The sequence below is a fragment of the Callospermophilus lateralis genome, chromosome 10 (assembly GCF_048772815.1).
Source record: "Callospermophilus lateralis isolate mCalLat2 chromosome 10, mCalLat2.hap1, whole genome shotgun sequence".
Classification (NCBI taxonomy): Eukaryota; Metazoa; Chordata; class Mammalia; order Rodentia; family Sciuridae; genus Callospermophilus; species Callospermophilus lateralis.
In genome coordinates, this window is record NC_135314.1 from 90,919,612 (window position 1) to 92,061,919 (window position 1,142,308).

Genomic DNA, 1,142,308 nt, shown 5'->3' on the forward strand with positions numbered 1-1,142,308 from the left:
TTTCATCTCTGCTCCAAATGGTGGAAGAGAAGTCATGCCTCAACCCTATTTCTGCTACTCACTTGCCAAACTAAAATGTATCCCTGCTTCTTTCCTTTCCTATCACATCTTTCTTCTTCAAATGACAGTTTCATCAAGGAACAATTCCTCAACACATATATCCATAGGTATCAGTGCTTGTCTTAATCTATTTGTACTTAATCTATTTCCTTTGTACCAAAAGAAAAAAAGAAAAGACACAGTTTTGTAGAAAAAGTGACGATGAATTTTTATCCTTTTTTCCTAGTTAGGTTCCTGATGATAACAGGAAAATGCCATTAGGGGAAGTTCCAGTGGTTTGAAGAGACTGTGGTATACAAAGGAGAATGCAAGGTATGAGATTGGAAATGCAGCTGGAGTTAGAATTTGCAGGAATTAATATGCAATTCTAAAGAGAAGACCGACACATTTATATCTATATTTTATGATGAATATGATTTCTCATATTTTATAGTGAGTAGTAACAAATTTAGTCTTACCCTCCAAAAAGACATTGCTCTCAGCCTCTGAGAGGTAATTCATATCAAATATGATAGGAGTATCTTTGCTTTGGGGAATGTGGGCTGGCTTACCATATCTTAAGGTGGGACCAGGATGTTGGATACTCAGAGTGGGGGTTAGCATTGGCAGAAAGAGCAAATATATGCTTAGCATGAGGGCTTTATTTCGTGTGAGATCAGTCAACCTAGAGGCTGAGATCAAACAAAGGGGCAATCAACCTATCGATAAAAAAATGCCTGTAAAATGGAGCCTGTTTTAGCTTTTCGTCACTGTGATCAAAATTCCTGGTAAGAACAATTTAGAAGAAGGAAAGCTTATTTGGGACTCATGGTTTCAGAGGTCTCAATCCACAGATGGCCAACTCCATTGCCCTGGGCCTGAGGTGAGGCAGGACATTATGGAAGAATGTGATGGAAAAAAAGGAGCTTAGTTTATGCTCTCACAATCCTATCTCTTTACCTGTAAACATCCCTGCATTAACACAAGGCCTTTTAAGGTGGCCACCTCACGTCAATGCATAAGAAAGCCTCAGTGAAAATTCTGCATTCTGAAGCTTGAGTGCATTTCTATGGTTGGTATGGCTGCACACATATCATCATACATTGATGCCAGGAGAGTAATGCATCCCGACTCCATGGGAAGATAACAACGGAAACTCACATTTGGAACTCTCCTGAACTCTGCCCTATGCACGTCTTCCTTTGGCGGATGTTAATCTGTATCCTTTCCCTGCGATAAGTCATAACCATTAGTGGAATAGGTTTCAGAGAGTTTTATAGCCCTTTTATTGAATTATTGAAGCTGAATATGGTTTGGGGAATGCCCCCCCACCTCAACTTGCAGTTGGTGTGTCGAAATTGAGCATAGGCTCGGGGGCTGTGCCCTCTAATTTTGTAGTCAGCTGAAACTTCTTGTACATAATTATAGGTAGAGACTTTGGAGTCAGACAGATCTGGGTATAAGTGATAACTTGGTTCCTTTGCAATCTGTGTTACCTCTCAAAGCTGTACTTCCTTTATCAGTAGCAGATGTCTTTCATGCTCTGTGTCACTCTCTGTGGCTTATCTTAGATTTAACTGTGGCAGTGGTGAATAGTTCCTTGTTGAGCTTAGACCCACCTGCCCTGGCAGTGGTTCCCTTAAGTGTATGCTGTGTCTTTTCACTTTATGTTCCTGGGCTGTTTAATCCATGAAAAACAGCTCCTTAACACTGAGGACGCAGCTATAGATAAATGTCCCAAATGCTCATATTTTGGATAACTGTTTCTTTAAGGCACAGTGTGGATTTCTCAGATATTTCAGCCCCTATTGCCTATGGCAGAAAGCATGATATTGGTATTGACTTTTTCTCCCCATCCCTTTACTTCTGCCTCTTCCCTAAGCTCTTTCCTCACTCTTTAGTTGAGAATTTGAACTAAGACACCATCATACTCCTACCATGAGGCTTATATTTACTTAAAAGAGATCAATTTATTGCTCAGTATATAGAGGCTGCTGTTAGAAAAGACATGGATCTTTATAGAGATGGCGAGAAGAGGATTCATTTGAGAGATCTGGGAGATTCATCTGAGAGTGTTAGGATACTGGATGGGTATGACAGATGTTTATGTGTGCTAAGGAAAAGAGAGAGATGTGAGGTGACTTTGATTTCTGACTGCCATTCTTTGAGAGGCTATGAGAGAAACATGGTGAAATGAGCTAAATTTAGTATAGTTGACATATGAAGCTGGATGTTTTAGTTAGCTCTTTTGCTGCTATGACCAAAAGACCTGACAAGAACAATCAGAGGAGGAATTGTTTATTTGGGGGCTCACATTTTTAGAGTTCTGTCAATTGATGGCCAACTCCATTGCTCTGTGCCCAAGATAAGGCAGAATATCCTGGTGGAAGAGTGTGGTGGAGGAAAGCAACTCAAGACATGGGATCTGGAAAGAGAGAGAAAGAAGAGTGAGAGCAAGGATGAATGAGAGAGAGAGAGAGACAGAGAGAGAGAGAGAGAGAGAGAGAGAGAGAGAAAGAGAGAGAGAGAGAGAGAGAGAGAAAGAGAGAGAGAGAGAATGTTCTGACCACCAGGAACAAATATCTCCTTCAAAGGTATGCCCCCCAGTGACTCACCTCCTCCAGCTTCACCCTACCTGCCTACAGTTATCAGCCTTATTAGGGGATTATTGTACTGATAGGTTAAAGTTCTTATAACTCAATCATTTTACCTCTAAACTTATTTTTTCATTTTTAAAATTTTTAATTTGTTAATACCTCTAAACTTTTTTACAATGTCTTACACATGAAGTTTTGGGGGATATCTCATATTTAAACATTTAACACTTGATATTCTTGTGGGTAAGCTAGTGTGATTGTCCTTTATGATTTCCTTTTCATATCTAGTAGCCAAAGTGACAGGCAGTCTAAAAAATATGCTGCCACTGCTCCTCAGTAACCCTCAACATCATCAAACAGATGCACCAGAAGCAGAGATTAGAAAGCACACTTGTGGTCCAGACCCACATTCTATTTTTTCTGTTTTAGACTGAGTAGTATTTTCCCACATTTTGAAATATTTATTTATTTTTTTCATTTTGTTTGGTTTATTTTTAATCATCTGTTAAGAAATTTTATATAAAAATCAAGATTGACAATGTTCCTTAATAGAAAACCAGATGATCTGACACCACTGAGTTGCACTTCTGAAAGGCAGCATTCTGATGGTTCTGAGAGGCTTAGCATCTTTATTAGCACAGGGCAAGTCCTCTTCCATCTACCACAGACCACACAATTTTCCCTACATTTAGGGCAATTGTTGCTCAGCAGGAAGGTGAGCACATCCTTCATTTTTGATATATGTTTGTCTCCTGTGGGTATTTGCGATTGAAATCTCTGTAGAATAAGGTAGTGGAAACTGAGGAAAATTCTGGACAAGCATTATATTTTAATGTGAAAGAGCTTTGAAGGAGGTTCTAAGGAAGAAGCCTATACTGGGTTGAATAATATTCTGTCAAATCCATGTTCAGATGGAACCTATACCTGTAACCTCATTTGGAAACAAGACCTTGGCAGATATAAAGTTAAAATCATGTTGGAATAGGTTGACCCTAAATCCTTTATGACTTAAGTCTGAATAGGAAGAGGGAAATTTGGACACAGACACACACAGAGAACCCCATGTGATGATGAAGGTTGAGATTGGAATGAGGTATATGTAAGGAAAGGAATGCAACCAACTACCAGGATTGAGGAAGTGTACAGGAAGGGTCCCGCACGAAAGCCATCATACAGAGCATGACTCTGCCAATGACTTGATTTGGGGCTTCTAGCCTTTGCAATTGTGAGAGACATATTTCTGTTGTTTGTTTGTTTGTTTATTTATTACCACGTATTGAACCCAGGGACATTTAACCATTGAGCCACATCTCCAACTCTTTTTTATATTTTATTTTGAGACAGGGTTTTGCTTGTTGCTAAGGCTGGCTTTAAACTCACAATCTTCCCACCTTGGTCTCCTAAACTTCTGGGATTACAGGTTTGTGCCACAGTGCTCAGTGTATATCTTTTAAGTCACCCACAATGTGGTCCTTTGTTACGGCAGCTAATAAGGATAAGCCAGAGAAGATTGAGGATGGACAGGAAAGCCTGTTGTCTTGGGAAACAAAGGAAAATAACATTATGATCCAGTGCTAAAATATGGTCAAATAAAATGAGGACTGAAACTGTTGAAAGTGACAAGTAAAATTTTAGTAAAGACAGTGGAAGGAGAGGAGCCAAATCACTTTCCAGGGAGTGGTGGGAGTAGAAACCAGATGGAAGTGGGCAGAGGAAAGAATGCAAAATTTAGAGGTGGTGACAGTGAGTGGATTCAAGAGGTGTCTCTAGGGAAGGTCTGAGAATGAAAGGGCAATGGTGTCGTATGGGACTCCTAAAGATTATTTTTTAAAAGAGGGAAATATTTACACATACCTGTATTGACTAATTGGTGGGAATCTCTACCCATTCACTCAGCATCCTTCTTCATCCACTCCATCAGAAGCTGATGAATGTGAAGTAAATTGATGGTAACTCTTGCTCCCTGACTTATGGTTGGGTTTGGTCAGTGGGAAATACCAGCAGAAGATGAACTATTGTCAAAAAGTTAGGTCAGGGTATTCATTGTCTAACTTTCATCTGGGATCATGGGGTGGGAGTAGTTAATTTCTCAACGGTTTGATTTTTGTCTGATGGCATTCTCTCACAACAGTGGTTCTCTTTCTGGGTTCAGATAATTGCTCTCCAGGTTTAAGAGTGGGCACCTGAGAGCATCATTTTCTACTGCTTGTTAGTGTCTTTTTATTCTCTTCAAATCTTTTATTAAATCTCTTCAATAAATGTTCTCTAGTGACTCCATTTGAACATGTCACCTATTGCGAAGAATTCCCTGAAAAAAAGGTGGTTGATACAGGATTGAGACAATAATTGATAGAGGAAGATAGATCCTGATTTGCTGAGAAAACATGAATTTTAAAATCAGTTTCTACCTACAGATGGCCCTTCACACTGGCACCAGAGTGATGCCTTTAATAACATGAGTCAGATCATATAATTTCTCTGTTACTCCAACCTCTCCAGGGACAGCCATGCAAGTCAGAGTGAAATCTGTATCTTCTCCCGTGGCAGGCATGGCCTATCTTATGTGACCTTTAACTTTCTGATCTGATTTCCTTCTACTCTCTGTCTTCGTCACTACAGTAACCTCTTTGCTTTCCCCCTTACTCTCTTAGCTGGCTTCCTTGCTACCCCAAGAGCAGACAAGCATGTCATTTACATGTACTCCCCCTTCATATCATTTACATGTACTCTTCTATGCCTGGGATGCTCTCCACGGATATTAAAGTGGAGAATGTCCTCACTTCATTCAAAATCTCTGCCCATTGTCACCTTTAGAGACAACTGCAGTGACTACTCTTTAAAATATCATCCTCCTGCCCCTATTATTATCACCATTCCTGTTCAGCTTTATTTTTTCTCTGTAGTTATCTCTCCACTAATACTTACCCTTGAATTTAGTCTCCATGACAGATAGTTCTTGGTACATTTTGGTTTTTGCTCTCTACCTAAAGACTACAGTAGTGTTGGGTATATAATAGAATGCCAATAAATATTTTTGCATAAATACTTGGATAAATGACTTTTAATAGTAATTCCATCATCCACTGAGATAGACACTCATATATTTATAAGTCAAATTTGTTATCTCACCTTCTCTTTCATCTCTGGAGTCCAGATAAACCTTTATAGTATAAAAAAATCCCCAGACTTTATTATTCTCAAGATGAGTATTGTCCTATTTTACTGTAAAATATTAATTTCAGGACATTGTGAAGTACAGAGTCTGTTTTAGTCAGTTTTGTGTTGCTGTGACCAAAAGACCTGGCAAGAACAGCTTAGGGGAGGAAGAAACATTTATTTTGTCTCACAGTTTCAGAGGTTCAGTCTGGTCAGCTGACTCCATAGCTCTGGGCTCAAGGTGAGACAGAACAGCATGGTGGAAGGGCATGGTGGAGAACAGATGCTCAATTAACAACACCACAAAGTGAAGTGGGTTGGGGGAAGAGATCAAGATCCACTTTCCAGGAACAAAGTATAAACACCAAAGCCATGTCCGCAATGACCTACTTCCTCCAGCCAAATCCTACCTGCCTACTGTTACCATCCAGTTAAATCTCCCATAATCTAATCATTTCATTTATGAACTTTCTTGCATTGTTTCACACATGAGCTTTTGGGGGACTCTACATATCCAAACCATAAGAGAGGCCATGAAAATGCCTCTCTGAGATTTCCAACTGGGGAGAACATAATTCACATGTGGTCCCAGCTGCTGCACTTGGAATTCAACACAACACTTACGACGATACAATATTTTCCAGATACTCTCCCAGCATATAACTGAGTGCAGTAGGAATACCAAGGCAATACTAATTTCTGGGGAACATGGGACTCATTTGATGGGCAACTTTGGTTTGAGTACTTCCCATCAACATTATTGAACATTTTTATAAGTGTTCCTATTCTAATATTCTCCAGTTCTACTTTAATTTCTTTCCTGTCTCTTTTATAAGAGTCATATTTTCATTGAAGTCCCTTGTCCTTCCAAATTTCCTCAATTTTCTCCTTTCTTTCCCTCACAGACTCTCCTCCTTAAAAACATTTTTAGATATTTCCTTCTGTGTTGGTGTCTATTTCTTGCAGGACTTGTACTTAACCGTAAAAAGATACTTCCCCCCAGGAACTAAGATATGTAGTGCCTCTAGTTCAGGCCTCTGCTTTCTTAGGAATCAGTTTGACCATAAATCCAAAAGTATTCAGAAATTCACTCTCCAAACAATTACTTCTTCACTTTTTTTTTTTTTTTTAGCTAGTGCCATTATTCTATTTTCTGATCCTCCTCCATACTATTTATATGTCCCTTTCTTCTAGTGTAGTTCTTTCTACTGCCAGAGAAAACAAAGACCTCCACCATACATGTAAGATCTGATACTTGGCCTGAATGCTTCCTCGTTTGAAAGCTAGGCAGCAAATTATCAATAGGGCATGGTGAGTTAAATACACAGGACACAAACTTATTCAATGTGTGTATATGTGTGTGTGTGTGTGTGTGTGCATATGCTCATGTGTGTTTATGTGTGTATTTGTTGACATTCTAGACATGGAAGCAAAGCAGAGAAATTTGATTTAAATGGCATGTCAAGTCCTTGATCTCTAGTCCATGATCTGCTATCAGACAACATATGACTCTTGATTATTTCCAAAACTCCAATTTGGATTTTATCTTTCTTTCTCCTGCACTTTGGGTTCCTTCTTCTTATCTTCTTTGGAATTCTCACTTCCAAGTTTTCCCTCCCTACAACATACTACATCTGCTGCCTTTCAAATGGGTTCCTCCCTGAAGTATATATTCATGCTTATTTGTATCACAATTAACCAAACAAAACTCAGGAGACCATTCCTTCTCTATCAACTTTGCAAGAATGCTGTGGGCATGGAGATTGATTGCAAATTCCATGCAAGTAGGAATTACGTCTGATTTAATTTGTGCTATATCCCTAGTCCTTTGCCTGGTGTCTGAAACATGACAGAAAATGAATGAGTGAATGAATGAATAAATGAATATATAAATAAATAAATAGTTTAGTGGATAAATGAAATAACACATGTGATTTTTGAAAGTCAGTACACATTTTAAAAGTCAGTACACGTTTTATTGATGTGCAATAGGGTGTATGTCATAATTAAATTTTATGTTTTATAGTAAGCACATACATACAATGTAGTTAAGGTTTCATCTTGGGGGGGATTGCTGAGTCACATAGGGTCTTCTTTTTGTTTTTTAAGGCTATGTATTAAAGTGCCTGTTGTAAACACATCAACATTTTTATTGAATAATCCAAACTTCACTCAAGCAAAATGAGTTCAACAAAAGGTGCAAAATATCCAAGGAATCCCCAAAATATAGAAAATAATTAAAAGTAAACATAAAAATTCAGCAGGCATAGTACTTGATATTCAAGCAATTCTATATACATCAATAACTCTAGAAGTATGTTTTATTTTATGACCCAGAGAATGCACATGAGGAGGTCATTAAGTCATCAAAAGCAAATTGAATTGGCAGTAGCACATTTTAGCAAAATTTTAATCAAGATATTAAAATATAATCTGGATCTTAATGAGAAAAATATTTAGCAACATGGAAAAAATCTGCTTTTCTAGGGAATATAAATATTTTATTTAGAAGAAAAAGAAGTATTTTTATGATGAGAAAAAATATAATGGGAGTACTTAAATTACTGCTATCATACTTTAGTATATTTCATGTACCTTAAATATGTATTTTACAAGGACTTACACATAGAAACCACTTAAATATATTTGTTATATTATTACACTGTATATGATAAATATATATGTATATATATTTTTACATACACATATATAAAATAAAGTACAGTATAAGGACTGTCAGTAAAATATATTGGTTGAATGTTTATTTAGTCATATAATATGTATTATGCAAATTTTTAATCCATTTACCTACATTATTAAAAGTTCTTATTGACCACACATGGTTCCAGTGATGAACCCTGATTAGTTTAAGCTGTGATCTTTGTTCTGATATCAACAGAGATACCATATCTGCATCCCTAGGGAAGTAATGGCTGTTTTCTCTGGATACTTACCTAGATGACCTGATGCTCTTTCATTCAACTTTCACTGAAAGGTGTCAGGAAGGACAAGAGAGAACAAGACTATTATATTATTAGAGAAGTATATCTGTCCCCTGGTTAGTTCAAAAGGACATTGTAAGAATTAATGAGATGATATCATTGAAATACTTTTAAATACTGAAAAAATTCTAACTACATAAATGGTTATAACTTTAAAATGATCACCAAAGGTATACTTTGGGAGTTTGATTGTATTCCATTCAAAAATTATTAAGTCAATAAATTAGCTTTATAATGTCATTTTTTTACTAAATTCAAAGGGTAGATCCTTGAGCTAATTTACCTTTTGTGAGAGAGACTTTTTTACAAGACAGGGTTCTTCCAGTTGCTAGTCTGAAAACCCAGCCCAAATAAGTTTAACTATTCAAGGGATTTGATTGGGTCAAAGAACAGAAAAACTCTGGGTGGTTTCGCTTCAGGCACGGTAGATGTAAAGTCTCAAAGAATAGGATACAGGAATGATTACTCTCTCCTCTCAGTTCTTTTGTCCTCTCAGGTTATGGGAATTATCAGGTAAACTGAACAAAACTAGAAAATAGTAGCTTCAGAGATTTTTCAACCCATGAGGTAAGGAAAAAGAGCTTATATCTGCCAACATTTTTATAAAAGTTCCCAGCCTATGATTGGCTCCAAATGGCAGTATAGTCCCACATCAGTGAAATGTAGTCTGTTAGCTAGGAGTGCATCACTGGTGTTTCTTAAGTGAGGAGGTGGTTTCAGTATTATATGATTCTGTTAGAATGTTCCTATAAGGTGTTCCCCAAAAGCTCATGTGTGAGACAATGCAAGAATGGTCTGAGGTTAAATAGTTAGATTGTGAGAGCTGTAACATCATCAGTGGATTAATCAGTGGATCTATTGATACAGATTAACAGGGTGGTAACTATAAGCAGGTAAGGTGTTGCTGGAGGAGGTAGGTTACTGCGGGAATTCCTTTGGGGTATATATTTTGTCCCTGGTGAGTGGAGCTCCATCTCTCTGTTTCCTAATTTCCTTTTCCTGACCCTCTGTCCTCTTCCACGCCCTTCTGCCGTGATGCTTTGCTATCACTTTGGGCCCAGAGAAATGGAGTCAGCCATCTATAGACTGAGACCTCTGAAATTGTGAGCTCCAAATAAACTTTTCCTCCTTTAAGTTGTTTTTGTCAAATCTTTTGATCACAGCAACAAAAAAGATGACTAAAATAGTTGCATACATTGAGTAGGAAAGGACTGACTTCCCAAAACAGGATCTGGTGCTTCTATCAAGGGCCAAGGCTAAAAAGCAAAATCTGCAAGGGGCCACATTTCCTTCATACCTGTAAGAAACTGTAGTTCTGGATGCCGAAAAGAAGTCTGTCCTCAAACCCAGTTTTATTTTCAAGTTTCTTAAAGATTCATAAACTATGTAGCGGTTTGTGTAAATGTTCTACTACTATAAATTACCTCCTGGGTTTAGCAAAACTACCTGTCAAAACCTTATTGACTCTGCATTTCAGAGGCTCATTGCCACCTTTTCCCTCAATGAGAGCACAACTGTACACTTGTTATAATCAGGCTATCTGGGACCTGTAATCGAACACTTAATGAATACCTAAGGTAAAACAGTATGACCCTGTCACGTTTGAACACATTAATTAAGAAACTGGGAGATTTTGGAGAGTAAGTGACATTTTGGAGCACCAATAGTAGGGGAAAATCAGGAGACTGATCAACCTGATTTTATCTGTGGAAGAGACTCTCCACAAATAAATAATTTAAAGGGGGGATTTAGAGCCTCAGGGGGGAAGAATTAAAGATCTTATTGAATTGTAGGGGAAAGTAACAAGGGCAAAGAAAGTCAGATTACAGCAGATGTACTTTTTGGTGGGTCATTTGAATTTAGCTGGCGGGGTAACCCCAGCAGGAGGGGTATTTTCACATCATTTAGCAGAGGCCACAGCAGGGATGAAGAGTTCTAATCACTTTATTAGAATCGTGAAGTCATTAAAGGAAGCTTGGGCATGTGGGAACTATTTATAGAAATATTCAATGAAATGCTCATGTGGCCACGAGAAATAATAGAAAGTGAATGTTGCTCATAAACACATTAAAGGAAAAAAAATGGATTTATTTTGACTGAATAAATGAAATCATGGGATTCTTTTGGAGAGGAAAAGAATTTTTCTGAGAATCAGACCTTAGGTTGTCAGGTTTAGCACACAATCCCAGACCATCAACTCTAATTAAGTCCTTTTTTTTTTTCCCATTTTGGTAAGTGTGGTTAAAATATTAATCTACTTTATAGTGTCGATTAAAGCATATAAACTTGGATTCAGTTCTTTAAAATTAGAGGAGTTTTGATCTACTTGTGGCTTTGCTATTCCTATTAATGATTTCTTAATTAAATTTTTAACCTGGTCACAACAGATCTTAATAATTCTGAATCCAACTCTGATATGTAAAATATGGTTTATGACAACACAAGCTTCCAGTCTCATTCATATGCATGATTCTGGGAGATCAAAACATATATAGAAGTGTCTCTCTTCATGAAACACTAATTATCATAAGGCAGAGTTGTTTTTGTGCAAATTGGGTGTGTGTTAGTTTTCTATTTCTGCATAACAAATCACTGTAAATTTAACATCTTAAAATAAGATTTAGATGTATTAACTCATAGTTTTATGTAAAGGGAACCAGGGTTGGGTTCTTTACTTATAGCTCTGTAAATCAAATCAGGCTGTTGGGTACCTGCATTCTTATTAGGCTTCCACATTCCATTGATATGATTGCCCTAATTCAGTGGTTGCGGTTATAGGACTGCTGTCCCTTTTTCTTAGCTGACTGCTGGCTAAGGGCTGCTCTCTACTTCTTAGGACTGCTGTATACCTTGAACCTTAGCCTCTTTCACATTCAAATCCGGGAATGGAAAGTCTTAACAAATCTCTCTAAAGCTTTTTCTTTGACTTTCTGTGTTGTAAGAGAGCCGACTTCCATTTAAGGGCTCACCTGATTAGGTAAGTCTCACCTAGGATAATCTCTATTTCTTAAATTCTGTTCTCCTATATCATATATCCTAATTATGGGAATAAAATGCATCATATTCATAATTTTAGGGTTACACTGGCTCTGTATAACAGGGAGTGGGCATTTTGGAGGTCATCTTAGAGTTCTGTCTAGGACATGAATTCCTTGAATTTAAATGTGGATGGCCAAATATACACAATGGTCTACATTTCAAGCAAAGAAATAATTTTTCAACACATTTCAACTTGTTGCTATTTTTATTCGTCATTGGTCACCTGACCTCTACAACTGTGAAAATTGCCAAACTATGATAATTATATCACTAGGCAGTAGTTCTCTAACTTAAGTATGCATGAATGTCCCAGGGAAATTTTTGTTTGTAGATTGCTGAAATCCTAGCTCAATAGGTCCCAGGAAAAGCAAAGAAATGTACATCTTAGCAGTAATTCTGACATATGCAATCAACTATATACAGATTCAGAAATGTCATTGCTCCAGAATCATTATACTGATTCTGGCAGTCTTATGTGGATGCATAAGTTACTCAGAGGTTTATATTCACGGTGCCATTATTAAAATGAAAATTAGGATTTATGAAAATATTTAAGAACTAAAACCACTAGGTCTTGTCCTTGAAAATGGCAAATTGTTTACTGTAAACATTGAGTGTTCCATTGACTTAATGCAAACTTTGGACATGAAAGAGATAACAGGGATAAAAGACAAATATTACAGAAGAATTATTTTTCTCAAGGAGTTTAAGGTATGCTGCTCCAAGTGTTATCATTAAAAATGTCCTCTTTTCCATCTGTGCTGCATTTTGTGAGATTTACATTAGTCATCCTTCACAGAGAGGAGTTCTGTGAATACTTATTGCACTTTGTGTTTATTCATACATAATGACCATGAATCAAAACATGGAAGAAGGATTTGCCCTCTATAGCATGCTGAAATATACCTTGTAGTTTGGGATCATCAGATGCAAGTCTAAACCCAGAACCAAAGGCTTGATTTGTGAAGAGAAGTGAGGAAAAAAAATGAAAACATGCTAGTATCTTAAAGGACACATGTAAAAACAATGCTTTTTACAGACAACATTTTAAAAATTATTCTGAATACAGGATAGTTTGAAATTGTTAACATTCTCATCACCTCACAATTCATATTTTATTTTAGGGCCTTCATTTCATCACTAGATTAAAATTGATTTGTCTTTGGAAAGTATTCAACACTTAATAAAGAAATTTCCACCAAGTCATTTGCAATCAGACATTCGACAAATTCCCTCATAATCACTGTTCTAAAAAACAATGCAGTAGATACAAGTTCAGATATTCTTTGTAGAAACTGCAACTCATATTATCTGTTTACCTTGCTTTACCTGGTAAAATGCAAGTACATATTTTCAGTTGCCATCAGTAGCAATAATTTTGGTAATAAAAGAATTTAAATATTCAACTTCACTTTTACTTACCCCTTCAAGTAAACCACTATCATATCAATTTGTCACATTTTTATGCTTAATTCTCCTGTTAGATAAAAATCTTGGTTTCTTTATAAAAGCAGAGTTAAATTTGATATTTAAACATTTTATATAGTATTATAGTATTATTTCCAAAGTTAATACAAAATACATATAATGATAATATGAGAGTGATGAAAGCAAGTGATTTCTAGAATTTACTAATTTGGCCAGTCTAGTTGAAAGTGTAATATAACATATGTAAGTGTGTGTGGGTCTACATTTCATGTGAGTTCTTTTATTGGGAGTAAATTTCTTTTTTTCAAAAAAATCTATCTCCTTCAATGTCATACCTCAATAAATTAAAATATTTTTTTCCTCCTTAACTTTACATCAGATCTTTCTACAGTATCTCCTTTAAGCATGTTCCACTTTCATTCCTAGATTCTCTTCCCTTCTCTAACTGGGTTTAAATTCTCTAGGATCTCAGATTTTACTCAGCTCTTGAATGGTAAGTATGGTTTAAAAAAAAATGGCTGGGCATGATGGTACACACCTGTAAATCCCTGTATTCCTAGTGATTAGGGAGACTGAGGCAGGAGGATTTCAAGTTTGAGGCCAGCCTTGGCAAATTAGTGAGATTTTGTCTCACTATGAAGAATAAAAAGTGCTGGGGTGTGGCTTAGTGGTAAAACATCCCTGGATCTCTAGTACTACCCCCCACACCCATGAAAAAATCATATCTTTGGTTGGTATGAATGTTCCCTCAAAATCCATGTGTTGAGCTCAACATTTTTGTGGTGGCATTGAGAAGTGGGGTCTTTGGTGGAGAGATTGTCATGAGGGCTACATGCTCAGGAATGGATTTGTACCTTGAAGAAGGGCAGGAGAGACATAGCTGAGACTCTTTCGGCTCTTGCACTCTTCCACCTTGTGACAACAACGTGTACCTCTCTTCCTTTCCTTCCTTCTGTTACGTGGGGACACTTAGATGACAGTATCTATGAGGGTTAGGCCTTCACCCAACCTTCTGGCGTCTTGATTTTGGACTTTCCAACTTCTAACGGTGAAAACATAAATTTTCATTCTTTACACAGTACCCACAAAGTACCATATTCTATTATGGCACCACAGATGGATGAAGATAAACTTCATCCCCTTTCTTATGACCCTTGTCATCTGAACACTTGGCTATAATTTTCCTCCAGGTTTAATGTGGAAAATCTAAGTGCTATTCCAAAACCTTCCTCTTCCATAAACTTTTCTCCATGTCTGTTTTTATAGTATATCTTGAATGCCTAACAGAAAGAAGACTTGATCATATTAATGCTTGAAAATGACCACATCTCCACTGAGAACTATTTATCACCACCTCCCTTGGTGGTGATAATTTTTACTGAAACCATTTTCTCCTTTTTTAAACACCCTCAAGCCTCCTGTAGTTATTTCTTTAACAAAGAGTCAAGTTATCTTGACACTGCCTGCTACTCAGGCTACCACCAAATTTTCTTTCTCTTTATTTTTCCTTTCCCATCTCCCTTTCTTTCTCTCTCTCTCTCTTTTCCTTCTTCCCTCCCTCTGTTCCCTTTCCTTCCTTTCCATTTCTCCTTCCTCCTTCCTTCCTTCCTTCCTTCCTTCCTTCCTTCCTTCCTTCCTTCCTTCCTTCCAATCCAGAGGTATTTTAACATTGAGCTAAATCCCCAGCCCTTTTGAATTTTTTTTTTTAAATTTTATCTTAAGACAGATTCTCACTAAGTCTCTTGGGACCTTGTTGAGTTGCTGAATCTGACCCCAAACTTGTGATCCTTCTGCCTCAGCCTTCTGAGCTATTGGGATTACAGGTGTGTGCCACCATGCCCAGCCCACAAAGCTTTCTTAAAAGAGTAATCTATATGAACTACCTCCACTTCTGATCTTTAAATCAGAGTCCTTTGTATTCTGGGTTTTCATCTCATAAACTTTCTATTTTGTTCTGAAATATTATTTTTTCCAGTTTTCCCTTCTGTCTCATCATTGTTAATTCTGATCTTAATAACCCTATTTCTTAGGAAGCTTTCTCTTGCATACATTTAGATGGTATTCCAGCATTTTGTCTCTTTCGGATACTATTTTCCCATCACTATTCTAATTTAGTTTTCTGTGTGTCACTTTAGAATGTATACTTATAAATACCAAAGCTCTGCTTTTCTGTCTCTGAGTGTTGCTCCTTCTTCTATTCTCTTTCTTAGTTATTTTATATATAACAACTTGGCATATCACCTACTAATTAGACTTCTCGAAGCCTTATTGCTCTCTTGAATTTCAAAATCACTATTTAAATTGTCATTGAAATTTTCACACTCAAAAAGTTCACTGTCCAGAATTGCCACTATTATCACATGGCCCCATCTCTTCTTCAGTGTGCTCCTTCTTCCTGAAATTACTTATCTTTATGTTCATCATGCTTGCCTCTGGGAAAAAGTCAACATATGCCAAATGAATAAGTTGCCCTCTGTCTGCCAATGGCTTTTCTATTTTGCCTGTGACTTAAATTTAAGGCCATATATATTTTTAATTTTTCTTTTTTTTAACCATCCATTTGAAGATAGATCCTGCCAATTCAATCTCTTGCACTGTCAGAGATTTGTGCTTCCCCATACAATTGCCAGAATATAATTCATAAGAGGGCATGAAAGTTTGAATATTTTGTTTATTAATATAGAATAAATACCTAGAATGAATAGCACATGGAACATTATCAGGGCTCAAAAACTATTGTTGAATTTAATGAAATATTTTTTCTTTGTATTGACTTCAGTTGACTTCTAACTGGACTCCCTGAATCTTATCATTCCTCTAACGCATCCTGCAAGCCACTACTACTTACATGTTACTACTCTTCTGCTTTTGTATAAAACTTCTCACCTCCCTGAGGAATATACTACACTTCAGTCTGCCTCATGGAAAATATTGACAGACTTCTGGTTCTTCGTCAACATATATATAAGCCTCAGATGCATGAAATATATTTGTCTTCTCCACCTCAAATTATTTCAACCCTGTGGATACAGATGCATATGTATCTGTGATACATCAAATATCATTTTATTGTTCTCTATACTAATCTTCCAGAAATGAGAAATGCTTGGATATGTTTTAAGTTGGTGAAAGTACACAAAATATACAGACGCTAAAGGATATCTGTATATTTTAGTCTGCCCATTATATTTGTAAAAAAAAAATTCCTCTTAACTTTATAAAGTTGCCTCAGCAGCTTATATGAGATTTTTCATAATCCTTTGATTCCATGAAAACAAACTATTCCCTGAAGACATTGCCTGATTTCTTTTGTATGGGAGATTGCAGGATGGATCAACAAGCTCATTTTTAGTCAAATTACAAATTATTAACTCAATATATTCAGAAGATAATATTCCATAAATGATTTTGGTAGACATTAAATAGGATTGGGTTTTTATGAATATCTCTTGTGGGAAAAAGAAATTATTTTCTGTATTTGAGTTGCTAGTCAATTTATATTACACCATATCAGAATAGTGAGACTTTACTTTTTATTTTACTCTTTGAATGGTACCTGAATATACTATTATTATAAAACATTATCTTTTGATGGCTTTTATAACTGTGGGATGCATATGGGTATTGCTTTATGGTCCAATTCTGTGTTCTGAAAGTAACACATGTATGAAATGTACACCAAGATTTAAAGTCTTGTTAGTGTTTACTTCTATTCTGTTTCCTTCTCATGAAATAGACTTCTGTTGTTAACAAGTAAAATATGTTCCTTAAAATTATTTCCCAAATTTTAATTAGACATGTATGATTTTTTTTGGAATCACATACACTATAAAACAACCCAGAGATAATTTTCTTTCCATGTTAAGATTTCATCTTTTTTTTGTAATCAATAGTTTCAGCTGTCATCTTGACAATTTTTATTTGTTCTTTTTATATAGATGTGACAGTAGAGTGTATTTTTAAATTGTTTTTATTTGTAGATGGACACAATATCTTTATTTTTATTTATTTATTTTTATGTGGTGCTGAGGATCAAACCCAGGCCTCACATGTGCGAGGCAAGCACTCAACCACTGAACTACAAACCCAGCCCAGCAGAGTGTATTTTGACGTATTATATATATACATGTAGTATAACTTATTCTAATTAGAATCTCATTCCAGTGGTTGTACATGATGGTGGAGTTACACTGGTTGTGTATTCACATAAGAACACAGGAAAGTTATGTCTGATTAATTCTACTGTCTTTCCTATTTCCAACCCTTCTCCTTTCCCTTTATTCCTGTTGGTCTAATCCACAGAATTTCTATTCTTCCCTCTCCCCTCCCTTGTTATGCAATAGCATCTGCATATCAGAGAGAAAATTTGACCTTGGGTTTGCTTTCCTTGATGAAAAGGGTATGTTATATATCCATGGATTCTATTGTTTGGGCCATAAGTATTACACAGTATTATTGTATTTTGGTCTATTTCATTAGTGAAATGAGAAGCGTTTGTTATATATACATGGATGCTCTATTGTTCTGTCTAGAACTAACCAGCAAAGAGAAAAAAAGAAAAAAAAATCTTGATAAAAATTTAAAGGATTGTTTGCATTGGAGTTCAAAAGATTCTCAGCTTTCCTTCTCAGCCATGTTAAAGAGTGTGGCCTGAAGTGTGATATCTGCTCCACCCTCAGGGTGGGGTCCAGGGAGTGTGAAAGTAAATCCTATAGGTGGAATTCCTGGAGGCAGGATTTAAGCTTAGCTAAGCTCCAGGTTCTTTGTTGAATGGTGATTGGTCTAAAGATTTTAAATCAGCATACCTCCAGGGCCCAGCACTTACCAGTCCACACTGTGAGGCTGCACCCCAGGGACCCCCCCCCCCCCCCCCCCCCCCCCCCCCCCCCCCCCCCCCCGGTTTCACTCATGCAGTGGAGGAGCTAATCCTTAGTCCCCTCCATCATCCATGTATACTGGTTTTCCTGATCTCTTAGGTTCAGTTTCCAAACTTAGTCACGCCCACCCCCGCTCTTTCTATCCCTCTTTCTAATTCCTGGCCAGCGGCCAATGTGTCTTTCCTAGCTGGTTCTGCTAGTCATCAGACTGCATGGGGACTGGGAGCCAGGTGGGTTTCCATGACCTGTAAATCCTTCTCTCTGTTTGGTTTTCTCCTGGTCACTTAGGCACTGTCTATGTCACATGGTGTGCCTATTAGCAGGCTTGTGTTTGGGGCCTTGTTTGGGGTTGCCAGGAATCAGTTCCCCCAACTGCTGCCCCCTTGCCACAGTTGCAGAATGGCTCCTTCTTTTGTCCTCCATGGGCAGCCAGGAGAGATGTGGCTTCTTTATTACACTGGGCTATGGTGCCGCATGCTTTTCAGGTTAGTCTGGCAGTGTCTTTTTGTTCTCTGATCTCTCTGTACCTGGACACATCTTAGGCCTCCTAAAAACATGGGCTCCTCTTATTCCTTTATTCCTTCACTTTGCTTGTGGGGGAACCACTTTGACTGGAGCCACCAACGGCAGTGATGGTGCAGAGATTTCTTCCTTATTTCATTACAACCAACCTCCTGCATCCCCAGTCTGCTTTGAATGAATGTCCAGTATAAATTCCCAGTAAACTTCTCTCCCCCCCCTTTTTTTTTCCCACCCACTTTGATGAGAAGCTACCTATTTGCTTTCTTGTTCACATGCCATGGAGCAGGCAGAAAGGTGATCTCCACTATTCCACCACTTTGAAACTCATTGGTCACTTTGACATTAGGATTGGTCTTTAACAGAAAGCTTGGATTAGAAATATTATTGAAAAATAAATTTGTCCCACATCTCATCTGACATCAGCAACCATATCCTGTGTTAAAGAGGATGAAGCAATTTGAATGCTTTAACTTTGGCTTGACAGATTGAGTAACAGCAACGATGAGTTACCTAACCCTAGTTAAAAAGAAATACTAACAAAATTAAAATCAAGTAAAAAGAGGACAAGAAACAAGAATTTTTACCAAATTAAGTTCTAATTAAATGGATGATTTTCTGAAAAAGCAAAAACTGAAGTTTGAATTAAGTACAATCAAAAATATAATTAGAACAATATGTGAAGATGTAAAATATTATAAAATAATCATTTCTAGTATATGACTATATTGAGATGACTTACTAATTCATTGAATATTTAAAAAAGTATAATATTCACCTATGTAATATGTTAGTTGGTACATAATAAAAGATAAAATGATCCAAATTGACTTTGGAAACTTGAAAGCCCTGACACAGAGTAACACAAACTCTACATCAATATCATTTAAAAATATGTGTAGATAAATCATAAACACAATTTTAGCACTTCAAATTTAGCTGTACATTGAAAAATATCATCTATCAAGATAAAGTAGGATTTATTCCAGGAAATTCCAGATGACTTAAGCTTAGGAAACCTATTAAAATAATTTGTCACTTCAAATTTTTAAGGGAGAGAAACTGATTTTCATCTCAACAGAGTCCAAAAAAGTTATTTCCTGGAAAATGTCTCTAAGAAAACTCACAAAGAAAAATACTTATTTAACATCATAAACAATATCTGCTTTGACTAACAATTCATGTCCTACTTAAACGGTGAAAAAGTTAGAAAACTGCCTTTAAAAATCATGAACAAGACGAGGATGGCTTTTGTTTGTCATTTATAAAGGAAAAGACAGCCTAGATCCCTGTCTTCTAATCTCTTCCAATCATGGGTAGTTGATGTACTTGCTGATGCCCATCCTTTGTTTTCACACATGAAATACCAAAGCCACCCTGACACATTTTCAACTATGTTAGCTCAGTGGGAACACGTGTGGATCTGGTGCCTCTATTAGTAGAAAAAGCATCAAATAGGCAGGACTCAGTGTTATTAAACCACCTACATTAGATAAGGAAGAGAGGATAGATACACAGTGGGCAAGGAAAAAAAAAAGAACTAAAATATTAGTGACCCCTCCCTACTCATTTCTATTAGTTTAACCTATGAGTTAGTTGGAGTAGTCTTAGGTCTACTGTGGGAAGAAGTTAACCATGAAATCTTAGATACTTAAAATGGCAAGTTTATTTCTCTCTGATGCTACATGGTCTGTGAGGACTGATGTGGAGTACTACTTCTCCTAGTTTCATAAGGAGCTGACTGATGGTGGCAGCATCATCTTTACCTACATCATCTGGTACCCATAATCTCTTCAGATGACTTGGCCAGAGAAGACAAAGGCTGGAGAATCATTATCAGTTTTCCATTGTCTCAGTCAAGAAGTAATGTGTGACAGCTTTAATCATATTTCGTTAAATGGAAACTGTCAGAGGATCATTTAGAAGAGCAAGTGGATATTTGTTGAGTACAGATGTCTATCACAGATCAAAACTAGCCTTTCTCATTGGTCCTCAGACTCTAGCCAGTATATAAATGAGATCACACTGACTGGGATGGAAAAAAAATCAGAAAAAAAAATGAAGTGATTATTACTTCAATGATTTCTTGTTTTAAAATCTGTGACCTCCTAGGTGTTACCAATGGATTGATTTGAAATGTTATTAGCAAATAAACTCAATAATTATGCAGGCTGTTTTAATTAGTTTTTTGTAGTTGTTGTTGTTGTTGCTGTGATGAAAGAACCCAAGCAGAGGAGGAAACATTTATTTAGAGACTCTCTGTTTCGAGGTCTCAATCCATAGAAAGCAGGCTCCATTCTTCAGGATCAAGGTTAGGCAGGACATCATGGCTTAAGAATGTGTCAGAGGGAAGCAGCTTGTATGATGATCAGCAAGGAAAGAAAGAGAGAGAGAGAGAGAGAGAGAGAGAGAGAGAGAGAGAGAAGACTCCACTATCCCCAAATGAAATATATACCCCAAAGTCACACCACCAATGATCCACCTCCTCCAGGCACATCCCACCTACCTGCAGTCACTACATCAGGAATTAATTCGCTGATTAGTTTAAGGCTTTCAGATCCTAATCATTCCCCCTCTAAACCCTTTCCCTTTGTCTCACACCTGAGCTTTTGGGGGATACCACATCGAAATCATAACACACGTTACAACCAATGTTTTCTGCTTATAGATAAGCCATATAAGATGTCAATATAACCTGAAGTGATCTCAGACCTAGAAAGAAGAACACAGAGACATGATTTTAATTTAAAGTACTAGTAACAGTCTTACAATAACCCTTACTATTCATATTCATTTTCTATAGTTGCATTAAAAATTATCACAAATAGTATCTTAGTACAAATTTATTATCTTACTTTCCATGGGTTAATAATGCAAGTGTGGCTTAACTTGGTCCTCTGATCAGGGTCTCTCCAAGATCACATCAGGTTCTCAATTAGAAACTTCTTTCAGCAACCAACAATCATGCTCTGGGCCTTGCCCAACAGCCTCTCCTCTCACCAAAAGGCAATTCACTTACTCTTTCAATCTATTCTATTTTAAGGGCCTCCCCTGATTATGCCTGGACCCCTGAGGATAATCTCTCTTTTGGTTATTGTTAATTAATTAAGAGCCTTAAACACTGGAGTGATATCACATTCACTGGTTCTTGCCTCACTCCAGGGGAGGTGACTATACAGAGAGTGCACATGAAGAGTGGGAATCTTTGGTGTCAGATTGGAGTTCTCATCAATATGCTGTTAATGTTCATTGAGTCCATATTTTGTGTCAGGCATTATGATAAGCATTTTACATGTTCTATTTTATCATTTTTTTGCAAAACTGTATGAAGTAGGTGTTAATATTTTTATTTCTATAGATGAAAAATTGAATATTCCAAAGAAGCTTTCTCAATGTATCAAAAGCTGCAATCATGGAGCTAGAATTTGAACTTAGGTTTGAAAGCCCCAAAGTTAAATGGCTTCACCTCTACACTACATAGTTTTTCCTTTTGTTGTCATCTACTTAATAAAATAACTGTTGGGTATACCATGACAACTGGCCTGGACATTGCTCACCTTGGTGTTGGTGCTTTGTTTTCTCTTTGCGTATCGTTTATGACAACATCTTCTTCTAATGACATATTACTTGAGATTTTTAAGGCCATGTGCTGCTGGCCTTAAAGTCACTCTGTTTCCTTGATAGAGTTTTTGTCGCCACTGTTCTGAACCATCAATTTTTAATGTCATTAGGTAACTTCCTGAAAGCCCATATATTTCATCATGTCCCAGGCATCCCCTGTAGAGTTTGGTGAGGACATGAAGAAAAATTTGGGAACTGGAGGATCTCCTAAACATTTCCAATTTCTTTTTACATGAGAGAAATATACAGGCATAATCCTCTGAGTGAGAAATATGTCTTCTTAAATAGTTATTTTTAATTCAAGGATATGGAAATACTAGTTCTACAATTTATCTTCTTTGGGAAGGTGTTAGAGTTTACTTGTGGTAACCTTGGAAGAAATGGTTCAAAAAGCTTGAAGTCATGTAGAATTTTGATCTTGAAGCCTTCCTTTTTTCTCTGTATTGATTTGCCTGCTCCCGGATATAATCAATCATTACTTCTCTGATGTGGTATTCAGAGTGATGATTCTCAGGGAGAAGGGGAGCATCTGCTTCAACCCAGGGTACATTTTTCAAAGTGCAGAATCCTTTCTTCATTAGACATCCTAAGAAGAATTTTCCTCTGTTTATGTTTCATTTGGTACCCTTGAATCAGTGCTGTTGTGAGTTACATTACTAACTTGATAATATCTTTTCAGTGTATTGATGTTGAAAAAATGACAATAATTAGTCTGAAAATTATGATCTGTGTTGGAATCTGTGACTCAACTTTTGAGTGGAGAATGCTCTTGCATAGAATAATGGCTCATAATGCTGTTACTTTTATTTTGGGACCGGTTATGTTTTTGAAAGTATGTGAGTGTGCTGCTAAGATATTCTTAAGTAAAAAGTAACTTGCACTTTGGAAAACAGAAGGCTGGTAAAAAAGTCTTACAGCTGAAAATGTCCAATTTTGGAGGCTCTGGAGGAGCATCTATAGCAGCTGAGAGAAAAATATAGACTCCGAGATTCTCCAAGTAACAGAATATAAATGACATGAGGAGAATGATTGCTTCTGAACACTTAGCTATTTTAAAAATACATGTGAAGGTCAGGCATGGTGGTATACATCTATAATCCCAGCAGCTAGAGAGGATGGTGCAGGAGGATTGCAAGTTCGAAGCCAGCCTCAACAACTTAGCTAAGCCCTAAGCAACTTAGAATAAAAAAAAAATAATAAAAGATTAGGAATGTGGCTCAGTGGTTAAGTGCACTGGAGTTCAATCTCTGGTACCAAAAACAAGCAAAACAAACAAATAAACAAACAAACAAATATCACAAAATAAAACCCTTAAATGGAGTAGTTTAGATGATTTGAACATTAGATGGAGTTTGAAGCTTTTAATTGTACAGTATGGAGTAAATCTTGGGTCTTATATTATTTGATTTGAGTTATTACATTGGTGCAGGGACAAGATGGAGAGAAAGCACTTTCTTTGGAGCCAGACTCCATGGGTTCCCACTTCTTCATTTACTGGATGAGAAAACTGAAGCAAGTTCCTTAACCTCTGTGTTTTCTAATCTACAAAATGTGAGTAATAGTAGCATCTACTTAATAGGGTTATATAAGGTTCAAATGGATTAATGTCAGTCAAGGTACTCACATAGTGCCTGACATAGTAATTAATCAATGTTAGCTATAAACACAGCCACTGGAGTAGTAAGACAAGAAAGCCAGTTGTATTTAGTGAATTAGGAATAGTTCAGGGGTGAATGCTAGTCTTAGTGTATAAGGTAAGGTGAAGTCACTGTAAATACTTCACTGAGTACTGAGCAGTGTCAAACAACATTTATAAAAGACTTTGGGCTAGAAGAAAAAAATGGAAATGATTTTTACTTAGGAGCAGTTTTCAAGAATAATCCTTGAGAAACAAAAATAAAATAATATAAGCTCACAAATAATTAGGCTAATATAAGGAAAAAAAACATGATTAGAATTGGGGATCACAGGATCTAATATCTAAGAGGGGTGAAGTGCTTCTATTCTCTTCACCGCTTTAGTCCCCAGACAGACTGGGAGAGGAACTAAGATAGGAATCAATGTAAAATGCAGCACTCAGTCACATCAAGTTGGGTCACTGGCTGGGCTTAATTTTCTATGAGTGACATATATAGAATACAAATACAACCGAATGTACACCAGACATTTTATGAAACAAGCTGAGAAAGAAATAAACAAATTAATGTTTCAAGCCTGAGAATGAATTAAATGGGTTCATTTGATCATTCTCTTAGACTTTTCTTAGGCCATATCTTAAATCTTTGTACAACTCTCTTTAATTTCTTTCTCTAGGATTTGTGGCATGTGGCAGATGGTCCTGGAGAGTCTGAGAACTTATGCAGGAGCTTGGGTGTTTTCACAGGGAAGAGTAGCAAGTGTCACACTTGTCTGACTTTCCCCTAAATTTTGTGTATAAAGCATGGATGCGTGTACCTGGTGTAATTTTCTACATCAGAAGAGACTTGATAGAGAATGGAATCTGAAACACCAGGTCAAAATAAAGGGTATGTGTGTATTTGGATCATAACATATATACTACAAATGCAGGGGTAGTTAATGATCTGTGGTTTTTAGTTTTTTAGATCCAGGTGTCTTCATTTTGTATCACAAATAGTATTGCCTCTATTAACATCATTCTAAAATTTCTCCCCAATAAGTATAGAGATAATATAGATTGCCTCTTCATACCCCATTCCAAGTATCTTCTTTTTTGTTGTTGTTTTAATTAGTTATACATGATATTAGAATGTATTTTGACACATACATAAATGGAGTGTAATTTCTCATTCTTCTGGTTGTACATGATATAGAATCATACCAGTTGTGTAGTCATAAATGTACATAGGGTAGTAATGTCTGTTTCATTCTAAAATCCCTCCTACCCCCCCAAACCCTTCCCTTCCCTTCACTCCTCTCTATCTAATCTAAAAGTACCTCTATTCTTCCTTAGCTCCTGAATTAGCATCCACATATCAGAGGAAAACTTTTGGCTTTTGGTTTTTTTGGGGATTGACTTATTTTGCTTAGCATGATATTCTCCAGCTCTATCCATTTACAGGCAAATGTTATAATTTCATTCTTCTTTAAGACTAAGTAATATTCCGTTGGGTATATATACCACATTTTCTTTATCTATTCTTCTGATCTTTTGATACAGATGTTGGAAAGCCAAATGCCCTTTGCAGAGTAACTCAGTGACTTGAAGGTAAAAGTCCTTGGGAGGGCTTCCTTTCAGAATGAATAGCGAAATTTCATCAGGAGAAATATTTTCATCCCGCCCCTTCTTCAGGCTTTTCCCTTCTGGGAACACAGACATAATTCCTGAAGTGGGAGTAGCCATCCTGAAATTGACACAGTCAATGCAACTGGGTTAGGCAGCTTTTCATAGTGGTGACAACAAAAAAAAAAATCTACAGGAGGAAACATTTTTTTGACTCATAGCTTTAGCAATTGCAGCCTTTGGTCAGCTGACTCCATTCATTCCAGGGCTATAGCAAGGCAGTATCATGGTTGCTCACCCCATGGCAGCCAGGGAGCAGAGGAAGAGAGGGGGAGAAAGGGGCTGGAAACAAAATATATCATTTGGTGGCACATACCCAGTGTCCTCCTAATTTCCACCACCTTCTAATAATGCCATCAAATTATAGATCCATCAATGGGTGAACTCATTCATGAGACTGATCTCATGATTCAGTCACTTCACAAGAGCCCCACCTCTGAGCTCTGCTGCATTGGGGACCACACCTTCCACACATGAACTTCCAGGGGACATTGCTGATCCAAATCATGATAACTAACAAATATAAAACAACCCAGAAGGATAACTCACCAGCTTCCAGCCAGAACCATGGTCCTCCCAATCTTTTTAGGTAACCTTTTAATGAAGTATAACAGATACAGAGAGGTGTACCTAATATATGGTCACATCCATAGCTCATATTCATGTATAACTGAATAAGAATAGTCAGTGGTCAGCAATCAGAAAGGATAGACCCCAACTGAAATCTTATTCAAATGCAAAGGCCACACCAGGAAGCCATAATGACCTCAGGAGGAAGAGATAAGGCTGGACAGATAGGGAGATGGGCCTCTGGATAAATTCCTGGACAACAAAACACAAAACATCACCTGCAGATATTTGCTAAGAAACTTATAAAAAGGTTTTTTAAAATTAGGACCTATGTGACTGGGGTCCATATCTCTCCAAAGAAAGAAAAATGACTGATTGATATTTGATTGGACTATAAGCTGTAATGAATACCTGTTGGATGCTGAATACCTTACCCAGGATTGGGCTAAGGGCTGACTTTCTTAAACCTAAAGATTTATATAAACCTCTAGACAATTGCCACTCCTTGGTATACCTTTCTTGGGACACCCCCACCCCTTGGGGAACTCTGCTTTCTATTACTCTAAGAAATCCTGTTACTTTGCTTCACCCTTGTGCCCGTGGATTTTATTCTTAAAATTCATGAAACAAAATATCCAACCCCACACTCTGTGCTTTAATAGCCTCGGTGCCATTTTCAATGCCACCATAGATAGATTCAGCTTCATGTTCTTCCCAGAACTATATAAGCCCCATAAACTAGCATACTAAAGTGGGTTTTTCTGCTGTCTGGTCCTCTCCTGCCTGGTAGGAGTTCTCTCTCTTCTTGCTTAAATAAATACTGTTTCTTAAGATTACTCTTCCCTTCTGTTATTGTCCAGATATTTTGTTCTTCAGATTTTGTGAGACAGGACCCAGAAGGAAATTGGCAAAGTGGGGAATCTAGTCTCATCTCAAAACTCCAGTTTCATAACCACAATCAGAATCAAGAAGAGAGCACAGTTAGCATAAAGAAGCTTGTCCATACCTGTCATCACCCACTCCTCAAAGGCAATCACCATCCTGGCTTATATTGCATTGGATAGTTTTGCTTATTTTATAACTTTTTATGAGGAAAATCACATTGTAACCCTCTTTTCATCTGGCTGCTTTCACTTAATATACTGTAACTATGGTTCATTTTTCCCCATTGTTATATAGCATTCCATTATAAGAATATCTCACAATTTACTTATTCTACTCTTTATATACAATCTCAACCTTCGATTTATTTTTTACAATCACAAATAGAGCTGCTACGGACATCCTTAGGTGAACTTATGCACCTCTTTGTATTGAGAGTATTCCTTAAAAAAGTCTCACTCTGAATATATATTCCAGATGGATTCAAGAGTTAAAAGTTAAAATTAAACTATACAAATGTAGGAGAAATTGCTGAGTTGAGGGACTTTTGAAGTTAAACATTCTTGTATGGAAGTCTTTTCTCTTCCGCTCTTGGTAACACAGAGGAAGTCTATGCCGTGTTGCCTTGGCAACCTTGCAAGTGTTCACGTAGACCACTGGGGTAAAGGCTTGAACCAGTATGAACTTGAATCTTGGCATCATACCATGTGATTCTTCCAGGGTGGGAGAGAATGAGAGGCTTATTAGGAACTTTTGTGAGGCCATCTCCCATTTGCCTGTCTCCTGGGAGGCTGTGAAGAGACAGTTTCTCACCACTTCCCATCTCAAGTTTGATGAAGTATGTATGAGCTTTCCTCTCTCTCCCTCAGGGTGTTGATATAGACACACCCACTTAACTGTCTAAAGTTGCCTCCTTATCCATGCGCTATTGTTGACTCACACTGTAGTCACCCTTTCCTTTTTTGTTTTCTTATCATACTTTTTGCAGTGCAGAATAAAGAGCCAGGGAGTTAGCACCTTTGGCTATGTTTCCCTTCACCCTCAATGCAAAAAATAACAAACTCCAAATCTAACAGTGATTCATCCTATCTTTACTGAGTGAGCCAACCAAGTCTTGAACTTGGCCCTTGCTTTGGCCTCATTTGGCATTTTGTGCAAATCTGAACGTGGCATTTTCTAGTCCCACAGGCTGTCTTAGATACCCACCACCTTAAGCTGACATAATATCCTAGGGACACCTGACTTTTAACAACTAATATATAACCCATCTGCACTTTCACTGTTCAATGTAATAGCTATTCACCTGATGTGGCTATTGAGCACTTGAGATGTTGCTAATGTGAATTAGGATAGTACTACCTGCAAAATATATGATGGATTTCAAATTTTTAGGATAATAAAAGTATAAAATATTTTATGAATTCTTTAAAAATATCAATTTTGTGTTTAAATTAGGATCTATTAGGTTAAATAAGATATATTAATAAAATGAGTTTCACCTGTTTCTCTAGTTTTTATTGAGGAATAAAAATTGTTTATAATTAAAGTATAAATTTAACAACTTGATATACAAATATATTGTGAAATAATCACCACTATCATGCTAATTAATGTATCCATAATGTCAGATAGTTACAAAGTTTTTTTTTGGTGTGTGTATGTGACGAGAACACTTAAGATGTACCCACTTTGTAAATTTGAAGGACACAAAAAAATATCGTTAATATGCTCATATTTTGCACATTACATTTCCAGAACTTATTCATCTTGTATAAATGAAAGCTCTTACCCATTACTCATTGATCACAATTTCCCCAGTTCCTCTACGGCCCAGGTTCTGGTAACCAACATTCTACTTTCTGCTTCTATGAGTTTTTTTTTTTTTTTTAAGAAAAAGTTACAAGTGAGATCATCCAGTATTTGTCTTTCTACATCTGGTTTATTTCACTTAGCATAATATCCTCCAAGTTCATTCATGTTGCAAATGGTGGAATTTCATTCTTTTGTAAGGCTGAATAGCACCCATATGTCTCACATTTTTATCTATCCATTCATCCACCAATGTACAATTAGGTTATTTTCATATTCTTGCTACCATGAATAATGTAAAATGAACATGGGAGTACAGAACTTATCAATGTCCTAGATTCTTTTTGCTATGTACCCAGTAGTAAGATTATTGTATAATGAGAGTTTTATTTTCAATTTTATTGGAGTCCACCCTAGTGTTTTCCATAATAGCTATACCAATTTCCATTTCCACCTCAATGTAAAGTGTTTTCCTTCACTCCCCATAGGTACCTTCACTTAAATTTTATTTTCTGATAGCCATTGCACTAGGTGTGAGGTTTTTTCATTTTTGGGTGGGTTTGATTTGCATTTAACTAAAGAGTAGTAATGTTGAGCCCGTTTTCACATACCAGTTTGCTATTTGTGTGTCAAAAAAAGGTCATCTCAAAACAGAAAAAAACACTTAACAATGTTCAACATCAATTCAATCAATTCTGAATAAAACATCCAGAACTCATTTAATCTTATGAAACTGAAACTCAATACAGATTAAGCAAAAACTCCAGATGACCCTTTTCCCTGGCAACCACCATTTTATTTTCTGCCTCTATGATTTTTGAGGTTTAGGACAGAGATAGAGACACCCACTTCTTAACTCCCCCTCCCACATGAGTGATCCCATGTTTCAAGGCATAGATAACACTTCATTATAAACATAAATTTCCCACCATATCACTGAGTGGCTAACATACTATACATTAGGTTTTGATTTATTTGAAACTGCTGTATTTCATTTTTCTCTTCAATGTTGATATAGATTTTAGTTATATAAATAATGTTCTATAGCAAAGCCACATAGTTGAGCAAAGCCTCTGCTCTTAATAAAGCACATGACTGGCTTCAGTTCTCAGAATATTCTGTTGTTGTTCAGTTTCCCTCAGTGAAATAAAAGACTAGAAGATTTTATGGAAGAGGTTCAGAAAAAACACTGAGCCAAAGGAAAAACAAAAGAAAGAAGTCTAGGGAAAAAAAATATATATCAATTGCTCATTGCATACTATCAACCTCCCACAATCAATGCATATTTAAAGTAATAAACTAATTTTTAATATTATTTTTCATAATTTTTAATTTGATTCAAACAGGTGTCCAAGATAATTTGCATCAACCTATTTTAAAAGATTTTTCATCTAATATTTATATGCTAAAATCATAGTAAATTTATTAATATGAAATTTATTTATATCTAATTTTGTAATAGGGTTCTCTAGAGAATCAAAGGCAATAAGTATGTATGTGTACATATGTCTATATATGTATGTTTTTGTATATATGTGTGTATATATATAATACATATTATATGTATTATAATCCTTATTATATATGTATACATAAGTGTGTGTGTGCATGTGTGCTTATGTGTATATATATATTATATATATATATATATATATATATATATATATATATATAGAGAGAGAGAGAGAGAGAGAGAGAGACAAAGAAGAGAAAGGATTTATGCTGAGGAATTGGCTCAATATGTAATGGAGACTTAGAAGTACCACAATCCAACTCTCTGCAAGCTGGAGACCTGATAAAGCCAGTGGCACAGTTCAGTATGACATCATAGATATGAGAATTAGGGGGTCATTGGTGTCAGTCAGTCCAGGAGCAGGAGAAAACCAGTGTTTGAGTTCAGACAGGCAGTCAGAAGGGTTAAATTCTCCTACCCTATGCCCTTGTTTGATTCAGACCCTCAACCGATTAGATGAGGCCCTCCCACTTTGGAGGACATGATCTGCTTTAATAAGATATCAATTCAATTACAAATCTCATCTGGCAATGACCACAGGCACATCTAGAAATGATGTCCAAATATCTGGGCCCTCCATGGTCTAGTCGAATCAACACATACAATTAATCATCAAAATTTGGTACTAGAAAGGCCTTTGTGTGTACCTATACACACTATGCCTTTTATTTAATTATTACATGCCTAATTTGGCAAGTCTTTATTCCTACTAGTCACAAATAGTGATGTGCAGCTATTTATAACAAAATTCAGCTTGTGTTTAATTTGGATAAAATTGATACATGATGCTTTTAATGATAATTCCAGTTGAAACTCTTTCTTGAAAAATGACTAGAATAATCCCACGTCTAATAATGTAACAGAAGCGTACATGGAAACCAATGATTCCACATAGTACCAAGAACACGGATATATATGTACTCTGTCTTTATGTCCTCCTTTTTACAAATTTTTGGCATTTATAGTTTAGAAAATGCTTTCACATATGTATTTTGCTCGATTAGTCTTCAATTTCATATTATTCTTCTCAGGAATCAGAGATTCAGAAAAATTAAGAAACTTCATCAACATCACTCACTTTAAAATTATGGCAAGGAACTGGTTGAATTCTGATCACCCAAAAACATATTTTACATATGACTTGTTAGGGATGTATCTGTTTAATATGTATTTTATAAAATATCTCAGCATTTAGAAGAATAGCCAAAGTGTCCTATATTTCCTTGGAACAAGTCAACCAATCCTTAATGACAATAGACTGTAGCCTGGATAAAGAAACTTTATTGTTAAAACTAAGATAATTGACACTTCAATTTTCTCAAATCCATAAGCTTACATAAAGTAGTATTATTAAGTCTTAGGGAAGATTATAGAGTCTACTTGCAGTATCATCCTGGATTGGCATAGGACTAACAATATTTTAAGACTGCTTGCTAAATATCTCCAGATTATCAGCACATATATGCTAGATTCTGTTAGAACATAGATATCCTAAATCACTATTCTCTTAAGCAGTAATTTCCATCCTTACTTCACCAAGATCCCTTTCATAATTAATTCCTCCACTAATGATTCAAATATTTTCTCTTCCAAGCAAAACTTTTTTATAACAGTTTACTATGGCTTTCAGTTGGGGAAAAATGAACTTTTCATTAACAATATTTTTTCAAATATATATTTTTTTCAAATATATATAATAAGTATATATTTGAAATATATAATATATAATAAACATATAAATATATAAATAATAAATATATATAATAAGTATATATAAATATATATATTTTTTCAAATATATAACTTAGGGACTGCTGTGACAACTACTTGGGTGTTAATGTTCCAAGAATTCTGGGCTTTTTCTTTTTTATTATTTATTTATTCTTTCAAGATATACATGACAATAGAGTGTATTTTGACATATTATTCCTACATAAAATAGGTCTAACTTATTCCAGTTATTATTCCCATTATTGTGGTTGTATATGATGTGAAGTTACATTGTATGTGAATTCATACACCAGGATAGGAAAGATTTGTCTGAGTCATTCTACTATTTTTTCTATTCCCATCCCCTATTCCCTTCATTCCCCTTTGTCAAGTTCAATGAACTTCTAATCTTTCCCTCCCTTGTTGTGGGTTAACATTCACATATCAGAGAGAACATTCTGACTTGTTTTTTTTAGGATTGGCTTATTTCACTCAGCATTATATTCTCCAGGTCCATCCATTTATCAGGGAATGCCATAATTTCATTCTTTCTTATAGCTGAGTAAAATTCTATTGTGTTTATCTACCACATTTCTTTATCTATTCATTTGTTGTAGGGCACCTAGTTTGGTTCCATAGCTTGGCTATTGTGAACTGAGCTGCTATATATATTGAAGTGGCTGAATCACTGTAGTATGCTGATTTTAAGTCTTCTGAGAGATGGCTTTATGGCCAGTCCCCATAGCCATACTCAGATGAGCCATCACCTCCGTAGTGGGATTAGATTGTTATCTCTAACTCTTTTTCTGATTGAGAATACCCCTTACTCAGATAATCCTATATTGTCACCATTGGCTTGGGTAAATTCAGTTTAGGGTCTTTTTTTTTTTTTTTTTTTTTTTTTTTTTTTTTTTAAGTCCAGAGCTTGATCTGAGTAAAAGGACACTGAGCAAACAACACTGGGAGTTAGGGATGAAGTTCCTGGGCATGGAGTTGAGGAAAATCAAAGGAACTTGATTAAATGAGAAAGGTTAGGATGTAACAAGTGTTAGGCTAAGGAGGCTGTGGGAAGCTTAATAATGACCTGGAAATGCTGCCTGAGTTAGATTCCTGAGAGGTGACAGAAGGCAGTGACTCTATGATAACTGCTGTTGCTGTTGGTTGTGCCCCATGCTAGCACAGACCATATCTCCTTGCATTTCATTTTATTAACCTCCCACAAAAGCTACAAATGCAGCAGTCTCTAGAAAACATTATTTTTCCTCTTCTACTTTTGTCTTTTCATATTTATTATTTGGTGTGATGTAAGTGGAATAAGAATTTCCTGATACCTTGGGTCAAGTTTAGGAGTGTTAAGAGTTTCAGGAATTGTATTGAACTGAGTTTATGGATGATTATTAGCACAAGTTAACTCCTTAAATTAAATTAATTATATGGATTTTCAAATAGGATTCATTTTAGGTTGTGTTATGATATGAGCACTTCTTTTGGCCTCAGGAATAAAAGAATAAAAATGTAATAACCTATTTTCTAGCTTTGTAGTCAGGTATTTAACCCTTATGCTGTCTGACCTTTAGTTTGGGCTCCACATGATCCTGGACTGGAGAATGCTCAAGAAGTTCTCCAATGGTGTCATTTTGATTTCAGGGAGTGTTCTTGGTAATTCAATTGAGGGACCTTATAGAAGTTGAGCTCAAGGAACTGATTAGGAGAGGCAAAGACATGTTATTATGAAAACACATAAAGCTGACAAAAAGATTTACAATATAATTGTGCTCAAACCAAAAGTTTCACTTGGAAATATTAACTGAAATTGGGCTCATTTACAATTATCCAGATGCTGGAAAATTTGCTTCAAGTATGACACCTTTACTGAAGAAATAAAATAGTGTGTAAATTGTTTGCATATAAAGGTTCCATATATACATATATATGTATGTATTTACATATAAAACATTTTTTAACAGTGTTGAAGATTCTGGTCTACCTCCTGTTTTAGATTGGTCAGAACATAGCTAGCAAGTCAGATGTAAGTCATAGTCTCTTGAGACATGTTCTACTTAAACTTAAAATATAATTTATAGATTTAAATTATTATTTTTTAACTTTAATTTTAAGACCATAATGAAAATCGACAAGAAGTCACATAGGGTAAAGATTTTAAAAAGTTGTAAAAACATGCATTCAAAAGGTACAAAGAAAAATGTATAGCTTAGTGAATCATTGTAAATGTAAACAAGAACATAGCAACCTCTCAGTTCAAGGAAGAGAATCCTGTCAGCACCTAAACCCCTGGGACACCTTCCCAGTGACAGCTCTGTCTGCCTCTTGCAAGGGGATGTTAAGCCAGCTTCTAGGGATTGCACTTTGTTTTATTTTATAAATGTAACACCAAAACATGCACTCCTAAACAATAGGATTTGGTATGGTTTGTTTAAGAAGACAATGTACATTTAGCCAGGAAAGATTTAGCATATGTAGAAGCCAGGGTCATTTCCACTCAGTAGAGATTAAGCAATAATCTCTACTGAGATTATTGGTCAATACCAAACACTGATAGTATAAGACAGGTGTGTTCCCCCAAGAAGCTTGGCCATTTCTCTATTAACGGGGGGTTACTTTATTTTAAAATAAGGGTGTTCTTCCATTTTTAAGTCATTTTCATCTTTAGTCCTCTGTATCATCTCCCTGTCCCTTTAAAAACATCACAGGAATAATGTTAAAACACATATGTCATAATAATAAAGCATTTTCTTTTTTAAAGTCCTGGTCTATTTCTATAAAATCATGTGTGTAGGGTGTTCCAACTATGACTTAGATTAAACTAATCACTGCCAGTTGTCACACATAGAAGTGTGATTGGCAGAAGCAGCAGGTATCGATCAGTTCAATCTTGCTGATGTGTATAAAGACTGTTGAGCTGTTTGAAAGAAAGTTGTGGCTTGGACAGCTCTAAGAAACGTTCTTCTATCTCCTGTGTAGACCAGTCTATTGATCTCATAAACCTTATGGATGTACTTCAAATTGTTTTACTTGTACAAACCAATCTTAGAAGAGTTTAGCCCTTTAAAAAGCAGCTGCCAGGCATGGAGAGGCTAAGAGTTCAATGCCTCAGAGTATTTGGGGCTAGAAGAAAAAAATGAAGTTATTTTTCTTCAGATCAAAAAAGACTAAAGGGACAAAGAATCCAACACATTAATAAATGAGACATGACCCTTTCCACTGATCCCAGATATTAAAGTTGCTTTTCTAAAGTAAGAGTTTTATTTTTCAAGAGAGACAGGGTCATGTGAGAAAGAAAAGGATCAGAAAATGAAAGGTGATGTTACATCAGAGTAGTTATAATTAATAAGTGCTATTGGAAACATTGTGAGAAATGTCAGGAAGGCAAAAAACACAATTTTAAGTGGCTATTGTAACTAAAATGCTGTTTCAAAAGAAAATACTTTCAAATGTAAATTTTTATGTTTCTCTTACCAGATTAGTCACAATTAGACTAAACAGCAGATGCACACTGAATGATTTCAGGCACGCTAGATTAATCTCTTAGTTTAATCATGTAAAAAAAAAATTAAGCTACTCTGTGGGTAAAGTCTCCTATTTGGGGAACGTTATGCAACATCATGTTAAAAGAATTTTAACGGAAAAATTAAAATATATACAAAAATAGACTGACATAATTGTTTCATGTTTTCATTACCTAGTTTTAACAATGATCAACTTAGGACCAATGGTACCTTACCTGGGCACCATGCCATTTCATTAGTAAATAACATTTTAGTATATATCTTCAAATACTGGGGTATTTATGGCCATTTTTATAATTGTCACTGAGGTTTTATGTTTGGAAAATCACCTCTCTCATATAATTACTTTTTCTCCCCCTTCATAATGGTCTTCAAACATTCATATGAGTGAAAATTGCCAGAGAAGCAATTGAAGTAGAATTTAAACATACGTGCTCAAAATTTTTATATTGTTGATCTATGGAACACACTTTGAGCAATTAGAGCTATAGAATTTCATACTAGAGTTTTAGAGGCCATTCAATGAAGTTAGGAAATTGTTTCATATGAAGACCAATTTTTAAGTTTTTCTCCATGTCCATAGTAAATATTTAGAACTCACCAATATAAGTTGTTTTGTTATCTCCCTTTATGCTCATCATACATTTGTTTTTGTTTAAAAAGTTTAAACTTGACATAAGTGAAATCTAGGTGTTAATTCTAATGTAAATTGAGAATTTATCACCTCTATTTGAAGTGCTTGTGTTTAAAGCAGTTGTTGCCAATCCTGTCTATCATAGTTACTATGAGAATTACTACATGTATATTTAATATCGTAAAATACACATCTGAAGTGCTCTTTGAGAAGAAACATTAGGATTTCTTTTAAAAAAATCAATAAATACAAAAAGGCATTCCTCTTATCTGAAAGTAGAAAATCATTTTCCAGTAAAGAAATGTTGGGAATCTCTGGTTCCTTTTCCTGATCTGGCTGTCAGAGAGAGTGGTGCAAGGCTTAAGAGCCATGCTAACCAATGGCCAGAATTCTTGGGAATTGAAGGTTCTTTGTGAGGGAGAGATGATGGTGCCTTGTGCACATTGTAACTGAGAGATTATCACCTGAGAGATTCAAAAGCTTTCCCTTTCAAGAAAGGGTAAAAAGACATTGAAAAACATTCTAAACAAGCATTCTTAAAAGCAATTGGGTTCTCTATTGGCAAAAAGAGAAATTCGACCAGAAGAGATAGATATATCACCACTCAAGAGCACCTTTCCTGCCCATACATGACCTTAAGTTTCTACCTTCCTCCTATCTGGCCACATAGTGATTCTTACCAAAGATCTACACTTTTCCCCAACATTCCAATAGAGTATATTCAATCTCTTGTTCTTCACTTTCTCTCTTTTCTGATCTCAGACCAGATACAAATAAATTCTTTTTCCATGTCTTCATCTGATGACATAATTTTAAGATCTTGGGAATATGATTCTACAAGTCCCCTCTCCAGCCTGGACTACTGAGTACATAGGCAAAGAAGGGCTAAAGAAGTAGCTGGATCTCCTGTCCTAAGAAATCCAGGTTGACTCAGATACTAATTCCCCATACCCTTTCCCAGGTACACAGAAAGAAGGATTTCTAAGTACAATATTTAATCCTCTAGGAAGTATTTCAAATACAAGAAAGATAGGGACTTTTCCTACCGGTGTAGGAAAAACAAGTTGCAAAAAGCACCACTTTCTGTGTGACATGTGGTGGAGTTCCATCTTGCATCATTCAGTGGAAATTCTGGATGCTGGAAAAGAGTGTACTTATGAATGATGTCATAATTATGCCTGCCCTACAGGAAGAAAAATGGAGTTATTAAGAGATACTAATTTTTATTAGATCACATTCTTCTACTTTTAGCAAGAAAGGATGTAAGATGTTACAGGACATCTAAAAGTATATCTTAGACCTTGGGCCTGGTGCTGCTTCATGCGATTCTTGTATAATTGACAGTACATTTGGGGTCTTCCTAGTTATACAAGTCAGGTGGAGATTATTAGAGGATATGAAAACTATACATGGCATTGAGAGTTGAAGGAAAGCATTCAGAATGTAACTCACAATTCCCAGGGAATGAAATATTACTGGGGTAGGAATACAGGGAACCATATTCAATTCCATAATATTGAGGTGGATGGGCCAGGAACGTGCCACTAAGTAGTATAGGAATACAGACCCTCTCATGATCAGTGGATATGCTTCCCGCCACCCTTGGTCTGTGATTTATGGGTTGAGGATTTGTTAAAGTAGCCTGTGAATTCCTTACCCAGTATCATTACTAACCAAGGGATGTTATAGAGAACCATGCTCTCATTTTAGAGGGTCTATATTTGGCTGTAAAGAGTCATAATATTGAGGGGGGGCAGTGCAAAAGGACAGTCAGTGTAGGTAATGAATGATTGGGTCAGAAAGATGGGGCCTGACTCAGGAGAAAATAAAATGCTGATACCACCAGAGTCCTTCCCCTCCTCCACCTGTTGTCAAGGTGACCTGCCTCCAGGGAATTGTTCTTCCCTGCAGGGAGTTGTAGGCTTGTTAATGAATGCCTCCTGGGCTGCTTTCTTCCTGTCAGTACCCCTCAGTGGCCTCAGTCTACCCTTGGATCATTCCAGCTTTTGGATCCCCTTTTGGTCAATAGTCACTTAGGCAGGATGGGGAGAGGCAAGAGCTTGAGAACAAAGGAAATCTAAAATGTACAAAAGGGGCAGGACACCCCCACTTCCTCGGACACCTAGCTCTGGGTCCCCTTCTCTCTGGAGAAGTCTCTCTTTTCTCTCCTCTGAATAAAAACTTGCTTAATACCCTTACCTCTGCTATTCTCAGGTGTTCAATCTTCACATCAGGGGAAAGGACTTGGCCTTGATTCTCATCACTGGTATCAGTATCTGTAACTTACATTTCAATAGTTTACTTAACAGAGAGAAAGAGAGAGAGGTAAAACAATAAGCGTGACAAAGGCATCATTCTCTCACTGCTTCCACGGATTTAGAAAATTTTTAAATTAGAGAATAAAAGAAACAAAACAAGCATATTTTTAAATATGGGGGCAAACAACCCAAAAAATAGTGAACCGAGTGGAAATTGATTGTTTCTGGAAAGGAAAATATGATGATAATGGATGATCACTGATTCTTAGTTTTATGACTTTTAATACTATTTGAGAATTTAAACCCTGTGAATGTTTCACTTTGACAAAACCAAGCACCGACTTAAAAAGAAAAAGAGACAACACATTAGGAGATCGAATTTCCAGAGGCTTCATGGAGTCAGCAAAGCTTACTGGTTGACATGAGAGAACAGTTTTATCTGCAAATTTAAGGAAATAAAGTACACCATTTAGATGAAGAACAGTGTTCAGGAGACATCAGGAGAGGTGGCCCGCAGTCTCCATTGCCACTCAGGTCAGTCTTTCTTAAGAAGTAATGAGAAACCAGCCTCTACCTCAGAGCAAAGACTGTCCAAGGAAGGTGGCATGACCCTTGTCCCTGGAAAGACCCAAAGAGCACTACTAGGCACATACCCACCCTGCTGAGTTGTTTATCTACAAATAACAGGAGAGATCTGTGGGAGCCAGGTGTCCCTGACTCAGTCAGGCTAGGTGAGGACCCATAGCAATCCCCTAGCAGCCACCAATCAGCAAGAGACACGGAAAATACCTGGGATGCCAGATGACCCTCCCAGTAGATTATGGTGGTTGGTAACGTGTTGGGAAACCACATAGTTCAGCACGTATTCCTCTGGTGGGTTAAACCAATCAGTTCAAATGAATCCCCCTCTTGTACTAACCAATCACCCTTATCCAACTTGTTGAAAGTGTTCATCATGTTTTAGAGCTGTTTTATGATTTTTCTCGTGGTGTGTGATGATTTGCTAAGAGATGCTATGATGTATGTGAAGTCCTTGCCTTCCCCAAAGAGTGTATAAAACTGCTGAAAACTCTGGGCTGGGGCCTCTCAGCGTCACCAGTTGCTGTGTGCGCGTGGAGGACAGAGCTAGCTGGAAATAAATGCCTCTTTGCTGCTTACATCGATCTTGGTCTCTGGTGGTCTTTGGGGGGCCCAAATTTGAGCATAAAAGTAATACAAGGTGATGTATACATGAGCATTGTGTGACCTTTGGCTCCTGTCAATTGACAGCACTAGATACTTTGACCATCATTAAATCTTGAAAGTAATCGTCCACTCCTCAGCTTCCTGGAGAGCAGGTGAGCCCTAGAAAACTGGTTTTCTTTCTTTTTTAAAAAATATTTATTTTTTAATTTTAGGTGAACACAACATCTTTATTTTATTTTTATGTGGTGCTGAGAATCAAACCCATTGCCTCACACATGCTAGGCGAGTATGCTACCACTTGAGCCACATCTCCAGCCCCAGAAAACTGTTTTTCTAACTAAAGATGCTGATTCAGTGCATCAGAAATCTACAGATTCTCTGAGGACAAGATCTTTGCAAGTAAAGGAAACTGGGGGCTATGCTCACATTGTATGACTGATGAGAGAAGAGCTTATCTTTCTGGCGTTTGTATTTTTATTTAACTATTGCTTGTTGAACAAAAACACCAGGCTCTTTGGGGGTATATCTTTTGGTGATGCTTCTTTGTGCCCCAAAGCTTACTTTATTTATCTTAATGTTTAAAAAGATTTTTAACTGATACTCAAAAACATAAAATTGTACCTATTAAGAGGATACCATGAAATGTTTTGATACATCTATACATTGGGTAATATCAAAGTCAGGTTTGATGTATCTACTTCTTCAAACATTTATCGTTTCTCTGTAATGAAAAAAAATTTTGAAATCTTTTCCTCTAGCTTTTTGCAATGAACAGTTCACTATTGTTGTTTATTTACCAAACTGTTCAAGAGCACACCCATTGATCAACCCCTAATCCATACTCTTCTTAGCCTCTGGTACCACCATTCTATTCTCAACTTTGGTGAGCTCCATGTTTTAGATTCTACCTGTGAGTGATATCTTATAATATTTGTCTTCCTTGCCTGAATTATTTCACTTCATACAATGATCTTTAATTCCATTCAGGTTGCTACAAATGACAATATTTCATTCTTTATATGGCATTCCTGAAAGGAAAGTGAGGAAGCTTGAGACAGGAGAGCAAGAAATGAAAAACGGAGACAAGGCAGAGATACACATGACAGTTTATTTGTCAGACTGACAAATAAAGGCACATCCCTCCATAGTGGAGAGAGGTAACACAGGATTGGGGTTCCAGACTTTTATGGAGGAGGGTCAGGGATTAGAGCTGGGTGGGTCCTAATGTGGGCCATTCAGGCTGAGGTTGGTGTGCCCTTGGGTGGGAAGAATGCAGGTGGTTAAGGTTGGGGCTGGTAGGAGGGAGTGGTGAGTCTTTCTCAGAAAGCCCATGGGGTGAGAAAACCTTAAAATGGCAGCTGTCACTTAAGATGGCCACCCAGATGATAAGCAAGGGCCTTACAATTCCATTGTATATATGTACCATATTTTCTTTATGCATTCATCAGTTGATAGTGTGCCCCCAAATTTATATCCACATACTGTCATCAAACTTGGTCTCTGAGAGGAAGTAAACTCTCAGTTAAGAACAAGCACTCATGTCCTGATTGGTTATATGGAAGTATTATTCACTATGGAATAGAGCTGTGTGATCCTTGCTGAAAGAGTATTGGCACAGGTTTAGCAAGAAACACGATTGTGGACTTGAATGGGTAGAATTTTTAGGCAATGCTGGTGGTATGTGTTAGAAGTGACACCAATATGTTCCAGTGTGCATAGCTGCACCCCTGTAAAGACTAGTGTGATCATATGTAGCAGCCAGAGATTGTGGTGAACTACTGAGTAATTTGAGCACAGGACAAGTAACAGCACTACGTATTTGACATGATTATTTCATATGACTTAGAGGGATAATCAACAAGTATAATAGGACTAAGGTTTGGGCCATGGTGCTGCTGTATATTGCCAAATCTTGGAGCTAGTGGAACTGGGATCCTAGTTTTCCTTCTCTACTCCATTATTCCATTCTTCTTGTTCCTGGATTACAACCAGAATTTTGCATGGCCTCATTGGTCACTGTTCTTCCCTTCTGTCAGAGATGGTAAATAATATTAGTGGTCATCTTATCATAGATTGTCAGAAGCTGTAGCTCAGTTCTGAGCTATCTTGGAGGCCATGTGGTTCAGACAGCTTTGCTTTAAGGTGAAGGACAAATTCTGACCCACACCAGACGTTGTGCACGTGGGGACTAAATATTACATTAGGCCACTGGCTGTTTGGTGGAACTTTAATACATCAGCTACAGATGATTATCCTAAATATGATTTGAAGGAAATGGAAGATCGCCAGGTCCATGGTGATTCAGTAAAACAGCATCAGAAACTTCAATGCCCCTGGCAGGATAAAGATGCTGAGTTCTAAAGTGAAAGCATGGATCCACAGCTGTGGTTAGATTGAGGTCCTGGCTGGCAGCATTAGATGGACTTTAATAGTCGCCATGTTCAGGTTTTATAGCAAATCTCAGTTGTTGCTCAGGATGAAAAACTTCCCTCACTTGAGAATGTTCCTATAGGGTATTCTTGTGTGTGGGCCTGAGATAACTTCCTGAAGATTCCTCAATAGAGGGATATAAAATAACTGTTTGTCTCCAATCCTGGGTGAAAATTGGTACATCGTTTAGTGTTTGTTCAGATCCATCCCCACCCTTTTCCTCCTCTACTCTATATCTTTAAGAGTTGCCCCTGCTGGTTTCCATTTGGTTCAACCAACGGAGAGAATTGGCAGAAGATTGTAAGCCAGAGAAGTCAAGAAGTAAGAGGTTTCTTCCCCCTCTCGTTCTCTGACTAGGGAGAGATTTATGGTAGTAGCTGTGCTTTTTTTTTTTTTTTTTTTTTTTTTTTTTTTCTGTACTGGCTCTTCCCATGGTGGTCTGAATTTCTGTTGGCCTTCTCTACCTGGGTCTTAGATTCTAGTAATTCAATCTTCATTTTTTTCTTCAACCTTATAACCATAGAGGTGCTCATGGCTTTCTGATAATGTTAACATAAGGATTCCTAAATCATTCCTTTTGGTTTTGTATCTCTCTCTCTCTTTTTTTTCCCCCTAAAATAGTAGCTATATTTATGGTCCCTTTAGGACTACCTGAAGGGAGCTGTATTTTCCTTATTAGACCTCACTTCCTTGGGCTGTAGACCTCCCTAATATTCCAGGAGCCAGAATTGGATGAGGAAATATATAGAGATGTACCTATAATACAGGGGTAAAGACAGGGTAGCACCGATTTGTGGAGAGATCAGGAAAAGATTCTTGGTGGAGTGGAACACTGAGGGAGAAGGATGTTTCTTATGGAGTACTCCTGTGAGAGCTGTTAGGTAAGGACATGCATATGCCCTACCACACAAACCTTGTTTTGGTGTTTCAGTTTTGAGTAGGCATACTTGAGAAATTCTCAGGTACCTAACTTTCCTCCAACTGACTAAATAGCAGAACTTGTCTCTGGGATGCTTTCCTTAAGAATAACTATACTCACCATTCCCCCTGACATCCAGAGTGAGACCTGGAACTCAGTAACACAGAAAAGTTATCTGGGGGGATGTCTAACTTTAAAGAAAAAGCTGCTATTCTAAGGTCAGCTTTCTATTTCATCCAGATGGTTTGCCTTCTGAATATGGTAAGGCCCATATGCAGATTCTGACCCACTTGCTAATAAAGGGAATGTGTTGTGCCAGGGCCTAAAAAAACTTGGATTCAGGTTCACAAATGCAATTACTGAGGTAAAACATAATCATAAACATCATTAAGCTAATAAAATTTTCCTTTTTTTTCTGAACACAGTGAAGCATTACTTAAAAGGTAAATGTAATTAGCATTGCCCATTAATACAACGGAAGAGTATTTATCAACTTAATTATTGATCACATGTGAAAATCACTAGATTTTATCAAGAATACTTAATATAGACTTAACTAATGTTCATTTTTTTGGTGTTATTTAGTTAGTGTTCCAGTACAATCATTAAGCAGTCATTTAAAAACTACTTTAGTCAAGTTCATTACATTACACTCCATTCTTCAAATATGAGTTAAGATTACATTTTCATTAATTAAGTGCATGTATATGTTTGTCAAGAACCAATGATGCCATAATAATGTTCTTTAAAAATCAAAGTAATATAAATATCCAGATTTTCTACTGATAGAAAGTTAACTATTCACACTGAAATGTGAGAGAAAAAGGAAAGAAGAAACTGAACTTAAGCACTCTGAACTTAGATTTTCTCCCTAACGTTTTGCAGAGAAGATATAAATTGTTAAGATATAAATTTAAAGACTAAACAAACAAAAAGCCACTCCATTTCTTTGTAGCGTGTTTCATTGTATATGTTTTTAAACTTAACCAAGGTGTATGTACTCGCAATGGCAGAATCGTTCCAGATTGCTTGCACAATTCCACTCAGGCAAACTGGGTCAGGGAAGTAGGCATGATTGAAATGACAAATAATTCTAGTCCTCTTTTAATTCTCTCACCACTCTATCTACTTGTCTCTAACCTATCATTTAAGGACAACTCAAATCCCATTTCCTTTATAAACATTTTCTTTTTTGGAAACTGTCTGCCTCTTCTACCCTCTGGTTTTACTGTTTATAAGGTGGAAAATTACATTACAGGGTGGAAAATTTATTCCAATTTTTTTCCCTTTGCACAACCTACCATTTTTTTTCCCTTTAGACATGATGTTTACACTGAAGAAAATTCAGGAGATCAATATATTCATGTTAGAAAAAACTCAAATTATACCAAGAAATGTAGTTAAGATGATGAATCTTTTTATTGTTTTTTCTCTAGGGCATTCCCTCCCAGATGCAACTACCTCAATTTGACAGTTCTTAACATGCACACTTTGATGCCTTTGTGCCATTGTTTTCTCTTAATTCTTACATTTTTCTACCCATCTCCCAAGACTTAAAAGTACCTTGCTCTGTAAGCTCCTCCTTGCTGTCCTTCATCAGCCTTCACTCCATCAGTATGCTGCTTATTCTTCACCTGTATACTTCATTATAGTGCTATGTGCCTTTCATGAGAGAGTCTATTTTATTCATCTTTGTATCTTTCCTATTATATACTTAAGCTTAATTTAATATATATAATATTGTATATTCCTCATCTATTTTATGCAGATTTGTCACAGCCAAACTGTCAACATCTTTGAGGCAGGGGCTAAAATAGTTTGGTTTTGTTGTCCAATAAAAATGGTGATAATTCAAATATCGTAACCTTATCTTTCTGTAGTACTGTTATGATATGAATCTCTCTCCAAATTTGTGTGTTGAGACTTAATCCCCACTGGGGTGGTTTTAAGAGCAGGGTTTTATTTTATATCAAGAAGCTTTTTCCTCTTAAATAGGTCAGTAATTTATAAGAGTGTTTGAGAGAGTGGATTGTCTCTCTTCTTCCATGTGAAGATACAGCATTTATTTCTCTTTTGATCTTTCCATGACTTCTGCCATTTGAGAATATCTTTATGATGTCATCTGTAAAGATTGAGACCCTCACTAGATGATAAGCCTGCTGGTAGCTATGTCTTGGATTTACCAGCCTTTGGAACTATAAAACAGAAATTTCTGTTGTTTATAAATTACCCAGTCTAATCCATTGTATTATAGCAGTATAAATAAGCTAAGACAAGTGTTCTGTTTTGATTCAAAGCATTTTCATTTACATAAATGCCTCTGAATTTCCACAAAATCCTATATTAGGAGCTCCATTGGTTTGGAGAGGCAAAATACATGGGCTTTGGATTCAGATAGACCTGAATTTAAAGTCTTTCTCATCTATCTGCAGTTTATAAGATTTTGGGAAGCTTCTTTGACCTTTTCAATTCTTAATTTTCTCATATTAAAGACAGAACCTTAAATTTTTGGAAGGAATGTATAACCTATACATGTAAATATATGTGATATATAGTAGATATTTAATAAAAGTGAAGCCATCCTCCTCATCACCTCCTCTAGAAAACAGAAGCTTAGATAGACTTGATGATTGTTCAAGGCCATGTGACTGGCAAAGGGTTACAAATGTTGGCAAAGCCAGCACTGAAATCTAGAATCTATCAATATATACATGCCTGTCCCTATGTGCCTGAAGTCTGAGCTGGAGTTGAAAAACCTGCTATCATCTTACTATATGCATACTGCAAAGCCTATGATACCACTGTAGGCTGCTGACTCCTAGCAGGATAAGGAACAGGTTTAGAGAAGTTGAATGACTTGATAAAGATCAATCCATGATCTAGAAGCCATGTATCTGTCATTCTCCATACTCATTCTTGGCCTGTATGTGACTTGAGATTTCATGGTTTAGACTGCATTGACCCTTTGAGGAATAAACAGAGCAGCAAAAATAGGATCAGCAGCACCAGGCCTGCCTGACTCTAGAGTGTGATAGACACCCTGGTACTTACAATCAATAAGAGTAAACTATATGTTACAAATTAGTAAAAAAATATAGATTATAGACATAAGATTTTGATAAGTGAGATAAAACAATTATAAGGCAAGAACTGTCTTAGGAAGGCCTAGGACTCCGTATTGTTGCCACCTATAAAAATTGTTGCAGGACCCATTTCTGAGAAAACAGAATGAAAGCTGTTTTCTGCTAAATTAAATATATATATATATATATATATATATATATATATATATATATATATTGTCTTCTGTACTTTGTACCCCAAAAATGTACTCAATCCAGAATATGGTGGTCTTGATGACCCAAGACTTTGAAGTAGATTCTCGCCCCCACTAACTCCCTGCTCGAACCCAGGATACAGTTGTCTAACACCTGCTCAAACCCGAGATGTGGTTGTCTGAGTTGCTCTGCTAACTGCAGAGTTAGCTTCCATGATTGGTTTGCTTGCATTACGCTAAGCAAAGTCCCTGAGCTGTGGTTTTCATCCTTAAATTTCTAAGACACAGGCCAGGAAATTGCTGTTCTCCCACAGAGCTTCAGTCTCTACAGGTAGGTGACAGCCCCTGGCCAGGTAAATAAAGCTCTCTTTTGTTTGAATTCAGACTTAGTGTGTTTTCTGAGGCAGCTCCATATAACAGTACGTATTAGCAAGTCAGTCTCAGAGACTGTGCTGATAGTGTGACAAGGAGGGAGAGGAGGAAGAAAAGGAAGACAGCCAAGACTCAGTGGACAAGGCCATGCAGGAAACAGTGAAATGAGTGATCATAGTAGGGAACCATGTGTGGGGGAAGTCAATATGGTGGCTGTGGAAGATAATAAACAGAAGCAAGACCAGTGAATGATTTATCTGAACAAGGCAGGATGGCCTTTGAGAGACTCAGCCCAGTCAGACCCTCCCTACAGAACCAAACGATGGCTTTTTCTTTAATGCAGAAGAAAATAAGAGATAACACTAGAGCAGAAACTTCTGCTCACCTGCTATTTGTGAGGAAATGTCACACCCAAGCCATCACTGAGTAAGGACATGTAGATCATAAAATAGTCAGTAACTTATTAGACTGTACCATTTTATCCGTTTCCCATGAGAGAATGTCTAGTTAACACAAATTGGCTAAAATAATACATCCAATATTTGAAATTATTATCCGTGAAGTAGGATCAGAGAGAAACAGATATTGAGCTGAATGTTGTACACTCACTTGACTTATTCTTTCTATTTTTAATTGTGCTGCCTCTCCCTTCCTCATTAAGATTTGTACACATTTAAACAAAGTCAAATCAAGTTGAAAGAAGAGGCAATATGGCACATGTATATCAAGCAAGAAGTTTGTTTTGTGAAAAAAAAAATAGGCCCTCACATAATTCAGTCACTGTTCTACAGCATAAGGAGCTTGAAATCCCTGGCTATTTATGATCATGAGAAGGTGATTAGAGAGGGTGAAAGAAATAGGAAACTTACAGGGACTTAGAGCTCTTACAATGTCAAGGAATGTTTGTAGGAGGATGTTGAGGAAGTAAAATTAAAGGCAACTGAATTGAACTGGATATACAAATGCTAATTCACAATAAGGGAAAGGGGGCTACAGAAGAATACAGGAGTGAAGGGAGCTGAGGAGATACAGGGGGAGGAATGAATGTAATAATGTAGAATGAATCGGACATTATTACCCAATGTGGATATATGATTACATGACCTGTGTAACTATAACATATATAAACAGACGAATGAGCAGTTATACACCACTTATATATAATGCCAAAATGCATTCTGCTGTCATGTATAACTAATCAGAACAAATAAAAAATATTAAAGGCAACTTCTGAAGTTTATATCAGAGAGTTTCATGTTGTAATGTGAATATGAATCACCTAAGAATATTGTGAACATGCAAATTCTAATTTCGTAGGTTCATGGGACATCTCTAGGACCTCCATCTATGATGAGCTATAATTGTGCTGAGGCTATTTGTCCATGGACCCAGCATTCAGCAGCAGGATGTTAGACCATGTTGACTATTTTAGGATTGCTGAACCCTGAGAGCCCCTAAATAACTGAATATTTGTGTTTGGAAAAAAAAGGTAAGACCACAACAAACTTGTCCAAAATAATAGCATTCTTATCTCAACTAATGATGCTGGAGTGCCAAGGCTGGGTCAAAAGCAAATCCCAGGACAAGCTTGATTTGTCTTGAAATCAACCTCAGAACTTGTTTTAATCCATATGAAAAATACATTGTCTCTTATGGCTCTAAGATCTAAGTCCAAGGTAGATGATTGATTTGCAAATAGTAATGATGGACAATGTTGGTCTCCTAACCTGATTTAACTGGATGTTCACTCAGTTATTTTTCTCTTGTTCTGATCAGTTCATTCATTATTTAATAGTACTCAAGTATAGCCCAAGAGACCCTTCCATAGTGGTACGTGATTTTTAAGCTCTGTGCTTTCAAAGTCTTGTCAGATGGATATTGGGGTAAATATTGAAATCCCAAAGTTCTTTACAAGAGAACTTCTGGAGAAGGTTTGCAATGGTATCGTTGGTTAACAAGATTGGACTAATGTGGCTCCAACATAAAAAAGATTATTATGAGATGTGAGAAATACATCCAATTGAACTCAATTTATGGGAATACTTCTATTATTCCTTTTAATAATAATAAAATGTCCATTTTTCTCCCATCTCATGTCAATTTGAATTATGGAAAGATTGAACTATTCTATATGGCATATTCCATTTATTTTCTTTTAATAAATGATCCCCAAATATTAGGGTTTAGGAATTTGACCAAGCACCTTAGTACACTTTAGTGAAAAATTCTGCACATTACATATCTGATATACAAACAGAGATATGAAAAATTGTGGTATATATGTGTATTAAGAATTGTAATGCAAAAAAGTACACGTATAATGACATATATTGACCTGAACATACTTTATACACAGAGATACGAAAAATTGTGCTCTATATGTGTAATAAGGATTGAGATGCTTTCCACTATTGTCGTGTATTTTAAAAATAATAAATCAATAAAAAACACATTATATATAATGATTTAAAACTTAGATTGAAATAATCATCAATGTAATACAAATAGTTTTATGATGGTATGGTTAGCCTTTGCTAATGCTTTGTATTGTCTTCCTCACAAGATTGCTGTGAAGATCAAATAAGATAGTGTCTTTGAAAATGATCTGTAAAGTTTAGATGGTATTTATGTCTTGTCTTCCCCTCTACCTATTTATTTTACAAGGACACCAAATTAATCTCCTTTTTAAAAAAATTTTATTTTGTATTTTATAATTCAATTGATATACAAAAGCATAAATTGTACATATTAATGGGGTATGATGTAATGTTCAATACATGTATACATTGTATAACATTTAAATCAGATTAAACAGATTTATCACCAAAATATTTATCATTTCTTTGTGCTGAAAACTTTTAAAAGTCCTTCTTCAAGTTTTTTTTTTTTTAAATGCCAGATTAAATTTAAACCATCACTTTGATTACATTGTTTCCCAGCTCAAATACCTTCAATGTTCATTCCAGCATCTTTTTGGATGAATTGGGTTTGGATTCCCATGGCATTTAAGAAACATCACACTATCTCTTTAATCTCTCCCCAGCCAGTTTTCTATTCTAATCCCAAGGCTACTGTGTTACATTCTAACTTTTCTGAGTTCATGAACCAAAATTTCAGTTGTTTCCTGAATATCTCTATCTGGTTGTTCTTTAGGGATTCTAATACTGAGCATACCCCAAATCAGGAACATAAGCTTTATTTATATGTTTAATATTATCCATTCAATTGTCCAATCCAGCAAATGAGAATTTTGTTTGTCTCATCTTGCTCAGAATTCATTTTTAATTGGGAATGCAGAATTTTTCTTTACCTGCATTTCTTCCTTAACTCACCTTCAATCTTTATCTGCATCAATTAATTCTGTCAGATAATTATCAGGCCTAATATTGAGTGGATTTCTTCTTTGAAAAGATATTTATAGAGCACCTGTTATAGCTGGCTGCCGCACCTGTTCCCTGTTGCTGCTGTAACATATTACCATGAACTTGTTGCTTTAATATAGCTCATTTATTACCTTGCATTTCTGGTGTTCAGAAGTCAAAATGAAGCTCACTGGGCTAAAATCAAGGTGTTGGCAGAGCTCTGTTCCTTCTGGAGGCTCTAGGTAGGGATCCATTCCCTATTCCCTGTATTTTACGGCTTCCAGAGGCTGCCCACATTCCTTGGCTTTTATAACCTTTTGACCCATCAAAGCTAGCAATCACATCATTTCAACTTCTGCTTCTATTGTTGCATGTTCTTCTATGACTATCCTGCCTCTCTGGTTCACTTATAATAAGTCTTCTGATTACATTTATGACCCATCAGGATAATCCAGGATATTCTCCTTTTCACTGCTAATTTACTCATATATGCAGTCATTTTTGCCATCTCAGATAAAGTATGCACCAGTTCTGAGGTTAGGATGTGGGCATCTTTGGCAGAGGCTGGGAGAGTAGTGGTAGCATTATTCTGCCCATCACAGCTGTAACTTTCTATGCATATTGACACAAAAGTCAATATGATGATATGGTTCCTGTTCTCAAAGAAATCAGACAAAGCAGCCAAATGAGCAGGCAGCTGCACTATACCGTAGTCACTGTTGAAGTCTACATGAAAATCTTTGGGGATCAGGAAAGTCTTTGAGAAGAAGTGAAATTCAAGATATATGATTACAGTTCTACTCGAGTCTCTCTTGCTATGTTTTGGAGGCGAGAAAAATGGCACCGAATTAAAATGGTGCCATCATCCAGGCTCTAATCAGTCTGATCAGTTTTATAATGGTGAGCAGGCTGCCTTAATATAAATGTTAATGTAAAAATTAATGTAAACATTACTTTTATAAAAATTTATATAATATTTACTTTACTCCAAAGACAATAATATGTTTGTATATATTTTGTTCATCTGCATATTCTTTGTGTATATATTATATACTATTCAACAGATACATGAGTCACAGAATAACATATATGTGCATGGCATTTTTTTATGGGCAAAAGAAAATAGAGAAACTAGGTAGAAGTTTTTCTTTCTGAGAACTCAAAGTGTAGGAGGAGTACAAGTCTTGGGCATAAATATTCACAAAAATGTGAAGCAAAAAGAGATGGCTGTCATTAGAGACATACAGATTGTGTGCTGTGTGCATATGGGGCTGGAAGAGAGTGTTTTCAGCTTAGAAGAAGTAGGAACACTTCACAAGTAATGTCTTGTTTGAGCTATAGTCTCTAAGGATGGGTGATTGGGCTTTGGTCACGTTGGTGATGAGAGAGAAAAAACATTAAAAGGGCACACATCTCCATAGTGCTCCTGGGTAGAGGAAAAAAAGTTCCTGCTAGACATCTTTGAGTCTTTGAAAAAGTAGTAGAAGAGATGTGAATTTTAATTACAATTTCATCTATACCAAACAGAATTATTCACATGCTTCTATTATTCCCATCAACTCTTCAGAAGGCTTTCTGCAGCAGTGCTATAAGGGAAATATGTAGAAATAAATCACATGCTTCCTTGTTAGAGTGGGAAAGATGAAGAAATTCACAAGGGGGAAAAGTACTATGATAGCATTTTTCTACAGAAAAAGCAGAAAAGTTCATAGCTTTGAGAAATTATTTCACAATAATTCACTCAGTACATAATAATCACCAACTCTGCAAAGCACTGTGATATATGATATGGGGAAAATGAAGGTTTTAAAACATAGTCTCTATTTTGAATTCATCTAGTATGGGGGAAGAAAAGCAATTGAGTGCACACTAGAAAGCAGTTATTATTCACATTACTTGATGAAGGTGTAGAACAGTGGAAATTCAGAGCAGTTCTAGAGGAGATGCTCATGCAAGTGATAATACCCAAATCTTGCCTGCAAGACTAAGCTTGACTGTGATGTATCTAGATGTGTCCATTGGGTTGGTAAGCGGGTAAATTTGTAGGGATGAAATTCAGGCAAAAAGAGCAGCATAAGAGAAATCATGGAAATAGGAAAATCAAGACATTTTCAGGGAACATATATGCCAATTTTTTTTTCCAAATATGAATTTACCGGTAGCCATAGAAAGTAAAACAGCACACAAGATACTTCCTGACTTAAAGGAACTTGCAGTCTTAAAGTGGGTACAAAAAAACTGACAATCAAAGTGTGATTTATGTTGTGGCAGAGACAAAACAGAGGGCCAGATTTTGCCTATCCTAGGAGTCACTAAGAGCAGAGAGGCTCCTCGGAGAAGATGCCATTTGAGCTGAGTCTTTGAGGGATCACATTGAGTTAGCCAGGCAAAGAAAGGGAAGATGGACGAGACTGTGTAAAGACCCAGAACAGAGACCAAGAGTATAATTCATTTGAGGAACTGCAGAAAAGTTTCTTTGTGGTTACAGATTAGGCTGTGTAGGTACAGACTAAAGAAAATTATGGATATAAACAGCAGCTGGGTCACACATGATTTTTGGAAACTAGGCAGGAGGCAGGTTTAAAATCTGGCCACAGTGGTTGAGGCATTGAACTATGAAATGGCACTGGGGACTAATAACAAGAACAATACAGATGAGATAGATATGGGACATGTGGGATGGAGATTTTCCCTAGGTCGAGTCTAATTGGGAGGGATTTTATCATAAGAGGTCTGCATAATTTTTTTTTAAAGAGAGAGTGAGAGAGAGAGAGAGAGAATTATATATATATATATATATATATATATATATATATATATATATATATATTTTTTTTTTTTTTTTTTTTTTTTTTTTTTTTTTTTTAGTTATCGGCGGACACAACATCTTTGTTTGTTCGTGGTGCTGAGGATCGAACCCGGGCCGCATACATGCCAGGCGAGCGCGCTACCGCTTGAGCCACATCCCCAGCCCCATAAATTTAATACTACGGAGAACTGTGTTAAAAACACTCAGGAGTAAAGCCATGGGTACCAGTTCAGAAAGCCTAGAAGGTACATTCAAAGAGAAAGGAAAAATAAGTTTGCAAATAGGAAAAATGAAACTGGGAGTGGGACATAGAATGCAGAAGTGAGGGAGGAACTTGGGAAATCCTGGGTTTGAAATGAAGTCCTCTTCCTGCACAGAGGCTATTATAGACAAGATGACAAAAGATTGCATTTGTAATCAAGTCACCTTAGCTAGGTAAATTAACTTGATCAGTTTTTAATTAAATATACAGAAATATGATGAGTTTATTTGGCCAAGATCTTTAAGAGTGAATCCCAATAAGGAAAAAAAAATCTCACAGACCTCAAGTTACCTCTCCATATTAGAGTAATGTTGGTCTCCATTGCAACATGAGAAGGTTATATTTCCTGGCATGTGAGCATAGGTACCACCCTGTTAAAGATGTACCAATCTGTAGTTTTTGGTAAGAAGAATTTTCTGATTTACTACAGGTAAAGAAAATGTAGTGTAAATCAGGATTTTAACTGTGCAAAATTCACAAGAAAATTGGCAAGACTGACTCCTATTGATGAATATTATCTTGATGACTGTTTCTTTCTTCCAGAACTTTTTTTCTGCAGATGATTGCTGAGGGCCTCAATCTTTTCCTAGGGCTTTATAGCCCCTGAAACAAACATATGTGCTTATTATTCAAGGAACTTTTTGGTTGTTAGAGGAAAGAAATATTTTTAGTTTTCTCTCCTTAACACATCTTTTCATGTCAACTGTAAAGATTAGTTCTCTCCTTCTTTTATCCTTCATCTAATTCCACCCAAATTTCTTATGGAAAACTACACACATTGCTAAGCTCTTTTGTCTTGTCTCCAAAACTAGTCTTTGTGTAGAAGGGAAAACTGATTTAGCTGTAAGATATATGAACTTTTGGTAAGTATATTTTGACCACTAAGTAAAAGCTGTCTCTATATAGTCTGCCCACACAGAGTCCAATTAACCTTCTATCACCTTTTAAAACATGCATTTTCATAACACATCCATCTTTGCTAAAAGCCTTCATAGAAATCTAGACAAAACTAATTTCTGTTTGTTATTCTTCAACTTTAATGCAAAAACTAGTTTCTTTTTATAGCAATTCAAAGGATCTGGAAAGCTTAGAATAAGAAAATAGAGAAATAAGTCATGTATCAGAGTATGAGCCTCAAGAATCAACACCAAAAAATGATAACCTGAGAGCTACAGATATAGTAGATGTCTTAGGCAATGGAGAAGAAGTTAGGTAGCTACTTTAGTGAGATCTTTCTCAACAACAGATCAGTGAACTAATTATTCCACTGCTCCAATCTGGGAAAAAGCAAGACTATTAAGTAGATTATCTTTATAATGCCAAGACATCTACTCTTGTCTTAAGGATACCACACTTGGTGAAAATCCTTGACAATCCTATAGCAGCACTTGTCAGGCACTTGGCTGAGGTCTGGAGTCCAGGGGCAGGTGAAAGTGTACATTTGTTGTTGCTCTTCTATGACTCCAACCTAAATCAAAAGACCCCCTTATCATAGTACCTTTAATTCTCTTTTTTTTTTGATCACAGAGCTCTGTGAACTTTTTATTGTAGAATTGAGTAACCTCACAGAGGTAAAAGAAACACTTAGAAGATTTCTTTAGAATAATTAAAATAGTGGTTATTAGAGCCTGGGAAGAGTATGAAGGAGGGCAGACAAAAGAAAGGGTGGTTAATAGGGGCAGTGGTGAAGTTGGACATGAGGAATAATTTCTGTTTGCTAACATAGTAGGATAGCTATGATTGATAACTGTTAATCCTATATTTTAAAATAGCTAGCAAAGAGGGATTTCGAATGTTCTCGATAGAAAGAAATGATAAATATTTAAAGTGATGGATATACTAATTCCCATGATCATATATATTGTATACATACATTGAAATGTAATACTGTACCACATCAATATGTACAATTATTGGGTGTAAATTAAAAATAAAAAAAATCTATAACACAGTCTGAAGATGTGAGTATACTTTATAATTCAGATCTATGAGAATACTGATGTGCAGTCAGAGGCCATCCCTTACTGGTTGAATAATTTTCAAACTTCTTGGGATAGTTTGGAACTGAATGTTACATACTAGGAGGGCAGGTAGATTTCAGTTATAGACATGGAATAAGACAGACGGAGGTAGTAAGAATCCTCAGGGGGTTTGGCTAGCATCATGTTCTTCTGTAGTCTTGTAAAATTCAGCAGCTGAAAATAAAAGGCTCAGCTTTATAATAAAACAATCCATTTTATTCCTGTCTGAATTTTAAGATGTTGAATTATTGGGGAAGAAAATAAACCTAAATCCCCCATCCTTACCTGCTCTATCATTATAAATTGTAAATGGATTAAATATTTTCCCATAAACACTGAGGCCATCAGTACAGAAGAAAATATAAGAAAAAAATATTTGGAATGGAGGAAGTCTTTGTAAGCAAGAAACATACCCCAGAAAACATAATGGAAACACTGATACATTTAAATAATAGAGGGCAAGCATATCTGTCTAGCACAAAATAACAAAATTCAAAGAAAAGGTGATCAAAATTATTTACAACACATATGTCAAAATGTACTGGTTTTATTTGTCTATAGAGAGCTCTTATAATTCCATAAGAAGAGATTAAAAAAACAAATAGAAAATATATACAAAGTAAAGGAATACATTAAATACAAAAAAGAAATACAATGGCTTATAAGCATAAGAAAAGATGCTTTACCTCAATTTAAAAATGCAAATTAATACAATAATGACATTCCATTTATCTTAAAATGGAAAAGATAAAAAATTGAAAATCACATTTTTGGCTATAGGGTAGGCAAACAGGTTTTCTAATACACTTGGTGGGAATGTTAATTTGTATAACGTCTTTGAAAATCAATCAGGAAAAAGTTATAAAAATGAAAACACCCTTTGATTCAATCTGTATTAGTAAGAGTACTAAAGAATATCACTTAAGTATATTTTCATTCATGTGCACAAATACATATTCGAGGCTTATATTTCATTTCCTACAGTACTTTTTGGTTTTCTCTGTATTAACAATTACCATTTTGTTTGTTGTTTAGCTTCCTACATCTTTTCCAAATTGAGCAAGAAAATTCTAAAATCCATACAAATATATATATTTTTTTCCACATGCTGAAATGCATGGGATTTCCTTTCAGGTTCTCCTTTGTTCTAGAGAAATGTTCTCCGGGTTATCCAGGTTCATAGCTGTTCTCATACCTCCTGCTCAGTGGCCTGATTTCCTTCTGATTTCTCCCTGGATCCATGCCTTCTTGGACAATGGATACACTGGACTCAAATTTTGTTTTGATATGAAACTTCAGGTTGGTCATAATTTCCCCTAAAACTATGAAGGGGTTTATTTATTGTCTTCTTGCTTTCAGAGCTGCTGTTGAGAAACACTCGTGTCTCTCTTTGGAAGCTTCAGGAACTTTTCTTCTTTTCTGATGTCCTGACATGGCTTCCATATTCCATTTTCTGCCTAGTCCTCTGGACAATTGGCAGCCCTTTCAATGAACAGAGTTATTATTTTATTTAGTCTGAAACATTTTCATATACTATTTCTTTTATTACATTCTATTTATTTTTTTGTGAAATATAACAAGTACAAAAAAAGTTATGAAATAAATGTTTGGTTTAATACATCATTGTACTCTAGAGAAAAACACCCACGTTAAGAAATAAAACTTTGCAAGCCACCCTCAAAAGTCCTCCACACATACCATTTTAATCACGACTTCTTTCCTCCCCCATAAATAAACACTATTTTGGGGCTTGCTAGCTGGCCTTACTTTTCTTTATAGTTTTATCATTCAATGGTTCTTCCTGAAGCAGGAAGTTTTCAAAAGTTCTTAAGTTTCTTTTAATCTAAACTTTTACCATCATTTTTTCTTGCAATTAATTTATTAAAGAAACCAAGAAATTGGTAAAATCCTCAATAGTCTGATTGTTGCTGATTTCATCTTCATGATCTATTTTAACCTGCTCTTTTGGCCCATGTATTATTCCGTCTCCAATATATTTCCTGACAATTGAATCTAGACACTTTATTGAATAAAGGTTTGTTTTGGTGTGTAGGACTTTTCAGAGGTGGTCTTATCTACTTCCTTCTCAGAGTCACACAACTACTGATTGTTTCTATTTTTGTGATGTTTCCAGCCATTGACACTTAATAGCTAGACCTACTGATTCACTAGGAGTGACAGGAGGGTGAAAATCGAACACAATGATTGCTCCTTCCATTAGCTGAAATACTTCCAAAAGGATTAAAGTTGGTCTACTACTGTGTTTCATGAATACCAATGTTTATAGCAGTGTAGTTCACAATAATCAAGCTACAAAACCAACTTAGGTGTTTGTCACTGATAAATGGTAAAGAAAATATGGTGTATATATGCAATGGAACTTAACTCAATTATAAAAAAAGAACAAAATTATGTCGTTTTCAGGAAAATGGATGGAACTGGAGAACATCATGCTAAGTTAGGTAAGCCAGACGTAGGAAGTCAAAGGTCATATTTTCTCTCATTTGTGGAAGCTAGAGAGAAAAAAGGAAAGAAAGAGACCTCTTGAAAATAAAATATCAATAGAGTAGTAGAAGAAAATTGGGAGAGGGAAGAAGGGAGAGAAAGGGGAGGTATAAGGAGTGAAACAGACCAAATTATACTGTGTTTATGAATAAATCACAATGAATCCCACTACTGTGTACCATTATAATGCACCAATAAAATTAATAATAAAAAAGCTAAAATACTTCTCAAAGCATAAATTCTCATGGACTGTTTGGCTGCTTAGCTGTACCAATCATAGAGGAATGGCAGGATAAATACTTCAATCTTTTTTCAGTTTTAAAAACAATGAATTGTATTTCAGTTATCTTCCATAAGAAACAGATGAGTTTTTTCTTTAGTCATTATTAACTTGAGAATTTAAATTTAATTTGTTTTAATCAATTGAAGTTATTCTTATTGATGAAAAAACTTTCCTGTCTTTATATAGTGGAATCTTCTTTGAGCTGTTTCCTAAATTCTTTAGATACATCCCTAGAAATCTTTGACAAGTTGTTCCAGGTTTGTTTTGTTAAGTTTGTTCCCCAGACTCACAAACACTTATCTCCATTTCTCTCTGTCCCTCTCACTCTCTAGCTCTGTCTTTCTCTGTATGGGTTTGTGTCCGTGGTGTGTGCATTTTAAAATGGGAAATGTTATTCTAAGACTACAGTCTGGGTCCTAGATATGCTCATTGCCACTGGCTTGGTCATTGTTTGTATAACATTTTAGAGTTTCCACTTTAAAATCCAAACCACACTTATACAGAACACTTAGAGTATTTAGCGTATTTTCTCTAAGATTGTTGTCTCTTAAAGACACTAGGAATGGTAGAATTACACATCACTATTTTCCTCATTTGCTATATTCCATTGTTTCAGAGAAACCAGTCTCTGAGAAGTGACAGCACTACTACCTCCACAAATATGACTGTTAAAAGTAACTACAATTTTGCTTGTGATTTTCCTATCGTCTTCCTATTTCTTTTGGTACTACATGTCCATGTTGCCAAAGCCTATAGCTATGGTATATTGTACTATCTTAGTCTTAATCTTTAAGTAAGTATGTCTTCAGTCCCCATCATTAGTGCTCATGTCAGTGTCACCCTTCAGTTTGTCTGATGGTCTTTTCCTGGTAAATTTTCCAAGAAGCACTCTTGGGAACAATATTAATTTGCCTATGGTCTTCCTACTTAGAGAAAAGGTAGGCTTTAGCTGGATATAAAAATCACTGGATATAGCTGGATATGAAAATATCTTTCCTTGAGTATTTTATGTATGCTACTTTATTTCCCTAGATTTGGAAGTCTGTTATATAATCTAGCTATGTTATAAAATATCTCCATTCTTCGGAGATTTGGTCTTTTTGCTATGGTGTGACTGTTCAAAGGCTTTTTTCTTTGATATTTAATTGGGATATTATTGGGATATGTCTTGGGGTTGGTCCTTTCTGGTGAGTTTCCTCAGATCCTCAGTATAGCCTTTCAAAGTGTAGCATCATTACCTTGTGCAAAGCTTTTTGAATTACTGTTTTTGTTGTATTTGTTCTATCCTCTCATTTTGGTTCACTTTTTTGGATTCCACACACATACACTAAATTTTCTTTGTCTCTCTGGTCAGTTATGCTTGAATTCTTCCTTTCTTTCTCTCTCTCTCCCTTCAATCCTTCTTCTCTCCTTCTTTCCCTTATCTTCCTTCCTTCCTTTTTTTGACATTTGGACTTTTACTTTGTTTCATCTTCTATTTCTATTTAGTTATTTTCTATGCCTTGCATTTCTTTCAAATTTAATCTCCCTTCTTGAAATTATATATATATATATATATATATATATATATATATATATATATATATACACACACACACACATATATGTATATATAATTCTTTCTTGAGTTCTATTAAACATCACTTAATCACTTAACTTTTCCAATTGTAATTTATGTTTTTATTTCATAGGTTGTATTATATTCTTAACATTCTTTATTTTATGTAATTTTTTATCTTTCCCAAACTTAAAACTTCTCAGCTGCTATCTTCTCTTCAGTTCCTTTCATTATAATGGGTTTCCATATTTTTAGTCCTCTTATAGGATTTGGGAGAGGAGAAAAGCAAAGAATGTTTTAATCTACAATACTTTACCAGCTTAATTTTTCTTGTGGATTTGTTTTTTCTTGCTGATTTACAGAATTTCTCAATTTAACTCATTAATTAGTCCTTTATTGCTGATGAGTGCTGCAATTATTCAGTGTTTGTAGATGCTTGTTGTCATTTTAAAAAATCTTATTACCTTATATATTGATATTTTAACTTTTTAGTTTTTCCCTTTATTGTTTTATCTTATTTAATTCCGTCACTACTTCAAGAACATGACAGTGTTTCCCTCTGTGTTCTAAAATAGCTGAAATTTGTTTTTCATGTTTATATTTTTATTGGGGTTAAATTTTGTATGTATTATGACATAGGGCTACTTTTCCCCATGTGGATAGATATTTTTAGCTAGCGTTCTTGATTTGTAATGCCACTCTAGTATATAATAAGTTTCTCCTTCTTTATAAGTTTGCTTATGCTTCACTATCATTCTCTATTTCTCTCTATCAGTATTGAATTGATCCACACTGTTTTAATAGCAATAGATTTACAGTTACCCTTGAAGCATGGTAGAAAAAGTAGTTGCTCCATATTATTTTCATTCATTAAAAATTACTATTAAAATTCTTGAGCTGTAGCTATCTCGGGTCTATAAACAAATTTGGTTGAAACTTTGATTAGAATGGCCTTGAATTTAAGGATAAATTTGAAATTTTGTTGTTGTTGTTCCAGGGATCGAACTCAGGGTCAATTAACCACTGAGCCACATCTCCAGTCATTTTTATATTTTATTTAGAGACAGGGTCTTGCTAAGTTGCTGAGGCTGGTTTGGACTTGTGATCCTCTTGCCTCAACCTCCTGAGTCACTAGGATTATAGGCATGTGCCACCTCACCTGGTATATTTGAGACCTTTAAATTTACTTCTGTTTTCTCCATAAGGCTGACATATATGTTCTCACATAGAACATTTCCAGATATATTAAAGTGAACATATCATAAATGTCCCCTACATACATACACAATGTATATTTGTATGTATTTGCATATGAATAGAATACTTGTAGAAATATATAGAAAAGTTGGTAACAGTCAATGTTTCTAAGGAATTGAGACTAAAAGATTAGGATCTGAAGTGTGAGAGATGTTTATTTTTCACTATAAAATATTTTATATTTTTTTCTTTTTTTATCCTCCCCCACCCTTTCTCTCTCTTTACCTATCTCTATATCTTTATTTTTTTTTCTTTCTTTCCTGTCCTGAGAGTCAAAACCAGGGCCTGGCATATACTAAACAAGCTTTCTACCAGTAAGCTGTAGCTCTATGACATGCTTTTGGTATTAAATAATGCAATTTGAAGACTACACTTGGCTGGCCTAAATGAACATCTTCAGTGTGACAGATGATTGCTTTGGGAATTCTTTTTCTGTGATGTCTTCTGTCATATAATATAAGGCATTGGTGACACAGAGATGCCCAAATAGAAAATCTGAAGTAATTATGCCAAATTTTTTACTAAAGATGACTATGGTGGCACTCGAATATTTTAAATGGAAATAAAAGGATCCTGCAAGTGTTTTGATAGTATCTCTTGTAAAATGTTTGTAGACAAAGGAAGATAAATCAGTCAGCTGCTAGTGGTATGAGAAAAGAGACTGCATTCTATTCACTCTTCTGTCACCAAGGGGTAGTTCATCATATAAGGTAATAATAATAAGTAGTTTTTAAAGATCAAATTAGTGAATAACATATCAAAAGTGGTCATTTTGACAGTGGTGTGTAGTGGTTTTTTGTGGGGTGTGACATAGAACCTGGGAACTAGAAAGTGCTCAGTAAATGTTAGCTCTTGCTCTTCTCAGTCTTACAAATACCGCCTCCATTATTATTTCTCTAGAGCTTCATCTTCAACCTGATTCTGTATGGTATTTTTTGATAATTATGTGGGTAAAGACAGAAGTTATTTATCAATCATGATATTTCATTTCTCTAAGGTGAAAAAAGGCTTTAATTGACTGGAATGATATTCTGAATACAATGAAGTATTATTTCTTAACATTTAATATCTATATATGAGGAAAATGCAAATTATAATTTGCTTGGCAACACATGTAGAAAATTTAAGAGTTTTAGTAAGGAATAAGATTCAATCTTAATTAGAAGAATGCTGTGTCCACTAAAAAAGCCAATACTATCATAAGTTATGTTAAAATAATATTTTATAATAAGGAATTTAATAATGATACTCCATTAGTCAAAGGTCAGCTATACTTAAGGGTTTATTGTGGTCAATCCTGATGTACTTCCTAAGAAACTTTGGCTTAAAAGCATTTTTGAGGAACAGTGATTGAAATGGAGAACACACTCAGCTATTTATATCGAAATTGGAAATATTTTGCCTTGGGCAGAAAATGACTTATGGAAGACACGACAGGAGTCCTCAAATATTTAAAAGTAAGTCAGGTGATGAAGATTTTATAACTATCAAAAGAAAAAGATAGATCATCATTAAGAAGAATTTCCAAAACATCTAAAATGTAGCCAGATGTTTCAGAATTCCAGAACTGTGGTGGTTCATAACCACAAACTGGGACTGTGGCAGAGCTTAAGGAATCAGTTAACAATCTAGGTGAGATGAACTTTAAGGTGGACATTTCATATTCTATGATTGATTTTGTGATAGTATAGCATAACTTCAGATATAGCCATATTTATTGCTGGGATAGATCACTACCACCTGTCCTGATAGATGGGCTTGATCAGAAAATTCAACTAATACTGCTTTGAACCCCCAAATATCATTTTTATGTGTAATTTTGAGACATATAAGATGAAATAGGACATTATGCAATGATTTGCTACAATGGAGAGCACAGAAAAGGATCTGAATCAGTTCAAGTTTTTGAAATTATTCCCATAGTTATATATATCAGTGGGTAAGCCATAGCAGTGGTTCATGCATCAACATCCACCACACTGTCTGACACATGGTAGGCACCATTGTCGAAGGAATGAGTGACTAATTCCTCTCATTGCTTGATTCATGTAGCTTCTAATCTGCCTGAAAACAGAGGAAGCATTCCCAAGGCACCAGTTAGATCGCCTTTTAAGACTTGCCTCACAAATTCCACACATTTGAAAAAGAAGAAGATATAAATAGTAATGAGACAGTTCATGGAAATAGAAGCTAGAGTAACTGTTGGGAGGATCCCCTATGGTGCAGAGGAAGGCAGCTCTGGGAGTGAAGTTGAGTATTTTCAGGGGAGATGGAAATGTTTTAAAGAGATATTCAAAGCGACTCGCTAGAAATGTGGTAGTAGGAAGTACTTCAAATTATAGCACTTCACTGGAAAATTCTGCTTTTACATAACATTTATAGAATATATTTGGGACTTTTTTTGAACTCAGAAATAACATTCTGCAAACCATAAGAAAATATAAAAATGCAGTGAAAAATGTATTCATATCTAATGACACCAAATTCTACAAAACATCAAAACTCTCTATTATAGAAAGTGAACTCTTAGAATATGTTTTTGAATCATTTAATTTATTTTGTACCGATGGCCATATGCAGCCACAGAGATCTGCAAAACAGCGTCACTTCTTTTCTTTAGCAATTGGGAAGCGTTGATGTTTAAGCCACGTATGGGAAAATTTCATGATGTCCTACTTGTTTTCTCGGTTACACAGATAAAAGGTGGCCATATATAAAATGGTTTTCTCTCCTAAGGTCATTACTGATTGGATAGTACAAGATTAGAAATATGTTACTGCAGGTTTTAATTTTCTTTATTTCTAGGGACAAAATTTGACTGAGACTTGGATCAAGGATTAAGTTTAGTGCATTTTCTTACATGTTAGTAATCTTGTTCTCTATGGACAATAAATTTATGCTTTAAAGGGATTTATTTAAATCCTTTGCTTTCCTTTTTGTAAACACATCTCTATTTATTGATCCACTCCAAGGGAAAACTGACTTCAAACTGGGAAGTTTCTCTTGGCTCCTCATTGCCTCCTTCCTTACTCCTGCTCTCCCTTTTCTCTCTTCTCTTCTGACAAGTTCTGTCCAAATTTCCAAACACGATTCTCCATGTCCTTTCCCTGAATCCACCAAGAGATAAACAGAACATAAGCCTATAATTGTTTCCATCAAATTAGAACCATCATCACACATATGGGGGATATCAAGAAGTTGTAAGGGAACATTGATCTTAGAAATGTTTTAGGGCATGCCAAGCAGAAGAAATTATTTCTGAATTTAAAAATAGCCAACACAACTTGGAAAATATGGTAATATTTATTCATGATAATAAATGCATTTTAATGAAAGCCATGGATGTCCAAACACAAACTGAACCATGACAACCCAATGGCCCTTTTTTTTTTTTACAAAAACCATGATATATGACGCATTAATTTGCTAATTGATATGAATGCAGAGAAAGAATGAATCAAAAACACTAAAACTTTTTCAACACTTCATCTAATATAGATATCAGCTCTGAAAATGGCATTCAAAAATGGTCCCCTTATTTGAACTTCAGCTGCTGAGTTTTCGTTATTGTGTCTTTACAAATCTCTTTAAAGCTTTGTTATCATTTATTTCAACACAACACTGCTTGTACTTTGGCTTGACTTTCCATGGAATACTGAATCCTGTCATATTATTACAAATTTAGGAAGCTATACAATGTTATTTGTAAATATATGGATCTAAAAGGGCCATCATAAATATCCTATGAACCATGTAGTATATAGATATATGTATGATATAGTACATAATGGATGGCCAGAAAAATTATATATGTATCTTATTTATGTTCGTTCCTAATAACTTCAGACTTCTAAATTAAATTCAATATCTGGAAATATTTAAAAGTTTGTTAGAGATTGAAGTTTCTATTCTTAAGTACCATCAAATCAGATGCCTAAAGAGTTATTATGTTTAAAAAAAAAATAATGACTTCATTCTTTCCAAAGAGTCATTTGTACCCATTTGATATCCTACAAAACTCAAATTAATTGCACAATTTCCAAATAATATTTTCTTATTAGCAATTGTAAACCTATTCATTTAAGTTGTTTTTTAAATCTGTAAATTAAAAAAGTTAACTTTTATAAATAAAATTCCAAAAGGAAAAGGCACTTAGGCTCTGCACATGGTTATTTCAGTTTATATTCTCCATAACCCTAATCACATTAATTAGGGAATTAATTTCTGGCCTGCATACAATAAATACAGAAAAGTGCCAGATTAAAACCAAATCGAAATGCTTATGGAAAAGAATCAATTCGGTCACCTGAAGTTTCTAAGGAACTTTGGAGAGCAATGGAAATCTGAAGTGTATATTGATATATTGTCAATATCAAGTGCAGGAAAGGTATAAGGCTATTGCAGACATTCTGTTACTTTATTGATGAGAAAGCTAAAACAATTGCTGTAACAGTAAAGCTTGGTAAGATTAATTAAATGAATGATAACAAAAATCTCAGCAGGGAAGTGCCCATTAATTGAATTTATTTGGGAGCATGTTTTCACAAGTATAACCAAATTATCTAATTTTCACTCACATTAAAAAGTGATAGTCTGTAACAACTAATTACTGGAAATGAAGGAAAAGGCCAGTACTTTGAATCAACACCACAGACAGAAATAAAATTACTAACATCAAAGGATTTCTATGATGTTTTACAACTTCCTAAAAACTCCACGCATATTGTCCCGTGAAAGTATTTCAGTGAAACTCGCCAAGGAAAAGAATCCCAGTAATTTCTATGTAGTAGTGTCTTGAAAGCTGGAACATATTTACTACATTTCTTCTATCCTTTCTTGACAATAATATGCATTTGAATATGAATATACCAACAGGTGAAATAACTGTCATTATCTAACAGTTTTTACATACAGCCATTGAAATTTGGCATTTCATTTCTGTAAGAAAATTATTGCCATCTTGTTTTCCTGCTTAGTAAACATGGTTGAGATATGTATGTATGTATGTGTGTGTGTGTGTGTGTGGGTGTATATATATATATATATATATATATATATATATATATAAATGTTGCTCTTTTCAGGTCATACAGATTAAGAAGTCTGAAATAAAGAATTTTTTGGTCAACTTTTAAATTCTATTGAGAAATGAAATTATCCACACTCATTTCATTTGAGTTGAAAAGATGTCTCCAAATTGGGTATTTGTAACATTTTAGCAAATAATGCTCCAATTTGCATAAAATTAATGATGAAATTTATTAAATACCTGTAGTAGTAAATCAGATTTTGTTCATAGTCAACACATTTAATAAAAATTTAAAACTATGAAATCTGTCATTTTAACATTTTTAACCTCATACTCTAAAACAATATTATTCTAATAAACGTTTGGCAAAAAGTTTATAGAAAAACAAAACAATAAAATGAAGTTCATTTTGGCTTAATGTTTACATAAATTCTAAGCTGCCTTGCTTAGTTACAATTTCATATGAATCAAGAAAATCTGAATTAATAAATAATGCCAAAATATTCTTTTATTTTTAGTACTTACTTTTTTTTCCCCCAAAGGAGGCTATTATCTAAATAAATACATTTTAAGCATATTGATTAAAATTTATTAAGAGTATTCAAATTAGTTCTTGCATTTAAAAATTTATGTTGCAGCTTTGAAAACAGTTCATAATGTTCTGCTTAATGTGGGATATCGTTTCTCATCCAGAAAACTAGAGGCTGTGATTATAAAACTAACAACTAACACTCATTCACAATGACGTTACCAATTGACTTGAGAAGAGCAATAAAACCTGGCTGCTCTGCCTTCTGCAAAGTTGATGCTACTTAAATTTTAGAGAAATAAACAGGGTAATGCTTTTTCCCCCCAATTTTAACATGAAGTAGATGTCAGATATGTTACAGATAGGCAGGTTTACAGATAAAGGTACAGTAGGGAGAAATTTGGCCATCAGTAACATAATAGATTGTTTGGTTTTGCCAGGTGGAAGTAATGCCTATGAAGGTATTCATATATTGTCTTACTCTGCTGTCATTTCTAGTTCTGTTTTCATCTTTTGTTTACTCAATATAGTAAAAGACAGTCTTCTGATTAAACAATATTTCAGATGCTAAGCAATTCCTTTTATTGGTTTACATTGGCAGTTCACAGTCTAAAAGCATAACCATATCAGGCAAAGACTGAATGTAGACCACTCTGGATTTTTGAAGACTCTGGATTTTTTGGCTTCTAACAGAGATAATTATTTGAAATTATGGAGCCATATCTGCATTTTACTGAAGGTTCATAATTGGGAGGAGAAATTGTAATCAAAGAAATTCCTTGAAATAAACTTTTATCTTTTAGTATAATTTAATGTCTTGCACAGCAATTGTGAGTTCTCTTACAAGGATAACTTTCTATCTGCTATTTATGACAACTTAATTACCCTTATATTATGAACTTAAATTTTCTTTCTTTCTTTTCTTTTTTTTTTTGTTTTTGGTGCTGGGGATTGAACCCAGGGCCTTGTGCATGCAAGGCAAAGCACTCTACCGACTGAGTTATATCCCCAGCCCCGTGAATCTAGATATTTATATTTCATGAATTTTTGCACATTTCTTTCCAAAAGACCTTCTCCCTGATGATCAGAATTGTAACCTGTGTTTCTAACGGAAAACAATTGGCACTTTATTTCTAAAACACCTTCACAAAAGGGATATTTAAAAATACAAAGCTAATATTTTTCAAGAGTTTCTGGAGCTTATAAATCCATAATGCTAAAGTTTCAGTCTTAGACAAGAATTGACTTTAAACACATGGTCATGTTTTCTGTAGAAGTTACCTACGTGTCTTCAAAAACCCGACTGGTCTAGAAAAATGACCCTTTGAGACAGTCATGTTTCTTTTGTTTTTGTTTTGTAAAAAAAAGACAAAACAGCAATAAACATTTTAGCTCTTTAATGAGCAAAGATCATGTCTCTTAGCATTTGACTAATAGTCATTATCCAGATTATCTTTATTTCACGCAATGACCAGTGACTTGGCCAAGATGTACAAAGTTGTTTCCATCAAGTAGTATACAATTTTTTTCTTTTGTATAATAAGCTTTCATTCTTGAAAAAGAGTAACTGAAAAGAAAGGTTTCTGTTACTGCAGTTAGTTTGTCAGAGAAAGTTCTTTGCATTATCTTACAAACTATCAAAATTGCTAGTCATCTGAAAAAATGTAAAAAAAAATCACATAACTTTAGTCTAATAGAAATATAGTACAGGTAAGAGAGAAAGTATTTATCAGGATGTGCTCTTTAAGTCCATCTCATTGTTTTAATATAAATGTACATCGGATTACATATACAAACATTTGGAAAGGTCAGTGATATACTGATATTACTGGTAAACAGGGGGATGAAGAGTTTCCTGTGATCTTAGAGTATTCATTTAAAATCACACACATGTGTAAGACTAAAATCCTCCAGGTGTTGACTCTCCTAGGTTCTTTATCTATGTCGCACTCTACTGAGATTGCGTGAGTAAATTCCAGTGAATGAACCTCAGTGAGAAAGATAAGTGATGTGAAGAGGGACATAACTTTATATTGAATTATTATCGGTAAACATTTTGCCATGCAACATGAGTAAATCAATTAACTGAGAACTGTCATCAGAGTGGTAATATTGGGGCATCTTCATATCATAAAAGACTGTTTCAAACAACTCTTTGGACACACTTCACCTTACCAAAAGGAACAAAATACAGAGTAACAAAAAAAAAAACACAGCAAATTATAGAGCCGGTAACACATGTCCAATTAGGTTATATTTCTATAAATTATTTAGATTGGAATGAAAAGAACATTAAAAACACAGGAATTTTTTTTTTTCTGGGATTCATATCAGCGAGTATTCACCACTATACCTATATTTCTTCAAATACCTTTAATAGCTAATTCCTTCTATTATTGAAGCTACTGTGAATTATTTTACTGTAATTACTTTTGCCCCTTAAAAATCTTCTTTAGGTTCTGCCAATTGATGGAGGAAGCTTCTATTAAAAACTCCAATGGGATGAGAAGAATTTTAATTACGGCTTAATCAGCAGCACAGCCACCAAGCATATAAATTATCATGCACATCGTGCTAAAAATATCCAGTTTCCTTTATCCCCACAACTTTATACTGACAGCACTTATGTGATAATATTGTACCTGCCAGTCTTTAAACTCCTTTGTTTTACTGGCAAATTTCAGCATGAGCCTCCGCTAAGGCCATTAACAGCATTGGTGCTTTGTGTACTTATCCAAATATGTAAATATGGTCTACACAATAAAACAGCTCCAAATAAAAACTGGTGAAAATTATCTGACATTCCATTGGTGTGTCCCTTGTGCATATTCATAGTTGTTTTTAAATTTTTTTTTATATTTCGGACATAGTTCTTTCCTGTTTGGTGTTCCACATGCCTAATTCCATTATGCAACTTAAATCTTCAAAAAATTAATTCTTGAATGTGAATGAAAAAGTATCATTCAGAACAATTGCTTCAAGCAATTGAAATTTGTTTTTAGAGTTGATTTGTGTATATATATATATACAATTCTTTTTTTTTCAAAACCCCCAAAGTTCTTGATATGTATATTCACATAATATTCCTCCTTATTTAAATAGTGAGAGTCTTGTAGGTTGAAAGCCAAGGAATCTTCAGTAATTTCATTTTACTGCAATCCATCAAAAAAAAAAATAGTTTGTTTCTCTTATCTGGCTATACCCTGGTTGTTGAATGTGAATGGGGGTGGGGATGGGGGTGGGGCAGAGTATTGTTCTGTCCTCCAGTAAATGTATTGAATGTGTGTAAGGGTTGAATCCCTGGTATAGTGTTGGGAATCATTGTAATGGTGTTGGGTGTCATTAAGGGAACATCATCAGGTGACCTTCTCATAGCTAGTGTGTAATCTGGGGGGCAGGCGGTCCGGAGAACCACCTCATGTGGATGGATGGACTCACATTCATGATCCAAATCAGTGTGCTTCATTTGGAGGGACATGATTTCCTCTTCTTGTGCATGGGTCAGATCGTTGGTGGTAGTACGCTGAGGGCTGCACCTCCTGTGGACATCGTGTCTCCTCTTGTCCTTTTTGTAGTACAGGGCTGCAAAGGCCAAGATGTTCAGAAACAACAGTGATGCTCCGACTGCAATCGTGACGCTCAGCTCTGTTGAGTAGTCCCTTTGATCCACTGAAAATGGACTTGGCTGTTGTTTGGAATCATCCTGCTTGGCCGTGGGAAAGGCTGATGTGACAGGTACAGAATTTTTTCTCGTGGGTCTGAGAGTGATGTCAGTTGATGGCACTTTAGTTGTTGTCGAGGTATACTGAGAAATGTCATTGAGATTATGCAGATGAGGTACCAGCTCCAACCAGAGGTTCACCTTATTGGCCCTGTAATGCTCTTTAACTCTTGGTTTTAATCCAATATGGAGATAAAGTTGGTCTTTCTGGGAATATCTAGTCCATGCTACTTCTTCAAAGCGGTTGGGTTTGGTATGGATGAATTTTGTGTCTTGAGGGACTGGTTGATTGGGGTCACTAGAAAAGAAAAAAGAATTTATGAGAACAAGATTGTTTTGTCCATAGTCAAAATATCAGTAGTTTAATGTCAAGTGAAGAGGTAACACAACAAGGCTTTAGGTTGTGTTTTAATGTTAACTTGGGTCAATTTAGAAATTTAAATCTCATATAAGAGGCAGATTTCTAGATGGTTGAAAATACAAAACAATAGGTCTCACATTCTTGCCCTCTATGTCCACTAAAAACAGGTTGCTATCTATTCCAAGATTTATCTATCTATCTATCTATTTTTGGTACCAGAGATTGAACCCAGGGGCACTCAACCACTGAGCCATATCTCAGCCTCTTTTTTTTTTTAACTTTGTGACAGGGTCTTGCTAAGTTGTTGAGGCTGGGTTTAAACTTGCAATCCTCCTGCCTTGGTCTCCAGAGCCAGCTGGGATTGCAGGTGTGTTCCTCCACATTCAGCTATTCCAAGATTTTTTTAAAAAAATTATTTAAATATTTATATACAGATGAGTTATCTTATAGGAAATCTATATAGAAATGGTATGGAAAAATAGAAAGGAAGGACTTGAGGTGTGGGACTGGCAGATAAATATTTGAGTCATGGTGCTGCTACATATCAGAAATATGAATATCTATAAGAGGCTCTCAGAACCTCAGGACCCTTCTGTGTAAAATAGGATTAATAGTATCTTACTTTGTCTCAGACGGTTGTTAGAAAGATCAAATAGCGCACAGTATTATGAACTGGAAAAACTATGAAATAATATTTTGTATTACTAAATAGTAACAAAAATAAGTTCTTTGTAATACAAAAAACCAAAAACATAAATGATTTTTCAGCAATGCAATAGAGACATAAGCCTTTCTCAATAAACTTTTAAAAAACAAGACTAAAATAGTAATGACTTTTTGAAACATTATAATATAGAATTAATTTTTAACAAAAAGAAATTGCTATATTGCTGCTATCAATTTTTTAAATTATTTGGGCACAAAATATGTATTGTTTTTAAAAATATTTAAAGGGATATTTTCTACTAAAATTCTAGTAAACATCACTCTTTAAGTACATACCCAGTTTTAGCAAAGTTTGTCCAGTATGTCATTACGACAGCACTCAGCATCACATCATTTTTGGAGAAATTGCAAGGAAATAACTCTGTGGGACCAATCATGGGGATTCCCAATACATAGGGAACCTCATCTCCATGGGCTGCATCAGCCCAAGCTGGAACCTGATCTGTTTGGCAATGATGGTAAAAGGCGTAGAAGTATGTAGGTGAACCAAAGTTTGAGTGAAGATCTGCTGTGGCTACAGCTGGTGCCACCCACTGATGGTCAGTAAATAATGCCAACAGTGTCTTCCTTCTGGTTTCAGGGTTATGCCGATCAGCCCAGTCAGTGTACATGAATTTAATGGTTTCTCTCAAAACATCTTTGCCTTCAGGATAGCCGTATAAATTATCAACAAAATTGGAAACAGCAAAGTCAAAGTCACTAGCTGATATACCATCATCACTATCTACTATATTTTCAACAAATTTTAACCCTTCCCCTTGGTTAACTCCTAACATTATGTCATAGTTGAGAAACTCTCCTTGCTCCATCAATATCTGGGGGTCGTCTGGTATGACATCACCATCGATCACAGGTCCAAAGGCTATGTGGTATCTGGCAGGCTGAATATCTTGATCAACAAGTTCTTTGTAAGGCTTCTTCTGGAGGCATTCCACTAACTCTACTGTATCTGAAACATTGCAACCAACTTTCGTGGCCAACATTCTAGCATATTTTGCAGGTTGGAAACTAACAGCCCAGCTGGAAAGGGCTGTTCCACTTTGAGCTATTGCTCGTTGAAAAAGTCCTATGGGAAAATCAACAAAGAGTTTCAGGTAACCTTTGAAGAACACTGTGGCAAAAAAATAATAATAATAATAACATCTGACCTCTGAGACATGTATATAAAAACCCAGATACATATCAAGAAACAGAGAGAGACATTTGGCCTAATAGAGAAAGTACATAAAGTCATCCCCAGGGTATAATGAATCAGAGATGTAACTAAGTCTTGGGCTTTAAGTGACACCTGTTATAGGGATTAATAGTTCTAAAGTTTTGTAGTCTCAAAGAGGCAGTAAGCAAAGAGAAGAGGAGAAGTTGTAAATATTACAGGAAAAAAGCCCCCAATATTATCTTCTAGGAGAATGTAAACATAGTCAACACCAACCAGAGGGGGCCAATCCTCTCTCTTGACTCACCATCGGACTGTATTGTTTATTTGGGATTTTTTCCAAATTGATTTTATCTGTCTTCTCTCAAAATAACTCTGTGTGTTGATTACACTAGTTTTATTTTGAAAAAGACTTGTAGTCTCATAAAACTACTGGGGTTGGGAATTTGTTAATACCCTGGGGATGGCCTTAAAGTCACACAAAACAAAGTATCACTTTAGACATACTCATTCCAATCTTCATGTCAGACATAGTAAGCTGAATATTTTCTTTCAGAGAAGACATAACATTTGAAGTGTCTTCACTAAGTTAAAGAAAAAATTATGAGCAGAAAGATCCAGTTGGGGTGGGTGATTAAACATCTTCCACTGTTGAATGTAACTTGCATTATTCTATCAGAAAATGTGAAACATACATGGTCCACTGCTTTTTACTCAATTGTGTTTAAGAATTGTAAATTATGGCCCCATAGGTAGCTTGATAAGAGCTGCATGTCATTCAAATTTACAAATGCATTTACCCTAATCTACTTAATAGGGTACTTTATAATGACATTCTTGTTTTAAACTATAATTTGTCTATTTTCTTTTAAATTTTTACATTTATTATCAATTCCAGATGCAGCTTTGTAGTTCAGTTATTTAACAATATGCTTAATTATTCATACATGTTAATGAGAAAATAACTCTTTTTATAGTAACTTCTTTTACAACTGCTAAAGTAGTTCTAAATTAGAAGTAAAGTATTTTCCAAACATGCATATATATTAAAAATGTCTATAGGGTGTTCCTAGATAGTTCTAAACATTTTTAAAAGTTAAACAATTTTACTCTCTGACTCTTTGGAAACATATTTTTACTTTGATAAAACAAGGTGTACTAGAATAAACAATACAAATACCAAAAATTTTAAAGACATATAGGCCGCTGTCAAAATTTGCTTGAAGAAATACTTTATGAATTAAAAATTTAACAATTAAAATAAACCTAGTGACTTTGATGATATTCTTTGAATTTCCAGGACTCAGTGATGTTAACTAATTATACCCCAAAAAGATTTAGTGAAAAATGCACATCATGTTAAATATTGCCTAAAATACCCCAGTTAGATGGTCTTGGGAAAGACCATTTATTTTATCACTATTGACAGTGCTTGTAGAATGTACTGGAGATGTAGCTCACTCCTGGGGTCATAGCCTGCACACTGCTGCAATCCTTTATGGAGTTTACAGACTTTGAAACCAATGATTACATTGGAGGCAGAATCCTTTGGATTATTTCAAGAGTTTTGAGCCTGTCTTGGTCAAGTCTGGCAGCACATCCTGGAGATGAGTTTAAGAACAAACCTATCTCTGTCTCTGGCCAGAGCTTCCCTTGAATGGTGTGATGGAAGGTTATATTTTCTACTATTTGCAAAACTATTTGTCAGTGTTCTCACTGCCAATTGTTGAATAGCGATGTTGATTGATAAACTAACTTATTTTTTTTTACCCAATGCTAGTTTGATAAGCTAAAACTAGCTTTGGTACCTATTTTTGTTAAAATGAGCCCAAGAAGTCTATTCCAGTGATATCAGTAATGTATGCTAACTTGCCTAAATATTGGCACAAATAAGGTGCTATCGCTAGAACAATCTAATCTTTTTAATTAAAAATCCAAAATCTGTTATTTCAAAATAAGCTATTTCATTTCAAAGCAAAATCTCTATGCATTTTAAAGTATTCTCAGCTATATAATTTTGTCATCTCAAATCAGAATCTCACTAATATAAATGAGATGCAATATAAAATATGTTAATAAATTAAATAAAGCAAAATTCTCTCTATACACTCATTGATTGGTTTTTCTTTTAGAATTCCACCTTAATGTATCTTTGATAACTAAAACAAATATTCTATGCATGATGCTCAACCATAAAAGTTTCACAAAATAAGATGCTTCATAAATTTTGCTTGATAATAAATACTTAGGTTTTCCATATATATAAAGTGAGAATTAAGAAACATAAAATAAGAAATGGGCTGTGTTGATGCATATTCTCTATTTTCCTATTATACATAAATAATGGAGAAAAATATTTACTTTCCAGACTTCTTCAACAAATCTTTTCTGTTCTTTATTGGTCTTTCAAGTTTTAAATTAATTATGTAGGTAGAATGGGTTCCTTATCACATGGTAAAATGGAGCCCATAAAGAACAACATGAAGAGCCTTGAACAGGCACTTTGGAAAAAGGATGTCAAAGCTAAAATGTAAACAAAAATATTTCATAGTTTTAAGCAGCTTTAGTGCTCCATGCTGCTTTGCCAAGCTTTAGGGGAAAAACACTTTTGGAGTTGAAAATAGAAAAAGTCACAAAATCAAATATATTTTATTTTTTAACCAAAAACTCAACTAGTGACCTTGATGCTTTGACAATTTTGGATCATGCATGCAAAATAATCAAATATCCATTCTCTTCTCAGACAACAAGTGAAATCTTATGATTCCAGAAAAACTAGTTTATGACTGCTCCATTAGTTTCAAACTACTAAAGGGCTTAAAATGACTATTGTCTTGAAAATATATTATATACAATCCCTGTGCTAAATTAAAAAAAAATCTTATTTGATTTTGATTACTGAATAAACAAAGAGGACAAAACTGCTAATGTCTTTGCCTGATTTTCCCCCAAATCATCCTTTGAAGAAAAGAAAATAACTACAATACTAGCTAATCTGAAGTGTGCTTGAAAGGGCATCCTTACCAAGCTCCACAAGAGACAAAGAAGAGTTTGACAAAAATTTAAACATGCATAGAAAGCTGAAGAAACATAGTTTTAAACAGTTATTGAATTCAACCTCACATTCAGTTTGAACAGAGAAGTATATACAAAGTATCACATATTACTGATGGTGGTGGCATGCAGACACCAAAATTGTCAAAATTTGCAACCTGCATAATACCTTTGGTTGAATTGCTCCAACGGTTACCTTCAGAATAATGGGATAAAGTCAGCAGATTGACACATGAACCCCCAGCGCCTGATCCAAAAACAGTGATTCTCAAGGGGTCACCACCAAAGAATCCAATGTTCTCACTAGTCCATCTTAAAGCCTGTATGAGATCAAGAAGTCCATAGTTTCCTTTTGCGGCCTGATCTCCTGTACTCAAGAAACCTGGAAAATAGAAATGGAAATACACCTTAGAACACTTGTTCAGTTGACATAAACTCAACAGACATCACATTTAAATGCAAATGAAGCCTGCATTAATCAATGTGAGCATAGACCAAGGTTTTTAGTAAAAATTATTTCCCACCAGAAAAAAATAATTTATCTTAGGAAGAATAGTAGTAATGAAAACCTGAAACATGATGTTTATCTTCCTCAAAGGCTTCCCAAGTTATCCAGGTAGCAGGTCAACAGGTTAGATAAAGGAAATAAAAGCATTTCCAGAAGAACACAATGGAAAAATTCCAAAGGTCAAGTTGTCTGATGGAGACATTTGGGAAGTACTATGAGAATATGTGAAAATGAACTGCATGAAACACCGTGTCAGTCCTTAAGTTGCTTATGGTTTCTCCAGGACAGAATTTAAAATATGTGTAGCAGAAAATAAGTATGGCTGTAGAGAAAAGACATTTTCCAAGCCTTGTGGGAGAAGTTTTAGAAATTATGTTAAATTATATATAATTCTTTGGATGCATCCATTTGAACTTTTTTTTAATCAATTTTGACCCATGATTAAAAAAGAATCATTGTGCTAGAGATAATTTGAGACCATATTTTGGAATACCTTAAAAACCAAACTGAGGATTGTTGCTCAATTAGCTAACAGTGTAAATAACTAAAGTTTTTGAAAAGTTCAGATTCAGATCATTTCTGGGTTGTTCAAAGCTCTAGTTTAAAGCTAATATGATAATGAGCAGGAACACAGATGGAAGAATACAAAGAATAAAGATTGGGGAAAGATTAAACAGATCTGAACTGACAAGGGCAATGGAGATTGAGAAAGGAAATGAATACAAAAAATTGTGGCAGTTAGGAGCTGAGTGATTTGGGAGGTTGTGGAGGGAGGAGTCAAAGATATTACTTTAGTACCACTTTAGCCATATTCATTTTTTTCTGCAAAATGAATTTTTGGTAATGTATTACAACTTGTAAAACATACATTTGTTCTCTATCATAATACTGCAATTTTAATAAATAAGAAAAGTAGAATGTGGTTCATAAAATATTATATTTTATGGACTATTCATATCATATAGAAAATATGTACGGTCATATTACATGTAAATTGATTAATAATACTCAGGATTATAATTTCAAATCTCAACAAGTTCATAGAACTAATTTAAAATTACTTCTATCTGATATTGTAAATACAGTAGAAACTACACAATGATTCAATGTTTAAATAAAAACTAATGGTTTTCAATTAAAAATATACTTCATTTTATAAAATAAGTGATGCAATCAACTGTATTTCTGAAAGTCAGACCATGACATTAGTACCTATCAGTTGAATAAGTAAATTCATAACCAAAATGAATGTGTGGATGAGAAATTCTTTAGGATTATTGTTGGAGGAAAAAAAATATCAGTCCTCTCAAATAACTTTAATAAGGGTAAAGAATTGAAAATGGTTAGTCTTTTTCCTACAAGATCAAAAAAAAATGTAAAAAACATAAATTCTATCTTTAGTTCACTCTATGAGCATATGTGCACATATGCGTATGTGGTCCTGGAAATATTAATTATTGTTAAGTTCGAGGATAACATTTTCCAAATATTATTTGAATAAACATTTCTTCATGCTCATGCCCATTACCTGTAATTTAATTTGCATAATAATTTAAGGAAATTTTCATGGTTTCTTCTTACATTGAAGCATTGTCAAATACTCAATTATGGCATAATAAAATAGAGAACTAAAGCATAGTAGGGGATTCCTTTATCTTTCCTAGCTATTACATGAACTTTGGTATAAGACAGAATCATTTCATTCCTAAGGAATTCAGTTATGAATGTTTTAATTTATAAAGATAGACTGATGGCATAAACCTGGAAAACAATATTATAGAAATATTACTATTAATTAGTTAAAAGGATTCTGAAAGAATAAAGGATGGGTATATATATATATATATATATATATAGAGAGAGAGAGAGAGAGAGAGAGAGAGAGAGAGAGAAGAGAAGAGAACAAGTCAGTACTACAGGTAGTTTATTACCTATAAATTCTGTATCACAACATTCAGTTAAAAATTTAATTCCTGAATATACCTTAAGCCACTCAAGCATAAAATGAGGATTTGAATTTAATTCCTCTTGAAATAATATTGAATAACATTATTTATTTTCAAATGAGTCTTTACATCCATACAAAAAAACTTACTACTAAAATAACCATTATTCAATGTATAGCATGTAGAGAAGCACAGTAAATTCTACCTTAACCATTAAGTAACTGTATACGCCCCCGCCCGACCCGGCCCCCATATAATTTTACTTTTGGTTGTACCATTTTCACCACTCAGGTGGATTGGCCAACTAATTTTATATTTATATAACAATAGTTTTAAAATATATCAAGTCTCTGAAGAAAAACTTCTGCTTTATACATCATTAAAAGAATGTTGTAGCATCTTCCAGGAAAAGTTGTAAACACACCAATTTGATTCCCAAATTATACTATTAAATTAAAGTATGGAAGTTGATGGAGTAAGTCCTCTGATAAAAGTTATGTCTTAGTTATGTCTTAGAAATGTCCAGGATTACTCCTCAAGCTCCACTTTGATCTTCAATACTGAATTACCCTCACTCTTAATTCTATTTCATAGGTATGCAGAAGTATCCTTCTATTTATTTATTCATCTGTCATCTATCTAGTCTATATGAAGCCAAATGATCATTGCAGTGCATATGGAGAACAACTTTAAGTTTTATATTATGGAGAAGTAATAGTTACTGTCATTATCAAGTCCAGTCAACCAATCAGATCATCTCTTCAGACCTGGAAGAGCCATACATGCTTCCATGAATTCCTTGATTCTTATGCTGCATTCAAGTAACATCCTGTGGCTCAACTAGGCCCATGATATGAGGAAAGTTAAATAAGTTACTGCCTCAAAGGAGACAATTTGCTAATTACCCAAGAGATGTACATTATTTATATCTTGCTATCCAGTGAAGTATTCATCCAATTTTTAATTGACTTAGTTGCTACATTCTTAACAGCAGAATAATTTCAGATCACTCTATTTGGAAATTTATACTGAATTATTCAACTACAGTCCAACCATGAGGAACCCAATTTTGTAAAACCTGAAAGTGCCATTTACCTTCATGATCATTTGGAGAAGAAAGATTTTTCCTTAATGTCATTTAAACCAGTCATAACAGAAAGTCACAAACTTTATCTGGCCTTCATTTGTAAGCTTCTAGACTGTGTGATTAATTTTGTTACACATTCATAATAATATGGCATATTATTATTTTCATAAGACAGAACAATAGTGACTACCAAAAAAAAATAAGCTTTTCCTTTTTCAGGAAGAAGCAGCAGAATGTTCCAAGGAAAATCAAATATTTAATTTACTTGACTCTCGACTACAAAATATTTTAAAACATTAGTACTTTCAAATTGATGGCTAACCCAAAAATTCATTATTGCCATTATACTGAGAACTACTTCACTATTTCATGAATCCACTACAATCATTATTCAACTATTTTGTTCAAATAAAATTTATTTAATATCATACTTCCTGCCTAAAAATTAGTTCTATTGAAAAACACTTCCAATTGTTGTTCCTACATGGAACAACTAATTCCACTGATCTGAGTAAATCTACTGAGAAAGCTGAGTTTTAAATCATAGTTTACCTGATCTGGCAACTATGATTGCTTTTCAATAGTTAAGGAGAAACCAGAAAACTGAGCATAGCTCCACAGGTCTTTGGAATGGAAAACTCAGATCAGGCCTAAAATAAATTGGGCAAGGGAAAAATAAATAAAAGCAGAAAATTACTGTGACAGAGATATTGGCTTGGCCTACTGATGTATACAGAACTCACATGAGTCTCTGGTAAGCAGGTCCTAAGGAATAGGGGAGAAGCTAAGTTTGGTTGTCAGGCAGTAGCCTTGAAGTTTATTCATTGATCCAATCAGTACTTAGGTTTCTAACAATACAACAATGTACAACCTATTTTGAATGTTAAAACAGAAAAATCAGGTGAGTCTTACTAAAAAAAACAATGACAAAAAGTACCTCAGGAGGAACCTTGGACCAGGAAAAACAGATCACTTACATTTCATAAATTTTTTAAAAAATATTTTTTTAGTTGTCAATGGACCTTTATTTTATTTACTTTTATATGTGGTGCTGAGAATCAAACCCAGTATCTCACACATGCTAGGCAAGCACTTTACCACTGAGCCACCACCCCAGACCACTGCTTACATTTTATACAACATATAGAATGTCAGAGATTTAAGATGTCAGTGATTCTATACTGTAGATGTGTGTTTTGCTTTTTGGGGGGTATGGGGTGGGGACCATCTTCAAATATCTATTATATAATGGTCCATTTCTGGAAATATTAAATATTATCTAATAACCTTAGAGTCTGTATTGTGTATCAGACTATAAAGAAGTGGAAGGAAATTGTTAGTGTTTATTCATGCTGTTGCCTGGTTATAGATGATGTGATTGACTCTGAATCAAAATGATAAGACCTTCAAATAGAGACCATTTAGGAATCAGCCTTGCAAACATGACTCTTTGAATGACAGTGAGGCATACTTCCAGGGGCTTGGGTATATGAATTGAAAAAAGAATTAAGTATAGATTTTCCCTTGTAAACATAACTGGATTTTAAACTGTAGAATTAAATTCTCAAGTGATTCCAATTAAAAATCCAACCAGAAATCCCATGTTCTAACTCCCGCTATCTGTTCAGTTGCCAGGTCTAATCAGTTCCCCTGCACTCTTGTCTATTTCTTGTTTTAAACCACATACCCCTGTCTTTTCTTTCAAAACCCATGAAATCTTTCTAATTAGTCATTTGACCTCAAGAATGCCAACAAACAAGTCTATCTTTTATTCTCACCTCACTCACTTTTGAAAAAATATTCTATTCTAGTAGAGGGATGCAGCTCTATGAAAATCTTCATGAGAAGTCATGATTAAATAATTTAAATTTATTTCTCTTTGAGGCAATATTGTTCAAAACATGGTGTTTTAAAATTCACCAACCTGGGCATATATGGCTAAATGGTGCCAACAATAGTGCCAAGACTCCACCATGAGGAAAAGTAATCTCACTAACATATGATTTGAGGAAAAAATGGATATATACATGTAAAAGAATGAGTTGAACCTTACTTTCCATTATATATAAAAAACAACCCCAAATGGATTAAAGGCCTAAATGTAAGACCTGAAATGACTAAACTTTTAGAATAATTAGAGAAGACTTCAGGTTATTGAATTTGGTGATGATTTTGGGGGGTTCTATACAAATGCTCAGGCAACAAAATAAAAAGTAAGCAGATTGGACTCCACCAAACTTAAAAACTTCTGCATAGCAAAAGAAAGAATCAAAAGACTGAAAAATCAATCCATGGAATGAAGGGAAAAAACTGTAAGTCACATAACTGATAAGGTATTAATATCCAGAATATATAAAGAACTTTTATAACTAAATAAATAAAAAGAGAAGATTCTACAAACAAATTTAAAAACATACTAAAAATCAAATAGACTTTTTTTAGTTAACTTATGTCTTCTAATTTGTTATACATGACAGCAGGATGGATTTCAATTCACAGTACACAATGGAGCACAGTTTTTCATTTCTCTGGTTGTACACAAAGTGGAGTCACATCATTCATTTCTTCATACATGTACCTTCAGTAAAGATTTCTCCAAAGAAGATATAGAAATAGTCAATAAGTACATGAAAAGATGTTCAACGTCACTAATATTTAAAAAATAAATCAAAACCACTGTGAGATAGCACCACACACTCATCAAGATGGTCATAACCAAATGAGCACAAGACAATAAGCTTTTGGCAAGGATGCAGAGCATTTGGAATCTTATGTTGGTAGAAATGTAAAACAGCATAGCTATTATAGAAAAGAGTATAGACTTTCCTCAAAAAATTTAAAAATGGAATTACCATATGCTCTGGCAATGGCCTCAGGATATATATTCAGAAGAATTCAAAGCAGGATCATGTTGCAAACCCATGATTATCACTGTGCTATTCACTATAACCAAGAGGTAGAAATGACCAAATGTCCACAGATATGAATTGATAAAGAAAATGCAGATAATGAAAATGTGCATATGACAGGATATCATGCAGCCTTAAGGAAATCTTGTCACATGCTACAATGTGGATAAAACTCAGAGATATTATGCTAAGTGAAATAAGCTGGTCATCAAAGGGTGTATATTGTTTAATTCCACTGATATAAAATATCTAAAGTGGTCAAAATCATAGCAACAAAGAGTACAAGGGTGATGACTGATGACAAAGGAAATGGAAGGGTAATTTAGTATTAATGGGTATAGTTAAATGGCGTAAGATTAAAAAGTATTAGAGACCTTTTGTAAAACAATGTAAAAATAATTAATAATAATGAACTTAGTACTTAGTGAATTAGTCTATATTTAAAAGGGTTATGATGATAAATTTAATTTGTAACTATAAAACTCACATTCCCCCAATGGGAAAAGTAGGGGTCCTTTTAGAAAACAAAAACACCCATGGTACTACTTCATTACCCATCATCTACAACTTGCTTCCTGCTTATTGTGTTCCCTTGAAAGCTAGTATCTAAATTTTTCTTAGAAAGCAATGAAAGACAAAATTAAAATAATTTCCTTTTTGTATGAATCTGTTGGGGAAAGAAACTCATTTGGAAATAGGACTGATAGCATTATCTTATAACGTGGTATTTCCAAAATTCAATATTTTGTTGACTTTATTTCTTCATTATTTTTTGTGTGAGAGATAATTTGCTCTCTTAATGACTCATCTTTGGGAAGAACAAACTGAGTTACTGGCCAAGGCTTCTGATTACTGACAGTTGGACATGGAGGCATATGCTGGGGAAAAAGAGAGGAACTGCTAACAGATGTAAGGACAGAAAACACCTGTAGATTTTGGTTGTTATTTTCAGTTCACAAATTCCCAAGTGTCACCCTTTTCAAGATAAGCAGGTAAGATTGATCTGTCTCAATCAACATTTTGTGACTCCTTCATTCAAAAAGATTGAAAATTGATTTCAACCAGATTTCTTTTGAATATAGATGGTGACATAGAGAAAAAAAATCATGATTTACTTAGCTCTTAATCATGTACCTTATTTTCCTTTCAAAAATGGCAGAAGATACTGGGGGCAAAAATAACCCATAACCCCAGTTCCCACCACTATTGCCCCTATTCTCAACCACAATTTTAGGCTGTCAGTCTTTATACTCTTGGTCTATATGCCAGTAGAAGCTCATCCAACGTTTACTGTGTTAGAGTATAATGCACTTCTTGTCTATTTGAACCTGAATAACAATCCCAGTACAAAATCTGATGAAATTCCTGTGTATTTTGAACTATTTGGCTGGCAAAGAAGTGAAAGGAAAATTTATATTCTAAAAGGGCTATCAAGTAAAAATAAATTGTTTATTTCCGACTGTTTTGATTATATAAGGATGTGTTCAGGGATTTAAATGCAGAATTTACTTCAAAGCATGTCATTGAGGGACACAATGGCTACCGTGAAAGAATGGTCTTCAGGAATTAAGTACCAAAGAATTGTGCTTTGTGGCTTCAGAAACAATAAGGACGATGTGTATTTGTAAATCTCTGTCTAATGTTTACTTTTTGTTCCCATTGTAATATGTGTGTGTGGTTGTAATGTGCATTTATAATTTTTTCATATCCTCTATTTATTTCTGGATTAAGAACTTTACTCATTTAAACTTGTCCCCAAATGGCCATTTTATATGTGTTTGCTGAGTGAAGGAAGCCATTAATATAATTCTCTGTCACCACATGGAGATAAATGTTTACACACTACAAATGAAAGTCGTCTCTATGTCTTTCTTTGTTGGCAACAGTAAAGTAGGAATTTAGGAAACAACTGTCTCTGTAGCTAGTCCTTAGGGGAAAGAACTCTAAGACAAAAAATGGGAGGTAACTGTCCTAAAGGGAGAAAAATAGCACAGTCCTGGGTGGGGACTGTCGAGAAGAGGACAGACACAGGGACCTGTTGGCTAGCTCAGAATTTTGGCCTAAGTACATAGAGGGTGACAGACATTTTAAATTTCCCCACTAGTCAGTATTGTGAAAAGAATAGCTTAGGACAACTTGAGTAGGTAAGAGCAAGTTGGTCAGTCCCTCTGAGCCTTGATTTCCTAATAAAAATATTAATAATACTACCTGCCCTACAGAATCATCATTATTAAAAGAGAAGATGATTATTGCATGCAAGAGGGTTTAATATATATATGAAAGGAATACTTTGCCTCTAATCAACTAATATTTTACTAATGACCCCTTATTTCTTTTAAATAAAATAAACTATTCTTATTGATAACAAATATAACATTCAAAAGAAGAAAAAGAAAATACAATTTTAAAGGTTTACAAGGTTAAACACTTGTAACCTAGACAACAGAGTTAAATTTATCATGGAGGTTTTAAAACTGTTGTGCAGGGAATAGCAAGGAAGGCATTTCAAAACACACAGGTTGCTCCTTAGGTAGTAAGGGTATTGGTTATAATGTAAACAAATTTAAGCTATCCTATTTAGAGTAGGAAACATATTTGTATTCACTGTGGGTAGCTCCGTAGAATTCAAATCAAAGGATGAATTGGCATGTATTGCAAAGATAACAATTTTGCAAGCCAAGATACTCTGATGATGGTGAAGTATAAAGCTTCATGTCTTCATTTGCTGATAAATCATTATGTTAAAAATAGCTAACAAAATTACTAACACTTGTTCATAACACATTTTTGGGGTTGTAAGAGAAAAAAAGTAAGAGTGAGAGTGAGAGTGAGAGAGAGAGAGAGAGAGAGAGAGAGAGAGAATTTGAGCAATCTGACCATTATAAAATGGGCTAAAATGGGCAGTGATAGTCAATTGCACTTAGCTGGGGCCTAAGTGGGTAGGAAGGGTGCTGTGTTCTTCAATCTCACACTAGCTGGCCCTTGACAAAGACACAAAAAACAAAAAAGGAAGCATAGAAGATAAGTTCTGAGTAATGACTGGTGACAATATCAGATGATTTTATTTATCTATTTGTAACATCTGAGGAATTGTTGAGATGATAAAAGTTACCCTAAGGTTTAACATGTAAAATCTGGTATTCATAAAATGCTGCTTTTATTCCATCCTTCTCTATTAAAAGCTAATCTGACTTTGTGACATTAAAGCTTTTTATTTTTGAGTACTTTCAATATGACAGAAATATTTCAAAAATAGTACAAAGAACTACTATATATATATATACTTCAACTGGATCTCCCACTAATAACATTTTATTATCCTACTTTCTTTTTTCCTTTGTTTTTTTCCTTTCTTCTATCCTTCCCTCCTTACTTTCTTTTCATCTCTTTCTCTCTTACATCAAATTTGAAATCACATATTAAATTTAGTTTTCTATTTGTATTCATTAACTTTTACATTTGTTGGTCTGTATTCATTTCTTGATTTTGACACTTTCTTAAGAAATACAGGTTAGCTATTGCATAGGCTGTCCCTTAATTAGTGTTTGATATTTCTTCATGATTATATTCAAATTATAAAATTCTTGGTAAATGGCCAGAGAAATAATGTTGTCTTATCTCAATCAATCAGGACATGAGGAACATAATGTTGATGTCTCCATGGACCATTTGGTTAGGGTGGTAATTTGCCAGGTTTCTCCACTATAAAATTATAATTTTTTTCCCTTTGCAGGGGATAAGTAAGTATAAAGTAGACAGATATATGGAGACTATGTGAACATACTGATTTCCATCACTTTCACATATCTATTTTAATGTCTATTGATGATTATTATCTGAAACAGCTATTAATTTTCTCCTTTCCCCAATTTGTGTTCACCCACTCATTCATTCATTTGTATGACTATGGACTCATACATTTGTATTTTATTCTAGAAGTTATAATTTTTATTGTCATTCTACATTCTGATTCTTAAACTCTCCCCTGCTTGACCACAGAGAGCCCCATAAGAGTCACTGCAAGGAAAAGTAGCCTGTTGGATTCCATCACTTCCTCACTCTCTTTTGCAGTCTTCGCTGCAGAGTCCTCTAATTTCTTGGCTGACTAAAGTTTCAACTTCTACTCAGTTCCTAAGGTTAGTTTTAAATATTATTGTTAGGAGGACTTGAAATGTAGTTATTCCACCTTTTAAACATTTACTTTAGACTGGAGAGTCTTTTGTGTAGGAACTGAATTGCAACTTTTTTTAACCCTAACCCCAGATTAGCACAGTGATACACATATAGTAAGTGTACAGTAAGTGCTTGTGGAGTTAAAGATGACCATTTTGAAGCACTTTGGATTCCATAAAAAATTAAAAACATGTATAACAAGAGATAATTAATTAATAATTTCATTTTATGCACAGCCTAAATATATATATGTATATATAATTAGACTATCCTGTATTTACAAATATCAGAAAAATATAACACGATTCCTGGTGTTATATAGACATAATTGCTAAGGTAAAACTAAATATCTACAAGATAAACTGAACAAAGGCCAGATGTTTATTTTCATCTAATACAACTGTCCATGATTAGAGTTACCATATAATTAGTTGCAAAGGTGAAAACCAAGAACGTTGTGAGAAATTCTACTAAAAATAATATGAAAACTCATATAGAAAGAGATTGTCATATTAGAATAGTAAAAATTAAAATGCAAACAAAATTATATTAAACTACTTCCTATAATCAGATGTGATAAAACTTAAATGCTAATTCAAGTTTTTACTTCTCCAAAATTTAAATGACAAATAAATTTTAAAAATAACATTTCCTAAGAAATTTCAGTTAGTATTTCTTAAAAGACAAGCTTATGAACCCTCTATTTGGGCCATATGTTATGCATTTAGGACAGCTGCTTAGTGGACATAAAGGCACCGGAAGTGGGACCCAAAATATCCTGAGGCAAACCACTAATTCTAGAGGCCAATGTTAATAGCACCAGCAACTAGCCTCAGGGACTCTCATTTACTAGTGCTGAAGGGATAGATGACAGTTCTGAATTAACTCTAAACAATTAATCTACCTAATATTGAAAACTTGGATAAATTTTGGATTCTACTCAAGTTTGAGTAACACGGTGATATTGGCTCCTGCAATCCATTGGAAGCCTTGGCTGAAGCACAGAATCTATTGCTGTGTTAAACAGTGAAGGCTCACAAGGAGAAAATTATTCATGTGAATTGGCCTTCAGTTAGAGAAATTTTTCAGAAGTTTTCCTAGCCCTGCAATTCCTACTGTAGCTATTATGGATCTTCAGCTCAGAGGGTCATGGAATGCTATTCAATAGCGAAGGAAATACTGAAACAAGTAGAAGGTCAATTTAGAAGAAGCAGTGATCTGAATCTCCCCCAGGGTGCCCTCACATTAAGTTCAGATTTGTAATTGAAAATAAATCTTTCATGTCCGGGTGACAAGTCTGAGGTCCTGTCCCGGGTGCAGTTTTCACTAAGCATTATATTTTCCAGCTTGAAGTCACTGTCCTTTTCAGCTGATTTGACCTGTAATGCCACAGTTGGATGTTGGCTGCCAAGTGATTAGCTATTCAAGAAAAAAGTGAAACTAATCTCTGTATTAATATACATGAGGTGAAATGAGAAGGAATCTGAGACTTGAAGGCACAGAGACTGATGTTACAAGCTGTGCAGCGAGGCATACTCCCCCAGATCCAATAGCAGAATCAAACCCCAGAGAAGAAGGGTGACATTTGGCAGAGGTGGTGCAAGAGACAGCTGCTGTGGGTTGAAGTGACAGTTTGATTTTCTGGCACTTTAATGTAAAGAGTTGGTCTTTTTTGCAGAATAAAAAGAGCATTCCGTTATTATGCCACTTATCAAAAAAAAAAAAAAAAGTACAAGTGCAGAATTCATTTCATTTTTTTTCCCTCTTACACTGAGGATTGCAGGGGAGCTATGTTGAAGAGAAGATAGGATTTTTAATTTGTGAATGTTAAAAAGCACTTCCATATCATTTTCTATCTACTTAGAAACCTAACCTATTTTCCTTCTATTAGAAATATCCTTTCTTTCTCTGAGAGAATCAGATAATAATGAATATCAATTAATATAATGAATTTGAAAGAATATCTTAATAACACGTGGTTCGTTATGTCAACATTCGTTACATACCTACTTTTTGCCAGTTAGTGATAAACAAAATCTAATTAAGACATGTCTGCTGTACTCCAGGAAGTTTGGTTTTATTCCAGTTTTTCTTTAATTTATATTCCTTAGCCATCCTGCAACCTCATCGTGGGAAGAGTGTGTGAAAAAGCTTTTTTTGGACCTTACCTAACGAACGAAACAAAGTTTCTAGACAAATCCCAGAACCCCTGGGCTGGAATTTGCATTGTTAATAAATTCCCAGGTGATTTCTATGTATGCTAAAACTTGAGAACACTAATGTCTTAAAGAATGAAAGGAATTCCTACAAAAAAATTTTAGGGCTGGAAGGACTTAAGTACCCAGTGTGATATATAACTTTACAACTGGAGTAAACAGAGGATCAGAGAAGGAATACACTATACCTGATGTCACACAGCTGGTTAGGATCCCAGTTTTCTTTTAGCCCAGTTCTTAGAAAGGGAAAGAAATAGGTTTTGGATTTCATTACTCAAACAACTCACTGCCCTGTATATGTTCAGTATCATGTTTGCTTTACTAATTAACTGTTTCTGTGTAATGGTGTTTTCTTACAGGAACAGGCTGGCCAAAGTTTATTTGAAACTATCTGCTCTGTTAACCTTGCCTGCAGCCACTTTTTATCCACCTTTAACTTTTCTGGAAAAACAGACATATTTTTCTCTGAGTAAAAGTCACAACAAGAAATTAATGTACACGGCCTATTCTATACACCTTTATTAGTTTTTCTTACAGTTTAAAATGCTGATCTTATCTACAAATTATTCTTATATTTCTAAAGGAAACAAAAAAACTGGTTTTGAAAATGTGGGCCAATAAAATCCTTAATCTTGCCTTTAAGGTTCTATTTACCTTGAGAAAAATTCCTTTATAAACTAATTTTATTATTCTCTCAGCTAGGAAATTTTTTCCGGAGCTGAAATATCTATGCAGCTTAAGCCAGTTTCCTTTTCTTCTGTGCTGGGAGAAGATGGAACACATCTGGCAGTTTCCTCTGGCAGGATATTTAAGGCAAATACTTTCCTACTCTTCGGGAAAACTAATCCAATTTTTTTTTTTTTTTATTGTCTGAATTGTAGGGAACTAACTATGTTCCAACACTTATATAAATGTATAAATAAATAATGTAGATGGATATTTGTTGATCAGAGCCAAGTGCAGCAGTTTAATTTGCTATTTATTTGGATAACGCTAATTATAACAAAGGCAATGTTACCAATTCTACAGAAAATAATGTCCTTTTTAGTTTTTTTCACTTGTTGTCTGTGTCAAAAGAAATATCATGCAGTACCCTAATTGTTTTTTCCTAAGGAAAAAAGCCTACTGGCATATCGCAATTGACACACTTTGCAAAGCTGCCCTAGGTTGAGGAGAGTGTCAGGCTGGAGGAAGGAGTCCTACAGCAGGTGTCTTTTTAAATTGCATAAAGTAGCCTTATGCATTAGTGTAGTTCACTGAGATGGTCACTACAAACCCTGGCCAAGTGCTCAGATTTAGATTTGTATGTAAATAGGTTTAGTTGTTTTTTTCCCCCCCTTAGATGTTGGAGGATTGCCAACCCACCGTTTCTTACAAAGAAAAACTATTCATGATATATTATAAATGGCTAACCAGCCCAACATTGAATGATCAGGATTGGAAAAGTTCTCATTTCTCATTAACCATTTCTTTGAATATTTTTAGGGTTTATAAATGTGACAGTTTCGTATATTTATACACTTTTAAAAAAAATTTCAGCAGATTGGCATTGCTATGATTCAAGATGGATACTACCAAAGCACATGATAAAAGTTGGTCAGTACCAGGTATAGGAGCAAATGTTACCATCAAAGCAAACCTTTATTTTCTGTTAGGCCGAGTAAATAGTAAGTATGGTGATACTTTATCAAAAAAAAAAAACAAAACACAAAAAACCTTTTCTTATTAAAAACAGCATGTCATGTCAGATTCTGCCCAAAGAAACCTTACTCATAGGAATAAGGAAGGCTCGAAGGGTAGAAAAGATAATCAATATTTGATTACCTATATATCCTAGGTCACAGCTACTTCTTCTCTTGAGCTGGGCCATAGTTCTTCTTGAATTATTAATGATCAGAAGTAGAGAATGTTAACTTCTCAAACTTGGCTCCAAGGCCCAGCTCCAAGTCTGCTTCACTAAAGTAACCTCTCTCCCTCTTTCATCCTCTGCTTCTTTGATTCAGGCAGGTTTTTTGTTTCTTTCTTTTCCAGACCTCAGAGTCTATCTCTAGGCATCCACTGATGCCAGTATCCTTCTGCTTTGTTTCCTTTGCCATTTTAAATTTTCTCTACATCAGATTCGCACTCCTTAAATGATATATTTTTTCCTTTATAACTCTTTTAACCACCCCCCGAAAACCACTCCTTAATTCAAATCAAATAAATAGAATTCAGACAAAAAACAAATTTAATGCACATGCAGTCATGTTTTACATGGAGGTCCCATAAAATTACATTACCTAGTGGCATCGTGGCTGCCAAGTTTGTTGTGATGATGTCAAATCACCTAATGAAGCTTTCATCTGAACATTTCCTCATAGTTCAGCAACATATACATATAAAGAACACAAAATATAGATGACTTATATAATTTTATTAATGCCTGCTTTTTTACAGCAACTAATAATAATGATGATTTGTCCTGTGTGATATACTAAGAAACTTATTCTGTGCTAGGCACTGGGCTAAGTATTTTGCACACCATGTTTCCTTGAACCTATATAATAGCTTGATTAGTAGATAAGAGTTTGAGGTCAGCTAGTGAATTAATGACAGGGTGAGACCAAAGGGCTTTGTCCTGAAAATTTTCATATTTTAATAATGAATATGATTTTATGTATGATCTTTTTTAGCAACAAAATATTCCTCCACTGTAACAACCTAAAGGGTGACTTTTCCTATGCTTCTAAACTCGTCTCTTCTGTCTCTTCTGAACACTTAAGGTTTTTCTTCCTTAACAAATCTTCCAGCCTCCAACCTTCTATTCCTTGATAATATAATCTTCTCCTTTCCAGAGGTCACACGCTGGAACAAATGCGTGACCCATTTGTGACAATGAAACACAGCAGCCTCCTTCTTTCAATACAAAGGCACAATCAGAGAAGAGAAAAATAACTAAGTAAAAAAAGGGAGTGAAAGAAAACTCCCCTAGTTTTAAACATAACTCAATAGAAAATTTGTCTTTCATCAAAAGTATTTTCAGGCTAATGACTTGTGGTTTCTTGAGTCTTCATTTAAGTGGAATAGGACTCACTTTTCATAAAGTGGGTAAGTGGATAAAGGACTCATTCAATTCTACATTAATTTTAAAGGGAATAGGAAGTGGCTTCAGTTGATATGAGTACTCATCTCAAAGAAAGCCAGCTTTCACTTAGAGCTCCCGGGGACAGAACTGCCTAGTCTTATTTCAAGAAAGGGCCATGGTCCCTGGTCATGCAACTTAGAGACAGTGTCATTGGATCTTTGCCCTGCACACTCTATTCTTCATCTCTTCTCTGAAGCACTATAGAATTCTAAGGAGGTGGGAAAAGTCTTAATTATATTCAGAACATATGCTACCATTCAGTTCAAAAGAAAATTCATTGACAGCATGTGACAGACATTATACAATGCACCATGTTTCTAATTCAACATGTGAATGAGAGCTATCATACTATGATGAAAATAAAGGAATAAATGCAGTTCTCAGCTTCTTACTAAACAATAAATGAAGCAGCAGCAGAATAAAAAAGAGAGAGAGATGTATACCCTATAATAGGTATTTCTAGGATATATAAGTTAGTGTGGATATCATTTGATTAAAAATCTAAGGTTGTACCATTGAGATGCAGAAAAGCAGCCATGAATCCAATTGTTTCATCATCTTTAGGAATTCCTACAGATATCATCTCAGACTTTTTATCATTACAAGTCTCTTGGACCTGGAGAATCCATAGAGACGCAGGGGTTGAGAAGGTGACAAGATGGAAATAATAGAAAAAACTATAATATGAAGATTATATATTTTATTATAGTGCCCAGTTTTGGTGTTATTCTCCCACAGTATCATTCAACATACACTCTTTATGCTTCTTTATAATGTCCTATAACATTATTTACCATGTCTTAACAATGGAAAATGCTCAACAAATGTTTATGGAATCAGAGATAATGCATATTTATTGAGGGTATTCTTTGCAAACAATTATCCATGGGCATGACTTTGTTTCTTATTAGAATGTAAGCAGCAGAGGAGATGGAGGAGAATGGGAAACTTTATCTTTGCATCCCCTTCAGCCTCTAGCACACAGGAAGCTACCTATACAAATTTATAGAATAAAAGAATTCATGAAATGAAAGTACAGATGTTGGCTCTCAGTTGTTCCCTCCACAGGTCCTCTTATGTGATCTAGCTCCAATGGAAAATCTGAAGGTAGACCAGAAGTCTGTTTCCAAAGCTGATTTGATTGTGCTGTGATCCACATCAAGCATTAACATAGCCAATATGAATGAATTAGTCATGCCCAGACTGCCTATTTCTTGAGTATGGACAGAGGTTAAAGTCATGTCTTACATAATACTATTTTTTCCCAAGAATCTGTAATTAACATACATTACATATCTGCAAATTTTCCAGGCAGATCTGCAGATACTCTCAGTCCTTATTCCAATGAGGTCAGACATCTGGACAAAGCAGAGCAGCAGCCTGCTTTGTGAAGCCTGAAAATGTCTATCTTGCACAGCCAGGGTGGTTTCCAGCTGAGATGGCAGCTCCTGACTTCCTGAGATAGCTATAATGGACAGTTGGCTTAGGCTGTTTATCTCATCTCTGAGCTGGGCTGCTTGATTAGTGAATGATGAATGCAAGGTCCTCTAGCTGACAGCTGCCAACTACTGAGGGGCTATAGATAACTGTAAGTAAAGTGAAAAGATGGGAGAGACTTCTTGGCTGCACTGATGATATCATTTAGATGAGAAGTCTTCATAAGAGGTAGACTTATGAATGAGAGCAGGAATAAGAGAGACTGTTACAATGTCCGCCATAAGGGTTTTGCTGGATAGAATCTTAGCAAAAGAAAAAAAAATAGAGATGGGTTTTTCTCTCAGAGACATCCTGATAGACCTTGAACCAGATAAGGATGGAGAAGCCATGTTAAAAGGAAACTCACTGAGTGGTAAGCCTGTTGATGTCAAGGACTATTATTATAGTTTGTAGGGGTGTATGTGTATCACCAAGACATGACACATGGCAGTCATTTAATATCTGTACAGAGTCTTCAACTGAAAGTGGACACAGTTCTGTTGAGGCTAGATAATAACCTTTGATGTTGGCCTCCAAATAATGCCCACAAAAATTATGAAGATTCAAAAATTGTACAGATATATTAAGAGGAACATACAATCTTCCCTAATGGATGATTGAGTCACTGTAAGAGAATGCTTAAGAGGTATCAGCCTTAACATTTGTAAATGTTTCAATTATGAAGTTTCTTGTGTTATTCGTTTTTAAGAATTATTATGTTCTACACAGAGACAGACTCACAGATATAATCATGTGATCCTTGACAAAGGTGTTGAAAACATGTTGAACAAGACAGACTTTTTATCAAGTGGTGTTGGTAAAACTGGTTAATGATGTATAGAAGAATGAGAGTTGGGCTGGGGTTGTGGCTCAGTGGTAGAGCGCGCACCTAGCACATGTGAGGTCCTGGGCTCCATCCTTAGCACCACATAAAAATAAACAAATAAAATAAATGTATGGTGTTCAACTGCAACTAAAAAATAAATATTAAAAAAAAGAATGAGAGTAGATCCTTATCTCTCACCTTGCACAAAAGTCAACTAAAAATGGATCAATTACCTAGGAATTAGACCAGAATTTTCGCAAGTCCTAGAAGAAAATATAGATTCATCCCTCTACCATATAGGGATAGGCCATGATTTCCTCAAGAGGATTCCTAAAGATTTTCCTAAAGAAAAAATATCAAGCATTAATAAATGGGGAGACATCTAATTGAAAAGCTTCTGTTCAGCAAAGCAAACAATTAAGAATATAAAGAGAGACACTGGGTGCAATGACACATGCCTATAATCCCAGAGACTTGAGGGGCTGAGACAGGAGGATTGTGAGTTCAAAGCCAGTCTTGGCAACTTAGCAAGGCCCTAAGCAACTTAATGAGACCCTGTCTTAAAATAAAAAACTAAAAAGAGCTACGAATGTGTTTCATTGGTGAAGTACCTCTGGATTCAATTCTCAAGTACCCAGAAAAAAAAAAAAGAATGTGAATACACAACTTACAGAATGAGAGAAAGTTTTTGCTAGCAACTCTTCTGATAAAGTATTATACCCAGAATATTTATAGACCAAAAAAAACTTACTGACAAAAACGTTAACCCAACTAATAAATGAGAAAATGAACTAAAAAGAAAATTCTCAAAGGAAGAAACACAAATGACCAACAAATATATGAAAAATATTCCATGTCTTTAGCAATTAAGGAAATGCAAATCAAAGCTACATTGATTTCATATCACTCCAGTTAGAATGGCAATCATCAAGAACACAAACAATAATAAATACTGGGGAGGATGGGGGAGAAAGGAACACTTTAACACTGCTGGTGGGATTGTAAATGAGTATAACCACTATGGAAATCAGTATGAAGAATTGGAACCACCATAGGACCCAGCTATACCACTCTTTGACACTCATCTTAAAGAAGTAAAATCATCACACTATAGTGATACATACATACCTGTGTTTATAGCAGCACAATTGATAGTAACCAAATTATGGAAACAGCTTAAGTATCTGTCAATGGATGAATGGTTTAAGGAAATGTGGTATATATGTGAAATGGAGTTTCACTCAACCATAATATAATGAAATCATGTAATTTGAGGGAAAATCAATGAAACCTGAGAGCATTATGTTAAGTAAAATAAGCCAAACTTTGGAAAGTTAATAATCATACTTTTTCTCCCCATGTGTGGAAGCTAGAGAGGAAAAAGGAAAAGAAAAGTGGGGCATGGTAATCTCATGAAAACTGAAGGGAGATCAGTAGAGTAAAGAAAAGGTACTGGGGGACAGAAAAAGGGAGGAATGGTGAAAATACTGGGGAATGATATTAATCAAATCATATTGTAATATCATGTGTATGCATAAATATGTAAAAATACTTCTACTATTATGTATAATTAAAATGCACCAATAAAATGCACAAAAATTAAACAATTATGTTGCCTACCTAGCCCATAAAATAACGAACGTACGTATCTATCGGCATTTAGTGTAGACTAGTTCAATTTACTAGTTGCTTTCCTACCATGGACTAGCTATCCTACCTGGGTTCCTGCTGATTCAGTCATCAGTGTGGCCACCTTATTAGTGCAAATCTCCTACAATATAATCCAACACACAAACTTTACAGTTCTTTATATACAATATGTCTTTACAATAATAAATGCTCACCAAATATTTGCTGAGTTGCTGACATTACATATTTATTAAGAGTAATCTTTAAAAATAAGTATCCATGTGTGTTACTCTCTTCCCTATTAGACATTAAGCATTTGGAGAGATTGAGGGGAGAGAAAAAAATCAAATATGATTTTTTTTTTGCATCTTCTGCAAGCCATTTTTCTCCATTACAAATGATTTAACTATGCATCTATTGGTGAATTTGTTTCTTCTAGGATCTAGAAAATTATCCTATTAAAAATGGAAGTAGGAAAGTTATGTCATGTTATTACTAAAAAAAAAAAAAAAAAAAAAAAAACGGAACAAGGTTCACCCAGTGAACATTTGCTAAAGCAGATTAGCCTTGCCTATTCCACAAAATCTTGCATGTGTGCATAAATATGGATTTGCAATGAAAAAGAGCTGGATTTAAAGATAAGATCATATAATGAACAATCAGTATGATGAAAATTAGTGATTTCAGTTTCATGAAACTTGACATAGGCAAAGTGAGAGCATGGTGGGAATCTTGCAATTTCTATTACTTTTAGATCTTTCTTCCCTGTTCTAGCTTCAGCAGTGGTACAGTGATATTCAAGACCAACAGTACCATTCTTGTTCCCAGAGTATTTGTTTTGAGACTAGCTAAATAATCTGATAAACAAATTTATGCTAAATTACTACTTGATGGACAAGATCAGGCAATGTGTTTTCCTAGGGCTTGCCATATAATAGAAATTTGGTAAATATATGTCAAATTGAATTGAAAATGTACACAATTATGTCAAGACTAGAGAGTCACCTTTGATAGTCTCTACATAAAGCCAGTTAAGTTCCATATGAAGTTCTAAGCTTCCATAATAGGTAAAATTATCACCTAAGAGACATTTTCAACTGAGTATACGTCTTTAGAATGTGAAAAGTAATTGAGCAGAACATTTGAATAAAAACAGGAATTATTCAATATGTTAAAATAGAGCACTTAGAAAATCTAATTTTAGAAAATACCAAGAGTTATATAGAAACGTATATAAATATCTTGATATCAAGAATGTTGATTCGTAATATGGAGAATTAGGAAGCAATTTCATCAGCACTTTGTAGTTTTTGTAGAGATAATTTTACCTGCATCTGTTCAGTTTCTGTGTGATTATACACCTGGTTTATTATCTTCATGACTTTTAATTCTAAGTAACAACTACTAAACCAAGAATATTTTCCCAAATGATACTCATTAGGAGCAAACAAAACAAGATATTTTAAGCATTACCTATTAATATTCAACAGTCATTGGCAATATGCTCTTTCAACAATTTTTAAAATTGATAGGATGGAATGTATAGTGTTGAATTTCTCATGTTGCCCTTCCCTCAATCCAGATTGAAAACCTAAGTTTTATATATTAAAAAATAGCAGGTCTTTAGAAGAATTAGTTTAAAGAATAATAGTGGTGGTTGCCTTTTGAATTAAAAATCACAGAGACTCTAAATGCCACTTTGAAAAAAAATGAATGCTATTAATCTCTACTTCCCAAATGGAATCTGGGGAGATTAAGCTACTGCTGGCTGCACATCTGTTAACAGAGAACAGCTGCATACGATGGGTATAGATTAAAATAGAAATAGATTGTGTAGATGCTCCTTTGGCTCCAGCACATCCTTATAAAACACCTAGTCACACAGAGTCTCCCTCTAATTTTCTAGCAACAATTTAAATAAATACAAGATGTCAGACAATAGTCCCAGTTCAGGGAAAAAAGGACTTCAATTCTACCCAAGTTAATTGAAGCTAGACTCATTCCTGCGACATCTATGGCAATTTCACATTGGTGCACTTCAATTAAGGAATAATAAGAGTGCAAAGTAATTTATACTCATAGATTAGATGTCGTCTGTGAAAAATTACCGATTAACTCGAAGGCAGCCTCTGGAGTGCTCACTGAGCATTTTAATGGGGGTCTCTCTGTCACCTCTTGTCCTAATATCTGGTAAGAAACTAACAACACTCTAAATTTGCCTTTTAAAAGACTCAATATGCCTATTTTACACACCCATGACTCCTCCTTTTAAAAATCCCCCCAACCATGACTGTTTTGTAGTAATAATCAATTTTACTCTCTGTTTTTGTATTATTTACCTACATTTTTTCTTATTTCATTTATTTTTGTTGTGCTTGCCATTAAAGGGCATTTTCTTTGATAAAGTAACAATACACAGCATTTTTTTGAAAATATTGTTACTCAAATGTTCTGTATTTTATTTCCACCTCTGTGAGCATGCATGATTTTCAACAATGATAAAATGTAGTGGTTTTTTTTGTGTGTGTGTGTGTATAATGAGCCAAGATTCTTAATTACTGTTTTCCCCAAACTAAAATTTTAAGCCTTAGTAGCTGACAAGCATCACACGAAAAATTTTGTGCATGATATTTGACCTTTTTAAACCCCACAAATTAAGCAGGAGGATTATTACTTGATCATCTGTTCTCAAATCGTTAGTTTTTTTCTTTAGGTGTCTAGAAGACATGGCTAAGAAACATTGAATTAAAAAATAACTAAAATAGCTCAATTGAAGTTATTTTCCTTTTCCTTTCTCTAGTTATTAGCTGAAGAAAAAAACAAATGGAACCATTAAGAAACCCACATTTATCTTCTTAGGAGAGAAAATGGTCTACTTTCAGTTATGAGCTATTTATTCCTAGAGATGAAAGACCACATCAAAACACAAGCAAAATAAGTTTGCCCTTTCCCCTTTCTCTATGATGGTGAATACGTCAGAGACCTAAAAAGCTTGGAAGGTCTGAATTCTACTGTGAGTTCTGCCATGTTGTAATAGTGTGAGTTTGGAGTGAGCTCAGAGAATTATATGAAACAGTGCTCTCTGTAAAACAGGGCAGAATTTCAATAGGTTGTTGTATGAACTAAATTTTAACAAGTGTTGACCATAACTTCTCAGGATGGATGGCATTTTTTTTAAGGTCCTATGAAAATAAGGTGCTGGAAGAACTTCTAAAATGTTTTCTCACTCTGTAATAAGTGTGATCTTTCTCTTTAAGGAATTGCATTGAACCATGTGTAACTTCACAGGGACAAGTTCTCAGATGGCATTGTTCAGAGATCTGCCATGGAAGGTGTACTTACAGACCAGGAAGGCCACCATACTAGCGAGGTTATCTTATGGGGGGACCACCCTAGTGTGTGCATATGTGGTTCATCCTTAACTGAAACGTCATTATGCGGCATATGACAATGTAATGTAATTGGCCTAAACCTACACTATGACCAACCTTATATGACTTTCAGAGACTGTATTAGGAAAGTATAAAAAGAAGTTAGGATGGGAAAAAAATTACAGAGGGTAATTTTTAAAGAGCTTTAAAGAAAGAAAGAAAGAAAGAAAGAAAGAAAGAAAGAAAGAAAGAAAAACAAGAGTAGGATCCTAGTGAAACGTATGTTAGGTAAAATCTTCTGAGCTTATAGTCTTTAAAATATGTTTTGGTTTGGTTGAGAAGCCTTGCTTTGTGGTAGCAGCTTATTTATATGCTGACACTGTTTATCTGAACCTGTCATTGCTATAGTGACTAAGTCTCCAGCCTGCCCTCCCACGAGCCTGAAAAGCCATGTTAAGTCATTCTATGAGCCCTGGATCTGGGAAGAAAGACATGTTTGAAAGGAGTAATTTAAATATGATCTTCTTCCTTGAAGCAAAGGGTTATCAAAGCAACGTGAAAAGGCATACATTATAAATGTCTGTAAGTGAACATACTGGGGCTCAGTTCTGCTTATATTCTCTATTCAGCTTCACAAGGCTTGTGATTAAAAACAGTATCCGACAAAATAACTGCAGCGTACCCTCTCTCATCTTTCCGCAAATAATGAAAAGAATGTGTCAAAAACAAAAACTTGAAGTGGCAAAGGAAATCAAAGCTTGGAGTTAAGCTGTGACAACAATTTTGGAGGAGGACTCAGAATTGATCATAAAATAGATCATGCCTGATTTCATTCATTTAAAATATATACATCATTTTTGGTATACTAAGCAGTCTGAGCAATTCACAAATATTGCTTCATCTAATCATTGCCTTATTAGGTCGGTATCATCATCTCCTACTTGGAATCGCACAGGTAGGCAGTAGAACTGAACTTGAACATGGAACTTCCATGCTCAAAACCATCATGCTATTGTCCTAAGGTGAAGGAGGTTAAGGACTACTTCCTGAAAAGAGGCTGCACCCTGTTGGCCCATGTCCATATCAACAAGGAGTGTGTGGGTTTACTGCCTATCTCCTGGAAAGATGCAAGATGCAAGAGCATGAAGACCAACTTAATTTTTTTTTTTCTTTTACGTGTGCTATGTACCAGGAAAATGTTCATTTTATCTCTCTCTCTCTCTCTTTTTTTGTATTGGTAGATGAGCATGCCTGATGGTGGCTAGAGAACTGTTTCCAAGATGCCAGATTCAGAAGTCCTAGGTTAGCACCTGCTTAGGTATTCACTTCTCTATGGTTTGACAGCTACTTTAATTTTTTTTTTACTAAGCCTGTTATTGTTTACTGTAAAAGTATTGAATTGTATAAAATTCTAAAACTAAGAAACAAAAATGCAAAGTAGATAAAAAATACTTATTTCATTTTAAACAGAAAATAGTGTGCAGATTATGAAATAAGAATTAAAATAGTATCATGATCAAATTTCCTAGCAATTTAAGTGATTACAATGAAACTTTATTCACCTCTGCTTTTCTAGGAAGCAAATAAATGAGAAAAATATCATGTAGTGTGCCAATCTATGTACAACTCTTGAAACTAAGTTCTATCACTATTAGCAGGTATTAGATGAGGAAAACATTTCTTATTTTGAGTGGCTGTCAAATAAGTTAAGAGAGGCCATATCAGTGGAAAGTAGAAGATGTGGCACAAAGAATACATTTGGAAATGAATGAAAGTACAAGGAGAAGAGAAGCAGCTGATGAAAATAATAGAGTTCTGTGTTTCCCCAGGATCTCAGAATTTCCTCCAAGTCTCAGAATTTCCCCCAGCAAGAAATGGTCCACTACATTCTGAAATCAGGGTCAAAGAATGAAAAGAGTTACAAATTTCCTTCTGTATGCACTATGCTTAGGTCTTTACTTCTGTTTCAAGATAAAATTCATGGATGGTGTATATTCTGAGCTTTTGAGTATTTCAGAATAATGATGCTACTGTATATAATGTCTGTGATCATGTTTCCTCCTGAAGCTCTGTGCTGCTTGGTTGTATTCTGGAAAAACGTTGAAAGCTGTGGACGTTGATGGGGAGAGTGTGCATTACTTATTCTTTGTAATTCAAAACCATTTTCAGGATTTGTCTAAATGTGGATATTTCTTTTCAGTTCTTGTTCATTATAAGGAAAACTTTTTGAATTTGGATACTGGGGCCATTTTTTTTCAACTCCAGAAAATTCTTCTGTATTACATTGCATTACGTTTCTACAATGTTCCTGTCCAAGAAAACTTTGCTGTATCAGATCTTCATATTTTTAATGTAATACCTATCATTTTCTCCATCCTCATTTTGATTCTGTTTTCTTCTTTTGGTCCCTATGTTTTAGGTGAGCTTCCAGAGTCTGATGACCAAATAAAGAGTTTAGTTCCATACTGGACTGATTCTCCTCTTTAGTTGCCACAGTCATTATGGATTTAAAATCTGTAAATTAATTCTCTTTTATAAAAATATTTTTTAGTTGTTGATAGAACTTTATTTGATTTGATTGTTTAGATGTGGTGCTAGGAATTGAACGTATGAGGCAAGTGCTCTACCACTGAGCTAAAACCCCAAACCCTGTAAATTAATTCTCTTGCTATACTTCCTTACTAGGCCCACCTATTAAAAAAAATCAACCTGATGTCTTATTATGTAAATCTGTTTTCTAAAAGTTGACTTATACCTCTGTTTCAGAAGTAATATATTGTACATTCTATGGAGTGTGTCAGTTTCTGAAATTTTATTCTGGGTCCTCTGTTATTTTCAGAAGTCTGATTTTCTCTTAGTGAAATTATTATCCTTTTCCCTTGTTTGATGATATTTTTAAATAGGAAATTATTATTTTCATTTTAGTATTTTATTTTTTCTTCTTTACATTGAATACATATCCAAACCTGGAGTTTTTCAAATTGTGAGGCTGACTTTATTCTCTGTTCTACTTGGTTAACTTGTCAACCAGCCAAGCCACTTACTTAGACCTAATACTATATTGCTGAATCACTCTCCCTAATTCTATGTTTAGTATCTAAAACTTTGATGAATATCTATCCTTTTGATGTACTAAAACATGTAAAGAGGTAATATTTTGTTTGTTTTATTAAATATTCTTTTAATTGATTTAAATTAATTTTTTAAAAATTCAAATGAATCAAAGCAAAAATCAGCAACAATAATAAAAAAAAGTTTATTGGGTCATTGAATAAAATAGCTTAAAGATCATCAGGCATGGCTGGATCCAAGTGTTTAACACCTACTGTAGCACTCTCTTTTGCATAAGCTGTAGATTAAAGAGGCCCAGAGATATCAGTACAGTACAAACATGCTAGATATATGCATACATGTTCTTAGAATTAGGTGGAATAGCATTCTGCCATTTAGCTATAAGTATAAAGAGTGGCTCCTACCACTCGTAGTCAATGATCAAAGTTAATAGATGATAAAGACAATGTGGTACATATACATAATGGAGTATTACTCATCCCAAAAAAAGAATAACTATGACATTTGACAGCAAATGGGTGTATTTGGAGACTATCATGCTAAGTGAAGTAAGCAAGTCCTCCAAAACCAAAGGTCAAATGTTGTCTTTGATATCTGAAATTTAATTCACAATAAGGGGGAAGTAGGTGTAGTGGAAGAATAGAATTGCAATAGATTAGACAATGGGGAATGTATGCAAAAAAGGGTGATAAGTAAAGGAAAGATGGTGGAATGAATCTGATGTAGTTTTCCCATGTACATATATGAAAACAACACAGAGAATCCTACCACCATGCAAATCCATAATAATGGGACTCTCACTAGAATAAAAAATCTATGTTTGTGTCATTGTAGCAAAATAGATTCTGCTGTCATGTACAACTAAAAAGAACCAAGAAATTTCTAAAATATTTTTAAAAATTAAAAAAAATAAAATTTGACCAAGGTTGAAAACAAAAAGGTATTCCACCAACCCTATTAAGTAGAAGCAGAAGTCAGTGTAGAATAACCTTTCACTAGAGTAAAAACAACTGAGAGAGAGAGAGAGAGAGAGAGAGAGAGAGAGAAGAATATATATATATATATATATATATATATATATTTTTTTTTTTTTTTTTTTCTTAGTGTTGATTCATCATTAAGTCTGCTGGAATGCATAGATAGATAGATAGATAGATAGATAGAGAATACAACAGACAGTGAGTTCTTATCTCTAAAAACGATTTATTAGAGGGATGGGCAACACTATTTTGAATCCTCTGTAGATTTCAAAAATAGACAATATATGGATTTGAATTTGAAGTAATAAGATAAATTAAACCCTGAAGTGAGAACAGAAAATTGAATGTATAAAGGGGAAAAAATTTAAAACTCCCATAAGAAAAAGTGAACATGGAGATCAAAGGTAAAGCATGAGTACATGTCTGTCTCACAGAGTGAGGGATACACAATCTGAAAGAAGACAGTATTGGGGTAGCAGTGGAAGAGATGAGTAGCAAGAGCACATAAGCAGGGCAAGCAGATAAGCACATGGGTGACATTTAACCTGAGTTAGAAAACAAAACAAGCAGTCAGGCATAGAGGTAAAGGAGATCTCCTATTTCAGAGGTTATTATGAAAAGATACAATATGTAGACACCTAATAGAATACAATATGTAAAGCACAAGAATAACTAATACATCTTACTCTCAACTATACTGGTAAAAATATTGTCTCAAAGGAATAAAGCAAAAACTTCTTTGCAATATGAAATATCTGGAGACATTAGCAAAAGTGCCACAGATTTTTCAGGACAGGATATCAACTTATGATCTATAAGTTTCATACTAGCCAAGTGTTTATGCACATATGAAAATAAAAGAATGATAATGTCAGAAATGCTTGGCTTAGAGAATAGTGTACAGCTTGCAAATTTTATTTGAAGATGGATTCCAGCGGACTTAATGATGAATCAACACTAAGAATTTAGGGATAGGAAAATTGTGTCCTTAAAGAGTTGATATGATGCCAAATTATTAAACATAATTGACAGTCTAAGTAATTATAGTTTTGGATAGACAAATGAATAAAACCTAAAGCACTGCATTGCGATACAGTTATTTAAGCCACAAAAAAAAAAAACTAATGCAAATTTTCTGGTGTAAATATTTAGATTATATTAAGAAAGCCTTTAAATTGGGAAGACAGAGAATAAAGGTGAAGATAAAGTTTGAAATTATTTACATTGAATTAGGAAAGCAAAAAAAAATCTCATTTTTAATTTCACCAATTAACTATAAGAAAACAATAATTTCTAATTACTTAAAAGCAATTCATTATAAGTTCCATATGTTTCATGTTTCATTCACATCTCAATTACTATGAACAGTAAATATTAGTAGATGAATGAATTAGTGAGCTTACATGAGAGAAGAACAATATATGTGTGTTTGTTTCTGTGCTCATGCGTGTGTGTATGTGTGTGTGTGTGTGTGTGTGTGTGTGTGTTTATTTTTATCAATTTGGAAGCAGTTGTACTAATTAGGAAACTAAAAGTGAACCCATGGAATCCATGTAATAAAAGGAAATAAAGATAACTGTCAATCAGGAAAAAGAAAAAGAAAATAAAACTAAAGCAAGGTCAAAGAGAATAGTGATGATAGCAAATGTAAATGGTATAAAATCTATTCTTAAAAGATGAAGAATTTCTGGCTAGTTAAGAAACAAAGTTCAATATCAATATTTATTTAAATATAAACACATGCTTCTTGAAATCAACACATTAAAATATGTGAAAATCACTGGGTGAAGTTTAACAAGTACAAATGCTCCTCAATTTGCAGAAGGGCTATGTCCTAATAAACCCATTATGAATTGAAAATGTAGTAAATTGAAAACGCATTTAACACATCTGCTGAACATCATAGTTTAGCCAAAGTGTACACTACAGATTACTGTTCACCCTTGTGAATGCATGCAGCTCACTACCTCTCACCTACCATCACAAGAGAATGTTGTGCTATAGCCTGGAAAAAAACCAAAGTTCAAAATATGAAGTACAGTTTCTGCTGAAAATTTTCAGACTGTTGCAATGTTGAAAAATCATGAGTCAGACCATTGTACAATGAGTACTATCCATAAACACAAACTACTAGCAAATATTAAAGATAGCACTAAATCTATTTATTTATTTATTTTATGTCTTTTGAGACAGGGTCTCACTCTGCTGCCCTGGCTGGTCTTGAATGGCTGGGCTTAAGCCCTGCTTCTGCATCAGCCTCCCAAAGAGCTTGGGCATAGGTGGCATCACCACCTCCAGGAAAGTATTAAATCTATACAAGTAAAAGTCAAGAAAAAGCTTCCTAAACAATTTAAATGAGTATTTTTCTCCTAAAGAGTGGCATCTGTATGGATCAGAGTTGCTATCTATAACAAAAACAATTGTCATGATTTTTTTCATGACAAAGAGAAAAATATTGAAATATATAGGACAAAACTCTTAGAAACATAACACTTTTTTAAAATAATGAATAAAAACCAGAAACTTCTTTAGGAACACAACTGTTTTAAAAAACTTTAACATAACTTTTTTAGCATTTCACAGACTGTAGGAAAATATAGATCGGCATACAGAAATTGGGTTATATGATTTTGATTGTATCCTGTTTAAGTCATAGATTAAATTAATATGTCTGTATTGAACTACATGTATTCTATAGAGAACACAAGTTCTTTTCAAGTGCCTATGTCATTTTTATCAAAATTGGTTATCTGACGGGCCTTACAGATTCCCAAAAGCATATTTGTAACATTCATCCAATCATTAATTTATTAATATTTATTGAGGATTCTCTATGAGTCAACACTCTTCCAAGTATTGGGGATATAGAATGAATAAAAGAGATCAACTCCCTATTTTCTTGGAATTTAAATTTTGGGTGAGGATGAAATAGAATTTAATAAGCAAGCTAGTAAACATACTGTATGTCAGATGGTAGAAAGTTCTGTAGAAATAAATAAAATAGGGTTAGGATACTTGCTGATGATTTGGGAAGAGGTTCTCTTGTGAGGGGAGAAGTTAGGCTATTCTTAGTTCAGCTTTTTAAAAAGGCACTGTTCTATTTTGAATTAAGCCTTTTACAATTTTACATAAGCTATATATCTATAACACAGACAGTAAGTTAACCAACTCATACTTTTAATAGGAAAGCATTAACTATAAATCCTATTTGTAACCATACAGAATGTAAGTAGATAAAAATAATATCAAGCTTATTAAGGAGGATTTTCTATTTTTCATTAGAACATGTTTTACATTTTCTGGGCCTCAGGTATATGAACTTATGATGCATCTGACCAGGATAGGAGAACCACTGGGTGATAACGTATTAAACAAGATTTGTTAAACCACTAAGCTAGAGTTGCATTATTTCACAGAGACATGGAGAAGTACCTGGGGTTTGAACAACTCACTGTGTGAGGAAGTATACTCTCTGTTGTTTCCTTTTCCTTACACTAGCTCCACTGAAATTAATTATTATGATCATCCTTAGGAATGACGTGGCAACCAAGAGAAAAATTCAGGGACAGACAGGTGGAGAAAGGGCACATACCAAAGAAAGACAGGAGTAGACAAGTCTCATTTAACTCCCATTTCATTGGGTTAAATGTTGCTGTAGAATGTGGGGCTATATGAAACTTTAAACTGTGGAGCATATGAAATCTGAACCTTAGCACATCTGTTGTGAGGCTGAGGGAAGCAGGTCAAGTCTCTGCATGTTGAATTTGTGTTGTGTTAACATTACACCACACCAGGCATCAGTAGAATGGGGAAGATCAGTGAGATCTTTTTTATATGAAGCCTAGAAAGATAGGATAGGAACACATGCACAAAAGGGAAAAAAATGTAATGGGAAATTACCAACAAAATCAATATATAAGGTAACATTGGGTAAAAACTTTTTAATATGATATATTTAAAAATTAAGGTTGTAACTCTACAATTTTGTTTTACATTAATGTGATTCTAAAAGCATAACTGAGTAATTTAGTATAGAATGACTAAGTTCCTTATTCTTTTATTCATATGGAACTTAAAATAGGTTACTGAAAGGAACTATAGAAAATTAAAGTTTAAATGCTTATATAAAGAATAAAAGGAAAAAAGAAACTACAAGTCAACATGTCAAAGGCACCAAAAATAAGATAGAAATTAGCATGTAATAAATGTTGAATTTCCACTATTACTAAAGAATTAAGTGGTTTGGAATATTTGATGACTACTCATCAGAGATTTCATCCACTGAGGTGAATTAAATGCTATCTTCAATGAACTACCTCTTCTGAAATTCCCACACGTGTAAATCATTCCTTTGGCACAAGAAGATGCTCAAATATCACTATCCTATAAGGTTAAGAAATGTAAAACTTCATGGTTATATAAAACCAAGACTTAGGCAAATCAATGCCTGCAATTAACCACCAAGAAGGTACCCTTGCAGAGTGGAGTCACTGTGAGAAATGAGGCAACTGGGAAGCCTGCCAGCCCTAGCCAGGCCGACTTGATCTGGGAGTAGCATCCTGGGCTGGGGTTCAGGGCTGACAGCAAGACGTGAGAACCTGAGAGTTCAGGTATCATGAGCCTGGAGATTCCTGAATTTGAGGCAGCTACTGAACAAAGAAGGAGGAAATACCAGTCCACCAGCTTTACTGCCCCTCCAATACCAGTCCTGTTGCCAGTCTGTAATTTTGACCCCAGACACAATGCCTTAGAAAACTGGAAGGGAGCCAGGGGTACTTAAATGTCCCTTTAATTCCACCATCAGCATTTCATGATCTGGAAGTAGTCTTCTATATTTTAGCATCCTAAGGCCCTAATTTCCTCCATTCCCACTTGGACATGCATGCTCAGTAACAATTGGAAAGACTCAATAAATACCAACCCCAAATTAAATCAAACTTACTTAAGTATACATTTTGGTGCACTCTCGTGCAAATAAGATCCAGTATTCACAGGTCAACAATGAACAGAGCAGTATTGTTTCCTGCAGGAAGCAAAATACAGTATGAAATGTATAAAGATGGAGGGTGTGGAAAACAGAGAGATGGAGTGATGAACTGAGAAGGGCTAGAGAAGGCTTCCTAGAGGAAGCAATGTAACTGATTTTTACAGGCTAAAATTTAAAAAAAATGTAATAAAAACAAAAGCCAGCATTTCTCTCTAAGATATATTTGTAGGATATGGGGGATTATATTTCCACCAAACCAGTATCATTTTTGTGAAAGGAAGAATTAACAATTATGTCTAGGCAGTAGGTATAAACCAAGAGTCTCCAGGTAACCTGGTTAAACTAGTTTCACAAAAATGGTGGTAGATTGACAGAGCGGTGATTTGGAAATGGAAAAGAGAGAGACATCTCAGAATGCCCAAGATACAGGTGACCAACTCTTAAAAACTGCCTACTGAATACTAACTCAACCTATGTTTTTTTTTAAGTAGAGAGAATATGTGCATAATTTCCCAGTTATGTCTGGAATGTTTAAAGCTATACAATATTTCAAAGCTTTGGGACATACTGGACAAGGAACATTTCATTGAGATGGTTTCTCAGTAGCATTGTACTTCTTACAGCCTCTGGTTTGCTCCTCCTTTGGCCATCTCCAACTCTCTCCAGGTCCTCTCAAACAGACGTAAGGGACAGAGATAAAGCAACAGGACATTCCATTCACCCAGCTGTGATGTGATGGAGAAGGCAGGGACTTTGACAAAGCATTCCTTAAACTTTCAACAGTAAGTACCTCAAAACTGTGCCAGATATGCTTTTGGGTGTTGCTGTCACACAGAAAATTGACAATCAAGCAAAATGAGAGAATATTAGAAGGCATTCTACAACAAGGGATATGATTTCCCTTTGTGAATTATTAGGAAACTTCCAGCCATGTGGATGAGGGATAAAATGAATTTCATAAATCAATCTTATGCTAATATTTAAGAATAGTTTGCTGTTTTATAATTTCTTATGTAATCGTATTTCCATAGTTTAAAAAATTATATGATTATAATAGCAATACATGATATTTTTTAAGAATTAGAAAAAAATGTAAAAATGAAAATAATCATCACCCATGGTTTCTTTACCCAGTTATCCATGATTGAATGATATGTGATTCTTTTATGTTCATTATGCATTTTATGTATAACTTTCATTTGGGTTTTTCACTTAAAATTTCATGATAAACAATTCTCCACATTATTGAAATCATTTCACAATACGATATAAAGGATAATTATTTTAAAAGTACTATATTAATTATTTCTTTCTTGAATATTAGACTGATACATTTTCACTAAGATAAATAATGCAATAAATATTTTTTTCTAATATTCTAATTTTTTAGATTTTTAGGAGCAAAAACACTGGGAAATGTATTCAAGTTAATACATGTCATTAAATTTAAGAAAGATAAATCTCTTTCACATCAATAGTTGTAAATGTTGGATCATTTTTATTATATTAGCACTGGGTATTATATTTTTTGTAATCATCTTTGATCATTTCATGGGAGAAAGTGGCATTTCTTGTTATCTTAATTTGTATTGCTTCAATTTCTTGCATTCTGATTTTTTTCACGTTGTCTATGAATATGCTTAAGCTTTCCTGACTGAAATCTTCCCAGAAAGTATTTATCTCAATTCTCATTCATCCTATAAAGTTGAATGTGTGTTTTTCTGGTTGTGTACTTCCTCTCCAAGTGCAGGGCCTCACAAGCACCTAGGAAGATGCTGTGCACACGGGGAGTGCTCAGTACCTATTTGTATGAGAGCCTGGGCTGTACCTCAGTACCTTGTCGTGCACAGACATGTGATGCTGCACTTATAGGAAAATTTTCCTACAAAAATGTCTCTGAAGACCATAGTGATTTGGAAAAAAAAAATGGTTTTGATGAGAAGAAATATAAGGATTTCTCTGACCACTTAATTTATAAATTTGGAATGAGCATATTTTGAAGATGTAGTTCAGTGGTGGGGTATTTGTCTAGCAGGTGCACAGCCCTGGGCTTCATCTTCTCTCTCTCTCTCTCTCTCTCTCTCTCTCTCTCTACACACACACACACACACACACACACACACACACACACAGGATTTTAGGCTCAAGTGTATTCTGCTCAGACAGAAGTGGAGAGACCCCATTCATAGTCAATGAGCAACAACAACAATAACAGGCTTATGTAAAACAGGCCTAAGAAATGGCAATTCCCTTCCTACCAAAAGAAATCCTTTCAAAAGCAGCATCACATAATCATGATTACAATATGATGGAAATTTACTGTACACTCTTGCTTTCTTCTTATTGAAAACCTCTTTGATTTAATTCAACAAAATTCCAATCACATTTTAAAGAGATTTAAAGAATCTCTTTAAAGAAAATCCTACACATACATTTATCTGCCACTTCTTTTTCTTTTTTATTTCTTTGTATTTATTATTCATTAGCAGAAGAACTTTACCTTTGACAAAGACAGGAAGGGGGAAAAAAGTATATAATGCTTCAAACCAAGCAAACAGAACAAACATGTTGCTTTTAATAATTGAAGAATGGCATAATTTGATATTGGTACTAGTTGTAGTGTTTTTAAAATCAAAATTTGAGAAGGCCACATGAGGAATGTGTACTATAAGCCAGATTTATATATATATATATATATATATATATATATATATATATATATATATATCATCCCTAATTTAAGATGAGGAAAACAAGATTCACAAATTATAGAAAACTTGTCCAGGATCACTCAACTCCAAATGACATAGAGAAAATCAATATTTCCTTGTTCTTTGCTATCTGGCACCAAAGACCATGTTCATTCTATTTCACTATCTGCATACAGGATTCTGTTTTAAATCCTTTAGAATTAGTAACTCTTTTAATTTTCTGAATAATTCTCTGACTACTACTATTTAACAGTAGAAAAATTAAAACACAGAGAGGTAGAAGTTTACCTGTGGTCACACAGCTAGCAAGCAACAGAACTAGGAATCTCAGAATCAAATTCAGACAGTCTGAGGCCAGTACCTGTGCCTTGAACCATCGTTTTATCTCTTCACATTTTAAAAATAGATAGAATTGCTCATCTAATCTTCACTGTGACTATGACACCATAGTCTAATTTCTACAAGTTAGCACTTTTCAGGAACTTATCAATGTCTACTTTATAATATAATGCAACAGTCTACTTACCTGTTGCATCTTTGTATTATTTCTTGGTTTCTAAAGAAAGTTGAGAGACTGAAAACACTATATTATAATCACATCACTAGATTTGTATAAAAATGCTTATTGGGGGCAGGGCATACCGTAAAGAAGACTTATGAAAACAAAAGGTGTATTTCCTATCATTGAAAATAAAACTTTTTTTTCATCTGATGTGGATAAATGGTAAATGGAATTTTATTTTCAGGAGCTTATTAGCATGGAACTAAAATGACAACTTTTTAGTCATCTAGTACCAAATAGCATCTATGTCATTTCTAAAAGATATCTTATGCCACCCCCACCTTGTATGTGCAGTGGAGAAAATACACTGATGTTTGTAGTTTCAGTTTCTTATTCCCAACCACTTGATAGATGCCCTGCAAACATACCTTTGGGGATGAAGGGAAATGATTTATGCTAACAGAGATGTGATTGAACTCATAATTGAGCCAAATCTCTGTTACATGTAACTGTGTGCATTTGATTTGCAAAATTGTTTCTTCTTCCTTTATGGGAAGATACACTGATGATGTATCATTTTAATTTCTTTCATGAGCACTCACTGGAAAAAAGTAACAAATGACAAGGTTGTTTATTTGTCACAGTAGTGCTCCTCCAAAATCAAAGGAACAAAAGGTAATCTTAATTTCATGAATCAATTATCTTAATAAATACCTCCAAAATTAACTGGAGAATTCCCTTTGGAAGATCTAATTGAGAAATGATTTTAATGTCGAGAAGTAGAGAGAGAAAAGCATACTAATTCTGAACTAAAACATGATTTTTCAACACTATCAAATATATAAATTTTTCTAAGTATACAGACAATATATAATATGTGCATGTGTGTGTATCACTTAAGCATACATGATGAACAAAACTGTCAGATTTGATTCTGTTATTTTTTCTCATACAATGGCCCACTTTAGAGAAAATTCACCAAATTATTAATTTTATTCATTTGATATATTTTATAAGTAAAATAACTATTAGATTATGCTACATTAACTTTTTTCTTCATCTTTTTATTTGAAATGACTTTCACTCAAATTAATTAAGTAATGCTATTTAAAAAATATTTTTGAAAGATTATCCAAAATCTAGGTCCAAAATACTTGGCCCATTTCCACCAGTCATTTAATAATCTTTAGAATTTTTTCTTCTTCTTCTTTTTTTTTTTTTTTTTTTTTTGGTCACAATTTTCTCCTCTGTGAAATAAAGGGGCTGAACAAGATGTATTCTGCAGCTCAATTTTTCTCTTACAAAAATTAAATTCAGATAAAAATATGACTTTCTTGATAAGTTATAAAATAATTGGAAACAAATTAAAGTAACTATATTAAGTGGCATGGCTATTGTTTGTCAAAACAAAAATTAAGATTAAGGAAGTGAAGAGAGTTTTGTTTGAATCCCTGTTGTAATTCTTATGAGTGGTGTGACCTTTGAAACTCTGCTTCCCTGATTCCTCATTGGGGACATGAAGATGGGAGTAAAACCCTTAAATATTTTCCCCCTCATGTTAGCAAAGTGGTAGTTCCCTTGTGTGGTGGTTTTTTGGTTCTTTCAATTCCACAGGCACTTGGATTAATGTAATCAATGTGTAAATTGCCTTAAGTGTTCAATTAGCTAATTGTACAGGTAAAATGATATGGCTTTGTGCTTTCCATGTAGCATCTACGTGGAACTGGCAGACAAGTAAAATGATTGCTCTTTCTTATTGCAAAGTCCATGCAGTTAATCCTTATGACTCTGAGTGAATCACCTATTATAAACCTTATTAAGGCTTAGAATTATTTTTAATATTAGGATCACTAAAAGTCAAGAATACCATGTCTACTTGCTTTGTTTCTTGTTTATGAGCAATAAATAACCAGCTCTTTAAATACAGCTTCACTAAAACACACGTACCCATCTGCAGCTGGGGCAAATGAAAGAAGTCTCCACCTCCAATAATTCCCTAAACTGCCAATTTGGATAGGATGGCCATAATCCAGGCAGCCTAAGAAACAGGGGGAATATCCACAAAGGAACATTTCAGCAAGGCATTATTTTTCTGTTTAGTGTTGTTTTAAATTTTAGTGGATGGTATATAGCTCTTTTTAATTAAGTAACAGACATATAGCACCTGGTTCTTATGTTGTACGGTACTTAAAGAGTAGAGGAAGTAACACTAAAATTCAATGCATCATGAGTCTTGTAAAAGCTGAGCTCAACAAAAACTAGCCTAAAAGCATCTTATATATTGTCCTTAATAGCACCCCAATGTTTCAGCAATGTGGAAAGCCACATATTGACTAGAACTTTAAAAAAAAATAAAAGAAAAGAAAGAAATCCAAACAACTTTGGAGAAGATCCTTCTTAAGTGATAACCTGCTCATTCCTTCATAACAAGCTAAACCAGGTTTTCACTATGTGAGACAAAGAGGGTCAGGGAACATTCAGAGAACCAAAGGGGAGTAGTTAGTGTTCTACTCATCCTCCTAAGAATTCATATGTGCTTTTAGAAACCATGTATTTTCTTGGAACCCACAATTTCTTTCTGGCTATGCTCATAAAAAGCTTCCATGCTCTTTTCATAAGTGAGCCATCTTCAGGCTTCTGTCTCTTAGTCATCCCCTTAAACAGATTTTTGAAGATTCAAGTTTTCACTGACTCTTGGTCTCCATTGGTAAGTTTCAAAGTAGGCTTATCTGGAAAACATCATATTTAGGACAAAAGAGAAAACTATGGAAATATGCGATCATGTTCATACAGCCTCTGATAAAATCAGATTCTCCTGCTCTTTTACTATATCTTGTATTAGAATTTCTGCCCTAGAAATCTTTTCCTTGACTTATTTTATAAACCTTTTTCCTGTAGAGTTTAACTGTAATGATGCAAAATGAAAACAAAATCCACCAAATACTCAAAGATGTGAAGCCTTTTAATTATAAACCTTGATTTTCCAACATTTCTGACATACAAAAGTAATCTAAAAGGTACAGGAGTAAACCAAGAGCACAAGGCATATTATATGACGTGGAGCCAGGCTGACTGTTGCATTTTTCTCTTCTCCTTGTTTACCATAGAAAAACAAGTGCTTTTAGGAATGAGATTGTTTTCATAGGAAACTGGAAAACTTTAATATTTGAGCCATGTTTTTGTCTGCAGAAAGTGGTCATATTTTTCATTAGTATCTCAAAGAAGATTAAAGACTCCTTTCTTGGAATTATTTGAAAATTTTGTACTGTGACTATTCAGGCTTCCAGAGATCCCTTCCCAACACAACTTATATAATTGTTGAGATGCTTATGATTGCTGTCTTTTTCTCTTCTAGGGGAGAGAAGAAGAGCAGGAGAGATAAGGGAAGAGCCCATGTTGAGCCCACTATAAGAGAATGGATAAAAGTAAACACCAGAGGTCTGGATTTTTCTTTTAACTCAACCCTTGATAAGCTTCAGAATTTGGACCCATTTGTTGATCCCTCCTGGTCTCAGATTTCCTATTTTGGGGGGAAGGAAGTACTGGGGATTGAACTCAGAGGTACTTGACAACTGAGCCACATCCCCAGCTCTATTTTGTATTTTATTTAGAGACAGGGTCTCACTGAGTTGCATAGTACATTGCTTTTGCTGAGGCTGGCTTTGAACTCCTCCTGCCTCAGCCTCCTGAGCCGCTAGGGATTAGGCATGTGCCACTGCACCTGGCCAGATTTCCTATTTCTTAACTGAGTTTGTTGGACTATATCAGTATTGATTTCTTGAAATCCTGGGGGATCTGGAAAATTATTTCAGTGACCCTTATACTACAAACTCTCATTTAGCTTCATGTATCTCTTCATGTACCTCCTAAAGGTCAATGTAGGTGGCCGGTGAATGTACAGATTCACTTCTTCAAGCGACCTTTGAGTTTTGTTAGGTGGTTCTTTGGATGTGCATGCTATTCGTTTCTTCAGATGTTAAAATTGCTCAAACCTCCATGAGAACATTTTCCCCCGTGGTATGGTAATTATTATACAATTTTATTTCCACTAGTAGATTGTAGGTAATTTAGGAGAAGTATTATTTCCTGGCCATCTCTAGAGCCCAGGAAGTAATGAGAACAATAAGTTAACATGGGTGATAAAAAATAATAGATGTATCAATATTGAAGAAGGATTAATATTCATGTTACAAATAAGAGGCACAAAGAATGGTCTAGGCTATTGTGTTATAATAGTACATGAAGTGGGATGGAGAGATGAGGTGAAACTTGAAAGTTATTAGGACTTTGTGGCCATCTTTTGGGGAAATACAGGAGATTGGAGTGGAAAGTAATTTCCAGATTTTTGTATTGGAGTCTCACCAAACAGGGGAGAAAACACAGAAGAAAGAGCAATTTGGCAGGTAATGATGATTTGTTAGATTTTGGTTATGCTCCTGAGAGCACCAAGTCATGCGGCCCTTTTGCGCCTCTGGGCATACTTGGTAATTTGAGATTCAAAAGTACACTCACTTCTGTGGGCAGCAACCAGAAAAGTTTAGAAAGACATTTCTTAAAGACTTCCACATAAGATATTCATATTCAAGTGCAGTTGTCAACAAAGTGCTTGTTCTTGATCTAGGTTACACATTTAGAAAGTCAGAAAAAGACATCTAGCTGCAAACACTGATTTGAAAGTAGCCAGTGGGCAGGAGTTAGCTGAAAGCAGGTGAGTGGGAGAGATTAGCTAAAGGAAAAATGAGGAGGAAAGAAACCCAAGAGGGTTCTGATATTATGGAGCAAACAGAGGAAAAGATGATAGGAAAAGAGAATGGAAAATGGTCTGAAAGCTAATGGAGAAGACCAAGCTTGTCAGGAACTTAATGCTATGTGATACTGTGCTTGGTTTAGTGCCAAGAAAATCACACTGATTTGAGGTTTCCCTGCGGAATTCATCATCAAGGACCAAAACACCATTGACTAGATTAACAATAAACATAAAAAGTAGAATTGGCACACTAATTTGGCACACAGGGAGGGTAGGCTAGTTAGAGCACATATTTAGGCAAAGATGCTAAAGGCAGCAGAAGTGGCAGGTGCTTCAGGAGATAAGACAATGCAAATTGTCAGCTCTCCAGTGATCACTGTGAGAACCCAGTTAGGAGAAGGTAAAATATCCTCAGTGATTTACAAAACAGAAGTTTGCCATCCCTGAAAGAGTTGAGATCGGCTATTGCACTCTGGTGCCCCAAAACATGTTAAGATTTGAGAGAAAGAAGGGGAAGCATGATAATGGATTTTGAAAATGTGAAAAAAAAATTATCAGTGGCACACTTTTAAAAGTACAATCTCTAAATAGCAAAAATATACAGAAAAAAAAAGCTGTAGTCTCAGATAAACACTTTTTGCTGAACTTATTTCAGAAACCCCATGCTGTGAAATCGATACTAACAACAAGTGGGATGGTCTAATCAACACCTGGGAAGAAGGGCAAAAGAAACCAACCAGTGGCATGCAGGAGGGAGATGAGATTGACATGTATTTTATGAACCAGGAAAAGTGAAAGAGAATTACTCGCTCAGAGAAAGGAAGACATTCTTACCCAGTTATTTGACCAGATATACTGACTTGAGTTGAATCTAATGAGTTCATGTGCCAATGCAAAATAGACCCAAACCTAACCTCAGAATCTCTTGTTCTCAAAAAATGATTAACTGAGAGAGAACTATGTGGATTGTGAACTAGTAAGTTATTTGATTATCAAACAAGATAATACACGTGTGCACTATACGAAAGAATGTGTTCATAAATTTGGGATAGGAATAAAACTCCACTTTCTAAACTTTCATTTCCATCTACCATGTCTCTATATAAAGGAATAATTCTTAACTCTGTAAAACTATTGTTCATTAAAGTATTTTGCAAAATAAACTATAAGAAGTAATTATAAAGTCTGCTTTTATTATAACTATGTACAAGGTATCAAGTGAAATGAATGCTTGTTGCATAAGTTAATGTGCTAAAAAATCAAACCAAGTGTACCTGTGTATAATACACATATGCCATCACCCACGAATGGAAAGCCTTATGATTTAAACTATGTGCATTCTTATGTCATATTTTGAGATAAATACTTAGATTTTAGGTATATATTTTAATTCTCCCATGGGAGTGGGTAAAATATTGCCCCACGCCATTCATGTTCACTAAGAACCGCAGAGTGCAGACTTGTTGGAAATAGGATCTTGGCAGATATAATTAGTTAAGTTAGGACTAGGGCATATTGGATTAGAATGGGCCCTAAGTTCAGTGACAGGTTGTTAAAATGAGCAAACTTCAGACACAGAGAGGGGAGATGTTAATTTGACAATGGAGGCAGAGATAGGAATGAGGAACACCAAGTGTCACTGGAAGCTGCTGGAAGCTAAAATGAAACAAGAATGAATTCTCCCCTAGAAACTTAGGAAGGTACAGGCCCTGTCCACAGCTCGGTTTTGTGTAACTATGAAAACTTTCAAAAAATACATAATTTTGAGCCATACAATTTGTAGCAATATATCACAGCAGCCCTAGAAACGAATACACCCACCTTGCTAAGGGAAAAAAAAAATTTATGCATGTCTAGGTATGTACTGCTCATCCAGCTTTAAGACTTATTCATGACACCAAGAAGTTGAGTGTCCCAAGGTCATTTGGTAAGACTGCGCTTTTGTTGTAACTGGAACCCAAGACCAATACCTGTTTGGAGTCTTTGCTATAGTCACTGTCTCCTACTGCAGGAGGCTTTATAAGAATAATTCTATAGGAAAATGACTCCTGTAAATTCTGCCTCCCATCAGTGGGAGCTGGCAAAGTGCTCGTGCTGATGGCTTTCTTGATTAGAATGCAGGGCAAACAGCCCTACACTCTCACTTATAAAACAAGCCAAAGTGTCGCCTGCTTCCCCACCTCATCATTTTCAAATGGTACTTATCTTTCAAGCCACAAAACAGTGCTGGTGCCAAGGCCATAAAAAGTATTATATGGTTCTGCCTGCCATCTTTTCAAGGTGGGCTGGCAAAGCAGAGGACCACAGACAGAAAAATGGAGTAATAAAGTTTAAATAGTAGGTAATAATATTAATCTGCTGTGCTGCAGTGCCGATTAAGAGATTGAACCAACTCCCTGCAGTTCTAATTGGATTTTCCTGTGTTTTCTACAACCCTTAGGGCTCTCTCCTGATAAATCCTATTTTTGCTTGCCATTTATTCTCCATGAATGACTCTACGTAATGGACTTATCTGTAAAAAAGCACAAATACTTGTGTTGTCATAGAATTCTCTTTGTGGTTCTCTTTGCAGATTGCTGGCACATTACTTTCTAAAAGGCAAGTAATTAATTCACTTGAATCACTGGGCTAATTGCTGTCTAAATATTTCATATGTATAATAAGATATAAGTCCATAACTCAGGCACTGGGAAAACACAACCATTTCTAAAGTGATGCCCTAAAAATTATTATCATATTAGAACTAGGAAAATGGATCTATACATTGTGGTAATAAAATGTAAAATAAAAGTGAACTACAGCTTTATATATTGACATGTCACGTGTACTTCTCAAATCTTTAAAGTTATTTGCACAGGGTCAATTCACTATTTTTTTTTAAATAATACTATCACTGTCTAAATTTGTCTTTGAGAATACTTTGTCAGGATATTTCTTACATAAGGATCTAATCACTGGTTATGATTCCAATAACAATATTGTTCTAGTTTTAGAACATTAATTATATACTCCTAGGTCCAGATAAAAATGCTTGAAATAGGGTCCCAATACATGTACTTCTGTGTTAGAACCAAAAATCTTACTCATCTAAGCTGTTCAATTTGTCTGATTTTATCATGAAACTCATGAAACATCTATTTTCCTTTGCTATGCTTTTAGTTTTGATTTAGTCTAGTACTTTCCCTCAAACTAAAGAAAGTAGGTTTTCTCACCAGAATCTTCTTTCACAATCCCAAACTCAGCCAGGTGTTCAAATTTTCTACTTCAGATTCTCAAGGGAGGTTTCTGTTTCCCGTTTGTGATGTTTTGCTCTTCAGACTTTGGGGGCACAGTAGTTCTGATTGCAATGGATTTTATATCACCTCCCTGCTTGGTCTCTTCCTGCTACAATATCTATTGTATTTTCTCCCTTCTTCTGATTTCCCAAATTCTTATATCTGTGTGGCACCTGGCATCATCAACTCTTCTGTACTATTGTTGACATTTGGGAAAACAGAACTACAGTCAGACATCCTGCTTATTTTCTGATGGTGTATCTTGCTTCTATTTCCTGTTTCACTTGAATCAAACTCTTCCTGGTCTTTGCTTTCAGCTCTAAATAGTAATTTCTAACCATCTAATCAATGAATAGTTATTGAGCATCGACTTTATGCCAAAGATACAAGAGCTAAGACACACCATCCCTGTGTTTAAGGAATTGATGGTCTATCCATGGATTTGTCTATTTGTTGTACTCTTATTACGCACCAGGCTGTTTACATTGAACTCTTACAGAGATTGTTCTCCAAGCTGGGTAGGCTTGGTAATCATCTAGGGTGTATGCTAAAATATCGAGAGTTCTGGGCCCCTTTCCAGATTTTAAATTTATTAAATTTTAAAATTTATTAAATTTTAAATTTATTAAATCAGTATGTTCAGGGATGGGGTCTAGGATCTGGCTTCAGTTAGAATGACTGTAGCTGTGTGGACAGATGCTCCAAGGACCAGGCCTTGAGAAACACTCTATAAGAGCTATTCTATTGAGTAGATTTTTAAAAATCCCTGTTTACATACCAAGGTATAAAAGACTGGAAAGATATGTAACTTTCCCATCCAAACTCAAAGTGGCTCGAAAATCGTTGGCTATTTTTTTTTTTTTTTCAGAGAACCTCATACCATCTTATCTGTGTCTTTCACAAGCCCCTGGCTCCTATTCCAGGGTGGACTCTCAGACAACCCGTTCTGAGTATGAACTAGCTGGTGGTCTGGACAGTAGTTGCCAATATTTTAGAAAATAGGGAATCATTGTTTGGATATCTTGAGAAATTGCCTGAAATATATTCAGATATTCTGTATCTTTTTTTAAAGAAGGAAAGCTGGTAATGAACAAATATGGTGGAGAATGATCTAGGTCAGAATGAATCACCAGCTGAACATAAACCAGGATTGCTCTGTCAGAACTGGAGAATCATTCCATTCTCGATAAATGGCAATAGCAGCCCGGAGGCAATCCTCCCACTTCAGGGAACTCATGAAATGATCTCAAACAATAGAAATTGGGCTACTGTCAGCTGGATCATTGAACAGAGTGGGAAACTTGGGGAATGTCAAGAACTAAGAAAGTAAAATTCAAATGAAGCTCACAAGGGGGAAAAAAGCTTGAGAAATGTGGGTTTCTTATCTGATATAAAGCTCAACAAGCAAGGCCTCAATTTAGCTATTCCGATGCATTTTCCTGCAGAGTGGTCTGATTCAGAAGGGATGCTTTGGCTCTCACCCAAGATTTTTCCAAAGATGAGGATGTCTCATCTTAAAGGATTTGGCAGCATGAAACTTGCAATACCATTATGAGATGAGGTTCTCAAGGACATGAGTTGTTTATTGAAAAAGCAACTCTCTGCATGAGATTAAAAGAATATATATACATTTGTGGTGGAAAAGTTTGATTAGACCAAGAAAAACATGACTGAGTGAAATAAGGCAGCATTGTGCTCAAATTTCTGATTACCTTCTTCCTAATCCTTAACCTCCCTCAAGTGAAGATGCTGCTGCAATACGACCAAAAAAACTCCTACTGGGAACATTTTTATTCTCTACCTTAAATCCTCCCTATTAAAATTTTACCTTATTACTCTTGGGGAGGTAAGGATAATCAATGAATGACATTAGTCATAGTTTTCTTAGTAAGCTATAATCCCCGGTGGCAGATTCTATTACTATGAATACTCTCTTTTTAACCTTGCTTGATTATTTAAAGGGGACTTAAGTGGTATGGATTCCACTTGTCTAAAGCATTAATTTTTCCAATGAAAAACCTGGTATAAGCTATAAAAGAGCTGTGAGAAAGCCAAAGACAATTTTCCAAGGAAATTATTCATTGACTTAATTTACTTTAAATTGCAAAACTCTGTTTCAAAAGTCCATTTATTTTCTGGCCCAGGCAAACTTAGGAAGTAGGTAAAGTTTGTCTTCCTCACACCCCCCCCACCCCTGCCAACCTACAGCTTTTGCTGGCATATTCTTTGGGTGCACTTCCAAATGCCTGGAGTATGTATGAGGACCTCTGGTTGGCCAACAGTTGCCCCTCCAAACACCTCCCTGGAGCCTGCCATACCGCCTTCATTCTGAGCTTCTTCACTTGTCTTTCTTCCTCTCTCACCCTGTTCACTTCACAAAAGCTTAGTTCCTTTATGTATCACTTTTCAGGGTTTTCTTTCTGCTAGGTGAAGTCTTGCTAATTTGGTAGAGTAGCTCATGTATTAATAAAAACTTGCTAACGTTTGAATTGTAGTCCCCCAAAAGATGCATTGAAGTTCTCATCTCCATGTTATGGATTGAATGTGTCCCTTCAAATTCATATGTGATCTCACAATGCAGTGGTGCTAGGGATAGGACTGAGGCAGGGAGTGGTCTTGAGGATGGAGCACTCATGAATGGAATCAGAGACCTTGTCAAAGGGATCTCATAGAGCTCTGGGTTTCTCTTTCTGTCATGTGAGGATACAATAAGAAGTCAGCAGTCTGCAATGCCGAAGAGGGCCCTCAGCACAACCTGACCCTGCTGGTACTCTGATCTCAGAATTCCAGTCCAAAAATGTGAGAAACACATTTTGGATGTCTGTGAGCCACTCAGTGTTGTCAGAGCAGACTGAACTAAGACAGCCCACTACCTTGGAATATGCTTTAATTTAGAAATAGGGTCCTTGCAGATGCAAGTTTGTTAACATTAGATCAGATTGGATTAGTCTGGATCCTAAATTCAACATGACTTGGTCCTTATAAAAATAGAAGAAACACAGATACGCAGGCGGAGAAACATCATGGGACATTGAAAGCAGAAGCTGGTGTTATACCACTACAAATTGAGGAACACTTGAGGCTACTGGAAGATGTAAAAGGGACCAAAAATCATTGTCTAGAAAAGACTTTGGAAGGAACATGACCTGATAACATCTTGGACTTGTAACCTTCAGAACTATGAGAGGGAAAAATTTTGTAGTTTGAAGCAATGAAATTTAGGGTACTTTGCTATGACAGCCCAAGGAAACTAATACAGAGACTAGCTTGTTATTTCTGAATATCTTGCATGTGTCTATTATAATAAAGCTTTTGGTATACAACGACATAGCAGAAGCAATACCGCTAATGACATGACTCAGATACCTGACAGGTCAATGAGAAAGGTATTTTGAGATGGAAAGGGATATGTGACATCCATCAAGTTCATGACAGATTGTGATTTTAGGGTTCTCAGAGCTGACCCAGTATTACAACCCGACATCCAAACTGTCCTGGTTCAATTTCTAAATAATGCAGACACAGAAACAGACATGGCTATGAAGACAATGGTTGGCTAAAAGTCTTGAGTATCTGGTAGACACTTCAGTTTGGCTCCTCATATAGTCTTCTCCATGTCAGGAAGAGGTCCTTATATATATCATAAGTCCAGTGAAACTGGAAGATGAAAGAACTGCTTTTTTGTTGTTGTTGTTTGCTCTTGCATTCTTAGAGATCTGCATAGTTTACAAAATATAGTATGTGTTTAACAATTATTTTAAAAAATGACTAGAATAATGATTGGTTTATAGAGTCTGAACAGTCTTATCTTTGTGATAGGGAGTTACTATATGTTATTTCATGGGTGCTATGCCGAGGACTCTCTATGCTCCTCTTTAGATCTCTTTCACTGGTTCTATGAAAACTTATTGTATCTTAGATGGAAATCCATTTGCTGATGACATGGGACATAGAAGGCAATGCTAAGTCATCACTAGGAGGAGTCCACATTTTCCCCTCAGCTCAGCAAAATAAGCAGATACCCAAATCTGGAAAGAACATGTTTTAACAGAAATTATTAAAGGACAGACAGAGTAATGCAATTGAAAGTAGATTGGAAATCCAGTGAAACTGGACTTCTAATTTCTACTGCCCAAAACTTACTTCCCTATTGGGGTTGTTGTGAATCTCCTATAGACCGCATTCTTTCTACTGGAAAAAAAAAAAAAAAATATATATATATATATATATATATATATATATATATATATATATATATATTTATTTCATACTGGGGGTTGAACTTGGGGGCACTCAACCACTGAGTCACCTCCCCAGAGCCCCCCTCCTATTCTTGTATTTTAGTTAGATACAGATTCTGAGTTGTTTGGTGCCTTGCTTTTGCTGAGGCTGGCTTTGAACTAGCAATCCTCCTGCCTCAGCTTCCCAAAGCCACTGGGTATTAAGGATATTTGATATTAAAGAAGGAGCAGACATAAAGCCATTTACCTCTATGGAGGAGGTTTAGCAGAAAGAAATGAGGGAGAAAGTTTGTCATGCTGGAAGGCTCTGGTAAAAACATAAAAGTACCATTTTATTTGGAGTCAGTGATGAGTGTACAAACCTTTCCTTCTACTGTCCTCGAGTATGTTCATTGGCAATGCACTGCTCTTGTGTTAGATTCCCATGGTCTTCTGGGACCTACATTTTCTGTGGTGTTTTACCAACGCCTTCATTTGAATTAGCTGCTTTTTTTATATGTCTCCAAATGCTATTATGAATCACTGAAGCTCAAGACCATCTATCACAGTTACAAGGCACATAAAAGATGACAATCATCACTCAAATATCTTCACTCTGCCTGAAACAAAATTTTCTCAGTACAAAACTTTCCCTCCTGCTGGATTAGCTAAGATTTATACTCATAATATGCAAATAGACTCCAAAGTTTCAGATAAAGGGAAACACTCAATATCTCAACTCACTAATAAACAGAAGATACAATTTTCAATGGGTATTTCTGTTTGAGGCTTATCCATGGGCTACAAAAGTCACATTTTGGTTAGGGAGACAGCTAATGATACCATGTGTACTTAAATATTTCTTCAAAACTTCTCAGTGTCTTGAGCACAAAAATAGTCTATAAATATTTAAATATAAATATCATTCATGTCTTAGGTTAAGATGAAAATGTTACAAAAATAAGAAAATGTAAATCATAATATATTACACAATCATTGAATTTTTGAACTGGAAGAATTAAATCATAGTTTGCACTTAGAATATCCTCCAAAGACTCACGTGTTGAAGGCTTGGTTCCCAGCTAATAGTGATATTCAGAGATGCTGAAGCTTTAGGAGGTGGGGACTTATTGAATGAAGTAGGTCACCAGGCATATATCTCTGAAGGGGATATTTTGTGTTTGACCCGTACCTTTCTCTCTCTCTTTTATCTTTCTCCCTCTCTCTCCATCTTGGTTGGTCACCATGAAGTAAGCAGTTTGGTTTCCCTATAACATCCCTGCCATGATGGTCTGACTTACCGCAAGCCCACCACAAATGGGATCATGACAACTGACAAAAACCTGTGAAATCATAAACCAAAATAAATATTTTCTTCTTTAAGTTGATTTTCTCTGGTATTTTTGTCCCAGTCTTGACTTTCTTTCAATTTCATGAATTTTGATTGTTAAATAATTAAACAGTATGGCAGAAACTCTTCATTGTCAAAGAATATTCATTTCATCTAGATTTTATTCTGAGTAGCAATAATACACTCAACCAAAAAAAAGATTACATTTCCTAAAGTAAAGTTTAGACAATAAAACACAAATTTGTTTGGTGAAATTTCCAAAAAAATCACATTGATCAATAAGATGGCCTTGAAGAAGTAACCCAGGCTAGGATTATAGAATCCTTGGTCATCCTACTGATCATTCATGAATCTTTTTTTTTTTAACCTGAGAAACTAAAATTACCAATTTTAAAAGACACTTTTATTTTGGGTTTTCTGTAATATATAGAGCCAATGTTAATCCTAACTGTATACAACTTATTGTTATTTTTTAAGAAATAGAAAAACGAAACAAAAACCCAGAAGGTTTATATTTGCTATCTGGAAAACCAGAAAAGGCACCAAAGGGACTTGTAAATAAGGGCACATTATTAAGGGTACAGGCATTGTTTAAGAAGGACCACCTAAAGGAATGCTTGCAAATATGTAAAGTGCTTATTAACACTTTTAATAAGGAGCACTGTTATTGCATGGGCAATGAAAGCTAAGAAATCACTAGTAATTATTTCTATAAACTTATTTCATAACAACTTACTAAGCATATCAGAAAAAGCTAATTACTACATAATTCAGAAGCTCATCACATGTCAATGCTAATAATTTTAAAGACACAATGAAAAGAGTGTAAATGTTTAATTTCTGAGAATACAATGGTCATCATTTTATTTCATTTCTGATAATCTGGATTCTGATCTGTGTTGATAAAAAGAAATTGTGAATATTCTAAAATTTACAAAACCATAGCTAACAAATTTAGGAGACACAAACAAAAATAAACTTTAGAGTCAAAATCCTTTGAGTAATATTGTTTTAAGTGATTTCTTGATAAAGAGCTAAAAGCATCTTTTCATATATGTGATCTCTTTAATTCTTTGGAGAAAAAAAATGCCCTTAAGAAAATTGATTGAAAATTAAATATGATAAAACTGCATCATAAAACAGTACCTTATTCCTAATCTTAAATCCAAGGGAGAAAAACTATGAAATCATCATCTACAAATGTTGATGCTTTTAAAAATGTGTTATAAATTGAAAATAATTCATAATTTTAATTCAGCAATCCTACCTTTGGCATGTATTCTGAAATGTTAAGGAAAAAATATCTATAACTTGGAAATAAATATAGATCTTGTCAATGTCATTGTTCTGAAGGGTTCTTCCACAGATTAACAAAGTGTCTGGGGGGTTGGGGCTGTATCTCAGTGGTAGAGGGCTTGCCTAGTATGCATCAGGCCCTGGGTTTAGTCCACCAGCACTGAAAAAAAAATGTGTATAAAACAATGCACAATGTGGGCCATGACATTAAAATCTTACCTAGTAGATTTCAGTCTGGTAAAAAATAACAACCCCAAAGTTTACACTTTTATGTACATAGAGCAGATTAAACAGTTTTGTCTCTTAATATTAACAAAATTATTTCTTTTCTAATTGGCTATATAAATTTCTATGCTCATATACTCCTTTGAACCAATATTCACAGTTCCTTTATTAATAAATTGAAATAAAATCTTTGATATGTGTGGATCTTAAACTTATATGAAAGTTCTACTTCTAGCATTCAGAAAATTATCTTTTAACAAAAGATTGGATATGAGCTAATGTTTCATCAGAATTTATTAATGCCAAAAATTTCCCACAACTCAAATGGTACCATATATTACAACATGTAAACCCCGTTGCTTTTGGGAGAGGAAGATGTATGCAATTTTGTTGTTGTTGTTTCTTATTCTTGTGGTAGGCAAAGTAAAGGCCCCCAGTGAAGTCCATGTCTGAACCTCCAGAATTTGAGAACATGTTCCTTTACATAATAAAGAGGAATTAAGATTGAAGATAGAATTGATAGCTAGTTAGCTGACTTTCAAATAAGGACATCATTATCCTGATTTATCCAAAAATGGTCCAATGTAACCACAAGGGTCCTTACAGAGAAGGTCAGAGTGATGTGACATGATGTGAGGTGAAAAGAACCTGATAGTGTTGATGCCTTTGGAGATGGAGGAAGGAGACATCAGGCAAGGAGATGGGCAGATAGAAGATAAGGAAGGTTAAAAAAATAGACTCCTCTACAGCCTCAAAGAGGGAACATAGCCCTGCTGACTTCTTATTTTAGACTAGTGAGAACTGTGCTAGAGAGTTCAGGCTTGCACAATTGTTAAAAAAAAAAAATAGCTTTGTATTGTTTTAAAATGGAATAATTGTGATAGCTTGTTATAGCAGCTATAGAAAACTAACAAACTTCCCCATAATTTTAAAAATGCCACTTGCTATAAGGCTAGTAGAAGAGCGCAGTTTAGATCCCTGAGCACTGAGCAGATGAGGGAGGGTGAGGAGAGGGAAAGCACTAGAAAGACATTGCATCTGTCTCTGTTTTGCCGGTTATTAACAGAGAGACTGCAGATCTCATTTTCTTTGGGCCTCCAGCTTTCTGCAGCTTCTAAATTCTGTGACATTTCAAGGTCTTAGCGATGTTCTTCTATACATTGACCTGAAGCATGTATAATGCATAAGCTTTAAAGATTACAATAAAAAAGAAATAGAGCAATAGTGCAGTCATAGAAAATATGCAGTGGGCACCTGCCCATCACAGCTGACACCAGTTACATCCACTAATGCTCTCTACAATAGACTTTGAAGACATGTCAATTCATCCTACAAATATTTGTTGTATACCTACTGTGTGCTGGGCACATATCCATGAGCTAGAGATAAAACAGGAAACAATATAAAGAAGGGCTTTGATCCCTTATGTCATTTGCAGTGGGGAGAGAGAAATATACAGGAAATAAATAAGAAAATAATGTGATGAATTCAGACAGTGATTCATGATATGACACATTATTTTTAAATAAGGGGATGTGAGAGATGAAAACTGAGGGAGACGTGATTGGAGGATATAGCTGATGTGAATTTTACAGAATGGTATTTGAACTCAGATATAAATGTTAATGGAGAACCTACCATAAATGATCTGTATAGAGAATATCTCAGGAAAATGCAAAAGAAAGTCTTTAATACAGGAGTAATCTTGGTGTGTCTAGGAGGAAGGAAAATGCCAGGGTGCCCAAGACATGGTGATGAGGATGAAGGTGAAATGAGACAAAGGTAGAGTGGCAGATATGAAGCCAGAAGTAGACAGGTGGGTAGGTAAGGGCCAGATCTAGAGAATGGAGGAATTGAAATGTTAATTCTTTCAGAGCTCTTCCTCAACCCTTATCTAGACAACCTGGCTGCCTCCAACCTGTTGCTAAGGTAACCTGTCCCTAGGGACAGGGAGTTGTTAATTACACCCCCTTTCTGCCTCTGCCCATCACTCCTCCCTAGCCCCTTCAGCCCACCTGTTTCCTACCTTTTGCTATCCCACATTTCCTGGACCTATAATCACATATGCAGGAAGGAGAAAGATAAGGGGAAGAGAGCAGGAGAACAAAGGGAGCCTAGAACATATAAAAAGGCCAAACACCCTCCCTTCTTGGGATACCAGTTTGCCAGTTGTGGCCCCCTTCTCCCTCCTGGGAGAGGTTTGTGTGACTTACACTTTTTAAAATAAATCCTGTTTATATGCTTGCCTCAGTGTGCTTTTCTAATGCTAGACTTCAACATGTGAGGGGGCAGAACTCGTCACTGGTAGCCAGCGGTATCAGATAGACACCCAAATAGGCACTGGATAGTTATTAGTGTGGCCAACATTGTTCTTTCTCCAAAGTGACAATATATGTCTGATCAAATAAACACATTGTTCATCTGACTTAACCAGTTTATTAGGCATTTATGTGCAGGAATTTCCTTGCCAGTGTGTGGTGGAGAAACTAGCTGAAAATATGTGATGAATAATTATTTTATGCTAAAATGTACAAAAAACCACAAACTCTGAGATGCTCTCTCAAACACTGATGTGAAGCATGTATAATGAATAGCACTAAAGATTACAATAGGAAATACAGTAATGGTGCAGTCAGAAGGAAAGATGGAGGGAGGATTTAACAAGTCATCAAAACAAAAGGAGCTGTTCCTAATTGCTACCTGCCTGTATCACTAGGATTAGACACGTATTATTCCCTGTCGCTGGATATTGGAGACCCTCACAAACAGAAAAAGAAAGATTTACTGCTTTTGGATCTGCTGATGATTTCCTTTGGGCATTTGCTGATTGAATTGAGAACCTAAGCACTGTGCTTAATTTCAGGGCTCTCTTGGTTGATAAATTATCATTCTCCTTGTCCCCTGTAATGGCACTATCTTGCAATAATGGTATACTTTTGAATGGTATATGGATAGACTGTCAGATATATAAATGCAAGCTACTTAAGGTCAGCAATGTGCCAGCAATATTAGAGATGGTTTGGGGAACTTTCAGTGAAAACCTGCACTACATATGATACTAGACTTAGTTCTCTAAGGTAATGCTGATCAGATTTAAATTGGGTGTTTGAAACCAAGGTCATGTCAATGACATTAATGGTGAATCATCTACCTACGAATACCATTTCTATGACAAACTCTTCTTGTCTGAATAAACTCCTGTTAAGCTGAGATAACAAATCATATCTTGTCCACCCTGGCTCTTAGCTTCACATATTTGCTCCAACATTGCTAAAGGAAATAAAATTTAACCTGATCCAATGCAACCATCCTTCCTCTCCTCCCACAGACTAATCTCTATGTAAAATGAGAATGTAAAGTCAGAAATCTCCTTTCCTTTGGGTGACCATGCAGGAAGCATAGAATTGGAAATGAATAATATTTTCATGATCTAGAAATAATGGGGAGCAGATGCCCATTTTACATCACTCATTCATGTCATTAAAAGGCATTCATAAGAAGTCTCTGTTAAAACAAATGGATTTGTCTTTTGCTAAAGCTTTGTTTTACAATGTGTTAAGGGCTTTGAAAAAATATAGGCAGTATTCAAAGAAAGCAAAGCAAATACATGCAGTGTTTTCATTATTTACTAATTAAAATTTGGCAAGCAGTTCTAGTTTGCATATATTTGAATTAAGAGAAATGCATTTGTATATCTCTAATAAGAATGTTAATTCAACTTTTTACTAAAGGCCTAGAATGTGCAAATTTCTATGCTTGGTGCCATGAGGGGTTCAAAGAGGAATTAGAAATTGTAGTCTGGTGAGGCAGCATGATATACAAGCAAAAAAATATTAGTAACTATGTAAGGATACAAGCAACTGTCTGTGGGGACAATTATCTCTGACTGTTTTATTTGAAGAATATGATAAGAAAAGTGTTCTGGAGTAATAAATATCCTCAGAGTGGGAATTTTTCATAGCCTCTGACATCCATATGTAGGAGCCATCCATATGTATACATTTGGACTGACATAAAATCTATTCACCTCACACAATTGTTTTGGCAATATGAATTAATTTCTTTATAAAAAAACACTCACTTTATTTCTAATTGAGTTAAGAATAGCTTTGCATTCCTTGTGTATCCTAGCACTGATATATTCAACAGATAGATATGGTCTGAGTGTCTACTGTATGCCTCATCCGTTGTCTGTGGCTTAAGAACCTGTAAGAGTCTCATTCTGCATGAGAACTGAATGTTGCAAGAGAAGACATAATAGGGTACAATGATCAAGTGTTCTATTGCTATTTCTTAGCACTTTTTGTTTCCAAACCTAGCCTTCAGCCTTGTGGATGAGCTATACAAAACAATGTAGAGTTGTCATATATCCCATCTCTCTCTGTATACAGTTTAACCACTAACACACTAGGCCTGAGCATCCAGATATTTCTTATTACTGTTCTCTCCACTCTTCTTAGAATCCAGTTAGTTTTTCAAAGGTGCAAAATGTAAGCACTATTTAGTTGTTAAAATCTCAATACTGTGGAAGAAAATCAGAGAGCAAACTTTCAATATCCTTTCCCTTCTCCCATGGAAAGCTCCACTGGCACTCTTTGGGGTTGGTGGGATGTTTTGCCTGTAGTGGGTCTTTGCCCAACGTGTGTGTGTGTGTGTGTGTAACCTTGAGACTAGAGCAGAGTCTGGAGAAAGGAAGGATAAAGCAAGTATGCAGGATATTATACTTCAAATTTTTAACTCCAAACAGGCTATCTCAGACAATCTAGGAGGCTCATGCTGATTGAGACTTGATTTTTTGCCAGCCCCTTTCTGTGGTGTTGCTAGGTACACAAAGGCACACCCCTGTCTCAGAGAGGTTATCAGTTTGACAATGACAGGAACATATGGTGTGGCCTGGGTTCTGATGCTTTTTACCGGACTCTGCACAGTTCTTCTCACTGCCAGTTCTGAAGGGAAGCACAGCAAGCTGTTCTCAACAGAGCACTTGTCAATCATTCTTTGAGCAGGAGCTGAAAGGAAAGCCTGCTGAGACCCTAGAGGTCATGTCCATGGAGCACTGTCTGAAGAGCAGTGAGGGGCGGAGTGTGGACCACAGGCAGTCCTCCGTGTGTGGGGGTGAGGTCCTCAGTAGGCAGCTGTCATGGACCTCTTGAGCAAGTGAAGGATTGAGGGGAAGCCTGTGAGGGAAGGCTTTTCTTTCTGGAAAGAGGGAAAGGTGCTGGAGCTAAAATGATTCACAGTTTTACCTCTTTGGCCCCAGTGGCTGGAAACTAACATGAATCCCAACCTGACACCTGATTTTTCTCCTGTTACTGCAAACCCAAGGAGACGAAATGAAGAAAAGAACACATCTTCTCAGGGCTTTAAAGACCCCTGCTCAGGAGATTTTCTATGGTTATTCTGAGAATGCATAAGGCAGCTTTATTTGAAATCAGATCACGTGCACTTATTTTTTGGTTTGAAACAAATATCATATCTGCAAAGTTTTGCTTAATTCATTTGGACTTTAACAATTGAGGTATTTTTTTCAGTTGCTTGCTTTGTGTTTGTGTTCCAGGCTGACCAAATTAACTATCAAATTTTCATATCAGATGCATCTATATTGATTAGGATATTTATTGAAAATAATAATGGCCACTGCTTTGGGTACCAGATACCAGGCACCAAATGGAAGCACTTGACATGTAGCTATTTCAGAAATCCTCTCAAAGATCCTCTAAGATTGACCTTAGAAGTTCTGGGATACATTCTTAAAAACAGAGTCTTTCTTTGTACTACAGTGTGGAAACATTAAAATTAAAGCAGCATGCATTCTCTAATCAGAACTTAAATGCCACTGTATTTCCTTTCTAAAAATGCAAACAACTTTGTTATCTTTCTCAGTAGTTTCTATATAGATGCAAAAAAAAATGGTCACAGAAATTAGGAAGCAGGACAGAGTTAGAGGTAGTTTAGCCCACTTTCTTGCTGCCACATGAAGCTTATGAATTTATAAAACCTGTATCAATGCTGTTAAAAAATTCAAAAGCACCACACATATACAGATATTATAACTACAAAAACATATAAAAGACCAGAAGTGTTGAAAACTTTAAAAACAACTACCATATTAAGCATAAAAATATTCTTTTCAGTATGTAGATATATTTTGATTTTTAAATGTTAACAGAAATTAAAATTTTCTTTTTGTATTAAATTTGAGACTTGTAGACATTTATTATGAAAGAAGTAGTAGTGAGTAATGGAATTCTAAACATCTCCATTTTCTTTTTGAAAATTATGATGTTTTAAATATTTAGCTTTAACCTCAGGCTAATTGTATTCTGAAAAGGGAATATGAAAGAATCAATGTTACATCTTCAAGTGCTTTGTTTTGAATATCTTAGCTTTCTTAAGAGGGAAATTTTGGTGGATTCCTAAGGGTAGAATTACCACAATTATATTTTCATGTCACTTGAGATATTTGTTAAGCATGTAATTTTTAAATTTTTTTTTCAGTCAGATTGAAATTAATAAATGTGCCACAATAGTTTGCTAACTACATTGTGTTAAGTACTATTACATAATTTCTGGATGAAGAGACTTCATAACCTCATGACCATGTGACTAGTTTTCTATTTCTGCCAACTCATTGCTGACTATCACATTTAAAGCCTTTTTTAATAAACCCCTGCAGACTAGGATATGATATCCGAAAATGAGTAATCGAAAAGGATTTACAGGTGGCATCTCAAAAAAAAAAAGTTTGAAGTTTAGTTAATATGCATTTTAATGTTTTACCTGCCTAGAAATTCAAAAGCTGGAAAATTGTGCTAGGTGCTACAATAAGCTGTCTTAGAGGTGAAAGAGAATACATATTGACAACCAAACTTTTCATCTGTGAAGCTTTTCTAGGGCGTTAGTCATGGAAACACTACAATCTTCTATAATTTACCATGCATAGATACAAATCCTGATATAATCTGATTATAGTTCTGCTTCTTCATGAGCTTATGCTGTCTCAGACTTTCACCCCAAACTTCATTATTTTTTAAAAATCCTATGTTTAGTGAAGCAAATACCAACATAATCTGGCACACTCCACTGAGAACACATAGGACTTCAGTAACTATCCTCGGATCAGTTTATTTTATGCTCTAATCCAGTGACTGATCGGCTGGCACATTCAATAAAAAGTTCTTTACATCAGTGGAAACACAATTAATCCATGCTTTTGCTTAATTAAATTTTAAGTTACATTTTTTTGTTGTTGTTGTTAAGCAAAGAAAATTTCTTTTTCGGGAAACAAGTCTAGAGAGTTGCAGAATATTAAAATATATTTTGATTCATTGTTTATAAAAGACAATAAACCTATTCTGGTGTCAGAGGCTATTAAATTATGGCTTGAGGTAATTATAGTCTAATTTTTACAAAAAAATATAAAAACAAGGCAAAATACCCCATTTCTCTAAAGGAAAAATTAGATACTTAGAGAAGTAACCCATAGTTCCTTAATAATCACCATAGAATCATGATTAAATTTTACTTATGTACATACAAATTTGTTGTCTCTTATGTTCAATCCAAAGATACAAACGTGTTTTTGGTAAGAATTCCTTTCTAAGAATGTTAATATTAATGCTTTCAGCAAAGTCTCTAGAATCGTTGTAATTTTAAAACAATGAATCCAATAAAAATTCTATATTATATGAATCAAATTATAATATCTAGGCAGGAAATCTGTTTTGTGTCTGGGTTGCTATGGAAATCCATTTTTTTGTTCATAAAGAATGATTGGATTAAGACTCTAATAATAAGATAGCCATAGCTATATCATTCAAATCTGGAAATTCTATAGACATATGCCTTATAAAAAAATCTGCCTGTTTTAAAAGAATCCTACTACTACAATTCCACAACTCCTGTGGAATACTCATGTAATACAGAATTCTGTGTTGAAGATGCTGGAGGAACAGTAATGGGAAGATGTTCTCTGGTTTTTCATCTATTTTCTTCATTTATTTGTGTATCTGTATATATCAGATCTGTACCTTCCTATTGCAGCTCAAGCAGCATGGCTGATGATGGAATAGCAGTGCCCTGGGCAAAAGAAGAAAGTACTGAGACAGAACAACTTTGGACAGCATGTTTTCTATGGTTTCGCTTTCTCCTAAAATACTTCTGCCTGGAGCTGTCCATGAACAAATGTACCACCAGCCAATCTGGAAGGGTGAATGCCTGTATCTCAAAGAAGCAAAGATTATACTTTCCCCAGTCTCAGCTACCCCAAGGTGGACCTTCCAATGAGAATTTTAAATATCTTTCAGTGAAGTAATTCCTTAGTAGCAATTGGAATAGTAACCTTTACCAGACTATACAGGCACAGAAAATTACTCTTCTTGTGTTGGTCATTGAAGCATTAGGGAATTTCTGCTAGTGTCAGAGATGTGAAATGGGGGGTAGACCTGGCCAAGAACTTTCATAATCATAGAAGAGATCTTAAGTGCATGCTTCAGTAAGCAAGGACATCACACAGACATTCTGATCAGGCACCTTTTAGTGACATGTTCAACTCTCTCAAGAAAAAAAAAAATTGTAAAGGCATATTTCCTTTTATAGAAAATAGTCCAGAAGTCTCATGGAAAAATAAGGCAATTTACTGGACCAACATTTTTCACTGCTCACTGAGGGTTAGCCTCCTGCCCTCCATCAGCTGTGCACAGCTCCCTGACTTCTGTAGGGAAGAGAGAGTCAACCTTTATTCTACTGCTGCTGATATATATTCTTGAATAACAGATTCTTGCATGAGTCATGCCTAGTTTCTCCTTCATTTTTTTCCCACAGTAACACCAGAAATCTTTACTTGTGTTTCCGTTGCCATGGAAAAGTGAGCATTCTGAAAAGCAGGCTTGATTGTGAGTTGAAGCAAAATCTAATAGCAGGGGAGGGAGAGAACCCAGGTCGAACACATGCACACACCACAGCTAATACTGCAGAAAAACAGCAACTTAACAAGAGAAAGAAACAGAATTCTTTTCAATCTTTGACCTTTTGGGTAAAATACTCTGAGTTTCAAGACTATTTTTTCTGGCCTTTAAAATTTTTTTTTTTTTAAATAGAAAAACACCCTCATGCTTAGGAATAAAGTAGATGCACTATTTTTACCACCTGGTGAGTGTCTAGCAGATACAAAGGCCGTTGAGTAACAAACAGCAGATAATTGGATCCTATCTACACTAGGAACCGGCTACATCATTAGCAGACTTTTCATTTGGAAATAGACAAGGCTATTTCAAAGAGGCAGAGAATAAGAATGACATACCAACCCTTGGGCGGTTAACTTAGTCAAGCAACAGGAATTACATTTGGATCTAGGTCATTTTATCCTAAATACCTTGAGTACCATCAGTGCTCTATACAGAAAATGTAATCCCAGGGACAGAAATAAGAGGTAGAGAGACACAGAGACAGAAAGAGACATATGTGTCAAGGGGATATGATAGAAGAAAGAAGAGGATTGAGAGTACAACAGGAGAAGGGAAGAAAGATGGGAAATGAAATGGAAACAGAGGGAAGCAGAAGAAACGAGAGTCGTCAAAGCCTGCCAGAGAGAGAAAATGAATGCAGAGAAATTTGAGCAAATACACAAATCACAAGGGGAAAAAAAATCTGCCTTCAATTAGCTGGTTAGACCTTATCCATTGCAATCCATGGATCTCCAGGCTGTAATTTTCAATTCTTATCCGTGGGGTGAGAAAGCAGTAAGTGACCTGTCATTTCTGAGTTGAGGTGATTTGGAGCAGTTAAGAGAAGACAGAGCTGGTAGGTGGGAGACCTGGAGTCAATCCCAGCAGTACCTCTCAGTAAATGAGGCTTTAGATGAGGCCAAGAACAAATCAGGCCTGATTTCCACCCCGGGATATGCACACTTGTAGATCCTGAGGACATTACTTCTCTAGATTAAGAGAAAAAGATTAGCTGTACTTTCTACTTGATATGATTGGACTATTTGTGCCTGATGGCCAAAGAGAATACACAGTGATGGGAGGACTAAATGGTCTGGTTAGGATCAAGGAAGATGAAGTTGCTCAATTCAGTGGCTGACAGGGAGGTTGGAGTGAGACTTAGTCTCAGGTAAAAGTGTTTTTATATAAAAAGAAAGATGTTGTTAATATTGTTGCATTGTGAGCCTTATTCGCTAAACTTAATCTTCCTCTGTTTAACATACAGCATCTTCTCTGAAGTATATTCTATGGAAGCATTCACCACTTTATACTCTAGGTACCAGTTTTTGATGGTCAGGCCCCATCTTGTCCAAAAGCATCTATACAAAATCTATTTTCAATAAGAATGCAGTTTATATTTGGTGTAAAATAAGAAAAAAAAAAAACAATGAAGGAAGTTTGTTTTTAGGTCAGGATGTGGCAATTTTAACTTTAGCTGTGCACTAGTGTTTGAACAAATTGACTGAGGTCTTCGTAATCAAGTCTCAAAAATTGAGTAGCCAGTATCTGAATCATTAACCGCTATTAATTACTCATTGCGTACTCTGTGCTAGGAATCTTAGAGTAGTTACTCTTCCTCCTTGCATTAGCTCCAAGTAGCTGTCATCTCTCATTTTACTGATGAGGAAATAGGATTAAGTAATTTGTCTCAAGTAACAAGGACAGAGGCATAGGGTTCAAATTCAATTCATGCATTAGTATTACACGTAAGATCAGATCAGGAGCTGTAAAAATCTTTCCTGAAAATCCAGTCTTCAGGGAGAGTTCTGCATGTAGAACTTTACTAGTAAAGTCTATTGTCAAGAAAAAAATGTCAAACTGACTTTACTATAACTATGAGCAAATCCTTATGGTCCTATCGTGTTTATTTCTTTCTTTGCAAATGCTACTCTATAAAAGTATCACTTATTTTTTATCTATTGGATATATTTTCATATAAGTTGCTTCGAGATGTTGGAAAAACTTCTAGAACTGTGCATGGCACATCAAAGGCACCTAACGAATGCCATTTGAACTTGAATTTCTATGGAAGTAAAACGGTCAAATTTGTAGCACCATGATGATAATTTACAGAGAGTTGCTTTCCATGAATTTCTCAGACCATGTGTTTGATATCTCTTCTACCTTGGACCCTAACTGCAAGGCATACCTTCTCTAATCTTTATCTGCCTAATGAAGTGACTATCTGGAAATGGACTTCCAAAACTTTTGAGCTCTGGAACAGTCCTCCATCCTGTCTAGGCTTGGTCCCTTCTTTAAAGTTAGTTCACATCTTTTAGAAGTTGAAAACAGTGCTTTTAAAAAAAGATAACCTTGGGCTATAATCTCAACTCTACAGTTAGTAACTCTTTGACTTTGGAGAATTTCACCTCTCTGGGCTGTATTTTCCAATTTTATAAAATGAAGCTTCATATAGAGTACTCTACTGAGGGTCTAATTCACAGTCCATGCTCAAAAACATTAACTATTTTATTTTTTTTCCTCTGTTATATTTCTTACTAACCTAAATGTATAACAATGTGGAATGAATACATTATATATCATCATCTGTTTAATGGGATTATGTTTTTGAAGACTAATCATGTGCAGAAATAATGATCAATTAAGTAACAAATGCACATACAGGAGTATCTCAACTTTTACTTTAGTGTATGTTTATATAACTGTATGTATAACTATTTGTAAAAAGGAAAAGAAAAGAAAAAAAAAACTCAGGATGGCAATACCAGATAGTTTGGGATTATAAGTGACTAAGTTTTTTTTTTCTTTCTTTTTTTTGTATTTTTCAAATTCTCTATAGTAAATGTGATACTTTTTATAATCAGAAAAAAAAATGTGACTTTAAAACAGTTTTAACCACAGATTGTTTTACTCCACTAACACACACACATTTTCACTTTCTCTCTCTCTCTCTCTCTCTCTCTCTCTCTCTCTCCCTCTCTCTCTGGATGCTAGCAATTTTTCTGGGATTTTCAACTATGAATGCTTGTGGGATTTTGACTTCCCATAATCTATTTGTAGTTCCTAACAATGATCTCTAGTGCATTTAGGAAACCTATATTGTCCTTACTCAGCACAGACTGGCACAATTGTATTCTAGTCACCCTTCTCTCCTAGCCAAGAGATTGTGGTTGTTATCCAAATCAGGCTAATTGGGTTCTGCATTTTCAGAATTTAAATCTTGAATGCAGCTACAAAAAGATTGAAAATGTTTGGAATCTATTCATCTTCTTATGAGTGCTGTGCACTCTGCCCTGATATAAACTGTACATATAGTTCTGCTTTCCTCCTTTGCCAGACGGCTTGGTTCCTGTTAGTTTCCAAGTTTGGTTCTTTACCCTGGATGTGATTCTGTGACTTTCCACTTCAGTCCCAGTGCATTTCCTTTTGTTTAAGGAAGTCTGTCTTCTCATGCCTTCTCAATAGATTCAGCACCTAGATATTTCTCTAATCCCCCACTAAGTTCAAACCCAAATTCAGAGAGAATGTGGCTTGAGGAATAGATAGTTTTACCAACAGATTCATCTCCAAACATCTGCCAGTTCTTTTATTGATATATTGTTCTGTTTCTTCCATATTGTGTCTCTGAATATTGATATAATTTAGCCTTAATTATTCAGATGTCTACTTGCTGGATCATTTAAACTTAAGTTTTACCAAGGCAATGATAAAATTGATGTTAAGAATGATGTCTAAAACATCAAAGATATTTTTAAAAGATTACATCTTCCAAAAGAGAGAGATTATAAGGTTGAGTGATGTTCTATTTTGAGCATCACTTTTCAACAATTATTATATGTGAAGGAAAGGGAATTAATCTGAAAGTAAAGAATTTTGTGTTTGGGTCTAGCTGTGTTTATGAATAAAAGACATGACCTTGAGAAGTACCCTGAAACTTTCTACATATAATTTCCTTTATTTTTAAAGTGAGGAGGTTATATTTTTTTCACCAAAATTTCTTTGGGGTTTAAAAGTTAATGTTATAACATATCTATGTACTTCTTTTTAAAGAAACATAACCTTTTCTCTCTGTCTCTTTTAACTGGTTTTTGTGTATTTAAAATGCATTTATCAAAATTTAATTCTTCTTCCACAAATAGCCTCATTATTTTGTACATCTGGGTTTGCTTTACCTTATACTAATCTAAATATCTTGCCTTAAGTAGAAATATTGAAGAATATCCATGTAGAGTACATAGATAAAAGAATAATGGAGAGTGTTTCTCCAGTTTTGATTAAGATGTTGGGCTTTTAGTAATTTGGAAAATGTTGTGAAGAGTGAATTTTATCAGCACTTTATGTTTCCTTACTTAGTACATAAGTAACAGGAGTAAAAAAGAATCATAATCAAGTGAACAAAAATTCCATTTAGGTGGTACATGCCTATAATCCCAGAAGTTCGGGAGGCTGAGGTAGGAGGATGGTGAGCTCAAGCCAGCCTCAGCAAAAGCAAGGTGCTAAGCAACTCAGTGAGATCCTGTCTCTAAATAAAATGCAAAATAAGCTGGGGATGTGGCTCAGTGGTCAAGTGCTCCTGAGTTCAATCGCCAGTACCAAAAAACAAAACAAAACAAAAAAACTCCATTTAACCATCATCAACTGGCAAGGGTTGCAATAATTATGCAAATGAAGATAAACAACAGGAAAAAATAAAATGTATTCTAACCTCTGGGATGACTACTGATTTTAAATTAATTTTAATGTAAATTAATAGAACAAACGAAGAGTGTAATGATATTATGAAACAATACCAGAGAAGAATTTTCAACACATGATTTATGAACCATAGCTTTAAAATAGTAATCTTATGGACATAGCACAGTGGTATTACACATAGGAATGAAAAATGGATAATCTTTTGGGTTTTATCTTTATAAAGTTATTCATTTTGTCTTCCCATATAGTCATCTCTACTATTTTTCCCATGGTAAGATGGAATAATCTTAGCCACAGCTTATTTCCTATTTAACAACAATTTTTCTATCCCTTAGGAAAACATTATGAAGAGGCACAAGACTGGAACCAGTGGGGTGGCCAAGAATCTCTTGCTCATGGAGTTAAGAAAACTCTTTTTGCCCTTATTTTTTTGCTACTGCCTAAAACCTCATAGTTCAAAACTTACTTCTTTGGTTTAAGGTAATATATCTCTTACTTGATTGCAGATACTCCTGGAAGGAGTATCATGGGAAGACCCGTGGTCCCTTTCCCAACTGTAGCATGGAGGATTTTAAGTCAAAGAATTTTGAGGTGGAAAGTATGTAGGAAAGTTACTCTAAGAAATCTGAAAAGAAGAGGTAGGCCTTGAAAAGGAAAAATGAAAGGGAAGCAATCACAGACAGAATTATACTGTTTAATTGTATGGTAATGATTAATTCTTGGACAAAGCCTGAAATGTACCCAACTTTTTTCAATTATTATATATCATCTTATTTTCTCCTTTGTACTAACTGTTGTATGTCACCTTAAAAATATTTATATGTATATATTATATTAATATGTGTTAAATAAAATAATATATAAAATAAATATATTTTATATTTATTTAATGATATAAATATATTATTTATTTAGTATTATAATAATTAGTATAATCTATAAATGATATAATCTAATAGTAAAAATACATACTACTTATTATATATTTATTATTTTAAGTATAAATTTATAAATAAATGTATGTTTACTATATAAAAGTCATATAAATACATATACCCTGTATTGTTTCTTTATACTGTTACATGTCACCTTAAAAATGTTTATTTATAAATTTGGATATGGCTGTGTCACAACATAAAATAACTGATTTGTCAGTAGATCTCTCCTTTTGTCATCTTGTCATCAACTCTTCATTTCCCCCTAGTCTGTAACCCTTTTACTTATTCATCTCTCAATTTATCTTTCACCAGAGATGCGAGTCATTGATAGCATGAGGATTAGGAATTGTGCTGTATGTAATAGAATGAAATTGAACCCCTATAGCTTACCCTGAACAAAACTCAACTCTAAGTGAATCAAAGACCTTATACATTAGACCAGAGACTCAGAACTTACTAGAAGAAAAAGGAAGTCCAAATCTCCATCCTATTAGCTTGGGAACCAAATTCCTCAACAAGACTCCTGAAGCGCAAGAAGTAAAATCAAGAATCAATAAATGGGATGGTATCAAACTGAAAAGCTTCTTCACAGAAAATAAAACAATCAGGAATGTGTACAGAGATCCTGCAAATTGGGGGAAAATCTTCACCATCAGTAACTCAGATAGAGGTATTAATTTCCAGGATATACAAAGAACTCAAAAAACTTACACCAGAAAAATAAATAACCAATCAATAAATGGTCAAAGGAACTGAACAAACACTTCACAGAAGAAGAAATAAGAATGGTCAAAAAATATATGAAAAAATGTTCAACATCTCTAGCAATAAGCAAATTAAAATTACACTGAGATTCTATCCCACTCTAGTCAGAATGGCATTTATAAAGAAAACAAGTAACAATAAATGTTGGTGAAGATATGGGGAGAAAGGTACTCTCACACATTGTTGGTGGGTCTGAAATGGTGCAAACCACTGTGGAATGCAGTTTGGAGATTCCTTAGAAAACTTGAAATAGAACCACCATTTGACCCAGTTATCTCACTCCTTGTTCTATTCCCAAAGGACTTAAAAATAGCATACTTACAGTGACGCAGTCACATACATGTTTATAGCAGCTCAACTCACAATAGCCAAGTTATGGTAACAACCTAGTTGTCCTTCAGTTGATGAATGGATAAAGAAAATGTGGCATATATACATAATAGAGTATTATTCAGTCATAAAGAAGAATGAAATTATGGCATTTGCTGGTAAATGGATGAAGCTGGAAAATATCATGCTAAGTGAAATAAAGCCAATCCCCAAAAACCAAAAACCTATTATTCTCTCTGACTTGTGGATGTTAACCCAAAACAAGGGTAGTTAGAGAGAAGAATAATAGAAATCCCATTGGACTAGACAATGGGAGATAAAGGGAAGGGATGGCAGAAGAAAGTAGAAAAGACAATAGAATTAATTGGACATAACTTTCCTAACTTTGAATTTGTATACACCACCAGGGCAATGCCACATCATGGACAACCACAAGAGTGGGAGCCTAAATAGAATAAGTTATACCTTACATGTGTGCAATATGTCAAAATACATTTTACTGTCATGTATAAGTAAAAATAAAAAAGAATTAGGGGTTATGGATGGATACCTGTTTTCAACTACCTGGTAAATGAAAAAGCTGAGACTTAAATATTTTTTCTATCCTTTCAAAATTACCCTGTTATCAAAATAACCTATGTCACACAGTTGATGGTAAATAGGGATGTTCAACATATGTGTTTCAAATGTAAGAAATAATAACTGTGTATATTGTGTGTGTTTCATCAATAGATTGAATTCAACACTTACTGAATATCTATTAAGCAGTAGGCATTTTCTTGGGTACTGTGAATACAAAGACAGAAAAAATCAAATCAAACTTCAAGTAGCTTAGAGTGGTCAACGATTAGTTACACAGCAATGAGATAAGTCCTGTAATAGTGACATGTTTAAAGTAAAACCACTTCTACGTGGTCTTGGTAGAAGAATTGTTAATGGATAGAGGGAAATAGTGCACATTTTTTAGCAAAAGTTAGCAATACTCAAGGGCTGGAGAAGGGGAAATGCAAGTCAGTGTGGGGAATGGCGAAGAATTCTATGTGCACAGAGTGAAAGGTACCTGGGGATGAAGAGAGGGTGAGAAAATAAATGAAAGAAGGAAAGTCATAGCTCAAGCTCACCATTGATAAATAAAAAATGTTTATCCATGAAATTTTTCATGGAAAGTACATTGGAGACACATGCCACCACATAAGCATCCCTATGAGCTTTTAGGCCTGGGGAGAAGATAAGACAAAACACACAACTAAGCAACAGTGAATCATGGCAGGAACTACATGTCTGTGTTCTATGTGTACTTTATTGGGAACTTTGTTCCATCCCCAGAGCAGACAATCAATAAATGGATATTAAACACATACATACAGAAATATCTTTGCTTTGTTAACTTGTTAGGAACAAAATATGTGAGCTATTACATCTGCACATTATCACTGACTTCTATAAAAAATTAATCTTCTCTTAAATTTCATCTTACATGGAACATCAAAACCACTAGTTGAAAAGGTAATGTTCATTTCAAGAAATGATTAGATATTAAGCAGGTTAAAATCCTGGTTGCTTGATTGAATTCACTTTTAACGAATAAAATTTAGGATAAACCAGTTTTATGTTTAACATTTGTTGAAGATAAAATTTAGCTAATGTTTTTCAAAAATCTTAGTATGGTATATCTCTCATGATTTTTTTTTTCCAAAACAAATCAATGGTTTTTAACCTAACACTATCAGAAACAAAATATATCTGTTTTAGGTATCCTGCAACTTATATTGAAATTTCAGGGAGTTTGGCCTAATCAATTAATTGAAGTGTTATTTTTATCAGCTGTGAATTAGTCACAGTAATAGTTGCTCATTTGTTTTTATATACCTCAGTCAAACAGCCTCGACCAGAAGTTTTAATGGACCTCATTTACAGGATGGAATGAGGAATCTACTTGAAATAATTTCACAGGTAGGTATAATGCTGAAACACTCAGATTATTTTATTTGAAATTAAATCTTTGAAACAAGCAAATAAAAACAATGGAACCGAATCTGAAAGTGTATGTTCAAGCCCCAAAGTCTAGGATACAGTGCATGAGTGTTCTCAATGATCCCACTTCATGATGCCTTGTTACAATGGTAATTTTTCAAAGCAGACAACACATGTCAGAACTTTCTTCATAGCTTGAACAAGGTGGCCTGTTCAAACAAGTATAAGAACATGATCAAACGACATGTGATTTGTAGTTTCATTTTTGGCAAGACACCTACTTTTCACAGAATGACAGGTCATGGAGTTGCAAGCCAGCCTCACTCTTTGATCTCTGTCAAGAGAAAAACTAGGGAGCAAAAATAGCTTTGCTCATTTATCATTTGCTTATTAGCTGTATAATCTGACTAACAGCTTAAAAGCAAACATGGTTGTGCCACTCCACTACGTACTAATAAACAAGTACTTTCTGTACTTTGATTACTTTTTTCACATGTATAGTTGTGACATTAACTGCTACGTTCTAACAGCAGGTGCAATTCTGGTAGCATATTTTTATATGTTAGGGATATTACTATACAAGTTTCCTAATTTGCATAAGAAAATCTCTTTATAATAAACTTGTGAAGAGCAGAAAGTGGGTTTCTAAGAAAGGCTGGAGCCATGAGTGAGTCCAACAAGCTTGGGAATTGGATTTGTTTTACAATGACTGTCATTCATTCCCTATGAAAAGGCTTCTACTAACTGGAACAAATGTAATCTATGCAGGGCGTGGAAAATAAGAGTTACATACACTTCCCTGCATACATATTGCTGTCAATTGAAGGAGCAGAGAATAGAATACAATCTCAGGTACTAGAAATCACTGCCTCTAATGAAACCCTTCATATTTTCTCTAGGAAAGATACATTTTTTAAAAAAGATATCGGAAGTTTTTGGCTTCCAATCAAATATGACATTTCTTGCTCAATCTAGGTGGCGATTAGTCTGTTTGGAAACAAAAGAAGGATTCTAGAAGTGTGTGATTAATATTTTTAAAGGAATGCGAACTTAAAATGGTCACTTTTTTAGTCAATATCGTACAGATATAAACCACCACTCTGCTGGTACGTGACCATAAATAAATTTACTCTTAAATGTGTATGCATGCATAAATGAATATAATATTTCAATAAAGTGTTTTTTTCATTTAAATTCAAATTTTTTAAGACAAGATCTCCTTAAGTTGTCTGTGATGCCCTTGAATTTGCAATCCTCCTGCCTTAGCCTCCTGAGTAGCTGAAATTACAAGCATGCACCACCATACCTGGCTAAAGGCTTGATATTATCTTGATTTAAAAATTTTGGGCAATTTATATGAAAAATTAAATTATCATGAAAATACAAATCAAAAACACAGTGAGGTATCACCTTAGTTCAGCAAGAATAGCTATTGTCAAAATAACAAAAGATAATAAATACTAGCAAGAGTGTGGAGAAAACACAGCCATTTTACATTGTTGGTGGGATTGTAAATTAGTATGGTCATTAAAGAAGAGAGTATGGAGTTTACAAGACAACAACAACAACAACAAACAAAACTCAGAACTACATGTGATGCAGCAATCCAACTACTCCTGGTTATAGATTGAAAGGAAGTGAAATTAGTATGCTGAAGAGACACCTGCAGTCCTATGTTTATTGTAGTATTATTCACGGTTAGCGAAAAAGTGAAAAGAACTCAAGTGCCCATCAACTAAAGAACGAAAAAAGAAACACGGTGCATATACACAATGCAATACCATTCAGCTACCTGAAAGGATGAAATCCTGTCATTTTCAACAACTTGGATGGAACTGAAGGGCATTATGTTAAGTGAAATTAGCTAGACACAGAAAAACTAATGTCGCATGATCTCACTCATCTCTAGACTATAAAAAAGACCTCAAAGAAGTTGACTATAGAATGGTGGGTAACTGACTGGAGACAGTAGAAAGGTAGCAGAGTGGGAAGGTCAATCAATGGATAAGCAGTTAGAGTTAGTAGGAGTACAAAGACCTGGTGTGTGATTGCACAGTAGGGTGACTATAAAGCAAAGTGTACTGTACATTCAAAAAGCTAAGAGAAAGATTTTGTATGTTTTTTAAAATCATAAAGAAATGATAAACATTTAAGGAAATACGTACATTTACCCTGATTTCAATACTTCACAATGTATACTTGTATCAAACATTGCAAGGTATCCCAAAATATGTACAATTTCTATGTGTCAATAATTTTTTTAAAAAAATTAAATTTTAAGCTAATTCTGTAGCTACATCTCAAAGAACAAACATTTAAGTCTTGGAATAGCTTAAATAGGTGCCTGTATTCATCTTTTTTTGCCCCTTAAACAAAAATGAACCATTGGTCACCTTTTATAAAACTGGAAGTTTCACGATGGGATAATTAGCAAATGTACATACTTTGCTTTTTAAATCATTCAAGACAGGGTATGTGCATTATGCACTTGCTATGTTCTTTTTTAAAAAAAATATGGAACACATAGTACATTTGAATCACAAGTCTAAAATTCTTATTCACTTTGCTGCTTAAATCCACTCAATAATGTAGGGAATATGCTTTCTAAGTTACATAATAATTCACTTTTATAAACTGAGCTGTAGCACAGTGCTCAAGTATCGTACCTTTTCCACCCTTAAGTCCCAAGTAGCATTATGTTCTCATTTATTGAATGCCCCTGATATTCAAGCCACCTAGCTATAAATTGGCTTCCCTCCCAGCCTAATAACTTGGAGACTTTTTGTAAAACAATTGTAATATTAAAATTCAGACAAGTGACCCAAAAATGGCTCTAGAGGGCAGGCCTGCAATTTCCTGATTTGCACTTTCCTTATTCCCTCATTTGTTAAGTTTTGCAACATCAATTTTTATACTGTTGCTGTTTTATCCTGGCCAAATGGTGGTTGAATTTTAATGAACTGTCTTCCTTTGACAAATGAGTTATTGTTTGATATATTACATTAGGGATATAGAGAATAAACTACTTATGGATACCAGATATTTGGATAAAATACATTTACATAATAGTAGACTATTAGTGTAATGAGTTTTATTAGGTATAAAAATACCATCCACATCAGAGTTTGGAACATGTTGAAGAATGATGGACACAGACATAATTCAAATCCCAGTACCTTAAATGAAATGGCAAGTATGTTTACATTATATAGCTTATATACTTTTTTTTTAGCCTTTTAATAGTGCTAGGGAAATTTTCACTTTCATGAAATAGATTTGAAAGATGGGATAACTTTCTCTGATTATTAACAATTACTCAAATAATGTAGTAGCTTATTTCATTATCAGTGAATTGAAATAGGTGAGTAATTTACGATGTTGAAAACACTAGAGCTCCCCTTCCCTCATAATTCTTCCATCTTCTAGGAAAAGGCAGTATGATGTTTTTCTCCTGTCAGAGTGTAGGGCTTAGTTGAGAGTACTCTTTGCTCTTTGTCTTCCATTCAGACTTGATTTCAAAATAATTTACCTAGACATTGTTATAGGAAAGGAAAATATTTAAAGCAAACTCCCACATATTCAGACACTAAATCGCCCAAATGTTCCAATATCCACACTGTAAGAATATTATTATATGCTAATTATGTGCATGATGATGAAGCACTTCAAGAATCTGAAGTGCCTCTTTAATCATTGTGCATCGAGGAAATTATATTTGGTACGACTTTCATGTTAAGTGTACGTATGTTATTTCATTCTAGCTACAGTAGAAACTTAACATACTCCAAATATAATAATTTTTTCCTAAGAAGAATATCTAATTACCATTGGTGTAAGGTGGTGATTAAGAATCTTGCTGGCTCTTTGAAATAAACTCAAGTCCAAAGTCTACTAGCTTTGTATTAATGGGCAAAGGAGCCAAGATTCTGTAAGCCTCAGTTTTCCCATCTAGATAATGAAACCTACAAATTTGTATTGTTGTTTTGAGAATAAATGTTGAAATTGCAGAATATTCAATCTCTGGAACAAAGAATGAGTTCATAAATCATATTCATTGCTAATTTGGATCGAGGAGGGAGGTTAGCAGGGTGGTCAAGAGCATGGACTGCAGGGTCAGACAGACGTGGGTCCAATTTTGCTCTTGTTATTTTTCTGCTGTGACATTCTTTCTAAGATTTCTAAGTCTGAGTCTCTTCCAGTGTAGCAGGGATCAGGCAATAATAGTCCACATTTCATAGAATTGCTGTGAGGATTAAATAAGTCAACATGCATAGAGTACTTACAGTAGTCGCTATATTCCAACTCATGATTTCATTATCACTGTTATTGATTTCACTATTATTAGCTATTATTTGATATCTTTTCAGCTCTCTAAGTATTCTGAGTAAAATATTTTTATTTAACACAAACATAAATGTACCATATTATATAATCATACAAAATACAAAACTAAAGGCTGAAGAAATATCCAAAATAACTTTAGAAAAGTATAAAGTGTTTTCCAAATATATGATGATGTTATCATGTTATTTTTTTATTAAAATAATTCAGCAGATGTTACTTTCGTCTTCTTCAAAATTTTATTTCTTTGATAAATATTAATATTAGGTACTAACATTATGGAAACCAAATAGCTAATTCAAAATTATTGTATGAGTCTTAATTTTACTGTGAGATAATCACCAGAAAATAGTCACATAACATGTTGATTGATTGACTGATTGATTCAAAAACTATGTACAGTATTCTTCCTCTTATCCACAGTTTTGCTTTCCTGAGTTTCATTTACCTTGGTCTGAAAATAGTAAAATTTCAGATTTAAAAATGTCTTAAGCTTTAAATTGTGCCATTCTGAGCAGTCTGATGAAATCTCAGGTCATTCTGCTTCATTCTAACCAGGTCATGTATCACCCTTTTCCCTAATGTATCCACACCATGTGCTTCCACATTTAGTGACCCTCTCAGTTATCAAGCTGATGGTTGTGGTACCACAGTGTTTGTATCCAAGTATCCCTTAATTTACTGAGTGATGCTTGATATCTTGGCTATACCAAATTGAACCCATAAAGGGCTTCCTTCCCTTTCTCTTTTAAGAAAAGGATACAGTTATTGACTTAATAAGGAAAGAAAAAAATTATACACTGCAATTGCTAGATCTATGGTAAGAACAATTCTTCTGTGAGATGGCCAAGAAAGAAAAATAAATTTATGCTAGTTTTGCTGTTGCACTTCAAACTGCAAACATTGTGGCCTGGTACATGGCAAGTGCTTAGATAAAATGAAAAAAGACATTAAATTTGTAAATAAAAGTTATGAATAGAAAATATGTTTCTATTGATGGCAATAGGTTGCATCAGAAAGCTAAGATCTATAAGAAAATTTAAGCAAGGGATCCCCTAAAATTAGTGACACCAAACGGTTCACTACAAGGAATAGTTCTACAGGTTCAGGAAAAGGTTGGGACTGAAAAATCTAAAACTTACTGTAGAGGCTGCATCTGCTATTAGAAAAACTGTTGCCTATTTCCAGCAGAGTTGTAGAAGTAGATTAAGGAGAAAGAACCTTATCAGTGCAAGTCTTCAACTGCAATGAAATCAGTTTGTGTGCAGGTGTATAGAGATGTACATATTGTGGGGGAAAAGAGCATAGATATAGGTTTCAGTGCTATCTGTAGTTTCAGGCATCCCATATAGGTCCTGGAACATATTCCCTACAGATAAGGGGGGTACCAATGTATTACTGTATGTTAAGAGCTGCATTTAGTATAGAGGAGACAGAGTTAACTAAAACCCATTCTGGTGTCCAAGAGTCCACCATCCCAGAAAACCCACAATATTATTATGAAGAATGAAAAACACTGTGGTAGAAGTTAGAGAAAGGGAGTGATTATCACAGAAACCCATCAAGTGAAGCTAAGACTAAGAATAGCTAATGCCATCACTGACTTCAAGCTCTCCATTTAGAGATTTAACCATAAACTCTCCAGGTCTTTTCAAGACTCTGCGGGATCTGGTTGATCCTCTACTATGGTTGTTAAATTTCCTAAGCAGCTCTGGGCTTACAATCCTCAATCTTGATTTGAGTAAGTAAATGTGTGTATAGGATGGGATTTAGACAGTCTTCTCATTGGCCTGCACTTTGGCTCCCATATAAGAATAAAATAGTCAACCATTATCCCTGCTGCAGGAGAATTTCATGAAGAAATTAACCTAATTTGGGATACTCAGGATTTGTATTCCCATAGGTAGCCCCAAGAACTTTCCCTGTAGCCTTCCCTTTCATCCTTTGACATGACCCTTTAGAGACTTTAAAATCTTTACATCATCCCTTCTCAAGGTATCTAGCATTATTGCTATGTACATTTTAGGCACTTCATATTTACATATCACACTTATTAAGAAAATAAATGTTTTTCAGTCTTCTGTCCTTTGAATTATTGTAATTAATGTCCTTGTCTTCATACCTTGTACTATTCAAATATTTAATTCCTGCCAATCTTTTATTCTCAGATAGAATCCCACTCTTCTATAGAGCAAAAGCACTCTCTCTCTGAACTCTGAAAGCAGTTTGCTTTGTACCAAGCATTGGCTAAGTGTTTTATAGTGTGCCAGGGATAGAACAATGTTAATGTTTGAACATGCTTGGCCTCTCTTTCTCCACCAGGAGGTTTTGCTTTTTTCAGATTATAGTTCAATAATCAAGCTACAAAAAAAAAAAATTCTTCTTGCAAATGTAAAGCTCAAAGAGACTAACATATCTTGTTTAATGTCAATAACTCCCAATATGGGAACCAAGAAATAAATTCAAGACTGTTCTAAACCATTATGTAATACTTAGCAATTGGTGTTTTGTAACTATTTTGTTTTTGGTTTTTTTTTTCTGAGTGTGTGTGTGTGTGTGTGTGTGTGTGTGTTTATGAATGCACATGTGTGTACATATGCACATATTTGTGTTATCTTCCAGGACAGACATATTATTTGAAGTCAAGTTCACCAATGATTTATCTCCCATGATTATGTAACACATGTACAGTTAATGCTCAATAAATATCTTTGGAATGACCAGGGAAAGGGAAAAAAATGATAAAAATTGTAGCCAAACTTGGCATTTCTCAAAGGAAAGGTAAAACAATCCCTTTTGATTTAATAGGGTAAAAAAAAAAAAAAGAAATATCTATGCTCTCAAAAGCAACATCGGCTGACAAACAGAAACCAGACTCTGTAACAGCTCAAAAATGATTAATTGGATATGCTAGTCAACATGGTAGGTCTGAAGCAGGAGCATTACGCAAAGCTCCTGCAATTTGTTCTGATTAGTCTATGGTGACATCTTTATACTTGCATATTGTTAACCACCTACCATGAGAAAGTAAAGAAAATTTCATTCCACTATTTAAAGATGATGGAAATATTAAAAGAAAACTGTAAAAAAGCCAAAGAAGCTGAAACTAAATTTAAAAACTAAAAGCAATGTGACGTATAGAATGGTGGGAAGGGGTAAAGAACATAAGACGATTGCAGTTTTATTTTAGGAAAAAGCTATTTCAAATAACACAGGTTTCTCAAATATAAGGCAGAAAAACACACATAAAATGCTGCAGAATGCTTTATTGTTCATAGTCTCTGAGGGCCCTTGCAGGAGCTGTCTTTCTTTTCTGAAAATCAACTGTGTTAGTTTCATTAAAATAGATTATTTCTGGTTTTACTATTAATTTCATTTTTCCAATATTATTGAGTGCCTATTCTGTCCTAGGCTTATGCTGGGAGGGACCACAGATCCAGTGGAAATAGATTTTTCTGTTCTCTCGGAGATTACAGTCTAGTATGTGAAAACTTAAATATGATTAAAACATTATAAAATACTCTTGAAATGTAGTATAAAATATCAATGTATAAAGAATAGAAAACCTCAGCATTTCCACAGGTCTCTTTGGACTAATTCTATTCTAGGCCACCAGTGGCAATATTTTAAAAAAAAATCTACATTCATGCCACACTATTTTACCTTCTCATATTTCATTGTTGAAGTGTCATTAAAATGTATTATTTTCATGCATCTGGTCTTTATTTTCATTACCTTGCCAAATACCCATTGTGAAAAAAATATTGTAGATTAAAGAACAAAAACTGAAAAAAATACCCAATGTGACCCACTCAGACTTGGCCACTTATTAATTCAACAAAACCTTATTCAATTCACATTATGATTGACTCTGTTAAGATATACAGATGGCATTACACAATTCTCACCCACAAGAAGGTGAGCACCTAGAACAACACTGTCTAATATGATAACCGTTATCTAAGTACAGTAACAAAAATTTTAATTTAAATATATCATAATTAAATATAAGAAAAAAAGGAGTTAATATTAGTCTTATTTCAGGTATTCACTAGAAAGATGTAGCCAGAAGCTCTTTTATTGGACAACGCAGATACATTATTTCCATTGTCAAAGAAAGTTCTATCGGACAGTACCAGTTTAGAATATGGGTAGGACAAGTTGGGGAGCTGAAGATTATATATATAATTATGATGTATATTTATGGCATAAAAGATGGTTATTCATAGATGTAAAGTGAAATGGAAGTTGGAAATAGGGAAAGGCTTCTCAGAAGCAGTAACATTTGTCTCTCAAAGAATAAAATCAAGTGAGTTCATGGAGGCTTAGAATAACACGATATGCTCAGAGACCCATACACGGGAGCCTTTGAACACACTTGTGTATGTTGTGCCCATCACAATTTTAAAGGGTCCTGCTAAAGGTTTGGATATTCATTGTCCACACCAAAAACATATGAGTCAGACCATTCAGGAATGTTCAGAGGTGAAATGCTTATGAGAGAAATAACCTAATCCATTTGAATTAATCCATTTGATGATTAGTAATTTGAATGGATTACTGGGTGGTAACTGGACAGGTGGGTAGAGTTGGAGGACGTAGATCATTGAGGATATGTCCTTGGGATTTATGGGTTTTTTATCTTGCTTCTCTCACTCACTCTGCTTCTTGGCAACAAGATCTGAGCAGATTTTCTCTGCCATAATGCTCTGCCTCACCTGAGGGCTAAAGCAATGGAGCCAGCCTACCATCGGCTGAGATTTTGAAAGCCTGAGCTCCAAATAAACGTCTCTTCCTCTAAATTGTTATTTTTAGGTATTTTAATCACAGTGATGAAAAGCTGATTAACACAGCTCCCATCCCTACCTTGAGTGTTATCACAGGGACTTGGTCTTGTGTCATTCACATTCCTGCCCCTTGATCGATGGTCATGCTTTTCCTTGAAAATCCAAAGAGCTTTACAACTTCTCATATCTGTTGACACTGACTTCACTTGGTGTCTAGTTCCTTCTGATGTCTTTTTGATCTTTATCCTCCCAATCTATGTGTGCCAAAATTGTGGAACTCCTCTACTCAGGCCTTATAGAAATTGCATTTGGATGTGCGTGACAGAGTTGATACACAGGCTTCCATAGTTCCTCACTGATGCTCACGTTAGTATTGTCTCTTGACTATACTTCAGTGCTCAAGAAGGTACACAGAGTCCATGTCCTGCTTCTTTTATTTTCCTCAGAGCAGTGCTGAGCATCTAGGCAAATGTTCTGGAAATTTCAGTCGATTGATTGATATGGTGCTTACTATAGCCCATTTTTATTCAATACCAGTACACATTCAACCTACACCCTTGTAGGCACTCTAAAGTAGTGAGGATAAAAAGATGAAAAAAAAAAAAAGATAATATAGAAAAGGTATTGCTATTCTGAGGTGAAGTTAGATTATATATATTTAATTGCTATAGACTTGAAAGAATCCTGAAGTTAATCTTTATGTAATGTGATAGTATATTTCACATTATGTATGACTATATATTGATATTTCTATTTCTACATACATTGATATTTGACTTAGTGGTTTTGTTTGCAATGAGATACACTGATTTTTAATCATTTCTAAGTTACTTTTATATTAATGATGTGAGATTTCTGAGTAATAATAATTCTAAAAATCTAATTTACTCAGTGCAGATGACAGGTAGTCATCTGTTTATCATTCTGCCAAATATTTTGACTTTTCTATTTTTCTATCAAGTAATGGTATAGAGAAGATTCTAAAGACCTCCTTCTCTTCCACCAAAATGTTAATGTAGGTGGCTTTCTCATAAGTTATAAGGTTGCTCAATTTATATTCAGGATCATCTTTGAATTGTTCCCTGACATTCAGGGTTGATCTTTGCTTTCAACTGAAAAATAATAATTCACAAATGTTGTCTGTAAGCACAGTCATGCCATCTGTAAATAGGAGGAATATGAACTGCTCTCACCAAGAGACCTTCCCTCATTTCAGTTCAATCCAGTATCTGCGACATAACTTCTAGTACCAAGGCCCACAGTGAAGCGGCATGATAAGGAGTATTCACACATTTTTCTTATTCTTTCTGGGAATAAGCTGAAATTTGGTAAAAAATTTTGGGGGCAGTTTAAATGATGAATGTGTATGCTCAGTTGAGAAGTGACTTAACATTTAAGTAGTAAATACTCAGCTTCCCTCATTGCAATGTTTCTTAGTGTTTTCCTCCTCTATCTGTTGTTTCCTTCTCTTTCTCCCTAGCATTTCTATCTGCAGTGCATTGAAATTTCATCATAATATGCATTTGTTTGTTTATTATTGCTGTCATAAATTAACTTTGAGCCAGGAAAGATGTTTGTAATAGCTAGTTAGGTTTTATTTATTCATTCTCTAACCTGCAGTTATTGAAGCATCTTCTATATTTTGAGCATAGTCTTATGGGTAGAAGATGCAAACAAGAGTGAGATTCTGATCCTTCCAAAATAGAGGCTCATGTGGGAGTGGTGGAAGAATACAGAAGAATTCAATTTTTGTGCTACAGAACTCTTAGCTCTGTCAGTCTGGAGCAAGCCTTAGGGAGGAGGGGACATTTGGGTTTCCACTGAAGGTTGGGTATACTTTTCCCAACACACTATGGGCACAGGACATCCCAAGAAAAGGCCGCAGCCTGTGAAAAGCAGAGGGAAGCAAGAGTGTAGTGAAGTCAGGCTGATGCAGGTTACACATGGTGGAGCTAATGGCAGGTACAACAGGAGAACTGGCAAAAGCAGGTTTGGGAAGGGCCTTCAAGTTTGGAGCTCCAATGGCAAATAATGGAAAAAATTACAATAACTTTAAGCCAAAGAATGGCAAAGTCAGAATTTTGGAAAGAATTATCCAAAGGTACTTTAGAGGATAAGCAGAAAGGGTTTGGTAGAGAGAGCAACAGTGTGAGATTGTGCCAGAAAGAATCAGGAAGGCTTTATTAGAAGAGGTGGGAAATGAGGCATGTTTTAAAAGTTGACTTGCAAAGTACATGAATAAAGGCAAAAAAAAAAAAAAAAAGAATAGCTTTACCTTAGATTAGATAGAGGGAAGTGAAAGGAGGGGAAGGCAGGGGATGTGGGGATAAGAAAGATAATAGAATGAAACAGACACTAATATTTTATGTATATATGTGACTGTATGACCAATATGATTCTACAATATGTAAACTCAGAAAAATGAGAAATTATATCCCATCTATTTATGATATATCAAAGCATATAAGTGCATCCTTCTGTCATGTATAACTAAATTAAAACAAATAAATTTAAACAAAAAATTGATATGGAAGTAGGCCTGAGCTTGGGTGTCCTCAGTACACATATATCTTTCAACCTCAATATTTTCCTCATATCACCTGCTTCCTCCATGAAGCCTGCCTGCTCTTAGAATCTTTCCTGGCAGGACAATTCAAGATACTTAGTAGGTTTTAATAGCTTTCTACTCAAATTGAGGTCCATAGACCAGCAGCAAATACAACACCTGGGAATTTGTAGAAAATATAAAAATCTCAGACTTTGCCCCAAACCTACTAAATCAGTATTTTACTGAGATCTCCAGTTGATTTGTATACACAATGTACTTTTAGCAGCACTATTTCACAAGTCTCCATGCCCACATTATAATGTCCTGGAGGTAATTCCCACGCTCTGATTCTCCTGACTCCCTCAGAGAACAAAATAGAGTCGAGAGCATATTGTAGGTAGGCAGGCAGCAGGTACTTGCTAGTTGATTTATTTTCAAAATAAAGAATGTTACTTTAAGAAATTCAGCCATTTCAACTTAATAGACATTTATTACAACTGGGAGACTGGTTAAGAGGTTATTGCAATATTGTCTTAGTGAAAAATGAAGTTCTGCATTAAAGCAATGATCATGAAGATGAAAAAGCAGTAGAAATGGAATAAAAAAAATTACAAGAAAAGAGTGGTAGGCTCCACTAATTGAGGATCTGAAAAGGGAAGGATATGAGAGATAAGTACAAGTACATGGCTAAGGCACACACAATCACCTGCTGATTTTATTGGCCAATGAAAGATTGGCTGATATTCCAACTTTATTCAGAGACCTACCTCTTTACATCTTTCTTTTTCTCCGAGCCATTAGATATTAATTAACCAGGACCTTCAATAGGGCAGGCTCTGTTTCAGGTGTTCTAATATTATAGTCTTTGTCCTCAGGAGCGTATAAAGTAAGACATAGAAACAAACTGACAACTGAAATAGTTGGAAGTACCTGTATGATAAAGGTGATAGCAGTGGGTCCTGGACCCTGAAGAGAAGTCCTGGGTCTAGGTTGGAGGTGTTGGCATGAGGCAATACTTTTCAAACGAGGGACTCCACAATGTACTCTTGAAGCTTAATAGGCCAGGTGCATGCAGGTATGTTTTATGGATAGAAAGGCAGGGTGGGGGTTCACTTCTGGGCACAAAAGGCATAGCATACATAACAACTGGATGTGTGAATACACATGATTTATTTTGTGAATTTCTGTTCTAGGAGGCAGCAATACTCAGGGCCAGGAGGAAATGTGCTGTATTGGAAAAATACAAGTAAATAATATCATAGAGTACCATTGATCTGGTTAGTCATTGCATATCAAGGTACACAGGAATTCATGTCTCCCCATGAAAAACATGACAATATTTTTACCTTTATTCTCTTTCTACAATGATGTAAATCAAATTTAAATATGATTTTTATACATACTCCAAATACTTGTTTCAATTCCACTGGTTTTCAATACCTCTGTCTTTTCCCTCCAAAGAAGCCAAACTCTCTTCTTTCTCCCTTTTCTATAGTTCCGCAGTTTTTGTACCTCCTTGTTCAGGGATTGCCCTTTCCTTTTATAAAGCTTGAGTCTGTGACTTGATTACAATCTCCAGGAAGTTAAGAATTTTATCTTTATCTTTATAAACATCTCAATTGACCATGCTTGGCACAGATTAAACACAATAGATTTATGATCTCCAACAAATTAAATTGATTTTTAAATTATTGAACCAAGTATATAACTGATAGTGAGTTATTCATTTTAAAAACATGAACTCAAAAGTAAGTTGTTTTCCTAGACTTGCTTCATATGTATAAATCATTAGTAACTCAGAACTAGATTTAAGGAGGAAAAGACTAGCACCCCTTGCCTCTCATTAAAGTCATTTGTACCCTGTAAAATACTTCTGGACTCCACATCTGCTTTTGGTATAATTATGTGACATTTCTCTGTAAACAGCTCAAAAATAAAATTGCACCCACTTGTTTATTTGCTTTGTTAGCTAAATGCAATCATTCAGCTAGATCAGCCTCACACTAAATTGGACAATACACTGTAGCCTACAGGAAAGAGAAAGAAAGTGATGAAGCTACGAACCTTCCCTAAATTACTGGCAGTTTCTTTTTGAGAGGGAGCCATTGCCAGCTATATCAGTGTCCTTGAGGTTTTACTCTCATCTCCCTAATGTATGCTAAAAGGCACTCTGGCTTTTGCATTGTGTCTAATTTCTTTTTTTTTTTTTCATCTGCAACTCTTCTGTGGCTCTTCTGCCTCCATACTAAATTGAAAGAAAGGGCCATGTTCTTTTCATATAGAAATGGCAGCAGGGAGCATAAATAGAAAAAATAGGTGGTCTCCCTGAATCAGTTTGGGATTCTATTGCTAAAATTCTGTCCATGTTTTGGAAACAATGTGTCTTATAATCCAGGGCACCATCAATAATTAACTATGGAGACAAATCACTATGAGGGCTCAAGGGGAAGAGGGCACAGATTAAAATCATGTAAGGGAGAGTAGATTTGTGAACATTGCTTCTTAGAGATGGATTTCAAATTAAAACTCTCTTCTAAAATTATTAAGGAACTTGTGAAAAAGGTGAGATCGTGGTTGGATAGGAGTCTGGGATAACCATCTCCAGAACTGTTCAAATTCTCTATAGTTAAAAATACCCCTTTGTTTAAAACAGTGTGTGTTCTCTTATTTGGAAAAAGATTACTCATTGTCCTCCATATTCTTTATACATTAGAGCAATTCATAAGCATCTACAAAATAAATATTTTAAGGTTAAAATACATGTATATCATACTACACTTTCTTCCTGTCACCATCACACAAACAACATTAAGAGAGTTGCAATTTCAGTCAGTGAGACTACAACAATCTACTTGATATTTGACCTTAGCTATGCATACATCAGAAACTGTCTGAATACTGTTTTTCATTATTCAATTGCAATGCTACAATATGTTTTCTCTCCTAAGAGAAAACATATTGTACCCAAGGACTCCCACTTTGTTAAATTCATGGTCAGTTTTACCTATCCATTATTTTTTTGTGTGTGTGTGATTCTTCTGTTTCTAAATACTCCTGCAGGTGCATGTGGACCTTAGAGGGTTTTTCCTACATAATCAAGAATTCAATTTAATCTTATCTAAGTTTTAACTTGTTAGTTTAAAATTGTATTCTATTGTGAGGCAAACAATTCATTTTAAAATAAATATGGCATTTCTTACATCATAATCCTGGCTCAGCAATTATTGAATAGTTAAGGAATCTAATGATAAGTAGTAGTTTATCACTATGATTGTCCTAATTCCACTGGCAATAATAATCTACTGCCTTAAAATATAATCTGAAAAAAAGATGAAGCGATACTTAAAATAAGTTGAAATCACTTATTTAACTTTAGAGTCTTCCCAGAGCTACCACAGAATGATTTTATAACCTTGGGAAAGTCACTGAATCTCTGTATGCTTCTGAACTCATCCCTTTAAAGTAAAGATAATAACTTCACCTTATTATCTATATCATGATGAAGGTGTGAAGACTAATAATTATAAAAAGCACATCAGGCTTTCTGGAAGCTACATTTATAAAATGACATGCTATATGTTTGTAAATATAGAGACCAAGGCTTTAGACTGTTTCTTGAATCAACAAAATACATGGGGCAAGAAAATCATACTTCAATATTCATTTTTCTAAGGTCCTCCTGTGTCCCTGGTATCCCTGCATTATCAGTCCATGTGAAAGACCTGAGGAAGTTTGTATATGGTTGCACTTAGCATTCAGCCATGGCTCCCCCTTGCTAGGCAGTGAAATACTCATCTTCTACTTGAAACGCTGGATTTACTGCTCCTAATGGGAGATTTGCATTTGTTCTGAGATTACAAATAACAATGATGCCAAAGCAATTACTCTTAACCTCAATTTGTAGCTCTTGCTTGCAGCAGCGCACTTTCATCTGTTCCATTTATTTTCATTCTCATTTTGGCCTGGAGGTATTTCTAAATCAATCAATCACAGTAGATGTTGGAACAGGTCTATTGAATAACACCTAGGATGACTACACACACTGTGTGGAGGATACAGAAAATTATAACCATAATTCAAGCAGAAAAAGAAAGCATACAGCTGGGGTCAGTTATCTGAATAAATCAAGGGAAAAGCTTTTGCTTTGGATTAGCTGGAGTTTGCTCTCCTTTCCACTCATTTTTGCACGTATGGAGATAACATTTTATGTTGCAAGCATAAAATAAATAATTCACTGTCTGCTTCATAAATACTTTGTGAACATACCCTATAATATGTGTGAAGGCCTGCTCCCAACCACCATAATTAAAGGGGATCATGAGTTATAATATTCATTAATCTTCATTCTGAATTTCCTATTGCACTTTATCTTTTTTTAAGTTCCTGTTTTATAAATGAAAAACAAAAAAAGTACTGAAGCAAGGAAAGATTAAAGAATTTGCTCAAATTCATACAGATAGTAGCAGAGTTAAGTGTCCACCTTAGGCTTGTCCTTGGAACTTGTGACCACATCGCTGCTTCAACCTTCCTACAAGCAGGATTGCGGTCTGGGTCACACTCACAACATGGATAAAGACCAATTCCAATATGAAGAACAAATGAAAAGTTGATTAGTTATGACTGTGCTATTTCTTCCATTGTCAAATTTCTCACTGTCCTTTTTTTAATATTTATTTTTTAGTTTTAGGTAGACCAATATCTTTATTTTACATTTATGTGGTGTTGATGATCGAACCAAGTGCCTCATGCATGCTAGGCGAACATTCTACCACCGAGCCACAATCCCAGCCCCTCACACTATTCTTAAGGAGAATATAACACAGTGAAAGATGATGAGTAAATGATTTGATTTTGACCAAGATCGTGTATAACTGAGAATAAAAATCTTGTATTTTTCTTTATATCAAAACCTGTTAATAAAGGATGAATCCCTAAGTTGGCGTCCAAATTACTATTTCTCTTCATAAAACTGAAGAGAATATCATTGAATACATTTAATTAATATTCTTCCTTGCAGAGGAAATACTGGCTTATAATTAGCTATCTCTTTATATTTATAACATATGATATATATTTAATTAATTCCAATAACAAATTATAAACAAAGCAATTGGGAACATATCATTAATCAATATAATCATTACTTCTAATCAGCATACTAAAGTTTTTCAGTAAATAAAATAATTTTGTACTCTACTTTGTTATGTTTCAAAGTAGTTTCTTAAAACTGATAAGATACATACTCAATATAGGAAATTGGGGGAAATAAAAATGTAGAAAAAAAGGAGAAATCAATTAAAATGCCCTCAGTTGGAAAAAATAAAGGGTTGGCATATTTCTTTACAAAAATTTTTACAAATATTTTAATGAGAAAGTGCTTATTGCTGCAGCATAATGTCTGTATACTCAAAGGCCATGGAATGGTTTCCAGCTTACGAGGTAGTGTGCAGATAGTTAAGTAGTGTTAGTATGTTTCTTCTAAATCATTAATTCTATCTTTTTAAAGCAATCTCGTTTAAGACTAAACTTTATCTTGTCAGATTGGAAAAGACTCCTGCTCAGAATCTAACCAGATAACTCGTTGACATTATCCATAGAATTTACCATTGCACCATTCTGAGTGTACCTGGATCAACTCCCAATGTTATGAAAGTTGAGACCGCCCCTTTCCTTTTTCCTTGTAGTTGAAGCAATTCAGTCACATTCTGAAGAACTCTCTTTTCTATCCCTATGTAATACATACTATTTATGCCTAAAAAAATCAAGCCAGATAACACCAACTGTGCTAAGTGTCTGTGTGTTGCATACACACATGTTTAAAGATATATGCTTCTAATTTTTAGGTCCACATCAGATGGTTTTACTGGCCTCTGTTCTGTTCCCTTTTGATAGCAGTCTATATCACAAAGTCATTATTCATTTTTCTTTCAGTGAAACAAAAAGAACAATTTTCTATCCATCTAAAAAAGTGTAGAGTACTAAGCAATTGGGACTCCCTTCTTCCCAGGGAGGGTGTCTTCTCAGTAGAGGAAGAGAGTATCACATCTGATGGCCTGAAGGGAAGCTGTTTACTGTAAATGCAAAATCCTATTGTTTCAAAGTATATCAGTGTTGGAACTTTTAAAAGTGCTACAATAATTTATTTTATTTATATCTATATATGACTAGAGTTAGCCAAAGACTGTAAAGATTTAAACATTGTTTGAAGATCTTTATGGTAAAAATCCTGAGTGTTGGTACAAGTGAAAGAATTGAAGAGAGTCGTGTTAGAATACTTCCTATTTTAATTTAATTAAATATACTGAAGGAAGCCCCCAGATAGGTACCTTTAAGGTGTTTTAAACTAAAGGGCATTTTAAATTAAAACAAGAAAATTATTGGGTCCAATTTCCCAGTATGACTTGTAAATCAGATAGTACAGTGTCCAACAAACTTGATTTCAGGGCCAGAATCTGGACCTGAAAATAAAACTCACAGATGTGTATTAAAAACAAAAGTCCTCCTAATAATGCATGTTTTGAGCTGCTTGTGCATGTGTACAGGGATTTAATGTGGAAAGCATGTACTTAGTATGGTGAATGGGAAGGTCAAATCTAATATTTGTGCTATAGATGGTAAAAAAGAAATATCTCAAGGACACCCAATAGAAATCATGCTAGTGGTGAGCATAGTAGTGTTGTTGAGAAGGCATTGTGATATCTTTAGCTGAAAACACAACATCAGTGTAGTTCTTGACTATATTTAAGTGAGATACATAAAGATATATATAGCTATATATATATCATGAGATGTGTATGCATGTTTGTGTGTGTGTGTGTGTGTGTGTGTGTGTGTTTGTGTATACATGCACACACTTTGGGCAATCTCTTAACTTAAAATAAGATTCCGTGTCTCATTTCCTTCATTCCAAAATAAATTTGCAGGACCTCACGTACTTCAAGAATACTTTTAAATAATTAACTGTTGTGCTATTTTATAAACGTTAAAACTCTCTGCATGTGTGAGCTCGAAAGAGCTAATAGATATTACAGGATTCTGGGAGTAAAATTTTAATGCTAATTTTTGAAGCAATACCCTTGCCATTAAAGTAGAAGGTGGATATTTTAAAAGTCAGGAGAACTTCATAAGAGAATTTGACATGATGGAGAAAATCTTGGGGAAAACTCTTGGCACCCAAAGAGCTAAAGTTTTGAGTTTAAATCCTATCTATGGGTTACATTAGAATTTGGAGCTTAGCATGTGAATAGGAAGGTGATTATTATATTAACCAGAGTGATCAATAAGCCGGCAGAAAAATACAAATTTGGAAGGAGGAATTAAAAGGGTTGAATTCTTGTCACCCAAGCTAACAGAGGAATCATTGAGCTTTTTAAGGCTGCAAAACTTGAAGTGAGAAGTGGGAAATTGGTAACAAAGAAAGGATTCTGGGACTGGTAAAGATGTTCATTGATGTAACTAAATATTTCCCATTTTCAGTGTATGAAATACCTGAATATTTGAAATTGCAAAGGCAGATATGATTTGTAGGGCTGGTATTGTGTGTACTCAGTAAAAATGCTTATGAACTCATTTTACCTAGATTTATTAGCAGCTTCAGAAAGAAATTAAAGACCCTAATATTTATTTTCCAACATTAAAGATCTCTTTAGACATTAAATTACTTATTAGAAAAGGGTAGAAACTAGTTTACAAGCTCATATTCTAGATAGGGTTTCTCTTTGCCAATATCATAAAATATGCCACTGTTTATTTTTAACAAGTAAATGTTCCCTTTTAAAAATAATGTAGAGGGGGTATATTCAGGATAGAAGTAATAACAGGCTTTTCCTTAAAATTCACTTTGTTTATGATGCTATTTAATTTAAGATAAAGAAGAGCACTGTAGCCAGCCAATTTTTTAATTTATTTAATTTATTCAAAGCTCAAGTTTTCCATACAGCTCTCTAATGATAACCTATTAAATTCTTGATTTTTAAGTTATTTTGAGTAGAATTGGATTAAACATTTATTTAGTGTGTGCAAAAATATCTGACATTTCTCTCAAAAATATGATATCTCTATGTATTTCAAATTGATTTTAAAGAAACAAAAAGGCAAACTTGGAGGTTTAATTATTTATTTGTCCACATATTCTTTCAATGAAATTGTTAAAATTTTGCTGAACATTAAATGTGGATAATAGAACCCTTAAAATGCAATACTTCCTAGATGTGAATGCAAAATTTCATTTAATATTTTACATGTGTAAACATATGTGTACATTCAGGTTCAGTGATAATTCTGTTATCCAACAAGGATACATAATGTAGAAGACATTAGCATGTGGCTAGTTAAATATTTGAATTAATAAAGCAATAGCATGCATTATTTGAGAACCAGAATGCACATATTATAAAACCTATTCTGATACTATTTGAATCTTTTCTTTGATTCAGAAGATTTAGGAAGCTGCAGAATATTGTGGTCACTGTTATGCACATCAGCTAATATCATACTTCTAAAATGAAAGGAGAATTCTATCTTGTAAACCAAGATAGAATTTTTTTGTGTGTGTGTGGCTGCTCTCACATGTTGGGAATTCAAGACTTCTGAAATACATAGCAAGTTTCCTTACTCATTCATACCCTTTCAAATCATTTTTTATTTCATTAGAACTAAAACAATTTATGAAAAAAAGCCTGTTTTAAGCATTTTTTTTCCTGTCAGCCCATGGGCTGATGATGTAATACAATAATCCATCATGGATCCAGGGTCCCTGCTGATGGATTACAGCAGGAAACATCCACGTGCTGCTGTGCTCTGTAATGCACCATTACTGGCACATGAAAGCAAAGCAGCTTTGAAAGAACTCAAAGTTCCAGGAAAACCTCAGTGTGGATTTTTTTAAAAGAAATTATCAAAGAATGGGGTTGATGAGAAATGCTAAGGGACTCCCTGTACAGAATTTAACACTGTCACTGATGAGAAAATAACAAGTTTTCTATGTTCTGATTCACATGCAAATTTACTTTATATGGTAGAGGAACCACATGAGTTTCATGAGTGAGATTGAGTTGAGAAATATCCATAGATGGTGAATGATGATCTCATGAGAGGAGAAAATTTTTTAAAAAGGTAACTTCCTAAACGGCACAAGAATGTTGGCACTTGACATAGCTGTATCTGGTGGATAGCAGTACCTCGTAGTTTGTAATAATCTTAATATAGGTAACACTTATTAATGAGAACTCTCTCAATGCCATCCATCATCCACTTTAAGAAGGAGATTCAGAGACTTTGTGAACACATAGCTGACAAATAGTGGAGGAAAGATGTGATGATAAGTCTCCAGGCTTTAAATCCAGCATGGTAAAGTACACAAGAGAGCAGATTCGAATCAATCTTCTCAGGATGGAGTGTCAGTAAAAAGTGATAATCCATATACCTAATCCTGCTTAACAGAGAACAACTGGAGATCAACTGAATCAGAGATCAACTGAATTAAAAGTGATCTCTTTCTTTCTGTTCTCTTGACTTCATTTAATAAGACGCCTCTTCCTTGAGCCACACAGGCTACCATAAGCTCACTCCAGGTGAAGCCATGAAAGCTTGCATATTTTCAAGATGACAGAACTGTTATGAGAAAGTTTTAAGGTTGTCTCACCTCTTGCTGCAGATTCATGATCAGGAACCACAGCCATTCTCTAATGGAGGGCTACATAACAGTTTCTTCAGAAAACAATGAAGTTGAATTTAGAAGAAATAATACAACTCTTAATTAAATTTAAGAAATCAATTACACTATACAGAATTAAATATAATGCAGTTGCTAGAAGTAGATTTTAGAAAGCAGAAAAAAATAATGGCTTTATTGATCATTTTCTTAATGAATGAAAAACTGTGAAGCACCTCTTCTACAAGTTAGGCAAATGACAACTTTGTGAGAGATTTTAGAGCCACAAAAGCCAATCGAGACCTAGATTATGAGTTTATGGTGCATGCTTCATTTTGACAGACTAAGGAATGGAAACACAGTTGAAAAACATCTCATATTAGTAATGGACAGGAGAATTGACTAAATAGAGCCTACAGATTAAGTTTGAACCTAAGAGGAACCCAGCAGTTATTTCTATGATACAGCTATGTTTATATTTCTTAAAAAGTCATAGCTAGGACACAGAATACAGGACTCTGAGAGGCCAAATCAATCTTTAGTTTAGAAATTAAATTGTCCAAAAGTAATATGGGCCACTTTTTATATGACTACTGAAGGATCAACTGTCATTTTCTGTTGAACAGAATGCTGAGTTTTCCTATACTGGTTGGAGACTTGCATGAGCCACCAGACCCCTCTCAAATCCAGGGTTCCTGCTTTTGTGGGGGAAGATAGAAACTCTGAGGTTTACAACATGAAAATCCTGAGGCACAATGAACAAATTTCATATAAGCCCATATAAAATACACATATTTATTGAGTACAAAGTAGGTAATCAAATATTTTGTTCTCTTGATTACTTTCAGAAGCTCCATGGAGATACTTCTTCTGTCTAGGTGGAGCCAAAATGGAGTAATCTTTTTCTTAAGGAATTGTTGTCATTCTGAAATGTGAATTCTGATAATAAGTGATGGTTTTCAGGTGAGTTGTTTTGTTGCTATTGAATTTCTGATTCAATTTATGATCCATTAACCTGAATATTATTCATAGAGTTTTCCATCACAGATTTGGAGCTGATTTCATAGTATTTTACTTAACTGCATAGAAAAAGAAAATTAAAAAAAGCACTAATCAACATTATCAGGTTGTTTGAAATTTTTTTTTAATTTTTCAGGGGTTACAGGGATTGAACTCAGGATCACTTGACCACTGAGCCAAATCCCCAGTCCTGTTTTATATTTTATTTAGAAACAGTGTCACACTGAGTTGCTTGGTGCCTTGATTTTTCTGAGATGGGCTTTGAACTCAGTTTCCTCCTGTTTCAGCCTCTAGAGCCACTGGGATTATAGGTGTGCACCACCATTCCCGGCACAAGTTGCTTGAAATTTGTTCAACATTTTCAGTATGAATATGGAAGTATATAAGACACACTACATATTAATCTAGCTAAATGTCAGTTTTTAAATATTTCATGTATAATATATATTTTATATATATAATATTTCTTATTTTAACATTTCATTCATATGTATTATGTATGAACTATATTCATATCACCTAGATTATATTCCATATAAAATGTTACAAAACTGACATTGAGTTAAGTTCATTGCTAAGGGCACCCTAGTTTTAAATGTAGTCACTTTGACCCATGGAATTATAGATAGCACTAAAACGAGTTTTTCCTAATAATTGATGAAAAACCAAAGATGTTAAAGTTAAGAGGCAATAAAACAATAATATCTCATACAGGACTTTAATCTTTACAAGGTAATATTATCATTTAATGGATAGACTGACTAAAAGGAGAAATAGATCCCAGTCGATAGCACTATTGGAATAAAAAGATGCTGAGCTGGGATGCTGTGTTTACACAGTGTTCTGAGAACAATAATCTGGTAACATTGTATAGGAAGATTGAACAGTGGCAGAAGAAATTAAACTGCAATAGTCATGCTACAATGCTAACATGATGTGATGAAGTGTGGCTCTCAACTTGTGGCCATATTAACAGGAATAAATGCAATTATAAAAAGCAATTGGATGCATTTGCCCAGGAACAAGGTGGTTGGGACAAGAAAAAAGAAAAAAAAAAACATGAAGGTCACTCTAATATTGAATGTGGCTAAGAGAATAGAACACTACCATGGAAAACAGTAAGGAAATAACAGGAAGGGCCCAAAAACCTGTTTCAGGTGAAAACAAACAAGAAACCAAACAATCAATAAGAGCAGCTCTAACAACACTTACTATCTGCCTAACACTGTTTTATGTTTATTAACATACTTAATCTTCACCAAAATCTTGTGTGGTAAATGTTTAGGTTGCCATAATTTAGAGAAGTTAGAAACACAGGTGTTGTTTTGGAATTTGACATTTACTGTTCAAAAAAACCTATGTGAGTTTTTCAGATGCCACTGTAAAAGGTTTCTGTGATATTGATCTGCAAGTAGGTGATGAGAGTAAATAGGTAAAGGAAAAAGCAAATGTTCACATACAAGGTTTTGGCCCTTGCCCTCTTCTCCAAAATACTGCACAGGAGTGTGAGGTTAATATGAGGAAATGAGATGGCAGCAACTCAAGAAATCTTTTGTGTAAAGAGAAATGCTAAGTGAGAAAGATGTTCTACAAGCTCTCATTATATTGCAAATAAGGAATTCCTTGTCAGAGGATGCCAAACAATTTTAATAGAAACAATGTGAAAATAACTGATACTGTGGTTATGTAAAATTATTATTTTTTGCTCATTTTTTTTTGTTTGGGTTTTGGAAAGAGAGGAACACTGACATATTTAAGGGGAAGGAATCATCAGCATCTATAGTTGTCCAACTTTCCCACAAACTGCTCAGAAAAACAGAAAATGCAAACGTGGCAAAATATTAACATTTGAAAAACCTAGGTCAAGTTTTTGTATAATTTATAAGTTCTCTGCCAGTGTTAAACTATTCAATGACACAAATTAAAAGAGAAAAAAACATTAATGAATTCTGTTTGGTGTGTGTATGTGTGGGCGTGCACGTGCATTGGGTTCATGCTAGATAAAAAGGAAGAGAATCCATGCTAAAATTCAGGAAACAAACTGAACATAATGCTTTGCATGAAAAAGAAAATCCCATAAGAAATCGATTTATCTTGCCCACTCCAATATTCTTGAAATGCTGCTGCTGTGCCTAAAATATTGCATCTAAGACAGTGAAATCAATTCCCTGTAGAGGCTGTCAGAGAGGTCTTGTTAAATGCCTACCAAAGGTTAAGTGTAATCAGAATAGTCAGAGAGCAGTGGCTAGTGGATCATTGCTGAAAGGCTCATTGGAATTTCAAAGACTAAGGATAACAGGTGATAACTTACTTTGATGACTCTAGTACAAATAAACTGTGGGATTGGAGCAGCCGCCTAACTTGATTAACACATCAACCTCATAGCCTAGGGAGCTTGTCTCTTGCTGCCTCTCTAAATTCCTTTCTCTCCCAGGTGAACTTCTCTTTATAAATATTTCTTCATCTTTCCACCTATTTTAGAAAACCTCTGCCTTTCATAACCTTTTTTTTCTTACCCATCTCCTAGCTTTTCATTAGCCCTTGTTATCCTATCTCATCTGTTACTGACCGTATAATCAGAATACATGGTGCTTGATAAAATTGAGATGTTGCATTTAGTAGACACAATGCAAGCCTTATGATATCATATTTAAAGATAAAGTTTTAAATATTCCTCTCAACTAAAAACAGTCATTGCTTTTCCCTTGGACTTGTCTCTTTCTTGATTTTTTTTTTTTTTAGTTGAATTGACACTCAGCAATTTAGAAATAAACCAAAATTTAACCTTAGTCACCTAGGTATAGATACCAAGGGTGAAAATTTTCACAAATATCTGTTTCTTGGCTTTCAGAGACCATGAATTCAGACAACTGAAGATAAAGAAGAGTCATTTTACTTCTCTAGTAGTGGCCACTCCAGGGAGCTAGAGAAGATATTTTACAACAGATACATTCCTCTCCAGTGTATGCTAGATGTGCAGCAGCCTGGCTATTCCTGAGTTGACCCAGTTGTTATTCGGTAAAAACATTCTTCTCTACCTTGCAGAAAGGAAATTTTTATTTCTCTTCACATACACTTTTAAGACTTCAGAAACATAATTTTAGAAAGGGAGACTAAAGAAGATGAGGCCCCCAAAAGTTTTGAGGAGCCATTTCCCATGGCCTGGATAAATGCAGGTAGGCTTGAAGACTGAAGGCTGGAGGTCCACATGGTGGAGTTCAGGATCTGGGTCAACTGATAGGTACACTTACTCTCCATTGTCTGATTGTGGTTCTTTAAAACTTCTGTACATATGTTCATCCCTGCCTCCTCTCAGCACCCTAACCCTTTGCAAACACATCTGTACCCTCACAAAAACAAAACAAAACAAAAACAGTATTCTAAGTACGTATGTCTCAAACATTAAAGTACACACAGTCAACCGATGTGATTCTGCAATCTGTATAAGGGGGTAAAAATGGGAGTTCATAATCCACTTGAATCAAATGTATGAAATATGATGTCAAGAGCTTTGTAATGTTTTGAAAAACTAACAATAAAAAAAATAAAGTACACATAGTCACTTGGGGACTTTGGAAAAAAATGCAAATTCTGATTCAATGGATTTGGGACAGGATCTGAGATTCTGCTTTTATAACAAACACCCAGGTACTTCTCTGTAGACTATACTTTGAGTAGCAAGGCTCTTTACCACAATGACTTTTTGGTGGATTTCAATAAGATTCTGTTGCATACAGTTTCTAATATTGATATGATTGTAAATGCTATCACTCCTTCTTACCAGATTTATAAACTTTTGGAAATTTGGTTTCTACTTGTATTTTATCCTCACATAACATACATTAGAGTTCCCAGATACAGAGGGTGGCATTCAAGGATACCACATTCAGTTAAATTCTATTTTAAACTGTATTATTTTACATAATCTTTAGATAAAAAATTTCTTTTTCAATATAAGAGAAACTCATATGTGAAAATTTTATTTGGCTATCACCACAAAATAGAAGCAGAATCAGATTATCATCATTGATCTGTGAAGAGAAAACATACTTCACAAGGTAAATAAACAGAAACGTTTGCAATTCTTCTGTCCATTCTTATTGACATTTAATTTATAGAGATCTTCTCTCCCCTCTCTAGGATTCCTCAAGTAACCCCAGAAAAGAAGGGAACAGAGAGGAGGAAAATGCACTTTTTACTTAAAGGCAAAGAAACAATTGAAGGAAGAAGTTTGACAATCTTAGATTTTAAGGCTAAAATGAAATAGTGAAGAAAAATTGGTAGAAGTGAGTAATAGTGTTCTAAGGGGGAAAAGAAAAGAAAGGAAATGATCTAAGAACACGTCTTGCAGACATTTATGGTATTTTTTTTTTCTATAACCTCTTCTTCCGTCCCAGCTCCCATTCTGGTTTCAGCCTCCTTGTAGAACACTTTCCTCGATTTTCCCCCTTGCTTGGAGATGAAGTAGCTGGAAATTATAATCAAGGCAATCTAATTCTAAAAGGGAAGAGGTCTGAGTTTCAAGTAAAAGTTTCCAAGTTTACTCAGAGTCCAGAGATTTGCAATTACTTTATTCGAACTCTCTTTTACAACAAATACCTAACTTGATTGTTGTGCACTACCAATGCTACTAGTCATTGGTTTCCATTCAGCTTTTTATGATGAAGGGGAATTTATGTCAGCTATTGGTTGTGGGAAAATTCCAAGCATATTTTACACAGTGAGTATCTGGATTGTCTAAATCTATGGATGACAGAAAAGAGAGTGTTATTTAAGAAAAAAAAAAACCTTCATCAATCAAGTAATATGAATTGAAATATTGCTGATAAGCAAAAGTGTATGCATTATATAAAAATATACTATACAGTTTTATCTTTAATATGTTAATACACAGCAAGGTGAAACAAAGGCTTTAAAGGTACTGATTATGCTGGTCCACTTGCCTATGTTTTTAGTTAAATAATCATGCTGATAAAGGAATCCTTGAATATAAATGATGTAAAATTGTTGTTCACATACTTTGGTCAAATTAGCTTTGTGGTAAATCCTGTATTTTCTCTGAGCACAGCCACATATCCTCAGTTCTACCACTCACCAAGTGCTTTTGAAATTCATGGGTTAATGTAATGTAGAATGAAAATACAGACCACCTTCATTTATGTAAGGAGTGTATACAGAATATATATCGTCTTAAAATATGTTTATGTTGCTGGGCGCAGTGGCACACATATGTAATCCCAGTAGCTTGGGGTGGGGGGGGCTGAGGTGGGAGGATCATAGTTTAAAGCTTTAGCAACTTGGTGTGGCCCTAAGCAACTCAGTGAAACCCTGTCTCTAAATAAAATATAAAAAAGGGCTGTGATGTGACTCAGTGGTTAAGCACCCCTGGGTTCAAAACCTGGTACCCCCCAAAAATATATTTACATTATACATAACTATGCGTGTGATTCAAATACAACTATACATAGTTTAATTTTTAAAAATCACATGACTTAAAATTATTTAGAGATATTTCTATTTACCAGTGCATGTGGTGCTGTAGTATGGAAATCAAATTTGTGTAATTTATTTGTCTGGCTAGTTTTGTAATGACATTTGTTTTTAAATTTTGACATTAACTGTAAATGTTGTGTGAAAATCTGGCTTAGTGAACAATGATACCCATCTTTTCAAATTTGCATATTATATAATTTATCTTTTAATTATAAAGACCTTATAAAGTGATATAACCCTTTACTCCTACTATTTTAAACTAGTATCTTTCTTAAAACAATATCCTTTGATATATTAAATATTAAATCTTATTCCCAAACCCATAATACAATTTTACAGGAAAACTGCACTCTCCTCATTGACAAAATGACTAATTATATAAAGATGGTGAGTGAAAGTGGTTTCTAAATATTCCATTCAATTTCATTATTTTATGTTTATTTATAAAATTAGGAACATTAAACAAACAAAACAACACAAAGCCAAACATTAGGTTGAAAAGAACACACAGGCAATAGGGATAAGCATATTTCTGGAAGCCTAGCTCATCCTGACTGAAATATCTATCTCATAGACAGCTTTTCTAGAAAAATAAGGGGAAAGTGTTAGTTTAGAAACATTTATTACAGTATTAAAGCAGCCAATCAGCTCAAATGGTATTTCTAAAGTCACTATCCAGCAAATGACATGCTTCATCTACCTTTGTGCCATGCAGGCTTTTGAGCAGAAAAGAAATGCAGTAGATGCTATTTATTGAAAACAAAACCCAAAAATAAACAGCAAAAAAATTATCCAGGTCTTCTACCAAGGCTTTTTATGCCTTGACTAGTTAAAACTAGTAAATGATCTCTTCACAACTCATGTATAAAGCTACCTAAAACACCAAACATGTGCCTCAAATTTGAGCTCCTGCCAGTGTATGTTACCTTGGAAAGGTTTTTAAAGTATTAGCACTATATTATAAATGAAGATAGAAATACTTGTTCAGAAAAAAATAAAAGAATTACTTTCTTTCCTTCCTATAAGACTTATAAAAGAAATATCACTAAGATCTCCTTTGCTCTCTGAAGACACTGAAAAGACTTTGTTTATATTAAAAAAATAAATGTGAACTCACGCTCTGGACTTGCCACCCTAATTTCCTTATTCATTTTGATACCTCTTTATTCACTTTGCATGCTCTTGCTTATTTTCATTGCAATTTGTGCTATATACTATTTCTATAATATAAAGCAGCTCCAGCCAGGGAGCTGTTTCTTTGTCTGAAAATAAGAACTAAATGAAAAAAAAAAAAAAAAACCCATTACACCCTGAGTAGCTATGTTATTTGACATATCATTGAAACCTGAAAAACATACCGGTATGATTTTCTTATATTGTCTAATGAAAAGTTTGCAAGCATATTTTCACTATATAGTGTTCACAAATGCTTCATTGTCCCCTGACAAATGGTCTGTAGCAAATCTCTAAAATCTTCTCTCACAGTACTACAGCTTAAAAGATTCATACCATCAAACACTGCACCTCAAAGGCTAATGTCTACTCTCCAAATTTCAAATACTGTAGCCTAATAAAAATTTAAAGAGTCCGAGCGCCTCTCTGGGGAGGAGCTGTCAAGCATCTCTTGAAAGAAAGAAATATAAACAGCCTCTACCTAGAGTACCAATGTCTAGTCTTTGAGAAAAGACATAGTAAGGGCAAGCATTTCTAATAGAAAAAATTCAAGTGATGTTATTTGATGTTAAAATGATAGGCTTTTGATCTCTCAATAACTATGTATCAAAAACATTCCAAATATCTCAGATTTATTTATGGAGGAAAAACTAAAATCATATATATGTGTGTATACATATGTACATACATACCCATATGATTAGTTACATGCAACCAAACATATACATATATATACATACAATCTACTTTTGGGATACTGCAGATTTTTTCTCCTGTTTTCATCATCAATTTTCTGTGCAAAGTCTGATTTATCCTGTTTATAGCTGTATGCATTAAGTCATGACTGCCCCGGAGACAAAACATAGTTCATTTTAGTTCAGCAGCTTTTCATATTTTGCTCTCCTCTCAGCACATTTCATCAGTGATCCTTCATTTACAGTTTCTGGTTCAGTAAAATTCCTTGTAGTAATATTCCTTCATAAAGGTTCGATCTGAAAAATCCTGTGTAGAGAGGACCAAACCACTCACTTTTTGTCACCTAAGGAAAAGTTTGAGGACACAGCTCCTTAGACTAAATTGGAAAGATCATCACTTTCTTCCACAGAAATGCAATTTATTATTTTTCTATTACAGCATCTTAAAGTACATTTATACTATCACTCTAAATAATAAAATTTATTTAAAATAAGTTTAGTATTGCTTTTCATAAAACAAAGCATATAATATCTCCTTTTGTGATCCACTTTCTGCCCAAATGCCTTCTGCACTCATTTGCTCTGAGAAGAAAAAAATGTTCATCTCAAAGATGAGTTCTAGACTCCCTCCTGATCCTCTAATAGCCTAATATAATTCAGGGAAGATGAGTTACCTTCAAATTCTTGCCATGGGCCATTAGCCATATATGGAAATGAATTACAGTACATTTTGTTTACATTTGATTCACTTTTTTGAATGCCAAAGACAATAGAATACACAAATAGAGAAAAATATGATCACTTTGAATTGGCCAAAGCTTGAAAAATACAACTGCTTTAAGGGGAAAAATGGTAAATTCAATTAAATCATTCACATTTGTATATTTACCAGTATTCAGTGGTTAAATTCATACATATCCATAGGTTCTTACACAAATTCTCTTGATGACTTGAATGTGTCCCAACATGATAAGCTATTATAATCCTGTACTGCTTTTTAAAAAAAATTATATTAATTTTTATTACTTGAAATTAAAAATATGACTAATTACTAAAACCATTTCAATTTATCTTAAAAACATTTAGAACTAAAATATAACTTTAAAAAAACATGAAAAATCTGCTGTTGTTTTATTGTTTTATTCTGTGATGATATGACACCTATAACAGTGTAAACTGAAGACAGCCATAAACATTTCTAAGATGTTTCAAATTAAAAATTATGAATAAATCAAGGGTAGATATAAATGTGATTATTAAGTTATAAAGTTTATATTAGAGAGCAAGAAAATAGTTATGAAGACCTCTAGGCAGACTCTGCTATTTTCTGTACTGTTTGTTCTACATGCAAATACTACATATATATCTATACCTACAGGCATTTTAAATGTGTGTTAGAAAAAAAGAGTAACAACATGTCTATCTTCACACGTTTCATTTTCAAGTTAAGGGGACTTGAGTTTAACATTGTCCTTGAAAGGTTACCTTGCTTTCATTAGGTACAGCCATCACACTGATCATAGTTCTGTAACATGTAATTGTTGCAATGTGTCAAGATTGTAAATTGTGGTAAAATCTCAAAAGGCTGAGAAAGAGATTAAAAGGCAACATCCCTTAGTTAAGCTTCTTCAAGGAAGAACCATTTATTTAATCAAGACTTGAAGACACAGAAGTCAGTCCATAGAGGAGCCTGGCTCTTTGTGTGGAAGACCTGAGCTGGTATTTTAAGGCTTCCTGAAACATCATGATAGAGATGAGAGGCAGGAGGGGAAGCTGGAAATGTAGGCAAGGGCTACAGTGTACAGAATTTAGCAGAGAATGGAAAGGAATATGCAATTTGTTTTAAATGCATGCAAAGCCATGCTATGGTTTGGATGTGCGGTGTCCCTGAAAAGCTCACGTGTGAGACAACGCAGGAAGGTTCAGAGGAGAAATGATTGGGTTATAAGAGTCTTAACCCAATCAGTGAATTAATCCCCTGATAGGGATTAACTGAATGGTAACTGAAGTGGTAGAGTGTGGCTGGAGGAAGTGGGAATTGGGGTGTGGCTTGGGGGTGTATGCTTGTATCTAGCAAGTGGAGTTTTTTCTCTCTCTGCTTCCCGATCGCCATGTAAGCTGGTTCCCTCTGCCACACTCTTTCTACTTGATGTTCTGCCTCACCTCAAGCCCCAAGGAATGGAGCTGGCAGTCTAGGTACTGAGACTTCTGAAACTGTGAGCCCTGTAATAAACTTTTCCTCCCTTAAAATTGTTCTGGTTGGGTCTTTAAGTCACAGTGGCAGAAAAGCTGACTAAGACATACCATGGAGGCTTTTAAGCAGTGAAATTAGATGATTTTTTTAAAAAAAATTTTAAATGATCATACTGGCTTCCAAGCAGATGATAGGCAGCACACAGAAGCAGGTGATTTAGGATTGTCATATTAAGGTTTTGGTTATCTTACTCAGAGATAATAAAGTTTCCCTATAATAAGATACTACTCACCAGAGGCTTGATAATACTATGTGTTGGCTTAAATAACATGTCATTAAACATTAATATAGTTGATGAGCAAAGTATTGCTCATCTTTAAATAATTTATGATTTCATTGAAATTGAGAATATCTGCTTTTCCTCATGAAGTATCCTAAATATGTCAAATTTCATTCCAATGATATTTATGCATATAGATGATTAGACAGTTGTAAATATGTACATATTATATCCATTTAAAAACCTGTGTGAAGAGTATATATCACCTGTTGGATAATATTAGATAAAAATTTTTCTTCAAATATCTTAGCCTCAGTTATGTAATTTTTATTTCTCGTTATTATATTTTGAAATTCAGGAGAAGACAAAAATCATACTTGTTCTGATTAAGTACTTTTGAATGTTTATTTGTGATTGAAGCCATTTAATATGGTTGGGACATTAGAACTGATACACACAGGTGTTGCGTGCCTATGTTCTTTCCTTAATAGCCATTTCTTTTCTATTCCTATAGTGAAGTACAAAAGTGCTATATGAATGCTCATCACATACATTTTTTTCTCAGTTAATTTTAATACACAAATGGTTCAGGTAGCACATTTGCTCTAAATCATTCAACCCTTAATGCAGAAACCTTTGTAAAATCAGGCTGGCTTGTTTTAGTCAGCTTGTTTGTGAGGTTTTGAAATAAATCTTTTGTCCATTTGTAATGTGGGCCTCACTTAAAAAGCAGAAAAGGAACTCTGCTCCAAAGACTTTAGGAATATCTGTCTCTCTTTTTAATACACAAATGGTTCAGGTAGCACATTTACTGTAAATCATTCAACCCTTAACGCAGAAACCTTTGCAAAATCAGGTTGCATGAAGGAAATCCATCAATAAAACACAGTAATCTGAATGAATCTGTACCAAGCTGTGAATGTTTCCTGAAGGCTCTGTAAAGGTTGACAAAGAACAAATATTTTAGAGGCTCATGGAGGCTTAATTTGTCTGTGATAAGTTCTTATTCGTAATTTATTTGGAAACATAAATATCGTCTAACATCGGGGCCTAAGGACAACTCAACATTCCAGAGAAGTACAAATCCATACTATAGCAGAGATTTCAGTGAGGTTTTAAAAATTGGGCATATGGCCAGTATGTTCAGTACAACAGCAATTATTTCAAATGCCCACAGAGGCAATCAGGAGGTAATGATGAAAAAGAGTATAATTGAAGAATATAATGAATATAGATTGATTGATTGATGGATGGATAGCAACCTTTCTGTTAATGAACATCTTTTCCTATGTTATAATATGAAAGCAACTTTTTAAAGCTTGCACAAGTGAGAGTAAGTGAGTTAGTTTCTTTTATATAATTAAATATTCCAAAGTGAAGATTATTTTTGTTATTTTTATGCGTAAAGGACTATCCTTTTCAATATGATATTGAAGCACTTCTTTGTTGGGTATACATATTTAGAAGGGAAAGAGAAAATTTTAGCAGTAGACATGTTTCTGGACTTTAGGGAAAAAAGCCTATGACCCTGGGAATTCAAAGATAGAGGAGTTTGTCTACAGTGGAAAATTTTTATTGGAGACCACTGTCTACCAGATTGAGTCCTGCTATTTGGAAATGACTGTTAGATGGCACATCTATTGTACTACAATGTCCAGCGTGCTGGACAATTTATTTTTGTCTTAATTTTTTTTATTGGAAATAAATTCATTTTTGATTATTTACTTTTCCATGGTGATATATTCTCCAATATTAGATCTTTCTATTTCTTTTTCCTTTCCTATACTTCCTGACCCAAATAAACCTAGTGATATGTCATCTCTTCCTAATATATACTCCCTGAATCTCTGCTAGACCTTGGTCATGTTCTTTAAGTGCAACAGTGATCAGATCAAAGAGTTCAGTATTCATATGTTTATTGTGTTATTATTCATACTGTGTTATGTTGTGTGACTCTGTTAGTTCTGGTTCACTTACAGCTCTAGCTCCCAACATAACCCTGGAAACAGAATTGGCTCTAGAATGAATAGTGGTTCTCATCTAGGGGCAATTTAATTTATAGGATATTATTTGTCAATGTCTAGTGACATTTTCTGTTGTTACAGCACTGAGGGTATAGAGGTCAGCAATGCTGCTAAATACCCTACAGTCCTCAAGACAGCCCTCTACAACAAAAAATTAATTTGTCACAAAATGTCCATAGTGCTGTGATTGAGAAACCCTGCAAGAGAGGCATAGGCATTTGTTTTGCAATCAATTTTGTGGGACACATTAATCTCAACATTAAAAAAAAACATTTAACATATTAACAATGTCTACTATGTAGACTTATTTGTAATATTTTAAATTTTCCAGTCCATGTATGGTCCAAGTTACTAGCTGTGCTCCTTCTACAATTATAAGTAAATTGTGAGTGTTTTGCTAATTTCTATTACTCTAATAAAACAGGAACAAATAATGTTTTAAGAAAGGCAACAAAATGGTAGAGATTATCAATCAATAAGTGTTTATGTTGGTCCATGCACTGAATATCCATGTCTTGTGTTCATTTCCAGGAAAACATGAATATATAGGTCACCCCTGAAAAAAAATGCAATACCTGTGTAATTCAATGCATTTTTCCTTTTTTTTTTTTTTTGCCTATATATAGAAAGACTCTCAAATGTAGCTTCCAACCATGGTGTTATGCTTATCTAGATTTCTCCTGGTATCCAATTTTGTTTTCTTTATCCTTTTAGTGATCACATCATTTTCATGCAGTGATGATAGATTTGAAGACCATAAAAATTAAGAACTTCAATGTCCTTACATTCAACAATGCTTAAAAATCAATATGCAAGTTGAAAAGCATAATAAAAAAGAAAAAGCATAGTAATAACTACTGAACAAAACAGAAATGTTCCCCCAAATAAGGACAAAATATAGAAGTCACTCCTCTTTGGAGAGTACAGGAGTATGAAGGCTTTAGGATAAAGTTGGTTACTGAAATAGAGGTTCTTATTAGGTGAAGTTAGGAGAAGAAGATATTTCAAAGGAATAACATGAGAGAAGGTATAGAATTAAAAGAGAATGATTAAGTTTGGGTTATAGTAAGTAGTTTCGGCAGACACTGTTGATAGCTTACTCAATAATTCTGGCTAGGTCAGGACTTTGTGATCCAGTTCTGGCCAATGGAACCTTGGGGAACTCTGGAAATGGGTTAATGCTGCTCTGAAAGATTTTCTTCTTTATTAAATGTAAAGGTACGAAAGCAAGATGGGGTAACGACTTAAGCACTATTTACCTGATAAGAGCTTGTTCATCATGTCATACATTTATGACATTAACTTGATTTGGTAGGCTTGCAGAAAGTCTATAATAGTAGAATATAATTGTGGAAATGTGTAGTATAAATAATAAATGCTTCACCTTACCCTTCTATCACTAATATTTATATGTGGGCTAGGCATAAAGTGTTAGATAGATATTTGATGAATAAAATGAAAGAATGAAATCACAAAAATAGTTATCATGGAGGTTTCAAGAATTCTTAATGGCTTATTACTATCTTTGACCCCCTTCTTCATAATACTATTTAGAGTTACAGCAAATAAAACTTTGTAAAATATATGTAAACGTGCGTGTGGCATATGTTCCAATCAGATCCGTATATTTTAGTGGGTGGGCATGATAAAGTCCCAGTAAATTCAGTTATGATGCTTGAGTATTAATTACATGTTACTCAAAATGGATTTAAAGGAAGATAGGCAAGAGAGTTGGAAGAAGAGAGAAAAGGTAAACATAGTCATAGGCTCATGCCCATTTGACTTTTATTTCTAAATTAGCAGAGGAAAATATGTTACATTCTTATGTTTATTCATGTACACATAAGTAACAGATAAGGACAAACCATTTAGATATAATTGCTTGTATCCTACCACTTGTACAGCTAATTTTAAGTCTTTTGCAAGATTTTCAAGAACATATTGTGTCTGCTTTTGAATGTAATATAAACTACTAAAACTGAACAGAGAATTGACACATTCATAAGTGACACATATTTCAAAGGTCCTTCTTTTGTTTTTAACCAGAAAAATGGTGCAACATCTACCAATGAGAAAACACCTATACTCCTAATTAAATTGGAGAATAGCTAATGTTTGTCACTGACCAAATTAAAACTTCATTGTTCAGTTTAGTAGCTTGAAACTGTTATGTCACATTCTTCATTGAATGACATACATTCTTTTGTAGAAGCATTCTTTTGCTAAATGCACACCAGAATGTTGGTAATTGGGGCATGCAAATTTGTTCTGCAACTAAGAACAAGAGGAGGATTTAGAAGCTATTTAAATGTGGTGGTACATTTATGTTTAAAGTACAATCATATTCATGTCATTATCATGTATTATTCATATGCAGTGTTTAAAGTGGAGGTCTTTCCAAATATATTAAGAAACTCTTATTCACAATAATCTAATGAATTCTCACGTCCTCTATTCCTCTGGTTTCAGCAAGCATGAATCTTCAGGCTAAATTACATCACAGGTTCTTTCCTGGCACCCCATGGGCCAGATCCAGCCAGCAATGTGTTTTGTTTGGCTCACACAGTGTTTAATTTTTAAAAATTATTTGCCAGAATCTAAAAATAGGAGCTATAAGACAAATTTTTTTTTTTTCAGATTTTCAGTTCTTTTGAAAAATAAAAACCAGAAGTACTGGCAACAATGAGCCTACACTTCTGTGTGGCAATCATTTGCTGTAGTTGGGTAGACCTGTAGATGGGGCTTGTGCTCTCTGATTTCATGCCCCACACAATGACTTGTCTTTCCTTGGTCTAAAGAGAGCTTCTGGGATCTGATACAGTAGTTTTTTATTTCTCCCTATGGGGGTTCATAGGAGGAATTAGAGATTGAACCAAGGTCCTCATGATGCTAGGCAATTGCTGCTACATGCTTGTAATCTCAGCTACTTGGAAGGGTGAGGCAGGAAGATGACATAGTAATTTAGGGAGACCCTGGCTCAAACTAAAACTGGCTTTGGAGGCAGGGGCACAGTTTAGTGGCTGAGCATACCTGAGTGCAATCCTGCTCATGCAAAAACTAAAAAATAGAGAGAAAGCAAGAAAGAGAAAGAGAACAGAGGACTTCTGACACTTGGGAAGATTTATGAATGTTATACAGGGCATCCTTACAAACCCCAATTCAATTTGATGCTCTAGACTTTAGCTATTGCTGGCATTAAGGAAAAAGAAAATCAGGAGAATGCTATTTCTATAATGGAGTAAATACAGAGGTGGTCTTACCTATTGGGGGTTCACTGAGTATCTATGTACATAAACTATCTTGAAGAAAAGGGTTTTCAGTTCTTCTTGAAAAGGTGTCTTTCACTCTTGTTAATGCATGGTTTTCATGAATTAAAATTTCTTTTTCCCCACAAATCTGTTTTATGCAAGTATCTCATAATATTTGAAGGAAATGATATATACTATATTAAGGATTATTTTGAAAAGGTCTACTTTGCAATTCAGATGTGTTAGATATTTTGTAGCAAATTTTATTTAAATAATTTTTAAATGTTCAAAAGTATTTGATTTGATTTAAAATTAAAAGTAACACTTTTTTTGATAGCTAACATTTATTGAGCTGTTACTATTGATAACAAAACTGCCAATTATCTTTATACAGTAGCTCCTCCCTCACTTATTCATAATGTATAAGGGCCCCAGTGGATTCCTGAAACCACAGATAGTACTGAACTCAATATACACTATGTCTTTTGCTATACATAAATACCCATTACTATAGCTTTTTCTGTAATGTATCTGAATTGCTAGCATCACCACTATTGTGCTTTGTAGCTATTATTAATTAAAGTAAGGTTGACATGAACACAAGCATCAAGATACTAAGCCAATGAATCTGAAAATCAAGACAATTATTAAGTCACTAACGCACAGGTAACATCTATATGAGGATATGGGAGACTAAGGAGCAACTTATGTCCCAAGCAAGACAGAGTCAGTTTTAGTTTTCATACAATAAGTTTTACCCAGGTATATGCATATTTTAGTGGTAAATGTTAGTATGTATACATGTGTGAGCATGCACTGTTATGTACACACACACTAGTAGTGATACATTTTTCTTATTATGAAATTTGGTCAAAAAAGTTTAAAATTACTGCACTTCGATAGCCTCCTATTACAGTTTGTAGTAGTTGCTGTTCACAGGGGTGCAGGCTTATAATCCCAGTGGCTTGGGAGACAAAGGCAGGAGAATTGCAAGTTCAAAGCCAGTCTCAGCAATTTAGTGAGACCCTGTCTCAAAATAAATAAATAAATAAATAAATAAATAAAAGGGCTGGGTGAGTGGTTAAGTTTCTCTAGTATCAACACCCACCGCCAAACAACAACAACAAAAATTTGTAGTATTTAAAGAAATTCTGTTAATATTTTAAGTAGAAAGGAAGTTTAGATTTAAGCACCTTTTTAAAGTATACCCCTGTTCTTTTGGCATTATAGCACAACAAATACTAATAAATCAAGAATGAACTTGTAAAAATATATTTATAAATCAAGAATAATGGTATTCTCTTAGATTCTTATGGAAAATCTAGTCTTATTAAAAACACAATTGTACTGGAATACAGTTAAATGTGTTACCAAATGCAAGTAGCAATGTCAAAGACAAGATAGATGACTCATTTAAGAAAAACAAAATGCAATGTATGTTTCTTCAATGCCAGTTTCTTTAATTATTTTGTCTAATTATTTTATCTTAAACACTTTATTTCTTTCTATAGATATAAAGTAAACACACTAATTAATCAAGCGACATTGCTTTATTCATCTTTGTAGATGTTGTTTAATCAGTAATTAATTTGGGCCTTGAAGAATTTGTTAACAAATCCTAAAGAGGAAAATCAACACATTGGAGGCCAAAATAACTGACTTGAGTTGCACTTAGATGTATACCTGCAGTTGGACCAACAGGCACATAGTGGGGTGGGGCTTTAGAATCTCCATCAGCATCTTACCTGTCAAGCCTAAATGAATGAAGAATATTATATTTTATTGTAATATAAGTCTGCTCCACTTGGTGCAACTTAGCCAGCCCACTCTATAATCTGGAGCTGCTGCTCAGGCTCCACTAACTTGGAGACCACTTGCAACAGAGAGAGATCATGAGAGGTGACACCTTGAGAGAGATCAATCATATCCTATCTTAGAATAAGAATTATGAAGTTATAGCCAGACATCAATCATAGCACCTTTGCATTCTGTCACTTTCTTCCCTTCGAGTTCCTAACATGAATGGAATTTTTGTAATAAAATTTTCCCAGTGGCTGTCAGTAACTTTAGTTGTTTGCCTATACTTTGTAGCCTACAGCAGTTTGTCATTTTTTTTACTGAATACTATTTATGTAATATTGTGTGATATAAATAATTATAACTCAAAATAAATGTGCATATATATGTAAGATATCAATAATTAGATGAAATGCATAAAATTGTATGCTGCTACCTAACACTGGTTCAAATATCTGATAAAGCACTATCTGATTTAACCCTTTCTTAACTTTTAGATTTTTTTCCTCTTTCTTAAACACACAAAGTGCTTCCCACCTGAGGGCCTTAGCATGAATTCCTTTTGTGTGAAATGTTCTACTTCCAAATGCTCGCGTTTCTTGGGCGAAACAGTATCTCTAAGTTAAAACAAAACAGAACTGGATTTGGAAATTTGAACTGATGTACCTCATAACTCAGAATCTCCACACCTAGGTACACACCCATAGAGAACCACCTGCACCTATGTCTCAGGATAAAGGTATGAGCAAAAGATGACCAAAACTGTGTTAGCAATAATAGCAAGCAAACAGAAAAACAATGTGGAAAAAACCCAAATGTCCATGGAGAGCAATTTGGATAAACATACTGTAAAGGATTCACACAGTAAAATATTATATATAAGATTGAAAGTAGATGAACATATGTCATCATGCACTAACATAACAAATTGTAGAAATAAATTGTACACCTAATGAAGCCACTTACAAAAAAAACAGGTAAAATATTCAGTACATGAAATGTGAAAAACTGAACTACATTTTTAGATATAGATATGTGGTAAAATCATTAGAAAATTAAGAAAATGATGAACACAAAATTAAAAATGGTGGCACCTTCTCAAGGTGAAAATGGGTACAGGAGTTTGGATCAGAAAGGCATATGTGGATTTCAAACTTTTTTCCCCCTTAAACTAGATTTGAAGAACCTGTGTTTTAGGTTTATATGTGTGGTATATACATGCCATTTACATATAATAATATACACAGTAGAATTTAATTCTATTACATTTAATATTTAATTTACAATTTAGCATAGAGCTTCAGCCCTTTTGCAGACCATCCTACTTTATTTTTACATAGCTTATCATTATCTGAAGTTACCTTATTAATCTACTTCTGACCTGTTTAATTTTCATCTCTCTGTATCTCTCCACCAGACTGCAGGCTCCACAAAATCTAGCACCTGATCTCCTTGGTTCAATGCTCAGTAAAGGAGAGTGTCTACCCACTAGTGGGGATATAATGTACTCATTTACTGACTTAATGAATCACCAGCATTGTTCATTACAAATATAATTCCATAGTGGTGCAGGGGAGTCATTTTTGAATATGTATGCACTTTTCATTAAGGACTTAGATTTGAATTGGATTTTTTTAACATGCTATGTCTTCAGGGAATCCAGCCATTTTCTTATCAAATGTAGTCTCCTGTACATAAGCCCATTGCCTTTTCTAGCATACCTGACCATTGACTTGTGTGATTTTATTTCTTCACAGGAGGCATTTTGAATTTTGTTATTTAAATGAATTCCAATGTGACAAGATGAAAAATTAGGAAGCACTTGAGCAACCCTCCTCTCATCTATCCTATCACTGGATAGGAAAATTACTCATAAATTTCCTGAAGGATATAATCCTATTCCTGTTAACTGCTTTAAAATAATTTGCTTGTATTAAAGAATGTCTTTTTCTGGTTAATTTCTTAATGAAAAACAGTGCAAAAAATATAACTTAAACAGCATGAGAAAAGCCTGAAGTACTTAATCTGATGTGAAACCAGATAAATGTTAAGTGAAGTGTAGCAACAATTATAAAATAAGCTAAGAAGCCATTAAACAACATTGAACATACACACTATTTTAGAAATTTGCCTTTACACAAATCACATTAGTTGACTTCTAATTGTTTTAGAAATAATAAATAATAATGTTTTAATGTACAGATTAAAAATAATTTCCTAACATCCTTACCAGAAATTGAACCATTATCTAATACATATGCATATTAATAATAAATATGTTTATTTTTATTTCTAACCACAGAGCTATAAGAAAATAATTCAACTTTTGAATGACTATTTAGGAAAAAAAAACAAGTTAATTTGAATAATACCTTCCTCCCCAACTCCCCTCAAAATTTAGTATTTGTAAAAGATCACTAATTTGTTTTTTTTCCCATATTTTTTGTTGTTGCATTTTAGTTGCATATAATGCTGGGATTTGTTGTTATGCATTTATACATGCATAACATAATAATATAATTTGGCCAATATTACTTTTCAGTATATATCCTTCACTAATTTTATAAAATAATAACTTTGCAAGATAGAAAACTGAAGGAGATGTCAATCAAGAACAATCCAATAACTATAATGTCCCACATATATAAAAATGCACATTTGTAAAAACCTATGGAATATACAATATCAAGAGAGGACCCTATGCAGAGTATGGACTTTGGGTATGATTGTCAATGCAGCTTCAATGATTTCAAGAAATGTACTAGTGTGGTTCAGGATGTTATCGTGGGGTAGATATGCCGCTGTGGGGTTAGGAGATATATAAAATGCTGTACTTTCAGCTCAGTTATACTGTGAACTTAAAACTGCTCTAAAAAAGTATCCTATTTTTAAAAAGTATCTGTTAGGTTGATATTGGCTAAGCAACATACATAGATGTAATAGTAAATAGATTCTAATTTTTCTGCTAAAGATTTTGTAATTGGGTTTCAAAGTATGTTTGGACTGCATATTTTTAGCTACAATTATAAAATTATAAATTTTTTTTAAAATTTACTTTATGGAATTAATTAATAAACCCAGATGATTTAATTTGATTTTTACTTTCAGCACCTTTCCCTTCTTTCATTGCCATTCTGCAAGCAGTAAAAAATGAGAAAATAATTATTGGTAAGTGAAGTGATGTGTTCAGTATCTTATAAAAGATCTAGAATTATACAGCAATGCAGAATGAACTCAAGCTAAGAGTATTATAGGAATTAATAATAATAGTGAATGTGGAATAAATTATAATAAAATAATTCAATTAAGCCTTAAGAGGATAAAAGTTAGTTTATTAACTATAATTTGCATAAATTTGGCAACTTGAATTGAGCTACCAAGGGGCTCTATGTTTTAAGATTAAATCTCTGTACAAAATTTCAAGTAACGTTAGTAGTATACAGTAGCTGAATTGTTAAAAATTCAGCAAATACAACAAGCAAATACAACAATACAACAAGTATATATATATTTGGTCTTTCATCAAGACCAAACTTGTTATCTATTAAACTACTTATTTACACTAATGTGAAGTTTTACATTTTAACTATTACATTAGATATTGGAGGACCTGAAACTACCCAATACTTGCCACGATGTTTATAGGCTAACAGGAGGCATGGCTAGAGAACACTACCAATTCTAATCTTGAGTTTAATGTATTAGCAGTGAAACTGGAGTGATCAATTTATTCTTTACTGATGGTGTGAAAAACTAAAGTGACAGTTGACCAAATGTTACCAGATAGATGGATTTCAGAACAGTTTGAATGCCATATGTGCAAGTAGTGTGTGTGTGTGTGTGTGTGTGTGTGTGTGTGTATTTTTCTTTCTAGAAATCAAGAACTAGAAGAGATGGTATTGCCCCTTAGCCTCTGGTATGGTTTGGATATGTGGAAATCTAAATTCTAAATCTCGGATCATGTCATGAATAAGTAGAGATAATTTAACACTTGTGTTCTTATTTGTATCCCTTTAATTTCCCTCTCTTGCCTGATTCCTCTGCTTAGAGTTTTTCAACTGCTATACTTAACAGGAGTGGTTAGAGTGGACATCCTTTTCTTCTTCCTGAAAATGCTTTTAGTTTTGTTCATTCAGTATGATCCAAAGCTCCTGTATTAGGAATGTTGAGAGTTGAAATGACTGGATTGTGAGAATCCATCTTGATTTGAATGGATAGGCTTGGTTTTGATTGTAGGCAGGTTGGACATGGATTGAGGAGGTGGACCACTGGGGTCATGTCTAGAAAGGTTAAATCTTCTGTGTGCTCACCACTTCAATCCTGCCATGAACTGAGCAGCTTTCCTCTGCTGGGCCTTTCCCCCAAGATGTGCTGCCTCACCTTTAGACCAGAGCAATGGAGTTAACCATCTATGGGCTGAGACCTCTAAAATAGTAACCCACAAATAAACTCTCCTTTCTCTAAGTTATTCATTTTAAAATTTTTTTTTAAATTTATATATGACAGTGGAATGCATTACAATTCTTATTACACATATAGAGCACAATTTTTCATATTTCTGGTTGTATACACAGTATATTCACACCAATTTGTGTCTTCATAACTGTACTTTGGATAATAATGATCATCACATTCCACCATCATTGATAACCCCATGCCCCCTCCCTTCCCCTCCAACCCCTCTGCCCTATCTAGAGTTTGTCTATTCCTCCCATACTTCCGCTCCCTATCCCATTATGAATCAGCCTACTTACATCAAAGAAAACATTCTGCATTTGGTTTTTTGGGATTGGCTAACTTCACTTAGCATTGTATTCTCTAACTCCATCCATTTACCTGCAAATGCCAAAAGCTGACCAAACCAGGATTCATAAGACCAAAAGTAGTGATTTTACTTTTCAGTATTTAAGTTGCCCCACATGAAAAATAGTTGAAATAATAGCAACACATAAGTATTTTTTTTGCCAAAGAAATGCCAAAGTTAATATGGCTATGTTGATTAGTTATGCATATTTGTAATCTTTTGTTATCCCTGGGCATTAAATGACAGTATTTCTGTACCACATAATGATAATCCCTCAAAGTAAGACTTTTAAAAGTTGGTTGATATTCATTACCTTATTTGAGAATTCTAACAATTCAGCAAATACAACAAAATATATCTTAGTATTCCCATAGAAAAGATGAAAAAAAAATGGGATTTAGAGAATTAACATGTTTCTCCAAGGTCACATGACCAATAGGTAATGTGAAGGTTAAAACCTAGGTATATGACTCCCAAACCAATCCCCTTTCATTTACAATGATGTTGAGTTTAAATTTTAAATAGCCTTAGGAAACTGTATAGAGGGTAGAATAAATAATTATGAATTCTTATGTTTTTACATGCTTGTATGTTTCATTTTATATTGGATTAAAACACATATAAACATATTCCAGGAGATATTATTCTAGGAAATATAATTTATGACAATATTTTCTTGTGTTCAATGTAACACATGCCCTGTGAAACAAAATTAATAAATGCTCAACACAAAATAAGATTCTATAGTCAAATTTGTTTGGGAAATCTGGCACATGATCACCTTTAGAACAGGAAAACTACTGATAAGTTTTACAGCAAAATTATGTGTTCACCACCTTTGTCACATATTCTTTGTATAGTGTTCAACATAAACTAAAGTGATTTCATCATCAGCCCTATTGTTATAGAATGAACTAGTATATAATTAACCTTGGAATAGTTTGTTAGAGTTACTTTAAAATAAATGTAATAAAATATAAATTATTACAGTTTTCTTTAACATTACATTTTCCGGTTCAAGTATTGACTATTCTAATTTTGGTGACTAAATTATCATCATTTTAAGTACCCAGAGTATGAGGACTTGACTTTACATATCCTCTTATCTCCTACTAACTAATAATTTTGGAGCAATAGAAGGAAACATTATGATTACAACTACTCGGATATTTATTGAATAGCTATGAGGAAATGCTATTTTGTTAAGGGTAAAAATAATTTATAACCAATTTGTAGCAATTTTCCAAGAATGAGGAAATAAATGATGAAGAAGAAAGATTAAAGCTCAGGCTGTGAAGTCATTCTTCTTTCAAAGGCGGTCACAAATGCATACCATTTGTAACTCTTTGACAAGGAATAAAAAACAAGCCAACAGTCATGGAGGGCCATGCAATGAATGGGGATCCTTTCCTGATAAATAGTGTGTGGATCTTCCAACATTAAATACAGTCTCTTAACAGCTTTTGTGGATTGTTATGACTAAACAAACCCCATGGAAACAGAGACCATTTCCCTCCCCATGTAGTACCTAGAATTTGACTGACAGCTGATATATGGAGCATTTTCTGAATGAAAAGATGAATGAGTATATACCTGATTCTCTGTTGTTTTTAAGTATAATTTGATTAGCTTTCCCATTGGGCCAGAAATTTAAGAGTACTTTCATTTAAAAACGTGTACAGTTTTATTCTTATAGTTTGATTTCATTGAATAAATTTGAAGAAAAATAACCTCCAACCAAGGGTTGAAAAGCAATGACTTAACTGTATTCCTGCTTAAATCCTGGGTCATTGAGGTACACAGCACAGTTACAGGAATAGATCACCACAAGCTATGCTAGTGCTTAGTGTGGGCTGGGGCCAAGGTGGATGATAGGTGATATTACAATTAAAGCAATGCCCCTCTTCAGCAGTTACTGGCTATAGAGATGGATAGCTAAGGAGCCCATAGGGGTTAGCCTGGAACAGGATCCCAAGTCATAGTCCTGAAGTCTCAAGCAAACTGCTGTCAGCAGAACTTCCCAGAGCAAGTATGCTTTCAAAAAGAAGAGAGTTCACTTACCCTTTAGATAAACAAAATTGATTCCCCTGAACCTAATGAAAAATGTCAGGGAAAACATGTCTCTTCCCTGTCTCTAGTAAAATTCCTTCCCTAGCTTCCTCTTGATAATTAGATATTCTATTATAGACATACTTTTCTTAAAAATATATAATTGGATAATTTTCATTGGCAAAATGATGTTGCTCTGCTGACTGCAATTTGTCAAGTTTTCCCATTATCTTATATGGCTTTGAGGCCTCATAATACAATGACCTATGTTCAAATTTGATCATATAGAGACATATCAGTTTAGGGTTAGTGTCCATGACAACAAGTTTGAGTATTTATTTAGAATTGATTATTTTCTATGATATTGAAAGCAGAAGTAACCAACACCAATAATATGACATGTGGCTATGCATCTTTAATTTTTCTGTTCTGAATATTAATGTGAACATCTCACTAATATATAAGATTATATATTTTTGGAGCTTACAGACATCTGCTGTATCCTTTGAGCTGCAGATTGTTCAGTTATTGAGGACTGTTCCAATCTTGCAGTTTTAAAATAATTTCCAGATGAAGCAAAGATCAAAGCCCTCCACATGTGTGCATAGCTTTAAACATACTAGAATAGAAACTAAACCATGTTTGGAGAGAAAATAGAAGAAATGTGCAGAATTTCGAAATTTAAAAACAGTTCTCATGCACATGATAGTTGGTTTTCATTTTAGTATATTAAAGATTAATTTCCAATGATACATTAACAATTTCCATTTCTTTATTTCACCAGATTCTACATAGGTCTGGAATTTAATAATGGAAGCTTTCCAAGTAGATACTCCTTTAAAAAAAAATGAGTATTACTCAGTCAAGATAGTTCTTGATCCGGAAACTTTGTGCTACACACTTAACTTCAGTGTAGATAAACTTCAAAGTTTTTTAATAAAGCTAAATCAAGAGACCACAGCAAGGGAGGCAGCACTGGAGTTGTGTAGTCCCTGGTGTTCTTTTAGGCCATACATCAAACCTAGTTAGTATGTACATTCTGTGTCATGAAGATCTGGGGATGACAGAACATACTTTTAAAAGTCAAAACTGTTAGAACTTAAGGTCCATTTACTAAGACTAGAGTGAAAAAAATGAAGCTTGCTGTTTTATAGATTTATTTGGGTTATTAATAGGCATCATTAAAACATTCTGTAGGTTTGAGAAATATTTGCTTGAGCGCACATATTTCCCACCCAACTACCACCCTCTATGCATCTTTGACACTGTTTACCTTGAAGCACAGGTTACACCATCATGTGATCTACTTGTCATTAAGATGTAACTAAAAATGACTCAATTGTATGCTCTTGCTAACTACTCACAATTTTGTAAAAAAAAAAAAAAAAATACAAAGAAACGTTTTACCTTATCCATTTTCTTAGTAATTTCAGACATTTACCTAATAAACTACTTAAAATAAAGGTTCTGAGAAATATCTTTGTGAAATTGCCTTAAAAGTGGTTAACTTAAGAAACCAAGTGTCTGATTAAGATGCACTGGAAATCTTAAGAAACAATAATGTTCCATGTGGGATGATCAGAATGATTGGTATTATAATAAAGACATTAGGGAAATGGTTTTAATAATCTCAGAACTTGAGCGTAATATTAAATTGCCTTTTCCTATATAGAAGGTAGCTACAATTGTTTCTGAAAAGAAAGTCTCCATATCAGACAGGGCACCAGCGCCTGCACGAGCACAGTAGAGAGACAGCCCTGGCTTCCTCTCACACACCATTCTGAGTATCTGCTTTATACTCCAAAAGGCAGGATTCGATGCTGGCCTCCGCTTTCACTGTGTGCCCTGCTGTAGTTCCACTGGTCAGGGAGTGTTCTACCATGTATCATGAGTTCATCTAGTCTTCACTCCCATGGTGACTTAAGACAGATTTCTCAGAATTACCAGGGCCACCCAGTTTCAACTCATTTACTTGGAAGCTGCAAGTTCCTTTGGGGCCATGGGGAATTATCAGGATGAAACAACTTTCTCACATGACTCTATTTATTTAATATCATCTTGGACACTCATAACAGAGGTGATTCTTAGCTTCTGGGTACAAATCAGGAAGGGGACAATGTATCTCATTCAGCTTCAGAAAGAAAAACAGATTTTCTATTCTTAAATCCTTAAATAAAATTTAAACTATAAAGCTTGCTAAAATGATTTATTTAGTTTTTAGGTAAATGACTTCATACACATAATAATAAAAAAAGATGGTCCATGTTGCTTTTCCATTTCTCTTTCAGTTTCACCACCCTTAGATTTTGTAAAAGCACTGCTGGATTTTAAGTCACTTTTTCCCCATGATATAGTCTCTCCTTACTGTTTTGTAAACAGGCTCTTTCACATCCACCATTTTCTAAAATGATCCATTTGATTCTTTTCTTGCTCTGTTGACTTAGTCACCCTCCTATTTCTGTCCTTTAATCACAACTATTCCTTTTTGCTCTTATGGCCACAATAAAATAAAATTTGTTCTCTTCCTTTACCTTCCAGATTGAAACTGTGGAGGAGGAATGCCTTGCCTAAGAACTTATTAACATCATATGATCTTCTTAGCAGTGGGTTCAAAGCTTTGTCTAGGTATTGGAATGACTAAGAGGGTTTAATGCTAATTCTTAAAAAGTCTCAAATAAAAAGTGTTTGTGTGCCTGCCTATTTGTGTGTGTGTGTGTGTGTGTGAATATGTGTGTGTGTGTGTGTGTGTGTGTGTTTTCTGGAGGTGCAGTGGGAAAAGGCATATCATGGTTTTATATGATAGGAAGAAATACAGTAGTCTGTACATATCTGTGGAGAACTGATACAAGGACACCCATGGATACCAAAAATCTGTGAAAGGTTAAGTCCCTAACATAAAATAAAGTAGTGTTGGCCTATAACCTATGAACATTCTTCTGTATACATTAAATCATTTCTAAATTACTTGTGATATGTAATACAATGTAAATATTATATAAAAGATAAATAATTGCTATTCTCTATTGTTTAGGGGGTAATGACAAGGAAAAAACCTGTACCTATTTAGTACATATGCCTTTTCTTTTCTGAGCGTTTTCAATTTGCAGTTGAATAAATACATGAATAGAATCCATGGACAAAGGAAGGCAGATAGCTTCGCTAAGTAAGAAGGCAGTGTTATGTTTTGGATTGGGAATGTCCCCCAAAAGCTGATGTACTTAAAGCCTTGGTCCTCAATTGCAGCATTGACCAGATGTGGGGCTTTGGGGGAATAATTGGATCATGAGTGTTTTGACCTCTTCAGTGAATTAATCCATTGATAACCAAATGGACAACTGAGAGGTGGAACCAGTTGAAGGAAGTCGGTCACTGGAAGCTTTCTCTCAAAGGGTTTAGGTTGTCCCTGGCCCCTTCCCCTCTTTCTCTGTGCTTTCTTGATGCCATGAGCTGAGCAGTTTCCTCTTTCATGCCCTTCTGCCATGATGGTCTGCCTCACCTCAGGCCCAAAGCAATACAGCCAGCCAACAATGGACTGAAATCTCTGAAATCCTGAACCAAAATAAATCTTTCCTCCTCTAAATTATTCTCGTCATATATTTTGGTCAAGCCATGAAAAGTTGACTAACACAGGCAGTTAGAAAAAGATTCTGCTTATGGAATTTGAACAATCTACCTGCGTTATACAATGTATTGCTGTCTTTTGGAAGTATGTGTGTTTACTCTTACAACCATAGGAATAATTAAGATCTTTCACTCACAATCAAGAGAAAACTTTCAAGGAATGTAGCCTGGGAGATCTCATCCACCATAAACTATTTTGCCTGGCTCAAGTACCAAAGCCTCTTCCCTCATCTTCCATCTCCTTGGAATCATACTATCAATTCTCTTTCCTCCAAACCAGATTTGGGTTTGATTTAAAGGGCAGAAGACCTCCCAGAACTGATTGGCAGATAATCCAGACATTAATTAACACTAAATGTCTTAGATTTGGGAGTTGTACTCTTGGGAAAGAACAGGATACGTCCTGAAGAAGAGACTGAAGGGGTGTAGTTGGAAGTTCAGACATCAGAGTTTAAAGAGAAAATTTTCTAAGAGAAGTTTGACCTGAAGACAAGAAAGCAGATTATCTGGTGCCTTCTATGAAGGAATGAATAACCTGTGAAGATTCAAATTTCTTTGTACATTTGTTTTTTGTTTTTATATTTCTCTATTTTTTGTATATAACTAATATTACAAAGCAAGTAAGTGCTGAGGAAATTGTAATTAATACAAAACTGCTTGTAGTTTTCATATGAAAAAGAAAATGGGACTAACAAGACACGGATAAGAACCAGCTACTATGGAGAAATGATCAAGGCTGAATTAATTTGCTGGCAGTACGTGAGGAGCCTGAGGTGATCATGAGAATCTGTGACACCCAAGAATTCATAGCAACCTAGAAGAAGGTGCTGGACTTTCCACAAATCATGGAAAAAAGATTGAGCCTAATTTATCTGTGGCCAAAGGACAGAGTGACCCTAGCAGGTCTTTGGATTACACTTAGCAAACGTTGCCTATGGTACTGTCAACCTACATGCCCTTTAAGCAATCTCATTCACTCTCTTGGCAAAGTAGTCTTATACCTTGGACATATTCAATCATTTGTTAGATTGAATTTCCTTGTTGAGATCACATAAGATAATCTCATTACTGGATAAAGAACAGAATCATTTTGCTGACACCCGAGGCACTGACTGAGTCTACCCCGAACACTGTTAAGCCCACTGTGACTAGTAGAGTACCTTGAACTCTGGGAAGTGCTTAGTAAATGTTTATTGATGATTAATCCAAAAGGTTCCAGAAGCTTTACAGGAGGTTATAAACAGACTGGGGGGAAAAAAATCCATAAATCCCTCAAGACAGAGCCAGACTTACAAGAGTATTCAAACTGTTTTCTCTGAAGCAGTTTTAAAAGAAAAGAATACAAAAGGGAAAATTCTCAATATTCTACCTTTATGACAGGAGTTTGCTAAATGCAGCCAGAATGCTAAGTATTCATGTGAAGGGTTGGATTTTTTTTTTTTTTGGTGTAACCTTCTTGCCTCTCCATTTTTATTGTGAATAATTACAAACAACAGAAAGATGGAAGAATAGTAAAATGGGAAATCTTATTCCTAATATTTAAATGCAAAAATTATTAATATGTATCATTTCTCTCTCTCCCTTTATCTCTCTCTTTCAGTCTCTCCCTCTTTCCTTTCATCTCTAATTTTGAAATATATTTAAAAGTTACTTTCTTACATGTCTTTCTCTTAAGCAATTCAGTACTTCTCTCCTAAGAATAAGCAAATTTCCTATGGCTTACCATAATTTAATTATCACAGCTAAAAATTAATAATTCTCAGGACTGGGGATATAGTTCAGTGGTAGAGCAATTTCCTGGTGGTGGGGGACCCTGGGTTCAATCTTTAGCAGCAAATCCCCCCTCAAAAAAGAAAACAACCAATTCTTTAATATTATATTCATATAGTTTCAGTTATTTCTAAAATGTCTTCCTTAGCTATTTCTTCAGACAAAAAAAAAAAAAAGAGAGAGAGAGAAAGAAAAGAAAACCTTCTAAATTATGTTCATTTCATAAGCGTAGAGCAGTCCCTCATCATTGATTCTTCTTGCCTTGACTTTTCTCTTTTAGGGGATGATTGCTATGGATCAAACACAGAGCCTCATACACTCTAGGTGCACGCTCTACCACTGATTTACACTTCAGCTCTTACCTTAATTTTGTGAAGAGATTAGGCAAGTTGTTTTGTAGAATGGTGCATAATCTGGATTTCTCTGATTGTTCCCTGCTGGAATTTGTGAACCTGTTATTTGGTTCTCCATATTTCCTATGAACTGGACATTTGCTCTAAAGGCTCGACTAGATTGAAGTTCAAGTGTCTTGGCAAAAAGACTCCACATGTGATACTTTGTATTTCCCATCATAACAAATCAGATGGCACTTAATGTCAGGTTGTTCCACCACTTGTGAAGTTAAATTTGATCTCTTGATTAAAATGTTCTCACTGACTTTCCCCACAGTAAGGTAACTTTTCCCATTTGTCATTTATAATTAACTTATAGTATAATATTTGAAACCTTGCAATTACTCTGTTTCTCCAAATACTTTCACAAAAGGGTTTTAGCATTCCTTAGTAACTATTACTAAATCAATTATTTCATTTGTGGTTATTCTGCATTTCTCATTTACTATAAATACAAGTTAAATGATATTCCAAAGGAAGTACAAAGAGGAGGTCAAACCATTCATATAAATGTTTCGGTCATGAACTTATTTTGAACCCTCCAGGTAAGCATTAAAATAAGCAATGGACAGGATATGTTGAAAAGATAGTGGAAGTTCCATGGAACAAATATATGAAACACAGTTCAAAGATTTAGCAACATTTTAAAGAGGATAATCTAATACCTGTGGTAGTCTCCATCAATGGTTGGTACTCATATTAAGAGACTCTGTTTGTACCACAAATCATGAGTGGTAAAAGACACCTCATAACAATAAATAGCGAATATTAGCAATTAGAGTTGTGCATAAGAGATGTGGGACTAGTATAAACAGCATCAGTGAAGTTTGAATAAAAGAAGTATCTTATAAAAGGTAAAGTCAATTAGAGACACCTACGATTATCTCTAAGAAGGGATCCCTTCATTTCTCCAGTGCAAATCATGTCCACTCTTTAACCACAATTAAATGAGCCAAAGGGATGGGAGTTCCTTGAGTCATTAAAATGCATGGCTTATCGAAAATTATAGATTTGTGAATTCAAGTTACCCAAGTGGTTTGTCAGCCTGCACATTCACAAGCTTATTTTCCAGTTCTTTGATTTCAGATGGAAATATAGCTTTCCCTTATTTTTTTTGCAATATAAAAGTTAAATACACGAATAGCAAAAGCATGCAAAATTATAGAGAAACTTAATGATCATCCCTAATTATATCTTCAAGATATAATCTTTTAATATTTTATTGTATATTATTCAAGATGGTTTTCTATGCATATATTTATATTTTACAAACATATACTCACAGTGTCACACTGTTTTTAAACCTACTTTTTATCTAATATATATTCTGAAAATCTTTCCGTCAATAATACAGTTCTATACTATCACTGTGATGATGTCCATGAATATGTTACTATATATAACCTAAATCTGACTAATTTTATTTTGCCTAAATCTAGTTTTTAAAACACTTTCTCATCCTATCTTATTTCTTTAGAGTCTATAAACTTACCAGTAAGGTAGCTATAACATCATCCTCCATGTGTAGCTTTCTTGGAACTGCTTTAGGCTTTAATAATCAGATACAGGTGAGTCCTATCCATCACCAGGCTGCTAGGTGGGACATTTCAGTGAAAGCAAGTGTGAGACCAAATTCTCTCATGAGGGTTGATTAGCAAGCAAACACATCTTCCTTTGTCTTCTTGTAAATTCAAGGGAGCCCATAACCTCTGTCCTCAGGAACTCTGGAAAATACTTTGAGTGAAAATTCCTTTTCTGTTCCATCCTGGGCAGATACAATAAAGCAAGACCTGCCAATGTTTGATCTGGGTCAGACAACAAAGAGCTGCATGTAATGTGGTGACACTGCCAAATGGGCATCCAGACCATGAGCAAGCAAGCACTGTTCTTCAGGTATCAAGCTGTCAGGATGTTTGCATTCTCATGCCTTGTTTAAGAAGGAATAATGTTGTCAGTGTAATTTGCTAGTCATTGACAACTTTCAATCACTTGTCATTTCCACATAGATTTCCACATAGACTTCTAATGTCTCTTGTGTTAACTGGTAAATCCTCTAAAAACATAGTTTCACAAATGTGTTTGTTTCCAACTATACACATGCACAGTACACAGTTTAATTCAGAATTTTTAAAAAATAAATTATTTTCAGGTAATTAGTCAAATCTCATTATTTATTGTTATTGCTATTAATATTATTATTATTATCCCATTGCTATTTTTCCTATTTTCCAAATGAGAAAACTGAAGCTCAGAAACCTTAATTGACTTTCTCCAAGTCATTCAACTAATATGAGGGACACTTTCTGGCTATATAAATCAGAACTCAGTTCTCGGCTTCTTGTAATAAACAATAAAGTGGGAAATCTCAAAGATTATGTAGCTTTCATATTGCTAATAGAAAGAACCTAGAGAACCAAGACAAGGGTATGTGAAATAATTTGTATAAATTCTTTTGGTTGATGCAATAAATAATATGCTTGTTATTAATGGGTTGAGAAAAGCAGAAATATCCCGATGGCTGATTATCTCCTATGTTAGCCTTGGAGAAAGGCAAGTACATCACACAGGGAGTTAAAGAGCATGATGATATTTGAATGCCTCCTGGTGACCTAGTTAAATACAGAGATAAAGCTGAACAAATGGATAATTAAAATATCCATTGCATTAGTTTTTTTTCTTCTTAGGAAAGGGGTATAATGAATATGAGTCGCATAAGGATCTTTCACAAAAATGCCTGTGCCCCTGTGACAATTTATTAAAATACTGTCTCAGTGAGTACTTGGCAGAAACTCTATGCCAGACATTACAAAAACAATTCCAGCAAGTAGTTTAGAATAGATATTTTCTGCTATTGACTGAAGAGTGATCTGCATGCTCTTAACTTTCAGCATAAAAAATCAAATTTCTAAGCTGCTTTGTATCCTCTTGTTGCATTTCTCCTCACCTTATGCTCTATTTTTCTGCTATCATGAGTGACTTAAACTCTCCTAATGAATAGTCCCATCTTCCTGCTTTTGTTTCTGCTGCCTGCACCTCCTATCACATCTTCCCCATGTTCTCACCTAGCCATCATCTTCCAGTACCACTTTTGTCTTTGTATGTCCCATATACCATGTTGTCTGATATATCATAATCCCTCAAGACTTGGTGGAATATAAAGACATAAATGCATTTATTCATTTTCAGCTAAGATATTATACCTGGCTCATTTAGATTTACCCGGGTTTATAGCTTTCAGAAAAGGAAAAATTTTATTTTGGAAATTGGAAAAAAAGATTTAGAGGCATGCGGGTAGTTCTGCAACACAGTAATTTGATGTCAGTATGGTACTGTTTGCCCTCTGCCCTATTGTTCAGTCTCTTTTCTGGTGTGGGCTGTAGTGCCATTCTGCACGCTAGCAACAGGCTCCTACAAATGCTGGTGGCTACAGGAGAGATGGATATTCAGTGACCAACCGAGTCCTATCAGTAGCAAATCTAAAGGCATTGTTTACTTGAAAATTACACATGAACTTTCAATGACCAATGTGTCAGAGCAGACAATGAAAAATTATACTCAGTCTCCATTGAAACTCACCTTACATTTCAGGATCTTATTTTATAAAGTACATTAACTATTTCATGTTTGCATGCCTTTTAAAAGTCATTACTAAATGCAAATTTCCTTTCACATCACAATAATATGGATTTAACTCCCAATCTTAAGCGTAAAGATAAAGCTACATCATTTCATTGTTTGGGGCATCCCATTCAGCAATCTAGCTGAAATCTGGCCAGAGAAAATTTGAAAGAGTGGAAGTCTTCAAAGCATCTAATAAGCCCGTCTTAACCTAAGTGTCATATATACCTTGACTGCTAAATCCACCATTAATGTTCTTGGGAAAATTCTCAGCTTTTTTTAAATAAGTAAATGCAGATTGTGATCATGGGCATTATCAGCCCTACATTACACTTTTTATTAGATGCCATGGAATGAATGAATGAATGAGTGTGTGTGTGTGTATGTGTGTGTGTGTGTGGTTACTCAATGAGTAGAAGGAGCAGCAGATGACATACTGAAGCACATTTGTTCATCTCTTCTATATCAACTGTCTGAGACTCTTCATTCTTTAAATTCTGAACAACAAAAACAACACCAACAAATGTTCGAGCCAAAAGAACTTATGTCTTAAAGGTAGAGGATAGCAAAATTTCCCCAAAAGAGTCTTCTGAAAACAAATAAGAGCTCAGTAAGGAGTGGCAAGACAACCACATTTATATGAACCTTATCTTCTTATATTAGTTCTCTCATCTCCAGATTGCACAAGGAGCTTGCCATATATGCTTGGGCATGTTTTAATTGAACATTATTATTCCTTAAATTGTCCAGGTAATAACTATGGTCTCAAAAAGATATTTTGCTATTCACAGGACGAGGACACATTCTGAAAATTCTCTCTCTCTCTCTCTCTCTCTCCTTCCCTTTGTTTCCCATTTCTATTTTGATTTCCCGGGCCTGCTGTCTTTGGCAGGCAGACACATTTTCCAGATGAGGCAGTGAGGAAAGCAGCAATCAGGACATGCTTTATGATGGTCGCTTCAGGTTGCTTTATGCAGCACCATATCTAAAGAACCCAGCTTTCCTGAATGTCCAGGCAGGTGGCTCTTTTGTGAAACCCACTGAAATAGCTTGTCCCAAAATGGACAAGGTACAAGCTACCAACTGAGCAGGTAAAAGCACTGCACTCTGGGTTCTCTAAGGTCAGTCAGTTTGACTAAATGTACAAAGATGAGAACTACATGATTTGGGGGCCGCTTTAAAAATGGGTCAATAAATAATCACCATTCAATCAGAATAGCAGTGAAGAAACCGGATGTATTCAAAGGTAGTAAAATAGAGATGAAAGCTACTTTCTTTCCCTTTAACTGAGCTGTTGTAAGGATCAAGTGAAAATCCAAATGAAAATGCTAAATGTAATTCCTGTCTATTCCACACATTATCGTTTCAATTACTATTTTACTATTTTTCTTGACTTCAGTCAGAGAGGAACTGGAAGTCAATTTTGAATTATCACCATTTATAAAATTATTAGAAATGAACTTCCTTTTAGAAACTGAACACAGGATGGGTAGAAAAGCACTTTCTTTCAGGCCAAATTTTGTCTATACATCTGTTTATTTAAAACAAACTTTTCGTTTCAGTGGATTAGGTACCAAAATTAAAAATTTAGCATGTATTCAAACATACTATTTGCATTTTTTTGTATTTCTTTTTCCTTTTTGAAATATCAAGAAATTTAGCAGCAATAGGATCCCCATTACATTAATTAATTTGCTCATTCATTCAACAAATCTGAGAGATAGGCACTTTTCTATGCATTGAGAAGATGACAGAATGAAGTCTAGCCAAATCCAGCTAGAATTGACTGGAATGTTTCCCTGCATGAGTTTTGTGCTCTAGTTTTATCATAACCCCCACTACCTTTGTATTATATTTTGACTAGCAGACTCACTGCACTTGTTGACTTTAGCTGTTGTATCCTTATAAACACTGGTGTTGAAGATGCGTGGAATATATACTTGTACTTTTCACATATTTATCAAGTTCTCAAATATGACTTAAACGGACCCAATTTAAGTGGAGGAAAAAAATTGCTGGCTATATTATCCTCAGCTTTACTGAGTACCTACTTTGAGTACTTTATTTTAGGGGGCAGTGTTAGAACTGAGCTTTAAAGGAGTGGAATCCATATAGTCATACACATGGCTGGGTCTGAACTTCCTGGGTTGTTTGAGAATGTTGAAGAGATAAGTTCATAAGGAAAATGAGATGAGAGAGGAAGTACTACTGCTTCAGAGCCCTCCCTTAATGCAAAAGGTCCAGATGCTATTGTTTCTAAGTCCAAAGACTTAACTATCAGATGTACATAAATCCTCACAATATAACAGAACGATAATGTAAAATCAAATGATTTCAACATATATTAAAATTATTAAATAAAAGAAAGTGATTATATGATTGAATCATACATTTCTTACTCTACTCGTAAGGTTTTCAAAATGGGGAAAGAGATGATTTAGAAGCTTTTAAATCCCTGCATTATTTGAGCTTACCAAATTTCTAAATACTTGGGTAGAGTGAACCACTTAGATAAGATTTCTCATACAGTTTTTCCAGATATTAAGCTTGATGAGTCATGATGGTAAAAAAAAAAACACATATTTATTAAAACTTGGCTTCACTCTAGAAAACATTTTTAGCTTCTTCCTGTGACAAACATAACCTCTGAAATCATTTTGTTGCCATGACATATTTGGAAAGAATGATAAGATATGCCCTATTGTGCATGTACATAATATATATTATATATACATATACATATATATGTGTGCGTGTATGTATGTGTATATATATATATATATATATATATATATATATGGTCAATAAATAATCACCATATTAAAAATGGGTCAATAAATAATCAGTATTCAATCAGAATATATATCATATATAATATATATGTAAATATATATATATTTACATATATATATTACAAATTGAGCTTAGAGCAGCAGTTAAAAAGTTAGAATGCCGTACTAGTGCATGACATTTTGTAATTTTGAATAGAAAGCTTCTAATGTCTTTGGAGGCCAAGAAATCTCCTCTTCATCAACACCAAATTTATTTATTTTATGTTTTTAAGTACTGTGTAAATACCATGTGCCTGGTGGTAGATTAGGTCCAATGAAAATGGGAGCTTAGAGAAATCACAGATCTTGTCCTCAAGGAGCTCATGATTTTCAGGGGTCTAGTTTTCTAAAGTGGTATTTGCACAGGTTTAAGTAAAGGCAGAATATCTCATTCTCTATTCTCTTCTCAGTCCCAGGGTAAGTTAAGTTTTCATTATTGGCAGTGGATTGATTCCCAAACTATATTAGCAAGTATGATGTGGACAATTAACTGAGGAAGAATGTATTAGTGTCCTAAGAATGAAATCTCACAAATATTTATTTAATCTTAGTCTCTGAAATACAATAAACTGAAAGGGACCCACAGAAATAATAAAATCCACATCCATTTAACACTTGGCTCAACATCTGTACCTGTCACTCTACTAGACACTTCATGGACATTATAATTTTTTAACTATGACCCAAGTCTGTCAGGTTGCAAAGTCTATTTTGTCTCCTTTACACTGTGCTCTGGTGCTTGCTCTTTGGGGAACTCATAAATCTCATGGGAGAGACAAGGCTACCACACACAGAGCAATAAGAGAATAAACTAAACGTAGTTTTGTGGCCTTGGATTTTAAGGCCCAAACAAGTAGCAATGACAAGGACAATAACAACAAAACAACACAGAACCAGCTCAGGAAAACGAGAGGTGGTATGGGTTTAAGTGGCAGTGTACACAGTGCAGGGTTCCACCTCTCCAGGTTGATTCCTGCATTTGAGCTCAGATTTTCCCACCACACTTGTGTGGCCTGGATCTTTTATGCTCGGGTTTCTTTACCTACGACAGGACAATAATACCTACAACACTGTAAGAATTTAAGATAGATGAAAAACATACTGTATAGTATCTGCCCAAAATAGACCCTCTGAGTTTTTTTGCTAAATTAAAAGACATCTTCTTCCTCACGTTATTTGACCTCATCATAGTTTTTAACTCATCTTTTGAAATACCATCATTCCTTGTGGCCTGGCATTTCCCAGTCTTAAAAGTTTTGTTCCCATCTTATTAGATACATTGTAGAATTTTTTCCACATCTCAGTATTAAGCCTTACCCGATTCCTTTATCATATTAACATATATTTATAAAATCATATAAAATCATATTATATAATCATTATTTCTATACATATACATGTAATCTTATGTATAACCATGCTACATATATGTATATTCTGAAAACTCGCTTAGTGATGTTGCAGACTATGTCTCTTTTGAGTTACAAACTTCAACATGCACCTTCCCATCCAACCTCACCTGACCATCTCACCAGCATACTAGGGGAATACAGGCACACTGTAAATCTTTGTATAACATCCTTTCCCCTGCTCAGCTCTCTTCATCTCTACTCCATTCTATCTTAGAAGATCAAGGATGATCCTCTTGTTGTTCAGGCCTCACATCTAGGTGTGATCTTTGATCTTTCCCCATGTGCATGCTAATAAATCACCAAGTCTTTTCACAACTTCTTCTTATTGTTGTTTTAAATCAAACCTCAAATTTTTGTTCTCTCTCTTTGTACCCTAGGACAAGCGAACCTTGCCTGTACACTAAACTATTAAATAAATTTTACCTAGTCTTGCTACATTTGAGTCATCCTATAGACAGTCATGAAAAGTTCTTTTAATATTGAAAATCTGCTTGTTTTAATGGTGTTCCAGTGTTCTTAGAATAAACATACAAATCTCAACCTTTGTCTGCAACCTACATTATAATCTGACACCTGAATTTTTCTTCAACTTTATCTCATGTAATTGTGTACTCACATACAATATTTTCCAGATAGAGATCCTTGGTTACTTTTTGTTTGGGGTACCAGGGATTGAACCTAGTTGCACTTAACCACTGGGCTTCATCCCCAGCTCGTGTTTATGTTTTATTTTGAGACAGGTTCTTGTTAAATTGCTGAGACTGGCTTTGAATTTGTGATCCTCCTGCCTCAACCTCATGAGCCACTGGTATTACAGGCATCTGCCACCATATCTGGCCTTTGTTATTCTATTGCGTTCTTGAAATGCCCCAATCCTATTCCTGAATCAAGTTCTTTGCACCAGCTGGACCTTCTACCTCTGCCTGATCAATTCTCAAACTTCAAGTGGACAGTAAATTTTTTCAGAGAAACGTGAATTTTTTCATTTTAGCACTTAGCAATTCAGAATAAGAATATATATATATATATATATATATATATATACACACACACAAACAAAATATGTAATATATTTATTCCATTTCCATCTCCCCATGAAGACTATGAATCTGGTGGTTTCACTTACTGTTGCCAGTATGTTCCCATGTAGTACAGTGGAATTTACAAAATAGATGCCCAAGAAATATGTTTGCATGGATTAATATTCAATATTCCATTGATTAATGCTTATATAGGAATTTTAAGTAGAGCGATAACAATGACTATACTAGTGACAATGTATATTAGTTGGCTTGGTCTCTCATAACAAATACCATAGACTGGGAAGCTTCAACAACAGAAATTTATTTTATCACAGTTATGAAGTGGAAAGTTTAAGATTGTGTTGCTAAACAGTTTGGTTGCTGGTGGGGTCTCTTTTTCCCTGGTTTGCAGTTAACCACATTACTCTTGTGTCCTCACTGTTCTCTCTCTCTCTCTCTCTCTCTCTCACTCTCTCTCTCTCTCTCTCTCTCTCACACACACACACACACACACACACACACAGAGAGAGAGAGAGAGAGAGAGAGAGAGAGAGAGAGAGAGAGAGAGAGAGAGAGACTCTTTGTTCCTCTTTTTATGAGACTGGGTTCCTATTAGATTAAGAGTCCACTCTTACCACCACATTCAACCTTGTTTACTGCTTTAAGACCCTAAGTCTAGATATAATAATACTGGCTTTAGGTCTTCTACATAGATTTTTTTTTTTTTTTTTGGCAAGGGATCAATTCAGTCCATAGCACAATGTCTTATAAAAGAGATATATAAATAAGACTTGAAGGGAGCAAAAGTTTTAATGGCAACTGAGGAGGAAATGGAAGTACATAGGGTGTGTGAGCAGAATGCTTTAAAAGCTGAGCAGAAGCATTGATTAGTGCAGGAGGCCTTAGGATATAACAGTAAATTCTTCAGCTTTGAACCATGACCAATACAAGTTCATGGGAAGATAGCAAGGGCTGCTATGGATCGAATGGATTAGATGGGCTATAGCCATGACGCATGAGGCATAGAAGCAAGAGTTTCTGTATAGTAGTGGGAATAGATGGATGGGTTCATTCCTGGAGAATTCCATGGAAAGAGCAAACAAGCTGACTTTTGGGATAAAAAGATGTATTTACGTCTCTATGAAGCAACAGAGTCACAAGAGCACTCTAAGAATGGGAAGGCTGTGAAAGAATCTTTTTAAACCAAGGGACAGACACCCAGAAAAGGTTGTAAACAAAGTAATACAAAATGAAATAAAATGGCCACTTAACGACAAACTCAGCATAGGTCACTTCCCATGAAGAAATCTTTGGGTTTCTCACTAGCTGTGTGAGATCTTAATTGTCTATCTCCTTAATTTACTAGAAACAAATACCCAAATTCCACCTATGTAGGTGGAATTTTTTTTTCTTGTCACTGGTTTTCATCAAAACCTGACTGCAAATGACTCTCTGTTCTTTGATTTGGGATTCACAGTTATAAATCCTGATGAATTGGAGTCTACACTAGAGAGCCTCTTGTTAGGTGAATTTATCTTAAATTAAGAATCCATAGTTGCATTTGCTTTCTACTTAAGTGCACAGCTGTTAACATCTGGCATCCCTAATCTAGATGGTTCCAAATCATACTTAACTACCAGTGTATATTTAAATATATGCTTATTAACCTAAGCAGCTTTCTTGGATTGGGGGCACAGTTCAGCATCAGAGCACTTGCCTAGCATGTGTGAGGCCCTGGGTTCAATTCTCAGCAATGGAAAAACTTATAAAAAGCTTTCTTATCTCATCTAAAGGAGGGAAATCTTTATTTATTGGTTTGTCTGTTTTTAAATAGTGTGCTGCTGAAACAAATTATCTTTAATTGTCTTTGTAAATCTCTTACTACCAAATATCCTGGGGAAGGTAGGAATAGCAAACCCAGCTATAAAATAAACCAAACCTCTCTCTTCTCTCTGTCATTTAAAAACTATATAAAAAAAACAAGCATGGGAGTGATTTTCCATGTGAGAAAGAAGCCAGTGCAAATGATCTTTGCTTTGGGAGGTCTAGCTCTAGGTTTTGGCTTAAACACAGTGTCATTGTGAAATCTGAAGGGCAAATTTGCCACATGATGATCATGGGGATGTCGTAAATTGCCTTCTTTCCTTCTCCCTGAAGAGGTTATTATAGAACCAGAATTATTTTGAAAATGTCATCAGAGAGGTGGAAAAAAATAATCTCCCCCTCTAGGTAGAAGATAATAAAAGACTAAGGGATCCTGGTGGATTTTCAGCTAACAAAGGGCATAACCTATCTTTCAGTTAAATCGAGAAAGGATATGGCACGGTTACATTTCCTTTGAATGACCCTGCTATTTTTATCTTATCATTATTAAGCCTTTCCTTCGTATTCAGCCTCTTATAGAACATGCAGAAATCCAGTCTTTAAGATGGGTTAAAACTGTAAGTGAACAAAAGAAAAATCTCTCAAGGAGGTTACCATCTGAAAAGAAGACAACAATTAGATGCAGGTAGTATTGAACAAACTTATGGTGTTTTTATGGTTGTTGAAAAGGGACAGAATGACTGTGCTTGGGAAACATGTTTACTCTTTTTTCCTTTCATCTATTTCCTTAATTCTACAGCACACTTCAAGGCGGTGTGATCGAGAGACAGTTCACAGATGAAGGGATTTCAAAGCAGAGAGATGAGCAAATTTTCCACATATATGAAGTAGAGTAAAAGAATAGATGGAGGAGAGTGTAGGTGTAAATTAGAGGCAGAAAATTCTGCTTGATTTAAGGGAAAAAAATGACATGTACAAGAAGAATGAGTTTAGCTTCTCATATTTATATGTTCATGTAGGCTCAGCTTGGCGCAGTAAAGACTCCAGAAACAGATGTTCTGTAGGGGATTCTAATTTATGACTTGGTCCCCATAAAATCCTGTGTTCCTTAAATGATAGGTGCTTTAATATGTGGGCATTGAGTTCTCATTGTGTGAGATACAAGAGGTATAGTAATTTGAAAGTAAAATCTAGTTGTTTATATTTGATGAAGAATGGTGGTGAGGACTGGATTTGAACATCCAGAAGTGAATCTATTCAGAGCAAATTTTATTCCCATAGCTAGGAAGCAAAATTTAAAAAAAAATACAGGTGTGGTGGTGCACAGGTACAACACCTATAACCCCAGCTACTTGTGAGCCTAAAGCAGGAGGATCACAAATTCAAAGTCAGCCTCAGCAACTTAGGAAGGCCTAAGACCCTGTCTCAAAATTAAAAAAAAAAAAAATGAAAAGGTCTTGAGATGTAGCTCACTAGTAAAGTGTCCCTAAGTTTGATCCCCAGTACCAACAATAATAATAATGATATTAATAAAATCAATTAGTTATTTTTCTTTCCCTGTGCTGGAAGCCTACCTTAGAATTAATTTCTACAGATATTTAAACCTCAAGCCTCAACTTCTGTTGCATTAGCTAATTTCATAGACTTGCCAGCTTGTCTAGAATACAAATGTGGCCCAATGTGGCAGTGTCGCCCCGTGCTCTGCACACCACTCTCACACAAAGCACAGGTCACTATCGTGGGTGGAAACGTGTCTGGTCAGTGATCTCAAAGTAAAATGCTTCTGTATACAATGGCGCTCTCAAGCACATTCATTTCATTTAGGACCTGTGGACAGAGAGGAGGTCAAGTAGAGTTGAAAAGGTCAAGTGGCTCTCAGACAGAACTAGCTGCTTTTGTTCTTTCAAATGCTGTCACCAGTCACTGCTCCAAAGTAGCAGAAATAATGAGCATATGGGCTCTCCCTGAACTCTTGATGTTTTACCAACTGTAGGGCACATTGCACAGCTACCCAGTTGACTCTAAAGGTATTATTCAACTTAGACTTGAATTTCCCAGGCTCTAAGGTAATTCCCAGTGCATAAGTTACAAGAATTTGAAAGCTGCAGACTATTAGGTTACTGAAGTGAATGGCTACCAGAACAAGGCTTACTGCTCTGCAGATTCAAATACTGAGAGTCACATAGTGGCTGTTGGGCCTCATTTTACCAGAAACAGGGAACACAGATAACAGTGGAGGAAAGTGAAGCCCCTATTCAGGGTTGGGTAGCTATGAATTCCAGTCTTGATTTTAATTATTTACAGTATAATATCTTGGCCATGAAAATCTATTTGAAACTTAAAACTTTACCTTTGGGGGTCTTAAATTTCCTTTGTCAATCTAATCTCCATAGTACTGAGGGAGAGAAAGAGATAGGAAAGAGAAAATGTAACTAAAATGTAACTTAAAACTCAAACATGACCATATCTTGCTTTAAAATCAATTGTTTCTCAGTGCTAAGTGGTTACATTCAAATTCCTTAGAAAAGCTGAGTGAGTCATTGGCAATTATTTTTTTACAGTGTCAAATTAATAAACAAATAAAAGGGAGTATCAGGTAAGTGGAACTAATAAGATGACAGTCTTTTTCCAATATTTGCTATGTGCTTAATGCCAAGTTAATTATTTCACATCATTATCTCATTTAACCCTTATCACAGCTTCACAATTATTTCTAATGATATTTAGCTCTAATATATTATGATATTTGGACTTAAGATGTCAATGTTTATTATTCTTAATACTCATGGCTATTTGGTTAATGTATCTAAACTTCTGTAAACTGAATAGTAGTATTTCCTGAGACATCGTTATTACTATAAAAAGGGCTTAGCATTTATTTTAAGCAGCTTTTTAACTGCCGTCACTAAAAGACTTGAATAATGTTAGAGGTGGAAAAGCTTGTCTGGGGGCTCGTGATTTCAGAGGTCTCAGTCTATAGACAGCTCCATTTCTTTGGGCTTAAGGTAAGGCTGAACATCATGGCAGAAGAGTGTGGTGGACAGAAGCAGCTGTGAATTTGACACTAAGGAGAGAGAGAGAGAGAGAGAGAGAGAGAGAGAGAGAGAGCGCCCCACTCAACAAGGACAAAAGTAAACCCAAAGACACCCCCTCAGGGACCCACCTCCACTAGTCACACCCTACCTGCCTATAGTTACCACTCAGTTAGTCCCTATCAGAGGATTAATTCATTGATTGGTTAAGGCTCTCATAAGACAATAATTTCACCTCTGAATGTTCTTCCATCATTTCACACATGAGATTTTGGGGGACACCTATCTGAACCACAACAGCATTCCTATTAACAAATGCTAGGTAAGACAAGGAAAGTTTCTTTACTACAGGAACTTTCTGACCTTTGATATAAGTCAGGGCAACATGAACATCCAAAAGGAAGTAAGGTAGAACTATGTAATTGGGCAAAGGAATTCCTTTTGGTTCAATACCTCTTGAAATAGATATACTAGCATTTCACAGAACACAGACTAGGAGTTCTGATCTAGATAAATCCTAGAGTGGTGAGTCCTCAGAAAATATTCCAGAGTACTTTCTAGCCAAGAGGGCTTGCTGCTCCCCAGGGCTTGGTGTCTAAGTTAGTCCTGAGTAAACCTGTAGTTTTCTAAATCTAGGACGACCCTTGTTCTGAAGCTATTTTAGAGCTCCTGAAGCATGTGGCACAGAGCAGAGGGCACTGAGTGTAAGTTCACAGGATAATTAGGTATGTGATGGAGTTTTCGAAGGTTTATGTGAAGTTAGAACATTAAGACTATTTTAATGGGTTTGCACAAAATTTTAAGGCAAGGAGGATTTAAAAATAAATCATAGTAAATCCAAGCTATGGAGTACTTTCAAGTGGTTAAATAGAGTGAGATAAACTTAGGTGTACTGTAGGAGAAGTTGTCTATGGTGCATTATTAAATGAAAAAAAATAATTTGCAGAGAATGCATTGAAAATTTCATTTATAATGTTAAGAAACATGTACATCTAGAAACACATTGAAATACATGTAAAAAACTCTCAATGGTGACTTACATTTAAAAAGTGAATTGTGAGATGATGACTGGTGGGTTGGGGAGAACGTTCAGCTTTTACGTCAATAACAGTATTTTTTGAGATTTCAATAATGATACATGTTACATTTGCAAGGCAGTCATTTGTTGCTTAATGATGGGAAGAAATTCTGAGAATTGCATTGTTGGGTGATTTCATCCTTGTGTGAACTTCATAGAGTATACTTAACAAAAATCTATAGGGTATAGGTCAGCCCCACACTGGATAGACTGTGGCCTCTTGATGCAATTGAGAGATGCAGTAAACATGAATTGTAATGAGTCTGGTGTTGGCATAACACAGCATCTGATTTTACAATAAACATTTTTATGAACAGAAGAAATACACTCTAAAAAGAGTAATTTAGTAAATATATAAACCAATAGCACAGTTGTTTGTTATCATTATCAAGCAGTATTGCTGTGCAAAACTGTGTATGCTATATTTTTATACAACCAGTACTACACAGTGTTTCACCACAAACATGTGAATGATGCATACTATGAAGACATTACTATGGCTATGCCATAACTAGGCTATAGGAATCTTTAACCTATACTGTAATCTTACAAAATTATCATCATATATATGGGCAATTATTGATAAAAACAACAATATGCAGCACATGACAAATTTTATTTTAATTGAAGAAAACTTATTCTAAGCTTGTATGGAAAACATAATCCAATGATTTGTTCCTATCCTCTGCCTTAGCTAGAGTTGTAATGTCAATTGCTGTTGTTTAAAAAAAAATTACAGTAGGACTGAGGTTATGGCTCAGTGGTAGAGTGCTTGCCTAACACATGTGAAACACTGAGTTCCAGCCTCAGCACCACATAAAAATAAATAAAATAAAGATATTGTGTCCATCTACAACTAAAAAAATTACAGTGAAGAATATTGAAAGTACATGTATATTTTCTGATATATGGATGCTAACACATAAGGGGGGAAGGAAGAATAGAAGTTTGTTAGATTAAGCAAAAAGGAAGGAAGGAAAGGGAGGGGAATGGGAGTAGAAAAGACAGTAGAATGAATCAGACAGAACTTTCCTATGTTCATATATGAATACATGACCAGTAAAATTCCACATCATATACAACCATAAAAATGGGATCTTAATTAGAATAAGTTATATTCCATGTATGTATAATATATCAAGATTCACTCTACTGTAATGAATGTCTAAAAAGAACAAATAAAAAAATTTTCAAAAAGAAATCATCTGGAGAATGACAGACAATGATCACATTCAGCTACTTAACCTGGGCAAGTAAGGGATGAAAATAGGAGGAACCATACTATTACTTTTATTTGGGGAATATAAACTTACCAACCCCCTACTTTGCATCCTGCTTGTACACAACATCTTTTCACCCAATTTTCCCAAACGCTTAGATTTTCTTATGTCTCTTGGATCATGTAGTTAGGCAAATGCTAGAAATCTCTTCCTACTCCTCAACTTACCGCATGTGTAATTATTGAGCATCTAAGAATCCTTCAAGAATAACTTCAGTGTTTTACTTCTATGAAACATTTCCTCACTAGATCCTCCTTCTCCACTACAAATGAATGAGTGATGTCTTTACAAGTTAAACCTTATTAGCAATTGTTGTAACTTTAGCTCTTGTCACTAATTTTGTACTCTTCAAATCACATCATCATTATCTTCTTTTTTTCCCCCCCTACTTGCCAGAGTTTGAGTAGAACACGGTTCCTTGTTAATGCCTGACAGCATATAGAAAATAGATGATTTGGGGCTAGGTGCAGTGGCACACACCTTCAATTCTGGAGGCTGAGGCAGAAGAATTCCAAGTTTAAAGCCAACCTCAGCAACTTAACAAGACCCTAAGTGACTAAGGAAGACCCTGTCTCTAAATAAACAATAAAATGGACTGGAGATGTGGCTCAGTGATTAAGCACCCCTGGGTTGAATCCATCAGCTAGAAAACTCTGAAACCCATAAAAAGATGTGATTGATTTAACCAAATGTTTCACAAGGAAAAAAAAAATCTGAGCAGTAGTAAATGGTAACAGCTCATTTTCTGAATTTTAAAATAAAAATAAAAGAAGGGAAATGAGCAATTTTAAAAGTAGATGAAAAATTAACTAAAATAAGTATTAATGACATGAACTTAATTAAGAGAGAGAGAGAGAGAGAGAGAGAGAGAGAGAGAAAGAGAAACTTTGTGAAGCAAATTTATTCCCTGCTTATGGAATCTCTTTGAAGCCAGATTAGCTCAGATCCTGAAATAGAGTATTGGATTTGAGGGTCTGTTAAGATTATATGTTAAATAAAGGACATTAGTAATGGGCAATACAGAAAAAAAATCTACAAAAATGAAAGTATTAGAGTTTCCTTCTAATCTTTGGTTAAATCAATCACATCTTTTTATGGGTTTCAGAGTTTCCCAGCTGGTGGGCAGCCGCAAAGGGTCAAGTTGCAAAGAGGTTGCAGGTGTATTAGCTACCGACCTCTTGTGACCCTCGTGGCCATTCCTCACCAGCCATAAGCAGGCTGGCTCATTTATCCCAGTGATTTTCTTTGTGTGCTACAATATAAAGACCTTGAGAAACATTGATCTACTGTTGTTTGAAATTTTCATTCTTTCACATGATCCAGCTTTTGGATAGCTGCCAATACAGATGGTAATGTCATGGAAGGGAATGGCAGCAAAGCAAAATAGGATTAAAAATTTTTAAATGATTTATTATTTAAAATTCGAAATTAACTACACCATATGATTTACATTCTTAGTTTGCTTGTCCATGAAATAGATAAAACAATCCTGCCAAACCTCCTTTCATACAATTGTTACAAAAAATAAAGTAAAATAATGGATGTGAAAGTCCATTGAACCTGTCAATGCCAGCATCTACTTCCCCGCATGAACCAGAAATCATTTTATATGCATCATTCTATTAATTCTTCTGAGAAATAAGACAACCGAATAAGTGAAAGTCATTTTAGAACTGAAATAAAATTTAACTTGCATTTGGTCCATATGCCTTCTGTCTCAATTGCTAGTATATTAGAATATTTGCATTCTATGCTAGCACCAAGATAATAATAAAATTGAAAAATCAGCTTCCAGGGTTCTTCTGTCTAAGTGTAGAATTTCCAGATGCTATGTGGCCTGTGAGTTTCAGAAAGCTTGCATATCACAATTTATAGTGGAGTATATGGAAGTGGCATTCTTAAACATAAGATGAACAATTTTGATGATGGCAGTGGTGGTGGTGTTGGCCAGAAAGATGGTGGTAAAAAAAAAATGTCATATGTTTGACTAAACTTGCTACTTTTAAAGCCTTTCTATTACCTACTGCACCACCTATAAAATTATATGATATGAGTTCCATGGAGCTTATCTAAGTTTGGGAACTGAATGCTTCATAGTTTTCTTCACATAATGAACTTCCTGGAAGTTTAATATTCCCTGGAGGTTTTGATTGTGAAGTTTTAGGAGGTAGGTGGCCTGGGCACAATTCCCTATGGGACATTTTACTCTCTCATCCCAAATCACCAAGAGGAATAACTGCTTAATGGAATATACTTTAGTTTGCTCCAATTTAATGTATAGACACACACACAACCTTAGCATTGGAAGTGACCACAGGGACTTTTCATCTATTTCAGCAAACTTCCTAAGAATATAGGACATTGAAATGATGCCTTTGAGTCTACCTAGAAAATTAGTGGTAAAAGAAAAATTATAGTCCGAAGTTCTAAATTCTAGGGCACTGTCTTTTTTCATCACAACGTCTAAGATGGATGAATATCTTCAGGTCTCCTTTATCTCTACCCAATCCTTAAGAAAGCCTGCCACCCTTTCCCTTGTCATCTCGTCCTAGACTGATTTGTACTTTTCACTTCCTAGATCAGAGATCCCAAGGTTATGTCCATGACTCCAAGTCCAAAGACCTCTCCATGAATCACTTATTTTTATACAGATTCTGAAATATGGTTTGATATATCTGTTTAGCAGAGAAGAAAAATAATATACAGAGGTAAAATCTGTATAATGTCTTGTAGCAGTTAGTGACATGAACACCCAGGGAGTGAGCCTATGTGGTGCCTGATAACCAACCCTATTTTCCTGCAGTTTTCTCATTCAATCTTCTCGACAAGAGTAAACACAGGTGATTAAATCACTTTCCAAGTTCACAGAGCTAGCAAGCAGCCATATAGAACTTGAACCTAAATCTCACTTCAATACACTGTTCCACTTATAATTCTCTACTGACTTTGATTTTTAATTTGCAGTAAAAAAAATTAAAAAATTGATGTTTTAAAGAGGACACAATCACAGGACCATTTTAGATGCAATGTAGTCAACAGTCCTTTGCTAACCAGGCATCATGGATATTGCTTTCAAGACCTGGAAACCTGGATTTTAATACAACTGCTACTCTTTATTGGCTACATAATCGTAAATGAGTTAACTCTGGGTCTTGGTTTATTTATTGTTTATAGGTGAATAAAATGCCTACTATTCTGTGGAACAGTTCTGAGATTAAGGAACTTGAAGAGTCAGAAATTTTTGAGATTTGGAAGACCATGATCTTTTTTGAGAAGAGATCTAAAAATCTTGCTAGGAATCATCAATCTGGGGTAAAATAAACATCAGGGAGGAAGATGCATTTTTCTGGGTATATCTGTGAGGTAGATAACTGTAAAAGCACCTTATGGATAATGTTCAAATTCATGTGAACTGTGTAGCATTACATAAAATATGACACACACTACTAGAGGTATGTGAGTAAAATCCTACTTAGCAAATTTGTAATTTAAGAGGAAAAAGATTTCAGAAGAAAGAAAGCATTTTCATTTCTGTTATTGTTTTGACAGATTAATTATTTTTCTGACTTGGTCTAGCTAAAATTTAAAACCTCATTGAGTGGGAAGCATCAGATAAACAGATATGAAGCATCCACTTTACAGTATTTAATGTACTCCTCAGAGTTTTGGAATTGTTTATATGCCATTTTAAAACTAGGGATTACTCATAATGAGAGAAGAGATCATTTTTACAACTTCAATCATATTACTGAGGGCTTTCAGTTGATATTCATAGATTGGTGTTTTAATGAATTACATAAAGTCTTCCTCTTAATGTCTATAACACGTTTGTTACTGCAAGCTGTGGTTCTAGGAATTTATATGTCTAAATACTTCTAATACTCTAAAAGCCACATGGGTAAAGACAGCCAAGAAATACAAGTGGGTTGGATCACGTGGAGTAAAAAAAAAAGGTGTAACATATGCGCACAACATTGAAAAGTAAACTCAGGACTTCAGCCTAAATAAATATAATGCAAAAATATTCTTCTATTATACCAGAGTAGTTTCACCTAACATATCCTGGACATTGATAAGCTAATCTTCAAGCCATTTGATATAAAAATAGGGGAAAGATAAAGTCAGAGAAGAGAGCTTCTAGTATAAAAAAAAGTTATCTTTCTTAGAGTGGCCCCAAACTACTGCTATATTATTGTTAAGTTTTTGTCTTTGCTAATGTTATAAATCCTGATTTGCAGATATTTCTAGTATGACTATAAAAAGGGCTTATATAAAAATTTCAGATCTTGGCCTTTAAGATTATAGTTGACTCAGGGCTAATCACGATATAAAATGAATATTTTAAATATTAATATTTTCTTATTATATTACACATATGTATATATGTTATATATATTATACTATATAATTATAATAATATAATTATCACATTATTCTAAATATAAGGCACTATCCTAAGACTTATACAAGGATACTTCTGCTAAATCTATACAGCAAGTCTATCACATAAGTACAATTTGCATCCACATTTAGAAAAATTGAGACTCAGAGAAGTTAAGTGAATATTCCAAAGTCACATGGCTAATAAGTAGCAAAGCCAAAATACAATCCCAGGAAGATTGACTCTTGGCTTCAGTTGTTTGACTACATAGAAGTTAAGCTCATTAGTTTTTTCTACTAGATTTGAAAAAAAACCCAGAGCCTCTCCAGTAGTTGCAATAATTGTTGCAGAATCCTCAGGATAGAAGGGGATTTAAATTCGTTTTAGCTGAGGGATATGAGAATGATAAGAAAATTGTAGTTCTACAAATTTTAAATCACTTTTTACTGACACTTTCCCCTAAGTACCACAGTAGAATATATTTGAATTGAATAGTGAATAATATGTTTCATAAAATTTTGTCTCATTTTGGAAGCAAAGCATATTTTCCTTTTTGCATTTGCTTTCAGCTCATCATTTTCCCCCAGAAATATCTGGAACTCCAAATCACTGTATGTTATTGTTTGATTCTTTAAAAATCAATTTTTTTATTTGTTCTAATTAGTTATATATGACAAGAGAATGCACTTTGACACACCAGACATAAATGGAGTATAACTTCTAATTCTTCTGGTTGTGCATGATGTAGAGTTTCACAGGTCTAAGGTAATTATTTCCAATTCATTTTACTATTCTTCCTACCCCCATACCTCCTCCCCTACCTTCACTGTCCTCTGCCTAATCCAAGGAAACTCTATTATTCCCTGGTCTTCCCCCCTTAGTGTGAATTAGCATTCATATATCACAGAAAACATTAGGCCTTTGGATTTTGGGGATTGGCTTATTTCGCTTAGCATGCTATTCTCCAGCTCCATCCATTTACTGGCAAATTGCATTCTTCTTTAAGGCTAAGTAATATTCCATTATGCATATATACCACATTTTCTTTATCCATTTATCTATTGAAGGACACCTGGGTTGGTTCTATAGTTTAGCTATTATGAGCTGAGCAGCTTTAAACATTATAGCAGCTATCCCACTCCTCAGTTTATACCCAAAGGATTTAAAATCAGCATACTACTGTGACATATCCACATCAATGTTTATAGCAGCTCAATTCCCAATAGCTAAACTATGAAAATGAAATTTACCATTTTAATCTATTGGCATCTGAAAATATGTCTTTTGGAGATCACATGTTATTAATAAACACTCATAGGAGTGATTCTTCAAATAAAGAAAGCTGCCAAAGTGATATAAAATATAAAGAATAAGATTAAAATCTAGCATGAAGGTGAGATTTTTATTTTAAGAATTCTCCTCTTCCCTTATGAACCTCTTATATAGGAGAATATTAGTTTTCTTAAAAATTGAAGCATAAAAATTATAGAGGATACTATGTACATGTGGGTATATGTATTTATGTACATAAAACATTATAATATATACATATGTGCTTCTGTTTAGCATAAAGGTTTGTTTTAGGTCAAGCTATTTGAGAATCAATTAAAGTCTAAGTCCAAACTCGTTATTTCATTCAAGAATTCAAGACTAATCAATACCTGGCCTACCATAAAAAATAAATCATATTTGCATTTCATTCTAACATATCTTTTAAAATATGATATTATTGGCTTATAAAGAAGGAGTTTGAAATCAATTTATTCAGGTCTTCTGTTTGAATCCATCATTTTAACAGAGAAGCAGAAGTAATGAGTGACATTTTAAAATGACTTTTCAATACAACTGAAGATATAAAGTACTTTCTGTGTCCAACCTGAGCAGTTAATCTGTGTCGTGGATCTATTGAATAGTGAGCAGAATAGAGTGGTATTAGCAAATATCTCTGAAATGGCACAGAGTCAGAAAAAGAGAAAGAAATTGCAGGGATCAGTTCAGAATAATAACAATAATAATAGTGACTTCTCTCACATTTACTTTAATGATTGTATCCATGATGTTCAAACTCCATCTTGTGAATTTGTTCCTATATTCATAACAATGCTCTGAAACATAGGGAAGGTTTTTATTTTCAATTTACAGGTGTGATCATGGAGAAAGATTAAATGTTCATCTATCCATCATTCTATTAATAAATCAACATATCTATTCCAAATCCAAGTGACTCCATGTTTCCACTGGATGTTTTGACTCTGTGCAGTTCTCTGTGCAAGCTACTCATCCATCCAGGCTCAGTTCTTACACTTTATACTCACCAAACTTCCTAAGCTACTACAGCTTTTCCAAAATTCTTGATCCAGTGCCAATTAAATATGTAATAATTTGACAATTATTTGGATGTCACTTTAAGACATTTCTTGAGTCCTTGTGTTGATCAATCCTCTGAAGCACAGGGGAGGGTTTTGGTTTTTTAAAAATTTATCTTTCTGTCTTATGTATTGGCCTTTTGCCCACATCATCATCTTGCCAGTTAGGTCCTTCCCTGAGAACAGAGGGATTTGTGATTCCAGGGCTAGGTCCATTGGTACATCCAACAGTGTGATTAGGTTGGTCTAACAAAGTTTAATTAGACCTAATATGCATAGAATTGATCTCTTTTCCATGATATACTCTTCTTATAGTTCATGCATAGTTCTTATTTACTTAGTCCTCATTTAATTGGTTGTCTCTAATATTGTAATAGAATTTAAGTACCCTTCATTCAGTCCATAAGACAGAACTTTACCAATAACTTGTATCTATTATTTCATTCCTTTCCTTCCCCCACCAAATACAATTTACCATTCTGCATCTTTTATGCTCATTGTTTCCTTATTTTCCTTTTTCTAGAGTTTTATTGCAAATATATATGTATTCATTAAACTAGGTTTTGTAAATTTAAACTCTACAAAAAGCAATAGGGCAATGTTAGCCTCTTCTACTTTTCCATTTAGTATTTGTTCACTTAATATATTGTGAAGTGACATCTGGATTTTGTATATTCTTGAAGTTTCATTTGTTTTGGTCACACTGGACTTAAAAGCTTGTGAAATAATTGCCAAGATTTAAAAATTGGGAGCAGACATTTCATTAAAAAGTCTAAAGTTCAGGTTTAGGTTAAATATGGTAAGTTCTGAAGATACTCGGTCCTCATTCTTACATGAAATGGATCAGCAGTAAGAAGCAACTGTGGCTTTCCCTGGAGACTGTGCTTTCTGGCCACACCACTTTCTATAGCCCCATTCCCAGTCTACTTAGCTAGCTTCCCCATCAAACTATGGAACATGATTCCTCCTGTCTTAAACTGTTTGTTTAGTTAGTAAAATGCAAAATTTAGTAGTTAAAGAAATTACAGAGCCACAACTCTTTAAATACCTTTTTAAAATTAAAATAATAATTGAAAAACAGGTGATCCATGAGAACACAGTTACTGCTGCTTATTGCTAAAGGGTGCTCAAGCATGTATAAGAAGGACTGACAGTAAGTATTTCTCAACACTTGCCTTGGGTGTTCTGAATGTGACCTTTAAAAAGCTGCAGTAACTATTTACCAAAAGACATAGACGAATTGTTCTCTGGAATAACATATTTCTTATCTAGTGCTTTAAATTTGTTTAATCCATCCACATTTTACCCTGGGTACCTTTAGAATAAAAGAAAATATACTCTAAGGCTTTATGTTTATATATGCCAAATATATGGAAAAATCAAGGCATTTATTCAGATGATTTGGGCAAAGAGTCATTATTTTGGGAAGATAATTTCTTAGTCAAGATTAAAAATCTTGACAGTTTAGGTCAAGCAAAGATTCTCTCTTATTATTATTGTTTTGCTAATATATTTGAATATCTTTTAGTACCGATTAAAGTCAGTCCTCTGTATCTATGCACTCTGCATCTGTAAATTCAGCCAACCACAGATCAAAAATATTCAGAAAAAAAATGTGCCTATATTGAACATAGACAATTTTTTTCTGGTCATTATTTTCTAAATAATACAATATAACAACTATTTGCATGGCATTTATATTGTATTAGGTATTACACTAATCTAGCACTTAGCCTATGCACAGTAAGGTGTGCATAGGTTATATACAAATATTGCACTATTTTGAATAATTAATTTGATCATCTGAGAATTTTAGAATTTATTCAGTTTTCTCGAAATCATCTACCATGTATGCTAAGTGATGACTGCATATTCTAGGTCTTGTTCTTGGTGTTAGTTTCATAACAGCTAGATATTTTGATAATGTTAATTAATTTTTCAATGTATTTAACCCAAAGAGGGTTAAATGCTGTAGAGTCTGTTTGTAAGGAATAAAAACATTTTATTCCTGAATATCACCTTTATCAAGATTTTATGCATTTTTTTTTTGGACAAGAGACCCTAGCAACAGCAGTAACAATATCTTACCTTCCCTAAAGAAAACAAAAGGAAATAAATATCCACTTAAAGCAGATAGAAATAAACCCAGATATAGTAATAAGGCAAGCAACCAAACAATGCTCTGATGAGTTCATTGGAAGGTAGAGATGTGGAAAAGCAAGCACAAACCTACAGGGAAATGTCGAAGGGTACCCAGTGGGATAGAGAATTAAACAACTACAAATCAGGGAAATGCTCACTGAGAAGTCACCCAAGTGAACATCTGTAGTTTCAAGCTTTAACAAGTCTGAGGAAGTACGTGCTGGCAGAATGTTCACTTCTAAAAATGACAAATCAAGTGTGTACAACTCTGAAAACCAAAAACTGTATAGAACATTCCACAGAATTCAACAAAGACTGTATTTGGGGTTTTTGCAGTTCTTTAAAATGTCTTTAATTCACAAAAGGGCCTTTTTCAATGGACCAAGCAAGACATGGTTTAGGAACTTGTGGATAACTTTCTGGTATCACTTCAGATATGAATAATAGAACATCAACATACACTGACTCCAAATTTCAATTTCAAAGGATTTGTTCCTTGAGAGTAACACTAAATGTAATGCTAGAAAGAATTTTAGAATATCTTAGAAAAAAGCTTAGAATATCCTCACAGCTATGCTTATCATAAATATTCCTGTGAGATGTAGCATATTGCTGTCTAATATTTTTTTCTATCCTGAATAAAAATTCTAGTAAAATAAAGATAAAATATTTTTTTTTTGTTAATTTCTTTTTCAAGTCCTAAGTTTAGATACAGAGAAAAAATATTATTAAAAGAAAAGAAAGAGAACTGTTTGGCAATATAGGTCAAATAAGATGTTAATAAACATTATGTGATTTAATAAAAGGTGCTTGTTCAAATAAGAGGAAGAGAACCTCATAAGTTAGTTATAGAGAATAAAAATAGAAAAGCAACTCCAAAAAAACATAATGGACATTTGGCAGTATGCAGTAATATGTTTGCAAAGGTAACTGAGTCCAAACTAGAAAGTGGTACACAAGAAAAATAATGCATGGTAAACAGGAGGATATGTACTTCTTTGAAATAAGCATAGAGGAAATGTACTTCTTTGAAACTTAGAATACGGGAACTTTATTATTTTGAAGAATTTCCTGTGAAAATTAAATCATCACACAATATAATAATCTTAATTTAAAACTATTAGAAGGCACTTATTTGTAGTTTATATTGTTATTTTTTTATTTCTCTTTTCATATAAACCTGTCAAATCTTTAAGCTCAAGTATTTCAGATAAACTTTAATCTGCCATAAAGTTTATCTGAAATACTTAGCATATAGGAAGAGTGTTTTTAAAGAACATTTTACTGTAAATATCTCTAATGCTTGTATTTACAAAAGTTCATAAATTTACTCAATATTGAAGACATTGCTTACATTATAGTATGCAAGAATTATAGGATTTGAAAAGTGAAAAGAGGGAAGACCAGCAGACCACCTACAGGCCTCAAGCCACAGAAATGCTATGATGGTAACGAAACCTCCTTGATCCAAGGAGTCTTTTACTCGGGCTCCTCAGAACTCTCTTCTCCACTAGGTGTGTCTCTGTCAGACCTACATTGCCTAGTTTTAGCCAGAACCACATAAAGACAGTAGAGAGAGAAATCACCTAGCTCCTGATGTTTTTTCTTAACTAACTTCTATCTACTGACCCCCACCGTGTTCCCTGGCTACAAATCCCCACTCATCAAATGCTGTATTCAAAACTGAGCCCAGTTTTGAATACTAATGTCTCTTATTCCTTATTGCATTAGTTCGTAAATGAAACGTTTTTAACATTTTACTTCTTTACTGTCCAGTTCAGCTTTTTTTTTCTCTTTTTATTTTCTACATACATGACAATAGTGGAATGCATTACAATCATAATTATCCATTCACAGCACAATTTTTCGTAACTCTGTATATAAAGTATGTTCACGCCAAATTATGCCATTATACTCTCTCTCTCTTTTTTGCATTACAATTCTTAATACACCTTTATACCACAATTTATCATATCTCTATTTGTATATAAGGTATGTTGACACCAAATTCACATCTTCATACATGTGTTTTGTATAATGATGAGGTCTCCTTTCACCATCCTTGCTATTCCTCTTCTCTCTCCCTTTCCCTCCCACCCCTAATCCCTATTTAGAGGTAATCTTCCTCCCTTGCTCTCCCTCCCCACCCCATTTTGTGTCACCCCCCTTATATCAGAGAAGACATTCAGCATTTGTATTTTTTGGGGGGGATTGGCTAACTTCACTTAGCATAATCTTCTCCACTGCCATCCATTTCCCTGCAAATGCCATGATCTTATCTTTTTTATTGCTGCGTAGTCTTCCATTGTGTATAAATGCCACATTTTTTTATCCATTCATCCACTGACGGACATCTAGGTTGGCTCCACAGTTTAGCTATTGTGGATTGGGCTGCTATAAACATTGATATGGCTGTGTCCCTGTAGTATGCTGTTTTTAGGTCCTTTGGGTATAGTCCGAGAATAGGAATAGCTGGGTCTCAGCAAAAGAAATAATCTGTGAGGTGAACAGGGAGCCTACATCCTGGGAACAAAGTTTGCCCCTCAAACATCAGATAGAGCTCTAATCTCTAGGGCATATAAAGAGCTCAACAAGATAAGCACCAAAAAAAACAACAACAACAAAAAAAAACAAACAAACAAATAATCCAATCAATAAAAGGTCCAAGGACCTGAACAGATACTTCTCAGAGAGGATATACAATCAATCAACAAATATACAAAAAAATGCTCAACATCTCTAGCAATCAGAGAAATGCAAATCAAAACTACTCTAAGATACCATCTCACTCCAGTAAGAATGACAGCCGTTATGAAGACAAACAACAAGTGCTGGTGAGAATGTGGGGGGAAAAGGCACACTCATACACTGCTGGTGGGGCTGCAAATTGGTGCAGCCAATTTAGAAAGCAGTATGGAGATTCCTTGGAAATCTGGGAATGGAACCACCAGTTCAGCTTTTTCTAATAGTGACAACATTGTCATCCTATGTTTTCATACAACCCAGGCGTGGAGGTGAACAAGTATACAACCCAAAAATGTCAGCAAGTGAGGATAAAGAAAGTCCCCCCAAATGCCTGCTTCCCCTGATTCAGTCAAAGGACCTTAAAGGTGGCAGTGTAGCAAGAAACAGAAAACTAAGTTTCACATCGGATGCAAAAATTAATTTGACCTCACTGGCAAGCTTAAATATAAAGTGTAAAACTGTAAGACATGTAGAAAAAATACAGGATAAAACCTTCAGTATAAAGGGCTAGACAAAATGGTCCTAGATATGATAACCAAAGCATGATCCATCAAACAATAAAATGAATAAAAGAAATTTTAAAATTTTCATCTGTGAAAGATGCAGTAAAGAGGACAAAAAGGCAAGGTGAAGACTGAGCGAAAATACTTGTAAGCCAAATATCTGATGAAAGACTGGCATTTGGAATATACATATATAAATTCAGAAATTCAATGGTTAAAATAATCAAATAAATCAACTAGAAAATGGCCAAAAGATGTGAAAAAATGTTTCACTGAAGAGGATGTATAGATGGCAAATAAGCATATGAAAAGATGTTCTTGGACATTGAAAAATGAAAATTAAAACAAGAAGATATCACTGTTCCCACCAGAATGACTGGAATAAAAGTTAAAATAGCAAATGCTGTCAAAAATGCAGAGAAATCAGATTGCTCTTACCTTGCTCATGGGAATTCAAAATGGCACAGCCACAGCTAGAAATAATATGGCTTTATCTAAAAAAAAACTAAATATTTTTTATCTAAAAAACTAAACATGTGGGCTGGGGTTGTGGCTCAGCGGTACAGCACTTGCCTAGCACGTACAAGGCCCTGTGTTCGATCCTCAGCACCACATAAAAATTAAAAAAAAAAAAAAAAAAAAAAAAAAAAGACATTGTGTCCATCTACAACTAAAAAATTAAAAAAAAAAAAAAACTAAACAAGTTTTGGTCACCTAAGTTAGGAATTGCATTCCTTACTTAACATTTTCCCCAAGAAAAATGAAGGCTCACGTTCACTAAAAAACATGCACATAAATGTTACAGCAACTGAATTTATGATAGCCAAATTTGGTAAGTCTCAAGATGTCTTTCAGTGGGTAAAACTATGGTACATCACACTGTAGAATGCTACTCATATTATAAGGAAAAACTAGTGGTTAAACACAATCACTAGGATGAATCTTCAGACAGTGAATGCCAATCCAAAGCTTATCATGTGATTCCACTTTATATAATCTTTCAAAATGACAAAATTATAAAAATGAAAATAGATTAATTATGGGCAATGTGGGGGAGGAGAAAGTGAAGTAAGGCTATGTGGCTACAGAGGGATGGCCTGAGGGATCCTGTCGTGATAGAACTGTTCTTGACCGTGGTTATATCTGTATCAACACCCTGCTATGATTCTGTACTACAGTTCCTCAATGTGTTAGCACTGGGAAAAACTATGTAAAGCCAGCATGGAATTTATGATCATTAATTTCATGTGGCAATGTGCCTGCAGTAAGGGATGAATAGGTAGCTAATAAAACACTATTTTTAAGAGCTTCTGTGTGGGCACTTCTGGAAGAAATCAGCATTTGAATCAGCAAACTGCATAAGGAAGATCTGTCTTCACCAACATATGCAGGCATTGTCTCATCCATTGAGGGCCCAAACAAAACAAACTGCAGAGAAAGGGAAAATCTCTTTCTTTCCATGCCTGGAACATTCAATTTCTCATTGGAACTCCTGGCTGCTGGGCTTTCAGAGTATAGCTGCATTACACCACTGGTTCTTCTGATTCTCTAGCGTGCAGAATTTCTTTTCTCCATGATCATGTGAACTAACTTTCATAATAAATCTCCTCTTATCTATCTCTGTGTTTGTCTGTCTGTCTATCTACCCATCTATCTCTATTGCTATCTATCCATGCTGTTGGTCCATGGTTCTCAGTCAGGGAGAACCATGACTGATATAGGATTCTCTGTATTATTTCTTACAACTGCATGTGTACCTACATGTATATCTAAAATCATCTCAAAATAGAATGTTTAATTAAAAATATGACATACAGAAATTCATGGCCTTCAATGGTTTTGAATAAGTAAAATATAGTAAAGGAATTCTCAAAATTATCATGAAGACAAGAGAATATTTTGTTGTGGAAACCTGAATATAGAAGGTTAGAAGGTTTTTATATTTACTTTAGATCCTGAAACATTGAGAGAAAAGATCATAAGGAAAATCTCCAGGTTTCTTTCCTTAGTTTCTTTCTTTCTTTTTCTTTCCTTTTGTAATGGAAAGTATAACTCCTCCTGACTTTATAAGAAAATATTATACATAGGGCATAATGTCATGTACTTAGAGGGGGAAAAAATCCTCTATCTATGAAAGGACTCTCTAACTTCAGGAAGTTAACAATGAAGTTTATAAACTTTACTCAAGCTCTGAATTCCAACATAAATTGAAATCCTTCCTGCATGATTCTAGTTGAGACTTTGATCAAGAGATTTAACCTTTTTGAACTGTATTTCACTCATCTGTGAAAGGCAGCTTATGGATGGATCCTACCAAGGAGGGAATGAAATGTTTTTGTTCAAAGATATTAATGCTGGGTCAGGTACAGTATGGGTTCCAATCAATGGTAGTTGCCAAATTATTTTCAGGGATTAATGCTTACTGGGCAAAGACTGTTCCCGCACCCTCTTGAGCAATAGTGTACCCATATGACTTAACAAATTTTATGACCATAAGATATTATCACCGTTCATACAATGGCTCTAAAACCAGCATTGTGATAATATATATTTTCATGTGTTCTTAAATGTCTTGCATATTAGTATTATCTATTAGGTGACTGGAATGCATTAGGTAAAAATTTAAAAAGTGGACATTCTGGAAGAATCAAAGAGAGAGTTGTATATGTTCAAGTATTAAAATAATCCCTAAATATGTTGAAGACACTTGCCCAGAAGAAACTGTTTTGGTGTCACTGATTAAATTAACAGTCAGACCTTTGAGCCAATTTGTAAAGCTAGAAACTCGGTTTCAGTTCCTCCCCTTTTTCTCATCTGCCTCTTTGTCTCTCTTTTTCCTTAGCTCTACCCTACTTACCAAACTATATTTTCACCTACTTTTATGCAATATCTTACTCAACTTTGTTGACTCAGTCTTTTCCACTCTTGCAGCCACTTATAATTGAGAACACATATTATGTTGCTCATCCTTTCCTCCATTTACCACTAACCATATCCTGAAAATTCACTTCAAGCCATGTAATGACTTGATTGGAGAAAATCTGGGTCATTATTCTAATTGACACCAGAATAATGGCTAAACTCCCTGGCAGGGCACTCCATAATATTTATGATTTGACCCTAATTTTATGCAGTACACCTGACTGAAACAAATGACAGTGCCAAAAGAAACTGCTGAACTTCACCCTGCTAACTTGCCTCCCTCCATGATCCTGAGCCCCTCTCCACTTCTCCTTCACTTACCAAAATTCCTCTCATCTGAAAGATTGTACTCCAATGCCGTATCTTTCCGTAATCCCCTTTTATTGCTGACTTAGCATAAAAACAGCAAAAAATCCCTTAACTCTTTATGTACTAACACAGTTCATCCAGTGTGTGTTTGGGGCTAGGGTGTGGGTAGTGGCACATGCCTTTAGTTCTAGCTACTCAGAAAGGTGAGATGGGAATATTACTAGAGCTCTGGAGTTATAGACCAGCCTAAGCAAAATAGCAAGACACTGTTTCAGGGGGGGAAAAGAACATCAAAAAAACAAAAAAACCCTAACGAAGCAAATATATGTTTACTATATATGATTTATTTTCATTCTTATTTAGATTATATTTATTGTAATGGGTCTAACTTGTAGTATATCTCCAGTTTCTCCAAAAGTATCAAAAAAATACAGGAAGAATCTATGCTTAATAGATTATTTCCTGTATACTGTTAAACATATGCAGAACACTCAGTTTCTAAACGTTTAATAGATATTTGTAAAGTAGTAACTAGTGAAGGCACATATCTACACTGGTGTTTGAATATACCCCAGTGCCATATATCTAATAAGCACTCAATAAAAGCTATTTGAGCAAAATGGCTTTGAGTGAAATATTATTGTAACATTTTTAGAGCTCACAGTTCAATTCAAGTGACAAATTGACCTGTGAGCTTTAAAGCATTACTATAATATTTTTGAAACTCAAATAACCAAGCCACAGAATATAAATAGAAGGACAAATAACCAAATAACTGCAGAAGAAATGAAGAAATGACAAGGGCTTCCTGAAAAATGATTTGTCACCTAGAGGAAGAAATGTAAAACTTCTATAAAAGACTGGAAGAGATCTGGTGGGGGAAGCATTGGGGACAAAACTGATCAAATTGTTATTACATATTTAGGAGTATGCCACAAAATGAGACTACCATTCTGTATAATTAACATGCACCAATCAGAAAAAGGTTGGAAATGGAAAATTATCTTAAATATATGAAAGTAAGCAAAAGATAAGGTGAAATCATACCTTTATGTAATGAGAAGAATGTTTTTATTTTTCTGTAATAAACTAGTAAATGTTATCAGTAACCTGCATGTAGAGGAAGGAAACTAATAAGCACCAGTTATGTAAGGTATGTAATGTTAGGTATTATGGGGAAATAAGAAAATAAAACAAAAAGAATAGATCTTATGTATAGAAATATAACAATTTAATGTATGGCTATGCCACAGCATAAAACTACGTTTGAAAATACTGGTGGTGAGAAATTCAGGTCTGATTCTTATAGCTAATAACATTTTTATGTTTTATACAACAGCTCACCATACTAGTAACAGACTGCAACATAACAAACACCTCTTATTCAAAGGCATATTTTTATATAATGCCATTGTGTTATGTTATTTAGCTGTACCATAATAGCATATTTAATAAATGTCCATTCACCAGACCATTAAATTGCCAGTAAAAAAACCATTCTCCCATCACTGTGTTTAAAATAAACTCTGCCCCAGTTCTGAAAATTCAGATGGGAAGAGTTTCGAGCTAAGTAAGACTGTCATTCCTATAGAAAAGTTTTAATTTGAGGAAAAGTGGATATCTGAATAAGCAAGAATGAGCCTTTATCTATAAAATTAACTACTTTGAAAAAATTTTAAAGGATTTTTGAAATGCAAACAGCAATTATTCCTTTTTAGAATATTCCCTCTTTCTAGTCCAAAAATTTTTGAGGAAATTGCTTTTTATCTCTAATCAGTTTTATGCTTAATCAAAACCTTTCTTGAAACATTTCAAGAATGTGACACACCAGGAACTTCTATGCAGAAAAATGAAATGTTACTCACTATGACTAACTTCTAATGCAAATAAACCCAAATGTCAAAACAATGCAGAAGTTATAAGTACCACTGCAAGCTGAGGAAAAGATTTACAGTTCTTCCCAGTCCCCCATTTATTTTATAGCTGCCATATGAGATTTTATTTCTGGATGAAAGCTGCATTGATAAAGAGGTTTAATTGTCTGTCAGTATGCCTTATGGTGAAGTTGCTTCATTTACTTCAAGTCTGAATCTCATTACCAGTTCAAGTCTCCAGGCTCCCCTCCATCTTAAGGCGGTGCTTAATTAGTGTAGCCCTGGTGATGAAAGCTCATGCCGCCTGCTTTCTCTTCCCAGTCCCCTGACGAATCTAATAGACTATTGATTTTCCATCCTCAAATAGATCAGGCACCACTCAATCATGATATTAGCTGTCCATTAACTTGAATTCCCCACTTTCATGAGCTGTCAACACCATCAGGACCATCCAATCAAGCATTCAACAGTCAGGTAGCACCTGCAATTGAAGATCTCTTTGAAAACCATGCCTACAATTCTGTTCTTTGTTATTTTATTTTTTTTCCCTCCGGAAGGGCTTCTATTCCATCATCATTTTTTTCTTATTTAGCATTTGAATAAAGCTTTCATTTCCTAACAACTATACTTGGAAAGAGGTGTTTGCGTTTGAAAGGTTGATTGTGTTATCTGCAGACAAGCCATAATTTTACTCAAAACTAATTCTACCCCTTTTCCACATCTGTAATATTTTGAAAATAATCTGACACTATAAACACTTAGAACTTGTCAAAGCAAATAGATCCTTCTAATTTTAGGGGGAAAAAGATCTTTATTAATTTCAACTGTAGTTTTAAGAAATGATTGTTATATTAAGAAGCAAAGAGAAAAAAGTATTGAATATCTCACAGCCCCTACCAGGAGTGTGCGTGTACACACACACACACACACACACACACACACACACACACCACAAATGTGCAACAGTTTAAACCAAGTGAGAAGGAAATAAAAGTCTGCTGTGATTTTTTTTTCAATTGAATGTCAACTCAAGATGAACACTCAGCAACAACTTCATTGACAGAAAGAATGGCAACCAAAAAGACCTGCTGAGCGTGGGAAGTATGAACTTTGATGCATGATTTTAGAAAACCAAGGTATCACAGTGCAATGAAAATGTGGCAATGGTGCCTTCTGGCCTTTTCTTCCCACACCCTTGTACATGATGAAGCCCTATGCAGATGCAATTTTCTTTGTGGAAATAAGGAGAATTTCTCCACTTTTTCCTTTACCCTGTACTTATTAGGACACTTAGAGCACATAGCATGGCACATTTTGGAAGCACTTTTCTTCCCTTCCACACAGGAAATAGATCTTCACTCTCTTAGTCACTCACTCAGTCTCTTTTCTAATTATACATCCATTTGAAAGGTATTTATGACAAATCTATAATGTGGTAACTACTACTGTGCCAGAACCCAAGGAAAAACAGATAAAAGGCAAACACAAGACTTTGACTTTAAGAAGTAAACAGGCCAAGAAGGAGGTAACAGAGTTATAACGCAGTGGGGTCATTTAGTTAAAGAAAAGAAGTTATAATTTATTTATTGAGAGTTGGTAAAATGATTTATTGAAAGGCCATTAGTTTGAAGTGGCTTTAGCACTTTGCATCCTGAAACCCAAATTAGAATAAGTGGTAACAGAGAATCTCAGCTGAACCAATCAGAAATCACAAACTAACTTCTAAACTTGGGACTTTACCAATCAAAAACTATCAACAAACATCAAAGTAGGAACTTTTAGGCTACCATTTCACATAAATCACAAATATATGTTTGATCTTGTTTCTTCCAATACCTTGTTAACAGTTTTTCTCTGGCGCCCTTATGATGGAGCCCAAACTGATTTGGCACTGCACAATTCACAAACCACTACCTGATCAAGTAAACTCTTTAAAATTTTAATGTGCCTATCTTTTAACAGAGCCTGCAATCTACTAGGCACTGAGTCATATACTTTAGGTGCATGACTGAATTTAAAATCACAAAGAACCAGAGGTTAGATATCATTGTCCCAATTTTATAGATGAGGAAATTGAGCCAAAATATCCATTAACTACCTATGTTCACATCACATAGTTGAAAGAAGGTAAAAGTTGGTTTTGAAACCAGACCTGGCCAACTTCCAAACAGCCATATTCTTGGCCTCTTAGTTGCTGCACGAAGGAATATGGAAATTTTGAGATAGAATTTGGGGATACAGAAAAAGATAGACTTAATCTCAAAAGAGAAGTGACCATGAGCCTTTGGAATGAAGGAAATGGCCATGGTCCTTTGAAATACAAAACAAGTATTCCTGAGTCAATCTTCCATGTTCTTAGCCCATGCCCTTACCTGCAAAAAAAAAAAAAAAAAAAAAAAAAAAGTAACGTGAGGTTAACACCCAAGCTCAGAAGAAACTGGTACCATATTGTGTAACTCTGCTCTGGCCCCATCTCTAATCCAGGACCTATCAAATGTCTCTCTATAAATATTAGCATTCCCACATCAAGGGGTGGCTATCTCTCCCTCTGGAGATGACCCACATTCTCCTTGGAATGTGTATTCCTTGCTTTACCCCCAAAGCTTCTTACTCTTAAGATGGCCTATTTTTGTTCTTGAATATGTATTTTTTACTTCACTCAAAATGCATCTTTCCCCTAAGATGGCCTGGATTCTCCCTTGAATGGGTATCTGCTTTCTTAAATAAATCTGTCTGTATTCTGGCACATTCTAAAAATCATGTACACTGAGGACCCTGCTTGTTCTGAGTCGGGTCCCCCTTTCTGGGAACTCCACCAATGATACCTCAAGAGATATAATATATATGTCACCTGTTACTGAAACAAGGTCAGTATGGTACATAAAGAAAGAAATGGAAGAGAGAGAAATTAGATGTAAGTCATTTATTTATTTATTTTTAATGTGGTGCTAAGGGTCGAACTCAGTACATCACACATGCTAGGCAAGTGCTCTGCCAATGAGCTACAGCCCTAGCCCAATTAGACATAAATCAGAATTGTCCCTCATAAAACAGGAAACTTAATCACTAACTAGAAATGGCCCCTTCCTTGACACTTAATGGATATTTTTAAAAGTAGGATGCAGAAGGTGACTTATTAACTGAATTTGAGAAGTTTGAAAAGCAAAATGACTTTTTAGACGCAGCCTGGGTAAAAGCCTAATGGCATGGGAGAAGATGTCCCCAAGTGATGGGGAGACAGGGAAGAAATCAGATTGTAAGTCAGGTAGTAAGGGCTAGATCTCCAAGAGCCTTATGGGCCAGACTGAGTAGGTTCAACTTTATTGAAAAGCTGTGGGAAAGAAAGCCACTGTAGGACTTAAAGCCAAGAAAGACAAGTCTAAAATACAATGAATGGAATTAGGAAAAAAAAAACATTAATGATGGACATTACAGAATATGTGAAGTTAAAATGAAGACTTTAGTCATTAGAATTTGGTGGTTCTTGCAAAACTAAAACCATGTTAAAAGATTCCTTTGTTGTCTAGAGTCTCTGGCATCCTGGAAATGGAAGCAAAAATAACAGCATGAGATTACATTGTGGGTTTTCATTTCTAGTAAAACACTTAAAACCTAAAGATTTTCTTCACATTTTTTTGCTTAGGAACACAAACCCCATATTCAATAATGCAAATCCTAAACAAACTAAATTATACCTTCCATGCAATTTCCACAGAAAAGTCTAGGAGCCAACAAGGGTCACAGGAAATGTTCCAAGGCAAATCTTTAAACTTGATATATCAACACTGACAGTTACTACTGCAAATCCATGACTCAGCGGAATTTCATCCCATCCCTAAACCCACTGCCCAAGAGAGAGAATTAACTTCACAGATATTTTCACAGCTTACCTCTCTTTGAGATACATGAGTTAGAAAACAGTAAGTTCTTTTCACAAGGTCCTGTGTTTTGCACTAACACATATTTTTTGCTTCTGCAATTAGTAAAACCTTCCATTTTAATTTCTTTCTTTGTCCCCCTCTCCTTCCTTCCTTCCTTCCTTCCTTCCTTCCTTCATTCCTTCCTTTTTCCCCTCAGAGATGGGCTATGTTGCCCAGGTTGGTCTTGAACTTGTATATCAAGTGATCTTTCCACCTTAGCCACCCAAGTTGGTAGGAGTAGTAGTGGGCCGCCATGCCCAGCTCCCATTCATTTCATTACCATGTTGTATTAAATGGCTAGAATGACGACACGTATGAGCTAAGATAATCACTGGCTATCTATCACTAAAAAAAGTTTTAATCACTTTCTTTAACTATTTACAGATTATGGAATTCTATTCTCTAATGCTCAGAACTACAGGAAAAGACTTCATTAAGATCTAATAATACTATGGCACATTTAAATGGAATCTGTGCAAGGGAAACCTCTAAGCACATTCTCAGGTGAAACCAGATCATTTTAAACAGCGCAATGACAAAATTGACCACCTTCTTCCTCCCATATCTGAAAACTGAGAGATCATAATCAAACCTAAAAAAGTTAGCATGTGCCCCAGTACGACCTATATCATGGCCTGGTATGTGTAGCAGGAAATAACAAATGCAACTGAAAAGCCGTCGTAAGTATAAGTTATAAATTATTTAAGAATACTTACATGTGAAATATCATATTCAGACCTCACTACATATTTATAAGATTTGGATCAGGTGTTTAACATCTTCAATTTATAAATAAAGAAAGCTGGTTCCATGGCAGAGCTCGAACAAAATCTCTTTCATAGCTTCTATTCTTTTTCCTCATATACTCACTTTTTGATTTGTACATTTGGCTTTAAAAACTCTCTTTAGTTTTAATAGAAATGTCCAGTTTTAACAAAGTAATTTATCTTTAATATGAGCTCAGCATTTCATAGCAAGGCACTCACCTTAGTTGACATCTTCATTTTGTGGCATTTTCATTCATGAAATGAAATCTTATTAAGTTAACAAATCTAAATTTCCCAATAAATGCTCCTAAGTGATGATTTTTCTAATGGTTTCTTTATTTCTCCCTTTTTATCTTTAGTTAAAACATTAGTTCTTTTATACTTAGTTCTTCAAACTGGAAGCGATTCTACCTATCAGTAGTCCAATAGACTGCACTGTTGTACTCTTGCTTCTTTGATTGATTAGCACACGAGTAGCATTTGTGGGATATGGTTTGAAATGCAGCGGCTCTGGCCTAACACTGGACTGATTAAATGGAACTGGAATTTTAACAAGATCCTCAGGTAAGAATTTAGTTGCACTTGAAAATATAAGAAGTAATTTATCTTTGAACAACAACAACAAAAACAAACAAACAAAAAACTAAGGTTAAGAATGCAGACCTCCACATAGTTTGAAAATCGAGGTATAAATTTTGACTTCTCCAAAACTTACTAATAGCCTGCTGTTAAACAAAAGCTTAAGCACAGCATAGATGATTAACTTGTTTTAGGTGTTATGTGGACTATATATGATGAAAATGTGGGAGAATCATTGAGAGTTCACATTTTGCTTTCATATATACTTTACTAGATTAACTGCTCACAGAAGGATGATTAGCACCACACCACATTTTAAGCAGTTATAACCCTTGAAACTCATCACAATGCCAACAGGAGGTGGCAATGAAATTATTACAGTACTACAGTAATACAACAGTTAATTTTATGCCATTATAATTTAATACCACATTTTGTGTTTATGTTTTTTTCCTCATGTGCATGGTATCATGTATAGTCTATAAGTATGTGTTAAGTTTCGATAAATTTTAACTTTTTGTAATAAATTTGTGTATTTTAATAGTGCTAAATCACAAAATAGACTATTAATTTCACGTATCTTAAATATTTTTCACATATTTTTAAATGTTTTGATATTTGGGAGCCACAGATTCATCTAGAAGTTTTGACAAATTGTCTAAAATCTCAAACGAACTAAAAAGCTACATAAATGTGGAACCCTGTAGCTCAAACCCATGTTGTCCAAGGATCAACTGCATTATTCTATACTCCATTTAGTGAATCACTCCTGAATAGGACTGCAAACAGTTGAAACTTCTCAGACATCTGATGTTTACCTAGTTTCTTAACTGTCTACCACATATTAAAAAAAGCATTTGTGGCACCATATTTCCTCATTTCAGTTAAAAAATTTCTCTACTGCCCCTGGTTTTATCTTCAGTAAACAATTTGCCAGGTGGATATGCAGGCAAATGAACATGGACATATGGATATTATACAAAGAAATTTTGATCATGCACATAATTACTTTAAATTTCTTTCTTTTATTTTAGGAGCCAACTTTACAAATTTGCAAAAATTATGAATTACAAGATGTGAAATACAGATAATCAACTATAAGTACACAGCCATAAATGAAGGAAAACTATTTGGGAAACCAAATAAAACTCTCAATGGAAACAAGCTAATCTTATTAAGAGCTTTACTGCAAGTAGCAACAAATTAGCAGCATTATGAAGGCGATTTGTATGTAAATTTCCTTTTTACTTTCCCTGTGAATGTGTTTTCTTTGGTCCAGCATTTATGGGGAAAGGCTTTGATTTTATCAGATGAATATTAATACCACCTCAGTGACATGCTGCAGAGAAGGTACCTAGCAGGAGAGACTGATAAAGCAGTTAATCCAGACACATGCTTAGAGCCACATTAGTTAAAAGGTGGGCACTTATGCAGGAAACTATGCACCACTCACTCACTTACAATGAATCACAGCTGTATTAGAAGGAATTGGTGTGGAGTGATAATGAGCGGGTGTCCTTGTCACTAATTGGAGGCAATGCCACACCCCTGACCACTTCTGTCAGGACTTACTCTCTCTCAAACTGCAGGAGCTATTCAGTAACTCTTAATTTTATAACTGCTTTCTTTGTAAACTCAGAGCAGAGATTTTTCCTTTATATATTATGTCTTTATTCCCAGCTAGATACACTGACTCCAAAACACTATATAATTGTGCCCTATATTCATAGCAATTGAAATAATTTTGGATTAAAAGACTATTAAAAATGTTTAGGAGGTAAATAGCTGAATTATCTGCTGTTCACACAGACTTGATAAAAGTGACTCAGTTACATTTTTCTAATACTTAAAAACAATTCTTCAAAGATCAGGAACCAAATAATTTTAAAGGCTTCTTTTTTGACCACAAATATCTCAATAGACAATCTCCACTGATCAAATAAATTGAACAACTGCCAGTTTTTCAGTTTGCTGTTTGATGGGTAGATAGCTCGAAGTTATTCACATTCACTAATTTTTGTCTTAAGGAATAAATATGAATGATATCTAAAAGTGACTTGAGTTCTAAGCAGAGCTACATTGAAGTTTTGAATAGTTACAAAAGTGAAATGATTAAGTATTTAAAATTCCTTGCCATGAATGGAAATTTCCCATCTGCTTATTAAGAAAACATTCAGAAAATTGGATAATTATAATCATTTATATGTAGCTACCATCTTTTCCACAGTGGCATTCATAGCCATTGTCTCAGTAACCTTCAAATCATTTTAGGGTAGATAAATAGAAACCCTCAACTATTCTGTGGTGGTAAAAAAGCTAGTTATTTGTTAAAAAAAAAATCATACACAATTGATCTCCTCCACTGCCACACACAAGCAGAAGTATGCTTTTTATTTATTTATTTATTTTGTGAACTTTTACTTCAAGGTGTTAATTCCAGAAGTTTATTATCTTGTCTTGCGAGGTAAGTTATGGAAATCTGTTATAATTTCTACAAATTCAATTACATCTTTAAAAGTATCTAACAAATATTCTACAATAAGAAAAGCAATAATAAAAGTACCCACTACAGCTACATATTTTATAAGGTTTCTGACAAATAATCATGCCTAGCAAACCCTAAATAACATAAAAGAAACCAGGTAGTATTAAATGGCTATAAATTATAATTTGTTATTTTAAAAAATTACAAGTTTTCTAGAAATCTCACCTCAACCAATGTTCATCCTTCATAATCTGGGCATTAATTTGGAGTTTTCCACATTTAAAACTTAGGTTATTTTTCAAACTAAAATTTCTACCTATTTTTATCTACTGTTGTAGAGGTATATTCATAATCTCTTACCATTATCTCTGTGGCATCTAGAAAACCAGTTAGGATACTCCTGATCAAGCCATTGTGTTATAGGACATTTTAAAATTCACATGCTTATTGCGGGAATAAAGAAGTCTGAGATATTAAACTATTTTGTTGAAATTAATACCTATTTATTAATCATTGTGAATTAATTTATTAGATGATCTGACTCTCACCTGGCCATTTGGGTTGTAAAAAAAGTAAATAAGTTGGGCACAGTGGTGCACGCCTGTAATCCCAGTGGCTCAGGAGGCTGAGGCAGGAGTATCGTGGGTTCAAAGCTAGACTCAGCAAAAGTGAGGCAGTAAGCAACTCAGACCCTGTCCCTAAATAAAATACAAAACAGGGCTGAGGTTGTGGTTCAGTGGTAGAGTGCCCCTGAGTTCAATCCTTACTACCCCACAAAATAAACAAACAAATAAATAAATAAACAAATAAATCTGGGTAAATGAATGTGAAGTATGATGGTAGGAAGTATCAAAAACTGACTTTCTTTCTTTTTTCTTTTTCTTTTTTTTTCATGCAGTGCTGGCAACCCAAATCTGGGCCTCCTTCATGCTAGGTAAAGGCTCCATCACTGAGCTCCACGGGAAGCCTGAGAATGACCTTTCGGGACAGTGGTTCTCAGAGACAAAATGGAATAAGTGTGGGGACATCTGTCTTTCTGCTATCTCACAAATATATGAGGTTATTGTTTACCAGATGCACAAGGAACTTGTGCCACCTTGTTCCCCAGAACATTTATTTACATACTTATTTATCAAGACTGCTGTTTGTTGGTATATTCTGTTTGTTCACTCATAAAAAGAAAGTTTCTATATTACTGTAAAATTGAGAGCTTCCTATGGGCCACAGGCTGTGTTAGACTCTAAGCATCTGCTGATAATAGATAGTACATGGTCTCTGCCTTTAAGGAATCTGTACTTCATCACGGATCCAGACAAACAGCAGCTCCAGGACCATGTGAGAAGCATTATGACAGTGTAAGCATTACGAGACACAGGATGAGAAAAGAGAGGCAGCTGATCCTGCCTGGGGGAAATAGAGTTCATAAAACCTAGTGGGAAGAGGGTCAAGAGAAGGGCCATGTGTTGGTCAAGTGAGATTTCCCTTCTTACCTACAATCGCTTTACCACTTCTCAGCAAAGCAAAAAAGGATATGAAACCAAGAGTTCCTGATAGTCCCTTAATGTTCCAAGTCGGTTATCCTAAGTTTTATTTAAATCTTGTTCACACAGAAGCAGAGAGGTAGCACTTAACTGTAACATGTACCTGATGACAAGATTCTGTGTACTGGTTGAAAGAATTTGTCAACATCATGAAGGGAAAAGTTTTTTGTGTTTTTTTTTAATTGCTTCACATTTGTTTTTTTAAATGAATAATTTCCACATAACAGAAGCTTATAATAAATGTTATATGGCTAAAGAAATACGCATTTTTTATAATCAGCTTTCATTTTGATTTTGAAAATTCATATTCAAATTTTTATAATTAATGATAATTAATAATTAGTCTTTGATATATTCTTCTCTTTGAATTTACTTTTTATTCCCAAAATGTCTACTGAAATGCTTTATTGATACATACAGTGGCTCTCACTTTAGGGAACTTAAAAGAGTATATTAATGATAGTGGCTGAGAAAAGAAATGAGACCCAAGTTTCAAACAAGCTACCTATTCTCTATTAGCTTTCTGTGGCCATATTCTAGACCAGTTTTACACTGTATGCATCTCTGATAATAGTAATCAACTCATACTAGTAAGTCTATACAGGTTACTTTATTTCTAAATATAATATGGTTCTCTATAATAGAGATCTGTGTGATCCTGTGAATCTTTAAAAAGAAAGCTACTTTAGCCAGGCTTGGTGGTGCTCGCCTATAATCCCAGTGGTTTAGGAGGCTGAGCCAGGAGGATAGTGAGTTCAAAGTCAGCCTCAGCAAAAGTGAGGCACTAAGCCAATCAGTGAGACCCTGTCTCTAAATAAAATACAAAATAGGGCTGCAGATGTGGCTCTGTGGTTGAGTGCCCCTGAGTTCAATCCCTGGTACCTCCCCCGACCTCCAACGTCCCCCCCCCAAAGAAGAAGAAAGCTAGTCTGGGCTAGAGACTGACTTCAGTAGTCTCCTGACTCCTGTCCCCGATTCCTCTGTTGATTTCTAAGGGAAAGGATCCTTTCTAATCCTGGGGCATGAAACATTAGAAGGGGTGGATTTCATCTTTTCTCTTTGAGATGGAAATAATAGAATGAATTCTAAGCTTCCTCCTGAGTCCAGAATGTGTGGCCAGCTCTGCCACAAAGGTCTTTAATATAATAGAAGTTTACTTTGGTAAAATTTCCAAAGACCAGCACATTTGTGTATTTACAAATTACTTTGATTTAATACATTGAGTAGCTCAGAAAAAAACAGCATTCCCTAGTTGTATGATTTGGTCTTCTGTGGTCTCCTTTCGAGCTGCTCTGACCTTACATCATTGTGCAGGTAATGAACTCTGTCATAACACCTGTGATACTCTCTGTGACCCTCATGATAAGCAGCACATAGATAGATATGTCACCCATTCAAGTTCCTGGAAATAGAAATCCAATGCTAACTGCAGAGAAATTACTTGATCTTTAATGTCCATGTCTTCCTAGGAAAATTCACAATAAGAATAAAATCACTGTGGGCCTCATTTTCCTTAAAACCATGTGACAAATTTCCCTCAAAACAAAAGCCTTTCAGAATCCGAGAATTCAATAAGTCTTGTAAAAAATATTTACATACTTTCTAATCTGTTGCTTGCAAAAAAAAAAAAAAAAGGTGTTGGGCCTTCATATGGTAAATTAATGCTCCATTATATGACATTGCCATGATTATATTGTTAATTAAACACATTTTAGAAAGTCTTATACTATTACAATATGTAGGCTGCACTTATTTGCACTTTTTAAAATTAGCCCATGTTCTGTGGAGGACCCTTCATTTGTCTGGGGCTATCAACAGAGGACAGACAAATTTGTGGGGTCCCCAATTCTTTCCCCATAACAGAATAAAATGTATTCTGCAAATCGCAGGCAGGAAGGGTGTTCTAGTACTAAATCCTTCCCTTTTCTCTCCTATAAATTTGTTTGTATGTTTGTATACATAGGCACCCACACAGGTGCAGTGCATATGCCACAATGTTTTAATCACATTACTTCCATTTTTACCTATCTTATATATTGTTTCCATTTAAAATGTTACATGAAAACTGTCCTACTATTAAAACATTTAACTATTCAGTCTTTTCATGTGAGGCTTATAGCAGTATTTATGATTTAAAAAAATAAGTAAAAATAATCTTATTTTTAATTTATACACACACACACACACTTTTCAAAGAATACAAGAAAGTAGCTTCCTTATCATGTGTGCAAAATCTGATGTAGCATACTTCATTCCAATTGCTAGTGACTTTCTGGAAAGGCAATCCACAAGATGTGTGAGGATTACCCTTAATTTAATTTTTATTGGCTACCTATCTGTTACTAAAATTAGATTTTTTTTCTTCTTAAAGAAAATCCAATTCCATGCCCATGTAATTTTTTACAGAACACTTTTATAACTTTTATTTTTAAAACTTCTTCAACAGGTTCAAAATCTATTTTTCAGGCCTTGATAAGCAACTCTTAAAATTATTTTATGTCAGTTGAGATGACAGTGAAGACAAAGTCATGCAAGGGGTCCTGAGGCAGGAAAGGGTATTCTGGTTCTAAATTTCCCACTTTTCCCTATGAATCCCCCCCAAAAGTGCCCTAAGCATTTATGAAGGCTGATTCTGGAAGAATTCTTTGGACTTTCTGGGGCAGAAAAAAATGACCAAGTGCTACGGGTAAATTTAATCCCTATGCCTCTTTGTACTCTGATCAGGTCTATTTCAAAAGTAGGGACTACTGCTGTTCAAGTAATAAAGCTGATGAAATAAAAAAAATAGTTATAATATTTGTGACCAACTCACCACAGTTATCCTTTTCTGGATAAAGATACATGTTCAACTCACTTGACTCCCCTGCCCCTTCGTTTTTGTTTTTTTTTTTAATATTTGTTTAGATGTTGACAGACCTTTGTTTTATCCATTTATTTATATACAGTGCTGAAAATTGAACCCAGTGCCTCACACATGCTAGGCAAGGTGCTCTACCACTGAGCCATGACCCCAGCCACTACCCCCGCCATCTTTTTTAAATGGAGCAAGCAATGTCAAGTAAGGAAGCAATTTGTTTTTCCTAGAAACACAGGAGGAGAATATTTATCAATGTTTAATAGGGCATAACAATGGAGTCCTAAAGAATAAATAATAGATACTATTGGGTTTTTTTTTTTTTTTTTGGAGGGGGATACCAAGGATTGAGCTCAGGGGCACTCAACCACTGAGGCACATCCTCAGCCCTGTTTTGTATTTTATTAGAGACAGGGCTGGCTTTGAACTTGTGATCCTCCTCTCGTAGCCTCCTGAGCTTCTGCAATTACAGGCATGTACCATCATGCCCAGCTAGGTAGATACTATTGTTTATACCTTCAAGTTTTGAGAGAGAGAAGAATCAAAGGTATTGATTTTACAAGAACTTGTAGGTTTTGTAATGATAATATTTGAATGATTACCAAAATGCAACTAATTTATAAGACAAAGAGTTTGAAGATTTTTCAGAAACCAAAGTTGTAAAAACGTCATCATTATTACAAATTATAACTCAGCTCCACAAAGACATATAGAAACTACTGAATCTTAGGATAAGTCAATAAGCACTTAGCAGTAATTGACCACGTGTCTGTCAAGGTAAGAACTGTGATAACTAAATGAATCTCTTCCCTTAAGATTTTTATAATATACGGAATATGGTTATGTAAATAAGAATGAACAAAAACTCTGACTCTGTGGATACTAGTGAGGAGTTAATGTAGCTTTGCAGGTAAGAGATCATTTTAAAATAAGAATGAATAAAACAGATTTTCAGAGGAAGAAATCTGATGTAGAAGGTAAAGAAAATGAAGGACTTAAATATGATTCCCAAGATTATACTTAGACTAGGAAGTGGATGGAGTCATTGGAAGAGACAGGCAGTACGTAAGTATTAACAGGCTGGGTGAAGAGTACAGGGAGGAGAGAAGTAATAATGAGCATGTGTTAGTCAGCTTTGCACTGCTGTGACCAAAAATATCAGATGAGAACAACTTCGAAGTGGAAACATTTATTTGAAGCTCATGGTTTCAGAGGTCTCAGTCCCTAAATAGCTGATTCCAAGGCTCTAGGATGATGAGACAGAACATTACAGCAGAAGGGCATGGTGGAGTGAAGCTACTCAGCTCATGTGAGGGGGGAGCACAGAGAAGAAAAACCCCTGGGCATGCCCCCAGTGGCCCATCTCCAGTCATGCTGCACCTGCCCATACTTACCACCCAGTCAGACCATTCAAACTAGGATGGAGTGATTAGGTTGCAGTACACACAACCCAATCTTTTTACTGTTTACAGAACATTCCTGCATTAACACAGGAACTTTGGGGTACATCTCAAATCCAAACAGAGCATAAGGCCGGCTGAGCTTAGAATGTTGCCAAAGATCCACAGGAAGATGTTCAGCCAGCATTTAAAAGCACCCAATGCAATTTTCTGAAATAGCTGGTCCTTTTTTCTTTTCTTTTCTTTTCTTTTTTTTTTTTCTCTTTTTAGTGGGGCCAAGGAATGCTCAGCAGGAGAAAACTGTGTTTTAAAAGGACCCTTTCTTACTGTTGATCATCTATTTACTTAATGCGTATTTATTGAATGCCTTCTGTGTACTAGTCCTACACTTTTAGAACCAAGGAGATGGACAAAACACATCTAGTAATTTTCTTTTATGATTTAGATATTTGGTGTCCCCCAGAGGTTCAGATGTGAGACAATGCAAACATTTTCAGAGATGGAACAATCAGATCGTAAATAGCACAACTTAATCAGTGGATTAATCCACTGATATGGATTAACTGGGCAGTAACTGTAGGCAGGGAGGATGTGGTTGGAGGAGGTGGGTCACTAGGGATGTGCTTTTGCGGTTTATATTTTGTCCCTGGTGAGTGGATCTCTCTCTGTCCTGGTTGCCAGGTCCTCTGCTGCTCTCTCCACCGTGTTATTCCTTGCTAATGTCCTGCCTCACCTTAAGCTGTTGGCTGTCCATGGATTAAACCTTTGAAATCATGAGTCAAAATAAACTATTGCTCCTCTAATTGTTCTTGTCAGGATTTCTGGTCACAGCGATTCAAAAGCTGACTAAAATACCTTCTCTCGGGGAGTTTAATTAACTGGAGAAAGCAAACAGCAAATAAGTAGAGAAACAAATATATAATTACAAAATGAGACAAAGGCTGTGAGGGGAAAGGAAAGAATAAAATGGATGGGATTTTTCTAAAACTTGGTAGTCAGATATTCTCTTGAGTGAAGTCACATTAATCAGCAGCCCCCAAAATGAGAGAGAACTAGACACTCAAAGGTTATTTATTTATTTTTGGTACTGGGGATTGAACCCAGGGGTGCTTAACCACTGAGCCACATCCCCAACCCTTTTTATATTTTTTTTTTAAGAGACAAGGGCTCACTAAGCTGTTTAAGGCCTCACCAAGTTGCTGAGGTTGGCTTTAAACTCACTATCCTCCTGTCTCAGCCTCCCAAGCTGCTGGGATTACAGGTGTGTGCCACCGTACCTGACCTCAAAATTATTTTTAGCAAAAAAAGAATAGCATCTATGAAGATCTTGAAGCCCAGAAGAACTTGTCTATTAAAGATCAGTTGATGTGAGATGAAATTGGGAGATATGTTAAGTCTGCAAGTCTGTATCGGTAAACTCTGTCTGAATGGATATGTCAAATATTTGTCAATTAAGAAATCAGTTTTGTCCAGTGACCAGAAAGAGGAGGGAGGTTTACTAATAACACGGTACTTCTTGAAAAGGTTTCAGATTTCCATCCAAGACATTGATCCTCTTAACCCTTTTAAAGACTTTTAGTAAAATGAATAAGATTTTTAGTAAAATGAATAAAAAGAAGGTTTCATTGAAGAAATTGCAGAAGCAATCCTTCATCAGACAGTAGGGAAGGTAGTATCAAATAGAAACTTCTCTTGAGACTGAAAAGGGTCAAGCTGTTTGTTTAGAAATATTACCTAACAAGAAATAGATATTAATTAGATTTATTATTTATAATGCAAATGCAAAATTTCAAGTTTGCTGTTCAAGTGACAAAGTAAAACTGACAATAGTAATTTCTCCAGTGATGTTACCAATTGACATCTGTAGCACATTTTACAATTCATGAAGAGCTCTTTACACATCTGTTTTTTTCTTATAATAATCTAGTGAAATAGATATTATAAATATTGTTTTTCTTTTATCAAAGAAGAAATTGAGGCTCAGAGAGAAGGAAATTGACTACTGCATTATACTCATAGATGGATAAAGCTCAGACAGTCCTAAAATCCCACTTTTATTCCATGAAATTTTCAAAGAGAATCTTCCTTCAGTGGTTTGTTGCAGATTAATAAACTATAACCTTCAAATATGAGTTCAATCAAAATGAAACCAACAGATACCTATTAAATTTTGATGGCAAGTGGTGATAATAGACCCATTTCATATATGGGAAAACTAGTAACATGACCTAAGAGGACTTGAGCCACATCCATACAAACATCCATCAAGCATCTTTGACACTTCCAACAGGCTATGGGGGACCCTACTGAAGAAAGCATTATTCTGAAAATATGTATGTTGATTGCTTGCATTTATTTAGCCATTACTGAATTCTTTAAAATATAAATTTATTTCAGGTAGATATCTCAAGTTTTTCTTTTCCTCCACTGCTGAAAAATTGTGTAGGATGGTAACTTCAACTTGTAGCTACAGGTCTCTCAAAGTGGTAATGAGTCTTTAAAATATAAATGTTCAAACATGTTAGAAAAAATTTGGGAATTAGTTTAACTTATGCTTCTACACAATGCTATTTTGAGGTTAAAACTTATAAATTTCCCCTAAAAAAAATCAAATGAATGGGCCAACGACCTGAAAAGACACTTCTCAGAAGATGATGTACAATCAATCAACAAATACATGAAAAAATGTTCATCATCACTAGCAATTAGAGAAATGCAAATCAAAATTACTCTAAGATTTCATCTCACTCCAGTCAGAAGGGCTGCTATTATGCATACAAACAACAATAAGTGTTGGTGAGAATGTGGGGGGAAAGGCACACTGCTAGTGGGACTGCAAATTGGTGCAGCCAATATGGAAAGCAATATGGAGATTCCTTGGAAAATTGGGAATGAAACCACCATTTGACCCAGATATCCCTCTCCTTGGTCTATACCTAAAGGACATAAAAACAGCATACTACAAGGACACAACCATATCAATGTTTACGCAGCACAATTCACAATAGCTAAACTGTGGAACCAACCTAGTGCCCTTCAATAGATGAATGGATAAAAAATAATGTGGCATATATACACAATGGAATATTACTCAGTAATAAAAGAGAATAAAATCATGGCATTTGCAGATAATGGGTGGCGTTGGAGAAGATAATGCTAAGTGAAGTTAGCCAATCCCAAAAAACCAAACGCCAAGTGTTTTCTTTGATATAAGGAGGCTGATTCATAGTGGGATAGGGAGCGGAAGTATGGGAGGAATAGACAAACTCTAGATAGGGCAGAGGGGCTGAAGGGGAATGGAGGGGGCATAGGGTTATTAATGATGGTGGAATATGATGATCATTATTATTAAAAGTACAGGTATGAAGACACGAATTGGTGTAAATATACTATGTATAAATCAGAGATAATAAAAATTGTGCTCTGTATGTGTAATGAGAATTGTAATACATTCTGCTGTCATATATAAATAAAAAAAATTAAATGATATATCAATACTTTGTAAAGTAACTAAATGTTTAAGAAAATATATAAAACTACCTTTTAACTGCTAGCTTTAGGTTCAGGGCCACTACTTCTTTGAATATAGTCTATACCATACAGAATACTAAAGTATATACTTTTAATTTCTTGGATAATGTTAAGATTTGTAGATTAATATACCAAATACACATTTCCTCAAATTAATTTCAGTGGAAAACAGAATTTCCTTCCTTTAATTCTAAAATCTTAATACAAAATTTTAAATTTCCTTCATTACATACATGAAAATCAATAGAAGAAAGATCATTGGGGAGAAAAATGAAAATTTATAAAAACTTTAGAATGGGTATATGTGGTGGTGAGAAGCAAAGAGACTCAATCTTTAGGTACATCACAGATACTGAATATTAACTAAATTTGCTGGCTAAAAGGATTATCTGAATATTAAATGTAAACCAACTAGCAGAAAATTTATAGTAGGAGTGTGAACAATTTAATTATAAGGTCAAACTTTGGAAAGAGGCAATCACACTATCAAACACATACCTTAAATAAATGTTTCCCATGGCCTCATTTATACCAAATAAGTTAATGTGCAACATTAACCTATTGCTTGGCATTAGCATTATTGATGAGTTTGTGTGTAACCAGTATTAATCAATTGGCTTCAGAGAGACAAACTACTGTTTTAATTTGTTTTCTTGAATTCATGGAGATTTGCTTTTACTGCATTCCTTTAACTCATATCTCACGGACTTTGGAAGGCATTGAAGCTGCTTAGCTGCAAGCCATGTGCCTCTAAAATACCTACATTTTCCAATAGAATATGTGGGATCTTATTAAGGAAAGCACTGTTTGGAAAACATGTATATTTATTGTTTGCACTTATTTGGCCATAACTGGATTCTTGTATCTGGTTAAATTTACTTCAGAGATATATCTCAGTTCTTCCTTTCCCTTCTCTCCTGTTAAATTGTGTTTGCAGAAAATAAGGCTACATGTTGGCACACTGCCTTTCTGGCTAATGCAAATAAATGGAAGATTGTATTCCTTTAGATCCCTAAAGTGCCAGGCAAGGTTAAAGCTTCTGTCTCATAAGAAAACTAAGCTTTTTAAAGCCCTCCCAGAGTTTGATTTATTCTTTGCGTTCACCATTGTTAGGTGTGCCCCATGGGATGAGCTAACTCAGGGGAATAACAATGAGCCCAGGGGCTGCTCTCTTCCATCATCCTGCCATGGATTCAGTTCATCTTGATAATGGCTTAGAAAATTTAAAGACTTGATGGATTAAAGATTTGAGGGAAGAGAGAGAGAGAATACATTTGAAGTTAGAATCTATAGTTTACATTTGAATTGGCAATTGTCCATAATTTTTGAATAACCATTAAGATGAATGTTCCTATTCTCTTTAGGGACATCAGGATTTAACTAACTATATATCTTCATATGGTGACCAGTATTGTCATGCATCAAAGTGCTTATGCAGCAACAGATGAGCATTAGAGATCTACTTTCCCCTCTGGAATGAGAAAAAATAAAGAAGTGTTATGAATAATGTCACTCTATGGTTTGTCTTAAAAGTGTGAAATAATAATCTGTCATTGGTATCATTAAATTTTATTTTGTTTTTCTGAATTACTAAACAACAACTTATTGTGAAAAGAGTTTTAATAGGAAGCAAACGCAGCTCCTGGAGAGTACATGGATAAATGAAATCTACTGATGGCTTTTCACTTTCTGTAAATTTTCTCTTATTACAGAAAATTTTAGTTCAAATGAAAACAAATCTCATCTTTCTGTACCTATGGTACCTGCTCTCTATTTTTTGTGTGTCTTTGAAATTACTGTTTTCTTTTGCCATCAACATGGGTATCATCCTCCACATCTCTCCCCTGCTACTAGCTCTAAAGAGCCCCTATTTCTAGTGACTTCACAGAACAACTCCACTTTATTCATTAGAAACCTGAGGAATGTTTTACACAAGATATATTGCTTTTATTTCTATTTTCACACAAGTTTATATTCTATGCAACTTTATTTTTAACTATAACCTAGAGGCATTTGCCCTACTGTATGTTGATAGATATATGAGACATGATCAGAGATTTTTTTAAAATTTATCTACTCCACTAAGGTAGCATAGTGCTCTTAAAATAGATTCAAATGATTTGTTTACTCTTTATGTGGGGTCTTGATAAGAAGTTTTATAACAGTAAACAAATGATCAAAGCCTACATGGCAGAAAGAAGCAGAGGAACTGTCAATTAGTAACTTATGAATTATGAATTATCTTTTAAAAATATTCATAAATTTTACTGTAATTAGACTTTGCAGTTTTATAGTATCGTAAAGACAAAAACATCCTCAAAACAAATAAAATGTTTTACTTTCATTAAAAAAGTAAGGGTTATGGCTCAGCAGTAGAGAGCTCGCCTAGCACGGACTAAGCTCTGGGTTCGATCCTCAGCACCACATAAAAATAAATAAATAATTGAAGATATTGCGTCCAACTACAACTAAAAAATAAATATTAAAAACAGTTCCAGAAGAATGTTATTTTGGTCCCCACAAAAAAAAAAATGAATGATTCATCAAATTGTGTTAAAGAATGATTCCTCTGGATTAAAAATCATTGTAACCACAGCAGGATCTCTTGGTTAGTTTAAAGAAGAAAGCACTAGGAAAGATCAAACAATTGTCTCTGGATTTGTTTTAGAGCTAGCATGACCCCTGGGTTGATATTATTCTATACAAGTTAAAGAAAATATTTGTGCCTTGGGTAAAGTTCAAAGGCACGCTTATTAATTTGAGTTTTTTCTTTTAAACAATTGAAAAGTATCTTATCAGTTGAATATGATCATAAATTATTTAAAGCAATTTTGAAAAATCTACAAAGGAGCATATATTCTATGATTCTTAAATAAACACAGAAAACAACTGGTGTTTAAGTGAGAAAGCTATAAAAACAAATAGCTCTTTTAAAATGTTTTAATGAGAGATGACCAACGTCGAAATTCCCAATCATCCATTTTCCAGATTGATGACAGATCACCTCAAATTTCATTTTGCCTTCAGAATCCAGGTTAATTTCCTTCAGGCAATGGGTCATCTCAGATCAATCATTGGTCTGGGCAGGTCAGCAGAGCTGTCTGGAAGAGAGAAATTCTCCCCCATGGCTTTAGCACCGTACTTCCTCAGGCTACAGTGGCTGATGGTCTAGCAATGCATCAGTGTCACAGTGCTATTTACAGTCGTGAAAAAGCCAGTGGGGGAGGCAAATGCTTTTGAAGCCTAAGCTTTATTTCTCTAACTTTAGAGTAAATAAGAATCACTGGGATGATCCAGAATAAGGCCCAAGGTTGGCATTTCTAAAGAGCTCCCTTATGATGCCTAGGTTATTCGTCTAAGGACCACATTTTGAGTTGCAGGAGACTTTCTGAAAGATTGCTACAATATGCTGAAAAACAGTCTTTGATCTCTTAAACCTTACCATATATCATGCACAAATACCATCAGTTCTTTTGGATTTTTGATCCTTATATACACTGTATTCAACCTGAGTTCTGCTGGTGTGATTACAGAGAATTCTTTTTCACTTTGGTTCTTGAATAACCAGCTCTCTCACTCTATACAAATTGCTCCGTTTTTTTTTTTCCTTTGAGATATTTTAGTGGCCTTTTAAGAGCAATTTCTTAATCTCTGTATCTTTCTTTTTTCTATTTAAAATCCTAACACAAAATAACATAAAAATAGTGCATTTTGCTGGTTCACACACTAACCAAGTGATTGTACATGGGAATATGTGCTCTTTTTTAGAACAGGTGGAATTGCTAACTTTAACAATTTGTTCTGTCTTATATGCAAGAAAATTTTTCTTCTTCATTCCTCACATCACCTTGCATCAGGTGGAACTCTATGTTGTGAGACAAATGATATCAGATTATTTATTGAAATGCTTTTTTGTCTGTGAACGAGATAATGGGTTAAAAAAAAGTAACAATATTTAGTGAATACATCAACACAAAAACCTACTTCTGCTGCATATTATTTTGAAAAAAAAAAAAAAAAAAACTTCAGTCAATGTATACAGTCTCCAAGGAAAATACATTGCCTACTGAATGCATTTCTGAATTTTCCATAGAAATTCTGGATGCCTATAAGGGAATTACTTCTTGAGCTTAATTGTATTAAATGGATCTGCAGCGCACTCCATGTGAATACGCTGCAGAGCTCTCTTCAATGAGTTATTGGTGGCCTTACCCTTCATAATAAGAATAAAAGTGCTGCTGAAAGGTCTTCTGGATTAATGCATATTAACAACATGTTTATTTATTTATTTATTTTTATGTAAGCCCTGTTACCTCAAGGGGTCAGAAACACAAAGGGTGAAAAATGTTTTCAGATAGCTGGGAACATTTGTTTGCCAACAAAATCCTATGTTCCTTTACACTTTCAGAAGTCTAAATGTAAATATTTTTGTACCATCTTTTATTTCCAAACAAGTCTGCTCTTTCCTGCTTTTATTTCCAAACAAGTCTGTTTGTTTCCTGAACTCTGAGCTGCATGTCCTCAAACCTGAGGCAGAGACCACAATTTCATAATATTCTGCCCTACTTCTAGTTGAAAGAAGAAAAGCAGTCATAAAGAGCAGGCTGGAGGAAGAAACACATACTGAAAATGGCTAAATAAGTTTCCAGGGAAAATATTTTAAGCAAATGGCACCCAAGACAGGTTATATGTTTATTTATGGGAAAAACTTCCACATCTTCCATTATGCTTTGAAGCGAATGAATGCTGATCATGTTCCTGTCCCTGGAACTATATGCATTTAAATTAAAAATATAGAAAGTACAGTATACACCGAGGTGGGATCTATTGACTCTGTCAGTAATAGCAGCATTTTCATTTTTCCTTTTGTAATAGAAGTCATTGTGTGTGTTCAGGATGGATTCTTGGTCTTTATTAATCTCAGCAGTGAGAGCATTTGGGATTTTAAAAGCTATTGATTTTTTTAAAGAGGCCATAGTGTTTTTCTATGACATCCTCAACTTCTATTTCAAAGCTGTCATAAAATGGGTACTCTGTGCAGAGGAGACCAACATTGGGTGAAGCATGCATTTGAGGCATCTTCTTTAATGTCTCAAAATATTTGAATACTTTACTATCTTTAAAAAGTAAAAAAAAAAAAATATTTTGATTAATGATTTTTCTTCATATTATTCTCTCCCCTTTCTTTTGACAGTTTGATAAGCAATTTGATAACTCAATTGTGGCAATAAATGTTGCAAAATAGAAACTTGCCATGTGTCCCCTATTTGCATTCATTCTCAAGGCCTCCTAAGTAATCTATTTTTGCTTCTAGTCACTCTTTTATTTTCACTTGTGTCTGAATCTTACTGCCTTTTCTCCTCAAGTAGCTGAAACTTTGCTGGCCTCTGGAATGAGATGCATATTATTCTGTAAATTAACCATTCCATGATGTTATCATTTGTCAATACATAATGAATCCCGAAAGAAAAAAACAATTCCATTATTTTATAATATAATTTTATATGACGCATTGGTATTTGATGGAAAAACACAATGTATGAAGGCAAAATATAGATCTTGGAGCAAAACCTAGTAAAACATGGCTTGCTTTGCCCTCCCCAGCAAACTGTCACAATGCAGGAATACAAAGCAAAAGATAACAATGAACGGTCCTTTCTAAAAATAGACAGCCTATTTTCTTACTTCTCCTGATATGTCACTTGTGACTGGGAGAATCCATACATGACTTCAATTCTTATTTATAACTAATTATTCAAATGAGAAAAGCATGTGGGATTAAATTCTTATGATCATTTTAAAAGGGCAATATAAAACATGGTTAAATACGAACAAACTAAAACCAGTTTTCCTGTGGCCACAAGTGTAGCTCTGGCATGGACTTTTGTATGACTTTTAACAGCCAGGACGTACAGTTATGAAAAAGCACAGATAATGTATGAAAGGGGTAAAACCCAAGTTTTGGTTTGGATTTAAGGGTAAAAGGGTGGGACAGAGTTGATAGTAAAAGTTGTCTAAAACTTGATAAGTAAGTATGGATATATTTTCATGTTATCTTTGTGGCTTAATACTTTTTTTAATTTACTGTTTTGTGAAGCAGAATTTATGTATGCATTGGCAGCTTTGTAATTTTGTAGTTAAGTACTCTAGAAAATTGCATCAGCTTGTTCGTAATAGGCTAGATATGAAGTAAGATGACTATAAGGAAATGAGCATTTCAGAGAACCTCCCCTATTTTTGTTAAAAACATAATAATGGTTTGTCTCTGAAAAGATAATAATGTTCATTAGAAACATTTTATACCACACCTTCAGATTAATTGGATGCTAAAGAGACTGAATCTTGTCTTTGGAGACTGAAAATAAAATGACATTACAAAACATAAGCTTGAATTATTTATTTATTTTTGGCACCAAAGATTAAACCCAGAGGCACTTAAGCACTGAGCCACATTGCAGCCCTATTTACTTTTTATTTTGAGACAGGGACTTGCTAAATTATTTAGGATTTTTCTAAGTTGCTGAAGCTGTCCTTGAACTTGAGATCTTCTTGCTTTAGCCTTCTGAGTTGGTGGAATTACAGGTGTGTGAACCAGCACCCAGCACAAACTTGATTTTATAAAAATTTTGCTATAATCCTTTAACGTATAAAAAGAACAAAATATATTCCAATATATTAAGGTTGCATTATTCAACTATGTATTTTGAATATATGAATGTTGAATATTTCCAAAGGTTTTGGGATTATTTTAGGAGAGCTAGGAGAAAGAAAAATTCCATAAATTTTACCACAAAGGTACAAAGACCATTGAAAACTTTTATTGAGATTTCTTTTCTATTTGCTCTATTTGAATTATATAGTTATTTAAAGAATCTTTTAAAATTGTATTTTTATGAACTTTAACATTAATTCACATTTTCATATTTCTGCCAATGTTTTTTATTCTAACATTTCAAAGGTCATAATGATTATTTTTACACATAAGATTTTTCTTTTAAGACTTCATATAAAGTTATTAACAATTGAATTAATGTCTCAAGTTGAGACAAAAAATAATCAAAATACTTTGGCAAACACTAAAAAATTGTACATAATCATATACACATATACATGCTTTAGCAAATATTTGGGAAGAAAGAACATTGGTGGTTGTGGTAAGAAATAGACAAGACAGATATTTGATATATTTGTTATGTATAATTGGTCAGAAAAGAATAATTTTTACATATACGTATATGTTTTTATACTATTTGACTTTTTAAAAAATCATGGTGATTAATGATTTTATCCAAAAATGTGTTCATTTTATCAAAAATTAATTGACACCTATGTTCTTATATGAATACACAACCAGTGTAACTCCATATCATGTACAACCACGAGAATGAGAAGTTATACTCCATGTATGTATGATATATCAAAATACATTCTACTGTTATACGTAACTAAAAAGAGCAAATTTTTAAAAATGTAAAAATAAAAGTAGGAAAAAAAAGAACCAATTGGCAATCATTATTAAAATGAAAATTTGAATTCTATTTAAAACTTTCTTGAATATGGTAGGTACTCAATAAAGTTAATAAATTCATTTTTAAAAGTTGAATTTAGAGTTGTGTGCATTTTCATATATATTTGCTGCAAACTAAGATATTTTACTTTCTAAGATGTTTAATGATAGTTAAAATGAGAATTTTACCAATTACATTTTTAACTCAAGGAAGAAAAATGTGTCCTCTTTCCTCTCTTTCTCAGGCTGCAATTTCCCAGTCTGTAATCCTCTGCCATGAACGAAAAAATACAAAGAAACTTCCCTTAAGATGCTTAAGATACAATGAACACAATACAAGGTAGAATGTGGACATTGCCTTACAGAGAAGACCTACATGTGATGAAAATTCTTTAGCATGAGTTTTTGAGCACTAGGCCAGAAGGAAATTTGAATACAACCCATAGAATAAAAGTGAAATCACTCATATGGCCTAGATTTCCCAAGAAATGAATTTAATTTACATTCAACTTATAAAGATACAACTCTATGAAAATAAATTCATAAATGAGTGGTAAAAGAAAGTTAATTTGGTGAAAGCAATTGAAAATCTAATATACGGTCCTTTTCTAAATTTGAATAGGATTTTTTTGACTGCTTTCCTCTAAGAAACGTATTTTCCCCAACATTTTATCTGAAAAATTTCAAATATGCAACAGAGTCTAGAGAATACTATACATGTTTATATAACAATTACACTAAATATTTTATTATACTGCTTTATCATATCTATCTACCCCCAAGGAGCAGATTTTAAGAAATAATTTTTATATTTCTATAATTGTAACTTATGTGAATTTGAATCTCATTGTATAATTGTTACATATTTTAAACATAGTGTTTGTTTTTCTTTCAATGATTGTTACTAACATAGGGAGGATTCTTAAAAAATGCTTTGTAATTGAGGAAATAAAAGCTCAGGTTTGAAAAAAAGATAAATTAGCATATTTTACATTGTTTAAATATTTGAGTTCACTTTAGCAAGATATAAAGGGTGAAGCTCATCAGTCCAATATAACAATGAATCATGATTGAATTATGAAAGAGCAGACTTCTGTGGCATATAAAAGAGTGGGACAAAGATTATAGAAAGAATTTGGAGCAGTAAATGTCAGAACAACATTTTCTCAAGGAAGTTTTTAGCAGGTTAACATCACTGTATCCTCATTTAGACCATAATAATCTCTCTTGTCTTGCCTTTTGAATACTGATCAACAAAACTATAATCTGTCCCTTATTTTATTCATCTATGTTCATTTGTATTTTGAATTTTTAGAGGAAAAGAAAATAAGAATATAATTTGCACATTGAGTCTCTATTGATTCCTCCCACCTCGTTTTAAGTTTGTGATATCTTTCCAAGAGAGTAGAAAAGTGTTATGTTAAAAAAAAAAAAAAAAAGAAAGAAAAAAAATGTAATACCTGGAAAAAGTTCTATGTGAAGAAAAAAAATTCCTGGCCATCTACCTATTAATGAATCTTTTCTTTAAGAACTACTATTAAATGAATTGACTGTAATTGTAATGTAAGTGCCTGAACAATATCAGAAAAATATATGAGAAAGTCAGAAAAAAAACTTTTAAAAAATGATGAGGAATTTTTGTATTGGCACTTAATTATCTGAAAATTTTAAGGAATCAGCTATTTTATGCAATTATTTCTTCCCACAGTCCTTCCTACACTAAAGTACTAAATTAAAAAAAATCTATCTAAAGTGTGTGAAAAAAATGTTCTTTCTTTATGAAATGGTGAACTCTAATTATAACAATGATAAAAATTTAGCAGAAGCATCACCTTTTTATATTCACTCTACTGTAAAATACAAAATTATACTTTGCTCTCAGGGGCTATTTGTCCCTCTACAGACTGAAAGGGTCTTGGTTCGTTGTTGTTGTGTGTTGTTTTTTTTCCCATAGTGTACATCTGGTGTGTGTACCCACTGTCCACCTTCCATTTCCATCTTCTCTCCTGTGTCATAGAGACTACTTCTAATGACTACCTTCTTTTCATCTGATCCTGAGTTTTTATGTATAGAAGGGGAAATGTCCTCAAATCAGCAGGATATGAGCAGTGGGTCCAAAATAAAAACCAATCATTTGAGAGAGTTCAAGAGTATTAAAAGAATGAATTACAAATAAGCATCATTATATCAATTTTTTGACATCTCTTTTTTACATATTCAGACTTAAAATTCATATATTTGTGGCTGGGACTGGGGCTCAGTGGCAGAGCACTTGCCTTGCACATGTGAGGGACTGGGTTTGATCCTCAGAACTACACATAAATGAGTAAAAAAAAATAAAGGTCTATTGAAAACTAAAAAATATTTTTTAAAAAATTCATATATTTGACCAGGTACTAAGTAGTTTAGGATGTTCACTAAGTGTTGTATTTTGGATATAAAATCTCCTTCAAAGACTCATGTGTTGAAGACTTGCTCCAGAATTCTACAGTTTTTAGAGGAGGATCTTTGGGGAAGTAGTTAAATCCCAAGGGCTCTGACCTCATCAGTGGATTAATTCCACTCATGGTTAGCTGAATGGACTACTGGGAGGGGGAAAAGACCAGGTGAGACATGGAAGGAGGAAGCAAGTCATTGAGGACATGCCCTTGGGGATTACATGCTGTTCCTCCCCTTCTTCCTCCCTCCCGCCTTTTTCTCTATTTTTCTCTCTATATGCACACATCTCCATTGTTGCTGCCTGCTCCCTGGCTGCCATGAGCTGAACAGCTTTCCTCTGCATACCCTTCCTCCAGGATGTCCTGCCTCACCTCAGGTCCAAACACTGAAGATAACTGCAACCATAGACCAAACTTCTGAAATCTTGAGTCAAATAAACCTTTCCTCTCCTAAGTGGTTTTTCTAAGGTATTTCTCACAGTAAGAAAACACTAACTACAAAGTAAGTGACTCTAATATATTAGGCATTAACTCTGTTTTATAAGTTAAATTCCAGGACAACTATGGGTTTTTAAAGACTACAGAATGTTAGGTTGTCCTCAATTTGTTATGTGTTTTGAATTATAATTTAGTCATAGTAACTACTATGTATCACCAACTTACTAGACACCACTTTAGTTCCTTTGTATATGTCAACACAACTCTTCTTCATAATAATCTTAACTCATAAGTTAAAATTCTAATTATGTCCATTTTACAGATGATGAAATAGAAGTACAGAAAGTAGAGACAACTTGCTGAAGGGAAATCACCATAAGTCCAACAGTTTGGGTACGGTACCTACAGTGATTGATCACTTTGCTATACCAAACAACTTCATATTAACATGATCATCTATGTATGTTATTTTCTAATACATGTATGTCATATATATAAATATACATATCATATGTTACTTGTTATATGTTAACATCTAATATATAAGTATATAATCGGTTCAGTAAAGAATAATAATGAAACCAAATATTTTGTATAAATTAATACACACCAATAAAAATTAATATTGTAAATGAATTGAAAAAAAGTCCAGAAGTTCTACCTCAGACATGAAATGCATACATACTTTTAATATTTTGTTACACTTTTTGTTTCAAACAGTTATAGATTTTTTTAAACCTTCAATCATATTTGATACATATTGTACATTCTTTTATTCTATTTACTATTATATATCTTACACTCTTTGCCATTGTATTACTTAGTTCTTTTAATCATTATTTTAATGGATAAATAACATGCCAATACCTTTTTTCATTCAAAATGGTTTTGTGTGAAAACAAAAGTCACAGAAAAATTATTGATAAAGCTAGCATTTAATAAGCTTGAAAAATGTCTACCATATCTCTTTGAATTATTGCTTTATTTTTTAATGAAACTTCACTTGCCTAATGATCTAAATAAGGTCTTAGATAAAATATTTGTATGATGGTCAGGTAGTTATATCACAAAAGGAATTGCTAGATGTGGGGCCATACACCTGTAATCCCAGCTATTTGGAGTCTGAGGCAGGAGGATCACAGATCTGAAGCTAGCTTGGGCAACTAAATGAAACATTGTCTCAAAATTTTTAAAAAGGGCTGGAAATTTATTTATTGGTACAGTGTCCCTGGATTCAATGCCTTATTGCCCAATGCTGAAAAAAATAAAAACACTACTGGGAATACTCATTTGTATGTGTATATATGTATATATATATGAATGCTAGCTTCATGAAAGACTCTTCAAATAGAAGGCCCTATTAAAGTTGCTTGATATTTTCTCTTTAAATAAAGAAATTGGTGCAAAAGACAAAAGTATAATTTGAAAATTGAAATAAATTTCTTAGATCTTCATTTTAATGCACATCACCCAGCAAGAAATAGTAATACTGTAACCATTGCACATATTTCAGTGTAAATACCTCCTCTCAGAACCCTCTACTATACACTGTCTTGTATGAATAACTGGATAGTAGAAGTGTCCTCATTTTGATTAAATAATTCAAGGTGAATGGTAATGCCTGAATGTGATGTCCTCCAATATCCATATGTTCCAAACCTAACCAACAACATGGTGGTAGCAGAAGGTGGCACCTTTGGAAGATGACTGGATCTTGAGGGTGGAACCTTTATAAATGGAATTCGTGCCCTTAGGATAAGGGTCTCATAGAGCTCCCTTGTCTAATGAACTCTTGTGTTTCCTCACTGAGCAAGCTGTGCAGACTCAGGTAACTGTTGTGACATAACAAAATGGGTGTTTTCAAACTTACTTTCAAGAAATGATTTGCAACCCATGGTGATGATTCTATTGCAACATGAACACTAAGAATTAACTAGAAAAATTATCTCTTTTATCTATGTTGATATCCTTTAAACCCTCATTAAACAGCAGCTCCTTTTTATATTAAAAAATATAATAAAGGCATCAGTGTGATATTTTTTTTAAACATTCTACCTCAGAAGTTTTGGCAATATTTAGATTTATTCCCTTTATAGACAAAAGACTATATGGCATATGAATAAATATTAACTGATGGTTTTGTTACTTCCTCCTGAACCCCCATTGGATCAACTTCAGGAAACAGTGTTATAATTCATTAGAGGGGAAGATCGCATCTGTGAGATTTCATCTGTTTTGTTTTCATTTCCTCTAGAGACCAATTTATATATATATATTTTGAGCTTCACAGTTGCATGCCTTCTTGTCTGATTATTGTTAACAAAAAAGTTGAGCAATGAAGATAAATCTAAATCTATATATATATACTTTTTCCTGTTGTCCAAATATTTTCTGAGCATCATTTGCTACTATCTATGCAATTAGTTTTACATTACCTACTCTATTATCACAACCTTAGAAAGTAAACTGCTTCCTTTAAATGAGACAAGTTTCACTTAAAAACCAAGTTAGTGGAGCTATTTCGCAGATTTCAGTGTTTTAGTGGTGCATTAAACTCCTGTAAAATTAGTCAGGGTATCTAGGTTGAGGCATTTGGATCTTAATGGAGCTTCAATTTCTAAGTAGTGTGTGGCTTCATTTCCTCCCACAGTGTATTCTCTATAATCTCATTTTTTAGGGTAGGAATTGCTATTTTTTCTTAGAAAAAATATTTTTTTCTCTGTGATTTGTCACTTCCTGTGTCCTTCAGTGTACTGATTTAGCAGCAAAATATGCAGCTATTTGAATTAAATTTTCTTAAGGAGAAACAGTTTGATAATTCTCATTATTTACATAATTTAGCACTTATAGCTGTAGATAATTCTATATGTTACTTTTTTTTTCTTTAAGTCATACTATAATTTCAATATGAGAATCTCCTCTGAAACTCATGTTGGAGAATAATCTCTTTCATGACACAGTAGGATGGTGGAAATTTAATCTGAACATGGTGTTTAGAAGTGAGAATTTTGAGAGGTGATCAAAAGTAGATAAGGTCATCATATTGAAGACCCATGATGGAATACTGGTGGCTCTATAAGAAGGGACATACCAACAGACAGACACACACGTACTCCCTGTCTCTTGCTATGTGATGTCCTACAGCACCTCAGGACTCTGATAAACCATCACCCCCTTGGCATTGGATCACAAACATAGCCAAAATGAATTGCTTTTCTTTGTAACTTTCCCAGTCTATGGCATTGGATTATTAGCAACAGAAAATGAACTAACAGCTATGAATACCTGGAGCTGCCTTGGATTAAAAAAAAAATAGTTATTTAGGCACCATTGTCAGTGATTTCAAAGGCCCCCAAATAATCTCACCCAGATGTGGGTAATTTTGAAAGGCAATGGGGGATAGAGATGGAATACATTGACCTTCTCTTGCATCTAAAATATGCAGTCATCTGGAAAAGAGGAAATTCTATCAAGAAATATTTTTGATACTCATGCTTGTTTTTTTGTTTGTTTATTTTGTTATGTGTGTTGTGTTGTTTTATTTTGTTTTGTTTTGGTTTGGTTTAAAATATCCTGTTCTGTTTGCCAGATTTCTTCCTGGTATTTTCTCAGAGGATAAAGTAATACTTTGAGTCAAGAAAGGCTGTCTGTCTCATCGAAATGAAACTTAGAGGTCCTTCCTTACAAGATAGAAGCTTCCCTTATAGGACAGGATTTTCACTGCTGTTAATGAGAGCTGTCAAAGGTATATTGGCACACATTGAGTCTATTCCATGGCGCCACTTAGAATTTTGAAAGAGAGATGGTCAGATGCATTTCTCAATTCTTTTTTTTTAACCAAAGGGATAAATAGTACTAATGTCCCTGGCATCATTTTTGATTACCTACAATAAATGAAATATTAAATATATCAAACATATCTAGTCTTTCCTAAACACTGCCAGCTACACAGAATTATTTAACATGTAAGAATTTCACATATAAGAAAATAAGAGATCAGAGACTTTAAAAAAGTTATTATGATTATACCAACTAATAGAGCCTGGAATAGGAGTTGAACCTTGAACTTTGATTTGCACAATTTCAACAATTTTGCTTTTTTTCTGCTACAGTGTCTTTCTTTTTCTATTTCTAGAAACTTCACCTTACAAAAATCACATATGAGCAGGATACAAGAAAAAAAAAAAGGAATTTTAGAGTTCTAGTATGGGCACCAGCAAGAACCATGGAGACCCTACTAAATGCAGTAGTAAGTGAAAAACAAATGACAAGCCCTCCTAGCAGTTCAGTGATTTGTTCCTGAATCTGTTTCACTGTCAAAAGAAGGTTTAGGTTTTTATGATGCCTGAAGTTTATACAATTTGTGGCACCCTTTGAGAACAAGTATGAAAATCCAAACACTAAATTTGGTAGGGAACATTTATTTAGAATAGCGAAACAAAAAATAACAAATATTAAAATTTTGGAAAGTCAAATGCCTTAATTTTGAAAACTCCTTATGCATTTTACCAGAAATCCTTTTGAACTCATGTACCTGCTTGCCCTTCTCAAACTAGAACACTATGTACCTTACACTAACTCATTGCACTTACATTGTTCAGAGGGAGCTATGCAAATAAAAGGCTCTGAATATTGAGTTTCTTTTGTCATTATGTACATTGTGCTTCAGCGTGGATGATCAAAATGTACTTCAATAATATTGCAAGTTATTCCCACTGATAAATGTTTGGGCTGTCACCCTTACATCCACAACTGCTGATAGTTTACAGAACACATGTGTATACAGATACATGTGAACTTAAACACACACACAAACACACATATACACACTTTATAGTCCCAGAGTAGGGTGGCACTATTATTGACTCTTTCTGGAAGGTTTAGGAAGATTTTCATAAAAATATGAAAATTTAATTGTGTTGTGAAAAGTACATAGGAGTTTTTTAGTCAAAGAGAATACTTAAAATTATTTCCAGATGAGCACAGTAGAACACTATCTGGGCCTTCTCTGATCCATAATGAATCCCCAGAATCTGGTATGCAAGGGGACCTACTACAAGTGTTCAGAAAATCTCACTGAGGATTGAATAAAGTGATGGGAAGTAGGCTAAAGCTTTATTTCTACATGCCTACAAAGCAGCTAAACCAACAAATGAAACTGGGTCTAATGGTTAAAGATCAAATCCTAAACACATTTTAAGGTCTAAAATTATGTGATTGCCAGTATAACTTAAAAAAAAAGAACAAGATTCATTTGAAAATATATTATTTTTTCAAATTAAAAAACACTTTAGAATTGCTTGTCAAATTTTAGACACAAAATATCACATAAATTTGACTATTAATTAATAAATAAAAACTATGATCAGTGAGTTGGCAATTGTAAATTAATTGATGATATAGTGTGGACAGACATATGTAAAATGATGTACTGGTGCTTAGTTTAATTAATAAGTCAATATTTTTGCACCGACAATGATTCTTCATACAATAATATCTAATGTACACTTTTAGTATTAAATTAGTTTTTTAATGCACAATTTGAACTGATATAGTTAATTAAAGCAGTGAAATTAAACCATTAATAGCTTATTTTCAGTTCCACTGAAATTTATAGCTAAATACTATTATCCACAAGAATCAATAATTAACAAATGGACTGTTTTTATGCCTTCTTTTTCTTTCTAGCTCTATTAATAAAGAAAATATCTTAAAGCAAAATTTATTTTCCCTAAGACATTCTTTAACACAGAAATGCCTACAAGGCTTAATGTTAAAAACCAAAGAATGAGTCATCTTAATTTGCAGAAATAGCTGTTCTTAGGTGACTCCATTCTGCCCTCAACGAGAATGTGCAATTCCTAGGCAAGTCATACTGTCAGTTTGAACACCTGAAGTAGATTTTGATTCACTTTGTGACATTTTCAATCACTTCTGGCATGTACTTTAAAGTATCACTTAATCAAACTTATTTCTAATCTAGGAGCTTCACTTATCATTTAAATTGATTCTCAATTTATTGATCAAGTTTCATCAATCAATATTATATGACTTGAAATTATTATCTTCATAACTTCTGATTATCACAAATTTTACCAGATCCTAAGATTCACAAATGTATTTCTTTTCAATTATTAGTGGGATTCTTTCAATTAATTTTTATAAGGATTAGGAAATAATTTGAACTAATGTAGGAATATCCTTTAAGTTCCATCCAAATCTGACATGCAAATTCATTAGATTTTCTACTCCTTTATCAATAGCTTCTAAAGCTCATGCAAGGGTCTATCAGTATCACTCTAACAGAGATCCGGCTAAGTAAAACTTGCTACAGTTCCATAGTACTATTCATAAATATAGTTGGTTTAAGTTGGATAATCTTGGGAAAGCCAACAATGGTAGATTGAAAATTTATTCAGAATTAATTGAATGAGTTACTTTCATGCACCCACATTCATATTGTGGGATATACAACCCAAAGATAGTCCCTGCAACTGTGGACAGCATATATCCAGGCAAAGCTATGCTTAGACCTTGTAATTTTAAGGTTGAACTTCCTGAACTGATGTGACTCTTAATTATGGAGCATCATGTAACAACCACATTTCCACTAGTGAGTCCTCAATGGGAAGCCCATAGCTTACATTAGTGTTTGTCATATAATTGTTGCTTATTCTCCATGTCACCTTTACTGACTTCCCTTTACATCCTTTAGGGAAGAAAATTAGTATAAATTGCTGAGGGAACACTCATGTCTGATTGTAAATATTATGACTTGTATTTATTCCAGATTTTCAATGTTTTCAACAAGAAAATAAATAATACTCTAGAAATTGAATACTTTTTTCACCTCTTATTTTTAACTATGAAGAACAGTTTTGAATTAGATATTTCCTTTTTATGTTTGTTTCCACTAAAACAAATAACATTTCAGTTAGTGTGAAATTATATTCACAAATAGCACCTAAACCTCAGACGCTTAACCATAAGCATTAGCACACCAAGATCTTTCCCAATAGGAACTGGGTAATAATTTTTGTGATTTATAAAACCTGTTTGACTCTTTTAATTTTTCTAGGTATTTCAACAGAGCCAGTCTTAGGGAGAAGCATCTGTGAGAGTTATCATTTATACCCTCAGTCCTCCATACGGACTTAGATCTCTTATTTTGAGATGTTCCTTCTACATTGGATACAAATACGCTTATGTTGTAAACATTCTCAGAATAATCCTATTCCTAACCATTCCACTACTTTCAACAAAATTTCCTTTTTTTCTTTTTGATGCTGAGGATTGATCCCAGAGTTGCTGGCATCCTAGGTGAGCTCTGCCTCTGAGTTACATCCCTGGTCCTCTGCATTCAATTTGATTGACATCTTTTCCATTTATAATTTTGTCCTGTTTTCTGGTAGTTTATCTGATAAGTCAACTGTTTTTATGTTACATGAAAAAAATAGTTAATTTTTTACTTCATTTCTAGCGGTATTTACATTTAGATCAAATTATTCTTGATAGTTTAAAAATATTCATTATTTATTAACTAAAAAAACAGCTTTATTCTTCTGGTGTGGATCTTGTGTTTTAAAAGATTTTGACTAACATTTTATTTATGTATTTATTTATTTATAGAACCAAAAGCTATTGAAGTGGGTACACTAATAACCAGACATGTGACTCAGGTAAGTTTGCCTTCCATCAATTACATCTTAGAAGGATAGGCGGTGTCAACAACAGTTAATCTAAGCCTCTGATTAGAATGAAATTAGGATTGTGATACTTTCAACCAAATGTGAAGAAGTAAATGAGGGTTTTCACTAGGATATCCAAAATGATCTTTCAGGTTTCACTGTTACATACAGATTTTAGAATGAGGAGAATTGAAGCAGAGAATCAGTGATGTCATCTAAGGAAGTGGTTTCAAGGTTTAGAATTCTTGCCTAGTGGAGGAAATAATTGTAGATAAATCTCATCAGCTCTATGTGCAAAAGTAATGCTTTTAAGTTTTTGTATTGAAACTATTTAGATATTCTAAATGGCCCCCTTGAAAAATTTTAAAATTCTATTTTAAAAGATACTGAAATATATGTAATATAAACTTCTAGATAATATTAATAAAATATAATACTGAAATATGCAAAAGCATATAAACTTTATGGTTGAATGGAATGTTATTTGATATTAAAGAATTGCCCTCTGTTCCCCTAACATAAATTGATTCTATTTTTTTCATTTGAAAACAAAAAACAAAAGATTAGATAAAAACTTTCCAGGTTCAACTTTAAAAATATGATTCTGGAAGTCATTAAGTGTGTAATTTTACTTTTATTTATGGGGTTATTCTCTTAAGATGAGTAGATGGTTAAGCTACATAGTCTATGTTAATAACCATCCAAACATGATCTAAGAAGTTATTAGCTAATGAAGCCAGTTGATACTTATGTGCAATTCTATTCAATTCCAAAAAGGCATGTTTACTCAGACTTTCCCTTATTCATAGTGAATAGGATACTCTTTATATTGAGTGCAATAACATTATCTTAATGTCTTCAAGGAAGTCATTTATGTTCCAAACCCTCTTCATGAGTATGAACATATTAATACTGGTAATGATTCTCAGCCATTCCTGTAATGGCTCACATTCCATTAGCTTTCTCTAGTTACTCCACCATTAATTCATCTTGAGCTCCATGGTCATTTCCTCCTGAGGGTCTGTTCAGCCAATCCTTGATCCTTTATCTTTTGCTAACATGGCCAACACTTCTGTTGTATCCACATTGTCTTCTTGGTCTATTCCTACCTGGAACTAAGAATTTTGTGGGAAGCAATTAACACTTTATAGATCCACCCAGTCTCAGTTTCATGTTGACCAATTTCAACTTAGATCTCACCATTGTACAACTATCCTCTATTTTGCCATCTGTGCCCTTGATGTGACCTCTACTTACTTAGTTTTATTAACATAAATTGTTACCTCCTAACTCCTGTGTCTCCAATTTTCAATCTTCTTTTGGATGTTGTACTCAGTTCCACAACAATCTCATAACAAACTATTCATCCTCAGGCCCAAGTTAGTTCTCTCTTGTATTTCTCTGGTCCCTATCTTACAACACCATCATTCAGCTCAGTCAAGATGAAAACCTCCTCTTTTTTCTTTTTCCCAAGGATAGTCTCTCTTTGGGTTTGAGAATCCTCAGATCATTCTTTTTAAGTTAGGTGATTTTTAGGTGAAGCAATAAATTATCTAGTACTCATTTGTAGAAAGAAAAAATAAGAAACTCGGTGAAAATGTGAGGATAAATGCAATACTGTGAATGATTTTTTTTTTTTAAACTGGAGATGGAACCCAGGGCTTCCTGCATGCTAAGCAAGTACTCTACCACTGATCATATCACCAGCTTTTTATTTTTTAGAAACAGTGTCCTAAGTTACCCAGGCTGGCCTTGAGCTTTCTCAATCCTCCTGCCTTAGCCTCCCAAGTAGCTGGGATTGCAAGTGTGCACCATTGTGACCAACTTCAACATATTTTTCTTACTTTAGAGTTATTTTTCAAGGACTCTCTTTTCTGCAAAACAATTATGCTACCATGTACTTCTCTCCTTTTATTCATTCTGCACATTGCACATGAACTGTCTTTGAATCTCCACTTGTATAAATTTCCTTTCTTGAAAGCATCTCAAAGCCAGTTCCTTCAGAAGGCTTTCCTGATCTTGAAACTAGATTTAACCTGTATATAAGCTACTTGGAAGCAAAAATTATCAGTTCATGCTTGAAAATATTTTACACAATTTCCTCATAGTAAACATGCTTAAAAATTAGCTGACTAAAATAAGAATATCTCTTACCTACTTGCCTGATTGATATTTCCAAATATTTAACTGGCACCTTCATGGGTAGGATAACCTATTCTTGCCATGAATTCCACACAACAATACAAAATTTTCATCTCCTCTCCATAATCAATTCTATTTCCCCACCTTCCTATGTCTTTTAATGTTCCACCAACATTTCTCTACCTTCCAGGCTCAAGCATGTAGTTGATGTAAAAATATTCTTAACAAATGACAAAATAACAAAAGTCTGGAATCTTTTTAAGTTCACTGTTATTTTTGCATGTGGTCACCAAGGAATTCAGACATTTTCCTTATACACAATTCTGTTGTTGTTGTTTTTAAATTGTATCTTAGATTTGCCCTTTACTCTTAATGAGTATTCCCAACTCCCTAGTAATATATCAGTTTTTATTTTTAGCCAGTCCTGACATTCTAATAAAAATAGTTTTAAAATTAATGTTGTAATATTTAATAATAAACTTTTATATTAAAATGTCAGAGACTGTATGGTATATGTTAGAAATTATCTGGCAAATAATAACGAACTACAATGCATAGTTGCAGGCTTTTATCTCCAATGGGATAGAAAAATCTTAGGTAGGAATCAATCCAGTTTACTGTTTTGTAGCCTTGGTTTTCTTCTAGACAGGCAGAAAAACATCAGACTCCTGACATTGCTTCTAAGTACATTCCAAGCATCCTTCTATGCTCATTTAGTCAATTTATTCCTACAGCATCATAAGAATAACAGCAAAAACTAAATTTATTTGTTTGCTAATTACTCCATGCCAAATGCTACACCAAGTATTGTATACTAACTGTCTCATTTATTGCCTGCCATCACTCTTTAGGGTGTTGTATTATTTCCATTTTACAGGTGAAGACACTGTGCTAGCAATGCTTATCATTCACCATAGGTCACATAAGTAGTAAGTTTTAGAGCTGGAACTCAAAACCTGTCTTTTCTTACTCCAAGGACTATGTTAGCAACCACTTTACTGTACAGCTTTCCAGAAATGACATCAAGTTTGAGGATCAATTGCTTTTCTGGCATTTTTCTGACATCTTGAGATTTTTTTTCTTGTTTAGTCTTCTCTTGACCTCCAGGCCAAAAGCTGTCTAGACAGTTGAACAATCCATGACCTCTACACTGTCCCCTATGTGTTCTGGCTTCATACCTCCCTGCCCTGCCATCCATAACCAATTGGTTCTGTTTCTTCTCCTTCCAAGTTTAAAGTGTTTACTTGATCTGAAAAAAAAAAATGTTTATGGCATAGATTTTACTTTTACCATACAAAGGTGGGTAATCTATGACATATATGTACCTTACAGGTGTTTTAGCCTCTTCTTCTTTATGTACCACAGTTATGTTAATGAGAATCTCATTGATTACTGTTTAAAATTTTCTCCCAGGGAATGTACTTCCTTTTCATTTCCACCATGATCATCTCTGGTCAATGCAAAAGCCTTCTAACTGGTCTCCCTAGTGTGTTCTCTTTCCATCTAATCTGGATTGTGAACAGTTATCAGAGTTACATTTCCAAAGTGTCACTCTGATTATATTATACCCAGATTCACAAACAACAGGACTAAAAGATTCAATTATGTGACCTAGAATTCAAGACATTTAAGTCCTTCCTATGCATTTACCTCACTTCACATGAGATTCTGTAACAACAACAACAAAAAAAGTATTACTTATTCTACGGCTTTTACAAAACCATGCTATTCTGGCTTCTAAACTATGGGCTCCTCCTTTCACTTCCAGGAACATTAAACCCCATTATTTATACTTGCACATGCTTCTGTCTTCTAACATGACCCCTTTCTTTGAAAGTCTGATATCCTCCTTGATTCCACGGTACATTTTAGTACAGAATTACATACTACTATGTATAACAGTAACTTTTCTCCTGCCAACTTATTTCTCTCCCCAGGCTTAAATATTAAATAATGTTTAGAACCATCCCACCTCAGCCCCACACAAATTAATGTGGAATATATTCTTGCTATTCAATTCCTGGTTTGAATTTTTACATTTAAGATTAAAAATCTACTTTTAATCCATCTATTATCTAGAAGAATATGATGTTAAAAGTTTGAAAATGAAACAGAATGTGATTAAAATTGATTGAAGTAAAATTATGGCTCAGATCATTACTATATCAAATCTAACTTCTTTTCCAAGCACATTGATGTTTTCTAAATCCATAATATTTGAAAACAAATTTTAAAAGCCTGCAAATAAAGTCAGCCTAAGGTGAATATTTCTGTTAAGCAAATACTTTTTTTTTCTAAATCTGAATATAAAATGGAACTTTACAGGTTCAAGTCAACTACATATGTGGTTTAGGAAGGAGCAGTGTAGAGATCAGAAAATATCTAGCATGTTGGGCTCATGGTGGCAGGCTGAAAGGGAGCAGAACTGACTGGAAGATTTCCAATAAGTGCCTATGTATTTCATATAGCATTTGCATTTTATATAATATTTTGCTGTGCTACATAACTTTTTTTTTTTTAAGATAGGAGGTACTTAGAGTGCTTAGACAGAGCAGGCAGCCACCTGCAAATTGAACTTAGAGGTGTTCTAAGAGGCTTCTGTACTCACTAACAGTTTCTCTGTTTGCTATATTCACAGCTCCTGAAATGCTAATCTTAGTTAGTTAAAGCAAAAAAGCCCAGTTAAAATGCAAATGAGACTTCTTTGCTGGCAGGAATGACACAAGGAGAAAAACCTATTCAAACCTCACCTATTTTTCAGTTCTGCCTCAGGTCAGCCTGCTAAGAGTAAATCTATATAGCAGCAAATTAAAGAACCAAGGTCTGCTATTCCTAGAACAAATACCAGAACACTTTGGTGTTCTGATTCCCAAAACAATTCTCTGTATTTTAATACTCCATGTTTTACTTTCTTTAATATTTTATTTCCTTCTGAGTTTTCCTCCAAATGTACCAAACTATTTTCTTGAAATAAATGAATTTGATTTTCTTATTTTCAAAAGTGGGTCTATGTTTAGTTATCTGGAGGTCCCTAGCACAAGGTTTAGCAGATGACTTAAACTAAGAAAGAGAGCTGGTCTGCACAGATTCATAGCAACTTTGCCAAATGAGATTCCTCCTGTAGAACATTGTGTGCCTATCAAAGAGAAGACCTGGGAACAATTATTTCCACAGAAATCTATTCAGATCTGCCTACCTTAACAGCAATTAAAACTTCATCTAACTCAGTAATGTCACTGAGAAGAAAGACTCTGACTTTCCATGCAGATTTCAAAGCTACCTTCTCTAAACAAATGACATTGTTAATTTATTCTCTACTTTAAAACAGAAGAAAATCAATTCTAGATATTGAATTTGCAATTATCGATCTATCATTTCTAAATTACCATTGAAGAAAAATACTACAGTTCAGATGACCTTTACAATCAGTAATAATACAATCCTAAAACTTATTCTAGCTTTGCTGAGTTCCCGTTTGTATTATGATTAGTTTAATGGAGGTTAGGAGGTAGAAAAGTAGATTTATGACACTGGGTGTAACTCAGGTGTAGAGTGTGTGCTTAGCACATGCAAGGTCTTGGGTCCCATTCCCAGCATAGGGAGAAAGGGAAAGAAAGGAGAGAGAAAAGAAATAGGAAAAAGACAGATTTAACAAATTGATTTCAGTCTCTCAGCAACAACAACAACAAAATTTAATAATTTTTATCTTTTTACCATTGTCTCTGTGGGTTTTTTTTTAAATTTTTTTAACCTAAATAGTTACTTAAGGCAATTTTTCTCTATGAAACAATGAAATAGTGGAAATATTTAATAAGTAAAGAACTGAGAAATCCAGAAAAGCAAAAAAGATTTGAGAGCTTAAGTGTGTCAAATGTTTCCTTGTGTTTTTTTTTTCTTGTTTGTTTGTTTTCATTTTTAATCGCCAAGAACATCGGTCTGAGAAAAACCTTTAAATCTGTGAATTCAAGTGAGAATATTTGAAGAACTTACTTGCTGTCAAATCTCTCTTCTACCAAACAACACAACAGTCATTTTGAATCTCTCTTCTACCAAACAACACAACAGTCATTTTGACCAGATGATTTCATATTCCTTGTATAGGTTAGAATTTCCTACACAAATAAATCATTTCGATTTAAAGTCCTATAGAAACACATCTTGACCCTAGCAAGGACTCATTTAAGTTGAACATTTATAAAAGAAAACATATCACAGAGACACGATTTTATTCTAAGTCATGTAATGCATTCTTGTCAACAAGACACTGGTTTAATTCTCTACATTGGACCAACCAGAAAGCTAAAAACAACCCAAATTATGCCTACATACACACCCTTCATAGAGCTGTGTTCTAGAATCCATCCAAAAACTGCATTCAGATGGAACAGATATGTGAGTCAAAAGTGAAAGCTAAATAGAAACCATTTTTTAAAAATAATGCATAGCTAATCTTGCAATATGTTGATAGTTTACTTAAAAATCTTTGCAATTAACTGACTGGACTCACATACCTTGTCTTTATGTAACTTTAATTTTTATATTTAAACAGATCATTTTAAAATCATTTTTTAAGAAACAGTTTATATAATTTTTGAGTTACTTTAGTTACCTGATCATTTGTTCTAAGTGAGATAAATAAAAAGAAAAGATGACAGATAAAAACTGCCTCTGCAAATTCACATTAGTGATATTATGAATAATTAGCCTACAAACTATTTGTATAATGGTGAAGTTGGCAATATGTCCATGGCAATGACCCTTTTAAGATCTCAAACTTCTCATTAAGGTATCAAGTCATCCAAATTTGTCTTAAGAAAAAAACCTTGTCATAGACCCAACTTCATTAGTAATGCTGTGCAATGAATTATCCCAAACTGCAAGGCTTTAAACAATGTTTATTATCTTGCAGTTTCTATGGGAAACAAATGTTGTACTGGTTTAGGGTCTCTGGTAAGACTTCAGTCAAGGTGTAGGTCAGGAGTCAGTCATCTTAAGGCTGCAACTATGGAGATCTACTTCCAGGCTCACTTATTTGGTTGTTCCTGGTGGGTTGTAGTACCACAATCTTCAGTTCTCACAGGCTTTTGGTCAGAGACTATTGTTAGTTTCTTATTTCAAGAGCGTCTCCTCAAGGAAGGTCATAACATGTCAACTGGGTTCCTCAGCCCAAGTAAGTTAGAACAATCAGAGAGAATAAGGGTAAGGCAGAAGTCACATTCATTTATAACCTACCCTTGGAAGTGACATCAAATCTCTTACACCATATTCTGTCCACTAGCAGCAAGTTAGCAGGGCTTGTCCACGTATAAGGAGAAGGGATTACATAAGAACACAGGCACCACACGTGCAGACCATTGGGATCCATTTTAGGAGTAGCCTTCCACTCTTATTCTTACCATTCCTGTTTTATAACTAAAATTTATTTAATCATTGGTACTTCAGGATTAACTATTCATTTATTCAATCCATTTATTATTAAAAATTTCAAAACTATGGAAAAGTTAAATGATGAAAGTAATTAATGCCTACAAACTCATTTCCTAAATCATACACACATAAACACACACAAATATACATATTCACATACATATCCTATCATATATGTACATATATATAATGTCATATATCCCATATAGTTAATGTATCATATAGTTACTGTATTTAGCATTAATGTAATTAATAGGGATTATAATTAAACTCATTTGAAACAAAAGCAAAGAGGAAGTAAGTAATATGTCCAGGATTATAATTCTAAATAACTAGTGGAGTCAAGATTTAAATTCTCTAGTAACTAGTGGAGTCGAGATTTAAATTCAAGATGTGAATTGACCATTATGTTATCATACAATTATGAAAACTATATGAGCTGAATTAATAATTATATGAATGATAACGACTCAGAATCATTTCCCTTTTTAAATGTCTATTTTCTCATCTGTCAAGTTCCTATTTTTTAATTAATTCATTCAAAAATATTTTACCTACTAAATTGCAACACTATATGAGGTGCCAGGAATAATTAGGTATAACTGTTGTCTTCATGAAGCTTCCAATATGTATTTTTTAAGATATTCCCTTTTCTTTCCTTTTTATCCTTAAAATATGTCCAGTTGTTGCTACTTTAGAATCTGCTATTATTTTTATTCCAAGAGCTTTTATTATTAAACTTTTCAAAACTATAGAAAAGTTGAAACACTAATGCAATAAATACCAATAAATATTTTTTTTCTAAATTAACCAACTGCTAAAATTTTACTATAACCTCTTTTCCTCTTAATCTCTGTCTCTGTGTCTTCATTTATGTTTTTCTCTCTCTCACACATAAACACTATGTTTTCACTGTTTGATAAATTTCACTACTTCTCATAGAATATGAAAACCCCTCAATATAGTTTTATTTATTTTCCCATCTTTATGTTAATGTTGTCATTAACATAAGGAAAAAATTACCCATAATATAATTATTATTTTAAGCAGATAATAGTCCTACAAAAATTAAAATGAAGTTATTATTCCTTCTATTTATCTCAAACTTTACCATTTCTAGTTCTTTTCCTTCCTTTATATAAATCAGAATTTCCATATTATATACTTTAGCTTTGAATATTTCTTTTAGCATTTCTTATAGTATAGGTCTACCAGAGATGAACATTGTTAGCTGTTATTTATTTTTTTAAAATAGATTTCTTTAATCCTTAAATGTGAAAATTCTGAGTTCAAATTTTCCTGCCTTCAACATTTTTAAGATGCATTCCATTGTTGTCTATATTTCATCAGTGCTCATGAGGAATTACTGTTTTTCATATTATTACTCCCATATACATAATAATATTTTATTTCACCCAACTCCTTTCAGGATTTTCAGAATTTTCTCTTTAATGTTGGGATTTAGCAGTCTTAATAGGATCTGTCTGCATGTGGTTCTGGTTTTCTTTGCATTTATTGAATTCTATTCTCTGAACTTGAATATGTTAACATGATATTCCTAAGCAATTAAAAATGTCAATTATTACTTACAAAACAATTTGCCTTATTCTTTTTCCATACTCTTTTTGGGGCTTAAAGTCCATGTAATATAGATTACTAGATGTAGTCTCTCAATTTACTGAGACTCTTCATTTTTTGATTCAAGCTATTCTCTGTTTTTTGTTCTTTAAATTAAGTGTCCAAATATTTTCTTCTATAATCTCTAACTTCTTTTAAACTTCTGAATTGAATTTTAAAATGTCAGAGGTCATAATTTTTAGGTTTAAATGTTTATTGTTTTTAAATATTTTTAGTCTTCTGCTCAAATTTCTCTGTATATTTATTCATTATGACTACCTTTTCTTTGAAATCCTAAGCATATAAATATAACAGCTAAACCAAAGTCATTTTAAAATTAATTTTAAGCTATAAATAACAAAAATCTGTTCCTGTTAATTGCCATTTTATCAATTTTCTGTCATTTCCCTGTTTTTTCAATGTTCAGAAAATTTTTAATTTTTACACTAAACATTAGGGACAATGTTACTGAGATTCTAGGTTATTTTTTAACATACATAATTTTTAATTTCACTTTTTTTCCATGCACAATATCTACTGAAAAATGATGGGAATACCCTTATATTGAGCTGTTTCTCATTTCATGGTTGTACAGCACTCAATTATGAGAGTGTATTATAGTTTATGCATATTTTGTTTCCTAGGAAATTAACTATTCTTTCAAATCTGTTTTATAATCACTTTAGAGAGCTTGTCCAAGAGGTGTTATGATTTTGTTCTATGTCAATGGATATATTCTATCCATTTTATTTTTACTTCTTTTTTTCCTTCCTTCTTTCCTTCCTTCCTTCCTTTCTTTGCTTCCTTCCCTCTTCTTCCTCTTCCTCCTTCTCCTTCTTCTTATTCATCATAGAGATGGGTCTGTCCAATTGATATTTCAATTATGAACATTTTTTTTCATTATTTATACTCTTTTCCCTTTTTTGGTTTAATTAAAAACAGTCTCTTTATTCATTATTTATTTTCTGTTCTTTTTTGCTTAATTTATATTTCTAGCTCTTCCTTTATGGAGTAAAATATTAATTAATTTACATTATTTTAAATTTATGGTTGTAAACATTAAACCTTCTGAATTTTTTGAGCAATAATTTATTTGTATTACATAGGTTTGAATATGTGGTGTTTAGCATTCATTTTTGGAGTTTTTGAAATTAGGATTTGCATTTTCTCTTTTCCTCAGAAATTGTTATGATATGCTATTATACAGTAGGGTAACTACTGCTAATGTTAATATGCCATATATTTCAAAAAGCTAGTGAAAAGAATTCTCAACATAAATGAATGATACATGTTTGTAGAGATAGATATGTTTATCTGATTTAAATATTATAAAATGTGTGCATGTGTTAAAACATTACATGTACTTCATAAATATGTTCAATTGTATAGTTTTTTGAATCAGTTAAAATAAATTTGGAAGAAATGTTTATTTAATAGAGTTTTAATATTGCTAGGTAGAAAAGTCTTTTTTAAAAAATTAATTTCCAGTATTCCTGAGTATTGATAAGAAATATTAATACTGAAACTTTATGTATAATACTGAGATTTTTTTTAATCTGATGAATATTAAATTTTCATAAATGTTCCAAAACCACTTGAGAAGAATGTATAAGTTTTATATCATGATGTAAATTTTGATATATATTCCTAATATCTGTATTATGAACCATGTTGTTTAGTTCTTTTATATCTCATTTTATCCTATCTTATGATGAGATTGGTTTATTAAAGTCTTCTTTCATTTTGCTATGCAATTTTAAATTCTCAACACTATGGAATTAAAATGAAACACTTATGTCTTTCAGGGAAGCTGGCAGGCTCAAATGCTAAAAAATTTTGTGGTAAGATCAAACGTATGTACTTTTGTTAATGCATTCTGCACCATCTTGAAATCCTTACTCTGATACTAAACTTACTTGCCACACCCTTTCTGTCATTTCTTCCTATTCCATGGGTTGACTTTCCTTGCCCAGCAAGCATGTAAAAACTTTTGAAGGAAAGCAAATCATTTCTATAAAAAAAATAGGGTACTGCCCACTTAAAATAGAACTATATATAGGTATCTTTGTATCTTAAATTATACCCCTTATTACTTTAATGCTTGGTAATATAAAACAATCTTTTGAATAAAATTATCATTAGTCTCTAATTTTCTCTCATTTATAAACCAAATATTTTTACAAAGTCAATTTTCCTTTTTTCAAAAAGAACTTTTAATCAGTTTGGAACAGCAGAGCTGAGCCAAGTTGAAATTCTTAATAATAGTCTTAGTTTTAAAAGACATATCTTAATGACTTTATCTTTGGCTGAAGTTCTTTCTTACTTTTCTAGGTACCTATCCTGAAAGCCCATGTGTGAGTTCAGGGAACACATTAAACTAGTCTTATAAAATAACTAGTCTTCCAGTTTATTTCCAAGTAAAATTCAGGGTTGACTTAAGTCAACAGATGGTTTGGGGCTTGTTTAAAGAAGAAATTATCTCACTCCATATGTAAGCTTGTAAATCATGCAGTCAACTATTGCACTTTTACATATACTCTCTTCATCCCATTTTAAGAATCTCCACCCAGGGATTATTCAATGGTGATCAAGTACTTTTAGAATTTTTCCCTTTTTATAAAGTAGCCAAGCCTTTGTTAACTTACCTTGTTGATTCATTCTAAATAAATTGGCTTGAAGCTACTATTTTGATTTTATTTTTATCTTAACTTCTTTTAATGAATTCTGTTTATAGCTATTTTAAGCATTTTAATCAGCTATTCTTGCCAGTCTGGACCCTTGAAGCTAAAAACAGTCCTGTATATTCTTTACAGAATTAAAGTAATCACTTATGCAAAGTTCTTTTGAGACAGTTATTTCATATGGTGGTTCGACAGTATTTCTTATAGCAACAACAAAGAAAGCTGATATGCTTTATCCCTCTGGTTCTGTTCTTCTTTTGGCTGGCCCATCTACAGTGCATTTACCAATTCCACTGGCTTTCCTCAGTGTGTAATGACTTTCCTTGTACTCTGTTAAAAATATATCCCCACAAATCAAGAAGAAGCAGATTCAGACTAAGTGGCTGAGAAGATTTACATTCTATTGCTAACCCAGTTATTACTCTGCTGAAAACCCCATAGCATCAATATAATGAATCCCTCAACTTCTGCAGCGAGCACAGTTTTTCTTCCCAAACTCATTGGCTCCCAACTTTCTGCTTGACCTTTTACAATCTGTGTGCAGCAGAACTTCATTACAACCTTTTAATGATGCACAAATGGCACACAACACCAAGGTCACAGAAGATCCCAGTGAAAACTTTTCAAACACCATCAGAATAATTATGAAGACCTCATTTAAGAAGCAGAATAACCTTTTGGAGAAATTATATATCTTAAGATTCTGTATGTTCCCAAGGACCAATAACACAAAATATTGACAATGTGGTAAGTTGAATAACTACCCTCAACAAACCTTTCTAAAGAGGAAAAGAACCTGATTTTCCAAGCTATAAATGGCTAAGATATTCTAAATGGCTCCTTTGGTGTCCCATCTCAGGGCTAAAAGGATAATAGCTTTCGGAGTACAACCCAGACAGGTTTCATTATATAACTCACAACACTGATGTAAGCTCAAGAAGCCAACACTTTATATATATTTTTTTCTTATCAGCTTGAGCCAGCAAAAAGCACCTCAAAATCCCATTGTAACATAAGTTGAGAATGTGAAAAGCACAAAATTACAGCATGGCTCTTCACATGATTGATTGACTGGAAATGGAGGGATCTTGAAGGTGTAGGAGTAAGAGAGTTGAATTGTAGGGCAGGATGGGATGTGACAAGAGAATGGGAAGGAGAATTTGATTCCGATCAGCAATCTCCTTCAAGAAAACGAATATTTTCTTGGGGAGGGAAAGAGTGAAAGGAAAAAGTTTAGTTCCATTTGCTTTAAATACTGCTCAAGGAGAATAAAGGGGGAAACACAACTTCATTCTTCTTTTGGCTGTTTTTAAACCAGTTCCTGAGTTGTTTCACATTTTCTCTTTCCCTGTCCTCTTCTTCTTTTCCTGTTTTTTTTTTTTTTTCACATTAACTTGAAAAGTCTGTTATGCAGAGGTGAGGTTATGTAATATGTTAAAGCACGAGGTGGACTGGCATGTTCAATGTCAAGTTCACTGGGAAAAGAGGAAACATTCCCATTTATTTCTCCCCCACCCAATTTTCATCCACTCAACACAAGTTTTTTAAAATAATTATTTTAAAAATATTTATTATAGACTATTCAGTAAGCACCACATGGAACAATCACAAATTTAAAAATATACCTGAATTGAAGACCTTTAGAGGAGCCTTTTTCCTACCATGATGACTGGCCTCAATGTCCTTGGAAAAGCTGTCATTTCTATGGGTACCCTTCTTCCAACCCACAGATTCACCAGTATTTTTTTAGAAGGCAAATATAAAAATCCAGAATGTACAGAAATTAGTTTCATACCTATGAGGGTCTTAGATCTTAGATGCAGTGCATATAATGGAATAAGAATGTCAGTTATGCAGCCAGTTTCAAATTTCCAGTTCAGAAATTTCTAGCCATGAAAATTCAACACAATTACTTAAACTCCCTAGATCTCAGTTACTTCCTGTCAACTTATAACCGCATCTAACTTGTGCAGTTATTTGAAGAATTAGATATCATATAGAACTTTTTGCATAGAGCTTATCACTTAATGGATTCTCCGTAAATTGTAATTATGATCATCATCAAGCATATAGCTTCATTTAAATATTATGAGTAGGTTTGGAGGTCCATTTCCAAAAAATTTCAATGACAATGAAAAATGAGAGAGTGTAGTTTTTCTAAAGTTTTTACAGGAAAGCCCATTTGGTTTGGTTTAGCTCACTACTTGATAGGGAATAAAATTGGGAGGAGCTGACACATTTCATATCCCATTCACAATTTTTTTTTTTGCACCAGAGATTGAAACCAGGGGTACTTAACCACTGAGCCACCTCTCTAGCTCTTCTTATTTTTTATTTTGTAATATATTGTAACTAAGTTGCCTAGGGCCTCATTAATTTACTGAGGCTAGCTTTGAATTTGCAATCCTCCTACCTTAGCCTCCTGAGTTGCTAAAGTTACAGGTATGCACTATCACCCCCTCCAGCCCATTCACAAATTTGACTACAGAAGTCCCAATCCTCTGCCCCAGCCCTTCATTTATGGCAATTTCACTATTAAGCTGTTTAAAGTCATTGAAACTGAAGCCACTGTTGAGTGGAGTTCTAATTCACTATCCTTCCCATGCGAAATTACCTTTGAGGTGGTGATAACCCACAGTTTTATTTCATAGTCTAAGCCAATGCTGGAAACAGAGTGATCTGTTTACTAGATTAACTAGCTAGGCTAGTTCAGAGAGAAATACTAGATTGCACCATTTACCCTGTCAGGCTTTCTGCCGTAGGCTCCAAAGCCTTAGCAGTATGATGGCTGGCAGCTTTGGTAGCGAGCACAGATGGAGAGTAATTGAGGTGCCCAGTTAGCACCAGGCACATTGTGGAAGCTCAGAGAAGTATTAAATAGCAATGGGAAACTGTTCATATTCTGTCTACATACAGCTGTTATACACATTTGTGAATATATTTGTAGAACAGATTACTCACATTTCATCCTCAAGCCTGCAGGGTTGAATGTAAAAGAACTGGCATTTGTTTTAAGAGTTCTCAATATCTTGTTCAAAGAAATGCTGAACCTTTGGCAATCGAAATTATCTACAGACAAAGGACTACTGACAAATTTACTGCTTTATATACTAATGCCTAGAAATTTGCCTCTTTAAAAAATCTCAAAAAATAATGGCCTGGATTACTATAAGGAATGTGTTTTTTTTTTTTTTCATAATTATTAAGCACAAAGCTCTTTTTTACAGCAAAACTATCCTTGCATGTAGAGGAAGAGGTCAGTCAGCTAGAATTAAAGATAATATATTTAACAATATTTTTACAAATTTAGTATGCACAGTTGATTTATGATGAAATTTTCTTAAGTAGTTTTAAGTTAGTATTAAATTTATTTACGTACAAATTCTTTAATTAATATATGAGTACCTGTGTATCTTGTTTCAGGCATTTTGAGAAGCACTGGGAAATGGCAAGAAAGAAGCAAGATGAAATATAAGAATCTCTCTATTTATGTTTTAACATAGCACTCCTCATGATCTTTTCCAAAATCTGTAAAAGTGAGATTCATTTGCAATGAAATGGGAAGTGTGTCCAATTCATGCACTTTTATCTAATTTAACTGAAGCAGGTACTCTCTAGTATAAATGCTTTACTTTGCCATAAAATCTCATTACAGAATGTGTCAAAACAATATAAAAGCAAATGGAGTTAAGGAAGTTAAGTTTTCATAATTCTAAAAAGTCAACTGTGAAAATAAAAACTGCCTCTCTGGCTAATTCCCCATGCACAGACTGCTTATACATGAATAATGATATAAAAGGCTCTAAACTCACTCACTTGACAAAGGAAGCATAAAAAAAAAAAAACAAAAAAAAAACCAATACTGGTAAATATATTCTTACCTGCCTTGTTACCACTTGTCATCTGTACTGTTATTTCATTTCTAAAGTCACTTCTCTGTAAATGCAAAGAAATCATCTTAGCTACAACTGTGTCTTCCTTCAAAATCATAACCAGTGCCCTGGAAGAATACCAGTCTTAGTCTTCTACTCTCCCTTCAATATCTTGCTTCACAAGGACTCCCCTTCAACATCTGAAACTATTTTTCTTCAACTGTAAATTTCTTTTCAACTGTAAAAGAGGTAGAAGGACTTGGCAAATTAAATGAAATTATATACCGCCCACAAGCAGAACTACTTTTGAAATCACACTCAGGAAACTCACCAACTTGAACTCCCTTGACTCAACATGATTTCTGCTCTATAGGAGAAGGTCATCCTTTCGAACTGAGCATTGGGAAAGATGTAAAGTGGGGGACTGAAGGGAAGGAGACAGGACACTATTTAGCAAGTCACACTGAGTAAAATAAACTCTGGAGAAACGCCAGGTGATCTGGATGGCAGACTGTCCTTTCACCAACTCTCACACCCACTATCGCAGTATCAAAGTTTCTTTCAGCCAAAGCTGGCTCCTGAGCCACAAAAAATACATATGCAAGTTTAAATGACTTTGTAGAGGGGATTCCTTACATCTAGTTGCAAAGTAACTCATTTTCTTTTTCTTTCTTTCCTTCTTTTTTTGTTTTCTTCTTCTCCTCCTTCTACTCCTCCCCCTTTCCCTTCTCTCTCTCTCTCTCTCTTTCTTTCCTTTAAAGTTACTCATTTCTGTGTCCTATGCCTTACTGGAAATTTTTGTTTATGTAGCAAATTATACTTTCATCTTTCTACCTGGTCACCTAAGACCTAGGCCTGTATTGATAATAGAGCATCTCTCTGATGCCAAATTCAGGCTCATAAACATTTCCACAAGTGCTTCTTCTTGCATTAAGCATTTCAGTTCACACATATCTAATTACCCGGAAGTTTCTCCTACCCCTATCCAAAACAGTACCCTGTTGGATCAACGCCTCTAAATTTTGTTGTGATAAAAATTCTTAAGTTATGACTTACTTCTCTTCTCCTCTAATTATAATTTAAGGCCAATTTAAAACCAATTAAGATCTTGGGTTTTTTTCCCTCAGTCTGCCATTAATAGGTTCTAAATTACAAGAATATAAGAAGCTTTGGAACATCAATCTACAGTCACAATACTTTCAGTAGAGTTGTCATGAAATTACAGAAGGATAACGAAATGATTAGATGTAATTAGGCGGGAGGAAAATAAGACTCAACTCAAAATGACAATCAGCAAGTAATTAATCATAGTGTAGAAAAATAAAATATATATATGACTTAAAGTCATATTAAAAAACTGTATTCCCTAAAGGAATGAAAACATTGAAGATGAATTAGAAGCTCTTTATTAATAACTTTATTGAGTTCATGTTTACCATAATATATGACAAGTCTTTTCAATTTTTTAAAATTGCCTGTAAGGAGAATGGTTTTCTTAAGTTTAAATATATTGCTTGAGATTACTGTCAAATGACATACAGCAATCTAAAGTTTTATTAAATGGCTGATTACAGAAAAATACAACCAGAAATGGTGATTTATCTTTAGTAGTAAATATAAAAATCCTAATATGTGCACTGTTATTAGAGAACTTCAGTGAGAACTTTGAATTTTCCTTTGTGCTTAAAATAAAACCAGCTCCAATGAAAAAGTCAAAATTTACTCACCTTTTAAGGAAATTATGACCCTGGGCTAATGGGAAAAAATAACAAATATGTCTGTCATAATTACATGAGAATGATAACAATTTTTATATTATGTATAAATCAATAAAAAGGATAGTTAATTATTTCCAGGAGAAAATAAATACTAACAGAGAAGATCTTCAAGTCTAACTCTCCCCCACCCGCCCTGGCAATTCCAAATACTCTGCTTTCACATCCCTAGATTCTGAGTTTGGGAATGGGAGGAGAAAATAGCACTCTGTTCTTAGTTAAAAGGCACAGAATCAAGCATGCACTGTGGGGGAGGGGAAGCCATGAGGGATCACCCGATATAGTCATTACATCACTACATGACAGCTAAAATGCATTTTGGGATAAAATAAATTTTACAATGTCATGGTTGAGAGTTTGATTTCTGGTGATAGACCTATGCTCAAATTCTTTTTGGGCAAGCTACTTAAGCCCTCTATGCTTTCGATTCTTCATCTTTAAAAAGTGGATTATAAAAGTATCTGTGCTGTGAAGTTGTGAGGATTAAATTGTATAGGTAACAAATGTAAAGCCCTGAAAACAATACTTGTCACAGATTCTGCTTTAAAAATATTTCACCTTTTGTTGGAAAATACGATTTTTATTTAGATTTTGCTGGGACAGAGACAACTGGTTATAACCTACTTCTAAAAGTATCAGATACAACAAATTCAAAGTGCAATTTTGTTGGGTAGACATATCTGATATTAAAAATGTTGTGACTCTATTCCTAATAAGGTTGAGGAATAAGAAGTATGAAAACATGATTGATAACACTTATTGAGTGCTTACAGTGTCTCAAGCATTGCTTTGTTTTGAACATACTGTCATTTAATTCTCACCAAAAGCCCTCTGATAGGTTCCATGGTCACTCCTCTGTGTATTCCACCAGCTGTTTGAAGATGGGGATTGTGTTTCAGAAGCAGGACTGAATTTGGTTATAGCTTAGGAGCTGTGGACTGAACCCATGAATGCATCCTCCTAAGTTCCCTCAAACCAGAATTAGGATCTCCCTGTTCTGTATTGCCACAGCCATTTACATGTCCTTTAGTTCATTTGCTGGTTCATTTATTCCATTCATTTATTATTTATTCACTTATTATTTAATGTAAGTAATTAGACTTGAAATGTCAATAGTAGCCCACAGGCACATTTAAGTGCTGGAGAGAAAAGACAAGCTTTGCCTTTAGGGAGTCTATATTCAGAAAAGTGACCCCTCATGCTCAGGTCCAGGTATGCAGAGGATATGCATGGTAATGAGGCTTCAAATTAGTCTCAGAAGGCTTTCTGGAGGAGGTGACTCTTGTGCTGTATCTCAATACATAAGAAGGAAATCAATCCGGGGAAGAAGCCAGATTGATTTTAGGAAGGAGAATCACAAGGGACATGGCAGAGGGAACCCTGTTTACAAACTGCCCAGTAATTTAAGGGAATGTTATTTTAAAGTGTGATCCAGTAACTTGATGGCAGCTTCTCCATAAGAGGTAAGTCTGGAAGTCGGGAATAAGGTTTAGAAACTTTTGTAGAAATTGACATGGATGTGACTTCAAAGCCTCAGTAGACTCACCATTGCCTCGAGTCTGGTCTGGACCAGTTCTTGAATTGTGATGAGATATGAATAGTGCTAGACATGACCATTCAGTGGGACTATGTGTACGTTCACAGTGGATTGGCAAGAAAACAAACAAAAGCTCTGGTCCTTCAGCACAGTTTGAGAAGTACCAATTTAGAACTTGTGAAACACAAGAGGGGGAATGGCAAGAAGCTGAGAGAAGAAAGGGAGGGTCAGATCATGGAGGATTATGGGGGCCAGCAGAACTCAATTCTTCCTCTTGAGACTATGACGGTTTTATTTTAGACACCAGTGCATCCCTCACAACTTTCCAGGTCTTTACTACCACATAATTTGTGAGGAAAATCACGTGTGTGTGTGTGTGTGTGTGTGTGTGTGTGTGTGAGAGAGAGAGAGAGAGAGAGAGAGATTTGCTCTAAATAGGAGTCTAATTTGGCTCCACGTAGCAACTGAGACTTTCTAGAGGCATTAGTGCAATGACATTGCTACTTGGAAACTCTGAGTTGGGTTTACACCAAATATGTTCATTTTTCTTTTTGTTTTGTAGTTACTCCATGCTCCCAGCTAGGTACCAGGAATGCCTCTGTGGCTTAGATCAAGCCCCTTCTCTCTAGTTGCTGATTCCTCAGGCAGTGGAAACACTTGAAGACTGCATAACGACAGTTCACAATAAATCTATATCTTTGAACAAATCCACTTTTTACAAACACCTGGCAAGTTGCTTTAATGTCCCTAAGAGTGCCAGTCATTTTTTCAAGACAATTTAAATTTTAGGAACTTGTTCAAATTCATACTAGATGAGGAAAAAATATTCAAGAAACTTGGCATAAATATATTCCCTGTATTGCAAATTTCAGAATTTTCAGTGATAGCAGAGACACCAAATGTCTTAATGCCATCAATTATAGGCAATGCTGTGAATAGAGAGTATAGACTTGTTGATTCTAGGGAGAAAGGGGAAAGAAAAAGAAAAGTCAAAGACAAAAAAGGGCAATCATTGCTACAGATTACATCTAAAGGTCCGTGAAAATAGAGCATTACCTTTCCCTACTGCTTTTTTCCAAAAGACCTATAGTGACACTACTGAAACAATGACTTCAAGAGTATAAAAAAGGATTATTTGGAATGGATTTAGACTAATAGAAATACAATAAAACAATTGAAAAAAAAGTGTGGTCAATAAAATAGTCTATCATCAAAAACTGTATATATACATATGCATATTTATATTCAATTGACTATAAAGTTAATAAAACTTCATGTTCAGGGCCACTACAAATATAGATTTAAAAATATAATAATGATGATATTTTTCTTTTGCCTCATGGTTTACAGCATCCTTTAACCTTCAACACCCTATTTAATGATCTTTCCAGTCCAGAGACCCGACTCCAGTAGGGAGATTAACACCCATTTTCTGGATTAGCACACTGAGGTTTAGGAATACTGGGGGATTGGCACTAAGTCACATGATATTAATTCAAATGTGAAAGGCTCATTTTTTTTCTTTTACTTAATTTTTTTAAATTACTTTCTTATTTAATTCTCTGGGGACTTTCTTCAACAATATACTATCACCCTAAAAGGAACAGGCTTTGAAACAATGTAGTAACTCTGCAAATCCTATGCATGTGCTTTGGGGGTAGTTTGAGCATAAGAACAGTGTACAAATAATCTCATTCCTTTATAGCCCTCACTGGATAAGATAGAAATTAGTTAGCTATAAAACATTTACTACCACGTTTATTTCATTAGAAGCATTTTTTGATAGAAATAACATGGTTGTTCCTTCTACAAAGCAGTTGGCACTGTGAAGTAATAATCTCTACTGATTAAACCAAACTAAGAATCCTCTTATAAGTCTATTGATTGTGAATTTTGTTGTCAAATTTGCAGGACTTGAAATTAGACAGATTCCTGCTATTAATGTCAGTGACACAATAATACTGTATGTTCTAATAGAAGCATCTAATCGCCTCACCTTTGTCCTGTTAAAGACTAATAAGATGAGACATTAAATAAATGATAGACTAAAATATTAGCCTCAAGGTTCCCATCACATAAATTTGGTTCATTCCATTTGATTTTTATTGCCACATTTAAACACACCTGTATATCACCCTGCTTAATGCATTAAAATATATGCTATATTAGGAAGTAGGACTATTCACTGAAACATTCAAGTTAAAAAGTGAGCAGTTCATAATAAACTCTGCCTCATGTTTTTTTAAAGTGTTGATGTTTATTATTGCAATTCATGCACTCTCAAGTATATTCCTTGCTTAATTAAAAAAAAAAAAAAAACTCAATTGTCTTGTTAACTCTTCAAGGAAGTCTCCAGAGAAAATAATTGATATTCTCATGAAGTAGAACATATCCAAAGGGCCTGGAATCATCTCAGAGTGTATCTTACACATCCATGACTTTAGTATTGGGTCCTACCCAATACATGCCTTGGCCTTCCCCTCAGATGGAAATGACAGCCTCATCTTGCATTTCCCACCTGGCTCATTCAATAAACTGGTTCATGGAGGAAAAAGCCCAGCAACATCTTAGTAGGAGTGTGGGCTGCAAGTAAATCAGGATGTTAACATTTTCCCTAAGAATCACTTGGAGTTTGTGAGCCTGGAGCTAAGTGTTAAAACAGATTATGCTACATGAATTACTAATTTCTCTATAGAGCTGAGGGGAGGGCCCTTTACTGGGGATTGTAAAGGGGTAGAGAACCCAACTGCCTAGAACCATTACTGTCAAGCATGTAAATCTTCCTTTCTTTTCATTGTATTGCATTATATCTTTATTCAGAGAAAGAGAGAATTAGAGCAAAAGCACATGAGCCCCATCTGCCTGCCAGGAATATCCTTCTGCTTCTGGGTAGGTGGGGCAAGAATTTTAATGGCATAAGACATAATTCCACTATCTTTTTTGAGACTCTCACACAAGCAAATGTCATCTGCTCTCATTTTATTAGTTTGATCCCATTAGTTCCCCCGTATCCCTGAGTACCATAAGTAATCTCTGCCTTCAGTTTATGTGACATGCCTTTCTTTATAGGCTTTTCGGTTCCATTCATGTCCTTCAATTCCTGAAGCATCCTCCAGGCATCCATGTAGAGTTGATTGCCATACATAAGGGTAAGAGAAAGTCAGAGCCATCCCAAATTGATTCTAAGAAACCTGCCTTGCAGTTAGTTCAGACTGCTACAGCAAAAGCCAATGTATGGAAAGCAAGTGGAAGCTCTCCTAGAGTCTACTTGAGGGTCTCTTCACAAATCAGCAGGACAACCATGGTGGGCTGCACACTGGGATGGGAGACCAGCAGAAACTTGGGAGACAGACTCTTTGCCTTCATGAGTACCAATGACTCTATCTGAAAAAATATTTTTAGGTGCAAAATATAAGAATTCCTAGTGAATTATATCTGGAACTCCATTGCATCCAAAAATAAAAGCAGAACTGGTATAGTAGGACCAGTATGAGGGATCTGGAGACACTCCTACTTGATCTCTTAGAAGCACTAGAAGGACATTCTTTAATGTTCACTGAATGCAGGATTTCAAAGTTAGTCAAGCCTTCTTCCGATCCAGCTGTTCAGCCCCAGGCTCTCCTCTCTCTGTGGCCAGACAACAGACACAAGCGACACTTCTTGCCCCCAGAGAAATAATCTAGTTCTTATTTTACCATTAGGGCTTCACTCCTAGGATTCTAGGATGTTGTTTAGCATTCATGACTTACTTTAACCTTAAAGGTATTATTGGCTGACTGGAGAAAAAGCATTAAAGACATTCTAGGTGGAGAGAAGACAAATGGCTAGGGTGGCATGTATGAGGTTGAGGAAAGGCCCAAAGAGCAGTCTAATTAACTTCTCATCTTCACCCAAATCAGACTTCTTGTCTGCACCAGGTTACAGCATGGGTTGTCAAACTGCAAAAGTATATTTTATGGTAAGTAATGCACTCTTTTCTAACATTTCCATACAACTAATCCATGAGAAATGCTAGATTAATCTGGTCTGTAATTCTGGACTGAGAAAAAAGATAGAAAATAGTTTTCACAGGTCACATTTTGTTGTTCTTTGAGTTCTTTCTTTCCATGGTATAGGTATCAACTGAAAACCTCATCCTGGCGTGGCTTTTAGAGGCATGTAATGTGTCTATTCCTGATGTCAATGCCATAGTAGCCTAGAGCTAGGTCCCTTCTTTGGAACCCTTGACGCTTGACTTTGATCACTTGAACTCTGCAATTCTAATGACATCATTACTTTCTTCTTTCTAACAACTATCAATTTATTACCCACACATCTTTCAACATTTTTCTCTTTCAACATTTCTCTCTTATTTAAATTTTAAATAAAATTTTAAAAATTTTACTTTTTAAAATTTTGCATAGTTTTATGGGGTACCATGTGATGTTTCCACACAGGTATATACTGTGTAGTATTTAAATCAGGTTAAAAATATAACTAAAGTTTCTATCATTTCTCTATGCCAAAAATATTCAAAATACTTTCTTCTAGCTTTTTGAAAATATACTACTTGTCATTATCTATAACCACCCTGCTGTGTAGTAGTACAACAGTACTTCTAACTCATATCTATAACTTAGTATCCTTTGATCAACCTGTCCCCATACCTTCGTCCACCACCCCCACTATCCCAGCCCCTGGACTTGTCTTTGAAATGATGTTATACTATAATGCAATTGCATATGCATTGGTTACTTTTGATTTAAAATTCAAAATGTATACCTACATACGTACCTGTTTTCATATCTCTTTTCATAAGTGCAACAAATTGCCTTTAAATTTAAGGCAAAATTTTTGTTAATAATATTTTAATAATGAATAGTGAAATTCAAATACTCACTAATTCTCTTCTTTAACATAATAACACAGTTTTATCTGTTTTAAGTCTGAAATGCATTGTCTTCTTCTATTTCTCTTTCACTCTGTATTCTTCTATCAATGTCGTTACCCCTCCACATTAAAAACCATATTGATTATCTAGCTTCTTTCCCTCTCAATACCCTTTAAACAATTCTCTCGTGATGTCTAAGCACATTCATCATTCTGTATTCCTCTTTTATACATAATGAATAATCATATTTACATAGTGTCCAGTTCCAGAGAATTAAAGCACTTTAGATTACTTTGGGGAAATATGCATAATCAATTCTGACACAGCATCTCTGAAACAGGTAGAAGCAAAACACCATAATCCATTTTACTAAGTAATAAAGATGGCGCTGGACATAGAGAATTAGCCTTAGGACAACACTGTCATTTACCAGTAGTGACAAACTGACATTCTGTGGCTGGCCAAATTTGCTAGCCCTCTTGATCTTCCTTTTTCCATTTCCACTGTGGCTCCCCCTGTTCTGGCCACCCACACTGTCAGCATGACTAGACTTCCTAATGAGAACTCCCATTCCAGACTCTCTCTGTGCTCTCCCTTTGTCCTATCCATTAAATTAGAGGCATCTTGCTTAAGAGCTTCTTTGGTCATGCCACTCACTGGCTCAGAAACCCCCAACAGCTTTCTATCATCCAACGTATTAAATACATCTTTTCTCAAAATCCAAGGATCTCAACCTTTTTCAAAAATACCAATACTTATTGCCTGATGTGTACTCTAGATGTCCTGCAGTGACCAGCTCTCCTTGAAAGTCCTTCTTCTGTTCTTTGCTCCTGCTGTTTCTGATGCTCCAACACACTTGCCTCACCTCTCTGATTTAATCCTATTTCTTTGTTGATAATTTTGAGTTTTTCTACTTCTATGAACACCTTACATTTGCTAGCCAAATATAACCTATGTTTTTCAAAGATAGAGAAATTTTTGTTTATCTTTTGGCATTTATGATAGCCTGGCTTATCCTCTAGCTATTTTTTTTTGCTTATGTTATTACTTTTATAAAATAAAAAAATACTTCTAAGAGCAATAATGTAACTTAATGTCTTTCAGAAATCTTCTGCTGTACCTAGCATCTATAGTTACAAACTTCATGAATATTCTTTATATGTTTAATTTGAATGTACTAATTGTATTTTATCATATTTATTGTTGTGTCTTATCCTCATATACCATTTCATAATACAATTCATGAAAGCATTTTTCATTAAATCTTTAAATTCTTTTTTTTTTATACAAGGGCACTAAGTGACTTCCCCATCCCTTTTCTATATTTTATTCAGAGACAGAGTCTTCCTGAGTTGTTCAGACCCTTGCTAAGTTGCTGAGATTGGCTTAGAACTCCTGATCATCCTGCCTCAGCCACTTGAATTGTTGGGATTATAGGTGTGTGCCACCATGCCCAACTTAAATTCTTGATTTCTGTTTTCTTCTATCACCAATCCTTTTCATCTCTTGGCCCTTCATTCTTGCAAATCTTGTAGGTTGGCTCTTGCCTTTTGCCTTTATAGTCCCTCCAGAATAATTTCATTTTTTCTCATGCTAATTCATTATGCATGATACTGACCTGCATATTTTTTTTCAGCTCCCATCAATCTCTATTGTCTTTTCCCCAACTGTCTCCTTAAAGTTTCTTTGAGGATGTCAACTTATCTGTAAGCAAACTCAACTCCAAATTTCTCCAAACCTCCTTTCTCTCATTGCAAATGATTCCACCCCTCACTGGCATTTAAACTGTAAATTCCTCCTCTAGTTCATCCAGTAATTCTTTTTTCATTGTGCAAATGATGAAGCTTAAATCTTAGAAAGGGCAAGGGACAGGTCCAAAATTACATATCAGAACTGATCTCCAGATCAAATTAACAGTTAGTCGGCAATCTATCTGGACAGATGTCATAAAAACAATCCTGTGAAATTTACTATGTTTACAGCAGTGCAGTGTTGATGATGCTCACTCCCATACAGAGCTTATCTTCAGGATAGACAGCATTTCTCTCCTTGTTAAATAATAAAACAAAAGAATTTCTCTTGTGGAATTGCCTCATTTAAGCTTAATAAATGACTACCTTAATCAGATCTCCTTTTTATTGCCTTCTAGAAAACTCAAACCTAAGATTTCTTTGTACCTATAGCAACTGTCCCTTTCTTTTGGCTTTAAATGACATTTTCTTACAATTTTTTCCTTTTCTTTCTTTCATTTTTTTTTTCTTTTGGTACTAGGGATGAACCTAGAGGTGCTTAAACACCGAGCCATATCCCTAGCCCCACCTTTATGAAAATTTGACACAGGGTCTCGCTAAGTTGCTTAGGGTCTTGCTAAATTGCTGAAGCTGGCTTTGAACTTGCCATCCTCCTGCCTCAGCCTCCTGAGTCAGAGGGATTACAGGTATGTACCACACATCCCATCATTTTTTTTTCTTCATATAAATTTCATCAATTACCTTTGTCTCTTATAAAACTCGTTAATTCTCTCCTCCTCACCTTTGGACTAACTCAAAAATTGGGGGATAATAAATAAAGATAAAAACACTTCACAAAACACATAAAACACTGATAGGAAGAGGAATCAATAACAAAATCTCAGATTCCTAATATAACACCATGTCTTTTCTGGCTGTTTTTAAAAGGTGCTGATTTATTTTGTGTTCACTTGATATGAATCATAACATATACCTGTGTGTGGGTTGTGCATGTGCATTTAAGATGTACTCATTTGTCTCATCTCTCTTATCAGATTATAAAAATCACCAAGAACAGGAATTCTCTTAAAGTGTTTCTGTAATTTTATCAGGCAAATACATTGTGCATATGGTAGCAACCTAAATGGATTTGGATGATTCTAAATCTATCCCTAAACCCTGAATCACATCTCAATTCTCAGTCCTCATCTCTCTTGTATACAGAATTGTCTATCTGACCTTGGCTAAAACTATAATTCCTTTCTTGATAGAATAGATATGTAATTTCAGGATTTACCGTAAAATGAAGTTCTGTTAATGGATTCTTGTCTTCTCACTAACTTGGGGAAAATGAGAAAATGTGCACCTCATAAAAATATAATGCAGTCTGTATTTTAAATTATAAAAGGAAGATTATATTACAGTGAGTATTAATATTTAGATTTTAGCAATGTTATTTTGTGCTTAAGTAAGTTAAGTATATGAAATATAGTAACTGAAGTTGGAGAAAATTACAAGAATCACTGATATAATGAACATCTTTTATTCTCTTTTAAATACTGACTTGAAATTACAAATATTTAAAACTTTAAAACTCTCACCTATTCATCCTTGATAACTTCACTTAACAATTTTAATTTTGTATTCAAAGTAGATTTATTTTTTTCACATTTTAATTCTAATTTATTATTATGACAGCAGAATGCATTATAATTCATATTGCACATATAGAGCACAATTTTTTATATCTCTGGTTGTATTCAAATATATTCACACCATTTGTGTTTTCATACATGTACTTAGGTAATGATATCCATCTCATTCCACCATCTTTTTTACCCCCATGCCCTCTCCCATCCCCTCCCTCCCCTCTGCCCTATCTAGAATTCATCTAATCCTTTTATACTCCCCCTCAAAACCCCACTATGAATCAGCCTCCTTATATCATTTGGCATTTGGTTCTTTGGGATTGGTTAACTTCACTTAGCATTATCTTCTCCAACTCAATCCATTTACCTGCAAATGCCATGATTTTATCCTCTTTTATTGCTGAGTAATATTCCATTGTGTATATATGCCACATTTTTTTATCCATTCATCCACTGAAGGGCATCTAGGTTGGCTCCATAGTTTAGCTATTGTGAATTGTGCTGCTATAAACATTGATGTGGCTGTGTCCCTATAGTATGCTGTTTTTAAGTCCTTTTCAGTATTGACCAAGAAGTGGGATAGCTGGGTCAAATGGTGGTTCCATTTCCAGCTTTCCAAGGAATCTCCATATTGCTTTTCATATTGGCTGCACCAGTTTGCAGTCTCACCAGCAATTTATGAATGTGCCATTTTCTCTACATCTTTGCCAACCTTTTTGTTGTTTGTGTTCTTAATAACTGCCATTCTGACTGGAGTGAGATGAAATCTTAGAGTAGTTTTGATTTGTACTTCTCTAATTGCTAGAGATATTGAACATGTTTTCATATATTTGTTGATTGATTGTATATCATCTTCTGAGAGGTGTCTGTTCAGTTCCTTGACCCATTTATTGATTGAGCTATTTGGTTTTTTTGTTTTTTGTTTTTGTTTTTTTTTGAGTTTTAGCTTTTTGAGTTCTTTATGTACCCTAGAGTTTAGTGCTTTATCTGATGTGCGAGTGGTAAAAATTTGCTCCCAAGATGTAAGCTCTCTATTCACCTCACTGATTGTTCCTTTTGCTGAGAAGAAGCTTTTTAGTTTGAATCAATTCCATTTATTTATTCTTGATTCTAATTCTTGTGATATAGGTATCTTATTAAGGAAGTTGGGACCTAATCTGACATGATGGAGATTTGGGCTTACTTTTTCTTCTAATAAGTGCAGTGTCTCTGATTTAATTCTTAGGTCCTTGATTCACTTTGAGTTTTGTGCATGGTGAGACACAGGGGTTCAATTTCATTTTGTTACATATGGATTTCCAATTTTCCCCGCACCACTTGTTGAAGAGGCTAACTTTTCTCCAATGTATGTTTTTGGCACCTTTGTCTAGTATGAGATAACTGTAATTATGTGGGTTAGTCTCTGTGTCCTCTATTGTGTATCATTGGTCTACCAGTCTATTTTGGTGCCAATACCATGCTGTTTTTGTTAGTATTGCTCTGAAGCTTACCAACCAAGAAAAGCCCAAGTCCAGATGGATACACAGCTGAGTTCTGCAGGACCTGTAAAGAAGAGCTAATATCTATACTCTATTATTTTGTAAAATAGAAAAAGAGGGATCACTTCCAAACTCATTCTATGAGGCCAATATCACCCCAATTCCTAAACCAGGTAAAGAGACATCAAAGAGAGAAATATTCAGACCAATATTGCTAATGAACATAGATGCAGAAATTCTCAGTAAAATTCTGACAAATCGGATACAAAACATCTCAAAAAGATAGTGCACCACAATCAAGTGGGGTTCATCCCACTAATGCAGGATTGGTTCAACATACGGAAATCAAAAATATATAGTTCATCACATCAATAGACTTAAAGAATCATATGATCATCTCAATAGATGCATAAAAACATTCAACAAAAGATAACATCCATTCATATATAAAATACTAAAAAAACTAGGGATAACAGGAACATATGTCATCATTGCAAAAGCTATCTATGCTAAGCTCCAGGCCAACATCATTCTAAATGGAGAAAAATTGAAAGGATTCCCTCTAAAAACTGGAACAAGACAGGGATGCCTTCTTTTACCACTTCTATTTAACATAATTCTTGAAACACTGGCCAGAGCAATTAGACAGACAAAAGTAATTTAATGGATAAGGATAGCAAAAAGAAAAACTAAAATTAGCACTGTTTGCTGACCATATGATTCTATACCTAGAAGATCCAAAAAATTCCACAGACAACTTCTAGAACTAGTAAATGAATTCAGCAAAGTAGTAGGATACAAAATCAATGCTCATAGATTGAAGGCATTTTGTGTATCAGTGACAAATCCTCTGAAAGGGAAACAAGGAAAACAACCCTATTTACAATAGCCTCAAAAAAAAAAAATAAAAAAAAATAAAAAAAAAACTTGGGAATCAACCTAACAAAACAGGTGAAAGACCTACATAAAATTACAAACTAAAGAATGTTAAAGAAAGAAATTAAAGAAGACCTTAGAAGATAAAAAGATCTCCCTTGTTCTTGGATAGGCCAAATTAATATTGTCAAAATGACCATACTACCAAAAGCACTATACAGATTTAATGCAATTCCAATCAAAAGCCCAATGGCATTCCTCATAGAAACAGAAAAAGTAGTCATGAAATTCATCTGGAAAAATAAGAGACCCAGAATAGCTAAAGCAATCCTTAGTAAGAAGAGTGAAGCAGGTGGCAACACTATACCAAAGTAGATTTATTTTTAATACTTCAAAACTTTAAAAAGAATTTCTCTCAACTGTATTGTATCATTCTTATAGATATTCATTATTGCCTGTAAATTTGTTGTATAAATGATACTGTTGTAAATAAAACCAAGGAATGAGAAAGCAATTTTGTTTTTAGTAGTAGCATCTACCCACTGACATTTTACAAAAATACATGTATTTATTTATACATTATTTTACTTAAACCTCACCTTAATTTTATGAAGCAAGTAGTATAGGTGTACAGAGCCCTATTATCAAATAGAGATATGTATCTATGTTTCCTGTGGCAGAATCTTTAGGAAATATATTATATATATATATTTGCCTTGAAGTTGTTATCTTTATATTGTGTAAGCACAGAAGTGCATGTATTCCTTGAACCTAGCAACTTGGGCTTCGACACAGAGATAGGAGGTAGCTGGAGTCCAACAAATGTCACACAGAGAGGGACTGTGCTTGTAAAATGAGAAGTAAATCTTGGAAATTCTTCATAGCCCCATTTCCCATGCACTGATACAGAAAGTTGTAGGATGGGAAAACCAACAAATAAAAAAATACAATAAATTTTTAAAGTCTGTTTGCTACCATTAGAGGCATCAGTGCCAGTTTTTAATAAAGCCAGGGAAATAGGTTATTCTGCCAATGTTCAGTTTTCCATTATTATTTTAAGAACAAAACCCTGTATTCAAGTCCATTGAGGAAATACTATTGTCATCTTTTTGAATATACAGGCAATTTCAAGTTACTGCTAAATTACATTTAAGAAAATATAGTACGGAGTCTCCATTTTTCACATGCTTTTGCAAAATAGTAGGCACAATTCTCCTTACTAATACACTGGCAATAAATCTCACACATATTGAGATAACACCTCTTTCTTTAGGTCATTTTTGAAACACAAGCATATAATAACCAAATGTTTTCCAAACAAATAGGCATGCAGTTTTCACCCTAGCAGTACTCTAAATCATAACACCTTTCTTCAGATTTCTTGAAACTCAGATAATCTGATTTGAGATCAGAACTCTCATAGAAATTATTTCAGAGGACTGAAAGCCTGCTTTGTTTCAACTGATAAGGAAAACGAATTTTAAAAGCTCAGCTTTCCATACTTATTCTCGGCTACACTATTTTTAATCACATTTGCAAGCAGATTTATTCAAATACTGTCAGTAAATTATAAAGGATAAAAACATAAGTCATTAAAGATAGTGAGTTACCATTTAAAGGAATACAGACTTGCAATTCTCCTTTTCTCAAGGTAGTAGGTAAGTCCCGTTATGCCTGTTTTCTACATAGTGAAAGCAATTTTAACTAATGTTCCAGTCACTTTCTACCAGGTAAAACATCTGGCTCATTGATTTTCATTACAGGTCAACATAGTACACTGGCTGAGAGCAGTTTCCAGATTCAGAGAGACTTAAGGTCAAGTTCTGTTTTTGTCACTTTTGAGCTGTGTGACCTTGGCACATTATTTTGCCACTCTGAGCTCATTTTCTTATCTCTAGTGGGCATCATAAAAGTGGTTACTTGATAGAATTGTTTTGAAAATGGAATGAAATAATCTATGCTGAGACACTCAGCACAGTGACTAGTAATTTTTGGTAATTTGTAGCACTATTTGTCATCAGTCACAAATTGTAAAATAATGCAAATAACCTTTTTCAATCAAATGGGAATCTGAACTTCTGTTGCTTGGTTTATAAACATTGAAATCTTAATTATTTCCATTAAGTCTTTAAAGAGAGCCAAAGCAACTCAATAGAAAAAGAAAAGTATTTTAAACAAAGGGTAGAAGAATAATCACATACATATATGGGAAACAATCTTAACAACTATTTCATGCCATATGCGAAAATTAATTTGAACATTGGGCCCACTTTAAAAAATCAAAACTCTAAAATCATGGTATTTGCAGGTAAATGGATGGTGTTGGAGAAGATAAAGCTAAGTTAGCCAATCCCCCGAAAAACAAACGCTGAATATTTTCTCTGATACAACAGGGGTGACTCATAGTGGGGTAGGGAGGGAGAGCTTGGGAGGATTAGATTAATTCTAGGTAGGGAAGAGGGGTGGGAGGAAAAGGGAGGGGGAAGAGGATTAGCAAGGATGGTGGAATGTGATAGTCATCATTATACAAAGTACATGTATGAAGACTTGAATTGGGTGTCAACATACCTTATATACAAACAGAGATATGAAAAAAAAAATCAAAACACTGTAGTTCTAGAGAACAACACAGGGGGCTGGCTGCATGATTTGGTGATAGATTTAAGTTTCTTAGACAAATCACAGAAAGAAATAATTATGAAAGGTAAATTAATTAATTAAAATACATTAAAACTTCTGTTTATTAACAGATGCCATTAATAAAATAAATAGCAAAGATACCATTAATAAGCTTGATCTTCAAAGAAAAGAAATCACTGAGAGCCAATGCAAAGGCTTCAGGAATGCAAATATTCCAATACTCAATTTTAAAATACTCCAAAAAGAACTGATGTGAATGTGGGGGTCTTTAGTCCCAGCTACTCAGGAGGCCAAGGTGGGAGGATCACTTAAGTCCAAGAGTTCAAGACTAGCCTGGGACATAGAGTGAGATCTCCATCTCCAAAAAACACAAAACAAACAAAATTTAAAACTATCAAAATATTTGAACTGAAATTTCAATGAAATAACATACAAATGGCCCCTAAGCACATGAAAAATACTGAAAATCATTAGTTATTTGGGAAAAGAAAGTTTAAACCATGAAAAAGCCATTATGAACACCACCAGAATGACTAACATTTTAAGATGGACCATGTCAAATTTTGGTAAAAATGTAGAGTATTGCAGCTCATATATATTGTTTGTAGAAATGAAAAATATTAATAGACTATGAAGAAATACCTTCTAGAAATTCCTGTCTTTGCACATGATCAAATATATATTCACAAAAGTATTGTACAATAATGTTTATAACAGTTGTATTCATAATGCCTCATGCTATATATGGCCTAAGCATCAATTATTAACAGAATAATAGAAATACCAAAATATAATAACAAAATACAATACTACTCAATAATGAAAAGAAAAAAAAATACTAACATATCCCAAACATGGCTAGATCTCAAAATAATTACTTTGAGTAGAAGAAGCCTTACAGGAAAACATGCACACTGCTTGATTTCATTTGTAAGATCTTATGAACAGGCAAAATTAAACTTCATATTATGAAAAAAATATTACAGCAGTAGTTACCTCTTGGGGGATGGGCAGGTAAGGGCTTCGAAAAAGTTTGATGGTGATGACAGTGTTCTGTATCTAGAGAGCAACAGGTGTGTTTGCATTTTTCAAAACTCAGGAGATAAACACTTAATATCTGTGCCTTTCATTGTATACATACATATATGTGTATGTATATACATTTTATATAAAAAGAAAATGCACAGTTGGCAAATATTGAGTTCTCTCTAATGATATGCATGCTGAAGTATTTGGGGAGACATGTACTCATATATGCAATTTACTTTGAACTACATTAAAAAACAAGATGAATGTGTGAGTGGAGAGATGGATGATATGTAGCAAAACAAGTATAATAAAATGTTGATGATACAATTTTGGCAGTACATATATGAACATTCACTGAAAAATCACTTCAACTTTATTGGTATTTGAAATTTTTCATTAAATGTGTTGAAATATTGGAGCTCTCTGGAAAAAGAAAACTATAATTCCTACCTACAGGGGTTTTTTTTTTTTTCCTCCTGAAGTGAAATGAGACTCTGAGGTCTCAGATACTTGTGGTGCAAATAGTTCATGTCCCCTACCTTGTGGATTGCCTATTATTTTCTTGGTGGTATCTTTTGATGAACAAGTTTTTAATTGCAATGCATTTGTTAATTTCTTTCTTTCATAATGAATGAAAAAAAATGTGTCCTACACAAAGTTGCTCTTTACTGAGTGTCAGTTCTTTTATCCTTTGCCTCACCTACAGTCAGAAGCCCCAGGAAGGCTCTAGAATCATCCATATGTACCACCTAACATTCACTTCTCATGCCTCCTGTAAGTAGTTGCAAAATATTTCCTTGCTCAGAGTTCCTTCTTAAGGATGTCCTTGACCTCTCTTAGAAATAGACTTCTCTCTTCCTCACCCCTCACACACACTGAGCAAATCAGATGTAGGCTCATGGTGGACATTTCTCCCTCCTTATCCCCCAGCCCTTTTCTTGAAGAGAAGGAGTAGGCAAAAAGAAAGACAACAGAAGAACTTATCATCTTGGATGTCAAACTAGAGATAATCATGAAAGTGGGGAGCAAGCATCAAATGCCACCAAAATTCAAGGAGAATTTGATTGGAGGAGAATGCCTTTGAATTGTGAGAATTTGAAGTATTGACCTCAGAAAGATAATTTTCAGGAAAGCAGCTGGGACATCAGAGGGTTGCCCTCATTTCTATTTCGGGCTTATCAGTAGCTCAACTTGGACAAGCTTTTCAGCTACCTTTGCTGCAACATGAAGGTCCTACTTATTTTACTTTAGTTTCTCACATTCTTAGGCAGAAAATTGTTACCTCTCGGCATTTCTTATCTTCCTAAGCACAGGCAGTCACAGGCTTACAAAAGCACCATGAACACAAATGACTGTGAACACACCATCCACCCCACCTTGCTGCCAGAACCTGCACTGGCTCTGGAAGCCACTCAATTGCTGTTTTCACTTTGCAGGTGTATGTATTTTGTCCTTTGCAAGGAGTGAGCTCCAATAGCTTCACTAACTTACTAAGTCTTATCTTCCTTACCCAAAGCCTTTGAAATGCTTAATTCTCAATGGGGAAAAAAAAATCACCGAGAGCCAATGAAAAGGCTTTAGAAATAAAAAATTTACCTGGGGATCTTGGACAGCTCTTTTCAGAGATCACTTTTTAAATTTTTTTTTTTTAGGTAAAAATTTATGTTCTGGGTCTGAGCAATAAAAAAGTATGAAACATCTGGTACCTGGGACTCGGATGCCTTGTTTCTAAAAAAAAAAAAAACAAATCTCTCTTGTTTTTAATGCCTGGGGAGTCTCCTGCTATAGGCAACAACTTCAATTGGATTTAGAGCTAGCTAAGTGAATTACTTCTACCTTCAATGAGTAATTTTTAATGCTGAAGTCTATAGTCCTGGGGAACTTATCAAAGAAAAATTCCACATGTTCTTTTCCTCAAGAGTTATGTATATGAAGCAATTAAGGAACAATTCAAACTACAGAATAGCCAAGCAAGAAGGAAAGAGAGTAAGAGGGGTGGAGCACATTTCCTTAGTTCTTCAAGTTTTCTAGAAAAGGAGAAGGAAAACTCTTCAAAAAATGTGTGGGGTTTATATAAGGCCAGCTGGACACTCAGAAAATGAACCAATATGACATTTAGACTGCTATAGACCCAGAGCACATTTTTTCCCCCCGAAATAAAGATTTAACTGTTTGAAGTAGCTCTTTTTACTTATTTCGGAGGAAGGCGTTACCTTAGGTTAATCAATGATGAACTCATGTGTAAACTTAGAGAAAAGATTCCATAAGTTGTAGCACATAGAGGAATATTCTTAAGGCTCGTGTGTGGAAGAAAAATGTGAGAAGTTTGTCATTACACTTAATTTAAGGATGTACTTGGATGATGCAAAGACCACTCCTAGGATAAATTAGCAAAGAGACTTACTGCTGTGAATCTTTTTTGCAAAGGTGTTTCTGGTACAGTTCATGACGCATGTCACAAGGAGGAAGGATATAGCTATATGCCTTGTCAGAATAGTAAATGAATTGAGAACTGACTGAGAGATGGAATGTCTGACCTCTAAATGATTCAGACGAGTACACTGAGTTAGAAATGCTGTCCACTGGCTACAGAGCAAATAGACATGGCATTAAAAATTTCAGTTTCCACCCAAACCTGACAATTCGATGGGATCCTGATGTTCCCTGATGTGCTCATAGAAACCAAAGGAGATTTACAAAGTTAAAAGCAAAACCCAGATGAGAATTATGTTGTTCAGATGCACACTGACTGCCACATTCTCCCTCTTTATTACCTTATTTTAGTTAATATTCTTCAGGCAGCTTCATGCCTCACAACATTCTGTGAATAAGAAACATAATTTTCCATATTTGCAAATATATTTGTGTCATAAAATTCATTCAATATATTTTATCATTACTGGAGGCATTAACATCAGGCTCCATCTCTGCCCTCACTTTTTGCATCAACATTTTCTTCTTCAACCTATTCAAATCACAGAACTCACGACACACTCCTTCAATAAATCTGTTTCACCACACTGTCAATGGTATTTTTTATTGTTGACAGTTCTCTCCAACTAATATGCTCAAAGTCACTGCACTAACCTCCGTCTATGACTATTAAGTTACTGTTTTCATATGCTTACCTCAGAGGAGGCAAAGGGAGAGCATGCAAACTTTGCATTAATGATGTTTATTCTTAAAATTAATTTTCCTGTCTTAATACATAACAAAATCCAGCCCATTCTTAGTTATTGGTCTTAGCTGGTAGCTAAATAGTTGTGCTTCTTATTTCCTCACCTGTGCTTATTTGCAAATACTCCTCTCTGGGCTGGTACTCTCTAAATGGGCTGGTTCCTGTTGCTCTGTGATGTTAAGACTTTTTGCTGTGAGGGATATTACATTGCCTGGCTTTCATCAATATTGTGATCTCTGTTGTCAAAAGATGATTTCCTTGAGATTAGTCATGCTGGTACAGAGCAGACCCCTTGACAGTAAGAAAGGTGATACACTTATTTCTCAATGGAGCATTTGAAGAAAACACTAATGAGAATTAGTTTTGAAACAGAAGCAGAGGTGAACACAAATATGCCTGTGCAGCAGAAGTTATAATTTAAGGCCTCTTTATACAAATACTTGACATCACCAGATAAAATTTTGGGGGGTTTTACTCTTTGATTTTGCCTCCTTGGATTCCTTGCTCTAGACTTATACTTTAAACTTTCTCATGCATAATATAGGTTAGGACTATATTATTGTACTTTATTTGTATAAAAGTGCCAGCTGATAAGTGAGGTAATAAGGCTTATATAAGAGAACCAGTGGCTCTGGAGGCTGAGGCAGGAGGATACCGAGTTCAAAGCCAGCTTCAGCAACACAAAGGTGCTAAGCAAATATAAAATACAAAAAAAAGGGTTGAGGATGTGGCTCAGTGGTCAAGTACCCCTGAGTTCAATCCCCAGTACCAAAAAATAAAAAAAATAAAACACACACACACACACACACACACACACACACACACAAAGGAGATATCTGGGGACCTTGTTTATCATTCCAAGTCAGTGGTTTAGTCTGCATAAAAGTCATCCAAGGAATTTGTTAGAATACAATAATAGAATAGAGAAAGTATTGTATGAGAGTATATCACATACAACTACTATGTATAAAATAAAAATTCAAAAGCCAGGAAGTATGAAAAAGACCTGTGGCATTCATCTCCACTTTTTCTTTTTTCTTTTTGTTTTTATTGTGCTTTAAAGTTTGATCTTGGTTTTACTTTCTAAAGTCCTCAGTTGATTGACAAATTTTAAAAACAATAGTAATAGTTACAGCATTTGTGTTTAGGTTTCTTATACAAATTAGTAAATTGCTATGTAATTTAAAAAGACAACAATTATCTCTTTTTTGCAAAGACATAAAAAAGTGCCATTTTTCACCCCAGACCAAATAGCATGTTTTCCACTTTGTGAATGGAGTGTATATACAACTTTTGGTCCAGAAGGTCATGTAGCCAGGAATGAGGCCAGTAGCCTTAAACACTGATGTACAGGACAGTGATAATTGGATGTAGATTTGCTAACATGTGGATTTCTCAGGCAGTGTCACCAGCAAGACCATCAGCCCGTTTTATTATTAAATGGAAGTGCAGATCACTGGCAACAAGACCCTGGATTCCAGCCAGCCCAGCAGCACTGAAGCCATGCTCCCTCCAGCTCTGCTCTGCAGGATGAGATGTTTGTGGTTGATAAATGGTAGCAGGACACCAAGACAGGAGCTGCATTTAGTGGAGCAAACCTAAACTTGGCAGGCAGATGAAATGTGTTAAGCATATACCAAACACAACATCAAATCATGTAGAAAACTGTGAGACACTGGGAAGTAGCAGAAATTGCCACCAGGATTATGTATGACAGAGACCACAAGGCATCAGTATCCCACAAGACAAGATGGTTAGAGACCACATATAACAGCATGCTGGTATAAAAGATTCTGCTGACCACAAGTCCTGCTGCGTATCTTGCTTACCTGGGGGCAGCAACTGTACTAGCACTTGAGTAGACTCATGAATATAATTAGTGTAATACAAAAATATATGATATATGGAGTATTGAGTTCCTGTTTACAGTTTTCAAATGCCGATTTTTCTCTTTGTTGCTTCAAATGTAATTTATTTAACAAAAGGAGAACAAAGCAGAGGTCATTTTTCACACCTTATTAATTCTCTTATATTCAGACATAGAGTAAATGTCACCTACCAATTGTATTTTCATGAGGACTAAATGAAGTAATATAAATGAAAAAAAAATCTGTCATGGTATTAGACACACAGCTAATGCTTTATATGCAATATCCCTCTTAACTCCTGATAATCTCCTTTGTTCTTAAGTTAGATTCCTTTGAAATTAAAAGAGGGCTCCATTTTTTTAAAAATTAGGGTTAGCATGATGTATCTTTATCCCTTAACTTGTAACCTATCTGAATCTTTATATTTAAAAAGGATTTCTTATAGACACATCTATTTGCATCTTGGTTTTTTTAATCCACTCTCTCTATTGGTCTGTTAATAGTCTGTTTAGACCATCCTTTATGTGCTTCTTGATTGATATCTGCCTGGTTTGTAACTCTTCTGTATTCACTGCATTTGTCCCTTGTTCCTCACCTAGTGGCCCCTTTCCTTTTCTGGTTTCAAACAAAGACTTGGAGTTTATTCTGTTTCCTGTTGTAGTTTATCAATTCTATTTCTTTAAAGAAAAGTAGTGGTTGCACCAGAGTTTACAGTATACACTATTAACTAATTGGAGTCTCCTTTGAAATTTTGTTAACCACTTCATATGTAAACAAGTGACTACAACAGAGTATTCCCAATTCCTCCTTCTCACTCTTTGGGACAAACTGTCATTCAGTCTACTTAGCAGTATGCTATAATCACTCAAGACATTGTTACTATTATTGCTATAAACTGTCATCCTTTAGATACACTAGAAATACGAAAATCAAACTGTTTTGCCTTTATGTTTTTTTCTTCTCTGATGCTCTTTACTTTTTTATGTAGAAACAAGTTTCTGACACATATCAATTTCTTTTTTGCCTGCAAAACTTCTTTTATTATTGCTTATAGAGAAGATCCACTAAAATATACCTCAATTTTAGTTTTTCTGAGAAAATCTTTAATTCTTTTGCCATTGACTAACAACTTTTCAGATATAAAACTATAAATTAGTAGAGTTTTTTTCCCTTTATTTTGGCACTTTGAATATTACACTTCACTTCTTGTTTTGCATGATTTCTAGTGAGAAGATGCCTGTAGTTCCTGTCCTTCTTCCTAAATATGCCAGGCATTTTCTCCGCTTACTTCCAAGATATTCTCTTTGTTTCTGGTTGTCTACAGAATGAAAATAATATTCCTGTTGTTTTATTTACTTATTTATTTGGCATTGGTCCTGCTTGGTCTTCACTGAATTCCCCAGATATTTAGTTTGGTGTCTGTAACTAAGTTTTTAAAGTTTTATTTTATTTTTAATTTACAAATAATTATTGTGTATATCCATGAACTACATTGTGGAGTTTCAACATACGTATGCATTGTGAAATGAGCAAATCGGGGCACTTAACATATACACGACCTCAATATTTATCATTTCTTTGTGATAAGAATATTTCCAATCCTTTTATAGCTATTCTAAAATACACAACGCATTATTAGTAAGTATAGTCCCCCTGCTATTCAATAGAATTAAGGAACTTATTCCTCTTATCAAATTGAAACTTTGTACCTGTTTATCAGCGCCTCTCTTTTCCCCATCTCTGCCGTTCTCCAACTCAGGTAACCAGCACTATGTACCTTCTTCTTCTAGGAGGACCATTTTTTAGATACCACACCTACTGTAAGTAACACTATACAGTATTTGATTGTCTGGGTCTGGATTCCTGTTGTCACAGTGAAGAAATTTTCTAGTTTTTTTTTATTTTTTAAGGTAAAATAGTATTCCACTGTGTATGTGTGTGTGTAAATATACATACATATGCATATACATGGAGTTTTTAAACCCATTCATCCATTGAAGGACATTCAGATTGTTTCCACTTCTTGGCTATTATGAATAAAGTTGCAATGGACATGAGAGTACAGATAACCCTGCGATGCACTGATTTCAATTCCTTTGGGAATTTACTCAGAAGTAGAATTGCTGGGTCATATGATAATTCTATTTTTAGTTTCTAAAGAAACTTCTATGTTCCTTTTCCAAAATGGCTATAATAATAGATAATACCAGCAAAACCAGATACGGACTTTTTCTCTATATGCTCACCAAAACTTAACTATGATCCCCCCTCCTTTGGTACTGGAAATTGAATCCAAGGACAGTTAACCACTGAGCCACATCCCCAGTCCTTTTTATATTTTATTTAAAGACAGGGTCTCACTGGGTTACTTAGGGACTCACTAAGTTGCTGAGCCTGGCTTTGAACTCTCAATACTCTTCCCTCACCCTCCCAAGCCTCTGGGATTCCAGGCAACTGTATCTGGTATCTATCATCTTTTTCTTTTTAATAAATTTATTTTACTTGTTTATTCTTTCTTTCTTTCATTCATTTCTTTTTTTTTTTTTTTTTGATGTGTTACTGAGGATTGAACCCAGGGGCCTCACACATGCTAGGCAAGCACTCTACCACTGAGCCAAAACCCCATCCCCACCTCTCATCTTTTCGATAACAGCCCATCACAAGTGTGATGATACTTTATTTTGTTTTTAGTTTGCATTTCTCTGATGACTGGAGACATTGATCACTTTTTATTGTATCTGTTGGCCATGCATATATCCTCTTTTGGGAAATGTCTAAGTCATTTGCATATTTTTTAGAAAGAATAATTCTTTCATGCTATTGAGTAGTTTGATTCTGTCATATATATTGAATATTAAACCCTTAGCCAATTAGCCAGTGTATGACTTGAAAATATTTTCTCCCATTCTATGAGTTGTCTTTTCATTCTCATTTCCTTTGCAGTACAAAAGCCTTTTCCTGTAATATTGTCACATTTGTCTATTTTTGCTTTGTTTGTCCTTTAATGATGTTATCCAGAAGACTACTTCCTAGATCTATGTTGTGAAACTTTTTCCACTAAGGTTTTTTCTAATAGTTTTATAGTTTTAGGTCTATATTTAAGTCTTTAATCCATTTTAAGTTGATTTTGTGTACAAGGGGTGAAATAAGTATTCATTTTTATGTTTTTCTATATGGACATCCAGTTTTCCTAGCACTATTTATTGAAGAGACTGTCCTTTCCCAATTGTGTGTTCTTGGCATCTTCATTGTCAAGCAGTTGACAACAGGCATGTGATTTTATTCCTGGGTTCTATTCTGTTCCATTGGAGGATATAACTGGTTTCATGCCTGTATCCTGCTGCTTTGATTACAATTACTTTGTAAAATATTTTGAAATTTGATACGATCATGCCTCCAGCTTTGTTCTTTTGGATGGAGATCACTTTGGCTACTTGGATCTTCGTGGGTACATACAAATTTTAGGATCATTTTTTCTATTTCTGTGAGGAATGAAATTGAAATTTTGGTAGGCATTTGCATTGATTCTGTTGTCACTAATCGTGTGAAGTTCTTCATTATATTACTTCAACAATATCTTCTCTTTCTTCTTCTTCTGGTAAGTAGTTACAAATATGTTACAACTTCCAAAACTGTTCCTACATTTTTTGGATGTTCTGTTCTGCTATCTAAATTCTTTTTCTTTTTGCATTTCAGGTTTAGAAGTCTGTGGTCACCTCTTTTCAAGCCCATTGATTCCTTCCTCAACCATGTCAAGTCTAATGAACCCATCAAGGATAGTCATCATTTGTCATACAGCATTTTTAATTTCCATCATTTTATTTTTGATGAGAATTTCCATTTCATTTCCTGTTTTTGCATGTTGTCTAATTTTTCCACTGGAGCAATTAGCATATTAATCATGATTACTTTAAGTTTCTAATCTGATAATTCCAATGTGTATCATATATAAATCTTGTTCTCATGCTTGCTTTCTCTTTTCAAACTCTCTTCTTTTGCCTTTAGGGCTACATACATTTGATTTTTTTAAGTCAGTTATGTTTTATCAGATAGTAGGAACTCAGTAACTAGGTCTTTAATAAAAGGATTTATAAAAGTTTGGTCTTTATTTAGGTATGTTTAATGTGCATGTTTTATTTGATGTTTTTTGTAGTAATAGTGCCAGGGACTTCAGATTCCTCTATCCTTTTGTCTCCACTCCTAATTTGGGTTTCCCTAGGCAATCCTCAGGGAGTGTCTGTGTGGTGCCTCTCTTAGACACTCAAGGAGTGTCTGTGTGGAGCCCTGTTGGTAAGGTGGTGCATGAGGAAGCTGAGTAATCTATAATGAAATGAGGAAGTCTCAGTCTTTGGGTGAGCCTGTATCTCCACACTGTGATCATCACTAGTGATTCTCCAGTGACACAGATTTTATCTTCTGTCCCCTAGTTCCCTCCCTGGATACAGCATGCCCAATCTATTTCTTGACCCCCCTTGACTCTGTCCTTCCCTTTCGTCCATGAAATGGGAAGAGGAGACTTGCTCAAAGTAGAATTAATGCCTTTCCTCCACTGGAATAAGGCTCTGACAAAGTCATTTCTGACAAAGTTGTTTATTTGGAAAAGTGGTCTTTTTATGGAAGATTCTTGTGTTCTTAGAAGATTTTTTCTTCCTTTCAGCCTGCTAGAGTCACAAGGGCATTTTCTTTAAATCAGTGAGATCTTGATAGGGTTACTGGAGGTAAAGTCCACAAAAGTATGGAGCTCTCCCTACACCTCATTCTCATGAGTTTATCCCTCTTGCATGGCTCCATACCCAGCTTCTGGCAATTCTTTAAAATTACATCTAAGTGTTCCTGCCACTGGGATTTTGCATTTCTGACCAGTTCTAAGGTGATGTCAATGCTGCTACTCAGGGATCACATGTTGTATAAGATTCTACATTCAGACACTTCTCAGAATATGATATACAATCAATCAACAAATATATGAAAATATGTTCATCATCTCTAGAAATTAGAGAGATACATATCAAAGCTACTCTAAGATTTCACCTCACTCCAGTTAGAATGGCAGCTATTATGAATATAAACAACAATGTGTGTTAGTGAGGACGAGGGGAAAAAGGCACACTCATACACTGCTGGTGGGACTGCAAACTGGTGCAGCCAATATGGAAAACAATATGGAGATTCCTTGGAAAGCTGGAAATGGAGCCACCATTTGACCCAGCTATCCCTCTCCTTGGTCTATACCCAAAGGACTTAAAAACAGCATACTACAGGGACATAGCCATATCAATGTTTATAGCAGCACAATTCACAATAGCTAAACTGTGGAACCAATGTAGATGTCCTTCAGTAGATGAATGGATAAAGAAAATGTGGCATACATACACAAAAGAATAGTATTCAGCAATAAAAGAGAATAAAATCATGGCATTTGCAGGTAAATAGAGTTAGAGAATATAATGCTACGTGAAGTTATCCAATTCCAAAAAAACAAATGCCAAATGTTTTCTCTGATATAAGGAGGCTGATTTCATAGTGAGACAGGGAGAGGGAACATAAGAGGAATAGATGAACTCTATGTAGGGCAGAGGAGTAGGAGGGGAAGGGAGGGAGCATGGGGTTAGAAATGATGGTGGAATGTGATGGACATTATTATCCAAAGTACATGTATGAAGACATGAATTGGTGTGAATATGTTTTGCATACAACCAGAGATATGAAAACTTGTGCTCTATATGTGTAATAAGAATTGTAATTCATTCTGCTGTCATATATAAATAAAAAAATTATAAATAGAATTCTAGATTAACATTATCACACTAATTACACCTTCAATCCCCTAAAGAACCTTGAGAAAGTCGATGCCTAGGCCATTCCCAGATTTTCTGATTTATTTCATCCAGAATGTTGTCAGTATTTTCTATTTTAACTATTTTTTCATATTTGTACATCTTTTAAAAAATATAACTTAGTTGTAGATGATACAATATATCTATTTTACTTATTTATTTTTATGTGGTGCCAAGGATCAAACTCAGCGTCCCACATGTGCTGGGCAATTGCTCTACCACTGAGCCACAACCCCAGCCCTATTGTAACCCATTCCTTTAAAAAAAATACTGCTTTAGTTGTAGATGGAATATATTAATTTTTATTTGTTTTTATGTGGTGCTGAGGATCAAACCCAGTTCCTCAAAAGTGTGAAGCAAGCACTCTACCACTAAGCCCCAACCCCAGCCCTGTAACTCATTCTTGAAGACACTGTAGTACACAACTGAAATCCCAGCAGCTCAGGAGGCAGAGGCCAGAGGACCACCATCAATGCCAGATTCAGCAAAAGCAAGGCACTAAGCAACTCAGTGAGACCCTGTCTCTAAATAATATACAAAATAGGGCTGGGGATGTGGCTCAGTGGTGGAGTACCTGAGTTTAATCCCTGGTACATCCCCCTACTCCAAAAAGACCCCATATGATCTTGCCATCTCAGATTTCCCTCCCCATTAAATTAGACATTCCCTTTGCGTCTCCATTGTGGATTCTGTCATTGGATCTGGGTTTTCACATTTCTTGATTTACCTCCCTGTTTTGGTGGAACACGACCTGCTCTAGTAGTTTCTTAGGAGAGTTATGAGAGGTTACATTCAAGTCACATTTTTGAGGGTTTATGTGCAAACCACACACACACAGACGTGTGTGTGTGTGTGTGTGAGTGTGTGTGTGTGTGTGTGTGTGTGTGTGTGTATATATATATATATATAGAGAGAGAGAGAGAGAGAGAGAGAGAAAGAGAAAATTACTCCTATATTCTGCCTTTTTAACTAATGAATACTATGTCTGGTTATAAAACTCTAGATGGAAGTACATTGCTTCTTAGAATTTTTTTAACTTTGAATTTTGTTTTTAAATTTTTGGTGATGCTGGAAAAAATGTAATAACCCTTTGTTCTTTATTCCCATTATTGTCTGCTTTTCTTTTTCCTGGAAGTTTTTAGAAGTTTCTGATTGTCTCTCCATATTCTAAAACTTTATGATGTAGGCTTTGATGATTTTATGGAGGGTAAGAGGCACTAGATGGTTCTCTTTGATCTGCAGTCTCATGTTCTTAAACTCTGGCAAATTTTCTATAAGTCATTTGAATTTTATTCCCCTTTGTTTCCTCAATTCTTTATTTCTAGGACTACCATTGTTATTCTACTTCCTGAGAGACTTCCTTGACTTATATTCTATTGAATTTTTCATTTGTTGATTTTTAAATTTTTCCAAGTAGTTTTATTCTGTGAATATTCCTCTTAATATCATAGTGCTTTAATTCTGGACGCATTATATCCTCTTGACATCCCTGAAGATATTAACAATAGTTTTGTGTAGCTTTCTCATGAAAATTTTTCTTTAATTTTCCTCTTCTCTATTTGTTGGTGTTTTTATCATAAAAGCTTACCTCAAATATCTATTGACCCTTGGCTTTCTAACAGTTACCAACAGAAACTAAAATTTGTTAGAAAGCTCAGTGGATGAGGCTTGTCAACTGTGGACTTCCTTTTAGGATGGATCATTTCAATAAAGAACCTCACTCTTGATATTTTTATGCCTTTTTTTTCTGCTTAGATTCTTCCAAAGCAGGATTTTTCCATCCATATTTTGAGAGAATCAACTTGACTTCCAGTGTTGGGTCTGGCAAGTAAAGGAATTCCAATGTTTAACATTTTCATGTCTGAGCTTCTCCTTAAACTCTATCATGAAACCAGCTAATTTATACGAGGATCTGAGGAGCTGTATGTTCAAGTACTTCAGATATATAGAAAGTCTTCTGAAACACTTCTGAAGAGTTTTAACTAATATTTCCCTCTTTAGTTCCTAGTTGATCCTCACTTCTGGAGATGCCTAGTTTTGTAATTTCCTGATTCTCTGGGAGATTCTGCAATGTAAATTTGGTTGCTCTTTGTCTGAGGTTCAGTTTCCTTGGTACCGTTTTATCAATTATAATTTGTCCATCTGTTTTTCAGCTCCCAGTATTCAACAGAATATTTTTCCTCTACCACCCTAAAACCACTTGTGGATTAAGCATTATTTTTAATATCCCTTTACTGTTATTTTAATGAAATTTCACGAGGGAAAATAGATGAATACATATGTTCAAACTGTCACCTTTAATCAGAAGCCAATTCCTTGGGATCAAGCATCATAATATTATTATAAGTATGTGGTTTGGAGTCAGATACACCTAACATGGAAATTCAACTTGTACACAATTACCCAAATGCTTCTGAGCAAGGTACTGAGTCCTAAGGTTCTCTTCTTCAGGACTTAACAGGAGTACATAACTTAAAAGAGTGGTCATAAGATTCAATGGTATAATGCATATTTTTTTCCAGTGTCATAAGTATCTCATTAATGATCACAGCCAACATCTATTATGGTTTTGTTGTGAGCTAGGCACTGATCTATGATTTTTGTGCAAATTAACTCATGAATATGATACTTGAGTATCAATGTACAGCATCAAATTCTCTCATTTTCAATTTCATAATATGAAAAGCTATAAATATTAAACTTTTACAAACTCATTTGACAGTAAAACTTGAGCCAATCTGAATGCATTTGTGGGCAAAACTTGACCTGAACTGAAAGGAGTCTGTATCCCTCTAGTGTCTATATTCACATTTTGTGGCAGAAATAATAATGTATCTTTGTTACATTAGTGCTATCTAATCCCCTTAGAAGTATTTCTTATGTACTAAGTTTATTTCTAATGACTGTAAAATTTGGAATTTCAAAACACATCTGGCTCCAAAGGGATTGTGGACCTGAGTATGTGTTTATAACCTTCCCCCTGAGCCCCAGCTGTTAGCCTTTTGTTTGGGTGATGACAGACCCAAAAATGAAAGAGTTAGCTATGTTAGGAAGAAAAACTAAGAATTTAAAATCTAGGAAAGAGAGTGTGACAAAGAAGGATGTAAAAGAGTCAAAGAAGATGAATTTTGGAGAGGATTTGCCAGAATGTTAAAACTTTGGGCAAACAGCTGAATAAAGAACATTTTTAGGATTCCTTCTCTGTGTTATACATACTATCTAAAACTTCAGTATGAACTTATATTTCTCTAAAAGCTTGAAGATATATTTCTGTTTTTAGGTTGTTCTTACTTTTTAAAAATGGAACTGAACCTAACTTAGCCAAGCTTTGTTTGGCTTACAATCTAGCTGAGTTCTTCTTGAACACCTAGGACAATCAATCTCTCACATGCAATTACTGCCTAATAAATCTCTTTGAAATTAATTACAATAATCCTTACAGCATGAAAATATTATGTAAATATTTAGTATAAAAGCATCATTAAATGTAGAAAGAGATAAGATTAGGAACAGAAATCCTTGCAACTTTACTTCAAGTTCTGCCTTTGTTGTTAGCAAGTTGTATAATAGTTGTATCCCTATTAGAGACCTGTGTGAACCATTCCTGGCTGTTCAAGGCATGAGATCATCATCATTCTCAAACCCTACTCAACTTTTATTTGGTTTCCCCTTTTGTTCCTGAGTACCTCTTTCATCAACCCCAGCCCCACCTCTACCCTGTGGTGTTTAGTGTGTGTCTTCAGTTAGCCTTCTTCCATTACATTTCTAAAATATGTAGTAATGTTGAATGTTTAACTGCTTTTATTTATATAAATGATGTTTGCACTATATACATTTGTTTTTTAACATATCATTTTTAAGATTTTCCTTGTGATTATATGTATATGTTTGCTATTATTTGTTTATATATAACCATCTACACGATTTTTTGAATTCTTTCAATCATCCAGAACCATTTGTTCCTATCAAAAACAGTACAATAACATAGTCTTTGGCATTTTGGCACAAAAACAAACCCATGTCTGAAAAAAAAATTCATTTCAATTTCTAACAAAAAGGGTTTGACATTTAAAGTGGTCCCCTTTCCCTTCTGTGTTATAAGACATTATTTCCCACGAAACACAAACTACTGTTCTTCTTTGTGACTTTTTTACTATATCAGGTTTTCAGAGCTAAGTTCCACCATGTAGCCAATGCCTTAAAATCATATCTCTGCATCTCAGCAGTGATATCCTTTTCTCCAGAATGACTATTCCAGTTTACATTAGCATCAAGGGAACCCAAGTGTTTCCAGTTTCCCAGACTACAGCAGTCCTGATGATGAATACTGACCTTTCTAACTTTTGCCAGTGTGATGACATAAAATGCCAGCGCATTGCTTTAATTTACATTCTTCCTAAAAACTAAAGAGTTTAAATATCTTTTACATTCATTTGGACTTCCCTCTCTGCATTTTTCATTTCATACTTCGTCCATTTTCTCTTGGAGTCCCTGATATGATTGTTGTTGATGTGAATACCTCCTTTGTATATGCTATAGCCTAGTCTCCTTTAGCAATTCTAGATTCTGAATATATCTCCTGTTAAGCTGTCATCTTTCTGCTACCTTTGTGTAGAGCAATCTTCAGTGAACAGAATTTTTTTTTCATTTTATGTTTTGTCATTTTCTATTGTAATTTTGAGTGAAGATCAGGTCATGTTTTTGTAATCATAGACTAAAAAAGATTACAGACGAGATATTTAGCCATTCTCAGCCCTAGTGACCTCATTTGGGAATTTCATGTTTGCTCTAGATGCTTATTAATCAGTTATTTAAAGTTGAATTTCTAGAATATTCTATATAACTTTATGATTAGTCAGAACTGAGAAATACAGATAAATGAAATAATATAAGCTTAGCACCTCCATTTACTGATCCGTCATATTTGTATGCTAAAACCAGTTATTGCTATTAGAAATAGCTAGGCAGAGCTAGAGAAAGAACAGCCTGTGCTCATGAAAAATTATGGGTATGATTTAGAGGTAGACATTTAATTTTTATTTGCTTAGCTTGTACAATTAAATACTGATAAAATTGAATGTGGTTTTTTTTTTAATTTTAGAAATTCAAAGTAAAAGATGCCACAAAACCCAAATGGCTTCACTATAGAGCCAACTATTTAATGATAGCTAGATTGCCAATGCAGTGGTGATTTTATATTATCAATAAGCAGATGAAAGAATTCAAGGAGTCATTCGTGATCATGAAAGATTCATTCATAGTGCTTCTTTGGTGAGCAATCTTACTTTTTCTCAGCCAATTCAATGTTTCCAATAGAAGACTTCAGAGTCTTCCGTGACTAAGAACAATGACCGTTTTTTATTTTATTTTTATTTTTTGCCACAAATACACTAAGTGAATTCTATGGAGGGTTACATACCAATGACTGTCTTAAGCAGGATAAAATTTGTTCTTGTTTGATACATAAACTGCAACTCTATTAATTGTTATACCTGGACCTTAAACCTAAAGAATTCCCAATTCTCACTTCTTTTCATTCCTTAAAATGTAATTTATCACAACAAACAGATAACCTATGCTCTTTAAGAGAAATGTAGTATTCCTATGTCCTCATATTATTCATTTGGCATGCTAAAACTTACTCAAATTCTTAGTTATCTTCTCTTGACCAATATAATCTCCTTAACTAATTTTCTAATTCATTATTGGCAGGAATCATGAGATCTTTATCTTTCTACTCCCCACAATACCCGACGTTCAAAAAATTTGCTAACTTATGGATGGTCTATGCTGAACTGTGGCAGTTTAACTATTGTCCCATCCACGTTGTTTTTGTAGTGACCCTGAGAACACGAGGGAGCCATGAACTGGAAATAGTGGATGAATCCCTGTGTTGCTGTTTGGATTCCTGCAATGGAAATGAGCCCTCTCTTCTCTATACTGGCATCCACATGTACCTACTTGCACCCTGTGATGTTACAAGTGTGGATTATTTCCTAAACTTCCGCATGTGAGGAAAGGTGTACAAGGAGAGGGGAGATGCTCTGAACAAAAACCCTCCTGAGGTGTCATTGGCAGTCAGCTCTTCCCATTTTCCGGATCAGCCTGCCCTTCCCATAAAATCCACAGCTGCTGACTGCAGGCCCTGTCACTGTTACCACTTCTGCCTCTTCATCACACAGTCAGCATGACTTTTTTTGCTCAATCAAACTTACCCCAACTCAGATTGTTCCATTGGAGTGGTCTGGCTGCTGCTGCTGCGATTTCCCAGCTATTAACATAGGCATTACAGCGCTCTAACCACTCAAAGAGTGCAGCAACGCAGCCATCCTGGACCGCAGCCACTTCAGGGAGATCTCAGACAGATGGCTGTTTGCAGAGGGCAGAGAATTTAACAGCAGTGCCTCTCCACACTGCGATGATGGATTTCCACCTCAAAGGGAGGAATGGGCATTAATCCCCTTGAGATTTCCCGATATTCATTCTGTGCCTTTCTACCCACATCCCATTGCTCACCCTTGCAAATAGCAAGCAGATGCCAGCATGTTTTGGAAGCCTGAGAAGAGGGAACTCCAATGAGTTACCAACAAGAATCATATATCCTGGGGAAGAAACTGGTCTCCAGGTGGACTCCCAGCTCTTGCAGACACTAAGTTGTGATTATAGAATCATAAAACTTTGCTGAGGTCTCAGTGTTTTATTTATTTTTTCCTTTTATCTGCAAAATGGAGAATATAATGTTTAACTCAAAAAGTTTGGGAGAGAAATAAGTGTGTGGGGGGTCATATGTACAGAACAGAGGATATCACCCTTCCCCCGCTCTTGATACATGCATAAGAAATGTGAAAAGCAACTGGGAACAGAGTGCTGTGGTGCACTCCTGTTATCCAGTGGCTGGGGAGGCTGACACAGGAGGATTGAAAGTTCAAGGTCAGCCTCAGTACCTTAGCAAGGGTCTAAGCAATTTAAGGAGATCCTGTCTCAAAATAAATACAATCAGTATTTACTCCCATTTTTTCTAGTTTCCCTCCTTTTATTTTTAATGATGACATATATTCCCCATATATCTATTAATCTATTATATTGTCCTCAATTAAATTACAAGCCTTCCTTAATTCAGGTTCAAGTAACATAAAATTTACTTTTTTTTTTTTTAATTTTTATTTTCCCCCAGTGGGGACTGGGGAAGTGGCTCAGTGGTTAAGTGTGCCTGGGTTCAAAGTTTAATTCTCTAGTATCCAAAAAAAAAAGCAACAGCAATCTCCCTGGTGGCAATGATAAATTACCTTCCTTTTCTTCTATTTCTTTTTGCCTTTTCCTGTTAAGGACTCCATCTTCCACTAATTTATGTATGCTCCTGACTTTATTTATCTATTTTTATATCAGGTAGGAAGAATTTCCTTTTAAGTAAAATCTCATTTAATATATAACATGGAGAGAAAAGTTCCCAAACCCTAAGTATATAGAATAGTAAACATTAGTAAAATAAATAAATTGGTATAACTTCTAACACCTATATCTAGAAGAGACCATTGTCAGCACCTCCAGAAGCCCCTTTGTGTCCCTTTCAAGGGCTCATAAGGTTTTGAAGGACAATAGTGAGCCAGAATGTACAAATTAAAAGGATCTTGGAAAACTTTGTCCCAAGGACAAAAAATACATTCTATATCAAATGAATATTCTTGAAGAGAAGATCTAGAGCCACAGTTTCCATAAGTCAGTGTCTAAGTCTACCTTGGTACTTGTTGGTAACTGTTTCAACAACCAACCCCAGGATATCCACTTCAGAGATTTCTTTCCTAACTTCCCTGAATCAATATTTCTGGCTGCATTTGAAAGATGACACTCTCCTTCCACATGCTCATCCATAAACAGTGTCTTGGAAAAGCAAACTTTATCTGTTGAGAGGTAAGATAACTTACCACAATCCAATACTATTGGTCTTATGGCACTCATCAGACAAGGATATTGGAATTACGCTGTCATATAGCTCAGAAAAAAATAAAACATCTCTAAACATCAGGATTTATTTGTGCAGATAATCTTAAGATATCTATGATGTATATACTCAGATGTGTCAGATCAATCCCAATTATTCAGTTCAATTTGAGGTATGGTCAATGAAAATGACTGAAAAATTTAAATTTTAACTATTACTACAGTGCATGCATAATTACCAGTGTGCTGTTAGGTTACTTCAGATGGTATTTTGATGTTCTAAAATTAACATATCAATTGATTGTATGCAAATTCAGGTTAAAGGGCTTCAAAAATTGCAATATTGCTTTAATAATCATTTACTAATTTTCCCTGTCAATAGTTTCCCTTTAAAAGAATGAAGATATATAAATGTATAATAAATTCTCTGACTTTTTATAAATTATATATTATGGGACTAGGGATATAGCTCAGTTGGTAGAGTGTTTGCCTCGCTTGCACAAGGCCCTGGGTTCAATCCCCAGCACCACTAAATAAGTATATAGATAAATAAATAAATAAATGAATGAATTTATGTTATGTGAACCTGAATTAAGGAAAGTTTATAATTTAATTAACTTCAATGTAATAGATTAATATGTATATGGGGAATGTTTGTCATTAGAAATAAAAGGAGGCAAGATGGAAAATGGAAATAAGTACTGATTATATTTTAATGAAATTCCCTGGATATTTTCTCTTACAAGTACATGACAATGAGTGAAAATCATGAAGAACCCTCATCTCCTTCTGTATTTGAAGTTTTTGTAAAGTTAAGAGTTCAAACATCTCTTTCCCACTTGCAATTCTGGGATTTTCTAGTGTGTATGTCACATAACAACAAGTAAACTAAATTTCTATTTAGTTACGGAGCAGACTCTGTGTAAAGCAAACTAAATAAAGAAGCTATTTTATTCCAGTTGAGGAGAGACCAGGGCTGTCCACCAACTGTCAGGGCGTGTCTAACATTAAAAGGAGATTTATTCTAGATGGAAAGCAACTAAGTATCCTTCAAGAACTTGATAGATAGTGCAGCATGAGAAATTTGGGATGGCAGCCCAGATCTACACCGACTGCAGGGCCACCGGCAGAACACCAGGTCTGGAGACAGGAGAGGCAGCCACACTGAGTTTGCCACCTGAGCCAGGTGGAGATTCTCACTCCTGCATATCACTGCAGGCTTGACTAGTGAACAAAAAGTTCAATGACCCTTCAAGGGAGCTAGACCTGGCTTTTTTCCTTTGTGTGGATGCTTTGGTTCCTTAATTACAGAAACCCAATTCTAACTATCTCAGGCAAAAAAAAAAAAAAAAAAAAAAAAAAAAAAAAAGGTGTATTATTTCATATCACGAAAATCAAGAGAAGATAGATAACTAAAACTTTTAGAAGTCTCTCTCTCTCTCCACCTCTCTTTCTCTCCTCTTTTTCACTTCACACAACTTTCCTCTCAGATCTGTTTTATCCAAAAGGCTAGAAGCATGGTGGCCTGCAGCTCTTGGATATTCATCTCTGCATCTTTATCTCATTACAGAGAAGAATTACCTTTCTTCTCTTAGTTTCTGTTACCTTACTGGGCTGCAGATGTAGGTCAGTGGTAAGAGCACCTGCCTAGTATCCTAGCATGTTCAAGACCCATGTTCAATCTTCAGATAAAAAAAGAAGAAGAAGAAGACGAAGAAGAAGAAGGAGGAGGAGGAGGAGGAGGAGGAGGAGGAGAAAAGACATTCTATTACATTGCTTCCAGGATTGTTGGATTTTTTAGAAAAGTAAAATGGAAAAAAAATATATATATATATATATTTGGAAGGCCAGTCCAGAGTTTCTGTCTTCTTGTTTTCTCCAGAAGAGATATTAAACAAACAAACAAACCAACAACAAGAAAAACCCAGGCCACATTTCTTATACTAACCCAATTTTATTATGTATGAAAAGCAATATTTCGAACTAAAAAAAAGAAAGAAAAAAAATTATAACATGAGAATTAAGGATAACTCTTTAAATTGAATATAGTTAGCCTTATGTAAATGTTTTCCATTTTACTGGACACATCATCACTGACCAACATAGTCTTTGTAAATCTGGGTTCAAAGGTACCAATATTTATCTTGCAGTACTAATAAATTGCTGTCTCCACACAGTCTTGATTTAAGTTTCTCATCTTTAGCACCAGCCACCCTACTCAATCCATTAGTTTACCATAGACTAGGGCAAGGAATTAAAGAGTTAGAATTGATATTCTCAGTTGCAAAAACCACTGGATTGAAGCAATGAAGTCCCTTATCCCTTTCTAGGCTAGGTAAACTTAAACTCTGTCCTCTCTTTGAATCTGCTACACAATATAAAAATGCAGACCACACCCCTAAATCTTTCCTTTCACCACCGTTTTGATGGCATATAATTACACTTGGATTCCACATATTCACATAAGAATACACACTAATTTTCAGGTATTGTTTTCTAATTGCATTTTGCCCATCCCTTTTGTATGTTCATAAACATAATGAGATCATTAAACTGGAAATTTTTTCTCCACCATTAAAAAGCACAATACAAAGTGCTATACTGAATTATATTCAGCTATTCAAAAACAAGCCAAGCTATCAAATTAGCATTTGCATTAGTGAATGACTCAGATATAATATAAAATTAATCCTTTACAAATTTATACAGGCTTCCTCAAACTGTTACTGTAATAGATTTCCTTATGAAAGCACATTTAATTACATCTTTTAGGGAGAGTAGTACATCAAGACCTAGACATCAATGTTTAAAAAATTAGGTAAAATTACATTTCTAATGAGAAAAAAAATTAAAATGCAAAAAGTAAAACAATACTAAAATTAGGTATATAAATTCTAATCTTCACAAAGAACTGATACAGATCCCCATCAATCACTTGGTGACATTTTTGGCAGGAAAAACATTTGTCCTTCCAAGGCAATGCAGTTTTTGCTCATTCAAAACTCAATCTAAAATTTCTCTTTTTGACAAAGAATCAGATCATATTCATTTCACTTCCTCAAGCATTTATTACAGAGAGAATCAATTAACAGTAAAGTTAATTGCAAACTATAAAATTGCTAATTGAGACAAATTACACATGATGGCATTATAATTTGGGTAAATGACAGGTTCCGATGGATGTGTGGCCTACAAACTTATGTTATCAAAGATATTCATCTTTTAAAAAAATATTTAAAGAGAAATGTACATTAAAGTACAAAAGGAGCAGAATCTACTATAATATATAGTAGCACAAAATTCAGTAATAGGAAGTCTCCAACCTAGAGGTTTTACTACTTTAAGTTCCAGAAGCAGGTCGTCAAACACTGTTGAACTCATCTTGTAATCTTGTGACATAGACTGGACCCTGAGGGTCACATCACAGTGAGAGTTAGGATGGCATTAGAGCAGATTATGCTAAGTGAAGCTAGCCAATCCCTACAAAACAAATGCCAAATGTCTTCTTTGATTTAAGAAGAGCAACTAAGAACTGAGCAGGGAGGAAGAGCATGAGGAAAAGATTAACATTAAACAGAGACTAGTGGTGGGAGGGAAAGGGAGAGAGAAGGGAAACCCTCAGTGTTATAAGAAATCACATATAAGAGGTTGTGAGGGGAAAGTGTGGGGGGGAAAAAGGGAGAGAACTGAACAACAACAGATGAGGTAGAGAGGGAAGATGGGAGGGGAGGGGAGGGGGGATAATAGGGGGTAGGAAAGGCAGCAGAATACAACAGTCACAAATATGGCATTATGTAAAAATGTGAATGTGTAACTGATGTGATTCTGCAATTTGTATTTGGGGTAAAAATGGTAGTTCATAACTCACTTGAATCAAATGTATGAAAGATGATATGTCATGAGCTTTGTAATGTTTTGAACAACCAATAAAAAAAGAAAAGAAAAGAAAAGATATGCTGTTCAATGGTTTCTAGCATGCTTGCTATTTATGAATTATTGCTCTAGTTATGGTCAATCATTTGTTCTAGTACATATCTATGTAAGCTGTTTAAACAAAATGCTCATAGAAAATACTTTCTCATTGTGAAAAATAATCTGAACTCCCATTCTCCTCAGTAGCAAGGCTATATATTCTTTGTAGAAAACTTAAATGAATATGAAGAAAAGCAAAAGTCTTAAATAATATTATCATTGCCCTTTAAGATGTTGGTGCCTTTCTGTCTACCTGTCTCTAGCTATTGTTGCATATTTGAAAATTTTACTTGCTACTAAATATGATATCATAGCCTACACATAATTCTGTTCTTTACCTATACAATATAGTAATATTATTAGGAATGCATTTCCTTGCCTAAATTCAATAAAATGTATTTTTATTACATCCTTATGTTTGATGGTATTGACTACATGATTTAATTAACACTACATGTGTGACATTTAGAAATTGCTATTTTTCTACAATAGTGTATATTGATCATTATCTTATTAGCTAATATTTGTTTACATTCAAGGTTATTTCTCGGTTTTTCTTTGTTATACTCCAAAATATACATATACATTTATATTGGTTGTATTCTGTTTTTTTAAAACATATGGCATTAATGTTAAACTCATACATACCCTTGTGAGCACACACACACAAATACACAAACACACACACACACAGAGTTATTGTAGTGATGTAAGAACTATTTGGCTCCTTTTATCAAAAGTCACAGCCAATTCCGGTCTTTCTGGTATGAAAATGGAATTGTAGAGAAAAGCAGCAAAACTGATGAGCCTTACCTGACTGTATCAATGACCTGAAAGGAGAACCCTGGGATGCAATTTCCATTTCATTTTAAGAATGTTTCTAGATGTAGCTATGGAATCTCATTGCTTAAGAAGTTATGTAGAACCTTCTCAACAAATTCATTCTAAAATAACCACTATCTCTGCTAATCCCTAGGATTCCACTAAAAATCCCTGTAATTCTACACAGCAAGAAGGCAGTAGTCTGCAAGGCAGAAAGAGGCTCACCAGAACCTAACCATGCTAGCACCCTGATCTCTAACTTCCAGCCTTAAGTACTATAAGAAATAAATTTAATTTTTTTGTTTTCTTTTCTTCTTTTTTTTTACATTTGAATTAGATGGGATATAATTTCTCACTTTTCTGAGTGTACAGGTTGCAGAATCACATTGGTCATGCACTCACGTATATACACACAGGAATAATAATGTTTATTTATTATTATCAACTAGTCAGTGGTATTTTGTTATGGCAGCCCAACCTAAGAAAAGTAGATAACAAATTAATAATAGATTCTTTAAAAATACATTATGGTGTTTCCTAACTGATTAAAGGAATGCTGTATATATTTTATCATAAATAAGAATAAATATAGCAAAATGTAGCTTATAAAGACAAAACCACCATTTGAGGCAGAGAGTAAGTACAATTATACTGTTGTCTATATGAGCATCAGCCAGATCCATGCACTGGTGGAGATTTTCTCAGCTGCTCAGTTTACTTGCCAGCCCTACCCCTATTGCCCATTTCTACTTTCATTGTCCCTCAGAAGGACTTGGAAATGACTTCTCTTTCCACACCCCTTCCTGAAGAGTAATGATCACTATTTATCAAGCCCATACTCAGGGCCAAGGATTGTGCCAAGTGCTTTCAATGGCATCTCATTCAATTCCTATAACAACCTTGAGAGGTAGGTTATTACCTTCCTCTTATAGTGAAGCAAAGAGAGCATCGAAGAGATTGAATGACTTGTTCGGGAACACAACACTTGTTAGCTAAGACTTAAAGTCCTTCTGTGTTTGGTGCCAAAACTTCTTTATTTTATGACACATTATTAGAAATTCAAGGAAAGGGATGGACATGATCTCATTTCCTTGGAAACCAGCAGTTCAATGAGTGAGATACATGTAAAGAATGCAGTGTAATTAAATAGTAAGATGTTAATAAGTGTGGCAAAAAGCATTTTAATAGAAGAATGTGGTAAGTATACTTAGTAAAGGTTACTAATTGCTGAGTGTGGTGGTTTACATATGCAATGCCAGTGACTCAGGAGGCTGAGGTGGGAGGATTGTAAGTTCAAAACCAGCGTCAGCAATTTAGCCAGATCTCATCAAAAAAACTGGATAAATATTTTAAATAGAGCCTTTAAGATGTAGAATATTGACAGATGTTGACTGATGACAGAAAAAAGAGAAACAAGCAAGCAATTGTCAGACATGCTCAAAGCCTAATCAAAATATGGGAGAATCTGAAAAGTCAGAGTGATACAATGAAATTTAAATAGTGTTTTAAGAAGTCTGATATTTATTATGTAAGAGGCAAGGGATAAATTTATGTTTACTTATTAACAAATAACAATATAGTTTATCTATTCAAAGTATTTAGAAACTACTTGTTTGTTTTTTCTTTACTTATTACATTGGGCTTGGGTTGTTTCTAACTTTGAAAACCTTTATTAACTGTTTTGTTAAAGTGTGAACATTTGCAAAATCTTGGATAAAGTTTTAATTCACTTAAAACCCGTGGCAGTACCAACCATACTTTATACTATTAATAGGATCTGCAGAAAATACTAGATTCCAGATGAGACTAGAAACACACTGATTTTTTCCCTCATATCTTCTCTGGATTAAAATATATTTAAGATACCATATCTGCTTAGATTTTGTCCATTTAAATTCTAAGTCAATCACCAATAAATTTGAAAAATGACTAGGTGACTTACTGGCTAATTTGAAGTTGACATTATTGTATTGAATTTGATCCTATAGAAGATAGGTTCTCATAGACATTGACTCATTGACTCTGAGTTACTGAAATACTATTATTTTAGCATAAAAAGTTATTCTAAGCTTTATTTTTTATGATTTCAGCAAATTGTTAGGACATTGGCCTTAAATGCATTGTGTCATTATTTTAAGGGAAGAAACAATTGTTTGCAAATCACACAAAAATCTAATGCTTTATAATGAAATGTTAACAGGGCAAGAACTGTTAGAATAAGGACTTTACTTAAGAACACTCAAAATTGCAATCTATTATCATCCCAATTAAAATACCCTTTTCCAAGAATGGAATTCACTCAAAGAGCCACTGCTTTGTACAAAATCTGAAGGCGCCAGCCATTTGAAAGACCTCACTGCCATGCACATCATAGTTTAAAGTGATTCATATTAGGAAGCATATTAGCTTCTCACATTTTTGCCAAAACTTCTTTTTGTGTTTAAAGATCATAATTTTGATGCTTTTATTGTTCTTGCATACGTATCAATACAGCACCTGCTTTCCTTCTTTACTATCTGATCCACTTTCCTTGCTCTAAGTTTTGTATTCTGCTTTGATGACTTAACATCAGATCAAAAAATCCTCAAAAGAATGAAAAGCCCTTGGTTAACCCACATCCAAATCTAGCAGCTATACTACATCCCTGGAAACTGGCATCTATAATCTCAACATTTTACCAGAAATATATGGATTATGGCAAAGAGAATTCAGTGTTCCTTGAAGCTAGATCAGTAAAACGGTACAGACCATCTAAGACTACTATCATCTTCGAACTTGACTATAACCAAAATTTGATGCTAAATTTCATTGAATATATGATGGTGAAGATAGAGGACAAATCCTCAAGTAGTTGATTCCAACCAGGAAGCTGAGGCAAAAGTTTCAGGACAAACTAGTAGAACTCCTCCACTGGAAGAGAAATCTTAAAGAGGACATGGACTGGGCAGTAGGTAACCCTGAACAGTATTAGTCAAGAGTAAATGAGATCCTGGTGTGGTGGCTCATGCCTGTAATCCCAGTGACTTGGGAGACAGAGGCAGGAAGATCTCAAGTTGGAGACCAGCCTCAGCAACTTAGAGAGGCTCTAGGACTTAAGGGACTATGTCTCAAAAAAAAAAAAAAATTCTGGGGATGGGGCTCAGAGGTTAAGTAACCCTGGATTCAATTCCAGGAACCAAAAATTAAAAGAGCGAATGAGATAAAAATCAAAGGGAAATCAATAAGGGAAAGGGACCTGGGGTAGGAGGAGATGAGAGAGGGGGTAAGTGCTGGAGAGTGATATTGGCCAAATATTATTTTTATATTGTGTGCATTTATGAACATGTAACAGCAAATCTCATCATATGTACAATTATGATGCACCTATAAAAAATGTGGAAAGAGGAAAACAAAGAATGAGAGAGGATGCATTGTCATATTTTGCCAATTGTCCTGTCAAATGCTTAGGGTAAAGGCATCTGCCCTGTGATTGAGAAGTGGAATTTCCTGTGAAGCCAGAAAGACTTTTCCACATTGATACTAAAACTTTTTTTTTTAATTTAAAAATTGATTTAAGAGACAGAAACAAATTACTAGAAAAATGGACCTCATTAAAAAAGAGTTGGATATAAACTACTTTCCTCTATTCTGGGCAGGAGGACAGTGTGGACTTGGCATTTCCAAAGGCTGGAATATAAATACACTGGTGGGTGGGGGAGAGGACCATTTGGGACCGACCAGGGCAGGGCTATGTCAAGCACAACTTCAGCAACCTGGACTCTTGTCATGGTGGCATGAAGAGGGCAAGAGAGGGAAAGAACTTGAGCAGACAGATTCTTTGAGCTGGCTTTAGACTGCTCCTTGGAAACTCTTACAAGTCCTGAAGGAAGCTTCCGGAGACGCTTTGGTTCCACATCTATCAAAATTTGGTATTTAAAAGAAATGTCATCTAATTTTATAGTCATAGACTGGAAATGTCTAGGAATAGTGAGCACCTACTCCATACAGTAAAATTGCATTTTGTTTTCTTATATAATAGAATATGAGTCCAGAGAGAAAGGATCCTTTTTTCTAGATTTTGTTCACTGATTCAATTTATGCCTAAACCAGTGTCCAGTACAATATAAGCCTTAATGAATATTGTTGATGACATGATATTTTATTACACCTTGCAATAACCCTCATAGTAGATAATACCCTATTTACAAATTCAGAAATAAAACTTTGAGGAAGTGAAAAACCAGCCTTTACCTCAGAGCAAAGCCTGTCCAAGGAAGGGGGTGTGACCCTTGTCCTTGGAAAGACCCACAGAGCACTCCTAGGCATATACCCACCCTGCTGAGTTGTTTATCTACAAATAACAGGAATGATCTGCTGCACCAGGTGTCCCAGACTCAGTCAGACTAGGTGGGGACCTACAGAAACCTCCTAGCAGCCACCAATCAGCATGAGACAGGGAAATACCTGGGATGCCAGATGACCCTCCTAGTAGTTTATGGTGGTTGATAACTTTGTGTTGGGAAACCATGTAGTTCAGCATGAACACCCCTCTTGGCTTAAACAAATCAGTTCAAATGAATCCCCCTCTTGTAGTAACCAATCACCCCTACCCAACTTGTTCCCGCCAGTGAATATGCTAATCATGTTTTAGAGTTGTTATTTGATTTTCCCAAGGTGTGTGATGATTTGCTAAGAGATGCTATGATGTATGCGGGGGGTCCCTGCCTTGTCCAAAGAATGTTTAAAACTGCTGAAAACCTTAGGTTCGGGGCCTCTCAGCGTCACCAATTGCTGTGTGCGTGCAGAGGACTGAGCTAGCTGGCAACACCTCTTTTCTGTTTTCATTGATCTTGGTCTTTGGTGGTCTTTTGGGGGTCCCGAATCCGAGCATAACAGAAGTAAGACCATAGTAAAGTCTCCATAGTTTCAGAGACAGAAAGAAGCAAAGTCTACATTTGAACCCAGGTCTCTTAATTGCATTTACACAATTAGAACTAATTCAGCATAACTATGCATCCATAAAAGCATAAACTAAAATCTTGACCATAATGGAAGGTTTAACCCTAAAGCTTATTTAGATTTTGTGTATATACTCACTCCTCTGAGTTGAAACCGTGAATATAGGTACTTTTTTTTTCCTCTTAGTAGTACCCAGAAAATGAAAATAAATGGACCACATTCACTAATGTGAAATTGGAACCATTTTCTCTCCAGTCCGTTAAAACACGAAGGGACATTAAACAATACAGAGAAGCAAGTTGACCGAAAGGAGGGGAAAAAGCTAACAAACACTAAAGCCAATTTATTGTTCCAATAAATGTCAGGGCAGTAATTGTGTGGGATGTAGATTAATAGTGAAAAGAATAGATTTGTGTCATTCTTAAAATATAAATATGAACGCTTTTGACCACAGAGTTAATAAAAGTATGTTGTCCACAGTGACTGGTAATTGATGTGAAACACTTACCTTTACTTTATCCTGCAAATGGCAGGAACAAAGCTTGCACTGAGGGGGCTGTTCACACGTAAATTGTGTTTAATGGTTTCCTGTTAATGTGTTCTATTTCTACAATGAAAGTCTTGCCAAATTATAGGAGAGATGCTCTTAACTCCTTTACTGCTATCAAATTGAGCAGTAATTGAATCAGGCAAGAAGTCCCTTTTTGACCTTGAAGCCTGAAATTTAGATTTTTACCTTTCCATCCCATCATCAAAGTTGAGAGAGACACAGTATTAAGTTTTTAGCCTTTTGCATTTTATATGGTAACCTAATGGCACTAAATAAAATGCTTTCGAATGTAAAGTGCAATGAATCATCAAGAAACTCACCAGTTTTCCTGCAGAAACAAGAAATTTTGATGGAGTCTAACTTAAATTCACTAATTCAAGCTTTCTATTCAGCATCTTGCCTGCTATATAACATTAAACAAAGGAGCAATTCAGACATTATGTAAAACCCATCACAAGAAGAACTGTGATTATGGGCAGAATATATATAACATTAAATCAGGAAAAAAAAAATGTGCTGTATAGAATAGACAACATTCTGCATAGGTGCCATGACACAATTATTTCTGAGGCATTTCAACAATACTTAATGAAAAGAGTATTATGCCATTGTATTATTATGTAGTACATTTAAAAATCAAATTAACAGTCTTTGGCCAAAAAGGTGTTAATATTGGGGGTCAACATGTTGAAAAGGCTGACCCTTTACATAACTGAAATGATTTTCAGGTGAACGTGATTTACATGCAATTGGCGAATTACAAGCTACATTAGACAAATCTATCCTTATTTTAAGAGAGCAAATGGCTAATTGCATTTATGCTCATTTGAACTTCAGAGACTGAATTGGCCTGAAGCATTACAGCTTGACTTCAGAGGTATTATGTTTTGATTAAAATATTTTTTGAAGTCCTGATTTTCAGCCTTCCTTAAAACTGTCATTCCACATTCCCTAGAATACCCATTAAAATGCTGATACTGATTTAGCAGAGAAATAGTTCCCTATTGACTTACAAGTGTCCAATTTTTACTATATAGAGATTAAGGTCCGTGTGATCCCAGCTATTCTATTCATGCACTGTTGTCCAGTCTGACCCCTTCCTTGTGCATGGCCACAATTCTATGAGTGTGCTCAAGTCATAAATGCTCTCTGCCTACTAAACTCCTTCCTACTCATTCTTGACACCCTGCAGACAACCATTACCCTATCCATGAAGGCTTCCCTTATTCCCCTTCTGCTGTCTTCTGGAATCTATCTCACCTGCCTACTTTTCCTTTTTCTGCTATGAAGCTTAGGTTTAAATATCTTATTTTCCTCTTTATATTTAACATAGACATATAGAAAGTCTACTTCCACTCAACTGCCAATTAGATAATATGGTCCTTGAGGGAATATACCACCATGTATACTACTCAGTGATGAAGAGCTGGGTTCAGAAGTCAAATGGACCAGGATTCATGTCCCACATCCATCAGTTTCTGGTTGAATGTGAGAGTTACGTAGCCTCTCTAAGCCTTTTCTGCTCTACTGTGAAATGATGGTGTCGATTCATTTGGTATTTTGTAAAGAAGAAAGAATGAATCTTGTAATGATTATGATGTCTGATATATATGCGTATATAGAAACACTGAATGGCTATTAGATATTTTTATTAATAATTGTTATGAACTGAGTACTTATATACTCACCACTCCCATTTATATGTTTAAACCCTCCCCCCTAAAGTTTTTTTTTTTCTGATGGAATTTTGAAATTGGGATCTTTGGTAGTTAATTAGAATTAAATGAGGTCATGGGGGGACCTCATGAATGTAGTTGGTCCTCTTAAGAATCCCAAGAGAAAGCTTGCTTCCTCTTTCTGTGGGGTGATCACACTGCTATCTATGGACCAGGAGGCAGTCCCTCACTAGACACCAGATCAAAAGAGCAGGCGATCTTGGACTCCCAGCCTTCAGAACTGTGAGAAGTATGTGTTGATTAAGTCAGACTATGGATGGCACTTTTTTTTTACAACAGTCTGAGCTGACTAGGGCAATAGTTATTTTTTTCATAGTCAAAGAAAGAATACCAAATAGGGGAGATGCTCAATACTGTTAAATGAATGATCAAAGAAATAAATAAGATGAAACCGAAAGAAAGAAAGAAAGAAAGAAAGAAAGAAAGAAAGAAAGAAAGAAAGAAAGAAAGAAAGAAAGAAAGAAAGGGCTCTAATTTGAAAGGATTTTTCACTACTTTCTATAAACACCATCACCACGTCTGAGGTTGTAAAAAGACACAAAGTTTCACGAAGATGTCTGCTCCTCATTGTGTAGGTGACTATCTGGGGAGTTGTGTCCCTCATCCTCCTGCCCTGTATTGGAGCACAATCTGCTCTGCAGAATGAAGATGAGTATTTGAACACACTCAGGACACGTTCTCCTTCTCCGGCCGTGGCTTGTCTGTACAAGTAAACCTGAGTACTTGCCTGAAGAACCAAGAAATCTTGCTATAGGTTCAGGGCAAGGGCATAGGTGAAGAGCAAATGGAAGAGAATGTGGAAAGGAAATGGTGGAATGGGAAGCAGTGCAAATGTAGAAATTTTCTCTACCTGCCTTAATTTTCACATATTTTCCTCAAAATTAAGATATATTTTGATTTGAAGCCCCTTTATGTGGTAGGAGCACAGTTCCCATCCCAGGGACATCAGGCTAGGCTTTGTGATGTGCAGATTTGAACAGTAGTGACATATGCCATATCTGAGCAGAGCTTCAGGAGATAGTGTGCAGTCCTATCATTGATTTTTTTTTCCTCTACCTGGTGTTTGCACGACAGGGATAAATAAGAAATGGCACAGCAGCCCAGCTAAACCATAGCCTGTATTATTGTTGCTAGGATGGAGGTTTGGGAGATTATTGCCACATCCAGTAAAAGCTAATACAAAACTCTTTTGAGGGTTTTTCTTGGGGCAATTAAATCTTCCTACAATACCCCAGAGCAGCTTCCCTTAAATGCCACTCATGCCCCAACCTGCGAACACACACGAACAGACAAGTCTGAACCAGCAAAATCAACGGACTCACCTTGGAGAACTCAGCAGTTAACAATTGATACATATCTAACCTCATTCTTTGTGTGCAACTTTGTTAAGTTAACATGTTTGCAAGCTTGTGAATTATGTATAATTCCAACTTAATCTCATGATATGCAGTATAAGAAGACATGGTTACTGCTTTCTAGGGTTTCCCATGTTGAGGCAATTACACACATGAAACTCAGAGGTATTTCTCATTTCTATACATTGAGCATGCTTTGTCCCATGTAGGACAGGAAACATTGAGAATGATACATGCATGGTCCACTTCCTAGTTGAGGTGGTGAATATGCATGTGATCAGCTACCATCTAGTATTCACTGTAGAAACTAGTATTGCCATAGGGAAGGTGAACTAAAGCATGATGGGAGTCAAGAAAACTCCAGGGAATGACTGTGCCAAGATGAAGTGTTTTCGAGAAGACTGTTGTTGATGGATGGGAGAGGAGTCTCAGCATTTGAGAATGAGGAAATGGCATGATGAAATCAGAGAATGGGGGAAAAAAGACAGCAGATTTGATTGCTCCAGAGAATTTCGTCTTGGGCCTGCAGATGGCTGCCTTCTCTTTTTGAGTTCACATGGTCTTTCTTCTCTGTGCAGTCAATCCTGGTGTCACTTTGTGTGTCCTAATCTCCTCTTATAAGATTTGAGTCACAACAGATTAGGACATAGCCCAACAACCTCATTTTAACTTAATTACTCCTTTAAAGGCCCTCACTTTCTTTTCTTTCTTTCTTTCTTTCTTTTTTTTTTAGAGAGAGAGAGAGAGAGGATATTTTCATATTTATTTTTTAGTTTTCAGTGGACACAACATCTTTATTTTATTTTTATGTGGTGCTGAGGATCGAACCCAGCGCCCTGCGCATGCCAGGCGAGCGCGCTACCGCTTGAGCCACATCCCCAGCCCAAAAGGCCCTCACTTTCTATAGTCACATTTGAGATACTGATGATTAGGAATTTGAATTTCATGTAGAGTTCAGTCCAGAACAAGGTGAGTAGATAGAACAAAATAAAGGCTGGTTGGCTACTGGGAAGAACTGAAAATCTGTGATCAGATGTGGAGCAATTAAAACTGTGGTTTAGAAAGATCACGCTTGAGTATTGAGTGTATAAGGTTAGGAGAGAGAGTGTTACATATTTTCTAATGCAGGGGCTGATGACCTGATTAAAGAACGTTTCAGCGGGAATGGAGAGAAGGGGGTATATATGGAAGAATATGTGAGACATAATGAATAAGTCTTGGGTGTGGGATAGGTAAATAAGATAAATAAGATAAATGCACAACCGGCTTTACTTTTGTGACTGGATGACCACGTATTGATGATTACAAAAAGATGATACTTTTGAAACAGAATTATGGAAAATAAAAAGAGTCTAGAGAGGTATAAGGAGGACCTAGAATGATCCATGAAATTGGAGGAGGAGGCTTTTATAGTTAGTAATGGGAGCTTTATAAATGTTTATGAAGCAGAGAGATTGAAAACTCTGAGAAGGATCATTAGCTTTGAGGCTGGGGGATCTAGATGCATGGAAGAGTGTTTTCCTAACATGCATAAGGCCCTGGGTTCAAACTCTAGCACTGAAAAAAAAAAACTGACAATAATATCAAAACACATTAAATTTGGCAGCCAGAGGAATGGATATTGGTAACCTTATCAAACAGTTCAGAGGAGAATCGGGGAAGGGTTTGGAAGGAATAAGGTAAAGGCAGAAGTTGGCAGTAGGACTGCATAGGTCAAAGGAATATATAATATTCTATTATATATTCTAATAATAGAATATATAATAATAAAGCTAATTTTGTTTAGCTTTTGATTAACTATATTTTAATCCTTTTTGGGGGAGGGGGTGGTACCAGGGATTGAACTCAGGAACAGTTGATTACTAAACCACATCCCCAGCCCTATTTTGTATTTATTTCAGAGACAGGGTCTCCATGAGTTGCTTAGTGCCTCACTTTTGCTGAGGTTAGCTTTGAATTCCCGATCCTCCTGCCTCAGCCTCCAGAGCTGCTGGGATTACAGACGTGCACCCCCTGTGCCCAGTTTATTTATATTTTATAATACCTTATGAATAGAGGCTGTCATAATCCCCAATACACACAGAAATGGAAGATGAAACACACAATGGAGATGATTTTTTTCATCTATTACATATCTAGTAAATCAAAAAGCTAAGTTTAACTCCAGGTACTTCACTTAAGAATGCACATATTTAACTACTATTTTTTGTATCTTAATATGAGCAAAACAAACAAAACAAAACACAACAGAAATTGATTTAAGCTGTCAAGAGAAGCCTGAGCAATTGCATGCATAAGCACCAGATGGTCAGGTGTATGGGGATTGAGGGACTGTGTACTATGAAGTCAGCACAAATGTGGCAGAGGGCTTGCACTGAGGGCTCCTCCTAAGCGGTTGCACAGAAGGAAGTTGATGGAATAAGTAAAGATTACTTATTTGAACTTAGCTGAAGGAGGTACTTCCTAAGTGGAAGAGTCATCAACTATAATTCATCAGTACATTCATTCAATGAATATTTATTGAACACTTACTACATGCCAAGCACTTACATTGGAACCTGGGGATGTGATAGGAAACAATACAGACAAGGTCTTAGAACTTATGGATTATCCAATTAGTAACACTGAAAAGGATCATCAGTAATTTAATAAATAGTAGAATTAGCTATTTGAATCAGAGGTCATAGATTATAATGAACTGTCTTTATAATTAATGGAACATACAATTCAAGGAATGTCAATACACCCAAGATGTCCCAGTTTTTCCAACAATGTAACAAAGATCAAATCATAACAGACTATTACATCTTTGGATAAAAGGCAGCTGAGAGAGGCAAAGTAATATTAATAAATGAAGATAGCATATTAAACTTTATAATAATAAGACAGCTTCATTTTATTTTCATTAAGGAAATATTAATTATTAGATTTGACCCAGGAAGAATTGTTATTTTACATACATTGAATAATCTTTAGAAGCTTTTATCATTTTCTTCACAAGTAATAAAGATATAATTTATAAAATTGTAAGTTAATTAAATTAAAAAATTTTATGGTGAAATTATATTATGATTGAGATTTTAACATGAACATAATTTAAGAAATTGTTATGGCTGCCATAGTAAACATACCTAGCCACCCTTCATGGTTTTGCTACAACCATTTAATCTATTTAAACAATAGATGCTGATATGTGGACACAGTGGTTCTCTGAACAAATTAGAGTTTTTCTGTGTATTTCAGTATTGATTGTCTGAATTCTATTTTAAAAGTTAAGTGGAAATATTGTTTTTCCTATCGCTTACCAAGTTAGTATCTTTACATTCAGAAAATAGCAAACTGAACCAAAGAAGCCCACACAAATTCAATTAAAGCCTTTTTGTAAACTCATCTAATTTTGTCTATTATAGTTAGCATACTGGTAAGTCAAGACAGAGAATATTTTTATTTCAGTAGAGTAGTCTTTTTGACATTTTGGTATATTATTTAAATAAGGATTAAAGGGTGTATGAAATTTGAAGATATAGCCAGGTGCAGAGGCACAACTCTGTAATCCAGCAACTGGGAGGTTGAGGCAGAAGGACTGCAAGTTGAAGGCCAGTCTCAGTAGTTTAGCAAGACCCTTTTTCGAAATAAAAGAATAAAAAGGACTGAAGATGAAGTTTAATGGCAGAGTGCCACTGGGCTCAATCCCCTGTATCAGGAAAAAAATTAAAGTGACACAAAACCTGAAAGGAGAGCAGTCTCAAGATTCAAATTTATCTTGATAGATACTAACAAGCTAGTCTAAATCTAAGCATCCCATAACTTGGAAACCATGCTTCCCTCTTTTTTAATAAAGCCATTTGTACAACTCTAGATTGGTAGAAAAAACTTTCTTAGTAAGAATTCATAGAAAAGCAATCAGAAGATTTTGCTTAAGGAAAATTTATTTTGTTAATGCTCCAAATAATGTTAATAGAAAATGTAGTAACAACAAAGCTAACAAGAATCTTTAGGCTATACAAGTCAAGTACATGTTCCAGATAATTAGAAGTGATCCTTGCTTGAGGATCTGCTAATTGATGCAATTTTGAGGATCATAGTTTAAGAGGCACTGATAAGCAAGATCTCCATCCATAGACAAAGAGGAAGCAATTGCAGAATTAGATGTTAATTATTTTATGTCATTAAGAAAGTCTATTCTAGAACTAAGAATTCTATGACTGCATGCAAAATGTGAACTATTCTAAAATATGCTTATATCAGAAAAATCCCATTGAGTACACCACATGTAATCTTTGATTCTATCCTTCCAGTACTTTGTTTTGAAATCATTACTATTTTGATAAGTTCAATTGCAAAACAATACAAGTTCTTATCATATTAACTCAGGGAAAGGTACACAATCATTTTGGCTTTGCAGATAAAACAGATAAATGTTTTACTCCACAGGGTCTAACTTTTAACCCCAGTTTTTGGAATAAGAATGAATTCTATTTTTATATTAAAATATATGTAAAGAGGTGTGTTAGAATTTTAAAATATTCTTTCTAAATTCTTATAGGAAAACATATTTACTAGATTAAAATATCTTTTAAAACTGTTCCCAGGCTGAGCATAATTTAGAATACAAAATAAATGGTTTGCACAAATCATATGGCTTAAATGTACACCTACCTACTAAAATCTGGACTTCATAATTCACAGCAGCGCTTCTCTAATTTTAATATGTGTAATACACCTGCAGATCTGGAGTGGACCTCAAATTAAGCACTGCTGAAAAGCTCCCAGATGACACTGATGCTGTTCATGCATGGACCACTCATTAAGAAGCAAAAATTTGAAGAACTCTACTTCCCTGATGCTATCAAAGATTTGAAAGCAGTACCCAATAAATAAACCAGGAAAAAAAATAAAGAAAATTACTTTTAAAAATGGAGAAGAAACATGGCAGTATTCACCTCCATGGAATTCCTTACCACTTCTTACACTCTTCTTCTTCTGAATAATGTGACATGAAGGTCTTCTTCTTTCCACCTGCCCACCAGAAAGTGTCAGGTGCTTTCTTCGCACAAGGGCTAATGACCTTGTCTCTCATTTGCTCAACACCACTCTGTCACCATAGGACTCTCAGGTCAAATCATACACTTTCTTTCTTACCTCTCATATCCATTAAAATCAACACATTACTTAATTTGCATTGATTTCATGAAGCCTTCTCTTCCCATATCCTCACAGCAAGATCTTTCTTTCTTTTACTTTTACTTCTCCTGAATTCTCTATCTTCTATATAGTTTCATCCCCTACTCTTTTTCACAGACCTTTAAGGTCTTTAATTTCCTGTAAGCATTGGTTATCTGTGTATAAATGAATTGTTCAGAAGCTTTTACCTTATTCTACTGCACAATTTTAATGTGTAAAATAATTTCTAGTTACCTTGAATGGAAAGCTTCCAGCAACCTGACCTAAACAGAGCCATGAGTGAGAAAAATTGGTGCAGCTCTGATTAGCATTGCTTGACTATATTCCTCCATTTCTCCCTCAAGCTTCTTTCCAGTGGAAGGTATACAGTGGCTTCCTCACCAGGCAGAGAAACTCACTGTGAACTTCAGAATTGGTCTGTTTGCAAAGAATAAAAACTTAAAGTCCAATTCCATATTTCTTCCATTTATTAGTAATTTCAGCGGGGCCCATGGTTCTCAAATTGTAGTACCATTAAAATCATTTGGGAACTGTTAAAAATTATTGATTCCTGGAAGTGTCAAAAAATAGTGATCTCAGTAATTAATGACTACTGATCATTAAGTAAAAATGATTCACTCAGCATTAAAAAATATTGATTCTAAGACACTCTTCCACAGAAGTCTCATTCTATTGGATATTGCCTAAATGTTGGTATTTTAAAAAATTCTGTCTAGGTAAATCTATTTTCTTAATTGAACCCACTTTCCTCTAAAACTCCCTCATTTTTATTTCTATGACATCTTTTTACTCACAACACAATATTTCTTCTACATTAGAATTTCTCAAGTGTGGATCTATGGACATTTAGAACTGGATAGTTTTTTGCTTTTGAGGTTGGGATACATCTGTCTCCAGACTTGCTAGATGTCCCCATAAGTAAAATCACATCTAGCAAGTCTAGAGACAGATGATATCAAAATGGGTAATGTAATGTCAAGATCATAGAAGCCAAACATCTTATAATGTATCCCAACCTCAAAAGCAAAAAACTATCCAGTTCTAAATGTCCATAGATTCACACTTGAGAAATTCTAATGTAGAAGAAATATTGTGTTGTGAGTAAAAAGATGTCATAGAAATAAAAATGAGGGAGTTTTAGAGGAAAGTGGGTTCAATTAAGAAAATGGTTGTATACAGATTGTCTACTTCATTTGACCCTCAAAATTCAGTTATCAAATAAATACATAGTTTAGTGAGGAGAAAACCAAACTTCAGAGATGTGAAAATGATAGAAAAATTGCAACCGGTGAATACAGAATACAAACCTATGGTGATCTGCCTCTGATTCTGGGGACTATGTGCTTAACCCCAACAACACACTTTACCTTGTAGACTCTTAGTTTATGTCTGTTTAAGATTATTAGCCATCTAGAAACTTATCATATTATGACTAATCTATTATTCCTACACATAGTAGGTACTAAATTAATACTTGTCAAATGAAATGGTATTTAATAATGAGTGTTAAGTTTTTGTGCAGAGAACTATATTTTCCTTTTTAAACACATATTACATTCTGAATAAAGACAAACCTTTCTAAAATCTGGATTTTTAACTTATTAACTTACCAGAACAAATCATTTTATCATGACCTTTAAGGATAAAACAGAATATTTTATCCTGGAAGTTCAAAACCCATTTTAATTTTGTTCCCATCTGCTCTTCCATCTATGTTCCACTGGAATGTTTTTCAAAAGTTTGTGTGTGTGTGTGTGTGTGTGTGTTGGTGAATACTCTATATAATTAAACCTTGCATTTAAGCTCGACAAGCAAAGTAAATTGAACTATGTGTGTGTTAAGAATAGGTGGGGGGCAGGTAGTATGTATTAAGCTGGAGTACCATAACCTAGAGGATATATAGATGGTACTTGGCTGGGTTCCCAGGATATCCTGGGGTTCAGAAGAGGCCAAGGGAAGCACTGTGATCAGTCATCCTCTTATTCAGCATAATATAATCCTGGCCCACTGCTGAGCACACCTGACGTGTCTGCATGTGCCCGTGTTGCCACAGTAGGACTTTCGGGTCAAATCATACTCTTTCTTTCTTACCTCCCATATGCATTAAAATCACCACATTATTTAATTTGCATTGATTTCATGAAGGCTTCTCTTCCCATATCCTCACAGCAAGATCTTTCTTTCTTTTACATCTTTGCCCTGTGTAGGACCATCACAGTGAGTGCTCACCACATTTTATAATATACAGGATGCACAGACAATTTCTTAATTAATGCAGTAGGGTCTACATTAGTAGGTCCAATTAACTTTGATTTACCCAGCTCCACTGATTCATCAAGGCTCTCTGTTAAAGCTTTCCAATGCCTATGAAATTTGGGAGTGGGTAGGATTGTCTCTGATTCACCATTCATTTTTGGTTTGACCACTGGAAGTTTTTGCTTGCCAAAATTGTTCCTGACATTGTTCATACTGTTGAATTTGTTCACATATATTAAATTATTTAGTTCTCACAAAGATAATAATGAACATAAATGGATTCATTGTAGTGAAAAGCAAGCTGAATGTTATAGGAAAAATAAAAGTTGCCATAAATTAGCTATGGAGCTATAACAAAAATAGGAAAAATCATTGGTGAGCAATTTTCTTTAAGATTTCACTCCACAATAAAGAAATGGAAGCTGGAAATCTGTAGTCAGGATATTATAGAGAACAAAAAAAAAAAAGAAAGAAAGAAAGAAAAAGAAAGAAAGAAAGAAAGAAAGGAAGGAAATACCATCAGTAAGCCAGGTCCCAAATAAGGCCCTTTCTCTTACTCCCAGAAATCTGTACAATAATGCACATTTACATGTTTAGAGATAAGGAAATGTTTAAAGTATCCACACAACTCTTGATTATGATTTTTACCTTAATGGGATTTTTAAGATCTAGTATTATCAGAAAGAAAATTCTCCATTATATCTTCAAATTAATAAGTCAAGAAATTCAGGCAATTATCACATTGTTTAAAACAAATCTTTAATATTCCTTTGGAAATGTTGTACTTTGAGAAGCTTTGACCTGTGTACTTACTAGCAACAAATTATCATTCTTCTAGGGTGGAATCCATTCTTTGGAATCAGTTAAATGTCAATTGAAGCTACTTCTGTGAATAAAATAGTTATCATGCTGAGTAATACCAGCTCTGGGAAAAAATGAGGTATTGCTAGAAAGAAAATAGATCTCTTTGTCTTATAAATTGGCTCTGAAGGCAAATGAAGAGTTCTCAAAATGTTATAGGAATTTTAGAAAAATAAATTGGTGGTAGGAGAATAAAGGTATCCATCAGTTATAACTCTTGAAAAAAATTAAACTAATTCTTTTAATCAGTGATTTTTTCATTTTTCAAATATATTCTATGAAACTTCCACCATTTGTACCATCTCATTCTCAGTAAGTTTTCCATTATTACTAGATATACAATTAAAATTATGTTTCTGGCTTTATCCAACATCGACTCAGAGGGTTCAAAGGTAAAATCATGTCTTAGAGTTCCTCTAATGTTATTTATGATCCAGTACTTCAAATGAAATTCAGTTCTAGAATTTCTAAAATCTTGCTGCATAGAAGTTCGGGGAAAATGTCATCTAAAAGCTTTCTTGAAAACTCCTTGAAATCCCTTTTGGGACAGATTGTTCTTTGTTCTGGGAAAACCACCAAATGGACTTCTGTCGTGAAACATCACCCTTTTCAGAAATGGCTATGACTAGTTAGTTGTAGATCTACCAAGTTCAACTGCCATCAGGGAACAGAAAGCTTATTTTATGGGTAACTTGGAGTTGCATTTCATTTCTGGAGACAATACATTTATAGAGAAAGTTTATAAGCATTGTGTGTACATAAAGATTATTGCTGGCCCTTACAGAAATAAGTATAAGTCAGTGCTGTTATGGTTTAGATGTGGGGTGTTCCCCCAAAGCTCATGTATGAGATAGTGCAAGAAGTTTAAAGGTGAAATTATTGGGTTATGAGAGCCTTAATCCAATCAGTGACTCAATCCCATGATGGGTATTAACTGCGTGGTAACTGAAGGCAGGTAGGGTATGGCTGTATAATGTGGGTGCTCAGGTGTATGCTTTGGGGGTTTGATTTGTCCTTGCTGAGCAGTGCTTTCTCTCTACTTCCTGGTGATTATGTCCTGACCTGCTTTCCTCCACCACACTCCTCCACCATGATGCTCTGCCTCATCTGGAAACAAAGGAATAGAACCAGCTGTCTATAGACTGAGATCTCTGAAACCATTAGCCCCCACATAAACTTTTCCTCCTCTAAAATTGTTCTTGTCAGGGTTTTTAGTCACAGAAGCAGAAAAAGCAGACTAAACCAGCTACAGAGTCATATTCCTGCAATCCCAGAAACTCAGGAGGCTGAGACAGGAGGATCGCAAGTTCAATATCAGCCCTAAACAACTTAGCAAGACCCTATCTCAAAATAATGAGCTACAGGTAGAACTCAGTGGTAGAGTGTCCCTGAGTTCAATCCCCAGTAGTGAAAACAAAACAAACAAACAAACAACAACAACAACAGAAAAAACCCAATATCCTATTTCCCACTACTGCCAAGAGTTTACAAGCTAAAATTCAACAGCTAAAGGAGTTGTTTAAATATAGGAGTCTATATTTAATAGACTGCTATGGGTAATAATGCTTTCAGATCCAAGGGATAATAATATTCACCCTTCAGTTGAGAGTGCATTTAAATGAATGATGTGCCCTTCATCCTTTTTCAAATCCAGAAAACACCCCAATATCTCAGAGGTTGGTAACTTTGAGAAATTGGAATCAGTATGACAATTGGTTCTCCTTTCCTCCCTCTTTCTCTCTCTCTCCCTCCCTCCATCTCTCTCTTGCATTCCTTCTTTCTTTTGCCCATTCTGAGAATTGAACCTAAGAGCACTCTACCACAGAGCCATACCCCAGGTCCTTCATTTTTATTGTTTACTTTGAGACAGGTTCTCGAAAAGTTGCCTAGGCTGACCCTTGACTCCTGACTTTGCCTTCTGAGTGTTTGAGAAATCAGTCGTGCGCCATCACACCTGGTTTACCATTAGATCTCAAGGAGACCTGGACAGGCAGGACAGGCAGTGACTCCCTATTAAGAATAAAACACTGAAAGTACACTTAATTCTCAAAACACGTCAACATTCCAGGTACTTGGTGAAACAACTGGACTACAGGTAACTAAGTTACTAGAAGGCAAGAAAGAGGTAACGGTGTCATAATTTGGAGTTTTTTGTTTGTTTGTAGCTTTCTTTTTTTTTTTTGCCTCCACATTTTTTTAATTGCTGAATTCTAGCTGTACATAACAGTGGGATTTATTGTCACATATTCATACATGCACACAAGATAACAATATAATTTGGCCAATACCCCTCCCCAGCACCTCCCCTCTTCCTCTCCTCCTCCAACCCACTGATCCCTTCCCTCCATTCTACTGATCTCCTTTTGCTTTTCATGGAATCACATCCCATCTATCTTTTCCTAACTTCCACAGATGAGAGAAAGCATGTGACTCCTAATTTTCTGAGCGTGGCTTATTTTGCTTAATGTATTCTCCCAAATTCCATCCATTTTCCTGCAAACATCATACCTTCATTTTCTTTATGGCTGAATAAAATTCCATTGTGTGTATATATATACCATATTTTCTTTATCCACTCATCTGTTGTTGGACACCAAGGTTGGTTCCATAGTTTTGCTATTGTAATTTGTGCTGCTATAAACATGGATATATCACTATCGCCATAGCATGCTGAATTTAATTCTTCAGGGTAAATACCAAAGAGTGAATAAGTTGGTTTTTATGAAAATTTTTTGATACATATAATTAAACAAACCCTGATATTGAAGTTATATTGTCCTATTTCTTTTTTATGTATTTCAACTACTTAAATATATTGAAAGAGTAAATGAAATTAATGTCTCAGAGACAGGTTGTCCTTGGGTAAAAAGCCTGCCTGTCATTCTTACATCCCATGAAGTCAGCCTATGAAGCATGACTACACCCAAATCCTTGGTTAATCTCAAGTGTGGCACAGTCCACAGAGAAATTTGTACTGATGTCATTAAGTTAGCCACAGGAATAGTAGTTGTCAGTGTATTGACAATGACTGAGACCTTTGGTCAAATCCTAGCTCAGTGGCAACAATATTAAACTAACTGCAGATCATAATACTAGCGCTGGATCTGCTGAAACTAGGAGCTTGGTTGTAGCATTTTAGTTTATTAAACCTAAAATGTCTCTTAAATTAAGTGGTTAGATTAAATCAGAGTTTTCAAAAAGTGTGTTGTTTTAAGCTTCAGTGTAGTGGTGCTTTGAGAGGTAGCTCTGCTGTAAAGGCTTCAAACACAATCTGGAGCCTTGGGTGACTTATTTGAACTTCCTGCCTTGCTTTCCTCAACTGAAAAATTAGGGATGATGAAATTTTCAACTTCATAGGATGAATATTAACACATATAATGCTTACATTAAAGTTAGGAAGAGTAAGAGCTCACACTACTAGTCTAGAATTCATTTGATAAGAGCTCTAATTAAAGTCAGATGAGGGGCCTGAGCCCTGGAAATTTCCTTTAAGACCCTTGGCACCATACATAAGTTTGCATTTTATTTCCATTTTAAAATATGACAGTGTACATTTATACCAGTTCTTACACCGATGCTCTACACTTCTTGGACATTCAATAAATATTTGCTGATTTGTTTTAAATAAATTAAAGTCACGGTTATGGCTGAAAGCAAAATATTAAAGAGTCTACCATTAATAGGGGCATTTTAGTATATCTGATCAATTCACTGGAACCTGTTCCTAATTCCATTCTCAATCATGGCAGAAGGTCCTTGCTGGCCATTTTATACAAGGACATGCCATTCAGACACATTTGATTGGACCAGGATGGGTTGGATCTGTTTCAGCTCGTTTTTCTTTTTAGAAATTTGGAATTGGGATTCACAGAGATTCATTCATTCCCCCTAGGAAAGATGAATTATTTGGTTAAAAAAAATCCACAGAAGAAAGCACATAAAGAACTGAGAGACAAATATAAATAGAAACTTTTACTGGAAGTCAATATTTTTTGTATAAGATGATTTTTGAAGGTTTGGTGCCAGACTCCTTAGCTTTCATCCCTCTCCTTATGTTTCCTCTTTACAAGGGTAAAGTTTCAAATGTTTCCTCTGGAAAGCTGTTAATGTTGGTCTAGCCTTCTGCTTTGTATTATTGTAATTATTTGACATTTGTGAAGTGCTCATGGTGTTCCAAAAATTGTTCATAATTTTTAAAACAAAAATATCATTCCCCTTCAGGCAAAGCACATGTCCCTAATTTTAACCTAATGCCAAGAAATTAGATGTTGGTAGAGAGAAATAAAGGATTAATGCAGTCACTCATTTTGCCTGGATCTTTGCTAAACAAACTATTTCACTGTAAAAAGAGGCATGAATCTCATGTGAGCTTCAAATTTTGCCATGAGATGTGAGCTGCAGAACTAAATTTTAATGAATTTTTAAAAGAGAGCTAATGGATTACTAATTAGTCTTTTGTTTTTTTGACTTTTTACAAAGTTAAAATGAAAATTTTCACACAAAAGATAATCTCACTAAGAGATATCTACCAATAGTCTTTTTATTTCTCAATTTTAAATGAAATATATAATCCATTTTTTTCTAATTTATTATATTTTTTTCCATGAAAGTTAAATATTCAAAATCCTCTATGGCAATCCACTGATATTGACTGATTTGAAATAACTATCTACAGTGGCAAGAGACAAAAATGTGTTTGCCTAAAATTGTTTTCCCCATGACTATATATGTGTATCTGCATAAATATATACATACCTACATACATGTGTTTCTGTGTGTATCCATGTATTTTACTCTGAGATTATTGAATAGAAAAGCTATAGTACTCTTAGTTGCCCCCTGAACTCCTTCTATTTTCAGTTTTGAAAAAAACAAAAGTATCCAGAAGAAAAGTAAAATGTCTGGGACCTGCAACTCCATCTACTGACCAAAAGTTACCATAACATTCTTCTTAACATTTGACCTAACCACTAGTAGCTCTATTTATGCCATGCTATGATAGCCTGTACCTTCTCTGCAACAAGGAGAATAATCTTATGTCAAAATTCGTTATGCAAAAACAGTACAGATCGAACCCTTTAGTACATACAAGGTGTATATTTTACAAACCTTAAGTAGAACATGAATTAACTAAATTGATAAATTGTCTTGGTCACATAAAGTAATGCATGAAGCATTGCTACCAGGACATATTTAGTATATTTTATGAATATATAAGATTATTGAGTACAAAATTCCAACTGCAGATAGGTTACTGCTTATGAGAGTATTAAACTGTGTCCCAATAACATAAAAAATAATGAAAATGCCTACAAGGTACCCCTCTAATATTTATTTACATATTTTAACAAGAAACAGGAGGATAATAAATGATAATGAAGAATCATTTATCCCCCAGGGATTGAATAGCCTCTTGTCCTATTATGCCACACAATCATTAATTTTAATTGCTTCAGATTTGTAACCCACATGGATAAAATTAAGATCCATCTCAACAGGAGGAGAAAAAAAAAAAAAAACTAGTATTGTTGTAAACAGAATTTTCTTCCAGGCTACTTTTCAATAAATACACAAAATAGTATTGTAACATTTGGCATAATGGTGTATAATAATATTTAGTTTCATACAATGAATAGAACTATAGACTATATGTGTGGTTTTAATATTGTTTTGTCATTTCTGTGTTTATAAAAATATTATAAAGTATCTTGATAGTGTGTTAAAACTACTTATTTAATGTTCAGCATAAGAAGTCACTACAATATCTATTTTTGGATAAATTCAACATAATATTTAGAAAAGATAACTCTATTTTACTTACAAAAGTAATTCTTACGTGGGATTCTTTTTATGGCAGTCTATTCTTGAATCACTTAAAAAAAAAAAGAGCCACTGGTGCATTTGTTGAATCAGAAATTTCTTAGTCCTGGGGGTGGGGATGGTGTCCACATCTTAAGGCACGGTGAACCAAAGATGCTTTCTGCCCTCATTTCCTTTATGCCACTGCCTTAAGGTCCCATGTGGAGTTGCAAGGCCTAAATCATCATTGTAGAAAAACCTCTTTTCATTTGAGTCTTACATATTTAGTTGAATCATGAATCAACTTAAGGGTCATTCAATGAAGTAAAATAGAATGTAATTTAAAGGATCTGAGTTCATAGAAAATATGTAAAAAATATTTATTACACTGTGTATTTACACATTTGTTCCTATGTATGAGTGTATATGTATGGATGTGCACATGTGCTTTCAAGATAACAATAATTTTTCTTTTTTTTTTTTTTTTATTACAAGCTATAAGCAAAAGGGAGAAAAAAAAAAAGTTCAAAAGTTACTATTCTAGTGAAAGCAGCTTCCGAGGCTGTCCTTACAGACAGGCAGGGGAAAATATCTTAAGCAGATGTGACAATAGTGTTTTTCAAAGCAGGGCTTTCAGACCATCTGTGTTGAAATCACCTGATCCTGGGTGTTACTCAAAACCTACTGATCCAGCATCATCAATAGTGAGAATCTTCATGCAAAATCAGTTCTCCATGTAAATCTTCTATGTCCTGAAGTGTTAGGGCCACCGTTCTAGACAACATCTCTACACTCTGAGAAGAAGCGTCCAGGGCCATCAGTAAGATTAAGAAAGAAGTATTGTTTGTTCTATTTTATACCTCTTATAGATCTATACTATCCAATAGAAAATCACTAGTTTTGATTAATTAAAATTTAATAAAACTAATAAGTAAGTTCCTCAGTTACACTCATCACATATGAAGTATTAAATAAGCACGTGTCTAGTAACATTGTATTCAACAGAGCAAATATAGAATATTTTTATTGCACAAAAGTCTTGATGGGACAGACCTATTCTAAAAGTTTTCAATGAATTATCCATAAAACTTGGCACACTTTGTTTTAAAAATAAGTGCCTTCATATTAAGTATAGTATATTCAGCCACATACAAAGGATAAAGGTAATATATGCAGCATATTTTTATTAAATTTAAAAGCATTTTCTATTAGTTTATAAAAATTGTTAATGCTTTTTAATGTTTCCAAAATGAATATGTCAGGAGAAGGGAAGGATAGATAGGTGGAACACAGATTTTTATGACAGTGAAGCTACTCTGTATGATGCTCTTAGGCTGCATACATGTCATTATACCTTTTCCCAATTTATAGAGTGTGCAACACCAAGAGTAAACCCTCAGGTAAATTATGGACTTTGGATAATAACGATGTGTCAATGCAGATGCATCAACTGAAACAAATATACCACTCTGGTGGGGAATATCTAACAGGATCTGTGGGGGTAAAATGCTATGGAAAATATTTGTACTTTTTGAAAAATCTATTTATAAATCTTAAAATCCACTGAAAAAATCAATATATGCTTAGAAAAAGTATTGTTAAAAAACTGAAACACAAACCAAAACTCAAAGTAGTTTTATATTGTAATATTCCGTTTTTTAAAAAAGTAAAAATATATTTTATTAAGATAAGGCATTTATGAATATTCATAACTGCACATGTACATTTCATACTAAAACAGCTGTGTGTTGTTTACTAACTTTCCCTCTAAATTATAATGACACTATCTTAAGAAGACACATACTGCTAGAACTGCTATTACAATGTGGAATAATCATGTTGCCAATAGAGTGAACAACTTTTAGGATACTAGCTGCATCAAATAATACTTGAAATAGGTTGATGCCCTCTGAAAAATAAAATTTTAAGGAGTTAGAACTGAAGTTGTTATGCAAGTTATATGCAAATATGCATTCTTATTTGTAAACAATTTCAAATCAGCTGTAGTCTTCAGTTAGGTTTATGTCAGAACAAAATATATGTTTTTGTAAAGGTACTGTTGACCTATTCCTTTTTAAAAATGTTTTAAATTGAGAAAGGGAGAGTAAAGAAAAACGTCAACAAGTCCAGATGAGAGAGAGAAAGCTAATGTAAGCAGTACTTGGGGAGAATTGTGAGGTTGCTTAGCACCCTAAGCACTTGCAAATAAACTTCCATTTGCCTAAGAATATAAATGTATAATTACCTCATGGGGTGTGTTGTGACAGTCAGCATTGACAATCCATTTATCAGTCACTCCCATTTCTTGCTTGCTAAGAGAAAATTATCCTCTATCCCTATCCAGGGCAAGGTGATCAGCTGCTGAGGATGAAAAAATGACTGCTTTAAGTCAGCTGTGCCAATCCTGTTCTTCTATGCCAGTAATCTGTCTAGAGGTGAGCTGGTGATCATGTCTACTCAAAGAAATGTAAACTGGGAGGAAGATCTGGGCAAGGTTGAGTGCAGGAGTGCTTCTGGTGAGAGAATCCTTTCTCCCTTCCCTCCCTTCTTGATTTGTATTCTGTTCTGTGAGGATGAATCCTGTGATCCAAAGCCCAAACAACAGAATGAGGTGAAAAAGAAGGGTGGGGGAGAAAGTCTCCCAAGACAGAACTGAGCTTGCTGCACCGGACCTGAGGTTGTCAACTCTCACACTTCTTGTTAAATGTTCTTATAGTTTAAGTCACTGTAAATGGAATTTCTGTTCCTCTTGGCTGAACACATTTTAACTATTATAGTAGATAGGATCAGAAATATGTAAAGTTATCTTAAAATTACTGATGAAACCTACATTGAACTCTATTCGACTCAGTGCATCAACATAATTTAAACAACAGCAACAAAAGAATGTGTCAATCCCCAAAAAGGAGGCTGTGCAGACTTGCAAGTATCAAAAAAGAAACATCACTTAGAAAAATAAACCCTGACTTGCCCATTCAAAGGTTGCCTGTTGGAGAGGGAATTTTAGCAACAGACTTGAAGTGTTATGATCCTCTTGTCAAAGTTATCTCTACAGTAGATGAGAGTTTTTCAAGCTCCCTTAGCTGAAGATCATTTCTAAAGAAAAAGTGTCTCCACTCGTTTTGAGTATAAATATGTGATTTCCCATGTAGATCTGCCCAGCGGGTAAGGTACAGAGAAATCATATTGATGCTGCTGTATCAGTCGATGGGACCGCTATGTTTCTCTTTCTAAAACAAATGCCTTATATCTCTAGTATTTTGGGGTGTAGTTAATGAGCAACAACCTGTGAGAGATGTGAGAGAAACTGTGCCAAAGCCTGGTAAATTCCGCAAATTAAGTGCCACCCCGTGAAGATCTGCCCATCTGCTGGCTAGTCTCTCTCCTGCCTTATCTTTCCTTCAACATTCCAAGGGAGAAAAACAAAAGTGGATTGGGTACAGAGATGGAGAGAAAGAGAGCAAGGTTGAGAGGTCATTAAATAACATCACAGGGGTAGTAATTAGGGATGACAGGGCTAAGGTATTCAGGAGAGAGCAGTGGTGTTCTGCTAAGGCGAGAAGTAAAAGAGGTAATGTTTCACTGGAAAATTACAGTAGACTCAGTTCAACTGAAGAATCTACTAGATAAAAATTAGTCAGGCATACATAAAATTTTAAAGCAGATCTGATGGTGCATGGAATTCATGAAAATTGGGCAGGAAACAAAAAAGAGAAGGTTAACTTTTGCCTAGATGGCTCTACATCCAGGAACCTTTATTACTGATTGGGATAAATATTAGTACTTCTCAGAAGTCATAACAGGTAGCCTGATGCTAAGAAGACAAGACCTTTCCAGCCTGGTTCTTCCAGTTAAGATCTGATAAAACTCCTCTTTTTCTTCATGCATTGAGCGGTTGGCTAAAAATAGCAGCTATGAGAAGCCCTAAGAAAACACAGATTATGATAAAGGATTGGTGGTGGTAGGGAAATGATTGAAGAGAGAAAGGAAAACTTTGCATCTTCTTCTGCTTTATGAAAATGAAAACTTACATGGAACCTGAACTTACACAGAAAAAGAGCATTTTAACTGGAACTGCCTGTGTCGTAACTCTTACTTAACCTACAGAGAGAAGGAAAATGGATGACGTTAGGTCCCAGCCCCCTGACTAGGGCCTTCAGACTAGACAGATTAGATTTTATGGTCTTGTTCCTGTGTGCTCCAGTGTTCATGCTCCTAGATCTATTACATATTTTGAAATAAAATAAGAAATGTACTTGAAGTAGCCAAAGTTACAATTCAAAAGTGAGCACATTCAATGATCAAGAATCTTTTTACTTTCGCTGGTAGGAAAAGAGAGATCTTTCCCCAAATGCATCTTCCCTGTTGCTCAAGTCACAAGACTAGAATAGAAATTACTTCCTTTACTAAAATGAAAATGTACTTTAAGATATTGGCATTACTTAGGAAAGACATCTGGAATATTTGACACTAAAGCCATATTAAAGGTGGCAATTTCATTAATTCTCAGTGCAAGTGAGAAATCGGAAGTAAGAATTTCCTTCTTGAAAAAACAAAATGAGCTAGTTACTTGTTAAGTCCAACTGAATTACAGTATGTATGTTCTCAATACTATAATAAATAGCTAAGGGGCAGAACTGGGTCAGCACATTACCCTGTGCATAACTTCAGGAGGATAAGGTGCTAAACAACTGTTTTATTGCTGAAAATGAAGTAAAATGTGGTGTTGTACATGATAATACTACTTTACTAACATGAGCTGGGTTATCAGGTATAAAGGAACCATAAACAGCAAAAAAAGAAAACAAAAAAAATGCAGCAATTTTCACAAAGTTTTGGATTCAACCACTAATATTTTTCATATTGTAATTATTTCCATGTTTTTATCAACCCACATATATTAAGAATAGTGCTAAATAGAAGTTAAATATGGGTACTGAATTCCTCTACTAACTACAATATAAAACGGTGATTTAATTTTCCCTATTGTTGCCATTCTCACAGTTGATTCTCTCTGATTTGGGTTTCTTGATTCAATAACATGGCCAAAGTCAATTTGAAGTAACATCTGAACTAATTAGTGACAAAAACAATTTGACTTTTCCTTTTGTTACAAGAGACATTTTAAAGTTCTGTCCTCTTGGTATTGGGCTGAAGAGGTATAAACTGCATTAGGCCAATCCTCAAAGAACAGAGATAATGGTAGTAGTAATTTCCGGGAAGATTTACTGCAATTTTCTATATTACCTGCTTCTAACATCCACTTTAAAAATCTAGACAGTTTTGACCAAAATGTTGCTTGGTCAACCATATAGGGCTATATAAAGTGAGTTTCAAAGTGATTTCATTGCCTTTTATCTTTCCAAATATTTGTAATTTCTTCCTATCTTTGCTTATTATGGTTGGAGTAAAATACACTAGAAGAGTAAAAGAAGGTTCACCAAAATGTCATTAAAGGATCTACTCTAAGACTTGAGCTAAACTAGTTATTCTAGGACAGAAGAAGTAAAGATGGTATTATAAGGAAAATTGCTCCTTGACCTGCTCTGCTCTAAGATCCACTCAGACATCTGCTGGTCTGGAAGGAGAAATTTGTCTGTCAATCGTTTAGTTGTCTGTATAGGACCCAGAGACCTGATTTCAGCATTTAGGACCTGTATTAGGTTGCTAGAGGTGACGAAACAAAGCATCACAAACTGGGTCACCTAAGGAACAGAAGTATATCATGTCACTTTTGTGAAAATCAAGATGTGGGTCAGTAAAGTTGGCTACTTTGAAGAGAAAGTGTCCATTGTAGGTCTCACTCCTTGATTTGTCGGTAGAAGTTTTCTCCCTCAGTTGCTTTCCATCATCTTCCTTCTGTGTATGTCTTAATTTCCCCTTTTTTATGAGAACTGGATCAGGGGTCCACCCTACTCCACTGTGACCTCATCTCAAGTAATTACATCTACAATGACCTCATTTCCAAATAAGGTCATGTTTTGAGGTACTTCCATCCTGGGGGGACAGAAGTCATCCCATAACAGACCCAAAATAGTTTCTTTTTCAAAGTCACTTTCCTGCCAGATTTATGACTTCAGGGCTACATGAACTTCTTGAATAGAATCATTGAAATCATCACAAGTATGGCCATATTGTGTCAGTGATACTCAGACGGAAGTTTCTTAAACTCCTTGGTTTGGTTTTGCAATATATTTTTGCATAAACAAAAACAAAAGGCTCTTTGTGACTCTAGCAATCTTGCCCAAGAAAGGGTCCCTCCTCCCAGGATAAAAGTCCTCTTGGCCTAAATCCCTTAATCTTGGTGTAATTTCTGAGATTTAGGATTAGTTGAGATAGAGTTGGGGGGTCTGATCTAAATAGAATGGCTCCAAGCCCCGTGGATGCTGTGTTTTCAGTGTGAAGAACATTAAGATTCAAACATTCAAACATTAAGATTCAGTTCTTTCTTACTGAAGAAAGCTCCGGGGGGTGGGATAGGGGGGTGCGCAGAACTTCTAGGATAAATGGTAAGCATCCTTGAAATGTGGCACCAGATAATTTTGGACACGAAAACCAAAAGATAACTTTGGGATAATCCATTCCAACATTTATCACACTGAATTTTGTGAAATAGTAGTTCACGGTTGTTGCAGGATAAAAAGAATACTGTGGCCAGATAAATTTGATGAATGCTGAATAAAATAAATGTAAAGTGATTTATTTCCCAAAGGATTTTTCAGGATTTAAAAAATGCAAATGTGTATTGTAAATCCCCAAGAGAATGATACAGTAATTTGAATTTCCTGCGTTTTTTTGTTAATGTAAGCTTCTGAGACTTCTTACATTGTTCTCTGTAAGCGGAAATTTAGGCCTCAATGAATTAGCATTTTATAGAACCTTACATGTGAAGTACTAATTTAGTTTCATTTTCTTGTTTTTAGATATATAGAAATTTAGTCCCTGAGAGGCAGAATATCTTGGAAAAGTCCCTGAAGTTTATAATCTTTGGTTGTTTGGTCAAACAAAGACCCATGATAAGCTGGTTGAACCAGAATCCTAAGCCAAGATCTTCATCCCAGCTCAGGGAACCTTCACACTGCCGTAGGAGTTCTCCACGCACTGGAGTACCCTGGAAGGTTTCTGCTAGATTTCACTTGCCTCTGAGAACTCCTGCTTATCCAGAAGAGCAGAAATTAACTGCACCATCACTTTGTGGTGTTTTAATTGAGAAACATACACCAAATCTGAGATATCCTCTAGCACAATGGTGTCAAGTTTGAAGGTATGTAACAGTCACTTGAATTTTTGATAAAACATTCAGTTACTTATTCCATAAGGATTCACTGGAGCATATTCCACAAATATAGCAAAGAACAAGACAGAAAAAAAAAAATGTCACTCTGCTAACAGAGTTTCCATTTTATAAAAAAAGACACTAAATGTTAAACATAAATGCTATCTGATAGAGCATGATACTTGGATGAACATGACACTTATTAACCAGGTAGAAATGTCATGGTAAAGACAGGGGTTGTTAAGGTTTGGATGTGATTTGTATTCCTCCAAAGCTCATGATTCAATGTAGCACTGTTTAGAGGTGAAATGATTAGATGTTGAGAGCTGTAACCTACTCATTGGATTAATCCATTTGATGGATCAATAATTTGAAAGGATTATACTTCCAGGTGGTAACTGTGGGCAGGTGGGACACGATTGCAGGAAGAGGTTACTGGGGCATGCCCCAAGGATTATATTTTGTTTCTGGCTCCTCACTCTCTCTCTATCTCTTTCTCTATTTCTCTCTCTTTGATTCCCCACTGCCAGAAGCTGAACAGCTTTCTCCTCCACAGCATTCTGCCACAATGTTCTGCCTCCCTTCCAGGCCAGAGCAATGTAGACTGTTGACCATGGATTGAACCTCTGAAACTTGAGCCCAAAGTAAAATTTTCCTCCTCTAAGTTTTTCTTGTCAGGTATTTTTGTCACAGTTTCACAAAACATTGATTAACATAGGGGTTTACTTTAGCTTAGGGAGTCTGCTTCATGGAGATGACAGTTTAACTGAGATGTGAATGAGAGGGAACCATTCATGAGAAATTTAGACAATGGATGAATCAGTCATAGAAAGAGTTACATGTAGTTCTGTAGTGGAGATATACTTGGCATGAGTCAGAGATTAAAAGAAGCAGGAGCAAAGGGACAAAAGGGTAGGTAGAAAGATGGGCACTGAAGTCAAGTTCCTGAGATAAACTTAGGAATCTGATTTTTAAGCAAATATCCAGGAGTTTCTGATTTAGGAATTCCATGAAAAACACAGTAATTTTACACTAAACTTTTGGGTATACACTGGATTCAAAACCAAAATCTAGAAGTGTTTTTCCTAAGAGAGTGGGATCAGTAGTCACTAATCACAGATCATATATAAAGGGCAAGTTTGGAACAACCCAACAAATAATTTGAGGATGTATGCTGGAGTCATGTATACAAACAATAATCTACTAGTCCTTCTCTAGCACATAATTTAATATCTCATGTTGCCTAGTAATGCCAATTGAGTGTGAATCCTGACATTCCCAAGTAAGACTAAGTAATGTGCTGTCCTTGAAATATGAACTGAAATGAAAGAAAATTAACAATTCTTATAAGAAATGTGCTAAGGATCTTATCCAAAATAAAAAAAATAGAACCATTAATAATGCATATTTTAAAATTTCATTATTAATGTTTTTCTTTAAAGAAAAAGAATTAGGCTAACATGCAACAACAATGCTTTTCTGAGGAAAAATGTGGAGTTCCCAATAATCTCTCCATCATCCTAACTCAATGTGTAGATGACTATCTATATTCTGCTCATTTGTCTAATGACTGATACCTTTGGTATGATGGGTGCCTGGGTATAGAGTTGCACCATGGTTGCAAAGCAGCCAAGAAAATGTTGTTGGCACCTAGGAAATGTAACACATGACCCTGAATATGGACCTTATATATTTTAAAGTAAACTACAATAAAAATTTCAAACAGAGTTCAAAAAAGTTACTTAAATGTTACATGTCAGTGACTCTGTCTCTGAAACTCACAGCAAAAATAGAGATGAAAACCAGCTCTCCTTCACCATTATGACAGGTAACAGTTTGACTCAGAAATTGATACAGGGTAGGTCTGGCTGTGACCATCAATCAATTCATTCACTGCTTTTCATCCTTAAATTTTCTTATTCTGTAAAATGATCAATAGTCCTTCACCTTATAGAGTTAACTGCCTTTATTCTAAATTTGCAATGTCCATTTCATCCTCTCGCTCCTTATCTATGGACTTTTTGTTTCTGTGGACCAAGTATTTAATCATACATGGTAAAGTTAGGACAGATTAGTGGAATTTCATTTTTTTTCCTTCTAAAAGTATTTTCGTCATCTTATTTTTTTCTTCCTCAAGGAAAATAAGCATATGTGGAATAAATAAATGTTAAAATGTAAATTCTCCAGTTTCTTACATTTTCTTTATTATTTTATATAAACCTCCTTGATATATTTCTTTGACTCCTCAGGAACCAGGGTGGATTGCTAGTAGTTAGAAACCTAGATTCTAGCCTTAGTTATTTCAGCTAGTAACCATATAGAAAGTCATTTAATGCCTTGGAATATTAGTTTTCTCAACTTCTTTAAAATTAAGACACTAACTTCTATTCTGTATTCCTTATGTATTCAAACTGAATATAAAAACAGATTTTTTTTTCAAATGTGAGAGTGAAGGCATTTCAAAAATTATAAATATAATATAAAAATGTCAGCTATTATAATTATTTCATTAGAAGTGAGAAGAAAGGAGCATGGCAGTTGATCACTATATTATGACTCTCGTATGTATACGATGAGTCAGGCAACATTTTTTAATCCAAGAGAAAATGAATGCATGAATGCTCATGAGATGCTTTTTAAATTGTAAAGTACTATGTCAATATGTATGTCATTGTTAGAATATGGTTATATATGAAAAAATATACTTGGCACCATGATTAATATAAAGAGGTATCCAATGTAAAGAGCAAACATGGTTATATAGATGTAAGTAAATGACAACCCCAACAAAATTAAAATAAGCAGCACATCAAAACATGTCTTTGCACAGCAATATTGCAAACAGAAGTCATATTCAGTCAACATCGTGGAACATCAGCTATAATCACTGCACGAAATGAGATCCTGGCTTTAATAAAATAGAGAAATAGTTGGAATTATGTGGCATGTCAGTGATATCTGTAAAACATGTCCTCAACTCTCCTCTACTTTGAGCTAAAACAATTTAATATAGGTATATGAGGTTTTACTATTCTATATTTTATTCCTGCTAAGAAACCATCTAAAACACTATTAACTCAAAGAATTTGTGAATCTACAAGAGGATGATACATATAAAATAAAAACATAAAATAAAATCAACAATCTCAACTTGACTGATCATCTAAATCAGCAAGTACTGAACTTTTTTCAGCTCAGTGCATAAGTACTTTACATTCAATGCTCACACTACTGTCATGCTATTGTTATTCTTATCTCCACAGGTTTAAATCACCAACAGGACAATAAGAAAGGCAGAGCTGGACTTCATCAAATCAAGTTACCTGTGACTAACGCCCATAGTCCTGGCCACTAATATATACTAAAGTACAGGGGTAGATAGAGATTCAATTTGACTTTATTTAATAAAATTTATTATGTAGAGTTGTATATAAAAGAAACAACTAAAATGATTGGGGAAGTCTGGATTGAAAAAAAATATGGATCAAATTATAATAAATTGATTTATCTGAAAAATAACTTAAATTGATAACATATAACTGCTGTTCTTGAAAATATGTAGGACAATAATAGTATTCAAATTTTTAAAGATCATGAACTCTAATTTAAAATAACTTCCATCCCAAACTGTTATGGTTAGGATATGAGCTGTCCCCCAAAAGTTCTTGTTAATGATGGAATATTCAGAGGCCAAATGTTTTGATGATGAGAGTTGTAACCTAATCAATCCATCCTAGTTTGAATGGGCTGATTGGATGGTAACTCTAGGCAGATGGGGTATGACTGGAGAAGGCAGGTCACTGTGGGCATGCCTTGGAAGGGAGCATCTATCTGCCCCGCAGTAGTTTCTCTTTCTCTGCTTCCTGGCCCTGGCATGAGCTGAGCAGCTTTCCTCCAATGGGTCCTTTCCCCCATGATGTGCTGCCTCACCTCAAGCCCAGAGCAATAGAGTCAGCCATCTGTGGACTAAGACCTCTGAAATTGTGAGCCCCAAATAAACTTTCTCTCCTCTTAAGTTGTTCTTATCAGTTATTTTGGTCACAGCAATACAAAAGCTGAATAAAACACCTCAAATTTAAACACAAGTGCCAATTTACGTATATCAAATTAAGAACAAAAATTATAATTGATGCTGGTAAAAACAAGTGTGAAGCACAGTTATTATAGCATTTTATGACATTTTGGGGGGAAAACATATCAACATTCATGTGAATATCTTTATCTTGTGATCTAGTAATGTCAGGCATAAGTATATATCCAAAGAAAACAATCCAACAAAAAGAAAAACTATAGTACCAAAGATGTTCATTTAGCTATTGTAATTAGGAAAAACATAAAAAAGAAATAAACTAAATTCCAAACAAAACGGGAATGACTGAGTAAATTATAAAGAATCAACACAGTGGCTGCTCAGCTCATGCCGGGGCCATTTATTTATCATGCAATCATTACGCATTATAAATAAAAAGACTGCACAGTGACATGTAATAATTTTGTGATATAATGAAAGAAAAATGTTTTATTTATACTATAATTAAATAATAGAAAATGAACTAAGTCTAAAGTACACAAAGAAACTTGAAGAACATATTTTAGTATGGTTGTTTATATACTTAAACTTTATATTCTTATATTTAGTGTTATAGGATAGGTTTTCAGGTTCATTGTCCAGTGTTTTATATTTGTCCAAGAAGTATAACTGCCAGGCACAACCCACTTTATTTGTAGTGAGTACAAGAGGTCTGGACAAGAGGCAATATCATACAACTTTAAAACGTTAAATTCTTTAGCCAACATGCCTCAACCCAGATGGAATATAAGTAAATTCCTGCTGTTGATACTTTCTGGGAACTACAGATCACCTCAGAGGTGCAGATAGAGAAGTCATTAAGGTGACAAATAGAAAATCTAAATTCAACTCATTAAATTATTGAGTATTCTTATATTTAAAACATTTTGGTAGATTCAAATAGGAGGGAGTTCTAGGGGCTCATAATCTAGACTCCTCTAGACTGAGATATAAGCATTCAATAACAGGATAATATAGTGACAAGACTAGAATAAGAATAATAGAAAGGATCATAATTGTATAGTATCACAATAGTGTATTGCTCTTGTAACCTTGGAAAGACTTTCAGTTCTCTGGTAATCATGGAAACTTATCCATGTGAACCAGGTTTAGCGTGTTCTAAATAATCTTTAGGATAATTGGTACTCAATGAGACTAATCACATCTGTTGTTTGCCTTATTGGTTCTTTGAACTGGCAATTTTTAATTTCTTACCCACCAACCTTATCTTATCCTTATACCTCTTCTAGTTACCCTAGACTCTATCAGCCATTATCTTAATATACTCCCATTTTTAATAGTCCTCTAACCTTATTATAGCTTTCGCCCATCTCACAGTGACCTGAATTAAATCCCTTTCCAATTCTTAATATCTATTATTTTATATTCCTTTAATTTCTCTATCTCTTGGATTATTATTATCTTCACTTAGCATGCTCACACATTTCTCAACAGAGACACCTTTCTGTACCTACTTTCTCTTTTAGCTATTGCTTTCTTTCTTTCTCTTCATAATCAATTCTTCTGGAACAGTTACATACATTCACAATCCACATTTCTCACTTCCTGTTTCCCCATTTACTCCTTAATCTACTCCAATTTGACTTAATCCCCACCCTTCCCTGCGCCTTTCTTTCTGTAGCGCAGTGAAACAATTCCTAAAAAGACCATCAGTGTCTTTTATTGCTAATTAAAATGTATTTTACCTGACAATTTGATCATTTTTATTTACTTGATTCTTGGGAGTATATGATAAGTTGGCAATCTCCTTTTTGTTGAAATCTCTTTCCCTTGGCTTCAATGACATCACATTCTTTTTTTTTCTTCTTTCAGAGTCTTACATGTTTATTTTCTTGTTTGTACCTAATTCTTTAATGCTGGAGTGTTTCAGTGCTAGGTTCTAGACCATCTTTGCTTTATTTATTTGCCCATAAAGGGAAGTCCATGAACTATCACAATTTTGACACTTTCTTCAATTTTAACTGCCTCTGTACCATGTGTACTCAGATGCATCACCTGTCTTTCCAACTCAACATACCTCTAACTAAACTGAAAGTTTCTTTCCAAAATTGCTTTACCTTTGTATTATTCATCTTGGTGAACAGTATGAGATATAATCAGTTTCACAGGCTGGAGTCTGGGATCCATCTTTTATATCTTCCTTATTTCTTATTTCCCTACCCAATCAACCACAGGCAGAGCATGGAAATATATGGTCCTTAGTGGTATTGTTTGATCATATTTGCATGATGCCAGACTAATGCTGGATAGTATGATTACCAGAGGCAATAAATGTTATTTATTTATGACTTGTAAAACATAAGAGTCATGATCTGTTCTCACTTGTCTAGTCTTTCATAAAGATTGACACTACTGATATTTTTTTCTACCTTGGACTTCAAGACAATTTTTTCTTGGTTTTTCTCTTCATTATATTCTATTCACATGCTCATCCTCCTTCAAGCCACAAAATTTTTGACATTCCTCTAAACTTGTTCCTTCATCCTCTCTCCTTTTCTCACTTGATATTTTCTCCCTGGGTGATCTCATTCATGCTCACAGATTCAATTATCATCTAGTCACAACTGATTCATACAGTTATATCTCTAGGCCATAACACTCTCCTGAGTTCCAAATTTGTGTAACCAACTGCCTACAGTACATCTCCTCCTGGGTATCTTAAAGATGTCTCAAACCCAACGTGGATAAAATTGAATGCATTTGTTTCTTTCCTTCGCTCCTTCAGAATCTAGACTCTGTCCATTGTTCCTTATCTCAGTTGGTTTCCAGGTGCATGATACAAATTATTGAAGCCATCCTTGACTTATAGTAGCTATCTTCCATCTTCTAATACAAAAATTTTAAATGCTTGCTTAATAGCTTAGTGGCCTATTTCTTTTGTAGTTAAGGAACTCTTTAATATGTTCTACATGATTCTGTATGATCCAACTTATACCCACCTCGTCAACTCAGATAAAACTCTCTTTCAACCATTTACTCTAATTACACCATTACACTTGTCTTCCATCCATCACATGTATGATCCCTCCTATCACAGACTCTTTGCATATGTACCTCGCTCTCCATTCTGCTTCCATCTGAGGCATGCTTCCTTCCCTTATTTGCTTAATTACCATCTAGTTGTGCTTCATATTTCAACTGAAATATTTATTTTTCTCAGATAATCCTTTCCTGACCTACTTGGCAATGTCAAATTGTTCTATCACAGGTTCACAGGAAGCAAATATCTTTCTATTGTATTTGCCACAGTTATAATTCTGTGTGTGTGTGTGTGTGTGTGTGTGTGTGTGTGTATCTGCCATACTGCCTGTACATGGTAGGTATTCAATACATGCTTGTTAAATGAAAGAAGATATGAGGAAGAAGTGAATGAGTAAATTCCTTAGCCTTAGCAGCTCTATTTGAACAGGGTTTAATACAATTTTCTACACTGAGTAAATAATATGTACACTGAATAAATTGGCAAGTTTCTAAAATATCAAATTATTAGGAGACTGGAAAATATCTATGAGGAAAGATGAAAAAGAATGGTTGAAGTTTCCACGTGAAAATGACAGTTAATAAACATGAGATGACATATATTCCTTAAAAATGGATGTCAGGGAAAGAATCACTGACTTGTAGAATCATTTTTTCAAGATAACCTGGGAAAATAAATGGATATGCTGGATGTGGTGGTGCATACCTGAAATTCTAGCAAAGCTCAGGAGGCTTAGGCCGGAGGAGCATAAGTTCAAAGGCAGTCTCGGCAACTTAGCAAGGCCCTAAGTAACTCAACTAGATCCTTTCTTTAAATAAAATATTTTAAAAAGGACTAGGGATGTGGCTCAGTGATTAAATACCCTTAGGTAAAATCTCCAGCATGAAAAAGAAATGGCTATGAAGAAAATTAAAGAATCCATCTCATAGTAAGATATATTTATTCATGGGAGAAAAGCAGTAAGATGATTACTATAATAGTTATTTGTACTAGAAAAAAATGCTGAATGAGAACCAGTCCCAGCTCTACTATCACTTCACAGCTTGATTTGTTCAATTCCTAAAGTGTGCCAAACATATTGGAATCCTCAGTGCATTGTCTGTAATAACTCTAAAATTCTGACTCTGTTATTTCAAAAGAGTTTTACATGCAATTAGACTATTAGCTACCCAAAGGAATGGACCGTATCTTACTCATTGCTGTATTCCTCAGGGTCTCGCATGGACTTTTGTATTTAGGTAGACTGTGGTGTTAAGCCTGTTGAATTGTTGATTCTATAACAAGCCATTAAGAATATCCTAGGTTAATAAATCAATTATAAAAGTGTATGTAGGAATTTTGACCATAGAAATATATAGGGAAGTGTTCCTTTGGTGAACAAACTCTCAGGTTGTAACAGGCACTCTTATTTTCCATGCTTGGAAAGCTAGGCAGTTTCTCCTAGAAGCTAGTAAGATAACTATAGAGGTTCAAGATCTAGTTGCTATGATAATGTCCTTCATGAAGAGGATCTATGCTAGAGTCTTATCAGCCTGGACCTTGATTTCAGACATTCAGCTCCTAGGAATAAAGGAATACTAAACAATAATGTAGTCATGGCACTAATGACTGAATGTAACCTTTTGATATAAATAAACAGGGCCACTTGGACGAGCAGCCATCTTTCCTGCCTCTGCAACTTGTCTCTGTGACTCTTTTTATTTTCCTTAAAAGTGTATGTAAAATTTTGTGTGTAGTTTGGATGCTTATTTTTCTGTGAGTGAGAAATAGCAATAGCTTTTGCAATGTAGTTTGAATGAGAGAACAAAAGCTACAAAGGTGAAATTTTGGAGTATTGACACTATCTTCATAACTCTTATTGCACTCAATGTATGTCATTCAGTTGGAATTGGCCTGATGTACCACCACTAAAACACTACGAATAGTGAATCAGTAGTCCGCTAATAAATATGTATTACAGATCTCCAAATATGGTACCAGATATTGAGGGTACAGTATTTGTAACTGTATTTAGAAACAGCAGTGAACAATACATATTATTACCCTTAAGAGATTCAGTTTCTAGTAGAGAAGATAGTGAAAAAACTCACAAACATGAGAAAATCAATCTAATAATGACATAAACATAAAAATTCTGGAAGGGTTAATTTGGAAGGGAAATTTTGAACAAGAGTGAGTCTTAGATAATATTAAGTAACTATTATGAATTTTCTTTAAGTGATATGATATTTTCATGTCAGAAAATATCTTTATTTTAACATGTGTGCTACAGTATTTGTGGGTGAAATGTCATGAGGTCTAAAACATCTCAAAAGATGTAACAAAAAATATAGCAATAGATATAAGTGAAAATTAAAAAAAAAAAATTCAACAAGAAAGTGGTAGAGAGTAATGACTGGGACAAAACAGTACCTAGGCCAGGAAGGGTTTAGTAGAGTGGTCAGGCAAGGCCTGAACATTTGAGTTCCACTGAAAAGTACACTAAATGAGGTGTCAAAAGTTATTTTTGGCCAGGTACAGTGGCACAAGCCTGTAATCCCAAATGGCTCAGAGGCTGAGACAGGAGGATCGCTAGTTCAAAGACAGCCTAAGCAAAAGCAACTCAGTGAGATCCTGTCTCTAAATAAAATACAAAAAGGGCTGGGGATGTGGCTCAGTGGTTGAGTGCCCCTGGGTTCAATCCCTGGTACCAAAAAAAAAAGTTATTATCTCAAGACAATAGCTCACATAAACTGTGCAATCTTGCATAAGTCACTTACCCTGTCTGAATCACCATTCCCTCATCTTTTATAAGAGATACTATACTCACTTTTTATATATCAAAGAACTGTTGTAAGTGTTAGTGTTAAGGCATTCACCTTCCTTGAAAACTGAAATCTTGTTTTGTAATCAGTGTTATCTCTTGGTGTCCACAGCACCAAACTGTCAACTTCTTCTGATGCCATTTTCCTTGCCTTGTTCTCTCCTTCCCATAGCTCCCTCCTCCAGCCAACTAGGCTTCACTGATGGGTGTGGGGATGGGCTGGGAGTGGCAGACAGGAGTGGAGAGGGAAAGAGGGAGAGATTTGGAAGAGATGTCCAGTGTTGAACCTCATATACCAAGTCTCCACATAAACTCGTTCCCTACTTTGCCTGAAGCCCCAAATTGGTGAGATGTAAGCTGGCATATATTTAGCCCAAGTCATCTGGGAAGAAACAGTGAATGGCTATAAAGACTGCTAAAGGTGCAAATGTAACCACTTTCAAGAGGTAGTAAAAATCCATTTCCATGAGGTTGGCACCACTTCAAACACCAGTCCTGGAAACAGGTAACCCCCAGTAAGTCAATGTTCTTTCTTTTCCTAAGAAAATATGACCTTGGATCAACAATTTTGAACAAATGGAATTTAATAATTATTATCCAGGGTGTCATGTGAGAATAAAGTTATTGGCTCTTGCATCAAAATAAGAATTGAAAGTATAATATTTATGATTTGTGATCTATGGCTTTACTTCTAGTTTCATCCATCTAGGAAATAAGACAATGAGACTATAAAATAAAATACATACTTTCAATTATAAAGATAATGCACTTGATAGCTGGGCACACACCTGTAATCCCAGCGACTCAGTAGGCTGAGACAGGAGAATTGCAAGTTCAATGCCAGCTTCAGCAAAAGTGAGGTGCTAAGCAACTAGGACTGAGGATTGAGGATGTGGCTCAGTTGTTGAGTATCCCTGAGTTCAATCTCAGCACACCCACACAAAAATTCTACCTTTAAATATATATTTCATCTGTCTCTTTCTAAAAAAGCTTTTCTACCTCTCTCACTAATCACTAAATTTTAAAAATAATGTGTTCTAGTTTTCCACCAGATTATAATTTCAAAGTCCAGGATTTGTGACTGTTCTCTCTCTCCTTAACTGTTTTATTTAGAGTCTTGTGCATAGTAAAAGTGCCTAGTCAGTGGTTGTCAGATGATGAGTAAATCAAAGTTCAAGAGCTCATTTAAGTTAAAATGAATGTGTCATAAAAGAATACCAACATACAGTGGAGAGTCCTTAAGCAATGTTGAAAAATATACATGATAATTCCTGATTTTCACAATTCAATGAGTACTCCATGATATCAAAATTTGGGGGGCATGAAGTAAAATCTTTCATCAAATATCCTACTGAAACTTTACAATTTCACCTTTCAGCCTCTTTTAGTCCTAATCACACAATCAGACTTTTATTAACTCTAATTGCTATTTGATCAGAATTTTGATTATTTACCCTGAGGCTACATTGCAGATTTCAAGTTGTTCTGCACAGTTGTAATTACCATATGTTTTCATTAATCTAATTCTGTTAGCTGACTGTTTACTGAGTGGTCTTAGTGTCAATCAATTATCCTGCTAGCCCATGCATCACAGCAATTAGAATAGGGTTTAGTTCTCAAGGTGTAGTCATTAGAGTATTTTATTACAAATTTCCAGCCTATTAGAGAGTAACCAGAAGAAGATAAATAGGAGATTTTCAAATTCAATTTTACACTAATACTACACATAGAACTGGTGGGAACTCATCTATGTGGTTAATATTATTATCGAAGAATTTGGGCCCTAGAAAATATTATTGAACAACTGGAAAAATGAAGTCACGTATATCTAAGTAAATTAAAAAAAAAAAATAACCAATGCAAACTGACATTTCTTTCAAATGTACTGGAAACCAAGATTTAGGAAATAAAGAAATTCTCTTTTACAAGACCATTATATTTGATATGGTTTCCTAGCAATGTTCTTCAAACTTCTTTGAAGCATTTAAAATGCTTTTAAAAACACTTTTAAAAACACAATCTCATTACTTAAAATCAGTTATCATATATTTATTCAAAATTCTTACAATTTGACTAATTCTATAGATATTGTTCTGCACATGATATTTTTCTCCTTCCTTCATTTCTTCTTCCCTTCTTCCATTTCTTTCATCAAACACCTCTGACCATGTGTCTTACACACCTGGAGACAGTGTGAAAAAAGGAAAAGATTGCAAGACTCCTGGGTGAACAGTATGTGGCAAGGGCATCAACGATTCCTAGTCGCTAAGGGGCAATTGTCACAAAGCACAGTACATCAGAATAGTCAGAAATACCATTTCTTTTATGTTTACTTAGCTTTTTAGCTCATTCTCCATAAATATAACAATAAATGACAGTTGCTGAGTACATTCATTATGCCAGAGACCACTCTACAAATTTCAGGTGCATGGACTGATATAGACTGTATAATAGTACAATGTGTTGATGGCTGCTATCAGTTATCTTCCTTTTAAAGATGAAGAAACAGAGAGTAAGGTAATTTGCAAAGTAGAATTATTAAATGTGTTCTGTAATTTAAAATCAGAATGTATTGAACTCTAGATAGGGCAGAGGGGTGGGAGGGGAAGGGAGGGGGCATGGGGTTATAAATGATGGTGGAATGTGATGGACATCATTATCCAAAGTACATGTATGAAGACATGAATTGGTATGAGCATACTTTATATACAACTAGAGATATAAAAAATTGTGCTGCATATGTGTAATAAGAATTATAATGCATTCCACTGTCATTTATTTTTAAAAATCAATTAAAATTGTAAAAAAAATAAATAAAAAGAAAAGAAAATGCATTTAAGTTAATCTGTAAATAATGACAAAATACATTTTAATTTGTTGGAGAGTTATCGAGAGCCATCCAAGAGCTGTGTGTGGACTGTATCAGCTTTGCAGTCTAGTGAATAGAAACATCTGGTGTTTGGGAAGTTCCTGTGGGAGTGCCACAGAGTGAGATTGCCCAAATACATGTGAATTTCTATTCCACTCTGCCTGGACCCACACAGCATTGGAGATGGGTGACCTACTACAACCACCAGCCACACAGAATCTCAGAGTTGGGTGGGACTTGCCAAGATGTCAATCAACCTGTTGACTGCAAGACACCATGAAGCAAGACTCCACCCCTGAGACCTAATCCCTGCCTTTGATGTATCCCCTTCAATAAACCACAGGAGCCATTTTACAGTTGTCAAGCTCCAGCTCATGTGTAGGATGAACCTATCAGGTGCTCCATCCTTCAAAACAACAACAACAACAAAAATACAGAATGTATACTTTTAAACCATTCAACTCTTAGAGTGGATTTTAAATTCTTTAGGGTGAATAAGAATCACCAGAACTTCTTTAAACAGACTGTTGGGCTCTATGCCTGAGTTTCTGAGTCAGGTCTGGTTGGGACCTGTGAATGTCCTAACAAATTCCCAGAATGTTCAAAGGGACCTGTGAATTTCTAACAAGTTCCCAGAAGATGTTAATGGTGCTAATCCAGAGACCATACTTTGAGAACTACCAGTCTCTTTAATCTTCCAACTCACCGTTACTCTTAAATCTCCAAAGGGAAGCTCATCAATTTCCAGAGAATATAGATAACAGCATGTCAAATTTCTCTCAATTTATTTCTGTTTTTCCACCTTCCCCCTCCAACTAAATCTTGTCATTATATTCTCTTATTCTCATATTTTTCTTTATTATAATTGTTAAAGTTTTCAGTTCCAGGTTAGTATTCTTAAAGGTGGATTCTACCCACTCACATTCCTTTGGGTTCTTCTTCAACCATATGTACCAGTGTGCTGAATAATCTTCCTTGTGCTATCTAATTTTTTTAATATTTATTTTTTAATTGTAGGTGGACATAATATCTTTATTTCATTTTTATGTGATGCTGAGAATTGAACCCAGGACCTCAGGTGTACTAGGGAAGCACTCTACCACTGAGCCACACCTCAGGTGTACTAGGGAAGCACTCTACCACTGAGCCACAACCCCAGACCCCTTCTGCTATATAATTAAAATACAACCTAATAATTTTGTGTTCTCCTGCTATTTTTATTTATTCAGTGTGTGTGTGTGTGTGTGTGTGTGTGTGTGTGTCTATGAAAGGGTTCTTCTCCTATGCCACCATTTCTTCTTGTTTGTGGATAATAAAAAAACAAAATCACTTTAAATGACATATTTAAAATATCACTGAATGTTATGCTTTAGATATGAGGTGTCCCCCAAAAGTTAAGTCATGAGACAATGCAAGAAATGTTCAAAGGTGAAATGACCAGATTAACCTAATCAGTGGATTAATCCACTAATGTGAGTTAACAGTGTGGTGAAATATGGCTGGAGGAAGTAGGACATTGGGAGGGGGTGTATTTGGGGTTTATAGCTTGTCCCTGATGAGTGTAGCTCTCTCTCTCTCTCTCTCTCTCTCTCTCTCTCTCTCTCTCTCTGCATCCCACTTTCCGGAGCTGCCTTTCTCTGCATGATCTTCTGCCTCACCTCTGACCAAGAACTATGGAGTTGGTGACCTTCTGAGACCATGAGCAAAAAAAAAAAAAAAAAAAATCCTTTTCTTCCTTTTAGTTATTCTTGTCAGGTCTTTTGGTTATAGTGACTAAAAGCTGATGAAAACACCGAATCATACACTAGTCATAAATAGTAATCAATACTCAAGACTTTTTAAGCTGACACTTCTACTGCTGAAGGCAGGCAGATCTCCTCCAGACTACCACATCAGGGAGGAGAATGTTGTCGTCTTACTTTCTTGTGCGCTCCTTTCCCATTAGGAAAGGGAAGATAGAATATTGTTAATTGATTAATGTTGTCTTAAGATGCTTCATACTCTGTAGTTCTGTAATGTTTCTAACACCGACTCTTTCTTAGGGACTTCTATGGGTTCTTCAGACATTCCCCAGTTAGATACCTTGCACTGCAGCTTTCATGATGTGGCCAAGAAATTGCTTCTGTCTGACCTCTGATTTCCTGGGAGGGTACTCCACACAGACATCTTTATCTATTTACTATTGTCCCAGGCAGTCCAGTTGGGCAAGAGTGAGAAGGACAGCAAGTCAGTTCTCAGCTGTAGTCCACCATATCTTATTCAGAGGTAATCCTGCCACATCCTTGACAGTGGCAAATTCCGGGAAGGCACTTTCTTTTTAGATATGCACAGGAAGTACTCACTTTAAAAAAAAAATTGAGCGTGTTTCAAGTGGTACTTAAAAATATTATTAGAATAACATGAAGTTTCAGCACCTGTAAGTTAAACACACCAGTCTTCCATGCCCTCTTGACTGTAGGAGACCTACATCATGATCCCAAAGAAGCCCAAGAATTTGAAATTGACTTTTCCATCATCTTAAGGGTTTGTTGCCTCATTTTAGAATTTCATATGTAGCATTCTCAGAACCAGAGTGGAAATTTGCAAATAAAATTTGTCACAAATTATTCATTATTTCTCTGGGTGCTTATTCTTCTTAGCTCTTTCCTTGTGCTGTGACAATTTTCTCAAATGAAAAGTAAAAAACCATACATCCTTAACCTCTCCTCTCAGCAACATTCTTTTCAACCTCTTCCTCTTTTCAGCCAAATTTCTACAGTCTTTCTCCATTTCTTGCTGCCTCAATCACAATCCACTGAAATTTGATTTTACCCCTTTCCATCTCTGAAAGTTGTCCATGACTTCCTACTTCCCTGTTCAAAATCTATGGGTATTTCCCAGCCTCATCAAAACAGTGTGCTCATTGGCAATCAGAATTATAAAGAATTCCCTTGCTAGAAATCATTTCCCCCCTTGGGCTTTTGTGGTACCACTTTCTCTTAATTTCCTCTCCTTTTGGCTCCCTGTCTTTCATTCAGGGGATTCATTCTTTTCTAGTCTATTCCTCAAATATTAGTGAGCATACCCATCCATGTTCTCTTCTGAGACAGTTTCATCATTCACATGCACATTCACCATTCAACACACCAGCAGGGATGACTCACAAACTGATCTGGGCTCAGTGGCATCTCCTCTTGCCCTTTCAAACTCAGCACATTTGAAACACCAAACTCCCAAACCCATTCTTCTCCCTAATATTCCCACTCAATTCTCCAGTAGCATGCTACTCATTCATTACCGACAGTGTTCAGCCCCTAATTCCATTTTTTTTTTAAGAAGTAGAAGTAGCACCCAGCACAGCAACAACAACTTCCATTTATTGCCTAGTAACGATGTACCAGGCAGGTACTTTGTAGATAAGGACACTTAGGTTTAGAGGTTAAATAACTTGCTCAACTCACATAACTCTTGGTTGGCAAGCCCAAGATTTAAACCCAGGTCTAGGCAGGTCCTCTTAGCTACTATGCTATGTGATGTTCTCCTAATAGCTCTGGAAACTACCCCACCATAAATCCTCAAGCTCTAATTCACATCTTATCACTTTGGATAAAATCCAACTTTCTTTCCTTTGTTAGCAAAGCCTTTCATTATCTGGCTCCTGAATCCCTTCCTACTTAATCTCCTCTTACCTACCCATAAAACATCTGGACAGTAGCCACACTGAACCTCTAGTATTTGAAATCCACTCTCTTTAAGTGCCATTCCTTCTAGCTAGAATCCTTTCCACCTGACTAACAACTAAATAGCCTTCAGGACTCAGGCCCATGAGGTGACTTTCCTTTGTTCTCACAAAGTACCCTAGACATTTTCCTTTATAGCACTTACCAGAAAATACAATGCGTCTTTACCAATATTTACTTGTCTTACCCTACACTAAATAAGAGGTTCTTTAGTCTTTAGCAATGGGACTGTGCTTATTATATGGTAGGTACTCAATAGACTACAGTCTGTTTTTTATGGAATTTTATTAGGAAAATACCAACCTTAATGGTTTGTACTATTTTAAATATTAAAATATATGAAACAAAGAGACTGTCAGAAACACAACAAAGATAGCATCTATTTAATGCATCAGCATAATAGCATATAGTTCACTTAAAATATTATAGTAATGTAGTAAAAATAGGCAATTAAAAGGTTTTTATTTTATGGTTAGATTTCTTTAAGGCCAAATATCCTCTCCATATCTAATGAAGCAGAACTCTGAGATTTCAAATAAATAAGTGGGCAATTACTTTGAATGAGTCAAAAGTTTTTTTGGTAGCAATTTTGATTCTGCCCACAGTTACCCTTCTGTGAAAAAGAGGTGAGGATACAAATCAAGTTACCAAATTTTCTTAACAAGTGTTAATTCTGCTACAGGCTTATCTCACATTGAAAGAATATGGATTGCTATTGAATCAACAGCACAGAATATTGGCACTGCAGACGCTCATCAGAGAATCCAGCCCCAAACTGAACTAATAGTAAAAACAAAGCTCAGCTCACTTCAGTCAATTTTGAGAGGCTGCTCAAGGAGCAGGATAATCTTGCTTATAATCCTAGCAGTTTTGTTTTTGTTAAGTAAAATTGTCATTGACCCATTTTTTCATAACTAGCAAAATTTTCTGTTGAATACAAGTATTTGAGGAATATGGGTATAGAAATAACTGTACCCATAGATTTATCCTGCATTCAACTTGTTAAAAGAAATTTGGTTTAATTGTTTCTGAAAAGCAAGACCCCAGTACTTGTGTGGAATGTAAAGTGGTAATTCAAAATTAAGTCATTATTTAACAAATTCATTTTCTATAGGGTAAAAAGGTTTCATTATTGTAACTAAACCATATTGGGTATTGTGGAATTGAAAAATGTCAGCATAGATTCTATATATTAGTCCAAAATTTAACAACTGAAATGCTAATTTTAATTTTACACTTCATTATAAATTAGAGAAAAGCAAACACCAGTGTGAATCCTTAAGGAACCAAGGTAATTTTGAAAGTCTCAGCAAAGTTCTGACTGTCTCCTATGAGTTTTGTATATTACTGGGACACCTGTCATTTACCATCAAAGCTAACAAAGCCCTGTGTTCAGGCTGTTTCATGAGAGAAACAGGAACTTGAAAATGTCATAAGCAACTTTGCTGATTAGGGAAAACATGGTGCTGGGGATGAATTTTATGTCAAATTTCTCAGGAAGAAAAGTTAAATGTGGAAAGAAAAGGGAAGGAGGAAGAAAGAAAATTCCAGGTGTTCACCTGACCTCTTTCTTTGTTTTCTGGCACCTATGAAGGTGTTCATGGCACTGAAAAGTTAATAGATAGGACCAGGTAGAGGGAAAAGGGGTGAAATGCTTCTCAGAAGGACTGAGAATAATAGCAGAACTTGAAAGCAAGAAGTAAGGACAACAAGAACATGCTGAAGGACACAGAAAGTAAACAAACATTACTGAGGAAATGAATTTTGTAATAATATGAAAACTTAAAGATCGAGGACACAGGGCAGTTTGGGGAAACATAACAGTGCAAAAAGGGACCTGTAAGGATGCCAAGTAGAAATTTTGACAAGAATTCTCGTTCTTTAGCAGAAATACTTTTGTGTTTACATCATTACAATAAAGACCTATCTACATCTATTTTAAAAACAAAGCATGCCCTTATGCCTCTCTACAGAATCACTTATTAGGGTTCAGGCACGGGTCCTGAGGTTTGCATGGCATGGTCACTAGCGGGGAGCCACACAAGTTCTGATTGCTGTGCACCAGCACGGTCTGTTTGCTGTATCACTGTCCAGCAGTCAGAAGTTACGCCACGTTGCTTAAAGGCCTTGGAGTGCTTCTTTTGCCTACTGTGCTCACAATCACTCCATTTCAGCTAGACTATCAGCTGCTTCGCCACCCTGCTGTTATCCATCTTCCGCACATGTCCAGCCCAGTAAATATGAATTTCAGGGAGCTTGACTTGCATGCTGATGTCCCAGGATCCTGCTGTTGTTGACCTTGTCTTGCCATTAGCTACTAAGTATGACTTGCAGGCAAAGTTGATGAAACTGTTCCAGAAACTCTATGAGGTTTCTCTTTATTTATTTGTTTATTTATTTATTTGAGATGTTAGTCTTCATCTACTAAAGAAAACTGAGGCTTGTATCATTGAGAGCTTTCTCTTTGAACAAACCCAAATGCTGGGTGCATCTCATAGGCTGCATGCTTATTTTCAATGGGCATGTTCACCAAGGTCTACTATCAAGATTGCAATACATCACAGGGACAAACTATTATAAGGCAAGATTTTTCTCTATTTTTACATAATGTGCTGTTTGACTTTGGTCTTCTTAAATCTATCAGATTACTCAGGCTGATATTGCTGAGTGAGCAAGTATCACAACTCATAAAGCCTACTTGTCTGTAAGTCTGCCTGAGATAGATGGAATTGGAGTACAAAAGGTTTTGTGTACTGTCAGCGACTAGCTGAACATCTCAACATCCTTAAATTGGCATGTGCAGTTTTACATGTTCCTTTATGCAATGTACAAACTTGATACTCACATAATTTGTGTGCTTTCTTAGTTCTTTTTTCAATTATATTTATGTCCTTTGATAGAATAGTATTATCTGTCTCTGATGCCAGCCCCTTTGAGACTGACCTTCTACCTCACAACAGCATTAAAAATCAAAACATAAGACAATCTGTTCTGGCATCTTTAGATTAGCCACATGTCATGGATATTTTGGATTTAGGAAAATATGCTATCACCTGCAAGAGGAATGTACTGACATGAGCTTTGAAAGGCAGAGCTGTGGGCTTTTGAGGAGATCAGATGTTAGGCATGAGAAAGAAGGGTTTTTCCCCAAAGGTCACTGGCTCTTATTTTTACAGAGATGGACAAGGTATCAAATAGTTATGAATATATTTATCTTGAGTATCCACTGATAAAAATTAAATTTTGTCCTTCTCACAAAGAAGACAAGGTGTATGTTAATAAGCTGTACAAACTTGAGGCATTCCCAAGATATGAATAAACCTAACTAAAAGATCAGTAATAGCATCCCTCCCATGCAGACAAATACACACATAGTTAGATAATATAGGAATATATATATTTATATACTTTTAAATTGTTTTTCACAATGCCATTATTAATTGAATTTGTATGTAACATAGCAAAATATGTTGCTTTTCCTGTAGTTGTTAACTTCAACAGTTCCTTTAATCTAGTAAATATATCTTTACTTCAGGGGAAGATAGACATTTATATTTTAAACAACAACAATTAAAAAAACTTGAATACTGAATAAAAGATCCTGGAAAAGAAAAATATATCTAACATAAGAAAATTTTCATGTAGTGGAATGCTTTTATATTTGAGATGGTAATAGCTATTACACACATACACACACACACACACAAATCAAAACAAAAATCAAGAATAAAACAAACCAGCTTTTTGTTTTAAAAACTACGGAAAACATAGATTCAACCAAGTTAAAAGGGTTTTGTACTCTTGGTATGTTAGATCTTTAACTCTGCATTATAAATTTTTAAGCAGGGATGGAGGGATTCTATAATAAAAGCATGGTACCATTTGAGCAGAGACTGTTAAATTCTAAGACCATGTATGAATAACTCAGGAAACAATTTGGCGATTTGGAAAACAATGGCTGAAGGTATATCCAAGAAGCCCTGATAACCACCCTTTGGTTGTCCCACACTATTCATGACTGTTTATGTTCTCTCTCAAAATAGCCTTGAAAGCTCATATCTGGATAGCTATGCAAAATCCAAAATCTCCTTAAAGATCCTGGTCCATATGGTTTCCAATTCCAGCTTCATTTACTACTTGAAAATGTTTATTTTTGATACTAGTTTTTCTAAGTAAATTTGCATACAATTCTAAAATATATGATGTTATCTGGATTTAGGAACATAAAAATAAAAGATGATCATGTAAAATCAAACTGCCATGTATTTATCCTGATGGGTTTTTTATATTCTTAGGAAGAACCATCAGTAAGATCTAAAAGTGAGATCATACAGATTTCAGGAGTAGTATAAGTTTCAAAAAAAATGAATTTTCAAGCTTCAATCTTATATAAGGTAACATCAATATTTAGGTTGCTGTCAAGAAGTGCTTTGTCATTCTATTACCAAAAAGCATATAAAAGACTAAAAAGCACAGTGGTCTTTCCTTTGCCCCTAAGTAGCTTCCTGGCGCTAGATAAGTCTTCATCTTCCTAAATGTACTAAAATGTAACAGGCTCAGTTTACAGAAGCTAACCCCAGGGCCTCTGCTATCACTGACATTCTATAATTTTTCCACAGTAATGAAATGAACCTTAGAACTTTATGTTGTAGCTTATTATTCAGGAGTCAATGAAACAGAAGCAGCTTCTTGTTAAAATTTGGGCTGATACTTGGCAAATATTTGTCAAACTAGAAAAAGTCATCTGCTGTGGGAGAATAAATTGTAAAAAGATTGTCCTTTCTATTCAAAATAACTAGAAAACGAAGCCCCCTTGGGGAGTAGTAACAGGAAGCATCCTCTTTATAAGCTGACCTGGCTTGGCAAGCAAGCCCCAGGCTGGATCTCAGCATCCAGTCTCCCCTCCCCTCCAAGGCCATAATATCATCTGTGGCAGAAATCTTGGAATAGACTGTTAAGATTTGTGCACTGGACTTCAAGATCCCATTCCTAATCATCCATCTTCCTATGTCTCCACCTTCTTTCTCTCCATAGGTAAATGTGTTTAAAACTCTCTAAAAGAACTCCCCTCTTGATTTCTAGAACTGACTTCTTAATCTCTACACACACTGGCTTCCATAGTTTCCATCTACTTCCTCATCTACCTATCTCCCATTCACTCCTGGATGAACCAGAGCACGGAGTTTGACCAGCCTGGCCACCAGGAACAGATGTCTCTAACTAATAAGCCCATTAGAAACTTTCAAGCCTCATCTTACTTGACACCAGAGATTAACCTTTAGGACTGTTTTTTAGGTCATAAAGTTTTCATTCTGTTATTTCTGGTGATAACATCCTATCCCAATTCTCCTATTTCCAACTATGATTGAGATATCAGTGTTCCTCAAATTTTATCTTTTGACTTCTACATCTACAATGTGATCCCTAAATCTCTGGGGTAGCATATACTGGAAATCTACCACACATGTTAAGAGTAAAGCATGTGACATGGAATTGATTATTTTTGATTTTCTTCTGTGTTTTCCTGTATCTTTCCAAATCATTTAAGGCACACATGTACTACTAAAACAATTTAAAAAGCTAGAGTAAGTGTTACTTACAAGATTTTATAGGCTCTTTAATGAATCCCCTTTTCTAACTGCCTCTTTTACCCAATTACTCAACCCCTTGGCTCCTGTCCTTTCCTTAGTTAAAATCATCTTTTTTATCCCCCTCACTTCAGCTGCTTTAACTATAGAATTGAAATGATAATTCTCTCATATAGTTTGCGGCATGAATCAGATGAGATAATGCATTTAAAAGGCCTGGAAACACAGCAGGAGTATAATAAATTGTAGAATATTATTATTGTTGAAATTATTATTTTTATTACTCGTAGGATTATGAGGTTCCATAAATTGCAACTTGACCATAACTACCACTAACTTTATTTGCAATAGTAACGGCAGCTTAGGACTGAACTTGATCTGATTTGCTAAATTAGCATTTTTTCAACTACTACATAGCAGTGAAAGAAAGGTTATAGACTATCTCAATGTAAGAGATTCCAGTTTAATTTAGAATTGTAGACAGACATGGTATACTGAGCATCAGCTTTCAAAATGTTAATTAGAAATCACCCTCAGGCTACTCTGCATCAAAAGGATAACTTTGTACTTACTGAGTCAAATCCAAGAAAATATTGTTAGTTAGTAGAACTCTTGCCTTTATATTAACAGAGAATTTTCTAGTGTATTACATAACAAATTCCATATTCTTTCAGAATTTTACTCTTTGGCTCTAAATCTTCCATTTGAAAGAATAAATGACTATTTGGGAAATATCTGAGTCATTGTAACTTTTTTTTTTTTTCCTCAGGCTCAAGTAGTAGAGTATTCATGTTGAAACCTTCAACTAAAATGTGACAGTCCATGGTATAGCTTTTACCAAGCACGCATTCAAAGCTACTAAGCCCATCTTGAAAAAGTGTTTGACCTAATACATTCTATTATGAAAGAGAGTAAAATTCTCTCTTCGTGGGGTTTCCAACTTAAGGCAGTGCTTGACAAAGAGCATCTTATTTGGCCTTTCCCTGTGATGACTTCTACAGTGCTTCTGAAGGTACAGAAAAAAATAAAATAATAATCCTCACCTAACACCCAGCCTGAAACCTACAAACAAATGGCCTGACTATGGATAGAAATTCTGCCAATATTTGATGGAGGGTGGTAAACAAACAAATATATATATTTGTGTGTGTATATATATATATATACACACACACACACACACACACACGCACATATATGTGTGTGTATATATATATATATATACACACACACACACACATACATACACATGCACGCATACACACACACTTCAAAATTAACTATGTTGTAAACTCACTGTCTTATGCTTGATTTTTAAGATCCAAATTCATTTATTAAACTTTCTCCCAACTAAAAATTGTTCATAAATTGAGAATAATGATTTGAGGTTTTTAAAAACATACTTACAGATTTTTCTGTCTCCCTTAACTTTGTACTCAGAGCACAGTAAGGAATTAAGAAGCAAGTAGAAAGAATAGCTTGAGGAAGGCTTCCCTGGGTGACAGAACAGGTGGGAGTCACTTTGGGGTCTCAAAATAGCAGAGTACTCAGTAGGAACCGCCTTATTACACTTTAAGTTAGAAATGGATGATGAAGCTTCTCTAACTTAGGGTGGCTTTTATGAAGTTATCTTCTCAACTCTTTGGTATCAAAGGAGACAAGAATTATCAGAAGCCTGAATCCTTAGAACTTCCATTCAGGTGAGGGTCTGATCTTCCCCATCAGCATGTGGGCACCATCCCGATTGTTGATGTACTCTTGAGTCTTCTGTCTTGTTATATGATTTTTCTTGAAACTTACAGAGAATTGTATCTACTAAATACTTAACATCTACATCTAATGTACTTTTCTGCTACAATCTTAAGTAGTTTATAAAAGTGAACTAGTTGCATATGCATATATTCCAAATAACACACATGTCTTTTCTATTTTATAATATTTTTGAAAAGTAGTCTCTATGCATAAACAATATTTTATAGTATTCTTAAATCAGCTCTAGTTTGGAGGAGGAATCAAGTTATTTGCTGTGATTTGTAAAAACATAAATCAATTCAACAAGTCCCCTACACCCAAGCTCTGCTAAATATCTTTACTGTATGTTGTTCTTATTTTTGCAGGTTCTTCTTCAAGTGTCTCTACCACAGTATCTTTCTACCTTTATACACAGCCAACAGGTCTAAAGAGGTAAAAATATGAAAATGAGTGGGGAAGGAAGTTAAGGATTGGCAAATGAATAGGTTGATATACCCACACACATATATGTCCATATATATACACACACACACGCTTCTACTCTATATCTGAGGAAAGTAAAGTATACTTAGGAAATTGCAAAGAAACACAAAAATGAAAAATAGGTTATCAAAATGGTTCACAAAATTAAATCCAAATGCTATCCCTTAAAACTAAACCAAAGAAATAGATTCAAGATTAGAAATATTTTTAAAAAATAAGAATATGTTTTTCATATTTGATATAATTATAGGGATCACAATAGTAGAAATTTAGATAGTATATTAGACATTGATGTTGCATTATTGACAATGTGTACAATATATATTAAAGATTGATGAAACATAAAGTTCAAAAGTGAATATTTAAATGTGCAAAGAAGAAACTTTTAGAAGTTCTGTGGCAGACAGAAATGTTAAAATAATGGGAAAAAAATAACTTGTCTCTCTATTTTAGCTTACATATGAAATAGGTAAAGATACCAAAAATCTGAAAAATAAAAAGAATACACATGTTATGTAGTTCTCTTCAGATAGCTTATAATTAAATGATATGTTCAGTATGTACATTTCAAAATTCCATGCAAAAAATTTTAAACTCACTGTGTAAAAACTCACTAAATAACATCAATAAATCTAAATCTTCAATAGTAGAGAGACCATAAATTACCTTCTCTGGATTCAATACTCTAAAAATCAAAATTAGTAGCAAAATTGGAACCAAATTCCCTGAATTAAAAAAAAAAAAAAAAAGAACTCTTCAAAGTAATGTTCGGGCAATAGAGAAATAAAAATTCCAATTGGATGTCAGTAGAAAAATTAGAGTGAGAATATTGCATATAAAAATTTTGGGACAGGGTCAACAGATGAATCTGAAATTAAAATTTTATCTACAAATGTTTTTATTATTAGGCAACAAAAGCTAAAGGGAATGGCTGATCAAATCAAGAAAGGAAATAAAATAAAGACAAACAAGGAAGGCTGGAGGAGAGCCTTTGCAGCAAAAAGTTAATTTTCAATTAGGAAAAGTCTATGAAAGCTACTCGAGAAGGCAGTCAAACAAATTCCTGCCTTTTATAATACAGAGAGGACAAACAAAAAGAAAACTCAAGAGCACTCTATTAAGAATGAAAAAGAAAATACAAATTCTGAGAAAAAATTTGAGACTGTGATATTCAAGTCTGTGTCCTATGATATACAAAACTCATTGTAAGGATGATTTTCTAAAAATATATGGTAGAACAAAATTGACAAAACGTAGGGAGTTTTAGAATATGTAATTACAGAAGAAACTAGAAAAGTAGACAAAAATATATAGGATAAGAGTGGTTTAAAAGCCCTTTCTTTCAGGCTTTTAGGAAACCACTATCTTCCTGACATATGAATTAGGCAGAAATATAACAATGTGAGAAATTCTGAAAATTATTTTTTGAATCCAACATAAGTATGATATGAAAAAAAATTTTTAAAGGAAAATTTCAATGTTAATGGGTTTCTTTGCACTGATGTAAACAGCCTAAGTAGAATAGTAGCATTTAATTTATTGCAAAGTTGATAAAGGAGAGCTTATTTCAAAAATGAAAGAAGATGTTCACTCATTAAAATTAATATTCGATATTCATATAGTTCCTCAAGTCATTAGATTAAAAAAAACTACATTGTTCATAGATACAAAAATTTTCCAAGTTTGCCATAAAAAAGAAAAAAAAAATCTTGTTCATGTATCATTGTCAGTCCAGGGCTCATAGGGTGACTTCAGTCATGGGGGAACAAGATGCAGTTTTTGTTCTCTGATTTCCTTCTGATTGGACAAAGATGGATCCCACCACATCCATACCCTGGTAACAGGATGGGGCAGAAAGAACATGGGAGGATTGTTCCTTCTCCTAAGAGCTCAATTGGAAAGAGGCAGAAAACACTTCTATTTATGTCCAAGTGGACTATAGTTATGCACATGCCCTATTTAAAAATTACTCAGCTGTTTAAAAATGATTTTCTAAGTCTAAATAATATATATTTTAGCCTTTATTTCAACAAAAAAATCCAGATTCTTCAAGAAGGCAAGAAGAGATATATATTGAGGGAAAAAAAAAATATATATATATATATATATATTATGCTTTTGCTCTGCCTATTTTTTCTCTCATGAGTTAGATACTGACATGTTATTTTAATGTTTTAAAAATATCCACTGGACTATAGTTATCTAAAATATAATAAAATGTGATATTGTTATCTGCATTATGATATACAGAGTCTGAGAATCTGTTTGGGAGAGAAAATATTTATTTTGCCTTAATGTAGGTAATGATTAATCAGTGTTGATTTACCATAAACAAGTTATCCATACAAATAAATATTACATTTTTCCTCAGAAATAAATACATTTTTAATATTTAAAACTTGCCTTAAATACAATTTAATTCTCATTAAATCATTTTAGCCTCCAAAGAGTTCTTTTGTCTGCAATTTTATAACATAGATCATAGTTCTGTAGCTATATCTATAATATTTTTGTTATTGATAGCTATTCACAGAGATGCCTAAAGTCACCATTTTATGATAGCTCACCATATTATTAACTCATTAAAAAAAAATCCAGCTCTGCAGGAAACAATGAGTTCTCTGATGAAAAGAGAATCTACCATATGGTCCCATCAGTGGGGAAAAATGAATTTTTGCATCCCTATAGAAATCTGTGTGGTCTTTCCTATGCAGGATTTTATAAATCTTCTTTAGGAATCATGGGCAGCAGGATTAAATTTAATGTTATTTATCAATAAGTTTTAATCTTGAACAATATCATCCTTTGTTCTTTTAAGAATGCTTACCCTGACAAGTCTTTAAATAGAATTGTCATAAATATAAGCCATGAGTGTAAGTGAATTCATTATGTTATATGTATTCAAATGCAGGATCCAGACCACCATGTGGGAGTTAATGATTCACAAAAATATAATTTAATTGTGAATATATAAAATACTTTTTAAAGGGAAGTAGTAGCACAAATAATACTTAAAATTTATTTTCAAAGTGAATTACAACTGGCTTATTAAAGAAGAGAAAAAAGGAGGAGAGAAATGGTGCTGGGAAAACTGGAAATCCATATGCAACAAAATGAAACTGAATCCCTTTCTCTCGCCATGCACAAAAGTTAACTCAAAATGGATCAAGGAGCTTGATATCAAATCAGAGACATGGCGTCTGATAGAAGAAAAAGTCAGCTACGATCTACATACTGTGGGGTCGGGCTCCAAATTCCTCAATAGGACACCCATAGCACAACAGTTAATAACTAGAATCAACAAATGGGACTTACTCAAACTAAAAAGTTTTTTCTCAGCAAAAGAAACAATAAGAGAGGTAAATAGGGAGCCTACATCCTGGGAACAAATCTTTACTCCTCACACTTCAGATAGAGCCCTAATATCCAGATTATACAAAGAACTCAAAAAATTAGACAACAAGATAACAAATAACCCAATCAACAAATGGGCCAAAGACATGAACAGACACTTCTCAGAGGAGGACATACAATCAATCAACAAGTACATGAAAAAATGCTCACCATCCCTAGCAGTCAGAGAAATGCAAATCAAAACCACCCTAAGATACCATCTCACTCCAGTAAGATTGGCAGCCATTAGGAAGTCAAACAACAACAAGTGCTGGCGAGGATGTGGGGAAAAGGATACACTTGTTCATTGTTGGTGGGACTGCAAATTGGTGCAGCCAATCTGGAAAGCAGTATGGAGATTTCTTGGAAAGCTGGGAATGGAACCACCATTTGACCCAGCTATTCCCCTTCTCGGTCTATTCCCTAAAGACCTAAATAGAGCATGCTACAGGGACACTGCTACATCAATGTTCATAGCAGCACAATTCACAATAGCAAGACTGTGGAACCAACCTAGATGCCCTTCAATAGATGAATGGATAAAAAAAATGTGGCATTTATACACAATGGAGTATTACTCTGCATTAAGAAATGACAAAATCATAGAATTTGGAGGGAAATGGATGGCATTAGAGCAGATTATGCTAAGTGAAGCCAGCCAATCCCTAAAAAACAAATGCCAAATGTCTTCTTTGATATAAGGAGAGTAACTAAGAACAGAGTAGGGACGAAGAGCATGAGAAGAAGATTAACATTAAACAGGGACGAGAGGTGGGAGGGAAAGGGAGGGAGAAGGGAAATTGCATGGAAATGGAAGGAGACCCTCAGGGTTATACAAAATTACATACAAGAGGTAGCGAGGGGAAAGGGAAAAATAATACAAGGGGGAGATATGAACTGCAGTAGAGTGGGTAGAGAGAGAAGAGGGGAGGGGAGGGGAGGGGAGGGGGGTAGTAACGGATAGGAAAGGCAGCAGAATACAACAAACCCTAGTATGGCAATATATAAATCAATGGAAGTGTAACTGATGTGATTCTGCAATTTGTATACGGGGTAAAAATGGGAGTTCATAACCCACTTGAATCAAAGTGTGATATATGATATATCAAGAACTATGTAATTTTTGAACAACCAACAATAAAAAAAATTTAAAAAAAAAATAAATAAATAAATTTAAAAAAACTTACAATTTGGGTATTTGAATCCTCTTAGACTAGGTATGTATCATGACAATGTTTCTGATTTGAATAAAGTGATAAAAGCCACGAAAAAAAAAAAAAGAAGAAGAAAGATGTTGATAATAAAGACTGCCAGTTTAAAACATGATAATTTTCTTTATTCAGTTTACAATCTGGATTTCTTTTACTTTCTTTGGTTATGTAATATTATAAATACGAAAAGTAGATTCTTATTTTAATTTACCACAATTTTTGTGTAATCTTAAATAAGTTACTTTGCATCTCTCTGCTTAATTGCTTGTTTTATTTGACAAACATATGATACAGGAAGGGTTTGAATCTCAACTCATCAAATTTGGATGTATTTATTTTAATATCATTTAAGATTTATATAAACTTAAAAAATTATTTGATGTAGTTTTGTGTTAAAAAAATAATGTATTGAGCTAGCAGATATAACCTTAATTTTATTTGTTGTTAATAGTTGCTAACATATTGTGAATTCTCTTTTATATAATAAAATATATTTATTCTTGAATACTTTCAATCGTATCTAATTGTATTAATAATATATAATATATTCAAACTTAACTATTTTAGGTAAACAATGAATTAAAATGATAGCAGAAATTTCCATAATACTTTCTCTCATAATTAGATCATATCTAGGCAGTTATAAAAGGAATAATTTTAGAATCATTTCTGATATATTCATATGTTAGTAATATTAGTAATATTATTATTTTTCAACTATTTTTACCTACAGTTTAAGTGAAGCAGTCATTCTCCATTTTTCTGTTTATATCCCATATTCTAACCTATCAGTCAAAATTGTGATTATGCCTAGATATGATGTCATACCTATCTATAGTATTATTTGATTGGCAAAGAAGCTGGTTATACATGAAACTGACATCATATCTTGCACAATAAAGCACTTTTCTGACAGTGTATTTGCCATGAACTATTTATGTAAAAACCAATTTGAAACTCCTGTGTTTATAGAATTTTCTCAAAGCCATAATAATCTGCATTTCCTAAGAGAAGAAAAAATATAGCATCTCTTTTTAGACACATTTATTATATTCTCCTTGATGCACATTTGGGGAAGTTTGCTGATTTCCACACACAATTCTGTATTATTTTTTTTGCTTTCTAATTAACAACAGTATACTTTATGACAGGGGTCAAGAAACTATGGCTCACAGGTCCAATTCAGTTCATTGCCTATTTCTGTGTAAGCTGTATAGTTTTTATATTTGAAGTGGTAGAAACTGAAAGACATATTATATTTTATGCTGTGATAATTAATATGAAAATAAAATTTTGATGTCCAGTATTGAGTTTGAGGGGAACACAGCAATTTGCTCATATTTGTCTAGGGCTGCTTATGTGCTATAAAGTCAAATAGTTGCAGTCCAGGTCAAGTGCTTCATAGAGCCTAAAACATTTTCTACTATGCCCTTTACTAAAATGTTTGTGGATTGATTCTCTATGATCTATCAATGGATAAGGGAGATTTCACAGATCCTGCAAATACCTATTATCATTTCCAGATTTACTGCATGAGTCTCACATTTATGAGTCAGTCCACTACTTTTGTAGGGGTGTACATATGATTATTGACTATCTAAGATAATCCAAACAAAAACATGAAAATATATGAAGAAGGGGAATTTGGAAAGTACAACCTTTGTTTCAGTTTGTCCTCTGTGTCTGAACTCTAACTTAGTGACCATATGAATAATGATCCAACCTAAATAATCAGGGATTGTTTCTCTTATGGTTTTAGAAATAGGTTATGGGACGAAGGAAAAAAACAAATCAAGGAATGACATTTGGCATATCTGGCAGATATGAGGACATGCTGATCACACTCTACCTCACAGTTTATTTTGGAAGTTAAAAATAAAACTCTTCTTGTAAAACAAATTTCCTGTACGTTTTAAATGCAGGTTTCACAATGACAATGGTTACACGTCTGTGCACTCCAATGATAATGGTAATAACAAAATAACATTTTACATTTCTCTCAAGATTTACAGTTTAGAGAGATCTTCTTAGTGGTGACTACTGAGGTAGATGATTAATAAAGAATGCTTCACTTAGCACAGAGTCGCGTTAGAGGATACATTCATATACATGAACCAGTACTGCCTGTGGGTCAGACTTGATTCTCGTTTCTGAGGAACCTCACTGAAGTTTAAGGAATAAAGCAAAATTTTTCAATAATTTTTCATGTTTATTGTATTCTTACCGATTAACTACAGTCATATATTGATAATAATATTTTACATTTTCATTTTAAATTTTAAAAATTGTTTTCCTATACAAACTTTGTGATTATGATTATATAATGCCTTTCAGGTACATCATTCATTAGTAAAAAGCTATAAGTTCATCACCTTGCCATTTTGCTTTAACATGCAGCTTCAAGTTATTTTTGCTGGCCATACCTGAAGCAACTTTCAATTTTTTTCTCTAAATTGGAATAATTTTGATAGTAAATGGAGAACAATTGGCTATTACAACAGGAAAACAGGTATAAATTAAAATAGTCCCTAGTAACCTAGGAAGGTTTTCCATTAACTTTGACATACAGCATACAGTCTAACTTGGTTTAGTGCCTGTTTGAATAACAAGCAATTCTAAATATTAGCAAAGTTTAATCTCTTAGTACTTCAGGAATAGAATTTTTTTTTCTTTTTAGGGAAGTCCTTTCTGTAAAACAGTTGGTAATACATATATTTGTTTTCACCAAGTTTATCTTTCAGTAAAACAACTTAAGGGGTGATGATAAGGTTTGACAATCATTAGATAAAAACGTCTAGTAAAATAATCTGAATTATAAACATGAATTATTTTCTCTGCTAGTTTCTTATATATTTAAATTGATTGTCTTTTATTAGTAACTTTTAAATAAAGATTTTGAAGCCACTCTGAATAGCAGAGTAGATAATTAATCATTAAAAGATATAAGGTTAAAATTTTAAATATTTAAAAAATAGTATTAAGAATAAAAAAAGGAAAGAAATAAAGACTGATGGTTTATTCTGATGTAATAAACATGGGTTCTCTGAATTGGATACCATATAAGGGTACGCAGATCAATTGATTTTTGAAAAGGACACCTTGGACCTTTTACTTTTCCAGTTTCTTGCTTGTGGATAAAATAACCACAGTAAACTGTATTAAGCAGGCCTCTCTGGTTGCAAGAGGTATAAATTTAACTCAAGCAATCCTAAGCCAAAATAAGGCTATTAATTAGATGATGTAACAGAAAAGTTCAGACTAGCACTATATTAAGACAGGATTTAACAATTGAGAGATGCCACATAACATCTTCCCTGCTCAATCCCTTGGGTCCATTCTGAGACAGGATCTCTCCACTGGAGGGGAATATGGCTGCCACCAGCTCCAGGTTCCCATCTCAGTGACTCAATGGAAAGAGTCAGACCAAAGTTTGGGACCTGGGCTCATTAAATTTTGATTCAGTGACTGTGCCCATTGTTGAAGGATTTAATTGATTGATTAGATTAGTCTGTACCATCTGCTCTGGTATGGACCTCTAAAAAAGTGTTTGCCTGAAGTACATGGATTGTTGAAGTAGATAAATGTTATTTATTCCTCCGTCATCCCTCAAAAAATATATATACACAATGGAATATTATTCAGCATTAAAGGAGAATAAAATCATGGTATTTGCAGGTAAATCAATGAAATTGGAGAATATAATGCTAAGTAAAGTTAGCCAATCCCCCCAAAAACTAAATACCGAATGTTTTCTCTGATTTAAGGATGCTGATTCATAATGTGGTTGGGGGCAGCGCATGGGAGTATTAGATGAACTCTCGATAGGGTAAAGAGAAGGGAGAGGAAGGAGGGGATGAAGGTAGGAAAGATGGTGGAATGAGATGAACATAATTACTCTAATTAACATGTATGAAGACACGAATGGTATGACTCTACTTTGTGTACAATACAACCAGAGATATGAAAAGTTGTGCTCTATATGTGTAATATAAATTTTAATGCATTCTACTGTCATATATAACACATTAAATAAAAAATTAATTAAAAATAGTATAAGGACAAAAAAATAAGGAAAACAATGCCAGGTGGATTGTTTGATGTTCACCACAGTATTCCCTTGTTCACAGACATAAAGAATTTCTGTTGCACTGTATGTGAAGAATTACACAGACTTTATACTGAAATGTGCATGGAAGAATTAAATTGAGGAGCTTAACATTAAACCATCATGAAATTATGAAATTATGTGAATACACAAGGCATGCATTAAAATTTACAAAAATGCAGTGGAATACACACCCACACATATGTATATGTGCACATATATATGTTGTTTTTACTGTTTGGAGGGCACCAAGATAGATGATAAAAAATACAAAGATATAAATGATACTTGCTTTTTGTAGAGACTACATATAGTAGAAAGAAAAAAGGTGGGACATGTTATGGCTTCAGGATAATTAATATAGTAATTAAATTTTAGTCACAGTCTAAATTTATCAGAGAGTATACATGTATGAGATTTATTTTGATAAGCTGTGAGACTACCACATAATTTTCGAGCTAAAACTTTCATTTCACTTTTTCCAGTTAGATCAAAGCATAGTTCTATTTGAATACAAGTTATATATCTCATATATATATATACACACACACACACACACACACACACACTCACACACACACATATATATTTATAAGCACACACACACACACATATTGGACCTTTGAAAAATAAGGTTGAACATTAATATATTTATTTAAGTCTCCTTTACATAGAAATGTATGTAATACAATTAAATTTTCAGCATATCCTTAAGTGTTCTAATATCAGATTTTCTGTAAGGATAAAATTATATTTTATATTTCCAGTAATTTTATATTTATATCAGCAAATGAGCACATAATTTTAACATGAAACAAAACAAACTTAGCTAAATGAAAGTTTTACATCCTGAGACATTTCCAAAGCATTTTCTAATGGTTCCATTTGTTTGAGATTAGAAGTTTATAAATAACTCTATTAACTATTCTTTGAAGTATTCATAAATGATAAAGAAAACAAAAAAATTTTATAAAATTCTTCCATTTCCTTTAGCTAAAGAAAGATCCTTGTCTCAATATAAAGGTGTTATGGTTCCTACATTTGTTTAAGCAACAATAACCATACAACTATTACTATCTTTCAGTTGTTCACACTTAATAATTCAGTTGAAGCATTTTCCATGTATATAAATAGAAATCATGCCAGAAGCAGATGGTTAAATATCCATCAAAATCAGAAGACAAAATTTATTAGCAATCACACAGGTAATTGACTCAGCAATGCAGACATAATGATTTCCTCCTGTGATACTTTAAAGTCTGGCAACACTGGTAAACCCACTGTAGTAAAGTCCTATAAATTCTACTTTTATTTAATTTTCATTTTAGGATTATTGCAATGTCATGCTTCACTTTCTGATATAATATTATGCAGATTTTTTTTTACTATTTTTACACTGAATGTTTATGGGACAACTTCATTTTTTTAAAACTTGGTTTTACTAACTGGATATTATTTAACATTTTATCATATTCGGTCTGAAGGTAGTAAAGACTAGTTCTCAAAAAAACAATCCAGATGCCTTCTTTACCCAAGAGTCTATAAATTGACATTTATAGCATTAGCTATTAGGGAAATTTTTCTGAAAATATAAATAAACAGAAGTAGAACTTGCAAATGCCTCAAGTCATACAGGAAGATAAATCTTTCCAATTATGTCTTATTGACTGTTTTTCTCTTTTCTCCCCTGTAGATTAAGAAGTTTTATATTGCTTAAACGAATTACTTCTGCTAAGAGAGAAAAAAGACTGAAGGCTGTATCACAGATAAAGTCCTTTTACTGGCAGCCAATTATTGAAATAACTGAAGAACATTTTAACAAAAGTTATATATGATTATTTTCAACTGTAATAGAAGACATCTAAAAACACGCTGTCCTTACATAAAGGGAGTTGTATGTCTGGAAAGAATGTACTCGGTGCTGTTTTTCAAAATGCTTGATTACCTAATTATTTAGTGAGCAGCTTTTTTTAATGAATAAATATTTTACATAGGGTGGCCATGGTTAAAAACAGGAGAAAAGCCAGGTTTGGTGGTGCATGCTTTTAATGTTAATGACTCAGGAGGACTTCAAGTTCAAGGCCAGCCTCTACAACTTAGCCATACACTCTGCAATTTAGCGAGACTCTGTCTCAACACAAAAACTGAAAGGCTGGGGATGTAGCTCAGTGGGAAAGTACCCCTGAGTTCAATCCACAGTACCAAAAAACCAACCCCACCCCCCATAAAAAAGAAAAACAAAACAAAACAAAAGGTTTTTAAAAACTTACCAAATTTTATCTTCTAATTAAAAAAATATTTTTAAATACATTTTTATGAATTCCTCCAAATCGTTTTACTTCCGCTAATCTTTCTGGATACCACTGAATCATAGTCAACTAAAACTTCTAGTCACAGGATCGTTTTAAAACTTCAAGTATAATCCGGATGAAAAACATAAATACTTAATGTTTGTAAGAACAGGTAGATATCAAAGTTTTAGAGCCCTAGACCCTTTTCCTTCCCACTTTTTCAGGGGCTATCTTTCTCCTAAAATTTCTATCTCCAAATGTTAATAACAATTAATTCCCAATTCTGTTCTATCTTCTGAGTTACAGGCAAACAGAACTACTTGTAGTCTAGTCATCTCCATTTTTTCTTCTGCAGAGATCTCAAAGTCAAATCCTGACCCATCAGCAGAGCACACACTGGAAAATCTGCCATTGTTGTAAATTTTAAATCAGCAGCCAATAATTTAGTTATGTGCCTGTGTTCTGGGCTCTGCATTCTGTGCTTGACATTCCTTATCTCAAGTAAATGCTTTTATTTTATAAACAAAGCAATTAGATGTGGAGAATGTAAGTGACATTCCTGGTGTCAGTTCTTAGAGGCAGACCTGATGTGTGAGGATGGTTGTTCTGATATTGAATGAGTGCTCATAGCCATGACAGTAAGCTGTCTCCCATGTCTCACAGAGATGCATATGCTGATATGAACTTTAGAAAGATATCACCCATCTCTACTTTAAACTCAATATTAGGCCACTGGAAGCAAATGAACTTCATTATTTCACCTTTCAGTTGTTTGATCTCTCACAGCAGCAAAGAGTATAGTTGAGTGAAATAAAGACATCAATCGTTATTTGACTAACAGATGGACACTTCTATTACTTCAATTATCTACATATTTGAATACTTCTTTATTTTATTTAACTTGTTTATTCCAAATTTAGCAATGGGTATTAAAAGGGATATTGACACTTATTATTTCAATAATGGATATGTTATTTACAAATCTATTTTAAATATCCATTCTTCTCAGAATTTCATCTTAGTCTAAAATAATGCTAAATTGCCATTCACAATATTTAATGTATGTATTGCATATTCAAGGAATTTGATGTTAAAGATTTGAAGATGTTTTGATAAAATTCCTTTTCATCTGTAACATTAGTCTACCCAATCTTTTGACAGGACAATAATTACAGAATAAACCTTAAAGTTTGATTATCTAACAGGCATTTTGCTAAGATCTTTATACATAGCTCCCTCGTACAATAAAATTATTAGGATATAAAGAGTGCTTAAGGAAAGTGCTTGGCACACAGTAAGCAATACCAAAGTCTTAAGCTATTATTATTGTTTTTAGTATTATTATATGCAGGACTATATTAATTCTACCAACTGATAAGCAGATTTATCCTGAAAACCCTTTCCAAAAGTGGAAAGAGAGTGTCCACTCTTGACCACATTACATAGATAAGATAATTTGAGGCAAAATGAGTTTGTGAAACATTGTGGAGCACCAAGTCATCCATCTCCAGAGATCCCTCATTAAAACACAACACTGAGATGCTATGTAGGTTGAGTTTTCCTGCTTAAATGAAAAAAAATCATTAAACATACAATGGAGCATTTTATTTCATTAATTAAAAATACAGGCTATAGAAATAATACATATAAAATACCATATTTCTGTGATGAAAACAATCTATTCTATATGTAGATACATACGTATACCCACACAACCATTCACAAATCCTGATAAACCCAAAAAGCAAAGTACTAAAATATTAGTTATGCTGTATAGTTTATTAAAAGACAATTTCTATTTTTTCATATTTAATGTGTTATTTCCATTATTAGAAAGAAGAAAGATAAGCTTTTTTAAAAAAATCTAATTTAACAAAAGGAAAAGTATTAAGTGAGATTTTTCTATTTTGTTAAGGTGGGTCTGTGTGGAAGAGGTCAATGGCAACTATAAGAAGAGGAGCAGATGAGACAGTCGCATAAATAAGTGCTCAGCATCAGTTTATGGCACAAGGCAAAAATCATATTCTATTTGACTCAAAGCTGTGTGTTAAGACCCGCCCTGACAGCCCGGAGATGCTTCCGTTAAGAAGCTCAGACTACTTTCACACGGAGATTGTAACTCATCCTTGTCCTTTCCTCACAAATGTAATATATAGAATGGAAGATTGACAGCTTGTTAAAAGCTAATTAGGAAGAATAGGAAAGAAGCAAGCCTTGTGCAACCAAGTGGGTGCATTTCCCTCCTTCAATTATTCAGAAGACTAGACCTCTTGTAAATGCATGTGGGGAAAAAAGTATATTTTATATACTGAATACATAATGTTAATATCTGTTAAGAGTAGAAATTCTGGATTCAGAGAAATAATGTATGTGTAAAGTAAACAACTTTTCATTGGCATTGAAAATATGTGCATATTTCTTACAGGGGAAAATGGCATTCCAGCTCATTAAATTATGTCAAGAATCATAGCTAAAACTCAACACAGACTGTCACCAAGCATCACACAAATAATACAGCATGGGTTGGCAGCTGAATACTACAGACTGTGCAAATAATGACAAGGAAAGCCTTTATTCCCAAACCACTTAGTGCAGATTCCAACCAGCTCTGCACACTCCAGAGGCACGAGCATTATGCACAGGAAAATTAGGTTTACACCCACATCAAAAAATGCATTTGTTAGAATCGAAGTGTAGGAGGAGACATTGAGAGCTGCACAGATGCAACCAATGACACCAGAGAGCACAGTTGCAAGTTCCTGCTCCCACCCAGCCCAGCAAAGGGAGACCAGATGTGAGGGAAAATATGCATATTTCTCAGAATTTCCAAAAGACTCCTGAAATCAAGCAGATGAGCATAGATTAGAGCCTTCTATCAGACTATGTTATTGACTTTCAAATCAGGTCAAATGAAGCCCAGATTGGATGAAAGCAATCCAATCAAATTTCCATTTAAGTCCAGGTAAAGGGGGCTTAAGGGCCTAAATTATTCAGAAAGTAGCCTCCCTCTTATTTTTCTCTTTACCATCAAAGTTTGTCAAATATAAAGTTACCCAAAGAATTCTAGCCAGACAGAATAAATTTTTTTTGATTAAAACTCTTCTCTTTATTGTATAGCTATTTATACAAATAATTAGAATTAAATGCCAAATCTGGAAAACCATTATGATTTGGCATGATCATTATCTTCAAGAAACTAAGTAGGATGAATGAGGATACAAAAAAGAGCACTGTATTATCATGGAGCATCATATTAGGTTAGAAAACAACGGAAAGGAGAAAAGGTGTAATCAAAGATAATGTATCCTTCTGGGGGAGCCTCACTTTCTAGCTGAGTCTAAACTGATGCTAAGAATAGTCCTTGGGACAGTGGGAGCATCCTCCTTTCTATCTTAAATCATCTCCCCCTTCCCTCTTTGCCTTGCCAGTCTGACTCCACCTTTTTCATTTGGCATCCTAATTCAGAAGAGTAATAACTGGTCGCATTGTACCACAATCCACTTTTCCAGAATCAAAGAGAAGCTGTATGTCCCAATTTCTCTCTGCAGTGCCAACTTAGAGCCTCAGGTAAATGAACCAGTGAAGGTTCCCATTGACTTGGTGTTGACAGTGTAAACAAAGCTGCAGAGAAGTTCAACTTTTGTCCTTTTTAATATGGTATTTTTCCTCCACATGTTTCATTTAAAATGAATCCATATGATTTATTTTAAATGAGCTCAATTTGGAAATATAAAATAAAGTATGAAAACATATTATATTACAGGGGCTGGTGTTGTAGCTCAGTGGTAGAGTGCTTACCTAGCACATGTGAGCCTTGGTTTCAATCCTCAGTACCACATAAAGATAAATAAATAAAATAAAGGTATTGTATTCATCTACAACTAGAAAAAAAATTTAAAAAGAAAATGTTATATTACAAAGACATTTCTAAGAATGGTACAATGCTTTTCTCCTAGAAGCATTTTAATCCTACTTGCACAGGAACCAAAAAGTTTCGTTAATTTGTACTGGACATTTAGAATGAGGCTTTATTATGGAAAGTAATAATATGCTTCTGTTCTTTATTTTGCATTTTGCTTTCTCTAATATTGGCTGGCACATTTGTATATGTCTGTCAAATATTCGCTCATTATCTGCATTTCTTGTCACTTCTCTTGGAAAATACAAGCAAACATATTTATTACTAATGATGTTAGGAAGAGATTGATTTTCCTCTGTTTTACTATTTAGTGAATAATTCTTTAGTAGCTGCAAAACATTAAATGTTAAGTAGAAATATAACGTTGCTTCCTGAGTGGTTTTGGAATAAAAAAATGTCACTCTTCACACTTGGGAAGCTTTGTTGGGCTCTCTCAATGCTGTTCTTACTGTTATAAGCAATAATACTAGGAGATGTGAAAAATCAGATGGCAGGGAAGGAAATTTGCCTGTAAAACACAACAGCATAAACCTCCCAAACCTAAGAAGTTAAAGTCCTCCAAAACCTTTAGTCACTAGTTCATTATCAAATCTTGGAGTTCCTTAATAAAAATAAATGGTACTAAATGTCACACAATTCAGGGGTGAGCAGTATCCCTTCCACACAGAGGAAACAGTGCACATGTAATTGATGATGAGTGGATTTTCAGTGGAAAAGAAGTGAAGTTATTCTACTCTAAGGCTTTCCTGAGCTAGTTTGTTTTCCAGATGAGAGTGGCAGGTATTGCACTGAAGCCTAAGAAACTGTCTGATTCTGAAATCCAAAGAAGTGTAAATAAACTGTATTTCAAATTGAATTAGTATATAAAAAATTCAGTTTTTCCATAGACTCACAGGTCTGTATTTTTTTATATTTTCCTTAATGTCATGAATATTATTTTAATGGGAAATTAAGTCAATCCTACTAGGTAATATTTGAAGTTGTTATAAACTATTTAAAAAAGGAAAATAATTGCAATTTTGCTCCCATAGGTAAAAGAAACTTGCATATTTCTTTTTATTGCAATTTTCTTTTAAAGAATTAAAACCTTTTTTCTTTCAATGCAAAAGAAAACCTTAAAATTAAACTTTGATCTATAAATATAAAGTTCATGCTACACTTTTAGTAGTTGTGGTGCTACTCTGAGATCAGAAGATACTGGATCTATGGTAAAATCTGAATCATATTAGAATTATCTGAACTAGCCTAAGGCATCATCTCATCCTCATCCTAACAAGGGCTACTAGCCTAGTCTCCACTGAATGATGCACTAATAGTTTATGTGTTTTTTTTTTCCTGTTTCAAGCCAACACCATCAGATTATGGCTCTATTTTTGAAGTTACTTTTATGAGTTAATTAAGCAGATGTTACTCTAAAGTTGACTGACCATAGAACTTGGCTCCAAAACACTAGAGCAATCATTATAAGCTGCTCAAAATACAGTCATTGATTTACTAATTGTGTGTGTGTGTGTGTGTGTGTGTGTGGTGTGTGTGTTAGAAAGAGAGAGAGAGAGAGAGAGAGAGAGAGAGAGAGAGAGACAGAGAGAGACAGAGAGACAGAGAGAGACAGAGAAAGAGAGATAGAAATCATGATCCTTCATGCTTTCCTGGAAAAACATTTAAAACTCAAGAAAACACTTGTGAGTTGATAGGCTGGGAGCATGAAGTTGTTAAAGTGTGGCAGTGCAGACCTCTCCCTTTGGGTGTTGGTGTTCTAAATGGGAAATCAGCATCCCACAGCCTCTGCGGATGCCTGTTATTCCTAAATAGGATGCTTTTATGATGGATAATGCACATGCATCCATAATTAATTAGACACTCATGATGGCTTCTAGTAAATAGTGAAATGGCCAAAATTTGAGAGGCCAAAGTTCAAATAATTCATCAATGTATACTAGTTCCTTAATTATCTTAAATAATTAGAGATGGATACTGAGTTCTAATTTAAGTTTGTTTTCCTTGGGGAAAGGGGAGAAAGAAAGAAAAGAAAAGAAAGGGAAGGGAAGGGAAGGGAAGGGAAGGGAGAGAGGAAAGAAAACTGTCAAGGGCACACACACCATTCAGATATTTTTAAAACTTCTATCTATCTTTCATTTATAGATCTTTCTATCTTTCTATTATCCATCTATCATCTATCTTTCTATCCATCTCCATCCACTTAAACAAGCCCTCCCAAGTTTTTTGGCTTTTGTTTATTTGAACATGCACATAATACATTTTGATGTGTTTAATGTAGTGCATGGAAGTGAAAGTCATATCTAGTCAACCTTTTAAGCCAATTTGTTTTGTTTTAGGCTTCAAACCATTAGGGGGTCCAATAGGATGATCCAAGCTGTCACTCTAAAACATTTAGAGATGCCTAATTCTAATTAAGCATTTCAACTCTGATGCCTGACTTCAGTGAGACAAAGGGTGCCATCAATTTGATAAGACTCTGCTAAGCAGGGTTTTAAATTAATTCATAATTTCTTTTATGTTTGTCATGTGTTGTGAAAATGAACTGCCATTCAATTTTTCAGAAGCCATGCACAAGCAGGATATTTAATTTTAGGCAATGTTCTGAAAGGCCTGAGTAGTTTTGGGAGCAAATTATGACTTCATACTGTGATATTCAGATAATTGGAGCAGCAAGCAACTATTTGGCATGCAGGTATTGACATTCACACTTACAGTCCATACACATTTACACACTTAAAAGAAATAAGGTTAGAGTCATGAAGTTTTAGAAACAGCGTATATAAGTGGTTTCTACTAAGCAATTTATAGTCAGTATTCACATGATGCAGTATAAGTTTTTTACTGTCATTTATTTATAATAAGAAGTAGCTGATTTGTTTCAAAAATCCTGATTGACAAATGCACAGAGAAATACAACCCTCTTAAAGCACTTTTGAGAACTCTGTCACTATCAGATATGACATGGGCGGAAATTATCAGGCAACTTTATAAAACCAGGAAATAACAGGATACTATTATTGGAAGATCTCAAGAAATTTTATGTGAGATATTCTCTTTACCCCTATGTGCAAGTGTTCTCAGGTGGGTCAGTCTCTCTCTCTCTCTCTCTCTCTCTCTCTCTCTCTTTCATTGGGACCTTCATTCTGGAATTTATTTAGGTCTGCATTGCAGAGTGAAGCACATCAAATCTATAGTTTTTATAAACATTAAAGGTTCAAGACATAACTCAGGAGGGATTCATTCATTTTGATTGAATTAATGGATTCCATTTATTATTGATATGGGGACTAAATATAATATATACTATAGACTAGGAATCTGCAAGATATAACTATCAGTATGAAATTTTTAAAGGTGAGTTTTAAATCACTCATGTTTTTATTGTCTGTTCCTAGTATGGTGCCATAAACATAAATTTCAATGTATTTCAGCTGAATACAAACAATATGATTTTTGTTTAAGACCAGATAATCACTTTTGAATTGAAGATGTGCTGAACCATATTTTTTTAAATCCTAAGCTAAATATCATCCAACTTCTTTTAGGTGATAGAAATAGACTTTTGTTTGAATGCTTTAGGCATTAGCAAGTTGTGGTAGAGAGTACTCAACCTAGTAAATTTCCAAAGATGTCAAAGGCCTGCATCATGATTATCTGGGCAAAAAATTGAATCATCTATTAAAAGAAATTTTGATTTTTTTTTTCATTTTTACAAACATCATTATAGTGCAACAAGTATAGTGAATATAAAAATCAAATGTTAAAAACATTTTTCTGCCAGCTGGAAACCCTTATGTCTGTTTTGACAATCCTATCACACATATACAGACTGTCACAAAGGGAAAATCTTTCAGTTTCCTCTTAGGAAGATCATTATGAGTCTTTTTTATTGATTACTTCCTGTGGTATGTATAATCCTCCTTGTGGTTTTGTGCAATCCAGGGAACCTGTTGTGTGTAAACAACCACAGGTGATTAGCGATCAATGAATGATTTTAACCTACGAGATAAATGCAACAGGACACAGACCTTCATGTAAAGGGCTGTTTAGCTTTCATTCCCTACAGATTTAACTTGATTCTTTTCAGCTGAAGGGAGAAGAACATGAAAAATCAATGCTGTTAGTTGAGTCCAAAGCTGTTGAGCTCTGCCGACAAGTACTCTGTTAGACGAACATTTCCAATTGAAATTTTAAGTTTATTTTGTGAACAGTAGTTTTTCTTCTAGGTGCACATTTTGCATTTTGGGTTATGCTTTCACAAAATATTCTGCTCACAATACATTTTAAAAAGACCATTTTGCTTAACTCACACCACGAGTCTCTAACTTAAAAATGAAATAAGGCACTGAGAAGATACATAGGCAAAGTTATTTAATTGTCAAGAATAAATATATGGTAGCTGCATGAAGAACAAATAAAAACATCCTATTATTTTTGTGAACATAAGATTAGAATCACATAACCTTAGAGCTGAAGGGATCCTAGAGTTCACCTGTTACTAGAGTTTCTAGTAGGTTTACAGATCGTCAGAATTACTTGAATGTCTTCTTAAATATGAGTATTTCTGGGTTTTTCCTCCAGATATACTAAGTAAGATGACTGGAGGCCTGTACGTAGCTTTCTAAGCCTTTTTTCCTCCATGCTGGGGATCAAACCAACGGCCTTGCATATGCTGGGCACCAGCTCTACCTCTGCCCTCTATCTGCAGTCTTGATAATCTACACTTTCAAAAGGTCCATAGTTAGATATGCATTAAGAAGAAAAAACTACATACACAAAAGTATCATATGCAAATGTATAAAAAATAACATTTGAAGTTTATACAACATATATATGTACATACAAACATAAAAATATATATGATTAATTACTTATTTGATATATACATTGTAGACTGGAATAATATGCCCAGAATGTCTTCCTCTGTGCCTCCTTGTTATTTTGTACATAATAGCAGTATTATCAATGTGGACTAGATTATATTGCAGTAATACAGAATCTCAAGATCTCATGCTTAATACAACAAACATGTATCTTTTGGTCCTTATCATGTCCAAAACAGATCACCAAAAGGCTTCTAGTCATTCTAGTCACTCAGCGTGAGGCTGTGATGTTCCATGGCAAACATGCTTCTGGGTTTGGCATTGACGGTTAGATGGGAAAGGGCAATGATGAATCATTTGGGACTTAAGGTTTCTGTTAGGGTCTGACCCTTTGCTCATGTTGAATCAGCTAAAACAAGTCAAATGGCCACACCTAACTTCAAGGGAATGGGAAGGACATTGTACTCTGGGCCTGGAAAGAACTTTGGAATTTTTGGGAACAAAACCATTGATGACTATGACCACACTCAGAATATAATGCAATATTATTTTTTTTGTTTTCCAAATGTGAAATTGAGCTCCTTAATGACAATCATCTTCTTTTAACCCTCTTTTGTCCCCAATGTTTGACAATTAATAAGAGGCTCAAGAAATATTTACCTTGACCATTTTATATTTAATTGTGTGAGACTAACCCTTGAAGAATTTTTTTGACATTAGAAAAACTATATTACACATCTACAAATATTAGTTTAAATTTTGAAATGCTAACAGAGGTTCTCAGATTAACTTTGTAAAATGTAAACACTAACATATATCCTCTTACATAATTGATCAAAGCAACTTCTTTGAATTCTTTGATGGCAGACATTTGCCTCTACTAATCTATCTTAGGACAGTCACATTCTGATAATATTGAAATGTCTTACAGAGATATAAAGCAGATGCTACAGATGATATAAAATCATTCATCAAGTGATTAGTAGCCATTAGTGATTCTTCTCTAACAATTCCTTACTCTGGGATATGTCAAGGATAAGTCACAGATTATTTGCTTCTTCCTGCATGCTAGACATTATCATTAATTAAAACATCATTACAAAATTCAGGTATTTATTTCTTAGTGGTAGTAAATCACTTGAAATATAAAGAAAGACTTTATCAAATCATATCTATTGTTTGTAGTGTCATCATTTTCTGAACTTAACAATAAATCATGTCACTACAAAATATAATGAAGTTTATTGATTTTCTTTCCAAGACATAATTTTTGTTTCATTTGTACATATCTCAACACCTCTCATTGATGGGTGGTGAGGTATTTCATAAATTCAGTAATCTGGGGTCTAGTTGGTAATTAAACAAAAATTGCGCTTAAACAGCTGATATAGTCACAAAGCCCATCCTCTAAATCTTACACACTCTTAACCAGCAGGTCATGCCCTTTTTTCTGAGTTAATACATCCTAAATCTGGTTGCATTTCTACAAATCTTTTTGTCTGGTTGTTCACCAAATGGCCTGGGAACTCTGGGATGAATTCAGAGAAAACAGATGGAAATGAGAGAAAGTTATTTTTCCACAATATGAAATTTGATATGACAAATTAATTCATAAAAGTCTCATTGTTTCTGTATCTATGTGTTCACGTGAATTTTATTTTACATGATACTACTCTGGTTAGGAAAAAGACCTATTTTATTTCCTGTTATATTGCTTAGCAAAGGAAATAAGTATCTTAATCCAGGATAATCACAATAAAACTGGAATCACTTCAAAGTCCTCCAAGTTGTTAATATACTCATGGTCCCAAAGGATGATGAATGCTGAAGCATAGCTACCGATATTAGAGTGAAAACTCAGGATAGAAATCTCCCTTTGTAGGCTGTAATGTTATAACAGCGTGGTACAATAAAATAAGGCATATACCTTGAAGACCTAAAAAATGATGGAATCAATATAGTAATTGATGAAAGCTTACAGAAGTTATTTCATTTTAAAGGTCTTTTCTTCAATCTTGTATTACTCTTTCAGCTGAGAATTTCAATTTAGAAACTTGTGAAAATGCTGCAGTAAACTGCAATAATCATGCCCAAGGGTTGCCATCTGCCATTGTAATATTGGTCATTCACATGGATTCACTATGGTACATACTACTTAGATATAATAAACTTTACAATGCTAGTATGAATGAGAAAAATAATTTTTATCTTGTTTATTAACTTAAAAGTCCTAAGCTGATGGCCTAGGGGGATTAAAAAAAAAACAACGCAGATCAAATATGCTGTTAATCAACATGTAATAAATGGTACCTATGAGGAAGTGTAAATGTAAATTTCATAAAAAATGGTGCCCTTAAGGAGAAGAAGGATATAGAGACTGGACTTACAAACTACAAAACCAAAATAAGTGTCTAAATTTGCCGTTAAATGGATAGAGCTGGAGAATATCATGCTAATTGAAATAAACTAATTCCAAAATAAAATAAAACAAAATAAAATATATAAAAAGAATGCAAAAACTTTTATTTGGGGGCTATTTTGTGAGAGCTGTTACATAGGATTCTAGATCTGATTTAGCCTTAAAATATCAGAGTCCACCCAGAATTTTAGTAGACACAGAAGAGAAAGATGAAAATGCTATAATTATTATGAGATAAAATAGTATGTTCAGAACTTCACTCATCATATTTGTACTTTACAATAAGCCAGTGAGATTGGTATAATCCCACTCAGTGAATAAAACAGATCTTACACCAGGCATGTACAGAGTCAAAGTTCATATCATTTTGATTATGATGTATAGTGTGAAGAAGAACATTTTTCTTTAAAAATTAGATTTCTGGAAACTTCTTTCCACAGAGGCTGTGTTTATAAACTTTCACTCAAGAAAATGTTTTTTAACCTGGTACGATGGTGCACACCTGTAATCCCAGTGGCTTGGAAGGCTGAGGCAGGAGGATTGTGAGTTCAAAGCCAGCCTCAGCAAATGCAAAGTGCTAAGCAACAACTTGAGACACTGTTTCTAAATAAAATACAAAAAATAGGGCTGGGGATGTGGCTCAGTGGTTGAGTGCCCCTGAGTTCAATCCCTTGTATCAAAAAAAGAAAAAAGAAAAAGAAAATGTTTCTTGTGGTTATGTCTTTAGTCATCATGGTGGTTGAAGTTACCAACTTTTCTGATTTAAAGAGAGTACCATTAGGGCTGGGGATGTGGTTCAAGCGGTAGCGCGGTCGCCTGGCATGTGTGCGGCCCGGGTTCGATCCTCAGCACCACATACAAACAAAGATGTGTGTCCGCCGAAAACTAAAAAATAAATATTAAAAAAATTCTCTCTCTCTCTCTCTTAAAAAAAAAAAAAAAAAAAAAAAAGTACCATGCCTGCCTTGAGAAAGGGCTGAAAATTTCAAATAAAAGGAGGTTCACATTTTGGATAAAAGTGAAATGGAAACTTGTCAGTTGAAGATAATTTTGGAAGACATGGAGGCATTGTTTGAGACCAGAGCTTGGTAAATTTCACTGTAAAAGTCCAGATATTGAATGCTTTAAAGTACCATAAACAAACTACTCAGTGGTGCCATTATAGCACAAAAGTAGCCACAGGCAGTAAGAAAGGAACAAGGATATGCTCCAATGAAAGTTTGTTATGGATACTGAAATGTGAGTTTTACATAAGTTTTGCATGGCTTTGTATTCTCTTACTTTGGTCTTTATATTACCATTTGAAATAATTTTTTTAAAAATTTTAGTTTGGAAACTATACAAAAATGGACAACATGTTGCATTTGGCCTGTGGGTGATAGTTTGTTGACCCCTATATTTGAAGCTCCTGCTTCTAGAAATTCCTATACCAGTATGAAGGTGACAATAATAAATGTTCAAAAACTAATGACAGGAAAAGAGCAAACTATCTAAAGGGTTAATATTATGCAACAAAATGGCACATAAGATCATGAAGAAAGGAGTTAATATAAAAATTCAAAGGTGACAACTTTGTCTAATTATCTGTCTGAGAAGTTTTTGCACCTACTTCCATTTTCTCCATGAGACCTTATCCTTGAAAATATGCTTAAGAATTTTTAACTTGTTCAAAACAGCTTTTGCTGGAGGCTTTATACTATCCATGGGGACTATATGTCTTTGGAGTCTAAAAATCCCTATTAGGTATCAACTTCCTAATGGTATGATACAATATTTTCTCTTAGTTTACAAATACTAATATTTGAGTACTGATTACTTAAAATATAATTTATTTCACTAATCATTGGTTAAATAGTGTTAAAAATGTATACAGACAAAATGGAAGAAAAACTTAGAATTATCTAAATTAGTCTGCTTAGAATATAATTTCTGGTTTTGGTTGATTGTCTTTCTCTGACTCAATTTAATTATGTGTGAGTAGTGTGTGTTTTTGTCTGTGTGTGTGTGTGTGTGCAGGTATCTATGTAGACTCCATATTTTGGGGACAAATGGGATCAGTTGCTTTGAACTTCAAGGGACTGGAAGTTGGTTAACTTTGTGTAGGAGTGGCATTATTGGATTTTTCATTTCTCCTGGGTTCTAATAAAACTATCATCTCTTGACCTTCAGGGCAGGGGAAAAATCCATATTTTTATTCTGCACTACACAAAGGAAAAGTTTTAGACTGGACTTTAACTATTGATTCTTGTTCTAAGATTTTTAACTAAGAATTATATTCACTAGGTTATAGTTAAATCTCATCTCTGATATTTTTTTGGTGTATGACCTTAGGCAAGTCTTTTAGTCTCTATAATCCCCACGTAGTTAACTATAAATTAGCTGAATTGAACAATATCAGGAAAGGCTTTGCTTTCTAGAGAACTAGTTAGGATCTGATGCAAAATGATGAGGGCCTGAGCCAAGGGAGTGGAAATAAAAAGAAAAAAGTTTAATAGCTCCCATAAAAGAAAGGGAATTAGCACATAAATTAAAAGCAAAGACAAATCTGAAAAAAAAAAGAGTTTTTCTTGTGAATAATGTAGTTGCTTAGGGTACTTGTTATAATCTGTAAGCCTCCTTTTCCTTGTAGTATGAGGGACATAACAATTCCTATCTCACAAAGTTGCTATGAGCACTCATAAAAATCCTGAAATGAAGTCATCCCTAGGACAGGGACTGTCACTGATGCCCTTGCCCCAGGTTTGCTCATCTCTTATGTCTGAAAGGACATTTCTAGGTTTGTAAAACAACCTTATCAGACTTTTTAACAGTGACATTTTGGTGACAAAGCTATGGCCTCAAACTGGTTATAATTTTGTCTTTACTTAATGGCTAATTTTTTGATCAAGGGATCTACCAAATGGTTTTATGAGAAAATACTGATTTAAAACAAATAGTTACACATTTTCAGAACATGTTTTCCAGGGTGAAAAAAATAGGGGGAATCTTTTAGTTATTAGCAATAAAGATAAAGTGTACAATATAATCCCTACTTCAAAATAAGGCCATAAAGCTGAGGAGCCCAATGAGAAGAAGATAGTTACTCAAAGTAATTCTTATCTCCCTTGGAAAAAAATACCAATTTTAGCTTTATCATAATAATAGTGAAATACTTGGTTAGTAGGGAATAAAATATTTGCTTAAATTCAAATGCAAATCTGTACTACTAATGTAATGACCCACCATTTTTTGCAATCTCTTGACAACACAATAAAGTGCTTAGATGTCAATTGTTTTATTTAATGTGCCACAAAATGTAAGCCATCCCAACTTTTTTCATAATTCTGGAAAATTATTAGATATTATTTCAAATACTTACATTTGCTTTATTTGTACATAGAATTTTCTCCTAACGATTTTATAGTTTTAGAAAGCAACCCAATTTCTTTTTGCACCTCCCCTAACACACAAAAGCATGTTGTGCATCATTCAGATGTTAAACATTTTTCCTTCAATGAGTAGAATATTTGTTTATTATATTGTTATTTAAGAAAATTCCCAAGAACATAAAATATCTGAAGAAAAACATCTTTCAAAACCAAATTGAGCCTTTAAAGTCTGGAGATGTGTAAAAGATTAACATGTATGGACTAAACTGAGTCTGGTTAATGTCATCCAGAACACAGAAAGCGGACTCATTGTCTAATGGGATTTGTTTCTAAATTACTGGAAAGTAAATAAACTATCACAAGAAATCTCCGTTGACATATCTGATAGTCAGTAAGCCTCCTTTTCCTCTTAGTATGAGGGATATAACAGGCCAGATGGAACAGGACCTCCATCAAACATGACTCCTCCCAAAGAGCTTGCTGCCCTCCCAACCCCTAGCAGGTCTGAGGCATCTGTGATTTTGGTGGCAAGTTTAAAAAAAAAAAAAAAACTGTCTGAAATTAGTCTGTTCTCTTTTTTATCACCCAAGACACACAGCCCTCTGGTCATTTTTCTAACTCTTCTTCCTATTGCAGTCTCGACTCCCCATCTGTAGTCATCTAATTCCCTGAGTTATTGGTGGAAACGTTTGTTTTCTCCCCACAGTGAGGCTTCTAAAATAGCTACTTATCTATTTCTCCAGCCATTCACTGAACTTCTGATCTTCACTTGAGGTGCCACTGTTACCAAAGATGTTGACATCTGGTTCATGGTCCCTACTGATCCAAGAATAATTTCTCTGAATGACTCCCTTATTCCTCTGGATGTACAATGTGTTTGCCTTGTTGTCTTGTTCACCAATGACTCCAACTTTCTCATTTGAGCACTCAGTGACATCCACGGTAACTTCACTGTAGATTCTCCTTCATCCTACAATCCCCTGAGCTTCCCTGATGCCTGTTCCTCTTAAAGTTTTGTTGTTTAGGACTTCCTATGATTCTCTGAGCATCTTTCCAAAAAATCCCACCCTCTCCCTCCAACCCCTACCAGCTTTATTGCTTAAATTAATCTCTCTCAATTTCAGGTGACTTATACCAAAAGAACCTTAATAGGTAATCTCATACTTGCACCTGAGCTAAGCTGTGACACAGCAGCTCCGTGAGGCAGCCACAGTCTTAGGTGAGTCACATCTACCTGATTTGTTACATATACTCGTCTGTCATTTCCTGGTCCCCAGACACTCACCCAGCTAGCAAGGCTTCAAGAATGCTGAACTCTTAGATACTCTGTAACCTCTTTGAAATTTGGTGAAACCATAACTGTAGTCAAAATAACAAAGAAACTCCATTTTAGTAACTCTGTCAGTTTAGCAAATAAATTCCTCCGATCCCTGCCCCCCAAATACATACCTCTCTATAGAACCTCATCTGGTAACATACTCCATCTCCTCAGGCACCACAAGTGAATTGTTATCACTTTTAACTTAATAACAGTTGGAATGGGTCAACTCATCACAAATATCTAGATAAAAGCAACCAAATAATTCATCTAATATTCATCTACATCTATGTGCCCACAGGCACTATTAGACATAAACACATTTAGAAGTGGGGGCAGCACAAACAAACAAAACCCTCTTCTTGCAGTAATGGAAACACAATCCTTCCATTAGGTGAGCTTCACCCTGAATCTTTTCTGTCACACCTCTCTTCCAAACTAGGAACAGAAGATTTTGGCTGGTTCTCCAAAGACAATTTAGAATCTTAGTACTTCTCACCACCCTAGTCTTACCTCCTCTTTCCAACCCAGTATCTTCTTTCATTTGATCTATTATAAAACAGTCTTTTAACTAGTCACCTAACTCATTAACATGGAAGCCAAAATGATCCTGTTAAAATATGGTTCAAAACTTGTTACATTTTCTCTCAACAATTTCTAGTGATTTCCTTCTTTCTATTCATACAGAATGAAAGGATAACATTTTTCAATGATCCAAGGTCCCTATAACTTCTGGCCTCCTATTCTCTGACCCCTTGTATATCTACTCCCATCTTACTCTAATCACTCGTTAATCTTCCTTGAATGTCTAGGGCAAGTCTTGTAACGGCCTTTGCACTTGCTGATTCCTCAGACTGGAATGCTATTTTTCTAGAGATCAACAGGATTTGCTTCCTCACTTCCTTCAAAGTCAGTCTTTAAATGACTTTTCTTATTGGGGTCTTTCAATCTACTTTGAAAGTACTGTATCCTTACCTCCACTACCCTTCTCTGCCACCTTTCATACTCCTTGTGCCACTTCCATGTTTTATTTTATTCCAATCACTTCTCACCTAACATTTTATCTTTAATAGGTATTATGTTAATTTTCTTGTTGAATTCCTCTAAATGAAACAGAGTTTCCTTTAAGTTGGAACAGTTTTTTTTTTTTTTTCCTTGATTTATCCTGAGCCTCTAGAATGATGCTTGGAATATCCAAAGTCCTCACTTATTGGTTAAGAGTAAAGGAAAAGAAAAGTTCCAGTGAAACTCAGCTAACCTAGAGGTATAAGGCTCTGTAAATATGCTGAAATGAATATTAGGAAATGATAGCAATGAATAGTTTAATGATTCTTTTATAGTTTGCAGACGATTTTGACATTCCCTCTGTCCATCTTTGTCTCTGACTCAGTCTCCTTAAGAGGAATATATGTGTCAGGGGACAGCATTCTTCTAACTGAATAGGTAGGAGTCTATATCCAGAGACCTTAGTGACTTCCTAGAGTCTGCACAGATTTGAAGGAGCAGACAACCTTGAGCTCTCATGTGCTAACTCCAGGAGTCCATGGTTCCCCACCTTTTCCAAGGCAATACTCTACAGACCTTCGAATCACCTCCAAATTCATTTGATGAAAATATGCCTAAAAACACTATCATCTCTTGTATTACAAAGGCTAGACTTCAGAGACACCAGGATAAATATGACAGTTGAGTTGACTCTGTTTGTTTAATTAATATTTTAGGGTATCAAAGGCATGTTCTAAACTTTATCTTCCCTTCTTAGATGATCTCATTCTATCCTGCTTCCTTAGCTGAGGTGAAATAGCTTTTCACCTGCTTGTATTACATTACCTTAAGTACTTAAATTTCATTTTCAATGAAACCCTGCTTAATGAATATTTATGAGTATGTCCCTGCAGTGTTCATTCAATGTGTAGACTTTCCTTCACAGCAGGCTGCAGTTTTACATTTTGCTTTTTATTGCTAAAATGTTAGCCATACAAATTGATGTCGCTTAGGAAATATGAAAATAACAGTTCCTCCTCTAGTTTGAGTATTTTCAACAGAGTCACCAGAACTGATGCTACTGAAAAATAATAAACAATAATAATTAAATTAATTGGACCCCACCTGGAATGATATGCAATTTACATTTTTGATAAATGACATTAAAGTATACCTCTCCCAGTAGGTACAAGGTTTCTAGCTAAAACATTTATCATTTCTCAAAGCATCAAGTACAGATGCTAAAATAAATCTTCTCCTCTCACTGTAAGTGATACTCACTATTTCTTTGGCCATCAGGTATCATATGGTGGAGTTCCAAGGAGGAAGTTAGTTGAGAAAGATTATTGGATAGATATGTGTTTTAATAAAAAGGTTTGTTTCTCTCAGAAAATATTTGGAAAATTTTAAGTTGTTCTTATTTTCTTCTATTTTACTTTATTTTATAATAAATGACAGTGATCATCTGTAAAAAGTTACATTGTAACTACAGAATAAAACACACACACACACACACTCACACACACACACACATAATATCTATCTACTCAGCAAAAGGTAACTCCAATTAAAACTCTCAGTGGGTGGCCTGACTTCTGATCCTGTGTGGGCAAATCTGACAACCTACCATAGTCTTTGAATTCTGTTATGGTGATCATACAACTTAGCTGGTAACTTGCAAGAAAGAAAGAAAAATGTGAAAGAAAGCAAAATGAATGACATCAAGCAGATGGTGCTCATATTGTATACCCGCCCCCCCCAAGACAAGGAGATAGTTGTTCATCTTGCAACTGTTACAAGCTTTTCTTCCTTCTAAAGCCTTCATGAGCCATTGAATTATGCAAGTAGCACTTTGCTCCTTTCAAGTCAGGGAAAAAGTCAGAACTTCATGTAACTTCTGTGCATGAAATATGTATTAAATGGGACGTGTCTAATTTGTCAAATTGATACAAAACCTTTGGATTAGATTTCTAGAATCTATTTTGCCAGAAAATTTGAAAGTTTTAAAACACAGAATTCTATAAAATTAAGATTGGTAATAATTGACCATCTATTTTTAAACATCAGTTCTCACAAAACTTAACTCTGTGACATCTATTGTTAGATTACCTCTAAATGTGACTTTGTTAATGAAAGAGTGAGAAATCCAATCAAATGTGATGTTGAAAATCAAGGTCAAATTTCTTTTATTTAAATCTGTGAGATTTAATTCAATTAAACCTAAATTAAGTGCTTTTATGTGTCATATACTATGTGACATAGTCCTTGCCCTCAGGAATTATAGATCTTAATTATCCCAATAAATCTGTGAGTCAGGTGTTATTATTTTAACAGAGAAGATAATTGAGATTCAAAAAGTTCAAGTGGATTTTCCATAATCACTGAGGACATTGTCCCACTCCACTGGGGCTCACATCACTTTTTACAAGGCAAAATGGAAAGTTCCTGAAGTTTGACCATCTTACTGAAGAATCAACAGGATGATCTCAAAGAACAAAGGATGAGGAGGTTCTGTCACAGTGTGTGAATCTGGCAAATCATCTAAGCTTTTTGTGCATGTTTTCCATATATAAGAGAACAGGAATATTAGCTAATTCAACTTGTACCTCAGGGTAGAAACTGATACATTTTGTATTGAACTTGTTTAGCATCATAATAACAACTTCTTCTTGGTCATGGTAATAAAAGATAAAAATGGGGGCTGGGGTTGTAGCTCAGTGGTAAGGTGCTTGCCAGCATGAGTGAGACTCTGGGTTGAATTCTCAGCACTGCATATAAATAAGTAAAATAAAGGTCCACTGACAACTAAAAAAATATTTTAAAAAATAATTTAAAATGGGGCTGGGGATGTGGCTCAAGCAGTAGTGCGCTCGCCTGGCATGTGTGCGGCCCAGGTTCAATCCTCAGCACCACATACAAACAAAGATGTTGTGTCCACCAAAAACTAAAAAATAAATATTAAAATTCTCTCTCTCTCTCTCTCTCTCTCTCTCTCTCTCTCTCTCTCTCTCTCTCTCTCTTTCCCTCTCAAAAAATAATAATTTAAAATGGAAGCCTATCTACATTCACTATATTTCAGAAAACTCCAGATAACCCTGAATGTTGGAATCTCAACTACTTAAGAAGGGGTTTACAATTCCTACATAAAAAAAAACATTGTACTGGACACCACCAAGTCTTCAGGGAAATTGTAAGGCTCTTGTCCTTCTTCTTATCTCTGCACAAGTAGAACATAGATCTCAACTTGGTAACTACTCTCTGATTTAGAATGAAGCAGGGCTTTGACATTTTTTTGACTTACTACTAGAGTGCATTTATGTTAATGTACGTGCATGTGTTTACCCATGTACAGGTGACATAATTGACAGTGGGAGGCCAAGATCCTCACTGTTTCCTCCAATCCTAAAATGAGACTGTCCTTGAAAAAATGCACAAATGCTAACAGTTTCAAAGGAGGTCATTTAACTTCATGTCCCTCCTATTCTTCCTCTTTATTCCTTAGAAAGAGCCACAAATAGTACAGTGACTGAAGAGAGATGTACAAGGAACAACAGAAGAAATGATTAATTGTATCCCTATTCCACCTACTCCCTGATAAGTTTCTGAGCCTAGGTAGGGTGTGGGTTGGGAGAGGCAAGATAAGAGATTTAAGCTTTGACATCAGACTGTATCAAGCTTTTAAATAGTAATAAATAAGACAACTCACTAATTTACAAAGTGTCTAGAAAAACCATGAAGAATTTTTCAGAATATGAACATCAGCCATCTCCCAATGGAGAGAACAAAATTGATTTCTCTGAGCTGTTTGAAAAGGAAACCAAAAAGAAAGACTCAATTGGCTTTTTGCTTACACCTTATTAGATCACCCCAACCAATAGTGCAGTAGTATTATTATGATAACATTTTACAGATGATACAGGATTGCCCTTGATTTTGCTAGCAATGGGTTAAGATTTATATTAATAACAGGACCAGTAAGGCATCTTGCCCTTTTCTCACCAACCCCCAAAACAGTATCTTAAAATTTCTAGCATGGAGATATTCCTTGACTTCCTGTAGCATGTAACCACATGTATACACAGAATGTAAAAGAATTTAGAAGACACAATATATGATAGTAATTGATAGTAAATACCTTGTGACATCAAGGAAAGGAGATTGACTGTATACTAGTTCAGGGAGGAAGCTGTTTCAAGGTGAACAGAATTGGGACCAGTAGTACAGAATGGTAGATGAATGGATGAACAAAGCAGGCAGATTTGTTTGAAGCAGATTATTCTCAGGAGTTAGTGAAAAGTATGACTGGGATCAGACCTTACAAATCCCAGCAAACTAAAGTGAACTGGACTCTTTATGAAAAGCTGCAAATTATGTTTTAAGTTTTTGGCTAGAAAAGAAAAATGATTAATTAAAACCCATCATCTTAAAAAAAACTTACAGTATAGTTAAAGTTCAAGTAATAAAATTCAATTATCTTTTTCAGAATGTAAAGAGAAAGTAGTAGAAGAGTAGTCTTTTCTGACACACTGAGGTGTTTCTTCACAGTAGCATGAAAAGAGAAAAAAATACCATTTAAAATTATGAAATTATCTTTTTTTATTGTATCTTTAGACATGAAGATCTAAAACTATTTCATCATCACAGAATATTATTAGATGAAACTAGATAATGGTAAAAGCTGAGGATTTCTAGTACACTATGGTTCTAATAAAAATGATAACACTAAAAATAAGAATGAGTGGTAACTTAACATGTTTTGAATAATTTTAAAAAATCTTTGCATCCTAATTGGAGGGGAAGAAATAAGAATCATGGCACAGATGTTAATTTAAAAAGAAAAAAACCTGTGATGTTATATTTCTTAATCTGGTACAAATCTCTTACTATTCTCTATACATATATCATATTTCATACTTTTATATCTACGGGTAGGGTATTTTAAGTGATTTTCTTTTTGTTGGGTACCAAGGATTTAGCCTAGGGATGGGGGAACTTTATCATTGAGCTACACTCCAGGCCCCTTTTATTTTTTTGGTTTTGAGACAGGTCTCCCAAAGTTCCTTCCCTACCCTGCCTTGGCTCTGGCAATAGTCCTTTCCTTCATATCATTTGTTCTACATCCAGAAATCCCCAAAGAGGACAGTGCAGAATACCTCCAGCTCTGGACTTAGCAGCACACAGCTAAGTACTTCTATGGAGTAGGTGGCTGGAGAAAACTTCTGGGCAATAGAAATTGTTGCTGCTCTAGGTCAAGTCCAGTGGGAGGACTTTTTCAATGTTGCTCATTGTGAAATAAAAAGCAGCTGGAGCCAATAGTTCATCTCCTTGTAACCCCTGTAACGGGCAGGTTTGGCAGCCAGGGAGTTCTTACACTTTGAATCTTTTTTTTTTTTTAAATGAACTATTTTTATGTCAAAACACTGTGAGTCCAAAACTCTCATTAAAATGCCAACATCTCAAAAGACCTTCAAGGTTTATTTGCATTATCCAGGTACAACTTTCTAAAATGCCACTTTTAAATTAAATATTTAAAATGGATTACATTATTAACAATTACAAAAAGGAATTTTCTAGTATAATAAAGAGTGTTTTAATTAATATCCCTGTATTTTTTCTTTCCCCCACCTCTACCCCCACTAAAAAAAAAAAAAAAAAAAAAAAGTTTAGTCATGAAGCTGCTAAATAAAAAAACAAAAACAAAAACAAAAAATCTTCAAAACCCTAATGTCTAGAGTAATTCTGGATAAGAATACAAATAAATTATTACTAAATGCATGAATTAACTGTATTACAATCTCAAAATAATCACATAATCTTAGAAACAGATGATTCCCTGAAATTTCCCTCATCACTGGATTTTCAAACATTTTTACCCATATGTCATTCAAAAGAATACTTTAAAAACTATGTAGTTTTGGACTTTTAATATCTGAATTGTTTTCTCATAAATTTAACACTTGAAAAATATAATTCTCAATATACTGTAAATATTGTCATTGAAATAATTTTCTTAACTCTTGGTGTTTGTACCTAATTGATTCTAAAGGCCATATTACTTGATCTTTGCCATTCTAAATTACAGAAACAGTGCATCAAAATATTTTGCACAACTAAATTATAAAGCATCATATCTCTTTCTCCTTCAACTTTTATTTTACCTGTCCTACAGCATTGTAGTGAATTATTTTTAAATTTGAAAGTTCCTGTTAATAATCTCCTTATAATTTTGTGTAACAAAAATATGTATATAAATAGAAATTTAAATTTAGAAGTTTCCTAGGATTATGAGAATCTAAGTGTTATTATATCTCTTCCAGGTTTTTAGCATAATTACTATTAATATTCTATTTTTCAATTTTTTTTTAGTTGTAGATGGGCACAATGCCCTTATTTCATTTATTTTTATGTGGTGCTGAAGATTGAACCCAGTGCCTCACACATGCGAGATGAGCACTCCACCACTGAGCCACAACCTCAGCCCCTACTATTGATATTCTTTTGATCAAAACAAATAAATATATTTAATAATTACTAACATAAAAGTAAAAAAATAAAACATGTAATGGGAAGTAATTTGTTAGTGAGATTGATGTCCTTTGATTTTCTAATCAGTTTTTGTATTCATGGCTGGCTCTTTAAATCACTATAAGATAGTACGAAAGGAATTTTATTCTTACTTTTATTTTCATCATTGTCAGTGTTCAGAAAACTGACTCACATAAATAAGTAAATGAGAAAGGAAAGAGTTTTGTTCAGAAATGTCATTCGATTCTTTGAACTCCCTCAAAGTTATATGCCAAAAATCACAGAGATCTATGATAAAAAAATACTGTTAATAATCTCTCAGCTGACATCTCAATTTACATTGCTTTCAATTTTGTTGAAAAGAAAGAACTAGTTCTTAAATGACTTGTAAAAGAGTTTTTGACTCAGCTGTTCTTAGTTTTGCAAAATAACCACCAACATTCTATACTTCTATACTTTCTCTTTGGTTAGTGCTGAGAATTTTTTGTTTCAATATATTTTTCTGATTTATACTAAAGGTTTCATGAAACATGAGAGGCAGATTATATCATGCATTTCTCAGAAAACTTTAAAACTATTTCCTTAAGATAGCTTTATCTTGGAAGATGTTTAAGCCACAAGAGTCAGCAAACTTTAGGAAATGAGAGATGTATGCCTTCCTTTATGAAGTCCCCTTTTAGAAGGGAGCAGTGCGTGAGACGTTTTTGAGCAGATTCATCTCAGAGAGGAATATGTATGATCATTCAGAATGTGGATGGGGCTTTCCTTAGAAGTGCTGATTTGGAAACCTTTGGAAATTCCTTTTGAAATATCAGAAGTTTGCAGTTTAGTTTGAAGAATGTGGTTGAGAGCCAAAATGATCCCCTACTAACACATCAATCTCTACTTCTTTCTCACAGACCTTAACAACCATGGTGCTGAACTGACAATTTGTTCCACTTCCCAAACTCTTATTTCCTCTTTACTTGTAAGATTCAAAATTAATTTTTTAATATAGCCAAACAAGGTTTTAAAATATTGAATTAGATTATCTATCTCAACTTTGTGCTTTTTAGTTAAGACTGTTGAAAAAATAAGAAGTGATATGAAATAGCAATCACAAGCAGTTCTATAACATTACTACGTGCCTGTCATAGTTAGAAAAGCTTTTCCTATATTAATTATTTAAATCAGAACAATTTTATGAGGCTGGCAGTGTTACTCTTCCCATTTTACAAATAAGGAAACAAAGAACTAAAAAGGTTAATCAATTTTCTCTAGAAATTTAATTCTAAAAAATCTATGACTGTTCACTTTTCAATATCCCATAAAAAATATTCCTGTTAGTAAACTTACTTTCCAGAGAGGATACATAGAATTAGAAAAAGGCAAAGTGAATAGTTATTTCCAATAAAGACCTTCAAGATTCATTCTTACAATTACATTTACCAAAATCTGTCTTTTCCTCTATTTTGAGAAGAACAGCAGTTCTTGAAGTATGAAATGTATAGAGTTAATATAAATACACCAACTTAGAAAAATTTAGCCAAAGCCCACTTTGGATGACATTTAAGTGATCTATAAAAATATTTATTTGAAAATATCATTGCGATGATAATATGCAATAAATCTACTTTTTCCCAAGAAAACTTCTTATATTTAGAAAGTGAAAAAAACGTGAGTAAATGAATTTTTTTTTAATTTGAGCTATATTTCTTAATTATATAGAAAAAAATTGTTGTGTAATAATTAGCCATAGGCCCTAAGTCATGAAGTGATTGGGTTTTTATTTGTTTTTCCTTTTTTTGTTTTTCCCTCTTTTTAAATTTCTATATATTTTATTGGTGCATTACAGTTGTACATAATGATGGGATTTCTTGTTACATATTTATACATGCACACAATATAATTTGATCAATATCACTCCTCAGTACTTCACCCTTCCTTCCCTTCATGTTTACTGTTTTGTAAGTGGATGAGGTGGTATTTATAAGACATTCAATTTTTCTATGATTTTTTATTAAACTACGTTTTCTGTTAATATACATGTGAAAATTATAATTAGTTGAGATTGTAAAGTGTTATGATTTCATAGTTGTTAAATGGTCAAAGAATATATACAGATCCCTAGCATTTATACATCATTAGTAAGTAGTACTAAATAAGTAGTACTTTATAAGGAAAAATATAATGAATGCTATTGCTTATGTAATTATGACATGAAATCTTTCTAAATCACTATAGCACTAAAAACAATTATTTTAAAATTGTAATATTAGCTTGCACATATCCAAGTTCTACTTTCTTTTACTTATCCTATCACATTGAACAGCTATAAAAATCTGTCGAATATGGTTTATGTTTATTGCTCAGAATTTTTAAGCTTTGGTCATTTTTCATGTCATTATGGGTTAATGTTCATAAACAGGACCAACCATAATTATAATAATTACATTAAAATTTATATCACCATGACAAGGTATATTATGTGAAATTAATATGAATGAGCCCTTTAAAAACAGATTTTTAAATTTATTAATATTTTGTCAAAATAAATCATATTGTATTTCCTTGAATTAATAAGCCCATAGTTTTTCTTAAAAGAATGAGAAATCAGAAGAAGACTGATAGGTTCACAAAATCAAATGTTAAAATGTTTGAAAGTTCAAGCACACAGAAGTTTTAAGCCCAAATGCCTGTGGTGACCAGGAAAGTAACAGGTGTGAAGAGAACTAGGTACAGAGTATGGGGAAAAAAATTGTTCATTTTTGGTCTAAAAGAGTCAGGTATTAATCAAATACAAGTTATCATTGCCAGAGTTTCACATTGCTAGAAGAAATACATAAGTATGTACTATTTGGGGGATAGAGTCTTCTAGTTCTTCAATATTGGCAATTAACTTCATCACATTTTAGGGTACCGTGTTAGCATACCTCCAAGATGGCCACCATCAATTCTTTAAGCTTTGTAAACACATACCACTCTTTCATGTAGAGTGAGCACAAGTGACATTGCTTGAGCAGCAGACAATGTCTTTTAACAGAGCCACAGCCATCTTGAAGGGCAGTTTCAAAAGACCTCATACTTAGAAGGTCCCCCACTTGGTTTAATGTTCTGTTCTCACTGTATTGAATTTTTTAATAATTGTGGAATGAGGACCCTGAGTTTTTATCTTGCACTGGTTCTCACAAATTACACAATCGGAGTTAAAGAGGACAAGTCATTCTGTTTCTTCATTCTTATCAAGAAGTCTAGATTACTCTGCTGGAAAGCATGGCTTCTTAGAGGAACACTGTCTATAAACATCATGAGTAAACATGCTTTTTTTTTTTTTTATAAACTAAGTAAATTCTTCAGGTGATCTGAACTAGAGATACCCACCATATTACAGAAAATTTACGCGATCCGTTAAGTAAGGACCAACTTGTTGAGCCCAATCAGCCATAACACCAGGAAGCTAAAAAATGAATTGATATTTTAAGGCTATACATTTTGGGCTGGTTTGTCATGCAGCCATTGATAAGCAGAACAAGCAGTATGTTGGCTATACAAACAGAGCTGTGAGTCTTAAGTTTATGACACTGCTTCACTGGCCTCTGGCACATATCCATTAGCCCACTGACCACCAAGTTGATCTGTTACTTAGAAATTTTCATCAAAATATATTTCTATGGATGTTTTAAATGGATCAGTAGCTTAATTGTATTGTTTAAAGAATGTTTCAGAAAATAAAATTTATTTTCTCATATGGAGCTATATAATATTAGACTAAAGCACTGGAATATGATTTACATTATTTTAAAAGTGCTATAAATTGACAATTACTTCATATATATTTGATTATCAGATGTTGACAATTCAGTTTCTTTCCTTTTTTATTTTTTGTAAGATAGACACTTAAATTGAAATAATTGCCTCATTATTGAGTTGCTCCATACAGTTTTCACAAACACATGTCTATCAAGTCATCAATCTTCTTCTCCTGAGTTCCCAGTTCCTAAAAAATATCTAATATTGTTACATTCTTTCATGAAACAATTCCTTCAAATCTTTTGACCATATTTCTTAAATTATTTATTTGGAGGTTTTATGGAAACAAGTGATTAAATGATTCCCTTCAAATCTTTTGTAGTAAACATTCAACTAGAGGTACATTCCCTGAACTAATCCTGCATTTTTTTTTCTCTACTGTGATTGACAAATAATGTTTGTCTTCTCCTTTCTATTTGAAGTTCAAGGATATTTATTCATAAAAAATGATCAAAAATAGAAAAACACACATATTTAATTCTTTATATAACTTGTTATTTCAATTCAGAAAATTTATTATTATTATCTCTTTCTAAAGATTTCTAGTCATATTAACCTAGAGCAATGTGACTGTTTCAACTAAAACATTATATTGTAAGTGATAAATTTAGTGAAGAGTTAAGGAAATCTACCATCTCCACCAAAAGACCCTGGGTAAGATGTAGGAAGGTGTGTCACTGCCCTGACTGCTAAGGTTCTGAGTTTGGTCCTGCTGTAGCCATTAGTATAATGTATGCTGAATGACACAAAGAAAAATGTTCTGCTTAGAAACTGAGTAGCTGATAAGAAAAGGCTTTCTCTATGGGTCTGTGTCAATTAATCAAATGATTCACATAATCCCAAGTACTACAATTAGCAGTGATCAACACCACTTAATTCTTTCTAATGTCAATTTCAGATACTTGTATTGTTAGAATTTTATATACAAAAGAAGGGACATCATGGTGGGAGAACATGCTAGCTGCCGGGAGCAATCAGCTTTCTTTCTAGTTTTGACACTTCTTTACAGTATGATTTGGGACAGGTCACAGCATTCATACATACTTTAATTGCTTTTTTCAATGAGAATAATGCAATCCTGTTGGGAAAATGTCTTGATAATCTCTTAAGTAAAGTGAAAATTCATATTTATAAATTCAATTAAATTTCAGTTAAGAATTGACTATTTTCCATCATTTAAATAAATGAGATTTGATCCCAGTCAAACAAAAGAAACGAAGCCTTCAGACAGATGCAAGAAAACCATTTTGAAGGTCTCTAAATGCATTCCTGATATCATGTGAGACTGAACATGGAGAAAATAAATGACTACAACTGAAACAACGAATTACTAAAGTCAACTGCATTATTTTCTTTTGTACTTGCATTAAACATCAAATTGAAATGAAATCTATTGCTGTGAACTCCGTGTGAATTCCAAGCTGCCTTAGAGGATTTTTAGATTTGAGTCATTTAGATTCTTGAAACTTGAAGGCAACCTTAAAAAGGAATTTAGTAAAGTAAGTCAACAAAAGATCTTGAAATTGAAGCACATCTGCTGAATTCTAACTCACTTTAATATTGTGTTCCTTGAATTTAGAATTCAATATTCAAAACTGTAAGTTTCTAATTTTAAACATTTTTATATATTTGTCAGCCAGTTATAAGGTACCGAATCAATGATTTTCAATTTTTTCCTCTCTCCTATCTCTCAATCAATGAAAACAAGTTAAAACCAGAAAAGCTCTGATTGGCAGAGGCTGGGTGCCTGGAACATGTATGTCTTTTGTAACCTATTCTTTTTGTATCATGAGGCTCTGCAAAGTAAATCTGTACAAGTTTAGAAGCTAGAGATTGGGCTGCATGTTGACAAACTTTTTAAAAAGTATGATGAGCTAATGTTTCCAACTTTGTATTTCAGAAGGTGTTCAACAAATAAGATGATGCATACACACTCTCACTAATTTGAGGATGACTAAAGATGAAAATAGTCAGTTAAGGTAGCATCTGCCTCTAAGTCAAGGAACACTGCACTTGTGACATTTGGGTAACCTTTGTGCAAGACAGTGACTTCTATTTTTTTTTTTTTTTGGTATGATAAGATACAAGATTTAGCCCAAATCTAAAGGGAATAAAAGGTTAGAGTGCTCAGCTTTAACTTAAAATAATCATATTTTTCATTATTACATGAGAACTCTCAGTGGTGAGATAACATTTGCATTTCTACTCTTTCTAACACACTTGCTTTAAGAATTTATGAATGTTTCAATCCAAAGTTTCATTCCTTTGGTATAATTATTTGGGGAATATTGGCAGACTAGGTTTCTACATATGCAAGGTAGAAAACTTGATAACCAAAATTGATAATCCAATCATCCTTTATTTGATTTCTATTTTGCTCTGGTGTCCCTAAAAGTATTTGTGTCTTTTCTCTCCTTTCAAACTGGAGATCAATATTAGAATTTCTAGATCATAAGATATAAAGTTTCCTCCTCTTTTTTTTTCAATGTTTAATTTCTGCCCTGGGTAGATATAACCTACTGTCCTACTAAAATTTAAAAGTAATAAATAGCAGCTCATTATACTCATTTGATCAAATTAAATACAAAACTTATCATCATCCATGTATATTTTAATATTGATTGCATATCTTCTAAGATTTATGCAAATATAAGAAAAATATATTATACATTAAGAAAAAAGTTTTCTCCATATCAAAACCATGCACATTTATTTTCTAGCTGTGTATTTACTAGACTATTTTTCCTATTTACATATATTTTTCTTTTTGAATTCAGTAGAAGATAAAATCAGAGAGACAGTACCTAAGCAATTAGTCACACAAAGTACAGAAGTCTTTACAGATTTTATTTAGATTTTAGGAATCCTTTTAAATTGAACTAGTTAAGACACATTGAGTTTTAGGTAGAGCAGGATGTAGTTAACAGTGTGGACTTTGGAGTTTTTCAGGTTTATTCAAGTTTCTTGATTCTAATATTAGCTGCTTAACTTTGGACAATCTGTTTTAGGAGTCCTGTTTCCTCTTCCTTGAAGTGTATATAAGGCAACCTACTTAAAAAATGGGTGTGGCTTAGATAATTTAATAAAATCAAGTAAAATATCTTGCACAAATTCTATCACATGGTACAAATCTAATAAAAACTTTCAGCTGCTATATCCCCTTTGCAACATGTTTATAAAGTAAAATATAAACAATAAATTTTAATCTTTCCCTTAATGTGTTTTATGGCTTCAAGGGGAGAACTAACTTTTTCTTTCAAATTCTTTGCAGTAGACAGCAAATGGACTCCTAATGATGTCTATGTTTTAGTCCCCAGAATCATGAGTATATTATATAACATGTAAGAATGGATTTTGGAGATGGAGGTTAAAGATCTTGAGATGGGGAGATCATCCTGAGTTTCCAACAGAATGACAAAAGTCCTTATAAGAAAAAGAAGGAAGCTTGTGAAGGAGAATGAGAGAAGGAGATTGATGACTAACGCAAAGTTTAGAGGGAGAAAATGAGATTTTAAGTGCTGGGATGCTGGTGTATTGAAAAGTAGCAGAAAGAGCCATGAGCCAAGGAATGCAGGTGGACTCCAGAAGATGGACAGTGCAAGACACTGGATTTTCCACTAGAGCCTGCATAAGGAGTGCAACCCTCCAGACTCCTTGCCTTAAAGACCATTGACATCCAGAGCTTAAAAATAATGTTTATATGGTCTAAAGTCATTAAATGTTTGGTAAACTGTTACAGCAATAGTGGGGAACTGCTATAATCAGTGAAGAAAAGAAATGGATCAGGAGAAGTAACCATTCTGTTTTAGAATCCTGGCATTTGATACCCCTTGGAGATGTGTTGCAAGCCCCAGAGAACTGTGATAGCTAAGCCATGTCACATTGCAACATGTTACAAAGCACTAAACAAATACAATTAAGAATCCAAACAAAATATATTGAAAATACTATTTTTGGAGACATTAATAAGTAATAATTGTTTCATTTATATTAATAAATAATTCACAAAATTGGCTGAATACTCAATAGAAGCCAATGTGACAGTTATTTTATATGCATTACCTATTTAATTCATGAAACAACAGTAGAGGTGTATGCTCTTGATGTAACTTTACAGATGAAGAACTAAAATTTTAAGTTTAACTTGCAAACAGACAAACTGTAAAGTAAGAGTTTGAATGAACATCTTTTGATTAAAACCATATGCCAGCTTGGCCCTGGTGGCACAGGCCTGTAATCCCACCTCAGCAACTGAGTGAGGCCCTAAGCAACTCAGTGAGATGCTGTCTCTAATAATTTATATATATATAAAATTGTTGTTGTTGTTAAAGGACTGGGAATGTGTCTCAGTGGTTAAAAACAACCCTGGATTCAATCCCAGTACCAACAAACAAAAACAAGAAAACTACATGCTGCTCACCAAAGATAAAGTAAGATAAAAGAACACACACACACACACACACACACACACACACACACACAAAATATACAGAAAGGAAGAGAAAAACAGATGGATGTTACCTAGTAAGAATTTCAGCGTGCCACTCTGATTTCTGAGGTGTGTCCTATCTTAGACATAAGGCTTCTTAATCAGGTGAAGGTGATAAGGTCCTCTGACGATTGCTCCAGAATTTCTGCCTTACATTTGGTCTTCACATCTTCCAAAATAGGGAGCAATTGATCTAACTGCAGCTAGAGTACTTGGATCTGTCCATTTTAGATCAGGGCTTACAAAAGTCTAGATTTTAAAGGGTATATTTACTTTTTTTGCTTCACAGAAAAATCTGCTTCTGGAATTCAATATACTTGAGTCTTGCTATTTTATTAACAAGTGGCATATTAGTATCTATATGAAAACTTGAGGTAAAATTAAACTAATATTTAATGAATTTTGATTTTGTGCCTGGTGTTATGCAAGATACCATCACATAGCACATTATATATCATATATATTGTATTGTATTATATATGTATTATATATGTATATATACACATATACATGTATTAAATAGACATACATACCTATTATATATGTATACATATATATTCACAAATATTATCATTTTACCAAAAAAAAAGCAACTAAGGTTTACAAATTTTTCTACAATTGCCATGATTGTAATACCAGGTGTGACTGATTCTAATGGTCATAATGAGTAGAAATCCAGAGAAATGTAAAATACTCCAAGAGATTATGGTTTATTTGGAATCTTCTTTTTTGATAAAATTCCTGAACTTCCTTCTTATTCTCACTTGATTAAATAATATAGCAAAATTCAGCTTATTCAACATTAGCACTATGTGGTTGAAGGGAGGGACACTAAAACTGATATAAAACAAGTCTGCTTTCCTGCTCTCTGCTTCTTTTGTCAGTTTGGTCCATTTTGGGGAAAACATTGAGAAAACTTCATTTGCTCTTATATTCTGAAAAAAATTATGCTGATGAAAGTATTTAAGATTTCTTCTCAGCATTCACTATGAGCCAGTCTGTCTTCAACCTCACAATTCTAGGATATGTTGTAGATTCTAAAACATCCATCCGATAGTTAATTCAAGTCTACTTAATTCAAGCTCTTGGATGAAAAGGTGGCTTCATTTCCACTTTTGACACTTTTTGTGTAATCTTCACTACAATATAAATCTCTTCAAGCTTTACAATAAATAAAAATATCATTTGAAGAGCCATGCATTTCCAAAATCCTGACATTTACCAAGAATTTTTTTCATATACCCAATTATTTGATATCAAATATTATCATTCAACTATTGCTATTAGATATGTCTCTTATATATTTTTAAGCTAGAGCTTATTACTTTTGTGATTCCAGTGTCTCTCAACTTACAGTGATAAGCAAAATGAACGAGGGAATGAATGAATGAATAACATATTTATTGCATGTTACACATGTGTTGTCACAATTGTGTTTTGAGCTGTATACTGCATTAGAGGTCACTTGTTGACCTCAGAAACAGTGGGGTGTCTGAAAGGCAACCTGACTCAGACCTCTCAATATCTGATTATCACAGTAAGAAATAGTAATCACTCTTTTACTCTGGGCTCCATGCTAATACTGTGCTAGTTTATACAATGTGCTTATCTAATCTTTTTCTCAGAAGAAACCTAAGATGAAGTGAAAGTGAATCATTACCTGAATTTTACAGATATTAAAAACTGCTCATGATGACTCATTTGGCAAGAGACGGGGCCTCCTTGATGCTTCGTATTAAAGCCCATGATCTAAAGCCTGCTGCTTCCACTCATAATCTTGATTCAGCTGAAAAAGATGTTCTAACTCATAAAGAAATCAGAAAAAAAGGTAAAAAAGTCTAGTGTAGGCTTCAGATCTGAGTATTAAGCTTAAAAAGAAAGGAAGAAAGAAACTGATAGGCTTTGAAAATATGAGAAAATGAAAACATAAACACTATGGTTCCTGGAAAATATATATATATATACACACACACACATATTAAAAGACTAATCAAAATCCAAATGACTGAATAGGAAGTCGCAGATGGCAAGAAAGTTGTATGACCTGAACTTCTAAAACTCCTGGTTGCCATGGTTATTTCCAGCACATTTACTACAATTCACAACAGTATCAATGTGGCTTCACAGATGAATTTGGCCTTCTTTACTTGGTTACTCTTAATAAATAAATTCTATCACCAATGGTGAAAATTATTCTGGAAGCTCCCTGATTAGTTGTAAGTTAAAGAATTCTTAGAAGGAGGGTACTTCTTCTTTTCTCTTTCTCTCTCTCTTTGCATACTCTTTAAACATGTTGAAAAACTCAACTGGATATTATTCAAGAGGAATACATTTCCTGCCTACAGATATAGACTCCAGTCTACTGATCTGTCAAGAGAAAACAATGTTTTTAATGTCAATTTATTTTATCCTGACATCTCTGTAGACAGTTGTGTTTGAAAATGAATGAATGAATTATTTTTTCCATATGCAAAGATACTAGATTACTCATGAGCTATAAATCATAAAATCTGAGTTTTTTCCAATAGCAAATCAATTCCCATTGATTTGTTCACATGCTCTTACAAAATAACCCTTGAGATTAGAAGAATGCATTTTAAACCTGGCAGGCTGGGGTTATATTTACAATCCACAATTGTGGCCTGCATTCAGATTAGTCCCATGAAATTTGTGCCTGTGATCTTGGCACTGCTAATATGGTGCCCACAACAGCTAATCTAATGTGCAAAGGTAAAACCAAAAACAAAAATGAAAAAATAAAATCAAGTATCCTTTATTAATTTTAAGGATTATTTTAAGAGGCACAAAGATTTTATATCATTCAAAATAAAACCTGATGCCAAATTCAAATACCAGCACACCATCTAATGAATACCACTACACAAAGTATGACACTCATTTTAACTTAAAGTCTGAACAAATAAAATTGAAAAAATTATTGATTTATGGAAGAGTGATCTCTATAGCTGACCTAGCATTAGTGCAAAGAGCTTATATTAGAGAACTCAAATCGTTATTCCATTCAACCTGGTGATTTTGTGTTATTGATTCATGTTTGCTTTAGATTCTCCCTGTCTGACTCTATACTTGCACTTTTCCATAACAATCCTACCAACACCCCACACAAAAACACCCTTGCACACTCCCTAGAATTTCTCTACTTTGTGCTTTTTTTTTTTTTTTTTAGGAGTATGCAGGAACAAGTCTCCTCTCTATAAAGTTTCTCCTTTCCCTTTTCCCTATTCAAGTAGTCTCCATGCTTCATTGCCTTTGGGGAAGTCTAACACCAACCACAAATCAGGCAGAGTCTGACAGTCTTGCTGGCTTTTGTTTCCCCAAAGCATAAACCCTTTCAAGAAGAAGCAAAGGGAGTGTTGGAGGTTGAGATGGAGTAGAGGATTCCTTCAGATTCAAAAATGATTTCCCCAAGGATTTAGGAGAAGGGAGATGTCTATGGTTAAATCATCAATGGGAACTTAGCCACATGCTATAAAGCAATGAGAACTCAGAGAGAGAGAGAGAGAGAGTTCTTGAGGTGCCTAGGAAGGCAGAACCACAGTCCAAAGATAGCACCCATGCATCATAAGGAAGCATAAAGCCACCAAATTTTACCAGACTACCTTGGCTTGTTAATAAATCAAACAACGGCAGCCATACTTGACTGGAGGTTGAATACCATTCATTTATTTTGAATATACCATGTAAATCTCCTCTAGTGTTGTGTGATTCAGGATTAGGGAAAGGACTCTGACAGTGAATGAGACAGAATTACCACTGATACCATCAGGATGGAGTTTCAGTCTGTATTTGAATCTTTCAGAATATTTTTTTCTGCTTTAAAACGGCAACAATAAAATATATTGGATTCTAAGTAAAATTGAGGATTGTCTCATAGTTGGAAGTGGAGAAGTTGAGATAAGAATAGCGTAATAAAGAATCAAGCATTTTTCTTTGACTTTTACTGAGTTCTTCTGCTGGACATAACTTTTTGCATGAAGGGAAATGTGGCCTGTCTTCGCCAGAGTAGACAATAGTGCCTGGATGCTGGCCAGTGTACCCCAGTTTTGAGAGAGGAAAGCGTGTCAGCATTGAGACCTACCCAGCTGCCTGCCTCTATCAATGCCTTCTTATCTGTCTTCCTCATTCCATCCTGAGCTGTCAGCGCTGAGCCTGGCACTCAATGAACTGCCAACTGCCACTTAAAAAAGGCTCAGCTAGAAAATCATGTGTCTCTCAGTTCCTGTGGTCATTAGTTTCAGATTATTGAACTTTTTGTCCTATGGAAAAGACTTGAGTTGGACTTAAAGCTATTCTTCCCATATGCCAGAGGCTCAAAGGTCTTAAGCTTTAATTTGAACAAAAATGCATTCTCAATGCTAATCATATCTTTCAATCAACCTTAAAAATTGCTTTCACTCCTAGTTTTTCTTTTTTGTATGTTTGTTTGTTTGTTTCTCTTAACTCTCTTTGGTGCACAAACAGGAATTCTTTCAAACATGGATTCTTTCTTATGGATTCTTTTCTGTTTCTCACTTGAGGCAACACTACTCAGAGAACATAGAGGAAATGCACAAAAGTGTTAGCAGAAATACATTGGAGTTACTGCTATCTCTGCCACTCATGTACTTTGGGTGAATGGGTATTCTTAAAAGAAAGAGGAAGAAGAGTTCAAGGGCTCAATCTAGTAGCTGTTTGTTGGTGGAGGCCATTGAAGGTGCTCCCCTCACCACTTCAACCTCCACACTCTTTTTTCCATTATATATTTTGATGGAAAAGACAGCAGTGTGTCACAGAGGAGATGTTCTATATTGATGGGGTAATCACTTGTAATCATACTAGCTATATTATTTTCATTGAGCAAATCGCCTTCTTTAGACATGCATATTTTATACAGTGATTGTGTATTATAAAGTCTACCATTTTACTTCTATTCTTTGTAATTGTTTATTTTTTAATACCATAAAAATTCCCCCATAAGGCAGTTTTTTTTTTCTGGGGCTGTACTGGGGGTTAAACTCAACCTGGTTGAGTCACATCCCAGCCCTATTTTGTATTTTATTTAGAAACAGGGTCTCACTGAGTTGCTTAGTACCTTGCTGTTACTGAGGCCAGCTTTGACCTCATGATCCTCCTGTCTCAGCCTCACTAGCTGCTGGGATTATAGGCATGTACCACTGTACCCAGATCATAAGGCAGTTATTAAATCAAAAATATTAAATGATTATATCATATTTAATTCTGTCAATACATCCAATTTATAAGCATAAAATTTATTAACTCATATTTCTAGTTCTGAGCAAATATATTATTTCCAAGTTTTTTGTCTTATAGATGATGCAGTACTGAGAAGTACTATATATTGAAAGCTTGCTTAGATACACAGGGCAGATTCCAGATGCTTAGCACACATGATTTATAAGGCTCCCAATCACCTCACCTGTTGGGAGGATACTCTCAAGTCTGCTTTACAAATTAGGAAACTTGAGGCTCATAGAAGTAAAATATTTCCCCAAAGGCATTCACTCAGCAAGTGGCAGAACCAGGATTTGAAATTCATATCCATCTGACTCCAAATCTCATTCTTTCTCTCCTATGTCATAAAACTATTTCTTTGGTGAAATTTCCCCCAAGATAAAATCCCGAGAATGGAATTGTTGAATCAAAGAGTGTGACTATCTCTATGGCCCTGTTACTTACCCATCAATGAAAATAACAGTGAAAAGGAGACAAGAAAAATTATGTGCAAACCTATTGTCTACCTTCCCTAAAGATCTCCTCTTTCAGATCAGAAGGGAGCACTGCCAGCCATTTTTTATATTTGAAAAAATTATAGGCAGGGAAATTTAGTTACTGGCTCATATTTCTTGCAACTACATTTCTCATGATCTTATGAAAAACACTAGGAAAAAAAGGAGTACAAAATTTAGCACATTGTAAATAAAATATTATTATGATAAAAGATTCAAATATTTGTTCACAACTCTACTGGCATAGATGGAATTCTTAGTAAATAGAGGAACACATATTTAATCCGTGAATAAATAAGGGGCCTTTGTGTAACAAAAATTGGAGGGATCTCTTTAGCCAGAATAAAAATAAACGTCAAGGAGACAAAGGGATGCTTTCATGGTTTGAGATACACTATTATTATTATGCCTTTTCAACAAGTATCAATGCTCTCTCTTCCTTTTCACTGGGAACAGTGGAACCTTTGCTGAACTGACAGTCAGTTAGAGCTAGTCAACAGAAACTGCTCTGGGTCACATGGCACCAAGAACTGTTGTTGCCATCGCAACTGCACTATGATAAATTAGCCTGTCTCTGCTAAGTGTTTGGTTTGCCTACATGCCCTAGAAGGTGCGTTTTGATATTCTCCTTGACAGTTTGGAGCTAATCTCTGATTCAGCCTTTCCACAGGCTTGCTAAAATTTACATATATTGAAGGAGAGAAAAATGAAATTAATATTTTTGACTCATTAGATAGATGCGTCAGTGTTTCTGAATGATTATCATAGTTAAGGAGTATTTTGCATTCTCATGAAGTTTGATCATTGTTTTAGAAACCATGATATGCAAGGTTAATATGGATTTATTTCACCTTTTAGATACTTACATATTGCTGTCACTTAATAATTGAGATAAACTACTAGATTTAGCAAAGGTAGGGGGAAAATGTGAGCTATAAAAGCACTGGAGCTTGTAATAGCTTAAATAATTATTTCTCAAAAATTAGTACATTTTTATTGTTGGGGGGATTACTTTCTTAATAGATTCTGTGTGCATATTATGATAGTTTGTTTTCTTTTTAAAGGTACAGTGAGTTTAGGAGTTGTCTAATGAGTAACTTGTATTTAAATTGAATAAGATTCATATATACTGGTTTGCAAAGTCACCAATAAAGCATATTGTGATTTTAGGCAAGCTACATAAAGTAAATGAATGATTGATATGGAGCAGTTATGTAAAGTGATTTCAGTTTGCAAGATGTTTTTACATGATTTTTTTCTTTTTTAATCTTCAATATCCCCTGATGTTGCTATCATACCCATTTTACAGATGTTTTCTGAAGATAAGAAAATTGCCAAAATAACCATGAACTTAAAATAGCCTGATCTAATTGGGTAGATAGAAGTGATGGGAGGGGAGGGGGTGAAAGGAAGGACAGCAGAATAAAATAGACATTATTATCGCTGTGTGTATATACATGACTGCATGACTAATATGATTCTGCAATCTGTACACTCAGAAAAATGAAAAATTATATCCCATCTGATTCAAATGTATGATATGTCAAGATCATTGTACTGTCATGTGTAACTAATTAAAACAAATTTAAAAAATTTTTTAAAAATAGCCTGATCTAAAAATTAAGTCTCTTCCTCCAAATAGAGTTGTTTTTATGTTATATCATTACCAAAATTTCTATTTTTCTTTTCCCAAGCAAGGACATTAGTATTTACTCAATATATACATATATATGCTGAGAATATTACATATTAGTTATACAATTCATAATTTATAGGCTTAAGAGGTTCAGTGGAATATATATGTCTTAGTTGCATGTAAATCTTCATCTACTAGAATCTTACTAAAAGGATACTGTCATGTTTGGATCTCAGATATGTCCCTCAAATCTTGTGCTCAAGTCTTGGTTGCCAGCCTCAGGTGCTACTGAGAGGTGGTAGCAGCTTAAAGAGGTAGGCCTGGGAAGGAAGTTAGGTCAGGGGTGTGCCCTTGAAGGAGATATTGGGACCCTGGCCCCTGCTTCTCTCTTTCAATTCCTGCTGGCCATGAGGTAAATAGGTTTCCTCCAACATGTGGTTTGCACCATGATGTACTGTCTCGCCACAGACCCAAAGTAACAGGGCCAAGTAACCAAGCACTGAAACCTCTGAAACCACAAGCCAAAACTAATCCTTCCTCCTTTTGAATTGTCTCAAGCACTTTGCCTCAGCAGTGAAAAGCTGATTCATACAGATATCAAAAAGTACAAGTTATATTAAGAAATTATCTACTTGATTATTCCCATTTTATCTTGTGTGGGATATGAAAAGAAGAAAGAATGAGGGAATAACTTTAGAGCAGAATAAAATGGTAGAAATTCAAAAGTTCAAATATCAGACTTAGAATGATCATATAGATTACTGGAACTGGCAATGAAGACTTATAACTAGATTGTTATAAGAACAGATTGCATTTTCTTCTCCCCTGATCCTCATCTGGGCTCCTTCCTAGTCTCATGCTACCAAAGGTATAGTCAATAGATAAACAATTCAACCAGCATGCCCAAAGAGCTTGTTAAAAGAGCAGAATCTGAAGTCCCATTTAGCTCTACTGAAGGAGAATCTAAATTTTAGCAAAATCCTGGGTGACTCATGTGTACCCTAGTATTTAAGAAGTGATTCATCCATTAGAACTTCTGCCAACCTTCAGGGAGGAGTAGAAAGAAATGGAACATCATAACCTAATAGTTTCCAGTACCTGACATCAAGGTTGCAAGAACTTTAAGTTCTAATACTTGGAGACCTAGTTTAAAATATTTCTCCCATTGACCTAACATTCTTTGCAATGAGATATTTTGGGAGGAGAGAGAGTGGATTCCTGAGGAATCCATGTTAAATGTCAATACTGGCCAGTGAGACAATAACCAGCAACCATTAGCACTGTGGTTGCATAGTAGTGGAGACTGAATGAGTAGTTTTGATTTGAGATTGTGAGGTCTAGGATGACAGGGATGGTACTTGGCACAGAAAACACACACACACACACACACACAAAAAAAAAAAAAAAAAAAAAAAAAAACACACCCCATTTTGAATTGAATTTTGTTCAGGGAAACTCCTAAAACATAAGATGCTTCTGTTTGGGAAAGTCCTATGATGAAGGATCATTTCCAATATATCAATTTATCAATAGGTAAAAGATGAACAACACCCACTTGCTTATTGTCAAGTCCAGCATTAAATCAAAGTTTGATTTGCTTTCCCTCTTTAGGTGCCAAACACCATTATCTGGGGATTTTCTTTTTCTTAAAGGAACCTCACCTCTTCCAATCTTTACTTACCTTGTATCATTCAATAAAACTTTCCTGACTTTAAGACGAGCTAATATAATGAATTGCATATGGTGTACAGTCCCTAAAAGTGAATAATATTAATCTTGAGAGATGATGTTCTAATACAAAAGTGTGACAGTAATGGAAAAGTGATTTTTTTTCCATCCTAATGTAGAAAGAGCTATTTGGAGATATTTTACACAAATGGTAATTCTTAAGACACTGTGTGCAAGCTACTTGAGTCTGGCACTGCATTTTACTATTTAGAGGAAGTAGTAAAGCTAAAAAATTCCTTAGCCTGCCAATAGTTCTCACTAAAGTGTTTGTATAGACATTAAAATTATGTTAACACAATTTAAAATGAAAGAAAAATAATTACTGCATAATCCCACTATCTCAATAAGTCAAATCATTTTAATTTTTCTATATTTCCTTCTAGTTGTTTATAAGCAGTATCTATTTTTTAATATAATTTCCATAATATCATTGATACTAATTGCCCCTGACTTAGGTCCCCTAGAGTCACAGATATCTGTAGCCAGTAGTTTGCATTCAGCCTGGGAAGAGCTAACTCTAAATTAGATGTTAGTTAGTTTTAGAGCTAACTCTACACTAGATGAGCTTCAATCCAGCCTGGGAAGGTAGTGTTATATTGTGGGTCTGAGATGATATGGACAGAAATTATTGCCCATTAAATATATAGACTGTTTAAATCTCATGTATAATAAATTACTCTGAACACTTCTCATGTAGCATTTTTTTTAAATTACTTGTTTAATTTACCACAAATTTATTTTTTTGTTTGTTGATTTTAGATATACATGACAATAGATGCATTTTGACATATTATGCATATAGGAATCATAACTTATTCTAATTTGGATCCCATTCTTACCATAAGCAAATTTATGAGGATTGGAAATGAAAAGATTTTGTGTAGCTTTTTTAAACATATTATAAAAATTATTTTCAAAATGCATTTTTTAAAAATCCATTCCTAAGAGTTTGGGTAGAGGGGAGGATAAATTGCAAAAACTTCCCTGGCGGTTCTAATGCACAATTCTCAATTGAGAACCACTAGATGAGTGTTTTGTTTTCATTGCAGTCAAATCAGCATGGATATTATCATTTGAATTTTTTTTTTCTAATTTGGTACATATAAATGATCTGTTATGCTTTCCTTATTTTTAGGATTTTAACTAAAATGCAGTTATCAATATTCCCATAGAAGTCATCGTGTTTTCTATCTTTAGTATTTCAACCTATAGCTAGGTGAAAGAAAAAAAATCAAAGCAACTCTAAGTTACACCTTCTCTAAGATATTTCTTTGATAGTCACTCTCAACTCTCTGCAAGGAATAAGAAAAGAGAAAAAGACTCAGCTTGAAGACAGAAATATGGGGAAATGGGAAAGCAGGGGTGCTTGTCCTTGACTGTAAAGAAATTATCTGCTGAGTCCTGGACTCTGTAAATACCATCAATGTACCCTTCTCCAACCTGAAGTAGCTGTCCATATTTTAAATGGTGCCTCACAGTAGGAGAGTATCAACCTGACCTAACATCTCAATCTCAATAACAAGCAGTTGCTAGGCAAAAACTAACACTAAAATTCCGTTCAAAAAGGGCTATGAGATGTGCTGGTCATTGCATGTCTCTATAATGGAGCAGAGCTTTGGGCTCCTTGGGTTTTGAATCCTTCCTGCCCGTTCTGGACCAGAGACAATGATATTAGATATTTCATGCCACCAATTCTTCTTTAGATTTTTATGCTGAGTAGAGCCAGAAGATTGGAAAGACCTTCAACTTTTCCTAGAAGGGAACAATGCCAAAAGCTGTAGGAGAAGATAATTTTCAATTTACTTAGTATTCGAAGTTTTCAAATATCTTTCCAAGCAGTCATTAATTAATCAAAGAGAATCGTAGAAAGATGAAGACTCCTAATATTTAATAAGGAGAAAAAGTAAAGAAATACTATGTTATGGAAAAAGACTTTTTGAAACCTGATGAATCAGCCACTGATTGCTTCTATGATGGAAATGATGGAAATATATATGATGAAAAATATAGTTATAATTTATCATAAATCTGTTTACAAAAAAGTGATAGGTTGACCAGACAATTGGCAGTATAGTAATACTACAGAATTTTTTAAGGGCAAGAGTAATATCACCTTTTTATCTCTACAGACAATCACAAAGTAGGTACACAGTAAAGATTGTAAGACATTGAATCTTATCAACTATTAAGTTGTCATAAATTGGTTTATCAGATCCTTACCAAGTCCAAAGTGGCAGAGATCGGATTTCAGTGGAGGAAGCTATTTGGTCAGTGAATTAGATTGGGAAGTGAATCAATGATTTAAGTGGTAATTTAAAAAAGCAATGTTATTTGTGCACAGAGCATATGGGCTCAGGAGCCAGACCAAGTTGGATTCAAGTTCTGACTGTGCTACTAGCCTAGCCGTGTGGTGTGAGACACATTACTTAAACTCTCTCCTTTCAGTTTCTTAGTCTATAAAACAATTAGTAATAACAACAGAAATATTAGACTTTTATTTCCCCAGAGTACCGGAAATTAAACTCAGGAGTACTCAACCACTGGGCCCTATCTGCAGCCCTATTTTGTATTTTATTTAGAGACAGGCTCTCACTGAGTTGCTTAGCACCTCTCTTTTGCTGAGGCTGGCTTTGAACTTACCATCCTCCTGCCTCAGCTTCCCAAGCCACTGGGATTACAGGTATGCACCACCGCACCTACTTAAGACTCTTTTCCCCTTGAAAAGAATGAGTCCCAATTCCTCAGGTTACTCAGTTTCCTCAATTAGAAAACAGCCATATTGGGGCCAGGACCATAGTATCAGCTCTCCAATCAAGAGTCCTTTAATTCTACACTCTATTTGCATAGCAGAGCTTAATTTCCTTAGTAGACCAGAGGGATTCATTCTCCCTGATCAAGTTCAAAGGACCACCCACAAGCTTATAAAATGAATTTTCATATCTATAGGACTAAAAACCTCAGAATCTACAAATTCTACCATGTGAGTAACATCCATTTTGCTTCAAGGAAAGGTTATGCCCTGAGACTTCCTTAGCGATTGTAGAAGCGAAGCTATTAGAAAAAGCTGCTGGATCCATGTCTTCTGTTATTTTTACCAAACATTTCTGGGCTTGTTTGAAACGCCCCAAGTGATGTATTTCTTATCACATCCATCGTCACTGGCAGATCTTGTAATATAACTCAGTGCTAGAGTCCAACAGGCCAATGTATGCCCAAGGGAGGGCCACATGAACAGTCTGTCTTCCTTTCTCTTGAAGATTTAGCATAGGGCTAGATCAGGAATGGGAAATGTCAGGAACACGTGTCTGTATAAACCTCCCATGTCTATGGAACAGATCCCTGATGGACTGAGATTCTGTCTTACTGAACCAGCAAGGAGTTTCAGAATTTTCCTTAACATTGCTCTAAGCAAGCAGTACAAATTGAGGTTGGAGGTTAATATGAAATCTTTGATTTTCTACGCTCTACAGTCTTTTCAACAATTAAGCTGAAGTTGCAAATTCAAACTGTGCAAAATAATAATAAAGAAATGACCAAGATGCTTGCAGTGGTGTTCATCTGTACAAAAATTTTAGAAGTTGGAAGTTGTAGTAACAGACGTCAGGCAGGCCTGAGGCCTCATTCTGCCACGAGGATGGGCCACGTGGGAAAGTGAACTCAGCAGACACATAAAGAGATGCTGAAATTGTCACCAGTTATTTGCATCAGGCAGGTTGTCAGGACTTGATTGTCTGGAGAAGACACAGGGCTCAAAACTCCAGGAAACTACAAAGAGAAGCTTTTCCAAAGTTCTGAGAGGATCCTCACCTCCAGAGGATGGTATCTTTAGGAGTATCTTTAGGAGGAAAAGTCAGGACAGCAAGGCCCCCTCCCTGGAGGCCCTACAGCATCTGGGGCTGTGTGAGTCAATGTGTATCGCAGTGAGTTTATCCTGCTCCTATATGAAAGGAACTCTCTTGTTCTGCATCCATTGACATTTTGTTCAGATCTCGTCATTGCTTTGTTGACTAAAAAGCAGAGCCACAATGCAAACACATTTTTGTACAGTCAGAGCTGATCCAAGGCATTCTCTCACAGCAGGGAAAATGGAACAGATGAAGAAATAAAAAGGTACATCTACAGCCTCCTCCAACTGTCATATTGAAGATGAAGACCCTCGGTGGGGGTAGATATCATGCATGTGAGTTGGTACACTTAAAACTAGGTGGGAAAAAAGGCTTCATTCTAACATATATACAAAAGTATAGTCGGTTTAGAAAAAAATGCGAGGAAAAAGAAAATGAAAGAAGTGAATGTTAAAAGGAGAGAAGGAGAGAAAGAGATTTTAACCTCTTGACAGTACAGTCTCATTCTTTTTGTGTTTCCAGAGCTACCATGATGTCTTAAATGTAATTATCATAAGAATAAGTGTTTGTTGGCCCTGAAACTGGAAAGAGGTAGAGATAAAAGGACACGGAATGAAATTAGAAAGGGAGATTTTTGTATCATCCCTCTTTTATGTTAAAAAGGCCATGCAATAATGAAATTATGTGTGTGGCCCAAAGAAACCTACAGAAACCCAAAGCTTCAGATGTATTTTCAAAAAAATTAAAATAATTGGCAGCCTAAAGTCACATAAGTTGGATAAATTATAATGTTCTTAAAAGTTTAAATTGTGCAATGTTAGAAGTCCTTCATATTTTTTCTAGAAGAGTCAATCTCTACATCAAAAGTAAAGTTTGTAGCTACTTGGAAATAAAAAATAAATTAAAAAAAAAGAGTTTTAGTCTTCAGAGTCTATACTGGGGAAAAAAGACTACAAGTATTTTAAAGCCAACTTCTAGAGGGCACATCAGGATTTGAAAGGATGTAATAAAAGATCCCCTAACAGCTCCCTGATATATATGACAGTATTTCAAGGAATTTGGCTGAGACTGACATCAACTCTCATTTGAGACTTTAAAATAGAAGACAAACTGTCCCAGCTTTCAGCAATCACTTCATTGTTAAGAGGCTCTCAATTGCTCCTGGCCTACAGGTACACTTCCCTACCTTCTCATGTGTATTTTATACCTGGTATTCAGTCACCTTGATGAGGTAGACCGACCACACCAATTCATATGGCTTACTTTTTAACCATCTCCTCCTAACCTGCATCTGCCACCTATCCCCTCTAGTAAGCAAATAGGTAAATGCAATAGTAGAGACCTTTACTTGTTAACTAATTTAAAGAAACAAGTTTATGTTTTACATAAACACTGTACATAATATATATATACATACATATATATGTGTGTGTGTGTGTGTGTGTGTGTGTGTGTGTGTGTGTGTATGGCAAAGGTCTAATCATTTTCACCATGCAAAAATTCTTTAACATAAACACATGACCAGAAGTAAAGCATCATCATCTGTCCATCCCAATATTAACCTTAATGATCCATTTCTTTCCTAACTCAGTCACTAGCCCAGTCTGGTCTGTTCTTTGTTCAATGTATTCTCTTCTCCCCATTCTAATTTCTTTTTCTCAGATCCAAACATCCCAAATTGCTGCAGATCTGACCTGATAAGGCCCTGGCACTCCTGAATGTCCATCAGTGGTATCATTCCCCAATAAACTCCCAATAAAGTACTGTCCTTCCTGGTCTGCCTACTGTTTACACTATAAGTCACTTCTCCATACTAAACTTTTCTGGACCTTCACATATGCTACTCATGTTACATAGAAAGTCCTGATATCCTAAAACTAAGGTGAAAAATCCTAGGATGCTTAGATTCTTTTTTATAGCTCCAATCACACAGTATTCTACTTGTGTTTACCCTTGAGAGTTCTTTAATCTGAGTACTGAGTCTTACTCATGGTCCAGTCCCAACACCAGAGCAGTACCTGGCATATAGTCATAAAACACAACTTTGCTAAAAGGATATTCTTGATACCATCTTTAGACTTGATGTGGTGGGTTCAGAGAATAGTTGTTGTCTAGTTTTCTATAATTTCAATCATGTTCTCATTTCACACAGATACAAGCCCAAATGTACCATTCCATGCCTACTCTATGGTTACCTCCAAGTAATGAAAAAAAATAATATTATATAATCTGTTGAAAGAAAATACGATTTAATATTAAAATATAATTAACAGAGTCTTGCCAACTTAAAACTGGGTTGAGCAGTCACTGGTTACTCAAGGTTCATTGTAACAATAAATATAATTTCAAATTATCCCATCTTGTGGAGGAAAAAGTTCTATATAAGAATAATTACCATGAAATGTTGCTCTATGAAATTAAATCAAGATGTAAATTTGGGTTATTTTATCTTTCTTTATTCTCATACAGTCTCTTAAAATCATATTTCCAGTTCCAAAGTCAGCAATTTCTATGTCAGTTCTGAAATCCTCACCAGTAGAGGGGGTGGGGGGACATGTGGGCCAGGCCTGTGTGTTCCTGTGGGGAGGCCAAGACCACAGAGGCCGGGATCCCAAAGTAGACTAAGTTCTCTTTCATGGGTCCTATTCAAGAGGAGCAGAAAAAAACTATGGAATTTTGACAAGTTAAAGAAAAAGCATCCAACCTAAAAGAAGGCAAGAATACAGGATATGGCACAGTAAGGGAAATTAGGTTTCTTAAAACATGGATGAGAACTGATTAGTTTCATCAAATCACAGTCTGTCAAGGGGTATCTGCATAAGGAACCAAATTTTGGATGCCAGACAAAGTACAAACTTGTCATAATAAAATTCACATCAGAAGATCTGATCATTAGTTTTTATACCAGCTTGCCATTAAAAATGACTTAAATATAAAAGCTGTATTTTAGACAAGCAAAATGTATCTGAAGTCCCAATATATACTGTGTAATGTTGTGAGACAAATGGCTTCAGCTCTGATACAGCAACTGCAGTACGTCCTTTCAATTCAAATTTCTTGAAGGGCAGTGCAGTGATTCTCAGAGTAAATCAATAAAATTCCACAGCATTTTAGGGCCTATTCTTGAAAAAGAAATTAAGCCCTCTGTGTAAATTCAGATCGTTTCCCAATAAAGTTTCCAAAATGAAACGATCAAATCAGAATGACTTGAGTACTGTGGAGAGACATACAAACCATTTCATACTTCAGCTTTGCAAAATAGAATCTTTTAGCACATTGCAGGGAATCTTAGAGATGAGGATCACAGATACCTAAGTTTTACATCCAGAGTATGCAAATTCTCAGTAAGTAAAATAAGAAATATTCTTTAGGGGACAGATAACAAATGGAATAAACTCCAAAATGAGATTGCAAACAGATTTAGGCATAATTTTACATTATTCAAATCTAATACACAATAGACAGAAATGCCAAGACACTGAAAGAAAACATATGCTTTGTTTTTTTAAAAAAATCACACAACCAACCAAAGAAAAGTACTAGCTTAATAATATTGTGTTTCTATTTCTATTTTTCGCTGGCTTTGGAAACTGATCTATGTATTGAATGTTCTTTTTCCTACCTCTGCTCTAGTGAGCCATACATAACAGACATGTATCCCAAAGTGTAATCCATGTAAATTCCTAATACTCCATTGGTGAAATACTGGGGAAGATATTTTCCTGGGAGATGAGGAAAAATAAAACTATATTCTCAATTTTGGTAAGTCAAATAACATTAACTGAACATTATTTAAGTTAGAACATGAAAAATTTGTGAGAACATTCTTAGGTGCTTTTCCTGAACTCTACATCAATCTTCTTGAAGAATAATTTAGAAAGATATGAGTTTAGAGTTAGAAGACTTGGTTATAAAGCCTGACTGTTAATCATGACTTTTGTGACTTTGAAAAAGTCATTTTATGATGGTATCTCTGCATGTTTTAGTCAGCTTTTTGCTGCTGTGACTGAAATACTCAACTAGCACAATTGTAGAGAAGAAAAAGTTCATATGAGTGCTCAGGGTTTCAAAAGTCTTAGTCCATAGAAGGCCGGCTCCATTCTTCCAGGATCTAGGTAAGGCTGAACATCATGTTGGAAGAGGATGGCAGAGGGAAGCAGCTCACATCATGGTAATCAGAAAGCAGAGAGACAGTCCACTCTCCAAATAAAAACTTAATTAATTATTTAAAAAAATATATGCATATGTCCATATATATACATATATATATATATACATATACATATATACATATATTTAATTAATTTATTTTGGATATATATACATGTATATATATATCCAAAGCCATGTCCCAATTACCACCTCCTCCAGCCACACCCTACTACTTCAGATACCACTCAGTTAATCCCTATTATCAGGGAACTCTTACACCCCAATCATCTCTCCTCTGAACCTTCTTGCACTATCTCACATGTGAACATTTGTGGGGACACCTCACATCCAAACCTTAACACTGCTGTAATATTGGGAAGATATCACATATCATTCACCAAGGCTCCTATCAGGTTAAAATGCTAAACAATTGATAAGTGAGTCTAATTCTTTCTTTTAGTTTACTGATTTTTATTTTACTTACAAACTAGGATTACTCCATTGGTGAAAATGAATGTTGCCCTATTCCAGTATCAATAGCTATCTCCCTGGACTTGTTTATCTTCCTCTGAAACTCTGAAGACCTCAAGGTAGCTTGGGATTTAGACAGATAATTCTAAGTAAGTCTTATCTTTTAAAATTTGGATGTTAGATTCCTTTTCTCTCTATCCTCATATTTATGAAAACGTAAACAGGATGGAAATGAATATAGAATTATTTTAAACCACATTTAGTAACATAAGAAAAGTAATAAAAAACGGATTTATGAGGAAAATCCATAAGTTTCTCCAAATCCATGTTTTTCTGTTTGCGCACCCTGAATCTAGAGATAATTATTTTCTCTCCCTCAGTTTAATTACCTGCATTTGTACCTAAGCAGGGCAAATGGCATGAGATCAATATTCATATCTTTGTTACAGCATATGCATTCAGAGCTATGGTCAGGCCCCGCGGAGGTCCAGATAATGCCATTTGTCTGAAACTCTTGGTTTTGGAAAATGAAGTAATGCCAAAACATTCAGAGTACACATTTAAAAGTATGCAATTGACAAATTAATGTTAGCACTCAAAAACAGAATAGGATGTAATTATGAAGTCTCTGTCCTGAGCATTATCTTTGTTAACCTCTTTTTAACAGTTCCAAAGCTTGACCCTTTTGTCCTTTGTGTTCTTGTGAGAAAAGAACACGAGGAGCAGAAGATTCACCAGCTGCTCAGGAGCCTTTGGCTGGAGCCAATTGAGAGGAAAAGGGGAAATCTGAACACATAATCTGTTAAGAACTCAGCTGATTGCATATGCCCTATTTCTTTCCTTGTTTACATGTCTTGTAATTAACTTGTACAGCTCTTTGATATCCTTAAGAAAATAGTTGATCTTGAATTTAAATCAAGTCAAAGGAATGCAATGAGAATATCAAATAAAAGAAAAGCAGTGCTGCTTAGTCAATGAGTCAGCAAACTTTTTTTCTATAAAGAAACAGACAGTAAATATTTTAGACTTTGCAGTCTATATAATATCTGTTGCAATTATTCAAGTCTGCCATTGTGGCCTGAAAGCAGCTGTAGATGATATATGAAGGAAGGGATGAGAGTGTGTTCCAATAAAACTTTATTGAAATCTGAATTTTCTATAATTTCACACATCACAAGATATGGTTCTTTTGATTTTTCTCAACCATTTAAAATATAAAAATCATTACTAACAGAGGAAGTATATAAGTCAAGTGGTAGGTCAGATTTGTTCTACTGGCAATAGTTTTTCAAAGCCTGGTTTTAGCTAGCTAGTCTAGTTTATCTAGGTGCTGGGGGGCGGGGGAGTCTTCAAGGTTTACCTATGTTCCTAACTGAAAGTTTTACTAAATACACATCTTAGACTTATTCAACTTGCTCCTTAAGAACATTAAATTTAGTCTATTAATGAGAGTCACTCTGAAATAGTTGTTATCTATTAGTCTGAAAAACTTTCAATGTGTTAATTTGAATTATAAAAATCATCAAGGCAAGACTCTGATTTTTATATCAAGTTCAGCAATATTGCTTTTACCTGAGAATTTTCTTTAACTCATTAAACATATATACTTCCAAGCCCCGAAAGTTTTCTGTTTCTTCTAAGTCAATAGATGCCACAGTTTGATGGAAGTGAGAATGGAACACAGGAAGAAAAATAGGAGGAATAGAATCCACCTTTTTTCCTATGCTATTTTGATAAAAGATTCAAAGATGTATAAGTTTACTATTCTCTTTCTAAACTGGATTACTTTAATACAACATTTTCCAAAAAAATTTATTGTTCCTATAACCAAACTGAATCAAACTTGATTTTTATTGCTACTATTGTTTTTAATGTCTCCTTAAAACTATCTAAATGGTCCATAGGACAATTCCATTTTTGCCTTAAAGTTTAGTTTGTTTAAAGTCATTGGGACAACTTTAATTTAATATAGTTTATGAGTTCTGTTTGAGAATGTGTTGATTCTGTGGCTGACAGTCCATTTTATTATAGTGACTGTTTGTGATTACCGCCTTGTCAAAGTAGTACGCAACCCTACTACTAAAAAGGAATTCACAGTTCATAGTGACAGTTTTACTACAGAAATGGGTAAGTCCCTAGTTAACTATAAAGCAAGCACATGCATGTGTACACACACACACACACACACACACACACACACACACACACACCAAAAACAACAAGTCTGTTTCTCCAGAGCTCATAGCTAACTATATTGTTATGGAAGGTGTATCTATACTAATATGTCATAAAATGCTTATACCAAGCTCTGGGGAGAAGAGTTGTAATTTGCAGCATATGCTGGTTTCCGTGGTGTGAATAATATCACCATGGCCCATTTCTAGCTACCAGTGCGACATCAGAATGCAAAATGGGAAGAGAAGCCCACTTTTGGTTCTTTGAAGCTGGCATGTGCTGGCTTCAGCATCTCTCTGACTGGTACTACAGAGAGAAGCAGTAGTGATTTTTCTTTTGATATCTAATAGAGAAACTGCAAAAAAAAAAACACCAAACTATGTATGGTATGTATGCTTTCTTCAGTATTGTATATTTCTACCATAAAATAAAATTTTCTAAATGATAAAAGTATTGAAAAACATTAAATTCAAAGTACGTCTTTAAGAGAATATAAAAATAAAGATCTTGACACTAGCAAAATTTGGTATTATTACATGTAGAGGGGGGACATCTAGAAGGCAATGATCATTTATAAATGTTGGTGAAAGCTCATTTTTAAGGCATTACCTTTTATTAGATGTTTTTCTATCAAATCATGGCAATTCAAGTACAATTGTGAAATGCATTTCTTTTGTATGTGGCTTTAGAATTCTCTTTTTATTTTTTCCAATATTAACTTTTACAGTACACCGTGGCTTTTATGAATGCAAATCAGATTGATTGCAATGATTCATGTAGTCCAAAGGGGGCAAGAACACCATGCTATTCTATTAGTATTGATTTGTAACATGAGTGGTAGATGTTCATGGCAAGGAGAAAAGAAATCTATGGGCTCACTTGTAGAACTATGTCCCTAAAGCTTACCCAGTTCAGTGAACAGAACTTTCTTATTGTATTTATTGTTTATTTTGCCTTCAGTAGTTACAGAAATAATGCTTTACTTGTTCTGCCTTCAAATGAAAGTACCAGTATATTACTTTACCTATCCTGGACATAATGAAGTCAACATGTAAATTGTCACTGGATTAGAGATGTAAACTCTAAAAGTAAAATTGCTTATATGAGGTCAAGCCATACCCGACTGAGAGTACACTTAGAAGATCGACACTCATCACCCTTCAGTGGTCCTATTTAGATCTGAATTTCAGGTTCAAGAAAGCTGTGGAGGGCATCAGGTCAGGTTGTTTGTTTAATAGAAGATTTGCAGGAGCTGAAAAGTGTAGTGGCAATATGGCCAAGTATCCTTCAAGGGAAGATACCAAATTTCAATACTTCACTTGAATGTGATGGTTATTTAGAAAATATAGGTGCTTTATGATTTCATCACCCAAGCATTGAAGTGTTATTTAGGCGATCATCTTTACCTAGAGTGCCCTAAAAGGAAAGAAGTAAAACTGAAGCTCAGAGAACATTCCTCTGAGGCAGAAGAGTCACATCCACTGAGGAGTGGAAATGCCTGTGGAAATCAGAGAAGTAAAGACCAGGGGGTTTCAAGAAGGAAGTAGCTAAATGCAGAAGAGAAATAAGATACATAATTATGGATCAACGAACACTGGTTCTGATGATGAAGATCTTTAGAAACACTGAAAACATACTCGATTAAAAATACGAGTAATTTATGGTGAAGTGGTGATGGGGTAGATTTAGTAGTAGCTTTGGGAACCAAGGCAGTCTTGGATCAATAGTTAGCAGCAAAGTTCAAGGAAGAGGAATAGGGAATGTGGCAAGGAAGGGAGTTTAAATGTGAGTGAAAGTCACCTTGAGAGTGAAGGTGTTCAGCTGAGGAAGATGAGTGGCTGGGAAAAGGAGAGACAGTGAAGCTAATTAAGAAGGTGATGTTGAAGGAGCTGGAGATTTCAGGGATGGATGGCACTTTATAGCAGGACTTGCTACTGTGAATAAAAACAGCAACAGATATTGGAATAGAAGGAAAAATGAAAAAGCAGAGGTAATGTTATGGAATATAGACTGATAGGAAATATAGTGACTTTTCCCCCAATTTTTACATTATGTAAGATCAAACTAATAGATGTCAAATAATGTCCTGAATTACTATGGAAGTGAAATAACTTCCCAGGGAATTAACTCACCCAAGCAACCCCAAAACCTCTTGCTAAAGATGCAAGTCTATTTCTAGTTTTTTTCAGAAACTGCAGAACAGCATGCTTAGAAGAATCAATCTGAAAGAAGATATCTACTTTCCAGAAACAGAGATACTTTCATTCCATATATCAGGGGCCTCCCAGCTCCCAAAAGCACCAGCCAGACAGTAATGCTTTGGTTCTACATATGGTAGGCAGAATAATTCTTCCTAAAAACGACCACATCCTATCCACAAAAATGTGTGAATATGCTGCCTTGCAGATGTGATCTCTGGAACAGTCCAATATAATCACAGGAGTCCTTAAAAGGCTATATTCAGAGACATGTGAGAGGAAAAAGGAAGCAATTCAAAGTGAATGTGGGAAGCTTCTAGAAGCTGGAAACAGCCCTATATCCTACTACTGCAAGAAACAGAATTTGACTAAAAACTCCCCCCAAACAAGTAAATAGATTTGTCTGTCATCTAGAGCCTGAAATATGGAGTGCCATCTTGGTGACACCTTGCTATTACCCCGGAGATACCTGTGTCAGATTCTGTAATTATTTAAGTCTAAGATTACACATATGTGCCATTTTAAGTTGCCAAATTTGTGGTAATTAATGTGGAACAATAGAAAACTCATACATTATGTGATCTGAAATATCCATGAGAATTGTATTTTTAGTAAATATCAAAGAATCCTATTAATCAATTTATATAATCTTACAGGAGAGTGAATGACTTTCCCTAGATGATTGGAAATGTTGCCAAGTACCAATGGAACCTCTTTGGGTCCTATAAACTTATGTCTGGAGGTGAATTATGCTTAGCAATTAGCACAAGTGCTTTCCTCTTGTATCTTGAAACGTTTCTGTGCCCCATTGGTTCCACCAAGGCATCCACTTGGGTTTCTGCTTGGTAGTATGCTAGATGTTGACATCAAGTAGGACTAAGCTAGCTATGTAATGATAATAACTCCATTGCAACATATTGTGATAAATGCTATGAAGAAGTTGGTAGAAATTCTAGGATAGCATCAAACAGAAAGCAAGCAGCATACCCTAAGTGATGTGAGGGAAAAGGAGGTGGAGGTGTTTCCTGGAATTAGAATTGGTGAAAAGGAAATTAAAAGTTGGACAGTTTCAGGCAGAAGTAACAGCACAAATAAAGTATGCAGAGGAGAAAAGATTTTGGCTTCTTCTCATTCACATCCTGGATGAATGGGAATAAGGGATGTAAATGGCAGGAGGCCAAAGATATTGTTATACAATATTCAGGGTTTATATCATGTAAGACTTTCCATGACTTAAAAAGGAGTTTGGGATTTATAAACAATAGGCCAGCTCCAGCAGAATTTTAAGCAGAAGAAAACAAAATTGTATGTATTCTTCTGGGGCAGCATGAAGGACAGATGGAGGTGGGTTAAGAAGAAAGTAAAGAAATAGGTCAGGAGCCCATACAATAATAATTATGCAAAAATTAATTAGGGCCTAAGGCAGAATGTTAGGCATTAGGTGAAGATATGAAAGTATTTAGTTAGAAGGTACTGAATTGGATGACCTTTTAGGTGAAGGATGGTTGAGGAAAAAGTCAAGGATCATCATTAACCATCATGGTCATCCCCATAATTAATTTTTGATGGGTCATAATACAAGTGCCCTGCTGTGTTAACTACTTCACTTGGATTTTATCAGGTGACCTGTACAATGATATCATGACAAAAGGTTGATTGTTATTTTCATTTTATTAATGAAAAAAACTACAACTGAAACTTAGAAAAGTAACTTGAAGTCACACTGTTCATGAGGGAGCTGCAATCCAGACCCTGCCAATTGACCTCAGGACCCTCTTACTTCAGAAGCTGTACACCTATCCACTATAGCATCACTTCTCAGAGGCTCACACCCAGGTTTCTGGCTTGGGTTGAGTAGGTGGGTGAGACACTTCTGGTGAACAAAAAGAGAGAGATGAATAGTCAGAGGTTGGGAATATATTCAACTATGGCATTTGGGTCTGAAGAGCTTATCTCTGAGTTATCTAGGTACAGAGCCAAAGGGCTCCTGGTTTTTTTGAGCCTGGTTTCTCCTAATAATATAGATAAGAAACACCTGTTTCTTGTCTGATTCTTACACTGGGTCAAAAGTTAATGTAACTAGCAAGTATACAAGAAGACAGGCCAGTAGATGCATAGTTGTACTGCAGATTAATTTCAGGGTTTAACAAAAGGGAAAAAAAAAGATGCTTCCCCAAATATCCAAGGTAGTACAATATCGCCACCTACTGTAATGCTGCCAAAGACAATACGTCTTCTGAGTCAGTTTAAAACCTAATAGTGGGTTCTGGTAACACCTCTTGGGCATTCCTTACTTGTCACCTCCACCTGCCATAGTCGGCTTCTGTTTTCTCACCTTTCTCTGCCCTGTGGCTTCTGAAGCATGATGGGATACACAGCTGGGCTGGAGCCCCATCAGCATCCAGCAATTAGATCTGTTATTCTTTTTTCTTAACAGTCTCTGCCTGTTTGCTTTGTCTTCTCCTGGTTCTGCATATGGAGCTCACACTTTTTGCCTATAGGAAGTTATACATTGTTTCAGACTCAGTTTACTCATCTGTCAACTGGAACTATTGATGTCTACCTAACAGTGCAATTCTAAAAAGAAAAAAAGATGTATATGAAACATACATAGGAGAATCTTAATAAGGTTTTGTTCCTTCTAATCCATTTAGAAAAGATAGCATATCTAATAAGAAATTGCATAATTTCATTTCTAATAAGCAATGAAAACAGAGAGGCAAGATTTATCGGAGAAAATGACATAGAGACATGTAAGCAATGTATATTCACAGGCTCCAACAGGATAAAAAAGGAACTTAAAGTAAGGGAATGACAAAACTTCATTTAAATATGTGATGACAGAAAACATATTTAAAAGAAGTAAATACTGATAAAGATGGATGATTTCTCTGAAGATGGAGCTTCCATGACAAATAAAACCATTTCATTTATGTGCTTAAACAGAAGAGGGCTTCAGATGATAGCTACTTTCCTGTGACTCTGACTTCCAGAACCATAATTGGTCTGACCTTGGCTGTAGATGTGCATTCTGCCATTTAGTGCACTTTCTTGGATATTCATTCATCAAGTATTTATTACTCACTGCAAGGTGTGAGGCAGTGTGCTAGAAGCAATTTTGTCTTTTCTGCATGATGGGCATTATTGTGACTTGATTAGGACAGAGCCGGAGGGTTTATTTAGGGATGGTATAATTGGATTTCATTTGAGCACAGAATGTGAGAAAGCCCCAACCTTCTAAATTTGAATATGTTGGATTTGAGAAGAGTCCCAAGCTGGATCCCTCAGTGTGGCCACTCATATCTAACTGTCCTGTTTAGTTTTGGGGTTGTGCTGGAGAGGTTGGCACATGGCCCTGGACATTGGCCAGGAGTAAATCAATTGCACCGTTCAAGGTTTGCAGATGTCTAGGCTAAAGAAAAATTAGTTGGGGGATAATAAAGAAAAAGATAAAGGTCAAATGAGGCATATGGAGGAGAGAAGTGTCCTGGGCAAAGGTCGTAACACCTATGGTAAAGAGGAACTATTTTAGTATTGCACTCTGAAGGGATTTGATAAATTCTTTGCAGTTTAAATATAAAAAAATAATTGATTATGAAGACAGCTTAAAACTTCAACAAAGCACCATATTAAACTAAATAGACTCTAAGGAGATATTGCTATCAGCCCACAATGCTCCTAGCTGTGTATTTGCTGTTTTTGATTATATGGACAGTTGCACGTGATGAACAGTTTCCAAAATGAGCAGCTCGTAATGTCACTGTTGTGTCTAGAGTTCATGGTGCTTTGCTGACATTACCTGTTAACCTTTCTAACCTCTTTATGTCGTATGGAACACACACGTATCGGTCTTGTATTATCCTGTTTCTTCCCAGAACCAAGTGTGGGTGGAGAAATGTCTTGGTTGGATGAGGGCTACTTTTCGGCAAAGCATAAACACAGGAAGGTCACATTCCTTGATCTCCATGGTTCTCTTCTCTAGTCCATACATTATTTCCTCTAACATAAACACTCGATGGTGAAGGATTCAATATTTAATTTCCTTCTAGCTTTCTCCCAAGATCACTTAATTGAACTCTCATTACAGGTGCAACCAATTCTTTTTCAATTTGGAGCTGAAAATTGCCATAGCACACAGATTCCAGCCATATTTTAATGAAGTCTTTTATTAGAGCAGTGGCTCCTACTGCCACGTGTGAAGGAGCTCAGATTTTCCATTAGAGGCCACACTTTGGATGGGTTTATAACTTGGAAGTAAACCTTTTCATCAGGTTGAAGTAGGGCAAAAAAGGTTTTAGCCTTAAGAGTACTTTGTTATTTCATAATAATAAATCAATTTTCCTTCAAGATCAGAGTGCAATAACAATTTTCTTCCAATGCTATCTCCTTGTATTTCTCCTGGTTTATATAAATGACCGCATTTCACACATTTATATCTCCAGAAAGCGTTCGGTTGGGGTCAGCGAAAAGGGTTCAAGAGTGAGGCAGTTGAACATTTTGTGCATGATGCTAATGCAATATCCATAAAGGCCAGTTAGGTTTTGCACTGAGGAGAATCTCTGTATCAAAGGCACAGACTGTGTCTCCCATCTGAGCAGGCTTTTCACAAATGCGTGCTGTTGGTCATCTAGGGACTAGAGGATTGTGTGGGGGTGGTTCTAAACAAACCTCTCATCATAAACTGAAAAACAACTAAGGGGCTCGGTTTCAGGAATGAGAATCAGTATTACGGTCTAAATACATGAAAGTCCTCTATGTAAATAGCAATGCTTTCATTTTTATAAGGGAACTTCCTCTTAAAGTCCAGGTCAACGCATTTAGAATTTTAAAGGGAATTGTATTTGATTTCAGGTTCTTACTTCTATACTCTTTCCAGCTAAGTGGTATAACTTAAAATGATTACTGGGTCACCAGAAAGTGCTGCAAAGCCTAAACCCACTCATGTAATTTTGCCTAATTAAACACACCCATACGTACACACACACACTTATACAAACAGTACAGCTCTTTATTCTTGGTAAAATTTCTACTGATTTCTACATTTTTTGTTTTACTTTCTTTCCTACATCTATAAGCTTGAACAATTTCAATGTTTTCTTTTTATCTGAGTCATTCAGAATTGGAGTTGGTGGTGGTGCTTTTTAAAGTATAAATTTATGCACCATATCTCTTTTGAAGGATGTGTATTTTATTGAATGCATCTGAATTAAACAGCTTCTCAACCAGTACAAGTAGTCCTTATTACTGTTGTTGGCAGCCAAACAACTATCACGGTCGTTGCCAGACCTTATGTTTGCTGTGTTCTTTTATTTCTTTTCATGTATCACTTTCTTTCAGTCTCAACCATCATAGGTGCCTTCTTTAACATAAATTGTATGGGATTTTAAAACATCATTTTAAAAAAAGCAACCAAAAAGAAAAAAAAAGCCTTTTTTACTTCTTGACAACCCAGAGAAATGGATTCTTCTAAAAGAAAACAGATTGCTTTAAAAACAACATGTCACAACTAAATGGTCATGCTACTGAGCTTTATAATAAAAGGTATTAACCCCTTGGAATTTCTACACTGACCTCTATTTTGCTCTCTTTGTCACAGTCCCTATAAAGGTACCTGGCTAGAGACTACAGTTATGCAGAAAGGCCAGAGGAGCAAGATGGCTGCAAAGATGAGCAGTTTGCCTCCCTCTCCAGTCTCCCCCACCCAATAACCATCTTGTCATACTGCCTACAAGCAAAGCTTCTTTTGCTTATATGCAGCTCTGAAAATTATGCTTATTATTGCCATGATCTCAAAAAGGAAAATTATTATTATTATTCATTCCCATGGCCTACTTTCACACTGAACAATTATGACTTCAGATGAGAAATAACAGTTTCATGTCAAAATGCTCATACATTTATGGAAATACATAGCTGTCATTCTGCACAAAATTAGAAGCCTTCAATTTTCATTTCAAAATCATTCTGCATGCAAATAGTGAATACAAACAAAAAACTTGTAGAGCTGGTTTGAAATGTAGCTTTCTACCCTAATAACAGAAAGTTTCCAACCAAAGCAGTTAATTAACAACTAAATCAAGATAACTCTATCTTTGTGCATATTATGTAAGTAGTGTGCTGCCAATAGGTCATATTCAGATTACAAAGAAGTTAACAAAATGAGGACCTCTGAACCTTGATTTTAATTGGGATTTTGTGAGGCTGAAATTGTACTAAATTCTTAATGCTTTCTTCAGCAGTTGAAAAAATCATGTAGATACATAAATGTAAGGGGAAGAAAACATGCCTCACAATAAGCTTTCCCTGATCTATCATTTTAGAAAAAATTTCTAGGTATTCAAATATTTATATAAATAAAATGCCCTAATATAATCTAGAACATTATGTATTCAAAAGATTAGCATATATTAAAACGAGCACAACATAAAAAGATGTTCACTGTTACTCTGTTTAATATGTTTTAGAAGCACTTCAAAATCTTATTGTGTTTTAAGTTATTTATTATTAAATCAATTATCTATTGACTGAAAAGTTCAGATAGGCCGATAATTGAGAGTCCTGGGAATAGGATAAAGAGATTATTGTGACTCACAAAGATTTTACTGCTTCCCTAACGTGTGTGAATCTCGTACACCAACATGTTCTACTGTCATTTGCAATAAGCTTTTCCTGGTGGTAATAAATATTTTTAAGGGATGAAATGCAATTAGAAGATCAGTTAAAAGTCATTTAGAAATCTCTAACTACAGTGCATAAATCATTTCCTTGAAAAGGACTCATTTTAATTAAGATGGTAGTGGTAGAATTGTTTCCTTTTATGTTATTTTTGTTGTCAAATATTCAGAGTGAAAATTTTATAAATACAAATTGATAAATCCAAAAAAACAGTTTTTAAAAACATGATAAAGCTTTGGAAAGACTCATTCAGAGCTGTTTATTTTTAGAAAACAAATATGTTTCAAATTAGTTTATTTAAAAATGATTGCGTTTTAAAATCAACCATGGAAAATTAGAATTAAAAGTATCCTAAATAACAGCATAATATACTGGATAAAGACGGGAACATGAGTCAAGAGACTAGACTTGAGGTTTTTTTTAGAACAATGTGCCTCTAACTAGTTGTGGCCATTCATCAAATCACTAAAAACATTTTCAAAATTTTAGTGGGTTAGAGAGTGGGATTCAGATAATATTTTCCAAGACCACTTCCAATTCTAAAATTGAAAACAGTTCTATTTAGACAAACTGTATGAAACAGTCTTGGTATTTTATGACTACTGAAAAATGGTAAGTTCATATTTCAACTGGACTTTGTCTTTACCATCAATTGTTAGCTACCATGGTAAATGAAGTCAAGGAAAAAAAATAAGAAAGGAAGTATGCATTCTGAATTCTGAACTATTTGGGTTTCCAGAACCACTGTGGTCCAAGAAACAGAGCTAGAATCACTCCCAATATGCAATCGTCATCATTACCCTAAGTACATGTATGAAGACACAAAGGATGTGACTCTACTTTGTGTACAACCAGAGATATTTAAAATTGTGCTCTATATGTTGATATGAATTTAAATGCATTCTTTTGTATATGTAACAAATTAAAATTTTAAAAATAAACAAAAAAATCCCAGCAAAGTAAAATGGGACCTCAGTTGAATGTATTGAAAGCTGTTTTATGATAAGGTTTATCTAAAATTGAAATATGGAATTAAAATCAGTGAAAACAATTTTTAAAAAGCCTTTTTATTGTAAACAAGTGGTCAGTTTCTGAGAATCTAAAAGATCAATATCTTCATTCTTTAATGGTGTCTATGAGATTTTAAAAAACAACATTTAAGGATTACAGAAGTCAAAAGAGAAATGCATTTTATCTCAGATGAGGTGAATAAGCTATTCCTTAAAACAGTTAATGACAATGATGAACATTGACTGTTCAAATTTTGATTTATGTTATGAAAGCTGAATATTTCAAGACATGACAGAAGTGCACAGATATTCTGCCCCTGACAAATTGTGAAATCTAATCAGATGAGAGCCATCTATTTTTCCTCCAACTCTTCTACATCTACTCTGTTTCACTGTACCAGAGGAGTCATAATATGGAGTGATTGTAAAGGCAAAAGGTTAGTCCATGGTTATTTCTAACAGCTTCTATGGTCTCTGGTCAAGCACATATTATATCTCCTATGGATCAGCAGGCTACCTTTTCAACTCAGGAATGCCTGAGTTGAAATAACAGGGCAATATTTATAAAACTTTAGTATTTGTCAATTATTTTGATTTTTCCACTCATTCATATTTTTATTTTATTGGTAAGTTGCATTATTTGAATTATTTTTGCTCTTAAAACATTTTCATTTATATACAATGGAAATGCTCAGTTTATCAATTATGAACTCTAGAAATCCAAAGAATCAGAGAGAAGTTTACACTTGGCTCTTGTTGCATATGCTTTGTCTTCGTAAGAAGAGAAAAATAATAACTAGCAACATTAGTGAAACCGTTGATTAAAAATGTAGAATGCACATTACATTATTTCTGTCTAAAGAGGAAAACTTCAATCATTTTTATCTTATATACCTTAACTATTTTTTAAACTTAAAAAGTAATGATCTTATGATAGTAATCTGATGATGGGGAAAACAAGAAAATTATTCCCAGTCTCTCCTTTAAAATGCAAATCATATAGTAATTTTGAAGTTTTTACTTTTGTTTTCTTTTACATAACTGTGGTCATATTGGCTTCCACTGTACATACTCATTACATGATTTTCATTTAACCATATACAGGAAACATGATATTACATGGTCCTAGTGACCATTATTTATAGTGGTTGGATAATAGTCTCTGTGACTGTACCATAAATTATCTCAGTATTTCTTGACCTATGAGCCTCTTGGCATTGTAAAATATGTGTTTTAAATTACAATCTAAATGAACAGCTCTATAATGTAATTTTCTACATATTTTGATTCTCCTATTAGTAGCTTTCTTTGTAAAGGAAATATTTGCCCAAATAATGTTATATGCTTTCTTACATATATTTCTAACAACTTTCTAAATGTTTTTACCATTCAAAAATAAACAAGGAGGGAAATGAATTACAGTAGATGGGGTAGAGAGAGAAGATGGGAGGGGAGGGGAGGGGAGGGAGGATAGTAGAGGATAGGAATAGGAAAGGTAGCAGAATACAACAGTTACTAATAGGGCATTATGTAAAAATGTGGATGTGTAACCGATGTGATTCTGCAATCTGTATTTGGGGTAAAAATGGGAGTTCATAATCCACTTGAATCTAATGTATGAAATATGATATGTCAAGAGCTTTGTAATATTTTGAACAACCAATAAAAAAATACAAAAAAACCCAAAAAAAACAAAATGCAACTCATAGCATAATAGTTGTTATCATTTAAACAGTATAAATTCCGGATTGGAAATACATCTTCAATGTCATTTTAATTTACATTTCTTTAAAGGGGGGTTAAATGCTTTTTATAGATCTATTTCTACTCATAGTTTTTCATAATAATCACATCATGTCTTTGTCCATTTATCTCCTAGGTGTTTTTAAACATAGTTACAGTATTTAAAAATGCTTTAGGTAATAAAGATTTGTACAATTTTTCATTGCTTAAAATGATGTCAAGTTTTAAAATTTGTCTTCCCTGTAATTTATGTTTTCCTTATGTTTTCTCTGTTTCTTGTTTTGATGTTTGGTAGTTTAAAAATATTCAAGTGTCTAAATATTTAGTGAGTTGATAATTACAACATCAGAAATTTTATTTCCTTTAGATACTTCTGACCTAGCCACTTATTGAATGTTCTTTCCATTAATAATTCATAATTTTTATTTATCATATAATGTATTAATATATAGGATCCGTATATATAGCAAGATCTATTTCTAGCATAATTACATGGTACTTACTATTTAAAGTATTTTAGTTATATACAATATCTTAGAGTCTTTTGCTTCTTTTACTATTCCAATGTGGCAGTGACAGTAAATGACTTGAGGCAATTCCTTTCATGTTTCAATATCTGCTCTATCTAGCACAGGTATTCTGTGTTTAATTTATATGAGGTGGTCAAATGAGCTAGGCAGATATATAGTATGTATGAAAAAATAGCTGGGTATTTCATATGGTGAATGTTCTGACGTGTGAAGAATTACTATAAAATACATCAAATGATAAAATGAAGGATGGGGCAAAGTGTACAACATAATTTCACAGAATAAAATAATATTTGCTGATTCCACAGGAAAGAGCCTCAGGATCCTTGGAGATAATGACATTTTAGCTAACTCTTAACATATTGTCTGCTGTTGTCTGGATGCCTGGATGTGTCCTCCAAAATTCATGTCTTTTTTTTTTTTTTTTTTTTTTTGGTTTGGGTAGGGTTTTTTTGTTTGTTTGGTTAGCATAGAAAGCAAGTTTTATTTAAAGGATGGGACAGAGATAGACTTCTCCTTAGAGAAGGTCCTCCAGAGCTGAGTGTCCTCCTATGTTAAAATGTAACTGACAAAGTGATGGTATTAAAAGGTGGGGACTTTAGAAGGTGATTAACTTATGGAAGTGGAAACTTTATGGATTTGTTAAGTACCTCATAAAATGCCTGGAAAGGGCAGGTCCCTTTTTCTGTCCCCTGCCAATGGGGAGACAGCTTTGTTCCCTCCAGAGGATGCAGCAACAAGGTACCAACATGGAAGGCAGGAGCAGCCCTCACCAAAAGCTGAAATTTTGAATGGACTTACTGGCTTCCAGAATTCAAAGAAAAAAATTTCTATTGTTCAAAAATTGCCAAACCTGTGGAATTTGTTATTGCAGTACAAATGGATGAAGGCGTTGGTAGATTATAGATACTCATCTAATTTTAACCCATCTGAGATAAAAATATAAATATATAGACATAGATATAGAGCTTAGGGTCCTAAGTAAAAAAAAAAAAAAAAACTTCCTTTTACTTTCCTTCTATACCATATACGTAGGTATAAATTTTCAACCCCTCTCTACATATGTAGATCCTTATTAAGTAACCTGAATCAGAATTTCCCATCAATCACTGACAACAATGTGTTAGTGGATACTACAGAAAATGTTATATTTATTTTTCTTTCTTAAAAATTGCTATGAACAGATGTAGGACACATCATGAATCTAAAACCACCTCAATTCTTACTGTGCCTCATTAGAAGAAGCACATAAAGATAAAACTAAGACTAAGGCAGGATGTTTGAGCATGTCCAAAAATGGAAATTAGGCTCTGGGAAATAAAGTTGGAAATTGCAGTTGATCCCTTCCATCTGATTTTTCTGCCTTACTTAAAAAGAAAATTAAACATCTATTCATAGTTTTATCTTTCCAAGAGAATTCCTGTCATTTATAGGGCAAAATACTCCTTCCAAAGACAATATAAGTTAGTAAAGCATTGTAAACCAAAGTTTGGGATTAACATTCTAAAGGGCAAGAAACACCTAAGATGATTTAGTTGCTCATGATTCCTTTGATTTAAATTTTTTTTTAAAAAAAGAAATGTCAGCAAGAAATCTGTTGTTTTGTCTATTCTAAATGCAAAAGGTAAAATATATATTCAAAGAGGAAGATAATTTATTAGAATTGGACACTACTATTCAAAAAAAAGAGAGTAAAAACACTGAAACAATTTTTTATGTGGAAGTGTCAATGTGTTTGGTCTCAATTATTATTGCTGATAGAGTTTTTATATTTAAAGAACATATAATTTAAAAAGTTTTTCCTTTTACCCAAAGCTAATGAAAGATTTTGAAAGTACTATGCTCTTGAATATCAATAATAATAATTACTAATCAATAATATATATAGTAGAGGCATTAAAATCATAAAGTAGTAATGACACAATGCATACATATTTTAAAATAGATTGTATATCATAAATACAATTTATCAATTACAAATAAGTAGATAAAATGAAATTATTGATAAAATTGTTAGAATTTTATTAGCAAATGCCTACATTTGCCTCTTATATATTCTCCATTGTATAGTCAATCATACAATTTACAAAGAGCAAATGTTGCTTTAGTTGTACTTCATCTGATTAAAAACATTTGTAATTCGGTTTGTTGGTTCTTTATCTAAATTTGTTATTTTTAAAAATGTTGATCTATTTTCCTGAGAAATGAAAGCTCAGTGGTGGAGTGCTTGCCTGGCACATAGGAGATACTGGGTTCAATAGCCAGCTCCAAAAAGAAAATCAGTTTAAATGAAATTATGCTTTTCATCATTGCCAAGTGGCTCCTTTTGAAGCAACTTCCCCACAGATGACAACTATAAATTCTGGAAGATACAAAACTCTGAAGACATTAGATTATGGCCCCAAACAGGTAAATTCTAGAGGACAGCACATATGTTTGTAGAATATATACAGTCTCTACAATGTATTATTCATGATGTCTAGGATATAATCAGAACTATATTTTTAAAAATAGGAAAACAAGGTCAATATTGAATAGGAAAAAAAAATGGTTTGAAAGTGATCCAGATGCTGAAGTTGGCAGACAAAGATCTTCCAAACCTGTTACAACTATGGTCAAGAATGTAAAGGGACAGTATGCCTGGTGTTAATGCAATGATATTATATGTCTTCAGAGTTTTGTATTTGAGAAAAAAGAAACTGTCGTAAAAATTAAGTTTTTAGAACTGAAATATTTAATATCTGAAATAATATTTCAGTGGGTAAAGTTAACAGCAGAAAGTAGATGGCAGAAGAGTCAAATGAACTTGAAGGTAGATGGACAACAATTGTTTAGACTGAAGAAAAGAGAGAAAGAACTTTGAAGAATAGTTCTCCAGGGCTCTCTTTTTTTTTAATTTTTTTTTTTTTTTTTTAGTTTTAGATGACACAAAACCTTTATTTTATTTATTTAGTTTTATGTAGTGCTGAGGATCAAACCCAGTGCCTCACACATGCCAAGTGAGTGATCTACACTGAGCTACAACACCAGCCTTCTCTAAAGCATTTCTGATGGGACTGACCATTGCTACACTTAATGTGAGCAACAACAGGATGAGTTAAAAGTTGCAACCATCCATGTAACTAATGACTTTGCAATTCCATTTCCAGGAATTTATCTTAAGGAGGAAAATGAGACTCTTGAGGGCAAGGGCTGACTCTTTTGTTCTGCGCTAGATTCCAAGCTCTTAGAGCAGTATATGGCACACAGTATATTGCATAAATATATATATAGATTCATATATATTCATACATGTGAATGAATAAAGGATGAAAAGATGCATGAATGTATAAATGGAAAATAATACAAAAATGCATATATGAAGATCTTCATAATAGCAGTTTCTAAGAAAAAAAAAAACAGTTTGTCCAAACACAGAAACCTTTTTATTTGGTCTAATTTATTCATAGAATTACATGTTATTCATAATAAAATGATCCAGATGAGTATTTATAGTTCTGGAAAGATATTCAACATGGAATGTTTCATGAAAAAGCCTGTTGCACAATGATAGTACATGTCATGTATTTTAATAAAGTGCTATGATTAAAATCTTTTTAAAACATTAAAACAGAGCAAATAATGATGCAGAAGACAGAATCCTTTCTATGTAACCTCACCTTATCTTTTATTCTAAACTCTCACTCACTTGATCCAGAATTATTTTAAAAAATCTAACACATTCTGAAAGGACATACATTTGTGAACTTTCAGGATATCCCAAAAGATATGTATGCTTCACACTCCCAAATAAATTCTTAAGGTATTTAATGCAAAGGTATATCATTGTTGTAACTGCTTTCCTTATTGGTAAAGCTGTTACTCTGGAGACCATTAAACAGTGGTTAGAAATACTTGTTCTAGAGCTAAAATTCCATATTATTGTCTCAGATCTAACGGATATTGTGATCTTGGAAAAAATCTATCCACTCTTTTCTTCAGTTTTGTCCCCCTCTATAAAATGGTGATGCTTTAGCAACTACAAGAAAACATTGTAAAGGTTATGTGTAAATATGACATATTTACAATATATGGAAAGCATTTAAAATAGTGCCTGGTGCATATTGCTATTTAAATGTCAGCTGTTAACTTACAATCAGACTTGTACATTTTATTATAACAGCTCTTACTTTTTACCTTTCTGTGTTAAGATAATTTAAGACTTAGAAGTGCTGCAAAAATAATTGGGAGAGTTCAAATTTTCTTCCCCAGGTTACCTTTATCAACTTACATAACCACAGGCCATTAATCAAAACTAAGAAATTAACCTTGTACAACACTGCTTGTACAACACCTTGTATAACACTTAACCTTGTACAACACTGATTGTACAACACCTTGTACAACACTTCAACTCAAGTGTAGAACTCATTCAAATTTCTGAAGATTCCCCTGCCCCATGTATATTTTATTCTAAGATTCAATGCAGGACCCTGCTTTGCATTTAGTTACCAGATATCCTTAGACTCCTTCAGTCTGAGAGTTTCTGAATCTTCCCTTGTCTTTTACAACCAAGTAACTTTTTTTTTTTTCAGTTCTGAATATTGAAAGCAGTATACTACTACTGGGCTACATTCTCAGGCCATTTTATTTTTTCATTTTCAGACAAGATCTTACTAAATTACAGAAGCTGGCCTGAAATTCGCAATCCTCCTGCCTCAGCTTCCTGGTGTTATAGGCATGTACCACCACTGGCAGCTATGATCTTGTAATTTTGGAATAGTAATAGTTATTTCATACTCTGTCCTGCACTTTGACTCCGTCTAATGCTTTCTCATGATTTGGTTGATTTTACTTATTACTGAGAAGGAAACTAGAGGAATAATGTGTCCTTCTCAGGGCTCCATATAAGGGAATACATTGGATCAATAGGTATTACTGATACATCCAACTTGATGGCTTAGTCAAATGTAACGTGTGACAGGATTCAACACTAAGTTTATTTGACTCTCTGTAATTATGCAGTTGTGGAGGAGATACTTTGAGTCTATGCAAATGTCTTATGTGTATTTATAATTTTACTCACCAATTTTAGCACCCATCAGTAGATCTTGACTAAAGTGTTTTAATGGTGATTCTTATTTCCTTCCTTCTGTTTTATATATTGCAATTATTCTGTAAGGAAGAGTTGTCACTTCCATCCCATTTATATATTTATTCACTTACGTATTTGTGTCAGTATGTATTTATAGATTTTTTTTTAGTATGGGAGATAACCTAAAATTTATTTATGTATTTTATGTATTTAATTTTGCTAAGTATATTATGTTCTTACAACTTTGGCCAGTGAAAACTCTCTCATGTTAGCTCTTATACCTTTTTGATATACCCCACTTTAAAAAATGTGTTTATTTTCTATCAACAAGAGACTCCCCAGACTTATTATATATTTTTCTGCTCCAGTGCCAGAATCATATAACAACTATTAAAAATCACACTACTGGGGCTGCAGTAGTAGCTCAGAAGTGGAGCACTTGCCTTGCCTGGGTGATGCACTGGGTTCTATCCTTAGCATCACATAAAAATAAATAAAATAAAATAAAGATATTGTGTCCATCTACAACTAATTTTTTTTAAAAATTCATACTATTTTTAACAATGCTCCATGTTTCTCTCATAGTAATATAAACCAATAATATCCCTTTAAAAACATCTAGTTTTTATAAAATTCTTGTCTCCTCATTAACTATTTTGAACTGCAAGGTGTTACTTCACTTTGATAAATGTAAACAAACAAACCCATGAACATTGTTTGAATTAATTATAAGTAATTAATTCCAGCTAAATTTTTTAAAACAAAATGAAGCACACCCTAATGTTTGAAACTATGGTTATATAAACATCACTAGTTAAGGTACCAAGGGATAAAAGCATTTTGTTAAAACTAATTGACCTGTTCTGACTCACAACCACTACAAATGCACTGTCAAAATTGCCACTTCCACAGCTGTCATAACCTACTGTTCAAAAATTATACATCTTGTTTCCTCTAGGAACCCCTACCAACTTGACATTTCTTAATATGTTCCTACCTTCCAGGGGAATCAATTTGATTTTTTCAGTTCTTTATCACTGTTGCTATACTTAGAATCCTATCACATTCATCAATCACTAGCTTCAGTTTTAAATTTTCTCAAGGATTTTTCTTGAGAGGCTTCTAAAGTATGTGTTAAGCTTTTAAAACTCTTATCTACCCCAGCCGGATCCACACTAAACTCTTTGTAGTCATCTCTTAAGTTCTTTCTGGATAGTTAGATTTCATTTGCTAAGTCATATCTGAGGTTTTGCTATGAAAATAAATATCTGTCATTAGTCTTGATAAAATATTTAATTGAAGTGTTAAACTCTTACTAGAACTTTAGTGAAGAAGCTTCCAGAGACTCTATCCTGTGAATTCTATTTTTAAAAAAAATAATAAAGCATGCCTTCATTAGGAATGTTATTGACGAAATGTTTAAAATCATAATACTTTCTCATTAAAAAAATAGTGGTGGCTTTTTGTTTAAACCTATTTAGCGTAAGTAGAAAGTCTTGGTACATTAATTTGCAGTTCCAAGTACAATGTTCAGTATGTTTATTTTTACTGTCATATTATTGCCTTACGTTTGCATTGCATTTCACAACTTACATTTAATGGCCTTTTGCATGTATTATTACGTCTGATGCTTGAAATAAGTCTTTTTAGAAAGCAGAACAGATATTTCTATTAACTCTAAGTGAATAGAATAAAGAGTGAGGGGAAATTCAGTGGCCAATGGCAAGGACAAGACTTGAGTACAGATCTTATGAATCGAGCGTTCAGATGCAGATTCTGCTTGGCAACTGCGGTTCTGAGGGCAGTAAGAGGAAACTGGAAATCATTGTCAGGTGCAGAGCTGACAATTCCCATGGCTTCATCAATTTCTAGGCTGACCCATAGACACACAACTTCTGTGCTGACAGTGGTCAGAAACCTTATATGCTGTTCTTTGCAATGGTCATGTCTAGATGGCAAAATCTGACAGGAGGTAAAGAGGATTATGAAAACTCTTTTGTTCTGCTCCAGGAATAACAAAAGGGATGTGTTTTACAGCCTAGATACCACTTTCCTTTAAAATCCAAGAAGTCAAAAGACCTTCTAGAGTTACTACACTTGACTAGTTGCATTGCCAAGAGTGCACACCTTCCCCTAAGCACCTAAAATTCCATTAGTTTTAAAGGGCAACTGTCTTAGGGCTCAGACTAGCTTTTTTGCCATCTTTAATCACAGATTACTCCCTCTTCTCACAGTCCTGCAAATATAAACCAGTCACGAAGGAGAATGATCAAAAGATGGGATAACCTGTGAAAACTTATTACTCAAAATGCACATCCTACTTAGTGGTCTGAAATTCTAAGCATTTTAAAACAAGGAAATATGTTATTGTTACTGCTCTAAGGAATTCTTAACTTCACTCTGTGAACTTGGGTGAGGAGAGAAATTGCATGTTAATCCACAGTAACCTCTCACTGAAAATGTGCATTTCCTTTGATTTTGAAGGCAGAAAATTAATAAATCAAGCAACTATTGTTGCTTAATTTAGTATTAGCAGCTCTTGTGCTTTTCATCAATAGAAATCACAGATAGTTTCACCTTACATTACTATCATTATAGATGTCCCAAAATATTATTTATGCTCGTCACTAGTTTGACATTAGACCTACTTGCTAGATAATATTAGTCACTGTGTTAATAAGTATGACCTTATAATCTTAAGTCTTACATGTAAAAATATTTTGATAATTATATTTCCATAAAATTGATTCTTTTGTAATTTATGTATTTTTTATGATGTATTTAAAACATCATTATGAGAAGAGATACATAGGATTCAACAGTCAACCCAAAAGGTCTGAAGCACAAAATACACTTAGAATTCTGATAAATGATGCTCACCTTCAGGGTGAGGGTAAAAAGTCTCTTGAATTCCCCAAATCATAAGACAGTCATTGAAATTGTCCTTAATGTGATTTCGTATACGAAAGGCAGCAGAATACAACAGTCACTAATATGGCATTATGTAAACATTGTGAATGTGTAACTGATGTGATTCTGCAATTCGTATTTGGGGTAAAAATGGAAGTTCATAACTCACTTGAATCAAATGTATGAAAGATGAAAAAAAATAAAATTAAAAAAAAAAAGAAATTGTTCTTAATGGCTGCCACAACAAACTACCATAGTCTGGGTGTCTTAAGCAAAAAAAAAAAAAAAAAAAAAAAAAAAAAAATATATATATATATATATATATATATATATACATATACATACATATATGTAATATTTTTTAAATTTTTTCTTCTTACATTTCAGGAGACTGGGAAGTCCAGGATTAAAGTATCAGCTGTTAGGATTTCTTCTAATCTTCTCTCCTGGGCTTATAGGTGGCTAGCTTTTCTTGTCCCCATATCAGCACCTCTTCGATGAGTTGTCTGTGTCCTAATTTCCTCTTCCTATAAGAGCACTATTCCTATTGGATTAGAGCCTACTCATAAAACCTCTCTTTACTTTAACTGCCTCTTTTTTTATTGGCGTATATTAATTATAGAGCAGTGGCTTTCACTGTGGCTTCACATACTTGTGTATCACATAAATAGCATAATTTTATCAGTTTCCTTCCCCTTTCTCTCCCCTCCTTCTTCCTGCTCATCTGCTTCTTCTTCCCCAGTGCTCTGCCTTCTACTTACATGTCATCCCTTTTTATCTTTTTCTCTCCCTCTAGCCTCCACATATGAGACAAAATTTATGACACTTGTTTTTCTGAGTCTGGCTCATTTTGCTCAACATGATGCTCTCCAGTTCCATCCATTTTCCTGCAAATTGCATAATTTCATTCTTCTTTATGGCTGCATAAAAAGTCCATTGTGTATGTATGCCACATTTTCTTTTTCTATTCATTGGTTGATGGACACCTAGACATAATTAGGCCACAGTGAGCTGAACTGCAATAAATATGGGTATGCATGTATTTTTAAAGTATCCTGACTTTAGTTCATTTGAATAAAGATTGAAGAGTGGTATATCTATATCATATGGTAGTTCCATTTTTAGTTTTTTGAGAAACCTACACACTAATTTCCATAGTGTTTATACAAATTTATACATATCCACCCAGTGTATAAGAGTTAAATTTGCTAGGTGCAGTGGCTCACACCTGTAATCCCACTGGCTCCTGAGACTGAGGCAGAAGGATTGCAACTTCAAAGCCTGCCTCAGCAATGGTGAGGCACTAAGCAACTCAGTGAAACTCTGTCTCTAAAAAAATACTAAATTTGGCTGGGGATGTGGTTCAGTGGTTGAATGGCTGTGAGTTCAATAGTTGTTCCCCCCTCCCCCCACAAAAAAGGAGTTGCATTTTCCCTACTTAACAGTATTTATAATTATTTGTATTCTTGCTGATTGCCATTCTGACTGGAGTGAGATGGAATCTCAATGTAGTTTTAATCTGCATTTCCCTGATGGTCAAAGATGTTGAACATTTGTTTTCATGTATTTATTGGCCATTTCTACTTCTTGTTTTGAAAAGTATTTCCTTCATTTGTGCATTTATTGAGTGGGTTATTTGGGAGGGCAGGTTTCTTTCTTTCTTTTTTTTTTTTAGTTCTTTATATATTCTGGATATTAATTCTCTGTCAGAAGAGTAGCTGGCCAAGATCTCCCATTCTGTTGATACTTTCTTCACTCTTTTAATTGTTTCTTTTGCTATACAGAAACTTTTAAGTTTGATGCTATTCCATTTATTCATTCTTGGTTTTGTTTATAGGATTTTATTCAGAAAGACATTGTCTATGTGTATATGTTGAAGTATTTTCCTTTCTTTCTTCTAGAAGTTGCAAAGTTTCTAGTTTTATACCTAGATCTTTTTCCATTTTGAAGTGATTTTTGTGAGGGAGTTAGATCAATTCCATTCTTTCACATATGGGCATCAGTTTTCCTAGCACCATTTGTTAAAAGAGGCTGTCATTTCTCCAATGTATATTTTCAGCACCTTTGTTGAGGATCAGATGACTGTAACTGCGTGTATCTTTCCCTGTGTCTTCTACTCTATTCCACTAATCTACATGTATGTTTTTATGCTATTACCATGAGGATTTTGTGATATAGCTCAGTAATATAATTTGAAATCAGGTATTGTGATGCCTCCAGCATTGCTCCCTACCACCCCCCCAGGATTGTTTTGGGGGGATTGTTTTGTTCTTTGATATGAATTAAAGAATTTTTTTCCTAGTTCTGCAAATAATGTCATTAGGATTTATATAGGAATTGAATTTAATCTATAGATCATTTTAATCTGATAATTTTAGCAATATTAATTCTGCCCCTCCATGAATATGGGATGTCTTCCCATCTTCTAGTGTCTTCTTAATGTTTTATAATTTTCACTGTAGATGTCTTTCAATGCTTTGGTTAGATTTATTTCTAGGCATTGTTATTGTTGTCATCAAAGCTATTGTGAATGGAATTATTTTCCTGATTTTCTTCTCATTGCGTTCATTACTGGTGCATAGAAAAGCTATTGATTTTTGGTATGTTGATTTGAATATTACTTCTTTGGTGAGTTTGATTATTAGATCTGTAAGTCCTAGTGAAGCCTTTAGGGTTTTCTAAATATGGGATCATATTATTTTCAAATAAGGATAATTTGAACTCTTCCTTTCCTATTAGTTTCCCTTTTATTTATTTTTTCTTGCCTAGTTGCTTTGGCTAAAATTTCAAGTACTATTTTGAATAAGAGTGGTGAAAGTGGACATCCTTGTCTTTTTCCTGATTTTAGAGCAAATACTTTCATTTATTCAGTGTGATATTGGCTTTGGGATTGCCATATATAGTCTCTATTATATTGAGGTAAGTTCCTTCTTACCCTAGTTTCTTCGAAGTTTTTATCATAGAGTTGTATTTGATGAATTGATTCCATCAAAATTGAATTTGATGGAAAGTTTTTTTCTGCATCTACTGAGATGATTATGTGATTTTTGTCTTTTATTTCTATTTATGTGGTGTATTACATTTATTGATTTGCAGATGTTAAACCATTCTTGTATTCCTGGGGTGAATCAAGTTACCCCCGCCCCCAGTGTTTTTATTGTCTTTTAAATTTGATTTGCAAGTATCTTATTAAGGACATTTGCATCTATATTCTTCAAGGATATTGGATTATAAGTTTCTTTCCTTGATATGTCCTTACCTAGTTTTGGTATCAGAGTGATACTGGGTTTGTAGAATGAGGTTTTTTTTCATAGAATAATGTCAAGAACATTGGTGCTAGTTCTTTTTCCAAGATTTGGAAAAATACATCTGTGAATCCATCTGGTCCTGGGCTTTTCTTTTGTTATTGTTCTAAGGGATTTTATTACTGTCCAATCTAATAGTCTGTTTTCTATTTCATCTTGGTTTAATTTTAGCATCTCATCTGTATCTTAAATACATCTTCTTCCATTATTTTTGGAATATGAGTTTTCAAAATGATTTCTAGTGTTCTTCGGATTTCAGGATTGTCTGTTGTAATATTTCCATTTGTAGCTCTAATTTTATTAGTCTTATTCTATGAGTTTTCTGTGTTCTAATCTACTCTTTCAAAAACATCAATTCTATTGGATTAGAACCCACTCATATACCCTCTTTTTAACTCAATTACTTCCCTAAAAGTTCTGTTTCTAAATGCATCACAATAAGAGGTATGGGGGTTAGGACTTCAACAGATGAAGTATTCAGGGGAACACTTCAACCAATATAGTCACTGTTCAAAGTCTGTCATCCAAAGAGACAAGCTGTGTAGCTAAAAGAAGAAACTACCATGTCCAAAACCAGGTGATGACAATTAATAGGCCAAGTTTTTCTTAATGGCAAGGCCATTCTAACTTGAAGAAAAGACTATTCCAAAGATAGTTACAAAATATGTAAACCTAGAAGAATTAATAAAAATTTGCATTGAAATACAATAAAATTTTTAAATAATTTCTTTTTCATATAAAGAGAAATCAATCTAGACTTACAAGTAATTTTGTCTGTTAAATAGTATATATTTAAAATTTTGAATTAGAGTTTTTCTTTATATTGACCAAAATAACTGTTAAAAAAAATAATCTTCTTAGCTTAAAATCATGATAGTTTAAAATCCATAATGTATGCATCCCTGCCTTTAGCAAGTGGTGATTGTGTTCCTTCATATGGCAGCTGTTGTTGACTTGGGTGCTAGGGACATTTCACAGTAATGACAGTGTGTATAACATCATGCCATTAAGCTCTAGGATCCTTTCACTTTCTCACCTACTTTTTCTACATTCCCTCTGTCTCCCTCATGTGATAAAGGAAAACAAAAACCAAAACCAAAAAACAAATAGACAATAAAAAACAATGCTTATCAAAGCAGGGGAAGTGAGGAGGCTATAGAATATTATAAAAATTAAATTCTTTTCTGCAGAAAAATACTTCTTGAGGTTAAAAGCTTTAAAAAGCACTTCAAAACTTTACATTTAGATAAGCCAAATAGAAACTGAAAACGAAAATCCTTGAATCAAGTGGCAGGGCCTCAGTGGTGGTGGTGGTGGGAGCTGTCATTCTGATAGCCCAGAAACCACTGAAGCTCACTCCTCACTCTGAAGAATCCTATGAAGTACAGCCTCTGTTTAGCCTAAGGGGGGGTCAAGGCACTTTGGAGGGCATGTGTGTACAGACCACATACACACTCATGCATCCCAGTTTAGAGATTTTTCTATAGTAAAAATAGCAAAGAAACAAATTTCCTTGAGAAAAATAAAAATCTTGGTTTTGTTAAGACATTACTGGATGAATCCAGTGATCAGCTAAGTATAATCCTAACACCTGAAGAGATAAAGGAAGAGGGCAGTTAAGTCATTTGTAATTCAGATTTTTTTTTTTCTTTGCTTTAGTTTTGAGAGCACTGTAGTCTGAATCACATTCACTCAATCACTATCCTGCACTGGAGACACTAGAGACCCTCCCACTGCCCACATGTTCCATTTAGACTAAATAGCCAGACAGTCAGTCAGTCAGTCAAATCTAATGGTTCCTTTTGCCCATTTAGCTCAAACAGTCCATCCACAGACCAGGGGCCTCCCTTGTCCACTCTGCCCATTTCCAGTTCCCCAAAAGGAAGCAACTTCCATTGCCCTTGGCCAGGTGAGGTACACTGTCCTGTTATTCTCTACCAAATTTCATCACAGGTAGCACTACCTCACCTCCTGCCTCATGGCCAATCAGTCTTTGTTTATTGGTTTATTCCAACCAGTCTTTGTTTATTCAAGTTCTCAACCAAAGGTTCTGTTCAATAATTTATATTTCATGAATTCTACTTAACTGCCAAATGTGTTGGAAAATGAAAGGTCCTATGGATAATAAATATTTCATATTTTTTTGAATGTCACCCAAGTTTTTTTTTTAAATTTTTATATCCTAAACAATGTTTAAAAGGTCCTGACTGAATCAAGACAATGTCTGAATATCTCATTGGTTACCTGAAGCACCAAGACAGCTCCTATGACCTATATCTACCCATCCAGTAGATGAAGAGTACCAAAAGCAAGAACTCACAGAATCTACCCAGTTGTGAGTTTATTTTTGTAATTTTCAAAATGTTCCAGGCATGGTTCTATTTCAGGATCTTAAGAACTATTTCTAGGTTTCTGGGATCATATATACATTTAGCTACTAGTAGAGCTATATTCTAGAGGGCTAAAACCAGTGATCTATCCCTAACTTGGTTTTAATTGAATCTGAGACATTTCAATTCAAGGAACATTTACTAAGATCTTCTTGTTTGCTGGACATTTTGCTGAGTCCTAGGGAAACAAAGATCCAGAAGATCTTTCTGCCTTTGGTTGCTTCTCCATGGAAAATTCTCACAGAGTAAACATTTATTTTCACATTCTTACTCATCACTGAGGGTTAGTACAAGAGACAAGGAGATTTTTGTGTGTGTGTGTGTGTGTCCCTTTTGAAAAACCTGTGCTTTCAACTATATTCAGCTTGGTGCGTTCTTAAATTCTGAACCAGAAAAATCTCTAATCCTGGTTACTCCTCTTGGTGGACAATCAAAACAAAATGCAAACAACTCTATTTTTCTTTCTTTCTTTCTTCTTCTTTTTTCCCCTGGAACTATCACAAAGCTCTAACTTAAATTTAATGATAAATTTATGGTCTAGTTGTTTTTAAATTCCCCAAGCTGTCCCAACTAAGCAAGTATCTGTTTCTTCAACAAATAGTTATTAAACACCAGCTAGGGAACATGCATTTTATAAGGTTTTTGTAAAAATGCAGTCTTAAATTTCACAAAATTTATGGGTTTTGGTTTTGAAAACAGGATCAAATACACACAAATTAATTTATTTTAAAACTAGGATTTAAAATAACAAAAATTAATGGCCCAAAATTGTTGTGCAACTTAATAACAGGACTTAACAAATAAATGCTAAAAGTTATATTAAGTAGTAAGGTTACTTAATAGCAAACCAAGAACTTCTCCTAAACCCCAGGAGATCTTCTTTGCATATACTTTCTGATAATCCAGCAGACTTCACACACGGAAATGCATTTGTACTGGTCAGCATTTCTTCTCTTGCAGCCTCTAGATCTATTGCTGCACATCACAGCTAGCAATGAAGTCAGCCGTGTCTAGAATAAAAGACTTTCTTTCAAATGTGTGCTCAATTTATCTGAATCAGATGCTTCTGCCTGCTGGAATTCTTGATACAGTCTGAAATTGTAATTTGTCCTCTATTGAACATCCAATGCAAACAGCAACAAAGCACCAAAGACGATGAATTAGAGCCTGATTTTTTGGTTGTGTGTGTGTGTGTGTGTGTATGTATGCATATGTATATATATAAATTCTAGTAAAAAAAATGAGAGGTAGAGGAGGAAGGACTCACTCCCTTTTATTCTAAAAGGTTTCCATTACCTTTGAGGCTTTCTTTCTTCAAAATCCAAGAACCTACATTTCCATTGATGTGGTCAGGTTAAGTTACTGACCAGCAGCAGATGTAGCTTTTTACAGATATTTTTTAAAAAATATTTATTTTTTAGGATTTTTAGGTAGACATAATATTTTTTTTATTTTTATATGATACTGATGATCATACCCAGTGCCTCATGCATGTCAGGTGAGCATGCTATCACTTGAGCTTCATCCCCAACCCAGACAAATTTATCTATTTCATATTTTTTAAAAATAGGAAAGGTATCTGCTTAAGAGTAGATTTGGGGTATTCATTTTAAGAGAACTTTAAAAATGCATTTTCTATCATAATAAAGGATAGTAATTTATTTACATGTGGTAACAAAACCAAACAAACTTTCTATAGGCCATTACTAAGCCTACTTACATTAATGATTATACTAAAGATTATAATCTTCATGATATTTGTGGTTATTTTTACTAATATTTTTATAAGTAGAACTTGTAAAGACATCTATTGATTTCTATATTAATAAAAAGTTTATTTTTATCAAATATAAGCAATTACTAATTGAAAGGAATTATTTTTGTTTCATTCTAAATTGGATTAACAGTTTCAATAGCAGTGCAGGGTTCTACATTTAAACTACAAAGTTCAGATTTAATGCTATTCACTATTTACCCACACTTAAAAAAATATAATGGCATAGCTGAATAATATTCTCTGCAGTTGGAATTAACTTTCTCTGATCTATTGCTATGTTCCTTAAAAGTTTCAAATATCACTCAGTAAAAATATATTCAAAATATGAAAAATGGCATTTAAGTTGAGAAGAGACAGAGTCTTATGCTCTTTAAGAATCTACTGATAGCTTTTGCCTTTCAGTCTCACTCTGAATGCTTCCAAGGTTTCTTTTTTCTTTCTGCCATTGCTATCTCCTCTCTCTCTCCCCCACCCTTCTCTCTTTTTCTCTCTCCCCACCCTCCTCCTCACCCTCTCTCCTTTCTCTTTTTCTTACTTTCTCTGTCCCCTTTCTCTTCCTTTCCTTTCAAACACATAAAATAAACATTATCAGTTTAGGTTCACCTAGAGATCTGAAACACCAGCCTTAGACCATTTGAGGGGCTTGTTGAAAGGCAAATGTGCATCTTCCCAGATCCAGTGAATCAGGTTGTTGGTGATAGGGCCCTAGTAAGTCCACATTTTACCATATCACTATGCCTAGTGAGGCTTGAGAGCCATTAGTCTAGACTTCCTTTATGAAGAATTTTTAAGCAATTAGATTTTGCCAGATTTCTGGGTGAATACCTCGTTTCACCATAACTAGATTTTAATCTCACCAAAGGAGTAGAAACTGTGATTATAAGGGACAGAAGATATTGGTGTGCCTCTTTATTCAGTAATGAGTGAACCCTGGTTAGTGTAACTGTACTTTGTGATTTACTGAATTCTAATTTTTGAAAACAACAATCCACATAAACTGTATGTTATGCCATATATATCTTTGGATAGCTAAAAACCAGTATTTTTTAGCTTCCCAATTATATTAATATTGACATAATTGTTAACTAAGCATATATAGATAAAATAAGATATTACTGTTGTCAATATCTTTCCTTAGCTTCTTGGTTACTTACTCCCCATAAATTCTTATATACATCTTCTCTAGTCTCTGTACTCACTCACTAAATTTAAATCTCCTCTACCCAGTATTTGGTCAAGAGGATTCACTAAGTGCTGGAAAGCACAGGACTTCCCAACTATTGCACTTCCACTATATACCAATCACTGATGTGAAGAGAAAAACATAGACAAGTATCAGATACTATTTGCTAACATAAGAGGGAAATATTAGAAAGTTACAGGCTTGACTGGGCCCAGTGGTGCATATCTGTAATCCCAGCGACCATGAAGGCTAAGGTAGGAGGATCACAGTTCAAAACAAGGCTCAGTAACTTAGCAAGGCCCTGTGCAACTTAGTAGGACCCTGTCTCAAAATTTTATAAAGGGCTGGGGATGTGGCTCAGTGGTTAAGTGCCTCTGTGGGTTTAATCCCTAGTACCCTCACCCACCTCAAGTTACAGGTTTGTAACATACATTAAAATGCTAAAATATATAGAATATCTGGAACTTTGTCCATGTGGGGATTAAGGTTTAGTAGAATGAGTAATTTTTTTTAATGGCAATGAGTCACATGAGAACATTCTCTGGGGCTCAAGTTGGTGTAGCTAAAACTAGTTCAACTCCTCACACCAACAAAGGAATCAGTACCCTTCCTCACTTTGGAAAAAAAATATGTTTATATATTTATTCTTACTAAATAAATTTGAAACTTCTCAATCTATCACATCACATATCTTTTTGTCTCTTCAGGTGATTTTTCTAGGAGTCAAATGTACCTATGTAATTATAACTGAAAAAGTAATTGAAGTGTGCTTCCTACCACCATCACATATTAATTACAAACCACCTTTGTTTAATGTTTATTGGTTATCAAAATTGTGTAGTAATTAGTATTAACTAATATTTTAACTTACAAGCTATAAAATTAGAGAATGTAGCCTGGTTGTATTTTTTATTAAAAACTGATATATTTTAATTAACTTTTGGGAAAAATATTCTTAGTATTTAGATTTGAAGAAGAATTATTCATAAACTAAATTACCATGAAACTCAAATTACCTATTAAAAATAGGCAAGTTAGAACCATCTAATAAGTGACACAAAATGACAGTGCTGTTAACCCTGTATAGTAACCTTGCACAAAGAAGTCTAAGTTACCAAAGACAGAAAAATGCACACTTTGCTTCCTCTAATATAGCTAGTTTACTAGATATATGAAATCAAACTCTGGACTATGACTTTCCCTACTTTCTGATTAATATAGGGAATGTATTAATTGCCAGGTTGAAACTAAATTTAGGAGAGACAATTGACTGATTATTGTACTAGAGTTTGATGTCATCTCTGCAAATTTTGGTTAGGAGAACTTCGAATTTTAAATTTAGAACAGGAGAGATAATGTATTGGTAGATTGCTTGCCAAGGCCCTGGGTTTAATCCCCAGCACTGAAAAAAAATAAAACAGAAATCAGCCTTAGGAATGCCTAATTGATCAGGAAAATGATCCCTAATATTCCATCTTCCTAGTAGTGCAGTGTTATGGTTTAGATACGTTTTCCCCAGAAGCTCATGTCTGAGACGATGCAAGAAAGTTTAGCAGTGACATGACTGGGTTATCAGATTAACCCAATCAGTGAATAAGACCCCTGATGGGGATTAACTGAGTGGTAACTGAAGGAAGGCAGGGTGTGGTTGGAGGATTTGCGTCATTGGAGGATAGCTGGTCTTTGGGGTTTATATTTCATCATGATCAGGAGAGCTCCATCTGCTTCTCGGTGGCCATGTCCTGACCGGTTTCTGTCTGCCACACAATTTTGCCATGATGTTGTGCCTCATCTGGAGGCCTCAGGAATGGAGATGGCTATCTACGGAATGAAACCTCTGAAACTATGAGCCCCCATAATAAGCTCTTTCTCCTCTAATTGTTCTTGTCAGGTCTTTTGGTCACAGCAGTGAAAAAGTGGACTAAAACATGTAGACACATTGATGGCACTTTTGGAAGGTAACACTGTTTAAAATCATTTACGACTGATTTTAAGCCATAAATGTTTAAAATTTACAGACTGAAACTTAATGTTCTGAACAGTTTTATATTTTAATTTTTATCTGTACTTTATTTTTTACTCTTCTCTCCACATAAATACATTAGAAATATCATAATCTTTATGGAATAATTTAAATATTATTATGTGTAACTATGGGAGGATGACCATCCCCAAAACACTACCACCATATAAATCCTCACTGCCAGCCCAAAGGATATATTCTTAAACCAGGAAACATGCTTTGTTGAAAATGTAGTCTCTTCATTGGTGGTATGTGATAGACATAACATCCTCCTTGAGATTCCTTTTTTGTCTAAAACCAACAAATCGATGGAATGCTGCTGAGGTTTCAAATTTGATATTGATCAAAACTTATTTGAGGATATAAAATCAACTGTATATAAGTCAATTGTCAAAAATTGAATTTCTAAAATAGTTTTACTTGAAATAGATTATAGCAGACACATGGTCAGTTTTTCAACAAATATTATTATTCATCCTTTCATTCATTCATTCATTCATTCACAGAGAAAATGCACTAGTTCCTCTCAGGTAAATGATATCAGAAAGTACTCACTAGCTATCTAATTACTGTCACTCCTGCTTTCAATGCCTGCCCCCAACAATCAGAAATTCTCAAGGTAATGAGCTGTTCTTATTACCTGCTTGTGAGGCATTCTACAAAGATATTTTTACAACTACATACTCCCAAACTACAAGAATAATCTTAAGAAAGAACCAGGCAAAGCAAAGAAGCAGATGTGGTCACAGGTATTTTAGTTTCTTTTGAGGGGGTTCTGGCAACTGTGCAGGCCTACTTCTACTGAATCAGAGTCCCTTAAAGAGGGAGCCTGCTGACCCTTCTTCTCAGACTCTGGACGGACCCGTCTGCCTAACAACAGAAGACAGCTCTTACATGTCCTTTTCAGGGAAAATTGTGAAGTAAGCATCTTTTCTTTCTCCGTTGTTTGCCGTATATTTTCCCCAAAGAGCATTTTCTCTTCCAGTGTCAAGTTTATATCCGTCAAAGCCTTCTTTCCTGTCATTCATTTTGAAGCAGAATAATGTCTAATAACCACATTTAGAGTAACCCTTCCAAGGAGTATCTGCATTTTTAAATATCAAAGCTCTGTCACGAAGATTCGTGCAAAAGTCTTTGGGGTAAGCCACATGGATATAAACCCCAACTTCCCAGCTGTGTTTCCTTGATCAAATTTCTTCATCCTTCTCTACTGAATGTTTGTATCTATAATATTGTAAATATAGTAGTACTCTTATGCTAAATACATAGTATTGTTATGCACTGAGGAATAAATTATTTGGTGTATATAAAGCACTTAAAATTGTTCTTGGTGCATAATTGTACCCAACACATTTTGGCTGTTATTACCTAGGCATAAAAACTAAGTACAATGTCCTGTGATGGGACATTTTGAAGGTGAGGAAGTTCTGTCCTTAAAGGCACAGAAATGATCATACCTACTTGAATACAGAATGCACCATTCTGTTGAGAATTGGGAGATTAAAGAGCTGGAATTGACTTCAAAATTACAGAGTTTTGTTTTTAATGGAAATAAACATAAGAGTAAACATGAAGTTTTAACACACTGAGATGATATTTACTTCTCACCAAATCTCTAAACTAAAACTGAAGATGTCAACTAATATGGAGTAACATTCATTTTTGACAAATACAAAGTTGGCCCCACAACCTTGCCTCAAAATTAGTATCAATTCACCACACCATTTATTTGAAAGTCTAATCAGAAATAATTTAAATAAATTTTATTAAATATCATCCACATATACTTTCTGTTATATTCCCAGCAGAAGCTGATGGAAAGCATTACATATACAATCAAAACCATGGCTTTTTTCCTCTCAAAATGGCCACTTAGACTCTCATTCTCTTTCATTTCCATGCCCTCTCAACCCAAATTTTGAGAGTTTCTCTACTCTCAAAGCACATTAGAGCTATGTGCTTTAATAGTTTCATCATGACTAAAGAGATGTACATGCCAGGGTGAGGTAACTCCTACCATCAGGGCTGATTAGAAATGTTTACACCCTGCATGTGGGTTTCAGTTGCATATATAAGCAGAACCCAAATCTATATCAGTGTTTCACAGCATGACAACAAAATTAATGACAAAATAATTGTATATTAATGTAAGTAGACAAAATAAGAGTGTTTTGGGGAAGGCAAATGTGCACAGATTTGGCACTTAAAATGCAAAAAAAAAAACAACTTTATTTTTTAATATGTCAAGTACTCTGAAAATTCAAAAGTTAAATGATTCAAATTATGAATTCCTGCTTCATGTAATAGTTTTGGTAAAAATTGCCTATGATAAATAAAGATTTTGCTTAAGGGAAAAATTTGTCATCCCTGGTGTAAATAGATTAAAGACAATGGAAGATCAGATTCTAATTAAAAATGTGACAGTAAATGATAATCTACTAAGCAAATTGCCAATATGTACATCCATTAGCTGTCACATTCATGAACCAGGACAAATTTATAATATGTTACTTATATTTCATTTCTAAAATGGAGACAGAGGTTATTTTTCCTGTCATATTATGCTTATGAAACTAAGGGTTTATTATCATATTTCATGAACACTACTCTGAATTCTTGCATTTAAACAAGTCATTCAACCTCTATTATTTGGTTGACAACTTTATTTGTAATAAAAGCAAAAATGTTTAAATTTTTACTTTTTGATCACATATGTTCTGTCTGAAACACGTCATTATTCTTCCAATTTACCTCTCATTACCAATCATCTAAGTATCGGAAGCTGCTTTGTCAAATCATACTTTGTATCTCGAAAGGAGGATTCCTTCCTCTTGAACAGGAAATGAAGGCCATTGTCGGCTGTCCAAGCTCTCTTTTGCCTGAAAACTTCCAGACCTCACCTTCCAGGCTTCTTTATCATGGTCGCCATCATTTTGTCAAATGCCAATCCTACTAGTATCATGATTGATTTACTTGACCCACATCAGAACAGGGACCCAACTTAAGAATCTAATGTAGATTAGACTTAAAAAAAAAAAAAAAAAAGTATTGCTCTGTTTATTAGAATTCTGTGACCTAAACATAAGCACAGATTTCTGTTGTTGTTTTACTGATACAAGGAATGATAATGAAGATGCTTTAGAAAATGTATTACCCATTTTGGAGAAAATGGCTTAACTATGAACCACAAAGTAAAGCAAGTACATGCCCTGGAGAAAATATAAGAGTCACAGATGAAGATCATCTTTTAATCTTAAGTCAAAACAATCTGGAGTCAACTTTTTAAAAAAAAAAAAATAGTAGTTTAATTTAAAAATGGAATATTTATAAGTGATTTTAAAATTACAGGTAGGAAAATAATATAAGAAAGTAAATTATCTATTAGCTATCACTCACATTGCTGTCGGTGAATTATTTTCTATTTATTTATTGAAAGTTATTCATTATTTCTGGTTCATGTAGAATATTTAACAAAATAATAGCTTTAATACATAGCATACCTATTGTATTTTAAGCAGTTTACTTACATTCATTAATTCATCCAGAAATATGAATGACTTTTATGCATGTAAAGACTATCCTGTACTATACAACAATTAGACAGCAAGACAGAAAGAATTCCTGCACCCACAGAGTGGACCACTTGAGCAATGGTAATTCAGAGTAAATAGATCAAGTTCAGTATCATGTCATCTAAGTGATCTAGGATTGTAAGGTTTGTTTACTATTAAAATTTTATTTTTTTATTATTTTTTTTTATTTTTATTTTTTTTTTATTCAAAACATTACAAAGATTTCAGAATCACATCGGTTACACATCCACATTTTTACATAATACCATAATAGTAACTGTTGTATTCTGCTACCTTTCCTATCCTCTACTATCCCCCCTCCCCTCCCCTCCCATCTTCTCTCATAAAATTTTATTATATAATTATTCTAGTAGTAGTGAAAAATTTATATAAACAATTTGAATGAAAACAAAACAAATCACTAAGTAGTTTTTAGTTATTAGTTCGGTGTGTCTTTTAGTATATTTTCCATGTATCGAATTAATACAGACATATGCACACTTACTGTTTGTACAGACCTGGAATATAATAGATAAAATTTTGCATAAACACACACACACATATATAGCTTCTATTTTACTTATGTGTTATAGTATATTTGCATATCAATACATATACATGTAGATAATTATCTAAACCATACTCCTTTGCCAGATTATAAAACAGCTTTTGAATTATTGTAAATCATGCCCATGATGAAATATTTTCAACCACATAGATAAGTATGCAAACTTAAAAGTTCAGAAAAACACATACATATCCCACTCCAACATCTTCAAAATTTTCTACTTGTACTTGCTCTGATAGTAACCATTTTCATCATCACTATTGTTTATTAACTGTGATCATCACTAAAATTCAAAATATATATCCACATATATTCCAGTTACTGCAACTGCTATCTCCTAATACCATCTATTAGCTTACCAATATGAACAGTGAAGAATTTTGGAGAGTAAACACTCTTCCTCCATCTCCAAAATGTAGATTCAGTTATCTCTTGAGTTTTTCCACAATGTTTTTTAATTTCTAATTGTTGACATAAGGACTTTAAGTTTTATACTTTCATCCACTTTTCTTGATTTTACTAAAATAACATATTGAAAGACAAGGGGAAATTACACACCTGGCTTTCTTTTAAACTCTCATCTCTTTTTCACCATCCAATTTTAGTTAGTCTATGCTTTGTAATTATTGCTGATTTTATGTTGTCAAATTTTAAAACATGAGTTTAAATTTTGAGATAAATGTATTCTCTGACTTTATATTAAGCTAATTTAGAAAACCTAAAATAGATAAACAGAATTTAGAGTATTGATCATGTACTATGATTGAGAAGAAAATATAAACCTATATTATAAAAAACTTGTTCACTCAAAATGTCTAATACTCCTTAGATGTTGATTTATGTTTATGTTGATTAGTATAGACATGTGCCATGGATTTTTCTGATGGTCTTATTAGTATGTATCCCACAGGACTATTCTTTGAATGTTCTCTCTGACTGAGGTAAATACAAAACAAGTCATGTCGACAGGCAATCTACTACCAAATGTTTTTATATAGAGGTAGCAGACAGGCTAATAGAGTCAGATACTACGCTTTAAAAGAAAGGTTAAAATGAACTAAAATTATTCGTATTTCATTCCTCAAGAGAGCAGTTCTCTATGAGAGAATACAGGATTGAGCCCAGATTCCCCTGCCTTTTGAATTCTTTAATAAATCAACCTGATTGCATTGTTCATTGTTCATAATGGCAGTTTCTTTGTTCTATTAAGTATATTTTATCTAATCTTTTGATCACACTCATTTTTTCTATTATATTATTTACATCTATATATTTCTGTATTAATTTTAGAAAGTATTTTTTACTCTCTAGAATAAAATAGGTAATCATTTAATAAATACAATGGGTCCCTAAAGGAAAATTTAACAAATATGAAATATCAATAGCTTACGGATAACAATTAGAAAAGTCAATATAATTAGAAATTTTAAGAGTAGCCCAAAATTTTCAGAAATTAGGAACTCCAAAACACAATTTTAAGTAATATATGGGTCAAAGAAGATCTTTTATGGAAATTTCTAAATATCTAGAACTGAGCAGTAATTAAACACTACGTATAAAAATGTTCAGGACACTTATCAAACAGCATTTTGGGGAAGAGGGATAATATTAAATATTTAATTAAAAAATAGAAATTAAAACAATAAGGGCTATAGTAGAAAACTGAAATATAACAAATTAATCTTAATAAGGAGGAAGAAAAATAAAAATAGGATGGCTATTAAAAAATAAAATAGGATTAATAACATTAAGTTGATTTTTGGTGAGTTTTATAAAATAAGTGAATTTTTGTCAGCATTATCAAGAAAATAAGAAACAAGACACAAATTGTTTTTTTTAATCTGGAATAAAAAGGAATATAAGAATATTATAAATATATTATAATATTATAAATAAATTTTTCACAGTATTCGAATACTGTAAAAAAATTTTACACAAATTTTAAAATTTAGGTAAAATAGACCAGGTTTGGTTTTTAAAATTTATAGATATTCTTAAACAAAAATTTTGAATTTGTAAAAGAAGCAACTACACCTAAATATCCTGTTAAACACCTTTCCTATACAAATGAGACTGAAATTGAAAAATTCAGTTTTCCAAGTAGGTAAATTAAGTTTTAGTTAACGGATTTTATTTACTATATCAATGTATTCACACAATATTATCAAAATGTCCCTTTAGGGAAATAATGACCATTAAAAACATTCTTCTAAAATTCTACAGGCTGGGCAGCTTGCTGAATACACTTGGTGTCACCTGCTTCTGAAACAAATAATGACAAAACACATCACACACCTTTGGTAGATCATAGTTACCTTTGCCTGAGACAGAAAAAAAAAGAAAAAAAACCCCACAAAGGCATAAATGCAAATTTGTCAGAATGCTAATAGGAAGACAGTAATTTTAAAAAAATTATAACTAGGTTATAAGCTTTTTGAGACCATGACATAATTTTCATAGCGTTGGTTATTAGGAAAATGCTTGAAATACTTCATTATTTTACTGTGAGCCTGAACAAAAATACTATATTTTCTAAATTGGAGAAACTTCCTTTCTTTTCTGTCTTTCTGACCTTTTGATTTTTCTTTCCCCAAAGAATTTTAAACTTTTTTTTTTATCTCTATGCAAAGTAAGGCAAAAAGAAGAAGAAGAAGAAGAAGAAGAAGAAGAAGAAGAAGAAGAAGAAGAAGAACAACAACAACAACAACAACAACAACAACAACAACAGTGAAACCAAACCATATTGAAGTAGAGTATTCAGTATATGTATTTTAATCAGGAAAAAAGTGTAATTAATTTATATTGATTTTGTTCAGTCCAAAACACCATGAAGTTTTATTTTAGATAAAAACTGTACAGACATTTTCAAACTAAGACATGATCTATCATTTCAATTAACCACTGACATTACTGGTGTGGTTTCTATGATTTTGAAGACATGAATAAATGATTTGAAGATCATTTTCAGACGTAGGATAAGTATTTTGCAGGGATGTCATAATAATGAAAAATACAGAGCTACCTACATGAACTACCCATGCAATTAAGAACTAATGATGAGTAAGGGATATCAAATAAAAATTTCATCTGGTCTCAGTACTTAAGAGTTTTAAAACTGACCTTCCAAATGAGATGAAACCAAACAATGTGTGAGTTAGGAATTATCTTGGGAACCCTCCAGATTTCTTTTGATGTTAAAGTTGTATGTTTACAATGGGATAGTCAATCATAGAAATTGTGACCCATTTTAATCGACAACTGCACTAAAAAGAGAGTTCAGAAATCTGAAGCCTATCCAAATGACAGTGCTTCCCAAAATAAATCAAATTTTAGCATTTTACCCAGGCCCTATATAGGCTTGATTACTAGGTTATAATTCTAAAACAGAAGGTAACTGTTTTTTCAGACCTTGAAAAAGGTGTCTGAAATTAAACATCCCAGAGCAGGAAATGACAAATCATCCTACCCTTCTGTTTTGTCTGATGTATGGATGTAGGAAAAATATATGACTCAGTCCAAGGCAGAGAAATCTGACAGAGCTCATTTTTCTTCACTCATGCATCTTTTAAAATCCAGCAAAATATTGCCCTCTGAGAATTCAAAATGTAAAAGAAGAGGCTAGAAACCTCTTTCTAGACTCACTGTGCATGTGAAGATGCTAACAAAGAAGTAATGGCAAAATGAGGACATTTGAAATAGCAAAGTTGAATATAGATGAGCGTGTATGCGCGATTAACAGACAAATGTTTTTACATAGGATAGTACTAAGATTTAAACAGTTTTTTTTTTTTCATTTTCTTCTAGGTATCAGCTCTTGGTCTTGGATGATTTAGTAATTTAAAAAAAATGCTTGGCATATAGAGTAAATGTATCTGTAATTTTAGTAAAGTAAATAAATGGCAATACCCTTAATATACTCAATATAGCCCGATAAATGGAATCTATTTCAGCTTCCACAGTCTTTAACTCCTTTTTTCCTTTTAACAAGGTGGAAACACAATTGTGTGTATGTGTGTATGTGTGTGTGTGTGTGTGTGTGTGTGTTGTACTTACAGAGCAAGCATTAAAGCTTGCTCAATATTGTTACTTACAATTCAAAAGTGTTTGTTTTGTGCCCACTACATAAGAAACAGAAATGGAAGATACAGAAACACAATGAAAATTGGAAGCTGACTTGAGTTTTGATAAAGGAAAGATAAAATCTCAAAGGTAGTCATGAGAGGGAGTTTTAGGTTGACAACACTGGGTACAAAGCATGAAGTGGGAGATGTGCAGAACATAAAGGAAACATGAAGTAGTCTAGAATTAAAATTTATCACAAAAATAAGAGTTTCAAGTCAGATGTCAGGTAATCAGAATAGCATAACATCTGTGCCCAAATAATGAGCTCTTAGCTTCCTTCCATCAGCCTGACAGAAAGACAAGCTACCCTAGGTCCCACCAAATTCAAAGTCTGTTATGGTTTCTATGTGAGGTGTTCCCCAAAAACCCACCTGTGAGACAATGCAAGAGGGTTCAAAGGGGGAAAATGATTGGGTTGTGAGCACCTTAACCCATTCAGTGAATTAATCACTGGATGGGATTAATTGAGTTGTAATTGAAGGCAGGTAGGGTATGGCTGGAGGAGTAGGGCGTTTGGGGCGTAGCTTTGGGGTCTATATTTGTGTCTAACAAAGTGGAGATCTTTCTGCTTCCTGATCATCATGTGAGCTGCTTTCCTCCACCAAATTCTTCCTTCATGATATTTATCCTCTCCTTGAGCCCTGAAGAATGGAGTCTGCTGTCTATGGATTGAGACCTCTGAAACTGTGAGCCCCTAAATAAAAGTTTCCTCCCCTAAATTTTTTTTTTGGTCAGATCTTTTAGTTGCAGAGGTGCAAAATGTGACTAAAACAAAGTCTTTCTCAGCAATTCCTTCAAATTTCTAGGTGAAATTCTTCTTGTGCACAAGAGTGAGTCCTAAGTAAGAATATAAACGACATGAGAAATCTTCATCCCTCCCCCCTCCCCTGCCAGTCATGTTATGCTAATGGCCACTGAAAATGCCAAAGGTGCCTTCCAGCATCTGAAATGCTCAGTGTTCCAGGAGTCAAGGCACTGTTGGATTCTGAATGGAAGAATAGTGAATCTATCCCCTTCAATTTGTACTTCCCTGTTAATCTGAACTGAAATGTTTAGTCCTATAATGAGTCTCACAAAACCTGTTATAGATTGGTAGCACCCACTTCTGGTTTTAAGATGATAATTTGGATCCCATCCCATTCATCACATTCTCTAGTCATTTACTACTTCTTAAACCTTTCTGTAAAAAACAACTCAGATTTTCTTAGATTCCCTAACCAATAGTCACCATGCATGTGAATTTATGCAAATAACTCCCAGGAAGAATCATCAGTCTCAGTTTTCCCAGATTCAGTTTTGAGTTCTAGCTTGGATCAAATTGTCTCAAGTGCAACATGTATTATGACTATTGTTCTTTCAGAACAGTAGCTTCTGGTTAGGAAGGAAGTTACTGATGAAAGAAATATATATATGTTTTCCAGCCTCAGACAAATGTAGCTAAGTAAATATGAAACTCTGAAGTCACATAGTTTTTACCTGAGGGAGATCTGCTTTATATTCCTGTTTCAACTATGTTTTTAAATTTGTGACTTGCTGATAGATATTAAATTTTTTCAGAGCTCTGTCATACCTAGTTGCAAAGTAGAAGTAATATCACTTGTACCACCGTTATTTTAAAGATTAAATAAGAAAACCTTAGCAAAGTTCACAGGTCCATAGTTAATGCAAAGTAAAAGAGCTATTGCTATTGTATTAGTGATATTACCACTACTGCAAGACTTGAATATTGTAACAACGACACTCCTTAGAGATGAAGTTTCTACAAAACATTCAGAAAATGACTTTTGCATCTATCCACACTAAAAAAAGAAGCTGTACATTTGACAAAATACCCCAAAAGGAATCCCGCATGGTCCTGATACACAGCTGAGTAACTTGGAATGCTGTTGTCAGAAGATTCAGAAATAGCTTCTTTGCTTCTTGCTCTTAGAGAGAAAATGAGACTTGGTAAAGCAGATCTATGGAGAGAGAAGATTCCACAGTGCCATTCTGTCATCAAAAAATAACTAATGTAGTGGGTAAACCTGAAATTAAATGGTTATTTAAAAGGATAGCAGTGATGTTGAAGACTATGATACCCACGTGCAACCTGGCCACCATTAACACTTTAAATTATAGAAGGTGTGGTACATTGATCATAGAGGTAAATTGTTATATTGTCTTATCATTACTGAGGGCCATTGGAAATACTCAGAATTATTTAGAATTTTATATGAAAATTAATTATAGACTGCTCTAGATTTGAATCACATATGTTGAATAATAGAGTTATTTTTAGAAGTGTTAGTATGGGTGACACTCATTGAACAGTTGTGGTCACCCTTTCTACTTTGTTGATGCCATATCACTTGGTTTATGATACTTAGAAAAGATTCCAAAATGTGGCACATCTTGCAAGATTATAAGAATACATTATGTTGCCATAGAGGCATCTAAAATTAGTGTTTCAAATATGTAGGACTTGGTGCAATGTAACTATTTTTTGCCAAGTACATCTTCTTAAAGCAATCCAGAGCACTTTATCATTTGGCTTCTACATAATTTACCAAAATGGACATTTGTAACAGATTATTAGGAATATAATTATTTCTAAAAATTTTAAATATCTTATGAATGTTTTAAACTTATAATTTTAACATACTTAGACCTACATGATTTAATGACAGCACATAAATATTCAGAGAAAACAACATGAACAAAGGAAATGTTTTCCCATTCATTGTACTATAATTATCCTTCAAAAGATTCCCTTTTAGTCAGTAATTTGGAATCAAATTCAATAGAACTAAACTTTAAAGTATAAGTTCTTAATATCACCACTCCTAAGAACACCAAAATAAATTGTTAATGATAATGTTCTTAAAAGAACTCATCTACATTTTGGCAAACACTTGAATTATATGAAAATTCAAACACTTGAATTGTATGAAAATTCAAAATGACTGTGTGACATTTTCTTTTATTCCTTTCTTCCAATAGTGAAAAATGTGGAATGGTGCAAGAATATATAAAAGACCAAAAGTAATGCACTTTGGCCTATGAAAAATATTTTTTAATGAATTTGAACAAAACATTTACTGTCTTTGTTTTTATTTTGATGTAAAAAGAAAGCTTGGAAGATCCTAAAGCTTTGTGTTGAGCTTTTCTCCCCCTAGCTGTAACTAGGCAGGACCTCATCCTATAAAACACTATGCCTTTTGCTATTTCTCTCTATATTTCAGTGTTTTACATCCTCTAGACTTTAGTTCAGGTATATACCCCCCTGAACTTCCATAGTATTTTATTAGCTAGTAATTTCAAACTTTACCATGCAACTTTCTTCTTTGGTTGCCATTCTGACCAAAAAAGGAACAAATGTAAACAATGATTTTTAAAAAGTTAAACATGTTCTTCTTTATATGGTAAATAAGGGAGAGATCAACCATCTTCCTTGGTTATACTGTAAGTGGGTATTATGTAGTACACAGTTGTAGAAAGCTAAGAATAGATTCAACATAACCAACTGACATTTGTTTATAATTTTCATATATGTGTCAAAAGAAATGGTTTTCCTGGGAAAAGCCAAAAAGAAGTTGGGTTTATATTAGAATTCTTGAACATTTTTCCTTTTTATATAATGAGTGGAGGAGTGGTTATAGGCTATTTAATTTAGGTAGCAAATATAATGATTACTTCAATTAAAATGAGTTCCTAAGTAGCTATCATTTTAAAAAGCTGTACTGAGCTTCTCTGCAAAGGAAAATGGGTATTTGAATTATTGGCAAGGAGTTTTCCCTTTTTTTCCCCATATTAAAGGTGCACTGTACTTAAAAAAAAAAACTGACATAAAATTCTATACTATAAAACTAATAAAATGGATCAGCTACTTTAATTTTATATTTCTTCAATGTTTAATGTTGGTATATTATAATTAACATTCTAAAATATATTAAAGATATAATGTTTTATATATAAACAGTAAAACCTTTGGGAAGAATATATCAGTTGCATGAGGCAAGACAGATCACCATAAAAATATATGCATTTTGATACAAAGTTTGTAAAATGATTATCAGAGAAATTTTAATTAAAACTCAAAGAAAATACTGCTGACCATGTGTTCCTGTCACTATAGAATTTCTTACTTTGATATTTCAGTCAAGACATTTTCAAAGGCAGAAGCAGAAAATACAATGCTTATACATAAACATTTTTAAGTAATACAAATTTTTAATTGTGTTTGTTCATAAAAAGACATATTTTAGTACAAAATCAAACTAATTAGTAAAAATGCACTAATTAAATGCACATGGAAAATTAGAGTTTCATTGAATTCATTTGTGAAATTTAACCACTATTCATGCCACTGTATAAATACACAACTTTCCCACAATCACCCAACATTTTGGGCACTTTATGGTAACTTGTTATACTTAATTTTATTATTTTTATATAGGACATTGTGTTTTACATGCAGAAGTTCTTTACTTAAGAAGGTTACTGATTGGGGGTTGGTTGAAGAAATAAAATCTATTATTTAAAAAACATCATTTACTTTGCTTGAAACAAAGTTCATCCTATTTTCTGCCCCCAGATGCACTGAAGCTTTTCTAAAAAAAATTCCTACAAGGTTTGAGGGTAGAGTTCAGTGATGGAATACTTGCCTAGCACGGGTGAGGTCCTGGGTTCAATCCCCAGTAGCACACAGAAATTAATAAAATAAATAACAATTTTTAAAATGAGAAATTTCACACATATTTAAACTTAATTCTTTTCTTTTAGTCCCATAAATGTCAGAAATGGGAACACCATGAGTGTATGAGAGAGAAATATTTTTCTGTTCTCTACAAACAGTTTGCTATGTACCAACCTTATATAAAAGTATAATTCGTTAAACTTTCTGTGTTGACACCAGGATGCTGCCAACCTACACCTAAAGTCAAAGCCATCTGAGTTGACTAATGAAGCAGGTTATAAATGATCATGTCATGTTTCAAAGACAGAATAGATTGCAAAGTGAAGGACACATAGGTATAAATGTGCAGAGGATTCCATGCAGTTCTCTTTAAATCTGTGATCAACAATTGTATTTAACTGGCAATGTAATAGGCAGATTGGAAGAACACGTATAAAACCACTTGAAAGTACCTGGAAACATCTTGTTGCTCCATCATTATCAACATGATGAGATAAAAGCATGACATTTTCAAAGTAAAATGGTACTGGTTTTCTTTTTATTAAAATCCCTTCATCTTTTGTTTGTTTGTTTGTACTTGAAATTGAACCAACGGGCACTTAACCACTGAGCAAAATCCCCAGTACTTTTTAGTTTTTGAGACAGAGTCTAGCTAAGTTTCTGAGGCTGGCTTTGAACCTGCTATCTTCCCATCTCAGCCTCCCAAATTGCTGCAATTATAGGCAAGAGATACTGTGCAGGACAGTTAGATCATTTTTAATTATTTCAAGAATATAAAAGACTTTTATAAGTGTAAGCAAAAAATCAAGGCCAATGGAATTCCATGAAAAGTAAAGAAAAATTTCTCTTTGTAACAAGTATCACTTCAAGACCAAATGGGGTTTACTTTAGAAATTTAATAGTAAAGGTTTAGAAATTTTGTATAATTCACCTCAAGAAGCAGACTTATTCTGAAGCTTATGACAGTTTAGAGTGAGTCCTTTTAATATTTCCATGTCCTTGCAGAGAATTTTATATTGTCTATTCTAAATAACTACTTTTAGTCTTAGTTTTGTATTAAAAATTCTTTTCTCAAATTGCCTAAGTATTAGGCCCTACATATACTGGAAACACTCTTATTTGCACCAATAATAGGTGAAAAGAAAAAAAGTCATGTGATATCAAAATTGCATTTGGTAAAATATGAAATCTATTTTACTAGGCTTTTAGAAATATATTGATAGTTCTTCAACATTTCAGCAAAGTGCATTATAACTGATCAAAAGACAGCAATCAAAAGATAACTATTAAATATGTTCTTATTCTTAGTGAGTCAAGACCATCCCCTCCCACACACTCATTACTTTTTTTTCATCTTTTTTCCTAGATATTTTCATAAGTTTGCCTCTTGGACAAATATTAGAGCATGTATTTGAGGTAGTATTCCTCATGCATTCCATGAAAACAGATACAATAGAAGATTGCTCTCTCCCTCATTTAAATCCTAAGCCATTGCAACTACATATAATTTTAAATAGATTCTTAGATATATACTGAACATCTTCTAGGTATCTGGCATTTTTAAGGGGAAAGTGATATTAATATCAGCAAAACACATCTTAGTCTGGTCCTCAGACAGTTAATTGTAAAACTTAATTGTAAAACTTTGATTCTTTAAGGTGATTCTTTAAGATGATTCTTTAAGTTGGTTGTTTATGAACTACTTCAGAAAAGTGACCATTTGTAAAATATAATTTGAAAAATGGTCTCAAATGTGCCTGTAACCAAAAGTATAAAACCACCCAAGGAATAATTATAACCCAAATTTATATGACCTAGATAAATGTGTCTACTGAAATATACATCAAAGCCTTGAAAATAAGATAGTACTTGCTCTTAGAGATGAATGGCTTAACATTTTAAAAATTATTTATCTTTATGAAATTAAGTTTATGCATTCACTACAAAAGATAATCCTATTAAGAATTTTCAGAACTTGAATTTGAATAACTGCTCTAAAATCTGTTCAGAAAAAAATGTAAAAAATAGGAAAAAATAATAAAGAAAAAGAGAAATGAGTTTGTGTGGAAGTAATCTTGACCCCTCGGAAATAAAACATAATATAAAACTAAATTTAAATTTTCCATGGTGAAAGTAATATAGATTAAAATAAGTGGAAAAGCAAAGAGATTCCAGAAAAAGATCCAAATAAATATAAAATTTTTAAATTTAAAGTATGCTTCATACAAGCATTTCAAATCAGCAAAAATTTTTGTTTCAACAAGAAGAGTAGAGATAACTGACTGTTGATTTAGTAGGGATATCTCAACTCATCCAGATAGAATAAAAAATCAAATGCCATTCCATCCCCCAAAATGTACAAAGTCAAATGTGCACAAAATGCTGTTTGATGTAATATATTATATGTATTAAGACAGGATTATACCTTTGAAGAAGGTCCACCACTGTATTTCTAAAGGTTGCCTAAGAGTGGTGAGACTTCTTGACTTTTTATAATCTTTACTATAATCTTTTTCTTCGTTATGTAAATTTTCTATAGCAAGCATTTCATTTATATAAAGAATATGTAGATATGTATTAGATGTAATTAAAGCAAATACGTCATAGAGAAAACATCTCAGAAAATATATTTTGCTTTAGTACATACAACTCTTATCACATTTGAGTTCAAATGTGCTTCGTGGCTTCAATTCATGAGTCATACTTTTGAAAGAACACATTTGTCTCTTAAATGGCTAGATTTTCACAGTCATGGTATCAGAGAATTACATCACAGTAGAGGAACATGAAATCATCTTCTCTATCATAATTTTATATACGAAGAAAAAGCCTCAGCTCAAATGAATTACCTGAATTCACACTAGAGGCTAAAGCTAGAAACAGGGATAATTTCCTAGCCAGTGCCATTGAATTCATACCACTTTGTTTTCTTCCCCTCTTTGCACCAATGCCCTAGAATCCTTGTCTAGGACAAGTAATTAGCATAGGCTTAAGCGGTGTTTTAAAGCAGTAAGGAACTCATACCTAAATGACACTTAGTTACTAATTCTAAAAAATACTTAGCATTTTCCATATCATAGACTTTGTATAGTAAAACAGAATGGGGTCGATGTATAGCTGAATGGTATAGCATTTGCTTGGTATGCATGAGGCCCTGGGTTCAAACCCTAGCTCCTCAAAAAATAATTTAATTAAATCAAGCTAATAATTTAATTAATCAATTTAAGCAGAATGTATTTACAAATAAGCATCTAGTAATATTTGTAGGTTTTTCAACTACATTCAGATGGAATTACCACTGTTACTCTGCAAGCTATTGCTTTCCCTAATTTGTCTTTTATTTTACATGAATGACTGACATACACAGAGACCTGGTTTATTGAAGAGTCAACTTAAGATTGAGTTTGTCAAACCTTTTATTCCTCAATGCCCTGAAGCTCAGTAAAGTCTGAAAAGTGACTAATCAACATGAATTAAAATGAAATGCAAATCTATGTGGTACTGCATATAGAGTAGGAATGTAATTCAAAGTAATGATGACTATCAACTGGAAGGGAAAGAAATAATTGCTTTCTCCCTGCAAAATAATTTCTTTCTTCTTTATATGTAGTTATTGCAAAACTTACACAATATAGATTGAGAATCCCTTATCAAAAATACTTGGGATTCGAAGTGTTTTGTATTTGGGATTTTTTCCAGATTTGGAAATATTTAAATATATATAGTGACATATTTTTGGAGATGGGGACCAAGTCTAAAGATGAACTTCATTTGCTTGATACACACCTTATACTCATACACCAAAAGTAATTTTATATAATACTTTTACTGTTCCTGCATTTTAACTGTAACCTGTACATGAAGTCAAGTATGGAATTTTTCACTGGAGTATTGTACTGGTATTCCAAAAGTTTCGGATTTTGGAGCATTTCAGATCTTAAATTTTTGAATTAAGGATGTTCAGTATATACATTTTAAAAATTATCTTTAATTCAAAAAAATTAGTGATGAGCTTATGTTAATATTAGACATCCACATTGTGTATAATATTGTATGTTCTGCATCTCTGATGGTTAATGAAGTCTTCGACTGATTTCACATTCATATGCAATACTCCACCCCAACTCCCCTTATGCCAAGAAAATTGCTCTGCAATTCTTTATGAGTTTTGTTTAAAAAGAAATCTATTTCAGGTGATTATAGTTCATTTCTAGTGTTTATAGATACTATTTAATTTTATAACAGATAGAAAATAAAATAGTTCACATCTCATTAAAACTCAATAGGAGGTAAATCAATTCACATAAAGATTAAATGAAAAATTAGCTGAAGAAAAATCAACAAAGCATTGCAAATTGGAAGGTGACTGTTCATACTTCAGTAAATGCAGGCCAATATTTGAAAAGGCCTATTGCTTGTTTTAAATGTTCCCTTTCTTAGCAGTTCAGGAGAAAATGGCATTACATCCCTGTTGTTTTTAATACTAACAACAATGAAGTTGTAAGACATTTTGGCCATTACAAAGATGATATTGTCAGTAGAAAGAAAAAGCAATATAGTTTTGATCATGACCTTATGAGATAAATGATATAAAAACCTCTGAATGTTAAAAATAATTTGGGCACTGGGGTGAAGACCCGAGGAATGGGGAAGGTGGTGATCTCAGTATGTGGAGTATGTGATTGGGACTGATCCCGGCCCTGCCCTAGGTTACAAACTTGGGAGAGTAATTCCACATTGTTGTCAGAGACTATGATACTTCTCTTGTAGATATGGAAAGGGAATTTGAGATATTAATAGCCAATATTGATTTCTTGCTTAGAGTGTGCCAAGAACTTTTCTAGGATCTTTACCCTTATCAGTTCATTAAATTACCATACTACATTAGCTACTATAATAATCACTATTTTACAGAAAAGGAAAAAAGGTTAAGTGACATGCTGCAGGATTCACAGTTAGTGTCTGGAGAATGTTTAATCTGAACCCAAGTAATATTGCTTCAGAAATCATGTGCTGCCATCAAGAAAATAGCAAGCAGAGAGAAAATGCTTAGTAGAGGAAAAAACTAATATACTCATTTATTATTAACTCCTTCATATGAGCTTCTGGAGAACAGAAATGCCTCATTCATTGAATAACTTTTATTCATTCATGTGACATTACATGCACCGAGCCTGTTTCAAATTCTAAATGAGTTTTGTCAAATTACAAAAATAAATAGCAACAAAAGTAATCTTTTCTACCATCTTCTCATTGGTGGAATGAAAGACAATAACAATTATTCTTAAGTGGAATAACTGCTATGATTAAATTTTTTTGTTATTTTAAAACATGTGCCCCTGCAGCCAAGTCTGTATTTTAAAGAGATATATGGGGAGAAAAAAGTAAAGTGAAGGTAGGTGAATTTTGTAATATAATGAACTCCACAATATATATTTTTTATCTTTTGATAATGAAAACAGCATTTAAAAACAACTTTTTTATTTCTTATTTGAGTAAACCACATCTCTGAGGCTAAAATTTTTAATATAGCCAATACCAGACATTGTTGGAACCATTTATTTAAAGAATTGAGGGCTTGATCAAAATGTCTGTTTCTCTTTGTATTTAATTTGCATTTGGTAAGTAATATTGAAAACAAACCCTATCATCTTTAAGATGTGAGAAAAATGCATTGTGAGATCTAAGTAGTGTATAAACAGTCTTTCTGGAGGAAAAAAAAGGGATAAGAGAGAGCAAACAAAGCTATTCATCAGCTGTCATCTCAGAATGCAGTCCCCAGATCTTTTAAACACCTTCTCATTGCACTATTTCTTTAAAGCAAGAGCATATTTAACTATCTTTGGCAAGTTCATCATTTCAAACAGTGGTTCCTTCAAACATTTAATCAGATAAAAGAATACATGTAAAAGAGGCACCTTTAATATACTTTTTAAGGCAACCACATTGGAATATAAACATCATGGGCAATTTAGCATTTTATTTCCTTGTGCATTCATAAAACAATAGGAAAGAAAATGGTATTAACTAGGAGAAGCTTAAAATTTTTTGACTATTTATACTTGAGGGAAAGTGGTTCCTGGATTCACTTAGAGTGTTTATCTCCTCTTCACCTGGCTATTAAAGGGAAAGCTTCCATTTAATTTAAAAACACAGAGGGCAGAATATTATATTGTTGTGGGTCCAGTGGTACACATGGAAGACAGGGCTGACACATTGGTATGAGAACTGTGAGCCCATATAATTCAGTTCACCCTTAAGAAAATGATTTGTTTTTTCAGGTTTCAAGTTCCTCCCCAGTAAGGTAAGAGATCATCATCAGTCTCCCCCCAGCAGGATGATGTATGGTTTACTTCAAGACATTTGTGGAAATGGAGGTGGGGAGGATAGATGGTACTCAGCAAAATCAGATTCCTTCATCTCTCCAGATCAGTGTCCTGGTAGAAGAGTCAAGAGAATTATGAGACTTCCAACTTACTTTGGTAACATCATAATCATTGTCCCATCTTCCCTGATCCACTCAGTAATCCCATGTTTGCTCTTAACTTCCATTCTGTACCACTGGGGTTTTGTTCCTCAGGCACAGCCCTGAAATTCCAGGGCCTGCACTGTACACAAAGCAGTGGGCCTTGGGGCATCTCTTATCTGCTGAGTACATCATTGTAGGCCCAAGAATATCATAGTTAGGAGAGTCTTTTCTGTCCAATAAGGCATCACTTTATAATATCAGGAGAAGTTTTAAGTGAAGAATTTGGAAGAAATGGTTTGTTCATTTGTACATACGGGTATTTTCAAATCATCTTCTGTTTTAATAAATGTACTTATACCAAGGAAATGAAAAAACAAAACACATCTCCTGCTCATCAGGAAAATTACCCTCCAAGGGAAGCAGTAAATAGATGGTAAACAGACAACAGACGGCTATATGACATGAAGAAATGTTTAATTAAAAAAATAAAACATTGTCCTTTATAACCTACAAACTAAATGTTACTGAAAAGTACAACAGACAAGAGAACTGGATTCAAATCTTATTTCACTAATAGCCCAAATTGGTTACTCATCTATAATGTGAAAGAGTTTGATTAGAAAATTTCTCTTGAAGTCCCTATCAACTCTAACATTTTATGTTTCCTATTAAGTTGCTCCTGGAATAATTCATCTGTATGTCTGTCTATCATCTATCAATATTACTGAATGCTAAAGACATATTTGAAAAGATTGAATTATTCCTATGCAATTACAGATTTTTCTCACTGCATTAAGATATTCTGGGGTGTTTTTTCAGTTTATTTTATTTTGTTCTTTCTTCCACCCCACCCCCCAGAGGATCATTAACCCAGATTTTCTGTAGTAGAAAGTGGATGGCATTTGCTCTACTGCCTTAGCACACACAAGGCATATATAGGTGGTCCGAAAAAGCAGGCCCTGTTACATACTGATGTTGTAATGAAACTGTAGGATTGGATCACTGAGGCAGATTCATTGCACACATTATGGGAGTACGTACAAAATGTATTTGTTCCACGTAAGTAGCCTTATAACCATGCTAATAATTTAGAATTTGTTCAACAACATCAGCAGGAATAGTGGATACATGAAATAACAAAATAAAGAGTGAGATACTATATTACAAAAATCACCAGTGGTTTCTTTTTTGTTTGTTTGTTTTGCATTACTAAGAATTGAAATCTGGAGAGAAATCCATCATCATTCTACTCTACACTCCCAACTCTTCCCCCCACCCTTTTCTTTTCTTTCTTTCTTTCTTTCTTTTTTTTTTTTTTTTTTTTGTTAACTTTGAGACTGCATTCTACTAAGTTGCCCAGAGTGGCCTTGAACTTTCAATCCTCTTGCCTCAGTTTCCCTAGTAGCTGGGATTATAAATCTGTGCTACTATGCCCAGCTGAAAACCACTAATCATTATGATAATTGATACTCTTTTCCATCTAATTCCAGGGTGTTTCCACAAAACCTGTTTCCTTCCTAGAGATACTATGTTAAACTGCATGGTACTTTACCAGTACAAATAACTTCCAAGGATCACAAGATAACATCTTTAATCAGATGTTGGAAACTTCTCTGCATTTTAACTGATGGTTATTTTAAACTATGAGACTGACCTCCTTGAATTCAAAGACTCTGTCTTTTCTTTTACAGAGGCTAAATGGTGGAGGCTCAATAAAATTTATCACATGGATGGAAAAATTGATAAATGATCATGCAAAAACAAAGTTTAGAACTCTGCTTACTCTATGAAAGGCACTTCTAAATCAAAACATTATTCATTGTTTCTTCCTTACAACAAATCAAAAAAGTCTAAATGTAAAAAAAAAAAAAGGTGCAGCCAGTTGAAAAAAATTATTTTTATTGGAGTTGAGGAAAAGGTACTCCAATTCTAGGCTTTTGAACTTCAGCCTCTTCCTTATTTTTCACTTACACAACCCCTTAGCAAACTTTTGTTTGTTTTTTTATTATTCTCTTTTTAACATCACTTTAAAATACAAATACTCCCACCCACATATGAGCAAACCTACACACATCACATAAACAAAACTAAAACAAGTCAATACCTTACCCTGGCTTTGTTTTCCCTCAAAATAACCACCTTATTCCACTACCAAACTGCTTGAAAGAACAACCTATAAGGGCTGGGTTTTTTTCCCATTAAACATATATGTCTTGATCTTTGTCATTTGAGTTCTGTCCCTATCATTCTATAAAAACTATTCTCCAATATCTCCCATGAGCTGGGAGTAGTGGCCTATGGCGTGGAATTCCAGCAGCTCAGCTGGCCGAGCAGGAGGATCCACATTCAAAGTCAGCCTCAGCAATTTAACAAGGTCTTAAGCAACTTAGTGAGACCCTGGCTTGAAATAAAAAAAAATTGGAAAGGTCTTGGTATGTAGCTGATGGTAGAAGAGCACCCCTGGTTCAATCTCCAGTACCAAAAAACCAAGGACTCCCCCCATACACACACACACACACACATACACACACACACACACACACACAGTGTCACCTATGACTTTCCAAAACACCAACATTTTACCATTGCCTCCTTGTGGACTCACCTTCCTCTTCTTGATCATATTTTATCCTTCAGTTCTCTTGTGCTGTTTTTTAATCACTTTTCAGCTGCTTCTTTGTTATGGTGATCTATATTCTTTGCTATGATTACTCTATTCCATAGCTTTCTGAAAGTTTCTCCCTTTAATGTAGTATGTTCTCTTTTTTAATATTTATTTCTTAGCAATTTCATTTGCCCCTGAAACTTCAGCTATGCCCTCTGCAGATGATACCATCTAAATGTACATCTTCAACCAAAAGCTCCTACCAGAACTTCATTGCAGGGTTTCCTATTGCTATTGCTCTGGATAGTTCCACCTCACTATTTCATTACAAATTTAAATCAGCAAACAAAAATATGGCTGGACACATTGTCTGCCTCCCTGAAAAAACCTCTTCCTGTAACATACAAGGCCAAGCATACAAGATTAATTATCTTCATGTCTATAGCTATGTCTAAGCGTACTAAATTAAATACCAGTCCAATGTGATAATTTCATGATAGTCTGCAAAATACTTGATATAAATTGTTATTTCTAATTTAGACTTTCCCCCCCAAAATATGGATAATTTAATAAATGACTTTGACATCTTCCTCTTGAATAAGACCATATTCTTCTGTTAGGCAGCTCTGGAGAAGTTTTGAATCTAACACATGAAGCAGATGGAATTGAGACTTTGACCAATAAAGTGTAACAATGGCACCTGGGATCATATATAGATTCCACTGTAAATTTCTTGGATATGTTGATACTGCAATTTATAAATAGCATAGTGGATAGGGTGGAACCTGTGGTTCAGATTGTCTCAGAGTGTTTAGAGTCTACACCTGTTACCTTCTAGTTGTGGGAATACATCAATTCACTTAAATCTTTCTGTTCTTCTATGGCTTTACCAGTTAAGTAGGGAAAATCATAGGAGGGTTGTTAACTATATTTATAATGTCATGTTCCTTGATGTGAGGTAGCAATTCTGCCTGTCCTTTAGAATTTTCTACCCCTTGACTGTCCCTGATTGGGTGCTTTAAGCATGATCTACGTGGCCTTTCCATTAAGGCTTAAAGTGCACACTAGTTTTTAAAACACTTCAGAAGAGGTTTAGGTTCTCATCTTGCTAGGACTTGGCCTTGTTAATCATTGGAGAAAACTCATCTGTTAAGAGCATGATAATTTTGTATGTGCATAAGCATTATAAATGCTCTCTAAATTAACTTGAAATTAAAATCAGTGGGAAAAATGACAGGGAGGGTAATGACTATTTTGAGGATGGTCTTACATAAGTTTAATGGATTAAGAAAAGGATAATGGATTTTTTCCTTGTTTACATTAACCAAAGATGAAGTAACCTGTGGTATCAAACCCAATCTGTAAAAAAATAAAAATAAAAAGTCATCAAATTTGAGCAATTAAAGAGAGTATTATGAGGGTCTAGTTTTTTCTTTAAAATTTAGAAATTTGTTTTTTCATGATATAAAAACAAGGGAAGTGTCTTTCTGAATAAAAAAATAATTTATACATTCTATCATCTTGAATGCAATGAATATATACAGAAGAAAAATATAGTTTGACACCAGTAAGACTTTTTTTTTTTTTTCTGTAAAGCATCAGTCAAAACTAGATGGCTTGCTCATCATATTTTCATTCCCACTCTCAGGATTCCAAACATAGAGACAATTTCACTCTATGAGTATTGAATCCATTGCCTCAGCAATCATAAGACCCTTTCTTTCTTTCTTTCTTTTTTTAATTTCTAAGCAATTCAGAAGTTCTTGGAAATATTCTGAAATTCTCCCAAAATCATTACCTGCTTTTCTTGACAAGATCCATAACGGGGCGGGGGGGGGGAGGGAGCAGTCATCCATTCTTTCATTCTACAAATATTTTCTGAAAGGCTATTGTGTGACACATAGGGACTTAGGGGCTGGAAACCCAAACTGAATCAGGCAGATAAATCCCCTGGTCATATTAAGTATATTTTCTAGAGGTTTAGGTTTAGAACTTGAGACTAAGTTTGGTAAGCAGTATTTATTGCATTAAATAAAGAATGTATATGTTCAATGGTCTACAAAATTATCTAGTGAATTTTTTACTTTGTAAATCAGTAACTGAGCAAATCTCTGTATAGAGCCTAAATGTTAACTTTCAACATAAATTATTTCAGTGACCCTGCAGCTGGTGAAACAAAAAGCAATACAAATATGATACATTTAATTTATTCAAAATTGGGGGATCATTGTTTTATAAGGCTATCCACTTAGCTAAATTTGGTGTTAAAATAGGTAAATATAAAAATTGGTTTTTATATACTACATTATTAAACCATTTCTTTCAATACTCCCTGTTCAAATAGCAATTTGACCAGGTCACATAGTTCAGTGTTCACACTAAGCAAAATGCCCGTGTTAATTGGAACCTGTATAAAGGAACAAATCTTGAATTAGGAATCAAAAATGTTTGCTCTAGACTCAATTCTGTCATAGCTTACTTTCACTTACATATGAAGAAGTGGTTCCTATTCCATAAAATCAAAGTTAAACTAGTTAAATTTCCTCCAGTTATAGGTGTGTCATTTGTAAAATTTAAAATATAAAAAGTTGAGGGGCTGAGGATGTTACTCAGTAACATAGCAGTTGCCTAGCATACACAAGTCCCCAGGTTCAATCCCCAGCACTGCAAAATAAATAAACAAATAAATATACAAGTTGATTTAGTGACTTCTGAAACTACCTAAAACTTTCAGAGCAGTAGCACCTATGGTCTTGAATTGTATATAAGCTCCACCCTTTCTCATCTCCCTCCCACTATGCAGACACTAAAGTCACCTGCAACATTTTGGCTGGGCTGCTTATCCTTTCATTATCCTTTCATATTTCCATATTTCACTGCAGTTTAAAATTAATTTATATAAATATTTAAGTATGCTGGGAAAACACTTTGCAATATTAAGACTTAATTAGCATTCAAAATATGGATATCCATGAAGAACATCTCATATAGTAGAGTTGGAATTTGTATATTAGGCATGTCACTGAGTTTGTTTTTCCATGCTGTGACTCAGTAACTGGAGTCTACCTCAGAGACCACCAATCCATCTGTACTGTGCAATAACAAATATCATTATGGAGGAGGAGGTTGAGTTTTCAAAATTTTTAATAGTAGATATTCTTTAGAATTTCAAATTGTCTCATAAAGAGCAAAAATTTAGCAATATTTACTGCCTAAAGCAAATTTTCCTTTATTTCTTGATTACTATTATGAACTCATTTAAATATAGATAAATACTCTTTTAAATGAATAGAACTGTTACCTTAATTTTATGTGAATTAAGAATTCTAGAAACATCTTTTTGTCTTTATAAAATTAAGTAATTGTGGTCTGAGCCAGCAAGGTGATGAATTAAAAATGAAAGTGGTATGTTCTTAATTTTTTTTTCTTTCTGATCATTTTTTTTTATGTTTAGTTTGGGAAAAAAGAGGAAAATTGTTTCTTCAACATACCATTTGAGAAGTATTCAACTCATTGTGTAAATATGTAAAAGGGATTCAAAAGTTCCAAAAAAGATATTAACACCTATTTTATAAATATATTTTAAATGATTTTCATAACACATTATATTGTTTTTCAAAAATAAATATCATGTTACTCAGGAGATTGATCTGGAGCCTTTAGATGAATTTAGCAAGTAATTATAAATTCAGGTTCCCTTTTCCCATGTCAGCACTATCATTTGTTTGATGGTCTTAGAAAAAGACAAATGGGGAATGCTCATTTTAGTTTGAAAGTATGTAGAATCCCACCAGTGGGACTGTCCCACACTTTCTGACCATAGGGAAATTATGACACATAGATAGGGGTGAGTGTCTGAAACTTTTCTTTTTCAGCAATCAGAAGTGAAGTTTCACAAGTCTAAGAAGTTCTCTCACAAATCCTAATGCTACTTGTAGTATAAAATGAATAGAGTCAATTAAATTTATGCTGCCTGGACAGAGTTATTAAAGAAAATTCCATAAAACCATAATTTATTTTTCCCAGTTTATCTTATTCCATTGGTGAGAATATATTATCAGGATTTTAGACATTTTTTTAAAGTAAAGTTACAAAATTCTCTGACTTGCAATGTAAAGTCCATAAATCAATAATTATTGTTATCATTACCTTGTGATTATTACTGTTATAGTATTACTGGTAATAACAATGTGAATTTCTTACTATGAATTATACTTCAAAATTATAATTTATGTTTCATAATAATAGTCTAAGACTGGGGTCATTATAAAATTGTCATAATGGTTCAGATTTGATATATTAAGCATCATGAAGTTGGGCTGTACCTAAACTCTATTGTGTTTTTAATATCCCTGATAGTCAGGATGACAGATTTATGTTATAGATTTATCATGACCATTTGAAGTTACACTTTTTGTGTGTGTGGTGCTGGGGATTGAACCCAGGGCTTTGTGCATGCAAGGCAAGCACTGTACCAACTGAGTTATATCCCCAGCCCTGAAGATACACCTTTATCCTGAGTAGGATGTCTGGTTGCAAGTTCTACCTAGCATGCAATGGAGAATCCTTACCAACATCACTGTGTCAGACATTCCACACACAAAATAGAACTTATAGTACTTAGTGTACCAACTTTTAAGTGATTTTATGAACATTAAGTGAAATAAGAACTGTGAAAATAATTCATAATGCTATTATGATATATATTTGTTTTAATGTCATTAAATTTCTTGATTTATGTTGATTCTGTTATTCATTTCTCACTGTCAAGATTCAACCAATATCTACCTATCTTTGCCTCCAAGAAAGAAACATCTAGTGTTCATAGATTCATTAATTTCATGCAATATTAAAAATTTTGATTTTCATATATCAGTTGTGTCCAAATGTTATTTTGAATCTTCTTAGAGTTAGATTAAAGCATTGAAGAAAAGAGTGTATATGCATGTGTTTGTGTGTGTGTGGAGGGGTGATTATATATGTGTGTAGTACTGAATATATTGTATGACATCATATGTAATATATGTAAAAACATATATCATCATGTAATGTTTATTAAAATGAGTATCTCTTTGACTTAGATTATTATCAATGAAATGAGTTCTCATGGAAAGCACTTAGACCTTAAATTTTGTTGCAATTTAAATTATCACATCAGGAAATTTTAGCAAGGAAAATGTTATTCACTATCAATTTCAAGGTGAAACAATCAATTATTGAAAAAATTCACCTCTTTTTTCCTTGTCTATGCACTATCAATACTTCCTATTTCTTGTATGACATAATAATGAAGCTTCATGTGGAGGTGCAGAAAACATTTTCAAACAATGTTTAAAGCAAAGTAGTAAGTTTCTGGTAAAATATTTATAATGCTCAGTCAACTAAAAAAATCACTTCAGGTGAAATTATGACTGTATGAAGAGACAAGCATAGTAGGGAAAATCCCACATATGGTTATAAAATGTTTCCTCCTGTGATTATTAGTGATCAGAAAATTCAGGTGAGCAACCCCTGCCAGAATTCAGCAGCCTATATAGGTTCACTATAGAGAGAGCAATGGATTTTATTCAGGTTTGTTGTTGGTGTGATGGACAGCATACAGATAAGCCTTTTGCTAGGAGAAGTTTACGGAATTTTTCCCTTGCTACATCTTCTATTCTCCCCACCCTTGATAATTAGGAGTGACCAAATAGATAACTTTATAAATTGAGTTTCGCACATTGAGAGAGGGCAAAAGCCTTAAATTCATATAGTCCTAGGTTGTATCATTAGCAATGCCTCCTACTAACCCTAGAGAAATGTGAGTTTTCTCATGTTCAATTTCCTCACTTATTTGGTTGCCTGTGGTATAAGAATTAAATGAGATTATATGTGCAACATAGGTAGCATAGTGTTTGGAAATGACAGTGCTCTCTCTTCATTGATGTCGTTATTATTAGAGAATTTAGAAGATTTTTCTAGAGATTTGTAAATGTGGGAACTACCAAAGAAGTTTTTTTTTTCCTGAATAAATGGAAAACCAGTTATGTTTTCTAGCAAATAACTCAACATTACAAAAGATCATTAAGTAAATATTTAATGGAAACCCAGGAAAAATATGGCAAAATTTTAAAACTATTTGAATTTATTCTAAAATGCATAAAAAAATATGGGAAAGGCCAGAATTTTCCAACAAATAAAGAGCAATAAGGCCAGGGCCTAGGTATGCCTACCATCAAACTATATCATAAAATTACATTAATTAAATAAATTTGTAATGGGCATATGTATGCACATTGAATCTAAAGGAAGGAAAACTATAGAGAATACCATGTGTGTGAATATAATACACAGCTAGATTATAAAATATTAAGATATTAAATTAGTGGGAAATAGATGAATTGATCAATAAATAATATTGGGCTTACCATTTGAGGGAAGCCTAGTGTTGAGAGAAAAGGCTTAAATATTATTTTCCATAAAACAAAGTAACCTTATTTCCTGTATACAAAAATAAATCCTAGAAAAATTACAAGTTTAGTTTAAAAATAAACCACAAATGAATGAATTTTTTTAAAAAAAACAATTTTAGAGTTTAAAAGACCTAATCATCTTGTTTTTTAAAAGCAAAATGTAGAATTTTAAAGTCACAAAAGGAGGAAAAATGTAGTTGACTACTTAAATATTTTAAATTATTATTTCTTATGGTTTAGACGTGGTGTCCCCAAAAGCTCACCTGTGAGACAATACAAAAAGATTTAGAGGAGGAATGATTGGGTTATTGCCTTAACATAATCAGTGGATTAAGCCTTGATGGAATTAACCTTGTGGCTACTGGAGGCAGATAGGGTGTAGCTGGAGGATGGGGGCGTGGCTATGGGGTATATATTTAGTATCTGGAGAGTGGAATCTCTCTCTCTCTTTCTGCTTCCTCATCATCATGTGAGTTGCTTTCTTCCACTACAGTCTTCCACCATGATGTTCGGCCTCACCTCAAGCCCTGAGGAATAGTGTCTGTTGTCTGTGGATTGAAACCTCTGAAACTAAAATTATTCTGGTCAGATCTTTTCAGTCAAACGAGTGAAAAAGCTGACTAAAACATTAAATAAGAAAATATGCCATAAAAATTAAGTCAGAATGTAAACTATGAATACTTACAGCACATGTAGATAAAGAAACTATAAGCAAATTTACTTGGTATAAATATTTTTTTTAATTTTAAATATAATCTAAAAATATTTAAAAACTGACAAAAGCAGTCTATGGGGATGAAAAATCTTAAATCTATAAAGACATACATATTTCCCATAATTAAAGAAATGGAAATTGAGGTTTTTTTTTTTTAATCAATCAAAAGAATTTCAAAATATACATTAGACGTGTTTGGGAAGTCAGGTACACTCATATAGTGTGAGTGTGTAAGTTGTTTTAATCTCTTTGTAATGCACTTGACCAATAGATATGAAAATTTTAAATGTATATATCGAATAATATAGTGATCCCATTTCTAAAAGTTATTCCTAGATACAGAAGTTTGTCTAAATATAACATACATGAATTTTTTTTAATTCACTGTATTGTAATAATGTAAAATTACCTAAATGATTACCACCTGTAAGCACAGAAGAAATGGAATGGCTCTATTTTTATTGACCAGGAAAGAAAGATCTCCATTAAGCCTTGATTGAGAAAAAATAACTAGGTCTACTTGTACAAGAATTTTCTGGATACAAACAAATACTTATTTTTTTTTGCCTCTTGAGAGAAGAACTGTGAATGTGGAGTGAACAAGAAAACTCGCTTTTTCTTTTATCTCATTTTTTTCTGGGATTGGGAACACTGGGAATTGACCCCAGGGTGCTTTACCACTGAAATACATCACCAGTCACTTAAAAAAAAATTGGGGGGGGGGCGGTGTACAGGATCTCTCTAACTTGCTGAGGCTGGCCTCTAACTCATGATCCTCCTGCTTAAGTCTCCCCAATTGATGAGATTACGGGTGTGCAATACCACATCAGCTCCTTATAATTTTTTTCCTAAAGTTTATTCTATTATCACATGAATTGCTTTTTAAATAAAAATTAATAACATTTTAATATGGACCGGAAATAACTTTTTATTCTTTCCTAAATTAACAAAATTTAACAACTAAGGAAATATTAGCCTTAAGAAGTCATGGTTATCTTTTACATCTTGAGTAGTTTTCTTGCTCTTTCAAGGGAGGTACTTCATACATGACTTTTTGTTTTTAATGTTTATTTTTAAACATGTCTATAAAACATCAATCTCAATTGAGATTTTTATGCCTTTTGCAGAAGTAAAAATTTAAAACAGCATAACTTAGAATAACATGATATAAAGAATAACAATTTATATTATGTATTAGAGAACTGAAGAGGAATAATGAAGAAAATATGCAAAAAATAATAAATTGAATAGTTAATGTAATGGAAGTTTTTGACTGCTAATTCTATATTAGATATATGTTGGAAGAAACATGAGAATTTTAGTGACTTGTCTGAGAAATTACTTTTTTTTTTTTTTTTTTTTTGGTACCAGGGATGGAACCCAGGGGTCACTTAGCCACTGAGCCACATCCTCAACCTTATTTACTTTTTTTTTTATTTTTTTATTTTGAGACAGGATCTTGCTAAGTTATTTAGGACCTCTCTAAGTTGCTGAGGAGAAATCACTTTTTTTTAAGAAGCAAATAGAATATAGACTGGGTGTATGAAGCATACTAAAAATTAACTATGGGCTGGCTACTCACTTTCTAATGTGAAGAAGGAAAGCTACACAGAGAAAAAAAACCTAAGTATTTCTCTCCAGATTTTGTATAAATCACCATCATATTATAAAGAATGATGTAAAATCATTTCTAGATCAAGGATTCACAAGTTAAAAGTTTCCCAAAATAATGAGTATACTTTAAAATGATATAAAGTGGGCTAGACAGCCAAACACTGCATGGGCCTGTCATAAAAATGAAAAAAAGAAAACAAAACCCTTCTATTTCTATACAATAATTAAAAAAGAATAGTTTGTGTTACTTTGTACAAATTACAACACTTTGTTTTATGTGCCATTTTATCAAGATGTGTATAGTAGTTCAGAAAATGACAACCATTCCACAATACACAGGTAGCATCTGAGCCCCAGGAGGAGCAGGTCATGGTCTAGAGTTTGGGTCTGCCCCTAGAGCCGCTCTGTGCTCTGAGCATGCAAAATGCAATTCACCACTTCATTGTCTTGTAACATAGTCCTAATACAAAATGTGCAGGTCAAAACACATATTTCTTTACTTTTTTCCCTCTTATTTCTTCTTAAATTTTATAGATAAAAAATTAGGTAGATAAAAAAAATTTAAATGTATTGTTGTATAGTTAATACAATATTAGACATATTTTTTTCCAGAATACTCAGGGGAATTACAAAATGTTAGTTTTAAAGGGGCCATTAAATAGAAAATGATAACTCAATATGAAGTCCAAAACCAACTACCTGCTTCTTACTGGAGAAGGTGAGAGGTCAGGCATTTTATTCATTGATGGTGATCTCTGTTAGTCTCCTTCAAAGTCCTTAACTCCAAGCCTTATGTGGGATTTAGAATAAATAAAGATATTGGTGGGGAATAGAAGGTAAATATTAGCTAGTTACTCCCATCCTATCTCTAAATGTCTCTAAAGTGTTTGCTGTACTAACATTTATATTCAATACATGCATATGACAGTTAATGTATAATTTGCATTAAATTCATAATGTACATAACAATATTGAATAACACTTGAATAGATTATTTTGAGTCCTAGAAAATTATATTTTATTATTTCCTAAATTGCAAATAGAGCTTTCTACAATAGAGTTTTAGGAAATATAGTTGTGTTTCATTCATTATATGGATTCAGTTTCCTCAATATTTCCTACCTATATGGTATCATCATATTTTAAAAAATAATAAAGCAACCATGTGTTCTAAATAAATGCATAATGCCAATCTATTTTGTTGGAAAGGACATAGAAATGAGAGTCATATATTTTCACGAGGCTCATTTCATAAATAACTTGCCTGTTGTGCACTGCAGTTGATGCTGTAGGCATATCAAACCACTAACCTATTGTTTATTATAGATCCATTTTGTCATTTTGATGGTACAGATTCGAGTATGGCAATCTTCTTTCCTCTCTCTGCTTCACTGGCTACATGACTTCCCTTGGCTAAGACCATATCGGAACACACACTTGAATGTCATAAGTTATGACAGCCTGGGAGCTGAATGAGAATCCTATTAACTGATCTATGAAATTAGAGAATTATAAATCTTGGTGAATCCAGGTTGGGCCGTGTATATATAGCTTAGTGTATTAAATACGTATCTTTAACCTGCTCAAATAAGTCCAAGTAAACATAATTTAAACACATTGAAACAGATTGATAAATTGATTGAACATAAAGCCTTTTTTTTTTTTTAAACCACACACTGTTGCCCTGATAATTCTATAACTTGCTGAAAATAATCTGGTACTATTATTGTCACTCAGTGGGGCATCCTGGAATCAATTAACTATTTACTGTAGGTAAAGAGGAAACATAATAGATAATTTTGAAACATTACAGACTTGACTATGCTCAAGGCCAAATAGTAAAAAGGGCTGAATGTTAACCACTAGACTCAACTAGGGCAAAAGAATAAACAAAAATCTGAATGAAAGAAATTTGAGAAAACTAATCAATATTAATCTTACCAAAGAATAGGTGTTGTTCAAAGGGTACAAACTTTCAATAGAGTAAAAATACTCTATTGTTTACTAGAAGTTTGATAAAAGAGCAGATTTTAAGTTTTCTCACCACACACACACACAGTAGTAATTGTAGGTAGTAATGAATGTGTTAGGTTGACTATGGTAATTAATATACAATATATATGCATATCAAAAGATCATGCTGTGTACTATAAAATGTATACTTTTTTAATCAATTAGATATTATTTAAAAATAATAATTCACACCTGAAACTTATACATGTTTAAATTAGGGAATTCTCTCTAGCCTGACTACTTCCCTAAACTCCAAAAAATGAACCCAATTACCAAGTAAAAATCTCTTCTTTGATATCTCACAGGCATTTCAAATTTCATGTGTCCAAAACTGAGCTGCTATTTTGCCACCTCGAAGTTATTTCTTCTATTACTGTCTCCTTCTCAGCACATGGAAGCTCCCTCTTGCTGTGACGAAGAGCATCCATCCTTGATTGGTCTCATTCACCCTTTCAATTTCTGTAAACATTCAGCATCCCACCACTTTCCACTGCCTCCATACTCCCCACCCTCATTCAGGCCCTGCGCTATTCTGCCTAGACTATTTCAGTTGCCTCCATTCTAGACTCTTGCTCCCTTTAACACAAAAGTCCAAGAGAGTACTGTTTGGAAGCAATTCAAGACATGGCATTATGGTTCAGAATCTTCAAGGCCTCTCCATATTAGTCAGAAAAAAATGTCAAAATTCTTTGCAGTGTCAACTCTACATCACCTACCCTCATTCTCTATAGTCTAACTGACTTCAGGCCAAGGTGCAGGTTCTCACATACACTAGTCACTCTCTTGCTCAATTCCTTTGCTTTCCCCTCTGCCTAAATCACTCTTCCTCCAGATACAGAAATGGGCTGGTCTTTCAACAGACTTTTCTTTCTACCCTGTGCTATTCCATTTTCAAATTTCCTGTCCACCCTCCATGACTTATATTTTCCTTGGAATCTGTCACTTTAAAACATAATTTACAATTTACCTACTTTTAATTGCCTTTCTCTTCTTATTAAGAAGTACAACAGGTAAGAATTTTTAATCTTCTATTCATTGCAGTGTCTCCAGTACCTAGGACAGTACCTACCTTGATAAGGTATTCTGTGAGTATTTGCTGGATGAATGCTGAAGAACTCTTACTACCTAGAACAGTTCCCACTCATTTGCTTTATCACTTAGAAGGGACCCCTGTTTCTGAACACATACCTTAAGATCTCCTAAATTCACAAGGGACTACAAAAATATTTGAGTTGTAATAAATATTAGTGCATTTGAAAAACAGATCTGCAATGTTAAAATTAATAAATATAGAAATAAGTGCCTACATGATGTGACAGCTAACCAAATTTTGACTCTCTATGTGGGTATGTGTGTTTGTGTTTAATAAGTAATTTCAAATCCGAGGAGTAAAATAAATCATTCTTGCAAACTCAAGATCATGAAAATTAGAAAACATCTTTGGATTTTCTTTTTGTTAAGCAAACAAAATATTAATTTGATATGATGGTTAATTTTATTTGTCAACTTAACTGGGCTATGTGATACCCAGATAGCTGGTGAAGAAATATTTCTGATTAAGCCTGCGATTTGTTTTTTCAGAAAAGATTAGTATTTGCATCCCTGGAATGAAGAAAGAAGATCTGCTTTCCCCACTGTAGGCAGATGTCATCCAACTTGCTGTGGGTGTAAACGGGAAAAACCATGCAAAGCAAGTCTGCTTGAACTGGGTTATCCATTTTCTCTCAATCTTGGGCATCAACACATGGAATTCTTAGCCCTCAGACTCAGGCTGAATTATATTACCATCTCTCCTGGTTCTTCACCTCACAGATGACTGATGGTACAACTTCTCAGCCTCCATGATCATGCGAGTCAATCCTCACAGAATCTCTCTCTCTCTCTCACACACACACACACACACAAACACACACAACAAAACAAAATTTTTAAGATTTTTGTCCCTTTCTTTTCCATGCTTTCAAATCTGTGGTGAGTTAAATATATGTTTACCATTACCTTTTTCTTATTTTCAGCTCTGATAATAATGTGCTGCTTACCATTTTCTCCATGTCCTGACCCTGGACACTTTGGGCCCCGCTGACTCATACTCATTCTTTATAATCCAGCACAGGAATCCTCTCCCCCAGGCAATTTTCCTCACTGATCCTCTGCCCTGCCTGACTCTCAGATAATAGCTCCAATTTGTTGACCTTAAATACACTGTGTTTATTTGGGTCTCTTCGCTAGAAGAGTCATCCCACAGACTTCACATAATCTGGATTTCGCTTTCTCTCCAACTTCACCCACTGGCTCTGTGCTCCAACTGGCTTCCTTTCTGTGGTCTAACTACTTACAACATTAAGAACCGTGGCCCATTCTTCTCTCTTCCCCTAGAGTACTTTGTCTCCTTATCAGATTTTGAAGTGGCTGACTCCTTAGGTAGTAACATGATAGCCTTGATGCTGGACCATTTTTTCTGACCACCTAATCTAAAATAGATTTTCTGTCTTTGTATCTGGGCATCATAGTATTTTATTCACAGCAATTATCATTCTCTGATGTCATTCTGTTTCGTTTGTTTCCTATACATTTCCCCCATTCCCACGTAGAATACTGTCACCACAAATCAGAAACATCTTTCCTGTTTACTGGGCCCTAAGTGTATATTACAAGATCTGGCACCTAATGAGTGATAAATAAATATTTGTTCAAAAAATAGGAGAATGAATGTACCTATTTGATGTATGCGTTTAAATGGTTCTTAACACTTCAGAGTGGAAGGACTGTGTCTCACTGATCTTTGTATCCCAAATGTCAAGAATGGATAAATTAAATACTCAGTAATTATTTTTTGAATAAATGAGTATCCATGAATCATCAGGAATAGCCTCAGCAGAAGCCCTTATTTTTCAAAACACTGCAAACTAACATTTCCAAAAACAACATTTAATTAGAATCTCCAAATGAAACTCTGAGAAATGAGACACAGCAAATGTAAGTATTTTGTGGATGATCAAATGACAAAGGCATTGTGGCTGAGATGGCAATGCCCATGTGTGCTTCCCTATATGCCCAGCCCTCTTGCAGTTAGCTGGAACTGTCCCTCACTCTAGCCAAAGCTCTGGCTTACTTTGGGATGCAATGAAAAGCCAAAGTGCCATCCTGTGTTTACTCTTCCTCTGCGCTAGGAAGTGAGGAGGCCAGGTATTGAGAAGGCAGAGACATGGGATCAAGATTAAGTCCCTGACCTAGAGAACTGGCACATGAAGGACAGTTGAACAGGAGAGTTTTCTGTATCTTCAAAAGAATTGGAGTGAATAAGAAATAGTTATATTTTTTGGTCATATTTAGCTACTAACATTCTGAGTTTATTATTCCTACAGAAGAACTTAGTCTGTCCTAACAGAGAGATTCATTCCCTTTAAACACATGCTTGAAGTCAATGAACTTCTTGTTTTAAAAACACTACATATGTATCAATTTTTATGCTGCTACTATAACAACACCCTTGAGGTCAGCTAATTTTATAAAGAAAAGAAATTTATTAAGTTCATAGTTTCTGAATATTCAAAGATATAGAGCTAGCTGTCACCTCAGCTCTGGAGTGAATGTAAAGCCAGGAACATGTACAGGAGGAAATTATCATACTGCCACACATGAATCCAGAGATCAATTTAAGGGTCAGGCTCAGGTTTGCATAACAGCTTTCTTTCATGAAAATAAATTCAATAAATTCAATCCCATGAGAACTAGCCCAATCTCTTACAAAGGCAGCACCCCTAGGAGGACCAATAAACCTCCCATCATCTTTACATTGCCATGTTACAGACCAAGCCTCCCACACTTGAACCCATAGGGCACAAACCACATCGACACTTCAGCAAAATTTATATTCAGATTGTAAATCGCATTAATTTGTCAGTTTCTTTGTGTTTGTGTGTGTTTCTTTGTGTTTGTGTGTGTGTGTGTGTGTGTGTGTGTGTATGTGTGTGTCTAAATATGGCTCATTGGTCAGATATCAAGAAAATTAGGAGATATTTTAATCTGAGCTGTGACTCAAAAAGAACTCTACTTTACTCTACCTCACACCAACTCTAAAAAACAAAACCAAAGTCTAGGATTAGGCTCTCTCAGTTATCTAGAAAGAACATATTTTATAGCAAAAGATTGCTACTATTTTATCTGGGAAACTCCAAACATTTAGAGTTTGAGATTACAAATAAAAATGAGGATATGGTGTTGGGTGTGCCTATGATCCCAGCAAAAATGGAGGCTGAGGAAGGAGGATAGCAGGTTAAAGGCCAGCCTCACCAATTTAGCGAACCATGTCTCAAAATTTTAAAAAATAAAAATAAAAAGGTTGGAGATGAAGCTCACTGGTAACCGGTCCTTGGGTTCAATCCCCAGTACTGGGGAGAAGCGGGGGAGCAATATGGTGATTTCAATTACATCATTTCACAGAACTAATCCTCTTAGATCTACTTCTCATTAGTGGGAAAGGGCATATCAATCACCATATAAATAAAGTCCACGTTAAACAGAGATGAGCATCCAACTAATTTGGCAGGGAATTTCTTGAGCTTTGAAGAACATGGTGTAAGTATCAATTATTTGTCACAATAGAAGGTCTTACATGTTAGAAAAAAATGAAATAAGAGGGAAAACTTTAAATAATAATACATTTTACTAATATTAGCTAGTCTCCATGACAAATCTGAGTGAAGGATATAAAAGTCACAGTGAAAGTTGAAATAGAATAAAATGGCATATTCTTTTTTTTTCTTTCTTTCTTTCTTTCTTTCTTTCTTTCTTTTTTTTTTTTTTTTTTTGGATGCAATACTGGCAATTGAACCCAGGGGTGCTCTATCACTGAGCTACATCCTGGATCCTTTGTATTTTTTGAGACAGGGTCTCTCTAAATTGCCAAGGAACTTGAAATCCTGGTCCCTCAGCCTGGAGTAGCTGAGATTATAGGCATGCACCACCCCACCATCTGCTAAAAAGGCATAGTTTTCTTATGTTTTTATCCCATGAACTATAAAAGGGACACACACACACACACACCTGTATCTTTTCATTTGCTTAGTATTGTCCTTTAAGAATAAATGATCAGACTTTAAATTTATTTTTAAAAAAATAAATAAAAAGTAATCATGCTCTCAGCATTTTAAAACATCTCTTAAAATGTACTTTGGAAAAAAAAGAATTCTCAATAGTCTGAAATGTATAAAAGTACAATTTTAATTCTTATGAACTGAATGAAAAACGAAGAGTATATTTTACATGGAGATCTTAATTTCTCCACTTTTTTATTTGTTCTTTGGTTGGCAGTTTTCTGTATTCTTCTCTGGGGCATGATTGAGTCTAAGTGGCTATTTGGGCCCACTTTAAGACTTCCAGATTGTTGGATAGGGTTTTTATGCTCACAGAGTTGAAAGAACCACATAAGAGTTTAATCTGCTCTAACAAAATCATGGAATTCATTTGTTAGTCAGTGAAAAATATTTTCAGAGATGTATTAGACATATTAAAATGGCTACCAACTGTTAATAAAAAGAAAATTTTCAGACTGTAATCTTAGTACACAATGTCAGCCATTGATAGTATTGACAAAATCTTTGCCCCAGGGTGACATACCATGATCCTTAGGAATGGGGCAAGGAAATGGCAAAATCTACATTTATTCTCTCTTTTTTTTTTAAAAAAATATTTTAGTTACAGATGAACACAATATCTTTGTTATTGTTTATTTAATTTTATGAGGTGCTAAGGATCAAACCTGGTGCCTCACAGGTGAGAGGTAAGCGCTCTGCCACTGAGTCACAACCCCAGCCCTGTTTATTCTCTTTTTATAAGAGAATAAAGAAACACAGCTTTTTAAACACACAGGGTGAAACTTTAAACTTCCCTGGGTATGCAAATCAAACATGTCATTTAATCAAGCACTTTAATATACACCTGTCATATATGGTGCTGAAGGTCTCCCAAGTACATAGGACTTGACTCAGCAGCCTGTACTGCCTGCTTGGCTTTCATTGTTCTAAGGCATACTTAAGATCACATGAGCCTAGTTAAGTGGATTTAGTGTCTATGTTAGCTAATTTTAATAAAACTAGCATTCACATGGGGGCAAGTAGCTTCAAAGGATCCTTGCAAATAAACCACAGATTGAAGATTTTGTAAGTACCAATGAGTCATATAAAAATGGCAAAGCTGACATTTTTTTTTCTCTTTGCTTTTAAAAATGAGCTTGTGGCCCACAATATTACAAAGTAGAAACCATGACAATTTAATCCTATTTGACAAGAATTCAGCCCTCAGAATTATCAAGAAGACTATTATATAGATTTAAATACACTACGATTAACAATGAACTGCTTTTTAAATGTGTTACTGCACTTCTGTGTCTGTGAGAATTGTCCTTTTCAGCTGTAACAACCATTAAAACCAAACATTAAACTGCTCCTAAGTCTTCCAAACCTCTGGATGACAAAATGAAAAATGAATATCTTAAAAACAATGGAGATTTTTTCCAAGCACATATATTTTAAAAAGAGGATTTGTTTTAAAAGTTATACTATAAAGTAGAATTACTATTTTAAAATACTAATTCCATCTTTAAATTTGTATCTTCCATGTATTTATATATATACATACATATAATATATATATATATATATATATATATATATATATATATATATTATATGCATGGTATGGTATATTATTACCTTGGTAAATGTATATAATTTACAAATGCTTCTGTGAATTAAGTGTTCTTGCTTCAAATATTTCTACTAACCGATGTAGATAATCTAACATTTAATTTTAACAGTCTAGAACTCTGTGCTATTCAATGTGGTAGCTACTAGGCACAGGTTACTACTGAGCACTTACAAGGTGGCTCATATTACGGAGGAACTGCAGTTATAAATTTTATTTCATTTTAGTTTATTTAAATTTTAAAAATAAAGCAGTGCAAATAATGTTTCCTGTTATACACAACTGTACTGTTTGATAGAGTGATATTTTACTTCAGCTGTGGAAACTTAGCATCTGAATTGAGACGTTCTCTAAGTATAGACCATACTTCAAACTATAAAAATGCAAATTATCGTATTAGTAATTTTATGTTGATTCAATTTAGAAATATTCTAGATATATGAGCTTGAATGGGATAAATGTTTAAAGTTAATTTTATCTACTTCCTTTGCTTTTCTTTAATGTGACTATTATATAATTTAAAATTATATATGTGGATTGCAGTTTATTCCTACTAGCTAATACTCGTCCAGAGGCAGCAGGTGATGGATAGAAATATTTACAACAAGAATATCTAAAAGAAGAGACTCATTACTTATTAAAAGATTCAAGACTAGACTAATAGACCAATTTTCAACTTAAAAAGTGTACATGTGCAAATTTTAATATAAAAATATTTTTAATTCAGATTCATTGAACTCACCTAGGAATTTCTGTGGTTATCTACTGTACAGCATTTGAGTTACACACAATTAATTAATTATTTGGGCAATAAATTGCAGTTATCTAATTTTAATTTTATTTCTAAAAAATAGATTTTTTACAACTATATGAAGGCTGGAACAAAAGCAAAAGATAGAAAAATGATTTTTTTAAGATAACTTTTAAATAATATTTTAATAGCTCTTTTAAAGAGAATAATAGGAAAATTTTGGGTTTCTTGATCATATGATACTAGTGTTTTTAAAATATCCAAATAAATTATCCTTTTCTTTTAAGGATAGCTGACAAATCAGGCTAACTACAGAACTACTTTTCTTTTTAATCAAATTCACTGACTCATTCCTCCACACTAATGGGGCAGAAAAGTGAAATAGTCAGTAGTTTTCTCATACAAAACAATATCAGTTAGAAAATTCATCTTTGGAATGCACACATATGGAGAAATGACCTCTATGTAATACTTTTTATAAATCTCTGTCTTAGGTCTCTTGGCCATTGGTTTTTCTGGCAACCCCACCTGGAGGCTGACACTGGGAATAGGTAGAGAAAAGGTAACTCATGGGGTAGATGGTTCTGGCGAACAAAGCACATTAGAGTCTGGGTCATGAATAAGCTTGAACTACAGGGTTGGAACTATTTCTGTCTTAAAGCATTTATATCATAGAATTCTGTTTTTCTAATTGTCCCTTAAAATATGAAGTCTTACATGAGAAACTTCTTTTGAATGCTTACGGCTTAGAATATCTTTGATTTCTCAGAAAAGCTGCTCTATTTCACATCCCTTCTGATGTTAATAAAAATAAATAAACCCTGATAGATTTCTGCTGCAAGTCTGCATGCATCAGCTCTGGAAATGTTGAGACTTTTTATTCTCCTTCTTTTCTACCTTCCTTAGCCTTGATTCATTATGTACATGACCATAATTTTATTGTATGTCCTCCCACAAAACTATCACAAATACTCTCTGGAAAAAGGATAGGCAAAAATAGGTAAATGAATTACTTATTTAATTACTGATATAAATATAGAATTATATAGACTGTGGTGAAATATTACTTAAGAGATATGTGGATTTTATTCTAACAGTGCAGATTAGCCTAGAATCAGATAAAAGCAATGGATGCCTGATCTGTGGTCCTTCTAAACATGTTGTTTCAGAAAATAAATCCATCATTGCCAGGTGTGGTGGTGCACACCTGTAATCCCAGAAGCTTGGAAGCCTGAGGCAGGAGGATCAGTAGTTCAAAGCCAGCTTTAGCAGGAGTGAGGCACGAAGCAACTCAGTGAGACCCTGTCTCTAAATAAAATACAAAAAATAGGGCTGGGGATGTGGCTCCTTAGTTAAGTGCCCCTGAGTTCAATTCTCAGTACCAAGAAAGAAAGTAAAAAAAAAAAAAAAAAGAAAAAAAAGAAAAGAAATCAATCATGAGCCTCAGACTGTAAACTGTTTTTGGTAAATATGACACAGATTGTCTAGAACAAAAGGGCCCAAAACACAATCTGAAAAACAAATTTCTTGTGACATGAAGCAGATACAATTGTGGTATATTTCAAGGGAAAACACTATCAATTGAAATAATCTATTTTTTTACTCAAATTTAATAATGCATCTTTCTTAAATCTTATTTTCATGCAAAGTAAAAAAAAAAACTTCAGTATTTTAGCATAATTAAATAATATAAAATCACTACATATCTTTTTCTCAGAAAAAAATGCTCCTGATTATGGTATTATTACCACAAAGAATTCTTTTAATAATTTCTATTTGAGTGTGTCACGTATTTGCTAAGATAACTGACTTCTCTAGGAAATACACCTTTTCTTTTCTTTCCAGAGCTCAAATGAAAGAAGCCAGCAAATACTTTAACACAAATTAATACTCTCTTGGATATGTCTCATCTCAGTGACATGCCTTGGCTCTGTAGAGAGCTTTTGAGAAGGTGACTTTACCAATATGTAAGTCAGTTGGAAAATATTACTTGTTTCAGGTTCAGGAAATTTTTCTAAAAATAGCAATTCATTTTACAGTCCTCACTGTATATGGTTCCATTAAAAGACATGGAACAGAGAGGTGGCAGAGAGGACAATCAAGAGTTAAAGATCTCTTGTACCAAACTCAGTCTATTTGTGACAGCAGTTGAGCACCTGTAATTCAATTCAAGACTGATGAGGTATCAGAAGGAAAAGTTAAAGAAACTACAAAAAGGATTTTCTTTTTCCTCTTGTCTTTATAAAAGGGCAACCTTAACTTGAGTCTGAAAATCCTTTAGGTACCAGAGTCTATTATATATATTGTTCCACTACAAAAGACACTTCTCTAAAGGACTTGGGAAGATTTTTACTACTTCTAATGGAACAAATGGGGGATACCATTAACAAGGTTTTATCTCATTTATGTGAGACCTGAAGTGAGGACTTTGTATACAGATGCCTAGTTCAGTTACCTACCAATATTTTCCACCACCTCTTTTCTCTGTATCCCTAGACATACTTACCCTGAGAAGAGGACACAGTGCATTCATTTACATGTGATTGATTACTTCTGTGTAGAGTACCCTGCCAGTTTTAAAGAAATTGGATAACTAGATAAGGCCCAGTATTTATATTCTGGTTTAGGTGGCAAGACATTGGCCATATTCAGCAGTTAATATATATGCCAATATCTGGAATTGGCTTCATGCATGCCAAAGTGAATACTAGGCTGAAAGAGAGAGAACAGAGGAGTCAACTGATCCCAGGATTGAAGGTAGGGTTATCTTGGGGCTATGATGATTCAGATGGATATATGTGGCAAGTAAGTAGTTGGAAATGAACCTGGTAGGTGATAAGAAGTCTAGCCTAGCTTGAGTGGAAGAGACTTCACAGAAACCAATAGGTCTTATGGTTCAGGTCTTAAATGTCCCCTACAGGGTTGCATGCTAGCCTGTGGCAGGATGTGGCCCCATTTTTAGGAGCTGGGGCCAGTACATGAATTTTAGCTCACTGGAGGCATGCCCTAGGAGGGGATATTGAATTCTGACCCTTATGCTCCTCTCTCTTTACTTTCCAGTCACCATGAGATGAACAATTGTTTCACTATGCAGTCCCTGACATAACATTCTGCCTTGCCATATACCCAAACAATAGGGTCAAGCAATTATGGGTTACAACTTCTGAGACTAGTAGCCAAACAAAACCTTCTTCCTTTTAAGTTGATTTTCTCAGGTGTTTTGTCACAGAGACAGAAACCTGACTAACACAGAAATGAAAGGTTGCTAAGAAAAGGAACAACACTTTTAAAAGACATGGAATGGCAGGGAAGATCTAAAAAGGAGCCCAGATTCAGTAAGAACCATTTAGTAATGGGGAACAGAGGAAAAGGTTAAAAAAAAAAATCCATGCTCTTGTGTATTTTTAAAGTAGATTCCTGGTTGTGATGTGAGATGGAATGCTTGTGAGTAAATTTGTAGGATTGGGGCTCAGCTCAGCCCATCTGGTTTCCTAAAGTGAGGAGTAAGAGCAATGGGAATAAAGAGAAGGAGACTGATATAAGGTATGTTTTTTTTTTTTAATTGAACAGTACTAATCAAACCTAAAAAGACAAAAACAAAGAAGTAATAGATAAATGTTTACTCAGTAAGTAGTTCAAAGAAAGTCTTCAGAAAGGGAAAGAGAAAGAATAAACTAGTTGTGCTGGAAGATGAAATTGCAGTCTATTTTTAAGGCAAATCAGCCACAGTGGGTGGAACCGCAAGGATCATAGTACTAGGTCAGGGCAAGGTGGGAAGTCCTGCTGTTTCTCCTGTTGAAGAAGCATCACAGGACAGAAAAAGCTATTCAAACACAGAAGAAAAGGGGGTGGGGGGGAAGCAAGATCTATGCTGTCATTTTCTCATTGTTTGGAATAGAGGGGAAAATTGACCTTGCTTGAGAAAAAGACCCATATCTTCATTTAAGGAAAAAAAAAATATATATATATATATATATATGTGTGTGTGTGTGTGTGTGTGTGTGTGTGTGTGTGTGTGTAATTGATTACTTTGCATGGCTTTTTCTAAGATCCAAAGGATGAGAAGGAAGAGAACCATTATGTTGTTTATAAAGACGGAAAATGATTCTCCTGTTTTCCTGGTCTATGGATTCAGTATCTAGGGAAGGGCTAATGATCTCAAACCCTCTCCCTCCTTCAAAAACCACATTTCAAAAACCACATTTGCAGCCTGGGGTTGTGGCTCAGTGGTAGAGCACTTGCCTGGCATGTGTGAGGCATTGGGTTCAATTCTCAGCACCACATATTAAAAAATAAATAAAATAAGCGACTACCAACAACTAAAAAATATATATATATTTAAAAAACCACATATGCTCATTTCATTTACAGAAAGCATTTTGTGTGTGTGTGTGTGTGTGTGTGTGTGTGTGTGTTTTGCAGGTGATCTCTCTATTTGGAATTTTGCATTTTTTACCTCAGCTGCTTGTTTAACAATTTATCCAGTTTCTAATTATCATACCGCTTTTTAAAATGTTTTGAAATATTTTATCCATATTTGAATATTTAACTTTGCAAATGCACAGGTAAAAATGTCCCCCAAAACTCCATCAGCATGAGAAGCACAAAAGAGGCCTTTCTTAAATTCTCAGTCTATGCTTAACCTCTACCAATATTTGTAGAGGTGAGATTTTGTCTTAGCATTCTATTCTTTAGGAAATACAACTTAACAAAATTTGTATTAATGTTTAATGTTTTTCCTCACTGTGAATTATAGAGACGGATTGAGTCTGATTTTTTTTTTCAAAATTGTGAACACCAACTACTTGAACCTTATAGCAGGCACTTAACAAATGCTTGTGGAATTAATGACTGACACATGAATGAATGAGATAAAGGATAACTTCTTCAAAAATGAAGTTCAGTATCTTTTTGTATATGGTTTTCTTGGTTGCAGTCCTCTGTGTACCTTGAAACAAGTCTTCAGTTCTAACCCCAGAAGGATGCCTTCACTAGGAATGAGGAAAATTTATTTCATGTTGTATAACTTTATTCAAAATAACTGATATTAATAACTCAAGAAAGTATAAACCATAGTCTCCCAATTTCCTCTCAGAATTTGAACAAAAACTATTTAAGATAATTAATAAAAATGCATCTTTTTTTAGGACATGTCAGAGAGCTTAAATGAGGCTATTTTAATAACAAAGAAACATTAAAATGTTAAGAAGACATCATAATAGAGATTCTTGCATTATGATCTCTTACATTAGCCAGCCTATGGAATAATATGAATCTTATTGATCTATAGTCATTCAAGGCAGAAATTTAAATGAACTTTCCATAAAGCTGTTTTGATTAATTCCATTTTCCAAAAATAGGAGTGAAAATTGTCAAGATCTCTGTTGGTCTATGTCAATGACAGATTCCCACACTCACCTGAGCCAGCCAAGATTCTATGAGCAAAATTCTGCCTCAGATACTGATGAAAAACCATCTCAATTTAAGGTCTAGGATTTTTGTGTCTTTAACAGAATGTCTACTTTGATTAAGGTCTAGGCTTACCTGAAATTTAAAAAAAAAAAGAATCTTGCATTAATCTGCTCAATGTCCTATAATTATTTCCCATTGTTCTTAGAGATACTAAATCTTTAGCAAGGTGTCACACAGGCTACTACTATTTATGTCGTCAATCTTACTTAAGAGTGCCCATGCTTTTCTCACAGTATTCCAACTGGGTTTGCACAGGTCCTTAACAAGCCAGGACTTCCTCTGGCTTTCTCAGCACTCTCTCTTTCTTTTCTTTTTTTTTTTTTTTTTTTGCCTCCTCCTCCTCTCTATGACCACACTGGATCAACATCTGTTGATTCTCCAGATCCAGTTTAAATTCATTCCACAAATATTTTCTGAGCAAATACCATGTGCCAGGGACTGTAGGAGTCTTTAGAGAGTTAGACAATAATAAAACAAACAATACTAATATAAACAAGAACAATCAGGGATGATAGATATACCACAGAATTTTAAAAGGAAGATAACTTGTGTGACATTTTGGCTCTTTTTAGATTGAAAATAAATTGCCTCTGAGTGGATGATATCCAAACCACAATCAGAAAAATAAGGAACTGGCCCTACGAAGATCCAGGGTGGAAAGAACAGCACATATAAAATACCTAAAATGGAATGAGTTTGGGACATACGAAGAGTGAAAGATTGTGCTGGAACAGAGAAAAACATGTGAGATGAAGTGAGAGATCCCAGCCAGGACTTGTTCGTGCTGGGTTTTGCCAGACAAGGCAGGAAGGAAGTTTAATTTTATTTTAAGTGAATAATGGGAAGCCAATGGAGGATGTTAAGCAAAGAAGTGAGCTGGTGTAGTTCATGCTTTTAAAAGATAATCTGATTTTGCAATGTGGAGAATGAATTACAGGTAGACAGCAAAAATGAAAGAGGGAGACAATGTAGGAAGTTCAGGGAGATGTGGCCGAGTTTGGTAAAGGGGGAAATAGAAAGAAGGACAGATCCAGGATTGTGTTAGAATAATTCAATAAGAACATCTGATGGACCATGTGTTGAACATGAAGAAGAGAGCTGAATCAGAAAATATCAAGTTTTGCTGGATGGTCCATATAGATGGCAAGGCAATGCCACCCACATAGCGCTGTGCTGAAGAGAAGGTTCACTTAATATTACTTGATTTGAATGACTGACTAAGATACTTAGCTTCTCTGCTTATTTTTTTTTTTTTTGCATTTATAAAATCTGGAAAGTTGCAACCTTACCTCATATGGCTTCTGTGAGATTTTAATATTGTTGTTCATGAAAACTGCTTAAAACAAGTTTTGGGATATAATAAGTCCCCGATGAATGTGGATATTATTATTATTGCTGTTGTTGCAATTATTATCATAACCTGTTATTACAACACAGATATGGAAGGCAATGAAATAAGGGAGCCTGAGGAATTCAGCACGTTCCAGCCACATTAAGATTGAGATATTCATTAGCCATCCACCTGGGAGTGGGAGGCTGAAGCCCAGAAAAGGCTGGTGTTCTGAGGAATAGTTAGTCCTGAAGATGCAGTTTTTTCAGGCGTAGATGTAGAAAATCACTTCTACAGAGAAAGACTGAGAGAAATTAGAACAGAGAAGCAGCTATGGAATTGGCAATCTCAAAGTCCTGAGGATTCTCAACAAGGATTTTCTCAGTGGAGTCTAAGAAATGGAAACCCGAATGTTACCTCCCCAGGAAACCTTTTTTAAGATTCTGTAATATACTAGCTCCTTTTTCATTGAACTTGTCTTTTCTCTAGAATTCATATTGGTAATCTCAAAGGGAGCTGGGAGTTGACTTTTCACTAAACCGTTATCTATGTGCCTTCTCTAATTGCTAGTAAGATAGCAGGGACCATGTCTATCTTGTTTTTCATAATAATCACAATAATTAATAAAATGTCTAGGCATATGATTACTCAATTTATAATGAACAAATGTAGGTAAAACACACTTTTTTTTCTTCTTTTAACTAATATAAACATTAACTAATGTACTTACTTTCAGGTTATTTCTAAATTTTCAGAATAACTAAATAGTTGGCTGTGTTCCAAGCCTCCTAATATCATTTTGGAAGGAGTAGATGGAAGAAAAATAATGAAGAGATGGTTTAGTTTGCACAGTATCATTACCTATCTAAAGTTCTTTTTTATTTTTTTTTATTCCCACAATACAAACAGTATCTACACTCAGGGAACTCATTTTAACACTCAATCTAAAGTTGATTACCATCTAATCATTGACAAAAAAAACCCAGTTGAGACAACTGTTAGAAAGAAATCCATGAACCAAATTAATGTCCATTTTTCTAAATTGACTTTGGCCTTATCTTAATAAAAGTGAAATCACCAAATATCTTACCTCTACTGCATTGGTTAGCTATTTGCTGAAATGACAGTATGAAAATTGTAAGCATTTATTATTATTATGTTCGTGAGTTTTACGGAGTGTTGTTATGAATAATCACACACTGAAGACATTTTTGCATCTTCTAATAACATGAAGACTACCAGACAATCCCTTTATTGTTCCTGGTTCCAAGTAAAAACAATAAAACTCATGGGATACATTTGTCTGTATAGTGAGGGTAAACATTTGTTTTTTGATTCTTATATATGTTTCTTCATATGATATTGATAATTATGATATTCAATTTAGTCTCCCTTTTACTGTGGTCCTTGAGAACTCCAACCTTACATGTTCATGGCCTAAGTCTCTGGGTCTGTTTTCTATTTTTCATATATTACTATTCAAATATGATTTTTGAAATTAAATTATTTGTGTATGCATGTGTCACAAATTACTTCCACTTTCTCAAGATAGAAGGAGTATGAATAAATTAAAGAGAGGATGTCTTCAGTCTTCCCTCTGGTCTCAGGGATAAACCGCTCTTTATGGTCTTGTTCAACTGCTACCAATTCCAGTATCCCATATTAACTCCAAGGACAAGCTAAAACCTTCTCCTTTTATGCCCCAAGATCACACTGGGACACACTGTAGGATATAATCATCATATAAAATCCAATATTTGATTGTATACTACTCTTAAATATAAGGTCACATTTGAGTGTTTTTGTTATTTTTTATAGGTTTTGATTTTTTTATTTTATAATAAGACAGAAACAAAAATAATGCAAACAAGAATAAAAATTATTAAAATGTTATACTGCTTGAGGAAATAATATGCTTTGCTTTTTAAATCATGAGCAATATACAGATTTTACAAACCTTGCTCCTAGGCTGTTAGGATTAAAATATGAATTTTAGTCATGGCATCCCCATTAAGATATTTAGTATATTCTATTTTCCTTTCCATTTTTTGTTGTTCTGATTGCTTTTCTTATATGCAGAGTGACTTTATAATATAAAGGAATTAATAAACATATTAGAAACATATATCAGAATACAATTACTACATTCTACTGATAGTTTATTTCTCTTTCAATTAAATCAAAAGCTATTTAAAAATAAGGGTAGTGTTGTCCTTGCTTTTTATCTCTCATGCAAAATATAATTGCTGAAACAAGTGTTATTTGGTGACAGATCACACCAAAGTTATAGTTATTTCTGTCATTTGTCTGATAAAACTTGTAGCATTACTACAACCTAGTTACAAGAATCAACAAATTTCATTAAGTCTAAAAGAATAAAAATAAATTTAGGAGTTTATTAAAACTGATAGGCAGTAAAGATAACAGATTATTATTTTAAATGATTTAGCCTTACATGATATTATAAAGTAAAATAACTGAAATTTGTCAAATACAAGTAGATGGGATACGGCTTCATTTTTTTTTTTAATGGGTGGGTAGTGTGGATACTGTTTTATTCATTAAAATATTTGATTAGATCTTTTTTAAAGAATTTGCAAGACTTCCACATATATATCAGTAGCTTTGAAATATTTAAAGGCATATTTTCTATAATAAATAACATGGGCTAGAATTACAAATTGTATACTTGCCTCCAAAATATCCATATCAGGACAAAAGTGACTCATTACATTTCCACCAGATAAAGAATCTTATGTTTGCCCAAGTTAGATCCTTAGAGTGATGTTAAAATTTTTCTAAATTACTCTAAAATAACTTATAAATTTATTCTAAATATAGAGAGGTATTCAAAATACTTTTTAATACTAAAGTACTTAATGCATTTTTTTCATCTTTTTGAGACTTAAAAATACATTATCATTTAAGTAGTTTCTATTTTCAAAAAAGTTTAGTGCATAGTATCTCATCCAAACAGTAAATGATTCATTTAATACTCTCTTTCAATTTTGATCTGATCCAAAGGACCCTGGTGGAGAATCCAACACTGTCCTCATTTATAATCATAAATCATAAATTATAGTTATAATTGAGTTATAATCAAATTATTTGATATTGATTCTTTTCCTCTTTAAGAACACATAATCAAAGCATTTTTTCCTAAATAACCAAAATGATAATCTTTATTAATCATACAGTAGAATATTAAAAAGTATGTACTAACAATTATTCTAAATACATTTTAAAGGACTATGTAATGATAGATTACCAGATGGTAACAAAAGCAAATATGGAAAGAGTTTATACAAAACTGGCTAAAGACAAAAAAAAAAAAATGTATATAGAAAGTAGCAGAAAAAAAAAATCAAAACTCAGTGTATGAAACACGGCCAGCCAGAACTCAAACAAGACTTAGGGTAAAGTGGAGAAGTGAGGATGGAGCAGAGTCCTCCCTTGCCTTTCCTTTATTATCAATCTTATGATCAATTCTTATCACCTTTTGAAGAGGAGAAAACATACATAACACAACAATAGTCACACTGTACATCACTGTTACAAACAAAATCATCAAAGGTAGAGGACACGACTCTGTTCTCATACTAGATCTTCACATCAAAGCGTTTTTTTTTTTTTTCCTTTCCTGTTCTTCCTACTTTGTAATGAACAAAAATTTCTTTTTAAACATGAAATGCTTTAAACTGGAGGCTTGACCACCAGATAGTGGTATGAATTTTATTTCTGAAACATTATTATATTTCTACTCATCACCAAAAAGTAAAGAAAAACAAGAAAGCAAAATGTGCAAGTCTTTCCCCCCTAGGATGGCAAATTCAAAGCCAGACTAATTACAGTATCTGTTCTAGACATACTGACATGTTGCCAGTTGCCTCAGAGCAATAGTCTTACAATTAGTTTGTTTGTAGGTTGGATCCCCCAAATTTGTTTTCTTCACAACAAAACAACCAAATCAAAACACACTTCAGGATCTTCTATAATGTGGGTCCAAATCTCATTTTCTGTGTAATTTACCCAAGTGCAAACTAGACAGCAATACTTTTGGAACCCACGCCGAATAAACCTTGGATTACCTTGTTAGTGTTAGAGAAAAACAGTCATAAAAACAACCTCATAACTCTACAATGCCCATTGCTGTGGTCCTGGGAAATGAGCTGTTGATCTGTTTTAGAGCGCTACTCATGCAAAGGGTGCTGAAACAAATGTTCTGATAATTTCTTTTTCATGAATTAATCCACTTACGTGTGCTTTCACAACACCCAACACATATTTTTGGAAGTAACCAGAAGCCATATAGAATTAATGTCTTAAGTTATGCCTTAAAGTGTTTCACGAACAAAGTTTTGTACTTTGTCATGTTGAGAGGTGAATAAAGGACAATTTTGGATGAGTATTATGTGTGTTTAGGAGGAAAAAAAAAAAAAGAATTCAATATGGGTAAAACCAAAAATTCAGTAGAGTCAGAACAAGTATTTAACACTGAGAAAATCACCCCTTATCAACACTTACAATGTTTACCATTATACAAAGAACTCTTCAAGTTCTTCATCTGTTCTGCAATCCAACCATTCAGTGTGGCACATAAAGATAGATAACGGGCATGAAGGAAGGGCTCAAATTGGATCATTGTCCAGTCCTCACCACTTTTGAACACAGAAAAAGAAGAAAAGAAAGAAAAACAGGGGAATGGGGGGGTCAGAGAAATAGCAAGGTATAGGGAGGGAAGAAAGGAAAGAAAGGAGGGAAAGGAAGGAAAGAAGGAAGGAGGGAGGGTGGGAAGGAAAGAATGAAGGAAGGAAGGAAGGAAGGAAGGAAGGAAGGAAGGAAGGAAGGAAGGAAGGAAGGGAGGGAAGGAGGGAGGGTGGGTAAGTGGATAAAGAAGTAAAGCTTCTATCAACAAAACAACAAAGTTCAATTTTGCAAATTGCATTTTATGTTGGTACAACCAATGAAAGAAAAGGGCAGCATAATGTGTGGCCAAAGAGCTTAAAGTAAATACATATATGACTGGCTGAACATCCCAGTCCTTGAAAACACTGTTACCACTATTGGTATTTAATTTTAAATTCTTCCTCCACAAACTGGTCACTGCTCAGGACTTTCAACCTGCACCATTCAGAAATATATGAGCATAATAACCAATGAAAATAACTCAATCATAAACAATATCATAAATTAAGTTAAAGTACTGAAGATAAGTGAAGACCCTTACATAAAGTGTTCTATAGGAAACAAACAAGACTTAGATATTTAAGAAAACTAGAAACTCCTCTGTATCTTGTAATATGCAGGGTTTTCATCGATGAGAAGACACTCATCCCTGCCTATTGAAATTATAAAACTACTGAATTGATGCAGAACTAGACACTCGAACCATGAATACTTGAGCAAAGCTACAGAAATATTTCAAGCCTACTTTGATACAATGTATCTATGATATCACTCATCACTCTTTAAATTTCTAAATAGCAAACTAGAAAAAGATTAAGACCTCACCTTTACCCAAGACATATGAACTTGATTTACAGAAAATTAATGTATTTTATATTTTGTGATTAGCATAAATGTGAAATTATGATTTCACAGAAGTTAGAATAATAATAGCTTCTACCAAAGAGGAAAAAACTTTTTTTCTCAATATGGTTGGAATATACAACATCAAATGATCATAAAATAGAAGGTATTTCAAAATATTTTTTAAATATTTTAGAATAAAGAAAGTGTGATATATTTTTATTTGTCCAAAAAATTGATAGATTATACCTCTTGAATCTATATATCTATAACTTTTGAGAACAATTAATATTAAAAAAATAAAAACTTTTGAGGTCAAATTATGCTTTTTAAGCAAATTCTGTTAATGAAAATATCATAGATATAGATGTTTACTAAATGACATAGCAATTTTACTCTGAAAACTATAATAAAATTGGAGCAAATAACATTAAATTGGAAGGTTTGCACATTAGTTTTTTTTTTAAGTTTATTACATAAAATAACATGCCTACCTCAGACTAACTGGAAAGACATTTTATAAATAATATTTCTCTATACTTTTCTCCAAAACTGAGGATCTTTATGTTGTATTTATTTTGTAGTTCCTTGGGGAACAGTATGCATTATTAAACTGAACTATGTCATTTTATGAAATCAATGTATGTTTTTCTAAATAATCCAATCAAAAACATTGAGAACACATTTCTAATTATTATGGGACCAAAAAAAAAAAAAAAGCCTGCACAACAATAGCAAACAATCATTTCTCAAAGCCAGCCCAAACACATAATCAAGGAGAGAATATAAAATTGATTCTAAGGTCACCACAAACCTCCAGCAATTTTATAGCATTGTAAAAAAGAAAAGTAGAAGAAGGAAAAATTCACCCAGGGACCAACTTTTTTTCCTAAGGCCTTGCCATTGTTACCTTTCACAGTCCTATAAAGCCAAACCAGGCAGTACATTCTCCAACAATGTGAATGATTTCATTACCTTTTAGGTTCACATTTAAAAACCTTCCATAGCTATTCTTTGTCACATAGCTTGTGAACATTTATAGAACTCATTAGAACTATGAAAAATATTGGTTTATAAAGATCAACAAACATAGAAAGAGTGAAACAAAGCCAAGCAAAACAAAATAAGTCAATAATAAATCAAAAACCATCGAATACTTCATGTATTAAATGTAAAAACAAAAAAGAAATTTCTTACCAAGTACCCCAAGCCGATAGTTGACAGTGATGACAATCACATTGCCATAGCTCGCCAGCACACTCCCATCGTATAAATTTCCAGTACCTTCCATGTATGAGCCACCATGGATATACACCATCACTGGCTTGGGACCTCCACTGTCCCGTATATCTGAAAAACAAATGGTTGGCAATTGTTCTTACCCTCAAAAAAACACAAATAACGAAGCAGAGAGTACATTTTTTATTTTAGGGGCAGAAGACATGATTTTAATATAGGTCTTTAAATTGCTGGTTTTTTAAAAGTGTTTCTTAAGCAGCTCATGTTAAGAACCATGGAGCAAGAGAGCAATTGTTTTCTATCTGAAATTTAGTTCACAAATTATAAACTAAATTAAAAATTTAAACAAATTGAAAGTGGTATGAATTTTAATGCATTTTAATTGATTCCGGAAGTGACAGTAAAACCCAAATAAATAACCAAATGATAATGGCTCTTGGACTACTTTTTAAAACTGAACTGATATGGAATTTATGAACCATAAGCTAAGGATGATGGTATCATTATTATTGTGAATAAACATTTTTTCTCATTTTTTATTTACTGTAGACCTTTGTATCAAATGCATTATGATTACATTAAGTCATTTATGCTTCCATTTGTGGACATTATTATAGTATTATACTATTCATTGCAAGAAGTTTCATTTTATTATTTGCATAGTATTAAACAAATGTTTTGGCAGTGAAGTCATATGCATCTGAGCTTCTGTCACTGTTGTATTTAGGGGGAATGCCATTTAAATGATTTTTTTTTTTTTTTTTTTTAGGAAGTTCTGACCATTCACTCATTCCACCTAACCTGAACCTTTGGGAGAACAGAACAACAAAATGATAATTTTCGTCTCTTTCTGTAGCTAACATACTTTTCTTATCCCTACTTTGGTGCTCAATTTTAATCATGTAACCTTGAAATAGGAGAAAGCTAAGTTTGAGTGTAAAGTGACAAAATTTATGGTGAGCTGAAAGTGATTTCTATAACTTTGAATTTTGTCCAAGAATGTTTACTTTTCTAAAATGCATTTCTCACAATTATGTAATTCTCAATAAGGTTATAGGAATACCATATAAGGGAAATGTAAGAGAATTTTAATTAATATTATACATGCACTAATTTCTATAGGAAAAAGCTAACATATTACGGTTTTATTATGTAGATTAAAATATGATTTTGAATATATTTATATATATATATATATATATATATGTATATATATATATATATAAACAAAACATTATTATTACATAGTAGACCATGAGGTCTAATATCCAAAATTAAAATTATATCAAGTATATTATCTCTATTTTTATATAAATATTAAGGGTATCATTTAAGATTATGGTTTTGTTCCTTTGCTTCTAAAAAAACAAGTTTTAATCAAATTAAATTCTCCTACAACTTTACATTTGAGGCACTAGTTTTCAGAATGAACTAGCATGATACAAATTCATTGAAAGAACTGGTGATTATTTAATAGAGATTGGCTTACATTTCTTGTGAAAAATAATGACTAATTTGAATCCTTCCACTTTTCTACCATAATAGTAAAATGATTTCTATAAATGAAAAGTCACTTAGGAGCAGAATTTTAGCTTAACTTATTTGTCCAGATTTTCAAGTTGGGGAAATGTCTCATGGCAGAACTTAGAGACTTAATTTTTTAAAAAGACTATTTTAAATTGACTTAAAACCAGTGGAAAAATTCACCTCCCCACTCCTTTCCCCAAAGTTGCACTTGAGAAGAATATTTTGTTTTTAAGTAGTGAAAAGAAGATATTTTGATATCAAAATCATCTTCTAGATACAACTACATTTAAGAGGGAAAACCTGGATTTATTTTCTCTAGGAATCCTTGGGAGAGAATATGGTATTCATTCCTATGTAAAGAATTGGGGGCTTGTGTTGTGGAGAAATTAGATTTACACCAAGGACATAATCCTTTTGAAATTGCTAAACTACAAACCTTAAATGCCTACTTTATACATACAGTTTTAGCTTCTTATTTTTCTACAGTGGTTGGCACTGAAGAAGCAATAATAAATTATTAAACTGAAATCATTAACTGACTGTTCACAGCAGACGTTGTACTCTGCTAATTGTATGCTTGGAGGTAGCACAGAGGGAAGCTGTTTCAGAATTCTTCTTTAATTAAAATTACATAGAATTACAAAGCACCAACTGTGAACAGTAATGAAATCTTGGTAGAACCATCCAGTTCACCTGGAAAACAATACAGAGAAGACCTGCCACATTTTATACCTAATAACTGAATGAAGTGGACATTGTTAGGAAGCATTGAAAACATGACAAAAGATTTTAGAAGCTATTTTAAGAAGGATCTCTTTATTTTTACTTAAAAATTAGACTTGAAAGGATTACAGATAGCTTGGATTAATTTTAATTTTCAACTTGTCTTTTCAAACTTTTCAAAGATTTCAGCCTTGCCCAATAATTTATATAGAGTAGTTCTTTTCTAGAAAGGTCTATAAAATTCTAATGCTGGGTTCTGAAAAATACTTCTTTATGCTTGAAGTAACTTTGAAGTTAATACTTTAAGGAATATTAATTACTAAAACAGATAAAAGTCTTAGACATTAGAATCTTTAATATTGCTAATAAAATTTGGGGAAACATCAGAATTCTGAAAGAGCTTCTCATACAAAATAATTGTAATTCTTTGGTAGTGTTTTATCAGAATGATCCATCTCAGACTTTACTTCCTTGCATAATTGATTTTTTTATGTTAATAGAAAATGTAAACAGTCCAAATTATAACTATTTTCTTTTAAAAAAACTAGATTATTTATAAATGAAATTGATATATCAGATAGCATAACATTTAATATTTTAATAATATTTCAAGTAATTTTTAATATTTAATATTTGTAATATTTTTATCATATTTTTAATAATCAAATTTCAGGGGTACATTTTTCTTCAGTGGGAGTATATTCAATGGACTTAAGTAATTTGTATTGCACTTATTAGAGCCAAATCATCCTTGCAGACCATGTCTCTTGTGTAACTCCTTTAAATGAGGTGCAACATGTGAGCTATATATTGTACTTAAGATCCCTTATTTGCCTAAACAGTTGCTACTAAAATCATCAGAACATTCTCAGAGGTCTTCAAACACTAGCTTAGTTTCAGTACATTATAAATGTTCATCAAGCATTTTCTGTTTTTGCAATTTTTAAAAAGCTTGTTAACTACATATGGCTTTGAAAGGAGTGAAATGTTATTGCAAAAATACTACCTGAATAATTATTTTCTTCTAAATTTTCAATCAAGTATTTCAATTTTTCAAATTAATAAAATAACAAACTTGGAATCTGAGTATATATATCATGATTTTAAACTTAGGAACTATTTCATCTTTCCATAAATTAAAATTTTATATCACTTTAATAAGCATCAATAGATCTAGAGTGTTTAGTGGGAATTTATTTGTGCCTGACAAACAGAATTTGGGATCACAGATCCCTGTAATGATTCTAGTAAATAATTATTAGTCACATAACTCCTTAAATATGTTTACTGGTTTCCTTCTTCTTAAAGGACTCACAAAGTGGTTAATTAACCATATTTTAGAGTTTGGAGAATTTAACGGTTTTAAACTTTTGAAGCATTGCCTCAGGTAAATCTTTCTCCAACATATAAAGGGACATTTCACAACATTTTGTGCTTTCTACTCGTTTTAATGGAATTTGATTATAATCCAGAACTGCCAAAATAATAACAGTTGGTTGAATTTGTGCTTGTTAACCTGGATATAACACAAAGTACATTTTTAGTTTTAAAAGTATACAAAAATCTATGAAGCAAGTTTAAGAAAGCTCTCAATAGAATATAAAATTGCATTTGAATATTGAAATGTTAATATTAAGATATTCTTAGCATGATTAACATACTTTTAAAGTCTCCCAAATTCCTAAATGAATTGGAGGAAATCTGGGATGTTGCTTTTAACTATTTTTATCACTTCAGTTCTTTGTAAACTATGGAAATTGCCTATAAAATATACAGCTCTTTTGGTTATTATAAACCATACGTGAAAATGATAAAATTGTGTTTGGTTTAGAGACAGCCAAAGGGCATTGGCTCACGAGATTAGAGTAAGAGCAGTCCACTGAGAAGTCTTCTGAGAGCATTAGTGACCCAGGAGCAAGTTGTGGACATAAGAGGTTAGTCTCAGAATGCAGTGGCTGATACTGTACCTTGAAATCAGGTAAAACTATCAAAGTGTCACAGGTATGGCAAAATAATGGGGGAATTTCCTATAAATGAACAGAAAACATGACTTCTGGGTGAAGTAAGCAAATAATTTATCAAGTAGTTTCTATTCTTTTATGTCCACTGTTATTGATTCAACATTTGAAACAACTAAGTCTGAAAATTAGACTCAGTTTTTAGTCCTACCCACATCTGCAAAGTGATTCTAAAAGACAGTGAATAGAAGATACTCAGAACTTTCCACAATATCTGTTCCTGTAGAATATTAGAATTCATCTTTATTCTCTTCAAAACAAGTATTCAGTAAAACACAGAGGAATAGACTGAACTAGAACTGGCAGCTTTGACATTCTACACTTTTGAACATTTAAGAAAATTTATCTACTGATAACTCTTGTGATGAGTGGCTTAGTACATAACTTCAATACTACCTGCCGATTCAAATAAGGGTTTAGGTTATTTTTAATGGCCAATTTAAAAATGTTAGATAGGCTTCACAATAGATCTATAAAGTAGATTCACATCTATAGAACTTAACTTACTATGGTTGCCCCTAGGTATCTAATTTTAACATGTAAATGCATTACTTGGTGCTGTTTCACCAAAAGAAAAAACGAGTCATATTAAATCAGCAACCAAAATATTTTTAAAATAGAGAGGTGATGTATATTATCTTTCTGACTACATTGGAAAGTTATGGACTTTGCAAAGATACACACTAAGAAGTGCTTTATACTCACTTTATTATTTAGATAAAAAATGAATAGGTTTTAGGATTTTCAGAGAGCTCAACAAATTCAAAATCTATAAGTGGAAACAGTCTTCATTAGAGCAGGGAGAACACTAACCTTGCTCTACAAAGTCAAAAAATGTTCTGAATGTTTAAATATATCACATTTCTAACAGTATTTTTTTAAATCACAATTTGTATCTTGATACTATCTTTATTTAAGCCATTTAGCATTCATAATGATAACTTTTGAGCACGTATAATGATTTATTTAAAATATCAATGACAGCTTTGTGTTTAATCTTTAATTTGCTGCTTGGGTTCATGGTAAATGAATTTTTATTAAATATCATAAATTTCATAACCAAAATAATTCTTAAGGTTATAAAATATTAATAATCAAATGTCACTTTTAAGCTTTCAATAATTCACTTCTATAGTTTAATTTCCTACTGTAAAGGGGTTTGTTAAATATGTTAACAATTGATATTGAAAATGAAAAGAGCGCAAATTGTTTAGTAAAGAGTGAGTCACTGGTGAATTCCTTGTAACTTGTTCACCCCTTGTTGCTGCAGATTATTTTATTTTGGAAAAATGTATCTTATTGTATTAATAATATCTTTGTGAGATTTCAGTTGTAGGCTTCAGGGAATTACTTTTAATCTTGGATTACATTAGTTCCCTCTATTACAGTTATATCTAGGATAGCATTTAAAAAAGAAAAAAAAAAAAACAGTGAAACCAAAATGAGCTAAAAGAATCAATGAGCCTTTCTAGATACTAAAAATCAGGTACAGGTACAGTAGAATGAGAAATTTCAGATCAGTCTTTTGAGTACTTAGGTTTAAAACGTAAATCAGAACTGTATGTCTTAAGAAAGTAGGAAGGAGAAAACAATTCTGATATTAACAAAGCAGGAAATATCTTATTGCTCACAGTTGGCAATTCTTTCAAAATCTGAGTAATCTGATTTATTTGCTAATCTACAAAGTATGTCCTTTTGAAATTAACAATCATCCATTTCATCTTTTTTAAATAATATAAACTTCACTAAAAATATTACTATAAGCTCAAGGGACTTCAGGGGATCTACAGTGATTAGGAATTAACCCAAGGGTTGTGTTGTCTTTTCTTACCTACAAAATTTTATTATTTATGTTATATCTCAGCAAATCAACAGGCAGTAATATTCTAAAATCAAAACATAGTGCTCAAGAAACACTTTAAATCAGCTTTTAACTTTTCATTTTGTGTAGGGTTCTTTTTAAACAATGTCAAATGTAAAAAAATGAAACACATTTTGATATTGGCTAAAATAGTTACATAGATTAGAAAACATGCAAAATGGGCACAGAGAGACTACAAGGGAAAGATTGTTAGTTCAAAGAATGTGGACGTATTTGTCAAAACGTGGGATGAAACATATCAAAAGTCAGTTCAAGAAAATAATAAAAAAAAGCCCCTCTTTTTAAAACATTTTAATGGTTGGCATCAAAATGTAAAACTTAACATTCATTTTTTGAAAAAAATTAAAAATGCATATTTATATGTAACAACAAGCAAGAAGACAAAACACATCAAAAACTGGAATTCAAAACAACTTTTCAAAAAAAGACAAGAAGTAAAAAAATAGAAAGGGGTGGAAAAAGTGATTGAGTCCCTTGTCATGCAAATAGATTTGGTGGAAAAAATACCTTCATCTTCAGCACCGTCATTATCACCTAAATCATCTGTCTGTTTCTTTGTAAGGGGACCTAGGATTGAGAATGGAGAAATGGAGGGAAAAAAAAAAAAGACAATTCAAGAATAAACAAGACTGAGGGCAAAAAGTTAAATGTAAGTACTAAAACTCTCAAGGATATTTCAAAAAGAGCGGGGAAGTGGTTACATCATAGTTGATTATCTATTTTGTTTGAGAAAAAAAAATCCCTTTCCCCAAAATATCTTATAAAAGATTGGCTTGTGAACATATCCAGCATAAAAAATACATTATGATTTGAAAGTCATAAGTCATAAACCACAGAAATGATCTTTAAAAAAATACCCAGTGCAAACAAAAAAGTAAACAGTTTTATTAGCTGAAAGAACTCAATTTATTCAGTGTCTTTTCTAATTTAAATTGGTGACAAAAACAAAGAAAGTAGGTCAAATTCATTCTTTAATTTGGGACAATATAATAACATTAGGGAAAATAGAGATATGAACATTTTAATTTGTTCTTTTTAGGTTTTTTTTTTCCTTTTTTAAAATAAGAGCATTAACACTTGGGTTACATACACTTTAAATTCATACATTTTAGCTGTGACTTTTTAAAATTACTTCTCAATAACAAATATTTCCCCATAGGTTTTCATTTAAATGTATGGTGTGGATTTAAGACATTTGTCACCTGCACAAATGCATCAACGGATAATCTCATCACAAAAGGTCCCATTGATAGGAGCTGGTGTTTAGCTATTAAGGTAGTTACAAAGTCAGGGCTTATATTTCATAATCACTTTAGTCATATAATGGAATTATGCCCTCTTGCAATTTCATGCCCAGAATAGTTATTTATAATAGGATCATGTTTTAGAAGAATAATTATATTAAAACACTGTGAATGTTTAATAAATGTTTTATTATACTTAACAATGCTAATTTGCTAGAATAAAAGAACACACCAAAGGGGAAGTCAAAGGCCAGATGAAAGTAATTTTAAGTGTCACATAATTGACATACTCAGCACACAAAAAAGCAAGTGAAGCCCCACATTCTCTTTTTATTTCCACAACCATTTAATCTGTATGACATTTCATAATTCTCATGCAAAAGCAATCACTATGAACACAGGACACTCAAGTTAAAAGACAGCCAACCACATAGCAATAAGCAAGAAAATTTTGTCATGCATAAAATAAGTCATAGAAAAAGGAGGAGAAAAGGACTGAAAGTCATGATTTCAATAACATAAATAGTAAAGAAGCAGGCTTTAAATCTAAGCACACTTCTGAGGGAAGGACTGTTAAACATTTTGAGAAAGACTTCTAAGTCTTTTTTAGAGATTACTTTGCATTATATTTGTAATTCAAAACTAAACCTTCTATAACATCTCTTAAAGAATAAAAACACCATCCAAGAAACAAGGGGGAAAAAAGAGATATAATATGTTTCATCAGCTCAGAGACAGCCTTGAAAAATATCAGTGACTAGCAAAGATCAAAAGATTGGAAAAACAGAAATTGATGATATAATTGAAGGGACCATAGAATAGTTAATTGTAATATCATGGTTTCATCATTGCAAATAGAGACATGGGAACTGTACACAAAAAAATTAAGCAATATACTTTTATAATCACACCTTTGAGCAATCATTCCATTGAGAAAACCTAGATGAAAATAATAGTTTGTTAATTCGTATTCATTTGCAAGCTCATAGATAGCTGCATTTCTTTAATATGACTCCACTTAAATATAAAAAGCAAACTTATCTCATGTTCATGTAACAACAATGCTATATCTGCTAAAAGTATAAATTTGACATTTAAATTTAAAAATTGCTGAATCAGAATACCATGTTTGAAATATTTCAAATTTTAAAACACTTGAAAATATTAATGATAGACAATTGTATTCGATTATATTATAAGCTTCTAACTTTTCTGCAACTACCTATTTCCCAGGCTACTGAATAATTATGTCTTTTTGTTGTTGCTGCTGTTTGTTTGTTTTGATAAGTAATAGAAATTTAGCACAGTGATATTTATTGCAGCCAAAACCATCATCTATATTCTAATTTCAGTTAAACTGTTTAACTTCTTAGTTCTTGGCTCTTTAAGAAACTAGAAATCTGAGCCCCCCCCCCCCAATTTTTTTTTTCCTGAATCATCAGTTCACTAATATTTGGGGGCAAAACCAATCACAATTAAATAACTCTTCATTTTTCAGGTGGAAGTATATTTCTTCCTCACCTAGGCTATCCAAAGCAATTTACATGATTTCCAGTAGAAATCATGTAGGTTCTACAGCCACCAAGCCAGTGGTTTTACATACTTTACATGCTTACAGAATTGTCAGCTCTTAGACCTCTGTGAGAAATAAGAGAATTTCTGTTAAACATAATCTTCCACTTTGCATGTGAACATAATTCTCAGTTGCTCTTTGGCTCTGGGTGGGTTTAAGTTAAGAAGTCATGGGAAAGGAATGGTGTTGACAAAGAATTTTTCTATGGATGAAATAGTTGATTGACCTAGCTTTTTGCTATTTTTAGTTTTTATACCCATCCCTACTCAGGAAATGGTGCCTCTTAACTGATGTGGGGGAAAAAAAACAGACACAAATACAGATTCAACATAATAAACATATGGAAGCATCATTAACCTAGAGGAGAATTAAGTTGAATTCGCCCAACTAAAGAATTTCATATATTGATACTAAGTAAACCTTTATAATGAAATGGTATTGTTACCATAGTATGCATTCCAGCATAGCTGGATTTTCTTAATCTCAAGAGGTTTTTTTACACATCTGATTTTTTCAGGTTCCCTGAGAAGAAGAGGATTGATAACAGATTTTGGTAAAAGTGATTATAAAAAGAAAGAAAACAGATTTCCTTTATCTTCATGCCCAAAGGCACTCAGAATAAATATCTAAGAGGGTTTAGGGTTATGAATTGAGAAACTCAACCTTGGTTCATGTGAGGACGCCTGAATGGAGTTAATTCGTGCTTGTGAATTACAGTGACAGATCGTACCTGATCTCCAGACTCCCTATTGCCATGCTGCAAACAGAACAGCCCATCACCTTAGCTTTGCTCCCTCGGTACATCAGCAACTATAGCTCATTTTCCATTTATTCTAAAGTGTTAAAGTACTTAATGATGTTAAAACATTTTAAATACAAAGAAAATATCATAAAAATCAGTTGGCATGAATTTTCTTATGAAAATTAGATAATGACATTTTAGGGATCACATGTCCCTGTAAGTTAAGCAACATGATTTTCCCAAGGGCAAAACATTTATCCTTTGAACAGGTATAGCAGTCATTAACAACATTCCAACCACAGCTTAGGTTTCTTTTAAACAACAAATAGTGCATCTTCAATACCAGCAGTTTGAAATGGCTATCTTCAAGCATCAAAATATAAAACAAATGAGACCACTAAACCCTGAGTGTAGAAGTGATTTATTTTACCTTGAAACCCGATTGGGTCCTCTCCTCCCTGAGGAACACACACATAACTCTCATTAGAGTTAATAGGAAAGTAGACCTCAAGTCATTTTGAAAGGGAGTGAGAGTAATTACTATATTTTATATCTCCTATAGGCAATAAATAGATTCAGTGGTAAAACAACAGGACTAAGCAAGGTAAAGGGAACTCCTGACCATGAACTTCAAACTCCTTTCATTCCAAAATAGTTCCTTTATCATTAACATAAGCCATAATTCAAAGTATTGGCCTTTACAAAGAACGTGTGATCCATTCTTACACTTCAGAATCTGACCACGGTGCCTTTTATTTTTTTAAAAGAGGAATAAAAATATCAGCATTTCTCTCTAGTTAACTGGAGAATAATTATAAGCTCTGAAATAATTACTATCCACCCATATTAATGCTGCTTTTTATCATTCCCTTTGATGAAGGGCTAATATACTTTAGGTCTCAAATACATTAGAACTGATTATAAATTCCTTCATTATGGGTTCAATTCAGCAGAAATTATCCCTACTTTGTGTCCCATGTATCTGCAAAAGGCAAGTAGGTTGAGGGTATTATTAGCTCTTGACTTAGAAAGCTGGCCATGAGAAATGTGCTTCTATCAAGGGAAAAAAACCTCTGATATTTTTAGGATTATTTAGAGCTCCAGGTTCCAGAAGGTCCCAGCATGATAGATGGGAAGCCCTAGCTAATGACCTTGTTCTCCTCTTGCTCCACCCTCTCGACCTCGAAGCCTTTAAGGTAAACTGACAATAAAGAATTCTTCAGGCCATTTCCACAGAATGAGGGGATTTAAAGATATTGCCAAGGTTGTTCTGGAACAAATGAAGACAGGCTAAATATTTTGAGGGATGTATTCCCCTGAGACAAAAGTTAGTTTACCAAGTTTGTATCAAGGTTAAAAATCTATGCTTGTTCCATATTGAAGAACAAAGTCAGAATTCAATGCATGTAAAGTAATAACAATTTTCTTCCCAAATAACAAACATTAAAATTTAATGACTTTATAAATTTATATATCATAATGGTTGGTATTATTACAAACCTACTGAAATTTAGTTCATTTTATAAAACTAGAATGAATTCATACCTCTTAAAAAAAGGAATGAAAGTGACTAATTTAGAATATTACCAATTTGGTATTTCTGTATTTGTTTAATAAAAAATTATTACATTTCTTAAGCAATTAACTCTATGCTCAGATGTAAAGAAACTGTAATAATTTTCTTTCTGGAAAACCTCATTTAAAGAAAGATAATTCTTTGAGCAATATCATAAATTTGAATTACACTAAAATAAAAATATAATGCAAACCATTGTGATGAGATACTGGAAGTAAACTTTGGAATAGTTGATCTTTTCAAGAGAATTCCTATCAGTGGTGGTACCCTGCTTTCAGAGTATCCAGGCATTGTTTGTTTGAGTTTCCTGTTAAAACTGAGGGCTCATGTGTATACATGCTTTGGAAGGGACCACTCTCAAGGGTCTGAAAGCAGCAGGTGTGCTCCATGTTTATCTTTGTATTGAAAGGAAACACCTACATGAACATCAGACATCCATTCCCTTAAGACAGTTCTTCAGAGGCAGAGCCTACCTTACACTACAACTTTGGGGAGAAGGGAAATGTGTTGTTCAAAGTCAGGAAAGGGAGAAAGAAATTTTCTCTTGACTAGGTTAGGAGAAGAGCTCATTTATATTTATAAGAGAAACACATTTTTCTTCGTAAAATTACCTTGATTACAACACTTTGAAGTCAAAAGCCATCCTGTCTAAAATAAAAGTGATAGGATCTGGGAGGGAAAAAAATTCAAGTAGATAAAAAGCAAATAAAATAGGTTAACCCCTAATCTAAGCATCAACAGATTTACATAAACTCATTATTTTTTAACACTATACTTGTTTGATTTTTTTAATGAAGATGCAGTATTCCTACCACATGAAGAATATTGGTATAATGTTCCCTTCTCATCTGAAGGAATGCTGTATTATCCAGAGATGCACTTAGATCAGGCATATGGTAAGGACAGAGGTGTCATAAGATGTCCAGAGCTATCTTATTGAGGAGGGGATTGGAAGGACATTGACAGTCTGACCTCCTTCACATGGTTTCAGTTTTCAGTCATCCACCCTTTCAACAAGTATACATGATGCTAGGTGCTCAGAATGTGTGGCAAGACAAACAAGACAGCTGCCCTCGCGAAAATTAGATCTTGCTGGAGAAACATTAAACAAATAATCACACACAGAAGCATGTTCTTACAAATGTTGGAAGTGTCAAGAAAAAAAAAAGTCTTGGGGCTGTGAGAAGTCATACAAGGTGACCCCGGGTAGGCCTGGCAGGTCTTTAGCCAGTAGGTGCAATGCAATCTGTGGCTGAAGGAGTCCATCATAAGCAGGCCAAGAGGCTGGGATAGGTAGTGTGGGAAAAGATTTCAGCCAGAAAAATTAGAATGTGGAAAGGCCCTAAAATGATAAGAAGCCTGAAGGTTAAGAGTGGCTGGCATAAGGGGCTAGAACAGAGTACTGGGAGATGAGGATGGGCAGCTAGACAGGCATCGGTTGTAGAAGACAGTCCCTTCAGCCTGAAGATTTTTGTCTTAATCCTGAAAGCAGTGGGAAGCCATTTGCAGAGTTTGAGCACACACTGATAAACTCTGACCCAGCTGAATCTTAAGCAGAAAAGTCAGAAACAGGCAAAGTCACTCTGAGAATTATGGCAGGAAATATTTTATACAGAGGCTTACATTATGTTCTCATCAGACAAGAACAGGTTTATTGGAATGAAATCAGATCATGGGAAAGGAACCTAGGAGGAATCTTATTCCACTTCTGTTTGCAAATAAAATATTACTGAAAAGCAAAATCCAAGACTTGAGCACTTCTGAAATTTTACAGTTTCAAAGTTTCTGTTAAACATGTGTTTAAATTCACTTGCTTGAGAATTAACATATCCTCAGGATTCTCACAGTCATACAATAATAAACTGTTCCACAGCTATTTCTATTTAGATCTGTGTCTCCAGATTCTCAATACTCAGGAATGTTTGTCATCTCCACCTTCAAAGCCAGCTTTACCTCCTGACATAGGTTTGTTTGGAACCCTTCCCTTTGTCTCCAAACCCAAAATATAGAAATAATCTTTAACTCTTCCTTCTTTCTCCCTCTGGTTTTGGCTGGATTACGTCCAATTTCTAAGAGAAGCCCCATTCCTGTCACTCTCTCTCAATATTGTCTGCTGTTAGCCTCATCTGGGTCCACCATCATCACATACCGGAATGATTTTAGTAGCCCCTTGATTGCTCTCACCATTGCTCAGACTCTCACCTGTCTCCTAATCCCCATGTTGTACATCACAGTCTTTAGAAGTTGCACTTAACCACAGCAGACCTCAAGAGAAAATTATTAATCATTATACAGTAACATCAGCTAAAATGTACACTCATTCAATTCCTTCTAAGACTAAAATTAAAATGGCAAGCATTTTAAAGGAATAGGAACTTGAAAGTATGAAGTCTTGCTTAGGCATGATGAATCTTGTGAGTTTCAAAATAGCTCTAAGGAGACAGATGAATACTAAATAGGGTTTAACACTGGATTTGATGTTTTGGAAAACCATGAACAAAGCTCAGATATTTTATATCCCAAATGGAAACAAATCATTTAAAATATTTTTAATGAGATGGACATCATTACTCCTAAGTACATGTATGAAGACATGAATGGTATGAATATGTTTTGTATACAGAGATATGAAAAATTGTGCTCTATATGTGTAACATGAATTGTAATGCATTCTGCTGTCATATATAACAAATTAGAATAAAAAAAAATTTAAAAAATATTTTTAAATGCAGTGAGGACTGGTATTCCTTAAACATGACTTTTGTTGATTCACTACTCTTTAAATTCTTTTACTGCCTCTTTTTCCTGTTGTTCTAGAGTAAATGTCTCAGCCTGACCACACAACTGCCCTTCCTTGGGCAACCTTACATGGTGAGACTGTGTCCCCTGAGATGACATCCTGAGGGTTTCTGGTCTCTAAACATCTGGTTTCTGCCACCAAACATCTCCATCCACGATGAAGCAGTTTCACTCTTTGTGTTCTAAGTATTTCACCATGGAATGATTCTCTCTTATAACACAGGTGAAAATTCTGTTGGCTACACAATTTTTTTTTCTCTCTTTCTGCCACACTCTCACCGGTTACAATAAATGTTAAGCATAGACAACCTACTAGAGAAACTTTTGTGAATCCATTGATGATATGACCAAATTCATAGGATGTTAGCGTCACCTACAGAGTGACTATTGAGTCCTGCCACATTTCATTGGTGAGGAAACAGAAGTGGAATGTTGAACTGATTTTGCCCGGGACTCACAGCTAGTTAAAAGCAGACCTAGCTAGATCTTGGCTTTTCTACAATAAGGCACATAGCAGTAAAAGAAAAAGAAAAGGAATAATTGGGTATAAGGATATCTGATATAATGTGGCCCTAAACAAAACATAAAACAACACTCTACATAATTGCATTAGAACTATAAAGTCTTTAGTACTCCTCTAAGCAACATTTTATTTAGATGTGATTAAGGTTAAATTTTAAGTAAAAAGAACTATCTGTTGCAGCACTTTTAAAAGGGAAAAACAAAACAAAACAAAAATTAGAAGATGAATTTGGAAGGACAAAGATCCTGGGATTCAAAGAAAGTAACACCAGTTAGAAGCGATAATTTCTTAGTAGTGCATATTATTAAACTGAATGGTGTTTGGAATAAAACTTGGAAAAATCAAATACATTACCTGATTTAAAATAAGAACAAGAATAGCTAGGGCTAATACAGAGCTACATGGGCCAATTAAATAGTAAAGTGCTCTGGACAGTTTATCAGGTTATAAATAATCACTGCCCAGAATTTCCAGAGTTCCACAATAGTACTGAAGATGTTTTGTCTGGTTCCCTTTCCTAAAATGTCCTTACTGGAGTAAGATTAAGAAATTAAACCAAGTGCACACCTGTAATCCAGCAGTTTGAGAAGTGGAGACAGGAGGATTATGGATTCAAAAACAGCCTCAGCAACTTAGTGAGACCCTAAGCAACTAAATTCAGTGAGACTCTGTCTTTAAATAAAATACAACCACTGTGGCTCAGTGGTTGAGACATCCCAAATTCAATCCCTGGTACAAAAAAAAAAAAAAAAAAAAAAAAAAGAATGAAGTAAAGAGTTAATATTGGGCATAGCAGGTGGTTCCCAGCACCCAGTCATACTGACAAAGACTGATGTTCTTTTTAACTAGAAAATGTATGTTTTTAATATAAACATAAATTTATTCCCAAAGAAATGCCCAAACCTAAGTCTAAGGCTCTAGAATATGTTTCCTAAAATACATATTAATTCTACTTAATATTTTGCCTGAGTTGTCATGGGTTTATACTCAGATATACATAGTTGTGGATATTGGGGTCTTTGACATACTGCTTGTGTAAACTTGGACATGATTTTTAATTTCACAGAGTATCAAAGGATAGTGCTGTCCCTCCTAAAGACATAACTATATTATTTAATCCTATTGACATAAAAAAGTTCAGTTAAATTTTTGTTTTATCCTTTATCTCTCTTCTGTCCATTGTTTCAAACAAAAACTATAACACACAAACAATCACATTCACTCATACATCTATCAGGATAATATGTGTTCAAAAAAAGAAATTTAGAATCACATTATCCACATTCAGACACCTTCTAGCTACTAGCTTTGGTGGTTTTCTTACCATATTTTTCATAGTTTTTTTTTAATGTAAAGTAGGATTATTCCCACATAACAAAATTCTCATAAGGATGCAAGATCTTGAAAATCTAATATCTGCCTGATCTATAGAATACAATGACAGTAATGTATCTATCACTAAATTGTGAATTCTTTAATACACACAAATATTTATTATATAAGTAGATAAACTTCCTACTGAGTTTGTATATTTGATTCAGTCCTCCATTGTTCACAGAAGTATTTAGTTTGAGTTGAATACCTCAGTATTCTTTTCAAATTATCTACCACTAAAATGTACTGGCAAAAAAAATTCACCTTGAAAAGTATTAAAATTTATCTTCTATAAAGTATTCATGGAAGGAAATAGTATGCAAGCTTCATGAATTCTCCTGAGCACAAAGCATCCTATAAGTCATGCAGCAGTAGTTAATTAACATCAACAATACTTTCTACTGATGACTTCAAAAGAGATTCTATTAAGGTACTTTTTCACTCAGGAACATTTTTCCTATTACGCACACATGGTTCCATTTTTGGGGGGGAGTGTTGTACTGGGGATTCAACTCAGGGACACTCAATCATTGAGCCAAATCCCCAGACTTATTCTGCATTTTATTTAGAGACAGAATTTCACTGAGTAGTTTAGTGCCCTGCCAATGCTGAGGCTGGCTTTGAACTCTCAATCCTTCTGCCTCAGCCTCCCTAGCCTCTGGGATTACAGGTATGTGCTGCTGTACCTGGCAATTCCATTTTTTTGACAATGGCAATCTTGCAGAAAAAACCTATGTAAATGAGTAATGAATTAATTTTATAGATCTACCACATGATAAATTTCCATATACTTTTAATCATCAGGCTAAGCCAAGAAATATAGCATAGAGATTAAAACTATAAATTCTAATATCTTCTGGTTTCAAATCCTCCTCTGTGATCTTAATTTTTCTATGTCTCCATTTTTTAAAAAATCAAGATATTAATAATGATACCTTCCTACTAAATCAGAAGAAATACATTAGACAATATACAAAACTGTTTAGAAGCATCTTAGTACAACATGAATAGTCAAGCAAAGTGTTGGCTTTCTCAGGAGGTAGGTGGTAACATCTCCATCTTATGACTAGGGAAGAGAAATTAATGAATATGTTACAAAAACCTGATTCAATGCTAACTACACAAATTGGATAATCTCATCAAACTTTTATGGTTATTCCAAATAGAAAGAATCAAGTGCTTAGAAAGATGACAAATTTGTCTGATATCTCCAATATAATAAAATGGGGGAGTTGGAATGTACATTTAGCTCTGTATCGTTCTAGAATGATTTATCTGCACAAATACACACACACACACACACACACACACAAACAATTAAAACATAGTCCTGCTTCTTTATCTGCCTGTTAATAACATAGGTTTTGGAATCAGAATTCTTGATTTTTGCATCCTGGCTATGCCAGTCTACTTGGCTGTTAGACTTTTGACAAGTTACCTAACCCTGGCTCTCAATTTATCCATCAGTAAAGTTGGACTAGAAATAACTTCTTCCAATTTGTTTATAAGATAAAAGGCATTGATGTTTGTGCAAATATTTGAACAGAATTTGGTATATATATTAAAAACACAAATACTTGGAATTATTATTATAATATGGCAAGGGGAAACTAAAAAACAGATTTGTTAACATTAAAACAATTGCAGGAGATAAAATAAATATTTCATGGTGTCTTCAAAACAGTGAAGTTTCCAACTGCATTTAGTAAGAACTTGGCTGGTCAGTTTACTATTTAATATTTAGTTGTTATAAATTTAGAATTCTTTTTTTCACAAAATATCATACCTGAGTATAATATTAAAAACCAGAAAATGTAAAAGCAAGAAGTCATAGGAATACATTATTTTCATTGGGACAATACTTATTAGAGAGAGAGTTGAGAGGTTTGGGATAAACTAAGATTTCTAATATTTTACCCTGTTAAGATGCAAAATAATTTTGCAGAAAAAAATAATATTTTGGAAGAAATCATGCTTACAAATTATTTGAATATTAAAATATTTTAGCAATCCTAACACTAATTAACTTTGATGTTAATTAGTCAGATTTTCATAATGTGAGATAATGTACAAAAGGTATTTATGTTCATCAGCCCTGCAAGAAACAGCCACCTGAGGATAGTCCCACCCACAATGCACCTTTGCTTTGTTCAGCTTAAAAACACGCCAGTAGGAAACACGGCCACTAAAAGCTTACCTTCTGTCCTGTGTATGAATTGTGCTTGGGAAACCCATGAGCAAAATTAAGGTATTTGATCTTCAAAATATAAACGTGCCATCTTAAAAGAGGCTTATCTCTCAAGTATTTAATGGTTGCTGGATTACAAGAATCAATATGGGATAAGAAGCCCCATGCTTTATTGATTTCTCTTGCCTTACATTTCCATTCTTCCCTTTAAGCTATTAAAATGTCTCAAATCAAGCTACTTTTTATAAGAGAGACCAGAATAATAATATTTATCAAAGATAACATATTTAATACGAATATTTAGCTACAGGCAGCTAAGATTGCCTTTGAAGAAAAATATCTCTACCAATATAAATGCTTTTTCATTTAGTCTCCTATATTTCAAAAATGAAAACATATTTTAAAAATATGAAAATCACATTTGATTTTGGGACAAATTTCATATTTAGATAAAACAGTCATGTCCTGAATATCGCAGATTTTTAATTTTAATATAGACCACAAGACACAGATGTATTAAAATTTAAAAGCAATAAAAATATGCAATAGACTTTAGGCAAGAGATGTGTTTCAGAAATTTGCATATGAATCAATGTTTGTTAATTTTAAATACACTAAGAGAACTTACAATGTTGAGCACCCTGTGGTGAATTATTTGGATGAATAAATCCCTTTTTGAAGGAAAAGTTGTCAGTTTCCAAAGTTACCATCCCTATGCACATTCCTTCTGAATATGAGTGTCTAATAGTAAAACTCACCTTTTATGACTCATATTAAGAAATAATATCTAATGTTTTTTGCATATAACTAGCTAGAATTTGTTCATGCAATACTACATAATAGAAGTGTTTGATTTATAATTATGAATACTATTTACCTACAGATGCATGTTTGCATATGTGTCATAGGCATCTACACATATAATACCTGGGTTCACTTTATGATTCAGCCTAAGGTAATTTTTCACTGAGAATGAAAGATCTTCCACATTATTTGCTGAAATGAAGTAGAAATTTTTCTATAGACAGCTTAATAATCCTGGGCCTTCTTTGACAAGCAGCAGGGCAGTAAGAAAATTCATAAGAGAATAGAATCTCAGAAAGAAAATTGGTTCAGTATTAAGAATATATATGTATTTTTTTTAAAGAAGTGGGCTGACAAGTTAGGGCTGTAGCTCATTGATAGAGTGCCTGCCTTGCACATGTGACCCACTGGGTTTGATCTTCGGCACCACATAAAAATAAATAAACAAAGATATTTTAAAAAGAAGATGAAGAAGAAGAAAAAGAGGGCTAAATGTAACTCAGTAGTGAGCTCAGCCAGTAGTGCTGGCCTAGCATGTTTGAGACTCTGGGTTCCATCTATAGTACCTTCCAGACCTCCACAAAAGCAGAAGAAAGAAAACTGAAAAGATATTCAGGACAATTTCAAAGTACAAAATTCACAGCTAGAATGCATTTCTCAACTACCCTTCCTCTGTATTTCAACATGCTTTTCAAAATGAATCCCTGTACAAAAATCAATAACATTCTGTGCTTCCAGACAGGGCTTTTCCAACACTGTCCAGACAGTACTTTTCCAACACAAATGTCCCTCCCCAAATCTTGGAAATTATTAAAAACGGCAATTCCTAAGTTCCTTTCCCCCTGAGACTGGTCAGGGCACAGCCTCGAATTCAGCAATTAAACAATGAATGAGGTCTATGAGCCATATTTTAAGAAGAACTTGGGTTCCAGACTCTTCTCCTGTGTTTAGGATCCTGATCCTTTCCTAATTTTAATTCTTACTGGAGAGCAAAATGAAAAGCTGCACATGAGTATATGAAATTGTTCGCATTCTATACTTGCTTAGCTAGGACATACAACAGAAGTGTTTGTGTGACTGCAAGTTCAACACAATGTTGTCCTTTCCTTGACATAATGCCTAGAAAGAACAGCATGGCCTTCTCCCAATAAAACTTTGTTTTATGTGAATTCTTTATACAGATGATAACTAGATAGACATACACACATATATATCATGCGTGCAAAGCCATTTGTATGTACACACACATGATATTAAACATATGTATATACCATTTAAATGTAAATAACTCTCTCTTTGCTTTCAGATTAGAAGTCCAGCCAAAAATACATTCTCCCTCAAAATATCTCAAATTATACTAGTCTAAAATGTATTTAATACTGAAACTATTCTAGGTTCTTCAAGTTCCACCTGTTATCAAGAATATCCACCTTACTATCTTATATAATGATATATCAGACTTTCATGAGACAGGCTGAAAAAAAAGGCAAAATAATTTTTTAGGTAAACCAATGAACCCAACCAGAAGAAATTCAGAATTTAATTTTAGTAAAATTAAGAAATCTGAAGAAGATGTGAAAATTGTCAAAAATGTCCAAGAGGAATAAATGTCAGAGTGAGAGAAATTTGCACCCCAGAACATGATGAAATTAAAAAAAAAAAAAAAAAAAAGTAGAACACTACAGTAAGAATGCAGCACCATGATCCAAGGTAGTGGCATCCTCTGTGGCCTGGGAAACATGGAATTCCAGCTCCCTGCCTAGTGCTGAAGCCAGGAAACACTATTATTATAGCAAGAACTAGCATCTTACTCTTCTCGTCTTCGAGCTATGAGCATCTATGTCTCTCTTTGTGTGTGGGGATGTCTATCTGCCACTGTGTATGTATTCTCTTATGTGTGAGCTCCTGTGAGTTTTCTGTCCAGTTAAGCATAGATTTCACTCTTCCTTTGCAGAAGTACAAGCAACTCACTTTGTTTTGTGTGTAAATGTCTCTGAATGTATGAGCCTCTCTACCCAATTATATCTAGCAGCTGTTTGTGTGCCCTGCTCTGTTTCTTGTCCCTTTCTGATGAAAGGTACGATGACCCCCACCCCCAATCTGTTGCATATAGTTATGTGTCACTCTTTTATAAATTTTTCCTTTTCATTTATGAATGTCTTTAATGCTCCGTGTCTCATTCTCCCTATAGTATTTTGTAAAATTTCTCTCTCCCTGATCATCTCATTGGATTAGAGTCACCACACCAGATGCCTTGGGGTTTATTTTTGAGTTTTCTCTCTCTCCCGCTTCTGGGTGTGGTCTGTGTGTCTCTTTATGCCAGTCTATAGGAGCATCACAGGATGAGTATCTCAATGTGCCTGCTTCCCTGGATGTCTGTGGTGGAAGCATGCCTGTGGGAGAAGAGGCTGACAGGAGAAGTTCCCATAATATATACCTTCTCTCTGATCCGGTCTGTAAGTAAAACCACTCAAAGAAATTACCTAGATCCTTAGTGCTTCCAGACAGATATAGCTGCTGTGATCCATATAGAGATCTTAATATTCATCCTTCTTACCATGCTTGATACATTCTATTAACACTCAAGTTTTATACTTAGATTGTCTATTCCAGATTCTAAAAATCTCTAAGCCTTATTTTCCTGAATATGAATGGGGATAAAAGCACCTTATTATAGTATTTTTGTGAAAACTATAAATGTAAAGTTTCTAGTACATTACCTAGCACTTAGTACTCTGTACATTCTATTACTTTTATCAGTGCATATTTTCTGGGCTACAATTTTGTTGAAAAGCTAAATCACTTTAAGAAACCCTGTTATGTACTCAAGCATTTTTAAAGAGAGACTGTTTTATAAAATGCTTGTACCTTTAAAAACTACAACTAGAAAAACACTATTATGTGTACTTCTCCAAAGAAATTGCATATTTTGGATGAAAAATACATTAGAACATATGTTTTCATGCATCCAATGGCCTATAGAACTAATCCAGTTATTCTAAATTATGCATAATCTTAGATCAATTAAAAATAGCTCAAAATCCAGATCCTCAGGAGTTTGATGCCAGAACATGGCATGACTGTGTGACCAACCTGGGCATTGTAGTGATGAGAAAAAAAATGTTCAACATCTCTAGAAATTAGAAAATTGCAAATCAAAACTACACTGAGATTTCATCTCACTCCAGTCAGAATAGCAATTATCAAGAATACAAGCAACCATAAATGTTGGTGAGGATGCAAATTGGTGGGACTGCAAATTGGTGCAAACACTTTGGAAAGCAGTATGGAGATTTCTTAGATAACTTGGAATAGAAACCATCTTTTGACCCAGTTATCCCACTCCTCAGTTTATGCTCACAGGACTTAAAATCAGCATACTATAGTAACACAGCCACACCAATGTTTATAGCTGCTCAATTCACAATAGCTAAGCTACAGTACCAACAGATGAATGGATAAAGAAAATGTGGGATATATACACAATGTAATATTCCTTAGCCTTAAAGAAGAAATTATGGCATTTGCCAGTTAAATGGATAGAGCTGGAGAATATTATACTAACTGAAATAAGCCACAAAGAACCAAAGGCCTAATGTTTTCTCTGATATGCAGATGCTAATTCACAATGTGGGGTAGTGGCTAGGTAAGAATAGGGATTCTTTGGATTAGACAGAGCGGAGCAAAGGGAGGGGAAGGGGATGGGGGTAGGAAGGATAGTAGAATGATTAGGACATTATTACCCTATGTATATATATGATTACATGACTGGTATAACTCTACATCATGTATAACCAGAAGACTGATAAGTTATGCTCCATTTATCTATCATCTGTCAAAATGCATAGTACTGTCATGTATGTCTAATTAGAATTTAAAAAAATTTAAAAAAAATCAAGGAGAAAAGAGACTCCTCATATCAAGGAAGAAGGAGGAGGAGGAGGAAGAGGAGGAGGAGGAAGAGGAGGAGGAGGAAGAGGAGGAGGAGGAAGAGGAGGAAGAGGAGGAGGAAGAAGAGGAGGAAGAGGAGGAGGGGAGAAAAAGCTCAGAATCATACAACACAAAATAACCTGCTCCTTCTCATTTGAAACACTGAAGTCAGAAATACTGAGAGTCTCCATGATGTGTTCTAAGTTTCTAAGTTATAGGCAACAGTAGCAAATATACTACAAAACTATCAGGCCTCCCATGTTTACAGGGTGTATTGTTTCCAATGTATGTGTTGCTTGCACTGTGGATTTAAAAATGTTCCTTCATGTAATGATGTCTTTTGAATATGAAATTCATTCATGAAATTGAAAAGTCTAGCAGGACATGGTGGTACATGCCTAAAATCCCAGAAAGTAGGGAGACTGAGGCAGGAAGATCACAAGTTCAAAGAAAGGCACAGCAACTTAGCAAGGCCCTAAGCAACTTAGCAAGACTGTCTTAAAATAAAGACAAACAAACAATCAGCTGGGAATGTGGATATGGTTCAGTTCCTTGGTACTGGGGGAAGATATAAAGAAGAAAAGAAAATACAAATAACAAATATCAAGGTACAACAAAAAAAAATCATGTCTCTATCTCACTCATATTTAGCTCCCTGTTCCTATCTTTCATCCCCAAAGTTATAGCTTACTTTTTAATTTTTTGTGTATTGTTTCCTTGTTCTCTATGTAAAAAGGAGGAAATCACTTTTATTGACTTGAACAATGTTTATATATGTATATGCATTCTTATTCCTTTCCTTTTGATATACAAAAATAGCATTCAATATTCACTGCTTTGCAAAATTTTGCTGTTTTAAACTCAATAATACCTGGGAGATCTTTTTGCATTAATATACAAAAATCTTCATTCTTTTTTTATATAGTTGTATGGTGATTTCATATTTCATTAAAAAATTTAATTAGCTTTACACACTTAAACCAAGGTGAAACATGGTAATAATATATAAATCCATGGTTTGAAAAAATTACCATCCCAATTTTGATTCACAAATGGCAAGAACAGTGCAAAGAACAGAGGCAAAGGCAAGCTTTGAGCACACAATAAAAGCTGTATGGACACACCTGTTCCCTTTCCTGTTCTCCTAGGGGCTGCCTGAGGCATTGAATGAGTAGATAAAATATCTGCAGTCATTTTATTGTTTATTCCCAGGAGCAAAAGTCCATAAAATGCAAATATTTATAAAATAAGAGCTGTTACTGAGGAATTGAACTTTATTTTGAAATATGCCGTACTCCAAATACTATATTAAGTTATCAGTTTTCAGGACACAAGTATGTGCAAGCACTCATAGGTATGCATGTACACACACTACACACACACACACACACACACACACACACACAATTTTTATAGTTTTATAGCAAAACAAAGTATCTTGCTGCAATTTTTTTTGTTTTGCTTTGTTTTTTACTGTAATTGTATTACTCACTGCCTTTACTAAATTCCAATTAGTGTGTTCATCTATGTTGTTCCCAGGAATTGATATTTGATTGTTCATGAACATGACAGGAATATTGTTAGGTATTGTATATGACTTCTTCTTACTTCGATTTTCTACACCCTATGTTCTTCAAATTGCCATAGCAACAAAATTAGGTTTCATGTCTAATATGTCTTATTATTTCCAATCCACAATATGCATTATGTAATAAATAAGTAAATTTTTCTTAAAAGAAGAGTGACTTGCTGGGACCCACAGGGCCAGGTGTAATAAAAGTAACTAAAGGAGTAAGAAGAGACAAATGTGTGTACTCTATCTTGCCTATTACCCAAATTTCCACTTTCTATAAAGATCAGATCAAGTAAACCTAATAAAATGAAATTATCTTAACTTTTTTTTATGATTGAGGCATATGACATTGAACAGGTTTGAGCTAATAGCATATGACTCTACCAACAGTAAGAGTGTTTAATATAGTTTCATGTTTAAGAAAAATATTTTCATCTTTTTAAAAACACCACAACATATATTGTTTCACTGGATTATTGAGTACTTTCTAAGTCAGGGGTTGAGGTGCTGTTTAAAAAACATATCTTAACAATTACTGAGACATGAATTATTAGCTCCTAACATCCAAAGTCATATCAGTGTTGGTGGCAACCCTAGTGCTCACGTCTTGATCTAATACTTCTCAAAGAGAACTAAGCTATCCTCAGGTTCCAAAATCAACAACTGTCATTGATCACAAGGCATCTAGTAAGTCAATGAAAACGGATATGATAAAAGCTAAATGCAACCTAAAATAGTTATCAAAGTTAGCCCATAGCAGGAAACCAATTCTATCTTTTGTGTTTATTAAAATGAATTAGGTGGACTTATGTATTTTGACATTAAATATTACAAATCACAGCAAAGAGAAAAAGATAAATTTCAGAAAAATATGGAAAATATCCTATTTGTATAGAGAAAGGACTGAGCATACCATGGTAAATATACACAGACATTTCTTGGAGAAATATTCAATAAACTATAATAAATTATTTTCTGTAGGGAATGAATACAGTATATGGTATGGGAAAATGGGTTGAAATTTTACTTTCTTGCTTTCACCTTTTTACAAACCATGAAATATATTATCTTTATCACTTAAAATATATGATCAGAACTTTTATGTTGCTGTTAACTACGGGAAAAATCATCAAAATATGCAGGGAGACACTTAGATATCTGCTTCGCTTCTATCAATTCTTGTCCTGTGACACTTTGACTTTGTTTGTGCTCAAATCTCTATTGACTTTTAGAAAAATACACTTAACTTCTCCAATTAATTACAATACTCTACTGAGATAAATGTATTAGAGTTTTGTCTTATCAATGAAATGGCCACTAAGAATAGCAATCTGGTAGGATTGATGAAATGCAAGCCATTGCCCTTGTCAACATTGCCTGTGGCACTACGGGTAGAAATGGACAATTCAGAAGTGTGTGTTTTTATGAAATGTTCTGTGAAATTTGCCAGTATTAGCCCTTGTCATAGCAATTATTTTAGCTGTTGAACTATTGAGTCCTCTTTGAGATCCACATTTTGGATATAATGGCAAAAATTTCTAACCCATTTATGGCCGCACTATGCCAATGCATGTACAGGTAAGCCTGTGTTTATCATCACACAGGGAGAAACATATGTGAGTCATCATTAAATATATGAACCAAGTGACAGCAGTGGTAACTGTAGATGAATACAACCTTTGACACATAGTATTATGTAGGCAAGTGAGAAGCACTGCAGCGTGAACTAAGGACAAAGTGTCAAGCTTAAGTTTAAATATGGACTTTGCAAAGAACAAATTACATATTCCATAGACAGCTGTCTAGAAAATGTGTCGTTTTTTTATGCATGTGATTTTGAAATTCTATTCATGTTTTTTAATTCTTGACTCACAGACCTTGTAAGTCAGTGGATAGTACTTTTTGGCAAAAAAAAAGAACTGACAGAACTGGAAAAAAATGTATAAAAGAAGTTGTAAAATGAAGAGTCCATTTATGACCATTTTAAAAAATCTTACAAAAATTGTAGTTGATGTGGGGAAACCAGCAGAACATCTTTCATTATTTTACACCATATTCTGCTTCTCATCTGTACTGTCCGTTACTCAGTTCATACGACCTATACAGTCAGATTTGCAGTTGACAACTCTTTTCAATATCTACTTATCTGACACACCATGTTCTATTTTCTCATTTATTGTAATATCAAGATTTATCCTACGCTACAAAGCAGTAGTTCAAACCACATTAATGGACCCAATCACACTTCTTTCAGTTGGGTGGAGGCTTATCCAGTTTGTTCAATAAATTTTGAACATCCCATGAGAAAGACCATAGCAAATTTATCCTTATTCCTGAAGTCAGTGCCCATGATTTGATTTGATACATTGTAGAAGTCAACAAATATATCTCCAGAGATCTAACTTGAATCAAAAAGTAATCCTCCATCTAAACCCAGCAGTGGTGAACATCTGTGGTGCACATCTGTAATCCCAGCAGTTCGGGAGTCTGAGGCAGGAGACATAAAAGTTCAAAGCCAGCCTCAGGAAAAGCGAGGTACTAAGCAACTCAGTGAGATCCTGTCTCTAAATAAAGTACAAAACAGGACTGGGGATGTGGCTCAGTGGCTGAGTGCCACTGAGTTCAATCCCTGATACTTCCCCCAAAAATGTAATCCCCCATCTAAAGCATGCCCTCTGAAGAATGAACCAAGTCTCTTCTCCTTATACATTTATGTAGTTACAGTTACCATCCAATGTAATCATACTTGATATCCAAAATGTTGATCCTGAAGCATGTAAGACATCTAATGTAAGGGAGAAAATAAAATGAAACAAAAAATCTGTCTGTGTTGAATACAGTAAATTCACTAAGAAAAGTTAAGGATTTTTTTTCTTAGAAAGATTACCAAAAAAATGTTAAAATGTCAGGAATGGTGGCACACACCTGTACCCTCAACCACTCTGAAGGCTGAGGCGTGAAGATCACAAGTTCAAAGCCAGACTCAGCAATTTAGCAAGCCTCGGCAATTTAGTGAGACCCTGTCTCAAAATAAAAAATAAGAAATAAAATGCCTGTGGATGTGACTCAGTGGTAAAAGGCCCCTGGGTTCTATCCCTGGTACCAAAAAAATAAAAAATAAAAATAAAATGATTTTTAAACTAATATGTAACTAACCATAAAATTCAGTCTCAAAGTTGTTGTTCTACCCTTTCTACAACCCAACCATTTATTTAATCACAGATTTTAATATAGAATATATCAAGTACAATGAACTCTTATTTAAGTGTTCTATTTTCAAAGTAATTAATACTTTTTATTTAGAGTGATTGATATTTTAATTAATAAAACATTTAATGTGATACTACCCCACTCAGTTAAATTTTTATTATAAAAGGGATATATTATATATGCAAATTAAATTTAATTATTATGTATCTATTTTTATCCCATAAGAAAAATTTTACCACTATAAATTATTGGCTAAATTGTCAGCATACACAGTCTTTTTATTTCTTTTTTGGGGGGGTACTGTGGATTAAATTCAGGAGTACTCAACCAGTAAGCCACATCTGCAGCCCTATTTTTTGTTTTATTTAGAGACAGGGTCTCATGAGTTGCTTAGTGTCTCACTTTTGCTGAGGCTGAATTTGAACTCTCAATCCTCTTCTCTCAACCTCCCCACTTGCTGGGATTACAGGTGTGCACCACCACACCCAACTAAGATTCCAAAATCTTTGATTATCTCAATTAGTTACCCATATTATTCTTTGTATAATTTTAAATTCTGCTTTTGAAGACCTGAAGTGATTTAAGTTACTTATTGGAGAAAAAGAAAACCTCACAGTTAAAAGTGGTTTTTGCCATCCATTTTTTGGAGCATTAACATTATTGTTAAGAAAGAAGTGAATGACTAAAAGACAAAATTCATTCAATAACTGCATATATTTTTTCATAAGAAGCACAAGGAATAAATATTATCTTTGTTCAGCAATCTCAAGGTAAAAGAAAGGAAACATGTTAATAGAGAATAATAGCAACAATTCATTAAGAGCAATTAGCTATATATTTCATATGTTCGTAGGGAAAAGATGGTGAGCCTGTTGGCTTTCCTCTGCCCTTATCTTCTACCAGCAAGAGTCATCTCTAACAAGATAGAAACTTTGGCTCAAATGAAATATTCAATTCTGTTTCCCCAGAACCACTGCCTAATAAAGTCTTCTACAACTTTCCACGAGTCTATGATTTTCCATTTTTCTTATTTCTAAACAATGGTAAGGATACTGAGGCATTTTTTTTTACATATTTGTGGGGGACAATGTGATGTTTCAATATAAATATGCATTGTGAAATATTCAAATAAGGGAAAACGTATCTCCTCAATGTTTATTCCTAATTTTCAGTAAAGCATTCAAAGTCTTTTTTTCTAGTGCATTATCACTATCTACAGCCACTCTTCCATGCAACAGAACACAAGAACATATTTCTTTTATCTAACTGTTATTTGATATCTATTGATCAACCTTCCCCCATCCCTCTCTCCACTCTGTCCAGCCTTTAGTAATCAATATTCTACCCTTAACTCCTATGGCATCCACTTTTCCAGATTACACATGAGTGAGATCATAGGATATTTGTATTTCTGTGTGACTTGCTTATTTCACTTATAAAATGATTTCTAGTTCCACCCTTGTCACAAATAAGAATTCATCCATTTTTTGTTGCTGAGTAGTATTCCATTGTGTATGTATACTGCATATTCTTTATCCATTCATCAAATGATGGACATTTATATTTTCTTTTGGTCAATTTGTTGTTTAAATTCAAAGATAGAGGTATCTAAAACTGGAAAATATTATAGTGGATTCTTATGAATAAGATACTCATATTTGCAAATAAAATTGTATAATCATAGACAATGAATAAATGTGATTTGAAAAACAAATTTAAAAAGGATAATAAAGAGATTAAGTGCTATTTTAAAATACACTTTAACCCTACTCCAAATATCAGGAAATGGCCTTTCAGGTGCCAAAGATAAACTTTAACACTTCTGTTGGAAAGTTAATTTGATTAATGCTTCATAGGATTATTGCACTTAAGGAATATGCTGAAACAGAGATGTACCACACTTAACCTTGGAGAGCAAGGAGAGTTTAATGCACTAATCATTCTAATTACTAGTCTCAAACTCTTCATATGATCCATATCTATTTGAATCCATTTGTTTTCATTTGTATATTGTTTATGTTTAGCTTAGGGGCTCCCTAAAAAGAGTTGGTACAGATTACATTCAATTAGAGGTAGTAAAACATTATAATTTCTATGTGAGTTTTTTGTTTGCCATCCAAATGTTTTCAAGAAGTTGCACTTGTTTAGAATTGTTCTCAAAACCCCACAACAACTAGCAGGGCCTTTCACCAGGATGTTTTTGTAAAGAAGTGAAATGAAGTTCAGGAGTGATACAGGTTGAATGGACAAGCTAATATTGTTGGTAGAAAGTGAGTATAATGCACTGTAAGAACTTCAGCAGAAATCTGAAATAGGTAAGAATTAATGTTTTCATACCTGAGTAATAAACATTTATGATTGTCCCCTTTAACTTCTTTGCTGAGTACTCCTATCAAGTGTTTGCTGTGTCTTTTTCTGTGTCCCTTGCTTTATTCCGTAACTATGTAATTTTTCTTTTGACCTATGCTAACAAAGTGTGTCACTCTAGTATTTTGTGGTTGTTCTTTTGGTATTTTATTTTTGCACTCTGCACTACCATAAAAGGAGAATTCAAACACAAAGACGGCTGGAAATAACGTATTCTAGTAATAGAAGTGAGTGCAGAGAACCCACAAGATATCTATTTGGGGTGTGATCATAGGAGTGGTTGTGGAATCCCTTTAAATGCTCCTGCCCTCCTCTTGGCCAGACAAACAGTAGAAGTCCCTCTCTCTCTCTAAAGAACTTTGAATACAGGAGTTTGTGATCAAAAGATAGGATCAGTAGGTGGCCAAAAGTTTGGAGGCAGATTAACTAATACCATAGACAAAGTATTGGCTATTACAGCGCCTTGCCTGGTGGAATACCCTTTTCTTCCCTCACTTACATTTAACATGAGAAATTTTGTCCATCTTTTCTGCCTTTTGTGAGCCACCAACAATTCTTGCCCTGGTTCTCTTGGGAACACTGTAACTTGAGTGACCTTGTATCAAGGTCTGCCTGTGATAACTTTTGTTTATAATGATTAAGTCACCGTTCTGCTTAAAACCTTCTCATCTCTTCGTTTCTTCCAGTGAAATAAAAATACTTAACCATGGCCCACATGATCTTCTCTTCCAATGAGTCTAACACTTTGTGCCTTCCTTGCTGTTCTCAGGCTCTGCTGTCTTTCTGTTTCTTAGACATGCAAATGTATTCCAAATCACTTCACATGTGCCCCTCTCCTTGACTATAATGTTCTTTTCCCTGTTCCTTACAAAATTAGTTTCCTGTTATAATCCCACTGAAATGCCAGCTCTTTACAGATGCTTTCTCTTCCCCATTCACCTAATATCAGACCTCAGTCACTATGACATTGCCATGTTTCCTTTCTGTCCCAGCACTTACCAACTTGTGAAATCATTGTTTATCTATTTTTAAGTAATGAAAGTATCAACTCAAAATTTATCACATGCATTATATTCATTGAAAACATTGCAAACAGATCAGATCAAATCAGGAATGACAAAAGTATCTTCTTTCAACATATTAATATGAAATTTTTCTGTCTTGGACAAAGCCAAGAACAAAACAAATATTAGGTAAGCTAATGAGTCACCCACGTAAAATTTTCAAAGAAGATGATCAAAGGACTGTTTGGTGACACTAACCCAATTCTAACCCTAAGGGAATAAAAGATTTACGCAAGAAGGTATTTTGAGGGGGACTGCTTCCAGGGAAGCTGTGAATAAGTTGAAGCTGTGAATAAGTCCTCTTCTCTGCACAGAGGAGGGGAGAAGGATGCTTAGTTTCACTTCCACTCCAGTATGAATTGCTCCAAGAAGTTGACATGGACAGCCCGATATGTATGCCTAGCAGTTCCCTGAGCACAGTGACAAAAAGGTAAAAAGGTACTGACAAGTACTGAGGGACGTGGGTCATGATAGGACAGCCATGCAGGACCTCACACTGGGACAGTAACTGCATTTGCCCAGTGGAGGAACAATGTTGAATATTTCTGGAGGGATGGATATGGAAGTCTGGGGAGGGATGCTGACCTGCAGTCCTTTGAAAAGAACATCCACCCAAAGGAGCTTCTGCCAGAGTAAGAATATTTTTCTAAAAAGAGTCTGAGAAGATGTCTTGGATGCAAAAGTGAGGGAAATTATAGCTTGCTTGCTGCAGGAGACGAAGCTGCATTTGTAGGAGCCAGGGAGCCCAGGAAGAACAAAAGAAGAAGGCAAGTAGGGAAGGAAGATCAAAGACATTAAAGAGGAGGACTGGAAAGGGAAAAGGCCCACGGTATCCCATTCTCTGGTGCAGACTTCTTCCCAAACTCCAGTCAATGGAGGGAGGACAGAAGCTTAACTTTGAATAAAGTGTGGGGTTTTCATCACGAAAGTAGAGTGTGCATATTGGGATTTTGTTATTGTTGTTTTTATCTAGGGGTGACCTGTCAGTGGTCTTATCCAAAGGGCCAAAGATGGGCTAAGAGGCACAGACAGGAAGAAAATTTCATTTATGATTGCAGGGTAATGAATCATCTCTATCCCTGATTTTATTCCATACTGGGGGATTTTATGCCACATACACACATGCACACATACATATGCAGGGGCCACCTGCCCTGCCCTACCACCTCCCAAGAAATAAAAGGTAAAAGAAGATTCATATATTAAGAAAAAAAAAGACACACTTTCAATATCTGCAAAAACTACGAAAATTTTACAGAGGACTCAAAGAAACAATTTCATGCTATATAAATAATGTGAAGAGGTTTGACACAGAAAAAGCATGAACTTTAAAATGAAATAAAACAAGCAATTAGAAAACATGACGAAGAAAAAGGTCCTTTCAAAATAGTAACTGAAACTATAAGCTATGCTTAATTCTATTAAAAATTTAAAATGCATTATAAATAAACTATTAACTTACTGAATAGTACAAAAACATAGAAAAAGAAAAATTGCAGGGTGGTATGTATCAAATATGTTTTAAAATATTCATAAAATGGTGTTGCAATGACTGCAAATGTATGGAAAATGATGGCAGATGTATTGATCACAGCAGTTGTTTCTGGGAACAGAAAGAAATAGGGTAAGAGTCAAGAGTGACTCCAATTTTAAGATGCAAACACTTATAATCATAATAGAATCATATTGTTTTTGTATTTGTAACCTTGAAAAAGCAAGATAAAATAAGGAGCTTCTAGATTTGAGAATGTACTGGATTTCTAAGAAATAAATTAAACATATAAGAAAATTTGATTTTGTATAAATTGGAGAAATATAATAATTATAATTTTGCTTCATTAGTTTTTTTCATACTCCATTTTAAACTTAATACCTTCTTAAATTTCATTACTCAATATGAGAAATATGAACAAATTTGATTTTTGCTTCATTAAAATGAAGTGTTTTTTCAAGTCAAAAAAACCTACACTATTTAAGGTGAGAATAAATTAGAACTTTGATTAAAATATGCATAAGGGAAAATGGAAATAATCCAATAACCTTTAAAGTCTCCTCATTTCTCTCTTTAAATAATTTTAAAAATGTATTTTTGTGACTAATAAAAATGTTCTATGGATTGTGCTTCCTTTTTGGTAGATAGAAATGGTCAAAGGAATTACAGAATTTTTTAACATAAGGTTTCGTTTATTTTTTTTGGTTATATTCAAGATTGAAAAAAAAGACTTCAAGTTAATTATATTAAAGCTGGAAAGATCAGCTATTTCAATGATATATATGTATTCACATATATATATATATATTTAGTTAAATTTTAATTTGTTTCCTCAGATGCTTCTCAAAAAACTTTTATACTAAAACACAGCATCTACTAAAATTTTTGTATAATATATATTATACAAACATTACATATATATTTTTTAATTAAAAAGTTTTTAATTAAAAGCCAATATAAACATGTTAACCAACAAGTCTAATATCAATACCATATTTTAATAATGTGGAATTCTTGCAAAATAAGCCTTAAAAAATTCTTGAAGTTCTTGAGTCCTGATAAAGGACTCAATATCTTTGAAAAAAGCCTGAACAGATAAATGAATAAACCTCTAGATTTCTGTATTTACTAGCTCTTATTTCAAAAATACAGTGGTTTATAGAACCCGCCCCACCTGCACATTTCATGTTGTTATGAATTTTGTTGCGTATTTACTCAAAGAGCATTTATTAACACCCTAACTAAAAATAAGTAAATTTATCATTGTTCCTCAGTCAAGAAAATTGCTTTCTTTACATTCTTCTCAAATATGATATTCCTCACTATGAGCAGATACCATAATTATCACATCTGCATTTAACTTTATAGATTTGGCTAAAATGGTAGCATAAGATTGCAAAATTAAGATAAGTCACAAAAATAATGGAGTTTCTCCATTTCTATTCAGTTTCGTTTGATTTCAGAAACAATTTTGTTAAGAGCCTACTATACACAATAATTGTGCTAATCATTCCACAAATGCTCACAGATCTCACCATATAAGGGGGAAAACAGACATGGGGACAATGTTAACATCAGGTTGCTTGAAATAAATGATTTAAAAGTGAAAAAAATGTAAAATACAATGGAAAGGGAGAGATGGGGGAAATGAGATTTCTCTTTGAGGTCTCAGTGATAGATTGTAGAAATGCATCTGAGATGAATCTTAAAAAATCTTAGGGATTTTGAGAGGTGAAAAAGTACTGCAAGTCAAGGAAAGGACTTCTACTTTATAAGCTGAATGAACTCTGGGTCAGCTGTAAAAGGCTATGATAATGACAATATTTTGCCTATTCACAGACTGTATGTGAAAGTTGAAGGTTGTGTTATTCCTCATGGAAGAATAACACAATTTTTTTTTTTTTATTTTACTGAGCACTGATTCCATGTTAATTGTATCACATGTAGTACTCTATTCAATTCCCTTGACAGCCTTTCATGGGAAGAACATCATCATTCCATTTCCTGGATAATAAAACTAAGAATTAGAAAAGACAATTAATTTGTATCAAGTAGTTTTTCCTACAAGCAGAGGATCAGAGCTGCAAATCAAATAGATCTCACGCTAAATCCCATTCTCTTTGTCATTATATACTATTCTCTTTCAGAGAAATTAAGTCTATGAGGACCAGCACTGGACTCTAATTTTAGATGTATCGTAGTAAATATTGATTTAATACTCTGCCAAAAGAAAAGTACACCGTCAAGGTGAGACAAATATAGTAATTGAAATATCCATATATAACTAATAGTTCAAAAAAGCTTTTAAAACTTTACATTTAGAAAATATAAAGGATAGAAGTTAGGGCAGACCATATGGATCCTATTCTTTGGATCCATCACCATTAATTATCTGTGAAGGTAACACTGGGGAAATAAATTCACCTCTTTTGCTCAAGTTCTGTCAATATTTTACATGTGTATTTATTATAATATATGTGTATTTATTATTATGTTATAATTTCTTCTTAGACTGTGAACTCCTTGAGGAGCAGCAGGCTTACTAATTTTTGTCTCAGCACCAGGCATTTTCCTGGCCTGCTAATCCATGGACAGGAAGAATAAGCAAAAGATATTTCTGTACTAGAATGTGTCATTTTCCAGAGCTCCTGGAAGAGAACATAATTTCTAAGCTTTGCTTTATCTTTGAAATACCTTAGGCACCTCATTAATTTCTTTGAGTTAGATTCTGTAAGTAGAAAATATAAATAGGAAAGTCCCCAGACATTTTCTAGTATCCTGGAAGGAAAATGTTATCTTTTTGATATTTCCAATGGGGTGGGCAAGGCAAGAGAAGAGTGTACCAGAAGCTAACAGACTCTAAAATCTCTTATAGGTACCTTAAGTAAATAATGGCCAGTAAGACCCTCCCTGTGCATTGGCAAATGAGTAAAGAAAGCTGTTCAGTAGTTGAACTTAACCTTAAACTCTTCTGTTTTCAACCAGTACCTGTTTCCAGCTGAAATCCATCTCCAATTCTGCCCTCTTTTATGTCATGCACTGGATGAATTGTACAGGATTTTAAAAGTTATGAACCCACCTTTCCAAGAGGTCATCCCATAGAAAGTCAAACAGCTGCACACACAGTGTGCATTATTTCAAACACACATGATTTTCAGGGGATCCTGTGCTGAAAATGTTCAACAGAGATTCCTGAAGTTAATGGTGGGTTATGAGGAAGCCTGTGACTGGCAGGAAACATACAACTCTAGTTTGTATGTTTGGGGAACTACTGGGAGACGATGTGTGCATTTATTTGATAGTTAAGTCAATTACAGTCCCTTGAGCAGGTAGTATACACTCAGCAAGTGGAAGATGAGGAATGGGATGCACTGTAAATGACATTAATTAGCTTGGTCTTTCTCCTGTGGGAACCAATTGCCCAGTGAAGGATCACTGGCAGGGTAGTGTCATAGTAAATTTGATTTTCTGGTAGTTGTAGAGAAGATAGACATAAGCAGGGGGAAGCTCATTATTAATATCTCTAGATTGTACCTCCCAATTTGGACTTTCTGAGTCCTGAAGATTTCATAGACATGGAAGCCCATCTAGGTCAATTAAGTGTTGGTTTTGATTTGGGTCCTGTAATAATTTACTTCTAATATTAGACACACCCAGCTTATTTCTAGTTGACTAGTATATGTGTTTTATAGGTAAAAGAATAAAAAATAATTACAAAATACAACTTGATAGAAAGATTATATATTTACATTTCATACAAGATCTTAGGGGAAATATTGAAAAGATAACCTGGAGGAAATATTTACCATACATAATATAGAAGGTGTAAGCTGAAAGGTGATCATTCTGTGTGTTTGAATATTTTTGAAAGCAGTACACTTGGGATGAATATTCCAAGATCTTGAGAAGCAAAACTATGCAGGATTATTTACTATGGTATTCACTGATTCATTAATTACTTACTTGTTTTATGAATTGTCTCAGCATTATTTTCTCAGCTCTTATTGTACCATCTCAGGCAAATGATAACTAATCAGTGAATCTATTATTAATTAGAAAAAGACTTTGCAAAGATAGTCTCTATCTTCACATAGTAGGAATTGTTCTTTTTCAACATTAAAACCAGCCTCTGTAGTTTTCTTTGATTAAACTCAAGTATTAGAAAAAAATCACATATATTTCATATATATAAATTACATATTATGTGTGTATGTATACATATGATACATATATGGGTATGTATATGTATGTGTACATATACATATACATAAATTTCCTAATTTCCAGGTCCTAAGTATTTAATGAGCACATATGAGTTTGAGAGGTAATTTTAGGTAGGAAAAAATACATGAATCAATGTCAGGAATTTGTTTCTAAATAATTATGGTACTTAGGTAATATTGAAATGAACTGAGATTTAAACAAAATTAATTGTTATATTAAATTATAATTTAAAAATTAAATTTTAAATTACAAATATTGAATATTCCAAGGTAGAAAATAAATTAATTATGGATGAATTGCATTAAAATATGAAGGTTCTTTTTATTGTTGAATTTTAATAAATAACTTGATTTGTCTAGCTTCCAGATCTTAAAATTATCCTCTATTTTGAAGAAAATTTTAAAGTATATTAAATGAGAATAACAATTAATGTGTGTCTTATTAAGATTTCTCCAAATGGAGTCATTATTGTTTATTCTATATTTACTTCTTACTCAGTAAATAATGAATTTCTATCTATAAAACAAATTGTATGATTTAATGAATTAACTGAATAATTTAAACTAAATAATAGATTTCTCTGGGAGAATACTTAAAAGAGTCAGAGTATCTTAAACTGTCTGGATAATTCTCTGGTATTGCTTTTCCCCTTATTTCTTTCTGTTGAAAATGCTTGTTCCTGTTAAAAGAATGTTTTTGTACTTCCAATATTTGAGCCATCATTCCCTACCCAAAAGAAAAAAAAAAATTGTGCTAAGTATAAGCCAACTATCAATTTATGCAGTTCATCATTTATATACCATATATCAGACACCAGTTATGTATTAAGTGTTTGTTAGATTCTCCTTATTTAAAGAAGAAACAAGTGTAATTTGATCATAAAACATAAGTATTGCCTTTAGACCTAAAGTATTGTTTTAAGTACCACTTGCACATTTGTGATTCAGTGTTTATTAGAAGACAAATATTCATTATTGAAGGAAAATATGCCAGTCCCTTCTTTTGTATTCTAGGTTATTAACTTATTTCCACATTATAATTACACATTAAACATTTACAGCTACTTATAGTTGACATTTTAGAATATACTATCAAGAAAAACTATAATTACTATTTATTTTATCATTACTAATCTAGAGAAGGACACATCAGTGAAGAAGATAATTTTGAGGAAAAATGCAGCAGCTAATTCTTAATCAAATTTTCAAAATCACTTATCTAGATAAAAATTTTATAAAAATTATTTTTCATATTAACTCATGAATTATTTAATGATACTGTCTATATAAGATAATATTCATATGTAAGTTTTAGTATAAATCTAGTCTTGATTTATAATGTTATTAATATATTATGAAATGGAAAATGTTAATTATTATTTACATACTCAAAATGATTTTTCTTTCATTTCAATCAACATCCATTGAGGGCTGTTATCCTAAGTTTGTAACTTTTTAAAATTTTAGTCAATATTATCCTGACTCCTAGAATAATTCAGCACAGGCTATTGTTCTTGCAACTGCATGACTTAACCTCTTTTCTTAACCCAAGTAAAGTGGAGAAATACTAACACCATAAGGCTATTTGTAGGATAAAACATAGTGTATGTACGATATCAAGTGTGCACCTCATACATAGTCAGTGTTCAGAAAGCAGAAGCAGAACTATTACTACTGCTACCAATAGAACTGCTACTTCTAAAAATAATAAAAAAAGGAAGAAGGAAAATAAGGAAGAATAAGAAAATAAGGAGAAAAAGCATGAGGAAAAGATGGCAAAAAAGATGATTCTATGCATCTTTGTATGTATACTTATCTATGGGACAATATGTATATACTAATTTAAAAAATAGAAATTATTTCTCCTTCACCAAGTCTTAAATTTTCCATCATAACAGTGAGCATCCTGTTTCCAAAGACCATATGAGATGTGGGAGATGGTAGGGGATGAGGGGAAGAGGTGGTGAATACCAGAAAGGGGTGATGGAAGTTCCTGAACCACATCAGTATGTATCAGAATAAAATAAATGGAAAGAAAATGAAAGGAATTTAACTTGATATTTTCATTGCATAATGTAATATTAGAACTCCATATGGAACTAATGGCCATTCCAAAGACCCAGGTTGCTAAGGTATGTAAACAAGTCAGGATGGCACCTGGTATATTGACAGAGAATTGTTAGCGTCTGTAAACAAGTCTGCATGGCGCCTGGCAAAATGCCAGAGGGAGTGGTTTGTGAAGTAACAAAAGCGAGCCATTAAGTGTGGAGATTCCTGATTGGTTGACTGCTGTATCTAGTTTATGCTAATTAAGATAAGCTGTGCAAAATGTATAAATACCTCTGTTATCCTACAATAAACGGCTTCCATTCCTGCTGCATCAACGTACACAAGTTATTCGTCACCCCCCGGTTATTCTGCTGCAACCGGCCTGCAGCACCAGGTATGGAAGTTAATGGAAGTTAACTTGATTACATTTAAAGATGCTGATTGAGCCAGGTGCAGTAGCGCACACCTGTAATCCTAGCAGCTCAGGAGGCTGAGGTAGGAGGAAAAAAAAGTTTGAAGCCAGCCTCAGCAATTAAGCAAGGCCTTAAGCAGCACACTGAGACCCTGTCTCTAAATAAATACAACAAAGGGCTGGAGATGTGGGGCTCGGTGGTTAAGTGCCCCTGGGTTCAATACACTGTGCCAAAAAATAAAAAGGAAAAGGAAAAAAAATAAGTGCAGATTTATTTGGTCAATGGGATACAGAGATCGAAAAGCATATAAAATTCTCTAGGAGAAAATGTGCTACTCTTCCCATGACACTACCTGGATCTTTTAGGTTCTAAAGAAAGTAGAGGAGTATAAGAGGCAAGAGTTCAGTCTCGGAAGAGGAGAAAGAATTTCAGTTCCTCTTTTTCTTTCTGGCTCTACTAGCGAATTTTTTCTTTGTTTCTTTGCATATAATTTTACTGTCTTTCCAAAGAGTATATCATTTGTTTCTGTCAATCTGCTTAAGTGACATTGGACAAAAAGGTCTTGCCTATTTGGTCAATTACCTTTACTCTCAAGCCAATGTTGTTGTTTTTTTTTTGTTGTTGTTTTGTTTTTTTTTTTTTTTTTTCATTTTAGACTGATGACACATAGTTCTCTAGATCTTTCTTTACTAAGTTAAACTTTCCCAATTGCCCAAGCTTTGTTGTTTCTTTGAATTTTTCCTAATCCTCATGAACCAGAAGGAATTCTATACACCAGAAGTAATTCTATCCCTGTATAAACAACCTCCCCCACACAAATGTATGTGTGCTCACACCCACATGTGCAATTGCTGGCACTTCCTTCACTTACCCATTTTCACTGCCTAATGATGGACTTAAAAATATCTTTTCCTAATGAATAAGACATAGAACTTATTTGTGGAGAAATATCAGATGGCATCCATGTAGTATGCTAAAAATAATACAAATGTCTGATGGGTTGACTGACATAAAGCAATAAAAATTATTCTAAGAAAACTGAACTAAGACGTTTGCTAATAAATGTGTCTTTTGATCATCTGGAGAACTCTATATAACTGTTTTCTATTGCTGTGCAGAAAATTCTGTTGTAAGGTTAAAAAAAAAAGACAAAGAAATCCTCTCATTCAACTCCCTATCTAATGATTGAATACTTTCAACAGTACTTGTACCAAGCAGTTCTCCAGATAATGCTAATCATTTCAGGTGGTGCTGTGGACAATAAAAGTTTTTGGGTAACCCAATCTATTATTGGTGTATGCAGCTAAGAGCACTTTCTGCTAAGATGAACTGGAATAAACTTCTCAGTCTTTATGACCGACTCATGGAACCACAGGAACAAATGTACCTCTTCTACCCCACAGACCTTCAGATATGTAAAGGCGGCTGCCAGTCTGCTCCCTCCTGGTTCTGCTCTTGTTTGTATAATCAGAGGATGAGCCTCAAAGGAGGCAGAAACTCAGACTCCTAGTCACAATGCCTTGAAGAGAGTATTGGTCTGCCCATGGCCCTCTATGGCATATGTAAAACCCAAGATAGGTCTAATCAGATATACCTCCATATCAGATAAGATCACATTAATGTTCTTGGTGACCACATCCCTGTCTTAACCCATTTGAAAGGACTCTTTCTACTGCAGTTCAATCTCTTATATCATGAGCTAATGTTAAATACTTCTGGGCCAGGAATGTGGCTCAAGCGGTAGCACACTTGCCTGGCATGCATGGGGCACTGGGTTTGATCCTCAGTACCACATAAAAATTAAAAATAAAGATGTTGTGTCCACAGAAAACTCTCTCTCTCTCTCTTAAAAAAAAAAAAAAAAAAAACCAAAAACCAACCAAACAAACAAACAAAAACACCTCTCCATGGTGAATGAAAGGGTTTGTTATTTGTGTAAAGGTCATCTGTGATGATATAGAATTTCCACAGCCACTTCAAAGATTGATCATGACCAATGAAAATAAGTTTTAAAAGCAGTGGAGGAATAATATTTTTAAAATTTTTAAATGCAATATCTTAGGTATTTGTTAGCATATTAAACACTGAAGATTTTCTTATAAACAGTTGGATACAAATAGTCACTTACCTCATGGGAAACAGTGAATTCACTTTATGTTTAAAACAATAAATGAGTTGTTTGACTATTTCTGTGTTTAGCATTTCTGATGTTGCTTTCCTGCTTTAAAAAGGCTTTATCTTCCTTTTTTATACTCTTCTTTCCTCCCTTTTATCTCTTTCTTCCATTTTTTGTGTTCCTCCTTCAATTTTTTTTCTTTCTCATATGTCCCCTTTTTCTTATCTCCTGAGGCAGTAAAGAGAAGAGGCCACAGGAAGCTGAAGACAGGGGACAGCTCTAGCCTCAGTTAATGAATGCCAAGCTTTGTTAACTATGCCATGTATGCAAATTAAATGAGGAACTTCATAGTATCTGATAATGGTTTCATAGGTCTAAAAAAAATTCACAATAAATAAGAAATAAAACAAAAAATCATAAATGTCTTATTAAACTAAAATTATATTTGTATAACAAAAAGCAAACTCGTGAATTTCCATTAAGTTTTCCTTTTTTTTTTTTTTTTCACAAGGAAAAGGCATATAAGTCTTTTTTCTCTCATCCTCTGCATATTGCCTGGCACATAACAGATATGAGAATAAATATTTGCTGAATGACGAAATAAATTCAATCAAACAGAAGGATATGTATTTGTAAATTCTAGGGAAGCAGAGTTAAAAAAAAAGGACAGGGACTTTCTGTATGTCATGTGCTGAGGTAACATTTCTCAAACAATCAACAATTAGTCATCTCTGTTCATGCAGTATATGAAGTATGGACAAATTTTCTGACTTAGTAAGTTCTAAACAGATTGGGGGAAAGAATGAAGGAAGTCAGATTTCTCCCAAACCTTGTTCATTTCTTCAGTTATTTAAATTTAATTATTCATTGCAGTGGGAGTATTTCCAGGGAAACATAAAATCATGTGCCTCCTGCTTGTCAAAACTGTGTGTGTGTGTGTGTGTGTGTGTGTGTGTATGCACACACGTGTGTGCAGAGACAAATGTACACATTCTTATGAATTGGAGAATTCCATCAGAGTTATTATAATGGATGCCCAAGAGCGTCATAAAATTAGTGTTTGGTGTTTTGTTTTAATGAGTTCAACCTTTCCTCTTCTCTTCTTGCTGTGCTTCCTTATATGCTCCAACCCCCACACCAAACTTCATCCTAATCTTGGCAGAATCAGATTCAATGAAGACGCAGTCACTTTCAACGTCTAAGTTAACTCTCTTGCAGAGAGCTAAGCACTTAAAGAGATGCATTAACTTTCAGGCCGCTTGGGTACTATTCAGAGTAATGGTTTATAACAGTTAATAATGTATAACATAACTAGAGAATGCCTGAGGCAGGCTCATTGTGTAGTAAACATAATAAAACAGTTTCTTTTTAGTATCAATTGGAAGTACATTATTTCCCCCTACCATTAAAGACATAGTAAATGAAGGAAAAGATCATATCATTTGCATATTTATACAGCTATCATATTTCATCTCATCGAAATTTTAATCACTCCAATGCTTTGTTGTCCACTTCTTTTTATTTATAATATTTTAAAGGACAAATATTTGTTTGTAAACAATATGATAGGTTTCATTTTTAGCAAACCTCTGTTAGAGTAACTGCCATTTCTTCCACTAGAAAACAAGAACCTCATCATCAGCGAAGGTTAGTGAGACCCAGAGTGTTAGCTTATCAGAGAATATTTTTCTTTAGAGCTTATCATCAACACTGTCCTGCTATTAGTTTCCCTTCTTGCCAGAACAGTTACTTCTCTGCCTCTCTCCTTTATTCCTAACCTGCCTTTGGCTTCTTCTTATCCTGGGGGAAATAAAATCATCAGCTAGAACAAGAATAATGCTTCAGTACTATTGCATAGTACTAAAATTACTAATAAGCTATAAGATTCCAGCCCCTGTAAAACCCTCTAATGCTCCAGATTTTTATCTTGGATTATTTCTTTTCCTTAAACCCTAAAAACTAGACACTTTGGTAACTCATTGCATGAACTGAACTGAAGATTTGATAGTCGACTGATGATCCTTGACTTATTTTCATTATGTTGGCCATGTCACTGATCACTGATTTTGTTTCTGGTAACCAATCTACTTTATCTATCACAACTGAGAAAATAAATTCTCTTAATTCAGACAATAAAAGTAAGAAAGATAAGGAAAAAAACATTTAATGCATCCAATGGTGGTAGTCAAGAACTTGTAACATTTTCCAAATTTTGTTTTTTTATGGTATTGAGGATTGAACCAGGGTCTCATATGCATACTATACAAGAACTCTGCCACTGAGCTACATCCTCCGTCCCTCATTTTGCAAATTTTCAGAGTCACCAAGTTAGGAAAAAAAAAAATGTTTCTATTGGAAAACCAGGACATTAAAGAGAAAGTTGATGCAAACATTAATGGAAGGTTCTCTATCTCCGAAATTTAATGAGAAACATCAGTATGCATTTCCCATTAAGCTAAATAAGCTAAAGGTAGCTATGATCTATAATTCATGCCAAACTCTGCATCCTTACAATCCCTCAGCTTTTGCCCCAATTCAACTACACTTTTGATTGACATTTGATTGTTGACACTGGCTCCCTGACACCTTACCCCCTGACCATCTGTCATATCCTCAAAATGCAGCTTATCTGACCCACATTTCTTCCTACTCAGGAAACATGCCAACCTCCAGGGAGACAGCTTCTTTCTTTCTTCAATAGTAGAGAAAATAATGGGTCAGTCCAGCAGGCATTGAGCTCTCTACTGGAATAAACAAGTTAGAATTTTATTTTTTTTTAAGCATAAGAACTGTGTCTCAGTATGCTTTGTCATTACATGCTAATTTGAGTATTAAAAGTTATTGCATACTAGTTTATCTTCAGCTCGTATGCTGACTATAGAAGAGAAAAAGGACAAGATTGAGTCAGTGCTTCAACATTTTTTAGCATACTACTCCAAACAGATGGAAATGAAGCAGAATTTCCTTTTATTTTACCCAGAGGCTACCACAAACTGTTCCTCTACTAATAGTTATAGGTCCAGAGTTAAAACTACATAATTTTAGGTAGTGCTAGGTAAACATCTGTTAATTGCTCTATTTTGCTGACCTGACTATCATGATTTGTATGCTATCAACACATCCATGAATTAGAAATTTTAGTTCCAGTGAGTGTCTTCTATGTTATTATGTTACAGCAAAATCGGCATCTCAGAAGCTATAAAGAAGAACAGAAATAATAACAAGCTGTCCTTTATAGGATTATCTCTGGTTGGGTTTAATATCAGTTTCTTGGATCTTGTAGGTCTGTGAACTCATCTATGTCATTTATGACTTTAATAAGAAGAGATACTAAATAAAACTAAATTTAACTGAACTACTGGCCAAGTGTTCATGGTGTACAATGAACTGTATGTATAAGGGCTAATCTAAATTTATGCATCAATGATTAAATCACTATGATATTATGTAAATACAATTTCTTGTTTTCACTTCATTCATTACAGCAAGAAATTCTGAAGTAAAACAAGAATAAAACTTGCCACATCTTGTACAGAATCAGCCTCACTTTTGATTTCTAAAATTATATTAAACTACTAGGGTTTTTGCAATTTTTATACAATCATTAGTATATTCATTCAAAAACTTACTTTAATCATTCATTCAGTAATTATGCAAGAAACTTCTAAACTGCTTCAGGATTTTCTTCATCTATTTTTATCTTTACAACCTCCACAGTTTGTATGTAAATATACATACACATATACATATATCGATATAAATATAAATAACTATAATTGTAAGTCAGAAGTGGTTGTTGGCTTAAAAAAAATAAAAATAAGGCACTTTGTGATCCCAGAGCAAGAAGATAGGACTTCGAACCAGTGAGAGGGAATTTATATAAATGCAAAAATTTAAAGCCACTGACCAAGAAGTATAGCTTAGAAATAGACCATAATTTATTATGGAGTGAAATGGATCACTATGGAGGTTTTCCAGTTCATTTCAAAAGGATAGTCTAAGTTAGTAAATGGATTTTACAACTGACTATCCTATGAAAGAAAATGTATCAAATCCCTGTCTCACCCAATTCCACTTGACTAAAACAATAAAAACCTAAAAGACAATGGGGATATTGTATCTACAGCCTAGATATTTTAAAGTCTTGTATAAACAATACAGAAAGTGTAGGGGCCATTAAAAATGAAAAATATACATATACTACATAAAATTTTAAATTTGTATAAGGAAAATATAACTTAAGCAGTCAATAAGCAAACTAGACTGGGAAACAAAAATTTCATAAGAAAAAGTGCTATTATAAATCATATGCCAAAAAAATGAAAACTGATAAAAAGACTGACCTTCCAAAAGAAAAATGAGCCAAACAATTTGAACAGACAATGTGTAGAGCAAAACAAGTATTAATAGATATGTGGAAGTTAGTAAAATAGGGAGTGAGGAAAATAAACATGAAAGTAATTGTGAGAAAGAGCTTCTTCTCCCAATAGATGGGTATATGGTCAGAAGCATGTGATACAACATATCCCCTGTCATAAGGTACTTTCATACGTGAAGTAAAGAACCTATCACAAACTTTTGGGAAAGCAATGTGAAAAGATATGATGACACTAAAAACACACATTGTGATTCCACTCCCATAGAAGTAAACCACTACTGCACACTGGAAAGAAAAACTGGAAGTTTCTCAAAGGGGAAATTGTTAGATGGATTATGTTTTATCTTGTCTGAGAAATATTATGAAGTTATTAAAAATGAGTTAAATATCTATCAGCTGAAATAGAGGGATTTCTGTAATGAGCTTTTAAGTTTTAAAAAAGCAAAATGCATAGGCATATAGAGGAAATATTCTCATTTTTTAAATCTTAGAGACTTAAAATTGTGTTTCTGTGTATATAATTACATAAACTAAAAGAATGAGGAAAAAACGCATGTTAGCAAGTTAAATTTGAGATCCTTGGTGTACATGAAAACAAAGGTAGTGGGAAAAGAAAGAAAATATGGAAGGTAAAAGAAAATAACTATATGTATGAAATGAACATTATGCAAGTCCTAAGAGTAAAACAGAATTCATCAATAAAGGCAGTGCAGCTTGAGGACATCCCTATAACAACATGCTCTTGGCATGTGTTCCACAGAGAAGGTCTGCAGCTCTACCAGAAGGAATCCCTTAGTTACACTGATTGAAGATTATCACCAGGTCCCTAGTAAGGAAGACCTGAGGGCTGATGTCAGAAGCTACACAGCTTTCATTTACTGAGCTGCAGATAACTGAACATAGTCACTATTTAGTCATATATTTTATTTAAACATAAAAATAGAAATGATTTTCAAGGATTAATACATTGATCTATTTTGATTGACATATAAGGATACATTAGAGAGAGCATAAAGGCATTTCTGGAAAGATTCATTTGGCATTTACTTATGGAAAAGATGGCTGGCTAAACAGCTTCGGCTTCCTCCTCTAGACTATGAAGTCCTGTGAATGCTTTATTGGTGTGAAAGCTACAAGATCAGATTGATCAGGATTAGAGAGCTAAGAGTAAGAAAATGAAATATTTTAACTTCGAATACAATAATATTTTATCCTTACTGACAGAAACTTTTAGCAAAATAATTTTATTTTCAAAATGCATACAATTAGAGATACTAATATAATAAATTATTTTGGGGCGATGGTACCAGGGATTGAACTCAGGGGCACTCAACTACTGAGTCACATTCCTAGCCCTGTTTTGTATTTACTTAGAGACAGGGTCTCAGTGAGTTGCTTAGCACCTCATTGTTGCTGAGGCTGACTTTGAACTCACAGTCCTCCTGCCTCAGCCTCCCAAACCGCTGGGATTACAAGCATTTGTCACCTCGTCTGGCAATAAATTCTTGTGTGACCATTTTCTTGCTGTTGCCATAACAAAATACAGAGTGAGTAGCTTTTTCAGCACTGATTTATTTCTCACAGAGGAGGATGGGAGGTCCAGGACTAAGATGCAGGCTGTTTCAGTTTCTCATAAGGACTCTTCCCTTCTTTCAGACAGCCAACTTTTTACTGTACACTCATGATAGCTTTGCTAATTACATGTACAGAGAGCGGGGAGGAAAAAAGAAATTCTCTCTTCATTTCTTCCTCTGCTTTCTCTTCTTATAAAGTTACTGTTAGTGTCAGAAAGGTACCCCAGCTTTAAAATCTCATATGAGCTCCTAAAAGCTCTTTATCTGAATATGGCCAGTTTGAGGGTTAGGACTTAAAATATAAATTTGAGGAGAAAGAAACAATTCAGTTGATAGCATTCATCTACCAAGTTCAATAAGTATCAAGATTTGGCCACTCTTATATCATGCATTCTATGTCTTCATTTGTTATAAAGTACTTTAAAACAAGTCTTAAATCACATCATGTTGTGTGTGTGAGTGTGTGTGAAAGAATTTTGAAATAAATTGACTTTTATATACACAGATACATAGCTGTTTTTACACCAAAAAAAAAACTAACAATATTTCCTTGATATAATCTAATGACCAGAGCACTTTCAATCTTCTCTTACCATTTATAAAATGTCCTTTTTTTTTTCTGTTTTGTTTGAATCAGGACATGAACAACTGTCTGCATACTGTCATTGATTGTTATGCATCTTGAGTTTTTTTTAGGATAACCCCTTTCTTCCACCCACCTTTTTTTTTATCATTAGCTTAATTAAGAAACTGAATTAGATTTTTTTTGTACAATGACCTGTATTTTAAATGAATATGTTTTATTATTGCAGTGTCCTTTAATTTATTTCTCTGTCACCTGTATTTCTTGTAAACTGTTAATTAACTCTAAATATTTGAATATATCTAGGTACTTTTTATGTTTTTCAAGATTATTTCATAAGTGTCTGTATTTCTCTTTGCCACATTTCAGAGTTAATATGTTGCCTGCTTTTAGTGATTCTAAGGTTGAACATGGGTCAAAATGGTGACCTTGGATTTCCCATTAACTTTTCATGTAAAGGTCTCATTCACTGATGATTGGCGACTTCATTAGGTATGGCAAAAATACTGATTCTTCCTACTTATGTCATCTTTCATAATTTATATACAGAATTATTTTTTTAAGAATTTCTTTTCTCATCAACTATAGATGCTTAATTCTTTTCTTCGAATTGACAATTTTTATACGAGTCAGTGTCCTAATTACCACCAACATGTTGATATTTGTTGGTCTGCTGCTGTTCTTTGCTTTCTCTTTTGTTAGTGTCATTTTGAACTTTTTGCTTTCTACTTATTTGAAGTGCTTTGATCAACTAGAGTCAATTTTCTTTTTAACAAACCGAAAGCATTGGCTATTGTAACTGCTTTCATGTAAATTTCTTCACTATTATTATTAATTATTATTACTGTAAGTTTTTCATGTATGTATCTGTATTTCTCTGTTTCTCCCTTTTTATCTGTTAGTGTTTGACATTTTCTGTGCTTTCTGACACAATAAATGTTCCTGACTCATTTTGTGCATATCTTGACTCAGATTTGCAATTAGCCATTTTTCTAAGAAACATTTTCCTATTAATGATAAAGGATATTTAGAGACTACAATTTTTATGCTCATTGGTTCTGCTATGCATGATTTCTAGGCCCTTTTTCATATATTTTATAAGTGTGCACACACACACACAATTCATATCTCCAAATACATACTCAATACTTCATTATGAAGTTTTGTTTTCGTTGAAAAGGTCTATGTTTTGAAACTTGCATATTCTTTTTTATACCAAATATTTGGTTTATATCAACATTAGTTAATGAATCCATAACATTTTTCTTTTTGGTTAAAATTATATTCCATGAAAAATGAACCCTAATATCATTTATAATTATGATATAATAATAAAAATTTAAAAAATTAAATTTAAATTTAAATCATATGTATATGATCAGAAAAAGGTAAACTCATATTTATGTTCATAATTCTATTTTAACATTAAAAATTAATACTTCTTTGATTTTTATACTTTTACCACTTTTCTATTAGAATAGATTTCTTATATCCATGAATAGGAAAATAAGTGCCTATTTGTTTTATCTCAATAGATGTAATAGCTATCTATGTGAATATGACTGTACAAAAATCTAACAGCATTAATGCAAGTAATACTAACAACAAGATTAGTGAATGAAATTTAGGATTTTTTTGTAGCTCTATTTGTAAAGATATTTTGGGGTAAAAGAAGTCTAATTAAAAACTATATCACCTATAACACAAAATGCCTTTGTTATTAACATAACATTTTATTGGTAGATAGAATCGATCTTGCAGTTCAATCAATATGTATCATCATCAGTTTAGGAGGCAGCATTTTAATTAAAGAATACATCAATAGAAATCTGCTGGGAAAGCTGTTGATGTACTTAAATTTGCTGAACACCTAACAGACATGTATTTGCTGGACATAGGCAGCTATGCCTTCAATAGCAGTCCTCAAGAGAGCCTGAGGAAAGCATAATATAGCCATTTTACAAAACTCTTGGCATCTTGGTTTCGGTCTTTCCTCATTAGTTATTAATTATCAGTCTTTTCCTTTCATTTGCCCATTCATGGTGGGGCAATATCTCTACACTAAAAGAAAGAACCCCAACCTTGCCACTCAGGTTTACCCTAACCACAGTACTTGCCTTGAAAATCTGCACGCTTCTGCTCCTCCTTCAAAGCAGCCCTCATTTCAGTGCACTTTCACATTCTCACAGGCCTTCCTTAAAAATTGGTCTCAAAGTACCTTCAACATGTCAAATATCAAATCAAATGTGAAGTTATTTTAAATTTTATTTCTTGTCTTTAAAATACATAGACTTGGCACACAATGATGCCTCAGTAAGGTTTTGCACAAAAGAGTTCATGTTTTAGCACTAGATCTTTCTTCAAATTAGTTAATAAGAAAGACCATATTATAACCTAATACAGTAAGGATTTTTATCAAAAAAATCAATACATATATTGTATTGCAAATCACTCAACTCCTGCAATACAAAACATTTTAGTTTTTAATGTTTTCTAAGGCAAATATTATCTAAGAAATTTTTAATAGGTTTCCTTTCTATTTTACATAATAATCATCTGAAGCAAGCAAGCAAGCACTTCCTTGACATGATAGTCCCCATCTGAAACAGATTTTAAGCCCTACCTTTCACCTGTAGATGGCATTTCATAGAAAATCCTGTGATAAGTGATTCAAGGTGACACTGAAATTAATGCATACATTATATAAAATATAACAAATGGAGTGTTGGCATAATAAAGCATTAAGAAAATATTGACTTTCTCTTCATAGTCATGTATGATAAAAAAGCGAGGAATAAGGAGAAAGGAAAATATTAGTGTAAGATGCAGGGGTTTAAGAACATTTAGCATGATCTTGGTTAAGACTTGGATTATATATTTGAATATTTGTTTCCCTGCATTTGTTGGATTTGTAAACAAACTCCCACTCATTTTTTTTTTCACAAAGGTATTCATTCACCAAATATTTATTGAGTGCTTACTGTGTGCTAAGAATTATTGTAAGCCCAGGAGATACTGTGCATTGAATAGCCAAAAATTCCTACCCTGATAGAAACTCTAATGGGGAAACTAATAACAAACCAAGTCAATAAGTGAACTCTGAGGAAGGACTGAGATGAGATGAAGAAAAGAGGATAGAAAATGTTTGAGAAAATGGGCATTGCAAATTCTCACAGCTAATTAGAGAAGGCTTTACCAATAGGAAGACATTTTAGGGGACACTGAAGAAATCGAAAGACTGCACCACACAGATACTGAAGGAAGAGTTTGCTTTGCTGAAAGAACATTTCGTTTTGTTTGAGGAAGAATGAGGAACTGAGAGAGGCTGAAACACTATGAAATAACAGAGAAAGCAGGTGACTCAGGAGTAACAGGGGCTGGACTTGGTGAGTTCTTCTTGTAGGTCACTGTGTAGACTCTGGCTCTTGTTCCAAGTAGAAAAGGAGCAATTAGAGAGTTTTGTGGCAAAAGATAATATGATCTATGTTTGATCATAACTATGACAGGTTTATCTGGCTCCTGAATTGAGAATAGCTCTAGAGATACAAAGAGAAAAACGGAGTAAAACAGTTTCTTTTCTCTGGGTCAAGAGGATCCTGTTTTGCTAATGGATATATTAGGAAGAGATTAGATCTCAGACACATTGCTTTCAAATTAAAAAAAAAAAAAAAATCCTAATTAATTAAATTTACTTCAAATAGTACATAAAACATAAAACTATACATATTAATGGGATAATTTGATATTTTTATATAATGTATACAGCTATATATATATACATCTATGATATAATATATACAATCTCGTTAAATGTATCTTCTCCAAATATTTATTATTTCTTTATGTTAAGAACTTTTCAAATCTTTTATTTTGAAGATATCATCAACACAATTTTTAGATAAATTAGATTCAAGGTATAAAAGAAAGATGAAAATCAAGGATGTTCTCAAGGTTTTTGGCCTACACCCTGGAAGTTTGGTGTTCCTCTTAACGGAGAGGGGAAAGATCAAGAGGGAAGAGCGGTTTGCACATGTTGAATTTGAGATGACTATTGGATACCTAAGGAGCAGTGGAGAGTGTGCAGCAAAACATTCAAATCAGAATTGAAGGAGAGCCCTGGAGAGGAAAGATAAATTTAGTGATCATAAACTCATAGATCATATTTAAAGGTAAGAGTTTGAATGAAACAAATAAAGCAGTAAGCATAGCTTTAAAAGAGAAGAAATTTAAAGATGGAGATGAAGGGTTTTCATTGTCCTGTTATTGTCCTTATTCATTGTCCTGTTCTTGGCACATTGGAGCCTCACTGGAGCCTGATCTTAACAATCCAGCAGAGAGAGGAAGTAGATGGTATGAAAAGGAGGCATGTGTGTTATGTTCTGGAATAATTTCCATGAGTTTGCAAACCGGAAGGGTGTTTAGTATAAAAGTCAAGGGTTTTCTCTTCTGGGATGGGAATAGGTGGTAGAGAAAGAGAGGAGACTGGAAACTCTCTTTTAACTGCTTCAATGATTTCAATGAAATCAGAAGCAAAATAATCAGAAGTGAATGTAAAGGTGAAAATTTGGTTAGACAGGACTGGATTAGATTGGATTAGATCAACTAGGGAAGGAGAATGAATAGGGGAACTACTCAGCAAAAAAAGAGAATAAAATCATGGCATTTGCAGGTAAATGGATGGTGTTGGAGAAGATAATGCTAAGTGAAGTCAGCCAATCCCCCAAAAAACTAATGTTGAATATTTTCTGTGATATAAGGAGGCCGACTCACAGTGGGGTAGGTAGGGAAGGCATGACAGGAATAGATGAATTCTAGATAGGGAAGAGGGGTGGGAGGGAAAGGAAGAGGGTAGGGGATTAGCAAGGATGGTGGAATGTGATAATAGATGTCATTATCCAAAGTACATGTATTTAGACATGAATTGGTATGAACATACTTTATATACTGAGGAATGGAAAAAAAAATTGTTCTATATGTGTAATAAGAATTGTGATGCATTCCGCTGTCACATATTTAAAAAATAAAACCAATAAAAAAAATTCAAACTGGAAAAAAAAAGAATAGGGGAACTCTAACAGAAGCATTGGGCAATCTGAGAGCCACCTGAAGTTGATAGTAGATTTAGAGTGGTGCCAGTTCAATGTGACTTGACTTCTCCTCCCATACTTTACATAATGAGTAGAAAGCAGAGAAGCAAGGTCTAGGAAGAGAGAGGCACCAAGGAATTAAGTATAAACACAGGTAAGAGATAACAAAGATCAATGTTAAGCTATCTAAACAGAGCAAAGAAATATTAATGGTATGAGAAATAGGGAAATGTTAGTTGGGTAAAAAAGCATAATTCTGGAAACAACTTACACTCATGAATGAAAGATTGAATATGAAAACAGTACACATGATCCATAATGCATTTATCAGAACTGTCGGGAAAAGAGATCACAATTTTGCCACTTTCATAATTCTGCCACTTTTCCTGAGAATTCTCTTCTCCCACTATACTAAGCCACTATACATTAAAGACAGCATTTTAACAATCATTGGTCTTGAAGTAGAACAAGATTGGAATTATAGATCCATGATTTCTTGGCTACATTAATTTGTTGAAACTATTAAATCCCTTAATCCTTAGCTTGCTATCTATAAAACCGGGAGAGTAAACTTAATTTGAAGGGTGGTTGTAGGAATTGCATCAAATTACATGTATATATCATATATATACGATAATATATGTAAAGCTATTAGCCTAGTGCCTATGATACTGCTTTGTAGCTATTATTGTATTCTATTCCCCAATCCTCTTAAACTCACACATCCATGACTTTGCTTCTATTGTGTGTCTTAAGGATAAGCTCATCCTTTCTTGTATACAACAAAATTGTTAATTTGGGTTTTTTTTAGGTTGTTGAGGCCTTGGCTGGAAATCCTCATCTTATTCATTGTCCTGTTCTTGGCACATTGTAGCCTCATTTGCAGAAGTAACTTAAGTCATACCTGAGTGAATTAGAGATATGGATGCAACATATGTGCATTTGGAGAAAACTGATAAGAATACTCATGCTTTTGATTTTCTAAAAACATATATCAAATAAAAGTGAACTGAAGTAAAATTACTTTCTTATAGTCTAGAAAATTAATATCTGTGTTAGAGATTAAATCATTAAGTTATGACCACCATTCATCTACTTTTATGATTTTCTGTGACAAGAAATAAGAAGAAATAAAGAATATGTAGGCCATTGAAATTGGACCATGAAACTGGATCATTTCAAAAAAGCAATGGTCTGCCCTTGCACAAATATTACTGTAAGTAGTCTTATTATAGATATGTCCCTCCTCTGGAGACACTAGAGTCATATTCTTTAATATGAAGCTATACTTCTATAGTTTGTGAGCAGAATCTACCATTTCAAGGAACATATTTGTCACAGGGTTGAACACCGGGCCTTCCAATTGTTATTTGTAACAAGTTCTCCTGCAACTATTATGATTAATGTGATTGTGGCCCCAACTGCCACAGTTAGCACTTTTAAAGCACTATTCCTTTTGCCAGCAATTGAGTGCTGATGAAATGTTCTAATGATCCCAGGGTCAAGAACATTACAAAGAACTTTTTTGGCTTTAGATTTTCTTCTACACATCATAACACTGTTGGAGTTAAAACCTCAGTGTAAACCACAGGAAGACTAGCATTTGCATAAAAGGATTATGCACCATCTAAAAAATTAACTACAGGGAAGTTGATTTATCTGCCTTCCTATCAAAAGAAAACTCTGCTAACCACTATTTCTGCAGTGTACAACAATAATTAGTGTGCATAATGATTCCTTTGAGGCACAGAAGTGCATTCTGAATTCTCAATAGGTATAAAATTATTTTAGTACATATCCACTACTACTATACCAAACTGTGTTCTATATGTTAGAAAATTAGCAAATCCCATTCAACCTGTAAGCTAATGTTTTTAATATTCTGAAGTACAAAATATACTATTCTGACTATGCCAAGGAAAAATTTTCTGTCTTAATTCAGTAATCTCCAATTTGTAGAGACAATGAAACTAGTGACATTTTCAGACCAACAATTTAAATATAAGGTAGCACAAGATTATGGCTTAAGGTGTGAGAAAACCTTAATAATTTATCATTAATATAGAGCAAATGTAAGTCATATTGCCTGAATAACATGAAATAATTTTCAATAAAAACCCTAAAAGATGAGCAAGGCTACCAGGGGAAGATGGAAAGAATAGGTCTGCCTGTATGAAAAAGATAAGGGGCTGAGGAAGATTACTTTGGTATAGGGAAAATCAAGGCAGAACAGATTCTGCATTCTTGAAAAAGGCTATAATGAGATGTCAGAATCAACTCAGTCTAAGTCTCCAGATTTCCAGATGGACAAATTTCCAGGACAGAGGAAAGCCACAGAAGTAGGAAACGGGAAACAGACTTCATTACAATTTTACTTTTAGTTGAGAAATATTTATCTTCACCTGAAAACGAATAAATGAAACCTTACACAGAATGTTCCAGGAACATTTCCGCCACTCAGGGAACTTAATTCAGCTTGTGAAGGTTTTATTGTAACATGGCCAACTGGCTACAAAGGGAGTTATTCTCAGATTACTAGGTAATGGAAGAACAATTCATTCTGTTTTTAGTCAATATGTAATGGTCATCACTGAAGAGTGACAATGATCCTTAATGGGTTTCAATAATCTTTAGTTGAATGAGAAATGTATAATGTGCATGTTAATATCATTGAATTTCCTGGGAGGGGTGGATAGAAACACAAGTTAAGTGAATAATAATCTCTTGTATTGTCTCAAAATAGAAGACTGAACTTTCATTTTGGAGAAGGATCTTTCTAGTTAATTAAATCAATAGTTAAGGTTTGATTAATTGACATTTAAGTTGTTTGTTTACATTGCTTAAAATTTTCAGCAAAGTGCCAATTACCATGTCATGTAATTAAATATAAAATGGGTAATATTACAATTAGAAGAGAAAACTTGAGATAATTCAGCTACGATAATCTTCTCATTTTACAAGTGAGGAAATCAAGGCCCCAAAAGGAAAAAAAAAAAAAAAAGATCACTCAGGGTGGGCCAATAAGGCTCTTAACATCTGCACAATAGTTCTTTGAACTATTTGATTATAAGGAAATATGATTCTGTAAATCTAGTAGGTTATAAGTTATCTTGTTATTTTCCACCATAACCTTGTGCCAAGTTTTCTTTCTAAATTATAGCAAAAGAGTGCTTATATTTAAAGAAGAAAAAAAAAAGAATTAGTGAGATAAACATTTTTGAAGATAGGTTGTATATTTAATCCAATTATAGAGTTCTACACCTCATATTTTTACCTTCACTTTTTAGTCTTTGAATAACTAGTGCAAATTAGGTTTAATAAAATAGAGACCACTTAAAGTTTTTCTTTTTCTGCTATAGCATTTTCTGTTTCCTACAGAAAGAAATCAAACAGAAGAATGTTGATGCATAAATACTAGGAGACAAAAGGAAAGAACATATGCCCAAGAGTTTGACCAGGAAAAGAAGGTCACAGATCTAGATCCAATAAGGTATCCAAACACGTTATGCAGTTGTAGGTATTATTTCATGAACCACAACCTTCCAGTGTGCAGATATTTGCTTATATATGATGGCATCAAGCACATGGTAGATGCCACATATATGCAAATAAACATAAACATGCATTTAAACACATCTGCTTTTTTGCATTCGCAGTGAACTCAATCATGCCATATGCATATCACGATTTCACATGTTTTGCAATCACAAGACTACTAAACAAACCTGGATTCTTTACACCCAGGGGCAGGGCCAAAAGGTAGAATGTCTTATTAGTTCAACCCATCTCTCATTGCTACACTAAATAATTTTCCAAATAAATAAGTGATCTTACTCAAATCCTAGGCCTGACCTATAAATGTAGCTTTCAGATAAGTTACTCAGACAAATATCATCCACATTGACAGAAAAGTAGATGTCTATGCATCTGGATAAACTAGATGAAGATTAAAAAGCACCAGGTCATGGTGAAGAAATTTTCACCACTTAATGGGCCATCTTACAAAGAAAGGTGATTTTTTTTAATATTATATCTGAATTTTGAGAAAATGTATACTTAGTGACCATGAAGATATGAGGAGGTAAACAGTGTTTATAAAGATGAAAAATCAGGTCAGCTTCTTGCCACTTGTATTGGACAACCTGGGGGATCCTCCTCTCCTGCTACATTTCCTCCAGAAGTCATCTTTAGGAGTCCAAGATTATCCTGCAATGCTAGTAGGTGCCATTTCTCCACTGTGACTTCCTCTATCGCTGTAGAGTCAAGTGTAATGTTCTGCCCATAGAAATAGGGCATTTGACGGGAAGAATGAATCTAAACCATAGTCTGTTTTCTCTTGAGATTTTCTGTTACCTGCATCCTTGCAGATGGAATGTTTCTTATTCTTATAACAAAAGTAGAACCATGTAGTCTTTTCCAGATCAATACCATATTAACACCTGATGTGCTTTTTAAACTCTCAAATATACATTTTCAAAAGAAAGAAGGTTTATTCTATAACTTCATATCATACTCCAATATTTGTACATATCCTAAGAATAGGCTTTAAATAAATCAGACAGGAATGGCTTTGGAGCAAAGACTGCTTTGTTTGTGTTGGGGTACTCAGTCAGCAGGTAACATGTACATACATTCATGTGTTAATGGGTGAATGAGTACAGAAAAGATTTGGAAGAGAGTGTGAGTGAATGCGCCCTTGAGAGTAGAGCAGGACTCTCCTTTGCTATTCATCAGTGAAAGGACAAGCCATTCTAAGAGTCATTGATTTATCCAGACATTTACCAAATAGTTACTGAAGGCCTAAATATGTATGTGTTCACTAGTGGTGATGTATTGAACAACAACAAAAAGAAACATTATCTCTGTTTCATGGGGACTCTGATAAAAAGACAGATCTTGAGTATATAATTGCATAAATAACTAAATTGTTATATCTGAGATTATAAAGGGCATGTCAATATTCTATAAGAGCATATGACGAATGAAACTTAATTGAGAGTGAATGGTCAGGAAAGTTTACTAGAAGGGTGTTAAGATTAAGACCTGAAGCATGAGTCAGAATTAATGAGTATTGAGAAAACAGCATGTAGAAGTCATGATATGAAAAGAAATGGGGCAAAGATTATATGGTTGGAGCCCTATAAGTAGGGGATAATGTATTGGGAGATGAATCAGAATTGCTAGGAGGTAAAAGGCTAACTCTAAAAGGCCAGGTAGATTCTAATTGGGGATTTTAAACTTATTTTGAGGATAATAAGAGAAAATAAAAGGTTGTAATGAGGATCCTTATAACATGAGATCAATTTTTAATAGATGATTATAATCCTTCCATTTCTTTCATTGGCTAGGAATCAAGAAGACAGGAGGAGAGAGAAAATCTTTGTGATCTTATTCATTATCCACTCTTTAGTGTAATGCCTGGCTTAGGGAAGGCAGTCAGTGAATACCAAGCTGATATTGAGCAAGTGTCTTGCTTGCAACCCACATATGCACTCTTGGATAAGTCACTATAAAATTGTAAGCCTCAGTTTCCCCATTATGAAGTGAATATGTCTGACTTATTGTTACTTAGAGATCTTTTTTGAAGTAATAATCTGTGATATAAATTAGCTTTATTCAAAGGCAAACTAAGAAAGACTACAAATCCATTCTGATTGGAACTAGGTCGCTGGGTCTCCAATAGTCATATCACATTATGTCCAAACATCTAGTCTAATGCTTGGAGATTCCCCTAAATACCAGCAATATGATCTATGGCAAGTCACATCATCTCATGTATAAAACAAGAGGTGTGGATTGATGCTGTTGAAATTCTTCTTAGTTCTCAAATAGTACATCTTATTCGCCTCCCTATTTTTATCACTGAGGCAAGTTAAGTTTAAGCTTATGTCTATTTAAAATAAATAAATGTAAAAATAAGTAAACTAACTCTTTCTCATAAAAGTTTTAGGTATATTTATGCAGAAAATAAGATGATTGACTAATTAAACTAAGAAATTGCTAGATGCTAATCCAAGTAAGCAAAAATTATGTGGAATCTCCTTTTAAAAAATGAAGTCTAGTAACATATTTGGGTACATACTTGGAGATACGAAAGGGAAAATAATGTTCATCACTGGACAGGGAAAGCTGTCATCTGCACCTCATTTCTCTTTTTTACTTCATTCAAGGTGTAATAAGGATATCAGTCACAAGTAAGGCATCTTTGAGCTTAGGAAATGTGGTTGAGAGCTGACTTATCAAATCACTAAGTTCTAGTGATTTGGTAAGTAGCTGATGAGAATGACTGCCATTGTGCTTGTTTGCCATGGTCTGCCCCACACATAGGGCTCATATGCCCTGGTTAGAAATGAGCCATAAGCATGTGCATCACTGAGCCTACTGTAACTCCTAGTTTCAATTTAGCATGAGCAACGACAGGTGGCCTGTTAACAATGCTGGGAACATCTGGAGTTGGCGATGTGGACAAAGAGTGATTGATGTGAGTCTGCTGAAGGATAGAGAGATTTTTAATTGGTACATTAGTAGTGGATGGAGATATATCAGACCTATCCCAGTACAGCAATGAAGAAGCCAAAAGATGAATAACAGCCTCTGCAGGATCACTGCCAATGAGTGGATTCCATAACACACCAAATGCTTAGGAAAAGGTAGAGGAGCGGAGGGGATGGGATACACACAAAAAAATTAATGACGTACATAATTTGGGGTGACTTTCACTTCTCTGAAAAAACACTGAGACTTACAGTTTATGCAATCATGCTTTATGATGGTGACGATAGTGACAATTATGATGATGTTCACTATGATGGCTGTTCACTCTCCTCTTTGCTTAGTCATTTCCTACTTAATCTCTCTGACCTCAGCACAGTTGTCACCTTTTCAGAGAAGCTCTTGTGACAGAGCTGAAAGCTTGCTAATATTTGCTCTCATGTGGCCTTCCCACTACAAGACCTTTTCCAGTGGGAGTATGCCCTGGTTTGTGTGACTATTTCTTTACTGTAGCTTTCCCCATCTGGCTATCCACGTCTGGTAATCAGGTAGGAAAATCTCCTTTTGCTTATCAATCACTGTCCTCCTAAATCTCAGCAGTCTCTGGGACTCAATAAAGGTATATTTAAAGGAAGGAGCCGAAAAGGAAGGAAGGAAAAGAGTCACTTTGTGCACACTGGCCGTATAGCAGCCATTTTCCTGATGTGTTACACATTTCTCATGATAACCCTTCAGGGTGAGTCCTGTTTCCATTTTTTTTCAGTCTCAGAGAATGAAGCCAATGGTCTTAGGTTCCCTAACTAACATGAATGGGGTGCAGGTATAAACCTTGACTGGTTTGGCTCCAAATCCATGCGTTTTTCTACCATCCCTTACTATATCACATTGCCTCTTTATATAACAGAAGCTTAACTGAATTCCTAATTAGTTTTTAAATTAAAAAAAAAATGATGATGTGCAGTATTCAGACATCTGACAGTTGACAACTCCCTCATCTGACATGTTTTACTATATGAAACACTTAACTTATGATAAATGAAATCTGAGTATCTATCTGTGAACACTGGATTCCATAGCAGTTAAAGCATCTGTGTAGCTGGAGCTAACCCTGAGGGAGAGGCAGAGAGCTCTGGGGCCCAGAGTCACAGTCAGTTTGTCAGATCTTGAATAGTTCTATTCCCTTCCTATTCAATTGCCCAAAGAGAGGCCAACAGTTTGCTTCTTCTGTTATTTTATCCTTGTTTATTCCAGCAAAGAGAAAACATTTTTTCCCTTAGACACAGAAAACAAAATGTTAGCAATACCAATATTTTTTTTTAAATGAAGGGTAAATTTAAAAAATAAATATATAAAATAAAGATACTGTTTTTTTCTTCTCAAATTCCATGTGAAGGAGGCAAAAATGTGAATAAACGCTATGATCCATTTGCTAGTACAAAGCACTGACACAGAAGAAATATGAATAATAAGTAACAGCTGTTAGAAGAAGGAAATGTAATATGATGGAATAAATGGTGTATCTGTCCCCTGAGCTGGTGAGTACTTAGTCACTAGGAAATCCTTCTCACAGAGAACATAATTTAGTCGACACTCCAGGACAAGCTGCGCTGGATTCTATGGATGATACCATTCATTAGATATTCACACGTTTTTAAATATTAAACCATTATTAATTATTAATGATGAAAATAAGCTAATTTTAGAATGTATAGCTCAACTCTTGTCATCTATTACTAAGTGTGAGTTTATCATGTCTTTAAGAGCAGAAGACATCTATCTGAAGGAATAGCTTAACAGTCAACCCACAAGTTGTGGTGGTCACAGCACATTGAGAGAACCAATAAATCACCTTCACTGTCATCCCGTAACAAAGCAGTTGTATTAAGACATGTATCTAGACAGCCAAATTTTATATCAAAATTTAGGACAGGGAAATGTGTTCAAATGCAAAAAAAAAATGAAAATAATTTTATAGGTATCAGATAAATACCTCCTACAAGACTAGAGAAATAATTTATTCAAAATAACACAAAACAAATTTATGTTCTGCTTTTTTTATGTTAGGGATGACCAGATTCCTAAAAACACAAATAAATTGAGAAAACCAAGAGTCAGTTTCATGGCAAAAATTCAGAACTTTTGCTGTCTTACCAAAGAAACTAGCACAAATCAAGTAAAGGTGAAATATATTCCTGAACTCTCAGAGTGAATTTGTTCTATCAGTACATCATATAAAAATGAAATCTTCATTTTCTTATACGGCACATCATGTGTTATAAAGGAAAATACAAGGTTTAGCAATACACTCATTATATGTCTGGTTGAGTCCTTAAAAAAATATTTTAATCTTTTTTACAATGTTTCTACACCTGTAAAATGGGAATCCAAAAAAAAAAAAAAAAATCATTGTTGCCAGGCGCAGTGGCACACATGTATAGTACCAGCAGCTCAGTAGTTTGAGGCAGGAGGCTCTTGAGTTCAAAGTCAGCCTCAGCAAAATGAGGTGCTAAGCTACTCAGTGAGACCTTGTCACTAAATAAAATACAAACTAGGAATGGGGATGTGACTCAGTGGTCGAGTGTTCTTGAGTTCAATCCCTGGTACTAAAAAAAAAAAAAAAAAAAATCATTGTTAAGTAAAATATGCATATAAAGTGTGTAGTATGTAATAAGAACTTCAAAAGCATATTTCACTTTTATTCCATTAAAGAATACAAACAATTTGGAAAAAGGGTGTTGATTAAATTTAATTAATTGACACAAAATGATGAACTATCATCAGCCATGATATTAAAATGGAATTTGTTCTTTTAATCACACTCCTCACTCTTCTGCCTCAATGTCTTTGAAGACTGCATGAGTCTAGTTTGAAAATAAAACAGTTAGTAGCCTCACCACAGGAAAATAGGTATGCTATATATTCCTAAGAAGATCTAATATAGTTATCTTAGGGAGAAGGAAGTAGAATGCACTACCAGTAAAGGAGACAGTAGAATGGGAAAAAATCTTTTTTACGGGATACAGAACATCCAAGAATGAATTGCCATTCTTGTTACTTGGTTGCTCTAAAAACTGAAGTGACTGTATAACCAATGTGATCTTGCAATCTGTACACATGGAAAAATAAGAATTCATATCCCATTTGAATCAAATGTATGATATGTCAAGATCATTGTCTTGTCTTGAGCAACTAAAAAAAAAAAAAAAAAAAAAACTGAAGTGAGACCACTCCTGCTTTCTCACTAGAGGACCTAGAGGGAGGGGGATTCCAGCTTCCACGCAGAAAGCGTGAGTTAGCAGGGTGCAAATTTCCTTAGTTTTCTTAATCTTTACAAGTTTGGCCTTTCTTTACTGCATCAAAACTATGTTTCCATGAGTCAGAGAACTGATGTAAAAGGCCACAGTAAATAGGATGCTAATGAGTCTACTTATGTCATTTCAAAGAATGTCAGTCCCTTAGAACATCAGTGTGTCCCTTTTCTTGGGCATACAGTAGGTAAGTAAGAAATATTTGTTGGTCATTGATCAATAATCGCATCTTCTCTGTGAAGGCACTGAGCTGGAACTTATTTATACATTAACTCAAGAAATTGCTATTGATTGCATGACATGTGTCAGATACTATGCTAGGCAAACTTCTGTTTAGTTATTCTCATAGATAATTGCATACCTATATGGTGAATTTTTGGAAATCAAAGAGCTAGCTTGCTTTTGCATGTTAATAACACATTATGTGTTTTCTAAAGTCAAAAGTGGTTTTTCTGTAGGTCTTGAAATTATCCCAGAAGACGATCTGACTCCTTCTTGACTTTGATCTCATCTACTTTCATTTGGTTTTTCTTTGTCAGTACTCATACCTGTCTTTTCTATCTTATGGACAGCTTTTCCAGTTTGGGTGAATTTTATTATTTATTTATTTATTTATTCTTTAATTTACTCTTTAATTTCCTCCTTCAATTCTAAAATCTGTCATATCCAAGAATTAAATGTACAGGTTCTGTCTTACCTGAACTATGGTGTGAGCAAAACCAAGCACATTTTCATTTCAGATGTCATTGTTTGTCACTATAGCTTTTATTTTCTATATTCTCCATTTTCTAAACCTGTTTTTATCTCCTATACCCTTGAAATTTTATTTCTTTTTTTCTATAATTCATTTTCTCTCCCCCCCCCCCCACAAACTATTTCTTTGGAAAAGGGGATGGAGAGAGGGTTGAAGAGAACTTTGTCCAGGATATAGGTTTCATGTCGGCACATCCTGACTTTTATTTACTCTGTCCTTTAAGGTATCATATGCAAAAAAAGATCCATCCTCAAAGTGTAAAATTCATATAAGGAGGTGCTGAAAGTGGGAATCTAGTGTTATAGAAAAATATATATATAATTTTTCTATTACCTCTAATGTATGATTAAACCTAAGTAGTACAAAAACCACTAAGTTCCTTCCAACTACCTAGTTCAGTGCACAGCGCTTTCAATAGTTTGGCTTCTATGGGAGCCTTCAGGAGTAAGTACTATATGTTAATTTACTAGCTTTCATATCGCAGTGAGTCGGACCCATCTAGAGGGATAAACTGCTCTTGAATCACAACAGTCTTCTCAGACTATATTCCCCAAAACCAAACTAGGTTTGTTTTTTTGTTTTTGTTTTTTCTTTTCTTTTTCTCTTTTTAGTAAAGGACAATAAACTAGAGAAAATTGTGTGCATGTGCAAACATGTAATAACAAATCCCATCAGTATGTACAACTATAATGCACCAATAAAAAATATGGAAAAATAAACTTGAGAAAGTGGGAAAGTAGTTATGATTATTTTATACCCAATATATTTTAAACTCTCTGTTAGGCAGTACATCACTGGTGCATCAGACTGCTGCATTTTCTGCATTCTTCCTATCTGGAGGGAAAGAATTCCACCCAGCATTTGGGGATTTCTACAAGCATTATCTAGTCAAGCAAAGCTGAGATGTATCCATTACCTTTGTTTTGTTAATAAAGTTTATTTTTTGAGGCTGATGATCTGAAATCCAAGCCACTAGGAAGAACATTAGTTTTCTAAGAAATAAGGCATAAAAATATTTTGACCAGACATTCATGTTTTGTCATTTTCCAAGCACAGTCATTTTTTCCCCTCCGCCTTTGCCATGATGTGACATTTAATTATGGATTCCCCAGAAACCTTTCCCTGAGGTCTTTTACATCAGAAGTACCTTTTTCCAGGAGGACTCCAATGGCGTTTTTCATCATGACAGCTGCTCCCTGTGGCTTAGCTTGCTATTAAATCCTGAATTAATATAAGCAACCCCCTTCCATTGACACGATAAACAATGTTTCCTTTTGTTTTCTAGAAAAGTATCTACTAGGCTGGTTGTCACACTCTGTATCTTTAAGAGGCTGTAGCCTTTTTTTTGGGGGGGGGGAGGTTACATCTTTATAGATACACCATTTCCATTTAATAGATTTTACAATCTGGATTGCAACACTTATTCAATGAAAACATTAGGGAGCTTCTGCACTGCCTACCCAAGTAAAGGCTAAACTGCTGTCTTCTTAGGCCCCTACAATATTGTTTCCTTTGTTGAACTACCAGCTGAAAATATGATTAATTCCCTTCAAACATCCTTTCTTCAGCCAAACTGAACTACTTGATGCTCCATTAAGTATGACCTATGCTTTCCTTCCTGCTTTGGATGCTTTTGTTCATAAAGTTATTCCCATCTTGAGTGTTTCAACCTATGTCCTCTTTTCCAACACAAGCCTGACAAAATCCTAAGCAACCTCAAAGTCTACATACACTTTTTGAACAGCCTCCTCCATGATATTTTTTTTTTCCATTCCAATGCACAAAATCTCCTTCTCCTGTGAACCTGCAAGGGGTTCATCTTACATCTTACATTACACATCTTACATCATGACTCTGAAGCTCCCATATAGTGTTCAGTGTCTTCACAGTGAGTGGTTCTGCCCCTTCCAGTAAAATATGAGTTACATCAAGGCAGAAGTTTGTTGTTATCACCCTTGAATTTTATGTATAACCTACAAAATGACATTTCTTGACAAATATATTATAATTTTGTGGATAAACAGATATAGAGAAATCTATACTTATGTCATATCTTTATCTAGCTCCATATATTTTACCTTCAGTGGAAGCAGAGACATCTTTCTGTAACATGCGGTTTCAGATTTTCAAATGCTTTATTCTGGCTACAATCTGGTGCTTTTGATTGACATAATTTTCATATTTTATATTTCTCTTTAGCCAGGCAACTAATATACAGGGGGTATATTCATCCATAAATATTGTGGATGAAAATAAGGCAAAGATAGATGCATAACTTGTTTTTTTAAGTGATCTATATTTCAGTCTGTTTTTTTTTTTTTTTTTACAAATGTTGTGCACTGTAAGGATGCTCCCAAACAAATCAAGCAACATAAAAATTATCACTTGCTATGACCAACTAAGATTTTTTTCCATGAATACAGGCTACTTTTACATTCAATTAATGTAATATATCATATTAATAGCATAAAGGATGATTTTAACACATGATGACTTTGGTAATTCTAGAAAAAGCCAAAAATTCTTCACGATAAAAACACTCACACTCAACACATTAACAAAAAGGGAATGTCTTTAAGCCAGTAAAGGTCATCTATGAAAAACCCACATCTAAAATCACCATTTTAATAGTATAATACCCAAACACTTTCCTCAAAAGATCAGGAACAAGCAAGGATATCTATTCTTGATAAATATATACAACAATAGATTTGAGGATTTTGCCATATAGGAATGTAGGAAATATAATGAAATAAAAAGGCTCTCATATTAGAAAGAAAGAAGTAAAACTATCTACTTGCAGATTATATATCTTTAAGACCTTTTAAGGAGTTTATACAAAACAATATTAGAACTTATGAATGAGTTCAGCAATTTTACAAGCTACAAGATCAAAACAAAACAAAAAAAAAACAAACAGAAGATAGAAAGACCTCCCATGTTCATGAATAGGCAGAATTAATATTGATAAATGACCAAGAGCAATCTATAGATTCAGTGCAAGTCCCATCAATACCAATGATATTCTTCACAAAATTAGAAAAAAAATTCCTAAAATTTATATGAAAGAATAAAAGACCTAGAGCAACCAGAGAAATTCTAAGGAGAAAAAAAGAATCCTAGAGACATCACAAAAACAAATTGTATTTCTATTGCAGAAAATGAATTTAAGAAAATGATTCTGTTTTTGATAGCAAAAAATAATTATAAGCCAGCCATGGTGGCACACACCTGTAATCCCAGTTACTAGGGAGGCTGAGGCAGGAGGATTGGGAGTTCAAAGCCAGCCTCAACAATTTAGCGAAGCTCTAAGCAACTCAGTTAGACCCTTTCTCTAAATAAAATACAAAAAAAGGTCTGGGATGTGGTTAAGTGGTCCAGTGCCCCTGAGTCCAATCTCCGGAACTAAAAAAAAGAAAAATAAATAAAATATATTGGGATAAAACTTATGCTCGAAAACCATTATTCTAAGAAATTAAAGACTAAAATAAAAGAAAGCCATCCCATGTTTCCCATTCATAGTTCAGAATACTTAATAATGTCTAAGATAGCAGTACTTTTTAAAGTGATATACAGATTCAAAATGTTCCTTATTAAAATTCTAACTTTCTTCTTTCACAAATTAACAAACTGACCATAAAGTCCATATGAAAATTTTAAGACATATAAAGCAGCTAAAGCAATTTTGAAAACAATGTTGGAGGCCCAAATTATATTAGTGTTTTCCTAGTGCTGGGGGCAAGGTTGGAAAGAAAAGGGTAATGACTACTAATAGATTCAGGGTTTCTTTTGAAGACAAGAAAAGTATTCTAAAGTGATTGTATGTTGGTCATACAACTCTAACTATACCCCAAACCCTTGAGTAATAAACGTATTTGCATGTGTATGGTGCTAGGGATTAAACCAGGCTGCCTTGCATGTAAGGCTAATATACTAACACTAAGCCAGACTCCAATTCATGCACATTAAATAGATGAAATGTGTACTAAATGAATTATATCTCAATAAAGCTGTTATATTTTAAGTAAGGATATTGTATATTAGCACCATACAATAACACTGGAAATTTCCCTGTTTTCTTTCTTTTTCTTTTCTTTTCTTTTCTTTTCTTTTTTTTTTTTTTTTGAGAGAGAGAGAGAGAGAGAGAGAGAGAGAGAGAGAGAGAGAGAGAATTTTTTAATATTACTTTTTAGTTTTCAGCATACACAACATCTTTGTATGTGGTGCTGAGGATCGAACCCAGGCCGCACACATGCCATGCTAGCGCGCTACAGCTTGAACCATATCCCAGCCCCTGCCCTGTTTTCTTGTGTAGAAATTCAGCTGACACAGGCCACTATTTCTTTTAGTAATGGAACCTAAATTCCAAACCAACTATCAGTACATTTTGGCTTTTTCATCTACCACCTGTTTTAACTAATTCAAATAGGTTCTGTTTAGTGATATGGCTATAACTACAAAGATTCTTTGTAAAATATAACAGCCATTTTAAAGTAGGCAAAATGAAATCATAAACAGGTTCTCTGATTTACTGCTTGTTGTGAAATTTTCAGATAAGCTTTTAAATTTACTATTTTACTACTATTGCTCATTATTAAACAGGAGAGTTATACAAAATTTTATAGCTTTCATTTATCAATAATAAGATTTCTAGGCCAATACTAAGAGATATATACATGAAATCTATCCATTATTGTATCTATGTATCTATCTATCTTTATTTTGCACTCATAATCCCACTGCAAATGAATTACACTGAAGTTTAAAAGTCATTACATAGTCTAATGGTTTACTGGCATCTTTAAATACTTTGTAGGTTCTTGAATTTCCAAGTGAAAATTCAATATTGTAACTGCAATGGCTCTCCTATCATATTGTAATCCTACCCAGCACCCAAACCTCCCTCTAAGAAAGGGAGTACTGCAGGAGAGGTGGCAAAGGAACCCTTTTTGTTCAAAAGTGAAAACAAAAGGCAAAAGAGTCAGTCCCATCTTATGACTGTATTTACATTCCTTCCTGTGTCTGCACTTGCTTTTCATGCCTTAGACATTGGTTCTGCACACCTGGCTGTAAATCATGCACCTGGACTTTATAGTTCCCAGAACATTACACACGAACTATACATGAAGAATCTATATGCTGTTCCCAAGCTCAGTGATCATATTTTCAGGGCTGGTGAAAGGAAGTAAGGGGCAGGAAAAATTTCTTCTTCCTTCAAGCACAGAAATCAGTGAGCAATTTCAAGTCTGTGGGAGCCCTGAAGACAGAAGGAAAGTCAAAGAGAATTGGAGGTTGGTAGAAACCATTCTCAGGTTCATACCTTTCATTAAGTAACCCATATGAAGCTGAAAATGAATCAAGCTAAATTCACTTTTACTCTATTCACAAAAACAATTCTGTTATCTCTAACTTAGGACATCTACTTCCTTCATTCTATGTCTTTATTCCAAATTTCAAGTCTTCCAACTTTTCTGTGCTTCCATCTGCTTCATGATTGCTTGAGAGAGAAGTTTCTAAGAGCTACTCCAAAACCAAAATCATCCTAAAGAAGAGCTTGTGGATACAAAGATAAAATATATATTTTTGTAACATATTTGAATGACTCATAACAGGAAAGAATTTCAAAATGCCACCTGTAATTGGAAAAAATAATATTTATATGCTGAAGGTATTTTTAAAAAATCATGTGGACGTCACCATTCCCCTGTGCAATATGAGTCAACTTTGGCCTTGAGAGTGACAAGCCTAACTGAATTGCCAATCTTTAATGTTATTTCAAGACCCTAAGGCAGAAAATTATTATACATTCTCCTGTGAAAAAAGAATAACAGAAATAGCAAAAGCAAATTTCATCCCCAAAGGGACTCTGTTCCTCTCAAAACTGTATGCAGATTTGAGACAGAAGCATTAGTCTGGTGTGCAAGGAACTAACCATCTGACAGCAAGCTTTGTATGCTGCAGAAGATCAAAAATTACATATATTTCATGAACTGGTAAGAAATTTTAGTCTTTCTTATAAACTCGCAAAAGATGACTTTTTCCTAATCCTTTGAGTTTGATTTGCAGCACTCTGGAATGTGAAATGGAACTGCTTCATTAGTATTTTACATTCTTCTCTAGTTCTGCAATAAATTTAAGTGTCCAAAGATATACTGAGAAAGGAGAAACTTGTTTCACCAGTTCTGATGTGCAAGACCCAGAGGGAGAAAGAAAATAAGCTTCCATGTATAAAAACAATAAAATATTTACTCATTGTACCCAAGACCGTAAGAACTTTTGGATTTCAGTTGTTATTTCTTTCCAACAGAAGTTGAGTTTGAACAAATTATTTTCACTTTTTATATCTTATGCCCACATAATCACTAGTACTTAGAAACTGGAATATGGATATGCAAACCAATGGAGCTCACTAAACAAATGAACTTCATTACCTTTGTTAGAGCCCTAGCAGATACTTATTTGCATAGCCTAATTGACACATATTGAATTGTTAAATTTTAAAGGGAAAAGGAAAATCTTTGTAGAAAGGCTGAGAATATAGGTCAGTGGCAGAGTACTTTGCCTAGCTTGCATGTTGCCCTAGGTTGATTTTCAGTATTACCAAAAAAAAAAAAAAAAAGCCACAAAGTCACCTGTGCTGGTACATGTCTATAATCCTAGTGGCTCAGGAGACTGAGGCAGGAGGATCACAAGTTCAAAACCAGCCTCAGTAAAATAGAAAGGCCTTACCCTAAGCAACTTAGCAAGACCCTGTCTCAAAATAAAAAATAGAAAAAGGCTAGGGATGTGGATCAGTTGTTAAGCACCCCTGGGTTCAATCTTTAGTATCAAAGGGGGGAAAAATCTCAAAATCCACAATTTAGTAGAGAAGGATGTGATGCCATGCTAATCACACAATGAAGACTTGCACATAAACCTAGAAAAGGTCCACTATTTCATTCCTTTTACTCTGCCATTACAGATACCAATTGGCCTGATCGCTTTGAATCAGAGTTCACAAAGAAACTATTACAATAATTGGTTGAAGACATTAACATTAGTAGGGAAAATTCCTACTAAGAAAAAAAAAAAAAAAAAAACAGGAGAAAAGGGACTATTTTTAGGGGGAAAAGGTGATTTACTATGATTACTTATATTATAAAATGAATTAACTGTCCAGATAATTTACTTATCTGGTATAATTCACAATGGACTGAGAATACAGTGCACCTATTACTTTAGGGATGTAAAATGGTTGATCATTCAAATTAAAATGTCAGAAACCTGACTTTCCAAATAAATTAGATTCTAGGACCTTAACATTGCAATAATCCTAAAGCTATCAATATTACAAAATCAAATGTTATTTAATAAAACAACCAAAAAAGGAATTTTCTAAAGCAAAGAAATGTTATAAGCTGCTTTCTGATTATTTCTGTAGGAATAGTAGACCTACATAGTAGACATACAATGATTTCTTAGATTGAATGTTTAGTAATTACAATAGTGGTTATTTGATATGTTCATGGAAAGAAATAACACTAGACAACCAGAAGTAATGTGTCTTTTGTTATTTAGATTTTTATGCTCATATATTGGAGTTAGTACCTATAAATGAAAAATGCACCATTTCCCAAAAGCAAATGTTTCTTTTGTAGTTGTTGCTTTGTTTTCTTGTTGAATTTAATGCAATGGGCAAACTCTTTTTTTTTCAGTAGTATTCAGAACTTAAGTGTCATCCCTCCTACTGTGACAAATGCCAAAGGCCATAACTTTGTTATCTTTTGGGGACTCCATCTATTTTGAAGACTTAGGAAAGTGAGTCACTATGAGGAGATCTGCATGCTATAGACCACAGGCAAAAGAAACCCAGGCATAGAAGAGTGAAAAGTGGAGCATAAACATACACCAGGATTTCAAGGTAAAGCTTAAGAAGCTCCTTGAATCTCATCCAGGTGAGAAAATATTGCACATGCAGACAACATGCCTGAAACTCCTCCTGGATACCTGACTGCAGAAATGAGGCACTCCCACTCCCACCATCCAGGTGCTCTGCTTTGGAGAAAAGATTTTATCCTTCTTACCCCAGGGCACAGCTGCTAAAAGCTACTCTAGAATTGGGAAGGATGATTAGAGAAAGGGGGAAGAATAGAAAGAGAGACAGGAGTTCAGTTATGAATTTCAGTGATAATTCAGAAGCCCTAAATAATATTTTCCCTTCTAGAATGTAATGACCTGTATGGGATAAAAGAAAATAGGAACAACCATTCCTGAAGATTTTGCAAGATTAAAAAAAAAAAAAAAAAAAAAAAAAAAAAAAAAAACAACTCTGCTAAGTGCACTTAAAACTCAAGCACCACCTGCTGGTTCAAACTGGATCTTCCCACTCACTGCCCAATTCCAATTCTATTTGCATTCAAATCAGCCAAGAGGACAATTCATTTTTCCTTAGGAATAAAGCTAGAGTTCTACTGATTTTTAAAACCAGATAATTTAAACCTTTGTTAAAATTTATAACTAGCTTTGTATTTTCACCTAGTATTTAAAGGGAAGCCCACTGATGGTGACACATTAACAATAGACTATTACTGGAACTGACTGCTAACTTGTTAATGAGAGAGATATAATAACCTATAAACATAATGTTGAAATTTCTATGTATTTCTGTGGTTCAACATCAAAACTCTCATAATTGCTGTTACAAACATTTCTGCTAATTTTTGTACTAATATGATATTTCTACAATAATAGATAAAATTTTCAAAACCTTAATACAAATAAACCGTGATGTGTTTTTAACAGAGACCAAATAAAAATCCATCAATAAAAGATATTATCAGATGAAGCAGCTTATAAAAATGACTCACTGTGATTTAGCAAGTTACCATTTCCAGTACTTCAACAACAAATATTATATTCTTTGAGAATGTGTCTTAGAATTAGGTCACTGAATCAATTTTGCATTTGTTTTAAGAAACAGTCACTTTTTGCCTCTCGGAGAAAACTGGCCTCAACTAGAATAAAAATAACTATTTTTCATATAACTACTCAAATATACAGCTGGTTATTTCATTAATCAAAATGCACCTCCCCAAGTGTCTCTGTAAAATTTCCCCAATTTATTAAAAGCCACTATGTGCAGCAGTTACAGACATGGCCTCAAAGCTTAACTGGTAGCAGCATCTTAGGGCTACATTAACGGTGTATCCTAGGCAACCAAGTCATGGCTAAAGCACCACAGTGTTTGTTTAAAACGTGATGTGGAAAGCAATCAGAGGAGCTTCAATTCCAGGGAAATTCCTTTTCAATGTAAGCCTGAAATTAGAGTGGTGCTATTTGCGCCATTATAATTAAGAATGTGTCACCATATTCATTATTTTCAAGGGTTTGTAACTGAGCTGTAAAAAATTAGTCATAGTAATTAAAAGATGGAAAACATCTAGTTATGTTAAGATGTCCTACTGGGGCACTTAGGGTCCTAGTAAAGGGGTTTAAGTAATTTAAGTGACAGATAATATTTTATCTTAACTAACTTAAAATACTATCCTAACCACTGATAAATTGCAGGTGTGTGTAATATTAAATTTAAACAAGCATTTATTCTGTCCTTTTCACCATATGATATATATCAGCTATTCAAAAATTACACTCATCATTCTTTTATGATTCTTAGTTAATTCTCACTGACTTTAATGTTTTCATTAACCTCTTGGCAAGGAATGGTATGTTCATTTCAAAGAATTCTCAATTTTGATTTTTTTTTTTTTATTATTTCAAATAGGCAGTCGTGATGCAGGAACCTAAATTCTTTTTATTTTGCATGTCTCCCCTCTATATGTCCTGGTAAACTACAGCTCCCGGTTTTGCTTTTGATGTATGATTTTTTTAAAAAAGTATTTTTTACATTTCCTTAAATAAGTAAAGAAAGTATTTGATTTTTTTTTAAAAAAGAAAAATAAGTGATAATTGAAGTAAGGGAGAAAGGGTAACTAACTTCTACAAAGAACCTGTTGAAACATCCACACAAGGTTCTAGACCACTTGAATAATTTTAAACAGTTCTACAGGATAGGTAGTACTGTTCTTATTTCCCCATGACTAAACTCATTATCCTAATGGGACCCAGGATCCAAAGTCTATGCATGGTTCATACCATTTGTGCATCTCTAAAATAAAAATTTTATACTGGACATAGTTTATATCATGTTTAAAGATTTTTTTAAAAAAATATTAGAAACAAAACTTTTCATTCTCCAGATTTCATTGTCATATTTAATTAATGAATGTTTAAAACTCCTCAGAACCCAGGGATATAATTAAGGTAACAATGGGGAAAAAAACTATTTCCTTTAAAAAAAATCTAGTAATAATATAATCTAAATTATGCATAAAATAGTATTGAATTTTTTCAGAGGAAAAAAAATATTCATCTGATTCTCCCTGTGGATGATATTGAAATTAAAACTGTCACAGGTTTTATGGAAAAATGACTCTGCAGAGTGGTTCCAAGAGGAAGAATAACTCCTTAGTGATGACCATGGAATCTCTCAAGGCACATATGATGGCTTCTTTAAAGTCTTTCACAAATTCATATGTTTGTTTTTTTCTTTGCATTTTCAAACTAACAAAATATTATTTTCCCAATTATCTTCAGAGAAAATATATCAGAGATTTTATTATTCCATTCTGATTCCAAAATGCATATTCTTATAAGATCTGCACACTTCATTTTATATTTTTAAATGCCCTTCTAATAAACAACTATGCTTTGTTTTCACGTACTTGGGGAAACTGCGGAGTAGAACTCTTTGCTTTTTTATCCATTTTTTCCATTTGCTGAATGTTGGTGGGGAATACTGGAACAAACAATATTTCTATCTCAAATGGAGAAGGCAAGGGGAAAAAAAAATGAAAGTATTTGATAGTCACTGTCCAATACAGTATCCACTAGCCACAGATAGCTGCTCAACACCTGAAATGGATGTAAAATCCTCATGGTATTTCAATGCTTGGTGCGAGACAAGGAATGCCAATCCCATTCATAATTTTAAAATTATTTCTTGTTGAATTGATAATATTTAGGAAATACTGGTTAAAATAAAATATACATTGACTACTTACTTCAACAATTTATCTTTATTCTTTTTTTTAGTATGACTACTTGAAATTTAAAATTACATGTGTGGCTCAAAATTTATAGTTTATATTCTATTATTTGAATAGCACTGTGTTAAGCCACGAGGCATGGCGGTTTAGATCTGGATTCACTGATGTTATCTAAAAGATATTTTCTATAACAATTTTGTTTTGCTGTTTCAATTTATATCATAGTATTTCTCACATAACTGAAAAAGTTATCTCTTATATTTACATATACTTAAACATACACTCAGTTTTTATACTCTCCTATTCAATGTTGTTTTCAATTTCTAGAACAGTGTCTGGGCAATACAAACTCAGTAAGTAATTGTTGACTTATTTTGAATTAATGCATTTTCCAGCACTATACACAATGGAGGGAAAGAAAAAAAAAGAGACTCTGTTTCACTAACCCTATTCAAAAATTCTAAATCCCATAGATATTTGGGGGAAAAAGGACATGCAAATGAAAGATGGAATTTTTGAGTCATTTAAAATAATATTGAAGTTAGCAGTAAATAAAATTTTTCTATGATCAGAATATAAAACCACCCATTTGGGTTCAATAGCGTATATATTTATATTGTGGGTTATCTAGAAATATAATAATGTATTTACCTTTAAGGTAAACTGGCTATGAAAGGCATTTTTAATGTCCCTATTCCATGTTGGCAATATTTCTTGGTAAAAATGTGTTCACTTACCAATGTCCATCTTTTATGAACACCAGAAACTCCAAGGTACAGATTTGTATCTCATCAAAGAATAATAATGAGAACAGCTTAAATATTTTGCATGTTGCTTCACAATGCCTTCAAATTTATTGGGAGTGTCTCTATTTAAGCCACCCACACAACTTATGTCTTTGGTTAAAATCATTTTAGAGATTATAAAAATCTTTAGAAACCAAAGCTTGGAGAATTAGGGAAGATAAATACAAAATGAAGCTCTTGTAACCCCTTAAAACTCAGAGACCCACTAAAAATCTAAGAAGTCATAAACACAGGAATAAGACCTTAAGATCCCTTGATCCATTGCTGAATATGGAGCAACAACAACAACAACAAAAAATGTGTGTTTTTCAGAGAATTTTTTAAAAAGCTTAAGATACTCTCTTGGGAGGCTCTTAGCAGCTGAAGGAGTGACCAAACATAACTTGCTTGATAGTTTTTGAGTCCGACTGCTATTTTAAGAATCCTGGTTCTACTGATTACTAACATTATGACCTCAGGCAAAAATCTAGAAAACCCTAGGTGTGGTGGCACATGCCTGTAATCCCAATGGCTGGGGAGGCTGAGGCAGGAGGATCAGGATTTCAAAGCCGGTTTCAGCAAAAAATGAGGCACTAAGTAACTCAGTAAGACCCCACCTCTAAATAAAATACAAAATAGGGCTGGGGGGGAAAAAACGCCTTGACAGCCTCAGTTTTTTATTTACCAAGTATATAACAATAGCCTCTACAACATAGGTTTCCATAAACTCATTTGAATACAACACTCATGATAGTGTCTACCAATAATGACAATTTATATTTCTTTTTGCAGTAATATATTACCACCAACTTTGTGGCTTAAAACTCGAGACATCTGTTCTCTCACTGTTCTGGTGGCTTGACACCTGAAACTCATCTTACTTTACTAGTTAAATCTACAAGGACTTGATCCCTAAAAAAGTTCATATTTTGAGGTTCTGAGTTATTAGGAATGTGGAAAGGAGCACTATTCAACCCACAACAGATACTTGATTAATTTTAAAGCTCACATGGCTTTAAGCAAAATAAGAGAATGTTCAAAAAGTAATGGAGTGTAAGAGATAGTCACCTCTGCTATGTATTGTCTTCTCTCTCTGACACACACATGTACACATGAACATGCATGCATACAAAGTCTATTTAGATGTGTAGTGTAAGCATATTGCTCATCCACATTCCAAAATTTCCCTCTACTGAAGTCCGTTTTTTTGTTTTTCTTAGGATTTACATAGTTTTGTCCTATCTTACCTGTTTGCAACCAACATCTTGTCACTAAGTCTAGTCATTTTTTCCTTAATAGACATCTCTCGCATCCATTTCTCCATTTTACTTGTATTTAATTCTATTCAACCTTAGAGGTTCACACTAACATGAATATAATCACCTTCAAAACAACATTTGCCTCAAAATTTTTCAATCATAGGGCAAATCATCATCATTTTTTCCCCATAGAATTACATAATCGTTTAACCATCAGTGACTCTCCATTTTTAAAACTCGAAGTTCCTCAAACCAGCTGGAAAGACATTTATGATCTGGTGCAATTCACCTACCCAATTATATTTCCTTCTACAACCCAGCGGGAAATCTCATCTCCAGTAAATCTGAATTCATTGTGTCCATCAGGCTCTTTCGCTTCTTCTTGTTTACAAGAAGAAGAAATTACAGAGATTCTTTCTCAGAAACATCAAAAAATGAATGGAATAATTCTGGCTTCATTTCAAAATGTACTTTAAACCAAAGTTCAGAGGTATAAAGGATTTGTAAGTGGACTGGAATATCTTTCATGAATGAAGAACAAAGAGAGAAGATATACACTTATATAGGAGTCCACAGCCCATGCCAGGTGTTGATGCTTTTGTGGAAATAAAGATGATAAAATGGGTTGAGCTAAGCCTAGCATGAAAGATTAGGAATAAACTGTTTCCAAAGTGAATTTCAAGTGAAAGAAAAATATCCACTTAGAAATACCTAGTAGATATTAAAAAGCTAGCCTAGGCTGTGTCAACAACATTTGTAGGAGATCAATGAAGGTACTGGAAGGACATAAAACTAATGCTGGATAGGTCGGTAACAGGCAAAAAATGGAAGATATTGGCAAGCCTCTATTATTTTTAGAGTGGTATTGGAAGATGTGTATGATAAATGTTTTTCTACTTTTTTAATAACTGCAAACTAGATATTGGTCTTCAATGAAAAATATGTTTTTCCCCTGGGGAAGTCAGCTCTGAATACTACAAAAGATTTTTGGAGATGGTCAATTAAGTTTGCCACTTTCCAATTGACTCTCCCATGAAATACATGAGGTGCCCAGATTTGCTATCTCCTAATCAGTCTGTTTTCCCCTGAGGATTCACTATTGCTCTCTCCAAAGAGAGCTATGGGGGCTTTCGGTGGTTGAGGAAACATCCAGATCAAGCAAATCCCCAATTCTGTTCTCAGCTGAGGAATGCTGTCTTCAGTTAAAAGTTTTTATATTTTTCTGTTTCGCCCCCACCCCTACCTTTTTTTGTAAAGAGAATTCCCCTAGTAAAATCACTAAAAAGTTTTAGATATTTTTTGTTTTTTATTTTTTTTAAGTAAGGAAATAGAAAGTGAGTTGCCTCTGAAGCAAGGAACATAACTTTTATTATCCCTATTCCCTCTTACTGACTGTTATTAATTTTAAACTTGTGTTGCATTTTTCAGGTAATAAAAAAAGCAATAAAGTAGTCCTTTAGTACAAACTGTACAACACTTGTGATTTGTTTTAAAAATCAAACATACTTCATAAAGGAAGGTAAAACTATCTATGGCTCCCAAGATGAACAAAACTAGTTATAAACCAAATGGAGAAAAATATGCTTAAATATGCTTTATTCATTCAATGAGTATTTGAGAGTTTGCTGGTAAAATGGTGAAGGCCACAAGCCATTCATAACACTGCTGCTTTCTCCCAGACAGCCAATGCAGACTCAGAAGACCAGAGAATAATCATCATAATAGAGATTTTCATCTCATAGTTTTATGCCATTTTATCATTTTATAGCACATAATTCAATTCAATTTTCTTTTTCTTTTCTTTCTCTCTTTCTTTCTTTCTTTCTTTTTTTTTTTTTTTTTTGTATTTTATTTAGACACAGGGTCTTGCTGAGTTGTTTAGAGCCTCACTAAGTTGCTGAAGCTGGCTTTGAACTCATGATCCACCTTCCTCAGTCTCCCCAGCCACTGGGATTACAGGCATGCACCAATGCGCCTGGCTCAATTTTCAGTAGGTGATTTGATATCATATTCATGAAAGCCCCATGACAAAAAAAAAATGCTAAAATATACTGTCATCACCGTTTTGAAGATGGGAAAAGTGAGGTTCTGATTACTTTGTCATGTTTCCCTAATGAAACTGAAAGCATTTAAAAATGGCGCTAGAATCTCACTCTCAGCCTACACTCTCCTGTTTGATAGTAAAGAAGAAGAACAAAGAATTCTCTCTTTTTCCACAAATCCCAGGCTGTGGAATAATGCCAGGATAAGAAGAGAAATAGGAGGATATGCCGAAAGTTACCTCCAATAAATCAGAACTTTTAAAAAATATAATCCTTTTCCCTTCAGCATGGATATAACAAATGTGTTGCTTTTAACCAGTAGAGTCTAACAAAAAATGATTTTACTCCCTTGGTAAAGTTATGTTAAATGACAAAGGTGAGGGGTTGCCATCCCTTGATTATGTCATTTTATACGACTCCATCTGAGCAAATTGGAGCTTGAGAGATTCTTCTGCTGCCTTTGAAGAAGGGCCATGCAACAAGCTGTCTATAGAAAGGTCTCTGCCTAGTGACCCAAACAACAGCCAGCAAGCAAGTGGGACCTCAGCCCTACACCTAAGAAGGAATGCAGCCAACACCTTGGGCCTTTAAAGTAGATCTTTCCCCACTCAGGACTCTGGTAAGAGAACAACCCCAGCCAACACCTGAATTGTTGCCTGGTGGGATTGCTAAGGAGAAAACTCAGTTAACAGTTTAAACTGTACCAGGATCTCTGATCCAGAGAAGCTGACATAATAAATGCATGTTTTAAGTTGCTGAGTTTATGGTGATAAAATATCAAAAATTAATTTAGCACCTATTTCTTTTTCTGAAAGCTATAATCTGAGCCTTTTAAAGGGAAGAGTGATAAAAATAAATCAAGGAATATTTGGAGAGAGGGAACCTTTCAATAACAAAAACTATCATTTTTGAATCCTTCATCTATGCTAGGCATTGTCGAAGGTCTTTGCACATAGGTCGTCCAACAACATAGTCCTTGGGACACAGTTCTCCTCTGTTCCCGGTCCACTCTAGCTTTGTGTTTTTCAATCTGAGGAATATGTAGTCACACTGGATTTTGAACAAGGAGAGATTGATGAGACAAGAAAAACAAAATGTATTGCATGTACAAGATGAAGTTACATGAGCCAATACATTTTTTCCCAGTGTTTGTTTGTGATATGGTGAAATAAAATGTAACTTTAGGTGTGACTGCAAAGCACTTCTGTAGGTGATGCCATCCTCTGTCATAGTATTAAATATCAATACTATAATGCAGTCATTTTAAATCAACTTTATATCTTCAGACTACAACTTTTGTGAACTTCAGACTCATTTTCTAACTGCCCAAACCACTTCTCCATTTTACTGTGTAATAGGTAATTCAAAGGTACCATGTCCAAAAGTAGTCTCCTGACCTCAGTAGATTCCAATCTATTCCTCTACAGTCTTCCTCATCTCAAGCCCTAAACCTAGAAGTCATTCTCTAATACTCCACATTAAATATTAGAACTAATAGAAAAAAGAAACCCTATCAATTCTATCTTCAAAATTGATTAGAATCTGACTATGACATACCACTATTAACCTACCATTTCTGAACCAAAGTACAACCATAAATCTAAATCATCATTAAGATAAATATGGCCAGATCTCTCTACCTTTGCTCATTTCTTTTCATGGCAACAAGAGCAATTCCTTAAATAAATCAGCATGCCTTTTCCCAAGACCCTCTTCTGACTAATTCATCCCTACCCCATATATAATTTATGTGTGTGTGTGTGTGTGTGTGTGCGTGTGTGTGTGTGTGTGTGTGTATTTGAATGGCCATCTGTCCAACCATGAATAGAAGATACTATTTTATATTCACTGTTGGACAGATGGCCATTGTCAGTTTGTAATCATTTTATGTAACAAACTTGGTCATAGCTGCTTATGGTGTCATCAGTACATTTGAAGCATAGGCACTGTTGGTTTTTTGTTTAGCACTGTAAGGGACTGAACCAGGGTCTCATACATGCTACGCTAATTCTCTATCACTGAGCTATACCGCAACACTTTTTAAAATTTTATTTTGAAACAGGGTCTCCGGAAGTTGCCCAGGCTGGCCTTGAACTTATGATCCTCCTGTCTCAGGCTTCCAAAGAGCTGGGATTACAGGTATGTACCATTATTACCAGCTGGGATGACACATCGTGTATTTAAGGTCTTCAAGTTTACACTATGATTCAACACTGAAATGAGAACTTACTGTGTATGTCAAAAGAAACAGATGTAGGCTCACAGGGCATGTTAAAGAACTTTTGTCTAAGTAAAACAAAATGAGTTATTTAAGTAAATACAAAATTCTGTGTGATTAAAATGTACTGAACTGGACTAGGGACATAGCTCAGTGGTAGAGCCTTTACCTGGCAAGCACAAGACCCTGGGTTCTAATCCCTGGACTTATCAAAAAAAAAAAAAAAAATGGAATTGTGCCATCATTTACCATCATTTACATGGCAACTTTTTCTTAACTATACATGGAATAAGAGTGAAGCTAACAATCTGAAGTGTTTTCAATTTGACAGTACATAGTGAAAGGCAGCCCAGACAATGTTCTACAAGGTCTGTATATGCTCTTACTTTCCTGATTTACTTTTTAATTTATCTCTGAAAATTCTCCTCTTCACTCTCACAGCTCTAGACACAAGGCCCTCCTTGCAGTTCATTAAAAATATCACAAACTTGCTTTTGACTCTGCTGTTCCATCTACCTGAGATGTTCCCACTTACCTCCCATTCTAACTTCATGACCTCCTCACCTCATTCAGATCACTATTCAAACAGCATATCATTAAGGAGGCCATCCCTCGCATGCTATATAAAATATTCTTTCCCTTTTCAAATTAATTTTTCTGTGTGCTTTATATTTTCCTATTCTTCTATTTATTGTCTGCTTTCTTTCATTGAAATTATAGGTGGCTAGCACTGGTCTGTACTCTCAACCATGCAGGAGGCTAAGACAGAGGAACACGTATTCTAGGCCAGCCTGGGCAATTTAGCAAGACCATATCTCAAAACTAAAATAAGTAATAATTTTTTTTTTTTTAACAATGGAGATGTAGCTCAGTGGTAGAGCATTTGCCTACTATGAACTAGCTCTTGGATTCAAATCCCAGAATTGCAAAAAAAAAAAAAAAAAAAAAAAGAATGTATCTCCACAATTTTATGATAGCTATTAATAGTATCATTGGTAATGATATAATTATTTTAATTACACCAGTGAAAAACAAAAGTGAAGAGTTAGGAAGCTATTTGGTCAGGGTCACCAGGTCATACATGTGACAGGCTCTGGATCTGTGACTGCAGTACCTGCACAATGAACCTTTCTTTGGTATTGTCTCCTAGGTACAAGTGCAGATTTGAGGTCACTAAGAAAATAAAGAAAGAAAAGCTGTGTAGGTTAATGGCTTTCACAAGCCTATTGAAGAACTTGTTTCTAAGACAGAAAAGGCTGTCAACCTGCTCTGCCGATATCAACTTTGGAGCTCTTTTACAATCAATTCTGTTATTTAACTAACTCCTCAGAGGTGTCATTGTTGAGGATATTTCTCCATTCTAGGGCATTTACAGTTTGGTAGAAAACACTTCAAATAGACAAAGACACTAAAATTCTATTAAATAGGTACCTTGTCTCCTTTGGGGTCCCTCTTTTACCTAGCAGATATCACAATGCCCATCATATCATACCAGTTTCCTAATCAGCACTAAAGTATACCTGCTTGGTATTTTAGTATTTTATCCTAGTAAAATGGTGGTCACTTTCTCAGTTCATTAAAATGATTATATGACTGTGAATGGCAAAGAGAAATCCATGTTTTAGTTCATGTAATATGCTGCAAAGATGACTAAAAACAAACAAAAAAACTCATAATTTTCTTAGCATTAAAAAACATTTTCCTGCTTTAAAATTCCCTAGTATGTTCCAGCTTTCTGTAATAATCTCCAAAAATAATTACCTAAAATTTCTATAGTATATTTTGCCTTTGAAAAATTCATTGCTTATTGTAAAATGTAAAAAGACAATTTATAAATATAGTAAGAGCAGTTCCTGGTACAAAGTGAACACTTTGAACACATTATTGTTATTATTATCATTACTAATGTTATGATTGTTATAAATTATTACATGTTGAACTGCAGAGACTGGTGACCCAAACAGAAATTTGAAAGCAAAATGTAAAGAAGGGATCATATGCAATTAAAACAATAAAGTTACTTTTGTAATGTCATTAATTTTTTTATTGGCACAATTTGAATTTTAATGAATGCTTTCATTGTTATAAAATTTCAAACACATTTTTCTTTAAAAATGTGTTAAAGAGAGCCTTTTCCAAGGCATCAGAAAAAACACTCAGGCTGGCCTACCTATGCTTTTGGATAAAAGAAATCAACAAATGATACTAAATCTGTGCTGAACTTTTGATTTGACACAAAGCTACATGGGTTAGGGCAGTGAACACTAAGCTCATTTTTTACCTGGTGACTTGGAACCATGATGCAAAACGCTCATGTTTAAAGTACATTTTCCCTAAATAACTTGTAAAAATGTTAATCATTTCATTGTTGAGTGTTATAGCTTCTTTCAAAAGAAAATTAATTCTTTTTTTTCTTGTTTTTTATGCTTTTAATTTTTTTGTGATGGTCTATAGAAAGAAGAACATAAAAATATTACGACTTACTTTATTACCACAGATTGAACCCAGGGTTACTTAACTACGGTGCTATATCCCCAGCCTATTTTTCTTTCTTTCTTTCTTTTATTTTGAAGGAGGGTCTCCCTAAGTTGCTTAGGAAGTTGCTGAGATTGGTTTTGAATTTGCGATCCTCCTGCTTCAGTCTCTGGAGCCACTGGGATTTCAGGCAGGCACCGCCATGCCCAACTTACAAGAAAAATAAGGAAGACTAGAATCTTTGCCAGGCATGGTGGCGCATACTGGTAATCCCAGGGGCTCCGGAGCTAAGGCAGGAGGATCGCAAGTCCAAAGCCAGCCTCAGAAAAAAAGTGAGGTGCTAAGCAACTCAGTGAGACCCTATCTCTAAATATAATACAAACTGGAGTTGGGGATGTGGCTTAGTGGTTCAGTGGCCCTGAGTTCAATCCCCTGTACTCCTAAAAAACAAGGCTAGAATCCTGCTTCATTTGAGCATCATCCAAAAAAACAGTATTTAAAGAATGAAGGGATAAAGCCTTCACTCATGCTGCTGCCTCTGCTGAAAATGCTCTACCTGTGCTTTGCCTGCCTGGTGGGTTACCTGTCATTCATTCTTCATGACTGTGAATAAAATCATTTCTCCAGGCACCCCAAGGCTGGAGTGGGATCCCTGGTCCATCTCTGCATACCTTTCACTTCTCATCACAACTATACTTAGATAGTATTTAAAATTAATTTAAAAAGATACATTCCCAGAATTGTCAAAAACTATCAGAGAACAGTTATCAAGTCTACAGTATCTTCAGATTTAACTCGAGGCATTCAATATTATCATTTTATTTATTCGTACATTCAACTCTCAATTACCCTTGCTAGAAAAGAGATTCAAATGGAAAATATAAAGATCTAAAATATATTTGCCTATAAATACAAATAAAACACTTAGCATTATTATGTTTTCCTTAGTGGAATTACCTTTCTAATAATGTATGGTGTAATGAAAGATTTCTTTTTAGAACTTAAGTAAAATTAAAACATCATCCACTCCTACCCTCTCATTTAATTTATTTTATCTTTTCTAAGCAAATAATCTGTGATTTACTAAAAGCTTGCTCTGTTTAATATGTAGGAAAACTACTGAAAAGCCTTGATAAGGACTCTAGAATTCTAAGTTTCTATTTATTAAACTTTGTTCTAACATCCATTTTTAATACAGGAAGAAAAACAGGTAACCTTTAGGTGACCTAAAGAAAAAAAGAATCATTTGTAAACGAGTTATTATAAACACTTTTTAATATGAAAATTTATTTAAAATGTGGGTTTTCAGCTTCAGCACTTATGAATATCATCTGAGAGTTCATTTAAAAATAAAGGTTTCTGGTTACTACATTCAGGAATTTCTGAGTTAGGTTTGGACTGATTCAGAAATTGGCACTCGTGTTAAAAGCATCAGAAAATCTATAATCACAGACTGAAGAAACCCTCTCCTTGATCATAGAAAGACATATATATATATATATATATATATATATATATATATATATATATCTCAAAATATCTATCTATCTCTCTCTCTCTATATATATATACATACACACACACACACATATATATATGTACACACATACACATACACACACACAAACATTTCAACGCCTTCAGGATTCCTCATTAATTTATGACCCTAGCATTGTCTCAGTATTTTCTAAAGGAAGTTCAAACAGTAATCATATGAGGTTACTTGTGGGAAACTGAGGAGATGTCAACTGTAAGCTTTTCCATATCTTTTAAACAGTGCTGATAAATTCATCATTCAATATGAGGACATCTACCACAAGGCTCTGGTTGAGATGTAAATTGGCCCAGAAGCAGTTACACTATAAGCCGTTAATGTGATTTATTCATTCCTTAACATGAATTAATTTGTGTAACTAAATGATGTTTCAGGAACTGAGGAGACAGGTCAGTTTTGTGAGGTCAATGTGAAGAGGAAGGTCAGGAGTTCAGGACAGGCAATAAAACTTTGTTTTCAAGTGACATGGTACCAATGTCCACTTGTAATGCAGGAGGAAAAATAAATGACCTTGGGATCACCTTAATAAGGATTAAAATGAAACTTCTTATTTTCAAATAAGTTATTACAGACATAAAAAATGTAAAACTTTAAAACATCAAAAAAATTTAAAACTTAAAAATTGGGTCTTCAACTTTAGCATACATTGGTATCATTCAAGAGAGTTTATTTAAAAATAAAAATTTATGTTTACCACACTCAAGAAAGCCAATAGCAATCAGGAAACTAGACTATGTATATGTGTCAACTAAGGTGATTAAGTCTAGTAAAAACTAAAAGAAAACCAGAGATAAAAGAAAATTTTGTTATTTCTTAACTACCAAGAGGAAATCTTACTAAAACTAACTTGTTCATCCTTCTATTCATTTATATTCATAGAATCAACAAAATACTAATGAGTACCAAGAAACTGCCTGAAATAACGCTTTGCTCTGAGGTTAAAAAAATAGTCAATAGGGCTGAAAGACACGAATGGTCTCTATCCTCATGAAGTCTCCACACCAACCTCTTCTATCTTGGAGACCACAAAAATGACAGTATGAAAAACAAACCTCATTGCATAAGTTACCTTCAACCCTGGTTCACCAGTAGAAGAAACTGCACTTAATGGCTCAAGGAAAGTTTTTCACTTTTAGTTCAGCAATCATCAGACCAACACATAATTGTATAACAACAGTAAAGTTTCAGGCATTTTTGTAAACATTTTTGGTGATTGTTTTAAAATGTATCTTAAATTCTTTTGTTAGGACTTATTTTAGGAAAAAATTGCATCACACAGAGTCATACTCAATGGAAATCTATAGGTAAACCAGGCATCCATCCTCTGATCAAGGTACCCGTTTCTTAGTTCTGCCCTATGACACTTGAGGAACATAAACTGTTGCATTTTCTATTCAAAGATTTTCATAACTAAAAGTAACTTTTAGAAGTTTATTCTGTTTCTGTTTCCCTTCTAAGCTACATATACAATTGTGGTTGAAGCATTATTTTACAAACTGAGACCAATTCATAGGTTATGAAGCCAGTTTACTAGTTGGTGACCAGCATTTCTTTTCTTTCTTTCTTTATTTTTTATTAGTTGCTCAAAACATTACAATGATCTTGACATATCATATATCATACATTTGATTCAAATGGGGTATGAATTCTTATTTTTCCCACGTGTACAGATTGCAGGATCATATTGGTTATATAGCCATGTTTATACATACTGCCATTTTAATCAAATCGTATAGAATAGAAATTAAATTTTATTGGCTATACTAAATTTCTTATCATTTTGTAAAACTTTTGTTCATTTTTGATCCTATAAACACAGGTCAAATACTTTACTATGTGCCTTAGCCTAAATAATTTAAAAGTCTTTTATCAAAATCAATTTTCTACCTCTCATGCACTCCTAATATTTACTGTCCTAATATGTATGCTTCTTTTGTAGAAATGGAAGCAAATAACCACCAAATCATGTGTTTCTCTTAAAGAGATTTAAACAGCTTTAAAAAATTAAAATTATTTAACTTTATACTTTTTCATAAAAATTCAGTCATGTTAAAGTCTGGCAGAAGATGAATATGATTTTAGAACAAATCACATCAAATTCAATTAAAGACCAAAGTTCACTCTCAAAGTCCAGTGACTAAGGATTGCCCTGGGATCTTCATACCCATTGTCTGGTAGAAGTTTCCTTTGCTAGATGTTTTCTTAATCAACTTATGACAATGCAGTGCAAGGATGGTCTTAGAAATAGTTAAAAGCCACCTGCTAAAGCAAGAGTCACTTTTAAAAAGTAACTTGTCATGGTTGTTGGAAAGGAAATCAAATACTAGGAATGAATTCAGTGCTAGAATCAAAGCTGCAGTTTCATCGATTAATGTGTCAAGATAATCCATCTGAGACAGCACCTGCCCCCTCCCCACTCCCACCCCCAGAGCCCTCAATGTATTCTGGTTGCTATGACATCTTCATAAAGATACATGGCAATTATTCACCTTGAAACAGTAGGTAATAAATGAGTATAGAAAGGGGAAAATCCTAATTAAAAGGCCAACTTATCAAATAATAATCTAAGCCACATTATACTTCAGCCTGATTGCAGCGTTCGCTCTTGGACTTAAGGATACATTTGGCTCCCAGCAACACTAAAGCTCATTATAATCATCATTAAAATAACACTTTTCTCAAGCCAGCAGGAGTTGGGTGTCTTGCTGAAGCTGTGCGTTCAGTCCCAGGAAGAAGGAGTATCAGGCAGTGCATCAACTGACCCCTTGGGATAAACCTGAATGGGCTCTGATGAGCTCCAACGGGGTGCAATCGAAGGTCTTCTTGACAGGAAGACCCTGCTGCCTCTTGCTTCCTGTATATTAGCAGCACTTAAGCTGCTGTAAAAGACAGACTGGAGTTTAAATGAGTCACATTCTTACAGATCATAGGTACATGATGTTCATATGTAAGCCTCACATGAATGATCATATATATGAGGTGTTTCAAATTGAGGTGTAGATGTGATGTCTTTATTTTATACATAGGTTCATAATATTAATAATCATTCATATATTCAAGTAAAAATGAATATATACACAAAATCTGTGACTCATCTTTCCAGGAAATAAAAGACTTTAGTTAAATGCAGAGACTGGAAATATTTATAGTGATTAATTTTTTTAAAATACCTTCTGTAAAAATGCAAATTCCCTATGTCTAATATCTCTTACATACAGTTATGATAGGAAATCAATAAAGTGGTAGACTTAATCAATTTTGTTTTGTGAAATCACTCCAAGATCTTTATCTTAATCGTGGAATTGTTTTCTGTATATTTCTGGCCATTGTAAACATGTTTATTTACTATGCATTTTAAAAATATTCTGAATAATTTATCATACAACCCTCTATTATTTAAATCCCTTGTGTTTTGCAAGAGCTCAAGTACATTACTCAAAATCTAAATAAAGAAATAAATTTTTTAAAAAGGCTGAAATTCTGTTTTCCTAGTGTCATGACATAAAAAAAAAAAAAAAGGACAAGAATTTGACTTAAATTATCAACCAAAACTGTGTGTGGAATAGTTATATATTCCTGACTAAAAAACTTTCTATCCGAAGTCAAAGGGTGCTATTTATTCAAGTAATTTAATTTTTCTCATAAAGAAATATCAGGAAGCATGATAAGAACTTCAACATATTGTCCAATGGGCAGAAAATGAGCAGAAAACTAGAGTCAAGTTTTCTTATAATAAAAGGAACACAAAACCTTCCCCTGATGTACAGAAATAGCTCATCTAGTCCCCTTCTGGAACCTTTATTCTGTAATAGCACGAAACAAGACCCTCAAACTTTAAAATTTTTCATTGAGATGAATCACACAAACAAAAAATTAAAAAATAAACAAAAACGACGAAAAACATTCATTACTTTTGAAGCACAGAGAACAGATGCAGTATATTTATTTTGCTTACTCTTCTCTGGGTTTTGAAGCTACCGACTTCACAATAAATTTCAAGTGGAACTATTAATTCCACATGATAATTGTGGAATTGAGCATGAAAGATGCTTATATATAGGCCATCGAACATGAGAATTGTAAGTTGTTATTGAACCCAAACAAATCACTAGGTTCAGAATTGTACAAAGGAAGTCAAGTGAAAATGTGTGAAGTAATATGTAAATGAAGGCCTGGGCCTGAACCCTAGTTTAGAGAAGTGAGGATCCATCAAGTCTTCTTCATTCTGCCTGTTTTAGTCAGCTTTTTTTGCCTCTGCTATGATAGGACCCTACCAGAACAATTGTAGAGGAGGAAAGGTTTATTTGGGGGCTTATGGTTTCAGAAATTTCAATCCATAGATGGAAGTCTCCATTCCTCTGGGCTCAAGGTGAAGCAGGACATGATGGCAGAAGAGTGTGGCGGATGAAAGCAGCTCACAGGATGATCAGGAAGCAGAGAGAAGGACTCCACTCTCCAGATACAAAATATATACCCCATAGCCACACCCACAACAAGCCACTTCCTCCAACCAGACCCCACCTGCCTCCAGTTACCACTCAGTTAATCCCATAGGGATTAATTCACTGCCTAGGTTAAGGCTATAAGCCAATGATTTCTCCTCCAAACCTTCTTGCATTGACTCACATGTAAGCTTTTGGGGGACACCACACATTCAAACCATAATACTACCTAAACAGAGTCTATCCACTTCTCTCAACTTCAATTGCCACGTCCTGTTTGGGGAGCTGCAACCACTTCCTGAGTGGATTTCAGAAATGCCTCTGGAGGGTTTGCCTTACAAGAAACTTTGCCTCCCTCCTTCCCTCCCTCTGCTCTCCCAGCCCTATCAAAGGGAAGAGAAATCTTAAAGCCTTAATTTCATCATGGACTATTCTGAGGAATCCCTGGCAGCTTAAGCTCCTAACACAAAGTGAAAAGCCTTCTAATCTTCCCTTGCTCACTCATCCCTGCCTAGTCTACCAATTTCCCCACTTTCCTCAGATTTTTCTCCAGTAATTCTGAAGGAGTACTAACTATTAATGTTGGAAATTAAATTTGGCACTAAAGTCTATCCTCTTAAACCACTTTTTTTAAAGTATAACAAAGAATTTGAAAATGAGTGAGTGAAAGTTTGTATCCCTAGAGCTATCAACACTTGCATTTCCACTTCCAAGATTTCCATTGAGCCAGCAACGGAACATGAAAAATGAGTATGTAAAAAGATATTGTTAAAACCAGTCATTGCAACCAATTTAATGTTATAATTTGAACCTAAGAAAGTTAAAATCTTCAAAAGACATTATTTTCTGATAATGTAATCTCTAGTTACCAATGTATTTTCATGATTTTTTGTATCCAAACATTTATTCTCCCCTCTCCTAAGTCTGGTTTTTCCTTTCTCTTTCATGTCTGTATCAAACTTTTGGGGAAGAAACAAGCTATGCAAAGCATAATTCTATTGGAATAAAGTTATATATGAAATCAAGTATCACATAAGTGTTTTATAATATCTGATATGTGCATATATAATGCAGTTTATAGAAAGTAAAATAAAGAATATGATCATGCACATAATAGCTACTGCTACCAATTAACATTTGTTGAGTACAGATGGCTATGAGCCTCTATTCTAAACACCTTGCATATATTAAACTACTTAATTCCCACAATGACCCTGCATTATCATTAATCCTACCTTAAAGATGAAAAATACAGAAAGGTCAAATAATTGTCTAAAACCAGTCATATCATACAGATCACAGAATTATTGTAATTTTAAAAATGGAAATTGCTTATAATTCATTACAAAAGCAAAGTATTTTCATGTTTCTTAGATGAGGTCACCCGAGGAGTTAAAGGGAAAAAGCAAAGTATCCTCAGATGCAGTGGTGCACGATTGATTACAATTCCAGAGACTTGGAAGGCTGAGGCAGGAGCATCACAATTTCAAAGCCAGCCTCAGCAACTTAGCTATGTTCTAAGCAACGTGGTAAGATCCTGTCTCTAAATAAAAACAGAAAAGGGGCTGGCTTCTGGCTGGCTGGGGAAGTAACTCAGAGGTTAAGCACCCCTGGGTTCAATCCCTCTTATCTAAAAAAAAAAAAAAAAGCAAAGTATGTGTGGTATAAGTCCCAACTCCCAACTTTGAAAACATAAAGCTAACATTTAGTGCCATTCTTCTCCTTCCCTTAATGCTTACTCTTTGGCACTTTGCTACTCAGAGCACTAACTATGAACTAGGTATTATTTGTCTGAGAACCGTCAGTATATTAATTTTAATGACAAAAGAAACCTAAGTTTCTGTATGATCTGTTTGATATGACTGGTTTTAGAGAATTTATCAAGCCACATGTCTTTGCAATGTGTAAATCAAATAATGCAAATATTTCAATGACAACATTTATTTTCATATATTTTTGCTTATTTTGGACCTAAGTCTACTCTTTATTTTGATACCATACTATCTCAGAGTGCCCAATGATACTATGAGAATTATTTCTTTGAAAATTTAATTTTGGTTTCTATCTGTGTTAGTACAAAGAAGGATGTTTCGATGTCTGCCTAAAATTACAAAAATGTGATTTTGTTTAAGGGACAGTTCATTTGAAAGCAGTTACTTTAATTTTTATATGAGCATGGTCTTTGGAATGTCTATTTGCCTCTTTGTCTTTAGGTATATTATTCTCTGACGTAGCTGCCTTTGTGTCTGTCTCTCTCATTAGTTTATCATGCTGTTTTATACTAATTTGCACCCTTATCAGCCTGCTTTAAAATTTAAAAATTAAATTTGTATTTAATAGGTTTTTATTCCTCATCTTAACATTGAAAACACAAAGTTTAATATATTAAGTTTTATGGGGGAAAAACCAAGTATTTCATTTACTTATTTATAAACTGTCATTTAGACCTTCCTTGTAGGATGGTGGTATCCAAAAACTAATGTCTTTTAATGTTTCCTTTTTTTTTTTTTTTTTGGTCCTGGGGATTGAACCCATGGTTCTTTTTACCACTGAGCTACATTCCAGCCCCTTTTTCATAGATTACTTTGAGACAAGGTCTGGCTAAGCTGTGTAGGGCCACATAAGTTGCTGAGGCCGGCCCTGAACTTATTATGATCCTTTGGCCTCAGTCTCTCAAACCTACTATTTATGGAGCACTAATACTGGAGTAGACATCATTTTGTTTGAACACTTCCCGTGTAGTAATTCATTTTAAACTAATGAGACACCCCTCAGAATTAAAATCTGTTATCCTCATTTTTCAGTAAGACATCTAAGGTTCAAAAAAAGGTAAAATAACTCGTTTAAGGTCAAACAGGCAGTAAGTGGTAGAGTCAGAATCTGAGTCCAAGCAGCCTTGACTAGGTCCCAAATCTCATATGTCCATACAAGTTAGAGGTCAAGAATCTTAAGCATAACTAACTGTACTAATCAGAGCTAGGAAGAAGCAGCTGGTTCAGGCTTTGAAATTAAACAGAAACAGCTTTGAAATCCTCTTGTACTATTTTCTATCTATGTGCTCTTTTTGCATCTTTTCTTCTCTAAGTTCCAGTTTCCCCATCTGGAAATCAAAATAGAACAGTTACCTCACCAAGTTAATGTAAGAATTATAGGAACTAATTAAATACGTAACAACAACAAAAAAAAATCTAAAAAACACTAGACACGGTAGTTAACACACATGACATGCACCATAAATTATGATTAAGCAGCCACAGAAGTGTATTCTTGTATTTCCTGCTCGGTCTTCAGTTCACTTTTTAAAGCTTCCTGAAAGCAGGAACAAAATAACACACCATGGCTCTTAACAAATGTCAGATTCAAAAGTAAAATGACCTGTGCTGCTCTGTGCCCTCAGTTTTCTTTTGCTCACTCTGACCCACTCAGCAATTAGCCTTGGTCTCTGTGCCATTTCAGACTTTGAACAAGTCATGCCTGTGTTTCAGGGCAATGTAAAGGGCCTGTTGCTCAGTTTGTTGAGAGGCATCCAGACAGTCTTGTTGCCAGTCAGGTGCTGGTCTCTAACCCTACCCCTGATGGTAGCCTGCTGTTAATTCATGGTGATTCATCCTCAGCTGGGCAGGCCAATTCCAGTAACAAACAGAAGCAGTCAGTATATGTGTCTGCCTCCCTAAGGTAAGAGATGATAATGATGGAGAGACCCACCTGACAAACACAGAAGTTCCTTAAGCATGCTTTTCCCCTTTAACTCCTTGGGTGACCTCATCTCAGAAACATGAAAATAATGAGCCTTGCTGCTTTCATGCATTAGCAAAGGCAACAGAGATGCAGTGTTGGCTTTCACAGTTAATCTTTGGTGTTTCACTGGGGACTTCTTTTCTTTGTACTCTGTTTCCACTTAGGAGATTGCTCTAGTCCTCTCTAACCCAGAAAGCAAGTTCCATACTAATTTTTCTCCCACTGTTACCAGAACAGAACAAGTTCCCACTCTTGGTTCTTAGCCTAAGGCATCTAAACTGAAATATCTGTAAAATATCCTGAATCATTTAAATTCAAAAAGATGGCCCAAATGAGCTTAACGAAACTACATACTGTTATTCTTCCTGAGAATTTTTGAATCTTGATTTTATGACTTCCCATTTACAAAATTTAAAGTGTAGAAATTTTGGAACTTCCTGCCTGGATAGACAAATATTGAATAATAAATGAATAAACATAATATATAATAAACAAGGATCTGAGTTCTGGAATCACAAACTGACAGGTGTACAGATCTTGCTTATCAGAGTCTTTAATTTGACTGGCACAGTACTTTAAAATATATTTAATAGAATGCTTTTAAAAAGAGCATGCATTCTGATGTCACAGCAGGAACCACAAGTCTTTATTTTCTTATAGACCACCTGATTTATTTTGATGGTATTTGGCTGGTTCTTAATATGCCTGAAGTATACTAAGCCTAACTTAATAGCTCCAAAAGTATGTGTTGACTACAAAATGGCCCAAGTAAAAAGTGACTTCATTCTTAAAAAATCCACAGTTAATGAAAAATTTACAGATGCAATTAAAAGTTTAATTATTAAGATTTTATTAATTTAACAAAACCCCTGCTATCAGAGACATTACCCTTATGTGCTATGGGGCATTCAATGGATGAATCAAGTATTCATATACTAAATCTTAGACAATTAAATTACCTTTAATCAATATGACTCAAATTTAGTATGTAACTATTGAAAAATAATTTGGAAACATTGCATTTAAGATGTAATTGTTGAAAAATTAAGGTTGTGATATATATTCGAGAAATACATGAATCCTGGGAAATCTATGTTAAAAATGTTTGCATTAATGTGAGTTTGAATATAGCTAACAGTAGAAAATTAAATGAAATGCTTTATATGGCAGCACTAGTAAGGTTACCTAGTATCTGTTGAGATACATAGAAGTCAAGAATAACAAATTGGGTAACTTGTTGGACCTTTTCTATTTATATTGTCTAATATCTTCTACTGTGTCTTTGGTATGTTCATTTTAATTATCTTAGAGTTTCAGATTTTATGTACATACTTTTATTAAATACTTGAAAACTCTGTAAGTAGCATGTCAACTGGATCTCAAAGATCTATTCATCATCAGTTTAGCATGGCATTTTAAAAAAGCTAATGTTAGATGAGCAATATACTTAAATCATAAATATGTGGGTATTGTATTAGGTATTTATACCTCTAATGCTGTCTTACAGCCTTACTTTAAAAAAATTGCACAAATACTGAAAAATACAAAGTTCAAAAAGTATATGCACACTTGTATATAATATATAGGATTAGTTGTTCATTCTGTTCACTAGTATTCTAGTTCTGTCTCCTCCTGGAACACAAGAATCATCATGACTAATTTTTGTTAATGAGTTACAGATATAAGAAATAAGTGTCCCTTCTGGGATGAGCACATAGCAAATAATACAAGGTTTACCACAGTTCTCCTTTCTTTCTTCACTACAACCTGTAAGAACAAGAGTGACCAATTGCTCCATCAGCCCAAATCCCAGAGTTTGAATGGTCATGATGCCAAACAAAGCCCTGGACTGATTCCTGATAGAAGTAGTGCAAATAAGAAATAAAACTCTGTATTTTAAATTACCAAATTGGTGTGATTGCTACCATAGCCAAACATAGACTTGCCTGATCAGTGCATATACCACACTCATGGCCGTAGCTATGCTTATGTATAAATTATTTGCCATGGTTTGTGTCTTTATGAACAGAACCTGCATATAAGTTATTTCTCAATCACTCAAAGCCCAACAATATATTAAAAAGGAAGCAATAGCAAAACAACAGAAATCTTATTATTGAGAACCTTATTTTAAAAAACAAAACTAATATACTAAATAATGCATTGATCAAATATAAAGCTTTGCTTTTCCTTGAGGAATATGTTTAAGATCAAGGTATTAGACTTATTAGCACCATTTAAATATTTGTGACATTAATGATGGAATCTCTGAAATATAGGCAAGTGCTTAACGTATGATACTGAACCATCTCAACACCTAGGCAAGGTGTCTCCTGTACTTTAGAAGGTTTCACTATTGCTCTCTGCCTTTCTCCTCAGGGGACAGAGTCTGCAGGACCAAATGTCCACCTGCAGTTTACAGTACCATTTGAGTCTATTTTCCAGGTAACCAAGACTCTGATGTTTCTTGTGCTCTAGTTCCTGAGCCCAATCCAGGGCCCGTACAGGCCTCTTTTCTGGTCTTTCTTGCATATCTAGACCAGAAGATTGGCCAAAACACACCCATTTAAGGTGGTTTGACTGGGCTTGGAGGTATGTTCACTAGAGGTAGAGCAAAAGTTCCATTGTGCCAGAGTGCTGCTCAGCTGAGGGTTGAAGGAAAAATGATCAGGCATCAGGTGAGAGTCTGTTCTTCAACCAAGGCCTAATGTCGTAATGTAAGGGTCAGAGGATTCTAAATTCAAACCTGGGGTACTAGATCATTTTGGAAGCATATTTATCAAGGCAGGGGGGCACAACATATTTAATAGTTTGTTAGTACATTTTATAATTTTTATATATTTGCCCATGCCCCACAAAATGTTAAAGGCTGAACTACATATGATTAGTACTCTTGGCCTCAGTGTGAAACTGTGATGATCAAAATATAATTTCTTATATAATTGCTAATATAAATTCACTCTGACTGTAAGGAATTTTACCTGTCACTGTTAATTAAAACTGTGCTTTGTCACCTGTGATGATCCATTTACTACAGTAAAGTAGTTCATTTCTGAACCAATAACAAATTACAAAATGTAATTGCGAAGGCTGTTTTATTTCTAAGGATAGGGGGCAAAATCACCTTAATATTCCACAATGGTGAGGTAATTTTTGAGCATTACCATATCCCTATCTCACAGTCCATTGGGTTTAGTATTGGCAGCAGGCAAGCTGTAATTTTTCAGTTTCTTAATTAGATTTAGCCATTAATTTAACTATCCTATCACATAGAATAGAGAGTATAACCCTATTTGAGAGCTGACTTTTCTTTCTGCCTTTACTAAAAAATCTCTGAAGGACGCATATGGTCACAATATTTGCATCTGGAATTTGGTTATCTATCCAGTTACTTAAGATTCATATATCATTGGATACGCTTTAAGGGAGGAGAAATCAGTCTTCTTATTTACTTTCCACCAACATAAAAATTTAAAAATCATAGTTGTAATAATAATTTGTATTTGCAGAAAAATTTACATGTCAAGCATTATCTTGTTAATTCTTCATTACTACTTTGTGAAGTAAGATATTTTCTTCATTTCATAGGTGAATTAAACTAGGGTTTTCAGAAAATGAAGAATATCCTCAAAGTCGCACAGTAATTTAGTGGCAAATTCCTTGACTCAAAAGATTCCCAGGATCTTTTCTAGAATAATTTCTCAAAAATTACTCATTTTGTAGCAAACCACAATGGGAATTCACATGTATACAATACTGACTTAGTACCTTCCCCAAATTAACAAATATTGCCAAATTACCAGATAGCCTTGGATAAAAGATAGGTAAGACATAGTTATTGCAAGCAAAGGACCTCCCTATGAATAATAGAGCTGAGATAGGCCTAAGCTAAATTAAAGAAGAGAATAGGATGTGTCAGAGAAGTACACACCTTAGAAGGTCTAAGGGAGGAGGTAAGATTTCCTACAGGAGCAATTATAAACAGATTTATCTCAGGAGGGAGAGTGGACTCTGAGCTCAAACTTCCTAGGATGAAAAAAGGTAAATATGGAGAAATCAAAGCTTTTAATGGATGAAACAGTATAAGCTAAAGTTTATTAATGGTAAAAAGACAAAAAGGTGTGTGACTTTGTCTATGTCTACATATATGTTTATAACTACGTCAATAACCATATGTCTATGTCTACTTCTATGTTATTTCTATATAAATTTATCAATTGGCATCTATAAGTAGATATTTATAGCTATTCTCTTGGTAAATATGATGGCCATAAAGATGACCAAACTAATAATAAAAGGCAGAATATTTAAAAAACCATAAATCACAGAGTAAAATTAAAAATACGTGGTTAAGAGCTATGGTACTGTAGAACATGGAAAGCATTCTTTTCTCACATTAGTTGATGTGAGTGTAAGGTAACATTGTCAACCTAAAATACCCCTGACCCAGAAAATCTACTCCCAAGAACTACACTAGTGAAAACATTGAATGACTATGTAAAGACACATGAAGAAGATTTGTTATGGGAGTGTTGATAACAGTAACACGAAAACAGTTCAAAACTTAATCCTATGAAATTGTTTAAATAAATTACAGTATATCTATTTTTTAAAAGTGGTAAATATAGCCAGGGGTGGTGGTGCACCCTGTAATCCTAGCAGCTCTGCAGGCTGAGGCAGGAGATTGCAAGTTAAAAGCCAGCCTCAGCAAAAGCAAGTACTAAGCAACTCAATGAGTCTCTAAATAAAATACAAAATAGGGCTGGGGATGTAGTTCAGTGGTTAAGTGCTCCTGAGTTCAATCCCTGGTACCAAAAAAAAAAAAAAAAGTGATAGATCTAGATGTATGTGTTGATAAGACCTTTTTATATGATGAAGTAAATAGAGAAAATGATAGAACAGTAAATGCAATATGAATATACTTACTAAATATACTTACCTATGCATAAAAGTATGCAAAGTAATGTACCAAATCATAAGCTATTTTATCTATGAAAATAGAACTATGAGGAACTTTCATTACATGTAACACTAAAATTTTTAAAGTTATTGCAAGGAGCATGCAAATTATTTCTATTTTAATATTGAAACTTTAATTGTTCAAAGTTTAATTATTGTCAGTTGTTAACTTATAACATAGTTTTCTCAAACCCTGCTGAATTTAAGATGTAAATTATTTAAATAATCCCAAATTATTTTCTCCTTGGTTATATTTGATCTTCTGAAGACTTACAGAAACAGCATTTCTACAACTGATTTTCATAAGTCCTAGACAAACCTTGAATATAAAAGAAATGTTTTTTGTTTTGTTTTGTGTGTGTGACACTCAAATGCTCAAACCGTCATGAACAGGTTTAAAAGATCATGCTATGAAAGGAAAGTACTGTCACATATTAAGAAAAAAATATAGGATCAGTAGGCCAGGCTTCCTTCATGATACAATGAGTGTTTCATTTATTTTCATTACCAGAAAGAGTCAAATTATTTAAAATAAAACTCTCTACCTGCTAAGATTTTTCCTGGGTTTTCTATTTTCTTCATCTCTTTTCCATTAAAGGGAATATTCCCTCAATTAATTTTTCAACAATGTTTTATTTGGCTAAATTCTTACATAACTGTAAACCCTTCTAGGATATCAAAATCTCAGTATGTTGCAAATCAACATTTTTGTCCATTTGTAAATGATTGCCCAAAATGGACTCTACCAGGTAATACAAGGGTATTTTATGTTTTTCTGTGCTCCCCTGATCTAAGGGAAGAATTTAGACAAAAAAAGAAAAATAAATCCAGAAAACAAACATCTCAGTACCACAGCTTCCTATGAAAACACTTTCACAACGATCTATTTCTTTATATCAAAAATGATATACTCCCCACGAGTGTTTCACCATGGATCCCACAACATCATATGACATTTTTCAAGCTTAGTTCCAAGTGTGCCGCTAGTTGTAGGTCATAAATTCTCCAGCTTCTATTATTTCAGTTTAAAAAAAATGTTTCCAAAAGATATTAGTTGAAAAAAATACTGATTTGTACATATATAGGTCTAAGGTTGTCAGTGCCTTTTTGGGGTAGATAATGTCTGACACTGTAAATTTGAATGAAGATGGTGTGACAATTAGAATCACAAAACGCCTGTGCAAAGTCATTTGTACCCTGTTTCATGGCAGCAGTTGCCTCCGCATAGAGTAACTTGTACACATGATGATGCAGAAAGGATAAAGCAGGATTGAGTTCAAGTCAAATGCAACAATAGATACCCAGAGTTTTCTGTAACTTGATGACAGAATGCTGGAAATGTGACTACCAATCCATTGCAATATTTGGCAAATAACTCCAAGGTAACCTGATGTTTATAAGCTCTTCTAATACAGAAGTAACAATAATTCTCCATCAGCATTAAATTACTAACAGAAATCTCATTGAGCCCTTCTGTATCACGAAAATGGTAAGCAGAAAAAAGTAGCCAAAAGATTCAGCCAATATTTCCAGTATAACATGCTTGAAACTTTCAACATTTAAGACAACAGGTCTCACCAGTTGAGTCTTAGACCTATTGTATAAACTGAAATCTTTCAGAATTGTTGATTTTTTTTTTACAACTGTTATGAGTACTTTTGAAATTGTTCTTCTATTTATCTTATTGGGAAACAAGTTAATTTCCAATTGACTATGCAAGGCAAATAAATTATTCTGGTTGAACAAATCCATACACACTAAAAGATTATAGTTTGACCATCAACTCTGACCATACTTTTAAACAAAGAAAGCACTCTGTCACTTCAGAAAATGGTTACAGATGTCTATTCTATATTTGAGATCATAATTATTTGGGGACAATGTCAAACATCAGGACACACTGCCATGTGCTATTCTTACATAACAACATGTTCATCTCCCTAGCTTATGCCTCCCAAACCGAGTGTTTGCATTGGCTAACAATTACCCTGTGTACTTGCAAGTAACTGAAGCATCTGCATCTGCTCCTGCAGGTAAAAAATAAAAAGCAGGCAATAACACAATATGTGTGTGATTTAAGGAACAGTTCTGCCACCGCCTCTAATTGCTCTCAGGATCTGAATTGGCAAAACCATAAGACATTCAACAAAAGGCTCTATGCAGGTAGGCCTATAAAACCTAATTATTTCTCACAAAGCAGACCATTCCATTTAAAATAAAAGAAAGCTATGAGCAATAAAGACCATGCCATTAACAATTAGTCTTCTGCACACATGATTAGACTCAGAGAGATAAAGAAGCCTCTAAATTTAATGACGAATCCCATATTTCTAGCGGGGTTCAATATTCTGTGCTAATTATACTGAAAGACCTTGTGCTACTTAAAAGTACTTAGACTGCAAAGTATGACACTATCTCCACGGATTCACTGTTAACACTTAACATTTAACTTTGAAATTAAAATACACTTGAAGGTAGGAGTTCGGGAGTAATTTTTAAATTTTTAAAAATATTTTTCTGCCTTCTTAAAACTATTTTTAGAAGTTGGTTTAAGCTTTTGTCAATTATAATATTTACCAATACATATGTATTTCAGCATTTGCAGAACTTAAAAAAAAAAACACCCTAGTACGTTAGAGAATCTTATTTTAAGGAGGAATTTAAATGAATAAAAAATCACAACCAGTAAATAGAACTAGTATTGAAAGAAGACATTCAGACTAGAGAATATTATCAGTTGATTTACCAATGTAAAAATATATATATATATATGCATTTAAAACTAATGATGTTAAAGAGGGCAGAATGGACCCATCAGAATCCAGGAAACAAACATTAATGTAGAATTTTTTTTATTATATTGAACCGGCATGCCTCTTGTAAGTAGAAAAGATTTGTTCTCTCACATGGCCTTGTACTAATTTGATCCTATAAAGGGTGCTTTCCTACTTGCATGCAAATGTAACTTCAGTTAATATAAATGGAAGTTATCTGCACACCACAGCTGTGCAAAAGACCAAAGTAGAAGTTATTGGTAGTGCTTAATGTGTAAGTTATTTTTAAAAATCTCAAGTAACATAATACCAAAAAATTCTGATTTATAAATCACACAGAGGAAACACTATCTTCACCATTAGACAGGGATGGCTAGGGAAGATCTCATTTTCTGTTGGACTGTATTTAATTTGTAAATGTATATAGTCTTTGTGAAATAAAGGAAAATTCCATTGGCATTCAAGACATGGTCCTCAAAAAGAAAACCATTTTAATTTTATTTCTGAAGATGTGCAATAGAAAGACAAGTAAAAACAGTTTTAAAGCCACAGGGAAGCTGAGGAATTTTTTTTTTCCTTTCTCTCTCTCCTAACTGCACAATAGTTAGTGTCTCCATAGAAACTGATGGCATTGCAGTGAAGTGTTATCAACAAACCTGGGCTTTTAAAATATACACAAGTATGTTTCCAAAGACATGGAAAAACACATGTAGACATTCTTCCCCAATTAAAAGGAGATAATTACATCTATGCAAAATAAGAATAACGGCTCAAAGTCGTATCATGATCTCTTAGTGACATTAACTGTTTAGATCATCATTTTATTCAAAGACTATATAGATTAAGAGAAAAGTTCCATTTATATGATGATTGAAGACGCCTTTGCAGAATTTTGCCGATGCAAGTATTTTATTAATTATAATTATATATATTTATGTTTATCTTCCCAACAGGTACCAAGTGGGCAGGGACCATCCCCAATGGGTTTACTGCTGATTGCCTCCTCTGGCTGGAACTTCTCAAGACATGCAAAATTATTGTGCTAAAGTGGTCCTTCCCACCCTTATCCCCTTTTCCTCTCACACATTTTGACCACTACTCCTTATATGAACATTAGAAAACACTTCTACAGCACTGACTTTTTGCATGCAAGGGTTTTCATACCAAGAATATGAGGCAGTCTAGTTGAAATTAAATATTAGTCATCTGAGTTTAGACTCAGCTCTATTACTAGCTAGTTGTGCTAATATGAGCAAGTCATTTATTGCCTCTGGCTCTATTTACTGATGTGCATTGGACTTGTATCACCAAGGTGTATTCTAACTCTGCGTTAGAAAAAGGACTAAACTATATGTGGATCACTGCATTCTAATTTAGACCTGACAGTCCTGTTATCTAAAACAAAAGTGAGACCAAGTGTGCATTGTTTCAAATTAATAAATGAAAATTAGTTAATGATTTAAAATGACAGAAATGTATTCTCTCATAGTTCTGAAGGCTAGAAGTCCAAAATCAATTTCATGAAGTAAAAAGTGTTTTCAGGGCTACATTCTTTTGGGAGGTTCTAGGGGAATTAGTCTCTTACCTTTTTAACTTCTTTACTTGCTTGTACTCTCTCCTTGGATTGTGGTTTCATCTCTCTAACTTCTGCTTCCATCAATATTCTTCCTTCTCTGACTCTGCCCCTCTCTGCCCCTCTTTTATAAGAAGGCTTGTGATTACATTGGGACCTCCTAGATAATCCAAGATGATCTTCGTATCTCTAGACAATTACATCTACAAAGTTTCTTTTGTTATATAGGACAATATGCTTATTGATTCCATGAATTAGAGCATATGTTTGGGGTTTTTTTTGTTGTTGTTGTTTAGTTTTATTTTGTTTTTGATGGGAACATTAATCTACCTACATGCTTCAGAGAAACTTTAAAGTTTAATGGGATTTTTCTGATATTTCAGAGAAATCTACAGTTTAAAATATCCATTAAGCACTCACAAATACATTCATTAGCATTCTACTCTGGCTTCTACATAATTGGTTTGTGCTGCCATGTATCAGTTATAGCTTCTGGAGAAAAATCTTTCACATGCAAAGAATAAATGTGACAGAAATTAGATTCAAATAATAGACACCAAAAACACAAATGCTGGCTTTTGCCTAAAGATGATACATTGGAGAAGAGAAACTAAGCATTTAATTATGTGAAAATGCTATGCAAACTCTATGAAAATGTAACAGAAGCTCTGTATTGAACACAAAAATCATTATGAAAACAAACCAATATCATTCAGCTTTCTTCATACAGTCTTAATGACGGTAGAATTTGTTTGCACCTATTGAATATAAGGCACACTGTAGTAATACAGAGATCTGGATATCTTTTCTCACCTTGAGAAAGTCAATAAGCAAAGTTCACATAGATGACAAGCCTGTTTTCTGTAAGATTTAATTAAAGTGAATTAATCTGACTCTCTTGATTGCTTTCAAAATTATCCCATATTTTTCTAAGAAATGAAATGTTATAAAAAGTAAGAAAATATAGCATATCTGCAGTAATGATTAACATGAGTGCATTTACAAGATTTTTTGTAGATATACAATTAACAATAATATTTTTACTATATTTCCCAGGAGGATGTGGTTTTTGGCATTGGGGAATAAATTTCATTTTGCTGATTTACTCCATTGCCCATATCTTACCCAGTTATTTCCCAAAAGATGAAAACTAACTATACAGGGTCTTGTCCTTCTGATGGGAAGAATGTAAATTTGCTCAGTTTGGTAGGTAAATTAGCTCTTTTTAGCCGCAAAGGTCCACTTAATAAATTATGCTCCAGTGCACTGTGTAAAATTATGCTTTTTTTTTTCTTTTCCCATCTTCCTCTTATCTCCCAGTGGGGGACAATTTTTTCCCCACTGGCTGGAAAGGAAAGCTGATTTACTTGTGAGGTAATGTGAGGCATAGAAATGTGAGGCATTTCTATTAACCAGTCTTAAAAAAAAAAAAAAATTATCTGCTGCCATTTCTATGCCTTTCCATGTCCTTCTCTCCAAACTTTAGAATGCAAATCAATCACTGTCATATTACAATATTTATATTTTCAAGAGTAGGAACCAAGACGTTCAGGCCATCAAGACTGAACAGTAACTTGGTGCTAGAGACAGGGACTCAGATCAACGACTTTAAAAATTTCCCTTTTGTTGCTTCATTCAGTGAGACAGGAAGCTTATATTTGTATTCATTGCAAGAGCAACATATTTCAAATAATCCATAAGAAAGCAGGACAGTTTTTACTGCTGCCCTGAAAAAATGAGGCCATCTGGCTGCCCTCATGACACATTTGGAAAAGAATATCAGGGTGGAAATTTAGGTCAAACCAAACCAAGAGAGAAGAGTTTGACAAGAGTAAGGCTAACATATTTAATGTCAAGTTGATTTTGGATTTGCCCTAAAATATATGGATGCATGCTTTTAAGCTATATCAGTGACATTTAATTTGGATTCTTTTATTGTATGTTCATGCTTGGGAAATCATCATGAAATTTGGGCTTTGAAAAGGAAAAATAGATAAGGTAGATGGAATATAGAACAGAATTAAGATGGAGATTACACCTACTCTAAAAATTGTCCTCTTTTTTTCTTAGAAGAGTAAAGAAAAATGCTCAAATTCAGAAAAGTGAAAAACAAATAAAAATGTTACAAAACAATAACTACTAAAATAGCACATATAAATAGTTATTCATAAACAAATTGTTACAGATTTTTATATGAGTTATACTATATGTGTGTGTGTGTCCTTCTTAGAGTAATTTTATGTTTTAATAAATGAAATATTTCATACTTTCAAGGTCATATCCTATTTTTAGAAGGCAAATGAAACATCCACATTACTATCATTTTTTTTATTACAACTGTAAATGAAAGTTAACAGGTTAGACAAGTGCATATAAAACAAATTTTTTAAAAAATATGTTACAATTTACAGTAGTGATGTCATTTGTGGATTTAACAAATCATATAAGAGTAATCCAAATAAAAGAAAGTTTAAGTTTAGATTAATCTCCTTCAACTAATTAATCAGAAATATTGTGACAAAATATTCATCAAACTAAGCATACATAAGATAAAAGGTAATTCTAGTGAAAATATATTTGTTAGCCTTGTAAAATTAATTCACGTAGGACTGTTATTTAAGACTGGATTAAATAGATGCTTGCTTTAATTGTCTTATTTTTACACTATTAAACAATGAATAGATGTTCCTAAATTTGGCTTAGGTTTTTGTGTACTGTCAAGTTGATTAGTCTGATGAGAACCTGTTTTGACATGATTAAAGGTGAGAAAGGGACCTAGTTTTTTGATCTTCAGTAATTAAACAAATCTTCCTTCCTACTTGCACAAGATGCAGTGTTTCTCCTCATTGCATCATTGATATTCTCCCAACTCCAAGGAGATAATTAATACCAAAAGAGAACAAAATTAAGGATTTTTTAAACGAATTATTCATTAATTTGGGAAAGCTTGTTTTGTGTATGTGTAGACAACAGAAACAGAATTTCAGATTTTTTCCATAAAATATGGAAAAAAAATAGAAAATTTTTTGATGTGGTGATTTTTGGCGGAGATATGTTCTATGGGGTACAATATAGAACAAGACATATACCAAGAACTGACCAAATGTGGTAACCAATAGATTTAATAACTTTAAAGCACTTTACAAATAGTTGATGAACCTTTATAAATCAAAAAGTGATAAGATTATTCTCCTTTTAGAAGTTTCATAAACCCATCAGCTAAGCAGCACCTATATGATGGAGTGGTTTGAAAGGCCCCCTATCTCCATTAATAGAAGAATCAGCATTTGAAAGAATACCTGAACAGACAGTGTTTTGCTTCTAGTTGCATAAGGGAAAAAATTTTCCATTTGATAATTTAATATGGCAATATGATGCCTTTCTTTCCTTGATTTCCATCTTTTGGGGAAAAATAGCAACAGTATTATCATCAAGTAGCATTTATTGTCTGATATTTGCAGAATAGAACATAAAACTCCACAAATCAGCTATCTTCTGCAAAAAAGCAGTGATTCTTCATAGGATTTATGAGTCTAGTAAACTGAAACATGGGAAAACAGACCATTTTTTAGCTATCTTGGAAATGAAGCACAAAGAAAGAGATTTTTACTTGTTAAGCTTTGTTTATAATGCTTTTAGGTCACTGGTTACAATTCAAGACATGGGAACACACATTTGCAAAGAACTGAAGTACCTTTAAAATGTAAATAATCTGCCCTCAAATCAGAGAAAGGGTCTTATCTACATAGAAGAAGAATCAGAATAAAATTACTACTAGATTCAAAAATGTGACTTTGTCTTTCTCCCCTCCTCTCTGAAAAAAATGTTGACATTAGTATATGGCTTTCTTATTCTTATTAAAACATTCCTTAAAAGCAGATGACAAAAGATGATAGTGACCACCAATTCATTTATCATTACCTCTGTCATCATTAACTTCTATTGAATCATGATACCAAACACTTAGCATGCATTATGTATTTAAACTTTACAAAAAATCTTATAAGATAAGCATTTTCATTATCTCCATTTACTTTTTAAACAGATACAGAAACTGAGACTTGGAAAGATAAAATAAGAATACATAGTAAATACATAGTAAGAATACATAGTAAATATGTACAGAATAAACAAACAAAACAAAACAAAAAGGAAGACTGAGTCCTACTCTGAGGCCTGCTTTTAAACCTGTGCATCTAACACAGAGGCATGTTAACATTCATCAAGTTTTCCTTAAGGTATCTATGCATTTTTCCTGCAATTAGACTCTATACCTATATGTTATGGAATAGCACAACATAAATACTTGAGGGAAGTGTTTAACATTCCCCAAGATCAAAACATATGCAATATTACTATGCTCTTGTTTTTAAATGATATGAGAAGAGTAACATTAATATTAATGGTCAATAACAATTATTACTTTGTGGCTTCCTAGATAAGCCACAAAGATAAAGAATGGATAATAGAATATCCATTCTCTAGAAAAACATGACTTTTCCAAATAAAAATCTTAATAGAATTTGGCAATATACCTCTGTGAAGCATACTAGTCTGTCAGATGTTCATTCCAGAATGCCTGCAGCACATCTTATAGGAAAATATAGAAGACTCTTATGTAATCATGGAAGTATGGCTAGTTTGCAAAAATTTGTAGTTTCTTTTATATGTAGGGCAACATTTCTATGTGTTGAAACTCATAAGAAACAAAGAACCAAGCCTAACAGGAGTCCTTTCAATTGCCAATGAACCAAATTCTTCATAGATAAATAAAAAGGAGAAGGAAGGTGAAGTCAAGGGGAAAAAGAAAGAAAGAAAGAGAAATGTATAATAATAAACAGGGTTGTTCTCCCAGCACTGTCTTCTGGAAAATTCCAGAAATGTCACTCCACTCTGTCTTCACAGAAAGTTACCATGTGAATCTCCACCTTGGTTCAGGATGGTTCCATTCTTGGGCCACAGATGATTGGTTTGGCAGTGGATGGGTCACCTGAATCAACAGAACCACTTACAGTTCTTTACCAAGGTTTGAAGAAAGTGTCTTGCGGGGCCATACTATACAATGTGAAATTTGAGAACCTGAGATAGCCATTTTCTACTGTGCCATTGGGAGAAGCCAGAGTGCTCAGGTAGGCATGGAAGTAAAGATACCAAGACAAGCAAAAATGAAATATTGAGAGAACGGTGTCACCATTGAAATCTAGTAGTAGTTATTTCTGATAGTCAGTTGCTCCTATTTCAAACCACAGTTACATCTTTTTTTTCTGAATTGTATAATCTAATACATTTCCAGTTTTTAAAAAATATTTATTTTTTAGTTATAGGTGGACACAATGTCTTTATTTTATATTTATGTGGTGCTGAGGATCGAACCCAGTGCCTCATGCATGCTAGGCGAGCACGCTACCTCTGAGCCACAATCCCAGCCCCACATTTCCAGTTTTTAGTCAATTTATTTGGGACTTTGTTTCCTCATGGGCACCATAATGAATCACAAATAAATGACTAACACATATTGAGCATGTCACCATGCTAGAAACTGTGCCAGGCCCTATACAAACTTTATCTCTGATGCTCACAGACATCCTATGGCATAGACATTACTCTCCATATTTTACAGGTAGAAAAACTGAATGAAAGAGAGATTCAATTGCCTGAGGTTTTATTGCAAAAAAAAAGTGATGAGGACAAGGTTGAGTTGTCCTTACAGGTAGGCTTCTTATGCTATTAGTTTGGAGAAAATCTATGGACCACAAAAAGTATGAGATTAAAAGTCAAAATAAATAGAAATAAGAACTTTTAGAGTTAGCATGCCAGTGTGAAGGGCATTGTAATAAGTTCAAAAGATCAAAATATGAGACTCAGTTTTGCAACTAAAACTCTGTAATGACTCAGACTAATAAATGGGTGGTAAACAAGCCTAGGACTGAATGTATCTCTGTGGGTGTATTGTTCTATAGGAGGATTCTATGGATCAGGCTGGGTAACTAAACACCATCTCCTACATAAAAATGTATTTTTTTAAAAAATTCCATGCTATTGACTAACAAGTGTAAATTAGAACACAACTCCTTTGAAACTTGGGGACTGATTTGATTCAGTTTTATAGACTGTTTAAAATTACAGAGTGACATCTTCAAAGTACATCTAGGTACTGGAGGTAGATAATCTTTTATTTTCTCCAAAAAAAAAGTAATTCTTCTTGCAATGAAATATTTATTGGCAACTTTATTCAAGCCTAAAATGTAATTTTTGAAAAAATGGACTAATTAAAAATTCAACTAGAAATTCTTGACTGTAAGTCCCAAAATATCTACCTAAGTCTCTGGAAAAAGGCTCAAATACCAAACCTAAAATTTCAATACCATTGCTGAAAAATTGAGGCCAAATTGAGTTAATCTTTGAATTTTTTAGTGGAATCTGACAAATATGGAAATTTTCGACATGTCAATTATTTATCTACACTTTAACGAAGAGCTAGCAGTGCATAATATTTCTATTCTCCCCCTTTTAAATTTGTTTCCCTGCTAATATTATTTGCAGGAATTAGCTGTGTACATGCTGAATGTGTTTGTATCATAGTAAATAAAAGCAAGGTGAAATTTCACATTTGAAAAAAGTCTTCCACTGAGGAACATTGTATAGCAAGGCTGTGAATCCTAGGTTAAGGATCTTACTTTCAAATTTACAATCAAAACTAGAGTCTGTCAAGCAGGTTATGTTTAATGCTGCCTATGCAAAAATGACAAGTTTTCACTCTGGATAATGGAGGCTCTGCGCAAAAGCATACATCTCACCATAAATCAGAAAGACAACTATAACCTTGTTCAGTGTTGCTAACCATTTTTTTTTCCTGTAGCAGAAGGCAAAATGATGAGAAAATAAATCCTATTGATTCAATTCATAGCTCAATTTATTTGAAGCCCAAAATGATATACACATAATTATATCTTAGGAATGGATCAGGGAGACATTAAATGAAACCTTGTCATTGTTCACACGCTTTCAGCACCCCATTTGACCCCTATATGCCTGAAATGTCTTCAGTTAGTTTACTAGCCCCCACATAATGTAATGTTTTATTTGGTGACTATTCTTGTCTTATCTTATCCTAAGCACTCCACAATGGATCATCGACTTCAACGTAGAAAAGAAGAAATATAATTGACAATAGGTCTTTTTTAAATTCAGAGCACAGAGAGAAAAAGACCAATAGATCCATAACAACCCCAACTAGCAGCAAGCAATAATCTGTCACACAAGTCACTAATAGCCCCACAACTTTCTGTTGACACTCTGGAGTTCAGTTTTTGTGCCAAGTATTATTTTCTTCTTATTATTTCCTCATATATCCCTTTTATTTCAATCTATCACTATCAGTGTATTGTCCTTAAAGAATGATCTTTTATACTTTCTCTAAAAATTTTATTCTATGGTATGAATTAAACTAATATCTCCATATTAACCATTTTAAAAAATCATTTTAATCTTGTTTTTCTAATCCATTAACTCCAGTGTTTGTTAAAAATATTTGCTCTGAATAACCCAGAGATCCAAAATAAACACAAGAGAAACCAATATTCTTGCTACATTTAATAAATTTACCTTTATTTTTCATTTTTTACTGACATATTTCCCTTTGGTTCATTATTATGTGTATTATCTTTGCCCCAAATATTACTTATTTATTTATGATTGTGTCCCACAGATAATATTAGAGAGAAAAACCTTTTAATTCATGTAATTAAATTGGGAATAAAGGCTAATATAAATTAAAGTTCTAATATAACGTGCACATAGCCAGGTTGTAAATATGATGTGCAGTAAAGGAAATTCTCTTCAACGGACATATAACTTTAATTTACAAATGTCATCAATACTTTAAGTAACTTCTTCTGTGAGGTATTTATGTTTTGTATCTGATGTACCTCCCCAAAACACCTGTTTTAATAAAGGAATATTCAAAAGTGAAATGATTAGATTATGAGTGATATGATCTAATGGGTCCATCCTAGTTTAAATGGTCCTGTGGGGGCATAGCTGAAGGACTTAAGTCCCTAGGGGCATGCCCGGGTTTATTTTCCCTGTGGTCCCTTCTTCTCTCTCTCTTTCTCTGCTTCCAGGCTGATAGGAGGTGATCAGTGCTCCTCCAATATTCCCTTCCACCATGATGCTCTGCCCTTTCACCACAATGTTTTGCATCACCTCGGGACCAGAGCAATGGCCACTGCCAATCATGGATTAAGTCTCTGAAACCATGAACCCAAATAAACTTTTCCTCCTCTGAGTTTTGCTTATCAGCTGTTTTAGTGCCAACAATAAAAACTGACTAACAAGGTTTGAAGGTATTCATGAAGTTTGAGTTTCTTTTTGTATTCTCCATTAGTCTCCAAATTTTCTACTCTCATGTTATATATTTATGCTACTTGCTTACTCATGAGAAACTTGTCATAACAGCATTTATTTTCCATAATTGGTAGGTAAATTTCATTTCAATTTATACTCAAATTTCATGATAAAACCAAATTCCCACTTTACAAAAGTATCAAGGAATAATTTCTACAGATGATTCTCCAGTCATCCAAAATATTGCTTCTAGTATCCAAAAATCCCCAGCATTTTATCTCATTCTGCTTTGAAACATCAAAATCACTTGTTCTAACATTTTTCCACAAAAGTACCATACAAAGTCCTTTAGTCAGCTTCTTAAAACTGTTTTTTATTCTCAATCTCAATGTAAAATTGAGGAAATCATAGATCAACTCTCTTTTAAAAAAAGGCCACAATTTGACCATGCAAAACAGCAGCAAGGATACCTTGACTGAACGGTCTCACTAGTAGAGAAGATATTTGTGTAATCTGCTGTTTCTGAGATCAGGAACACAGTTTTGACTGATGCAGTACCTTTTAATAGGAAAGTGACCTATCCTTATTTCCATCAGTGTTCTTTCCAATTCATTTAACCCCATTCACAGAAATATTCTGAGGATTATAGGTAACACAGCTAAAGACTCATAAGTATCTTGGAAAAAAAAGTCAGCTTTTAAGTATAAGGTATTATCATTTTATATTTCATATAAATTCAAGAATTTCATCTTTGCCTTCAGGGTTCTGTAGTTTTCTCAGCACTTCCAAATCTCAGCTATCAAACACATTCTGAAATACTCAATATAAACGTTAAAGTGGCATGTTACCAAGGATTTTCAACACCCACTGCAGATGTTTGATAAGTCCAATCTTACCTCTGAGCTGCAGAGAAATGTAGTTGAAAAAGTCATATTTTGCATTTATATTGTATTTTATATTTTAAAAGACATACTTGATCACTCTCTTTATTTCATAGTAATCACATGGCATTTGGGAGCTGTGGAGATAATTATCAGTTAATCGTCATGCCACAAATGTGAAATCATTGATTTTTTTTTTTTTAATTGAGTAGAAATGGACTTCTGCCATGCAAAGAGAAGTGATAACTGCTAAAGAAAGGTTTACAGCTTACTCCTTTTATAGCTGAAGAGACAGGGACTATATAAGTAATGATGTCTTAATAAATTAATAGTAAAATAATTTCCTTCTTTAAATAATAATGGGCATAACATAATGCTGATTTTAAATGAAAATTTTAAATAACTAACAACTAAATGTAAAAGAATCATAGTTACATATTTTGATATAAGGAGTAAATTGATTTAATTTTCTGATTATTGCTACCTGAAAAGTTAATCTATTACTCTACTAAGTCCACAGTACTCAAGATGTTATGTGTAACTAAGGGAAGCATGATTATTTTTTAATTTTTACAAAAAGATATGTTATGCTTGAGAGTCCTGTCTTTTATGTGACTGAAGTCCTTCCACAAATGGCAATTTAAAAAATTTTTTTATCTCTACCCATAAACAAACAACTGTCTTTCAAAAATATTATTAGTGAAAGCATTTCAGTTGTAAGAAATATTTCTCCTTGTTGTTTGATTTTTTTTTTTTTTTTTTTTTTTTTTTTTGAGGGCAAACCAACATCATTCAGAACCAGGCACTTGAACAAGTTAGACAACACCACTGGGGATGACAAATGTGACGAAAACCATGAGTGCTGATTTCTTAGAAGATCCCCCAGACAAGCTAGACGGACTTTAAAAGATCATAGCAAACAACCCCTGGCTGCAAATACAACATACTCCATGTGGCATAAATAACAATCTCGGCACTACTGAACAAGACAACATTATTTAAAAATATAAAGAGTCAGTTTAAAAATATAAAGACGAGAACTAAAAGGTACTCATTTTGTAGTTTTAGGCAATAAAAACAGGATGTGGAAAGGGAGAGAGAGAGACAGCAAGATGGCAAGCTCAGGCATTGACAGGAATCATCAGAAAAGCATCAGAGATGGAGAAACATGAAGTAAGTCTCAAAGAAATGGGCTAAAGAGAGGTTGGAAGGAAAGGAAAAGAAATCTCCCAGATGGGAAAACAGCATGAGCAAAGGACAGGAGGAGGACTATTATTCCCTAAATGTTTTTTCAAGTTCCCCTTCTTAGAAGCTAACAATGGATCCCAATTATCCCTCAAATAATTAAGACTCCTAATCACTGGCTTCAAAGCTTCCACTCCCTCACCCCCTGGACTCCCCAGCTACCACTTCAGTCAGTCACGCCAACTTAATGTACTCCACACAGAACTTGAATTCATCCTTCTACAACTTCTGCAATTTTTACAGCTTCTCCTAAGGCGCTTTCCCTGAGGCACCACAACCTGTTCAGCCTTTACTTCAAAAATAGCTTAAACTCAAATCTTTCTGCCTTTGGCTCCCTTCACTAACCACAGTAGGCTCTTATTTCCCCATGTACAAAGCATAATTAGTCAGGAATCCATGTTTCTTGTGGTTTTTAATCATTTTTTTTTTAAAAATCTATGCTTTCTTGTGCTTTTATTCTCACATGCCTTCAATGCTTCTGTAAACAAAAGCAGAAACTATATTATTCATTGACTAGATCAGATTATGGGGTCCTTGAACCATTTATGTTCTATGAGTTCATATAGAATATAGAATCCTAAACTTTTGTTATATGCTTTATTTGTTTATTTACCAAATATTTGGTGATAACAGTAAGCAAAGTATATATGTGTGTATTATATCTTATATAGAATCCAAACTATATATAATATATATACTAATCTATATATTATATACATTATTTTCAACTCAGTTGGAAACCAAACAGGCATTCCAGTGGTATGTGAAAAATGCTACATAAAGTAATTTAAAATCCTAATATCAGTTTATTTCTGACTGTGATCATTGGGGTTGGATTTATAAATAAGAATATGTTTAAGCATGAAAAAAAATTATGCCTAGAAGAGAGAGATGAAATTTCAGGAATGAGAAAAAAAGCACACAAAGGTATGAAAGATGTAATTCATGGGGTGGTGAGCATCCCAGTTTGGTTAGCACAGGGTTATAGAATATTACTTAATATAAGAAACCCTAACCTGGATCCATGGCAGAACCATTATTTTATTTCATTTTTTAAAAGTATAATCTACAAAATGGGTTCACTCAGTAAGAATTCTGGAGCCCTGTATTTATTTCTGATGGCTAGTAATTAAATGATTAATACTCATAAAGTTATATATAAACCAAAGACCAGAACCACCAAATTCCTTCAAACTTCCCAGTATTTGCAACCTTGGTATACTGTGTTCTTCTTTCACGACACTAGTGTCATCTATTCTATTCATACATACTTATGATCATTCTCTACAAGTAGAATGTGGGCTCTGTGCAGGTTAAGGATCATGGCTATCCTGTCTACTATTGTTCCTTAATGTCTACTTTACTGAGGGATATGTTTTGAAAATTTTTAAAGTACTTCTCTAGTTTACATTTTCAAGAAAAAGATTTTTATTGTAGTTCACCCAAGGTACTCAACTGAATGGAGCCAAATAGAGTGGGAGGATTAGAGTTTGTTACAGACAGAATGCAAAAAGGAAAATATCAAGACAAAATTCAGCCTTTGATAGTCACAATTTGATTTTGCAGCACATATAAGCCTTGCAAACCAGACCACTAACATGAGAAATATTGTCAAAAAATTTTTTGACTCTTCTGAAATTCAGGCTAATGAGGGTCAGATTTGGAAGTGCAAATTGGGAAAAGCTGTGGGTCAAATGCCATTCATCTATTTCTGACCCACAGGATACTGGAAAAGGAAAGGAAAGGAAAGCTGAATGGCCATTCTGGAGTGGGGGCTGTAACCTGACTTTTACAGATTTTTCCCAAGAGATGGGGTAGAATCAGGGAAGTAGAAGTAAGCTTAGAAGCAGACTGGGACTGACTCCTCCTTGGCTCCAGTCTACACACTTCTGGAGGAAGCCTCCTTACAGGATAACCCACACTGTCTTGTGGTTTTAAATCAATTTCAATCTCACGCTCCCAGCAGCAGAGGGAGTTGGAGAGGTGACTGGGTTTGGTTTTTCCATGCTGCACGTATAATGACATACGGAAAGGAAGTTACATTGAGAACCTGAGGCCTGCTTGTGATGCCATCCACAGGGTCATCAAGAGGTACCTATAGAAGTGGCTGACTGTGATTCAGAACAGAACTGGGGTCTTACTTTCATGGAACCAAATGGAGCCAAGGCAGCCAGTCAGAGCAGATCAGGATCAAAACAGAGCAGAGCATAAATCATTTTAGCTGCAGATGTCAATCATAAATAATCACCCCCAAGTTACCCCCAAATGGAAGGTCCAGGAACCAAATGTGACAGTTGGATGCTGAAATAAAGAAACTCAACTTTTGCTGCAGTCTCATAGGTATCCCCATTCTCAAATATTCCCCGACACCATTTTAGGGAGAAATAGGTCAATAGGAGCAGGATATTTCAGAAATTAGCAATTTCATGCATGAGATTTTGAAGAATAACTTTGGTGAATGGAAGGGCTGTGTATTTTGTAGTATTTTACCTAAACTTGAATACTGATGGGACATTTAGCTTTTGTACACATTCTGTTAGAGTTAGACCATGTGAGTTTCCCGTGATATTTTTAATAACATAGTGTCTAGCATAGGTTTAGAGTTTGATAAACAGTTTTATTTTAATGACTGAGAGAATTAAAGAGCTGTCTAACCCACCATGATTCTTTGATTCCTCTGTAATGTTCTGATTAAAAGGAAATGTGAATGGCCTTCTAGTCATTCTCTACTGACCAGCCACATAAAACTGAAAGGAATTTCAAAGTCCTAAGAAAACAGCATTGTTTTCTGAGGCTAAAACTCAAAGCCTACTGAATCATTAACTTTCTCTAAACCTACTTAAATTCATTATTCCAGGAGAGCAGATTAAATAAAAGGATTCCATTTTTTCTCAGGAGACATTAACAAATCCTGTGTCAGTATTTAAGGAAATATCCATAATAGCACTGATAACATTCATAATTGGCTTTGCAGTTTACAAAACATGTTCATATACACTGTGCCATGGGACTCACAAGTAGGAAAAACACGTCATATTACTGAATATTTTTTTTAAAAAATGGGCTTTGACAATTCAAGTCACAAGTCCAGTAGTCTCTCTCAGATTTAGCCTAGTCTAGGTCGATAATTCAATTGGATGCACATATTTCTTTACATACTCATATTATTAGGCATATTGAATATTAGTGTGTTTTCTTGTCATCATTGTATATGACATTAGAGCTTTGTTAGGTAACTAATTTTTCTAAAAATTTAATCAAGATTATAAAATATTGGACACTAGATTACAGCAACAATTCTCACCTCCAGAGGCTTAGCCTTTAAGAATGCTATTTAATTAAATTAATTTATTTACTTGCATTTTATATGGGAGACTCCTTCATTGATTGTTGGGTATTAATAACTAATTAAAACAATTTTAAAAAATTTTAAAAAAGAATTATTCTATATCTCATGTAACTTTCAAATACATTTCTGGAGACATAGATATATCTCCCTATATAGATATACATATGTCATACATACTTATACATGCATACATATGTGTGGGTATGTGATAAAACTGTTTTAAATTATTTGAGCCTATGGCCCAACTGTTCTTTGCATATAACTATTTAAACACTATATTTTGGTCACTGTTTAATGCAAATATGAATTATTCCCAAATTCAACTCTTTTATAAATCCCAGGAAGTTTTTGTTTTGTTTTCCAGAATTTGAAATATCAAGAGTTAGTCACCATTTAAGAAAATCAGCTGACCAACAGAAGAACTACTCTTGGTGTTTGAGCCTGAACAAACTACATTTATATCAGTTTGATTGTTAGTCGTTTCTCTCAGTGATTCTATGAATAGAAATAAGTATCTAAGTACTTCATCATGTATCTGCTAGTGAAGCCATATCCATGCATTTACATAATAAAGAATATACTTTTTAAATTACTTTTAAAAATCACATGTGTGGGTAGAGAATATCTTCTATTAACTTCTATTTTAGAAAAAGTGCATTACAAAAGATTTTATACAAAAGAGTTATTGGGTCTATTATATTGAGAACCACTGTTCCAGGGGAATCAATCCATCATGGTTCTACAAACATAAGATTAAGTCCAAAATCTGAAGAAAATAGCCTAATCATGGATTTTCCTCAGAGGTTTTTTTTTTTTTTTTTTTTTTTTTTTTTTTTTTACAAACTCACAAGAACCCAGCAGATCCTAACATAACTCTGGAGTAATATTAAGATAAAGGTGAGACCGGAGAAATTTTAAGTATCCTTGTCCCAATGCTCACATTTTTTTACCTACAATTATCATGCCCCCCCCCTTTATATAGCTACTGTATCACATAATTCAGATGTAACAGGGGTTTTCCAAAGCCTATTTACATACAGGATGTAGGAGTGGGGGTTACCAATCTTCTCTAGATAGTTAAGAGAAGCATGGATAAGCAACAACATACCTATAATTAGAAGATGGAGATATCTGCATCATGATGAAAACAAAAATTAAGCATCCTTAGAAATCCCCAAAGAGTGCTATGTGATTAAATTCCCAATAATCTGTCATTTCCCTAACTTACATCTTATTAGATTCAGTCCCCAGATTCCCAAACTTTGAAGTAATTCTGATTTCAAGAGAAGTGCAATAAAATAAAAATAAAACTTTATTTTTTTGAAAAATGAGAAAAAAAGGAGAGAAAATGAAAGATATATTCCTTTATGTGGCGTTATTTTATTTAGGATTTGTGGGTTATTTTATTTTTTTGCCAAAATATGTGTTTGCTTCCTCACCTTAGTGCAATTTTAAGAGAACTCTAAATTTAGCAACTCAAAAATTTTCCAGTTCCACCTTTGTCTTAATATTACTCCAGAGTTATGTTATGAAAAATCAATTGTGTACAGTGACCAAAAGAACAAGCTCTGGTCGTGGGTTTTAACTCTATGTATTTCCTCATAAAATGGCTTTGAGTTTGGAAACCCACTCATCATTAGGAGGGAATTTGTCTTCTAGGAATGAGCATATTCTGTGGTCATTAGATTCTGCCTAGCCTTTCTTTCTCCTCATCACTCTCACTTTGAGAGTTCAGGTTTTGATCTTCTCAACCACATGAGAAAAGTGTTAATTTTATTTTAATACAACAACATCTAGGGAAGAAGAATAGTAAATGACCTGTGTGTGCTCACATAACCCTCCCAATTTACCATTTTGACACTGCAAATCCCCAGTCTCTGCTTCCAAGTCAATGAGGGCACACAATCTTGGTACATTAAGACTGATTCACTAAATTCCCTGGAGTTAAGTCTTTACCTGACATAGTTATCACCCTGACCAATCAACTTAGAATCTGCCATCTGGAATCACTCACTTCAAGCTTATCTCTTACAACTGAAACTTAACAGTTCTTTTTTTCTTCAGGTTTCATGACTCCCTGGCAGTATTTGCTCTATTCAGGAGTTGAGGAGTAACAGGGTAACAAATAACTTATGGCCTCAAAAATCACCCAGCAATATTGTTTGGGTAGGAATCTTGTGAGCATTTTTGTGTTTAGGACACTGAAAATTCTTGATTCATTTACAATATTTAGCTTTTAATTTTCATAAGATATTAGTAACCTCAACCCACATAGTTCATAAAACCTGGGGACATGTCTTAATCACACATAAAAAATTATTCAAATATTTTCTCTTCATGTCCACAGGGCTCTTAATGATTTTTGTCTTATAACTAGCAATTACCAATAAACTTCATTTTGTGTCTATTGTAATACTGGGAACAACTTATTCAAATTGATTTTCAACTGGAGCCACAACTTGATATCCTGTGATTATCTTTAATGTAACATAAACCATACATTATTAAATGAGTTTCTATTATTAAAGAGAAAGGCAGTTAGATGGTCTAATAATGAGGGCTAACTTCATGGTAAGACTCATCTTCTGCTATGCAGGAGCAGAGAGGATTAAGATGGCACAAATTAAATTCTATCAGTATGAAATAATATATTATCTATAGCATAAAAGAACTTTATTAAAAACAATAATTTCTGACTCATAAAATGTAGGACAAGGATTATTTACCTTTAAAGGCTTTTGGAATAACATTCTTTTATTCCTTTGTTAAGCTTCAAAATAGCTTAGTTATGATTTTAATTGGTGGGGCCCAGAAAATATCAAATTGAGATGAATATATGGTTAATTAAAATAAGGTACAGCTTTCAAACTTCAACCATGGTGCATTTTATGTAAATTCTCAAAATGTAATTTTAAAATTCACAACAAAGCAAACAGTAAAATGATTTAGTGACTGACACTTCCAATATGCTCTAAATTAGACATCACATGAACTCAAGGATCTAGTGGGACCACTCTAACACATTTTAAAAATTGAGTTCTTTGGACATCACAAGGATGTCTTCCTTTGGTCAAGTTCTTCAAAGCCAAAATGTGTAGAAAGCTAATGGCTTGTGAGTAAATTAAAGCAATATACATCTTTTGCATCTATTAGTCACATACACTTCAGACTTCCACTATTTTGAAGACATGAAAAGCATACTATATAAGTTCTGACTTTTAACTACATTCATTTTTGTCCAATATGCTTCATCTATTTCCTAAGCTCAAAGTAAAAAAAACACAGTAAGGGAGTATATAAAAACATATTTCTGGAAAATTGCATCCTTTAAAAATCACATTGTTTCTTGATTACACTGGAAACAAAACATTCTTATAAGATGACATTATTTGTCTGTAAAAGCAAAGAATTCTTTCGAAAAGTCAATGACCATTCTAAATTATTTTGTTTCCGCAAGTTTAAATTTCAAAACACTCAGTAAAATAAGGTATACTTTTAATAAACATAGTTAATAATACTATCTGATATTTGCATATTCCAATTAAGAATTTTTTAAAAATTAACTTTGGAATTAGCTGGATCTGAATTAAAACTTACGTCTTAATATCCTTACGTCTGTATCTTCATTTGAAAAATGGTGATAATATGTATCTCCTAGAGTTTGAAAGCACATGCACAGTGCAGCATATACTACTTGAACACCTTTCCCAATGTTACAGCTCATCTTATGCCTTCGTGTACATTATGTTATTTGATTGCATCAATTCAACAAAGGTAGCACTTGAGGTTTAATTGTGTGGGTGAGATCTGAGGTTAAGTAAGAGTAAATGATTTGCCCATGCCAAGTGATTAAGTCATAATTAAATAAAGCTTTCTGATTATTATGAAAATAAGGAATGAGAGAAAGAGGGTAGGTAAAGCGTGTTGTGAATTACTACCTCTAAGGTATCAAATCCAGTCTTTTCTATAATTTACACATCCCAGCAACAGGTACTGTTCTGTCACTTGGAGATCCCCCAATTTGGAGTCGATTCCACATCTCCAATAGTGACAGGCTATGGAGAGCTTAGTGGGATCTGGAGAAATTTCAACTCTATTTCCCAGAAAGATAAGACCAGCACTCACTAAACGTGATGATTTCAACACACAGTGCAGGAGGCAGTATTCAAACATGAGGGCCAGGGGAGGGGTGAGGGAAGGAGGACTTGAAATATACAGGAAAAAGAGTTTCTTCCACTGAGAACACAGGGGATAAAAAGGAAAGAAAAGCGAATCAAATGAAATCTCTGTATTTTAAAAGGAGCAAAAATAGCTACTTATACATCATTTATAAATATATGCCAGCTGCATATTAATACTAAATGGAAGGAAGCAACATTTAAATTTATTTTTGTAAAACTAACCGCAAAATTCATGCTGTATACACAATGTCCCATAATAAAAAGCACAGCTTTAATCTCTGTCAACTATTGCAAGAACAGCAACTTATAAAGGATGACAATTTAATAAAAATCTCTAAATATTCTTTCATGCTGGAGTAAACTTCTTAAATTACAATAACTTTGGTGGTTTTCTTCAACTAAAGAGATATCTAAATTTGATATAAACCTCAGATTTCAAAATGTTTGACTTTCTAGTATTAATTCATTGATACCTTAGGCAATTCTGTTGTGTATCTTGGGCAGAAAATTTTGTGAAAATTTTCAACATAATATTAATAATAGCAATAGTGATAATTTTTTTAATCCGTATGTCAACCACTGTGTGAAGAATGTGTGTGTGTGTGTGTGTGTGTGTATTTCCACCTACTTCTTTCAATAACTTAAATCTCAGAATCCTTTACAAACACTGCATTCAAGTGTTTTAAAAATAAGGAAGTTGACTAGGATAGTTAAATGGTGTCTCAGATCATCATAATACATACAATAACAAACACTAATTCCTCACTTACAAGCACAATACTTAGGGTATCACATGCATACACACTCAATTTGAAAGAATTGCTATGAGTTTGAGTTATTGTCTGTCAATAGTCTCATTCTCAGAGGAGGAATCTGATCTAACTTTAATAACGCCCCAGTCATACACCTAAGTAGTTGCTTGCAGCCTGAGTCTTCAGCCCAAGCACTTAATCAGAGCACTAAAATGTTCCTTACTCAAGAGTCCCTCTCAAACACATTGCCAGAAACAAGGTGCAGGTTTCACCCTGAGAGGTAGGGACTGCACAGAAGCAACAGATGCCCTCCTCGTACACATGGAGTTGGAGAGGCTAAGTTCAAATTCATCATGCAGGCTCCAGAGGACTGACTGTCACAAAAATACCTACTTACAATTACTGATAACAGCTTGAGCTGCAGAAATATATTATTTAGAATGACAGCAAGGAAGCATCAGTGCAAATTCATCCTTGCCTTTAGAAAAGTGAGAACAGCTAAGAGTCAATTATTATCCATCAAAACATCAATCTCCTTATATTCCTCTTTCATATCCAAACACTGACCATGAAGTCATTTTGTTACCTTAGCTTAGAGCAAACATTTCATACTTCCATTTCCTTATAATATTAAAAAAATAGTGTTCAGCACATAAAACAACTACTGCTTATCTCACCTCACAGGACAGAAAATTTTGCATATATTTTGAAAGTGAACTGAACATAATATACAAAGTCTATAGTTAATTCTGTAAGCACACATTGGGAGTCTAATGAATTTTGAATAAAATCATATAGCTAAAAGTCCTACTGCTAAACATTATCTTCTTGAAAAAATATATTTTTAATATAAAGCAAATGGATAATCTTTAAGATTAATTTTTCTTTTTTAAAATGTAGCTTGAAGAAAAAAAGAAATTCTAACAGTTTCCCATGACTCAAATTGCAAGTCCAAGTCTTTAAGGAGTTTAAGTTGGAACTAGAAAGTATGCATTTGCTTCAGTTTTCTTTAATCTGATACGTGTGTGTGTGTGTGTGTGTGTGTGTATTGAGTATTCTGCTTTCAGAATATATATATATATATATATATATATATATATATATATAAAACATATTACCTATTACACTATACTACAGTATACACTATATACTATATAGATCTATACATATATAGTATACGGCATATACAGTTTCAGGTAAAATGTCAAAGAATTTATGGACCAAGAACTTAAAAAAAGAAATTATTTTAGTCAGATATCAAGGCTTCTTCAGTTTGTGATGGAGGTGTGACTTAATTGTCAACCAATATGCTCTCCTCCAATTACTTGCCATTAGCACATTTCAAAAGGTGTGCTGCAATTTCATCACTGTCATTAAATGGTGTTACTTGAGCAAACACAAGGATTGTGACTTTGATCCATATTGTTGCTAGACACTCAAAGAATGAAAATTAGAGGGGATTTTTTTTTAATTTCAAAAATTTACCATCTTCACAAAACAAAAAAAATTGCTCTAAAAACGATTACTATGTTTAAAATTAATCTTAAGATTGCAATATTATCTTTTAATCTGTTGTTACTTCAGGACTTTCTAGAACTGCAAGAGTAGTGATTTATATTAAATATATATTTCTGATCATTCCTAAGATGATATCTCCTTTTTTCCATTGACACTGTTACCAATAAACAAATTACTTCATCTAAAAAGACATAATACATAAATAAAATTCCTAAGAAAACTGAAGTATATTAATATAAATTAGCATAAATTCAGCATCTTTTATTGAATTTTTCATAAATTCTAACTAAACCTTCTTCCACCCATTGTCTACACCACTACCTCCAACATAACAAACCAACAGCAAAAGCTCAAGCAGGCTGGGGGTGTAACACATAGGTAGTGTGTGTGCTTTTCGTGAATGAAGCCCTGGTTCAGTCCCTATCATCACACAAACAAAATGACCTCCCTAAAAAAACAAAGAAATAAAAGCCAAAACAAACCTTCAAGACCTCACTTTTTCTACAGGATAAAGTCTTTCTACCCTCCTTTTCTGTTCACCGAAGCTCGAAATATTTTGTAGGACATTCCCTGATTTCTTCTCCCAATCATAATAATTTCCTCAGCAGCTACTTTTCAAGGAATTCCTACCATAAAGTATGCCTTATAACTGAGATGAAGAGCAGGTTTTCTATGTTTCACTCATCCATGGTTAATATGTAGTCATGGTACACAGACAGTTGGGTTTTCATGGCATAACAATTACTAAAATCTGGAGACTACCCCAAGCATTTTCCTAGTTTCTGGCTTCAACTTAAAGAATATAATGAATTTATGCTTAGATAAGTCTTCCCTCCTTAAGACCAATCCAATTTAACATACTACCCCCTACTTTTCAGCTCCTTCCTTTAATTTTTTTTCTTTCTCTGACTTCCAGTTCATTCTATATTCATAGAAACAATTAGTTCTTGTTTTACAGTCTCCCTCTCCAACCAAATTCATGTAATAATATTAAGGAAATGCAATTCATAGAGATAACAAATTCAATTTCCTAACTTCTCAGTTTTATAAAAATTCTCCTCTCCTATAAAAACTTTTATCCCCAAATCATTTCAGCTATCCAATAATATAACTCTAAACTGTGGAATATCATATGACTCAGAAATAATTCTTCTTACATAATCTTTACACTAGTTTCCGTTCCTTCATTCCTTTATCTTTTTTTTTTTGAAATCTCAGAGCCTCTAATTTTGTGTTCTGTGTATTTTTACTAATTTATAAATTTTTCCCTATTCTCATCTTTTCCTTTGCATTATTTTATATCATCATCATCATCATCATCATCATCATCATTATTTGCAGTGGTAGGAATTGAATTCTGAGTCAGGTACTTGGGAGACAAATGCTCTACCACTGAGCTGTAACACTCACCCATGTCTTCATCTTTTTTAACTCACCTAGTAAGCCACATTTTCCTCTCATCATAAATGATAGATCATTTCTAAAATCTACTTGATTATATATATATATATATATTTGCATCTGGGATTCATAACAGTAGAATAGAAGTCCTCCTACTGACAAACTGATTCTAATCAGTAGTTTCCAGAGTATTCTCAATCCCAACAACATACATAAACCAAACTCATTTAATTCCCACCTAAACCCTGGAAATTAAATGAGTTTGGTTTATGTATGTTGGTTTTATTATGTATGTTTGGTTTATGAATATTCTTACTCCGTTATCTCTATTAATGGAAACATCCAGTTACTACAGACTCTTTAGCTCCATATGTTATAAAACAATAAGATCTCCTAAATATCTCTAAAAACTCCCCTCTCTTTTCAATTCCCACCATCACTGCCTTGCTTGAAGCCCCCTCTATTTCTCAAGTAGTGGCCCCTGTTCATTATTTTGCTTTCAGCTATTCTCAAATCTATAATCTATGTTATCAATAGGATCATTTTGATATTTATCTTGACCACATCACTCTTCCAATAAAAAAAAAAAAAATTAGCTCATGAGTAGTTTCTTTACCAGTAAAATAAAGTTTAATACCTTGACTAGCCTACAAATTCCTTTAAAAATCTGACTCCAGTGTACCTTTCTAAACCTGGCCTTTAGCTACTTCTTTAACTTCTTTATAGTCACTATAGCAACAATGAACTATTTGTAGTACTCTTGCAACTCCCGTGACACAAGTCCTTCCGTTTAGAATGAACCCTAGCGTATATCCTACTACTCCTTCCACATGTAGGTCAGGCATCAGGTCCTTTATGAAGCCTGCCCTAGTTTCCCTACAGCTTCAAAATAACCAGCCAAAGTTGAGCTCTCCCTTCTTTGTACAACCAAAGACCTTTTCTTTTCCCTCTGCCACTGTTTATGCTCGCCCTCTATGTGTCAATCATTTCTTATATATCCCCATCACCAGTCTCCATTTCTTAAAATAAAGGAGTCAGTTCATGGTATTCCCAGTCCACAGAATAAATCCTGATACACAGCAAGCATGCAGTACATGTTTTTTGAATGACTACATCAGAAAGCCTGTGAGAATAACTGTCCTTTAAAGACCTGTGGGCGCTAAGGTTGACAGGAAGAATCGTATTTCAATTCGTAACCTTTTAGACACCTGATACCATAAGTGCTTCTATTAAGAGCAAGATAAAAACAAACTGAGGAAATTAAACATATACTCTTCCCCCACAGACCCAGAAAGACAGAAAGAAAATTGCACCTGTAACTGTAGATAACAGAAAATTAAATTATATGATACTAAGTCTTTTTTTTTTTTCAACTGAAAATAGTTACTTGGTGTCTCAGAATAAGTAGGACTCTGATGTCAGCTCTCAAATATAATCCCATTTCCTGTATTTTATTTTTATACTCAATGTTTTCAAGGTTTAATTTCTATGCCTATCAAGTGTGAATATAAATACAGAATGCTGGGAGGATTGTTCTGAAAATTTTGAGCCTATAACACATAATGCCCAATTCACTGTGCTTATTCAGTCTAGTTCTTTCTTCACAGAGAGCTAAATATCTACCTATGTTTAAAATAATTCAATGCAAATTTTGAATGCATGAACTTCATAGATCAACTATAAAGTTTTCAAATCTACATAGTGATCTTAGAAAAATACAATTGCTTTCTATCTGTAAAGAAAGTATCCTCATCTTAAAAATTGCTAAAGAATTAAAAACGAGGGATGGGATTATAGCTCAGTGTTAGAGCACTTACCTAGCATGTGTGAGGCACTGGGTTTGATACTCAGCAGCACATATAAATAAATGAATAAAATAAAGTCCACCAACAATTAAAAAAAAAATTTAAAAATAATTAAAAATCAATTCTGTCTTCATTAATGTATAGGTGGCTTGAAGATTTTAAGTGACAATTTATTATTAAATTCAGACAAATAAAACCCAAGCAGACAAAATAAGTATAAATGAGAGGCATTGAGTCACATGCAAAAATGGCCTATGTTGTGTACATATTTGTTGACTAGCCTGTACATTGGAAAGACATTCTAGCATCCAGCTCCAAGTAGGTCTCCAAAAAAAATAACACTACATGTAATTGGCTTCCAGTTAGTCTTCCTAGGTGTGACTTTGGGTCTCCAGATCATTTTGCCAGCCAGATGGTGCCAGCTTTTGCTCTATAGTTGCCAGAATCCATCTACAGCTTGTTCAGCAAAGCTCTTGTCTGAGGACTACACAGATAATCTTCCCCAGGTCTCAAGTCCTTCTTTCATTTACTTTGTGGGGAATGAAGAGGAGTCCTTCACTACTGACTTTGTTGTCCTCCCCTGGAAGTTTCATGTGCCTGGAAACTTTTCCACACCACAATACCAAATACCAACTTCCCACTAGTCCCTTTAAAATTAACTCAACAAACATTATCTAAGCATCTAATATTTGCATGGTATTAGGACATTGATGACAGGCATAACAGAATAGTGGTCAAAGGAAGAAAAGAGACACCAATAAATTTTAAAAAATGGTTGCATAATTCTAGGACTGAATTTCTACTCAGGAGAGAAACGTGGACAAAACATGTTTGGAGGAAAACATGACACTTGTGTGGTTTGGAATATGTTGAGCTATGCACCAAAAGTTTAGGCATGTGTAAGATCATTTCACTGAAGCTTTCCCTCTCCAGGTTCCTTTTGCTATGAATAATTATTAATTATTATTATTATTGAACATTTACTGAATATTTGAAGTATGTATTGACTACAAGTTCAAAATTTTAAAAATTGTATTTGAAATGTATATATCATCCCATTTGTGAACTTACATGAAAAGCACATCAAAAGTACACAAAACTGGCTATTCATTTACCATATTCCCTTTATCAATCACACAAAACTTTGTATTATCTGAAAAATGCAGCATGTATGTTCTGTATTTTTTTCTTATCTTTTTTCTTTTTGTGATGCATTGTAGTTATACACATGCATATTCATAAATGCATATAACTTAGTTTTCTCCATTTCAATCCATAGTACTGTCTCCTTCACTCCCCTCCCCTTGTCTCCTTCCTCTACTGTATTGGTCTTCCTTCTTTATTCATTTATTTATTTTAACTGGTGCATTATCGTTATGTATAAAATTGGAATGCATTCATACATGCACATGGCATAAGTCGGTCAACTTTATTCCTCAGTTCTTCCCCTTTGCCTTCCCTCTTCCCTTTAGTTCTTTGCTTCTATTTTATTGTTCTCCCTACTATTTTTATGAGATCCCTCTTTTATCATTCTTTTTTTTCTTTCTATCCTGGCCCTGTAGGAACACATTCAACCCTTGACTTTCTGAGTCTGGCTTATTTTGCTCAGCATGCTGTTCTCCAGTTCCATCTATTTGCCAGCAAATGACATAATTTCATTCTTCTTTATGTCTCAGTAGCACTACCTTGTGTATATATACCACATTTTCTTCACTCGTTTGTCTATTGATAGACACCTGGGCTGGTTCCATAACTTGGCTCTTAGGGATTGTGCTTCTTATAAACATTGACATGCATGTATCTTTATAGTGTGCTGATTTCCCTTACATCCTCACCATCAATCACTGGTATTTGTTTCTTGATAATTGTCATTCTGACTGGGGTGAGAGGTACTCTCAGTGCAGTTTTGATTTGCTTCTCTCTGATTGCTAAGGATGTTGAACTTTTTTTCATGTGTTTTTTTTTGTTGTTATTTATATTTCTTCTTTTAATAAATGTGCTCTTAGAACTTTTACTTACCTATTGTGTGGGTTATTAGTTTTATATTTTAGCCATTACTGGGAGCTGCATGGCCACTGTCATGTACTAGCTAAAATTCTTCATGTAGACTATGTACTGATCCAAAGCATAGCAGGACACTGGTCCCACTGCCAGAGCTTATTTCTTCTTTTACATCTGGACCCATTAACCTCAACTCATATTGATTCTACAATCTGTCAAGGACATCACCACCTCAGCTCTTGGGTTGTTAAGAAAGAAGGAAAGATTAACAGGCCCCATTTCACTGAAGCTTTCCCTCTCCAGGTTCCTTTTGCTATGAATAATTATTAATTATTATTATTATTGAACATTTTATTTGATATATTTTCATATTCAAAGCAGTTCTATGGTATATTTCAGAGATCCTTTGCATTATTTACTCAGTTTCCCCAAAGAGCAACATCTTGCAAAACTCTAACACAATATCATATCCAGGATATGAACAAAAATACGACCCCCTGACATTATTCAGGTTACTCCAGTTTTACTTGCACCATCACTTGAGGTAATTGTGTTAACAGTTCCATAAGGAATATCCCTTGTGCTGTTCTTCTATAACTGCATCCACTGCCCCTTTCCCCACCTCCCACACTCACCCATATCCCTAGCAACCATTAATCTATCTTCCCTTTCTCTGTTTTGTCACTTCAAGAATGCTACATAGCCAGGTGTGGTGGCTCATGCCTACAATATAGGTATTGAGGAGGCTGAAGCAGGAAGATTGCAAGGTCAAGTTTAACCAGGTCAACTTAGTGAGACTCTGTCTCAAAATAAAAAATAAAATGGAATGGGGAATTAGCTCAGTAGTAAAGTGCCCCTGGGTTCAATCCCCAGTATTGGGTGGAAAAAAAAAAAAATCGGGGTGAGTAATGTTATTTAATGGAATCACACAGAGTGTAATCTTTTGAGATTGGCTTTTCATTTAGCATCAATCCCATGAGATTTATCCAAGTTGTTGCTTGTCTCAATAATTCATCCCTTTTTATTGCTAAATAGTGTATCATGGTACCATCACCATATCTCCTACTATACTGCATTTAAAAGTGACAGAATAGAAGAGATTATAGGTTTTGGTATCAGGCAAACTCAGGTTCAACCCCAAGCTATGAGATCTTGGGCAAGTAATTGAATCTTCTTTTTCACATGTACATAAATCTTAATTTTTTTCATCATTAAATTTGATATGTACAAAATACCTAGCATGATTTCTGGCATTTGTAAATGATAACTAAGTCAGCATCATCGGCCAATAAACATAATAATGTATTAAAATTGTTAGAAAAAAAAATTATTAGGCAGAGTTACATTGACCTTACAGCCACGTTTTCCTTATTTACCTATGGTTTGATATTCAGATGAATTCTTTTATGTAAAACTTGAGGGTTGTTCTGGTTTGCTTGTTTGTTCTAGTAAATTGCTCTGTTTACATCTACTGCTTGGAAATTCTAGATGCATTAAAATGATTAGTTCTGGAGATTGAGCTATGCTCAACCAAAAGACATATATGCAATGAAATGAATTGCCTAGAATTCTGGTTCTTAAAAATAGATTGGAATTTTAAGAATCAACTACTTTGGAGGGTTTTCTGGAAGATCAAAGAGAAAAAATATTTTATTAACATTCATCAATGTTCAGATAAATGTATTCAGAAAAATCCACATAGGTTTATCCTTCCAAATAGTGTCCATCCAAACACTTAACAGGATTTCTTCCCTTTTGTTGTATGTCTGTTCCTACATATAGAACTTTATATTCTTAAAAATTAACAACTATCATGAATAATCAATATATTTCATAAATTTAAAGTATATAGCTATTAATAATATGCCTTGTCAGCATGGGAATAATAAATCTATCAGGCTGCTTGATATAATTTGAGTTATAAACAAAGAAATATAGCTATCCAGAATAATCTGATCATTCAAAAATGTGAAAAATAATTAAAAATTTAAATGATTAAAAATAGCTCTTAATCCCTATTACTCAAGTTAAAGATTCCTGGGGTCCAGAAAACAGCCTAGACTGCAGAATGTTCTCCAAGTTTGTAATCCTATGTCTTGTCCCAATTGAGATGCTCTAAATTTTCTCACCTCAGCTTGGAAAAATAGATTTAGGAAACATCTTTCCACTATAAGTTTTGAAAGCTACTATAATGATAAATATATTTAAATCCTTAATATCTAGTATCCTAATTAACTTTCAATATTGGTTTCTTATACAGAAAGAGTCATCCATTCATTTCTGAAAGAATGGTCTGTGTTTCTTTAACAAATTTTCCTACAGATTTGAATAATGTGTTTAAAATTGATCATGACAATTTTTTTTTTCCTACACTGCTTTATTCCTTTAGGACTTCCAAGTTACAGTGTAGTGATTAAGGGCCTAGACATTGAACTTCTCAAGTTTGTCTCAAATCTTAGCTTTTTCTTTGGGTGAATTATTTAAACTCCCTAAGTCTCAGTTCCCTTATCCATAAAGTTAGAAGATTATTGTCAATTCATAGGGCTCAATACACAATAAGGGCTCAATAATTTTTAAAAAATAATTTTTAGTTGTAGGTGGACACAATACCTTTATTTTATTTTTTATTTTTATCTGCTGCTGAGGATCGAACTCACATGCTAGGTGAGTGCTCTACCACTGAACCACAACCCCAGCCCTCAATAATTATTCTTAATAGGATGACTAATAATGCATATATAAAATAATTGAATTTTACACAAGATTATTCTGCTACTGACTATTCTTAATATTTTCTTTCAACTTTTATAGAAATCTGAGGGAAAAAAAAACCTTATGGTTTTGTGTATTTTCCATCCAACTTTTATTACTTCATAAAATAAAACAGTTTCATTCCCTAAACATGGATCTCAAGACACTAATGATAATTAGATGACCACATGTAATTAAAAAAAACATGGCTTTTAAAAGTAGTCAGATAAAGATTTAATTCTGGTGTTAATGTAGTTAGTTGTATAACACTAACAGGATGCCCCCTCTGTGGTCCAGTATCCTCATGTGCAAGATAGGATAATAATACTGAACTCACAGGGTTATTTTAAGAATTAAATGAAATAATGTAGGTAAGATACGTGGGGCCATGCTCAACACCCCCATTTATCCCTGCAAAATTTACATTTTAATATAAGTGCAAAAATTATGGTCAGCAGAAGAGACTTTGACAGACCAGATCAGTAAAAACAGTAATTCAGGCTGTTTTATAATCCCTAATGCTCTGATAGTACCTTCAGAATAAATGTGTAGGGTTTTGCCATAGCAGATAAGCAGTGGCTTCCTATCGTGGATGATATGCTCATATCACTATATATTAGGAATTGTATCAGGATTAACCAGTACTGGTACCCAGTTATTGCTAAGGTAATGACTTAACATGAATCATGCTCAAAGTATTTTAGTGTTTTACTATTTTACCCAAGAGTGCATTTCATAGCATCAAGGAAATGCCATCCTGATCATGTATAGTTATCACATTATCCATGAAGGGGAAAAAATGGTGGTGATAACGTAAATTGCTGAATTACCCATATAACTTCCTGAAGTTGTCCATTTAGTGCTTAAAAAAAAAAACTCAATCTTTATCACAAACTAGCATAAACCATTATAGTTTTAAAAAATACAACTCAGTCATTCCAAATCCCTTTACTCTAAGAGATCAATTGTCTATCGACAAGGCTTAAACTAGCAAAAATCTACAGTGGTTCCCTAAAGATCTGCCTGATAAAATGTTCCCTAAATTATGAGTAATACATAATCACTGAGCTGTTATAAAGTGACAATGACCTCTAGTTTTCAGCAAGGGAAATAAAATAATACAATTGAAAGAGATACACTATAACCACTATAACAGGCACTTCACCTCAAGGATAAAACTATAAAATATAATAAATATGGTAATGAGGTAAACAGTAACAAGACTTGATTGAGGCAACAAAGCTGAAATGATAAAGAAGTGTCTTAAGGTGGTAAGAAGAGGAAACAGAGAGAGAAGACTATGTGTTTTTAAATATGTCAGTATTCTCTTAGGCAATTCACAGATCTCTTCAATGTAATTCTTATGTCAACTCTGTCCTAAAGATGTTACCAATGTCTACATTGTATCCATGAGGCAATGAGGCTCTCAGAGGTTTAATAACTTATGCAAAGCCACTGAGAATTCAGCAAGAACTTTACCTTCACCTGTCCACGGATTTCTACATCATTAGGTGTCAGAATAGATCCTATTGTTTACACAGACCTTACACAGAGCTCTGAAACATTAAGACTAGTCTTCATCTGCTAGGATACCTACCTTCTGCTACCTCATAAGTATACACTGGTAACACTAGAAAAAAATTCTTATTGTCTTTGAAAGGAAGAGAGCACAGAAATATCAAGTATTACTCTGCGATAGCTTTAAAAATCAGTATAGCTTCATGACTATAGATAAACTATAACTTTTGTGCTGAACTCTGATGGATATAAATCCCTGTTCTGCTAACCACTATGAACTGCAGTGGAGCGTCGACCTTTAGAACATCCAAATTCTAGTTCCAGGGTTTCTTTTTTTTTTTTTTCTCTCCTTTATTTTTCATTTATTTATCTTTATGTGGTGCTGAGGATCAAACCCAGGGTCTTGCACTTGCTAGGCGAGCACTCTACCACTGAGCCACAACCCCAGCCCCTAGTTCCAGGGTTTCTTAAGCATTAGCCTGTGTTTGCCCTTGGGTCAGAAACTTACAATAACAGAGTTTCAGTTTCCTCACCTATTCCATGAGGTTTCCCTTCCACTTTATCTGGAGTTGGAGAAAAATGATAGAGTATATATGGAAGTGTTGGCAAATTGAACAAAGCGCTGAACATAAAGTGGTACTTCATCACATGTACAGAGAGGATGGAGTTACTTCATGTCTCTCTTCCATTGTGGTTAACCACAGTAAGATGAGATGACACAACTCCCTCATCATTTCACTAAAGGTTGCAAACTACTCTCTCATATTACTAAGAATTATTCCAGGGAATTAAAACTATAATTGCCCAAATATTTGAATGGCCACATATGTATTTAAAAAATAAATAGCATGTAGAATGCAAAGTGTAGCAGTTAATATATCATTTCTCAATCTACAGCAATTAAAAGTCAACATAGTTTTATAAAAATACAATTAAAGAATCTACCATGATACTTCATGAAGTTTTCTGATTTCCATGTCATTCTTAGGTATAGTCACTTATTTGATTACTTTTAAGGTACTCTTTGAGTATTGTATTTTCTTTTGTATATCTCAATTTACAATGCAATTGACACTTTAATTTTAGTCCTTATTTTAATGGTAAGAACTTCTGACATTTTAAATCTCAACACTGATGATTAACATCTTTGCTTAATGCCAGAAGCTAAAAGCTGATAGGCCCCGGTGTATAGTGACACCTCTCAGGAGCCACACACTCCAGCGCTTACTAATTTTCCAACTCAGTACCTGGAGATGACATTTTGATAAATTTGCAAAGGACTTTGTGAACTATTTATTAGTTTAATATATGAAGAAGTACACCTTCAGTAATGACATTTTGTTCCCAAAATAACTTCATACACTTTGCCCATTTTTTTATTTTTAAATAGAGCTACTTAGAGAATTTTGAAAAACCATCAGTAACTCCTAATGAACAAATGGGTCATTTCTATTTTTCTTTTTCATTATGCTCAAAAGTACTGAATTTTTTAACTCAATTATTTTTTCAGCAAATATAGGTAGGAAAATAACCTCAATGCTTCATAATTATTGTGTAACTCACACAAAATTAATAATTGTATACATCAGTTTTTCATCCTTACTCTAAGTTAAAATATGACTAATGCAGGTTAAAGTTAAATTTCAGCTCAAGCAATGGACCAATGGTTAAAAGGAAAATGGAATGGATGCAGTAATATAGTTCCATGCTCTGCCCACTGTTCATGTCACATTTGAGATGTGATATGAATAATCATACCAAGGTACCAAGCACTCCTTAAGCTCCTTCTATGTGCACAGAATTATAATAGTTTTCAAACTGCATAGAAATCAAGATCAAGGACTCAGAGACTTCAATTTTAATAAATCAGCTGATATTTGAGATTTACTTATTTTCTTCTTATTTATAAGAAAAATTAATTTAAAGACAATTTTGGGGAAAAAAAGTCCATAATCATACCACCATAACAAACAAGATACTTTTTTAGTATATTAAATTTTACATAAGGCATATACATGTATGTTCCTTACATAGTGTTAATTATGCTGTAAACAAGATTTTGCATTTTGATTTTGTCACTTAATAGTTTGAAATTGCCTTATCCAAGAATGAATGCATCCAATAAACAGAAGTTTTGTACAGTCACACTTGCCCAGGATTTGAATGGTGAGCTATGTTTTTAATTAGCACCAATGGGCAGAGTTAGCTAGTTCTATTACAAAACTTATGACTAAATGTAGTTAAGAGTTCTTATCTGTAATTGTGAATTAGCACAGTGCTGGGAACACCCAGAGAGGATCATTTAACACTGAAGCCACAAAATACAAACATATGGGTTGAAAATTTTGAACCCCAAAGTTTGTATGTTAAAACTCTAATTCCAAGCACTTCTCAATGTGAGCTAATTTGCAAATAGGGTTACTATTTTAATTAATTACATTAATTAATGTAATTAATTAAATTAAAGTGAGGACATATTGGAGTAGTTTGGGCTCCTCAGTCAATATGATAGGAATATTCTTATTTAAAAGAAAGAGCCCCTGGGCGCAGTGGCCCACACAAGCAATCCCAACGACTCTGGAGGCTGAGGCAGGAGGATTGCCATTTCAAAGCCATCCTCAGCAATGTAGAGGCACTAAGCAACTCAGTGAGATCCTGTCTCTAATAAAATACAAAACAGGGCTAGGGGTGTGGCTCAGTGGTTGAGTGCCCCTGAGTTCAATCCCTGGTATGTATTAATTAATTAATTAATAAAAAAAGAGCCATGTTTAGAGACAGTCACACACATAGGGATGATGCTATGAGAAAACTGGAATCTCTTGCCTCACTGAAGTATGTATCAGAAGATAGAAGAAAGACCTGGAACAGATCCAGAGGGAGTGTGGTCCTGACAACACATTGATTTCAGACTTTCTGGCCTCCATAACTGTGAGGCAATAGATTTTCATTGTTAAGCCACCTAATTTGTGGTACTTTGTTACAGCATCCCTGAGAAACTAATAAAAACAATAAGGTTTAACAAGATTGTACCATATTACCCTCTGAACACCCAACCAATGGAACACCTTTCTAAGAATACTCACTGCCTCTTAGGTGCCTTCAGGTCATTCCTCAAATTGGTACCACATTGTTCTTTCTCAAATTAAGAATGTAATCACATTGTCTCTTGCTTGAAACCAATAATGACTTCCAAATGTCTATAGGGAAAAATTGAATGTTGTATGCAAACATTAACAATGATAGCCTTAATATTTATGATACTCTACCAAGGACTATGTTTGAGGGTTTGCCACATCTATTATACCTCTTAGAATCCCTTTGAACTATGTATTAGTATTCTTACAGTAAAATAAAATCTCTAAGACTTAATGAGGAAATGAATTATCTAGAGGAATAGCACTAAAAGAATGGCCCAGCTATGATTTCAACCAGGGCTATCTTTCTTATGGACACACATAACTAACCACCTTATGAAAGCTACAAGGTGCCTTCTTGATACAGTTCTTTTTAGTGTATACTTCTATGTCGTTTCTTCACTTTACACCAACATTCCCCATTCCTCTTTGTCTCAAAATGCACCCATTTCGAATTTTAATTATTAATTTAATTTTATTCTAGAAGATTTTAATTAAGGTGGACATTTCCCTGCTCATTACTTCTCCTTATACCCTTTCTCTTTTCTTCTGTCTTAAAAAGCCCAGTCAAAATGAACACTTCCTTTTAATATTTAAGATCTGACTGTTGCATTTCCTTCTGTGAAGTCTTGTTATATATTCCCTAAGGAAAATTAGATCACTACCGAGTTTCTGAATCCATGATAATATGGAAAGACACCAATTATTGCATTTAGACAATCACTTTATTCATAAGTCTATTTCTCCTACTAGACTGTAAGCTTCTTCAGGAAATCACGTTTTGCTTACTATGGATGATAAAGATTTGTAGATTACATAAATGAATGAATGAATGAATGAATGGGATATGACAGAGTTTTATGTATTCCCATGTTTTTGCTATTACAGTCAAGCTACAACATTTTTATTAAGATGCAAATCCTTATTTTTTTTTTTACTTCCTCTCCTCTAAAGCCAGAGAAGGGAGCTTTTCTTAGCTCTACAGTAGCTGCTCAATAAATGTGTTGAATAAATAAATGTTGAATCATAAGCATATGTCCTTGAATTTATGAAATATTGTTCTATAGATTGAATAAAATATATGTATCAACACTGATAAATCTAAAAGACATAATGTGAATTTAGACCAATAAACAAACAAGTAAAAAATGTATACCTACAATATGATGTGGTTTAGGTAAAAAATTTAAATGCATATTTTATAGTATTTGCAATTACATACATATGCATGCATATAATTAAAAATGCATGAGAAAGACAAATAGCAACTTTTTAGAGAAGGGAATTTGTGTCTGTTATGCTCTTTTTAAAAATCAGAAGCAAATTAAGAAATCTAAAGTTAACAAACCAAATATCATCATCTATTTTACCAGAGTGAATAGTTCATATATATATTGAATTTTTTCCTGCATGTTCCTATTTTTAGAAATATTCTATAATTAAAAAACAAATCACTAAAAAGTATGGAATATCAATACAAAGGGAAAGAGGGGAATAGAAAATTCACTATTAGACAGACATCACAGGAATGACATGATAGCTGAGAAGATTCAAATCAAGGAGGCTAAATGGAAGAAGCAAGAGATAAGAATAAATAGGATATTTGCATAGTCTCAAAGTATCACCTCCAAGATACTTATTAATCACATAGGGAAATAAAAGAACTTTATAGTGGAAATCCACCATTGCCAACTTCACCATGTGTTCAAGGTCAACATCACCAGTAAGACAGGGACAGCACCCAACCTTAGATACTAGCCCTATGAAGGATGTAATGTAATTTCTCTCATATTCTTACCAAAAATGTATAACAATATTTAAATCATAAAAAAATCAGACAAACCCAAACTGAGGAATATGTATATATATATATATATATATATATATATATATATACATTCTTCAAAATTATCAGTCATGAAGACAAGGAAAGATTGAGGAATTGTCTCAGGTTAGAAGAGACTTAGGAAAAACATTAACCAAGATAGGAAATTACACAGAATTTCCATACAAAAAAGACATTACAGGAAAAAAAAAGACTGCCCAAATTTGATTAAGATTTGCAGTAAAGATGAGCAGCATATCAATATAAATTTTTGGTGTTAATAATGGAACTATAGCTATGCTAGATGTTAACATCAGAGGAAGCTTCATGGTAAATATTGATGTTATCTGTATTACTTTTTTCAAATTTCTGTAAGTAGAAAATTAGTTTTAAAACATTAAAAAGAGAAGTATGCATGCCTGTTGATCCTACAATTTTTCCTGTAGAAACGTATCCTAAATAATCAGGAAAGTCCTTAAAGCCATATTGTGAGTGTGTGTATGTGTGTATTTGTTAAGGTAAGGTTTTGAAATTTGAAATGATAATAACCTAAAGATGTAATGTTATGGCTTAGATATGAGGTGTTCCCCCAAAAGCTTATGTAAGATACAACTCAAAAAAGTTTAGAAGTGAAATGATTGTGTTCTGAGAGCCTTAAAGTAATCAGTGTATTAATTCCTGGTTAGGGATTAATTGGGTGGTCACTGAAGGTAGGTAGGATGTGGCTGGAGGATGTGGGTCATTGGGGGTGTGCCCTTTGGGTTTATATATTTGTCAGTGGTGAGGGGATTCTCTCTGCTTCCTGGTGCCATGTCCTGAGCTGATTTCCTACGCCACACTCTTCTGCCATGATATTCTGCCTTACTTCAGAGCCCAAGAAATGGAGTCAGCCATCTATGAACTAAGACCTCTGAAACCAGGAGCCCCTAAATAAACTTTTCCTCCTTTAGTTGTTCTTGTCAGGTCTTTTGGTCATAGCAGAAAAAAAAAAAAAAAGCTAACTAAAACATGCAACAAATAAATTACATTGCATCCACACAAAGCTACCTACAGCCATGAAAACTATAATATCCCTTTAGATTTATTGAGATAAATGAGGGTTTGCAGTCTATCATGTTAAAAAAGTAAAATTAAATACATGTACAGCACAATGTAATTATTTTACATACGTGTATATTTTTCCACTTTCTGTATGTTAAATCTAAGTGTTAATATTTCTGTATGTACGTAATGGAATTGATCTTGAATCATATAAAATATTAACATTTTGATTTTTATGAGAGGATAATGAATATTGTTTGCTAATCGGTATTTTCAGTAGTTCTAATCCTGCAATTATAAATAATGTTGCTTTCAGATTTCAAGATATCTTAGTGTTGGGTGCCATGAAAAACAAATTAATAAATGAAGCTTCTCATCTTTATTATCATTTTAGTTAGCATTCACTCAAATAACTTTCTTAAATTTGTCACCATAGTAAAGAGGTCACCTTCAGGACAGCAGTGAATCTATGACACATCTAAAAAGAACTGGGTTCATTTTCAAAGAAAGAGAACATCATCAAGATAGTCAGTTCCTGTTAGGGAATGACTGATCTGTTAATCATGTCTCTGTGCAGGAGAAAAGATCTTTAAACTCTGACATCCCTTGATTAAAACAGGAGTGTATTGTTCCCAACAACATGGTTTTCCTTCAAAAACAATAAATTTCTTTAACACCAATATATTAGGTATGCTGCTTTCAACTCCCTTTGTCTTATAGCTTTTACCTCTTCTCAAATAAAATTCATTTAATATGACAGGCACATGGGGGAAATGTGTCTGAGAATATGGTTTAGTCAAGAATTATATCAATCCTATCAGAGGATCCATAGGCTTGTGTTTACCCATGTCAATCAAATAACATTGTCCGAGTTGGAAATGGTGTATGATCGTACTAGTACAACTCTTCATGATATTATTTATCAGAATCTCACATTTATATGCATATGTGTGTACATATATATGTACACAAACACACACACACACACACACACACACACACACACATATATATATATACTACACACTATGATATTACTAAGATCTCAAAGTTATATGAATGTGTGCATTATATATGTTTGTGTGTGCATGTGTCTATATTAAATATAAAAATGATATTACTTATTAAGAACTCAAATTTAAGAGACAGTTAAAAGATGATTTAAAGCTAGAGTTCCAATTTCAGGTATGATGCTTTTTCTGACTACACAACAATTTGCATCTTCAATCACATACTATAGTATGATAGAGTATGAATTTGCCCATTAGCCACCTACAGGAATACGAAGATGAATAGCTGGCTCTGCTATTCAGATGTTCAGGAGAAGAGGTCAGGCAATATAAACAATATGTACTAGGCAGTACTTCATTATATTAGCAATGAAGGTGAGGCACTAATGCTACTTATGAATCCAACAAGCATGAATAATTATAACAATCCTCATATTGTAGAAACAGTCTGCCAAATGGAGTTAGCCACTGCTATTTTAGATCTTTCAATAACACTTTTTCCCTTTCCCTCTGCACATTAGGAAAGATACACAACCACATAGATAAAATGTAAATATTTTTCCCTCATACATATACATAGATATAAATCTTTATATGTGTGTGTGTGTGTGTGTGTGTGTGTGTATATATATATATATATATATATATATATATATATATACATAATCTTTTAATTTTCTTATGTTATCCTAGACATCTATTTCTGAACACATAACCAAAGAAATTTTTGGTACTGTCATTCAAATAGACAGAAGTTAGACACTGTTTACACATTTGAAGTCTGTCAATTATATAAACCTTGTCACTTCAGCAGAAATATATCTATGCATTTATATAACATCAGTCTTCAGAATATCTAAATGATTTGACAGGTATGCTGTTCTACCACCTTTGTTTGACAAATGGAGGAAGATATAGTTCTTTTATGTTTTCAATATCAGAATGTATGTAACGAATATTTATAGTAATCATCAACCCTATGCCAGTCATTAATATGGAATACTAATGAGCACAGGAAAATGCCAAATCATTGTCTTTGACATTGATGAACTCATCTAGTTGTGGAGATTCAAAGTGGTCTGGGAAGTGTTCAAATGAAAACATAGAAACCAACAACAAATAATGTAAAAAGAATGATTTCAAAGGAAAATCATTAAACTTTGGAGACTTTCACATCTGGATTGGGACTCAGAACTTCTACTCACTAGTTGGATGGGCTTTACCTATCTTTGGCTTAACATTCTCATCTAAAATATACACATAACTCAGTTCCCTGCTTAGTGGTTCTGAGGATTCCATAAGGACATGTGTGAAGGCATCAAAGGAGCACTTTATACATAGTGGCTACTCAGTGGAAACTTCCTTTCTCTGTGCTTTAGGGTCACAGCAGAGGGAAGTTTTCATCCTGTCCAATGTTGATTTTTAAATACTTTTAATTGTTCCTTTACCCAAGTTGCCCATTTCTTAATCATAAAGAAGATGCTCCGCCATATTTATTCTAGGAGAATCTTCATGCACAATTAAGTGATTCTGTATTTCTAAAAATTAGACACTGATTTGATTTCGGTGTTCATTTCCACAAAAAACCAACTTAGTACAAATACAAGAGATGCTGAATGTAGCCTGTTCTACATAAATGTAGTGGGCTTTAAGAGAACCACTGAAGATTTTCAAAAGTCCATTTTAGGTCCAACCAGGAGAATAGCCCTTAAAAATGTACTGATAAAGATTTTAAGTATGTTTTGCTTTTGCAAAAGGGTGTGATCTTTATTATTCAGAAAATACCATTCTTTTAGCTAAGATATATGCATAATTCAATAGGGATCCAGTCCAATTGTTTCATTTTGTGGAGAAGTACATTTTTTAACAATTCATATTGTTTTGGCACAGAAATAAATTACAGTGCTGAAAGACCCAGAATAAATATAATGACAGCATACCTCATGCTGAATACTCCTCCATCTTCCCAACAGTTTGCTGAAGGAGAAAAACACCTAAGAAGTACTCCATGGTTCTTTCAAACAATGTACTCCTACTCATCAGGCAGGATTCCTTTGGGAAAAAGACTGCTCATAATGGAAAAATAATCATATATTCATGGTTTTAACTGATGATTTCCAAGGAGCTAGGCTTTCAGAAATCAATGAATTCTCTTCTCTATTCTTGACCATTTTCTGTAAGTTACTGAAGATACTGGACATGTTAGAGCAGAAAAAGATGGAATGTTTAGTCATGGGGCATGTTGAAAATTGTTCCCACCTCAGCTACAAATACACTTCTAGTCATCGTTCAACTGTGGCTTTTTTTTCTGATTCATTTGTGGGTGGTTTAAATATCTTTAAGAGCTTCTCTTATTCGACACAATACTTTACAGTATCTTTCCAATGCTATTTATTATTTTGGCACCATCTTCTATATATGCAAGTACTTTCTGTTTTATAGCATATGAAATTGGTTTTTTGCACATATTTTTAAATGGCAAAAAAAGAAAAGTTTGTAAAAAGTTGGTTTTTGTCCTATTTTTTCCTTGTTTCAACAGAAGCATTTCTCAATATTTCTTTTCTGCTGCAAAATCTTTTAAAAGTTCAACAACTTCATACAAAGAAAACTTTGACTCATAGATTTTAAACAAATCAGTTAACAAATTTCATACTTCATTAAAATTTTCAGTAACATAATCATTGTCACGTGTCAAACAGCTTCAAGTCATAAGCACTTAATGTTCTATTTTAAGTCTTACAACAATGAAAGGAAGATATAATTAAGCATCTTTTCAGATGAGAGAATTAAGACTCAAAGAAGAAAAATAAGTTTTCCAAGGTCATAGAACGATCACATGGTAGAATCACAATATGAATCCATGAATATCTACCCCACAGCACAGTCCATGCTCCTACTATGTATCCCACTGACTTCCAAATACTTCTCAATAGAAATTTTAAAAAATTATTTACTACTATCTAATGCTTTACAATCCCTAATAAAGTGATTATTATCTTTTGTCTAGAGTGTGCTTTATAATATTCAGCACAAAAATAAAGTCTCCCTGAGCACTCTAAAGTATATATTTAGTTTAGAATTTTTTTCTCTTACTCTCTGTATAGAGATGTACTCTTGACATTTTGGGCAAAATAATTCTAATTTTTGACAATAAAACAAATGTTCTGACATTGCCAAATGTCTACAGTTGAGAACCATGAATTTAGTTAAAGAAAATTAATAAAATCAAATACTAATCTCTAAAAAAAGGTTACAATTCTCCATGAAAAACCAAACATCTATTATTTTATAAGGAATGAATTAGGATAGGATGGGATAAAAAAATGGGTATTGAAAATAGATAAGTTCTCAATCAACCCTGAGTTGCACAGGATTGATTATCATTCCAATAATTTTAATGTATATTATAAAATTAAACTTAATTCAATGAGCAAGTCTTAGGATATCATGACTGAAAGACACCTTAACTTAGATACTAACTTTGTATTTCATATGTAAAGAAACTAACATAAAGTAACTTGGTCAAGGATGAAAATTTAAAAGAAAAATAGAAAAGTACCAGAATTATGCCTCAAATTAAATTATCTGATTCTCAGTTAACTATTCCTTTCTCTTATCGACTTCAGGATTCAATAAATAACCCCACAAGGGCCTATTTGACAATGGAATAAATAGTTAAAATTTTTCTTGTTTTTCTTTGTAAAATTTTCTTTCTTATGAGTTCACCTGAGCTGAAAGTCTTCATAATCCAGGGTTAAAGGGAAGGAGACGTTTAAACCATGCAATGAAGAGTAAAATAATTAAGCATATTTACCATGTGCAAACACTTGTATGAATTTTGTCATATGAGTTCTGACAGGCAATTCCTTCAACAATCAACCCCTAGAAAATTAATTAATAAAAAAAGTTGCTAATAAAAAAGTTGCTATCCTCTGATTAGTCAGAATCCCAAGTGCTATTGCATTCCCTGCTTCATGTTCTGATTTGCTGTGTTACCAAGCACACATCACAAATAGATCACTGTTTATATTAAATATATTGGTAAAGTTCTCCAATGAAATGGTATTCTAATGACTTTAAGTGGCAAAAAAAATGCTAGATTTCGTTATTTGCTTAATGATTCTAGATCATTTATAGTCATGAATTCTGGTTGCATTAAGATATAGCTTAAAACAGGGAACAGTAGCCTTTCTCTAAACATAACAACAACTTATATCTGATGAACAGTTTTAGTAACACCCATACCAATTATTTAATAAAAGGAGACATTAGTTTTTTCAAGTGGTGAAAGAAGTTTCAATTTTCTACTCTTCTACACCCAAGCTAACCACTCTGTGGTGTACACAACCACATATCTTACCACTTAGTTTGGAAGGTTTCTTCACTTACCAATGGGAAGTTGGAATTCAAAGTCAGATAGATGTAGAGTCAAACCTACAATTCCCCATCTATGAACCACAAAATCGAGGCAGAGTACTTATAATCTCTGATCTCAATTTCCCATCTGGAAAATGTAGATAATACCATTCAACTTTTATTAGGACCCAATGTAGTAACTCTTTCATAGACATGAAGTATTATAATTATCATAGCATCACAAATAAATTTCTTCTCTGGGATTCCTAGATTAATTCTAAAATCTTCCCAACTTACTCACGACTCTATACTTTGAATTACACTGACCCTATTCATCATTATTTCTTTAATTAGCTCATGTCCCTTCATTTCTACTGCTCTCATTCTGAGTGAAAGACATGAACATTCTCAAGTGGACTTGAGAATACTTAACTGGACACTTCTCACTCAAACTTGCTTTCCAGTCCTTTCATATAGTTATCTTATGAGTGACCTTACACCCTCTTGGTTTTTAAATAAGGAAACTAGATGAGTTCGTTAACTTGAGGCCACACAAAGAGGACAGAATTGAGTCTGAATTTGAACTAACCCTCTCAGCACACAATAGTATTCCAAGTTTAAAATGAAGAGGATAATCTGGGAATCACTCAGATAAAATATGACCCAGCATTTTCTCATCAAAGGAACTTTAGGTGGAGAACATCATGTGTTTCATCCTCACTCCATATTTCAATTAGTAGTGAGATTTGAGTGTTTTAACAGTGTCATAGCTAAGAAATAATACATCAAAGAAGTTTTGTCTCATGTAATTGTTTGGCTTTTACCTTCAGGTTATAAAGTTGAATTGGTATATGAAACATATTCTAAAGATCACTCAAAATGACATACTCATATTAATTGACTATAATTCTTTTTATCTACAATCATCCAGGGAATTTAAGTTTCAATAACTTTTGAGAGGTTATAATAATGCAAATACATTCAGGAACTTATAACACATTTGAAAGTTGAGGGACATGAGTTTCAATGCACATAACCAGAAAATGTGTTCAATGGACTCTTTAGTATTTTTTTTAAACTTTGGAAGAAAAATAAAGGAATGATTGGTCCACTGTGGTAGTCTGTCTGTCTTTGATAACCATATTCCCATGCCTAGCAGCTATGATAAGTAAAACAAGTGTGCCTTGGATGTCAATTGACTTTAATGAGTGATTCACTGCACAATGGAAGCTACTTTGCATTCCCTCTATATGCTTTCACTGTATAGAAAAGATAAAACTCTATTTTCACTTGAGGCTGACATAGTGGAACATAATTTACCTGCCTCTGCTGTCTCTATGTCATGGAGGTGTCTACAAAATGGCAAGAATGACTACTCATTTTAGTAGAAATTCTGTCTTTAGAACAGGAGACCTAGCCAAACCAAAAGAGTACAGGAGGCAGAAGCCTGCTTTATCAACTGAGAACAATTAAATGAATTCAGAACAAAACCCTTATTTTTTTTTTTTCGGGCAGCAAACTAAGCTATCAAGATGAATATTGGGAAAGAAGTCTATAGTGATATGAAATTTTGACAAAATGTACAGCCACAAACCTGTATTTCCTAGTTAAAGACAAACATAAGCACATACATGAAAAAAAAGCAGTGAAGAAACCAGCTCGAAAATGACACACAAAGAAGCCCAGAGAGTCACAAATAAGTAACAATAAGACACACATCAAAATCTGAGGCTAGCAATGCTCTAACATCTTGAAATCAGGATCAGGGCATTAAGGCGTCCCTTTTATATAATAAACCCAATATGTTAGCTGGCAAAGGAGACCCTGTGGCCCAAGGCTATTTTTTAAACTGCTGCTCTGGAAGTTTCTAAGTGTTAAATGGTTTTGGTCATACTTACTTTCTTTTTAAATGACTCCCATATGGTTAATATTTCTGACATAACCTAGTGTACACTAGGTAGACAGTTATGTTATACACTGATTATCATTTCAGCTGTCACAAAGAGTTGACAATTCAGTAAAACAGGAATCAACAATAGAAAAGTGTTAGAGATCACCATTTGCTTATTAGAAAAAAACTACAATAGAAGTGAATTTTCTTTAATCTGCTTTTTTTTTTAATAGCTTACCTCATCACCATTAAACATGAGAATGAATGTATCTGAATTTGATGCTCTCTTGAGCTCTGAAATTCTTCCACATTTGTGCTTTATTTTCACTGGATATTCAGGTATTACTTACACTGGCTATTGCTTACAATGATGTTAATGGTAAATTAAGATCCTTGGTTTTAAAATATAAAATTAGAGTCAATGGAAGTTAAATGAGATAACCCAAATGAGATAAACCTTGACTTCAAGTTCCTGGAGTTACATTTCTCTACTGGAGAAGTAAGAATTGCAATAATTGTGCGCTTGCCTTCCTAGAAGCATCAAATAAGGCTATCTGGTAGATTCCTCTCTTTGAATATCATATTCTATGGAATAATTTTAACTCCATTCTGGGGATGGAACTCCATTTATGTGTGTATATAAGCCATATAGATAAATAAACTGGTATAAGAATAAATTATATTGTACATTATACATTACAAAAAAAAAAAAAAAAGGTATTTTGGTTCAGCAGATTGTTTGGGACCTCTGCTTAGAGCCTACCATTCTATAGCAGAGCAAACAGCCCCATGACTATACACATGGGAAACAGGGTGCTTGAGGAAGACTGGGGACATTAACAAAGTCTTCACAGAGAAGCACCTTTAACTTTGAACCATAGCAAAGGAGTAAAAGGACTTTGAAACCATCTTCATCCTGATTGTTTTGCCAGCTCGGCAAGAGCATGTACCACCAAGAGTGGGCACATTAGAACTCCTCTGAAAGAACAAGATGGTTCAATGCTATTTCCAAATGAAGGTTAAAGTAATCATGATGTTTCAGTAGAAAAATGGGAAGTAGAATTCATTACTATGTAACAAATTCAGATTATCATTTTTATATATCACTCTCCTGGATTCCACTATAAAGCACAGATTTCTCTTCTTATTTCTCATCAAATTCTGTCTACCTCCAAGCAATTTCTCTCTCCTGTAAGACAATTAATAAAGTTATACCCCATAGAGAGTCAATGAAATAGTAATTTAGTTACTATAGCTTCCCAATCACATACCTCGTAGTAATAGACCTGCAGAAAATGGGAAGTTTGGCCCTGTATCTACAAAATCCCAACAGCCTCCTGATTGTTAATGGTTGTATCATGTGTTATCGTGAACTTATGGTATAAATAGATATAGCCATAGCATCTACTCATAATATATACTGTTACCATGTCTATTAAATTTCTCTTAAATATGCAAGCTATGCCATTTTTCATCTCTCAATTATCTATGTTTTTTGACAGGATTGCTGAATCCTAAATTTTTTATAAGTTCCTTTACTGGATTTTGTTCAACCTCTCTCTGCATTTACAAACATAAGATTATCATTTTTTCACAGTATAATCAGACATATATCTACAGTTACATTTATCAAATCATATAGAAAAGCAATGTTGCAAGAAATTTTGGGGAAGACCATTTTTAACAAAGATTATTATCCTGTGCTTTTCAAAATTAATATCCATTGCTCATGACTCCCTCTTTCAGGAATCCTTGGTTTATTTACTTGTTTATAGCTACTGAGAAGACACTGAATCTGGGGCTTTGAACAATGAATAGGATGACTCTGATTTTTTTTAAGTTTAAGGTAAAATGTATGCCCCTTATTTTAAAATATCCTAAAACAGGAGTGTCAATCAAGTTTCCAACCAATTATTTTAAAGAGAAAGCACTTACATTTTAGAAGAATAATTTCAAAACATAAACTTTGGATTAGTAGACCTGCTTACTGCTCAACACTAAAATGACAGCAAAGAAATTTTTGAAAAGGTACAAATCTTACAATAACAAAAAAAGGGAGTGGTGGACATGCAATGGGGCTAGAAGCTCCTTAACTAAGAGAATCAATTCCTAGGTTGGCTGTAGAGTAGGTAAAAAATCAACTCAATTTGCACTGTAGAACTCCAAATTGCCTCATGAATGAGCAGCATAAATAGCTGGAAAGGTGATGAAGTAAAGTCTAGAGACAGCAGGCATACCTGAAGATATATTTAAGAAGTGGAAGGATCCACAGATTCCCTCAGCTCCTATGCCATGATACAGCCTTATTAGAGTTAGATTATGTGTTTTCATTAATTATGAAAACTGAGTCTTGTGTTTTTGTTTTGTGGTATTCAAAACATGTTTGCATTTATTGTCTAATTTAACCCTCACAATTCTCTCTGGTAGTTAAAACAAAATGATTCTCTTTTAAGTGAGAGAGAAACCAAGGTGAAATTATTTACTTATTAATTATGACGCCTTGAATAATAGCATACAAAGTCTTCAAACTTCAAATTCTTTGTAGCTTACATTGCCCCTTGATCCCTTTCCATTGGTCTACTTTCCTAAGAAAGTGATTTACCAACTTTGATGTTCATAGCAATCCTTTGAGGAGCTAGACTAAAATGATTCAGTCCCAAAGATTCTGTAATACTGAGTCCCTGGAACAAACACTTTAACAAATTATTCACGTTTCTGAGGCAGGTGGTAAGGGATTATCTTTGAAAATACTTCATGAACCATTTTAATTGTTCCCAGAGTGGAAGGCAACATACCTGGAACACATTAGCCATGTTGCCCCCAATACAAACATAAAATAACCAAAAACCAAAGACCTGCTCACACTTTCACTTAATGATATTAGCAAAATACATCTTAAACCTTTATCAAGTGGTTTGGGATATGATAAGCATCTTTGCATCTTTTGCAGAAGCTCAGTAGAAGATATTGTTCCTGTAGAAATCACAAAATAAACACTTTTCATAAACCAGGACAATGAAAAGAAAATACTCATCAGTTCTACTTAACTTGTATTATTTCTGTTTAAAATCAGTACTCATATTTATCTTGGCTCTGAGAAAGCTCAAAACTAAATTTATCATTACCAAAATTTTAGGATTATATACTTTTCCACTGAGAACCTCAGCCTCTGTATAGTTTTGAGGTATTTTTTTATTTTAATTGTCTTGTTACACATGCATTTTAAAAAGCTGAGTTAAAATCACTTGTGAAGTAGAAAGGGAATAAATTATAAATAAATTGCCCTAGAGAAATGTGAAGTATACAAATTGATGCAAGAAAATTTTCATTATGAAGAAAGGATAGGGAACTAGAAATTTGAAATGGCAGATTTTTTTTTTCAAAACATAATTCTTTCAGGCACAGTTGGTAAGTACACCTGTCATATATGCTTCCAAAAATGTAGCTCAAAATTATAACACACTGAGAGAAAAACAAATCTCAGGAATACAAAATTCATTTGTTATAACCAGTTTTGCTTACACTTTCTGAAAATAGCCATCTGTGATAAAATGTGTACATAACAGAATGACTTGCTGCAATACAGAAAGGTCCATATATATTTAGATTTTAGAACTTTTAAAGGCTTGAAAACTTTTCAGAAGCACCTTTCAGACTTGCTACAGAGATGCAAGTGTAAGTGAACAAGATGTAAAGAAATAGCAGCTGCTTAAATAAATTCTGCTACAGTTCTGTTGATCCTATTTTTCTTTCTTTCTTTTCCTCCTAAAATACTTGTTTAGCTCTTTTGCCCTTTCTGGGGTCCACTTCTGCCTTTTAGTTTTATTTGCATGATGCTTATTATATGCAATTAATTTTCTGTGTGCTTTGTAAGGACTCACTTGTTTACTACTCAAGCAAACAGTAGGGTAGGTAAAATTTCCCAGCGTCACATAGATACCATAGAATAGCTGAGGCATGAACCATGAAGTCTGGTTTCAGTATCTGATCACTGCAATCTTTACTGACTCTACAATATAAATATATATAAGTATACAGATATAGTTTAAAAAAGCGATGGGGAAAATTTCAAGTGGATAAAAATGAACAGTGCTGTCCATTAATTTCTTATCTCTTAGGCAAACTGGTCCTTCCTATCTATATTAGCCATTTTAAACAAAATGGCTGAGCAACCTTCTTGCAGTTATTGGACATCTATATATGCTAATCTTATTTCAGAAGGAAAGGGAAAGGACTTTAAGATGTATACATAGCTCCTCAATTCTGAGATATTTCATTGATTTGTTAACAGCTTTTGGGCAAGAGGAAGAACACTATATCAAGCATACCTGTCAATCATAAGACACATCCATCCAGACACAAGGGCACATGCCTATAAGTCCCAGTTGCTGGGGAGGCTGAGGCAGGAGGATCTCAAGTTCAAAGCTAGCCTCAGCATAAAGCAAGGTGCTAAGCAATTCAGTGAGATTCTGTCTCTAAATAAAATACTAAAGAGGGCTGGGGATGTGGCTCAGTGGTGAGTGACCCTGAGTTCAATCACTGGTAACCCCACCACCACCACAAAAAAGGAAGCATCCAACTGGTGAAATATCAGAATGTTAATAAGATAAAACTCAGAACCAAGAAAATAATGTAATATCAGAAATTTCACTTCTTTTTATAGCTTTCTCCTTCTATTTTGTTATAACAAGGACCTAATGTGTTGATAACTTTTTAACTCCCTTGAATATTTATTTGAATTAAACAAAATAAAAGCAATAAATTCTTTTTGTCAGAAATCATTCATTCTACTGAGACAAGTCTAATGCAATGGCATTCAGGATAAATTTTTCAAAAGATGTTACTAATATTGTTGAGATGTTTAAGGTAAAATATTTATTTAAATAGAGTATACAGCAATCCTTCCTTTTTTTAATAGAAAAGAGTAGGTAAATAAAAAAATATAAAAAGTCCCAATGGCATGGAGCAAGGGAGAAAGTTAAAAACATCACTCCAGTTTTTATTCTAAGATAATTTCTTAAGCTTAAAATGAAAATAAAATTTAATAATCATTTACTTTTCGTTTTCATAAGTCTACAATTTGGGTAGGGCTTGGTGGGGAGGACTCATCTCTACTCCATTCATGTAACATCAGCTGGGTAACTTCTTTAAAGCAAGAAGATCCATTCAGAACACTCTCTCATATGACTGACTGGTTGGTAATGGTTGTTGACTGAGTCAGAGTTATTGACCAGTAGCTTTGGTTTATGTTAATGTGGCTTCTCTGTGAAGCTGATTGGATATCCTCAGAGCATGAGTCTGGTTCCCAAAAGGTTCCAAGAGTCCTGGAAGTATCTGTTAGAATTGTTCCTGACATAGCTTGTAAGTCCCAGAATACTACCTCTGCTGAATTCCAACAGACAAGTAAGTGACTAAAACCAGTACAGATTCAAAGGAGAGGAAATTAGGCTGTGTCTTGATGCATGGAGACTTTGCAGCTATCTTTAATTTATACATAAAATCAACATATAATCTGAATATGATGTTTATAAAATGTTTTCATTTTCTTGAACTAAAAAAAAGGCTGCTAAATTTAATATATGCAAATAAACATTCAAGAATAGCTAGAAAATTACTAGTCAAGAATAACAATGGGGACACCAGTTCTGCCAGATATAAAAACACACTCTGTAACCTCTCTATGTACACCCAGATGAAGCTTTTCCAATGGAACAACATAGAAGATCAGAAATATTTTCAAGAATATACAAGAACTTAGCATCTGTTAAAAAAATAGTATTTCAAGTCATTTTGGAAAAGAATCAAATTGACATTTTTTCTAAAATTTCTCACCACAATATATTTCAAATGAAATAGTAATTCAAGTGAAGAAAAAAATATTCACCACATAGACACTGGAAGTATAGATGGGAGACTCCTTTATAAACTGAATGTGGGGGAAGCTTTTTAAATTATAACCAAATATCCAAAAGGATTGATAAGTTGAACAACAACAACATCAAATAGAATTTAAAAGTTCATGTTCTAAATAGTAAACCACAGGCAAATAGAAAAAGCAAATGATTATGTAGACTAACATTATTTGCAATTCATCACAGAATATTACTCTCTCTCTCTCTCTAATATAGAAGTAGATCTTAAAAATCAAGACCACAGGGAGAGAGAGGCAGAGATGGAACATGTAGATATTGCTGGAGGGAGTGTGAAGTATACAGACCACATAAGTGAAATTTTCTACAACAAAGTTAATTCCCTTTCTAGAAAATTTCCCAGAAGCTAAACCTCCAAAAAAGCTGTGAAAATTGATTTATTCCACCATTGTTTGCAATGGAGGAAATAATAAAAACTATTAATAGAATGCCATCCATAGGAAATTAATTTGCATAAAGAATGATATAAAATCATTATAAAACTGAGAAATAGATGAGGAAGATATCCATGAACCCTGGGTTACATCCAAAGTAACACTTTAACCTATATATTACTAGGTTAAAGAAATCTTAAGGGTAGATCTTACACAGTATATCACATTTTGTGTAAAAGAGAGGAAAATTAAAAATGAAGCTAGGTGTTGTGGCTCATGCCTGTAATCCCATTGACCCTGATGGTGAGGCAGGAGGATCGAAAGTTGGAGGCCAATTTGGGAAAGTTATTGAGAGTCTGTCTCAAAATATAAAATAAAAAAGGCCAGGGGATGTAGCTCAGTAGTAGAGAACCCTGAGTTCAATCTCCAGAACTGCAAAACAATAAATAAGTAAATAAAAAGTATGTGTGTATACACACACACACACACACACACACACACACACACACACACATTGTTTCTTTTTGCAAAAAGAAATAAACAAAATGATTTCCTATGCAGGAAAGTGGGAATGGAGAGTGAAGAAAATGATTATGGGAGAAAGGTTTGAGTACATATTTTCATATAGTTTTATTTTGGGGAGCATGGTATCATGTTACATATTAAAAAATTAAATAAAACTGGATCAAAAGAGGCAAGCCATAAAAGTCAATACATATATAAACCAATGTGCCCTCCTCAACACCAAATTTATAACATTACCATACAAAGAAAAAATAATTATTTGAGCAAATTGAACACAGTTTTTAATTGAATGCCTTCAGAGTGCTTTGAAAATATACATCACAGAACCAAAAATGCTACAAGAAATCTTTAACTTTACTTCTTTGTTTCTAAAAATAAATGTATGATACAACTATCTTCCTAAAGTGCTCACTCCCTCCCTCAGTTGTGAGAACAATGAGCACATGGTTTTCTCTCTTTAGGAATAGATTTCAAAAGGAGAAAAGGAAAGTAAATATATGGCATATGAAGAGTTAAAAAAGAATCCTATGGTATTTTATTTTAATTTGAAGTAAAATGAGCTCAGCATTTTTAAACTGCTTTTGTGAGCTATAATTGACATACAGTAAAGTGGTTGCACTAAAATGCATAATTTGATAGGTTTTGACATATGCATATGTGTGTATATGTATATATAAAGAGAGACATTTAACTGTCACTAAAATCAAGATTGTGTCAATATGTGTCACTACCAACAGTTTTCTGATATTCTTTATAATCTCTCTCCCCTCTCCTCTTCAGTGCCTTTCCCCCAAAACACTCATGTTCTTTCTGTGACTATGGATTAATTTGTGTTATCTAAATATTTATACAACTCTAAATCATTTATACAAATGGGATTATTCAGTACATATTTCTTTTGTGATGGAGAGAGTCTGACTTCTTTCATTCAACATCAATACTTTGAGATTCATCATATGCATATTATTGCTTGTATTATTGAGAGTTTATTCCTTTTTATTACTGAGTGTTATTCCATTTTATGCTTATTCCACAACTGCTTTATCTGATCATCTGTTGATGAATATTTAAGTGGTTTCAAATTTTTAGCTCATGAAAATAAATATTCTATGAACATTCATATACAAATATTTACTATACACATGCATTCCTTTCTCTTGATTAAATATCAATGAGTGGGATGGATTGTATAGTGGGATGGAGTATATATTGTAAAAAATATAACTCAAACCTTTCTCCCATAATTAAATATAAGAATATGTCCAAATGTGTCAAAAAGATTAGTGTACAATATTTTAGATTTCTCTGTATTCTCTACTGATTTGTTATGCCTAGTCATTTTAACTTATATATTCTAATATATGTGAAGAAGTACTTCATTTCTGTTTTAATTTGCATTTTCTCAATGTGTAATAATACTGAGATTTCTTTATGTGCCTAATTCTGATCCCTTATTTGTTTTGATCAAGTGTGTGTTCAAACATTTCAAACCAATTTTTATTTGTATTTTGTTTTTCTAGTTCTGTATTTTGAGATTTTTGATACTTATTCTAAATGTATATTGCTCATAGAAATATGATTTTCAAATATTTTCTCTCACTTTGTGGCATGTTTGTTCACTCTCTCAAGAGTCCTTTGATGGAAAATATTAAATATTTGGTGAATCCAATATATCAGACGTTTTCTTGAAATCAGATAATGTCAGTTTTCTTTTTAAACTGTTTTGGGAATTCTTGGTTCTTTATAGTTTCACATACACTTGAGACCCAGCTAGTCAATTTCTTTAAAAAAAATGTTTTTAGTTGAGTCTTTGAAAAAATAAACAAGATTGATAAAAACTTAGCCAAACTAAAAGAGAGAGAAGACTCAAACTAATAGAAGCAAAAAAAGAAAAAAGAAGAATTTATAACAAAAGATACCACTGAAATGGATAAATGGTGGATATTTTGAAAATTTATATTCCAATAAATTGGAAACTCTAGAAGAAATAAATATACTTCTAAATATATATGAACTACCAAAATTGATCCAAGAGGATGTAGAAAACCTAAACAGACCAATAACAAGCAATGAGAATAAAGCAGTAATAAAAACCTTTCAACAGAGGAAAGCCCCTGAAACCAGATTAATTCATAAATGAATTCTACCAGAACTTTAAATAACTGTTGTCAGTGCTCTTATAATTATTTCACTAAATTCAAAGAAAAGGTACACTTCTCAACTTATTCTCTGAAATCAATATTACCCTGATACCAAATTGAGAAAATCACCCAAGGAAAAAAAGAAACACAGACCAAAATCCTTGATGAAAATAGATGCAAAATCCCTAATAAGATATTAGCACGTCAAATTCAATAACACATTAAAAAGATTATACACCATTACCAAATTGGTTTCATTCCAGGGATGAAGGAATGGTTGAACATACATATGCAAATCAATAAATGTAATAAACCACATAAGTAGAATCAAGGAAAAACGACATGATAATTTCAATAGATGCACACACAAAAAAGAAACTTTGACAAAATTCAACATCTTCATAATAAAAATCATGAAGAAAGAGTGAGAGGAAATAATCTCACCATCAGAAATGCTATATGTGACTAACTCAAAGTCAACACAATACTGAATGTGGAAACTGAAATCACTTCCACTAAACTCAGGGACCAGACAAGAAAGTCCACTCTTACCACTTTCATTCAATATATTACTTGAAACTTTAGCCAGTGTAATTAGGCAAGAGAAGGAAAAGGATGCAAATAGGAAAGGATGAAGTCAAATATCTTTGTTTGAAGATGACACGAATCTATACTTAGAAGGTCTTAAAAGCTTTACCAAAAAATTCTAGAACTGATAAACAAATCCAGCAAAGTAGCAGGATACAAAATCAACATACAGAAATCATGAGATTTTTCTATATACAATAATAAAATCTTCTGAGAAGAAAATCAATAAAACAATTCCATTCACAATAACACAAAAATAAATTTAGGAATAACTCTAACCAAAGAGGTGTTAGACCTCTACAATGAAAAATACAGAAGACTGAAATAGGAAATCAAAGAGTTCCCATGCTCATGGATGGGCAGAATTAATGTTGTTAAAATTACTATCCTAACAAAAAATGATCTACAGATTCATTGCAATTCCCATCAAAATACCAATGATATTCTTCTCAGATCTAGAAAAAAAGTGTCCAAAAATTCACATGAAAATCTAAGCAAGACGAGTAAAACTGAATAAAAAATAAAAGTCACAATAGCTGACTTCAAATCACACTATAGAACCACAGTAACAAAAATAGCTTGGTACTTACTTAAAAATAGACATGTAGATCAATGGAACAGAATAGAAAACTTAAGTAAAATCTGTTTTCTATTTTCTTAGTTTCAAGAATGGAAGGTGATATTTTTGAGAACATTCTTCTTTTCTAATATAGAGTTTTATCATTATAAGTTTTATCCAAAATTCTCCTGTAGGGGCAGCTCATAAATTCTGACATATTGCACTTTCATTTTCTTTCAACTTAAAATATTTTTGAAAGTCCATTCTGATTTGTTTTTGACCCAGGTGCCCAGATCTGATGTTATTTAGTTTTTAAGCATTTGAGGATTAGAAATATTCTGTTGTTGATTCTTAATTCTGTTCCATTTAGATCAAAAAACATACCTTTAAAATATATTAAGATTTATTTTATTACCCACAAAATGGCCTTTTGTAGCAAATGTTCTATATATTCTTGAAAAAAATGGGCAAACTGCTTATATTAGGTGGACGGTTCTACAAATATAAATTAGGTCAAGTGGGTTATTAGGAATGTTCAAATCTTCTATATTCTTTATTTTTATGTCTACTGGATCTATCAATTATTGAAACTTAAGTATATAATTTCTCACAATAATTTTGATTTATTTCTCCTTAACGTTTGATCAGGTTTTGATTTATATATTTTGAAGTACTATTTTTGTAGCACTATTATTAGAGATTTAAGCTTGCTATACCTTTATGAATTAACTTCTTTAGTATTATGAAATCAGTTTGACAGGAAACTTCCTTACATAATCAAAGCAATATTATTATTCTGAAATTAATATAACACATATAACACATAATTGGTACAAATTTAGCCATTGCGGATTTCTTTTCACTATTGTTAGTATGGCATATATTTTCCCATCCTTTTATTTTTAACCTATTTGGTGTCTTTACAGTAAAACATGATTCTTTTAGGGAAAAAAAAAAAGTTTAATTCTCCTTTTTTTCTCCAATCTAATAAAGCATATCTTTTAAATTGGATGTTTTAGACCTTCTTCCTTTAATGTGATATTAACGTGGTCAGATTTACTCTACCTTATTATGCATTTTCAATTTGATCCATCTTTCTATATTCCATTTTTCCTCTTTTTTTTTGGTCTGCCTCTGGATTACTTGAACACTTTTTAAATTTCATTTTATTTCTTTTGTTGTCTATTAGGTACAGCTTTCACTTTGGTTTTTTCAATCATTGATTTCAGGGTTATATTATATACCTTTCACTTATCACAGTCCACCTCCCAGTGATATTGTACAACTTTCTATGTAGTAAAAAACACAAGCATTTCTTCCCTCTGGAACTTTTGTTTTTATCATACATTTTATCTGTCTGTCTATATATATATATATATATATATATCATATATATACACATATATACTCTCTAATGTTTTATATAAGTCGTTTTTTTCAAGATACATAAATAACAAGAAATCTCATAATAAAATTTATGTTATATTTCTACTACCTTAAGGACTTCCTTTATCATTTCTTATATAGACTTCTTACCTGCAATTAATTCTTTCAGATGCAAAAGGTCTTAAAATTACTACAGTTTTTAAAATGTATTATATTGAATAGAAATAATTTCAGGCTGATAATATTTTAATAAATACTTTGAAATACATTGCTCACTGTTTTCTCTTTTTTTACATTTTTTCTGATGAACCTTCTATGGTCATTATTATTACTTTCGGTATGTCCAGTGTCTTTTTTCTCTTTGATGCTTTTAATACTTTTTCATTACTACTACTTGTGAGCACTTTGATTATTCTATGCTTTGTGACATTTCTTTATGTTTCTTGTGATTAGGGCTAATTTACCTTCTTGGATCTATAGTTTTATCATTTTAATCACATTTAGAAAATTTTCAACAATTGTTTCGTCAAATGTCTTTTCTGTAATTCCTTCTCTCTTCTCTGCTTTGGAAAATCCAATTATGTATATATTATGCTTTTGGGAATTTTCTCACAGAGAACCAATTCTCTGTTCATTTTTCTAAATTCCCTTTTATCTCAGTTTTACTTTAAATAGTTTCACTTGCTGTCTTCAACTTCCTATCTTTTCTTCTGCAATGCTAATATTTCATAATCACATTCAATGTATTTCATTTACATATTGTAGTTTTCATGTTTAGAAGTTAGTTTCAGTTTCTTTCTTTCTCTTGTATCTTTCAGACTCTAATTTTGTAAAATATTTCAAACACGGTTTAAAAAACCTGTTTTCATATCCTTGTATGTTAATTCTAACATCTTTGTCATTTCTTTCTTTCTTTTCTTTTTTTCTTTCTTTCTTTTTTTTTTTTTTTTTTTTTTTTGTTTATTTCTATATGGTGCTGAAAATTGAACCCAGTGCCTCACACATGCTAGGCAAGAACTCTACCACTGAGCCACAACCACAGCCCTCTTTGTCGTTTCTTGTTCAATGTCTTTTGACTTATTTATTATGTTCCTCACTAAGGATCACAAATACATACTTTATCTTTGCATCCTTGACAACCTTTGATTGGATGCCTAACATTTAAAATTTTATTTTATGGGATAATGTATCATTTGCCTTCCTAAACATATTCCTGAGCTATTTATGGATCTACATTAAGTTACACAAAAGCAAGTTTAATCTTTGGGGTCTTGCTTTCAAAAGGATTAGGTAAATACAAAACAGATATTAGTCTAGGGCTAATTAATTCTCACTCCTGAGGTAAAAGCTTCCTGAGAACTCTAATCTCCACCACATGAACTATGATTTTACCAGTTTAGTTAGTCAAACATGCAGTTTTAGTCCTGTGTATGCATCATACACTGTCCACTTTCTAAATAAGTCTTTCCCTGGCCTCTGATCATTTTCTCATATGCATGTTTTACTCATTATTCTGAGGAAAGCTTGGGGCTTCTCTCTCTCTGTGCAGCCTCTTACCTCTGTATCTTACAGCCACCTTGATATTCTACTGGACTCCATCTGCCCACCTACGGGGCAGCAAGAGTCCATCTGAGTTTTTTTTCCATATGCTGTATTCTAGAAACCTTCTTGAAGGTTATAGGGTTCACTCTGCTTTTTCTTTCTCAGGATTGTTCTCTTTTGTCTTCAGCCCAACAGCCACAGTCTTGAAACCCATTGTTTCATACACTTTGTTTATGAACGTTAGTTTAGTTTTGTCCTTATTTCAGTCAGGAGGGAGAGCTAGTCTCTACTATTCTATTTTGGTCAGTAAAAAAAAGTAAAGTCAAAATGTTTTTCATTTTTTTTTAAAGTATATGGACATGTATGAAGATGTGGATTTGGTGTCAACATATCATATATACAAACAGAGATTTGATAAATTGTGGTATAAAGGTATATTCAGAGTTGTAATGCAAAAAAAAATTAGGAATGTAATGCATTCTGCTATTGTCATATATATAAGAAATAATTTTTTAAAAGTATATGAACAACCCACTGAAAGTATTGAGATGAGAGATTGGCGAACATTTTTTTTTTTTAAGTTCTGTAAAGGGTTATAGTTAGCATATATTTTTGGCCTTGTGGGCCATATGGTCTCTGTAGCAACTACTCAACACTGTCACTGTAGTGTGAAAATAGCAATAGATAACATGTAAACAACAAAGCATAACTCTTCCAACAAAACATTTTATATAAAACCAGGAAGCAGACTGGATCTAGCCTCTGAGCCCTGGTTTACCTATTTCTGATACAAATCAGTGTCACCCTTATAGCAAGGATTAAACCTGGCATGAACATCTTGCTTTCAAAATACCACATTAATTAAAATAAATGAGGATTTCTTCAGAAATGTCTTAGTTGGGTTCTGAAGCAAGAAAATGAAACCATTTTTTCTGGTACCAAAAGACAAGATGTACTCAGATATTTATGCAACTGAAAAGGCCCACAGGATCTGAATGAAGGAGATTCCAGTGGCCAATTTTAGAAATTAAAGTATAAGAAAGAATAATGATTATAATTTACTACAACAAATTGAATGGCTTTAAAAAGCATCAAGGTGATGAGAAAATGAGAATTTTTCATACACTAATGTAATGATTTATTCACTCAAGGATTACCAAGGATGCTAGGAAAAAAATATTCAAACTATCTTAGAATACCTCAAAAACCTCAAAACATTACTCTACAATGTACTTGCTAATAAAGAGAAAAATATACTTGTTCACTGGTTATATATGAGGGACAATGTCTTAACCAAGTGTTTGATACATTGTGTCATCAGTAACAGGAATGGTGATGTTACTTGCCTCCTGATAAAATTAAACAGCATCACATAGGAAATATTCTTATGTGTTTCACCCTGACCTAACTAAAGATGAACCAAATAGTAAATACCGAATGTCAGTTCTTTTGAACCACACTTGGAGAAACCATTGAAAGATGTCTGTTAAAAAATAATTTCTTGAAAATCAAGAAATTAGAAAATGGAACAATTAGGCAAAGATATATAAATGCAGTACTTGTGATTTATGAATTAGTTCCTGGTAAAAAATTGGAAAGATTAAAGTTATAAAAAACTATTGGGGTCAATTGCACAAATATAAGCATGGACCATACATTAAATTATCTTATTGAGTTAATATAATTTTCTTAGATATAATACTCAACTTATTATTATTAAGATAGGAATTGAAACATTTTGTTGTGAAGTGTTCAGATACCTACAAGTTAGTTTCAAATAATTCAAAACTATATTAGTAAATAAACATTATATATTAAAATATATTGGATAAAATTATTTATATGTAACTAGTAATAAGTGATGAAACAATCTTTGTAATGTTTTGAATAACCAATAAAAAAATAAAATAAAATAATAAATAAATAAAATAAAATAAATGTTTGAAAATGCCCCAAATTAGTTTTTTGTTGAATTATAGATCTCATAAAATATAAAGTTTCTCTCCTTATTTAAATATAGACTTCCAGTGACTAGCTGTAGACTCTATGTCATGATTCAACTGTTTCATTGAATAATTTTCCTGGAAACTCTTTTGGAAATAAGTTGTAATTTATCCTTTATGTACATACTTGTTACATTATACAATATTTGCATCACTATATATATATACTCTATTGTCCTTGAAAAATGACACCTTAAGCATCATACAGATAGATTTTTAAAGTTTTTTTTTTTTTCCTCAAGAATGAATTAGAAGCCAGGTGTGGTGGCATACACCTGAATACCAGCAACCTGGGAGATGGAAGGAGGAGGATCCTAAGTTCCAGGCCAGCCTCTGAAACTCAGCAACTTGGTGAGACTGTGTCTCAAAAGTTAAAAAAGAAAAATTTAAAAAGAAAAAAAAAAAGACTGTGGATGAAGTGCAGTGGTAAAGCACTCCTGCATTAATTCCTAGTATCAATAAAAAGAGAGAGAGGAAAAAAAAATAAATGAAAGAATGAGTAGATGAATGAATACTGAGTTTAGCCAAACATGGAAGGAGGAAATGAGAAAAAGGCAAGTAGCCAGTTGTGTAGTGAACTTTATAAAATATCTGTGGCTTCCTGAAGGCAAACCTTTTTCATATCGTGAGCCTGGGCTTCCAGTTGTGGGCTCACTCAGCTGTGTTTTCTGGCATCTACCTAGACCTTTCTCTAGAAAACTCAAAACTTTGAATTCAATGACTCAAGAGAATCATTGTTAGGTCAAAGCTATTGCTAAGTCTCTTTTAAGGTCTAATGACCTTAAAAGTTGTCTAACTGCACTTCTGCAGTTAGAATCCCAGGACAATTCTCCCTGTCTAGCTATGTGCTGAAAACCTGTCCATTCTATATGAATAGATGCCAGTCTCATCCCACCTGCTTCCACAAGACCAGAGAACTGAGAGGCCACCCAGCAGGTGTGGTAGGCTCAGTTTTCCCAGCTGCCAGTGATGTCTCAACCATTTGCATGTTTGGTATGTTGCCTGTAGTCAGACTTTCTGTACTCTTTACTTCATTTCTTAACCCAAATTAGTCACCTGCCTGGTTGAGCTTCCAGAGTGAGAGGGCCCAAACTGCCTCATGATGTTACTACTTAGCATCATTTCCCTAGGATGTGAAACCAGAGCCAGAAAGATAAACAAGCCAGAATAGTGTTTATTGATGACATATTTTACACTTATTGATCAGATATTTTATACATGTCCCATTCATATTCAGAGCGAGGAAGCAAATATGCATGGTGGAATAAAATTCTAACAGTTGGAGCATCTTATACCAGAGATTCAAGCTTAACAATAGTACTTTTCCCTTCAGTATTTTTGTTTGGTGCAAAACACTGGCTAGAAATAAGTTGCTGCAGTCTGGCTGGGCACAAATCATGAGCCACTGAAGCAGGAACAAACTTTATTTCTGAACTCTACTAGCACACTCCACACGCGCTCCTGGGAAATCTGCCGAACGCCACCGCGGCTCCTCCAGGAACCAGCAACCGGAAATATCCCTCCTCTGTCACTTCCCCGACCAATTGGAACTCTCTGGGAATCCCCGCGAGAGCTCAACTGGAATTCAAGGGGAACTCTGCGAGAACTCGCTGGTGTCACCTCTCAACCACTATTTCTGGCAAAAATGCCATGCGTCATACCGACTTGGCTGTGGTCCTCAACAATATGTCAGGCATCACAATTCTTTTAAAGTCCTGTTAAAGTCCCCACTTTATTTTTCTATTTTCATATGCAAGTCTACTTTATTCAACAAAAATTAAACACTGTAATACTATAATACGTGAAGGATTCATCTTTAATAGCTATGTGTGTGTATATGTATATATGTGTGTGTGTATATAACTTTTATATATGTATATCATATATATATATATATATATATATATATATATATATATATAACTTTTTAAAAGTTTTATTGGTATAAAACCTAGAGCTAAGATTAAACTTTCCCTTTAATTCTCACTTCTCTGAATTTTTTTTAACTAAAGTGTTATTTTATTATAAAATACATCATTTACACAGTAAGATAATAAATGCTTATTATTTCCAAATATAATGAACACCCACACACCTATCCCACAATTTAAGAAAGAAAATTTAACATTTTGAAGCTCCCTCTGTATCTTCCTCTAATCAATAGTATCATTATACTTTTCTCAATTTATGTAACATTTAAATGATGAGAGGCAATATCCTCCTATGCTACCTACTTATAGGCTATTACCTTGGAATTAATAAATGCCTCTAATTGGTACATAAAAATTAATGAAAATAATTTCTCCCTCCAAAGTAATTCTGGATATTTCTCAAAGTGCTTTTATGGAGAAAAGTATTGTGTAGCTATGAGACTATAAGTCATATTTTTTTTAACAATTGGTATTTCTATAAGGAGAACTCCCCTCAGGGAGATTCCAACTCTTATAAAATAATCTGTTACATGAAAGGGACCTTAGAGTTTGAGGGTGGGGGGTACTGGGATTGAACTCAGGGGCACTAGACCATGGAGCCACATCCCTAGTCCTATTTTGTATTTTATTTAGAGACAGGGTCTCACTGAGTTGTTTAGTGCCTCTCCACTGCTGAGGATGACTTTGAACTTTGGATCCTCCTGCCTCAGCCTCTAGAGCTGCTGTAGGTGTGCGTGCCACCGCGCCCTGCAAAGTCAAAACTTTTTACATTTCTTAATCAAATGGCTCATGAATCCTTTAGCAGAGGGATATCATCATCTTAATAAGTAAATAAATAAATAAAAAATATCAGAGATTGAGAGACCTAGCCTTGCATACTTAGTGGGTAATGGGAAACAACTGTTGAAAAATAAAAACAAAAATATTTATACACATATTATCTTAACTTTGATTTTTAAATTCTCCATTTATGCTTCTTTTAATAATGCCAACACACCTGCAACTTTATTGTCTTTTTAATTTTATAATGATTTTTGCATAATAACCTTTTCCCATTAAAGAATAAAATCAACATCTGTCTATTGAAGTTGACTGAACCATCAAACTCATTTTACACCCACTTCGCTTCACAGCTACAATTATATTTTCTCAGCTTGAAACATCAAAACAGAGGCATAGCTAAGCTTTTTCACCTTTGTGGCAACATTAAAGAAATAGTCTAACAAATGTGTGCTCCCATCTATTCAGAGGAAAAAAATATATAAAGAACTGTTACTGACAAATGAAGTGGTAAAACTCAGAGATTTTTCGTGGTGGAAAAAAAAATCATATCTCAAGTTTTAGATCTCTGAGGGATTTGGGGAAATCAAATGTCTTTGTTTATATCTACCAATAAAAAATAAAACCTACCAATATACCTAGCAGCATATATCTTCAATTGAAATGAGTAGTTTACCATCAAAGTTTCAGAACATTTTACTCTAAGTTTTGAAAGGTAAAAAATGAAATAGCATCTCTGATGATGTTTTTAACTTGGGTCCAGAGGACCAAATCCAAACAACAAATACAGAGCATCATACATACCTGTTTATGTTTATATCATATATGACCTATGGCATGTTATTGTGAATCAGGCACAAAGGGAAACATTCTTAAGAGTTCTGCATAATAGTGTAGGTTGGCCATGACCCATATAATTCCCCTTGGTCTTCTCATTCACAACTTCTTTTTTATTTTAAGACATCTTGGAAGCTTCCTTTAGCTCAACTTTTACCTAACAATTATCTATGCTACATCTCATGACATCACACTATCTCAATATGCTAACTAGAAAATAATGCCCCAGAATGCAGTTAGTGGTCATACAAACCAAATTCTTATTATATTAAGGGATGTAAATAAATATATGTTATTTGTCTATTTTCAGGAATTATTACTTTCATCATTTTATGATAACTAAAAGAGACAAACACATACATATGAAGGAATAGTAATAAAAATAATTTTTACATGATTCTTGCCTACTATAGGTCATTTGATTTGACTACTATTCAGGTGAAAATAATAGACCGTATCTATTATGTATTATAACAGCACAACAGATGCAAAAGCAAGGGAAAAGTAAAATTATTCTCAGTATTTCAAATTGTGCACATTTCCAAAGATATGTTATGATAAACTATCACCAGATAAAGTTGCCTAATCACTATGTGTATAATATGATAAGAAATCTCAGCAGTTCTCTCATTATTTTCCTTGACCTTCAGAATTTAAAAAACAGGTGAGACCCTACAGAAAAAGAATGTTCTGTATCACCCTGTACTTGCTATTCAGGCAAGGTAACAATTTTCTTATAAATCTATCACAACTCAACTTAAATAATTTTATTCCCTACTAAACTAACATAAGGTAATGAAATAAAATTCCCACAGTTTAATTTATTTCAATTTGCACTTTGAATAATAAAGGCAACAGCTAAGAACAAATTTTTTTTTGCGGGGGGGTACCTGGGATTGAATTAAGGGGCACTAGACCACTGAATCACATCCCCAGACCTATTTTTTATTTTATTTAGAGACAGGGTCTCACTGAGTTGCTTAGCACCTTGATTTTTGTTGAAGCTGGCTTTGAACTCAGTATCCTCCTGCCTCAGCCTCCCCAGATGCTGGGGTTACAGGTGTTAGGGTCTGTAAACAAGTCAAGATGCACCCGGCATTTTGCCAGGGGGAGAGGTTTGTGAAGTAACACCAGGGAGCCATTAAGTGTGGAGATTCCTTATTGGTTGACTGCTGTATCTAGTTTATGTTAATTAAGATAATTATGTACACAAGTTGCTCCTCACCCCCCAGTTATTTTGCTACAGCCGGACTGTGGCAACAGGTGTGCATCAGGCCCATATTTACTTTTTGTTAGTTTAAGCACTATAAGATGATGTCCCAACCACAAGAATGGGATCTTAATTAAAATAAGTTACACTCCATGTATGTATAATATGTCAAAATACATTCTACTGTCATGTATACCTAAAAAGAACAACAACAAAAAGATGTCCCATTTTCTTGACCTTTTTTTTTTACTACAACTGATATTCATCCTAGTTCATTATATTTCTGATTTTATTTGACATTATCCTCTTGTAATATGTATTAATGGTCCCAATCATGTATAAATCCAAGAGAAATGTGAGAGTCATTGTGTATTACTGAGGGCAACTCTTTTATCCATCCTTAAAGCTGTAACAAGTTAACATTAAATGCCATAGATCTAAGAATAGAACCACTTCCCAGCTAGTCCCAAGAGTAGGCAAAATGTTCAAAACAATCATATATTGAAATTCTAGACCACAAAACCAGGGCTGTCAGCTTGGGAATTTGTGGTTACAATATAACATACCAAAGAATGCCCCAGTTTGAAGAGCAAAATAAACACTACACTAAGAGTGGAACAAGGAGGTGTTCTGGTTAATAAAAGTGACAAACAAGATCATAAAGTAGAATTTTTAGAAATAATAACATGAAAGAAAAGAAAGGAGAGAGAAAGAGGTATGCCACCAACACACTGTGACCCAAGGGAAAATACCCAACTTCTGAATCTGTCTCTTGACCTCTACAATAGCTTTAATCTCCTCAAATGAATGGAACTAGTTACACAGTGGAAAAGGCAGTTTGTAGAAGTGATATTTTTCCTTTTCTCTTTTGGTACTGGTGGAAAAACTCAAAGGATATGACCAAGATTAGGGTTCTGCACAGGAATGCAATGGTAGGGAAGAAGGAATCACAGACAATTTAAATGTGGCATTTTCCCCTTTCATAAACTAATTACATTCTACCAGTCAACACATTGGTACATAGCAGTATTCTGTTATCTTTTCACTTATTAATAGAGACACAGAAACTAGAGGAAGCAATGTACCAAATTAAAATCATTTCAAAGCTGGAAATAAAATAACTGCCACCCCCAATGGCACAGCATATACTATAGCTCTCAGCCATGGAATTGCAAATCAGGAGCCAGTATAATGTTCTCAATCCCTATCTTCTTCCATACCTATGTATTAACATACTTGTAGTAAAAGAATTCAATAGAATTATGAGTCTCATTTTACTGAACATAAAACTCACTCCCTTAAAAGACTTTTCATCCAATTAACTTAAGTCTTCATAGACATATTCTCTAACCGTTTTGAGGAAGAAATAATGATATTTCAAGCTTTTCATTGATATAAAATTTATCTTTTTAATTAATAACAGTAATGAGAAAATGACAATAGAGGCGAATTATTTCCGAGTAGAGGAAGCACCCAAAGGAAGAGAATTCAAATTTTAGGGAATTCTGCAAATGGCCTATATTCCTATTAGAAATAAAGTTCAAACACTACGGTAATTGGGGTTGTTTTTCTTTTTTGACAGAGAAAATATGAGTTCAATTCAAACTATAGAGGTAAAAATGTTTGTTTGTTTGTTTTTTCAAAAATAGATGGTGGACTCAGCTATTGCTATTATATTACATTTCATATCTATTTAAGAACCAATCAGAACCAATACAGCAAATAGGAGCCTCTTTTTCCTTGTCTGCAATTTAATCCCAGAAATAACTTTTCATACTGAAATAATCTAATATCTCTCAGCCACGTGTATATGAAGCAGAGGTGATGATGTCTCTCTCACAATAGATTGTAGGCAGTGGAGGGTATGTGTGTAAGAAGCCAATGACAGATGGGCTCATACAGTAACCGGTAGATATTTTTATTATACTTCATGTTATAGAAGGCTATTAGAGTTTTTATGCAAGTTAAGTGTTCCTAGACCTATAAAAGCAAAGCAGCATTTTATTATTAACAACTTCGTTTTTTAGTGTGTTGCATTTTAGAAGAGATCCAAAATTAAATTAACCTGCCCACCTGCCATAAATGCAACATTTCTGCATTGTTTAGCAGAGCATTCTCCTCTTGCCCTTTACAAATCTGCTTGGAAGTTCTGTCATTTCAAGGACTCCTCCTTTGGCTGTACTTGCTCCACCTCTGGACATCAGTGCTTCCTCTCTCCCACCTCTCTCCCTCTCAGATGTAGATGACGGAAAAAAAACAGCAGTTCTTCCCATTTCCAATTCTTCCTAAATGCTGATGACAGAACAATCTTTCTGTAGCATAATTATCATTGACAGTAGTAAATCAAATGAATAATACATGTGATAAATAAAATAAAAATACACACTTTACAATACATTTAAAGGTGGAATTGATTGGATCATTCCTCCTACTACATGCATATTAAAATTAGTTAAAAATATATGCATGAATGATGTGGGAAGAGGTGTATAATTCATTATTAATTGAAAAGAAAGAGATTTCTTAATAAAGTCTGATATATCACTCCATTTTGTAAGAAAAACCAAATTATATGCTTATGGATATAAGTATCAAAAATATTTATGTAAAATATATTATAGGGGACAAAGTAATGTATATTAATAAAAATCGTCATGAATTTGTTCATAGTGATCACATATTTGGGATGAGATTAGAAGAGCATGAGGAAGGAGATTTTATTTACTTATTTATTCTACGGGAGATACAATGGGCATGTCATTTAATTTTCATTTTTGTTTTGTTGTCGTCTGTATTGTATACATACTATCAAAATTATCTTGTGAGTTCGAAGTCAAAAGTGATTTTTCACTCATTTTATCCAAGAGTGCATTGTTTGCTTATTTAAAGAAAGAAAGAAAATGTGTTTCCTTAAAAATTAGAAAAAATTAACAACCCATAATATTTTTAATTAAAATGTGGATTTAGGCAAGGTTATCTTTATTGGAAGATACAGCCTTGAGTAGATTGTTTTTATTCTAGTAGGAAATTACTTATGCAAGTTGTCACTTATCACACCATCTCAGAATTCTATTAAAATGGGCAACAGAACAATGCCTTGCAGTGATGTAAGTATAAGCTAAAATAAGTGGATTATATGTAAGAGATTTAACAAGCTATGGGATCAGAAAGGGTTATAGAAAAAGAAATCCAGCCCAATAGATTCTCTTTTTCTATAAATACTGTAGTGCTAAATGAGAATTAGAAGATAAGAAGATATCACAAAGTTTAGTTTTTTGCTAGTCCTAGAAGTCTAATATTGTTCACCTAATAGACTTCACCAGAAATTATTTTCTCAGAGATGCTTTATTTCAGAGAAGCTCAATGAACCTGGGCTACTTGGGGAAACAGCAAAAATACTCTGTTTGTCACTGGAGGTATCCATGCATGATTATTTTTTAATGTTTTCGTAAACAGTTTAAATTAGGACCTCCAAGGTTCTCTCTACATTCCCACATAGAGAGTCACAAAATTCCTTGTTTTAGGAACTTACAAATCCTTCATTTCCTTTGAAAATAGCTGTAAAGACTCAGCTTGTTACTTAATGATATGAAGGGCAGGTTTATGTGGCTAAGAGCTTGCAATAAAGGAAAGTGCCCTAATAAGGGGAGCATTACAGTAGATGGGGTAGGGAGAGAAGACGGGAAGAGAGGGGATGGGAGGGGAGGGAAGGGGAGGGAAGGGAAGGGGAGGGGGGATAGTAGAGGTTAGGAAAGGCAGCAGAATACAACATACACTAACTAGTATGGCAGTAGGTAAAAAAGTGGATGTGTAACCGATGTGAATCTGCATTATGTATATAGGGTAAAAATGGGAGTTCATAATTTGCTTGAATCAAATGTATGAAATATGTTATGTCAAGAACTTTGTAATGTTTTGAACAGCTAATAAAAAAAATAAATAAAAATAAAAACCAAAAAAGAAACACTTTGGAGAGAGGAAGTGACTTCAGCATACAGCACACATGAGCATGGGGTCAGATAAAGCCAGAAATGCTGGCAGAGGCTAAGATTTTACATGAAGAGCCATTGAAAATCACACAAGGATTTTACCTGGCTATGAGTTATGGAAATTAGGGGAAATTATTACCATCGTGATGTGAACGCATCTGGTGATAGTATTAGGAACAGACTGAAAGGGGGCCAGCATATGGGGTCATTCAGACTGACTCAGGTCAGTCCTTGGCTTACAACCCTTCAAAAGCTCCTTATCTCAAAGAGAATCAAAGCTCAAGTTCTTACAACCCCTGCAAGGCTTTCTATGACGTGCCCATCACCCATTTCTTAGACTTTTAGTTGCCACTAACCTCATATACACGAAAAATGTTTTCTGTTTTTAAGTCAACATTATTTTGAGGTCAAATTGAAGCCAGAATTAGACAGGCAGTCAGTATAGACAGGTAAATCGAGTCAGGTTGATTCAAGGAGGCCACTTTTGATTGAGTCAGGCAAGTTGGAGACCGTCCCCAGAGGGATTGAAATGTTAATTCCTTCAGAGCCCTTCCTCCACCCTTATCAAAAGGAAATTTCCCCGGCTCCAACCTGTTGCTAAGGTAATCTGTCCCGGGAATTTCCCCTCCCTACAGTGAGCTATAAGGTTGTTAATGTATCCTTGGTTGCTCCATCCTGCCCTTCCCCCTTCAGCCCACCTGTTTCCCACCTTTTGGCCAGCCCATGGTGCATTCCTGGGCTTAGTCACTACACAAAAAGGGGAAAGATAAGGGGAAGAGGATAGGAAAACAAAGGAAGCCTAGGACACAAAAAGGGGAGAACATCTAGCTTCTGAGGCTAGAAACCAGCTATGGCCCCCTTCTCCCTCCTGGAAGAAGTCTATGTCACCACTTTTTCAATAAGCCCTGCTTTATATGCTTGCCTTGGCATGCTTCTCTAATGTTCAAAATACAAGCATTTGGCCAATGAAATAGCTTTCTCAAAGCAATTATATTCATGGTTGCCCTTAGAGAGCACATATCCTTCTTTAGAAGACCAAAAAAAAAAAAAAATTCTCAAGAAGAATGACTTATCTAAAATCCTGTGTTTCTAGTGAATCCATATTTTTGAAATACAGATGTCTGATTGTTTTCCTGGACTTTTAACCTTATATAGGCAAGACTGGAGGTGGGGTCCAGTAGCTGCAAGAAATAAAAGAAATCTGGCCTGTTTGAAGTTTGCAGGTGAGGCTGCTATTTGAGCTCCCAGCTGGTATTCAAATATCTAAGGATTGACTGACTCCTCTGAACTGTCCCTCACTGTAGAGCATAAAAAGGCAGTGCTGAAAGTAAAAGTCATTTTTCTCCTGCTGCATTTAGGCCATTCTTTAAGTGTGTACCTATGGGCCATAAACACAAGCATCCCTTCAGATAAAATGTGACTTTAGGCATTTTTCCATGAGAGTTGGACACACCAAAATTTTTGAAAGGGAAGCAAGATAAAAATTTTCACTCTATCCCTAGAGATCTCAGAGATACTTTTTCCAGACTCAGGGAAAAAATGAAGCAGAATGAATGTTTATACAACCACCAATTGGGAAGCCCCATGTTGCAAGAAAGATACAGAACACAATTCAAGACCTCTAATTTGATATATAGAGCATACCAAACCCATTTCCACTGATGCTGCCTTAGGCAAATGAATGTGTTCTCTCTCTGTGTCGCTTTCCCTCTGTCTCTATCTCTGTCTTTCTAAGAGTGCAAGAAACTTCATTCCCTACAATCTGGAATGCTCAAAACAGACACTGTAGATATGTCTGAAAACAAACTTCTATGTGGTCAGCAAATCATGAAGACTGAAGGTTGCCGCCCAGCACCACTGGATTTAAACTATGGCAGCAATTTTATTATAAAAACCCTCTTCTAAAAGTTTATAATCCAGCTGTAAAAACTTTGCTTCAGAGTCAAGTTCTGGAGGTTTTAAGAAAGAAAAAAATATTAAAGTTCATTATAAAACAAAGAACGGGCTTAAAACTTGTCTTCAAAATTTAATTTTGTGCCACCACTAATTTTGATAATCAATACAAGAATAATAGTGACTAGAAATATATCAGATGGAAACCCATCTTCACCAATTCTGAATACATCTTGGAAAATAATTTTAAGCAAACAACCATGTCATTCAAGGTAGATTTGACATAGGTAGGCTTCATTTACTCTTGTTCTGATTAGAGGTAATTATGACTATCTATACTTACTGAGTTATCAAATGATTTTATATTTCAAAACTCTGGGGCAGAAATCTACATTCATGGAAAACAAAGACAGATGTGAAGTAACCTTTTTTCTTAGATAAATACATGTATTCACTCAAACACTTGTTATCTTCTGTGGCCAACACACACACACAAACACACACACACACACACACACACACACACACACAGTGCCTTTTTTTTCTGTTCAGTTTTAAAGGGGAAAGTTAAGTCCTAAAATAAACTGGAAAAGGAAAAAAAGAAATGTTAAACCTTACTTTTTAAAAATCTATGCTTCGAAAGAATGTAAATAATGTCATAAACAGTCTTTCCCAAGAATCTATATTGTACGCATTGTGACAATCTTGCCCCTGCTAATTTAGCAAAATGCTCCTCACTTGGTGGTCATTATTGTAATTGGTGGTTATAAAGATAATGATTTGAATCATAAATTTGACTGAAAATAACCATTTTAGATAGATATGTTTCTCCATTTACATGAAAACTACCTACCCAGTGAACAACCCAAAAAGGTTGGCTAGTCACCTCAAACCTTCAATCCCTGGAAAGACAAGTTCATTTCTGACTCACATCTTAAGACTTTCTGTGAAGATACATCTGAAAAAACTTTCTCCAAACCACACTGCTCATCTCCTTCACTTTCTCATTGCAATTCTCAAGTCTCATCTCTTCCAAGAGTGTCTCCCTCCCCGAAATCCCATAACTCATATTTGCATTCAATGTTAATTGGGTAATAAAGCCAAAAGGTTTATGGCACTTGAAAGGAAATTTAAGCTAAGCAGAAGGGATATTGTTCTGTATTAAGGAAACATATTAAGGAAGGAACTTTTTAAAAAATATTGGTACATAGTAACAGATGTCCTTGCAGACATAATAAATAGGCCTCACAAAGCACTGCATTCCTCTTTGTGGAAGAGAAGAAATTTTGAAGGATGATATTATTAAATAAGAATGATGTTAAAAATGGATTACTGAAAAAAGTGAATCTAATTTTAAAAGGTCAGTAAGATTTGCCTGAAAGGGAAATACTGAACTACTTGATCTTAAAGGAAATGAAGAATATTAACATCCACATATATTTTTAAATAGATATTAAATTTCTCTTTCTACTGCTATTCTCCTTCTCCTCCTCCTCCTCCTCCTCCTCCTCCTCCTTCTCCTCCTCCTTCTTCTTCTTCAATTCTTAGGTTATACACAGCTTTATAATGAAATGTCCTTTGGTTTCTGCCTTCTTAATTCTGCTGTAGCAAACTTCACTTTCAAATCAAAGAAAATCATGGAAGAATGTGACTATTCATTTAGGGATTATAGAACTTAATGTTCATTATTTAAAATTTATCTAAAAATACAGTCATTTATATAGGGGTATTTTGATATGGATCTTTAAATGTCTCTCAAAATACTCATATGTTGAAGACTGGTCCTCAGTCAATGGTGCTTTTGGGAGATGTAGAACTTTTAGGACATGGGACCTAATAGAAGGAAGTGAGTCACTGGGGACATGTTAGATATTGGGACACTGGCAGATATTGAGGACCACAATATCCTCACTCCATCTCTGCTTTCTGGTTGCTATGAGATGAGAAATTTTCTTCTCACACAGTCTTCCACCATGATATTATACCTAGCCATGGGACCAAAATCAGGTGATCTTGGGCAAAACTTCTGAAATGAATGAAAATAAAGGAGTTCTTTTAAGTTGTTTTACTGAGGTATTTTGTCACAGCAATGGACAACTGACTAACATTCAGTGGAGAGAATAATTTAGTACCTTGAAATTCTTCCTCATACTTTGGAAGGCACACCAGACCTTTAACTGTTTCTCTGAAAATACTTTTTACTGTGTTTTATAGACTTGGTAATAACTTCCAAAATAGCTTAGCTTCCCAATTATACTTGACTGGTTCTGCCTCTGTTTACTATCCCAGGCACATCTCATAAGGAACTAATAAACAGTTTATTCTGAAAATGTACACTTTTTTCTCTTCTCCTTTGTCTTCAAAATAGGAAATCCTTCTCAAATAACTTTCAGCATTTTTCAATTCTCCTGAATTTTTGGTAGGTTTATTTTGTAAAAAACTTTTCTATATAGGTTATAAAAAGGATTTATTGAATTTTGAAGACTTTTTCAACTGAAGTTATATGCCTGATAGAGCCTAGAATGGACATTGATTTCTTTAGTGTTTTAACACAGTCAAGTATCTCTCTTTTTCAAAAGAAGCAATGAAGGAATACACATTTATAACAAGAATATTAAACAAGATGCTGAGAAGCTGGAGATAAAGGAATTAGTTATGCATACATGATTCAAAGGGAGTTGTCTAACAGAAACTTTATGTACAACTTGCCAAAAGCCCTTTATCTAGGATTCCTAAGTATCAAATAAGTTTCACTGGATATTATATAACCTATTGTCAAATGCTTTCCCTTTAAAACTAAATAATTTTTTTCTTTTTAAAATTATAATTAAATATAAGTCTCCAAATAAAAAATGTCTCTTTAATTTGAAATGTATTTGTTAATTAATAAAGTTAACTGTTGATCATTTTGCTATTCTTAAATTCTGATTTTTTAGGAAGCTATAAATAGTGTTTGCCAACTTAATGAATATTGAATCAAATCCAACCTGGGAAAGTGGTCCATGTACAAGACAATCAGATCCTTCTATCTAGAAGAGTTGATAACAATTAAAAAAAAAAAAAAAAAGCAATGTGCCCAGAGAAATGGTGCATGCTTGTAATCCCAGCAACTCTGGAGGCTGAGGTATGAGGGTCCCAAGTTTGAGGCCAGACTCAAGAATTGAGTGAGACCCTGTCTCAAAATTTTAAAAAAATACAATTTTAAAAAAGGGTGGGTATATAACTCAGTAGCAGAGTGCCTTTAAATTTCATCCCTACTACCAAAAAGAAAAACTAGCAATATATTATTAAATTCAGATATTTCTCTTCAACATTGTGATTAAAATGAAGAATGAAGAAAAAGAGAAGGACTATAGGTATCCTTAAATTACTTATATAGTAACAAGTTATTTGTATAATGCTCTATAATGTAGAAAGTGCTTTGACGTCATTGAAATAAATAATTAAAATATTACATTCAGCTAATTAGGGTAAAATTTAAAAGTTACCTCAGACTTTAAAAAAGCGATTTTCCTAAAAATTTCAGGATATAATTTAGAGTATCTCTTAAGATTTTTTCCACTTTTATCAGTAGCCAACACTTACTCACATTGATTCAATACACATTTAAAACTCTAATTTGTAGAATCCTCCAACTTCTCTCTTTTATGTGCATATTTATACTGACTTCCTATATTTAGCCAATATATGGCTTTGCACAACTTGAATGCTTAATGACTACAGTTAAAAGGCAAAACCTAGGGCATTTTCACATGTATAATAAACAGAAAACACCAGTAACAAAGAATATGAGAGATGGGGATTTTTGTTATCCTCCCTCCCCCAGCTCACCCTAAGGTTAATGTCAAGTGACAGTCTCATGCCTCCAAATAAGAACAGAAAATAGTCTCTGCTAAGAAGAGCATGTTACAGAGCAAGGTCATCCCAGAGGTGAGGAATTCAAGCCCTCTCAGATGACCACAGGGCATCTTGAAGCATGCTTACCAGGGCAGGCCAGCCCCAAGTCTATTTTTCAGTGCTTAACTCTCAGCTATGCAAATGACAGATGAGGAGAGCAATATCTGCCAGGAAGAGAAGCAAATATTCACACCAAAGTGAAAGTTGCAAAAGAGAGAAGTTCAATAGACAAATATTAGGGTCAGGCTCAATGTCAACATAAACCTTACGGGATGACAGTGAAAAAAAAAATTCAGACAATGCATACAGATTTCCAAGAATGACTTCTTTTGCTGTACAGACAACATGTTAAAAATGAAAATTCACCTGGATGAAATAGGCAGTCAGCTGCTTGAATAACTTACAGTATGAGTCTTGTAAGAAAAAGTATGCAAGATAAATAGGCACCTCCCAAAAAATTAGAAAAAAACTAAAGCTGAGATTTGGGAAATCAGAAAAGAACAGTGGCTTTAAAAGTAAGACATTTCCCACCAAGGGCTAGAATTAACTCATTTGCTACAAACAAAAGAATGTGCAACCAGTAGAGATGATGTAAGCAACAAGTAGAAATTTGGCTCCAGGCCTAATATGCTGGAAAACTGCAAATTTCAAATGTTTCCATATAATATATTCAACTTAAAACTATAACAGATTCATCAAACATTAAAAATAGGACTACCATATGACCCAGCAATCCCACTTATGAAAAAAATAGCATATCTATATATACATACAAAGGAAGTGAAATTTTTTTTTTTTTTTTACAGGCATTGCTGACCTTTCATTCACAATAGCCAAGGCAGGGAGTCAGACTGCATCCGGTGATGGTTGAATGGGTAAGGAAAATATGCTCAACATCCACACATGTTCTTGCATGCACATACACACACACACACACACACACACACACACACATACACACACTGAAATATTAAAAGGAAGGAAATACCATCATTTGCAAATACATGGACGAACCTGGGAAATGTTGTGCTAACAGAAGCTGAGCACAGAGAGACGGGCACTTCATGATTATACTTACATGTGGTATTTTAAAAAGTCAAATGAATAAAAGCAAAAAATAGGATGCTATTTGCCAGGGGCTGATGCAGAGGGAGACAGGCATATGTTGTTCAAAGGGTATAAATTTTCAGTTACACAGAATGAATAAGTTCTGGAGGTCTAATGGACAACATGGTAACTATAGCTCATATTGTTATCAATCAACATTGCTACAGGTGAAGATCTTAAATATTCTCAACACACACACACAAAAAGGTGATTATGTAAGATGGTGAGTGTGTTTATTATCTTGATTGTGGTAGTCATTTCACAATACATACATTCAGGAAACCATTATCCTCTGTGTGTGTGTGTGTGTGTTAATTTGCCAATTATACCTCAATAAACCTAAAAAAAAAACAAACAAAAAAAAACCCAAATGATAACAAAGCCAATGTCAGATCAGAGTAAAGACAAGACTAGAAGGCAGGGCGAAATCGCTTCCGATAACAAGAGTTTACTCATGAGCAGCCTTATGAAAACATCTTTGTTTCCCAGTCAGTGACTTTCAAGAGATCCCAAGGGAAATATACCTTTCTCTCTTGCTGGGATAGTTTTCTCATTTTTGACAAGAGCTTGTTTGCAAAAAAAAAAAAAAAAAAAATGAAGAATAGATTATAAATCATCAGCAAAAGTTATAATGGTCAATTTAAATTCCCTAAAAACAAAAGCCATGGCAAATTTGAAAGTATAAAAACAATTCATAAAAATAGTCCCAAAATGGTGAAATCATTTTTCATTTTCTAGAATGGTTGGAGTTTGTGACCCACAGTTATATACCCCTTGCAAAAAAAATTGGTAAACACTATTCCAGAAACAAAAAATAATCATAATAATTCTTTGCCACATTCTCTCTCTGAAAGAATATTAGCAAGAACATCCTAAATGAAATAGCTTTTAATGAAATAGACTATTTTAAAGGATTTTTGTTTTAATTTTGAAATACTGAGAATAAAATTTCAACAAAAATATCTTTGAAAAGCCAGTTAAAATACATTTTATATTGTCCTATTCTTAAAATAGGTTTTCTTAAAACCATACTTGACAAGCTGTGTTTTAACTAGTACCTTTCTTGTGGTAATTTCTAGCTGCTATCTTTTAGATAAAAACTAAATAAATAAAAATATAAAGACTAGGTTTTTATTCATATCTGAAAACCCTAGATTATTTTAACTTTTTCCTGGTGTTACTCATATTTGTATCTAGTAACACTGCTCACAATGGCAGCAATTAATCAGGAGTAGCAATTAAAATATTTATTTTTACTAATAAAAATTCATCTCTTAGTTACCTTAGCCATGTTTTAAGAGCTTAAAATCTTATGTAGCTAGAGTTCTCATATTGGGTCAGAGCAGATATCTCTGACTATAGAAGGTTCTTTTGGATTACACTGACCTGCAGGTTTTAAACAGAGATGTGACATTATATATTTGAATGTATTGAGAATTTCCAGTAGATATTCAGTTGTCAAGGCTAGATCTCTGGTGGGAAGAAAAATCACTCACAATAAATTTCAAAGATATTTCTATCACCCTTTATATTATAATAAAGTGCATAGCCTTAACAGTGAGTTTATTTCAATTCGTGCTGAGCTCTTCAAACCAGAAATATGGTAAAAGACAAATTGATTCACATATATAAGCTTCCTGAAAACCTCTTTTATTATATTAAACATCCTATGATTTTCTAGCAGATTCAGGTGAATAGGTCCAAGTTGAATTCTTTAATAACCTTACCATTTTATTATTTAATAATTCCTTTCAATGTTCCTTGAATGTAGTATTTAATCCACAAATAATTCATAATAAGTATTTAATAAACAGTTAATGATTTGTACCCTGAAACAGATATGCTTTTTGTTTGTTTTCCCAAAGAAAGAAGGGAAGACCTGGACTTTCTCAAGCCCATACCACACCCATTTGGAAATTACTTAGGAAAAGAGGCAGAGGCCCACCTAATTGAACATGTCTCTATTTAATCAGTTTCACTAAAATTGGCAAGCAAGTCCAACTTTGTTATCTCAAGTGCAACACGAGCAGATGTGTCTGGCATGTATGTTCGAGGAGGGTAATGTTCTGATCTGTATGATCATAAAACACATAGACACATAACAGTGCTCCTCTACTTCATTCCTAAAGCTCCTATTGAGAACATTTCCCCTCAGTTGTCTAAGACCATTCCTCCTCTTCTTCACCATTTTAGTTTCTATGCCCACAATTTTTGCAAAATTAAAGAGTGCCACTTCTAATAGTGGTATCCCCAATCCCTTGAGGACTCAAAGTCTACCTGCTAAACACTATGTCAACATAGTAAAGCAACTCCAGACACAGCAGGTTCCTTCCTAACAGAATTAGAGAAATGGCAAGTTAAGAATTTTTGACTCACCCATTTCTCTACATCTGTTGGACCACATGAAACATGGATGAAACCTCTGACAATTCATGTAAAGTTCAAGTAGACTGTCACCCTCCTCACAAACCTTTTATAAACTCTTTGGAAGTCTCCCAGGGTGGGGGGGAAAAATATATATATATATATATATATATATATATATATATATATATATATATATATAAAAGAATTATACATCTTACCATCTCCCCCACCCCCCGAAAAAAAAACAACCATGAATGAAAAGTGAGTCTGGCAAATACTGTCCTTGGTTGTCTAAAACTCTACTAGAATTAAGTACATTAATTGAAATAGTTTATGCTTGTTCTTTCTGCATGTGGTTGCTGTCTTACATTCATGTTTTTTAACCACTACACAGTATAGCTAGATGATTTAAATTATTTTTGGACAGTTAAAACTAAGATATAGCAAGATTATACCATAGATAATTTATTTAAATTGGTACTCTATGTCTTCTTAAATATAAAGAAGAAAATGTCTCCCTAATTCATTGTAGGGCGAAGAAGCAGACATCTGCAAACGTTTAGCATCTTAGGAAAGGAGAAAACAGCAACAGTAGCATGACAAGAAAACATTAAAGCTGGCATTTAAACTGTTACAAGAAATGAAACAAGCTCATGCTACATTAAATCTATGCATGAAGTCTCTAAACCCATCTTCCTCACTAGAATTCTGGGTAGTTCTATGAAATAGGCAGAGAAAAATGCAGATTGATACTAACCCTGTTACTATTTCAATTCCCTTTGTTCCTTTAAAGAACATCAAAATGTGAAATCTGCCACTGTTCTGGAGTTTAGGTAGCTGAAACTGTCAATTCACAAAAGTGAAAACGGGTCCAAAGGGTAACAGGACTTGCTCAAAGATGCACAGCAACTCAACAACAGAACTAGAGCAGGTAGTCATGAATCCATAGCTCTTTCCGTAACTATTCTGTTGGCTGAAGCCCAGAAGTCCTCGCCCCTTTCTGAGGGAACACCATCTGAACTGAGTGTAGGTTCTTCTTTTTTTGCATAAAAAAGCTAATAATGTTTTTGTATTGCCAACCCTTTGGAGCCTTTGAAATAGGTAATCAATAAGACTGCAAGAAATTTTAAATATTTATAAGATTTTTTAAATTACTGATCAACTTCTTGTAAGATGACACAATTGCAAAAGCCTAACATTTTTTTCCAAGCCCCAGCCTCTTGCAACATCAATCTATGTAAAGACAACTGCCAAATTAATCTTCCTAAAACAGTTTTAATCATGTCACTCTCTTATGCACAAACATCTGGTAGCTCCCCTTTGCCTACCAAATTAAATGTAAAATCCTCACCCTGGCATTCAAAGCCCTTTACAATGTATCCCAATCAATCTTTCCGTACTGGTACTCATGATCTACTCCCCAGCCCAACTCCAGCCATGTAGTAGTCACAGTCCTCATTCTCCTTCACCTCCATGCTTTTATTCACCTATTCTATTCTGTTGTTACACACTATCATTCCTTCCATATCTACCTGCCAAATGTCTATATCATTCACTATCACCTTTAGTCCTAGCATTTTATACGTGATCATTGTAACCTTACCCAAAACACATTCACAAATTGGATATCACTTCTCATTCCTTTTAACTCTCCAAGAATATATTTGTTCTTCTTTCATGAAAATTACCACAGTGCTTTATAGTTATATCAAATATGTACTTTCCTAACATATTTCAGACTGAGCTACCTTGGGACACAGTCAGTGATCTCTATTGTTGCAGGAATCCACCAGAGAGTTTTAAAGATGGAGCACACAAGAATGACTTGACTTTTACTAAGGTGAACTTTCAATAAGGTGTACGTGGAAGTCCTCTTAGAGTCAGGCCACCAACATGGACATGCCACATGTTTTCATCAGTTTTTGCATCACTGTGACCAAAAGACCTGACAAGAACAATTTAGAGAAGGAAAAGATTATTTTGGCTCACTGTTTCAGAGGTTAAATCCATGGCCAGCTAACTCCATTGCTCTTTTAGCCTAAAGTGAGGCAGAATATATGATGGAGGGATATGCAGAGGAAAACAGTTCAGGACGCAACAATCAGAAAGCAAAAAGAGAGCTCTGCTCAACAGGGACAAAATATATGCCCCAAAGCACACCCCCAGGGAACCAATTCCTCTGTCTACACCTTACCTGCCTACAGTTGCCACCCAGTTAATCCATATTGGTGGATTAATCCACTTATTAGGTGATTGCTCTCATAATCTAGTCATTTCATCTCTGAAAATTCTTGCATTGTCTTACACAAGGGGGACACTTCATATCTAAACCATAACATGGTACAAAAAAAACATCATATGTTGCTACATAATGGTGATGGAATAGAAAGAGGATACTGGCAATTATCATTTCAGGAATACTCTCAGCCCAGTTTTTCATTCAGACAGGATTCCCTGGGACTCAACACTCCCTAGGGTTTGGGATGCATTTAGAAGCTCTGTTAACTCTTTCTACATAATTAGTGCACTGAAGAAGTCAATTGCTCAATGATCTGGAAGGCAGTGTGCACCCTCCCTAAGGCCAGCATCTGTTTGGGGGCAGGAAATATGGCAACTTGATGTGTTTACTAATTGGGTCAGTTAGTAACTTTGGTCTCTTTCCTCTTTTACAGAAATGCCAAGACAATAAATGATTTTCCCTGTTAAATCATACTATGAAAATGTATTGATATCTTTCCACAATTTGTGTTTCAATAATTCTTGACAATGCTAAATGTTTCTTTTAAGAGATCACTGTCCCTTTAGATTGTATAGAGTAAAATAAAATCACTTCTCCAAGGCAGCCTCAGCATATCTGCCCGATCACCTGAAAAATGTGAACTTAAATTCATTTTCCTAAAAATCTATAAATGGGTTTGATTCCCCCCTCCCCCACCCCCCAAAATAGTTCTATTCTTCCAGCAGGTCAGCATCAAAAAGCAATTTGGGTGTTGTATTATGCTTTGCTCTTTCCAGATATTCCTGCTGTTGCTTTAGAAAATTTTCTACTTCATGTCCCACATTCTGTGTTTTCAGTCTTTCTCTGAGGTTTCTTTGGTTTTAATGATCTCAGTGTATGAGTCTCAAGAAGAAGCCTCCCCAGTCCCATCTGTACTTCTCACAGCAAGGCATGTGGCTTCCTTGCTTTTGAGTTCTTTGGGTCCTTTCTGCTTCGATGCAAATAAACCCAGCACCTGATGGGAGCAGTTAAAGAGCCAGAAAAACAGGCTGGGGCTGTGCAATTGTCCTTGTGTGTGTTCCTCAATCTGGCTTGTCACTGAGAATTATGCTCTTATAGCCATGGCAGAGGGGGGCCTTTTAAGAGAGAAGTATTACGTCTCCTATTCATTCTGCTTTTGCACTGCTCAGAAATGATAGTAAAACGAAATCTCAGTGCAGAAGATACATCACCTCTTTTTCTTTTCCTTGGTGAAAAGCTGTGTAGGGTTTTTCACAGCATTTCTTCTCATTGGTGAGGTTAATATTTTATTTGTGTCCACATCAAAAGTAGACTTTCTTTTTCTGGGATCATCATGTTAGGTTGGTAAATTCATTCACATAATCAATTTTGCTGAAAATTTCATAAACTCATCTACCCTTGGAATAGATTTGGAAATATGATTTATGAACAGCATCATCTTCCTCCCAGCCACACTGGCTCCAATCTGGTGTCGACCTTGCCACTGCCTCTTCCCTCACCATCTACTCCCTTAGACAGCCACTTTCCAGTTCTGCTTTAAAATGTGTCTCAAATCTATCATCTTTCCTTTGCGACTGTCAGTCACTTTTCATACAACTAGAGGACCATGACTTCTCAGCCAGGCTCCTTTCCTATAATCCATTCTCCACCCTTCCCACTTCCTGGCTGCTCTGTGCTGAAACCATTCTTCTTTTTATCCCCTTGCACCAAAATCATGAATGCATACTTTGACAGTAAAATTCCTCATCTTTTAATTTTGAAGGCTTTGAATAATTCCATATTTTCTGTGACCTAACCAACTGGACACTTGTCTCCAGAACTTTCTAACTGCAATGCCTTCCTTTTGTAGGACAAAGGTCCTACATCTCTGATTGTTGAATGTCTACCCATCCTTCAAAGTTGTTCCAAATTATTATTTCTTTAAGAAAACTCCCTGATGTGCCCCTAACCTATTGAGTAACTGAATTTGTATGGAGATTTATAGCGACTCTTCCACACGGATATCTTTCCTGGGTCTTATAGTACACATATTTGACTATTTATAACCTGCCTTTAAATTAGATTTTAAGTACCTGAGTGCAGTACTTGCATGTCTATGTGTCACTAACCTGTACAGACTGGATTTGTAGCAAGAAGCCTGCCACATGTTAAATGTTAAAAAAAAAAAAAATGCATGTTGAATTCATCAATATATATTCTATGAGTTACTTGTGTTCTGAAAAATTATGCTTATTTGTCTAGTCATTAATACAAATATACATAAATTATGTACCTGTCTGTTCCTCTTAGTAATCTGCATTTGGCTAACCGATTTTGCTTTTTTTCCCGTTGACAGTTTGCAGTTTGCTGCCTTTGTGTTTCTTTCTCCTCATTTTCTAGCGTGTCCAGACAAGGGTAGGTAGAGTACAATTTCTTCCTCCATCTTGTTTCCACCTTTCACTGGTGTGCCTCTGTCCTATTCTGACATACCTCTCTCTCTCTCTCAAGTTCTTTTTTTTTTTTTTTTAATGACTCAGCAAAATAAATCCATATACATGATAGTATTTTCAGGCATTTACCACATAACCAGCTTATGGGTTACTTAAAAATTCTTTAGTATTCCAACCTGCCCTTCAATTGCGTTCTGGGGTCTTCTCCCTTTTCTCTCCTCTGCTTTTGAGACCTCTGTTTTTCTCCAGTTTAATTTTCTCTTACCCCAACTCAGTCACTGTGCTATCCTTCCTGCTCCAATGAAGCCAGGTCCAAAGAGGCTCATGAAAGGAATTAAGGGCAGCAGGTCAGAAGGATGGTAACAGGCAGTGAGACATCTTGGAGGTCTTTGAGGCTACATCCCTTCCTCAGCCCTCTCCAGCAACCAATCAGTCCCCAGCCCTACCATGCTTCCAAGAAACATCTCATTTTTCATTTTTCCTTTGCATCCCACAACTGCTTCCCTAGTGAGGCCCTCATAACATGCCCATGGTCAGCTTGTAACCAGTCTCTACAGAGGTTCATTCTCCTTGGATTCTTTGCACTGAATCAGAGAAAACATTCTACAGTCCTCTGATCACATCAAGCTGTACTTAAGTCCTTCAATGACCTACCAGTGCTTAGGGAAAAATGCCACATCCTCACATGCAAAGATCTGGATGCTGCCTGGAGCACCAGACTTATCTGTCACTGTACCTCTGATCACGTCCTTCTCTCTTCCTAGTGGAGTTCTCTTCCACTCCTCCCAGGCATCCTCTTCCTCAGTGGATGGGCCACTTCCCCTTGCCTCACAGTCCATTCCAATCATGATTACCACGACAACCTTTTCTCGTCAGTTCCCATCCAAGACAACTGGCCATTCTCTCTCTTGGGCAACAAAACAAACTTCACTAATAATTGTTACACTCAGTGGCTAAGAGCACAGTCAATGGAGCTGGCAGCCTGGCTTTGCATACAGGCTCTGTCACTTCCTAGCCGTGGAAATTTAACCTACCTGTGCCTCACATCTCTTTTCCATAAAGAGGTGATCCTCATTGTCACTATTTCATAGGTGTCTGGTGAGAATGAAACAATACATAAAACCTTTAAAACTGTGGGACTTATTAGATACAGTTTGATCACAGAATGAGCAAATGCATTTTAAACAAGAAGAATGAGAGGAGAACAGATTTTTGTTTGTTTGTTTCCTCTAAGTTACAATCTGTCTGTTTTTTATTGTTCCTCCTTAGATATCAAGGGAACCATAATGGTCATAGTGTTTTAGTTGAAAGTTTCAATGTAATGATTCAACAGGCACAGGGTAGGGTATCTATTCTACCACCTCTCAGAATTATATGAGCACCTACCGTTGTGCTACAGGAGAAAATGCCCACAAAACCAGGAAGCAGGTTTGGCTACATAATTTGAAGGGCCATTGTAAAATAAATACAAATAGGACCCTTTGTTCAAAACTGATTAATAGTTTCAAGGTGATGACAGAATTCTGTTTAACCAAGTATGGAGCCATTCCAAGCTCAGATATTGGTTTGCCTGCACGGCTCACTGGGCCATGAAGCCAGTCCTGCCAGAATTCTAACACCCTATTCTCTATCAGTTCCACATGTATTCTGAGACACTTATCTAGTTTATTTTATTGACAGATTTATCTCTTGCACCTATTATCAGGAGGTTTGAAGTCAATGATGTTCTCATCACAACTCTCCAACTGTAAGTGTCCAGAATTTGGTCTCTATTTATAAGAAAATCCACTAGTCTCTCCATTTATCTCAGAGATCCAAGCGGCCCACTATCTGCTGTGCCCCCAAATCAACATTTGCTAGGCAATAACCATGTTTTAAAACTCTCCCTTTGTGCTATGCATACAATAAAGTCTCAATCTCTGGTTTGGTCTATTTTATAAAGTGATTTGTGGCTTTCCCTAGAAAATCTTGTAGTTAATACCTAATAAAAGAACATCAGGACAACGTAATACTCACACATCAACAAGTCAAAGATGGACTGAAAGAATTACCAGGAATGAGATCTCCAGCCCAGACCATCAGAGGGGCTATACCATGGCATATAGAAAGCCCCTTCAATCAGTCCACCTAACACAGTATTCAGACTCTGCCTTTTCCACAATCTCAAAGAGAATGCCTCAGATGAAATAGTGGAGAGAAGTCCCATCACAGTGGTAGATGGTAGAACAATGAGAAAGTAAAGAAAATAATTAGAAGAGAAGATATATTTGTCAGGAGTGGGAAACTGGTATAGAGTAAGAGGAAAAGGAAATTAAAATAGAAGGTTGGAAAGGAAAATGAAGCTTCTGACCTGGAAAAGGAAATTCATTCTTAGTGCTTCTATTACACAAATGCATTATTGGCATCCTGTATTAAAATATAAATTCAGCATGGAGGCAATAAGGCTGGCAGTAACACGCACAGGCAGAGAGCCAAGAGCCTCGGCTGTTGGCAGCCACTTGGCCTCAAGGGCCCCTGCGACAGCGTCCAGGTTATATCTGTCAGACAGCAAGCCATTGAACACTGTTATTTCTTAGTTAAGGACTCTGATGTTGGATTTGAAATTTTCTTCATTTTGGGGGCACTCTGCCATAAACAAATGGTGATTGCATAGCTGAAAGAAACAGCGTTGACTAAGTGTGGTGAGGAATGATAGCAGGTGCTGTGTTACTCAAATAAATGCAGGTTGTGGAAGATGAAGGCTCTTTCCAACAAAGTGCATTGCTTCTTAAGGCTGTTTGTGTTTTCAGTGAGTATTTGTTGAATCCCTTGTGAGTGCTGGCGATTTATCAGTGAACAAGAGAAATGTTCTTGGGTAGACAGAGAGTAAACATCTAAGCAAATAAGTAAACATGATGATTTTATAGAAAGGTAAAAATATAATGAAGGAAATGTGAACAACTAACAGAAGGAAGAGGGTGAAGTTGCCTTCATAGGGTGGTCAGACAAGACTAGTGGTCAGACAAGTACTTTCACAAGAAAGTACTTTGCCAAGACTATAAGCCAGACATGAAAAGAGGTAGGTATTGTACATTAAAGATGAATGGTAAGTGCAAAGGTTCTGGGGTAGGAAAGAGTTTGGGCTATTCCAGTAATCCAAAGATTAGCAAAGATGGAATGTAGAGGGAAGAGGAGATATATATATATATATATATATATATATATATATATATATGGAAAGGGAGCACAAAGATGGGACAGGAGTCATCAGGTAGAGTCTTGTAAGGCACAGTAAGTTTTATATCTATTCTAATAGCAACAGGGAATCCTTAAAGGAATTAAGAAAAGGATGATATGACTGATTTTGTTATAATGGCCACGGCAACAAATAGGAAAAGCTGTAGGTTAGAGTAAGGAAATGGATAAAGAAGAAAGGATGTACCAATGGGGAAGACAATATCTGCAGGTGTCCTGAGTGACAGGATAAGCAATGCCTCTGCCATCTCTCTGAGATGTTCCCTCACGAAAGTCCTATAGAGCTTCCTGAGGAGTAACAGCCTCATTTGTTTAATGTCTATCTCTTTAGCAATCTCAGTTATTCAGAACATAACACTTAAAATGTTACCTCTGAGTAAAGTCTATAGACTTAAGCTATCATGGGATATTCGCCATGGAGACTCTCATGTTGAGCCTATTGCAAAGTTGACTTTTATCAAGTGTGTATGTGACATTTTCTAACTCATGGTAGATCAGATCTGCATCTCAGAAGTGGGCAAGTAGTGTTTCTAATGCTGGATAGTTAGAGTGGTAAGAGGAAGCAACTGATATCTGGAGAGAAAGAAGTGTGTTGGGGGGAGATTCACACATATACATGCTTGTACTCAAGCAAATCCTGTGCTCAAAAATATTTCAAACTGGAGTTACCAGGAAAATGGTCACACAGCCTCTACTAGCCTTGAAGGCATGGAGGGACCAGAGTATTCATCCATCAGTGCTCATGTTGGGGACAACCTTCTATATTAAAGACATTTCTAAATCAAAGACTCCTATGATGCCCCTCCACCCTGCCCCGCCTCCCTTCCTCAGGGGCTCTTACACATTGATTTTTGCTTTTTGTGTGTGTGTCTCCTCCAGGAGTTAGTGAGCTCTCCTGTGGGTAGCTCTTGAAAGCTTTTTTCATCTCAGTATCTTTGGGGCCTGCCCAGGGCTTTGCACAAAAGGAGAGAAAAACCCTGAGTGGTAGCTGTTAATTTACCTCTGGAAGCAACAGCCTGTAATCAGTAATTCAGCAGCTGCTGCATCAGTAGCCAAAGCATTTCTGAGCTTTAAAGAAATTTATGCAGGTATGGTATAGGCTTTTCTAAAAAAAATAAATAAATAAATAAACAAAAAACCAGATGGATACAAAGTTTTAAACCACTGCTTCTTGGCAGAGCAACTAAGGTGGGCTCAGGCAACAAGACTGATATAATTATAGTTTTGGTTATGCCTGATGTGTTTTATTCTGATGTGCATACTTTGTGCTCCATACGCATTTAAAGATTTAATTAAATGCTTTATTATAGGGAACACAGTGCCAAATATCATCATTACCAGTTTTTGTTTTGTTTTGTTTTGTTTGTTTTAAAAACAGGAGCAGCTATTCTTTGGCTTTGAGGTTTTAATACATATTAAGCTCACCTTTACTTGGTAATTGTGACAGGGACATCAACCCAAACGTCTTGTTTCTTGTTACTGGCAGGGTGTCATGGAGCGATATCCTCCCTGAGGACAAAGGACATGGCTGCCCAGCTGAGCCTCTAGTGAACAGGCAGGGTACTCTGCCTGCAGGAATCTCTCTGGCTGAGAGACAGAGGGGGAAACACTAGGCTATGAAAGCTGAGGTAGTGCTGTCAGAACACAAGGCAGAGCAAAGCACAAGTGACACCAGAAAGAACAATAATCTATGAAGAAAGAAAAATCATGCTTGTGATTATTCAAGATTCTACTTAATGACAACCTGAGGCCCCGGTAGGTAAACATTCCACAGGGTTTCATGTTTTCCTCTGAGAACGCTCTCTGCTAAGCTGTACAGGCAGCCAAAGGTCTTCATAAAAGACAAACAGGGGAAAATTATATACATAATATGATTATATAGATAATCATACACACACACACACACACACACACACACACACACACATATATATCATCCCTACTCTTTCAGAGTCACTTATAATACAAAACATTGAATGTGATCACTATAGAATAAAATTTCTCCTCAGAATCCAAATTTATTTATATTTTAATTTTCACTGAAACAAAGTTAATTCCCTACTTAAAAAAAAAAAAAAAAAAAAAAGTAAAGCAACAGAATCCCCTTTGCCCTACTTTGCAAAAAAGGAGAAAAGGAATCCTTCTATTGTAAGTGGAGCCTCCATCTATATGCACACAGAGGAGCCGAGTTCTCCAGGTGGTGTCCCGTACATGGGAATCTGGGCCATGTGATGATGGGGAGGCTGGTAAGTGAAGAGAGGCACTCACAGGCTGCTTGGCTGCCTAGTTTAGAGTAGCCCAGACACTTTAGGATCTGCTTGGATTGCAAATTAGCGTGTCACAGAAAGAAACCAATTCTTCTTGATGGAAGTGTTGAGAGAAGCCTGACTGCTCACTGGAAGAACGATGGTGAGCTGAGGTCGACAGTAGGTGGGAACTTAGGAGCAAAGCACATCAGAGCTAGCGATGGGCATTACTGTTCCCAGAGATGCCCCACAGGGACATAGCTGCTCCATGGAGGCCTAGAGTCCAAATTAGAAAGCATACATATGTTGTTCTTATAATTCCCCAGTGGTCCCTCTTCCTTTCCCTGGAGCAACTTACTACTGCAATTTGGCAGAGTTACACTTTTGTCCCAGTGTCAACCCTGCACTCTTCATACCTACTCCCCTATTCCCTCCTCTTCCTTTTACTTCCTGTTTTAGTGAGATTCTTCACCACGGTGACCAAAACACCCCAAAAGAACAATTTTAGAGGAGGAACAGTTCTTTGGCACTCAGGGATTCAGTCCACAGATGGGCTCTGAGTCTGAGGTGAGACAAAACATCAGGCAGGGCAGGAGGATGTAGAGCAGGAAAGCTCCTCAGGAAACAGAGAGAGAGCTCCAGTCTCCTGGGACAAAATATGAAAACCCTAGATGCACCTCTGCAGTCACATCCTACCTGACCACAGTTAGTACCCAGTTCATCCATATCAATGGATTCATCCACTGATAAAGTTAAGGCTTTCATAACTCAATCATTTCACCTCTGAAAATCCTCTCACTGTTTGACACATGCAATTTGGGGGGAACTGGGTATCTAAACCCTAACACTTCCCACTTGGATGAACTGGGACAGAAGGTTCTAAAGAAGGAGTCCAGAAGGTTTGGGGGAGAATAGAACAGGAACTCTGTTGTGAGAAGAAAAAATAAAATAAATGGAAGATGTCTGGGGCATCCTTCCAAGACTAGGAGAGGCTATTCCATTTCCTTTGGGGGTAATTATTCAGATGACCTTTGCTTCAAAGTAAAGGGAGGAAGAGTAAAGTGGAGTGTAGACAACAACAGACACAGTTGCCTCATCAGATTTTCTACTTTTGAAAATTGTAATTACTGTTATAATGACTCCAGATCCTTTTCTATTTAGATTATTTTTTGTCATTGTTTAAATCTGGGTTTTTTTGCAACATTTTATAGGCTTTAATGAAAATTATTCATCATATTTCTCTAATGATCTTGTTACCTAGATACTGAATGAATAGGATTACAGTAAAGAAACAAGTAGCTCTTAGATTAAAAATTATTTTAAAAAGAACTTTGTCAAAATTACCTAATTTTGATAAATGAAACAGAATTGAAAATTAATGCTACAACAGTTTTACATTGATAGGATCTTAATTTTGACTGAAAACAACTTTGCATGTAAGCAACCATCTGGATAAAATGTTTGAAATTCAAAAAATGTAAAAAAAAATGTGAATCATTTTGTCTACACAAATTCAATTCTTGAGTATTTAAAAATATATTGGACTAATCTTATCTTGATGGAAAAGTACTTAGAAAGAAATTTTAAAATCTTGGAGAGCAGAGAGAATCCATGTTTGTCAGAAGGAACATTGTGGTGAAGATGGATATCACACAAAATTTGATTTTGATTTCAACAGGAGCCTCAGCACACCAAACTTGGACAAGCTATCGAATCTTAATAAGCAATAATATTTTAACCTTTAAAAATAGGCACAATGATTGCACAATTTTGAGATAGTTATGGAGCTACAGTAAAAAGCCAAAGTGTCCTTGGTGTCTTAAGAATTTAAGCCCATTTTGATCCTCAGAACATGAAAATTCTGCTCTATGTTCATGTTCTTGAATGTTTCCTTTGCTGTGAAGAAGATTTTTAGTTTGATAACATCCTGTTTATTCTTTGTTTTCCCTAAATTTGTGTATTCTAGTCCATACAAATATTTTAGAATGTGCCCTTATTTGGAAATAGTGTTGTTGTGATGTAATTAGTCAAGAGGAGGCATTACAGAGTCAAGATGAGTTGGGTTCTAATTCAATATACCTGGTGTCTTTATTTTTTAAAAGGCGGGAGAGCAATAATTTGAACACAGACCTATGAATGCCACATGAAGAGATAAAAGGAGAAGAGGAAACCAGAATTAGACAGGCAGTCAGTACAGATAGGTAAATCGAGTCAGGTGATTCAAGGAGGCCAATTTTGAGTGAGTCTGGCAAATTGGAGACTGTCCCCTGAGGGATTCAAGTGTTAATTCCTTCTGAGCCCTTCCTCCACCCTTATCCAGAACCTGCCCCAGCTCCAACCTGTTGCTAAGGTAACCTGTCTCAGGAGTTGCCCCTCCCTGCAGGGAGCTGTAAAGTTGTTAATTAATGCATCCTGGGCTACACTATCCTGCCCTTCCCCCTTTAGCCCACCTGTTTCCCACCTTTTGGCCATCCCAGTGAGCATTCTGGGCCTAGTCACCTATGCAGGAGGGAGAAAGATAAGCAGAAGGAGAACAAAGGAAGCCTAGAATATATAAAAAGTGCAGAACACCTGCTTCCTGGGATATCAGGATACCAGCTATGGCCCCCTTCTCCCTCCTGGGAGAAGTCTATGTTACCCCTTTTTAAATAAATCCTGCTTATATCAGAGAAAACATCCAGCATTTGTTTTTTGGGGATTGGCTAACTTCACTTAGCATTATCTCCTCTAACTCCATCCATTTACCTGCAAATGCCATGATTTTATTCTCTTTTATTGCTGAGTAATATTCCATTGTGTATATATGCCACATTTTTTTTTTATCCATTCATCTACTGAAGGGCATCTAGGTTGGTTGGGGTAGAAAGGGGGAGCATGGAAGGAATAGAGGAACTCTAGATAGCGTAGAGGGGTGGGAGGGAGAGGCAGGGGGCAGGGGGTTAGCAATAATGGTAGAATGTGATGGTCATCATTATCCACAGTACATGTATGAAGACATGAATTGGTGTGAATATACTTTGTATAAAACCAGAGATATGAAAAATTGTGCTCTATATGTGTAATATAAATTGTAATGCATTCTGCTGTCATTTATTTTTTTAAAAAAATTTCAATAAAAAATAATAAACCCTGCATTATATGCTTGTCTTGGCATGCTTCTCTAATGTTCAACTTCAACATGTGAGGAAGCAGAACTTGTCACCCATAACCGGCAGTATCAAAGATAGCCATCTGTGAGTCAAGAAGGGAGACCTAAAATTATTTTTCTCCATATTCATTAGAAGGTAATAACTCTAGATTGTAACTTCCAAAACTGTAAAGCAAAAAAAATTCTGTTAAGCTATGCAGGTTATGGACTTTGTAATGGCAACCCAGCCAACCAACCCAGTGACAAATTAATATAGATGTTTTACAAATGCAATTAGGGTGAATTCTTACTGAATTTGGGTAGTACCTAAATCTAATGATTAACATCCTTATAAGAAGATCATGTGAAAATACAAGGGACACACAGGGACACACACAGAGAAGAAAGACATGTGACTATAGAAGCAGAAATTGGAATGGTGCAATTATAAGTGAAGAGGCACCAAGTTCTGCTGTCAATCATCAGAGGCTGGAAGAGGCAGGGAGATGATCCATCAGAGCCTCCCGAAGGAGTCAACCCCCTCCTTTGCAGATATCTCAGCTAAATAACTGGGAGAGAATAAGTCTGTTGTTTTATGTCACACAGTTAGTTATGGCGACCTTGGGCAACTAATTTTTTTATGGATCCTGTTCACTTATGAAGGGCTATGTGAAGATCAGCCTGGCCCAGGAAGACAAGCACCATAGGAGCTCAGACACACTACGTGTTACCTAACAAAGCTGAGCTTAAGAAGTAAAGAGTAGAAAGGTGGTTACAAGAGGATGCGGGACAAGGGAGAGATGGGGAGAGGTGGATCAATGGGCACTAAGTTATAGTTAGGAGCAAGAGGTTCTGGTGTGTTATTATTGAACAGAACTGTGACTACATATAACTAATTATGTATTAAATATTTCAAAAAGCTAGAAGAAATATGAATGTTTTAACCATGAAGAAATGACAGTGTTTGTGGAAACAGATAAGTATAACCTGATTTAAATACTGTATAATGTACACATCTATCAAAACATTGCATTACTCCATGTGCAATTTTATCTCTTTATGTATCAGTTAAAAACAAATCAGCTTAGGAACCGACTTCCTCAATAAGACTCTAAAGCGCAAGAAGTAAAATAAAGAATCAATAAATGGGATGGTATCAAACTAAAAAAGCTTTTTCACAGCAAAGGAAATAATCAAGAACATGAACAGAGAGCTTACAGAATGGGAGAAAATCTTTATCACCAGCACTTCAGACAGAAGAAGAAACACAAATGGTGAAAAAAATATATGAAAAAAATGTCCAACATCTCCAGCAATCAGAGAAATATGAATCAAAACTATACTGATAGTCCATCTCACCCCAGTCGGAACAGCAAGTACCAAGAATATAAGCAAAAATAAATGTTGGTGAGGTTGTGGGAAAAAAGGTTCACTTATGGCTGGTGGGACTGCAAATGGGTGCAAGCACTCTGGAAAGCAGTATGGACAGTCCTCAGAAAACTTGGAAGGAACCATCATTTGACCCAGTTAACCACTCCTCAGTCTATACCGAAAAGACTTAAAATCAGAATACTACAGCCACTTCAATGTTTATAGCAGCTCAATTCACAATAGCCGAGCTATGGAACCAACCTAAGTGTCCTATAACAGATGAATGGATAAAGAAAATGTGATACACACACACACACACACACACACACACACACACACACACAATGGAATATTATTCAGCCATAAAGAAGGATGAAATTATGACATTTTCCAGTAAACGGATGGAACTGGAGAATATCATGCTAAGTGAAATAAGCGAGTCCCCCCAAAACCAAAGACAAAATGTTCTTTCTGATATGTAGATGCTAACACACAACAAGATAGGGGAAAATCAGAAGTTCATCAAACTACACAAAGGGAAATGAAGGGAAGGTGGGGGGATGGGAACAGAAAAGACAATAGAATGAATTGAACATATCTTTCCTATCCACATATATGAATATACAACCAGTATAACTCCACATCATGTCCAACCATAATCATAAGATCCTAAGTGGAACAAGTTTTACTTATTCTATGTATGTGTAGTATTTCAAAATATACTCTACTGTCATGTAAAATATTTTTTAAATAAATATAAAGAAACAACAAAAAATTAATTAAACAAAAAATAAGATTTATTGTTAGAAATCATGCTTCCACATCTAATCCAGAATTTAAGAATGTCCTAACCAGAAAGAGTTTGTATGGTTGTTATCAGCAGAGTTTTTGAAGTTAGTCATGTCCAAAACTACTTCATAAGGTACCACCATCAAGGAAAAAGATAAAATGTATTCATTGGAGAAATTTATAAAAGTCCATAAAATTATCAATAAACTCTTTTAGAAAGTACTATAGAAGTCAGTTAAAGCTAAGACTGAATCATAATTATTAAGCTTATAGTATTCTCTATGAAGACAATTTGTAAGGGAACAATATTGCACAAGATACAAGAAAGACTAGTTTCTACAAAGGATTTATTTTATAGTATAACTCTTTTTTCTGATGGCATAAGTCTTAAATGTTTTCAATGTCAACCCTAGTTTCTATAAGAAGAAAGTGCCTATTCTCTGGAAAAATTGAGTTGGACACCTATAATGCTCTTTTAATCATCTGATTCAAGAAAACTCTCTCTGCCTGTCAATAAACAATGGAACAATTGATGTTGTTCTTGTAAAACTTTACAACCCTTTAGATCTACTTCCTTTCAGAGTTCCAACTTAAGTTGTTCAAAGTGCAGAAAACTAAACCACATCTGTCCATAGCTACTTCAAATTCAAATTTGAAGTCAAATCTTTGTTTTCCCATTCATCTTCAAACCCCAAATGAACCAGATTTTACAACTATTCAGTGTGGGGTGATTTTTCTACTAACAAGTTGGCTACTGATTTCTATTTGATCTGCAATCCCAAATAAACAGGATTGGGGTTGTTTCTGTTGTTCTGTTTTTGTTTTATTTTAATTCCTCCATTCTAAAGTAATCCCCTAAAAATATATGTGAAGTTAGTTGGCCAAAACATTATGAATATCTGAGCAAGATATTTAACTTCTTTGGTCCTCCATCTCTCCATCTGTAAAGTGAGGATAAGAATCTCACAGGATTGTTATGATTTTAAATAAATTAATATGGCCAAATGCCTAGAATATAGTAAGAGCTCACCAATGTTAATGAATTCTAGCACCTTTCCCCTTAATATTATATATTAAAGAATATCAAAAGAAACAGATGAGAATAGAATCACACTACCAGTTCTATCCATGTATTCATGTACTGTGCCTAGCAACATGTTAATTTAAAGTATGTTCTTTCCATCCCAAGCCTCAATTTTGTGCTGAATCTCATCTTTATCAGATATACAAGGATATTTTTCCAGAAGTTCTGCCATCTTTATCCTATATTTCATTTTTTTATTCTATATTTTAATTTTTTCCTACTCCACACAAATATTTCTTTACTTCGTCCATCTTAACCTTCGGAACTGAAATCAAACTTTGTTGTCTTCCTCCCTCATTTTTCCCCGCTCTCTTTTAGAACAAAACTCCTTAAACTAATTATTTCTGTGCAGCAGCTCCAAAGTGTCTTCCATGCTCTCTTAGGCCTACTCCAGTGTGTGAGACTCACATCATGCCACAGTTCAATTGCATAAAGTTGATCACCACATCTGCTTTGGTTCATTTTCTTCACTTAACTTCCAGACCAACAAAAACAACCAAAATCTAGGTCTACTTCCTGTTACAGCTTGAATCTTAAATGTGCCTCAAAGGACTCTATGCTAAAGGATGGGCTGCCAGCTAGTAGGAGGTGTGGGTGGAAGAAAGTCCGATGATTGATGTATGCCATTAAAGGGAATATTTGGTCCCAGCACCTTCCCTTCTTTCAATTCCAAGATGCCATAAGGTGAACGGGTTTTATTCATCACACATTTCTTCCATGATACACAGCTTTAGAACTGGCCCAAAACAATGGGCCAAGCAAACATGGCTGAAACCTCTGAAAATATGCATATGCATATAGATAGATAGATAGATAGATAGATAGATAGATAGATAGATAGATATCTCCATTTATTTCCATTCAACCTCATGACTTTAAAATCTTTACCTTCTCTATCACAGCTACTTCCAAATTTATATCTCTGCCTAGACCTTTCCTGAACTAGGTAGCACAAAGTTGGTTCAGGACACTGGTTTCTTGACATCTACACTGGAGTGTCTAAATAGCATCTCAAATTTAACATGTCCAAAACTAAACTTACCACCTTTCCACTGAACTAGTTCATAAATCATTTTATATTCCTTTTCCATCCTAATTGATGGTAAGTGTATTCTTCCAATCATTAAAAAAAATAAAACTAGAATTCTTTCAGAGCCTGCATCAAGTTGATCAAGAAATATGATATTCAAAATACGTAGAGCATCTACCACTTTCATCATCACTACCCTAGTTTGGGCCTGAACCATGATCAGATTTTGCTGGAATACAACCCCCTTCTCCTGTTTTCCCCATTTCTCCATGTTCTCCCATGACCTCCTATCAATACACTGGCCATTCTCTTTTTAAATCAGAACATTCTGAATCTTGTTCTCTTTCTCTCCCCATACCTTTTCCAGATACGATAGACTCCTAATTGTTCTTTAAATGTGCAAGACAGAATGACACACTAATAGCCTTCCACTAGTTCTCAGTTTGACTCTGTCGCCAGCTATCTACCTCATTTCCTTCATTTCTTTCTCCAAAAAGGACTACCCTGACCACATTACTTAAAATTACATTCAGCCTCCACAGAGGCATTCTCTTTCCTCCATACTCTGTTATTCTTCCCCCTTAACACCTTTTCAATTTAGTTGTTTATTGTGTTTACTGGTTATAATCTGTCTTTACACATTAGGCTATAAGCTTCAGGAAGACAGGGATTTTTTTTTCCTCTTTTGTTCAGTGATTTATCTCTTAGGCCTAGAGTAATAATTAGTACAGAGTAAGCACTCAATAAATATTTGTTAAATGAATAAATAAATTAGTTAGAAATGTATGAGCCAGAAAGAAGAGCATTCTGGAATATAAACCCCTTTAAAAAGCCAGAACACCTTGACAGTGATAGTAGTCATTTTTACACATATTTAATTAGGGAAAAATCAGTCCCTGTGTTAAACAAACAACCAAATAACTCCTAAATTTGTGGGAAATATCCTGAGCAAGTTCAGTGTCACCTCAAGTAAGGATGGTTAAGAGGTTAAAATACTCCTGAAAATCAAGAACAAAATGCTTAAGAAGTGCTGAATTACGCCACAGCCATCTATAAACATTCCAACTTTCTGAATAATAAAAATTGGGGTGAATGAAAGAGTGGGTTAAAGTCTCAGAACTATGGAAATGAAAAGTCTGTATTCATTTCAGAAGATATATGCAAATAATAGTCAAAGTGCTGCAGGAATACAAGGCTGCACAACTCTGAAGTATCCAGGAGCCAATCAATTTGTTTGTGGATTCTCTGGGTCCCCTGTTCCTCTTTCTCATGTTTACTGCCAAGTATTTGACTACCTTGCTGTTTGTCAGCAACTCTTACAAGACAGCAACCTGGAGAAACAAAGGGAAACTTAGACAGCTAAAGCTACTCCTTGGTAGCAGCCCAAAAGAACTATTTGGGGATTTTAGTCCAGAGAGTAATAAAAATATATGTATATTAAAAGCATTCACTAAAATGGGTACCATGCATGCTTTTGGAAATCAGTTGCTCAGCGTGGCTTGGCCCAATTCAATTAAGGTGAATTGTCTGTTTAAAATACTGTCAACTGACAGAATAAAAAGAACTCTTGATGTATTTGAATGTGCAAAGGAAGAAAGGAAGAAAGAAGAGTGAAGAGATCCATGCTTCTGCAACAGGATTATCTACAGGAGTAAATTTAACATAATGAAACCTTTTCTAACATGGGCAAGAATTAGAAGAATATACCTCTACCTTTAATAGCAGTAGAAACTGGGTGGAAATAACCGCTTCTCAGAACCTATTTACTTATTGGTAAAATGCATACTAATATACTTTTCTCACAAAGTTGTTGTAATGCTTAAATGGACAAATTATGCAAAACACCTAGTATATAAAAGCAAATATCTTCCCCATCCAAATTTAAGTTTCTATAATACTATCCGCCTGTTTGTGCAAGTGTTGATAGTCATCTTATTCTAAAAATTCATTCTACTTTTCAATTTTGCAAGGATAAAACCCTGAAGAAATATCGAGAGGGTAATTAACATATGGCTAAAACTATCATGGGAAATATAAAAAGAAAGATTAAAATGTGCAACTGGGACCTGTTTTAGAATGAGAAGCAATCTATGGATAAAACTGTTTCTTTTCTTCAAATGCACAGGAAAATATTATAAAAACTCTATTTAAAAATTATAATATGGCATCTTGAATGAAGGAGAATATTTTCTTCCTTTTGTATAAATCAGAGTGCAGAAAATGCATGGCTCTTTGTAAAATTACTTGAATGTAAGTTCCATGGGAAGAGGATTCTTTTTGTTTGTCTCATTCATTGCTGACTCTCCTGAATACTACAAGGGTTATAATTGGCAATTAGGAAGCAGTTCTGAATGAATTCAGATGCACACACTATAGTGTACTTGGCACAGGAATAAGGGTCCATCTGCCTCTTGCAAATGACTGTACATACTTTACAAAAAGAAAGGTAAATAATAACAAGCCAGAATTATTGGTATCAAGAAAAAGGACAGCACAACTACTCTCACAGTTCCTGAACCACCATTTATAAACATCTGGAATTCTGCCGAGGAACTAATAAGCCATATATGGTATATATTAGCAAATGCATAAATGGATATGAAATGACTAATCATTTCTTGAAACAGGAAAATAATGATTTCTGGAAGTGACCAAAATAGACACTTCATAGTAGAGAAGAAAGAATAAAGATTTGGGCAGAAAAACTTTCTGCTACTCTAAAGCCAACTCTGAAGTTGGTTATTATGTATTTTAAAAATGCTATTTGTATGAAAAAAAACATATTTAAATTCTTTGCTTTTCATATTTGGATAATATACAAAAAGAAAATAAATGACCAGAACCCATTTAAAGTAAAAGGATATATGAAATTCTAAGCAAAATAATTAAGAAAAAATGTTCAAGTAATAATATATAAAAACACAGTAGTTTTGGACTGTAAACCATAAAGAGTCAAGTAGGCATCTATAGATATTGTCCCCAGTCCAATTATAAATTGGTTAAATGTCTGCCAAGATAAATAATATAGCCTACACACCTCTTTGCCAACTGTCTTATAAAGCAGATGGAACCAAAAATCCAAAGAACAGTGAAAAATGAAGTTTTAAGAAATCCTTTTCTCTCTGAAGTTGTATGAGAGGAAAGGTCACTTTCTAACTTACTAGCTTAACTTTTGATGCCCTTATCTTTTTCTTGATCATACATATTTTTGTGTATTATGCTCTATTTATGCATTCTTCAATTGCATCTTTATTTATGACTTTGTGAATCAACATCTTTGTGATAGGAGGTGAAAGTCACTTAGCTAATTACACATGCCTGATAAGCTGCATAATAATAACTACTGCAGTATTGTACATTAGTCGGAGGCATGTAAATTACTGCAGTTATTTTCATTGGGGGAAAAACAAAAGACTTGTTTTTAGTTGTTTAAAACAGTCCTGTTGCCTTCATTTCCACCTTCATAAGTTTACTGTGCTTTTAACCCAAATTATGGCATCATTTTTAAAAAATGGAAGTTAAATTCCATTCTACCAGTAGTACCAAAGAAACAAGAGCAAGAACAAGACAAATGTCGATTTAAGGCAAATACTTCTGATCCCAGTTGAGAATTTTGTCATTTGAAGTGTCTTTCACATAATGCAATCCCAGGAAAACAGAACAGTTTAGACACTCCCTGCCCCACAAAAATACAGTAATGAAATCTGACTTGGTCCAGCCAGGAGTTTAGAAGAGCATAGAGGGAGAGAGAGAATGTGCAGCACTAGAATATTAATATGACTTCTGTATGAAGATTGGAAATTCTACAAAGTTATGAATAAGGTCAAAATAACACTTAGGTGATTTACTGTCATAGAAAATCTTCCTCTCCCTATGAGTGATTTACAGAATGTTATATAAAAACAGAGTGTGGACCAGCTACATTCAGATGCAAGCTTGCAGCTGTCAGAGTCTACATTTGCTCAATCTGGCTAGAGGATGATTTGAAGGTTGATTTGATTGTAGCTTCTGAATCATGTTCTTCTCTATGTTTTAAATTGTTTAACATAAATATAAAAATGTTAAAGTAATTTGAAGACAGTCAATATTAAATATAAAAATCCCGTTCCCTTTTGGAATTTTAACTGCAAATGAAAAGGCTCTTGGAAAAATATTACTTAATAATGCCAATTGCCTACAATTATGGCAAATTTACCCTGATGAGGAGAAAGTTCATAGGATGTTAGAAAGGAGCTAAGAATAAACAATAAATAAATAAAACTCTGTACTGAACTGGTGCATTTGAGGAGGAACACAGATCTGAAAGAATTCAGAGGTCAAAACTGATCAGGTAGTGGGGAGCACTGTGTGTGTTCCTTGCAGGCAACACAATACCCTGAGTATCTCCTTCCCCATAAGCAAACTCAAGGCAGAGATTGAATTCTTGCCGATGCTACCAGCACTACAACATAAGGCATCATCAATGAGCTATGCCAATGTTATTTACTCAGCTGGAGCTCTCCTCAACCATCTTCCTATTCCCTGCCACACTTCATCAAATTCCAAATATCACCTAATCATTCACTTCCCAGCATCAGCAGATCATCCTTACAGAAGAGAGTGTCTCGTTCTTCTTTGGTAAGCTTTTTACCCAGTTTTTAATTTTCACTTTTATACATACCTCCTTTTCTACATATTTTCTTGCCGGGTTTTCTGGCACATTCCTTGGATATTCTTTTTACTGAAAAATGAATAGAAGACTAGAAAATAACATGGCGCTCCATCACAGACCGCCGGAACATGCAACACCACTATCTATCTTAATATGCTCCTGCATTTACTGAGTGCGAAAGATCCCCAATTTGTTGAGCCTGCACATGCAATGAGGAAATGTTGATGCATCTTCTCAGAAGTCATTTGGTAGGAAATGGAAATTAGGAACCCATTTCTACCTAAATATACGTGCTGTGGAGGTAAGAAAATGAGTAGGCACAGGAAAAAAAAAAAAGCTAACAGATATACTGACACACATAGACAGAAAGAGCGGCATGCAAGCATGTAAAATATGTCTACATGCCGACAGGAAAAGCCATGCATACTACCAGTACACATCAAGTAATATTGTTAGAATAGAAAAAATATATATATATCTACATATATAAATCTCCCTGTTTTTCCTGCAAAAACTCACCATCCTCAGTTGGGACATATATGTTTAAATAAAGGCAGTCTTCACTCTGGTCTTGTACATACGAAGAAACCACATCCAAGTTATTGGTAAACCACACAGGAAGCATGACTTCTGGCAACCTGCCATCAATGATATTCTGGGGACACACAGGAGCAAACTGAGTGGCATTCCTGACATCTGACCAGGGAGATGGTGGTTCTGGAGGCTGAAAACGATGATCTCCTGTTGGTGGAGCTGCATACGGAACTCCAAGAAACTGAATAACAGGCCCCAAAATTTCATTATTGAGTTCTTTCTTAATCCCTCTTATCTTGCCAAAGTTGGTTGTCACCAGTGGGTCTACATCATCCAATTTTTGTGAGAGCACATGGGCAGCCTGAATTAAACATCCCAACATACAGAGAGTCAAGGAGGCGCCCAATCCCCTGTGTACCAAGCATGCCATCACTGCTCTCCAAACGTAATCTGGCCACATGCATCTGGGCCGTGCCATGATCCCACATTAGTTGTCTAGCTGTCTGGTTACAGTGAGGCAAATGTATTTATATCCACTCGAGACGGACTGTATAATGGTAGAATATGCCTCCAATTCCTCAAAAGTGAGCTGGTCGGGAAAAGTTCAGAACACTCTTCATGCAGCAAGTATCTCCCATTGATTTCACATGTATTGAGGCAGCATCTTCAATCATCTCTATTTATCAGACCATATCCTATTGACCATTCTGTTTTCCATAGTAGCAATTTGGTGAGGGTGGCCATTGACTGTAGATTTCCCTCTTATAAATCAAATCCAGTTAGCTGCAGGTCTATATCCTACAGAAAATGAGAATAAATCATTAGTATGAACAAGCTGAAATAGACAGAGTGATAACTAGATGTTGTATAAGCTATAGAAATACATTAATAGTGGCTAGAGTCAGGTAAGTTAAATACTACCATCGGAAAATTATGGTTTGATGTGAGATGACAAGTGAAATAACTGATTATTAGATTATTGAGAGCTTGCCTGCTGACTTTATACACACCGAAATGGAAGCAGGCCTTGTCAAAATATATGGTTTCAGAAGCATTTCACAGTGAAGTATTTTTAAAATACTGAAGGTTAGGTGTGAAATTTCCCCTTTATTGATAATACAATCACTTCAAGTGACTACAAAATTAATCAACAAACATGTTCAAAATTAGAATCCAATAGCAAAAAAAAAAAAAATTTTAAAAAGTTGGTAGCATATAAATGGAACATAAACTCCCTAAGAATGAGTGTACATATTGAAATACAAACAAAACAAACTAAAGGTGCTTCCCAATCACCATGCTTAGAAAAAAAATAAAAACAACAAAGGTGATGTCAAAACAGGAAAACAAACATGAGTTCAGCTATGATTTTAAGTATAGCTACCTCCTAAGGTCAAGTTCATTGCTCTCTTTCAGAAGTCTGCATAAAATATTGATTATTGAGCCTCTACCATATATATAGACTCAAGAATTCAGAAGAGAATATGTCACTGGACACAATTCAAAGAAGGGAGAAAAAATTAACATCATTTTTTTTTGGCAGACCAAAGTTTCGCCAGCTATCTATATATATTAGGTAACAATAAATTTGCAATGTGTAAATGAATTTCTGAGTCAAAGTCAATATGTTTTAAATTACAAATTTTGTTCTTACCATTTTCTAGAGATCAAAGGAAGAATATTTTAAAAAGTGTCGTAATTCAAAAGAACAATCATGCTTAATCATGGCATCTTGCATATTAACACTAATCAAACACCTAACACTGTTTACCCAGTTCAACTTAAAATGCATCAGAATAAGCTGTGACATTCCGTGAATGCAATTCACAGGATAGCATGCAGCTCAGAAAATTTGTCTTTTCTTGTTCAAGCAACCCCTTAGAGTGCTTACTTTGAAAATAATAGTGTTGATTCATATTAGAGGTGGTTCCATCCTGTCATATTATGGGAAGATTCCTGAAGTACTGCTGGTTTGGCAGTGAGACTACCCTGACTTTGTGTTATTTAAAAGAAGATTGTAATAACTATATAGGGCATCAGGAGATTTGGTTCTGTCCTGGTGTTCCTTTAGCTTTGAACAATCCATCACAGAAGGCATAAGAAGATAAATGTCTTTCTTCGAGTATACTTCAGTCTGTGTCAATTCTCATACTTTGGCTGTGAAAGCACATTACCATACAAAGACAGGCTTAGACCCATCCTTCTTATGTCCCAGAACAATGGCATTCATGGAAGAGTTAGCTACATAACCCTATTTCCATAAGGAGTATACTATGTTTACTCTTGTTCAGGATTTTTTTTTTGTGGGGGCCACAGCACAACTGAGTTTTTCCTATTTACCTTTTGGTGTTTAAGAATAACCATCTTAACAAATAAGATCGAGAACCTGCAGTGAAGCCTTGAAAGTCTCCATCAACCATCTTTTATTTAGCCTAATTTCCAAATACAGCGATTTCCAAAAGTTCTTGACATAATTGACATCTCATTAATAATAAATACTCATAGTTATTGACAAAGTAACATACCATTTCCAATACTCACAAATCCTGAACTGTGTTAAAAAGAAAGAAGCTCTTCTTTCTCACTGGTATAAGATCTTAACACAAATTAAGGAGGATTGGCATGGTATGGTGAGTTTTCAAATTGTTGACTTTGGCTTCAGAGGTTACCAAAATATCCTATTTTACATGCATATATATAGAGAGAACTGTAGTATTTGCCCCAAAAGTTTTTTTAGAAATCATTATTTGATTCTAAAGTATTTAAAATTGAATTACAAAAATGGTTATTTATGTATATTCAAAATATAGAGGTTAGTAAATATTCTGATAATATTATAGAAACAGGAAATGTTAAATGATCTACCCTATTCTTCCAAGTCTAATGCAAAAATAAAGCCTGCTCTGCCTGGCACAGTAATGCATGCCTGAAATACCCAAGGACTCAGGAGGCTGAGGCAGGAGGATCCCAAGTTCAAGACCAACCTGAGCAACTTATTGATTTGCCTCAAAATAAAAAATAAAATGGACTGGAATGTAGATCAATAATACACATACCTGGGTTCAATTACCAGTACCAGGAAGAAAAAGAAAAGGCCTCTTTAAATTACCGAAATATTAAAAGCATCACATGCCTACATATAAAGACTCTCCAGTTTGCTGACAGTTTCTATTTTTTTTCCTAATTATTGGTGTTTCCTAAGTATATTCCACACTCTCAGCTTTCATGCATTCACATTTAGTTTATAACAATCCTATGAAATGGGTAATCCCCTTTTTACTCATAAGGAACTGAGACTCAAATATTAAATGCCAAGGTCTCTCAACCAGTCAAGAACAGATCCAGGAGCCAATTACCATCTGATTTAATAGCCATTCTTTTGATCATTTCATGATTTGGTCTCTCAATTTACAATTATCACTTTAAAAAAATTTGATTCTAGATCTTAATATATTTAAAAATATTTACAACTAATGTTTATTTATGTATATTCAGAATATAGAGTTTAGTGAATACTCAGGTAATATTATAGAAACATGGAATTTTTAGATGTTCTACCTTATTCTTAATGGGAGTATCAATTTGATTGTGCTATTTTTTACCTTGTTTTACTCTAGATCTAATACAATCATATATGTGATTATACAAGATCATTTTAAAAATAATCTATATAATGATTTGGCTGCTTTTAGTATTTTAAAAAACCCTCAAGACCCAAATTCATGACAACCTAAATATCATTAATATATACTTTTAAATGAAATATGAAATATTTGCAAATTGGAATTCTATTGTCACTGAAAATAAAGGATTGAGACCTAAAATATCAGCATAGATAAATTTCAAAACTCTAGAACAAAATGAATGTAAGATTAGATTTAGTAAAATATTATTTAAATAAAGCTTAAGGTGTACAAAATAATTCTATTTATTATTCACAGATACATAAATACATAATAATAAGAGAGTTACCATCCCCAAGTAAGTGAGAAAAAGAATGATATTAATTCTTGCAATTAATTAGTTAATTGACATATAAGATGAATAGCCCGAGGTGAGGCTTTGAAAGGCCTACAATGAGCTACAGAAATTTTACAAAAATCTTAATTTTTGATAGTGTTGGTGATACACACACACACACACACACACACACTCACTCACTCACTCACATGTATTGTAATTATTATTTTTTCTATATTTTAAATATTTTTAAATACATTAAAACAATGGGATCAGAAAACTGTAGCTCACCCAGCCAGGCAATTCTCATATTACCAGTAGATTGGCCTATCAAGCCACATAGGACCAGCCTCCCCTGACTTCACAGTAAGCAGAGATACTAGTTTATATGTTCTTCATTATTTCTGCCCTTGAGGTAAAGAATGCATGGTCCTATTAAGATGATAAAATAAATGATAAATAATATTTGAAAGATCATCATAAATTGCAATATACTGACTGACTTGCATTAGCTCATTAAAATAGCTAATCCCTCAATTAGTTTGTTCCTTGGTGACCCAGATAAAAAGTAGAGAGAACCATCTAGAACATTAGATAATTGCAGTGAGTAACCACGTTCATCTAATCTTTCATTCACTCAATGAAGTATTTATTAGGAGTTTACAATATGCAAGTTTTTGTGCTAAGTGTACGGAGAATTTAAAGACAAATACAATTTCTTCATTGCTCCCAGGTAGCTTGTGATATTATAAAGGAATAAGTCCTGTGAAAAAATGGCCCTAATGCAAGATGGAAAGTGACATTTGTTCAATAAATACATGATGAAGGGGGGAAAGCAAGACCCAGCAGGAAGTCTCTAACTTTCTGTAGACTCATATGTCTTTTAAAAAAATATTATCTACTTATTCTCTGCTTTATTTTCAATATTTTTTTTTATCTCTTTGATTTTTGAATCCAACATTTCTTTACTGAATTTTCAAGGATTTTGCACATGTCTGTGTTTTTATATATTTATATTTATTGTAAAATCTATGGAAAAATGCTATACATAGCATAAGCATGGTTAAATCACAGTTGGTCCGGATTGAACAAGGTTCATCACCAGAAACACCTGAACTTGACGGTGACTCTCAGCCAGTTCTTTGCAATATATAGTTGATCCTTTTTACTCATAGTGGACCTGTTTTAAAAAGTCGTCATGAACAATGAATTAGGGAATTATTGCTCCTTGGGACAGCTATATGTATACATGTGTGTATGTGTTTATACTAACATATGTATGTACATATCTCACCCAGATTTTAGATTATAACCTTAAATGTTTAAAGCAACTCATCCCAATAGACTTCATCTTCTTTATTTTACAAAAGAAAAACTAAGATTCAGAAGTGCTAAGTGCCTGAGGCCACCCCACTATCAGGTGTGTGACTTGGCATTCAAATCCCCTCCAACTGGACCCAGAACATAGCTCCTTGCCCTGCACTGTGCTGCCCCTCTACCATTGCCCTCCTCCATTCATGGACCTGAAGGAAGCATGCATAGCATGGCCTTGTTTGACCTTACTGGAAATGGGTTCATAGGGCAACTCAAAGATTTTGCTGCTTTGTCATTCCTGTGGAATGACAGAGAAAATGGTGTGAATTTTGATTTTAGTTTTCCAAATAAATTGTATTGCATAGGAAGATTTGCAAATACAGAAATCAGAAATAATGAGGATCAACTATAATAACTAAAGAAAAATAATGTTTTATACCTATGGGTCTGTGAGTTCTTTTGATGTCAGATGACAGGAGCTTACCCTTGTCAATAGGGCTATGTAACAATAATTGGATTTAGTAATGGTAGTTAAACAAATAATTCAATTTAATAATAAATATTTTAGTGGAGAGTCATGGTTTTCAATGGTTAAATCTGGCCATACGATGTGAATGTGCCTATGTGACCAGCTCCCTATGTTCACTTGAGCACTGAAGATTTTGGTTTCCTATATCAAGATGTTTTGAATGAACCCTGGTAGTGTTTCAAGACCTGGAGACAAAGGATCTCCTGTGGGACCCAGTAGTGTAAGAAGAAAGAAATCTGAGTCTGAGATTTGCTATTTAGTGTATATCCTTTTCTTGCTATTTTTGTACTGTATTCTAAACTGTTTGAGTCCCTTGATCAACTGAGCACCTGGAGTAACATGTTAAACTAGTTCACATATTAAGTACTTAAAAATGGGATGATTAAACACATGAATGTAATTTTAAAAAAATGTTTGGTATCAAAAGGAGAGATGGGTTCTTCCACCTGCTGGATGAGGAATGAGTCCATGAACTGGAGGAATTTAAGATGAGCTTCAAAGACCGAATATTATGGGGACACGCGCTGATGTCCCAGTGGACATGCTTTAAAAAGTCATTATGAATATACTAAATTAGGGAATTATTGCTCCTGGGAAAAGCCATATGATATGTGTGTGTGTGTACTAACAAATATATGTACATATCTCATACAGATTTTAGATTATAATCTTAAATGTTTAAAGTAAGGAAATGTTGGGTTCAACAATAAAACAGAAGGGATCCCAAGAAGAGGGCAGATGTAGTTGAAAGAATGTACAGTGAATACTGTGGTGTTCCCACTCTTTGGAGGCAGCTCACATCCCAATGATTGGTCCCTGGTCCCTATGCAAAGGTCTGGCCTTCTCTCCTCAATGAAAAACAAGGGCCATTCCTGCCCCAAAGCTCCCTGTGGGAATGGGCAGAGGTAGAGATGATGGAAATTCCTTCACTCCCTGCTGCTATTCCCAATGGCACATCCTAATAAGCTTCTTGAAGACAATCCTTTTTCTCAAACGTTTATTTCCCACCCCCCCACCCCCCGGGAAACCTGACATATGATAGAAAAGAAAGAAAATGTGTTGTTTGAGGAGGGTATGATCTAGTTTGGCCAGAACACAGAGTAAATGAGGATGAGCATTGGATGAGGCTGGAAAGGCAGGCTGGAGCCAAATCAAGCAAGCCCTTCATTAAGAGGCTAAAGTGTTTGGATTTTATTCACTGAGTGATGAAAAGCCATTAAATATTTCCAGCAGGGGAAGAATATTATCAAATTTATTCACAGGAAAATTAAACTGGCAGGATTGTAGAAAAGGGATCTCCACAGCAGTGTGTCTCTGCTCTACCCCAAGATGATTCCGATGAGATGAGGGAAGGAAATATTTGAACTTCTATTTACCATTCTTTGTTACATAAAATGAAATGAGAAGGAAATTAAGCTTTGTGAATACAAGTGTCTGATTTAACACCAGCATGTTCTCATGGTTATGTGATGCAGGGCACTTGAGGTGTCCTTTGCAAGGTAGGTGGTCTGTCCTTGTCATCAGTGGCCCTTAATGGTTGGCATTTCATCCCAATGTATAGTGGTGTGCTGGAGTTGACACCATTGGACAAACAGAATTATACAATTTTTATAAAGCTGTGATTAGAGTATTCTCACAAAGTGGGCTAGTGGATTGTTTTTCCCATGAAATCAATGTGAATTAAAGGAAATACTAGTAAGTATTATCAACAAGCCAAGAATAAGAGTAGAAATAAAACTTTTGCCTACTTTCACTAAAAGCTCTTCCTCACCTACATCCCAAGATTAAGAACAATGAAAATGTAATCAGATATAATAACAAATTAAGGAAAAAATTGGAAAATATCAAGAAGATAACTTGAAATATGGATTTGTCCATTTCATTAGTGTGAACTGTGTTCCACGAATTTCTGTGCCTTGAGATGTTCGTCAAAGATGCAATCAGGGCATACAGATTTAAAAGACGTGTAAAAATACTGACTTGAAATGTATTTTTTTAAAAAACTTTCTTATTAATTTTTTTATATATGACAGAGGAATACATTACTATTCAGATTATACATATAGAGCATACTTTTTCATGTCTCTGGTTGTATACAAAGTATATTCACACCATTCTTGTCTTCATATACGTACTTTGGATAATGATGTCCATCACATTCCATCATCATTTCTAACCTCTTGCCCCCTCCCTTCCCCTCCAACCCCTCTGTCCTATCTAGAGTTCATCTATTCCTCCCATGCTCCCCCTCCCTACCCCACTAAGAATCAGTGTCCTTATAACAGAGAAAACATTTGGCATTTGATTTTTTGGGATTGGCTAACTTCACTTAGCATTATCTTCTCTAATGCCATCCATTTACCTGCATGAGTTTATTCTCTTTTATTGCTGAGTAATATTCCATTGTGTATATATGGCATATTTTTTTATCCATTCATCTACTGAAGGGCATCTAGGTTGGTTCCACAGTTTAGCTATTGTGAATTGTGCTGCTATAAACATTGATGTGGCTGTGTCCCTGTAATATGCTGTTTTTAAGTCCTTTGAATATAGACTCAGGAGAGGGATAGCTGGGTCAAATGGTGGTTCCATTCCCAGTTTTCTAAGGGATTAAACCTCTATCTCTCACCATGCACAAAACTCAACTCAAAGTGGATCAAGGACCTAGAAATTAAATCAGAGACCTCACATCTAACAGAAGAAAAAGTAGGCCCTAATCTTCATCATGTCACATTAGGCCCCAACTTCCTTAATAAGACTCCTATAGCATAAGAATTAAAATCAAGAATCAACAGATGGAAAGGATTCAAACTAAAAAGTTTCTTCTCAGCAAAAGAAACAATCTGTGAGGTGAACAGAGAGCCTACATCTTGGGAGCAAATTTTTACCCTCACACATCAGATAAAGCAGTAATCTCTAGGGTACATAAAGAACTCAAAAAGCTAAACACCAGGGGCTGGAGTTGTAGCTCAGTGGTAGAGCGCTTGTGTCACAAGTGTAAGGCACTAGGTTCTATCCTCAGCACCAATAAAAATAAATAAAATAAAGATATATATATATCACCAAAAAAAACAAATAACCCAATCAATAAATGGGCCAAGAACCTGAACAGATACTTCTCAGAAGAGGATATACAATCAATCAACAAATATATGAAATTTCTTTTTCTTTTTAACATCCATTTTTGTGTGTTTTACAGTTTGGTGATACAGATATTTACGAAGACCTATATTTGTTGATTTTATATGTTTTAGGATTTATTAACAAAAAATACAGATTGTATGATCACAAAGGTATGAGGACCATACACTTCGTGAATGGATTCTGGGGGGAAAAAAATTTTACTCTCAGGTTCAGTTTGAAGTATCAACTGTGTGCACCCACAGCTTCCTGAAATGACAATGACGACAACTAATATTAGATATCACCAACCACTTGCCAAGTCCTGTCCAAAACACTTGACATGCTTCATGTCATTTAGTTTTTTCCAAGAGTTGATAAGGTAAGTACGCTTATTTGAGATGAGAAAAACAAGGCTTTAGGTGCCTAGATAACATTCACATGTCTGCACATCCAAGAAAAGCAGATTTCAAAATCAAATCCAGGACCTCCTGACTCCAGAGCACAAGCCCTGAACTGTTTTGATACAGGATCTTTTGCTTTGCTTCCCATTGAGATCAATTCAATGAAGCCATATGCTCATCTAGGCTGAGGATTTGAGGAGAGTGGAACAGACAGAACATCAACAGGAGGGAACAAAAAAGGCTGCTGATCAGCTTTCTGGGGTTAATTAATAGGCATAATTTGCAGTAGCTCTGAACAGCGTGACATTAAAACTTTTTCCAACAACACTCTATAGCTTGAGGCAGACAGTAAGTGATAGAAACCAGGATTGGAGCAAAGGAAGTCAGGAATGACAGAATTCCAAGGGGCAACATTTCCAAGAAAGTTTTGAGTGTTGAATAGATTATCTGATTGTGGAGGCAAGAAATTCCCGAAGGAAAAAATAAATGCATATATCCTGCCATAAATATCTCTATCTCCAAAAGGAAAAATAGGCATGATCAGTTAGGAATAAGCGTATACTCTCAGATGGGACTATCAAAGTTCAAGACTTTGGTTTCGTAGAAGTTTGAAAGATGCCATGGATAATGTTGTGCCATATGGGCATGTACCTACTGAAAACTGATGGGGTGACAAGTATATTCTTCCACGGCCATCATTTAGTAATAACCGGACCAATGGCAAACACCCAGGGAGCATGTGCTGAGGCTGAACATGAAACTAATCCTATTATCTCATTTAATTTTGTTTTAAATACCATGAAGTAGAGATCATTAGCATCTCCTTGTAACAGATAATTAAATCCAAGACAGAAACACAAAGCTACTGGAACATTCTTCAACAAAAGAAAAGCACAGTTTATGGATGAGGCAATTTCCCACAAATAGAAGGAGATGTGGTGGATGAATTATCTTTAGAAAGGCCCTAAAGATAAACCTTGCCCCCTTCTCAGTTTTGCCCAGAGCTGCCTTCCAGGAGAAAGGGTGAGCAAGCCTCAGTAATTTCCCAAAGATATATATCCCATTCTCAATTTCTCTGCAGAAAACATAAGTGGTTCTATTTGTTCCCTTTCCCCTTGGGCTACTTCTACTCTAAATGTACCTCTCCTGTGATGTAAGAAAAAAAAAAAAAAAAAACAGAGAAAATCCAAATGATATGAGGGAAAAGGCAAACTAAAACTTGACAGTAGCAGGAGAAATGAGTTTGCCAACAAAATATTTTAAACAGTAACAAAGAACACCCAAAAGTACATTGTAGAGTTCATTCCTGGTAACAAACTCTTTGTGAATAAAGAATATAGACAAACCAGCCTATGTACCTATAGGCTTACACAACGTGTGTGATTCAACATCATGTCCAACCAGAGGAATGAAAAGTTATACTCTATTTGTGTATGATGTGTCAAAATGTATTCTACTATCTTGTAGAACTAATTAGAACAACAACAGCAACAACAAAGAATATAAACAGATGGCCGGGACAGTGCAGGGAGCAGTGCTTATGAATGGGGCTCAACTTGCTCACTAGATTCTCCTTTGGAGAATACTCTCCCCAACAGTTCTTGCCTGGAACCCTCTGGCAACCAGCTGGCAACCCTCATGGCCTGCCTCAAAAGTCAGTACTTTCCTCCCTGATCTTTCCAGACATAAAAATGCTCCCTTCCCTCAACCCTCCTAGCATTTATAATCATAGTCATGCCTGAACCCACAGTGCTTTTTATCCCAGCAGCTGATAATCTCAGCTTCCACCTGCAGTCTCACAGTAGCAGGTATATAGTGCCAGGCACTGGAGAGGCATCGTGAACAAGATAAGGAGTGGTGCTGGTTCTTATGGAGGCTAAAATCCAAAAGGCATGCAAATGTTATGTAAATTACTTGCACACATAACTGTTTAGTTACAAGTGCGGTGAGAAAGATAAGTCAGGTTGTTCTAAGGGGAGATTTAAGAGTCTGCAGTGGGAAAGTTGATCAACTGGAGGAAATGATCTAGCAACTGGGTTTTGAAGGATGAGTAGGAGTTGGCAGGTGAAGAACAGGATATCAAACAGAGGCAACTGGACACCCCAATGCTGTGGAGCCTGTGACTTTCCAAAGAGATCTGTGTGACTTGAGAGAAGAAAGGAGCATAGTCCCGAGAAGAGAAAGGAGTTGACAATTGAAGAATTTGTAGGCCATTTTAGGGCTGTAAGATGTCATCCCAAGTATGATGACAATAAGGATAATCACAAAATAGACATAAGATTAGCCTCACTCTTTGAGAATAGAGTCCATGATTATTGAATTGTTGGAATTTTAAAAATCATCCACAGAACAAGATGTTACATTGTAGGTCCTCAGAAAATATTTCTTGAATGAGTGACCCATTAATTCATTGTATTATTTTCATCAATTAACACAGCCCTCATTTTGTTTATCCATCTGTGATGCCTGATCTCCATGGAGGCATGAGCTTAATTAGACTTGCAGCAAGAGGGGGAAGAGCAGAAGAGGTGGGAAAAAATTGCAGGACAATGAAAATTCCTTGCCATGCAGGGTGTGCACAGAAAACCGGATAGATCTACTGGTGACTGATTCCATTATTATTTGGCCAAAACCAGAATTAAAACATGCCATTACAGCCTTTCTGACAAAACAAAGGAAAAGAGACAAAAGGGACAACTTTTCCTTCTGTGTTACACAACTGGACACTTCTGCTGTGACCATCCTTACAGCTAATTGCTATGTATTGAGAGTTTCTTGTTTGTCTGGATTATTTGGAGGAGGAGATAGGGGCTGGCAAAAAGCTATTTAACATGACCTATGTACAATAAATTTTATTTTCCATTCACTTTGGTTCTACTCTCAGGTAGACCCTCAAATGTCAATTGCTAAGTCTAGAATCTCCTTAGGAATCCTGACTTCCAAATGATTAGGAAGGTGAAGGGGATGAGAGGGGCAAGGATCGATGAGACAGAATGTTTCTTAAAAAGTCATGGGCAACAGATTTAAAGTGTATGTAAAATACTGCAGCACATGTTTTTTAACACCAATTGGTGACCCTGTGCTCCCCCAGAAGAAAATGAATAATCACTCAAGAGTTCGGGAAAGACAGGCAGGTAGAGCTGATTACTTCGCTTGATATTAAATTGATGCTTTTGTCTGAAAGGGGCCACCTTTGGGTCACAAGTCATTGCTTCCAGAAGCAACTTAATTATGCCTGCCAGTACCCTTATAGAAAAACTAGCACAATGTAAGAGCAGTGCCACATTCTCAAATCACCCTTGAAGCTTATTTTGGTTTCTAGTGAGTTGCTGGTGCCTGGGAAGAGTGGAGAATTGCCATTCCTGTTGCCTTGCTTAATTAAAGCTCCTCTTTAAAAAAAAAAAAAAAAAAATCCCTTGTTGCCAGAGAATAGCTACAACTTTGGCAGAGGCAATGCTAAGTTTCTGTGTATGGCTCTGTGCCAGGGTGTGTCAATCTTGACCCCTTGGAGGATGATTAGCAGAGAGAGGGTAGTTAAAACCTTTGTGCCCATTCAGTCCCAGGCTTCTGCTGGAATTGGCAAGTACTATAGTGGCTATTGTGTAAGGAGTAACTGTCTACTAGGAGCTGGGCTAAGACCACCAACTCCTTTTACGTGAGGCACCAAACAGCAATAATGGCTTCCTGTCACTCCTGATCTAGCATAGAGCTCACCAGTGGCCAGAAGGGGAAAGGATATTACACTAGCAATCTTCTTCAGATAGCTACCTCTTTTATTTCCCCTTCTTGTTACAACTCCATTAGAGCAAATAACAACAGAACTCAGAGCGATGCCCTGTTCATGGGCCATTTGTGTAATACACCATTAATAAATAGAATATTAACAAGAATTTAGGATATGCGTGGAATATTAGTTGCTAAATGAACTCACCATTTAAGCCAAGTTAAATAGTAGGGAGTTTGCAATACTAAAATAGTAAAGATTAGAAACATTTTTCTAATCTTAAGATCTTAAGTGATTTAAAATCTTAAAAATTTTGGTGCTATGACTAAAATGTCAAACTTTGTTATGTTGCACAACTTACCTCAAACTGTGTTATATTTTACATCTCATGGTCTTCACCATTCATGTCCTACCTATTTGAAATAAGTTTTGGTAATTTCAAAGTTGCTGGAGATATCACATTTTCCTCATGTACCTTTCAGTAAATTATAACAACAGAAATAACATATTACACTCATGAGTCTTATTTATATAATTTTTTAAGATAAAATATACAAACTAGGCACAAAGATTACTAAAAAGTTTCAGTTATGTATCTTTGGTTAAAATTCAGTATTTAAAATATGATCCTTTCTAATTTTAAAATACTGTACATTACTTCAAACTATCTGTGAATGCAAATAATTATCAATTTTATGCTTTAAATAAAAGCAAAAATGAAGAGACTAAGTATTAGTGACATAAGGAGACTGCATATTTAGTTGATAACTATTGTGAGTGCTAGGGATAAACACATACAGCTTTGAACAAATCAGACAAAATTCCCATATCATAGTGGAGGTTATATAGACTACTACCATAGTAGCAGGTGAGTATTTAATATAGTCTCATTTTCATTCTTGTTATTAAAGATTACAGCTCTCAATAGTAGGAACTTTTGGCCTGAGTCTCATGATAACATATGCATTAGAACTACTTGGCACAGTTAAAGAGGTAATGAAACTGGTGACTTTCTTTTTACCCCTAAGAAAAAGGATAGATAACATTGTCACTTGTGTGTAAAGTTTTGGACAGCCAAGTAATATGGATTTAAATTAAAAATGACAGCGGTACTGACTTGAAACATAATGGTTGCTGAAGTGAGCCTTTATTTCTTTTAGCACTATGGTTTACTATTAAATGGCTCAAGTATTATTTTCAGGTGTGACTATTGTGACACATGTTCGTCAATGTCATATGCACTGACATTACTGTTACATAACAGTAATTACTGTTTTCCTGCTTAGTTCTGTCCTGAGTTAGGGGAGGAGGGCAGTTGTTGTCTTGTAGGGAAATCTTACAGTAGTGACAATCATAACTTGGTTTTTATCAAATCAGTATTTCTTGCTTCCCTTGGTTACCCTGTGGAATTTCCAAGCATAGTGAGTATTTCATATGATCATATGAAAGTATTCACCATGACTATTTTAAAGAAAAGCAACAAGAATTTTCATTTGACTGTAAGACATTGCAATTAACCTTTTTCTCCCTAAAAGTCCAACATGGATTGATTGGGTCAAAAAGGAAAATAGAATCATTACTGTTATTAATAACTGATAACCAACATCTATATAACGAATAAGTCACTGTATCAGTTGAATATGTTCCAAAAGGAAGCTGTTAGGAACATATGAGACCTTCACCTCACTGCCTGACTTCTTCACTATTTCTAAAAGGTTTTCTGTTATTTAGATAAAGATGTAAGAAAACCATATTCTAAGGAAATATTTGCCTAATAGTCTATATTCTCCACAACTTCTCTTTCCCCAAAACTGCTACCACAAAATAAATTAGCAAACAAATAAATAAATGTACTTACTTTCTAAATTATGAAAAAAATAAATAGAATTATAGTTACAGGTAAATTAATAGATATGCAGTTTTCTTATTAAATTACCACCCAAATGGATAGCAATGGACTCCAGTCAGTAGTGCTAATTGTAGGAATATGTCACATTAAAAGCAGAATACAGAAAGAGTTATTATGTGTCCTGTCAGAAGAGAACTAGTATTATGTACAAAAAGTGTGGCTGGATACAGAATTAAAATTCTAACAAATATTGCTATACAAATCAAGAAAAAATGAAAGTGTTCTAAAAAATGTGTGTGTGTGTGTGTATGTGTATGTATGTATATATATATATATATATATATACATGTATATATAACATTTTTATATATACATGTATATATATATATGTATATATATAACATTTTTTTCCTACTTCACAAATCAAATCTAAACTCATCAACTGAAAGCCAAGTCCTGAGATGTCAACTGCATCTGCATCAAGGCACATTAGGTCTAGTCTCAGACTGGAACTTTATTTCCTATGATATATCACTGAGGTTTTTGGTTTTACATCTGTAGCACTAACTTAACTTGCATTTGTTCCAAAATGAATTTCATGCTCAACTTGTTTTTCTTAATTAAACTTCCTTTAGCAGTTCCTAATATGTGTATTATTAAAACTCATTAGTCCCATTCACGCTTGCCTGTCATTTTCTGGTTACACATTCATATATTGAAGTGCTTCGTTGCTATATATAGGAAGAAAATTAAATAATAAATATGGGACTAGAACATTTTATGAGTGTCAGGATGAGAGAGTGCCTGCAAGGCCCATAAGGTTTCACACAAAAGAGGCATTACTACTAAAGCCAACATGCTGACACATCTCTGATCTATAAAGTCTGCAGTAATGGCAGCAGTAAAGCGTTTTGCCATTGACTAGAATTTCTCTTACATGCAACGGAAATACGCACAGAAGAGATTATATTGACTGTTATAAAAAGAATTCATATAAAAATCTCCCAAAAGTTTAGTGTCTAATAATTTCAAATGCCTGGAATGATTTACTAGTTTTCTCTGACTTCAGTTAAGCTTAGAGTTGGCAGTCTTTCTCTTTCACAGAGATGTACTGCTAAATGGGAATGTGGGGTTTCTGTTGTTGCGACTGCTTGTTCATTCCTTTTATTGATTTCTTTTTTTTGGGGGGGGAAGAGAACACTAGAAATCAAAGATAATGTACATCATTTTATAGAAACACAGCAATATTTGACATTATCAACATGAGTTCACTGATAATAGAACCAAAGTAACCAAACAAAACTTGATAGAATAAAAGAATCATTCCTCTTGGAAACATTTGGGTATGTTGCTATCCTACAACATGAAGAGACTTGCTACTTCAAGATGCTTTAAATTAGCCTTTAAAAAGCAACGAAAAAGATACCCTAGATTCACCATTAGCATTTGTTAATTTAATTTTTTTGAATTTTACAAATTTGAAAGATCAAAAATTCAAATTTTAAATTAACTGAAAAAATTTTTAATGTCTCCACATATCCAAAGAGATGGAAGATGGAAGATTTGCACTTTCCACATATATAAATTTCAACAAATCATTTTCAATAGAATTCCCACCTACCCCCAGACAGAATTTCCCTTATCATTTTGATTTCAATTAATAGCACATGGTAACTTCATTAAAAATCAGTTAATGTAAAAATAACATTCAACGTTGTTGATCATCTCAACATCATAGAAGGAAACTGTAGTGAATGGGCTAGCTGTTGCTGAACGTGAGGCCACTTAGAACCCATGGAAGGCTTTCCAGGGACAGGTGCAGCTGTTAAAGTAAAGCTCCAGTGAGGTAACATCAGTTTTTCTATAGTGATAAGTCTTGGGAAAAACTAAGGCCCTCTCTTGTCAATGTTATTAGGAACTGTGTTTGCAATTAGCAGGGCTAATTGAGAGCTTCTGTTCTTCTACCCCAAACTGCCACATTTTGTGTTACTCTGAAGTATAAAATTAAAACAACCCATTGAAGCCACCATGTCCTGTTTAATAATTATAACTAAAAACATGCCTTGGAATAGGATAGAGCAAAATATAATTAATTTTCTAAGTGAGCTCTTCAGGTTTTTCAATAGTTCTTTAAGTGGTCTCCTCTATTAAATAGAACATTTATCTAACTAACTAGGTAACTTTCTCTTCATTTACAGGCTACAGCTGTTAAAACTTTTGTGGTGGGTTGTTCTATAAATTAACATCCCCACAGTTATTGGCCTTCTAAAGTGAATTTACAAGTTAAAGGTTGACCAAAGTTTTGGATAGGAACTGCTGTAGAAACAGAGAACACAATTCCTCCAACTAGATGACACAAAAGAGTAGGTCAAACTTCCCCTCTTTCAATGGCACCACCAAAACAGAATGTTATGAAGGAGAAGAAACATCAATTGTTTTCCATAGAAAAATATTTTCTGGCTTTTAAAAAGTATGTTCAGTTGAGTCTTCCACTTTAACACTATGGTACATGTAACAATGCTACTTAGTGCTTTCAAAATATGCAAATTAACTTTAAGAGGATCTCCTTTTTCATGTTTCAAATTCTCCATAACTTTTATATTAATAGTTATATTCTTTTTGACTAAAAAAAAAAATCCAGTTCACCTACCACTCACCTTCAATATTTATTTGCTATAATAATTTAATGTTCTTTGCTAGCTGCCTTTGTATTAGCTTAATCTTTGAAAAAAAAATACTTTAAATGCTATCAGGAATAGAATGTGTCTAGAATGTACCAAAACACAGAACATCCATTCTTCTAGGTTCAGTCTGCACAGGAACCACGTGACTGAGAGCAGAGCAAAAGAGGCAAAGCTGGCCTGGAAGATGTCTGCTTGAGACTGACAATTGGGCTTGTAGAAACCATTTCTTGTTATTTCTATAGTCTTTAGAAAATCTTACACAAAGTCTTCAGAAATAAGAAATAGCTAACTTCTCCCCTTTAGAATTCCTGGGAGACAAAAGTTTTATATTTTGCTATTTCATCCTGAAAATGCAAATTCCAGGTGCTTGCTTCAGAATTTGGTTTAAACACACACACACACACACACACACACACACACACACACACACACACTTCAGGAGGAAAGTTTGGTGAGATTCATCTTTGAAAGCCAGAATGTCTGATATATCTGGAATTCCTGAAATAAGTGCTGGAGGATGAATGTGCTTCAGATGACATTGAAGAGTTGCCTTTCCATGAGTTTACTCATCATGGAGAGACTTCGAGGCTACAACCATAAAGGTGTCTGAATACATTTCATAATCTGTAAACAGAAACCTCTGGAGAAACATGATGTTATTCTTCAAAAGGCTAAAACATACAAAGTATAGAATTTTATGCTTAACAATTATTTATCTTCATTTTATTCCAGTGCATTTGAATTCCTGATGATTTAAAATTTTCAGAATTGACCTTAAATATGTTTTTAAAAAGCCCAAGTATAATAATGATGCTAAAGGGTCAAAGGATATAAAATGGGGGGTTCATTAACCTATTTAACACATCTACATACACTATATATGTCTCTAAAATAAACCAGTTCTTTATATACAATTGTTCTGAAGCTACATGGACTCCAAAATTGGTGGATAGTAATCTGCTTTTTCAGATTTCGAAGCAACTTTTAGTTTCCTAAGTCTATTAATATTCACTCATTTGAGTGATTAGTTTTAATTATAGCTGTTGAAATTGATTTCCTCTGCAAATAAAAACGAGCTTTCCTTGAGAGCTTCAAATTAAAAAAAAAAAAAAATTAAGAAAAAAAAATTCCCTCAATTCAGCTGCAAGAAAATATCCAGAAACGCGCGCGCACTGCTCAGTCGGAAAGAAAAGCCAGTAAGTGGCAAGGCCGGCAGGGCAGGGATGCATCAGAAATGCAGCCGGCAGCCTGGCGCACTCGCCTGCCTGGGCCCTGGGCAGAAAGGCTGCAAAGACCTCTAGGGCTCGTCCAACTCGAAGAAAGTTACCACGGACTGTATTATGGAAAGTCGTGCAAGTGAATTACAAGACGTGTGTGGCCAGTCACCCACTTCTACTGTCTCTATCCAATGCAGTGACCCTGTAACCCTTTAGTGTCTGGTAAAGAGGGGGAGGAAGGAAGGAGTAGGAAGAAAGAAAAGGAGGAAGGACACATCATGAATAGGACCAATCCACCCCCACCCCTGCAAAATGCCCCTGGAAGCCGCGACAGTCACTGAAACCGCAGCCAAAGCGGCAGAGATTTCTACTCCGGTTTTCCCCTCTCCACAGGCAGGTTTTCCAAAGCACCGCCGCCTCCTCTCCCTTAAAGTATCACTGGGAGAAAGCACCGGATCCAGGAGGCATTTCCCAACTGAGAGATTTTTCAATGCAAAGTTGAGAGCTTGGAGGACTGCTTGGCTTCCCCACAGACGCCACCAAACAAGGTTTTCAAGCTCCATCTAGGTAGCTCCCTAGCGATCCCCCGGAGATGCGCGAGGTGGCTTTACATCTCCCTTGCTCGCCCCATTTCACAGGCATCGCGTCCGCATCACCTTCCGTGCGTGGCACACCAACCCAGGCAACCCCCTCCCAATGAAAGAGCCACAAACTTACCCTCAGCCAGACAAATCCACAGAGGGAGCCCCCTCATCTTCCCCGGTCCCCTTCCAATAATTCAAGGAGACAGTTTCTACAACACTTCGCCGTCAAATTCAAGCCGAAATGGTCAAAGTATTTACCAGTTTTAGACGCTTTTTTTTTTTTTTTTTTTTTGGAATCTCGAGCACCCGATAATTCTTGTTTCAGGATTCAAGATGCTTCTTCTTCTTCTTCTTTTTTTTTTCTTTAAGCAGCCGCAACCCCAGTTTTGCGCCCCCCCCCCTCCTTTTTATTCACCCACGGACACTTCCAAAACGTGTCGATTGATCCTTTTTTCTTTCCAAATGCAACCACTATCCAGAATCCTGGGCACCCAAAGCCACCTCCATGTAAATCCGACCATCAGGCAAGAAATACAAATGATCAAACCAACGTTACTTCTTTCAGCTGCAATCAGATAATCCTACTAATCCAATAGATTTATCTCGATTGGAAATTGACCTCAAAAATGAATTCCCAAAGCCGATGTCCAGTAGAACGATTTCATAGCCCTGTGAGGGTGACCGAAAACACTGTGGTTTCTTTCTTTCTTTTTTAAAAAATCTTTTTGGATTCTGGGTGCACTGCTCGCAAAAATGCCGAGGACCCTGGTTTTCCCCTAATATAGGTTTCTACTCCAAATCGGTGCAGAATGAAAAATGGTACAAAGATACCCCTAGTGGCTCTAGGCGATATTGCAGGGATCTTAGATTTTTTTCTTTTTCTCACCCCTCTCCTCACCGTTTTATTCCCACCCCCATAGATAACTAGACGCTGTAGTAGTTTAAAAAAAAAAAAAGACTGAACCAAGATTTACATGAATAGCGTGTGACTGCTTGAATAAATCATCTGACCTTTCTTCATTGTTTTATGCTTACAGATTGAGACTTTTGTGCTTCCATCTCCTCTATATTCAAACATTTCTCCAATGGCATTTAATAGCTAAAATGACACTTTGTGGCAGGTCAGTGATTTCAAAGCAAATATATTTGTTTTCTTAATAACTAAAGTTATCAATAAAGCCTCAGCCTTCCTGAGATAGATTGATTTTAGATAAATCCTTAACTTTTTTTTAAGGAATATGATTATGGATATACATTTTTAGATCTTTTCTTATTTTGGGCCTTTGATGTTCATTCAGAAAAGGAACCCATGACTTTTGTGAGCTTGTGGTCAAAGGACAAGACCTAAATTCCACTCTATAGGTTTTCCTGTTGCTTAACTGAATCCTTTAGGATTCAGTGACCTCAAGATTACCACTAGGATTTTTGACAGGCTTCAAAGAAAAAGAATCAATGCCATGAATTTCAGGACTCTGTTGCTAAGCAGTGTATTACACACTTTCACCAACAGTGCCTACCCTTAAGACTCTAATTCTGTGGGACCAAGAATTGGCCAAGTTTCTGCATTTCTAACAAGCCCTCTGAGCACACTTTGATTATCAAGGGCCTAGTAAAATAGAAAAGTTCAATTCACTTTCATGCTGATGGGTTCTGTAGCTGCAAAAACTGGAAAGTCTTTCTTAACTGACTAAATAATTAAGCCTTTTAGTGTATGAACTGTTAAAGAGTCATGAGACTTTCCTTTTACCACTGGCTTTTCTATTAATTGGCTATGTGACTTTGAGAAGTCACCTTTTGGCCTATGGTTAATTTATCTATTAAAATTCAAAATAAATCAACAACTCTGCATGATCCTGGATGGAGGACTCAAAATGGTAAATTAATCTATAATACTAATGTAATCATTATTAAAATCCCTCTACAGTTTTTCATGAAACTTGAAAAGTTAATTCTAAAATGTTTTTGCAATAGCAAATGGTAAAAAATTGTCAATATTCTCCCAAGAACAAGGTTCATGAAGTTTCCATATGAACTATTAAGCCTTAATGCAAAATGACAGTAATTAAGGCAATGTAGCTTTGGTTCAGAGAGAGAAATTTGTCCAAAAGAACAGAATAGAAAGCCTAGAAATATACATGTGTTATTGGAAACTTGATAAATAACAGGTGGCATTATAGAGCAGTGAAGACAGATTAGTTATTCAGAAAACAGACTATGCATGTGGAAAAAAATGGTTACAGTAGATTTTAACTTCATGTCACACATATGTATTTAAAGGGCTTAAAGATACAGTGAAAAATTTTATAACTTTATAATTTGGGGTCGATGGGAAGAGAATAGTTTATTAAACAAGACAGAAAAACCAAAGTCATACAGGAAAATGTTAAATTTGATGTATTAAAATAAAACATATATTAAAAATCAATCTATAGAATGAAAGGAGATATTTACAATGCATATAACTAAAGAAAGATTAGTATCCAAAGTATGTAAAGGTTTCTAATAAATCTATTTAAAAGACAGGACAGGAAAAATGAGCTGAGGAGATGATCAATTGGTTGGCAGAAGAGAATTTTTATTGTCTAATAACCATTTGAAAGGCACTTATTCTCCCTAGTTATTACAGAAATACAGGGCAAAATGCTGAGATCTCATTTCATAGACATGAAGTTGGCAAAATGTTACAAATCTAGCAATACCAGATGTTGATGAGGATGTGAAGAAACCATGGAGAATGTGACAGTTAAAAGTACAAAGTCTTTAGAAAGCAATTTAGAAAGACTTGAAGATTCTCATATCCTAAAATATAGTCTTCCCAGTCCTAGAAATACCCATTGAAAAATTACTTGAAGAGCAAAGAAATAGAAGTGATCTAAATACCTCTGGATAAACAAGTAGACAAGGAATTCATAAAATATTTACATGTTGAAATAATAGAAGCAGCAGGGAGAAAAATGAAAGCATCATGGCTATTTGAGTTAGTATAGATAAGTTTCAAAAATATCATGTGAACAATAAAAGAAGAATGCTGCAGAAAGACGTTTGTGGGATGATACCATGTATATATAAAGTTTGAAAATATGCAGAATAATTATATCAATCAATTTCAATCACATTCCTGTGCAACAAAAAAGTATCAACATGCATGAGAACTATAAACCTCAAATTCAGGGGAGAGATTGCCCCTGGGAAGGATTGGGGTTTGGGTTAATGGAATTGATAAGGTAACCAGGGTTGCTCCTCTTGAATCTACAGAGCTTTATTTCTCAAGGTGAATCCTGAACACATGTGACTATACTACTACTATGTAAATTATTTGTATGCCTAAAATATTTCTTTAAGATAAAAGACTTAGATTAGATGATTTCTCTGAACTCTTATTGTATTATAAACATTTCTAATTAGAATAAATAAATGTAGATGTGAAAAAATAGCATTGGAATTCAGAATTTCATAACACATTTTATAGAGAGATTTTAGAAATGAAATGGCAGCATTTTGTATTTCAAGAAGTAAAAATGAATTGCTGCTTATTTATTTCTGTAATGAGTATTAGAATTTCCAGCTTGAAAGCAAAATTCACCACCTAAATGAGAAAAATGTGGCTGAAATAGGAAAAAAAATAACCCTCCACTAGCTCTTTCTTGTATTTTCCTTTGATCTCATAAATAGTAATAGGGTCTCTGAAACTGTGAAACAGGCCAGTGATTGATCATGTTCAGTCTGACCAGTTAACTAGAAACCACCAAAAGCAGAGCAGCCCCAAGCCAAATTACAATACAAAGAAAATTCTTCGAAGAATACTGAAAACACATATATGCATTCAAATAGGGGGAAATTGTTGATGTGAATTATAAGAACTAGAAATCTCATTTTAAAGTCACTAGATATTATTTTTCATAATCTGTGAAAAATAGAAGATACCAAATATTAGGAAAGATGTTTTTTAGAACCCCAACTTAGAAGTGCAGTGAGCTATTAATACCATCAACTCATACTAGACTCAGAAAAGACTCCCTAGTTAATTGTCAAGCAAAAAATTTTATCCATTCAGAACAGAATTTCTTGGAAATAATCATTGCAGTTTTGTACTAAGGAAACAGCAAGATAACAACTTCATTTCCTTTGATAGAATAGACAAGGAAGAAGAAGTAAACATAATGTTTTGGAAATTTCAAGAGGTTGACATAACCACAACAACCACTTATTGACTACCTCCTGTATACTGGACACAGACAAAAACATGTCATGAGTTCCTTAATTTCCATTGATAATTGATTATAAATGCTTGTTGTTACTATTCTGTGTTTATACTTGAGCATCTATAATGTACAGGTATTAGATATTGATAGAGAACTGAAGGTTCATTTTCAGTGTGTTTGAGTTCAAGCTGGCTAAACAGGATAAGATAGTCAAAGAAGGTAGAAGAGTAAAAGAAAGAGAAGAAGGAAGATGGGAGGGGCAGAAGAAAGAAGGTTAAGGATAAAAAGATGCATCAGATTCTTTGTCTCTCTGGTATATGCCTCATGATACGAATGATTAGTGAATGATGACTTAATAGAATCAAAGAATGGAAACGGTTGGTACATAAAGAAAACAAATTCATCCTCCATATTGGATGGGTTTGCTACTATTCTCAGAAAATGAAATTAACCAAGAAAGCTAAAAATTAACTATGACTAATAGTGGGAAATGAAAAATCAAGATTGGCAAACTTAAGCACTGTGGGGAATTTCAAATTGACTATGTCACTAAAATTTTAGCTCTGATAAAACCTCATTTGTTTTTTTATACCAAATGGAGAATGATTAATTGATTAATACCAAATGGATAATGTGAATAAATAAACAGCATGATTTTACAGATAAATAGAGAGCAAATGTTTAATTGCTTCTTTTAATACAAAGAAGTTGTTATTAAAAGAGATATTTTGAGGGTTTTTTCCAAATAAATGATATAAATGTACATCATAAAAGTCATATATTTATATGAATTATGAATTAAGTTCTAGCTGGTAGCAAATATTTTAGGATGTTATAAAATACTGATGTTCAATGTCTATTACAAAATTTTGTACAAAAGATAACTGAAGCAAATCTGCAGGAAAAAAAAAAGTGTTCCTTTACCATCTTCAGAACTCCCCAGATATAAATTCATATTAAGTCCTCAAGACTTGAATCTAAATGAATGGCAACTGGGAATTATAAAAGGCATAAAAATAAAAAGTGTTGCAATATTACACAGCTTAACTATTGCAAAGGTGGCTGTTTTGAGGAGTTCTTTCTACAGGGAAGAATCTGCTCACACAATCCTGCTTAATTAGAAAAGACTACTTAAAGCACTTGACTGATACTGAATATTTCAGGTATGTACTGGAAGAACACACCTGCTTGGATGCTAAATATAAGAGATGCATCTTTATATTCCATGGATTGAAGACTGGTAATGGAAACCAAAGAAGTAATGATCAAGACTAGATATTTTAGGATGAGACTGCCATATCTAGAACTGGGACTTCTTCATTAAGTTTGAGGTGCCAAAACATTTTTAAAGTGACTCTTGTAGGAATGTAAGTCAGAAATCATTCAAGATTTTTCAAAACCAATTACACTCATTTTGACTTGATAAAAACTTTCAGATATTGGTAGAATTATGTTAACAATAATCTATTCTTTTTGAAGGAACTCTTTTTATATCTATAATTTGTACTTATATTTAATTGATGCAATTATTCAATTATTCTTTACTTTAAAATACATACATCTTAAATCTCAATGACTTCAGCTAGTAATAGCTTATTAACACAACTCAAAACTCATCCTATCGAACATCCATTAGAGTTAATTGTAAAATATTAATATAGTTTAGTTTGCATTTCCAATATTAGCAAAATTTACTGTAAAATTTGACCTAAGTTTGGGAAGGGCTCATGATACTTCATTTTCTGTAGTTCAAACTGGAAAAAGGAATTTTTAGTTACATCCTAGTGGCACTGCCACCTCTCAGGGACATAAGGGGGTTGCTCTTCCTTTTCTTGGTAGAAACTTCTCTAATTACAAAACCAAAAATAAACACTAGCCTGAATTTTCATTATTACTTAATGGTGATTTAATGATTATCTTCTACATAAAATACCTAGTTTTACAATTTTCTAAATTATATAAATCAAACCTTAAAATGACACGTAGAGGAATGGATCCTTCTCTGTGTCTCTGTTTCCTTGTCTCTGTTTATCCATTTATCTGTCTACCTATCTATGTATGAATACAGTCTTCACATTTAGTTAATCTTCAGTTATGTATATCAAACCAAGGAATGTCACAAATGTTTTAAAAGGAAAGATTTCCTAAAATCATTGGTATTTGACATTAGTGTTTGCTTTCTGCTTGTATATAAATAGGATTACTTTTGATGACTAGGAAACAATAAAATAATGTAATTAAATAGAATAATATAATAATGTTATATTTAATGCAGAAGATGTTGATAAACCTTCCAACCATTCTAGAATCCATGCCCTTTATGCTAATCATTCTGGCCTTTCTCTAAAAATTTCCAAAAGCTTCTGTAGACATAAGCAAACTAATAAGTGGTGTTTTGCTATTAAAAATTACATTCTAACCCTTTATTTCTAAATTGTGCAACTATGGAGAGCAAGAAGGAAATAGCAATTTTTTAAATAAGTAGTTGCTTAAGTTGATTACTGCGGCACACACCTGTAATCCCAGCTACTTCAGAGACAAGGGTAAGAGGATTGGAAGTTAAAGGCCAGTATGAAAAACATAGCTAGACCCTATTTCCAAATAAAAAATAAATAGAGTCACAGATGTAGCTCAGGGGTAGAGCACCCCTAGATTCAATCCCCAGTTCTACAAAAAAGAACGAAAAAAAAAAGGAGAGAAAAGTAGTTTCTTAAGTAGATGAAACAGAGAAAGTAACATCAGGACTGTTAAAAGCAAGATTTCTAAGAAGTCACAAAGTCAGTTGCCTATGACAATAAATAGCTTTTTGTTAACAAAGGATTATCTGTTACATAATGGAATGGAAGTATCATTGCTGGCTTACTTGAGATGTAAAACATACAATTCACATCTTAGTCATTCCTAAGTCTGGTGAGGACATAAGAAAACATCTATAACTGTAGTTCATCTTATCAAAGCTCAAACTCATTAAAACACTAGAGTATATTTGAGTGGTGCTTGTATGGATTTCAAAGATCTCCTTTTGCTAAATAGAGAAGGCAAAGAGTATAAATGACTTAAAAGGTCACATTGAGCTCAGTGGTATTGCTATGAGAAGGCACTGAGTCATGCTACTTCTATATTGCTGCTTTTTTGTTTGGTTGTTGATGTTTAAATCACATTGCTCTTAAAATATCTGACTGCACTCAACTTTAAATATTTTAATTAATGAGCAAATAAAACCCCACAACTGTAAGTAAACTTTATATGAAAATAAGAATAATGCCCTCCCACAAGATGTCCAGATCCTCATCCCAGGAATTGGTGAATATGTTACTTTACATATAGAAAGAGAATTTTTAGATTTTAGATGTGATTAAGTTAAAAAATTTAAGATGAAGATATTATTCTGGATTATCCAGATGGGACCAGTGTTAATGACAAATATTTTTAATATAGAAAAGCAGAAGAGTCAGTCAAAATAATAGATGTGACAACAGAGTCAATCAGAAATGAGAGGGGAGAGAGAGAGAGAGAGAGAGAGAGAGAGAGAGAGAGAGAGAGAGAAACTTGAAAATACTACATTGTTACCATAGTTGGAGAAAGAGAACGCTAGTCAAGAGTCTCCAGAGAAAACAAAGCCCTTGCTGACCCATTTTAGACCTCTGACTTCCTGAACAGTAAGATAATAAATTTATGTTGTTTTATGCCACCAAATTTATGGTAATTTATTTCAACAAAAATAAGAAACAAATGTATTTAATTAAAAATATCTAAAATGTGGTGCAAATAACTGGTGCTGCCCATAGAAACATATTGTGAACCACCAGATACAAATTATAATATTTGGATAAACATTTAAAAAAAAATTTAAAAAGGACCAAGTCAAATTAAATTTAACATATTTTATTTAGCCCAATGTCTCAAGAATTTTATTATTTCAACATGTGATAAGTATCAAACATTAATGAAATATTTTGAATTTTTAAATTTAATCTCTTCCAAAGCAAATGCATATATTACTTATATTTCAATTTGGACTAAAACCATTTCAAGAGTTCAATAGCCACTATAGCTAGTGACAACCATATTGAATAGCACAGTTTAAATTGCAGGAAACAAGTTATAAAGAAAATTTCATGTATCATTTCATAGATCATTCTAATGTTCTATCACAGTCTGGATTTAGAATCAGTAAAAGGACGAGTAAACTAAACAGATACTTCTCAAAATAAAAAAAAATGTGAATAACCAACAAATATATGAAAAAATGATCGACATCTTTAACTGTTAAGGAAATGCAAATCAAACTACACTGAGATTTCATCTCACTACAGTTAAAATAGCAATCACCAAGAATACAAATAATAATAAATTCTAGCAACTATGTCAGGGGAAAGAAACCCTTATACAAGGTGGGATTGTAACTTAGTACAATCACTATGGAAATCAGCATGGAAGTTCCTCAAAAAAAGACTACAAATGGAGACACCATATGACCCAGTTATATTACTTCTTGTTATTTATTCAAAAGAATTAAACTCATCATACTGTAAAAATATGTGCAAACACATGTTTATAGCAGCACAATTCACAATAGCCCAGTACTGGAACCAGCCTAGGTGTCCATCAAGTGATGAGTGGATAAACAAAATATAATTCATGTATATAATGGAGTTTTATTTAGCCATAAAGAAGAAAAAAATTATGTTATTTGAAGGAAAATGAATGGAGCTTAAAAGCATCATGCTGAATGAAATAAACTAGACTCATAAAATCAAGTGTTACATGTTTTCTGTCATATATGGAAGCTAGAGAGGAAAAAGGAAAAAAATAAATGGGAGAGAGAATTTCATGAAATATAAAGGAGATTGATACAGTGGAGGAATGGGACCTTGGTAAGAAATAAGGGGAGGGAAAGGGGATGCCCTGGAGAATTAAAATGATTAAATTATGCTATGCACACGTATGACATGTCACAGCGAATCCCCTGTTATGTATAATTATCATGCACCAATAAAAATTTTTAAAGAACTGTGTAAAATATAGGCCTCTAGGACAGGGGTCAGTAAGTTACAGTTTGAAGGTCAAATTCAGCCTCCAATATTGAAAATAAAATTTATCGAAGCATTAAAAAAGGATCATAAAAGTGTCTAAAGAATTCAGGATTGTTGTATAGGCAATTTTCTGATAACTTGTTCCTTGTGAATTGTATTTAAAAAGAAACACCAGAAAAGGAAAAAATGAAAAAGAACATAATAGAAGAGTGTGATTATCTAGTGCCACTGAGTTGGCTGATATTTGTGAAAAAAAAAAAAAAAGCTAACAATGATAGAAAGGAATTTTTCTGGTGTTTTCAGAGCAAAATGATAGGCAAGAAGGGGATACGAATAACATTGCTTCAGGCCAACTACATAATGTGAACAAATGACTAAGTGAAGAGAAAAACTGTTAAACCCCAGCTTCCAATTTCTCCATACAGAAGAGTGATGTTCACACTGGAAAAGAATGTGATGGGGGAGGACATGATAATAAAATCTCAAGGTGACTTAGATGAGTTTGAAGACACCATGAAAATTATTAATGATACTGGTTTTCAAATAGGATTCTAGAAACACAAGTTTCCTCACCTCAACATTAATGGAAATCCTAGAATTGATACTCACAGGTATTCGTTCACCAAGTATATGGCAGGGCAGAATAAATTTTTCATTAGAATCACTGGAATGGTAGATCAAAAATGTCATTTGCATTGTTTATTCTGACTCAGGGTCTCTATAAAAGCCACTCTTAATTTTCTTGTGGACAAAATTGGTATGGGCTGAATGATGGCATAGCTGAGTAGATCCTTTGAAAGTTGAACAATTCATCTATTGTATCCAATTAATGTTCTTTGATATTCTCTTCTCTTTTGCCTTTTTGAGGATTAAAATTTCTAAAGGAATTTGTTTTTTGATTGAGACTGTCAATTAAGCAAATTAGTTTAATGGTATGAATGAGAAGCTTTGGTAGAAGCCTATTTTTATATTATAGACTTTTAAAATAAATTATTTAAACCATCAACTGTTTGGGGAATTAGTATTTTCAATGTCACTATTCATATGGAGTTTTCTTCTAAATTACTTAAATTATAAAATATTAAATTGAAATTCAATTCAATGCTCTCCAATTTAACATCTACCTCCTCTGTGTCCCCTTTTTCAATAAAGAAAGATATCCTCATGATTAGTTTACTCTGTCATACAAATTTTTCTATTTAATTAATTAACTGTTTTATATCGAAAGTACAACCTAATAAAATCCTCAAATTAGTCTAAATTTAAAACAAATCAATCACACTACAACTCAACCTCAACCTTAATTTCAATCACGCACCTTTCAAATGAATTTTATGACATAAGGGTACGATTCTTTCATCTTTTTGACTCCTAATCCTGACACAATCATAAAATCTTTCTCTCTCTGCCTTCTCTCCAGATACATCAAGAACTAGACCAGGAAACAAATATCACAGACAAAAACAATAACATAAAAAAATAGTAGGAACTCAATATAAACTCCTCCCTCTGTCTTTCATTCACTGTTTTTCCTCTCCTTCACCACTTACATTGTTCTAATATATAAACTATATTCTATATCATTGTGCATAGAATATATTGAACCAAAAAATGTATTTAGTAGACATATGCAAAATATGAGGATACACATATTCCCATGTGGCTACTGCAAAGACTAAAAATTTCACTTATTTTTTCCTCTCAGCTGACTTGAAAGCATGCAAACAATCATAATATCAAAAATAATGTCAATTTCATTTGTTGACTGCATCCTCTCTGCAATGCTCAATTCTTCTACCTGTGCGTATCTTTCAACTTTGAAGGTATGTATTATTTTTCCAAATCTGAAAAGGAAATCCAGTAATATCAAGTGACTTGCTGGTACTAGTAACAGTGTAAACCAAAAATAAATAAATAAATAAATAAAAAATGTGCTGGAGTTTGAATTTAAGCCCTCTGTAATTGTGAAGGATAGTGAGCTGAGAGCTGAAGAGAATTGAGACTGGAAGAATGACTCAGTGGTCAAGAGTTATAAATGAAATGGGCAGTTGGGATGTTCCCCAAAAGTGAGTTCACCTTTTAGTGGTGGGCCACCCCAAGTACTTCTCAAGAGACAGGAACAACTCCAACACTCAGGTTGGCTTTGGTGATCCTGCCTCATATGGGACCAACCTTGCTGAATTCTGAAGAGAAATGAAAGGTGAGCAGCTTGCTATTTGTTATGAGTTTCAGTGATTTCATCCCCGGGTGCAGCTAAACTGTGTACTGGAATAAGGGACTAAAAGGACATTAGTGAGCATGTGACTTGGGAGCAGTTAACACAATTTCTTGAAATGAATGCTTAGATGAGAGAAAACACCCAAGCTGCCCAGGCAAGACTCTGTGTTCTCAGCAAGAGAGTCAATTCTCCCGGTTACCTGGGAAAGGACATTGGCTCTAAACCATAGAGAGGACCAACAGAGAAAGTCATAGCCTGATGTACCAGTGATGTGCCATCAATACCACATGACAGCAGAAGGGTCCACTCATATTAGTAAAGCAGAGTGCAGAGGACCTGGTAACAAGATTCTTCATTTAGGAGTTGCAAGTCATAATGGGAATTTTTGAAGTAGACTCACCTGGTCTATTCCTGCAGGGCTGGGCCATCCTCCTCTAGGGCCTCTCAATTCTCTGCACCTAACTTTCCTCTGACCCATCTCTCACACTGACACCAAAACAGTCTTTTTATAATACAAGTTTGATTAAATTACTTCTGTGTTTAATTATTTCCAGACTTGGGTGCCTATTGAAGTCTCTGGGGGAGTATTAAAAATACCAGTGACTGCCCCACCCCAAGACCCACCCCCCACCCCAAAATGCATTAAATCAGAATTTCTGGAGTGAAGGGTAGGGCACTAACATTTTAAAAAATACTCTCAAATGATAGTTTTGTACATCCAGTGTTAAGCCAAAGTCTCAGAAGATACATTTAAGACTCCATAAAATGATGACAAAGTCCTTTTTTAAAAATATTTTTTAGTTGTAGACAGACCCAATACCTTTATTTTATTTATTTGTTTTTGGAGTGCTGAGGATCGAAACCAGTGCCTCACACATGCAAGATAAATGCTCTACCAACTGAGCTAGAACCCCAGCCCAACAAAGTTTTTCTTAAACTGAACCTACTAGCATACTAAGATATATATAAGAATAGCTTTCATAAGGTTCTGAGCTAATCTAGTTAATTTCTTAGAAGGAGATTATTTCTCAGAGGAAGAATATCTCCTATTTTCTTATGTCCAATAGGGAAATGGCTACAATATTTGTGGAAAAACAGAATTATTTTTCCTTCACCCTTTATTCTTCCTCCTTTTCCCCTGGGTAAGGAAAGATATATTAGCTCTATTAACCTAACATATGTCTAAGTTTTGCCACTGGGAATGCTCAGTATTAATAAGAGATAGGGTTGTGGGTTTTATAAATGCTACATTAAAACACCAACATCAAAAAATAATCACCTAAACCTACTTCTCTTGAACTTAGACACATACTGTGAGCAGAAAGTGTATAGTATTACAATCTAATCCATCCTCGTAGATTGAATGAATAACTTCAAGATATCAGGTTGCCATCATTTTCAAATAAGTCTAAAATAATCATTAATATTAATCTTTTTTTTAAAATCTCATCCTGGTAAATCTTGAAAGCTCAGGAGAAAATTGGCCAGTGTAGAAATTTTTATCTCATTTTTAGGTAGGGAAACTTGAATCAAGAAAACTAGTGACATAAGATGTATTAAATAACCAGATTAAATAACCAGATCCTTCATGCCAGGGGCATCTTTCATATGAGATTCTCCATACATAAAAGCACCTTCCAGCACAGGTGGTTGCAGGCATTTATAAATATTTTTACTGCTCACTACGCAATTCTACATAATAATTTATTTGACTTTTAGGAAAACAAAAACCTTTTGGGGACAAAAAGGGCAAATAGCATTTATTCCTTTTTTATAATTGAGAAAAATTGATTAAGAGGAACATTGACTTTCTCATGGCCCCTCAGAGGTTTGTCAACTGTAGAAGCCAGACCTTAGTATTCCCAATGTTCTTTCTAATAGTAAACCCTGATATTTTCCCTAAACTGGCAGGGGCTACACAAAGACCTAAAATAACTTAGTTCTGTAGCTTTCAAATAGATTTCATGAGGTAAGTTTCTAAAACAAAATCACTCAAATTTGTAAACAGAAAATTTAAGTAAAAACCAGAACTGATAGTAGAAGTGAAGCAGGCAAAAGACTGAGTCTTGTCAGCTCCTGCATCCTCCAGCCCCTCCAGCCCTGCAAATAACACCTATGGGGGGCTCTTTGGAGCACTTTTTGAAAACCAGTTTTAGGCTTTACAAAAGAGGAAGTGGAGGTCTCAAAAATCAAGTGACTCGGTGAAGCTCACCCAGTTATAAGATGTCAGATATCTTTTGTGTTTAACAGTTTGGATCATTCTTGAATAAAGGATACAAAATTTCCATTGGATAAGAGAAATAAGTTCAAGAAATCTATTGTACAAAATGGCAACTTTGAATACAAACAGGCTTTTCTGAAAAAATACCTATGTTTTAAATAGTAATCATAATGTTTTGTATGTTTGAAAATGGTGAATAGACTTTACATGTTTTTCACTAATAAATCCTAAGTATGTGAACTAATACATATATTAATTTGCTTGATTTAACTGTTCCACAATGTATATGTACTTCAAAATATCATGTGTGTGCCACAAATATATACCTTTTATTTTCCAATTAAAAGAAGTTTTGATCACTCATGAAATGTCTCAAATAATTAATTGTCATTAATTTAATTTAGCTTTAGAGTTTTGATGCTTAATAGGATGTTGATTTATTAAGAAAGAAATATTTCCCCTCTCCTCTGTAGGTGTTTGCAGGAGGTAAATGCTCAGCAATTTATACTTTCTCTAGAAATTTGATCCAAGGAAATAACCCCAAAGAAGGAAAATATATATATGGGAAGATCCTCCTTGCAATATTTTATTCTTGGAAAATTAGGAATAACCAAAATATGCAAAATAGTGTAACCATTAGGTAAAACACGGTTGTGGTTATATACTTGATAAGCATTATTTAGAAATTATGTAGTAACATGAAATGTGTTCAATGTATAAAATATGTGTAGGAAGTAGAATTTAAAATTATATTTGTGTTATGACAACATCATATAAAGATGTAAGCACATGTATTTAAAGATTTTGAAGCACATAAAAATCAAATTATTTTATTTGTTTGACTACGTAGGTCTCTTATTTATATTTACTTTAATGAAACTAGTATAACAGACTTTTAAAACATGAAAAAACAACCAAACTTTCTATCTTTCCAAACTTTCTATCTTTCCAAACTTTCTATCTTTCAACTTTACATAGATAAGGTGTTCTGTGAACTATTTCCAATTAAAGATAACAGGCATGTATTATTCATATATTTAACCCTGACCTACAATAGAGGTAATTAAATTTCTTGAATTTTTCCTCTCTTTTTATCTTATTCTATATAAGATGACCATCCTTAATATAACAACAGAAATTTTACCTGTATGCATCTGACTGTTTTCAGAGTTTATACATACACAATTATTTAATTATCTTAAGTACCAAAGTTAAAGTAAATTAGAAGAATGGATGCCATTAAGAGAAATAAATTTTACTCATTTTAATAAAGAGCTAAATGAGATTCTATGGGGGCATAGACTGGAATCCATTTCCAATCCTTTCTTCTGTCTTAGTGTTATCTCATGGCACCATTTCATATCAGAATAAGTCATCGTACATTTAGCTGATCAAGCTAAATCTCTTAAGTTTCAAAATAAAATTTTAATTTTTTTATATTTTATTTTTTACCTAATATAAATTTGAAGGCATACTATGGACAAATCAGTATACCAAGTATTAGAGATAAAGAGGTGCCTTAGACACAGTGAACCCTTAAGGGACTTGCAGTCTAGGAGGGGACACCCACACATGGCTGAACAGGACACTGAGCATACAGATAAGGGCATGCTTAACCATTTGTGGGATGGGGGTGAAGAAGGATTTGAGAAAAGTACTGGAGAAAAGAAGCATGGAGATTGAGTGAGAGTTAATAGGCACAAGACAGAGGATATTTTAGAAAGAAAATATTTTTTTTCCAATTTAAGGATTCCACAGAACTTCATTAGTGGTTATTACTAAAGAATCCAATTTTGCTAGCATTATTTAATTCCCTAATCATTTAGTTCTTGATTTGCATAAGGTTGGTCCAATTACACATGTTTTGATGACCTACTAACCCATATAATTAACCAATTTGTCTGAATACTGTTGAAGTTGAGGTCAAGGAAGGTCAAGAACAATGACTAACAATTAAAGCCTAAAGGATAAACTAGGATCTGAGTTTCAGTCTCTGTCCTGAAGCTATTTCCCTTTGAAACTATAATGTGGAATATGTGGACCAGTTAACTCATTTACTAACCAATATGCGGATGTATATTGTGAAGCTGTCTTTAGACTAATTTGAAATAATAAAGTGGTATTATATAATAGCTACCTGACATCATCCCATCTCGGTGCATTAATTATAGGCTTACATCTTCCCCTTGAACCTCACTCCTTATAGAATATTCTTTATGTAATCCCCCCTACTCTCGTCCCCTCTTCTTTCTCTGTGAATGATTCTGTTTTCTAGGATGCTGAAGAGGAAAAGAATAGTGAGGGATTAAATCTCACTTCAAAGTTAATGGAAAAACTGGTTTTAATTCACCAAATTCTAATTTGCCTAAAACAGCTTTAATTGGTATTATTTTCTTTTATTCAAAGGAAATGTTCTTCAACACCTACATCTATAGTCTTTATAAGATTCTCATTGTAACATCTGCTTCATCTTCATTTCAATTAATTCTGCTCAATTTGAAATTGTCAGGCCTGTGAGAACATTTCTTTCTGTCAAAACACCTTGGTGGTAGTTTAAATCAGTTTATGTGGTGACACGTATAACCAATCATCTGAAGGCTCATATCTGGAACTTCCATTTTCTCTGTGTCTTTCATGCTTATCATGAAATAGCTCTTATGATTTTCTTCTTCCCTAAGCAAACTGATAAACCTCTTTCTCTGGGGAATTGCCTATGTTCTTATGTCATCTTTTAATTTCAACGCTAGACCCATGATAATTGTTAGATAAAGGCATCAGACTGTCTGAAAGCACTCTACCTGTTTTCCTGGCTTCAGTGAAGTAGAGCAAGTGGGAATTCAGCTGCCTGTGTCCTGGGATTTAGCAATATTTGGAAAATATCACTTTGCTGCTCAGCTCCCAAATCTATCACTTTTGTTCCAATTCAGTCAATCTTCCCCATCCCAGTCCTGTGCAAAATACTCTCATCCCTCACCTGTAAAGCAGCCTCTCCTACTCCATTAGGTCTACTTGGAGCATCTGGAGGTGATGGAGCAAATTATTGCATAGTCAATTTACTAGGACTAATTTCTAGTGGTCCTCTGCTGCTCCCAACCCCATAATTATTGAAAGTAACACTGTCCAACATCCTCTCCAACTTTGCCCTCCATTCCTGTATCTTTTATGCTTATCATCTTGGGCTCAGTTTTTTGGAAGATATTGGCCTCCTAATTCTTTCTCTCAACACTTGACCCCTATTCTGGATTGAAAACCCCATGAAGAAAGCATCTGTTGCTTATCTCTATGTTCTCAATGTCCAGACAACAGAAATGTGTACTAAATGTTCACTGGATGAAAAAATACACTTCCTTAAGAATTCCTGTAAGCTTACTGATCTCTTAATTGGTGATAAACCTGGTATGACATATGAAATAATAATGTATCATTCAGAATAGTTTAGATGATTTAGGGTATATGAACAACTTTTAAATCCCTGTTGTTTATAAGAACAAAGAATGATTTATCATAATCTAGCAGGTCTAACCTGATCCAACAAAGTATGTGGTCCTCATGGACACTCAAAAGTTCTGAGTAACAGGGGTTGAACTCTCTTGTGAGGTAACCAACTCTTTGTGAGTTAGGATCTACAAAAGGGGAAACAGAATGGAAAATTGTATGTTTGTGCCTTTAGGCAAAATCAAAATATCTGTTGTCATTTTTTCATATGGTTAAAGCAAGTTATATGGAGATATTCAGACTTTAAGGGGGCATGGAAGTGTAATGGAACAAAGATTTGGAACAATTGATGAGGACTAATCATGTTCTATGAAAGTAGTAATGGATTCCAATGTGCTTAAATATCCATTTCTCAGAAAAATCACAATAATTCTACTTAAACACTTTCCTAAACAAGGTATTGAATAGAAATCACCTTTCTTTGATACTGATCCTGTATTTCTGTATTTTACTTTCACTCAGGTCTATAAAGAAGAGGGAGGGAGGGAGGGAGAGGGAGAGGGAGAGGGAGAGAAGGAGGAGGAGGAGGAGGAGGAGAGAGAGAGAGAGAGAGAGAGAGAGAGAGAGGAAGAAAAGAAGACATTTAAAAAATCAGTTCCTACAAAGCAAACTTTTTGGAGGTGAAAAACATTCTAGGTCTGTATAATAATAACACAGTGGCATCTTCATGGAGCAACAGAGATAAGTGGAGCTGGTGCAGAGAGGGAGAACAGAGAGACAAGGATGATGCTTAGGCGGATAATAAGAGCCAGATAGAGTCAGATCAGGTAGAGCTTTTGTTGCTGTTGTAGAAATTCTATTATCCTGGGGAAAAAGTGTATATCCTTTGGAGAATTTTGAGCTGAATAGTGAGTAAAGTTTATTTTGTAAAAAAACAACAACAACAACAAAAAAAACATAAGTTTGGTTGCTGTGTAGAAAATAGAAACAGAAAGGCCAGTGAGAAGAGCATGGAGATGCTAATGGCTCTAACTGTGGTGAAATGAATGAATATGATGAGGAAGGGATGGGATTCTTAAATATTTCAGATGTTAATTCAAAAAAAGATTTCCTGACTATATGAAAGTGCAAGAAAAAGAGAAAATCCAAGGAGGCCTGTGACCTTGTTGCACCACATTATCATTGTTTTCAAAGATGTGGATAAAATGTGAATCTGATTGAGAACAAGGTGGACATGAGTCCCAGAAATTCCAAGGGCCCCCAATTACAGAGATGTGTTTCTTTCTTATCTTTACAGCTATAAATTTAACTTTGGCAATTCTCTTTATGGCAGTGACTCTTAAAGAATTATTTACTTTGGGAAAAAAAATTTACCTATACTTAACTTCCCTTACCTTTTCCAACAAATATTTTATTTGTTCTGAGTTTAACATGGAATGGTGGGAGTGGGCTTCTCTGGAAAGCATTATTGATGCTTATCAACAAGCATGCATATGAATAATATTGAGCATCAATCAATGAGTGAGAATCACTGATGGAAGACTAATATGACATACATAAATGAGTTTCGGGAACTGCCAAGTACAATGTAAATTTAAGTTATTGTTGTCTTTAGTGGTTGGCTTATTAGAGTCAGGAGAGCATTTTCCTCTACTGAGATGCATATACACACATAGTTGGATCTTTATATTCTTGTCCAGGGTGACCCCCAGTTAAACCCTCCGCATCCCTTAGTATCTTGTGAGACTTCCCTGCCTTTCATTTCTTTAGCATATCTCCCAATAGTTAACCTGTGCCTTGGCTCATATTCTTCTTGCTGATTGAAATATCCTTACACTTCCCCCACTCTACAAAAGATCTAACTGTCCTGATCTTCCATGGATCAACTTCTCTAATCCTTTTATCACAGCATTAAAAAAAAAACCATTAGAATATTTTCTGCAATGCTTTGGAGCTTTCAGAGGATCAGACCTTGTACAAGTAAATACAGACATTTTATCTCTCCTGTTGGATAGTTAAATTCTTCAGAGATAATACCTTATGTAACCTCTATAGCTAAAGTAGCATCTAATTTAATACCTGATATGGCATACAGGCTCAATAAATTATTTAAAAATGTAATGACTCAGTTGCTCAATGTGACAATAAATACATATTTGAGTAATGCTTCCTTTACTTTTGTATAGAAAAGTCTTCATTTAATATTCATATTATTCAAGTACTTGGTTTCTAACTTTAATGGATATTATATTATTGTCAGACATATTTAATGCCTGCTATTGTGTTTTCTAAATTGAAGGTGTAAGTCTGGGCTGTTGGTGCACCTCAAGGCTTCTTTGGGGAAGGTATATATAGCTATAGTCATGGTGACCTCCATCCCTGTTTCCCTCTGCAGATAATAAAGGTTTAGGATGAGGCTTTGAGTGAGGACCTGGGGAATCATGAAATTTGGAAACAAAGAGTAGGAAAATTTGAAGGGAAAAGGCAGAATCTAGGAGTCAACATTATTCCACATAAGCCATTGTTATACGCTGTGCCTTTGACACAGGCTTTGGGACTAAAGGAAATGCCTCCTCAAATGCAAGTCCTCTGTTAGTTTGCCTACTGCAGCAGAGCCCAACAGCCATATCCAAGAGAGTAGCCATTCCCAAACTGAGAATCTGGAAAGTCACCTGAAGCTTGTGGCAATGATGACTCATTTTGCAGTGGCTGAAATCCATGCCCAAAAGGGAGCTGCGTTAGTTCTTGGGTGGTGGACTAGACTGGAAAAAAACTCTGGCTTCTATTTAATATACTAAAACAAACAAACCAAAAGCCCAAAACCAAAACCAAACCTCACTGGTAGATGAGAACTGATAGATTGCTGTATATTTTCTACATATTTGTTTTTCAGCTAAATAGAATACAGCAGCATATGATCATGTGTTCTTCATGTATTTTAACCATGTTACCAATGGACATGAAAAAAGAATATTCAGTACTGAATAGTCTCAAAGAGAAGGATTTACCAGAAGTAAAAAAAAAAAAAAAAAATGTCTATTGCTTTTAAGGTGTTTTATGGATTTTAGTGAATCTTGTCTCATTTCACCATTTCTGATTTTTTTTTTGTCTTTTTGGGGGATACATGCTACTAACTAAACCTTTCTGCAAGTTTTATAAACCTCTGCAATTTTAATGTACTAGAACTTATCCAAACATCTGACCTCAAATATAAAGACCTATAAGAAAAACTGGCACTTATCCAAATTTGATGAGAATTTGAAGCTAGAACAATGAAAAAATAAAATCAAAATTCTGATGATTATTTTAAATCTATAGGAATAAATAACAGGATAGCCCCATTCAATTGCACTTTCCTTTTCCCTCCCTCCTTTTCTTCCTCCCTCTTTTCATTCCTCCCACCCCCCTTTTTTTCACCTTCTCCTCCTCTTCCTCCTCCTCTCTCTTTCTTGCTTCTATTTTTTTGCTTAATTTCCCATGTTACAATTTGGTATTTCTGTGGCTAGAAGAAAAGTCATAATGTTCAAATTTATTAAAATTTGAACTAAACAAATTTATGTCACCACTGAAATAAAATTATAATCTATACTTTTTTATTAGTGACCAGAAGTATTCTCTTCATGAAAGAGAATATCTCTTGTAATATCTTAAAATCTATTACTATATATATTTTACTAGCCATAAATATGTATCAGTAAGTCTTCTAGCATTCATAAAACATAAATCTACAGTAAGCTAAAACATTTCTCTATTTCTATATCTAATTCTCTCTCTCTCTCCATGCAAATATAAATATTAATATATATAATATTAATATATATTAATATTTATATTTGCATGGAGAGAGAGAGAGAGTGTGTGTTTGATTGACAGTATTTATTTGACGGTAGGTCTATGACTTCCAGGTAGGATGTAGAAAAATGCAAAGCACTTCAATTCTTTAATTGCCATGGTAATAAGAAAAACCCAGACAGATTAAAAGTTGTGATATTCTGTGCAGTTGATAAATCATGGTGGATACTAGTCTTAATTTCCAGAAAAGAGCCAGCATTTAATAGTTGAGCTATAAGTGTAGTATCTTCTGTACATTTGGATCAGTGCATAGTCTAGATATAGGCAGAGGATTGGGTCTGCCATAGGCAGAGAAATTTTTCAAGGACAGGACAAATTGACCTAGACAGCATTGCAGGGCAGATAGCTTTTATCTTAATCTGAAAGAGATCCAAATGATATAATATATTATTTTGGCCATCAATACTTCTTTTACAAATTCTGTCAGAAAAGCAATGGTGGAACAAGGGCTAGAAATGGAGAGAAGCCATGCTGTATTCTAAACACCTTAGTTCCTTGGTCTTTCCTACAGATGGATCCAAAGATGAATCAAATATGAAACGATAGCCCAGTTCTCACCTATAGCACAGTTCCCTTCCAACATGGTAAGATAAAAAAGGTAAAGAGAACATGAATGATAGTTGGCATAACTGACCAATCACAGGTAAATTCAACCTAATTAAATGAGTGCCATAAGTAGAGCAACTCAACATAGCAAGATGCTAAAAGAGCAGCATTCCCTCATCTCAACCAGGCAAAGGAAAGAGTTCACCCTCCATGAGGAAGAACAAATGAAGACATAAACTTCAGTTATGCAGTATTCACTTGCCTATTACCCAGCATATGGTAAAAAATTGTGAGAAATATGAAAACATAGAAAATGTGACCATATCCTGGGAAACACATGGTCAGTTGAAACAGATCCACAAATGACCCAGGTACTAAAATAGACATATACCTTTAAATGGTCACCGTAAGTATGTTTTTAAAATATTAGGAAAAGTAGAATAAATGAATGAAGAGATGAAGTATTTCAAAAGAAACAGAACTGGGGATGTAGCTCTGGTAGCCTAGGCACACACAAGGTCCTGATTCAAAACCCAATACTGCCAAACAAACAAGCAACAATAACAACAACAACACACCCTAGGATGTTAGGAAAAGAGAAATAGGAACTCTAAACAATCAAGAAATAAATCTAAAAAACGTTCACTATGCACTGAAGAATCTATATTTGCTTCAGTTTAGATGATTTCTATACAGGTGCATTTATTTCTAAATATATCTATATCTATATCTATATCTATATATATATATTTTTTTTTTTCCCTAAACACACACACCTAAATAAAGACATTTTTAGGTAAGTAAATGTTGAAAGAATATGATGCCAGTAAATAGAAATTTCAAAAAGTGCCAAAGTGCTTCAGGAAGAACTTATGACAGATGGAAGTCTGGAGCTAAAGTACTTTAGGGGCTAAATGTGAAAGATTTTTTCTCTTGTTTAAAATATCATTGACTACTTAAGGGAAAAATGGAGAACAAAACATTCTGGGGTTAGTAATATAGAAATAAATGGCAGCAAAAGGACAAAATCCAAGGGAGGGGATTCTGGTATTACATGCGAAGTTGTAACATATTAACTTAATGTAGACTGTGATGAATTAAAAATTCATATTATAATTTATATAGCAACTACTAAACAAAGAGGTTCACGTAAAAAGTTAATAAAAGTTATAAAATGCAAGACTAAAGTATATTCAACTACTTCAAAAACTGCAGAAAAACAGGAACAGAATAAAGAAAATTAGATAGGGAAATGAAAAGTAATAAAATAGTATATCACAATCCTATAAATAATTATATTACATATAAGTGGGTTAAATAACTCAAATACTAGATTATAAAATGAGATAAAGTTGAGATGAATTTTATGCTATGTACAAAATACACACTTTAAATATACAGACAAATAAGTTAAAGACAAGATGGAAATATAGTACCACACAAACTGTAATCCCATGTGTGTGTGGCCATGATTATATTTGAAAAATAGAGTTTAAGACAAAGTCTTATGAGTTAAAAGTAACATTTCATAATAATAAAAAGATAAATAATAATTTATTGAGAGAATTGAAAATGTATATACTAAATAAATGAGCATCAAAATTTATTTCAAAGGAGAATTAAATGTATTCACATTTATGGTTGGAACATTCATCACTACTTTCTCAATAACTGACAGAACAAGTTGACAAAAAAGTCAATATGTTTCTTCAAAATTTAAACCCGTCATCCTCAAAAATATTCACATATATTTAAACAAAATCTACAGGTACATACGAAACATTTACCAAGATATACCATATGCTGAGACACAAAACAAGTTTCAACCACCTTAAATTTTAAAATCATATAAAATACTTTCTCTGATCACAATAGAATTAACTTAGAAATCAAACCAAAAATATTTTTTTTTAAAAAACTCCATGAAATGGGAAATTAAAAATATCTTCCTATAATCAAAGAAGAAAAATCATGTAGCAATTTAAAAAATATTTTAACTAAATGATAATAAAAGCATATAATACCAAAATTTATTAGATGCAATAGTGCTTAGAGAGAAACTGATAGCTATAAATCAGTAAGCTATAAATCAGTAACTAGAAGAAAAAGAGCAAGAAAATCAAGGAAATATGTGTAGATATATAGCAAAACAATTTTAAAAAACCAAAAAGTTGCTTTTAAGTAAATATCAATAGCATTAAAAAATACTTAGGAAAATTGGTCAAGAAAAAAAAACCACAAATTACCAATATTGTGAATGAAAAGGAAAGAGCAATAGACAAGCTTTCAGATAATAGGAAGAATATATGCAAGTAATATGAACTTTGTGGGGAAAATGTGATAATTTAGATGTAATAAAGTATTTGAAAGACATAGCTTACCAAATGTGTTGGAGAAAACAGAAAATCTAACAACCTCATTGCTTTTTAAATTTTGAAATAGTAACTAACAATCTTTCTAAAACAAACGATAAGCCCAGAGGTATTATTTTTGAATTGTCAAATATTTAAGAAATTAATGACAATCATTTAAAAGCTACTTCAGATAGAAAGAGTATTGAATACTTCCCAGTTCATCTTATGAACTCTATTGAATACTTCCCAACTCATCTCATGAACTCTTGACTAAGGGGGAAAAACTAAACGTAAATTTATAATACCCTTGAACATGGATACAACATTGCTACTAAATATTTGCAAATGAATTCAGTTATATATGAAAAAGACTGAATTGCCAAAGTTTATCCTAGTAAATAAATAATCTTTAATATTAAAAAGATTAAATATAGTTCAATGGTTTAAGAATGGAAATCATACAATCTTCTGAATTTATGGAGAAAAAAATAATTTTATAGAATCACATACCCATTTGTGATTTAAAAATATATCTCAGAAAACCAATGATAACAGAATTTTCTTGATCTTGATAAAGGGCTTTCATCCAGGATATATTAAAATTCAATAACATATAAACAGCTCAATAAAAATGGGCAAAAATTAGAACAGATAACTCATTAGAGAAGACCCATGTATGGTGAATTAGCATGCAAAAATAAGTTCAACAGTTTAGTCCTTAAAGAACTGCAAGCAAAAACTACAATGACATTTAATTTCTCACCCTCAAGAAGGGCTAAAATCAAAACACCTAAAAATATCAAATGCAGACAAGAATAGGGAGCAACTGGAATTCTCAAACTTTGCTTGAGGGAATACAGCAATGCTCAATTATTATTGTTTGAATGAACATAAGTTTGAATCAATATAAGTATTTCTATGTGAAATAGCTTTTAAATGATTGCCATTCATTTCTTAAATAACATTTTGAAAGCTTTTTAGATTTATACATTTACCTTGGGAACCAAAAATTTGACTCCTAGATACTTTTTGTTTGTTTGTTTTGATTTACACAAGAGAAATAAAATATTTATAGCAGATTTATTCATAGAAATAACAACTAGTACTCAATAATCATGGGAACTGATAAACTGTGGAGGCCATGAATCAATGGAAAGGAACAAATAACTAATATGCTTGACTACCAGGTTAATCTTTCAGACACAAAAAATCCAAACATAACTCATTTAGACTGAAGTTCAAGAACAGATAAAACTAATTAAAGTGTGATTAAAGTCAGAAGAGTGGTTTTCTGGTTTTAACAAGTGTTGGAGACTAGTGGGGAAAAAGTGCAAATATACATTTTTTAAAATGATAGAAATGTTCCATTTGGGGATGATGGACATATTCTATAGTATGGTATTTTTTGTTGATATGCATGGGATTCCCTCCCATTGTTATCACCATATCCTGAAAACAGTAGTGACTTAACCTTCATTGTTGATTCAGGCTTAAAACAACCTATTTCTAAATATACAGGACTCATAGGTAGAAACTTTATACAGGCTTGCTTTACTTCTAAAGTAATTTTGAATTATCTTTCATTTTTAGCTAAGAAAACTGCCCAGCTTCATTAATTTTATTGTTTGGAAGCATTATAAAATTATAATTCTCAGCATAGTCTTAAAAAATAAAGTTGACCTAAATATTAAGAAATAAATAAAAATCATTTACTAGTGTCACTATATAGCAACAACTGAACTTATTGCTATTACAAAGGTAATAAACAAATTCCCAAGAATTAAGCAAATTGTAGCTCTTGTGACCCATCTGAATTAACTTATCCCTGTGCTTACTCACTCTTTCAGGTACAAATATCAACTAACATTCCCATGGGGAACCGATAGTCTCCTTTCTTATCTAAAAATCAGTGCTGTCTTGCATATCAGCCAGCAGAGGGCTCAATGAGTGAATTTCCAAGTCTTCACAGAAGTTAAGAGCACCCTCTGCTAGTGGGTTTTGTTAAACATGTAATTTGCCTCTTAAATCTGCACAGGCTGTGTAGCTGATTATTCTTATTAGTTGTTAAACTTAACCACTACTTATGTTCACTCAAACAGTTCTCTTTTCATTTGTCACACATATCCAATTATTCACAGGCATTTTTTAGTGCCCGAGTGGACAAATCCTAGAATTTTAGAGTTGAAAGCAACCTGAGGCCATTTCTCTGAGATCTTTCAGTTCAAACTTCTTACTTCTGAATCTCTTTCAACACCACCACTGACTGATAACTGGATAACCTCTGCTTGTGGAAGAGAGATAAACAGATATCATCTATAAGGAGAGCATTATATTTTATGCACAGTTCAATTATTTGGCATCAAATTCTCTTTTCCAGTAAATTCTATTCATATATCCCAATAATTCTCTTTGGTCCTACATGAAGTAATTAAAATTTCTCTTTAGATGGACACTCTTTCATGTATTTAGATTCTAGACATTTCTTTGGATCTTGGTGTCAGGCTTAGTAAACATAACTTATTTTTCACTTATATTACAGACAATTAGTTCTCTTTTTATTCAGAGTTGTGTCTTAAAGTACTAGTATACTGTAGTGATGTCATTGCTTTAGAATTTAAATTTGCAAGGCTAACAATCCAAGTATTTACAATTTGGAGGCATAAGGAGCTTCCAAGTTAGGAACAGATTTATGATCTAACACAAAGCTTCTCAAACTTTATTGAGCATTGAATTACCTGGGAATCATTCAAAAGCAGTGTCTGACAATGGTTCTGAGGCAGGACTGCCTGGGAATATGCATTTTAACAATATTTCATATTACTGGTGAATGGATCACATTTTTGCCTGATCTAAGGAGTATCTTAAACATATTTAATAGACTTTCAAAAATACACTGTTTTTGCACACTATTTCATTTTATGTAAACATAAAACTAAGGTAAAACATTAACATTTCCATACAGGTATAAACAGCCATTTAATGCAATTTGTAGAAAAATTAGAAGATATCCTATTAGTTATTCACGTATAACAATTATTATCTGGTGTATAGATGTTTTAAACTAGAAAACCCTATTCCCCAAGTTATCTTGGCTTATTTACATATCAATAATTGATCAAAACTTGTGTTATAATTGAAGACCCATAACTACTTCTGATCTGATACCCATTAATGGAGAGTTTAATTTTCATAGGTTGACAGTCTCTCCTCTCTGGTGGCCAGCTCTCACAACTGCCACCAAAAAGACTTCTTCATATTTCCATGAGAGTGAAATGAATTTCTTCTCCCAGGGATTGGACACACCCTGCAGAAAGTTTCTCATGTGTCACTGCATGTATTTTCCACAGTGAGTCAATTTCAATATGAACAAAGTAATTTTCTCTTCTCAAAGGAAAGGATCATCAATTTTTTATAGTTGTCATATCATGACTTGTTTACAGAGAATATTCTCTACCTCTGTTGCTATGTGGCATTGGTTTTAGTTTTCTACTACTGACTAATAGGTGCCCAAGAGCTAGATGCAGAACTTTTAATAATAAACAAAAACAATATCTGCCACTACACCTGATCCAAAGCACTGTATTGTTCACACTTACAGAATGCTGAAAGAATAATTATGATCAGTGTCCTTATATGCATGATGAAACAGAAGTTAAGTGATGGGATGTAGCTCAGCTGGGGGCCATGTGAGTAGTAAATGTCAGGTTGGGGTTTGAAGCCAGATGACTTTGGTACCAAGGTCACAATGCAATCCTGCCTGCCTTTAAGAAGAGGTTCATATTAATACTTTAAAAGTTTTCTTTTGAAGGAAGAAACTATAATAATCTTTAAAATTGAGGATTCCATCATACTAGATCCATAGCACATGTAAAAGACAAAATGATATTTTTAAATGTGGAGTATCCTCAGGGCATTAATATAAGCCTTCATAGGATCAGAGATCATTAAAAAGAATTTATGTCAAACACAATACTTAAAAAACACAAAACAATTACTCCAGCATTTAAGCTATTTAAAGCTCACATATTAACTAAGCAGCAAAGAGTATAAAAACAATTTAATGAATCCCTAATACAGATGTTGGCAGAACTAACAGCTTCTGCATTTAGCTTAAGTTAGCACTGAGCTGGCTTAGCTTAGTGGTTTGTTTTCCAAAATACGATGATAAATTTCAATCCCTTCCTATTTATGGCTTACTTTTCAGGGGAAATACTAAAAATTACACTAATCACTAATATTTCTTTAATTTCTGTGGAAAAATAGGCTCATCTTCTTTCCATAATTCCAGCACAGCTTGATTTGACTTCTTCAGTATTAAAGTATAACTGAAGGTGAAGATGTGATTTTAAAAACCTTAATAACCTTTTCAGATATAGTAGTATAAGAAAGGAAGAAATATAATTAAATCTATACAAATGGTTGAAATGAGAAAAAGATAAGATGTGATATGTGTATCATTTTGAAAGAATGTATCATTTGAAACAATGTCAAAGAATTTAAATAAAAATGATTTCTTCTTTATATGGCATAGTCAAAGAAAATAAATTTTGGTACGTATTTTAATGAGTCAAAATCTCTAGATGTCTAAGATGTTTCATGGTAGTGTCCTAATGAATTCTATTGTTCATTCTATTGTTGTTGATTTATATAGATATAGATATAGATCAATCCCATATCTAATCTAGGATATAAGAGAGTATTATGTCTGACTTTTGCTATAAATCTCTGAATGTATTTGTTAAAAACAAAATATTTCCATCTTAATTGTCTAATTTGTACTCATGTTTCACTTGAAAAAAATCTACAAGATTACTAAAGAAAACATAAAACCTGCAATACTATACAGTAGAGGCAGCACAGAAAAGTTCAACTGGGTCACTGAAAGTCATAGCTTGACTGAACCAACAATAGGATTCATGACATCTTTCTGGCTTCCAGAGTCTAACTCAAGTGACACAGATCCTCATAAGCTCCTTATCACCTTTTGTATTTTGAAAACTGCCATCAACTAGTGACCCCTGGAACTCATCATTGAAGTTTAAGATAAGGTTAGGTCACCAATAATGGCCTACTGGGAAAGGCGAGCTTTTAGGAAAGACTTAGTGACTGACTTCTACAATGAAGTAAGCAATGTTGGTTGACTTGTAGGCAGAGAAAATCCAAAATAGTTAATGTAGGATTGGTTTGTCCTTCAAATCCTAAGGGTTAATATTGTCAGCTAGCTAAGTTTGTTTAAAAAATATACAATATATGTAATACAAATATATATATGAAGAACTTGTTCAAACAATTTTGATAACAAGAATTGCATGATTTAGCATGTCTCCTGTAAATGAGTTATCTAATAAAAAAAGGAAATATTGTTTTCATTGAGGGAAAAATTAAATTCTAGTATAAAATGAGAGGTTACTTTCTTTATTGACATGAAAATATGGAACAATAAATATGAAAAAGTCTATGGCAATAAATAAGTATTTATTAAAATACATATACAAAGTTATATATATATATAATATACACGCACGCACACACACACACACACATACACACATACACGTATAGTCATTTGATTAAACAAAGTTTGAAATGTTTTCTCCTGATTTTTGTTAAAGCATATTTATTACTTGTAAAGTATGTTATAATAACATTGTAGAAGTTTTTTGGAGAATACATAAATATAAATGAAAAGAAAATCTCAATACTCAGTTTAAAACATAGCTTATCTGAATTTACTCTCTAGTTGTGTAGAAGAAAAATAATTACAGACTATTTCAGTCCATAATGATGGTAAATATATTTGTAGTCTTCACTCACAAAATGTGGTGCCTTTAATGTAGCAGTAATTCAGAATTAGTGATGTTAAAAATCCTCAACATATAAATGTAACATGATAAATCTTTTTCTGAAATGAAGAAAATTTTAGCAGGAAGGACATGATACAGAAATACCTATTCACAATTCACAGGAAGTCACAATGGGTAAATGTTTTTCAAACTGTAAAGTATAAACCATTCATCAAGCATGAAATAAATGGGATGTGACCAGTTATTATTTTTTTTAATGGTATAGTGTAGAATATAGGGTAGAATATTTTGGAGGGCATTTTACAGAGTAAAATAAGAAGCCTTTAATAAAATCTCAATTCCCCCACACATAATGTCCCCCCACCCCGACACACACATGCATTAATGTGTTTGTGTGTACTAAATCTTAATATAAAACACACATATTTGCTCTTGTGGATCAAGATTTAAAAAAAAAAACAAAAAGTATAAACCTGCTTCAATATTACAAATGCCCAGGTCTTTAATATCAAATTGAAATCATACATTGTATTTTCCTTCAGAAAATTGTCTTAAAACTTACTGACACATGCCCCCCTCTCTACCATAACCTTACAGGCAGATCCCATTGCTTCTATAACTACTATGGAGGTGTCAAATGACACCTAGGTGCTGGGCTCAGGTCAACTTTCTGATTTCCAAGCAGTTTCCACTTTAGTTTCCTCATGCTTTCTCTTTCACCTCTTTAAATTCTATTTGGACTTGGTCAAATGTTCTCAAAGTATCTTGACATATTCACTAGCAATTAATTTTAGAGAGGCTCGATAAAATTACCACTGCCACTACCCCTATTTCAAAAGTGTTAAGCTAAAAGGTCCTAATGAGGTAGCTGCAAATATCAAGTGAGTGGCCAAAAGTATTTCTTTCTTGTGCCATTGGTTTGAAAAAAAAAAAAAAATGAGACAATCCCAACGAACTTCTTGAGCTTTTGAGTGTTGAACAAAACACAGAAATAAATAAGTAAATAAACTAAAAATTACATAGTGAAAGGAACTGATTGAAGAGAGGGAATGAAACATCATAACACTCCCCCCAGGAAAAATGCTTTGGGAGCAAAAAAGAAGTTAAAACCTGCTCAGGCTTTGTTCTGAGAAGCTATTCAAAGGAGACATCTGATCTCCTTGCCAAGACTTTATTCTGTCCCTCTCTAAGAGAAATCATACTCCTTCCTGCTGACATGGAATTGTAATCAGACCACCTTTATTTTATATAGAGCCTGAGAGAGTACTAACAATTTTTGATTGTTGATAGCCTGGGAAGAATTTAAGCCACTAATCCATTGTCTGTAAGTACTTCATTCTCAAACCAACGCCATAAACAATCTAATTCTTGAAAAGCTGACACATAATACCAGTATGAAGAGAAGAACTTATGTTTAGTAGCAACCTGAGGAAAAATAAGTACATAAAATCAACAAGGAAGCATGAGTGCGGTTCCTAGGAGATCTGGGACTGCATATCTGGATATAATATTGGATAAATTGAGAAAATTAGGGCAATCATGGATCAAAAGTTATAACACAGCATTTCTGTACATCACAAAGACCCTTCGGGGAAACCCTGACTCTGCAGTGAGTTCATCTATCAAAGGGATAATGACCCCCAAAACATTCTTCTATAGACAGAATAGAAACTATTTCCTTTTTTAAAAAAGAAAGGCACCTGTGGAACTAATTAGGATGAAGTATCTCTTTCAAAGTACAGGCTATAAGCCTGTTGAGTGAATAAAAAATTTACAAGACTGGTTTAGAATGAGGGAGAACCCAAATGACAGCTGCTAGTGGCCTGTGGTATGAAAGCAAAATTTGGGGAGATTAAGGCTGATATTCATCAAGGTGGTCACGAGAGAAAACAGTAACTATACTCAAGAAAATTTTAAATAATGCAAGCCACTCTACCCCAAATTTAATGAACAAGTGAGTCAAAGTGAAGAAGTCTCCATGAAATACATATCTTATTTACAGATTCAGGGAAACATTCTGAAAGGATAGGAAGTTCCCTTAAGGAACTAAGCAAGAGGTTTATGGTAAGAGCTTACATTTTTATTTTATATGTTCTAATTTGGTTTGGTACTATTGGCTTTTAAAAACATGTACATGTATTATTTTTCTCATATAAAATAGTATTTATAAGGGAACAGTATGATCATGATCTGAGGAATACAGTATATTTAATTATTTTTTTTCATTCAAGATATAGATTTGTGAAAACTGTTGAACTTTACGTGTGTAAATAAAAGCATGTGTGAAGGAATAATATAGGGCATTTTTATCATTTCACTATCAGTTGAATGCATAAATTTAATAGTGTAACTCAACTGCCAAAGCTTATCATACTTATGCATAACAGAGAGAAGAAATATAGTGGAGTTTTAGAAATATACCTAGAAAGAATCAGGGACCATAAACATCTACTGGGATAGAATTTGTATTCAATTTTTATAGTTACTCATGTGATAAAGCCTGAAATTTTATTTAAAGTTAATCCATTTATCAATCTACCTTAATCTATATGCTCCCCTGACAGCACTTCAAAGAAAGTCAATGCTCACATATTTCCTTAGAGTTTTAAGTCTTCTAAAATGCACATTTTGCTTCATCTCTGCTTTTACACTACCTCTGAGGCTTCACTTCATTTTGGACAATAAAAAAAATTGTGGAGTCAAAAAGTGACCAAATCTAATAGGTAAGTTATATGTTTTTATTATATATTGGCCTGTAAGGACCATTTTAAATTTTTGGTGACTTACATTTTCCCTCTCCCAACACTTTTTCAAAGTTTCTGTGATACTATTCCTTCCTGTTCCTTCTCCTAATTTTAGGGATTTCTGAGTCCTCCATCTCTTCTGGACCTTTTCCCTCCTCATCATACCGTCTCTTTCTGGATTATGGCTGTATCTACATTTACATACTGAAATTTTCCAAATCTAGGGCAAATCTTTTTTTTAAGTGTATTTTTTTTTACCACCTTCAACATATTTCTGTTTGGATGTACCATGGATACTTCAAACTTAATATGTCTCAAAAAATGTCTCAAGGGATTTCTTTAAAGCCAGTCATTTCCTGGTATTCCTTTCTTCAGGGAATGGAGCTGACCGCCTTTGTTGCCCAAGCTAGAATTATGGTAGTTCATGAGTCCATTTCCTCATTTATCATATCCAATCAATTACCAGAATGTATCAATATTATGGCATCTGTTTTAATGTCTCTTTAATATCTCATCACCACTTCCCTCTTATACAAATAAATGCAATCAATCTCCCTATATTTTCATACTTATCTATGAGCCATTCTCTACATAGCCAGAGCAATTAATTCTCTCTCTCTCTCTCTCTCTCTCTCTCTCTCTCTCTCTCACACACACACACACACACACACACACACAAATGCAAATACATTCAAGGTACTTTCCTGCTTAAAATTTAATAATGGCTCTCTCCCTGTTACTTTTGTGATAAAGGCAATGTGTTTATTATGACATGGTATAAATATTCCATCTTACCACCTTATTCTATGCTCATCCCCAATTCAAATCAATATTCTAGTCCCTCAGAACATCATTCCATTAATCAATTACACCCTCTTCCTATCCATGCTTCAGAATCCTCCCTAGGAGTAGTCTCTAAAACAAAAACTTTTGACCTCTTAAATGCTCGGACAATTTTTATATGTCATTTTTATTTCAACTAAGATATTATCCTCTGACCTCCATGCCTCTATACAAATCTTGGTTTACTGTCACTCATTTATGTTCCCATAACAAATAATATTTTGTTGCATTTATCTCATATTACAATAATCTAACTCATCTCAAAGAATCATGAGGGCAAGGGTTTCATCTATTTTCTCTACCATTTTATTTCTAATGTAGTGATAGCACAGATTTGGAATTCAGTCAATATTTTTAATTGTGAATATAAATTAAAAAAATCATCATCAGTCCTATGGAAAATTTATTCTCAGAAATCTAGAGATCTTTGGCTACTCTTATATTAATTTAACTTATAGCATCTGATTTTATTCAATCTCTTTTAGTCATGTTTCAGAACACAATATTAGAATACGCTTGTTCTCTTCTGATAAACTTTCCACTCAGGGGACATTGTAGGAGTCATCACAAATCTTCAAGACAATTACTCAAGAACTGTTTTACCCCAATAGATATGCACATAAGTATACACTAGGGGGTTATGTACTGCTTTGAAAAGGCAGAATAGTTCTGGGAATGAATCATTATCTTGAAAACGCTCAAAGTACTTACTAAGTTGTGCCTGGGAAGCCCCACATCCAAGTGACAGATTTCATTAGCAGTACATCCGTTTTTGCTATCTTTGTGGAACATTGTTAAGTGCTATGCTAATAGACAAAAGTAGAAAATCAGAACATATGTTATGAAATTAGCTGGAAGCTATAAAAGCAACATTTTTTTTTGGAAGAGGAGTTTTGGTTCAAAGACATAGTTTTCTGACATTTTAGTATGCAATAAAAATATCAAATAATGTGGTCCTAAAATTGAGCAGAATTAAGCTTGGTTATATGCTCATCTGAGTTGCATAAAATCAGGATAACAAGAAATCTAGACAAAATGCTACAAGTAAATATTTAGCTTTGTTCAGCACCTCCTATTAGGCAACTTACTTTGAACTAAGAGTTGGAAGATGTAACCTGGACATAGTCGGGTAAGAAATTGAGAGGAAATACACAGAATTCTATAGAGATAAATCACTGCAGTTGTAACTATTTAGATGAAAGGATGTGTTCTGTAGTTATTGAAAACTGAGAGAGTAACAAATAGGTGATTTTTAATCACTTTTAGACCTATAGAAACACTGTCTTTAAATATAAAGGACAATTGAAGATGACTGTTTATAAATGGTACGAGAGAGAAGATAAAATGGGATGGTAAAAGGGGGATTAAATGCAAGGCTCTAAATGGAAGTCATAATCCAGCAAAATCCTTTAGTAACACACCCACAGATACCAGGTTGAAACAAACAAAACAAAGCAAAAAATCAGAGGGTTCTTCTCTCTTCCCTAAGTATAAAAAGGACTGGTTTCCTGTCTGTTCACCGTGAATAGAAATATAAGGATTAATTCTGAGCACTTCTAGGAAAATGATTAATGGATATTCAAAGAAAAAGAGAGCAATGGGTATATGTGATGTGAGTCAGGCGAGGTAAAATTAAGGTAGAAAACTAAACTGCAAAAGAGATTTTCAAAAATTAGAAAATAGCATTTGGGAAAATAAAAGGCCCAGAATAGCCAAAGCAATCCTTATTGAGGAAAGCAAAGCAGGTGGCATCACAATACCAGAAGTTAAAATATTCTACAGAGCTATAGTAACAAAACAGCATGGTATTGGCACCAAAACAGGCATTAAGACCAGTGGAACAGAAGACACGGAAACAAATCCACATAAATATAATCATCTCATACTAGAAAAAGGCGCCAAATACATACATTGGGGGAAAATATAGTTCCTTCAACAAATGGTGCTGAGAAAACTGGAAATGCATGTGTAGTAGAATGAAATTTAATCCCTCTCACTTTGCACAAAACTCAACTCGAAGTGGATCAGAGACCTAGGCATTAGACCAGAAACCCTGCACCTACTAGAAGAAAATGTAGACCAAACTCTCCATCATGTTGGCTTAGGAACCAACTTTCTTAACAAGACTCCTAAAGCACAAGAAGTAAAATAAAAATGAATAAATGGGATTCTATCAAAATAAAAAGATTCTTTGTAGCAAAGGAAACAATGAAAAGCATGAAGAGAGAGCCTACAGAATGAGAGAAAATCTTTGTCACCCACACCTCAGGTAGGATGTTAATTTCCAGGATATACAAGAACTCAAAATGCTTAACACATACACACACACACACACATACACACACACACACACACACACACATACACACACACACACACACAAAATGAGCAAAGAAACGAAACAGATCTTTCTCAAAAGAAGAAATAAGAATGGTCAACAAATATATGAAAAAATATTCAACATCTCTAGCAATTAGAGAAATGCAAATTAAAACTACATTGAGATTTCAGCTCACTGCAACAAGAATGGCAATTATCAAGAATACAAGTAACAATAAAATGTTAGTGAGAATGTGGGAACAAGGATATACTAATCCATTGATGGTGGAACTGCAAATTAGTGCAACCACTATGGAAAGCAATATGGAGATTTCTAAAAAAAAAAAAAAAAAAGGACAGGATTAGAACCACCATTTGACCCAGTTATTTCACTCTGTGATACATATCCAAAGGCGTTAAATCAGCATAATTCAGTGACACAACCACATCAATCTTTATAGCAGCTCAATTCACAAACTAAGCTATGGAACCAAACTAGATGATCATCAACAGATGAATGGATGAACAAATTGTAAATATAATGTATATATATACACAAATGTATTTAAAATACATTTCATCATATACATATGATGAAATGTTTCTCAGCCATAAGTAAGAATGCCTTTATGACATTCACCAGTAAATGAATGGATCTGAAGACTATCATTCTAAGTGAAATAAGCCAATCTTTAAAAAAGAAAAGTTGAATGTCTACTCTGATATGTGAATTCTAACCCACAACAAGAAAGAGCACAGGAGGGGAAGATTAGAAGTTCAATGGACTAAACAATGAGAATGAAGGGAATTGGTGGGGGATAGAAATAGAAAAGACAGTGAGATGAATTGGACATAACTTTCCTATGTACATATGTGAATATATCACAATGAATCTCAACATCATATACATCCATCTACAACACTGGGTTCCTAATTAGACAGTATATATTCTTTGCTTGTAAAAATACATCAAAATAAATTCTACTGCCATGTATAACTAAAAAGAATAAATAAAAAAATTAAAAATACACTTCCATAGTAAAATGTCAAGACACTGAAGTTTATGAGATTAAGTAAAAAAAATTACAGAATAGAATGAGACTTTTTAAGTTTCTCCTTAGTGTATTTAAAGAAGTTCTAGGAAGAGTCTCCATGCATAAAATAAGAAAAGGATTCAATGAAAACTGAGTAATAAGAGATCAAGATAGGGCTCTTAGAAAAGGGAAATCAATTTTTGAAAATAAAATTTCAATAGAATCAATAAAAATCAAACTTAAGAAAATATTCCCTGAAAAGAACAAATATAATAAAAAGGCGAAATAAATTAAAGAATTAATTCAAAGGGTCAAATAAAGAAGACTGATAACTAAATAACGACAGTCCAAGAATGATAGATTAAGGGGGAAAATATAAGGGAAAAATTATCAAAGTAATTCAAAGATAATTTCCCTGAGTGAGGAACAGAGTTTTTTGGTTAAATGGTCCTTCAAGTGTGCAACAAAAAGAATGAAAAAAAACCAAATTCATGTCTAGATGCACCTTTGTGACAATTAAGAACATGAAGTTCGAGGTTGAGATCACAAACTCCTTTAAAGGGAAATAAATAATTCACCAATGAAGGCACAAAAATGAAGCTCTAGACTCTAGAAACAGTGCATGCATGAAAAGAAATGGAGCAAAACTTGCAAAGTATGGGACTATATTTTAAAAAAATATTTCTGTGTAAAGTAAAACTATCAACTGAGTATCAGGGAAGAATAAAGTCAATTTTAGATAGACAAAGAATCACAAAGTTTATAGCTTCTGCCTCCTTTCCCAGGAAATTAGTCTCCCTACCCACTTACAATTAAGCTCTATCCATGGGCCCTCAATTGATACTTTTGTCATTTCAAGAAGGGTAGCTGAACCTCCACTTCAAATTTCAAGAAGCACAGACAATATGACTGACTCCCCATCTTGTAGAATGCCCCCTCTCCCCACCCCCTTTGCTCTATTTAAGCTTTAACAGCCTTAAATTGACCTTCATATTTATAGAGATTATTTCCAAATTGTCAAACATTTTTAATTGTATGATTACAATGATGATATAAATATAGTTTGTTAGTTTGCTCAAACCTTGAGTCATATATGAGGATTATATATTATACCCTATAAATACAATATCTCCTATGTTTCTACAAGGAAAATATTTCTTAACCCATTATGTCCCATCATCCTATATATAGGATACTCATAAAAGCTTAAGTTAAGGAACAAAATATTCCACTTACGGTCATTTTGAAAGAAATATTATGTTTTTAGAGTTCTGTTCTTTTGAGAAAGATAAACATGAAGGATCAAAGGTTTTGAATATATATATTTCATATATACATAGGATAAAGATGTTAAGAGTATGTAAGCTCTAGTTTGTGTTTTCTAACCTATTTTAATGTACCTAGTAAATTTAATTGAAAACTTCATAGAATTGAAAATTGGAAATAATGGGTTTGTCAATTTGGAGTGAATTTGTTTTTTCTCTCTATCAAATTCTTTATCATACTTTCAGTTTTGTTCAAATTGTAAATCATTCTTTAAATATTCTAGATTTCCTACTATTTTTTCCTAGTTTTCCCTTCAAACCTTTGTTCTCCTACTACTCCCTAACTCAACATTATAGTTATCATAGTGGAATGGCTTGAAATCGTGCTGATGTGCTTTTCTTTTTTGGCATAGCCTCTTTTTTCCCATGAGTACATCTTCAATTAACTTCCTATGAAAGAAAGAGAATAAATAAAGGTTCAAGGTCAGGGTCAGAGAGCAGAGGGGAGATTGAGAGTATAAATGAACTAAACCCTTACCTTCACACCAGGAAGTAAATATGTAGCCTATAGATCATTTAAAAAGTTGTCAATTTATATAATACATCAAAACAACCAAACCAGAAATAGAATAGTTGTCCTTACAGGACACAGCCCAGGAGAGGGAGGGAGTTTGGCACTCAAAACACTTGCTTTTCAATGTAACTTGCAACCTTTAATGCTATTCTCCAAATATTCCCAGTTTGTTTGTTTGTTTGTTTTTTCCCTCAAGAACATGACAGGATTGCACTCCTGGCTTGGCCCTGTTTAAAGTTGCATGGGTTTATGGAACCAGTCACTCTCAGTGTCTTGTGACAGTAGCATATATCACCTCCAGGCAGGGATCAAGAGCCAGTGCAGGATTCACCACCCTCTCTCTCTGAATAATAAGTTGTTGCTTCTGGCCCCTTTTATAACCACAAAAGAGGCACAAGAGCTATTGGACTTCTTTGTATTTTGGAGACAACATATTTCTCATTTGGGTGTATTGCTCTGGCTCATAGCCAAGTGACTCAAAGAGCTGCTGGTTTTGAGTAGGGCCTAGCATAAAAGAAGGATCTGCAGCAGGCCCAGGCTGCTATGCAGGTTCCTTTGCCACTTGAACCATAGGAAGAGCAGACCTGAGGGTGCTTTAAGTGGCAGTGACAGCTAAGGATGCCATTAGGAAACTTAAGCTAGCTAAGTGAAATATAGCAATAGGTTCTTAGGATTTTGTAACAAAATTCTGTCTTCCCTTCAGGAAATTATTGTCTTTTTGAGAAATCAGTCTTGACTTCCTACTAGGCCTTAGCAGAAACTGAACACTTAACCAAGGACCACCAAGTTACCCCTGAAACCTGGGCTGCCTATTGGCTCTGATTCTCCAGAGAACACTGATTAATAAATGATGAAAGGCAGCTATCTATCCTTGAACAATGTTATGTGATAATGAAAACCATAAAGATTAAGCAAGAATTAATTTTTTTGCTATACTAGTTTATGTAGTGTTGGTCCTCAAACTCAGTGAATATCGAGTGGGGATAATAAATTTGCATTTTAATCAATGTAAGATATTTTCACAGGGGTAGTCCTTAGACACATATGTAAATGCTGCCTTAATATTTTACTATTTGTACATCAATATTTGAAATATTATTTATTGTCCCCCGAACATTGGCAAGTGTTAGCTACCAGTAAATAAAGGGGATGAGAATGGAAGCTGAGAAAAAGTCAAAGAAAACTCAAAATCACAATTAAAATGTAAGTAAATCATCATTTCAGTGACGATTCACCATCTCCAAGAGTTCACTGTGAGGAAGAAGTACTGGGGAGTGATCTTTTCCAAATTACATAGTTATACTGTGTGCATGTATGAATATGAAACAACAAATCCCATCATTACATACAACTGTAGTGGACAAATAAAATGTGGAAGAGGAAAAAAATAAAAATGCAACTGATTTTCAAAAAATAAAAAATAAAGTATATAGAAGATGGGGCAGAAGATAGAGCTCAGTGATAGAGCACTTGCCTAGCATGCGCAAAGCCCTGATTTTATTGGATCCCTAATGACCCTCAGATAATAAAAAATAAAGTACATGGGAAGATACACATCTATTGTGTGTGTGTGTGTGTGTGTGTGTGTGTGTGTGTGTATTCATATATGTTCTAGGGACTGAAATGGAGCAAATTATGTTCAATACATGTATGATTATGTTAAAATGAACCCCACTATTATGTACAACTATAATGAACTATTAAAAACATTTTTTAAAAGAGAAGTCACTGTGATTAGGATAGGGAAAGAACCTGAGAATTGTGTCTGGTCACTTCTCAAAAGAACCCAGTAGATGATAAGACACCAGCTAGATGAACTGTCAGCTTACCACCTCCTCAGACACCAGGTGGGGCAAGTAGGACTCAGGAAAAGGGGATTCACCAAGCCAGTTGGTTTTCTAAGGCTGCACCCCCACTCACAGAGCTCCATCCAGGAGGAGTCATTTGTATTCTCCAACATGATGGAGGACTATTCCCTGATCTACTTAGCCACAATGCCTTGCTCTGTAAAAGTTCTGAGACCTAGGCTCCTCTTTTATCACATCACTCTGCAAATCCATTAATCAATCTCAGATCCTAAGAGCTGATCTAATGACACTGGATGTATTCTCAGTTCTTTCAAAACTTACCTATGCAAGCCTGCGGCTCTGTTTAAATTGAATGTCCTATTTCAAAGTAAAACATGCCATATCCATTTGATCATATTTTCTCTACTCATTTTAACAATGGAAAACCAAAGCCTTGCAATAGGTACTGAATAAACAATATTAAAATTTGAGGGTATTAAAAATATATGAAATCATTAATAAAACAGGTCTTGTCCATCATCACCAAAATTAAGTCAACATACGTGGTGGCAACTGTTAATACTGTCTTGTCCATCTCACCCAAGTGTACATGACTCATAAATTGGGAGGAGTAGATATAACTCTTCTTACATTTTTATTCTCTTCATTTTATATATTACTGAGTCTCAAAGCAGTCTCTTCCTGCCACTTGACACCTGGTGTTTCTGAATGTAGTAGGGAATATGATACATATTTGGCTAAGAGACAGCATGCACACTGTTTAATAAGTGAGTTGTTTTGCTGCTCTGTCACAAAGCAAAACATATCAAGTATCCAAGGAAAAATAATGTTGTATTTAACGTAGGATGTTTTTCACCACTTCAAGCAGTATCCTTGTACATTAACAATTTTTCCTTGAGTAAGCAGTCTTTTCTACATTGAGAACACTGAATTTCATAACTGATTGTGTTTCCACTTTAAAGATCAGCATCAAATTTGCAGTCTTTTCCCACTCACTGTATGGGGTCTCTGATTGATATTTTTGTGAACTAACCATGTCCAATGTTATCTGTCTTTTTCTACAATTATTTTCCTTAACGCCAACTTTGTCATCTATCCATTACCACTCTGATAAAATGTGTGTATTTTTGAAAAACACTTTAAAACATAGCTAAGCTGAAAAGGAATAAGAAGTAATAAAAGAGAGAAAGTGAAATCTATGAGAAAATATATCCACAGTACGGATCAGCCATGCACTGGGGAGGAAGTTCAAGGCCATGGTACTGCAGCTTATAGGTCAGATACAAGCAGGCCATCCCAGCCTGCACTGTAGATGGGGAGCGAGATTAACCTCTGTAAATTATTGCTACCTTGTTCCCTTTATTTCTTGTGACTATACATGAGTTGGCCACTAATTAAAGTAATGATAGTTAATAAAATTATTTATGGATCAACTAGAAGCATGAATCAGGGCACTATGTTAAATGCTGCAGTGGGGGGAAAGTTCCACAAGAGTTGAGCAGAGTGGAGACAGAAATGTGAGCAGTGAATTTTTAGATGAAGGCCAACTGGGGTTGAATTCTGCATCTATCCATTTCTTATTGGTGTGACCTTGGGTACTTAGATCTCAGTTTCAATTTTCCTTATTTACAAAACAGGAATAACTTAGGACTTCTTTGTGTTCTTTAGAGATTTAAATTGCGGTAATTAGAGAATTTAGTACAGAATATATCTTTCACCCATGTTAGTTGCTTTTGTGATTGTTCTTGTCCTAAAGAATTTAAAATTTGGCCAGCAAAAGTGGCACATGCCTGTAATCCCAGTGACTCAGGAGACTGAGGCAGGAGGATTGTGAGTTCAAAGCCAGGCTCAGCAACTTAGCTAGGCCCTAATAATTTAGTGAAACACTTGTCCCTAAATAAAGTTTTTTTTTTTTTTTTTTAAAGGACTAAGGATGTGGCTCAGTGGTTAAGAGCCCTTGAGTTCAATACCTGATACAAAAAAAAAAAAAAAAAAAAAGTCAAGTACACAAGATCACAGTTCAAGGGCATATGTAATAAATACCATAAAAGGGTCATAAGAAAAGTGTTATGGGAAAAGAGGGAGGACAAAAGACAAATGACCAAAGCCCAAAACCCAGCTGTGGGGCCAGTTCAAACAAAACCTCTAGTGACTTAAAAGTAGGGCTACCAATGAGTCTGAGAACTCAAAGTAAAGACACATCAGGACTCAGGGTGGAGGAACATACTGGGAGAGCCAGTAAAATCTGAAGGTAAAATGAAAAAGCTATCAAGATGAACAAGTAATGAGAATACTTCTTTTGCAAAGGAATCCATCTGTGAAAAGTAATATGCTCTGTATGTTGCCATCAATTAGGATATGAAACTACTTTATAGCTCTTTCATAGTAGCTAGCATTTACTGTGGAATTGATATATGGCAGAAGTCTGTTAGATACACAACAGTCCTACAAGGTAAAGATTATCTCCATTTCCCAGAGTAGGAGAAAAGGCTTACCCAAGCTTGACTACTTAACAAATAGTAGCATGGAGATACTTCCTCGCTAACAAAGTTCATGCTCCAAAGCTTTTTAGCTAAGAGATCACTGACATTCTACACTTATCTAAAAAACGGTATCTTAAGATATTATTTTTGAAGATCTTGTAACAAATCTGGTTTTATCATTTTCATAGTGAGGGCCACATACGCAGGAATATCAGAACCATTCTCTGAGCAAACCACAGAAGAACTTGAATAAACAGGGTTACAGGTTGTATGTTCTGGATGAAACAGGCAACTCTGATACCAGTAGTTTCTCAGAGAAAAGATAGCTGCCACCATGCTCACAGGGCAGTAAATTACTCAACATTTCTGTGTTTTTCTAGTGATCCCAACTCAGGACAATATTAACCACTCTGTTAAATTGGAAACACATTGCTGAAGCATTCTGAAGCATACCAAGTGTTCAATTTGGGGGAAAACAATCTATAGGCAAAGAGGATAAGTGATAACCCTCCAGTGTTTGCTTTTTCAAGTTTTCTAATCAAATTTAATTGAACAATAAAGTGTTGTGTGGCTTGTTCAATAATGACTAAGCTCTAAGAAGAGACTCAACATAATTTGAAGTAGTTCTAAATATTAAATCTAACAGTTATCATTATGTCATAAGATAATAATAATAGTATGATTACCAAGATAGCATTTCGAAATAGCCAACTGTAGGAAAAGGCAAAGGAGACCATTTTGCATTGGGTTATAATCAATGAAGAACATTATCAGAAAGAACTTTACAAAGATCCTATGGTGACTAGGGCCATTTGCCGAATGGCTTTGGTTCTCCATCTTCTGGATACTTAATAGTTCTCTACTTCCTGATCCTCTTGCTTCTGTGCTAGACTCTGTGATGAGTTTTAGCCAAAGAACCAGGAATAGAGATGTAAAGTAAGTCACCTTGCGACCTGAGCATTTCATGATTAGTACAAGTGCCATTCCCTTCCCCAGGTCTCTTTCTTGGTGTCCCACTGCCTGGCAGACTTTGAGATAGTGGTTGCTCCATCAACCTGAGATCTGGAGCAAGGGGATAAAGTGCAGAACTTTAATTCGACCTGCAATATAGAGTACCAGTGAAAGTTAAAACTTTGTAGCTATAAATCTCTAACATTTTGTGGTTATGACTAAAGAGTAACCTATAACAGTACTATCTAATGAAGATATGGTGGGAGCCATATAATCCTAAATTTACTAGTATATACATTTGAAAATGCCAAAGAAACAGGTGAAATTAAATGCTAGTTCCATTTCAAGTACTCAGGAGCCTCACGTAGCTAGCAACTACTGTGTCAGAACAGACATTGCTTACGGTGAGCAGACAATATATAGTATTTATCATTGAAATTTCCTCAATTACTACACATACACATAGAAATAAAAATGGCTTAGATTGTTAGGGTCTGTAAACAAGTCGGGATGATGCCTGGTATTTTGCCAGGGGGAGTGGTTTGTGAGGTGGCGCCAGAGAGCCGTTAAGTGTGGAAATTCCTTATTGGTTGACTGCTGTATCTAGTTTATGTTAATTAAGATAAGCTGTGTGGAATGTATATATACCCCTCCTGTCCTACAATAAATGGCTCCCACTCCTGCTGTATCAACCTACACAAGCTCCTTGTCACCCCCCCAGTTATTTTGCTGCAGCCGAACTGCAGCATTAGATGTAAGAGGGACATTTTGGTTTGCTTTAAGATAGCAGTGGGTTTCAAAATAGACAAGACCTCTATACAGTGAGAAAACATGAAAAAAAGAAATCTTCACTTTTAATCAATCTTCACTTTTCCAGTCTCAGAAAACAGAAGTGTAGAGGACTTTGAAATAGCCACAGCTAGGCCTCAAGAAAACAAACAGCATAATTTTGTAAAGATTTAAAGAATATATCTGAAAGAGATAGCAGCAAATATCTTCTTTTCCTTAAGTCTTGGGCTGAGAAAAAAAATATAAGAAATGAAGAGACTGTTTTCAATCTATCTAAACTAATCCAGAGCGAAAGAAAGAACAGGATAAAATTTTCAGGATTTTAACAAGAAATAATTATTGGTGACATTTGGAAGTACAATTGTGGTGAATTCATGAGTTAAGGGACCAAATTAAAGAAATTTCAAAGGAAATCTAGTGAGAAGGAAATTGGAGCAATGAGTGAAAGGAAAGAGTAAGAGTGAGAGTAGAAAGGCACATCTATAAAATAGAACTCCACTTTAGCTGAAGAGCCCAGGGAAACTTAATGAGAGAAAACAGCCATTTGTGGGTCTGTGTAAAGCTAATAATGAAATGCAGGGTTTTACAAGGAGATGAGTGACATGAGGGCAAAAAACAGCAGAGGACTTAAACAAGGATCAAATGCCCTGTCTGGAGGCTTAAAGGAATAAAATGTGAGGTAGAGATTTGGATTGGCTGCCAATCAAAGGTAAAATCTTTGATCTGTTGAGAATTACATGTTTAAATAATTGGTTACCTTGACATAGAATGAAAGGAAGCATGGGATTTATAGGTAGTTGGAAATTTAGCTGGAATAAAGAAAATGAGAACTTGACTGACTAATAATATAATTTTTATAGAATTGTGTGTATATATATTCATGAAGATAAAATGAATAAAATTGCAAGAAATAAAAATGAATCAAAATCAAGTCCATCATAGGTACTAGACATAGATTTTAAATGAAAAAAAAATAGAAATGAAATTTTATTTCCTTAAAATTTATATCATAAAGGTTTGTTGTGCTTTTAAGCAACTGAGAGAATAAGTACTAAATGAACTTTTGGAAAAATTTTTGTAGTGTCTACAACAGCACCAAGTTATTTTGCTCATGCATGCTATTTCTAAGTGTATATCAAACTCAAAAGTTCTTGAAAAATCACCATCTCTAAGACCTTCCCCTATACACATTCTAACCTGTGTTCCCACATAAATCTTGACATCAATATATGGGAAAATAAAAATACCAATTAAAGAGTGTAGGTGAAATAAAACAATTCTCTAGATTTATGTGACTAAATGCAAAATTTCTGGGATATATGTTAGATTCAAGATAAACAAGTGTCTTAATAGATTTACATTTTTTTTCTAATAGAGAAATAATTTATGCTTAAAGTAAAGAAGAGTTTAGGTCAAAGAATACCCAAAAATAACAGCAAAGATTTTGGAAGAAAAAAATGTTTTAAATGGATCAAAAAAGCGGGGAGAACTTTAAGGTTATGTCAGCTAAAGCAAAGACCAAGATAAAAAAGAATACTTGTAGAAACCAAAATTTTATAAAAGAGCATCAATCAGTAAACATAAATAACTGAAACCAAATAACTTTTAAAAAATTCTGAACTAAGCAACTGATAAAGTGATGAAGAATAAAAATTATCTACAAAATAATTATTTAGACTCTATTTTCATAATCAAAGCAAAAGAGTTTAGCATAATTCAGATTTATAAGTAGAAGAATGAGAAATTAAAAATCATCAGATTAATACCTTAAATGACAATTAACTCAGTGATGTTTTCTCTACTGACAGAAGGCTAACAAAAGCAGTTCTCAATTTTTAAAATGATGAATTAAATAAAGATGATGGAAATTTTTTATTCATTCACATGGCTAAATATCTGGATGTAATCCAATTAAGTTCGCCTCAGGAAATTACTCTAAAACATTTTGTCTGTGTGAGGGTAATATCAACTACTTTCCAGGGGAAAATATTTCTCTCCTACATGATTTCAGTTTCTTTTCCATCATCACCACCCTGCCCCAACACACACACTCATTTCCTTCAATATTCAGAATGTCAAAACATTAAACTCATCCCCTCATTCAAGATCCAGTGTTGATGAGTAGAGCTAGTTTCAAATGAGAGGAAGGCTCCAGGCACTGATGCGGGGAGGGTAGTGTGGTTTTGGAATCAAAGAGTTCTGGGCTTCAATTATTCTAGCAATGATGTCCAGTAGCAAGTGGGTTAACCTCTGTGATACTTACTTTCTTAATTCACCAAATGACTATCATACTCATCTACCTCACAGTTATAGTGAGAATTAGAGAAAATAACGTTGTTAAGCACTTTGTCCACCTTGGCACATAGAACATGGTCAATATGGTAATTTCATTAAGATCCTAGAAAGGGGCTGGGGATGTGGCTCAAGCGGTAGTGCGCTCGCCTGGCATGCGTGTGGCCTGGGTTTGATCCTCAGCACCACATACAAATAAAGATGTTGTGTCTGCCGAAAATTAAAAATAAATATTAAAATTCTCTCCCTCTCTCTCTCTCTCTCAAAAAAAAAAAAATTCTGCTCTTCAGGGACTCAGTTCCTGAAGCCATGGTATCTACTTCATAGCATTAGAAGATTAAATAAGTTAAAATATGTGGTTAGAACAGTATTAAGCAAATAATTAATGTTACAAAAATAGAATCATCATTATTATTACTAGACTTAGAATCTCTAACCAATCTCAGAGGTTATAAAAATAACAGTCTTAATGAACAAAAATTCAAATGTTCTATGGAATTGGGTATAACTACAGGGATCAGAAAAAGGATTCAGAATTTATGACTTGAAAAATTAGTAAAAAAGAAAAGAACAGACCCATGAACACAGTGCTAATTCCAGACTTCACATCTTCTTTTAGAATCTCTGCCTCATGTGGGAATTCAATGCTAGTAGTTGTGTGTTGGTTACAAGAAGAATGGGCCCTCACAGATGTGGTTTGCAAGGATGACAGGCCAGTCCCCCCATGGAGATCACACACACTTCTCCATGTGAGCTCTGGTCTCACAAGAGCCCCATGGTGGCGTGTGCTGTGCTGTCACCGGCTGTGCTCTCACAGGGCAACACTCAGGTTCCTTGTAGTACGGCTGGTTTTTCAGTTCTCTGACTCTAATCCAGAATCAAGCAGACAGGGGTTCTAATCCCGGGTCTGTCATTCACTAGGTTTGTGGCCTGGGCAAATTACGCAGTGTGTGTGACCCTTTGCTTAGGATTTGCCTGTCTCTAGGGGTGACATTTGGATGTATCTTATGTACAATATCTGGGACACATCAGTAGGTAGTTATTAATTGTTACCCCCACAGCCTTCTTATCTGAATTCTCCCTCATGTCTCAAAACATCTGAACACTTTTATTTTCAAATCCTGTCTATATAATGAATTTATTTTCCTCCCTCAGAGTTAAGTGCCTGTCATGTCTTAGAGCCCTCATTAGCCTCTTGCACACACTGACTTTCATCATGGCTATTTATACCTCCTCCCTCTGGTTCCATCTCTCCATTTCTGCTTTCAGACTAGAGAAGGATATCAACCAAGGTGGCTATATATATGAAATGAGTCCTAAGAGTTTTTTTCATCCTTTATATTGGATTATCCTAGTTATAACATCATATTTGCAGTTTAAATTGACTCTTCTTCCTATGTCTGTGTTGCCTAAAATCATCTCTATAAAATTTTTCTGTCTCCTAGAAAACTCCGCCCATATGCTCTTCTTCATTTTTAGATATATACCCAGGGTAGATCTTACATCAGTCTTTCTGTCTTCAGCACATCAACATGACTCTAGGATGTCCTAGATACCAATGTCTGTGTTGAATTTCTCTCCCTCAACAACCTTTGAAAATTCAAACTTAGTCTTCCAAAGCAGATCAAGTCACTACCTACAAGGTCTGCTCCCACTTCCTGAATATCTCATATTATCCTGGTCCCTGAATTTACATAGTCCAATCAGCATAAAAGCATTGGTTGGCCACACTGTGTTATGATTTGTTAAATGTTTTTCTAACCCATTCTGCTATGTGTTATTTGAAGGTAGAAATCATGCCCTTTCTATACTCTCAACCTCATCATTCACTGTAGCACTTGGTGAGTTTTAAAAATATTTAGTGACTAAAGATAATCACTCTTTGTACTTCAGCAAGTGACCAATGTTATTAATAATAAACTCCCATATTTGCTTGTTCTCGTCCCAATATAATTCTACATTCATTACTATCACATCCATCTGTAAAACCAGAATTCAGCAGCATAATAAAGACCAAGTATCTTCCCCTGAAATGCACAGGAAGCTAAATATAAACAAATTTATCCTCACAATTTACCACAATAATAGATCAAAAGTGAAACATCCTGTGAATATTTTTATCTAAATTGAAAATATCATAGGATTACTATTAAGCACTAAGATGCAAAAAATGTTTTAAATAAGTAAAAATCCATTATTGATAGTAATTAGAATTCTTAGGAAGGGACAGAAAATTAGTTCATTTAAATGATGATGTATATTTACTTGAAACCAGAGACCCACAGCATACATAATGAGCTTACAATAGATACAACTCCACTTTGGTCAGAAACAGGACAGTATTGCCCTACCCACACTTACACATTATTGTTTTTGTCATTGGTAGAAAGGTACTGTTCTACACAATTGAAGAAAAGAAGTAAAAATTGGAAAGGACTTGGTGATGAGATAATCAATGCCTGAGCATAGTATTATTCGCAGAAATCAATAACTTCCATACGTGAATATAATAACCATTTATACTGTCATAAAAGACAAACATTTAAATAGCAGTAAAATGTTAAATATCTAAAAATAAATTAATATGAGTTCTACATGATAAGGAAATTTTATAGCCTGTAGGAAAAAGAATACTGAAACAAACAGAAACCATTTTCATGGATAGGAAAATACAAAATCATTTTTATTATTGTTATTTTAGTAAAAATAACCAGAAGAATATTTTAAGCTATAAAGGCTATCTTAAAGATCACATAAAATGAGAAACAAGGTTAATGCATCAAAAATAAAGAGTAATGAAGGAGCTCTAGCTCTATCAAGCTATCACAATATATTATAAGACTACCATAATTGAAAGATAGCTGTCTCAGAGAAGTATGGAGAATAGAATAAAATACTTATAAATAAATAACAATATGGAAAGTTAGCAAATGATTAATAGCATATATAATTAGAATGACATTTCAAGGTAGTGAAGAAAATACTTACTATACAATGGATGGCATTGGGATTATCTGGGTAACTAGCTAAAAAATAATTCTTCAATATAACCTCACACCTTATAAAAAATTACTTTCCCCTAAACTAAGGATTTAAGTGCAAATAAATAAAATTACCCAAAGAAAACTGTGACTAGTGTTCAAAACAAAATTTAAAATGAAGAATGTTTTGAATTACACAAAACTCAGAAACAATTAAATAAGATGAAAAATCTATCTATGTAAAATTAAGAGATTTTTCAAAGGGGGAAAGCTTCATGAGCAAATTAAAAAAATAGAAGTTAAGTTAGAAAAATTATTTCAATTCATGTAGCATTAAACATACACTAATACACAAACATATACATGATTACATATGTGCTTTTATGATATATACGTATGTTTATAAGTGGAATTACACATAGCCATACCAATATATTATAATAATGTAACTATATACATATATATAAAATGTACATGCATATACATATAGATATGTATGTGTGTGTATACATATATATACACACACACACATATATACAACTAGGAAATAAATCATTGCAAAACCCATAACCCACTAGGAAAATAATGAGTAAAGCATATGGACTGTTTATCAAAAAGAAAAAAATGTCAACAACATATGGCTCTTAAGATAAAATAAAGAAAACATATTTCACTTATATTAGCATAAATTTAAATTAAAATAAAAGCTAGATTTTTTTTAGACTATCACTTTGGCAAAAAAATAGGTTCTTGGTAACATTCCACATTGGTGTCATTGCCTAGAAAGATAAATGAAGACCTTGGTGGGTGTGTAACTAATACAGCTTCTAAGAAGTCATCTCAATAAGATCTTTCAAGAATAAAAATTTACTTCTACCTACCTGCTATATCTAACTTTAAATATTTATTTTAATACATGTGTAAAGGATGCTTGTGTAAGAATATACGTGGTAGTGCTGTTTTTTATTGCAAAAGATTGAGCATGGTCCAATTGTTGATCAGTATAGAGCAAATTGAATAAAATATGTAACATCCATATATGAGAACTACACAAAGATTTTAAAGAACCAGAAAATGCTGTATTATGAATGCATAGAAGGTTGATATAAACTCTTTTTTTTTTTTTTTTTTTGGTGGTGGTTCTGTGGATTGAACCCAGGACCTTGTGCATGTGAGGCAAGAACTCTACCAACTGAGCTATATTTCCAGCCCCCATACAAGGTAGATATAAGATAGGTAACTGAAAAAATAAAGTACAAAATAGTAAAGTGTACATTTTGCTTCTGACTATATAAAATATTTTAAACAATCACATAAATATATGAACATATAGATATTTAGAGATACATGTTCAGGCTGGATGCAGTGGATTATACCTGTAATCCCAGTGACCAGAGAGACTGAGAGATTTGAGTCCAGCCTCAGCAATTTAGAGAGACCCTCAGCAACTTAGTGAGATCTTATCCAATATTAAAAATAAAAAGAACTGGTGATATACTCAGTGGTAAAGTGTCCCTGAGCTCAATCCTCAATAGAAAGAAAGCAAGAAAGAAAGGAGAGAGGGAGGGAAGGAGGAAGATGTGCTGAAGGGCACAGTGGCTGACACCTGTAATCTCAGGTACGGGGGAAGCTGAGGTAGGAGGACTACAATTTTGAGGCCAGCCTCAGCAACTTAAGAGAGACTCCATTTCAAAAATGAAATTGGAAATTGGGGCTGGAATGTGGTTCAGAAATTCAGAGAAACATGTGCTGTAGGTGGGAAGATTAAAAGAAAACTGATCATGGTTACAGTGCCAAAGATGAAGACACAAGGAGATTAACTCTTCAGTGCATACCCTATTGTACTTTTCAATTTATGTCTTATGTACACATTAGCTCAAAAAAAAAAAACACTATAAAATTTAAAATAAAAGTAAGACATACTCCTTCTTTTCAACACTTTTCTTCCCAACTTTATTTTAAGAAGCACCTTATGGCTACTTCTCTTCCCTTCCTGCCTAGTATCTCCAAATGTAGCCTTTCCTCTCTCCATTCAAATATTAGAAATCCCTATTTGGATTAATGCAAAAATGCAAAGAAAAGCAACAAACAAAATCCCTCTATTCTTATAGCTTTCAGTCTGTTCTCTTGATGATTTTCATTCCCCGATTAAGAAATATTTTTAAGTACCTATTTCATGTATTGTATTGTGTTAGATTCCAGGAACAGAGTATTGAATAGGGCCAAGGACTGTGGTCTTATGGAGTTTGTGTTCTAAGAAAGGAGACAAATAATCAGGCAGAACGTACATGACAATGGGAGAGCTTAGATAAGAGGGACCTTGCCTATAAGTTGAATTGCCATAGAAAGCAACTTTTAAGATAGATGAGAAAGATGAATAGCAAAGAATGAGTTGTGACATTGCATTCCTTTCAAGGTAAAAAGTGTGGATGCATATGTAGACAGGAAAGAGAACCCATTGTTCCTTTTTGAGAAAGCAGTTTGAGGTCACTGAAACTTCAACTAGGACTTCTAAGAAGTTGGATAAAAGATGAATATTTGAAAACAGACTGGAAAGAGGAAGACTAATCAGAAAATAATGGTAGCGATTCCAAACAAAGAAGATAACGATAGGTAATTTATTTTATTTTCTAAAATATTTGTTTAGTTGTAGATGAACACACAGTATCTTGATTTATTTTTATGTGGTGCTGAGGATCAAACCCAGTGCTTCACACAGGTGAGGCAAGTGCTTGACCATGTAGCTACAGCCCCAGCCCATGAGAGGTATTTTAAAAGATGGAAAATTCAGATAGGTTCAAAAGATTTTGAGGAGACTGAATAAACGAGATTAGTAATTAATTAGATTCTAGAGGAAAGAAATAAGAAATTGAGAATCATTCCTAATTTCTTTGCTATGAATTTGTTTGCTATTTATATTGGTGATATCCCTCACTGAGATAAAGAAAGTCAAAGTTTTGAGTTAAAGAGATAATCTTTGAAATTTCCATTCTGTATATTGAGTTTGGGGTATCTGAGATATATCCCAGTGGAATTGTCCAATAAGTACTCAAATATATGGGTCTGATGTTCATGATGATCAATCTAAGCTGCAGGTACAGATGGGATTCATAGCTATAAAAGTTAAAATTAAAGCTTGAAGGTGAATATAATTGCTCCACGTAAGTGCACAGAGGAAAAGGGAAGAAGCTTTAATGAAAAACATCATAAAGGAAATGGCAAGTAATGAGGTAAGACAGAATAAAATATCTGAAACAGAAAAGAGTGGGAAGAAAAATTAGAGAATAGGAGAACAGAGTGTCTCTGAAGACAAAAGAAGAGAATATTTCAATAAGGGAGTAGTCTGTATACCCTAAGCATAGTTGAGGGATGAATAACATAAGGACAAAATTAGTTCATTGCATTCCCAATGATGAGCAATGTGAAATGATGTTGTATTTGGAGAAAGGATGGTAAGAAGTATAAAACAGAGTGAGAGAAAAGTAAGAAGTTTTCTGAGGATGGATAAACTTCCATAGTAAGTGGTCTTTCTTTGTACATTCTTTTTACTCTAGATCTCTGTAACTCTTCTGTTCTAACTTTTGCATTGCCTTCTTATCAGGACCTCCTCACAAAGCCCAAAGTAGGAAAGATAGTCTGAACAAGTAATTGAAAAAAAAACAAGGTGCATACGCTTCTCTTAGAGCAACATAAGGCGTCATCAATTCATTAACAGAAAGTAACAGAATGCATTATGAGAGCAAATGAAATTGAATACTGAGGATGATTACATTGATAAATCTATTGATTGCCAAGTGATAGATGCAATACTTAAAAATTATGAATAGGGTAGTAAGATAGACATAAAAAAATAGAGAAATAGATAGAAACATAGATAGGAATGTAAATAGAATGAGGTTCTGAATCCTTAACATATTCTATGAAGTTGAAAAGGTTAATGAATTTGTACGTCACATTAACACTGTGGTCTTGGAGCCAGATTTTAACTCAGTTCTTCCTTGGTTCAAAAACCAGTTCTTGTGCTAATAATCTTCTACTTTCTAAATTCTGTTGGTGCCAGAACAATAAGAAGAGGCATGCTTTATGGAAAGTGCTGTATAAACACTGTATGGAAGTACACACACAAAACTGAATAGGGAGGCAGAGTTCCAGACTGTGATGTTGAATAGTCTGGAATTTTGTTCTAGGCAGTGTGGAATCTCTAAGGGATGTAAGGGGGAGCAAAGAGGGATAGATAAAAGGAGGATTTCATTATAAAAAGACAATTCTAGTCTAAGTCAGTGACGGAAGTGTTTCTGCAAGTGAAAAGAACAATTGGAAGGTGCCTTCCACAGTCTGAATGAGAGTTCAAGTGGGTGTATCCATCCACTTTCTTTTGCTAGCAGCAACACAGTAAAAGTCACAAATGAAAAGTCCACTGCTAACATCAAACTCCATGGCAAAAATCTGAAGACTTTTCTGTTAAGATCAAGAAAAAGACAAACATAAATATCAGAACCAATCCATGGAATTTAGTAAAATTAGAGGATAAAAAACTAACACAAAAAAATTAATTGCCTTTCTAAATTACTAAGAACTAATTGTCTCACAAGTTACTTTCAGAAATTCTATCAGGTCTCATGGTGAATATCAAAGAAAATGAGCAGAAAGTGGGAAATGTAATCACTTTAAAATATACCAGGACATCATGTTCTTCTTAACAAGACCTGCCTGCAGGAGAAACTATTTTACCAGAGACCAACCTACCTGGGGGGAGGAAAATGTTCAACTCTAGCCAGCTCTAGTCTTCCATGTAAAGGAAAGGAAATACAAAACACCTGTTCCCTCTGGTAACCCTGTTCCACTCAAGAGCAGAAAATATCTGAGAAGCACATGCAAAATTCACAGTCCAGAGGTATAGGTTCACCAAAAGGCTAAGACCTAAACATAGAATTACAGAGCAATTTCCCTACCACTGAATTACGAAAGATATATTTATGTAAGTTATTTTTATCCCATATATCATGTCCAGCTTCCAGTGAAAAATTATCAGGCAAACTGAAATGCAAAAGATATAGTTGGAAGAGACTGACCAAACATCAGCATGAGAGTCAAATATATCCGAAATGTTAGAATTACTGCACCAGAAATTTTTTTAAATGGTGATAAATTTGCTAAAGTATTTAGTGGAAAAAACAGAAAACATGAATGAACAGTTCAAATCATAAACAGTTCAAATCATAAACAGATAAATAAAAATTCCAAGAAAGAATAAATAAGAAATCAAACAGACCCCAAAAAATCCAATAAATGTGAAGAATGCCTTTAATTCACACAGCTGAGTAAAAATTCAGAGTTTAAAGATGACAGTAACAGTAGAAACTTCCAAAATCAACAAGGAAAACAACAACAACAAAAATGGGTGCATGCATGCGTGTGTGTGTGTGTACACGCACACGCGCGCATGCGCGCACACACACACACACACACACACACACACACACACACTACCCAACGATGCAGGATAGAGCTCAGGTCCCAGCCAGAGCAGACCCACTCTGGAGTCCAGGCCCAGGCCCTAGGACCACCCCCGCAACCTGTTCAAGATTTCAAGACCAGGTTGGCTGCAAGTTGGCCAGGCTGACCAGCAGACCCACATAGGATCTAGGCCTCAGCCCAAGACCATCTCAGCGGCCCTGAGGGGAGCCCAGTCCCAGGTTACCCCAGGTCGGCATGGCTGACCAGACCCATATAAGAGCTGAAGTCAATGTTAGGCCCAGCACCAATTCCTGGGCCCACCTGGGAACCCAGGCCTAAGCCCACCTTCATCTTGGGACACTGTAGCCATTGCCACAGCCCTCCAACGCAGTAGCTTCCACCTTGCAACAACAGACAGGGCCTACAAGCAACTACATCTCGGAACAGGGAGCCCAAAGCCATTGTAAGGCCCACCCTTTCAGCCCCATCTCGGAAAGTGGTTGCATTCGTCTTGGAATACCCCCACGGCTATCTTGAGTTACCTCCACTACTTTAGTTGCAGTAGCATCCATCATGGGACAGTGGCAGGGTCTGGAAGCCCAAAACCAAGGTGAGGTATAGATAATCTGCATGGATACTATAAGATTATAGTGTAGAAACTATAATAACTTAGATCCACACTGCAAGAAAGACACATAGACAACATGAAAAAACAAGGAAAGAAAGTGCCCCAAACAAACCAGGATATACTACAATAATAGAACCCATGGATGGCACAGTTGATGAAATGTCAGAAAAGCAGTTCAGAATATACATAATCAAATTGATTGGTGAATTAAAGAAAAGCCTAAATGAGCAAATACAGGCAAAAATTGATCATCCAATAAAGAGATAAGGAAGCAAATTCAGGTAACAAAAGATTACTTCAAGAAAGAGATAGAGAATCTGAAAAGAGATCTTTTAAATGAAGAAAATAATAAGCTAAATATAAAGCCTGATATATTTTTTATTTGGAAGACATAATATCAGATAATAAAGACAAAGTATACAATCTTGAAAATAAAGGTGACTACACAATGAAGATGGTAAGAAACCATAAGCAAAACATCCAAGAATTATGGGATAGCATCAAAAGACCAAATCTAAGAATTGTTGGGATAGAGAGAGAAAGGCACAGAGATTCAAACCAAAGGAATGCCCAATCTCTTCAGTGAAATAGTACCAGAAAATTTCCCAAACATGAATAATTACTTGGAAAATTCAAATACAAGAGGCTTACAGGACAGCAAATGTACAAAATTACAACAGATCTACACCAAGGCGCATTATAATGAACACACCTAACATACAGAATCAGTATAGAATCTTAAAGACTGCAAGAGAGTGGAATCAGATCACATATAAGGGGAAACCAGTTCTTATCTCAGCAGATTTTTCAACCCAGACCCTCAAAGCCAGGAAATCCTGGAACAATATATACCAAGCTGTGAAAGAAAACGGACATCAACCAAGAATCTTATATCCAACAAAATTAAGCTTCAGAATTGATTATGAAATAAAAACCTTTTATGATAAACAAAAATTAAAAGAATTTACAGTGAGAAAGTCTACACTACAGAACATCCTCAGCAAAATATTCCCCATGAAGAAGAAATGAAAAACAACAATGAACATCAGTAGAGGGAGGGACAACATTACAGGAAAGCCCAATCAAAGGAGAACAAGTCAAGTTAAAAAACAAAAATAAACCAAAATGTCCAGGAATACAAATAATATTTCAATAATAACCCTGAATGTGAATGGCCTAAGCTCATCAATTAAAGGACATACATTGACAGATTAGATTTAAAAAAAAAAAAAAGACTCAATAATATGTTGCCTTCAAGAGACTCATCCCACAGGAAAAGACATCCACAGTCTGAAAGTGAAAGGGTAGGAAAAAAGGTACCACTCACATGGACCATGTAAACAAACAGGGGTTTCCAACCCCATATCAGATAAAGTGGACGTGAAACCAAAGCTAGTGAAAAGGGATGAAGAAGGACATTTCATACTGCTTAAGGGATTTATACATCAAGAAGACATAACAATCATAAATATCTATGTTGCAAACAACGGGGCATCTATGTATGTCAAACAAACCCTTCTCAAATAAAAGAACCAAATAGACCACAACGCAACAATGCTGGGTGACTTTAATACACCTCCTTCACCACTGAATAAATCTTCCAGACAAAAACTAAACAAAAAAACTATAGAACTCAACAACATAATCAATAATTTGGACTTAACAGACCTATATAGAATCCATCAATGAGCAAATACACTTTCTTCTCAAGAGTACATGGATCCTTCTCCAAAACAGACCATATGTATGACACAAAGCAAGTCTAAGGAAATACAAAAAAATCGAGTTACTACCCTGCATTCTATCTGACCATAATGGAATGAAATTAGAAATCAATGAGAAAATTAAAAGAGAAGCTACTCCAATACCTGGAGACTAAACAATACGCAATTTAATGACACATGCATAACCAAGACATCAAGGAGGAGACAAAAAATTCTTAGAGGTAAATGAGAACTCCAAAACAGCCTATCAAAATCTCTGGGACACTATGAAGGCATGTTAAGGGGAAATTTTATTGCATGGAGTTGTTTCATTAAAAAAATAAAAAATCAACAAATAAACAACCTGATATTATAGCTCAATGCTCTAGATAAAGAAGAACAAACCAACATCAAAAGTAGTAGAAGACAGGAAATAATTAAAATCAGGGCAGAAATAAATGAAATTGAAACTGAAGAAACATTTCAAAAAATTGACAAAACAAAAAGCTGGTCCTTGGAAAAAAATAAATAAAATTGACAACCGCTTAGCCACCATAATGAAAAGAAGGAGGGAGAAAACTCAAATTACTAAAATTTGTGATGAAAAAGGAAACACCACAATAGATGTTGTTGAAATACAGAAGAAAATTAGAGCTTATTTTGAAAATTTATACTCCAGTAAAATAGAAAACCTCAAAGACACTGTCAAATTTCTAGAGGCATATGACCAACCCAAACTGAGTCAAGAGGACATACACAATTAAAACAGATCAATTTCAAGCAAAGAAATAGAAGATGTCATCAAAAGCCTACCAACCTAGAAAAGCCCGGGACCAGATGGATTCACAGCTGAATTCTACAAGACCTACAAAGAAGAAAATCAATACTCCTCAAATTAGACGATGAAACATAAAAAGAAAAAACCTTTCCAAATTCATTCTAGAAAGCTGAAATCATCCTGATACCAAAAATCAGTCAAAGACACTTCAAGGAAAGACAATTTCAGACCAATATCCCTGAAGAACATTGATACAAAAATTCTCAATAAAATTCTGACAAATTGCATACAAAAACATATTTTAAAAATAGTGCACTATGATCAAGTGGGGTTCATTCCAGGGATGCAAGGTTGATTCAATATATGGTAGTCAATAAATATAATTCTTCACATCAATAGACTTAGATAAGAATCATATGATCATCTCAATAGATGCAGACAAAATACAGCACCCTTTCATGTTCAAAACACTAGAAAAACTAGGAATAGTAGGAACATACCTCAACATTGTAGAAGCTATCTATGCTAAACCCAAGGCCAACATCATTCTAAATAGCAAAAAGTTGGAAGCATTTCTTCTAAAACCTGGAAAAAAGACAGGGATGCCTTCTTTCACCACTTCTATTCAACATAGTCCTTGAAACTCTAGCCAGAGCAATTAGTCAGATAAAAGAAATTAAAGGATACAAATAGGAAAAAAAGAACTCAAACTATCATTATTTGCTGATGATAAATGATTCTATACTTAGAGAATCCAAAAACCTTCACCAGAAAATTTCTAGAATTAATTAATGAATTCAGAAACGTAGCAGGATATAAAATCAATACCCATAAATCAAATACATTTACATATATCAGTGATGAATCCTCTGAAAGAGAATTTAGGAAAACTACCCCATTCACAATAGCCCTAAAAATAAAATAAAATACATAGGAATCAACAAGTGGTGAAAGAATGCTATAATGAAAACTACAGAACACTAAAGAAAGAAATTGAAAAAGACCTTAGAAGATGGAAAGATCTCACATTCTCTTGGATAGGCAAAATTAATATTGTCAAAATGACCATACTACCCAAAGCCCTGTAAAGATTCAATGCAATTTTAATTAAAATTCCTTTGTCATTCCTTATAGAAATAGAAAAGGCAATCATGAAACTCATTTGGAAAAATAAGAGACCCAGAATAGCCAAGTAATCCTTAGCAAGAAGAATGAAGCAGGAGGCATCACAATACCAGACCTTATTCTATACTACAAAGTTATAGTAACAAAAATGGCATGGTATTGGCACCAATAGACATGTAGACTAATGGTATAGAATAGAAGACATAGAGACAAAACCACATAAATTCAGTTACCTCATACTAGACAAAGGTGCCAAAAACATAAGTTGGAAAAAAAGATAGACTCTTCAAAAAATGGTATGGGGAAAATTGGAATTCCATATGCAGCAAAATGAAAATAAACTCCCATCTCTCATCATGCACAAAATTCAACTCAAAGTGGATCAAGGACCTAGGAATTAGACCAGAGACTCTTCCCCTAATAGAGAAAAAAGTAGGCCCAAATCTTCATCATGTTAGATTAGGCCTTGACTTCCTTAACAAGACTCCTAAAACACAAGAAATAAAGTCAAGAATTAATAAAGGAGAGCTGAAATTTTGGCTCAGTGGTAGAGTGTTTGCCTAGTACCTAGAGGCACTGGGTTTGATTCTCAGCACTGCATGTAAATAAATAAATAAATAAAATAAAGGTCCATCAACAACTAATAAAAATATTTAAAGAAAGAATTAATAAATGGAATAGACTCAAACTAAGAAGCTTCTTCTCAGCAAAAGAAACAATCAATGAGGTGAAGAGAGAGCCTGCATTTAAGAATCAAGTTTTTATTACATGCATGTCAGATAGAGCACTAATCTCTACTACTACTAATTATATATATATATATATATATATATATATATATATATATATATATATATATATATCTCAAAATACTTAAAACAAAAAACAAAAACAAAAAAAAAAACCATTCAATAAATGAACTAAGGAGAAGTGACACTTCTCAGAAGAAGATATATATTTGATCAACAAATATATAAAAACATGTTCAACATCTCTAGTAATTAGAGAAATGCAAATCAAAACTTTTCTCTAGTAATTAGAGAAATGCAAATCAAAACAAGAATGGCACTTATCAAGAATATAAACAACAATAAATGTTGACGAGGATGTGGGGGGAAAAGGTACACTCATACATTGCTGGTGGGACTGCAGATTGGTGCAACCATTCTGGAAAGCAGTAGGGAGATTCCTTAGAAAACTTGGAATGGAACTACCATTTGACTGAGATATCCCACTTCTCAGTCTATACCCAAAGGACTTAAAAATCAGCATACTACAGTAATGCATCCACATCAATATTTATAGCAGTTCAATTCACAATAGCTATACTGTGGAAGAAATATAAAAGCCCATGAATAGATGAATGGATAAAGAAACTGTGGTATGTGTACACAATGGAATATTACTCAACATTAAAAGAGATTATGCTAAGTGAAGTAAGCCAATTCCAAAAAACTAAAGGCTAAATATTCTCTCTGATTAATGAACGCTGATCCATAATGGAGGGCGGGAGCAAGAGGAAAATGGAGAAATTTTGACGGGGCAAAATGGGGGGAGGGTGGGGAGGAGGCGTGAGGGCAGGAAAGATGGTGGAATGAGATGGACATCATTACTCTAGGTACATGTATGACTGAACATATGGTGAATGCTACCTCGTGTACAATCAGAAATGAAAAGTTGTGCTCCAATTATATACAATTAGTCAAAATGCATTCTGCTGTCATATATATCTAATTAAAATTAATTAATTAATTAGTTAATAAAAAATGCAGGATAATTTAAATGGGTCTACAATGTATGTAATAAGCACACCAGAAAGAAAATAAATAATGGAAAAAAAGAGGGGGGTGAATAAAAGAAGAAAAGAGATGAAGAGGGAGTGAAGGAAGGAAGAAGGGAAGCAAGACTTAAATCATTAATGACTGAAAATTTTCATAAATTAATGTCAGATACCAATCCACAAATCCAAGAAACTCAGACAACAGCAAATAGGATACATGCCAAGATAATGATAATTTGGCATGTCATGTTCAACTTTCATAAAATCAAATGAAAATGTGAAATGAAATGAAAATGAAAATATATGAAAAAATGCCAGGGAGAAAACAGACCTTAGCTTTAGAGGAGTAAAGATAAGGTTCATAGAAATAAGAATTACTTCTCCTTTCAAATTAGAGAAGAATGGAGTAAAATATTTAAAGTAGAGAGAGGAACAGAGAGAGGGAAAAAGAGAGAAAGAGGGGGCAGGGAAGCTATCAAAGTGGAAGCTCATAGATGGAGAACTATTCTTCAAAAGGGAAGGAGGGAGGTTATTTGGGGGATTTGTTTGTTTGAGCTACTTTTTTGTGTGTTAAGTTTTTTTGTTTGGTTTGGTTTGTTTGTTTGTTGAGTTTTTTTATGTTTGGGATTTTAATCCCTTTCAGAAGAGTAGTGGCAAAGATTTTCTACCATTCTATAGTCTATCTTTCCAAACTCTTGATTATTTCCTTTGATGTGAAAGTTTTTTAATTTATTGCCAGCTCACTTATTGATTCTCAGTTTTATTTCTTGAACTTTAGGAGTCTTACTAAGGAATTGGTGCCTGTGCCAATGTTTTAGAGTGTTTCCTCTGTGGTTTTTTTCTGGCAATTTGCAACATTTCCGGTTCAATGCCTAGATCTTTGATCCACTTTGAATTGATTTTTGTGCAGAGTAAGATATAAGGATCTAGTTTCATTCTTGTGTGTAAGGATATTGAGTTTTCCCAACAACATTTGTTTAAAAAGCTGGCTTTTCTGCAATGTATGGTTTTGGCACCTTTGTGAAGGATGAGATGACTGTATCTATGCAGCTTTGTCTCTGTGTCTTCTTCTCCATTTTTCTTCAGGCTGGTGCCATGCTGTTTTTATCACTATAGCTCTGTAGTATAATTTAAGATCAGGTATTGTGATGCCTCCAGCATTGCTCAGGATTTCTTTGGCTTATCTGGTTCTTTTATCCTTCCATGTGAACTTTAGGAGTGTTTTTGTTTTTTGTATTTTTTGCTTGAATAATGTCATTGCTGTTTTGATTTGGATTACATTAAATATGTAGGTTATTTTTAGTAATATGGCCATATTGATGCTAATTCGGCCTATCTAAGAACAAGGGCAGTCTTTCCCTCTCCTAAGGTATCATTCAATTGCTTTCTTCAATTTTTATTTTAGAGGTCTTTCAATCCTTGGTTGGATTTATTGCCAGGTATATTTTTAGGCTATTGTAAATGGAATTGTTTTTCTGATTTCTTTCTCAGTAGATTATTGGAATATAGAAAAAACATTGATCTTTATATATTGACTGGTATATAAGCCCTACAAATGGCCAACAATATATGAAAAAAGGGTTCAACATCCTTAATAATTAGAGAAATAAAAATCAAAATTACACTGAGATTTTCATTTTACTCCATTTAGAATGGCAATCAAGGATACAAATACTAAGAAATGTTCACATGAATGTGGAGAAAAAGGGAAACTCATTGTTGATGGGACTGCAAACCTATTCCAACCACTTTGGAGAGAAGTATGAAGATCCTGCAAAAGGCTAAGAATGGAACCACTATATGACCCCAGCTATCCCACTCCTTGGTATTTATCTAAAAGAACTAAACATAGAAGATTATAGTGATATATGCATACCAATGTTTTTAGCACCACCATTCACAATAGCCAAATTATAGAACCTTGTGAATGGATGAAGAAATGAATGGATGAAGAAAATGTGGTACATAGTCACAATGGATTTTTAGTCAGCCATAAAGAAGCATAAAATTATGTATTGCTGGTAGATGGATGAAACTGGAGAACATCATGATAAGTGCAATACACCAAATCCAGAAAATCAAAAATATGTTTTCTCTCATACGTGAAAGCAAGAAAGAACAAAAGAAAAGGGATAAAAAAGTGGATTGCACAAAAGTAGAAGGGAGGTCAATAGAGTAGAGGAATGGGATGAAGGAAATGAAAAGGGAAGGGCATGGGGAACTACTGAGGAACAAATTCCACCAAAGTATACTATGCCTATGTATGAATATACCATACTGAATCTCAGTCATATGTATACAATTATGATGCAGTAGTTAAAGTAATAATAATACTACAAGGGAGATCACTTTAGAAGAGCAAGTAGATCTGGAAACAGGGGAGGGGAGGGAAAGGAAAGGCACTGTGGAATGAGATTGGCATAGTGACTCAAACAATTATGTTAAAGTATAATGTACCAATAAAAATAAATAAATCAAAGAAAATAATAAATTTAGACAAAAAGAACTTACTCTTTTCACAAAATGGATTACATACTAAATTATAAAGTGAAAAATTATAAAACTACCAGAAGATAGCCGAGAAGAAAATATAGACATCCTTGATTATAGTGATATCCTTTAGGCACAACATTATAAAGGAAACAACTGATAGTATATGCTTCATTAAAATTAAAAATACATACTCTGAGAGAGAATATAAAGAGAATAAATGCCACAGATAGAGAGAAAATAATTGAAAAAGATACAGTTTGTAAAGGACTGTCATTCAAATATACAAACAACTCTTAACATTTAAAAATAATAAAAGAAGCAACCCAATTAAAAGAATAAGCCAAATATCTTAAGAGACTTCACCAAAGAAGAAATACAGATGACAAGAAAGCATATGAAAAAGTGTTTAAGATCATATGCATTTAGGAAATTGCATATTAAGATGCCACTCTATATCTGTTAACATAATCCAAATCCAAAACACTGACATAAAAAAATGGTGAGGGTGTGGAACAATGGTAATTCTTATTCATTGCTGATGGGAATACAAAATGGTACAGTCACTTTGGAATAAAGTTTTGCAGTTACCTACAAAACTAAATATGCTCTTACTGCAAGATCCTTGGTATTTACCCAAAGGAGGTGAAAATTTATGTCCACATAAAAAATCTTCACATGGGTATTTATAGCAGCTTTATTCATAATTGTCAAAACTTGGGAGCAACCAAGATGTCCTTCAGTAGGTGAATGGATAAATAAACTGTGGTACACCCACAATGGAATATTTATTCAGCACTAAAAAGAAATGAGCTATCAAGCCATAAAAATACATGGAGGAAACTTAAATGCATATTACTAAGTGAAAGAAGTCAATTTGAAAAGGCTTTACACTGTTTGGTTCCAAATATATGACATTCTGGAAAAGACAAAACCACAGAAATGGAAAAAAGATCAGAAGTTACCAGGGTTTCGGAGGGAGGTGCACAACGAATAGGTGAAGCCCTGAGGAATTTTAAGGCTATAAAACTACTCTGTATGATATTATAACGTGGAATACACTTATTCAAACCCAGATTGTACCACACTAAGTATTAACTGTAATGGATTTGGGAGGATAATGGTGTGTCAACATAGGTTCACAGGTTGTAGCAAATGTACCACTGTAGTTCAGGATGCCTGTTGACAGTTGGGAAGCTTGTGGGGATATTCGGATATATGGAAACCCATTTACTTCCTCCTTAATTTTACTGTGAAGCTCAGACTGTTCTAGAAGATAAATTTTATTTATTAATAAAAAAGAAATGAAGAAAAGCAAAATAATTTATCATTTGTATGTTTTGACATTCTATTTAGTGGGAACAATGGTTTTAATGATTAACTGAACTTTTCCTCTTCAATACACAATGATATGTCTTGATATTGTATGTTTCCATGAGTCTCTGTTATTTACTAGTGGAGTAATCATGAAATTATTGATATTATCTTAGCTGCATTAGAATTTTAAGCTTTCACCTTCTTTCCAAAACATGTACAAAAGTATATTTAATCTGCTAGCATGGGTTTCTGGATTTAAAATAAGTTAGTATGACTAAAATCAAAGGTTTAATCCTAAAATTTTGTAATAATCTATCAATACCAAGTGTTAACAATAAAATTATTATGCTTCACCCTGGGTTATTTCCACATTAATTTGCAGACAGGACCCACAGCACACAGCCAGTATGTGATTTGTGAAAGGGAAATCTCTGTGCTCTCTCTAGGGTTCATCTCCTGCCAGCCTAGTGAACAAGATGAGTTTCTTTTTATAACGACAAGGCACAGAGATAATTTATCAACTGGAGAGCACAAACAATCCTTTATTCAGCAGAATGACAAAAGGTTATTTAGCTTCTGGCATCTACTATCGTTCTTGCAAGAACCAGGCCCAAGAGCCAATATGATAATTAATAAATTTCCAACATCTGGGCAATCAAACAATGTTTTATGAATGTTAAACAAAGCCAGCGGCAAATGAAATCCTCCTCTTCTCATATTTATCTATCTAAGTCCTCCACTGGATAGGCGAATTCATCCATGCTCTGGCTATGAAAAGGGGATAGTGATGACATACTAGGAAGATATTACCCAATTTGGGCAGTCCATATTACTAAGTGTCATTTAATCATATGGACAGTGATGACATCACCCTCCGAAGCTAATGGAGACTAACAGTTGCCAAGAGTAGAGTATTAAGCTAAGTGACAGGTGATTGATATCAATCATCACACAGAATAAAGGACCCAAATTTAAACGAAGACTTGGAATCTCATTTTCTCTAATTGTTCACCAACAATGTATTTCTGTTAAAAAAAAAAAAAAAGAAGAAGAAGAAAGCAGGAAAATAATTATGTAGTTATGGTTTGCATAGATTGAGAAAGGGACTGATAAAACAATGTATGTATTTCCCTCAAAATTTATGAGTTCATGTGTTGAATGTTTGTGTCTCCTTCTCCCCAAATTAATATGTTGAAATTCATCCTCTGGGTGATAGTATTTGGAGGTGAGGTCTTTGGAAAGTGATTCGGTCCTGAAAGTACAGCCCTCATAAAAGGATACCACCCTTATAAAAAAGACCCCAGAGAGTTTCCTTGCCCTTCTATCATGTGAACTTACAGGGAGACAGTGTCCATCTATAAACCAGGAAGTAGCCTTCAACAGACATCAAATCCACTGGTACAATCTGGCTCCTACAATGGTAAGCAATAAATTTGTATTGTTTATAAGCCATCCAGTCTGTTTTAGACTGTTTGCTTCTGTGACCAAAGGACTTGAGAACAACTGTCAAGGAGGAAACATTTATTTGGGGGCTCACAGTTTCAGAGGTCTCAGTGCATAGATAGCCTTCTCTGTTGCTCTGGGCTGGAGGTGAGGCAGGCAGAACATCTTGGTGAAGAGTGTGACAGAGGAAAGCAGCTTGGAACAAGGCACCAGGAAGCAGAGAGAGAGAGAGCTCTGCTCAACCAGGTCAAAATATAAAGGGCAAAGGCACACCCCAGGGACCTACCCCCAATCCAGCCACATCCCACCTGCTTACAGTTACCACTCAGTTAATTCCTATCAGGGGATTAATTCACTGTTTGGGTTAAGGTTCTTGTAACTTAATCATTTCACTTTTAAATTTTCTTGCATTGTCTTGCACATGAGCTTTTGGGGGATACCTCATACCTAAGCCAGAATAGTAGTGCTTTTTTGTTTGTTTTGGGGTTTGCTATTGTTGTTGTTTGTTTGTTATTGTTGGTAGTAGGAACTGAACCCAGGGGCAGATTATCTCTAAGTTACATCCACAGTCCCTTTTCCTTTTAATTGGTTCCTTTTAGTCATACTCAATAGCAGAGTTAATTTTGATATAATTATACAAACATACAATATACCTCATTCTAGTTAGGATCCCATTCTTATGGATGTACATGATGGTGGGATTCACTGTGTTGTTTTCATATATGTATATGGGAAAATTATGTCAGATTCATTCCATTGCCCTTCCTGTTCCTATCCCTCCTTCCTTCCTTCCATTCCCCATTGTCTAATCTACTGAACTTCTATTCTTCCCCATGACCCCCACCCCTGCTTATTGTAGGTTACTTCCACACACCAGATAAAACATGGGTCTCTGGTCTTTTTTTTTGTGAGACAGGGTTGCTGAGGTTGGCTTCGAACTTGTGATCTCCTGCCTCAGTCTCCCAAATTGTAGGGATTACAGTCATGTAACACAATTCCTGGCTACTGTAGTTTTTTTTTTTTTCTTTTTATAACAGCCTGAATTGACTAGGACAGTTACTTATAATTTCTAACTGCCTTCATAAATTGGGAAGCATCATATTTTAGAATCAAACATAACAAGTTCTTCAATTCCAGCCTTTACCCCTTCCTTAGATTTCCTAACTAAATAGGATATGATTATGACTATGGGTGAGTGAATTGGAAAATAAATGCTACTAGAATTTTAAGGAAAATAAATGTCATCTAAAGTATTAAAGATATTTTATGAGTTATTATAAATTGCACAATTCATAAGTTTTAGAGCATATATTACAATTTATGAAAGAATCAATAGATGCAAATTGAAAACAACATATTCTGAAATAAAATCTGGTTGTATTTAATTGAATTAAAATAGATTTTTCAAAGAGAAAATGGCTTGACTATAGGAGGTTTTCCTTTTTTGTTTAACTAATATGTCTGGCTATGAGAAATACCCCTTTCCCCCATTTTGATTGGTAGCCACCATTAAATCTCTACACAGTCGTTATGTTTTTGGATGATATTTTTAGAAATCATTGGTCTTGAAGAGCATATCTAATAAATTTGATGTTATTTGACAGAATCAGAAAATTCAAAAGTGGCAATATTTTCCAAATGAAGAAAGTGTACTTCAGGGGACTTGTAGATGATACATAGGAATGCAGGAAGGAGGGGAAAAATGCAAAAAAGAAAAAAAAAAAGACAATTATCTTTTACTTGCTAATCTCACATTTTTATACCACTTGAGTTTTATTTTATGTGATTGTAAAGTACCTTAGTATGATGATAAAATATAAGTTATAATAAGAGTATATTTAGATGGGTACCTTTTTACATGTTTTACTTTGGGGAGTGTGTGATCAAGAGAGTTTGGAGAACAGTGATTTAGAGTGATGAGGCTAAGTTATGTGCACCATGGAATTAAAATCTGAGTTGTATGATAAAAATTCACAGTGAATTATAATAATAATTCATTTGATTCTTCTTTCAACATACTCACATAGATTGAATCATCTGAAGTGAGCAGTATTTGATCATTTGTGTTAATTTGTTCCTAGACAAACAGACATCTGTGTCATTCAGTATGAATATTTGCCAAGTACCTTTTATGTTCAAGAATCCTGATACCTGTTAACAGTCTGGATCTTGAATGTCTCTAAAGGTCCTTGTGTTCATCCCCAGAGGTGGAGCCTTTGGGAAATGATTGGGTCACGAGGCATTAATCTCATCAATGGGTCAATCCATGGAGGGATTCATAGCTGAATGGACTATTGGAAGGTGTAGAAACTATAGGAGATGAAACAGAACTGGGGTGAGTGGGTCCTTCAGTGTGTGTCCTTGGAGACTCTATCTTGTCCCCAGCCCCTTTCTCCCTCTCTTGTTGCTTTCCAGCCAAAATGAAGTGAAAGGCTTTCTCTGCCACAGCCTTCTGCCATGATGTACTGCCTCACAAGGCCCAGAAACTATGGAGCTGTCCAAGCATTGACTGAAACCTCTAAAAAGCACAAGCCAAAATAAACGTCTAAGTCGATTTTTGTCAGGTATTTTGCCACAGGGATGAAAAGTTGACTAACACAATATTTGTTGCTAAGAACACAATGAAAACCTTCCCCCAAAAGGAAAGTGATGTTTATACAATTTGAACAGAAATAACTTGTTAAACTTTCATGACATTGAAGAGAAAAATATGTTGAAGAATGGCAATTTCTTATATTTTTGTTACTTTCTTTTGTATATTGGGCTTTTCATTCTATGAATATGCGACTTATCATTCTGTGAATAATTTTCTAGTACTGAAGAGAACACATACTTGACTTAAACTCAATGGTCAGAAATATAAAATGGGGCCCTTACTAAAGCTCCACCATAACACGCTTTGGTAACTGAGCTAATAGAGATGAGGGAGCTTTACACAGATACTGTGAGATATAAGTGAATTAAAATCTCTTCTGTTTTCTAAACATGGTCTCTAATAAGCCTAAAATGATTCTGAACTTTTCACAAAAAAAAAGTTTCTATAATATAAACAAGTGTCTTATCTAAGCCATTTATTATCTGCTGCATTATTCTAAAAAAAAAAAAGAAAAAAAAACTTTTAGATTCAGTTAGTAAGTTTTATCCAAAATGGCATTGTGACAAAAATAGGCAATTGTAGACTACTTGTGTCTAGAAATGTGAAATTCATGTTTCTATTGAATAGCAAGATTGCCTCAAAGTCATACACAACCTTTGGGAGTGAAAACTATGTGTATTTGAAATAATTTATTCAATTTAAATCAGAAATGTTCATGATTTAGAAGAACCCTTCAGCTAACAACAGCTTTCCTGTGGTCCCACTTGACTGCATACTGCTCCCCAAAGAAAAGTAATTGTGACACAGATGCTTCTTTTGTATTTTACATCAGTAACACTTTCTAGATTTAAAATCTGTAATCATGATAATCCATATTATGCCTAGGCTATTAGTTGAATCCTGGGTCTCGCAACCCAAAGTCCTTCCTTTTCCCCAAGGATTTACTCAGGAAACACACACATGATCTTCACATCGTGTTTAGCTCTGCCCCTCTACATATGTGCCACACCTCACATTTCCTTTTGCTGTGTACAGATCAGTTGCCTGTATGTCTCCTGCCCGACTAGGTTAGGAGCTTGTTCAGGCTCATTCCTCATTTATTTTTGTCCCTCCACAGAACCTAAAGAGCTCTTTTTTGTTGTCCAATGAAATGGTGAAAAATGAATGAAGAAATAAATAACCTACAATAAATGATGATTAAAAAAACAAAAACAATAAAAACTCCCAAATAGAGGTACACAGGTAAGTCCCAGGAGAGAATTATGATGAAATAACACCACAGACATTACTCCAGCAATTCTGGAAGATATTTAAATATATTTTACATTTTGATTCTATAAGTGAAGAATTTACCTTGCTGAACTGTTCCATATGCAAATACCTATTGAATCTATTCCTCTGACTGAAAACCCTGCTCTGTGGATGGAGCACATCCATGTGCTCATCTCCTTTCACATCATGGGTCATTTGAACATTGAAATTAGATATTTCCCACAGTTCACAAGCAGATGTATTCTCCTAAAATTCACTTGGTGAGAAACACATCAATACAATCAATTCATATGACTAGAGAAAAGATATTATTATACAATATCTTAAAAATTTTAAACATGTACTACATAAACCTTTCACACAAGGTACAATTTCTGAAGTTCTCAAAATTTCCTAACATATGAAAAAAATCTATAAATATAGAAGTACTATTTATAATTTAAATACATTTTTGTTAGCAAATTTTGAAGAAATAAAAGCAAATTCATAAAAACGGGAACTGGATATGGCAAACATATCAAATGGGACAAAAATGGATTTTAAAAATCCTTCTTCAATATATTCAAATGCTGAAAATATTAAGATATGTTATATGTATTTGTAACAACATGTTTTAGCTTAGCCAGAGCTGAATAGTTCATGCTAGAATTCTACTTGATGCCTTATTTGGGGCTGAGGTGTTAACATTATAAGAGACTATTTGATGACCTTTCTGGGTTAAATATGGACCCTATGGGAAAGAAAGTTGAACCTATTCCAGAAGTAACATCTTTCTGATGTACTTGGGATGCTGAACATATGAAGTGAGAATGTCAGAAGGAATCGAGACTGTCAAGGAAAATTTCTGTGTTAGGTATTAGAGGAGACACCTGCTAGAAATATGTTGGTTCAGCTGGAGCAACAGAGCCAGGGTGTCAGAATGAGCAGTCAGGCCAAGCACAGAATTTAGGCTGGGCTTGACCCCACTAGGAACCAACCTGCCTTCCTCAACCATATCAAATAGCTATCAGCCCTGAAGAAGAGAGATGGATATAATTGGAGACCTGTATTCTTCTGGGAAGAAACTGAAGGGCTGTGAACCTTTCTCTTAAGAAAGAGAAAAAGATGCACTAATAAAACATTTAAAATTAAAAAAAAAAAGAACTCAGGATTATATGATTCAGAGGAGCAGACAAATGTCTCAGCATTCAGAAATGTACCAGCACTCAGAAAAGAAGAAAGAAAGCAGAAGTATTGAAATCCAGAGGAGAGGAACTATATGTCGACAGAAACTTCCATAAAAAAAAAAAAAAAAAGGCCAGGTGTCTCTTCCCCAACCTACTGTCTCCTGGCATTCCTGATTATATGACTATGTGTAACCTAGAGAACCTAGATGTCATTGAAGGTTACACAAAAGTGTCTCTGGATTACATACACATTTTTTGGTAGCTCCTGTCCTGTAAAATAATACCAAGCACAAAAGAAAATGTCTCTGAACAACATAAAATTACCCAAGACACAGAGGATCTATGAGAAAAAAACTATGCATCATAATTCATTGGTTCATTTTCCTGATGGCTAGTCATATTGACAATTTTTCTCATATACTTTCATATGTTTTATTGATGAAATTAATTCTTAATGCAATATACCATTTTTTTGTTTTTCTAAACAATTTGTATATATGTACACAGATCTGCATTCTAAAAATGATTTAATTGTGATCATAAGTATTGCATCCTGTTAGTTACCTCTTAGTCATCTTTCCTGACATGGGTTAGAGTACAAAAAAGAAAGCAAATATTGGTATTGAACAGGGAATTGTATATGTAGGAAAGACATTATATAAGACAAAAGAATTGTTAATGATTACACTAAAAATTATGAATCAAAATTACAAAGAGAGGAAGGAAAAGTCAAGGTAAAAATAAAGAAAGAGATACAAGCTAGAAATACTCTTTCAGCAGTGATATGCTGTGATATGCTGATATGCAACTAAAATTGGACAGGAAAACACTAAAGTAGATATTTCACATAGGAAAAAACACTAAACATTAGGTTGCCCGGAAGAAGGAGTTTTACAACATCCCTGAATCTTCTACTCCACTTACTAGAGACCTGATAGGCACCTCTCAATGTTCACCAACTATGTCATTTGATTAATAAGTTAGTATGAAGTAACATTAACATCCTCTTTTTGTACTTGAATAAACTGAGCTGTGGCTTAATGATCACAAAACTACATACTGAGCCAGGTGTCCTGGTGCAGGCCTGTAATCCCAGAGACTCAGAAGACTGAGGCAGGAGGATTGCAAGTTCAAAGCCAGCCTCAGCAATTTAGTGAGGCCCTAAGCAACTTAGCAAGAGTCTGTCTCAAAATAAAAAAATAAAAAGGGCTGGGAGCACCAGGGTAGTGGCTCAGCGGTAGAGTGTTTGGGGAGCATGTACGAAGCTCTGGGTTAGATCCTCAGCACCACATAAAAAATAAACAAATAAAATAAAGGTATTGTGTCCAACTACAACTAAAAAATAAATACATAACAAAAAGGGCTGAGGATATAGCTCAGTGATCAATGCCTCTGGATTCTAGTACCAATAAATAAATAAATAAATAAATAAATAAATAAATAAATAAATAAACAAAAAAGCAAAAACAACAACAACAAAAAACCCCAAAAAAACAAAAAATGTTGAGCAAAAGAGCCAGAAATCAAACCCAGATGTGTTGCTTCAAAGACAATGCCCCACTGAATACCAACATTTGTTCTCCTTTTTTGTACTCTAACAAATTTCAGGAAAGGTGGACCATAACAATGCCGTGATCATAATAAAATTATTTTTAGAATATAGATGTGTATACATATACACGCATTGCCAAGGAAAGGTATTATTGCATTTAAAATTATTTTCATCAGTAAAACACATAAAAGTATATGAAAAATAGTCAATATGAAGTATAAATTCAAACCACAATGAGATATCTTCTCACTCCAGTTAAAATGGCTATCATCAAAAAAAGCAAAATATAACAAATGTTGGGGAGGATCCAGAGAAAAGGGAATTCACACATTATTGGTGGAAAATAAAATTAGTACAGCTGTTGTGAAGAATAGTATGAAATTTCCACAAAATAACTAAAAATAGACCTTCCTTATGATCCATTTTAGGTATATTTCCAAAGGAGATTAAACCAGCCAAAGAGAGACCTATACCCCAATGTTAACTGCAGGATTATTCATAATAATCATGATATAGAATCAACCTAAGTGCCCTCAGTGGATGACTGGATAAAGAAAACGTGGTATATATTCACCCTGGAATTTTATTCAGCCATAACAAAGAATGATATGCTGTCATTTGTGGCAGAAATGTATAGAACTGAAGGACATTATGTTAAGTGACATAAGCCAGCCACAGAAATACAATATCATATGTTCTCTTTCATATATGGAAGATAAAATGATTGATCTAAAAATGGAAGAGAATACATTAGTAATTACTAGAGTCTAGAAAGGGTAAAAGGGATGGAGGTAAGGAGAGATTGGATATGTATATAAAAACATAAGAAAAATAAATAGAAAAATAAATTCTAATGTTCTCCAGTTCCATAATGAGATTAAAGTTCATAATAACCTATAATATTCTGTGAAGAACTAAGATTATAAATTTAAAGACTCCAAACATAAATGATAAAGACATGTTAATGGTAGTTACCCTGACCTGATTGGCACATATTGTACACATGCTCTGAAATATCATAATATACCCTGTAATTATGAACAAGTATTACAGGCTAATAAAAAAGAAAAAAAATCAAGCTAATTAAAATTGAAAAAAAAATAAAGAAAATTTAATCATTTACATAAATAAAAACTACCTAAAAATTTCACTAAATTAATGTTTCGTGGCTAACTTGCGTAAGATCAAGTGCATGATGGAAATACTGAAGATTCATAATCATTTCAATAGCAATCAAAGAATTTTCAAATGCACCACATCTTATCAGCAGTTAGCAATAACCACAAAAAAAGGAAAAACTTTGGTTCAAACAAAAATTCAGTTAAGAAGAGAAGGCTAATTGTGATCCCATTTTTTCATTTTAATTGGATGTATTCAATTGTCCCTTACCGACTGAGAAAGTCTCCTCGACCAGCTCTTCAACTCCCAGTGTGACAAAATGATAAGGGTGCTTCTTGGATCCTCCTTCCATTTAGAAGCATAGATTTGTGTGGCCCAGAATAGAGTGATCCTGAGGTTAATTCTTTCTCATCATCAACAAACATGTATTTATTCCCTACAGTAGAACTGAAAATTTTATCTAAAAGAATTACTTCCCTGCAGAAAAGTGTAAAGCAGCAAGTGTTCAGGACCTCAGCTCTACTGGAAAATCTGTTTCAGCCTGAAGTGAGAAGAGTTTGGTACAAAGCTGGACAGGGATGAAAAAGAATACTGTTCATTAAAGCAAGAAGCCCACAAAATCATTTGGAAAACCAAGGTTTGGAATTTGAATGTAGGACTTGTAATATCCTTTTTCATCTTGACTTTCCTTTTTAAAACAAAAGCCTCCTCCTTAAAGAATTTTTCTGAATGAAAAAAACAACGAATGACACAACTGAAACCAAAAATAGCATAATTCAGTGTTCTTTACCATTTTTGTGATATAGGACTCCTTAGCAATCTGGCGAAACCAAAACCATTTTCCCAGAATAGTGTTTTAAAACTCATTAAAAACAAATGAGGGAATAAAGAATTCCAAAGAAACCCAGTCATACTAATGTTATCAATAGTTTAAATAAATTGATTTTGCAATGTGGTAATTATGTGCCTATCAGCACATTAAGTGACAAAGCATACAGTTGGTCACATGGTAACCATAATTTCAAGTAGAGGTAATCTGAAAATGATCTTAGAAATGCTTGAAATCAGTGTAAAATGACATAAAAATGCTTGTGGATTCCACAAGTTATATAATCAGAAGTGTAGCCAGTACTAGGGGAATGTGTTGACTACATTCATAACTAAAAGAATTGCTACCACTCAGCAAAAATGAATAATTTGCATGTGAAATCTTGGGAGTAAAACATTGGAATAATATAATGACAAAATTGGTTCAATGGAATTTTGCGGAAAGGTTTATTCAACTTTACTTCGTTAAAATCTGTATTATGTGGGTTCTGAAAGGGAAAAAATTCCTAGATATACAATGGTAACCATCAGCTTTAGTATGTTGCAAAAGATAACAAACAACATTTTGATAATATAAGCTGGTCAGTATTTAATGAAACATTATTTAAACAAAAGCATTGTCGTTATTTTTATTATACTCACTGATTTATTCATAAACATTTATTAAGATCCTACTATATGCCTCTGTTTTTAGAAATACCAAGTCTCAGTTATCTTAAGGTTGCTAGTTGTAACTTTGGTCATTAAATACAAACAAGTGAACCTTCTATCATGGGAGGAACTACTGGCTGTTATGCAGCTGTGAACAGCATAAATACAGTCCTTTACTTCATTAAGCATACCTTACAGCAGGTGGGAAAGACTTTAATTATTTAAGTTATTTAATAACTACAAAATTCAACAACAGAGATGAGCAGACTACCAATGAAACTTTACAAGAGGATCCTGAATGGTCAAAGAAGGGTTCTGAGGGTGTGATGTCATCACTGATACAAACAACAGGTAGTTTATTCACTAGATGAAGGCAGATGACAGAGGGTACAGTAGGCATAGAGAATGTTCAAGATTGAGGGAATGGTAACATGTATAATTTCTGGGATGAAAAGGAGAATGAATTTCAAGAAACTTTAGGGGATAATGATATACAATAAAGGTAAAGGAAGTAACAGAGATTAAATTCTATAGGGCATTCTAGATTATATTAAACACTTGATTGCTATTTTAAGAATTATAGGAAGCCAGTGTTGACTTTGAAGTATGGTAGCAACATAAGCCTGTGCCCTGAAAATTTCACTTTGGCTGCCATTTGGCTGCCATATGATGGCTAGTTTAGGTGCAAGGAGCTCCATTATCTATCACCAATGCACCAAACCAAGCAAGAGATGGAAGTGAATTGCACTCAGATTATGACAGTGGAAAAGAGGGAATAAGAAAATTCATCAATTCATAAAGTAAAAGTGATAATTAGATATGGAGGATATAAAAGAGCTGGGTATTCAGTTTGATTCTCTGTTTCTTGACTTAAGCAATGGTCAAGGGAATGTCATTTACTGAGAAAGAGAACAGAAGTTCAGTTGTGATGGAGTATGAGTGTGTGAGGGAAAGGGAACAGCAACTTTGCTCAGTTATCGACTTGTTAAACTTGAGGTGTCTGAGACATCCAGCTGGAGATGTCAAGTAGTTCTTGGATCTCTGGGGATGTTGTTTAGAATGGATGTTATTTAGAATGGAGGTCCTTGACTGGAAATATCTATTTAGGAGTTATCAGTCTTGAGGAACTCTGACACAAAATAACCAGATTTAAAAGGACTTGCCTGCAGGGAATCTTGAAAAAAAAAGAAATGAAAGTGGTAGGAAGAAAAGATAAAGCAAAGAGGAAGTGGTCAATGGAGGTCAGATGCTGCTGAGAGATCAGCAATGAAGAGAATGGAAAAAATGATATTTGCTGACATCAAACTCTGAGAAAATCCATTTTGGTGCAGAGTTCATGTGAAGCCAAAATAGATACAAGATGGGAAAATAGAATCTGGAAAGATTGGGTGTAAACAGGTCTTTCTTAACACTGGGCTGTGAATGGCCATAGATTAGTGAGAACAAGAGTTCTCATACTTTCAAAACATCTGAACCATAGATATGTACTTTGCAATTCTAGTTTCCTTCTTTGGGGACTAGCTTTTGCATTACTGATGTTGATGAACAGTTAAGTTTGAAGTAAAGTTGAGGTAAGAGAAATCAAAACATTATGTCTAAAAATGCTAAAGTAAATATGTGAATTATTAGTTTAAGGATCTGAAAATATATTCCACACATCTCTTATAAATTCACCTAATGCTTTATAGTCATGATGAATATAATGTATAAATAATCAAGTGTGTGGATTATACTAGATAAGTAGAAATACTCCCTCCCATAGTCTACAGGTGAAAATTGGAAAATAAAATAAAAAGATGCACCCATGGTTGTAATTCAGTGAAACAGAAGCAAAGTTAGGAGCTGCACAAACCCTTGATGGTTGCCAAGATCTTCTGAAAAAAGGAATTACTCATAACTAAATTTGATTGCTTCTTATCATCAAGATTAATTGGCAGTTCATGACACATATGTGCCATCACAAACCTCCTAATTACCAGGTTTCTGATGTAGCTGTTTTCCTATTTCACTGCCAATAAGTCATGTGTTTTATTTCTTCTTTTCCATGAGCAAAGGAGACAAAGAGCTTTTAATGGAAGATAATGAGAGAAGGAGAAAGAATACCACACAAGGTTTTCTTCTTCTAAATATGCATTCAGAATTTGTCACGAAAGATTTTAGAAAATGAAAATCAAGTATCAGATTTCCAGTGCTGTACTATTTACCATCTTTGGAAATGGCATTGAGTCTTCCAGGATAATTAGAAACCGGTAAACTAACAAATTAATAAACTACCCCCAGGGGCCTCAAAAAGATAATATGGTTCCTATAAAGTGACAAGCCTCCCTGGGGAGAACTACAGGCTGGCACAAGGAATGTCTGGTTTTATAAGAGCTTAGTAGGCCAAATTTATCAACAATCTTAAAATCTAAGTGAAAACAAATGGTTTAAATCAAAAAGTAAAATATTTTACAAATGATTTTAGATAAAACATATTTATAGAAATCTTTCTCATGGACATCTTCATTTTTATAAATTATCAGATGACAAGAATAAGCCTTTGCACATTATCTCATGCTGTTCAGTATTTGGCTGGAAGCCCAGAAGAGGGTCATGCCTTTATAATGATGGAAAATGCAACTATAAAACATCTAAGGGGTTTAGAAAGTGCTGCTGAGCACTGAGAAAACAAGGCTCCCACATGGCTTTGCACACAGTAGGGCACTCAGCAAATATTTGCTAATGGATTTGTTCTATTGGTTATCATGTTGCTTAATTCTCCTGAATTTACTTAGTAGTCTTTAACAGTGTCTGTTTCATTGCATATGGCACTTAACTGTTGTGAAGTCTCAGGTTAACCATTCAATGTCTTAAGTGTCAGTTTCCTCATGTGTAAAATAAAGTTATGTTTATATGCATTGCATGAGAGCTGTCGGGAGCAAAGAAGATACTATGCAAAAGACTATAAGTTGCAAAGATCTATAAAACTATATATAATTTATAACTACCATGTTTTTCATATATAATTAAGACTTAGCTTATATAATTACAACAAACAACAATTCAAATATCAGTAGGCACCAAGACTTGGAAGTGCATTTTAGCTCATGCTTCTGGCTGGATCATTGCTTTCTCTTTTAACATGGAACACTGTTGTGAAGTTCATGTAGGAACTACTAAATACTGCTAGGGAGAGAGTGTCAATTATAATTTGGTGATGTGTGTCATTTGCTATTTTTCTTTCTCAGTTGTTCTATACTTAATACTTTTATGTTAAAACAAATTATTAATGCCACTCCCAAAGTTGATTAATTTCATAGAAGATAAAACCTCCATAAACTACTAAATATAAAGAATAAAATTAAGTAATTGGCAAACCCTACAGCACCCCCCAACACACACACACACACACACACACACACACACACACAAATTTGAAGCATGTGTATATGAAGAATAGAAAACTAAAATTCCTTTTGTGACAAAAAGCCTGTGGCAATATCAAAGCAATAGTTCCTATTCTCTGCAAGCATTTATTAAATACATAGCCTGACATGGTGCAAACCTCAAATCAACTTAATTTGTGTCATCTAAGAGTTCACACACGAATAAAGATATCACATTTCATTGAAATTACTCCTTTAGACCTGAACATTTATTTATATACTTTCGAGATTTGGGGACACAAGATTCTCTCTTCCTAAGTCTCTAGGAAAATTGCCAAGAGCTAGAATTTAATGTTCATGGCCAAAAAAAAAATTCATAATCACTTCTGAACACTGAAAAATAGAATATCCACTCTTGATAATAGAGTTTGATTGCTGTCAAAATGAACTACTTACCTCTTGAAGTGTCTAAACTTGCAAAAATATTTGGGGAAAAATTTTCTACAGTGTAAGTTAAGATATGAAGTTGTAAGTGTCTAACAACCTCAAAGTCTAGGTCATAACAGCCATTATTAAATCAAGCATGAGTGAGACAATAACATGTTAGGATCTGCCATGGACTTGAAAACTGTGTAATGGAACTCACTGATTATTGTATGATCCTGTACTAAGTTATGTGGGTGCCCTGGGTAGGCGTTCCTACAAATATTTCTTAAATAGCTGCTCAGCATTTACTTAATGGTCCATGAAAAACCAATTTTTAAAATAAAAATCTCATATCTATATCTGTTATTTAACTTATAAGGTTTAAAACATGCACTAAACATACAAATAAAAATTATAATACATGTGAAATTTTCTGCTGTTTCATGTATCTCCCTGTCTCTCAAAACTGAACCAAATCTGTCATTCAAAATAGCTGTTATAAATGGCAATATAAATGGTGAATAGTAAACAGAATTTTTGTAGTATGATAAATGAGCATTTCTGAAGGAGAAGTAAGGAAAACCTTCTCTAATTTTGAATTTTAGGTTTTATTTTGTTTAGCTGTTTGATTATTTTTAATATTTGCTAATATTAAAAATTAATTTAATTAATTTTTAATTAATTTAATTAATTTAATATTAATATTTTTCAAAATTACTATTGCTGGAAACTGCAGAAGTCTGAAGATAAACCTTCAGAGGTTATCCAATTGCTCATTTATAATTCCAAAAATCTTGTTGGAAATATTTAAACAAACCTGAAAGATGTCAACTTGGAAAGTACAAATTCATGATTATCAGCTAACCATAACAAACCAGGAGACATTTCCCTCACTGTCTTCTAGCTGCCAAGAGTTGTATTAGGTGTAGTGGTAAACAGGAAATACCTGGTTCATGCATTCACAGAGCTCCCAGGACAACAAGGAATAGAAGCAATTGGTCAGGTGATATCATTACACACACTCAACCTTGTGACTCAAGAAGTATAAATCCTGGATACTGGGAACTAAACCTACCCTGTATCCTACTCAGATTGAGAAAGACTTTAGGAGCTGACATTTACCACCCTAAAGTGAAAGTGTAAATTAATAAAAAATTGAGAGAAAGCCAATAGCTAATCATTGCTAAAGCCTTAAAAAAAGTGTTTATTGTCTATCTAGCAACAAGGGATATTTTATTATGAAAATTACTACACATAGTTAGATAATATGTATATATACAATGATAAATACATACAATTATATATGTACATACACACACACACACACACACACACACACACATACATACAATAATTGCATCATTGTTTCTGTCGACTATTTTTCTAGTTACTGGAAAGTTTAAAAAGTGCCAAACTTGATAATCATTTTAAAGTAAACATTAAAATTACTTTAGACTGCTTAGGCCTTGAATGTACATTGATTTTTTTTCTAGTGTAAATGTTTTCCTTTCATGACTGAGTTTTAATAGAATATCAATTTGTAAATTGTTGAAGTTCATATCCAAGGTTTTTGCAAATGTGAGGACTGATTTCAAGACAAGTTTTGCTGCTTACAAAGCAGCTTGTGGCTGTTATGCTTTGTTTGTTCTTTACAAATTGTCATGAAATAGCTATTTGTCTATATATGTGCAATTTTAATTCTAAGATTTTCATAGAAAGAAGTATTTAAATTATCTAGTGAGCTGATTTATTATGTATCCATGCACATTTAGAAGAGCACATAAATAAGTCTTTCTGAGGAAACAGTAGCAAACAAGTCAGAAAACAAACTCCTTTGTCTAGAGAAAATGAAGCACTTGGTACTCTTCCATATGATTATGTACCTTACTTGAATAAATAGAGAATCTACCTTTCACCTCTCCAATATCCCAGAATATTCTAGAAGATTTCTACCCAAAATGTAGTTCTTTAACCTACGGTACTAGCATCACTTAGGAGCCCAACATGCAAAAACCAAGACCTACTCAGCTTTCAGAATTAGTCTCCTTTTTAACAGAATCTTCATCTGATTTATATTTATGCTGAAATTTGTGAAGCATTGCTCTAAGAACCTTGAACATTACTGTAGATAAACAATTATCAAGATGTTTACAACCGGGTTGTTTAGCACTGCATTCAATGGCAACACCACCAAATATAAACATTTCAAATTGTTAGTAAAAATCAAACGGTTAAAATAAGTAAATCAAAAAGTATTACAGAACATAGTAAAGATAAGAAAGGGCAAAAATTAAAAATAAAATTAATAATGTAAATTAGGAAAAAATTAAAGTGATTATGATCTTAATAGAACAGTGAATAGTATAAAGACAAAATTAAAAAAAACACTACAAGCAAAAATAATATAAATTTAATACAAAATAACTTAAAGAATTATGAAATTTTACCCAGGTGTGGTGGCACACGCCTGTAATCACAGAGGCTCAGGAATCTAAGGCAGTAGGATCCCAATTTCTAAACAAGCCTCAGCAACAGCAAGATTAAGCTACACAACTCAGTGAGATCCTGTCTCTAAATAAAATACAAAATAGGGCTAGGGATGTGGCTCAGTGGTTGAGTTCCCCTTAGTTTAATGCCCAGTACTGCCTCCCTCCCCCACAAAAAAGTATAGAATCTTAAAAAGCTAAAGGTTTTAAAAGTAGAGGCTCTAAAGATATCCAGCATCACTAATTCTTAAATTTCAACCTATGGCAAATCCTGGATATGGAAATCAATAAATAATACATACAATGAGGAAAAAAATAACCCTAAAATTTGAGGTGTTGCCCAAGAGAGTCAGCAGTTTGAATTCAACTAAATTAATTGTCTGAAAAAAGCAAAGATAATAGCTTTCTACAGGATGATAATAAAACTCAGATTTTGCAACATAAACCTCAAAATAACCAAGATAAAAATTAAAGATTGTCCAGCATATGAAAGAAATGCAACCAATTCTCAAGAAAGAAAATAAAGGTTAGGGAAAAATTATCAAAATGGGCAAATCAGCAGTTTAATGCATTTATTATAATCATGCACAATGAGGAACAGGAAAACACACTCATAAAAAATAAAAAGCAAAGAATTCTCTGAAAAACATTGTATTAAAAACAACATATTAAATTAAGAATATTTGAAATAAAATAGTTTATTGGAGCTAAGTATGAAGATGGCAAAAAAAAAAAAAGAGGAATTTTTAAGGCAGAATAATAGTAGGGCAGAAGGGTACCTCAGTGGTAGAGCACAAGGCCCCGGATTCAATCCCCAGCACAAAAAAACAATCAATAAATATCAGAAGCTATCCAATCTGATGTATAGAGAAAAAATATTTTTAAAATTAATGGAGCCTGAAGGACCTCAGAGACAATATCTAAAAGTGTATGATATATATCAAATGAGCCCTGAAGACACAGCAGAAAGAGAAAATGGAAGAGAGTATATTAGAATTAATAGGCAAATATTTTAGTTTTTTGAAAAGTCATGAATTCATATATTAGAAAACAGCAAACTACAAGCAGTATACATACAAATAAAATCATGCTTAGGCATATTATAATCAAACTATTAAAAACACACATGTATACAAAGATAAAGTCTTAAAAGTAGAGGGAAAAATGTATAAAATTCAGACCAAAGAAATTCAAGTAACCACTTGGCTCTCCCCAGAAGCTAAAAGGGTCACTAAATAATGGAAAACAGGTTAATGTTCTGGGGATGAAAAGATTCTGTCAACCCAGAATTCTTCATCAAATGAAAAATTTTTTAAAAGTAAACTTGAAAAATGAAATATTTGTTATCTAATCCTTAGTAAAGTAAATAATAAATAAAGTTATTGAAGTTAAGGTAATTGGGACCCAAGGAAAATTTGGACCTTCAGGAAAAAAAATGAAAATCTTTAGAACTAAAAATATCCAGGTAACTATAAAGGACATTTTTCCTTCTACTTTCTCTAAAACACATTTTTAAAATAAAAATACACTCACAGTGTGAGGTTTAGAATATATGCAGATGTAATACACATGACAACTGTAAGTGATGGGGAGAATAGGAGAAATAGACCTATTCAAGTTTTCTATTTTTGTTATGTGAAGTTATAAAATATTAAGTCTAAGCAGACTGACATGTTAGGAAGGTTCATATTAGAATGCCTAGAGCAACTACAAACATGCAAATAGAGTCAAAAATAATAAATTAATTAAATAGCAGTTCTAAAAATATTTGAAACAATCCAGAAGAATGCCAGAAAGAAAAAAAATAAAAGAACAACAGGGTGAACAGCCAAATAATAAAACAACATGCACCAATTAAAGAATAATAATAATTTTGTTAAATGATAATATTCTAGGCATTCCATCAAATGGCAGAGTTTAATTAGAATTTTGATCATATTCAAAAGAGACAGAATTACATGTTATCCACTAGAGATATACTTAAAATGTAAAGGTACATTTTCAAAGGAAAAGGAAAAAAATACATACATATGAACAATAAAAGAAATTATCTATATAAATATTGGATAAATAGACTTTAAGACAAAGAGTATGACCATGAATATGTTTGCTAATTAAAACAAATTAATTGGGGCTGTGGTTGTGGCTCAATGGAGAGCACTTGACTAACATGTATGAGGCACTGGGATCAATTCTCAGCACCGCATATAAATAAATAAAATAAAGGTTCATTGACAACTAAAAAAATATTTAAAAAGAAGAAGTTAATCCATCAGGAAGATAAAATATTCATAAATATATATGGGTCTGAAAAAACTCTAAAATACATGAAATAAAAAATAAACAAAATTTGAGGAAAAAGGAGACAATTTTGCAATAATCATTGGAATTTATAATACATTTTGTCATGAATATATGGAAAATCTTGATAGAAACCAAGCGGGTTGACAGATTATTTGAACAACACTATTAAACTTCTAGGCTTAATTGACACTTATATTTATAGCTCAGAGAATGTAAATTATAGCAGAAGACATATTCTTGTCAAATTAGCATGATCCATTCTCCAAGGTAGACTATGTACTGGGCCATTAAAAGCAAAATCATAATTTAAAAAGTACTGAAATTATAGAGAATATTATTTTTTGTTATTAGTTGTTCAAAACATTACAAAGCTCCTGACATATCTAGAGAATATTCTTTGTCAAGAAGAAAACCACTTTAGAAATTAACATAATATTATATTTTTAAAATACAAATATTTACAAGTTGAAAATATCTACAAATCTACATGTCAAGGAAGAAATCATATAGTTCATGAACTTTTTAGATGAATAAAAGATATAAAATATATATATATATATAGAAAATTAATAGTCATGCTATGAGACAGTGGAAAACTTCAAATGGCTATATTTAAAAAGATCTAAAAACAATTATCTAAATGTCTACCTTATAAAAATAAGAAAAAAAATATGGAATCAAAAGAAAAAAGGAAATCACAGAGATAAAAATAGAACTCAATGAAATAGGAAACAGCAATGCATCAGAGAAAATAGGAATAAAACCTGGTTCTTTGAAATGATAAATACAATTAATGAACATACAGCCATGGATCCCCAATTAACAATATCAAGAATGCAAGGTAGGAAATTCCTACAGGTGCCATAGATATTAACTGTGGAATAAGAGAATACTAGGAACAACTTTATGATAATTCATTTGAAAACAGATAAAACAGACAAATTCCTTGAAAGATACAACCTACAAAAAGTCTCACAGGAATAGGTAAGTTGAAGTTAAATTCAACAACACAAAATATTCTCACAAATACTAAATAATTATAGAAGAAGTCATGCCAATCCTACAAAAACACTTTCAGAGAATAGAAAAAAAAAGAAAAAGAAAACTTAGATATCTACGGAACCAACTCTATTGTGATATCAAAATCATAACCAGACTTTGCAAGAACAGAAACCCACAGACTAAACACATCATCAACAAAGATGCAAAAGAATTCTCAGCAAAATGCTGTCTAATTTAAATCAATAATATCTAAAAACAATTACACATCTTGACTAAGTGGAGCGTCTGCAGAGAATGTAAGGTTGGCTTAACTAATTGAAACCCAACCAGTGTATAAGTTGTCATATTAGTTAACTATAGTGGCTAAAAAAAACCAATATGATCTTCTCAATAGATATTTTCAAAAACCATTCCATGGAATTAAATATCCTTTATAAACTCCTAAAAATGAAATCTCAACAATTAGAAAAATAGGGAGATTCCCTAAAACTGATAAAGAGTCTCTATTGTTTTAAAATAACTTTATAGCTGAAAATAAGAATAAAAATTGTAGGTGTATGAAAACAATAAACTCATATTGAGGAAGCCTTTTTAAAAACAAAACAAACAAAAAACCCAAAACAAACTGCTTGATTGTAAAAATCATGAAAGTTTGAGTTTTTCCCCTAAAACTAGTATAAAGCTAATAATGTCTGCTTTCATTATTATCATGCAAGTTTGTCCTAGAAGTACTAGTTAATGCAATAAGGTAAGAAAATTAATATAATGTAAGAAAAGGAAAAATTTAAAAGCATGTTATCCATGATCAACATGATCAACTACATAAAAAACCAGAAAGAAGCTATTTAAAAACTAGACTAAAAATCAAAAGACTCAAAAATAAATTTTTAGAAAGTCAATGATATATAGTCAGCATGTGTGTATTTATATAGACTAATGACAAACTATATTAAAATTAAGAGCAATTCCATTTATGAAATTCTAAAAGAGATAAACTTAGCAGATAAAAATCTGTGTAACACACTGGAAATCACAACAAAACAAATATTTCAGACAAATAAGACCTAAAGAAATGGTACAATATGTCATGTTCATAAATTTAAAGATGCCTATTTTCCCAAATTAATCCATAGATTCTGTGCAATTTCAAATAAAATCCCTAAAGCCTTTCCTGTAGAAATTAATTGATTATAAAATTTATGTCTCTATACAAAGGACCTTGAACAGCCAAAATAATATTGAAAAGATACTGGAAGACTTACATTACCTGATTTTAAGATTTAGTATAAAGATAGTCATCAAAAAGGTGTCAAAGAAGCATAAGGTTAGACATAGATCAATGAAGCACAAAAGTACTTCATAGATGGATCCACACATTTATAGTCATTTGATTTTTAACAGAAGTGACAAGGTTATTTGATGGGAGGGAATGGACAATCTTTCCAAGAAATAATGCTGGAATAATATATCTTAAGTAGAAAAAACAAAACGATCATAGATCCATTCCCTCATAAACAAACGAAAAAAAATTAAAATGACACTGAGATCTGAATATGTAAGATGAAAACAAATCCTATCAAGTAAACAGAGGATAAATTATTTTTTATTTTAGATTAGGCTAATCTTTCTAATATTAGATACCCAAAACAGAGACCCCCAAAAGAAACAAGTGATAATTCTACCTCCTCAAAACTAAAACTTTTTGCTCTTTGATAAACATTTAATGGAAATGAAAATGCAAGTCACATAAGGGAAGAAAATATTTATAAAACACGAATCTGATAAAGAAATTATGCTCAGAATATATGAATAACTTAATTAAAAAAATAAAGAAGCCAGTTTTTCATACAGCCAAAATATTTGGAAAAACACTCTAATGTTTAACATCATTGGTAGTCAGAGAAATATAAATTAAAGCCACAGTGTCATGATATGAACTAGATATGAACTAGAGTGATTAAAACAGAAAATTAACAATGCCAAGTATTAGCAAAGGATATGGAGCATCCCGGAGACTCCTATTTGTGATAGAAATGTCAAGTGATAAAAGTGTCATTCTTATTTGCAAATAAAAGAAGATATGACCCAGTTCCTCTCTCCAAGACCAACAAAAATATATGCTCCCATGCAAAAGATTTGCACATTAATGTTTATAATTGGTCGAATGGGAAACAATACCAAGTGGCATCAACAGACACCTATACATCTAGATAAAGGAATACTATGCATCCACATGAAATGGAATAAAATATGGACACTCGCAACAACAGCAGTGAATCTCAACATCATGTTGAATAAAAGAACTACTCACAAGAGAGTGCAAAGTCCATGATTCCAATGATATAAGAACATAAGTCTTCTATCTTTTTAAAAGGATATATTAGACCTCATAAAATCAAAAAGGTCTACTTATTTAGAAACACTATTAAGAATATGAATAGGAAAACAATAAACTTAGTCACTACTACAAATGTTATGTGCATCCAGGGGTTGATATTCAAGATGTACTGGAGGTCAACTCAATAAATAAAAAGATAACCAATAAACCAATTGGGAAAACACCTGAGTGGGGGGATGAGGGGGTGTCTTCAGTAAAGAGGATGTGCTTGTGCAACAAAGATAGGAAAAAACTGCTCAAACTCAACAGGAGGAGAATGGAACACACACACACACACACACACACACACACACACACACACAAGGAGAGAGAGAGGTAGAAAGAGCGAGCAAGAGTGTGAGCTTGTGCTAGAAACACTAAAAACATTATGGAAGCCAGCACAGTGGCACACTCCTATAATCCCAGCAGCTCAGGAGGCTGAGACAGGAGGCTTGCGAGTTCAAAGCCAGCCTAGGCTAGGGTGCTAAGCAATTCAGGGAGACCCTGTCTCCAAATAAAATACAATATAGGGCTAGTGATGTGGTTCAGTAGTCAAGAGCCCTTGAGTTCAACCCCCAGTACCCCCAAAACAAACAAACAAACAAACTAAAAACAGGACAGAAGAGCAAATTAAAAGAAACCACAAAGAACCCATTTTTTGATAAGGCAAAAATGCTATAATTATGGACTCCGGGACATCCATATTTGTGATGGAAATATCAAGTGTTCTAAGGGGTTTGTAGTCTTTTTTCAACTTTTATAAATCTTTAGAAACCTTCAAAAACTTTTAAAAATCAAAATAGAATTGCTGAAGAAATACTACTAACTTTTCTATTAAATCATTACACATGTCAAATTTGTTTAAGTATTTAAATTCTTTTGCTTTGTTGTCTGATTTTTAATCTCAGTTTTCCACTTATTGATTGTGTAAATGTAAGCACAACATTTGCCTCCCATTGCCTCAATTTCCTCATCTGAATACATGAGTAATAAGAGTATTATTTTCATATGGTGGTTGTTAGTACAGAAAGAATTTATACATGTAAAACATATAGAATTTTGCCCCAAACGTGTAAACATTAAACATATTAGCTAGTATAATATTACATATATGTGTGTGTTTATACTCATGTACATTTACCACTCCAAATATATTTACAATAGATAAGAGTATCCAGTAAAGTTGTTGAGTAGCTAGCTAATCACTACTTTAACTGATGAACATAAATTGCAGTTTGTTATTAGATACTGAAATAATGCTATTTTATAGTCTTTGTACTAGGGAGCATGCAAAAATGAATTCCTCCACAATTTCAGCAAAATATGGCACATATCCAGAAAGCAGAGGCTATGGTTCTTACCTCATAAACACTCCTGGATTGAATTCTCAGACAAGTAACTCAACAGCTGTGTGACCTGGGGCATGATATTTAATGTTGCTGAACTTCAATTTCTTCATTTATAAAATGAGGTTGATGATACCCCATAGGCATATATTTAGGAATCAATGTAATTCGCTATGTGCAAATTTACCATATACAAAGTATGGAATATAATATAAACTCAATAAGTGAAGCTCTATTTTTTTTTACAACTCAAGAAATATTTATCAATTTAAAATAAGAAGATGTCTCAGGGACCAGGGACAATGATGCACAACTGAAGGATGGGCTCAAAGGCTCAGAACATTCAAAGGACCTAGGGACATGCTCATGTTTGCCATATTAGAATGTTGGTACATATTCCAAATTTTAAACCTAGAACAGAGTTGTGCCAGCACAATCCCTTTGTGCTATCATACTTTTAAAAGATTCAGTGCACATAATTCAATCAAAGGTTATAGGTTCCTTCCTTGAGATTCTTCCAACCTATTCTACTTTCCTATTGGTTCACTAATACAGTTAATGAATATACTATTGCATTTGCAATGAATTCTGATTAAATATATTTAAAAATCTTCCCTTGCCAATTATATTTCTTATTATGTAATTATGACCAAGTCATGATTATATTCTAATCTCTTTCAGATTAAATCAATTTTAATAGAAACATAAACAACATATATGTACACGAATTTAAACCTGGTCTAGAAAATATTCAAATATACAGGAAATCCTAATATAACAAATACGGCCATTTATAATTTTGCTCTCTCTCTCTCTCTCTCTCTCGTCAATATTTCTTGATTGACTCATATGAAGTATATACCTATCCAGCAATATTCTGCAAGTAATAATTACAATGTCTCTTTTCCTAATCATAAGTGAATTAAGCACCATTTCTAAGAGGGTTAACATTAAATGGTGAGGCTCAGTAAATGACTACATGTGACAGCTTCTCCTTCCACAGAAGTGTTATTCTCAGAGACAGGGAGACCTATTCCTAATAGTTACACTCACTGACACCTACTATATGACAGGGATTGCAATGGTAGGTGTAAACACTTCTCATAATATTTTCTCTTTAAATGCTTATATCAATTTCATGATCTGAATATTGTTATCCCTGTCATTTTATGTGAAAAAGTAAGACTTGAAGATATCACATGAAGATCACAGAGCCAACTCAGAGATATAATTCAAAGCCCATCTGCCTTGCTCCAGATCCTGATCCTTATTTTACCTCCTTCCAGGGAGGAGGAATTGCAGAGATCCAGGGCTCACTGAAAGGGGCTAAAGGAATGAAGGTTTAAGGATGGGCCACAGTTCAGTAGCAGATTGAACATGATCTGGTGACTGGTGTCATACAGTGGGATTAATGGCCCAGATAAGGAATTTATGGCAAATCATGATGACTCCTAAAACTGGCTTCAGCAACTGATTCCACAGAGAGCTGAAATAAGACTTATGAAATACAGGTATGGAACCAAAATGTATGGAGGATAGTTTAAACCCAGAAAAATCACAATTCCTAAAGACACTATGAGCAGAAATGAAATACAGAATAATATAATTTAAGAGGTAAGCAGGAAAAAAGAAGCCTGAGAGGAACGAGAACAGGTCAGAAAGGGAACTGGGTATTTAAAAATAAAGCTCAGATTCGATGGAGTTGAAGAGATTTTGTGAAATAAAAGTTAATGAAAAGATTTATCTAGAATGCAATGTAGAGCAATAAAGAAATGGAATTGGGGGAAAAAAGTCAGAAGGATCACTTAATAGGAGTCCCAGAGAAGAACAGTGGAGAAACTATGAGGAAAAAAGTTATTTCAAAGAAGCGATAACAGAAGTTTTCTAAGATAGATGAAATATATTAATTTTCAGATTAGTAACAAGTTGTAAATAGAATAAATGAAAACACACTAGATATACCACAACGAAAGTGCAGCATATCTCAGAGGGGAAAAAATTAAAAAAAAGAAATACCTGAACAAAATGATTACTTCTGAACAATAATTAGAGGACAGCAGATTTTTCAACAGCAATGGAGACCAGAATACAATGGAATATTTATGCAAACAGTTCTGGGAAAAAAATGATGGTTACATTTAAAGTCTATATTCAGCTAACACAGGATTCAAAACTAAAAGTGGAGGAAAAGTATTTTTTTGGATAGATAAAAGCAAAAGTGTACCACTGAGAGACTTTCATTTTGAAAAAAATAAAAATAAACAATACATTGTAGGAAAAGGGAATTCAATTTAAGATTAAGTTATGGAAAATAAGAAACAATGTATACTCACAATAAGGGGGTCCTAATTAGAATAAGATATATTACATGTCTGTATAATTATATTATAATGGATTCTACTGTCATGTATAGCTATACCTGAATAACGAATAAAAAAATATAAAAAAGAAACAATATCTAGCAAAGAAATGGGAAAATACATGGATATATCTAAAAATAAAACTAATTAAAGCAAATTTAAAAATATTAAAAATAAAAAAGAATTTGATGTGCCAAGCAATAAATACACATAGTAGAATTTAAGTTTACTTAAAAACAAATTGAAACTAAAATTCTAAGACAAACCTATACAAAACAAATAGAAAAAATGGTACATAAAATAGTGACATGGGTAATGATTCAAATAAATAGCATTCTAAGATTCATATGTTGTTAGAAAAAAAGATATTATTAATTAGACATTGTTTTGATAAGTAGGGACATTAAAAATTTAAGGTAATACCCAAAATAGAAATAAAACATATAACATATAAAGGAAAATAAAGAAAATGCCATCAAACAGAAGGCAGAAAAGAATGGAAAAGTAAAAATATATCATAAATAATTAATTACTCAACAAAGCAACAAAATAAAACAAAAACTAGTGCTCATGAAGGAAATAACAAGATGGAAAAAATTAATTCAAATGGATTGTTTACCACAATGAATATACATTAAACCCACTATTCCAGAGACAAACTTTAAAATGCATTAAAATGAGAACTATAAATGGTTTTAAAAAGAAATAAAATATAACAAGGAGTATTAAAGGAGTGAAAAAAGAGAAGTTAGGAAAATATTCAAGGAAAACTGTGCAGTTACACTAATTTCAGATAAATTTTTATCTTAAATATATTAACATAAAAATATATATTATATGATTAACATATCTACATATATACATATGTGTGTGTGTATGTGTATATATATTAGATGTAGCTCAATAGTAGAGTGCTTGCCTAGCATGCCTGAAACCTGGATTCACCCCAATACCACAAAAAAAGAAAAGAGAAAAGAAAGAAAAGAAATATAAGAAGTAAATTACATAATGATGAAAGTATAATTCACTAAGTACATTTTAACATACTTTGCCTGTATGTTCCCAAGAACACTGTTGCAAAATGCAGAAACTTTTGAGATTAAATAATGAGAAATTGACAAAAGCAAAAATTAAATTTGATCTTTTTAGCAAAGCTATTTTAATATTTTGCAGATGAAACAAAAGCAGGACTAAGATACTAAGACTTGAAAAAAGAAATAATAACTAATGCTTAAGTACAAAACTCTAGCCAGAGAAATTAGGAAATTAATATCATTTCAAATATACAAAGACTATTCACAAGAAATGATCACAAACAAAGTCTGAAAAAATACCAAAGAATTAAATATTATACTAATCACATTTTAGCAAAAATGAAGCCAAATAACAAAAGGGTAATTCCCAGATCCTTATGTCACAGTTTGAAAATTTTTAAATGTACCTTTAAATAACAAATGAGTCAAAGGAGAAACAGCAGAAGAAATAAATAAATACATAGGTCTGAAAAGGCGGTGAGAACACTACATATGGTTTGTGGGATCCATCTACAGCAGTACGTAAGGGAATATTTGTAAGCTTGCATATATATATTTATATATGCAAAACCTTGTTTTTTATCTATATAAAAATAAGTTTCAAAAGAATGAACTCAATTTCTAAAAAGATATTAGAGTTCTTTGGTAAAACTATTAATTTGAAGTCACTAGGAAGACTGAAATTCTATTTGAACAGAAATTAATGAAATGCACATATTATTTACAATAAGAAGGATAAATAAAGCAAAAGTTGACTCTTTGAAAAGACACAGAAAAAATGAAAACTCCAGAATTGAGTGAACTCTTTTGCTCAGGTTTGCATCTGGAACAGAAGATAGCCAGCCCTGACTGTGGGAGGAAACAATAATAAAGAACAATTAGAGTGATGCTTTTGCTCCTCTTGTGCCATTGCACTGAGTACAGAATGCCTGCCAGGAGCTGCTGTGACTCAGCACTGCAGTTCAGGTATCTACAGAAGCAAGTCAGGGTAGGACAGAGCCCAGTGCTTGCAGAGGGACAAAAACCAGAAGGGGAACTAAAAGCTTCTTGCAGTCTTTTCTCCTCAGCTTTTGCTCCATATTTCTAGACCAACAATTAAAATCTAAGATTCTGAGGTTGGCTGGTTGTGCCTGTGTGAATGCGTGCACTCCATTAACTTCTTTTTCTAAATGCAATTCAATTCCAAATAAAATTCTAACAGTTTTTCACGGGAATTGAAAAAATTGACCCTGGAATGCTAATGTAAGAACAAGTAAAAATAAGCACAAATTTGAAGGAGAAAAAATAGGAAAGATATATACCCTGCCAGTGACATGAATTATTAAAATCTACAGAAAAGAATTAAAGTGCTAATAAAAGAACAGACAGTAGAATAATACAACAGAAAACAGAACTTATATCTATGTGTATTTGGTGAATACACAAATTTAGAGGAAAAATTCATTGAACAAATGAGCTGGAATGTTTGGCTACTTACATAGAAAAAGATAAATATATCCTTAATTTACAATGGACAATAAAGTGATATCCACAAAAACTGAAGACTTGTATGTGAAATTCAAACTTTGAAACACTTCAGAAAAAAAATATCTTTTTGATCTTGGAGGAAAAGATGGATTTGATGTAAAATTAATAATATAACAAAATTAATAGTAATAATAATAAATAATATATTAATTTTACATATTAATAGGACTCATTATGCTGTTTCTATACATTTATACAGCATGTATTGATCATATCCAAACAACTTCTTCCACTCTCACCCCTACTCCTACCAGCACCATTCCCAGTTCCCTAGTAATCTCTATCCCACTTTCAGGTCTATCATTTTTATTCTTTTGTAGTTTCCACTTTTGAGGAAGAAAGTGCAATACTTGTGTTTCTGTGTCTGGTTTATTTCACTTAAGTCATGTCCTCCAGTTCCATCCATTTTGCTGCAAATGACCTGACTTCATTTTTCTTTCTGGATGCATAATACTCTACTGTCTTTCTGTATAATATTTTCTTTATGTATTTATCTATTGATGGGCACTTAACTGATTCCATAATTTAGGTATTGTGCTGCAATAAATATGGGCTTGCAGATATCTCTGTTGTATGCTGATTTATTTGTCTTTGGAGATATACCCAGGAGTGGAATAGCCAGGTTTTATGATAGTTCTACTTTTAGTCTTTTGAAGATCCTTCATACTGTTTTCCAAAGTGGTTGTAAAATGGTATATAAGAGTTCCTTTTTTTCTACATCCTTGCCAACATTTTTTGTTTTTGATAATACCCATTTTAATTGGGCTAAGATTGTGTCTTACTGTAGTCTTAATTTGCATCTTCCTGATGGCTAATGACCTTAAGTATTTTTTCATATGAATAAATATTGAACATTTGTGTTTCTTCATTTCAGAAATATTTATACTGATAATTTCCCCATTTATAATTTTGATTACATTTTTGTTGAATTTTTGCATTCTCTATACATTCTGGATATTAACCCTCTATCAGATGAATAGCTGGCAAATACTGGCCCCCTTCACTATCTTGTTTACTTTGCCATACAGAAACTCTGTAGTTTGATATAATCCCATTTGTCAATTTTTGGTTTTGATTAAAACAAATTTGTAAGATGTTCAAAATTAAAGCTACAAAATTGATCCACAGACTGAATGAACTAATATACAAAGTATATTACCCTTAAAATTTTAATAATCAAGATTTTTATACAAAATATCTTTTAAAAAAATCAATGAGACATAAATCCTAAAAAAAGATAAGAGGTAACAAAAGACACAAACAAGCCAAGATATTTATGAGGAGATGTTCAAATCCAATGGAATCAAGATTGGTACAAATCTAAATTTGGAGAAGATTGGGAGAAATGAGAACAGTCATGTATTGCTGATTACAATTATTTTTGTAGTTTGATTTGGCACCTGAGATTTGGCACTCTGCTTAAACACAGAGCCACAACCCCAGCTATTTTTATATTTTATTCAGAGACAGTTTCTGGCTAAGTTGCTTAGGGCCTTACTACGTTGCTAAGGCTGGCTATGAACTCATGATCCTCCAACCACAGACTCCTGAGTCAGTGGGATCGCAGGCATGCACCATTGCACCCAGCTTGCTGATTATAATTTTAATTGGTACACTTGGGGTAATACTGAAAAAAAATTGAAAATAGGCATATTCCTCAATCTGTTCATTTATATAATTAAAAGAAAGAATGATAGTGGTGTAGAATTGGCATGCAATGTTTTTGTATTTAGGGGTATGGGCCAAGATGGCCTGTCTTATCTTTAGCTCCTGATCTTTGTGCTGGACTAGATGATCTGAAAGTTCCTTCTCTACTCTATGAGTCAGTAACTAATCATATATTAGGATTTTTTTTTCTTCAAGCAGAACAATTTTATAAGGCTTATAGAAAGAAGTTTCAAATATACTGGCTGACATGTTAAAAATTTAATATCATTAATCTTTCTTGTAACTGTTTGTAAATTCTATATTTTCCCATTTAAAAATTAAATCTTTGTGCTTAGTATATTAGTGCACACCTGTAGTCCCAGCTACTCTGAAGGCTGAGGCAGGAGGACTACTTGAGACCAAGACTTCAGAGCCATCCTGGGTAATATAGCAAGACCCTGCCTCTAAAATAAATTTTTTAAAAATTCAATTAAATTTAGTGATTAAATATATTTGTGCTTTTTAAAATAATTAACTATTACCTTTCCATCTGAAATTGTGAGACTAGAGTAATGATGTTAATTGAATTAATTTGGTGAATTTTTCTGTTAATGTAAATTTTCTACATGATCTGTATCTTCAGCACATGTTGCTTCAACTTTCATGAAATTCTATCACCTTCTATTATCATAAAAGGTTAGAATGGAAATTTCACATACATAATGGAAAAGCATGTGCCCACATGTAAGTATTAAAAGGATATTAACCAATATATCCTGACATGGAAATTAGTCTCTTTAAAATTCTTCTATAATTATGTTTTGGAAGTTTAGAACATGTCATTCAGAGATGCAACATCAGGATCTGTGTAGAGATAATCAATCTATGGCTATTGATGTATGACTAATGTACAAGCAATTATTGGCAGGTGGGAAGTGTAAAAGAGTAGACATATAAAAGGAAGTGAAATGTTTCTTCTTTACAATTTATCACCGATTATTAATCTATAACCTTATATACTGAGACTCTTAGTTCCTACCCTTAAAAGAAGATTTCAAACCTGTTTTTTTTTTCTTTCACTTTCCTTCTAATTCTTAGAGTCCAATATTCTTCCAAGAAATTATAATTATAAATAATTAAGGATACTGTCTACCTAAAATTTTTTTGTGTTCAGCAAATTCATGTTGTTATTAATTTCATGGTCTGCACAATCTATCTCTGACTAGATTGCCCTTCCTACTGTATATGAGTAGTTTGGGGTCTCTCCCTCACTTCTGTCCGGCCTCCCCATGCAATTATAAAAACCTCAGAAGGACATTCCCTCACCACTGTAGCTAAAACAATCTCCAAAAGAAACATCCAAAAATCCATAGATCAAGCTAGGTGGTTGTGCATACCTGTAATCCCAGCAGCTCAGAAGGCTGAGGCAGGAAGACTGCAAGTTCAAAGCTGGCCTCAGCAAAAGCAAGGTACTAAGCAACTCAGTGAGACCTTGTTTCTAAATAAAATACAAAATAGGGCTGAGTATGTGGCTCAGTTGTTGAGTGCCCCTGAGTTCAATTCCAGGTACACCTCCCCGCCCCCCAAAAAATCAATAGATCACATTCAATATGCCAACAGATTGAATCAATTTTTAAATTAAAATCCTTATCACAAGTCTTTGAGATATTAGAGAAACATTCCTATAATTCACATAGTGTAATATAGATGTGGAGAAGCAGGGGATTGAAAGTGGGAATTTAAGAGTATCCAAACCAGAAGAGACAGATAGGTCCATATGGGAAAATAATCTGTCAAAACGTCATAGTGCATGATAAATTAGTAATTTCAAAAGTACTTTGGAAAGATGTTAAGCTTCTTCTCACGATTTACATAAATGAGAAATTTGGTTGTATTAAAGCTTAATAATTAAAAAAAGGTACTATAAAAAACCAGAAATGTATGGAGATTACTACACTCTTAGAGCAAGATAGATATTTCCATATATGCCAACAAAATCAAAAATAACACATAAAGGACCATTTGATTTCATTATATACAAATGAAAAATAATCAAATATCACCACAAACAAAATCAAAAAAGAAGTAATCCATTAGGGAGCGTGAAGAAGAATTTGAGGAATTTGAAGTTCCTTATACATAAACTAAAAAGTAAAAGCATAAACAATAAAAGATCCTAGCAATTCATAAAGAATATGAAAATTATAAACAAATGTAAAAAGTGTTTCATTGTATTAATATGAAAGATATAAAACTTAAGGCACCAACAAAACATAATTTTGCTTCAAAGCTTCTAAGATGAAAATATTCATACTAATTGGTAAATGATGAGATAGGTACTTTCACGCTGTATTGGTGAGAATGTAAACTGGCATAATGATATTCCCAGAAAGCAACTAAAGAGAATCTTTCAAAGAGGCTTAAAAACATTCATATGTATATGAATATGGCTTTGTGCATGCTAGGCAAGTATTTTATCATGGAGCTAGAGTAGAGGAACAGGTTTAGGGAGAGGAAGAATGACAGGGAAATGGGAAGTACGAGGGACTGAAATGGAGAAGATTATATTATATGCATTTATGAATGTGTCAAAATGAACCTAGATAAGTGATTGAACTCCACTATATTGTATAGCTGCTATGTACTAATAAAAACATCAAAAATAAGTATTACATAGTTTTTAAATTTATGCATTTTAATTGAATGATTCAACCTCTAAGTGTTATATGAATTTGTTTTCAAAATTCACAGCAATGATGATCACAGTTACTTAAAATAATAAATTACTGGAATTCACAAAGTATTCAACAATAATAGAAACTATTTAACATGTGGTACATCCATATGAAAATACTATATCCCAAACCAACAATTTGCTGAACAGTGGCATATCTGAAGATTATGTAGAGGATTATGATCTTTATAAACTGTTAAATGAAAGAAGTTAAATATAAAAGTTTATTGAACATGAAAAATTAGTACAGTATCTTAAAAAGTTGGCTGGGAGGAAATAGAGCAAAATTAATAATTGTTATCAGTCCCGTAGCATAGTTAATGTGCAATATTTGGTTTCTTCTCAATCTTTTTCATGATGATTTATATTAAAAGCCAGAAAAACAACAAATGTTATTCTAAAATAGTAGGTACTTCACTATACATATTTCATTAGTTGCTTTGAATCATTACCAAATTTATAAGTTCTGGAAAAGTGAAATCCTGTGTATGTAACCTAAAATGGCATACATTTGTAGCATAATCACTGTGTTGTTAGAAGGACAGATGATGGAACCAGACTTCCTTGATCTGAATGTCAACTTTCTGTACATAATTCCTCATCTGAAAAATCAAACTATTACTTCTAGCCTAATAATAACAATAATGTCAATCTTAAGGCATGTCTGTGAAGAGTAAATGCATTAATATATTTTAAGCATTTTGAAGTGTGTATGATATATGATGAATGCAATGTAAGGGTTTACATGTGCACACATGCACAGACACATCCTCCTTGTACTCATAAAATACTACTTAATACCTAATCTTGTTTTACTTCTTTTAAGATGTACAAATGAACTAAACAGTATAGGTAGTTTCAAAGACTCTGTAGTTACTAAATTCAAGTACAGCCAAAGAGCTTAGAGACCTAGATAAGTGATTGACTAATTAAGTGGAATAATTAAAAAGCAAGAACTATCACCTAACCAAATTATCCAGAGATTTCTTATTGATAAATTAGAAAATTTACTACATTTACTACCAATTTAATCAGACTAAATCCTGTTGATGTCCTTGAGTGGGTAATTATGTAATGAGACACAGAAAGTAACCACTATAAATCTGTCTTCGTATCTATCCAGATCTCATGAGTAAAATCTTGGACCTATTCCTCTTCTTATGCTCTCCATTGGTTTATTTAAATCTGAGTGTATGTGTGCAGAGCAAAACCAATATAGCAGATTCATCTTTAATATATTTTAAAACTGGAGAAAGGAATGTCAGCTTTGCTTTATTTCACATTTTATGTTCAGTGGAAGTTAGATATTAATTTCAAATGGAAACCCATTCCTCATTTCTTTTCTAAAAAGTAAACCATGCATTTATCTTCTATATCACTTTAATGTTATTCATCCGATTCTGAATCTAAGAATCCATAATGCAAAACCTAGTTTGTGGCCACCACTGAGAATCAGAATGCTTTGCACATTTCATTTGTTCAAATGGAAAAAAAAAAAAAAAGGTCAGGGAAGAGGAATTTCCTAAGCTCATGAGAACAATATCTGGCGGCACTAGAACATAGCCTGATCCCTCTGAACTAAATCTAGTGTCTTTCAACTTGCATATAATAAATGCCCTACAACTTGCCCATTGTTTTTTAGATACCCAAGTCAGATTTCTTTCCAGTCTTTTTCAACGACTTTTTCATCACAGTCTGCAAGTTCCCAACAATATATTGATCCCTTTCATTTTTTACAACTTCTTCACACACTCAGAATAATAATAAAAAGGAAAAATAAAGATGATCATGATTTTACTTACATGATTTTATGTGGGTCTTCTCTCAAATCGCATCAAAGTTTCCTCTTTGAAGGGAACAGATCATCTTCTTTTGTTCTCTCTTTGGTCATCTATTTATTTTGTGGTACTGGGGATTGAACCCAGAGGTGCTCTATCACTGAGCTACCTTCTACCTTTATTTTTTTATGCTTTTTAAAATTTTGAGATAGGATATCACAAAGTTGTCCGGGTTGGCCTTCAATTTGCCATCCTCCTCACTCTGCCTGTGTTGTTGCTAGGATTACAGGTGTGCACCGCCACACCTGGCTGTCCCAGAGAGTTTTTACTGTTCTCCTCTCCCTATTCCTTGTCTTGCTGATCTGACAATAAGTTCCCCACTCACATTTTTGTCTTTGATCTGAGATGGGCACATGGCCAGTAAAAAGGGTAAGCAGAGAACTTCTTTGGATCTATACACCAGTATTTGGAGATGAAGTCTTTTTGCCCTTGGAGCATAAATGAGAGGAGTAGAATCTGGACCCTCACTGGCCACCAATCTCATAACACCAATAAAGTTTGGGTGTAGAGTCAAGTGAGGACCATACCTGTGATGCTTTCATCTTCTGAATCTAGCTCTATGAATACCAGATCCATCCCCGAGCTGCCTAGTTACATCAATAAACACCCTTGTTTTGTTCATGAAACTTTGGGTCTGCATTCTATAATTTTATCAGTTCCATCATGACCCACTCCCCTCCTCTCTACCTCACTCCTTTATTTCCTTACGTCTTTCATTCTCCCTCATGCCCAAGGCCAGATATATATCCCCAGGTATTCTACATCTCATTCCTTCCATCTCCTTAGGAACCAAATTATTCCTTAATTGCCTTCATTTTCTTCAAACAATGCCTTTCCATTGAGTACTTTTATCATTACATGCAAACTCAGCCATTTTGATTTAACAGAAAACAGAGACATCTTCCATGGCCTGCCCTGCCTTATCTACTGCCTTCTCTATTTTCCTATACAAATATTTTTTTTTAAAAAAATATATAGTCTAAACTCATTTCCTCTAGGTCCTCTAATTGTTCCAACCCTAATTACTCCACTGAAATGCTTCATGCAATAGTTAAGTTGACTTACTATTTTCCAAATCCAATTTGCTCTTCCATCTTTGTTTTACTTGGCCTTTCTCCAACACATGACTCTAATCATGACAAACTCCTTGAAACCTACTTCCTTTGGCTTCCATGTTTTCATTCTCCTTTTTGTTTTTCTCCTTCACTCTTCAGCTTCACTATTCAACTCTTAGGAGTTCCCTTCGGCTTATTACTTAAAGTTTATCATTACTTAGGTTTTCATTCTTGACCTCCTCTCACTTGCCGTGTCTTCATTTCCTTACCACATGTAAATGAGACCCATTTACATTTTATTGTTACATTTTAAGTATTTCATTGGCCCCAATTTATATTGCATCTCTAATCCAGGTCTTACTCAAGAGCTCTTGACTAATGTATTCAACTGGCTGCTAATGATTACTCCTCTTACATGTTATAGATAATTCAACTTCAACAAAGCATACTGTGAAGTGGTCACAGTCTTCCCTGATCTATTCCCCTCTTCCTTTATCTTACACAATGTCTCCACCAGCTTTCAATTTCTCCTACAACTTCTCCAATTCACCTAATATCAAGACTCTGCCTTCTTCCTCCATCTCATATCATTTATATTCAAATAAATAAATTTTCTATCCCACCTAACATGCAAAAATATTCTACTACTAGTCTTTCTATCATTAATGATGCCACATCCACTCACACTCTATGGAGATGTCAGAATGACCCTTTAAGGTGCAAACATAATTTGTCACTACACTTTACTAATGGATAAAGCATAGACTCCTTGGCTTAGCACACAAAGACCTTTTATCATCAGACCCTTCTCACTTGTTCAGTCTTACTTCCATCATCCATGACATATATTCATCACACAGTTGCCCTAATGCTCCAGATTTTCCTCAAAGCTTTTACCCATCATGTTCTTTGTGAAACCCATAACTTAGTGTTAATCAGGCTTATGCATACCAAAAATAATTTTAGGATGATTTTTAAAATAAATAAAGATTTATAATTATAATTATGCATATGATTATTTTGCCTAATTGTTTAACTCCCAAAATTACAATATTAAACTTACCCATACTTTCTTCTACATGCAGGTTAATGAAAGAAACATTTTTTTTACATTTTATTATAGAAATTTTATTTTTCACTAATGCCTCCCTAAACACCCATCTGATTCCTAGAATTAGTATGGCATCTAGATGGCAGAGTCTCTGCATGGGCGGCACTCTGCTGGTCAAAGAGGAACAGCAGCTTGCTTCTGAGCTAAATGATATCTCCTGGCCACATGGGGTGTTAATTGTCTTCTTGGCCTCCTTCTTAGGTAATTCTCCAACTTGTCTCACTCTACTCTCAAGTAATCAATATTTATAAGATATTGGAGGCAGAGGACTGCAGTCCTAAAATATAGTACCATGACCACTCCACTAACTTCTCAGAGAAGAAAATGACTGCCTGCCTTCCTTTCATGGCACTAGTGTCACTGAACACCACTTCTCCTAAGGCACAATATCTATTTAGTTAGTGAAGAAACCCAATTAGCTAATTTTCAACACCCTCCAGCCATTCTTTCTTTGCCAACTCTTTCAGAAGCCAACATTAAAATATTTACATTACTTGTAAAAAAATTATAAATCTTATTAAGTGTAATGTGCTCATCAGAGACAACATTCGGCTTTTGGTTTTTGGGGATTGGTTTACTTTGCTTAGTATGATATTCTCCAACTCCATACATTTACCTGCAAATGCTATGATTTTATTCTCTGTTTATGCTGAGTAATTTTCTATTGTGTGTATATATAGACTACAGTTTCTTTATCAATTCATCTATCGAAGGGCATCTAGGTTGCTTCCGCAGTTTAGCTATTGTGAATTGAGGGCTATAAACATTGATGTGGCTGTGTTACTATAGTGTGCTGATTTTAAGTCCTTTGGGTATAAACGGAGGAGTAAGACAGCTGAGTCAAATGGTGGTTCCTTTCCAAGTTTTCTAAGAAAACTCCATACTGTTTCCAGAGTGATTGCATCAATTTTCAGTCCCACCAGCAATGAACGAGTGTGCCTTTTCCCCCACATCCTCGCCAACACTTATTGTTGTTTGTATTCTTGAGAACTACCATTCTGAGTGAAGTAAGATAATATCTTAGAGTAGCTTTGATTTGCAGTTCTCTGATTACTAGAAATGTTAAACATTTTTCCATATATTTGTTGATTGAATGTATATCTTTTCTGAGAAGTGTTTTTTCAGCTCCTTAGCCCATTTATTAATTAGGTTGTTTGTTTTTTTGGTGTTAAATTTTTGAATGTTCTCTCTGATAAGTGGATGCTGATCCATAATGGGGGGCATGAGGACAATGAAGAAACTTTGATTGGGCAAAGAAGAGGGAGGAATGGGGAAGGGACATGGGGGCAGGAAAGATGGTGAAATGAGATGGACATCATTACCCTAGGTACATGTATGACTGCACATACGGTGCGATGCTACATCATGTACAACCAGAGAAATGAAAAGTTGTGCTGCAGTTGTGTACAATGAATCAAAATGCATTCTACTGTCATATATACTTAATTAAAATAAATAGATTAATTAATTTTAATAAAATAAAATAAAAGTTGGCAATGTACTGTAGGTCAAAGAATTGGTCTCACTAATAAACAATGAAAATACTAATATTAAAAAAACGAGCAATGTGCTTAGTCAGAAAAGATAAAGCATTACACTTAATGAATGATTAGTAGTAGATGAAATTCATTAAGTAAATCTACGGTTCACTAATTTGTTTCACAAATATTTGTGAGATCCTACCATATGCCAGTCATCAATAGGATCTAGGGATTCGAAAGTAGTCAAGATATAGTCCTTGGTCCCAAAAATATTTGTTCTAATAAGAACCAGATTTGTAAATGGAAATTAACAGAAAATACAAGGTAATTTATGTTTAACAAGCTGACATTAATTTCTTCATTTTGTTGGTGATTTGGAAATGAAACTGAGAATTAATTACACGTTTGAGATGAGAGAGCTGAGTAATCAGATATTAAATAATGAGTATCTCTATGTATAGATAGATATGTCTGTATATTTGTGAGAACAGAATATATATGTCCATATCTACAAATATATACATAAAATTATATATAATTATCTCATAAAGGCAATTTTATTAATTATACAGAAGGCAAAATTCATTCACTTAAGAAAAATTTAGAGCATCGCATACACATGACTTGTTATTTATATATATAAATAGCATTGACTACACTAATAAGTCAATGTAATGACATAACTCTAACAACTATTTACTATTTTTCATAGTAATTATAGAGGTAATGAGTTATAAATTAATTACAAAGAAAATAGTGACTTTATTATCTATTCTCTGTTAGGAAAATTTATTAGCCAAGGTATAATTCTATTTTAGTAAATTTGATGCTATACTTAAGGTAATATAAAAGCTATTTTTAGATTATACATAATTTCAGAATCATATTGGCTTGCTATGCATAACGTTTGCAATTTATGAAGACATATAATAAATAATACTTATATATTTTGCCAAAGGCAACCAAGAAAAACTGTCACGAAAAGCATACATGGGTTAATCAAATTGCATGTCACAATAACTTCATATAATATTCTGGGTTTTTTCTATTCTCACAATTAATTTTGAGCATTTCTCTTAAGAGCTACATATTTGTGCTAGAGATTATATACTTTATAGGTGTGTTTATATACGTTTATACACATTCAGTGCATATATACATATGTGTGTACCCCCCCACACACACTTATACATAGATTGTTAAGGAAAATAAATTGGAGAGTTATATTTATTAGAATGATGTAACATTTCATAGAATAAGTGATACTTTTCCAATATGTGAATTCCAGATATGATTTAGGTTTATTTTATTTTCAAATATAAGGATGAAAATTTCAGAATCATATTTCATAAATATTGAAGAACCTACCTCATGCTAGTTTGGGGTGATTTTAAGACTCCCAAATGAAAAAAAAAAAAAAACTTCCAAAGGAGAAGATTTGGGGGAAAAAAATAGACAGGGAAAAAGAAGAGAAAAAGGGGGAAGAAAATGATAATCACTCACCATATAAAGTTCATCTGAGGCCTGACCTGAGCTAACAACATGTTTTACTTCCAGTTTGCCCTGGGTTTGAGGCTAACAGTGGCATTCTTTCTATTGCTACTATAAGACATTTTATAAGGAAACACAACCCTGTGCCAAATTACTGCAGAGACCAATGCTCTTAATTTTCAGAGGCAGGAAATCTGCCACCTCATTAAAGGGAGCGCTGTGTCATTAGCCCACTGGCATCCCAGCAGCACTGGAACACACAGTGGACTTGTCCTCCTGACCAGCAAAAAGACACAGAGAAGCTGGTTCCAGAATTTTCTTTGAGGGCTGAGTAGGGAATACATACTTTAAAATAGATTAGGAATTATTTCCGTATATAAAAACTATTATTTTATTATATAATAATTCTACTCATAATCAGACAGTTGGGGGTGGCAGAATGAAGGGGAGGACTGAGAGGGTTTTCTCAAATAGATCAAGCTATGTCCTACCTGCAAGTTGCAGTGCCGGAGGTTCAGATTCCTCAAGGAGCAATTACTTCACTAAAATTTAATACTGTCTTTTTTCCTTTCTGGAATTTCAGGTTCATATTTGCAGATTAAAGAAGGGAAAGATGAATTCATTATGAACATCTTTTCCACAAGTTGGTACCCACCAGCATTTCAGTGCCCATTTTTTTTTCCTCACAGTGGGGATTTAATCCCTACTTCAAAATTAATAGCCAACCATCCACATGGAGAAAATAATATCTTCTTAATACAAGAAAATAATACCTTCTATGATGCTTTATTTCATTGTTTAGAAAAGGCCAGGTACTCTTGTTGGAACATTCAGATTCCTAATTTATAATAACTATCAAGCCATTGTTTATATTTCTTTTGCTTTGTAATACTTGAATTCATAGGTTTATAAACACAGTATTAACATTTTGTGGGAAACTTAATATGGAGGCTTTAAAAGATTACTGGACTTTTCATAGATATCCGTTGTATGCTTACTAACACTTTATGTATCAAGGACTTTGATTTTACATTATATGAAAAAATCCTTTTACTTGAAAACAAGCTTTATATATAATTGGCAGATTTGATTCCACAGTATACCTCTTTCATGAAATGAATATAAATTTCTGAGAGAGTCTATTTCTAATGGGATGTACAAACCAACACTCTTTAATTATTCATGATTTGAGGTTTATCAAACCAGAGATTTTTAAAGGTTCAGAAGAAAACAACTCCTTATTCCGTTTTGGCCAAACACTAAAAGTTGAACAAAAATCATTTACACAGTATAAACAACAATTCTTCTGATATGTATAACTGAAAAATGATAAGAACAAGATATAGCCACAATAATTAAATTTTCCAAGAACACACTTTACATGTTCCCACTCCACTTGTTTATTAGAAATAAAAAGAAAAAAAACTAATTTTTAGTCAAAAATATTCAATAAGGTACAATTTTAATAAGTATAAGGCAGATGATGATATTAATAAATTGTCTGTTCCCAAGGCACAATGCTGGATAGTGGGAGTTCCTCAATGTTAACTCAAATACAATTTGCTAAGTGAAGCTAGTCTCCATTTTCACTCTTTAGTATAATTCCAACTCCATAAATTTTATTCTTGAAATATCCTTTCTAAGCAAGAAACACACACTTCCTGTACGACTCATATTGAAACTTTCTATATAGGACATGATTTAAGAAAGTTAGTATAATTCCAACTCCATAAATTTTATTCTTGAAATATCCTTTCTAGGCAAGAAACACACACTTCCTGTGCGACTCATATTGAAACTTTCTATATAGGACATGATTTAAGAAAGTAAAATAATGAATTGACTCATGAAAATATTATGAATAAGAATAAAATAATGCAAAACCAGTTGCCAAAACCAAAAAGAAAAAAAAGGAAGAAGAAAGAAAGAGACAGGAATCTAATTTATTTATGGTCAAATCTTCAGAGATACTATCACTAAGCACAATAGGAAGCTAAGCATTTTCAAATTTATCTTACGTTAATGTAACCAACATCCTATCTCTGTGTTTGGAAACTGAGAATACCGTGTACTTTGCTTTGGATATAATTACTTTTTCTTAGGAGAAGGACCGCATGTTCCTCAAATTTTACAACATCTCCACTATTCCTTTACATATTTTACTTCTGATGAGTTTTATATTAACCCCATCACTTCTGCTTTAATAATCAGATTTGAATTTCTAGAAGTCATTACTTTCTTTCTTGAAATGTCAGTACTGCTTACATTTACAAACCTTCCCACTTTAGTAGAGTTCAGGTTCATGATCTCTGAGCAATCATAAACATATTTGAACAGAAATGTTTCTAGTGCACAGTAATATCAAGTACCACAGACGAAAGTTTAGAAACATTAAGCGTGTTTCTTATTAGTTCTGAGGTTCTGAAACACAGCATCAAAAACAAATTCATTGAAGGCATGATGGAAAAAATAAGTGAACATATATAGAGATATTCTGCCTTTAATATGTCTCTAGTATGTCTCTAAGAGCCTTTTGTGCCCCCAAAATTTGTATGTTGAAGACCCAGAATTCCCTTATAATGCAACCCTGTTTGGAAATATGGTCAATACAGACATAATTAGTTAAGATGAGGTCAGGCTAGGGTAGTGTGGGCCTCTAGTCCAGTGTGAGGTATGTTCTTATAAACAGGGGAAATTTGGACACAGATAGAACACCATGGCTAAGTCAATAAGCCAAGGAAGGCTGCCAACCATCAGAAGCTGGACTAGAAGTGTGGAACAGATTCTTCCTCACAGCGCTCAGAAACAACCAACCCAACTGACATCTTGATGTCAGACTTCTAGTCTCCAGAACCTTGAGGCAATAAATTGTTTAATCTGCTTAGTTTGTGGACTTTATTATGACAGCTCTAGCAAGTCAATACACCCAAGATAAATTTTGACCATAGTACCTGATTCCATGATATTATTAGCTTATAGTGAATTTTTATTCTAATTAATGTTTCTTTATAGTCTCTCTCCTTCAAATCTGTGCAGCTTGCAATACTTTAGTCATTTCCTAGAAATTAAATTGCTTTTATATATATATTTTTTTGAGGCTGGCCTAATTCAACATTGGATTTTAAAGTACAATGTCTTTTACTTCAATATATTTCTGAAAGGACAAAGTCTTTTCCTTTTTCCTAGAGGTCAACTTATTCTTTCAATTTGGTCTTTCTCCTAAGGAAAAAAACAAAAAAAACAAAAGTAGATTTTTTTTTTTTGTTTTTATTTGCTCATTACACAGCATATAAGTAGTTAGGAACTAAAGACTCCTCAGGGCAGATTTCAACTTCAAATTGTATCACTTTGTGATGCCTCCCACAATACACTGTAAAGAGGATATTTCCTGTATAGTCAGCAACATTTATTATTCAAGAGTAACTTCTCCTGATCGCTAGGCTGGCGATATGAAGATGAATAAACAAGATGTCATTAGGAAGCTATAACTTGTTATGAGAGGCTGATAAGTAAATAACGAATCAAAATATACTGAACTGGGGGATGTAGCTGGGGTAGAGCATATGATTAGTATGTATAAGGTCCTGTCTTTGATCCCCAGCACCACAAAACAAAAAGCAATATATACACAGTTGTTTGTTCAGTGTGGGTACACACACACTGAAGCCAGCAAAAGCCATAGTTAACATGTTATTGAAGAGAAAGGGAAAGAGAAGAAAGTGCAGAAGAAGGCTTATGACCAAAATGATCAAAGCATGACATATGATATATGGAAAAATACCACAGTGAAACTTATCAATTTGCACAAATATTAAGCTTTAATAATTATAATTTTAAACGAGCTTAGGAAAACACATTATGAAGTGCTTGCTATCTTCTAGACTATAAGCACTGATAATTGTTATCTCATTTAATTTTCCTACAGCTTTAAGGGGCGGGTATTGTTTTATTCTCATTTGATGAACAAATGGGAAACTGTTCCAATTCATATAACTTACAAGTGGTAGACCCAAGATTAGATCCAAGCCATGCTCTTAGTTTCTGTGCAACACATACTATGTGTGTTTGGGGGTCAGGGAAGAGGTAAAGGAGGCAAGAACAAAAATAGTCATGTAGTTGAGCCATTTTGAAGGATTTGACAAGGAGATACAGAGAGATGGATGTATATGGAGGAAGAAGTCTCTAGAAATATGGTGGCTGATGCAGGCAATCAGTTCAGTATAGGTGGATCTGGTAACAGATAAAGAAATAGTACCCAGAAAGGAAGTGCAAAGGGGAATGAAAACAAGTGGGAAGCACACTGAATACTCTCAAAAGCAATCTGGAGATTACTCTGAAAAAAAAGAAAGTAATCCCCATTAAGTGTATAAGACACACAGCCATGTCTGTTACAAATGAACTATTAAAATGGTCATTGAAGATAGCAAATAAGTTCTAAAGTTGAATCCAAACCACAAAGATGTCTGCGGGTCACATTGAAATGGATCAGAAAACAAGTGTACATATATACATAGAATTTTCCATTTAATAATATGGATCCATAGAATGATAATAATTGTGTGTCTCTAAGTAAAAAGGCAAATGGAGTAAAACGTTAACAACAGATAAATCTGGGCAAAATATATATAGGTGTTATTTGTGCTTTTTAAAAAAAGTTTTCGTACATTTGAAATTATTGTCATATAAAATTTTGAAAAGCAAAAAATTCAAATTGGCAGTTGCCAGGGTCTATAAGGGAGAGGGAATGAGGAAAACTGCTTTATGGGTAAGGAGTTTTACTTTGGAATGAAGAAAAATTTTGGAAATAAATAAAGGTACTAGTCATAGAACAGTATGAATGTACTAAAAGTTCCTGAATTATTTACTTATAAAACATTTTCGAATATATATATATATATATATATATATATATATATATATATATATACTTAATATTAACATTTTGAGAGCAGAGTTCTGCTTCTCAGATATCACTCAAGTGTCAGGTACTATTCAGTCATACTAGGAATATTCTCCGAGCTCTTTAAAGGTGTCTGGCATAAGTGATACAAGCCAAGGAGCATTTTCAAATGACATAGTTATTAATTGGCTAACTAAATATGCAATGGCCTATGTAATCGGGCAGCTTCCCCAGGAGCCATTAGAGAAAAGCAGGTGATCATGAGTGTAAGTGGGAGTAGGAGAACTAATTGACAACCTGGGAGGCACTGCTATGTTTGAGTGACCTATTCATGACTACAGGCCTAGCTGAAAATTAAGAGTTGTCCTCTTTGAAGAAAGATTCTCAAAACCCTTTTAAATGTGCATCATCTTATTGTGGTAATAACAAATTATTCAAGAGTACTTTATTATAATGTTGAGTAAAATATATCTAAACCAGTATCAACTAGAAGGAAATAGATGATTAAAACATTAAGACTTTATATGAAATACAAACATACCTTTCTGATGAAGAGCATATGTCTAGCAGGAATTGAATCAAAAGTAGCTCTTTTTACTATATCCTAGTCACATACCAATTAAGATCAGTTCAATTTCAGAATATAGACTGAGATGTACCATTATACTCTGGCTTTTAATTCAATCATACTGATAACCCTTCGAGCAGACGTTTTAGTTTAGTTTTTTCCAACTATAATATGAAACTAAGTTGATTTGACTCATAACTGTGCAATACTTTCAAAGAAATGAAATGGACAGAATCTTCTTAAATCCTCAGTCAAGGACACTTTGTTCCCTTTTCTTCCAAAAAAAAAAAAAAGATTCTTGCCAGAGGGCACAAAACACAAGAAAACACTGAATTCAAACATTCAAACATGGCAAACACTATAGCCAGGAAGAAAATCATTCATCAGCTGAGGATGAGGCACATCTGGTATTTTAGGTAGTGGAGTATCAACCTACACTGATTAATAAGCGTACATCATTTATTTAGATGTGCACTTAGTAATCATCATCCTTTATCTGATGGCTTTAGTTACCCAAAACAGTCATGAACCAAGAAGTAAGCAACTAAGTATAGAAATAATTTTATTAAAATTCTTGAGATTAACTCCTTGAAGAGTTTTGTTTTGTTTTTCAAGCCCTCAGAGAATTAATGTTATATTTTATATTTACTATCCTAGAAGTTTTCAAGAAATTTAAAGAAAATTAGTATAACTGATAGAAGAAAAAAGACACACTAAAGAACAGATGAACACATGGATAAAACTACATACATACACACACACACACACTCTCAAAGAGCAGGAAACTGACCAAAAATACATTTATTAATGCAGTTATTTATCCTTTGGCTTTACCATCATTTATTGACCTATTAAGTGCCAGATACTATATCAAGTACTGAGGCCCTACTTGATGGTGAAGCTGGGGTCTCTGAAGGGCTGCTCCAAGCAGACTTCTCATTGATCTATATCCAATGGATCAAAGAAATAAACCTATCTGTGTCAAGCCACAACTTTGACCTATGTAAACATTTACTAAATAGACACTATGTGCCATGGAGGATTGTAGGTGCTTTCTCTTGCACTATCTCACTCATCTCACTTACATACATATTAACTCTGAATCTTTATGACAGGCAGCATATTGTTTGAAAACAATAGTAAAAATCACCATGTCTACTGACAGTAACAAGGGAGAGATGGGTTCTTGCACATATTTCTAAGAGAAGTATTAACTGTCATAAGCTTTCAAAAGACAAGTTTTGAATAATTTGCCCTAAAATTTGATCAACTTCACTAAAAGTCTACAAAAACAATGTGATCTTTTATTCACTAATTCCAGAAATGTCAAGTAAGCAGAGACATATGAGGTAGCTCTTTTCAGCATGATAGTTACATAAAATGAAAACAATCTCATTACTAATTACATATGTGTGTGTGTATATGCATACACACACACACACACATATATATATATATATATACGTATACATACATATATATTCAATTTTTTTTCTTTTATCCATTTGATGAGATATTATGCAGCACTATTAAAAACCAGGCATCCCGAATATATTTAATGGTATGAGGAAATGATCACAAATAAATTTATGCTATATATGCTAGATAAAAATATTCCAATTTTTAATAAATATACAGGCAGATAGAAGGAAGAAAAGAAGGGAGGGAGGCAAAGAGAGAATAGAACCAAGAAAACGATTGAAAGAAAATTAAATAAGTCAACCTATTAACACTGGTTATCGCTAAAAGACAGGATTAGAAATAAGTTTTCTCCTTTATAAATCTCTGTTTTCAAAATGTTATATAATGATCACACATTATTTTTAAACTCAAAATATATGTTATAAGAATCTAGAAGACAGAGAATTTTCTAATCCACTTTTGAAAGGTTTCCATATACACATGTTAAAATTAAAAAGTGCTACTGTTTAAATCTGTAAGTTTTATTTATTAAGAAAATTCACTTGTGTGAAATGGCTCATTCCCCGCTGATGTTAGATGAGTGAGGTGTTATTGCAGCATTTCTAAAAGTTGTCTACCATCTGCAGATTTATTTTTTAATTGTCTCTGGTTTTTCAAATCTAAATTTAATATTGTTTTCACATATGAAGATTTAACTATGACTTATGGTGATGAATTTGATAGCTTACATTTCTCCTGGGTTTAGTTCTGCCAAAATTATTTCTTTTTAAAAAAATCTACTTCCTCATAAAAATCAAAAAATATTTTCTCCATTTACAGATGAATTAAGTAAAGGGTGAGGTATGTTATTAGATCTAGAATACAAAGCAAAGCATGACAGCACCAGCACCCTAGTGGATCTGGCTGACCGCCAAGGATCGCTCATTCTGCACCTCTTTCCCAACTGCATCAGGGGTATCTTATTGGCAGCTAGAAATTGTCTGTGGTGCAAATATTTGTACCAAGGAAGCTCTCAAGCATGATATCAAGTTTATTTTTTAATTTTATTTTTCCCATTAATTCAGATTATCAGCACACCACTTCCCATAACAATATATTTCTTCTAATAGTGTTTAAATAGCCCAGGACCAACAGCCTGTCAAATATTCAAAAGATATCAGTGTACAGATCCTAGTTTAAATTGTTCCCTGGTGATTCACAAGCCCCTATGATAGTACCTATAAATGATTATTGCTATATATTTATGTTTTTTCTAGATTTGAGAGAAAAGATGAACTTATAAGTTTCCCATGCATCATCCTTATTTTATCTTTTAACCTTCTCTGGAATATTTTACACGGTTTATAGAATCTTTTTTTTTTTTCCTTAAAACTTCTTTCTTACCAGACCTTAAAGACACCTGCATATTCTAATTGCATGTTCTACTCTATTTTTCCTTGCCTTTTTAAAGTGATCTTTGCCTTCATCTCTCAGTCTAACAATAGTACTTATATGAAGTTTAACAGTCATTTCTTTGAGGTTCTTTCTTTATGATTTCTTCTAAAAAAAAAAAAGTAAAAAAAAGTATGGTTTCATCTCTTACCTCTAATCTGAAACATTTACTTCTATAAATTCAGTCTTATTTCCCTAAGCTCAGTCAGAGATTTCTAGCGGCCTACTTGACATTTTCATTAAAAAAGTAGCCTTCAGGGCTGGGTTGTGGCTCGGTGATGAAGCACCTGCCTAGCATGTGTGAGACACTGAATTTGATTCTCAGTTCCATATATTAATTAATTAATTAATTAAATGTTCATCAACAACTAAAAAATTTTGGGGAAAAAAGAAGCCTTCATATCAAATTTGTCTAAAACCAAATGCAAGATTTTTCTTAAAATTCCTTTGCTCAGATAACTCCTATATTTCCTTTTTTAAAAAATATTGTTTAGTTGTAGATGGACACAATACCTTTATTTTATTTTTATGTGGTGCTGAGGATCAAACCCAGCGCCTCACACATACAAGGCGCACCCTCTACCACTGAGCCACAACCCCAGCCCCAGATAACTCCTATATTTTCATAAGATAGGTGGGAGGTGTCACTGCTGCCATGGTAGGTCATCTATGTAAGCTCTCTCCTAGCTCAAGATTTACAAGATACTACAAGATGAGTCAGTTGTCCTGCAAATCTCCTTCCTCCAAGTGCTCAGGAACAAGTAAAATGAATTATTTATGTAGGTTTTTTCCCCGAAGCTTTCATCTCCAATGCTGGCCCTGTCTACAGAAGCCAGCAACCTCTGATGCTGTATCAGTTTCCCAAGAGGTAAGGCCCAGCACCCTACAAGCAAGGCAGCAGGCTAGTCAGCTGAACAAGGTTTAATTATACACAGATAACTTTGAAAATCTTAATTCCTCTGAAGAAATGACTAAGCATATTATCGGGAAATGGAATTATGAAATGTTCTCAGATCAAGATAAACATCTACAGGTGGATTAATATTGAATTAAGCTTAAGTAGAAGTTGAATTAACTGTGTTCATTCTTTGAAACCTATTGATTTACCAAACCCACATTTCAACGGCAATCCTCCACAATCTGGAGTTGAAAATAATTTTGAAAAAAAAATGCTAATGGAAAATAAATGGTTTTAAAGAAAAAATAGTCATTTAAAATGTAACTTTTGTTATTAAGGGATTCTGAAAGCCAGCCTGTCCATATCTATTCAATAATTAGTCTGTTAATTAATTCCTTGCATGTAAAATTGTAGCTGACGCTGTAGGAGATGGTTTGATAAAAATAGTGGTAAATATGAAGAAATATCAGGGACTTGATAAGCATTAAGCATTAAGACTGATTCTATCAGTTAGTTTCTGGAAAAACTTGACATTTTCCTAAATTTCCTCTAAACCCCAGTTTCCATACTGATAAAATTAAAGTAAGAAATCTAATTTATAGCTTATTGTGTAAATATAATATACACAGCATATCTCTCTATAGCAGACTCTCGGTAAATGATATTTATTATTATTATTTATGAAGTTAAACAGAATGTACCAATAGAGTAACAAATGTCCCATACATGTTAATGTCTAAAGCAGTAATTCCCATTTTTGTTTCTATATTTTTTTTTACATTTTAGAAATTATTAAGGACTCTAAAGAGTTTTTCTACATTTCAAATATATCTTTGAATATGTAACATAATAGAAATTATATTTGAACATTTTTATAAATTAAATCATCTTTAAATAACAACTATAAGCCCATTGAATGCTAATATAAACAACATATTTTATATCAAATAATATTTTTAAAAATGAAACATTTTAATGAGAAGAGTTGCATTATTTTACACTCTTGAAACTGTTTTTATACTGGACTTAATATAACACAGGTGGATTGCTGTACCTGCTTTCGCATTCCATTGGTTGCAGTATGTCAATCTGTTCAGAGTTGGATGAAAATCTATAATTCCTCATAGATTTGTAGTCAAAAGCTATTAGGATCTTGAAGGGATCCTCAGATCACATTTTGAAAGCTACAGCAGTTAGTCAAGACACTTTCTTGGAAGAAATAAGTCATAAGTCAATTCAATGACGATGATGATGATATTGATGATGATAACAGTAAATGAACAGCAACCGTCAGAGAAATTACAAGAGGACATTCTAGGCACTGGTAACCTCTGTACTTAACGTTGGAATGTGAAACTGCATGTTCACTGTATAAAATTTCATGGAAAGACAAGGCCAGTAGGAGTCATAAACCTCTACAGAAGAGAATTAAAAAGAAATAGGGGTAAATTAGAGGTTTCAATTGTGGAGAAAATATGGGATGCGGAAACTTATGAATGCAACTGAGAATAAGTATACTTCAATTTACATTTTACAATGAATACATTTCAAATTGCTTAGAATGGATAATGTTCTTCTATTTTTCTGAACAAGATGCACATTATTAGTGAAAGTTTAGCTTTAATTATTCAAAATAGTTAAGAATACTTAATGCTTCAGGGTACCTATGAAGTCACAAACCATTAGCAAACATTCCATTACTCTCCATGGATCTTCAACTGATAGTTTGGGCACAAGTGGTTTCTTTATAGAATGAAGTTTGAGGAAATAAAGTGTCCCAGAGAGATTAGAAGAAGATGGAAATCGTGCCTCTTTTATATAAAACAATTTAGCATGAACAGAGTTACAAACAATTCTCACTGAAGATGTGAGGAATTAAAAGAAGATAGCTGGAGGAAACCAAGAGTAGACAGACTTTGAATATTGAATAGAATAGCTAGAAAGACTACTGGTTTAAACCCCTTTTCTTGAATACGAGTGGTAATATCAACTTACCCACTCATAGAAAACAAGCCCACATAAATACAGTTATCTGATACTAGACAAAGGTACCAAAAACATACACTGGAGATAAAACAGCCTTTTTAACAAATGGTGCTGGGAAAACTGGAAATCCATATATAGAGAAGAATGAAACTAGATCCCTATCTTTCACTTTGCACAAAGACCTAGGTTCCAAATGGATCAAAGACCTAGCATTAGACCAAAAATTCCCTACAACTGTTGAAAGAAAATATAGGACCCACATTCCAGCATGTCAGCACAGGAACTGACTTCCTTAATAGGACTCCTAAAGCACAAGAAATAAAACCAAAGTCACTAAGTGGAATGCCATCAAACGAAAAAGCTTCTGCACAGCAAACAATTAAGAGTGTGAAAAGAGAGCCTACAAAATGGGAGATGATTCTTGCCACCTGATCCTCAGGGAATTAAAATCCAGAATATATAAAGAATTCAAAAAACTTTAATGCCAACCCCCCAATAATCCATTTAATAAATGGGCAAAAGAACTAAACAGACGCTTCTCAAAAGAAGAAATAAAAATAGCCAACAAATATATGAAAAATGCTCAACATCTCTAGCAGTTGGGAAGTGTAAATCAAAACTACATTAAGATTTCATCTCATTCCAGTCAAAATGGCAATTATTAAGAATACAAATAATAATAAGTGTTGATAAAGATGTAGGGGAAAAGGTATACTTATACATTGTTGGTGGGGACTGCAAATTAGTAACCATTCTGGAAAGCAGAATGGAGATTCCTCAAAAAACTAGGACTGCAGCCACCATATGATCTAGCTATCCCACTCCTCAATATATCCAAAAGATCTAAAATCAGCATACAATAGGATATGGTATGCTGATTATCTAAATTCAGCCACATCAATGTTTATAGCAGCAAAATTTGCAAAAACCAAGATATGGAACCAACCTAGGTGCTCTTCAAAAGTTGAATGGATAAAAAAAATGTGGTGTATATACACAATAGAGTATTACTCAGCCATAAAGAAGAATGAAATCATAGCATTTGCTGGTCAATGGGTAGGAGTGGAGATTCTCATGCTAAGTAAAATAAGCCTTGACCCCCCAAATCAAAGGTCAAATGTTTTCTCTGATATGCAGAAGATAATTTAAAATAAAATGGAGGGAGAGAGAGAAGCAGAGATAGAGGGAGAAAGAAAGAGAGAGATAGAGAGAGAGAGAGAGAGAGAGAGAGAGAGAGAGAGAGAAGAGGAAAAGGTATGAGAGTATTCCATCAAAATAGAAGAAAGATCAGTGAACTAGATGAAGGAGATTGAGGATGAGAGAGAGTATGGGATAAGGGAAGAGCAGCGGAATGAATCTGACCCAACTTTTCTATGTACATATATGAATAGATCACAGTGAATCTCACCATCATATTTATCCACAAGACACCAGACAACACCACCAAAAAAAAAAAAAAAACAACCTGATAATTAGAAGAAACTTCAGTAGAGTGGAAAGAAGGGGACAGGAGAGGGAGAAGGGAAGGAAAAGTGAAGTACTGGGGACTAAAGGGACTAAATTAGAGCAAGTAACATTCCATGCTTTTATAATTATGTCAAAATAAATTCTGCCATATATAACTATAAAGAACCAAAGAAAGGAAGAAAGAAAGAAAAGGAAACTAATGGCAATCATTTAAAATGAAAGAAGCTATGAAAATGGTAAATTATAATTGGTGAATGCAATATAAGATATAAGTTGAAAAAGAGAGAAGGTGATGGTAGAGAGGAGAAGGAGGCAGCTGCATTGATCTGAAAGTGAGGGAGCAAAGTCCAAGGAGGAAGTCACCTGGAGGAAGAATTAGCGACTGGGAGACTGATTTTAGGAAGACATAGAACCAGAGGAGAAGGTTGTAAAAGCAGGGAGAAGGTCATCACCTTTAACGAAATGAAGAAGCCAAGGAAATGCATGCAGAAAGAAAGAGGCTCAAATCCAAGAGTTAAAATTTAAGAAACACTTAAAATTCATTAGCAAAAGCAATAAAGGTACCAAGGAAGATGGAAAGTGGTAAAACCTAACAGAGATAATGTGAAGAAAAGAAAGGTGTAGAGAACAAAGTGAAAAAGTTAATAAAGGTAAGAACAAATAGTGTGCTGGGCAACTTGCTTATCTTAATGGAAATGCAAGATCTACTGAGCATGCAATATGTCCAGGACTGTCTTTCCTAGGGTTCACATCATTGTTCTCAAAAACAGAGACACTGGAGTGTTGCCATCAAAACAAGTATTTGCTGTCAGTTTGCAGTAAGTATAGTAACAAGAAAAACTTTTATAGTAATTCAATATAATAGTATTGCTAAAATAACAATATATATATATTTTATTTTCCATTTAATTTCTTGTGTCATTTATGTTTTGGTATTCTACAGAAGTGTTGGTTTTCTATACATGATCACAGGTAGAAAAGTCTTTCACCATAGATAATCTGAGAAGCACAACTTTACATACCTTATCTGATTTATTTTTCACAGCTACATAGTAAAGTAAATGCTATTCTTTTTTATATATTCATTTTTTAGTTGTAATTCAACACAATACCTTTATTTATTTATTTATTTAATGTGGTGCTGAGGATCGAACCCAGGGCCTCACACGTGCTAGGCGAGTACTCTACGGCTGAGCCACAACCCCAGCCCTAAATAAATGCTATTCTTATGCCCACTTTACAGATAAAGAACAGAGACCCTAGACTAACTCACACAATTACTAATTAAGACATTGAACCTATGTAAGTGAGGCAAATTTGGAAAAGTACACAAGGAGGAGGCAAGAGTGGAGAAAGGGAAGGAGACTATTACAATGTATTTTCAGAAAGGATCTGAAGAAAACATCACAGAGGGTGAGAATCTTTCTGGCTTCTTTTGTGGGTTTGATTCAATATGTGTGACCTAAATCAAAAGTTCCTAGGACTACACCAAAACCAAGTTAAGAATTACAATAATCATATTTATGTTGACTTGTGAGTTGTTATTGTTCTATTCCTCATCTCTGTACTGAAGGCCTTCTGCATGTGCACTGTGGTACTAGGCAGAAAGAAGGGCACTAGGGTCAGGTGTTGTTCAAATTGGGTGAAATTAAGTAAGTTAATAGCCCAAGTCTCAGTTCCTATGTCTATATAATGGTCATAAGACTAGAACTGTCCCCCTATGAGCATTAAATGATGTGGCCCATGCAAAACTCAGCACAATGCCAGACTGATGCAAGTTCTCAAAAAAATGAAAATAAAAAATAAATGGGATGAGAGAACTAGTGCACTCAGGAGCTTATATCTTCCCAAGAGGATCAGATAACATATGGTTGGCTAGAGTGTAAATTTCCCCTAGCGCTTACTAAAAGCTCTAACTGAATTTCATACTTTACCACCCTTTTAATTCAGAGTCAATGATTTCAGCAATGCATAGACAGTTTAGTCTGTTGGACTGATTCCCTTACATCAGGGCTCATACAGGTGTTAATTGCTTGGAGTTGACTGGGAGATGTACCTGACTTGCCTGCAATGGGCCTCCCTAGCACTCAATAATTTCTAGAGTAAACACCTGTCTTTCCCTCTGACAATGCTTATGTAGGAATACTGTCCAGATGTCTCTGAGGAAACAGTCTCAATCCCTGTCAAACCCACCCCTCCAATATGGTTGAAGAGTGGACAGGATTTTGGTTTAGTCCCAAAGAGAGCCCACTAGATAGCTCTTCACACAAGCTTGAGACACTATGACCAGTGTTTATATTTCATGGTGTATCCCTGAAAACCTCTTTTATTGCCATATATACAAATAGCAAATCATAACCAAATTAAAATTTCTTTACTCTTTGTAGGCCTAACTTCTGTCTGTGCCAAGGAAATAAAAATTCGGGGATACAGACTATGTCTAACTCTTGGCCAATGGTACAATCGTAAAGAGTCTGATCAATGCTGATCCTAATTGACTGGTGTTTCTACTTTCTTTCACTTGAAGAGAGAGAAAAAGAAAAAAGGAGAAAACACACCTGCAGTTCTTGGACTCTGAGGGTATTTGGATCCCAACATCCAACACTTTAATGTTTTAATCTTAACAGGTTGAACTACAATAGAGGAAGGGATGCTAGTGTTCAGAAAAGGACAGACAATAACAGTTTCTTCTCATCATTCCAGCTTTTAAAATAATTTTATGTATGTATGCTTTTTATTATTATTATTATTTTTGTACTGGGGATTGAACTCAGGGGCACTCAACCACTGAGCCACATCCCCAGCCTTATTTTGTATTTTACTTAGAGATAGTGTCTCACTGAGTTGCTAAGCACCTCACCATTGCTGAGGTTGGCTTTGAAGTCACAATCCTCCTGACTCAGCCACCCAAGTTACTGGGATGACAGGTGTGTGCCACTGTGCCTAGCTATGTATGTTCTTTTACAAAATCTGTAAGATGCTTGAAGGCTTACAATTTTCTGTAGACCATGAAATATGTTGCCTCCTTTAATTTAATATGCTTCCTTTACTTCTCTTGGCTCACTTTCAGCCAGTTTAGGAGTATTTCACAAATAACTAGGAATATCTAAAATATACTAGGTCCAAAGGGTAATTATAGCACATAAAAATTCCTGTGTGATTTATAAAAATACATATCACAATTCTGAAATTTCTAATCAGCTCTTATTACCACATTGCGTAGCCTTCATTAGTAGCTCTCTAAATATGTTAATTAATAAATATTGATTTTTGAAATTATTGTTTAGGGTCTGTGTCTGAGAATTTTCATAGCAAAAAGAAAATTCCCATTGCTGGCTCTCATCAGCATAAGCTATAAAAAACTTGCTTCTCATAACATTTTTGTTTTAAATAAAAGTTCAAAATTCCTAATAACCCTGGATAATAGCTTTATAAATAAGATCCCCTGATTATAATTTCTTTAAAAAAAAATAAAAATGTATCTGACACATTAAAAAAGTTCTATTATAGTGTGTAACTCCAAATTATTGAGCATTTACCTCTCAATGAAATCTATTATAAAGACTCTCCTGAAATGGGTTTGTGTATGCCTTATCATTATAGAATAAAATTATCATAAAAACACTTATGGTACTATTTTTATTTTACTTTCTTGCAACCATACATTAATTTCTTTCAGGTTATTTTTAAAAAAGAGCTTAATTGTGAGCAAAACAGCCTCTCGTGATTTCCCATGATTTTTGTTTTCAAAAAGAAATAAAATATTTCATTAATCTAAAAGTCAACTATTTGTTAATCTCTGATTACTATAACAAACTCAAAAACTAGAAAATTAGTGTGCAAGGTCTCTGATTAACTGAAAAAAATGCCACAGAGTTTATGCATTAGTTAAAAGACAGTTATTCTTTCAGAGACAGTTATTTACTATGAAATTCATGTGCACTTTAGCATGAGCACGTGCACGCACGCGCGCACACACACACACACACACACACACACACACACACATATGCACGCAAGCATACACATGCACACACCTGAAAGGACTTAGGGATTTGTTTAATTCCCAGCAAAGTGGAAACAGAAAATGAGAACTGTTGATGTGGCTAATTGAAAAGACACGTTGAAATCTACTTATATGTTCATTAAAGAAATATATTTTATCTAACTGAGCTGAGCAATGAGCTAAGCATAAAGAAGAAAACAGATATTGCTATAAGATCATGTGGTTTAGTCTGGTGGAGGAGACAGGCCATGAGGTGATAATGAAGAACAAAGCCCCACTTCTTTCCTGATGACAGAGCTTGTTCCCACCATTGACGCTAAGGGTGCTAATCTGTGCTCTCCTAGCCTCCCCTGTGGGTAGAGTGGGTGTGGTGTGTGTGAACAGGTAGAGCATGTGTTCCTGTACTGGCTAATAAAACCTTAGTAACACCTGTGTCTTCTCAAAAGGTTTTTCCTCTTTAAGCAAATGTGAAACAGTGAGAAATAGATGCATCCTATGTGATGCTTAAAACTTCTGCAGCTGCCTGGCCACCATGAGAAGAGAGAATGACAGAGCACTGATATCTCCAAGTTTCTGGATTAAACAACCCTGAAACCCCCGGCATGCAGGCCTCTTACATAGAACAATAAATCTTCAATTTCAATTTTCTCTTTGCTGGACAGTCAGTAACTTCCTATGAAAAGAACTTCACTTTAATTAAGTGGATTAATAAAGGAGTGGGTGACGATGAGGTGGACACACAGCATTTAGATTCTGTGTAAAGGAAAGGAGACATTGAGGACTTGGAGAAGTTGCTGGCCTGGGAGTTTGGGGTGGAGGGATGGTGATTTTGTTTCCTTTTTTAAAAGAAACAATTTCAGCACATTTGGATGATGACTAGAAGGATCTAATACAGAGGAACAGATAAGTTATACAGAGGAGTGTCACCTTTATGGTAAACTCCTACAAGTAAAAGAAGGGTGGGAGCCACAGGACACTGATGATTCTTAAAACACTTGGTTCTTTTGATGTTGATGTCATTAACAGTACTGGTTTCCTCCCTAACTCTCTGTCTGGTTCTTCTTCTTTTCCTACTTTCTCTCCTTTTACTAGAATTCCTCACATGGAGGTGGACCCAGGGGCTCCATCATTGATCCTCTTCTACTTACCATAGTTTTAAATAACCACCAATATGATGATGACATCCAGATGCATATTCCAGGTCTTAATTCACACCCTAATTATGGATGGCTTCCTGTATTTGTCCACACTGATGTCTCATAGGCATCTCAGAACTCTTGATTCTGCAATTGCCACCCATCATGTCCTTTCTCCACCCACACTGACACACACACACAAAATACACATTTCTTCTATTTGCAGTCCTTCGCTTTTTAGTAAATGCCAATCTCATCCACCTAGTCACTTAAACCAAAGACTTTCTTATCCTCCCTATTTCTTCTCGTATCCTATCAGGAAGGCTTATTGGTTTTAATTCCCACATACCCAGATTGCATCCATTTCTATATATTTCCATACCCTCAACTTTAGTCTACACTATCATTATCTCTCATTAAGACCATGTGACAAGTGTCCCTCCCCTTTATCTTGCCTGCCTACAATTTAAGTAGCATCCAAAGCTATCTTTTATAAATATATATCAGATCAAGTCTGTTCCTTATTTAAACTTTCAAGGACCTTTCTCTTCCATGCAAAACAAATAGTCCAAACCCCTTAGCCTAACCTACAAGAACCTGGATGATTTGACCCTGCTTATCACTCCAATTACTCCTTCAATTCCCTTTTATTTTATTCAAGCCACAATCATTTTCTCCCTGTTTTGTGAACATAGCCTTTATGAATACCACCCCTAGACTTAGGTGGTACTAACTTGTCACGACCACACACATCAATCTTGCTTCAGGCATTGATACTAGCTGTTCTCTTTTTCTAATACTGTTTCACCTAATATCAGCTCAAATATAACTGAATGATGACAATGATGATGAAGAAGATGATGATGATGATGATAGGTGACAGCCTCATGTCTTCCCCAGTTCATTCTCCACCTTTCTCTGCCTTGCTTTGTGCTTTGGGAAAATATCCCCCAATGACCACAACATCTATACACTGCCCCTGAATTCTCGTTGGATGCCCTGATAGTAATCACTGCTGGGAGAATAAGACGTGGGAAGAGATGGATCAGGATGATACTCATCCCTACTCTCCCAGCTTCTACCTAGCCATTCTTCTGAAAATGGCCGAGTTTCTTAGTGACTACAGTTCTTGTCAGGGTATCCAATACAGAGAAGCAGATAAGTGACACAGAAGAATCATCTTTCAGGTGAAACTGCTGATACTGAAAGACCAAAGATGGTATGTCTAGCTCCACAGAATGCCAAGTGATCAAACAGGTTCTGGTAAATACCCTCAACAAATCACTAAACAAATATTACTGGCAAATTATCTAATCTCCTCAAATATCTGGTCCTGCTTTTATAATTTGAAACATATATGCCTTCATTGAAGAGTCATTTCAAGCCTGGGAATTAAGCTGTAATTAGGTTGAGAGCTTTATACATAAAAAATAAAGCATTCTAATACCAAATTTTAAAAGAAGGAAACCATGATGGTTATTCATACAAGCAAGTTTTAAAATGCATTTCTCTTTGCATGCTGCATTGGAGGCAGCTGATCAAAATGCCAAAGAAAATGTTTCATCTAAGTCAAAGAGCTATTAATATTATGTATGAAATATAAATATCAATTATCAAGTGTACTTAAATTAACAGTTGTTATGTTTGGGTCCACCATGAAAAAGTTACCTTGTCAGGACTGGATAAAAAGATGGCAGAAGTGGAGGTGGAATAAATGCATACTGGACCTGCATGAAATTGCATCAGTGGCTCATTTAATTCAAGCAGAAGTCTAAGTTTTATCTTCCATTTTATGGATATTAGAGCCTATCCATTTTGATGAGCACTATTACCTTCTCTCCTTCAGTGGTACAGACAAGTAGCCACAGACATCTATCAATTGTTATATCTAGGCATACAAGATAATATCAAATATGGAATGGATTTTATAATAACCTTAAAAAAGCAGACACTGAACTTTCAGAAAAGATGTGTAAGTCAAAATTTTATGAATAAGACTGTAATTTTAAACTTCTATATTAGTATTATATCCTGCTAATATTACCAACATATTTGAAGAGGTGCTAAGTATATACCATATTTTTCAAACTGAATTTTTGGCAGATTTTTTTCAAGTTGAAATTATATATAGATATCACCAAAAATAAAAGGGAGCAAAAATTATGAGCAAATTAATACCAAAGTTTCAATGCCATCTCATATAGTTCATTACTTAAGAAAGCAGGTTCACTAGTCAGTTAAAAAAAGTTATTTGTAGAATGACCTGCTGCCAATGAATAAGTAGGTAAAAATTATCTATTTCAAACTGTATTACCTCCAAAGAGTTTGATTCCTTCTAGTCCTTTACAGCATTACAAGTTTTAGTACTTAATGGTTATAGGTTTAACTTGCATAATAGTCTTTCTACTGAGAAAATACAATGAAATCTTTCTTCAGAACATAATTCCACCTTAACAGTAATATTTACACTTTAACCTTTGAAGGCAACAAAAATTTATAAATTTCCAGAGAAGTAAATATTGCTGAAAGTTGAGAACTGATTATCCAAAGTCCATATCTGAAGGTAAATTTAAAAGGTCTCTATGAAAAATCAAATATATAGTGGTTCTCCAAGGTCAAAGACCAAATCAGTACAGACTTGGGCCCAATGATATTGACACTGCAAATATAAATACATGTTGTTTACTCCTTTCTCATTAAATGCTTTCAAAAATAGGAAACAGTTTTTAGAAACATTTTAAGGCAATAGAAATCATACTGATAAAGTCCTATAAAACAGCATTGAGGATTTTTTTTTCAAAAAATAATTTAGTCACAAGAGCTTCAATTTATCCTTTTATGATATATATATATATATATATATCATAAATATATATTTGAAGTGGACATCAAATTGTTTATATATATATATATATATATATATATATATATATATATACACACACACACACACACACATATATATATTTTCAAGAGAAAAATTAAAAATAAAAATTGGTATTCAATTTTAAATTTTATGTTTCCACTTTAAAATATACAATTGTCTCTCATAGAAATATTGGTGATACAAGTGTTTTATTACAGATGGCTTCAGGCCACTCTGATATTCTCTTTAAACTAGTTGGTTTAATTAATTCTGAAGTTTTCTGGGGGAAAGAGAGAGAAAATATACACCAAATGTATAAACAAGTATCTTAGTTGATTGACCAAGTCATACTATAATTAATCAGACAGAAGGACAATTTGGAAAGATTTATAACTACTACTAAATGTAGGCATGCTATTAATACCCTTAAATTCAAGAATTCTGTATTATCTTGTCTGCCACAGTACTATCACAAAATCTTGCAAAATTTCAATTAATAAAATTAGTCAAATACTTCCAATATAATTTATAGTTGTTTCTAGTCTGATGTAAAGAATTAATAACTACTGAAAATATACAAGAAAACTAAAGTAAAGTTTAAATCCTTCAATACAGACATTCCTATTCTGTCATTTGTGTACTAACAAGGTAAATTTACAAAAATTAATCTTTACCAGTCACTTTCCAGGAAAAAAAATACATTTTGAGTATTATAAATTATTTTTGGTGGGATACAAGAAAAACATGATCTGCTTTATTCAAAATGGGACTAAACCAAGTTAACCCTAGAATGAAAATAATTATAAGAATTTGATGAGTAAAATAAACATTCAGTACATTTTCGATATGACTATAATAAGTCAATACTTTCCATGCATCCAAAATCTCCTCTGGTTCTTTATAATAGTAAGATTTTCAATAATTAATGATTTTAAAATCAAGAAGAAATTGATCCTGTAGTCAACATAAGTCACTTCTGGGAGAAAACTAAATAACAGAATAAAATTCCTAAATGTGTTTAGCATTTTTTTTCAATTTATAAGGACACTTTCATTCTGCAAATTTTTACATAATTTATGTTTACACATATTTTTACATAATTTGAGAGCAAGTGTCATGGTTTTGACATTAAAAGGGCTAATAGGCACCTCTACTTTATACAATAAACATTTCTCAAGGTTTATTTTAGAATACTAAAATTAGACAAATGCAGAAGGTATCCAGGCATTTGTGATGGATGGCCTCAAGTTTTAAAAGATTTGACATCCACTTCATATACACTGTTTTATAGGTGAATGGCTAGTGCTTTTAACAATAAAACTTTTAACATTATGTTTTTAATAATTTTAACGAAATGCTTTTAACAATAAACCTAAATAAATTCTCCAAATTTGTGGAACAAGCAAATTTTCCTTTGTGTTATATCTATGGATACACATCTCATGGGAATAGAATCATAAAACATTTTCTTGATGCCAAGGTAATTCTTTTGTCTATTTTCCTAAATATATCTTATTTAATTCCCCCTTTTTTCCCATGGATTAAATTTTACAAGTTTATAACCATTCCTTGATATATTCTTAAAACTCAACAATGAGCCTCAAATGGTTTAGAAATTCATTCTTCAAGCTTTAAACTAGTGCTTTCTACACAGATGTTAAAAGAAAATTAAAGAAAGTGATATGTGCTATGGGGGGGTAGGAATTATTGCCATGTGCACATAAACTTGGTTGTTTTTTTGATATTCAACAGACTTCAATGAGTGATTTTCTTTCCAAGTATTTTCAGAGCCTTCACTGTGTTAATACAAAATGTTAATATCCAAGAAAAGAACTGCATATATAACATTTCCAAGAACCTTTTATGAAAGAAATCTTGAAAAAGTATCTCTGATAAGTTGTATTTTCACTGAATAGAACTTGTGAAATACTGAAAAGATACCCAGATAAGACTATTTTTGATGAACTTCAGAGAAGAGAATTCAAAAAATGTTCACACTCGTCTTACTGATATATACTACCATTCTATTTTCTTACATTCAAGGAAGATAAAGGAACATCCAGTGCCCATTAACCCCTAAAGCAAATTGTATCTTCATTTATTTTCTCTCTACTGAAAGATTCTAATGCCTTTCAACCTCCATTGGAAGTTCAATTTAAAATTTGTTAGTCATTTTTAACACTCTCTGAATCATCTACAGTTTGTCTATGACTTTCTTAATAATTTCAAACCTAAATTTAAAAATAAAACTGTACAAAAACAACTTCATTTTTTATTAATGAATAATAATTATTAATAGATATCAAGATCAGGATTACATTAATTTTTAAACCTAAATTTAAAAATAAAACTGTACAAAACAACTTCATTTTTTATTAATGAATAATAATTATTAATAGATATCAAGATCAGGATTACATTAATTTTTAAAAATAAGTGTGGTATATTACATACTGCTTAGGTGAGAACAGTATACTAGATTTGTGATACAGCACTAGTAATTATAGCTCAGAGTTCAGAGAAAACATTGAAGAAAGTTGGCAAGACTCTTTCAATTGGTTCTTTCCTTAATTTCTGTCATTTTTATATATAATATTAATAGGAAAGACAATATGTGTAAGTTTTTCCTTGCCTTATTTAAACTCTATTCCTATCTCAACCAGGAAATTGTATTTTTGCTATAGAAAATTCACTGAACAAAATACATATGCATCCAGGATATGATTTTCTCCATTGTCATATGAAAAGGGTTTTGATTTGAAACTACAGCCCAAAGGAAGAAAGAAAACACCATTAAAATGAATTTATCTCAAACTAACCAAATGATCAAAGGTTCATTCTTATTTCCTCAAGAGAAAAATATATTCATGTGCATCTTCTATAAACCCCAAGCAAATAAATCCTTCAGGACTAACCTCCTTCTATATGAAATCTGCAATGTTAAAAACAAAACCCAAAACACCAAACTTCAAAATCTTTAGGAACTTAGATATTTGATAACTCAATTTGAAATTTAAAGGATGAGACTAATTGTTAAATTGTTAGTTGGTAGAAAACAGAGTTAACAATACAGGGGATGGCTGCAGTCCTTAAGGGTTAAGTGGTTAAGTGTTTAAGGCTGCTGCAGTAGTTAAGGGTTAAGGATGATTGATGGCAGGAAAGGCCCAGTCAAAGATGCCAGACCAAGAAGCAGCACAGGGTGTTGTGTGGGAAGGGGACAAGGAATGAGGGGTATAGGTGGTAAAAGCAAAAATGACACAGGAACAGCAATGTGGGAAACAACATGAGAGTTTCAGTATGATACTCATCTTATTTACTGTCTGGATGCAGGACTTAGAGGAAGTTAAATATGGTTAGACAAATGATAGGAAAGCAAGTCCACTAAGCTAAATGAAGAATCAAGTCAGAACAGGGAGAATGAGTTCCAAGCCAAGTGCAGGGAATACAGCTGGGATTAGAAATATCTTTTTTTTTTTTTTTTTTTTTTTAACCAAGGTTCACTAGCAGGAGGATCAAGAGGCTGCATACAGGAGTGCTGGATAAATTCCAAGTCATGCTTTATTGCCACTCCAACACTCTTACTAATGTTCCTGAAAGAGCCTCACCTTCCCTCATCCCATCTGAAAAGACTTCTAATCACTGCAGGTGATAGAACCCTAAAGCAGTAATTGTTGCCACAATAGGCCTGGTGGTCTGGGGGTGGTAGCTGATGCCAGGAGCAGAGGAGCTGGCTATGATAACCAGAAGGCAGAGCTGAGGAGCACTGGGGAGCGCAGTCAAGTTATTTCCAATATAGTTACCATCCAGGCAGATCATAGGGTTTTTCACCTTATTCCTACATCCCAAAATAGAATGTGGACTGTCAAACGTGTTCTGCAGTGCTTCTTGTTTCTATTACATGGCTTTGTCAGTCATGCAGGAATCAGAACCAATTAAACAAGTTTTAATAAAAATGATTTATAGATCTGGGCGGGGTGAAGGGAAATAAAAAAAGGAATGTGGTGGCACCCAGAGAATACTGACTGAAAGAAGTCTTTACTGGCCTAGGACAAGGAAAAGTATTAGGACTGGAGTACAGTTAGAGGTGGAAACATGGACAAGAGATCACCCAGTCAGGGTTGCAGTCATGGAATGATGAAGTCACAGCTGGAAACGATGACTCAGACCAGGAAAGAAAAGGGAAAAAGTAACCCAAACATTCTCTCTTGCCTTCTGTTCTGCTATTGATTTGCATTGGTTGAATGTCATCAAGAAGCCAACTAGCAAGGGAACTTGGTTAGGAGCAGTTTATAAGACTCAAGTTCAGCCTCCCAGGTCATAGACAAGAGCAACTCATGAATTGGATGGAGTGGTTTCCAATTAAACCATGTCTAGAAACAAACTCTCCTGGCCACAATACAACACGGTGCCAGTGCCATGCCATGGGAGCCATTGCCAAAGAATGGGAGCCATTAACCGGAGCAAACAAAATGTGTTGTAAGCAGTCACCTTCTATTTGTAAATCTTCTGAAATAACTTTAATAATAGAAAACACATTATAAATGTAGTAGCTATTCACAGATAGTTGTGAATTTGCTCTTACCTAGAAGAGACATTCTTAAACACCGAATTAGACTAAAAAAAAAAAAAATACTACAAGACTGGCTTTATAACTCCTTTTAGACTATTTTAGATGTTGTCATTTTATGAAAAACCTCAGAAGTGATAGGAACATTCAAGGAAATATAATGTTTTTCAGTGTTAAATACATTTCTCTATTGATTGCATGGTGACAGTGAAAAATTGTTTTGCTTTTAATGTTGGTCCTTTAAAACTAATCTACTAATTTCTTAGCAAAGACTATAATAATCATCTCTGTCTTTTGACTCAGAAATTGCTAAATTCACTTAGGATTTGATAAGTTGATTTAATGATCTTTATTCATAATATAGAACAACTGTTGATTTTGTTCTTGCTGTTGCAGGTCAGTTAGTTTGCTTCCAGGTGCAGTCACAAAGAGCATTCAGTTTGGAAAAGGTGATTTATCTGATAACAAAGCCATTATTTCTTCCTTATAAAATCCCTCTCTCATTAAATGCATTGTATAGACTTTTATTACATTTTTCCCTAAAAATGGCATTCCCTTTATTGAGCTGCCGATGATAAATATCACAAAACAATGCTTTCATGAACACAAGAGATTTCTATATTTATCCATACTATTAAAAGAGGATCAAACTTTAAAACATAGAAAAATCCTATATTTAAAGTGAAAATAACAGCTTAAAGGGTAAAGAAATATTCAAAATTAAAATCAACTTTTCTATGGCTGATGATGGGCATTACAAGGAAGAATGATATGTGAAATGGTGACTACATTCAAGCACAGTTAAAGAATTATGCAAGCTGTGACAACTATACTCTATATTATATGGAGAAAAGTATTAAAATTGTCCAACAACAACAAAAAAGTCAATGGAACAAAAGAGGTAAGTCATGACTATGGTGGACAGTCAGGAAACAGAATTGCTGTTTTCCGTGGGAGCCTTTGTTGCCACTTTTCTAACACTTCAATGGCTGAAAAGAAATCAAACTGCGAGAACTTACTGCCACTCCAGTGAGCCCTGGGGGATTTGTCACAAATTTGGAACCTGAGTGGCCTCAAGCATCACAGTTCTGGTCCTCAGAAGTGACAGAAATCAAAGGGACCAACAGAGAAAGTGGAGCATTAGTTACACAGAACTGAATGCCAACATATTTTCAACAGTGGGGCTAACTTCAAGCCACCTTTTCAGCTTTGCATTAGACCAAATGACCGAATAATTTCCTCCAAAACAGGCGCTATACTTAGGAGTTTCCAAAACAGCCCATTATTTTGTAGGTATTCACAGATAATTCTGGACTCACACCCTTGCCTAGAAGAAAGGTTCTTATATACTGAAAATTGGATAAATGACTATGAAACAGAGTGGCTTTGCAACTCCTTTTAGACTATTTTTATATGGTATCATTTTACTATAAACCTTCAAAAACTTAAGGCCCATTCAAGGAATATAGCTCTTGATCCCAGAGAGCTGAAGAACTTCAAGTCTATTGTGGCAGAAGATCACACACAGTGAGTACAGTTGGCTGCAACTTCATGATAACTTCTGTTCCTTGAATTCCAATATCCCCAACAGAAAAAAAAAAAAAAAAAAAACTTCTACTGTTTGCACTTTGAACAAAAGTGATTCAGTTGAAACATTTATTTGAACTGTTGCACTCTAAATCAGTGTTATTAATTGAGTTCCATGGATTGCATTCACCCAGAGTTTTGGATCAAAGTGTAAATTCCTAGCCCCCCAACCCTGGTAATTTACATGCATGTTAAATTTTGAAATAAAATAACTCCACTGCTGTAAAGATCTCCTATATTATTTCAGTAACAAGAATATAAATACTGGAATATATATTGCTCTGCTTTAGAAGGTTTTATACATTTCCATATTGCTCTACTTTAGAAGATTTTAAGGGAAAAATGAGAACTTAGGAAAGATTTATTTTGTATAATTCAACTGGGAGGTCTAAAAATTGTCTAATATGAATCAGGCATAACAAATAGTTTTAATTTCATAATTCTCTACTCCATCCAACCCCCTCCTTCTGGTTAAGGATTTTGAATTAAATTTGATTCTAAAATTCTATGTAATTGTGTATTTTCTATTTCTAAAGACTAGAAGAAAAACATCTAAGTTTAAAAATCAATCATTATGTTAGCTGATTCTTAATTAATTTAAAAAAATATTCTCACTGTTAATGAATTTCATAATTTTATAAATCTTAATTCTAAACTCTGAATTTTTATGAACTCTTATTTAAATAACTCTTTTCTAACAAATACTAATTACACAATCTAAGCTATAAAGAACTTCTATCAGCTTAGGAAAATTTCACCTAAGCATAAAATGCTAGGGAAACTAATATAGAAAAAAACAGATTAAATATATATGAGAAGGAAGCAAATGATAATTATATGAAGATAAAATTTCATTCCTAAATTGAAAAATGATTAAATCTACATAGATCAGCTTATGAACTTGGTTAGCTATAAATTAAACACTCAGCATATAAAATTAAAACTTTCCTGTATACTAATAATAAAGAGAAAATAGAAATACAAATGAAAGAAACATACACAATACGAACAAAAACATAAAATATCTAGGAGTCTAAGAAAGTACAGAACTATCTATTCTACTGAATGACATAAAAAAAATCTGGCCCTCTCCCTTCCCGCTTCTCTTTTGTTCCTGAACAATTAAGTCAAAGTCATTTAGCAAGGCAAAGGGGGCGTCCTCACAGGGGAGGATATGGATCCACGGCAACGTAGAACAAGTGGTCAGAACCTGAGCAGGGTGAGGAGGGGTTTCACTCAGGGAGGGACCATAGCTTGGGAGCCAGAGGACTTGCAGGATGAAGAGGCCACAGAAAAACAGGGACAGACACAGCCCATTGGAGACCAAAGAACACAAGGAGGGTGTTCCCACAGCCCAACGGAATCTCAGTGTCCAGATGAGGGTTGGGAGGGCATCTATGTAGAGGAAAGGACAGTAGCAGCAATGAGAGACTAGTACCATAGGAAAAAAAACCGATAAAATAGATAAATACATCTTAATAATAATAGAAGTCAAGTTTCATTGACCAATAAAAAAATGTTGCAAATACAAAAAGGGAGAAAACTAGAATGAATTGTGTGTTACATAACCAGAATATGAGGTATTAGTGTATGCTCATTATTTTTAATAGAAAATATAGAAAAGCAAAGAGATGTCTATATAAATATATACTTCCTGGATCATTCTAATGAAAAAACCTAAGGGAAGGGACACCCCAAAATTGTAAGGAGGATACTTGGCACTCAGATCTTGACTTTTAATATCATTTACCTATAAAAGAAAAAAAGGGACTTGTAGAAAATAACAGGGAAAATTTTTGATGACCTTGGGTTTGACAATGACATTTTAGACACAACAACAAAGGCACAATCCATGAAAGAAATAATTGATAAGCTGGACTTCATTAAAATTAATAAGATCTGCTCTGCAAAAGGTACTGTCAAAAGAATGAGAAGACAAACCGCAGACTGGAAGAAAATATTTGCAAAGACATATATGATCAAGGATTTATATACAAGATATACAAAGTACTCATAAAAGTTCAGCAATATGGGAAAAAAAAGCAATTATAAAATGGTCCAAAGTCTTTAACAGATGTCTCATCAAAGAAGTTACACAGATACAAAAAAACATAGAAAAGATATTCTGTGACGTATATCATTAGCAAAATGAAAATTAAAACAATAATAAGTTACATCTACACAACTAGTAGAATGATCAACATTCAAAATTCTGACAATCAAATGTTGGTGAGAAGATTGAGCAAAAGTACCTTTCAATCATAGATGGTGAGAGTATAAACAGGTACAGCCTCTACATGACAGTTTGCAAGTTTCTTGTGAATAAAAAGTTGCTGAGGCTGGCTTTGAACTTGTGATTCTCCTGCCTCAGCCTGCAGAGCCACTGGGATTACAGGTGTGCACCACCACCCAGGCCATACTCATTGATATCTGCCTAAAAATTTTGAAAACATCTACCCAGAAACTGGCACATAGTTTTATTTGCAATTTTCAGAACTTAGAAGCCACCAAGATTCTTCAATAGGCTTATGGATTAATAAATTCTAGTATATCCTACCAGAATATTATCCAGTACTAAAATAATGTGAGCTATCAAAACATGAAAAGACGTGGAAGAAATATATATGTGTTCTACTAAGAGAAATAATCCCATATGAAATGTCCATATTCTATACAATTTCAAATATATGCCATTTTGTAATAGAAATATATGCCATTTTGCATTAGAAAAAGTTAAAAAAAATCAATGGCTATCTGAGTTCAAAGGAAAGGGAAGGCTAAAAAGGAGTCCAAAGGACTTGAGGATAGTGAAATTATTCTATGTGAAATGGTGAGGGTGGATATCTGCCATTACACTATAGACCAAAACCACACAATGTGCAACATCAGCATTCAACCCCAATGTTGATTACAGAGTTGGATTAGTCACAATGGCAGCTATTATGAAGACAAACAACAATAAGTGTTGGCAAGGATGTGGGAGAAAAGGTACACTCATACACTGCTGATGAGACTGCAAATTGATGCAGCCAATATAAGCAATATGGAGATTCCTTGGAAATCTGGAAATGGAACCACCATTTGACCCAGCTGTTCCTCTTCTCATTTTATACCCAAAGGACTTAAAAACAGCATGCTACAGGGACACAGCCACATCAATGTTTATAGCAACACAATTCACAATAACTAAACTGTGGAGCCAACCTAGATACCCTTCAGTGGATGAATGGATAAAAAAATGTGGCATATATACATAATGGAATATTACTCAGCAATAAAAGAGAATAAAATCATGGAATTTGCAGGTAAATGGATGGAGTTAGAGAAGATAATGCTATGTGAAGTTAGCCAATCCCCCCCAAAAAAATGCCAAATGTTTTCTCTGATACAGGGAGGCTGATTCATAGTGGGATAGAGAGAGGGAGCATGGTAGGAATAGACGAACTCTAGATAGGGCTGAGGGGTTGGAGGGGAAAGGAGGAAGCATGGGGTTAGAAATGATGGTGGAATGTGATGGACATCATTATCCAGAGTACGTATATGAAGACACGAATGGTGTGAATATACTTTGTATACAACCAGAGATATGAAAAATTGTGCTCTATATGCATAATAAGAATTATAATATATTCTGCTGTCATATATAAATTTTTAAAAAGATGTGACAGTGTAGGTTCATCTATGGTAACAAATGCATGACTCTGGTGCAGGAGCTTGATATTGGTGGAGGCTATGTTTGTGTGAGGACAAGATATGTGTAGGAAATTTCTGTACTTTCTACTCATTTTTGCCGTGAACCCAAAAATTGATCTAAAAATTAAAATATATTTATATATGAAAAATAATGTAATAATAATTACCGAAATGAAAAATACAGATAATGATTTAATAAGATTTGCCACTAAACATCCCTCACAAATAATATACTTATATTTAAAATAAAGATGTTATATATAATACATACATGTGCTAGATTTTATAAGAAAACTCTATGATTATAATCTATTGCCCTTCTCAGACTATTCCCTGAAGACCTTAAAAGAGCATACTACAGGGATATTGCCACATCGATGTTCATAGCAGCACAATTCACAATAGCTAGACTGTGGAACCAACCCAGATGCCCTTCAATAGATGAATGGATAAAAAAAAAATGTGGCATTTATACACCATGGAGTATTAAGCAGCACTAAAAAATAACAAAATCATGGAATTTGCAGGGAAATGGATGGCATTAGAGTGGATTATGCTAAGTGAAGCTAGCCAATCCCTAAAAAACAAATGCCAAATGTATTCTTTGATATAATGAGAGCAACTAAGAACAGAGTAGGGAGGAAGAACAGGAGGAAAAGATTAACATTAAACAGAGACATGAGGTGGGAGGGAAAGGGAGAGAAAAGGGAAATTGCATGGAAATGGAAGGAGACCCTCATTGTTATACAAAATTACATATAAGAGGTTGTGAGGGGAATGGGAAAAAATAAGGAGAGAAATGAATTACAGTAGATGGGGTAGAGAGAGAAGATGGGAGGGGAGGGGAGGGGGGATAGTAGAGGATAGGAAAGGTAGCAGAATACAACAGTCACTAATATGGCATCATGTAAAAATGTGGATGTGTAACCGATGTGATTCTGCAATCTGTATTTGGGGTAAAAATGGGAGTTCATAATGCACTTGAATCTAATGTATGAAATATGATATGTCAAGAGCTTTGTAATGTTTTGAACAACCAATAAAAAAACTCTATGATTAAAAGCAGATAACTGTCTTCATATTTGCCTAAAATACTCTTTTACCTAAGAGAAGCCAAACAAAAAGATTTTAAGGAAAGAAAGCAGAGCTCTTTCGAGAAATGACTGGGTCCAGGAATCGAAAAGGAAAAACACAAGTTGAGCCTGGAAGATTTTGCCTGATCCAGAAACCAAGAAAGTACTTCAGCACAATAGGGATATGTATCAGGCACAGGGCATGCCCAGAGTATTCTACCTAGTCAAAGAAAGGTAATCCTGTGCATGAAAGAATGATGTTGGTACATAATACATTTAACACATTAAATAAAACATAATATTATCAACACATGTTGATAAGTATTAGCCAATTAATTAATCAAAAGTTAGTTGGGCATGATTTATCTTTAACTCCACTAAAATACTAAAGTTATTAATTACAAAGGGGGAAGGGATACCTTTACAGGTGAGAAGACTGGCAGATACCTCTTTAATCAAAAACCCCCTGACAGAATGCAATGAGACCAGCATGTCATCCCTTCTGTGATATTCTCTGCAGTGATGCATGCTATGAGGCTAATCACAAAGAAATATCAGACAAAGCCAAAATAAAGGAATACAAAACAATTGCCCTATAAATCTTAAAGTGTCAAAGTGTAAAGTCAAAGAAAGATTGAGGCTCTGTATCAGATTGAACAGGGTAAAGAGATAGAGCCACTAAACTCAATTTTAAATTGGGTCCTTTTGGTATAAAGGATATTAGTGGAATACATGGCAAAACCAAATAGGGTCTGAGCATTACATGGAATAATATATCAATGCAAATTTCCTAATTTTGATGGCTATTGTGAATGGGAAGAAGAAAGTTCTCGTTTGTGGAAAACGTATTCTAATGTATTTAAAAGGAAGATGGGCAACTCATTTTCAAACAGTTTGGGGAAAATACTTATTTGTACCACTCTTGTAACTTTTCATATGTTTAAGATTATTTCAAAATTAAAAGTAAATAATAAAAGTGACTTCAAAAAATTGAGAGGTTGGGGCTGGGGATGTGGCTCAAACAGTAGCGCGCTCACCTGGCATGTGTGCAGCCCGGGTTCAATCCTCAACACCACAAAGATGTTGTGTCCGCCAAAAACTAAAAAATAAATATTAAAAATTTCTCTCTCAAAAAAAAAAAAACTGAGAGGTTAATTGAGTAAATTATTTAAACTTTACTTGATTTATTTAATACTTTTAACTTAACACATATCCTAAAATCTACCTGAAAAAATAAAACCAGTAGAGAATAGCAAGAATATATTTGAAACAAAAAGAAAGAATGCAAAAAGCCTATAATATCTGACATTTTAAAAATGCAAGAAATTTACAATGAATTAAAGCACTATAGTATTTTTCACAAATAACAGATTGGTAAAATTGAATTGAAAGTCTGTAAGATTTAAATGTACATAAGAATTTTGTGCATAATAAAGAACACATTGAAAATTTGTTTGTAAAATTGAATTCTTCAATACTATTATTAAGATCCTTATACCTTACAACAAAACACATTCTAGATGTAATTTTTAAAATTAAGTATAAACAACTCAAGACATGGAACTATCTAAAGAAAACATGAATTAATATGTGTATAGTTTGGTGTGGCAGAACTAAGCTTCATGTCAAAGAAAGAAACCATAAAGAAAATACAGATTGAGAAAGACATATAGAAACACAACCCATTAGAAAAAAAATAGATAAATTCTTTTATGGATAAAAATCATTTGGAAAATAAATATGTCTTAAAATGTTTTAAATTTTTAGTAATTGAGGATCTGCCAGGTTAGGCAATAAGAAAGAAGATCACATCTATTGGATAACAAAAATAAAAAGAGTAGCATCCAGTATTGAAGAGAGCACAATAAACCTACAGTAATGGGATCATAGATGGCTACCACCTTTACAGAGAGCACATTAGGAATATATATTGAAAGTATATATCCCTTACCCAAGAAATTCCCAGACAAGAATTTAGCTTATGCATTGCATAAGCTGTACTCATTATTAACAGAAAAAACAAACAAAAATCAAAACTACTTCAAAAAAAATCAAGCAGTAAGGAATTAAATTATAGCATACAAGAATGAACTAATAATTGTCTTCTAATCTCTCACATATAAATATGTATACATTTATATATATATATATATATGTTACATATACATAATCTGTTGTATATATAATATGCATGCACTATATATACATATACATGTGTGTGTGTGTGTGTGTGTGTGTGTGTGTGTGTGTATATATATATATATATATATATATATATATATATTCTTTCAAATACTACACAGAAGGAGTTATTTGGGGATAATAGAACTTAAATTTATTCTATCTGCATAGTTTTTTCCAATTATTATAAAATGGACATGTATATCTTATTAATAAAAGTCACAAAAATTGTGAGTAAAAGAATCTAAGAAAAAGGAAGAATAAGGAAGCAGAAAATTTATGTGAAAGTATTAAATAAGAAATAAAACATCTAAAGAATGTACTCAATTTAATTTTTTATATTATGCATCCCTATTACAATTTTCTTTACAGTATCTGTTGTGGAAGTTATACGTAGAAGAAATTTTCTTAAGTTACAAAGGAAGTGGATCACAGATAGAGACCCAAACATCGTATCTTTGACATTGCAAGTCATTGTTGCAAGCAATCCTTCGTAAGTTATTATATTTCTGTAAAGTGCATAATTTAAAACTAGGCAACTGCATATAATTAGTTTTAATATTTAATGCATATTTTTAAGACATTATTTAAACCTATAAATGATAAGAAATATGAATTACTAATTTGATAAAGAAAATTATTATTTCCATGTAACTAGAAACGCTTACATGATTCAGATAATCACACAAAACTGAAAAAGATTCTTTTCAATATAAATGGATTATTTGAAATATTGAACTGAAGTCTCAACCCAAAACATTTAAAAATAATTTTAATTACATAACTTTTAATAATTTAATTTAAAGTCTTAAAAAAGAAAATAAAACATTTAAAAAATAATTATCAGAAACGCTCTTTTTAATTCTTTCTACTGCTACAAATTCTCTTAGAATTTTATAGGATATTTAAATTTAATATCATAAATGACTAACATAAATGAAGTTTGTGAGGCCACAGGTAGTACCGTCACATAGATGAGCATGTCAAATGTAATGTTTAACACAAAAAAAGGTAGATAATTTTTATAAACAAATAGCATGAGCATTAATTTCAGATAAAGGATTTCCAAGTTCACTGGCTTATATTCTCAAAAAGTTTCAATTTTATAATTGTAAAAGCATCTATTGCTAGTATTGTTTTGCATGTAAATTTTTATACGGGTTTCACTAGGCAAAGCTTCAGCACTGTGTGTGAGACAGATGTCAGATTTTGATCACAGGCAATAGTTTCTGTACTGACTCAAAGAGGGATTCATTTAGGAAATGGGAAAGCAGAAGAATAGTGAGTGAAGAAAAACCACTCACACAGTAAACCGCATGGAGAAGCAGCTCTTCCTCGTGGCCCTGTTTTTCCTTCAAACTTTCAAGGCCATTGAGTTTGGGTTATCATCAAGATATTTTGGAATAATATAAATCCAGTGAGATGCTACACATTCTATATACATTACTTCATTAAGTCTTCTCATTCTGTGAGGAAGATATTATGTCTCTTTTGCAGATGAAGAAATAAAGTTCAGAAAGTTATAGAGTTGTAAAGACTGTGCAGATTATACAGGTAAAACCTTGGGCATCTACCACTCTTTAAGTGATCTAATCTACTCTTGTGGCTTAGATACCACATATATGCCAACAACTCCCAAATATATGCCCTGCCCTCTCCCAGGACTCAAGAGTCCTCTAATTACTCACTATCCATCTCTATCAGATTCCTAAAAGATCCACTAAAATCCAATATGTCTGGAACTGAATTTCTGATATTCACCTTTTAAAACCTGCCCCCTCCTTAGCCTTCTCCATCCTTGTCAATAGCAACTTCATCCTTTCATTTTCTTGGGCCAAAAACCTTAGGGTCATGTTGGACTCAACGATTTTCTCTGAATCCACTTTCAATACATCAGCAAATCCTGTAGAGCTCTCTTATCAAAATATTTCCAGAACCCAGACACTTATCACTGTTAGTGTGGTGACACCGTAACTATTCTCCCCACCTAAAAAAAAAATGGCTTTCCTTATGCTTTATGAAATTATCTTATTTTTTATAATTTTGACTTCTATATTTCAAATTTAGTTCCTATGAAACTTTTGTTCACTATTTACTATGAAATTGAAAGGTGCTCTCAGGGCCTTATTGTACTTATTTTTTATTTATCTACTTAGGTAACAGGGATTGAACCCGGGGCACTTAGCCACATCCCCAGCCCTTTATAAAATGTTTTATTTAGAGACAGAGTCTCCTGACTTGCTGAGAGCCTTGCTAAATCATTGAGGCAGGCTTTGAACTTGTGTTCCTCTGCCTCAGTCTCCCAAGCCGCTGGGATTACATGCATGTGCCAGTACGCGCAGCTCCTTACACTTCATTATAAATACAGCAGTCAGAGTTACTCCTTTGCACACCATTGCTCCTGTGATTACAACCTTTCAAAGGCTCATATAAATCACCACTAACATCAAAATCCTTATGAGAGCCAAAAAGGCCCTTCTTGCCTGGTGGACGTTCCCAGCACCCACTGGGCATTTTCTCACTATAGTAGTTTGCACTGACTGCTCTCACCACCTGAAGAGTTCTTCCCCAGCTACACATATAGTTTGTACCCTAACTCCTTCAAGAGTTTCCCACCTATCACCTTCTTAATGAGGCTTACTCTCACCATCTTATTTTGAACCAGAATGATACATTCTCTCCCTGACATTCTCCACGTTCCTTCTCTACTTTATTATTTCCTCTTTGGCACTTAATCACTTTTATTTTTATAAAGATTGTACAAATTTATTCATTTTGTTTACAATCATCCCTACAATAGAACGTGAGTTCCGTGAACACAGAAATTTTTCTGCGTTTAGTTCTCCATGTAGTATAAGAATATAAACTCAGTCTACCACCATAGATATTCTTGATTAAATTAATAAATTAATCTAACTTTAAATTGCAATCAATTTCCATTATTAGTCCCATCTCCCTGGATTTTTTCCTCCCTCTCTTTTTCTTATTAAGTACAATTTTACCCTTAGTTTAAATACCTCTGAATCAATTACCACAAATTGTAAAAACATCTTGATTATTCAGCTGCAATGCAATCTTCATAAAAATGTGCCTATGACTTAGACAATCTAAATCAAAACATGAAATATGTTCATTCTGAATTTTTATCAGCTGCTTTTGTGGAGAGTCCCATCTCGATGTCTAAATTTTTTATCTACTTTAATCCCAAGGAATAAGAATACATGACCAGAGGAATAAAGGCGGCAAAGAGAAAATATCAAAGTTTGAAAGAATTGATGAAACTATAATAAGGTGAAGGATAAATGCAAACACAAAAACAAACCAGAAAAAAACTATTTATAAAAGCATATTGACAAAGATGTATGCCTATGGCATGGAAATGAATATTTCAAGATTTGGATCTCGAAAAAATCTCTAAGAAAGAATAAGATAAGAGATTGGAAAATAAAAGGTACATGCTACCTGGAATATTTAGCATCAAGCTGCTGGTGAAATGTACTACAAACTTTCTGAGAAGGCAAGTCAATATCTGTCCAGGAAAAGTTAAGAAAAAAAGGCAATAAACCTTTATTGAGCTCATTCTACATCAACAAATTGGACACCAACTAATGTAAGTGACAGATTAAGGAACTGATGCTCCAACAGGTTAGTTAATTTCTCTGAGATCATGAAATGGTCAGAAACAAGACTGGATTACAGCCCAATTCTACCTGATTCCAAAACCCACTTGTGCAATTCAGAGAGAATTACTATATTTCTGTTATAGGTCAAAGCAAAATATTTTAGAGCCAAATAACAAATAAAACTGGGAGGAAAAAAACACCATTTTACCCATAGGTCCAGGCAAAGCTATGTCTTTATTTATCTGAATACCCTAGTTGAGGACCTCAGTAACTGGTAAGTTCCTGTTCTTCTATAGAGGCTGAATTCAGCTTCCCCTCACTATCAAAATGTCCCTGATCATTACCAGATAGCACTTACTAACCTGATTATGCAAACCCAGTAGCAGACGTTGAGAAGAAATCGGTTCCAGTAGCACAGCAAAATCTACTGAAGAAGGCATCAGAGTGTCCATCAATCTTCTAAACATTTACTGAGAACCAGAAAGGCCAAGTTCTCCATCTGTTTACTACTAGGAATACTGGGCTAAAGCTACAAGTCCTCCCTTTTGTGAATTTTAAATGGATAGGGAAGCAGATGATGATTGATGACAATAGTACAGAGTAATATTGGAAAGTGTAGCCTTGGGCATGGGGGGAAAGGCAGAGAGGGAATCAGGGGAAATAAAATATTCAATACAAGAGCAGTATACAGCATCACCCAGATGAAGAGTTAGCTTGAAGAGTAGCTAAGGTAAGGCTCAGGGCTCCGTGCTCTGTCCAAGTCCAACAAATACATGTCTACCAACCAAAGAACAATGATAAAATAATAGAACCTCAGAAACAAAAAAGTCAAATTTCACAAATTGAAATTGTTGCATCCCCAGCTCCAGAGCTCTTTAAGTACCCATTTTATGCCATTGTGCTCTGAGGAAGTGAAGTAAGATCCGGGCTATAGTTATTGCTCCACAGATACCCACTTAGGGAAAAACTGCAGATGCTGGGAACTAGGAGGGACCAACAAAGATAAGAGGAAAAATAAACTTCTACATTCATTATGATTCTAAGAATTTGTCTGCAAATCTGCTAAGTTAAATCTACCAAGCTGAATAATTGGTAAAAGATTGTGAGTATTTGGAGTATATAAACTATAGAGTTTATTTTTTTAATATTTTTATAGGTACATTATGATTATACATCATTATAGGATTCCTTGTGACATTTGTACATGCACATGACACAATTTGGTCGATTTCATTCCCCAGTGCCTCACCTCTCCCTTGTCTACTCCCTTCCTCTAGTCCCCTTCCTCTACTCTATTGGTCTTCTTTTTAATTTCATGAGAATCTCCTCCCAATCCCTGCAGTTTTCCTTTTCGTTCTTTAGCTTTTACATGTGAGAGAAAATATAAAACCCTTGACTTTCTGGCTTATAGTGATACTCGAAAGAATATTTATCTATATTAATGACAAAGAAGAAAAGGTGAGGCACAGAATAACATAGACAGGCCCAAGTTATAGGGAAGAAAAAAATAAAATGGGACAATAATAAAGAGAAGGAAAAGAAAGACAAAAAGACAAAAGAAACACCTCTGTCCTTTTCTTTTGTAAATATTGGTGAACCACTGAATTTTGCTACTTAATGACTATAACAGAGTTGGGACCATAGAGTGGGAAAGGAGTATTCTCAGATTCCTTCACTGGGGCCCAGTGGGCCTATTTATTCAGCATGGTATCCACCCATCCTCCTGAGAACTATAAGGCATACACAGATGAGGCAAAAAGACACAACAATCATAAAACTAATTTAGATGGATGATACATACACAGACAAATGTATTCCAATAATATAACGCTAAATTCTAAATCACCAATATCCTCACGAGAGAAAAAAAGAATGCATTTCTATGCATTGTTAGCTATAAAATATACAGAGTTCAGTACTTTGGCTTTTCAAACTACAAACTTAGATAAACTGATGTGTTAAAAAGAAACACAGAGCTTGGGTTTCAAATTCCATTCTGTGACATTCATAGGTTTATTATTTCCAAGATAAATCAACTCAATGGTGTTAACCACAATAATCACACCTAGTAATAGCTAATATATATTTTATTTGCACACTCTTATTTTGTGTTAGGCTCTGCACAAAGTACTTTGTATAGATTCTCCTTTACTCCTTGGAATTCCCCAAAGGCAGAACTGTCCTTACTTCTCTTTATAAATGAGAAGATTGAGGCAGAGAGAGGAACAGTAACTTGATGGCAGCCCCAGAATTCACCCACAGGCCCCTGACTATAAGGTCTATTATATGAATCCCTCAACACTCTGACTCCAATATATTGCCTTTTACTCTGCTATAGGCAATAGGACTCTATCTTCCTACTGAGCTTTATGATATATAAAATGCATTTTCAGATTTTCACACATTTGATCCTTATGAAAGAGGCAAGAATGTATTATCTGTCCCATTTTGTAGGTAAAAACATTGAGACTCAACCAGTTTAAGCAGCCTCTGCCAATCAGAAAATGTGAATTTTCTGATTGTGGCAAAGCTGAATTTTATCTACATCAACATACATTGACATCATCCAACTTCCAGCCCAGTGTTCTACCCATTACATCATGCTCTTTTCTGTCCTTTTTCTAAAACCCAGCAATGTTTATCTTCGTACTGCTAAACTACTTGTTGGGAACTTTAAAAATAATTACCGGAGGAAAAAAATATAATGCCTGTCAGTTGCCTTAAATTATCACCCCCTCCTACCCCCTGCCATCTCCTTAGATTTAAATAGCAATCCCTATATAATAGAGAGCTGTAAATTTGCTTATTTTGCACTTGATAGAGGAGGTTTTGGCTGAAAGCATTGCTTGAGGGTCCAGAATTAAACCATATACCATTGAGTTACTATAATTATTTGGAGGAATGTTAAATCTAAGTATTTGAAGTCACCCTTTAATCACAATTAGCTTGCAAAACAAATGTGGTTTTCAGGACACGCCAAATGTGCTGAGTTTTCTTGACATACCGAACCCGAGACCAAGGGGTTTTGCTCAGTTTGCAGGCCACCTCAGAGCTTTAGATAAGAAACTAGAACTACAGTCCCCATCTTATTATGAGTGTTTGCTTCGGTATATTAGCATGGGGGTTTCAGAAGTGTGTCTCTGATGAAGCTCTTCAGATGTGGCTATGCTAGGGCCTCCCCGGTGCTCTGTCCAGGATCCCTTCCAAGGTCAGATTTCTTATCCGTCTCCTAACATTTCTCTTTTTAGGCTCCACACCCTGTGAGGCCTTCTCAACACCACTCCTCTCTCGTGGTACTGCTCCTCCAAATCTGTCTTCAAAGTGAGATGTGGCTCTCCAAATCCTCTTTCCTTGCTCTCCCCCAGAGCCCTTCTTTCATTTTCAAGGGTTTACTGATAAACCCAATAGGGAAACAAAGGGAAGAAGATAAAACCAACCATGAAGCTGTGTCACAATGTAGTTCTAGCTTCTTATCTAAAGCTCTGAGGTAGCCAATTGAATCCCAAAGGTACCAACCATCTCCTAAAGGAAACACAGCAGTAATTCTGGCGAAACGATAAAGAAATACCCATTGTTTTCTATGCTTCGTGAGTATTTCTTCTTTTCCAGCTGAATTCAAATATAGTCATTCCTGAATCATTCCTGAGCAGGGGATCAGGACGTCTACTGCCTTTGCCCAGCCTTTTCTACACATTGAAAGGTAATATAGAATAGTCTATCTCCCTCTCCACACCTAATTCAAAGTTCAGGCATTCCCCTCTCTTTCCCTTGAGTCTGTGACACAGCTACCAGGTTGCTGCCAGACATAGTTTGAGGACAAGTTATGAGGATGATGATTTCAGGTCTTTTTCCTCCCCTAGGCTCCAGCCTTGTTCCCAAATGTCGAACATCTTAAAACAATGTAAGTATGGAGATGCTCACTGAGATAATTTGGGAACAACTTCTTTGTGCAAAACTCACAATTTCCCTCCCTTGCTAAATACCTACCACCACCACCACCACCACCACCACCGCTACTGCTTTTCCCTCCATTCTTTTTCCACAAATAGGAGGGTTTTGGAAACCTTCTGCACTTGGAGTGGGGAGATGACTGATGTCTTTTGGTTCAGCTCTCCCTAATCCACTCATTGTCCCCACCCAGAAATTTTTAAGACATTTAGAAACCAATGCTTTTGGAGAGAGTGCTAAGCAAAGTCTGACAGACTCCTGGCAGTTGGCAAAATTCCTGTGGATCCTTTCCTCAGTGATGGTCCCTTTGCTAGATGGAAAAGCATTTTATTTTGAAAAATTAAAATCTGATTGACAGACGGATAGATAGGTAAAATGATACATGCTTCCTTGTCTCAGAGGCACATTTGTCATCTTAAAGTCCCACAGATAGGACGATCCACTGGAATCACAACACATCCCCCAATTACCATTCCCAGCCATTTTCCTCACAATGGAATGAGATATTAGTAGCTGGCAGGGGGAGCAGTGTGACTAGGATGGGCCCTGCAGGAAGAGAAGGAAAGACTCCTAAGAAGAAGGTAAGGGAGCCACTACCAGGGTCAAGTGTAGCTAATCTTCCCTCTCACTTTCTCCTTTCCAACTGACGCACAAACCACAAATAATCAAGCACTTTTTTAAGGAGAGTGATACATGGAATAGAACCTAAGAAAGCATTTGTTGCCAGCATTGTATACTGCAAAACTTACTGTAATTAGGTTAACAAAGTTTCATTACATAAGCCAACAGAGTCTTTTTATTTTATAGAATTCTTCTTTCTTATGATCCTGTGACAAGGGATGTTTCTGATGCTGTCCAATCTGGGGAGTGGAGGAGTATTAGGAATAAAGCCCTTCTGCTCACAGAAGGGCTGCAGCAATTCTGCCTCTCCAATGTCTTTATGATTTGGATTGGATTTAGTCAAAGTAAGAGAAGAGCTAGGAACCTGCCCCCCCCTCAGAGAATGGATTGATAGAATCACTACTTTTTCCTGAAATATTTTTATAGTAATAAGAGAGTGTTATTCAGGATTGAATTCATTTAGCTATTACTTCACAAAGAAAGACTAGTGTTAATGAAGATATATGTCTTCTGCTTTTCTTTTCTACTAATTTTCTCTTTCCCCTTCTTAGACTACAAGGCAAACTTACCTGATATCTTTACAGTAACTCTGGTTCTAGTGGTTTACAGCAAAATCACCTGTGTAAACATGTGCACGTGTGTGTCTGAGATAGTCTGTGTGTGTGTGTGTGTGTGTGTGTGTGTGCGCGCGCGCGCACGTGTGCACGTGCATGCCTAAGCACATTTGAGCATGTGTTAGGGAGCAGAGAGGAAAAAAGAGAGGGAGGGAGAAAGGGAAAGAGAGAGAGAGATTGAGAAATAGTATATTTAAGCACTGGTGTGTGCATGTCAATAGCTATATTCTTCATCTTTATTTTTGGTACCCTCATTTACATCACAAAAACAGTAAAATGGTATATAACATACAAACCTGCTAATAGTATCCTGCAAGGGACAATGCCATGATCAGAGAGAATACCTCCTGCTCCAAATACAATTTTATATTTTGAAATATGATTTACTTTCTGGATTACATCCAGGCAATTACCATTTGCAAATATTTCAAGTGGGAGAAATGAAGTGGTTGCTACTAGTTCCATAATTTGGAATTGCTGCTAACAGATTTTACATATCATCTTCTTTCTTCCCTTCTTTTTTAGAAACTTCAATAAAATCTTAATATTTCTGCATTTCAGGCTTATTGTCAGCTTTGTGGATGTTGAGACAAAACTGTGTAAGTGGCTCCCTCTGGTGCTGCCACTATTATTAGTATTTTTATTCACAAACAGATGAAAACCAGCTAAATAGGGAAGGGTAAGTACAAGTTCTCAGCGCCTGCATTACTAGAACTGTCTCTTGATCACAATTCATGAAATAAGATTAGATGAGTATGCAGTCTTAATTTTGTTTATTTTTATTTCTCAAGATCTTCCCTGACCTTTTTCCTTTAGTTCATAGGCATCAAAGTAAATTGCAAATGATAAAGAGAACTCAGGTTTACTAAACCCTAGCCAAATTCTCCATTCTAGTTGCTGAAAATATTAATGCCTTAAGGGGTCTTGGCCAAACCATCAGTCACCACCTGTTCCTCCACTTTGACCTACCGCCTTCATAGCAGAGATAAGGGCAAAAGTAGGGTCATAAAAAGTCCGCTGCAAGCGACAACTGGAAATTTTGGAATGGCAATGGTAGAAGATTCTGGCAAAACCTCTTTCCGTGGCTGTGACCCACAGTGGTCTCTAATTTCCATTCGTTTAATGGAAGTCATTCTACCAACAGCAATGTGTGAAATTTAGGCTCCCAAAGGGAATAATAGAACTCCTAAGTCAGCTGCTACAGTGTCCAAGCCACAGGAATCAGTTTAAGGCAGTCTGTCGGCTCTCCCACGTTGGTCTTGTCCTCCTTTCTGCCTGAGAGGCAGCACATCTTCCCTCACATATTTCTCTAAAGCACAGCATATCCTCCACCACCAGCCAGAATGTTAATGCAGTATCACTCTGTACACTGAGGAAACCAGTGACCATATGTAGCCTATGCCAGTGGAGCTGTAACTGTGAAGAACAATGGCTCTGAGTCAACAACAGAATTAAACTACTCCCTCTTGTGAAGCTCTTCTGAATATTTTAAGTGTTGCCTTGAAAGTGTGGGATTATGTGCAAGCATAAACATTAGCTTAATGCAATTTTTTGGTACAGAATATGCCAGAGTTTAAAAATCAGAATTGAAATGCAGAAAATAACATTGGGATAAATTTAATTTTTTTTCATGTGTGATTAAAACATGATTGAAGAGGCATACTCTATGTATAATTAAAGTTGCTTTGTAATTAAGAGATTTAGGCATGTATAGAAAATGATACAGCTTAGTTTGGAGATTTTACAAAGGCGCCTATTAAACACTCCCTAGCAAGCCTATGACTCAAATGTTTTCACATTCTAATACTGACAGAGTCCTTGAATTTTTTTTGCAGCTGCCAATTTCACCATTCCTAAATGTTTTATCCCTCCTTCCATGTATGAGTGAAATGAAAACAGGCCTATCTTCCCCCCCTGAATTAGCTAAAACAGGGTAGAATATGCTATATTTTAACTTCAGAAGCCCCCAGGCAAAAAAAAAAAAAAAAAAAAGAAGAAGAATCACCACAATTTTAGACACTGTTTGACTCACCTTTGCCTTCTCCACAGTGTCTAGCACCACATCTGACCTGATGTATAGAGATCAGATGATAATTGGCTCAGACAGGAGGATCACTTGAGCCCAGGAGCTCAGGGCCAACCTGGGCAACATAGTGAGATCCTGTCTCTTAAATGAGTTAAATGGCTATTAGTAAGTGAGCAGTTTGTGTACACATGTAGAGTACTATTGTGGCAGTGTGAATACTTTTGAACAATTTTATGCACCAGGCAAAAGTGCTATATTATTTCATTTAATCTCCTAATAGGCCTATGAGGCTGATATTGTCAACTTTATTTTGCAGATAGAAAAACTAAATGAAAGAAAGGTGAAGACTACAGAGATCATGCATTTTTATCTCTAACCTAGCAATAATACAACTATTGAGCTAAAGCGTGCAGAACATGTATGTTTTCCTAGGTCTTGTTCATTGTTTTTCAGCCTCTTTCCCATTCTCTAATTTTGCAGTCTTCCACCCTCTCCAGAGATTTCCTCTTGGCCTCCATCTATGTCCCTAAAGCATCCTTCTAGTAAGCATCTGGCACAGACGGAGGCTTGAGCTCACTGGCAGTGGTCTTGGTTTAAAATGATCTTCCTTGCCTTCTCCATCAATATTTGCCTATTTTGTTCCATTCCTTTTAATAAACTGAGTATCATGGGGCAGGAAAGCACTCAGAAAGACTTATACGTCATATGAGTGTTGGTTGCTGACATTTGCAATCGGAAGGCTTTTACAATAGTCTGAAGGTACACGGGAAATTTTTGAATTAGGGTTCTCTTTTTAGGTATAGGAAGAATGCTATGCAAGAAGGGTTGTTGATCAACTAGAGGGATCAAGAAACATGGAAATGAGGGTAAAGAAAAAAAAGCATTCATGAGGATAAGCAACAAAGCATACAATGGATGGATAGATATTAGCTTTATTTTGCTGGTGACCAAAACATTTTTTAGTGTCTTTCTTTTTCCCATCTAGAGTATTTATATTCTATGAGTAACTTTTCCAAGAAAACTGCTCATTTCTTCTCATGCTTTCTCATATAAGGCATTCATCTAGAATTTCCTATTAAATCAGATAGATGGCCAGATATACTCACATTTATAAACATGCATAGATGTTACTGTTTTGCAAGTTTGAGTGCAGCAGCAGAAATAAAATATATTGCCATCTTAAAGATGTTCTGTATATCTCTCATAAACAATTCCATTTCCAGTGATTGTTGTTTTTTTATGTTCTTTAGAAACACCACCCCACTCTCTTGCTCTTCTCAGGTTTGTGTGGCAGAGAAAATGCCATATTAAATGAAGCTGTTCTGTGAAGACTCATGCTTCTTCGGAGTTTTAGGGAAGACTGGAGAGGGAATGGCATTCAAAATTGAATACCTGAACTATTCCCAGGATATTTCTGACTGGCAGGGTCGTAATGCACCTGTTCAAGAGAAATTATGACCATGTTTATTGAGCTCTGTAGAAAACATGCTCTTGCTCTTCTGACTGATTCCCTCCCTGTTCCCCAAGTGCTGGTTATTCAAGCCACTGACTCCCAGAATGACCTGCTGTTTTTACAGAAAGTGGATTCGAAGAGAGTCGGGAGGGACTTGTGCAATTTAGTGGAAACAGAAGAATATATGTTATTTGACACTGTACCTCTTAGGCCTTAAAATGTTACAAAATATTTTTTTAAGTGATGATGACTGTGATCACTGAGTATTTAAAGATAGATTAATACTTACTAGAGTTATCTCTTTCTTAAGCTGATAGGACACTTTTATTATATAACCAATATAAAAGGACTGATTGTGTTGAAAAGGAGCATGGGAAATAAAGTATGTTTTTGATGCCTGAGTGCTTCTCATACTTGCCAAGGAGGCAGTGCTCAGGTTAGAAAATCACACCAAGACAGCCTTGTGCTAAGGATGACCTTGTCTGCTGGCAATCAAATGATCTCAATTTGATTTTGTATCCAGAAATTATATGACTAGATACATGCTCCAAAAAGTTATATGTTTCATTTTAAATAGTTTGTTTTCCAGTAGAAATTCACTTCAAGGAAAGTTTATTCAGAATAAATATATAATTAATATTTCTAACCTGCAGAGGTCCTAAGACAAAGTACTAAACATAGAATGAGATGATCCTTTTCAATAAGCATCTTTTATTTCTACAATAGTATTTCTCTCTCTCTCTCTCTCTCTCTCTCTCTCTCTCTCTCTCTGTGTGTGTGTGTGTGTGTGTGTGTGTGTGTGTGTGTTTACTTCTTTTTGTTTGTTTTTGGTACTGGGGACTGAACCAGGGGTTCTTAACCACTGAGCTACATCTCTGGCCCTTTCTTTTTATTACTTTTTATTTCAAGACAGGGTCTCACTAAGTTGCCTAGAACCTCGCTAAGTTACTGAAACTGGCCTTGAACTCACAATCTTCCTGCCTGAGCACCCCAAGTGACTAGGATTACAGGTGTGTGCCATCAACCTGGCTGTGTGTTTACTTAAAAAAAAATAATAATAATCCAGACTGGCCAATTGCCTCTGCTACATGTCTTTATCTTCGTTTTCTTTTCTGTTTTGCTTTTGTTTAAGCAACATTTTTAAAAATACTTTTTAGTTATATGTGGACACAATATCTTTATTTTATTTATTTATTTTTGGGGTGCTAAGGATCAAACCCAGGGTCTCACACGTGCAAGGCAAGCGCTCTACGCTAAGCCACAACCCCAGCCCTGTTTAAGCAATATTGTGATCCCTCATTTTCATTTATTCATATCCTAATCTCCTTCAAGAAACATCATCTTCACTACACTTCCTAAAAATATAACTCCCTTCTTTATCAGTTCTGGGAATTGTATCACCAGTACTTCTAATTTTCTACTAAATATATAATGATAGTAATATTTATATATAAATATATTTTATTTATTTATAAATATATAATGATAGTAATATTATCATAATAGTATGATAACATGTGTGTATATATGTATATATATTTTTTCAAATTATATGTGTGTATATATATATATACATATATGTATGTGTGTGTGTGCATATATATATACATATTCATATATATATATATATATCTCCACTGCTCTTGAGTGATCAGAGAAGAAAGCTGGGCACTTTCTAATGAATAACAAACTCTTCAGACATGTGCCACTTTTTTTTCTCCTTGTAGCTGCAGCCACCACAGAGAAAACACTGTTAACTCTTATCTACCGGCTTTGCTAAAAACTCGGTTAATGTTGAAGTATGGTTTTTACTATCCGATACATAAAATTAACACATGGAAGCATTACCTAAAGAATAGGATATTTGAATCCAAGCTCCACCATTGTATAAACCTAGCAACTCATCTTTCTCTGGGTCAGAGGTTCATCACATGTGAGCTAAGGAAGTTGGTTTACACGTGTCCAAATACCACTAGAGCCCTTTTAGCTGTTCAGCTGGAAAGACGACTGGAAATTCATTGACGTTTTTTAGAAAAGAATTATTCTTTTTTTACAATATGCTTTATACCATTTGAGGTCAAAAATTGTGATTCCCCCTTTTAGTCATAAAAATTGTGATTGTAGTCTGAATATAATCTTAGAACCGTATTTAACAGTCTAAAAGTGTAAGCCATTAAATAATATTCTCCATCTTAAAAACTAGTATCTTCTATATCTTTCTTATGGACAAAATGACCCAAGTAGAGAATTAAGGTAATTTAATTACTAATTCAATAAAAACCTAATTACTTACAGCAATATTATATCTGTATCTTATGTTTTTTAATACATTGATTGTATTAAAAGGGTGCTTTAGGAATACTAGCACAAATAAAAAAATAAAGGTGAATTTTCCTCATGTTCTGTAAATGAACTCACTTTTTTAGCAAAACAGGTAGGTAAGAAGCAACAGTGTTTTCTCTGTGGTGGCTACAGAAAGAAAGGAAAAGAGGAGAGTGGCACACGTCTGGAGAGCTTGTTATTTATCAAAAAGTAAGTGCCCCGCTTTTTGCCCACTTAAGAGCAGTGGCAATTTTCAAATACAATACAGGGAAGAAACACTGTTGTCTGTGTAACTACATGGTGAGAACTGTCAAGATACATCCACAAATAGTAGCATCTGACTGAGCCAACCATAGACCTTCTTCCTTTTATTCACATTTTAAAAAACCAGTGGTATGTAGTTGAGTAATGGCAAAACTTTTAAAAAGGGAAATTTCATCATTATCTGCCATTTTATCTTGCTTTTTACTGATGACTGTCTATATGAGCAGAATATTTATATATAGTGATAGTTAATTCCTCTATGAGTTTGCCTTATTCTCCATGGAAAATATATTTTCTTCTTTGCCATGTCCTACATTTACATTATTCTATTTGGCTTTGATTCATTCAGTAATATTTCAAAGCCGGTATGTGTGAGGAGAAGAGTTCCTCAGTCCTATCTCCATTCTTTTCAAACTTCTGTGTTGCTTACAGTTGTTTTCAAGAAAAAGTAAGCTATGTATGGGTAAGCTTCCAAAAATCTAAAATCTTAAAACTCTACAATACACTATAAATAATAATATATATATTAAGCTAACTGGCTTAAAATACTATATCTACTATTATATCTTTATAATATATTAAAATTAACATAATTATATGCAATATATTATCATTATGAACGTTCTCTATTACTGACTACCCAAAGCAGATTTATAGCCAGAAAGCACATTTAATTTTGAATATTTTCAAACTGCATTTTGAATGCTAAAACCAACATCCAGATAGGTGAAAGAAATTATAGGATGTGGCACAGATAGTTACTAGTAGAGTCTGCTTTACAAACATAAGTCGTCTAATGATTTTTTGTCTAAAGTTTTTGTTTGTTTTCATCTTGCAATTATTTCCCTTTGGGAATCTATGTTTTACATATTAGATAGGAGGGTAAGAAATAATGACAAATTATAGGATAGACTCTATTCATAGTCCTTAAGAATTTTGTAAAAATATCTCTTATTCAAATATTTGAAGATTAATTAAATAGTTTGGTTAATTAATTATCATTGATGAATAGGTATGTTTTAAAATTGCTAAAGTTGCTATATTTCATTGACTGATATACTTTGGAAAAAACTAATATCTCTGAAATCAGAATGCCTTTTATAATTCTGGATGGCCAAGTAGTCTGGGAAATCTACTTGCCATAAACTATGTCTGTGAAAATTGGTTGTACTGTCCTTGGCATGACCAGACAGCCATTTCTCCCTACACTATAGGATAATTGAAGACAGGAACATAAGTCCTGGGTGTTTAATTAAAATTAATAAAAACATCAGCATCAAGTCTTTCATAAGGTATTAGCTGCTTGGAATGAAATCCTGGGGATAATCATGAAGTCCTCTTTAGAAGTTGGGTATTACCAGCACAGAGAGTCTACTGTGTAGGAAAATCTAGACATAGGTGACTGAGTCAAAAGTGAGTCAAGAGTTAGATTCTAAATAGGTTGAAGTGTTTTTAATCCTCAAACCAATGAATTTTGCTAATATCATATATTTTATGCATGTACAGAACTGACATATGATAAAATCTACATCTACTTAAGTATAAAATTACTCTTTATAGAAGAATAAAATTAAAAAAATTCTCAGTGGCAGAAAAGCGTTGTTGAGAGATATTTAATTGGGGAGCTTCTACTCTTCTGTGGTACAGGGAAGACAATGCATCCTAATAGCAGTGCCCCTTAGTTTGGATGATATCTGGTACAGTAAATACAATGAAACATTCTAATTCCTAGGGGAGGCTTAAGCAACTTCCAGTGCCTCGGGTTCATGTTATTAATAACTGCAATTATTTTACAATGGATTTGTTGAAGTACCAGGCACTGCACAGGTCTAACTGACAGAAGGTCAGGTAGATGCTTAGAAAACAGTGTCCCCTGATGGTAGTCACTTGATAAGGGAGCACCAAGTAAAATGTGGGTCTATTTAAGACTCAATGTCACTATCTTTCTACTTTTAAACCTATCTTCTATTAAATAAAAAAAGAAAAGCATCTGTTTCTGAGTGATTAATTATCATCTAGTTCTATTCAGAAACCAGTTCCTTTGGAAGCAAGAAGCCCAACTCAGATGTGTTGTGGTGGTGTAAACAGCTTTAGGCATGGCTTCTGAAAGGAGAGCATTAGCAACAGAATAAAGATGTGCTCTGGGAGAACATTCTCTCTCCCATGCTCAAGGTAAACCAAGGAGACAGCCAATGCCCATCACAAAATTGATTTTGGAGCAAAAAGAAAGATATCAAACCTATTCCTGTTCTAGTTCATGGTTTCTTGTGGCTTTAGTATGAAAATTTATTTATTCCTCTATACTGGAGAAAGAGTTATTAAGATTAAGGTTATTGAAATTTTATGTCTAGAGGGAAGAAGTTGAAAAACAATTGATATCTGATCATAGAACAAAATAACTTCAATGAGTTCAGCTTGTTTATATAGTCTGTCACATAGACCACCTTAGTCTGTCTGCAAACAATCACATGTATGTGTCCATCTGTCTGTAAATGACCACAGGATGCCCATCAAATTGACTCAAGGAAATGCCTGAAAGCCCCTGAAACTGTTCATGCCTAATGCACCTTTCCTGCCATAAATTCAGCAGTTTATTACATATAACACCATATAATCTCCAAACATATTCATTTGGGAAAAAGACATTTATTGAGGGATCTGAAATACATGTGTTTGTACTTATATTTATTATATTCTTCCTCCTTACAAAAATAATCTTAATCAGTTTATGATAAAATACTCTGTAACAATCAAATAATCATAAAACAAATTTAAAATGTATTTGAATAATGAAACAGAGTAAAAGGAAATGCTTAAGGACTTTTTTTTTTTAATTAAGCATAAAACTGGCTCTGGGCTTCCATGAAATCTGACTAAAAAATGGAAATAAAAATTTCCTTGTTTCAAATAAAGCCTTAGGAATGTTCAATGAGAAAGTTACTTATTGTTACGTGAGCTAAAAATTAGAGATATGCCCTGGATACTCCAAGTAAACAAGTATGATTAAAAAGAGAGAGAGGTAATATCAAGTCCTTCTTCATGAGAGCAACTGGCCAACAGATTCAGTCATTTCTCAATCCATTCTCTAATTATGATGATAAGATTATGTAACAAACATAAATGAGGACAAATGATTTGTTTGATAAGTAGGGCATTCTCTAACTTAACTGGGGTTTATATTGTATGATAAAGATATAAGTTGAAAAGGTAGTTTTTTTGTTTGTTTGTTTATACATGTAATATAACAGAATTTAGTGTTTGTAATTCTCCTGTCTGGAACACATTTCTACATTTTCAAATTGTCCAGGTAGTATAACAAATCAACAACCAAAACAAATAAACAAACTTGCAACATCACAAAAGCATGCATTCAATGTCAGAAGCATGCAGCATGAAATGAATATAGATTCTATCCATGGATTCAAAGATCATTTAATTATTTTGCGCATTTGCTTTTAATACAGGCATTTTAATTGTAAAAGATTTGAGGACAGGCAGAATACTTGTGGAACATCCCCAGTAACTGCCCAAGGTTACAACTGTTGTCCCTTGCCTCCCAGTTAACACAGCTCTGATTTCTGTGTATCCACAGGGAAATAAAACATGTGGGAATGGACCAAGATTGATCATGATCCTAATAATACAACATACTATCTCTTTTGTCAGTTCTTAGTTAGGAGTGGGATGTGACAGTTTTTGACCATTAGGCATTAAGAGAAGACTGTTGATGGTCCCTGGAAAAACTTTTCATCTTGATAAGAAGGTACATTTCCCTGAGAAGAAGACTGTTTTCCTCTTTTTGTGGGGGGGAAGTGATGCTTGCTTTGTGCAGATTATTTTGCATATCTGGTTCCAAGATGGGGGTTAAGAGCCTGTAATGAAGCTGACATCCTTGCACTGCTAAGTTAGGCCAACCTGGATCAGCACACCTCCAGAATCCTTGTTTGTGAGACAATAAAAGTCTTACTTGTTAAGGACTTTAATTGGGTACTCCAGTACTTTCGGGTGAAAACTTCCTAACAGATACCATGTTTTGTATTTTTGTGTTCTACACAGAGCTAAGTAAAAACTGGTATTCAGCAAACTTACAGAGAATGAAGATCAAAGGGTTAGAAGAAAAAAAAATCGATCAAACAAGATGATTGGCCATACATAGCAATGTTGATGTATCTTTGTAAGGCAGAATTCTTCTCTATAATGGTATCTAATGATTCCTATTATCATTCTGAAGTAACTTATTGAGCAGCTCAGGTTAGAGTTGCTATAGTTCTGGCTAGCACATCTATATAAGGAACTTTTATTTGAAGTAATGTCATCACAGGCATGTGAGAACTTTCTAAATACAATCATTAGAAAGGAGTATTAAAGCAATGGTTGTACATTTTTTAACTCCTTTGACATTTTTTTTCACATATTTGACCACTATCTAATTTGTAAGTATGAATGGCAACCTTTATTGTTTTATTCAATAGACCAGAAGAGATGGGATAATGTGTGAAAAGAGAAATGTTAGGAAGACCAAGTTGCCTCCATTCTGCCCATTTATTCTCTAAGTAAAATACCATATGTGAAAAAAAAAAAAATCACAACATCAACATAGTTATTTCATCAAATTTTATCAAGTGAAAAAAATTATGTCCATCCTCTTTAGTGGCAGTATACCTTGTCTTTACTTTTTATCCTTTCTGAAGTATTTAGGTGAGTATTACATACTTATTTATTCTATCATGGTGGCAAGCACTACACGTTTTCAACCCTGAATTTGTTTCCCTTCTTCTTTTGTCATGGATTGTGATTTTGTGCAAGTAGCAATATGCCACACTACAATATGCATCTCCCAACCTCTCAGGTGCCTAGCAGAGGCCAGCTGAAATGGTTCTGGAGATGATTTGAGAATGGAAATCTATGGGGAGAATATCCACCTCACAAAAAAGATGCAATGCTCCAAGAAAGGACATTGGATCCTCTCTCCTTTTCCTTGGCCTCCTCTCCTTCCTCCTCCATCTTTTTTGAAATCTCATAAAGGCTTCTCTACCACTTGTTAATTAAAAAACCAAACAGTTCCTCATTGTGCTGCAATGCAAATAAAAAGAAGTGGGAAACAGGGAGGCTCTTCCTTCCTACCCCATTGCAATGGTTCACAACCTGGTAAACTTTTTCCTCTCAAAGACACTTGGCGATGTCTGGAGATATTTGATTGTCCTGATGGGGGTAGGCAGTGGGGTGTACCACTGGCCTTTAGAAAGTAGAGGCCAAAGATGTTACTAAATATCCTATAATGATCCTCTCCTAGAACACATAAAATGACTTAGCTGGCTCCAAATCAAAACAATGTCCAAGTTGAGAAACACTGAGGTATTCAAACACCATGGAAACGACATATAAAATACCATGAGAAAGACAAAGAAAGTACAATATCATTATAGTTATTTCATCAATAATTATTAAGTTTAAAAAAGTATATCCACTCTGTTTTATGGCTGTTTATCTTCTCTTTGTCATTTTTCTGATGTATATAGTATTTTCTGAAGTATTTACTCTTTTTGTTGTTTTTATCTCCCCTCCTTCTCTGGAACTAGATAACACATATAGTTTGGAGGCATGGCAGCAATCTTGTGACCATGAGAATAAATTATCAAGATGATGGGGTAAGCTTGATTGCTTGATAAAATGCTTAAGCAACTGTCTTCTCTTGACTTCTTAGTATATGAAATCTCATAAATCTTTATTTGCTTAATCCACAGTTAGGTTATCTGTTACTTCATAGTCAAATATGTTTGTAAATTTCATATATATATATATATATATATATATATATATATATATATATATATATACATACACACACACACACACACACTTTTATGATCTACTTTATGTTCAGACATGGGGATAAATACTTGGAGTGAAATCATCAGTCAAATATGGTTTCTGACCTCTGGCAATATACTGTATTAAGGAAACCAACCATTAGAAATGCAAAAGGTGAGCTTCTCTTGGTGTGAATAAGATGTGGTAGGAGCTCAGAGCAAAGATAAAGGAAGGAAGCAGGTGAAGCAAAGACAACCTTAAGGAACTAAAATGTTTTCCTGTCCTGTGGTTGGTGGGTATGTGGGGAAATGGGTCCATGAAGAGAAGATCATAAGCAAAACATAGAAATCTAAATTTGTGTTAGTATTTGGGAAATAGTAAGAGTCTTGTGAATGGTCTGAAGAGAAAATTGGGGAGAAGTGCCAGCTAAGGGATACTTGCATATAAAAATTGTGAAAAGAGTTGAATGTCATGAGGATTGGGGATACTATAATAAATCATAGGCTATTGTGAATAAGAAATCTGCAAGATCAGAAATGTGTTTTAGAAAACAAAATAAGCCTAGTGCATTGGACTGGGATAATTGCATTATTTTATAAATAATTTAAATATAACTAACAAATCATACCTTCCTATTCATAATCTAATAAGAAGGAGACAGGCTTCAAACTTGACTTCAAACACAAAACTCTTTAAAACATGGCAAAATTATGCTGTTATTCTCTTGCAGTTGCTAATCTTACTGTTAAAGCTAATTGGTTTGCTTCCCAAAACTACAAGTTAGTATTCATTAGGTAATTTGTGAAATAATTCCTTAGTAAAATATTAAAGAAAAAACAACAACTTCTAGAGAGAAACCACTATTCTTTCCCAAATTATGTTAAAATTATTATTTTAACACATAGAAACCCAAATAAAGAAATATTGATTGTATCTACATCTGTATCATGAACATCCCATTAAAAGTTGTAATATCAAACTTCACGTGGAAATTTTAAAAAGTCTCAGAGATCTTAGATTTGTACCCGTGTTCTCCAGTTCTAGCTACTTCATTATTCTATTTAAAAATAAATAAATAAAACTTAAACAGCTAATTTAAGGAAAGTTAAAGGAAGTTGTAGATATTGCCACTGGATAACCATGTGAAAATACTGGAATAAAATGTGAGAAATTCAGAGTTGGAAGAAGTTTTAGAGACTCCTCCAGCTGAATACAGGGTCAGCAAGGCCTCTAACACCCTACAAACAGAGCAGAGTTCTCAGAGTACCTTCTGTAAGTGTACATTCCAGCTTCAGAACAATTCAAACATTTAAACTGGAAAATATGTTATAACTAAATATAAATGGAAATTTTCACAAAATGAAACTCCACTAGGGAATAAAGATTGACAGAATGTACTCTGGGGAGGGAGAGAGACAATGGGAAGCAGGCACTGAAGGAGGGCTTTTCTTAACCCCACACTCCAGGAATAACACTGGTAGAGTCTGCTGAAAGATGACTCCCTCAATTTCTACTTATGCTAAGAGGATTGGGAAGACTAACTGTAGAATAGCAGGCTTACAGAAAACAGTCACTTCTTTTAATCAAATCATGTAATCAGAAGGCCTGAGAAATATTAACTTCTACTTTCTCTGTGAATCACTCAATCACCAGGCAGCGCAAGTAGACTTACATGCATTGTCTGCCAAGGGCACAGTAAACTTAATTTTTTGTACTTTACATTTAATATTTTAAATACATGCATGGCCCTTGCTTCTGAACTCATTTCAAAAATCTGGTGTTCTGCTAGGTTACAACAGCTGATAATAACGCCCAGACATTATAGAGGTTTTACACTCAAACATAGATACACATATCTTTTCTCGGTGGGATTTTTATATCTATGATCCTGTCAATAATTGGGCACAAATAATTTTTGAGAAATACATTAAGGCACTGTAATTTCATATACAGCATGAGAACTCAATTCAAGCAAAAATAGTCTACTGTAATTTTAGTATAAAAAGAGGGAAAATGAATATATTAACTACCTATACAAATGCAGAGTGACAGTTACAGGGTTAATTATCTAAATTCACATTTCCAAAGTCCTACGTGTGTCACTATGGCTCTGGAAATGGAAAAAGAAATAATACCTTTGTGGAGGCCAACCGTTCATTAGAATAATCACAAATGAATTAAATCTGAGACACATAATTTCCTTCATTTCTATAATACACGAACAACCTCCTCTACAATAAATTATTCCTACTTCAAAATCTCAACTTAAATAATTTTAAATTCACTGCAGGTAGCTTTTCATTTCTACTCACAAGGCATTGTGCTGAAGCGGGCAGGAGTCAGTGGAGAACGATTTAAATGTTTGGACTACCTTCTCTTCCCAGGAGAGTTTTTTTTGCCCAATAATGCATAATATATTAGTTGCTCGTCGCGGGGGATCTAAAGAGTGACATCTTGACTTGTACCACGCAGATCTGAAAACCACTTCTCAGCAAATGTTGTGGGGAAGAAGAGCAACTTTCTTATTCCTGTCAAACTAAGAGGCGGAACCAACCCCAGAACTCGCCGGAGGGCCTGGGGAGAGCAGAAGGCTGAAAGCAGCTCCTCTGCGCTCCGCCAAGGGTTCAGGCAAGGGTTTTCTTCTGGAGGCGGCATTGTTCCTCCATCTGCTCAGCCTCGGTATTTCTCCAGGAAACCCTCCCCGCACTCTCGTAATCTGTTCTTTATTTCTTTGGTACCTCTCGGCCGATTTCCTGGCTCTTGCTCTCTGTGGTCCCAGGGCACAGCTCTAGGGTGAAAAGCTGCAGTGACTGGGGCGCCGCTCTAAGGATTTGGAGACGACTGCACTCGTCCGCCTGGGCTCGGGCAGCGTGCGCGCAGCACACTCGCTTTCTCCCTTCTCTCTGGGTCTCTCCGGCTCCGACGGGCTCTCCCGGCCTCTTATCACCCACTCCGGCTCGCCTTTCCTGCGGTGTCTCCCCACACCAGCTCGGCGCTGGCCTCCTGGGCGCGCTCTCGGCGCAGCCGCGGGGTCCTAGACACACGGACTCCGCGCCCCCCGATCGCTTGCAGGCCGGGACTAGGGATTGAAGGGTCGACCCTCCGCGGGGAGGTGGAGAGGAACAGCCAGGAGAGCTGGGCCAGGTGGGGAGCCGCGGGGCGTGTGGGGGGGGGGGGGTGGCGAGAGAGTGAACCTAAGAAAAAAGATGCATCTGCTCTGAAAGCGCCAATGAAGAAAGGACGGAGGGGCAGGAGTGGAGAAGGGAGAGAACGCCCACCAGCAGGGGTGGGCAAAACGGGCAATTTACAAACTGCCAGGGCTAAAGAAGCGGAGTGGAGGAGAAAGAAGGTTAGATGAAGACAAGAAAAAAAAAAAAAAACAAGGTGAAGATCCCACTTCTCCCCCCAAAGGTCAAGTCTGCAAACGTGCCGCCTAAATGGGGAGTTAAACAAGGACTGGTGATGGTATAAAAGGTGGATTTAAAAAGGAATTAAGTGCCATGTAGGTTCTCCTGCACCAGACTTAGCTTCATCTCTCTCAACTCTGGTGAATTACCCTCCAAGTGAAATGATTTGGCTTTATGCAGAAGCCGAAGCTGAATTACTCCACTGTGGACTCCTCCCGAGGTACTGGTTTGTTTGCTGATTTTTTTTTTTTTTCTTTTAAATGAAAAAGAAGCATTTGGGAGGTTTCATGAATCCCAGTACCGAGGAAACCACCCAATTCATTAAAGTTCATTATTTTTAATTGTTTTTATTTTCGTCAGAGGACAGCGGTGAGGAGTTGACTCCAAGGGATGTATAGACAGTTATCTAGGTAGCATTCTTTTTTTAAGGGACAAAATTCATTTTTTAAAGAACCGCTAAAAAGGGGAATTGCAAAACTCAGTTACTAAGATGGGGAAAAGCGAGACGCATTTAAACTCAAACGATTACACCTCCAGCACCGCCAACCGTCCCCCCCCCTCCCCCGCTTAACCCAGCGGAATTGGAAAAAGGTTGAGCATACAGAAGAGCAAGAACAGGGCAGGGTTGGTGGAAGGTGGGGAAGGCGAGGGAGAGGCAGGGAGTAGGAAGTTCTCGGCAATCTCTGGGATTAAGATAAACGCCTGAGTTCGGTGGATGCAGGAAGCTCCCTTACCTTTCTCTCTAAGCCCCGTTTGCACCTGATCTGCAACCATAAATACTTCGTGGTGCTTAGTGTGCAGCCAAACGATGGCCGAATGTTAAACAATTCTTCACGCTCCCTCCCCTTTTTAGAAACCAGGCTCAAAAGAATGATAATACTGTTCTCGTTATCCATGGGCTCCAAAACATTCCGCTTTGTCGGGAAGAGAGACGAAAACCAGGCTCTTGGGCACGCGTATAAGTATTTATATATTATTCGGTCGTCTATAAACATATATACGTTCTCTGCATGTAAATCCAAAAGAAAAAGCACCACAGATTCCTCTGAAAGCGGAAGGGGACAGGGAAGAGCAAAACTTGGCAAACCAAATGTATCCAAAGATTTCGTACCAGGAGCCACCTGCTTCAATATGTAGAATTCCCGAGATTTAGAGGGAGAAGAAAAAAAAAATTAAAATAAAATGAAATACCCCAAACACACACTTGAAACTGGAAGACGCCTAAGAAGCGTGGAAATGGAGAGGATGAGAAGATCTCTCGGGGCTACAGATCCGTCAGCTAAGTGAGCAATCGCCTCCAAAAATCATAGGCGGGGAGGTGGCTGCAGATGCGTCCCCTGCTCGGGTCCCCGCCGCCGCCGCCGCCGCCGCCGCTGCTGCTGCTACCTGTAGACACGCACACACACATACGCACACACGCGCGCACACACACACACACACACACAGCAACCTCCTCTCGCTCTCTCCCTCTCCCCCCTCTTTCCGTGGCGTTGCCGGGTGCAGGAGTCTGAATCAAACTAGACCCATCCTCCAGACGCGGTCCTGCCCCCTCAAAGCCACGATTCCCTCCCCTGCCTAAGCCTCCCCTCCGGGTTTATTGCACAGCGTCCCCTCCCTTGGGTCGGGTCGGAGCTGCTACGGTGGTGGGGGTGGGCATCGGGGGCGCGGGTCTGGCTGTGGCAGACGTGGTGCTGGTGGCGGTCCCTCCCTTAACAAGTTCCGCCCTCCGCCCTACTCCCTCTCTTCTCCCCCCGCAGCCGAACATCCTCTGTCCGCAGCGCCGGTGGCGGCAGGAGGGGTGAAGGGCCCCGGGCGTCACGTGTGACGTTCACCAAACCACTCTGAGGAGCTTGTGAGTGAACTGGCACCGCCGCGGAGCTGGGAGGCCTGGCACACACAGAGTTTTCTCTGTTCTCCGCGTCATTGTGCTCCCCGCCAGGCGTTTTCGTCTTGGTGACCAAGAGCGCAGAGTTGGAGGCAACAGCTTTCCACTGTGTCTCTTAATTCCTCGCCACCTTTGATAGATCTCTTGCCACCAAACTCCCCTGTATTTCCTCTGTTTCCTTGAGCTAGAGTCAGGGTAATCTGAATTGAGGCTTTAGTTGTAGCCCCACTTGATGGGAGTAGTGTAAATGCACCTCCACTGCCTTTGGCCTCTCCCCTCTGGCTGCACCCACACCTGCTGCTGCTGCTGCATAGGTGATTTTTAAAATTCATCACAGTTAATCATTATTGGCTTTTGTAACCGGTGTGACTCACTATACCACATTGTTTACACCTACCCACCTCCTACTAGCATCTCTCTGTGAATTTGTTAAATGTGGGTTGGGGGACAGGGTCCTGCCAACAGAGCCATTCAATTCACTAATTGCCACGTGTACTAATAACCAAAAAAAGAACCGTCCATGGGCACGAAATTTCTCTGAGAAATCAGTGATTCTTGAACTAGAGAAATATTTGTTTCCTTTTTTAAGAGCTTGATTCGTATTTCTCAATCTCATGGTCAGTATGGTTAGTCTCTAAAATTCAGGAAAAAGGAAGGAGACTCAAAATAACTAATTATTCATTAATTAAGAACAGAAATCTGATTTTTAAAACCATCTTATATATGACATATTAGTTCCTATAATAAGGAATTCAGTATCATTTTCCTGACAGTTTTACAATTCAGTTTATTTTGTTATTTTTTTTCCTTTCAAAGAAGGTAACCTTTAGGTGATGTGTTGACAAATCCAATAAATTTCCAGAGGGCCCCCCACCCCAAAGTGAAATTTTGTTGTAAATCGTGTATCAGATACTGGTAACTGATCCACCCAGCTCAGGTTTGTCCAATTCAATAATCTAAAACCATAGAAACTGTTGTAGATTGGCCTAGGAATGTTGAAAAACATGCATCTATTCTAATATAAGTAAAAGTATTTAATTGAATATTTTAACTTCCATAAGACTACACAATTTAGGTAACATGATGTAAGATATGATCATAATAACTGCAGAATCAAGCTTTTATTTAAAAAAGGATGCTTAAATAAAGCTGCCCATTGTAATTTACATAATGTAATGTTTTGTATACTCTTGTATCTCAAGCTGATATGGACAGCACTTTCTAACTGCATCTACTGAGATTAATGCTAGAATCCTAAAGATAACTGAACATTTTTCATTTCCAGTATTTGGTATTTATAGTATGAGATTAATTTTAAATAGGTTCCATTATGGTTTTCTTTTTTTCATTATTCTTTTCATGGGTACACATTATCAGCTGAGCATTATTGCCTCATTTTCATAACTTAGTCTTACAAAATTGCAAAATTTGAACAAAATAGAATTGTTACACTAACAACATATATATATATATATATATATATATATATATATATATATATATATATATATATATATTCTCCCATCAAATGAGCCATACTTTCATTGTCCATTGTTCTCTATTTTCCCCCACCAAACTCCTGAAGGAAATAAACCCATTCCTCATCATTTAATTTCAAAAGTAATTAAAAAGCAAGAATTTTACTTTTTCTATTTTTCTTCATTTTTTGGTATGTGATTAAGAGCTGAGACTCTGGTATCAGATTGCCTGAGTTTGAGTCCTAGATAGGCACTTACTTTGTTACCGCTTGGTGCAAAGTAATCTCCTTAAACCTCAAATTCCAGCTCTGCAAAATGGAGATAATAATAGTACCTATCTTGAAACATTGTTGTGAGATTACCCAACATAATGCATGTAAAGCACTTGGCACACATGTAATTCTTCAGTATTTCTATATTTAGTATCTGTGATATATTTTCTCTTTTGATTCAAACACCAATAACAGCAACATGTTGGTTTCCTGTTAAAAACCGATCCTAGCATTTGGTGGGAATACATAGAGTCTATAACTTTTCAGTTGTTAGTGATTTGAGAGTGATTTCCTGGGCCCTTCCTGCATTCTTTTTCTTTTTATAGTTTAATATTTACTAATTAATTTGATCATAGAGGATCATATTAAATATTAATGATGAGATAGAGGGAAAACATTAAACACATGATGAGGTTATGAAGATATCCATACAGTACAAGGAACTGGATTCAATTCTCATTGCAAATCACGTGATGTTCTAGGTTGTGACATTAACCTTGCTCAGTTTACTGCTTTTCACCATGGTAAATGTTGTTTGGAATGAATACAGGAACTCTCTGTAAAGTCAAAAACAAATAAAAACGCTGTGAAATTTGCCCAAACACACCTGCTCATCTGTAGATTTGGATGGAGACTTCAGTATAATGTATGTGAAAATATTAACATTTTCTGAAAATGCTGGCTTAAAAAAGCCTTAGTTTGCAAATCAACGTTTTAGATGTCAGTGGTAGGGGGAGATCACAAAAGAATTAGAAAAATCAACTTTATAAATATACACACACATAAATATAAAATCAAATAGTTATGATACAAAAATTTCTTATCCTAGGAATAAAAATTAGAATATTGGGAAAGAAACTAAAGCTTGAGTATAAATATTATATTTTATTTTCAGACTCTTCTATACAATAGTATGTAGACTCTGTGTGCCTTCAGGTGAGAAAGTCATTAAATGGGATGATATTTCCCAAGTAAATATATATATATATAATTAAATAGCATGTTCTTCTAAAATAAAGAAAAGACAACAGTATTACTCATTTGGGGAAAATCTCAAAGACTCACAGCAGGAAATGAGCACTTTTTTTTTTCTTTTCCAAAGGGCTTAGGAAGAAAAAAAGCATAAATAAAATGTTATGTTTAGGTGAAATTTTGCTGCAACTCTCATCATAAATTATATTTTACTTAAAATGGGTTAAATATAAATAATATACTGAGAAAGAATTTGTAGGGACAATGACAGCTCGTATTTCTACTCTGAAATAAATAAAAGATAAAGCCAAATAATCTGTCAAGTTGTGGCATTGCCAAGTAGACCACCTGCACAGCTTCCTGGCAGTGTTTTACAATTACCTGGACAAAAGATATAGATGTTATCAACACTAACATGACAGAGTGTGACTTCTAGAGTCACTAGCCCAGCAGCATATAGTATCCATTTGGCTATAATTCATGTGGTCACCAACTCTAGTCTATTCAAAAACTATCCCTCCTTCTCATCTAATCCACACTGTATAGCCAAATTCATCTGGTTTTTGTTTGTTTGTTTTATCCCTGACTGAATCAAACATTTAAAAAATATGCTTTTTTAAAAATTTTTTTAAATTAATTTTTATTGTTGGTTGTTCAAAACATTACATAGTTCTTGATATATCATATTTCACACTTTGATTCAAGTGGGATATGAACTCTTATTTTTACCCCGTATACAGATTGCAGAATCACATCAGTTGTACAACCACTGATTTACCTATTGCCATTCTGGTGTCTGTTGTATTCTGCTGCCTTTCCTATCCTCTACTATCCCCCCTCCCCCCCCTCCCCTCCCCTCTTCTCTCTCTACCCCCTCTACTGTAATTCATTTCTCCCCCTTATATTTTTCCCCCTTTCCCCTCACTTCCTCTTGTATGTAATTTTGTATACCCCTGAGGGTCTCCTTCCATTTACATGCAATTTCCCTTCTCTCTCCCTTTCCCTCCCACCTCTCATTCCTGTTTAATGCTAATCTTCTTCTCATGCTCTTCGTCCCTACTCTGAAAAATATGCTTTTTGAACCCATATTTTTCTATCATGAGAAATATAAAATTCTTATTCCAAAATCCAAAACTTAGTATGCTTTGAATTCCACATATCATTATTTAGCTTGTTCTCCTACAACAACTCTTCTTAATCTTTTTTTTTCTCCAAGGATAATTCTAGTGATTTCTTCTCTTGGACTACTCATATCATCATCCCTACCTACCTACATCACCTACAAAGTAAATACCTTCTCATAAAATTCCCTCAGCTAGAAATGACCTTCTCTTTTCCTAAGCTGCACTAATTTATACCTTCCATAATGTAATTTCAGGCTATCATATGTGCTATCATATTTTTCTGTTTCCCTTAACTTGCTAATAAGACCACCTGTTGTCTCACCCATCAACTTTGTATTTCTCATTCCCTCAGCCTAAGTCTCTTTTTCTTTCCTCCCAATAGCTTCAGGGTTCATTCCCTCATTCACAAAAGTCTCTGCTTACATGTTACCTTCAAAAAATTCTCTCTGGACTCTACTATCTAAAATGACATTTCCCATCCAGTCCATCCTCCTTATCTTCTTACATTTGCCTCAAAGTGCTTATCACAACCTGATTATATTCATTTATTTTTTTCTTTCCCTGTCAGAAGTTTTTGCTACGAAATATGGAATTTAGTCTGTTTTGTCTACTGCTCCGTGCCAAGAACTTAGAAATGTGCCTAACTAACACACTAATGTGCCTAACACTAATGTGTTCTAAAAATAAATGAATAAGTGAATGAATTAATGAATGAATTAAATGGATTTCAATTCCAGAGGCATGATATCACAGACTATCTATATCTCTAGCCAACAATTGAGCATAAAGGCATAAAAATTTGCTTGATGTACTTGAAAGATAATTTTTTAAAATGCATATCTTACTTAAAATACATTAAAGCTATAATTATAGGACATGTGCCCCACTTTTTTGAGATAATGTTTAAAATGAGCATATATTAGCTCCAAATGTGTTCATAAAGAAATGATATCATACTTTTCAAAGATACTTTATTCATTTAAGAGCCAATGATACTTTATTACATAAGACTTAGATTCCACATTTGCTCATTTCCCAGAGATTTACTATTTTAATCCATGAATCAACGTGATATTCGTAGGTTTTAAATTGTTTTGATAATTATTTAAAAATTGAAATTTATAGAAGCAGTTCTAAAACCTAAAATCACATTTTTAGTGTGCCACTTATACAGCTGTTAAGGCAGGATTGCTTTTTTTGTATATGTGTGCTGCTAAAGTTCTATCATGTCAATCATATTTTAAGTCCTATAAGTTTGTATTTACCTGCAGAATCCAGTTCATTTCTGGGAGAATGTAGTTTAATAAATTAATTCTTACTCATCAATCTTTTGAGTACCTATCTATACTTATTATTTTATTACATTGTTAATAGATCAAAAGAACTGTAAGACAAGGTCCCATCCCAGTTAAAGTGTATAATATCTACAAATAGGGCATATGCTGTCCTTCTACACAATACCAAAATACTTCTAGGGAAGAACCCTTTAAGCAGAGGAGTAATACATATAATGTCATGAGCAAAATATCTTCTTAACGACAAGTAGCTCAGTTTCACTGGAGCAAGGAAGGGGACGCACATAGGGGAATGGCAAGACATGAGCTTGTGTGTAAGAAGGGTCAGGTAATGAGAGAGTTTCTGTGTCGAGCAATGAAGACTGTTACTGGCCTTCAGGCAGGGTCAGAGGAGAACTTTAAGCAAAGAAGTAGTCTCCTCGTGTTTGCTATTTAGAAAAGTCTGTAGCAGTGTGGGGAGTAGTTTGGAGAACAAGATAGGAAACCAAAGGCAGGGAAGCTAATCATGAAATTATTGCAATAGTACAAAAAGGAGTGGAGGATATCTGAACTGCAGAGTAAAAATGGCAACAAAAAGAAATTCACAGCAGTACTTTCTGCCTTTGCCAGAATGTTCGGTGGTCTTCCATTTCATAGTAAACACACAAGACTGATTTTCAACATCTTCCATCCTCTTTATAATACAATGGTCAGAAACTCACTTATATAAGTAAACACTCAAAAAGAAAAAAAAAGTAGTTTATTGTGTTCCCTATCTGAGAAGTTCAAGGTGCAGTTAGTTCTCACCTGAACTGAATTCAGAGGTTTAACTGAAGTCACTTTTTTTCTCCTTTCCTTTCTTCACTCCTTAGCTTGTCTCAGTCTTATTTTCAGGAAGACTCACTTCATCATGTGGGGCAGGATGCCTGTCAGTATTTCCAGATACACCTGTCAGCATGATATCCACAGGGAAAATTACCTTAGAACTACAGAAAAAGGCCCTAAATGATCTTGCTTCTATCACACACTCCTTTCTGTGATTGAGGTGGGGTTAATTTCATTCAGCAAGCCCAGGACACATGATATACTCCTAGACCAGGAAATGGGACCCAAGATTCACACATACAGGGTAGGCCAATGTAGGCGTGCCCAAGATTCACACATACAGGGTAGGCCAATGTAGGTGTGGTCTGTGGGAATTACCAAAAGAGGAGAGGCAGTCCTAAAATACAAATAAAGTCATAGTTCACCAACGTTGCTCTTAGTTTTTCTCTTAGTAGCCTATTTCCAGTTCCTTCCATCTACCAAGAGTGGATTCATAGATGCTACAAAACCACAATTTGTAGTTTCTGCCTCTGAGTTATGGTTCGATTTGCTTATACTATTTTGAGTTCCTTCTCTATCCCTGCCTACTGAAATAGAAATTCTAGAAATTAATGCCTTGCCTGTATCAGGTACCTAATGCATGTTCATTGAAGAGAGTTATCTAAGTAATGCAGTAGGCATTCAGGGGATGTGATGCTCTATACGGCGATACACTACCCTTAAAGAGTTTCTAATTTGAAAATTAAAGAAAATACAAATAACCTAAGTATAAAACAATACAAGCTAATAATAAAGGATCATATGAATTCAGAGAATGAAAGGATAAAGTACTTATGGAAATTCATATTTCTTTTGAAGGCATAGATGATTAAATGAAGGAACTAATGTAAGAAAGTTGGCAGATAAAGCTTCCTTTTAGATTTCGATAATCTAAAAGGAAGAAAAATAAGGTAGTAAAGAAAATATTTTTTTTTATTTAGAGGAGAACTGAGCTTGTTTGAAGAAAAAATATATAAAAAATTGAGGTATATTGAGTCTGTTAGTTTAAAAAAGTGTATAGATGTAAGATTTAGGTCCAGAAAAGGTGAGGAGAATAAAATCTAGAAAATAAATGGATCTCCAAGTCAATTCTTTAAGGAAAAAAAATTAAATAGATTTTTTTTAAAAAAACGAGCAAGAAAATGCTATAGGAAAATGTTTTTCTTTAAATAACTGGTTTGATATTAAAATTGTAAAGATTTAGTTCAGGGTGGATTTCCCAGTTTGTAATCAATAACTGTATTTTGTTTTAAGTATTCTCAATTATAATTTATGGACTACATTAAAGTAACAAACTACTTCCTCATACAATATCAAGTGCCTATTCCTTAATAATCTACTTCAGTTGAAAGTATAAAAGTGTTCTTCCAGTCATTTATATATAAATAGAGGTGTTAAGTGTCCCTTACAGTATTAAGAAATCAATATAAATATTTAATGCAAAGGAAACAAGAGATGATTTAAGTATCTTGAGATTCAAGCTGGAGATAATTGCTCTTTCTCATTTCTTTCTCATTTTCTATGTTTCAGAGAAATACGAATATTATATTTGATACCTAAAATAATAGTTATGATGTTTAAATTCACAAACTGAATTGCAAGCCTGAAGTAGCAGGTTCATATTTACTCTAGTGCTCTCACAATGGAAATGTATTAAAATAACTTGATATCTGTGATATAATTATTAAAATGAGCCCTTTAGACTTCACTTTGAACTCATATTCACATATTCTAAAATTTCTTTTTAAGTAACAGCCACTTACAGTTAACTAATACATTTTGATCACTATAAGGTACTAGGTATTTGCTCCAATGGGTGCAAGATTGTTACTACTAGAATTATTCCCTAATAGAAATTATCCCTGTTATAAAGATCATCTGTGGAGAGAGAATCAGATAAAAATGTGATGCTTAAGGGTTAGACATGATAAGTAATGTGCACATGGAGGCCTGTGTCATTATTCTTTGTCATATCTCATTCTCAAACAGGTCAAACGGATCTCCTTCTTCCTGAGATTTGTTAGGGAATTCAAATATGACCCTTTCTATCTCTGTATTTTCCCAATAAAATGCAATGTACAGAGAAAAAGGAAATGTGGGAATAATGTACCCCCAGGAGTTATTTTAAGTATTTATTCCTTCATATAAATATTCATCTTTGACTGAACTGCTTCACTCACCCTGATAGCCAGAGTTAACAGTTTCCATGTTTTCACCCTACTGATCTTACTTACTTGGATTCTCTCTGCTTTCACTTCCTGGAGCATTCCTTTTCTAAATATTTCCTTCCCTGTATCTTTTCCAACCCAATTCTTGCAGATGGGCATGGGGGAAGAGAGGTCAGTTCCAACGTTTTTGTTGTTGTTGTTGTTTTCCCCCATGAACTTTCCTTCCCTTTTCTCCAAAATGAAAGAAACACTTTGTCTTCTAAACTTCTCTGGCACTTTATCTGTGCTGCCCTTGTTGCAGACATCATGATTTGATTCAAAGTAATTTTTATGTATGCATTTCTCATCTACCTTATGTGATAAGTATTTGCTTTTTGTGTTTGTTCCTACGTTTCTTTGAACATGGGTTATTTCTCACGTGTAAATGCTTCATAAACATTTCTGAATGAATGCAAAAATCAGTATGCAGAAAAAAATTAGTTAAGGGGTTATTTCAGACATTCAGTGATGCTCACATCGTTCATGAGGATGGTGTAAAGACCAGGATGGTAGCACGGAAAATGGACATAAGTGGAAAGTCATTAAAGTTATTAAAGTTATTCAGCAGATTGAACTGATGGAAGAGGATGGTGAGAGAGAGGGAACATTGGAAATCATTTCCAGATTTCTCGCTTTAGGGAATGAGCAGGTTATTGTACCACTTACCAAGACAATTTTGAAAAATAGAAGTTTGGGAGAAAAACAATTTTGTTTGGATGCATGAATTTTAAGTGCCTGTGAGAAATCCCAGTAGGAAAAACCCAACTAGACTCTGGGTTGTACAAAGGTAATGTTGATAAATATTTGAAAATGATCAGGGAATTCATGATAATTGAAGTCATAGGGTGAATGGAGAGATCATTAGGAAGAGTGTAGACTAAGAAGAAACAGACTATAGGACCAATAGCATTTCAGTGTTTTAGGTGAAAAAGGAATCTACAGAGACCTTGTAATGGTCAAGCCAAATACAAATACAGAGACCTTGTAATGGTCAAGCCAAATACAAATAAAAAGTATGGTGAGAGGGATCAGAACTGTTAAGTGTCCAATGGGGACATTGGTGGCCTCAGCAAAAACAGTTTTCGTGGAACATTCAGGGTGGAAGCTAGACTTAAGTAGCTTTAACAGCCAGAGGAGTTGGGGTTGTGGCTCAGTGGTAGAGCACTTGCCTAGTATGTGTGAGGTACTGGGTTCGATTCTCAGCACCACATATAGACATGAATAAAATAAAGGTCCATCAATGTCTAAAGATTTAAAAAAATAGTAACAGTGATTAAGAAAATTTATTAGGAAGTTTGACTCTAAAGAGGAGGGTCAAAATGCATTTGTAGCTGAAAAAAGAAATTGGTCAGAGCAGATGTTTTGTTTGGGTTTTTGTTTTTATTTTCATTATTAGAAAGATTCACTTTGAAGTACAGAAAGAACCTAGTGAAAAGGGTCAGGTTGATGATAGTAGAAGTGAAGAAGGTTCTTGAGAATTTAGAAAGGTCTGGAAACCAAAGCTAAGAGAAAGGAGACAGGCCTTCCAACATGGAGATAAGTGCACATACAGATGAACTTGTTGATTTGTGGGGAACTTGAAAGGACTATTGCTTGATAGTTTTTATTCAATAGCATAAAATTCAAGGTCATCTGTAAATTGTGTATGAGTTCATTAGTGTATTGTAGCAGGCTGTCAAAGATTTGAAATGAGCAATCAATATTTAAAACAGCAAATGTATATATAGATATACATATATAGCTATTTCTACATACCTGTGCATACATATAATAGTCATTAAAACTAACTCTCTATATAATGTCATTAGTAGCCATTTTAAAAATTACCTTTGTGTATGTGAGTGAATGGACTTGTCTATCCTTTCATGGATTTAGGTTTAAAAGGGTAAGGTAAAGAACCTGTAGCAAAATGGTTGCAATCAAGATAGCTGGGGTATAGAACATAGTTACAGGGCAAAAATGTAGAAAGCTATATGACTCCTTAGGTCTAGTTCACACACTCTGCCCTAGGAATAAAAATCCAAATACAAATATAGACACATCCATTTAATTTTACATATATGCCTAAATAATAATAATAATAATACAATGACAACATTCATCAAGAGCTTTGTTGATATCAAGGCAACATTTCAAGCTTTTTACATGATCTTTACAAATCTCAAGAAATAAATCCTATTGACTTCTATCTGTACTATACAGATGAGGAAACTGAGACACTGAGTTATGAATTACCACTGAATTAATCACCTTTGCATTGTTGCTACCAAAATAACCTGGGGGGAAAAAAACTTAGAGGGAGAAAAATTTATTTTGGCTCATGGTTTCAGAGGTTCAGTTCATGGCCAGCCAACCCCATGGCTCTGGGCTGGATTTGAGGCCAGACATCTTATCAGAAGGGCATGGATGAGGAAAGCTGCTCAGATCGTGAGAGCCAGGAAACAGAGTTCTGTTCACCAGGGACAAAATATGTATTCAAAAGACATTTCCCTGATGACCTACTTCCTCCAGCTATTCAGTTACCACCCATTCGTCCATTCCAATTATTAATTCATCAACTGGATTAATCAACTCATTTGATTATAACTCTTATAACCTAATTATTTTGCCACTGAACATTTTGACATTGTCTCACATGTGAACTTGTGATTTTGAGAGCTGGTTTATATTTTTATATACATATACACTCATTATCTTTTCATAAAATTCTATGCATTACTATTCACCATATTTACCGAATAGAGTTACTCAAGTTGTATTAACTAAACATAAGTGTAAAACTCATTTGGTCTGGATTTCCTGTCACAATGGAAGTATGAGAGTGTGAGTTTAGTGTTTAAATGCTCTTCTCTACCCCAGCTTTTATCAGCAACAAATGCTTTCATTTCAAATGAAATGAAACAGAGTAGTTGTGCTGGTTAATTTTGCATATCAATTTGGGCAAGGACGTGCTCAGATATTTAGTTCAACATTATTCTGGGTGTGTCTGTGAGGGTATTTATGGAGATGAGCATTTGAATCTGTAGACTGAGTAAAGCCTGGGTGGGCATGATTCACTTTAAGCTACTAGAGACCTGTCTGGAACAAAAAGACCCTAGTATGGCAATATATAAATCAATGGAAGTGTAACTGATGTGATTCTGCAATTTGTATACGGGGTAAAAATGGGAGTTCATAACCCACTTGAATCAAAGTGTGAAATATGATATATCAAGAACTATGTAATGTTTTGAACAACCTACAATAAAAAAAAAGAAATCTAAAAAATAAATAAATAAATAAATAAATAAAAAACCATTTTCTTTTAAAAAAAAAAAAAAAGAATGAGTAAGAAAGAATTTCCTCTCTCTTCCCAACTGTCTTTGTGCTAGGATGTTGATTTTCCTTTGCTTTAGAACCTGGGCTTGGGCTGAAACTCACACCATCAGTTCTCCAACTGCTTAGGCCTTCACACTTGGCTGAAATACTATAATGGACTCTATTGGCTCTATCTTCCAACTGCAGATCTTGGAACTTTCAGCCTCCATGATTGTATAAGTCAATTTCTTATAATAAATCTCTCCTATATGATGCTAAGGCATATATAATATATATGAATACACAATGTGGGTTTGTGTGTGTTTGCATGTGTATATATATATATATATATGTGTGTGTGTGTGTGTGTGTGTGTGTGTGTGTGTAATAAAATATATAATCTGAAATCAAAATGATAAGAAAGGCTTAAGCCATCGGCCTACTGACTTCCAGTTTGGGAAGAACTTAATAGGCCTCAAGGAAGTCAATTGCTGCAAATAAAAGAGAATATAAACTTCCCACACACGGTCAAGGACCAGAATAAGGATCTGTTGTAATATCAGAAGTTAAGACAGATAAAAATGGTGACCCATGCTGAGTTTGGCTCTGTGGGCAGAATAAGAGGCCTATATGAAGCCTGGACATGGGCCAGGTCTCTCACTGTTTTGAAAACAAGACATGTAATATCACCACATGTGTGGCATAGAGGTGATAAGACAAGGGGAGGGCAGGCGAGGTGGATATCAACTGATCAGAAAAGGCTACAAAGTAGTATTCCAAAGTATAAATGAAAAACTATTATGGAGAAAATCAATTAGCAAAAATTGCATTCCTAGAGATGAATTCATTTCCAGTGAACTGAAAATAACAGAGCAATCTAAAAATCACTTTAATGTGAGCATATTTAATATTGCCAAAGAGATAGAGGAAGAAATGGCACTAGTAATATATAAAAATTAGGAAAAAACACAACCAGATATAAATCAAAAACAGATAAACATGAAAAATAAGGAATCCTGCAAGGAAGATATAATTATTAAAAATAACTGAAACATAAAAACTTCAGAGTGCATGAAGTCAAAGAAAATATTGAGGACCTCATCCAAAATGTACTAGGGAAAGAAAAGGTGCTAATTTTAAAATATTAAAGAGACATTACAGCATCCAGTGCTTCTGCCTAAGGTGTAGAAATATGTAAAGAGTGTTACTCCCACATGAGTACAAGAGAAAGCTGATAAGCTTCAAAATCATGACTTCTCTTGAACCACACCAGAGAGCTAGGTTTTCATAGCAACTAAATAGCCCGAAATCCAAGAAGAGATGAGCCTCTCCGAGCAAAGACGTGCTTCACCCATGACCAGGCGTGGGTGGAAGAGACGGATGTTAAGTGCACACGAGCAGGTGAGAAGAATTCAACTAAAATATTACCGAATTGCTGAAGCTTGGGCAAGAGAATGAAAACCTTGGGATCACAGACAAAAGAGGGATCCACACCCAATGACAGTCTGTCCTCTACAGGCTTGCCAATGACAACGGTGCTGATGGCATTGGAGAATAAAGCTTCTCTCGGTGGTGCACCCTAGATCTCACGCACCCTAGTTCTCATGGAGCAAAAGTCTCAGCCACTGGGTGAGGGGAAGCCAACTATTACCCCAGAGTATAGCTGAAGATAACTACTGCAGCTGAGAGATGAAAAGAAAGAAAAAAATAACCCTCTGCCTTACATTGCAGGTGATGCCAGACACAAGTTTGAAAGGACATGTGTTTTTTCTAAGTTTTCAGGTTTTGTATCTTTTTTCCATGTAGCTATAATATGCATAAAGCTGAATGACTTCTTTGGTGGCATAGCTTAAATTTGGCTATCAAATAAAAGACTAAACAAATTTTGTTGCCTGGTATTGTTCTTACTCTTCAGATAATCACCTTCTTCATTGTTTCTATACAATTGCTTTTACTATTGCTATCTTTTAAATTATTAATAGTTTTTTAATATTTATTTTTTGGTTAGACACAATACCTTTATTTTGTTTATTTATTTATTTTTATGTGGTGTTGAGGATCGAACCCAGGGCCTCGCGCATGCTAGGTGAGCGCTCTACTGCTGAGCCACAACCCCAGCCCCTATTAATAATTTTAATGTCAACGACATGTTGGCTATATACCTCCTTTGTGTCCGCCTGTACACTTATCTAAATTTATCTCCTGAGTATGGAGATAAACATATTCCTCAATATTCCAAAAGTCTGCATTCAGGTATTTAGAGAAAAATATATTTCCCAACCATTGAAGTCTTGATCATTCTCCAAAGAAGATGTTGATGTGACATTCTACCCTTGTACTACTGACATGACAACAGATACACTTTCCTCCAAACTTTCCCAAAATTTGACTTTGTGCAAAACTTCAGCACAAGTGACTGTTTCCCCAGGGTGTTCTTCATGTTTAGAAGAGGGTAGGAATCTTTGCAGGTTTTTCTTGCTGAAATTGTTATTTTAGCCTCTTTATCCAAATGGGTTATAATATGTAAGTTTCTGGGTTGTTTCGGTGTTAAATTAAATAACAAGGTAAGAATTCAAGATTGAACCAATGCCATAAAAATCTGTAATTAAAGACTATTTTTGTGAAAGTAATTTCAATGTCTTCAATAGCTTGCTCAGAATGTTAAGTAATTAGGATTATACTCTTGAGGTTAAAAACCTCAAGAGCCAAATCCTGTTATTGTATAGGAAAAATTCACTATAAAAAAAAAACACCCCCGCAAACCCAAAACAAACAGCAGAATTCAGAAATATACTTTTTGCCTTCTAATTAGTTCAATGTCTTTCTAAGATGGCACCCTCAAAGACTCAGTATCACCGTGTCCCATACCCCATTCTTGGTCCTTGGACAAGATGATATAGTAAGCCAGTTTCTCAATCTCACTTTCCATACACAACCCTGTGATTTCTTCATTTTGCCTTTTTATCTTTAACTTAAGGATCCTATCAATCCATCCTGCTCTGTATTGTTTACTAGTTCTATCATGAACATAATTATCAACATATTTTCAGTCAATGTTTCCTCAAATTTCTCACAGCATCCATAATCAAGATTGGGCATAGTTTCCCATGATGACCTATCAAGCAATGGCTGTTCACACTCCTATACCCTTCACTACAGAGCATGGAAGATATAAAATTTCTTAGCTCACTATTGCTGCCTTCAGATATATTATATTTACACATAAAAAAGTTGAATACAATGCTTTTCCTCATTTGATACATAACAGCGGGTAGGGTAGCACTCTTCTTATTGTTGTCACCCATTGATCTGGTCATTCCCCACCTTGTTGAACATTTTGATAAGATAACTCAGGTTTTCCTTTTCCATTTCAACTCATACCATCATCACATGAAACTTCAGTTTTCTCATAAAAGGTCCTCAAGTGTCTTAAAAATGCTTACCATAATTGAAAATTCCAGAATAATGATACATTTTAAAAATTACCAATAAGCTGGTAAAATTCTATAGCATTTTATTGTATCCAAAGAGAATCAATTCTGCATATCTCTTTAAATATGCCAAAATAAATAGCTTTAGTCATCATTATAAACCGTTTAGCAGTTGGACTTCGTTGCATAAAACAGTACATGTGGCAAGAAAGAAGCTTTGTGAAGGTAAGCACCTGCAGGAAACACAGGAAGAAACAAAAGGGCTAGCATTGGATAACAGTACATGTGGACTACTAAGAGTCACATACAAAACTACCAATGTGCAAATGCATATCAAAAAGCACAAATAACTATGCTGTGCGTGTGCATTCCTATGGAGACCCTTTGCCAGGGGGCTGAGCAAACTGTTCCCAGCCATTTGGATTCTCTTCCTCTTCATCTAGTGCTGCCATCTGCTGACCTCTTCTGCATCCCACACTTACGTGCCATATTAGGTCAGGCCCAGGTTATTAATTTTAATGGTAGAGAATTTTCAGACTTCCTGAGTAGAGCTTCCTTACATTAGATTCCTTGGAGACTTCATCGATGGCATTTCTATAATGTGTAATCCTCAATTGTCTGCATGATCCTAGGATTTTAGAAGATTTGCTCTCCTTCCAAAGGCTCTGAAAAATGCCAGGCTCAGCCACTTATTCCCTGGGAATGGCCTTCCTGCTCTGCATGCTCTTTGCTCTGTGCTTTCTGACTCTTTTTGAGCCATTCTAAACTGTGCTTTGCCATAAAAAGGCAGGTTATTAAGCTTTCTGGCAGAAAAATCCATTTCTATTCAGCGAAAGTTTACTGGTATTTCCAAGTCGAGACCTATCTCACTAAGGCTGCCTTTCTATGCCAAAGACACAGACTCCAGATTACTTGATGGTGATGCCTGATGTTGCTCCAGCTTCAGTTATCCAGAGTTTTATGATTAACCATTTGTGTTCACTTCCTGTAGGCTATAGGCAGAAATAACTTATGTAATAAAAGAAAATACCACAAAGTCTTAGAGTCATGCTTTTCTGGATGCTTTGGAGGAGCAAAATCTAACTTTCTGGCCCATTTGAATTCTGAAAGTGTTCTTTCAACAACTTCATAGTTTAGTCAATCTTTGCTCATAGAAATAATTTACCCTTTCAGTGAGTTTGGGCCCGATCTTCAAGTTTGTTCACAGAGAACCATCAATATGAAGTACAGTCAGGATTACGGTGTTTCATATTATGACCAAGGTACCTCTTCCTCCTATCTATCTTGGTCCCACGAAATCACATATATTGTGGTACTTGTTCCTGATAGTTGGTACAGTTAAAAACCACAATGCCCGTGATGGTTACAGTGTAGCTCTACCTTGGCTGGACTTCAACATTATTGGCGAAACTTTAAAAAAAAATACAAATGCCTGTGCCCCACACTGGACCTGCACTGACTCAGAATCATCACAACTAAAGCTTTTCAAATGCTTCTATAAAGCGCTAGAGTAAAGAATGTCTCTATTAGAAATATGTATTTCATTAATAATTAATAGTCAGAGCTACCATTGGTTAAATCCTTGCTAAGTGAAGTACATGTTAACATATCATTTAATCCTTACAATAATTCCATGAGGTTGGCATTATTATTAATCATTTATTATTTTTCAACAGATGGTTTAGAGAGCCTAAAGAAGTTATGCAATAAGAAGGTGTAGAGCTGAGACTGGAACCTGTTCTTTATGACCTGAAGGGTGGCTTGGCTTCTCTGTACTGTCACACTTGGCCAATGTTTGCCATCAGTTTTTCCTTTTTTTTTTTTTTTTTTGGTGATGCTGGGGATTGAACTCAGGACCCTATGTTTGGGAGGCAAGCACTCTACCAACTGGGCTATATCCCCAGCCCTTGCCTTCAATTTTTGCAGCTACTGTTTCAAATGTGTGTACAGGTCCCCCCCCCCCCGAAAAAAATAGCACATTTTTTTTTTTTTACATTTCAGCTCTTTATTTTGCCTATGTGATAGTTGATGTAGAATTAATTCTCTGAGGAAGCTAGCTTACATGCTTCTTGTGCACAGATCATTTTATAAGGAAGGGAGTTAGGCTTCCTAGGATATATAATGCCTAACCTTGTCACAAGAGAAATGGTCTCCACTTGCAAGAGGGTTCCTTCTATGGTTATTACTCTTAATTCAGTACATCAAATAGGGTGCTCCATATTTGTGCTCCCTTAAGAAGTTTTTCTTTCTTTTTATTATTAGACCTCTATAGTTATGTGCAGTAGATGGATTGATTCTAATAAATCACACATGCATGGAATTCAATTTCAGTTTGCAATATTCCCACCTTTTCCCTCTTCTTTTTCCTCCCATCCCTCGTCTTCTCCCCCGTTCTCCTTCCTCTACTCTGCAAGACTTCCTTTCATTTGTCTATTTATTTATATTTGATTGGTTCTTTTTACTTATTCATAAAGTTGAAATTCCGCTTAGTATATTTACATATGCACATAACATGCTTTTTAAAGAATTAATTTCGCATTGTTTGCTCTTACCCATCCCTCCACTCTGTCTCTCGATCTCCTCCTTTTTCATTTTCTTCCCTATATCCATATGATATTCTATCCTTTCCTTATTTTACCCTACAGTAAGCTTTTCTCAACATGTCTTCTTGAGTTCCCTACATTATTGCAATGATATCATTGAACTATTTACCAGACTCTGAGCCTGCCAAGGAAGCAATGGTGTCTCTTATTTCCACATACTTCAAACTGACCAACTGAAGGCTGTCAGAACAACCTACTGAGAAATAACTTGCTCAGTGATACCACTTACACCAACTGGCCACCATGCACATGAGTCCACATGACTTAACTTTGCAATGTCTTGATTCCTTGCAACACACAAATGAAAATATGTTTCTATTCCTCTTGTCAGGAAGTAATGTGCATAGACCATGTGGTGCTGCAACAGGCACATGGTAGGCCCTCTTAAGAGTGGCTATTCTTTTAGCTATGGTACACAGGAGAATAGTCATACTTCTATTTTTTCACTGAGTGCTTACTGTATGTGTCAAGTACCGTGCTAAGTTCTAGTGGTATAGCCATAAACAAGGCTGATTTCATAGAGCTTGGTATGGAACATGGATATAAAAATGATTACACAAAACTTTAATAAATCATATGTGTGGAGGGTATTTTGACACATGATAATTGGAGATACATTCATCTAAGATAGGAAGGAGGAAGGAGGAACAGAGCTTGACATTACAGAGGCCTTCTGGTGAAAGCCATGCTGGTTACTTCTTTTTTCTTGCAGGATTAGAAGGCCACATCAGGTCTGAAATAGAAAGGAGAGGAAAAAAAAATTAGAGTTGATATAATTGTTGCAGGGAATGGAAAGTGATGTCACTATAAAAGCATAATAGAGTTCCTAAGCAGTACTGAAGGATCAGTTCACAATGAACTTGATTTCAGTTTTCAGAAAACACTCTTAACTGTGTTGTTTTCTCAGGCAGGATTCAGGAAACCACAAGAGAAAAAGCCTTTTAATTGGCTCATTCGGGTTTGCAGATTGTCCAGGTAAGTGAGAAAGGGATTCTAGGTATTCACAAAAGGGTGATTAAAATAATGGACCATAAGCCAGGAGCAGTGACGCACACATGTAATCCCAGCAGCTTGGAAGGCCGAGGCAGGAAGATCACGAGTTCAAAGCCAGCCTCAGCAACTTAGCATGGCCCTAAACAACTTAGCCAGATCCTGTCTCTAAATAAAATATAAAAAAAGAGCTGGGCTCAGCTCAGTGGTTAAGTGCCTTGGGTTCAATCCCAGCACCCCCTACCCCCTGCTGCCAAAAAAAAAAGGATTATAAATTTTATACTAGATACAGATGGAACTGGCAACAGATGATGAATGATAGAAAGAATAGAGGGAGAGCTGCTATCTGGAAATGCTGAAGGGGTCAGAAAACTTGGCAGAAGTCTATGAACAGATAGTAAAAAGTAAAAAGCTATCAGCTTCAGGTTAAGTGAAATAAGCCAAACTGAGAAAGAAAAGAATTGCATACTTTCTCTTATACATGGAATCAAAAAAAGAAAGAGAAAGAAGGAAAGAGAGAAAGGAAAGAAAGAAAGGGAAAGAAAAAAACGGGAAAAGATGACATGAAAGTAGAAGGGAAACTTTTAGGGAAGGTGATTGTGGAAGGAATGGGACGGTCAGAGGCTGGTAGGGAGAGTGGTTACAATCAAAGCATATCGTATGAATGTATGAAAATGTCAAAATGAAACTCATCCATTTGTACAATCAATGTTCACTAACAATTAAATTAAAAAATAAAAAGAAACTGTCGTCTGAGAGTGGGATCTTTGGATTAGTGACTTTACAAATAGAGAAATTAAAAAAAAAATTCCAATCAATATTATGACAGTGTAAACTGGGTAGTTGAAGTGGAGAATGTAACTAGGCACCCTGAAGGTTACGGAGGCTAGAATACTGAGTGGCCAGTTATTAAAGAATGAGAAGGAATTATCACGAGGTTAACTAATTATAGTAATGCAGGTTGGGTGCACTTGTGCACGTTTATAATCCCCCCGTAACTCTGGAGGCTGAGGCAGGAGCATTGCAAGTTTGAGGCCAGCCTCTGCAATTTAATGAGAACCTATCTCAAAATAAGAAATGTAAAGGGTTGAGGATATAGCTCAGTGGTAGAGTACCCCAGGGTTTAATCCTCTATATTGAAAAAAAAAAAAAAGGAAAGAACATGCAATACAGGAGAATGAAAGTGTGAGATGGCAGGGAAACAGCACGTCGGGCGGAATGGAGATGGGACAGTGGTCTGAAAGCAGCTCATGAGAGCAAGGATGACAGCAACCTCAAATGGACTAAGGGGTTCTAAGTGATCAACATCTTCCAAGCGAGAGTTCTGCAGAGCATGTGTTGTCTTCGGTGGGACAGCCAATTCTCAGCCAGTAAAAGGAAGTTGAGAGAATATTCTGAGAAAAGATTCGGAACATAAAGTAATATTTTGGTCATGGAACCCTAAGGCTTCAGAGAAAGGAAGGAATAAAAGAAAAGGTTAGAGAAGGAGTGCACACCTTTGTGTAGCTTTCTGTATGGAAAAAATGAAAGATACTTAGACTACAGCCTTTTAATACTACACAGTGAAGTTGTGAATAGCGATTTTGACTTTCACAATTCTACAGGTCAGTCCTTGTACAATTGAGGTTAATTCAACCTAAACTAAATTCATCTACAGTCCCCACTGTAAACCTAAAGCCAGGGCATAGATCCAGGCATTTCTTACCATATAATATGCCTTTTACATTTTCAAAGAATATTTACTGAAGTACTGTTCTAGGTGGTTGTTATTCATTGATAAACTAAAGAGGCAAAGAATTTGGCTGTCATGGAACAACTGGGTATCTGATGGAGAGAGAAGACAAAAGAAATGAATAAGTTGCTACACATGAGGAAGAACAATGAGTTCTTACTGCAATGGAAAAAATAGGGAGTATATAGGGGTAGGGGTGTGTGACAAAAAGAATGAGTTAGAACCTTCCACAGGCTCATCACATGAGAACTCAATGAGATGATTATACTTGCACGAAATTCAGACGAGATAATAGAAATTGCCACATGAATTCATGAAGGATGAGAATTCTACAGAGATGGAATAGACAGTGCAAAGATTAATAAAGCAGGAGTGTGCACCTGACTATGTTTTAATAATAGCCACAAGCCAATGGGAGTAGAGTGACAAAGAGAAAGATCAGGACTTCTCTAAATGTACACATAGAGAAACTAGGGATCCTGTTAAAATGCAGAATGGGATTCATAAAGCCTGGCATGAAGCCTGAGGTTCTGCATTCTGTTCTGCATTTTCACTCCCAGGTGATGAAGATTCTGCAGACCCATGGCCCCTGCTTTGAGTAGCAAAGGTTTAGATTATTCTCACTTTTAGAGAGTCAGAGTAGTTAAATCAGGGAAGCATAGTATTATTATAACCTGGCAGTAAGGACTCACTTGAGGTATGTAATCAGAAATTCAACCCAGTGTGGCTCTGCATTTTTATCCAACCACATTCAGCTGTGCAGATGCAGACATGGCATCGTCAAAGAGTTGGACTGTGGTTTGGTAAAACATTTACGATGAAAGTTAAGAGTTCAATTAAGTCATGTAGGCACTCAAGGAAGTAGTTTCAGGATTAACTATATGTCTCAATATGGATAATGACATGGCTTTCAGGTTCAGGGGGAAGATATAAAGCAACACAAACTTAATATCCCTTCACAGTTAACAGGGAAGTGGTTTTAAGCCCTAGTTATTGATCATGTGCTCTTTCCTTTCATTGGATCCATGGTACATGTAATAGGTGCTTTTAACAGAAGTTGATGGAGCCAGAACACTTGCAAAGCAATCCGTATTGAAGTACCAATGGGAAGTTTAAAGTATTAATGCACAAATGTTGTCAATATTACACACAGGTGTGAACACAGATTGCACACAACCACACACACACACACACACAGATATCCTATACTGTCAAGAAATGGAAAATTGAGGTTTAGGTAATCTCATCATCATTATCATCATCATCATCATCATCATCATTGCATAATGAACACTGGTCACCTTGTTTGAGTATCTGCTGTCCACAGTCTTCAATTATTTCATTAATATTTAGTAGCCACTGTGGCTACAGGTAATACCCACACTGACTCTTTAAGCCTTACTTACCTACCATTGTAAAATTTCCTGCCAACCAAAAAACATTCCTCAATACAACTGAATCATAAACAATTGCTCAGAACTCTTCTTCCCTTTACCGTAGTTTTCAATTTTCTTCTATTTCACCTAGCTCTGTAATTCTAGTCCATACTGCCTTTGATCTTTGATGTTGGTCTCTGACCCGGTGAAGACTGGCCATTTTTCCCACCTCTCCATTCATCTCTGCCATCTAGATGTTTTCCACTGTAGACTTTCTAAGCTACCTTTCCCCTCCAGACTTAGTATGTTGTTTTTAATTAGAATTCATTAATGCGATTACTGACCTCTCCTCTCCTCACCTTCATTTCCCCCATGCCAGTAGAGAACCAGATGCTGTTTATTCCCATTGCTCTCCTAATTCTTTCTGACTTTCTACATTTTTTTCTTTTCATTTTGGTTCCATAACATACTCTGCTCTTTCTCGCATACACAACCTTTCATTTTTCTCTAGACTTTATTCTTTCGTTTCTTCCCCTTGGAGAACCAATCAATTATAACATATGGCTATAAGCTTGGGGTCTTCCATCTGGACTCATTGTTTCTGGAGACCACAGGAAACATGTCTCCATGACACGATGGAGATGGGCAGAACATTTGCAAAGCAATCTGTATTGAAGTACCAATGGGAATACTGTGTGTGTGTGTGTGTGTGTGTGTGTGTGTGTGTGTGTGTGTGTGTCTGTATGTCTGTCTGTCTGTCCTCCAGTTGTCTTAAGACCTGGACCTGAAGTTCTAGGAGGCTTGGCCTCCAGATAGCCAAGCTTTACTATCATAAGCAAATTGTACACAGAGGTTAATGTTAATAGCTACAACGGGAAATATTGTTAACTCTGCAATTAAGACAAAAACTTCATATACACAAGGAAATGGAAGGGTTCCTTATGGAGTCTAGAAGGGAATGACACTGAGACCTTACAAAAATCCTGAGATGAGAAAAATTAAACATATTTTCATGAATATATGCTGTCTCCTGTATCACATGGAAGCATTTTACTACCAGCTACATTAGATCAACAGAAAATTTCTCTTGATATGGCTTTAAAATGATGTTTAAAAACAATTGTCTCTGTTTTGTTTCCACCTAATTTGTACCTTTATTGTTATTATTATTCTGTTTCTTACTCAATGTGTGTCTAAAGGGATTTAAAAAAAAAGACCTAGGGAAATAAGGTTTCTATCTAAAAATTTAAACTATTACTAACACAGAATTTGGGGAGGCAAAGGTCTCTCAGATACAGCCATAGTTCAGTAATAATAATCCAGAAAAAGAAAATTTTTACTTCATCATTTTTTTCCAAGGATAATTTAAGCAATATAGCACAGATGTCAGTTTTAGAACCAAACTGGCCTCAAGTCCTACATTTTCATTTCTTGAACATTGAATCTTAAGCTGGCTACTTAACCTCTCCATGCCTCATTTCTATACATGTAAAATAAGGATAATATTTTCTGTTTCATAAACTTGTATTGAAAATTAAATGAGTAAGTACAAAACCATAAGCTCTAGAAAAGTGTTTGGAAATATTCCTTGTAATGGGAAAGAAGAATAAAATGGAAAGGCCATATGTATATCTGGATTATGGCAAAAGAACATTTTCAATCATGTATCCATTAGTGTTTGAAAGTAGACCATCTTCCTGGACTGCACTGAGTTTGCCCACTTTCTGGACCTACAAAAACGACATATGTAATCTGATTCTTGCCATCCAATCTTACAATGCTATTTGCCTGCTGACCCACCCCCAGCTAAAGCTTTTCCATAGGGATGCTCTATTTGTACTTGAATATTGTAGTGGAATATACATTTCTTACAAGTAGGGCCTCTGTCATTTTTTAATATTTATTTTTTAGTTGTAGTTGGATGCAATACCTTTATTTTATTTATTTTTATGTGGTTGGTGCTGAGGATTGAACTGAGGGCCTCAGGCATGCTAGATGAGCGTTCTACCGCTGAGCCACAACCCCAGCCCGTAGTCTCTCTTTTTTTATTTGCAATCCTAATTTATAGTGTGATGCCTAACTCACAGCAAACACTCTGACAGTTGGTTGAACATAACTAGATAAATGTTGAAGTTTTTATAATGAATATAGACAAAATCCCCAGTTCCATAGTATTCAACTACTTCAGGACTCATTAGGACAATAAATCTCAGAAGCTAGGTTCGATTTTTTCCCTTTAAATAGTTTTTTTTAAAAAATCTAATCATAGATGTTTATAATTTTGTGTTAAAATTGGAAAGATGAAAATAAAATATACATCTCACAATCTAATCCCTTACTTTTTATAATAGCAAAATGGCTTTTACATGTTAATAATCTTCTACTAAAATGAAAATATGGATTTATAAAATAGGATTTTAAAAGTTTTAAGTGAAACCAATGTTGAAGCATCAAGAACTCTCTTTATTTCTTGTTCTCTGTGTGTAAATTCGTTTTCAAAAAGGCAGAAAGCACAGGGAGATGGGGCAGGTCATATCTTAACTTGCATACTATGCCACATCATAGTTGTTATGACTGGTAACTTCTAGCAAAAGTCAAAATCTTCCAGCCCCAGTTCTATTTCCTAAAGTAGAATTCAGAAACATTATCAAGAATATGGAACCAATTAATCTTCTTTTATGCACCATCTGGTAAAGGACTGAAGCCACCTCTGGTCAGGAACTGAACAGATCCCAGAATCTCAGTGAATGCCAACTTCAAAACAAGCATCTGGAATGGATGTTTGGTAAGACCAAAAGGACCACTCAAGGATCCTGTTCAGAGAGAGATGAATTTCTTGCTCAGGTCTTTCCTTAGTCTATTTTTCCACTGCTGTAACAAGGTACCTGAGACTGAGTAATTTATAAAGAACTGGATTTTTTTTTCTCTCATTTATGGAAGCTGAGAAGTTCAAGAGCATCTGATGAGGGTCTTTTTGCTGTTTCCTTTCATAGCAGAAAGCAGAAGGACAAACTCACTTTTATAGCAAACCCATTTTTGCAATGACAAACCCCCTCTTGTGATAATAGCATTATCCTTTCCTGAGTGTGGAGCTTTCATGATCTAAACATTTTCCATTAGGTCCCACCTCTCAACACTGTTGCATTGGGCATTAAATTTTTAGCACATAAACTTGGGGGCGGGGGTGCCCATAGCAAGCTTTGACTAGGTTTTGAGAGAGCTGAAGAAAGCAGTAAAAATGTCCATATAGCACATATTGTGTGCCATTCATTGGAACATGCCCAAGTAATTCATAAGACACATGTAATGTAGACACATAATTAAGAACCATACCACATAATTAAGAAACATACCATAATTAAGAACGCATCCTCATTTAGTCTACAATGGTTCTAAAGCAGTTTTCCTTGTTGCCTACAAAGGACCAAAGACAGAAAGAAAACAAAGTAGTCTATTATATATAGTTGCTTGATTTGTATTCTTCTATTCAGTTACTTTATTCCAAACACTTGAAAAAAAATGGAAGAAGGTCCAAATTGAAAACAAAAATGGAGAAACACTGTATATTTGGGATTCAGGATGTCAGAAATCTTGGGGAAAATAACACAAAAGATCTTTTATTAAAAAGAGAAAGATATAAATACTCAAATTACACATGTATATTGATGCCTATTTCCTTTGTTGTTGACTTTTCAGATCAAGCATGTTGAGATTTATTCTAATAATGAATTAGAAGACACAAAGACAAACCCACACAGGCACAGTCATTTGATTGTTAACAAAGTTACCAAAAACATATATTTGAGAAAACATAGGCTTTTTAACTAAGGGTACTAGGAAAACTAGATATTCCTATAGAGAAGAAAGAAACTAGATCCCCATGTCTCATGCTGCATAGAAGTCAACTCAAAACGAGTCAAAGCCCTATGTAAGAGAGCAGAAATTTTGCAACTGCTAGAATGAAAGGCAGAGAAATACTCCAACTTATAGTAACAGGCAAAATACAGTGGTTAAAAGTATTTATGTGAGGCAGTCAGCTCTGGGTTTATATTCTATTTCTTCCACCTAAAAACAGCTTACCATGTGCTCAGGTGCTACCGAACATCTCTATGCTCTAGTTCTTCATCTATAAAATGGTGACAACATAATTGTTGGCCATTTGTACTTATTATTTTGAAAAGTCTGTTTAAATCATTTGTGCATTTTTAATTCATTTGTCCATTTATTGAATGGGTCTTATGTTTTGTTTTAGTATTGAGTTTTTAAATTCTGTAATATATATTTTTATTAATTCTATGTTAATAGTAGCAGAGATTTTCTCCCATTCTGTAGGCTCTCTCTTCAGACTGTTAATTGTTTTATTTTTTCCTGCACAGAAGGTTTTTAATTTGATGCCATTCCATTTATAGATTCTTGGTATTGTTCCCTGAGTGATAAGAGTCCTATTCAGGAAGTTGTTGCCTGTGCCTGTATGTTGGAGTGGTTCTCCTGTGTTTACTTCTGGCAGTTGCAAAGTCTCTGGTCTTACACCCAGGCCTTTGATCCATTTTGAGCTGATGTTTGTGCAGACATGGGGATCTAGTTTCATTATTCTAACATATGAATTTCCAGTTTTCCTAGCACCATTAATTAAAAAGCCAGTCTTTTCTCCAATGGATGTTATTGACACCTTTGTTAAGAATTGGATGACTGTAGCTGGGTGTGGTTTCACACATGCCTGTAATCCCAGTGGCTCCTGAGGCTGAGGCAGGAGGATCAAAAGTTCAAAGTTAGTCTCAGCAATTTAGTAGTCCCTAAGCAATGTAGCTAGACCCTGTATCAAAATAAAAAGTAAAAAGGTCTGGGTATGTGGCTCAGTGGTTAAGCACCCTGGGTTCAATCCCCAGTACCATCCCCCTAAAAAAGGGGGAAAAAATCAAATGACTTTATCTGTGTGGGTTTATCTCTGTATCTTCTAATCCATTATCAATATGGAGATTTCTCAAAAAACTAAAAGCGGAACTACCATATGATCCAACTACACTACTCCTTGGTATTTATCCAAAAGAATTAAAGTCAGCTAACTTTAGAGATATATGCCTACCCATTTATCACAGCAAAATTCACAACAACCAAGATATAAATCAGTCTAGATGCCTGTCAACAGATGAATGCCTAAAGCAGATATGATATATATGTACATATAAGTATATATATATACATATATATGTATATATATATATATATATATATATATATATATCATATCCATATGTGTGTATACAGATAGATAAAGATATATTTTAGTCAATCATAAATAAGAACAAAATTATATCATTTGCAGGAAAGCTGATGGAATTGGAGAGCATCATGTTAAGTGAAATAAGCCAAACTCAGAAAGACAAGTATATGTTTTTTCTCATATGTAGATACTAGAAGGAAAAAGAAAAAAGAGAGAAAAGGAAAAATGGATCTCATGAAAGTAAAAAGGGGACCATTAGGGTAGAGGAAGGGGATCAAGGAGATATTGGTCAGTGAAAAATTGATCATATTGTGATGCACATGTAAAAATATGCAAACCATGAAATCTGCTATTCTGTATAATTGATATGCAACAGTAAACAAAGCACTCAAAAATGCTGATAATACTATACTCATCATATCATTGAAAGCATTCAATGTACTTCATTTACACTGAAGTAAAACACTCATAGCCGGCAATGGTGGTGCACACCTATAATCCTGGTGACTCAGGAAGCTGAGGAAACAGGATTGCATATTCAAGACCAGCCGGGGCAACTTAGTGAGACCATCTCAAAATAAAAAATAAAAAGGGTTGGGGATGTCACCCAGTTGTAAAGTGCTGCTGGGTTCAACCAGTACTGGAAAAAAATTTTTATTAAAGCTCAAATAAAGGCATATAGTATTATCACTGTAATTATTAGCTATGCCATTGGCATAAAGAGAGTTAAATCACTAACAACTATTCACTATAGTCTGGTTATAAATTACTAAGTAAGTATGTCTATGGTACATTTTATAAAAGGAACTCAACTCGTAAATTGTGTCTTATGATACCAGGGTCTGCCAGACCTTTAATCTAATTAAGCTGGCCTAATGTAGAACAAAACAAAGAAAGGAATATTTAGAGTAGCCTTCATCTTCTTATCTTTGGAAAATCATGAGGATTTTTCTTCTTCCGCAGCTCAAATTTGGTTTCTTTTCTCATCCATTTATCACAGTTATTTAGTGATTCGCCATTATGAACCTCATAAGGAATTCACTAGACAAACCTATATCCTGCCTGCTCTGCATTTTCACAGCCAATTTTCATACTTTTATCTTAACATTGTTTGCAATAATAGTGTTTTCAGATTGACTTGACTCAATTAATCGGGTTCCTACTTGAGAGAAAACACTGGTCTCATTTCTTACAAAATACCCAACTTCAATGTGAGAATTATAAAAGAGTTATTGTATTCTGAGTCATGTGTACACCTAATTCCTCAATAGGGAATCTATGATTTTTTTTCTTCTTGACTCTGAACTAATCCAGTAACAAATTCTGCATTTTGTCAGGGGAAGTGACCACAGCTTGAGCTACACCCTTACACACCATTTGTTTTGAGTAATACATAGAAATTAAGTGAGAACTTGGACTGCAAATAAACTCAAGAATTCCAACTTTAGTTTTCTTACTTACTGATTACATATGATAAGGTTATAGGCAATTAATATTTTAATCACCACTATAATTAAATTATGAAACTAATTTAATTATATCAATTATTAAATTAATTTAATTATAAATTAATTATGATTTGATTAATTATGAATTAATTTAATACTGTTTTCAGCAGAATCTGTTTACAAAGACCTCCTGCACCCAGGCCTGTGGCTCATATTTGACTTGACTGAGGTTCATTGCTTTAAATGGTCATACTTTTCTTAGCAGAGAAAAAAATTACAGCTCGAGCACATAGACATTCAATAAGCAACCTAGTGGACAATAGCACACATTGTTCATAATTGCACTGTAAAATTGTTGAATCATAGTTTTCCACTGACATTACTCATGTAAGTAAATTTATAAGTATTATAAAAAATTAACAAAAATGATTTCATGATTTATCGTCCAACATCTATTAAACCACTTTGTCATAAAATGACTATGTATACAAAAATATTTTTACATGATTTTGCAAAAAGCACTGAGGCCAATACATTTTCAAAATAGAATTATCAATTACCAATAAGAATCTATTTCATTTAATCACTCTATCTGTACATGGATGTTTTAGAGAATCAGCAAGCATGCAGCGACTTGCTAAACAGAGAAGAAAAATTGGAAAGTGAAAACCTTTGTGTAAATATCTTCATTTTGATGTAGACAAGAAAGAAACTATGGTTGCTAAGGGCAAAATACATAAAATTGCACGTGGTTGAATGCATAATAGACCTCAACAATGCCAGCTATTTAAATAACAACTTTGAAAACATATTAAAAAGCAGCGGAAAAAAAAAAAAAAAAAACAAAAAACCTGTTTTCCTCCTTTGAACACTACCTAGACCACACTTTTCTTGTAAAAACATTAGAAGATGCACTGCCAACTAAAATGAGAGCTTTGTCTCTTCCCTTTCACATATGGGCTCCCAATTGATGTATAAAATATTTTGGGAAACAAAGCGTAAGAGAGTCAAAATTACCAGGTTGATTTTCCTCCGAAAAACAGTTTTCTTCTACTTTGTTTTGTAGTCTGCCAAGCTTATCATCCTTCTGGCAGATACAAGGCAACCTTTTTTTGAATCTGTCTCATGGAGCTGGTTAATGCCTCTAGCAGCCAGTGTTACCTGGCAGTACACATCAGGGACTTTTATTATTGCTATTAATCAATGAGGTGAACTGACATTTGGAATATATATTTAACAGTTCAAGTGACTTTCTCCCTATAATCAAAAGATTTAAAAGATATGTGGAAGATGTTTGTAAAGGACCCCTGTATATTGAAATAGGCAATGATTTTGAAGCAAAATACCCTCCTTGTTTCATTTATTAATTCAAAAGTTGAAATTTTTTTCTCCATGAAGGAACAGTCAATAAAGTATTATTTTGACTTTGAGAGATATACATGGCCTTCGCTACTATTCTGCTGTGGTCTTTCTTTGTCTTCTTCCTCCTGGCTCTATCACTGTCTCCCTCTCCCTCTCTCTCTCTTCATTCTCTCTCATCCTGTAACTTCTCAGCTCACAGGCTGCACAGAAACAGGTGTCCTTTGCTGATCCTTGATTCACTCCACTCAACAACTGTTTTCAAGCAATGTGCTTATACCATCATAAAACTTGAAATCTGCTAGAGAGAGATAAATTTAAAAAGCTACTGTCCAACAGTATGCTCCAGGCCACGGCACAGTGTAGTTTTTGTGATGGGGACACCTGATCCAGTCTTCAAAGGTAAGACAATTGGTGAGAAAATGATTAGTTGAAGAGAACCCAACAACACAGGGCTGGCAGGTAGGGAACCTGGAGTTTAACTATTTCAAGGGAGAAGGAAGAACCCATGGAATGACTGGAAAGAGAAAGAAGGCTTGGTATCGTTGAGGGGTTGCAGCCTCTACATGGCTCGGAATGCTGAGAAGAACGGAGGGAAGGAGGCTGAGGAAGACATGAAATCAGAGTGAGCACGCTCTAGAAGCCATGCTAAGAAAGTAAACATCACGGGCAATGGGGAGGCATTGGGGAGTGATACAAAATGTTCAGTGAGCAAATCAGGTTTCCAAAAGTACCTTTTTGACTATAGAGGGAAGATTGACTGGAAATTTAAGACAAGATAGAAGTCACCACTGAGGAACTGATGGCTGTGAAATATGGAAAAAATAGCTAAAAATAGCTAAATTTGAGTAGCTGAATTTTAAAGGACTAAAGTGATGTCCCAGTCCTGAAGAATCATTTACCTCTTGTCATCTATCAAACTGAACTAATGATATGTATTCACCTATTCTTCCCAGAAGATTTCTGTGAAGCTCAAGTGATAAGAAATATTCAAATGTAGCAACACTTTTTACAAAGATAATGGTTTTCATTGTTGTGGCCATTTGAATTAGAATTATTAAACACAAAACCACATTACAATTATAGCTTTGGTAGTGTTTAATGAAGCAAGTGAGCATTTGCAAACGCTCTTTTCTTATCTCCTCCCCTAGATTTAGAGACACATAATCTGTTTCAGCATCGCCTCCTGGTAGTTTTGGGGTCTTTTATAGGCTAATTCTACATAACTGGTAGTCTTTGCCCTCTCTAGATTTATTTTAAAACTAGAACAGTGGCAAACTGCCTTTGATTAAGTTAAGAAAAAAAATGCCTTAATCACTTGTAAAATATCTCATTTCTAAGACTTCAGGGCAAAGGATGGGCTTCTTTATTTGGGACAGGAATAGTTCGTTTAAAAAATCTTTTGGGAGGAAAGGGAAAAGTAGAGAATGAGGAATGAGAGGACAATAAGAATCTGAGAAGGAGGCAAGATTGAGTGCTGTATGGAGAAAGAGCCAGGAGAGGAGCCCACAGGACCACAGAAAAGAAAATGCCTAAGTTTAATCTTAAAAGTGTTTACTGTGCGATCCAGACAGGGACCTCAGCCTTTCGTACTCCCCAGGTTCTTGGACACTTCAGGGAATTTCATCTTAGTCATGTACATTCATGAAAGTATTTTTAGAGGTGGATGTTGTTGATAACTGTTATAGTTATGGGTGAAAATTAGCAAAGGAATAGGATTTTGTAAATAAACAAAAAATGCATGTAGAAGAGGAGGTTAGGTGAAAGGGGAGATCATGAACTTGTGAATCTTGGGCAAATCTGCAGCAAGCCTGTCAGAGTTTGCATTTGCACGGGTCAGAGTTTAGGTCTTCTAAATAACATATAGAACTCGCAGGAGCAGAAGTCCATTCTGCTCACACATGGGTCGCAGGATCATCATGAATTATTAAGATCACTTAAAATACAAGTCTTGTTTCAGAAAACCAGTGTACTGCTAAGAGGTTTGAAGCCACCTATTGACATGGGATGTCCAGAGATAACCAGCTGCTAACTCAACTGAATTGTGAAAAGGTATGTTCTTCAGACTTTGCTCAGTATTTAAGGTAGTATTTGAATCTCCAGACAAACCAATAGATTCCTGTCCATCTGTGCCTTTGTTTCTGAAAATTACTTGTTTCATATTTTTCTTGGTATATAAGACTGTAAATCATTAGAAATATATGGCATACTTTCCACATGATCATTTCAAAATTACAAATATGAAGCCAAACTCCTCTGACTTCTGGGAAGAAGATATTAGTTTATTCACTATATTGATGAAGCTATGAAATATACAGCATAATAATGACTGGTGTAACTGAACAAGGTTATAAAAAGCAGTAGGTTTCATAGCCCTTTCTTGCACACTGTAACTACAAACTATCCTTCAGCACATAGAAGACAGAACATTGGGATAAACCCCCATGATTGAATTACTAGGTTTACCACTAGATAGCTCAGGTTCTTCATAGGTCACTTAACTTCTCAAAGCCTTTGTTTTCTCACCTGCAAAAATGAAGAATTGGATGTAATTATCTTTAAATATCACAACTGTAAAATTTTGTTTCTTTTATGAGTTACAATGGAAAGGCCATAAATACGCTGGATACTTATGCTGTTGTCTTAGTGACAGTCAGAACTTTCTAGCAGCATCACAGATATGTTGTAATGTGGATGGAACTACTTACTAATCTAAAGGAGGGTGTGTGTGTGTGTGTGTATGTACTCTGTGTGTGTGTGTGTGTGTATGTACTCTGTGTGTGTGTGTGTGTGTGTGTGTGTGTGTGTGTATAGCACTGGGGATTAAACACAGAGGTGCTCACCTTGGTTAACTACACCCAAGCTTTTAATTTTTTTTTTATTTTGAGATAGGGTCTTCACTAAGTTGTTGAGTCCGGCCTTGAACTTAAAATCCTTCTGCCTTATCCTCCTGAGTCACTAGGATTATAGGTGTGTGCCACCACACCCAGCCCAATCCAAAACTCTTAAAATCATAAAATAACAGAGTTGTAAAGGAACTCTGAGAACTTCTGTCAAACCTCTACTTTGGCACAACATAACCAATGTATCAACAAGGTGGCCTTTCCTCTACAACATCTCCAAAGACAAATAATTCATTAGTATAGGACACCTATGTGAATATTTGCTGGCCTGGAGTCCTATGACTGCTTTGAGACATTTATTTTGGTATCAGTTGTAGAAGATAACAACAGTTAGAAACTTACCATAAAGATGATGAATGTCTCCCCTCATTCTCTCTACCTATGAATAGAGATTTAAAAAAACAAAAAAGGCTGATTTTTTTCCATTCAACATCTACCCCATTATTTTCCCTTTATTTTTGACTTGCATATGTGTATGCATGCACACAGATACACAGACACACATACGCACACACACACATTCACACATAAACACACCACAAATTCTCCTTATAGGTAGACAGAAAATATTGTGTACCCCTTGATAGACTAGTAAGGTCATCTGACACTCATAGGGGAGGAGCTGGCTTCTTTCTCTTGGTATATAACAAGGCTCTGGCATTCAGAGTTGGATTCACACTTTTTTAAATCACTTCCAATGCAATGCTAGATAAGAAAACAGGTATAAGCACTTCAGTTTTAAGATGAAAAGAATCCTTGAAACATTATATGAATTCATCTTAAGGAAGATTTGTAAATAACATGCTCTTATCTTTACATAGATGGCACCATTTTGAAATGCCAAGCAACCCTTTTTTGAGTATGCTTTTACAGACTTTGTGCATAAAAATATTTCAGTATCTCTAACTAAATGAAAGGCTTAAAGCTCAGTACTCTCTTTCCCTTGCTCTTTCACTATCAGGGAAATGTTGAAAGTGGACTCATCATTCAAAGTAAGAGAGGTGCCAAATTGAGTGAAAGAACCAGTTACGGAGGAGAAACAGTAGAGTCCAGGCAAGTTGCCTAAAAGGGACACGGGGTGACCTTCATTTTAGAATTGAAAATGTGAATAATTTTTCTTAATTTTTTTTTTACTGGATTCCAACAATGAAAACTGTCTCTGAATTTTTGTTACTTGTTTCTTTTTTTTTTTTTTAACCAAGGCAACAAAAAAAGGAAATAAGTCAATGAGCTTTGGAGTCATAAAGTTCAAAGCTTGAATCCAAGCACCATTACCTACTTGTTGTATGATCTTCATGAATACATTTAATCATCTTAATTTTCAGTTTCTTCATCCATAATTAGATATTAAAATAATAATTATCTGGTAACAGTATAGGAGTATTAAACAAGAAAAATATATGTACATAGCATATTATGTACCATGCATACAGATACTTCTTAACAAACTAATATTGATACTTGGATATAATGAATATACATATTAAACTTTTTTGTTGAAGAATCACTACACAAAATCAAGAGACTGAACTCAAGATGGTTAAGTTTATAATATGTTGAAGTGTCTTTACAAGCTTAGAAAAGGAAAATACAGACAAAAGACTTAGTCCAATCTATTGATAAGAATAATGTTTTTTATGAAGTGGCTAAGATAAAAATCACATTGGGCCTGGCATGGTGGGGCATGCCTATAATCCTAGCAGCTCAGGAGATTGAGGCAGGAGGATTACAAGTTCAAAACCAGCCTGAGCAAAAGCAAAGCACTAAGCAGCTCAGTGAGACCCTGTCTCTAAATAAAATACAAAATAGGGCTGGGGTTGTGGCTCAGTAGTCGAGTGCTCCTGAGTTCAATCCCTGGCACCCCACCCTTCAACCCCCCACCCCCACCCCCACCCCCCCACCCCCGTAAAAAAAAAAAAGACTCATATTGTTCATTATAAATAAACTCTATTTACATCTCCAGGCTCTCTCTCTGCCCTTCTACATCATGCGCTGTATTCCATAGAGTCAATGGTTAACCTCAACATTGTTGTGTTAACCAGTTCCACAGCCAAGGACTTTGGCTTGAATTTAGCCAGTGGGGATGGGTCATCAATAGGAGATAAAAACAAATAAATGAACCAAAAAGAAGAAGAGGAAGAAGAAGGAGGAGGAGAAAGAGGAAGAGGAGGGGGAGGAAGAGGAGAGGGAACAGGAGGAGGAGGAACAGGAGTGAGGGGAAGGGGTGAGGATAAGAGAGGGAGAGGGGAGGAGGAGGAAGAGGAGAAGGAGGAGGAGGAGATAAAAAGAAATTCTATTTCTTCCAAAGATGAAATAATAGATTATGTTTAACTCCTTCCTGAACAAAAATTAATGAATTGTACAAATATACAAAATGTGGAGACAGTTATTCCTGAGACAGGAAAAACAAAGTACACCCTGAAATTTCCCAATTTACTGCCTGCAGAGTTTCCAGGCTACAGAGACCTCTCTATGTTGAGATGGAAGGGAGAAGCAGCTAAAGAGGAGAGCTACGGAGAGAGAGAGACCTCTGCATGTCTTCAACTTGGTATAGATAAATGAATCAGTTCTAATAAAACTCCCCTAGTCTTGGGGGAGAAACAACATGAAAGAGCAGGCAAAACAATTTTGGAGCTAACAAAGGTCAGAGGTAGTTTATATTCCCACCAGATACAGTAGAAAAGCAATAATGATTCATGGACATTTAATAAAAACATTCTAAATCTTATTTCTTCAACAATGAGACAAAATTGACCCTATAAATAATGGCTCTCCTCTGGTCCCAACTGAGAAAAACCTAAAAACCAAGTATCAAGCCATATTCTAATAATTTCACTACTCTTCAGAGTAGTCATCAAGAATTAAATAAACAAATTGATTAGTGTAATCCATGTCATTAACACTATATTACAGAAAAATCATAATTTTCTCAATAAATGCCAAAAAATTAGAAAAAATTCAATTTTCATTCATGAGGAAAAAAAAAACTGTGAACTAGAAACAGAATGAGAATTCTTAAATCTCATGCAGGGTATCTACAAAATATTCTAGCTAACATATTGAGTGTTGAAACATTGATTCCTATCTTTTAAAATTGGAGTCAAAAGAATGATGTTCATTTGTACTATTTCTATTCAAGATCAAATTAGGAATTCTACAAAAAAAAAAAAAGGATCCAACTAGAATTCTGTAAGTAAAATTAACTATGTTGCTACATATAATGCAATAAGCAAAGTAAATTTTATTTTTATAAACTATCTATACATTTTAAAACATCATTTAGCATAACATCCAAAAATACCATCATAGTCCTAGGCACAAAACTTTGAAAGTTGTACAAGACCTAAGACTAAAAATTAAAATATGTTGTTGAAAGTAATTAACAAATTCTTAAATAGATATTTCAATTTCAGGTATTGGGGGACTCAATAACATTAAGATGAAAATTTTCTCCAAAACAATCTATAGATTCAATGCAATCCCAGTAAAAATTCTAGTCAGCATAATTTTATATATGTAAAATTATATATAATGACATTATATATTATAATTATTGATATTATATATATGTAATTACATTTAATATCAAGCAAAACACAAAACATACTGAAAAGCAAATGAATGCCTAAAAAATTAAAAATTTAGGAATCATAATACTGAAAGTTTTTATAGAGCTACAATGATTATGACAGTGCAAAATTGCCATAAAGATAGAGTAAAGATCAACTTAATAGAGTATGGAGTGAGAAAATATGTGGAAAATTTATACACATCTTGAGAAATTGTTTTTGCTAAAATATGAAGTTGTTTCAACAAGGAAAGGAGAATTTCATTTTAATAAACAGTGATTAAATAATTGGTTATCTCAAAAAAATTGGCTATCTCCATGGGAAGGAAATTTAATTTCAATCCCTATTTCCCTCTACATGCAATTTGTTTTGCATTGTTTCATAGACCTAATGTATAAGACCTGAATCACAAAGTTTCTACTAGAAATTACAGGAGACTATCACCATGACCTTGAGGTAGGAAAGATTTCTTAAACAGAATATCAAAAGGATAAATTATTTTAAATAAAACAAAAATTTTACTTATTAAAATGAAAAGTTCTGAATGTGAACTGTTAGCATTAAGAAAATGGGTCAATCTATGGATGAGAGAAAAATACAAAACATATATAAGATTAAAGAGCTCATCTTCAGAAAAGACAAAAATTTACAAATCAGTTAAAAAATTGAATAACCCCTCAAATTGGGCAAGGATTTTAAAAGTAATTTCACAAAACAAGATACAGATGAGAATGGTCATTTAGTTCATGAAAAGGTGATTTATATTATTAACCTTCAGGAAAACACAGTAGTATTGTTAAGAATTTCTAAAAAAAAATGAATGACAGTACAAATGTTAAGTCTATAGAGCAATAGGATATCTCATTCTTTTATGATATGAGTCTAAAGGGAACAATTGCTTTAGAGAATTGTTTGGAATTTTGTCATGAAGTTAAATATAAATTTACCCAAAGATTTAGTAATTCTACTACTAGATATTTATCCAAGAGAAAAGAACATATATTTTGGAAAGACTTATTCAGTAACATTGATAGGTGTTTTAATGATATAATTAAAATTACAAAGAATCTACATACGGGTTAGGGTTGTGGCTCAGTGGTAGAGTGCTCAACTAGCATATGCAAGGCCCTGGGTTTGGTCCTCAGCACCACATAAAAATAAATTAAAAAATAAAGGTACAATACTTTAAAAAAAAAAAACTTTTTTTTAAAAAAAGAATCTAAATGTCCAAGAGGAATATAAACAAATAAGCATATATATTTACAAAATGGAATACTACTCATAAATGAATATGAACAAACTATTGATAATTTCCACAATGATGAATCCCAAAACTATTGTATTTAATAAAAAAAATTCAGACACAAAAACGTCCATATTAGTGGATTCTATTTAAAGTTAAAGAGTTATCATTGATCTACAGTATTAGTAGAATAATAGTTGTAGCTTAAAGATAGTAAACTGTATAGGAAGGAGCACAAAGAAAGGTTTTCTGTTACAGTTGCACAAGTCTGTGCAATTATCAAAACTCATCAATATGTGCATTGTGTTTTATATCTGAAAATTATATTTTGTGATCTGGAAACTACATTTTATAATCTGGACATTATATTTTGCCTCAACAATAACAACTTGTTAGAGGTAGGTAAGTCTGAAGAAAGCAAGATAATGCTAGAAATTAAGAATATAGACTTTAGAGCAGGCAACCATGGAAAATATTAACTATTTATATCAAAATAAGGAAGACACATTAGAAAGGATGGGCAGTGAACATGTGAGCTCATTAATACCAAAAGTCCCAGCATATTGTAAAGAAAAACTGGAAAACTAATGAAATACTATTAAACTTGAAAATAAAAATTAGGAAAAATAAAGTAAAGGATAGATATTGAACAGGATCTAAGAAATTGGAAGGATATATTGGAATATATATGCAAGCCCATGTAGATATAAAATAATGTACAAAAATTGATATATGCTATTGGCATCAGCAAGGTGGGAAGAAAGAAAGAAATTTTCTTTTCTTTGACCTTTCTGGTGCTGTGAACTCTCAAATATACATTTTTTTTAGTGTTCATAATTGTTTTAAGAAAAACATATTTTTTCCATTTTCCTACCAGTTATTCAGCACGATAAGTCACCAGGTTGTTATTTATACTGGAATAGATATGTTAATTTATTCATTTGCATCAGTTATGTCACTCTTCTCAGAAAGAGACAAACATCTTTATATTTGATTAAACACACCGTGTGTGATTTAAGAGCAATCTTTAAGCATATTCCTCATTTTGTATTATTTAGTAGCAGTTCTGATAACCCTGACCTCTCGCATGTAAAAGAATAAAAAAGAACTTCAGCAGTTGATTAGGAGGACAGCTTTGTGTTACTGTCATAATGTGAATTTGAGGCAATTGACAGGTATAAAAAAATCCATCTAAATGAAAGATTATCATGCATTAAAAATATATTCATTGTTTTGCTTTCTTTTTTCTTTTTATGATTTAAATTTTGCCTTGCCTGTTACTACATCACTGTAATGACTCAATCTGGGACAACAGAAACCACTTATAACATTTACACATACATACTCTTTGAACCACTATAACAACTTTGCATTAGAAATTATTTTTGCACCATGACAATTCCTATATTGCTTCTTAAAATATTCTTTAATTCTAGTGTTTATTCATTTATGCTCTTAAAAATTGGTGAATATCACCAATATGGGAGACATCCTGCCACACACACAGACACACACACACACACACACAAACTCTCCTGTAATATGAATATATAGTATATATATATATATATATATATATATATATATATATTAAATATATAATAATAAATACATACATATGTATGTATAATAGAGGGAGAATGTCACAAATATGGGAGGCATCCTGCCCTACATGCACACTCTCCCATAATATAAATAAATAAATAAATAAATATGTATATATTTATTATTATTATTTATATATGTATATATACATATGTGTACATATTTATTTATTACACACAGACACACAATTAATCTGGCAAGGATTGGTGAAATGGAATGTCCACATAGTAATGGTCACTGGTGAGATTGTAATGCCTAAGATACCAGGAGATTGCTAGCAAAAAAGAAAAACAGTGGAGGTAATTGGCACAAGCAATATGGCAGAAATCACCATTGCCTCCATTCGTACTATGGAATTCCAGAGAAGGAGACATGACTACATATTCTTTTCCCCTTTGAGAAACATCTCCTGTGCAGGAGCTCTGAGAAGAAAGACACTACCTCTCACAAATGCAGCTGCTCCAACAGTACTTATACTCCAGACCTGGACTCTGGCTCCACTAAACCCAGCTATGTGTCCAAAATTAGAGCCAGTGCCATAGAAAGCTACTTCATACTCCAAGCCCCATAATGAAGCTGTCACTATGCATGCCCACTCCATTCACAGGTTCAGCCCCTGCACACAGATAGGCCCTGCCCAGAGCCTCTGGATTTTCACAAGTTTGTGTCGCCATTCTCATCGTCATAACTGTTTCCCAAGCATCCACTCTTTACATATTATTACAAACATAGTGGAAAGATTGCCTGCATATCAGGCATAAATGATATTACTTCCTAGATGCCAGAGACATAGTCTCTCTACGTATGCCCACAATTCAGGCCTCAGTTCTGTGGTCAACACAAGAAGTCTCCCAAGCCCAACAGTACACAAGGGAATGCATTTAACCTCAACTTCCTCAGTGGGAAAAAGAGAGATCAGGAAAACCTTAGAGGCCAATGGTAAAGAAGACTTAAACAACCTTCATTTTCACTGCAGATATTCATAGCTATACCACTGAGGATACCTGAAATTTGTCATCATGAATCTCAGATATACAGTTGTATGAAGACTGTACATCTGTGCCCTCATTGATGGCAGAACCTCTGCACTTCACCCAGAAACTGCTCTAATACCCCTACATAGGAAAGTCTTTTCATAGAGAAATCAGCTTATTATGTTCAGAAGAGGTGACTGCTACACCAGTTATTAAAACAATAAGACAATAAGAAACAAGAAAAACCAAGGTGACATACACCACCAGAAGAATATAATAATTTCTGATTATCAAACACCAAAGAAATGGAGATATATGAACTAACAAAGAATCAAAAATAATTATTCTAAAGGAGTTTGAAACTAGAAAAAAATACAATCACATCAATGATATGTATAATATATGATATATATATATATATATATATATATATATATATATACACACATATACAGTCAAATACAGTCATATAACAATCTTTCAGTTAACAATGGGTCACATACACAATAATGGTACCATAAGATTAAAATGGAACTGAAAAATTCCTATCATCTATTGAAGCCATAGCTGAAGAAGTAGCAGAAGTAAAGGAGAGAGCAGGAAATGAAAAAGAATCACCAGGAATATTCACAGTGAAGAATTTAGTAGGAGATTTTAAAGAATTCAAAACTTTCTATAAAAGTCTGAAAACAAGGACTTCAATACAAGAAAGGCTTTCAACAGTACAGAGGAATGTCTGTGATGCATTATCTCCTTACAAGAAAATTTGTGAATAAAAAAATACAAAACCAGTCAAGCAAACCACCGTGAACATATTTCTGAAGAGTGACACCTCATCAACAATAGCCTCATGCAGATTCTTCAAGAGTTATTCCAGAAAAAGGTGTTTCTACCAGCGAAGATGAGAGCTCCATGTGTGTTACATCCCTGAAGACCTCTCAGTACAACAAGATGTGGAGGTGGAAGACAATAATATGATGATCCTGATCCCATATAGGCTTGGGCTATAAAATTAAATTATTTAAAATTAGAAAAAAGCTTCTAGAATAAGTACATAAAGGATATATTTGTGAAATTATAAATAGTTTGAGTTTTATAAAAGATTATAAAAGATTCAAAAAGGTAAAAATTAAAAAAGCTTATAAAGTTTAACAGTAAGATGAGGTTATATGGATGGAGTTGGAGAATATAATACTAAGGAAAGTTAGCCAATCCCCAAAAAACAAATGCCAAATGTTTTCTCTGATATAAGGAGGCTGATTCATAGTGGGATTGGAAGGGGGAGCATGAGAAGATTAGATGAATTCTATATAGGGAAAAGGGATGGGAGAGGAAAGGCAGGGATGTGGGTAGGAAACACGGTGGAATAAGATAGACATCATTACCCTAAGTATGTATGAAGAGATGAATGGTGTGAAAATACTTTGTATATAACCATATGAAAAATTGTGTTCTATATGTGTAATATGAATTGTAAAGCATTCTTCTGTCATATATAACAAATTAGAATAAAAAATGGAAAAAAGAATTTTTGATAAATAGAATAGCTTAAGTGTATAGATTTAATAGAGATTTTGGTAGTGTACAGCAGTGTTATAGGTCTTCACATTCATTCTGCACTCACCTATTAATATACCTAAAGTAATTTTCAATCCTGTAAGTTGCTTTTATGGTAATCATCCCATACAGATGTACCATTTTTATCTTTAATTGTCTATTTTCCTGGGCCTTTTCTACGTTTAGATATACAAATACTTATCATTGTGTTACAACTGCTATGTCCTATTTAATGTAGAAATATGCTATATAGGTTTGTATTCTAGTACCAATAGACAATAGCATGTGGCCTGAGTATATAGTAGGCTCTACTATATAGGTTTATGTAAGCACAATCTATGATGTTCAGATAATGGGATTATGTTATCTAATGATGCATTTCTCAAGACATATCCTTATCTTTAAGCAATGCAAATAATTCTACATAGAAAAAAATAAATAAATGACCAAAATAAGAAATTTGACACACCTATTGAAATTATAGATTTAAAATTATCAAACACAAATTTTGGAGATGAAAAATACAATGAATGAAATAAAAAATGAAAGAAAGCATCAATAGAGGAGCTGATCAAATGATAAAAAGAACCTGTGAACTCAAAGATGGGTTATTTGGTAATCAGTCAGAGGAGAAGACAGAAAAAACAATGACAAGAAAAGAAGAAGTTCACAGGATTCATGGAACAGCATCAAAAGAATAAGTATTCAAATTATAGGTGTTCAAGAAGGTAAAGGGAAAGACAAAGTGGAAGAAAGCTTATTTAAAGAAATAACAGGAGAATACTTTCCTAATATGGGAAAAGATATAAATATTGAGGTATAGGAGGGTCAAAAGTCTTCAATCAGATTTACTCCCAAGTAGAATAGACCATGACATATTATAATTAAACTGTCAAAAATCAAAGACAAAGAGAATATTCTGAAAGCAGCAAAAGAAAATAAGCATACAAGGGAATTCCAATAATGGGAGTAATAGTTTTCTCAGTAGAACTTTATAGGACAGGAGAGAGGAGATGACATATTCAAAGTGTTGAAAGAAAAAAAAATGCAAATCTCCAGGCAAAGTTGTTCTTTGAGATGAATGAGAGACAAAGACAAAGGGAAAAAAAGCTAAAGAATTTATCACCACAAGGCCTGTTTTACATAAAATACTGAAAGAAAAGAGTGCTATAAAATATAAAACTAAGTACACAGTCAAATTCAGAATACTCCAATTCTGTAATAGTGGTATGTAAACCACTTATATTTTAGTATGAACATTTAAAGACAAAAATATGAAAAATAATAATTACAATAATTTATTAAAGCACATACAACACATAAGCTACAAATCATGATATTGAATATAAAAAATGTGGAAGAGATGGAGTAAAAGTGTAACTTTTTTATTAGAAATCAAAATTATGCTGTATCAACTTAAATAGTGTATGCTAATTTTAAACTGTTTTGTGTAAGCCTCTTGGTAATCAGAAAGCAAAAATTTACATTAGACACATAAAAGATAAACAACATGTTCCTAAATGATCAATGGTTCATACAAGACAGTAAATGTAAAATTAAACTATCTTGAGAAAATTAATAGGAAACTGTTATAATTTGCATTTTAAATGTTCCCCAAATGCCTAAATATTAAAGACTTATTCTCAGCTTGGCAGCATTGAGAGTGGATGGAAACTTAACAGGAGAGGCCTAGTGAGAGTTTTCTTCTCATTGGAATTGTGCCTCTGAAGAGGTAGAAGGATCCAACTCTTTCTCTTCTCCTTTCATGTCCTGGCTGTAAAATGAACTGTTTGCTATATACATGTTCTCATTATTATGTGTTGCCACCCATGACCAAAAACCTAATCATAGTGGATCAACTCGATCTTGCACAGAAAACTTCAATTCTGTGAGTCAAAATAAACCTTTCTCTTTATAAGTTGATTTTTCTCAGGTACCAGTAATAGAAAACTGATTAATGCCGGAAATATAACATATCCAATGTATCAGATGCAACAAAAGAAATCCTAAGAGGAGATTTTATTGTGATGAATCCCTTTATCACAAAAGAAGACAGATCCACAACAAGCAATGTAATGTTACAAGGATCTAGAAAATGATGAAAAAGCTAAGCCCAAAGTTACTAGAAGCAAAGCAAGAATAGATACACAGGAAGAAATAAATGATAGAGAATAGAACTACAATTGAAAAGGTTAACAAACCTAAAACTTGGTGTTTTGAAAAATAAATCAACAAACCTTTAGTCAGACTATAAAAATAAGATTCCAATAAATTAATGACTCAGAAATAAAAGTGGAAATATTATAACTGATAGTGCTAAAATACAAAGAGAATATTATGAGCAATTGAACACCAACAAATTATATAACCTAGAAGAAACAGAAAATTCCTAGATACATATAACTTGCCAACAAAATCATGAAGAAATAAAAAATATGAACAGAATAATAATAAGTAAGAAGACTGAATTCACATTAAGCTTCTCATTTAAAAAAGCCCAGAACCAAATTACTTTATTGCAAAATTGTACAAAACATAAAGGAAATAGCATCAATTATTCTTAAACTATTCTTAAAAAACTAATAAGGAGAGAAATTTCCAAACTCATTTTAGGAAGCTAGCATCACCCTGAGACCAAAGCCTGAAGAGGACTCAATGAACGTAGATGCAAAAATCTTTCCACAAAATACTAGCAAACCAAATTCAGCAACACTCATTAAAACCATCATTCACCATAATCAGATGGTTTTATTGGTGGGATACATATGCACATAAGTAAATGTGGTACACCACATTAACAAATGGAAGAACAAAACTATATTTTCTGTTTAATAGATGCAGAAAGGATATTAGACAAAATTCAACATTCTTTTATGATAAAAACTCTTACAAAATTAGGCATAGGAGGAATGTAATTCAACACATTTAAGACTATACCACAATCTCATTGCTAACATTATAATCAGTGATGAAAAGTTGAAAGCATTTATTTTAAGGTAAGAAATAAGAGAAGACATCCATCTGCCAACTTCAATTAAAGTCCTAGCCAGAGTAATTAGGCAAAAGAAAGAAATAAAAAGTCATTCAGATCAGAAAAGAAGAAGTTAAATTTTCCTGTTTATAGGAAAATTCTTATATAGAGAAATATTATATATAGAGAAATATATATAAATTTCTTATATGTAGAAATCCCTAAACAATTCATCAAAAACCTAGAATTATAATCATAGAGTTAGAATAAATGAATTCAGTAAAGTTAAGGAATACTGAGTCAATTATAAGAATCAATAGTGTTTCTATACTAACAATGAGCTCTCTGAAAAATAAACCAAGAAAACAACCCCAATAATAATAGCTACAAAATAAACACGTAAGGATAAATTTAACCAACAAAAAAGATTTACACACTGAAAATTGTGCAGATTGATTAAAGAAATTGAAGAAGGCATAATGAATAATGAATGAAGCAATGGAATGATATCTCATGCTCTTGGATTTGAAGAAATAACAGGGTTAAAATATCATATTATTTGTGGTGAACTTTAAATTCAATGAAATCCCTGTTAAAATTCTATCAGCACTCTTTTTGTAGAAATAAAATTCTAAAATTTAGATAGAACACACAAACACACACACATACACAAACACACACAAATCTAAATAATCAAAGTGATGTTTAGCAAAAAGAACAAAACTCGGCATCACACTACCTGATTACAAAATCTACTATAGAGCTGTAGTAACCAAAATATCAATGGTAACATGAAAACAGACACATATCCAATGGAATAGAACATAAAGCCCAGAAATAAATCCATATATTTATGATCAATTGGTTTTTGAAAAAGATGCCAAGAATACAATGGTAAAAAGGACAATAAATGGTGCTGGGAAAACTGGATATCCACATGAAGAATATGATTAGACTCACATCCTCACACAATATAAAAAAATCAATTCAAAAAAGTTTGAAGATTTGAACAAGACCTGAAACTTTAAAACTGCTAAAAGAAAATATGAAACTTTAAAACTACTAGAAGATAGCTTCATGATATTGGTATAAAGAAGGACTTTTTTTGGATATGACCCTAAAAGCACAGGCAACAAAACCTAAAATTGACAAATTGAATTATAACAAACTGCAAACATTCTGCATGGCAAAGGGAACTCAAACAACTCAGTATAAAAATGGGCAAACAAATTTTTGTAGATTGGATTGTCTCCCAAAAGTCCATGTGTTAAAGGCTTGACCCCTGTTCTCACAGTGGTGCTATTGTGAAGTTGAGGAATCTTTAAGAGGTGGGATCTAAAGGGAGGTCTATAGGTCATTGGAGGGACACCGTTGAAGGAGATAGTGGAATCCAGCTTCCTCCTTACTTTCTTTTGCTTCCTGGTAATGAGGTTAGTGGTTTTGTTCTATCATACTCTCCCACCATGATATATTGCCGTGCTAGAAGCCCAAAACCAATGGAGCTAATGAATCAAAGACTGGATTTCCAAAACTGTGATACAAAATAAAACTTTTCTCCTTATAAGTTGATTATCTCAAGTATTTGTTATGGTATCAAAATCTGACTTACACAGGAACTGAATAAACAATTCTCAATGTAAGATATGGAAATAACTAATAGGTATATGAAAAAAATTCGCATCACTATTCAGAAAAATTAAAGTCAAAACCACAATGCTATACCAACTCACACCTATTAAAATGACTCTAATAAAAAGGACAAAAAGTAAGTGAGAATATGGAGAAAAGGGAACTCTATACTGTAAGTGGTAATATAAATAGGTATTGCCAATATGGAAAATAAGTAAGGTTCTTCAAAAATTAAAAGCTAAACTTCCATATAATCCACCAATCTTACTACTGGTTAATATTCAAAGGATATGAAATCACTATGTTAAAGAAACATCTGAACTGCCATGTTTACTGCAGTAGTGCTCATGGTAGCCAAGAAGAGAATCAATCTAGGTGCCCATCAATGGATGAATAAAGAATATTTGGTGTACATTATATGCAAACAAAAGCTATAAAGTCTTTAAAAAGAGAAACATTCTGTCATTTGTGAAAACCTGGATGAACCTGGAGATTATGTTAAGGGAAATAATCCAGGCACACAAAGACAAAAACTGTATTGTCTTACATATATATATATATATATATATATATATATATATATATATATATATATATATTTTTTTTTTTTTTTTTTAAAGTCAATTTCATGGACAGAGAGGAAAATGGTAGTGGTTACCAGAAGCTAGCAGGTAAATAGATTAAGATGTTGGTCAAAAGACACAAAATTTCAGTTAAATAGGAGTAATAATTTCAAGAGAGCTATTATATATAATGGTGACTGGAATTTACAGCAACATAACATATACTTGAAATTTTCTGAGTAGATTTTATTATTTTCAGCACATACAAAAGAGTAATTAGTATATGAAGTAAAGCATATGTTAAATAGCTTTAGTCAGCTTTAGTCCATTTTTTGTTGCAATAACAAAACAACGCATATGAGATAACTTATGATGGATAGAAAATTATTTAGTTTATAATTCTGGAAGCTGGAAGTCCAAAAGCATGGCACTGGTATCCTGTGAGGGCCTTCTTGCTGTATAAGATTGAGAGGGCATCACATGCTGGGACAGAGAAACAATAATAGCTCAGGTGTCTCTTCTTATAAAGCAACAAATGGCATTATAAAGACTTTACCCTCATGACCTCTTCTAAATCTAATTACATCAAAAGGATCCATTTCCAAATACCGTTAATATATGAATTTAAAGATTATGCCTCTAATGAACGAATCCTGAGGGAATCCTCCAAACCATAGCATAGCCATTCCACAATGTATACATATATCAAAACATCATGTTGTATGCTAAAAACATATGTAAATTTTATTCATCAACTCAAAAAAGTAATTTTTAAAAGTTCATATTCTTTTTGTATTCCCTTCAAATTATAGCTCCTAGTGTCTTGGCCCTGCACATTCCTAAACTCATCAACACCAATAACTTCCCTAAGTGCCACTTTTGTGCATACCTAATGCTGAGTCACCAAGAAAGATTAAATATATTTGTTCTTCATCACCATTGTATCTTGTATAATATAATAGCAATCATCACACTAAATGGCAATTGATTACATTAGTTTCCACTGTTAAACTGTCACCCACTGTAACTATCTAAATTAAAAAACAAGTATTCTCAAAATCATATAAACCTACTGTCTCTTTTCCCCCATTTTCTTATCCATTCTAAGTTTGCTTTCATATACTCATGTTTGTATTCTTTAGCTTCATACTTCAAATTTATTACTGTTACCTAATTATGGCTAAAGAGAGGGAAAAATAAAATATAGTAATTGTCAACTAGAGAATATCATGATATTTTGTTGTGAATTCACTATAATTTAGGCATTGATCCACAAGGTTTTAGTTTCAGAAGTTTATTTGTTTGGACTCCATAAACCAACCCTATGCAAATTAATATCTGTATTCACATCCAATCTATGTTATATCCATGAATGTGACCATTTTCATGCCTTGAATTGTGGGGCTCAATATTGTAGAATAGATACATATTCTAGCAAACTACTAATGGATCTTTTCGTAGTGAAAAGACTATAAGGAAGCCAAGCACAATGGCGCACACCTGTAATTCCAGAGGCTCAGTAGCTGAGACAGGATAATCACAAGTTCAAAGCCAGCCTCAGCAACAGCAAGGCACTGAGCAATTCAGTGAGACCCTGTCTTTAAATAAAATACAAAATAGGGCTAGAAATGTGGCTCAGTGTGAGTACTCCTGAGTTCAATCCCCGGTACCAGAAAAAAAAAAAAAAAGCCATAAGGCTTGACTCTTTTTGCTATTACTAATAATAATTGATATTAATAAATAAAATAGTATCTACACATATCTGTCACTTTTTGTGTACCAGTCACTGTTCTAAGCACTTAGCATTTAATTATCTCAGGAACCTGATAGGCATTAATATTTGTCCATTTTACAAACAATGAGACCAAGGCCCAGAAAGGTATTATGCCAGGGGGAATTTAAACCCAGACAGTTTGGCTTCAAGTTCTTTGTTCTTAATCATTATATCTAATCTCCTGTCGATAAAATATACTGATATAGATTAGATTCAGAAATGAGTGAGGAATGGCGACACAGGGCAAGAGAAACCCATTCTGCTGGAGCAGATCATGGAAAAGGCAGTTTGGTTCTGTAGCCAGCCCTTCCAGACTTGACATTCCTCTGCAACAGTATAGTCCCGCTGTGTGGCAGCAATGTTATCTATAGTCTGAGTTGTTCCTGAAACTTCACTGTTTGGCTTTTCTAGCCCTCTCAATAATGTTGATAACCGTCTAGTAATAATCCATTATTTCCCTAAACAAGCTAAAGTAGAGTTTGTTTAAATTCCCAGTTCCTTACCAATATCGCCATTGGCACCAAAAGTGGGGCCCAATTGCAAATGGCTGCAACAACAAAAAACAAGACAGGTGTCTTGCTACAGAAAGAATAATTCTGAGGCCATGGACAAAAATGAGATTAAGGAATTTGCTTTCCAACCAGAATTCACTTTAACAGATGCCCTCAAACTTGCTACCTGTAAGTTGACTAAAAAAGGATCAAAAGACACGAATAGAGTGGGAAAAATTACATGAAATGATTTTCAAGTAGTGGACCTTAGACAATGATGAACAATAATCCCTGACAAAGTAAAAACAAAGAAGGTAGCTCTGCAGTTGCTTCAGCATGCTGTTTTGAAACCATTTTCAGGATGTAACTAGAAAAAAGAAACTAAGTCAGAGACAGGCGGACTTCCTGAACTGAGAAGGATAGGGAGATATAAGCTTCTAGTGTTACCAGGAAAGACCACTAGAGAGGGAAGAACTGCTCAAATAAAGAATCCCAGAGATCATCAGAGCACCCCTCCTAAGTATTTAGCTGACTATTATCACAGCATGAAAGAGGAAACCACCAGAGACTAGGAAAAGTAATCACAAAGTTTTATAATAATAGTGTACAATGGCCACAAGGACTGAGCATAGTGCTTGTTCCAAGTCAGATTGGAAACCCTCGTGATTCACAGGAAATTGCAATGTAGTATTCAGAACTCTTGCCTCAGTAACAGAGGATAGGTTGCTAAGCACAGTTCTGTTCTAAACAAAAATAATAATGTGATGTATGGTTTACAAGATATTTAAAACTAAAATGTAACAAAACATAAAGATCAGGACAAAAGAAATGGAAGTATACTATTATAAGGTTTTTAAAATTTTTTGTTAGTTATAGATGGACACAATACCTTTATTTTATTTATTTATATTTTATATGGTGCTGAGAATCAAACCCTGTGCCTCACTCATGCTAGGCGAGTGCTCTACCACTGAGCCACAACCATAGCACCCTATCATAAGGTTTTAATGTTATATATTAACTGGCATATCACTTGAAGGTAGTTATGATAAGCTAAAGTTGGTATACTAAAAACCTTAAAAGAGGCATTGGCATTAAAAAAAGAAAAAAAATACAGCTATCAATAAAACAAAGAGATTAAAAACAACCATAAGGATATATATACAAATAATCTATTATAAAGAGAAAATGAAGCCAAAGAAAACCGAACAGATGGGACAAATAGGATATAAATAGCAAGCAATAGATTTAAACCTCACAGCATCAATAATTACATGTAAGGCAAATGGTATCAATACTCCAAATAATTTTGGACATTATCAGATTGAATATAAACCAACTACTTAATATGTGTGCTATATGAAATTGACATCAATTATAATAAAAATGGGTTCAAATTCAAAAGATAGAAAAATACGTTCCATGCTAACAATAATCAGAAGGGGCCTGGAGTGGTTATACTAACATGAAAGTAGATTTTAAAGCAAAGAATGGCAGGGGAAATTTTTTTCATAATGATAGGAATTGAATTTATCAAAAGAATTTAACAATCTTGAATGTTTATGTACTTAATCAGAGAGTTTCACATTGCACAAGGCAAAGATTAAGAAAATTGCAAAGACAAATAGAGAAATCTACAATTACAGTTGGAGATTTCAGTAACTCTCACAACAATCAATAGGGTTAATTATTTGAATAAGTAGATAGAAAATCAGTAAGACAGTAAGAGTAGAGATTTGAAAAATAGTATCAACTATCTTGACCTACTTGGTATTTATAGAAAATTCCACATAAATGTGGCAGAATACATATTTTTTTTCAGTCACATGTAGATAATTTAATAAGATATATCATATTTGGAGCAAAAACACAAGCTTAAATGATTCAAGTCATATAAAACATGTTTTATGTCTAAATCAAATATTTTCACAGTAATATTTAGTCATTATTCTACCTGATTTTACCCTCATTTTTTTCACTAATTTAATAGAGTTTTCCAGAATTGTCATGTTGTGTGATATCCACGGATATAGAAGTAAATAGAAGAATTCAACTGGGTTTTGTTGTTGTTGTTGTCATTTGTTTGTTTTTTGGGTAAAACCAGGCATTAAAGATATGTTTTTAAATTTAAGACTATAATAGTCCTCTAATATTTTTCTAAAAGGTCTTTATTTTTCCAAAATTATATTAATTTTGTTCATATCTAAGACTTCCGTTGCTGTTTTAAACTACTTAATATTTATTTCTAAAATTTCTCAGTTTCAATTTCTAACACTGAAAACTCATTTTTCAACTATTTCCTTTCATCTTTTGTTACAATAGAAGTTCAACATGAATTTGTTTCAGAAACAAATTCATCCTCTCTTCCACCAAATCAGTTTCTCCTATTGACCTGCTTTTGTAAATGCTGAATTCTTTGAATTGCTAGCACTTGAAACAGTAGCAGATATGATGTTCTCTTTTCATGTCCACTTCATTTTCACTCTGCTTAGTGAAATTTTATTCCTTTGACACATCTACCTGCTAGATGGTAAGTGCCCTGAGAGTAGAGCACATATGTTAATCATCTCTTCATTAATTTCCCACAATACTGAGACCATACTCAATACACAAGAGGCATGGTGGGATGATTCAAAAATGATTGTTAGATAAAAATGCCAGCAAATTATTTCTGATTATTTAATACTGAAGATACAATGTTATTGGTATAACCAGAAAATTTATATTATTTACTAAAACCAATTCATTATGTAACACAGAACTATGAGTCTGTTCATGAGCCCCTAGGCATAATCAAACATGACAATGTGATTTCCATTACCTTTGAATTTAACACTGTCATAAAATGCCAGTATGTTAGGTATTGATAAAAATTAATATTTTATGATATGGGGACCCCAAGTTCTGTTCTTACTTACATAGAATGTACTGGGAGGGAGGAAATACAGTATTATCTGATAGTTTAAATTTTGCATTGAGCTTTTTGCACCTATATTTATGCCACTAATACAAACAGCTATGAACTGAAAGCTGGGAAATGCATTAACAAAGACCCCAGTGTGAGACCCTTGTTTAGTTCACAGTAGTAGAGACCTTGCCTATTACACTGTAGTAATATTTGAGGAGATTAGGTCATAACCAGGGTCATGACAGCATGACAGGCCACCCAGGTTTGCCGGGTGGAATTTGACCATATGGTTGCATGAAAATGCAAGTTTGTGGGGAGTTGCCAGGAGTGAAGAAATGGCCCAATTCAGAATATTTCAGAATGGAACAATGTCTGTGAGGACAAGGTGAGAGCACTCTGTTGGTGCCTGTGAAGTGATAGCATCTTAATTGCTAAACTTCTTGCAGGATTACCTCCCAATTGTCTGGGTTAGAGGCACTGGGGAATAGTGCCCCTCTTATTATATTATTCATCCTTGCAGGTGCCATGTTTAGAATTACCTTTCTTTTAAGGAATTCAATTTTATTTGGATTCTAAAATCATTATGTCAATTTGTTGCACTGCGCTGACACCATAGGAGGTTATGCTTACCAGAAGAAATAATCTGGATGAATAATATAATAAGAGGGGCACTATTCCCCAGTCCTCTAATCTGAAAAGTAAAGGTTTTTCCATGTGAATTATGGCACATTTTAAAACATAACTAGCAGCTTTCCCATTTTTATTTCTAAACTTCATTTGAAAATTTGGGTGTGTAGACCTGATACACGGCAGCTATGACTACAGTCAAAATCAGTTGTGCTATTTTGACTTTATTATTTCGTTTTTTTTTTAATCAAGCAGATTGTAGTAACTTAGGTCAAGTATTTGGCTTGACAATTCAACTAAAGTGAATTTTGAAAATAACCTGAAATTACGATAGTGCAAGAACTTTTTCTTAATTTATTTAACTCTCAAAGAAATAAACCAGCTTACATTTCTGAACTAGAAAGCTGAATTAGGAAGGAGAACACAAGTATTATATTCACTTAAAGTTAGGAGTCTTTTGGTAATTCCTTTAATTATAATTTTAAATATGTAATTTAGAAAAGTTTCAGGTGGTTAATAAATGAGTCAGTCTTTATTCCATCAACAAACATTCATTGAGTGTCTAATACTACATAAAATATTCTAGTTTCCTCAGTAGCATTGGAGGGAAGGTGCTTCTTGAAAAGGTAACAGTCATTGTTCTAAAGCATAAGCAAGAAATTGAATCCAACTATATTCATTTGTTTCTATTAGAAATATAAACAGGAGTATGGTAACATGCTTAAAACCAAATGCCTATTTTATTTAGAATTCTTACAAAAGAAAGGCTTACATAAAAATAAATTAGAATTTAGAATTTATCAATTATTGAACTATGCATAAATTTTAATCAAATGAAGGAGTTAAATCAAATGGACCCAATTTCATTACAGATATATAGATAAGACTATAAGATAAGTCTGTTTTAACCATCTTTCCTTCTACCTTAGAGAGATGGAAACATTTTTCTGGTCTGAAATTTGAATAGCACTTGACAATTATTTTTATTTTAATGACTTGAAAAGTAAATCTAAGATGGACTAAGATCAAATTGAAAAATAGGATCAATATACCAAAATATATATAAAAGAGTCTTGATGGGTCTTTTGTTCATAGTTTGCTAATACCTATTGACTTGCTGAATTTCTGATTTCTAATTAGTATAGCAATGTTTATACCATGCCCTGCCTATTGGCCAATTTAATGTCAGCTAAAAATAAAAGGCATATGACCCACCAATCCCATTCCTGGTTGTACATCCAATGGAAATAAAATTAGTATGTCAAAGATAAATCTGCATCATCACCCCACCCCACCACATTCACTGCATCATTATCCACAGTAAACTAGAAATGGAAGCAACCTAAGTGTCCATCGCCTGCTGAATGGATGAAGAAAACTGTGATACACATTCAACAATGGAACACTATTCTGCCATAAAAAGAATAAAATCTTATCATTTTCAACAGTATGGACAGAACTGGTGGTCATTATGTTAAGTGAATTAAGGCAGGTATGGAAAGATAAGCACGCATGACCTCAGTCACATGAAATCTAAAAACATTGATCCATAGAAGTTGAGAGTAGAATGATGGTTACCAGAGGCTAGGGAGAGCAGAGCAGAGGAGAGGAGAGATGGGGAAGGTTGATCAATGGGTATTAAGCTACAGTTAGAGCAAAAAATTTCTGGTGTGCTATTGCTCGGTAGGGTGATAATAATAATGTACTGCACATTTCAAAAATCTAGAAGAAAGAATTTTAGAAGTTTTCATCAAAAATAGATGATAAACGCTGAGAAGACATACATGTTTAATCTTATTTAAACATTGCACAATGCATACATGGGTCAAAATATTGTTTGTTACCCAATACAAAAAAAGTTTTATATTTTTATGTACCATAGGTTAAAAATAAATGTAATTAAAATTTAAAAAGTGGATTGAAGTATTAGGAACATAAATTATTACATGAAAAAAGGGAGAGACAACAGACAAAACCTAGCCTCATAGTCCTTATCCACAGATAGTTTTTTGTTATTGTTGTTGTTTTGTTTTTTGTGTGTGTGACAGGGTCTCACTAAATTGCTTAGAGCCTCGCTAAGTTGCTGAGGCTTGATTTGAACTTGTGAACTTGTGATCCTCCTGCCCAAGCCTTCCAAGCCACTGGGAACATCCGTGTACACCACCACACCTGCCTCCTCAGATGCTTTTTAAAAAATTCTCTAATTAACATAGAAAAAGAAAAAGAGAAGAATCCATGTAATGTGATACATGGGTTAAAGTTAAAAATACATACTTTAACATGAAGAATTAAAAATTAAGTATTATGCAGCATAATTAATAGACAGAGAATGCAATAATTTTGAAAACTACTGTTTATAATCTTATTTTAATCTGGCATACAAAATTGTATCGGTATTATTGGAATAGCTGGAATAATTTATTTTGTTTAATACATCATCTTACTATAAAGACCACAGTATATTTAACTCAGTATCATGTTGAATATATATTTTTAAACAAATAAAGGAAAACATCCTGATTCTGATCCTCATCTATTTCTAAACAAAATCAATACTACTACAACTACATTTTCTATAACTACTACAAAATAATGATATGAATACAGACTTATCAATAAATTGAAGATTTATTGCAGAAATATAAATATGTGCCTAAGTTATAACCATGGGATATTTCAACACATAAATTGGCATTTGTGCTAAAAATTAAAGCAAAGTTATAAACTCTAAATATAAAGGGACCTGAACTGCTGAGTATTTGTCATAGTATTATTGCATCATGAACAAAATACTCCAAATTTGAGCTCAAGGAAAGATCACAGAAAGGACTTTATTATGTCATTGGTAATCAAAATGGCTCTAAAGAACAGATGTTGAAGAACAAACTACTACTGGCTTTTGTAGTAAAAAACCATAGTTGGAATGTAACTTATTTATTTATTTTATTGTTAGTGGGAGTAGAACCCAGGGCACTCTACTATTGAGCTACACATTCCCAGCCCCACACCCCCCAACTTTTTGGTGGTACTGGGAATTGAACTCAGGGGCACTCATCTACTGAGCTACATCCCCAGCTCTATTTTGTATTTTACTTAGAGACAGGGTCTCAATGAGTTGCTTAGTGCTTTGCTTTTGCTGAGGCTGACTTTGGACTGATGATTTCCTGCCTCAGCCTCCTTAGCTGCTGGGATTACAGCCATGCACCACTGTGTCCAGCCCCCAGCCCTTTTGATTTTTTTTTTTTTATTTTGAGACAAATTCTCCAACTAAATTGCCCAGGTTGGCCTCTAATATGTGATCCTCCTGCCTCAGCCTCTTGAGTAGCTGGGGTTATAGGTATGTGCCGCACTGTGTCTGACAGAGTGTAAATGGTTTTTTAAAGTTAGATATTAAAAGAGCATACATGAGGCTGGGGTAGAAATTTAAATAATTTCACAATACTTTGAGATTAAATAGGTTTAGACTTTAGAAACATGTTCATGGGCTTGACATTTTAGAGAGACGATAATATTCAAAAACTGATTTTGGTCTTCAAAATAAATGCTTGTGCCAAGACAGATTATCAAGATTGAATCACTGGTTTTACTATATTTCCAGAGAGTTCTTATTTGTGAAATTTCAACAATGATATCATCTGTGTTATAAGGTAGTTATGAGGATTAAATGCCAAAATGTATGCAAAATACCTAGAACAAGATTCATCATTCCCTCTGCTATCACCATGGCATAAGCCATCATTTCCTCCTCACACCACTACAGAAGTTGCCCCCCCTCTGCTCCCTATCTCCACCAAGCTCGTCAATAATCAGTATCTCTATAGTGATTCTTTTAAAACCTAAATGAAGGCATGTTGCTCTTCATCTTAGAATTTCCTTGACTCCTCAATGCAGGTTTGGTAACAACCATTCTTAGAAGTTGTCCACTGGAGTCCCCATGATGTGGACTCCTTTAACTGATCTCATTTCCTCCCACTCCACCTGACAAATTGTAGTCCAGCTATGTCTTTTCACATGTCCTCTCTGCCTGGATGCTCTTGTCCAGATGTGCAGAGGGTGCACTCTTTCCCCTCTTGTTCTTAGCAGTGACCATCTTATTCAGGAGATTTCCCAACACCAACTGGATACAATCACTCCTTCTATTCCCCAGACTTCCCTTGCTTCCTAGCCTAGCTTTATTTTCCTACAGTATTTACCACCACCATACCACAAATCAAATCTTTGGTTTGTTTGTTTGTTTATTATCTATCATGTCAGATAGTTTCTGTTTGGCTCCCCGAAACACCTCCCCTTCCCTATCTGACTTTTTGTCTGGTTGACTTAACTGTACTAACTATGTGAAGGCATTCTCCCATCTTCTGGCAGTCTGGGCAGATTTGACTAATGGGGACCCCAATGGTAAATAAAGAGAAGAGTCAAGGAAGATGATTTCTTCCCCAAGATCATTTTAGACTGACTGACTGAAGTCACTTCAGGCTGGTTGTTTTCCCTTACTAAAGGTCACTCCTCAAGGGTGAGCTCTTAGAAATCTGTGCTACTCAAAGTGTGAACCAGAGAACCCCAACACTGGCACTATCTGGGAGCTGAGTAGATGAACAGATTCTCGGGTCCTAATTCAGACTTATTGATCTTCATTTCAACAGATTAATGTGCTCCATGTGATTCAAAGTCATGTTAAGTTTGAAAAGCACTGTTTTCTAGGCTCTAGTAATTTTTGTCTCTTTAGGCTTAGTGGCAACAATAGCCTTCGTTCTATGAAAACTAGTTTGCAGCACTGTTCTTTGTGCTTCCCCTACATCTTAACAATTTCTTTATAAATGGTTACTTTTAAATAAAATCCTTTAAAAATTAGTCTAATTCTCTCTCTCTCTCTCTCTCTCTCTCTCTCTCTCTCTCTCTGTGTGTGTTTGTGTGTGTGTGTGTGTGTGTGTGTGTGTTGGGATACTGGCTGATCCCCTATGAATTCCATGAGGAGACATTTTGTTTAAATCTACTGCTTTATTTCCAAACCCCAGAACAGGTTTCTGCCTCTCAGTGCTTTTTGATTCCCTGAACAGTATCTGGCAGCAAATGTTATCAAATAGTTAGTAAATTAGTGAATAATAATGTATTATTATTTCTATTACCACTGATATATTATCTCTAGTTTTGGTGTTTTATTAAAACATGATAAATCCTGATATTATCAAAACAAAAAGAGCTCCAAAATTGATAATCTCTTCTACCTTTCCCAGTAGTGTGATATATATATATATATATATATATATATATATATATATATATATATATATATATATAAAACAAATGGAGAGGTCTTTTGGGAAAAGTAACAAAAATCGAATAGGAGTTGGCCAGATAAAGATAGGAAAGTTTTCCAGGCAGAGGAAACACCAGAAAATGTTCAGAAGGCTTAGAAATTAGTAGGTGCTTGATATATTTGAAAAATTGACAGAATCCAGATTTTCTTAAAACATACAGGATGATGGAGAGCTTGGCATGAAATACTTAAGAGAGGAAAGCAGAAAGCAGACTTTCTTAGAACTTACAGGTCATGTAGAAATTTCACATTCTGTTATAAAAAATGAAGCTTAATGAGGCATTTTCTGAAAAGAAATGATATGATCTAATTTATGCTTTTATAACTTGAATATCATTGTTGATTACAGGATTACTGCAGAAGGAGCAAAAATAAAATCAATGAAATAAGTTAAAAAGATCTTCCAGTGGTCAAGGTAAGAGGACTCTAATAAAAGTTGGTAGAAAAAGTAAAAAATAAGAGATGAATTTAAATGTATATTTAGTCAAACTTGGTGATGGACAAGATTGGGAAGATGAGAAAAAATTGAGGATAACTCTAGGGTGTTTGACGACAGGCCAGGGAATATAGATGTGTGATTCCATGGGATGCAAAGGATTGTTAAAGGAATCATTTTAAAGAGGAAGCTCAAGAGTTCTGTATTGGACATATTAGGATTAAGGTTCCTGGACCCAGCCAAGTAGAGATGCAAAACTGAGTGTTCTAGAGATGTACATTTATGAGCTATAAGCATATAAATAATATTTAAATACTTGGGAATGGTGCTCTTTCTTAAAATGAGACTAGAGAATGTAACTAGGATCAGGGTAAATCCCTGTACAAATCTAATATTTAAGAATCAGGTCAAGTGAGTACAACTAGATATAATCAGAGATAAGAGGAAAATAAGGAGAAGGTGGTATAATAGAACCCAAGAAAGAAAAGACAGATCATGTATATTAGAATTATCACAGACCTTGTCTGACAACAATAGAAGCCAAAAGGGAGTGGGATGGTATCTTTGAGCAGAAAGAATATAACTATAATCTAGAATTCTGTGTCTGCAAAGCTGAAAATTAGTATCAGGGAGAAAATAAGAATAGTTTCATACAAACACTGAAAATGAGTGTGAACTATTAATAGATACTGTTTTAGGAAATGCCAAAAGCCATGATGAAAAAGCTTTTGGAAAAAACTAAATAATTACTGAATACATAAAATAATTAGAGTAAAAATAATCATAATGACTTTTTAGGGAAGTTGGGATGCACAAGGCATACATTTTATAATTGAGATGCCCAGCCAAATCCTTGACCTTCAAAGTATTCAACTTAATTAAAGAGAAGAGATAAAATGTGGATACTTACTTACCTGGTACATATATCAGATCCTATTTCAGTGAGGAACTCATATACAGCTAAATTGTTAATGAATGGCCAACAGCTGAATGTAAGCTAATTTAAGAGTTTATAACCACAGGGTGGTCATTTTCACACACTTGTAGGTGTTTTTTTTTCTTTAATTAATTCCTCACTGGACACTCAGGGAAAGATTGCATGCTTGGTGAGAAAACTGAAAGGGCATCCCTCATGGTGCAGGTTCGGGAGAAAGGAAGAGCAGCCACTACAGAAGTAGCAGGAGGGCTGTCATGGACTACATGTTTGTATCCTCAATGCAAAATTCATATTTTAAAATCCTAACCCCCAGTGCAATGATATCAGGAGGTAATTAGATCATTATCTTAGAGGCCTCAAAATGTGATTAGTTTCCTTAAGAGAAGAGTTACTGGAGAGTCGCTTCCTCTTTCTCTTTTCCACGTGAGGACACAGAGCAAGATGAGGATCTGCAAACCAGGAAAAATGACTTTACCCACCAGATCTGTCAGCACCTTGATCTTGGACTTCCCAGCCTCTAGAATTGTGAGATTTTTTTTTTTTTTTTTTAATCTAAGTCACTGAATCTGTAGAAGACTGTTAAAGCACTCTGGGACTGTTTAAATCAATGGAATTGTTTAAGGTAAAAGTTCATTCAATTCTTTTCTCAATCTCTCCTATAGAGCCAAGGATGTAAACCTAAGAAACAGGGGTAGATATCTTGTTACCTCCAGGTAACAGAGGAATACCCTATATAACTGGATGAAGAGAACAGGAAATATTCTTCTACCCAGGAGAGAGAGTCAAGAAAATATTCTGAACCCAGACTTTCAGACTGAGATAAGAGCAGAGTCATCAAGAAGACTCTTGTTATCCAGGAATACAACATCTGCTTATTACTAATGCTAATCTAGAACAACAGAGAACACCCCTATCCTTCACTACTAGGATAGCAAGAATAGAGGAACTAATAACAGCAGCCTACTTCTGGGAAAGATGCTAGTGCACAGAGGTAGACAGTCAGGTATAGGTGTAAAGGAAAGAAACAGAGTTGAAAGTGGAGACAGATGTGGCTGTATCCCTGTAGTATGCTGTTTTTAAGTCCTTTGGGTATAGTCCAAGGAGCACAATTCACAATAGATAAACTGTGGAGCCAACCTAGATGTCCTTCAGTGGATGAATGAATTAAAAAAATGTGGCATATATACACAATGGAATTTTAGTCAGCATTAAAAAACAACAAAATCATGGCATTTGCAGGTAAATGGATGGCATTGGAGAAGATAATGCTAAGTGAAGTTAGCCAATCCCCAAAAAACAAATGTCAAATGTTTTCTCTGATATAAGGAGGTTGACGCATAGTGGGGGAGGGAGGGAGAGCAAGCGAGGATTAGATTAATTCTAAATAGGAAAGAGGGGTGAGAGGGAAAAGGAGGGGGCAGGGGATTAGCAAGGATGGTGGAATGTGATGGACATCATTATACAAAGTACATGTATGAAGACTTGAATTGGGTGTCAATACTTTGTGTACAAATAGGGATATGAAAAATTGTGGTATATATGTGTATTAAGAATTTTAATTCAAAAAAAGTACATGTATAAGGGCATAAATTGGCATGAACTTACTTTATATACAGAGATATGAAAAATTATGCTCTATACGTTTAATAAGAATTGTAATGCATTCCATGCTGTCGTGTATTTATAAAATAAAGAAAAAAAAGAAAGTGGAGACAGATGCTGGGAAAACTGAAATAGACTTATAGGTATGAAAAAAACTGAATCTGCTTTTGAAAACCTCCCCAAACAAGTCCCAGATGGCTTCTTTGGTATATAAATATTTAAATACTAAATATTTAAGAAAGAACTGATACCAATTCTATTAAGTTTTTGTAGCATATAATAAAAAATATATCCCAATTCACTTTGTAATACCTGAAATACCCTGATATGTAAAAATGTCAGAAAAAAAGAAATAATAAGCCTCACCAATATCCACTAAATGCACCAAATGCAATCAAGATGTATAAAATATAAATATATGTATAAAGAATAAGATATCATGACCAACTGGAACTTTTCAATAAGATACAAGGATGGCTCAACATTCAAAGACCAATCAACATATTAAATATATATATATATATATATATATATATATATATATATATATATAAAATATGCATTGACCAACATGCCCATTGTTGAAAGACTGAAAGAATTTTCTATAACATCAAAAACAAGACAATGATGCCCAGTTTCACCACTTTAATTCAATATGTATTGGAAATCCCGGCCATAGCAATTAGGCAAGAAAAAAATAAATGGCAACCAAATTGAAAAGGAAGAAGCAAAATTATCTCTGTTGGGATATTATTATATTAAGTGTTATAATCTCTAATGATTACACAAAATAAAAGTTAGAACTAATAAATTTGACCAAAATATCAGAATATAAAGTCACACAAAAATTAGTTGTATTTTTATACATTAATAATAAACAAAATGATAAGAAAACCATTTCATATACAATAAAATTAAAAGAATAAAACATTTAGGAATAAACTTCCTCAAGGAGGTGAAACAGTTGCATATAATACACTACAAAAAGTTGCTAAAAGAAATTAGATTTGGGGTTGTGGCTCATTGGTAGAGTGCTTGCCTAGCATGCATGAGGCACTGGGTTGGATCCTCAGAACCACATAAATGTAAAATAAAGATATTGTGTCCACCTAAAACTAAAGAAATAAAAAAAATTTTAAAAAGGAAATTAGAGATGACAAAAATAAGTGGAATTCCATTCAATGTCTGAGGATTAGAAAGTGTAATATTCTTAAAATATAAATACTTTCCAAGTTAATCTACATATTTAATACAATCTCTTTTAAAATCTCAATGATAATTTTAGCAGCAATAGAAAGACCCATCCTAAAGTTCACAGGGAATGTCAAGGGACTCTGAATAGATAAAATAATCGAATGAATGAAAAACAAAGCAGAAGGCACACAGTTCCTGATTTAAACTTACTACAATGTTACATACTCACAATGGTATAGTACTGGCATAAAACAGACCTTATACACACTTGTACACCCTGTTAGATCAAGGGAACTAAGGCAATTCAAGAAAGTAAAGATACCCTTGACAACAAATAGTTCTGGGTTAACTGAATATTCATGTTTGAAATAAAGTTGAACCCTTACCCTTACCTAACACTATATATGGAAGGAAAATCAAAATGGATTCATGACTTAAACATATGATCTAAAACTACAAATTTTGTGGAAGAAAACATAAGGCAGAAGCAGGATGTTGGATTTGGCAATGGTATGTTGGATATGACATCAGAGGCAGGTGACAAAAAGAACAAAGACAAATTCAAGAAAATTTCAAAACTGTGTGCTTCAAAAGACATAATCAATAAAAAAGGCAACCAACAGGATGTGAGAAAACATTTGCAAATTCCATATCTGATAAGAGATTAATACTCAGAATATATAAAACTCCTAAAACTCAACACAAGTTGATTGAAAATGAGCACATGATTGGATTATGCATTTCTCAAAAAGAGATATATGCAAATATCTAGAAAGCACATAAAAAGATTCTGAAAATCACTATTATGGAATTCCAAATCAAAACTACAATGAGATACCCCTTCCTATCCATTAGGATGACTATAGAAAAGGAAAAAAAGAACAGAAATTAAGAGGTGTTGGCAAGAATATGGAGAAATTGAAACTGTTGGTGGGAATGTAAAATGATACTGTTTCCCTGGAAAACATTATAGTGCTTCCTCATAAAATTAGAAATAGAATTACCATATCATTAGCAGTTTGACTTATGGGTTGGAACTCAAAGAAATTGAAAACAGAGTCTTTTTCATGTTCTTCACAGCATCATTTACAATAGCCAAATTTGGAAGTAATCCAAGTATCTATTGATTGATAAATGAATTATCAACGTATGGTACTGATATAGGCATACAATGGAATATTATTTAACCTTAAGAAAATTCCAATATAGTGTTTTAATATAGATGAACCTGAAGGACATTATCTTAAGTGATATAAGCCAGTAACTAAACAGAAAAAAAAATTTATGCTTGCACTTGTATGGGGAATTTAAAGTCATCAAAATAAGAGACAAAGCACAATAGTGCTTAGGCAGAGGGATTGAGACCAAAGGATAAAGTTGGGAGTATTGTTTAATGGTATAATGATGAAAAGAGTTCTGGAGTTACACTGTGGTCATGGTTGTAGAACATGAAAGCATTCAGTGCCACTAGTGTTATTCATTTTTGTTTGTTTGTTTTAAAACTATAAGATGCTTAAGTTTGGCTTCATATTGGTGGTAAAATCCAGTATACAAAGTAGTTAATATAACAAAGAGTACAAACCAAATAGAGCTCCTTGAGCCGATTGGGAAAAAGCAATCCAGTGCACAGGGAAGAGTTAGTATTTGATAGTGACAAAGCCTGTGTTCCAGAATCTGCCTACCAAAGGCACAGGAAGAACAGTTTTAGGTCCCAATATGGTCATAGGGCTTACAAAATATTTTTATTAATTTTAAAATCAGGAAGTTACAAAGCCTCCATGGTATCTTGACCAGTATGGACCAGTATGGAAGAAGATGCAGGTTAGCTGGTAGATTTGGTGCTGGGAATAGAAAAGATCCCCCATGTAACCATTTTAATTTTCTTTATAAAACATGAGCTTACCTAAGGGCAGTAGTGGCTAGGTACCTAAGCGGAGATTGAAAGAACTGAAAAGTAAAAAATATACAACAGACATTACAGAGAAGATACAGGTGAGCATGAAAGAGAAATACAGAATGCTGGATACAGTTGGCTACTCATTTGGGATCAAAGATCATGCATATGTATATAGCAGTATCTTTCTTCTAGATGGTGTGATTTACTCCTAAATAAAAATAAATTATCTGGTTCACATATGCTTTGAGTCCTACTAGTCAGTTGCTAACCAGGGGAAAGGGAGAAAAGACAAAAGTAAATCTCTCGTCCCTTCTCTTTGGCTTCCCCCACGACCTCTCTTCCCTCATAGATGAGTGTGTGTGTGTGTGTGTGTGTGTGTGTGTGTGTGTCTCCTAAATGAAAGATATTTTTAATTTTGGATTATTTCAAACTTATAATGACCATTTCTGAAAAGGTAAAATTGAGAAAATGTTGCTCCATATTTGGTTTACAGAACCAGAAAGAACACAGACTTAGGAAGACAGGGCACGGTTTCTAGCTACTGCACATGTAAATCTTGGACAAGATGATTAACTTCTCTTAACCTTTATTTTTCTCTTCTATAAAAGGAAAGAAATTATCTAGAGACAAAGTACAATATAATGATTTTTATGAAGACTCATTAAAATCATGAACAAATAACAATTAGTTTCTACACACAAACACTCACACAGAACTAATACAGGCATACATATATATATAGTGTCTATATTTACCATTATCATTTGAAGGACAGTCTAAGGTCATTAAAAAGATTTTTTTTAAAAAATTAAACCAAAAAAATCTTCATATGTTGTCAAAGTATTTTTTGTTGGTCTATTATAATTTATTCATAATAGTGGGATTCATTATGCCTTATTTGTATGTGTCTCCTTTTCTTCTCCTCTTTCCTCCCCCTTGTCCTGATCCACTTGCTCTACTCTACTGATCTCTTCTATTATTTTTAATATTTTAATTAGTGCATTATTATTTTATATATAATTTTATAACAAATCTTGCGTATATATGTATAGATTCATTATTGATGTGGTCTAAAAGTGACCAGCAAGATAAACACACAGTTCTTTTTTTAAAAAATGCTTCAAGGAAATCATGTCCTTGGGAAATTATTTATTCATTCTTTCATCCAATTGTTCATTCATTTATTGCACAAATATTTATCTAAACATGCTCTATGCTCAGTACTTTTTTGAGTGTTGGGATACAGTGGCAGGACACAAGGGCTTCTGAAGCCCTTTGAATCCCTTTGCCATTTTTTGACTTGTCACTGCGATTAACTCCATATGACTCTTAATGTTGCACATGCAGAGAACAAGTAATCAACCCAGCTTCATTTCTCAACTCGGCTCTTTCTTTAAGGAACTGTCTTGGTTGTTTTGAGAACAGATAACTGCTAACCTATATTGACTCTTCTAACTGACATATTTTCCTCTCTTATAGAGTCCGACATTTGACTGATATTTCTTCAGAATTAAAGCTTGCCTTCTGACTCTCCATGCCCTCTTCTCTGTGGTGGACATATGACAAATACATTCCTGAACTGGATTGATCATAGATAGCAACATATCTGGGGTGAGCTATCTCAGCCTAGATGTCCAAAGAAATGTCTGCACTAAGTTATGGTTCAATGTTACGAACTGGCTGTTATCTCAGGCTGATATAAGAAATGGCCATTTAAAAAATGTTACTCTATTTTCGGTAAAATGTGAGTCAAAGACATAATCCATCATTGTTACTCAACATCCACACAATAAATTTCCTCTAGAATTTAGGGACAGGAAAGTATTTGTCTCACTAGATAAACTTTTATGTTTTTTATAATCTGACAAAGTGGTATAGCACAGTAGTTAAGATGATGGCTTTGGAACCTGATATATTAGGATTTGAGTCCTTGCCCCAACATTTTCTGAATAGGAAAATTATTTCACATTCTTAAGTCTTTGTTTTCTCATTTATAAAAGGGACCCAGCTGGGTGCAGTGGTACACGCTGTAATCCTAGTAGCTTGGGAGTTGAGGCAGGAGGATCTCGAGTTCAAAGCCAGCCTTAGCAATGGAGATGTACTAAGCAACTAAGTGAGATCCTGTCTCTAAATAAAATACAAAATAGGTGCTGGTGATGTTGCTCAGTGGTCGAGTGTCCCTGAGTTCAATCCCCAGTACCAAAAAAAAAAAAAAAGATTTTTGTTTTTGTTATAGTTGTTGTTGTTGTTTTGTTTTGTTTTGTTTTCTTGAGAATTCAATGATATAACGCAGGCAATGTACTTTATAATATCATGTATACAGTGAACACTAAATACTATTATTAAATAAAAATGGTATCATTGTGTTTATTATGATAAATATGCAACTATACAAATTTTATCTCCTGCTCACATCTTCATCTAATTTTTCAGCCAAACTACAGTTATAATCTTGTCTAAGTTTTCTGGTGCAATAATTTTATTCCCTCCAAATCTTTTAAACGATTTCTCATTGACTTATGTCCTTCTAAATTATTCAATATTGAAGATTCCTTACATTTTTATGTTTATGTGTGTAAAAATATTGGAAGAACAGAAAAACCTTAAAGAAATCCTATTTTGTTCTTTTAAAAATATAATTAAAATGGCACCTCAAATACCTAAAAACTATTGTATTCAATAAATAAGTGATACATAAGCCAAAACAATTTAGAAACCTACTCTGAATCTCATGTGTATGTGTGTTTGTCTAATTTTGATCCCCCAAAAATGGAGAATACATTTTTATTGAATACCTAAAAATCTCAACATAAAAGAACATTCTTCTAAAAGAACAATATAGAAAAGATCAATGCCACATATGTTTAGAGATCTGCAATTTGGCAGCCAAAATTTCTAAAAATAAATATCCAAAGGCAAAACAGACAAAAAGAAAAAGATTTACAACAAACAAGACAAGTACAGGATTGTAATATTTCCTCCAAAAATATGTGTGTATATGCACATATGAAATACATATGAATACACACACATGCAAATTTTAAGTATATGTATATATAATACACACATATGCATACACATTTTAAGAATCCTCAATTCAAAAAGGTATAAAATACAGTAAGCAGACAATTCACAAAAATACAATGTCAACTTTTATAGCAGTAGAATATGCAAATCAAATAAAGACACAATATGTAAGCCACCAAGTTGGGAAAGTTTTAAAAATGATTACACCTGCTATGCATACTGAAATAGATATTCTCACACATTATTCCTAAGAGTTTAAATTACTAAAAGTTATCTGACAAAAAATACAATGCTAATAAAACTTTTCCAATTCTTCTGTTTTTAACTCTATAGCTCCTAAATTTACTTTAATCCAATAATTACACATTTAAGATTTCACTTGCAGAATTTAATCATATTGATATGTGGAGGATGTTAATAAGGAATTATTACAAACACTTTAAATTCAGAGACAATCAAATTATCTACCAAGAAATGGTGAAATGCTAAAATACAGCATGTACATCTATCAGTGTGAATATTCAACAACTGAATGATATTGACTAGTCACTAAAATTATTGATGTATAAATATTTAATATGAGAAATATTTATGATATGATATTGTTATGATTTAGATATAAGTTTCCCCTGAAAGCTCTTGTATGAGATAATGCAAGAAAGTTCAGAGGTGAAATGATTGGGTTATGAGAATCTTAACCTAATAAGTGCATTAATCCCCCAATAAGGATTAACTGGGTGCTAACTGTAGGCAGGTAGGGTGTGGCTGGAGGAGTTGAGAACATTCCTTTGGAGTGTGTATTTTGTCCTTGGTGAGAGGAAAAGTCTCCCTCTGCTTCCTGGCAGCCATATTCTGAGCCACATTTCTTCACCACACTCTTCCTTCATGATGTTCTGCCTCCCCTCCTGCCCAGAGCTACAGAGGTGGCCATCTTTGAAACTGTGAGCCCCCAAATAAACCTTTCCTCCTCTAATTATTCTTGTCATGTCTTTTTGGTCTCAGCAGTGAAAAAAAATTGACTAAAACTAATAATAAGTGAAAAAGTATTAAAATTAATCTACACTTTGAACCTACATATATAGAGTAGATTACCTATCTATATATTTAACATATGTAGTATATATTAATCAAAACATTCATTCAGTTAATCAAAAAGTTCATTCGAGTTCCAAATCAAAGAAAAGTTATAAAGATACTGATTCTCTCCAGGTTGACAAATTAGTACCAGATATTGGCTCCTCATCCTCAAGTCAGTTCTGGCAAACCTGTAAAAATGTGGGGTAAGAGTACATTTCATTGTTTTAAAAATATGTATTAACTCCGAGGAAACCATGTGAGAGTGTATGTAACTGGTGTAGAGGCAGCCAAATTTGGTTTCTCTTATTTGCATTTTAAAAATAATACACATAAAGAAGAATTAACAAAGCCAAGAGCTTAAATTATTGTAAAAAATTATTGAAAATAAGATGAATACCACCCAGGTCAAGAAATAGAACCCAGTGAGTATACCAGAAGCCTGGCCACACCTACTATCCCAGCCTTATAGTCTAACCATGGTTCTAATTTTCATATATCATCCTTACTCTTCTGAATAGGATTATCAACTCTAAGTCTCCCCAAAGACCCAAATTTTTATTTAAGTCTCAAATACACACTTGAATAATGAGTTTTTTCTGGTCTATTTTATCCTTGGAAATTGTACTAAATATTAAATTCAGTTTTTTATTCACTCCTAGAGTCATTCATTCCTTTGTTTTTTAAAATAATAATGGAAATATTATTTAATTGCACTAAAACAAATCCATTTTAAGTGTGCTTATTGGAGATTTATTTGTATCACCAAAATCAAGATATAAAGTGTTTTCATCACTCTGAAAAAGCTCCTTTGTGCCTTACTCAGTCAATCCCCTCCTCACTCTTATCTTTGAACCCAGGAATCCACTAAAATACTTTCACTGAGAATTTATTATATTTGACATTTGTAGAGTCTGGAATCATACAGTGTGTAGAATTTTGCCTATGGCATCTTTATGTCAGCCTGATATTTCTGAGATGCATCCATGTAGCTTCATGAATCAATGGTTGATTACTTTTTATTATAATCATATACCAATTCTTTAATCCATTGACTTCTTGATGGTTATTTATAATATTTCCAGTTTTAGCTATTATAAATAATTCTTCTATGAATATTTATGTCCCCTCTTTATCCCTACTACCCTACTAACATATTTTGTTCTAAAGTCAGGTATGTGGTATTAGTACTGTAGTTCCCCCTTATCTGGCATTGAAACTTTCTGAAGTTTCTATTAACTGTAGGAAACTGGGTTCAAAAACACTAAATGGAGAATTACAGAAAAAAAAAACTATTCATAAGTCTCAGATTGTGCATTTTTTAGTAGCACAATGAGATATTATGCTGTCCTGCTTTGTTCATCCTGGGACATGAATCACCCATTGTCTAGAGTCCCTGTAGAGTTTCCTGCCCACTAGTTACTTGTTAGCCATCTTGGTTACTAGATTGACCAGTTCATGGTTTTGAGGAATGCTTATTTAGTATTCTATTGTTCCATCTCTGCCGCAATCCGGCTGCAGCAAAAGAGCCGGGGGGTGATGAACAACTTGTGTAGATTGATACAGCAGGAATGGGAGCCGTTTATTGTAAGACAACAGAGGTATTTATACATTTCGCACAGCTTATCTTAATTAGCATAAACTAGATACAGCAGTCAACCAATAAGAAATCTCCACACTTAATGGCTCACTGGCTCCACCTCACAAACCACTCCCTCTGGCATTTTGCCAGGCACCAGTGCTTTATTATTTTATTTTTAGTTGTTAATTTTTTACTGTGCCTAATTTATAAAGTAAATTATCATGTATATGTACATATATGAAAGCATATACAATATATAGGGATTGGTATTATCCATGGTTTTGAGCATTCTCAAGGAATTTTGCAATGTATTTCCCATGGATTAAAGGGGAACTACTGTATTATCAATTCATAATTTACATTGTTCCATCATTTTCCTTTCAATATGTTTTTTTACACACGAAATTAATTCCTTATAGACTACAGAAGTGGGATTTGCATTTTATTCAGTCTGCTAATTTCTATCCCTCAATTTGTATAAGACCATTGTATGATTTCAGTATTAGATGTCCCCCAAAAACTCATGTATGAGACAAATCAAGAAAGCTTAGAGGTGAAATGATTTGGTTATATAAGCCATAACTTACTTAATGTATTAATCCCTGATAAGCATTACCTGAGTTGTGACTTTAGACAGGTCAGGTGTGGCTATGGCTAGAGGAGGTGTGTGTCATTGGGAGTGTGTCTTTGGTGTATATATTTTGTTCTTGTTGAGCAGCACTCTCTCTTTGCTTTCTGAGTGAGATGTTCTGAGCTGCTTTCCTCCACCACACTCTTCCACCATGCTGTTCTACCTCACCTCAAGCCCTGAGGAATGGGGTTGGCTGTCTATGGACTGAGACCTCTGAAACCATAAACCCCAAAATAAATTTTTCCTCTTCTAAAATTGTTCTTGTCAGGTCTTTTAGTTGCAGCAACAAAAAATCTAAAACAACCACTTACATTTAATGTCACTGTTGACATGATTAGGTTTAAATATACCAACTTGCCATTTATTTTCTATTTATTCAACATGTTCTGTTCCTTCTCTTTTATTTCTGCCCTTTTTTGATAGCAGTTTGGGGTAGTTGAGTGTTTTTAAGCATACCATTTTTATCTTCACTATTGGTTGTTTTAACAAAGATTCCTTTAAATTGTTTTTATAGGTTATTTTGATGGTTTATAATATGTATTTTTATATTAGCATAAACTACTTTCAAATATCATTATATCATTTTGTACATAAGATGCTTACAACAATACATGGTGATTTTCCTCACCTGCCTTTGTGCTATTATTTTAATATATTCTTCTTCTATGTATGTTATAAACACAATGAATAATTTGTATCATTGCTTTAAACCATTAGTTAATTTTTATAGAAATTTTAAAAGCAGAAAAGTTCTTTTTTTCCCCTTTGTGTACATCCACATTTCCTTCTGGTTTTATAAATAATTTCACATTTGACATTTCTTGCGGTGAGGTTACACTGCAAAAAATTCTCACTATTGTGGTTTCTGAAAAAGAATTTTAATTTACCTTTGTTTTGATATATATTTTCTCAATAAAAATTCTAAATGTTCCTCCATACACTTTCAGCACTTGGCACTTTAAAGGTGTTATTCCTTCATTTCTTAATGTGCATTGTCTCTGAAGGTAAATCTAATGTAATGTAACTTTTCTCATCTGATTACTCTAAAGTTATTATTATTGTTTTTACAAGAAGTCATCAATTTGCCAATGATCTGGGCTAACATGGTATATACTTCATTTTGGATTAATTTTTTATTGTGTCTTCAAGTTCACTGATATCTTCTTCTATAGCATTTAACTACTCTTAATTACTTCCAATATAATTGATATATTTACTATGGTGATCCCTCTAGTTGGTGGAGACTGCAAGTCTGTTTACTCGGATCTTTGATATTTTTTAAATCAGAATTTTGTAGTTCACAGCACACATTCAATAGTTGTGTGGCTACACATTCAGCTAAATACATCCTTTTAGGGAGGCTATTGTAAGCAGTATTTTTTAAAATGCTTTCCTATTATTCATTGCTACAAAAATGACTTTTAGTTGATTTTTGTGTTGACTGTTTTGTAACACTGGAAACTTACTTAGTAACAAGATAAGTTTTATTTTGTTTCATATTGCTGAATACTTGATATTCTATATAGGGAGAGTGATTTTATTCTTGAATAGTACAACTTTTATTTCTTTTTCTTTTTTCCATAGGCTGTTTATTTCTTTTTCTTTCCCTATTGTCCTGACTAGGATTTCCTGTATGATGCTGAACAGTAGCAGTTACAGAATAGTGGTGGCAGTAGGTACCCTTGTCTTTTTCTGTAAGGGAAAAAGGACCAGGTGATTTTAAGATAAAAGTTTTCAATGTTCCACCTTTTGATATTTGTTAACTACACCTATGATAGCTATAATATTTTATTCTGTTTTTTATAAGGTTCAAATGTATCTTTCCATTCCTAGTTTTCCAAGTATGTGAGTATGAAGGGATATTGGATTTTGTCAAAAAGATTTTATTGGATATTGTCAAATAGATTTTATGCAACAATTAATGCCATTGTGTGGTTTTCTCAATATAATGAATTATCTTGACTCATTTTCCAACATTGAATCATCCTTATGTTCATGGAATAAAATCCATTGAGCTTAATGCCATTCTTCCAGAAAAAAAAAAATGTGTTTTATTCTATTCAGATATCCAGAATGCCTTATCTATGGTATCATTTCATGTTAGTTCTCAGCTTGGGAGTTTATAAATCAGAAAATGAATAATGTTGATAGTATAATGTTGAATTCCAAACCTGTATGATAGCTGACCTTTAGTAAACATTTCTCAAGATAAAATTTTTTCACTTAAACTCTAAGCCAAGATACAGTGGATTCTTTGTCTTCTCAGTTACACATTACTAGTCTACACTTTTGCAGAGGGTGAAATCATCAAAAATTCCACTTTATTCAGAAAACAATTCCAATCGTCACATTTCTTGGAATCAAAACGTTGTCTCCTATTTCCACATAGTTAAAAACATACAAACTTCAAGATCAATTTATTCCCATAGATTTCAGCTATTTAAATTGGAGAAGTGTTCATGATATTTAGTAAAATACATAAAAAATGAAAGACTAAATCATTTTTATATTAATAAAAAACAATAAATTTGACTTATTTATGATTCATCTTCAGGAGGCTAGGAAATGCTGTTTTATTAACATCTTGTCTACTAATCTTTTCTCATTTCCCTTTCTCTCATGGAAACTCACAGATCTGTGGGCAAAAGAAATTTCCTGCAGCAATTCCAGGATAGAATGACTATGTGAGATCATAGGTCACCAGAACTGAAGGTCACAACCAACGTGTTAGAAGTTTGGCTCTTGTATTAGCCAGTCATTAAACAAACAAGGCAAAAATGGAAAAAAAAAGTGAAACAAATGAAGATCTCCAACTACAGCATAGTGTTAGAGCTCAGGAAAAATCACAAGAGAATCCTGAATCCCCATGATAGTCTCTTCTGGTCCAGAAATTCCCACTGGGACCAGGTAACACTCATGAATCTGACGTTTCTCTACCTCTTCATTTCTCTGATATAAACTGGTTTTCTATTGCATGTCATTTCATCAGGGTTCTGATGTGTGTTAATGAGTTTTAATAAGCTGGAAAAATACATGATATTATGTTTGGGTAGCAAATGTTATACCCCGGAAATATAATGTCTTCACCTAATTAAAATGCATGTCTCCACAAAGCCCTCAAGGAGCAATGTTAATGGTGGGAATTTCAGACATTGTGTCAGCCTCACAGGGATCTATTTTTCATTTTGAAGGAATTGGGCATCCTTCAAATTTTGCTACCACTGAATGGAAGGTCAAGTTGTGCTTCTACCCGGTAGCCTGAGCACCCACTTGATTTATAAGATGACTTTTTTTTTTAAGTAGAGAAAATTTAGCACATGATGGAATTTTTAAAAAAAATTTGATAATATACTGAAGATAATGTGAACTACATGAGAGTGAGAGTAAAATAGTTAAAACTGAGTTAAGAGGTTTTACTGAAACTTCATTTAATCTTTTTATTTTAATAAAACTGTTTAAACATTAAGAGAAAGTTCTTAGTTTAAGAAATATCTTTTTACTTCTTTTTGTATTTTTAAATTATGGGTTAAAACTTTTTAATAAGTGATACATTTATATGGTTCAAAGTCAACATAAGGGAGACAAAGTTGAGAATTATCATATTCTGCAATCAGATATTTTAACTAAAGAAAAAAATAGATTTTACCTGATACTTTAGAATGCACCTTAGGGAAAATAGGGCCTTTTTATATAGAAAAATATTCAGAATAACAGAAAAAAAAATTAGTAAAATCTCTGCATTAAATTTTTAACACTGATTATTATCAGACTGAGTAGCTGAGAATTTTTTCCATTTAGAGTTAAATTGTGCTACAAATGCACAGATACTGAGCCTACATCTGAGCAAGAATACCTTGGGAATCAACAAAAAACTAACACTAGAGTCTGAACTGCTCACAGAGAGAAGAAATCTTTAACAGATAGATATACCTGGGCTATCTAAGAAGAGAAAGTTCTTCTACCCTCCTACCAGAGCTGAGGATTTTCACTAGTTCCTCCTCATTGGGAAAGCATTAGAAATTTCAATCTACATATATGTCATTGAGCAACATACACACTCACACTGGAGTTGGGAAAAAAATGGCTTATTACATAAAGATACCTGGATGTGAGTTTTCTGTCTGACCATTTCCAATTTCAGATGGGCTTTACAAGTAAGCTTATTTCTTGCTGCAAGTAGCACATATTCAAATCACAAATTACTACATTATTTGCAGCATGATGTCAGCGCTTATAAAATGTACTAAAACACACAAAAATATTTATCAATAGCATATTTCCATCAAAAGAAGAATAGAGAGAAAAATCACAATCATAAAGCAGCAGTGTTGGAAAAAGTCCTTAGGAAGCGCTACCTCAAATAACAATATGTAAACAGACACAATTTTATGTATTTTAAATATATTAACTTAGATGATCCTGAAAACAACACAGTTGAGTAGGTGTTATTATTACTCCCATGATCTCAAAGTGGAAACAGAGGCACAGCAATTTTAAATGACTTACCAAGGTCATAGAATTTAATAATTTTTGAGCTGAGATTTGAAACTGGCTCCAGAATCTGTGTTCTTAACCACAGGTCCAAGGGTCATCCCAACTAAATAAAGGTAGACTACCGCAATGGAGGGATGAAAATATTGGATTGGAATCACATACAAAATTTATGACCATTGGAAGGAATTTGTCATCCATATTCCTAGTTTCTGATTATTGCTATGTGACCGCACTTAAGAAAAATGGTCTTGGCTGTCCTTCTTGATTATTTTAAGCAATTATATACTTTCTTTTATCTCAAAAAAAAACCCTATAAAAGTCTATTAACTCAATATAGAATAATGGGACTCATTTTTTTATGGAAAGATAAAGGCTTGAGCCTGCCACTCTTAATCCTCAATGAATGTTAAAACTTAAAAACTATTTTCACTTAATACAAAATGATTTTATTAGAAATAATTGAAGTAATTATTCCCAAATTGATCTATGCTTCCCACTGCTACAGATTTCTAAGTTTTTTTTTCTTTTGAGCTTTTAATGTTTCAAATGTAAAGTGCTTTGAGACTTTTATAAAAGATGCTTTATAAATACACACTGTCAAAGTGTTACCAGCTACTGTAAAACTCAGTTATACCAGGCATTGTACATATTAAAATGTTGAAGTGATTCATCTTAGATTTCCTATGTCGCTTATATGACCTACACCACAGGCATGAATAGTTTTAAACTAGAGAACAAGAGATTGTCGTTCTTTCAGTAAAAATGACCTTGGATGAATTAGTGAACCAAATTCTCTATATTCTTATGTATTCCTAACGTGAAGAAAATCAATCTCTTTTTCTCTCTCCACACCAGCTGCCCCTCCCCTGCCATTTCTCTTTCTCTTTCTCTCTCACTTCAGATTGATAACATGCGTGGTGTTCTGGGAGATCAAGTGATGCTAAATTCTGAAGGAATGCTCTCATAAAACAGGATTATAAATCAGCTGCTGAACTTAAACAAAATGGAAGAGTCTGTTTCTCTTTGTGATTATTATTTTTAAATGTTTTGTAAAATGTTTTATTAGTGCATTATAAAAACACTGGAGTTCATTTTCACATATTCGTACATGCAGGGAAGATAATTGACTCCACTTTAGTACTCAGTATTTTTATTTCCCCACCCTTCCTTCCTCCCCCAGTTACTCTTCATCTATTTGTTTTCCTTCTAATTGGTGCTTTATAGATATACATAAAGGTGAAATTCACTGTGATACACACACACACACACACACACACACACACACACAAATAGCATAATGGGGTCAATTTCATTCTGCAATTCCTTCCTTTTCCCATTCCTCCTCCCTCTCTCTCAATCTCCTTCCTCTTTGCAAATGTTCTGCCTTCTATTTTCATGGAATCCATCCCTCTTTTTTTTCCTTATTTTGCCTTCAGTTTATGAAAAGAAAATATTCCCTTGACTTTGTGAGTCCATTTATTTAAATGTGATTATTTTTCTTCAAGTATTTATTTCAAGTGATAAGTAAATTTTAACTGGCCTCTATTTTTTAAAAGTATGCTTTGAAGTATTTGAAAAAAAAGTTGTATTATTTTATAATTTGCAATGTATATATAAACATGTAATTTCCTTATATTGGTGCATCTGTGTGAATCACAGGAGCCAGATGTGGCCGACTCTTCTGATTCCCCTTCAATATCCATTTATATCTCTTCCATTTAATTTAATTTTGCCTGGGCACATGACCACTCTGAATCAAACTACATTTTACAGTCTCCTCTGCAATTAGTTGTAGCATTGGGACTATGTTTGGCTAATGGGTGGGAGAAGAGATGTGATAAAATGGCAATATGAGGAGTATGTAGTAAGAGAGTTTGGGGAAAGCTTAAGAGAAAATGCAGTGACACCATTTGCTTCCCTTACTACTTGTTCTATACATTGTGCAGATATAGATACCCTGAACCTTGAGATTAAGACAGAGTCACTCAAGGTAATTCTCCCAAACACCATAGAGTGCCACACTACTTATTAGTTAATCAAATACACCTGATTGGAAAATAAAGCATTTTTTCAATGCCTAGAACAACCATCAGGCCTTCAATATGCACCAACAGGGAGTGGTTTTCAAAGTCAAACTGAGTCTAAAAGTCATGCTATATACTCTCCAAGGCAGAATTTAGATTAGAGGACAACAGAGAATAGATAAGGAGGAAAATATGAAAAGTCATTACAGGGAGATATGCGGGCCAATGAGGAGGACAGTTCCACCAAGACAGCAACATCTGCCTGGGTGACCTAACCAAAGAAATCCTTCTATTGACAGAGAAGTCAGCCTTTACTGTTCTATCCCAGTGCCATCTGGTAAATGCTTTCTACTAACTTTAATTGTCTCCTCTCTCTGAGAAGAAGGTTTTATTGTGGTTATTTTCTTCTTGATCCACTTTACCATCCTTCGTCCTCCCAATCAAGAAAGGAAAGTAACAATTACTTCAACAGAGAAAAAGGTAATGAAAGTATTATTAACTATAATAGAGGTCTAGAATGATGATGACCAAGAAGTACAGAATTGGGGCTGGGCCTATAGCTCAGTTGGTAGGTGCTTGCCTTGCATGTACAAGGCCCTGGGTTCAATCCCCAGCACCACACACACACACACACACACACACACACACACACACAAAGTACGGAATTATAAATAATATAAGAACAGCAAACAAGGAGCAGGCATTACCCCTTGGGCTAAAACAAAGCACATAAGAAAGAGCCCTCAGCCCACAGGGCTGAGATGTTGAACTTATTGGAGAGGACATGACATGAATGACAGACTAATTTCTGTGGTGGTTGGCCTGTGTAGCTTTCTGTAAAACTGCCAAATGGAACTGGCCACATATCCATCCTTTACTGCATGAGGGAAAATTGTTCAAAGTTGTCCAACTAGAGACACGCTAGTGCAGAATCCACCTGAGATGTGGTTGGTGGGCATTAGCTGTGGGCCACTGGCTGCTAAGAACCTGGCATTGGAGAATCTGAGTGCTATAAGAATTCAAAGCACTCTACTACAAAACCACCTGATAAGGGTACTGGGCCACAAGCTTCAGGGTGCTGCTGGCCCTGTGCATTGCAGGACCTAGTCCGTGAAGAAACTGTAAGTACTACAAGAGTCTGGTAATGTCTGCAGAATCCCAGTGTGAGTGCACCAGAACCGAGAATGGAAACTCTTTTCCTCCTACAATGTTTCTCCAGCACCCTCTACTGACAATGTTTCCATACCATTGGGGGAAGAAAATTAAATTAAAAGATCTATTTTCACAAAGCAGGTGTGTTAGTCAGCTCTCCATTACTGTAACAAAGACTAGAGGTTAATCAACTTATAAAGAGGAAGGGTTTATTTTGGCTCCTAATTTTAGAGGTTTTGGTCCATGGGGTTGGTTGGTCCTGTTGTTTTTGGGCCTGTGGTAAGGCAATTCATCACGACAAGAGCATATGGAGCAAGCTACTTAGGGTAGTCAGGAAGGAAAGAAATAGCAAAAGAGACCACTATCCATCAGTCTCCTGTGAGTGCATCAGCCCACACCTCTGAAAGCTTCCACCACCTCCCAATGACATCACAGACTAGGTACCAAGCCTTTAATAAATGACCTCTTGGGAAACATTTAAGATACAAACTATGGTAGCAGGAAAACAGGGTAAATTTGGAAGGAGCAATTAGTACATTTGTAACTGTGCATTTACCACTTCGTACTGAGTGTGTGGAAGCAAATAATCTACATTTTAATTTTAAATCACTTGGCTATGAAAAACTACAACTAGAGAAAACTAATTTGTTTCTTCAAGTCTCCAAAAGTTTTTTTCAAATCACTAAATTTTTTTTTTTCAAATGTGTATTTTGAACTTTGGGATCATTTGTGTGTGTGTGTGTGTGTGTGTGTGTGTAGGGAAGCATGTTTTGTGTTTGGTGAAAACAACATAGACAAATATTTGAGTATAAAATGAATGTATTATAACAGTGGTTGCTAATTGTCCCCATTATCTGTATTCCCTTTCTTTCATAATACAATATACTCAGCGAGGTGCATGGCTGCTCAGAACAGAGTCTATTTTCCATCTTCCATAGCAATCAATTCATTGCCAATGGCAATTCAATTGTCATACTTACATCTGACAGTGAGCTGGAAGGAGAAGTATGTATCAGCTTTCAGACACCTACTCTGAGGAATAATGCACATCCTCTTTACTCTCTTCTTGGCCCCATCCACCTTGAAGTATAGTTCTCTTCATCTGGAACTAGGAAAGACTATGTATAATGGAGTAAAAGATGAGTGCCTGAGTCTGATATGGTGAAATGCCAGTCTAGTTATGGTATGTTCACTTCATCTTATCTACATAGGAGAAAAGTACACTTCTCTATGCTCAAGCGACTATTATTTTTTTGTTTTGTTGTTGGTGCCACAGCCAAACTTGACATAACATACACTGTTTTAAGTAATATCTAGAATCCGCAATTATCTACAGATGAATGACCCTGCTATAATTTTGATACACTTTTTACAATATAAAAAGTTGAATTTTTATATTTACAGTCATAAATTTTATATTTCTATCAAGAAGTAGAAGATAAATTGAAAAGTAAATCAATATATAACTAGTGTAATGATAGATAAAAGATTGGGGAGTTTTTTGCTATTGTATATTATCCAGGCTACTCATATTCTATGTGTTGGTGTGGATGTTAGAATGTTGCCTGTAAAGTACATTTTTTTACATAAAGATTCAAATATTTTACAGATAACAAGTATATTTATGAAATTTATGTAATGACATCTGATTCCTTTTCTTATGTTATTGATGGAAACCTTAATGGAAGAAATGTGAGATTGGATAAGTTTCCTTGACTCCCTTTGCTATCTCATCAACATCAGAACATTGTCACTTCAAAATGACACAATTCATAGAATGAAAATAGAAAGACAGTATAAAACCCCTTTATAACATTTCCTAAATAAAAACAAACATGCCATATAATTGGAAATTATTGTAGATGAACTTAAGGTTTGATGAGGAGAATTAAACATTGTTAACAGGGGTAGTTATTGAAATATAATAAGATAAAAATTTTAGGAATATTGGTGAAATATAAAATTCTAGTTCATAATAGTGAAGAAAGAGAAAGAAATGGAGAATTATTACAATTAATTTATTTTAAAACAACTTAAAAATTAAATATTGGAGAAAAAAATCTATAAGTAAATATATATACCTGAAAGTTATGGAAAGATATATTAACATATGATTACATAATGGAAAGACAATCTTCAATTGAGAAAATCATAAAAACCATACTATTGAATTAGGGTCCAAATTTTTGCTATTATCTCTGATGTAGACTCAATTGTAACTCCTCAAAATTCCTAGATTGAAGCTTTAACTTTGATAGTGGTTGTATTAGAGGATATGGTCTATAAGGAGAAGAGTAAGGGTACAAGGTTACTCATATTCTATGTGTTGGTGTGGATGTTAGAATTTTGCCTGTAAAGTACATTTTTTGCATAAATATTCAAATATGGGGCCTGATTCCTGTAGGACATGATGAAGAAGAGACACCAGGGATATGCACACACAGAGGAAAGGCCATGAAGGTACAGCAAGAAAACAGCTAGCTGTCTGCAAAGCAAAGAGAGGCCTCTATAGAAACCAAACTTGCTGAAACCTTGATCTTAGATTTACAGCTCCCAGAACTGTAAGCAAATAAATTAAGTCACCTACTTATGGCAACTCCATCTGACTAATACAATCTCACAATATAGTCAATCAAGGAAGCAGCAAAATGAATTTAATTAATGAGTCTCTACTATGTGGATTAGCTGATTCTACTTTCTAACAGTTTAAATCCTATCTTTAAGTAATCCTCAAAATTATTGAAATACCTGCATCCAATGTTTGATGTCTGTCTGTTTTCTCCCCCAATTTCCCATTCCATTAGTGATAATTAACAACTATATAGTAATATCTTTTGTAACAGGTCTCAGATCCTTGCTTTATCAGCAATTATTACAAACGTATAGGGAAAGTATAAAGACCAATATTGATACCAGACATGCAAACATAAAACAAAAGTGATATAACAAAGGTCACTGTCAAGAAATAACACAAAACCATCAATGATCATACCAAAAGAACAGCTAAAATAAAGCTATTGCTTTCCAGCTGTATTCTCTAGTGTATGCATTTATATTTTCCCTGTATGTCTTTCAAGGGCCAGGAGAGTTAAAGAAAAAAATCACTTAAAATAATAGTAGGGTATTATTTTAATAATCATATCATATAAGAGCAACATCACATTCAATACTTTAAGTATAAAATTCTTTTTTTATGTCACTTTAAAAATTTTGTATGCTCATAAAACCATATCAGAAAAATATAACTGCCTTTACTCATTATAGTTTTATTGGTTTAGATGATCATATTAAATAAATTCAACCTCAACTAGCAGAGTAGAATAAGAATTATGTAAAATAAATTTTAGTGCATGGAAGAGACATTGTTCTAATTGAATTGGGACTTGAGTAGGCCCAAGGCATCATACACTATTTTTGGTTCAGGATACTGTACCAATTCATTTTTTCGGTCTTGCTAATGTCACCTGAATTCCCAAGATTTGAATTTCTTCAAGTGTGGAAACAATGAGGTAAGACCACAGGGTCTCTGAAGAGGATTGGTACAGTAATGGCCTTCAGTATGTTCGAGCCCCCTTATACCCATGACCTTTGGAAACTCCTCCTACATTAACTCTGGGATTAGTCACATGCTTTGCTTTGGCTGGCGAGACAATAGAAAATGTAATACAAGCAGACAATGCAAAGTGCTTGCACTTGTCCTCTCTTAAGTACTGTAAAAGCATAAGCTAGCCTGCTGGAGGATGAGGGACATGTCAGCCACTTACCACCACATTCCATGTCCTGACCAACAGCCAACCCATCTGCATACCATTTGTTATTGATCAGATCATGGGCACCCTCCTGTCTGTAGTCCAACTCATTAATTAACTACTGGCACTTGATGAGCCCAAGTGAGATTAGCCAAGCCCAGCTCAGACCACAAGAATTTCAGCACAATCCTGAAACACATAAATGGATGTTGTGAAGTCACTAAGCTTGGGGTGATTTGTAACATTAAATACCTACAATCGTCTCCATTTCTAAAATGTTATGATTCTTTGATTCTACATTATTGTGGAGAGCAGGCTGTGCCTTGCTCTGAGTTACTCTATGATGAATAGAATAGTAGTTTTCAAGTTGTACCTAACCCTTAGTTATCCCATTTTATAAAGCACTAGTTTACCATGAGTTTCTCCACTTTGAGTATAAATGCTGAGGGAGAATGATTCTATTCTTACCCTTGTAGTGGGTAAGATACAAGAGCCTAGTTGCTTGTGACAATATAAATATAATATAGAAAATATAAATATAATATAGAAAAGACAATATAATACTTAATTCATCAGATTTTCTTGAGAAGTCATTGTGTTTATACACATATGTATATTATATATACCTTAAAACAGTATTTAGCAAATAGTTTGATATAAGTATGAGATGGTATAAGGAAATATAGGTGAATGGTTTGGATATAATGTGTCCCCCAAAACTCCTGTGTTAATTCAAAGGGTGAAATATTAGATGACAAGAGTAGATTAAGGCAATCACTGGATTAATGACTTGAATGGATTATTGGGTAGTAACTGTAGGCAGATGGGGCATGCTAGAGGAAGTGGTCACTGGGGTTGTGCTTTGGAGATTATATAATTTGTCCCTGGCTCTTCTCATTCTTTCCCTGCTTCTTAACTGTTATGAGGTAAGCTGCTTTCCTCTGCCACACCTTCCCCTCCCCCACCCCTGTGATATTCTGCTTCATCTTGAGCTCAGAGCAATGGAGTCAGCCGAGCATGGACTGAACTTCTGAAACCATGAGCCAAAATAAACTTCTACTCCTCTAAGTTGATCTTCTTAGGCATTTTGGTCACAGGGATAAGAAGCTGACTACCACAGAGGGGAAAGACTAGATGCTGTAAATTTTTGCTTCTAGCAGCATAAAAAGAAAAATTCATGAATAGATTCTTGAAAACCATGCACTTATATACTGTCTCTCTTGAATATGCACTATATTTGAGCTACAGTGTAGTCAAATCTTGAAGTTTTCATTCTGAGTGAAGTGTCAGGTCCTGCCTTAGTTAAAACACCCTTCCCTATCCTTCATAACTAACTACAGGGGGTTCTGTCTAAATGTAATGCACCGTGATATAATGTATCTATAAAATGTCCGTGGTGTCAAAATGAAGCAATATTTTTTTTTTACTCATATCATATGATAAGTGCTGTCATTGTCCTTTATTAAATGATTGGTATAGATTAAGGTTAAAATGCCAATTTGTTGTGATTATATTTAAACTTTTATTTTCCAGATTAATTTGATTTTTGTTTTCTAGTTAAGTAAAATGTCTTTTGAATTACCAGAAGTACTTTTTTAGAATGTAACAGTTTGTATTGGTTAAATAAGTAAATCAGTAGTTGAGGAAAAAAAAATGTGTCTGTATGGTACATAATGATTGGGTATCTCCAGGATATCGACTGGGTGTATAATATACAGAGATATAGATGTGTACTTCAGGACTGTTAATGGTACTGTTTACTAATTATGTGTAACTTTAGGGAAGAAATGTGTGTAATACATATGATAGAAAACTTCTCCTACAGTTTGACTCTATTTGTAGCTTTTAACTTTGTCACCATAAGTGCATGTTCTTTCCCCAGTCTTTTCTCCCATCTGGCCTTCGTGGGAATGATTGATATGCCCGTATCTGTTGTTGGATGTTGCTAATTTCAGTCCAGAAAGCAAGATTTCATGATTTGGATTGTGCTTTATGTTTAATGGTTCTTGTATTGCTGAGTCAATATAGGTAATTTTATACAGTTCAGATGTTAAAACTATCTGGCAGGGCTGGGGCTGGGGCTCAGTAGTAGAGCGCTTGCCTAGCACATATGAGAGACACTGGATTGGATCCTCAGCATCACACAAAAATAAATAAATAAAATAAAGGTAAAGTGTTCATCTACAACTAAAATGGAAAAAAATAACAACAACAAAAACTACCTGGCAAAAGAAACAGAGAGGAAGAGGTCAGGGATAAGATATACTCCCAAAGGGCACATCCCCACAGACCCACAACTTCAACTAGGTTCCACCTCCTGTGGTTTCTACCACCTTCCAATAGGTGACTCAAATTATGAATTCATCAATAGATCTCTGAAAAAAATTCATCCCTTAGAAAAAAAAAACTACCTGGCAAATTAAAAATCTGGGAATAAGAAATCACTAAAAGTGATTTCCTTTCACTGGATTTTCCCATTAACTTTAAAAGTCTAATTTTATTTTTATTATACTTATAAAGACAAAATTAACACACATGCATATGATAGAATTATCCTTAGTTTATGGCCTGGAAAATTAATAGCACAAGTAAAAGAGAAAATTAATAGGATTTGAATAAAAGATTTTAATTATAAAAAGAGCAAAAACAAAAACATCACACACTTTCAGTCAATTAGGACCCAGAATGAGAGAGAATTAGTACTATAACTTCAAAAGCTGCATTTATTCAGGTGTGGTGGTACAGGCCTATAATCTCAGTTACTCAGGAGGCTGAGGCAGGAGAATCACAACTTTGAGGCCAGCCTCTACAATTTAAACCCTTTCTCAAAATAAAAAAATAAAAAGGGCTGGGAAAGTATCTCAATGGTAAAACACCCCTGGGTTCAATCCCCTGTACTGCAATAAATAATCTGAAAATAAATAATAAATGCAAAAGGAAGTTTTTATTTTCCTTGCCTCCAACCTGAAAGGACACAATAATTTTGTAAGAGTAACTAAACAGTAGCAAGAAGAAAGAGATTATTTGAAAACTGCAAATTGCTAGAGGAATTGCAATTTGTCAGACAATTTTGCTTGAACACACTTATGGTTTTGGACTTGGAATGCTCCCCCCAAAACTCATGAGTTAGGCAATACAGGAATGTCCAGAGGTAGGGACTTTGAGAAATATTAGATTATGAGGGCTGTACCCTCATCAGTGGATGCATCCATGTGATGGGTTAATAATCTGAGTGCAATACAGAGTCACAACTGAAGGCAGTTGGGGCATGGCTGGAAGAAGTAAGTCATTAGGAGTGTGCCTTCAGGGACTATATCTGTCCCTGCTCAATCGGTCTGTCTGTCTGTCTGTCTCTCTCTCTGTCTCCTTTCCGACTCCTTCCCAGCTGTGCATGGACGCTTTCGTCTGCCATACCTTTCTGCTGCAATGTTTCTGGAGCCAGCTGATCATGGACTGACTCCTCTGACACAAAATAAATCTGTCCTCTCTACGTTGTTCCTGACAGGTATTTTTGTCACCGTGATGAAAATCTTACTAACATGAACACTTAAAAAATAGAGGACAAAAGCTGTGCCTTCAGAAGTGTACTGTGAAGAGAGGGTTTTATGCAAGTGGTAAGTCTAAGGTATGGTAGCGATAAATACGTGCACCAAAAAATCTAATTGTTTACTAAGCTATACTAATATAATTGGCAAAGTGGCAGTTCCTTTCTACTTTGTTCTGAACAGATGTGATCAGGTGTAAATGCCACATTTAATATAATATTTACCAGCAAGGTAAATATTTGCCTGAAAGAAAGACTTGGCAGGTTAGGTAGAAATTTTAGCATGGCCATGTACAGATAACTTCAAGAGCAGAAAAGATAAAACACACTTGTTTTATGGCCTGTAATTTATTCAAAGAAAGATTGTGTTCGAAAATAAGAACTTTCTAATGGGTCAGACCCTCCAAAAAAAAGAAGAGCCCCACCTCCAAAGCTCATGTGTTCCTATTCACTGAAGTATTGCTCCACACAGCACAGATATTAGGCAGAAAGACTATAGATTCAGTAATATAAGAGCACTGAGCTATGTAATGTCTAATGTTTCTACCAACCCTAAAGGGCTCAATTCCAAGATGTTTAAATATACAACCAGCTAGGAGAAAGTCAAACTACTTGCTTGTATGATAAAGATTGTGTGTACCCATGAAAAAGGCTCCATTCAACACCTAACTCCAAAAATCTTAATATCAAAAAACGTGTAGGTGTAGGAATTTTTTTTTCCGGAAGTAAAAGAGGTCCAAAGGGCCCAAAAGGATGGGTAACACATCAACTGGAGTAAAAATATCATTATTGTCTGATCTGGGATTTATTTATGAAGGAACTCAAGAATTTAAAATTGAAGTAAGGAAAAGCAGACAAACAACAATTTTAAATTTGGAGTGAACATGACATGGAATTTTCAAGAAGTATAAAGATTAGTTTTTAATGTGCAGCTCGTGTAGGAGGAGAAAAAGAAATGTGTGCCTTTACTGTAGGGAAGGCAGGGTGTGTGTAGAAGAATGCTGTGCTCTCTGTATTTAAAATGTCCTAAACATGCCAGGAGCTCATAAGCAGCATCTGTTCTCATGGTTTCCTTACTCCAACCTCCTTGTTTCTGTATATTTCCAAACTATCCATTTAATATCAGGAAATTGTTTGATTTTGTCTCCTGAATTAAAGTTGGACTTCATCTCTGGACCTGCAGTCTCTCAGACTACATGGTTTGCTAAATGTCCACTCACTATTCCTTTATGTCAGCCCATTGTAGGTTCTGAAGAGATAGGGATTGTGACCCTCCTTATCAATATATTCCAGAAAGAGGATACAGTTGCTGCATGCAATTTTTAAATATTCAAGGAGGATAAAATTCAATAAAAATTTATTTCCAATATTACTTCTCATGGATGTCCATGTTACAGTGCATAAAATCAATTTTTAATAATTTTGATTGCTTTTGAAAACTTCTTAGAAACTGTCCAGAAGTGGTTCGAATTTACCAGACCCTAAGGGCCATCCCCATACTGTTGTTAAAGTGCATACGAAAATCCCATTCCCTTGAATAGGAGTACCAGACATGCTTTAAAATGCTCACAGAATATTAAGTTTCTCATGCCAAGAATTCATTCCTTTTCAATGTTGTGATCATCCCAACACCATTTAATGAAAGTACTCAAAAGTGTCACTGTATCTATGAGTAGACTCAATTCATGTTTTATCATATCGACACATGTGAATGGAAATCAGAATAATATTAATACTATTATGTGGAACATAAGTAACTAGCCTTGAATCATGTTCAGAAGTGGCCCCAGAAGCATTGAATTTTAGTTTTTCTGAGCCTTATCATGTATGACCTGAGACCTGGGACTACTCTCTATATGGTGTTCCTCACCAGGGTGGTCCTTTGGTGGTTCCAGCCACATTTGAATGAGTCTCTCCAGTTTCCCAGGGATACTGACAATGGGAGGATGTTTTGATGTGAACTCATGCTCATACTCATGATTGCAGTTTTATTCACACTTTAAAGTATGATAGGGACAACAGTCATCACCTTTTCCAGATGAAGGAGCTGACGAAAAATAGCTACAATAACATTTCCAGGTTTCAATCCTTTTATTTATTCTCTTGAGTGTGTAGATTCAAACATTTGAACAAGTACTTGAGGGTTAGAAAACAAAAACCAAAAGCTTTGTTTGATGAAAAATTTTCTTGAACATATCTGCAGCAATCGATTAATAATGAGATATACAATATTAAGAATATTTCTTCAACAATAGAAACCATTGGCAAATTAGGTGTCAGAAAACGCTAACATAAACTGACGAGGATTGTTAAAATCATGGCTGGAACAAATGGAATTTAAAGAGCGAATAACCAAGGAAAACATTAAGAGATATGCATTTTAAGGTTTATTCTTATATTCATTAAAATGCTCAGAAAGGAGTACATTAGTTTAACTCCCTAAAGAAATACCTTTAGTTAATTGCTTCTATATATTATGCTGTTAGTTTTAAACAAGGTTTCAGGATTTACCAATTGAAGTGACTTTATTTATCTTCTGCAGATAGCATGTGAAATTGCCAAGTAAAATGCCAGACACATAGTAATGCCTGATAACAAAAAATTAAACTGGAAGGGATTGTACTTGTATCATTGTTGGCTAATACTTCACTCGGAGTGAACCAAATCCTTTGAATTTTTGCAGGGTAGCATCCACATCTTAAACATGTACAATTAATCTTTATGTTTAAATTTATAACTCTTCTCTTTCTATTTTAAACTTTATTCCATTTAGTTTGATGAGATATTCTAGCCTCCTTGAATAATTTCAAATCTTAATGCAGAAATACTGAATTCACTGCACTTCACAATGTCCTGAAATTTTAATAAGCATTCTCTTATCCTTTTATTCAACCATTGCTGACAATAGTGAGTTGCACAGGGCCAAGGACAGAACACTATGGTGCTCAATGGATACTTTTTCAAGGGCAAAGATTTGTTCTATGGGGGGGGGGAATGACAGCAGAGTGAATTAATTCAATTCATTCTTAGAGCAAATGTGGCCATTCAGCATAATTTCTTAATTATGATAAAGATGAAAAGTAAAGGAACTTATTTCAGACCAAAGTAAAGGAGAATAAAGATACCATGTAATCTACTTTTATGTCCATGAGAGATTCGGACCTTTTATATTAATCACATCTAATTCTTTAAACATCTCACCAACGTCATTTAAAGTCATTATTAGCACTCAATAGCAAGAGAGGATCACCAACTCGGAGGTCATGGAATGAAGCCAAAGTATTGACATTGGAGTCTGCTAATGTTATTTGCTTCAACAAACTCCACTAAGTTTGATGTGTGCAGACAATGGGCATTTGGGCAGTAGCTTTATGATGAAATGAAGTGGAACCAAGGTACAATAGAAACATTTAAAACACACAGCAGCTCTTCAATATGGTATATACAAATGCAGTGACATATTTGGAGCAAAATGATGAGGCTATAAATGAAAATAGAATGGTCACCTACAAAGATGTCTGTGGGTCCATCTGTAAACCAATACACAGCTTCAATGCATCAGGGAAGAGAAAACTACCTATTAGTCATGGTCACAGGAAACAAAGTAAGAAAGAGGGGTTCAAGACAGGGATGGGCATATTATTTGCAATATTTGAAATATGAAAGTATGACTATTACTGAAAATACAAAGAATAAATGGAATAGCATTTTGTGTGTGTCTGCATCTCCAGAGTACCATATCCCTAACATGTATTAATACAGAGAAAAACTGTTCTTATTGCATATGCTCTTATTGCATTTATTTTAGTGAAAAATAATCTATCAGAAAATAATCACTCCAAATAACACTGCCAAATCAATCCCAAAAGAAGTTCACCAAACTCCCTGTAGGTGGGAAGAGGAGTAATTAGTGATGCAGTTTGGAAAAGAATCAATAGGAGGTGGAGTGCTGTGATTGTTGTATGGCAGAATGGAAGATGGGTTTTGGAGTCAAAGAAAACCTAGATTAGATCCCTGCACTACCCTCAGTACCTATTCCACCTCAGTCAATCACTTCACCCCTCACTCAGGTTTCTCACACATACAATGAGAATAATAACACCTGAGATTCCTGTGAAAAGTACTGGGGAAATGTAATTCACTAAGAATAGTGGTAATTGCACTCATCATTTCCCTTAGACACCAATTCATTTGTTTGGACAAGAAGAATCACCAAAACAAGGAGGCAAGAATCATTGACTTGTGGTACATAAGATAGATCAATTAGATAAGTTCTCTATTCTGTATGACTTTCTTTTAGTCCAAAATAATTGTTCTCAAAGGTTGGGTGGAGATACGGTAAATTTTGAAAAAGAACCCATGGAGAAAACAAATCTAAGTGTCTAGTTAAGAATCAAGGCAGTATCCCAACCCTTGAAAAGGTGCGCTGGCAGAATCTATTCTACTGAAGCTGAACATATATCCTATGCTCCAGAAATTCCAGCCCTAGATATAGATCAAATAAATGCATGCACATGCTCAACAAAAGATGTGTACTAGAATGTTCACAGTAGTGTTATCTGTAGCAGCTTTGAACTGGAAACCTCAAAAGAGATCAACAGTGAATGAGATAAATCATGATGTATCCCACAAAGCAATACTGTTTAACAATGAAAATGAATGGCCTGTAATTAAATGTAATAATGTGGGCAACTTTCACAAACATGTTAAGCAAAAGAAGATGAACACACAGGAATACATACTGTGGGATTCTATTTATATAAGGTATAAAAACAAAGGAAACTAAATCATGTTGTTAGAAATCAGGATAGTGCTTATCCATGGGAACTGGGGCATAGTGATGAGAGGGATGCCTAAGAAGGTTTTACGGTGCTGGTAATTTTCTACTGTTTGATCTGTACATGGTCGCACAGGTGTTATGTTTGTTCAAGTCAATCAAGCTCTCTATATGTGCCTGTTTCTGTATGTATGTTAAACAATTTTTTTTTAAATTAAAAAGTTACAGTGGGATAATACTGCTTGATCTTAGCATATCCTTTAATCCTTCATCCCAGGGCCTTCAGAAGAACACCAGGCAGGGGAGGTCATAGAAAACTTTAGACCAAATGAAGTTTTACCGCATGTTAGTGACTGAATAAATGCCAGAAAACACATTGTTTAGAGATATTATTAAAATTTATGCAATTTAAATGTTAATGTTTTAAGCATAACCTTATGTCAGGGGAAAATGCTTGATTTGCTATTTGTCTCCAATATGTAAATTTAAAATTTACATAACTATATCCTAATATTTTGCTTATAAAAAGTTGAATTAGTATTAAAAAAGGCTTTTATACCTCTATTGAATATTTATATGCAATATTACCATCTGCCCCCTCAGTTCATTTCTGGACATAGTAAACAATTATAGTGCCACCTACTAGTGTCTCCAAGTGTAGTTTTCACGTGGTATGTGAAACATCAGGAAGATCTGCAACAAATACCACTTTACAATTCATATATCTTAATTATAAAGTCATATTCATGTTTTAATATTAGTTCTTTAAATTTTTTCTTTAAATAAAATGCTGCTTTACACAACTGAATTTTATTTTACATACTTGAAATATTACTTTATGTAGTTGGCTTAATATTTGCTGAGATGAGGTAATCTTCATTTGGAAAGTATGCTTTCTGTTATACGTGTCTACTACACTACAAGTGAGAGCAGTCTGAAGAGATTGTGGAACTTTGGTGTATTATGATCAGACATACACTAAAAAAATAGCTGGTATAAAACCTTGGTCTTGTTTAAACATTTTCTTTCTACTTTTTGAGTACTCAAAAATTTGATGGTTTTAGTAAGCTTTTCAATGCTGTGACTAAAAGATCTGAACAGAACAATTTTAAAGGAGAAAAAGTTTATTTCGGGGCTCATAGTTTCAGAAGTCTCAATCCATTGGCAGCAGGCTCCATTCTGTGGTCTCAAGGTGAGGAAGGACTTCATGGTGAAGGAGTGTGGCAGAGGGAAGCAGCTCACACCTGATCAGGAACCAGAGAGAGACACTCCACGTGTGAGATACAAATACATATCCCTTAGCCACGCCCCCAGTGAACCACTTCCTCCAGCCACACCCACCTGCCTCCAGCCCCCACTCAGCTAATCCCATCAGGGATCAATTCACTGATTATATTAAGGCTATAATCCAATCATTTCTCCTTGGAACCTTTTTGCATTGTCTCACCACATTTAAACCATAACACTATTAAATCAAATATGTTCCATTTTCTTTGTGAAAAGACAGCCTCACAATGCTTACTAGTCACTTGTGTTCATAAACTTCCTTTAATTGGCATTTCAATATTAGTTTGCAAAAGAATACACTAATTGCCATAATAGATTAATTTCTCTGAGTAATGAACATGTCAACTGTACTTTTAGTTCTATCAATTTCTGCGAAAGCCAGGACTCCAAAGAGATGGCATTTAATCTCAAAACACCATGCATAATCTTAGCATCAGTCATAGGGTTCCCTGCAGCTTCGGCTTCATTGTCTATTGATCCCTTTGTCTCATGGAGGGAAACATCTTGGATGTGACAAAGTCTCTTTCCTTAGGAAAAAAAAAAAAAACCTGGACGCAGGCTCTCAGGAGGAAACTTCCCCCTTTCCTCCATCATTGTGTTGCACATTATCAGATATTTTTATGGATCATTACATCCCTGATTCCTTTGCCTTTACCCATTTCCTGCTCTGGAACAGCAGAGATGTTCTTTTCAGCCTTCCTCTTTCTCCTCTTCTCTGCCAGTCCCTGTTTGCCGCCAAAGATCAGAGCAGGATACAGAGGTGATGAAGATGCAGTTTCTATCCTCAAAGAGTTTACAAGTTATGGTTTTTCACCTGCCTTTAATGGGCAGGGGGAAGGGATTTAAGAATCAATTGCAAAAGGCTCCAACAGTTGATCAAATGAATATATTTTCCCATATAATTGACAAGCATTAACTTTAAGAGCTAACATTTTATTTTCTAAAAGCAGGGCTTAAATATAAGGTTGTACCATTTTCCAAATTTCACATTTGCACATAACTTATTATTTAAAAATTAAGTCACTATGTGTTTTCTGTAATGGATGTTTAGATTGTTGTCCTTAAAGGTAATAACAATCTTACAGGATAAAGAAATCAGGAGAGTCAGAAAGCAGGTGAGGACTATATTAGAGAGGATGAAGGGCTCTTTTGAGTGCTCCTGAAATCACCCCTGTAGGCAGCTTATGTCAGCCAGAACAGTTTATAGCTAGAAATAATACTAACAATGTAAAATGATTTTCCTGAATATTAGAATCTGCATCCACATTAATGGAAAAAATACATATGTAGAAATGTTATTACTTCAACCACAAATTAATTTATGAGTAGTGCAGAATACTAAATAATTTCACAGCAAAAAAGGATATATATATGGATTTTTTTTCTATTTTCTGTGGGAGTATTTTACATATGTAGTCAAGTTGTTGTTGCTGAGATACCTTGGCTTCCTGGTGATTTATAAAAGCAGGAAAAAAAATCTGTGAGCATTATTTGGTTTTGTGTGCATGCTGTCTCAAGTTATTTGTACCTACTGTTTGGAGTAATGTTCCTCAAATTCAACCATACAAGGCCAATATTTCTCTGGCCACAATTATGTAAGGGTAATAATTATAATGAATGCACAAAATTGGATAACTTTGCTAAGTTATAAACATGTGCATCCACCAAATACCTAGGGAAATAATGCGTATAGTTATCAAAGCATACATTTTAATGAAAGATATATGTTACTTTAGACAGAAAACATAAATTTCTATGGCATTATTTGCACTAGTTTAGATTTTCAGGACAGAATATGAAATGACTCTCCTTCGTAAAGGACACGGTCCTGGTCCTGAAAGTATGTCAGACCCATGTACACAGAAGCACTGCGAGATGCTGCCTCTTTGTCCAAGCTCTTTTGTTGGCTCTCCATCCTCTGATTGCTCCTTAAAATTGGTGTTCCTTGGCTTTCTTTCCTCCTCTTCTCACTGTCCCTGAGCAATTTCTTTCCCTATAATTGGCTTCAATTACCCTTTCAGTACTGGTGAGTCCTGGATATTTCTTTTCAGTCTAGATGGCTCTTTGAAATCTCTCTACACAGTTGGCTGAATACTTCTACCCAAATATTCCCAGCTCATCTCAAAAGCAGCATACCCAGAACAGAATTTATCATCTTCCCCTCTTCCCTTTTCTATATGGCTATCTTAAAAAGAAGATGAAGAATATATGATTATGATGCTCCGTGGTCCCTGCCAGAAACCGGGAGGCTACTCAGATTCCTCCTATGCCACTCTCAGCCACCCTGGTCCATGAGTCCCCACAGCCTCCCTTAAACATTCTTGGCAGCCTTGCTGAATAGACTCCTTCCTCCTTTCCTCAGTACAGGCGGCTCTCATTCTTCCAGCCCTGGATCCATTCAGTTAGAACATTTTTATGGATAGCCTTCTCCATTTGAGGTTTTTATCATCTTCTTGTAATAATCTCAATTGTGCCTCCGGTATTATTTCTGTAGACTTAGAAACCTTTCTCCTTTCTGCCAGAGGAATGTTTCTAAACTACAAATCTACTCTTGTTTCTTCTCTTCTGAAAGACTGCCTTTAACTTCTCACAGGAAAAACATGTGGCTTCCTCATATTGGGAAGCATGGGGAAAAAGGCATCAGAAAACTTAAAATATTGGTGATCTTTTCAACCTCTAATCCTAAAGTAGAATTGGATATTAAAAACAGAGAGAAAATATTAAATCTGCTTCCCTTCTTCCACTCTCTACCAAAGCCCCATGCCAGAGCAGCTTTAAACAGGTAACAGGAGTAATTGATTTCTTCCTTTCCATTAAATGAGGAAAGAAGAGAACATGTCTTCCCACACCTGGTATACTGATTTAAGTTATTTATTTGTTTGTTTGTTTGTTTAATATCAAGGTGTAATTGGCAGTCTAATAATAGCTATTCTGGATATCAAATCTCTCAGAAGCAAAAGTAACTGAATCAGCAAAACATTCCTACTAGCTTACCCTATGAAATTCTTTCCACTACCCCAGTGCCTTCTGTTCACTTTGATATGAGTGTTTGAAATGGCATGTTAAGAGAAAAATGAAATTGAAACAGAATAATATTGTAATTTTACACATCCAACATGCCTGTGAAAGCCTCTTTATCAGGTTTAGCCCTGTGACAACATGGCACAGAGAATGTAATTTGTCCAGTGATATATTCTAAGAGATTTCAAGTCAAATGCAGTCTGTTGTAACAGCCCCAAGAGCTCAGAGGATTTGGAGGTATGGATTCTGGAGAATATTGATGTAAAACCTTTAAGATAGAAGGTAAAGCTGGATGCAATGACACATGCCTGTAATCCCAGCACCTCAGGAGGCTGAGACAGGAGGATGGAAAGTTCAAGGCCAGTCACAGCAACTTAGCAAGGAGGCCCTAAGCAACTTAGCAAGACTTCGTCTCTATATTTAAAAAAAAAAAAAAAAATTTAAAGGGCTGGGAATATGGCTTAGTGGTTGAGCACCCCTAGGGGTTAAACATCCATTCCAAAAATTATATATATGCATATATATGTATATATAATTTTATAATGAGCATATATGTTCAATATGCACACAATTAAATTTGCAGTTGCTCCTATCAAAGCTGGATTGGGCATTGGAACGGTGCTTGCTCCTCTGATTATCCCTGCCCGTACCACCTCCTGGAGGCCCATCTGCTGTTTTCATCTTGGAGAACTCAGTAGACTATAGGATAATGCCTGCACCCTTTTGTGTGGCATAATAAGCCCTCCAGAATCCTGCCCCTGATTATCTATTTTCTTTCTACATCGCCCTCCAACCTGCTAGTTTGCCCTTGCTTTCACATTTCCCTAACATCCTATTCCAGACACTTTCTGCCCCTTCCCACTGGCAATACACCAGGCTACTTGAAGAAAATGGTTTTTGCCCCACAAGTTCCTTCTGCACTCTCCTCCCCTTTCTGTCTCTGTCCACTCATCACATTTCATGTTTCAGAGCTCAGTTAACAGCTGATAGTTCTCCATCCATTGAAAGCATTTCCTGACCCCTCCGTTAAAATTGTCCATTCCCTTGTGCTTTATCTCACTGCGCATGAGACACACTTGCTAGGCACTGTCTGTAAAATTGTATTATGTTGTGTATTTATTATCCATTAGTTTCTTTTAAGTATGGCGTATTTTTTAAAATGCAGAGAACTACAAGGAAGAGAGCAATGAGCATTTGTGTCTCTTTCACCTATAATTTATCACCTTGATAATATTTATTTATTTTAATCTTTTTGTATTTTAACTTTTCTTAAAATCACTCTTGTATAAAAATGAATTCTATCTATTGTAATTAATTCAAATAGTGCTGAAAATCAGGAAGGTGAAAGTTTTAAAACATTTGAAATTTTATTTCACAGAAATGAACCTTATCATACAAAGTGTGTATACAAATACAATGAGGAAGCAAATAGGCTGACATTTTATTAAAATGGAATCATATCATACATATTATCATGATTTTAATAGGAAAAAAGAAAGTAAAGAACATCTAAAGGAATTACTCAACTTCAAGTAATTTTTCCTGGAGATATTAAAAAGACTCTTCTAAGTTTACAAAACAAGTTCACAAAAAAACATAAACGTTGGACTCACACTGATTTTCTTTCTCAAATGCATTTAAATTTTAGACAACATTAATTAACTTCCTGCTATGGAACATGAAGCCCTTAATACCTGTATATTTTTTTTTTTACCTTTTCTATCTTTTGTTTTGAATTATATTATTAATTTTATATTGTCCAGGTTTTAAAGTTTATTTTCTTTTGAAAAAAAAAACTTTAATTTGATATAATTACAAAACTAGAAAAGTTGCAAAACAGTCCAAGTAATTCCAATATGCCCTTTGCCTGGATTCCTCAAATGCTTGATTTTATCACACTTATTTTTATCACTTTATCTGTCTAGTTGTTGAATTTTCTCCCTGAAGCACATAACAGAAGTTGCGTTGTGGACAGACGCCCACTTTTCTCTAAATTCTTAGTGTGCATTCCTAAAAGCAGGGACATCCTCTTACATAAACAGTGCAATTACCAGAATCAAGAAAGTAACATTGAAGTTAAGACTTCTTCAGACTTCATCAGTTGGTCTACTGATGCTTTTTCTGATCCAGTATAATCCAGGATCATTTCATTGTGTTTAGTTGTTGTGTCACTTGACTCTCATTTAATATTTAATAGATCTTAGTCTTTGACTTTCATGACCAAAATCTTTTTGAAGCTCACAGGTCAGTTATTTTGAGAACTGCCCCTGCAGTGGTTAATGGGTGCATGTAAGATTTTCCAAAGCGTTGCCTTCTTGGTTTTTTCTTTCTGATTCAGAAATGATTAAATTTCCCTGACTTCTCTCATCTGTAAGATAAAAAAACTTGGCTGTACATTTTGATTTGTTGTTTGGTGGAAGAGGGTTTTATTTTTTCTTTTCCTTAGACCAGTGGTTCTCAATCCCATGTACTCATCGTTATCAGTGAGGAGACTTTCAGATGGGTTGGTTTTCATTCCATCCACAGTTGTATAGCCTGAGAGAGAGAAAGAAGAAAAAAACAGCTCAGTTTAGATAGTTTTGTATTGTTGGAACACTTGGGATTCGTCTTCTTTAAGACTTTGTTAAAAATACTATTCTAGAGTTCACACCATATATTAAACCAGAGGGGACCCTATATTTTGGATTATTCTTCCAACTTAGTCTGCAACTCTGAAAGCTTTATTTATTTTTTTTTAAGAACTATCCAGCCATGCCCAGTCTCTCAATTCCATTCATTTCTTCCAAACTGCTATTTTTTTTATTACTTTCCATCCAGAAAAATAAAAGAATATAGATACCTACTCATTTACCACTTCCCAGTTTGGGGCATATTAGTGAAAATTCGCAATACCTTATTGGTCAACCTATATTACTCCGGGCCTTATTAAGTATGTTTCTTTCCATGAGTACCAGTTTTCAAGGTCATTGTATATTTCTTTACTTCATTGATACTGACTATTTTTGTTGAGGTGTTCTGTACTTTTCCACACTATGAGGTGTTAGGGAAGGGACACATTCTGTGATGGGATTTCAGCCCACCATCTTATTCAGTTCAGCGCTTATTTATTCATATGTCTATGTTCTTCTGACAGGCTATACATTTCAGAAAGGCAGAGTGCCTGACACATGATATGTGTTATTTTTCTTTTTTAAGGTCTGAAAAAAATAGAAGGGGGAGGACACCAAGAAGTTATTCAATTTCATCAAAATATACACTTTTCCCTCAAAGTATGTAGGAGCATGTAACTGAACATCGAGTATGCAAGATATAATTGTATATATTTTCCAACTATTTCTGACCTCATCTCAACTAAAATCTTGCTTTTTCCTAGTCTTTCTTCCAACTCTTCATTTCTCAAGTCAAAGTACTTTGGATGCAAAATAGCACTCAAAAATCTCACTGTTTTACCAATTCTCCTTTTTCTCCCCTCTTGGTAAGTATAGGCACATCCTTTTACTCTTCCCAGAAAGATCCTTTAGAATTCATAACACCATCACCACCTTCCAAAACAAATCAAAACACCTTCAGGTCCTGAAGATTATGTGAAAACAGCCAACTCCTTTAGTTTTGTAAAAATTTCTTTCCTGACAAAGTTATGAAAAAAAAAAAAAAAAGTATTCTGCTCCAAATCTGTATCGAAGTGTTCCTCTGAAAAGCATTACTTGTCATAGGACATTCCATTCAAGTAAATAAAACTACTTGTTCTTTTCCTGTGCCGTTTTGTGAACAAGAAGAGGAGATGCCCTGAAGGTTTCATTAATGGACATGCAGACAGTGTGAGCCCCTCGTCATTCTCTTCCCTGATACAAACAACCCACAAGGCCTCTGCCACTTGTTCTTGACCAGCAACCCAGGTTTGCTATCATTTTGTGGCCTCCCACTTTTGGCACAGTATTTGTTGAATTTTTTTTTTTTTTTAATTTACTTTTTACTTAGTTCTGAGACTCTGTTATCCTTTCTGGCAGCTTTTAAAGTTATTACTTTCTTATATGCATTTGGAATCTTTTAACTAGGGAGTCTTGTTAAAATTAAATAAATGTATAAACATGAAGTCTCCAGAAAGGGAGAGATGGATGCCAAACACTAAAGAGAAGTGTTTTAGACTATTTTGAAATTTTTTTAAAAAAAGGTCAATTAGCCCAACTCTTGACTGTGAAAATGATTATGAGGAAGACAAGACACTAAACTGGAGGAAGCCCAGTCAGCTTCCTGGACATAGTAATTAAGTACAAATGGATGGATTGATATAACTAATTAATTTACAGTTTAAAATAATTTTTTACATTGCTTATATGAATACTATTTGATAGATGAAAATCAAAGATCAAAAAATTACAATGGGAGAAAATAAATGCAAAACAATAGAATGGGATTTATAATAGGCAAAAGAATGATCTGGCAAAGATGTGAAGGTTTTATTCCCTGGGAGATATGAATGTATTACCTAATATAGCAGAATATACTTTGCAATTGTGATTAGGATTAAATTCAGGATCTTAAAATAAGGAAAGCATCCCTGAGTACCCTGATGTGCTCTGTAGTACCACAAGGGGTTTTTTTGGTTGTTTTTTTTTTTAAAGGCTCAGTGTGAGAGAAGGCTACGTGGGGGGCAGGGGGGGAAGCAGATGTTGGAGTGATGTGGCCATGATTTGAAGACCCCAGTAGCTGCTCCTGGGGAGGAGGCAAGGAATACATTCTCTCCTAGCACCTCCAGAAGGACCCAGTCCTGCCAGCACCTTGACTAGAGTCTGATGAGACTGGTTTTGAACTTCTGACCTCCCAAACTGTATGATAATGAGTTTATGTTGTTTTAAACCAAGACATTTGTGCTAATTTGTTACAGCAGTGATGGTAAACTAATGCAGAATTTAAATGTATTCCACAAAGGCCTTACCTCGAAATAAGCTGCAAATATTGGATGATAAAGTCTGAGGTGGAATGTTTTCTTTGTTGCTCTCTTAAAATATATGATGGCATTATTTCTCAATATTATATTGTATGGTTTGGGTGATATTCAACTTGTAGAATTATTTCATATTACTATTTAAAGTTCTGTATTTGGATACACATGAGTGGGAAATTCTCCATAGCCCTCTGCAACATAAATTAATTTTTTTTTTAAATAACATCTCTGATGTAATTACATCTCAGTGGCTTTATAAAATAAAGCCCCATGATTGTGAAAGCTGCGATGTTATTTGAAATGTTAGTCTCTGTGAAAAGGAAAACTACCAATTCCCAGAGAGTTTTCACACCTGAAAATTAACTCAATTTGTTTTGCAAATCTGTTATGCAAATTACAAAATCAATCACAACAGAGGCCTCTTAACAAAGTATTTTCCAAAAAGATTAAAGATTCCCTACAGAGGTCAGTTCCTTAAATGTCCCTCAATGCAAATGCATATATTTAATAGCGTCTTCTGAGACTAGTCATTTAACCAATGCTTCACTATGAAATGTTTTTTGAGGTATTTGCCTGATATGAGAGAAGCTCTATACAATATCATATTGTAACCAAGTTTTCGTTCTTTCTTATAGAGTGTAGATTTTATATTTGTAGAGTTCTTTGGGGGCATGTCATGGTCAAGTGTGTGGGGGTTCTAGAGCCAGATCACCTGGATTAAATTCATTTGTGACCTCAGGTCAATTATTTAATCTGGTTCATTAAGAAAATGGGGGAAATTATAACACCTAGTTCATGGGATAGTTTTGAGGAATAAATAAGTTAAAGCATAAAAAGTACTTATTGACAAAACGAGACCTTGTACCAATAAACCCTCTGTAGCTATTATCATTAAAGTCAGAAAAATAAAATAATAGTCAACCCAACTCATATATATATATAGATATAGCTTCCATTTTGTAGTCAGCAAATAGTTATTAGGTTTTACTACATTCCAGGGAGTAAAACATCAGCATTATTTATTAAGAAATGAATCTCTCTCTTAGGCCTAATTGATAGCCTATGGGGGGCTAAGACTTCCCCAGAGGTAAATATATTTTAAACTTATGTAATATTATCAGTCACCAAAATTTAACATGAACAAGTTCAGGGACAGGGCTTATAGCTGAGAAGTATATCATGTTCCAAAATAATCAGGGTTTTCATCCTAAGCCTGACTATGAGCTCACAAGTCTTAGAATCTTAGACTACAAAAAGTATTTTGAAGTCACTCTAAGAGGGGTATTATTTTTTAAAGAGAAGGATAGTGAAAATTCTGGTAAAAGAAATTCATCAATATTCAAAAAAGGGATAGAGTTGTAACTGAATATTTTTAATATATATTCAATATTGGGCTAGCTGATGACTGAGCAGCACTTTTAGAAGACATGCAAAATAGAAAAGGTTATCACCAGCATCTACTGTTTGGCTCCTTTCACCTGAAGGAAAGACATAATATTAAACAGGAACTTCATGTTCACAGGGCACAGTGGCACATGCCTCTAATCCCAGCAGCTCAAGAGGCTGAGTCAGGAGGACCACCAGTTCAAAGCCAGCTTCAGCAATTTAGTGAGGTCCTAAGCAACTCAGCAAAACCCTGCTCTAAATGAAATACAAAAAGGGTTGGGGATGTGACTCAGTGGTTAAGCTTCCCTGAGTTCAAAACCTGGTACCAAAAAGAAAAGGGAGCAAGCGTATGCTTCATATGATAAACCATCCAGCAAGAACTTGACTACCATGGTGGGTATTAAATTGCAACTAGTTTGGAAGGAAAAGTCTGGAAAATTTATAATTGTTAATTTTCTTTATAACGACATAAATTTGATTATATCACTCCCACTTGGGCTTTGGCAGGAAATCAATAGAGTTCCAAAGTTTTATATTTGAATCCTCCATACTTCCTTCCATGCTATTTGTCATTTGTTTGACCATAGTTCCAATCAGAGCAACCCCTGCATATCCTCTGGCTCTCTGCTTACATTCTTGCTTCACTTGGGGCACAGGAACATCCCTGAGAGCTCTCAAGCCTGGCATTCCTTATACACAGGTGTAGCTGTTTCTTTCTGAGATTTTTTCCACTTCCTTTCATATTGTAGTCAAAGGCAGGAAAAATCAGAAGGGGACAGCGACAGAGAACCCAGTCTCCTAATACAAATTATCCTCTTCTTTATTTTAGCGATGGTAGTTCTTATTAAACTGGACATGCAAGTTCTTAACTAGAGAATATCTGTCCCAGCTTGTTTGGAGTCAGGTGTCACCACACTGTTTTAACTCATGGAATCTGAGAACTAATTTGTGCAAATTTTTAGGTATTATTTTTCAAAAAGGAGATGTTGTCTCTCTCCACTCTTACTAATAGACACTGTAGGTATATTGAATACACTGAATAGTAACCATTCATTGTACTAGCAAAACCTTTGGTCAAATGTTTATTTTCAATAACTCACAGGATTCACCATGTGCCAACCAAGGCTGAATCTCCACAAGAAGCAGCAATAAAGGTCACATGATTGATTAATATATTGATGCACTTTGCTACTTTTAGTAAGGAATCATAGGAGGAAGTGGAAGTCAGACAGGAATTAGCCAGTTGACAACTTTTCCTACTGTTATGGTTTTGATATTAGGTGTCCCCCAAAACTCTCATGTGTGAGACAATGCAAGTTTAGAGGTGAAAAGATTGGGGTATGAGAACCTTAACCTAATTGGTGTGTGTGTTAGTACACTTGACTGTATTAACTGGGTGATAAGTGTAGACAGACAGGGTGTGACCACAGGAGGTGGGTTGCTGGGGGAATGCCTTTGGGATATGCATTTTGTCCTTGGTGAGCAGAGCTCTCTCTGCTTCCTGATTGCCAGGTCCTGAGCTGCTTTTCTCCTCCATACCCTTCCATGGTGGTGATCTGCCTACCCTCAAGCCCAGAGCAATGGAGTAAGCCATCCATAGACTGAGATCTCTAAAACGATATGCTCCAAATACATGTTCCCTCCTGTAAAATTGTTTTTGTTAGGTCTTTTGGTCACATCGATAAAAAAAGCTGCCTAAAACACCTGCCTTGCAGGGCATAGGCATGGCACTAATGGTCCACCTTCAATAAGGCACACAGACAACACACCAGGGAGTGTATTAATAGTATACAGGGAGAGCCTTGAGTTCCTAGATGACCTCACATACAAATGGTCGCCTTCTCTGAATTATTGACCTTACACTGGAATGAGGAAAAAGTGCTTTTATTTTGTTTGTGTTAGGATATTCCTGGGTCTCTTGTAGCATCTCAGCTTGTTAATTAATCCATATAGCAGTCAGTAACCCAAAGGAGGCTGCATCAGAGTGAAATACATGGCATTGGCTAAGTATTGTAAAATGGGCACCAAGAAAATAGACACTGTAGGTATATTGAATACACTGAATAGTAACCATTCATCATACTTTAGCAAAACCTTTGGTCAAATGTTTATTTTCAGTAACTCAGAGGACTCACCATGTGCCAACCATGCCTGAATCTCCACAAGAAGCAGTGATAAAGGTCAGATGATTGATTAATATATTGATGCATTTTGCTACTTTTAGTAAGGAATTATAGGAGAAAGTGGAAGTCAGACAGGAATTAGCCAGTTGACAAGCAGAGATAGAAGAGATAATAATTCTGCTGAGGGAGACTGTCTTTGCCTCAGTCTGTTATCTAGTTGACTGACAGTCCAATAGCTTGGGGCCTCATTGGGCTGCAAAAGCAAACTGTTTTTGAACCTGTAACAGCAGGAAACAATAATCACTTTCAGTTAGCTTGATGCAGTCCTCTTTCAAAAATCAGATTGCCTTCTTATTTGAGGTTTTTGTTTTGTTTTTTGGTTGGGAAGTTTCTTCAGTTGTTTCCATTAAGAGGAAGCAGCAGAGATTAGATGAGCTGTGTTTGTAAAGACCATTAAATAAATAAGTGTTGGAAAGCTTAAAATTCTGTGTAGATGAAATTTTTGGTTTTGGTTATTCGCATGAAATTTATGGAGCTTATTAGATACTAAGAGGTTCTGAAAAGATTTTACTTTCAAAGAAACTATAGTCTGGCCTAACAAAGCCTGTGGGTTTTTGTTTGTTTGTTTTTGATCTTCAAATAGGTGTATTCCAAATCACAAAATAACAAGAAATAGAGATGTTTGGCCCTTGGATGACATAGAAATACGATGCTTGCATGCACTAAAGACGAATAAGAGAGAAATGAATTTCTAATTTGTGTGTGAGCCACTGTACTCATTTCTATTAATTTCAACATATGTAGAGGTTTGTACAACCACGATCGGAACCAGGACACAAATAGAATTCATTAGTGAAACCATCCAGGCCTAGATCTTTCTTTCCTGGAAGGTTTTTTAAACCATTATTCTGATTTATTTGATATAATCATAAGACATTTTGTGTTTTCTTGGGTGATGTTAGCAGTCTTTCACTTTTGAGGAATCGGTTCATTTCATCTTAATGGTCAGATTCATATGCATAAAGTTGTTTTGGTATTCCCTCAATGTCCTATAATGTATTGAGAGTAAGTAGTGGTATTCCCCACTTTTTTTCTTAATATTAATGAATTGTGTATTTTCTTCTTTTATTTATCCTTTTACACTCTTGATCAATTCTCCTCAATTTTTTTCAAAGTCTTACTTTTTTAAATTTTCCCTGTTTTTTCTGATTCAAATTTGATTTCTATTTTTTATTATTCTCTTTATATTTACTTGAGTTTTATTCTTTTATTTTTCTTCTTTTTACTTTTTTAAAAGTTTCTTAATGTGGAAATCCTATGTTGCTGACCTAAGATCTTTCTATTATAATATAAGCTTTTCATGCTATAAAATTCCTCCTAAGCACTAATTTAAATGAAGTCAACAAATTTTGATGTGTTGTGTTTTCATTTTCACTTAATTCAAAAATCTTTTCTAATTTCTCCTGAAACTTCATCTTTGACCATAAGTTATTTAGAAATTTTGATAAGCTTTTACTGTCTATCTGATCTATCTTCAGATTTACTAGTTTCATTGATATCTACATTCTAGTATTGAGATTTTTATTTCAGTTATTGTATACTTTGATTATATTCATTGACTTATTCCTTCTATCTTCTATTTCTTTGTTGAGACTTTCTATTTATCCATTTATTTGAAGAGTGTTCACAATTGTTCCTTGCAACATTTTGACAAGGTTGCTTTAGCAACCTTGACAAGTAATTTCCAATATCACCTGTGTTGATTGTATTTTTCCTTGTGAGCTTAAATGCTCTTGAGTCTTTAAATTCTGAGGTACTCAGTATTCTGTCTTGGAAATTTTTAATATTTTGATTTGAGGTTCTATTATTTGTTAAGTCTTATTAAATATGAGAAAAGTTGATATTTTTATTTTCTAAGGAATTAACAGGCTATGTTCAGGTAAGGCCTTTCAAACATGGGCTGTAATTTCAATATCAGTTTGTGTTAAAGTCATGACCTGTGCTATTCAGAACTATCTCCTTGTGAATAGCACCCAGCTACCTGTCTGAGAATGCTCTATCCAGTAGAATAGTTCTCAAAGTCTTTGGCAGGCTTATTAGCATCATGTAGACACATGTACAGCTCAGGAGTAAAACCAGGAGATCATAAAAAAGATTTATGGAATTACTCTTCTAAGCTGCTCCCACTCTGATCTCTGCTGCAATTTCCAGATCTCTGAAGTCCCCCTTTTCTGTGCTTTGTCCTGAAAGTTGGATGCTCAGTTATCCAAGTCTACCAAACACTTCCATTGCCATGTCCAAATCTGGGGCCAAGTGGCAGTAAAAGTTAGAATATAAAGAATAAAGTTTTCCTTTACCTTCTTGGAACCATAACCCAACAATTATAAAGGCACTGACAGTCTTTCTGCAGTCTAAAAGGGTTTATTCCTCTGGGCTTCATTTTCTCCAAAGGATTTTAGGAAGATTTTTGTTTCCCATTTTATTGTTGAAGTTTTCTGTAATAAGCATATAGTGCTTTAACCAGGATATAGAATTGTTTTATTAAGATAACAAATCCATCCTGCAAGAAGCTCATAATCAAATGAGAAAAATGAGTTAGATATATTAAAAGTCCAAGTTTAAGAAGTAGAACCATAAACAGAGAGGCAGCATGAGTGAAATCAAAGATAATAGAATGAAGACCAAGGAAAGCCTCACAATGAAGGGGGTTTTGAACTATGGCTAAGGAAGTGGAGAAATGGGAAGGAATATTTTAGGATGGGAAAATCTTGAATCGGGTTAAAGATATGAAAAACTGGGATGGCCAAAAGGAATAAATTCCCAAGAAATTAATGCAATACTTTTAGTGCATAAAAATTTTCATAATGAGAAAAAGGTCTTACTGTTCGGGTACAAAGCTTTCATAATTAGAACACCAATTGGTGTTCACATACACAATTATATATTACCCTTAATAGTGTGGATCTTAATATAGTTAGAAAATCTAAAACTACGAAAGCAAGATGGTTGGCTTTAAATAAAATCGGAGCCTACATTTTATTTTTGGTGCCACTGGCAGCCTTCCTACAGTCTACTGTTCTCATCCTCTACCTTCAAAGTCTGCCCTGTGTTTCATTCCTTTTCTCACCTTATAGTTAAGTAATGGCTAAGGAAACATCAGGAGATTGTATTTTAATATGCTATTTCTCCCAGAGATATTTGCATTTCAATAAGTTTCTCTTCTAGGTTAAATCTTCAGGTCCCAAAGGAATGAATCTCTAATGATGAAAATGACAGGTCAAGGGGTGAGGCATCCGGGAACCCAGTTTAGCCTCATAAGCCCTCCCTGCTGTCCTGTCTATGGGCTCTTCCAGAGAAGTCCTTTCATTCCTATCTCATGGGAATGAGGCAAAGGAGACAAATATGAAAAAACACAAAGCCAAAAAAAGTTACATAAGATGTTTCTTGATATCCTTCCTAAAATTTATTACTCAAGCAATTTTCCCTCCCTATAAATAGGGGAAAAGGTGAAACAATTTGCATATCGTTTTATTACTTCATTAACTGTAACTGCAATGTCTGAATTGTAGACTAAATGTGCACATTCTGAAAGGATACTTAAAGTACAAAATACATCTACGTGTTTCTATCTACATTTATCATAATAACATTAATCAACTAATTCTGTTTATGTGACTATATTATTTAATATTCCTATACAGTGATTGGAAAATTAAATTTAATTATAGCTATTTACTTTTAAAATTACAATGCCTGTAACTCTAAGGCCAAAATTAAATATATACATCTGCTGAAATGCAATACAGTTTTAGAAATCTTATTTTTACACTACTTTAAATCCCATATAATAAATGAGTCTCTATGTATATATACATAAGAATAAATCTGAACATATACTTTATTCTCCATAAAATGTAAATTTTATATTAATACACTATAGTGCCTGCATTAAAATGAAGATTTTTATCATAATTTTAGTTTATGGAATTAATAGAAGCAAAAAATTCACAAAGCAAAACCATGGGAAAAAATTCAAACTTAGGATGAATGGCACAAGTCTACCTATAATAAGGAATTGGACCTGCATATTTTCACTGACTTGAATCAACCTCACCAACATTTAATCATTGAGCACTCCTATCAATAACCCACACTGCTGTTAATTAGACTTTATTTCATTGGTTCTGTCCCCTTCCCTGTGTCCTAATCCCATGAGGTTTCTTTTGTAGAATTGTGTCTGCAGTAGCATCCTAAGCTGATATCCTCTACCTCAGGACTTTGCTCTTTCTCTGATCATATCATGAATGGAAAAGAATATTGCTTTGGATTTTGCTACTGATTTTATCCCTTTGTATAAATATGCTCAATTGGAGGGAAAATAATTTGTTTCTGTGTCCATCTCTGCAACTAGAACCAAAGTCCTTACTCAGGCTGAATTGTGGCTACACTGGGCTCGGCACAAGGTGACTTTTGGGCATTGGAGTCTGCACAAGATTCTGTAGCTCAACAAAAGTGGATGCTTCAAGTATTCCTTTAACATATATTTAAAATATAAGACAGCATAATGCAAGAAAGGGAGGTAGAAGAGCACTTCTTAGTGCTTAGCCTGTTTTTAATTTTCTTGGAAAATTCAGCTGTTTTGCAAAATTCTCTTACTGAAGTGAAATAAGAACTTTTTGGTTCTGAGACCCACCTTCCTGTGACATGCTTCTTTGGGTCATCTTTGGCTGCTCAAGTACACCTTGCCTTTATTCTCACCTTCTGTTCCAAGTGGCCTCAAAATATTTTTGTATATTTGTAGCATCCCTATACTGGACCAGCTTCAGACATTCAATTTTATCCATTTCATAAGAAATCCAGTATCTAGAAGTATTTCTATCCTTGCTGCACCTCTGAATGTTGCTTGGCAGAATTTGTAATGGCATCCATTCAACTGGCACTTGTTTCTGCCTTCTCCATGATGTGTTGTTGGGGTAATACAGCCCTAAGCACCCCACTCCACAAACACGTATATGAGATGTACATTGTAATCTACAAAGCATCAAATTCAATCGTTGAAATGCAATGTATTCTACAGCACCCATCATCAGGTCTGTGATTTAGGAGATGCAAAATAAACTCCAAATCTGCCTATGGACTCCAAATTCCCAGTCCATGATGTGTCTTCTTCAAAGTAAATTATATTAAGGAAATTAATTTTTTTTAAAGTAACAGTGGACATATTTTAAATGCATCCTGTGCTAGAATATTTTTTGAACTCTGGGCCTCAGAGGAACTGTGAGTTTTATCCCTCGCTGTTTATATGAGAGAAGAGAAGATTAGAGGCAATGAAATGGCCTGCATAGAGGAAAAAGGACTATATAACCAACATTTTTTATTAGTCCCTCTTCAGTATATTTTCATAAGGGAAAAAGACAAAACAAAACAGAAAACATTTGAAATCACACAAAGGCCCTGGGCATGTATAGCTTTTTAGAAGCTTGTTTTCGTAGATGCCATGGTGCTCTGTTTGGATTACAGCCCCAAACCATCACATTCCATTATAATTAACTGGGCTGCGTGTGACTATTCTACTGATGGGCTGATTTTGAGATGGAAATTTTGGTGGAATCACATCAAATGCTGGAGAGTGCACACGCATTTGGTATAAAAGAATTGTAATTAAACTTCAGTCATCCTCTCCTACAGAGAACATTGAATTAGAGTCAAAATTGGTTTCTATTATGTTTAAGTCTATCAGAGGCACTGGGGGAAGATCGTTAAGACATTAGAGTAAAGTAAAATCTGTGGGCAAATGTTCTATTTATTATAAAGTGTGGGTGAACTCAAAGCTGGCCCCAGGTGGTGCGGAGAGCAGCCTCCTTTAGGGATGAAATGTCATGTACAGAGATTCCAGTGGCACAACCCTGCCACTGGGGTAGGGGCCCTGGATCATCTATCTAAGTAACTCGTCCAGAGGTCCTGCTTTTTCTGTAGAAGATGCTATGGAGAATCAAGAAACAAAAGGAGTCTCTTTGGATTTTAGCTTAAGCTTCCTCTTTCTCCTTTCTACCCTCTTAGACTCAGATTAGGTTTTCAAAGTCTTTTCCTGTTGTCTTTGTAGCAGCGTTTCTTTGGAAGAGGAAGAAAGCAGTCCCTCTGTGCTGACCTGGAAAATAATAAGCCACTGGATCCTATTTCTACAAATCTCTCATCAGGCTCCATCAGAAGAGCAAAAAGATGAGTTTAGTTCTACCCCTTTCCACATAAAACTTGTACTGTGGACTTGCATGATTTCTATTCTTCTCCAAGGATGACAATGCCTATGTCAGCATGACATATTTGGTATTCTGTGCACATAGGTTATACTAGCGTAGAAGTGATTCAGCTCCCACTATCAATAGTAACAGTGTATTCTTTGTCTTTACACACACCCCACCTTATCCCACAAACAAGAATCAATTGATCTTAGTTCCTCCTATCTAAAGAGTCTTTAGATTTCTATCACATGTACCTCTAAATAATCTTAATTTCTCACTCACAATTTAACTTTTGTTCCTTCATTCATCAGATCGGCTTAAACATATTTTAGTTTTTAAAAATGTACAAAAAGATCATGAATAAGTAATGTTCTTTTTCTTCAAAGGGGATACAATATATTGAATGACAACTACACAGAAAATTATGATAGTTGATAAGGACCAAGAAAGAGAGGGAACAGGAAGCAATGCTAGTGCAGAGGAGGGGTACCCCACCAGGCTGGCTGAGGTGGAGTGACAGGGAAGTATAAGCAACTGTTGCACCAGAGTCTTGAAGGACAAAGAAGAGTAAGTCAGATAGGCCAAAGAAAGAAAGAAAGAAAAAAGAGTGTGAAAGACAGGGAGCGTATCCCTTTGGTAACTTGAATTTTAGGTATAACAGTTCTTTACCCATAACAATTGGATGATACTCAGCCAGGGTACATCAACATGTCTAAACATGTGTGTCTGCATGCATGTGTGCATGTGTGTGCGTGTGTGTGTGTGTGTGTGTGTGCACACGCGCAAGTTGTTATTCATATTCATTTTGGTTGGCACCCTCTCTGCATCCTCAGCTAACTTCATTCATTATGTTGATGAGATGATCAATGAGGTTAGTGTGTGTGAATGTAAAAAAGTAATTTATTGAGAAGGATCCTAAAGGTAAAAATCGAAAAAAAAAAAAAAAGGAGTAAGGAAACTGACATTTGTTGGATTAAATCCAACATGAAACTAGACATTTAGATATATTCCTATTTCATAAAAACAATATGTAAGAATATGCTAATAAGGCGGAGGATGGTGCATCTCTGTAATCCCAGTGACTCCAGAGGTTTAGGTAGGAGAATTGTAAGTTCGAGGCCAGCCTCAGCAATTTAGTGAGACCCTTGGCAACTTAGCAAGACCATTCTCAAAATAAAGAAATAAAAAATAAAATTTCTGGGGATGTAGCTTAGTGGTGAAGGGGCTTTGTGTTCAGTTCCTAGTGCCTACACACACACACACACACACACACACACACACACATACACACATACATGGCTTTTTTCCAAATGAGAAAACACAGAAAAATTAAGTATTTTTGCAGGACAAAACAGCTAACAATTAGAAAATCTGGAATTTGAAGCTAATTCTTTCTGAGTCCAAGTTCTATGTGGCAGAGATCAAATATTTCAGGAGTATTTTATCTTTAATCTATAATCAGTCCTGAATTTGACTCCCTCCAAAAATTATACCTACATTTTTGTTCATTTCCCAAACATCAAGAGCAAAAGTCTCCAATTTCTATCACCATCAGGGGTTAGTACTGACACTTCTCAGGGCAGTGCTGTCTTTGCAAGTAACATATTTCTTCCCCCTTCAAGAAAAGAAGGGATAAATCCAAATTACAAGGCTAATAGAAAATCATGTGAGAGACTAATGCCTAAGATTGCTTCACTATGCAACAAGAGATTGCTGTGTGCTTAGCACTAGAAGAATACCATCTGGGAAACTGAAGAGAATGTAGAGGACTTCAAAAGAAGAGCTGCCATCTGAACTGAACCTCAAAGGATGAGTAAGATTCCAGGCTGAGAGAAAATATAACTGCCAAAGCACAGAGGTGAGAAGACTTAGGCCACGCCTAGGAAATGCCAATAGATTCAAATGGGTTGGAAAATGGGTCATTAAAATAGAGACATTAGTCTATCTCCCACATGTCTCTCAATTCCATCTTTTCTCTCCCCCCACACTTCTGTCTTCACTAAGTATCAGAACTCTCAATAATATCTTGTCATTCTTCTCTCGGCCTTTTTTCTCTTATCAATACTTGAGTAATCTTTTCACAATATAAAACTGTTCATCCTTCCATTTATAAGTATTTCAATCTTTCAAAATCTTTTAAATATTCTTTAAAAAATCCAGACACCCAATAACTTAATAATCACAATATCTAGTATCTAATAAAAAATAATTAGACATGTGAAGAACAGGATGATATGAACCAAAGCCAGAAGAAAAATTAGTCAATAAAACAGACCCTGAAATAACAATGGAATTAACAGATAACAGCATTAAAAATAATTATGAAAATGGTGAAGGATTAATAGGAAATCAGATACAATTATGAGAGGTACAGACTACAAAAGAGATGCAAATGAAACTTCTAGGGCTGAGAATAAAGTATCTCAAATAGAAACTTTATGGATGATTATAATAGAAGATTATGCAATGATGAAGTAAAAATCAGTTAACTTGATAATAAGGTAATATTTTTTAAAAAACTGATAAGAGAAAAGGGAAAAATGCTAAGAAAAAATAAACAAAACCTCTGTTACCTGTGTCACAGTACCAAGTGAGATGACATACATATAATAGGTATCCCAGAACGAGAATAAAGAGGACTAGAAAGAAAAAAATGTTGAAAGAAATAATGACTTAAATATTTCCACATTTGATAGAAAATGTCAAAGTGAGATTCAAAAGGTTTAGTAAAGCATTAGCAGGATAAATAAAAATAAAATTGTAGCTGGATGTGGTGGCATACATCTGTAATCCCAGTGATTCAGGAGCTAAGGCAGGAAGATGGGAGTTCAAGAACAGCCTCAGCAATTTAGTGACACCCTAAGCTCCATATTAAGACCCTGTCTCAAAAAGCAATTAGATAAAATGGACTGGGGTGTGGCTCAGTGGTAAAAGCACCCCTGGATTCAATCTCTAGTACCCGGGCGGGGAGGGGGGGGGGAAGAAAAAGAAAGGAAAAGAAAATCATACCATGACACATCTGAATGAAATTGCTCAAGTTTTCTTTCCTCTTCTATTTCTTAAATATTTCTAGTGCTATTGGACACATTTATATCCTAACACAACACGTGGTTCTGCATCTCATTATTACAATGAAAAGTGAGTCGTGCTAGTATTACTTAAAGTAATTCCTGTACCGTGATGGTAAGAATAACTTAATAATATTCCAAAGTGACAGCAATCATATGGATGAATACCAACTAAGTGCAAATTAAAAGCATCCCCTATTCAACTTTCCCTCAGTGGATTTGAAAATACTAATGGCTACTCCAGTACCCGTCAGAGGAACAATCTGATGGATAAAAAGTCAATATGGAAAGAGTGGTCTTCACCATTTGATATATAGCTTGGCCCCCTCCTAGACCTTAGATGAAGCCTAAAAAGTAAGGGATCCAAATGCTGAAGTTTCATTCGTTTCTTTTTGGTTTTGTTTTGATATTAGAGATTGAATCCAAGAGCGCTTTACCACTTAGCTGCATCTGCAGTCCTTTTTATTTTTTTTATTTTGAAACAGGGTATTGCTAAATAGCTGACACTGGTCTCAAACTTGTCATCTTTCTGCCTAAACCTCCAAAGTCTCAGGGATTCCAGACGTGCACCACTGTACTGATCACATTGGTTTCATATTAGCCAACCTTTAGGGTAGTGGCGGACAATAGATAGGGAAAGAGCAAGATAACAGATGATAAATTACATCAGTAGCTCATGCCAACAGAGAAATAACTATCGGACAAATGCCCTTCTCCAAATAACATGAGAAAATACAACTGAATGTGCACATTAAAAAGCTAAAATTTACTCTAGAAATGAATAAAATCATATTATCCTAAATTAATAAAAATAACTTTTCCATCACCATAATACTGCTTGTTCAAATGTTAGGTATAATCAAATTTAAAAGTTATATCTTTGATCAAAAAGGGGTGGGGGTAAATATTTCAGGTTGGACTTGGAAATAGAGAAACATTAATTCCTATGAAACAGGAAAAATAACATCAGCAAATTTAAAAAGGAGGAGGAAAGTTTCCAGATAATAAGACAAAAACACCTGAGACAAATGAAAAAATTTTGTATAAATCCAAAAGAATTCTTTGATTTCCTTTATAATATCTTCCAATAAAATGAATTATTAAATAAGATGCAATTAAACACCAAGGTAGAGAATAATATTTGTATCAGTCAGGGTTCTATAGAGGAACAGAACTAACAGAATATATATGATTATATTTATTAGATTGGCTTACATGATCTGAAGCTGGATAGTCCCACAATGGCCATCTGTAGTTTGAAGAGCCCAAGGAACCAACAGTTGCTCAGTTCAAGAAGCCAAAGCCTTAGAACAAGAGGGACAATGATGCAGTTCCTGTCCAACACTGAAGGTCAGGTACTATGGAGAATCACTGGTCAGAGCACACACTGGAAGACGGAAGGAGCAGGAGTCCAATGTTCTCAGATGATGACAGTAGCAGTAATTAACATACTTGCTCAAGAAGAATCAAACTTGCATCCACAGGGCTTCTTCCTTCTTCTGTCTTTTGTTCCATCTGGATCCCCAACCTCTTGGAGATGCCACCCATATTCAGGACATGTCTCCCCCTTCAATTTGCTGTCTCCCATGTCAATCATCTCTAGAAACAGCAACATCGACACACCTAGAAGTCTCTTAATCCTAGGGAACTCTCAATCCAATCAAGATGGCTTTCCAGACCAACCATCATAATATTATATTTATGTCTTATATTTTTACATATTTTTAAAAATCTGGTGCATTTACTATTTACAAATATGATGCATATTGACTGAAACCAGAAATAAAAAGGAAAATATTATGTTACTGTCACCACATCACCTCATAAATATCTCTAAAAATCATCCCTTTGTGTAACTAATCACATAAAGACTATTAATGATGATATACAGTTTTATTTCTACTATCTGAAAATGCCATAATATTTTAGTCATGAGCTTGTCAAGTGAAAGAAGTTCATGGTAACTGAATCACATTAATTGCAAAAGTCATCATTTGGCCAACACTGAAAACTAGTTGTCTAAGTGAAGGTAAAAATATAACTAAAAAATGAGTTAAAGTAATTGTTACACCATACATAATAGTATATAATTTTAGCTGTCTTTGGTGGACCTAAGAAAAACACCTTGAAAAAAGTAGAAAAAGGAATGGCAAAGTTAACTAACTTCATAATTATGAGCATTTGCCTTGAGGTAGGTGTGTTTCTAAATTTTCTTATTTATATTAAAAGGACAAAACAAAGAGTATTTTCCTCACTTCAAGGATGTCAAAGAGCTGAATTTACAGATGAATCTTTCCAAAATTTTCTGTTTATGATAGTTGTCATGATATCACTAAAATCACTTGGGGGACATCGAACACTGACTCTACCTATTCTTAACTACTCTATGAAACAAAGATGAAACTCACGTGTGGAGGCAATTTGAAACCCATTACATTTTAAAATACAATTTGTAGGTGGTTGTTTGAATGCATTTTGTCAGACAATGATTTCTATGGTGATATAGCCTTAGTTTGACTAGTCAAACAAATTTAATCTATAATCTACCAGATTTATAGAATAAATTACAGAAAGTATGAACTATGTCTAACAAGAATTCTCTGGAAACTATAGTTAATGGATTTTTTAAGAATGCACTCCATGTGCCAGGTGCAGTGGCACACACCTGTAATCCCAGTGGCTGGGGAGGCTGAGGCAGGAGGATCAAGAGTTCAAAGCCAGCCTCAGCAAAAGTGAGGCAATAAGCAACTCTAAATAAAATACAAAATAGGGCTGGGGATGTGGCTCAGTGGTCGGTGCCCCTGAGTTCAATCCCAATATCCCCCAACAAGAAAGAATGCACCCCATGTTAACTGCAGCAGAATAGGAAATTTTCTTTTCAATTCCATCTCTACTAACCAGGCAATTAGAACAGAGAATGCTTCAGCTTCAAACGGAGGGAAGAATCAAGACAGCTGGAGCTAAGGAAGAGAAATTGGAAAGGGCAATTGTGAAGCACCGAGGCTCACTGGTGTTTTGGTGCCTTGGAAACACAGAAGTAAGCATTTGCCAAAAACCTTTTTTCTTTACCTTCTTCATCCCAAGTATAGGTGAGGCTATAAGTTTTCTGAAACCATTTCCTTTGAATTCTAACCTGGGTTCATTCCCTCTTAAGTTTACTCAGAAATGGAGTAATTGCTTTTTCAACTCTCCTCCTGTTTGACTTCTCCTCAAATAAAACCCAAAGGACTTTCCAATGTGTTTTGTTTTCTTTGAGTTTTATCTGCTTAAGTCAGTTTTTACAGCAGTTTACAATGAGGAAATACTAAGGTTTGAATAAGGTTTGTGTCGCCCAGGTGTCCATCCTGACAGAAGGCTTGGTTGGCAGGGCTTTTGAGAAGTGGTACAACCTGTGAGAGATGGAGCCTTCAGGGAAATCCTTAGGTCACTGGGGACATGAGGTAGTTTGTGTTTGGCCCTTTGATAGTTCTCATGTGACCCTTTGAGTTCTCACAAAGGAGTTGTTACAAAAGATACATGTCTGGTGCTGTCCATCCTCCCTCTGTTCCTATTCATTATGTGACCACCATTGGTCCTGAATCTGTATTGCAATTGCTATTCATCACGACATGATGCCGTCAAGAACTGAGTTGAATCTAGCACCATGCTCTTGAACCTCCAGGCCTCTGAGGTAAATAAACCTTTTCTGTTTATAAAATTAGCTGCATCAGGGCTAGGGTTGTAGCTCAGTGGTAGAGTGCTTGCCTAGCACGTGCAAGGCCCTGGGTTCCATCCTCAGCACCACATAAAAATAAATAAATAAAACAAAGGTATTGTGTCCAACTACAACTAAAAAATAAATGTTTTAAAAAATACTGCATCAGCTCATTAATTGTAATAATTTAAAGAATACTGGAAAGATGTAATTTTCTACTATGAGACTCAGTTTTTTCCTTTTCACATAGACACAGTTATCTTCTTACCTTGTATTGTAGCAAGTTCAGAGTCAGTTTTGAGTGATAGAGCAAATATTTTTGATTTATCTAGTTTAATTATTAATATTTCTAGATAATTTTTAAAAAATTATAATGGATTTAGGAGTAGTCCTATATAAATGCTCTTCCTTACAAGCTGATGTATTTTTATAAAATGTGAGGAAAAGTCATAAGATTGTGTATAAATATACATACACATACATGCATATATAGATGTATATGTATATACATCTATATGTGCACTCACACACTCAGATTGGGAACTGTACAGGTCTACAATTAATTCTACCAATGAAAACATGGTTTGTATATCTTGAATGACAATGTGTAAAAACTATTGAGAAATACCTCTGCAATGTAAGATGGTATTTTTCTGAGGGAGGGGGAGAGTTAATGAGGTCTCAATATGTTGCTGAATCTGGCCTCAAACTCCTGGATTTGAATGACCCTCCCGCATTAGCTTCTCAAAGAGCTGGACTATAGGTACAATTCCCGTACATGGCTAGGAGAGGGAATTTTTTAGACAGTAATAAGAAAAAAAATTCAGACTTTACTAATGTCAGAAAACAAGGTATTTTTTATAGTTTGGATCTAAAAATATTCCCCTTAGAACCTGTGTGTAAGATAATACAGGAATGTTCAAAGGTGAATGATTAGCTTATAATAACTATATCATCATCATTAAATTAATCCAATAGATGATTCAATAATTCTAAAGTACTACTGAGTGGTTATCTGTAGGCAGGTGGGGTGTGGAAGGAGGAAGCATGCTCTTGGGTATTATATCTTGGCCCTGGTTCCTCCCTCTCCCTCTCCTCCTTTCTGCCATGAGTTCAGTAGCTTTCCTCTTGCTACACCCTTTCTGCCACAATGTTCTGCCTCACCTAGGGCACAGGGCAATATAGTCAGCTGACCATGGAATGAGACCTTTGAAATTGTTAGTCAAAATAATTTTTTGTTCATTGAAGTTGTTTTTATCAGGCATTTTGATAACAGTGACACACACACACACACAAAAAAAAAAAAAAAAAAAAAAAAAAAAACTAGCACACTTGTTTTCCTGAACATTTGACCACAGACCTAAGGACCTAGGGTGGTCTAAGGGCTTATACGAGTTCGGCACACTTGCTAAGTCTCAACATTGGAGTAAGAATGGAAAAAGCATGTCTTAGTCTTTTTCCCCATCACCCTGAAAACCTGTGCCCTGGAACTCTGTCTTGGATACTATCAGAAGCAAAAGGAGAAACTGCATTTATCAGTTTCCAAATAATCATCAAGAAGAAGGTTGGTTCATAAGTAAATTACAGAGAGGAAGAACACAAAGTAGAAATATCAAATGAACTTACAAGATTTTTTTATGGTCCCACTAATATGGGATGGATATAAAATTAGAACCTGCCTTTTTATTATATCCCAAAGCAGAGTTAACTTGGGGAATCAGTGGGAATATAATATAATTCAAGATCAGCCATTTTTGTGTGTAAAAAAGCCAAATAATAAATATTTTAAACTTTACTAGTTATATGGCCTCTGCTGCAACTAGTTAACTCTGCTGTTATAGCACAAAAAGCGGTCAAAATAATATGTAAATTGATGGGTGTGAATGTATTCTAATAAATCTTTATTTACAAAGACAAGCAGTGGGCCTGACTTGACCTGAGGGCCATAATTTGTTGACTCTTGCCATAGTAGATAAAGCTTTGTATTTAATTTAGCTATTAACTAATGTATTTGCTTTTACCCTTCAAGACCGCTTTTCCCTCAAATTTCTCATTTATAAAATTAGTGTTAAATTAGCTCTGTAATAATAAAACACACATTTATACACATTTCTGGAATACACATGATAAATTTACATTGTATTCATCAGGTAAATATTGAAACTGCTGGACTATTATAAGAAACAAACCTAGAATCTCAGTGGCATAACAAAAATGAAAGCTTATTTCTTACATGAAGTTCAAGGTTATTGTTCCTGCTGAGTGGTTTACTAGGAAAACTTATCTACAGGCTGTGATTCAGGGACCTCCAATTCCCTTGTTTGGCTCCACTATTCAGACACACCCATGTCATCTAGGCAGTAGTCCTGAGGAAGAAAACACCTGGGATCACATATCCCATCTTACGTATCTCTGCATACATTCGATTAATCACAGAATCTCAGCATCTACCTAAGTACAAGGAAGAGGCTGGGAAAGGTAGTTCCTTGAGAGGCCACCCCTGATGAGCAAAATCTCACGGTATGGATGGGATGATCAAATTGCTAGTGGTCAGAAGGCATTTTGTGCCACAATTATAAACACAACATAACTTTTAAAATATGTGTGTCTGTGTGTGTCCTACAAAAATATTCATTGTATACATCTGAAGGTGCTTCCTAAAAATATTAATCCAGATCCCTACGGAAACTAGATAAGAAAAAAAATGTATATATATATATTTTTTTTTCTTACCCAGTTCATATATATATCAAAAGACATATGTACATATATAGCTGTTATTTCATTAATAAACTAAATTTACATATTTATATAATAAATGGCTTATTAGTAATATAATTACTATATAATTCATATAAAATAAACATAAATATTTATAAAATATATAAATACTATTGCTAATATAATTACTATATATTTCATGTAATTATATATTATAAGTACATAAATTTAGTGAAGCAACATATACATAAAAACTTAGACCAGTTACTTAAATTTACCATAGTAAATCAATACTAAAGCTGAGGTTCAAGTGTAAGGGCTGAAACCATGGATTCAAAGTTTTGTTTATTCTTTTATAAAATCGTGCTGTATAATGAACTGGAATTTTCACAAGCAGCTGGTATTCACACCTACAAATGTATAACAGTAGCTGTTTTTCCCTACATGGAAATGCAATTCTCATTAGGCAAAGCACAATTCAGAGTTTCTAGACGAACCAATGCAAAAGAATTAAGCATAGTTAAAGAGATTTTCAAACATAGAAAGTAGTCGAAGCTCTTCTTAGGGCTTCATAATTAGAAAGAGATCATTAGAAGAAGATTTAAAACAATATTGCTGTCTTGCCTTTGATGCTACAAAACCATATATCTTTGATGTTTATGCTGCCCCTTACGCTCAGACACCACAATTAGTTTTAAGGACTATTACAAACTAGGGGGAGAGCTGTTTATTCAGTTATTTACTCTTTCTGAATATTGAACACAGCACATACTCCTTCCTTTACAAAGTAATTATTTAAAAGTAAGATTATCATCAGTGAAGACTACCAAAGAAAACAACTCTTTGAAGAGGATTGATTCACTCATCTATTTACTGAATACATCCACGTATAAGGGATGCTATTGGGACAGCATATGCAATGAATACTGAAACCAGTAACTATAGGCCCTGTCCTCAAAGAGCTTAGAGTCTAGTAGGGAAGTGGAAAATAAACAAGTAAATAAATATAATCCCAAAATACTGAGAAGGAGATGGATATATGTCACATAAAAAGGTGATTGAAAGATATTTGAGACTTAAGAGGAAGAACAAGCCAAGTGAAGCCCCAGGGAAGCAAAATTTCAAGAATAAAAAGAAAAAGAAAGAAAGAAAGAAATCTAATGCCTAGTATTCATGAAAAACAGAAAGGAAGCCACTATGGTTCCAGCTGGTCAGCTAAGGAACAGCAGCACTGGGAGATTAGCAGGAGCCGGACTGTAGAATAGCTTCAGGTTGAAACACGCACTTGGAATTTTATTCTAAACTGCATAGGGCAGCCTGGAAAAGTTTTCAAGCAGAGCCAAGATTTTTATCTGATTTTATAAAAGATTATTCTAGCTGTTGGGTAAAGAACATACTAGGATCTAGGCCAAATGGAAGGAGGGGACAGGAGAGACCCAAGGACAAAAACTGAACAAATCACTGAAATAAAAAATTTGAGGAAAATATTTATGTAAAATATAATATAAATAAAATTTTATTGGAAAGCCTAACTCTGTAAGGGTATTTTATCATGTAGTTAAGTAAAAAGTTTTTGATGCCAGGTGCAGTGGCACAGACCTGTAATCCCTGCAGCTGGGGAGGCTGAGCCAGGAGGCTCACAAATTCAAAGCCAGCCTCAGCAACTAAGCTAGAACATGTCTCTAAATAAAAAGTACCAAAAAAGGGTTAGGGATGTGGCCCAGTGGTTAAGCACTCCTGGGTTCAATTCTCAGCACACACACAAAAATTTTTTTTGATGTCTTTTATCTATATTGCACAAATACACACACATATAGACACACAATTTAAAGCAACATAAAATGTATATCAAAGATATTGCTTTAGAATGATATCTTCCAAAATTGAGGAACAAAAACTATATTGGTGGTGGATACATAACTTTAGATAACGGGAAATTTGATAAAAAAGACATAGTAAAAGTAATATTAATTCAGAGAAAGATAATTATTTTCTTTAAAACTGAATAACAACAGACATCTCGACTCGAGATTCTAACTATTTAACGTCTCTCAAATGTGAGCTAATCTTTAGTTTTTCATAATAAAAATCAAATCTCAAGCTCCTTTGCTTTAGCAGGCAGTGATACTTAGCTAGAATTTAATGACATTACTTTCACTTTTTGATAAGAAAAAAAGATTTCTTAAATATAGTATTGAAGTGAAAATGTGAATTGAGTCTAAGAAACAAAAATATTACATATGTAGTAGTTTCTAGGATTTTATTAAAAAACATAAAGGTAATTTACAAACAACTGAAGTTTGGGAAATGCTGCTGTAAAGTTTGTTTCACAAGCAAGGAGTAACTCAAAATTAATGAAAATCATACGCGCAAAAGTCTGGAAAATTTTTCTGAACATTACTGACATCCCAGTGAGTCATATAATTGTTAACAACTCAAAAGAGGACCAGATTAAAGTGATAATTATCTGAAAACCATTCAATCCAAAATCCAGCCTCTTCTCCCAAGGTGTAGTTATTAAAACAATAGCGATAGCAATATTTTCAACCTTTGTAGAGAAAATAAGGAATAAATAAGCAACCTGTGTATAGGATTTGTAAATGGGCAGGTGCTTTTCAGATCTTTACAATCAAGGTTAAAGAAAATAACTTCAAAAACACCAAAAAGACAAGTAGCTTTGTGAAGTATATATGATTACGTTTTTATATTATGTCAACTAATTGATTGACTTGGGGATAAAAAGTAAATGTATTTCCTCAAAATAGTTCAAAATCTTCAAGATTATTACATATAGGAAATATCTGATTTGGACTCTTCTGTAAGATCTTGCTATCCTTTAAACATTGTTATCCCAGAAGAAAATTTAATTTTATGTGAAACCTAACATAGAAGACTTTATATTATATAAAATAATAATTGTAACCTTCTACTTTTCTGATTTAGACATTTTTTTTTAATACAGCAGCATCAGATCATTTCCCAGGAGTCTGTCTACCTGTGCTATTCACTTTATTAGATCATCCATTTTTAAATTCTTTCAGAAAAAAATTTACTATATGCTAATATAATATACCTACCATAGTGCTTCATGTTGGAGATAAAAGACAAATAAAGCATGGTCCCTACCCCCAAAGAGCTTAGAATCTAAAAAGGGGAGAGAGGCCTGTGAACTCCCACTGTGATGAAGTATCAGAAGCTTTCCTAGATGTTTGGTAAATTTCTTGTTGGTGGTCTCTCTCCACTTGGAGCTTGTTCTCAGTAATGGTGTCCAATGTAGCCAGAGATGACCATGCATAGAGGAAATCATGCTAATTGACCTGGAAGCAACTCAATTCTTTTCCAGGGAAGTGATTTCATATTATTGCTTCCTGGAAAAATATCTATTATATAAACACATGGGAATCCCCGTGTGTTGTGTGCCTCTTCTACTTCTGCTGCAGAAATCATTCCTTTTCTATTATTTTATACCAAGTATTTGGAAAAGAGATACACCTATCAATTATCCACAAGTGAATATGAAAGATCTAAAATTAGAATCGACTCTGAGGGCTTACACTTCATGAGAGATGCTGGACCTACCATTACATAGGACTTAACTCTTCTCCCTTTATGCACAGTGGGGACATTTAATACAGATATGACCCTTTGAAAGCATGGATTAAGACAGAAAACTATACATAATAAGTGTGAACAGTCAATTGGTCAGGTAGGCCTTGAAATATTTCTCATATACCAAAAACCTTCTATGTTTGAATCTCTACCACTCAGTTTATGATGTCTTATTGAGTCCACTCTGCCCGTCCATGGGTTGGAGCACATGTCCTAGTTCTAATCCAGTCAGGACATCAGATATGCTTACTGCTTGCAATTGTGTGAGAATGTGATCTAACTGAAGCCAACCACAATTAACCTCAAGACTTTAGTGGAAGCTACTTGGAAGAGATTTGCATTTTTTTTTCCACTTGGCCTGGAGTTATGAAAAATGTAGGTAATGGCCGTGTAACCACCATTCTGTGGCAGTGATAAAAAGGTCATCAGAGAATGAAGACAGCACATGTACAGAGAATGAAGACAGCACATGTAAACTGCAATGTGAAGTAGAGAACTGGGTCCTGGTGACATTGTGTGCACCCTACAATTCCAAACAGATCTAAGTCTTAACTATTTAGTTATATTAGATAATCAATTTCCTTTTGACTTAATTAACTTTGGTTGGTTTCTCCATGGCAAACAAAAAAATCCTACCTGCTTATGGAGGTTCCATTCCAATTCTGTTGATTCTTTCTATCCAGTCTTTGAACTTGGTGTATAAAGTGTGGTGGGTGTACTTTGAACCGGAAGAAGGATAAGTTCTTTTTCAGAGTTAGGATTAAAAAATGGAGTTCCTGATGCAAATAATCTTCGTGAGTAATCTATGATGGTAGAAGATATTTCATATGATGTTTAAGATGGTTTATATACTCTAGAGTTTTTCTCTTTTCTCAAAGAAAAAATAATTTATTTTGTGGTTATATCAATGATAACAAATGAACATTTTGGCTTGCAAAGTCTGACTCCATGGGCCATCTTCTTATACAATTTTGTCCATGACTATGACAAAGTATATTTACTCAAAGTCTTGTGGATACAATCTCCAGAACAACCCTAGGAGTACATGGTGGCCCTGCAATCTTCTATTTCTTTCTCTATACCTTTCATTTATATAATCTTCATTCAGAGAACCACTGCAACCATGCTGTTACCAACTCTGTTTTCAGCTTCATTGAAAAAACATCTTCCATTTGGATCCACCTGAGAAGCTATATCTGCCAATTCTTAAAGTTCTATAACAGAAATTATTGCTCATCTTTCCAATCAATGAACATTTATTCAATACCTACTTTGTGCTAGTGTTTTGCTAGGTACATTATAAACAAAAGTAAATTTAAATAACATATTTTTTTAAATGATGTGCCTCCCATCTGATGAAGCTGACAGTTTAGTGCAGAGCAAATTTTCTGACTTAGGAAGCTCATCCAGAAAACTCCTTTTAAAAAAAAAAAACCTGAATTCTTAATAACTGAGTGAAAATAACTTCTAATAATCAGAGTAGAAGAAATAGAAGGGACAACTTCCATTATTCTTCAAATGCTTGCTATTGATCAAAGCCTTATTACTACTATCTACTAATTATTAAACAATGTAAAATATGAATGAGGTTAACTTGAAACCAAATTGGATATAAAATAATGTTGTCTCCAATATTCGATTCTCCTCTCACTTCCTGTTTTATAAGTCCCCTGAAACACAGAGAAAAGTTTTTATTCATTATCTATAAGGCATTCCTGATTTATGGGTCTTCCTTTTTCTTTGAAATTACTGGCTACAACCTGTATAAGACATAAGTGTTCAAATATTTAAACTAGGAAAAAATATTTTTTGAGGCACCCATTCTTTGCCTGTTACATTTAGCCACCCAATAAATGCTAGTTTTTAATCTTTCTTTCCTGACAAAGGTGGTAAATTTTTCTGGTTTCAATGACAACTTTATCTTTTTTCTCCATTGCTGTGCATCAACTCAAAGATAGGCAAGTGTTCTACTACTGAGTTATAACCTCAGACCTTTTTATTTTATTATTTGACAGGGTCTCACTAAGCCAGGTTGGCATAGAACTTGGGATCCTCCTGCCTCAAACTCCAGAGTATCTCTAATCTAGAGATTACAGGTGTGTACCACATAGAAACTTGATGCAGAGACATGTATAAAATAATGGTGCAGTTTGGCCTAAACAATGAAGACTAAGTAACATGAAAGAATTTTTAATACAAAACAGAGAAATTTTGGATTAAATGCAGCAAGCATTGCTTAAACTCATAACTGAGTGCAAACACACACACACACACACACACACACACACACACACACACAAATCAGTGAAATTCCAAGAAGGAAAATAACTGAAGATAAGAGAGATTATAAGACTAAAAATGACAGTGGAAGCTATATTATCTAACTTTATTCGCTGATAGGAATAGGCTTAATGGTCCCACAGAGGCATAAGATGTGACTTGGGACCTGCACAACTTGGGTTATTGTAACTGAAGCCTCCACATACAGCTTAAATCCTCAAAGATTATACCATCAAAAAATAAAAAAGTAAACAAAACCAAAACAAACATACAAAGGTAACCAAAAATGAATCTTCTCTGTGTTCAACTAGTATCTAGTGAAAAACATCGTTTCCTATTGCACAGGTCTGAACCTGACCACTTACATTACACAAATAAACTCACATAAGCAGGATTTGTGTTGATAGATATTTCAGATGTGGTTGATTTCTATCTATCTATCTATCTATATGATAGATAGATATAGATACTTGTAATAAGGTCTGTCTTTTCAAAAGACAGACCTTATACAAGTCTCAGAGGATTCAAAAGGATGTTTTAGCAAATTAGAGGTCACCTTTAAAAGCACATAATCCATGATGAAAAGCCACAGTGAATGAGAATACATAGAACTGGCCATTAAGTGAAAAAGACCTTTAATACAATCAGGTAAGGAAATTCTCAGTTTTGGAATATACAATTGTGTTTAAAATCTTAAAGGAATTAAAAATTTTATTAAAACATTACAAAAGAATATGATTATTATTAAGATACTATGTGACAGCTTTGATAAGAAAAGCAAAATAGAAATTCAAGGAAAAAAATTATCAATGAAGTTTAAAACCCAATAACCAGGTTAAACAAAAGAACAGACAAAGGTGAATGGAGAAATAGCAAGTTGGAAGGTAGAATAAATAGCCCAGGATGGTGGCATGTGCCTGTCATTGTAGCAGCTTGGTAGGCTGAGGCAGGAGGATCACAAGTTCAAAGACAGCCTCAAAAACTTAAAAAGGCCCTAAGCAACTTAGCAAAACCTATCTCAAAATAAAAAATAAAAATAAAAAGGGCTGGGGATGTCATAAAGTAGTTTTGCACCTCTGGGCTCTATCCCTTGTATAAAAAGCAATAAAAAGAATAAAAAATAAAAAGATGGAAAATCTGAACCAAAAACTTGGAAAATAAGAAGGTGCAACATACATCTAAATAATGATACAGAAAGAATGGAAGAAGAAACTCTTTTAGTTTGATTCCATCCCATTTATTGATTCTTGGTTTTAATTCCTATGCTAAAGGAGTCTTATTAAGGAAGTTGGGGCCTAGCGCCTTGGGATGGAGATTAGGGCCAACTTTTTCTTCTATTAGACGCAGAGTCTCTGGTTTAATTTCTAGCTCCTTGATCCATTTTGAGTTAAGTTTTGTGCATGGTGAGAGATAGGGATTCAATTTCATTTTGTTGCATATGGATTTCCAGTTTTCCCAGCACCATTTGTTGAAGATGCTATCTTTTCTCCAGTGCATGTCTTTGGCACCTTTGTCTAATATAAGATAATTGTAATTTTGTGGGTTAGTCTTTGTGTCCTCTATTCTGTACCATTGGTCTACCAGTCTGTTTTGGTGCCAATACCATGCTGTTTTTGTTACTATTGCTCTGTAGTATAGTTTAATGTCTGGTATAGTGATGCCACCTGCTTCACTCTTCCTGCTAAGGATTCCTTTAGCTATTCTGGGTCTCTTATTTTTCCCAAAGAATTTCGTGACTGTTTTTTCTATTTCTATGAGGAATATCATTGGGATTTTGGTCGGAATTGCATTAAATCTGTATAGTGCTTTTGGTAGTATGGTTATTTTCATAATATTAATTCTGCCTATCCAAGATCAAGGTAGATCTTTCCATCTTCTAAGGTAAGGTCTTCTTTGATTTCTTTCTTTAGGATTATGTAGTTTTCATTGTATAGATCTTTTACCTCTTTCATTAAGTTGATTCCCAAGTATCTTAATTTTTTTTAAGTTATTGTAAATGGGATAGTTTTCCTCATTTCCTTCTCAGAGGATTTCTCACTGACATACAGAAATACCATTGATTTTTTTATTGCTACTTGGCTAATCTCTGGAGTATATAAAGAACTCAAAAAGCTAAGCACCAAAAAAACAAATAATCCAATCAACAAATAGGCCAAGGACCTGAACAGACACTTCTCAGAAGAGGATATACAATAAAACAAAAAATATATGAGAAAATGTTCATCATCTTTAGCAATTAGAGAAATGCAAATCAAAAACTATTCTAAGATTTCATCTCACTCCACTCAAAATGGCAGTTATTATGAAGACAAACAATAATAAGTGTTGGTGAGGAGGTGGGGAAAATGGTACACTCATAAATGGTACACTGGTGGGACTGAAAATTGGTGCAGCCAATATGAAAAGCAGTATGGAGATTCCTTGGAAATCTGGGAATGGAACTACCATTTGACCCAGCTATTTATCTCCTCGGTCTATACCCAAAAGACTTTAAAACTGCATACTACATCGACACAGCCACATCAATGTTTATAGTAGCACAATTCGAAATAGCTAAACTGTGGCGCCAAACTAGATGCCCTTCAATGGATGAATGGATTAGAAAAAATGTGGCATATATACACAATGGAATTTGACTCAGTGGTAAAAAAGGATAAAATCATGGCATTTGCAGGTAAATGGATGGCGTTTGAGAAGATAATGCTAAGTGAAGTTAGTCAATCCGCCCAAAAACACATGCCAAATGTTTTCTCTGGTATAAGGAAGCTGACTCATAGTGGGGTATGGAGGGGGAGCATGGGAGGAATAGATGAATTCTAGATAGGACAAAGGGGTGGGAGGGAAAGGGAGTGGGGAGGGGATTAGCAAGGATGGTGGAATGTGATAGACATCATCATCCAAAGTACATGTATGAAGACACAAATTGATGTCAACATACTTCATATACAACCAGAGATATGAAAAATTGTGCATATAAACCAATTTGGAAAGCAGTATGGAGATTCCTTGGAAAGCTGGGAATGGAACCACCATTTGACCCAGCTATTCGTCTTCTCAGACTAGACCCAAAGGACCTAAAAACAGCATGCTACAGGGACCCAGCCACATCAATGTTTATAGCAGCACAATTCACAATAGCTAAACTGTGGAGCCAACCTAGATGTCCTTCAATGGATGAATGGATAAAAAAAAATGTGGTATTTTTACACAATGGAATATTACTTAGCACTAAAAAATAATAAGACCATGACATTTGCAGGGAAATGGATGGCATTAGAGCAGATTATGCTAAGTAAAGATAGCCATTCCCCTCCAAAAAAACAAATGCTGAATGTCTTCTCTGATATAAGGTGGGGGAGTGACTCAAAATGGGGTAGGGAGGAAGAGCATGGGAGGAAGATTACCTCTAGATAGGGAAGAGGGGTGGGAGGGAAAGGAGGGAGAAGGGAAATTGCATGGATGGTGGAAGGAGACCCTCATCATTATACAAAATACATGTATGAAGATGTGAATTTGGTGTCAACATATCTTACATACAGAGATGTGATAAATTGTGGTATAAAGGTGTATGAAGAATTGTAATGTAAATAATAATAATAATAATAGAGCTCATATAAAAAATAAATAAACAAAATTTTTTTTAAAAGAATTGCAATGCATTCTGCTGTCATTTATTTTTTTAAAAAAAATCAATAAAAATAATAATGAGTTAGAATTTTCAAGAAACAATAAATCGAGAAACCTGAATTATAACTCCAAAGTATTCAGTGAAAATAACCATCAATCTTTTTTTTTTATTGGTTGTTCAGAACATTACATAGCTCATGATATATCATCTTTCATACATTTGAATAACCATCAATCTTGGGCTGGGGTTGTGGCTCAGTGGTAGAGCACTTGCCTAGCATATGTGAGGCACTGGGTTTGATTCTCAGCACCCTTAAAAAAATTAAAGTCCACCAACAACTAAATAAAATAATTTTAGAAATATAATAATTTAAAGAACCATTAACCTAGAATTTTATATGTGATATAATATATAAAAGGTATATTTTAGGAAGAAGAAAATTAAATTATAGTCTGAAATTTCATAGAGAAAATTGATCAAAATATTGGTAAAAGTGCATAAACACACAAAACAATGACTTAATAAAAAACAGTAATAACTTTAATTAGTTTAAGGGTTATGAACCAAGACCTAACTAAACTGAGATAATAGTTAACATAAGGCAGGAGCAGAAAACAGAAATGAAGTCTTCTCAGACCACTGTGTGATAGGAGATGTTGATAGAGGTGCTGATTAACTTGAGAGTTGGTTAAGTTTCAAAGGCATGCATATTAAAATTTTAAGGACAATCACTAAAAACTACAAAGAGTATACAAGTTCTAGATCTATACAAGTAGGGAAATGGAAGGAAAGAAAAACAAACGTGAAATATGAAAAGATGGGGATAGAAAATGAAATCACAGAAAAATTTGGACTAAAAGAAAACCCACAGTATGGGGGCTGGGTTTTGGCTCAGCGGTAGAGTACTCATCTAGCATGCTTGAGGCACTGGGTTCAATCCTCAGCACCACATAAAAATGAAATAAAGATGTAAAAAAGAAAACGCACAATGTGTCAGAATTGACACTATATGCAGAAACTGCAGAAACAAATTTTTAAAATAAAATTGCCCACAAGATACACATGTGAAACTTAATGGCACACACATTATGATTATGATGTTGAAAATTATATACAAGAAAATTACTAGTTAATATTAAGCTAATGTGGCTTTGCAGATGTCAAACAAAATAGACTGAGGTCAAAAAGCATTTTTATGAATAGAAAGATTTACTTCATGATTGAATAAGGAAAGTTTTAAGAGAAATCTATTAAAATTCTAAAATATATGTGTACTTAGTATTTCTCAAAACAGTTATTGCAAAATTTGGCAAAATTTTATACAAGGCAAATAATCCACACTCATGTTAAAATTTAATATACTCTTTTGGTATGTGAGAGCTTCAAAACACACACGCATCCACGCACACACACACACACACACACACACACACATATGTGTATAAATACATACATATATGTTTAATTAAAACTTGAAGCAATAAATAAATTTGACGAGTTAGGATGCTGCCGTAACAAAGTATGGCAAAAGCAGTATGGAGATTCCTTGGAAATCTGGAAATGGAACTACCATTTGACCCAGCTATTTAACTGGGTGACTTATATACCAGAAATTTATTTCTCACAATATTACAGTAAAGTAAGAAATCAAGGTGCTAGCAATATAAATTTCACACTGAAGTTTCCTCTTGGCTTTCAGGCTATCTGTCACCATTTTGCCATATGCTCTCTGTGCAAGTAGAGAAAGATTTCTCCTTTCCTCTTCTTACAAGGCCACTCATTCCATCAGATTAGGACTGCACTTTTATGACCACATTTAACCTAAATTACTTCCTAAAAATTCTATCACTAAATACAAACATGTTGGGGGTTGGGATATATGAATTTGCAGAGGTTAAGATGGCAGGGACATAGTAAAGTTTATACAAAGCCTTGAATCTAGACATTAAAATCGGCATACTACAGTGATGCACAATTCACAATAGCTAAGTTATGGAACCAACCTAGGTGCCCTTCAACAGATGAATGAATAAAGAAAATGTGGTATATATACACAAGGGAATATTACTCAGCCTTAAAGAAGAATTAAATCATGACATTTGCTGGTAAATGGATGGAGCTGGAAAATATGCTAAGGAAAATAAGCCAATGCCAAAGAACCAAAGGCCAAATGTTTACTCTGAAACGCGGATGTTAATTCACAATAAAGAGGTAGGCGGGATAAGGGAAGAAGAGAGGTACTTTGTATTAGACAGAGGAAAGTGAAGGGAGAGGTGGGGGAGGGTGATAGGAAGGTTAGTAGAATGGATCAGACATTATTACCCTATGTGCATATATGATTACACGATCAGTGTAATTCTACATCATGTACCAGCAGAAGAATGAGAAGTTATATTCCATTTATGTATGATGTGTCAAAATGCATTCTACTGTCATGTGTAACTAATTAGAACAAATAAAAAATAGACATTTTCCATAAAAACACAGGATACAGTTATAAAAATTGCCCAATGCATTTGGCAATCTAAAAAAGACTCAATAGATTACTATCTGTAGCATTTATACCATGTTCTCTAAGTAGTGTTCAATTGTTAAAAATAATCAATAAAAAGGAAAAATAAAGTGAAAAATGTTGTTTTAAAATTTTTATCATGTTGAGAATTGAATCCAGGGGCTCACCAATGCTAGGCTCCACTACTCCACTACTGAGTTACACCTCCAACCCCCCAAATTATATATATTTTTGAAGCTAAGTAATATGTTTTAAAATTACTTCTAGGTCTAAAGAAAATTTGAAATATTTGAACTTGAAAGAGACTGAAACACAGATATCCTGGGTGGAACACCATGTAGATAACTCCCAGAAATTAACTTCTGCAAAACATCCACTAAAAATAATAGTGTGTATCAGAAAAGTAAGTCTAAGGGTACAACATCTAAAATCTACAAGACTTTGTAACCACTGCACTAATAAAAGTAAAGATCCTAATAAAACAGTAGCATAGTTAGAAAGGCGTATTTATTCTGTAATAAATAATTTCTATAGTAAATATTAAAAATTTTATTTTAAAAAATAGGCCAACCATAAGAAGAGGATATTAAGGAAGCAGGGAGGGTGATAAATTATAGCAAATGTGATATGCACAAAATTAAGGGGGGAAAATCATGCATTAGTTTCAAAAGAAAGCACCTGTCTAAACTAAGCCAAGGAGAGGAACACAGAGTGACTAGGTATCATGTACTGTATTCACCCACAGCTGACAGCACGCACCAATATTAATTTACGTTGTGTTCCAGTGTTTCTGTTTTATTGCCATTATGTTTGGTAAGATAAAATATTGCCCTATTGGCTTTTTAAAAATGTATGAATCAAAGCAAGGTATGTAATATGCTGTCATAATTCTCTTATTTACCAATCTCACACGAGCTAATTCTCATTATAGAAACACTGGCTGTAGCAGAAGAATCTTATCACACTTTAAAAATTCACTTCTAAAAGGGGAATTAATGTCTTTAAACGTTTTTTTATTAGAAAACATGCTGAAATTTAGTTAGCATCTATAGAGGCTGGATCTGATAAGGAGGAAGAAATCAGGAGCAGTTTGGTATCATTAAGTTGTGAACAATGATTGATTGTGATTAGAGAGTTATTTATAGAAGGAAAACAGCAAAGAAGATCTATCCAAGGCCTGAAGGATAATGTCCAAGGAAGGATAGTCTTAAAAAGATGGTTCAAACCTCATCAAAGAAGATGAAGTGACACCCAATTATATATGAGGAAATGTGCTAGATTTCCAAACCAGACCTGGTCTACGCTTTGCAGACAAGCAGGGACAACCACAGTCCAGAGAGACTGCAGCTGATGGGCAGGTGACAGATGGAGCTGGAGAATCATTTTGAATGTGAAGAAGAGAATGTTGTGCTTGCATCAAGAAAGCTAGAAGAAATAAACCTCCAGAATAGAAAAAAGCTAAGCTGGCAGGAAGGCACCAGGAGTGGGGAGAGGGGTTGGAACTAGAGGAGTGGGAAAGTGAGTGGGAACGTGGGTGGGGAGAGAGGGTGGAGGACGGCTGTGTGGGTGCTACTGGAGCCAGACACTAGAGAAGCCTGCTTCTGCAGGAATTCAGCACTGTTCTTGGATGCAGCTTGGGCTGGGTGGTTCTGGGCCAGGTACTAAGGACGAAGGTTGAATAGCAACCCTACTAGAAGGCCAACCTTATGCATGGTGTATTTGGGGCTGAGAGGAGGGAGTAAGGAACAGAGATCTTAGCTAAGGCCCTAGCCCATGCTGCCTATGAACTTGCACTGTGTTGCTGCGACTTGTTCAACAACTGCAGAAATCATAAAACAGCCAAACACTGAACAAAGTTGATCGCTACGGGCACCTAGCGGTGAAGATACTATGCAGGCCATGCAGTGAATAAAAAGGCACATTCTCCAGGAGCCTGGAGAGAGCAAGTCACTCCAGAGGCAGGAAGGGAAATACTTTTCTCCTCTAATGACCTTTAAGATCTTTTTGGCAGGCAAAGGAGAAATATTTATAAGGCCCAGAACCTATAAATAAATAAATGAATAACTTGTAAGTTTGGAGCTGAAAGGCAATAAATCAAAGACTATCATAGTATTTGTTTTTAGCAATCTAGAAAAAGAAAAACACAAACTGAAAGAACATTGAAGGAGAAAAATAAAGAAGTGAGAAGGCAAATTCAAAGAAATGAGAAATACAATAAAAAAATCAATAAACTAAAAATATCGATTCTTGGAATGACAACTAGAAGAAAAGTTCCGTCAAGAGAAACAAAAGCAAATACTCATAAAAAATTTGGGGTTGATAAGGGAGTATAGAGGTAGAATTACAAAGAGAAATACAAATAAAACAACACTATAAATATTTAAGTGAATATGTTTGAAAGCTTAGACAGAGAAATTACTTTCTAGGAAAATATAACATACCAAAGCTCATTAAAGATAAAAAAAAATTCCTAACCCGTTTTTTATTTTTAAAGAATTTACTCAGTTAATAAAAGTTTACCTTCCAACCCATGCATGCACAAAGACAAACAGCCAAAGTACAAGCTCAAGTATTTCTATTGGCAATGCATACATAATCTCAAAAATGAAGAAGAAAGCAGTGATACGCGGTAGCATATGCTTGTGATCCCAACAACTCTGGAGGCTAAGGCAGGAGGATCTCAAGTTCAAAGCCAGCTTCAGTAACTTAGCAAGGTCCTGAGAAATTTAGCAAGACTCTGTCTCAAAAAAGATTTTAAAAATCTGGGGATGTGGCCCAGTGGGTAAGCCCCCTTGAGTTCAACCACTGGTATAAAAAGAAGAAGAAGAAGAAGAAGGAGGAGGAGGAGGAGGATGAGGAGGAGGAGGAGGAGGAGGAGGAGGAGGAGGAGGAGGAGAAGAAGAGGGGAAGGAGGAAGAAGGAGAAAAAGAAAAGAAAAACAAAAATATTAATTTTCTAAGATAGTATAAGCTAGACTCAAAGTAAAAAAAAAAAGATAATATAAGAAACAATTATACATTGATTTCCATTTGATATAGGGTAAAACTATACCTGAGAAGTCTGAGCTTAATTCAAAGACTGCCAAGAATGATTGAAATCTCATTCATTTTGACCTTCATTTCAGTTTCATGTTGAACAAATGAACAGCAAAAAACACAAAGTCTGTGAAGTAAAGACACAAGTGAGACAGTGGTTGCAGCTCCTCGTTTCCTACCTCGTTTCGTAGAGAAGTATTTTTTTAAACACAATATTTAATTATTTATTGATTGAATAAGTGAAAAACAAAAGACTCTGAGAAGATAATGAAAGTCAAATAAATAATGATTTTTCAATATTGTCCAAAAAAAGATTAATTTATTTAACTTAGTAACATATATTTTAGTTTTCTTTAGGTTTTCTCATGGCTAGATAGCTCTTTTCTTTTTTTGTAATTAACTAATTAATTTATTTTAATTAGGTATATATAACAGCAGAATGCATTTTGATTCATTATACACAATTGCAGCACAACTGGTTACACACGATGGAGCGTTGCACCATCTGTGCAGTCATATGTGTACCTAGGGTAATGATGTCCATCTCATTGCACCATCTTTCCTGCCCTCATGCCCCCTCCCATACTTTGTAAGTTTAGCTTTTAGTGGAGTGGGCAGAGTGACAAACCCACCACAGAAGAGGAGCCTGAGTCACTAGACTGTTTGTATTTAAGCAATATGAAAGGAAAGTGGGCAGATCATTATTCAAGGATATATCTACATGGAAATTCCTTTCTAAATTACAAGGACACAATTTTGTGTTACTACTGCGTTGTGCTTTTAATGCTTTTTGGAGACCCACCGTAGGTTTGAACTAACCTATTACAAATATGCACAAAAACATATTGAACTCTGAGGATATAAAAAGAACTAAAAAAGGGGCTGGGGTTGTGGCTAGTGGTAGAGTGCTTGCTAGTGGTACAGTGCTGAGGTTCAATCTTCAGCACCACATAAATATAAAATAAAGATATTGTGTCAACCTAAAACTAAAAAATAAATATTAAAAAGAAAATTTTTAACAAAAGAACTAAAAAAAACTTTACATCAAAGAAAACAAATAACCCACTCAATAAATTGGCAAAGGAACTGAACAGACACTTCACAGAAGAAAAAATATGCTGGATCAATAAATATTAGAAAAAAAGTTTAACATCTCTAGAAATTAGAGAAATTCAAATTGAAACTGTACTGGGATTTCATCTCACTCCAGTCAGAATGGCAATTATCAAGAATACAAATAACAATAAATGTTGTCGAGGATATGGGGGAAAAGGCTCATGCACACATTGGTGGTGGAAATGCAAATTGGTGCAACTACTCTGGAAAGCAGTATGGAGATTCCTTAGAAAACTTGGAATGGAATCACCATTTGACCCAGTTATCCCACTCATTGGTTTATACCCAAAAGACTTAAAATTAGCATATTATAGTGAAACACTCACATCAGTGTTTATAGGAGCTCAATTCACAATAGCCATGCTATGGAACCAACCTAGGTGCCTTCAACAGATGAATGGATAAATAAACTGTGAGATACACACACACACACACACACACACACACACACACACAATGGAATATTACTCAGCTATTAAGAAGAATAAAATTACAGCATTTGCCTGTAAATGGATGGAATTGGATACTACCATGCTAAATGAAATAAGCCAATTCCAAAAAAACAAAGACTGGATGTTTTCTCTGATAAATGGATATTAACACACAATAAAGGAGGGGGAAATAGAAGTACTTTGGATTAGATAAAGGGAAATGAATGAAATGAGGGATAGAAACAGGGAATTCATTACATCTGGACTTATTTTATATCAGAAACACAAGACTCTTGTTATATATCCTGTCATCTGCTAGTAAATACATTCAGAAGAGATGAAGAGTATTTAACAAAACTCAATAATGATTACATATTAATAATGAATTTATAGTAACATTATCTTTAAAAAAAAATTTCTGCCATTACTCCTTCTATCTATCATCATCTGAGTGTTGTTGTCAGTCCAGGATGAAAGAAAGAACTAATATCTATGACATTCAGAAGAAAAAAACTAGAATTTTAATCATCACAGAAAAATCACCATATTCATTAAATACCAAAGAAATATAAAGGCAAATTATCACAATTAAAAAGAAGGGTTCCTTAAGGATGCTACATATAAGATGAATATACAAAAACTCAATGAATTTTCTTTCAGTAGGATTTGCTAGGAATTTCCTTAGCGATAATACATATGATTATTCTCTGCTTCCAGCTCTGATCGAATAACAGAGAATAGTCAACTTCTTACTCAAAACAAAAAAAAAACTGGACAAAATACCTGTTTTCAGACATATGTAAAGTGTGTTAATCAGGTTTTAATTGCTCTAACAAAAGTATCTGACAAGAACTACTTTTATAGAAGTAAAAATTTATCTTGAGCTCATGATTTTAGATGTCTCAGTTCATAGTCAGCCAACTCCATTGCCTTGAGCCTGAGATAAGACAGAACATCATGGTGGAAGGGCAAACCAGAGGAAAGCTACTCCTTATGACAGCTGGAAATCAGAGATTGAGGTTCCAGGAATCCCAAAGGCACTTCCCCAGTGACCTACTTCCCCCAATCGTACCCTGTCTGCCTACAGCTACCACTCAGTACAGGAGTTCTTTCAAGTTACAAATTAATCTAATGTATTAACCCACTGACTAGGTTATATCTCATAATCTAATCATTTTACCTCAACTTTCCTGCATTGTCTAACATGAACATTTCGGGGAATGCATTGTATCTGAACCATAACAGAAACTAAGCCACATAAAATGTGAAACCCAAAAAGGGGAAATGAGGGAACGGACCCTACAAGCACCATGGCTCTCCAGGAGGAAAAATCTGGATTATGATGACATTAAAAGGATCACATGAAAAGAATAGTGTCCTCACTGATTGAAGTGTAAAATATTTTAGTTCAGGGAATCGAAGATGGAAATTAAAGAAATGAATTATAGAGGTAAAGAAACTGTAAAAAATAAAGTGTTCCAGGAGTATGCATGTGGGTTCTATGAGTGTGCTGAAAAATACTAAAATGCATGGCATAAAAAACTCCATGCTCCTGAGCAGAGAATGAAAAGGGCATAGTAAACTACATGGTTCTAAGAGGTGTCCAGAAAAGGGAATTATTCCAACTGTGACAAACTGGAGTGAACAGTATTTGAAGATCACCTCAGTTGTCAGTAGGGAGCCCAGAGCTACACACTGGTAAGAGTACTAAATAATTCCTGGAGTAAAGATTAATCAATAGCTAAAACATAAAAGTTTTAAAACAAGTGTTGCAAAGACTGAACTCATTCATGGTAATTAAACTGTCTTCCAGAAAATGCTCAACAATTAATGGAAGATTACAAAATGTAAACACTCAAAAACCTAAAACATGATGCCCAAAAGACAATCAAAAATAACTAGAAAGTCTGAGATGCAAAACATTGTGACCAACAAGTAAAACAAATCTCATAAATTCTGAGCAAACTAAAATTAAAAAGTAATATCACTTTCACATGGGCATTTGTGAAATGCTCCAACAAATCTCTACTTCAGGTTGAAAAACTCCATGTTTCCCTCAAGCTCAGAACAAGAAAAGGATATCAGCTCTCAACAATGAATGAGAAGGCATGCATTTGGAAGGAAAGAGATAATTTTTTATTTATAAGGTCTTTTTACTACTTGATTATGTATGTAGAAAATCCTAATGAATCTTTGTAGAATGTACTCAAAATTATAGTGAATGTAGTAAAGTTACAAGATAGACAATACACAAATATCAACTGTGCTATATTCTAACACAGTCAGAACTTGAAATTTAGAAGTTTGTTACTTATAATATCATTCAAACAAATATATAAAATATTTCTGATTATATTTAACAAGATATGTGCAAAAACATTAATGAGAAATCAAACACCAAAGTAAATAGAAACAGTGCATCCTATGAACTGGAAATATCAATGATGTTAATATATTTATTCTCTGCAAATTGAGTTATAGATTTTTAAAGCAATATCAACAAAATGACAAGTTTTTTGATTGACAATCTGATCCTAATTTTTTTAAGACTACAAATGACATATAAAAACTCCAATAATTTTGAGAAAGAAAAGCAAAATGGGAAGATTTATGCTACCTGAATTTAAAATTTACTCTAATAGCACAACAATTGGGAAGTTGTAAATTCGGCATTTTGATAGATGTATAGAATCATGGAAAAGAATAGAAAAGTTTGGCAGTGAAGCCAAATATATGGCTTATTAATTTTTGACCAAGTATGAAGATGATTCAATGTAGAGCAAATAGTGTCTCTACAAGTCTGAGAAAACTGAATGTGTCTATGTGGAAAATAATGAACACTGAACCTTATCCAATAGCATACCCAAAAAATAACTTGAAATACTTAATAGACCTTGTCCTGGAACAACCCTGTCCTAGTATATAACGATGATCCCCAAGGTGCTATGAAACACAAGAAGGAAAGGAAGACAGATCTAGGATTGCAGAGGGTACACTTTATTAGGGAATTATTGACGGAAGCATGGTGCTGGGCAGCAATGACCAGTTCAGCCTTGCTGCAATGTACCTGATTTATCTTAAGCTAATATCAAGGAGTCGGGCACATTCCTGGAGCCAGGGTTCAGCTCTAAAGCTCCACATGGCACTCTAATGGTTTTATCTATTTATAGCTTGCTGGGAAACATCAGGAAAAACTGACTAGGGTGACCCTAGGGCAACCATAGTGGTTATGACTCAAGATGGCTGCAGTCATGTCAAACTGAGTCCAGACAGACCTAAATATGAAACGTAAAACTACGAAATGTCTAGGAAATTATAAAACTGCAAAATAACATTTTGCTCTAAACAAAAAGCATAGAGTAAAATATTTGTGACTTTAGGACAGGCAAATGTATCTTAGGGCATAAAAAGCAAAATTTGTACATGAAAGTAATTGATTAGGGTTTATTAAAGTAAGGGGAAAAAGCCATATTTCAAAAGGCACTCAAGAAAACCCAAAGTTAGACCACTGTCTTAGACAAAAATGTTGTAATTTACATTTCCAACAGTTTTATCAAGAATGCATCAAGTTCTTATAGAACTCTTTGAAATCTAAACTAAGATAAACTACTCAGTTTTTTAAATGGGAAAAAGTTTTGCAAACCTTTCACAAAACAACATACATACAGAGCCAATGAGCACATGACTGGTGCTTAAACATATTTATTTTTTAAATTATTATTATTATTTTCTTTTTGGTACCAGGGATTAAACCTAGGGGCACTTAACCACTGAGCCACATCCCCAGTCCCTTTTTATATTTTATCTAGAGACAGGGTCTCTCTCAGATGCCTTGCTAAATTGCTAAAGCTAACTTTGAAATTGCGATCCTTCTGCCTCAGCCTCCCAAGCTGCTGGGATGACAGGCATGCACCACCACCGTGCCCAGGTTGCTTAAACATCATTAGGCATCAGAAAATTGCAAATTAAATCTACACTTTGATATCATTATTGATATCAGAAATATCAATTGATATACAGAGATAAAAATGGCTAAAGTTCAAAATACTGACAACTCCACCTGTTATTGGAAATTTAAAACAACTAAAACTGTCATAGTTTACTAATGGGAATGAAAAATGGTACAAAAGGTAAAGCCACTTAGGAAAACAGTTTGGCAATTTCTTAAAAGTGTCACAAATGGTACTTCACATGGTACTTGACTGACTACTCAACTACCAAGAAGAAAATATTTACCCAAGAGAAGAAAATTAATTTAATTCAAAATTTGTACATAAATATTTATGGCATCTTTTTAAGTATTAGCCCAAATCTGGGAATAACCAGTGTTTAGAACAGGATAATTTCTAATAAATCCATACAGTGGAATAGCACTTGAGAAGAATCAGTATCTAATTTTTGACATAAGCAAAATCATGGATAAACTTCAAAAATAATGATGCCAATCATAAACTATAAGCATCATGATTTCATCTGTATAAAAAATGAAAAACAAATCTGATCTATATTGACAGAAGCCAGACCATTGACCAGAAGGGATGATGGAGTGAACTGGGAATATTTTAGAATAATAAAATATTCTTAATTTTGACTGCAGTGGTGACTATATAAATGATACTTTTTCCCAAACCCATAAAATTACACACACACACAAACACACATTATGTTATTTAATCTTCATTAAAATTGACTTAAAAGGAAAAAAATTTTAGTAACCACATAATTATAGAGTACCTACATGATAAAATGGGCAATACAATTAATGGTCCTAGGGAAATTGTTTATTCACAGAGAAAAATGCATCAGTCCCCATCTCATATCATATATAATGTATATTCCTGTTGCATTAAATGTGAAAGGTAAAATGCTAAAGCTTCTATTAGACTATCTTAATAATTTTGAGTTGTGATGTTCTTGTATGGAAGACACAAAATTATAAACCATAGCTGGGAATCAATTTATATATTTGATAACATTAAAATAAAAAACTTGTGTTCAAAATTATTTTATAGTAACATTTCAAATGGTTATTCCCATGTAAGAAACTATGCCAAAATTTAGGAGCTGGCTAAAAAATACAATTATTTTATTTGCTCACAAATCTGTGCTGTGGACAAGGCTCAGCTGCATGACCTTCTGCTTCTGTTGCTAATGATACTGAAAACTGGTGCTGGTTCAATGATATTTGTGTCACCTGGGTTGCTGATATAGCTGGATGGCTGAGTTCCACCACATCATGCACCTCTATGTACAATGCTCTAGTAAGTGTTTCTTCCATGATGGCCCAAGGTTCTCAAACACAAATGTCAAATCAACCCAGATTTCTTGAGAGATAGGCCCAGTCTTGCACAGTCCTCTGGTGCATTCTGTTGAATAAAGCAAGTGCAGACCCAGCATGGATATAGAAAGATAGGGGACAGTATAGGGCAGAAGCACAAGGAGTCATCAGTCACTGGTGATCACCAATATCAGACTATCAGAAGTAAATGTAAAGTCTCACTGTAAGAAAGATATTTTTCTTAGAATGGACAAAGTATTCATGCTAAGACTCTATAAATACTCCTAAAAATCACCAAAGAATACAAAACAACTCAATAAAAACATGGGATCAGATAATTTGCACATGAAACTCACTTTTGCTACTAATTAAGAAAACTCAAATTAAAACTCATAATTAATATATTCTCATACCTTCAAGCTAGACAGAAAGCAAAATGTGTTACTGCATGTTAAGTTTGTCATGGTGTAGAGAAATAAGGATTCTTGCAAATTGCTTGCAGCAGTATATATTCATAAAAAAATTGCAAGTTGATTATCAAATGCCAACATTTGATAAACTTCGGAAGGTATATGGTTTCCAAATAGCAATTTCTCAATTATATGATATGACCTAGAAAAATCTTATACACATGTACGAGGAAACAAGTACAAAAATGTTTGTAGAAGCTTTGTGTAAAATAATAAAACTTGAAAGAATCGAAATGTTCCAGAACAAGAATGAACAATAAAATTGAGGTAAAGTTATACAGTGCAATATTACATAGCAATGAAAATGAGTGATCTAGACCCACATATATCAAAATGAAGGTAAAAATCAAAAACATAATGTTGGTGGTACAAGAAAGTAATTTTCTAGGATCTATTCATTATGTAAGACTTAAATGTGACAAATAATTCTGTTATTTAAAATTATACACATACATGCCAAAACAATGAAAATATATTGAAGGTTAAACAGCGAATCTATGATAATACTTACTTGTCAGCATGATCTCATGCAATGAAATCATGACACCCATACATGAAAGAGCTTAATCTGTATTTGTAATGTTTTCTTTTAGGTTGCAGAGTCAACACAAGGAATACTGTTTTAACATATTTTGTTAAATGTGAAGTATATCATAATATAAATAAGTAAGGAAAAAAGAGTACTATGAAACTACCCAGCCAGATAAAGATAAAATATATGGAGCATAACAGCCTATGATCTCTTAATAGATAGGTTTTAGAAGAATCAATAGAAATTTTTCGGGAATAAGTGGTAGAAATTGTTGATTATCCTCTCTCTCTCTCTTGCTTACTGATCATCATGTGAGCTGCTTCCCTTTGCCACACTCTTCTGCCATGATGTTCAGCCTCACTGCAAGCTCCAGGGAATGGAGCCAGTTATCAATGAACTAAGATCTCTGAATCCATAAGCTCTGAAATAAACTTTTCTTCCCCTAAAGTCGTACTGGCTTTTAGACTATACAGAAATGGTACAGGGAGTGGGGCCATTGCTGTGACTAATCTGACCATGTGGTTCATAAGCTTTTGGAGCTTTTTTGGAATTGGTGGGAGGAATTATGAGATGTTTAGCTGTACACGCTGAAAATGCTTTAGATTGTAGTAAGTGGAGCTTAATGGACAATTCTGGTGGGAGCTCAGAGGACCAGAATGCCAATAGGACTATAGACATTGAAGACAGGGCTTAAGAGGGTTCAGAGAAGAAGTCTATTGGAATTTGGAATAGAGGCCATTCACTTTATGTTCTGACTGAGAAGTTGTCTGCATATCCTGAGACTTTCTTTGAGACGGATTTTAAAAGCAATGGAGTTCTTAATCTGGCAGAAGAAATTTCTAAACAACATAGTATTCAGGGGGTGTCATGGATATTGCTGGCTTCTTTTAGCCAAATTTATTGTGATGATCAGGAGCAGAACAGAAATATTTGAAAAACTTGGACTTCAATGGTGGAAGTAAAACTGGGGCTAAGGAAGTTGAAGTTGTTAAAGACTTGACTGCCATTAAAGAAATGCTAAAGACTTTGCCCAGAGACAAAGAGAAAGATGGCTTGAGGGCATCTCAGGAGCTGATAATTCCACATTCATCTCAGGCTCAAGGGAGTGAAAGTAAAAATTATATTTGAGAAGAGAGAGTGGGGCATCCTTCTTGCCCAGGGGGGGGCATAAAAAGGTTTTTCAATGTACTTAGCCACCCAGACACTCAGAGGCTGCTGTACTACAGCCATTGTCTCTAGAGACTTTACTACTGCTCAGGATGGCGGCAGACCTTGGTATCATCCATATGGTGCTGGTTCCCCAGGAATACAGAATGCTAGAGATAGGGGGTCATGGAAACTTTCACCAAGATTTCAAAGGAAGGCCTGGGAGATCAGGCAAAGTGCATCAGGGTCAAAGTCCCTGCAGGCATCCCCTGAGAGGAAAAAATGTGGAAATGTGAGGAGGAAGCCAAACCTGCAATGGAGACCCCAAAGATTCAGAAATGCCAGTAAGGAGAAATGTCTGCCTAGGCAGTCCAACAGAAAGCTGAGACAAGCCAACAGAAAGCCCACTTGGACTGCAACCAACAAGGCCACTGGAGTGGATCTATAAGTCCTCTGGACAGAATGTCACAATGCCATGTGCCCCAGATACTGGAAGTGGAGCTACAGGACTTGTTTGCCCAGCTGGATTTCAATTCAGCATTGGTCCTATCCCTTCTTTCTATGCCCCTATTTTTGTGAATGGAAATGTTTATTCTGTACCCATAGATATTAGATTCTTATAAATTGCTTTTGATTTTTATAGGAGCTCACAATGCAAGCTTGACCTGAGTCTCGGAGGAGACTTTGGACTTGAATGTTTGGGCAGTCTTGGAACTTTTGAGACTATGTGTACTCATGGAAATGGGCAAAATGTATTTTGCATTATGAGATGGTTGTGAGCTTTTGAGGGCCAGGGGCAGAATGTTATGACTTGGATGTGAGATATCCTCCTAAAGCTTACATGTAAGATTATGCAAGAAGGTTCAGAGGAGAAATGATTGGATTGTGAGAGTCTTAACCCAATCAGTATTCCCTGATAAGGATTAACTGAGTGGTAACTAAAGGTGGGTATGGTGTGATTGAAGGAGGTGGCCTTGGGGGCATGTCTTTGGGATATATTTTGTGTCTGGTGAGTGGAATCTCTCTCTCTGCTTTCTGATCATCATATGAACTGCTTCCCTTTGCCATACCCTTCTGTCATGATGTTCAGCCTCACCTTGAGGCCCAAGGAATGAAACTAGCTGTCAATGGACTGAGATCTCTGAAACTGTAAGCCCTCAAACTTTTCCTCCCCTAAAATTGTTCTGGTCAGGGGTTTTAGAAACAGCAGTAAAAAAGCTGACTAAAACAGAGATTTTATAAGTCAGAGACGGTGGATCTTGATATAAGCATTGTGGTCCACAATGATGCTATTACCCTATTTAATTGACATTCTATTTGAAATTTCTACCTCTTTCTTATCAAAAGACCCTTCACTGTTCTCCTAGGAGTAGCTAGCAATAATTTTCTCCCACCTCTAGGTTTTATCTTGCATTTTGAATTTTTTTCCTTCACTGTGCAGAAGTATTATTGTTGTTGTTGTTTGTGTTTTTTGTTTGTTTGTTTTTAATGACATCCCATTTATTCACTCTTGGCACTGTGTCCTGAGCTTTAAGCATCCTATTGAGAAAGTTGTTGTCTGTGCCTCTATGCTATATCTGTGTTTTTTTCTCTGGTCTAATTTGGTGAATTGTCTAATTACTATGTGGCTGGTCTAATTCCTACATCTTTAATCCATTTTGATTTGACTTTTGAGCAGGGTAAAAGATAGGGATCAAGTTTTCTTTTACATGTAGATAAGCAGCTTTCCCATCACCACTTGTTGAAGAATCCTTATCTTTTCTCAATTGTATTTTTTTGCACCTTTGTCAAGGGAGTTAACTCTACACGGGTGAGTTTGTCTCTTTGTTTTCTATTCTGTACCAACAGTCTTTGTGTTCATTTTATGCCAATACCACACAGTTTTTATTACTATAGCTTGTGGCATAATTTAAAACCAGGAATGCCTCTGGCTTTGTCTTCTTGGCTTAGAATTATATTGTTTATTCTGAACCTTTTATTATTCCAAATGAATTTTAGGATTATTTTTTCTAGTTATGTGAAGAATATTATTGGTATTTTGATGGGGATTGCATTGAATCTCTGTGCTGCTTTTGGTTGTATGGCCATTTTGACAATGTTGATTCTGCCTATCCATGAACATTGTAGAGCTTTCCATCTTCTGAAGTCTTCTTCAAATTCTTTCTTCAACGTTCTATAGTTTTCACTGTAGAAGTCTTTCACCTCCTGGGTTAGGTTTTTCCTAGGTATTTTATAAGACTATTGTGAATAAAATAGTTTTGCTGACTTCTTTCTCAGCAGATTCCTTGTAAGTATATAGAAAATCTATTTGTTTATGCAAGCTGATTTTGTAACCTACTGCATTGCTGAATTTTTAATTAGTTCTAGCAGTCTTGGTGTGTCTTTTGGGATCTTCTAAGTATAGAATCACATCATCTGCACACAATGTTCATCTGACTTCTTCTATTCCTATTTTTATGCTTTTTTCCCCTTCTCTTGCCTAATTGTTCTAAAATGTCTAGCACTATATTAAATAGGAGCAGTGAGAGTGGACATCTTGTCTTATTCTAGATTATGAAAATGCTTTTTAGTATTTCTCCATTTACTATGAGGGTTACTTTTTTTTCATATGTAGCTTCATCATGTTGTGGTAGGTTCATTCTATCCCTAGTTTCTTTAGTGTTTCATCATGAGTAGGTACTAAATTTTGTCAAGGGCTTTTTCTGCATATATGGAGATGACTAAGTAGTTTTTGTCCATTATTTTATATATGTGATGTATTGCATTTATAGATTTGCATATATTAAACCAGTCTTTTTTAGGGCATAGCCTTCTCTTTCCTATGTGCCCTAGAGTAATCTAGACTGAGGTCATTTTGTAGGTGTAGTATCCACCCACATACTTTGTGTTGATCTTCTCTGTTCTTGCTGTAGCAGTGGACATGCATAAGTAGGACCTGAAGACTCAACCTTAGCTATTCCTAGTTGGGTTCTTCTGATTACTGGTTTGAGTTTTTTCATTTCTATTCTTTATATTATAGTTGAAGTTTTAATGTTATTAAAAAAATAAAGAAAGTGTTGGTTACTATTCATGAGTTTTTGCCTATTCTTTCTTTCTAAACTATGGAGGCTCTTCTCTAAGAAGACAACCACACAGCTAATCATGGGTATATTTTTTTCTCTAGGCCTCTGCAATGCATTTATTATAATCATCTCATCTCTTATAAGTTTCTCCTATATGATGAAATTGAATTTGCATCAAAGCTAGACCTTGTCCACTCCATCCAAGACCAACATGTTTTATAGCAACATGCATGCTTACATAATGTGTATCTCATTATAAGACAAAAGGATTATATGTGCCTAGATTAATAGTTACCTTTACCTCAAAATATGGGATAGAAAATTGTCCAAACTAGCATACAAAGTTATTTCTCTCCTAGTAAGAACCCCATGGAGTAAACACACATTTATTTCCTTCATTCCACTTTAGGGATATTTAAGACAAAGAAGAATCTGCCACAATAATAAAATAATATGTTCAAAACAAATGTAGACCACAGACAATAGAATTACCTGTTTCTGTATCATTTTTTTAACATTGTTTTAAGTTGTTTTTGCTTCTGACTTGTTTTGTTTTGCAGTACTGAATATTGGACCCAGGGCCTCATGCATGCTTGGCAAGCTTTCTGCCAATGAGTTACATCCTCTGCCTTTTTAAGTTTATTTTAAGAGAGGGTCTGATTGGAAGCTGGCCTTGAACTTGAAATCCTTCTGCCTCAGCCTCCAGGGTAGTTGAGATTACAGAAGTAAGTTACTGCACCCAGCTCTGTATTTTTGTGTTTAGAGAGAAAGTGTGAAGATAAACACATAATTAAGAAGGTAAATCTTAACTACACTAAAGCGATGACTAATGCATAAATTGCTATGATTTATTCTCCCACATGCATATATATCATATAGTTTTAAGTATAAAGTAATAAATTTGATTGTAACTTCACACATTAAAATAACATACTTGTGCACATAGAAAAGAAGAAAGGAAAAGAAATATGAACTGCTTTCTTTGATCTGACCTACAGAATTGTGCGTGACAAGATAATTTCAGAATTTCTATTTCTTTCTTTCTAAAACTTCTTAGGAGATAAGTGATCTAAAATCAACCTAAACAATTAACTCCTACTCATTCTACAAAATGGAACTCAGAGTTGGAAAGCTCTCCCCAATAGCTCCTTCCTTCTAGGGGCTGAATTAGGCACATCTCGGCAACTCTGTTGCGCCTATCTCTCCACCAATGTGTCACTAACCCTATTTCTCCCTGAAAGTCCTTGCTTCCATTAGAGAATGAGCATCTGGGGTGGGATCTCTCTTAGGGTCCTCAACCTGGCAGTGCCTGGCACTAGGTATCACTAAAAAATCTTTGTTAATCTAATCTTTGTGTGATAGACAGTCTGGTTCTACATCCCACTGAATATTACTCTAACTCAGATCTTTTTCTAATCTGGGGAAAAAAATGTTTCTAGCAAACTATGTGGAAAAAAAATTATTCCACTTTCCAAACAACATGTTAACACTTTGTGTTTTCATTTCCCTCTCTTCTTGCTTCTCCAGCAGAGGAGCTCCCTACGGCAGCATAACCAGAGACAACATCCCTCTCATAGGAACAGCAGTTACTTTCCTACTTCCCAGAACATTGTGTTGAGAATATACTTAAATGAATCTGGTGAAAGATGCCAATGATATAAGCTTACTTCAATATATATCTTAGCAACAGAGAACCTACTTCATACAACTTGCATTAAAATTTCATTTTGGATAATATTTGAAATAATTTTCATAATATGCCTGGATTCTTGTCATAGTATCTAGAGATATATGCAAGAATTCTCCTTCTCAAAAAATGGAATCAGGGATACATTGAATTATGTATTGTACAAAAAGAAGTGACAGATGGTATTATAGAGCAGGCTGAACACTGGTATTTATACAATAAGCATTAAACACATTTCTCTAGATAAATGAGGTTATTTGCAGGTATGACGCACCTAACCCTGAAATAATGGTTTATTTTAGGTCTGAGTGCATCACACAGCTTATTTTAGAGGCTGCATCTGTCAGAATGAAACTGATGTGATGCAGAAATTTAAAAGATATCAAAAAAGAACTCTACACCTATAAATATGAGAATACAAAGAGAACTTAAAACTAAAGAGTAGATTTTCTTGGTGATGGAAAGGGGATAAACTGACAAATTGAACTCCAAAGGGAATTGAGAAAAAAGAATGTAAAGTCATAGATGTAAGTTACTTTAAAAGTATCCCATAGATAAAGAGCTCCACCCAAGTATGAGAAGACTAAATGACAGCTGAGAAGGTATAGCAATCCATGGAATCAATATAATTCATTTAATTGTTATAAATCAGTATCAGTCTTTTGAGGATAAAAATGACTGACTCTCCATGCAAATTTCAAAATCACTTTTTTCTCAGCTTTGTGTTTTGAAAACCCATCCTTAAGAAAAGCTAAAGGAGATGAAAGAAATATTTTCATTCATTGTAAATTATCTAACTTACTTCTCACTCCTTCATGTGTGTGTGTGTGTGTGTGTGTGTGTGTGTGTGTGTGTGTATGAAGAAACTAAATTCTTATTTCTTCATTAATACTTTAATTCAGTATTCAGCTAGGGGAAAAGACCAGTTTTCTTTCTTTGTTTGTTTTCTTTTTTTCTTTCTTTCTGTTTTTTTGGGGGGAGTACCAGGGATTGAACCCAGGGGTTCCTAACCATTAAGACATATCCCAAGAGCTTTTTATTTATTTATTTATTTTTAATTTTGAGACAAGGTCTTGCTAAATTGCTGAGGCTGGCTTTGAACTTGCAACCCGCCTGCCTTAGCCTCCCAAGTCACTGGGATTACAGGCCTGCATCACTGTGCTTGGCCAATCTACTTTCTTCTAAAACCACCAAGATTTCATTTGAGAATCCATTGTACTCAAGAATTGACAGAAGAACTACATAAGAAATATCATATTTTAATCATATCTATTAAGATTTCTCTATTTTAGGGACAGTTTGCTTCAACATAAGACTGTGGTGCTCAGCTTACTATTCTTTTCCTTTCTGCAGCTCTGTCTTTGATTCTATTTCCAAGGTGAACTGCAATCATCTCTCCATATCCTCTGGTTCCACAATGAAAGATACAATTAAAAAGTAATAATAATGAGTCTGTATTGTACATGTAAAGACTCTTGTCATGACTTCCTAACAATATAGTATAACAACTATCTCTAGGAAATTTACATTATATTACACATTCTAAGTCATCTGGAGTTGATTTAAAGTTTGAAAGGGCAGGCATAGATTATATGCCAATACTATGTCATTTTATACAAGAGACTTGAGCATTTACAGATTTTGGTATTCTTGGGGGTCCTGGAACCAATCCCCATGAACAGAGAAGGATGCCTGTATAGAAGGCAGACTGCCATTCATTAACCACTTTGGTACATAAAATTTGCCTACTTTAAAAAAAAATTAAAATAAAATACTTTAATTGAAAGCAAGTACTTATTTTGCATCTGTGAAAAATGTTGGAAACAGATTTACAAGTACCATAATTTTCTTTTAGATATTAGTTTGAGTTTTACAAAATGTGTTTATAAGTACATTGATGGTGAGTGTCTTCAGAATAAAAAAAATATATAAATATCAACTTGTATTATGCCAGAAAAAGAATAACAAAAAATATTTCATGTTTTTTCCCCTGATTATCCCACTTAAATATAAGGCTACTCCTGAAAACCAGGAACTAAAAAATCTAAGGTAGAAAAGACATGGGAAAATAATGAACATACAATAAAACTTGTATATATTCAGCCTCAAAAACGATGATTATTAAATGTACTGAGCAAGATTTCTTATTTTAACATGCTTATATTCTTTCTCAGGATTTCCCAGATACATTCACTGAAAATCATGGCTAAATATATGCATATTAGGTGCATTTTCTATTTCTAATATGTACCATTTTCTTCTCTGAATACAAATGAAGCATTAACTCCATTGGGCAAAAGTCTGCATCACAGGAATATTTTTTCTTTGTTTAAAAACCATTACATGTTCTGTTTTAAAAAGAAAGAAAAAAGCGTGTTCTGTGAAATAGTGTATAGTCTAGAGAAGGCCAATTTGTATTATAAGCCTCCTAGAATAATCGATATGGGGCCAATTACACATACTAAAATTAATGATCATAAAACAGTTGAGCAAATATGCAGAGAATGATTGTGGAGAACTTCTTCTCTAGGAATATTAACTGGGGCAGAGGTAGATAGACAGGGAAATTACAAACCTCAAATTCCTAGATTTTTAATGGATATGCAACATCAGATATTGTCCTCAGACATGCAGACTTGATTGTTCAGTGTCTTTAAAAACTGGATATTTCATAATTCGGTTGCTCTTTAAAAATAGGAACACTGGTTATAGTGATCTCCATCCTCTAAAACAGTGGTTCTCAAAGCACAGTCATAGGACCAGCCTCATCAGTTTACTTGTGAACTTGGAAGAAATGAAGATTCTGACTTCTTGCCAGATCTGCAGAATCGAAATTCTTGGGGACATGGCAGAGCAACTCTGTATTTTAACAAACCTTCTAGATATCTTGGATGGATGCTAAAGTTGAAAACCACTCATTTATGGCCACCAAAGTCAGGGTTTGGGTTTTTTCAATAACACAAAGGTGTCCAGTTTTATGAAATGTTTTGATTTAGGAATTTATTGATGTGATGTTTCTTTCCCTTTAGTCACTTAATAAAATGAACCATTGTAATACTATGATTTATATTGAAATCTGTATAAGACCTATATAATAAAATCCCTATTTCCTGGCATACAGCTCCTCATACTCTTGTCATCTACAAAGGGATGTCTTTCTTATGCTAATGAGATGACTGATGGATAGGAGCTCCTGGGTAGCCTTGGAATGGGTGCTGGTTGTCAGGGACCCAGCAATGTGATGAGAGGGTTGGGCCTTTCAGCATTACCCCAGCCTCCGAGAAGGGGAGGATGACTGAAGGTTTAGTCGATCACAAGAGCCAGTGGTATAGCCAATCATGCCTAAGGTAATGACTTCATAAAACACCCCCCCCAAAAAAAATGGGGTTTGGAGAGCTTCAAGATGGCGGAACATGTGGAGGTGGCTGGGGGATGACAGACCCAGAGAGGGGCATTGAAGTTTCACATTCCTTTCCACACGCCCTGCCCTGGGCATCTTCCATGAGACAATCCATCTCTCTCCTTCATGACAGCCTTTGTTCACCAACCAGTATCATAAATATTCTCCTGAGTTCCATGTGCTGCTCTACCAAATTAATTGCAGGCAAAGAAAGAATGAATTATGGGAACCTAATTTATACCTGGTCAGACAGAAGCACAAGTCACAACCTGGGTCTTGCGATTTGTGTCTGAGTGGAAGCAGTCTTGTGGGGCTAAGGCCTCAACTTATGGATGCTGGCCAGAAATCCAGATGGGTAGTATCACAACTGAATTGAGTTGTAGGACAACCAGTTGGTGCTTGCTGGAGAACTGCCTGGCATGTGGGGAAGACTCCCTACACATCTGGTAACAGAAGCATTTGGAGTGAGTACTGAGTGTGTGAGAATTTTAAGAACACTGGTTTTTCCTTTTCCTCAGAATCATTTTATTGTACTATTGAACTATTCTTTCTACCGCTATGGTTTGAATGTGTACTCCAAAAATTTCATGTGTTGGAAACTTAATTGACAAATTCATTTGTCAGGGCCTTTTGTCATGTTATGGTTGGGCAAGGAGATTCTACCAGATGTCAGGGTACACTCTTGGACATCTTATCTTATGAAACCACTGAGCTAAATAAATGTCTATTGTTTATATATTGCCCATCCTATGGTATTTTTTTATAGCAACAACAACAACAAAAATAAACTAAGAGAGAAAATAGATAGAGAGTGAGGCTGTTGCTTTACAAATACCTGGAAATATGGAAACAGTTTTGAAACTGGAGAGATGCTGGATCAGTTTTTTAAAGTGTATGCTAGAAAAACAACTTTCATGAGTGAAGTGTTAAGGGCAATTCTAGCAAGAGTTCAGAAGAAAATATTAGGGAGTTTAGAACTTCTCAGGAATACCTTAAGTGGTCATGATCTACTGGTAGAAACAAATATGGACAATAAAGACCATTCTGATGAATTCTCAGATTGAAATGAGGAATATATTATTGAAAACTGAAGTAAAGACCATCTTTACTATAAATTGACAAAGAAATTGGTTGCATTCTGTCCATGCCCTCGGGTCTCATGAGATGATGAACAGTGGGATGAACAAGGATATCTAGAAGAAGAAATATCCAAGCAGTAAAGCACGTAAGATGCGATGTGGTTACTTTTAGTGAATAGAGTAAGATAGCAGAGGAAAGGAATTATTTAAAGACAGGATTTATAATTAAAAGGGAAGCAGAAGGGGAGTAAAATTTTGGAAAATTCATACCCTGCCCATGAAAAGAATGAAAAACAGGGCAAGAGTGTAGCCAAGCAACTGTGAGCTAAAGAGATTAGCTCCTGCAGAAGAGAGCCAGGTGCTATACCCCAGGACAAAGGGCAAAAGACCCTGAGAGCCTTTCAGAGATCTTTGGGAACATCCTTTCACATTGGGGCCATCCATTCACACTGCAGACCCAGAGCTCCACAATGCAGATGATTTGGGAGGACAGGCCCCAGCCACAAGCTCACTGCCCAGAGCTGCATCCTGCCCCTGATCCTCAAATCCATGAACCATGTGCCTTGGCCGTCCAAATGTGGCTCAAGCAGCAACTGAGGTGTTACTTGACACTGCATGAGCCACTGCTCATGGGCAGACAGAAAACCCCAGTGGCATACATTTGGTAGTAATTTTTCAAGCACACAGAATTGGAGCTATGGACTCTTTCCCTCATTGCATGTTGAAAGTAGTTTATTTATCTTGATTTCATGGACTGACAGATGAGATTTTGGACTTTTAGATGCAAACAGGTTAAGACTCTCATGACTGTTGGGATGGAAAAATGGTCCTTTACATGTGAGAAGAAAATGAATCCTGGAAACCAGAGGTAAAACCCTATAATTTGAGTATGTCCCCTAAAAGGCATGTGTTGGGAAATCAGTCACCAATGCAGAAGTACTGAGAGGTGATAGAATCTTTCAGAAGTAATTAGGCTGTTAAGTGGGATAAATGCCTTTCACATAGGATTGAGTCAGATATCACAAGACAAGGTTGTTATAAAAGCAACTTTGAGAAGTTCTAGACTCCCTAATATTTTCTTCTGAACTCTTGCTTTTCTCTTCCATGAATGCTTACTTACTCCTCTTCTTTTTCATGGTGTGATGTATCACCAGGCCCTCACCCGAAGCTGAGCAGATGCCTGTCTACCGCTCTCTTGAAGTTCCTATCCTCCAGAATCATAAGCCAAATAAGCTTCTTTCATTTATAAGTTATCCAGACTCAGGTATTCTGTTATAGCAACTGAAAACAGACTAAGACAAATTTGTTATCATTTTTCAGATATAGATTTAGAAATTATAAGTTATGTTATTATTGTAATTATTACCATGTGCAATTCAAAATAAGTATATTATCTGATGATATAATATTTAAACACAAAGATAAACCAGAATGTATTTATTTAATCATGCCATAATTGGTATGTTTTAGATGCTTCTGTTTTTACTTATTAATAGCAATAAACCTTAAAATATTTCATATTTTTATTGGTCAATTGATTCTCTTTCAATTTTTTTTAGAGATGCAGCCTTACTATGTTGCCCAAACTGTGTTACTAGCCTTTTTTTAGCATTAAATAAAAGAATTCTTCATATTAATTGAATTAATCATCTTCTAACATATTCTATCATATTTATTGAAAGGATTTTTAAGAAATAATGAAGTTATTACAGAATTATTTAGAAAGCGGTCTCACAATGAGCATGCTTTAGCTTGGAATGTACTATTTTGATTAAATGACTCCAATCTGATGTTTAAACTTTTTGTAAGAAGGATGAATAAAGATACAATGTTGCTTTTCCTGAATAGAAGAAGGAACACAGTGATTTCTAATACAGATAAATATCCTTTCAAGAAATTTAACTATTCAGTAATAAGGCTGTTGATCATTGGTTAATTTCTACTTACTGTGAGTAGTACTTAATCCAAATGGTGCAGAAATAATACCTACGAGATAATTACTAATATATCAAATGTAAGCTTCTCTTAAAACCCCGAGTGTTTATAGTAATAGCAAATGTCATACTCATCACAGACAAAAGTGGGTCAGGGACAATGGCTGAGAGTAAGAACTTAGAAGGTCAACACAAACCTGGAAGTCAGTTTTGAGAATTGGGTATAATACTGATGGCAGAGACTAATTGTTATCTCTGAATTTCAATTTCCTTCTTCTTTCTTCAAGTGTTAGAATCACCCTCATCACAAGTAGCCACCTAGCTAAAAATCACCCAGGCTTTTTTAGAATTAGTTCTGCCCAGTGGGGTGTGTATGAGTGATGTATAGAACACCTGGGTCATGCCAGGAGAAAGAAGTTGCTTGCCAATCACTTCCGCCTTTCCCCTACCTATAAACTGGAATGTGTGCTTCAAGCATATGAATGGTGACATTTCCCCCAGGATGATCAAAAGAACATGGGAAGACATTCTTGAGAGGCTGGGTAACCTCACAGAGCAGAGCTTCACTATTCCTGTGGACCAATTACCAACTCGGATGTTTGTGAGAGATAAACAAATGAAACTATCTTTTTAAGGCAGTTATTTTGTATTGTGCTGTTATCATTTTGGATATAACTTAAAGGTGTTCGAGTGTGTTCCTCCAAGGCTCATATGTTGGAATCTTGGTCCCCAGAGTGGTGATAAGAGGTGGCAGGACCTTTAACAGGTAAGGTCCACGGAAAGTTCTGAGGTCAATTAGGGAACTGCCTTTGGAAAGGGTTCAGGTATTCCTCATGGGCTTATTGTTAGTTCTCCTGAAGGGCTTGTTATAGAAGCCTGAGCCTGGTCTCTCCCCATCTTTTTGTCTCACCGTGTACCTACTCCCACACATGAATCCACTTCTGTGGATTCTTAGTGGGGCCTGCCCTTAAATGTCCAGGACTGTGACTTAAGTGTCTTTTCTTTATAAAGTTAGTCTTTCTCAGATATTTCATTATAGTAATGAAAAAATACACTAACACAGTAGCCAAATCACAGTGCTTTGGTTTGAGCCAGTTCTTAGATGGATCCAGAAGTTAGTGGAGCGGCAAGGCTGATAAATCTGAAGTAGAAAAATGAAAATTGATAACTGGTAAATGGAAAGCATTAAGCCACATATCCAGGCAATCAGTTTGAGATATTGTATATTAGAGTTCTCAGGGAGACTAAGCTAGGGGTTAGAGAACATAAGCAGAGGGAAAAAAAGGGCTATGATAACATAAAAAAAAAAAAGAAGAAAAGCAAGACAGAGTGAAGACCATCAATAATTAATCAGAGCACAAGTAGCTCATTTTATTTTATTTATTTACTTTTGGTACTGGGTGATTGAACCCAGGGGTGCTTAACCACTGAGGTTCATTCCAGCCCCTGACCTTTTAAATTTTTTAATTTTGAGACAGGGTCTCACTAAGTTGTTTAGGGCCTCACTAATTTGCTGAGGCTGGCTTTGAACCTGTGATCCTCATACCTCAGCTTCCCTAGCCACGGGGATTACAGGCTTTTGCCACCACACCCGGCTTAAAAGGCACATTTTAAATACTGAGTACAGTGGTGCACTCCTATAATCTCAGCTTCTTGGGAGGCTGGGGCAGGGAAAATCATAAGTTCAAGGCCAGCCTGGGCAACTTCATGAGATTCTGTCTCCAAATAGAAATTATTTTAAAAAAGGGCTGGGGATGTATCTCAGAGGCAGAATGCTCCTTGATTCCATCCCCAGTATTCCCCCTACCAAAAGGCTTATTTCAAACAATTACCATTTGCAAACTGTGCTGAGTTGGTCTGACTTTAAGGTAGTGGTGTTACGGTTTGGATTTAGATTGTCCCCCATAGGCTCACGTGTTGAATACTTATTGAATACCAATGCAGTATTGGTGGAGTTTGGGGCAAGTGTCTGATCATAGGAGCCCTGACAGTATCAGTGGACTTATTCATTGATAGCTGTATAGACTACTGGAAGATGGAGAAGGCTGTGGGAGGTGGGAATTGGTTGAAGGGAGTGGTCCTTGGGGAGTAGGGGCATGACTTTGAGGACTATATCTTGCCCCAGTTCCCTTGTTCTTGGCTTCTATCTCTATCTCTGTCTCTCTCTCTCTGTTTTTCTGCTGCCACAAGTTGATCAGCTCTCCCCCACCGTGCCCTTCTGCCTTAATGTTTAGCCTTGGCTTCAGTACCAAAGCTATGCAGCCCGTCTATAAGAGATACCCAGGAAACTGTGAGCCAAAGTAAATCTCCTCTCCTTTAAGGTATTTTTCACAGGAATTTTGGTCACAGCAACAAAAAGCTGACACCAGATATGTCTTAATCTCGTTATTTGCCCCATAAATGTCTTAAATTTTTAAACAGAAGTCAATCTCCACTTTATATTTACCAAATTTCTCATATCACAGTAACAAGAACAAAAATGATTTTATATGACTTATAAGAATCTACTTATGAGTCTAGTAAATCTTGATGTTTCTTTAAAGTACGATATAAATAGTGACTTCTTCACACAGTAATGGAATATCATGAGAATGATCATGTAAGCTGAGACTGTGTAAAGCAAAACTAACAATCAATGAGAAAAGCTGTAATTATCTTTAGCTTTTTAAAATCTTTGTTAAAACATGAAACACACTTTCTTGGTACTTTTAAATGGATAAAGAAATTAAAATAATAAAACTAGCATTATTTAATCAACATTAATTTAAGATATTAGAAATGTCACTCTTTGTTTGTAAAAATTTATCCAGAATAATTATTCTCATTATTTAACTTATGATATGGAGTGAGAAACATTTTTATACCTTGGCAAATTATCTTATTGCTTTTGAATTGGGGGTCAGGTTTCAAAATTTTATCCTTTGCACTTTTCATGTAATGAGCTATCTCTAAAAGTTGCTTTAATGTGAAGCTGTTTTGCCAATGTAAATTCTTCCAGGATAACTTCATTCTTCCATCACAACCACTTTCCCCAGTATGTTGGTAAGTTCCTCTTCACTGAATTGAATTGCCCCAGCTGCATGTCTCGGGCATCCAGAATGACAGCAGTGTCAATATCTCAACAACTGGCTCTTTCCTCTGAACTCTATTTACATTCTCTTCAAAATCTAACATTTGCTTGTCTATTTGTTTACTGCATCTTCATCCTTGTTAGCCAATTTCTTCCTGACATTATCCATTTTTCTAAAGAATCATGTGGTTTTATCACTTGTCAAAAATACAACACAACTACACACTTTGCTGTCCATGAGTAGACTGAATGACACTTGTACAGCTACCCATAGTACATCAGTTAGAACTGATGTGGTTGGTCATGTGCAAGTTATGGAGTTACTGGTGAACTGCAGAGCTATCAGGACAGTCTATTCTATATGCAGTTACACATGGTTAATATGCAATGGTAAATATAGTTTTAGCCATGTTTTTGGAGACAGGCTTTATTTCACTAAATCATGGCACAGGTATTCATACATATCAGAACCATGCATAATGAGGACTACCTATATTTGTTGTGATTCCAGACATACACAAAATATAAAATTCAAGAAGTATAAAAGGTGTACCATATAAAATTATTTTTCCCCTATTCTACTCTTTCAGATACTTACTACTCAGATCCCTTCTTATAGTCTGCTTCTCTAGACATGTAAGACACAATCTTCATGTAGGCAAACAGGTAATGTATATTATATTAATATATAATAGAATAACATATAATGCATATACATGATAGCACTCACAATGTTCAAAACCTAACTTTTCATGACTTAGGTTATCTTTGAGATCATTCTACTTGATACTTGTCTGATTCTTATATTTTTTATAGCTGCATAAAATACATAGTTTATTTGAAGAGACAAATTATAATTTAGTTAGCCAAATTATGGGTGAAGAATAGTTACATTATTTCCATCTTAAATTAAAATTTAGGTATAAAAATAGCATATGTCAATTCCTGTGTGTGCAAATGTATCTTCAGTATAAAATTCCAGAAAAGGAATTGTTAGGTCACACAGTGAGTACATTTTAACACAATAAATTTAACCACACACCAGCAAAGTATAAAATATTTCTGTTCCATGCTCTGACCAATATCTTTTATTACCAAACATCTCTTTCATATATTTGCAAATCTAATAGGCAAAGATTGTTTATAAGAGCTTTTAAATTTTTTTCTTACCATGGCTGAACTTGGGCATATTTTTATATATTTTGGGAAAATTTACATTTTGTTTTCTCAAAAAATTGTGCATCCCATTTACTATTTTATGAGTTCTTTATTGGCTTGTAGAGCTTTTGTATATTAAGAGATATCTATTTTTTCTGTGATATGAATTGAAAATATTTCCAATATTTGTTACTTACCTTTTGAATTTTGTACAGTTACTTTTTGTTATAGTGAAGCTATATGGTGAAATTATCAAAATATTTTTCTTGTATTACTCTTGGAGTTTGGGTCTTAATTAAAGAGAAATTCCCTACTCCATGATAATCTTTAAGAATTATCTTCTGGTTTATTCTTATTCTTTTACATTTTCTTTTATGACATAAAGATTATTGACTTATACAAATTTTTATTTTATATTAAATATGAAGTATTAAATTCAAATTCTTTAATTAAGCTCTTCAGTGTGGACTTCTGCAGATGCATTTGCCTGACCTGGAAAGGGTCCACCTCCCTCCTATCCATAATCAGATCTAATCAACAATAGTGTTGGACTGTATAAATTAACCCTAGTTTATTAGTACTTAATGAAAGACATTTAGAAGCTAATTATGTGTTGATCCTAACCAATAGATTTAGACAGGAAACATGTGTGTGTGTATGAATGTATGCATGTGTGAATACATTTATTTGTACTCAGCTTAACTCATAAATAATGTCATTTGGCTTCCTTGCTAGGTTTCTTAAAACTGCATCATTGATGTCCTGTGCTCTTATTTCTCTATAGAGAACATTTGTGTTTGATGTTAAATCTTCCTTGACTTTTTGGAATGAGAAGTCACCACCTTTGGTCAGTTTCCTGCCACTTCCTACTGACTGCCAATTATATGGGATCTTCACTTGAGACACAGGGGACATTACCCTCCTTTTCTCCAATGCCATTGTGTCTCCATAAATCCATAAGCAGCAGAAATGAGTGTGACAAAAAAATATATATACATATACCCTAAAGGCCAACTGTATAAAATTGTCTTTTCTTTTAATTTACACTGTATGAAAAAATAAAATCCAGAATCTCTTGTCTGTTCGCTATGTCATCAAGTTTCCTGCCACACTTTTTTCAGATATGAATTTTCAGTATTTCTTGTGCCTTTTCCTTTGCATGAATATTTTCTTTCCTGATTTTTATGCCATATTCCCCCCTTATTTTTTAAAATCCTGTTTCTCAAACTGAAAATCCCATTCTAGCTCAGAAAACTAAAAACAATTCAACAGATGTTTCAGGCATCATTGTATGTTTTCTCTTTCTACACAAAAAAAGAAAATTGGCTAAGTGAGCCTCTGTTGATCTACACTTGATGCTACCACCATTGACGCCTTCCTCAGAGTGAACCTTCCTGTCAGTCAGCCCCATGTATGTAAACCAACTGTCGTGAAGGTACTAAATTATTTCATTCCATATCTCTTTTATATGCATCTTCTATCTGGTCAAACTTTGCAATGGTTGTTCTATTCTTTTTTAGTGTAAATGTCTAAAAATATTGTCACTGGACTTTTTTTTTTTTTTTAACACTGATCATTGGGAGCTTTTTCAGTTTTTCTTTTACACTGTGCAGTATTTTCTTCTAATATCTTTCCCAGACCTTTGACTTTTCTGAAAGGTGAAAGTTCCTGACTCAGAATTTTGCCACTGTTGGAAAAATTTGATAATAGTATTTATAATTCTGACACAAATGAGTACACTATAAGCAATCTGAGAATAGTATTTATTTTAGGACATCTTATAGAAAAGGAAGATTTTCATTACAAAGAAACAAAAACTGTAATTTAGTTGCCCCAAAGTTCTGTCATTTACTAGTTTTAGGTGTAATGTGCCTGTCAATTAAAAAAAAAAAATGAAATGTAGTTTAAAATGTGACTCTTCTCTGTTATTTTAATGTACTTTCCACACAATGCTGAATAAACATTGAACAAATAAAAGACTGATAGGCTAGATATTATTATGATTTAGTATCATTTTACTACTAATAATAAATTCTATAAAGATTTACATAACTGCCATTCATAAAAAAAACTTCTAAATATATGAATTAAAGTTTGAATTTCATGTTTGTATAGGACCATTCAATTAAGTACAGTGAAATATAACCCTAATTTAAATATTTGATGTAATTGGCTGCATTGTAATCAAAATGGCAACCTAGCCTTATAGCCAACTCAGAGATTTCAATTTAATAAAAATTCATCTATTCTTAAAGTCTCAATAAAAATTATTCTCAGATATAATACAAGGAAAGAGATCTTTTGGAAGCTCTTACAAACCTTCAGTTTTCCCATTTGTAAACATGTAGAAACTTCAATCTTTGAATAATTTGCCTATTTTAGCTAAAGCTAAGAGTAGTGGGAGAAAAAAGAAAGGAACACAGTCTTCAAACTTTCTTGAGATGTAATCTACTTGTCTCATTGAAAAGGAATCTCACTGGTCTGCTTTAATTCCTTTAAAGAGTTTATGATGCAGGTTATAGTTACAAGACGTAAAACCAAGCTTTTTGCAGCAAAATATAAATGGATCTTCAAGAGTGAACAAGACTCTATGTATATTCTGGCTGAAGGAAGGGGTGGATGGGTTGTTAGACTGCAAGAAAGGATTACTGGAATTTAAAAGTTTATAAAAGATAATTTTAAACACAATAGACTGCCTTTATTCAATGGAAAACACTTGTGGTATCTTATTACCATAGCGACTGGCTGAAGCTCTTGAGCAGAAAGACACACAGTTTTTCATTCAAACATATTTTTTAATGAAAGCCCAACAAAATATTAAGCAAAACATAAAATATGTTCAGGCTGTGAGTGAACATATTTTATGGCTTCAAGAATGATGTTAGGAAGATTCCAATGTAGTTTAGGCATTGGACTTGGTTGATTTCCAAGAACTTAGGTAGTTCAGTCACCCTCCCTTCTCATTAGAGTCATATTTTTATGACTTGAACACATTTTAGTTGAGGAAAATCAATTAGTTTTTCAGTAGATAATAGCAGTCACAAAAGTCAGGTAACTTCATATTTAGAAAATTTGTTCTTAGTTACAGATTGTAATTTTAACATAGCCTTCAAATGCATTCAGCTGTGATGCCTCCACAAACATCTGTCTATTATTGAAGAGAAAATGCAAAACACATGTTGCATCAATAGTGGGTGTGTAGCTAGTATAATCAAAATTTGAGATGTATTTATTTTAAAAATAGGACAATATTACTAGCCCTCAGAGATTTATATTCTGGTTAGGATAAATCGTGAGGAAAAATTTCAAATAAGTAAATAAATCATGTAGACATTAAAACACAGCAATGCTGAGGAAAAACAAAGGCAACAGGTTAAGAGGGACTGTTAGTTTAGGGGTGAAGGTTGCAGTTCTAAATAGGAAAGCAGCATACATTTTCTTGAATTGGTAACATTTGAATAAGAACTTGCCAAGGAGAAAGTGAGCCATGCAAATAGCTTAGGGAGAAGCTCCAGGCAGAGAAAAGAGGACCTAGGGCAGAAGCCAAACTATCACTTTCCAGAACCACAGTGAAGCCAGTGCTGTCGGACCTAAAGGGGGGTGGGGGGTGGAGTAGAGCTTATAGAGGACAGAGAAAAAGCAGGAATTTAGGCCATGTCAGATCTTGCAAATCATTGAAAAGACCTTTGCTTTTCTCCAAGAGTGAAAGGAAACCATGTAAGATTTTGAAAAAGGAGGTGACTTGATCTGACTTGCTCTTTAGAGGGTCTGGCTGCCTCCTGTGTGTAGAACTAGTTTGTAAAATATCTGACAGTGAACACCAGTAAAAATTAAATCCAAAGTCCTACACCAAGCCCTTATTCTGCTTGATCTCTTCAAACAGTGTAGATAATTGATGGGCATGCATTAAAAAGGACTATTTACAAAGATGTGGATATGGATAAACAAAACAATCTCAAAATCACTCACGGATAGAGAGAGTAGGAGGCTGTTGTCGCTTGAGGTCCACTAGAGCCAGGTGAATAGTGATTGTGAGAACTTAGAAGTACTGTCTGAATTTTTAAGAGATGATATTATAAGAGCCACACCTTTAAGTAGAGAGTTGCAGACAATCTGCAGCAACCTGCATTAAAACCCTTGTTTTCAAAAATGCAAATTTGTATACCAATCTGATAAAGACATTATGAAAAGAGCTGAGCATAACTAAATTTGAGATTTGCTTCTGCACAATTTCATCTGAGAGAAATAATATATGAACAGAGAAAAGTGCATAGCTGAGCTGCATAGAGTAGGAATACACAAAATACATTCATGCAACCCAAATACCTACCAACTTAGTTTGCTCTATTATGAGCTACATCAATGGACATCTGGTGTTACAACTTTCCTTCTAAATTCACATAACCCTCTCCTACCACTTCATAACAATCCACAACCTGCAATTTTTCCAATACCCACAAATACACTTTAGGTCACTTAAAAGGAAAAAATGCCACATTTGTTGTAATATTTATGTGTATGTCTTCAACATTTAATGTAAAACCTTGTACAACAGTTCTACTAGGTGTACATCTTCATGTATGTCTGTCACAGACAGTTTTTGAGTGCTTTTCCTGGTCCTATTTTCCCATAGCCCTTTGGTTTTAATTGTATAATTTTGAAAACAAGAGTTTTAATGCAGGTTGCTGCAGATTGTCTGCAACTCTCTACTTAAAAGTGTAGTTCTCATAAGTATCATGTCTTAAAGATTCAGAAATTGCTTTTTAAGTTCTCACAATCACCATTCACCTTGCCCTGCTGGACTTAGAGTGATAACATCCACCTATTCTCTCTATCCCTGGGTGGTTTTGAGATTAAAATAGTCCTTTTTAATGCATGCCCATCAATTATCTACACTGTTTGAAGAGGTCAAGCAGAATGAGGGCTTGGTGTAGGACTTTGGATTTAATTATTACTGGTGTTCACTGTTAGATGTTTTTCGAACTAGTTCTACACACAGGAGGTAGCCAGACCCTCTAAAGAACAAGTCAGATCAAGTCACCTCCTTTTTCAAAATCTTACAATAGCTTCCTGCCACTCTTAGAGTGAAAACTGTGGTTTTTAAGAAAATATATATCCTGTTATAGGAAAGCAACTTAAAAACCCAGATCTCAGTTATATTCCTCCTTTCAGTTTCGCATGATGCCTCTTACATAATGACCAAAAGCCAATAGGAAACCAGAGCAAAAAGTCTCCCTTCTGTGGTCAGGAAAGGTCAGGTTCCAGGGCATGCTGCCAGGTGGAAAAGGGTGGAGAGTGAGTCTGAAAAGGTAAATGGAAAGAATATAGCTAGAAACTTTTTTTAGTTTAAAAAATCTTCTCATTTGATTTCTAGTGCTTTGCTACTCCAAATGTGGTCCAGAAATTGGCAGCTTCAACATCTTCTGGGAGAGTGTTAGCAATGCAGAAAGTCAGGCCTCTCCACAGAAGTACTAAGTCAGAGTCTGTGTTTTAACAGAATCCCGCAGGTGATTCGTATGCACATTAAAGTTTAAGAAGCACTGTTCTCCAGTCTTGTGATATTGGCTCTCCTCCTTGCTACCTCCTTGACAACAGCCTTGCTGTATCCTTTCCTGGTGCCTCTTGCTCTTGCAGTTCTGTAATACAAAGTTTCAAAGTCTGATCCATCACAACTAGCCTGGAGAAATTTTGGTGGTATGTGAACTTTGTCTTCAAGAAGACCATTTCCATGTTAGTAGCTGTGTAGTAACATTTTCCAAGAAACCAGGTCCAAATAACTAGTCAAACTTAACTGATTGATGCTGACTCATATAAATATTGTCTATCCGTTTTCAAGAAAAATCAAAGGAAACACCTAAACCTATCATAATTATGAAGTGACGGATGTTCATCAGTATGGATTTTTAAAACTTTAAAATATAGAAAAGCCTAAGAAATTTAGTCAGCCACAAATCCTTTATAGGTTAAATGCAATAAATGACTATCTTTAAACTTTTCTTCTAGTTGAAGGAAAGTGATCCTCACAAATGTAAGGCTTTCCCCCCTTCCATAAGGTTCCCCAGAATAGTCTCCTAGTCTCCTATTCTTAAACCCTCAAAAGTGTTTTTGAGTCATTTATTTTTCTTGATCTCCCTCTTGGAAGACAAATAATCCTTTTTAGTGACTCACATCTTTTTCATTCCCTTTTGTTAGCTTTTTGTTGCTGTTATCAAAACATCTAACAAGGAAAACTTGGAGAAGGAAAAGTATTTTGAGCTCCAGATTTCAGAGGTTCAGTCCATGGACAGTCAACTCCATTGCAGTGGGTCCCTGTGAGGCAGAACTTCATGGCAGAAGAGGACAGTGTAGGAAAGCTGCTCAGTTAGTGACAGCCAGAAAACAGAGAGAGCTTGAATGGCAGAAGCCAGGGACAATATAATCTCCAAGAGCATGCCCCTCCACCTCAGCCCGAATCCCCACCCCATGACCTACTTCCTCAGCCATGTGCTGTTACCTACAGTTATCAACTGTTAGTGCATTCAAATCATTAATCTGCAAATGGATTAATTTGCTGATTAGGTTACAACTCTTATAATCTGATTTCACCTTTGAACATTCCTGCACTCACACATGAACTTTAGGAAATTCTTCATATCCAAATTACAACACCATTTCCAATTTTCTAGGTAATAAATATCCTTATCACTACTTACCTTGGTAACCTCCTAAGTAGACTTCCTAAATTTCTTATTTTTTCATATCAGTTACTTCTACCCAAACTTCCAGGAGATCAACATTATTTTCAGAGTAAGTTTCATGACTACCCCCAGCTTAAAATTTATAATTCTTGATAATTTGCTCCCAAACTAACATATCAACTCCATGCATGATGTCCTTAGCAGCACCGTCTTCAACCATAGATGAAACCATATGTCTCTCCAAGTGCATCTCTAAATATATATATATATATATATATATGTGTGTGTGTGTGTATATATATATAAATATAAATATACATATATATTTATACACACACACACACACACACACACACACACACTCAGGAGAACTCCCCAACTTCTATTATAAGTCCATCTAAACCATTTCTTTCATCCTTTTCTCTTTAAAGGCAACCCTTTAACTTCAGACATCATTTTCTGTGCTAGCCACTTTGATTTTCACTTGTTTTTATCCTCTGTTATTTTTTCAGAGATCCTTTGATTCAATACTTCATAGTCACAGGTCATATCGTTCCCCTTCAGGGTTTAACCCTAACAAAACTAAGCTCAAGTGAGTGAATCTGGATGCTTCTTGTCTGTCTGGTTGGCTTTGTTTGTTCCTTAGAGAAGGTGTTAAAAGCCTTATTTCTAGTCCTTACTCATTCTTTATTTCTATAACCAAACTAGTTTCCTGAACAGACCTTATGTCATTTCATTTCTGTGAGTTGAATATACTTCTTCTTTCTGAATGCAAAAATTATATCCACTCTTCAAGATCCTGCAGAATTTCATTTTTTCATAAAAGTTTGCATTTCACACCACTTCAGCCACGTCAGTAGTTCTTCCTCTTTTCCTTATCTCCATGTGCTTTTCAGTGTTTGCATCAGTGTTTATTTTTAGTTAAGACTTCTGTGATTTTATGATGTTAGGTGAACTATTCTTGAATTGCTTAACTCACAGTTATGTCTTTTATCCTTACCAGACTAGGAACAGCAACAACAAAAAGGAATATAAGAAAAAGTCTAGGAATATTTAAAAGGTCTAACTTTGTATATGCCTTAGAAGTTTTGCTTGTATTCAATAACAGTCATTGATTTAAGCCATAACAATACTGAATATTTTTAATGGAAGAAGAGTTGTGTTTTTTTGTTTGTTTGTCTTCTCTTAATGGAAAGCACTTACTTGGCAGTTCCTGGACACTGTGAAGGTGCCTACAAATAATATAGATATTACTCACATGTTGACAGATTAACAATGCTCTTAAAAGTTGTTGTTACATATCCAATTCAAGTCTACCATTAACTTTTAATCCCACAGCAATTTCTGTTTCCAATGTCCATTCTCAGTTGCACTGTCTCCATAACACTATTAACCATTAAAAACAGGTTAAAACAAACCTATAATTAAATTGACATAAAAAAGTACTGAGGTTTTCTTTTAGTGCAGTGCTTTCCATCTTAATATCTTAAATGTGCCCATTATCGTCTACTTTAATGAATTGTTCATAACTCCATATCAATGGGTTGTTTGAATATACATGTAAAATTTTAAAATGTTTTATGTGCTTATGTATTTAATTTTCTCTTTATGTGTCACTTAGAGTAAGTTGTAGTAAATTTTAATATACAAACATTACAAACGAATTTCCAATATTTGATACCTTAACTTAGAATTTAATAAATTTAGAGTGGTTCCTTAAATGAATGTGTTTGACAAGAATTACTTTATTCATTGGCATCACAGTTTAGAAGTCTTTTGCTTTAAAATTCTATGTAGAGAGAGCTTAAAAATGCATTTTCCACATGGTCAATTAAGCCTCCCTTTATTAACATTTCTAATAAAGAAAGAAAGAAAAAAATTAAAGTCTGGGTACCATTTTTCAATTTTCAAAGCAGAAAAGAGTTTGAAATACAGTAGCATTCAATACTGGTGCGATAAACAGCCCTCAGAGAGTGACAAACTTTCTCCTTGACAAAACTTTAGTCAATCTGCTGTAAATCCCCTTGTGACTAGGCCTGAAATTGTCGCTACTTCTTGTTTGCCCAGTTTCTTCAAGAATGCAAGTAAACCAAGTTAGAGAGAATCCTCCCACTCTTGATATCTGACCCTTTGGCCTGAACTCAGTAAGAATCTTGTGAAGTCAGTCTACCTGCCATGTCTCCGGTTAGTAATCTTAATCCACTGGCCTCCCTTGACCCCAAGCCTTCTGCTTGGCTACAGTCTTGTTGAGCCTGATCTCTCCCCGCTTCTGGGAAGTCTAAACACCTGTCTCAACAGTCCTGAATAGAGTTTTCTTTACCCATTTTTAACAAGTTTCCAACTAATGTTTCCAACAGCTGTGGAGCCATAACTTAGGATCAGTTTTACCATTGATCCACCAGATCTCTCACCCAGAGTCCCAAGTGGGCACTTTTGAAGGTGTTGTCTTCATTCCTGACTAATCAGTACACTGCTGCCCTGACTCCTGAATCAAGAGCTCAAGGTCTGTGGAGACATGGTGAGGACAGATAGTGGTTCTTAATATTTCATAAATATCCTTTGAAGCAGTGGTAGAGCTCCAGGCTTAAAGGTACCTGTTTGAGCAAGAATATTCCTGTATAGAATATCAGCTCCTTCTTACAAGTGAGGATTCATCTCCAGTCTCCTGGGCTAGACGTTTGTTTTTTTCTGGCTCTTTGTGAAGCCTTTCAGTTAGAAGTTCAGCTGGATTCTCAGGCAACCAAAAACTGCCTTAGAGTCCCAGGCTTCTCTGTGATAACTTGCTTCAGAGTTTAGCTTCTCTGTTTGAGAGAAGCTGGATTAGAGTCTTCAGTTTCTTTATTTGTAAGAAATTGAAATGTCATTCCAGTTCTCTGCCCACGGGCTTAAGAGTCTGTGTGTGAGAGTTCCCAGGCCCTCTGGTTGAAGGATACCACTAATTAAGAATATGGGAGCATCTCAGTCAACTGAACCTCTCTCCTCCTGGAGTTTCTGCTGACAGTATGCTCTGTCGCCACGTTGCAGGCCCTTCCCCCTCTTCTTGGCATGCTTTTAGTAAGGATAAGTTGGATCATCAATGGTATTTTTGAGAAACTTAAGATTTTCTCTAAGACTGCTCTCTTCCGATTGCTTCTTCTCCTATTTCCTCTTTTTACCACTTGATTTTCCCATCAGTTCCCTGGAATCTTTTGTGATTCCCTTTCAGTCCCCTGCCTCCTTCATCCCTCTGTCTGCTCTGCCAGACTTTGCCTTTCCTGCCTCACACCCTGATCTCCCCATAGTTGCTAAAACTTTAGCTTCCTATTCTGTGGGGGTTTCTCAAATGACTCAGAAAGTTCCCCCAAGTACCCATTTGAGGCTGAGAAGAGAGCAAATGGCTAATAGGAAATAAACTGAATATTTAATCCACTCAGATGGTATTTGAATGCAACCAGACAGTTGTTTGATATCCTTCACTGTTTCACCTAATTTCTAACCCACTGGCTCTATAAGATTATAAATCACACAAATGAAAAACCCTAAATATCACCTCCATAAATACTGGTGAAAAGTGGCCTCATATTGAGTAGATTACCTTAACTTGTTCCATCTGCCAGAAATAATTCAGGTAAAAATATAAAGTAGAGATAAACCAATGAATTTGTTTTCTTGCATTGACCTGCTTCAACGTTTCATTTTCTGAATTTAAGCTACCCTTCTTCCTTTAAAGTTATGTATAACACAATAATTTAATAGATTGTACTTTGGGAGATAGAAATATAGCATCGTTTTTAATCTCCTTTCCTGATCCTTCTAGAATTGGGAACTGTTGCTAAATTTATGCAAATAACTATATTCTTATTTTCATGGCAATATACTTATTTACATAAGTTCAATAAGAATCTGTCCTTCTTATCAAAGGACATAATTGGAAAAATTGGTTATGTAACTAAGACTTTGGTATTTCATATTTGAAAATGACGTATAGAATCAGGTATGACCACAGAGTTTTAAGGAAAAAAGTTTGATTTTATGGAATCAAATACAAAGCCCTCTTGGAAAAACCAGCTGCTACCTGATTCACAGGGTTCTCAGCCTTACAGATGAGTAAAGAGTCACTTCCTGCAAAGCCCAGGAATATTAAGACACTCTGGGAATCTTGAGAAGAAAGGAATTTCCCCCAAACCAATAGGTATTGCAGTGAAGTCTGTTGGCAAATCACTTGCTTGGCTTTCTGATCTTAAGATGCATTTAAAAGTCAAATCTCAGATTTCCCTTTAAAACCGCCAGCAAAGCAAACTAAAAATGTCTATGCTCTTCATTATAATTCTTGATACATTAATCTAAATTATCAGGCCAAATCAAAGGAGAGTAAATCTAATTTGTAAATAAAAATCAAAAAGGGAAATAACTGTAGGGAGAAAATTTATGTTTCATTGGAAAACTATAGCATACCCTTTGGGAGTTATCAGACTCAAGATCATTAACTTTGAAATTTTTATTACCTACCTTTGTTAACTGGACTAACTTCTACCACCTTGTACATTTTTTTTTTCAATCCTTACCAAATTCTTAATTCTTCCAGTTTCCTCTAGTTTCTGGCTACAACTCTCCAACACTAGCGTTCTAATATTTCTTTGCCCTCCTGATTTAGAGTCACAGAGAACTAAACTGGTTGTCAAGGTCCTTTGAAGGTCTTCAGGTGGCCTTATATCTAAAAAAGTATGGAAACCAAAAATAAACAATGGGTACCTTCGTGACTAGTGTTTCTGCAGTGTGGCAACTAACACGCTTCACACAACATCTGGAAGTTCTCTCAACTGGTTTACCCTGCTACAAAGCGACAGCATGTGGTGTGGTTGTTCCCTAAGAAACAAAACACAGTTGAAGGAGAGATGGACTTCTATTGTTCAAAGGAAAGAAAGACGTCTCTGCTTTCCTTGAACAAGAAGAAGAACTGGGAAAGACTCGTGTATTATGATTCTCCAGGGAAACAGAATTAGTAGGACTAGATACAAGAGGAAATTCACCGTGGGAATTGGCTCGTGAAATCACTGAGGTCAAAATGTTCCATGATATACTATCTCCAAACTGAAGAACCAGGAAAGCTGGTGGTATGATTCAGTCTAAGTCTGAAGTCTCAAGAACTAGGAAGCCAAGGGTATAAATTCCTAATCTGAAGCCAAGAGCATAAAAGGAAGGAGAAGATGCGTGTCCCAATAAGAGACCTCACCCTTTCTCTGCTGTTGTATTCTGTTCCTTCAGTTGATTGAATGATGCCTACTTCCTTTGATGGTTAAGGACAGATTTCCTTTACCTAATCTACTGATTCAAGTGTGAATTTCTTCTAGAGACAATCTCATAGATATAATGTTTTACTACTTATCTGGACATCCCTTAGCCCAGTCACATTCACACACAAACTTGACTACCACAAATCTCTTCTTGACCAAACTTCAGACAACTTTTGGTGGTCTAAGCTATCTTCTGAACTAGTCCCCAGCCTTGGGCCCTGTGCTTGCCAGACCTAGAATAGCCCAGTTTTAACAAGAGTCCTGCTTAGTAAGTTTATAAAATCCTCCCATCCTGAAGATGTATACTACTGAGCAAGAATCCTGTCATATCAGTATATTCTTCTGAAATTTCTAGAAAAACAGAACCAGTAGGAGACGGGGGGGTGGGGGGTGGGAGAGAGATCGATCCCCACAATAATTATACAGGCTGAGAAGTTCAAGACCTTCAGTTGTTCAGTTGGACACTATGTCAATCAACTTTGGTGTAAAAAAATTCTGAGATGATCAATTTATAAAGAGGAGAGATCTATTCCGGCTCAAGCTTTAGATGTTTCAGTCCAGTGTTGGTTGACCCCATGAAGTTGTGGTGGAAGCTCATGGCCACAGAACCTGGTAGAGCAGAGCTGCTCGCCTCACAGCTGAGACACAAGGGAAGGAGAAAGAAAAGGCTGAGGTCCTATTGTCCCCTTCAAAAGGATGCCCTCCATGACAAGAAGACCTCTCTCCTAGGCCCAACCTATTAAAATTTCCACCACCTCCTGATAGCACCAAGCTGAGGACTAAGTCTTTAACACGTGGACAATGTTTGGGGGACAAGGTGCAGAGACCAAGGAGGGCCCATGGTTTATTCCAGTCTGGGTCTAAAGTCCTGAAAAATTAAGAGAGCCAATGGTATAAATTATAGTCCAATTAAATGCAAAGGCAGGAGAATACTTAACATCTCATCTTAAAGATAATCAGGGAGAAACTGCTCTGAGTTTGACCCTTCGGGATCAGATGACTCATATAATTAATTTTAGAGATTCCTCATTCCTTTGTGACAGCTATGACAACAGCAGACCTTCTCTTTGCTATCCAAAATTGAAAATTCCTTTAATCCATAGAAGTGAAATATCTAATTTTAAAACCGCTGAAGACAAAAACAACCATGAAACTTTATCCAGTAAATTCCAAGAATTAAATCTTGTCATCGTCAGTGATGGGTACAAAGATAAAATCAAATGGGGGTAAAGGTCAATATTTCTTTCCCAGTACTGGAAATCTAGGGGAAAGACCTAATATTTTAAAAAGCAAGAAATCATATAACTGGAACTCAAATTTTATTTCAAATTTAACATATAAAAAAAATCTGCTATAGGAATTAAATGAGTTTTCATTCCTTCATTATACTTTCTTTGATCCCAAGGAAGACAAAAGTTTCTTAATTGAAATTATTTTCTTTTGGGAGCATGGGGACCTGGTAATAATATGGATGAGTGGGTTTACAATTCTGTAAACAAAAATATTATATTCATTTTAGAGAGTCCAAAGACTACACACTAATAATAAACTTGTGTATTTGTCTAGTAAGGGATTTCTTTGTGCCATAGAAACCCACATCTTGTCTTGTTTACAAGCTTTCTTTTCTTTCTTTTCTTTAATTGAAGGAATAAAAAGCCCTAAGAATTTTCAGGGGACACCTATGCTTCAAGCCCATATGTTATCTTATTACGTTGAGCTCTTAAGTGTGTTTAATTTTCATTTTCATTTCAAAGGCAAACTTCTTTCTCCTTTGATCTTTAAAATCATGTTTCTGAATAATTTTAATTCATATAAGCATAAAAATAACCTTTTTATTGCATCATTCTCGGGTTATTGAGTATCTTTCTGCCAGTTATCATTCCAAAATAATAACAAAAACAAAAGCACAGATTTGCATAACACTCACAGTTTCAAATCAATTTTACATACTTTGTCGCATTTTCTCCTTCTAAAGCTTTATGAGGTATGGAAGCTGGTATTATTTTTCACACTTTATAGATAATGAAACTGAGGTACAGAGAGTTTAACGTACTTGCCCAAGGGCATATAGCTAATAAATGGTAAAATAGAGCTATAACCCAGGACTTCTCTTTTCTGGTCCACAAAATAATAAATCATGTGTGGTTTTTTTTAAAACCTTAATTTCTACTCTAAACAAGACTTTCCCATTAGATTGGACCAAATATTTATATCTTACTATGAAGGCTAGCAGTATATTCTAGTGAAGTTCCAAACTCTCAATTTTCTTGTCTGTGAAAGGCAGACAAGAATGTGAGAATTAAGTCAGTTAACACAAAGTGGCCCACTACTTGAAGAGAGCAACTTTGTGTCCCACTCATTCCCACTCATTCTTGTTTTCCCTCCGCCAGACATGAGATGACAATGTCTTTGCAGACACATCAAGCTGCATCTTTGCCCATCACAGGAAGGTTGTCATGGTAAGTCTTCCTCTCAGCACATTAACCAGATTCTTCCTATTTGGTGGAATCTGTGTCTTCCCTTGCATTTCAATAAGAACAGAACATGGTTTCTTAGCCCTCAGCATCCCAATGAGGAAATCCTTTAACATGGTGAATATGTTCTCTGTCTCTACATTCCCTTATTTAATTGCTTAATTTCTCTCTCTCTCTCTCTCTCTCTCTCTCTCTCTCTTTCTCTCTCTCTCTCTCTCTCTCTCTCTCTCTCTCTCTCTCTCTCTATATATATATATATATATATATATATATATATATATATATATTTTTTTTTTTTTTTTTTTTTTTTTTTTTTTACTTTGAGTTACAAACTTCCATGCAGGAAACCTCTTGTCACTCTACTCCCATGCCTATGTGGCTGACGGCTGACAATCTGTCTAGGAACAATTCACTTTTTTAATGAAAGAACATTTGCCAAAGGTTCTCTTTTGCCTTTTCCTATATCATGAAGATGAATTTGTATTTGAAGCACACAAAGTCAATGATCATCCAAAGCAAAAATACATGCATGGCACATAAGCTATATATCACTGGAACAGATGTCATCGTGCTCAAATTTAATGGGTCTCAGGAGTAATTCTTTAGCTCCCCTGATATATTTCTCCCTATAAATTGCTGTGGGAATTGCTTCTTTACAGCCCCCATTCCCAGAGGGAAAAGCTACTTATTACTTACTTAAGATGATTGTCTTCTACTTGTTAACCTGAAAACCTGCTGTAGGAGGTCAACTTTAAACAAGATTTCAAACCTGTCTCTGGTACCCTCACCCTCAGAGAACAAACAGAATCTTGCATCAGAATTCACCCTGTCTCACGGGCATCTGGCATCTGGTCTGCACAGTAACACATATTATCTTGCTTTCTTATTTCATAGCATTTGCTGCTCTCTTATAGCATATGGAATTGGGGGCTGCGAACACTGTCACTATGGGAAAAATAGGCTAGAGTTTTCATGGGAAACTGTGAAGAAAAACAGGGATGATGCAAGGACCTTACATGTATTAGAAAATGAAGCTGAGAGAAAAGAGCTGAAAGTACTCAAGGTTTCAAGTCAGAAAAACCAAGGGCACACACCCCACACAATATTCATTTTCTAGAGTATGCTGAACATATTTGAATATCTTTCTAGCAATCCCAGAGCTCTGAGTACAGTGATGTGTGCACTGAGATCCAGGAGTCTCACCCAATGGACATTCAAAATGAGCAGTTTAACCCACTGTAATTTTTCTTAGTAATTGGAATGCTTTTCATTTATGTAATATTGTGTCACACTATAGAAATATCATAAGACCTATTTTCCTATTGATTAATTGCTATATATATCACAAATATATACTGTAAATACACACACACACACACACACACACACACACAAATCTGATAATCTGACTCAGTGGTACCAGAAGGGAAATCTCCAGAGGATGAGCAACAAAAACCTACTAGTTTTTACATTATCTTTTAATTCTCTCTGACCTTCAGTTTTCCCATGATATCTTATATATTTTCTATTTTTACCTCTAATACTAAAAATGACTTACATTATGTAGTTTTAAGACTTGACTTTAAAAATTAGAACACTTTCTCCCATCGTCTATTGTTTTTATGTAACCAGTATTTTCTTTCTTTGGTTTTTAATATTCTTCCCTTCTTTTTTCTCTTTTTCCCTCACTACCAGCCCATCCCAGCTCAAAAGAACAAGGATGTTTTATCACAAACATCCAAGGAAAGAATCTGAAAATTTCTCAGCTTCATTATCTCCAAACCAGAATGGTTCACTTTCCCTTAAGGAACGAATGGTAGAAAAACAGACAAGGTGGACTTTAAACTACAGCTACAATTAACTGAATGCCAGGGAGAAAAAAAGACTTTATAAAAATTATCAATCATCTATTTTCATAAATAAAGAGACTATTTTCATATCAAAATAATCTTCTTATAACCCAGAACTAATGCTGGCTGACCCTATTAAGTAGCTATCATCTTATTGAGTGCTTGTTCTCAGTCAATTATTGTGCTAAGCAAAATACATTTTTTTTTGTTTAATCCTCACTCTAATGCTATGAGATCAGTGTTAGTAGTATTACTGTCATTTCTAAAATGAGGAAATTGAGACTTTTAGTTGGCTAAATAACTTGCCTCACATCAAAAAGTTAGAAAAAACTGTGAAATTGATAGGGCAAAGGGGAGGGAGGGGAAGAGAGAGGGCATGAGGGTAGGAAAGGCAGTGGAATGAGATGGACATCATTACTCTAAGTACATGTATGAAGACATGAATGGTGTGACTACGTCATGCACAACCAGAGATAAGAAAAAATGTGCGATATATGTGTAATATGGATTCAAATACATGTTGCTGTCATATGTAACAAATTAGAATAAATTTAAAAATAAAAGAAAAAAAGATGAAGGATGTAAATAATAATAATAATAATTCAAGATCCCAGTGGTTACTGTTCATGTAGATTACTAACTAAATTTGTCCCAATTCTTTGTGATGTTTTTAGAAGAGAAGTATTCCTGGGAATTTTACAGAGTTTTGCTGAAAGGACTGAGGTTAAGAAAGCAATGTTATGAGTTATGCTAGGAGCATTAGGGATAACTTAACCTATACAATAAACAATCAGTAATTATTTTTTTTAAAAAAAGTTAGAAAAAAAACCTGTCAAATTGAAACTCAGATCAGACTCATTTTAAAATAACATATGGTTTTAACCCCTGAACTGTAATGCCTCAAGAATTTTTTTGTTTTGTTTTTATATATGTTTATTTCTTCAAATTTGTTATTTATCAGGAGAGATGAAATAAAAAAAAAATAGAATTGAGTCCCATCATTATCATCATCATCATCATCATCATGGAAATGGCTTTAAGAGAAAACTGGTTAGATGAATATTATTGCTTTCTATTTTCATCCAGGAAATACTTGGCATTGATAAACAGCCAAGAGTCTGTCCAGAATGCTCAAGATATGTTATATAATACAACATGCTGTTCACAGGTCAGAGAAAACATAGGAAATAACTTATATGAACGTCTTGATTTCATCATACAAGTACAAAAGTACCCATTGGACATTGGAGAACACTGAACCTTGCACCCTTGAAAAAAATCTTTGCCTCCTTCATCAGGAACAATCTTTGTCTAGCAGTCAATCTTGCCTGTATATAATGTCCGTTCCTTTGAGCCCTGACTGTATCATCATGCCACGGTGAACAGTACCAAATGGATAGGAAGTCAACCCAGCAACGCAGTGACAGGCTGTGCAATCATCCAGCTGATTAAGATGTGAGTCTTCTGCGGTCTGGAAGCATTCCCTTTACAGTGCTGTACATACCAAAGTAGGCAGCTTGGTAGATGATACTACCCTGCACGGACGCATTAAAGTCTTAATCCCATCAGATTTGTAGATCTTAACCAGGCAGTCACAGTCACGGAGGCCTTTGAATTCTCTTTTAGCTCTCCATTTCACCACACCAGCTGCTGGATGGGTTAGGGCAAAATGAAGAGGACATACAAAACACAAGGGTGTGTATTGATTTCATCTACTTTTCCCTGCAAAGTAGCGCCAGAAGCGATCCTCTTCTCCATGCCACCCAGGAAGATCTGCTTGTATTTATCTTTGAAGGCAAACTTGGGAGCCTGGGTGGAGAAGTAGCTGATGACATTGCCCAGGTTACCACGGCAGAAGGACAGGACTCCCTGCTTGTTGGGGATAGGAACCATGCAGTCTATAATGCCCTGGTACTGCTTATCCGCGGTGAGGTACTTGTCAGCATGCTGCACCTGCAGAGGCAGCTTGACCGGCTCCACAGGCGCAACCCTGGTCTTACAGCAGCCAGAAAGTCCCTGACAAAGGACACAGTGGCATCTGTCACGTTGGAAGAAGAGGAGGCGGGCAACTGAGGGACAGAACTGGACTAGGAACCGGCTTTGACTCTCAGTTCAAAATATATTTTGAGACAATGATGAAGACAAAATTGTTGATCAAATGAAATAAACTTTTGCCAAGCCTTGATTTACATATATGCCCCTCTTCTTACATGTAGAATTCCCTGAAGATAATAAAAACAAGAAAATTCAGTGATGTTTTGGGGTCACGTTTTAATTTCTAACACTATCACTTTTCAGTTGCTAAATAATTCTGTAAGTATATCTATAAAAGAATATTTTATTATATGATACTAATATCATACTTATGGAAACTAGTGATGACCCTTTAATTTTAAATGACCAGCCAATATTCTATTTTATTTTGGAATTAGAAGCAATACTACCACCAATACTTATAGAACTAGAGGCCCAATGAGACTCACATACCATAATTAAATATTTAAAATTTCATATTAAATATTTAACCACTAAACATTTAAATATTTAAATTCTATAAATTGAGTTTATATATTATTACCTAAATTATATTTGTCCTTATACTTTGACAAATATACCTTTTATAATAAATAAATCTGAATTAGCTATCATTTTATAAACTGAAAGTTTAAAAAATATCAGAGAACCATAACTATTCCTTGGTTATTTGATGAGATTTTAATGTGTAACAAACTAAAAATAAACATAATTCACAGGTTGCTATGATATTAGATAAATTTATTTTTTAAAGTTTATATTACTACATAAATGTATTTTTTTCTTCATTTCACTTCAATAGAAACACTGATATTTAATTATTATAATCATAATTTAATACAGTTCATATTCTGTTGATGGGACCAATTTAAGTAATTTAAAGCAATATAATTATTTTCAAAAGTATACAAAACTTTAATTGGTGCATGATAATTAAGCATAAATTAGGACTCATTGTGATATATTCATACACACACACACACACACACAGTAATTTTGTTGATTTTTTTTCTGCAAATAAATAGAAGGAAAATCAGCAGATTGGTGGAAGGAAAAGTAACAAGGGAATGAAATGAAGCAAATTATATTATATGCATTTGTGAATATGTCACAATGAAACCTGCTATTATCTGTAACTATAATGCACTAATAAGAATTTAATAAAAATATAGAAACTTGAATATATTTCATCATTATTTGTCAAATTTCTAAATTAATTTTTTTTTGCATCTTCCAAAGAGTTATTTTTTAATATTCTGTCAACTATTATTATAAAATGTATGTTAAAATTAATGACTAGTAAAACTTAAATTGGGTTAAAGTGTGATGTTTGCATTTGATTTTTTGAAAATTTAATGGAGACTTTTAAAAATAAAACCACATCTGTTTTCAATTCTTGTATTCAATGTCCATTTTACAACCAGTGTAAGAAACTGATATTATACTTCACCTAAATTAGCTCTCAATATACATATATGCAAGTTTCAGAGTAAATATAATTGGCTTCTTATTGTAAAAATCCCTCAGCTATCATATGCAACTGTTCTAAATTTCATACTATTTTTCTAGTATCTTCAGAACCACAAACTCAAAAGGAAAACAAATAGAATAAAGGACTCTCTTCACTTCTGAAAAATAATATTTCATTATACTGCAAAATCGGTTGCAGTCTTGTGGCCTGGATGGAAGCCTTCGACAAGGCAGGAAAGGTTTCTTTTCTCCCCGTGAGGCCTCTCTGCCTCTCAAATCCTTCCTGTACAAGAACACAGTGTCAATTTCTGATGTTGGTGAAGACATATACCTCAAACCTTTGTCACACTTGGAAGAAGTCTCCTATGATTTCTACAATACAAGGTTAAAGACATGAAGATTTTCCCTGGAGTCTGCATGGAGTTGATCACAGCATAGATGTTTAGACCCATAGGTCATGTTGTACTAGTGCAGAGTGACAGATCTCAAGTGACAGAGGTCTTCATTGTTCATTTTGTATGTATTTTGTATTTTTGCATATGTTTGTGCTATACAGGAAAATCTAACTTGCCAGCCCAGGGAAGGGGGGTCCATTGCCCAGTAAAGATTTAAGCATCAAAGGTCATTTTCAATGTCAAAGGAGCCTCTATTGAAGAAAAAACTATTTCCAAAAACATAGATAAGTCTCTCCATATTGTTTCAAGTTTAACCTAATCAGGACTTCCTTATCTGATTTACTTTTATCCAATTTGTTTGGCAATAGTATACAATATTTCAAGCCCCATCTGTACTTAGCCAACCCAGAAGTGTAAATCAGCTGTGGAGCAGAAGGTCTACTGGGTCCCATCCAACACTGGACAATCAGACTAAACTATACTCATGATATAAAAAAAAAAAAAGAAAAGAAAAAAGAGCAGTTCATCACAAATTCTATGCAATCTTATTTTCCATTATACCAAGAATACTCATCAATATAAAACCAATAAAGAAGATTTTAGGAATGGGAATTACTCTGAAAATTTTGCAAGCTAATGCTTAAAAAATAAAATTAATATCCATTCTCCATTCCAAGGATGGGAGATTTATATGCACCAAAGGAAAATAAATGTGTGTCAAATGGCTACTTAATCCTTGTCCAGACAGAATTCAATCAGGGCAAGGTGCCTGATCAAATTGCTATGGTGATCTATCGAAGTTATAAATATGACAATTCCCACAACAGAAAGAAAAATAGGTTATTGATATATAAAATAGTATATAGATATTGAATGAGATAAACAAGTTACAGAATTGCTCTATTTCAGAGTGTAGGTTAACACCAAAAACTTTATATTGATAAAGAAATCCTATTAAAATATGGGTATGTATATTAATAAATACACACATACATTAATATGTTTGAATATGTTTAGATAAGCATACCAGAACTCTTATATAAATGACCTGTATTGCATTAAACAAGCAGTGCAAGTAATTAAACAGATAAAAGCAATAATTTAAAAGAAAAGACTAAAATAGGTAAATATATAAAATTTGGAAATATATGGATTGCATAATTATATAATTACTGAAAATGTATGGACTTTAAAATAAAGATGTTAATTTGTTAAGTAAAATAGGAACAATAAGTGAGATTACAAATCTTCCTTAAGTAAATCAATACATTTCTTTTAAGTAAAGGAGGAAGAAATAGAATGCAAAGAAAAAACATCTTTTCTGAATGAGTCAGTGACAATTAGGGTCCTATATACACCATCACAAGTTCAGAGCACCAAAATATTTCTATTGAATGTTTCCAAATTTGAATTTCAAGAAACCAGAAGGAGAGCATGAGTCATTGAGATGCTCTGCTCCAGTATTCTTCATGTTTTAAGTACTATAAAATCCAGTTTGCTAAACTCAGGGGAGAACAAAAAAAAAAATCTAATTTCCTGTAAACACTTTCTAGTGAGAAAAGGGAGTTGTAATTGTTTGACTCTTATTCTACACATATTATTTGCACCTATACCAGAGATCTCATGCATAAAGGAAGGCATTTTAAATTAATTAATAGTATAATACAGGAAGTTTCTTTTCCAGTCAAATGAGAAACTTATGAAAGACTGCCATTTCCACACCAATAATAAGAACAAGAAAAATCCAGATAGGCTACAAAAATTAGTTTTTAAACTCCATTAGAAAGAGGATACAATAAAACCTAAATAAAAACTAGTATTCAGAAAGTGTTTAATCCTCCACAGAAGAGAGACACTAAGTTACTGAGGAAAACATACATCATGAGAGTGAGGTGGTGGAAGGAAAGAAGTAGGTACTAGATACAGATTTTAAAAATGGTTAAGAACAACATGTAGGCTGACATGGTAGACTATAATTTGGAGGATTTCTACCCACTGCGCCCATCTGCCCACTCTTACACATGGATATTCACCAAGTGGAAAGAAATACACCAAAAGTAGGAAGATGCCCAAGATTTAGAGCTATGAGATAGCCCCTTTGTGGTGTGCACAGCCTTTCAAGTGCAAAACTCTCTCAAAGTAGGTTGTCTTGAAGCAGAAAAGCAAACAGAGAGAATATTAACATCCAAAGAAAGTTGGAAGGAATCAGATCTCTCTCTCTCTCTCTCTCTCTCTCTCTCTCTCTCTCTCTCACACACACACACACACACACACACACACACTCTTACACATACAAAATTACAACTTTACTTTCAATTACCAAAGAGTGAGGACTAGTCAAAAGAGCTAAAGAGCGACGTCTTCAAAGCACTCTGTGTCCTCATAGTTTATGGATCCTCAGTCCTCCAAAGGCTAGAGGAGGGATAACAGGTTTGAAAGAGGTCTTCCAAGGTTCAGAAAGCATGGCACAGGGCTTATGAGCAAAGACAACTCTTCCGAGACCCCAAAACCTGACAACAAGCCTAGAAACTAGGCTACCCCACAGTTCCAAAAGCTGATGACCCAATCTGAAGGCTGAGCAGATCTCTGGAGTCTTGACAGTGCTCTCATTCCAAGACCTGCAGAAGGGAAACTCTCCATTCAATCCTTGACACATTTAAAGACAGAAGAAAAGTAAATTAAAATAATGTTGAAATAAAGCCCAACACAAGAAAACTATATATCGTATCAATTCAGTCTCCATCCAGTACGTAGATTAAAATTAAAGTGGATATTAATACTTTAGTTTTCACTATTCTATTATACAAAAATGTCTTTCAAGCAATGAAAAATTGCAAGACAGACAAAAAAAAATATGCAAACCCTGAACTAGAGATAAAATAGTACATAAAAGCAAATCCAGAGATAGCTCAAATGTTGGAACTACCCAACAAAGAATTTGCAGACACTATGGTAAAAATGTTAAAGAACACAGTTTAAACAGAGGTTAACAAGCATGAAGAATTGAGAAATTTCAGCAAAAATATGATAATTGTATAAAAAAAAATTAAGGTTAAAATGTTATGTTTAAAAGGAACATACATTGAAAACAAAGACATGAACAAACTAAAAGTGAAAGGGTGGAAAAAATACACAATGCTAACACTAAGCTCAGGAAGACACAACTGACCCTATTAATATAAACAGGCTTTAAGAAAAGCATTGGGGCTGGGGATGTGGCTCGAGCGGTAGCGCGCTCGCCTGGCATACGTGTGGCCCGGGTTCGATCCTCAGCACCACATACAAACAAAGATGTTGAGTCCGCCGAAAACTAAAAAATAAGTATTAAAATTCTCTCTCTCTCTCTCTCTCTCTCTCTCTCTCTCTCAAAAAAAAAAAAAAAAAGCATTACTAAGATAATTGGGAAAATTTTGCATAGTAAAATAATCATTTTAACATAAAATAACAATTCTGAACATATATATGTATATATTCTGAACATATATGCAATATATGACATATATATATATATATATATATATATATATATGAGACAACAAAAATGTCATCAAATCAAGTATGTCAAAGTTGAGAAACTAGAATTTACAGACCTTATGATGATCCAAGTATCAACAAATAACAGATAATATAAATTAATATATTAATATATAATTAATATAATATAAATTACTGAGAGTATATAAACTAACCACAATGTTAAAATATAAATAAATAACATAACTTATGTAGAAAATCCTCAAATATTTATAAATAAAGTGACCTACATCTAGATAATCCATGAGACAAAGACGAAACAAAATGGAAATTTTGAAAAATTTTAGACTGAATAATAATACAGATAATATTTTAAAATGTGTGGAATATAGATAAAGCAGGACTTAGAGGGAAACATAGCTTCAAATGAAGAAAGTTGGATACAATCAATGTTCCAAGTCATTCCTTTATGAAACTAGAAAAAAAAAACAGAGAATAAATAAAGTAGGTAGATGAACTATAAATAATAAACATAACAAGATAATAAATTTAATACAGGACATTAATAACGGAGAGAAAAGCATTGTCAAAAGTTAGTTCATTCTTTAACCATTCATCTGTTGAAGGACACCTCAGTTGGTTCATAGCTTTGCCATTGTGAATTGAGCTGCTATAAACATTGATGTGGCTGTGTCACTGTAGAATGCTGATTTAAAGTCCTGTAGGTGTGGACTAATGAGTGGGATAATTGTGACAAGCAGGGGTTCCATTCTAATTTTCCTGAGGAATTTCCATACTGCTGTCCAAAATGGTTCCAGTAATTTGCAGTCCCGCCAACAATATATGAGTGTACCTTTTCCTCACATCCTTGGCAACATTTATTGTTACTTTTGTATTCTTGATAAGTGCCATTCTGACTGGATTGAGATGAAATCTCAATGTAGTTTTAATTTTCATTTCTCTAATTGCTAAAGATGTTGAACCTTTTTTCATATATTTGTTACCATGGTTCTTCTGTGAAGTGCCTGTTCAGTTCCTTTGTCCATTTTTTTGATTGGTTATTTGGTTTTTGTTTTGTTTTGTTGGTGTTAAGTGTTTTGAGTTCTTTGTATATCTGGAGATTAATACTCTATCTGAGGTGCAGGAAGCAAACATTTTCTCCCACTCTGTAGGCTCTTTCTTCACATTCTTGATTATTTGCTTTGATGTGAAGAAGTTTGTAGTTTGATACCATCTCATTTATTGATTCTTTTTTTTAACATTTTTAAAATTTTTGTTTTCATTAGACACACATGACAGTACAATGCTCTTGATATATCATACATTTGAATCAGATGGGGTATAAGTTCTCATTTTTCTGAGTGTACAGGTTGCAGAAGCACATTGGTCATGCAGTCACGTATATACACACAGCAATAATAATGTCTATTTCATTCTACTGTTCTTCCTTTCCCCCCTTCCCCTCCCCTCTTAAAAACATTTTAAAGACCTCTTCACCTAGTCCTTTGCCAAAAGATTCTCTCCCATATTTTTTCTTAAAGTTTTTTTTTAAATGAATTTTTATTGTTGGTTGTTCAAAACATTACATAGTTCTTGATATATCATATTTCACACTTTGATCATTTATTGATTCTTGATTTTACTTCTTGTGCTTTAGGATACACAATGGAACTACTCAGTTGTAAAGAAGAATGAAATTATTGCATTTTCTGGTAAATGGATATAAATAGAGACTATCATTCTAAGTGAAATAAGTCAGTCCCCCCAAACCAAAGGCCAAATGTTCTTTGATATGTGGATGCTAACACAAAATAAGGGCAGGGGAGGAAGAATAGAAGTTCAAGACATAGGGGAATGAAGGTAAGGAAGGGGGATGGGAATAGGAAAGACAGTAGAATAATTGGACATAATTTTCCTATGTTCAAATATGAATACATGACTAGTGAAACTCCACAGCATGTACAACCACAAGAATGGGATCCTAATTAGAATAAGTTATACTCCATGTATGTATAATATGTCAAAATACACTCTATTGTCATTAATTAAGAACAGAACCACCAATTGATCCAGCTATCCCACTCCTCAATCTATACCCAAAGGACTTAAAATCAGCATACTATAGTAACACAGCTACATCAATGTTTATAGCAGTTCAATTCACAATAGCTAAACTGTGGAAGCAACCTAGATGCCCCTCAATAGACGAATGGATGAAAAAACTGTGGTATATATACACAATGGAATATCACTCAGCATTAAAAGAGAATAAAATTATGGCATTTGCAGGTAAATGGATGGAGTTGGAGAATATCATGCTAAGCAAAGTAAGTCAGTCCCCCAAAACCAAAGGCTGAATGTTCTCTCTGATAAGTGGATGCTGATTCATACTGGGGGGGGGGCATGAAAAAATGGAGAAAATTTGATTGGGCAAAGGGGAGGATGGGAAGGGGAAGGGGAATAGGGGCAGGAAGGGTGGTGGAATGAGATGGACATCATTACTCTAGGTACATGTATGACTGCACATATGGTACAACATATGTGTACAACCATAGAAATTAAAAGTTGTGCTCCATTTGTGTACAATGAAAAAGAAAGATAAATATTATGTTTTATATATATATATATATATATATATATATATATATATATATTTTTTTTTTTTTTTCCTACCACAAAAACAAAACAACCAAACCCATGGGGGAAAAAGTTTTTAAAAGACACAATTTACTGCCTGAAAAAAGAAAGTTAGTTCTTAGGAAACACTTGTAAATATGAGAAATAAAGAAGGGTGCATCACCATACTCAATAACAAGGTAACATGGAAATATTTTAACCAAGTTTATGTCAATTAATTCAACAACTTGTTAAAACAAATCCCAAATAAATTACAATTTTCCAAGAATAACTACATAATAAAACAATATTAATTTTTTTTCAAGAAATTGCATTTGTTATCAAAATTTCTCCCTTTATTCAATTTCCATGCTCTGTGCTCCATGCTCTAGGCTCCTGTGAAGATTTACCACACTTTCAAGAAATAATACAAATTTTGCACAATTTGTTTCATAGTAGATAACTGATATTCTTAACGAATGTAAATGCATAAATTCTTAAGAAATATTATAAAATCAACCCCAGTAGTGTATAAAAGAGAATACTTTAGAGCAAAGAAAGGGATAAAGTATCGTGACTAAGTAGGTTTTACTATAGGAATGAATAGTTGGTATGACATCTGAAAAATCAATCTCTAAAACATACTATATTAACATAATGAAGAAAAATGCTATAAAATCACCTCAACAAAGAAAAAAATATTTGACAAAAATTTTCATATCTTCGTCATAAAAGCTTTTAGTAAACAAAGAAGAAATCTTCAAGTTAAGTGCTTTTCTTCAAAGAAAAGAAAAGAAACAAAAAAAAATACAAGAATATACAGCTGTATAGCTGAAATCCTAATAAATGGTGAAATATTTATCATTTTCTTCTAAGTGTGAGAATAAGACAAGCATATCCACCTGTGTCATTTCTATTCAATATTACAGTGGGAGTACCTTGTCAAGGCAGTTAGGCAAAGAAAAAATAAATAACAAATTATAGACAACTAATAAGTTGTAGAAGATATGGTTATTCACACAGAAAACTATGGATTCTACAAGAAGAAAACCTAGAAATAATAAGTTAATTTAGCAAAGATACCTGTTACCAGGCCTATATGTGAAAATCTTTTTTTATGTTAGCAAAAAAATATTTTAAGTTAAATTTAGAAAATTAATGTTATAATCACATCAATAACATTAAGTATCTGGAAAACTATCTAATATATCTAATAAAAAACACATGAACTATCTAGGATAAAAACTGCACAACATTGTTGAAAGAAAGCAGAGAACATCCAAATAAATGGAAAGATATAACATGTTCCTGCATTAAGAGACAATATTTTTAAGATGTCAAGTCTTCTCAAATTCTCCTTTATATATTCAACACCATCCTCCAACATGGTGTATAGCAGGCTTTTGTTTAAAAATTAACAAGCTTATTCCAAATATATATGGAAACATAGAAGATTTATGTATACCTCAAACAATCTGGGTAGAGGACAAATTTGGAGAACTGAAAATACCAAAAGTCAAGACTCACTAATAATCTAAAATAATCAAGAGTGAAGTGTGGTGTTGGAACAAGAATGGGCACATAGAACAAAAAAATGACTAGAGTCCAGAAACTTACCCACAAATACAGAATCAACTGATTTTCCAAAACAATTCAATGAGAAAATGAAAGTCAATTAAAAAAAAAATTTTAAAAATTTAAAAAGGTGAGAGTTGGGTGCAGCAGCACACACCTATAATCCCGGTAGCCTGGGGGGCTGAGGCAGAAGGATCATGAGTTCAAAGCCAGTCTCACCAAAAACGAGGCACTAAGCAACTCAGTGAGACCCTGTTTCTAAGTAAAATACAAAATAGGGCTGGGGATATGGCTTAGTGGTAGAGTGCTCCTGAGTTCAATCCCCAGTCCTCCCCCAAAAGAAAAAAAAAAAGATGAGACACCAAAATTTTTAAATGAGCAAAAGAAAAAGCTTAAGCAGATACTTTTAAAAAATAAAATAAATGTGTGGCATATGTGTGTCTTATATATATATATATTATATATATATATATATATATTATATATATATATATCAGAGTAGTTAAATGTATATATTTAAATAAATACATATATATCTTTTATATATTTAATATATTTATTTTTATATAGAGTACATTAAATCACTGTACATCAGGCAAATTCAAATTAAAACCATTCATAGGGATTCTATTTAACAAATTTCACAATGGCTCATTTTAAGAAGTGACATCAGTAAATGTTCTCATATACGGGAAGCAACTGAGACTCATTCTTTATTGATGGGTATGTGAAAAGATATAATCACTTTGGGGAGCTGTTTCACATGTTTCATAATATATATGTATTTTTTCCAAAAATTTCAATTCCAAATATTTACCTCCAAGAAATGAAAACATATATTCACCAAGAGATTTCTATAAGAAAGATCATGTCCACCTTGTCCATCATAACTAAAGCTGGAAAAACAGAAAATAATCCAAATGTCTATCAAAAAGAAAATGAATAATCAAAAACTCGTATATTTATATAATAAGAAGTAGTACATTATTATATACATAACACATCTTTTCCCTCCGCTTTGGGGATTGAACCCATTGAGTTGCATCCCTAGTCCTTTTAATTTTTTATTTTGAGAGGGTCTATAAATTGCTGAGGGTGTCAGTAGGCTACCCAGGCATTTGCTACTGTGCTCAACTAACTTGGATGAATCTTACAGTCATTAAGTTGGGCAAAAGAAGCCAGACACTCAAATATACACTAAATTTTGTACTTATAAGAAGTACCAGAAAAGCAAAACTAAGGACATATAATGAAATCAAAAGTGATGACTCAGGGAAAGGACAATGAGAGCTGTTATTGACTGGGGAAAGGCATGCAGAAACTGAATATAATGAAAATATTCTGGATCTTGTTCAGAGTGGTGGCTACAATGGTGAATACACTTGTCAAAAATAATTGCAACGAACACAAAATACATGCTTTCAATTACATCATAATCGTAACAACAGAAAAAAAGAAAAAGATGTTCTTGATGTTCTTGTTTTCTCCAGGAACATTATTATTTTTGATGGGAAATTGTAGTCCTTACAGAATAAAGAGAAAGTAATTTGGCCAATGAATATAAACATTTCAATTTGAATATTCTAGAAATGTCTTTACTATAAAATAGGTAAGAGCAGTCCCCACATTAAAACAGTTGCTGTCAAAAATATTTCCTGTTCTCAGAAAATTTGAAAACCACATATTTGTCAGCAAATTTTAAGCTTTCGTTTTATCCATTATGTCCATTTCCTTTTTCACCATATATGACTCTGTAAAATGTGGAAACACAATTTTGATTTGAATACTCTGCTGATTGATGCTTCATAACTGAGAAGACAAAGGAGAGAACATACAAAGTAACAATGTGATATATTCTTTATCAGCCCTACCACCAATACGCATGCATCATCGCACACTCATGACCCCAGTCAATCCCCTGAAACTAGAAAATCATCCCGTCTCATCTAAAGTCATGTGCAAAACCATAAGGGAAGAAAGAAAAACCACTAAAACTAACTAGAACGGTAGGGGAAACTCTGTTGTCCTCATGTTTAATAAATACTTTTTAAATAATTTGAGAATGATTTGTATTCATAATACTACCCACTAAAGACCTTATAAAAGTTTGTTCCAACTTGCTCTTATTTTCTGTTTACACCAGAGGTTCAGATAGCTCACATATTGAAGTTTAATTGATAAAGTTCTTCCCTCCCCGTGTTTATGGAAGACATTCGCATTAATCATCATACTCCATCCTGCTGAGCCACGCATGGCCTCAGAGTCTTTTTCACCACAGACCCTGTGACAGCCACTACCAATCAACAAGTGATCATGGTGAGATGAAACTTTTTGTTACTGTGTCCTTGCTTGATCTGGACTCTGAAGCTATAAAATGAGGAGAGGAATATTTATGACGTAAATCAAGGAGTCAAGAGTGAAGTATTAAAACCACCATGGCATCTTCTGGCTTCAAATGACACAGAGACCACGAGAGTGAAAATGAATTACTATTTGCTAGGTGCTTTGAGTGTACTTGGTGAGATTTGCTGAAAGCACACAGGAATGCATTCTTATTTTCAAAAAGTATTCATTTGCCTAACTCTAGCAAATTGGGGTTTGGGGAGAAAGAATGTGAGTTTTCTAAAATAATGAATAACTTTGAAATTATTTCAGGTATCTGGAATCAACTTAATGTGTTTATGATAAAAAATAACTCTTATTTTTAATGATTACTTCTTAATGGCTATTTCTACCTGGGGATAGGTCTTCTAATATGCCTACCCAGATTCACAATATTAATATGTATTGGTAATTTAGAAAATTCAACATTTAAAGCATCCATTATTATTATTTGTGTTCCAGTTGATTATTGCTAGTCTAATTCCTTGCTTTTTTAGAACCATATTAATTTTTCTCTTTATAGTGATGAGTTTATTGCAATAGCCCTCTGGTCTTCTAACTAGAAACAATCTCTTCTTGCAAATCAGTACTGAGGTCGAAAATTATTAAATAAACATGTTGTGATTGTCTGTGTAGATAAAGTGGAAAAGTCAAATGGGAGCGACGAAGAGTCAAAGAAAACAATAGTCAGGGGAAGGAAGAACATAGAGTCTGCCACTGACATGTTTAAAAATTGTTGTGATTGAATATCCAGGTGGAGTTCCTCTTGTTAAGTTCTCTAACAAATATTAAGAGAAGCCTCTTCATGAGCAGAGTGAAACAACTAAAAATACTTCAGCTCTGGAGTCCAGAATATAAGACACTAAAGTGTTTCAAGATAACAGAAATTAATATTCCCAGAGTTCTCTTGCTTTGTTCATTACAAATTACACCTTAATAAAGTTAATTCACTAAAATGGAAAACTTTTTATAATAGCTCCCAGTATTTTTTTTTACAACTTTCCTAAGCCTATTAAAATACACTTAAAACTCTGTCAAATTTGTTTAAAGAGCAAGAGATATTAAATTCTGCAGATTTGGATAGTCCAAAGAAGCTAGGCTGATACTAAAGAAACTGACTTATAGAAATTGTGAGTAGTTATTTGCAACCTTTTAATTTGAGTTATTTGAGTAATTATTTGCAACCTTTTAATAAGGATTTTCCATTTGACTATAGAAGCTCTTAATCTCGCCCCTTAATCTCACCCAGGGTGTGCCTGGCTCATCATCATCATCAATATTCTCTTCTGGGCATACACACTATTTTCTAGTCTTTCTCACAGGGAGTTGGATCGAGTTGATCATCTGTGACCTGTTTGCTCCCAGATCCTCACCTTTCCCTAGTCTGATTTGCATTGTGGGGCACTGACTTCTGCAGCTTGTCTTTCCCAGGCTTGTGTTGTGACTTCAAGTTGGACTTGGTAAATGAGAGATACTGGTAGAGTATTAGGAGATGAGAAGAAGAGAAAGACCAGGATGATATTTACCAGTTGCTGTATCTCCTGCGTAGCTCTAGCTCCCACCAAACAGCCTCATCATGATTTCAGTTTCCAGTAGGCAACATGACAAAGATTCTGAAACCCCTGCCTATTCCAGGAGAGAAGAGAACAGTTTCTCACTATGGCTAATCAGAGGTGACTAAATGTCCTCTGTTTGGCTTCTTAGCTCTTTTAATCATGTTTATAATTCATATCCCATATTAAATTTCTTGTAACCAATTCCATATTTTGGATCCTTAATGTAGTTTCTTCTGATCTGGTTTTGGAGCACCATGTTCTAACTTCTGATCAAAGTAACAGAAGTGGAAGTAATGAGTCACATTTCCAATAAAACTTTCCATTTATGATCTTCACTCCCTTTTTCCCTGCTCTTGGGACTATGAGGACTTAGAAAGGAAGAGTCCGTATGCTTCTGGCACACAGTATATTCTAACATGAGAAGGAAATTAAATATTTTTAAGTCTCTGTTTTCTCGGGGGTTCTTTTACCATTTATACTGAATTTTTCTTAACTAATATGTATGTGTTTTTCTGCTTCTTTCAGGCCCTGTGATTCTTGGGCCTTTACATTCATGTATGCCATAATTATTTTTGAGGTATTTTTCCTCATATGCAAATTAGAGTCTAATAATATTTACAAGTTGATGTAATTTTTGGATTGATCCTCAATAACTTTATTGCCAGGGAAAATTATTTAGAAGGTGAAGTTAAGCTTTGGTATATTACATCTGTTTGTTAAGGTAATTCTTTCAAATTTCCGTGAACTTACCATATGCTAAAAGAACAAATCCTATTGTCCCTTGAAATACACTGACAAACAAAACCAATTTTTTCTCATAAATCAGTAATCATAGCTGACCCAGTGCTGATAGGATCACTCACTGATGCCAGGGCTTTCTCCGTTCATCTTATTTTGCAGCTCCTGTGTTTTGTCCTCCAGCACACTGTTAAAGGTGGCTCCCCACCACATCCACACCCCAGCGCCAGGGAAGGGACAAAAGAAGACGTGAGGTGGGAAGAGAGAGGTGGGAAAAGTTCATGTTATTCTAGATGCACAAGCCAGAAATTGTGTTTGCCACGTGGGCAGAACCTAGTCACGTTCTGTTATATAACAGCAAGGGATCCTGGAACTCTGTCCAGCCAAAACTTCTGTTACTCTTTGAAAGGGGCGCTAGATACGGGGATGGGAGGGGTGGAACATCTGCTGCTTCTGCCGTGGAGGCCTGCGAAGCAAATTAGATCAGGCTGTTAGAGGGTTCTGCACAGAAATTCAGAAGAAAAGGAATTTCTGGTTAAAAAAAAAAAAAAAATTGTAAGATGGGGACACTGAAAGATCTTAATGAAAAATTAAAGCAGATTATAAAATGTTTTAAAAAATCTTATTTCATTGACATTAAAAATCTACCACATGATATATCACTATTTTAAAACTGCTGAGGGAAAAATGATCCTAATTAAAGTATGACATTGTTTTCTTTTGGAATTTGTATTTTACATTCATTGCAATAATTTTTCTAGATTTACTTATATATAGTTTTTAGCACATGTCACCCTGCTGGTTTCCTGTCTCTGTATAAAAAAGTTCTTTGTATTATTGCTGAATCATAGTGTACTCCTCCTGATGATATTTCAAAAGGCAATTAAACTCAGTGTACGTAGTCCTAATAATATGCATTACTCAGTTAAAATGATGGTTTTATGAGCAACCATGATCAACTTTTCACATGAGCAGGTGCTAACTACAAGATCATTAACACTACCTGGCCAGCCACCATTATAAGACTCAACCCAAACTCAAGAGATGTTCAAATGTTAAAAACAAAAATTAAACCTTCAAATGAACAAAGGGAGGTAATTACAATGTACAGTATGTACCCTTGTATTCCCCCTCCCCACTTCTATTCATTTGTTAACTGTGTTTCTTTTTGAGTACAACAGATTCTGTGAAGTAGCATATCATCTGTTTTTAAATGGTTGAAGAAACACTCTTCTGTTTTGCAATGAATGTTTACATGATAGTTTTTATATTCTGACCATTGTGTCTACAGGCCACATATAAACACAGCATGGAATACCTACAATATAGTAATAGAAGAAAAGTTAAATAATAATACCCTCAACTGTAAAAATACAGTAATGTGGTAATGAGCAACTGAGAATTGGAGGAGACAAGGAAAAATAAAAGAATATACAAGGCGCTAACTCCTTCATTGTACCTGTCAACAGGCAAGCACTGCTAACATTGACAAACCAGTGAAGCAGAAGCTTAATATAGTCCATGAATCTTTAGATTTAACCAAGGAAAATAAACGCAAAAGCCTAACTAGCAGAGATATGCTTTAGTCACCAACTGTAGCGCCTGTGATCAAGGACCCCAGCGTGGCTGAGCTTGGTGCCTCTAGCACAGGGTCCATAACCAGATGTTAGTTGGAGCTTCAGTGGGAGGAGGGAACACTTCCAAACTCACTCACTCAGTGAGGACTCTTGTTGGCTATTGTCAGAGTCCTCAGTTCCTTGCCACATAATATGATAGCTGGCTTCCCTCGGAGGAAACCAGCAAGAGAGGATGAGATGGAAGCCATGGTTTTTTTGAAACTTTTTCTGGAAATTGATATTCCATCGCTTTTACCATAGCCTATTCATTTGAAGAGAGTCATTAAGTCCAGCTCTCGCTCAAGGAGAAAGGGTTACCACAAGGCTAGAAGGCAAGAGGTCACTGGGGACCACTTTATATACTGCCTACCACAACAACAAAAATTAATAATTTTTAAAGGAGTCAATTTGATGTTTAAATAAATCACTCGCCATTATTATAGACATATTTCCCTTTGAGTCATTATTATTTTTCTTAACTTATATATTCAGAAAACGTTGCTATATTGTACTCTTTATCTTAATATCTTGATAAATAAATATGTGTTCACATCCTCTCTGGCTTTGTTTGTGCCTTTACCTCCTTACATAACTACTGAATCTTCCTCAGAACTGAGGATTCCATGAATCTCTTCTATACAGTTTATCTTGTATATCTTTTAAATTCTATTTCCTTCATAAATAACATTTTCCTTTCTTGATTCTGCTATAATAAAATCTTCTTTGACTCCCTATTTCTAACTTCTTCATTTCCATAGTCCATTCTACTTGACCAACCAAAGAAGCATCTTCTCTCCCAAAAGCAACATCCATTTCTCATCATTTCTGTGTCTTGATTCAGGTTATTTCACATGCCTGCATGGATTTTCCTATTTCTAGCTTCCTAAAAAATACTCTAATCACTCCTCAACATCTAATTCAAGCCACATCTCTTCCATCTAGGCCTTTTCCATTTGCTAGTTAATAGAATAATGCTTTATTTCCTCTAAACCCTCATTTGACAGTTAAACACACACTGTTCTGTGACAACCCTTACGTGAATATAGCTTTCAAGTTTCACTAATATTCAATAAAAAATGTAATATTTATTCATCTAGATTTTAGTACCTCAGAAGAAGGAATTTTTTTTCCAGAATACTTGCATCATTTACAGTGTGCCTCGAATATAGATGTCACTCAGGAAAGTATCTGAAAGATTGACTTCCACAGAAATAAAGCTTAATTTTAACCCACAAGCATTTGAGACCACTCAATTAGTGGAACTTTTAAGTATTCCAACAAAATTAAGTTTTTTTATGGAGGATTCAAATATTTGCAAAATTTATTTCAAAACCAAAAGAACGATTAAAAGCCACATTGAGTTAAAAAAAAATAAGGATAACTTTGTTGCAAAATTCATAAAGAATTATAAAACAGCATTAGGAGAACCGAAATTAACAAGTCTTTATGATTTTCATTTTCACAACTGTGATTGTTTAATTATGTAGTACAAAACATTACATAGCTCTTGGCAGATATCCTTAAAGATAGAGGAGAAAAGCAAGGAGGCTAGTCACAAAGGTCCAAGAACATAAGTAGGAAAATAGCTGTTGAGGATGCTAAAATATTTTTAAAATATCAAAAATGAAAACCAGAGTTTAATCCCATTTCCACTTACGAAGCAAATTTCAGTTTTAAAAAAAAAAATGGCAGTCAAATTCTCTTTGCTGAACCAGTCAGCATTACAGCCTCACAGAGATGCAAGCAGGAGACAGTTGCATGTTATCTTGCTGTAGGATGACCCAATCTGAGGCGATAGAGAAGAAAATGATAGGTTAGCCATACTTCAGCTGTAAAGATGCCTGTAGGAGAGCTCCTCACACTAAATCTAAAAACCTTTCAATCTTATTTCTGTCACAAATTATGCTTGAACAAGTCACAGCAGGACATCCAGGATCTCAAGTACTTAAAGAAAACAGAGGAACATCACAACAAGGGAAGATGAAATTTTCTCTTTCCAAACATAATCTAGTTTTGAAAAACAAAAACCTTACTAGGTTACAGTGTGTTAAGTGAGGTGTCCAAGGGCAGAGAATGACTCACTGGCAAGGCTAAGAATAAAACATGGGCTTTACACCCTAGAAAACTTCTATTTAAAATAAAAAATGAAAAACCTATGTGCAACTGAAAAGCTGTCCTGAATTCTAAGTGTTTCACTGAAAAGTTATCTCTTGCATTCTCTCCAGTTGAGCTAAGCACTTACAAAAAAAAAAAAAAAAGTTATACTAAATAAGATGGCATTAACCCCAAGATTTAGAAGCCTTCAATTTAAAGAGTTGAAAAAAGAACTAAAAGTGACAAGGTAGAATTACTTGAAATTAGGTTAAATTAGGTTGAAGTTTGTAATTTGTGTTATAGTCGGAGTCCTCTAAATATTTCTTTTGAGAGGACATTGCCATATAGTACAAAAGATATAAATTCTAAAAATCAGAAAATATGAGTTCAAATCCAGGCACTGCACTATAAGACCTGGGTAAGTCTCTTAGTTTGAACTTCAAGATCCTTATCTTTAATTTAGGTTGTCGTGTAGCCTAAAACATATCATGTTGGCAAACTCCAAAGCATATGTAAGTATTATGCATGTTCAGCTTGGAAAATTTTACACCATTTTTCCTAATCCATGAAAGGATAGGGACTAATTCTAGGCAAAACTATAAAATAGGACAAATGAAATCTTCTCTCTCCTTCATTTTCCATGTTTTTCCCTCATTAGTTCTTATCCATGTCTACCCATATCTCATCCCTCTATAAAACAATAACATAAATTTCCTCTACCCTTCAATTACCTCCTCCCTTTTCCAAACTCAACCAAGATGAGAAGGTATCCATGCCTGCGTATGCACACTCTATATAGACACATAAGAATGAAGATTTACAGCCAAATGTGAGATCTTTCTCTCTCCTGGTAGAATTTTATCAGTGGGCTCCAAAAGACAATGTCCCCATCCCCTTAGCATACTCCAGAAAATTTGCTGTCATGATGCGGGATCATTTGAAACAGAAGACATAGTTTCAGCACAACAGGAAATAATTAGGGAAAGTCAATGCTCTCACAGCCCCACTCATGGAGTAAGATACCAGCCACTAGCATATGCCCTTTATCTACTTTCTACTTTATTTTTCTAAATTTCTTCAAGATAATTTCTGGATACATCATTGACTTTACAGGAGTTCAACAGTACCATTAAGGCATTTATGAAACAAAGTTGCCCAACATGAACTGTAGCCATTTTTAAACATGGAACTTCAAGAGGTATAAATAGCAATTGGATCTAAAATATAATTCAGCCAGATTTACATTCATAGATTGAATGACTAGCATGGAGTATTTTCACTTTCTTGTCCTGGAGACATTCTAAATGTGTGAAAACAACTCTTTCTGCAATATGCCAGAAAATTAAATGAAATGGTCTGCAGTCTGAGAGGCTTGTCCTGGTGATGCTCTGAGATTTAAGAAACTGCAGATCCTCTAATATTCTTTGATTACCATTTTAAAAACATTTTAATAAGAACAATTACACACTCCAACCAAGTCGTGTGCTATTCTTGTACAAAGAAATTTAATAATAGTATTTATAAAGACTCTAGAGGACCCAGCAATTTGTCTCTATCTCATAATGCATTTTCCAAAACCACTTGCTTTTAAATTGGAGTGTGCATAATTTTGACTTCAGTGAAACTGCTTCAATTATGGAATGCTATTAATATCACATTGATATTGTCAATATATTTGATATTTAGTTTTCATGTGCCATATGTTACCCTATTTTTGTCCAACTTTATAGGTCCTAACAAATATTTATGCTCACAACTAAAGGTTGTAAATAATAAAGGACTCAGGAATTACATATGAACATTTATATTTTTTTTCTGACTTTCAATAGTTATTTTATATACATTTTACAAATCTCTTTCTTATTGTTTATAATAAACACCCCTTTACTGTGAAAAGGCCACATCTATATCTTTCTAAAAATGTTCATATACAATACATTCCCTTTGACATTATGGCAATTTTTGTTTTCATGTAATATTCCAACATTTTCTACAGTCATCTAATGTTTCCAACATGATGAGTTATGACAATTTAGAAGCTATGTCTAACTTCATAAATTTCATAAGAAAGTCTTGGCAAATGCTTGTTTTTGCAAACTAAAATTCTGATTTGGACATCTTATTTTAAAATATGAAGTTCCTCTTCTCCATGTCCCTCAATTTTGTGCTCCTCAATCCTCTGTTCTCAATTCCTCATGTTCCTAAATCGTCAATCCTGAATTCTCCATGTTCACTAATCCTCACTAGCTCCTCATTTGAAGATGTAAAGTGCCTACTCTCTGTGTCGCCTCCAATCAGCCTCTCTGGCCAGGAGTCCTTGGCCATTCCTCACACTGCCTGGTACACTGCCGCCTGGGATCAATTTCACTGCCGGCTTTCTTAGCCTCCACATAAGCGCTTCTGAGCTCTGATGGAGAAAATCACACGACTGCTCCGATCGATTCCAATTCCAAGTTATGGCTTTCACATCCAATGGGCACTCACAACTGCCTGGCAAACCTTCTGTGTGTCGCTAGACAGCTCTTCTCTCCCAGTCTGAAATTGGCTATTTCAAATGTTCTCCCTCTCCTAACACCTCCTACTTCATCTCCTAATCTGTCCCTTTCAACACCTGACCTCCCTTCCTACTAAGAAAAGGAGAGAGAGAGAAAATCTTCAGGTCCCCTGGTTTCTAACCTGCCCTCCTCCCATGCAGGGCAGACCCCTAGGTTCTGAACTCAGCCCTGGGGCCTCCCGGATTACTGGCTGTCTCCCTCTGACAACTTCAACACCCTCCCTCTGCTTACAGTTTTCTTCCCACCCACACTTAACCCTATCCAAGAATCACCCTTATTAAAATAAACTTTCTTGAACTTTCCTTTTCTACTCCTGCTTACTCTCCTCCCACACACTTCCCAATCCTTATATCCCACTCTAACTACTAAAACCGTCCTTGCCAAGTCACCAATGATTTTCTTTTATGGAATGCAAGTAATGCCTCCTAATCCTACTCCGGATCATTTGAGTTCATCTGATACTTTTAATTTCTCTCCCTTTTTTGCTAAAATTCTCCCTCTTGGTGTCTTCTCTCCTGATTCTCCTCCCCATTTTTTTCCATGCTCTTTCTTGGTCTCCAGTCAAGCTGCTCTGACAATCCCTTGAAGACAGACTCTGAGGCTCCACCCTCAGCCTCCTTCTGCTAGCATGTTAAATATTTTCCCTGGATGATTTAATTCACTTCTGAGACTCATTTACTGTCTCTCTGCTGATAGCCTCCAGAATTATAGCCCAGACTTCCTTGCTGAAACTCAAGACTCATATAAACAACTGCTATGAGGCTTTTCAACTAGAATGTGCAAGAGTCCTAAAATTGATATGGTAAAAGCATAACTCATCAGATGTTCATCTGACTTGTGGCAAACCCATCTATTCTCTCCAGGTTCTCTGGCTTAGGAAATGACATCCCAAATTCCTCCAGTTTTTCAAGTTGGCGAAATGTATGTCTATATACAAATTGAGTGATATTTATGTATGTAGATAATATTTTTTTCTGACACCATTTTGCACTAAACACAAAATCGGAATAATTCTCTCTTCTCAGTATCCCTTGAACCTGTCTGCTTCTCCCCAGGCCCACTCCTGCTCACCTCATTCACATTGCCATTGTCATTCTCCTAGATTATGGTTAAAAGCTTCTTGCTTGTCTCCCGCCTTCTAGTGATCCATCTTCATGTTTCAGCCGGAGTAATCATTTTATAGATGAAATCTCCTTGTAATACCTTCCCAGGTCACTCAGGAGTTTCTAACCCGAGTATGGCACTTCAGACCACTGAGTATGGTTCCCACTTAGCCCCACATCTCATTCCTTTCCAAGGCTGGTTCCTTCACCCCCTGTTCCTGTCCAGCTGAATCCCTGAAATCCCCGACATGTGCCCTGTTCTTGTTCTTCTCAGTCCTTAGCTCATGTCAATACCTTTGTCTAGACTGCTCATGTCTTCTGCTTAGCCTGCCTCTTCCTCTGTGCAATCTCATGCTATTTTCCGGTACTAATTTAGAGGTTCTCACCTGCAACAAACTCCTCTTCTATGTTTCCTGCTACAGGCTAGCTGCTCTTCACATTGGTGCTGGGTGTCCTGTGTTTTATTAGCATATATACTCCATCATGATTTTCTGTTAACTTATTTTTTTCTCCCACTAACAGGATGGCAAGGCCATAATAAGTGCTAAGTGAATAGTTTTGAATGAATGAAAATGAGCACAGGCATTGGTAGCATAAGTGTTTATGCCTTATACATTTCCTTCATTTCCAAGGAAATCCTTTCTTCTGAAAAGGAAAAAAAAAATGTGTCTACCTTAGGTGAATAATTATATCCATTTTGAATCAAACATTTGATAATCTCTCAGCATAGGGAGCAGATGAAGGGAATATAGACCCCTGTATGTGGTTTAAGACCCTGTCATACCCAGGCAGAGCTGGGATACCTCTTGCTTTGCTGTTAGTAATAAACTCTACCAGCTAGGGGCTTCACAGTGGGAATTTCAGCAGTCACAATATGCTGAATTATTATTGCTCATGTTATCTAATTCAAAGACTATCTACTAAACACATATTGCATTAATAAGAGAGGTCAAAGCAATAATCTTCTGTACAAATCCATGATCATCATTTTTGAAAACATCTGAAGATCAAGATAATATTAAAAATACTACCTTAAATAAACACTACACTAGCTACTTATGAAAACTTCAGAATTCTATTAGTAAAATTCTTTATTTAGCACTTTAATATACAAACTATGAAGTTATTTAACTCAATACCTAATCCTGGAATGATTTTAGCACTCTTTTTTTTTTTTGGATAGGTAAAAAGCTTTCTTTCATCTTTTTCTTCTTCTGGTAACTAATATTTCCTATTTCTAACTCCATGGAGAGTTTTCAAGTCTATTCATGGATTAGCCTGGTGACTTCTTATGTCAGTACTAAGAAGTCACAGGTTTTTTTTTTTCTTTTTCTTTAATCAGAGAAGTGGTATTACAACCTGAGCAAAAAAAAGAAAGTCACACCCTTCCCACCCCATGCTGCACCGGTAACAAACAAAAGACCCAGACTGTCTTTATGAGCTGATGCCCTATTTGTCCAATCCAACTTGTTGAGAGAAAATAGGTTATTTTCCACTATGTAAGAGTGTCACATAATACATAGGACAACAAGTTAAATTCTAATTTCAGCTAAACTGAATAATTTTGAGTATAAGTGTGTCCTAAATATTCCATGGAACACACTTATAGGCACAATTATTCACTGTTCATTTGGAGTTCATATTCAACTGGCAATATTATAGTTTCACTTATTAAATTCTAGCTATGAGGATTACTGCCATGAAGAATTCTCTCTAAAGTCCCTTTCTATTTCCTAACCAGCCGCATCTCCACCATTCTTTATTTTATTTATTAATTTGTTTTGGCAATACTGGGGATTGAACACAGGGATGATGTACCACTGAGCTACATTCCCATCCTGTTTTCTTTTTTTATTTTGAGACAGGGTCATACTGAGTTGCCAAAGCTGGCCTCGAGCTTGGAATCTTCCTGATCAGTCTCCTGAATTCCTTGTTCATTTTTCTTCAAAAGTGCCCCTAGTGAGAGTTGCCACTCAGAGATACAAGAAGAAAGAATGTTAATCTTCAAGTTCCACTTTAAGCTCACTGTTCTTATTTTCCCTTGAAAGATAATGGGTTGAGAGTTCAGTGGTTTGAATAAAACAACACACTATAGCACAGTAGCTCATAGAAACTGAGAGGGGCCCCAGTTTTTTTGTTAGCTGTAAGCCCAGCATTCTATCCCCTACTTCAAGGTATTGGATAGTTTAAAAAAGAGAGAGAATCATTTTCTTCAGGAGGTCACAACCAAATGCAGCTAAGTGTGGTTGAGTGAGAGATGATTATCGATTCCCCCTCAGAAAATCTCAGAGTCATTGAAATACCTACAATATAATGCAGAGTAAACCAATGAATAAGCCAAGGAGAAAGATATGGATACATATGGACATGCAAGACAGTATAGGAAAGAAAGTTAGCAACTGGAGGTGTTGCTGAATCCAGGGAACCGAGAGGCCCCTGGAGACCTGACCTTGTTCTCTTCAGTAAAGTGTCTTTATATCCCACTGACAGAATGTACACAGTGCTCCTGTCACTTATCAGTGTAAAGATATATCTGGAAAACAGTCAACATAAAATGGTACCTGTACATCTGAATACGTTCAATCTATTTGTGCTTGAAGACAATTCCTTTTGTGGAGTCTGCATCAGGGTCTGCTCTACCCTAAAACTCTATTTTGGATACTTATAGATATCACAGATGTGATGTTTTCATGTGTGTAATGTAATTTTAACACTGTTAAATCACAGGCATTTGATTCTCAAGGTCACCCTTTATGAGGATCAATTTTATGTGTCAATTTGACCGGTTAACGTGGTGCCCAGATATTTGCTGAAAAAGCGTTCCAGGTGTGTCTGTGAGGGTGTGGGTGGGCCTCATCCAATACGTTGCCCTGTGAATAGGAAAAAGGCCTGAAGTAGAAAGAATTCTCTATTTCTGTTTGACTATCTTGGAGCTGGGACATCGGTATTCTACTGTCTTTGGAACGAGAAATGGATTAGAGGCAAAAATCCACACAAATCTCTAAGGTTGAAACCAGATTTCTGTAAAGACAGATATATATGATATGCTGAACCTAGGTTAGCAGGTCCTGAGAGCTAACTAGGTACTTCTTTACCCACTCCAGGTGCGGTAACGTTGTTTTGGTAGTTAGAAAGTGGCCAGAAGAGGAGTATTTATATAAAGAAATGGACAAATCCCACAATCCAGTGTTGCTTGCTTATTTATTTATTTATTTTTCTGAGAACCAGTTTAACAGCACAGCAGTGCCTGCTGCCTAAATCCTGGTAGAGGAAACATGTCATGGGAGCAGTATAGGACCAAAAAGCCCTGAATGCTTTTGAAGACAGAATACGTGTAGGTCTGGGGTCAGAGAACGTGTCCTTTGGTGCGGAGAAGGTACATTCAGAGATAGAACTGGAAAGAAGGGTCTAGCATATCTTCTCCAAATGTAAGAGCTCTACCTATTCAAATCTAGTTCAGAATAAAATCTAAGAATTTTCTAGCAAATTATGTTGAGGCATAGAATAGGAAGAAAGTAAACTTTGGGTAGTGTTTAGAAATGGATGTTCTAAAAACATGTCTATTTTTATTTCCATTTTGTTTTCTTCCTGAATTTTCTTTTGAAAAATTCAAATCCTACGTTTGCTGTTCTAAGGAATATAAATTTCGAAACCTTAGTCATGATAGTTCCAAATGAGGTTGCCGGAGCTGGTACAGGAAATGGAAAAGAGATGCTAAAATAGGCCAAAAAGGAATGTAAACTTAAACTTCACCCGCTGCTGAACAGAAGCTAATGACTATCTGACCAAGCACAGCTCTGCCTGGAGGGAGTGCACAAAGTACCCACACAATGGTGGAGATCCCAAATATAATAATGAAGGCCTCAACCTACACCCTTAGCCCCCAAATTGCTCAACAATATCAGAATTACCCATTAATTTTTTTTCCTGTATCTTCAAGACAGGGACAAACCTTATACAATCTGTTTACATAGCCAAGCAGATAATTACTTTTGCACTTTAACCAGAGATAATTACTAAACTTATTCCAAAGAATAGGGGGAAAAACACAATTGCTTGCATTTTCTGTACCAGTTGTGCCAAACTTGATAAAGAGATTTTAAGAACAAGTCCAATTATGAAATTCCCTTGTTTGTGCAAGAAAGAGCAATTATCTCTTTGGCTTTAATAAGAAACTGTTTTATTTACTATTACAAATACAATAGTCATTTTATAGACTATGTAAAAGAATTATCAGGGATAATATCATAAAGAAGCATATGACATGTTGTGTGTACCTGTACATATGCATTGGTTTTTCTACTTGGAGATTATATAAAATCCATATTTGAAGTTTCTCCAAAAAACCATATTTCAATCATAATTCAACAGTGCCTTCATTTTAAAGTAGATGTAAATAAATAGTTATAGAGAAAAATGATTATTTTAGTAATCAAGTGTTTCAAAGTCTACATGCTACATAAGCGGAACTATCTAGTTGCTGTTGGTAGAACTCAGATCCATCTGAAAAAGAAATACCAACCTAGTATCTACTTATTGAGTTGGATAAAATATTAAAGTATATGATATTTAACAACTCAGGTTGAGTAAGGGCAGAGCAGATTAACTGAAACAAAACACTACAATTCTTGGGTGATGTTATCTTCCCCCTTCAGAGAGCCTTCCACCCACGTAAACCTCAGCTGGTTGTTCTCAAATAGAATAATTCTCAATCTCTCATCTTTCTCCCGAAATTCCTGCTGAGTGATTTTTGACCAACTATTCACAATTGGACATTGTGAGGCAAATGGCCCCTAAAATGCTTTCTACCTGCAAAATGTTCATTTCTAACCCTGTGGTCGCTCTCTCATCCACTGAGTACTTTTCTATTCACCGGCTCACCAAGTACTGCATTACCTGTGTTAAAAGTGTTAGAAAATCTGTTCTGTATTTGTCTGGTATTTGTAATAAGATGTCCTACTCTCTCTTGGCTTGATAGGTCTGAATACACACCAACAGAGAGTGTGATGGCTCTATTTCCAATTTCCAAGGTACAACCTTGCCTTAAGTATCTGCCCTTAATGTTGCTTTATGTTTTCTGGAAAAAATTGCCCTGGATGCATCAAATTTTTGTATCAAGTGTTTTGACAACTAAAAGCAAAGAAGATCAAAAGGTTTCTAATCCCAACCTCACTTGTTTTATTTCTTGTTTATACTGACCTGTGTTCACAAACCACTTGTGATTAAAAAAAAAATTAAATCAACATGAATAACAGGTTGCTGCATATGATTATGCAAGTAAGACTGAGCAATTCCCAAGGATGCCACTCATGCTATACTATTCATAGATAGCTCCTCCTGCGTAGCAGTGTCATGTACAATCTGCATGGCTTTACAAGGTGCCATCATCTTTTTATGGGTCTCATTTTTGTATAATTATTTATGGAATACAAGAGCTCTTCACTCATGTTTTGTGCTCTTTGACAACTTCTTGTTCCCTCCCCCTCCTTTTTTTTTTCTTTTATGGTTTTGCAAACTCCCCCACTGAGTCTCAAATATACAGACTCCATACCTAATAAAATCTTCACTACTTGATCTCTGATGACACAAGAAAAACTTTCAGCATGAGATCATCAAAAATAGAATTCTCTTTAGTGGGAAGATTCAAGTTCAAAACCTTCAATGACTGAACATGTTACTGTCGGACTTTGAGCCTCATTTTCTTCAATGGTATGACAGTAATAAACTCAGACTAACCTCATTCAGTTACTGCACTGATGCCATGAAATTGATATCATTTAGCACACTTCCTGTCATCTATAAGAGCTCATACTAAAGAACACTAATAATTCTGTGATAGCCCTGAGATTTAGCCCAATTCTTGACTTTACCACTCACTCATGCTGACCCAAAGGACTGAAGAAGAGTGGGCTTATTCCACCGTCCTTCCTATCCCCCCACTCTCTCCTCCCTCCCCTCACTCTCCTCTGCAATCCAAAGTACCTTCATTCTTCCCTACCCACCCCCATTATGGATCAGCATCTGCTTATCAGAGAAATCATTCAGCCTCTAGTTTTTTGGTTTGGCTTATTTCACTTAGCATGATATTCTCCAGCTCTATCCATTTACCTGCAAATGCTGTAATTTCATTCTTCTTTAAGGCTGAGTAATATTCCATGGGAAGGATGTTGGAATGAGATGGACATTATTACCCTTTATACATGTATGATTACACTACTGGTGTGACTCTGCAACATGTACACCCAGAGGAGGGAGAAGTTGTGCTCCATTTGTGTACAATGTGTCAAAATGCTTTCTACTGCCATGTATAACTAATTTGAACAAATTAAAAAATAAATAAATTAGTAAATAAATAAAAACAAACTTACATCTTTTGCAAGTAAAAAAAAATATAGTGTGCTGCCCACTCATGGAGAAACCAGTGTCAAAACTTAAGGAGACTAAGGGAAAAATACAGCTATAACAAACCACAGTAAGAGTACAGATTATTAATAAACAAATATAATCAAGGAAATGCAAATGTAAACAACAATGAGAAAACATTTCTCACCAATTAAATGAACAAAGATGAAAGAAAGATTCCATGTTGCAGAAGCTGAAATGAGATAACATCACACAGCATCTACAAAACTATAAATAGCATCATTTTTGGTAAATTGAGTATAGCAGGACACAGGGAAATTAAAAAATTAATGTTTTTTAACTTGGAAATTTCACTTACAGGAATCAGAGAAATAACTCAGAGATGTACATGAAAAGGTATACATGGAAATAATTAAATGTAGCAAAAAATGGTCAGGAAAAAACCCTACCCTAAAGCCCTATATTCCAAATAAAACAATGGTGCATTCATGCAGTACAATAAAATGCAGAAAATGAATTCATAGCAGAGTATTAAGTGACACTCAAAAATCCTCCTTATACAGTATTAAGGGAGGAAGAGAGAATGGATTTCCCATTTATACAATATGGTAGAGTGGACTTTCATGGAACACACTAATGCTGGATAAAATATAAAAACATATTATGTTAATGGGGGCTGAACCCAAAGAATACTAATTAGAAACCAGAGAAAAGTAACAGACATAAGTCCACAGAGGTACATGGGCACTTGAGCTTGCACTTTCCTGGGTGCTAGCTCTAGAGATTTGAATCCTCCTGAACCACACATGCAGAAGTCAGGAGATAGCTGGTGGTTCTAAAAGATGTCAGAGGCAGAGAAGAGATTTCTACATTATCTGAAGGATAATATTTTCAGGGACTGATCTGGGAAAAAAGAATTGTCCTTCAGAGAAAATTAGTGAAGAGATTTACTGTCTCAGCAAGAACAGCAAACAAGAGGAGGAAAGGAAGGAAGGGGGGTGGAATATTACCTTCTGAGTGTTCCTAAACATAAGCTTACTTCTGTGCAGATTTGAGGATGGAATTCATACTATGTATGTGGATTGAAAACCTCAAATCAAAACCTTACTTAAGACTTTTCCAAATAGATGTCATTGGAAGATATAACAATGCTAAATATGCAAATGCCTAATAACATTATATTTATGTGTGTGCAAAACTATATGTTAAAATGGTAGAACTACAAAACTAACCCTATTTTAAAATAAAATCTATTTTCATAGTACAATATTTTAATATGTCTTTCTCTGATAGATAAAGCAGTCACACAAAAATTATTAAGAACACAGAAGGTTTGAATAATGCAATTAATAAGCTTGATTTAATGGACACATCTATAATTCTGCATTGAAAAATTGAATAATGCACTTTAGACACATGCAAAACATTTATAAAAATTGATGTTATATTACCACAAAAAGCAATCCTTAATTTCAAAAAAAAATTGATATTACACTGAGCACATTCTCTAACTCAGTGATTCTCAAAATGCTGGGTTCATTGAAATAACACAAGAGCTTTGTTAAAACACAGATTGTGTGGACCCATCCACAAAGATTCCAACCCAGTAGATTTCAGATGGAAGCCAAAAGTTGGCATTTGTTTTTTGTTTTTTTGGATTTTTTTGAAAGGGAAGAGTTGTCATTTTTAACAAGTTCTCTTGTGTATTATTCCCTAGAACTGCTGTAAAAATATCCCATAAACTGGGTGGCTTAAAACAACAGAAATATATTCTCTCATGGTTCTGGAAGCTTGAAGTTTGAAACCAGGTTTTTGGTCTGCTATCTCTGAAGAGTGGAGGGGAGAATCTGTTTAAGCCTTTCTCAGTTTCTGGTGTTGTCAGCAATCCTTGGCATCCCTTGGCTTTTGGAAGCATTACTCCAATTTCTGTCTCCACCATCACATGGCATGTCCTTGTGTGTCTCTCTGTGTGTGTGTGTGTGTGTGTGTGTGTGTGTTGTCACTTTTCATATGGTTATCAGTTATCCTGGATTAAGGCTTATCATAACTAAATATGACATTATCTTCATATTTTTACATCTGTAAAGACCCAATTTCCAAAAAGAGTCACTTCACAGTTACCTGGGATAGGACTTCAACACATCTTTTGAGGAACATAATACCATTCACCACACCACACAATCACATACATTGAGGATCAGTACTCAAAATAAATTTTAAAATGAGAAACAAATTCTGGTGTACTATATTATACAGAAGGATGATTATAGTTGACAATATTGCATCCTGTATTTCAAAATAGCAAGAAAAGAGAATTTTTTTAATGTTCTCAATATGAAAAAAAAATGATGTTTGAAAGGATAGGCTAAATATTCCAATTTGATCATTACACTGTATATATGTATTTAAATGTCACACTGAATTCCATAAACACATATAATTATTATATGCCAATACAAAATAGAAAACAAAATTAGGTGTTGATTTTATATCCTGCCACTTTGCTGAATTCATTTACTAGTTGTAGAAGTTTCTTGGTAGAACCTTTTGGGTCTGCTAGGTATAGGATCATGTCATCAGCAAATAGTGCTAATTTAAGTTCTTCTTTTCCTATATTTATGCGTTTAATTTCTTTCATCTGTCTAATTGTTCTGGCTAGTGTTTCAAGAACTATGTTGAATAGAAGTGGTGAGAGAAGGCATCCCTGTCTTGTTCCAGATTTTAAAGGGAATGCCTTTATTTTTTTCCCTGTTTAGAATGATGCTGGCCTGAGGCTTAGATAGCTTTTACAATGTTGAGGTAAGTTCCTGTTATCCCTAGTTTTTTCCTAGTGTTTTGAACATAAAGGGATGCTGTATTTTGTCAAATGCTTTTTCTGTATCTATCGAGATGATCATATGATTCTTATCTTTAAGTCTATTGATGTGGTGAATTACATTTATTGATTTCCGTATATTGAACCAGCCTTGCATCCCAGGGATGAATCCCACTTGATCATGGTGCACGATCTTTTGGAAATGTTTTTGTATCCAATTTGCCATAATTTTATTGAGGATTTTTGCATCTATATTCATTAGAGATATTGGTCTATAGTTTTCTTCCTTTGAAGTGTCTTTGTCAACTTAATGAGAGTACCCATAATGGTGAAAGAATGTAATTTGTCCCCAGGATGGGGAATAAGGCAAAACTATCTGTTCCTACCTCTCATAGTTGGCATCACACTCAAGTTTTGGCAAGTATAATAAAGCAAGAAAAAATTAATAAAAAGCATACATATATTGGGAAGGAAGAAATAAAATTACCTCTACTCATAGACAACATAATTATATATGTAGAATATCTCAACAAGCTATGAGCACTGAGTTTAGCAATATCACAGGAAATGACATTAGTTACAAAATCAGCTGTATGCCCACAGAATAGCAATGAATCAGAGGAAACTGAATGTTTTAAAAAGACTCTTACAAGACAACCCAAAACATTAAAATCTTAAGTATAAGTCTTTAAAAAATATGTGCAAGAGCTGTATAACAAAGCTATAAAACATTGATAAGAAAAATCAAAGGTCTGAATAAATAGAGAAGTACACAATGACTTTGGCTTAAAAGGCTCAATGCTGTTAATTTTTCCAAATTGATTCACAGGTTCCAAATCAATTCCAATCAACTTCCAACAAGATTTTTTTTAAAATGAACAAACTGATTGCAGAATTTACTTGGAAAAGCAAAGAAAATAGACTAAATGAAATAATTGTGAAAAAGAATAAAGTTAAGAGATACCACCCTCATTGAAGACTTACTTCAATGCTAAAGCAACCAGGAAAATGTGATATTGAAGAAAAAGTGAACGTATGGGTAATAGCACTGAACAGAATCCACAAATATCGATTTTTCAATAAAGGTGCAATAATAACTATTCAGTAGAAAAAGAACTCTTTTCAATGAATGGTGCTGGAATAGTTGGTCCTCCATCTGCAAAAAGAAATTAAACTCAATCCATAACTTTCACCCCACACAAAATTAACTCAAAAAGGATCCTATCCCAAATGTAAAACCTTTAACTATGAAGTTTTCAGATAAAAACTTAGGAGAAAAGCTTTGTGTCCTTGGGCTAGGAAAATTTCTTAGATACAAAATCAAAGCACAAGCCATAAAAAAGATTTTAATTAATTTTCATCAAAATTAAGAATTTCTATTCTTTGAAAGACCCTATGAAGAGAATGAAGAGACAAGAACAGACTGGAAGAAAATTTGCAGAAGTGCATTGCCCGATAAAGGGCTCATGTTAAGAATAAAAGAACTCACAATTTTCAACAATATGAAATTTAATTTTTTGTTAATGAACAAAACATTTGACCAGATACTTCTTCAAACAAGCTGTGGATGTCAAATACACACAGGTAAGAAACTACATCCTTAGTTATTAGGGAAATATAAATTAAAACCACAAGGACATGTGACATTATAAAATGAAAAAGAAAACAACAATATTAAGTGTTTATTAATAGTAAGGATGTAAAGTAACTAGAAGTGTCACATGTTTTCTAGTGAGAATGCAAAATGGTACAAAAATTTTGGAAAAACAGTTTTACGATTTCTTGTGACGTTAAGCACAATATGATCCAGCAATCTCATTCCTACGAATGTACTCAAGGAAAATGAAAACATTTGTGTATAACAATATGTATGCAAATATTTATAATAGATTTATTCATGATTACTCCAAATATTCTTCAGTTGGTGAACAGATAAACAATAGTATAGGTACACAATAGAATATTACCTAGCAATAAGCAAGACTGAACTACTGATAGCCATCACAGAAACATGAAACTCATCCATTCCATGCTGAATAAATGATGCCAGACTGAAAAGGCTACATGCTGTACAATGTCATTTATTTGACCCTTGGAAAAAATAACACTATGGGGACAAAACCACATCAGTAGGAGCTAGAAGCTGGAATGGTTAGCAGGGTTAACTATAAAGTGACATGGGTTACTTTTTCAGGTGACAGAAGTATTCTAAAGGCTGGTTGTGTGGTGATTACAATTAAAACTACCAGGATTGTTTACTATGCTTAAAAACTTAAAGGAATCAGGTTTGGAAGCAATCTGGAGAGACATTCATCAGTGAGAGTTGTGAAGGTGAGCTAGTAGGAAAACCATGGCTCCTGGAGGGGAACCAAAAAGCCTATTTCTTACACAGCACATGTTACCCACGCCTCATCTCAACTGAATATTGTATCTTACCTATAAAAGCACTTGCCCCATTTTTCAAAAGAATAGGAGAGGTTACTGGTAGAACTATTTGAATGAGACAATTCTGTTCCCTTTCTTCCCCCAATAAGTGAAATTATAAAATTTAGTAATCACTTTGTGTCAACTTTTTAGATGATGATTATAAGCAATGGCAACATAAAGCAGTGAAACCATGACATAAGGTTTAGAAACGGAAAACTAAATCATGGTGTTGAAAAAAAGGAAGAGTCGGGGACTGGGGTTGTGTCTCAGTAGTAGAGCACTGGCCTCGCACGTGTGAAGTGCGGGGTTCAATCTTCAGCACCACATAAAAATAAATAAAGAAAGAAGTTATTGTGTCCTACTACAACTAAAAAAATATCAAAAAGAAAAAAAAAAGGAAGAGTCTTTACCTTTGAGGAGTAAAAAATAGTGACTGGAAGGGGCTTCTGATGTTAGGAATACTTTCTTTCCTTAGGATGGTGGTTACTTGTGGGTTCTCTTTGTTCTCATTGAGCAGTTGATTCATTTTTCTATGTGTATGGCATATTTAAATGAAAGTGAAACACACATGATTTGTTAACCTACAAGGAAAAGCAAGGGAATGTTACAAAAGTAAAGAAAGATGCAATTCTTAGTGGTACGCTGGGGTATCAAACATAAGGTAATATTCTATTTCTTAAAATATGTGGTAGGAACATGGCAGCTATGTTTTAAAATGATTGTCTCTATATATGTATATATGTATTGTGTATTGAATTTTATATTGTATATATGAAGAGAACTTAGACTTCGACCTATGTATAGTTCAGAATACAATGAAGTTCAGATATTTTTCTTCAGAAAAGCCATACAAAACTTTATGAAGTGCGTATACGTATATCATATGCCTTAGTGTGTGTGTGTGTGTGTGTGTGTTCAGAGTCACGGAAGAGGCATGGTCTATTTAATTTTTTAATCTATTCATAGTAAAAGGACTACAAAGGTACATACTAATATGTTCTTTGTGCTTCTCTTTAGAGACATATCATATTTTTTGGATACATCTTTTTGTCTTTTCCAAATTATTTTCAACCAATCTATTACTTTTAGCATCTGGAAGGACAAATACTAACCACCCACAAGATGCATCAGGTGCAAGGCAGAGAAAGGACCTGGCCAGCGGGCAGGGCGGGGCAGCGAGGCACGTGACTCCTGCAGAGAGGGCACGTGACTCCCGCGGAGCTCCCCGTCAGCTGCTGGAGCAGACAACCACGAGGCCTCGTGGTCTCGACTGGGACTGGGACGTTTGGAGCCTGGCGGGGCGGAGTCCAGAGCTGCGCCCCGCCTCCGCCGCGCTGAGGCCACTCGGGTAGGTAGGAGCAGTCAGTTCTCCTCAGTTCACATTTCCTTGGTTCACTGGTTTGGTGGGAAGGAAAGAAGATGACCCTGGGGATGCATCTTCCGTGAGCAGGCAAAGGACGGCTTCTTTTCTTTCCACTGGGAATGAGAAACAAGGTTACTTCGGGAACCTTAAAAAGTAGTAAAGGAATCATCTCCCCTAGGCAGTTAGAAAACAGGGCTTTCCAGAGTGGTCCCATCTGCTACTTGGGGACAGCCACTCCTCCCCACTTTGAAGAGGAAAGAAAGGATGAGGTCCTACTTGGTTTCTGAGAATAGTAACGGTGTGTGTTTGTTTGTTTTTGTTTTGCTTTATCCCAGTTAAGCTATATGCTCTAATGAAGTGTATATTTTGAAGACATCTACTTCTGTGCAGAGATGATGGCTATTTCAGATTGCAGAATCCATTTATTTGTGAGTGGAGGGGTTGTCTCCTTTACACCCCATGTAACTACAGACCAAAGCTCAAATATAACTGAGTAGGATTTTAGGAGACAATCCAAACTCTCTCTTGCTAAGACGTCGGGTAACCAACTTTGTATCCCAACATCATACCTGGCATCAACTGTGTCATATTTGATGTATGAATGAGTGAATGAATGAATAAATGAGTGCCTTTATTTTTAACATTATTTAATTTTTTATTGGTTCTTTTTAGTTGTACATGACAGTAGAATCCATTCTGATATAGTTATACAACATGGAATATATCTTATTCTAATTAGGAGCCCATTCTTGTGGATGTACACAATTTTGGGATTAACTGTGCTGTTTTCATATATGTACATAGGAAATATACCTCAGATTAATTTCCCTCCCTTCCCTCCATTCCCCTTTGTCTAATCTGTCCTTCTAGCCCCAACCCCCCTTATTGTTGGCTAACTCCCACATATTAGAGAAAACATTTGACCTTTGGTTTTGGGGGGGATTGGCTTATTTCATTTAGCGTGATAGTCTCCAGATTTATCCATTTATTGGCAAATATCATAAAGTCATTCTTCTTAATAGCTGAATAATACTCCATTGTGTATGTATACCACATTTTCTTTTTCATTCATAAGGAGACAGCTATTCAAAAGCAGTTCATCATGAACAATGAAAAATAGTTGGCCAGCTTAATTTAATAAAATATACATTTCATGTTCTTTACTCCTAAAGTATTTATAGATATCATTAAGGGATCTCTGTTTTTGAAATACCAGGGAAGATGCTTCCCATTCTTGGTAGGCCACTAGTTTGAAATAAATGCATGAAAACTTATTTCACATTGATAAATATTTTTGTTTAACCTCTTGTGATTAAATTTAATGTACTAACAGTATTATTGTACATATCAAAGGCTTAGAATCTTTCAGATTTTGCCAGTGAGACCTTGGATTCATAAAGGTACTATCTTTTCAGTGTTATTGCAGGCTTGATGGACTGTTTTCTTCCAAATGAAAAAAAAAATAACAAAAAAAATTTTGGATCCAATAACATATTGCAGGATTTTTTGTTTTGTTTTGTTCTTCGTGTGTGATAAAGGCTCAAGATATTTTGTAAAGCAAAAAGTAAATAAAGGGAAGATTCACTGGCAGCAAAGAGAGGCCAGAACACTTTAAAATAGCTAACTCTGTGCACAACCTGTAATTTTCTTCCTTGTCCTGATTTGAATAAGGAATGACTGATATGGGACAAAGGGATTCAATTGAGGCAAGTCTATTGTGTAGCATCTCAGCTAGGATTAAAACAATTTTCAAAGCTCTTCTCAAAGAACATAGGGCCAAGTTAAATGGGTGAGTTGCCATGGAGTGTAACCAAGTACATAATCAAGATAGAACTGAGATTTTTTTTTTTATTCCCCAAGTGGACTTTTCACTGAAGTATCTGTTTGACCTTATTCAATCTGTTACTCGTCTGTGTTATTATAACCAAATGGCTAAAACTTCCCATCTGGTCACTTTCAAAGACCCTTCCAGAGAGAAATAATTTTAAAAGCCATTCAGAAAATTTGAAAAACTCCTTTTTTTTTCTTTCTTGCCACAGTTAAGAACAGAATGGAAGTACTTATAAGTTGTTCATCATGAGAATAGTGAAACCACCACTTTGGAAATTAATTAACAAGTTAAAAAAAAGCAACAAGTAAGGCTGAATCATGAGCTATGGAATCTTACCATGATCTCAAGGCATAAACCTAGGTTTTAATGCTTACTGCAAGAGGAATTTTTTTTTTCTAATTAACATGCACAATGACTAAAGCCACATTTTGCTACATCGAATTTGACTGCAAGTTGTCTTTTTTTTTTTTTTTTAATGTGACACATCAGTTCGAAACAGATGAATAGGTACCCCAACAATGGTAGGACAGTGTAACAAAAGTGATACAAACACCATATGCTCAAGGGTTTTTAAATCCTTTTACATCAGGGAGCCCAGAATATTGTTTCTCAACTAGTGTAGAATATATTGAGTCATCTTCTTGGAAAGTAACATTCAAGTTGTAACATTTTGCACCCATAAACAGCCTTGCAGATTTTTTTCCAAGGATGTTATAAAATAAAATATGATAGCAGTCTGGCTTAAAGATCATCAAAATAGAGACGATAACTTATCACAGCTCTGGCTAAATTTCAGAATATACATGATGAATGAGCATGAACCATCTGTCCAATAGAAAGAGAATCTCCTAATTGTCTAATTTTTAAAAATTGCTGAGCAATAATTCTGCAATAATAAAAATGAAAATAATGATAGCATAACAGTTAACATTTATTGAACATTTACTGTTATCAGACCACCTTCCTCTATGAGTCTTCTCAACAACCATATGAGGTAGATATTATCATTAACCCCATTTTGGAATTGAGGAAACTGAGAAGCCAGTGTCTACAACTGATATCAGCATCATTCCAAATTCTCTATATAATGGGAAAATTGTAAAAATAACATGAGAATAATGATTCAACTTTACCTCTAGATTCTCAAAACCTTCAGGGGTATATTTGTTTACATATTATATGACATAATGTATAGCCACATACATCTGTGTACTTCTGTTATGAAATGTGCAGGATTCATGTATTTGAACCACTAATATTTCAAAATTTGGGAAATTTCAAAAGGTAATTGAGCTGATTTGACATGGGATAAGTGTTAAATAGATCTTTTTAACCTTGAATGGAAACTGAAGCTGAAGTCACACTGCAATCCAGAATTGCATGACAACTGGAAGATTTAAATAGACCATTAAAAACCATATTTCAAAAGACCAGCATTATAATTACTGGATAGAAATCAGAGCTCCTGATTTAAATTCCTTTTCATAGATGAATTAGTTGTTCTATCTTCCTATTTGTTTTAGATTTACTTAAATAAGTCATATATACGCTTTTCAAGAGTAAGCACTGGTATATGGGATTGACATTTAAAATGATTAAATTTCTTTCTACAGAAAGGAATTGTATATAACTGAGCTCATGTTTCCAAAATGTGTTTGAAAATATAGACTTGAAAATATTCGTCTTGCTTTTCTTCAGGCAGCCTTAGCTTATTACTTATGAGGGTGATAGCTCCACATGTTAGTTTAAAAGTTATTGGACTCAACCTGGGTCTGTGTTTGTCTGCTGGAATAACTTTCCTTAGGAAATCCCACATTGTGGGTGTTCATCTGATTTCACATGCATGAATGCTTCAGTGCTCTCCCACCAGTTCTCACTTCAATTCCTATTAGCCAGCATAACTCAAGCAGAAGAATTCAATGCTGTCTTTAAAGATCGCCAGTTATAGCTCGAGAAGACATTGTATTGTCACCCCCACCCCCATAAAAAAGCATGTATTTAACTTGTTAGAAATCAGCTCAATTTTGTTAACCTGAAGAGGTAAGGAACAAAACTATGGCATAATAACTACTTTAAATCCCTGTTGAACAGAAACCTGGAAACCGAAGTTTAAGGTATAGAAGAATAACAACAACAAAGAACTGCAGTTGTCCCATGATTTCCACATTGATGTTCAGCATATGACCACAAGTCTAATATAGCTGCTTTCTAGAGAGGTGTGTGTGTGTGTGTGTGTGTGTGTGAGAGAGAGAGAGAGAGAGAGAGAGAGAGAGAGAGAGAGAGAGAGATCCTCCTCAGAGAAAGACAGTAGAGGAATAAATACATGAAAGGCATCTAAATCTCCTTAAGTATTGTGGGTAGGGCTTAATTAAAGGCTCCACATTTTTTATATTCACTATTGTAGTTAACACTATGATCACTACCACATTGAGGGGAAAGATTTGATACACATTAAAATTGTCACCATTTATAAATTTAGACATTTTGACTCAATACACTATGTGCAGAATGACTTCAAAATGTTGCCTTTATCACCCAATTCCGTGAATGTAGAAAAGGAAGTTCCACAGTTAAGAGAAATGTTAGCTTCTGCAGTTGCCATTTCTCCTCCCGTGGATCCTGCCTTCCATGGACCTCAGAGTGGTGTTGACCAGTACCTACACTAAACTGGTGAGCTGACTTTATTCTTACGTTTACATGGTGGGTGACATCTTCTGTTGGCAACTTATCTCTTGACATCCCTACTTCTCAGTAGTTTTCTAATTTCTCCATGTTGTTCATATCTACACTGTGCTCTTAAGAATAATGGGGTAGAGTTTAGGCAAAAGGGTAAGGAGATACTTTTTGGAGAAAATCCCTCCAGATCCTAATTCATCTCTACCTCCAGGTTTGAGAGTGCTACTTCTATATGGAACAATCCTACCTGCAGATGTCTCTGGCATAGACTCATTTAGACATACAGGGATGGCAGAGGCAGACACATCAAGCAAGCTCTTGAAGTCCCATTCTGCCAGTGCTAGAATGTTGAAATCAGGACAGGGACTGTTAAAACTTGCCAATCAGAGATAATTCAGTAATGGTTTAAAATAACTTCATTGGGTGAATATTGAACAAAATAGAAGATCTAATTCCCTTTCAGGTCTATTTTCCATTCTCAAGTAGTTACCATTTTCTTTTTCCTTGCCTAGACATAGGAGAGTAAAGCTTGCTCATTTACATGGCTACCAGAGGTCTTGGGTCATTGTCCTCTCTGGTCCTAACTGACTGCATGAAACATCCTTTTCCCTCCTTTTCCTAGGGATTGAGGGTTAACTGACATAGAATTGTTACTGAGTTTATATAATCATGTCTTTATTCACCATACTTCCCAAATGAGAAAGCAAACAGTTGCAGAAAAGTTGGATCACTAGAGAAAACATAGGGCTTTTTCCTCCTTCTGCATGACTAACGTTTTACTATCATAATGGAATCCAGCAACTTCTTCACGTCCCTTGCAGTTTGTCCAGGCTCTCTAGTCAGAGGCTCTTTCCCACTCTACCCATCAGATGCCCATTCTAAAAGTTTCTCAGATACTTTTAAGAATATCGTTTCATTTGTTCTGTGGTGGTTTTGCCCTCCTGGAGAGTTTTCAACAAAAACAACTCTTAACTGACTCTTACATTTTTACACTGCCCATGACTCATATTTTCTGACAATACAAACATTGTAGTAAGGGAGTAGGGGACATATGTTTAGGAAGGACAGACTTTAGGTAAACTCAGGGTCTTTGATATATGAACTTTCAAGCTGTCCTCATCTATAATATTGTTAATGGAAAACTCTTAATACAAAATACACATTTAGTAAAATACACAGATTATAAGTGGATAGCTTAAGGATTTTTTTTTAATCAAGTAAACACATTTGTGTAATCAACTCTCTGATCCAGAAATGGTGGTCCTGGTAATTTCAGGAGCCCCTTTCTGCCCCATTTTAGTTACTAGTCACCCTTTCAAGAGTGGCCACTATTTTGAGTTCTAACACCACAATTAGTTTTACCTTTCTTTGATATCTATTTAAAGGAGTTATATAATCTGTGTTCTTTTGTTTCTGACTTCTTTATCTCAACATTTTTTAAGAGTCTTCCATGTGATTTCTTACAGTTATGGTTCATTTATCCTCACTGCTATATATTTTTCTATTGTATAAATATAACCATATTTTTTACTGTTGATGGATGTTTATGATATATTCAGTATTTTATTACCATGAATAATGCTTTTCTGAATATTATTCACTAGTTGTGTTGTTGAGCACGTGTATGCATTTCTGTTGGGTATATAAGAAAACAGTTAAGCTTTTTTTTAAAAAGTTTATTGGTCATTTGGAGATTCTCCTTTGTGATATATTTATTAAAATTTTTGTCCTATTTCTCTACCAGGTCATCTGCCTTTCACATTAATTTATATATGTCAGATATATTTTTCTTATACTTTGAATTGGCTTTTCATTTTTAATGGTGTGTTTTGATGAGCAGGAATTATTACAGGTTTTGTATCCCTTTTCAAAAATGCTTGGATTTCAGATCTTTCAGATTTTGTAATATTTCCCTATACATAATGAATACTTTGGGAGGGAACCCAAGTCTAAACATAAACATTTATTTATGTTTCATATACACCTTTAATTTTATACAATATTTTAATTCATTTGCATTTTGACTGTGGCCTGTTACACAAGGAATTTCCATTTGTGACATCAGAAAATTTTGCATTTTGGAGCATTTCAGACTTTAGATTTTTAGTTTTCAGATTAGGTGTGCTCATCTTGCACTCATGACATGATCCAATTATTTTAAGAAATCTTTTCCTACATGACTTGTGAAATTTTTCTTTTAACAGCATTAATCTCATTTTTTTTTACATTTAGTTTTTCATTGCTTTTGAAATTGGTATTTTGTGTAACATGTAAAGGTAGGAATCAGAATTAATTTTTGTGTACTTTGCCCAACACTGTTTATTTAAAAGATTATAATTCCTTCATAACAGGTCTGGGTAATTAATTAAATGACCATTTTCTTTGTGAATCTATTTCTGGATTTTTTAGACTCTGTTCAGATTGGTTGTTTACCCTTATATCAAGAGCTGTCCTAATTGCTATAGCTTCATTCATAATAACCACCAATACCTGGCTGTTTAAGTTCTCCAGCTTTATTCTTCTTCAAGATTAACATGGTTCTGCCAGGTGCAATGGTACGTGCCTGTAATCTCAGCAGCTTGGGAGGCTAAGTCAGGAGGATCGTGAGTTTAAAGCCAGCCTCAGCAAAAGAGAGGCACTAAACAACTTGGCAAGACCTTGTCTCAAAATAAAATATTAAAAAAGGGCTGGGGATGTGGCTCAGTGGTTAAGCACCCCTAGGTTCAATCTCCAGTACCCAAAACAAACAAACAAAAAAGATTAACATGGTTCTTCTTGGCCCTTTGTATATAAAATGTGAAATTCATCCTAACTTACTTCAATTTTGGTAAAGATTTCAGATAAACTTGAAACAAATGTACACTTCAAAGTTCTTCAGTACAAGAGTACACATCTGTCAATGAGGTCAAGTTTGTGACTTCTTTTACACAGAGCTTCTGTATTCTCTTAAGTTTCCCCCTACTTTTTCCTTTGAAATTCTGTCAGCTATTAACATTTGTCAATTTTGCCTTTTATCTTTAAATTTTTCTTTCTGTATTTTAAAGCCACATTATTGACAGTATATATCTAAAGTGGTGCTATCTTCTTTTTGCATAGCCCCCTTGTCTTTATAAAAATATCCTCTGCATCCATTAAGGTACAGTCAGCAAACAGAAACTAAACAGATCTACAACAAAGAATTATTAACTGGATAAAAGTTATTTAACAACTAAAAGGAACAGAAAGAGAACAGGAGGATTGCAGTATCCTTACCAATAAGGAAATGTGAACAAGGAAAGAATCCTTGAGAGGATTTCCTGCAAGGCTAAGATTCAGATCTCTGAGGAGAGGGTGTGGCTAAGTGGGTTTTATTGCCTTGAAACCAGGAAAGCAGGATGGCTATGGTGAAGAAAGTTTCCAAAAGGATACATCTGCTGTCCTGTGAGGGCCACCACTGAAGTGGGGAAACACTTCTGGAGCCCTACAAACCAAGGCACTTGCTGCTGGTGAAAACAGAGCATCAGAAAGAAAATGCCTTTCTTCCTCTTCCAGCTCTGCAGTGTTTCTCTACTGACAGTGCCTGACTTCCAGCCCACTGGAAAAACAGAAATGTCATCAGTTCAGTTCCATTATCACATACCGGGAGAGGTGCGGTTTGCTGCTGACAGACAGTAAATTAGTAACTTCATCTGATACTAGTAGAGTCACCCTCTGAGCTTGGTTGATGTTACATGGTTTTATTTTTAACTTTTCTGGGTTCCTTATATTTAAAGTATGTATCCCCTAAGTAGAATATACTTGAAGTTTGTTGGGTTTTTGTTGTTGTTGTTGTTCCAGGATAGCAATCTTAGACTTAATTGGAATCTTTGATACTTTTAAATCTTAAAATTACAGCTAGTGTATTTTGGTTTATATTTACCATATTACTACCTGCTTTTAATTGGGTCCCTTTTCATTCATTTCTTATTTTTTTAGATTGATAAATACATTTCAGATTTTTCCTGTGTCAATTTTTAGTTATATATTTTATTATTTCTCACTTGTACCCTACAAATTACAGCATAATTCTTGATTAATCAAAACTATTACAAATAATTATGAAATATCTTAAACTTTTAGAACAGTAGAATAACTTACTTATCCTTTTTCAACTTTTGAATTTTAATTGCCATTATTTTTAATTCCATATACATTTCAAAGCCTGTAGAGACATTTTTAAAATTTATTAACTTTTTTTTGTGGTGGTGGTGCTTGGGCTGGAACCTGGGCCCTCCTGTGTGCTAGGCATGAGATTCATCTCCAAGCTCCTGAGAAATTTCTATTGTATTTGAGTATTGTTGTTTAACAGTAAGTAGCATTCCTATATGTATATTCTCACATAATAACCCTTTATTATTCCTCATTTCCTCCCACAATTCTCTTTCTTCTGCCTCATTCTCACACTGTGTTCCTTATGGGTTTTAACTACACTTTTCCAGAACTTTTTACTGTGTTTTATATCTCTAAAGTTCTTTTCTGTATTTTCCATTATTTATCTGCTTAAGTTGAGGCATTTTTCTATTTACTGTTTCTTAAATTTACTAATCCTATCCTCAGTCACATCTAATCTGTCATGAGTTAATTGTAGATAGCATACTTTTCAGTTCCAGAATATTTGTTTAATTCCTTTTTATAGGTTCTGATGTTCTCTAAAATATTTTTCACCTCTCCTCTCATCTTGAATATGTTAGTTAAGGCTATTTAAAATCCCATGTGTGTGTTTTTATTGTCTATATTTTCTTTTGTTCCCTTTGTTTTTGTTTTGTTTATCTAATCTTCAGAGACTTTAGCATAATTAATATTTTTCTACTAAATGCTGACTATTGTGTTTAGAAAATTATAGAGGATCCATGTGATACATCTTCCCTGTAACAGAGCCCTTCACTTCACTAAGCAGATAACATGGTGGTTCATCTTAAATTTAATTAGAGACTAGCTAAGCAACATGTTCCATGTAGAGGCTGAGTTGCATCCCTGGAAAGAGTCGGCCTCCTGTTCACCTGGTTATCAAAGCATTTCTGCTGAAGATCCGATGCTTCCCCAAGGCCCTTCCTCTTGTGTATCTTTTGTCTCACAAGATTGCCAAAATTTCACATTAATTTTCAGAGTTTTCTACTGCAATATCCTGCTCCACGTAACCCCCCAAATTGGCACTCTTTTTCTGAGTGGTAAACTGCTTCTGTGCTCGAACCCCCCCCCCAAATATTGACCCAAAGCTGTGCTGGTTTCAGTATCACCAATTGCTGCACCTCCTTGGCAGAAGGCTGAGTTGCTGTTCTCTCCATACCTAGAATTATCCAATGGACCCAAATAAAAACAGCTAAAAAAAAAATTAGCTTAGTTTGATGAGGGAAACCCTCTTGGTTTCTCATGGCCTCCCCAGCTCTCTAGTATACTCCAACAGATGATTTGTTACTTGATCCTTCTTTTTGTTCTTAAAAGAAGTTTTGATCTGCTACTCTGCCTCAACCATAAGCAGAAGTCTAACGTGTAACAGTAGTTTCATTGACATAGTTTGTCAAGTTGAGATGTCAAAACAGCAGTTTTAAAATATGGCTTTGTTTTGAGTTTGGCACACATCAAAACTTTTTTTCTGAGAACTTCTTTGAGACTCTGGTTCTCTTTTGCTGAGATCAGTTGGGAAAATATTAGTGAATGATTAATGTACAATCAGTTCTTAAGTATTTCTGAGCACCATAAGCTTGTAAATCTTCATTAAATGTAATTGAAGCATGATTGAAAAAGGTTTTTAAAATCTCTTAATCATTTCGATACCATCTTTTGTCTTAATTCCAAAGTTAATTTCTCCCACAGACAAATGCACTTGTACAAAATAAAATCATGAATTATACCAGACAAAGGTTTAGAAGAAATCCTCAAATAATATCATTAAAAACTGTACAAGTTAAATTATTATTTTTCTTTATCTAGGACAAATTTATATAAAAGTTCCAAATAGTTCTGTTTAAAAGCACTACATAATTATATTGTCTTTGGTAGAGAATCAAACCAACATTCTTGCAAAGAATCATGTGAGCCCTACTTTCAGCTCAGCTTTCCATGATATGAAGTGACTTGGCATTCATAGTTAAGTGGATAGATAAGGCTGTTTCCTTGTCCAGATTCTGTAATAAGTACCATGCAACATTGTATCAGTCTGCTTACCTAATAGGCAGAATCCAGTGCATCACTCAACCTGAGTCAGAATCTGGGAAGTCTAGAAACTGTGGGCCTCAGGAGACTCTGATGCATTCTGAAGTAGGACCTTTTACTAAACCATAAACTCTCTGAAAGTGAAGGCATTACCAGTGCCAACCTAAGTCACAACACAGAGTGGTTACTTAGTAAATTGTGAATGAATGATTGAATAAATTAATCAATTATTAAGAAAAGGTGGAACTTTGTCAGCACTCCATAATTCACCTTTGTTTACCACCTACTTTATGTCATGAGTTTTTGGCTGACAACTACTGAGGACACTGTGTTTTTAACAAATAAGTTTTGATTGACTACACTAATATGAATGTGGTAGAAATCTAGAGTCAGAGATTGTAGACCAACTTCCTCCTTTGCCACTGAATAAGAATAGACCCTTCTTGGCCTATCCTAAAATAAAAGAATTATAGTAGATACACCCTATGATTCCTTTCAATGCTAAAAATTTATTTTCATATTTAAAATGTTCGTTTCAAAATAATTGCAGGAACTATTACCTAACATTTTAGTACTCTTTTACTTGTGTTTCCTGAAATGATAGGTTTTACTTTTGAAAAAGTGAGAATATATACACTCAAGAAATAGCAAAATATGGCAGGAAAAATCAGGTTAAATATGTTTTTTGTTTGTTTGTTTTTTGTTTTTTAGCAGATCCATTAGTGGTGACCAGGTGGAGCATTCTAATCCCTCTGTGAGTTGAGAAAAGGAAATCACCATTTGGAATCATTGTAGATTAGATTGTAGGCAAGGGTTATCAGTGGACAATAAATAGAGGGGAGAAAGTTTGATGAGGAAGCAGGGAAATGACATGGCCTTCAAGTACCTCCCCAGAGACTGTGCTTAAATTACCAGGGGAAAACTTGTGACTATGCTCTAGAGAAACTAGATAACATCTAGACCAGTCATCAAAATTGTCATCACCAAAGTAAGCCAAGTGGACACAGTATGCCTCCAGATGTGAGGCATTGAGAACAAAACAACATTATTTTGTCATATTCTGAAGGGGGATGTTTAACCTGAACATAATCATAAAGAAGTATCACCCTCAACCCCAAGGAAAAATAAAATTGAAGTAGATTCTGTAAAATAGTTGGCTCAGACCCTTTAAAGATGAAAAAAATCATGGGGTAGGATGGGGAAGAGGCTGAAGGAACTGTCCCAGAGCAGAGACAAGTCAACAATATTCAGTACATTGTCTAGGACTGGATTTTATCCTAGAAGAAAAAAATTCCAAAGGGACATTATTGAGATAACTAAAGAAACGGGGATAGTAACTGTAGATTAGACAGGAGTATTGTATCAACGTCAACATCCCTGACATTGATAACTGTATTTTGTTACAATAGAAAAATATCCCTGATCTTAGGAAATGTACACTGAAGTATTAAGGGGTAATGAGGCATGATGCCCCCTATCATCAAACATCTTACAAAATGAAATTATATATGCATATATATAACTATATATACACAATTTCATTTTGTAAGACATTTGTATACATATATATTTATGTGTGTGTGTGTTTGTGTGTGTGTGTGTGTGTGTGTGTGTGTGTGTGTAAATTTAGTATCAGGGAAAGTGTTTACTACCTAACAAAGTCTAAAGTAAAAGACAGTTGGATAGGTACATTATAAACCTTGTTGACTTGAAGAAGCAAACAATGAAATTAGAAAAAAAGGAACAAGAATTGGAATGCCATCAGGTTTCGAGAAGCTTCACATGGCAAAGCCAATTTGTCAAAAGTTACCTTGTATTTAGTAAACTGTACAGTTTAGTTGTATTTTTCTGTTTGTTTTACTTTTTAAAAATATTTGTTCTTTTCACTTATACATGACAGTAGAATGTATTTTGACATCATACATACATGGAGTATAACTTCCCATTCTTGTGGTTACACAAGATGTGAAGTTACACTGGTCATGTGTTCATATATGAACACAGGAAAGTTTTTATGATTCATTCTTTCCCATTCCCATTCTCCCTCCCTTCCCCACCCCCATCAAATCTGGTGAACCTCCATTCCCCACCCCACCCTACCTATTGTGAGTCAACATCCATATAGCAAAGAGAACATTTTATCTTTGGTTTTAGGGGATTGGCTTATTTCACTTAGCATGATAGCCTCCAGTTCCATCCATATATAGGCAAGTGCCATAATTTCATTCTTCTTTATGGTTCGGTAATATTCCATGGTGTATATGTACCACAATTTCTTTATCCATTCATCTGTTGTAGGGCACTTAGCCTAGGTTGGTTCCATAGCTTGGCTATTATGAATTGAACTACAATGAACATTGATGTGGCTGCATCACTATAGTATGCTGATTTTAACTCCTTTGGGTATATGCCAGGGAGTGAGACAACTGGGTCAAATGGTGGCTTCATTCCAAGTTTTCTGAGGAATTTCCATACTGCTTTCCAGAGTGATCACACCAATTTGCAGTCCCACCAGCAATGTATGAGTGTGTACAGCTTAGTAGTAAAGTGGTATAACTACAAAAAATCATTTTTAATTCTTCGTTAGTTGTACAATAAGATGGAGTCATCCAGTTGTTCAGTCAACAGGCATTTATTGTTTACCTACCTGGAGCCCATTCTCTGAATATAGCTGTGAAATGGCATTCAATGTACAATCTCTCATTGAACTTACATTCTGGTGGGAAAGATAGATGTGAATGAAATATAAATAAGTAAATGCCACTGTAATAAGGAGCATGGAGAGATTAAGATAGATCTGTGACTGGTTATGTAAGTTCATCAAATATGTCTTTGGGGGGAACAGAAATTTACACTACTATCTGAATAATGTAAAAAACACAATGGAGCAAACATTTCAGCCCATCAAATGCAGAGGTTCTGAGTTGGGAATGAACTCATTTTGTTGAGCAGAATGAAAGTTAGGTGGCTGATATATAGGAGACAAGAAGAAGGAAAGATGCAATGAATCTTTAAGGGAGAACAGAGGCATAGGGAATCATACTTTCAGCTAAGGACAGCTGTTGGAAAGTTTTAAGCAAGAATGAGGTGGGAATCTGATTTTTATTTAAAAGGATGACTTGGGCTGCTATGTGAAGATGCCATTGCAATAATCAGGCAGGGGAACATGGGACATGGAGGAGGATATTAGTCATGAATTTATATAGAGGCAGACCTTTGAAAGAAAGAGTCAAAGGACTAGACAATGAATTTTAGCATGGCTTTTGAAAGAAAGAAGGGATTCAATTCTTTCTTGTTTGTTTTTGTTCAGACTTCCTCCCCTTGATCTCTGGCAGGAAAAATTCATCCCTTGAGATTTCCTCTATGACATGATTATTTACAGTCACTACAATTTAATGACTTCTTAAGGATTTCTTTGTAATTTATCCTCCTTTTCTTTTTTTCATTCTTAAATGTAATTTCTTTTTTCAAAAAATACTGTTTTTCTCTTGGGTATTTTAAATTATTAAAAAATTGTAGCTTCTATATATTCTTTTTTTATTAATTTTTTATTTATATATGACAATGGAATGCATTATAATTCTTATTGCACAAATAGAGCACAATTTTTAATATCTCTGGTTGTATACAAAGTATATTCACACCAATTCATGTCTTTATGTACTTTGGATAATAATGTCCTATATATTCCACCATCATTTCTAACCCCATACTGCCTCCCTTCCCCTCCCACCCCTGTGCCCTATCTAGAGTTTGTCTATTCCTCCCATGCTCCCCCTTCCTATCCCACTAAGAATCAGCCTCCTTATATCAGAGAAAACATTCAGCATTTGGTTTTTTGGGATTGGCTAACTTCACTTAGCATTATCTTCTCTAACTCCATCCATTTACCTGCAAATGCCATGATTTTATTCCTCTTATTACTGAGTAATATTCCATTGTGTATAAATGCCACACTTTTTTATCCATTAATCTACTGAAGGGCCTTTAGGTTGGTTCCACAGTTTAGCTATTGAGAATTGTGCTGCTATAAACATCGATGTGGCTGTGTCCTGTAGTTTGCTGTTTTTAAATCCTTTGGGTATAAGTTGAGGAGAGGGATAGCTGGGTCAAATGGTGGTTCTATTCCCAGTTTTCCAAGGAATCTCCATACTGCTTACCATATTGTCTACATCAATTTGCAGATTCACCAGCAATGTATGAGTGTGCCTTTTTCCCCACATCCTCGCCAACACTTACTATTGTTTGTCTTCATAATAGCTGACATTCTGACTGGAGTGAGATGAAAGCTTAAAGTGGTTTTGATTTGCATTTCTCTAATTGCTAGCGATGATGAACATTTTTTTTCATATTTATTGATTGTATATCATCTTCTGAGAAGTGTCTGTTCAGGTCGTGGTCCCACTTGTTGATTGGGTTATTTGTTTTTTTGGTGCTTAGCTTTTTGAGTTCTTTATATACCCTAGAGATTAGTGCTCTATCTGATGTGTGAGGGGTAACGATATGCTCCCAAAATGTAGGCTCTCTGTTCACCTCACAGATTGTTTCTTTGGCTGAGAAGAAACTTTTTAGTTTGAGTCTATCTCATTTATTAATTCTTGATTTTAATTCTTGTGCCACAGGAGTCTTATTAAGGAAGTTGGGGCCTAGAAAGAATTGCACAATTTGCTATAACTAAAAAAAGAGAAGTGACTGATGTGAGGTACAGGACAGTCAAAATCTCTGTAAGCACAGCCTCCAGAAGTCAGATGGATGGGACAAGCATGTGCCAGAAGCCTGAGCCCAGATCCTCCTCCTTTTGACAAGAATTCACTTCCACCTTTCAGGGCTCCTTCCAGCAGAAACCAGACTGCCTGCCATCACTTACAGGGTTTGTTCCATCTCTGTCATCTGTCCTTTCATGCCACATCCTCCTAAAATTTTGGAATTATATTTTAGATGCTCACAAAGTCTTATTGATTTAGGGTGTTGCACATTTATAAGCACCACTGCACAGCACTGCTTCATGTGTAAAATGGTCAAATCATTCCAAATCAGGACCAGCCCTTCACATCTTTCCTATGTGATTCCTGCTCAGTCTCACTTCAATCACCTAGTGTTTGTGAAATGGCCATGACTGCAGAAGGGTAAAGAGGAGGGTAAACAGTTATGGAATGTTTTCAATAAACCAGGTTCTAAAGCAGAAAAGGAAGGAAGGAAGGAAGGAAGGAAGGAAGGATGGATTGAGGAAGGAAGGAAGGAAGGATTGAGGAAGGAAGGATGAAGGAAGGAAGGATGGATTGAGGAAGGAAGGAAGGGTTGAGGAAGGAAGGAAGGAAGGAAGGAAGGAAGGAAGGATTGAGGAAGGAAGGAAGGAAGGAAGGAAGGAAGGATGGATTGAGGAAGGAAGGAAGGGTTGAGGAAGGAAGGAAGGAAGGAAGGAAGGAAGGAAGGAAGGATTGAGGAAGGAAGGAAGGAAGGAAGGAAGGAAGGAAGGAAGGATTGAGGAAGGAAGGAAGGAAGGATTGAGGAAGGAAGGATGAAGGAAGGAAGGAAGGAAGGATTGATTTATTCAAGAATAACTTGTCAAGTTGTGTCCTGGAGTAGATGTATTGGGAGGAAGAAGACCTGGAAAGGGATAATTTGAGGGAACAGGAATTAAGAGATGTTTAGCAATTATTGATTTTAAGATGCATTTTAAACAATCCAAGTGGAGATGTGGTATAGCAAATTGACAATCAGTTTTGAAGTTTAAGAAAAATATAAGGACCAGAGTTATGATGCTGAGATTTAAGAGCTTATAATAATATTTGAAGTCAGAGGACTGGACAAGATAGCCTAAGGAGAGAATGCAGTTGAGGAAAAGAAGGGGATCCAGGACTGAGCTCCTGGGTGGAACAGAAGAGCACAAGCTAATTCAGGAGATGAGAATAAGTGATAAATGAAGTAACAGGAAAATTGTAAGAACATGGTCTGGAGAGCAGGCTGCACCCCACTCAGAGTGACTATATGATGTATAGAACAGCAGTTTTCAGACTGTGTCTACACCTGAGTTATGCTTTTTATGTAATAGTAGATTGTCATGAGTTACTCCATTTTGAGTATAAATGTTGTGGTGAAATGACTCTATACCTTGTTTGTATGAGTTAACCACCACCATATGCCTAGCATAACCATAAAATGCAAATGGATAAATTAATTTGCTTCCTTATTAAACTAAATCAAGGAGTACCTGGACACATAGACATCTCAGATTGTATCAGGAACGTCAAACACAGGAGCCTATTAACCTCACAGAATGCAACTCCCTCACCTAAGACCCATAAAAAGAGGACCCCTACTCCAACACTGGACACAATAGCACATTGAACCCATCACTTTGTTGCTCTTCCTGGGAGTTTGGCCCAGGAAAAATCAGCAATGAGCCTTTGAATCTCTGTTCTCAGGCTTCAGCAGAGAGTGATTTCTCCTGCCCATTACTACCATGTAACCACCTACTCCAAGCTGACATCTCAGTTGACACTCCAAGTTGACATTCTGAAACTGCCATCCCTCCAGACCTAGCCTAGAATAAGTTCCTGTGTTGTGACATCTTTGTGCCCTGAACAATTTCTTCAGCTGGTTAGTAGTTTTATCTTCTGAATACCAAGAGTGACTCTTTGCTTTCAGTATCTGCTCTCTCCTTTTGCTCCCAGTTCAGCCTGCTGAATCTTTGTGGCTTCCTTAACCCTTTATTAGCCTTTCTGATATATATATATATATATATATATATATATATGATATATATAATATTACTTTAATGAGAAATTACATTTATACACACACATATTTGTGTTAAGTGTGTGACTTGAGTGCTATAGGAATTAGAAATTAAGATTAGAATTAAAGTACTTGCATTTGCCCAGTATATGACTATCAAAAGACCCACAAGTATTTCCTGAACTGTCACCACTTAAAGTAGTGTAGCCTGTGAAATTATTGTTATTCAATAAATTTTGACATTATGGAAAGACACAAACAGCTTTGGTCTGTGTCAGTGGCATAGCTTGCTCACAGCACAGGCTGTCATAGGAGGTGAGAAGAACACATTTCACTAGAGAGAGAGGCTCCACTGTGAAGACTGCTGTCAAGAGCTCTGGCGGATGCCAGCCAGGAGTGGCCACTGGGTTTTGATGTGGAAGTCATTGGTGACCTCTAAAAGAGCAGATGCAATGGATTGGTCAGGCTCCAATATAAGTGGATTGTGAAGAAAGTAGATGATGGAAAAGTGGAGACAGAATGTAAAGAACTACTGTAGTCTCTTTTGCAGTAGAGGAGAGCCATGGCTTGGGGTGACAACAGGAAAAAGATGTGAAGTAAGGTTGGGGCATTTTTTGGTTTGGTTTTCTTATAAGAAAAGTTTGAAAGATCAGCATGTTCATCAACAGGAATAATCCAATAGCAAAAGAAGACATGGCAATGTAGAAAGGTGATAATTGCAGGAGCAAAATCATTGACAGGAGTAAGGGACAGTATCCAAGCAAAGGCCTTAGCCATGGAGAGACAGGCATCTTCAAGAAGCTGTTTTTGGAATTCGCAAACCTCTTCTCTTAAAAAGTATAATTTCATAAGTTTTCCCATTTGATTCTTGCATAATACTCATGTGTTTGATCATTCTCAAGTTCCAGAGGAGGATAATGTTTAGAGATTTTGGATAATTTCTCCTAGAACATACAGTGAAATAAATGATAAACCTAGAATTCAAGCTATTCTTGCAAACTGAATGCTCTTTTCATTATGTAATACCGTGATAAAGAAGCCCTTGCAGTGTTCTTTCTGACACAAGGTGACAGATATTCACAGTGTATTAGCTATAGAAAAAAGTACTGTTGCTTTAATGCCATATTCCCATTTGGTAACTAAGTGACCAGCAAATGATGTGACAATGTTAAACTTTAAGTTACTTAAATCTGTTCATGTGTACATTTTATGTCCACATCATTTTTTTTCTGAATATAATGACTGTTGCAATATAACAGGGCCATAATTACACTTGCAACTGAATATTTCTAAAAACACTTAAAATCTACTGTGCCTTTCTTAACCAATTTTGTCCATATACTCAAGTTAACCATAAAATGTTTTTATCTTACCATTTTTAAGGAGTCTCACCCAGTATAACAACAGTAAAGTCGAATATCTGGTTACAGAATTCTGTTAAAAAACATTTCTAAGGAAAATAAACTATAAATTTCAACCACTGGGAGCATAAAATTGAGTAATTTATTATCCAGTGGCCCCCAAATCACAGAATTTGTCATCAAATGTCCTGAGTTCAGTTCTTAAGTTTGATAAATTCTCCTAGTAATCTCTTCCAAGTTGTTAAACCTCTCAGTTTCTTCTTTCATAAAATAAAGCTGATAATATTTATGCAAAGAGTTGTTAGAAATAAATGGATTAATCCAATGAGATAACTTTACAAATAGAGATACCTAGTGGTTGTTATTATTTTGCATATACTAATCTGTGGAATGTGTTCTTTTTAAAAAATTTTTAACAAGCACTTTGAACTACATTCACCTTTCCCTTCTAATAATGCTACAACGTTCCTAAAGGGTACTTGGATAAAAGAGAGAGAAATCACCTGCATAAGAACCTTTATTCTATGTTTTTCAGAAAACAAAAATAACTTCCAAAATATCTTAAAATTGCATCAGTCCCATGTTCCCACAGAAGCATGTCCATTATTGCTACCTACCATGGTACAGTAGTGCCTAGTACCTCACATTCTCTCTAGTAACAAATGTTCATTGAGGGCCTATTATGTTCCAGCTCTGAAGAAACCTACATCAGTATAGAAAATGGACTGTCATACATTTCTGCCTAGCCAGCAGTTCAGCAGAAGATCATCATACCAGTGAAGTTTTTTACTTATGTGTCTCCCCTGTCTTTCTACACTCACCCCAAGGTGTGAGCACTAGAATGCCAAAGCCCTGGCTCAGCTATCTTGAATCTCCTTAATATTACCTAGCACAGTACCTTACTCAAAGTTGAGGTGCTCAATAAATGATTATTAGATTCAAGGGATATTTCATAGTGTGTTTTTAGAAATATCAAGGTGCACTGGTAGACTAACAAGCAAGGTGTTTTTCCCCATAACATCTCTCTGGTTGCATTTAATGGCAAGTTAAAATTAGATCTTTTTTTTCCCTTTTTTTTTAAAGAAAGAAAACCATAGCAACTGTGATATTGAATGTTTCAGAGAGCACATTTTTAAGGATTCTCTTTTTCTGAATTGCCCGTGTTTGAGCTGCCTATTTCAAGTGAAAATCTAATAAATAATTTGTGTTACTAATAGCCACGTAAACCACCAATTGAGTCTAAGAAGTAACAGAAACTCCCACATAGAACAGAAAGCTTGATGAAAGCTTGAAGAAAAAAATAAATGTGTTGAAAATCCACTGAATAAATTTAAAATGGTTACCCGCTGGAAATGATTGAACATTAACCTCTCTTTGTTTCTTGTATCTGTACTTAATAAAAACCTTGGAGCTTGCTCTAATGTTTAATATCAATATTTGCTGGAGATCTTTTTATGCCTGTATGAGGAAATCAATTTTACAGTGCCCCCTCTAAATTAAAGAATGGGCATTTTTACCAAACATCAGCAAACACTTTTTTGACATACATAACGATTGTCTAATAGTATCACTAAAAGTATTTTTTATTGAAATAATGATTAAAGTGTAGCTCAGTGCCTTAGGAACGCTGACTAATGTCATGTTAATCGACTACCCCCCCCCCAAAAAAAAAAGTGAAGAGGTTGATAGTTTAAATCTAGTTTGTACATGATTCACTTGAATCATCAAAGAAGAAAATGTATTTTACCCAGAACCGAATTTAAAGCAAAACAAGACAAAATTCCAACAAAACCTCTCAAAAACCAATTTTTCAAGGTTTTGGTTGTACCTTTAGGAAAAAACTCAACTTTGTTTTTGTAAAATGTGTAAATTAGCCTTTGATTCACAACATTCATATTGATCAACATCTATTGAATGCCTACTCTATGCAAAGCACTGAACTAATGTCGAGATAAGTAAAGCATATTTCTGCTTTTAGTGAGTTTATTGGAAGAAATAAGTCATCCAGGCATAACTGCAATATAAAAAATAAGTGCTATAAATGCTGTCGGCATTCCGAGGAGGTGGAGATGGATAACTCCTGGCTTGGTTTAGACAGGTGGAATGGTGTGGGAACAGGAAGCTGGGGAATTCTTAGTAGACAGAGTGAAAAAAAGAGCATGTCTTAGAGTTCAGCTTGACTTCAAGGTCGTTTGCAGGAGGAGAGTTGAATAAGGGAGACACCTGTTGGGCTAATGATAAAAGACCTTTAATTCCAGATTATTTAAATGAAGTTTTTATAATTGTTAGAAATGCTGAAAGGGAGCAGTTCCATAACTCTTCTGTATATGAGTGACAATTTTTTTTATAAAGAACATGTTTTAAATGTGAAATCAAAGTCACCTGATTTGCAAACAACACTGTAAAATATTGATTGGGAAAAAATATTGATTGGGTTTGCCTATGCATTTTCAGTCTGCCTATTTAGGATGTTTGTAATGTTCAGATATGTAGACTGGATTGTAGGGGTACTTAAATTATTGTTTCTTGGATAAATTTGGGATAACTGATCTTCCAGATGCCTGAAAACTAAGCATTTGCTCGCATAACTTAATACCTCGAAGTGTTCTATATATACCATGTCTACATTTCCCCTCCTGTTATTGTTTCTGGTAAAAAGCTGCCCTAGAGACCAAACTGACAAGGTTTAAGGGCTGATGCAGAAGCACTCAGAAGCCTGCTTCTAAAAAATAATAAGACCTTTCTTCTTATAGGGAGAGAACGGCACAGGATGGGGGAGAGTAAGGGAAGGATTGGGTAGGATGAGTTTAGAGACAAAATAGGCAGAGGAAAGGAGAGAAGTGGGGAGAGAACAATTACCTTTCAGAAGAAATGGTTGCAGGCTAGGGTGGCACATGCCCGTAATCCCAGGGGCTCAAGAATCTGAGACAGGAAGATCTAGAGTTCAAGGCCAGCCTCAGCAAAAGCGATGCACTAAACAACTCAGTGGACCCTTTCTCTAAGTAAAATACAAAATAGGACTGGGGATGTGACTCAGTGGTTGAGTGCCCCTGAGTTCAATCCCTGGTGCCCCCCCAAAGAAATCCTTACAAAGATAACTTTATATATTTATGTGTTTAAGAGATATGACATAAATACAGCAGAGATAACTGATGCTGCTGCAGGTGTTCCAAGCGTTACCAACAACAATCATCTCCAGATATTCTGATATATTTTAGCCTCTGGTGCTTCACGTAAACAATTTAGGTCAGATAATGAGAGATATCATGGAAATTTTGGGAACAACTCACCCACCAACATTTACTGTTTATATGTTTACAGTGTATTGTGAGAATTAATATGAACCAGAGATGCTTAAAACCAAGTATTTTGATCTTTCAACAAATTTCAAGAACTGCATCTCTGCTATTGAAAAAAAATTTCCTGAAATAGGTGCATATCTAGAGTGTCCATCCACCAGAGATCTGAATTAAAGAACAGAAGCTAATTTTTACTCAATCGTGTGGCACAAACATAAGAGTGATGGCCAACATAGTTTTCTCCTTGCTACTCGAGGTAGCCAGGTTAGTGGTCCAGAAGACATGCTAGATAGTAGCAATGATTCCAAGAGGGAAAAAGGAGATAGCATCCTGCTCAAAATGAAGCCTGTGATTCACAGCCATATTGATCTTCCTCAACACTGAGCATAACACAGACTGGTAAAAATGTCATTTTTTTTTTTTTTGTGTGTGTGTGTGTGTGTGTGTTATCACACCAAAGCAATACCATTCTGATATGTCTGTGTAACTCAATGGGGAAATATCATTCTAGCTTCTAACTTTTGCAAAATTAATATCCAAGATAGGCATTATTGAAATTATTGGAATTAGTTAATTCTATAGACTATATCATAGTAGTTTCTTTGATGTGTTTGTATATTATCTTCAACCTTTCTGATGAAACATACAGTTATAGGGAGGGGACTGTCCAAAGTTACAGCCATTAGTGGAGTTTTGTTGCTTCCTTTATTTTTCTTAATGATCTTAAGGTCTTCTACAGGCGAACTTCTATCTTTCAAACAAACTAAAATAACCAACAGCACTAACAAGTTTTAAGCTTTGACAAATGACTGGAGTTAGGCATTGTCTTGTTGTAGATATAAAGAAACAAATGTTAGATTTTATCTCACTGTTATTTTCACACTCTGCCATCTTTCTTGCCTTTTCCTGGTGTCTTTGTAGTCTGATATAAGTCTACTCTTAGCTCTCCTAAACAATATGCCATAGTGGAAGTACCCTACGTTAGGAGTAGTCAATACAGTTCTAGTGAGGAAATAGCAATCTAAATGGGTATATCCCACTAATGAGCATGAGTGTGACGTCTGTTAAACTCATCCTCTCTAGCTCTTGCAAAATGCCGTACTTATCCTTATTTATCTCTCAAAATTATTTCTACAACAGAATGGGATAGGTGAAACAACTTTAAAAAATAGAAACAAGGGCTGGGGATGTAGCTCAGTAGTATTATGCTCCTCTCATATGCATGAGGCCCTGGGTTTAATCCCTAGAACTATAAAACAAAAACAAAAACAAAAAACACCTAAATAATGATTACTTTGGAAAAAAATTTGTAAGCAAGGTTAGCATGCAGAAAACTTTGAATCAAAAGACAGTTATATACAGCGTTAGTGCTTAAAGAATTGCTTCATCTTCATACAATACAATATATGGTATTGATAACCATTGCTACAAACATGCTAATCCAGTAGACTCAAGCTGAAAACAGCTCCATATCACTGTGAGGTTGAAGGTCATGTTCTTTTGCTTTGAAATCTGTTACGAACACTAGTTGTATTTAAAGCTGTTTGAACTTCAGGTTTTCATTATTAATAGAAGAAACATTGAGGAAACATTGTGCTCACACTTCTGGAAGCTTTTTAGAGGAAGCAGCTGTGGTTTCTTTAGACTTCCAAGTCTATTATGCAGGTTAGCAGTGTATTTTGTAATGAGTTCTAGACCACCTGCCTTTATGAGGAAATTAATATAGAAATAGATTTGGGGGGGAT

At 34.4% G+C, this 1,142,308-nt stretch overlaps 1 protein-coding gene and 1 pseudogene across 6 annotated transcripts; both read right to left on the minus strand.

Annotated features, from left to right (window-relative positions):
• Positions 1–69,476: 69,476 nt before the first annotated feature.
• Nlgn1 (neuroligin 1) lies at positions 69,477–723,928 on the minus strand. 6 transcript variants are annotated; one of them, XM_076868036.2, is made up of 7 exons: positions 723,436–723,928; positions 722,926–722,985; positions 528,820–528,879; positions 522,121–522,273; positions 75,492–75,677; positions 71,365–72,154; positions 69,477–70,299 (listed from the first exon to the last, which is right to left on the minus strand). In XM_076868036.2, the coding sequence occupies exons 1-7, from the start codon at positions 723,926–723,928 to the stop codon at positions 69,477–69,479; spliced, it is 2,565 nt and encodes an 854-aa protein (XP_076724151.2). The 6 variants fall into 6 exon arrangements, with proteins under 6 accessions (XP_076724151.2, XP_076724152.2, XP_076724153.2 ...); XM_076868037.2 differs by lacking the exon at positions 722,926–722,985 and having other exon boundaries at positions 75,465–75,677; XM_076868038.2 differs by lacking the exon at positions 528,820–528,879 and having other exon boundaries at positions 75,465–75,677.
• A 183,726-nt stretch (positions 723,929–907,654) lies between these two features.
• On the minus strand, positions 907,655–1,085,867 carry LOC143407897 (ADP/ATP translocase 2 pseudogene; annotated as a pseudogene).
• Positions 1,085,868–1,142,308: the final 56,441 nt, after the last annotated feature.

Bases quoted from the DNA above. Each gene is read 5' to 3' on its own strand.
- Nlgn1 (XM_076868036.2), bottom strand. From the start codon at position 723,928: ATGGCACGGCCCAGATGCATGTGGCCAGATTACGTTTGGAGAGCAGTG. The intron at 528,880-722,925 runs GTATGTATAAAA...TCTCAATCCTAG, and splicing joins GAAAATATGTAGAAAAGGAG to GTCCCCTTACAAAGAAACAG. The intron at 70,300-71,364 runs GTATGTACTTAA...TTTCTTTTCTAG, and splicing joins ACAAACTTTGCTAAAACTGG to TGACCCCAATCAACCAGTCC.